Source organism: Tachyglossus aculeatus, chromosome 6 (genome assembly GCF_015852505.1).
Source record: "Tachyglossus aculeatus isolate mTacAcu1 chromosome 6, mTacAcu1.pri, whole genome shotgun sequence".
NCBI classification, from domain to species: Eukaryota; Metazoa; Chordata; class Mammalia; order Monotremata; family Tachyglossidae; genus Tachyglossus; species Tachyglossus aculeatus.
In genome coordinates this window covers 50,911,987-52,065,419 of record NC_052071.1, presented here as the reverse complement: position 1 = coordinate 52,065,419, position 1,153,433 = coordinate 50,911,987, and the positions used below count along the sequence as shown (strand labels likewise).

At 41.4% G+C, this 1,153,433-nt stretch overlaps 1 protein-coding gene and 3 non-coding genes across 7 annotated transcripts; 1 reads left to right on the top strand and 3 right to left on the bottom strand.

The window, feature by feature from the left end:
• Window positions 1–282,616: 282,616 nt before the first annotated feature.
• Window positions 282,617–1,068,773, top strand: DIAPH2 (diaphanous related formin 2). 4 transcript variants are annotated; one of them, XM_038747820.1, is made up of 28 exons: window positions 282,653–282,677; window positions 330,295–330,327; window positions 332,658–332,834; window positions 341,496–341,600; window positions 347,914–347,934; window positions 433,037–433,176; window positions 459,597–459,671; window positions 459,748–459,817; window positions 462,031–462,167; window positions 467,622–467,730; window positions 479,525–479,635; window positions 482,859–482,977; window positions 486,145–486,261; window positions 489,876–489,994; window positions 490,964–491,028; window positions 494,110–494,214; window positions 501,672–501,959; window positions 503,975–504,089; window positions 594,268–594,369; window positions 599,447–599,541; window positions 627,871–627,972; window positions 645,385–645,624; window positions 673,730–673,859; window positions 779,218–779,342; window positions 839,717–839,881; window positions 870,456–870,591; window positions 910,366–910,461; window positions 1,044,903–1,046,617. In XM_038747820.1, the coding sequence occupies exons 2-28, from the start codon at window positions 330,325–330,327 to the stop codon at window positions 1,044,965–1,044,967; spliced, it is 3,132 nt and encodes a 1,043-aa protein (XP_038603748.1). In that variant the 5' UTR covers window positions 282,653–282,677; window positions 330,295–330,324; the 3' UTR covers window positions 1,044,968–1,046,617. The 4 variants fall into 4 exon arrangements, with proteins under 4 accessions (XP_038603750.1, XP_038603748.1, XP_038603746.1 ...); XM_038747818.1 differs by lacking the exons at window positions 282,653–282,677; window positions 1,044,903–1,046,617 and adding exons at window positions 308,845–308,971; window positions 1,068,545–1,068,773; XM_038747819.1 differs by lacking the exon at window positions 282,653–282,677 and adding an exon at window positions 315,089–315,216.
• Window positions 406,782–406,920, bottom strand: LOC119930209. Its single transcript, XR_005451697.1, has one exon. It is a non-coding gene; the product is annotated as a small nucleolar RNA SNORA7 (small nucleolar RNA).
• Window positions 423,772–423,909, bottom strand: LOC119930174. The gene has a single exon (XR_005451662.1). It is a non-coding gene; the product is annotated as a small nucleolar RNA SNORA7 (small nucleolar RNA).
• Window positions 864,167–864,271, bottom strand: LOC119930212. The gene has a single exon (XR_005451700.1). It is a non-coding gene; the product is annotated as a U6 spliceosomal RNA (small nuclear RNA).
• Window positions 1,068,774–1,153,433: the final 84,660 nt, after the last annotated feature.

Genomic DNA, 1,153,433 nt, shown 5'->3' with positions numbered 1-1,153,433 from the left:
AACTTGTTACTACTCCAGCACTTAGTACAGTGCCCTGGCACAAAGTAAGCACTTAACGAATTCCATAAAAGAGTTCTTTGTGATAAGATAAAATACAAAAAATTATGTGTGCACATGGTCTTTGTAGGAGGTCCTCTTTTACCTTCTTTAATTTAGGATTTTTCTAAGTGTGTCACCAAAGGATCAAAACACCATTTCTTTTTGACTGTATCCTTCAACCCACAAGGTGGTCCTGACCCTTGCTTCACCAGAATAAGAATTCTTAGAGAGGAAGAGAGTAAATTCCAACTCTACATGGAGCTATTCAACTAGAGTTACTAACTTGGTCCTCACTAGGTCCACCCACCCAGAGGGCTGCAATAATACCAGATTTCAAAAGTATCATTTGTTTAAACTGTATGATTTACAGTCTCTGGTTGCACCAATGTATAAATCGGAACTGGATTGTATCCACGGACTAAAAATCCGGCTGTCTCACCATCCCGGCTCCTAAAAACCTTGTCTTCTTAGGTGACATCAAGACATCTCAATATCTAGTTATAAAGACATCAAATTCATTGTTCAACCTCAGGCTGGAATAACCCTCTCCCTTCCTAGTATGTGCACACATTAAGGTAGTCCATAACCCATGAAAAATGCATCTCACTCATTAATCTTGTATTTCCTTCTCAATGTTGGGGGCAGGTGGAGTGATTATCTTGAGTATCTTATGTTCCAAACTACCTTTTTTTGTCAACTGTATTTGACAGCTATGTAGCTATTCAATATCTATCTATCCCTCTAGACTTTAAACTCATTATGGGAAAGAAATGTATCTGCTAATGATCTTGTATTGTATTCTCCAAGCGATTAGAACAGGGCTCTGCGTATAGTATAGTAAACATGCTACTGTACTTATAGCATACGTACTTACTGTATAGTAAGTGCTCAATAAATACCACTGATTTATTGGTTAATCAAAACATTTTTGGATACTATCGTGCAACTTCATTCGTGTTCTGCAGATAGAGTAATAGATGCCTAAGCCTAGATCATCAATAGCACAAGCTATCAGATATAGGATTATCTGATTTAGCTTCTACTAGTCAATGATATTTATCAAACATTTAGTGCGTGCAGAGTTGTGAAAGAAAGATAAGTAAGACACTGGCTACAGATACACGGGGAAAATCCAACTTGGGTTGATAGGAAATCTTCTTAGTCCAGTAAAAAGGACATGGGCTAGGGTTTATTTAAGTAGGGCAAAATCAAGATCAATTCAAAATGTTAACACTGGTCTGAATAGGAGGTTTTGGCTATAGAATTAACTGTTCTATATGTATTTCATCGCAAAGATGGCACTCAAAATTTGGGTTGTAATACCTGAAGATAAAGGATGAAAGCAGAGGCATCGATGCTGGTTGTGAAGAGGTGAGTCACATATCTATAATTTTATGATTCCGAGCTGACATACTATGTGAAAGATGCACTCTCCCATGTCATTCTTGAACTGTGCCTGAAGAGGTTACCGTTCCCCCTTGAAATAAAGGAGAAGCGGTGCGGCCTAGTGGATAGAACACAGGCCTGGGATTCAGAAGGACCTGGGTCTTAGTCGTGGATCCACCACTTGTCTGCTGTTTGGCCTTGGGCAAGTCACTTAACTTCCCTGGGCCTCAGGTACCTTGCTCTGTAAAATGGGGATTAAGACTGTGAGCCCCATGTGGAACATGGACTGTGTCCAACCTGATTACTTTGTGTCTACCCTAGTGCTTAGAACAGTGCCTGGCGCATAACAATCACTTAACAAATACCATAAAAAAAACTGCACCATTCACCCATCCCAGTAAGCCAAATTTAGGAAACTCAAGCACAGAGTAGTTAAGTGACTTGTCCAAGGTCACAAGGCAAGACAATGGCAGGGCTCAGGATTTTTACTAGGGTACTTTGGAGTTGCTAGTGCTTTCTGGCTTCTGCAGAACAAACAGGTTCTCAGAGTGGCCTGGCAGCAAAAACAGGATGGGGAGTGAGGAGATCTTCTAGACTGTGAGCCCACTGTTGGGTAGGGACTGTCTCTATATGTTACCAACTTGTACTTCCCAAGCACTTAGTACAGTGCTCTGCACACCGTAAGCACTCAGTAAATGCAATTGATTGATTGACTGATTACAATCCCAGCTCTGCCAATTGTCTGCTGGGTGATATTGGCTAAATCACTTGACTTCTCAGTGCCTCAGTTTCATCCTCTGTAAAATAGGGTGAAAATGCCTGTCCTCCCTCTGGCTGAGAACCCCACGAGGAACAATAATCATGTTCGATATGATTATCTTGAGTATGAATACCCTGAACACAGTGGTCAGCCCATAATAAGCCCTTATTAAGTATTATCATCAATAATTCAATTGCCTTTCCCCAATTTCTCATTTTCTTAAAAAAGCACCCCAGATGTTTATTGGAGATGCAATGAATGATTTAAAACTTTCGTTGCATCAAATTCAAATGAATGAGATTCTCTAAATGAAATTCCATGTAATGTATTATTCTTTTATTTAAGTTTTAGTGTAAAATTTAATGGAAGTGATTAAATGCAATAGTAGGATAATCCATCACTTCGGACCTCCGAAACCCTACAGCTTCAACCAAAACTTAGAAGTTAGAAGACAAGTTTAGTTAGAGAATACAGTACAGTTAGAAGACACAGCCCCACTCCTCAGACGGTTTACAGTCTTAATGAAAGAAAGGAGAAACATTTTACAGGCAGGAATGAATAAACAAAGAACATCGATGTAATAACAATAATAGTTATAATAATAATGTTATTTGTTAAATGTTTACTCTGTGCCTGGCACTGTGCTGAGCGTTGGGGTAGGATAACTGGATGGGAAAACGTCCCTGTTCCACACATAGTTTACAGTCTGGTATTTAATCCTCATTTTACAGATGAGCAAACTGACTTACAAAGTGACTTGCCCAAGGTCACACTGCAGGCAAATCGGTGGGAATCAAGATTAGAACCCAAGTCTCCCGACTGGGCTCTATCCATTAGGCGACACTGCTTCCTCACTAGGCCACGTTTGAGTAAGTTCTTAAATAGAAAAGTGAGCCTCCAAAGAATGTGGTGAGAACCTTCACTACCACCTCCAGGACATATATAACCCTGGTGAAGATTCTGATATACAATTAACTGCTGGGTTTTGAAATGCCCTCACCCACCAAGAGAGTATTGCATTGAGAAATCCTTACACACTGTTCATCCTTTTTTTAATCAAGGGAGGTTACAGCACAGTGAATAATATCATTAAGTAGGGGGAGGAGGCCTTTATACTCCATTGGCTAATGACATCTTCTCAACCAAGGTATAGAGATGGTGTCAGTATCAGCAAAGCATTCATAATGAAACGGCTTTTTACCTACGCTAAGTAACTTCTGTAAAATAGGAGGGAGTCATCTCATGATTTTAAGACTGCCATTCCATTGGTAAAATGCCTCCAAACTTTAATACCCTGCATGGTGCATATGCCGCTGACTGGGTTTCCACTACTCACCGTCACAAGTGGGGCAAGAAATTGGGGACAATAAGACAATCTTCAAGAAGGATCTCACTATTCAGAATTTCAGAGATTCATTCTCTGCTTCCAGGGCCTTCACTGTTAACTAACAATGTCTTGCTTTGCTTTGTCCATCCAATAGTGCTTAGTGAACAACTATATGCTCAGCACTGGACTAATCACTGAGAGAAAAGTACAAAGAGGATAATTAGACATGGAAGCTGTCCCATAGGAGGTTTAAAGTATTAGAATACAGGGGTGAGGGGGTTGGCAACAGACAGGGAAAGGTTACACTGATAGAAACAGCTTAGCAAGGCAATAATAAAAAGTAAGAATTATGAGGTGCTGAAAATAATAATAATAATAATAATAACAATTATTATTATGGTGTATGTTAAGTGCTTACTATGCTCCAGGCACTGTACTAAGTGCTGGGGTGGATACAAGCAAATCAGATTGGACAACATATCTGTCCCACTTGGGGCTCACACTCCCAATGAAAACTCATTCAAACATATTTATTGGGTGCTTACTGTGTGTAAAGCACTGTACTAAGTGCTTGGGAGAGTACAATATGAAAGACAAAGAAAGCAGTCCAGAATTCCCTTGGTCAATAGTAAAATCAGGCTCACAGATAGTGGTCAGAGTGGCCTGCTTTGGCCAACCCAAGATCCTGCTAGAATCCATGAAGTAAGGAATGCCTGGTTTTATCTTATCCCTGGAATACCACAGGATTGAAACTCAAGCCAGGCAGGAGACAAACTAACATTGCTGCACATCAGGACTCTGAGAGGAAACCAGTCAAGTGGCCAGAGTTTGTACCTGAGAGGCAGAGTTCTGGATTTTGGTCCTTGTTCTGCCCCTGGCCTGATGTGGAACCTCTCTGGGCTTCAGTTTCCTCATCATGTAAAATGGCTATACTGATAACCTATCTCTCCTGACCTCACAGAAATGTGGGGGGGATAAAAAGATTAAAATAACGTGAAAGAGCACGGGCTTTGGAGTCAGAGGTCATGGGTTCGAATCCCAGCTCTGCCAATTGTCCGCTGTGTGATTTTGAGCAAGTCACTTAACTTATCTGGGTCTCAGTGACCTCATCTGTAAAATGGGAACTAAGACTGTGAGACCCGCGTGGGACAACCTGATCACCTAGTAACCTCCCCAGCACTTAGAACAGTGCTTTGCACATAGTAAGCACTTAATTAGCACCATTATTATTATTATTATTATTACCTCAGCCCTTAGAAGAGTGCTTGGCACATAGCAAGCGCTTAACAAATACAATGATTATTATGCATAGGGAGGATGAGTAGGGAAAATGAGGGTCACATCCCTTTCTACTACCTTACCTCACATCTCCTACTACAGCCCAGGCTGCACATTTTGCTCTTCTAGTGCCATTTTACTCAGTGTACTCCGATCTTGTCTGTCTTGCCACCGACCTCTTTACCCGATCCTCCCCTTAGCCTGGAATTCCCTCTCATGTAATAGACACCAGTCCACCACGCTCCCCGCCTTTAAAGCCTTCTGAAGGTCACACATCTCTTCCTTGAGGCCTGCCAGTTTGGGCCCTTTTTTGTCCATCTCCCTTTCTCTCCATAGTCGTTTATGCACTAGGGTCTTTGACCTTTGGACATTTGATATTGGCCTAACCCTCAACCCCACAGCACTTAGGTACATACCCAAAAATTATATGTCATTTATATGTATGTCTGTCTCACCTGTTAGACTGTAAAATCACTGTGGGCAGAGAACATGTCTACCAACTCTGTTGGACTTAAGTCTCCAAAGTGCTTAGTATAGTGCTCTTCACACAGTAAGCACTCAATAAATACCATTAATGATAATCATGATAATGAAAGATCTTTTGGAGATTTTTTTTTAATGGCATTTTGTTAGGTGCTCAATCTGTGCCAGACATTGTACAAAGTGCTGGAGTAGATAAGCTTCTAGACTGTGAGCCTGTTGTTGGGTAGGGACTGTCTTTATATGTTGCCAACTTGTACTTCCCAAGCGCTTAGTACTGTGCTCTGCACACAATTAGTGCACAATAAATACGATTGAATGAATGAATGAATGAATACAATTGGATTAATGAATGAATGAATAAGCCCAGTGTGAGCAAGGATTGTCTCTCTTTATTGCTGAATTGTACTTTCCAAATATTTAGTATAGTGCTCTGCACACAGTAAACACTCAATAAATACAATTGAATAGTTAGATACAAGATAATCAGGTTGGAAACAGTCCGTGTCTCACATGGGGCTCATGGAATTAATACCCATTTTCAGATGAAGTAACTGAGGCCCAGAGAAATGAAGTGACTTGTCCAATATCACCCAGCAGATTAGTGGCAGAGTCAGAATTAGAATCCAGGCCCTTCTGTCTCCTAGACCCATGTTCTAGGCACTAGACATTAGGCTGTGCCGCTTCCCTAATACAGTTTAGCTGGCCCTTAAACCTGGGGAGAGTAGTGGTCTGTAGGATAAGAAGGGAGAGGGAATTACACACCAGAGTGAGGATACGGAGAAGCAGTGTGGCTCATTGGAACAAGTCAGAGGTCATGGGTTCAAATCCCAGCTCTGCCAATTGTCCATTGTGTGCCTTTGGGCAAGTCACTTCACTTCTCTGGGCCTCAGTTCCCTCATCTGTAAAATGGGGATTAAGACTGTGAGCCCCATGTGGGACAACCTGATCACCTTGTATCCTCCCCAGTGCTTAGAACAGTGCTTTGCACATAGTAAGCGCTTAACAAATGCCTTCATTATTATTATTATTATTATTATATAAGCAAAGGGTCAGCAGTGAGAAAGATGAGATTGAGGTACAGTGATTTAGGTTGGCGTTAGAGGAGTGAAGTGTGCAGGTTGGGTTGTTTCCTTTGTATTAAAAGACCCACTCTGGATCTGAAAGATTAAAAACCAACTGTAATAATAATAATAATGTTGGTATGTGTTAAGCGCTTACTATGTGCCAAGCACTGTTCTAAGCAATGGGGGGATACAAGGTAATCAAGGTTGTCACATGTGGGGCTCACAGGCTTAATCCCTATTTTACAGCTGAGGGAACTAAGGCACAGAGAAGTTAAGTGACTTACCCAAAGTCACACAGCTAACAAGTGGTGGAGCTGGGATTAGAACCTATGACCTCTGACTCCCAAGCCCATGCTCTTTCCACTGATCCAAGCTGCTTCTCTGTAATAGAGGCCTTCCCAGACTGAACCCCCTTTTTCCTCTCCTCCTCCCCATCCCTCCCGCCCTACCTCCTTCCCTTCCCCACAGCACCTCTATATATGTTTGTACAGATTTATTACTCTACTTTACTTGTACATATTTACTATTCCATTGATTTTGTTAATGATGTGCATTTAGCTTTAATTTCTATTTATTCTGACGACTTGACACCCGTCCACATGTTTTGTTTTGTTGTCTGTCTCCCCCTTCTAGACTGTGAGCCCGTTGTTTCATAGGGACCATCTCTATATGTCACCAACTTGTACTTCCCAAGAACTTAGTACAGTGCTCTGCACACAGTAAGCACTCAATAAATACTACTGAATGAATGAATAATAGGACATCCAGTGACGTCTAGCTCATTTCTGCTTTTCCTTAAACTCCAGGGGTTTGCTTTTTATTCTGCATGGCAGATGATAGAAATATTAGATTTTTCATTATTTTGTAAACCAGGGTTGGCAACAACTGAATTTTGCTTGAATAGGGAAATTTTTTTACTGCTACTGACTCAGGGATGGATACAGTTCCTTTAAACAAAACAAACTGTTCCCTTCTGTTGTTTTTTGATTGCTTCACCCCAGGTGTGTGTTAAACCTCTTTGTTCTTTGGAAATCTCTCTGACACCCACAGCTGAGAATCCTGAAAAGTAGGGTCCAGCATGCTTTGTTTCCCACTCTTAATTGGAGAAGTCACACTAAAAACAAAGTGGTAGTTTCCCAGACTGTCCTGAAATCTTCTTATTGACCTTCAGAAATAAATTTACCATGGATGCATTTAAGGCACCATACCTATTTAACTGAGGTCAGTGGCTTTTTCAGCAGAATGGAAGGCAGTTTTTGTCTTCAAGTACCTCAGTGTCGACGTTTCCTGTAGCTTGGGGACTTCCCTAGCCAAGTACCATTTCAGGAAGAAAAAAACTAGATAAGAGGAAGGAAAAGAAGAGACAAAACTTGCATCTCAAAGGAATTGCTTCAGTTTGTAACAGCTCAACATTTCCATTTTTCCTCTGGTTTAGGTCACTTAGGATAAGGAGCATGTAGGGTGGCAGTGTGACTTCTAGACTGTGAGCCCGTTGTTGGGTAGGGACCGTATCTATACGTTGCCAATTTGTACTTCCCAAATGCTTAGTACAGTGCTCTTCACACAGTAAGCACTCAGTAAATATGATTGAATGCATAAATGAATGAGTGAAGGAATATTGATTTCATGAACATGGCCACAGTCCAACAAGACAAATCCCCATGGCCAGTGTTTCCCAACCAATTTTTAGGGCACCACATTTCTTTTTTTAAAATGATATGTGTTAAGCGCTTACTATGTGCCAGGTACTGTATTAAGTGCTGGGGTAGATACAAAGTTGGACACAGTCCATGTCCCACGTGGGGCTCACATTCTTAATCCCCATTTTATAGGTGAGGTAACTGAGGGAAGTGAAGTGACTTGCCCAAAGTCACACAGCTGACAAGTGGTGGAGCCGGAATTAGAACCCATGTCCTTCCAACTCCCAGGTCCACACTCGATCCATTAGGCCACACTGCTTCTCAGTCCCTGTCCTCTACCACATTCCTCTTATGGTGGAAGAAGGAAAAAAGCTGATGTGTTTAGGATGGTGAACGCAGGCACTAATGAAGCAGCAACATCTTCCTATGGTATCAGGGAGGCAAGGGAGTGCATTTTAAGTCACAGGGCTAATAGGATGGATATGTTAGCAAGTTCTTTCTTTCTTGGGGTCTTGTAGAAGTTACACCCCTTCTGCAAAGAATAAACTTTCCACATTATTGGAGACACTCAGTGGGTGACCTAAAAGAAAGAGATTTTCCAGGCTCACGCCAAATGCCCTCTGGTTCAACATGAGGGTCAGGCTTATACTCCAATCACTGCTTCAGAAGCCCTCCCTTCACTCATAAGAATAATAATAATAATGGCATTTATTAAGCGCTTACTATGTGCAAAGCACTGTTCTAAGCACTGGGGAGGTTACAAGGTGATCAGGTTGTCCCACGAGGGGCTCACAGTCTTAATCCCCATTTTACAGATGAGGTAACTGAGGCCCAGAGAAGTGAAGTGACTTGCCCAAAGTCACACAGCTGACAATTGGCAGAGCCAGGATTTGAACCCACAACCTCTGACTCCAAAGCCTGGGCTCTTTCCACTGAGCCGTGTTGCTTCTCTATCATGAGCAGGGAATGTTTCTACCAACTCTGTTGTATTCTACTCTCCTAAGTGCTTAGTACAATGGAAGCAGTGTATAGAAGTAGAAGCAGAGTGGCTCATTGGAAAGATCCCAGGCTTGAGAGTCAGAGGTCTTGAGTTCTAATCCTGCTCTGCCACTTGTCAGCTGTGTGACTTTGGGCCAGTCACTTAACTTCTCTGTGCCTCAGTTACCTCACCTGGAAAATGGGGATTAAGACTGTAAGCCCCATGTGGGACAACCTGATCACCTTCTATCCCCACAGTGCTTAGAACAGTGCTTGGCACATAGTAAGCACTTAACAAATGCCATCAATATTATTATTATTATTACTGCAGTGCTCTGCATGCAATAAGTACTCAGCAATAATAATAATAATAATAATAATAATAATAATAATAATAATAATGGTATTTGTTAAGTGCTTACTATGTACACAGCACTGTTCTAAGCACTGGAGGGATACAAGGTGATCAGGTTGTCCTACATGGGGCTCACAGTCTTAATCCTCATTTTACAGAAGAGGTAACTGAGGCCCAGAGAAGTTAAGTGATTTGCCCAAAGTCACACAGCCGATAAGTGGCGGAGCTGGGATTAGAACCCATGACCTCCCAAGCCCATGCTCTTTCCAATGAGCCACCCTGCTTCTCACAGCATGAGAATAAATGAATGAAGCCAATAAATAAAGTCAATAAATATGATTGATTCATTGATAGTGTCCAAATAGCAAAATTCACTGGCAACCTGTTCTGGTTTTCAAAACTGAAAGCTGGAGCCAATTTCCCCGCTTTCTTATTTTATGGCCTGCCTAACAGCTCTGCTAATCCTGAGCCCTGTCACACAACCACACTGGACACAGAGTGGCCAAGGAAACATCCCTAAAACAGAAAGGGGCAAGATACCTGTTTTCATTTCCAAAAACTGGACAACTGGGAACTCTCAATCCAAAAAGAAAGTAGTTTATTTCCTTCTCTGTTTCAAAGAACCACCATTCCGTGCACATCTTTCCCTCTGGATTAAAGACTTCCTCTTCATTTCCTTTGTTGTCACTAGATAGATTAATGTGCTTCTGACTCATTAAACCCAAGCATTAAAGTCTGAAACACATTCCAAACTTCTCTCCTGAAGAGTGAAAACCAAATTGGATGGTCTTTATTGAAGGAGATTAATGCATCATAGAAAAGAAGATTAACTGGTACAAACAACAAACCGCCCCTCCTTTATCAATAAATCCCATCAGCTTATTTACTGTTGGATAGCTAAATAGTTACATGTTAGAGGAAGCCACTGATATCACCTTTGATCCTTTTCTCATGCTCAAGGTGGCAAAGGGACTGGAAACCTCAAAACGGCCACTGTCCCTCTCTAAATTAATGGAAAAGATATTTCTAGGAAGCTTGAAAAGGAAAGCGGATTCCTGTGCGGAGAGTTGGTTCGTTCTGAAGTTTACCACTTGAGTGTGACTCTAAGCAAAGGATGTCTGGAGGCATTATGGGAGCCTTCCAGAAAACAACCCAAGTTTCACAGTGATTTTGATAATTCAAATGGAAAAAAGAAAATGGCTCCAACAAGCAAGCTGGAATGGGATTTGAGGTGGCGCAGTTAACATTGTTGGATTCTTACAGCTTCAATGTGACCAGTGTCAACTCCCGTACCCAAGAGCTGGATGGGGAAAAAAATTGGCCCCAATCCATCTAAACCGCTCTCGGGTGAAAAGGAAATACAAAGCTAAGCATACCTAGGCAGGATTTCAAGAGAAAAGCTTTTGGGGATCCTAAGACTGAAATTGTCCTCCTGTTACCAGCTACCTTGGAAGGTGCAGTTGACTCAAAACAAGATTGAAATTTTAAGTTTGGGAAAGTTTCTGGTTTCCTGATAAAGAGCTAGCTGTCCCAAATGAAAACATCCAAAAGCCCAGTCAATAATTCTTATCTTCTAGACTGTAAGCTCATTCGGGCTGGGAATGGGACAATTAATTCTGTTGACCTCTCCCAAGCAGTTAGAACAGTGCTCTGTACATAGTAAATAATAAGTGGCACTGATGATGTTTCTGTTTTGTGAAGTCCTCGAGTAATGATAGCATTTATTGAGTGCTTTCTATGAGCCAAGGATCTGTGAAGATTAGACATTGTTCCTGCCTGATGTGGGATTCACTGTCTAAGTAGAAGGGAAAACAGGAATTTAATCCCCATTCATACATGAGGAAACTAAGGCACAGAGAACTCAAATGTCTTGCCCACAATCACCCTGCAGGTCAACTGGCAGAGCTGAGATTAGAGCCCAAGTCACCCGACTCACTCAGCTCCATCCACTTTCTACTAGGTCACGCTGCTTAGGGATAAACTGGAAACCTACTTCATTAATAAAAATCAATTTTAGTAATACCCCAAAGAGTAAATGTACAAACCCTGGCTAGTTTTCAGTTTCAAAAAGCAAAACCTAATGATACACTTAAGGAGATTTGTATCTCAAATGCATGTAAAACCAACCCAACCTTTAGACCTAAACAAAGATTTCTGTGTATTCCTAGTTCCTGTTGGAATCCCTTTTGTTGAAGCAGCGTGAGATGTGCTTCTTTCTAGAGAGAGATCTAGGCCAAAGCCTTTAGTTCAACTCAAGCACAGTAAGAAGTGGGGATTGTTTATTTCACTTTCACTGGCTGATTTTACAGCAGCCAGGTCCAGCGCTAACTATCCAAAATGCAGCTACACTAGAAATGCTTCTTTCCGGCATTCATCTAATGCGACAGTTTCTAGGATGCACAGGGTAGGGGAAGAATCATTACTCAAATCTCACCTCTGGAAAATAAAAGAAACACAAAAGTCTTGGCCATTAATAAGATTTGCCCGTGGTGAGAACAGGGCAGTGTACAAACCACCTGACGCCTCTCTCCCTCTCTCGGCACCTGGGGTTCCCAAGCCGAACCCTTTGACTGGCACTGAGATGAAATACGCCATCCATTCAGAGAGACATATGAGCCTTGAGCTTTTGAGAAGGAAAAAACTGAAGCAAAACACAATGATCAAAACCGCGTGGCCCCCGCAGCCTGAGGGTTCCAATTTCCCAGTTCATGCAAAAATCCAAGAATTCTTCAAAAACCCAACACCTGTTCCTTAAAGGCAATGCCTGATTTCAAAGCCAACTATTTGACGAAATTCACAGGCAGCGGCTAAGCTTGTTTGAGAATAGAAACTCTCAGATTCTCTAGACTCAACACAGTTTGAAACCCACAAAGGATGCTCATTTATCAGATCCCTTCTGACAGGGGAAGACTTTACCCCCTCTCCAGGCTGAGTCATCGGCCTGAGTTAGGAGAGACATCCCAAAATAAGGGGACTCAAATTCCTAGAAAGCCAAATAGAAACAAACTGGAAGCAAGTTTTAGTGCTGTGGCATGCTGTCCTCACAATCCTCAGTGCAATGAAATCACATTCCAGGCCTAAAAATATATTAAGGGAGCAGGTCCAGGTTTGATTTTTGGGAAAGACACAGAGGCATTTGTAACTTTTCTGGAAGGATCCCAGGATCCAGACAATTGAACTAATGAGAACCTCAGACATTCAAAGGATAGACACCTCCAAACTAGGTCAAGTTCTAAGAAAACAAATCCCCCTGAGGATAGCCGTGGCAGTTGTAAGCTCATTGTGGGCAGAGAATTTTGTTATATGGTACTCTCCTGAGTGTTTACTACAGTGCTCTGCACACAGTTAACTCTCAATAAATACACTTGATCCTCTGACTGAGTGTGGGCACCTTCAACTTCAGGAGGCTAGTCTAAGTCATTTTCGGTTTATGATTGTCCAACAGACAAATCTTATATAATACTTCACTGCTGACCCTCTCCCATAGAACCTGGCTCAAAGCATCCTCTGGAGGCTCTGACAACATTGCAAAATCAGTTGGTCAGTCAATTGTACTTATTGAGTGTTTACTGTGTGCAGAGCACTGTAATAAGTGCTTGAAAGGGTACATTTATCAATATAACAGACAGAAAGTCAGAGACCTGTGGACAGAAACCATCCACAGGGCCAGTACCTCACTCCGCAGCTAAAGGTGGCAGTGGAGCAGCCAATTCAGAAAAAGTTTTGATGATTCTTCATCAAGCACTTAGTACAGTGCTTTGCACAAAGTACGCGCTCAATAAATACGATTGAATGAATTCTTTGCATCTCCCATCTGATAACAGAAAAGGTAAAGTCATTATTACCGGCTTGCAGCTTAAAAAGAGCAATACTTTTAATGGACCACGTGTCTGTCATTCAGTTGAAGGGCTCTTACTATTACTTCCCCTCAGCAAGGGGTATTCTGCTGGCTCACACTGCCTTAGTTAAAAATGTGGCTAACCACAAATGGAGAAGATGATTTCTGGGGCAGTGAGAGGGTGGTTAATCCACTGTCGCCAGGAGACGTGTTTTCTGGTTAATGACATGCCTTGTCTATCAAGGCTGGACACGGTGAAACTGTTGAGGTTCCTGGCTGTGGCTTTCCTTTGAACAATGAAACAATCTTCCCAGCAGCTGTCTGCCAGACTTGGTAACAATACCCAAGAATAGCACATTTCTTTCATTCGTTTCACTCATTCAATCGTATTTATTGAGCGCTTACTGTGTGCAGAGCACTGTACTAAGTGCTTGGGAAGTACAAGTTGGCAACATACAGAGACGGTCCATACCCAACAATGGGCTCACAACCTAGAAGGGGGAGACAGACAACAAAACAAAATATGTGGACAGGTGTCAAGTTGTCAGAACAAACAGAATTAAATCAATAGAATTAATTATAGAAATAAATTACTTCCATCACTTGATTGGAGAAGTAACGTGGCCTAGTGAAAAGAGCACGGGTCTGGGGATCAGAGACCTGCTATCTAATCCCAAAGCTCTGCCAAGTGTCTGCTTACATCTCTGTGCCTTATCTACCACATCTGTAAAATGGGGATTAAATCTTACTCCCTCCTAGGTAGACCATGAGGCCTGTTTGTCCAACTTATACCTACCCCAGCACTTAGTATAGTGCTTGTCACGTGCTAAGCGTCTAAGTGCCATCATTATTATAATTATCATTATTCCACATCTGGCTTTGTCCATGATTCCGTTGTATAGGCTGGGTCAAAGTTTGATCGTAAGACCCACCGGTAAATTAGACAGGAGGAAGAAATAATGGTGGAGTGTTCTTTGTGCCCGGTGACCTAGATGTGCTGGTCTCCACTGAATAAACATCTTAGATTGATATTTTAGTGATAGCAAGAAGCAGCTGTTGTTTTCTCCCAGACTTTCCAATTAGCTTGATGCCTCCTGTAATTTGATGGCATGCAGCCAAAAAGCATTGATTGTGCTTGATTAATTGATTCCAGTGCATCAGGCTGTACTGGCCTGTGAAGTAGGTATTAGAAGAAAGCCGTGGAAATCTCACTCAAGGAACTTACAGTCTAGTAGCGGGCGATGATGGGCCAAATAAAGTCGATTTAAACCAATGCAATGATTACAAGAAGGAGTTGGGATCAAAACTTGGGCTTGACAGGCTTGAAAAGAAGTGGGTGTTCCTCAAAGGAAGTTTTTCAGAGATATTAGGCAACAGAGTTGTTCTATATTTTTCTACATAATTACTTTCATCTTGTTCTTTTGGCAAAGTGCTTTGTTTCAAATGCTTTTACAACCATCATCTCGGGGGCAAGGGGTAAGGAGACACGTGTTTTATGTTATTCTCTCCCTTCCGCAGATGACATAGTTGAGGCCCTGGAGACAAAGTGATTTGTCCAAGTTCCCACAGCATGGCAGTGGTGGAATTGAGACTAGAACTTGTGTTACGTGACCGCCCCCCAAATCACAGACTATTGCCACGGCACAGCAAAACCCTGAATAGAATTTCTTTCTGGCTAGTGCTTTCATCTTTTGGGCCTCCTTAGATAGGGTTGATTTTCAAGCAGATTGTAAGTCCTGCTCTCTTTATCCAAAGGCTTCCATTAAGGCATAGCCACTTTGGAACAGAGTTGGAGATTGGGGCACGTGATACATCGGTCTGCACATGCTGTTCCCTATGTGGTGGAGACTTCTGGGAAGATAGAGAGAGGTGAAGGAGTCGCTGATTGCCTTAATGTTTTCTAAGTAGGGAGTTGGTGCTTGGATAATCTTCTCCAATGATAACAGTCTGAAAAGAAAATGCCCAAGAAGCAAACTAATATGTTCAAAAGTGCCGTGGAAGGTTAGGCTTCATCTACCTGCTATTCAGTCCATCAGGGTCTAACCAAGGTTGGGTGACCGTGGCATGGGTACAAATTGTCACGGTTCTTCAGATCACAACCCAACAGGCTCTACTGTCTACAACTAATAAAGAAGCAGAGTGTCCTACACCAGCTGACAGCCACAGCCGAAGAGGAACTGATTAATAAGCATCCCAAATGGCATTTCAGTGAGACTTGAATCAACATGGCCTAGATCAAAGACCATGGCCCTAAAAGTCAGAAGATATGGGTTCTAATCCCGACTATGCCACTTTCCTTCTGTGTGACCTTGGGCAAGTCACTTAAATTCTCTGTGCCTCAGCTTCCTCATCTGTACAATGGGGATTCAATACCTAACCTCCTTCATACTTGGACTTCGAGCCCCATGCAGGCAGGGACTGTGTCCAACCTGAGTAACTTGTATCTACCCCAGTGCTTAGGAAAAAGCGTGATGCTTAGTAAATGTTAAACAAATACCATAACCATCATCATTACGATTAAATCTAATTTAAATTCAGTCCTGTTAATTGAAATCAGGGATCTTAAAATAATTGGTGATATTCATTGAAACCTACTGAATGTGAAGCAATCTACTTAGAATTGTGAAAGTGCAACAGAAACTGCACAATTATTAACCTCCCTGCATTTAGTCGATTTGAATGCTTATGCAGTGCAAAACACTGTAGTAAGTACTTTGGGAGAGTACAACAGAGTTAGTAGACAAAGCCTCTGTCCTCAAGGAGCTTACAATCTATGGAGAGGACAGGCAGACAAAAAATATTTATTAATAGTGTAAAGTTAAAATTACTGCTAGACAGTAACTTGCTGGAGGGCAGGGATTATGTCAACTTCTGTAACTTTATACATATCTGTAATTTTATTTATTTATATTGATGTCTGTCTCCCTTACCCCTAGACTGTAAGCTTGTTGTGGGCAGGGTATGTCATTATTTATTGTTATACTGTATTTTCCCAAGTATTTAGTACAGTGCTTTGCACACAGTAAGCACTTAATACAAATGGATTGAAATTGAAGTATACTCATGTGCTTAGTACTGAATACACTCTCAAATATGTTTGATTGAATGTTTTTTAAAGTCCACTTTCAAGATCGAAAGGTATTGTCAATCTGTTTAGTTTTTACTTCAGAAAAAGCACACAGATGAGACATACTGTTTTGCTGTGCTAATTTGAAGCATAAAGCATAAAGGCTACTCCTGGAACGTTTCTCTGCCAAAATCCATCACTATAAAGCTGATACGTCTTCCAATTGCTGCTTGTCCTAGAAGGAGAATTAATCTCTTGTGGTGATGCATAGGTAGTTTACATAAATCTGATCTTAAATTGATATAATAATCCAAGTAAAATATAAAAGGTGTCACTTCCTTAAATGCTTTTCATTCATCCAGGCAGAACTTATGTTGACAGTTGGAAGCCATTTATCTGAACTGTATAATGCTCCATTTAAACATTCACAGTTTGGCCACACAGTAAAAATTATTAGTCAATCATCCATCACTCATATGAATATTAATGGTTTTGTCTTCATGCGTCTCGAAAGGAATTTCCATGTAGGTAACTCATCTCGTTTTGCTTTTCCAAGATTGTACTACTGAGCCACTGACTCCTAACTGCAAGTTTATTTAGCAGAAATAGCCTTTCTCGTTGCGGTACTTTGGAATGTTCAGAGTTATTATCGAGGTAGAGTACAACCTCAATCATTTAAATCTTTCTAAATGGAAACATTTCTATAGGGTGCAATCCATATCATTTTCCAGGCAATCAAAGTTGTCACTGGCATAGTCAAGGAATTGTTTTATGAAAGTCATGTTGTGACTAGGGTCACCAGCTAGTCATTTTTAAAAACTGAGTATACAGAAAAATATCACTGTGGACACTGTGCAGAAGAGATCTAGAAAAAATAAAAAAAAAAATTGTGGAGTGACCTTTGCTGCTCAGAAATGTAGACTGCAATTGTCTTCATTGATTCCTTATGGGCAGGGATTGTATCTATCAACTCTTTGATTTTGTACTTTCTCCAAATGCTTAGTCCAATACACTGCACAAAGAGCTCAATAGTAATAATAATAATAGTAACAATATAATGGTATTTGTTAAGTGCTTACTATGTGCCAAGCACTGTTCTAAACGCTGGGGTAGATACAAGGTAATCAGGTTGTCCCACGTGGGGCTCACAGTCTTAGTCCCCATTTTACAGATAAGAAAACTGAGGCACAGAGAAGTTAAGTGACTGGCACAAAATCACACAGCTAAGTGGCAGAGTCAGGATTCGATATAACAATCTCTGACTTCCAAGTCTGTGCTCTTTCCACTAATGAATACCACTGATTGATTGATCAATTTAGGCAATTAGAAGAATCTTCTAATCTAGTCACAAGCCAAAGTTTTCACCATGTGATCAACTCTTTCATTGCCTTAAAATTAAATAATCACTGCATTACTTGTTAAGAGTTTACTATGCAGTACAAAACTAAACACTGGTGTAAATAATAATAATAATAATAATAATAATAATAATAATAATAAATTGTTGTATTTGTTAAGATTGTTTCATTGTTCAAAGGAAAGCTACAGGCTCACAGTCTTAATCCCGATTTTACAGATGAGATAACTGAGACACTGAAGTTAAGTGACTTGCCCAAAGTTACACAGCAGACAAGTGACAGAGCAGGGATTAGAACCCAGGTGCTCTGACTCCTAGGCTTGTGCTCTTTCCACTTTGTCACACAGAATTAGCTGATCCTCTGTAACTTCAAAAACACACCGTAAGAACCACAGTGAGCGTTTGCATTGCAGCTTGGCACAGCAGATATCAACTATCTTTGTCAATTATTAGGCTCATTGTGGGGCGGAAACATGTCTACCAACTCAGCTGTGTTCTTCCAAGCACTTGGTGCAGTGCTCTGCACAAGGAAGGTGCTTGATAAATACCACTGATTGATCGATTGATCAAGGCAGGTCAAACCAATCACATTTATTGAGTTCCTGTTGTGTGAAGTGTAGGAGAGCACAATGCAACAGAGTTGGTAGACATGATCCCTGCCCTCAAGAAGCTTACGGTCTAGTGGCTATCTGAACAAATGGGATGCGAGGATCTCCTGCTCTTCAGTCGATTTGGTGTTGATGTGTGGTTCATCTCCAATCCACACCGCAGTGGATGCTTCTGTTTGCAGTGATGAGGTGCATTATCTTGGCATCTAGAAAACTGGAACTGGTACAAGGGCATATCATCACTAGCCTGGAAAGATTTTCTCACTCAGGAGATCAAGAATCTTCCCAAATGACTGTCATTCAAGGGCTCAATGAGGGGAAATTATCCAGGTTATTTGGCTGAAGGTTGGAACCTAAATTACCAGGCTGTAGGCACTAAACTGGTAGCTGTTTTGCAACAATTTTCACAAATATTCATTTGCAGGGAGACAACGTCCTCAGTTAGGTTGAGTAGAAACCACCCATTTAGCCTGTGAGCTAATCAACTTGAATCCCAGTAGGTCAGGGACCTCTTCCCACAGAGGCCTCATGTGGTCTCAGGCTGGGCCGGGATAAAAGCTGTTCACCCACTGGAAGGCTGCCTTGCCAGCACACTGGCCCCAGTTCTCCTCATCAGCTCACCATCCTGCCCTGCCTTCTGCCACCCTGGGGGGAGAGGGAACATATCGATTCATCTTCTAGACTGTGAGCCCGTTGTTGGGTAGGGACCGTCTCTATATGTTGCCAACTTGTACTTCCCAAGCGCTTAGTACAGTGCTCTGCACAAAGTAAGTGCTCAATAAATACGATTGATTGATTGATTCTCAGTAAATACGGATGAATGAATGGATAATCCTGATCTGTATATGTTTGTACATATTTATTACTCTATTTATTTTACTTGTACATATCTATTCTGTTTATTTTATTTTGTTAGTATGTTTGGTTTTGTTGTCTGTCTCCCCCTTCTAGACTGTGAGCCCACTGTTGGGTAGGGACTGTCTCTATATGTTGACAACTTGTACTTCCCAAGCGCTTAGTACAGTGCTGTGCACACAGTAAGCGCTCAATAAATACGATTGGTTGGTTGGTTGGAACCACACCTGCCTCCCAAGGCCTCCAGAAATCTTGGGAAGACTAGGGGCTGCCACAGCGGTCTCTACGGCCCCTTTAGACTCCGAGCCTGACATTCCGCGCCTCAGTCCCGGCTCCCTGCTGATTTGGGGATTTAGTCTGTGTATGTGTCTTTGCTGTGTTTTATTGTTTCATCATTCCTGAAGTGTCTGTCTCCAGTCCCCTCTCCACACTCCCATTCGTAGAGTAAGCTCGTTGTGGGAAGGGAATGTGTCTGCTTATCTTTATATTGTACTCTCCCAAGCACTTGGTACAGTGCTCTGCACACAGTAAGTGCCCAGTAAATACTTTTGAATGAATGAATGAATAAATAGAGTGTGAGTCCCCAGAAAGACAGGGACTGTGTCTAATTTACACCTGTGAATTATCTCCAGTACCGTGCTCTGCGGACCGTAAGCTCTTAATAAATATTACTATAATAATAATAATACTAATAGTATTTGTTAAGCACTTACTATGTGTCAAGCACTCTTCTAAGTGCTGGGGTAGATAGAAGCTAATCAGGTTGGACACAGTCCCTGTCTCACATAGGGTTCACAGTCTTAATGTCCATTTTACAGATGAGGTGGCTGAGGCCCAGAGAACTGAAGTGACTTGCCCAAGGCCATGCAGCAGACAAGTGGCAGAGCCAGCATTAGAATCCTGGTCCTTTTGATTTCTAGGCCCATGCTCTATCTTCTGAGCCATGCTGTTTCCTTATTTTAGTATTATCAGTAGACAATTACTACTATCATCAATCGTATTTATTGAGCGCTTACTGTGTGCAGAGCACTGTACTGAGCGCTTGGGAAGTAGAAGTTGGCAACATATAGAGACAGTCCCTACCCAATAGTGAGCTCACAGTCTAAAACTACTACTAGCTACTACCACAGTTTCCGAGAAGTGGGACATAGGCCTAGGGAACTCTCAGAGAATGTGGACCATTTTGCCACTGTGGTTTTGCAGTTCTGTTGTTCTCCACTTACTTCCTAGACACTTGGGTGGATTAACAGCTAATGCATTTATTCTGAAAGCAAACTGGTCTCTTCCCTTCCAAATTCAAGTCAGGTCAGCACTTCAGACAAATCCCAGTTAGCCAGAAGACTTCCCTCCCTTCACAGAATTAATCAGGGTTGAGTTTCCCCAGTGATCGGCAGCGCACGGAGGCCTCCTCAGAGCCCAGTCCGGAGCAGTGGAATGACGCGGTGAACAGCTGAGGCTCTGCAGCAGGCGGCAGACCTTGCTGTCCTGTGAAAGAGAGCGGCATGGTGGGTCCGTCTGAATGAAAGCCCGTCGCGCTCACTGGGAGGTAAAAAGACGAGATGCCAATGCCTGACACACAGGCATAATTTGCATAATTGGCAAATTATGTTGCCAATTTGTACTTCCCAAGCGCTTAGTACAGTGCTCTGCACATAGTAAGTACTCAATAAATACGATTGATGATGATGATAATGACACATCGGAAGAGACCCGGTTCAGATGCAGACTGCAGAGGACCGAACCTATCTTGTCTATCTCGCCTCGGACCTCTCATCCACGTTCTGCCTCTAGCCTGGAACTCACTCCCCCCTTACGTATTCAACAGATGATCACTCTCCCTACCTTGAGTTCAAATCCCAGCTCCACCGCTTGTCAGTTGTGTGACTTTGGGCACGTCACTTAACTTCTCTGTGCCTCAGTTACCTTACCTGTAAAATGGGGATTAAGATTGTGAGCTACATGGGACAACCTGATCACTTTACATCCTCCCCAGTGCTTAGAACAGTGCTTTGCGTGTAGTAAGCACTTAACAAATACCAAAATTATTATTATTCAAAGCCTTATTAAAATCACATCTCTTCCAAGAAGCCTTCCCCGACGCAGCCCACATTTTCCCTACTCTCCCTTCTGAGTCGCCCTTGAACATGGATCTGTAGAGAAGCAGCATGGTTCAGTAGAAAGAGTATGGGTTTTGGAGTCAGAGGTCATGGGTTCAAATTCTGGCTCTACCACTTGTCAGCTGTGTGATTTTGGGCAAGTCACTTAACTTCTCTGTGCCTCAGTCACCTCATCTGTAAAATGGGGATTGAGACTGTGAGCCCCACGTGGGACAACCTGGTGACCTTGTAACCTCCCCAGCGCTTAGAACGGTGCTATGCACATAGTAAGTGCTTAATAAATGCCATTATTATTATTATTATTATTTGTTCACCCATCCTCAGCCACATAGCACTTATGCAAATATCCATCATTTACTTCATGTCTCACCTTGTAATCTGTAAAGTCTCTGTGGGCAGGGAACCCACTTGTACTTCCCAAGTGCTTAGTACAGTGCTCTGCACACAGTAAGCACTCAATAAATACGATTGAATGAACATGTCTACCATCCCTTATATTGTACCAGAGCCACACAGTTCTCACAATCTAAGAGTGAGGAAGTGCAAGGATCTTATTTTACAAGTGAAGAAATGTAGGCCCAGGGAAGTTAAGTAACTTGCCCCAGATCACCTAGCAGGTCAGTGACAGCTGGAATAATAATAATAATAATAATAATGGCATTTATTAAGCACTTACTATGTGCAAAGCACTGTTCTAAGCACTGGGGAGGTTACAAGATGATCAGGTTGTCCCACGGGGGGCTCACAGTCTTAATCCCCATTTTACAGATGAGGTAACTGAGGTACAGAGAAATTAAGTGACTTACCCAAAGGCACACAGGTGACAATTGGTGGAGCCAGGATTTGAACCCATGACCTCTGACTCCAAAGCCCATGCTCTTTCCATTCAGCCATGCTGCTGATCTCCTGATTCCTAGCCTCAGGCCATGAGGCCATGTTGCTACCCCATCCCCAGAAGTTGTTACATAGGAAGAGATGTACTTCACTCTCCTTACACAATTTTTCAGAGTCTTCACCTTGTGGATTTAGGACAGAGCAAGCCTCCATTATATTCACTGCCTTGCAGGAAGCTAAATGTTTCTATAAAACATCCTCACTCACACCTATTTAAAGGCCATTCCTCTAATAAATATGCTAATCACAGATAATACATTTTCAAAAGATCCAGGATTTTTTCTTCTCTAAGAGGTAAGATTTTTTTTAAATTTCATTTCCGTATTGCCAAGGCGACAATAAACACAGGGGTAAGAACTTATCAGTCCATTTCCTCAAATGGAATAAAAGTTTTGCATTGAAAATTATAAAAGCTGACCCAAGAATCACTTTTAACAATGTAGTTCTGACTTCTTCAACCTCTCAAGACAATTAAATTACAATTCTATTTGGATTCCTTCAACTGAAGAACTCTCAAAATGTGAATTCCAGAGATTGGGCTTGAGTATTGTCCTCCTCAGGGGGGAGGGCCGGAGCCGAGAAGCACCAAGGCCTAATGGCAAGAGCATGGATTTGGGAGTTAGTGGACGTGGATTCTAATTCCGACTTCGCCACTTGTCTGCTGGGTGACTTTGGGCAAGTCACTTAACTTACCTGTGCCTCAGTTACCTCATCTGTAAAATGGGGTGAAAGACTGTGGCACCAGGACTGTGTCCAACCTGATTACTTTATACCTACCCTAGTGCTTAGAACAGTGCTTGGCATATAGTAAGCGACTAACAAATACTGTGATTATTATTGTTATTGTTTTCCAGCCTGGGGCAGTTCTAATAATAATAATAATGGCATTTGTTAAGCACTTACTATGCACAAAGCACTGTTCTAAGCGCTGGGGAGGTTACAAGATGATCAAGTTGTCCCACAGGGGGCTCACAGTCTTAATCCCCATTTTACAGATGAGGGAACTGAGGCACAGAGATGTTAAGTGACTTGCCCAAAGTCACACAGCTAATTGGCAGAGCACAGATTCGAACCCGTGACCTCTGACTCCAAAGCCCTTACTCTTTCCACTGAGCCACGCTGCTTCCGCTGTTCTAGTGTTGGGAAGCCTTTCAACTTAGGCGTCACTTGCTGAAGATAATAAGAGTTGAGGAGATGTGAAGGGTGGGGTTGGAATACAAAACCCTGGCACTCCTGGAAGAGTGATTTAACGTTGTCCATTATCCTGAGGTCAAGAGAATTCAATCAATCATTTATACTGAGTACCTACTGAATGCAAAGCACTGAACGTAGGGCTGGGGAAAGTATAAGAGAAGAAAAGAAAACGTTTCATGTCCTCAAGGAGATTACATTCTAATGGCAGGAAGGTTGAGTTGGGAGGAAAATTAAAGTGACAATGTACAAATAGTGGGAGCAGGATACATGAAAAGGATGCTCAGAAACATTTATAAGCCAACCAAATGCATCTTAGGCAAATTGCACCTCCTTCATGGATCTTTCCAAAGTACTCTCTCCTTTTTCTCATCAATCGTATTTATTGATGAGAATTCTCCCCTCCTCTCCTGCCCCTATTAAATTGTGTCCTTATAGTAGCAAATTCCATCATTGTTATGAATACTTTGGTCTGGAATCTGATCCCATACTGCTCTATTTGGTACACTCCCAAAGGATGTGCTGACCTTTTTTGATTTGATTTTTCTACTTCAGGGTGTTCAGTCAATACTATGGATGGATAGACGCTCCCCTCAGTGATTTCACAGAGTACATAAGCATGGTCTCTGGAGCGACAGTCCTCACGCTTTCCGAAACGTGATACCCGCTTCCAGACTTGGGTTTGGAAGGTAGCCACAACAACTTCATTCGATTCCATTTGTTTCTCAGGCAGGTTGCAGAAAAACAGGAAAGCACCGACTTGGGATTTCCCTTTCACCTCCATTTGTTTGAGCCGCTGTCTTGTAATCCGTAAATAAGCAGAGTGAGTGGCAAACCCGAGAGCGGGTATTTTTAACTCAAATCTGTTGATCAATGTTTTAGCCAGGATGCTGTGAGCGAGCCTGTGACTGTAGTATCTTCAGGGAATAAACTTAGACAAATGAAGAAAACAAAAGGTAACAGCAAGCTGAAACTCCTTTGAAAACGAATGTGAAATTGAGTTCTTGAGCACAGTAGAAGCTAGACTAATAATAATGATAATAATAATAATTGTGGTACTTGTTAAGTGCTCACTATGTGCCAAGCACTGTTCTAAGTGCTGGGCTAGTTACAAGGTAGTCAGTTTGGAAGTAGGGCTCACAGTCTTCATCCCCATTTTACAGATGAGGGAACTGAGGCCCAGAGAAGTGAAATGACTTGCCCAAAGTCACACAGCAGACAAACTGTGGAGCCAGGAATAGAGCCCATGATTTTCTGGCCCGGGCTCTAGCCACTAAGCCATGTTGCTTCTTAGACATCAAGGAGCTTACAATCTAATGGGGAAGATGAACGATCAGTCATTCAATCGTATTTCATTCAATTGTACTCACTGAGTGCTTACTGTGTGCAGAGCACTGTCATGTATGTTGAGAATTTACCAAGTACAGATCCCTGTACTAAGCACTTGGGAGAGCACACTATAACAGATTTGGTAGATACATTCAATCGATCAATCAATCGTATTTATTGAGCGCTTACTGTGTGCAGAGCACTGTACTAAGCACTTGGGTAGTACAAGTTGGCAACACATAGAGACGGTCCCTACCCAACAGTGGGCTCACAATCTAGAGGGGAAAACAGATGTCAATATCAATTAGTCAATTATGGATATGTACATAAGTGCTGTGGGGCTGAGGGAGGGGTGAATTCATTCATTCATTCAATTGCATTTATTGAGTGCTTACTGTGTGCAGAGCACTGTACTAAGCGCTTATAATAATAATTATGCTATTTGTTAAGCACTTACTATGTGCCAAGCACTGATCTAAGCGCTGGGGGGGGGATACAAGGTGATCAAGTTATCCCACGTCTTAATCCCCATTTTACAGATGAGGTAAGTGAGGCACAGAGAAGTCAAGCGACTTGCCCAAAGTCACCCAAACGATCAGTGGCAGAGATGGGATTAGAATCCATGACCTCTGACCCCCAAACCCGTGCTCTTGCCTCTAAGCCACACTGCTTGGACATAATAATTATGATATTTGTTAAGCACTTACTATGTGCCAAGTACTGTTCTAAGCGCTGGGGTAGATACAAGGTAATCGGGTTGGCCCACATGGGGGTCACAGTCTTAATCCCCATTTCAGAGTTGAGGTAACTGAGGCATAGAGAAGCGAAAGTGACTTGCCCAAAGTCACATAGCTGACAGGTGGCGGAATCGGGATTAGGAGCCACGACCTCTGACTCCCAAGCCCGGGCTCCTTCCACTAAGCCACGCTGTCTGATCCAATACTGCGTTTCAGGTTATTATAATTATAGGATCCAGATAAAGGCATGTATAAGGATTGGACCAAATAATTTTCCTAAACATCCTAGGTACATATCCAAGTGCAAGTGCGAAACAGACAAAAAGCCTTCGGAAATAGTGAGAGGAAGAAGGCTAGTACTTAGAAGGAAGTTGTACTATATCTGGGTGCAGTTAGTGAGAGAGGCAGAGACAAGTGCTAATGATGATAATAATAATAATAATGGTATTTGTTAAGCACTTACTATGTGCAAAGCACTGTTCTAAGCGCTGGGGAGGTTACAAGGTGATCAAGTTGTCCCATAGGGGGCTCACAGTTTTAATCCCCATTTTATAGATGAGGTAACTGAAGCCCAGAGAAGTGAAGTGACTTGCCCAAAGTCACACAGCTGACAGTTGGCGGAGCCGGGATTTGAACCCATGACCTCTGACTCCAGAGACGTGCTTTTTCCAATGAGCCATGCTGCTATTGTTCAGGCCCCTGATGTGTGGGGTTCCACTTCCTTCAAGAAGTGAGTCGACCGCAGCAGAACCAGCAGGGGCTTCAGGTCTGACTTCCTGAGGTGCAAATGAGGCTCTGCTTCCAAAAGAATAGGAGAACTAATATCTTTCGGTTGGTAAAATAAACTATGCAACTATTGAAAATAAAATCTATAACCTGATTTTCCTGCTATTTCTTTCCTCCTCCACTGAAAACTTGAAAAACGAAATTCATAGGCCAACTGAGCCCCACGTGGGACAACCTGATCACTTTGTAACCCCCCCCCCAGCGCTTAGAACAGTGCTTCACACGTGGTAAGCGCTTAACAAATACCATCATCATCATCATAAGGAATCCTATAGGGTTCTATCTAAGGCACAGTGGATAGAACACAGGCCTGGGGGTCAGAAAGTCATGGGTTCTAATCCTGGCTCTGCCACTTGTCTGTTGTGTGACCTTGGGCAAGTCACTTAACTACTCTGTGCCTCAGTGACCTCATCTATAAAATGGGGATTAAGACTGTGAGCTCCACATGGGACAGGGACTGCGTCCAACCATTTGCTTGTATCCACCCCAGCAATCCGTACAGTGCCTGGCACATCGTAAGCACTTAACAAATACCATAATTATTATTATAATTATTACTTACTGTGTAACAAATACCACAATTATTATTACTATTATTAACCAACAAAACCCATAAAGTCAGGAGCACTTTCTGTGACCGAGAGGAATCTTGCACAACCCATTTGATAATTATTCTACAAAGTGCTCTGTGACCCACGGTACCAGAAAGGACACACCATCTTTACTATCTGAAAAACAGCACTACACTAGGAGTCCTTTTTAAATAACATAGCAAATGTTATCTGCCTTGATCGGACAACTATTCTAATGATCCCTCCCTCCTGAGATTTCGTTCTCCACAATGCTTTAATCTTCAATCTTTAAAATTAGATTAATATAGGACCTGCTGAGTACAACTTGGAAGTGTTTTTGGAGCAAAATGAGGCTTTATAAATATGCACAAACATATATACAGGTGCTGTGGGGAGGGGAAGGAGGTAAGGCGGGGGGATGGGGAGGGAGAGAAGGGGGAGAGGAAGGAGGGGTCTCAGTCTGGGAATTAACTTGTATCTACCCCAACCAATCAATCAATCGTATTGAGCGCTTACTGTGTGCAGAGCACTGAAATAATAATGATAATGGTATTAAGAGCTTATTATGTGCCAAGCACTATTCTAAACACTGGGGGGATACAAGGTGATCAGGTTGTCCCACGTGGGGCTCACAGTCTTAATCCCCATTTTACAGATGAGGGAACTGAGGCACAGAGAGGCTAAGTGACTTGCCCAAAGTCACACAGTTGACAATTGGCAGAGTGGGGATTTGAACCCATGACCTCTGACTCCAAAGCCTGTGCTCTTTTCACTGAGCCTAGCTGCTTCTCACGCTGATCACACTGGTTTTGAACATTGGCCACTGCAGTGGCTTTGTCACCACGTGTTCGTGGCACTTTTATTCATTCATTCAATCAATCGTATTTATTGAGCACTTCCTGTGTGCAGAGCACTCTTGGAAAGTACAGTTCAGCAACAAATAGAGACCATCCCTGCCTATAACAGGCACACAGTCTAGAAGGGAAGAGACAGGCATCACAACAAGTAAACAGGCATCAATAACGTCAGTATAAATAAATAGAATTATATATTATATGTATATATACTTCATTAATAAAATAAATAAAATTATAAATATGTCCAGAGATCGGCTTTATACCGCATCCTCCCAGTAGGGGGCAATGGAGAACAAAACTTTGCTGTTGAAATAAGCAAAATCCAGACAAACAAGTGACGAGGAAACCTCAAGTAATAATCTCACTAACTCGGGCAAATAAATATATTTCCTGTTTTAGGGGAGAAATGGCTTAAATAATCCAGATTGGATGGCTACCAATGACCTAATTTTTCAGGTGTGGGTACCCACACTGCCACACCACCCAGCCTAGTGTCAGTTTGATGGCTTTTATGTCTCCCCCTTCTAGACTGTGAGCCCACTGTTGGGTAGGGGACCGTCTCTATATGTTGCCAACTTGTACTTCCCAAGCGCTTAGTACAGTACTCTGCACACAGTAAGCGCTCAATAAATATGATTGAATGAATTTTATGCTATTTGTTATGCGCTTATTAGGTGTCGAGCGCTGTTCTCAATGCTGAGGCAAGTTCATAGAGAAGCAGCTTGGCTCAGTGCTAAGAGCACGGGCTTGGGAGTCAGAGGACGTGGGTTCTAATCCCGGCTCCACAACTTGTCTGCTGTGTGACATTGGGCAAGTCACTTCACTTCTCTGTGCCTCAGTTACCTCATCCGCAAAATGGGGATTAAGACTGTGAGCCCCATCTGGAACAACCTGATTACCTTGTATTTACCCCAGTGCTTAGAACAGTGCTTGGAACATAGTAAGTGCTTAACAAATACCATAATAATAATGATAATAATAATAATCATCATCATCATCAGGTGGGACAGATTCCCTTTCCCACATGGGGCTCACAGTCTAAACGTCTGTGACCTAATTCCTTTCAGTCCAGGGCCTTTTAGCAGTGGGCTAGAGCCGTGTAAAGCTAAGTTAGAGTTCCAGACCCAAGTGACCCAGTTACGGTTGGATTCCCCTTCCTTTGACCCACAGACTAAATCCTGCCTTTCAGTAGTTTATCTACAACCCAGTAACACTGTTACTAAACTATAGTCACATTGGTTCTTGCAGGGAAAAGACCCTTTCCTGTTCTTGGAAAAACGGTGCCCTCTGCCCTTATACATGTTCACTGAACTCTGAGCTCCAGTGGGAATACAACCAGATAAATACTAAGATTTGGTCAGACATTCAGTTGTGTATTCTGATTAATCCAATATTTTTTGTCTGTACCCTTCATTAGAGTCTAAGAACTGTGTGGGCAGAAAATGTGTGTCTTGCTTCTGCTATACTTTCCCAAGTGCTTAGTAGAGGGCATTGTGTCGATCAGAGGTAGCATGGCATAGTGGGAAGCGCCTGGACCTGGGGGTTAGAAGGTCACGGGTTCTAATCCCACTCTGCCACTTGTCTGCTGAATGAGTCTGAGCAAGTCACTTCACTACTCTGTTCTTCAGTTCCCTCATCTGGAAAATGGTAATTGAGACTGTAAGCTCCATGTGGGACAGGGACTGTGTCCAACCTAATTTGCTTGTATCCACCCCAGCGATCAGTACAGTGCCTGGCACATAGTAAGCACTTAACAAATACCATAATTATTATTATAATAACTACTTACTGTGAGCAGAAAATTGTACAAAGTGCTTTGGAAAGTACAAAACAAGTGCTTTTGTTTGTTTTTTTAATGGTATTTGTTGAGCACTATACTATGTGCCAGGCACTGTACTTAGAGTTGGGGTAGATGCGTGTTAGGTTGGACACAGTCTATATCCCATGGGGCTCAGACTCTTAATCCCCCATTACAGATGAGGTTACTGAGGCCCAGATAAATTATGTGACTCTCCCGAGGTCAAACAGCAGGCGAGTGGCAGAGCCGGGATTAGAACCCAGGTCCTTCCCAGACCTGTGCTCTATCCACCAGGCCATGCTGTTTCTCCAGAGTTGTTGACACAATCCCCATCACTAAGAGTATTACTACTGGAAGGATGGAAAAGACCATTCAAACCCATCATTGTTCCTGGGGCCACTGCCAAAACTGCTTTTTCATTTCTCTTGCCTAGTAACAGAGGATGAGGAGGTAGCGAAATGAGAGGTTTGTTGTTTGAGCTGCATACCTAACATGCAACTACTAAGCACTTAGATAAAGCAGCAGTTCTGAAATGCTTTCTGTACTTTCAACATCTGTGCTGGATTTGTGCTAGATTTGTGCTGTCTTCTGCAATAAGAGGGGAGTCTTCTTCTTTCATAATTCCTCAGAGCCTAGCACAGAGTTCTGCACAGAGGGGCAATGACTTCAAATAAATACTGTTGAATGCCTCTCAAATTCTGCAGCTGTCAGTCAAAAAAAATCTCAATTCCAAGGGCATTCACAGGGGCCCTTTAAAACTGTCCATTCCATCCTAATGCCAAATGGAAATCTCTCATCTTTCTTCCTTCAATAAACCTGATGTGGACAAACACGGAAGTGTTTGAAGAGTCCAAGATGAATTTCACAGTTGGATGTGTTCCTGTAATTGCATTGCTGGGAACCATTTAATTATTCTCCGAGACATGAGGATTTTCCTGCTCCATTGTTTCAGGTCACCAAAGATAACCCAAGCAAATTGGCATAATCCAGGCTATCTAAATGAATCTATCATTGGAAGAACTGTAAAGGTGTAGGCCCAGACACTTTCACTGATCTGTATCATGCTTCATTATAAGGAAGAAATAATGAGGTTGAATGGGTGACACATGATGCAAATTTCTGCTTCAAAATCAGGGTCCTTGGAGAGAGTGGGTATGTGATGGTCAAAAATCTGTTTCCCAATGACTACAATGTATCACAAAGTCTAAGGCTGTCTAAAGAATTTCAAAGGAAAGAATTCACGGATAAGACAGAAGTTTCCCACATATCGTCCTTCAGTGAAAATGAGGTACATTAAGACTTTACATCTTGCTATACCTAGGACTGTAAGCTCATTGTGGGCAGGGAATGTGTCTATCAGCTCTGCTACAATGTACTTTCCCTAGTGCTTAGCTTAGTGTTCTGCATTCAGTAAGCACACAAGAAATTACATTCACTGATTCATTGAGTCACTCAAGTATCTGTCAAGTCTGTCGAATAATTTGCTGGCATGATTGGCAGACGCATCGCAACAATGCGATTCCTCATCAGAGTCCATAATAAATCCAGTGACCTTACCTGGAGCATGCCTGATAATAATAGGAAATTTTCTAAATCACCATTATTAATCCTCCAAGAATTTAGACTCTTCAAGTAAAGATCGCTTTTTCCAAACAGTGCAGTTTGACTGAAATTGCTTTTGAAGGAAATCAAAAGATTAGGGGTGTGCTATAAACAGGGTAAAGGGGCAGAGGAGTTTTCTTTATTTCAGACATTAACTGATATACTTTGGTCTGTTTTGCTGAGATGCTTAATTAAACCAGAAGACAAGGCTTTCTTCTTTTAGGATATGTTTGGCTATTGGATGGCCTTGGTTAATTTCCGCTTTGGGAGGAAAGACAGGCATTGATTAGTCAGGCATTAATATTTTTCCTCATCTTGGTTCCAGCACTGATGTATTATTTGTCAGGAGCTCTTTTTAAAGATTTGCAAAGTATTATTAAAGCACTTGATCTGTTCTCATTATAGCAAAGGTTTCGTGTAATTTACTTTCTTCTCTGTGCAAGAGACATAATAGCTCCATTAATAGAGGGAAAACCTACGACTTTATTATTTGGTCTGATTTACTTCCTGTCATGACCAGAGTTTTCAGGTTGTTATCTTGGAACGGCAATGGAGCAACAGCCCCGTTAAGAGACAGAAAACTCCACTTTGCCTAGTGACATACAGATGCAAAAATGACAAAAAAAAGTGAGGTCTACCTCCCTCTTAGACTGTAAACCCCATGTAGAATAGGGCCTGGGTTTGACCTGATTATCCTCCACTAGGCCATGCTGCTTTGGCACATATTAAATGCTGAATAGCATTATCATCATTCTGTTGCGGGGAAAGGGACATGCTTCACGTGCGACTGATCATATACCCCTCCAAGAAATCTGGTCTTAAAGTAAATCTGAAATATACACAGTTGCATAATAAATAATGGGGAACAAGTCCTTCACATAAAAGACGCATGTCTGCCTTACCTAGTGAAGAGACCACTTGCCTGGAAATTAGATCAGTCAAGCAATTGCATTTATTTATTTATTTAAAAGCATTTATTTAGCACTTAGTGTGTGCAAGGCATTATGCTAATTTCTTGGGAGAATACAACATGACAGAGTTGGTAGACACGTTCTCTGCCCACAAGCAGTTTACAAGCTAGAGGGGACCTGGGTTCTAATCCTGCTCCACCACTTGCCCGCTGTGTGACTTAGGGCAAGTCGCTTATCTTTTCTGCACCTCAGTTTCCTCGTTGGTACCCGTTCTCCCTCCTACTTAGACCATGAGTCCCGTGAGAGACAGAGAGACTCTGATGGGATTGCAAGCAGCGTGGCTCAGTGAAAAGAGCACAGGTTTTGAAGTCAGAGGTCATGGGTTCAAATCCCGGCTCCACCAATTGTCAGCTGTGAAACTTTGGGCAAGTCACTTCACTTCTCTGGGCTTCAGTTACCTCATCTGTAAAATGGGGATTAAGACTGTGAGCCCCACCTGGGATAACCTGATCACCTTGTATCCTCCCCAGCACTTAGAACAGTGCTTTGCACATAGCACTTAACAAATGCCATTATTATTATTAGCACCTGACCAGGACTCGGTATAGTGCTTGGCATATAATAAACACTTAAATGCCGCAATGCTTATCATTATTATCATCGATATTATTACCAGTTGATCCTCCAAGTTAGAGTATCCCTAATCTTTTCAATAAGCGCAAAATAAATACGATTGAATGAATGAATTTGACCTTTTGGAAACATATCGCTTTTCTAGAAATATTATTTCTCTCCCTTTTCCTTAAAGGTGGACAGCAGAATAAAAGATATTAACAAATATTCTGACCATGCACCCCTGAAGATGACCCAAGAGATTTTAACTTCTTGAAGAAATGAAGTTTACTCAGCCATATATTAATCATTCTACTTGGACAACGCGTTGTAAACCATGAAGGATCTGGGTTCAGGCGTCTAACTTAGCCCCTGCCTCTGGGCAGAAACTGAATGAGAGCCAGTCCAGACAGATGGTGCGTAAACACAGGCAGCCAAAACCCAGCCAATTTTCATAAGATGCTAGAACTCCCAAAACCATCACTAGATTAAATACGGAAACCATGAGAAGTGAATGAAAACGAACACTTTGCCGCAGGCTCCTTTCTTTTTTTTTTTACCAATATGATAAAGGAACAGTTTCACTGCTTTTGGTTGGGCTTTTATCCCATGACTTGTGGAAAATAGCTTAGCTAAATTGCCCTAAAATCTTCAACGTTTTCTGCCTTAAAAGATACTGGGTTTCAGGCATTTTTTTTTTTCCCAGAATGCATCTTCTGTATCCTAGTGATATTTTTTCTCAGATGGAATCAAAAACACATTAAACATATTTATAAGCAGCATCCACTCGGTTTTCTACTATGGAAAAAAAGTTCTGCCTTTTGCTTTCAGAAATTCAAATACTTGATTAAAATGTTCAGGGCAAAGTCATTCTGGTTACTTCTAAAGGATTTGCTTCTGGTCCATATGCAAATCAGCAAAGCTCTTGACAATTCTACAAAACAAAGTCCAATATGAAGCATTATTTTCTCTGGAGCAATTTCAGATGAAAAGTTAAATAGATTGTCCCACTTTACATCATGAGTATTGCCGTAAGGAAAAAAAAAATAGAATTTACTCTTCTATGGACAGGCTCCAAAAATGAAAGAAATTTGAGATTCAAAGAGCTAAAAAGCATAGCGGAGGTTTTTGTAGTTTTGTAGTTTGCTTCCTTGCCTTGATTTCAGTGCCCTTTTCCAATCATACCATCTCACAAGCAGCTAATTCAGTATATTTTAATTCTATTTAATCCCTTATGCCTTTTATTAACTGTTCCTTCATTCCCAACAGAATATTCATCTGTGTATGCCAACTATTCCCTCCCTCTAGAATACAAGCTCATTATGGGCAAGGAACGCATCTTCTGCTTCTGTTGTATTGGAAGACCAAGCACTTAGTCCAGTGTTTGGCTTATAGTAAGGGCTCAAAAATTGATTGATTGATTAGATTACACACTCTTTGAGGACAGGACTCATATCTTACTTCTTTGTGTATTTCCAAAGCTCTTAGTACAGTGTTTTGAACCAAATAGACACTCAGCATTTCAGTTGATATTGATATTACCCTACCTAAACTACTATAGATAGGCGTTTATCCTAGTTTTGTTGGTTTAGAGATAAGGGGCTTCTCAACCTTCCTTGGAACACAACCCAGTGATTAATATGTGTCATTATCAGAGCATTGTTCCTATAGCAGGGCCTACATTTAAGAATACTGTAGAGTTCCTGGATTTCATACACTAAGTGCTAGGGAAATCGGAAATCCTGATTTCATCATCATCAATTATATTTGCACATACTTTGCTGCAGTCCTAATATGTGTCTCAAATTATAGCCATCCCCTGCTATAATGCTCTTTTCCAAGAGGGCTATTAAAATGAAGAGGAGTAGTTTGGCCTAGTGGAAAGAAGCACAGGCTTGGGAGTCAGAGGATTTGGGTTTTCATTACAGCTGTCTGGTGTGTGACAACTTCTGGTGACTTAACTTCTTAAATCTGGTAATAGAGTTAGATGTGCCCGAGTTCCTGAACTTAGGTGAGTGTCAAATCAATGTACCCAAAGATTTTGGTTTGATGGGGTCAGTAGTGAAGATACTTCTGGGAATTTTATAAGCACCTATATGAATATCCCGATTGTTCAAATTCAAATTAGCATTGCTCTTCGATCATGTACAATGATAGTGTGAGATCTACAGAGGTCTGCCTTAGTATTTGCTTTCACTATGTGTTTTTGGCCAGTAGGGAATGTTATTAGGGAATTGGGGAATATTCACTCAGCAGAGCACGCCTATTCAGAGTCTGCACATCACATTATCAGATAACACAGCTTGGGCATGGTTTCAGTGTTATCAAACCAACCAATGGTATTTATTGAGCACTAACTGAGCACTATTCTAAGCTCTAGGGAACTACAATACAGAGTTGGTAGACACGTTCCCTGTCCACAGCAAGCTTACAGTCACTAAGAGAAGCAGCGTGGCTCAGTGGAAAGAGCATGGGCTTTGGAGTCAGAGGTCATAGGTTCAAATCCCAGCTCTGCCAATTGTCAGCTGTGTGACTTTGGGCAAGTCACTTGACTTCTCTGGGCCTCAGTTCCCTCATCTGTAAAATGGGGATTAAGACTGTGAGGCCCCCATGGGACAACCTGATCACCTTGTAGCCTCCCCAGCTCTTAGCACAAAGTAAGTGCTTAATAAATGCCATTATTACAGTCAAGAGGGGGAGGCAAACGTTAATATATAATTTATAGATATGTACATGAATTCTGTAGGGCTGAGGGTGAGGCAAATATTAAATGCCCAAAGGTCACAGATCTTTGTGACTAGATGACAGAGAAGGGAGAGGAGCCTGGAAAAAGAGGGCTGAATCAGAGGGCTAAAAGAGGGTTGTTGCAACAAGGGTGTTGATTGGTTACCGATAATGACTATGCTTCATTAGCCACTTCTAATCAATGAACAGTTGTGCTGAAAAGAAGTGTGGAGAGAAAACCAGTCGAGAGGAGTCAGGGAGAGGAGAGATTCTGCCTCTGCATCTTCTACTCCCTACCTGCTTCGGTGGCTTAACTCTGGTCAGCCATCAATCCTGGGTCATGGGTTCAAATCCTGGCTCTACCAATTGTTAGCTGTGTGACTTTGGGCAAGTCACTTAACTTCTCTGGGCCTGTTACCTCATCTGTAAAATGGGGATTGAGACTGTGAGCCCCCCGAGGGACAACCTGATCACCTTCTAACCTTCCCAGCACTTAGAACAGTATTTTGCACATAGTAAGCACTTAAGTGCCATCATTATTATTATTAATCCTCCATAATTGTATATCTTGTCATTTGTTAGATAAATTATTAATTGGAATAAACCTAAGGTAATGTATGTTCTTTGTTTCAGCTCCCCTGCATTCCTGGGAGATAGCAAGGTCTAGGTATCGCTATCCCCATTTTATAGATGCAGAAACAGATGTTATTAGACTTGCTCAAGTTGTGTTAAAAGCTGAAAAGGGAACCCAGGTCTTTTCACTGCATCCTTTCCAAAATATTGTTCTACAGTATGATGCGTAGACATATGTGATGTTGAAATGTCATAGCTATGCAACCAGAATAATAGTAGAACTAGTAATAGTAATAATGACTACGGAACAGTACATTATGGACAGTACAGTATGGAACATTTCCTGTCACTGACACTGCCTCCACCCCTCCCAAAAAGACAGATGCGCTGTTCCCACCCTGGAAACTCTCATCAGCTCTCCTCAGTGTCAAAGGAGACTCCGTCATTTCCTATCTTGTCTTCCACTACTCTGGAGGAAAAGAGAAAGGCCACCATCACACAGAACCTCTGTGAAGCCTACAGAAGACTGTGGTGGCTACTATAGCAATATCTGTGGCTATGATTGTTGCTTGGACTCTGGGCCAAAAGGATCCTGAGATTCTTCTCTAGCCACAGAACCTACTGAGTTTTGTTTTTATTCTGTGCATCTTTTGTTGCTTTAGTTTTTTACGATTTCCTCTCTCCTTGTATGTCCCCTCACCCCCTCCCCTTATATTCTTTGATCATCAGCCCCTGGTAGGGCAGGGACCATGCCTATAATAATAATAACTTTGGTATTTGTTAAGCACTTACTATGTGCAAAGCACTGTTCTATGCACTGGGGAGGATACAAGGTGATCAGGTTGTCCCATGTGGGGCTCACAATCTTAATCCCCATTTTACAGATGAGGTAACTGAGGCACAGAGAAGTGAGGTGACTTGCCCAAAGTCACACAGCTGACAATTGGTGGAGCTGAGATTCAAACCCATGAACTCTGACTCCAAAGCCCGTGCTCTTTCCACTGAGCCATGCTCGCTTACTATGTGCCAGGTACTGTACTAAGCTCTGGGGTGGATGCAAGAAAATCGGGTTGGAAACTAATGGGGACAGACAGACAGACAGGCAAACGGTAATGGGGAAGACAGCTCTGAAATATTTGCAGAATACCATTAACATCAAGAAGCCATTCGGTGCACAGGAATAGATGCCTAATCTGTATGATGAGGTTTTTTCATTGTTCTCTCAGATCAACTCAGGGAAGAATCTTGGCTAGTATTCCAAATACTAATTCAATCAGTACTCCGGTGAGGACTAATTCTATCAGTACTCCAGGAGAAGCAGCATGGCTCAGTGGAAAGACCCCGGGCTTTGGAGTCAGAGGTCATGGGTTCAAATCCCGACTCTGCCAATTGTCAGCTGTGTGACTTTGGGCAAGTCACTTAACTTCTCTGGGCCTGAGTTCCCTCATCTGTAAAATGGGGATTAAGACTGTGAGCCCCCCCCCGCCCCCCCCACCAGCCCCCCGTGGGACAACCTGATCACCTTGTATCCTCCCCAGAGCTTAGAACTGTGCTTTGCACATAGTAAGCGCTTAATAAATGCCTTTAAAAAAAAAAAGGACAGGAAGACAGAAACCAGTAGATCAAGGGATGTGTTGTTGGTCCACTTGGAAGAGACAAGAAATCTCAGCTGTTTTGGCACCCAATCAACCACCATACCATTGGTTAATACAGCTCCTTGCCTCAGGTTCTAATAGGCATCATTCTGGACAGTGCTATAGGATAAAATAAAATATTCCCCCCACTCCTCTCCAAGACTGAGCCACAATTTTCAGGCAGAGAGATCACTTTCTAGTCATAGCAATCGAATAATGCTAAGAGCGTGGGGCACGTAGAATGAAAACATCCTACTTTCTTATCAGAGCCACACAGGCTCAGCTCCTTGAAGATGTGCTGCGCTCAGTGACAGAGGAGCACTCACCCTGCCCTTTGGGCTGCCGTTTCTACCTAAAACGGAGAGACAACCTCCATCCGAGTCATGGGGCTGCCCTGGGGCACAAACATCTCTGTCTGCAGATCAGAGGAATTGTAGGTCAGAGCAGAGTTAAAGGATATCGAGAGGGAGGGGAAAAAAAAAAAAAAGAATCACTCCCAGACCCCAGCAGGCAGGCAGGCAGGCAGGCAGACAGACATCAGTTGCTCTCTAGCTCTCCTAATAATAATAATAATAATAATAATGGCATTTATTAAGTGCTTACTATGTGCAAAGCACTGTTCTAAGCGCTGGGGAGGTTACAAGGTGATCAGGTTGTCCCACAGGGAGCTCACAGTCTTAATCCCCATTTTACAGATGAGGTAACAGGCACAGAGAAGTGAAGTGACTTGCCCAAAGTCACACAGCTGACAAGTGGTGAAGCTGGGATTAGAACCCCTGACCTCTGACTCCAAAGCCCATGCTCTTTCCATTGAGCCACACTGCTTCTCTAAACGCTGGGGGGTTACAAGGTGATCAGGTTGTCCCATATGGGGCTCAGTCTTAATCCGCATTTTCCGGATGAGGGAACTGAGGCTCAGAGAAGTTAAGTGACTTGCCCAAGGTCACACAGCAGACATGTGGCAGAGCAGGGATTAGAACCCATGACCTCTGACTCCCAAGGCCGGGCTCTTGCCATTGAGCCACACTGCCATTAGGGTTTAGGAAATGGGAGCTTCTCTGCCACCACACACACTAGCCACTTCTCAGGAATTGGCACTGTGGGCTCACCGTGAGCAGGGACAGAGTCTTTAAATTCTGCCGCACTGTACTCTCCCACATGCTTTGTACACAGAGAAGCAGCATGGCTCAGTGGAAAGAGCACGAGCTTGGGAGTCAGAGGTCAGGGGTTCTAATCCCATCTCCTCCACTTTCATTCATTCATTCATTCAATCATATTTATTGAGCTCTTACTGTGTGCAGAGCACTGTACTAAGCACTTGGGATGTACAAGTCGGCAACATACAGAGACGGTCCCTACCCAACAACGGGCTCACAGTCTAGAAGAGGGAGACAGACAACAAAACATGAAGACAGGTGTCAAAATTGTCAGAACAAATAGAATTATCACTTGTCAGCTGTGTGACTTTGAGCAAGTCACTTCACTTTTCTGTGCCTCAGTTACCCCATCTGGAAAATGGGGATTAAGACTGTGAGCCCCATGTGGGACAGCCTGATCACCTTGTATCCCCCCTAGCATGTAGAACAGTGTTTGGCTCATAGTAAGAGCTTAATAAATGCCATCATTGTTATCAGTAGTAGTAGTAAGCACTCCAATTCCATTGATTGATTGTACTTGTACTTCCCAAGTGCTTAGTACAGTGCTCTGCACACAGTAAGTGCTCAATAAATACTATTGATTGATTGATTGATTGGTATACAAGGAGCTAGTCTGAGGGTCTCAGTCCCAGCTGACCTAGTGACTCTGGCCTCTAAGCTAGAGCCAAGGGTGGAATCACCATGACACCAACATTGACACCATTTTTTTCAAATGATATTTGTTAAGCACTTACTATATGCAAGACACTATACTGAGTGCTGGGTAGTGAAGAGACTTGCCCATGGCAGAGTGGAGAGAGCACAGGCTTGGGAGTTAGAAGGTAATGGGTTCTAATCCTAACTCTGCCACTTGTCTGTTGTGTGAATTTGGGGAAGTCACTTCACTTCTCTGGGCCTCACTTACCTCATCTGGAAAATGGGGATGGACACTGGGAGCCCCACGTGGGACAGGGAATGTGTCCAAACCCACTTGCTTAGAACCACCCCAGCGCTTAGCACAGTGCCTGGCACCTAGTAAATGCTTAACAAATACCACAATTATCCTCATTATTATTACTTCACCCAGCAGACAAGTGGCAGAGTCTGGACTAGAAACCAGGTCCTTCTGAGTCCCAAGCTTGTGCTCTATCCACTAAGCCATGCTGTCTCTCTTTGAGAACTCACTATGTGCAGAGCACTATACTTAGTGCTTTGGGAGTCCAATACAACAGAGTAGGCACGCACAATCCCTGTATGTGAATGAACTGGTTAATGTAGGACACATAACCCCAGAGGTAAGTGCACCACACAAAAGTTAAGTCCTCTAATAATGATAATAATAATAATGATAATAATAATAATAATAATAATAATAATAATGATAATGGCATTTGTTAAGCACTTACTATGTGCAAAGCACTGTTCTAAGCGCTGGGGAGGATACACGGTGATCAGGCTGTCCCACTTGGGGCTCACAGTCTTAATTCCCATTTTCCAGATGAGGTAACTGAGGCCCAGAGAAGTGAAGTGACTTGCCCAAAATCCCACAGCTGACAGTTGGCGGAGCCGGGATTTGAACCCATACCTCTGACTCCAAAGCCCGGGCTCTTTCCAATGAGCCATGTTGCTTCTCTAATAATAATTTTGGTATTTGTTAAGTGCTTACTATGTGCAAAGCACTGTTCTAAGCGCTGGGGAGGATACAAGGTGATCAGGTTGTCCCATGGGGGGCTCACAATCTTAATCTCCATTTTACAGATGAGGAAACTGAGGCCCAGAGAAGTGAAGTGATTTGCCCAAAGTCACACAGCTGACAATTGGCGGAGCCGGGATTCGAACCCATGACCTCTGACTCCAAAGCCCGGGCTCTTTCCACTGAGCCACGCTGCTTCTCTACTAGTTTTAGTTTCTCTAAAACTCCAGGATTGGGTAGAGAATGCATCTGTTACATTGTAATCTCTCAGGTATTTAGTATAGTGTTCTGCACAAGGTAAGCACTCAATTAATACAATTGACTGCTTCCATCCGGTAAGCTTTTTGGGAAATCTGACTCGACTGCTCAAGCCCCTTTCCATTTCTTATAAAAATTGCCCTTATGCAATCAATGGTATTCATTAATAATAATGATGGTATTTGTTAAGCACTTACTATGTGCCAAGCACTGTTCTAAGCGCTGGAGGGTGGGGAGGAATACAAAGTGATCAAGTTGTCCCACGTGGGACTCACAGTTTTAATCCCCATTTTAATTATGGCATTTATTAAGTGCTATGTGCAAAGCACTGCTCTAAGCACTGGGGAGGTTACAAGGTGACAGGTTGTCCCCCGGGGAGCTCACAGTCTTAATCCCCATTTTATAGATGAGGTAACTGAGGCACAGAGAAGTGAAGTGAGTTGCCCAAAGTCACACAGCTGACAAGCAGAGGAGCTGGGATTAGAACCTATATGACCTCTGACTCCAAAGCCCATGCTCTTTCCACTGAGCCACGCTGCTCACAGATGAGGTAACTGAGGCACAGAGAAGTGAAGTGACTTGCCCAAAGTCACACAGCTGACAAGCAGAGGAGCTGGGATTAGAACCCATGACCTCTGACTCCAAAGCCCCGGCTCTTTCACTGATCCACACTGCTTCTCCTACTTACTGTACACACAGCACAGTACTAAGTTCTTATGTCCCACAGGCAAGACTCTGGAAATAGTCTGTGAGGCACAGAAAGAGCCAGGAAGGTTTATAAACCTCAGAAAACATCCAGGCATCTCAGGACCCCTTGATGGGAAGTGCTATTAAGTACACATTGTCTTTCCATCCGGCTTGTCTCCTTCGACCTACAAGATTGGCGCCTTTCCAAAGCTAAGGTTGTAATAAATGCCCTTTTGTTGGGCACCTCAGAAAACAGGAGAGCTGTTCAACAACTTAACATTTGCAACTCACAGAAGCAGCTGCTTTTGGGCTTGTTAATAAATTGCCCTGTGTGCACTCTGCCTTTCACAGTTCATTGCAGTGGCAAGTCAAATTCTGGAGTGGAGTCTGGCATCACAGCTTGCAAGGACTTTCCTTTATGATGGTGAATGGTTTGAGCTCCTGGTGCATTTAATGCAGCTAACTTCGGTGCAAACTCTATTAGCAACATGGCATAGCAGATAGAGCATGGGCTTGGAAGTCAGAGGGTCATGGGTTCCAATCCCTGCTCTGCCACTTGTCTGCTGTGTGACTTTGGGCAAGTCACTTAACTTCTATATGCCTCAGTTACCTCATCTGTAAAATGGGGATTAACACTGAGCCCCTCGGAGGACAACCTGATTACCTTGTAACCTTTCCAGCGCTTAGAACAGTGCATTGCACGTAGTAAACGCTTAATAAATGTCATCATTGTTATTGTTATTGCTGTTGACCGTGGACAAGTCACTTCACTTCTCTAGGCCTTGGTCACCTCATCTGTAAAATGGGGATTGAGACTGTGTGCTCCATGTGGGACAGGGACTGTGTCCAACCTGATAAACTTGTATCTACCTCGGCACTTAATACAGTGCCTGACACATAGGAACGCTTAACAAATACCATTATTATTTAGGGCGCCGTTAGGATTGTTGCAGGGAGGAAAAGTAAAAACAGGTGGGATTATAATTTATTTGTAGGCATGACTGAGCAAACATTCAGGAATGGGAAGTAGATGATTATTTTAATTTTCCTCAAAAAATAAAAACTGGGAATGTACTGCCGTGACTTACACAACAGAAGAAACTGCTATGAAACCGAAGATCAATCCACCCAGGTCATAGAACTCAAAATTCTAAAAGAGTTCCCTGAGAGAACAATGCAAATCACATAGAGATATTTGAAGACATCCAAGTCAACCGTGGCTCAGTTGTCCAAAATGAAAACACAGAATTACTGACAATTACATCATTAAAATAATAATAGCTATTATAGCCCCCTAAATTAGGCTAGCCAAATCACTTTGGGTTAGAGGTACCTACCTAAAGGCCTGGAAATACCACCATTAATTCACGAGATAAAATGGAATTGACACTATCAAAATGAGAGGCAGCATGGCCTAGTGAATATAGCATGGGTTTGGGAGTCAGAAGGGCCTGGATTCTAATCCCAACTCCACCACTGATTCATTCATTCAGTCATATTTATTGAGCACTTACTGTGTGCAGAGCACTGTACTAAGCGCTTGGGAAGTTCAAGTTGGCAACATAATAGAGACGGTCCCTACCCAACAGTGGGCTCACAGTCTAGAAGGGGGAGACAGACAACAAAACATATTAACAAAATGAATAGAATATATAAATATGTACAAGATTATTGTAAGCAGTTATTTAGTGCTTACTGTGGGCAGGGCACTGTACTCAGAGCTTGAAAAGCACAATTTGGCAGCAAATAGAGATGGTCCCTACCCAATAATGAGTTCACAGTCTAGAATTTCATTCATTCAATCGTATTTATTGAGCGCTTACTGAGTGCAGAACACTGTACTAAGCACTTGGGAAGTACAAGTCGGCAACATATAGAGAGTCCCTACCCAACAACAGGCTCACAGTCTAGAAGGGGGAGACAGACAGCAAAACAAGTAGACAGGTGTCAATACCATCAAAATAAATATAATTATAGATATATACACAGGCATGTATATATGCTGTGTGACCTTGGTCAAGTCACTTCACATCTCTGTGTCCCAGATTCCTCATGTGAAAAATGAGGATTAAGACTGTGAGCCCTATGTGGGATATGGACTATATCCAACCTGATTACTTTGGATCTACCCCAGTGGTTAGAACAGTACAGGGCACATAGTAAGAGCTCAACTAATACCATAAAAATGAATAAATCAATGGTAGGAAGAAATGTTGCCGAGTCAACAGCTACTTGGGTAGGACACTCAATCAGTAGTAATTATGGAGTGCTTATTGTGTGCAGAACACTGTACTAAGTGCTTGGAAAGTGCAATTCAGCAACATAAAGAGACAGACCCTACCCAACAACGGGCTCACAGTCTAGAAGGAGGAGACAGACAGCAAAACAAAACAAGTAGACAAGTGTCAATACCATCAAAATAAATATAATTATAGATATATACACAGGCATTCCCTGTCCACGAGTTTACAGCCTACAGTCTACACTTTTACCCATTCACCTCAAATTTCCCCTATCATCATCTATCCACTCTCCTTCAAAGTCACACCAAAGATAGGCACCGATGATCATTATCAATGTTATCTATTGAGTACTCACTGTGTGCAGAGCACTGTAATAAGCACTTAGGAGAATATAATACAACAAAGTTGCATTATACAACAGGCCCTGAATAACATAATTAGAGCAATTTAGAAGAAAAGGATGTGTGTGAACATAGCCAAAATCTGTTCGCCAACTCTATAACTGGGACTGAACCAGACTGCAAAACAGAATATGGCTAAAGTCAAGACTTAATGTAAGGTTGTTCAGGACAGGGAACATGTCTACTAATTCCATTTTATTGTACTCTCCTAATCTCTTATTACAGTTCTCTGCCCATAGGAAGTGCTCAATACCACTAATGAGTTGATAAATCAATATTAGAAACTACAATGACTACAGAGAAATACAAAGATGAGGTTTACAGAATGGTATTTAAAGCTGAAAATATAAAGCTTAATTGCTTGCTGTGTACCCTTAGGGTTTTGCTTGAGGAAAGCGGAAAGTCCTTATATTGATATAAGCACGGATAAGCTCACCATAGTCTCCTTGTCACCTGAGGTACCCCTTAAGCAGAGAAAAAATAACATCACCCACATGGAAAGCTTCTTCTGTCAGAGAGGCAGACCAAATTAGAAGTTGGAACAGAGAAAAATGAGTCAAAGCAGCATTCCGGTCTAGGGCTCCTCTCAGGGTAATTCCTGAGGGAAACTCGGCTCTTCCCTGAAAATTAGCCAAAACTATCACTATTGGCAGGGGAGGAAACCTTCCCCATGAGTGCCACAGTGGTTTCAGGAGTATGTAGGCAAACCAACCCTGGATCTTGTGGTCCTTCTTCTCCTTTTCTTCCTTGCAATTTTCTTGCCAGCCTTATAGTAAAACATTTTGAAAAGATTATAAAGCACGCTACTTTTTTAAAGTGCACATATTTAAGGCTGAATAAGTTCTTCTTCGGGCAAATGGTTCTCCAGGAAGGGACGGGGCTGTAGCCAAACAGCAGAAGTGAGAATCAACAGCAGCTCCATTTTCTATCACCTCCAGCACCTGGTTGCTCTCCAGTCTCCAGACGATAAGCTTCCCATTTGCAGCTGAGTTTTCCTGCTTCCAATTTCTAGCTCCAGCCAGAGGTAAATAGTCCAGTTAGGAGGGTACATAGAGAAGGTCAGCCTCACTAAACAGAGGATCCCTTCAACCTCTAGGGTCCCCATAGTGTCTCAGTGACATCCATCCCGTGCCACAGCATCTAGCCTTCAAACACCAACAGAACCTCATCCAGCTGATCCCCAATAACCCTCCTCTCAATTTGCTGTGGGAGAAGAGAAAGAAAGAGACAAGGGAAGAGTGTTCTTAAAGTTTGGGAGCCAGAGGACTGGGTTCTAATTCTGATTCCACCACTTGTCTGCTGTGTGACTTTGGACAAGTCATTTCAATCAATCGTATTTATTGAGTACTTACTGTGTGCAGAGCACTTTACTAAGTCACTTCTCTTTGCCTCAGTTTCCTCATCCGTAAAGTGGGGATTTGATACCTGTTCTTCCTTCTACTTGGTCTGTGAGTCCCATATGGGACAGGGATTATGTCCAACCTGATTAATTTGTATCTACCCCAGCACTTAGAATAGAGTTTGATACATAGTAAGTGTTTAAATATTATTATTGTCATTATTATTATAGTCCTCTCAGCTGCACACATCTTCATTCCCCCTTCTAGACTGTGAGCCCGTTGTTGGGTAGGGACCATCTCTATATGTTGCCAACTTGTATTTCCCAAGTGCTTAGTACAGTGGTCTGCACACAGTAAGCACTCAATAAATATGATTGAATGAATAAATGAAATTCTAGACTGTGAGCCCATTGTTGGGTAGGGACCATCTCTATTTGCTTCTGAATTGTGCTTTCCAAGCTCTGAGTACTGTGTTCTGCACACAGTAAGTGCTCAATAAATATGATTGAATGAATGAGAGAGAAAAATGCCCATTTTAAAAAGTGGCTATTTTATTCTAATCATAGTTTTACTCTCTTTTCCTTTCTGCCTACCTTTCTGGAGTTTAAACTCCTAGAAATGGAAGGGTCTGAATAGGTGCTGATCCAGCCCTCTGCCTCTAGACTGATGAATGTCTAGACTTTCCAATCAATCAGTTGTACTCATTGAGCACTTATTGGGTACAAAGCACTGTACTAAGCACTTGGGAGAGTAGAGTATAAATTTGGTAGATATGTTCCCTGCCCACAAGAAGCCTACAGTCTCTTAAGTTCCTCAGGAGGCCACTCTGGGGTTCTAGCCTCTGATAACCAAGGAATTCTTCCTTCTGTCCAACCAAAATGCCTCTTCAATTTCAGGCAGTCTCTCATGTTCTGCTTTCCTATACTTGAAAGCAGTTATTAAGTCATTCCTTGAACTCTTCTTCCCTCACTCAAAACCCTCCACTTTTCTCAAAGGACAGATTTCCCATCTCTTTCATCATTTTTGTCACTCTCCTGAGGATACGATTTTCACTTTACCAGATGGATTAAAAAAAAAAAAAACCTACTGTTGGTGCAAAGGAAAAGTTATCTACTAGAGGAGGTATCTTCCAACTTCTTAAGACTTTGATCATATTACAGGAGAAGAGAAAAAATGTTTTCTTCCAGCAATATTTTTTTTTTTCAAAAATACAGACTTCCAGGGATTCCAAGTTAGCCTAGCTGTGGAGTCTGGAGTTTTTCAAGTCAACTTTCCCCCTATTATCTGTGCAGATGCATCACACCCATCTCACTTCTGCAGTGCTTTTTGTTCCAACAGGAAGATCCTGGGTAATTTCTGTCCACCAGAAAATGAATGAGGTGTGGGGTGGGAAAGAAAATGAAAAGGCGCTGTGCTCTAAATAGACTTTTCCAATGGACACAATTCTCTTATTTTTAACTTTGGGGCTGTCAGAAGTGTCTATTAAGGCTTTAATAATGAACGTGGAATTAATTGGTTCAAGAATTAATCATCCCCTATAGCACGGAGCAATGATCTCATTTTATATTTAAAAATTCTTTGGATAATATTTAACATCTAGAGACTCTTGTTAATTCTGTGGTTGAAATACCTAGTTCAAAGGAACTTTGATTCCTTAATTATTCACACTATATTGTACATTGAGGGGTATTACTTTTATCATTAGTCAAGAAAATTAATCTGGTAAAAACTACTCCTGATGCACATCTTGATTACACTGTGATTGCAGTAATTTTCTTCTCAGCTTTTGAAATGTCCATTTCTAAAAATAAATCAGTTCATCATTAACATCTGTGAGTCCGGAGTCCAATTTGTACTCTATAGATATCTGAGACTCCCGGGACCTAAGACACAGATCCCTCACCTTTGACTGCCAATTTATCTCTCCCTCTCACCATTTGAAGTTTTTAATGACATGGGAGGGCTTATTTCTAACCCCACACTGTTAAATTAAGGAAAATATATAAACAAACAACCGTCATAACTGAAAAATGACAGGAATGCAAATCTTCTGCATACTTTGACATGTGGGTGCTGGTCATATTTATGTTGACATTAAACAAATTTAATCTCTGGGAGGTTAAAACATTTCACCAAGGTTCCCCATTTCATTAATTTGATATTCAGGACATTTAAAATGTGGGCTTTTTTATAGTATTTGTTAAGCACTTCCTATGTGCCAGTCACTGTATTAAGAGTTGGAGTAGATAATAATAATAATAATTATAATTGTAGCATTTGTTAAGTGCTTACAATGTGCTGGGCACTGTACTAAGCACTGGGGTGAATTCAAAGTTGGACACAGTCCATGTCCCACATGGAACTCACAGTCTTAACCTCCATCTTGCAGATGAGGTACCTGATTCAGAGAGAAGTGAGATGACTTCCCCAAGGTCACAAGGCAGACAAGTGGCAGAGGTGGAATTAGAACCCAGGTCCTCTGACTCCCAAACCTGTGCTCTTTCTAGACCATACTGTTTCTCTTAAACTCATTATCAAAAGTCAATTCTGATGGGGATTATAAATGCTGTTCTGTCCATAGAGCAGTATTGTCAACTGTAATTCTTTAAGAAAATTAGTTCATCCAGTAGATCCAGCAATGACTTTTCTTGAGCACCCACAGTCTAATGACCAATATTCTAAGCATTTAGGAGAGTCCAATAAATGCCAATATATAAGATTCATTCATTCAATCAATCATACTGCCCTGCCGTCCAGGAGTTTACAATCTAGCAGGGGTAGAAGAAACCAGAATAAATTATGGCTAGTAGGAAGTGATAGAATTAAGATGTATGTAATGACTACAGAATGGGTGAGAGTATTCAAGTGATTATAGGGGATGTGGAACTACTTAAGTGGCAGTACGTGGAGAAATACAGTGGGGAAATTAAGATACCAATCCAGGAAGGCCTCCTGGAGGGGAAGAGATTTCAGAAGGATCTTGAAGAGGAGGAAAACAGTGGCAATAATAATGGTATTTGTTAAGCACTTACTTTGTGCCAGGCACTGTACTAAGCACTGGGGTGGATACAAGCAAATTGAATGGGACACAGTCCCTGTCCCATGTGGGGCTCACAGTTTCAATCCCCATTTTATAGATGAGGTAACTGAGGCATAGAGAAGTGAAGTGCCCAAGTTCACACAGCAGACAAGTGGTAGAGCATGAATTAGAACCTATGACCTTCTAACTCCCAAGCCCATGCTCTATCCACTATGCTATAAGATATGAGAAGAGAGGGAGTTCTGGCAAGAGGGGATGACACGAGCAAGAGTTTTAGAGTGGGAAAGATGAGAATGAGGCAAAATGAGTAGGTTAACTGAAAAATAACAGAACATGAGCTGGGGAGTGGTTGGAGAAGCCAGTGCTACTAAATGCACACAAACGCCTTCAACATTATTTTATTCCAAAGCACCAGATATTGTTTCTGTGAATTTCATTTAGAAAAGATGAAGCTGGACTGCAGTTGTGCTTCGTGATGTAAATCATCACAACGGCTGTGTTCCTTCTCCTAGGTAGAAAACCTAGAGAATTTCATCTTGAAATGTAAGAGAAACTCCGACTCCCAAGTTCACCTTTTATAGCTAATGAAAGGGGAACTGTTTTCCCTAGTTATCCATCTTATGAGCTAACTAGCCAACATGTCTGGGATCCCCAGTCAGGTTAAGCCTGAAAACAAAATGTAAATTCTTCTCCCTCTTTAAACTCCTTGTGGGCATAGAGTGAGTCTAAACTCCATCATATTGCATTCTCCCAACAACTTAGTATAGTGTTCTGTATAGAGCAAGTGTTCAATAAATATAATTAATTGATTTATTAATCCCTTTTCACATTTCTGACAGATTGTGAGCTCCTGGTGGGCAGGAATTGGTACTACCAACTGTACTGTCCTCTCCCAAGCAGTTAGTACAGTGTTCTTCACACAGTAAATGCTGAATAAATACCAGTAACTGACTGACTGATGCTTGTTGACTTCTCTTGAACCAAAAATGTCCCTTTCTTTTAACTCTAGTAGGTGGCCCTCAACTTCAGAAACAGCATGTTGTAGTGGACAGAGTGCTGGGCTGAGAATCAGAAGGTTATGGGTTCCAATTCCCACTCCGAAATTTGTTTGCTATGTGACCTTGGGAAAGTCACTTCATTTCTCTGGGCCTCAGTTACCTCACCTGTAAAATGAGGATTGAGACTGTCCCACATGAGACAGGGATGTTGTCTGACCCAATTTGCCATATCCACCCCAGCTCTTAGTACAGTGCCTGGCACATGGTAAGTCTTAACAAATACCATAATTATTATTATATATTATGCTGATAGAATTAATAAGACATTGAGTTCCAGTCTTTAAGATTAAGAGGAGTAGTGTGGCCTAGTGGAAAGAGCTCAGTCCCGGGAGGCAGAGGACTTGTGTTCTAATCCTGGTTCCTTGCTTGTTGGGTGATCTTGGACAAGTCACTTAACTTCTCTGTGTCTCAGTTTCCTCATCCAATAGTAATAGTAATCATATTATTAAAGTGCTTACTGTGAGCAGGGCACTGTATAAGTGTTGGGAAATAATACATGTGAGAATTAGACATGAATTCTGTCCCTCAAGGGGCTCTCAATCTATGACTATAGGCTAGGGAGATGACTGGAGACAGACAGATCAGGAGTACTGCAATAATAAAATAAATGCCAATAAATAATAATAATAATAATGGCATTTATTAAGCACTTACTAAGTGCAAAGCACTGTTCTAAGTGCTGGGGAGGTTACAAGGTGATCAGGTTGTCCCACAGGGGGCTCAGAGTCTTAATCTCCATTTTTACATATGAGGTAACTGAGGCACAGAGAAGATAAGTGACTTGCCCAAAGTCACACAGCTGACAATTGGCAGAGTGGGGATTTGAACCCATGACCTCTGACTCCAAAGCCTGGGCTCTTTCCACTGAGCCACGCTGCTTCTCTGATACATACCTTGTACTTTGTATCTACCCCAGTGGTTAGAAAAGTATCTGGCACATAGTAAGCACTTAACAGATACCATTAAAAAAAAACCCCAAAAACAAAAACATTAAAACATGCTAAGATACAAGGACAGATACATAAAAGATAAGCAAGAGTCAATGGGAGGTTGCAGCTAGAGGAGCAGAATTTCAGGCTCCTTGTGATTCAGAGTCCACATCATGCCTGAAGAAGAAGCAACAGCAATTGTAGCCACTATCCACCCTAAGGTTATATGAGGCCTGATGCTACCCTTAACTAAAGTCTGAGAGGAAGAGCAAGGATTTCATCTGTTTCCCATCCCCTTTGCCCCTCAGTATTGCAGCATTTAGGACTTCTGCTGCTGTGTCCTTACAACCTACTATTGTCCTATCCCACCTCTCCCAAACATAACGTTAGAGCCAACTCAGAATCCTGAACAAAAATCAATCATCATGCTGGTACTTAAAAGGCACATGACACCAGAACAGCTCTTACCATGTCAATTCGGGTGAAAGAGATGGTATTTTCACTAAAATTTACTGACATACAAATTCAGTCATCCCTTAAATCCCAAACTTGGGGTCAGGATTTCTTGGACAAATTAGTTCAAACTTGGTGTCAAGAAATCCCAGTTGCTGACAGGAATAACATCTCCTCAGGTCCAGTCCAGTGCTTATTATATTTTTATCTGATCATAAACTGAACTCTTCCCTGGGGTTCTGTTTGCTAATAACTCTTTCCAATTTACTTCAGTGAAACTGTCATTTAATTGTAAATAATTATAATGACTGACAATATCTATGTTCATCAAATAAGTCATTTTGTCAGGTCAAGATAACTGATGTTTTTGAGTTGATCAGTGTCTCAAAACAGTATTGGCTTAGTGGTTCCTGGCTTTCAGATCTTGAATAGTTCAAAAGTTGGCTTAATTTTTTTTAGTTTTTATTTTGCATCCTTCAGCAACAGTCCAGTGCTGCCACAAGGTTATATAAGTAGCCTAATCTCTCTTATAGCCTCCATTTTAAAATGGGTCATTTCAGGGGACCCAAGTCCCTACCCTAATTAATTGGTAAATCTAAGACTGATTAACCTTTGATGACTTAATTAAACTCTAAAATAAAGTAAACATTGGTTTTAATCAGGATTAATACTCAGCAGACATTGTATTTCTCCAAGATGGGGAGAAACATCATGAGAAAATATAGGGTTAATAACTCTTTGGAATGAAGGAAAAAGAGCTCAGGAGTAAAAGTGGAAAGATGAGAGGGCCTTACTGGACACTATTTAAGGCAGAGCCAATTAATTGATCCATCAATAATACTGATTTAATATCTATGATATCCAGGGCACTACATAAAGTGCTTGCAAGAGTGCAATAAAGACATGTCTTCAACTCTGCCCTGTCTACCATTCCCTTGACCCATTTCCCTTTGATGGTCTCATGATTCTGATCCCCTATCCCAGGTCACCCCAAAAATTCTCTCTACCCTCCAACGACCAAGCAGGAAAATGCAATTAGTGGAAAACCAACTTCATCTTCCAGGACCAGCAGCTCTCTACCAATATGGGGCCTCAAGAATCCTATGGAAACTGTAACTCAGTTACTCTAATTGAAGCGGAAATAAGATAATCTCCCACCTAACCTCCTACAAGGTTTGTTAGAGAGCAGGGGTCATTCTACACTCAAGAGGAAAGAGCAATGTTTTGAGTTAAGCGCTTAGTATAGTGCTCTATGCACAGTCAGTGCTCATTAAATACAATTGAATGAATGAATGAATGAGTTCTGCTCCCTGGCATTCGTATTTGCTTTTCAGTGCGTTATTGCTAATTAGCATTGTAAAATGATATTAATAATAATAATGATGACAGTTGTGTTTATTAAGCACCTACTATATGTCAAGCAGTGTTCTAAGTGCTACGGTAGACGCAAACTAATAGGGTTGGACACAGTCCTTGCCCAATTGGGGCTCATAGTTTTAATACCCATTTTACATATGAGGTAACTGAGTCACAGAGAAGTGACATGATTTGAGAAGCAGCATGGCTCAGTGGAAAGAGCCCGGGCTCTGAAGTCAGAGGTCATGGGTTCAAATTCCAGCTCTGTCAATTGTCATCTATGTGACTTTGGGCAAGTCACTTAACTTCTCTGTGCCTGTTACCTCATCTGTAAAATGGGGATTAACACTGTGAGCCCCCCCGTAGAACAACCTGATCACCTTGTAACCATCCCAGCACTTAGAACAGTGCTTTGCACATAGTAAGTGCTTAATAAATGATATTATTATTATTATTATTATTATTATTATTATTATTATTATTTTCCCAAGGTCAAACAGCAGTCAAATGGCAGAGCCAGGATAAGAACCCATATCCTTCTGACTCCCAGCCCATGCTCTATCCACTGGGCCAAGCTGCTTCTCTATTTATGAAAGAGGAGCATCAAATATTAACTAATTCATAATTTGGGTAATACTTGAGTCAGACTCATTGAAGGCCCTTGCAGAGAAGATGAGTCAGAAGGCAGTTGAGCTGTGGTAAAGATAATAGCAGAGGAGCAGAGAAAGAGAAGAAATAAATGTGTTGTAAGCTTAAATTTACTTTCCCTTATGCAGCTCATTCTTTCGTTTGACAGAAGACTAGGAGATTAAAACCATCATCTCGTGGGTGGCTCGGATCACACCACCTAATTCTCACCTTTGTATTTTTCCCAGTCCTTAGTATAATGCTCTGTAAATGTAAGCACTTAATGAATACTATTACTTCCTTCATCCTTACCGCAAAAGCAACTCAAGTATATGGTCTCCCAACCTTTCTCATGTTAAGCACTGGTGGATGGGTTTAGCTCATCAAGGCCTTGATAGGTTGGATTAATGATTTTCATGGGGCCCAGCTGCGGAAGATACTCTTTCTCAAAGACATTCATTCTCACACATGCACTCTCACCATCGACAACTCCACTGCTGTCAGTAGATCCTCAACCTCTTTTCAAAGAGAACTTATATCCATGATTTAGAGTTCTCAACAAAACATGACAAAGAATGTGGATAATCCCTTGAGAAGACATTATCAAGGACTACAATATACCATGGATAAATTTTTAAACCCCAATGGCAGGTTTTTGACAATCAGGGAGTGGCTTCCCATTTGTACATTTCAGTTCCTCTCACCAGATCGGATTAACCAAGATGATACACGTTGGAGCTCATTCCTTGTTCAAACCCAGAGTGACTCAGATTCATAACGGTAAATTTAAATAAAGACGTGTGAATAGAGAGCTCTATTTTGCTAATCATCATAAAGTCTAAAGAACCGATGCCAATAGAACACCTTTCATCCACCGATCCTAAAGTGCTTTGCAAAATGATTTATAAACACTCTAAGAGGGTGACTGCATTCACTATGCAGATGAACAATTTTTGATGGGAACATAGTGACTATTAAACACTTTGGAAGACTAACTTAGAGCCTTAGCAAATTCTTTTTTAACCTTGAATGGAAAAGTATTCTATAAAATTAAATCCTTCTTGAGTATTGAAAACACCCATCAATCATACCACTTTAGCTTTTGCAGGAGAGAAAATCTGATACTTAGTGTCATTAATTTTCCCTAGCCATGAATGTTCAAGCCCATGGATGTTGAGGCAAGAGTGAGATTCATGATTTAGGAAATAAACTCAAACATGTCACCCAAATTAGTTGGGATATTTCAATCATAAACCTGGAGAAGAAAGATGGCAAAGGATATTCCTCCTCCTTACAAGGTTATGGATTTCAGTAATTCAGCACTCCCTCACATCTGATAACTCAAAAGGGTATTTTCTACCCAACACATTATTAATGTCCACTTTTAATGGAAAAGAAATTGGAGGTGAATATGGATTTTTATTGTGACAAGATGTCCTTTTCAGATGACTGAAATCCTTTCAGCTGGTAAGCTTGGATTTTATATTGCTGAAAAAGATTTTCTATTGTACATTGTACAAGTATCCGTCTACAAAATGAGATAAAGGAGGTGGACAATTTAGTTCAAGAGTCCAGCTAAGAATAACTGTGAGTTGGGCTGGCCATGAAAATCTATGTGTTTACTTCTAAGCACAACTCATTCTGGATACAGATAAATGATTACTCCAACCATTAGAGTTTTCATTGCTCAGCTGAAATCTTCAAAACATAACTGTGTTGCATCCACAAAATGAAGGAATGTCAATCCTAAATGAACTCAAACTAGCAGTATTTGCAATACACTAGTCCTGTAGACAGACAACTCACTTCCTCATTTTTCCAAATTTAACAACCTAAACTTAAATTCAGGCAATGCTATAGGAAGGCTTGGATGAAGGCAGTCTTAAACACACAGAACAGGAATTGCAGAGGATCATGCTAAGAGCAAGGATTCCTGAATCATACCAATGAAGAGTTCAGGAAAGTGGCATTCCTTATCTCCACCTCTTCCTCTTAGCTCATATTCCCCCATCATCCCACACTAGCTATCGAGTGTGGTCAGTACTGGGGAATAAAACTGTGAGTATGAGAGTTAAAACTTTACTGTTTCAAATGTGGAGATGCTGAATGAATTCCAGGGATGATTCCCAAACTCTGTGGGGCAGTGAGGAGAGAAAGAAAATGCAGACTAATTTTCACAGAAAAATTTCAATGTTATGCATTTTTTTCCCATTGAATAGGACATGGGTGTCTAACCAATGGTCCCCAGGCAACTTGTAGCTGGAATTCATTCCCCACCATGTCTACCTCCCCCTCTGGAGTGTAAATTCCTTGTGGTGGGCAACACGTCACTTCTTCTGCCCCTCTTGACTGTAAACTCGGTGTGAGAAGGGAAAGTCTGTGCCAACTTTGTTATACTGGACTCTCCCAAGCACTTAGCACAGTGCTCTACACACAGTAATCATGCAATAAATACAATTGATTGACTGACAGTGATTCTTCATTTTATAGACGAATACAGGAGCAACATGGCTTAGTGGAGGGAGCACAGACCTGGGAATCAGAGAATCTTGGATCTGGTCTATACTCTGCCAGTTGTCTGCTGTGTGACCTTGGGCAAGTAACTTCACTTTTCTGTGCCTCAGTTTCCTCATCTGTAAAGTGAGGTTTCAATGTCTGTTCTCCCTCCTGCTTATACTTTAAACCCAAAATAGAACAGGAATTGAGTCTAACCAGATTACTTCTATCTACCCCAATGCTTAACAGTGCTTGACACATAGTAAGTGCTTAACAAATATAATAATAATAATAACAATAATACTTGCAAAGTGCCTTGTAAGGGTCGTCATGCCCAAAGGATGTACATGCTATCACTACTACAGTGGCAGCAAACTTGGGTAAGAAGAGAAAGGGGGGAAAAAGGGCTTTTTGTCTAAATTTATCTGAAGTGTATAATTCCAATACAATCTCCTCAGGGAAGAAAATCCCCAAGAAGAAGCTCTAACCTTAGAAAAACACCACAGAAAAGTTCTGTTCTTCCCATTCAGATGTTTACAGCAGGGTTATGCAGTACCCTAGGAAAATTTGCCACTAACAAGTGATAACGAAGGACAATGGTGTTTCCTCTGTCAGAATTTTAAGAATCCAAGACATGAGCAACTTAGTGGAGGGCTAAGAGTAGAATAGCAAAAATAACTCAGCAACCCTCTGAACATCTCAATGTAGAGCTCAGAGTCACCTTCAATTAAATGAGATTGAGTGCTTCATCTGGGTAAAGAAGCTCATAGAAGTAGTAATAATGGTATTTAATAATAATAATAACAATAATGATGGCATTTATTAAGTGCTTACTATGTGCAAAGCACTGTTCTATGTGCTGGGGAGGTTGCAAAGTGATCAGGTTGTCCCATGGGGGGCTCACAGTCTTAATCCTCATTTTACAGATGAGGTCACTGAGGCACAGAGAAGGTGCCTCAGAGAAGATTGTGAGCCCCACATGGGACAACCTCATCACCTTGTAACCTCCCCAGCTCTTAGAACAGTGCTTTGCACCTAGTAAGTGCTTAATAAATGCCATCATTATTTTTATCCTTCTAATTAGAAATTACATACTCTTCCTTGAGGAATTACTTGTCATATAGTACTCAGAGATGAAACCTCCTCCAGGCAGTCAAACCTGGCCTAGAAGAAAGAGCATGGGCCTGGGAATCAGAGGGGCTGGCTTCTAATTCCAGATCTATCACGTGCCTATTATGTGACATAGGACAAGTTATTTAATTTGTGCCTCAGTGTCCTCATCTGCAAAATGGGGATTAAATATCTGTTCTCCCTCCTACTTAGTCTGTGAGATCCATGCAGGACAGGGACTGAAGCTCATCAGACTATCTTGTATCTGCTCCAGTGCATAGTACAGTATTTTGCACACAGTAAATGCTCAATAAATGCCAGTGTTTGATTGACATTTTTTATGGTATTTGTTAAAAATGTACTAAGGCACTGCACTAAGTGCTGGGGTAGATACAAGATAATTGGGTTGGACAGCATCCCTGTACCACGTGGGAGTCATAGTCTTCATCTCAGTTTTATGGATGAGGTAACTGAGGCACAGAGAAGTTAGGTGACTTGCTCAAGGTCACACAGCAAATGGCAGCATGAGAATTAGAACCCAGGTCCTTGGCCTCCCAAGCCCATGCTCTTTCTGCTTGGCCACGCTGCTTCCAAAAAGGGAATAAGGGAGATTTTACCTAGAGGAAACCAAGCTGCTCCCAACCCCTCGAACTCTGAGCTTAAATTCTATTTTCTTTCACTCTTTTTATATTAGATTTTTTTCAGTTCCATATTGGGTCTGCAAATTATTTTTTGGGTATGTTTTGACTGGAAATGGATGAACATAATTAATCCTCCTTTGTCGTTTTACAAGTTTTCAAAACAGGCCGTGCAGATCTTATAAAGACTTCACAATTGCAGATATAAGAGAAATGTCAGTATTTCCACTTATCAACCAAAACCATTAAGTGAAGATGGTCCTATTTTCATATAGAACAAATTTACAAAACAAGCTTTAATCCTCCAGGGAGAGAATCAATAATTCTAGCAGAAGAGTAAAAAATAGTTCAGGGCATTCTCATTTCCCTGAAAATATTTCCAAAGGTTTTGGTCTGATCCTCTGAGGCTAACTGTGAACATCAGCAATATCAAAGTACCTAGAAAGAGTTAATAGCCCCCAAAATAGAATGATACAATATGATTTTGTGGTTGGAGTGCTGAAGATCAGAACCAGTTAGCTCCCAATCATGTAAGTCATTTAACCTTTTTCTGCCTTTCTGGGACATGGTTACAGGGAATAATATGAGTCATTGCCCTCAGGTGATGCAAAGAACTTTGTAACCCTTGAATTACATCTGTGTCTACACAGGTCAAGAGAAGTGTTCAGTTGAGCAATTAGTTGGTGAACTGAATCAGGGGAGGAAGCCAATCTAGATCATTCAGGCCAAAAGGTAAAAGAAAAAAATGCTTCTTATTCAATTTCAGATTATTTTCCCTGCCAGAACTAACTTTCTTCACTTTGCCCGTGAAAACACAGCTCAAAGCTCTTGTTCAGTTGTACAATTGTAAGAAAATAGTAGCATTGCTTACAAAAATCAATTTGGTTTGAAAATATTCTTCCAGGGAATAATTAAGGTTTTCATTTTGAAATGACAAAAAAGTTTCAGTTGAGAGATTCGGTGGCAAATTTCTTCCTGCCCCTCCACAAATTCAGACATATATAACCCGTTTAGTTATGTTACTGCATATAGCTTGTGGAGGAAGTTTAAACAAAGCCTCCAAGGCAAATGTACAGACCCCTCCTTGCATCTATCCTATAACAAGAGCCCTCACAAGCTCATTTCCCTCCACCCACTGACTGACGGGAACTTTTCATTTCCTGAGTTACATTTTGTGGGCCGTGGTAATTCCCTGGGAAAGGGAGCAGACAACTTAGAACGGATGCATCTTATGGTGGTTCAGGGGTGGACACATTGGGCTTTTTGACACTGAGCACCATCTGTTGCTGATTCCCTCCGCACGGTTCGGACAGGAAATGTCACTTCTATCCAAGTTAATGAATTTTGTAAAGGAACAAAGAAAAATATGTTTTGTTTGCAATTTCTGCAATTAGGCAACCCCAGCTGATGATTTTCCTTGTAGAGTGTTGACAGGAAAGTCAATTTAGCCTTCCAAAAGTAAATTCAAATGGGGCTTCTAATTCTATTGTGCATATTGGTGTCTAGAACGAAGCCATTTGAGTACTCAGGTTTAATTTAACAGCATCACAACCCGTCTGTTATTTGTATTTTTCATGCCTTCATTGGGCTGGTAAAATGGCTTTCCCCAAGCCTCTAAATACAACATCACACGTTTTAAGACAGCAAATAGCCCTACAAATGTCCACTATGGAGTAAAAAATAATAGATAAAGCAATAGGCCCGGGTGTCAGAAGACCTGGGTTCTAATCCCAGCTCTGCCATTTATCGGCCGTGTGACCTTGGCCAAGTCACTTTACTTCTCTGTGCTTCAGTTACCTCATCTATCAAATGGGGATTAAGAGAGTGAGCCCCATATGGGACAGGGACTGTGTCCAACCTGATTAACTTGTATCTACCCCCGCGCTTAGCACAGTGTTTGGCATAGTAAGCATTTAACAAATACTGTGATTATTGTTATTATCATTATCATTATTATTATCATCATCTTTATAAGGAGATGGGAAATTTGGGACTACAGTGTCTGCAAGATTGTAAGCTCCTTGAAGGCAGGGACCATATCTCATAATTCTACCATACTTAGTATATATAGTGCTCCACATGGAGTAAGAACTCAATAAATGCTGTTAATTGATGGAACGATCAAGCGACTTTGGCTAGTCAATAGTGGATTTTAAAAAATTTGTAGGGCTAGTGCTGGGACCAGCGCAACTATATATTAACTCTTTGGAATAAAAACCACCTAAATAATCACCTGGGAGCAAGAATGATAAACTGGCGACACAAGGAACATGGCATAGAGGAGAACTTTCATAATCAGAACCCCAAAGTCTTTATTCCTGGTGATTCGGATCCCTGTCAGCCTATTCTGTGCCACAAACAGTTCAGCAGTAGCCCCCTTGATGATTTAAACGGATGCAGGAAAGGGCAGAAACTGGGGCCGTAAACCCAAGTAAACAAGTCATCAAATCAGTGGCCATTTTGAGTCAGGAAACAAGGGCTTCCAAAAATACAACCTTTTATTTGGTTGCATTTTAAACACACAACTAACCTTTCACATTGAAAACTGTCTCCACAATCACTATGTTGTCAGTTGAGGTGAAAGAGTTTGAAGGGAGAGGGAAAGGAGTAGAAGGGAGACAGAGATTCCTTTCCTCTGAGCTTTTCCCGGGAAGTGGGGGAGGAAAAATAAACTTAGTAGTAGTAGCAAATGCGAGCTACCAGCTGAAATACAGGCTTCTTAAGGAAACGGATCATGTCTACTAATTATAATGTACTCGGTGCCATACTCTGCTGACACTAAGTGGTCAATAAATATCTTGATTAATTTATTGTTTCAAATTATTCAGTTGTTGATTTCTTGTTGCACTAGAATGTATTGAGCACCCACTGGATAATAATAATAATAATGGCATTTGTTAAGAACTTACTATGTGCCAAGCACTGTTCTAAGAGCTGGAGGGGATATAAGGTAATCAGGTTGTCCCACATGGGGCTCACAGTCTTAATCCCCATTTTACAGATGAGGGAACTGAGGCACAGAGGAGTTAAGTGACTTGCCCAAAGTCACACAGCTCACAAGTGGCAGAGCCAGGATTAGAATCCATGACCTCTGACTCCCAAATCCGTGCTCTTTCCACTGAGTCATGCTGCTTCTCTAATGGATGAAATGGACTATTCAGAGACCTACAGACAGCAAATATGACACAATCCTTGGCCCCAAGGAATGTACACTCTAATGGGGGGGAAAAAATCAATGGAAGGGGGATTTATTGTATTGTACTCTGCACATAGTAAGTGGTCCATAAATACTGGCTGATTGATTAACTGATTGCTATCACTTCCTTCCCCCTTCCAGACTTTAAGTCATTAAGGATACACACAACTTGTACCTAGGAAGGAGACAGCTGGATTCATCTGAGAGGAAATCACCATCTTTCAGGGACCACGCAGCTCACTGGACCTGATTCAGTTTTGGAAAGACAGAGTTGTAGTATTTTGAAATTTCCGTGTTGCAAAACTCACCAAATATCATCCCTTTGAATGGGGAATAATTTGGAAAAGGTGATATTCTGAAAGACTTCAAACCTGGTCAATGTCAAAGTAAGGAAATTAAATTCAAAACAACAGTACAGTTCTGGACTATACAATCTATTTTGCCATTTTACCTTCCCCTAAACTTCTCAGGCTTTTGCTGTTAGCTATTGAAAGTCTTGGTTTGTCTAAGTCACTTAAGAAAATTTGAGAAGTAACTGAAGACCAGCGAAGCATTATAAGGAACCTTATCATTCCCCAAGGTATCCAAAGCCCCCTAAGGTTTCATTGTCAGTCTTTAGTATGTGTGCACTTACTTCTCAACATGCTAGTATTTCATTAATATTTTATGAGAAGTTCAAGCAAACAAACCTGATACTTTGTGGCCCTAATAGTCTGCCTTAGCAGAGGTTGACTTTTTTAACTATTCAGCAGAAATCAATCCTGTTGTTGGTCCAGGAAATAATCAGGCCTCTAAGAATCAGACCTGAGTTCTAACCCCAACTCTGAAATCCGGGTCATGAATGTTTAGGGCTCTGTGCTCCCCACCCCACTGTGGGAAAGGTTTCCTGGATCCATCAGGGGTACATTTTGAGTGCTTACTTCATGCAGAGCACTGTGCTATGTTCTTGGTAGAGTATAATACAGTTGGTTGACATGGTGGTGGTACTAATAATAATAATGATAATGATGGCATTTATTAAGTGCTTAAGTGCTTAGAATGCTGTTCTAAGCACTGGGGAGGTTACAAGGAGATCTGGTTGTCCCACGGGGGGCTCACAATCTTCATCCCCATTTTACAGATGAGAGAACTGAGGCACAGAGAAGTTAAGTGACTTGCCCAAAGTCACACAGCTGACAATTGGCATAGCTGGGATTCAAACCCATGACCCCTGACTCCAAATCCCGTGCTCTTTCCACTCAGCCACGCTGCTTCTCTAAGTAGCATGGTAGCATGTGGCTACCATGAACACAGTGGCTACCTAGGTAGCTGCCAGCTGGGTCTTAAGGCTATGGCACCGTGTCTTTCATCCATTCATTGAATAGTATCTGTAAAATACCTACTGTATGCAGAGCACTGTATTAAGCACTTGAAAAAGTTCAAAATAGCAATAAATAGTGACAATCCCTGCCCACAATGAACTCACAGTCTACTAGGTCTTCAGAGACTTCACAGCCTTCAGTGTACAGGAGTCACTGCAACTGTAGATGGGTCCTGAACATAAAAAAAAACTTGACTCGTACTTCACAGTATGCTAAGGACCTGTCATCCCCAGCGGGAATATGCCCAGTGGTGAGGAGGGAATGCAAAGGGCACAGAGCACATAATTATCCCTATACTCAGCTCCTCCATGTAGGTTTTTCCACCCTGAAGAATCAGAACTGAGATTTCCCCATCCTCCTTGGCAGGAGACTCCACTGTTTCCTGTTACAATTAGTGGCACTTGTTCAGAGACACTGACTTCATTGATTTAAAAAAAAAAAGGAATCATGCGTTGGAAGAACAGTAGAAAAACCCACCAGAAGGGAGTTCCTTGAATATCAACAGCCACGTGGCTATTTCATAAAGAGAAATGGGTGGTTCAGGAAAGGAGGGAGCTGCCTATCCTATTTCCACAACTGGACTTTTCTTCTTTCTTAAAAGCTATATTGCCAGACTATCCTATGAACAGCAGATTTCAACATTTTCAATCCCTTAGTAAGATGAAAGTGTGAACCTCAACCGTTTCCTTTCAGTAAGATGGTGCAAGGTCTCGACACTCCTAAATTCTTTGGTACGGCAGGGAGTGGAGAAGTAAAATCTGTAGGAAGTGTGTGCTGCCGAGTCAGCCTCTCAGTCGATCAGCATCCACTCAATCACTACATTTTAAGCAATGACTGAACAGGACTGGGAACTAACTCAAGATCTTTCATTATTCTATTGTATTTTGTACAGAGCATTGCACTTAGTAAAGACCATTACTGCTAATTATTCTGGGACATGCACCCATGATCATCATAGTCATCATCATTTTCTTCATCTTCCTAAGCAGCAGCAGCATAGCCATCATGATCACTATTATAACATCATTAGAAGACTATACTGAGTACCTCCTTCATGCAGAACATTGTATGAAGTGCTGTGAGGAATTGACCAAAAATAAAATAAATTAATAAAATAAAGTAGGATACTTGCCCCTGAGGAGATTACCATCTAATCTGAGAGAAAAGAGAGTACAAACAATTCAAGAACACAAGAACAGAGAATGCTAGGTGCGCAGCCTGTTGTTGGGTAGAGACCGTCTCTATATGTTGCCGAATTGTACTGCCCAAGCACTTAGTACAGTGCTCTGCACACAGTAAGTGCTCAATAAATACGATTGAATGAATACAATAAGCATGAGATTAAAGATAACCTTGTATCCATCCCAGTGCTTAATACAGAGTTTGGCACATAGTAACAATTTAACAGATACAATACTTATTATGATTATTAGTAAATGAGACATTTGTTAAGGAAAAGAAAGGCAGAGGAAAGAGAAAGAAGAAAAAAAGATTACCTTCACATTCCTCAGGACTTTTATCTACCTGGACAACTGCCCTGTGGGTAACACAGGGTCACCAAGGCAGACTTTATTATATAAATATGGCGGTCAGCTAGAGCATTATTCAACAGGTGGGGTAGGTGGGTGACTCCTTTCTCTTTCTGACTTTTGCTTCTCACCTTGAGGTTCATCTGCCTTCCTTTTGCCTGTGGTGCCAGCGGGTGGATCATCTTGAGCTTCAGAAATATCAAATCACAAAGGCAAAAAATGCTTCTGAAATGTTACCAATTGGTCAAACTAAGGAATTTTATTACCACTCAAAGTCAAATAATGCATTGAAATCTCTGTAAATCAAAACTTGCAATAAATCAGTAGTTTTTATTGAGCACTTAGTGTAGAACACTGCACATAAAGTTAGGCGACATGATCCCTGCTTTCAATCAGTTTATAATCTAGTGAGGGGGACAGGCATTGAGATGGGTTATGGGGGGGGAAGCAACAGAGTTTAAAGAGATGTCTATAAATGCTGGAGATCACACTCTGCTTTGCTAAGAATTTAACAGAAACCACAATAGATGGACATCATTTTTTAGTTGCTTATTATCATTGTGTCGTCGAGTCATTTCCGATTCATATTGACTCCGGGGATTATACTTTCTCCAGAACACCCTGTCCTCTGCCATAATCCACAACCTTTCTAATAGTTCTTCCATCATGGTTACTATGGTCTCTATCCATTTAGCCGCTGGTCTGCCTCTTCCATGTTTTACCTGGACTTTTCTTAGCTATAGAGTCTTCTCTGGAGAATTAGTCCTCCCTCTTATGTGTCCAAAATATGCTAATCTAAGTTGAGTCATTTGGCCTACCAAGGACCACTTTGGTTTAGTTTACTCTGAAATCCATTTGCTTGTCTTTCTGGCAGCCCATGGTATTTACAAAAGCCTTCTCCAACACCACATTTCAAAAGAGTAGATGTTCTTTCCATTCTGTTTTTTCATTGTCCAGCTTTCGGATCCATACATTGTCACTGGGAACACCATAGAGTTGACAATTTGTATTTTTGTGGCAATAGTTACATCAACGCATTTCATGAATTTTCCCAAGATCTTCATAGCAAGTCTTCCTAACATTAATCTTCAGCATATTTCTTGGCTACTATTTCCTTTATTATTGATTATCAAACCCAGGAGAGAAAAATCATCAACTATTTCAATCTTCTCTCTGTTAACTACAAATGTGTTAAACTTCCAATTGTCATCATCTTTGTTTTCTTAGGCATCTATATTCTCAAATAGACTCTGCTTAGCTCCTTACATTTTGTCAGTGAAAATGCTATTCTGCCACAAAAGAGTTAAACATAAGTTAACTGGGTTGAGCTCAAACCCACATTCCTCCTTCATCAGGGCTGACTGACAAGCTCTTCTCAGAATATCTCAAGCTCTGACCATCCAGAAGCATTGTTGAGAAGACAGTGTCACTTTGGGTTTTGAACTAGTCCAGGCAACTGAGTGTCAGCCTCACTTCCTTTGTGGTTTGAGGTACATTCAGTTTACCTTTTTCTGATTTGGTTTGCTATTCTGGTAGAGTGGCTCTGCCTACATGACTAAAATTTTATTATACTTTTATCTTCCACTGTTGGTTCTATCTTGGCAGTTGTGTAAGCATGCCAGATGTTGATTTTCCAATGCTCAATCCATCTGCACAGATGATAGCTAGCCCAAGCAATTCTTTTACTGTTTGCACATCCCCTGCCTCATCCCACACACCCTCCAAACAAGCTGCCCATACAGGGGGTAATTTCTGGAAATGAAGCAAACTGTATTGTTCTCAACCAATTTTGACATTTCCTTGACAAAAAAGAGTCTTGATCTTCATATGCCAAAATGTCCCAATATTTGGCTGGACTTTTTTTTTCTGACATATCTTCATTTCATCAAGTTAGTTTTCTCTCTACGTTTCTTTCAAAATTCAATACCGCTAAGTATACTGATGGGTGTGGTGACTAGATAGAGGGTAAGCTTTTTTGGTAAGCTTTTTAGACTGTTAGCATTGAGGGAAATCAATAAATCAATCAATGGTATTTATTGAACACTTACTGTGGGCAGAATACTACGTAGTCCTTGTTCCACCCAGGACTAACAGTCAAAAAGGGAGGGAGAAGAAATAATCACGGCTCATTTTAGAGATGAGGAAATTGAACTCCAGAAGAGATAAGTGACTTGCCCAAGGTCACAGGGAGCCTGGATCTCCTGACTCCTCATCCCACCATGCTGCCCTTAGAAAAGTGGAGGAGGATTTCATGGTTAGAGATATGATTGAGAGAGAAAATCAAGACACACATATTTATATGCAATGGCCACATATGTCTGTGAATAATATTGCATAAATCTTATTTTGGATGAAAACTAAGATGTTGAGAACACATCCTGAGGTTACATGTGTCCTCCTTCCTTCCCAGAGAACTTGAGAGCTGGGAAGAGTTGAGGAAAGTGTGGGATTAAAAGTCACACAGCATTCCTGGACTTCTGCATTTTACACTCCGGAATGCTGTGAATCCTAGACAAAGCCTGGGTTAAACATCATTCCTTTCAGACATGGAAGACTAAGCATGCAAAATGAGTCAGAGCATTTGGGGATTCATTCATTCATTCAATCAAACATTTATTAAGTATTCATTGTGTGCAAAGCACTGTACTAAGCACTTGGGAGAGTATAATGTAACAGATCAGATGAACTGAGCAACCCCAATTCTGGCCCATTATCCAGGAGAGCCAATAAAACCCCAGTTCACCAGGATCATGAGGTCCAAATTATGAATTTTATATCTACATAGCATGCAGATATATCTATTGCCTCCCTGTAATTCCCTTCGTGTGTTAGAATCAATCAATCAAAGCTATTTACTATGTATAGAACTCTGTAGTAAGTGCTTGAAAGAATGCAATAGAATTAGTAGGCACCATCCCTGCCCTGAAGAAGCTATCAATCTAGGGGGGGTAGCAGACACTAAAATACTTTTCAATTGCAAACACACACACACACACACACGCATACACACACACTCACACACCTCATTTCAAAGATGGCACACAGCAGTTGGTCAAATCATTATTATCAAGTGCCATTGAATTGTTTCCGATTCATAGAGACTCCATGGATATACGGTCTTCTGCCATAATTCATAACCTTTCTATCAGTTCTTCCGTTATGATTGTTATGGAATCTAACCATCTAGCCACTGGTTGCCTCTTCCATGTTTTCCCTGGACATTTCCTAGCATTTGTGTCTTCTCCAGAGAATTAGTCCTCCTGATTATGTATTCAAAATATGCTAATCTAAATCAAGTCGTTTGTTTTTCAGGCAATCCATGGTGTTTGCAGATTCACAAATTTGCAGTAATTTGATAATTCTCAAATTATCACCTCTTTAAAGATGATGACCTTGCTATCGATAACAACTTAACTTGCTTTTAGTGAAACATGTAAATTTGGCATGGATATTCATCTCTTAGAAGGTTTTAAACCTTGTCATTGTTGTTTCTGAAAAGTAGCAGCATCCATAATAACTTATCAGGACATAACGTAGCTTCTTATCTGCTCCTTTTTAAGCTTGGGGCCTGTGGGTGACCTAGATTCTTTTTCCAAAACCCTTTTAGTTATTTCAATCAAGCATGATTGCCCCCACTTCCAACATAAACAGCCTAAGAGAATCATGAGGGGCCATATATTAACACTTGATGGATTACAGCAAGGGCACTGGTTGATTTAGAAATATTCAAGTAGAGCCATTCAGAATCATTTTTCATATTTCAGCTTTTAAAAAGCAAACTAGTCTGCCCTTCCAGCCTTGACTCTGCAGAGGATTGCTAACATAGCCCAGTGCCAATTAAATTTAATTTCCCTTCTTATGGATGATTAGAAGTCCCTGACCTTCCTACAGTTGGAAGATTTTTGAAGTGTTCGTAGCTTTACAGACACTTTTTGATCATGAAAATCTCATTTTCTCTAGCAGTCGGCACAACAATGAACTAGGTTGATGAAAACTGTTATAACTTCACAACACGATGACAGTTTCCCGATGGCAAAACAGAGGATTCGGGGCTCTTGGGGTCCTCTCCAAGATTTGTGGTGACCTGAAGGGAAGGAAGGTCCCTCGCAGGAAATGTATCACTAAGGTAAATGCGGGGGGGAACGTGAAAATCTCCAAGCTAAATCTATCAGGAAGCAGAGGCTCAATAAGAAAGGCACAAGCCTCCATTCCTTCACCACTGGATTTCTGCAAGAGTGTCCCTGCTCCCAATCTCTTCTCCACACTTGAAAGTATCTTGCATGTAGCCCTAAGAATCATGGTTCTCAAGAATCAATCTGATTAGGTCACTCTCTTCCTCGAGAGTCTACAGTCGCTGCGGCTGTTGTCACTTCGAATGAAAATTCTTGACCACGGCTTTGGAGGTTCTCCACTAATGGGCTCCCTGTGCCCTAACGGACAATATTTCCCAATACCCACCAGTTAATCCTGCAGTTTCCCAGGGTGAAACTGTTCCTCAAACCGTTCTCAAGCCCCAGGCTATTTCACCTGCCATTCCTCGTGCTTGGCTGTGGTGGTTTGACTGGAGCTGCAGGAGGTTACTAGTGATTGTCTCTCCTACCCTGGGAAGGGTTGCTGCAAACCGGCAGGTGGGAGTGGATGGGATGACATTGACTGGGGTACTGTAAAAAGAGATGCACATTGAGAATGACCCCCTTGTTCCTCTCCTTCTAGACAGTCATGCCACCATGAATCCCTATGAGCTAATCAATTTGGTCAGAGACATCAACCCTGACAGCAATATTACTCTATTTATTTATTTATTTTACTTGTACATATCTATTCTATTTATTTTATTTTGTTAATATGTTTTTTTTTGTTCTCTGTCTCCCCCTTCTAGACTGTGAGCCCACTGTAGGGTAGGGACCATCTCTATATGTTGCCAACTTGTACTTCCCAAGAGCTTAGTACAGTGCTCTGCACACAATAAGCACTCAGTAAATACAATTGATTGATTGAATGAATGGATAATAATAATAATAATAATGGTATTTGTTAAGCATTTACTATGTGTCAGGAATTGTACTTAGCACTGAAGTAGATACAAGCAAATTGGGTTGGACATCATCCCTGTCCCATATGAGGATCACAGTCTCAATCAATCCCCATTTTACTGATGAGGTGACTGAGGCACAAAGAAGTGAAGTGACTTGCCCAAGGTCATGCAGCAGACAAGTGGCAGAGCCAGGATTAGAACCCATGTCCTTCTGATTCCCAGTCCAGGCTCTCTCCACTATTCTCGATAGGTAGATGGATCAATAGAACAAACTTCCAGCCTGAGGGGATTTCCTAAGAGTTAACTGCATAATGTTTATCAGGTCCTGTGTTCACACTGAAGAAAGGGTCCCAAAGGTAAAAACGAGGTGAAGGAAAGGTGGGTGGTACTCGATTGTAAACTGCTCTTTAAAACAAACATGATTTTTCATAGTTTGTTCATAGTTTGTTCATAGTACCTGTTCTATGATGGGGGCAATTAGTAAATACCTGACTGGCAAGAAAGGAAAAACAATGTCAATGTTGGTCCTCTAGAAAGGAGAAACATGACTTCAAAGATGCCGCAGGAATAGATGGCTTACTCACAGGGTGTGTAAATACTCCTTTAAAAAAAGACTGCCATCTACCATGCAGCTTTATTAAAAACACTCCTGCTTTAAAATGTAGCACCTGGAAATGAAACGGTTGAATTCTTTGTTACCGCAAAGGAAAGGGATGTTTGGCTTTGCTTGAAATCCTTGCCTGTCTTTGCAATTCAATGAGATTCCACAGTCTATTCTCCCTGTTAAAACAAGAAACACCCGGCAATTCTGTTAGGATAGTGACCCCGGGCAGTCATTGCAAAGAAACCCCCTCTTAAGATTTTGACATCATCTGAAAATAATCTATGGGATGCAAAGGCATCCAACTACCTGAATCGTTATCAGGGTCCAGTTGTGTCTCAAGGAAGTAATCCTAAGCATCCTCTCTCCGGAAAAACCTTGCAATCTTCGGTTCGGGAAACTAGATGGCAAAGCCTCACACTGGTTTGCCCTGTGGAGGGTTGGCAAAGCGTAGGCATGGGATTAGTGTGCGTATGTGTTCCGTGAGCCTGAAGGCGGGCTGCCATGCTTTGGTCCAGATTAGCAAGCTGGTTTGGCAGGTCCTGCAGATAAGGCCTTGTGACTTTTTCTATCTGCCGAGAAACATCCTCGTAACTTTTGACATATTTTTCAAGAAGTCACTTCTCCGTGAGGACCAAAACTGTATTCAAAATGAAAGAGGCTTTCCAGTAGCAGTCAGTAGAGAAAATTTTCAGGAATGGGGACCAGGATAGTAATGGATCCTCTCCTTTAACTCTCTTTATTTTTCTGAAATCTAATAATAATAATAATTGTGGCATTTCTGCATTCATAGTACTAATAATAATAATAATAATTGTGGTACTGAATGAGTGCTAACTACAATCCAAGCACTGTACTGAGAGCCAAGGTAGATAAAAAGTTATCAGGTTGGACACAGTCCTTGGTGACACTTGAGGCTCACAGTCTGAGAGGAAAAACAGATATTTCATTCATTCATTCAATCGTATTTATTGAGCACTTACTGTGTACAGAGCACTGTACTAAGCGCTTGGGAAGTCCAAGTTGGCAACATATAGAGATGGTCCCTACCCAACAACAGGCTCACAGTCTAGAACAGACACACAAAGTAGTTAAGTGATTAGCACAAGGTCACACAACAGGTAAATGGGAAAGCTGGAATTAGAATCCAGGTAATCTGACTCCTAGTCCTATGCTTTTTCATTGGGTCATATGACAGTGATTATTCCATGGATGTCTGAGAGGTGTGTGTGTGTGGGTGTGTGTGTGTGTGTGTGTGTGTGTGTACACGTACATTTGATACATATATAATTTACATATACATGATAATAATGGTATTTGTTAATTGCTTACTATGTGCCAAGCACTGTTCTAAACGCTGGGGTAGATTCAAGGTTATCCGATTGTTCCACATGGGGCTCACAGTCTTCATCCCCATTTTACAGATGAGGTAACTGAGGCACAGAGAAGTTAAGTGACTTGCCCAAAGTCACATAGCTGACAATTGGCGGAGCCGGGATTAGAACCCATGACCTCTGACTCCCAAACCCGTGCTCTTTCCACTGAGCCACTCTCCCAAATGCTTAGCACAGTAAAGGTACTGTGCTTGTAAGTATTCAATAAATTCTATTGATGCATAGATTGATCCTTCAGTCCCAGCCGTGGCATGGTTTTCAATATTAATAATAATAATAATAATAGTAGTATTTGTTAAGCACTGACTATGAGCCAGGCACTCTACTAAAGATAAATACAAGCAAATTGATTTGGATACAGACCCTGTTCCTCATGGGGCTCGCAGCATTGATCCCCATTTTACAGATGCGTAACTGAGGGCCAAAGAAGGGAAGTGACTTGCTCAAGGTCAAACAGCAGACAAATGGCAGAGCTGAGATTAGAACCCAGGCTCTTCTGGCTCCCAGGGGCATGCTCTTACTATTAGGCAATGCTACTTCCATGCCCACCAATCAAAACTTTACTAGAAAGGAAAAACATTGCTTTATCCAGAGCCCCAGAGACAACCACGCTGGGCTCTGTATTTCTAAGTGTGCCAGAATCATACTGAGAAGCAGTGTGATACATAGGAGAAGCAGCATGGCTCAGTGGAAAGAGCACGGGCTTTGGAGTCAGAGGTCATGGGTTCAAATCCCACTCTGCCAATTGTCAGCTTTGTGACCTTGGGCAAGTCACTTCACTCCTCTGTGCCTCAGTTCCCTCATCTGTAAAATGGGTATTAAGACTATGAGCACCATGTGGGACAACCTAATCACCTTGTATCCCCCCAGCGCTTAGAACAGTGCTTTGCATGTAGTAAGTGCTTAACAAATACCGTCATTATTATTACTGGAAAATCCCAGTGGCTCATGGGAGCTGTGGCCACTCGTGGATGTTACTTCACCTTGGTTGAGCTGCTCAGTGTCAGGAAAAGTCCTAGAGATGCGTGCCCCTGGTCACTGGGATCCTTAATTCCACTCTGAGTTTAGTAAGCATCTCTTCAACCCATCAATCAGTCAATCAATCAATCAGGACCGCTGTCTTTTTCCCATTAAGCCTGAGAACTGCTGCTCCTCTTCACAGTTGGGAGAGATGCTGCATCATGCCTTCTGCTAGCAAGGAAAGTGATTGATACTTGAATATTTAATGCCCAGTCCAAAATCTAACAAATCTTTCCAAGGGTTTCGGGAGGGAGAGATTTGCCCTGCTCTTTGCCCACCCTGCCCCACACCCCGAGATTAAGGAACTCTATTTTGTTTGCTACTACAGAAAAACATTAGCGATAGCTTCTTTGAAACTCACCTCTCTCTTCTCTTCTCTACTTGTCAGAGCCAAGTAGATTTGTAACCACTTGTCTGAGTTTCTCTGACACTTGGGTCAAAGCAAACCACTTCCTCCCCAAGCCCTGAAACTCTCATTAGTAGGCAAATAATCCCGGCTCCGCCACTTGTCAGCTGTGTGACTTTGGGCAAGTCACTTAACTTCTCTATGCCTCAGTTACTTCATCTGTAAAATGGGGATAAGGACTTTGAGCCTCACGTGGGACAACCTGATTATCCTTTATCTACCCCAGCACTTAGAACAGTGCTCAGAACATGGTAAGTGCTTAACGAATACCAACATTATTATTATTAGTGGAAAGGCACTTCATGCAGCTAGCCGATTCTCCTCCAACAATATCGCCAGTTTGGGAAGCTTTTGTTATTTTGAATTGACAGATATTTGATTGTTTTGTCCTCCTTAGGGCTGGGAGGGTAGGGGAGGCTCAAGACTTTTTGTGGGATGAGGTTGTGCCATTTGCCTTTCAAAGCTTTGAACTCTGTTCCAGCTTTCTGAATAATTTAATATTTGCTATATTTTGTGCCCCAGAGAAGCCTAAAATGATATAGATCTTTTACCGACTCCTCCTCCATAAAGATGAGAGTCATATTTAATTCAGAGTGCTATCAGGAGCTTTGTTTCTTTAGATCCTCATAGATTGACAACTTCTCTGGTGAGAGTCTTGCCTTTTTAAGTTACCTAGAATCAAGCAGAAGTGTGCTCCCGCTTGAAAAAGATTTGCCTGGCAGACACACGTGTGATATTTGCCCTTCGAATTCACCGGTCCCCCTTCACCAGCTCTGTACAAAGCGATTCAGTGGCTGTAGTATCTGCCTTCTGTGGAAATCACCCTGTTTACAGAGATGCCAATTTAATATGTTTAAACTGCACATCAGTTTCTGGAGTCCGTGTGTGAATTATCAGTGGTTAGGCAATTTGGGAAACTCCCCTGTCTTGAAAAGCAATTACACATTCCTCTGTAGTTCTGTTGAGGAAAATAATTGTTGTCTATCCAGAGTGGGACATCTCACACACTTGTAAAAATATAGTCTGGCTTCATCTACAGATCTTGCTAGTCTCAGAATGCCATTGTCTACTTTAGGTAAAGATAGAAGGCCTTCGAGGGCTATCCGGCCTTTGAAAGTATGTCCCCTACTCCCATCACCTGCCCAAAGTCCAGTGGGACCGATAAGATCCTGCTTTTAGTCAAGGAAGCCATAGCGGTAGCCATGACCCAGCAGACAGCAGGAATTCTGGGAGTACAGAGTGAAGGAGTAGAGCACAGCATCGTCAATTTTATTTTATTTTATTTTGTTAATATGTTTGGTTTTGTTCTCTGTCTCCCTCTTCTAGACTGTGAGCCCGCTGTTGGGAAAGGACCATCTCTATATGTTGCCAACTTGTACTTCCCAAGCGCTTAGTACAGTGCTCTGCCCACAGTAAGTGCTCAATAAATACGATTGATTGATTGATTGATCAGTGTTTTGTTTTGTTGTCTGTCTCCCCCTTCTAGACTGTGAGCCCGTTATTGGGTAGGGACCGTCTCTAAATGTTGCCAACTTGTACTTCCCAAGCGGTTAGTACGGTGCTCTGCGCACAGTAAGTGCTCAATAAATATGATTGAATGAATGAATGAATGAACGAATGAACTTCCACTGCTGTTTCTGGTGGCACCAGGCCTACAGATGTTTCCTGTTCACCTCAAGAGGCAACAGCAAAAAGTCCAGAGTAGCAGCTGCGCTCTCTTCCTGTTGTTTCACACCCCATCCAGCCACATCAATATAGCTCCACAGTGAGTCCATGCGGAGGGGAGAGAGGCAGGGGTATCTGTGTGAGTGTGTGTGTGGGTGTGTGTCTCTCTAAGTCACTGTGGTTCTCTGTAAATGGGGGTGTTTGTCTCCATGTGACTGTTGACACTGTCCCCCCATTATGTATCTGTCTTCCCACCTCTGCTTCAGCCCTTTCTCTTCTCACGTCATTTTCGCTCTATCACTCCCCCGCCACCTCTCTTTTCTCTCTGTCCTCAGTCTCTCCCATTTTCTCTCCCCCCATCTCCTTGCAGGCTGAGGCTACCTGATCTTTTGAGATCCCAGCCCTGACTGCTGGGATCCACTTCCACTGATCAACTGAACGGACTGGAGACATTTTCCAAGAAAGATCAACTTAAATGAATGAAACGGTGAGCACCGTGCATTCCAAACTTGGCACGACAAGTTCAGTGAACTTAAGTCAAGAGAACTGGCAAACCTGCCAAGTGGATAAAATTGTGTTGTGTTCTGAAGCTTTTCATTTACCTGATCTAATATTCTCTGAGGAACTTTGGGGTGGAACAATTATAAAGTGGTGGCTAAAGCAAAGAATTTAAAACATCCCAGAAATAAACTATGTGTAGTCACTGAAACTTTGGGCTTTCCTCTATTCTTTTCATCCATTTAGTTTGGTAGTAGTATTGGTATTTTTTGTAACTGACTATATTAAGCCCTGGGGAATGTAAGCACTCAAATATCATTGATTGACAGATAGAATCAATTAGAAAATCTTATTGAACACTTATATGAGTGCATAGCATTTGTACTAAGCCCTTTTTTGATGGTATTTGTTAAGTGCTTACTATGTGCTAGGACTGTTCTTAGTGCTGGAGTAGAGAGTAATCAGGTTAAACACAGTCCATATCCCCACTGTGGCTTGCAGTCTTAATCCCTGATTTACAAATGAGACAGCTGAGACCCAGAGAAGTGAAGTGACTTGCCCAAGGTTACACAGCAGACAAGTGGCAGAGCCGGGATTAGAACCCAGGATCTTCTGACTCCTAGGTTTATGCTCTATCCCCTAGGCTATGCTATTTTTCACTATACTTCTGGAAGAGTACAATATAACAGGCTTACTTAGATACATTCCCAGCCCACAGTGAGCTTACATTCTAGAAGGGGAGACAGCCATTAGTATAAATAAAGTATGGATATCTACTTAAGTGCTTGAGGGACTGAGGGTGGGGTGTATAAAGATTACAAATCCATATGCGAGAGGGATGCAAAAGGGAGGGGTGAAGAGGAAATAAGAGCTTATACGGGAAGACCTCTTGGAGGAGATGTGATTTTAATAAGGCTTTGAAGATGGGGAGAGTGATGTTCTGTTAGATATGAAGGGGAAGGGAGTCCTAGGACAAAGGCAGGTTGTGGGTAAGTGGTCAGTGGGGAGATAGATTCATTCATTCATTCAATCGTATTTATTGAGTGCTTATGCTACTGAGGTACAGTGAATAGGTTGCATTTGAGGAGAAAAGTGTGCGGACTGGGTTATAGAACAGTGCTTTGCACATAGCAAGCACTTAATAAATGCCATCATCATCATCATTATTATTATTATTATTATTATAGTAGGAAACAGAGAGGTAAGGTAGGAGGCAAGGTGATTGAGTGCTTTAAGGTCTATGGTAAGGAAACATGAGAAGCAGCATGGTTCACTGTAAAGAGCAGAGGCCTTCGAGTCAGAAGGCCTGGGTTCTAATTCCAGCTCTGCCACTTATCTGCTGTGTGACCTTGAGCAAGTCACTTAATGTCTCTGTACTCAGTTCCTTCATCTGATGCTAATAATAATAATTATGGTATTTGTTAAGCGCTTACTATGTGCCAAGCATTGTTCTAAGCTCTGAGGTAGATACAGGGTAATTCAGTTGTCCCACGTGGGGCTCACGGTCTTAATGAGGATTCAGAACCTGTATTCCCTCCTACACAATAATAATAATGGTATTTGTTAAGGGCTTACTATGTACCAGGCACTGTACTAAGCATTGGGGTGGATACAAGCAAATCGGGTTGGACATAGAACCTGTCCCATGTGGGGAATCACAGTCTTAAGCCCCATTTTACAGATGAGAAAAGTGAGGCACAGAGAATTTAAGTGACCTGCCCAAGGTCACACAGCAGACAAGTGGCGGAGCTGGGATTAGAACCCATGACCTTCTGACTCGCAGGCCCGTGCTCTATCCACTATGAGGGATCTGATTATCTTATATCTAGCCAATACCACAATTATTATTATTATTATTATGGACTGAATGGTTTGGACTGAATAGACTGAAAGGAGACACATTCCCTGTCTGCTATTTACGTGGGAGTTGGAATAGTACATGGGGAAAATGTAAGATAGCTCCTCTTCTTCATCCTCAGACCACATACTTAAAATATAAAATGGTGGCAAGCTTTCTTATGCATCCCCTTACCCTCTCTCTCTGAGCACTGTCTCCTTGACCTCCTTCTCAGAAGTCTTCCAAGTGCTCTTCTTTGGCATCAGCTGGCTCTTGCTTGTAAATAAATCAGCTGAAGACCTTGGATGTTCTCTAGATTACACCATCTATTCCCACTGTTCTCCCTTTCCTCCCCATTGTCCGCTATCAGGTAAGATAATTGCAGCAGAGAGTGAGAACTGGACCCAAGTGCTATGTGCAAACCATTTCCTTCCTCTCTGAAGGTTTATCCCTCACCTTGTCCAAGGACTCAACCCTTCCATTAGCAAATATTTCAGCAGAAAAATATATTGGTTTGATTATCCATCTAGAAGTAAGTACCTCTGTGGGGAAACCTCTTTCTTCAATCACTTTACCCAGGATCTTTGGGCAACTGCATCCATCTATCTTCATTTGAAATGTTTCCTTCAGTAAAATAAAGATTAAATGCTATCCAGGATGGCAAGGGCATACACATACATACATACACATACACACACACACACACACACACACACACACACACACACAACCACACCATTCCCTTAATAGACATATATGTAGATTAGTGTGTGCACAATTGTCTGACCTAATTACCTCATATCTACCCCAGCACTTAGAACAGTGGTTGAAACCAGATAAGTACTTAACAAAAACCATAATTAACAACAATAATAATAATACTGCATGGATTCAAAATATATAAACATCAGACCTCAAAGCACATTCTGAAAATGTTTGGTCCCTGTTTTTTTCTAGTCTTGTCAAAGCCTAACAGGGGTTTAATTCTTTATTTAGGGGTGAGGCAGATCTTAGCTTGTTATGGGCAGGGAATGTACCCGTTTATTGTTTTACTGTACTCTCCCAAGCATTTAGTACAGTGCTCTGCACAATATAAGCACTCAAATACGAATGCATGAATGGAAAATGGGTTTGTCTTTGTTTTTAGAAAAAGATTTCCCCTACCAGAATGAAAGCAATTTTATAAGGAGGACCGTCAAGTTGAGCCCAATTTTAAGTGTGAGAGTTAGCTTCTCCATCATCATGCTCCATACAGCCTGGATTTCAGCCAACAGCAGCCAATATCCTGGTCCAGATAATAATAATAATGATGGCATTTATTAAGCACTTACTATGTGCAAAGCACTATTCAAAGTGCTAGGGGAGTTATAATGTGATCAGGTTGTCCCATGGGGGCTCGCAGTCTTAATCCCCATTTTACAGATGAGGGAACTGAGGCACAGAGAAGTTAAGTGACTTGCCCAAAATCACACAGCTGACAATTAGCAGAGCCGGGATTTGAACCCATGACCTCTGAATCCAGAGCCCGTGCTCTTTCTACTGAGCCGCACTGCTTCTCAATGGTCACCATCACTGCTTCCAGCAACATCACCTGAGTTGGGCAGCACCAATGAACTACGGTGAGTCACACTAGGCTGATACACACTCCATGAGCCACAACTGAGGATTCTTGGCTGCACCCAAACTAGCCCTCCTGTCCTACGGACAAGAGGTCCAGCTAGCCAAATGACTGGTGGGCTACAGCCACGGATGGCCTAATGAAAAGGACACAGGCCTGGGGGGTCAAAAGGTATGGGTTCTAATACCCAATCTACCACTTGTTTCTGTGTGACCTTGAGCAAGTCACTTAACTTCTCTGTGCCTCAGTTTCCTCATCAGTAAAATAGGGATTCAATATCCGTTCTGCCTCCCTCTTCGACTGTGAGCCCAATGTGGAACGGGGACTGAATCTGACCTGATTATCATGCAATTACCAGTGCTTAGTACAGTGCTTGGCACACACTGAGAACTTAACAAATATCTCAATTGTTATCACTACTATTAGAACCCAGGCCTCTTGACTTCGAGATCCAGAGGCTTTCTATTAGAGAATGCTGTCCTCATCCTTCAACCCATTCTCTGGCTTAAACTGTTTTGCAAAAAGAAATGACCTCCGGAAGAATTTCTTTAAGAGCGGAGAGCTGAGTCAAACTGGCCAGGAAGCTTCAGACAAAAGATTTAAAACTTTACACAAAGGAATTCCAATCACAGGGTGGGTAGAAATGAGTCAGCAAGCAGTTCCAGCTTGTTACATATTGGTTCAACGAATAATACCTTGAACTAATTGGTATGCCTAGGAACTCAAAACACATTCACTCAGTGATCTCATCTGTCTTCCCGACATCTGAGTTGAGCAGTCGGAGACAGGTGTTATGATCCTCAGTTGGCCCATGGGGAAGATTGCCAGAGAAGGACTGGTCTAACATCTGATGGACGATGGAGTCTCCCGTTGTAAACCACGGAAGGGCCTCCGTTCAGTCCCTAAGATTTTGAGATTGGGAACCTGTCGAGTGACATTGACAATAATGCCTGGAGTTTGCCCCGGCATTCACACACTCTCTCATCCCTGCAAGAGAAGCAGTGTGGCCTAGCAAGTAGAGTACGGGCTTGGGACCTCCCAACTCTGCCCCTTGTCTGCTGTTTGACCTTGGGCAAATCACTTCACTTCTCTGGGCCTCAGTTATCTACTCTGTAAAATGGGGATTGAGACTAGGAGCGCTGCGTGGGATAGAGACTGTGTCCAACCCAGTTATCTTGTATCTACCCCAGTGCTTAGTATGGTGCCTGCCACATAGTAAATGCTTAATAAATACCACAATTATTATCATTATTATTAAGTCATGGCCCCAGTGAGAACCAAGTGCATCAGGCAACTAGGAAGGCAGGGCTGAATCACAGTGCAAATTACATGCAAGAATTTTACAAACAAAGCCCAGTTATAGTTCAAATGGCCACTACATAATAATAATAATGGCATTTATTAAGCACTTACTATGTGCAAAGCACTGCTCTAAGCGCTGAATAATAATGGTATTTGTTAAGCACTTACTATGTGCAAAGCACTGTTCTAAGCGCTGGGGGGGATACAAGGTGATCAGGTTGTCCCATGTGGGGCTCACAGTCTTAATCCCCATTTTACAGATGAGGGAACTAAGGCCCAGAGAAGTGAAGTGACTTGCCCAAGGTCATCCAGCTGACAAGCGGCAGAGCTGGGATTCGAACCCATGACCTCTGACTCCCAAGCCCGGGCTCTTTCCATTGAGCCACACTGCTTTTCTGTTTGATTATGAGCTCCCCAAGCTATAGGGAACATGCCTAACTTCCAACTATGTATTCACATAATAAATACTATTCCCACTACTGCTATTACTAGTAAGAATGCTGTGCTGTCATGCCACAGACCAGCAGGTATTTGCCAAGGTAGCCACCTTGGTACGCCTGATTGCTAGGCAAGTAATGGTATTTTAAAGATTTCTGCTGAATCTGACCACAGTGCAAGATGATGATAATGATGATGAGAATGACATTTGTTAAGCGCTTACTATGTGCAAAGCACTGTTCTTAGCACTGGGGGGATACAAGGTGATCAAGTTGTCTCACATGGGGCTCACAGTCTTAATCCCCATTTTACAGATGAGGTAACTGAGGCCCAGAGAAGTTAAGTGACTTGCACAAAGTCACACAGCTGACAGTTGGCAGAGCCGGGATTTGAACACATGACCTCTGACTCCAAAGCCCGGGCTGTAGATGTCCTGGGTGGTTCATCAGTTCAGAAACCTTCACTATTTCACTATGAGGGCAGATCTGCCGATGACACTCACCTATTTCTGGTTTTTCATGTCCCCATGCTCCTGTCCTTCGATGAGGTGAGGGTTAGGCTGTGGGGAAGAGAGTATTGGATTTTATCTACTATTATGCAGCAAGTCATATTCACCTCATAGTAGATAACCTTCAGTAAACTCCTTGTGGGTTGGGAATGGGTCTACCTAATCTATTGTGTTGCAATCTCCCAAGTGCTTAGTAATAATAATAATAATGGCACTTATTAAGCACTTACTATGTGCAAAGCACTGTTCTAAGCGCTGGGGAGGTTATAAGGTGATCAGGTTCAATCAATCAATCAATCAATCAATCGTATTTATTGAGCGCTTACTGTGTGCAGAGCACTGTACTAAGTGCTTGGGAAGTACAAGTTGGCAACATGTAGAGACAGTCCCTACCCAACAGTGCGCTCACAGTCTAAAAGGGGCTCACAGTCTAAAAGGTTGTCCCACGGGGGGCTTACAATCTTAATCCCCATTTTATAGATGAGGTAACTGAGGCACAGAGGAGTTAAGTGACTTGCCCAAAGTCACACAGCTGACAATTGGCAGAGCTGGAATTTGAACCCGTGACCTCTGACTCCAAAGCCCATGCTCTTTCCACTGAGCCACGCTGCTCCTCCAGAGTACTGCTCTCTGTGCACAGTAAGCACACAGTGAATAATTGACTGATTGACTGACTGGAATTTGCTCTAATTTGGGTCCTTAATAGATCGTTGTTTACACTATTTTACACTTTCACAGGTACCTTAAGCTTCACAGACCTAAATCCAGACGTGGAAGGATTCAAGTGGAGAATCTGTCTAGCAATCAATTAATTGCAATTAATTGTAATTCAGCACTTACTATGTGCAGAGCACAGTACTAAGCACTTGGGAAAGCACAATACAACAGTTAGCAGACATATTCTCTGTTCACAATGAGCTTACAGTCTAGAACGGGAGACAGACATTAATATAAATGTGTAGCCTAGAGATGGAACTTTTATCATGAATTACCCTATTTCCTTGCTTTTCCATTGGATAACTGGCCAAAGTGAGTAGACTAAGGAGAGAATAGTTAAAAATCCAGGTACTGAGGACATGTTCCACTGATTAGTTCACTCAGCATTATTATTTATTCATTCATTCACTCAATAGTATTTATTCATCACTTACTCTGTGCATAGCACCTTACTAAGCGCTTCAGAGAATACAACAATCAATCAATCAATCGTATTTATTGAGCGCTTACTATGTGCAGAGCACTGTACTAAGCGCTTGGGAAGTACAAATTGGCATCACATAGAGACAGTCCCTACCCGATAGTGGGCTCACAGTCTAAAAGTCTGTTCACAACAGTGAACAGACAGGTTTCCTTGCCACAGAAAGCTATTAGTAATAGTAGTAGTATTATCAATATCATTATAATTATCATTACTCTTAGAATAATAATGGTAATAGTATTTGTTTCATGCTTACTGTGTCCAACACTGTTCAAAACACTAAGGTAAATACAACTTAAATCAGGTCAGACACAGTCTCTGTCCCACATGGGGCTCACAACCTAATTAGGAGGGAGAACTGGTACTTCACCTTCAATGTAGTGTTGAGAAAGGTGAGGCTCAGAAAAGTGAAATGACTTGCCCAAGGTCACACTGCAAGCAAGGGAGAGAGCTGGGATTAGACCCCAAAGCCTGTGACTCCCATTATTATAGTCCCTTTCCACTAGACCATGTGGTGTTCCCCATTCTCTTCTTCTAATGCACTAATCAACGTCCTCACTTCTGATTATTCCCCTCCCTTTTCACTCACTTCCTCACCTACCAAGCCTCCTTGCACCCCATTTTTCTGCTCTCCTTCCCTCCTCATCCCTGACAAGCGCACCTTCACAGGGTTTTCAGATAAAATTCCACCTAGATCCTTCACTAAACTCCTTTCCTATACTGGGAACTCACTGGTTTTCTCAAAGACCATTCTACCTGCTTTCAAACTGAGGCAGTTGGAGAACCTCATTATGAGGCACCGTAGGTCAGTCCTTTCACAAAAACACTTTCTTTCCAAATAAAGCTGCCTCTTCACCCCCTGAATATACAGAAGGGAAAAGGAGACAGTACATTTAATAAGGGATCATGTCTCATATCGTTTCATCCCACCTTTTGGCCGGTTCAGTGTGATAGAATGAATATCTTTCAGTCCCTCCGTTCCCTGCCCACGAGTCAGACATACAGTACTTTTCTCACAAGATGGCAAGGAAAATAAATGATTGTAAAGAGCTTTCTGATTTCAAAGTACTCTAAGCAGCAAATCCTGAGTAATGTAAATATAGATATTGAGTGAGATATCTTGAATGTTCAAGCTTGTAATTGGAAAAAGGATTGAGAAGGAAAACTGATGCTGGAAATAGTTCGGTTATAATCAGTTGCAGAAGTTATTCTGACAATCAGGTACAATGCGGAAGGGCAGATACAGGAAAGGTTAGAGTTTCCTTGGCAACTATCAAATGCATTGTTAGCATCCCCTAGGAAGTTTTGGGTCAATAATGATGGAAGTGCTAGAAAACCTATTTTAAAACCATCTTTTGAGTTCATTCTGTTCTCTGAGTCCTCTTCCCCATTAAATATACTTTTAATTGCTTAATTAATGGTTATTGAGTGATGGTTATGAAACATTTGGTTGAAGAAAGTGTTTGGACTGTCAAACAAAATTTACAGATGTCATTGAGCAATGAGCTGTTTTGAAAAGATTTTACGAAATCTTAGCATTCTCTGCCTAAGTTCAACTCAAGGAACGTTCAACAAAAGCTATAATTATGAATGTCTATCTAACATCATTATAACCTGTATTGCAGAACTTTCCTATTTGCAGATTCCTCAGGTGTCCATTTATGTTCATTATTCCTTACCCAATCCACTGAAGGAGGCTGATAGGAGTTTTCCGATTCCACAGATGAGGAAGCTGAGAGTCTAAAAGCATAAATGGAAGCCCTCTGACCAGGAAGGCTTTAGGTCTTGAAATCAGACAACCAGAAGCCTGGAAGAAGGGTCTGCTTCCAGGACAGGGAAGGCCTAGCCATCTGGAACTGATAGCAGACTATTCCCCAGCTAAAGATCTTTCAGGATGGAACCTCCACTATTTCCCTTTGGAGGTTAGTCCAGAAGTAATCAATCAATCAATAAATTGCATGTATTGAGCATTTACGGTATACAGGGAACTATACTAGGCAGCGTGAAGCACTGGGCCACGAAGCAGCGTGGCTTAGTGGCAAGAGCCCAGGCTAGAGAGTCAGAGGTCATGGGTTCTAATCCCGGCTTTGCCGCTTGTCAGCTGTGTGACTTTGGGCAAGTCACTTTGCTTCTCTGGACCTCAGTTACCTCATCTGTAAAATGGGGACGAAGGCTGTGAGCCCCACGGGGGACAACATGATAATCTTGTATCCACCCCGGCACTTAGAACAGTGCTTGGCACATAGTAAGTGCTGAACAAATGCCATTATTATTATTATTATTACTAAGCACTTGGGAGAGTATAACACAACAATAAAACAGACAAATTCCCTGTCCACAATATGGTTATGAGCCTAGCAGTGTGGCCTGATGGAAACAGCACAGGCCCAAAAGTCCCAGGACCTAGGTTCTAATCCTAGCTCCACCACTTTCCTGCTGTATGATCCTAGGCAAGACATTTAACTTCTTTCTGCCTCAGTTTTCCTTCTACGTCAAATGGGGATTCAGTACCCGCTTTCTCTCTTACTTAGGCTGTGCACTCTGGATGGGAGAGGGACTGTGTCTCAACTGATTAGCCCAGCACTTAGGACAGTGCTTGGCACATAGTAAGGGCTTAATAAATAATAATAATATTATCATGATGATATTTGTTAAGCACTTAGTGTGCGCCAAACACTGTTCTAAGCGCTGGGGTAAACACAAGGTAAACAGGTTGTCCCAAGTGGGGCTCACAATCTCAATCCCCATTTTCAAGATGAGGTAACTGAGGCACAGAGAAGTTAAGTGACTTGCCCAAGGTCACACAGCAGACAAGTGGCGGAGCCAGGATTAGAACCCATGACCTCTGACTTCCAAGCCCGGGTTCTTGCCACTAGGCCATGCTGCTCCATTATAATACCATTATCATATATTATAATAATCATCCATACGGCTTTTTGAACTCAGTTTAATGCTATTTCTTCCTTTATGGCTCTCTGTTCATTCCTCTTAAAATCCTTTCATGGACTTGAAAACTATTGACTCTCAACCTTTTCTTCTTCACGTTAAATACTCCCAGTTCCTCTATTCATAAAGGACATTTTTTCCAGTCTTTACATCAGTCTCGCTGTCCTTTTAGGACCCTTGATTCACCATTACTCGGCAGCCCTCCTATTTACATGAGGAAAGGAGGCGAGAAAAATCTAGGACCTGCAAATTTGTGCCTGCCAGCCTCAAGCCAGGACAGGGTAACTCAGTGGAACAGAATGGAAAACATGCACATGTGGGGATGGGACAGCCCTCTGTCTTTTTCTGCAAGTTTAAATCTACCCCAGATGTGATTATTAAAAAGCTATATAGTCTTTTGGATGTATGCTTTATTTTAGAACCTCTTCCTGGTTGGGACCATTTACAGACCAAGTATCTTTAGTGAGCGACTATTTGCTAACATGGCTCGTAATATTAATGAACTGTTTCGGAGATATTGCCAAGAACATTCTATTGATTTCTTTAACTCCCCAGTACAAAGGTAATTATCTTGGAAAGGTAATTGAGAAAGCAACTTCAATAATGCAGTTCTAGACTTATATCTCGCTCCTAGTGACAGGCCCATAATACTGTAGGGAAAAAAATAGATAAATAGACAGAAAGAGACCTGCAGAGGTGTTGTACGGTTGTGTAGGAATAACCTTGAGGATGATAGTCATGAGGAGCCTTATCTCCATCTCATTACTTTTCCTGCATATGCCAGCACAAGCCCAAACCTACTTCTTCCTTTTAATGGTTTTGCTCCTGTTTGCTCTCCTTTGAAAACTTTCCCTGGTGATAGTTGGTTTCAACAACTCTACGAAAATATTGCCTATTTTAATTTCCAAAATTTTCAAAAATAATGAATAGTAAAGAAGTGGGCGTTCTTCGCCCATTGATGTATGATAAATAAAGACTAAATAATTAGAGTATACCAGCATGTACAAATGCAATACCTAGTATGGAGGTTCTTTTTGATTTTAATAATAATAATAATAATAATGGCATTTATTAAGCGCTTACTATGTGCCAAGCACTGTTCTAAGCACTGGGGAGGTTACAAGGTAATCAGATTGTCCCCCGTGGGGCTCACAATCTTAATCCCCATTTTACAAATGAGGGAACTGAGTCCTAGAGAAGTGAAGTGACTTGCCCAAAGTCACACAGCTGACAAGTGGTGGAGTCAGGATTTGAACCCATGACCTCTGACTCCAAAGCCCGGGCTCTTTCCACTGGGCCACTGATCTTTTGTTTCACTCAGAAATTTGATCATTCTCCAAAGGAATAATTAAAAAGGTGAAAGCATAATCATTTTAACAGTGAAATTATAAATACAGTATTTTGAACACTGCTGTTCATGACAATCCCAAAAGACAGAAAAAATTAATTATCATCACCATCAGAGTAATTCTGATCATGCTCACCTCCATAGTTACCTTTATTTTAGCCATCCTCATCAATATCACCTCCAAAATCACCACCATCTTCATTTCTACCCTCATCATTAGCCTCACCACTATCATCATCATTATTGCCACAATTATCATCACCATCACCACCACAATTATCAATAACATCATCATTTTCACTATAACAATTACCATCACCGCCACAATGCAGTCATGGTTATTGTGCTGATTGATGTCTAAACGAGTTGAACAGAGCAGAGTTCTTACTTCTGGCAATTTACAATCTAAGACAAATGGATATTAACCTAAATAATGATAATTTAAAAAGGTATTGGTTAAGCTCTTACTTTGTACTTAGTGCTGGGGATAAACACAATGATCGTCTCAAACACTGACCTTCAGCCACATCAAGTTCATAGTCTAAAAGGAGGTGAGAACAGGAAGGCATTTCATCCTATTCTACAGATGAAGAAACTGAAGCGTAGAGAATTTATACTAAGTATATATTAATACAAATGATTTTTGTTGGGTGGAGAATGAAAATGGTAGTTACTTATTTAGACAATAGTAGAGCAATTTTGGAAAAAAAATGCTCCCTCCCAAATTTGTGGATTCTTCATTTGTTCCTCATTTCACAGTCTTCCTCTAATATTCTCCTCCAAGACTTCTGACTTGAAGAAGTTGAATTGTCTATGTTTCCTTCTTGCTTAGAAGAAAGTCCACATTCCTGTGTCCACAATCTTCCCGGGGAAAAAAAATGAGGAACCTAGGGGGAAAAGATCAGATCATACCCCTTTCTTCACTCATCCCAACTCTCTCTCACCCCAACCCGAGGATTTTCTGCCAAGAATTTACTTATCTCAATCAAAAAGGAAATCTTTAGAGTATAGCAGCAATATATTTACTTCTGATGAAAATTTAGCGTCCAATACAATCAAGTCTTATATTATTAATTGAGAGAGATTAGTAAAAAAAACAAAACTTTCCAATCCTCGCTCTTATGTCCAAGATCAAAGACAAGACAGTGTTTGAGACAGAAATAAACAGTGAGCTCCTAGTCAACAGATTCCTCCAGCTTCCCATACTTATCCTTCCTGCCCTAAAATTTGTTTATTCTATCATCTCCGGGTCTTGAGGTCAGGTCCCATCCCTGAGACAAACTGTATAAGGATCACAGATATGGGCCCGAGCCGAAGAATTACTTCTCTAAAGAGTGGCACAAACTGAATTGACTCAAAATGATGACAGTTCTCTCAAGATGCCATGTTGTTTGCTGAGAGGTGCTGAAATAAAATGAGAACACAAATATATTCCAAGTCACGTAGTTAGAGGGGGATGAAATGAAACCACCGCGCTACTAGTACATGGATTAATGCTACCTTTTGCTGTCAATTCCAGCAAACACTACATCAAATTTGTGGCTGGAGCTGATTCATGTTCCTACGCTCACTTTCAGATTTTCGCCTCGAGAAAACCTATTCCACAGCTTCACGAAACTGGACAGACAAGAGTTATGCATGACCTCCGAAAAGCTAGGCGCGTTACATTCGCTGGTGTGGATCAGTGGTCAAATGGTTAATTATGTGTCCATCACAGCAGAAAGGATAATTTTCCATTTGGAGATCTTTACCCTTCCTACCCAGGATAGATATGGGAATTGAGGTATTGTGCATCAAAAGATTTGAAAAGAACTATAGCACAATCAACCTACTGCAGACAGATATTGAAAAGAAAAAACCTTATGGTGTGGATTTGTTTTGTTTAGGAGATGAAATTGGAACAGTCCCCAGAGTCACAAATGAGGTTCTGAACAATTACCAAATACCGGGGCAATCAGCAACCCTGTATGCTGTAGCCATGGGCTAGAAAAAATAGTAGGTATCATTAGCATTAATTCTGCAGAAAAATGTAAACATCCTGAGAAACCCTTCACCTATCTGAAGCATAAGGAACCAGCAGCCCAGGCATGAGGGATTGGGGAAAGGCTTAAATCAGTCATGCAGACAGAAAAGACGGACCTCCCCAGGTGGCGGAATCAGAAGGCAAGGGAAGAAAATGGAGCCAGCCAAGGTCTTGGAGTTCTGAGGGAAGAGGGCAAGGAGCGGTAAAGAGTCGCTACAGGTAGTAACGGACATGAGGAGCAGCGTGGCTCAGAGGAAAGAGCCCGGGCTTGGGAGTCAGAGCTCATGGGTTCTAATCGCAGCTCCACCACTTGTCAGCTGTGTGACTTTGGGCAAGTCACTTAACTTCTCTGTGCCTCAGTTCCCTCATCTGGAAAATGGGGATTAAGACTGTGAGCCCCATGTGGGACAACCTGATCACCGTATATCCCTCCAGCACTTAGAAAAGTGCTTGGCACATAGTAAGCGCTTAACAAATGCCATCATTATTATTATGAGAAAGGGCTTATAAGGAAAGGGGACTGTCATCCCTTCATTCATTCATTCAATCATATTTATTGAGCGCTTACTGTGTGCAGAGCACTGTACTAAGCGCTTGGAAAGTACAAGTTGGCAACGTATAGAGACGGTCCCTACCCAACGAAGGGCTCACAGTCTAGAAGGGGGAGACAGACAACAAAACAGAACTTATGGACAGATGTCAACTCATCAGAGTAAATAGAAGTAAAGCTTGATGCACATCATTAACAAAATAAATAGAATAGTAAACATGTACAAATAAAATAAATAAAGTAATATATCTGTACAAACATATGTACAGGTGCTGTGAGGAGGGGAAGGAGGTAGGGTGGGGGGGATGGGGAAGAGGAGAGGAAAAAGGGGGCTCAGTCTGAGAAGGCCTCCTGGAGGAGGTGAGCTCTCAGTAGGGCTTTGAAGGGAGGAAGAGAGTTGACTTACAGGTGTGTTCACTTGGAGCAATGTCTTTTCACACTACAGAATAATAACTATGGTGTTTGTTAAGCACTTATTATGTGCCAAGCACTGTTCTAAGAGAAGCAGTGTGGCTCAGTGGAAAGAGTACAGGCTTTGGAGTGGGAGGTCATGAGTTCAAACCCAGGCTCCACCAATTGTCAGCTGTGTGACTTTGGGTAAGTCACTTAACTACTCTGTGCCTCAGTGACCTCATCTGGAAAATGGGGATTAAGACTGTGAGCCCCCTGTGGGGCAACCTGATCACCGTGTAACCTCCCCAGTGCTTAGAACAGTGCTTTGCACATAGTAAGTGCTTAATAAATACCATCATTATTATTACTATTACAACCAGAACACATACTTCACTCCTTTAATTCCATCTTATTTACTGTGCTTCAATCTCATCTATCTCACCACTGGCCCCTTGCACGTTCTCCCTCTGGTCTGGAACTTCTTCCTCTTTCACATCTAAAAGACAATCATTCTCCCACCTTTGAAGACTTATTAAAATCACATATCCTCCAGGCACCTTCCTGAACTAAGCCCTCATTTTCCCTACATTCTCTACCTTCTGCATCATCTATAAACTTTGAGCTGTGTCCTTTAAGCACTTAATATCCCCCCTGATATCCCCCGCTGCTTCTCTAGTAGGAAGCTAGGGAGGTAAGATAGGAGGGGGCAAGGTGATGGAGTGCTTTAAAGCTGATGGTGAGGAATTTCTGTTTGATTCAGAAATGGATGGGCTACCACTGGAGGTTCTTGAAGAGTGGGTAATCTTGGGCTGAATTTTTGTTAGAAAAACAATCCGGGCAGCAGAATAACATGAGGAGTGGAATGGGGACAGACAGGAGAAAGGGGAGGTCAGGGAGGAGGTTGATGCTGATTTCTACTGCCCAAGCGCTTAGTACAGTGCTCTGCACACAGTAGGCGTTCAATAAATACGATTGAATGAATGAATGATGCAGTAGTCAAGGTAGGTTAGGATAAGCACTTGATATGCTATGGTATAATATGATATGGAACTCAGATAATCACGGTCATAATGTTCTTCCGTGTCTGTGTATGGCAACAGTTAATAGCGTTTGGTACAACACAGCTGGATTCCACCTCAGCAATGCATAGGAAAAGTTAAATCTGTTGTTAGAAGCAATCTACAATGGTATAATCAAAATCACATCAAAGGACAAATATATTCAGGTTGCTATGACAACCTGTATACTCGGGTTGCAATTTAAGCAAGCAAAATTGATGTATTTACTAATTAACATCATCCAAATATTACTTATACCTATAGACTTCATTCTTATGTCGCCACTCAAATTCTATTGTTAATATTGCAGAATTCCATTATTTTTTTCTGATTATTTTCAATGACTTTCTCATTAATCTTATCTGGTGTGATGTAGTATATGTGCTTTCCTGGGACTGATACCACAGCCAGGAGATTTCACACACATGAGAAAGCTGTGTTTTCCACCAGGTTTCTCGTCTCTTTCTTCTGTCTACCTTGCTTGGCTTCATTTCCAGGGAAAGCATCCAAAATAACAAGGTGCTTAAGAGTAAGAAAAATTGAATGGTGGAAAGGAGGGAAGGAGGCGGGCATGGAGAAGCCCAGAGATTGTAGAGCCTGGCAGTATAGAGCCATGAAGCAGTGTGGCCAAGTGGATAGGGTCTGGAGTCAGAAGGACCTAGGTTCTAATCCTGTCTCCACCACTTGCTGCTGTGTGACCCTGGGCAAGTGACTTCACTTCTCTGTGCTCAGTTACCTCATCTGTAAAATGAGGATTAAAACTGTGAACACGATGTGGGACAGGGACTGTGTCCAACTTGATTTGCTTATATCAACCCCAGTGCTTAGTACGGTGCCTGGCTCTTAGTTGCGCTTAACAAATACCACAGTTATTATTATTATTATCCTTACTGTGGCAGAAAAAGAAATTTAGTCAAAATGAAGATCCTTTGATCCAGCAGTAATGGTTACACCCAACTCCACAGGGATGAAGGAGAAAAGGCCAAGGGAAATGAGGCTTCTCTTGTCACTGTGGAATTTTAAAAAATTATATATATATATATATATATATATATATATATATATATCTTCTTATTAAAATATTTTCCTGGCACAGCATTTGCACTATGCATTCTGTTGGAGGTTAAGCAATGAAACATATGTTTGCTAGCGTTTTAAAATCTTTGTTTATTCCATTACAAACTACCGGATTTGTTTGACAAACCAGATTCCTCAAGGAAGAATATTTTTATGTATATTTATTAACCAATAGTCCACTAGAAGGCAGTCCAGTTATTTTATTCATAGCTCTGTGTTTTCCTTCCTGCTAAACCTTTGTTGTTAAGAAGAACCATAGCCAAAAGAATAGTTTACGGAGAAAGGAAGCCAACTGGTTTTGTAAGCTATAAAGGTTAAAATACTTCTGTGAAATTTTCCCCTGGAAGCTTTGGAAGCAATACTTTTCTCCTAAATTTTATGACAGCTGGTAGAGCAAGAAACCATATGCCTTTTTATATCTCCTAAATAAAAAATGACTAATTTGACTTATTAGCACCAATCCTCTGGAGACGAAGATAAGAAGGCTCCCGCAGCTTTCTCCGGTTCTTATTCTACTTTAACAATATCTGCTTTTATACCAAAAACAATTAGGCGGGCCATCTGTCTGCCAATAGTAGTCACAGAAATTACAAGATGCACCTTTATGCACTTCAGGTTCTAGGAAGGCTTAATGTATATAAAGTGGATTCTGGGGAGAGAGAGATCTTCCAACAACTCTTGGATGCTTAATGTATTTACATGTGCATTGGACCCTATTTCCTCTCAATTCTTCAAACTCTGTGCTCCTACCATCTTACCTTTCACACCCCTGGCTCTCTTTGACCTCCTTCTCTCCTCTGGCTCCTCTCGAACTCCATCCAACCACGCTTTTCCTCCAACCCCCAAGTCATGTCCCTTCTCTCTTTTCTGTTTATATTCTTCTAATAAGCCATGTGCACCCACTGCCTCTGCTTCCCCCTCCCAATTCCCTTCTTGACCCTCTCCGATCCAGATCTTACTCTCTTTATGCTCACCAAGGTTTCCATTGTCCTCGTTCTGGGCTTAATCCAATGTCATTTCTCTTGCAGTCCTCTTTGTTTTTCTGGGCTTCTGGTTGACCATCTTCTTCTTAGAGCTCTCTCCGGTCTTGATTTTAGGGATCCAGTGCTTCTGACTGCTCCTTCTCTGTTTCTTTTACCAGTTTCTCTTCCTCTCCTCAATCAATCAATCATAATTACTGAGCACTTAGTGTGTGCAAAGTACTGTGCTAAGCACTCGGGAGAGTACAATATAACAGAATTGGTAGATGTGTTTCCTCATCAATCAGTAGCATTTATTTATCACCTACTTTGTGCAGTGTACTCTGCTAAATGCTTGGGAGAGTACAGTTGAGTCAGCAGATGTGATCACCTTCCTCAAGAAACTTACAATCTATCTTCACCTTTAAATACGCATGCCCCTCACCACAAGGCTTACTTCTAGACTGACTATTCTTTTCAATTTGTGCGCCCACTAGAATTGTGTAGTGAATACAGCACAGGCCTGGGCAGCAACAGGTCATGGGTCCTAATTCCGCCTCCACCACTTGTCTGCTGTGTGGCCTTGGGCAAGTCACTTCACTTCTCTGTGCCTCAGTTACCTCATCTGTAAAATGAGAATTGAGACTGTGAGCCCCATGTGGGACAGGGACTGTGTCCAACCCGATTTGCTTGCATCCAAGCAAGCAGCATGGCTTAGAGAAGTAGCTTAGCTTAGAGAAGCAGTGTGGCTCAGTGGAAAGAGCCCGGGCTTTGGAGTCAGAGGTCATGGGTTCAAAACCCGGTTCTGCCAATTGTCACCTGTGTGACTTTGGGCAAGTCACTTAACTTCTCTGTGCCTCAGTTACCTCATCTGTAAAATGGGGATTAAGACTGTAAGCCCCCTGTGGGACAACCTGATCACCTTGTAACCTCCCCAGTGCTTAGAACAGTGCTTTGCACATAGTAAGCACTTAATAAATGCCATCATTATTATTATTATATCCACCAAAGTGCCTGGCACATAGAAAGTGCTTAACAAATACTCCCTAAGAGAATGGCTCATACAAGCCCTCTCAAAGAGAATAGCTCACATCACTTCCTGCTGTAGATTGTTGGCTCTTTATGAGCAGGGATCATGTCTACTGACTCTATTCTATTGACCTTCCCAAGGGCTTAGTACAGTGTTCTGCATACGGTTAAATGCTCAGTAAATACCATTGACTGTGATTGACTTGACCTCTCTCCATTTGACTCCTATAACTGCATCTGTAGCCCTAACTTCACATGTGCTCTATGTATGATCTTATACTTTAGACTAGCCTCAGGATATCGCCATCTGGATGATGCTCAAGCAACCTAAACCTAAAATACTTAAATGGGAACCCCTAATCTTCCTTCCTTCGTTCCCCTCCTCTTCCAACTTTCCCATCACCATCCTTCCTTTCCAGTAATTCATGACCTTGGATGTCTTCATAGACTTTTCTCATTTGCCTCTCAAATTCAATCTTTATGTCCTACCTGTTGTTTCTCAATCATCTTTCCTAGATCCACTCTTTCCTCCCACTGCTGCAGCCATGAGTTGGGTTTTCATCTTCTAGCTGGACAACCATATCATTGGCCTCCTATTGGCCTCTTTCCCTCCAGCATTTTCTCTCTTCAGTTTAGTTTATAGAAGCTGCACAAATCATCTTTCTAAAACCCTGATAGAGCACATCATTACCCCTATCAAAAACATCCAATGGCTGTTCTTTATCTCACATGAAAAACAGCTCTTCTCCCGCCTACTGTGTGTCTTCTGTGCTTGCCTAGTGGGACATATATATTCCTTGACTTGCCAACTTCATGGTATCTTAGCTCCTTTTATAATCAGAAAACAGAGCTGCTCAAAAACAGCATTAACATCCCTGGGGTTGAGTAACCATTAGTGTTTTTAGCACCTAGCCCAGATCACTGTTTTATGTTCCGAATGTAAACCCTTGCTTGGCGTTTCCAAATATATTCTCCCAGGCCTTAAAAAATAAACAGTACATTGTACCCATTTCATTTTGTACATTAGGTCAATTCTACTTTTATTATTTTCAAGTTATTTGTACCAGAAAAAAGATGTCTGAATTTTAAAAAATGGAATGGAAAAATGTTTTACTGGGTGATTTGAAAACTACATCCATCTGCTCTGAAAGCAACACCAGCTGAGCAGATATTGACCAGCGGTAAGGCACTTTGGTTTGCCTCATGTCCTCAGTGACTGACTTGGACTTCCCACTGTCTTTCCCGGCCTGAGTTCCAACCAGCGACTGCATCTTCCAGAAGCCCCTGAAGTGTACGAAGCAGAAAGGAAGGGAAGGAGCAGGGACAGAAAGGAGGACAGGAAAAGGTTTGAAGAAGAGGTGTTTGGGTGGCAGAGAGCAGTTAGTGCTGCTGGGAGGCACAGTATTAGTAGTTATTGCATCATCATCATCAATCATATTTATTTATATAAATAAATCATATTTATTGCACTTATTGAACATCCACTAGGTGTGATGCACTGTTCTCAGCACTTGGGAAAGTCCTACAGACATCTGAGAAGTATACCCTGCCTATAAGGAGCTTACCCTCCAACAGAGGAGACAGACATAGAAAGAGTAACATAGGCAGAACAGGGGAACATTCATTGTATAAAAATCTTAGGTACAGACTATGCTTTCAGTGAAACTTCCCCTTCAGCATGGCTCAGTGGAAAAAGCACGGGCTTGGGAGCCAGAGGTCGTGGGTTCAAATCCTGCCTACACCACTTAATAATAATAATTATAATAATGATGGCATTTATTAAGTTCTTACTATGTGCAAAGCACTGGGGAGATTACAGTCTTCATCCCCATTTTACAGATGAGGAAACTGAAGCCCAGAGAAGTTAAGTGACTTGCCCAAAGTCACACAGCTGACAATTGGTGGAGCCGGGCTTTGAACCCATGACCTGTGACTCCAAAGCCCAGCCTCTTTCCACTGAGCCAAGCTGTCAGCTGTGTGACTTTGGGCAAATCACATAACTTCTCCATGTCTCAATTACCTATCTGTAAAATGGGGATTAAGACTGTGAGCCCCACTTCAGATAAGCTAATTACCTTGTATCTACACCAGTGCTTAGAACAGTGCTTGGCACATACCATCATTATTATATATCCCCTCCAGACTGTAATCTCATTGTGGGCAGAAATATGATACTGTACTCTCCCAAGTGCTTAGTACTGTGTTTTGCACACAGTAAGCACTCAATAAATATGAATGACTGACTGACGCATTTTTACCTTGGAAGAAACCAGTCTCCCCTATCTCTTTCCATCCCCTGCCTAAGCATAACCAGAAGCTCAGTGTCCACCAGTTTAGACTTTTATTGGAAAGTTGGGTGGAGTAAACTTCTTGTGGACAGGGAACATGTCCACCACCTTGGTTGCACTGCGGTCTCTCAAACACTTAATGCAGTGTTCTGCAGATAGGAGGGAGAGAAAGAGAGAGAGAGAGAGAGAGAGAGAGAGAGAGAGAGAGAGAGAGAGAGAGAGAGAGAGAAAGCTCCTTCTTTGTTCAGATTCAGAAGAACACCAAATCTTTCAAGAAAGTCTGATCTTCAGTCATTTCCAGTTTGATGGATTTCAATGGGCTGAGGTAGGAAACCTAGGTTTCAAGCAGCTATGACTAAGCATTGAAAATACCATTTCTTTGAGTGTCGGCTTCCTGGTTGTCAGAAATGACTCGTTTACACACTAAATTTATGAGCACACTATCCCTGCGCTAACACCCTTGAAGCCAGGATATCTTGATAGGAGACCATAACTAGAAGAAGAAACTTATAAGGAAAAAAAAGGGACAATAAGAAAATTGAAATAACAACAAAAAATGAACTAATCCATGCATCTTCCTGTCCTATGAACCATGAATCACTAAAGAAATACTTCTGATAATAGGGAGTCTGCTGCAGCTACAGGTATCTTGTGAACCGTAACACGCTAAGACAGATCTTTCATCTTCCAGCCTATCCACTAGGCTCACAAAGCCCAGAGTTACATTAATTCAGTTTCCCCTTCTTCCTGCTTTCCCAGGGGCAATATCCAATGCTAATGTGTTAAATAAGCAATTCACCCTTTCCTCAATTCAACCAGTGAAAAAGTTATTCTGATTTTGCTAGTCGGTCCTTCCAAGAGGTTCCCTGTGTTCTATATGAAGGTCAAAACCAGAACAAACTTTTTTTTCCCCTCTTCCTCTTCAAAGTGGGACTGTAGGCAAGACTATGGATAGACTGATAATAGAATACATTTTGCATCTAGCTCCAGAGGAGCATATTATAGGCATGACCAAGTTTAAAGTGGGCAAAGAAGACTAAACTACAGAATTTGTAGACAGGAGATCAGCCCTGGAGAGGTAATAAGAAAATCATATGTATGTATTCTCTTTTAAGAGGAATGTAAGCTGTGTAAAAAAAAAACCTCACTAGCATGAAGTCTTCTAGATTGAAAGCTCCTCTTCTAGACTGTGAGTTCCTTGCAGCCTGGGAACATAACTACCAATTCTGCTACATTGTACTGTCCTAAGCATTTAGTATAGCTCTCTGCATATAATTCAATACAATGCTCTGAACACAGTAAGTGCTCAGTAACTACAATAAGTGCTCAATAAGTCCCACTGATTGATCGATTGACTGATTCACAGATAGGGGTTTAAGGAGTACAGTTTTGTCCCCATTGGAGTTCAAAATCAATTTGATTTTTGGAATTTGTCATAAACCTATCCCACCAACCATTAAAGGCTTTGTGCAAATGCTTTATGGTATGTAAATTTCTCACTAGATTGTAAGCACTTGTGGGCAGGAATTGTGCCTACCAACTCTATTTTCTTCTCCCAAGTGCTTAGTAAACTGCTCTAAACACAGAAAAGACTCAGTAAATAACATTGATTATTTGATTGATAGGAGCACCCATTCCATACCACAAAGAGAAAAACAAAATCACTGCTATTCCATCAGAGGTAATCTCCTTTTCCAAATGAACTTCTTGATACCAATAGTGTATTAGGCTGATATGCTTCAAAAATGAACTAGGAAATAATACCTTCTGTATTGATAAAAAAAATGCAAGGACACTTTCCCTTTATTTTTTCAGCACAATGATTCTGTTACCTGAAACCACCAAATGAGATCTTGTAACAAAAATGTCGTGCTCTTATCACACTGCTAAAGGGGAAATTCAGAACCTTTTTTGATAATCAAGTGGCAGGAATGATCATACTGTGCTACCTTTTTTGACCTTCCACTCGTCACCCTCTCCATCCCTCCGTCTTACCTCCTTCCCTTCCCCACAGCACCTGTACATATGTATATATGTTTGTACATATTTATTACTCTATTTATTTATTTATTTTACTTGTACTAATCTATTGTATTTATTTTATTTTGTTAATATGTTTGGTTTTGTTCTCTGTCTCCCCCTTCTAGACTGTGAGCCCACTGTTGGGTAGGGACTGTCTCTATATGTTGCCAACTTGTACTTCCCAAGTGCTTAGTACAGTGCTCTGCACACAGTAAGCGCTCAATAAATACGATTGATTGATTCCCTACTGTGTGGAATTTGAATGGCAATCCCAGCCCAAAAAGCCAACGTGATACCATTGGCCACTACTTTCCTTGCTTCCTGATTCTTTTCTTTGTGGACAATGTAATGTGTCTGCTTATTATTATAATGTACTCTCCCAAGCCCTTAGTATGGTGCTCTTCACGCAGTAAGCACTGGATAACACGATTGAACAAATGAACGAATAGTGTGTCTAGGTAATGATAATGGATTCTCCGGCTGAGAATGATGGACGAGTCTCAGACTGGACACTTTGGGACTGAGAAATTGTAAAAAGGAAAAGATTCTATGCTTAGTGGTTTTCAAAGCAACATTTGCCCACTGTCTTTTCTTCTAGTCATGGAAGGATGTGGACCCCGGAGAGTGGGTAGATAAATAATAATAATAATGGCATTTGTTAAGCACTTACTATGTGCAGAGCACTGTTCTAAGCACTGGCAGTCACTGGCCTATAACTTATGAAATGCTCTCACGGGCTTGGGAATCAGAAGGATCTGGGTTCTAATCCCAGCTCCGCTACTCATCTGCTGCATGACCTTAGGCAGGTCATTTAACTTCTCCGTGTCTCAGTTCCCTCATCTATAAAATGGGAATTAAGACTGTGAGCCCCGTGTAGGATAGGGACTGTGTCCAACCGGATTACCTGGTATCTACCTCAGCACTTAGAACAGTGCCTGGCACATAGTAAGCGCTTAACATATACCATGAAAAAAAACACCGCTAATAGGATTACTAGGATGTACAGTCACTGGGGTCAGAGCTCATGGAGGCTCCATCCCAATCACTTGCCTCGCACCCAGAGGTTTGGAGGGTAGGAAAAGGGAAAGAGAGGACAGGTGGGTTTGGGATGCTTGTCTGCCCCTGATTTTTGCTCTGCCGTCTGGGTGGAGGGGTGGGGGGCCCTGCCCTTCCCAATGAACAGAACACAGTAAGCGCTCAATAAGTATGATTGAATGAATGAATGAACAGAAGCTGAGATGAAATAGCTTCGGCTGCTGCTCGTGTCCACTGGGGTTTGAGACTCCCACACACTTCATGGCTTAATGAATAGAGCACAGTCCAGGGAGTAAGAAGGTTATGGGTTCTAATCCTGGCTCCGCCTCTTGTCAGCTGTGTGACCTTTGGCAAGTCACTTCACTGCTCTGGGCCTCAGTTACCTTATCAGTGAAATGGGGATTGAGACTGGGAGCCCCATGTGGGACAGGGACTATGTCCAACCCAACTTGTTTATGTCTATCCCAGCGCTTTGAATGGTGCCTGGCACATAGTAAGTGCTTAACAAATACCGCAATTATTAGTATTATTGTTACTTCCTGCCCACTATCCCTGGCACCTGGACAGAGCAGTAGGGAGGGAAAGAGTTCTGCTTGGGGCGGTGGGGGGGGGATTGGTAAACATAATCAATCCAGCTAGGATTGAGGGCGGACTTGACTGGGTTGGGAACTGCAGTGCAGATGGCAGTTCATAGAATTTAGGACCACAGTGAAGGATGTTTTGGGGGCCCATTATCATGGCATCCCTGGACTTCAGCTCCATAATAATAATGATAATAGTATTTGTTAAGTGTTTACTATGTGCAAAGCACTGTTCTAGGTGCTGGGGTGGATACAAGGTGATCAGGTTGTCCCATGTGGGTCTCACAGACTTCATCCCCATTTGAAAGATGAGGGAACTGAGGCCCAGAGAAGTTAAGTGATTTGCCTAAGGTCACACAGCTGACAAATTGTGGAGCCAGGATTAGAATCCATGACCTCTGACTCCCAAGCCCGGGCTCTTTCCACTGAGCCATGTTGCTTCCCTAGGAGCCCTCGCATCCACCTGCATCAAAGACTAGGTCCCAACAGCAATAATAAAATTATTATTATTATAACGGCAATAATACTGTTAACAGCAATAACAGTAATAATAATAATAATTGTGGTGTTTGTTAAGCACTTACTTTGTGCCAAGCACGGTCCTAAATGCTGGGGTAGAATCAAGGTAATCATGTTGAACACATTCCACATCCCTCCTGGGATTCACAATCTTGATCTCCATTTTACATATGAGGTAACTGAAGCACAGATAAGTTGAGTGACCTGCCCAAGGTTACACAGCAGACATGTGGCAGAGTCGGGATTAGAACCCGTGACCTCTGATTTCCTCGCCCATGTTCTTTCCATTAGGCTAAGCTGCTTCTCTGTGAAGAAGGATCTGTTCCACAGGCATGCTACTCAGCCACCAAGATGTTGATTGGCACAAAGGGTAAAACCTCGACATATTTCCTGGAGTTTCTCCTTGCAAGTAAAGCAATTATTTTCACATGGTTCTTTGGATCTTTTTGTCCATCGAGGTGTGCATACTGTGTTTATTATCTTTAGAAGCTGTTTGTTTGGGTGGAAAGCCTTTGGTTACTTTCTTTTCCAAACATGTCCCTGAGTACTAGCCAAATCTTCAAAAGAGCTTCCGAAGTTGCATCAGAAATTTTTTTTGCTCAGTTTGCATGTGTCAGATCCTGACATCTGTGCATGCAAAATGGCATATGAGAAGGAAAAAAAAAAGTGTTCTTTCTGGAAGGGAAGGGAAGTTTCCTGCCACATAAAAATAGACCCCCAAAGGGTATAGCTAGAGGAATTCTGTAATAATTATTCCTTTGGGCCTATTCTTTAGCCATTTTTCAGTGGACTCTGATAAATCACAACCTAGTACATTTTGTCATGTACTTTAGTGGCATGTGAATACTTGTGGTATAATTGTGGTATTTGATAAGTGCTTACTATGCGCCAAGCACTATACCAAACACTGGGCTGGATACAAGATAATCAGATTAGACACAGTTTCTGTACTCATAGGGCTCACAATCTAGGCAAGAGGGAGAGCTGATAGTTCCTTCCTTACAGGTATAAATATAATTATAGATATATACACATCAAAACAAGTAAACAGTCATCAATATAAATTATAGATATATACACATCAAAACAAGTAAACAGGCATCAATATAAATAGAATTATAGATCTATACATAGATACATAAGTGCTGTGGGGCAGGGAGAGTGGGGGAAGATCGAAAGGAGCGAGTCGAGGTGACGTGGAATGGAAGGGGAGCGGAGGAAAAGTGGGGCTTAATCTGGGAAGGCCTCATGGAGAAGGACAGCCTTCAGTAGGGCTTTGAAGGGGAGAAGAGTGATTGTAGAGAAGCAGTTTGGCTCAGTGGAGAAGAGCACGGGCTTTGGAGTCAGAGGTCATGGGTTCAAACCCCGGCTCCACCAATTGTCAGCTGTGTGACTTTGGGCAAGTCACTTAACTTCTCTGTGCCTCAGTTACCTCATCTGTAAAATGGGGATTGAGACTGTGAGCCCCACGTGGGACAACCTGATCACCTTGTCACCTCCCCAGCGCTTAGAACAGTGCTTTGCACATAGTAAGCGCTTAATAAATGCCATCATTATTATTCCAGGCCAGAGGTAGAACTTGGGTCGATGGTGGGACAGGAGAGGTCGAGGCCCAGTGAGAAGGTTAGCACCAGAGGAGCGGAGTGTGCAGGCTGGGATGTAGAAGGAGAGAAGGGAGGTGAGGTAAGAAGGGGCAAGGTGATGGAGAGCTTTGAAGGAAATAGTGAGGAGTTTTTGTTTGATATGAAAGTTGATAGGAAACTACAGGAGACTTTTGAGGAGAAGTCTAGATCTGGAGGGACCACAAAATTGGGAGTCAGGAAACCCAGACGCTAATCCTAGCTTCACTGGCAAGCTCAGTCACCTTGGGCCAGGCAATTAATCTCTCTGAACTTCAGTTTCCTCATCTATAAAGTAGGGATAAGATACCTACTCTCCCTACCTCAGACTGTGAGCCCTGCATGAAGCAGGGACTGTGACTGTCCGATCTATCTCTACTGACCACAGTGGTTAATACATTATATAATAGCATTAACATTATAAGTTTTGTTAATAAACATAAAATAAAACAGTTGATGAGTCTGCGTTTAGAGAGCTCAACAAAATGCCTTCAGGTGATTTGTGAATTCATTTAAATACGGTAACTATTCTCGGATTCTGTGTGATCATGCATCCTGAAGCAAGTGGGATTTCTGGAGAATCTGGAGCTAACCTATTTGCCTTTCTTCTTGGAAACATCAAGAAGCAGCATGACCCAGCGGAGGGCCAAGGGCCTGGAAGTCAGAAGGACCTGGATTCGAATCCCGGCTCTGCCACTCGTCTGCTTTGTGACCTTGGACAAGTCATTTAACTTTCCTGTGCCTCAGTTACCTCATCTGCAAAATGGGAATTAAGACTGTGAGTCCGATGTGGGTCAAGGACTATGTCCAACCTGTTTATCTAGTGTCTACCCCAACACTTAGTACAGCACCTGGCATATAGACTGTGAGCCCGTTGTTGGGTAGGGACCACCTCTATATGTTGCCAACTTGTACTTCTCAAGCGCTTAGTACAGTGCTCTACACAGAGTAAGCGCTCAATAAATACGATTGAATGAATGAATGAATAAGTGCTTAACAAATGCCATAAAAAAAAAATAGGGAGGATGAAAGCTCTTTCCTGTCTGTGGCACACTCTATTGTACCAGCCTTGGGGTGGGGAGAGGGAGGAGAGGAGGGGAATGAAGGATCAATACACATCAGGATCTTTCATGACTCTGAACAACCCTATTCATAAAGACACAGCTGATGATTTTCCCAGGCCTGACCTTATTTACATCGAATGCCCTGGCAGACAAGAACACTTTCTTTCTACTTAAGATACTGAATCTCAGGGCATGTCTAACCACTGGGAGTGGATGGGAGAAAATGAAACACAGCCATATTTTTAACCTAAATGAGACAATTGTTTAAACTCTGTGCTTACTTTCTAAATACTTTTCTCCTGCTCTGGTTTATCCTTTGGCTGGGAAACGCAATTTTGCAATCACCATCTACATCCTGATGGCTGAATTGAATTACTCTACTTCTATACACAGAGAACAAGATTATAGTCCACCCAACTTTCTAGCCTTGAACCTAGAAAAGGAAGGAAGATAATTAATAACCAAAGGTTCTATCAGATCTGATTGCATCATCAGGTTTTGGTCCTTTTCCTGACTGAATACCTGGAAGTATTGAACATGCTTTTCCCTGGAGCTTAAGATACTGCTTTTACCCAGCAGCAGAGGCCGTTATAAAACCTAGGTCTCCTGAGTCTCTTGTCCATGTTTTTTTTTTCCACTAGATCACTCTCTCTCTCCAGTGGTCACTACTTATCCAGAAACTTCATTACATTCATACTACTTCATACTACTTCATTACAGTAGGCCTAACCTTAAAGATGTTTTGGAATTGAGAAATTATTGGTTCCTAGGGATCCAGTCCTAGTTCTGTCCCTAGCTTGCTGTGTGATCTTGGCTAAATCACCTAACTTCTCTGTGCTTGTTTCCTCATCTGTAAGCTGAGAATAATAATATCTGCTCCAATCTACCTCACAGGAATGTTGTAAGGATAAAATAAAGTAATTGAAGTTAAAATGCTTGGGAAAAATATGAATAACGCATGAAAAGCAAGGTATTATTTTGGTGCAAAAATGATTTTCAGACAAACCTCTCTTGCTGTTTCAGGTCTTACATATCTGCGGGTGACCAATCGGCGTGGCCTAGTGGAAAAGCCTGGGCCTGGGTTCTAATCCCGGATCCACCACTTGTCTGCAGTGTGACCTTGGACAAGTCACTTAGCTTCTCTGTGCATCAGTTACCTCATCTGTAAAATGAAGATTCAGATGGAGCCTAGGTGGGAAAGGGCAAAGACAAGTATGGTTTAGTGAACAATGGAAGCACTGGGGAAGTTGGCAGGGAGAGGCAATCTTCCAATCTTCCATTTCTACTTGTTCTGTTTTGTTGTCTGTCTTCCCCTTCTAGACTGTGAGCCCATTGTTGGGTAGGGACTGCCTCTATATGTTGCCGGTTTGTACTTCCCAAGTGCTTAGTACAGTGCTCTGCACCCAGTAAGTGTTCAATAAATGCTATTGAATGAATGGATGAAATATAAAATTCCCCTTGATTTAAGAATTTCTCACAATGTGAATGTCATCTTTGCTCTTGGCACCTGCTCTTGGTTTTGTCAGAATTCTGACCTGGTATCATTTTACAACAGGTGTACAGTGATAGGCTACAGATCCTTCCATCCACTACCAAAACCTAATAATAATGACTGTGGTATTTAATTGCTTACTTTGTGCCAAGCACTGTACTAAATGCTGGGGTAGAGATGAGATAATAAGGTCAGATACAGTCCCTTTCCCACTGGGGGTCACAGGCTGAGGAAGAGGAATAATGGGTATCTAATCCCCATTTTACAGATGAGGAAACTGAGACACAGAACATTTAAATTATTTTCCCAAAGTCACACAACAGACAAGCTGCAGAGTTCGGATTAGAACCCCGGTCCTCTGACTCTCAGGTCTGTGCCCTTTCCACTAAGCCAGGTTGCTTCTCAAAGTGGCCCAAGTGACCATTGATATAAAACCAACAAAATTCAGTTCTTATGTTGCCACTAATACAGATGCAAAACAGTATATGAGAGGAACAATAATACGATAGAAAGATTACAAGCCTCTTGAGAAAAAGGTTAATAATAACGCTTCATTTTATGCAAAGCACTTGTATTTTCCTAAAGTGCTTTCTGATGAATTGCCCTCACTTTATCCACACAATATCCTTGTAAGGTAGGGAGAGTCAGGCAATACCATCCTCATTGTACAGATAAAGCAATTGAGACCCAGAGAGGTTGCGTGACTTGTCGAAGGCCACGAGGCAGACTAGGTCAGATCCGGAATCAGAAATTGGGTCTGCTGGCCCCTAGCCCTCCATGCTCTTTCTTACCACCTTGCTTCTAGGGAAAAACTATATACCGCATATTTTATATAAATATTTTTAAAAATTACTGAACTCCTCTCCTGAACATCAGGCAAACGACAGCATTCTGTAGATAGAAACCCATCAAACAAAATAATATTTTTTAAAACATTATGGGTTTAAAGAGATGATTGAAATTTTCATCCTCGAAATGTCTAAATTATGCTAATTAAAGGTAGGAGTAGTGAGATCGAAAAATTTGAGAGTTAGGAGCCCACGGTTTGAATATTCTTGGGACTCTGCATTTAAATTTGGCTCTGTCAGAAGCCTTTTGGAGCCTCGATCAGACCTAAGCAGGCCAATGGAGTCTCCAGACAGGAACGACGAAAGAGAGCAGAAATTTATTGTGGTGTTAGTCCTTTGTGTGGTTTCACCCACGCACTCTTTTACGCCCCTCATGTTCCCACTGGGCAAAGAGGGCAATGAGTGAGTCGTCAGGCAGGACTGCGGCAAACTACAAAGTACACACAAGAGTTTTTAAAGCACAAAGACCCATTGAAGGCCAAAGGGACTGCAGAGGGCTTTGAAAGTAGGGAGGAATATGGTTTCGAAGATTTAAGTGAAGAACACATTTGTGGTACATCTATGACAGACAATGTGGGATAATGGACTTTGATAATTTTGCACGAGTGGTGATAAAAATGAGCATGAACCAAACAATGCAATTTCATATTTTAGGATAGACCGTAGGTTAAAAAAAAACCTAGTATAACAAAGTAAAAATCAGTTTTGACTCTTTTGCTGAGCATGTCAAAAACCTGCAAACTGATCTGCATTAGCCATTTCAATCAATAAAATAAATCCCCAGTAAAGCGAAAGTGTAGACAATCCCCATGTCCTCCAGGCTGTCATTTTTCTTAGGGGCAGAAGTAATAATAATAGTGATCATTGTGTTGTGCTTGTTAAGTGCTTAATATGTGCCAGCTCCTGTACTAATCTCTGGAGTGAATAACAAGCAAATATGCTTGAACCCCACATGGAGTTCACAGTCTTAATCCCATTTTACAGATGAGGTAACTGAGGCATAGAGAAGTGAAGTGACTTGCTGGAGGTCATAGAGCAGACAAGTGGCAGAGTCAGGATTAGAATCCAGGTCCTTCAGACTCCCAAGCCCATGTACTTTCCACTAGGCCATGCTGCTTTTCTGAAGCAGTTATCATAATGTCTCTAAACACCATATGAGCATTCCTCCTGATTATAATGTTACCTAATGTTGAGAAAGAAGTTAATCCACCTCAGACTCTGAACTGTTAAAGTTTATCATTGGCCTCTCCTATCTTCCAGCTTTTCATTTTCCTTTTAATAGTTATTATTATTACTATAGCTAATAAGAACAGTAATAGCATTTTCCACTTATACTGTACAGAACTCCCAGAAGGAAGTTCACTTGTTACTGAAAACACAGGGTGGCATGTAATGAATGCCAAATTACATTCTGAAACTGAAATTTTTTGTGTCATTTTAGAGTCTAGTTCCCAAAGAAATAGTTGAATTGCAAAAATACTCAATCAAAGCAGCATGCTTAATGAGGAACTACAAAGCAAAATCCTCTGTGGTAAATTATTTTGCTGCATCTCCCCTTCATCCCATTAAAATGGTTCCCAACGGAAATATATGCCACAGGTGGCTCTTGGTTGACAAAGGCAAAAACAAACCCCTCCAGATAGCCCACAATTCTCTGGTGAATTTTTCAGTGTTTTCTTTCATATTAACTTAAGGGGTAGGTCTAGATGAATGCATCACCTGAATGTCAAATATATAATGATTCCATTGAGGACATAGGAAAAGGTTATGTACTAAATGGCCTGAAATCATTCATTTACCGTGAAAATGTTTAGTCCCATTTTCCCAGTAGGGTCAGGCAAAAAAGGGAATTTTTCCAAGCTTCCAAGACCAGAGAGCAGCCTGGCCTTTGGAAAGCAGTGTTGCCTATTGGAAAGAGTCCGGGCATGGGAGTCAGAAGATCTGTGTTCTAATCCCGGTTTTGCTACTAGCCTGTTGTGTGACCTTGGGAAAGTCACTTAACTTCTCTGGGCCTCAGTTTCCTCATCTATAAAATAGAGATTCAGTACCTGTCCTCCCTTCTACTCAGCCTATGATCCCCAGGTGGGGTAGAGACTGTGTCTGACTCAATTAATTTGTATCCATCCTGGAACTTAGAACAGTTCTTGACATGTAGTAAACACATAACAAATGTCTTAAAAACATCATTGTGCTCTGCCATGAACCTGTTAATCTATTTGCTGATATCCCCAGAAAAAGTACCAGGTTGATTGGGAAGAAGCTATTTTGAATCTGAGTCAGATATCAAAATACTTGGATATGTTTCTCCTCCAGAGAGTGTTTACTCAGCATATGGTGTGTGCACCACTGAAGAAACAGATTTCTGCAAACCACTATGGTAACCACAGCTGGCTCTACACATTCAAAGGGAAATGAAATGGTGAATTATAAATGCAAATTGTGCTACGGTCATTTCAGGACCCCAAAGCCCCTGCTTTCCTCAGCAGCTAAGATTTTCATCTGAACTTTCTAGAAGAAATAATTTTAACTCCATTTCATTTTGCAGTGTAGGTGATGGTGGTGGTAGTAGTAGTAATAATAGTAGTACTAGCATGGCTTAGTGGAAAGAGCCCAGGCCTGGGAATCAGAGACCTGGGTTCTAATTCCAGTTCCATCTCTTGCCTTCTAGGTGACCCTGGGCAAGCCACTTAACTACTCTGTGCTCTAATTTCATCATCTAAAAAGATGTGGATGAAGATATCTATTCATGCTCCCCCTTGAGCATTGAGTCCCATTAGGGATAGGAGTAGTATCTGATAGGCTTATATCTGACCCAGGGCTTGGTACCATGTTTAGTAAATCCTTAACAAATACCACAATTAGTACAGTAGACTGTGAGCCCGTTGTTGGGTAGGGACCATCTCTATATGTTGCCAACTTGTACTTCCCAAGCAGTTAGTACACTGCTCCTTCACACAGTAAGCACTCAATAAATACGATTGAATGAATGAATGAATGAATACAGTTGGTTGTTCACCGGGTTCAGTGCACTGTTTAGAACATGGGAAAGTATAACAGAAGGCTAAGATGCTACTTGCCCACGAGGAATTTATACTTTAATGGGAGAGATGGGCATAATCTCATTTATAATAATAATAATAATGGCATTTGTTAACCACTTACTATGTGCAAAGCACTGTTCTAAGCACTGGGGAGGATACAAGGTGATCATGTTGTCTCATGTGGGGCTCACACTCTTAATCACCATTTTACAGATGATGTAACTGAGGCACAGAGAAGTTAAGTGACTTTACCAAAGTCACACTGCTGACAAGTGGCAGATTGGAGATTAAAACCCATGACCTCTGGCTCCCAAGCCAGTGCTCTTTCCACTGAGCCACGCTGCTTCTCTAATCCCGTCACCGACCTCTCTCCCACATCCTACCTTTGGCCTGGAATGCCCTCCCTCCTAGTATCAGACAGATAATTGCTCTCCCCCCACTTCAAAACCTTATTGAAGGCACATCTCCTCCAAGAAGCCTGCCCTGATTAAGCCCTTTTCTCCTCTTCTCCCACTCCCTTCTGTGCTACTCTTGCTTGTTCCTTTATTCATCCTCCCTCCCATCCCCATGGCATATATTTATATATATGTAATTTATTAATTTATTTAGCTATTTATTCATATTAATGTCTGTCTCCCCCTCTAGACCATGAGCTCGTTGTGGGCAGTAATACATATTGTACTCTTTCAAGTGCTTAGAACAGTTCTTTTCAAACAGTAAGCACTCAATAAATTCGACTGAATTTATTGAACATGAACATGCTAATATCTAGTTTGATAGCCTCTGCATTTTAAAATGGCATAGAAAAACTACACGACTAGCCAAGAAAATTTGCCTTCCACCTTGTCCTTAGTGTGGGAAATCCTCTCTCTGTGTAGCCTAAATTTACCTTCTCTCCTCATTTGGTTTGAATCACCTGGTTCAGGTGTGAAACCCACTTCCTCACATTAGCTCATTTCAACAGCTCCACATTTAGCATAACATGGCAGAAACAGCACCCAAAGACACAAGCTTTGTCCTTGTTCATCAGCTTGGGACATCTGTTATCTCACTTTCAGAAACCACTAGCCCGCAGGAGGATTGGAGACTTAATTAGCTTCGGACACACTCCAAAAAGCACCAGTTTTACAATGCTGAATAACGTACTAAGATGGTCACATTCACAGTTGGGATTTTTTTTAGTTATCCTGGCTATAATTCAAGGTTACGTGACCAGTCTGGGCTCTGGTGATCCTAAATGATTTGAGGTTTTTGATCTTCATTACATGTGCCTCTACTTATTAAGAAACCACTTCCTGAAAAAAATTTAGTTTGATTTTGGCACAAAAAAGGTAACAGACACTCTCATTTCTATCTATCTTTTCTATATGATGATGATATTTATTAAGCACTGTTCCAAGCACGGGGTAGCTTAGAAGATGATCAGGTTGTCAAATGGGGGGCTCACAGTCTTAATCCCCATTTTACAGATGAGGTAACTGAAGCACAGAGAAGTTAAGTGACTTGTCCAAAGTCACACAGCTGACAATTGGCAGAGGCAGGATTTGAACCCATGACCTCGGACTCCAAAGCCCGTGCTCTTTCCACTGAGCCACACTACTTCCCTATATCCAGTGCTTACAATAACATCTCCTTATTTCCGCACAAAATGTGGGGCTCTTTTCATCTAGTTCAAACCCAGTACAGCACTGGGCATTTAGAGTGTCCTTGGTTGCTGAATCAAAAGCATGGTATGTGACCTTTTCTATGGATGCATAATATTCAGTGGAATTACTTTCCAAGCATTTCTTGGAAGTAAAACCAGGGGCCTTTTTCGATTTGCAGAGTTCAACTTCATTCCCTAAAATCAGGATTACAGAGTAGAATCTCTCAACTTGGCACTGGGTTCTTTGGGATGACTAAATTAGGGATGACAATCTATCCCCTATAATTTCATGAGCAAAGCAACCATATTCCATTCTACATACAGAGGGTGGGAAATGCCAAGTCTGAAATGAGTGTGAACAAATTAATGTCAGTTGAATAGGAAGAAGAATTAATTGTCACAGTAATGACCACCTATCACTTTGGATGAGATTCCTCACACATTTGCTTGTCCCAAGGTGGTCTGACATAGAGGTCGGATGATGCAACTGTGACTTGAACCTGTGAAAATTATACATTCTACATCTTGAATAAATTAGACCTAGTAGCACCTATTTAATGAGAACCCAGGAATTTTCATTCATTCACCACTGACGTCAATTTTTCCAAGAGAAATCATGCAGTGGATAGCTCATTACTGCCGCAGTGCATTTCCCAACCATGCTTCAGGCTCACCACATTGTAACCTTCACCCCACGTCTTACAATCAGTGAGACAGAGTTCAGGATTATCCAGTGGTTGCAATCTGTGGTTTTCAGTTATGTCAGTACAACTGGAAATCTATGGAACTAATCAGTAATAAACAGTATAAAGCATCTAATATGTAATCATTTTCATTTAACACAAAAGCAGCTATCAGAGCTCAGTTCAAAATGCAATCCATCTTAATTTCTGTTCTTCCTAAGAAATACTGGTCCAAACAAATCTAAGCAAGACTTTACCAAAACCTCATGTTGTTTATCACAATTCTCATTTGCAGTCTGTGCTTTACTAACTGTATTATAAAATGAAATTACACTTTCTGGCAAAGTCAGCTAGCCATGAATATTAAAAGGGTGTTTTTGGCTGCTCTGATTTTGCCTCTTTTAATTTTGTAAAAAACATTCTTTAGCATCTATAATTACAAGACAACATGCCAAAATGCAGTCTTCTGCCATAATCCCAAACACCTTGAGGTGGTCGTGTTCTGGATGCTTATTTAGAAAATTAATCAAGCTGCTTCTCTCGGTATCATTCCAAGGGATCGTCAGCACTTGGAGAAAGAAACCACAGAGCTGCCATTCCTCGCCCGCAGAAAAACTTCGAAGTCTCTGTAAGACTTTTCCCTCATCTCTGGCTTCTAAAGCAGACAATCTCCATGGAGGCAAAAGTGAAAACAGTGCCTGGTGCTGCAAACGTCAAACGTGACAGCACAATGAGGCTCAACCTTTGTGTAAGCGCAATATGGAAAGAACTACGGGCCCTGCGTTAGCCTTTTCTGTCACCCCTGCACCTCTGCATTCATGTACAAAGGCACCCATGAGTGAATTTCATTGTCAGTGACATCTTGTTTGAGGAGGAAAGACATCTACATTCTCAGTACAGTGCCCTGCACACAGTAAGCTCTCCAGTGTGGCTCAGTGGCAAGAGCACGGGCTTTGGAGTCAGAGGTCATGGGTTCGAATCCCAGCTCCTCCACATATCTGCTGTATAATAATAATAATAATAATAATAATGGCATTTATTAAGCGCTTACTATATGCAAAGCACTGTTCTAAGCGCTGGGGAGGTTACAAGGTGATCAGGTTGTCCCATGGGGGGCTCACAGTCTTCATCCCCATTTTACAGATGTGGGAATTGAGGCCCAGAGAAGTGAAGTGACTTGCCCAAAGTCACACAGCTGACAATTGGCGGAGCCGGGATTTGAACCCATACCCTCTGACTCCAAAGCCCGCGATCTTTCCACTGAGCCATGCTGCTTCTCTATATGTATGACCTTGGGTAAGTCACTTCACTTCTCTGAGCCTCAATTACCTCATCTGTAAAATGGGGATTAAGACTGTGAGCCCCATGTGGGACAACCTGATCGCCTTGTATCCCCCCCAGCGCTTAGAACAGTGCTTGCACATAGTAAGCACTTAACAAATGCCATTATTATTATTATTATTATTGTTATAAATACGAGTGAATGAATCTACCTTGAGGGGCAACATGGCAGAAAGGATAGAGCACAGGCCTGAGAGTCAGAAGGTCATGGCTTCTAATCCCAGCTCTGTCCCTTGTCTGTTGTGTGACCTTGGATGTCACTTCACTTCTCTGTGCCTCAGTTTCCTCATCTGTAAAATGGGGATTCAGACTGTGAGCCCGACGTGGGACAGGGACTGTGTCCAACTCAATTTGCTTGTCTCCATCAAAGTCGGCATATAGTAAGCACTTAACAAATACTTACACACAAATGTGCTAGCGCGCACACACACGCACACATGCACACACTCACTACCCTCTTACCCCCCTTACCCCTCACCTTCCCCCAGCTTGGACTTCCTTCCCTTCTCAAATTCAAATTCTTCCAAAATCCCACCCCACTACAAAAAATTTTATCCAAATGATGGCCCAGTACCATGAGCTCTATCATCCCTTTCATTATCTTTAGCACTCTCAACTTATTTTGACAGTGTTTAAACATTTTTTATGGTTGTCTCTCCCACTAGAGTATAGGCTCCTTGTGAGAAGGGACTTGTCACTTCATTATTCTGCAAATCTCAAGCACTTAGTACAGTGCTCTCCATGAATAAAAACTGTGATATCTACTAAGCACTTGCTGTGTTCTAGGCACTGGGGCTGATATAAGCAGCTTGGCTCAGTGGAAAGAACACAGGCTTTGGAGTCAGAGGTCATCGGTTCAAATCCCGGCTCTGTCAATTGCCAGCTGTATGACTTTGGGCAATCACTTCACATCCCTGTGCCTCAGTTACCTCACCTGGAAAATGGGGCTTAAGACTGTGAGCCCCCCGTGGGACAACCTGATCTCTTTGTAACCTCCCCAGCACCTAGAACAGTGCTTTGCACATAGTAAGCGCTTAATAAATGCTATCATTATTATTATTATTATTATATAATGCAATGAGATCTGCCACATTCTCTGTCCCCGATGGGGTTCACAGTCCACAGGAGAAGGAGAACAGGTATTTCACCCCCATTTTACAGATGAAAAAACAGAATCCCAAAGAAGTCAAGTGACTCGGCCAAGGTCACACGCTGGCAAAAGAGGAGCCGGAATTAGAAGCGGAGGTTCCCTGATTCCCCGGTCTGTGATCTTTTCCCTGAACAACATAAAAAGTTTCTGCTGCTATTACTACTTCTACTACTACTGCTACAACTACCTACAACAACTAATATTACTATTCCTATACAGTTTTTCCTAAGTTGATCCAAAGGAAGCCAAGATGGGGTAAGGCACTGGCAAAGATGTCGTCAATCAATCAAATTTATTGAGTACTTATTGTGTGTGGAATGCTGTACTAAGCACCTTGGAGAGTACAACAGAGCAGAACTGATAGACACGTTCCCTGCTCACGTAAGGAACGTACAATCTAAATGAGGAGACAGACATTGCAGTCTATTTACAGGCAGTAGATAGGAATGCTGGAAGGGTGGGGTTTCTTAATCAATCAGTCAATCAATCAATCATATTTATTGAGCACTTACTGTGTGCAGAGTACTGTACTAAGTGCTTGGGAAGTACAAGTTGGCAACATATAGAGATGGTCCCTACCCAACAGTGGGCTCACAGTCTAGAAGGGGGAGACAGAGAACAAAACCAAACATATTAACAAAATAAAATAAATAGAATAGATATGTACAATTAAAATAAATAAATAAATAGAATAATAAATAAGTACAAACATATATACATATATACAGGTGCTGAGGGGAAGGGAAGGAGGTAAGGTGTAGGGGAAGGAGGGGGGAGGAGGGAGAGAGGAAGGAGGGGGCTCAGTGTGGGAAGGCCTCCTGGAGGAGGTGAGCTCTCAGTAGGGCCTTGAAGGGAGGAAGAGAGCTAGCTTGGCGGATGTAGGGAGGGAAGGCATTCCAGGCCAGGGGGATGACGTGGGCTGGGGGTCGACGGTGGGACAGGCAACAACAAGGCACGGTGAGGAGATTAGCAGCAGAGGAGTGGAGGGTGCGGGCTGGGCTGGAGAAGGAGAGAAGGGAGGTGACGTAGGAGGGGATGAGGTGATGGACAGCCTTGAAGCCCAGGGTGAGGAGTTTCTGCCTGATGCATAGGTTGATTGGTAGCCACTGGAGATTTTTGAGGAGGGGAGTAACATGCCCAGAGCGTTTCTGGACAAAGACAATCCGGGCAGCGGCATGAAGTATGGATTGAAGTGGGGAAAGACAAGAGGATGGGAGATCGGAGAGGAGGCTGATACAGTAGTCCAGAGGGGATAGGATGAGAGCTTGAACGAGCAGCGTAGTGGTTTGGATGCAGAGGAAAGGGCTGGTCTTGGTGATGTCGTGGAGGTGAGACCGGCAGGTGACGGTTTTGGTGACGGCTTGGATGTGAGGGGTGAACGAGAGAGCGGAGTCGAGGATGACACCAAGGTTGCAGGCCTGTGAGATGGGAAGGATGGTAGTGCCATCAACAGTTATGGGAAAGTCAGGGGCAACGGGCCAAGAAGCTTATACTAAGAGAACTGGAAGGATCTTCAAAAGGTCAGCAGTCCAGTGGACAGCCAAACACTTAAACCATGCAGTACGGATGGTCCTCTGGCCTTATAATAATAATAATAATAATGATAAAGGCATTTATTAAGTGCTTACTATATGCAAAGCACCGTTCTAAGCACTGGAGAGGTTACAAGGTGATCGGGTTGTCCCATGTGGGGCTCACAGTCTTAATCCCCATTTTACAAATGAGGTAACTGAGGTACAGAGAAGTCAAGTGACTTGCCTAAGGTCACATAGCTAATAAGTGGCGGAGCCGGAATTTGAACCCATGACCTCTGACTCCAAAGCCCATGCTATTTCCACTGACCCACGCAGCTTCCTACCTTAACCGAAAGGGCTCCAGGGTAGAGATCGATCTCAAATTGATTGAAAAGGACAAATCCCATGCATTCTAATAATTTCTCCCAGGATTCCACCATTACAAAAGAAGTGCACAATTGCAAAGAACTGGGAGGAGATATTGCACTAATTTGCATTACTAGATAAGTGTGGGACAAAATTAAATATGAGCCAGAATTCAATATGTGTGTTTATGCAACACAGCTGTACATAAACAAGTATGTTTTGCTAAACACTTTATATTTAGCTTGTGCGTAAGTATATTTTTAAAGTAAAATAATGATGCCTTTTCTCTCGTTTCTGGAAATCTTGGGAATTCTTGTACAATATTTTACTACTATTATCAACGACTCAGTTGACTACAAGCGTTTGGAACAAGGGTTAGGTATTGGATTGTAAAATCCTATCCTCTGCTGTATAATAATGATGAGGAGAAGTGTATTTGTCAAATGCTTACTATACGCCAAACACTGTACTAAGCATGAAAATTGATACAAGACACACAGTCTCTGTCCCGCATGGGAACCACAGCCTAAATTGGAGGGAGAACACATCTTTAAACCCCATTTTACAGATAAGAAACCCAAGGCACAAAGATGTATTTTGCCCTAGGTCCCACAGCAGGCCAATGGCCGATGCAGGATTAGAACCCAGGCCCTCCGATTCCCGGGCCTGTGCTCTTTCCATTAGAACATGTATGTTCTCCAAGGGAAGCAGAATTGCCTAGTGGCTAGAATGTGGCCCTGAGAGTCAGAGGGACCTGGGTTCTAATCCCACTCTGCCACTTGTCTGCTGTGTGACCTCAGGCAAATCACTTCACTTCTCTGTGCCTCATTTATCTCATCTGTAAAATGGGGATTAAGACTATGAGCCCTATGTGGGACATGAACTGTGTCCAACCAGACTTGGCTTCTATCTAGTTTTGTTCTCTGTCTCCCCCTTCTAGACTGTGAGCCCACTGCTGGGTAGGGACCATCTCTATGTGTTGCCAACTTGTACTTCCCTAGTGCTTAGTACAGTGCTCTGCACATAGTAAGCGCTCAATAAATATGACTGATTGATTGATTATGACAGTGCCCGGCACATAGTAAACACTTAACAAATACTATCATCATCATCATTATGCCTATTACCATGCTCTCAATAGTGATGATAAACCAAATATTCTTCTAGACTGTGAGCCCACTGTTGGGCAGGGACCATCTCTATATGTTGCCAACTTGTACTTCCCAAGCGCTTAATACAGTGCTCTGCACACAGTAAGCGCTCAATAAATACGATTGAATGAATGATGGTAAAGATGTTATAGATGATGACGATGATGAAGTCCAGTTGCCGAGACCAAGAATCTGTGTGAAGGAATCGATTGCAGTGCTAGTCATTTGCCTACCTTCATTTCAAGATCTGTTTTGCTCTCCTCTGAATGATCTCCAGTTCTACAATGTACATTTTAAAGAGCAGTTTCGAACCTGGGACCACATTATCAGTGTGCTATAGTTCCTTAGTGCTGAGTACAGCAGAGGTGTAACGTTCTGCTTCTTGTCTGTAATATTCCTCTTTCTGCTTCTTATTACCATGCAGGCTTCCTATAGCAGCACTCCAGTTTCCTATTACTGTACTGTTACTTATTTTATCTCTCCCCAGCCTGGATGTATATTGTTTATTTACCCTTAAACCATATGCTGTTTTTTGATCGCTAGAGCAAACCTCTTAATGTTTGAGCTATTAATACCTAGAACTGGATTCTTTCCAGAGCCTATCCCAACATATGAGAATCTCACAAATTCTCCCTCCTCCAAAAGGCGGTTTCCTGTTTGTATGACATCCCTGGGCCCTGACAGCCTGAGGAAGAGAAAATTGGATACAGAGAACTAGACCAAAGCTTTTGTAGCTTTTTACTTCTGTAAAAGCTATCACGGAGCAAGTCCTCTTTGTATCTCTATTACAGCTCAGGTTTTTCCTATTAGTGGCTAATAGATTCAGTCTACCATTAACATATCCAACACGGTGACCAGAACATGTAGGACAAAGACGTTCTGATCCGGAATCTATTTTTCCTGTTGTGTTTTCTGAGTTACTTGGCTGGTTTCATGGCTGACTCGACTAATTGCTCTCTTGAGACCATCAAATCAAACTCTTACAGTGGGCTGCTGCTGAGTTGCTTGCCTTTATTGTCATCTTGGATATGCCATTTGTGACTTTCATTTTCATAGTAGTAAACAGTTCTCAGAGAATGAATTCCTAATCAGATTTCAAAAGAAAAATCATACACAAGATCCTCAGAGAGGAAAAAATAATGGCCCTGAAACCTAACTGTTCCTGCTACAGGAATCTACTTGCAGCCCCAGGCTAAATTAGAACACCCTCCAGACTGCCTTCATTTTCAGTACAAAGAAGGATTTGAGCCCTCACCTGCTCTTCCTCTTTTTTGGGTGTGGTAAAAGATGTAAAAAGAAACCCACAGTGTACTTGCAAGGAGCAGGAGGATACCTTAGGGAATGCGTTCTAGAGATGATTTTAGCAGGGCAATTCCCAAAACTCTATAATGAAAAGTAGCTCCAGAAGAAATTTTAAAACAAACATATTTTTCTCTCAAGAATTTCTCCACAGTCGAAAAACCCACAACACGAAGAGGAAATAGAGGAGAAGACTGTTGCCCACAAAGTGAAGCAACAGATTCAGCTACTACTGCTGGGACATCAAATCCAGTCATGAAATGAAACGGTTTATAGAGAAGAATCGCTGCAAAATCAGATGGTACACATGGGCCCTGGATGGGAATTTCAAGGAAAATATCATAGAGGAGATCACTGAAATACACCGAGCTGGAGTTCAGCTCTAACTGCCTGAGGGGAAGCTTTTATTTCAATTCTGAACATCCTGGAGGATTCAGGAGTTGGAGTCTGCTGAACCAGAACTTACAAAGAGAAGTGATGGGCTGACAGGTCCATTTAGCTCCAGGTGATTCGAGCCGACGTCACCCACCTAGGCTTCTAGTATTCACATGAATGAACTCATCAGAGATCCCCAACTTTGCTTGGTCCTCCATCCAACAAGACAAATCCAAAAACGAAAACATTCCAAATTGAGGGAAAAGCAGAGTTCGGCCACTGTATACAACCCAGCTATGTTTTAGCAGGGTGAGGTTCAGGAACCTACTGGAGGCAGAATTAAGGCCAAAGATAATGATAACGGTAATTATTATGCAGTTACTATGTGGAAAACTCCGTCTTTGAGGTAGATTCGGGATAATCAGAGCAGACACAGTTTCTGCTCCCAACAAGAATAACTTCCTAAGAAAAACGGGGAACAGGTTATCTTATCCCCTTTAGGCAGATGAAGAAATTGTAGCACAGAAAAGTTAAGTAACTTACCTAAAGCCAAAGAGCAAACTAGTGTCAGAGGTAGAATTTGAACTCCTGACTCCTTGACTCAGTACCCTAGGCCATGAAGCCTCTTTGAAAAGCTCCCAGAGAAACAGAAGGGGAAGTAAAAAACACATTGGTGAACGAACTGCTAGCTGAGAAGTACATTTACGTTTCCCAAAGATTTGGACTTGCCAGAATCCTCTGAGAAGGAGGCCCAATCAGCAATCTGGGCTGTGCCTTTAAATTCAGGAAAAGGAAGGGTTACTCTCATTCTACCTGCTGAATCATACTGTAGGAATCTTTCCCAGTGGTTTGTGCAGTGTGCTGACTTGTAAGTACACATGGTCAGAAGTCTGTGTGGCTAAGGAAGTTTACATCTGAACTTATGGTACTCTGTGACTATAATAATTATTGTGGTATTTGTTAAGTGCATACTATATGCCAAGCATTGTCCTAAGCACTGGAGTATGTAAAAGATAATTAGGTCCCACATGGGGCTTACAGTCTACATAGAAGGGAGAACAGGTATTAAATTCCCATTATGAAGATTAGGAAACTGAGGCACATAGAAGTTAAGTGATTTGTCCAAAGTCACACAGCAGACAAGTGGCAGAGCCAGAATTAGAACCCAAGTCTGGAACAACCAGGCCCGTGCTCTTACCGTTAGGCCACGCAGCTTCTCAGCTGAAGTCTTTTTTCCAAGTTGAATGTGTTTGACTTTGGTTTAGCTTTGCCCTTTTTCCTTCACTGAGTATGTAGCATGTTTGCAGCATGTATTCAAGAATGAAAACAATCAGAACACAACTATATTGTCATTTTTGAAAAATTATGAGATTGAGAACTATGGCAAGGAACGAACTGCACAGTCAGCTACAGTATGTAACAAGCTTTAAACACACAGGAAAAACATGGCAGAACACACAAATCATTATGAGCCAAAGATTCATATTCAATGAGGGAATTGTACCATTTAGCACAGTTGAAACTTGCTACATCATTACTTTTAACATTTTCCTTTGTATTACTGGTGCACCTCTCGATCACAATTCAGAAAATGATGTCAGAGGAAAGCAGTCACCTGCAAAATAGTGTCGTCGTAGCTTTAAAAACATCAAGCTCTAACAGCCCTAGAAAAATTGCGCTAGAATAATTTGATGAGCTCTACTGCACCATGTGCCTGAATACCCCTCTCTTTACATTTAATTTAATAATTCCCCAAAAAATTGGAAAGCTGAAAAATCTATTCAGCTAAAATACATATTACCCTTTCTTTCTGATTATGATTGGATTATATATATGTATATATATGTATGTGTATATATGTGTGTATATATGTATGTTCATATACATATGTATTTATGTAAATATTTTTGTACATATTTATTACACTATTTATTTATTTATTTTACTTGTACATATCTATTCTAAAGGGCTGGGGTAAATACCAAGTGTTTAAAGGTTACAGAGAAGCAGTGTGCCTCAGTGGAAAGAGCTTAGGCTTTGGAGTCAGAGGTCATGGGTTCAAATCCCAGCTCCACCCATTGACAGCTGTGTGACTTTGGGCAAGTCACCTAACTTCTCTGTGCCTCAGTTATCTTATCTGTAAAATGGGGATTAAGGCTATGCGCTCCTGTGGGACAACCTGATCACCTTGTAACCTCCCCAGCACTTAGAACAGTGCTTTGCACATAGTAAGTGCTTAATAAATGCTATTATTATTATTACAGAACCAAGTGCGTAGACAGGTAAGGGAAATGAGTACTTAGCATGGCTTCTTGAAGGAAATGTGATTTTAGGAGGGCTTTGAAGGTGGGGAGATCGGTTATCTGCCAGATGTGAACTCTGATGGGAAAGGGAAAGGGCAAGGAGTCAGCAGTGGGATAGACAAGACCACGATACAGAGAGTAGGATGGAATTAGAGTAACAAGATGCTGGGGAATGTGATGTGCCCATTAGTACTTAAGGTGTTAGAGGTTAAAGAAGTAAATCAAGGTCCTTTGGTCTCAAACTCATGCTTTACCCACTATAGCATGCTTCCTTCCTTTCTGCTATAATAAGGTTCTAGAGGCTGAAAATTGCGGAGCACTGAACTGTATCTCAACCATCTGTCTGACATTGAATGGTAAACTGGGGTAACTATAACATAATCATTCACAGCCTGTTGCATTTTACTGCATATCAAGCAGATAAAAGTAAATAGTGTAGATATTTGTAATAATCCTTTCCGTTATTGTTTAGCTCAGTAAAAGCATCCCACTGATGGCTTAATACAAGAAGTTAATCTCAAGATCAGATAAAGTCAAACCTCAGAAATGTGACAATGAACTCCATCTCCTCAGTGTGAGGTGCTCTCCCCATTCTTACTCTCCTCTCTTTCTTCCCTCATTCTGCCCCTTCTGACTTTGGTGCCCGTTCAATTTCCAAGCTGTAGATGACATGAGAGGGTTTTCACCAAGTTTGATTATTCTCTATCTTCTCCAAATAAGCACATTTTTGTTGATTTTTCTGAAGTTTGTGTTACCTCTTCTGGAAATATGAATTGCGTGTTCTGTCAACTGCCTTCCTAAATTCCAGTGTATAGATTATTTTCAACTAGAAGAATTTTTAAAAATGTACGTGTAAGATTATTGTTTCTACAACCCTCCCCCCAACACCAAACACACACACATGTGCACACACATACACATGCACACAACAATTATGGTGCTTGTCAAGAGCATACTATGTGCCAAGCACTGGGGTAGATACAAGTTAATCAGGTCAGAACAGTCCCTGTCCCGCTTGGGGCTCATGCTCTTAATATCCATTTTGCAGATGAGGGAACTGAGGCAGAGAGAAGTTAAGGGACTTGCCCAAGGTCACACAGCAGGCATGTGGCAGAGCCAGATTAGAACCCAGGTTTATGATTCGCAAGCCTGTGCTCTACCCGCTAAACCACACTGCTTCCCACATGTACAAATTATATATTTTCCAAAACAAAGAAACAGCTCTAATATAGCTGTCACCAGCATTTTGAAATAATCTTGCTGATCAGGAGAATCTATCCGTGAGAGCAAATGAGGTTGAAAACACCAGTGCACAACTGATAAGCTCTTCCACCCTTAGCACTGATAAAGGTAGCTCTCTGGTACTATTTGTGGTGTCTTGCACTGCTTTCGTTGCTCTGTTTATGTATATGTGGGTGTAGGCCTGTCATTCTGGTTAACAAGACTATGAGCAGGTGAAAAAACAAAGACCAAGATCTCTCTGAAGGCAACACGTAGATGCCTCTTTTTCTTTTCAATAATTTGTCTTTATGAGTGACTCCACTAACCTAACTGGAAAAAGCAAGGGCTTGGGAGTCAGAGGTCATGGGTTCTAATCCCAGCTCTGCCACTTGTCAACTGTGTGACCTTGGGCAAGTCACTTCACTTCTCTGTGCCTCAGTCACCTCATCTGTAAAGTGGGGATGAAGACTGTGAGCCCCAGGTGGGACAACCTGATTACCTTGTGTCTACCCCAGCACTTAGAACAGTTCTTGGCATATAGTAAGCACTTAACAAATACCATCATCATTATTATTATTATTTCATTTATCCAATCATATTTATTGAATGCTTACTGTGTACAGAATATTTGTACTAAGTGCATGGGAAAGTACAATACAATAAACAATGACATTCCCTGCCCACAACGAGCTCACCATCTATACAAATAAATAAAATAACAGAGATGTACATAAGTGCTTTGGGGGATGGAGGCAGGTGGGGAAGAGCAAAGGGAGCAAGTCAGAGCAACGCAAAAGGGAGATGAGGAAAAGTGGGGCTTAGTCTGGGAAGGCCTCTTGGAGGAGATGTGCCTTCAATAAGGCTTTGAAGCCAGGGAGAGTGGTTCTTACATGTACATATCTATTCTATTTATTTTATTTTGTTAGTATGTTTGGTTTTGTTCTCTATCTCCCCCTTCTAGACTGTGAGCCCACTGTTGGGTAGGGACTGTCTCTATGTGTTGCCAACTTGTACTTCCCAAGCACTTAGTACAGTGCTCTGCACACTGTAAGTGCTCAATACATACAATTGATTAGAGGAGGGAGGACATTCCAGGCCAGAGGCTGGATGTGGGCTAGAGATTATGGTAAGCCACCTGAGATCGAGGCAGAATGAGAAGATTAGCACTAGAGCAGCAGAGTGTGCGGGTTGGGTTGTAGAAGGAGAGAATCGAGGTGAGATAGGAGGGAGCAAGGTGATGGAGTTCTTTAAACTCAATGGAGAGGAGTTTTTGTTTGGTACAGAGGCGGATGGGCAACCACTGGAGTTTTTTGAGGAATGGGATGATGTGTCCAGAATGTTTCTGTAGAAATACATGAAGAAAAACTTCCTCCCTATCCTTCTTACATCCAATAAATCTTGTAGTGAGAATCTTCTGTATTTGGGACTGAAGGGAACTCATTCCCAAGGATCCAATGTCACCTATAGCCATCACCTACAGGAATGCAAGGAGTGCAAGCTTTTCTACCCTCCACATTCCCACATAGTCACTTCTTCACAAATCATCATGCACACCTATTTAAGCACTTAGCTAAGTGTTGATTTTTCTTTTTCATCTGTAAATCATTTTTTGACTTTCCCAATAGATTGTAAACTATGAGGGCAGTGATAGTGTCTATCAACCCTGTGTTCTATCCCAAGCACACAGTAGGGGCTGAGTAAATGATTGATTGATATTTATGGAGATGTAGCTACATTTCACGGTAACACCTTCACTCATTTTCTAAAACATCGATTTCTGTGTCAAAGCATGGATAGCAATGCCTTCAACAATCTAACTCACTGTTAATAATAAAGAATCTATTTTAAAAAGCACCGAGGATCAGCAATCCTTCTTGGGAATTGCAACTGTGGGGGGTAAAAACAAAAAACTTTTCCTCTTGTTATTGTCGGAGTATACCCAGCTGGTGAACACTTGCTGCCATCCTTCAGAAAGGAGGGGCTGGAAAAAAGGGTTTTTTTATTTTTTTACCAATAAATGGTTTGCTGCAGTCCTCATTTTGCAGCAAAGTAGGAAAAAGTCCAGAGGGATCCAAGTAAAATATCTGATAAAATGTTTCTTCACATTTTCTTCATTGGAGAGGACTAGCTTTCTCCCTCCTCAGTGTCCATAGTGTATGCTCTGGCCTACAGAAAATCAGAGGCAGTATCTATTCTCCAAGCTCCTGATGATTTAATATTACAGGAACATGTATCTTTCATTTAGCTCAATTACAGGGTGGGGTGGTAGTGTCATGAAGACGGTTAGCTTTACTAAAAATATTTCATGAAAAGCTGAATTTAAAATCCACTAAATTATTTTTCAAACAAAAGCCATCTGGGGACCTATCTGGGGAAACTTTTTGAATGTAAATTCTTATTTACAATTCCTTTAACACTTAGAACAGATCCAAAAAAATAACTATTCTTTAATCTGTTTTAAGGAAATAAATGAGTGTTGCTTCTTCACTGAAAACTTGAATGTATTTTATTTGCTTACTCTGGCTTTGTAGAGCCAGATTAAGTAGTTTGCTGAGAGAACACCAGGCCTAATATCTCATCTCATTCTGACAGTACTTTATCAATCCATGGTATTTATTAGATGTTTACTGTGTACAGTGCTCTAAGTGCTTGGGAGAGTACAATATTACAGAATCAGTAGACATGTTCCCTGCCAGCAAGAAATTTATAGTCTGGAGAAGGAGATAGACATTAAAATAATTACGTTACAGATATGGACATTAATTACTTAGCTGTACTTAATATCAGGAGATACAGCATTGTCTAGTGGATAAAACATCGATCCAGGAGTCAGAAGGACCTGGGTTCGGATTGCAACCCATCACTCGTCTGCTGTGGGACCTTGGACAAGTCACTTAACCTCTCTGTGCTTAAATTACATCATCTGTAAAATGGGGATTAAGACTGTAAACTCCCTATGGGACATGGACTATATATATCTAACCCGATGACCTACCTCAGTGCTTAGAACAGTGCCTGGCACGTAGCAAGCACATAACAAATACCACCAAAAAAAGTGCTGAAAGTGAAGTATGAGCCCAAGTGCATAGGAAATGCAGAAAAGAAAGGGAATAGGGGACAAAGGCCCAAATGGGGAGATTCTACCAGAGAAAATGTAATTTTGATAAGGCTTTGAAGGTGGGGAACTGTCTTCCCAAGCACTTAGTACAGTGCTCTGCACACAGTAAGCGTTCAGTAAATACAATTGAATAAATGAATGAATATGAAGTGGGAGGGAGCTTTAGGCCAGATGAAGGATGTGGGCAAGGGTTAGGCGATCAGATACAGATCAAGGTACCTTGAGCAAGTGGCGTTGGAGGAGCTAAGCATGTGGAATGGGTAAGAATTCAGAGAGGTAAGGTGCTGATTGAGAGCTTTAAAGCTGATGTTAAGGTTCTTTATGGCAATCGATTGGATTTGTGATGAACGGCAAACTGGATTTGGGGCAATTTTCAGTGGCTGCTCCTGATCTCAACAAGGAACTTAAGTCTTTTTACTCTCCTTATTCCCATGGATGAAACCTCTTCATGACAGAAATTTCATGACTTTGGCACAGTCTTAATTTCAAGACGTTGGCATCTGCCTAGGCTATTTGTTGTGGACTGTTGAAACAGTCTGGGGTGCCTGGGCGTAATGTGGGTTGTTATCTAGGTGACCATCACAAATGATAGGATACCCAGGATTTTCTATTTTGAAGATCAGGACCAATGTTAAGAAAGGGCTGGTGGGTTAATTATTCATCAGTGGAGACCCCATTATAACTGTGGTATCATTACTACGAGAAGCAGCATGGCTTAGTGCATAAAAGCTTAAGCCTGGGTGTCAGAAGGACCTGGGTTCTAACCATGTCTCCACCACTTTTCTGCTGTGTGACTTGGGACAAGTGACTTAAATTCTCTGTACCTCAGTTACCTCATGTGTAAAATGTGGATTAAGACTGCCTCATGTGGGACATGGACTGTATCCAACCTGATTAGCTTGTATCTACCCCCAGCATTTAGTACACTGCCTGGCAGGTAGTAAGCACTAACAAATACCATTTTTAAAAAATGCTGAAATGCATTCACAGAAAAATACAAATGTATCCCAATAATGCTCTCGATCTAATGAAAATGAATAATGCCATCTCAGTATAGATAATCATAAATACATACCCTAGCAATTGAAATGAATATTACTGTGCATCTGCTACTTGTCAGAAGAAATGGATACTTTTACAGAACGTATCTTTAGTTGTTAGGTTTGCTGGATTTGTTCTGTCTGTGCTCACCCTAATGAACCTCTGAATCAGAAGTGTTCAGTTCTGAACCTTAGGAGAGGAGAGAGAAAAAAACAGTGTGATCAGACTGACAGTCTTTGGGTTTTTTAATTAGTTGTGGTTGTTGTTAAAATTAAACACAACTGCACTCCAGAGCCACTAAAGTCCAATGATTCCAGTGGTGATTAAAAAGGGCAATTGCTTTTTTTGTTTTTATGTAGATTCCAGTGGTGATTAAAAAGGGCATTGCTTTTTTGTTTTTAAGTAGTTTTCTTCTAAGAAAAGACTAAAATTTGGGAAAACATCCTAGACTAACAAATTTTACCATCAAAGAAATGCATTTGGATTTAAACATGCACTTCCTGTGCCATTTACAGGTTGTATATTATTGTGATATGTGTTATTGTTTCAGGAGTTCTTCCTCCTAAACCCAGGCACTTTTGGAGCCCCCATAGCTTCTTCTGGGCCCTAAAGGCCTCTATTTCTCCCTTCTCCTGTTGTTGTAGGATTTGAGGATTCCTGCCTAGCAAACCCCAAATCCCTGCACTTCTATTGCCATCACTAACCCTTGTCTCAAGCATAGTAGACAAATAGATCATCTGGGAGCTAGCCTCATATCCCCCTCCCGGGACAGGCTCCAGGAAGTTGGAGATGACTCTGAGCATTCATCACAAAATTCATTCAGTCGTATTTATTGAGCACTTACTGTGTGCAGAGCACTGTATTAAGCGCTTGGAAAGGACAAATAGGCAGCCTATAGAGACGGTCCCTAAGCAACAACGGTCTCACAGTGAAAATGGCTGCCATCTGCTACCTCCCAACCTCCTGACCCAACTGCATCCCCTGTCACTTGCTTGGTTAGAGTTAGTGTTCCATAGGCAGTAAACTCCCCTCATCGAGGAGCACTTGCACATCGGAGTGAATCACATGGGTTCCTCTTGCCCCTTCTTATTGTGGGGACTAATTGGAGTGACGGTCACATGTGGTAATGACGATATTGATGGTGACAATGGAGTCTCCTCCTGGGAATGACGGACAAGCCTTGAGCCTGAAGCTTCAAGCCCCAGAGCAGTGGGTCCAGAAGTCTCGGTAAGCCTTGCGGTCTTCCCTGCTTGGGTTATCCAGATCAATTTCTCCTGGCTCTGTCTACCTTGGTAAGAAAATTTCACCACTAATGGCATCATCCCAGCAGGCATTCTCCCATATGTGGTGTTGGCACTAGGATTTAGGTCTCCTAATTCCCAGAGCTGGGCTGACAGCAAGGATTTTACCTGCTGAGGGGAATAATATATACTGGGACCCTTTTCAGGGGGAAATCTAGGAGGGGCACAGCAGTCTTTCTTCTGCTCTGGGCTCCCACGTATCGAATGCCACCTGTGCTGAGGTTACATTACCATCTGGATTCTTGATGTAGAATCTACTCAAGGAGTAGACAGGAGACAGACATGGACAGAGGGTCTTTGAACTAAAGGTTACCTAGTTTCTAGTCGATTCAGTCTTTCACGTCTAAAGGAAAACTAAAATTTTCAGCAATAGCTACTTACATTCTGGCACCCAGAATTATTGTAATTGTTATTATTATCCTTATTATTACTATATTTGTTAAACATTTACTATGTTCTAAGTGCTGGGGTAGATCACACAGTAGGCCAGTGGCAAAGCTATGATTATCACTCAAGTCCTCTGAGTGTCAAATATGTGCTGTAGCGGGACTTCCTTGGCCTTATATTTTACTCATTCGAAGTCCTTTTTAAGCAATACCATGTCTTCACCACAAATGGTTGCTTTGGCAGAATTTGCAACTACAATCAGACCCTAAACCTCTCCAAACAGCATTCACCAACAATACAAACAGGCCAGCTTTCATCCAGAAACCACATGATTTTCATCCTTTTTTTCATTCCGGTGTCTTGAGACTCAAAGGAAATCCAAGTAAAGAACTGCTTTATAAGGGTTCTCTTTTATTTGTAAGGTTACCTCGATTTAGGTAAACACTTTTTAAGGTGACTTAAAACACAAAATATGTGATATTGTGCTAGTGGCACTAGTTACTTGTTCAATCAAGTACAGAATGTTACACTGAGAGCACTGCAAATTTAAATCTATCAACTACAGAAAACAATCCCATTCAGGTGGTCCTTGAAAAATGGGTTCCTGAAAGGAGCATGAAAAATCACACACTGAAGCATCTCTGCTCCAAATCTTGAGGCATATTGAAACATTCAGATAAAGAGACTGCTTTTCACACCTTAACATTAGCATTCTTCTATGATTTAAGCGCTTAGTACAGTGCTCTGCACACAGTAAGCGCTCAATAAATACGATTGATGATGATTTAAGCCACGAATAAGGAGACAAAACAATAAAAGCTGGAAACTGCTGTCTTATTTTCTGATGCCTTAACTTTAAAGCCTGTTTTCTCAAAGAAGCTATTCTTTTCACAGTTGTTTTTTATTCGTCTGGTTGTTCATCCTCTCATTCTACCTATTTTTCCAATCAATTAGATAAAAATAATAATGATGGCATTTGTAGAGCGCTTACTACATGCCAAGCACTCTTCTAAGCACTGTGGGGGATACAAGGTAATCAGGTTGTCCCAAGTCAGGCTCACAGTCTTAGTCCCTATTTTACAGATGAGGTAACTGAGGCACAGAGAAGTTAAGTGACTTCCCCAAAGTCACACAGCTGACAAGTGATGGAGCTGGGATTAGAAGTCTTTGATAGGTTCACTAATGCTTAATTTATCAAACGGGCTGTCAGATTATGGTTCTTTTGAGAGAAAGGAAATGAAAAGAGGATGTGGAATTGAGGAGCAGGTTCAAAAAAGACGTGGAAAAATTCACTTATGCGTGTTTGGCTGAAAGCGCTGGTGTTGGGCAGATGGTTCCAACTGTTTTGGGCACCTACCTCACTGTGCCATTGCCAGCCAGTTTCACAAGTTAAGGAAGGAGGGGGGAAGAATGAAGAGGAAATGGGAAAGAAAACACAAAGATCCATTTAAACTCCAAGGCTTTACCCATTTATCGAGCAAGGTTTCACCGCAAGATACAGCCACCATTATTGTCCGGAGTTTTCCTGTTTGGGTTTTCAGCTCAGTAGTTGCCTCCTTCCTGATTCTTTCGCACGGAGCATTCTTCAACAGTCTCCTCAACTCTTTCTATTTTGGGCATCAGTATCCTGCCTTGGGTCTCTGAGAGCTCCCGGTCAGATTCTTCAAACTGACTCAGGGTGTCTGGCCACTACTCAGGCTGTTTTGGCAACTCAGCAGGATCTCGGTTCTTCCAGCTACTACCAGTTCAAGTAGGAGAACAAAAATAGTTTGATGGCTTTGCAATTGTTCAGCCATGAGGAGAGTATTGCAAGTGAGGTTTGTGACTGTGCTTGCTATCTGAGAATGGTTAACTAGGGCTTAGAATGCACATTATACTTTCCCCAAATACTTTAACCCAAAAGACAAGCAGGTTTTTTTGAAACACTCCTAACTTCTCTCAGAAATGTGTCCTGGTTCTCAGCACCCTATGGCTATGTAATAGCATTTATTAAGCACCTACTTTGTGCCAACCAGTGTACAAGCCACTGAGAAAAAATATACTGGGGATAACTGGATATGATCTGTGGCCTCCAAAGGACTCACAATCCAAGAACAATGGGAGTGAGGGAAAACTGCTCTCCCTTCTGCTTAGCATAGGTACTTGGGTCTGTACATTTTAAGCACTTGATATTCCACACCCTCAGCTCCACTGCATTTATATACCTTAAACCCAGCCATTTCCCCTATCACTAATTTATTTCAGTACCTGTCTTCTACACTAGACCCTAAGCTCCTTGTGGACAGGGATCGTATCTATCAATTCCATTGTATCGTACTTTTCCAAGCACTTAGTAAGCACTTAATGAATACCACTATTGTCTAGTGTTTGGCTCTGGGCAATTAACTTCACTTCTCTGTTGCCTCATTTTCCTTATCAGTAAAATGGAAATTCTATACCTCTTCAATCACTCAATTAATCATACTTACTGAACACTCACTTTGTGCAGATCACTGCATTAAGTGCTTGGGAGAGTGCAATATGACAGAGTTGGTAGAAATATTCCCTGCCCACAACAAGCTTACAATCTAGAGGAAAGCTTACTCTGTGCAAGGCACAAGATTAAGTTCTAGGGTAGATACAAGCAAATCAGGTTGGACACAGCCCATGTCCCACATGGGACTCATAGTCTTCATCCCAATTTTATAGCTGAGGAAACTGAGGCACAGAGAAGTGAAGTGACTTGCCCAAGATCATACATTGGACAAGTGGTAGAATTGGGATTAGAACCGAGGTCCTTCTGATTCCCTGGACTGTGCTCTATCCCCTAGGCAATGCTGTTTCCTAGTTAAACTCTGAGCTCCATGTAGGAGAGGGATTTTGTCTGACCTGATTATCTTGAATCTACCTAGCACTTTGTACATTGCTTAGCACATAATAAGTGCTTAACATGCCAATTTTTTTTTCTAATTGAAGGGAGTAGTGATGGACCTATGCCAGGGAGAAAACTGAGAGTCTCCTGCAGAGCTCCCTGTAGACAGAAAACAAAAAGTCTCCTGGATTATTAATAATAATAATAATAATAATAATAATGGCATTTATTAAGCACTTACTATGTGCAAAGCACTGTTCTAAGTGCTGGGGAGGTTACAAGGTGATCAGGTTGTCCCACGGGGAGCTCACAGTCTTTATCCTCATTTTACAGATGAGGTAACTGAGGCACAGAGAAGTTAAGTTACTTGCCCAAAGTCACACAGCTGACAACTGGCGGAGCCCAGATTTGAACCCATGACCTCTGACTCCAAAGTCCATGCTCTTTCCACTGAGCCATGCTGCTTCTCTAATGGCACTTCTGTCATTATTTCAATACATTTAGTGACCAAACATGAAAAGGAGTCAGCGGAAACTCATGATCACCTGTCTACATGTTTTGTTTTGTTGTCTGTCTCCCCTTTCTAGACTATGAGCCCGTTGTTGGGTAGGGACAGTCTCTATATGTTGTCTACTTGTACTTCCCTAGCGCTTAGTACAGTGCTCTGCACAAAGTAAGCGCTCAATAAATATGATTGAATGAATGAATGAATGAATGAATGCAAGACTGAACAATCCACTGAGGCACTGTGGCCCTATATGCTGGAAAAGCCCAGGACACTGCCACTCATCAACTCTTTTTCCATATGCCTCCGTACTAAGTATTGAATCGTTCTACTGTTTACACTGTCTATCTTACTTTGTATGGATGTTGTGTATGTTTGCATGTTTATGCTTGTTGCTGTTTCCCCATTAGCTTATAAATCCCTTAAGGGTCAGAAGAACATCTGTTTCTTCCTCTCAAATTTTCTCAGCATCTGCTACGATGCTTGATGGCAGTGGATGGTCAATAAATATTGACTGACTGACAAGTCAGATTTTGCATAATAATGGAGAGGCAGAGGTTATTTCCCATGAAGTAGCAGTAATGGTATTTACTGAGCAACTATAGAGTGCAACAGACAATACTGAGTCCTTGGGAAACACAACAGAAACAGAAGACACATTTCCTGTCCACATAGAGCTTACAATCCAAAGGGAGACACGACTATCCAAAGAGCATAGGACTAATAACCAGGAAACAGTGCTCTGCACACAGTAAGTGCTCAATAAATACGATTGATTGATTGATTGATTGATTGAAACACAGACTCTAATCCCAGTCCCACCACACACCTGCTGCATGACCTTGGTTAAGTCACTTCCCCTCTTTGTCATTCCCATTCTCCCCTTTAGACTATAAGTCCCAGGTGAGATGGGAACAAACCTTCAGTTAATCAATCAGCAGTATGTACCGTGCACTTGCAGAGTACAGCACTGTCCTAAGCACTTGAGAGAGCACAATAGAGTAGAAACAATCTCTGAGCAAGGGTTCGATGGTGAGAAGAGAAAGGTTGAGGTACGGCAAGTAGGACAATTCATTCATTCATTCAATTGTATTTATTGAGCGCTTACTGTGTGTAGAGCACTGTATTAAGCACTTGGGAAGTACAAGTTGGTGACATATAGAGACAGTCCCTACCCAACAATGGGCTGACAGTCTCGAAGGGGGATGATGATGTCAGAGGAGTGATGCAAGTGGGCTTGTTTGTAATAGAAAAGGAATAAGGATAACATAAGAATTGTCATCAAGGGTTGCATAACCAGCAACTTAGTTTTTAGTAAGCTTAATCATGTATATGTATTCGTAAGCATAATCCTAGTTTAGTACAGTCTCTAGACTAAGCTCATTGTGGCCAGGGAATGTGTCTGTTTTGTTATATTGTACTCTCCCAAGTGCTTAGCACAGTACTCTGCACACAGTGCTCAATAAATATGATTTAATGAAAGAATTAATGCTTCTATATCATGACAATTATAGTATTTATTAAGCAGTTACTATGTGCCAAGCACTGTTCTAATCACTGTGCTAGATATAAGGTTATTAGGTTGGACAGTCCCTGTCCTGCCTGGGGTTCAGAGTCTAGGTAGGAGGGAGTAGGATTTGATCCCCATTTTTACAGATGAGGAAACTGAGACACAGAGAGGTTGTGTCTTGCCCTCGGTCTCACACCAGACAAGTGGCAGAACCAAGCTTAGAGCCCAGGCCCTCTGAATCCTAGGCCCATTTTCTTTCCGCTAGGGTACACTGCCTAAGTGCTTAATGAATACTATTGTAATTATTGCCATTATTAGAAAAAAAATAATCCATTTGAAGAAAGATGCCTATACCACAAGTTTCTCTTCAGGGAGAAGAAAAATTCTGAAAGTGTTCTTTTTAGATGTGATTTCAGAAGAGCTTTGAAGGTGGGAAGAGCAGAGGTCTGCCATATGTCAAGGCTGAGGGAGTTACAGTCAGAGGAAAAGTACTTTATTGTACTCTCCCAAGTGCTTAGTACAGGGATCTACCGACATGAAGCACTCAGTAAATACCAGTGATTGGTGTAAGAGGTCAGAGGCAAAGGAGGTGAGAATAACGCCCCCTCCAACCTCACCTCCCTTCTTTCCTTCTCCAGCCCAGCCCGCACCCTCCGCTTCTCTGCCGCTAACCTCCTCACCGTGCCTCATTCTCGCCTGTCCCTCCATCGACCCCCGTCTCACGTCCTCCCCCAGCCCTCCCTCCGCACATCTGCCAAACTAGGCTCTTCCTCCCTTCAAAGCCCTACTGAGAGCTCACCTCCTCCAGGAGGCCTTCCCAGACTGAGCCCGCTCCTTCCTCCTCATCATCATCATCAACCATAGTTATTGAGCGCTTACTGTGTGCAGAGCACTGTACTAAGCGCTTGGGAAGTACAAGTTGGCAACATATAGAGACAGTCCCTACCCAACAGTGGGCTCACAATCTAAAAGGGGGAGACAGAGAACAAAACCAAACATACTAACAAAATAAAATAAATAGAATAGATATATACAAGTAAAATAAATAAATAAATAAATAGAGTAACAAATATGTACAAACATATATACATATATACAGGTGCTGTGGGGAAGGGAAGGAGGTAAGATGGGGGGGTGGAGAGGGGCACGAGGGGGAGAGGAAAGAAGGGGCTCAATCTGGGAAGGCCTCCTGGAGGAGGTGAGCTCTCAGTAGGGCCTTGAAGGGAGGAAGAGAACTAGCTTGGCAGATGTGTGGAGGGAGGACATTCCAGGCCCGGGGGATGACGTGGGCCAGGGGTCGATGGCGGGACAGGCGAGAACGAGGCACAGTGAGGAGGTTAGCGGCAGAGGAGTGGAGGGTGCGGGCTGGGCTGGAGAAGGAAAGAAGGGAGGTGAGGTAGGAGGGGGCGAGGTGATGGACAGCCTTGAAGCCCAGGGTGAGGAGTTTCTGCCTGATGCGCAGATTGATTGGTAGCCACTGGAGATTTTTGAGGAGGGGAGTAACATGCCCAGAGCGTTTCTGGACAAAGACAATCCAGGCAGCAGCATGAAGTATGGATTGAAGTGGGGAGAGACACGAGGATGGGAGATCAGAGAGAAGGCTGAAGCAGTAAGAAGGCTAATGCAGCTTCCTCTCCCCATCCCCCCCCCCCGCCCTACCTCTTTCCCCTCCCCACAGCACCTGTATATATGTCTGCACAGATTTATTACTCTATTTTACTTGTACATATTTACTATTCTATTTATTTCATTTTGTTAATATATGTTGTTTTTGTTGTCTGTCTCGCCCTTCTAGACGGTGAGCCCGCTATTGGGTGTGGACCGTCTCTATATGTTACCAACTTGTACTTCCCAAGTGCTTAGTACAGTGCTCTGCACACAATAAGCGCTCAATAAATCCGATTAAATGAATGAATGAATGAATGAATGAATAAGGCATGATACGTTGGTACTGCTGTTCTCAGACACCTGGTATATCTGTGTCTGAAAGAGTTACAACAGAAGAAGCCACCGTGGGCAAATATGCTTCTCTCCTACATCGCCTTGCTACTCTCCAATTACAACCCAGCCCACACATTTTGTTCCTCTATTGCCAACCTTCTCACTGTACCTTGATCTCGCTTATTTTGCTGCTCACCTCTCACGCATGTCCTGCCTCTGGCCTGGATTGCCCCTTCTCCTCCTATCTGACAGACAGTGACTCTCCCCTGCTTCAAAACCTTATTGAAGGCCCATCTCCTCCAAGAAGCCTTCCCTAACTAAGCCCTCCTTTCCTCTTCTCACACTCCCTTCTGTGCCACACTGACTTTCTCCTTTTATTCATCCCTCCCAGACACACAGAACCCAGGTACATATCTGTAATTTTGACTCTAAGCTCGTGTGGACCTGGATTGTATCCATTAAACTGTTTTATTATACTCCCCAAAGCACTTAGTAAAGAGCTCTGCTCACAGTAAGCTCTCAATAAATATAATTGACTGACTGACTCTTAGAACTGGGCCGAATATGGTACTCAAGTTGCTTCTCTTGACTCCTTTACGTCATCTTTGACCCTTTCTCTGTTCTCCAAAGGTCTAGGCAGCCATCTGCCAGGAGAAGAAGGGAAGGCAAAAGGGAGATAAAGGTGATCCACAAGCAGCGTGGCACAGTGCCTGGGAGTTAGAAGGGCATCGGTTCTAATCCCAGCTCCACCACTTGTCTGCTGGGTGACCTTGGACAAGTCACTTCACTTCTTTGTAAAATGGGGATCAAGACTCTGAGGCCCGCGTGGGACAGGGACTGTGTCCAGCCCAATTTGCTTGTGCCCACCCCAGCACTCAGTAGAGTGCTTTGCACATCGTAAGCACTTAGTACAGTGCTCTGCACACAGTAAGCGCTCAATAAATACGTTTGATTGATTGATTAAACAAATAGCACTATTATTATTATTACCGATGGAAGAATTTGGGTCTAAAAGCAGTCTGTGTCATCTGATGATAAATTGTGGGTCTTTCCAGGATCGTTTGTGTGGCAGAGCTGTGGTGGTGTGCAGCTCAACAATTTCCCTAGCCTGCGTAAAGGGGCACACTTTACAGATGTTCCCTTATGGCGAGGGTCTGATAGGTGCAGATTCTGATCCCAAAATGGACATTCCCAATGTAAGATGGTAAGCTCCTTGTGGGTAGGGATCATGCCATTTTGTAACGTTCCTTCGGAAGTACTTGGCACCTAATAATGACTCGGGTATATAAGTGCTCACTATGTGCTAAGCACAGTACTAACACTGGAAGAAACACAATCAAATCAGATCAGATACAATCAAATCCCAGTCCCACATGGGGCTCAAGGTCTAAATAGTAGTACTGGAATTCCCTTTTTACAGATGAGGAAACTGAGGCACAGAGAAGTGAAGTGACTTGTCCAAGGTAAACACAGCAGGCAAGTATGGAGCTAGGATTCGAATCCAAGTCCTCTGGCTCCCAGGCCCATAGTCTCTCTACTAGGCCATACTGCCGTTCGTGCTGAGTCCCCAGTGAGTAAATGTCAGTGATTGACTGAAGAAGAATGGCTCTCCCCAATCCCCCTTGTCCTCTGCAGCCTTTCCTACTGTGAAAATTGGGATTTCTCCAATTCGCTTCATTATTCTTTTGACATTTACTTGTCCTGCCTCCAGAACCTTCCGTTGCAGAACATAAATGACAGACGCTAATGGGGAACACTGACCTCTCTGTGGTCCGGAACATGTGGTAAATGACAAACTGCACAGAGGTGTAAAAGCAATTCCCTCCTCTTTCCTGTCAGCATAAGGGATATTCCTTGGGGTGTTTATGTGGCTTAATTAATTTCTTTCAAGAGCCTGTGTCCCAAGTGTCCTCGGATGGGTTAAAATAATTAGCGTTTTCTGCGTAGGCCTCAAGCATCCTTAGTCGAGTCACCTCATCGGGCTCTTTCACCTTTCCGTGCTCTGAACACGAATGAGCGATTGAAAAATTAATCTTCGGTGAATGCGCTCCTTCTTGTAAAATAAAGACTGGGCTTTCTCTTTTCTCACTCAGCGAGAGTGTTCCTTTCCAATTGGATGGTGTGCAGTGCTAACAGCAGGAAAAAGAGAGAGCTCGTCAAGATAACCGCAGTGGCGATGGCAAGAGGCAGTCACAGCAATAATAATGGTGATGTGCTTGAGTTCTAGAGAGGCCTGCCCAGACAGAAAACTCTATCTAAATAGCAGTGGGATGGCTCCTGGAGTGAAGGGAGTTGGAAGTCACTTCCTGCTAGACCTGAATTATTCAGCAGTGAGGGTGAGTAGAGAGAGCAATTATCTCCAACAGTAGGAGAAAGGTATTCTCTCCTAAAAACAAAAAGCTTTGCCTCTCTGACAGCACAAATCCTCCCTGGCCTCCTTTACGGTGACCATCCATTCAGTGTTCACTATCCAGTGGATTTTTCTGCAGTGCTTTATATATTGTAAATTACTTATTTGTTCATATTACTGTCTGACTCTTCTAGACTAGAAACTCACTAGGGGCAGGGAATGTGTTTGCTCATTCTGTTGGACTGTACTTTCCCAAGTTCTCTGCACATGGTAAGCACTTAATAAATACTGTTGATTTATCACTTTCAAACATTCTCATGTGTCCTCAGTTCTACGAAGAAAAAAACCCTGTCTCGACCCCACGGCTCCCTCCAGCTATCACCCCACCTCCCTCCTACCATTCCTCTCCAAACTCCTTTGAGCAATTTGTCTACACCCACTGTGGACACTTTCTTTCCTCCAATTCTCTGCTTGATCCCTTCCAATCTGGCTGCCATCTCCTTCACTCCACAGAAACTGCCCTCTCAAAGGTCACCAATGATCTCCCTCTTGCCAAATCCAAAGGCCTCTACTCCAGCACCCTTCAACACTGTCAAACAACCCCTTTCTCCTGGACACATTATTCCAACTTGGACTTCACTGATGCTGTCTTCTCCTGGTTCTCCTCCTGTCTCTCTGGCTGTTCATTCTCAGTGTCTTTCATGGACTCCTCCTCTGCCTCCCACCCCCTACCTGTGGGAGTCCCTCAAGGCTCAGTTCTGGGTCCTCTTCTATTTTCCATCTACACCCACTCTCTTAGGGAGAAGCAGTGTGGCTTTGTGGAAGGAGCATGGGCTTGGGAATCAGAGGATGTGGGTTCTAATCCTGGCTGCACCACTTCTCTGCTGTGTGACCTTGGGCAAACCACTTAACTTCTCTGTGTCTCAGTTACCTCATCTGTAAAATGGAGGTTAAAACTGTTAACCCCACGTGGGACAACCCGATAACCCTGTAACTACCCAAGTGCTTAGAGCAGTGCTTGGCTCATAGTAAGCGCTTACCATAATCATTATTATTATTAGAGAACTCATTTGCTTCCATGGTTTCAAGTACCATCTCTTTGTGGGTGATTCCTAAATCTTCATCTCTAGCCGCAATCTCTCTTCTTCTCTGCCTTCTCACATTTCCTGCTGTCTTCAGGACATCTCTACTTGGGTGTTCCGCCAACATCTGTAATTTAAAATGTTCAAAACAAAACTCCTCATCTTCCAAACCAAGCCCTATCCTCCCTATGTCTTTCCTATCACCGTGGACAGCATCACCATCCCCTCTTTCTCATAAGACTGTAACCCTGGTGTTATCCTTGATTTATCTCTCTCATTCCACCTGCCACAAAACCCTGTCAGTTCAACTTCACAACGTCACTAAAATCCACTTATCTCCTCCATCCAAACTGCTACTACATTAATCCAAGCATTTATCCTACCCTGCCTTATTACTGTATCAGCCTCCTTGCTGTCCTCCGGGCCTCCTATTTCTCCCCACTCCAGTCCATATTTCACTCTGCTGTCTGGATTTTTTTCTACAAAACATTAAGTCCATGTTTCCCCAGTCCTCAAGAACCTGATTTGTTACTATAACCCAGACAACACACTCCGTTCCTCTAATGTCAACCAAATCACTGTACTTCTATCTCCTCTATCTCACCTCTGACCTCTTGCCTATTTTCCACCTCTGGCCTGAAACTCCCTCCCTCTTCATGTCCAACCCAATGGACAATCACTCTCCTCACCTTCGAAGTCTTATTAAAGGCACATCTCCTCCCAGAGACCCTCCCCAACTCAGCCCCCATTTCCTTTCTTCCCACTCCCTCTGTGTCACTTTTGCATTTGGATTGGCAGCCTTTATTCACCCGCCCCTCAGTCCCACAGCATTTATGCACATAGTCATAATTTATTTATATTAGTGTTTGTATCCCTCTCTAGATTGTAAACTCACTGTGGGAAGGGAATGTGTCTATTAACTCTACTATGTTGTACTCTCATGAGATTAGTACAGTGCTCTGCACACAGCAAGCTCTCAATAAGTATGATTGATTTTATTTCAGACAGTCCCTTTCTGGTATAATAATAATAATTTTGGTATTTGTTAAGCACTTACTATAATAATAATGATAGTATTTGTTAAGAGCTTACTATGTGCAAAGCACTGTTCTAAGCACTGGGGGGGATACAAGGTTATCAGGTTGTCCCACATGGGACTCACAGTCTTAATCCCCATTTTACAGATGAGGTAACTGAGGCTCAGAGAAGTTAAGTGACTTGCCCACAGTCACACAGCAGACACGTGGCGGAGCTGGGATTAGAACCCATGACCTCTGACTCCCAAGCCCACGCTCTTTCCACTGAGCCACGCTGCTTCTCTTTGTGCCAAGCACTGTTCTAAGCACTGGGGGAGATACGAGGTAATCAGATTGTCCCATTTGGGGCTCACAGTCTTCACCCCCACTTTCCAGATGAGGTAACTGAGGCACAGAGAAGTTAAGTGACTTGACCAAAGTCATACAGCATACAAGTGGCAGAGCTGGGATTAGAACCCATGGCCTCTGACTCCCAAGCCTGCGCTCTTTCCACTAAGCCACTCTGTTTCCGGGCATCAGGCACCCATTTGTGCTTTATTTTGATTTCAAGTGCCTTCCTCCTCTATGGCTCCTACAGACTTTAAGCTCATTGTGGGCAGGGAATGTCGTTGTTCATTATTGTATTGTACTTTCCTATGCATTTAATACAGTGCTCTACACACAGTAAGCACTCAATAAATATGATTGAATGGATGAACGAAGTTCCACAGCTCAGAAATGGGACCCAAGTTAAGAGAAGGTAAAATAAGGTTTGGGTGATTTGGATGAACGTCTATAAAATGTGCACATAATAACAAATGAATGGGGGTAGAATCAAGATAATCATGTCAGGCACTTCCTCTGTCCCACGTGAGGCACACAGTATAAGTAGGAGGGTGAATCAATCCCTGTTTTACAGATGAGACCACTGAGGCACAGGGAATTCAAATTATTTGCCCAGATTAAAAATAATAATAACTGTGGTATTTAAGCACTTATCATGTGTCGGGCACTGTACAAAGCCCTGAGGTAGATACAGGGCAATCTGGTTGGATGCAGTCCCTGTCCCACATTATAGTCTTAATCCCCATTTTATAGTTGAGGTAACTGAGGCCTGGAGAAGTAAAGTGACTTGCCCAAGATCACACAGCAGATAAGTGGAGGAGTCAGGAGTAGAACTCAGGTCCTTCTGACTCCAGTCCCTTGCTCTATCCAGTAAGCCACTCAAGCAGAGGCAGGATTTGAACACAGGTCCTCTGACTCCCATGCCTGCCCTTTCCACAAGACTTCACTGTCATTAGTTTACACTGCATGCCCAGAGAACTGCAGGTGATACCCCAGTTTTCTGGGCAGCCAGTATCTGCCAGAACTACCAGAACTACCTTTAGGCCACCCCTTGTTCTCTGTTACTCTGTCTTCCCAGGAACTAATTCATCACCTGTCTCCTCCTCTGAATGCCTGTTTTAGGGCGCTTATTGTTAACAAAAGCAAAATCAATAGAGTGAACATCCATTTTTGTAGTAGGCTTTAAAGTGCTCTTCGTTGAGCACAAATATTCCGTTAGATGACTTGGTTTTTTACATCAAGTTCCTTTCATTTCACATTTTCTTGACCTTCAGAATAGACTAATGCCTATCTTTCTTTGAGAAGAATTCCCTTTATCATCTCCACCAATTAATATAGAGCTTGCAACTTTGTTTATCTAAGTCCCACTTATCTGGATCTCCAATTTGCCCCAGCCCTTTTTGATCAGCATACAATGACATGCTGTAGTTTCGGGAGCTCCTTTTTTGATTACTTTAGGGCTAGAATGTGTCCCAAGGTGATTTAAAATTGCCTGCCAGCCACACACTGGCTTGCCTGTTTATCATTATCTGCCAAGTAAACCATTTTCCCTTGTTAAGACCCATTTAAACTTATCTATCCAGGCTATTCCAATAAACAAGGTTATTCTCCACTGTCCTGGACACCCAAAAACTAGTTGCTATAGACTGAGGCATAAAACAAAGGCAAATTCCATGCACAGGCCCAGAGAATTTTCCAACTTCCCCGGTGGTTCTTGCTAGTTTTGGAGGAAAATACAGTTTGGTGACAAGGTGGCGTAGAACCAAGTCTCATTTCTGTCCTGGACGATTTTGTTCTCTATCCGCAGTCAACACTCACAGAGTCAAAGTCTCAAGACAATGGTCTTCATTTAGTTTTGTCAAAGTGTTCACCCCGTTAGTACCTCAGATGCCGAGATAAATAAGGATGATCGGACATGTCTACCTCACTGCAAAAACAATTCAAGCTGGAATAAACTGGCACTCAACTGTTTGCAGTCACAAAACTCAAGGCTTGTAGGGATATGTGGCTCCCGTTATTGGTTATAATATTAATCCAGTTACCATGTTGCAGTATGGATTATTTTACAGTAAAAAAAGACAGAGATTTTCACTATGGCAACTCCTTTACAGGTAATCGTATTTTCTAAGTAAATTGAGTTATAGGCTAACTGTACAGTAAATACATGTAACTTTCTAGCAGTCCTAAGGATTGAGCACAGTACTCTAGATCAATCAATCAATCAGTCGTATTTATTGAGCGCTTACTGTGTGCAGAGCACTGTACTAAGCGCTTGGGAAGTACAAGTTGGCAACATATAGATCACAGTCCATTAGCATTCTGAAAAATACTGCTACTATTTGTGGAGTTGTACCAGCTGTAAAATCCTTCATTTTTGTGAGTGCTTCAGGAGGGGTATGCACACACAGGTGTCCTGATTAAGATTCAGTTCTCCTAGGGAAGAGGAGGCAGAGAGGGAGCAGTTAGGGAGGGGGAAGTGGGAAGCCTCTCTGACGTTTTTTTGTTTTGTTTGTTTGTTTCCCTTTGGCCCCTGTTCAGAACAGGGGCATGAAAAATTGAACAGGAAGTGGGTTGTGGTCTGCCTCAGTCAAGCAAGAAGCTCTGAGGATTGAAGAGCAAGAAGCCTGGCTGAAAAACCTCCTTCAATCAAGGTGGTAACCCTGAGAGGCCATCATCATCATCATCAATCATATTTATTGAGCGCTTACTATGTGCAAAGCACTGTACTAAGCACTTGGGAAGTACAAATTGGCAACATATAGAGACAGTCCCTACCCAACAGTGGGCTCACAGTCTAAAAGGGGGAGACAGAGAACAAAACCAAACATACTAACAAAATAAAATAAATAGAATAGATATGTACAAGTAAAATAAATAAATAAGCCACAGGAGATGAGTGAGGCGGAGAGAGGCTGGAGCTTGGGCCCACCCATGGAGGGTCTCACAAGCTTGAGGGTTGTGAGCTTAACGTGAAGGGCTTCTCTGACACGAGAGACCACCTGAGAAGATTAGCCTAACAAGGCTACGTGCAACTGGACTTCAGAGTCCCAGACAAACAACCATGATTAGGGAAGCACCTGACTATACTGCTTTACAAGGGGAACCATATGGACTTGATTACTACAGAATGTAATGCAGGACCCAAAATAGAAGTCGATTGAAAAGGGATTTGGATAAATGCACAAAGGAGCAGTCCATAATCAATCAGTCCAATGGGTTACTCGAGGGAAAGCTAGAGCTATAGAGAGAAAATGCAATGATGTTAGATGGTACATCCATAACCATTAGGATGTCATGGAGGGCAGCCGTTACATGGTTTCTCAAATTATATGGTTGCCACTGCCAGAGACAGAACATTGGTCTGGATGGATCATTGGTCTAACCCAGTAATGGCAGTTAATATACTCCTATATTTTTAGTATCTCCATGAACCTTTTGAAGATTAGTATTAACCTCCAACCCCATCATGCATTGCTTTTTAGAATAGATGAGGAGCTGCAGATAAGTGATTTGCCAAGAGATTAATAGTTAAGTGGGAGGAACGAAGCCAGAATTAGTAATTCTGAATCAAAATCCTGGACTAGTCGGCCTGTCTACTTTGGACTTGAATTTTCTACCCCTTTTACTGATTCAATCAATCAACTGAGAAGCAGCGTGGCTCAGTGGAAAGAGCATGGGCTTTGGAGTCAGAGGTCATGGGTTCAAATCCTGACTCTGCCAATTATCAGCTATGGGACTTTGGGCAAATCACTTAACTTCTCTGGGACTCAGTTACCTCATCTGTAAAATGGGGATGAAGACTGTGAGTCCCCCATGGGACAACCTGATCACCTTGTAACCTCCCCAGAACTTAGAACAGTGCTTTGCACATAGTAAGTGCTTAATAAATGCCATTAAAAAAATTGTATTGTGTACTTATTGTATACAGAGCATTGTGCTAGTACAGTACTCTGCACACAGTAAGTGCTCAGTAAATATGATTGAATGAATTGTGCTAAATCCTCTGGAGGGTAGCTCATAACAGAGTTAGTAGACATATTCCCTGTTCATAAGGAGGCTACAGTCTAGAAGGAGAGACCGACATTAAAATAAATTAAAGATATGTACATAATTGTGGTGGGAATGAGTGTGGGGTGAATAAAGGGTACAAATCCAAGTACAAGTGAAAAGCAGCTTGACCTGTTGGAGCATGGTCCTGGGAGTCAAAAAGATGTGGGTTCTAATCTTGGCTCTGCTGTGTGACCCAAGGCAAGTCTCTTAACTTCTCTGCCCCTCAGTTACCTCATCTGTAAAATGGGGTTACTCCTGGGAGCATAGATTGAGTCCAACCTGATTAGGTTGCATAATAATAATAATAATAATGGCATTTATTAAGCACTTACTATGTGCAAAGCACTGTTCTTAGTGCTGGGGAGGATACAAGGTGATCAGGTTGTCCCACAGGGGCCTCACAGTCTTCATCCCTATAATACAGATGAGGGAACTGAGGCACAGAGAAGTGAAGTGACTTGCCCAAAGTCACACAGCTGACAATTGGCAGAGCCAGGATTTGAACCCATGACTTCTGACTCCAAAGCCCGTGCTCTTTCCACTGCGCCACAATGTCAGCTCAAGCTTGTCATCTTGTCATTATACAAGTGCTTATTACAGTGCTAAGCTCTTATTACAGTGCTCTGCACACAGTAGGCACTCAAATACAATTGAGTGAAAAATTGAATAAAAGGGGCAAAGTGAGGGAGAGCTTTGAAGCCAATAGTGAGGAGGTCCTTTTGAGCTGGAAAGAAAAGGGAAGCCCTGTCTAATGTGTGCTTTTGATCTGAGTAAACAATCTTGCCTTTCCTATTCTTAGTAGTAATCTCTTGCCTTGATTTCATCTGGGTAATTACCTCACCCTTTTATTTTTGGAGCACAACCAAAAACACATCTGCAATCATCAGAGCACTCATCTCAGTTGAACTATAAAGAAGTAACTGAACTGATTTAAGTAAGGAATATACATATATAAATGTCATCCAGAATCTGAAACTGAGCCTGAACTTTCAATATAGGTAATGGTTGAGCCAGTAATGTCCCTGCCTCCCAACACTGGACTAAAGATTGTAGTCTGATTTAAACACTTTCGATGTGCCCGGAGTAGAAAAAAAATGCAATCAGATGAAACACAGCCTCTGAACCACATTCTAAGTGAGAGGGGGGAAAAACAGGTATTCTATTATTAATAAATGATAATAAGAATAATAATGGTAATTGTTAAGTGTTTTCTATGTGCACTGGGGTAAATACAAGATAATCAGGTCCCACTAGAGGCTCACAGTCTAAGTAGGAGGGAGAATGGGTATTGAATCCCCATTTTACTGGTGAGAAAACTGAGGCACAGAGTAGTTAAGTGACTTGCCCAAAGTCCAACTGCAGGTAAGTGGCAGAGCCAGGATTAGAACCCAGCTCCCCTGACTCTCAGCCTCATGCTCCTTCCATTAAGCTATCATGCTTTGAATAGAATTGGGAGTCCAAAATAGTAAAGTGAGCTACAGAGAACCTTTAGGGCCCTGGTTGAGTTTGGACTTCCTTCACCCATGCTAAGGGACAGGCATCTGTGACAAAATCTTTTTGATCCTCTCCTATTCCCTCACAGTTCCTTGTGAACTCTTTGTGTTTGGAAAAAAATAAAAAAGGAAACATTCTGCCTGCTATGACCCAGGAGAGAAACAACTTTCATTTCAAAATTTAAAAAAGTTAGAAGGGAGTAAGAGAAACTCTTCTCTGCAGGGGAAAAACCATCTACTTCATCTTCATATGTCCCCTATTCTCAGGAATATGATTCATATCCTGCCACTCTGAACGAACCTGTTTTGCCTCACATTGTTCTAGCGAATGATGGAGCAAGATGATAAAGCATTTCATCTGAGGATGCAAAACAGTGACAGGTCAGATTATCCATTGAGGTTACTGAGAGAGAAATTTGCTTGCTCAGGGTACCCTTTGAGGGTTAAGAGAACTGATGATCCTTTATTTTCTTGAAAAGAAGAGCAAGATTAAGCTTGTAAGACTCACAGTGAGGAGACCAGGGAACCTGTTAGCCAAAAAATGTCTAACAAAAGACTTCTGGGGATTCATCTCTGACCCTAGTGAGCCACTTGGCTTTAAAGGTCTTTGAGAAATACTTTTTTGCCTAAAATTCCTAACTTTTCCCAGGAAGACAATAGTTATGTAGCCAAGGTGACCATTCATAGAGTCTGATCTGTTGCTTTATGACCAAAGGAACAGTTTACTTTGTGACAATATAATGTGCAGTCCACATGCATTATTTTTTTTTAAAAAAAGAAGAAAGGAAACCACCAACTTTAATAGATCTAGATCCCTACCTCTTCCAGTCTAATTCAAAGCCCAAATCACTGATTCATAGAGATGTTCAGATCTGAGAGAAAATATTGTTTCTGACTCACTGGAAGCTGCCTGTTCATTTTTCCCATGTTGTTATAAATTCAATTAAAAACCCAAGCTTAGATCAAATTAAAGTGATGTGCTTTGTTCCTACCATCCAGCTATCCAGCTGTTCACAGTACTAACATTAATGTAGTTGATATACAGCAGTATCTTGTAATGTCCGCTAGCTTCTCTCAGTTCTGTAAATTACTTGTGGTGGATAAGCTTATGTGAGCCTGGCTTCCTGTTTTCACTCTCCCTTCTGCTTGCCCCAAACCCCCAAGCACATAAATCATGATATTGTTCACAAATTATTATTCAGTGAAATATCTCTTTCCCTTGTTCAGGACACAGCCCTGTTACTAGAATAAAGAGAACTCTGCTGAGTTGTGAGAAGAAATCTCCATTATCAAACTTTACAATCAGCAGAATCTCCCCATACATTGCAATACTTCTGCACTTTGACAGTATTTTAACATAAAAATGTCATAATTGAGATAGGAAAATATGGCTGTTTATCTAATAGCCTAAAGAATTTAGAAGAATTTTCTTGCCTCCTACGTTCATAATAACTAAAACATAGTTTGCATTAAAAAAAAAATGATATTTAAGTGCTTACAAAATGTCAGTCACTGTTCTAAGCACTGGGGCAGTTACAAGTCGTTCATGTGAGACAGAGACAGAGTCCTTGCCCGCCATGGGACTTACAGTCCAAGTAGAAGGGAGAACATACATTAAACCCCATTTTACAGATGAGGCAACTGAGGCACCAAGAAGGTAAGTCATTTGCCCAAGGTCACACAGCATTCATTCATTCATTCATTCAATCGTATTTATTGAACGCTTACTGTGTGCAGAGCACTGTACTAAGCGCTTGGGAAGTACAAGTTGGCAACATATAGAGACGGTCCCTACCCAACAGTGGGCTCACAGTCTAGGAGGCAGGCAATTGGCAGAGTCAAGATTAGAACTCAGGCTCTGTAATTCCCAGGCCCATGTTTTTTCCTCTAGGCCAATCTGCTTCTTAAACGATCATGTGATATCAAATTCAGGGGATAACCAATAATCACTTTGGAGTGAAAAATAAGACATTAACAGGAGAAATGTCAAACAGGAGCAAGACTGAACTATAAGGTAAGTAGCAATTGCTTCTCTTCATCCAATCATATTTATTGAGCATTTACTGTGTGCTGTACTAAGTGCTTACAAAGGCAATAAAACTCAATGAACAAGCATAACCACTGAGTCCAAAATGGCCTATTCCTGAAAATAAAGAGGTAAAGGATTCACTACCGAGTCTTGGGTCTTCACATTAAACATCTGCATTACCAGCACTCTCCCACTCCTAAAGGAACCCACAGATAATTTGCCGGGTAGGTTGGGAAGGTAGTGTCTGGAAGTGGTAATAACAGGGTTATCAGGTTGTCCCATGTGGGGCTCACAGTTTTAATCCCCATTTTACAGATGAGGTAACTGAGGTACAGAGAAGTTAAGTGACTTAACCAAAGTCACCCAGGTGACAGGTGGAGGAGCCAGGATTCGAAACCCATGACCTCTGACTCCCAAGCTTGTACTCTTTCCACTAAGTCACACTGAAGTTTAGAAGTAGCATAGCCTAGTGGAAAAAGCAAGGGCCAGTTCTTATCCTGGCTCTGCCACCTGTCTGCTGTATGACCTTGGGCAAGTCACTTAACTTTCTTGGGCCTCAGTTTCTTCATATGTAAAATGGGAATTTGATACCTCTTCTCCTTCCTACTTAGAGCCCCATGTGGAACAGGGACTGTGTCTGACCTGATCAACTTGTGTCTACCCTGGCACTTGGAATAGAGCTTGACTAATAGAATGAGTTTAACAGATATTATTATTATTATTTATAAAGTACAGGTTGGAAAGGAGCATGATGCAAACACTATAATAAGGATTGAGAAGCAGCATGACTTAGTGGAAAGAACGTAGGACTTGGAGTCAGAAGACCCAGGCTTGAATTCCAGATCTGCCATTGACCTGCCATGTGACTTTGGCCAAATCACTCAGTTTCCTCATCTGTAAAATGGGGATGATTCCTCCTCTATCTGTTTCTTTCGGATTGTTAACCCCATTTGGAATAAGGACTCTGTCCATTCCACCGATTTTATATCTTCCTAACACAATTCTTGGCTCATAGTAAATGTTTAATAAATACCAATTATATTAAGGGGAAACATTTGCTCTGTCACCAAAACCTGCCGGTCTCACCTTCATAACATCTCTAAGATCCGCCCTTTCCTCTCCATCCAAACCACTACCTTGTCGGTACACTCATCATATCCTAAGTGGATTACTGCATCAGCATCCTTTCTGATCTCCCAACCTCCGGTCTCTCTCCATTTCAGTATATACTTCACTCTGCTGCCCGGATTATCTTTCTACAGAAACGCTCTGGGCATGTCACCCCCCACCTCCTCAAAAATCTTCGCATGAAGTAAAAACTCCTCACTCTCAGCTTCAAAGCTCTCTATCACCTTGGCCCCTCCTATCTCACCTCCATTCTCTCCTTCTCCAGCCCAGCCCCTACCCTCCGCTCCTCTGCCACTAACCTCTTCACTAGGCCTCGTTCTCACCTGTCCCACCGTCGACCCCCGAGCCACATCCTTCCCCTGGCCTGTAATGCCCTCCCTCTGCACATCCGCCAAGTTAGCTCTCTTCCTCCCTTCAAAGCCCTACTGAGAGCTCACCTTCTCCAGGAGGCCTTCCCAGACTGAGCCCCCCTTTTCCTTTGCTCATCATTTTTATTAATGATGTGTGTATATCTATAATTCTATTTATCTACATTGATGCAATTGATGCCCGTCCACTTGCTTTGTTTTGTTTTGTTGTCTGTCTCCCCTCTTCTAGACTGTGAGCCCGTTGAATAGGGATTGACTCTCTTTGTTGCCGAATTGTACTTTCTAAGTGCTCAGTACAGTGCTCTGCACAAAGTAAGTGCTCAATAAATACGATTGAATGAATGAATGAATTAATAACGTGCATTAAAGACTGGTCTGCTGTGGCAAGTTATAGCAAAAAGCAGCAATCAAGATGGGTTGCCAGCCCCTCCAGCTGCTATTAGAGTTTGCTCGGCAGCTAAACTTGAGAAAGGATGCAAGTACTGTTTGTGGCGTCGACGCTCTGCATGAAATGCATTTAAAGTTATGAGTAGCTGGCGCAGAACATCCGCAGGAAAAAGAAAGCATTCAGGGGTGAAAAGGGCAAGTGAGTAAAGCTTCCCAGAATTATTTCGCAGTTCACCAAGGGAAGCCAAGGAAGAGGCTGAGGGAGAGTTTTCCTCAACAACTATCAGGGAGACTGAGTCAGAGCTGCCAAAATGTGAAGGAAGCAAACTGAAGGTCTTTGTTCTACCCAAGGAAAAGGTATGGAAGACACTACATAGGGAGGCTAAAACCTAATGTCCTTACTGGATGAATCTAGGAGGAAATTAGATGGGATAGGGCCAGAATAAGAAATATCATTGGTACACAAAAACAAGATGCTTTCCAAACTGCTTAAGACATTTATTACAGCAATTTCTGTAGAAAGTCTGCTCAGCAAGAACGTTGGCATAATATAAAATTGAACTTCATGATACACTAAAATATTAAACAAGAGGTTAAACAGAAATGCTATAAAAGGCCCCATTCTGAAGAGGAAAAGTGGAATTTGTGACGGGAGAAAGATAGCATGTACAATGTTATATAAAGGAGTAAAAAAGTCAGGGAACCAATAGTGATAAAAATTCCCACAGATATGCAGGGATTCAGGCAAGAATAAGACACATTCCAATTTAGAAAAATTTCCCTCAGTTCAGTAAACACCAAAGTGATTTTTAAAATGTAAGTAGACATTAGCCATTGCTAATGGGAAAATTTTGCCTAAATTTTCACCGGGTAAGTGATTAATCTTTTTCCTTACTGCTCATTTTTGTAATCTATTAAGTCTTTCATAGCTTAAAGATGAGCTAAATGGAAATTTTTCAAGATTTAGGTGAAAAACTGCAGCTATGAAGTCTAAATCTTTGTTGATGATCTCTCAGTCATTAAGTCTAGAATGTTTAGTGGTGAGTTTTAGAGCCACTATAGCTATATGCTATAGATTGTTCAATCCATCTGGTCTCTGGGGAGGCACAGATAACATATTTCATATAAATCACGTGTCACTTCGGTTAACTGTTATGTATCATACAGATCTATCTTACTGTCAAAACAAATGATGAATCACTTGTTAGAAAATCTCCTAAGATCGTGCTCCAGAATGATTTCTCCCTTAACGTAGAAATATTTTAACATGTCAATTAGTGTCTTATGTGTCCTTATACACTTGGATTTTATTTTTTGGAACATCAAGTCACATTTTCTGAGTGCTTGTGCAGTTTCCTAGATATTAGTTGGGAACCTTTGAAAGTTGCAATTATCTTTTTAATCAAGCAATCAGTGATATCCATGCAACTCTTACTGTGTGAAGAACACGGTACTAAATGCTTGAGAGAGCACAAAAGAGTAGGTAGCTACAATTCCTGCCCTCACTGAGTTTGGGAAATGAGCTTACAATCTTTTTTTTTCTTTCTGAGTACTTAAGACTTATTTTAAGTTCTGAAGAAATAACTTAGGGCTTACACCCTTAGTGTCCAAAAAAAGTTAATACAGTTTCCTAAAGGGCCTAATTACAACAGGGAGAAGCTCAAATCCTGATGTAATCTGAGTAATTTTATTTTACTTGTACATATCTATTCTATTTATTTTATTTTGTTAATATGTTTTGTTTTGTTCTCTGTCTCCCCCTTCTAGACTGTGAGCCCACTGTTGGGTAGGGACCGTCTCTATATGTTGCCAACTTGTACTTCCCAAGCGCTTAGTACAGTGCTCTGCACACAGTAAGCGCTCAATAAATATGATTGATTCATTGATTAATTTACATACTATATTATTATGAATGATAATAATAGTGGTCATCTACTAATGTGCCAAGCACCATACTACTAAGCCCTGGGTTGTATACAATGGGGTAGGTCCCACATGGGATTCACAATCTAAGTAGGAGGGAGATTGAATTTCCACTCTGCAGATGAGGGTGAGGCACAGAGAAGTTAAGTGACCTGCCCAAACTCACACAGCAATTATATGGCAGAATCACTCCCAGGCCCATGCTCTTTCCACTAGGTTATTCTGCTTCTATGACAAATAGTGAGGGTGGGGGGATTGGTAGGCATCATGGCAGGATCCATGGAAGGAGAAGAAGTTATCAAGAAATCACCCAGGGGAATTTCAGGAAGGAGAGGCAGAGGAGCCAGTGTGAAGCCTAATGTCAGACACGGTGTTTCTCTCCAGCCTTCCACTCTCTCAGTTCTTCCCCAAAGTTTTTTTAGACTGAACCACTCCTTGTTACTTAATAGCATTACTGCTGACCCTTTTCACCACTCAAGATGCCCTAGATAGGGGGTTAGCAACCTTTTTGTGCAGAAAATCCAAACAAAATGAAAGCTTCAAGCCGTCAGTGCCCAGAGAGTGTGTCACACAATTTAAACACACATTAATCTAGCTTACTCTGTTGTAAATCTAACCATGTTATATGTCTCGTTTACTCGCACCCCTGCTCGAAAGATTGGCATGGTCGGAGGGGTGTGATATGTTGGGGGAAAGGGGTGGTGGGCGATGCAGGGGCAGGAGTGTCTTTCGGTTAGAAATCACTGATGGAACAACTCCTAGCAGGCGAATGCTCCTCTCCCCCTCCTGTTTCACCACACCTGAGCCTAGAGCATACGTCGTTCAAAGCTGGCACAGTAGATATTCAGTCGCAATCCTTGGGGTTTCTTTGGCGTCTCTGAACCTCAGTCCACATGCATGAAATGATATCCTGGCAGACCCATTGGCTCTTTATAGCCTCAATAAGTTTGAGGAGGGAAGAAGGGTTTCCTCATGGATGTTTTTATCATTGCTTTTGCTAGCTGGTTGTAAATAATCCTAACAACTGAAAGGAAAGGCTTTCTATTATTTACACACACTGTCAACTCTTGGGCACTGAATTTCTTCTTCCCACCCCAATTCTAGCCCTTGCCTCTTGCTCTCAGAGAGTTTAAATAATCTTCACTCCATTCCTGGACTTCTGCCTTTTCCCAACTCCCTAGGCTTTCATTTTGTCACTAACTGTAAACCATGTAATCTTTTTGTTCCTCTCAAACAGGATTTCTCAGTTATTGCAATTACTTTTTAAGTGAGATCAAAACTTGTGAAATCTTCACATCGCAGTAGCATTTACTCATGCAATTCTGCCACTTCAGTGTGGAAGCAGGAATTCCACTATTCAGTTACCAATTGCACAGAAAGTGGAATGTCCACATATATCTAGGCAGAGAGCACATCACACTGTCAGCCATCCAGGGATGAATGCTTCATCTCACTCTTTTGTACATTTCATATAATTTAACCATCTCTTTTAATTCCTAGTTGCACCGAGTGACCTCTAGACTAATTGGGTAAGTAGTGCTTGTCTAATTATGGAGCTCTTAATATATAGGAAGAATTGTCCTTTGGTTCAGAGATGAAACTGTCAATGAGGAGGCAGCATCCAAGAGTGTCTTGCACCCTCGCAAACTTTGTCAGTGGAAATAACTTCTTTATAAAATCCTGAACAGTAAACAACTGAACTGACTTGAGCAAATCAAGAGCCAAATCTTGTTAGGTTACTGAAGGTAACCTCTTTGAAATCTTGGGGAATTATTTCAATATTCATCTGTATGCAATTTTGTTCCATCAAGTCTTGCATGAATTCATTCAATCGTATTTATTGAGTGCTTACTGTGTGCAGAGCACTGTACTAAGCGCTTGGGAAGTACAAGTTGGTAGCATATGGAGACGGTCCCTAGCCAATAGCGGGCTCACAGTCTAGAAGTGGAAGACAGACAAAAAAACCAACACATATTAACAAAATAAAATAAATAGAATAGTAAATATGTACAAGTAAAATAGAGTAATAAATCTGTACAGACATATATACAGGTGTTGTGGGGAGGGGAAGGAGGTAGGGCTGGGGGGATGGGGAGGGGGAAGAGGGAAAGGGGAAAGAGGGGGCTCAGTCTGGGAAGGCCTCCTGGAGGAAGTGAGCACTCAGTAGGATCTCAGAACCTCAGTTGACCTCAGAAAATTCAAGAGGAAGGGTAACTTGACCCCGGAAAATTCTGATTACATAATTCAGATTCGATAATGCCAGATAATGCCAAAAGAATAGAAAACTTAATCAGAAGGACACTATGTATCAGGAGACTAGACTTTAGGTTCCACACCAGGATTCATTTATCCTGATTTATTTGTGCTGGAGATTAAAACTCCCCCTATACACTTTAGTAAACAATTTTTATTGGGTAGGGAAGGCATCTATCAACCCTGTTGTATTGTACTTTCTCAAGTTCTTATTACAGTTCCCTGGACACAGTAAGTGCTCAATAAATGCCATGGAAGCAGCGTGGCTCAGTGGATAGAGCCCGAGTTTGGGAGTCAGAGATCATGGGTTCGAATCCCGGCTCCGCCACATGTCTGCTGTGTGACCTTGGGCAAGTCACTTAACTTCTCACAGCCTCATTTACCTCATCTGTAAAATGGGGATGAAGACTGTGAGCCCCATGAGGGACAACCTGATCACCTTGTATCCCCCCGAGCGCTTAGAACAGTGCTTTGCACATAGTAAGCGCTTAACAAATGCCATCATCATCATCATCACTGATTGATTTATGCTACAATCCATTATTGACTTCCACCTTAAGCCTTAAAGTTTGCCCAAATATTTGCTCGCTTGACAACCTCAGTGTATCTCATTTGTTATGGTATGTCTTAAAATCTTACTATGTATCAAGCACTGTTATAAGCACTGAGGTAGATACAAGTTTATAAGATTAGACAGTCCCTGTCTCTCACGGGGCTCAGAGTCTAAGTTATTAGGGAGAACGCATATTGTAACCCCATTTTACAGATGAGGAAACTGAAGCACAGAGAAGTTAAGGGACTTACCCAAAGTCACACAGCAAGCAAGCGGCAGAGCCAGGATTAGAAGCCAGGTCCTGACTCCGAGGCCTGTGATCTTTCGACTAGGCCATGCTGCTTTTCTGAGACCCACTTGGAGATTGTGAAGCAGCGTGGTTCAGTGGAAAGAGTGCAGGCTTGGGAGTCTGAGGTCATGGGTTATAATCCCACCTCTGCCACTTATCAGCTGTGTGACTTTGGGCAAGTCACTTAACTTCTCTGTGCCTCCGTTACCTCACCTGGAAAATGGGGATTAAGACTGTGAGCCCCATGTGGGACAACCTGATCACCTTATATCCTCCCCAGCACTTAGAACAGTGCTTTGCACATAGTAAGCACTTAACAAATGCCATCATTATTATTATTATTACCATCGGTGGTATTTATTAAGCGGTTACTATCTGCAGAGCACTGTACTAAACATTTGGGTGAGTACATATGGAACAGGGATTCTGTCCAATCTCATTACCTTGCATCTATCTACTCCAGGTTTTACAACAGTGTCTTGCACATAGTAAGTGCTTAGCAAATACCACAATTATTAATACAGTACAATGGAGGTGACAGACATATTTCCCTGGCTACAGTGAGTTTACAGTCTAGAGGCTCATCCCAAGTCTCTAACCAGGTTAGGTCTACCTTTCACTGTGGCTATTGGGCTCCATTCGCACCTCATCTCTTAGGTCCTCATGCTATGTCTTGACAACAGTGGAGCATCTGATTTTCTATCAGACTTAAAGTCTATAGAGCCAAGAAGACGATAGAAGATGCATTAGGCATTGCAGTACATAGAAGATTATTAGATTGGACACAGTCCCTGTCCTGCATGAGACTTGCCATCTAAATCAGAAGGAGGAGGATTATATCCCCATTTAAAGATGAGGCAACTGAGGCACAGAGATGGTAAATCACTTGCCCTAGATCACACAGCAAACAAGTGTGGAGCTGGGATTAGAACCCATGTCTCCCAGGCCCATGCTCTTCCCACTAGGCCATGCTGTTTCCCATCAGTGTCACTATTGCGCCTTGTCTCAGTATGAAAGAGTGAAGCAGAATCAATGACAACAAGGTCCTTGAACGCCCTGGGTCATAGAGCCAGTGCTCCCTGCAACTCAGCTTTGCTGATGGATGGATGAAGAGGGTGGGTAATAATGTGGCACCTAAATAGCTGCTGCTGCTGTTTGGTGAGCGAAATGGAGCACTGATCAGCCAGACGAGCAGAATAACTGTTAAGCAAAGTCTCAAAGCATGAGGTATGACACAAGAGCATTGGGAAACAGCAGCAGCAGCAGCAGATAAATCAACCTGGTATGCAGCAATCAGGAGAGACGTTGTCGCCCCTGAGTATACGTTTCCCTGAGGCTGGGCCTCCAAGAGCCAAGTAGAAATAATGGCAGCTTCATGACAAAGAGCTATCTGTACATGTCCACAGGGAGAGAGATTTGTGACTTGTGTTTCCGTCTCTTTCAGCCCCATGGGTGAGATTTCATCATTAGAAGCTTCATCTGTGAGTCCAAAGAGCAGCTCTATGCATAGCCATGCAGAGTTTGGGACTGTCTTGGACTAATTGCAAGCCTGAAATGCGATTTCTGGACACGGTCTTTGAAATATGATTTCTTAGCTCAAGTGATTGTATTTCCAAGCATTTCCCATTCCTGGGATTGGAATTTTTCATGTGGGATGGGCGAAGGAAGGACGAAGGAGGATTAAAGGATATAGGCCTGCCCTGAACTCAGAAATACATAGGCTTAAGTCTGCATGGCAGTACAACTGACAATTACTCTACCTGCTTCAAAGCCTCCCTGAAGGCCCATCTTCTCCAAGAGGCCGTCCCTGACTAAACCCTCCTTTCCTCTTCTCCCACTCCCTTCTGCGTCACCCTGACTTGGTCCCTTTATTCCATCCCTCCTCCGAGCCACACAGCACTTATGCACATATCTGTAATTTATTTATTTATATTAATATTTGTCTTCCCCTCTAGACTGTAAGCTTGTTGTGGGCAGGGAATGTGTCTGTTTATTGTTACATTGTATTCTCCCAAGCGCTTGGTACTGTGCTTTGCACATAGTAAGTGATCAATAAATATGATTGAATGAATGAATGAATGAAAGTCCTCTCCCTGCCCTCAGGAGAGACTATTTCTAAGAGTCACTGAGGAAGGGGAACGATAACATAACTCTTAGCCATATTTCTGAAAGGTCCCTTGTTGTCTTCAGGCAGTAACAAACACCTGTTAATCCATCTTGAGGGTGTGACATTCTCAATCACACCCAACTCCTCAATTTCCACCCAGTTTTGCCACCTACCTCAGTCAATCAATCCATTAATCGATCAGTGGTGCTTGGAGTATTTTACCTGTACTAAGCACTTGGGAGCAAACAAAAATAAATAGCACATTGCTCTACACACAGTAAGTGTTCAATAAATACCATTAATTCATTGGTCCTGCTTTCCGAGAATTTGCAGTCGAATGAGGGAGACACAAAATTCTTACACAGATTGACATAATTTGGGAGCAAGAGAGAGAATAACACAACCGTGGGTGAAAACAACCTGAGAAAAGACTAGGATCTGTGTCACGAAGGCAGCAGTTACCATGGATGCTTTTTTGGGGGGCGATGGGTGTCTGTGTCCTTGCCTATGGGGGGCTGCAAGGAAATGTTCAAAAATAAGGAAGAGTAAATGTAACACCGAAGTGGAAAAGGAAAATACCCAGGATAGGCTAAGGCAACAATATATTTTTCAAATCTTGCCTCGAGTCAAGTCAGAAAATTACAGATAACTAGATGGATCCAAATTTCAAGTAGCTACCTTGATTAACGTATAAAAATCTTAATCTGAGAGCCAAGGAACCAAACTTTCTTTTTTGTTATGGATTTTTGTTTTTCTATTTTTTTTCAACATTCGGCAGCTCAATATAAGCTCCATGAGCTAGTTCTCTATGAAGCCAGGTTTGAAAGTAATGGCCAGAGAAAATCTTTAATCACGTCTGTTTATTTAAAAATGTCTCTAGAGGCTATAAAACATTGTTCTTTGATGCTAGGTGTTTATTTCAAAATGGATAGCATGTTTCTAACCTTATTTAAATTGATCAGGGGTCGGTAATTCATTTCTTTCAAAAACTACAGGCAAAATATTCTGGAATGCTTTATAGGTTTATCTTTAACACTGAAGGGAAGCCTAGGTGCTGTTGAACTGAAATGAAAACTTTAGGTATTTATAGTTCTTTAAAATATATACAATGTGACATGGTGGAGTATTTATTAGCATAGTGTCATCAGTCATATCACTGGTAAAAAACTGATTTTCTTTTTTTTCCTAAATAAAGCTGCCACAGACTATTTAAACTTCCCCAGTTTAAAACCAAAAAAAAAGAGCTTATTTCAGACATCAAGCCTACTAATCTTGGAGTTTTATGTGATAAAATGACAAAGACTCTGGAGTTAATGGAAAATATAAATCACTTCTATTTAACAGTTCCTTTTCTCCCTAATCCTTCAGGTTTCAATATATATTGTCTTTAGAACAATTAATACTGTTGCAGAGGACCAACTGTAATGATTTTCTAAATGAAACCTCTTTCTGAACATTAAGTACTGGAGCTTGAAATTTATAAAGGTCATAAATTAATCCATCTGAAAAGTCTTTCATTATACATTAGAGGTTTGGACAGTTTGTGCAGAAATTTGGAGACCCCTACATCCAAATTATAATACATTTCAGGAGCATTGCCGATCACAAGCTGGGAAAGAGAGAGGGTCTTCTGTTAGAGTATAACTTCTTATGAGCAGGGACTATGTCCTGAACTTCAATCAACTTATCAGTGGTATTTATTGAACACTTATTAAAAGCACTGTACTAAGTGCTTGGGAGAGTACAATACAACAGACTTTGTAGACATGTTTCCTGCCCACAGTGAGCTTACAATGTAGAGGAGGAGTCAGGCATTAATAGCAATCAATCAATCAATCAATCAATCGTATTTATTGATAGTAAGCACTCAATAAATATGATTGATGATGATGATGATAATTGAGCAATTACTGTGTGCAGAGCACTGTACTAAGCGCTTGGGAAGTACAAGTTGGCAACATATAGAGACAGTCCCTACCCAGCAGTGGGCTCACAGTCTAAAAGGGGGAGACAGAGAACAAAACCAAGCATACTAACAAAATAAAATAAATAGAATAGATATGTACAAGTAAAATAAATAAATAAATAAATAAATAAATAGAGTAATAAATATGTACAAACATATATACAGGTGCTGTGGGGAAGGGAAGGAGGTAAGATGGGGGGATGGAGAGGGGGACGAGGGGAACTCTTCCTGTCCTACCATGATTAATAATAATAATGTTGGCATTTGTTAAACCCTTACTATGTGCCAGGCACTGTTCTAAGAGCTGGGGTAGATACAAGGTAATCAGGGTGTCCCCCACAGGGCTCATAGTCTTCATCCCCATTTTATAGATGAGGTAACTGGGGCACAGAGAAGTTAGTGATTTGCCCAAAGTCACATAGCTGACAAGTGGTGGAGCCGGGATTAGAACCCATGACCGTATCAGCTTCCTTGCTGACCTCTCAGCCTTCCTGTCTCTCCCCAGCCAAGTCTTCACGCTACTGTCCAGATCATTTTTCTGCAAAAATGTTCAGACCATGTTTCCCCATTCCTCAAGAACATCCACTGGCTGTCCATCCATCTCCACATCAAACAAAAACTAGTCACCATTGGTTTCAAAGCAGTCAAGCACCTTGCCCCCTCCTACCTCACCTCGCTACTCTCCCACTACGACTGAGTCCAAACGGGCCACTCCTTACTGAGTGCTAACTGTGCAGAGAAGCAGCTTGGTTTAGTGGAAAGAGCCTGAGCTTGGGAGCCAGAGGTCATGGGTTCGAATCTCGGTTCTGCCACTTACCAGCTGTGTGACTTCGAGCAAGTCACTTAACTTATCTGTGCCTCAGTTACCTCAACTGTAAACTAGGGATTAAGACTGTGAACCCCACATGGGACAACCTGATCACTTTATATCTACCCCAGTGCTAGGACAGAGCTTGGCACATAGTAAGCACTTAACAAATGCCACCATTATTATTATTATTGTCTCGGTTGCTGAATTGTACTTTCCAAGCGCTTTGTACAGTGCTCTGCACACAGTAATCGCTCACTAAATACGATTGAATGAATGAATGAACAGTGGTTCCTCAAATGAGTTAACCAGGTTAGGACCTTGAAGATGACAGCTTGTTTGTTTGGAAGGAAAAATAAAACTTGGGTTAGGTTTAAATTTACAGTGATTATTTCATTTGGAAAACATTTTTTTCATTCAACAATTATTTCAAATAAATGTATTTTGTTTGGGATTAGTAAAAAAGCATTGCATTCTTTATAAACAACTCACCTTAAATATTTTTGCATGGGATATTTTCCAGGACAGTCATTTTCAGTTTAAAGAGAGTTTACCAAAAATTACAGGGTTTTTCCCTGAGTAGTGAATCAGAACTTTGCAATATTTCAGTCGAAGTTTGAATTCATCAAACACAGCAAAGTTTTGAGGGTGTGAAATGTCTGGGTCTTGCTCTGTTTTGAATAGCTGAATATTTTCGATTTGGAATCCAGTATGTGCATGATGCCGCTTGAACTGTGGCTCCTGCATTGTGGGTTGGAAACGTGTCTGCCATTTCTGTCATATTCTCCCTAGCACTTAGTACAGTGGTTTGCACATAGTAATTGCTCAATAAAAATGATGGATTGATTCACTGATTGATTGTGTTGGCCTACTGGGCCACATACATATCATCAGTGGAGTCTTCTCAAGGTATGAAGATCACCTCTGTTGTATTGTACTCTTCCAAGCTCTGCTCACAGTAAGCAATCAAATATCACTGATGATGATGACTGGTATAATTGTTGGAGTGTGTGTGTGTGTGTGTGTGTGTGTGTGTGTGTGTTTTTATAGAGAGAGAGGAAGAGAAATACACATATTTATAATGTAGGAAAGAAGACTGGGAATATTAAGGCTGGCTTCCAACATGGAGGGTGGGGGCTTGTCAATTTTCCTTGGAGCCCACCCTTAGGTCAGAAAAAGTTGTGGCAGACTCCTGTCCAATTAGCTTCAGATTTGTATGTAGAGGGATGGGGTAATTAACACACTCACTCACCCCTCTCCCCGCCCCTCCCCACAACATATACGGTTTTGAGCCCAGAGTTGTTGGCAACAAGGCGGATGCTTGCATCTAAGTTTAGTTTCTTTATAATATTGTTGGTATTAAGTGCTTACTATGTGCCAAGCACTGTTCCAAGCACTGGAGTAGATACAAGGTCATCAGGTCATCCCACACGGGGCTCACCGTCTTATTTCCCATATTACACGAGATAATTGAGACCCAGAGAAGTTAAGTGACTCGCCCAAAGTCACATGTCTGACAAGTGGCGAAGCCGGGATTAGAACCCACAACCTCTGACTCCCAGGCCCGTCCTCTTTCCACTGAGCCACGCTTTATTTGACCCCAAATCATTTATTAATTAATTAATTCTCCCACAGTTCACCCTTAAAATTCCTGGGGCAGTGAATAAAATGAAAACAAAAATCAAAGGCCCTGGATATAATCATAAACATATTCATTCAACACTTCTAGACTGTGAGCTCGTTGTTGGGTAGGGACCATCTCTATATGTTGCCGACTTGTACTTCCCAAGTGCTTAGTACAGTGCTCTGCACACAGTAAGTGCTCAATAAATACGATTGAATGAATGAATGAATGAATGAATGAGTACTCTACTTGACTCTGCAAATTGAGCAAAGGGAGGTCATCTGATCCTCCCTGCCCTCCAAAATGTGCCACTCCAACGTTATTCATATTCTCCTCCTCAGACCTCTCAGGAGAACAGTTAGGTGTGTGTTCACACAGAGCTAGTATACAACTAATTGGTGTAGTTGGAACATTGCCTAAGATTTTGTTCTACAAAAAAACCCCAACAAAAACATTCTAAGTGCTTCACAAATACAATGAGCTCCATATTAAGTGACATTTCTTGTGACATATTTTTCCCCAAGCATTTCTTCATTCAAGGTGTTGCAGAAACCAGCCCAAAATTCCAAAGCATTGTTTTGGACAGATTCCTCGAAGAACAGCTCTGCACCCACAAGCGGAAGCTGGGTGTTTGTCCAAGAAACACATGTAAATGATCCTCAGAGAGATAAGGTGTTCACGGTTCCCTTGTACAGTCTTTAAAATCCTTTGAAAAAATCCCGAGGGACTGCTGTGCTTATTGCTGGTAATGAGACTAGACGGGGTGATTTGTATTGCCGCTTATGAATAAATAAACCCATCTGTTCTACGAAGTATTTCAACTATGATGCCCAGCTACTGTGCTGTGTGGGCCTATTATTCATGTGTGAACCACAAGGCAGAAAGTCCCTTGGGACAGTTTCTTGCTGTCTGTTTCTTACATAGCACTCACCGTAATACAAATGCCTATTTGGGATAGTATATGAATAAAAATGTTCACTAGTGACCTTTGCAAACCTGTATCATGTTTGAGCAATTCAGCATAGATTTTCACATGCATATCGTTACGTTTGAAATGCAGCTATCTGGTTCAGACTCAGCTTTAGAGAGTAAGTACCCCACGGCGCCATAATTATTTCTGAATGTATTTCCAGCACAACAATTTGGGGTTGTTAATGCTGCTTCTTCAATACCAGCTCTCCATGCAGCCCACTCTAGCTGGTGAGATCCACAAGAAGGTTACTCTTTTTTTCTCTTTATGGTATTTAATAATTATGGTATTTGTTAAGCGCTTACTATGCGGCGGGCATTGGGTGGATACGAGCAAATTGGGTTGGGCCCAGTCCCTGCCCCAAGTGGGGCTCACAGTCTCTCAATCCCCATTTTACAGATGAGGTAACTGAGGCACAGAGAAGTGAAACACAGATCAGACAAGTGGCAGAGCTGGGATTAGAACCCAGGTCCTTCTGACTCCCAAGGCTGTGCTCTATCCACTAGGCCACGTTGCTTCTCTTAACAGTGGTCTTGAGTTCGTAGTTTTGAATTGAAGATGGTGGAGGGATAGGAGAATGAATATACATTGGAGGTCCGGTGACAGCAGTTACTTTATACTCAAATCAGCAGAGTCTAAGAATTTGGTCCATCAGAGAATTAACTATTGTTTCAGCCCTTTACCTGAGCAACCTGGAGAAAGACAGGCTTCTAATCTAATCAGCAGGAGATAGGAATAGGCAGCAACCAATGGAGGGCAGCAGGGAATCCAAAGAGAAGAAATCCCTAGATAATGAAGGAATTTCAGAGGAGGGCCCTGGGAGTCAGAAAACCTGAGTTCTAATCCTGAATCAGTCATTGGCCTGCTTTGTTACCTTGGCAAGTCTCCTCATCTGTAAAAATGGAAAAGACATCTGCTCTTCCTCTCCCTTAGACTTTGAGGCCCATGGGGGCCAGGGACCGTGTCTGATCTGCTTATACTTTTCTACCCCAGTGCTTAGTACAGTATGTATCACATAATAAGTGCTTAACAAATGTAATGATTATTTTTAGTATTAAAATTACAATTGTTGTGATTGCATTTTAGGCTTCAGTGTCAATGAGGAGCCTGAAATTCTGTCCTTGTGGACGACGTACCCTACTGTTCATATGGTATTTGTCATTGTCCTTGTCTTTTATGTTGCTTTGAATTTTGTTTTATAGTTTCATCTTCCCCTATGTCACCAATTTATTCATAGATTGTGATCCTTTTGAGATCCAGGGACCTTGTTTAATTCTCACTCATGTATATTTTCCCAGCTTTGCACATAGTAGGTGTTGAACAAATACTATTATTAATACTACAACCAAACCTAACATCAGACCATTTGATGCTTTCACCTTTTATCTTCTAGTGGATCCTGAGAGGAAGCCCTTTATCATCTCAAAGTTTAGCAACTGGTGGATAGACAAAGAAGCCAGGGACCAAAGTATTCCATTTGCTGAACGATCCAGAGTTGACTGTGCTTTAAAGTATCAATCGGTTAATCAATGGCATTTATTAAGTGCTTACTAGGCACTTGGGAGAATGCAACTGAATTAGCAGATGCATTCTCTGCCCATAACAAACTTGAAGTCTAGAGGGGGAGAACAGACTAGAGGGGGAGAATATATCCAGAAGCCTTTGCCATGGGTGGAATGCACAGAAATATATGTATTAAATTCAGGGAATTATGGCTTATATTGGACTGAGAATGCATTTACACTACATGCCATTTTGATTTCTTGACTTCATGTCAAGGCCATCCTCTGAGCGCTTCCAATGGGTGGGGAATGAATGATATTTCACTTGAAAATCCATTTAAGTATAAGAATAATAATAATAATGGTATTTGTTAAGCAGTTACTATGTGCAAAGAACTGTTCTAAGCACTGGGTGGGGGGGATACAAGGTGATCAGATTGTCCCATGTGGGGCTCACAGTCTTAATCCCCATTTTACGTATGAGGGAAATGAGGCACAGAAAAGTTAAGTGACTTACCCAAAGTCACTCAGCTGAAAAGCGGCAGAGAGGGGATTAGAACCCATGACCTCTGACTCCCAAGCTCAGGCTCTTTCCACTGAGCCACGCTGCTTGAAACAATTTTTGCCCAGGAATCTTCTCTTGCAGTAACCATTTCTCCACCGAGAATTGACCAAAATAGGCAGTGCTGACCATATTCCACAAACTTAAATGATCTATTCCAAACAGTCAATTTCATCAGTCAATAGAAGTCTTCTCTTCTTACTGATCCTGTTGTGTTATCAAGTCAAAGTCAATCATTCTTGAATGCTTGGAGGTAGAATTGGTGTGTTGGATTTTAAAATGCCAGGCTTCTTTTAACTCCATAAAGGAATGTTATAATTCCAAAGGAAATTTTCAAAGGTTTAACTTTGAATACTTTAGCTTTAACGTTATGAATTTAAACCTCAATAGCACTTTCATGGAGAAATTCCTAGTTCTGTTTTGAAACTAATCTGGCTTCACCTCTACCCGGAGAACAATATTCAGCCAATGCATCAAATTCTCTCTTCTCTTAACTATCTTAATTGGTCAAATCTCAGCACTGAGGCAGATAGTCCACAATGATCCTAATGGAAAGAACAGTTTTCCCTTTGCATGTTAGGAAATAATTGAAATACCCCTTCATGTCTTCTGTCTAACTGCAATGTAAGCATTAACAGTGACAACCACTCCGATGGAACTAAAGCCAGAAGCGATTGGCAATCTTATTCTAAAATATTTTCTTACTCGGAGCCAAAACACCACAAGTTTGAATTTTAATCCTTTTATACTCATGCATGGCTTTGATTACTTTAGGTGATACATGGGAATCCTCAGGAATGTGTAATGAAAGAATTAATCAACTAGACTTACACCTGGAGTCTTTAAAGGCTGATGTGTTTTTGATAAGAGGAAGTAGGAGGATTAGGTGACTGATTCGTGGTCTGCTTCCAAGAAAGAAGACTCTGTCACCATATTAGGGGATGACACCTAAAGACACCCAAGGTCAGACAACAGAAGGCAGCAGTCCCCAGGAAAAATGAATTTCTGTGGTCTATGACCGAAGTATCCATCTCCAGATCTAAGTCCTGATCTGAAAAGTCATGGAAAGATTACACTGATCTATCAAGTCTGATAATTATGACTTAATCAAGTAATCAATCGATAGATGTTATTTATTGAGCATTTACTGTGTGCAGAGCACTGTACTAAGCACTTGGGAGAGCACAGTATGACAGAATTAGCAGAAAGGTTTCCTTCCTCTAACGATCTTAGAGTCCAAGCTGGTCATGCATGTAGGAACAAATGATGCCCAGTCTCATGTGGAGAATAAGAGGTAGATTTATGGTATTAACTGTCAGTCCTAAAATCATAAGATCCACCATTCTCGAAAGGAAATGACAACATCATCGTCAAAGTAGCGTGGCTCAGTGGAAAGAGCACTGGCTTGGGAGTCAGAGATCATGGTTTCTAATCCCGGCTCTGCTACTTATCAGCTGTGTGACTTTGGGCAAGTCAGTTAACTTCTCTGGGCCTCAGTTACCTCGTCTGTAAAATGGGATTAAGACTGTGATCCCCATGTGGGACAACCTGATTACCTTGTATCTCCCCCAGCACTTAGAACAGTGTTTGGCACATAGAAAGCACTTAACAAATACCAAAATTATTATTGTTATTATTATCAGTTGGAGGAGAAAGTGTGGACCGTAACTGAACTATGATGTACTTCTCCCAGTGTTTAACAGAGTGCTTTGCACTTAACAAACACCACAGTTAACATTATTATTAGACACAGAATTTGAGAATATGGTTGATTTGGACACTTCTTCGTCCCCTCTTGACTGTTAGCCCCACTTAGGATAAAAAGTGTGGACTAATGGAGAGAACATGAACCTGGGAGTCAGAAGGAACTGGATTCTATTTCTGTTCTGGCTTTTGCTTTCTGTGTGACCTTGGATAAGTCACTTAACTTGTGTCTCAGTTTCCTCAACTGTAAAACAGGGTTACCTGTTCTCCCTCCTATTTACACTGTGATCTCCAAGCAGAACAGGGACTGTGTTGTATCTAATTAACTTGTATCTATCCCAGTGTTTAGCACAATGTTGGACACAGTACACCCTTAACAAATACCATTAAAAAGGGAACATGTCTATCATCTCAGTTGTACTATTCCAAGCATTTAGTATAGTGCACCTCACAGAGTAAGTGCTCAGTAAATACCATTGATTGATTGATTAACTGATTGATTCTTTCTAGCCAGGGCAAACATCACTAATGTATTCAAATCAACGGAATCCTGGGGCAAGGAAAATCACTAACCATCTCTGAGAACTCAAGGATAGTTGATGTCCCAAAAGAGTGGAAACTAAAAATGCTATGGCTATTTTTCAAATAAGTGATAATGCATATTCCTGATCATTACAGGAATCATTAAATCATCTTCATTCATTCATTCCATCGTGTGTGCAGAGCACTGTACTAAGCACTTGGGAAGTACAAGCTGGCAACATATAGAGACGGTCCCTACCCAACAACCGGCTCACAGCATCATCATCAACTATATTTATCAAATTGTCAAATGGAAACTCCTTACCATCAGTTTTAAAGCACTCAATTAGCTTTCCCCCTCCTACCTTTCCTCATTGATCTAATATTCATTCAGTCGTATTTATTAAGCGCTTACTGTGTGCAGAGCACTGTACTAAGCACTTGGGAAGTACAAGTTGACAACATATAGAGATGGTCCCTACCCAACAGCGGGCTCACAGTCTAGAAGGGGGAGACAGACAACAAAACAAAACATATTAACAAAATAAAATAAATAGAATAAATATGTACAAATAAAATAAATCAATAAATAGAGTATACAAACATTTATGCATACATACAGGTCAGCCAGTCCACTTTGCTCTTCCATTACCAGCTCGCTGTCTCTGCCGGATCTGGTTTATCTCTCTGCTGACCCTTTCCCACGTCCTTCCTCTGTCCTGGAATTCTCCCTACCTCCATGAGCACCAGACCACCACTCTTCCCATCTTCAAAGGCTTACTGAAGTCACAACTTCTCCATAAGTTCTTCCACAGTGAAGCCCTCTTTCCCCAGCTCCCTCTGCCTCCTGTGTTGTCTATGTAGTGTGGCTTAGTTGATAGAACGCGGGCTTGGGAGTCAGAGGACCTGGGTAGTAATGCTGGCTCCTCCATTTACCTTCTGTGTGATCTTGGGAAAGTCACTTCACTTCTCTGTGCCTCAGTTCCCTCATCAGCAACATAGGGACTCAATATCTGTGAGCCCCAGGTGCAATCTGATTATCTTGTATCGAATCCACAGCTTAGTACAGTGTTTGACACATGATAAATGCTAGGCTAAACAAATACCACAGTTATTATTATTATCATTATTATTATTATTATTATTGCCCAAGGTCACACTGCAAGCAAGTGGAAAATCCATGATTAGAAATCAGGTCTTCTGCCTGGCAGTTCTGTCCTTTTTCTACTCTGGTACCCTGCCCTCCCTCCCCTTCTTCTATGTTTTTTCTCTTCTCATATGCCCATGTTTCTCCATCTTTGTTCAAAATAAGTAGTGCAGATGTCGTATGAAAATAATGATTAAAAAGAGGCCTACACTATAATAATAATAATAATAATAATAATATTAACATTTATAAAGCACTTACTATGTGCAAAGCACTGTTCTAAGTGCTGAGGAGGTTACAAGGTGATCAGGTAGTCTCACGTGGGACTCACAGTCTTAATTCCCCATTTTACAGATGAGGTAACTGAGTCCCAGAGAAATGAAGTGACTTGCCCAAAGTCACACAGCTGACAATTGGCAGAGCCGGGATTTGAACCCCTGACCTCAAAGCCCGTGCTCGTTCCACTGAGCCACGCTGCTCCTCGTATACCCTATACCCTCCACTATACCCATCTCCCTGTCATTCCCATTTTGAAACAAAAAAGGGCACAGGACTTGGGAGTCAGAACTAATGGAATTTGTTAATGGAATTTGTTTTTTAATGGAATTGGTTCAGCACTTACTATGTGCCAGGCCCTGCGTTAAGCACTGTGGTAGATATAAGCTAATCAGGTTGGACTCAGTCTCTGGCCCTCATAATAATGATAGAATTTATTGTTTCCCATCTCTCTCACTGCCAAACTCTCGCCCACATCCTGCCTCTGCCCTGGAGTGTCCTCCTTTTTCATAGCCAACAATCACTTTCCCCACTTTCAAAGCCCTAATAAAGGCACATCTCCTCCAAGAGGCCTTCTCCAACTAATACCTCATTTCATTTTCTCCCGCTCCTTTCTGCATCTCCCTTGCACTTAAATTTGTATGCTTCATTCGCCCCTCCGTCAGCCCCACAGCACTTATGAACGTAACCACAATTTATTTATCAATATTAATGTCTGTCTCCCCCTCTAGACTGTAAGCGCATTGTGGAAAGGCAATGTGCCTATCAACTCTGCTATATTGTATTCTCCCAAAGCTGTAAATACAGTGCTGTGCTCACAATAAACATTTAATAAATATGATTGATTCTTTGATCATTATATATGATCACATTCTTCATAACAGGACCACGATAAAAAATAAGTATTGGCTTTGGGTATAAGATTATAAAATACTCATTTTTTTGGACTGTCTCTGTCTGGAATAAATATGAAAAGAATCCAGGAATGTGTGAAAATATGGGTTTGGACTTCCATCTGTAACTAGGAAACTGATTTCCTTTGTAGAAAGCATAAACACTCTGGACTCCAGTAGATAAAAATTGTTAATACAGGGCATTTAACTTTCACAGAAAACCAAACTGTTTTTATAGGAGAGGGTTTAAGAGGACTTAATTATGATGACTTGGATTTAATTGGCTGGACAGAGTCTGGGGATTATCCACTTGTGAATGGAGGCTTCGGCTTTACATATCCATATGGCTAAGAGATCTGTTGTGAAAATGACAGCACCTGTAACAACAATTAGCGTGTCTGAAATGATGTAAAAAAAAGGATGCTAAATATAAACTAGGAAGTACAGCACATCTATTGGACATTTTTTAAACTGATAGAAATAATAATAATAATAATAATAATAGCAATGGTATTTGTTAGGTGCTTACTGTGTGCCAGACACTGTACTAAGCACTGAGGTGGATACAAGCAAATTGGTTTGTACACAGTCCCTGTCCCACATGGGACTCACAGTCTCAATCCCCATTTTACAGATGAGGTAACTGAGGCCAAGAGAAGTGAAATGACTTACCCAAGGTCACACAGCAGACAACTGGTGGGCCTGGGATTCGAATCCATGACCTTCTGTCTGCCAGGCCAGTACTCTATCCACCACACCATGTTGCTTCTCTAAGCATAATCATTTCTATATTTATACTGATATAGATGTTCCTCTTTTTAACCCATCACTCAACCTGTTTTATTCCCATCCATAATCAAGGTTATTTTTTAAGAATTTGGTAAATAAGAAAGGTAACTGGAATCCTGATTGGGATTACAATGAGTAAAGCAGTGAATATCACAAATCAGTTTAAGCCAACATCATCTGAGTCTGGCTGTGAGATGGGTGGCGAGGGTAATCAAGGTAGATCAATTTATCAATCAGTGGAATTTATGGAACACTTACTGTATGTGGAGCACTGAACTAAGCACTTTGGAGAGTACAATAACAGAATAGGTAGACAAGATCCCTGTTAATAATAATAATGGTGGCATTTATTAAGCGCTTACTATGTACAAAGCACTGTTCTAAGCACTGGGGAAGTTACAAGGGATCAGGTTGTCCCACTGGGAGCTCACAGTCTTAATCCTCATTTTGCAGATGAGGTAACTGAGGCACAAAGAAGTTAAGTGACTTGCCCAAAGTCACACAGCTGACAATTGGCGGAGCTGGGATTTGAACCCATGACCTCTGACTCTAAAGCCCGTGCTCTTTCCACTGAGCCACGCTGCTTCTCTGCTAATCATATTGTAAGAACTTTCTGTCAACAATAATGGTGTATTTTTAGAATACCCAATAAAGGTAATCTTGAAAAATATCTCCCTTCGCAAAATTCCTCAGAAACTGCTTCCTGCAAACCAATATTAAATCACTTCTTTGCTATGCACATCAGGACTTCAGCTCTATTGAATTGTTAGATTATTTGCCATCCCTATCTGTAATGGAGTTATTAACTGAAACATCCGCTCAAAGGGACTGTGGTATTAGATGTTTTCTGATCAGATTTACCAATTTCTCTGAACTGGAATCTGTCAAACGAATAGAGCTTGTTTTGGGATCTAATAGAATGATAGCAGCATGGCTTAGTGGAAAGAGCATAGGCCTGGGAATCAAGAGGACCTGGCTTCTGATCAATCAATCGTATTTATTGAGTGCTTACTGTGTGCAGAGCACTGTACTAAGCGCTTGGGAAGTACAAGTTGGCAACATATAGAGACAGTCCCTGCCCAACAGTGAGCTCACAGTCTAGAAGTCACAGTCTAATCCCAGTTCTACCGCTTGCTGTTTGATATAGGACTCACTTTTCTGGGCCTCAGTTTCCTCATCTGCAAAAGGGGATTCAATACTAGTTCTCCCTCCGATTTACATTATGGACCCCACATAAGGTAGGGATTGTGTCCAACCTGATATTCTTGTATCTACCCCAGCACTTAATGCAAGGCTTAATGGTTAGATTAGATCCCAGGTCCTTCCCACTCAGAGGCCCATGCTCTATCCACTAGGCCATGCTGCTTCTCACATACTTTAATAATTCAATCAATGATATTTATTGAGCACTTGCTATGTGCATTAAGCACATGGGGAAATGCAACATTGGTAGACGTAATCCCTTCCTATAATTGCGGTATTCATTAAGCATTTATTGCACGCAAGCGTTGTCCTAAACGCTGGGGTAGATACAAGATAGGAAAGTCAGACACAGACTCTGCTCCGCATGGGACTCAGAGTCAAAGTAGGAGGGAGAAGAGGTATTGAATCCCCATTTTACAGATAAGCAAACTATGGCACAGTAGTTAAGCAACTTGCCCACCATGACACGACAGGACATGGGATTATAACTCAGGTTGTCTGACACCTGGACCCATGTTCTTTCCACTTGGCCTGACACTCATTACTTCTCTCTGAAACATTTGGAAGAGCCTGGTTTAGAGCTCTTCCTCTTCGGCATCCTACCATCTGTTGCTCCTGTTCCTTAACTTGATTTGCGTGTGGTGATGCAGGTTTCTATAAGTTTCTCTTTAGTCTGAATTCCGAGGTGCTGAAAAATGATTTTGGTACAGTATTTGTTTTGTCTCCGAGTTGTTTTCATTAACCCAGTCTTGTTGATTTCATCTCACTGCACTCCGTTCTTGGCAGCTGCCTGGTAGGTAGTACTAAAGACTGACATCCTTTCACTTTTTATTTAGACTACAAAGAAATACAATCAATGCTCTTATGATCAAATCATCCAGGACAATCACTGTATGCCGTAACTACTAAAAATGTTTGGTAACATCCCCAATAATCCATCCTAAGAATCTCGAATATGTGAGTTCACTACTCCATATCCTTCCTTTTGAATTGGAGATTTGATCCGGCGGCATTTCAAAAAGAATGACTGGAAACTTGGTAACGGATACAAAACTGTATTCAAAAACAAAAGGAAAAGTAAGCTCATTGTATTTATTCTTAACAGTATGAGATCACAAAAATCATCTTGTTATCAATATTAAATCCCGAAGAGGAATCTGTGCCAAAAACACACTCAGAACCAGTCATGAGCCTCTTATTCTTTTGCTTAATTTTCAAATGTTCTTCTAACCTTGTAGGAATTTCACCTCAGCACTCAATCTTTACTGTGTCTGCACTAACAAAAGTTAGTCTGAAAAGCCAAATCTATGCACTGAATTCTCTGCATTGCAATGAAATGCTAAATTATGAAGGAGTCACAGATGCCGATGGCAATAAGTGCAGACAATATATAATGAAGGTCCTAAAATAGAAGAGGATTGCCAAGTTTGCACACCGTAAAGCAGAGAGGAAAGCTGGTCATTAACTAGGGGATGGAAGCAAATCCAAACTAGAAGACATTTGCCCCAAAGTAGTTTCTCTAAGTCTTTTGGGTAACTCGGTCAAAAGTACATATTTATTCGATTTATTTTATTTTGTTAATATGTTTTGTTTTGTTGTCTGTCTCCCCCTTCTAGACTATGAGCCCGCTTTTGGGTAGGGATCGTCCCTATATGTTGCCAACTTGTACTTCCCAAGAGCTTAGTACAGTGCTCTGCACACAGTAAGCGCTCAATAAACACGACTGAATGAATGAATGAAAAGAGGGATTTGTATTTTCCTCCGGACGCTGTCTGACAATTACAACTGTTTTTGCTTCATTTCCAGAGTATGTAGAGTGCCAAAATTTTTCAGATAATAAATAGGTGGCCAACTTTCTAATTCGTTTTGGTCAAGTGCACTAAAATGCTATCGTGACCAATCTATGCTTGAATGTTTTATCCAGTTCACAGCTCCCACCACAAAGTACTGAGCAAATGAATTCAACAATTCATTTGAATCCCGAAAGTAATTTGCAGAGGTGCCAGAAAAATGTCATGCTCTCAGCCACAGAATGCTACTCATCTGCTGTGTGAGTTTGCATAAGTCACTTCACTTCTCTGAGCCTCTGTTACCTCATCTGTAAAATGGAGATTGAGACTGTGAACCCCACTTGGGAAAGGGATTGTTTCCAATTCAGTTTGGTTGTATCTACCCCAGCACTCAGTACAGTGGCTGGCACATAGTAAGAACTTAACAAATCCTATCATCATTATCATTATTATGATGCTAACAGGAAGCTCAAGGTGTGCTGCAGTATTAGATATGAATTTCTGCTTTGATTGAAACATCCGGTGGGACTAAAGCTTTGTTTCCTTGCTGTTGGGTAGGGACTGTCTCTATATGTTGCCAACTTGTACTTCCCAAGTGCTTAGTACAGTGCTCTGCACACAGTGAGCACTCAATAAATACGATTGATTGATTGATTGATTCCTTGAAGTAAAGCCTAAGCCGTATTGGTGACGGGATGGTTTATTGGTCCTACATTGAGATAGGAATTGAGACTTGGATGCTGATCATGGTTCTGTGTTAGACTGAGAGCTTTTACAAATATTCCATAGTAAGGAGTCTATGAGACTGTCATCTGTCATATTGTTTGAGATAGGATCCTGAGAGAGATTCATGGTTTCAGTCTACATTCTGAAATAATCAGAGCTAGGGCATACAGTCTAATTCAAAAGTTTATATGATTCATATAAACTTTCTTTGAAATAAAAAACACTGTGCTTTTTTTGGTTTGTTTGTTATGTTTTTAATCAACTAAGGCCAGTGTAATTACAGCCCATCAAAAGATGGTGTGCTCACAGCAAATGGAAAATTCTTCCTGATAAGAAGCAGCCAGCCCTAAGGTCCTGATTTGAAGCAAAGAGACAGTTCTATTTCTTGACTTTTTAAAGGCCCCCACCTCAAGACTTCTGGGGATGCAGGCCTTTTGACTCCTGAGAAATGTATCTTCCTACTTCCCTTGTGTCTCAAAGCTCTACCTACAAAGAGAGCTTGAATGTTTTAACAATTCAAACATACCCATGTCCCTTCTATCCTAAAAAAAACCTTTCCTAGACCCCATGACTCCCTTCAGTTATCCTACCATTCCTCTCCTAGTTATTTGAGTGAGTTGTCTACCCCAACTATCAGAAATTCCTCTCCTCCAATTTGCTCCTTGACTCTTCTCCAATCTGGAGAAGATTTTGTTCCCTTCACTGCTCAGAAACTGCTCTCTCAAAGGTCACCAAATTATCTCCTTCCTGCCATTCCAGTGATCTCTACTCCATTGTATTCCTCCTTGACCTCTCAGCTGCCTTCAATAACTGTTAACCATCCCTTTCTCCGGGAAACATTATCCAGGCTCAGCCTCACTGACACTATCCTTTCGGGAATCTCCTCCTATCTCTCTGGCCGCTCATTTCAGTCTTTTTCATGAGCTTCTCCTCTGCCTCCCACCCTCTACCTGTGGGGGGGGGGTCTCTCAAGATTCAGTTTTGGGTCCTCTTATAATCTCTATCTACATACACTCTCTCCCTTGAAGAACTCATTCGCTCCAAGAGAATGACTTCAACTATGGCTTCAACTATCACCCTACACTTCCAGCCCTGATCTTGCTCCCTTTCTGCAGTCTCACATTTCTTCCTGCCTTCAAGACATCTCTACTTGGACATCTCACTGTCACATCAAATTTAACATGTCTAAAACAAAACTCCTTATCTTTCTACCCAAACTTCGACCTTCCCCTGCCTTTCCCATCACTGTAGGCAGTGCCATCCTTCCTGTCTTTTAAGCCTATAACCTTCCCATTATCCTTGACTCCTCTCTCTCATTCAATCGACATATTTAATCCGTGACTAAATCCTGTCAGTTGGACCTTCACAACACTCGCCAAAATCTGCTGTTTCCTCTCCCTCCAAACTGCTACCACATTTAATCCAAGCATTTATCCTCTTCTGCCTTGATTACTGTATCAGCCCCATGCTGACCTCCCAGCCTCCTGTCTCTCCCCACTCAAGTCCATACTTGACTCTGCTGCCCAGATTAACTTTTTTTCACAAAAATGTTCACGCCATTTTTCCCCACTCCTCAAAAACCTCCAGTGACTGCCCAACCACCTCCGCTTCAAACAGAAACTCCTTTCCATAGGCTTTAAAGCACTCAATCACCTTATCCCTCTACCTCACCTTGCTACTCTACTACTACAACCCAGCCCTTGGACTTTGCTTTTCTAATGCCAACCCACTCACTGTATCTCTATCTTGTCTATCTCACCCATGTCCTGTCTCCTTCTTCATATTCGACAGACAATTACTCTCCCCACCTTCAAAGTCTTGTTGAAGGCACACCTGCTCCAAGAGGCCTTCCCTGACTAAGCCCACCTTTCCTCTTTTCCCACTCGCTTCTGCGTCGCCTTGCCTTCCTCCCTTTATTCATCCCACCCCCCTCCCAAACTGCTATAATTTTATTTATTTATAGTAATGCCTATCTCCCCTTCTAAATTTTAAGTTTGTTGTGGTCAGGGAATGTATCTGTTATTTTGTGTTCTCCCCAGTGCTTAGTACAGTGCTCTGCACACAGTAACTGTTCAGTTAATATGATTGACTGACCACTGAATTAGTTTTGTCGCTACTTTGTCCCTGGCCTACTGAAGGGACTTGAGTAATCCATGTGATTCTCCTCCTCAGTTACCTCATCTGCAAAATGGAAATAATAATATAATTCCCTCACAGGAAATTAAGATAATTGATGTGAACATGCCTTGGAAAGTAATACATTCAAGTTTGTATCTCTAACTCAATTTCTGTAATAATTCAGTTGCTCACAAAAATAATAATAATAACAATAATGATGGTATTTGTTAAGCACTCACTATGTGCCCAGCACTGTTCTAACCCTTCTGTGTAAGCTTGTATATATGTAAACATGAATATCCTGGATAAAAAAACCTTCCATGAGTGCCCTGATTTTCTCGAAATAAGGTTGCGGACAAATAGATTTCACATTCACAATGCTTTTTTTTTTCTTTTGGTAGGAACACTAGGAAAAAGAATTGTTGATAAGGGAGATGAAAAACCCAGAAAATGTTCAATAAATATCAGTGGTCACAGGAGAAAGCAAGTACCTAGTTTAATAAGCATAACATAGTTTTAATCGCTGTTTCACTTTCTCCCTGTCACTATCTGCTCCTCAAAAGCTTATGCTCAGTTCCATCAACTCCCCCTTTCCTACCTAAACGTGTTTACCTCCCACTTCAACTCAGTCTGTATATTTTTATTCTCCAGTATCAACCTACTCACTGTACCTTGGTCTCATCTATCTAGTCAATGATCCCTTTCTCATGCCCTCCTACCCTGGAACTCCCTCCCACTTCATTGCTGATAGACCACCATTCTTCCCACCTTCAAAGCCCTACTAAAGTCACACCTCCTCCAAGAGGCCTTCCTGGACTAACCCCTCATTTCCCTCCTCATATTCTGCCATTTCCCTTATCTGTATTTTATTTTAATTTCTGTCTCCCCTACTAGCTCCAGCTTCTTGAGGGTAGGAATTGCATTTACCAATTCTACTAAGCACTTGGTATGGTGCTCTGCACACAGTAAGCTCTAATAAATACCACTGATTGATGTTCATAACATTCACCATCCCTCTCACGGCCAGACACAGATCTCAGAGGCAGGCGGTTTAGGATTATTCCCTTTTATTTCCTCCTCCTATCTGTAATTATTCTAGTGTCTATCTCCCGAACTAGATTGTAAATTCTTGAGGGCAGGGATCATATCTATCAATTCCATTGTGCTCTTCCCAGCACTTAATACAATGCTCTGCATGCAGTAAACAATCCAAATCTGCTATTGATTTACTGGTTTTTGTAGAGGGAAAAGTCCTGAGATGAGAAACAAGGAGCAAAACAAAGGGAAATAATATTTTGTTGGAGACTATATATAGATAGATATCTCTATATCTGTTTATCTACCTATCTATAGATATATATGAAATTCAGTTGATCAGGGTCAGAAGACCCTGCAGCACTTATTCCCTGCCTTCAGCCAGTTCAGATTCTTTGATTACTTGACTGTCAATAAGCCCACTGCTGTATCAGAACCTGGGCCTGAAAAGACAAAGATACTTAAATTAGATCATTTTGCTAATTGTCATCAGCTCTGGGAAAATGTGTTCTGGGAGAGAAGATTGAAATCCATGACTAAAATTAGGTTTTGGATTATCTGTGTATTTCATTTACACAAAATAGCTCGAAGACTTTTGACCACAGATAATGGGGTTAATAGTAATATAATAGTAACATAATACAGATCGTCAAGATTCCTGCTTCTACCAAGTATCCAGTCAATTTTAAGGGGAATAATATCAATTTTTTGTGCGTGTTTGTATCATTCCCTTTTTATAGTAGTACTCTAATTTTAAGTTGCCATAGCAACCATTTCAGTTTATAGTGAAGATTTCAATCCTGTCATTTTAATTGTTCCATTTTGTTTTGTTTTCCACTCAGCCTACTTGAAAAACAAAACTCCTCTCAAATGCTAAAGTAGTCCTTGTTTTTGAAGGCAGATATATTTGTTCTCACTGCGGGGTATAATTCCTCCCGTTTTATCCCCAAAGAAGAGGAAATGTCATGGGTCGTAAAAATGATTTTACTCAGGATTCTGTCCCTTTGTTTTGTGAAACCAATGTCAATCTGGTAATCTCGAGGATCTATTTTACACCTAAAATGAGAAAATTAGTTCCTACACTAAAATAGACCAATTTGTCTCAATATTTCCTATGAAGTAAGAGAACACTAAGCTGATTCTAGGAGAACCAGAAGTAATAATTTAAATTTACAGAAGCATTTAGTTTTTGAATGCTATGCCATTACAGAAAATCTCCTCCTATGTCCTAATTTGTTGACAGCATGCATCCTGGAGGCGACACCCACCCCATTCCAGTTAAATCATCATCATCATCACCAATCGTATTTATTGAGCGCTTACTATGTGCAGAGCACTGTACTAAGCGCTTGGGAAGTACAAATTGGCAACACATAGAGACAGTCCCTACCCAACAGTGGGCTCACAGTCTAAAAGGGGGCTCACAGTCTAAAAGGGGGTTCACAGTCTAAAAGGGGAATGATGACCTAGTGGAAAGAGCCCGGACTTGGGAGTCAGAGGTCATGGATTCTAATCCCGGCTCCGCCACTTGTCAACTGTGTGATTTTGGGCAAGTCACTTCACTTCTCGGTGCCTCAGTTTCCTCATCTGTAAAATGGGGATTAAGACTGTGAGCCCCATTTGGGACAACCTGATCACCTTGTAACCTCCCCAGCGCTTAGAAGAGTGCTTTGCACATAGTAAAGTGCTTAATAAATGCCATTATTATTTTTTTTATTATAATGGGTCAGAGATGACTTGATGGCATAAGACAAAACAAGATTATGCTTCCTGAGGGAATAATTCTGACATTTGCACAGATACAACCTTACAAAACTGCATGAATATGCAGCCCTCCAAAAGGCCTTATTTAATCAGTGGTGTTCCCTGAGTGCTTTCAGTGGGCAGATTCATTCATTCATTCAATCGTATTTATTGAGCGCTTACTGTGGGCATAGCACTGTACTAACCGCTCGGGAAGTGCAAATCGGCAACATATAGAGACGGTCCCTACCCAACAACGGGCTCACAGTCTAGAAGATCACTGTTCTAAGCACTTGGGGAAGTACATTACAATGGTGGGTAAAATCCCTGTTCACAAGGAGCTCAGTCTTGAAGATTTCTTCTCCCCCTCACCAGAGAATTGAACTGACCAGTAGCAGTCATTAAAATTTTAAGAATAGTGGCATTTGGAATTCCATAGTTTTATTCATTAAAAATCCATAAACTCGAGGTATTGTATTAGCCAGATTTGTACACTGAAATGTTTTATCTTTTCTTGATGGAAGACTTTTTGGTCTATTCCTCCACCTTATATAATTTGACTTAATCTTGTTGTGTGTCTACAATAGAATCATTTTGGGGTTTGAATTTTTTTAATTAACCAAATAATATATTTCCCAATGTAGCAGGCAAAGAAACTATGTCTTTCTAATTGACATTGAAACGAATGATTAGCAGGGCTGCAGTTCTTGTCTAGTTCTTTTATATTCATTAATTATTCAGGATTAATTTTCTGTGAGAATTCAGAGAATGTTTATGGTGATGAGCTTTTAAGATATACAGCTGTTCTAGGAGATAAGAAATGTTCCTGAATTTATCATTTAGTGAAATATACCATAAAGATCTTGACTGCCCTAAATGCCTCTTGCTTTCTTTTTAAAGAACGATTTCTAAGTATCAGTAAAAAAAACCAAACTCTCATCTACATTAACATTAGAACTTTGCATATTGGAACAAAGCTAGACTATCAAACTTTCACAAGACTCAGGATTCTCTGCACACAGTAAGTGCTCAATAAATACAACTGAATGAATGAATGATGCTCATGCAAGTTGGAAGAGTTCTTCACCGTGGCCTCCGCAAGATTCCTCCTTTTCTATCTCTCGACAACACCCCTACCCTCCCTACCCTTGAAAGCCCGCAACCTTGACATCAGCAGTCAGTGGCATGAATTGAGCCCTTAATCCATTCTGAAACCTTTTCCAAGTGCTTGGAGGGTACCGCATAATAGAGATGGTGGACTCAATCTCTGTACATAAGGCGCTGACAGGCCACAGGAGGAGGCAGGCATTAAAATACAGATTGGGGAAATAGTAGAGAATTAGGATACTTGCATAAGTACAGTGGGGCTGGAGTGAGTATCAAAACATATTAGGGGCACATAGCCAAGGGCATAGTCAACGCAGAGGGGAAGATAGAGGAAATGTGGATTTAGTCAGGGAAGTGCTCTTGGAGGAGATGAGATTTTAGGAGGGTTTTGAAGCTAAGGAGAGTGGTAGACAATCAAATATGAAGAGGGAGTTCTTCAATCAGTCAATCAATCGATAGTATTTACTGGTTGTTTACCGCATGCAGGGCACTCTATTAAGCGCTAGGAAGAGTACAACATGGCACTACTGAGAGCTCACCTCCTCCAGGAGGCCTTCCCAGACTGAGCCCCTTCCTTCCTCTCCCCCTCATGCCCCTCTCCATCCCCCCCATCTTACCTCCTTCCCTTCCCCACAGCACCTGTATATATGTATATATGTTTGTACATATTTGTTACTCTATTTATTTATTTATTTTACTTGTGCATATCTATTCTATTTATTTTATTTTGTTAGTATGTTTGGTTTTGTTCTCTGTCTCCCCCTTTTAGACTGTGAGCCCACTGTTGGGTAGACTGTGAGCCCACTGTTGGGTAGGGACTGTCTCTATATGTTGCCAACTTGTACTTCCCAAGCGCTTAGTAGAGTGCTCTGCACACAGTAAGCGCTCAATAAATATGATTGATGATGATGATGATGAATCTAACAGACACAACCCTTGCCCACAACTGGTTTACAGTCTAGAGGGATGAGCTTTCAGTCTAATCACTGTCTTTCAGCCCTCACAGCCAATCAGCTTCTTGATCTTTCCCATCCTTCCTCTATTGTATCTCTCAGATCCACCCCTTCCTCCCCACTTAAGCAGTTATCCCTCCAGTCCAAATTCTGATCCCAATTAGACTACTGGGAGAAACTTCTTTGCTGGTTTCCCCAGTTCCAGCCCCTTCCCCTTCCAATCCAAACTCTTCAATGCTGCAAGGATCATCTTCTTTCAGTGTTGCTTGGCACACATCTCTCCACCCTCCAAATCATCAGGTTTGGGGTAATAACAATACCCATCTCTCCTCGACATGAAGCAGAAACTCATTACCACTGGCTTCAAAGCTCTCTACTGGTCTCCATTTTCCGGACTGGCTCTCTTCACCCCCTACTCTGCAGCTGACAATCTTCTACGCACCCAAACTGTTGTTTCTCCCATCTCTAACCCTTAGTTTTGAGCCCCACATTTGACAGCCTGATTACGTTGTATCTACAGAGAAGCAGCGTGGCTCAGTGGAAAGAGCCTGGACTTTGGAGTCAGAGGTCATGGGTTCAAATCCCGGCTCTGCCAATTGTCAGCTGTGTGCTTTGGGCAAGTCACTTAACTTCTCTGGTCCTCAGTTACCTCATCTGTAAAATGAGGATTAAGACTGTGAGCCCCCCGTGGGACAACCTGATCACCTTGTAACCACCCTAGTGCTTAGAACAGTGCTTTGCACATAGTAAGCGCTTAATAAATGCCATTATTATTATTATTACCCCAGAGCTTAGAGCAGTGGCACACAGTAAGCACTTACCAAATACCACAATTACTATTAGTAGTATTATTATTAGTTCATGTTGTCTTCCAACCTGGAACTTCCCTAGTCCCTATATCTTCCTGACCACAGCTCTCCCCATATTTGAAGCCTCCCTTAAATCCCACCATCTCCAGGAAGCCTTCTCTGGAGATTTATAAGGTCTTCTAATACACAATAACTCAGTCACATTAAACACGTATTAAACATAGCTGTCTCTTTAATGTGACAGCTATGCTTAGAATGTGTTTAATCCAATAGTCAGCATTCATATGCACTTGCATTTTTATTCCTTATTTACACGGTATTTAACATGGATCCATAGATTCAATTATTTGTTCAACTATTTCATCCTGAGGTGTTTGTTTTACTGTTGTCTGCTTCTTCCTCATGCTCTCATTTTTTGTAAATGATTTTTTGTCTTACGTTTCCCTGTTAGAATAAGAACTCTTTAAGTGCAGGAAAGAGTTTTGTACAGTACTTCACAGTTAATAGATAATAATAATAATAATGGTATTTGTTAAGTGCTTACTATGTGCAAAGCACTGTTCTAAGCGCTGGGGAGGTGACCAGGTTGTCCCACGGGAGGCTCACAGTTTTAATCCCCATTTTCCAGATGAGGTTACTGAGGCACAGAGAAGTTAAGTGACTTGCCCAAAGTCACACAGCTGACAGTTGGTGGAGCCAGGATTTGAACCCATGACCTCTGACTCCAAAGCCCGTGCTCTTTCCACTGAGCCACGCTGCTTCTCTTGATGTCAAATTGATGTTATTGCTAAGTTGACTGATTGATTCTAGAGGGAAATTATATTATTGAATCACTGTATAAATCTTATTCTAACAACAATAGGAAATATATACTTAAATATTTTTCATCCATCAATCAATGGTGTTTATTGAGCTCTTATGGTGTACAGAACACAGTACTAAGTGCTTAGAAGAGTACAATATAACAGAGTTAATAGACACATTTCCTGCCCACAGTGAGTTTACGGTATAGAAGGTATGGAAATAATGAAGATGACACTACACTATTGATTATCAATATCTGTAAATATGGCAGGGTAGTGTAACCCAATCTTTTCTTCTAGTGAGTGGCTTTTTTTTTCATAAAAACATGTAAAAAATTAGATTTTTTTCCATTTTTTTTAACCTAAGAGGTTTCCTGTTATTAATATTCAAATAAAAAAGTGTATTTACTAAGAAAATGTAGAGCTCATGTTGTTTTGATATGCCTTCTGATCCTATTTCTAGGAATAGAAATTCATTCATTCAGTCGTATTTATTGAGCGCTGTGTATCATGATTTGTAGGTGGTCCAAGATAATTTCCTCAGTATCCTAATCTTGTAAGAAAATAGCCCGCAGATAGCTTTTCCCATTGAACACCCATTAATTTGTACATTAATAGATCTTGGATTACTGAGGAAGTCAAGCACAAGATATTAAATGCCAAAATGCACTGTACCCTGTAGAAATCATTAACGGTGTGAATGAAGAAAAGATAGGAAAAAATATCACCAGAATGCTAAAAATTCCACCACTGAGGCCAGAACCGCTTCACATTTATTGCAAGTTATTGTTTGTTTGAGGTCAGGATGAAATGATATGAATGATTAAGCCATCAGAAGACTCAATTTGCTCTACAGCATGGTCAGTCTCCTAGTACCCAGCAACAAAATGGACGATCATTGAATTTTAATACATTTTACCATAAATTTTAATGCTGTAATCCATAGCAAACATTTCTATGCTACACGGAGGTTTCTACTTCTGTAGAACTAGGTACTGAAGTGACTAATACAGTGCTTTCAAAATGGAAATAAATAAACAAGTTTTTCTCCCCACTTTATTAACCTCTTCCTTCACCTGGAAGTGATTAAATAAATGTAGCTGATAATGGAAAAAAAATCAATTTTTCAGTAATAAGGTGCATTTTTTAAAAAACAAATCATTACCTGTGGTATGTTCCTATCTTGTACTCAGTTTTCAACTTCAAGCAGCATGGCCCTGTGGGTAGAGCACAGGCCTGGGAATCAGAAGGATCTGGTTTCTAATCCTGGTTTGACCACTTGTCTGCTGTATGACCTTGGCCAAATCACTTATGATAATAATAATAATGATGATGGCATTTGTTAAGCGCTTACTATGTGCTAAGCACTGTTCTAAGCACTGAGGTTGTACAAGGTGATCAGGTTGTCCCACGTGGGGCTCACAGTCTTAATCCCCATTTTACAGATGAGGTAGCTGAGGCCCAGAGAAGTTAAGTGACTTGCCCAAAGTCACCCAGCTGACAATTGGCGGAGTCAGGATTTGAACCCATGACTTCTGGCTCCACAGCCCCTGCTCTTTCCACTGAGCCACGCTGCTTGACTCCTCAATGCCTCAGTTACCTCTTTCGCAAAATGGGGATTAAGACTTTTAGCCCCGTATGGGACAGGGACTGCATCTAACCCTGTTGGTTGTATCCAATAAGCAGAGAATCCAATATCCAGAGAAGCAGCGTGGCTCAGTGGAAAGAGCAAGGGCTTTGGAGTCAGAGGTCATGGGTTCAAATCCTGACTCTGCCAACTGTCAGCTGGGTGACTTTGGGCAAGTCACTTCACTTCTCTGTACCTCAGTTCCCTCATCTGTAAAATGGAGATTAAAACTGTGAGCCCCCCGTGGGACAACCTGATCACCTTGTAACCTCCCCAGTGGTTAGAACAGTGCTTTGCACACAATAAGCACTTAAAAAATATCATCATCATCCACCCCGGTGCCAACTGCTGTGTCTGGCACATAGTAAGCACTTAACAAATGCAACAATTATTTATGTATTATTATGGAATAATTTTTTGATTGCCATCCATAAGACGGCATGAACATTTGTTCAAGAAAGAACATATGAAATACCAAACAACCACCTACAACATGCATGCAGAATTCCGGTGCTGGTGACGTGTGATCGATCCAGTGTATGAAATATTTTTCTACGGCAAATGAGAAATTCAGAGGCTTTGACATTCCTGGATCTCTGTAGTAAACCTCATGCCAGAATGCACGCTTTTATGTCTGAAGAACCCATTCAGTTGGCTGCCAGAATTGGCTCTGAATAATAATAATAATAATAATAATGGCATTTGTTAAGCACTTACTATGTGCAAAGCACTGTTCTAAGCGCTGGGGGGGATACAAGGTGATCAGGTTGTCCCACGTGGGGCTCACAGTCAATCCCCATTTTACAGATGAGGTAACTGAGGCTCAGAGAAGTTCAGTGACTTGGCCAAGGTCACACAGCAGACACGTGGCGGAGCTGGAATTCGAACCCATGACCTCTGACTCCAAAGCCCGGGCTCTTTCCACTGAGCCATGCTGCTTCTCTGAAGAACCTTGGACATATGATGCTCTGACTCCCGCTCCCGGAGACTCTACATCTGGGGTGAGAACACCCCTCTCTTTCTTCTGCGCTGTGGCAGCTGCATCCTTTGGGCTCACGGCGTGACTTCCGACATTCCCGTGGCAAGAAACTCCTCTCACCATGCAGAAACTGGAAATTGAATTTCAAAATAAAGGTCCCCATTATTATTGGCATTTGAAAACTCTTCCCTGGAAACTTCCATAAAGATGGAAGATGACATGCAAATTTGTGAAGCATTCAATCAATCAATCAATCAATCAATCAATCGTATTTATTGAGCGCTTACTGTGTGCAGAGCACTGTACTAAGCACTTGGGAAGTACAAATTGGCAACATAATTGGGTGCCATGGACAACAACCAACAAGTTGGTTCCACATTTTTAGCCCTACTGAGAGGTCACCTCCTTCAAGAGGCCTTCCCAGACTGAGCCGCCCTTTTCCTCTCCTCCTCCCCATCCCCCCGCCCTACCTCCTTTCCCTCCCCACAGCACCTGTATATACGTTTGTACAGATTTATTACTCTATTTATTTTACTTGTAAATATCTACTATTCTATTTATTTTGTTAATGATGCGCATTTAGCTTTAATTCTATTTGTTCTGACGACTTGACACCTGTCCACATGTTTTGTTTTGCTGTTTTGCTGTCTCCCCCTTCTAGACTGTGAGCCTGTTGCTGAGTAGGGACAGTCTCTATATGTTGCCAACTTGTACTTCCCAAGCGCTTAGTACAGTGCACTGCACGCAGTAAGTGCTCAATAAATATGATTGAATGAATGAATGAATGAATGAAAATAACTTGATTTGTGCACCAGCAGGTTGAGAAATGATAAATCCATTTGTGTCCATCAATCAATCAATCGCATTTATTGAGCGCTTACTGTTTGCAGAGCACTGTACTAAGTGCTTGGGAAGTACAGGTTGGCAACATATAGAGACAGTCCCTACCCAACTGTGGGCTCACAGTCTAAAAGGGGAAGACAGAGAACAAAACCAAACATACTAACAAAATAAAATAAATAGAATAGATATGTACAAGTAAAATAAATAAATAAATAAATAGAGTAATAAATATGTACAGACATATATACATAATATGTATGTGTGTCCAGCCTTAATACCCACCCAGGCAAAGAACGTTCCACTTATGAATAGTTAAATTATGTTTAAGGACAGGTTCTCCCAGAACCTCCCCTCCCAGGTTGCCTCTTGTTTTGCACATATAAAATTGAGAAATCCCAAGCTTTTGCAATGTTATAATTGCACCAAACTCAATTCTGTTTGTTGAATTCCTATTTCCTGGACTGTGATTTATGTAGAAGCAGAAAGGGAAGAATGTCCTTTGGAAATTTAACCTGTGGTGCTAATAACAGTTTTCTATTCCAGGTAAGGAAACTATCTGTACCTTAATTATTCAGGGCACAAACAGCAAGAGGGGATTTTCTTTCTCAGAATAATTTGGATTGGCAATTGTTGCAATAATGAACCAAAGAATGAGACAAGTCTTCTCTAATCCTCTCCCTTTCCCCATCCCCCTGGCCCTACCTCCTTCCCCTCCTCACAGCACCTGTATATATGTTTGTACAGATTTATCACTCTATTTATTTGACTTGTACATATTTACAATTCTATTTATTTTATTTTGTTAATACGTTTTGTTCTGTTTTCTGTCTCCCCCTTCTAGACTGTGAGCCCATTGTTGGGTAGAGACTGTCTCTCTATGTTGCCAACTTGTACTTCCCAAGCGCTTAGTAAAGTGCTCTGCTCACAGTAAGCGCTCAATAAATATGATTGAATAAAGGTGCTGAGCTAGGGTATTTACCAGGGTACTTTGAATTCATGATTTTCTCAGTTTCCTCATGCATCTTCACATCAGTTTTGAGGTGAAAGGGGCAGGAGTATTATTTTGCGGTTAAGGATTCTGTCCAGAGAGGCATGGCATCTTCCCTATACTCCCTCATCCCAGCTGTTTATGAACCAAAGAGAAAGACTAGAAAGGAGTCCACTAAAGCATGTGGTCTGCAATAGGAAGTGATCATAGCAGCAATAACAATAATGATGATAATTGTGGTTATTAAGAGCTCTGCTCTGGGACAGATAAAGTATAGTGAGATGATGTTAAATCTTGGAAACCAGAATAATGATCCTACAGACATCGCTTATGGACATATGTGGAAGTCTTGACCTCTGGCTAGTTTGGACAGAAGATGGAGGGTGGGGAAGATGACAGAGAGCTAAGACCCCCCTGGAAGACAGCAGGGTCCCATGGGCGAGCACTTCTCTGTGCCTCAGTTACCTCAACTGTAAAATGAGATTAAGAGTGTGAGTCCCATGTGAGACAAGCACTGTGTCCAACCTGATTAATTGTATCTACCACCCCGTGGGACAACCTGATCACCTTGTAACCTCCCCAGTGCTTAGAACAGTGCTTTGCACACAGTAAGTGCTTAATAAATGCTATTATTATTACCCCAGGGCTTGGGACATAGTAAACACTTAACAAGAATTATTATTATTAGGGTGGGGGTGAGAAAGATAAGGAAAAGCGGAGATCACTATGTACTGTAGTAAGTGCTTGGGAGAGTACAGTACAATAGAATTAGCAGTCAAGTTCCCTGACCATAATGAGCTTACAGTCTGGAGGGGGAGACAGACATCGATACAAATAAACAAGTCATTTATAGTATGTAATTCAAAGGTATGTACATAAGCGCTATGGGGTTGAGGGTGGAGCAAATATCAAGTGTCCAAAGGTCACAGATCGAAGTGTATAGAAGATGCAGAAGGGAGAGCAAGCTAGGGAAAAGAGGATTGAATCAGGGAAGGCCTCTTGGAAGAGATGTGACCTCGTAGACATAAGACCTACACGTAGTTAGCTCTTAACAAATACCTTAAAAAAAAACTGACACTCAAACATTACTCTGATTACTCGGGAAGTTGGGCAATAATAACTGTGGAATGGGTTAAGTCCTTACTATATGCCAAGTGCTGTACTAAGCACTGGAGCCAAAACAATCAGCGTAAATGGTATTTATTGAGCTGGGTGACTTTGGGCAAGTCACTTAACTTCTCTGTGCCTCAGTTACCTCATCTGTAAAATGGGGATTAAGATTGTGAGCCCCACGTGGGACAACCTGATTGCCTTGTATCCCCCCAGCGCTTAGAACAGTGCTTTACACATAATAAGTGCTTAACAAATACCATCATTATTATTATTATTATTATTATTGAGAGCTTACCATGTGCAGAGCACTATACTAAATGTGAGAGAGAGTACAGTACAACATCATCATCATCATCATCAATCGTATTTATTGAGTGCTTACTGTGTGCAGAGCACTGTACTAAGCGCTTGGGAAGTACAAGTTGGCAACATATAGAGACAGTCCCTACCCAACAGTGGGCTCACAGTCTGAAAGACTTGTCTAAAAGACAGAGTTGTAGTGTTGCCCATAACATATGCAGACAGGACAGCCCCTGTTCCCCCTTGGACTCACAGTCTAACTAGGAAGAAGATCAGGCATTTTATCCCCAATTTACGGATTAGCCCTCTGAGGCACAGGGAAGTTAAGTGATTTGCCCAAGGTCACACAGCAAGCAAGCAACAGAGCTACAGTTACAACCGAGGTCCCCTCTCCCCCAAGTACCTGCTCCTTCCACCGGACCACACTGCTTCTAGGTGGGTAGCCATGTAGCCTCTCTCAGTGGAGCAAATATCAGTTGAAGGGAACTCTATCCCAACCACTGGTTCGGTAGGCTCCAGGGCCGTTAGAGTAACATGCAGCTAGGGTATAATGTTCTCCCAGGAATTATAGTTTCTGGAAAATAGAAATATTTAGTGAACGAGCCCTGAGCAGCTCTCACACAGCTAATGCAGGGAGTCAACCCCAGAGAGAGCCTTCCTAAGGTAAGGTAGTGAATAACAGCCCAATAAACAGCTGGCTTGGATCGCTTTATGTTGTTTAGATACCCATCTCCCAGCAGAGATAAACTCAGGACTTCCTGGCGGTAGGACTGGCAAGCAATTCACTCTCAGGAGCAAGAAAATTCCCTTTGCTAATGGAGTACTAAAGGGCACACAAAAGAAGTCACCTGCTAGTACTTCTTTTCTTGGCAGCTTATGAAATCCTAAGTTCTAAACCTTCAGTCCCATTAGTGCTTGCTTTCAAAGAAGGCAGAATATAGGATGGTTTACGAGCAGAAGAAGGGGCAGCAGTGTGGCCTAGTGGTTAATGCATGGGCCTGAGAGCCAGGGGACCTGGTTTTGAATCTTGGCTCCACCACAAGCCTGCCGTGTGACCTTGGGTAAGTTACTTAGCTTCTCTGGGCCTCAGTTTCTTCAACTGCTAAATGGGCATTCAGTACCTGTTCTCCCCGTACTTAGACTGTGAACACCATGTGGGACAGGGACTGTATATGGCCTACTAAGCACTTAATGCTTAAAATGGTGCTTGTCACAAGGTAAGCACATAACCAATACCATTTAAAAAGATGATAACATTACTTTTGCAGTTTTAAAAAGCCGTCCAAGCCGAAGGCTTCACCCAACATCATTGCCAAGGGCTTACACGTGATAGCAGGGCCTACTCTACTCTTGTAACTGTTCATTAGGGAAAGGCATAAAATAATAATGACAACAACTCGAAACAGATTTCACAGGGTATTCTTGTATTGATTGAATTTAATGCACTCTCTAAATTATGTTTCACATAAGCAAACATTAGCATGCATTTTTGGAAGATATACGACTTCCTACTTTCACCCTGCCTGATTTCTTCTCCAGATCACCTAACTTCCTTCAGGCTCTGGTGTCTATGAACGTCACCAGAAAGGGTGATTAGACTCAGACACTGGGACCAAACCCACCTGGAAAGTTGGAAACGACAAAAAGCCAACATTCTCCTGACTGAAGCACTTGGTATGGTGCTGTGCACATTGTCTGTTGTGTAACTTTGGGTAAGTCACTTAACTTCCCTGTCCCTCTGTTACCTCATCTGTAAAATGGGGAATAAGACTGTGATCCCCTTGGGAGACATAGACTTTGTCCAGTGTAATTAGCTTGCATCTACCCCGGCACGTAAAACAGTACCTGGAACATAGTAAGTGCTTAACAAATATCCAGAAAAAAATATATCATTGATCGAATGACTGCAGGGGACAGGGGTTAGGTGGTCCAGGCCCCTTTCTCATCATAGGTGGATGGAAATTGCCTTGACCCAGCATCAGACCCTCTTGGAGAAAGAACATATACAAAGTAACCCCTTTCACTTCAGTCAGAGCTCAAAAACAGTCCATCCCACTATGTATGTGCTGAATGCATGTAAACTATAAGCGCTTAGTATAGTGCTCTGCACACAGTAAGCACTCAATAAATATGACTGAATGAATGAGTGAACATCATCCAGCAGTTTAATTTGATGATTGTTTTACTGTCTGTCTCACCTGCTCCCTCTGGGCAGGGATCATTTCTATCAGCTCTATTGTATGGTACTCTCCCAAGTGCTTAGTGCAGTGCACTCTGCACAGAATACACACTCAATAAATACCCCTTCTAGACTGTAAGTTCACTATGGGCAGGGAATGAGGACTGTAAGCTCATTGCGGGCAGGGATATGTGTATGTATTATATTGTTGTGTTGTACTCTCCCAAGTGCTTAGTACAGTGCTCTGCACACAAAAGTGCTCAATGAATATGATTGATTGATTAATTGATTGATGAGGAGACCCAGAGTCTAGTCATTCACTCATTCATTCAATCGTATTTATTGAGCGCTTACTGTATAGCACTTGAGAAAGTACCATACTGCAATAAAGAGTGACAATCCCTGCCCACAGTGAGCTCTCAGGGGGAGAGATAGACATCAGTACAAGTAAACAGACATCAATATGAATAAATAAAATGACAGATATGTACATAAGTGCTGTGGGATGAAGAGAGTGGGAAAGAGCAAAGGGAGCAAGATAGGGCAACGTAGAAGGGAGTGGGAGATGAGAAAAAGTTGGGTTTAGTCTGGGAAGGCCTCTCCGAGGAGACATGCCTTTAGTAAGGCTTCAAAGAGGGGGAAGAGTCATTGTCTGGTGGATTTAAGGAGGGAGGATGTTCCAGGCCAGAGTTACGACGTGGGCCAGGGGTCGGCGGCGAAACAGGTGAGATGGAGGCATAGTGAGAAGGTTAGCGGAGGAATGAAGTGTGCCGGGTTGGGTTGTAGGAGAGAAGTGAAGTGAGGTAGGAGGGGACGAGGCGTTGGAGGACTTTAAAGCCAATTGCGGAGAGTTTTTGTTTGATGTGGAGGTGGATGGATAACCACTGGAGATTTGTGAGGAGGCGGCTGACATGTCCTGAACGTTTCTGTAGAAAGATGATCCGGGCAGCAGAATGAAGTATGGACTGGACTGGGGAGAGGCAGGAAGTTAGGAGGTCAGAAAGGAGGCTGATGCAGTCATCTAGGTGGAATAGAATGAGTGATTGTAACAATGAGGTAGCAATTTGGATGAAGCAGCTCCACCATCTGCCTGCTATGTGATTTTAGGCAAGTCACAAGTTTTCTGTACCTCAGTTTCCTCAAATGAAAAATGGAATAAAATGCCTATTCTCCCTTCCTGTGTCCAACTGGATGTTTTTGCATCTGCTCCAGTGTTAGGTATACGGTGATTGCTTAATAATCACTACAGTAAAGGCAATGGATCTCTGGGCAGGTGCCTTAAAGGAAAAGCAAACCTTAATTTGTCCTTTGCAAGTTTCCAGTCAATCCTCTAGGATTCCTTGAATAATAATAACAATAATAATAATGATGGCATTTGTTAAGTGCTTACTGTGTACGAAGCACTGTTCTAAGCGCTGAGAGGATACAAGGTGACCAGGTTGTTCCACGTGGGGCTCACAGTCTTAATCCCTGTTTTACAGATGAGGTCACTGAGACCCAGAGAAGTTAAGTGACTTGCCCAAAGTCACACAGCTGAAAAGTGGTGGAGCCGGGATTAGAATCCATGACCTCTGACTCCCAAGCCTGTGATCTTTCCACTGAGCCATGCTGCTTCTCTCTGGGAATCCCATTCCCATTTTTCCTACACAGATCTACAGCAGCCACACTCCTCTGGGACAACAATCAATATGGCAAATTGTCTTCATCCTGAAGAATGTTCCTCCTTCCACTAACTCTGTTCCTCATCAATCCTGTAACATGGCTCAGTGACCCTATCCCCATAGATGCCAGGCTCGAAGCTTAAGGGGGCTGTTTTTCCATTGTTTTGAAGTTGCTTGTAAGTCAGGTTGCTCTTGATATACAAACCCTTGCGGTGAATTATGCATGGGTCCCACCAAGAAAGTTATAACACTGCCATTCCAAGTACATTGTTCAGCCGGGACAGCAGCATTGATTTAAAGGTCTTTGTGGCTTATAAAGCACTTGGGGATCCTTCAGGATGAAACACAAGGTACAGAGGGAAAATAATGTTGTACCACTGAAGAGTAGTTTGGAGCTGATCATACAGAGTGCTAATCATTTAATATTTTCCTAAATTATTCAAAACCATTCCCCAGAAAGATATTGCCTTCATCCTGACACCAACCCCATGTAGATTTGACAAGTAGAAGCACAGGACTGTCAAAATGATGCTTTTGCTTACTCTGCTTCTTCTTGATTCTCCAGTCTCATGAACCAGTAATGGGAAGGACTATTTCTTTATAGAATATATTAATAATTATTATTACTATTACGGTATTTCTGAAGCACTTATGTGCCAGGCACTGTGCTAAGCGCTGGAGTGGATACAAGCAAATTGGGTTGGACACAGTTCCTGCCCCACGTGGGGCTCACACTCTCAATCCCCATTTTGCAGATGAGGTGACTGAGGCACAGAGAAGAGAAATCATTTGCCCAAGGTTACACAAACAAGTGGTGGACCTGGGATTAGAATTCACAACCCTCTGACTCCCAAGCCTGTGCTCTATCTACTGTGTGCACCATGCTGCTTCTCCACGCTGCTGCTTGGAGAAGCAGCATGTCTCAGTGGAAAGAGCACGGACTTGGGAGTCAGAGGTCTTGGGTTCTAATCTCGGCTTTGCCACTTGTCAGCTGTGTGACTTTGGGCAAGTCACTTAACTTCTCTGTGCCTCAGTTCCCTCATCTGTAAAATGAGGATTAAGACTGTGAGCCCGACGTTGACAACCTTGATTACCTTGTATTCCCCCCGCCCCCCAGCGCTTAGAACAGTGCTTGGCACATAGTAAGCACTTAACAAATGCCAACATTATTATTATTATTATTTTCCAATATTACAGCCTCAGTAGTTAACATCTTTCATATAAAACCTAGATCAAGGCCCTTAGAGGATGATTGCTTCCAAATGCCCTTGAATCCCCTAGAGGCCACTAAGCAGCCTCATCTTTCATGCTTTCCCAAGGCAAAAATGACTTTTTTATTTTAAATTCAACCAAGTTTGGACTTTTTCGCATTTGGTCCCCTGAAACATTGCGAAAGTTTCTCTCAAAGAACTTATCATTTATTTTTCTGCCATGAGGAAATTCAAGCAAGAAGCCAAGCCTTATATAATAGCAAGATGTCATACCAGAAGCCTACACAAACCCAGTCTGGGCCTTAGTGGTTTAGTTCTTAACCACATAGTGAATCACTGATGCTCTCCGATCCAGGGAAGTAAACTGAGAAAAATCCGAAACAATCCTTTCAGGGAAGAGAGAAGATCTGGCAGATTCTGTCTACCTTCAGAGCCCTGAGTGCAAACCTTTATTTCCCCTATCAGTATTTAGATGAGAAAGTTCTTGAGACTTACTTCACTCTACCCCATGACAAGATTGTGTCTAGTTGCTATTCATAACTCTTAAGTCACATGCAAGAAGCAGCACTCCTATGGTCTCCAGAAGGAAATATCTTGAAGAAAAAGTTGGGATGATGAATGGAGGCAAGAGATGGGGGTCACTTAGTGCTTACATAGCCTTCCAGCCTCCAGCCTTCCATGGTGTGATGACTTTAGCTCTGGAGAAGATATTCCTGTTGCTGTGAAGGTGAAGTTCCATTCCTGGCAGATGCTCTACCAGAAAACATTCACATCTGAGCTTCTGGCTCACAGCAACGGGGCCCAGGAGGGTACCATTAAGTCAGTCTGACTTTAATAGGAGGACAGCAATCCTCCTATTTGATGACTTCCTCAAAGATTTTCCATTTTCAAGACGGCTTAGTACAACAACTATTCCCATTCATTAATTCAATAGTATTTATTGAGCACTTACTGTGTTCAGAGTGTTGAGTGCTTGGGTGAGTACACCGCAGAATATAATAGACACACTCCCTACCCACATCTCTGGTCTTCCCTTTAAAATATTTTCCAGAACCACCCCTTTCTTTTCTGCCATTCTGATCACCAACTTAGTCTAAACCCTACTGGCTTGATTACTGAGCGGCCCCATTGTAGCTTCCCTGGCTTCAGCCCTCTCTGTTCTTCTGCCTGTACATATGCTCTCTCCAGCCCAGTCATCTCCCTAAAATACCATTTTTGTTCCCTCAATACCTTCCTCCAGAACCTCCAGTGGTTTTACTCCAGTTTAAAAAAAAGCCCTTGACCAGTGGATTTAAGTCCATCCTCTTTCTAAACATTCGGTTCTCTTCTCCTTCTGTTCTGTTGCACTCTTCTCTTCTAATAATACAATAATAATGATGGCATTTGTTAAGCGCTTACTATGTGCCAAGCACTGTTCTAAGCACTGGGACAGATACAAGTTTATCAAGTTGTCCCATGTGGGGCTCATAGTCTTCATCCCCATTTTACAGATGAGGTAACTGAGGCCCAGAAAAGTGAAGTGACTTTCCCAAAGCCACACAGCAGAGAAGTAGTGGAGCCAGGATTAGAACACATGACCTCTGGCTCCCAAGCCCGGGCAGCATGGCTCAATGGAAAGAGCACGGGCTTTGGAGTCAGAAGTCATGGGTTCAAATCCCAGCTCTGCCAATTGTCAGCTGGGTGATTTTGGGCAAGTCACATAACTTCTCTGGGCCTCAGTTACCTCATCTGTAAAATGGGGATTAAGATTGTGAGCCCCACGTGGGACAACCTGATTATCCCCCCAGCACTTAGAACAGTGCTTTGCACATAGTAAGTGCTTAACAAATACCATCATTATTATTATTACGATTGAATGAATGAATTATTATTATTATTCTCCCAAGATACCTCCCTAGGTGAACCATGATCTGTTGTCTTCTGCCTCAGACCAGCTGGGTATGCCTTTCTCCCTTCATGAAAATTCCCCCCTTCTAAAAACAAACAAAAAAACCCCAAAACAACAAGAACAACAAAAAAATGCCCATTTCTGTCTTTAATACCCCCCTCAGAAAAACCTCTCCTCCAAGAGGAAGTTCCAATTGACCCTTCCCTCCCTGATCAGATCGCCCCTTTAGCCAAACTTAGCACTAATGTTTACAAAGAGTTCTCCTAAATCATGGGGTTGCATTCTTAAACTTGTTGTGGTTCGGGAATGGGTCAGATTATTATTCTACTGTGGTCTCCCAAGTGCTTAGTACAGTGCTTTGCACACTGTAAGCACTCAATGAATATGGTTGAATGAATAAATGAATTCTTGCAGAATTCTGGGTTAAGGAGAACGAACACTATAATTATTATTATTATTATTATTATTATTATTATTATTATTATTATTATTATTATTATCAGGTGCTTACTATTTGCCAAACATTGTAATATGCACTAGGGCAGATACAATATAATCAGGTCAGGAATAGGCCCTGCTGTTCCTCTGTAGCACTGACCCATGTCCAGTGCTGTACATACTGTTGTAAGGGTGCATACAACTATTAAATTCCAATCCCAAATCACACAGGCAGCCAGCCACTGTCTGGGGACCATTCCCTAACTCTGCTATCTTATTCCATCCAAAATATATATTGAAAAGACACATTCTGGTATAACTGAGTAAATATTGGCTAGTTTATTTTATGCATTTAATCATTTTTGTTTACTTCTGTTATTATCAGCTACACCTGTTTTCCTTTATGACCCCCCCATAAAGTATACTATCTTTGTCTCCTTTTTCCCCACTCCTCAAGAAACTCGTGATTTCTCATCCAGCTCTGCATCCAACAAAAACTCCTCACATTTGGCTTTAAAGCCCTCAATCAGCTTGCTCCCTCCTACCTCATCTGCTGCTATTCTACTACAACCCAGCCCACACACTTTCTCCTTTCATGGTAACCTTCTCACTGTATGTACTTCGATCTCTATCAAATGGTCAACCACTTGGCCACATTCTGCCTCTGGCCTGGAACACCCTCCCTCCTCAAATCCAACAGACAATTACTCTCCCCCCGTTAAAAGCTTTTCCTTACTTCAAAGCCCTCCTTTCTTCTTCTCCCACTCCCTTCTTTGTTGCCTTGACTTGCTTCCTTTATTCATCCCCCATCCCAACCCCAAAGCACTTATGTATATATATGTAATTGATTTATTTATATAAATGTCTGTCTCCCCCTCTAAACTGTAAACTCATCATAGGCAGGGAATGTGTCTGCCCATTGTTATATTGTACTCTCTCAAGAGCTTAGTGCAGTGCTCTGTACATAGTAAGCGCTCAATAAATACGATGAAGTATGACTGAATGTCTCTCTGAAACCTCAATGGATTGTAAACTCTTTTATAACTTTATTTTGTTTTATTTTTATGGTACTTGTTAAATGCTTACTATGTGCCAAGCACTGTATTAAGCACTGTTGTAGATACAAGGTAATCAGGTTGGACACAGTCCCTGTCCCATATGGGGTTCACTGTCTATGTGAACTGTCTATGAGAAGCAGCGTGGCTCAGTGGAAAGAGCCTGGGCTTTGGAGTCAGAGGTCAGGGCTTCGAATTCCAGCTCCACCACAAGTCTGCTGTGTGACCTTGGGCAAGTCACTTAACTTCTCTGAGCCTCAGTTACCTCATCTGTAAAAATGGGGATTAAGACTGTGAGCCCCACGTGGGACAACTTGATCACACTGTATCCCCCCCAGCGCTTAGAACAGTGCTTTGCACCTAGTAAGCGCTTAACAAATGCCATTATTATTATTATTATTATGTAGGAGGGAGTAGAAATTAATCCCCATTTTACAGATGAGGGAACTGAGACACAGAAAGTTAAGTGACTTGTCCAAGATCACACAGCAGACAAGAGGTTGAGCTGTGATTAGAGCCTAGATCTTCTGACTCTCAGGGCCTTGCTCTTTTCATTAGGCCATGCTGTTTGCTAGTAAGTGCCTAGTGCATATTGCACTCAATAGGGGTTCAGTAGAACTCTTGATAGTCATGATCAACATCAATATGTTTATGAACAATAATAATAATAATAATGGTATTTGTTAAGTGCTTACTATGTGTGAAGCACCGTTCTAAGCACTGGAGGGGGATACAGGGTGATCGGGTTGTACCACGTGGGATTCACAGTCTTAATTCCCATTTTACAGATGAGGTAACTGAGGCCCAGAGAAGTTAAGTGACTTGCCCAAAGTCACACAGCTGACAAGTGGCGGAGCCAGGATTAGAACCCATGACCTCTGGCTCCCAAGCCTGTGCTCTTTGCACTGAGCCAGCGACCAAAGCTGAAATGTGACCAAATGCAACTCAGATAAGTCACTGACAGGAGAACACATGCACGCACCATTTGTATTCTTCGGGACAGGTGTGCCAACTTTTCCATTAGAGGGAACTCAGGGAGGGGCTTTAAGAGGTTGAGGGAGAAAAAGAGTGGAGAGAGAGAGGAAAGTCAAGGTGGAAGGGGAAAAGGAACAAAAGGATACCAAGGAAAAGGAAGATGAAGGAAACAGACAAAGAAGGGAGTGAGGGGGATGAAAGGAGAGGAGGTAAGAGGGCGATTGACACTGTGTCTCTTACTATTTTGAACTTTCCTAGGGTCTAGGACAGTGCTTTGTATACTGTGTATGTCATAAATTAATTTACCCTCCCTGCTGCTTTTCCGCCACATCACCTCCCTCTTTCTTTTCCTCTTCATATGGCTACTTTAGATGAATCCTTATAGCTACAAGGGGTAGAGTTTCCAAAAAAAAGATGGAAAACTCCTTGGACAGGATATGAACGGCAAAAACAATCGCCACTATCATTGGCTGGCATACTGAGATATTGAAAAGAGTCCCCTCATCCTTCTCTATTCTGATGTCTGGGCTGTAAAATGGAGACAATAATGTTGATCTATTTCCTGGGAAATAACTACTTACTGTAAATCTCTTGTAAATATGAAATGCTGCATCTTGATAATTTAAAGTTACTTTCAGCTTTTCAGGAAGCTGAAGAAAAAGGAAATATTTTAATTGGAGAAACGCTGTTTGGACATAATTCTTTCTGGATCCCTGACTGGGAGTTTTTAGCATGAATATTATATATGAAGAAACATTTAATGTGTGGATGTTACAATGGGGTTTCTCAATTATATATACTATTATGCATATGACTTTCACCTACTGATATCTCAACTAGAACCTGCCTGAAAATTTAGCAACATCAAATTTGTTTTTCCCAGCATATAAAGCCATAAAATAAATTATTCATAATGAGTTAATTATCTTCTCAAAGTGCCATCATCCTTGTTTTAAAATGATATTCAAGAGATTAAATACTCAGAAATTTAATCGTGATTTGCATACACTAGTTTTGAAAAAAAAACAAAAACAGTCTTGATCCATGCAAAATTGCAGAATTCTCCTGATGGGAGAAACATGTTTCTATCACTTCTTAAGAAAATGATTTTTCTATAGGAGAGCAGAGGCTACCTTATTCATTTAGAGTTTTGGGGTGCTTTGATCTCCCATGTCCCTATGGGAAGTATGAAAGTTTCTCTGGTATAGATTTTCTCTGAAACTGTTTAGTAAAATGGAAACTTAGGCCACAATCCTTGAATTTCATTTATTCCATCTTATTCTCTTCTTCGTAGGTAGAAGGACATTACCAATTTTGCTTCCAAACACAAAAGAAACTATACATCAATTTACCCTTTAACTAACCCCCTGTATACTCTTCCCCTTCTCAGTCAGTCAGTGTCAGTCAATTATATTTACTGAGTGCTTACTGTGTGCAGAGCATTGTACTAAGTGCTTGGGAGAGTAAAATATAATATATAACGGACACATTCCCTGCCCACAATGACTTTACAGTCTAGGTGGAGAGACAGGCATTAACATAAATAAATAAATTACAAATATAATAATAATGGTGTTTATTAAGTGCTTACTGTGTGCAAAGCACAGTTCTAAGTGCTGGGGAGGTTACAAGGTGATCAGGTTGTCCCACGGCGGGCCTCACAGTCTTAATCCTCATTTTACAGATGAGGTAACTGAGGCCCAGAGAAGTTAAGTGACTTGCCCAAAGTCACACATCTGACAATTTGTGGAGCCGGGATTTGAACTCATAACCTCTGACTCCAAAGCCCGTGCTCTTTCCACTGAGCCATGCTGCTTCTCTATGTAAATAAGTGTTCTAGAGCTGGGAGACAGGATGAATAAAGGGAGTAAGTCAGGGTGACACAGAAGGGAATTGAAGAAAAGGAAAAGATGGCTTAGTCAGGGAAGGCCTCTTGGAGGAGATGTGCCTTCAGTAAGGGGGAGAAGGGGGTGGAGAGAGAGTAGTTGTTGGTTGGATATAAGGAGGGTGGGTGTTTCAGGCCAGACCCAGGACATGGGTGAGAGGTTGGCAGTGAGACAGAGAAGATTGAAGTGTGGTGAGTAGATTGGCATTAGAGGAGTGAATTGTGGAGTCTGGGTTGTATTAGGAGTAGCAAGGTGAGGTGGGAGGGGACAAGGTGATTGAATGCTTTAAAGTCAATGTTAAGGACTTTAAGTTTGAAGAGGAGGTGGGAGTGGGGAAACATGGCTTGAACCTTTTTATTGAAAAATGATCCGGGCAGCAGAGTGAAATATGGACTGGAGTAGGGAGAGGAAGGAGGTTGGAAAGTCAGCAAGGAGGCTGATAATAATAATGACATTTATTAAGTGCTTACTATGTGCAGTGAGGATAGAGACTGTAAGTTGCTAGAGATGATGCGATCAAGTGTGAGTCCAAGTTGGCAAGTGGCAAGTGGGTGAGGTGGAGTGGAGCAGGAGGTCAGTAGAGTCAAGTAGTGATAGAAAGAGGGCAGTAGAAAGGTCATCAGGAATATCTATGTGGATATTGAAGTCCCTAAGGCTCAATGTAGGCATGGAGAAAGAGAAGGAAAGGGAGAAAGGGATCCAAGTCATTAAAAGAGTTGGAGGTGGGACCTCATGGAGAGGGGTGGTAGATGATCGTTTCTAGAATCTGGAGTGGGTGGTAGAGGTGGATGATTTGGGCTCTTAAGGAAGGGAAATAAAGGCATGGGAGAGGGGGAATGGTGGGAAACAGAAGGAAGCCAACAACTCTTCCTTCCCCAGTGAGTCTGGAGGAGTGGGTGAAGATGGGGTCCCCTCTGGAGAGAGCAACAGGGGAGACCGTGTCCTCTGGGGAGAGCCAGGGTTCATTTCACTAATGGAGAGGAAGAGGAGAAATTGGGTCAGGAACAGGTCATGGATGAAGGAAAGCTTCCCCATGATGAAACAGGGGTTCCACAGGCCCCACTTGGATGAGGCTGTTTGGAGGGGGAGGGGTGTTGTGGGGAAGAAGACAATAATAATGATGACATTTATTAAGCACTTACTATGTGCAAAGCACTGTTCTAAGTGCTGGGAAGGTTACAAGGTGATCAGGTTGTCCCAAGGGGGCTCACAGTCTTAATCCCCATTTGACAGATGAGGTAACTGAGGGCCAGAGAAGTTAAGTGACCTGCCCAAAGTCACACAGCTAACAATTGGCAGAGCCTGGATTTGAACCCATGACCTCTGACTCCAAAGCCTGTGCTCTTTCCATTGAGCCACGCTAGATGGCACGAAGGGTGGGGAGAGTTTGGATGGGAGTGAGCTGATGGGGGCCAGAGCATGGGGAGGCAGACAAGGGTGGCATTGAGACAGGATGACAAGGATGGGGCCGGGAGAGGGGTGAGAATAGCACAAGGGGTGGGGAGTGGTTGGGTCAATGAGGGGAAGTGGGAGATATGGTGGGGAGGAGGACTGGGATGGGCTGACTGGAAGAAGGGGATTGAAGGGTCACGGTGAGGTCAGTGAAGTTTAAGCGTGGTAGGTGAGCTCATCTACAGCAGTAACTACTTCATCCACTGATTTTCTGAGGAGGTGGTTGAATAGTGTGGGTGTCCTTGAGAGCGAAGGGGCCAGTGTTTAGGAGAAAATAGGGGCCTGGTCTGTGTGAAGGAAGGCAGCTGTTATGTCAAAATACAAAAACCTGGGTCTTTGTCACCTGAGGGTTAGGCAGCCATACTCTCCTTTTCTCTTCTCCCCTCCAAGCAGGACTACGTCATAACCCAGATGATGCAGTGATTCAAGCAATTAATGGTATATTCTCTGAAGCCAGAGACCCTCTAAGGAACCATAGCCCGTTTCACGCCCTTACAATGGGTCCATTTTCCCTGCATTAGATGGCATCACCCTGATGTAGAGTTAGAGTTGGCAGCGATGAAGCATTTATTGGGTGCCAAGCCCTGACCTATATGAACTGTTTCTTTAAGAGGTAATCCAGAGGAACTCAGGTGAACTTTACTAGGCTGTAATTAGAGGAAGCTAAGGGGAAGGAGATGTTAGGAAAGGGAGCAGCCAGGGACTTCTTCTAACAGGTCTCTGAGGAGGACTTGAAGACAGTAGTTTTCTCTGGTGGTTGTTAGGTAAAATGGCAGTTGTGGAAATGGAAGCTGAAGAGGGCTGAGTTTGGGCCCTGCTATAGAAGAAGTGTTTTGGGAAGCAGCGAGCCGCTCAGGGCTGCCTGAACTGAAACTCTAGGCAACAGCCCAGTTTGGGTGGCCCAGAATCCCTGTGGGAAAGAAGGCCCCCAACAGAGTCCCCATAAAAGGGACTCAAGGGAGTCAGATAATAGAGCAGCACTGGTGTTTTTGTAGGCGTGGATCAGTCAGTCAGTTAGTTGCATTTATTGAGTGCTTACTGTGTGCAGAGCACTGTACTATGTGCTTGGGAGAGTACAAAATAATAATAGACAGACACATTCCCTGCCCACAATGAGCTTATGGTCTTTAGACTGTAAGCATAGTGATTTTTATTGAACATTTACCCAGTGCAGAGCACTGTACTACCCTGTGCAGAGTTGGTAGATATATTCTTTGCCCATAATGAGCTTACAGTCTAGCATGAAACCAAGGTTTCTCTCAGCAGCAATGCTGCAATATCATTACTAATCTTGTGTGAGTCGACCCACGAGATCCCAAATCAGCCTCCAGGATGTTGCATGGAGGTAGGGATCATTCACCTGACTATTCGTGCTTGTTTGGGTGCAGTGTGTCACAGTGATGAAGAAATGTTTTGTGTGCATAAATGTTGTAACTGAACAGGTGAGAACTATCTTGTGAGTTTCCCTTAATTTGGGATTCTGGGATTTCATGTTATGGGTCTCTATTTTTTCCTTGGTCTCCCTTCCATTCCTTTTCTTCTCCTCTCTGCCTGGCACAAGGAAGAATGTATTGATGATGGAGTTTTCAGATGAGAATGAAAGACGAAGCCTCAGTCCTGTGCCTTTTTGTGATTTGTGGGACACCACTGTCACTCATCCCCATCCACTGAGTTCATTCCAAAGAAAAATACAACAAGAGAGGAAGTGGGAGAGGATGCAGGACCCAAAGGTAGCTAAAGTGACTGGCATGATGCTCTTGCTGTGCTATAGCATTCTATACCTACAGGTGTTTGGCTTAGTAGAAATGCCTCCAATATTTGCTGCCCACACTAGCCAGATATTTTTTCAGGATTCCTGCAGCACCTAGCCACCATGCAAAGTGTGCTAGGGGTCATTAATCCTTACTACTCACAGAACACTTGCAGGAGACATTGTTCTACTTGTATAGCTGGGACTGGAGCCCTAGTCTCCTGAAATCTAGTATGAAATATGAAGAGAAATAACGGAATCCAATGGGAAAGAGCAAGATAAAAGTTTAACTCTTTGGGAGTCAGAAAGACCTGGGTTCTAATGCCGGATCTGCCACTTGTCTGCTGTGTGCCTTGGATAAATCACTTTACTCCTCTGTGCCTCAATTACCTCATCTGCAAAATGGGGATTAAGATTTTGAGCCCTATGTGGGATGGGGACTGTGACCAACCTGATTATCTTGTACCTACTCCAATGTTTAGCACAGTGCTTGGCATATAGTAAGAACTTAGCAAAATACCATAAAAACACCTCCCAAATACCTCCCATTTCTTGACAGATAAAACAAATAGGTAACACCAGATGAAAGATGAATATGATCTTCCTTTGGTGTCCATGTGGGGCTTTTCATTTTTTTTCTGTGCCTTTCTTCTTTAAGGCAAGGAGAGCTTGTCAATGACTTCACAGTATTACACCCAGCACTTCACTTCAGGGTGCACATAATATATTTATGCCTCTCTGGCATACAGTTGTGGGATGCTTGTCTTTTATAGGTCAAAAAAATCATAACGCAATAAAGCATTCTGTGTAGGGACTCAGATTATGTTTAGCAATATTCTCCTGGATCAGATGCAACATTTCAAGCAATGTTCATCAAGGATACTTATCACTTCTATTGGTTTGTTATTGGATACTATTTTTAATTGTTTGAAATGCCACCAAGCTGGCTGCATCCGTGCATTACCAACTGCAGGATGCCATTTTCACTGTAATCGCCGGGAAACGGTGCCAAATATTAACACAGCCTTCTAGGCTGTGAACTTGTTTTTGGGTAGGGACCATCTGTATATATTGCCAACTTGTACTTCCCAAGCACCTAGTACAGTGCTTTGCACACCGTGAATGTCCAATAAATACGATTGAATGAATGAAAGAATGAAGTCCAAGAGATGTGGCAAGAGAGCTGCGTGGCAGTAGGGTGATGGAAAGACCAAATGAGAGCTAGAACTACAGAGATGATTGGAGAGAAAAAAATATCTCTGGTAGCCTTGTAGTCTCAGGTTTGTCCCTGTTGACCTTGAAGTAACTCCTGGCAAGTGGAATGGTATAATTTCCTGGGATATTGTGGTGGATAAATCCATTAACCCAATGACCCTCTCTTGGCATTTTCAAGGAAATTTACTGCTGGTAGCGATAAGGTCTTGATCACTGAAAGACTGCTTGCTTGATGGAATTCCTGCTTAAAGGGAACCGAGGCACTCATCGCAAAGTCGGTACCACTTGAAATAGATGCAAATTTGGAGTCAGAGCTTCCAAAGTGGTTAGGTGCTTCTGTACTCAGGCTTGCTACCCGTGTCCTTGATTTTCGTGCCCCTCCCTATTTGTGCGATTAGGCTGGGGAAGGCCACCTGCCCCGAGCTTCCTACCACCTTCCTGGATTCTCTAGAACAAAGGAGCTGCTGTCCCACTGTCTTAGATTTCAGGGGACAGCTATTGTTTCATGTCTTGAACTGACAAGATAAAATAGCAGTAGTGTGTGTTCCTTTATAAATACACATAGCTCTCATTTGTATTCAAAGGAGAGTATGAAATTCCTCTATTTTTGTATTGTGTTTGCTAAGTGCTGATTATGTGCTAGGCACTGTACTAAATGCTGGAGTAAATATAAGTTGATTAGTTTGGACACCTTCATTCAATCATATTTATTGAGCGCTACTGTGTGCAGAGCATTGTTCTAAGTGCATGGAAAGTACAATTCAGCGGCAAAGACAGATAATCCCTACCCACACTGGGCTCATAGCCTAGAAGGGGGAAGGCAGACATGAAAACAAGTAAACAGGTTTCAGTATAAATAAATAGAATTATAGATATATACACACATCAAAACAAGTAAACAGGCATTAATATAAGTAAATTGAATTATAGATATGTATATATATGCTCAAGTGCTATGGGGCGGGGATGGGGGGTAGAGCAAAGGAAGTGATGGGTAGGGGAGAGGGAGCTGAGGAAAAGGGGGGCTTAGTCTGGGAAGGCCTCTTGGAGGAGGTGATCCTTCAGTAGGGCTTTGAAGGGGGGAAGTGTGGTTGTTTGAAAGATTTGAGGATGAAGGGCATTCCAGGCCAGAGGTAGGACGTGGGCCAGGGGTCGACGGCGGGACAGGAGAGAACGAGGCATAGCGAGGAGGTTAGCACCAGAAAAGAGGAGTATGTGGAGTACGGGACATTTCCTGTCCCATATAGGGCTCACAGACAATCCCCATTTTACAGATGAGGTAACTGAGGCACTGAGGAGTTAAGTGACTTGTCCACAGTCACATAACAGACAAGTGGTGGAGTCAGGATTAGAACCCAGGTTCTCTGACTCCCAGGCTGTTTCTCTATAAGTGTACGTGAGGCTGAAAATTCCAGCCACATTTGTGCACACACAAATGCCGTCCCCTGTAGTGTTATCCCGCTTGACATTTACAGTGCCTGGTGACATTGTCTCTTTGCCTCTTTGTCTCTCCTTCTTCGTGAATTTTATGCTTGAAGAGAACCACACCTCTTTTTGATAGTAGTGGGGCAGGCTGTTCTGTCCTCAGCAAATGACTTGAGTTTTCAGCGGCAAAGCTGCTTTATCTTTGGCTTTGTTTAACTGTGTCATTCAAATGTTTCCTCTAACACTCTTTGCTCTCAGTGGCCCAGTTTCAGGTCACCATGCAGAAGCCATTTGGGTCTCCCACTGTCTCTCATTCTCCTCCTTAAACACACCCAGATTAGCTGTGTTTATTTCAAGTAAAGTTTCAATGCTAAGACTCAGTCCACTCAAGTTCTTCACAGGTTGTCACCTTGCCTTGCTGTTTGATACTGAGTATGGCCCGTGAATGACGCTGGTGGAACTGCTCAAGGGTCAACATCAGTAGAAGAAAGGAATTCAGGAATCTGTACTCTAGAACGAAAAAAAATTTGCAGTTTACATGCCAAATATACATCAACGAAAGCATTTAAAACTCTAGACATACACATTGTACATCTATCACTTTTGTATTCTGTTTTTTTCTCTTTTTTTAATTTGAGAGGACTTTTGATGCTTCAGAATTTCAGAAATTCAAATTTTGTTGTAGAATTTAGGCTTCATTTGACTAGACTATCTGATAGGTATCTCACAACTAAGATGAAACAGAGCATGAAGTGCAAATATATAAAAATTAGGAAGATGTTTTACATATACAAAAAGGCAATAGAATCTACAGTAGCTCCAGAAGTTAAGGCTTTTAGACTGTGAGCCCACTGTTGGGTAGGGACTGTCTCTATGTGTTGCCAATTTGTACTTCCCAAGCGCTTAGTACAGTGCTCTGCACATAGTAAGTGCTCAATAAATATGATTGATTGATTGATTGATTAAGGTATTGTCTTTGCTAATAACCCTATAATATGTCAGGAATGAAATTAAGAATTGAATAATATAGCTATCCTGAAAGAAAATAATTTATGTGTCTGGAATACGTCATCTTCTAGTATTAATTGAAGGGACAGCGATTTAAGAAGCTACTGTCTTCCAGTGAAGGTCAAATGCAGGATTTTTGTTTTCTTTAAAGTTGGAAGTTCACTTGAGGCTTCAGTGTTACATCGCTCCTTCTACACACACAGGTGCTTAATACCTTTATTGCTGGCTGATTTCCAGTAGTATATTGATTGGATTTCCATATTTGAATTTTGGAAAGCATTCTTGAAGAAATTGCTCTTGGTTGTTTCAAATATAATTAAGTTACTTGAGTAACATTTCTTAAAGAAAAAGCTAGCAATCTAGAAATTAAAATGCATGAATTGTGCTATTCCCTCTCTGCCCTGATCTCTTCTTCCCTGTGGGTGTAAGCATCACCATCAATATTCGTCCCCTGTGATTTCTGTTTTTAGAAATAACCTGGTGGATAGACAACTTTTCTTCCTCAACTTGAGCAAAAGGCTCGACTATCAAAGGTTGTTGTCATGTGAGGGTGGTTTTCGTGTTCTACTTCTTCTGGCATTTGTGCTTTTCCTTGATATAATTCAATAAAAATGAAGTTTAACCACAATGCCTCAGATGCTGGATTCAGCACACATTTTAATCAGGGATCACAAGGAAGAGTCTAATGGTTAAACGAACATTTGCGGCAGATATTCTGCAATGCCGTGGCTCCGGAAAATTGGTGATCTTTACAGGTTTTTAAACTGTGGTTCTATCCTGTGTCTACAAAGGCCTTTATGTGGAGAAACTCTTGAAGATCTGTCACTTTGAGACTCCAGTTCCCTTCACTGCTTGCCATATATGCAGTAGAAGATGCTGCTGAGGGTGTAATCAATTCACCTATTGGTGGGTGTGTGATTGGAAACGTCACTTGGAGATGCAAAGTCCCAACTATAAAGACTATCCATATCCACACATATCAATTTGTGCCATAATCCTTATGAAGCTTCTGATCAAACAGAATCCTTCTTTCTCAATTGCACTGGCCACCCCAATCTATCTGGGGCACTTGACTCCCAGCTTTTAGCTTGGTTGTGGCATTGCCTGAGACTTTATTTTGCTGTATCTTTAAAATAATACCCCTGTCGTCCTTAATTTAGGTTTCCTAACTTCATTTCACCACGCGGCAACTACTTGAGTCTCCTGTTTATATTTTTCTCCTCAAGTGCCCCACCCATGTAGAAGCAGCTGGCTTCATAGCTAGAGCTCGGCCCTGGGAGTCAGAAGGACCTGGGTTCTAATCCTGGCTCCACCACTGGTCTGCTGTGTGACCTTGGGCAAGTCACTTCTCTGTGCCTCAGTTGCCTCATTTGTAAAATGGGGATTAAGGCTGTGATCCCATATGGAACATAAACTCTGTCCAACCTGATTACCTTGTAGCTACCCAGTGCTTAGTACAGTGCCTGGCATATGGTAAATGCTTAACAAATAACCATTAAAAAAAAAAACCCAGCAATGGGGCCTAATGTAAAGAACATCAGACTGGGAGTCAGAGGATGTGGGTTCTAATTCTGCCTCTGACATTTCCTTCCTGTGTGACCTTGGGCAAATCTCTTAACTTCTTCATGCCTCAGTTTCCCTACCTGGAAAATGGGAGTTGAATCTTACTTCCTCCTACTTAGCCTGTGATCCCCAGGTGGGACAGGGACTGTGTCCAACCTGACTATTTTGTATCTACCCCAGTGCTTAGTACAGTGCTTGACACATAATAAGCACTTGCAATACTATTATTATCATTAATATTAATATCACTATTCTTATCATTATAATTATAATTATCGTTTTATTTCCCAGTCGAGTTGTCATGCTGGGAGTATTGTATCTTTGTCGGTGAGCCATCTTCTGGGACCTCGTTACTGAGAACAACGCTTAGAACAGTGCTTGGCACATAGTAAGCACATAGTAAGCACTTAACAAATACCATCATCATCCCATCCTGCCATTTAGTCTTGATTTTGGTTCATAGGTGATGTCTGGTGAAACAATTCAAGAAGCTGGATGTTTCTTCTAAAATTGATCCAGATCTCCCAGCTACATCTCTTGAAGATATATTTTTAAATGATATATCTAACCTATGGGTTTAGAACACTAGCATAAATCCCGTGCCTGTCTGCTTTGACATATGCAAGTTATCCGATTATTTTGATCCCAAAGATATGTTTGGCCCTCAATTATTTAGAAGTTTAAGGAGATCATTTTTTTTTCGTCTAAAATACCTGAAACCAAAGTGCATTTTGTGGGGCTTAAATTACCCAAATAGTTTTTTGACAACTAGTAGTACAATTCTCCATACTAATATTCCCTTTCAGCATTTTTAAAGTTTTTATCCTCTGCAAATCCCAGGTAGGGAGTTATATGCTGTGGGAACTCTCTAAAATTCTGTGAGTGTAACTCTAAAATTCTGCGAATGTCTAAGATAAGTACAAACAGATTTTTGTGGGGAGTATACCAGTGTTCAGCAATATGAGTATCAGTCTAAACTGGCCCCATTACATATTTCAACTGTTTCACGTGTGTGTTTCTAACCATAGCTGGGAAGTTTCCCTGAGAAAGAGCTATTACATCATTTATATTTTTAAACATGGTTTTACCATGTTTGAAGCCTCAAGAATGTGGGTGTGTGAGTGCGTATGTGTAAAATTTGGTACATGAACATGTATCTTTTCATGTTTAAAGAAGCTGTGACTGACTGAGTTTTTTTGTATGTGCATCATTTATACTGGAGTAGCAGAAACATCTGATGAATATAGCTATCTGTCTCTTCTATACTGTGCACATGCAAAGATTGCCTTTTGGGCTGATTTCTTTCTGATAACTGACTGAACAATAGTAATTTCAAAAATGTTCTGCAACCCAAAAAGAAAAGAAAACCCAAAACTCGTTGAGAAGAGAAGTGTTGCATGGAACAACATACCATCAATCAATCATATTTATTACGGGTTTACTGTGTGCAGAGCACTGTACTAAGTGTTAGTAGATTGTGCAAGTTGTGATTGACATAATTTTATCCTCCAGGTTGAGTTAAGAAAATTCATTTTGAAAAAGATGTTTCCTGAGTACTAGAGAGGACAGGAGTACTGTTGGGTCATGTTTTGTGACAGATAATTTTCGATCAAAAATCAAGGCAATAAACACATTCCTCTCTAGAGACTGTCGGATGTTGTAGTTTAACTTTGGGGTTATTACTCAGATCTGGTCAGAATAAACCTCCACTTACAGTGACAAATGCATTACTTCTAACAGCAAGGTACATTATTATACGAAAATGGTTGCAAGCAAATCCACTTAAGATGAATGATGGAGTGCAGTGTGGACTACTTTTGAAATAGGAAATGGAAAAAAAAACCCACAAAACTTAGGAAATAGTGAACAGCATTGCGGTTTCATGACGTTTTCTCAAATCCCTTATTTTCCCAAAATATTACAAGGAGGTTACGGTTTCATAAGACTGAACCGACCTCATTGACATTCAATTTGGGTTGCCTGGCAGAATAAAATGAAATTTGGTGATATTGGAACCATTCGAAGTGTATCTATTTTAGTTCTCTTTGAATTTCTAGTGTTGCATAGTATGTATGCTCTGCAGAGGGCACCTGCAGACCTGAAGCCATTTTAGTGGTAAACAGTACCAAAATAGTAGGGAATAATGTCACACTCAATAGCTACTTATTAGGGCAAATATTATGTCTGAGGGCTATTTTAGGTTTTAAAGTGCCAGTTTCTATAATGATGAATAGAACAGCTTGCCAAAATTTTCTTTCATCTTTCCAACGCATTTCCAGGCAGAGAGTACATTCAGCACCAGAACTTTGTTGTTAACCGATTATTTCTTCTGACAGACAAAGGAGATAGCATGGAAACAAATCATTTAATCAACTAAGGGTGAAGCATATTAAAGCAGACTGAAAGGCAGCCCAGCAGATGTGATATTTGCAGGCATCAGATGTAGAAATAATACACTAAGAGAAGAAGTATGGACTAGTAGACAGAGCAGAGCCTGGGAGTCGGAGGACATGGGTGAAAAGTGGCATGGAAGAGTGGATTCAGCACGGGCCCAGAAGTCAGAAGGTCATGGGTTCCAATCCCAACTCTGCCACTTATATGATGTGTGATGTTGGACAAGTCACTTTACTTCTCTGTGCCTCAGTTACCTCATCTGTAAAATGGGGATTATGATTGTGAGCTCCACATAGGACAGGGACTGTGTCCAACCCGATTTGCTTGTATCCACCCCAGCACTTAGTACAGTGCCTGTCACATAGTAAGTGCTTAACAAATACCCATAATTATTATCCTGACTGCCACTCACCTGCTGTGTGAGCTTGGGCTTAACTTCTCTGTGCCTCAGTTCCCTCATCTGCAAAATGGGAATTCAATACATACTGTTCTCCTCCCTACTTCGATTGTGAGCCCCATGTGGGACCTGATTATCTTGTATCCAACCCAGGGTTTAGTACAGTGCTTGGCATTTAGTAAGCGCTTAACAAATACCATAATTATTATTGTTATTATTACGGGGAGCAATGGCCAGCTCTCCATAATAATAATAATGATGATGATGGCATTTATTGTTTACTATGTGCAAAGCACTGTTCTAAGCACTGGGGAGGTTACAAGGGGATCAGGTTGTCCCACGGGGGCTTATAGTCTTAATCCCCATTTTACAGGTGAGATAACTGAAGCACAGAGAAGTTAAGTAACTTGCCCAAAGTCACACAGCTGACAATTGGTAGAGCTGGGATTTGAACCCATGACCTCTGGCTCCAAAGCCTGTGCTCTTTCCACTGAGCCACGCTGCTTCTCCATACTGTATTTGTAGATTTTACAAGACCATATACAACCTCAGCAGTTTTGGGTTTGGAAAACAATTAAGTATATTTTTAAATGGTATTTCTTATGTACCTACTCGTGCAAGGTACTGTACTAAGTGCTGGGGTAGATACAAGTGAATCAGGTTGGATATAGTCCATGTCCCACATCGGACTCACAGTATGAATCCCCATTTTACATATGAGGTAACTGAGGCACAGAGAAATTAAGTGATTTGCTCATGGTCACACAGCAGACAAGTGGTGGAACAAGGATTAGAACCCAGGTTCTTCTGTCTCCCAGGCTGGTGTTCTGTGAACTAAGCAATACTGCTTCTTATTTGGCTGACTGAAGAAGTTCAACAAAATCCTAAAAAATCCCTCTGTTCAGAATTGAAGGTGCTCTCTCTCCCTCCTTCCCCCGACCCTCACGCCCCTGCCCACTGCAACTTATTGCTTCCCGGGACTAAGGAAGAATGAATAGGAGACTTAAGACCTCTCGGTTCTTTTCCAATTTCCAATTCTCACTTTGCGAGACTGGTGGGATAACACCACCTCCTTGGGCTCCTATTTTCACAACTCTGCACTGAGTATTAAAACATTCTGAAATGTAATATTCTTGGAGATCCTTGAATTTCAGGTGATATAATCAATAAATGGAAAGTGCTATGAAAGTTTTTACACTGCAGAGAGCCAAGCGTTCTCTTTTAGACCAGCAAAAGTGGATAGGTAGACTAGAAAATCTACTGCTTTTAAGATATTTTAAAATCAACTTTTCATTAATTCTTTTTATTACAGTGCATAAAAATGTTATTTTTGTCAAGAGTACCGTGACTCCAGCATAGGCTGACACAAAACAATTCATGACCCTATAGTCAGTCTACAAAATATTTATCTTCACATAAATTTAACACAGTCAGATCTTCAGATAAATTGATCAGTTAATCAGTAGCTATTAGTATAATTATAATACACTATTATTATATTTTATAAGCACTTACTATGTGTCAACTACTGTTCTAAGTGCCGGGGTAGCTTCAGGTTAATCAGCTTGGATGCAGTCCCTGTCTGACATGGAACCCCTTATAACAATAATAATGGTATTTGTTAAGCACTTACTATGTGCTGAGCACTGTTCCAAGCACTGGGGTAAATGCAAGGTAATCAGGTTGTCCCACGTTGGGCTCACAGTCTTCATCCCCACTTAATAAATGGGGGAACTGAGGCACAGAGAAGGTAAGTGACTTGCCCAAAATCACACAGCTGACAAGTGGCAGAGTTGGGATTAGAACTCATGACCTCTAATTCCCAAGCCCAGGCTCTTTCCACTGTGCCACACTGCTTCAATGAGCATTGACTTCATCATCATCATCATCATCAATCGTATTTATTGAGCGCTTACTGTGTGCAGAGCACTGTACTAAGCACTTGGGAAGTACAAGTTGGCAACATATAGAGACAGTCCCTACCCAACAGTGGGCTCACAGTCTAAAAGTGGGCTCACAGTCTAAAATGTATGTATGTATGTATGATGTATGTAATGATCCGCATTACATACATCACAATGCTGCAGCTAATCTACTCTATCAAATGGGTATCTTACCTACTCATTTGTAGTTTTCCACTGTATTTGAAGATGAAAGCTCGAGAGTAACGAGCTACATTTGAGTCTTTTAGACTTCTAGACTGTGAGCCCGCTGTTGGATAGGGACCGTCTCTATATATTGCCAACCTGTACTTCCCAAGCGCTTAGTACAGTGCTCTGCACACAGTAAGTGCTCAATAAATGCAATTGAATGAATGAATGTTCACCTCTGAGTGCATGTATGGCTGAAAAGTCCAGTGCAGGATCCACTCCCCAACCCCATTGGGCACACAAAAAGTTGTGCCTTGTTTTGTTTACTGTTTAGGCTCTTTAATGACATTTTCTCTTGTGCCTTCTAGGCTCTTGTTTCTTAGAACGCTTGGCCAAAGGCAGCCACTCCTTTCCTGAAGGCAATGCGCCATGGAGTTTTATCCTTAGGAATCGACTGCCAGTTTATATCTGGGATGCAGCAATGTCTGAGACTTTGTTTTACCGTATCCCTAAAATGTTTCATCTGCTCTCCTTGCTTTTGAATTCCCAATTTCAGGTCTCCAAACAACAGCTGTTTGGGTATCCTGCTGCTGCTCGTTCTCCTCAAATGTTCCACCCAGTCTAGCTGTGCTAAGCTGAACATAGCTTCAGTTCTGGGAGATTGACTACACTCCAGAAAGTTTTGTTTTGTTTAGTTGTCTGTTTCTCCCCTTCTAGACTGTGAGCCCATTGTTGGGTAGGGATTGTCTCTATTTGTTGCCAAATTGTACTTTCCAAATGCTTAGTACAGCACTCTCTACAGTACAATAAGTGCTCAATAAATACGATTGAATGAATGAATGAACGAATGGATGTGTCTACATACTCTACCAGGCTTTCAGTGTAAATTGAGTAAAGATAATGATGGTATTTGTTAAGCACTTACTATGTGCGAAGCACTGGGATGTGTGTACCTGACTGTGTGTGTGTGTGTGTGTGTGTGTGTGTGTATCTATTGCAGGAGAGAGAGAGGCATTTGTCCAGCACTTAGTACAATGCTTTGCATATAGTAAGGGCTTAATAAATGCCATCATTATTATTATTAAGCATTTACTATGTGCCAGGCACTTTTCTAAGCACTGGGGTGGATACAAGCAAATCCAGATGGATACAGTTCCTGCCCCACATGGGGCTCCCAATCTTAATCCCTGTTTTACAGCCGAGGTAACTGAAGCACAGGGAAGGGAAAGGAATTTTCCTAAGTCATATGGGAGACAAGTGGAGGAGCCAAATTAGAACTCAGGCCCAGGCTTTATCCACTAGGCCATGCTACTTCTCATGTTTTAGATATGTTTTATACCACTTAAATGCTTTTCCCTTTAACTGTCTGCAATAACACAGATCATATGATATAATGGCTCATCATCATTATCAATATTTACTGGGAACCTACTATTTGAAGATGTCTGTATTCAGCACTTTGGAACATGTAATAAAGTGGAAGATCTAGTCCCTGACCTCAAAGAGCTTGCAGTTTGACGGGGAAGATTAGCAAAGTGACTCACATCTTTGCAGGTCCAAACAAAATCAATTTAAACAAAGGTTAACAAGGTTGAACAAACTGATATAGTCAGTGAAGGCCACTCAAAAACATTGTGTAGCAACGTAACATTTTAAAACACAACCAAGTTTGGGTTTTTTTTTTCTGGATTGGGGTCCAATAGGTAGAGAGGTTATTTTGGAAGGGCATAGTCATTTTTCCTCAATGTGCTGTATGTGTTCCAAGACACCATCCTCTCTCTCTCTCTGGGAAGAAAAAAAATGCATTCAACTTCTTGCCATCTGCAAAACCTTGTGCCAATTGAGCAGAACTGGCTGCTTCTGAGTCTGAATGACCAATACTATGAATATTTTGAACAAGTCAAAGCCCGTCATTCTCTTCTGCTGTGGTTCTCGAGAAATAATTTAAAGCATTAGATGACTGTGTCATTGCACACCTTGAGAAGTGTCTTGATTTCAGGGATCATGATTACATAAGAAACATTAAGTCATTTGCCTTGCAGACAGCATTTCGATTTGAAGACTTTCACATCATGCCACAGAAACTCTACCCTACATCATCTGCAGACATGGGTTGACTGTAATGTTAGTGTAGCGACGTGAAAAACTGTAGCTATCATTAAAACAAGCTTGCTTTTACTGTGAAACGTTTCAGATATCAGCAGAATTTCTGGTCGTTGCATGTGAGTGAACAATTGAAGAGCTGTTAGATCCTAAAGGGGACACAAAGGGTTTGGGGGTGAAAGATTTAGGAGTGAGAAAGAGCCTGTTAATGAACAAAACATAAGGCTTGAAATGGCATTTAGCGCTTGAGGAAAATACATAGGTACATATCAAGGTCAAGGAATAGCATGAGATTAATTAGAACACAGATCATTTCTGGAAAAGGATTAGCAAAATCACCTTTATTGCTGTGCTGCATTTTTAATTCATAACTATTATGCCTTTATGGAGTTTCCAATGAGATCTCAACAATTCCCTCCTCCTACTTTTTCCCATTTTAAAATTTGCTTTTCAAGACTTCAACCATTTTGGAGCGTGTAATTTAAGGTGCTTTCTTCATCTAAACCAAAAGTAATTAAATCAGCAATAGACATCTATTAAGGATAACTATCAATCAATGTCAGCATTTCAACTCTCTGAGATTATGCAGTCATATCAAGAGTAATGATTCCAGAAATACAGGGGGCATCATAATTCTTAATGTCTATTATGACATTTATCAAATGTTAAGAAGAAAAAAAACAGAAAGGAGAAAAATTGAAGTGAGCTATTAAAGGCATGCATGTCACTTTGAGGAAGAGTTTCCAGATTTAAACCGTACACCTACTTGCTGAGCCAATAGCATAGCAAGGGCCAAGAGGGATGACTTGGGTGATTGTGCATCTCTCCGTAGCGGTGATTCTGAACGCCGAACTGCAAGGAGCCTGAACTTCTGCTCTTCTAGCCACAATACCCTACTGCTTTTTGTTTTTATTGCACGCATTTGTCCTTACCTCTTGCATTTTTAAAAATTCTCATTCATCAGTAATGAGCACTTTAAGTGGGCAGAGCACTGTACTAAGCATTTAGGAAATTACAATCAATAGAGTTGGTAGACACCATCTCTGTCCCCAAGGAGCTTACAGTCTCCTTATGTATTTGTTACTAGTCCCCTCTTCCCTCTTTTATTCTTGATTACCCATGAATGCAGGTGATTTTGAGTCCTTTATGTTCCAGTTTCATTTCCAGGGGAATATGCACCCACTGTGCTGGAAAAGAGAAAAGCCAAGGCTTGGCTAGCAGAGGACAGAATCACCTATATTGTCATGCCTTCAGCCCTAAATCTGCAGAATGCATTTCTCTTCTACTCACTCCAATTTAACAGTGTAGACAGGAGGATCCAAATGCACACATACCCGTGTACACTGTTAAATTGGAGTGGGTAGGAGAGAAATAACTTTTTCCAGTTTAAGCCTTTCATGCAGACCTTTTCTCCTCAAGCAGTATTGCTTAGTGGAAAGAGTACAGGACTGGCAGTTGGAGAAGGACCTTCATTCTAATGCCAAATTTCCTACTTGCCTGCTGTGTGACCTTAACTTCTCTCTACCTCCGTTTCGTCATGAGTAAAATGGAGTAAATCCCTACTTTGACTGAGGGTTCCGTGCATGATGGGGACTGTGTCAGGCCTTATTATTTTGTATCAAGTCCAGCCCTAAGCAGTGCTTGGCACATAGTAAGTGCTTAACAAATAGCAAATTTCTTCTTCTTCTTCAAGGAAGTAGAGTTAATTATTATTGAACTTCCTAAAACCAGCCAGGCCAGATTTACCAGGTAGCAGCAGCAACAGCAGTTGGGTCTGACGGTGGCCGTAACAGTGGCCAAAGTCAAAGCTAGATCAGAAGCAGGTGGCCCTATGACCCAGTGCTTAGAACGGTGCTTGGCACATACTAAGCGCTTAACAAATACCATAATGATGATTATTATTATTATTCTACCATCGTTGGCTGGTGCAATTCATTCATTCATTAAATCAAATTTATTGAGAGCTTACTGTGTGCAGAGCATTGTACTAAGCGCTTGGGAAGTATAGCAATGACATTGGACTCCCAGAGGCAGACCACTTAGACATCTTTCCTTTCTCAATGGTCGATCGAGGAAAGTGTGAAGAGCTGAGGGTACTATGGAAGTGGGGTAACTTTATACTACTCTGTTCTCCCTCCCAGAAGTTTGGATTTGGTCTGGCCTGTAATTTGTCCTAGTTTCCTAGTGAGATGGCTCAACTCAGAATCGGGTAAAAGGAAGAATCAGATTGAGGTCAGTTCTCACAAATAACATTCTTTTTTTTTAATGGTATTTGGTGAGTGCTTACCATGTACCAGGTACTTTACTAAGCGTTAGGGTAGACAGCAGGTTGGATGCAGTCCACGTCCCAAGTGGGGCTCACAGTCTTAATCCCCATTTTGTGGATGAGGTAACTGAAGAACAGGGAAGTGAAATGACTTGCCCAAGGTTACACAGCAGACAAGTGATGGAGTGGGGATTAGAAACCAGGTCCTTTTGACTCCCAGGCCTGTGCTCAATTCACTAGGCCATGCTGCTTCTTTAGGTAGACAAAATTTGCATTGATCCCACCTATATTCCTCAGTGGGAAGCAGCGTGGTTTAGTGGAAAGAGCACAGGCTTGGGAGTCAGAGATCGTGGGTTCTAATCCCAACTCCGCCACTTATCAGCTGTGTGACTTTGGGCAAGTCACTTAATTTCTCTATGCCTCAAGTCCCTCAACTGTAAAATGGGGATTAAGACTGTGAGCCCCATGTGGGCCAACCTGATTACCTTGTATCTACCCCAGCACTTAGAACACTGCTTGGCACATAATAAACGTTTAACAAATACCATAATTATTATTATTAATGACAACTATTATACGTCCTGACCTTCACTAATTCCTCCTATATTCCCCTTCACTAAGTTGGAGCACAAAACTCGGCCTGCAGAAATTACATTCTGGTTCCCAGCCCCAGTAACTATTAATTCCCACGGAAACCTTCATATGTGACTAGAATATTAAAGTTCTCATTGGTCTTAAGATCGACTTCTCATTAGTCTTCACCTTTTTTAAATTAGTAACAGGCCCATTGGCAAGTGTGTATTTTAGTGGCTAGCAAATATTTTTATTGTTGGCCAATAGTGTTTCTGTTACTGTAATTGTCATGAATGGAGCCAGCCTTTTAGAACAGGTCATCGCTCTGATTATAGGTCATCCCTGGGACAGGGATTGGGTTTTCTCTGATTGCAGTGTATCCACTCCAGTGCTTAGCACACTCTGATTAAATTGACAAGTGAGTCGCACTTCCATTCATGGATCCTTCTCTAATCTACATGTAAAGATTCAATTGTTAATCTCTTTTCCCCATCCAAGTTTCTGAAGGTTCATTAGTAATTTAGTAATGCACTGAGCGTTTGGGGGAGTACAGTATAACAATAAACAGACACATTCCCTGCCCACAACGAGTTAACAAGTCTAGAGAGGGTTTATGTTAACTTGGGCTCAGGTCACGGTAACTCAGCAATAGCAGAGCAACAGGAGAAAATGCTTTGAAAATGGTCTTGTAAAACAACTCTAACATTAGCTTTATTCTTCTGGGACTCTAAAATCCAGTCCTTTTTCATTGAAGATAACCAGGACACTTACAATGGGAAGGTTCATTCATTCATTCAACAGTATCTACTGAGTGCTTACTGTGTGCAGAGCACTGTACTAAGCCCTTGGAAAGTACAAGTCGGCAACATATAGAGACGGTCCCTACCCAACAATGGTCTCACATTCTAGAAGGTGTCATAGGATTGCAGATTCAGCATCATGTCCTGATGTGCCCCGAGAAGGAATCCTAGGAAATGCTGTTTCAACAGATGTGGGGTAAAAGTGTCTCCTCCTGTTTATCCTTCAATCCCAGGGGAAATCCAAATTTTGAAGCATGTGACTGAAAAATATGACAGCTGTGATTCTTAACAGTGGATAACCCAAATTACTCAAGACTGCCAGCAGACATTATCTGGCCATCTGCCTTTAAGAGAGCAGGCCTGGCCTTTCCTGGTACTTACAAATTATAATGCTAGCTGAAAATGATTCTATCTAACAAGTTTTGCGATCACTTAGCGAATCTTTCGGTAAGTATCATGGCTGCAGATTTTGCTTATATATGATGTGGCTGTTTACCCAGAATAAGCTAATGTCTTGATTTTGGTCCCTAAAATACCGTCAAATGGATACCCAGGTTTCTGGCTCAATCTATTGGTCCAATTTTCAAGATGTCAGGCCTCTGAGTGGGACTTCCACAGATTGGTGACTGCCTGAATTGTCAGTGCTACTACAGGAGGTGGGTTTAGTGGCAGCAAGATGGGGTGCTACACTCCATTACCTTCTTGTCTTTCCTTATGTCATCGCATCGTCTCCGACTCATAGCGACACCATGGATCCATCTCTCCCAGAAAGCCCTGCCTCCATCTGCAATCAATCTGGTAATGTAACCATAGGGTTTTCTTGTGAAAAATATAGAAGCGGTTTCCCATTGCCTAATTCCATGCAGTCAATGTGAGTCTCCACCCTCGACTCTTTCCCGTGCTGCAGCTGCCCAGCATTCTAGACTGTGAGACCATTAGTGGGTAGGGAGAGAGGGTAGAGAAGCAGCGTGGCTCAGTGGAAAGAGCAAGGGCTTTAGAGTCAGAGGTCATGGGTTCAAATCCCAGCTCCGCCAATTGTCAGCTGTGTGACTTTAGGCAAGTCACTTCACTTCTCTGGACCTCAGTTACCTCATCTGTAAAATGGAGATTAAAACTGTGAGCCCCATGTGGGACAACCCGAATGCCTTGTATCCCCCCCAGTGCTTAGAACAGTGCTTTGCACATAGTAAGTGCTTAACAAATATCATTAATTCATTCATTCAATTGTATTTATTGAGCGCTTACTGTGTGCAGAGCACTGTACTAAGCGCTTGGGAAGTACAAGTTGGCAACATATAGAGATGGTCCCTACCCAACAACAGGCTCATAGTCTAGAAGGGGGAGACAGACAACAAAACAAAACATGTGGACAGGTGTTATCAGAATAAATAGAAGTACCATTATTATTATTATTATTATAGGGACCATCTCTATATGTTGCCAACTTGTACTTCCCAAGCACTTAGTACAGTGTTCTGCACAAAGTAAGTACCCAATAAATACGATTGAATGAATGAATGGGGAAGTCTAGAAAAGTGAAAATGTACAGCTTCATCCCTCAGACTCCTGGACACCTGATGCCTTTAGTTAATCCAACTCTGCTCTATATCTCATTATCATCTTCATCATTGAGCAGCTCGTGTGTGCTGACCACTGACTAAGCGTTTGAGAGAGTACAATCCAAGATAGCTGGTAGACACATTCCTTGCCCATAATGAACCTTCCGAAAAGCCTATACAAATACAAACATCGTTTTCCTTTTATGATTGAAGATATTTTAGTTGCTATTTTTGGCAGCCCCAATCATCATCATCAATTGTATTTATTGAGCACTTACTGTGTGCAGAGCACTGTACTAAGCGCTTGGGAAGTACAAGCTGGCAACATATAGAGATAGTCCCTACCCAACAGTGGGCTCACAGTCTCAAAGGGGGAAATCTACACATTTAAAAAAGACTGGAAATTTCACCTCATCTGACAGTGGAAACTAGTACATTGCAATGCAACAAAACTTAATATTTGGTTTACAAATCCATTGGCCAGGATTCAGTTAATGAGTTGTTGAATGCTTACTAGATTTCTGGATCTCACTCTTGATTTTACCATTAGGAAAGAACCATAAGAAATGGAGAAGGTGCTCAGATTTTACTATGATCAAAGGAATAACAAAGGAAACATAGGATTTGAGCATAAGAGTGGCTAGGTAATTGTAGTTAGGAGTCTCAAGTCACTAATTCATCTCTGGAAGTCTGGAAAGGGGGTGAAAGTTATTTTTGACATTATTATTATTATTGGTGCTATTATTATTATTATTCTTTGTTGTTAAAGGTTTACTGTGTACCAACATTGTTCTATCACTAAAATAGATACAAGGTAAGGCAATCAGGTTGGACACAATCCCTCTCCCATGTAGGGTGGCAGTCTAAGAGGCAGAAATCAACTGAAGCAACCTTAAACCTGCCTCTATAGCTGAATTGCTGGCTGGCAGAGCATAATGCACTCTGTAGTTCTCCCCTTGAGAACTGCTTTGCTAGAGCAGAGCTGTGGCTGTTTTAGTGACATCCTAATTGCCATCAGTGTGCACCAGCCTATCCTGTTCAGCTCTGAGGAGTTTTATTGCATGCCAAAGCCAATCCTTTTTAGCCAGGGGAGCTTGCAAGATGCAAGGAAAGAGCGTCTTCATCCCCTTTCTAAGACTCTCTTTCTCCTTTTCCTCTGGCCCCCAGATATCTCCCTGCAGGGACCGGAGCAATGTCTTATTTCCACCACTCCTCTGTTCTTTCCTAGTGCTTACTACTACATAATCTGCATACAGCAAGTGCTTAATGAATACTCTTATTACTATTGCAGACCTATATCAGCCTACTTTCTACCTACATAGCAGGAAAGGTCAGGTTGACTGAAAATAACTACCTTAAATGAACGAACATTCAGATGTAATGTAATAATTGCCTTTATTACTCTATTTATTTATTTTACTTGTACATATCTATTCTATTTATTTTATTTTGTTAGTATGTCTGGTTTTGTCTCCCCCTTTTAGACTGTGAGCCCACTGTTGGGTAGGGACTGTTTCTATATGTTGCCAATTTGTACTTCCCAAGCGCTTAGTACAGTGCTCTGCACACAGTAAGCGCTCAATAAATACGATTGATGATGATGATGATGATGATGATTATTTAAAGGAATTTGTTCTTATCCATTGGGGAACGTAAAATTTTTGCAGAGAGAAATGGGATGAGAGAAGAAAGAACTTTGCAATAATGAAGATTGCTAAAAGTTGTTAGAGTACGGAAGGAAACTTTAAATAACCCTTCCCCACTTGCTTTAGATTAGTTAGAAACAAAACATTTTGGGATGGTTCCATGTAAGGACTTAGGTGAAAGAAAGTGATTAAGTCACCAGGGATGAAGTGTTCAATCAATCTGTGTTTATTGTGTGCACAGCTTGGGAGAGTATACTACAAAAGAGTTGGCAGACATGTTCCCTGCCCCCAATGAGCTAACAGTCTACAGACTGTAAGTGTTAAAAATATATCAGATATATACATTTAGTAATGTTATCTAGATCATTACAGTAAGTTCAAGATTTTTTTTTCCTCTCGAACACTAGAGAAATTATCTGCAAATTATCTGCAAAAAGGTTTTAAGCAAATTATTCAGAGTACTATATCATTGAGATTTAATCAGAATGGAATGACTCTGGCAATTCAAATTTCTATTTAGTCATTAATAGTTAAAGAGTTAGAAAAAGTAGAATAGTTTATAAATGTTGCAAAGTTATCATGGAGAATGTTACCAGGAAATATTCCGTGAATGACAGTCGTGTCTTGCACCTGAGACTTCAGGACTGAGAACCTGTGTGAAAGAATTGATTGACGTGGTAGTGATTTGCTCAATGTTTTCCAATCAAGTTCTTCCTGGGAATGGAGCACAAAAGGTAAATAAGTGAGCCAGGCTGTAGCAGAGAGTGAACAAAATGATGTTTAAAATGCAGAATCAATTTAGCCCCTAGATGACCACAGTATATTGCTAATGCTGGGTTATTGCACCACAACTCAGTTCTTTTCATAGCCAATATAGCTTTCACTATCCTCTTTAGCCCGATATTATTTTTGCTCTTCAAATCCACCAGTAACTCTTCCCCCACTTCAAAGCCCTACTGAAGGCACACCTCCAAGAGGCCTTCCCAGACTAAACCCCCTTTTTGTCAACTCCCCATCCCTTCTGTATCACCTCAACTCACTCCCTTTGCTCTACACCCCACCCCATAGCACTTATGTACGTATGTATATATCTATAATTCTATTTATTTATGTTGCTGCCTGTTTACTTGAATGAATGAATGAACTTTTGCAAATTTCCCCCCGGGCCGGACCACCCTGTGAAATGTCCTAGGTGATTCTTGGTGATGGTATATTCATTCATTCATTAGTATTTATTATGCGCTTACTGTGTGCAGAGCACTGTACTAAGCACTTGGGAAGTACAAATCAGCAACAGATAGAGGCAATCCCTGCCCAACAATGGGCTCACAGTACAGAAGGGAGGAGATAGACATTAAAACAAGTAAACAGGCGTAGCCACTGCAGCTCTTCCCTTATCTGCTGAGCCAAGACTAGAACATAGATCACCAGATTCTCCAAGCCAGGTACTTCTCACTGGACCAGCAAGCTAAGTTATAAGAGGGAGACGGCTAATAATCGGATTGAAAATCTTCATTGTAAGATCCTTGTGGACAGGGAACATGTCTACCAACTTGGTTAATTTGCACTCTTCAAAGTGTTCACTATAGTGCTCTGCACACAGTAAGCCTTCAATAAAAATGATCAATCACTGGAAGTTGTGTAATTATAATGCAAAGCCAGAATACCAGAGTGGTTACTGTAATCTGACTGGCCGTGAAAGCGTCCTCAAAGGACACATCCTCTTGTTACTATATCTTTCTGGAGTGGAAGAATCATTATCCATACCAGAGAAAACCAGGATATTTGAAGCTACAAAAACATAAATAGGATACTGTGTGCCTAAAGAGCAATCCTGGCAGAGAAGAGATAACCACATTAAATGTAGACTTTTTTTTCAACAAAATGAGTCAGGCTTGAGAAACCCATTCAAATTGTTTTGCTAGGTGTATTTAATAGAGGCATTTTCCACAATTGACTTTTAAAGCTTTTAGGGTTTTCGAAAAATTAGGCAACACCTAGCAGTTTTTACTTTTGAAATATTTACAAATCTAAAGTGAGTCATTTTGTGAAAGTGTCGGCAGCCTATTTAATTACATCAATTTGCATTGATTTATGCATTAAGACTAAAACTAAAGACTATAAGGTCACACTCCTCCCTGGTTCTTAATGGCATTATTAGCCACGAGCCTCATCATTTAAAGTAGCTGTGTAGAAGGCAGTTAGGGTAAGAGTTTTGGTAGGTCTCCAAGTACTTCACAAGGATAGCTCCCTTGCTTTAGTGCTCAAAAAGTCTTGTGAAACAGTATCACTTTGTGTTTTTTTTTTCAAAGACATTAGAGCAGCCTTTAAAGGGTAGGAAGCAGAATTTGAAATAAATGTATGTGGTACTCATAAATAGAAGACAACTGGAGAAGTCTGAAGTAGTTTTGCATTGTGCCTTTTAAGTTAACTACATATACATTTAAAAGAGATCTTTTGCCATGTGAAAATAACCTTGTTAATCCAGGCCTGTTATTTTACCCATCATGTATTGACAAGACATTAAAATTCTTCTTAAAGTTACATTCTGTGAAAAAAAGGTGCCGAGGCTACAGATGAGGCAATCTAAGGTGAAGTCTTATTAAGAGCAGCATGTTCCTAGAAATAAAGGGTTCTGTTGTCTTTCTCCCATTTCTAGACTGTGAGCCCACTGCTGGGTAGGGACCATCTCTATGTGTTGCCAATTTGTACTTCCCAAGCGCTTAGTACAGTGCTCTGCACACAGTAAGTGCTCAATAAATATGATTGGGTGAATGAATTAAAAGGTTCATGATTCGCACGATTCAGTGAAAATGTGAAGCAAGGAACAAATTCTTGAGTTTTTTTTTTGTTTCGATGTCAAGAATCTGTTGCTTCTGAGATAGAAGTAGAAGTCTTCAGGAAATTAGCTCAATTCCACAGGCAGTGGCAATGGCAGTCCATCTGACTGTTCTGCTATTTGAAAATATTATAACCGTCGCAACAATAAGCTACCCTCTTTTGGTAACCCAGAAAAAAATGTAAAGAGTTCCCGAATGGTATACCAAAATAAATTTAAGTCACACATGCTGGGGCATAGAAATCATCTTACAGCAGGTAGGATACTCTTAAACCTGTTGTGCTACAAAGCCAACTTCATATAAGAAACTGTTGGACATTTTCCAATATAAAGCATTCTTCTTCCAGCTAAAGTATAACATCTTATTTTACTTCTGTTCTCTGCATGCTGCGGTTGAAATATCAAAAAGAAAATCATTTAGATAAAATACTAATGTAATATTGATACTGACAACAAGGGAAACATTTCATCAAGGGTGGCAGAAAATAAATTAAAAGGGAGCAGAGCATTCATTGAACCATCTGTTGAAGCAGGACCTATTCAATTAAATCAACATGGACACCCTAACCCTGAAAATGTGCACTTCAGTGGTGGTATGGAATCTGCTCACGCACGCTCAGATATTTGTGCATCAACATCTACCTCCTGCCTGGAAATGTAATGGAGAAGGAAAGTAAGATGAGAGAGAGAAAGAGAGAGAGAGAGAGACATGGGAAGAGAGAGAAGATCCAAAATTGCCTCCATCTATATGAAACCTTAACTCCCCCTTCTTGGTTAAAAAGAACCTTTCTATTTGAAATATTTTCTTCTAAATGATTAGGAAAATATAAGTTTCCATGTCAATGATATATTTCATTTAAAGTGATAATTACATTTTTTTAGTCACCTATTGTAAACTATCTAGTCTGTTTGATTTTGGTTTGTTTCCTTTGATTGTTGCATTGTAGCCCATGAACTACCTGGATCCTTTGGCTCACACAGTGAAAATCTAAAGAATTGTTGTGATATTTATTAAGCACTTATTACATAATAATAATAATAATAATGGCATTTATTAAATGCTTTCTATGTGCAAAGCATTGTTCTAAGTGCTGGGGAAGTTACAAAGGTGATCAGGTTGTCCCTCGAGGTGCTCACAGTCTTCATCCCCATTTTACAGGTGAGCTAACTGAGACACAGAGAAGTTAAGTGACTTGCTGAAAGTCACACAGCTGACAATTGGCAGAGCTGGGATTTGAACCCGTGACCTCTGACTCCAAAGCCCGTGCTCTTTCCACTGAGCCACGGTCGAGCACTGCACTAAGACCTGAGGGAGATACACGATAACTGGGTGCCACATGGGGCTCAGAGTCTAAGTAGGAAGGGAGAATGGCTATTGAATTCCCATTTTGCAGATGAGAGAACTGAGGCACAGAGAAGTATAGTAATTTGCCCATGGTCACACAGCAGACAAGCAGCAGAGCGTGGTTTAGAACCCAGGTCCTCTGACTCCCGGGCCCACGCTCTTTCCACTAGACCATGCTGCTTCTCAATTCCTTAGATATGTTCAGCTTTCTTCATCTCAAATTTCAACATCATGAATTTATTGGTTTATTTTGTTTATTTGTTATATTTTGTTCAGTTTTCACTGTTTATTTGGAGTAAGAAAGGACCAAATAACTTTGAGGGTATTGTGGGATTTAACTGCAGAAAACACTGCAGTTTAAATAACTCCAAAAGTACACACCAGACTTTGCAAAATTTACACTCTCTATTGCCTCTCCATGGTGCTTTATTCCAAATTCTGGAAGCTCTTCTGCATCCCTGCTGCAGATGAATTCAGAGGGATTATCTGAAAGATCTTATTGGGCATAGGTTAACCCTCTGTGGAAACCAGGTTGCTAAATTAATACCCATTTGGAAACCTTTGAGAATTTATCTTGAAGTAATTGTAAATAAGCTACAGACTGTATTATTTCAGAACACTGGTGCTTATTCTCCCTAATTCTAAATTGAATACATTTAAAGAAAGGTTTTAGCTTGTATACTGCAGTGGGAGAGGTACTTTCCTAAAGTGTACTCTCGAAAAAGTTAATGCACTTCAAGAAATGGGAACAGTTTGCTCCTCTTTCTTGTATAATCAGGCTTTTGTTATTGTTTTCTGGTTTGAAGATGATTTCTTTTCTTAAAGAGGACAAAAGAAAATGTTAAACACAGTTACATGTATTTCTATTAAAGCACAATGTCACTGTGAAAAAAATGCTGGTTAGATTTGCTATTGTTCAGGCTACTCATGAAAGGAACATCATCTTTCTCATTTCTGAGTTATTACGGTAGCCCTGAACTCTAGGAAGCTTGAAATTTGAGTAGTTTCTGCAGGGTTTTCTAGCTGTTACAAGTTGCATAGAAGGAAGGACTAATAAATAATACAAATGTCTGCATTTGCACTGAGCTAAGCACTGGAATAGATACATGCATGATAATCAGCTTCAGGACTCACAATTAAGGGGGAGAGAGAACAGATATTTAATTCCCATTTTGCAGAGGAGAAAACTGAGGCACAGAGAAGTTAAACATCTTGCCTATGGTCACAAAGGAGACAAATAGGGGAGCTGGGATTAGATTCCAAGTCTCCCGACTCCAATCCTATGCTGTATGCTAAACTATTAGTGAGAAAAACAGATTCACTCATAAGATAGTCCCATTTTGTGATCTAGGAAGAGAGTTAAATGAAGATTAGAAAAGCACAATTACCTCCCATGACAATTGGATTCATATATCTGGTGGTAGAACATACCACCCCTCTTAACCGCTGGTCTTATGAGCAACGCTCACCCAAATGGCTAGGGACCAGAAAAGGTGGCTGACTGGATTTCCATTAGCCAACTGGGCAAGTGTGCAAGAAATCCGCTCTCATAGACAATCACCCTCATTAGTGCAGTCTCATCAGTGGCAGAGTCATCTTAAAAGCAAAGGAGCAACACCATTTATAACCCTACTGATTTTATGATGTAGGCTTCCTAGTTAGATGGACGGATTTTTTGCATTTTCTCATTTTTCTCTAATAAAATATTAATTTCCCTAAGAAATTTTAGGTGATCAAGGACTTTTATGGACCACTAAAGACTTAAACATCCTTCTGTACTAAAATAATAATATGGGCAAGCCAGTTACTATTTCCCTAGGTCCCAAAGCATATATATTTATTTTATATTGCCTGGGGTGTGACTAACACCTACTCAAGAATATTGTATCTACAAAATATATATATTTACAGTAAGGATCTGTATGTTTAAATGGGTAGCATTCATCTGGACTGCTTCAGTAAAGAACCCTGTGAAAAATTTGAGGTCCTAGAAGAATATTGTGTTTTAAAATAATAACAGGTTTTATGGTTATTGTTGGTTCCATTCAGTCCCAGTGATTCATTTACAACTAGTTTATGGCTTTGTTCAAAAACATCATGTGGGGTTATCGTAATTTGAATCTGTCACTCCAACTGGTTTTCTGGAAAAAAATAGTTTGACAGTGTGTGAATCTTGCTGAAATAGAATAATAATGATAATAACTGTGGAATTTGTTAAGCACTTACGCTGTGCCAAGCACTGTACTAAGCACTGGGGTAGGCACAAGATAATTACATGGGGCTCACAGTCTAAGCAGGAGGGAGAACAGGTATTGAATCCCCATTTTGCAGATGAGGGAACTGAGGTACAGGGAAGTTACTAAGAGCTCACCTCCTCCAGGAGGCCTTCCCAGACTGAGCCCCCTCCTTCCTCTCCCCTTCGTCCCCCTCTCCATCCCCCAGTCTTACCTCCTTCCCTTCCCCACAGCACCTGCATATATGTATATATGTTTGTACATATTTATTACTCTAATTATTTATTTATTTTACTTGTACATATCTATTCTATTTATTTTATATTGTTAATATGTTTGGTTTTGTTCTCTGTCTCCCCCTTCTAGACTGTGAGCCCACTGTTGGGTAAGGACTGTCTCCATATGTTGCCAACTTGTACTTCCCAAGCGCTTAGTACAGTGCTCTGCACACAGTAAGCACTCAATAAATACGATTGATTGATTGATTACCCAAAGTCACATGGCAGACAAGTGGAGAGCTGAGATTAGCAGTGAGGCATTCTGATGCCTAGGTTCTTTCCACTGGCCATGCTGCTTAAGACTGAATCTCTTGACCAGTTATTTTTCAACTTGAAGATAACCTTCCCAGAGGCCTTACTGATTTCTTAGGTAGCTTCTTACCTTTGATATTGTTGAAGACTCTTTGGTTATTCCCTTATCCTTATCCTGAATTTCTCAAACTCCTGTTAGCTGCATCTAATTTCCTTTTTGCACATACCCAACCACTCTTTGTATACATTCCTGTTCTCTCAGTAGTAATGTATGATATTTTTTTAAGCCTTTGTTATACGCCAAGCCCAGGGGTAGATACAGATAGTTGGATAATCAGTCCCTGTTCATGGGGCTCACCATCTGAGGAGCGAAAACAGGTATCTTATCCCCATTTTCACCCATGAGGAAAATGAGGCACAGAGAAGTTAAGTAATTAACCTAAATTCACACAGCACCAAGTGGCAAGGCCAGGATTAGAACCTAGATCTCCAGCCTCTCAGGCCTGTGTTCTTCTCATTAGCCCCTGATTTTCTAACTAGGCAACACTTTTTGTTTCTAACCCATATAAGTGCTTTAAGCACTCTATTTTCTACTGGGGTCAATGGAAGAAGAGATTATTTTAACTGGGGTCATTACACAACACTGAACTGTGGGCAGATTAAATGCTGACCCAAAAAACAACTTTTATGGTACTTAAGTGCTTACTATGTGCCAGTCACTGTACTAAGCACTGGGTTAATTGGTTAATCAGGTTGGACACAGTACCCCTCCCACATTCATTCATTCAATCATATTTATTGAGCGCTTACTGTGTGCAGAGCACTGTACTAAGCGCTTGGGAAGTACAAGTTGGCAACATATAGAGACGGTCCCTACCCAACAGTGGGCTCACAGTCTAGAAGGGGGAGTAAATAAAGGCTTAATAAAGGCTTAAAAAATACCATACATTACTACTGAGAGAACAGGAATGTCTACAAAGAGTGATTGTGAAAAAGGAAATTAGATCAATCAATCAGTCGTATTTATTGAGAGCTTACTGTGTGCAGAGCACTTTACTAAGTGCTTGGGAAGTACAAGTTGACAACATATAGAGATGGTCCCTACCCAACATTGGGCTCACAGTCTAGAAGGGGGAGTAAATAAAGGTTTAAAAAAGGCTTAAAAAATACCATACATTACTATTGAGAGAACAGGAATGTCTACAAAGAGTGATTGTGCAAAAAGGAAATTAGATGAAGTTAACAGGAGTTTGACAAACTCAGGATAAGGATTGCCCATGGGATTCACAGTCATAATCTGCATTTTACAGCTGAGAAAACTGAGGCACAGAGAAGTGAAGTGACTTGCCCAAGATCACACAGCAGACAAGTGACAGAGCTGGGATTAGAACCTAGGTCCTTCTGACTCCCAAGCTCAAAGTCTATCCACTAGATGACTGTTTCATGCTGCATTTCCAGTAAAGATGGGGAGACCAAGTTGCCATATTATCTTGACTCTTGGGAGTTTTCACAGCCCCACAGGCCAATCCAGTTTTAATCTTTTGCCAATGCTGCAGAAGTTTTCCCCCTTCCATCTGCAGTGACTGATCCCAGGAAAGTTTCTTCTGGTGGCCAAGAAGTTGTACTTTTTCCGGCACTCACTCACTTTCCACGATTGATTTAGATAGGCTGCTTGGATGCAGATGCCTCTGAATTTGATAATATTAAAGAATTCCTGTATCTATTCTGCTATCTATTCTGCTTAGTTCAGAATGATAGCAACTCTTAACCTCTGAAAGTTGGAACTGTCGAATGGGGAAACCATTTATTAAAGAAAAGGGGTTAATAATGGTTATTGTAGAAAATAAGTTACAGTCTCTGCCTAGCTTTTAGTGGGCATAAAAGAATCACATTATTATTCATCAGGGACAAGGTTAATTGTTCCTCAGAGTTATGCAAACATTATTTCTCAAAATGTAAATATTTGAGGGAGTGTTACTTAAAACTCTATTTTTAAAAATATTTTCTGACATTTATAGTTCCCCAACTTCCATCAGATGAATTATGTTGAAGTACCCCAGATATGAAATATCCCAAAGTGTAAATGAAGCTGTTTTCAATCTCTAACATTTTTCAGGACCAATTCACAGAGATATTTAATGGATGTGGCATAACTATGTGTTTTATCCATAGAGTCATCACACTATTTACCTTTAATATAATCACACTGTCTGGAAACTTGGCTAAAAAAAATTTAGATTTAGATGAGAAGTCACTTTTCTTACAGCATATGACATGACAATATTTTAGGATCTATTACTTTTCTGGTCAGAATGATGCAAAATAACTTCGTACAAGCTAATTTGAAATCAGATCCTTAATTTTCAGTGGTTTACTTGCAGAACAGCAACCAAAACTCCCTACTGAAATTGTTCAACTGAGTGGTATGTAATCACAGAACTTTATGTGGAAGCATAATGTATAAAGCTTGGTCAGTGGCCAGCAGTGGTAGGATTTTAGCTGAGCAAGTCATGGTACTATTAGAGGATGGTAGTAAAATGACAGAAAAGATAGAGAGAAACCAATGAAGACAGAGTATTAAAAGCACTGAATGAAGCTTATTAGAATACCTGTTTGCTGGTTCATTGTGAGGAAACACCTGAATTAATGACTTTCTGCTCCAGCCTGAAAGAAATGAAATTACACATGATTTCTAAAATACTAAACCATGATCAGATTGGATCATGAGGGAAAAATGATTTATTGATAAGCTGGGAGTCTTGGTAAGTAGAACGAAATTTCAGAGAATTTCAAAGTCTGAAATATGCAATTTAATAAACAGATTTTCATGAGGTGATTTTTGTTTTAACTCCAGCCACGAAACAGAGAAAGCATAGCAACTGCACAGGTGAAAATCAAATGCTAAAGAGTCCTAACACCAATATATTTGTTAAATAAGTCTGTGGTGAAGGGACTATGTTAACTCATTTACACATAGGAGCTATGACTGAGCGTGCCTTTTACCTGAGACATGGTTTTCTTATATGTTTTACCTGGGGCTTCGTCACAGAGTATCTACCAACTCAAAAGTAGAAAAGTTTAAGGAGAGGAACATTTCAATGTAAACACAGTCCTGAGTACCAGAGGAAGATGAGAATTCCTAAAGGTGTCTTTCATATCCATCTGTTGCCAAATTGTATTTTCCAAGCACTTAGTACAGTGCTCTGCACACAGTAAGCGCTCAGTAAATACAATTGAATGCATGAATGAATATCCTTGCACTGGATTGAATCCTATAGAAGTGTTCTAGACTTAGAGAGAATTTAGGATCATAGCAGGTTGGGGGAACATATTTATCTATCCCTTCTAGACTGAGCCCACTGTTGGGTAGGGACTGTCTCTATATGTTGCCAACTTGTACTTCCCAAGCATTGGATTGAATCCTATAGAAGTGTTCTAGACTTAGAGAGAATTTAGGATCATAGCAGGTTGGGGGAACGTATTTATCTATCCCTTCTAGACTGTGAGCCTACTGTTGGGTAGGGACTGTCTCTATATGTTGCCAACTTGTACTTCCCAAGCACTTAATACAGTGCTCTGCACAAAGTAAGCACTCAATAAATACGATTGATTGATTGATCTATCCAGAGATTTCTTTTCTTCAATGATGAAAATAATAGTTGGTTTTCTTCTGGAATGGTATAGTACTTGTATTAATCCAGACCTTATCCTTTTAATATCAATCGGTAAATTTATCAATAGCATTTATTGAGGGCCTACTTCGTGCAGAAAGTTATACTAAGAACCTAGGAAAGAACTACAGAATTAGTAGGCATTGTTCCCTGCTCTCAAGGAGCTTATTATACACTTGTTGGGGGGCGACAGACACCAAGTGCTTAGTCTCTGAACACAGCAAGTGCTCAATAAATACGATCGAATGAATTAATAGATGGACATGATAGAATACTTTTTTAATGGTATTTGTTAAGCACTTACTATTTTCCAGGCACCGTATTAAGCGCTGGAGTAGATATAAGGTTGTCAGGTTGGACACAGTCCCTGTCATTCATTCAATCGTATTTATTGAGAGCTTACTGTGTACAGAACACTATACTAAGCACTTGGAAGAGCACAATACAATAATAAACAGATGTATTCCCTGCCCACAACAATCTTGCAGTACCTGTTCCACATGGGGACCACAGTCTCTTACAGATGAGGTAAATGAAGCATAAGTGTTTGTTCAAGATCACATAGCAGACGAGTGGTATAGACAGGATTAGAACCCAGGTCCTTCTGACTCCCTGCCCATGCTCTATCCATTAGGCCAAGCTGCTTCTAAATACTTAAGATATGTATATAAATATATACACATCCATATATTTTGATATATATGCATGTACTTGCTTCCAAAAGTTGTGAGTCATTCATTCATTCATCATATTTATTGAGTGCTTACTGTGTGCAGATCACTGTACTAAGGGCTTGGGAGAGTACAATATAACAATAAACAGACACATTCCCAGTCCACCGTGAGTTTATAGTCTAGAGGGGCAGATGGATATTAATATAAATAAATAAATTACAGATATGGACATAAGTTACAGAGGAGGGAAGGATGAGCAGCAGGGGGAGGAGAGCAGTGGGGAGAAAAGGGGAGGGGAGGAAAGGGAAAGCCAGGGAGGAAAGCAGGAGGCGGGAAGGGTCAGGGGAGGGGCCATTTAATCCTCAAGTGTTACGTGGCACAGAAATAATGAAGTGGCAATTGAGGCATATAAACTAGAAAATCTTGTCTATGACAGTTTCTCCTACCCCAATTTAGGCTCTGTTTATCCACCCTTCATTTTTCATTCCAGCTTCTTGGGACACTTACTTCTTTTGATCCCAAATCCCCATTATATTATAAAAAGTGCCAAGGGCTTAGTACAGTGCTCTGCACACAGTAAGCGCTCAGTAAATATGATTGAATTGAATGAAAAAGCCCCAAGGGCAGGAACGTTTTCTTTCCAAAACATAGTCCCCAGTAGGTGCTTGACAGATATCATGGATTGATTGATTGATTATCACAGTCTACTAAAATCAGGTTCTTAGCCGAAGCAAGGCAAGAAGTGTAAGCCATGCCCAAGAGAATTCCAGCAGCTTCCTCTCTGTGTCCCGACTCAGTTTTCCACTTGGCTAGAGCAATAGAGGCGTGACCTAGCTCTGAATGTTTAGCCCTAGCAAATGTTCTCTTTAAGTGACCAGCTAAAAACTGGACAGCCTCTTTAACTCTCCCTGCTTAGATCATGGTGTTCTCAGGAAGGGGGTTGGATCATTGACAAGGGCATCTAGATTCACATAGTTTTCCCTTGATGAACTCGTATCCTGAATCATAAAAATAAATACAGTCATATGATTAAGATCTAAAATGAGTTAGACTCACCACTAGTGGAAATTAGCCCCAGTCCCAGTGAGGAGAAATAGAATGTGACTTTCCTCTGTCTTTTTATTCCCCTTTTGCTTGACTTTCACAGGAATTAATGTTTGTGAGGGAATTTAAGGGTTTTGTTGTTGGCAGATAGCTGTTTTCTCAGCACGGAGATACAGGTAGTCAGGAAGAGGAAGTAGCCCTGATGAAGTCAATGCAAATTTTCACAAGCCTAATGGTTTTTGAAACATTTGCATTTGCAACATTACAAAGCATTGTTGCAGAGGAGATGATTCTTAAATCATCACCTTTTTTTAGCCAATATACTCAGGCAAAAATTGTGAGGAATTTTAAGTGATATTTTGTCTAAGTGGAAAGAATGGATGTGGGGTAAATTACAAGTAGTTAAATCATTTTTCTACCTCAAAGTCTGGACAAAAAATGATACAGCCATGCATTTTTCATGGTCCACAAGGGTTTGATGGCTATGACGTGTTAGGAGCTTGCAACTTACTTTTTATTAGACATGAAGGTTAGAATTTCATCAAGGATCTTGTAGTTGTACACCAAGTGTGGCTCATTTTCTTTTTTGCCCATTGTCTGGGCAGAGGGACAAGCTTTAGCAGGATCAGATCAAGAGATAATAGTTGACACCAAAGTGATTAAACTGCTCATTTACTCTAAACTGCCGCTGTAAATGGAAACTGCATTCACCACGACTATAGAAAACATAATTAATGGTCACGTGTAGATATAGTTTTATTTACAAATATAAATGATTTTACAATGCACTTTGTTTTCAACTACTACTATAAATGGAAATCACTTTCGCAAGTACTGTAGAGAACATCGTTAATAATCATATGCAGATCTGGTTGAGGCTATGGATATCAGTCCGTGTTTCAAGTCATTTGCCCTAAACTACCGCAATATAAAAGGAAATTACTTTCATAACCATCTTGGAGAGCTTAATTACTAATCACGTCTGGATACAATTTTAGTTACAAATATTAGAGTTCATTCTGCAATATTAGAAAATAATTGTATTCCAAAAACACTGACTTTCCCCAAATGTAAAAACGTAATGTTTAATATCCACCCCAAAATGTGCACCACCACCAGACTTAAAACGTGCTGTTGACTAAAACATGAACTTTGTACAAATTGGGTAAACATGATTTGGATTCGGCAATGCAGGCGTTCATTCCCAGAAAGGCAGTGGGAGTTAGTCAATAACATCCCCATTGGTCTAAGAAACCAAGCTGTCTGCCAGAGTCATGACTCACCAAGCAGCTTGTTGGCCATATTTAGCAGCAGGGAAGCCTGCAGTTGATTAGCTGTGTTCCGACAAGAAATATTCTATCGCCACAGTCTATGTAAATCACTAAGGAGTATTTCCAAGACTGCACCATATCTCATGTTGACAAAAAAAAAAGCCACATAGTAGTAACCCAACAAATAAGGATAATTTTCAAGAATATTTGTAATTCAGTCACCCAACGTTTAGCGACCGATATAAGTTTACAGTCCAATTTTCAACAGTTCAGGGGATCAGAAAGATTGCTGGGCTCTTTGCTCTTCCCCCTTTCTGCCTTCCCCCAACAACTATCTTCCTCCTTGCTTTTGGCCATTAAGCTACTCTTTAGGATGGAGCTTGGTCCATTGGAAAGAGCACAACTCAGGGAATCGAGAGAGCTAGGTTCAAGTCCTAGTTCTGCAAGGTGGAAGATGCTAGCTGAATCTCTGCCGCTGGTGGTTGAGTTTTCAGCCTGAAAAACCGCATAAGGCAGTGTCCAGCTAGGATCCTGAAAATAAAACTGGATTAATGTGAGTGGCAAAGGCCATTACGTAAAAAGAAAAACTGTCTCAGAGACCAACAAGTACAAAAGGATGTAGAATCGAATTTATATTATGTGCAAGATTTTCCCCTCCTTATGGAGAAAAACTGGATCACAAAAACGCCCAGTATGCTATGTTGGGGGAGCAGACTGTAAGCTTACTGTAGACAGGGAATGTGTCTACAAACTCTATGTTGTTTTATTGTACTCTCCCAAGTGCTTAGTACTGTGCTCTGCACATAGTAGGTGCAAAATCAATATGATGGATTGACTCAGCAGGGTAGACTTTTGACCAACTCTGATCCCAGGAATCTGTAGAATTTGGTCTCCTCTGCAGGTCTTCCAAAGAATTCAGGTTACTCATTAATGGTCCCTAAAACAAATTAATCAATCAATGGCAATTATTGAGCCCTTACTATACATGGACTATTGTATTAAGCACTTTGGGAGAGGACAATACAACAGAGTTGGCAGAAACATTCCCTGCCCACAGGGCGCTGATAGTCTAGAGGAATAGGAAGACATTAATGTAAATACATGACTCATGGATATGAGCATAATCATTTGGGGCTGAGGATTGGATGAATATCAAGTGCTTAAGGGAATCCGGGTTCATAGGCCATATAAAAGGAAGAGGGAATAGGGGGAAAGAGGGCTTAATGAAGGAAGGTCTCTTGAAGGTTCACATTTGTTTTGTTCGTGGAGTAGAAGGATTCTGTTGGCTTATTTGTCTTTTATTTTTTCAAGCAAGGACTAGATAATGAAAGTATGTCAGTGATATTAATGTAACCTGTTCAAAAGAACTGCTGTAGAGGGACCCGAACTCTTGAGAAACCCCAGAATTAGCCTAGTTCTTCTGGCATCTTTGGTTACGATGCCCTTTCTGGAGCTATGTTGATGGCACAGCATTCCCTAGGTCACCTCAGGGCAGGTCGGTCAGCATTACATCCCCTGGGTTTGGCCAGGACCAATCTGCTGTAGACATGGAGCAAGTTAAATAGTTGACCATCAGCTGCTGGCTTTGGGGATGATGGAGGTAGCCCTGACAGCATGTAAGAAGCTTCTGTAGCATATTTGCAAGAGTCTAGTACAGTGCTCTCGTGGGTACTCAAATGCTTTTGAGCACGATGACGATGGCAATGCTGATGCAATAGAGGTTTTCGTTATGTTTTTTATAGTGTCTGTTAGGCTCTTATTCATTCAATCGTATTTATTGAGTGCTTACTGTGTGCAGAGCACTGTACTAAGCACTTACTATATGCTCTTACTATATGCTAGGCATTGTTATAAGTTAATACAAGTTATTCAGGTTGGATGCAGTCTCTCCAATGAGGCTCACGATCTTAATCCCCAGATGAGGGACCTGAGGCACACAGAAGTTAAGTGACTCACCCAAGGTCACACAGCAGGCATGTGGCAGAGCCAGGACCAGAACACAGGTCCTTCTGATACCCAGACCCCCACCCCGTGGGTAGGGACCGTCTCTATATGTTGCAAACTTGTACTTCCCAAGCACTTAGTACAGTGCTCTGCACACAGTAAGTGCTCAATAAATACGATTGAATGAATGATTGAATTAATGCTTCCAGAGTTAGGAGAAAACTCACTTCTCAAGGTTTCTCCTTCACCAATTCTCTGGACCAAGTTCCGTACAAAGGGATTTTTGTTGTTGTTGTTTTTTAGTTTGCTGCCAGAATTGGCCTGTTTACAGGTGTGGAGAGTTCCAGTGCTGCCTGAAGACTATCTCAGCCTGAGCTTTTCCACGGTTCTATTTTTCCCCCAGTTCAAACTTGCTCACAAGGCTACTAAGAGGATTAATTAGTTTGAAAAGCACCTTTGTAAATGAAAAAATACTAAGGACTATTATTGGAAGATAATCTTTTCAAAGTGGGTGCAGCTTTTGGTGTTCATATTCCTGTTACAATTTCACACTCCTTCCTTTCCTTCACTGCAGTGTCAGTGAACTTCCTGACTACAACTGAGACTGTCCCATGACCCAATATGTAAAGTAGCTCTAGAAAGAGAATACTGCAACTGACTTCAAAAGTAGTGATTGAATACCTTTCAAAAGGACTCAAATTTATTATGTCTTCACAACCTATTTTTCACGGGTTTGGAAATGAAAGAATTTTCATATTTGGTATTGTACTAAAAAGCTGTTTTTAAGTTAGTTATAATATCATGAGTTAAAGGTCAGCACTCGAAGTCTCAATTTGAGTCAAGCAACGACTCTGGGACTTTTTGGGTGCTTTTTTTCATTTTCAACACATCTCTCTCCAGCTTCTTGATAGAATTTCTACATGGCAACGCTAACTTTCTCTCAAAACACGTGTTTCTCAACATTCCTTTTCTGTATTACGGTTTGATTTCAATTACCAAATGTCCTGAATCAGTCAGAATGATTCCAGACCATTCAATAACATAAAATTCTGATCTAATAGTAGTAGTGGTGTTTACTTAGCCTCTACTGTAGGCAAAACACTCTACTATGTCCTGGGAAAAACCTCTAAGTTTGAAAATTAGACCGGGGTTCGTGACACCTGAACAGTTCACAATCTAAGACTAAAGGCAGGGAGAGGAGACTGCAGACGAATACATAAAGAAAGATGAAATAATCAAACACAAAGACATATAAATGATGGGGACAATGATGAATCATCTTGTCTTTTGCGGTCGAGTCATCTCTGACCCATAGCAAAGTCATGGACACGTCTGTCCCAGAACGCGCCACCTCCTTTCTGCAATCGTTCTGGTAGTGTATTCATAAAGTTTTCTTGGTAAAAATACAGAAGTGGTTTTTGCCTCCTTCCGTGCAGTAAACTTGAGTCTCTGCCATTGACTCTCCCCCACGCCACTGCTGCCCAACACAGGTGAGTTTTGACTTGTAGCAGATTGCCATCCACTCACTAGCCACTGCCCAAGCTAGAAATGGATATAATAATAATAATAATAATGGTATTTGTTAAGCACTTACTATGTGCCAAGCACTGTTCTAAGCCCTGGGGTAGATACAAGGTAATCAGGTTGTCCCACGCAGGGCTCACTGTCTTAATCCCCATTTTCCAGATGAGGTAACTGAGAATCAATCAATCAATCAATCGTATTTATTGAGCACTTACTGTGTGCAGAGCACTGTACTAAGCGCATGGGAAGTACAAGTTGGCAACATATAGAGACAGTCCCTACCCAACAGTGGGCTCACAGTCTAAAAGGGGGAGACAGAGAACAAAACCAAACATACTAACAAAATAAAATAAATAGAATAGATATGTACAAGTAAAATAAATAAATAAATAAATAGAGTAATAAATATGTACAAACATATACATAGGTGCTGTGGGGAAGGGAAGGAGGTAAGATGGGGGGGGATGGCAAGGGGGACGAGGGGGAGAGGAAGGAAGAGGCTCAGTCTGGGAAGGCCTCCTGGAGGAGGTGAGCTCTCAGTAGGGCCTTGAAGGGAGGAGTTAAGTGACTGGCCCAAAGTCATACAGCTGATAAGTGGTGGAGCTGGGATTAGAACCCACGACCTCTGACTCTCAAGCCCATGCTCTTTCCACTAAGCCACACTGCTTCTCCACACTATGCCTCTCCTTGACTCTCCCCCTTTAGTTGAAACTGGTAGAGTACTGGAAACTCTCCAGGTGCGACCCTGAGAGGAGACAATGATGAACACCAAATAAGAAAACAAAATGAGCAATAGAGGACTGTGGCTAGAGGAGCAGCATTTCCTAATGGCTTGGAGTCCAAAGGTCACAGCTGCAATCACAGTAACGGATAAAGCTTCAGGAGCCAACAGGGGCTTTCTTAATGTTCTCAATCTTGTAGGGGTGGCAAGCTGCCTCTCTCCTTCCCTCCTCCCCAGAGCACTGGGAACAAGGCCTCGGGTGGCGAGGCTTAACAGTGACGTAGTTTGCCAGTCTTGTGGTTGGGGTGGCTGAAGACCTGAACTCCTCCCATTCCCTGGTTTTCTCTTACCTCTCAATTTTTTTACATGGCATAATAAAAATGAAAAGCTAATTAGAAACATTGAAAGTCTACCTCCTTTGAATTAAAATTGCAGTAGCAAATCCAGGCCAGGAAGGTTAGCCAAAGGTGGTTGTGTGGGGTCATGGGTGTAGTATTATTTTTTTAGGTGGGGTGAGCGGAGACTTTGATAGTCCACTTTACCAGACAGTGTAATAAAGAAAGAATTGTTGCTGTGGTTAGTCATCCTGACTTATTATTCTCTGTCCCACAGAAAATTATCACTTTATGGTTGACTGTATTAGCTCAGCCTTGCAGTATAAGGGGAACACACTTAAGGTGACATTATTATATTATTGTTATTGTTATTAGTAATAATAACAATAAAAATATCTTTGAGTATAATGCTCTATATGTTTTTCCCCTAGGGAATCTCATAAAAAAAATTAGGTGGAGAAAATCGGTAGACTAAATCCCACTGGAACATGTGTGTACATTTATGATATATCTGGCCATCCACCTATCTATCTATGAGTCTATCTATACATGTCCCTGAGATACTGGATACATGAGAAGATGAGATGAACATTTAAACCAAAAAAACATTTTATGAATAAATATCTTCAAAGGTAAGTCTCTTCTGGTGAATTTGGCCAATTAAAGGATCCACTCAGAATATTTGAATACAACTCAAATGACTCAGAAAAATTTGGAGTGCTGGGGAAGGAAAGACAGGAAGTGAAAATTAAATAAACCATGAGGGTGCATGATGGGCAAAGGATTTGCCTTAGATGGCGAACAACAAAAATCAACTCTTTTGGGGTTCAGTACCAAACTAGGTAACTGTGAAAACTGCCGTAGTGAATTCATTTGTAGAAGGAAGAAAATATAAGGATAAAATCCCAATTCCCAGGTAGTATTAGGGCGTTCGTGGTCAGGTAGAAATATGTGGAGGAAGGAGGTAGGCCTGCCGCTCCTGCATAACAAAAATTGAGACCAGGGATGGATATTAAAGTCAGGCAAATCATGGGAGAGCCAGCAAACTCTCCTGGGAAACAATTATCGGTAGCGGATGAACATGAACAGGTCCGGCTACAATTTAAAATTGATAAACGCAAAGAAGAGCACTAATGGGAAGGGAAACCATTTCAACTGTTTCCATGCTTTGATAGGTTCTGAATTAGTTAGAACCTCCTGGGGAAAGGAATCTTAAATGGCTAATGCATCCAGCTCAGTAAGGATGTCGGTTCTTTGTTTGGATGTGATCAAAATATAATACTAGGTATTAGGAAGTGTTAAGAAATATAGAGAGAATTGTTCAGGTAGCATTATGGTGATATAACACATTCATACATGTAGGGACACTGTCACGATCACAGTGATGTTTTTGTTCCTTCATCTCAAGAAGGAATAAGGCAAAAAACCAACAGAGAACTTCTTTTATTTATGGTATTTGTTAAGCACTTACTATTTGTTGAGCACTGTTCTAAGTGCTGGGGTAGGTACTGGTTAATTAGAGAATATAGGGAGTCCCTGTCTTGCATGGGCTTCGCAGTCTAAGTAAGAGGGAGAATAGGTGTTGAATCCCCACTGTACAGTTGAGGAAACGGAGGACAAGAGAAGTTAAATGACTTGTCCAGTGTCTCCCAGCGGACATGTGACAGAGTGGAATTTGAACCCAGATCCTCTGACTCCCAAGCCTGTGTTCTTTCCATCAGGCCATGCTGCTGCCTTATGGGACCAGAGCTGCCTAGTGCAAGTAAGTGAGGAAGCAGCCCTGATGGGTACGGTCTGCCGTAACTCTCCGGCCTGCTCTTACAGCTTTTGCTTCCGAGAAACAGGAGGGAGGCTTCAGCCCTTCTGAGCCTCTAGACTGGGAGCCCCATGTGGGACATCCTGGCATTCCGGCTGGGTCGGTTGGATCCTACCCCCGCCCCCCCAGGCCCTTAGAAGCAGCAGTGACTGCTAAGGCTTGGTGGTGACTTCTTGCTGGCCGCCAAGTGAAACCTCTATGTAATCGGTCAGTCAGTCAATGGCAGAACACTGTCCTAAGCCCTTGGGAGAGTATGGTACAACAGAGTCGGTAGACATGTTCCCTGTCCACCAGGAGTTTACAGTCTAGAGGGGGAGACGGACATTAAAATCAATTAAGGGTAAAGTTCAAAGTGCGTAAGTGACGCAGAATGGAGAGGGAGGGGGGAGAGAAGATGAAGGCTTAATTGGGTAGCACCTCTTGGTTGAGGTTGTGATTATAAAAAGGCTTTGGAAGTAGGAAGAGTGGGGGTCTGTGTGGATGTACTAATAATCGTATTAATAATTGTGGTATCTGTTAAACGCTTCCCCACAGCACCTGTATATATGTATATGTGTTTGTACATATTTATTACTCTATTTATTTTACTTGTACATATCTATTCTATTCATTTTATTTTGTTAGTATGTTTGGTTTTGTTCTCTGTCTCCCCCTTTTAGACTGTGAGCCCACCGTTGGGTAGGGACTGTCTCTATATGTTGCCAACTTGTACTTCCCAAGCGCTTAGTACAGTGCTCTGCACACAGTAAGTGCTCAATAAATACGATTGATTGATTGATTGATTGACAGGGACTCTGATTACCTTGTATTTACCCCAGCACTTAGTACAGTGTTTAGCTCAGAGTAAGGCTTATCAAAAATCATAATTAGCCCTCTGTTGGGTAGGGACCATCTGTATATGTTGTCGACTTGTACTTCCCAAGTGCTTAGTACAGCACTCTGCACACAGTAAGTGCTCAATAAATATGATTGAATGAATGAATATGTCTACCAAGTCTATTATACTGTATTCTCCCCCAGCACTTGGAACAATGCTCGGCACACAATAAGCACTCAAATACAATTGACTGATTGACGGATTAAAGCTCCTCATGGGCAGCAATTGAGGCTATTCACTCTACTGCTTAAGTATTGCTGTGCAAACAGTAGGGGCTCAATAAATGCTATTGATTGACGGACTGTAAGATCCTCGTGGGCAGGGAACAGGTCTACCAACTCTACTGCACTCTCTCCAGGGCTTTGCACAGGGATTTGCACAAAATAAACACTAAGTAAATGTCAGCGATTGAGTGACTGAACTAGGTCAGGCAGATCCAAAAGAAATGGCCATTTGCTGGCCTTCCCCATTCCGCTTCGCTAATCTCAGACGATCAATCAGTAGTATTTACTGAACACTTCTTTTGTGCAGAGCACTTGCTAAGAATTTGAAGAGTGCCATAGATTTAGTATTCATTCATTCATTCATATTTATTGAGTGTTTACTGAGTGCAGAGCTCTGTACTAAGTGCTTGGGAAGTACAAGTCGGCAACATATAAAGACGGTCCCTACCCAACAATGGGCTCACAGTCTAGAAGGGAGAGACAGACAACAAAACATGTAGACAGGTGTCAAAATTGTCAGAACAAATAGAATTAAAGCCAGATGCACATCATTAACAAAATAAATAGAATAGTAAATATGTACAGGTAAAATAGAGTAATAAATCTGTACAAATATATACAAATGCCGTGGGGAGGGGAAGGAGGTAGGCGGGGGGTGGGGAGGAGGAGAGGATAAAGGGGGCTCAGTGTGGGAAGGCCTCCTGGAAGAGGTGAGCTCTCAGTAGGGCTTTGAAGGGAGGAAGAGAGCTAGCTTGGCGGATGTGTGGAGGGAGGGCATTCCAGGCCAGGGGAAGGACGTGGGCTGGAGGCCGATGTAGTCCTTTCCCTCAAGGAGTTTACAGCCTAGAGGGGGAAACAGATAAATTATAGGTTGGGGAAGCATCCAAGTATGTACATAAGTGCTGTAGGAAGAGGAAGTGGGGGTCAGTACCTAAATGTCTAGGGGGAAGGAATTGTCTCATCTTCTCCAGGAGACCTTCCCAAACTAAACCCCCCTTTTCCTCTGCTCCCTTTCCCCTCCCCATCACCCCATTTTGCTCCCTTTTCTCTACCCCTCTCCCTGCCCCACTGCATGTGTGTATATATGTACATATTAATAATTATAATTCTATATTTTTTATTAATGATGTGCATATACTTATAATTCTATTTATTTATAATGACGATACTCCTGCCTGTTTACTTGTTTTGATGTCTGTCTCCCCCCTTCTAGACTGTGAGCCCACTGTGGGCAGGGGATTGTCTCCATTTGTTGCTGAACTGTACTTTCCAAGCGCTTAATACAGTGCTCTACACACAGTAAGCACTCAATAAATATGATTGAATGAATGGATAAATTGTGCAGATGATGCTTGTCCTGATGGAAAAAGCACAGGAGTCAGAGGACCTGGGTTCTAGTTCTGGCTCTGCCAATTGCCTGCTGTGTGACTTAGGGAAAATCACTTATCTGTACCTCAGTTATCTCATCTGTTTAATGGGGATTCAATACCTGTCCTTCCCCCTACTTAGACTGTGAGCCCAGTGTGAGTCAGGAACTGTGTCCACTCTAATTTGTATCTACCCCAGGGCTTAGAACAGTGCTTGGCACATAGTATTAACTTAACAAACTATTATTAGTCTGAAAAAAACTTTCTGGAAGGGATGTGAGGTTAGCAGGGCTTTGAAGATGGAGAGAGCTTGTCAGATGTCAAGAGAGGAGGAGTCCTAGCCAGGAGGGAGGGTCTGAGCCAGAAGTCGATGGTGAGAGAAATGAGAGCAAAGCACTATTAGTAGGTGGTCTAGAGGAGGGAAGTGGGAAGGCCAATTGTAATAGGGGAGGAGTGAGGGTTAGTGGATGAGAGAAAGAGCTGATTCCATCAGTGACAGCTTACTTTGTGAGCTCCTCTAATGTCAATTTACTCACTATACCTAGATATCATCTGTCTCATTGCCGACCTCTGGCCCACATCCTTCCTCTCGCCTGCAACACCCTCCCTTTTCATATATGACAGACGTCACTTTCGAAGTCTTATTGAAGGCCCAGGTCCTCTAAGAGGCCTTTCATTCATTCATTCAATCGGATTTATTGAGCACTTACTGTGTGCAGAGCGCTTGGGAAGTACAAGTTGGCAACATATAGAGACGGTCCCTACCCAACAACGGGCTTACCGTCTAGAAGGGGGAGACAGACAACAAAACAAAACATATGGTCGGGTGTCAAGTCATCAGAATAAATAGAAGTAAAGCTAGATGAACATCATTGACAAAATAAATAGAATAATGAATATGTACAAGTAAACTAAATAGAGTAATAAATCTGTACAAACATATATACTGGTGCTATGAGGAGGGAAAGGAGATAGGGTCGGGGGGATGGGGAGGGTGAGAGGAAAAAGGGGGTTCAGTCTGGGAAGGCCTCCTGGAGGAGGTGAGCTCTCAGTAGGGCTTTTAAGGGAGGAAGAGAGCTAGCTTGGCAGATGTGCAGAGGGAGGGCATTCCAGGCCAGGGGGAGGACATGGGTTGATGGCGGGACAGGTGAGAACGAGGCACAGTGAGGAGGTTAGCGGCAGAGGAGCAGAGGGAGCGGGCTGTGCTGTAGACTTTACATAGTAAATGTAAGCTTTCCTGACTAAGCCCTCATTTCTTTTTTTTATAGTATTAATTAGTGCTTTTCATGTGTCAGGCACTGTAATAAGCACTGGAGTGGAGAAACACTAATTAGGTTGGACACAGTCCCTGTCCTATATAGGTCTCACAGTCTTAATCCCCATTTTACAGATGAGGTAAATGAGGCATAGAGAAGTGAAGTGATTTGCCCGAGGTCAGAAAGCCGACAAGTGGAGGTGTCTGGATTAGAACCCAGGTCCTTCTGACTCCCAGGACCGTGCTCTATACACTTGGGGCTGGAAGACAGGCATTGAATTCCCATTTAACAGATGAGGTAACTGAGTAGAACCCAGGTGGCCCGACTTCCAGGCCCATTCTCTTTCCTCTAGCCACACTATTTCAATGCCAAAATACTTCTTTTCAGCAACTTGTCATTTTTTATTATTATTATTCATCACATTTGATGAGCGCTTACTTTATGTAAAACACTGTACTAAGCCTGAGGAGTACGTGCAAAGACTACAGATCAAAGTCTGTAATAATAATAATAATAATAATGGCATTTATTAAGCACTTACTATGTGCAAAGCACTGTTCTAAGCGCTGGGGAGGTTACAAGGTGATCAGGCTGTCCCATGGGGGGCTCACAGTCTTAATCCCCATTTTACAGATGAGGTAACTGAGGCACAGAGAAGTTAAGTGACTTGCCCAAAGTCACACAGCTAACAATTGGCGGAGCCGGGATTTGAACCCATGACCTCCGACTCCAAAGCCCAGGCTCCTTCCACTGAGCCACGCTGCTTCTCTGTAGACAAAGATAATAGATCAAACTCCTGGGAGCCAAGGGGTTCACAAGCTACAGTTGACAGACACACAGTAAAGAACTAACAAGTGACATAAAGCAAAAAACAACGGACTAACAATAACAAAATTCAGGCGAGCACAGTGAATTACTGAGAAGCAGTGTGGGAGGCAGAGGACCTGAGATCTAATCCAAGTTCTGCCTCTTACTTGCAGTGTGACCTTGGGAAGCTCATGTAACTTCTCTGGACCTCAATTTTCCCATCTGTAAAATGGGATTTCAATACCAGTTTGCCCTCCTACTTAGACTAAGAGCCCCATGTGGGACATGGATTGTGTCTGTCCTGATTAACGTATATCTACCCCTGTGCTTAATGCAGTGCTTGGCACATAGTAAATGCTTAAAATGAAGTGCTTAATACAGTGCTCTACACACAGTAAGCATTCAGTAAATACGATTGAATGAATGAAATGCTGCTATTATTATTAAAGCAACAGTTTTCAAGCTCTTCACCACTCCAGGGTGTCATTTCTGGTTTTTGGATTTTTTGTGGGGGTGGGAGGGGGAATAGGGATTTTTTTTTTAATATGGTATTTGTTAAGTGCTTATTATGCACCTGGCACTATACTAAGCGCTGGTGTACATACAAGCTAATCAGGTTGGACACAGTCCATGTCCCACTTGGGGATCACCTTGTTAATCTCCATTTCAGAGGTGAGTTAACTGAGGCACAGAGAAGTTAACTGACCTGCCCAAGGTCACACAGCAGAGAAGTGGAGGTGTCTGGATTAGAACCCAGGTCCTTCTGAGCCCCAGGTCCATGCCCTATCCACTAGGCCATGTTGCTTCCCAACATGTAGTGATTTAAACAAATCACAAACATCTCCAAGTTCTAAAACTTATTGCAGGTTTGCTGTAATTCCAGAGGAATGGGACATCACCCGCGTCTTGGTGATGGTGAGGGCTTCATCACTGGAAATCTTTCAGGTTTTCCACTTTTTTCCTAATGATCATAACTGAGATATTTGTTAGGTGCTTATTAAGTATCAAGCACTGTACTAAGGGCTAGGGTAGATGGGGTAATTAATCAGGTCAGCCACAGTGCCTGTCCCACACTGGGCTCACAATCCAAGTAGGAAGATTGACAGGCAAAGAATCCCCATTCTACATCTGAGGAAACTGAGGCACAGAGAAGTCGTGACTTGCGGACCAGCAGCGGAATCAGGATTCTGATTAGTACCTAGATGCTCTGATTTCTAGGCCAGTGCTTTTTTCAGTTGATTACGCTGCTGCCGTATAAGCAACTTGAGGGCAGAGACCTCGTTTCACTTGCGATACATAGTCTCTGATCACAGTAGATTCGCCACACGCAATGCTGTTTCTGATGAAGCGGCATGGCCTAATGGATAGAGAACAGGGCTGGGATTCAGAAAGATCTTCATCCTAATCATGGCTCCATCGCATGTCTGCTGGGTGATGTTGGGCAAGGCACTTAACTTCTCTGTGCCTCAGTTACCTCATCTGTAAAATGGGGATTAAGATTGTGAGCCCCATATGGAACAGGAGCTGTGTCCAACCTAACATGCTTGTATCCACGCCAGCGCTTAGAACAATGCCTGCCACATAGTAAGCACTTAAGAAATACTACAATTACTATGCGTGGCTCAGTGGAAAGAGCCCGGGCTTTGGAGTCAGAGGCCATGGGTTCAAATCCCGCCTCCGCCAAATGTCAGCTGTGTGAGTTTGGACAAGTCACTTCACTTCTCTAAGCCTCAGTTACCTTATCTGTAAAATGGGGATTAAGACTGTGAGCCCCACGTGGGACAACCTGTTCATCTTGTATCCCCCCAGCGCTTAGAACAATGCTTTGCACATAGTAAGTGCTTAACAAATGCCTTCATTATTATTATTATTATGATAGCGGGCAACATCAAGTTCTCAGTGGCCTAGGCTGAGGGTGGCATAGAAGCCAGAACTCCTGGCTGAGTAAAGTTCTTCCTAGATGAGTCGCTCCTACTTCTCTGCTCCTAGTCAATCAATCAATCAATCAATCATATTTATTGAGTGCTCACTGTGTGCAGAGCACTGTACTAAGCGCTTGGGAAGTACAAGTTGGCAACATATAGAGGCAGTCCCTACCGAACAGTGGGCTCACAGTCACTGAACTAAGTCCCAGAATGTTTTGGGTGTTGGTACCTGAGAAGAGACAAAATGATCGGTCAGATTGAGCCTGCTGAATGGTGGCCCTGCTGTGAACCTTTATTCTAGAAGCTGTGCCACATTTTCCTTTAGATGAACAATAGAGGACTTGGAGGTAGCGCACTTGTCCAAACCCAGGGGGATGAGCAGAGTTGGAAAGGTGAATGAAGTTTAAATCTGGGTCATTTTTTTTTATCCTGTTGATTTTTGTCCTCCAGCTCCAAGCAGTTCTGTTTCGCTTCATCACTTCCAGTGCTGAACGCAACAATTTCCTGTTCATTTGTTTCTCAGCCCTGCACTTCCACAGGTCAAGCCTACTGGGTCCGTTTAGTCGATGCAACATACCCTTTGTGCACCTTCGTTGCTGACTCAACTCCCGCATTCCACCCCCAGCCCAAAATGGCTGGAATCGGGATGGGGTGAAAAGCAGTTCATTTCCCTCGCTAGGCAGATGTTTCAAGCTTCTGATTGGTGTGACCCACATTGCCAGACACCCGCTTTGTTATGACTCGTCACAGAAGGCAGGGAGAGATTACAATCAAGGTGAATAAATAGAAGAGTCACGAATACCATCTGGGCCAAGATTTAACTAGTTCAAGTTTCAGGTGAAATCTTGGACTTTGGGGCATAAAATATAGCAATCCAGATTCAGGAAAGAAATGATCCTCACGGTTTTAAATTGTGCATTCCTATTCTCTGTGCTCTTCCTCCCACCCTGAATCATCCACTTCTGGAAGATTGTTTAGAAAGATCTTAATTACGAGCACTGCTAAAAATACACTCGATGCCTGGATCTCTGGGGGCTTGCGGGTTTTCTGTACATCTCCCAAATGTTCCTCACACTGTTACAGACCTTTCAAACCATAGTTTGAGGAAAAGGAAATCTTCAGAGATGATTTCAACTCGTGCTGCTGACCCTGAAGAATCCAGCTCTCTCATAGATGCAACCACTCTTTCCCTATAGTACAGTGCTTTTAGTATCTGTGGTTAGCAGCGTATGGGCAAACAGAGCAATTTATTTTATGGATCGATCTTTTCTGTACTTGTTCCATTTCACTCCACTTCTTCCATGCCTTATTCCAAGATCATGAAAGTCAAATCTGGGGTGTAGAATCCCACGTGCAGAGCAGCAGAGAGAATAATTCCTGCAACCTCGAAGGGAATGACTGATTATTATGTTTTGTTGAAGGGCTCTGAAAAGACAATACCCAATACCACAAAAATTCAAAATATAATAATTAAATTAGGATAGTTGTTACACTCTTACGAAGTGTCAAGCACTGTTCTAAACACTGAGGTAGATACAAATTAATCAAGATGGTTGCAGTCCCTGTCCCACGTGGGGCTCACAGTTTAAGTAGGAGGGAAGAGGATTTAATCCCCATTTTACAGAAGACGTACGGAGGAACAAAAAAGTCAAGAGACTTGACTGAGGTCACACAGCAGACTGGAGCCTGGATTAGATCCCAGGTCTTCTGACGATCTAAAGGAACCTGCTCTTTACATTAAGCCACACTGCTTCACTGTTTCATGATGATTTTTATTATTATTGTTGCTATTATTATTACTTGAATATTTTCCAAGGCTCTACCAGGGCTGGTATCTCTTTTACCACACCAACCTCATGAGGGTGTGAAGTTAACCTGTGCGATCAATCAGTTAATCATTGGCATTTACTGAGCACTGTATGCTTGGGGAAGTGCAATCCAACAGAATAGGTCGTCAGGACACTTAGAGTCTATGGAGGACATAATAAGACTGATGATACTGGGCCCTGCTGAGCAAAATTTCTCTTCTACCGTCCTTCTTCTCCCTTCTCCTGTTGCATTCGCTGTTTTCTGTTTATCCAGTTTGGAGCCACACTTCAGTAAGCACACACCATGATCTCTGGAGATATCTTTGCTAATATTTTCTTCAATATGTGGAAATTTTTCCACTGTTCTAAGAAATGTCAATGATCCTATAAAATAGTGTTATGTTAAAATATTGTACTCCAGGCTTGGTCTCTCCATCTATTTGGAAGTTGCTGAAATATAAGAAATTTTTACATACATCATTCTTGAAGGGATAATGCCTTGTCACTGCAACTGCTGAGAGATATTAAAAAACTTGCAAGGCATACTTAGTTTTGCTTCAGTCAACACAGTTCTGGGTGCAGTAATTACTTAATAGACTATCCAACAGAACATGAGGGGAGATGGGATTTTGTAAATGTGACACGCTCATATTTAGAAAGACGAGGATAAAGCTTTAACTCTAAAGAGAGGGATTGAGATTGGACGTCTGTCTAGCTAGAGATGGAAAAGGAACCCAGAGTCCTCAGGTTCACCTAAGGGGTCATCTATCAATGAGTGAAGAGGACCAGAGAAAGAAGGCTGTTGCAAGGAAAGCTTACATGATGAAAATGCCCGCTGTTGGGTAGGGACCGTCTCTATACGTTGCCAACTTGTACTTCCCAAGTGCTTAGTACAGTGCTCTGTACACAGTAAGCGCTCAATCAATACGATTGAATGAATGAAAGCCCATTGGAACAATAATAGTAATAATAATTATGGCATTTATTAAGCGCTTACTATGTGCAAAGCACTGTTCTAAGCGCTGGGGAAGGTTAACAAGGTGATCAGGTTGTCCCACGGGGGGCTCACAGTCTTCATCCCCATTTTACAGATGAGGTAACTGAGACCCAGAGAAGTTAAGTGACTCGCCCAAAGTCACACAGCTTATAAGTGGCGGAGCCGGGATTTGAACCCGGCTTACTATGCTTATTACGTGCCAGACACTGTACTAAGCGCTGGGGTGGATGCAAGCAAATTGGGTTGGACCCAGTCCCTGTCCCACATGGGGCTCCCAGTCTCAATCCCCATTTTCCAGAGGAGGGAACTGAGGCCCAGAGAAGTAAAATGACTTGCCCAAGATCACACAGCAGACAAGTGGCGGAGCCAAGTTTAGAACCCATGACCTTCTAATTCCCAGGCCTGTGGTCTATCTACTACTCCAAGCTGCTTCTCTGCAAACTCCCTAATAGATGCAGAAATATGTTTATGGGCTAAAATTCCTTTTCTTACCCAGTGGAATCACTATGGCTTCTGCTGCTTTGAAGAGATTTCAGGGCCTTTTTTTTTTTTCCAGCTTGCATAAACCCTAGCAACCCAAACTTCTTCTTTCCTATTTTGTTTGCATTCATTCATTCATTCAATCATATTTATTGAGCGCTTACTGTGTGCAGAGCACTGTACTAAGCACTTGGGAAGTACAAGGTGGCAACATAGAGAGACGGTCCCTACCCAACAGCGGGCTCACAGTCTAGAAGGGGGAGACAGACAACAAAACAAAACTTATTAACAAGATAAAATAAATAGAATAAATATGTACAAATAAAATAGAGTAATAAATGCGTACAAACATATATACATATATACAGGTGTTGTGGGGAGGGGAAGGAGGGGGAGGAGGGGGAGAGGAAGGAGGGGGCTCAGTCTGGGAAGGCCTCCTGGAGGAGGTGAGCTCTCAGTAAGGCTTTGAAGGGAGGAAGAGAGCGAGCTTGGCGGATGTGCAAAGGGAGGGCATTCCAGGCCAGGGGGAGGACGTGGGCCGGGGGTCGACGGCGGGACAGGCGAGAACGAGGCACAGTGAGGAGGTTAGTGGCAGAGAAGAGGAGGGTGAGGGCTGGGCTGGAGAAAGAAAGAAGGGAGGTGAGGTAGGAGGGGCTGAGGTGTTGGACAGCCTTGAAACCGAGTGTGAGGAATTTTTGCCTGATGTGTATGTTGATTGGTAGCCACTGGAGATTTTTGAGGAGGGGAGTAACATGCCCAGAGCGTTTCTGCACAAAGCAAGAATTTCTATTCCAGGCTCTTACGGGTGACCTCATTTGCACTTGGAGTTGCCGTGGGAGAGACCTAAGCCTCTCTTGGTGGGCTCATCAAACACTGACATGCTTGCTCTCACACAACACAGACCAGCTCACTCTTTTCTGTCACAACCGGGAGGACTTTGGTTAGTCAACCTCCCAGACCCAGAGGAGGGAGTGTGGCCTAATGAAAAGAGCAGAGAACTGGGAATCAGGAAATCTGGGTTCTTATCTCAGCTGTGGAATTAGCCCTCTGTGGGACCTCAGGTTAGATGCTCTACCTCTCGGGATCAAGGTTTCCCCATCTATAGAATGGAGCTCTTCTTACTTCTTGCATTATGAGCCTTGAGTGGGACAGCAACTGCAATTGATGTTGTTATCTGTATCCACCACAGCTCTTAGCGTTGAATTTGTCACATAGAGCTTAATAAATGCCATAACTGACCAAGAGAAGAACTTTCTTCCCGCTCCAGATTTATCTGCTGCAATTGGGATTATATCTGTCTCCCTTGGGAGAAGATATCTCTGCCTTTTGTTGCTGGGTGCTTGGCTGAATGGCAGCCATAGAGACCACCAATTGACGGTATCCAGTTTAACTTCATGTAAATGCACGAGGTTCTACTAGAATGTATATTTTCATTCAGTGTGGCTCAATGGTAAGAGCATGGGCTTTGGAGTCAGAGGTCATGGGTTCAAATCCTGGCTCCACCAATGTCAGCTGTGTAACTTTGGGCAAGTCACTTAACTTCTCTGTGCTTCAGTTACCTCATCTGTAAAATGGGGATTAAGACTGTGAGCCCCCAGTGGAACAACCTGATCACCTTGTAACCTCCCCAGCACTTAGAACAGTGCTTTGCACATCGTAAGCGCTTAACAAACACCGTCATTAAATTAATTAATTATCATTATTATAATCTATTCATTCAATCATATTTATTGAGTGCTTACTGTGTGCAGAGCACTGTCCTAAGCACTTGAAAAAATACAATGTAACAATAAACAAGACACATTCCCTCCCCACAATGAGCTTACAGTCTAGATGGGGGAACAGACAATTAATATAAATCAATAAATTACAGATACGTAAGCACTAATAAATGCCATCATCATTATTATTATTATTCCAGTAGTCTTGGCTAGAATGTGACAACCAAATTACTGAACGATTTACATCCTCTGCTATTTAAGCATTTCTTTCCCTTTGCTGTGAATTATTTTGTGCTTCTCTCCCCATTAGGTTGTAAGCTCCCTGATGGCAAGGATCGAGTGTTCTACTTCTAGTGTATTCTCCCAAATAAAAGGCTCTGCACACACTAGATAATTCGACTTTCTGGATACAGAGCAGTGCAGTGTTAGCATTAGTACAGTGCTCTGCACACAGTAAGTGCTCAATAAATACAATTGAATGAATGAATAATAATTGTAATAATATAATAATGATAATGGCATTTGCTAAGTGTTTAATATGTGCCAAGCACTGTACTAAGTGCTGAGGTAAATACAAGATGATGGGGTCAGACACGATCCCTGTCCCATGTGGGGCTCACAGTCTTGGCAACCATAATAGGTGTTTCATCTACATTTTACATATGGCAACTGGGTGAATCAAACCCCTGTTCCCCAAGTCCTCCCTCTAGCCCTTGGCCACTGGCTCCTTCCATCCCAGGTCCATACTCCTGCCTTCCCTGGCTCTCGCCCTCCTTGAACTCACATATTCACAGGCTGAAGAGCCAAGTGCGAGGCTTCTCCACTCAAGCAAGGAAGCAATTTCAAGTAAGGAAGCAATTTTTAGCGTTGTAGAAAACTTTTTCCTGGTCATCTGGAAGATGAGAAGTGAGGCGAGCCCACAACACGCTGCCTTACCGGTGATTGTTTGTGATCAATCAGTCAATCAATCAATCGTATTTATTGAGCGCTTACTATGTGCAGAGCACTGTACTAAGCGCTTGGGAAGTACAAGTTGGCAACATATAGAGACGGTCCCTACCCAACAGTGGGCTCACAGAACAACAACAAGAAAGAGATTTTGCAAAGGCACTGATGCATTCTACCTGAGGCAGGTGATTGCAGGCCTGTGGGGGCATGGGGCATGGAGGGAGGTGGGGCTTTCTCTCCCTGTTTTCCCCAGAAAGGGGCCTGGACTAATCAATGAATGCCAAGTAGAGCCTCAGCTTCCATGCCTAAGGCAAATAAAAGGCGGGTTGCTTTGAGGCTTGCCTGGCCTCACCTGGAGACAGCACAGAGGCCTGCTGAGATGCAGAGAGAAGCAAGAAGCAGAAGCAATCAATCAATCAATCGTATTTATTGAGCGCTTACTGTGTGCAGAGCACTGTACCAAGTGCTTGGGAAGTACAAGTTGGCAACTTATAGAGGCAGTCCCTACCCAACAGTGGGCTCACAGTCTAAAAAGGGGGAGACAGAGAACAAAACCAAACATACTAACAAAATAAAATAAATAGAATAGATATGTACAAGTAAAATGAATAAATAGAGTAATAAATATGTACAAACATATATACATATATACAGGTGCTGTGGGGAAGGGAAGGAGGTAAGATGGAGGGGATGGAGAGGGGGACGAGCAGCACTTGGAAGCAGAATGGGCCCTGCTTTGTACATATTTTTTTACTCTATTTATTTATTTAATTTATTTGTACATATCTATTCTATTTATTTTATTTTGTTAGTATGTTTGGTTTTGTTCTCTGTCTCCCCCTTTTAGACTGTGAGCCCACTGTTGGGTAGGGACTGTCTCTATATGTTGCCAATTTGTACTTCCCAAGCGCTTAGTACAGTGCTCTGCACATAGTAAGCGCTCAATAAATACGATTGATGATGATGATGATGGGCTCCTTTGACCACAGACCGGTATTGGACCCTTGGTGGAGTGGAGTGAGTGAGTGTGTGTGTATGTATGTGTCACTCCCTTGCATGTTAGTAAAACTAAGCAAAAAACTTTCCACATTAACCTTGGTGATCAGAGGTGTGGTTTGAACTCTGTGTCACTGAGGCTCACCTGGTCCAGAAAGGTCTGTTGGTATGAACCGGGGGCTCAGACAAGAAGCAGCGTGGCCTAGTGGATAGAGCATGGGCCTTAGAGTCAGGAGGAGCTGGGTTCTAAACCCGGATCTGCCACGTGGCCTTGGGCAAGTCACTTTTCTGGGCCTCAGTTCCCTCGTCTGTAAAATGGGGATTGAGACTGTGACCCCTATGTGGGACAGTGACTGTGTCTGATAATCATCTGATTATCTTGTTTCTACCCCAGCATTCAGTAAAGTGCCTGCCACAGAGTAAGCACTTAACAAACACCATTATTATTATCCAGAAGAGAGATAATAATTGTGTTTATTAAGATCCTACTATGTACCAAGCACTGTACTAAATTCTGGGATAGGTAGAAGATAATCAGGGTGGACACAGTCCCGGTCCTATGTGGTGCTCACAGTATAAGAGGGGAGGGAGACGAGGGTTTATTGCCCATTTTACAGATGGGGAAACTGAGGTATGGAGAAATGAACTGACTAGCCCAAGGTCACACTCCAGGCAAATGGTAGGACTGGGGTGACTTATGAGACTGTGCCCTTTCCTCTAGAGCTACTAAATTCTTCTCTTTTCCTCCCTTCTTCTACTCCTGGGACAAGAATTGACTCAGTTAGCATGCCTACCCACTCAAGCTGTTCTCCTCCACACTTTAAAGCACCTTCAAGTGGAGAAAACTGTATCTCAACAAATCCCATGACTACAAGTACTAACATTCATATCATTTCTCGAATTGTACATTACCCACATCACATCCCTTGTCAGTTTGAAAAAGTCTTCTCCCCAGTTAAACTCTGGTTACATACCTGATTCCTGACTTTCAAAAGCATTCCTCAAATAATTTCCCCATGGGTAATCTTCAAGGGATCAAGTCTGGTACTACAAGAGTAAACGGCCTAAATCTTGGGAGAAATAAACAAGGAGAGGATTGCGAGGACCAGAAAAATAAATGCCAATAAGTATTTGAAATCTTAACTCTTCCTCCTCCTCCCATTGGGCTGTGTTATCTATTGACTGTCCTATTTATTGACTTAAAAAAGGCTTGTTTTTACCATCTGGGGGCCTGAGACTATGCTGGATTTAATTAATTAGTCAATTACTCCATCTGCTATCTGACCTCATTTGCTCATGGATGTTCTGTCCTTCACCGAAGTTGGGTGTCAAAGCAATATTCATTCATTTATTCAATCATAATTATCGAGCCCTTACTGTGTGCAGAGCACTGTACTAAGCGCTTGGAAAGTACAATTCGACAACAAATAGAGACAATCCCTACCCAACAATGGGCTCACAGTCTAGAAGGGGGAGACAGACAACAAGACAAAAAAACAAGTAGACAGGCACCAATATCATCAACATAAGTAGAATTATAGCTATATACACATCTTTTAGACTGTGAGCCCACTGTTGGGTAGGGACTGTCTCTATATGTTGCCAATTTGTACTTCCCAAGCGCTTAGTACAGTGCTCTGCACACAGCAAGCGCTCAATAAATATGATTGATGATGATGATGATCATTAATAAAATAAATAGAAGGATAAATACGTACATATATATGCAAGTGCTGCAGGGCAGGGAGGGGGGTAGAGCAGAGGGAAGGAGTCAGAGTGATGGGGAGGAGGAGCAGTGGAAAAGGGGGGCTCAGTCTGGGAAGGCCTCCTGGAAGAGGTAAGATTTCAGTAGGGCTTTGAAGGGGAGAAGTGTGCTAGTTTGGCACATTTGAGGAGGGAGGGAATTCCAGTACAGAGGTAGGACGGGGGCCAGGTGTCGATGGCGGGATAGGCGAGAATGAGGCACAGCAAAGAGGTAAGCAGCAGCGCACTTTAGACCACTAAACTTTAGTGAGTCTGCCATGCAGCTAGTCGACCTTACCTTTCCTTCTTCATCTTCAAATGCCGTCAAGTCGTTTCCGACCCATAGAGGCTCCATCAACACCCCCTCTTCGTGACGTCCCATCTTCTATCATTTGGTCATTCTGGTCTATATATCCATAGAGTTTTCTTGGTAAAGCTATGGAAGTGGTTTACCACTGCCTTCTTCCACGCCCTAAATACTTGAGTCTGTTGTCTTTGATCCACGTTTTGATCACTGGATGATCCACCTTTGAGTCATTCCCGTGCCTCTGCTGCCCAGCAGAGGTGAATCAACTTTGACATTTCGGCTTAGACCTTTCCAACACGGGTAGCCCCATATCACCTGTCCACATGTTTTGTTGTCTGTCTCCCCCTTCTAGACTGTGAGCCCATTGTTGGGTAGGGACCGTCTCTATATGTTGCCGATTTGTACTTCCCAAGCACTTAGTACAGCTCTGCACATAATACACGCTCAATAAATATGATCGAATGAATGAATGGCATAGCTCTAAGCTTCATCAGCTGATGCAAACTTCCCTGCCACAGTAAGGCGTCAATTCATAGGAGAGCCTTAGCTTCCACACGACCTCCATTTGGCAGCTGAGGTCCGATTGAAGTCCCCACATATGAACAATAAATAAAAGAAAAATCAGGGAATGATAAGTATAAGGAAATTGAATTAATCAGCGGTATCTACAGATACATTGTGTATAGAGCACTATACTAACTGCTTGGAAAAGTACAACAGAGTTGAAAGCAATGAACTCTGTCCTCTAGGAGTTGGCACCCTGGTTCTTTAGCTGTTTTCCAGGATGTAGCACTGACCCCTGTATATCTTCTCCCTCCTTATGATGATGATGATAATAATAATTATTATTATGGTATTTGTTAAGGGCTTACTATGGGCTAAACACTGTTCTAAATACTGAGTTAGATACAAGATTGTCCCACATAGGGCTCACATTCTTAATCCCCATTTGACAGATAAGGTAACTGAGGCACAGAGAAGTTAAGTGGTTTGCCCAAGGTCACACATCAGACAGGTGGTGGAGCTGGGATAATAAAAAATAATAATAATGGCATTTGTTAAGCACTTGCTATGTGCAAAGCACTGCTCTAAGCACTGGGGAGGGGAAACAAGGTAATGAGGGTCCCATGTGGGGCTCACAGTCTTAATCCCCATTTTACAGATGAGGTAACTGAGGCTCAGAGAAGTTAAGTGACTTACCCAAGGTCACACAGCAGGCGTGGCGGAGCCGGGATTCGAACCTATGATCTCTGACTCCAAAGCCCGTGCTCTTGCCCATCCTCTTTCCATTAAGCTATGCTGCTTGTCTAATACTGAGGAACAGTGTGGACTAAAGGAAAAAACACAGGCCTCGGAGTCAGAAGTTCTGGGTCCTAATCCCTGCTCTGCCACTTGTCCGTGGTTTGACTTTGAGCAAGTCGCTTAACATCTCTGTGCCTCAGTTTCCTCAACTGTAAAATGGGGTTAAATACATCTTCTCCCTTCTACTTAGACTGTGAGCCCCATGAGGAACAGGGACCGGTTCCAGCCTAATTAACTTGTACCTATCCCAGTGCTTCGAACAGAGTTTGATGCATAGTAAGTGCTTAACAGATACCATAAAAAAAAGAACATGAGATTAATGGAGTCTCTGTCACTGTGTACATACTTTTAAATGCTGTTCCTTCCCCAAACCTGTAAGTTATTTTAGTCTCTGTCTCTTCAACTTGACTGTAAACTCCTTGAGGACAGGGATCGGATCTACTAATTCTATTGTACTCTCCCAAGGTCTTAATACAGTGCTCTGCTTTCATTCAATCTTATTTATTGAGCGCTTACTGTGTGCAGAGCACTGTTCTACAGAGCAAGCACTCAATAAATAGGACCGAGAACAAGGGTTGAGCTTCGAGCCTGAGATTTCAGGACCAAGGATGAATTATTGGTTATAGAGAATCGCTTGCTCTGTCTCATCCCTGTCAGTTGTATTCCTCCTGCGGCTCCAAGCATAAAGTCGTCAGGGGTGTACCACATAGCAAAGTGTACTTGAAGGGATTTTTCATCATCATCATCATCATCAATCGTATTTATTGAGCGCTTACTGTGTGCAGAGCACTGTACTAAGCGCTTGGGAAGTACAAATCATCAACATATAGAGACAGTCCCTACCCAACAGTGGGCTCACAGTCTAAAAGGGGGAGACAGAGAACAAAACCAAACATACGAACAAAATAAAATAAATAGAATAGATATATACAAGTTAAATAAATAAATAAATAAATAGAGTAATAAATATGTACAAACATATATACATATATACAGGTGCTGTGGGGAAGGGAAGGAGGTAAGATGGGGGGATGGAGAGGGGGATGAGGGGGAGAGGAAGGAAGGGGCTCAGTCTGGGAATTTATGCAGGGCGTATTCACATCTAGACTGTGAGCCCATTGTTGGGTAGGGACTGTCTCTATATGTTGATGATTTGTACTTCCCAAGCGCTTAGTACAGTGCTCTGCACACAGTAAGTGCTCAGTAAATATGATTGAGTGAATGAACAGAAGATCATGTCTCAGTTGATAGAGCCCGGGCTTGGGAGTCAGAGGTCATGGGTTCTAATCCCTACTCCACCACATGCCTGCTGTGTGGCCTTGGGCAAGTCACTTTACTTCTCTGGGCCTCAGTGACCTCATCTGTAAAATGGGGATTAAAACCGTGAGCCCCCCATGGGACACCTGATCACCTTGTATCCCCCCAGCGCTTAGAACAGTGCTTTGCACATAGTAAGCGCTTAACCAATGCCATTATTATTATTATGAGCATCAGTGCTGTAGTAGTGTTATAGCCCACAATGCTTTAGTAACGGCCGTGTTAGCCATTGGCCACATTGAGCCGATTATTTTCCAGGATTCCCGCAGAACCTGTCCAGAGCTTTGAATCCAAGGTAATTTTTCGACGTCCGCTGATGGCCCCAAACTTGTGGACGAGCCCCTGCTTGCAGAGTGGGGACAGTCTGAATTCCAGAGCAAGCGCTATGTCCACTGGCCCCTCTTACACCCATGGCTGACAGAAGCAGGGTGGTTTACAGGTTAGAGCCCGGGCCTGGAAGTCCGAAGGTCATGGGTTCTAATCCCCTCACTTCCGTTTGTCTGCTATGTGGCCTTGGGCAAGTCACTTCACTTCTCTGGGCCTCCATTACCTCATCTGGAAAATGGGGATCAAGACTGTGAGCTCCATGTGGGTCAGGGACTGTGTCCAATCCCATTTGCTTGTAACCACCCCAGCGCTTAGTATAGTGCCATCATCAATTATATTTATTGAGCGCTTACTGTGTGCAGAGCACTATACTAAGTGCTTGGGAAGTACAAGTTGGCAACATATAGAGACAGTCCGTACCCAACAGTGGGCTCACAGTCTAAAAGACACATACTGAGTGCTTAACAAGTACCACAATTGCTATTATTATAGAGCATGAGTTTGGGAGCCAGAAGGACCTGGGTTCTAATCCCTGCACTATCAAATGTCCCCTGTGTAACTTCGGACAAGTCACTAAACTTCTCTGTGTCTTGGTCACCTCATCTGTAAAATGGGGATAAGAATGCGAGCACCATGTGGGACAGGGACTGAGGCCAACCTAATTAACTCGTATCTACCCCAGCACTTAGAACAGTGCTTGGCACAAAGTAAGGGCTTAACAAGTACCATTCTTATTATCATTGGAGAAGCAGCGTGGCTCAGTGGAAAGAGCATGGGCTTTGGAGTCAGAGGTCATGGGTTCGAATCCCAGCTCCACCAGCTGTCAGCTGTGTGACTTTGGGCAAGTAACTTCACTTCTCTGGGCCTCAGTTCCCTCATCTGGAAAATGGAGATTAAAACTGTGAGCCCCCCGTGGGACAACCTGATCACCTTGTAACCTCCCCAGCGCTTAGAACAGTGCTTTGCACATAGTAAGCACTTAACGAACACCATCATTAAATTAATTAATTATTATTATTATAATCTATTCATTCAATCATATTTATTGAGTGCTTACTGTGTGCAGAGCACTGTACTAAGCACTTGGAAAAATGCAATGTAACAATAAATAAGACACATTCCTTCTCCACAACGAGCTTACAGTCTAGATGGGGGAACAGACAATATAAATCAATAAATTACAGATACATAGATAAGTGTCATGGGGCTGGAAGGGGGTGATGAACAAAGGGAGCAAGTCAGGGCGACACAGGCTTTGGGGTCAGAGGTCATGGGTTCAAATCCCGGCTCCGCCAATTGTCAGCTGTGTGACTTTGGGCAAGGCACTTAACTTCTCTGGACCTCAGTTCCCTCATCTGTAAAATGGAGAGTAAGACTGTGAGCCTCCAGTGGGACAACCTGATCACCTTGTAACCTCCCCAGCACTTAGAACAGTGCTTTGCACATAGTAAGCACTTAATAAATGCCATTATTATTATTATTATAAGGGAGTAGGAGAAGAGGAAAGTGGGGGCTTAGTCAGGGAAGGCCTTCTGCCTTGGAATAGCATCCCGGACTGACTCTCTCCCTGATCCCATGGGCCCAGGAACATTCTGATTCTTTTAGGGATGGGTCCGGGACTTAATAATGTTTTTAATAATCATTGTGATTATCTTTTTATCTACTCCAGTGCTTAGTATGGGACTTGGCACATAGTAAGGACTTAATAAATACTATTATTATTATTATTGCCATCATTTGTTCGGCGCCATGTGCCAAACCCTGTAGGAGGCACTAGTGTAGATAGAGTAAAATCAAGTCGGACACAGTCCCTGTTCCACCTAGTGTATGCAATCTAACAAAGAGAAAACAGATATTTCATCCCCATCTTACAGGTAAGGAAACTGAGGCATAGAGAAGCTAAATGACTTGCCCAAGGTCACACAGCAGCCATGTGGCAGAGCCAGGCCCATGCTCTTTCCACTAGGTATGCTGCATCTTAATTCACAGACCAAACTGGACTCCAGTCTTCCTCAGGACTAAGCCCTCAACCAACCTGGCTCCTAGACTTGAGAATCTGCACCCCTCGACGTTAAGCATTTCATTTCACGCACCAGGATTTACTCCTTTCCTCTCCATATAAACACGTCAATCAGTCAGTCGGTGGTATTTACTGAGCACTTTCTGTGTACAGAGCACTGTACTAAGTGCTTGGGAGAGTACAGACCAATAGAGTTGATAAACCTGATCCCAGTTTCCAGTCTAGGGGGAAGAGGGGCCACGCTAAGCTCACTTTGATTGGAAGTCAATCTGCCAAGATCTTTCAAAGCCTTTAAGGCATAACTCACAGCAGAGGATCATATTTAGTGCCATTTCAGCTTTTTGACTTAAAATTGACAGAAGAACTAAAGCCTAACTCACTGTAATTCAAAATTGGCTTCCTTAAGGACACAGGGCATCCTTCTGGCTGAGGTATAAAAGCAGAGTGTGAGGGGCTTAGAATGGCCAATCTGCATGATAAAGAGAAAGAGCTAAAAGGTGACCCGCAAATTCTCAACACAAAAGCACTGCTAATTTCTTCAACTGTGGCTTTGGAGATAAAATGGAAGATTAGTGAACAGCCTAAACACACTGGGAAATCATTGACTATTTCATTACCTTACTCTGTGGATTCTGAAGGAGAATATTTACAAACTGAAAATAAAGAAGAATTAAAGGTACTTTCAATATGTCATTATAAAAACGACCAGCCAAAAGCAATTGAGGGGGAAGTAAACTGTATCCTTTGGAAAGTTATGTTAGCCACTCTTTCAGGGCATCAGACTATTCCGGGCATCCAACGTACATAGTAATTTAATGTGGAACACCACCATAACCTGGCCTGCATCCACAGGTCCCCTTTTCCTGCCATGATTTAATCTGTACTGTGGGTGATAAAACAGATTTTTAAAAAGGAAAATGTTACCCTTAGGATTGAATGGAGTCAGAACAATAATAACAATACGTAATGATGGCATTTGTTAAACGCTATGTGCCAAGCACTGTTCTAAGCACTGGGGCAGATACAAGGTAATGAGGTTGTCCCATGTGGAGCTCAAAGTCTTAATCCCCATTGTACAGATGAGGGAACTGAGGCACAGAAAAGTTAAGTGACTTACCCAAGGTCACTCAGCAGACAATCAATCAATCAATCGTATTTATTGAGCGCTTACTGTGTGCAGAGCACTGTACTAAGTGCTTGGGAAGTACAAGTTGGCAACATATAGAGACAGTCCCTTCCCAACAGTGGGCTCACAGTCTAGAAGGGGGAGACAGAGAACAAAACCAAACATACTAACAAAATAAAATAAATAGAATAGATATGTACAAGTAAAATAAATAGAGTAATAAGTATGTACAAACATATATACATATATACAGACAAGTGGCAGAGTCGGGATTAGATGATAATAATAATAATAACAATGGTATTTGTTAAGTGCTTACTATGTGCAAAGCACTGCTCTAAGCACTGGGGGGATACAAAGTGATCAGGTTGTCCCACATGGTGTTCACAGTCTTAATCCCCATTTTACAGATGAGGTAACTGAGGCCCAGAGAAGTTAAGTGACTTGCCCAAGGTCACCCTGCTGACAAGTGGTGGAGCCGGGATTCGAACCCATGACCTCTGACTCCCAAGCCCGGGCTCTTTCTATTGAGCCACGCTGCTTCTCAAGGACCTGGGTTCTAATCCCAGCTCTGCCCCATGTCTGCTGTGTGACCTTGGGCAAATCACTGAACTTATCTAGGCCTCAGTTACTTCGTCTGTAAAATGGGGATTGAGTGTGTGAGCCCCATGTGGGACAGGGACTGTCCAAGCTCATTAACTACACTGGTGCTTAGAGTAGTACATGGCACGTAGTAAGTGCTTAACAGGTACCATTGTTATTATTATTATATTATTATTGTTATATTATTATATTAATAATAATTATTATTGATTTTGTTTATTACAAATCAATTAATCAATGCCATTGCTGAGCTCCAGCTGAATGCTAGGAACTGTAATCTGTACTTACCAGAGTCCAACAGTAGTAAGGCCCAATTCCCTGCCCTCAAGGAGTTCACGGTACAATGAGGGAGCAGGACCAAAATGACTTATAGATGATAAATACCGAAATGAATCAATCAACCATATTTATTGAGCCCTTACTGTGTGCGGAGTACTGTATTAAGTGCTTGGGAGAACACACCACAACAATATAACAGACACATTCCCTGACCACCATTAGCTTACAGTCTAGAGGGAGAGACATCAATATAAAGAAATTAATTACAGAGATGTACATAAGGACTGTGGGGCTGGGGGTTGGGGGGGCGGTGAATCAAAGGAGCAAGAAATGAGGGCTTAATCAGAGAAGGCCTCCTGGAGGAGATGTACCTTCACTATGGCTTTGAAGGTGGGGAGAGTAATTGTCTGTCGGCTATAAGAAGGGAGGGTGTTCCAACCCAGAGACATGATGTGGGCGAGAAGTCGGAGGCAAGATTGGGGAGATTGAGATAGAGTAAGTAGATTGGCATTAGAGGAGTGAAGTGTGGGTTTAAGCGCTTAGTATAGTGCTCTGCACACAGTAAGCGCTCAATAAATACGACTGAATGAATGAAAGACAGACAAGTAAAAACGGGAAGCAGTATAAATGGAGGATAAAACAGATGAACGAACAACTGACTGCACCAGAATCAAAATATATTTTCAAAGAATTTGCAAATAAAATGTAGGCCTTTTCTTGATCTCTGGCTTCAAGGTATTTTGTGGTGGATCCACGGAACAGAGTTTGTCAAGACTTTCAAGGGTGTAGTTTCTTAAATAAACCCTAGTCGTCCTCAAGGGCTAATTGATTCCAAAAAATGAAGCATATCATATGTTGCTTAGGGAAAGGATCGGGCCAGGTATTCCTTGGTTACCTGATTGTGATGATGTCTCTAAATCTCTTTCCCCTGGCCATCTTCTAGACTGTGAGCCCGCTGTTGGGTAGGGACCGTCTCTATATGTTGCCAACCTGTACTTCCCAAGAGCTTAGTACAGTGCTCTGCGCATAGTAAGCGCTCAATAAATGCGATTGAATGAATAGGTGAAATGTTTGAGCACTAGGAAGTTGCTAGTTGCCAGTACTTCTATCTTTCCCAGATCTAACAAGGTTCTGGTCACACAGCCTTAATTAAAGCTCTGTTCATAACTTTCCAATATTTAATATTTACATTTAGCAGTCTTAGAATGCAGTCTCCAACCAAGCCTGGCAAGACAAGGGTGATGAGTCAGAAGAAAACAAATGCTTAGCCTTCACAGGGCAAGTGATCCTGGAAACAGATACAACTTATTGTGTTGATCATTAATAGATTTATGCAACCAAGCTGCCTCATTTAGGAGAAAAATAGCACCTCATTTACACCTCCCAGAGTTTGATTTATTTCCCGTTAAGATATCTGGACAATGAAGAGCAGAAGAAGATGAAAATCACATTTCCAGGAATCAAAATGTTTTAATCCTTGGGTTTTGTGAGTGAGGATTTGCTGTTTTAGGAAAGTCTCAAATCACTCTATAAACTTGCTCATAGTCTCCATTCTTCCAGAAGAAATCTGTGCAATGTGTCTTATATATTCCTGTAAGTAAACACTCATTTCATCTCTGGTAATGAGATCACTACAAATGATCACCTAAAATTTTAGCCTTGTGACTTTCTAATTTGATCAAAAACTAGTTATCTGACCAAACCCCACCTCTCCTGCCACTTGTTGCTGATTAGACCTTTGGTTACAGATCTAACACCGTCAACAGTGGGAAGAGTAATCTAGTCAAAGCCTTGATTCTATCTAGTCAAAACATGGATTCTTTTTAACTCTTAAATAAATGGGCAATCAATATTCAATCAATTGCATTTATTGAGAACTTTACTGTGTGCAGAACACTGTACTAAATGCTTGGGAAAGTACAATATTGCTTTTCTTAGAAGTATGTCATGTACTAGATCCTCTTGAGGTCTGGATCAATCACAGTAATTAATCAGTAGAATTTCTTGAGCACTTTACTGTGTGCGAAACACCATGCTAATTGCTTGGGAGAGTAGATTACAGAAGTGATGGTAGACACGTTCCCTGTCCACAGTAAGCTTACAGATGAGAGCTTTCTCCTCAGAGCTCCTCAGAGGAGCTCTCCTCCCTCCTCTCAAGTGCTACTCTGGCCACCTGTGCTTCTGACCCCGTTCCCTCTCATCTCATGAAATCTCTCGTTAAGTCCCTTCTCCCCTCCTTAACTTCCATCTTCAACCGCTCACTCTCCAGTGGGTCCTTCCCCTCTGCCTTCAAACATGCCCATGTCTCTCCCATCCTAAAAAAACCCTCTCTTGACCCCCACCTCACCTTCTAGTTATCACCCCATCTCCCTCCTGCCATTCCTTTCCAAACTCCTTGAACAAGTTGTTTACACGTGCTGCCTCGAATTCCTCAACACCAACTCTCTCCTCGACCCCCTCCAGTTTGGCTTCTGTCCCCTACATTCCACGGAAACTGCCTTCTCAAAGGTCACCAAGGACCTCCTGCTTGCCAAATCCAACGGCTCATACTCTATCCTAATCCTCCTCTACCTCTCAACTGCCTTCGACACTGTGGACCACCCCCTTCTCCTCAAAACGCTATCCAACCTTGGCTTCACAGACTCCGTCCTCTCCCGGTTCTCCTCTTATCTCTCTGGTCATTCATTCTCAGTCTCTTTTGCAGGCTCCTCCTCCCCCTCCCAACCCCTTACTGTAGGGGTTCCTCAAGGGTCAGTTCTTGGTCCCCTTCTGTTCTCGATCTACACTCACTCCCTTGGTGACCTCATTCACTCCCACGGCTTCAACTATCATCTCTACGCTGATGACACCCAGATCTACATCTCTGCCCCTGCTGTCTCTCCCTCCCTCCAGGCTCGCATCTCCTCCTGCCTTCAGGACAGCTCCATCTGGATGTCTGCCTGCCACCTAAAACTCAACATGTCCAAGACTGAACTCCTTGTCTTCCCTCCCAAACCCTGCCCTCTCCCTGACTTTCCCATCTCTGTTGACAGCACTACCATCCTTTCCGTCTCACAAGCCCGTAACCTTGATGTCATCCTCAACTCCACTCTCTCGTTCACCCCTCACATCCAAGCTGTCACCAAAACCTGCCATTCTCAGCTCCACTACATTGCCAAGATCCACCCTTTCCTCTCCATCCAAACCACTACCCTGCTCGTTCAAGCTCTCATCCTATCCCGTCTGGACTACTGTATCAGCCTCCTCTCCAATCTCCCATCCTCCTGTCTCTCCCCACTTCAATCCATACTTCACGCCGCTGCCTGGATTGTCTTTGTTCAGAAACGCTCTGAGCATGTTACTCCCCTCCTCAAAAATCTCCAGTGGCTACCAATCAACCTACGCATCAGGCAGAAACTCCTCACCCTCGGCTTCAAGGCTGACCATCACCTCGCCCCCTCCTACCTCACCTCCCTTCTCTCCTTCTACAGCCCAGCCCACACCCTCCGCTCCTCTGCCGCTAATCTCCTCACCGTGCCTCGTTCTCACCTGTCCCGCCGTCAACCCCCGGCCCACGTCATCCCCCGGGCCTGGAATGCCCTCCCTCTGCCCATCCACCAAGCTAGCTCTCTTCCTCCCTTCAAGGCCCTACTGAGAACTCACCTCCTCCAGGAGGCCTTCCCAGACTGAGCCCCCTCTTTCCTCTTCCCCTCCTACCCCTCTCCATCCCCCCCGCCTTACCTCCTTCCCTTCCTCACAGCACCTGTATATATGTATATATGTTTGTACATATTTATTACTCTATTTATTTATTTTACTTGTACATATCTATTCTATTCATTTTTATTTTGTTTATATGTTTTGTTTGGTTCTCTGTCTCCCCTTTCTAGACTGTGAGCCCACTGTTGTGTAGGGACCATCTCTCTATGTTGCCAACTTGTACTTCCCAAGCGCTTAGTACAGTGCTCTGCACACAGTAAGCACTCAATAAATACAATTGATTGATTGATGAGAGGGGAAGATGGACATCAAATAATCAATTAATCATTCAATTGTATTGACTGAGCACTCACTGTGTGCAAAGTATTGTACTAAGCACTTGGGAGAGAACAATATGACAGAGTTAGTAGACATGTTCCCTCCCCACAAGGAGCTTACAGTCTAGAGGGGGAGAAAGATATTAATGTAAAGAAATAAATTACCGATATGTCCATAAGTGCCGATGGGCTGAGTGGGGTGGGGTCAATAAAGGCAGCAAATCAGTCCGAGGAAAGGAGGGCTTAGGCAAGGCCTTCTGGAGGAGATGGGCCTTCAATAAGGCTTTGAAAGTGGGGAGAGTAGTAGTGGGTTGGATCCGAAGAGGGAGAGCATTCCAAACCAGAGGAAGGATGTGGGTGAGGGGTTAGCAGTGAGATAGATGATATCGAGATACAGAGAGCAGGTTGGCACCAGAGAAGCCAAGTGTGTGGGATGACTTTTAGTAGGAGAGTAGCAAGATGAGGTAGGAGGGGATAAAGTGACTGAGTGCTTTAAAGCCAACTGAAAGGACTTTCTGTTAGATGCGGAGGTGGATGGGCAACCATTGGAAGTCCTTGAGGAATCGGGGAACATGGTCTGAACGTTTTTGTAGAAAAATGATCCAGGCAGCAGAGTGAAGTACAGACTGTAGTGCAGAAAGACAGGAGGCAGGGAGGTCAGTGATGAGGCTGGTACAGTAATCAAGGTGGGATAGGCTAAGTGCCTGGACAAACATGGTAGCAGTTTGGATGGAGAGGAAAGGACAGATATGAGCAATGTTTTGAAGGTTGGACCATCAGGATTTGGTGACAGATTGACTTTGTGGTTTGACTGAGAGTGATGAGTGAAGGATAAACCTTGGGGCCAAGGTTTTGGGCTTGTGAGACAGGAAGGATGGTGGTGCTATCTACAGTGATGGAAAAATCAGGGTGAGGACAGGGTTTGGGCGGGAAGATAAGGAGTTCTGTTTAGACATATCACATTTGAGGTGACAGGATGATATCCAAGTAGAAATGTCTTGAGGCAGGAGGAAACGTGAGGCTGCAGAGAGGGAGAGAGATCAGGGCAGGAGATATAGATTTGGAAATCATCCACCTAGAAGCGGCAATTGAAGTCATGTGAGTGAATGGTTCTCCGAGGGAGTGGGTGTTGATGGAGAATAGAAGAGGACCCAGAATTGAGCCTTGAGGGACCCAGACAGTTAGGGGTGGGAGGCAGAGGAGGAGCCTGAGAAAGAGATTGAGAATGACCGGCCAGAGAGATAGGAGGAAAACCAGGAAAGGACAGTGTCAGTGAAGCCGAGGCTGGATAACGGTTCCTGCCTGTCGAAGGCAGCTGAGAGGTTGAGGAGGGAGGGTGGTTACTGTGGAACGAAGGGGACGGAAACCAGATTGAAGCAGGTCAGCAGGTCAAGGAGAGAATTGGAGGAGAAGAACTTGAGACACCAGGTGTAGACAGCTTGCTCAAGGGTTTTGGAGAGGAAAGGTAGGAGGGAGATAGGGCAATAACTGGTTTCAGTCAGTCAGTTAATGGTATTTAATGAGCACTTACTGCGTGCAGAGCACTGTACTAAGATCTTGAGAAAGTACAGTCCAACAAAATAGCAGACGCATTCCCAACCCAGAGCAGTGGGGGAGGCAGACATCAATTTAAATACATAAAATTACAGATGTGTTAAATGCAATTACAGATATGTAAGTAAAATTCCAAACTGGAGGGAAACAAGGGGTCAAGAGAGGGGTTTTTTTTAGGCTAGGGGAGAAATGAGCAGCATGTTTGAAAGCAGTGCGAAAGAAGTCACTGGAAAGAGAACAGTTCAAGGTGGTTGATGTTGATGATTATATAATTTATAGATATGCACACAAGTGCTATGGAGATGAGGATGAGCGAATCACTAATGACCTTATAGAATCCTGATGTTCTCCTTTGGAGCTTATTTTAAAGGCTAGAGAATGTTAGCTTTGGGCCAGAAAAAGTAATCTTCTGAGACATCTGCTGAAGAGTTGGGTTACTTTTGTCAGTCGTTATTCCTGCGGTTCCCAAGAGTTGGGGCTACTATGGCAGTGATGTGTCAAACTGAAAGAGAATTCGTTCAGTGTCCTCCTTTTAAGATTTCTTTAAACTGAATATTCCTACTATCAGCTGTACGTAATCTGTCAATTCAAAGGTATCTTTCCTAGAAGCATCAGCCTCCTTTGCATATCGCTTTGTCCCGAGTCCACTTCTGGAACAAAGGAAGCTGAATTCCAATTTTAAAATTAAAAATGGAAAGCCACGGGAGTTCCACTTCTTCCTCAGATGTACCAATTCAATTTCTCCTTTGTATATTTGAAAGATAAAGGCAGGGGTAGTGGAGCTCTCTTCTTTTTATCAGTTGATTGTATTTATTGAATGCTTACTGTGGACAGAGCACTGTCCTAAGCGCTTGGGGGAATACAACACCAGAATAGAAAGACCTATTTCCTGCCCTCTTTTCTGGGATTGTTTGAGCTAAAAGAACATATCCATCTCCAAAGTCACAGAGAAATACTTTGCCAAAAGATTTTGTGCATCCACATTACTAAGAATAAAGACAACTTGTCATTAGCTGCAACTTTATAACTGTGGAAATAGCTTCCTTGACTTTGGGAAATGTAAGAGTCTCTTGGGCAAGTCCTCTCAACAAGCATCATTCTGGAAAGATGTCTCCACATAAAGTTGGAAATGTCACTATCTGGGTCCAATTTCTGGGGACCATGGCTTAGAGATGGGACCAGGAAGCATACGACTAGCAGGGGAATCAAAAAAAAATGAGCCAGTAGTAAAAATAGCTGATAAGGAGTTTGATTTCCAACCTTCTTACCCTCCCTCCTGGGGACTTGCCCATTGGTGATAATAACAATAATATTAATAATGATGGTATTTGTTAAGCACTTACAGTGTGTCGAGCACCGCTCTAAGCACTGGGGTAGATATGAGGTGATCAGGTTGGACAGAGTCCCTGTCTCACATGGGGCTCACAGTCTCAATCCCCATTTCATAGATGAGGGAACTGAGGGCCAGAGAAGTGAAGTGACTTGCCCAAGGTCACAGAGCAGACAAGGGGCAGAGACAGGATTCGAACCCACAACCTTCAGGCCCATGCTCTATCCACTAGGCCATGTCCCTTCTCGGTGACTCCTGGGGTCCCACACTTGGCTCTTGCAGGAGTGGGGCAGGTCTGAGCAGAAGATCATCAACCCCACTCCCTCCCTCAGGTCTACCAGGAAGCGGCTATCACACACACACGCATATCCAACACCCTGAGACACAACAACCAAAGGACCACCTCTCCGATTGACATATTTATTTAGTTTCACACCTTCTAGGCTCACATGTATCTATACGCAATTGTCAGTTCCTTTACTGTAAACACCTTATTTGAAAATATTTCTGTCTGTCTGTCCCCACTCCAGTCCATTCGCTGCCCGGATCATTTTTCTACAGAAATGTTCAAGTCGTGTTTCCCCACTTCTCAAGAATCTCTAGTTGTTGCCCATCTGACTTCACATCAAGCAGAAACTCCTTACTGTCGACTTTAAAGCACTGAATCAACTTGTCCCCTCCTACCTCACCTTGCTACTCTCTTACTAGAACCCGGGCGGCACACTTCGCTCCTCTAATGCCAATCTATCTCACCACCCACCTCTTGCCCACATCCTGGCTTTGGCCTGGAACGCCCTCCCTCTTCATATCCGCCAGACAATTACTCTCTCCATCTTCAAAGCCTTTGCTGACTAAGTCCTCATCTCCTATTTTCCCACTCCCTTCTGCATCGCCCTGACTTGCCACCTTTATTCGCCACCCCGCCCTCAGCCCCGCAGAACTTGTGTACATTTCCATAATTTATTTTTTATATTAATATCGGTCTCCCCATCTCGACTGTAAATTCTTTGTGGGCGGGGAATGTGTCCGTTATATTGTTGTGTTGTACTCTCCCAAGTGCTTAGTACAGCCCACTGTTGGGTAGGGACTGTCTCTATATGTTGCCACCTTGTACTTCCCAAGCGCTTAGTACAGTGCTCTGCACACAGTAAGTGTTCAATAAATACAATTGATTGATTGATTGATTGATAGTACAGTGCCCTGCACACAGTAAGCACTCAATAAGTGCTTATAATAATCTTTTACATATTTACATACCCTATTTATTATGTTTTGTTAATATGTTCTGTTTTGTTGTCTGTCTCCCCCTTCTAGACTGTGAGCCCACTGTTGGGTGGGGACCGTCTCTGTATGTTGCCAACTTGTACTTTTCAAGCGCTGAGTACAGTACTCTGCACACAGTAAGCGCTGAATAAATACAATTGAATGAATGATTGATTTATTGATTAATTGATTGGCCTGTGTCTGCTGGTATCTGGTAAGATACTGGTGGGCAGGGAGTCTGGTTCTAATCCCACCTCTGCCACTTGCTTGCTGTGTGATTTGGACAGTTCCCAAAGTTTCCTCAACTGTAAAATGGGGATGATAATAATAATAATAATTATGGTTCTTGTTATCTTCTTACTCTGTGCCAAGTACCGTCTTAAGCGTTGGGGTAGGTACAAGGTAATCAGGTTGGATACAGTCCCTGTCCCACATGGGGCTCACAGTCTTCATCCCCATTTTACAGTTCAGGTAACTGAGGCAGAGAGAAGTTAAGTGACTTGCCCGAGGTCACACAGCAGACAAGTGGCAGAGCCAGAATTGGTACCCGCGTCCTCCGATTCCCAAGCCCATGCTCTTTCCACTAGGCCACCTTTCCTACTTAGAATGTGAGCCCCATGTGGGGCCGAGGCCGCGTCTATTCCAATTATCTCATAGATAATTAGTGCAGTGCCTGGCACATAGTTAAGTGCTTAACAAATACCATAATTATAATCCCGTGTGTCACAGAGAATAGGCAAATAACAAATACCATTATTCATTCATTCATTCAATCATATTTATTGAGCGCTTACTGTGTGCACAGCACTGTACTAAGCACTTGGGAGAGTACAATAGAACAATAAACAGACAAATTCCCTGCTCACAATGAGCTTATTTTGTACTTTTGCAATAAGGACAGTACAATGTACCCAGTAAGTGTCTTTAGTATTGTTACTATGACCACTTCTACACAAATACACACACACACACATACACACATATACTTCACTGTGTCCAATAGCCTCTATATAGAATGGAATGGAACATCAGCGGCAGGAAAAATAAGTGAAACCACAGTAGTTTGGTATCACAAGTTGACTAAACTCTTCTCCAGATTACAACAATTTAGTGTGGTTGTCTGTTTTGATTTCCTTCAGCTTAATTACTTTGGTTTAGCATCACACACATTTTCAGGATAGCAATGGCTTGAAATGGATTTACCCTATAGCTGCGGATTAAGCGAGCATTACTCCAAAGACCTTGTTTTATTTTCAGATGTAGCTAATGGATTAACTCTGCCATGGAAATCCCAGGTCACCTGGTTGCTAATGGCAACTAAGAATGGGACCTGGGGGTCTGAATGCAGCATGGGTAGCACAGTGCTCCGCGCACAGCAAGTGCTCAATAAGCATGATTGATTGATTGATGGATGGGGGTGCTGGCTGTGATGCCATTTCTAGAAACCAGTAGATTGTTCATCACTTGGCAACTAGTCTAATCCCCCACCATTGCCACTGACACCAGAGGGGGTGATCAAAAATAAGTCACTAATTGGCTTTCATTAATGATAATTAGCTACTTGCATTGCCAAGTGAGTTATTTAAAGACCTACTTGAAGAGGTGGCTTCCTCAAACTTGCTGCAATAGGTAACTTGGGTGTCTATATTCTTGTTCCTCCCTGCTGGGCACTATTTCCCCACCTAAATTTCTGCGATTCAGGTACGGGCTCTCTGGTCATACTACACCTAGGTTATTGCCTCAGTTTCCTCGCTGGCCTCCCCGCCTCCAGCTTCTCCCTCACCCAATCTATGCTATTGATTACTGTATCTACGAGGAACCAGCAAGAACTTGTGGATAGAGCACAAGCCTGGGAGTAAAAAGGGCCTGGAGCTTAAACCCAGCCCTGCCCCCTCTCTGCTGTGTGACCTTGGGCAAGTCACTTTACTTCTCTGTGCCTCAGTTCCCTCATCTCTAAAAAGGGGATTAAGACTGTGAGACCCTTGTGACACAGAGACTGTGTTCAACCTGATGAATGTTTATCTACCCCAGTGCTTTGAACAGTGACTGGCACATAGTAAGTGCTTAACAAATACCATAAAAACAAACATAGAAAATGATCTTCCTGAGTCTTTGGTTGGCCCACATCTCTCCACTGGCTTCCGCTGTCTTTCGGTATCAAGCACAAATTCCTCATATTCAAACCCCTCCTGCAATCTCACCTCCTCCAAGACCTCTCCAATTAATTTCCCTGCACCCTTGTACATATTTACTATTCTATTTATTTTATTTTGTTAGTATGTTTTGTTGTCTGTCCCCCACTTCTAGACTGTGAGCCCGTTGTTGGGTAGGGAGCGTCTCTATATGTTGCCAACTTGTACTTCCCAAGCGCTTAGTACAGTGCTCTGCACACAGTAAGTGCTCAATAAATACTAATGAATGAATGAATGCACCCTAACCCACATAAATCCACTGGCGAATTCCAAAACTTGCCAAGCACTGTGCTAAGTGATGGAGTAGATTAAGATCATCCGGTTGGACACAGTCCCTGTCCCACATAATAATAATAATAATAGCATTTATTAAGCGCTTACTTTGTGCAAAGCACTGTTCTAAGCACTGGGGAGGTAACAAGCTAATCAGGTTGTCCCACGGGGGGCTCACAGTCTTAATCCCCATTTTTACAGATGAGGTAACTGGGGCACAGAGAAGTTAAGTGACTTGCCCAAAGTCACACAGCTGACAATTGGCAGAGCTGGGATTTGAACCCATGACCTCTGACTCCAAAGCCCGTGCTCTTTCCACTGAGCCACGCTGCTTCTCTACATGGGGTTCACGGTCTAAGTAGCAGGGAGTAGTAGGATTTAGTCCCCATTTTACAGCTGAGGAACCTGAGGCACAGAGAAGTTAAGTGACTGACCCAAGGTCACACAGCAGGCCAGTATCTGACTCGCAGGCCGGTATGTTTTCACTAGGCCTGCTGCTGTACTAGTGTATCACTCGACTTCCACGACTACGACTATAAACTGCATTAGCCATCTGTGGTTTAGTGCTTCTTGGATTACAATATTATAGTATCCAGTCTGTTAGACCACCCTTGAAGAACAGGCAGAAGTTTCAGTTAGGGTGGGCAGGGAGTGTGTCATGTGCTTCTGTTGTACTTTCCCAGGTACTTGGTATGATGCATTATGCTTGGTGGGGAACTCAATAAATAAATCCCCTCCCTACTACCGCAACTGCTGAATATGAGAGCTTGTTCTTCTCAAAGTGTCACCCTTTTTTCTTTTTCTACTCTTCCCTTTTCATTGAGGACGATGGGGAGATCTTACCCTTTCACGCATGTGGCTTAACTGCCGGCACGTGTCAGACAATCCATCTATCCTGCGGACACATAAGGCTTGTCCATCACACTGAGACTTTTCCCACTGCAATTTGCCTCTTGATCTCCTTTCATTCCCAGAGCTTCCGTTCATGGAGAGACCGTAAGCTCCTGCCCGCGTCTACGGACTCTGTTGTACCGTACTCTCCTAAGTGCTTAGCACAGTGCTCTGCACACAGTAAGCACTCAATGAATACCACCGATCGAAGGGTTTGAGAAGTCTCTCTTCCGATCACTATACATTAATAAATACGATTATAAATAAATACAAAATAAATATGAAATAAATGAAAATAAATACGATTGAATACACTAGGCTGTCCTGTGCGCTGCTAAATAAATCCTATTGTTTGAAGCTGTGGTTCATTAAGTCTTTCAAATGTTGGCACTTCCCTGCTTTCACACGCCCCATTTCAATTGGCCATAAACCATCTGCTTGTATTATCTTCCCACTGTTGACTTTTCTCCACCAGCAAAGCTGTGTTATTATGAGCATGGCCTTAATGCTGGCAAGCTGACAGCGGTCCAGCTCCTTGTTGCCTGCCGTCCCGTTCTTCCATCGGCTATTGTATGGTTCATAAAGGAATGCTCTGCACACAGTAAGCGCTCAATAAATACGATTGATTGATTGATTGAATGCCGATGACACTACTCAGGGATCCTGATGGTGTCTGGGTCCCTTAAGCACACAGGAGGCCGGGCCACCCTATAGCATTAGAGAACTTTCATTTGGAGGAGGCTTGTTGGGACCAAAGTCTGTTTTGCAATGGGCCTTTCAAGTTTTGTTTTCTACTTTCTTCTCTCTCCACGTATTGTTGGACGTTATGCCTCTGTGCGGTGTGCGTGTGGGGGCGAGACGGCGGGGAGCGGGGGAAAATAGGGCTGAGGCTCAACTGTTCTCCTCTTCTTTCCCTCCTCCCACTAAGGGTATGAGCCTGAAAACACAAACACACACACACACACACACACTCGGGTGAGGCTCAACTGTTCTCCTTTTCTTTCCCTCCTCCCACTAAAGGTATGAGCCTGAAAACACACACACACACACACGCATGCACACACACACGCATGCACACACACACACACAAACACACGAAAGATACACATACAGAAAATACCAAGGCATAAACACTGGCCCACACAAATACTGAAACCCCCAAATAACGCCCTTGGGAAGTAATCACTGACATACATAATAATAGTATTTGTTATAATAATGGTATTTGTTAAGCGCTTACTATGTGCAAAGCACTGTTCTGAGAGCTGGGGGAGATACAAGGCGATCAGATTGTCCCACGTGGGGCTCACAGTCTAAATCCCCATTTCACAGATGAGGTAACTGAGGCTCATAGAAGTTAAGTGACTTGCCCAACGTCACACAGCCGACATGTGGCGGAGCTGGGATTCGAACCCATGACCATTCATTCATTCATTCATTCAATCGTATTTATTGAGCGCTTACTGTGTGCAGAGCACTGTACTAAGCGCTTGGGAAGTACAAGTGACCACTGACTCCAAAGCCACTCTTTCCACTAAGCCAAGCTGCTTCTCTGCTTTTCTGTAATAAGTGACATTACAGGGGATACAGGGACGCCTAGACCCATTGGGCCGGGGAGACAGCTAAAGAAAGCAAAAGGAGGACCAGCCGAGGGATGACTAGACTGTGAGCCCACTGTTGGGTAGGGACCGTCTCTATATGTTGCCAACTTGTACTTCCCAAGCGCTTAGTACAGTGCTCTGCACACAGTAAGCGCTCAATAAATACGATTGATTGATTGATTGAGCCCACTGTTGGGTAGGGACCATCTCTATATGTTGTCAACTTGTACTTCCCAAGCGCTTAGTACAGTGCTCTGCACACAGTAAGCGCTCAATAAATACGATTGAATGAATGAATGACCAGTGGAGGGAGATACCACGGAGTTTCAAGAGAAACCCAGGAAGAGATAAAGAGAAAACAGAAAGGACCGGAGAGGCGGCCGCCGCAGCCCAGTCTGTCTAATTTGGATGAAAAAGGGGCATCTTTAATAATGGCATTTATTAAGCGCTTACTATGTGCAAAGCACTGTTCTAAGCGCTGGGGAGGTTACAAGGTGATCAGGTTGTCCCACGGGGGGCTCACAGTCTTAATCCTCATTTTACAGATGAGGTAACTGAGGCCCAGAGAAGTGACTTGTCCAAAGTCACACAGCTGACAAGCGGCGGAGCCGGGATTTGAACCCACGACCTCTGACTCCAAAGCCCGGGCTCTTTCCACTGAGCCAGGCTGCTTCTCTTTGGACTTTGGCTCAATCATATTTATTGAGCGCTGGCTGTGGGCAGAGCACCTTACCGCACGATACAACGCTAAGCGGACACGTTCCCGGCCCGCAAGGAACTCACAGTCTAGACTTTCGTTGTGTCCACAAGATGGATCTGCTAGAGCGTCCTGCAAGGAACGGTTCTGAGATTTCAGAATTGGGCCCCTGTGGGGAGGACCGGGTTCTAGGGTGAGGGGCTTGTGCGGCCCACCGAACACTCGCTCTGAGCTAGATCGGTCATGGTCACACCGGGGAACCGAGGGCAATCGTGGCCCAGTGGCGAGAGCACGGGCCGGGGGTCAGAGGACCAAGGTTCTAATTCCAGTTCTGCCACTTGGCTGCTGTGTGACCTTGGCCCAGGCACCTAACTTCTCTGTGCCTGTTTCCTCATCTGTAAAGCGGGAATCGAATCCTACTACCTTCTTACTGCTTAGGGAATCAATCAATCCATCAATCGTATTTATTGAGCGCTTACTGCGTGCAGAGCACTGTACTAAGCGCTTGGGAAACACAAGTTGGCAACATATAGAGACAGTCCCTACCCAACAGTGGGCTCACAGTCTAAAAGAAGCAGCGTGGCTCGGTGGAGAGAGTCCGGGCTTGGGAGTCAGAGGTCGTGAATTCAAATCCCGGCTCCGCCGCTTGTCAGCTGTGTGACTTTGGGCAAGTCACTTCACTTCTGTGTGCCTCAGTTCCCTCATCGGTAAAAGGGGGGGTGAAGACTGTGAGCCCCGCTTGGGACAACCTGATCACCTTGTAACCTCCCCAGCGCTTAGAACAGTGCTTTGCACCTAGTAAGCGCTTAATAATAAATGCCATTATTATTTCTAGACTGTGAGCCCACTGTTGGGTAGGGACCGTCTCTATATGTTGCCAACTTGTACTTCCCAAGCGCTTAGTACAGTGTTCTGCACACAGTAAGCGCTCAATAAATACGATTGAATGAATGAATAAATGAGCCCCACATGGGGCAATCTGATCCCCTTGTATCCTCCCCAGCGCTTAAAACAGTGCTTTGCACATAATAAGCGCTTAAATGCCATCATCATCATTATTGTTACCTTCTACTTAAACCATGAGCCTTATGTGGGACAGGGACTCTGTCTGATTTGATTATCTTGTATTGGTCCAGGCGCTTAAAACCGTGCTGGGCACAGAATGAGCACTAAACAAGTACCACAAACAAACAACAACAACAACAAAAAGCGAATAAGTCGGCAGGCTGGGATCTGCCCTCCTGATTTCCAGAGTGGTGCTCTTTCCGCTTGATAAAGAGCCCGGCTGAAAGACAGCCCTAATCTGGGTTGGCTGGCCTGATTTTCAAACACTTGCCATTTTGTCATTTTGTCAGTGAACTGTGTGATTTTTTTTTTTTACAGTGTCAGAAAAGATGCTGTGATATAGTCACCAAGCTAAATGTGTATCAAGGTCCACTTGTAGCATTATCCTTTCTACTCGAAACGCAATTTCGAGCCCATGTCAAATGGTGAAATGTATTCTAGGAGACACGCTCAGGGGCTAGGCATTCTGCCTCCATCCGCATGCCCTTTTAGGACTGGGAGAACTCCTAGGCAGATGTTCACAAAAAGAAGACTCGGATACCTCTTGAGAGCAGCGTGGCTCAGTGGAAAGAGCCCGGGCTTTGGAGTCAGAAGTCATGGGTTCAAATCCCTGCTCCACCAACTGTCAGCTGTGTGGCTTTGGATAAGTCACTTAACTTCTCTGGGCGTCAATTACCTCATCTGTAAAATGGGGATTAAGACTGTGAGCCCCATGTAGCTCAACCTGATCACCTTATAACCTCCCCAGGGCTTAGAACAGTGCTTTGCACATAGTAAGCACTTAACAAACGCCATCATTATTTATGATTATTACCTCGGGTCCGAGCAGTCCCTAAACTCCAGCAATTATCCACTTCAAGTTGTTCCTGATCTTAGAGAAGCAGCGTGGCTCAGTGGCTTTGAATATAGAGCCCGGGCTTTGGAGTCAGAGGTCATGGGTTCAAATCCCGGCTCCACCAATTGTTCAGCTGTGTGACTTTGGGCAAGCCACTTCACTTCTCTGTGCCTCAGTTACCTCATCTGTAAAATGGGGATTAAGACTGTGAGCCACATGTGGGACAACCTGATCACTTTGTAAGCTCCCCAGCGCTTAGAACAGTGCTTTGCACATAGTAAGCGCTTAATAAATGCCGTTATTATTATTATTCTTCTCGATTTCCTGGTCCTTCCTTCCTTCAACCCCCTCCCCGCTGTTATTAACCTATCTTGCCTAAACCAGACAGGGTGGGATTGGGGAAGGAGACAGAGCCAGGAGAATAGCACGCTGTTCATTCTTCTGCCACACCCGTTTCAAGGCCCAGTATCACCTGAGAAAGTTCACAACACTGGTTCTCAACACGTTCTTGGAGTCCTTTGTGACTCCACCCAAGTCTGCTGGCCCTGGGGCAGGACTAGTCCGTGTCTGCCTCACAGGGAGGCCAAAATAGTCTTGGAAGCTGGGTGGGACCTACCTACCCTGGAACAGCAGCTAATAATAATAATAATAATGGCATTTGTTACGCGCTTACTATGCGCAAAGCACTGTTCTAAGTGCTGGGGGTGGATAGCAAGGTGGTCAGGTTGTCCCACGAGGGGCTCACAGTCTTAATACGCATTTTACAGGCCCAGAGAAGTGAAGTGAGTTGCCCAAGTTCACACAGCTGACAAGTGGCAGAGCTGGGATTAGAACCCATGGCCTCTGGCTCCCAAGCCCGTGCTCTTTCCACTGAGCCACACTGCTTCTCAATCATTCAATCGTATTTATTGAGCGCTTACTGTGTGCAGAGCACTGTACTAAGCGCTTGGGAAGTACAAGCGGGCAACATATAGAGACGGTCCCTACCTAACAGTGGGCTCACAGTCTAGAAGACTGCGGCTTCTCAGCCACGCTGCTTCTCAGAACATGGTTCCTCTCTGAAGCACCAGGCATTTAAGTCAGTCCTCTGGTATTTGGCTTCCTGCACAGGCCCAAATCCCTGATGATGGAAAGTACTTTTGTACTGTTTACACCAACTGTAGCAAAACGTAGAAAAACTAACACGTCCCACGGATGAAAAGAACAGTGGGTGAAATGCCACTACAAGTGGACAAACCACATCAAGAATAACATTCTTCCTGAAATGAAAATAAAAAAAGAAATCAGAGTTCCTTTGAAAAGTTTTATTAGGGTAGGTTTAGCAAAAAAAATATACAAATGAGATACAGTCAGTACAGCAACCCATCAATTGTAAACATTGTGTTGTTTGCAGAGCACTCTGCTAAGAACAATGCTAGGCACAGAGTAAGTGCTTAACAAATACCATTATTACTCTTATTATTATTATTATTTTATTATTATTAAGTGCTTGGGAGAGTGAACTCAGAGTTGATCGACACATAACCTGCCTACGACGTGCTTACGATCTAGAAAGACAACATTAGAATGATCAATCAGTGGTGTTTATGGAGCACTCATGGTGTGCAGGGCACTGAACTAAGCACTTTGGAAAGTACAATACAACAGAGTTGATAGATGTGACCCCTGCCCAGATAAATTATGATTATTTACCTAAGTACTGCGGGGTTGGGGAGGGTGAATATCAAATGCATAGGTGAGGCTGGAGGGAGGCAAGATGAGGGAAATGATGGCTCAGTCAAGGCAGGCTTCTTGAAAGAGATGTGATTTTAAAAAGATTTAGAAGGTGAGGACAGTGAAGGTTCCTGCCTAAAAGCTTTTGGGAAACAATCTTGGGTTCTCGGGGCAACCTTCTCGAGTCACTAAGTTTTGATTATTATTGCTGTGGGCCGGGAATGCGTCTGGTGTTATATTGTACTCTCCCAAGGGCTTAGTACAGTGCTTTGCACACAGTAAGTGCTCAATAAATACGAGTGAATGAATGAATAACAATAACAGTGGTGTTGCTAAGAAGTGCTTAACTGTGTGCCAAGCACCAAAGTAGATAAAAGATCAAGTGGGACACAGTCCCTGTCTCACTCTGAGGTTCCCAGGCTAAATAGGAGGAAGGAGAGGTACTGAACTCCCTGTTTATTCATTCAATCATATTTTTTTTCCTTCAATTGTATTTATTGAGTACTTACTGTGTGCAGAGCACTGTAAGAAGCGCTTGTTTACAGAGGAAACCACAGCACTCAGAGATTAACTTGCCCAAGGTCACCCGGCAGGCAAGTGGCAGAACCAGGATTGGAACGCAGGTCGTCCAACTCCCAGATCTGTGCATTTTCCACGAGGCCAAACTGCTTTTGTAGGAACTTGATCCCTGCTTTGCCCCCTAAAAGTCCACCTGCCCCTCTTGCCTTTCACCTACAGCCATTCACCCTCACAGTGTAGTCTCTTAGAAACGGGTTCCAACTCCTCCATCTCATTTGTGTAGAAGTGGCTGGGAGGTCAGGCCCCACTGTGTGCACAATAATAATCATCATCATCATCATCATCAATCGTATTTATTGAGTGCTTACTATGTGCAGAGCACTGTACTAAGCGCTTGGGAAGTACAAATTGGCAACATATAGAGACAGTCCCTACCCAACAGTGGGCTCACAGTCTAAAAGGGGGAGACAGAGAACAAAACCAAACATACTAACAAAATAAAATAAATAGAATAGATATGTACAAATAAAATAGAGTAAAAAAAATATGTACAAACATATATATATATACATTATACATATAATAATAATATAATAATAATCATAAAGCTAATATGTCCAAGACATGTCTAACATGTCCAAGACTGAGCTCCTTATCTTCCCTCCCAAACCCTGTCCTCTCCCTGACTTTCCCGTCACTGTAGATGGCACTGCCATCCTTCCAGTCTCACAAGCCCACAACCTTGGTGTCATCCTCGACTCCACTCTCTCATTCACCCTACACATCCAATCCGTCACCAAAACCTGCCGGTTTCACCTCCACAACATCTCCAAGATCCGCCCTTTCCCCTCCATCCAAACCGCTACCTTGCCATTTCAATCACTCATCCTATCCCGACTGGATGACTGCATCAGCCTCCTCTCCGATCTCCCATCCTCCTGTCTCTCCCCTCTTCAGTCTATACTTCACTCTGCTGCCCTGATTATCTTTGCGCAGAAACGCTCTGGGCATGTCACTCCCCTCCTCAAATATCTCCAGTGATTGCCTGTCAACCTACGAATCAAGCAAAAACTCATTCTCAGCTTCAAGGCTGTCCATCACCTCGTTCCCTCCTACCTCACCTCCCTTCTCTCCTTCTCCAGCCCAGCCCGCACCCTCTGCTCCTCTGCCGCTAATCTCCTCACCGTACCTCGTTCTCGCCTGTTCCGCCATCGACCCCCGGCCCACGTCCTCCCCCTGGCCTGGAATGTCTTCCCTCCGCACATCCGCCAAGCTAGCTCTCTTCCTCCCTTCAAAGCCCTACAGAGAGCTCACCTCCTCCAGGGGCCTTCCCAGACTGAGCCCCCTTTTTCCTCTCCTCCTCCCCTCTCCATCGCCCCCACTTCCTCTGCCCCACAGCACTTATATAAATTTGTACATATTTATTACTCTACTTGTACATATTTACTAGTCTATTTTATTAATGATGTGCATATAGCCACAATTCTATTTATTCCGATGGTTTTGACACCTGACTACTTGCTTTGCTTTGTTTCGTTGTCTGTCCCCCCTTCTAGACTGTGAGCCCGTTGTTGCCGACTTGTACTTCCCAAGCGCTCAGTACAGTGCTCTGCACACAGTAAGAGCTCAAAAAATACGATTGAATGAATGAAATGAATAATGACGGACGGTATTTATTAAGCGCTTACTATGTGCCAAGCACTGTTCTAAGCACTGGGGTGATCAGGTTGTCCCTTGTGGGGCTCACAGTCTTCATCCCCATTTTCCAGATGACGTAACTGAGGCCCAGAGAAGTTAAGTGACTCGCCCAAGGTCACACAGCAGACAAGTGGCAGAGTCGGGATTAGATCCCACGACCTCTGACTCCCAGCCCATGCTCTTTCCAAGGAGGAGGAGGAGGAGGAGGAGGAGGAGGAGGAGGAGGAGGAGGAAGAGGGCCACTTGCCCTCCCAGTTGGTTTCCAAGCAGCTGCAGTGTACCTGCTGCAAATGCTGAGGAAATAGGCCCTGGCTCATGGGCAAGCTTAGTTTCACTAAAGCTTAGTTTCACTAAAACTTAGTTTCACTAAAACTTAGTTTCACTATTGTCCACCGCAAGGGTGATTCAACGAGCAACTTGTCCTGCATCTCAGGGCAGGAAGGCTGGAGGGAGGTCGGGGCCCGGCCCTGGCCCAGCCACGGATTAACTGCAGGGGTTTGGTCCCAGGCAGAGGCAGGCACGGGCAGGCAGAGGAAGTGAAGAGTAGGCCGCGCCAAGGGGATAATAATAATAATGGCATTTATTAAGTGCTTACTATGTGCATAGCACTGTTCTAAGCGCTGGGGAGGTTACAAGGTGATCAGGTTGTCCCACGTGGGGCTCACAGTCTTAGTCCCCATTTTACGGATGAGGGAACTGAGGCACAGAGAAGTGAAGTGACTTGCCCAAAGTCCCACAGCTGACAGTTGGCGGAGCCGGCATTTGAAGCCATGACCTCTGACTCCAAAGCCCGTGCTCTTTCCACTGAGCCACGCTGATGGTGGCATTTGTTAAGTGTTTACTATGTGCAAAACATTGTTCTAAGCACTGGGGAGGTTACAAGGTGATCAGGTTGTCCCACGTGGGGCTCACAGTCTTAGTCCCCATTTTACAGAGAAGGTAACCGAGGCCCAGAGAAGTGAAGTGACTTGCCCAAAGTCACACAGCTGACAGTTGGAGGAACCAGGATCTGAACCCATGACCTCTGACTCCAAAGCCCGGGCTCTTTCCACTGAGCCACGCTGCTTGTCCATGAAGGCCACCTCTAGCTCTCTGAAGGAAGGAAGCCCAGGGAACCAAGAAGGAGTGAGGCACTAAGAGCAGAAGAGGTGTTGGGGAGAGGGCCATAAACCGTGTGACCACTTCATCAGGGCGGCTCCTGTTGGGCCTTGCGTGCCTGGGGCGACTGGTAGTCAGTCAGTCCCCGGTCTTTACCGAGCACTTAGTGGGAGCAGAGCACTGCAGTAAGCCGTCGGGAGCAGTGTGGCTGCTTTTTTTCAATCAATGCGATTGAATGAAGGAATGAATGAATGGATGAACGCAGCCGGCCCCGGCGGGCCTCAGTTGTTTCCCGGGGGCTGGGGGATGGAGGGAGGGAGGGGGCGGAGCGGTCGGGGCTCTTAAAGAGACAGGCGGCCCCGACTCCGTTCTTCCTCCCCCCTCCCTCCTCCTCCTCCTCCTCCTCCCTCTCATTCCCCCTCCCCCTCTCCTCCTCCTCCTCTCCCTCCCCTCTCCTCCTCCTCTCCCTCCCCTTCTTCCCCCTCTCCCGCCTCCTCCCCTCCCTCCTCTCTCTTTCCCTCCTCCTCCCCTCCCTCCTCCCTCCTCCTCCCTCTCCCTCCTCCTCCCCTCCTTCCCCCTCCTCTCCCTCCCCCCTCCTCTCTTTTCCACCTCCCTTCCCTTCTTCCCCCCTCCCTTTCTTCCCCTCTCCCTCCTCTCTCTTTCCCTTCTCCTCCCCTCCCTCCTCCTCCCTCTCCCTCCTCCTCCCCTCCTTCCCCCTCCTCTCCCTCCCCCCTCCTCTCTTTTCCACCTCCCTTCCCTTCTTCCCCCCCTCCCTTTCTTCCCCTCCCTCCTCTCTCTTTCCCTTCTCCTCCCCTCCCTCCTCCCTCCTCCTCCCTCTCCCTCCTCCTCCCCTCCTTCCCCCTCCTCTCCCTTCCCCCACCTCTCCCTCCCCCCTCCCTCCCCTTCTTCCCCTCTCCCTCCTCTCTCTTTCCCTTCTCCTCCCCTCCCTCCTCCTCATTCCTCCTCCCCTTCCCGCTCCTCTCCCTCCCCCTCCTCCTCTCTTTCCCCCTCCCTCCCCTTCCCCCTCCTCCCTCTCCCTCCTCCTCCCCTCCTTCCCCCTCCTCCTCTCTTTTCCCCCTCCCTCCCCTTCTTCCCCCTCCCTCCTCCCCCTTCCCCCCTCCTTCCCCCTCCCGTTCCTTCCCCCTCCCCCTTCTCTCCTTACCTTCTCCTCCCCTCCCTCCCCCCCTCCTTCCCCCTCCTCCCCTCCCTCCCCCCTCCTCTCCCCTCCCTCCTCTCTCCCCCTCCTCCCCTCTCCTCCCTCCCCCTCCTCCCCTCTCCTCTCCCCCTCCTCCCCTCCCTCCCCTCCTCCCCTCTCCTCCCTCCCCCTCCTCCCCTCTCCTCTCCCCCTCCTCCTCTCCCTTCCCCTCCCTTCCTCCTCTCCCCCCCCCCCCCCCCCGCCGTTGTCCCCGCGGGCCCCCGGCGGCCGACAGCCCCTCCCTCGGTGCCGGTGCCGGGGCGGGGCGGGGCTCGGTGGGCGGGGTTCGGTCCGGAGGGGCGGGAGGAGAGCGGAGGGGTGCGGAGGGGAGGATGGAGGCGGCTTGGTCGGGGGCCTCGGGCGGGGGGGCGGAGGAGGAGGCGGCGGCGGCGGCGGCGGGGGGCGCCGGGGCCGGCGGCGGCGGGGGGGCGGCGCGGGGGGGCCCCGGGGGCGCCCGGCGGGGCCCGGGCCCGCGGCCCGCGGGAGACGACGACCCCAAAAACAGGACCAGGCTGGTGAGACCCCACACACCCGGGGAGGGGAAGGGGAAGGGGAGGGGAGGGGAGGGGAGGGGAGGGCGGCCCCCCCAGCCCCCCCGGGAGGGAGGGACGGAGGGAGGGCTGCCCACTGCCCTGAGCGCTCGGGACCGGAGCCCCGGGCTCCCGGCCTACGGGGCCGAGAAGAATACCTCGCGCCGCACCATTCATTCATTCGGCCGGCTCTGCCGACCGCCTACTGGGTGCGGGGCTCTGTACTGAGCGCTCGGAAACTACGAGAGAGAGGGAGAGAGACACGACCCCTGCCCGACCACGGGCTCGCAGGCTGCAAGTCTCCCTCCGCCTCCGGTCCTTTCCGTGGCCGGGGTCGGAGGGCGGGCGGGCCTAAGGATAATAACCATAATAATGACGGCATTTATTAAGCGCTTACGATGTGCCAAGCCCCCTTCTAAGCGCTGGAAAAGATACAAGGTCATCGGGTTGGCCCACGTGGAGCTCACAGCCTTCATCCCCAACCCCCCCGTGGGATAACCTGATCACCTCCTAACCTCCCCGGCGCTTAAGCACTTAACAGATACCATCATTGTTGGTATTATTTACAGATGGGGGAACTGAGGCCCAGAGAAATGAAGTGACTTGCCTAAAGTCACACAGCTGACAAGTGGCGGAGCGGGGATTAGAACCCACGACCTCTGATTCCTAAACCCCAGCGCTTTCCGCTAAAACACGCGGATCCTCCTGCCGACCCCTGACCTTGGGCAAGGTGTGAGGTTGGCAGGGGGTCAATCAATCAATCAATCAATCGTATTTATTGAGCGCTTACTGTGTGCAGAGCACTGTACCAAGTGCTTGGGAAGTACAAGTTGGCAACATGTAGAGACAGTCCCTACCCAACAGTGGGCTCACAGTCTAGAAGGGGGAGACAGAGAACAAAACCAAACGTAGTAACAAAATAAAAATAGAATAGATATGTACAAGTAAAATAGAGTAAAAAATATGTACATACGTATATACAGGTGCTGTGGGGAAGGGAAGGAGGTGAGATGGGGGAGATGGAGAGGGGGACGAGGGGGAGAGGAAGGAGGGGACTCAGTCTGGGAAGGCCTCCTGGAGGAGGTGACCTCCCAGTAGGGTCTTGAAGGGAGGAAGAGAGCTAGCTTGGCGGATGTGGGGAGGGAGGTTATTCCAGGCCAGGGGTCGATGGCGAGACAGGGGAGAACGAGGCATCTCTATATGTTGCCAATTTGTACTTCCCAAGCGCTTAGTACAGTGCTCTGCACATAGTAAGCGCTCAATAAATACGATTGATGATGATTAGCAGCAGAGGAGCAGAGGGTGCGGGCTGGGCTGTAGAAGGAGAGAAGGGTCGACCATTGGACCACACTGCCAGGGCCGCCCCCTTTCCCACCCAGAGCCTGCTTGGGGAGGGAGAGGGCGGCACGGCCTAGAAGCGGGCCTGCCATCGGAGGATGGGTCTACAGCTCTAATCCCATTTATTCCGATATTATCAACTCCTGTCTACTTGTTTCGTTTTGTTGTCTGTCTCCCCCTTCTAGACAGTGAGCCTGTTGTTGGGTAGGGATTGTCTCTTTCTGTTGCCAAATGGTACTTTCCGAGCACCTAGTTTGGTGCTGCGCACACTGTGAGCGCTCAGTAAATACGACTGAATGAATGTGGGGGACTTCCTCCTCAACCCCCTTCACTGCCGCAGCTTCCTCATCCAAAACTTTCTTTTCCCCTCAGCAGGCACGTGCTAACGGCCTGCGTGAAGTGGGAAAGGGGGCTCTCCCTGCCCATACTGCGCCTTTCCGAGTTTGACAGCTCCATGTATTTAGTGATGATGTATATATAGCTATAATTCCATTTATTCTTTTGGTATTGACACCTATAATAATAATAATGATAGCATTTATTAAGCGCTTTCTATGTGCAAAGCACTGTTCTAAGCACTGGGGAGGTTACAAGATGATCAGGTTGTCCCACGGGGGGCTCACAGTCTTAATCCCCATTTTACAGATGAGGGAACTGAGGTGCAGAGAAGTTAAGTGACTTGCCCAAAGTCACACAGCTGACAAGTCACACATCTACTTGCTTTGGTTTTTTTATTTTATTTTTTGTCTGTGTCCCCCTTCTAGACCATGAGCCTGTTGTTGGGCAAGGATTGTCTCTGTCTGGTGCCGATTTGTACTTCTCAGGTGCTTAGTACAGTGCTCTGCACCCAGTAAGCGCTCAATAAATATGAGTGAATGAATGAATGTAGAAAAGTGGGTCCTAGTAGGTACCCCGCCGCCACCTTTACCCGTCAGGAATACTTCGGTGGTCGCTCTTTGTGGCTGTATTGTACTTTCCCCTGCTCTTAGTACAGTGCTCTGCACCCAGGAAGTGCTTAGTAAATACAAATAAATACAAAGTTGGGGGGAGGGGGAGAGTGTTCAGTAGAACCGATCGATAAGATCCCTGGCCTCAAGGAGCTGACAGCCTGGTGGGGGAACTAGACGGTAAAGTAAATGGCGAATTCTTTGTTGCTCATCTTTCTTTGCCCCCGGCCTTCCGTTCCCTCTCCTACTTTGAGCGGGATCCCCCACGTGGGACCTGATTCATATCTGCTTTGCACAGTGCTTTGCACATAGTAAGCGCTTAATAAATGCCATCATTATTATTATTATTATTATCTGCCCCAGCAGCGCTTGGATCGGTTGTGGGCATAGAGTAAACGCTCCCCAAATAACGCAATTATCCCTTTAAACTGTAAGCCGGTGACGGGCCTGGGGGGCTTGGTTAATGTGTGGTGGGAAGGGACTGTGTCATCTGTGTCTCGTGAGAGTGTACTCTCCCAGACGCTTAGTACGGTGCCCTGAACACGGTAAGCACTCAGTACACGCCGTGGATCGGTTAAAGGCGATGCGGTAAAAGAGCATGCCGAAGCAGCATCCTCTGGGGTTCACCGATGACCTCGGGAACTAAACTCTGCAGTCGGCAGGTGTGTACGGTTCCCAGGGGTTCCCAGGGCCAGAACAAGACCCCTCGAGTGGCTCCACTGTGTGTAGATGGCTCGAAAATCAGAAAACTCTACGGTCCCAAAGTGAGTCGGGAAACTTGGGTCAATTCTGTGGTGGATGTCATCGCTTGTCATTCATTCAATCGTATTTATTGAGCGCTTACTGTGTGCAGAGCGCCGTACTAAGTGAGCGTTTTCAAGTAATGCCCGCTGAAAAGACGGGCCCCGCATCCTTGGGATGCCCAGAATGACTGCCGAGCGACAGTTCGATTTTCAGGTTTTGTAATCAATCAATCGTATTTATTGAGCGCTTACTGTGTGCAGAGCACCGTACTAAGCGCTGGGGAAATACAAGTTGACAACATATAGAGACGGTCCCTACCCAACAGTGGGCTCACAGTCTAGAAGACGCGCTTTTTCCACGCCTTTCAGTTTTCCTCCGCAGATGTCCGATTGCAGGAGCTGTCGCCTTTCAGCGAAAGGGCTCGAAGCCGTGTGGCCCGGGTTGAGTCGTCTGTTGTTGATTTGGGTGTCCCTAAAAGCCCAAAGAATAATGAGGCCTTTGGTGACAGTGTTATCAGACAGAGCTACGTAGTCAAAGTTCTGGCCTTCTGAAGTGGCGAGGATTTGTTCATTTGGTCGCATTTGTTGAGCGCTCGCTGTGTGCAGAGTGCCATTCTGAGCGATCGGGACGGTACACTCTAACGATCGATAGACGCATGATGCGGTGGTATGACACTCTGAGGCGCTTTGGGTCCAAAAGAAGAGCAACCTTCCTGGACTTGCAAATTTTACTTTTTACGTTCACTTCAAGGAGAGGGGGCATAACGATTCCATCTAAGAAGAATTATGTCTGGGTCAGGAAGTATCTGCGTAAGCAAAAGCACTCAAGGTGTTGACTTGCCCCGGCTGTTTTGTACTGTTTCATCTTTTATGTGTGACACGGTCGAAAGGCAACTAGATATGTTTCTGGTCAGATCGCCTTTCCACCTGCCTCATTTGCTAGCTTTAGAAGGACGCTTGTACATGAAATCTATCTGTCTCCAAGCTATCATTATCCTTCTGGACAGTATTTAAGATTTGGATCACTTCTTCTCATTTTCACTTACATGTCAGTCAATCAGTGGTGTTTCTTGAGCGCATACAAGTCAACCAAACTTTTTCGTTTTCCTTCAACTAAAAACCTAAAGGTATCTGAAAGTATTTGTCTTCTTTCATTTGCTTTGGGTCTACCTATTTAAAAAGGGTGCTTTCATTTGTGAATGAAAATGAGGTAAGCCTGCAAGAACAATGGAACACTTTCATAATATTTTGTTTATCTCTGGGAAACCCACTAAAGAAAATAAACTGACACTGAGAAACATAAACCAATTACTGCTGCGACTACAGGGAGCTATTTTTGGGCTCACCTCTGGGTGATGTCCAGAGGAGATAGTTTGGAGCCACAGGTGCTTTTTTTTCAGGATAAAGTCCAGTAGGAACTTTACCAAAATACATGGGTTTCAGTTTTAGAATAGTGTTTGTTTTGCATCGGGTCTCTTGTGGGAGAAGTGACTGCGTTTGATCTGTCAAGTTGATATCTACCCTAACATCTAAGACCTAATAAATACCACAACTATCCAGGTCTGATTAATAAGGATAAGGCATTATTGTATTTGGCTTGTTTTATGCAATGTTGAGGTCAACCAGTTCCTGCAATGTATTTGAAGAGGGAACCTTAACAAAAAGTTTCAGTCTGTTGATTTCATCAACTTGCAGGAGCAACCCCAGTAGTGCCTTGGCTAGGGTGTATGTTTGCCTTCTACTCAGTTTTCTTTCTCCCCACACCTCCAATTCCTTTTTAACTCCAATTTCATTTATTCATTCACTCACTCATTCAATCGTATTTATTGAGCGCTTACTGTAGAGCACTGTACTAAGCGCTTTGGAAGTACAAGTTGGCCACATATAGAGATGGTCCCTACCCAACAGCGGGCTCCCAGTCTAGAAGCATCTACTTAAGCGTCTACTAAGCGTCTAAATGTCTGAAGCTCTACTCTGTGTTCTTTGAGATGGGCAATTAGAACCTGGGCACTTGAGAAAATCAGTAGCGTGAGAAAGTTAGAATTTCATTCATTCAGTCATCTTTATTAAGCACTGCTTGTGTGCAGAGCACTATACTAAGTGCTTGGGAAAGGACAGTACAACAATAAATGGTGACAATCCCTGCCCACAACGAGCTCACAGTCCACAGGAGGGACCGGGGCGCGCAGATGCCAATACAAACAGATATCAATACAAATAAATAAAATTATAGAGCTATATACATAAGTGCTTGTGGGGCTGGGACAGTGGGAAAGAGCAGAGGGAGCAAGTCAGGGCGACAAGGAAGGGAGGGGGAGATGAAGAATACTGGGGCTTAGTCTGGGAAGGCCTCTTGGAGGAGATGGGCCTTCGGCAAGACTTTGAAGGAAGGGAGATCACTGTCTGGCGGATCTGAGGAGGAAGGGCGTTCCAGGACATGGGCCAGCGGTCGACAGCGAGACGGGCGCAATTGAGGCACAGTGAGAAGGTTTGCGGCACCAGAGGAGCGGAACGTGCGGGCTGGGTTGTAGAAGGAGAGACGCGATGTGAGGTGGGAGGGCGCGAGGTGATGGAAAGCTTGTAAGCCAATGGTGAGGAGTTTTTGTTTGATACGGAGGTGGTTAGGCAACCACCGGAGATTTTTGAAGCAGGTGACATGTCCCGAACGTTTCTGTAGAAAGATGATCCAGGCAGTGGAGTGAAGTATGAACTGGAGTGGGGAGAGGCAGCCGGTTGGGAGGTCAGCAAAGAGGCTGATGCGGTCATCTTGGCGTGAGTGATTGTATTAACGTGGTAGCGGTTTGGTTGAAGCAGTTGGGGAAGCAGCGTGGCTCAGTGGAAAGAGCACGGGCTTTGGAGTCAGAGGTCAGGGGTTCAAATCCCAGCTCCGCCAATTAGCTGTGTGACTTTGGGCTAGTCACGTAACTTCTCTGTGCCTCAGTTACCTCATCTGTAAAATGGGGATTGAGACTGTGAGCCCCCATGGGACAACCTGATCACCTTGTAACCTCCCCAGCACTTAGAACGGTGCTTTGCACATAGTAAGCACTTAATAAATGCTATTATTATTATTATTATTATTACGAAGAGGAAAGGGCGGATTTTAGCGTTGCTGTGAAGGTGGGACCGACAGGATTTGTTGGCAGATTGAATATGTGTGTTGAAAGAGAGGAGTCAAGGATAATGCCAAGGTTACGGGCTTGTGAGAAGGGAAGGATGCTGGTAGTGTCCACAGTGATGGGAAAGTCCGGGAGAGGACAGGCTTTGGGTGGGAAGATAAGGAGCTCTGTTTTAGACATGTTAAGTTTAAGGTGGCGGGAGGGCAGCCAAATGGAGATGTCTTGAAGGCAGGAGGAGATGCGAGCCTTAAATTAAGTTAGTTTAAGCTTTTTGAGAGTCCTAAAACAGTTTGATTAACTTTTCAATCGTGTTCACTGAGTGCTTGCTGTGTGCAGAGCACTTTTCTAAGTGTTTGGGAGAGTACAGTATGACAGATTTGGTAGATACGTTCCCAGCCCACGACAAGCTTACAATCTAGAGCGGGAGATGACAGACATGAATATAAACCAGTAAATTACAGTTTTGCACAGTTGGGTGCTGTGGGGCTGAAGGAGGGGTGAATAAAGGGTGAAGTAAAAGTGAAGCCTGAGTAAAGGTTAAAGCTTTTCTTGTTTTAGCCAACATTGCATAGTATCTAGCTCATCTTCCTCCCCTTCCCTATCCCCTCCAAGCCTCTTTGGTGAAATATCTGACTTCTCAGAAACCCCCAATTTAGACTCTTCCTTGGAAGGACTTTTCATGAAATAGATGAGTATGGCTTGTTTAAGAAATTCATTTTTATACTCTCCCTTCTCATTGTCTCACACAAAGGTGGCTGGGAATAGAGAACGCCCGACATTGAGCCGGCTACGATACAGCAGCACTGTATTAAGAGTTCCAAACCCGTGACTTCAGAATGCCATCAAAAGATAGAGAATCAGGCAGAATCACAGTTTGGCAGGTGGAGGAAGGAAACAGTTTCCTGATGCTGCACGAAGGATTTTGGCCATCTGAGGTTCCATTAGCGAGTCAGTGCACTGTGGCCTGAATGCAGTAGAGGGGATTTTCAGCTCTGCGCTAGGAAGGTGTACTGGTACGCGTTCAGGCAGCGTGGAATCTCTTCCCCACTTATCAATCTAGAGTTGTTACTTGGGCTTTGAACACTGGGCATTAATAGACACAGAGGCACTTCTTACAGTTGCTAATGAATAACTAGTCTGCAGAATGAAGTGCAATGATTCGAAGGGCCCGGCGGTGAATTATTGGGCTATATAATAGGTGTGGCCCTCTAGATCTGCTTTAGATGTTTCTTAACAAGGTGTGCTGTGTTTGGCCTCATACATCCTACTCTCAATTTAAGTAGTTCATCTTTAGGAACAAGTACGTTGCTCTACAACCCTAAAATCTCCTTCCCTCTAGCTAGACTGTGAACTCATTGTGGGCAGAGATGGTCTCTCTTGATTGCAGTATTGTACTTTCCCAAGCACTTAGTGCAGTGCTTAAGCGCTCAGTAAATACGATTGATTACTATTAGCCATGCTCAGTTTGTTACTGTTCTTCGAGAAGCAACATGGCCTAGTGGATAGAGCATAGGCCTGCGAGTCAGAAGGTCTTAGGTTCCAATTCCGGCTCCACCACTTGTTATCTGGGTGACCTTGGGCAAGTCGCTTCACTTCTCTGGGCCTCAGTTTCCTCACCTGTAAAATGGGGATTGAGACCGTGAGTGCCACTCGGGACAGGAACCGTGTCCAACCTGATTTGCTTGAACCCACCTCAGTGCTAAGTACAGTGCCTGGCATACAGTGGGGGTTTTACTAATACCATAATGATGATGATAATTCAACTGCTCTCCCTCCTAACACCTCTGTGCAACTGACCTTCATTGTTTCCTGAGGGAGCCAGTTGTTTGAGCCATTGCCCATAATTGGTTGGGGGTAGAATTAGACCTCAGCTTCAATAAATACAATTGAATTGAACCGAATACCAAGACTTTTCACAATAAGGCGTTGAGGAAGATGTAAATAAGGCGCTGCAGACTCTCTGCCAGCATAGTTTGATTGGAATGCAACTTCTTAGGACGTGGGCAGTTTGTCGTCTGAAAGGTTACAGAATAATCTGCGTGGGGACTCCACTCCTAAAGTGCCAGGGTGAAAGGGTGGTGGAATTGGTGCATCATCATCATCATCAACATCAATTGTATTTATTGAGCGCTTACTGTGTGCAGAGCACTGTACTAAGCGCCTGGGAAGTACAAGTTGTCAACAAGTTAGTGCAGAAACACTAAGTAAGAGGCATAGAAAAAGACACAGACGTTGTTCATTCCAGGTGCCTCTTTTTGAGTCGGCAAGGCAGTTGTGCCAGGATGGGGATTTTGGTGGGCAGCCCACTGTCCCAAGGTGACCCTGGGGTACTGGCCATCTCAAGGTCAAATTTTATCTCGTACTGGCTCAGGCGGAACTCGGAAGTGAGGGTGGGATACCGCTCCCACGACCAAAACCGCTAGATTGACGGCCCAAGCCGGGAATACAGAAGGTGTCCCTTGCCCCCGTGCCAGTCAAAATAGGTATGGAGGAGGGGGGAGGGCAGAGATTGGATCAACTGAAGCTGGAAGCTGGAATGGCCAAGGAGCACAGATGATAAATCCCTGCGGCCTCTGGCCCTCTGTGCAGAGGATCGGGACTTGCAACAGATGGCTGCAGGGTGCCTCTGTCTAGGACGTGAGATGCCCGCTCTGCCTGCACTAAGCGAGGAGCTGTGGGATGGATGGGTGAGGGTCCCGTCCCGCTGGACGCTCGTGGGGTTGGAAGCCAGATGCTTTGCCATGGGTATGGAACGAATGCATGGATTCCTCCCAAGTGGAAAATCCTCGTGGGTGGGAGCTAGGGGCTTCCCCCATGCGTGCCTAACTCAAGTGGATTCCTCCCGAGTGGGAAGTGCACATGGATGAAAGCTAGCCACCCCATCCTGTACAAAAAAACCTGACAGGGAATTCCGCCTGGGTGGGACCTGGGGGTTCTGCCATGTTTGACTAAGTGTGTTCCTCCCATTAGGGATGCTCTCATATTGCTAATTGATTACATTCCTCCGGAAAGAGAAGTTCAATTCATTGCGCCCAGTTAAATAATTCCATTCTCCTCACGGAATAAATTTTATATAAAACTCAGGCTTTCCGTCCCCAACTTCTCTCTCTCTCTTTGTCTTGCTGTACCGATTACTGAACAAACCTGTCCCCGGGCGACGGGGTGACACCCAGATGGTGAACAAGTTCAGGGCTTGCGTTGGTGTCCGAGTGAGGAATTTTGTGATTCATCTCTCTCAGATTTGGGCAGTACGCCTTTTAGGACCACAGCTTAAAAAAAAAGTCCGCCGAGTCTGCGAGAGAGGGCGGAAAGTGTCCCATCCTCTGCAGAAAAGTGGCAGTTGGGCCGGCTGTAGAGTGGGCTGGGGTGTTGCTCGTTTCTCCGTCTCTCTTGCGGGCAAACTGCCTCTGCATCCACTGGTCCAAAAAGAAGACCTTTGTGGGAGAGGAGAGCAACTCGTGACTTGAGCCGTCCAGGGAGGCCGCAGATGGATAGGGAGGGCACAGTTGGTGCAGATCTGGTCCTGGCTTTGCAGGGCATCCTCACCGGCTGCTGTGGGCACCCCGTCCTTCCTGGGCAGTTGGATAATAATAATGATGGTTTTTTTTAAATGGCATTTATTAAGCGCTTACTATGTGCAAAGCACTGTTCTAAGCGCTGAGGAGGTTGTCCCATGGGGGGCTCGCAGTCCTAATCCCCATTTGACAGATGAGGTAACTGAGGCACAGCGAAGTTAAGTGACTTGCCCAAAGTCACACAGCTGACAATTGGTGGAGCCGGAATTTGAACCCATGTCCTCTGACTCCAAAGCCCGGGCTTTTTCCACTGAGCCATGCTGCTTCTCCTAATCGTAATCAGGTTGTCCCACGTGGGGCTCACGGTCTTAATCCCCTTTTTACAGACGAGGTGACTGAGGCACAGAGAAGTTAAGCGGCTTGCCCAGGGTCACAGAGCAGACAACTGGCGGAGGTGGGATTCGAACCCACGTCCTCTTGACTCCCAAGCTCGTGCTCTTGCTGCTGAGCCATGCTGCTTGGGTTGCTGAGGAAGGGGACGGGGAATGGCAGTGCCACCCTGACTGTGGCGTCTTCAGACTGAAGGCCTGTCCTGAGCCTGGGCGTCACAGTGCCACTGGAGCCTCTGGCAGCTGTGCCAAGGAATGGCGGGCTTGGGGAGCCGGGCGGTAATAATAACAACACTAATAGTGGTTTTTAAATTCTTACCATGTGCCAAGTGCTGGAGTAGCTAGGCCACGGGTGGGACAGATCCCAGAGTCTTTGTCCCGAATGGGGCTCACAGTCGGAGGGAGAACAACTATTTTGCAGGTGAGGACAATGAGGCCCAGAGAAGTTCAAGTTAAGGTGGAGACTGTGAGCCCCACATAGGACATGGCCTCCATCAAACCAGATTAGCTTGTGTCTACCCCAGAGACGTGGCCTAGAAGCACAGCAAGAGCACGGGCTTGGCAGTCAGGATGTGGGTTGGAATCCCGGCTCCTCCACTTGTCTTTTAGACTGTAAGTCCGCTGTTGGATAGGGACCGTCTCTATATGTTGCCAACTTGTACTTCCCAAGCGCTTAGTACAGTGCTCTGCACACAGTAAGCGCTCAATAAATACGATTGCTTGATTGTCTGCTGTGTGACTTTATTTAAGTCACTTTCTGGCCTCAGTTACCTCATCTGTAAAATGGGGATTAAGACTGTGAACCCCACATGGGTCAACCTGATTACCTTGTATCTACCCCACCACTTAGAACAGTGCTTAGCACATAGGAAGCACGTAACAAATATTATTACTATTACAGTGCCTGGCACATAGTAAGCATTTAACAAATACCTTTAAAACCAAAAAAAATTACATGACTTGCCCAGGGTTTCTCAGCAGAAAAGTGACAGAGTCAGGTCTCTTGACTCTCAGTTCTGTGCTGTATGCACTAGGCTATGCTGCTTTCTACACACTGGGCCTAAAATTAAAATTTTTACATTTACCCCTGCTGTTTGAGAACGGGGAAGTGAACCTTGGAAAAATCTCAAGGAGTACAAGTTTGTTTTGAACTCTCAAGGAGCACAGGTTTGGAAACTTGTCCTGATTTTTTGCATATGCAGGGATTTTCAAATCCAAACAACTTAGGACCCGTAAGATAGGCCGCTTTAATGGGATTGTTGATGTATTTGGCAACTGATTAAAATGCAAGAATACAACACCCCATTAGGTTATTGGTTCCCTGGCTGGAGGACAGGGAGAAATCAATCCCGTATTGGCAGCTCTTGGCTTTCAAAACTTAATCCAAGTATCACGGCACTCGCCTCATTCTACTCCTGGGAACAATCAAGCTGTGCTTTTGTTGAATTTTACCTCGGTAAATCCTCTACAGATTTTTTTAAGATGGGAGAGAAAACTAGATTAATCCACCCAGTGCAACCTAGTACGCCGTTCCTAGGGTCCATGTCTTTACGATGAGTGATGTATCTCAGGTGTGTGAGCAGGGCAGCTGTCCTGAGTTGAGGTGATGCCCTGAGGAGACCAGGAGTGAGCTCAGTTTTAGCCAAGTGATTCAGGAAGGACCTGTTGTGTGACTCATCCCAGAACCAAGAAACTTGCTTAGGTCAGAGAAGATTCCCAGGTACTATGATATTTTAAAGCCTTTATATTTCTGTCTGTTGTTTTGTGATCGAAAGAAACCCTTGCTTCTCTGGCTCTCGTAGGGTTCGGTTCTCAGTGCCAAAACAGTGACTCATAGGCACCCAACCCTATTTTGTGGGCTTTGCTTGTGATTGCGGTGGTGATTGGCCAGGGAATAAATATCCCCAGCCATCTAGAAAGTTGGTGAAACCTCCCTGTACGGTGTTGAGAGATTGGCTACTGGAAATTTTGAGTTAATGGAGATGGGGAGTAGAAGGGCATTTTGAGTGTTGCAAAATGTGATTTGTGCTGCAAAATTCCACAATCTCCAATCTCAAAATGACTAACCTCTTTGGAAGCATATATTGTGTGTGTGTGTGTGTGTGTGTGTGTGTGTGTGTGTGTGTGTTGAGGGGGAGAGACCAACCCTGAGTTAGGTCAGAAACTAAAAAGAAACTGGCAAGCTGAGCTCTCTCTGCCTAGGTCCTTGTGAAACGTGAATTCTCAAAACTCTGTTGGTTTAGAAATGAAATGTAGTGGGTACAGAAATGGAAAGGGGAAGAACTGGGTTTTTTTTTTTTTTTTGCCTGGAGTATAGCCAACAAAGCATAATTTTCTCTTCCCCACAACGATAGGAAAGAGTTGTTTTATGAGCCAAGGGTGAGAAGCCCAAACTCTACTGAAAAGGTGACCCTTTGCATAGCCTCCCTTCTCTCATCTCAGAACCCCACATAAAATTGCTGTTGTTCATAAGGAAAGCACTTGCCATTGGAGCTGCAAAAAGCAAACCCAAATCACTTGACATTGGGTTGGATAACTCAGTCCCTCATCCATTCCTGGCCAATTTACCCAACCCACTAGCGTGATACTTTTTAGGTGATTTAGCTCAAAGTAGTTAATGTCAGAGCTGGGCCAGTGCACATTTTTGATGGCTTTTGTGGGAGGAGGTGTTCGAGAAGGGGAAGAATTGCTACGTTTCTGTACACATAGCATCTAAAACCAATCTTAGTGACTCCTTGAGGTAAATCAGTGGATGGGAGTGCACTGGATAAAGGGCAGGAGTATGGTTTTGCTACCTTCAGGTACTAAACGTTTTTACCACAGCGCATGGTAGGGTTTTAAATATGAAAGTCATTTCTGGTACAAGCAACTACAGCCGTAGCTCTACAGCTTGTGTGTTTGTGGTGTGTGTGTTTGCCGGGGGGCTGGGGGGTGTGTGTGTGCATGTACTCTTCCTCTCCCCGCTGGTTCACTCATTTTGTAGAAATAGGGTTGAGTCTGTTGCCTTGGAATCGTGGACAGAGCTTGTGGCTCAGTGAAAAGATCCCGGGCTTGGGAGTCAGAGGTTGTCGGTTCTAATCCCGACTCCGCCACTTGTCAGCTGTGTGACTTTGGGCAAGTCACTTCACTTCTTTGACCCTCAGTTACCTCATCTGTAAAATGGGGATTAAGACTGTGAGCCCCATGTGGGACAACCTGATTACCGTGCACATCCCCCAGCGCTTAGAGCAGTGCTTCACACATAGTAAGCGCTTAGCAAATGCCATCATTATTATTGGATTACTTCACCATACATCAGCTGTATTTATAGTATTGTTTAAGCGCATACTATGTGCTAAGCGCTGGGCAGATACAAAAATAATCAGGTCAGACTGTGAGGCCCAGGAGGGACACGGACCGTGTCCTACCTCATTATCTTGTATCTGTCCCAGTGCTTGGCACACGACACTCGAAAAGTACCGTGAAAAAAATATAAAGTGATTTGCCCAGTGTCACACAGCAGGCAGAGCTGGGATTAGAACTCATGTCCTCCGACTCCCAGGCCGCTGCGTATTATCTTCCTACCACCACTCAGTACAGTGCTCTGTATTGGAATATAGGTCAGGAGTGTGCATAACATAACATAAACATAACATGTTTATGTTGCCGACTTGTACTTCCCAAGCGCTTAGTACAGTGCTCTGCACACAGTAAGTGCTCCATAAATACGATTGATTGATTGATTGACCTTCAGTTTCCCAGCCAGCCCATTGTGGATGATGGGGAACGATTGGATTCCCTCACACAGTTGCTAATTTGGGGGCTAATGTCTATTTGAGTGTGGTGGGATTGGCGGTGGTTGATGAGAGTGTGAAAGTGCATGCCCACAATGGAAGAGATTATACCATCTTCCCTGTCCCCTGTGCTCACCTATTGTCAGTATAGATTGGAAGGACAGGTTAACAATAATAATAATAATAATAATGATGATGATGGCATTTATTAAGCGCTTACTGTGTGCAAAGCACTGTTCTAAGCACTGGGGAGGTTACCAGGTGTTCAGGTTGTCCCACGGGGGGGCTCACAGTCTTCATCCCCATTTTACAGATGGGGGAACTGAGGCCCAGAGAAGTGAAGTGACCTGCCCAAAGTCGCACAGCTGACAAGTGGCAGAGCCAGGATTCGAACCCATGACCTCTGACTCCCAAGCCCGGGCTCTTTCCACTGAGCCACGCTGCCTAGCAGGGGCAGACATTTGTACACTAGCTATTCGGTTGTTTGCCCGGCTAGGAGTTGGCCTGCCTGAGTTGGGTGCCCAGGAGTTGCCCAGCCCTGGCGTGATGTGGAAAGACGATCCACCACGATCAAACAGCGTATCTCTCTTCCTACTTTCTCCCTGGAATTTCAGGGCAGGACTTGGAATTCAGAACTTGAATCGTGCCTATTTTCCATTAACCCACGTTAGGCATTCATTCAAGGGCCACTGTGACCCCCTTTCTACATCCTATCATACCCGGCGCCTGGGCAGGCTTTTTGAAGTCTGAAGGGAGCCTAGACTTTGACAAGCGAGGTAGATCGATGATCTCATTCTTTAAAAAAAAAATTGGACCTTTCTCCAGTATCTCCTGAAGCAGACCACTTCATAAACTGGATCGCTTGGTTCATTTAAGCTCAAGCTGTCTTTGCTGGCTATTTGCAAACTGGCTAATTGTAATTCACTATGTGCTCATAGGCATTGGAACTACCTTTAGCTTATCATTCCTCATTGAGGAATTGTAAATTTGGGAGATTCTGTAACCTTAGAATCACAATTAGGCAATTTTTTACCAAGATACTGTCGGCAGTGCAAACTTGGTTCTGTTCTTACAATTTCTTGTAGACTCAACCTGAGTTGGTAATGGTATTTGTTAAGCACTTACGGGCCAGGTACTATACTAAGCGCTGGGGTTGGTACAAGATAATCAGTTTAGCCACATGAGCATCTGGGCATCTGATTACATTGCTGAAGAAAGTCATAGTATCTGTAGTAAGGTCCGTAAAGGGGAATGGAAGGAGATGTATTAAAACTTGAATAGAATTAGGAGCCGGTACATGAGATGCATCCAGTTTTCCCATTCCCATATCACCACTCTAAAAAACAATCACCTCTGGTTCTGGAGAAACTGGAGCTTTGCTAAACAGGGAGCAAGGAGTGGATGGAGTTAGAGGTGTCCAAGAAGTTAGTGTTGTGCATGTGTGTTTCTGCTCCCTTTTAGTAGTAATATTATTTAATACTTGTGGTAATTAAGCAATTTCTTTGTGCCAGGCACTGGAGTAGATCAGATCCCACAAGGTACTCATAGTCTGAACAGATACTGAATCCCTGTTTTTCAGTCATTCATTCATTGTCATATTTATTGAGTGCTTACTGCGTGCAGAGCACTGTTCTAGCACTTGGGAGAGTACAGTACAACAATAAGCAGACACATTCTCTGCCCACAGTGAGTTTACAGTCTAGAGGGATGAGGAAACTGAGACCCAGAGAAGTGAACTGACTTGGCCAGGGTCACAGAGCACGTAAACGACAGAGCAGGGATTAGAACCTATTTCCTCTAGCTCCCAGACCTGTGCTCTTCTCATTAGCTTTCCACTTCCTTCTTAAGTGCCTAGTGTGAGCACAGAGCACTGTACTAAGTACTAGAAAGAGGAATGGAGCCTTGTCTCTTCATCAAGAGGCTCTCAATAATAATAATGACGGTATTTAAGTGTTTACTATGTGCCAAGCACTGTTCCAAGTGCTGGTGTAGATATAAGGTATTCAGGTTGTCCCACATGGGGCTCACAGTCTTAATCCCCATTTTACAGGTGAGGAACTGAGGCACAGAGAAGTTAAACAGTTTGCCCAGGATCACAGAGCAGACGAATGGTGGAGCTGGGATTAGAACCCACATCTTCTGACTCCCAAGCTCTTTCCACAGCCACGCTGCTTCTCAGTCTGAGAAGAGGCTAGGCTGTAAGGATTCTCTTGGCTAGCAGTTCTCTTAGTGGGGCATCAGAGACAGCCTGATCGGAGGGAATTAGCCGTAGAATGTTATCTGTCTTGGTAGAACACAGCACTAGAGCTACTGAAATCTCTGGTTACTGCTATCATTTTCTCTGAAGGGTTTTTTTTTTTCCATGGGATTGGTTTAATGTACTAAACGTTGGGGTAGATACAAGCTAATCAGGTTGGATACGGTCCATGACGGTCTTAATCCCCATTTTCCAGGTGAGGTAACTGAGGCCCAGAGAAGTGAAGTGACTTGGCCAAGGTCACACAGTAGGCAAATGGTGGTGCTTTCTCTGAGGGCAAAAAGGCCCATTTACTTTTTTCTTTCTGGATTAGACCCAACCTGGCAAGTAGATCTGGAGGTCTGCTAGCCTAAGCAGTCTCTAGACTCTAAATTCATTGTGGGCAGGGATCCTGTCTACCAACTCTATTATGTTGTACTTCCCAAGGGCTTAGTACAGTGCTCTGCACACAGTAAGTGCTCAATAAATATGATTGATTGATTGTATTCTCCCAGACACTTAGTACAATGCTCAGTGCACAATATGTGCTCAATAAATGTTTGATTGACCAAATCAGTCAGTTGGTGGTATTGAGCAATCCCTGAGTGCAGAGCACTGAACTAAGTGGTTGGAAAAAGAGAATGGAATTGGTAGGCATGATCCTTGCCCTCAAGGACTTTACAATATAATGGGGGAGGCTGCCATTAAAATGCATTAAAATGCATTAGAGAAAGGGAAAGCAACAGACCATAAGGATAAAGCTGAGGGAAGGTGAGAGGTCAGCTGTTGAGTCATTGTATGGTCCTCTGACAGATACCACACATCAATCAGTCCTACTTGCTGAGCTTTTCCAGTGTGCAGAGCACTGTATTAAGAGCTTAGAAGAGTAGAACACGACAACACGTTCCCTGCCGATGATGAGGTTAGAGGGGGAAATGGAGCATCTGCTTTGTGAAGCTTCCCACGTAGCTCCAGGTTCACCTGCTTTCCATTCCAAATCCACAAAGGCTTCCCCCAATTCGTCCACATTTCTTCTTGAAATTATGTCTGGAGCCCCTCTCTCCCCCGGCCAAGAACAGTGATTAAGGTGGGTTTTGAGCCATCAGAGGAACTTTTGGCAGTAGTGAACAAGGTGCTGTGTGGAACTGCTCAGCTGCTAAACCTGTAGCTTTTCCCGATTTATGCCCTGGCTCTCAAAACTCTGAAGGTGATCTTTTGGGCAGGCCAGAGTTGTAAGCTCTAGACTGTAAGCTCGTTGTGGGCAGGGAACGTGTCTGTTTATTGCTGTATTATAGTCTCCCAAGTGCTTAGTACAGTGCTCTGCACACGGTAAGCACCCAGTAAATATGACTGAATGAATGAATGGTGGTTTAGTTTCTTGTTTCTCCTGAGGTCTGTTTCTCACTGGGGTTTTAGCTCCCCGCTTCGCTCTCTCTCTCTGAAATTGAGTCTGGTGTATGAAATCAGGTTGCTTACAACAAATCTAATGACAGTGTTCTAAATTGCTTCTTCAGGAGAGGGAATGCCAAGGACCACCTACGTCCTCCTGCTGTTTACTGGATCCACTCTATAATAGAATTAGCAGCTGCAAAAGATAGCAGTTGGCTGTATAGCCCATCAGCTTCAAACTGCCCTGAAGAGAGACAGCACGTGTAGACATATCTGGAATTTAATGATTTATTGATATTAATGTCTGTCCCTCTAGACTGCAGGCTTGTTGTAGGCAGGGAATGTGTCCATTTATCAGTATATTTTACTCTCCCAAGCACTTAGTACAGTGCCTTACCCACAGTAAGTGCTTAATAAATACGATTGAATGAATGAATGAACGAATGAAAAATTCCTTACTGTGGATGTTCAGCAATCTGGTGATTGAGCGTTTCAGCTGTCCAGGAGCACATATTTGTCTGGTGAGGTTTGAACTTGTTAGCCCAGTCTTAGCAGAGAAGTAGCACGGCCTTGTGGAAAGAGCACGGGCCTGGGAATCAGGAGATCTGGGTCGTAATTGCAGCTCTGCCACTTGCTTGCTACATAACCGCGGACAAGTCACTTAATTTTTCTGTGCCTTAGTTTCCTCAGCTGTAAAAATGGGGATTAAATACCTGTTCTTCTGTTTAGATTGTCAGCACCATGTGGGACAGGGATTGTGTCTGAGCTGATGACCAATTATATCTATTGAGTGCTTACTGTGTGCAGAGCACTTGGGAGAGTAAAATATAACAATATACACAGTCCCTGCTCACAATGAGTTTACAGTCTAGAGGGGAAGGTTATCTTGTAATGGCATCGATATCTGGCACGTAGCAAGTCCTTAACAAATGCCATTATTAGTATTATTTTGCAGAATGAAAAGAGTGGTAGCGCACAGTCATATTTGAGCGCGGAGCACTGCACAGAGTGGTTGTGAGTGTACAATATAACAATGTAGTAGAGTTGGTTGACACATTCCCTGCCCACAACGAGATCGAGGGGGAGTGCCTGCAGGAGCCACAGAACTAAGCTAAGAACTTGAGCTAAAATAAGGTTGACAATATATCTTGGCTTAGTCAGTTGTATTTGAGTGCTTACCGTGTGCAGAGCACTGTACTTAGCTGGGATAGTCTGAGTTTTGGGGGTTATTTGGGCAGTTTCAGAAAAACAACATTTAGAGCAGCGTGGCCTTGTGGCTTGGGAGTCAAAGGATGTGGGTTCCAATCCCAGCTCTGCCACTTGTCTTCTGTGTGACCTCGGACAAGTCACTTAACTTCCCTGTGCCTGTTACCTCATCTGTTAAATGGGGATTGAGATTGTGAGCCCCACGTGGGACAGGGACTGTGTTCGACCTGATTAAATACCCCAGTGCTCAGAGTAGTGAATGGCACATTGTAAGCGCTTAACAATCAATCTTCCTGAATTTGGATTGTTTGGTCTTGGCCGTCCAGGCTACCAGCTCTCTCGGACAGCAGGAACCAGCACCTGGTGCGGACTGGGCCCTGCGATGGTATCGAAAGGTCAACCGGAGTGTCGCCACCCTGGTTTGAAACTCCTCGCTGCCTGTCCTGGGAATGCATTCGATCAAAATTGGATTTATTAAGCACTCGTTTCCAGCACTCAGCCCCAAGTGCTTGGAGAGCACAGTAGAGTAGGAAGACCCAATCCCAGCCCCTAAGGAGCTCACATGGTAATATGGTGCATGATCTTATCAGAATGGCAAAGCACCTTTAAAAGCCCCGTCTCCACCCCTGATCCGGGCAGTCAGTTTTTACATTCCTCTTTGATTATGACTGTTGTTCTCTGAGACATTTTATTATGTTGGGATGTATAGAAGTCCAGAGTATGATAAATCGCATGGCAGGAAGGCCCTCCTCAGAGAACTTCCAAATAGAATAATGTCCAAAAATATTTTTTCCAACCAAAGTGTTGTTTGGCTTACTAAATATGTATTCTCCCTATCCACTCAACTGCTCCCTCCTACAGATTTCACAGAACAGTTCCTTTTCACTCAATCACTCCTATCTCCCTCACTTAATAATAATAATGGTGTTAAGCATTTACTCTTTGCCAAGCACTGTACTAAGCGTTGGGGTAGATACAAGATAACCAGGTTGGACACAGTCCCTGCTCCTCATGGGACTCGTAGTGTAAATAGAAGGAGGATTTAATCCTCGTTTTATAGATGAGGAAACTGAGGCACAGAGAATAAAAATAGTGATGGTATTTAAGTGCTTATGACGTGCCAAGCACTATTCTAAATGCTGGGAAGTTTAGTCACTTGCCCAAGAAGCAAGTGGCAAAGGTCCGACTCTCAGGCCCATGTTTTGTCTATTAGGCTATGCTTTTTTCCCTGCTAATTGGCCACAATCTGAGTACATTATACCCACTGATAAGCCCTATCTATCAGCACTTCTCCTCTTCCTCCTGCCTCCTTCCTTCCCCCACCTTTTCTGGTTTTAGTAGGGCCAAGCACTCATAGCACTGGTCTCTTGGATCCTCACAGAAGAGATGGGGAAGTAATTCATTCATTTAATCATATTTATTGAGCCCTTACTGTGTACAGAGCACCACACTAAGCGCTTGGAAAGTACAGTTTGGCAACATAGACAATCCATACTCACCAACGGGCTCACAGTCTGGAAGACTGGAGCTGCCGTGATGGCAATAGAGGCAGCCAAAGCCGTTAAGACCGGCAGTTCAAGTTGGACTGTTGTTCGATTCCGTCTCTCGTCTCCCGCACAATCGACGGTCGCCCTTCCTGGGAGAGACTGCTTCCCAGCGGGACAGGCAGGCGATCGGAAGGACCATTCCTCGCCCGAAGTAATGCCTAATGTCCAGTTGGCTGGACCCTCCTTTGAAGGGTGGATGACTCAAAGGCAGGGAATTTATAAAAACTAATGCCATCAGATAACTTTTCAAGGTTAAAAAGAAATGCACACTACTTCAAGGATAAGCATGAATTAATAAAGTGGCTTTAATCAACATTAACATGAGGACACTGAAGGTGGAGCACCTTGATGTGAATTCTGCATTATTTGTGGGTCGTCCTGATCCTCTCTGTTGGGCGTCCCCCGTAGCATGGAGTGAAACTGAACCCCTTGGTTTGGAATGGGCAAGAACTTAACTGCACCACTGATATGGGAATGTGTGTTGCCCTCTGATTCTCTGGTTGTTTCAGGCATTTGAATGTCACCGAGACACGCAGGGTAGTGTACTTGAACTATTGTCGGAATTTCTAGGAAATTAACGGAATGTTAGCCAAAAGCTACTCTTTGCCGAAACATTGGTTCACCCCAGTTCTTCTTTTAAATGTAGACAGGTTAACTACTCATGGTGAACTATCTAGGCCTTGGGGAAGTTCCTCTGTGAGTTTTTTGAGTATCGATTGGGCCCCAAAAGAGAAAGCGTGGGAGGAAAATAAGACGCAGAACAAAAGCTTACAAGGTTTAATGTGGTGGAAAAAATAAGCAGAAAAAAAAGATTTTCTTCACTACGTTTCCTCTTCCTCTAAACACCACTGAGAACCTGGCCTTTACTTCTCTCTTCTACTTGCTTGTGAAGGGAATGGGCCAATTCAACTGTCCACAGCCCTGGGAAGGAGAGAAATGAGGCGTTCTGGATAACCAACCCATTCCCATCACCTCCATCGGATTGAGGAACCAACCCATCTGCTGGATGATTCCTGTTTTAGGGTGCCCTTTTATTCATAAGGGTTAATTGAGAAGCCAGGAAATATGCTTTTACACTTGGTGAGGTTATGTTTATTGTGCAGTCTTTGCTGGTTTATAATTGTAGATGTTTTAAAGTATATCCTCTCTTCAAAAACTGCCATAATTGATCTGTAGTTTCAACAGGAATGTACAGATTTATTTGGATACTTGAATTTGACAACTCTGAACCTGTGAAATTAAACATTACTGTTACGTTAGCAGAGACCATTAATATCGGCATTAATAGGTTGGTGTTCTACATCTAACAGTCAGCTGGTGCGGACTTGCCTGTCTGTAAACTCAAAACTGATCAAAACAAAGTGGTAGTGCAGTGTTCTACGGGAGCGAAACCGCCCATCATGATGTAGAGCCAGGTAGGATGGACGTCTCTTCTCCGACACCCAGTTTTTGTGTTGTCTGTCGCAAAACGGATGCGTTCGCAATAATTTATGCTCGAGGGGTTTCACGTCTTTCATTCAGTCTTATTTACTGTGTTGCCAAGCGCTTAACAATATTAAGCCATATATTAACAAATAATTGTTTATTTTATTTGTACATATTTATTCTATTTATTTTATTTTGTTAATCTGTTTTGTTTTGTTGTCTGTCTCCCCCTTCTAGACTGTGAGCCCACTGTTGGGTAGGGACCGTCTCTATATGTTGCCAACTTGGACTTCCCAAGCGCTTAGTACAGTGCTCTGCACACAGTAAGCGCTCAATAGAGAAGCAGCGTGGCTCAGTGGAAAGAGCACGGGCTTTGGAGTCAGAGGTCATGGGTTCGAATTTCGCCTCCACCACATGTCTGCTGTGTGACCTTGGGCAAGTCACTTAACTTCTCTGAGCCTCAGTTACCTCATCTGTAAAATGGGGATTAAGACTGTGAGCCCCACGTGGGACAACCTGATCACTTTGTATCCCCCCAAGCGCTTAGAACAGTGCTTTGCACATAGTAAGCGCTTAACAAATGCCAACATTATTATTATTATTATTATTATTATAATACAATTGAATGAATGAATGAATAAACATCTGGGAAAAGTGATGCGTATCTTGCCCACAAGGGAATTTACACTCTAGTAAGGGAGACATACATGACAGACTAATCAAAGTAACTAATGAAAAAGCATATACAGAGTTGTGCTGAGGATAATGATGGTAGTATTTCAGTGCTTACTAGGTGTTAAGTGCTGGGGTAGTTACAAGATAATCAGATTGAACACAGTCCCTGTCCCACATGAGGCTCACAGCCTAATGGGGAGGGAGAACAGGTATTGATTGGGGCCCAGACTGAGCCCCTTCCTTCCTCTCCCCCTCGTCCCCCTCTCCATCCCCCCACCTTACCTCCTTCCCTTCCCCACAGCACCTGTATATATGTATATATGTTTGTACATATTTTTTACTCTATTTATTTATTTATTTTGTTTGTACATATCTATTCTATTTATTTTATTTTGTTAGTATGTTTGGTTTTGTTCTCCGTCTCCCCCTTTTAGACTGTGAGCCCACTGTTGGGTAGGGACCGTCTCTCTATGTTGCCAATTTGTACTTCCCAAGCGCTTAGTACAGTGCTCTGCACATAGTAAGTGCTCAATAAATACGATTGATGATGATGATGATGATGATGATTGAATTCCCACTTTACAGAGAAGGAAACTAAGTTAGAGAGGAGTTGGGACTTGCCAAAATCTGCACGGCGGCAAAGACAGAGCCGGGATTAGAACCGGACTCTTCTGACTCCCAGGCTCTTGGTCTTCCCTCTAGGTCAACATGACATAGTAGATAGAGCAAGGGCCTGGAATTCAGGAGGTCATGGGTTCTAATCCTGGCTCCGTCACTTGTCTGCCGTGCGGCCTTGGGCAAGTCACTTGACTTCTCAGTTACTTCATCTATATAATGGGGATTAAGACTGTGAGCCCCACATGGGACAGGGATTGCTTTTATCCTGATTTGCTTTTATCCACCCCTTTGCTTAGTACAGTGCCTGGTACATAGTAAGTGCTTAAATACCATTATTATTATTATGTCATGCTGTTTACTAGGATGGATGTCAATAAGAGCATAAATGCTACAGGGGGCTCGTGGATTAGTATAATCTCAGGTGTTTGGAAGTAATTAGGATGGGTTTGTTGAAGATGAGATTTTAGGAGGGCAGTGAACCCATTAAATTGTAATGTCTTTAATGGCAGGGATCACGTCTAGACTGTAAGCTCGTTGTGGCCAGGGAGTGTCTTGTATTTTACTCTCCCAAGCGTTTTGTACAGTGCTCAGTAAATATGACTGATTACCAACTTTATTGTATTCTTGCAAACGTTTTGTACAGTGTTCTGCGCCCAGTAAGCATTCAGTAAATACCACTGATTGGTTAAATGTAGGAGTGTTGTTGTGAGTGACAAGCTGCTGCTGTCAGACCTATGGTAATACCCAAAAATACCCAAAGATTTTTGTGGGAAATACCCGTTTTTTGTTAAGCACTTACTGTGTGCCAAGCACTGGGGTAGGTAGAGGATATTGAGATCGGACCAACCCCACAGGGAGACCACTTTCTGAGCGTATGGGTGTCATTGGCCACCAAAAATCTTGGCCATATCGTCTGTTCTCAAATGTCACAACTTCTAGGATTTTTCTCTCTCAAACCTCTACGTTGTCGATGTTATACATGTTAGAAGTTACTGTCAATCGTTTTATGAACTTGATCCTGCTGAACTTTTGCAGAAACTCCTTCCCTGTATTGCGGGGGACGTGAGGGGGTCCATGGGTCAGAGGGAATGTTTGCAGTGTAATTATGTATTTATCATCCCCAAGAGGCCAGAGATGTCCCATAAAGTGGCTGCAAGTATTCCCTGATCCTTGTTTGCAATGCATGTGAGCCCCACATGGGACAGGGATTGTGTCCAACCTGATTTGCTTTTATCAACCCCAGTGCTTAGAACAGTGCCTGGTACATAGTAAGTGCTTAAATACCATTATTATTATTATGTCATGCTGCTTACTAGGATGGATGTAAATAAGAGCATAAGTGCTACAGGAGGCTCGTGGATTAGTATAGTCTCAGGTGTTTGGAAGTAATTAGGATGGGTATTGCAAGACATAATAGTTAAATGCAATAGTAGCAGTGTATGCAAAATTTTAAACGAAATATATCCAATACAAATATTTTCTCTTTTTTTTTGTAGGGGGGAATGGTTTTTTTGTAGCAATGAGAGAGATTTCTTACCAAAACAGCTTTTGCCACCATTTAAACCTGGGCTTCCAAGGGATTAATCTCTTAATCATATTTCATTCATTCATTCAGTTGTATTTATTGAGCACTTACTGTGTGCAGAGCACTGTACTAAGCACTTGGGAAGTTCAAGTTGGCAACATACAGAGATGGTCCCTACCCAACAACGGGCTCACAGTCTTGAAGGAGTGTTTATTTGAGTGCTTACTGTGTGCAGAGCACTGTCCTAAGCACTTGGGAGAGTATACTCTATCAGAATTGGTAGGCGTGTTAAGAGCACATTTATCCAGAAGCCACCTTTTGGGATGCCTTTCAGGGCATCATTCTTGTAGGCACAGGCACGTGTGATGAATTCTTCAATTGGCCACATTTCCAAAATGCTAAGTTACATCAGAGAATTTCCTCAGGTCCCAGTAAGCTCTGATCTGAACCGTCAAATGAATATTCCCAAGTGGGGAAAGAACCAGTGTTCCTCTAATGCAGGCTCAAGTAGTGTCTCCAGCATGAATCACCATCCTGTGTTTGAGCAAGCTATTGCTCACTTCCCGTTACCTCACCCTTTCCCATTTTTACTCGTTCTTTCCCCACCAGAAATTGTATTTGTCTTTATGTGGAGCCAGATGTATTCTATTTTCTTAAGTAGCTAAGTTCAGAACAGTGAAACTGAAACATTGAACCATTCTCCGTCCCGCTTTCATCGTCATAATAATAATTGGGGCGTCCGTTATGTGCGATGGACAAGCACTGTACTAAACCCTGGGGTGTGCAGATCATGCACAGTCCTTGTCCCACATGTTCTCTGCAGTTTGAGGGAGGGGCAGAACATGGGTTTTATCGTGATTTTACAGATGGGGAAACTGAGGCATTGGGAAGTTCAGTGACTTGTGCAAGGTCATCTTGTAGGCAAGTGGCAGAGCTGGATCTAGAACCCAGGTCCTCTGTGATTCTGAGATGTGTACTCTTTTTTTCCCTTATACTAAGATACCTCTCATGTTTTCTCTTGACCATTGGACACAATTAAGCAGGTTGCTTTGCTAAATTGCAGATAAAGTTAAAGGGTTGTCTTGGTACTATTCTGACCGAGCTAATACCACTGGTAAATGTTCCAGCTTCTGCTTAATGAAATCTGAAATCGTGGCACGATTCTAGTGCCAGTCACTTAATCATTCTGCGCTTTAGTTTTTTGGGGTCACTAATGATGGGAGTAACCGAGGGGGTAACCACTTTGACTTTGGAGGTTCTTTGAGATGTTTTATCGGAGGCCCGAGTTAAATTCTAGTGGTTGTGGTATTTAGCATTTCCTATGTGCTAAGCCCCTTGCTGAGAGCTGGTGTGAATACAGGATAATAATCAATTATTCATTCATTCAATTGTATTTTTTGAGCACTTACTGTATGCAGAGCACTGTACTGGGCAGATAGGAGAGTACAATATAACAATAAGCAAACACATTCCCTGTCCACAAGGAGCTCACAGTCTAGGGGGGAGGAGGGAGACAGACATCAGTACCTGTCCTATATAGATGCACGATCTAATGGGTAGGGTGAGCAGGTCTCTTCCCCCAATCTTACGCATGGTTGTGTATTTTCTTTGCATTTGTTGATAGGGTTCTGAGGGGATTGGGCCGCACCCCCCTTTTTGGGGGGAGAACCATGGGCCTGGACAATCAAACCCAGTTACATCTGGGACACCCACCTCCCTCCCAACCACCCTGCACACACTTCCCGCAAAGGAGAAGATGAGCTGGAGGGGACCTTCAACGAAACGTACTGTTGAATGCGGCTTTTCCTGTGCTGCTGCCACCATTCATTCATTCGTATGTATTAATAATAATAATAATAATAATGGCATTTGTTAAGCGCTTACTATGTGCAGAGCACTGTTCGAAGCACTGGGGGGGATACAAGGTGATCAAGTTGCCCCACGTAGGGCTCACAATCTTAATCCCCGTTTTGCAGATGAGGTAACTGAGGCTCAGAGAAGTGAAGTGACTTGAGAGCTTACTGTGTGCAGAGCACTGTACTAAGCGCTTGGGAAGTACAAGTTGGCAGCATATAGAGACAACGAACTCAGTGGTTAATGGGAAGAGATGACGCTGAGCTACACACCTAGCGTTGAACGGTAGTTGCACCTGGGTTAAGTCAGATCTTCCAGTCATGTGGCTTTTTATTTCAGGGTTGGAGCAGATCTGATCTCAAGTTTTCTGATATCTGTCTAGTGCGAGCTGACAGAAAAGTGAGAGAACCAGGGTCCAACCAGACCTCTCCCACCCCAAATTAAGCCTGCACCTGGTTTTAGACCACAGTTTTATAATTAATGCAGTGTTTCTCCAATTGGCCTTGGGTTTGGATGACTATCCTGAATATTCACATAATCTGAAATGACTAAAAATGAGTTCTTCTACCTTCCCAAGCGCTGGCACGCAGTAAGTGCTCAGTAAATACACTCGATGGATTTTTGGACTACTTTAAATGTTCTCTACTTTTTAAAAAAAATTCCTTTTGCCTAGCCTTTTTATTTATTTATTTTTTGGTTTGTATTTTAGATTGTGGCACTCTTTGCTTTGGTTCACACATGCATTGGATATGATGCAAAACCATAGCTCTTTAGGAAAATGTTGGAAACATCTCATTGCTAAGTTTTTTGTTTTAGTAGATACATAGACTGTGCTTATACCCTTCTGAAGCTTCCTAGTACCAGGCCTGTTACAGACAAATTGAATGGCCATTGTGCAAGGGAGAAAACTGAGAAAATATCACCTGCTATTTAGTGACCTTTTCTGGGCCAGTTCTATTTTACTTCCAAAGAAGGGGGCTGAGTAAGTGCACTGAAATGCCAGGTGGGAGTTTGGAGAGCAGATGGCAGCTTTATCCCACATCTTCTGTGTTTGTCTCCTAGACTATGAGCCCGTTGTTGGGTAGGGACCGTCTCTATATGTTGCTGACTTGTACTTCCCAAGCGCTTAGTACAGTGCTCTGCACACAGTAAGCGCTCAATAAATACGATTGAATGAGTGAATGAAATTGGGACTTAAGAGGAGGCTAGCATCATACTAGCCTCTAGCATTATTCTGTGGCAGAATAGAGCAGTAGACCAGTGGGTTTAAGGGACATGAAGAGTTTCTGTGAGTCAGTCAGCAGTATTTATTGAGCACCTACAATGTGCAGAGAGCACACTGTACCAAACACTTGGGAAAAGACAGTAGAATTGAAAGTTCTGATTTCTGCCCCCTAGGAGCATAAGTCAACCATATTTATTGAGCAGAGCACTGTGTGCACAGCTCTGTACTCAGTGCTTGGAGGAGTTCAGTATAATTGATACATTCCCTAGCGTCCACTTGGGATCAGCTTGGAGGTAAGAGCTGTGTGGTCTGTGACTTGCCAGTAAATAGAGTCAAGACTCACTTTAAGGACCTTCTAGAGGGCCCAGAATTCTGTTGGGAATCTGAAAACTTATCATACTCTAATTCCCTTGGTAAAACTCTTCTGGAAATTGCTAAATTTTGTCACTGATGCTGTTAAAGTGTGGGTCGATTGTATCTGTGGGACCCATTCACAGCTAAAACTTTCCTTTGGGAACTGTGCTTCAAATCTGAACAGACAAGTTGGAAAAGGTGTCTTTTTGTGGTGTACAGTCTTATCAGTTATGTTTTTGAGCCCTTAATGTGCACTGAGCACTGTACCAAGGGCTTTGGAGAGTACAATGTAACAGAGTTGGTAGATGTGTCCCCTGCCCACAACGAGCATTCAGTTTAGAGGGAGCTTCCAGTATTAAGCAAATAATCATAGAAAGAGTACAGGCCTGAGAGTTAGAGAACCTGGATTTTAATCCTGGCTCTGCCACTCGCCTGCTGCTAACTTCTTAGCTTCTCTGTACTTCAGTTTCCTCATCTGTAAAAGACGGGTAAGAGATCTATTGCCCCTCCATCTTGGACTGTGAGTCCCATTGAAACTGGAACCAGGTACAATTTGAGTGCTTAGTACAGTGCTTGGGACATAGTATTAAACAAATACCACAGTTGTTATATGATCTGTCCTATGGTCCAGTTTTACTCATTTTATTCAGAATGTGAGGTTTTCTCTCCCTCATTTTTCTCATTCCGTACCTAGGCTAGTATATGCCTTTTCTTGGTCATCGTACTGGACATTGGGACTAAAGTGTGCTCTTTAAGTTGAGCTATTTTCAGTTAATACTGAAATTTACATGGAGCTTTTGGGCATAAAGTAAAATATAGAATTATTTCAGGTGTTTCCCTCCATTAGTACTATGTAGCTGGTATCTGGAAATCAGTCAATAAAACTGGCAAATCTGTCATGGGCCAAGCACCCTGTCGAGCACTGGGGAGAATGCATATGACGTATTTGGAGGCGTGGATCCTGTCCAACAAAGTCCCAGGGAAATCGGCAGGGGTTGGGGAGAGACAAAGACACAGGGGAAAAGAAAAGGGGCTTCAGTTAAATGAAGAAACCACTGTGAGATAACAGTTTTTTATTAGAAGGGATAATCCTTTGCTCTCCACTGCCCTGTCCACCCTACCATAATTACTATGCCAACATCCTATATATTGGGGAGGTAGGCTGTTCTACCCTGATGGGCGGGAAGGTAGGTGGATGTTTTCCTCCCACTCCCTCACACCTGACAGACCACCACTCTTCTCACCTTCGAGGCCCTCCGTAAACTTCATCTCCTCCAAGAGACCATCCTTGACTAAGCCCTCAGTTCCCCTACTCACTCTCCCTTCTGCATTGCTTATGCAGTCAGGTACCCCTTAGGACTTGATAGTCACCCCATCCTCAACCTCATAGCACCTATGTATCTATCCTTAAATTTTGCCATTTCCTGTACCTGTGATTTATTTTAATGCTTGTGTCCCTCTCTAGGCTGTAAGCTCCTTGTGGGCATTCATTCATATTTTTGTTTCATTCAGTTGTATTCATTGAGCTCTTACAGAGTGCAAAGCACTGTACTAAGCACTTGGGAGAGTACTGTATAACAATAAACGTTCCCTGCCCACAACGAGTTTACAGGCTACAGGGGGAGACAGACATTATTATTCATTCATTCGTTCAATCGTATTTATTAAGCGCTTACTGTGTGCAGACCACTGTACTAAGCGGTTGGGAAGTACAAGTTGGCAACACACAGCGACGGTCCCTACCCAACAACGGGCTCACAGTCTAGAAGGGGGAGACAGACAACAAAATATATTAACAAAATAAAATAAAATAAATTATATATATGTACTCATGGACAGGGAAGATGTCTACCAACTCTATTTTACTGCACTTAAGAATGCAATATTCTGCACACAATAAGCATAATTATACCATTGAGTTTTTCCTTGATCTGGACATTGGCTAACCCTAAGTAGCATATCATCATCAATTGTATTTATTGAGCACTTACTGTGTGCAGAGCACTGTACTAAGCGCTTGCGAAGTACAAGTTGGCAACATATAGAGACAGTCCCTACCCAGCAGTGGGCTCACAGTCTAAAAGGGGGAGACAGAGAACAAAACCAAACATACTAACAAAATAAAATAAATAGAATAGATATGTACAAGCAAAATGGGCTCTGGGTTACAAAGATTCTGTCTTCTTTGAAAACTTTAGAATGTGGGAGCAAGTGGTCATGTGAAAGAGGGGTTGCAGCCCCAGGGCTAGTTTCATAGAAGTGATTTCTGCTTTGAGGATCAGGGGAAGTAGGCAGGCCCATAGCAGAGCCAATCTAGGGTGGAGAGAGAACACTGTCAGAAGGAGTTGGCCAGAAATACTTAGGGAGGTAGGGAAGGAAGATAGGTGAGAGGCCCAGGCAGGCAAGGTGCTCTTCATGCCTTCCAGAATTGATGGGGTTGTAGTCCCAGAAGGCCCGGGATTAGTTGTTTTTAAGCACAACTAACACTTGCACAGGAGTTCATGTGCGGTGTTCCCTGTGGAGATCCAGATTCAGTTCCGGTTCATCCCTTGGTGCCATGGGCCCAACCCATTCAGAAATAGTCCCAAATGTAGGACTGGAGAAGGAAAGAGGGTGTCTGGCTCGGCTCACCTGTGACTCGACCCTCAAACCTAGGCCCTGGACAATCCCTGGGCTGCCTCTGGTCCTTTCAGGGGCTAGGTCATAGCCCAGAGGCTGGGTGCTATAGCACATAGTATTTGTGTGGAGAAACTTTTTACACCTAAGATAGTGATGACCAGTTTTTAATGATAACAGAAATGAGGAACTGTGGGGGGTTTTTTTGCTTCTATTAATAAATTTCATTAGTGCAAGATTTGCTTGGCACTTTAATGTTTCTGTTGTGGTTAATGATTTTTCAGTAGGTTATGAGGGGCCAGAAATCAAGGCAGTCCTTTGAGAAATGAAACCAAGAGTGAACTGAGAATAGTGTTGCCAAACTCCTAAGCGTATGATCATTGATGAAATTCAACCACGTGAAATAGAAAGTGGGGAAGTCTCAAGATAATCTACTCACTGTGCTCCTTCTCATCTCTCGGCCGCTGACCTGTTGCTCACACCCTCCCTTGTGCCTGGAATTCTCTCTTCCTTCACAGCTGTCCCCAGCTTTAAAGCCCTGCTGTGGGCAGGGAATGTGTCTGTTTATTGTTACATTGTACTGTCCCAAGTGCCTAGCACAGTGCTCTGCACACAGTGAATGCTTAATACGAAGGACTGACTGAAACTGAGGCAGAGAAGTTATGTGGCTTGCCCAAAGTCACATAGCAGTAACTGGCAGAGACAGGTTTAGAACCCAGGTCTTTGACTCTGAGGCCTCGCTGATTCCATTCTCTATTCTTTCTATCTGAAATTAATATTTGTGTCTTTCTTCCTCAATGGATTGTAAACTCCTTGAGGGAAGGGACCATGTCTTCTACTATCAATCAATCAATCAACCGTATTTATTGAGCGCTTACTGTGTGCAGAGCACTGTACTAAGCGCTTGGGAAGTACAAGTTGGCAACATATAGAGACAGTCCCTACCCAACAGTGGGTTCACAGTCTAAAAGGGGGAGACTAATAATAATAATTGTGGTGTTTGTGTTTAATATGTGCCAAATACTGAACTAAGTGCTGGGGTAGATAAAAGCTAATCTGGTTGGACACAGTCCCTGTCCCACGTAAGGCTCAGTCTTAATCCCCATTTAAATATGAGGAAAGCGATGCCCAGAGAAGTGAAGTGACGTGCCCAAGGTTGCATAGTATACAAGTGGCAGATCTGGGATTCGAACCAAGATCCTCCAACTCCCCGGCCTGTGCTCTTTCCACTAGGCCATGCTGCTTTTCTAGCTTTATCATATTCTCCCAAGGTTTTCGTTCAGTGCTCTGCACACTGTAGACGTTTGATAAATACAATTGATTAGGCGTCAGAAGTTTCCGATTTTAAATCTGCTTGCTGGAAGTTCGCCCCTAATTATTTTGTTTAGTAAGTTATCTTCCATGGAATTAAAATATAGTTTATTAAAACGATTCTGTGTTTTGATAATTTCCCATGGAAACTGAAAAAGTGCATGGGAAATTCAGTTATTAGTCTTTGAGTAACAAGATAGCTTTGTAAATGAATGTAAAATTCAGATCAAAGATTTTCACTTCAGTGCTACAATTATAGACTAATGGTGCAAGGCATTAATGAAGCCAAATTGCACTGAGAGTTATACTCCAGGGACATTTATTGCATTAATTCACTTGTTATGGCTGTTACGTAGGCTTTCACATGGCAATATCGATTGAACACTGAAGATTTGTTCTGTCATCAGTGAAATTAGTCATAGTTAAAAGGAAGTGGGATAATCGTTAGGTGTGTATGGTAGCTTTGGCTCGTGTTTATTTCAATTTTAAGCATCATCAACCTAGAAGCTAATGCTACTCTTTTCAGGAGTCTTTTTTTCTTTCTTTTTTTTTTCATTTAATTAGGTATGTCGTGATATTTGATGTTGTGATCCTCCAGATGAAATAGGATTGGGATTTTTGGATGGTGAAATGTTACAGTGTGGGTGACAGGTTTCAAGAATCAGCCTCCTGAGTTAACATGGAGTTGTGGCATTACAGCGTGGAAGAAGAAATCAACGGTATTTATTGAGCTTTTAGAAGAAATGATTCCGGAGCACCGTTCAGTGAGACTGATGACAAGCAAGCAAAAGTGATCAAAGGACAGAAACTAGGTCCTCCCAGAGAAGCTTAATGAGTTGGTCAGTTGTCTTTAATCACAGCTCAACGCCCCAGACTGTGCTTTTGGGAAGGGACTCTGTTTTGAGTGCCACAGGTTTGAATCTCTCTAGACTGTAAACTCATAATGTGCCTGCTAATTCTGTTCTGTTGTACTCTCTCAAGTGCTTAATAAAGTGCTCTGCACATGGCAAGTGCTCAGTAAATGCCATTGATTGATCATTTTAGCCTGGAAAAATGTGGTAACTATTTTCAAGTCAATGGAAGATTTTCATGAGGAGTTCACTACTCTGATGAACAAAGGGGAAGTCGGAATGAGAGAAAATGACTTCAATTGTGGAAGACGAGATTTCAGTTAAACATAAAGAAATGCTTTTTTGACACTGTTAAAACCCTGCCATAATCTCCCAAAGCAAGGCCATGGAGACTGACTCTGGAGATTTTTAAAGCAGAGTAGTAGTGATCAATCATTGGTATTTATTGAGTACTTTCTGTGTGCAGAGCACTGTTTTGAGTGCTTGGGAGAGTATGATACAAGAGAAATTAGCAGGCAGGTTCCCTGCCCATAATGAGCTTAGAGTCTAGACGGGGAGACAGGTATGAATATGAATAAATAAGGAATTTATAATATATACTTAAAAGATATATACATAAGTGCTGTGGGGTTGGCCGTGGGGTGAATATCATTCAGTCATTCAATCATATATATTGAGTGCTTAACTGTGTGCAGAGCACTGTACTAAGCGCTTAGAAAGTACAAATTCAGCAACAAATAGAGACAGTCCCTTCCCACAATGGGCTCACAGACTAGAAATGTCCAGAATAGACAGAGGTAACAGATCCAAGTGCATAGATGATGCAGAAGGGAGAAGGAGCTGGGGGAGAGAGGGCTTCACCACGGAAGGCCTCATGCAGAAGATGCGACTTTAATTCAATCAATCAATCAATCAAGTGTATTTATTGAGCACTTACTGTGTGCAGAGCACTGTACTAAGCGCTTGGGAAGTACAAGTTGGTAACATATAGAGACAGTCCCTACCCAACAGTGGGCTCATAGTCTAAAGTGGAGAGAGGGATGAATACGCCAGTATTTGGAGGGGGTGAGAGTTCTAGGCGAAGGAAAGGGCTTGGGAAAGGGGTCGGCGGCAAGGTAGATAAGCTCGGGGCCCAGCAAGTAAGCTGGCACCCGAGGAGTTGAGTGTGTGGGCTGGGCCGTAGGAGGAGTAGGGGGTCATTTGTTCTATCGCACAGCTCACTCCCCTCCCAGGAGGCAGTGGAAATGAACTCGATCAAATGACCCCTTATGATCTTTCCAGACTTGCCATTTTTTTTTCAATCTGGAGTTTTATGGAGAAAGAATATGAAACTGTTTCTAATCCTGACTCTGCCACTGCCTGCTGTGTGACTTTGGGCAAGCCACTTGGGCCTCAGTTCATTCATTCATTCAATCATATTTATTGAGTGCTTACTGTGTGCAGAGCACTGTACTAAGCGCTTGGGAAGTACAAGTTGGCAACATATAGAGACGGTCCCTACCCAACAGTGGGCTCACAGTCTAGAAGGGGGAGACAGACAACAGTCCGCTTGTCAGCTGTGTGACTTTGGGCAAGTCACTTCACTTCTCTGGGCCTCAGTTCCCTCATCTAGAAAATGGGGATTAAGACTGTGAGCCCCACGTGGGACAATCTGATCACCTTGTATCCCTTTCCAGCACTTAGAACAGTGCTTTGCACATAGTAAGTGCTTAACAAATACCAACATTATTATTATTATTATTATTATGTGTAAAATGGGTGTTTAATACCTGCTCTCCTTCCTTCTTACACAGTGTGCCATTGGGTGGGACAGGGACTGATATCTTAGCTGATTATCCTATACCTAGCTTAGTGCTTGTCACATAGTAAGTACTAAATCAATATTATTTTTTGGAGTCAGGTGATCCATATATCAGCATAGTCTAGTGGATAGAGAGTAGGACCAGGGAGACAGGAAGTCTAGTTCTAATTATAGCTCTGCCCCTTGCCTGCTGAGTGACCTTGGGCAAGTCACTGAACTTCTGTGCCTCAGTTTCCACTTCTGTAAAACAGAAAATAAATTCCTATTCTCTCTCCCCCTTATATGGTGAGCCCCACCTGGGACAGGGATTGTGTCCCATCTGATTATCCAGTACCTCCTGCAGTGCTTAGCATGGGCCTTGGCACATGGGCCCTTCACAAATAATAATATACTATTATTCACCTGTCGTGTGTGTGGAAGGAGAGAAATGCCTTTAAAGGGCTTTAGGGTTTTATTCTGAGTGTTTAGTACCTCACTGTAAAAGGTTTGTGTTTTTCTGAGTGGTCAAGTGTCCATCTTTGCTGTCCCGGCATGACTGCATTTGAGTCTAGTTTCTTGGGCTTTGACCACAGTGTTACTACTTGCAGCTGCAGCATTCATTATGAGTAGACATCTTGATTGTTTTCAATTCGATATTTTTTTAGAAGCTAGAAGCTAGGGAGTGGTGTTCCCCAACCCATGTTTTGCTTTGTTCTCTGTCTCCCCCTTTGAGACTGTGAGCCCGTTGTTGAGTAGGGACCGTTTCTATATGTTGCCAACTTGTACTTCCCAAGTGCTTAGTACAGTGCTCTGCACACAATAAGCACTCAATACGACTGAATGAATGAATGAATCTTACCAGCTTCCCATTCAGCATGAAGGAGGAAATCATCTTGGACTGGTCTTTTCGAGCTGGCCAATAATAATAATAATAGTAAATAATAATGGCATTTGTTAAGCGCTTACTGTGTGCAAAGTACAATTCTAAGCACTGGGGAGGATACAAGGTGATTAAGTTGTCCCACGGGGCTCACAGTCTTAATCCCCATTTTACAGATGCGGGAACTGAGGCACAGAGAAGTTAAGTGGCTTGCCCAAAGTCACACAGCTGAAGGTGGCGCAGCTGGGATTTGAACCCATGACCTCTGACTCTCAAGCCCGTGCTCTTTCCACTGAGCCACACTGCTTATAGCTATGTGCATCTCATTGCCAAGCACCAGAATCAACCCTACCACCGTACACCCCTATCTCACAATGAGGCTCGGAACAGGGGACTAACAGCTCTAGGATTTTTTGGTGGAATGAAATCTTTGAGGAAATTAATTACTATAAAAGTGCCTATTTGTTAGTATTCAAAGTTCATACTGTAGAACTTTGAGAAGCAGCGTTCAAATCCCGGTTCTGCCAATTGTCAGCTGTGTGACTTTGGGCAAGTCACTTAACTTCTCTGTACCTCAGTTACCTCATTTGTAAAATGGGGATTAAGACTGTGAGCCCTACAGGGGGACAACCTGATCACCTTGTAATCAGGGTTTAGAACAGTGCTTTGCACATAGTAAATGCTTAATAAATGCCATTATTATTATTATAATACTATGATTAAGTCTGTATTTGATAAGTCCTTAGGAACTGAATAAAATATTACAAATCTGGCCATCGGCATGGACTTCTTATCCCTGTGTAATATTACTGAATTACTCAGAAACATGCCAAGTTTTTTGGCCAGCCTCCTTTTCCCCTTAAAAGTAGACCAGAAATGGGGGCTGTGTTTGTAGCCAAAATGCTGGGAGGCCACTCTAGTTGTAAATGTTTTTATATTTCACCTCCTTGGAGGCAAGAAATGGGTCCCTTCTGGCACACTTCCCAAGTGAAGTACAGGATACCGCTCCAAGTGGGTGCTCAGTAATCAGTCAGTAGATGGTATCTATTGAGTGCTTACTATTTGCCGAGTGCTGTACTAAGCACATGGAAAAGTCCAATCCAGGCGAGTTGGTAGACACGATGCCTGCCCACAAGATCGTTACTATTATCAGAAGAAAGAGTTAAAACCAATTCTTTGTTCTTTTGCTTTTCCTCTGCCTTTCTGTGACTGTTTCTCCGGCTCCTGGTTTCTTCAGTTGTAAGGATATCGAAGACATTTTGGCAGTCATTCCACCAATGATAACAGCTGCTATTACGTATTAAAAACTCAGGCAGGAAGCTCTTACCACATCCAGTAGAAACTGCTCTGGGAATTACAAGTAAGGCAACAGAAGGCTATTACTTGAGCTGGAGTTTGGCCCAGATGCTAACATTGTTTCCACAGTCCACGGCTACCGAAGAAAACCCACATATCCATTATGTGTGAAATTCTGTAAGTTGCATACCAAAGTCCTTATATAGCATTTCATGAAATTAAACCACTGATTAACCAAAACCAGGCAATCATCTGAACTAAAATAAGTTGTCATAGAAATGCCCAGGCATCTTGTCCTGTCATTCATTCATTCAATATTTATTGAGCGCTTACTGTGTATAAAGCACTGCACTAAGCACTTGAGACAGTACAATACAACAACAGACACATCCCCTACCCACAGCAAGTTCACAGCCCCAAACTAACCATAGAGCATTTGAAAAAAACTGAAACAAAACACATTCAGCATTTTTCATTCACGTTGAGTTGTGGATAAAATCCAAAAAGGGACTTTGCAAGCAGAAGAGGCCAAACAGAAAAGTAGAGCCATAAAGCATGGTATCAGTAGGAAAAGGAATTGGTGGCTGAAATCCCTTGCTCTTTGAGATTATGTGAGTGTATTTGAGGGGAAGGTAGAATCATAATCTGTGATTATACCCACAGTCTTTAGTCCCAATTATTTTAGATAGTGGAGTTGTATCTTTGAAAGCAGGAATGGACATTGTTTTATGTGGGAAATTGTATAAGTGGATTGTCACATTTTATTACCAGATATTTTCATGGGAAAGCTGAACAAATGGGCTAGGAATGTTCAGCTAGAGGTACCCAAGTGCCACATATGTGGTGGTAAATAAATTACTCTAATTCTGATTCCAGGAGCTCTGAGTCTAGAGCTCCAGGCCTCCTTTCCCCCTGGGATGCATGGGGAAGAGGAGGTGTGGGGCTGACAGCCTGCTCTTCTTGCTGCACCCCTGCCAGAGAGAAATCCTGTCCCCAGTGGAGTCATGAAGGAGGAATAGGTGGCAGAAATGTACATTTCCAAAGGGAATTGGCAATTTTGCTTGGGAATTGTGGGCTAGAGCAGTGAAGGGATGAGACATGAGCTCGTTTTGGGTTTATTGTTGTTGTTGTTGAGCTTCTTAAGCTTCCTCTGTGGGTTGGGTCTGTTCTCTCTGTCTGTTGGACTCCCCCCCCCCCCCCCCCCACAACACACACTCCTTGTCCAGTGACATTATATGATGAGGTAGTGGCCATGTATTCTTCTCAGTCCTTAGCACATCATAAGCGATTAATGTTATTACTGGTATTGTCATATGCTGAAATCCTAGAGCAAAAATAATTGAAAACAGACTTAGTAGGGGCTGAACCTGTAAGCATAAGCATCATATTTGACACTTTGTGACCTATCTATCATCTATGTATCTCATTTTATAAGCAATATATAATACTCGTCTATCTTTTTCCACTACACTGAAGCTTATTCTTTGACGTGAAAAACTCTGAAGAGTTTTGATTTTTGTCTGTACCTCATGCTGCTGTCCAGATCGTTTTTCTAAAACATCGTTCTCCACCCTTCCCCACTCCAAATCCTCCAATGGTTGCCCATTCTTCTCTCCATCAAGCAGAAGCTCCTAACCACAGGTTTTCAGGCACTCAACCTTCTCTCTCCTTCCTATTCATCCACTCTCTATTGTCACTTGACCCCAGCTCCTGCTCTTCATTCTAAACAAGTTATCCTACTCCCATTGATTTTAAAACCATAAATCACCTTGCCCATGCCTGTCTTATCTCACTGATTTCTTATTACAACCCATCATGATCACATCACTCCTCTAACACCAACCTACTCCCTGTTCCTCAATCTTGTCTGTCTCTTAGCTGATCCCTAAAGAGCATGGACTTGGACATCAGAGCATGTTGGTTCTAATCCCAGCTCTGCCACTTGTCTGCTGTGTGACCCTGGGCAAGCCACTTAACTTCTCATTGCCTCAGCTAACTAATCTGTAAAATGGGGAATAAGACTGTGAGCCCCACATGGGACAACCTCATTACCTCATATCTACCCCAGTGCTTAGAACAGTGCTTGGCACATAGTAAGCACTTAACAAATGCCATAATAATAATAATAATAATTATTCTAGCTTGGAACTCCCTCTCCCTCTATGTCTAACACACCATCACTCTTCCCCTCTTCAAAGCCTCTTCCCAGAGATCTTCCCCAACGAAGCCCCGCTTCTCCTCTGCTCCTCTTTCCCAATGCCCTGACTCACTCCCCCTGCTCTACCCCCCTCCCCACCCCACAGCACTTGTTTAAATATGTACATATTTGTTATTCTATTTATTTTATTAATGATGTGTATGTAGCTATAATTCTATTTATATTGATGCTACTGATGCCTGTTTACTTGTTTTGAAGTCTGTCTCCCCCCTTCTAGACTGCGAGCCTGTTGTTGGGCAGGGATTGTTTCTATTTGTTGCTGAATTCTCCTTTCCAAGCGTTTAGTACAGTGCTCTGCACACAGTAAGTGCTCAGTACAATGAATTGAAAGATGCCCAGATTCTCTGAGTCAGAGAGTTGTAGCCCCCTTCTAGGGATGTGAAGTCCCTTTCTGTTCAGCAGAGAACACGTGGTGATATTATCCCTCAAGGCAGAGAAGAGGGAAGGAGTTAAGGAAGAGGGCATGGGCCAGAGCCTTGGCACCATGGTGGCATGGCAACTGTACTTTTGACATAATTTGCTTTGTAGTATCCTTAGAGTTTCAGAAGCCTAAACTGGACTTCAAACTACAGCTATATACTGCATTTACTTTTTAATGATCCATCTCAGGCCAGAGATTGGCATTATTTCATTTCTGAAAAAGGAAGAAAACATGCACCAGCTAATGTAAATCATTTTTATGACTTTGACATGAATCGAGCGGACTATAGATGGTCTTTCTGTATTAAGCGTAATTCATCAAATGCTCATGGTACCAGCATAATTGTAACTGTTTCTAAAACATCACATTACTACAAAACAATACCCATAAAAGAGTTGATTTTTTACATCTTGCTGTTTTTGTTAATTTCTGGCTGATTGAAAAAATTAAGTTAATTTTCTTATGGTAATAGCGTGCATTCCAATCAGAAATTCTCCATTAGAGGTTATAACTAAATCAGACATCTTTCTTTTTCTTAAGAGATGGAGACTATAAAGTAATCCTTGTATAATTATACAATACTTGGGTAATGATACAGTACTAAGTTATATTTAATGTAGTGGATCATAAATAAACTTTAATGAAGTTTGATTGCACCTCTAATGTGCAATTGTACTGATTTCCTGTAGCTCTTTATAATGAAAATATTTGGTCAGTGTATTTATCTGTTTAATATAACTGCATTGTACTTATCATTAGCATTAAATTGGCATAATAAAAACTCACCAAAATTGTTTTAGTGGGTACTTTTTTTCAGGGGGTGACTTCAAAAATAGACTTGTTAGTTCCCAGAACTTTATACCCTGTAACAAAATCCATGGCATCTAGTTACTACCTTGTGCATGTTTGAAACCTCTTAATATAAGTTAGAGATTCATATCTTCTCTGTGAATGAAAGCACGTATCTTCAAAGTACCAAATATTTTTGAGTCAAGCGTAGACCTATGACTAGTGAATTAAACTTAACTTAAGTTTCACCAGAGGTTTTGATTCTATGAGCAATTCACATTTTGGTGCGTGTAATGGAAGTGTTGTCCAACTTTCAATAGGATTTCTCTAGTAGCCAGCATTTCTGAAATTCTCAGTTCAAAGCAGTCATCATCATCATCATTAATTGTATTTATTGAGTGCTTACTGTGTGCAGAGCACTGTACTAAGTGCTTGGGAAGTACAAGTTGGCAACATATAGAGACAGTCCCTACCCAGCAGTGGGCTCACAGTCTAAAAGGGGGAGACAGAACAAAACCAAACATACTAACAAAATAAAATAAATAGAATAGATATGTACAAGTAAAATAAATACCGCATACCGCACAAGGGTATGCTATACCTATCCTTGTTGGGGAGGTCTCCATCCAGTAGGAGTTCATGTGTTGGTGTCCGAGGGGCTAGAAAGTAGGCTTAAGAATTCAGTTTATATGGTGTGACCTCTTCAGGAGTCGTCTTTTTTTTTTTTTTTTTTTTAAATTGGTATCTAGATGTTAAGCGCCTGCTATATGCCAGGCACTGTATTAAGCGCTGGGGTGGATACAAGTTAATCAAGTTGGACACAGTCCCTATCCCACATGGGGTTCATATTCTTAATCCCCATTTTACAGATGAAGGAACTGAGGCACAGGAAGTGCAGTGACTTGCCCAAGGTCACCCAGTAGAGCTGCGATTAGAACCCAGGACCTGACCACGAGGCCATAAAGCTTCTCCAGTCTTCTGCTAGTTTTCCCAGTGAGCACTATTAGGGTTGTTTAAAGCATTCTGGGATAGGCAAGCAAGAAAAATATTCTGCTACTCTTCCTAGCAAACAATCATTTTGGCTAGCCTCATGTGTGATGCCAACAAGGCTCTTTCTAGTATAGCCTTGACCCTTGAGCTCTGGCTTTAAGTAAATTGGAATTCTTGTCGGTCACCTCCCATTCTCTTGGTTTGCCATATTTCAGTTGATTAATCCGTGATGTTCATTGAGCATTTACTATATGCAGAGCACTGCGCACTAAGTGCTTGGGAGAGTACAGTGCAACACAGTTGGCAGACAGTCCCACAATGAGCACATCAAGAATGACTTTTACTAAATCAAGTGTCTTGCTAGGATGGGAATACTTCTATTCCATAGCTATTGTTCAGCTGCAAGTTACGCGTTATCCCCTGGAGCATAAGATTTGGGGGTTCGTTTAAAAGTATTTCATTCACCTGGCTACATGTTTTGTTGTCTGTCTCCCCCTTCTAGACTGTGAGCCCGTTGTTGGGTAGGGACTGTCTCTCTATGTTGCCAACTTGTACTTCCCAAGCACTTAGTACAGTGCTCTGCACACAGTAAGCGCTCAATAAATACGATTGAATGAATGAATTAGGGAGACTGGACTGAACTGCAGGGATCACACACTTTTGATATCGAAGGTTTCCAGTGGTATTTATTGAACACTTACTGTGAGCAGAGTTCCATACTAAACACTTGGGAGAGTATAATAGTAGATTGGTAGACATGATCCCTGCCCACAAAGAGCTTATAATCTTGTTTAACCATGCCTTATTAATAAACAAAAGTTTTTCTGTGGAAAACCACTGAAATATATATTGGTGTTTTGTCCTTTTATTTTTCCACTTTCCCAAATGTGTCTAATTTTGCTGCCTGAACTGGAGTTAACTGAGAGATTAGTGTCACGGGCAGACCTCTGTCTCCAATGTTCTGGTTATTAAGTTTTTTTCCAGAAGGCAGCCTAAGTAATGGCAACACCTGCAGGAGAAGTAGGCTGATAGACCAAATTTCATTCATTCAGTCTTATTTATTGAGTGCTTCCTGTGTGCAGAGCACTGTACTCAGCTCTTGGGAAGTACAAGTTGGCAACATAGAGAGACGGTCCCTACCCAACAACGGGCTCACAGTCTAGAAGGGGGAGACAGACAACAAAACATATGAAACAGAAGAGAGAAGCGAAATGGAGATAGACAGAGAGAGGAAAGATGGGATAAAGAGGTGAGAGTGAGGTGAAAGATGAGAGATGAGAGATAGAGAGCAGAGAGATGGAGATTTAAATGCACCAAATTTAATGCACCATTTGCGATGTCGGGAGTCAATCGGGAGTTAAGTGCTTAGAACATTGCTCTGCACACAGTAAGCGCTCAATAAATATGATTGAATGAATGAATCCAGAAGATTCCACCTAATAAATCTTTTTCAGTAGATCAAGGGAATCCAGGTACATCCATCCTTCCTAAAATGTGGGGATGATGTTCTCACTGAACTTAGACTTAGGGAAAACTTGAACTGTAGTAATAATAATAATAATTATGGTATTTGTTAAGCGCTTACTATGTGCAAAGCACTGTTCTAAGCACTGGGGGGATACAAGGTGATCAGGTTGTCCCACGTGGGGTTCACAGTCTTAATCCCCATTTTACAGACGAGGTAACTGAGGCCTAGAGAAGTTGTCACTTGCCCAAAGTCACACAGCTGACAATTGGCAGATACAGGATTTGAACCCATGACCTCTGACTTCAAAGCCCGGGCTCTTTCCACTGAGCCATGCTGCTTCTCAGTACCCTGGAATAATAATAATAATAATAATAATAATAGCATTTATTAAGCGCTTACTATGTGCAAAGCACTGTTCTAAGCGCTGGGATCTGATTCTGTTCACATGTGCCCATGGTGTTTCTTCTAATGCTGTGCCTTTTGGGGTCCAAACAGACTTGGGTTATTGGACGAACATTCCCTAATAACATTCTAGCCAAAGCATGGAATGAAAACCCTCAGGAAGAACAGGGTGTACTTCAGTTTTATTATAAATAGAATCATTTACTGGCTGTTGCCTTTTTTCTTTTCTGTCAGCTTCCTGAAATTTCCTTGGCAAGTAATTTTTTTCCCCCTAATCTTTTTGCAAAGCTAATCTTCAGTTATATTCCAGGCAATCACGGTTTAGGTTGGCTGACAAGTAGGAGGGCAGTCTTTAAATATGATTGTGCTAAGGTCTGGGAACTAGAAATGTGTCTGAGGTAGAACACTTTTTCTGGCTCAAAATTGGTGCCAATCTTTCATCAAACCAACTTTGTTTTGGACGTGGCCTCTTTCTGAGGATAGAGAAGCAACCCAGACTTTCAGCCCAGTGGGAAATGCTCTGATTTCCCCTTCTAAGGCATCGTGGCCTTGGGTAAGTCACTTCTCTGCACTTCATTTTCCTCATGTTAAAGTGGACATCAGATACCTCTACTCCCTTCCCCATAAACGATGAGCCCCTTATGGTACATGGACTGTGTTCGACTTATCTTATAATTTAGAACAGGGCTTAATATGTACCTTGGCACATAGTAAGCTCTTAACAAATCCCAGTGGTTGTTATTTTTATTATTATTGTCAATAGAAAAATGAAATAAGCTGCAACTTCCATATTTGATGCAGAATTCTGACAGAGGGCATGACTGGATTCTGAGAATCCCTAGAGCCCAGTGCTAAGTGCTTGGGAGGATACAGTACAGTGTATACTGTACTTGGGAGAGTATAGCGCTTGGGAGAGCCCTACTGAGAGCTCACCTCCTCCAGGAAGCCTTCCCAGACTGAGCCCCCCCCTTTTCCTCTCCTCCTCCTTCCATCACCCGCCCTCCCTCCCTCTGCCCTACCCTCTTCCCCTCCCCACAGCACTGTGTACATATTTATTATTCTATTACATTAATGATGTGTATATAGCTATAATTCTGTTTATTCTGATGGTATTGACACCTGTCCACATGTTTTGTTTTGTTGTCTGTCTCCCCCTTCTAGACTGTGAGCCCGTTGTTGGGTAGGCACCGTCTCCATATGTTGCCAATTTGTACTTCCCAAGCACTTAGTACAGTGCTGTGCACACAGTGAGTGCTCAATAAATGCGACTGCATGAATACAGTATACGACAGTTGGTGGACATGTTCCTTGACCACACTGAGCTTAAATCTAGAGGGGGAGACAGACATTGATATAAATTAAATTATGGATATGTACTGAAGTGCTCCTGGCCTGAGCGACGGTGAATAACGAGTGCAAATTCTAGTGCAAGGGCAACACAGAAGGGATTGTGAGAAGAGGAGAATGATAACTTAGTCAGGGAAAGCCTCCTGGAGGTGGTGTGCTTTCAATAAAGTTTTGAAATTGGGGAGAGTTGGTTATGGAAAGGGAGGGATTCCAGGCCAAAGGGGTAGATGTTCCCTGCTCATAAGGAGTTTACAGTCTCGAGAGCACAATTCAGTGGGTAGAACACGAGTCCGGGAGCCAGAAGGATCTGGGTTTTAATCCGCCACTTCTTTGCTATATGGCCTTGGGCAAGTCACTTTGCTTTTCTGTGCCTCAGTTACCTAATCTGTAAAATGGGGATTAAGATTGTGCGTTCCATGTGTGACATGGACTATGTCCAAACTGATGAGCTTGTATTCTACTGCAGTACTTAGTGCCTGGCACATGGTTAGTGCTTTCATTCCCTTGAGTGCATTATTAACAATGCTAAATACTTTACAAGTTTTAATGTCACTTTGTTGGCAGTCCTAAGAATATGACTAGTAACAATGTTAAATATGTCATTTGTGTCTCAGTGTTCCTGAAATGGTCAAGGTGAAAACTTTTTACAAGTGCATCAAAAGATTGGCTTCAGAAACATTTAAAATTGTGAAAATCAATTGTCATAACTGAGTCGCTCATATCTTAGACTTAATTGGGCAGTTTAAGTGTTTGCATCCAGGTTTACCGTCTACAGAAGTATAACATTTTGAATTTGTGGCAGTTGTAATATACTTAGGTCCGTTGGCAGAATATTTTTGCAGACTTTCTAAGTACTTGCAGCAGTTCACTTTTCATTGTTAATTTTTACAGTTGGGTTCTAATCTCGGCTCTGCCACTACCTGCTGTGTGACCTTGGACAAGTGACTTAATTTCTTTGTGCCTGTTTCCTCATCTGGAAAATGGGGATTTAATACCTGTTTTTCCTCTTAGACTTTGAGCCCCAAATGGGACAAGGATTGTTTCTGACCTGGTTATCCGCCCCAGGGCTTAGTATATGCTTGGCAGAGTAAATTCTTAACAAACATCACTACCTCTATTATCACAAAATGTTTTCTACAGGTGAAAGCCTACATTGAAGCTAATTTTGCTGTATCAAGAAATGGGTAGACTTGCCAAGTTTCTTCTTTTGGCATGAACTTGCTGGGAATCTCCCACTTCTTTATTTTGAATTCATTTGCATTTAAAAATAAGCTTACTTTTTTGAATATCAAATATGTGATCAATCACAGTTTTAGATTTAAGGGTTGGAAGAATAGGAACCTGGCTTTATGAAGGGTTTTAAAGTGCATTGACTATCTGGAAAACAGCATTGGGGAAGATACAAGGTAATCGGTTGGACACAGTACCTGTCCCACATGGAGCTCATAGTCTTAAACCCCATTTTACAGATGAGGGAACTGAGGCACAGAAGTTAAATTTCTTGCCCAAGTTCACACAGCAGCCAAGTAGCAGATTCAAAATTAGAACCCATGGAACTCATGGAAAACAGGATAATCAGCTTGAAAATTCTTCCTGGAATAATTGTAGTTAGTATAATAATGCTTAGTTGGGGCCTGATTTTTAGTACAGCACAGGTAGGTACTTTTTTTAATTTTAAAAAATTTAAATTGAGAGATCTTTTTTTCCCTCAATCAGTGGTTTTTATCTAGCACTTACTGGGAGACTGTGAGCCCACTGTTGGGTAGGGACTGTCTCTATGTGATGCCAATTTGTACTTCCCAAGCGCTTAGTACAGTGCTCTGCACATAGTAAGCGCTCAATAAATACGATTGATTGATTGATTGATTGCAGAACATTGTACTAAGCACTTAGAGTAGAATACAAGCACTTAGAGTAGAAAACAGAGTTCCTGACCTTCAGGAGTTTACAGTCCAGTCAAGGTAACCATGGCTCTTATGTTCACTTTTTCGTAGTCTTCGGAGTCAGAAGGTCATGGATTCTAATTCTGAATCTGCTACTTGGCTGCTGTGTGACCTGGGGCAAGTCATTTAACTTCTGTGCCTCAGTTCCCTCATCTGTAAAATGGGGTTTAAGACTATGTCCCATGTGGGACAGGTACTGTGTCCAACCTGATTACCTGGTATCTTCCCCAATGCTTAAAACAGTGTTTGACACATAGTAAGCACTTAACAAATGCCGTTATTATTATTAATAATAATAGTGATACTAGTAACAATAAAGCTTTCCATGAGCTAAAAATCAGACTTGCCTAAGCTGGTGACAGTTTTTCCTGCACTCCTTTGGATAGTACCCTGCTGGCCTCCTTCACGGAAATGAAACAAGCTCCCTGGCATCTGGGTATTGCCTCCTTTTTAGCCTGCCTTTAGCTCTTCTTTAGGATTAGCCTAACTTTCATTCCTTCTTTCATTTATTCAGTCATATTTATTGGGTGCTTACTGTGTGCAGAGCACCGTACTAAACACATGGGAGAGTGCAATATAACAATAAAGAGATACATTCCCACCCAAAATGAGCTTACAGCCTAAAAGGGGAGACAGATATTAATAAAAATACATAAATTACAGATACGTATATAAGTGCTATGGGTCTGGAGCGGGGTGGGGGGGGGGATAAATGAAGGGAGCAAGTCAGGGTGATACAGAAGGGAGTGGGAGAAGAGGAAAGAAAGGCTTAGGGAAGACGTTTTGGAGGAGTTGAAGGAGCAGTTAGAAGGTTAGCATTAGAGAAGCGGAGTGTTTGGGCTGGGTTGGATTAGGAGAATAGCGAGGTGAGGTAGGAGGGAGCGAGGTGATGGACTGCTTTAAAGCCATTGGTGAGGAATTTTTTTTCCATGCACCCAATAACAAACGCCACCCACTCCCACTGTGGAGCCCCGTTAAGTGTGGGTTTTTGAGTTGAAGTTTACTCTTCCCGGAAGTTTTGATCGTCATGGAGCCACTGTCCACCATGGATTTATCCACACAGCTTTCTGGGAACTCTCACATTTGTTATGGGCTCATGACAACTGTCCAACATCACCGTTTGCTGTAGTCCACTCCCCCCATGAAAGAAAGGCGGTGCAGAGAAACTCTGGGAAGGGATGAAATTTGTCTGGGGATCCATTTGGCCTCTCGCGATAGTGTAGCCCATCTTTCTTTTCAGAACGAACGTACAGCTTGTGCTTCGGAAAGAGACTGGGTGTAACATTTGCAAACTTTCGTATCGTGGTGTCGAAATGTTTAAAGTTGTGTCCTCGAGTTCTTTTATTATCTGATTTTTAAATGTCAGCAATAGGTAATTTTTTTTTCTTTTTTTTTCCCTTTGGTTTTACTAGAACATTCAAATAAAAACTTTGGCAGATGATATGGTAAGGTGACTGTAGGGGCATGTTGTGTTCTAGCTACAGTGCATGCTCTTTTCTCTCTGAAGTTTGTGGACATGAAAGCATTTATGTATGTAAGCAGGTTTCTAAAAAAAAAAACCCTTTTCTTGATCTTTATTGAGAAAGTGCCTTACCTAAAATTCAGTGAGTTTCAACTTCCAAACTTGATTTTTACTCTCCCTCCCAATATAGCAAGCTAAGCTATTGCCCAAATTCCCACTATTAACTATAGAATGTAGCTCTTAAAATAGGGAAAACAATTAAAACTTAAACCTAGGAACACTTTTTTTCCACCTCTGTTAGAGTGCCAGTTTCTCTTTAGAAGTTTATTAACTACCTCGATATCTTTAAAAATATAAGAGATTATGCTGGTGCTTTAACAAGTAGGATTATGTTGATTAATTTCATTTTCCTCTTAAGAAAATGTTCTGAATTTCCCACACCTTTGTCTCAACCAACACTATCCTTGAACTTGCACAGTTACCTAAAGTCTGAGAGGATTGTGCATGGTGCAGTTGAAAACAAATTTGTGCTGTCAAAGGAAACTAAGTATTAGAATCCATCTGTGGGATTTATTGAAGATGTATTGAGTACAGAGCACTGTACTAAGTGCTAGGGAGAGTACACTGCAGTAGAGTTGCAAGATGTGATCCCTTCCCACAATAAACCTGCCGTCACGAAAATAAATTAAAGACAAGGGAAATATTAAAAGGGGAAAGACCATATTATAGACATTCTGTTTGCATATTTGAATGCTTTCGTGTCCACAAATGCTTCAAGAACTGTGAAATATATTGTGAAACCAATATTTTGGGTACAATGTACAGCTTATGGAGGGTTACTTTCTTTGAATAACAATTTGATATAATACAGCTTTGCATTGAAACCCGGTCAGATATAAAACAATGCCAAAAATCTAAGGACCCATTTCTTACTTATCCATGTCCCTGTATGTAAATAATTCAAATAAAGTGCCTGTAACCCTAAATAAGCTGATGTAACCTTTCATAATGCCTCAACTTTCATAAGGATGTTCTTTGGCTTTATAAAATAGTATGAAGGTATGGTTTAGATGGTCTCAAAAACAATAAAAGAAAAATTGCTATCCTATCAGAATTTCAGAGCTTCGTTTTTGAAAGGGATTAAATGCCTTTCTGAGAAGTGTGTAGTTCTACACATAATGAACACTTTACTGACATGACCTTGAAGCCTAATCGCCCTGTTCTCATATTTAAGGAATTTTTTTTCTTTTTTCAATGAACTGAAGTTATGCATGTGCTGCTTATTAACAAGAAAACCAGAAACTGAATAACATTCACTTTTATGTGCATTACTAATTGTGTGGTCTTCCTCTTCTTTTCCCCAAACTATTTAAAATGGAATGGTTCTACTTGGACATAACTATGGCAATTAACTTGTTTTGTGTGTAAGTGCAAGCTAATTACCAGAAATTGTACTTGAAAACAATATTTTCATAGTCTCAGTAAAATGCTTTGAAGTTCTCAGGAAAATGCCACCATACCGATTTAAATTTCTACCACATTGCTGTAGAGCATTTTATTCTGATTCTTCCAATTCTTTTGGGTGATTGGCAGGGCTGAAGTAGACTAGTAATTGATACTTCCAGATTCCTGTCCAACTTCTAATCCCTTAGGTAATACTTCAGTGGTATTTATTGAGCACTTACTGTGTGCAGAGCACTATATTAAGCACTTGGGATAGTATTATACAACAGAGTTTGTAGACACATACCCTCCCCATAAGGAGTCTACAGTCTACCCTGAAGTATTCCAGATTTTAGGTTCAGACCTGGACAAGTCGTTGCCATCATTTTCCTTTTTTAATTAGAGATAATATAGCAGTAATCACACTGATTGAGCACCCACTACGGCTAACCACTATATCAAGTGTTTGGGAAGTAAGAAAAAAAGAAGCAATATGTTCCTTCTCCACAAGGAACTTACACTTGATTGTGTAGAGAGAAACCAGTTGGACCTTTCTGTATATAATCCTAAAATTATTACAAATGGCTTAATCCCTATGCAGAGCTGAAGAAATCAATAATTTAGGACCAACAGTCCAGAGATATCCTTAGGCATTGAGAGAGAGTGTAATTTTTGGAACCATGTGTACATGGCTGGTTAAATACTAAGCTATTTCAAAACAGTACAGTCTCTGATTAGGGCTTGCTGGCTTAACAAATAAAATAACATTTGTGGTATTTTAATGGTCTGTGTTAATACTAATTTGACCCTTCAATCCTCTTTGTGGTAGTGGTTCATGATATTTTTAATGATTTTTTTTCCTATTTGCAGCGTGACAGAATTACAAGTTTTAGAAAATCTGCCGTGAAAAAAGAAAAACCCCTTATTCAACACCCTATTGACTCTCAAGTTGCGATGAGTGAATTTCCAGTTGCTCAGCCACTGATGGATGAACGATGTATGAATTTGTCAGAAAAGGAAGTCATGGATCTCTTTGAAAAGATGATGGTAAGTTACTGGAAAGCAAAGAAGTCCCTAATGTGATTGTAAATGTGGAACCCAAGTCCAAGAATGATCTTTGGTCTTTGGGTGGCTTGGGTCTATGAATGCAAACAGTGGCATTTATTTTGATTTCCTGTGCACAGAGCACTGCGATAAGCGCTTGGAAAAGCACAATACCTTCGATTTCGTAGGTGTGATCCCTGCTCACAAGGAGTTGACAGTCTCCAGAGGCAGGCAGACATTAAAATAGATTAGATAGAAGGGAATTAGTAGACAGATATATGCATAGTTGTTGTGGGGCTGGTGTGAGTTTCAAAGTGCTTAAGGAGTACACAGCCAAGTTCACAGTCCAAGCAGAGGTGAGGGCAGATAGGGAAAATAAAGTGCTTAATCTGGAAAGGCATGATGGAGGAGATGTAATTACAGAAGGGTTTTGAAGGTGGAAAAAGTGGTGGACTGTGATATCTGCAGGGGTTGGGATTTCCCAGCCCCAAGGGAGGATGAGGACAAAGCGTCAGTGGCAGGTAAGATGAGATTACATTACAGTGAGTAGCTTGGTTTTAGAGGAGCAGAGCCTGCAGGTTAGGTTTTAGTAGGAAACCAGCGACATTAGGTAGGACTGTGAGCGCTGACTGCCTTAAGGCCGATGGTTAGGAGTTTCTGTTTGATGCAGAGGTGGATGGGCAACCATTGGAGGATTTCAGGCGGGTGGGGAGATTTGGACTGAATGTTTTTTCAGGAAAATTATCTGGGCGGCAGAGTGAAGTATGCCCTAGAAGGGGAAAGAAAGGATACAAGGATGTCAGAGAAGACACTGGTAAAGTAGTCAAGGCAAGAAATGAGGAGTGCTCAGATCAGTATGCCAGCAGTCTGGATCAATCTGAGTTCTTACTGTTTGCAGAGCACTGTACCAAGCATTGGGGAGAGTGCAGTATAACAGACACAATCCCTGCCCAGAATGAATTTGATAGAGAGGAAAAGGCAGATTTTAGAGGTATGAAGGTAGAATCAACAGGATTTTGTGACACTGAATGTGTGGGCTGAATGAAAGAGATGAGTTCTTATCTTACCACCCTGTTTTCCCCCATCACTTTAGACAGTACTGCTATGCTCCCTATCTCACCTTGGTGTTGTCCTCGACTTATCTCTCTCATTCCACCCACGTATTCAATCTGTCACTAAATCCTGTCAGTTTTATCTTCAGTACATTGCTAAAATCTACCCTTTCTTCTCCATTCAAACTGCTACGATACTGATCCAAGCACTTATCCTATCCCGCCTTGACTATACTGCATCTGCCTCCTCATTGATCTTCCGGCCTCCTGTCTCTCCCCACTCCAGTCCATACTTAACTCTGCCGCATGGGTTATTTTTCTGAAAATAAGAAAGGTCAGTCCACATCTCCCCACTCTTCAAGAACCGCTAATGGTTGCCCATCCACCTTCACATCAAAGAGAAACTCCTTACCATTGGCTTTAAAGAACTCAGTCCTCTCACACACACACACACACACACACACCCCTCTCCTTACCACACCTGACTAATCTCATACTAAAGCCCAGTCTACACACTTGGCTCCTCTGGCCCCCAATAACTTACCATGCCTCGTTCTCCTCTATCTCACCACTGACCCCTTTCCCACATCCTCCACCTGGCCTGGAACTTCCTCCCCATACATATATGTCTGGCAGACCTCCCCTCTCCCCGCCTTCAAAGGATTATTAAAGTCCCATCTCCAAGAGGCCTTTCTCGATTAAGTCCTTATTTCTGTGGCTCCCTCTCCCTTATGCTTCATCTGTGCATTTGGCTCTGTGATATTTGAGCATCTGTTCAAGCGCTTAGTACAGTGCTCAAGCGCTTAGTACAGTGCTCTGCACACAGTAAGCGCTCAATGAATACGATTGAATGATATTTGCCACACCCTCAAGCCCACCGCACTTATGTACATATCAGCGCTTAGAACAACGCTCAGCGTTTAGAACAGTGCTTGGCACATACTAAGCGCCTAACAAATACCATAATTTTTATCTTTAAACTGTATATTATAAATTATTCATTTATATTAATGTTTGACTCCTCCCTATATACCGTAAATTCTTTGTGTCTGCCAACTCTGTTGTATTGTACTCCCCTAAGCACCTAGCACAGGGCTCTACAAATAGTAAGCACTTAAGTACTATTGACTGATTGATGAGCTGAAGATAATGCCAAGGGTAGGGGCTTGTGAGACAGGAAGAATCGTAGTGCTGTCTACGACGGTAGTAAAGTCAAGGGGAGGACAGGGTTTGGGTGGAAAGATGAGTTCTGTTTTGGACATGGTAAGTTTGAGGTTTCAGGGTGATATCCAGGTAAAGTTGTCCTGAAGAAAAGAAATGTAAGGCTGCAGAGTAGGAGAAGTTTCAGAACTGGAGAGGTAAATTTGGGGATCATCCACATAGAGATAGTATTTGAAGCCATGGAAGCGACTGAATTCTCTAAGGGAGTAGGTGTAGATGGAGAATAGAAGGCAGAGTTCTTTCTGCCACTCTTTAAAAGGGACTAAAGGAAACTCTGCTAGGATGGTGTAGAACTGGAAGTCAGGAGAGTGGGGTTCTAAAATCAGTCCTCCACTTTCCTGTGGGTGACTTTGGGTAAATCACTTGCTTATTGGTTTCCTCTTCTGTGAAATGGAAATTCACTATGTGTTCTACTCCCTGTGAGCCCTGGATGGGACAGGGCTTGTTTCTGATGTGGTTGTGTTGTATTTATTCCAGCACTTAGCAGAGTGCTTCACACACAGTAAGTGCTAGCTCTCTTCCTCCCTTCAAGGCCCTACTGAGAGCTCACCTCCTCCAGGAGGCCTTCCCAGACTAATCCCCTTCCTTCCTCTCCTCCCCCTTTCCATCCCCCTCATCTTACCTCCTTCCCTTCCCCACAGCACCTTTATATATGTATATATGTTTGTACATATTTATTACTTTATTTATTTTACTTGTACATATCTATTCTATTTATTTTATTTTGTTAGTATGTTTGGTTTTGTTCTCTGTCTCCCCTTTTTAGACTGTGAGCCCACTGTTGGGTAGGGACTGTCTCTATATGTTGCCAACTTGTACTTCCCAAGCACTTAGTACAGTACTCTGCACACAGTAAGCGCTCAATAAATGCAATTGATTGATTGATTAAATACTCTCTCAAGGGAGATATTTTTTCAAGTGAGCAGTTAGAAACCCCTTCTAGGGGTTGCAGAATCAAGATTGCTTTAAAAACTTCAAGGCTGAACACCAGAGAACCTGAACTCTTTCTAAGTGTATCCACCTCAGAGGCTCTGAGGATCTCTGGGCAGAGCATCCCTTCTCTCTCTCTCTCTCTGTGCTTTGACTTCTTGGGCCTCAAAATCGGACACTTAAAACTGAACTTAATCATTCAATTTGCCAAATTTCACCTAGAAGCAGCACAGTCTAGTGGTAGGAGCCCAGGGTTGGGAATCAGAGGATGTGGATTCTAATCCTGATTGCACCACTTGTCTGTTGTGTGACCTTGGGCAACTTTTCTGTGCCTCGGTTACCTCCTCTGTAAAATGGGGATTATAACTGTGAAGACTTTGAGCCTGCTGTTGGGCAGGGACCATCTCTGTATGTTGCCAACTTGTACTTCCCAAGCGCTTAGTACAGTGCTCTGCACACAGTAAGTGCTCAATAAATACGATTGAATGAATGAATGAATGAATGAAGGGCTCTGTCCAACTTGATTACCTTGTATCTACCCCAGTGCTTAGAACAGTGCTTGGCACATAGTAAGCACTTCACAAATACCAGAATTTTTATTATTATTTTTATTAACCTCGGTAATTAAAGCAAATAATGCTAAAATATCTATTTTCTTCTGAAGAAGCTACTGAAAGATAGGTGGAAATATGTTCCACTGAAAAATGTTCCTCTATTCCCATTTCATGAAGTTGGTCACAAGGCCATTTAATTTTAACACAATTCTTTCCATGTGCAAGATGTTGTGAAATGAATTGTAAATAATACTGATTGAGAGATTTAAAACTAATTATATACTTGAGTGCTCTAGAGAATACTCTGAGATTTTGTTTTTCTGAGGCCTTTAAGACCCAACACCTAAGGCAGGGTTTTTAGAATTTAGTGTGGTTAAATTAAATCTAACAGTGGAAAATTCTGTGTTTTGCACTTGAACTTCTCTTAGTTTGAAATTTGTTGCTGGTCGTACAGGTGTGACCTTAAACTGCATGGAAGCTAATATTATACTGGTAAGATGGGCTGCCGTTAGATAAATGCCAAATCACTGAGGTTGCTAAATAACGGCTGTAGCTAAAAATACGCACTAAGGTTTCTTCCAATTCTTTTCCTGTAATAAGCACCACCGAACTAATAATGCAGATATAGAGCAAAGTTATAACTCATTTGTAAGTGTTATTCTTGCATAAGGCAAGTGAGAATATGTTCATAACTCTATTAGATTTTGCAGATACTCCTTAAAGGTTTGCCATTTGTACAAACTAAGAGCTGGTCTACCAAATCTCAATAATGTTAGAAAGTGTTTGAAATAAAATTCCTCTGCCACAGATTGCAACTGTGGAAGAGTGTATTATTCTTTTTGGAAAAGGTAAAATTAGGGAAGAAATTCAGGTTTTTGAGGTTCATGCCTGAAGACGTAAGAAAACACCATAAGAAACTTTTTATTTTTTTCTTTTTTTTTGTGGTATTTGTTAAATGCTTACTATGTGCCAGGCGCAGTTCACAGTCCATGTCCCACCTGAGTCTCACAGTCTTAATCCTTATTTTAGAGGCAAGGTAACTGAGGCCCAAAGAAGTGAAGTGACCTGCTTAAAGTCACCCAGCAGAAAAGTGGAGGAGCCAGGAGTAGAATCCAGGCCCGGTTTCTATCCAATGGGCTAAGATGCTGCCCTAATTTCCAATTTGGAAAGGTGTCTCATGCCTAACTGATGTTACTAAGTGATGTTACTAAACACTCATAGGAGGTCCTAGACTGCTCAGGTTAGACTGTTTAGGCGGGTTTATGGACTGTTGTGGAGGTCATGATTGTGAATCGCCCCCTCCTACCTCACTTCCCTTCTCTCCTTCTCCAGCCCAGCCCGCACCCTCCGGTCCTCTGCCGCCGCTAACCTCCTCACCGTGCCTCGTTCTCGCCTGTCCCGCCGTCGACCCCTGGCCCACGTCCTACCTCTGGCCTGGAATGCCCTCCCTCCACACATCCACCAAAGTAGCTCTCTTCCTCCCTTCAAAGCCCTACTGAGAGCTCACCTCCTCCAGGAGGCCTTCCCAGACTGAGCCCCCCTTTTCCTCTCCTCCTCCCCCATCACCCCCCCGCCCTACCCCCTTCCTCTCCCCACAGCACTTGTGTATATTTGTACATATTTACTACTCTATTATATAAATGATGTGTCTATAGCTATAATTCTGTTTATTCTGATTATAGTGACACCCGTCTACTTCTTTTGTTTTGTTGTCTGTCTCCCCCTTCTAGACTGAGAGCCCATTGTTGGGTAGGGACCGTCTCTGTATGTTGCCGATTTGTACTTCCCAAGCGCTTAGTACGTGCTCTGCACACAGTAAGCGCTCAATAAATACGATTGAATGAATGAATGCACCTTCAGTGGACAGATAAAGGAGGGTAAATGTCTTAGTCAAGGAACAAGATGCCTCTGATTGAAATAATCCCGGGCAGGTGACTTCATCTGTGAAATGAGTGCTGGCACTTTGGGACAGCTTTGTTCCAGTTTTCCTATAGTCAACTTTTTAATGGGACATTTTGGTAGCACGGCTTCTACTTTCTAGTGCTTATTACAGTGCTCTGCATGCAGTAAGCACTCAATAAATGATTAAATGAATAGTTCTACTCTCAACTTGATTTTTCATCTCACACTGAAGCCTAGTTTAGGAATAAATTAAACAGAGCTTTTAAATGGACAAAAATCAAAGTGCTTGAAGCAAAAGATGCCTGCATGCAAATTAGTTTCTGATGAATCTTTAATTAGGATTAGCCAGAATGTAACCTCTCCCCTTGTCAGCAGAAGTAATGTGTAATAGCTTTGCCCAGGAGAGTTTTAAAATGGAAGTATTTCCATTTCTATGTGAGTTCCATAAGAGGGTCTGTATCTTAAGGTACACGGGGAATGCTCAGTGAAAGTGATCAGTGAATGTTTAATAACTTGCATTTTGCCCAGATCATGAATTACTCTGATTGTAAAATGAAAAGAGAAGACCCATTTCCTTCACCTTAAGGTTGTTTTTGGATTTCTATAATGTACTTTCCCCAGTGTAATTCTGGCTTTTAAGATTGTGGTTTATTCCAGGTAGAATACTTTTACAGGAATCTATTAAAAAAAAATTGAAATGTCCAAACCTGTGGACAATGTGAGTTGTGGTTTTATGGCATACTTCCCTGAAATTAATCAGTACCCTCCTTTGTATCATCGCAGTTATCTGTGGCATGACTTGGATTGGTATGGTGATTTGTAAAGAGGAATCATAAGATGTAGGAAATTGGGTGGCCTAGTCTACATATAAAAAAAAAATCTAGGGAAGTTGCACTACAGTTCCTTCCTGGAACTGTAATACTTTCACATGTCAAAATTATTTGTATATCGCTCCTCATTCCTACCCTTCATTTTCCCTATCTTCTACACCCCAAACCTTCGTGGAAAGTCTAAAAGTTTCAGTTTGTGCCCTTTTTGTTCCTTCTATAATAGGCTCGTCACTTTCTTCCCCCACTCCCTCCCTTTCTTTTCCACTCACATGATACATAAGAGGCCTCAGCTGCCAGAGTGTTTGGGTCTGACTGCTATTTTAAGACCCATCTTTGTTTTTTTAATAATAAAATCTCATCTTGGCTTCAAAACACTCCAGTCCCTTAAAGACTATCCTCCATTGTGAAGCGTACACAAGTTCTGTTATTAGACAGTGAGTACTCAGAAAAAATCTAAAGCAGTCCACCCACCCCCTCGGTCAACAGTCTGTTTAAGGTTCAAACCTGCAAGGAACACATGTGACTATGAGGTCTGTTCTGGTAAAATTAGCTTGGTCTTGTAAAAACATGAAATGGGTAATTAATTCTAGGTAGATAAACCATTTAGCTACTTATTTAATTGGATAGTAAGTGCCTGATGCTTGTCTTAGGTTGTTTTAAAACAAAAATTGCACCAGTTCTGGTTTACAGAGGCAATTAGGAAAGTTACGAAGGCACTGTGGAAAAATATGTTTAGTACCATGGTCCAGTTTTGAGGAATATTAGTTTGGATTCATTTTGTAGAAACCGAAAGTACTGAAACGTGGCCATATTTAGTCGCTGTTTAACTTAGCTACTACTGCAGCATAGGTCTATTCCAGGAGATGTAAAAAAGGGCTTCATTTTGGTGTTTGGGGAAGAGTTTAATAATTATTATTGAACAACAGAGTGAAGACCACAGATGGTTGAGGTAAAAATACAAATAGAATTGAACTAGCCATGTGGAAAACTAAATTAAAATTGAGAGCAAGTGGTAAAAACAGAAACTGACTTTGGTAGAAGAGTAAAAGTTTTTAGGACTCCAAGATGTGAGGCTGTGAAGGAACGATATTAGAAAAGTCCTTTCCCTCAAGGTGGGAAGGAGGGAATTCATTCATTTATTCAGTTGTATTTATTGAACACTTGCTGTGTGCAGACAACTGTATTGAGAACTTGGGAGAGTAATAATAATAATAATGGTATTTATTAAGCACTTACTATGTGCAAAGCACTGTTCTAAGCGCTGGGGAGGTTACAAGGTGATCAGGTTGTCCCACGAGGGGCTCACAGTCTTCATCCCCATTTTACAGATGAGGTAACTGAGGCACAGAGAAGTTAAGTGACTTGCCCAAAGTTACACAGCTGACAATTGGCGGAGCTGGAATTTGAACCCATGACCTCTGACTCCAAAGCCTGTGCTCTTTCCACTGAGCCACGCTGCTTCTCCTAAGTACAATATAACAATCAACAGACACATTCCCTGCCCACATCTGCAAAATGGGGATTCAACACTTGTTCTTCTCCCTCTTAGACTGTGAACCCCATGTGGGACCTGATTACCTTGTATCAATCATAATAATAAATAATAATTCTGGTATTTGTTAAGTGCTTACTATGTACCAAGCACCGTTCTAAGTGTTGGGATAGGTACAGGGTAATCAGGTTGTCCCACAGGGGGCTCACGGTCTTAATGCCCATTTTCCAGATGAGGTAACTGAGGCACAGAGAAGTTAAGTGGCTTGCCCAAAGTCACGCAGCAGACAAGTTGCAGAGGTGGGATTAGAACCCATGTCCTCTGACTCCCAAGCCCAGGCTCTTTCCACTAAGCTACGCTGCTTCTCAGTAGTGTTTATTGATCACATACTATGTACAGAGCACTGTACTAAGTGATTGGGAGAGTTCACTACAGCAGAATTAGCAGACATGTTCCCTGCCCGTAACGAGCTTACAGTCTAGAGATGACTTTAGAAGCTAACTCAGTGCTTAATATTAGTGCTTGGCACCTAGTAAGCATTTAACAAATATCACTAGTATTATTGCTATTATTTTAATATTTATATGTATTTTATGTAAGCACCTGCTTTGATTTTGGACTTTACAACCAGAAAACCTGATGAAATATAACCCTCCCCTTTTATGTGGCTTCTGCCTTAACAGGAGGACATGAACCTCAATGAAGATCGCAAAACTCCCTTACGGCTTAAAGATTTGACAACAAAACGTGAAATGGTTGTTCAGTACATTTCTGCTACTGCCAAATCCGTAAGTAATGTGAAAGACTTTCCAAGTCATACTGATAAAATAAGCTTTGCTTTAATCACTTCCTTTTTTTAAAAAAATTCTCAAATTGCCAAATTTCTGCCTCTGTGTATCACCTTAAACTCTTTGGAAAAATCTTTCCTCAGAAATTCTCTTTAAAATGCCTTCAACTGTGGATAAACTGTTGGAATTTAATGTACATCTTACAACTGCTGAGCAGTATGGGTCATGACACTTTTTATTATTGAGTGCAGGGATTATATACAATATTTCTATTTTACCCTCCCAAGCACTTAGTACAGTGTTGCGCAAGAGTAAGCATTCAATAAATACTATTATTTAGTTATAAACCAATGAGACTTCCAAACCTTCCAGGCCATTGGTGGGATTTTTAAGCAACGTTTTTGGCAGCTCAGAGCATAAAAGTAGAAATTATGACATCCTGGTAAACAGGGTAACATTGATGTTCGGAACACGTCTGATCAGCTCATCTGATGGGCTGTATTTTGTGAGATAAGAGAAATTAAAGAAGCAGTGTTAGGGACTTAAGATCATGCCATGAGCTCAACAATTGAATTTTTTATGATCTGTTGTCTGCTACTTGAACAGAAAGCCTGGAAACAGAGCTTCTTGTTTAAGATACCCTTGAAAGGCATGGAAAATTATCTTTTCTCCCTTTGATAGGTGGTAATGACTAGGCCTCATTCCAGTCAGGGCGTAGTGTTAATTGATACGTAAGAGGACACTTACCTGTCTTTTTTCCAATGGTCTTCCGAGTCATTAAGATGCCCAGGGATGTTCTGCAGATGGTAGCAGTACCAACTTTGTAATATATTTTGCAGTAAATGTAATAAATGCTGCTATATCTACCTGATGAGTTGCTCTTTAACCCTTCAGAATTATGTTAGAAGGTCTACATTTATCTCAAAAAATTCCAAGCAGTTTCTCATTTCTGGAAAATGGAACATTTAACACACTTTGGGTTCAGTTGTTTTTTAAGAAGATAAACATAATCCTTCACATGTCGACAAAGATATTTTAAAATTCAAGTGGTAGAAAGTAACACCACGTAACTGTAGCAATTCCGGTCGGAATCACAAGTGACTTGTGCCCTGAATTCCACTACTGTATTGGCTCTATATTGCACTTTTAGCTTGCTGGAGCTGAATGTTGAACAATTTAGACATAACGCATTGCAGCACTACCAGAGCAGGGTAGCAGCATGTATTTTTAATTCGCTTTTGGTATCTGAGGGCAGAAATATGTTTCAAGCGATAAGTGAAATTGCCATGAGCATCATTTTCAGTAGAATTAGGAGATGCAAAAGGTTTTACTTTGAAATTCTGATGAATCTTTTCTCATTTTTGCACCCTATTTATTGTTTGGTGTGAAAATGCTTTGGGAAATGCAGGCTGTATTATTCAGTATTATTTTTCAAATAACTAAAGGCAAAAACACTAGTAAATCTAAATTACTAAATCTGGGTGCAAAACAGAGATAACAGTAAGTGAATAATCCTGGGTTATTTGTTAAAATGAACTGGTAAATAAGATTACGGTAGTATCTGCCTCATTGGTTTACAAGCATGGTTTGGAAAGTGGCAAATATTGATATTTTATATTTTAAGCTTTTGTTTTTCACTTGATCCTGATATGAAGTACATTATTTTCCATCTCTACACTTTTTTAATTTGAGCAAGGAAATGCATGTTTTGGGATTGTTTCATATTTTCATTTCTTATGTCAAAAATAAAAGTCAAATTTGATTGACATGGCATGATGAAGGTAATAAGATTATTATTCTTACATTTAAAAGAATGAAAATTCCAAAGTTTAAGGCATTAACATGCTTGTGAAATGCAATCATCCAATACATTAGGTGCTTCGTTATTTCTATGTCTGCATTTGTATTTTGGTAACATTTTCCCTGGTCCAGCACCAGGGTCATAGCAATGTGTTTAAAATGAGTTAAAACTCCCTGGCCTCAGTTGTCATTAATAAACTTGGGATTGGGGTAACAAAAGATGATGATGGGAAAATTAGACAATACTCTTCACTCCATAATTGATATGCTCTTGAAAGCAATTTCAAATTTGACCTTGTTTTAACCACAGGTTTACTGGGAGTTTGCAAACATTCTAGCCTAAGCTTTGTGTGACTGTTTTCAATTTTTATGTGTTAATAACCAAGATGTTCATGCTACTCCCTGCATAACTGTAACGAATACAAATATATACATAGAATGCGCTGTGTAATTTAAACTACTTTCACTCTACTGATTATTTAAATTGTTTAATAGTATTTGAGCACCCATATAGCATCTCTGTTTAGGGTAAGTCATTTCAGTGGTTTTGCAAATTTATCTGAAATAAGATCCTAAAGGAATTTTACTTATACTTAATTTTAAGTATATCTAGACAATTGGAATAAATCACACTAATACATACTAAGCATTAGAGCTCTAAACTCATACTTAATTTTTGATTCTCAATTTATAGCATTGCAATTCATTTTTTTCTTTGGATGGAATTGTCAAATACAGATAGTTCTAGTAAATCCCCATGGAATACTTGTACTCTTGACTCCACTTTCTTTAGTGAAGTGTCAGAGAAACAAGTTTCTAAAACGCTGAACTAAATTTTTCATGAAAGGCCCAGAAGTAAGACAAAAATGAGCCAGTTTTCCAGTCACTCTGGTTGCATAAGGTTTTCTTTCCATGTTGCAACAGTACTTCAGAACGCCAAGCAGATATTTATAGTGTTGCAATGGAACTTCCTTTTCTCCATTCCTCTCTGTCCAATGTAATGTGGGCTGGTGCAAAATTGTAGTGATGCCCTTTTTGCCAGCTGGGTTGGAAACTCAAACTCTGCCATATCCTGTTCTGGCTGTGAAACTGAGAAATGTAAGGCTATAGATTGGGTTGTGGTAAGGAGAGCTAGACGTTGCATTGGCTGTAGGATTTGCACCGTCTCTTGTGGATAGAGCATGGGCCTGGGAGACAGAAGGACCAGGGTTCTAATCCTGGCTCCCCCACGTGTCTGCTGTGTGACCTTGGGCAAGTCACTTTACTTCTCTGGGCCTCAGTTACCCTATCTGAAAATAGGAATGAAGAGTGTGAGCCCCATGTGGGATAGGGACTGTATCCAAATTGAATAGCTTGTATTTACTCCAGTGCTTAGAACAGTGCTTGGCACATAGTAAGGGCTTAACGTGTGTGTGTGTTTCCCTAATAGGTGACTAGCAGCTGCGAGCATCTGCCTTCATCCCAGATGGGAGCCTGTATGCTGTCATGATTTGGCAGTATAACGGCTGGCTCTTTTAACTGGTCACAAACTTCTCATCTGTCTCTGCCCTGCCCTGTAGCACCTAAAAGCGTGTACTGTAGATTCTTTTTAGGTTCCAGTTACCCAAGATTTTTAGTTTTTAATTAAGTGCTTACTATGTGCCAGGCACTGTTTTAAGTGCTGAGGTGGATACAAGCTAATCAGGGTGGACTCAACCCACGGCCCACGTGTGGCTCACAGTCCTTAAACCGATTTTGCAGGTGAGATAACTGAGGCACAGGGAAATAAAGTGAAACAGCAACCAAGTGGTGGAGCCGGGATTAAAACCCAGATCCTCTAACTCCCAGGATAGTGCCCTTTCCATAAGACTGCACTGATTCTCCTTCACTTATTTTCTCTCTCCTCTCCCCTACAGTTTATCCAGATCAGGCTTGGAGCTAGTCCTTTCTTCTGCCCAACAAGATAGATTACATTGGTCCCCATTTTTTCTTGGCAATTGTTACTTTGGTTGTATCAGCAGGCTCTTTCTTTAATGTACGTAATTAAGAGCTGGACTTTGTAGTTACTAACATTGCCTGATACCTTAATTAAAAGGATGCTTTTACCTTCACGTACCTACAGTCAGTTCTCCCATGATGCATTGTAGAACCTTGCATTTATGGGGAAAAACTCTATAATATGCACACCTTGACCTATGCCTAGTGTGTGACTAAATTTGTCTTCTGTTAATAATAGTAATGATAATGATGGTATTTGTTAAACGCTTCCTATGTGCCAAGCACTTTTCTAGGTGCTGGGGTAGATAAAAGGTAATCAGGTTGTCCCAGGTGGGGCTCACAGTCCTAATCCCCATTTCACAGTTAAGGTAACTGAGGCACAGAGAAGTTAAGTGACTTGCCCAAAGTCACTCATGTGACAAGTGGTGGAGCCGGGATTAGAACCCAGGACCTCTGACTCCCAAGCCCGGGCTCTTTCCACTAAACCATGCTGCTCCCTATGTCACCTGTGTTATATCCAGAAAGACACCTGTTGTGGGAAGAACTTTTCTTAATTCCCCGGATTGTACTCAGCACTTAGAACAGTGCTTCGCACATAGTAAGCACTTAACAAAGACCTTCACTACCCAAAACTCTTAGTGAAATCAAGCCTTAGGGGGAATTTTCTGTAGTTTTAGAAACATTATTAAATAATGTCCATTCAAATTAATGCCCACTATTGATGTGATCAAGTCTTATGTCATAGTGCACCCAGAGGTAAATTTCCCTTATGTATCATTATATCAAGAGAATGGGGGAAAAATATCTTCAAGAACAACATTTTAAATAATAGAAAGGTAGAAATGTTGTGTTTTGGGCATGACAAAAATAAATGAGATTATTATTCATTTACTTAATGTATCATATTTTAAAGTGAACACAAGCTCAATTTACCAGTTGAGGTGTATGAACTTAGATGGAATCACCATGCCCCATTTTTGCAATAATTTTCTGAGACGTAATCTTCTAAACCTTTTGTGAAAGCAATATGTCAAGTGACTTGGTTAAAAAAAAAATCCCATCCGCTCATCAGTAGCTATTTCAAAAGTTCAATGATATGATTGCTTCTGGTGTTTGACTTAATAGCTCTTCTCATCAGGCTATAAGTATTAGGACAGATTGACTGGACAAGTTCAGGACTATTTTGGCACACAGAGTAAAAAAAAAAAACCCAAAAAGAGTTTTTTCAAGTTTTCAGGTCCCCACCTAGTTTCATTTCTAGAAAGGGTATACCATTGGAGGCACATATTGATGATATGGTGAATGTACTTCTTTCAACAATAAATCTTTGGGCTGATGATCAAGAATCAGTCTGGCATTTATTGAACACTAACTCAGTGCAATGCACTGTACTAAGTGCTTGGGAGAGTACAATATGGCAGGTTTGCTAGACACATTCCCTGCCCACATCAAAATAAATTCTTAAGTAGCCCCTACTGCTTTTGAAAATTATTCAGCAATGACCAGGTATTCCATTTCTTGTTTTATGCCTTACAGTTTTTAACATTTCACCTGCAGAGGTTACTGTTTATAATGAATAATAAATAGTACACTTAGTAGCTTTAGCATATGGATTTTCCACTTTCCCTTTTGGCAGCCTGACCCCAAAAAGCTGCTTTTATTACAGTTGGATTTGTGGTGTAAAAACCCATCTTGTGATATTGGTTAAACCTCTGACTTTTAAACAGCTGAGAGGCAGGACTGAATTTTGTAGAATCCTTTTTCTTGGAAGGCCTCATGTGGGGATAGCACTAAGTATTTTCGGGTGACTTTCAGATGCCTGTTAATGTGCACATTATCAAATATATATTCTTTTTCTCGAAGTATGCTAGTTGTGGGCAGGAAATGTCTGCCAATTATGTTGTACTCTCCCAAGCTTAGTACTGTGCTCTGCACACAGTAAGTGCTCAATAAATATGATAGATTAATATGATAGATTAATCCATCCCAGAGAAAATGATTAATGGAGCTAATGCGTTTTCCCCATTAACATAAAGAATTGAGTGATAAACATGCCAAATTTTAGTTGTCTACCTTACCCCTAAACAGCAAAAACAAAATTTGACTTCTTATGGAGTTAAAATAATAACCATGCTGCATTCAAAATTTTTGTACTATTTTTGTATGCACCACTTAGATCTGTCTAGATATTTACAGCCTGATGACATTTTTAAGTCTTTAGAATTGCATTAGTAGTTTATTTAAATGTGCACCCCCTTCTGAATAAACTTCTCTATATATTCAAACTACAAAGAGTACTGATATGAAAAACCTTCTTTAGCAACCTCAACTGTTTTCTGATGTTATAGTACAAATGGTGATGATATGTCTGTTGCTTCACGTGGTAACTGGTCTAAATCACGTCTTAGCCTTGAGAATTGTTATTTACTAATTCAACAGACTTTCAATTTCCTGTGTGGAAAGCTTCAGCTTACTAATATTGTTGCTATTTATTTTTTTTGCACCATAAACACTCTTCGTTGACCACTGCATGCAGATAGTTGGAAGTAAAGTCACGGTGAGTACGAATGTTGTATTCTTTTCTTAGAGTTACCCTCCCTTTGGGAATTGAATAATTCTCATTTCAGTATTTTTATTACAGCATTGCATATATTGAGTTTTCAATTTGCAGTCTATTCACCAAAACAATCAATGCATTAAACGCTAAGACCAACTGTTTTTCATGTATCACTTCGGGAGGGAAAAATCCTTGAAATGTGAATCTTTTCTGTCATTTTGGAGAAACACATCAAGAACATCATGATCACCAGATTTCCAGATTATTCTAGATTAGTAGGAATTCCTGACCTTGTAGAAGGAAGGGTTCAGTGGAAGTGACTAAAAGAAAATGGGCTGAAAGTAAAGCGAAAGATACCTAGATTGGACCTAAGGAAGAATTTCTTGAGAGTGATTATAACACAGAGAATTGAGTATCAAGTGAGTCTTCATTCTAACCTTTCAGAAAAGAACAATCATATGCTCTAGATGGTCTAATTAGTCACCTGTCTACAATCCCAAATTTGGGAACCTTGAGCCATCCATTCCTGGTCTAAAATAATAATAATGATGATGATGATGATATTAAGCACTTAATATGTGTCAGTGCCATCCTTGCTGGGGTAGATACAAGATAATTAGGCTGGAGACAATCGATCCCTGTCCCACATAAGACTCACAGTCCATGTGGGAAGGAAAACAGGTATTGAGCCCTCATTTTATAGATGAGGCACTGAGACAGAGAAATTGTAACTCCTCATGGTCACATTGCAGACAGATGGCAGAGATGGGATTGGAATGAAAGTTCTCTGCCCGGCTTGGGCCGGGGCTGTCTCTCTTCATTGCTGAACTGTATACTTTCCAAGTGCTTAATAGTAAGCACTCAATAAATATGATTGAATGAAGGAATGAATGATATCCAGGCTCGTGATTTTTCCAATCATATTCAAAATTTAAAATGACCATCCTTTTAGCGATCCTGCCCAAAGTATATGTTCTTCGGTAGGATACTCTTTAGCCACCTCTTGGGGAGCAGAGGAATAATTTGGAAAATTGCAAGCTCGATAACGAATGAATTCTGCCACGAAATATTTTGGAGCAAAATGCTTTTCCAGCACTGGGTATTTCACAAAAATCCAATCACATTGTAATTGGACTGTATTTATGGTGACTCTGGCCTTTTGATATCACCTTGAAAAAAGTGGACCATTTATAACATCTTTGGAGTAGACCAACTTGCCCTCCTTTACTATAGATACAGGTATTCTAAAAAATAAAGCCCTGCAAAAGTAATGAATTGTCGTCGATTGTTTGTATCACAGTAGTATATTGCAGTCATAAGATTTTATTTGAGGGTTTTCTGATTCTAGGAAGAGTGTAGAATTGAGAATTTAAATGCTATGAAATGATAACGTGCCTGTCTCGACGTTATCATTTAAGGTCTGAATTTGCTGAAATTATGGTACAACTGTCCTTCTAAGCAGGTATTACATGAAAAATCTGCATACCCTTTTGCTTCAAGAAGATCCCTTATTCTCGAAAACTGAAAAATCACTTTTCTCCATATATTAGGCGTCTGTGGTTTTCCATATTTTTTTTTTTGTGTGTGTCCTCCAACTTTGGTCACTTGTTTGTCCCACATTTTGGAAACTAGTATCTCATACCTCCTTTTTGATTCTTGTTGAGGATGGAAGACGGTTACTCTCCCCACCTTCAAAGCCTTATCAAAAGCCTTCCACGTAGTGAATAGAGCATGGGCCCAGGAGTCAGAAAGATATGGGTTCTAATCCTGGTTCCACCACTTGTCTGCAAGTCTTTTGCAAGTGAAATGTCTGGGGCAAGTCACTTCACATCTCTCTGCTTCAGTTACCTCATCTTTAAAATGGGGATTGGAACTGTGAGCTGTGGAAGAAAAACTTTACAGAATCCGCGTAGAAAATGGTGTGTCAGAGACAGGTTTTCTTACTACTAGTGCTTCATCCACCAGTAGTAGGGAGACACCTTAAGCAGTGGAGATTCCCTTGCTAGTCAGGGCCAACTCAACTTCAAGCAATGCAGAGTTTCTTTATGTACCATTAGTACAGGATTGATAATCATCAGAACAGTACAGTAGGTGAAATACTTTGGAATAGAAAGCTGTGAGTCCCTGGGGCGTTTTCTGTTTAGTCCTGGACCTCCTTTGATATGGTGATAAGCAGGGCCAGGGACTTGATTTAGTTCAAGGGAGTGGTTTTTCCGTGTTGTACTGTGCTTGACTCAATTCGAGCTTGGCTACTTGATTTGAGTCAATTGTGAAACCAAGTTATTTGAGTCAGTCAGATGATTGGGCTTGTTTTGAGTAAATCAAGTAACCAGGTAGTTTGGGTTAATCAATCCATCAGGCATATCCAGAGTGGTCAAGAGGGCCTAGGCAGAGGGAAAGGTCAAAGGTGGACAAATGCAGGACTTTTTGACCATTGTGCTTCCGCATTGCCCTGTGTGGGATAGGGACTGTGTTCAACTGATTTTCTTCTATTCACCCCAGTGCTTAGTACAGTGCCTGGCACACAGTAAGTGCTTTACAAATGCCACCATTATTATTATTATTGTTATTATTTCCTCTTTTCCCCACTGTCTCCTCCTCTGCACTGTATGGTGTGAGCAGGGAATGTGTCTATTATATTGTTGTATTGTACCCTCCAAAGCACTTAGTGCAGAGCCCTGCACATGGTAAACACTCAATAAATATGATTGATCGATTAAAGGAGGAGGCTCAACTGGAATAGCAGGAAAATGATACCCAAATGGGGTGGGGGCAGGTGTGTGTGGGATGAAATGAGGTAAAGAAAAAGGAGTGTGGAGAAGGAGGGAGACAGATTGGAGGTGGGAAGGAACAGAAGGAAAAGCTGAGACCTTACTATGTCACTCCCTGATTAACACTTCTTACCCTAGGTTACATGCTCTGTTCTAGTTCTTCATAATAGAGAGAAGAATCATGAAATGAGAAATGTCAGTGACTTCAGTTCCCAGGACGTTTGAATTCAATTACTTAGATTTCTATTTTAAGAGGAACCTTTGTTTCTCAGTACTAAAAACTTCTAGAAAATCTTTTATCAGACAATATTGCATTAAATCTTCCGAGGTTTCCTCAAGTTGCTGAACTGGAGGTCGCTTATTTTTTTTAAATCATCTTGCCCTAAGAAGTACATTTAGTGTGTATAAGTCCTTAATGAGGTATGTAGGGTATTGCTGTGATATATCAAAGTCAATAGAAGTTGAAGCTATTTTTTTATTTCGTGGCATTCTGTATGACTTCTTAAGGAAACATTTACCTTGTTCCCGATTATCCCAGTGCTTGAAATCATCCTTGTAAGAAAATTGGATTCTTTAGTAAAACCATGGCTGTACTCTGGTATCCAGTTAATTGCTTGAAGTAATGGACCAATGACTTGAAAGGGTAGATTTCACACTCAAGGATTCTGTTTTTATATGTCTTTAACTGTCCAGGGTAAAGCATGTTTAAGTTGAATTTTTAGTTGAGGTATATCCATTAATCATATAAAATTTCATTTCTATTAAAAAATAAGCAATTTTTTTTTAGTTTCTGCAAAGCCAATTATTGCTATCTTTCATTAACCTTGCAGAGTTTTATAGTTTGTGCTACTGAATTCTTAAAGATCAGTTTGAGGAAATGCCAAAAGCCAGATACCAATTTTGATGAGTTGGTGGGGAGAAATAGGTAAATTTTTTTTAAACTCTTATTCTATTTAAGTAAATACTGTAAAAAGTTGCGAGTTGGCGAAACTCATTGTTCACCTCTGTTTATTTCTCTTTGGTTATGGCACAATAACAAATGGCATGAACTGAACCTCCTCCACCTCTGATCCTCAGTACTTGAGCAGGGTTGTTAGCAATTGAACATGGATGAAGGAAAACCTGCCTTTCCATCTCTGGGATTTTATGGAAAAAGGAATAGCTTCATGTGTGTTGAGTGGCTTGCAATGAATCAATCGACGGTACTCGGTTAAGTGCTTCCTGTATGCAGAGCACTGTACTAAACGCTTGGGAGAGAATAATACCAAAGTATAGATATAGGCAACCCAGGGCCAGAAGGGCTGTACAGACTTACAGAAGGAGGTGTGTGATTTGAAGACCTCTTGGAATCTGCTTGTTCAGCCAACATTTAGGGGGAATAATGACAAAAAGTCAGATAAAAGTACCATGGTACACACAGATTCATGTGGTGATGGAGAAAACGAAATGCTGCACATAAAAGATCATTTCTTCAGTCACTGACAATTTAACAAAGTCTCTTGCTTCCACTAGGTGTTCTCTTTAGGCAAACTTCTACAGAACACGTACCTTGAGAATCAACATGTTTTTCAGGACTTTAATTCCTGATTCTCTGAGTAATTTTTGGTTCCTTGTGTGCAGGGCATTCCCCATCAGCCATACAGAATTAGTTTAATTTGTTCTAGTAGAGATGAAATGTGTTGATGTTAATTATATATAGCTGGGTCTTTTAGGTTCTTAGGAAACATTGTGAAATGAAAAAAAAAACTTGTTCAAAGTCCTTATGTATTTGCTGTCTTTTTGAGCTCCTTTGTAGTCTACATTCAACTTGGAATCGTGCTTTATTCGGCCGGCACTGAAGTATTAGAAACCTTAAATTATTAATTTCATTATTCTGATTTTTTTAAGACTGACAATTCCATGATATCCTGATGCCATGATAATTTATTTGACTGACTTGGAAGCCTGTGGAAAAAATAACATAAAGCACATGTTTACAGTCTGTAAAGTTAATTAATTTTAAAATCCAGAAGAGGGAGACAAAACACTGATTACTGGAGTTTAAAGCTAACTGGATTTATGATAATGCATTGCTTTTACTAGCCATTGCAAATGTCTTCCTTGTTTAGTTGACCGTAGAATATAAGGAACTATAAAATGTCTGATGGTGACTCTTAATGAACTTATCTTGACACTGACTTAATTCAACCAGAACAGTAACGTCATGTACGCCAAGCGCTCAGAACAGTGCTTTGCACATAGTAAGTGCTTAAAAAATGCCATCATCATTATTATTATTATATATGCCTTATATATGCCATATATGCCTTATCCATTCAAGTGCATGAAAACTGCTAACTTCCCTCCTTTGCCTTTCTCCTTTAAATTAAATATTTAATTTTTCCTTAAAGGCTCATTTTCCAAATCTTTAATCATTTTTGTTGCTCTCTGAGCTCAAAAACGGAACATTTATTGATATTAAACCCCACCTCGAGTCTTGTTTCTTTTTCTTTACCTTCAATTCTTAAAGCGTTTTTCCTTAATTTCACCAACATTTTGGGAACCAGAAGCTGCATACCTAGTGTATAGTTTGTTTCATAAGTCATGTTGAACAACGTTTTCAAAGTAGAAAAGTGGATTGATTTGAATTAACACTTTGTTTAATCTACTTATCCTCTGATCACAAATACATTATCTTTGGTTAAAAAAGCATCAGGCAAGTAGTTGGAGGTGACACAGATGAGATTGAGGTACAGTGGGCAATAAAAGAGCAAAGTGTGGATGTTGGCTTGTAGTAGCCAATCACCAAGGTAAGATAGGAGAAGAAATCTCATTAATTCCTTAAAAGCGATAGTAAAGAATCTGTGTGTCATGGCAGAGTGGATAGGCAACTGTGGGAGGTTTTTAAGGAGTGTGGAGATGTGGACTGAATGTTTTTTTTTCCAGAAAAATAATCCGGATAGAATGAAGTGTGAGCTGGAGAAGGGAGAGACAGATGCATGGAGGTCATCAGGGAGTTCAGGATGTGAATTAAGTGCTTGGATTACCACCATTTCTCTTTATAATAATAATAATGATGATGGCATTTATTAAGCACTTGCTATGTGCAAAGCACTGTTCTACGCGCTGGGGAGGTTACAAGGTGATCAGGGTTGTCCCCCGGGGGGCTCACATTCTTAATCCCCATTTTACAGATGGGGGAACTAAGGCCCAGAGAAGTTAAGTGACTTGCCCAAAGTCACACAGCTGACAAGTGGTGGAGCTGGGATTTGAACCCATGACCTCTGACTCCAAAGCCAGTGCTCTTTCCACTGAGCCACACTGCTTCTTTGTCTCGATCCAATGGCAGTGTAGCAGAGGAATTGGGGAATATGTGAGTGAAGAACCAGTAAGAAGTAATAAGATTGGAAACTCCTTGACAGCAGGAATTTTGTCCATTATCTCTGAGAAGCAGCTTGGGTCAGTGGAAAGAGCACGGGCTTTGGAGTCAGAAGTCATGGGTTTAAACCCCAGCTCCGCCAATTGTCAGCCATGTGACTTTGGGCAAGTCACTTAACTTCTCTGTGCCTCAGTGACCTCATCTGTCAAATGGGGATGAAGACTGGGAGCCCCACGTGGGACAACCTGATCACCTTGTATCCTCCCCAGTGCTTAGAACAGTGTTTTGCACATAGTAAGCGCTTAACAAATGCCATTATTATTATTATTATCACCTTGTAACCTCCCCAGTGCTTAGAACAGTGCTTTGCACATAGTAAATCCTTAATAAATGCCATCATTATTATTATTATTCCCAAGTACTTAGTACCATGCTGTGCACATAGTTACCACCCAATAAATGCCATTGCTTGAGAGGTCAAGCAAAATTACCTGACAAGTATCTGCACAAATACTGATTCAGCACAGCAAGTTATCACTGATGAATATAAAATAATTTAATGCTTTCAGTCTACTTGGCAGTGGGAAATATTGCCTTTATAACTGCACTAGAATAGTGCTTTGCACATAGTAAGTGCTTAATAAATGCCATTATTATTATTATTCTTTCCCCAGTGTCAGTTTTTTTTTTTTTAGAATGAGGATGCTTCAACAGTGCTCAAGTACCTAGAACAGTACTCTGCACATAGTCAGTGCTCAATAAATGTCTGATTGATTCAAAGACTAGGATCAATAGACAGGCACCATGTGCTTTGTAGAACTGCTGTTAAGACTTTCAGCATCTAGGACAGCTTATTGTTATACCACTTATTTTTACTCCACCGTTACAGATTTATAGTCCTCGATTCTACATTTACTGTAGAGCAGACGATTCTAATCTTTAGTTTCCGAAGGCCTGTCAGTGCAGTTCAACACCTCTAAACTCTCCTCCTTTAGATTGTAAGCTCCTTGTGGGTAGGGAATGTGTGTACCAACTCTACTGTATTGTCTTTTCCTAAGTGTTCTGCATCCAGTATGTGCTCAGTAAATATAACTGATTGTTCGACGTCAGCAAGTGAGATAGTGAGAAAGATGAGAATGACTTTAAGTAGGTTGGTGTCAAAGGTGTTGCCAACTTGTACTTCCCAAGCACTCTGCACACAGTAAGCACTCAATAAATACGATTGAATGAATGAATGAATGAAAGGAAAAAAGGGGTTAAGGTAAGGTCATAGTAAACAGCGAGAGAAGATGATATGAGGGAAGATAATTGAGTGCTTCGGAGCAGATGTCTAGGAGTTTCTGTTTGTGGCGGTAAGGGCAACACCTGGAGGTGCTTCAGGAGTAGGGAGATGTGGAAGCATTTCTTTTAGAAAAATGATCCGGGTTTAGCAGAGTGAAGGAAGAGCTGGAGTTAGCAGAGATGGGAGGGATGGAAGGGTCAACAAGGAGGCTGATGCAGTATTCAAGGTGGATGTAAGTGCTTGGATCAGAATAGTAGTTGTTGGAATAGTGAGGAACGGGTGGATTTTTAGCAGTGTTATGAAGGTGGAACTAAAAGGATTTGTTGATTTAATTTGGTCAAGTAGGATAAGAAGCCCGTGTTGGATTGATTGAGACTCCCCCTTTGTAAAATAACACTTTTGACTACTTCCCCATGATTAGTCTGCTTCCTACTGCATAGCTATACATAGCTGACACGTTCCAAAGAAAAAAAAACCTCACTGATTGCTAGATTTTTATTTAGGTGTAGTTACATAGCTGCACAAAAGCTTGTTTTACTGGCAATGCTTTTCACACTATACACATTTAAAGGTTGTCATTTGTGATGGTGTTATGTTGTTTTCAACACCCGCCATTTTAATTCTGCTGCTGCACCTCACCTCTCTGAAGCCTAGGTGCTAAAAGAGTAACCCTGTTTCTGATTGCTGCAAGAATAGCTTTGTTTAACTGTTTCTTTTGTCTCCCAGAAGTTCACAGTCCTGTTTGATCTTCCAAGTGTTCATTACTGTAACTAGTGTTTTCCTCCCTCATGCCCTGCCCCATCATAAACCAATTTACAGCAATTGCATGGGTATCTTGTTTTCAGTCACTCTATTCATGTGTCACTCCCAGTGAGCTGTTTTGGAATGAAGATTTGTAGGCTTCTGGCAGTATGTTCCACACCATCCTTGGTATTTATTTTTTTTTATTTATAATGGCATTTACTAAGCGCTTACTATGTGCAAAGCACTATTCTAAGCGCTGGAAGTTATCGCTTTGACCATGTGATACCTCGGCGACACCAATGCAATTGTTTGAAATGTCAGAAGTTAAAAAGCCTTGTACCTGAGCGTGGTGGCATGGACACCCTGATACATCAATCTTCCAAAGGCCAAATTGTCTTCGATTTTTACGGTACCTGTCTATCCAAACATTGATCGTGAGCTGCTCAGGAATCAGAATAGATTGACAGCATCGAAGTCCATTTTATCTTTGAAAACCTTTATTTTTTAGCAGAGGATTTTCTGATGCAGGTGGATGTAAAGTCTGCCGGGTTCTGGCTATTTGCTAATCTGCAGTGTTTGGTAAAGATGCTATTTCAACACAAAAGGGTAAAAACCATGATGTTGCAGGTTTTGCGATTGTTAATCCATTCTATTTAGTAAGAACACCATGTAACTTTCTAACTTGTTTAAACTGACACTAGAGACAGTGCTCCCTGTAGTAGCTGGGGGGACAGATGCTTACCATCCTATATGCCTTATCCATGCAAGTATGGGAAAACTGCTAACTTCCCTCTTTTGCCTTTTCTTCTTTAAATTAAATTATCTCATTTAATTTTTCCTTAAAGGCTCATTTGCCAAATCTTTAATCATTTTTGTTGCTCTCTGGGCTCAAAAACGAAAGGTTTTTTGATATTAAACCCAACCTGGAGTCTTCTTCCTTTTTGTTTTTCCCTTCAGCTTAGGTTTAAAGATTACAAAATGGGACATGAATCACTCTAACATGACACTTTCATTTTATAAATGACCATTTGAAACTTTTTTTCCTTATCAGCTAGCATACCCAATAGTGAACACTAAGGTTTTTTTTTTTAAATCTGAGGACTTGCTCCTTTAATTTTAGGTGAGATATTTCTCTTGATAATTCTAATTAGAACATGACCTGCTTTCATATCTGTTCCAATTAAATTGTAGTCATTCCCAACCACTAAGGTTTAGAGGTAGTTTATTTCCTTAAATAATTGTGGTGGGTCACTTTTGTTAATTATTCCATATCTTTTAATACTTTGTAGACACACTTCACATACTACTTTCCTGAATGTACTTTTAATACGTGCATTTCATGAAATCACTTTTCTGAATTTATCTAGGTGTTGTGTAATATGTTTTATTTGAATGAGACCTCTTTTCCCTAAATTAATTTTGTTTATAATTTGTTCTAACTGGCGTAAGGATGGGTTTGAAATGCCCTAAGATAAAGTTACTCCCTTAACCTAGGCTATTCTAGACTGTACTCCAGACTGTGAGCTCATTATAGGCAGGGAATGTGTCCACCAATTCTGTTATATTGTACTTTCCCAAGCGCCTAGTACAGTGCCCTGTACACAGTAAGCACTCGATAAATATGATTGTTTAATCATGAAATAAGGAAAATTTGAGACCAAATGCTGAGGTCTTTGGATCAACGGTATTATTGTTCTGATCATTTATCCATCCTTTTTGGAATTCTTGAGAAATACTGCTGCTAAGGGCTTTTGGATACGATAATTGTTGGTTCCTTAGACTATTCTTTGGTATTGAACAGGTGACAATGGTGCAAAAACCACTGAAACTATTTTATGCTTTGGTTTTTTTAGTGTTATTGCACCTGATGGGCATGAGTATAGATTAGCATTTTAATTAAACTCACCAAATATTAGGGAGTTAAATAAAGCCAACCACATTTTTATCTAATATCTTGAACATAATATGTTGCAGTGTGATTCTGATCTGTGGAGATACTTCCAAATAATACTACTACTACTACTACTAATAATAATGATGGCATTTATTAAGTGCTTACTATGTGAAAAGCACTGTTCTAAGCACTGGGAGCACTGTTCTAAGCACTGAGAGCACTGTTCTAAACGAAGAGCGTCATCGAAAGCTCTTGAATCCATCATCTGAAAAGGCGTATGCAGGTGATTTTTCAACTGATTTTTCAGAATCGGGTACAAGGCAGTCTGATTATTAGCCTGAGCAGAATAAGGGTGATATACTAACTTGCACTAGGTAAGGCCTACAGACTACTAAGGAATCCATCAATTATACAAGGTTATAGGTCAATACCGAATTCAACTATCTAGGAAGCTCATTGTCTAGTAATGTAAGAATAAGCCAAGAAGTAGCCAACCTCCACAGGAAGGTTAGCCAATCCTTTGGAAGATTGAGTATGTGTGATGTGGAAAAGAGCCAAATTAAAGATCTATGGAGAAATTGTATTATCCATCTTTCCCTAGATGTGCCACAAGAACAAAAAAAATTGCCATTATTGACATTACTGCCTTTTTTGGGTCTAACTGATAGTAAAACAAGCTAGCTATACTGTTTCTGACCACAGCAGTGGGATGCTCTGAAGAACAACATGATATCCTTCCTCATATTCTTCCTAATGGTTAGCAATCTACCGCCTGATTAATTTCACCTTTCTTCTGTAATTTCCCATTTTGCATCTCTCATCCATACATGTCTTCAAACAGCTCTCGAGCCCACAGCTATTTGGGGCTTGGCTGACTAAAGAATTCTTTAGGCTTATCACTTGCTGAATGAAGAATAAAATGAGATCACAGGTAATGAGGTCCCGGACCACACAGTCAAATCCATCAGCATGGAAACAATGCTTATGTAGCCCTCCGAGGAAATGCCCGCAAAGAGACTGGACAATAGAAGAATACCTTTCTTCTGGAGACCAACGTGAAAAGCCTGCCAAAAATAACATTAACATTTTAAAGACCTGGGAAAGTAAATGGACAGATTGTGGCCAAGGTGTGACTAGTTGGGAAACAGTAGGAGAGACAGCCAAGGGTGCTGCAATCAATCAATTAGTGGTGTTGAGCACTTACTATGTGCACAGCACCAGACATTATGATGGTGATGGTATTTGTTAAGCGCTCACTATGTGCCAAGCACTGTTCTCAGCGCTGGGGTAGATACAAGGTAACGAGCTTGTCCCACGTGGGGCTCACAGTCTTAATCCCCGTTTTACAGATGAGGGAACCGAGGCACAGAGAAGTGAAGTGACTTGCCCAAAGTCACACCGCTGGCAAGTGGCGGGCGTGAGATTAGAACCCATCATCTCCGACTCCCAAGCCTGTGTTCTTGCCACCAAGCCATGCTGCTTCTATATACAACAGAATTAGCAGACACGTTCACTGCCCATAATGAGATTACAGTCTGGAGGAGGAGACGGACATTAATATGAATACATAATACATAATTTATAATATATAATTTAAAGATATATACATAAGTGCTGTGTGGTTGGGGTGGGGTGAATATCAAATCAACAGAGCCTCGGAGACGAACCAACCAAAGGGAAAAGCTCCTTGTGGGAAGGGAATGTCATTCGTTGTTTTGGACTTTCCATGTGTTTAGTGGTGTTGTGTTGTATCCAGTGGCCATGCAATAACTCCTTTTATTAGTAGCACGAAGCATGGGCCTGGAATTCAGAAGGACCTGTATTCTAATCCTGGATCTGCCACTTGTCTGCTGTGTAGCTTTGGGCTAGTCGCTTAACTTCTCTGTGCCTGTTAGCTTATCTGAAATATGGGGATAATAATAATGATGGCATTTATTAAGCAATTACTATGTGCAAAGCACTGTTCTAAGCGCTGGGGAGGTTACAGAGTGATCCGGTTGTCCCACGGGGGGCTCGCAGTCTTAATTCCCATTTTGCAGATGAGGGAACTGAGGCCCAGAGAAGTGAAGTGACTTGCCCAAAGTCACACAGCTGACAATTGGTGGAGCTGGGATTTGAACCCATGACCTCTGATTCCAAAGCCCGCGCTCTTTCCACTGAGCCACGCTGCTTCTCCGGGGATTAAGACTGTGAGCTCTATATGGGACATAGACTGTGTCCAACCTGATTAACTTGTTTGTATCTACCTCAACACTTGAAACAGTGCCTGACACATAGTAAACGTTTTCCAAATACCTTAAAAAAAAAACTGCTGAAAGGCATAAAGGATGCTAGAGGCATCAGGGGGCAAATTTTATAACCACTTATGTGAAAGGAATTGGTCACAGATTGGTGTATGCGGCAACACATGCATATATATGTGAATAGCTCCCCCCACATCCCCCAATCAGGGATGTTTTCCCTGAACCCCAAGGGACAATGGACATATAATAAATTAACTATTTAAGATGAGACTTTAAACACCATGGACTGCTACTTGTAGACATTGAACCCAATTGTTTTAGTGTGTGAAACAAACATTAACCCGAGGACATCAGAAGACCTTAGTCAGTTGTTACAGTGTGTGTTGTTTGATTAGAAAGAATATTCACTCTTTTAAGTTCACCAGGAACTCTTCAAGGAATTTCTTCAAAGTGCCTATCCTACTACTAAAAAATAACTTTTGACATTGGTAGAGCTGGGTTCAGTATTACCTATCGTTCATCATCTCTTTGAATTCTGCAACATCAGTCAGTGGTATTTGAGTGATTACCGTGCAGAGAATATTGTACTAAGTGCTTAGGAGCATATACTATAACAGGGTAGATTGCCACATTTCCTGCCCACAACAAGTTTACATTCTAGAGGTGGGGACAGACATTAATATAAATAAATTAAATTACAGATATGGCTGTAAGTACTGTGGGGCTGAGGGAGGGGTGAATAAAAGGGGCGAATCCTATTGCAAGGGTGACGTAGAAGGAAATGAGTAATTGTATCATTTATTTCCATATTTTAGATCTGCATTTTATGCTCATTTTTAGTTTCTAGGTATTTTGAGGTAGAAACGACTGTATCTTGTTGATAGAGCATCTGAAACTGCATTGCAATTACTTAATGAAAGTAACAAAGAAGAAATTAAACAATTAACATCTGTTTTATTTGCTCTTTATGAGGTAATTATGCCCATACTAATTCACTGGCTCTTATCCAGAAACAGTTTCTGCAGGAGAAAATCTTAGGTGTGCTGGAATTTGGAATAGCCGAATGCCTGACTTAACATTTCTATTAACTGCAGTTATCTTATTTGGGTTTCACTTAGAGTAAGTGCTCTTAGGCAATTATGAACATGCTTTCTGGTGCAACATGCTAGCATCTTAAGTATTTGACTATACTGTAGAGTGGAATGCTGTTTGGTCATTGTGCCTTTTTCCATGCTATTTATCTTTTCAACTTTCACGAGCTCTCAAAAGTCTGTGAATTAGAGTAGCTGTTGTTCCCCATTTTATCAGTGATACCCACCTGTGGGATTGGATGTGCCACAGCACAGGTTTAGGAGGCAAATGTTATCTGGTTGGTGGAAATAATAATAATAATAATGATGATGATGGCATTTATTAAGCACTTACTATGTGCAAAGCACTGTTCTAAGCACTGGGGAGGTTACAAGGTGATCAGGTTGTCCCACGGCAGGCTCACAGTCTTAATCCTCATTTTACAGATGAGGGAACTGAGACCCAGAGAAGTTGACTTGCCCAAAGTCACACAGCTGGCAATTGGCGGAGCCGGGATTTGAACCCATGACCTCTGACTCCAAAGCCTGTGCTCTTTCCACTGAGCCATGCTGCTTCTCTGTAGAAGCACTGGAAAACCAGTGGAGGGCCTAGAGAATGGAGCATAACCAGTAGGACAAGAAAAATCCAGTAATAAAACATCGTACCACCTTTGTTGCAGGAATGTAATAATAATAATTGTGGTATTTTTAAGTGCTTACTATGAACAAGGCATTATACTAAGCACTGAGGTGGATACAAGCAAATCAAGTTGGACACAGTCCCTGTCCCTCATGGGGCTCACAGTGTCAACCTCTATTTTACAGATGAGGTACCTGAGGCACAGAGCGTACAGTGACATACCCAAGGTCACACAGCAGACACGGGGCAGAACCAGATTCTGGTTCTGAATCTGGCCCATGACCTTCTGACTCCCAGGACCATTCGTTCATTCATTCATTGAGCGCTTCATTCAATATTTATTGAGCGCTTACTGTATGCAGAGCACTGTACTAAGCGCTTGGGAAGTACAAGTTTGCAACATACAGAGACAGTCCCTACCCAACAGCGGGCTCACAGTCTATAAGGGAATAATGATAGCATTTATTAAGCGCTTACTATGTGCAAAGCACTGTTCTAAATTCTGGGGAGTTTACACGGGGGACTCACAGTCTTAATCCCCATTTTACAGATGAGGGAACTGAGGCCCAGAGATGTGAAGTGACTTGCCCAAAGACACACAGCTGACAAGTGGCGGAGCTGGGATTTGAACCCATGACCCCATGAAGTACCAGTACTTCAAAGCCCGGGCTCTTTCCACTGAGCCACGCTGCTTCCCATTCTGAGTTAGTAGATACATTCCCTCCATGCAAGGAGTTTGGACATGTTAAACAGCCAATTATATGGAGTTCTCGTGCGTTGTAAATTGTAAATGCTGACAGGCTTTGATATTGGCTTTCAGCTTTTCTTTTTTATGGTATCTGTCAAGCACTGGGATAAATACAAGCTAATAATAATAATGATGGCATTTGTTAAGCGCTTAGTATGTGCGAAGCATTGTTCGCTTATCAGCTGGGACACACAGTCCACATCCCAACTGGGGCTCACAGTCTTAACTTCCATTTTATAACTTAGGTAACTGAGGCACAGAGAAGTTCAGTGACTTGTCCAAGTTTAAGTCTGTGTGATGGGAAAAAGTATATCAGTAGAGCTACAAAAATAATCTGTGTTAGAACTCCTTAAAGCTCTGGTTTTTGACAGTTTCCTTGAATAGTGATGAATTTAAAGGACAGTTCTCGTGTATAATGTGGATAAATTACCTGGTTTGGCTGAAACTTGAAATTGTTGGAGTGACTCTTCACCTTTTTGTTCAGGTTAATCAGATCAATACATGGTCTTTTCATTATTCTGTGATATTCTGAAAGGATTTTTCAATCTAGGATTTTCCAAATCTTTAACTGATCATGGAGTGGAATCAGTCAATCAATCAATCAATCAATCGTATTTATTGAGTGCTTACTGTGTGCAGAGCACTGTACTAAGCGCTTGGGAAGTACAAGTTGGCAACATATAGAGACAGTCCCTACCCAACAGTGGGCTCACAGTCTAAAAGGGGGAGACAGAGAACAAAACCAAACATACTAACAAAATAAAATAAATAGAATAGATATGTACAAGTAAAATAAATAAATAAATAGAGTAATAAATATGTACAAACATATATGCATATATACAGGTGCTGTGGGGAAGGGAAGGAGGTAAGATGGGGGGATGCAGAGGGGGACGAGGGGGAGAGGAAGGAAGGGGCTCAGTCTGGGAAGTCCTCCTGGAGGAGGTGAGCTCTCAGTAGGGCCTTGGAATCATTGTCATCAAATAGCAAAATAGCAAATTTTGTAGTTTTGGCAAACTGAACATTTATTAAATTATAAAATCCATGACCATACAGTAGTCCTGAAATTATGAATATATGTATAGATATCTTAAGATCATGAGGTGTATAGAGATGTAAAAAAAATATTTCAGATTGGTGCTATGTGTCCCAGGAATTTTGCTTTCCCATCTAGCAAAGCAATCCCCCCCGCCATAGAAATATAGAAATAAAAATCATAATGTTTTCAGTATGTAATTAAATAGTACATATTTAAACATACATTGTAGAGCCACAATCATTAGTTCTCTAGTCCTGATTTGAAATGACTGAGGAGTCAGAGCTTGAAAGTGTTTTTATTTCATGAATGATTTTATGGAAAACCCTTTTAAAGGATTCAAGTTCATTTAAAAATGCAATTTTAGAGGCCTCAGTTTAATGGACTTGCTGATTATTCTTTACTTCTTTGTACTGAAAGAAAACGTTCTGGCTCTTTTTTTCCTATGTTTCAAAACAGACGTCTGCTTTGACATTATTGGTTTATACATGAGAGAGGGCTTATCAAATGATGACTTTAAAGAACTTTCCTGTATTTTCTTGTTCTTCTGTGTTGCTTTTTCCCTTATATGTGTGCCCTTTAAGTACTTGATAGTCACTCCACCCTCAGTCCCACAGCATTTATGTACATATCTGTAGTTCATGTTGGTGTCTGTTTCCCCATCTTGAGAAGCAGCGTGGCTCAGTGGAAGGAGCTCGGGCTTTGGAGTCAGAGGTCATGGGTTCAAATCCCGACTCTGCCAATTGTCAGCTGTGTGACTTTGGGCAAGTCACTTCTCTGTGCTTCAGTTACCTCCTCTGTAAAATGGGGATGAAGACTGTGAGCCCCACGTGGGACAACCTGATCACCTTGTAACCTCCCAAGTGCTTAGAACAGTGCTTTGCACATAGCGCTTAATAAATGCCATCATTATTATTATTATTATCTAGACTGTAAGCTCCTTGTGAAAAGGGACACGTCTGCTAACTGTGTTGTATTGTACAGTCCCAAGATCTTAGTGCAGTTCCCTGAACACAGTAGGCACTCAATAAATATCACTGATTGAGTAAAACCTATCCCCTCCTCTGCCAAGCTCCTTAGGGTATTTTAGGTGCAGTTTTTCTCCAACCACTGATTAACTGTGCTTTCTCAGGTCAGTGGAAACCAAGAGGATGCTTCAGTTTACATGATGATTATGCAGATTGTGCAAGCACTTGATAGTCATCCCACCCTCAATCCCCTCAGTCAATCAACTAATCGCATTTATTAAGTGCAGAACTCTGTACTAAACTGTTGGTAGACAGGTTCCCCACCTAGAATAAGTTGAAGAGTCTAGAGGGGGAAAACAGTCATTAATATAAATAAAATTATGGCTGTGTACGTAAGCACTTAATACAGTGCTGCTGTGCACACAGTAAGCGCTCAATAAATATTGAATGAATGAATAAGTACAATAGGGCTAAAGGAGGGGAGAATAAAGGGTACAAATCCAAGTGTGAGGGTGACACAGAAGAGAGTGGGAGAAGGGGAAATGAGGGTTTAGTCTGGGAAGGCCTCTTGGAGGAGGTGTGCTTTTTAATAAGGCTCTGAATGTGGAGAGAGTGATAATCAGTTGGATATGGAAAGAGGGCCTGAAATGGGATGTGGGTCATGGGTCAGCGACGCGATAGATGAAGTCGAGTTACAGTGAGTGGGTTGCAGTATGAGGGCTGGGTTGTAGTCGGACTTGGGCAGATATCAATCGTTTATTTGAAGGTCTCCCCCTCTAGACTCCTTGTAGTCAGAGAACGTGTCTACCAACTCCGTTGCATTGTACTCATCCAAATACTTAGTACATTGCACTCCCCCAAATGCTTACAGAGAGCACTCAATAAATTTCACAGATTGATAAGGTGCATAAGGGTAGGGTCAGAGGCAGGTGGAGGGTGTAAGTTTTGAATTGAGGTAGAATATCTCCTTTTGAGATTCTGCTTGGGAAGGACAGGAGACTCAACACTGTGAACTAAACTCTTAGTGGATCAAAGAGTTTTTCTGGTAAATGCCATACTGCTGATATTGGAAACTGTTTTCATAGTGTGAACGTGAGAAGATTGAATCCAGTGTTGCTTTCTTTTTTTCCTGTTTGGATGTGAAACAGGATTTATAAATAAATTCATAAGTAACCAGTAAATGAATCTGTTTGAGATGAAGTGTGGCCTAGTTGATAGAGAATGACCCTGGGAGTCAGAGGACCTGAGTTCTAATCCTACTCTACTGCTTGTCTGCTGTGTGACCTTGGGTGGGTCACTTAGTTATCGCTTCACCAGTGGGGATTGGGGCTGGGACTGTTTCCTGCCTGAGTGGCTTATGGCTACTCCATTGCTTGATGCAGTGCCTAGCACATATCAGGTGCTTGATAAATACCATTAAAAAAAAAATAAGTGTATTGTGCATATTGTGCCAAGGAATTATTGAATAATCACAAACCACTTGAATTACATGACTACTATAGATTTGCACCAACTGCATATAGTATAGTGAGTTTTAACATATAGTGATTGAGTGGCATTACTATCCTTTTTTAGACATAATTAAACTAGTGGGCAGCAGAGCCTGAAACTTTCAGAATAAACAAATTTCCAAATATCTATCAACAATTTATCTGCTTAGAATTTCATTTTTTTTCCACCTAAACAAATACTTAACATTTGACAGCCCTCAGCAAGTGAAGTATTTTCTTTCAGACATATCTGCTCCATGATTCAGATCTTCATAGCTTATTCTCAGTAGCTAAAGTTTTGGATTTTGTGCATTGATTTGAGTACTGTCCGGATGTTCAAATTATCTGACTGTTCGCAGAGCACACCTCAACAAGCCCAAAGTCATTAGTTCTCACATTTTCTCATGACCTATCTTTCAGTGAAATCATCCTATCTTGGAGAGTGATTTTTAGGTTTAAGGTCATATAGAACCTTGGGAAATGCTTTGAGATTTTCTCATTTCAGAAATACACACTTAACTTTAGACTAAGCTCATTACGGGCAGGGATCATGTCTGCTAATTCTGTTGGATTTTACTCTCCCAAATGCTTAGTGTAGTGTTCTGTGCATAGTAAGCACTCAATTAATATCAGTGGTTGATTGGTGGAGCAATATACGGTTAAAATAAATAAAATAAAAAACTCCTATGTTGTATAGATTGGAAGATCTTTCAGTTTTGGTAATTCAAGAGCTTTTTAAAACATCATTAATTGATCAGTTAAGGGTATTTATCGATTTTAATTTATGCAAGCCACTCCGTACTGAAGACGCATCTCCTCCAAGAGGCCTTTCCTGACTAAGCCCTCCTTTCCTCTTCTCCCAATTCCTCCTTTGTCACCCTTGCACTTGGATTTGTGCGTAAACACTTAATGAATGTGATTAATTGATTGACTGAGGGGATTGAGGGTGGGATGACTATCAAGTGCTTGCACAATTTGCATAATCATCATGTCAACCAACTTTATTGAGTTGTTCTTCCCTAAGGGTAAGCACTTAGTACAGTCCTCTGCACACAGGAAGTGCTCAATGAATACCACTCATTGTTCACCCCTTCCTCAGCTGTGCAGCATTTACATACATATGCTGAAGCAGTGTGGCTGCAGCATGGCTCAGTGGAAAGAGCACAGGCTTGGGAGTCAGAGGTCATGGGTTCTAATTCCAGCTCCGCTACTTGTTAGCTGTGTGACTTTGTGCAAGTCACTTCACTTCTCTGTGCCTCAGTGACCTCATCTGTAAAATAGAGATTAAGACTGAGCCCCATGTGGGACAACCTGATCACCTTGTATCCCCCCCCCAGTGCTTAAAACAGTGCTTAACAAATGCCATTGTTATTATTATCATTATCATTATTATTATTATTTATATTAACGCCTGTCTCCCCCTCTAGACCATAAGTTCATTGTGGGCAGGGAACATGCGTCTATCAACTCCATTGCATTGTACTTTCCCAAGAGCTTAACACAATGCTCTGTCCACAGTAAGTGCTCAGTACATCATCATCATCATCAATCGTATTTATTGAGCGCTTACTGTGTGCAGAGCACTGTACTAAGCGCTTGGGAAGTACAAGTGGGCAACATATAGAGACAGTCCCTACCCAATAGTGGGCTCACAGTCTAAAAGAGCCCACTATGTCTAAAGTACATACAACTGATTGATCCAATTCTGATCAGTATGACAACATAGTTTTAATGGCCTTTTGTAGAGAAATAGAAGCACTTCAATAGGTAAAGCATTTGCAATCTTAACTTCCCCTAATGCATTATTCAACTGTTTAAGAACTACACGGTGATCTGTGTTAAGTGATAGCAATTGATGACTTGCACTAATTGTTCAATTCTCCCAAGGTTGTGTTTGAATTTTGTTCTGTGCTAAATCATGAATTTTCACCATAGTTATCGGAAATCTCAAAATGTGGAGGCAAACCCATATATCACTACTGTATATGCTATTGCTAGTAAATTTTCTTTTAATATAGCCAATGCCAAATTCTAGAAAATGTAATAATTGAAAGTAGCATGCAAGCTGTAGCTTCTGTAATAAAGTAATTTTATATTATGCACTATGATATAAACCTTATTGCTTACCTTGATTTATGCTAGAATATTTCTTTTTCCCAGAGTTTACACTGCTTTCAGCTGCTATCTTATTTTTTGTGTGCTGGACTATCTCCCATTTTTTCTGTGATTACTGCAGTAAAATAGGCAAGGAGGAAAAATTATTGTAGCTTCCTGTCTCATTTTGTGTATTTGTTTCAGTAGCAGTACCAATCTTTTATGAAGCCACTGCTGTCGATGTCATGAATTTACAGTAAACCTGTGGAATTTACATATATAAAACATAGATGCCATGCTGGTGAATTCAACTTACAAGCCATGAGATAGAACACTTGCAGTGAAGCTATTAGTCTCAGGTAATTTAAATCTCAGTGGGAACTAAGAAATAGATTTTGAACTAATATATTTTTGAAGGCTTCGAAGATAGCATTATTTCTAGTGGACTGTAATATTTTGTGTGAAAGGTGATGATTTTTTTAAGACCGAAAGATTTAAATGTAATGAAGTAATTAAAAATGATTTCAAGATTTATTTATGTTTATATGGAATTTTCCCTGTTAAAAATTAGGTGTTCTCTTTGTTAGCACATGGTACGAAATAGGGTTTCCAGCGCTGAAATTTTTTCCCCCCAAATATTAAATTCGATTTTTGAACACTGCTTAAATTCACTGCATGTACATGCAAACCTTTCTTCTGCTACAGCACTGTAGTGCACAAAAAAGTTTCTCGATTGACTTTTTTGTAGTACTAAATATTTGACAGACCCTCAAGTTAGTATTTGAAGCTTAATTTCAAGGATGCATCAGTATTTTTAAGAATTTCTCAGTCAGCTGTGCAAATGAGCCTCAAACGCACTGCCATTTAATACATCAGTCCTAGGGCATTGGCACACCAGTAGAATAAATGAAAAATGTTTTAAGGTAACTGCAGTAATAGCAGCAATAGTGCATGAACTCATAATGCAGAGAAGAAGCATGGGGAGTTGGAACGTCATCTCCAAATGCCGTCGAGTCATTTCCGATCCTTAGCAACTCCTTGGGCACACCTTCTTCAGAATGTCCTGTCTTCTGTCGTAAAGTCTTTCTGCTATGTGTATCCTTAGAGGAGTCGGAGCACCTGGGCAGTTATTCTGGTGCCATCATTTCCCTGCATTGTACCTTGGGCACGTCAAAGTTTGGCAACGATGAATACAATCAAGCGATTCACTGTCTGTGAAGGTGTTTTGGTGACAACCTCCTATATAATAATAATAATGATGGCATTTATTAAGTGCTTACTATGTGCAAAGCACTGTTCTAAGCGCTGGGGAGGTTACAAGGTGATCAGGTTGTCCCATGGAGGGCTCACAATCTTAATCCCCATTTTACAGATGAGGTAACTGAGACACGTGACTTGCCCAAAGTAACACAGCTGACAATTGCCAGAGCCGGGATTTGAACCCATGACCTCTGACTCCAGAGCCCGGGGCTCTTTCTACTGAGCCACGCTGCTTCTCTATAGACGACTGAGAGCTAGTACAGAAGACTTAAACCTCGTTGTGGGTAGGGAATGTGTCTGTCTTGTATTGTAGTCTCCCAAATGCTTAGGGCAGTGCTCTTTGAACAGTAAGCACTCAATCAATATGATTGAGTGAGTGAATGAAGACACATCTACCTTCTTGAGCAGTTTTGACTGTGACCAACAGACCACACTGAACTTGAACCGCTTAGTGCAGTGCTCCGCACATAGTAAGTGCTCAATAAATACGACTGAATGAATGAGTGGAGAAAGATGTCCAGCTATGAGGCCTTGGAACATGGTCCAATTGGTTCCACTGAGGCAGTGGATGTTTCCAATATTACACTTTCACTGGGTGAGACGTGGAAGAAGATTAGATGATGACAGGTTATCCAAGCAGCAGCAGTAGGGTGACCTGCAAAAAACCTACAGTCAGGGAGGGCGGATCAGAGGCCAAATTCCTGTCAAGTAGCATTGTCCTGTCGGATTGTTCTCCCTGTCAAGCTGCTCTTTGCTGCAGAAATCAGGAGGGGGATTGTTCTCCTTGAGTAGATGTGCTGTGTCACCCTAACGTGCTCCCTTTATACACCCCCTCTCCCAGCCCCACAACACTTACATATATATCTGTAATTTATCTATTTATATTAATGTCTGTCTCCCATCTAGACTGTAAGCTCACTGTGGGCAGCGGATGTATCTGTTATGTTGTGCTTTCCCAAACACACAACTTCTGTTATGTTGTGCTCCACACACACAGTAAATGCTCAGTAAATACGACCGATGACGATTATGTTATACCAAAAAGGAGTCTCAGAAGCAGAATCTCCAGTGTTTAGCAAACCTGCAGTCTAGCAAGGAGCCATCCTGGGGACACAGGATGGCGTAATGGATAGAGCTTGGGAGTCAGAACGTCATGGATTCTAATCCCGGCTCTGCCTCTTGTCTGCTGTGTGGCCTTAGGCAAGTCACTTCACTTCTCTGTGCGTCAGTTCCCTCATCTGTAAAATGAGGATCGAGACTGTGAGCCCCAGACGGGACAGGGACTGTGTCCAACCCAATTTGCTTGTATCCACTCCAGTGTTTAGTACAGTGCCTGACACATAATAGGCACTTAAATACCGCAATTCATTAATTAATTAAATTTCCCAGGCACACTATGCATTTCTCATCTCTCCTTCAATTTGAAGGACAACTAGGTATACTCTCCTGGAACTAAAAAGCAGCCACTGACAATTAGGAGAAAAGTAATCCTCACTTTTGTTTCCCTTTAGTTTATAGTCTGTACGATGAGCAGATTTCAGAAGCAGCATGGACTAATCGAAAGAGCAGGAGCTTGGGAGTCAGAGAACCTGAGTTCTGTGACATCTTGGACAAGTCACTTGATTTCTCTGTGCCTCAGTTACCACATCTGGAAAATGGGGGAAGACTCTGAGCCCTAAATAGGACAGGGACTGTGTCTGACCCGATTATCTAATATCTACCCCCATGCTTAGTACAGTGCTTGGCACATTGTAAGTGTTTAATAAACATCAATGAGTGGTATTCACTGAGCACTTACTGTGTGCAGAGGACTGTACTAAATGCTTACACTTAGGGGAGAACAACTCAGTAAAGTTGGTTGACATGATCCCTGTCCACATTGGGGCTAGAGATGGCTAACTGGGGACTTTTCCCTTTAATTTGGATGTGTTGAATTTCATGTAGAAGTAACTCTTAAATTTGTGTCCTATTATTTTTTTCTTTAAATTTTTCTCCCAGATAGTGAGTGTTTTTACAGACCTTAAACATTTTATTTGTTTCTCAAATCTAGTACTTATACTCTTTTGCCTGCTAATAGCTTCGTGTTCAGAATTTTACACTGCCAAGTAACAGTGAAAAATATGATTGTCCATTTGCATTAATCGAGGCTGTTTGGTTTTTCACAAATCCCTTTCTCCTAGAATTCAAGTGAAGTGTCTTTTTCTGAATTCAGAGTAACTTAGAGTTCATTTTTGGCAACCACCACCTCATTTTTTTTTTCCATTTCCTGTTGCTTCTCCTTAGAAGGTTGGGAACATAATACTTCAGCACGACAACAGATTGGTTCCAGTTTTCTGGGCTAGGTGGTTATTAAGAACATTTCCTTTCATTTACCATTCAGATTGCAAATATTTTCCCAGTCTCTCAAGCTTCCCCGATCATTGAGGCAGCTTATAAATATAGGCATCTTGCTCTTCTGTACTGTGGTGTTTCCAAGAACGGGGTTAGGGATAGCCTGAGGAGATTTGCTGATAGAGGTGATCGGATTAGTAGTCAAAATCGGAATGATCAGCAAGGGTCGTAATCAAAACATAGCAGTTTAATAATTCATGTTGAGCCAAAACAAAAGACCCTCACCAAGAAATAGAAAGATTTTTGCAGCTGGTGCAGTCCCTGAAACAATTAATACCAAATACATATAAATCCTATTAGAAATATGACATGGGTGAAAAGGGAATATGAAAAATGTCTGACCTATCTTTATTAGATTCAGTTAGAGACCATATATTGCTAAGGAGCTTTAGAAACCGCATATTAATCATAACCCGTCTTCTGAGATAAACCTATTTCTTGTAACTTATCAAAGCTGCGCAGAAGATTAGTCATTCCCTTTGGTAAAGGAATGTTTTACATATTGTTTTGATTTTTGAACACTGCAGCTTTAAAACTGATTATCAGATATTTTAATATGGAAATAACTCATTGAATTTATAGCTTAGGCAGCTATTATCTTGTAATGCCACCTCAACAGGGAGATGGACTCTTTGTCAAAACGTCTTCATCATTGTTTTGTTGCATATTGAACAAGATACTCTGGGGAGCTGTATTAGAGACCAGACAAAAGAACCTTGCCGTAGCCAGCGATCGTTAAATCATGCAGGAACACTTCTTTCTTAAATCTTGACTTTAAGCAACAATTTGGTAGCTGCAGCCCCATTTTTTATGTCACTTTCAATTCCTGAAGTCCTTTATCTTATTGAGAATAAGACAAATTAGCTTAAGGGGGTGGCTAAGTCCATCATGTTAATGCACAGTGTTACTAAAGTTAGGGAATGTAGAACAGCTCTAATCTGATCAAGCTCATTAGGATACTGGGCTAAACATGTAGAAGAAACCTTTACCAGCTTATGATGCTTTTGATAAAGTCCAAAGGAGGAGGATGAGATGCAGCGGAGCCACAAAGAAAGAACCTGGGCCTGGGATTCGGAAGACCTGGGTTCTAATCCCGACTCCGCCACTGACGAACCGTGGCCAATTCACTTACCTTCTCTGTGCCTTAATTTCCTTATCTGCATCGTGGGGATTAAATATCTGTTCTCCCTTTCCATTAGACTGTGAGCCCCACGTGGGATAGGGACTGGACCCAATCAGTCATTTATTGATGCTAACTGTGAGCAGAGCACTGTACTAAGTGCTTGGGAGAGTGCAGTACAGTGTCTGATCTGATGATTTGATATCTTTCCCAGCTCTTAATACAATGCTTGACAGCTAGTAAGGGCTTAACTAATGCCACTTGTCTTATGCGGTCAAGTCGTTTCCGACCCATAGCGACACCATGGACATGTCTCTCCTAGAACGCCCAGCTTTCCATCTGCAATCGTTCTAGTAGTGTATCCAGAGAGTTTTCTTGGTAAAAATACAAAAGTGGTTTACCATTGCCTCCTTCCGTGTAGTAAACTTGAGTCTCTGGCCTCGACTCTCTCCCATGCTGCTACTGCCCAGCATGGGGGAGTTTTTTTGCAGCAGATTGCCTTCCACCCACTAGCCTCTGGCCAAGCTAGGATGGAATGGGTGTACTTCTGCTTGACTCTCCTCCTGCTGAGACTGGTAGAGTACTGGAAACTCACCAGGTGCGACCCTGAGACGGGGAAAAGATGCCACTATTAGGTATGATTTCATGTAGTTGGTGTTAAGTAATTTATAAACACGGAGTTTTCCTGAGTGATTGAATTATTAATCCAATAAAATAATGGTTGAAATTTGGAATTGTGAGGGCGGGGACTAGATGGAGGTAAAGTAGGGTGGATAGCTAAAAAGGACACAGTGGCACAGTGGGTTTAGGCAAGGTTTAGCCACCCTTCCCTTCTATTTTGAATTAGTTTCAAATCAGTTTGTGGCCTGATGATACAATTCTTCTGGATTTGGTCATGTGAGGCCAGCAAGTGCTCCCTCCTTTGATCCTGTCCTCCAATTAATTAACAGCATCATTTTGTGTAGAATGGTAAAGAATGAGGTAGTTACTTTCAGACTATCAGATGCTTTTTATTGTGTGCTTACTGTGTGCAGAGAACTGTATTAAACACTTGGGAAAATTCAATTCGAGAAGAGTTTGGTAAAATCCGTGAACACAAGGAGCTTAGAGACTAGGCGGGGAGACCGACATTAAAATAAATTATAGATAAGGTCCCACTGTTGGGTAGGGACTGTCTCTATATGTTGCCAACTTGTACTTCCCAAGCGCTTAGTACAGTGCTCTGCACACAGTAAGCACTCAATAAATATGATTGATTGATAAGGGAAATAGTAATCAATAAATAGATATTACTATGTGCAGAACATCGTACTGAGGGCTTGGGAGAGGAGAATTGGTAGACACACTCCCTGCTCAGAATGAGTTTACAGTCTAATAGGGTAGGGGATGAGGGTCGGTCCTTAATGGTACAGATCCTAGTACATAGGTGAAGCAGAGGAGAGGACAGCTGGGGGAGAGGAGGACCCAGGCTGGGAAGACCTCCTGGAGGAGATGTGATTTGAAGGCTTTGAAGGTAGGGAGAGTGGAGGTAAGTTGGACAAGAAGGGGGAGGAAGTCAAGCCCAAAGTAGGATATGCGTAAGGGGTCGGTGGTGGGATAGATGAGATTGAGGTACCCAGAGTATATTGGCATTACAGGAGCAAACTGTGTGTTTTGGGTTGTAGTAGGAGACCAGGGAATTATGATAGGAAGGGGAGAAGCTGATTGAGTGCTTAAAAGCCGTTGTTAAGGAGTTTCTGTTTGCAGAGGTGAATAGGCAACCGTCGGATGGTTGATGGATGCAAATCAATCGTATTTATTGAGCGCTTACTGTGTGCAGAGCACTGTACTAAGCGCTTGGGAAGTACAAGTTGGCAACATATAGAGACAGTCCCTACCCAACAGTGGGCTCACAGTCTAGAAGGGGGAGACAGAGAACAAAACCAAACATATTAACAAAATAAAATAAATAGAATAGATATGTACAAGTAAAATAAATAGACTAATAAATATGTACAAACATATATACATATATACAGGTGCTGTGGGGAAGGGAAGGAGGTAAGACGGGATGGAGAGGGGGACGAGGGGGAGAGGAAGGAGGGGGCTCAGTGTGGGAAGGCCTCCTGGAGGAGGTGAGCTCTCAGTAGGGCCTTGAAGGGAGGAAGAGAGCTAGTTTGGCGGGGAAACAGAGGGGAAAGAAGTTTGAAGTTCCAGTAGATGCTCAGGAGGAAAAATCTGTAGTGAAATATAAATGAAGGTGACAATATTTGGAAAACTAACTCATAAACAAAAACAATTGTTCATGAACCCATAGTGTATGATAGTGCTGGACTTGATAAGCTAATTTGTAGGAAATGAACACTAGATAATTTATTCTCTGATTTGTGTAATCATCCTAGTTCAGAATTTACTCATTGAAGTGATAAGTAGTGATAAATACATGCTAAGTGTTTATATGTTAGTAGTTCAGCATAAATAAGTGATAACCATCATCTTGATTAGAAAAAGTAATTGCTTCCTAGTAGCGAGGAAAAAAATGTTTTCCCAACGAGCCTATTAGGTCCTTCCACATGCCAAATGAAGAAATTTAAGGATTTGAGAAAATTGTATTGCGTCAACAAGGCTGTGTCGTGCAATGCGGTATCTTGTACAAAGTAAGCCCTTAACAAATATCTGATTTGTAAATGTAGAAGTCCCTGACTCTCAGTGTGAAGGAGGAACTTACTACATTTTGAAAAAGAGATATCTCTTGAGCACTGACTAGTGGTGCATACAGAAGAGACATGATTTATGGGTGACTCTGGATGCCCAAACTGGCCGTTTAAAAGGAACTTTGTTTGGGGAAAAAGGATAGGCAATTCAGCTTAATAATATAGCTTTTGGCTCAATTGAAAGAGCACGGGCTTGGGAGTCAGAGGTCATGGGTTCAAATCCTGGCTCTGCCATTTGTCAGCTCTGTGACTTTGGGCAAGTCACTTAACTTCCCTGTGCCTCGGTTACCTCATCTGTAAAATGGGGATTAAGACTGTGAGCCCCACTTGAGACAACCTGATTACCTTGTATCCTCCCCACTATGTGCTCTGCTCTGCACATAGTAAGCGCTTAACAGATGCCATTATTATTATCATTATTATTATTATTGGAAAACCGAGCATATAAATAGACATATAAAGAAATGTGTATTTCTATACTCAGTTAAATACATATATGCATAAGTTTGGCTACCTAGCCTGATCTCTCTTTTGCTTTTACATCCCAATACCTGTCACCTGTATTTCTTAGTTTGTACTGTGTCCATTTCGAGTAATGTCTTTTTTAAGGGTGGGGGGTGGGGGGGGTCAGGATTGTAAGGATTTACTCATTTTCTTACAAATAGCTTCTTGAATCCAGATGTCATCATCGAACCAATCCCGGAGTGGCTATTCTTTTCTCAAACCTTCCGTTATCTCCACTGATACCTAATGACTTATCAATCGGTAGAGGTAGATGAGGTTTTTCTGACCAAATTGGGTAGCTCTGATGCAGTCATGAAGCTTCTTGTATCTTTCCCTTTCCTCTATGATTTTGACATTCAGCTGCCTGGATTGCTGGAATGCAATTTGATGGGTAATGAAATTATGGAGCATAATTGATGATCGGTCCAGCATTGACACCAAATGGAGCAGAATATTCTTCACATTACAGTTTTGGATGATAGCCTTCCTTTAATGTTTCCTATTGCATTGGGAGAGTTCCCAAGTGCTTAGCACAGTGCCTTGCCCACAGTAAGGGCTCAGTAAATACAATCGATAGATGTGATTGATGGTTGCCTAACTTTGCATCATTGGTCGGTTTGCTGCCTAGGTAACAGAATTCTAAGATAGCACTGTTGCCAATGAAGATCTTTGGCTGTGTGATGTTCCTGGTGTAGGCTAAATCTGATGAAAACCAACCGAAGAAGTTAATCGTCAGGTGGCTCAGGTTCCTTTATTTGTCTTGCTGAGTGTGTAACTTCTGAGTGCTGCCAACCTCATAAAGCATCTGCTGAAAGATGGAGTGTCTTTAAAGGACTGTGGGTGATACTTGTAAATATGTTGAACTGGTTTTATTTTTTTGAAGATATCTGCAAGTCTGGTTTAGAGATCTTTTAAATATATTAAAATGTACATGCACTGCATATAAATGTAGTAATGCGTAATCCTTGTAGGCAATTGGCCATTAAATAAGACATTTCATATTTTCAACATGAGTAGTTTCCTATGCTAAACATTTTTATTAAGCCACTTAGTCAACAATGGTAGGCAAGCACAGGAAACAATTGTGCGGATTTGATATAATAGTACTATGACAATTACTTAGATTGAAACAAATTGGAAGAATTGTGCAGACAAATGCTTGTGAAAGAGAAATCATTCAAAGTATCCAGTCATAATATCAGCTGAAAATGCCACAAGAAATTCCACTGGGCCACCCATCCAGACTTACATCCAAGCCAGTGGCAAAAGATTCCTGGAGGAGAAGTGTATTGGTTGCCCTCCTTGATTTTTTGGATTTAATTAGTAAGATTGTGTAAGCATACAAATCCTGCAATTCAAACTGGATACCCACTTTCCCCAATCTAAATCTAACACTATTCTTTTGTACTCTCCCAAACACTTACTACAGTGCTGTGTACACATTAAGTGCACAATAAATATCTGTGATTATGATTGAGATTTTATTCCAAAAATGCACTTATGGCCTAGATTATGAAGGGGTGTATATTTCAATGAGCTGATAAAAGAAACCATAAACCCCAATAGGTAATGTGAGTAAGGTCTTGGGTGTCGTTTTATATGACATAAATTACAGGATAAAATGGGAGAAGGACTGAGTAGTAGTAGTAAAAGCATTTTTAAAGCACTTAGTGCAGACCGTGGTACTAACTGCTGAGAGAGAATACCCAGGTGGGAATAAAACATGAAGCTCACAATCAAAAAGTTTAAGCGGGAAGAAGGGATTGGACAGACACAACAGGAGTGATGAAGCATTAAAATACAACACAAACCAATAGACAAAATAATAATAATAATAATTGTGGTATGTGTTAAGCACTCACTATGTGCCAAGCACTGTTCTAAGCACTGGGGTAGATGCAAGGTTATCAGGTTGTCCCACGTGGGGCTCACAGTCTTAATCCCCATTTACAGATGAGGTAACTGAGGCAAAGAGAAGTGGCTTGCCCAAGGTTACACAGCAGACAAGTGGGGGAACTGGGATTAAAACCCAGGTCCACTGACTCCCAAGCCACTAAACCATGCTACTTCAAATAGACCCAGAGGCGATGGCGGAATTTGAGAGCATGCAAGAGCAGGGAGCCTCGGGAGTAGAAGGGATGGTCGTGGTTACACGGTGCTTTCACGACGGCGATAGAAGAGTCCTAAAGCACATGGGAGCATCCTTCATCTCTCACCAAGGGAGCATGGAGAATGATGGGAGCTTAGTACAGTGCTCTGCACTCTGCACACAGTAAGCGCTCAATAAATACGATTGAATGAATGGGAGCGAGGTTTTATAGGGTGAGGAGAAATAAGCATCACTAATTTTCCCTTTCAAAATCAATTGGTGATTTACTGCAGTTAAAGGTACACACTGTATCACGGCAGTGCATTTTTATTTCAGTTCGCTATTTATGTTGTCTGTATTTTTGTTGGGGGGTGGGAGCTTAATTGTAAAACTGGAGATTAAATATTTAGAAATACTTTAGTTGAATTTTTGCTGAAGAAACTTTTCTCAATTCCCTTCTTTGCATTTTCCTATGTGACTTAGGTGCTTCCCCTCCCCTGCCCAGGTGGTAAGCAGAAAAAAAGAAAACAAAAACCCTGCCTCATCAATGTAATATTATGGCTATATAAACAACAACAGTGGACGTCCTGCTGAATCTATGTAGAGCCTTCCAGCACTATTTGTTCTACAGTAACAATTCACATGTTAATAGTCTTGATTTCTTTAAGCTGTAAAATATATATTTTTTCCCTCAGTAATTCTTCGGTTAACTTTGAAGGAAAATGCTTTATGGATCCAGGTGCGTGGTTTGTTGCTTTTTCCTTTAAAATTTACTTGGGAAAGCATTCACCAAGGAGTGCTGCCATCCTGAGCAGTTACAGGATAAAGACACTTTAAATGACAAAAGGAATCAAGTCTCCTCAAATTTGAAATTAACTTTATGCTAGTACATTTAAGACTCCTTGTGCAATATATGTTACTGGAAGTCTCCAGCTGCTATTGTGGTTTGGTGATTTTTGAGGGGTGTGTAGTTGAAAGCCAGGGCACTTATTCTCTACATCAATCAATAGTATTTATTGAACGCTTACTAATGATAATGATGATGATGGCATTTATCAAGTGCTTCCTATGTGCAAAGCACTGTTCTAAGTGCTGGGGAGGATAGAAGGTGATCAGGTTGTCCCATGGGGGGCTCATAGTCTTAATCCCCATTTTACAGATGAGGTAACTGAGGCACAGAGAAGTTAAGTGACTTGCCCAAAGTCACACAGCTGACAATTGGCGGAGCTGGGATTTGAACCCATGACCTCTGACTCCAGAGCCTGTGCTCTTTCCACTGAGCCAAGGGACAGTGCCTGTAATATGTGGGCTTTTTATTAGCACCATATTTAATTTCTTGAACCATTTCATCAGCACCATTTTGAGCTCCGGTCTGGATTTTTGGATTTGAACCCATGACCTCTGACTCCAAAGCCTGTGCTCTTTCCACTGAGCCACGCTGCTTCTCTGATGATGATGGCATTTGTCAAGTGCTTCCTATATGGAAAGCACTGTTCTAAGCACTGGAGAGGATAGAAGGTGATCAGGTTGTCCCATGGGGAGCTCATAGTCTTAATCCCCATTTTACAGATGAGGTAACTGAGGCACAGAGAAGTTAAGTGACTTGCCCAAAGTCACACAGCTGACAGGTGGCGGAGCTGGGATTTGAACCCATGACCTCTGACTCCAAAGCCCGTGCTCTTTCCACTGAGCCACGCTGGATACCTATATGTGGCTAAGACATTGGTGCTTGTGGCATGGGCATGTGATTTTTGCTTTCGAAAGGAACATGGGCAATGTTTAAAGGTTACTTGGGTTGGATGTAGATTTTGTAATGTTCAATCTTTAAAAAGACTTGAACTCCAACGAAATAAAAAAAAGATGAGTAGGACTTTTTCATTGGGTATATTGGAAACCTTTTAAACAGAACATTTCAAGGGTTAAAGCAAGCATTAATGTTCATCTGTAAACCTGGGACATTTGTAGTCCTGAGCTCAATTATTATTGCTTATATTATTTTTCTGAACTGAAAATTTGATTATTTTTTCCCCATCGCCACAAGTCACTTAACTTTGGGCAAGTCACTTAACTTCTCTGTGCCTCAGTTACCTCATCTGTAAAATGGGGATTAAGACTGTAAGCTCCACATGGGACAACCTGATTAACCTGTATCCCTCCTCCCCCCACAGTGCTTAGAACATAGTAAGCGCTTAACGATTGCCATCATTATCATCATTATTATTATTACCAGTATTGATCAGGATTCTATTTTTCACGTAGAGGAGAAAAAAGGTATTCATCCTTGGATAGATTTTCAAAATAGCCATTATTTTTTTTCCCCTATCAAGTGTAATCCCACGTATATTTATGAGTCAGGGCAGTTTAAGTTTCCTACAAAAAAAGGATCAAAACAGGCAGTAGTCTGTGTCAGTTTTGAGTGTTCTTGTAGAGCCTTAACTTGTTGTCTTAACTGCTTATAAACCCTGCTTAGTTCAGGTTTTTAAAAATCTTGGTCCCTTTGTTTTCTACTCAAAGTCTTGTGTTGTGTTGTCTTTTCGGTGTGTGGATAGGCAGTGTCTGATGTGACTAGATATAGGGCCATCTCTCTCTTCTTCAGGTTCATGTCTGACTATTGACAGTGACATGCATCAGTTTGGTTGATGGCAGCGTGGCTCAGTGGAAAGAGCACAGGTTTGGGAGTCAGAGGCCATGGGTTCTAATCCTGGCTCTGCCACTTGTCAGCTGTGTGACTTTGGGCAAGGCACTTAACTTCTCTGTGCCTCAGTTACCTCGTTTGTAAAGTGGGGATTAAGACTTTGAGCCCTATGTGGGACAACTTGATTACCCTGTATCTACCCAGTGCTTAGAACAGTGCTTGGCACATAGTAAGCGCTTAATAAATACCATCATTATAATATTATTATTTGTTTCATATAAAAGCTGCCCCAGGTTGCACTTTGACATTAGTTACCTAAATTAGCTACCAAACTAGTTACATGAGTAGTGCCTCCTGACACTTCTTGTTTTTTGACCATGACAAAAAAAGATCCCAATAAGGCCGAAATTGTACATATAATAATAATAATAACGATGGTATTTGTTAAGTGCTTACTATGTGCAAAGCACTGTTCTAAGTGCTGGGGAGGTTACAAGTTGATCAGGTTGTCCCACGGAGGGCTCACAGTTTCGATCCCCATTTTACAGATGAGGTAAATGAAGCTCAGAGAAGTGAAGTGACTTGCCCAAAGTCACACAGCTGACAGTTGGCGGAGCCGGGATTTGAACCCATGACCTCTGACTCCGGAGCCCATGCTCTTTCCACTGAGCCACGGGACAGTGCCTGTAATATGTGGGCTTTTTATTAGCACCATATTTAATTTCTTGAACCATTTCATCAGCACCATTTTGAGCTCAGTTCTGGATTTTTTTAGAAATGCATTTTAGGAATTTATTTTTCTTCCCTAAGTGAAGTGAAAATTAGAATCCTGACCAAGATTTGTGGCAGCAAACTAATGTAGGGGAAAAGAATATCAAATTTTCAGTTCAGAAATTTTAGGAATTCTTTTTTTAGGGTTAAACTTTGAAATTGGGTGAAAATTGAGGTGTATGGGTTCTGAGGGACAAAGCTGTCTTAATCGAAAGCATCGTCATGATATGTGGATGATTAAAACATGTATTTTCAGATGCAATCTGCCAGAACTCGTTACATTCGTCCCCCTCTCCATCCCCCTCATCTTACCTCCTTCCCTTCCCCACAGCACCTGTATATATGTATATATGTTCGTACATATTTATTACTCTATTTATTTATTTATTTATTTTACTTGTACATATCTATTCTATTTATTTTATTTTGTTAGTATGTTTGTTTTGTTCTCTGTCTCCCCCTTTTAGACTGTGAGCCCACTGTTGGGTAGGGACTGTCTCTATATGTTGCCAACTTGTACTTCCCAAGCGCTTAGTACAGTGCTCTGCACACAGTAAGCACTCAATAAATACGATTGATTGATTGATTGATTCCTGTTCAGCAGAAAAAGATCACCAGTGGCTAGTTGTCAGAATGCTGCCTCCAGTGAATTAATACTTTGTACAGCCCAAGTCTGGCAGGGCGGTGCAGTAGATTACTGCAAATAATTGCCACTAGTGAGTACGAGGTTTGGACCCCTTAATCATGGTGGGAAAATGCAATTCCATATGGTTAAGCCGAATCTTAGCTTTATATGGCATTCAGGTGAACCTCGGATACTTAATGACGGGCAGTCTGAGCTGGCTAGCATGTAGAAATCAGAAATGGGGACTTTCTTTGAGGATCTGGTCAGCTATTCGTGCGAGGTTGTCATGATGCTGCAACACTTCCCTGCCTTGGCCCTACTGTACCTTCTAGACTTGTGTTTTTCCAATTCACACCCCTGCAACACAGTGCTATTTTCTTGGATTAAATATTCATGAACATCGTGCTAGTTATGAGCTTAACAAGAATCTAGGAATTTGTATTTAAAAAAATGTCGATCATGTTGGTAAACTGGTAAATCTTCCCTCTAAACCCATTAAAGCCCACCAAATCAATTGTTATGCAATTTTCTCAAAACACAACCCTCAAGGACACAACACCTATATTGCAGAAGACCTCAGCATAGCTTTTTGACCCGTCAGGCCAAGTCATCATTTTCATTCTAAACTTGGTCTCTCTCTACCTTTTTTCTTGGCCACTTGGCCTGGGAGGAGAAGGAAGAAAGAAGGCTGGGAGGAAACAAGGTTTGGAAGGTCAGCATACAGTTGAAAACTTTACACGTTCTGAACCTTAGGGATTTGTTTGCTGTGGTTCATTTCACCTATTTGATCTAGATTTGGACTTCATCACCCTATCCAAAGCTATGTCCATACTGGTGAAGCACTGACACTTCTCTGCTTCAAGAAGTACGTTTTTAGTTTTTTTTCCTTCGGTGTTACTTTTAGTACTTTTGTAAAACTTTTTTCCTCAAGTAAGTGTCCTCCTTCACGACCAATTTTCCCCAATTTCTCACCCGATCTCTTTTGGCTATCGTGGTCGGAGGAAAATCTAATCAATGATTTATTTCAACCCGATTGCAAGTTATGTAATTTGAGACCCTAACCCAATGCTAATGAGATTAAGGGGAGCTAACATTTAAAAATGGTCTTAATGAACATATATTTGTAACTAGGTTTGGGGTTTTATTGATAGGGTGGAAGAGAAAACAGTACTCTGTGTTGGACTGTGTGAACAGATGAGACTTAACTGATCATCAGGCATTCAGACTTGAAGAGCTCACATGGGGGAGATAGTCTGTCCTTAAATTATCAACTTATTAGAGCTGAAATGTTTTGGTACAGATGTCAGAAGCAAAAGTGAAACAAATCAGATAGCTTGAAACATCTTCCCATCTGTCCTCCGCATTAAAAGTAGCGGTACTTCCACTGACCAGTATCATGACAAAAAACTCTTAAAATACCAAAAGTTCCTATTCCTCAATTCTCATTTTTATTAACTGCATATAAAACACAAACACACACGTGTATTAGAAAAACAGATATATATCAAAACTGAGTGAAGGGAAGATTTACCATTTCCATTCACTTTTAGACATACTTCAGTATGCTTTTCTATTAGCATTTGAATTTCCTCCAAGGCCAGTTGTTTGAAGCGATTCTAGAAAATGTCAATTGATTTGCATGTATCAACAATTGGGAACACTTAGCATATGGGCCTCTTCTTTAATTACTCAGTCCCAAATTTTTACTGTAAATAGCAGAAAATGTCATATTGGGGTTACTTGTGAAGGCAGTTTGTAACTTCAGTATGTATCTAAAGAGTAGAGAATTGATGTTTGGCTAGATATCTAATTTTTTTCTTATGATTTTTTTCTTTCTCAAGTGCAACCAAAGTTCAACTCTTTCTCCCATTAAGATTGCGGACAGCCTTTTTAAAACAATTTGTTTCGATGATATGTCAATTTAAAATTTCAAAATAGTGATAATGATGCTTAATGCTGTAAAGTATTAACTGTTGCCTGCTCTTTCACAGGCACCTCAAGCTCAACACGCCCAAACTGGCACTCATCTTTCCCTTCCTAATCTTCTCTTTCACCTAACTTTCCCGTGAGAATTGACAAACCCACCATCTTCCCACTTCCTCAAGCTGGTAGACCTGGAATAATCCTTGACTCTTCCTGCTCCCCGTCCCCACTTATTCAACCATATTTTCAGTTTAATCACCAATTCCTGTCAGTTGTTCATCCACAACAACTCTAGATACTCCATCTCTTCCATCCAAACTGCCCCCATGCTGGCTCAGGTACTTGTCATATCCTGACTCGAACACTGCACCCTCCTCAAAGACATTCCTGCTTCCAGTTTCTCCCCACTCCAGTCCACACTTAACTCTGACAGCATGATAATATTCCTAAAACGTGCTGTGCGTGTTACTTCACCCTTTGAAATTCTTCCCTGGTCGAACATTCTTCTCCATATCAAGCAGAAACATAGCTTTAATTCTATTTGTTCTGACGATTTTGACACCTGGCTACATGTTTTGTTCTGTTGTCTGTCTCCTCCTTCTAGACCGTGAGCCCATTGTTGGGTAGAGACTGTCTCTATATGTTGCCAACTTGTACTTTCCAAGCGCTTAGTACAGTGCTCTGCACACAGTAAGCGCTATTGAATGAATGAAGCCAAATCCCACCACCCTATCTCATACACTCTCCCCCTTTTAACCAAGCTACCCACTATACCTTATTTTCATCTCTGTGTGGAATTCCATCCACACCCTATCTTCTAGGCCTTTTGAAATCCCTTTTTCAGGAGCTTTTATTTGATTACTTGCTCATCTCACCTCAATTGCCAGTTCAGCACTTCTGCTTTTTGTATGCACTCTGGTAAACACGCTCCCTTCCAGGAGCACTTTTAAGGAGCTCGCAGTCTAGCGGGACAGACAGACAGACCCTAAATAAAAAAAAAATATATATGTAAGGGGAAGCATTAGATTATTAAGGTAAGTACGTGCTTTAGTCAGTTGGTTTCCCCTACCTGGAATTTATTTTAATGTCTGTCTCCCTCCACTAGATTGTAAGCTTCTCCAGAGCAAGGATCGTGTCTACTAATTCTATTGTACCCTACCTAATGCTCAGTACACCGCTCTTCCCAGAATAAGCACTCACTAAGTACTAATCAGTCAACAGTATTCATTTACTACTGTATACCAATCAATTGTATTAAGCCCTTACTGTGTGCAGAGCATAGCATGAAGTGCTTGGGAGAGTACAGTACTGTAGGGTTGGTAGAACATTCCATGCCCACAGTGACATCGCAGCACACGTTAAGTGATAAAATAAGCTTACGAACTATCGTCGGGAATATCTTCTTTGGAAGCAGGTAGTAAATCACAGTAATGAAAAAAGCACATTAGTTTTTTTCCTCATTTGCATGATTTATATTAGTTAATTCTTTAATTTTCCATAGAACAGTGCATGGCACACAGTACGCGCTTAACAAATGCCATCATCATCATTAAATAGTACATATATGGTTTGTCACACATACTACTACATGTAACTCGGAATTATATTCTGGACAAATGAATTACTCAATTGTTTTGCACCCACCATTGTCCATTTTGTTTTTAAAGGCCAATTTCCAAAGTAATCCCACTTAAAGTATGTATTTTTGAGAAGCCTTTATCAACAGTGGTTTTCAATTTCCTAATCCCAGTTTCACAAATTGAAAATCCAACAAAAGAAAACACTTTACTCTGCTTTATTAGAGCACAAATATAATTTTAGCAATTCTTCAGATAATAGTCTTAGAATATATGGAATAGTGCTGCCATTCAGAGTTCCAAACCCGTCAATATTCTGCTTTATTAGGTATGCCATCTTTACTAGTCCTGAAGCAACAAAGAGAACTGAAGCCCTTAATTAGCTTTGTTAATGTTGAGAAATTGAAAAAAAGATCTTTTTCAATATTTTAAAAATCAATAACACATCTTGATCTTCTCTTGGTTCATTTAGAAAGAGAATTGTTTGCTCTAATAGATATGGTTAAGCAATGGATGAATTGTATGATACTGATTTTTCAGATTTTGTAGCACTAGGTCAGAGCAGTGGGGCGGGGATCCCCATCTCCCTAAAATTGGACATCTTCTATTCTGTGATAAATAATGAATGGCCTTGAGATGTACTTCACCGAGAGAGAGAATTCTTTGAAAATAATTTTTACCAGGTATTTGCTATTCCCTCTGAATAATTAAAAACTTCATTAGTAAGAGCATGAACTTGTCTTTTGAATTCTTTTTCCCTATGATCCCCAATCTGTGTGTTTTACAAGTGTTTTTTAGAGCTATCCTGATTTCATATTTGTTAGCTTAAAAACTAGGCATTATTTAAAGCAAGAGCTCATAAAATATGAACAGTTCTATTTCATACCTAGAAAAGCCCTATAAAGTGATTTAGAGATTAGGCTTATGAGTTTGGTTGAACTATCAAAACCTAGTTTGTATTCTCTGTCTAATTTATCTGTTGGTATATCCAGCCTCGAAGATTCCCTTTTAAGTTTTTTTTCAATCAGTCAATCGTATTTATCGAGCGCGTCCTGTGTGCAGAGCACTGTACTAAGCGCTTGGGAAGTACAAGTTGGCAACATATAGAGACAGTCCCTACCCAACAGTGGGCTCACACTCTAGAAGGGGGAGACGGAGAACAAAACAACAGAACAGAACTGTTGTTTTTTCCCAACAGTACTGTTATAATCATTTATATTTCATGTATACATTGTTTAATGGAGAACTGAAGTAAGCTCAACAACCATTTCTCTCGAGTGAGGCAAATGTGAGCAAAAAAGATGTAGCCCATCTACAGCTGACTCTTAGCTTCCCTGCTCATGCAAACTGGCATCTAGTTCCAGCTCTTTCCAATGCTGTATCAGTGAGATTCTGGTTTCCTTGTGGCAATCTGAGCTTTATTATTCATAAATGGCATGAATGAGTTCCTTTGCTATATTACCTGTCCTTTTCCCTTTTAATGATAGTAATCAATCCATCATTTATTCAGCACTTAACTATGTGCAGAGCTTGAGAGAATACAATACAACCCAATTAGCAGACGCTTTCCTTAGAGGGGGAGACAGACATTAGTATGAATAAGCAACTTATAATTTAAAGATATGTACATAAATGCTATGGGGTTGGGGGTGGGGTGAATATCAAATGTGCAGGAGCTTAGATGATGCAGAAGGGAAAACCACCTGGAGAAAAGAGGGCTTAATTGGGGAAGGCCTCTTTGGGAAAGGTATGAGCTTTATAATGTTTGGTGGTCTGGCATATGGAAGGGCAGAGAGTTGCAGGCTGGGGGAAGACATGGGAAAGGGGTCGGCGGTGAGATAATAGTGGTATTTGTGAATAGCACACAGGGTGGTAAGTCAGATCAAGTACAATTCTTGTCCCATGTGGGGCTCTCAGTTTAAGCATGAGAGATAACAGATATTTTGTATGCATTTTAGAGATGAGGAAACCGAAAGACCGAGAAGATTTTCCCAAGGTCAGGCAGCAAACAGGTGGTAGTGCTGGAATTTGAACCCAGGTCTCTTGACTTTCAGTCCCAACCTCTTTCCACTCCAGGAATGAAGCTTGCGGAGGCTGGTTTGTATTTCTCCATAAGAAGTGAGTGTAGTACAGCTGCTGGGGGATTCCATGTTACAAAATGTCTTGCTTCCTATAAGCATCTGATCTCAGAATAAACCCCTTGAGGCTTAGCTCAAGGTCATGTGTACTCTTTCTGTTGTATTTTCCCTCTGCTTTGTACAGTGATCTGCACACAGTTGGCACTCAATATTATTGATTGTCATTGTGGGTGGGGAATGTTTCTGGTATAATGTGGTGTCCTCTCTCAATCACTCTGCACACACTAAGCTCTCAGTAAATACAGTTGATTGCTAAACAGTATCCATCGATTCCAGTTTGGAATGTCCCTGGTTGGAGAGCTTTGGAGACTATCAGGACTAACAATAGAAGAAACTGTGGGAATGTTTGATTCTAGATATTGAGTTTGGTACCAGCTTTTAGACAATTAAATTTTTATTCAATTTTTTTTTTTTCATGGAGAACCTGGAATCTAGCTAAGGTAGCAGAATGGATTTTGTTTTTCCTTTGACCAATTTCCAATTTAAGTTTTGCTTCACTTTGAATGTTTATCTTTGCATAATTTATAAGTAGAAGAAAACTGCTTGTTAATAATTCTCTTTCTGAATTGAGATCAATTCACTCCGGTATAGGCCTATGCAACCTTCTGATTATTTTTGTATATTTAGTGCAGATTTGATTCAATATTTAACTGGAAATAAAATACTAAATTTAGGAAACGATCATCAACATTTGGTAAACAATTAGTTTTTATTTTAGTCATCCCCTCTCATAACTTCCCTTACTAAGGATGAGTTCAAATATGGTTTTGGCCTTGGTCCAAGCCACTAAAGCAAGCCCGCAACCTTGGTGTCATCTTCAACTCCGCTCTCTCGTTCACCCCTCACATCCAATCCGTCACCAAAATCTGCCGGTCTCACCTCCGCAACATCGCCAAGATCTGCCCTTTCCTCTCCATCCAAACCGCTACCCTGCTGGTTCAATCTCTCATTCTATCCCGACTGGATTACTGCATCAGCCTCCTCTCCGATCTCCCATCCTCCTGTCTCTCCCCACTTCAATCTATACTTCACGCTGCTGCCCGGATCATCTTGGTGCAGAAACGCTCTGGGCATGTTACTCCCCTGCTCAAAAATCTCCAGTGGCTACCAATCAACCTACGCATCAGGAAAAAACTCCTCACTTTCAGCTTCAAGGCTCTCCATCCCCTCGCCCCCTCCTACCTCACCTCCCTTCTTCCTTCTACAGCCCAGCTCGCACCCTCCGCTCCTCTGCCGCTAACCTCCTCACTGTGCCTCGTTCTCGCCTGTCCCACCATCAACCCCCGGCCTGGAATGCCCTCCCTCCGCAAATCCGCCAAATCTTCCTCCCTTTAAAGCCCTACTGAGAGCTCACCTCCTCCAGGAGGCCTTCCAAGATTGAGCCCCCTCCTTCTTCTCCCTCTCCTCCCCCTCCCTATCCCCCCTGCCTTACCTCCTTCCCCTCCCCACAGCACCTGTATATATGTTTGTACAGATTTTTTACTCTATTTTACTTGTACATATTTACTATTCTATTCATTTTATTTTGTTAATATGTTTTGTTTTGTTGTCTGTCTCCCCCTTCTAGACTGTGAACCTACTGTTGGGTAGGGACCGTCTCTATATGTTGCCAACTTGTACTTCCCAAGCGCTTAGTACAGTGCTCTGCACACAGTAAGCACTCAATAAATGTGATTGAATGAATCTTAATTGTGAATAAGAACAGAAGGCGCAGGAAAGAGTTTGCAGTATTGGAAATGCCCGGAAATTGTCAGAAGAGGTAATTATTGGTCTTATCGTCACTTGCTGCTGAATCACTTCCATTTGAGCCAGAAGGAACAATGGTGGTTCCAGCGGCTGGTGAAATATTTCAAGGGAAGCACTCATTTGGGTGATTCTCAAAGTAGATTGTCACTCATTCATTCAGTCGTATTTATTGAGTGCTACTATGTGCAAACCACTGTACTAAGTGCTTGGGAAGTACAATTCGGCAACAAATAGAGACAGTCCCTGCCCAAAACGGGCTCACGGTCTTGAAACAGGTCAGAAGGGCAAGAGTTCCATGCCACTGATTGATTGATTTCTGTGGCTTGGAAGGGAGTGCTGTTGAAGATCACCTGGCCCAGTGAATGTCCAAGGGCAGTGAGGGACACGAGTGAGAGGAATCCTGATTAAAAGAGGCATTGTTGCTCATCAAAGTTAAATTTTTTGGCCCTTGGTTGTGGAAAAAAAAAAGACACCACCGATGACGTTCACCTCTGAGTACCTATGTGGCTGAAGGGCCAATGGGGAATCCACCTCTGAGAAGCAGTGTGGCTTAGTGGAAAGAGCACAGGCTTGGGAGTCAGAGGTCATGGGTTCTAATCCTGGCTCTGCCACTTATCAGCAGTGTGACTTTGGAGAAGTCACTTAACTTCTCTGTGCCTCAGTTCCCTCATTTGCAAATGAGGGAACTGAGGCACAGTCTTCTAGACTGTGAGCCCGCTGTTGGGTAGGGACCGTCTCTATATGTTGGCTACTTGTACTTCCCAAGCACTTAGTACAGTGCTCTTCACACAGTAAGCGCTCAATAAATACGATTGAATGAATAAAAGAGGGATTAATTCTGTGAGCCTAAGGTGGGGCAAACTGATTACCTTATATCTACCCCAGCGCTTAGAACAGTGCTTGGCACATAGTAAGCGCTTAGCAAATACAATCATCATCACTAGTCTCGGTGCTACTGGGCTACACAGGTTGTCCCCCATGTTGTTAGCCTTGAATGTTTGTAGCACCTGGCGCTGTAGGAAGTGGACAGACTTTGTGTCAAGAAATGTCACTCATTCACTTAACCGTCATCGTCTAATCATGTGCAGTGTTTTAAGAGAGAAGAAGAAACCATTGCATTGGTATAAAGTTGCATGGGGTTATGTCAGTGTGGGATAGTTGATCATTTTGAAGGCAAACATACAAGATTATTTAGCTCACCTCAGTTTCTGTAGTACAGCTTCTGAAGCCTCATTTATCTAACAGGGCCTTGTGGGTGTTCTAAAGAAATGATTGAAATGAAAAGAAATGAGAGAGTCAGACAGTGTACTGTAGTAGATGAAATGGAAAGTAATTATGCTAATGTTGACTCATTATGAAGCACTAACCATTTTTACCTGTTCATTCTGGTGTGTAGGAACCTCTACAGCCTAGATGCTGATTAAGAAATTCCTTTACAAATGAGCCTGGAGGCATGTTTCTAATATTGGAGCTAAGCCTAAGCAGAACTCTAATGAATTTCCCTCAGCCAGTATTTTAATCTATCAGAAAACATATATTTCCTGTCAGTGAATTCTGGTTTTAAAGTTTATCATCATTTTTTAGCAATATATTTTCATCTCAAACCTTGCATGCAATTCTAATTTATGTTAATGAACGTTAAATACATCGAAAAATTCAGTTTTCTGTTTTGAATATGCAGTGTGCCTGGCTTTTGATTAACTTAGCATAAAATTTTACAAGATATACCATTGTGTCAGAACTCGATTAATAGATTAATTAAGAGGGGGCAGTTTTCTGAATTAAATGCTTAAAGTTATAAGCAAAATAACATATAAATGCTTGCAATTTGAAGCTAAAGTGTTGATTTGCCAAGGAGCACATCTTCCTAAAGGTAAGGACAGATATAAGTGGCTGTCTACCTTTAATGAGCTATTTTAAATTGATATTGTACCTCTGCTTCCATCAGAGAAATTTAGACTAATCTCTTACCTGCAAATCCTCTCCTATTTAATGCCAATAGGTTTGGAGATTGTTGTGGGGAGTTCAACTTTTAGCCTATGCTGGGTATGGCCAGCTAGTTGGTTTGGATGGGCCACAGAGCTGTATGTCCACCATGCATTTAAAAACCAGCAAATAGCTGATTATCTCATTAAATAATTAGCAAACGCACACATTGAATAGGATAGCAGGAAATGAAAGGAGTCTATGGAACTTTATTCTGTTTTTCATTTGTTTGTGTTTTGGTACTTGTTAAGCACTTTCTATGTGTCAAACCAGTCAGTTAGGTCAAACATAGACCCTGTCCCCCATGGGGCTCACAGTCTTAAGTGGAGAGAGAACAGGTATTGAACCCCCGTTTTAAAGTCGAGGAAAATGAGGCACAGAGAAGTTAAGTGACTTGCCCAAGGTCAAACAGCTAGCCTTTGACAAAACCGGGAATAAAATCTGGGTCTTCTGACCCCCCAGGCCTGTGTTCTTTGTACTAGGTCATATTTTTTTGCCGTTACAGTGGTAGTAGGGGCCGTTTCTGTTGCGGCGGGGATAATAGTTGAATATTCGAAATGAGAAAAGGCAGGAGAGAAGGGCTAGGTATGCACTGCATTCTTGCTCTAACTTACATTCACCAGTGCCCGCTCTCCATTCTTTTGCACACTCTTCCCTACGCTCCTCATTTTCAAAGACTCATCTGCGTCTTCCCTCTGGCAAGAATGAAAGCAACAGCAGCGGGAGGAAGAAGGAGACAGAACAGAGTGCACCCTCTCTCACTGTTTTTTTTTTAACTGTGTTTAAGTGCTTATTATGTTCCAGGCTCTGTACTAAGTGCTGGGGGAGACAGAGGCTAATCTGGTTGGACACAATCCACGTCCAACGTGGGACTCTGAGTTTTAATCCCCGTTCTACAGTTGAGGTCACTGAGGTCCAGAGGAATGAACTGATTTGCCCAAGGTCTCACAGTGGCCCAGTGATGGAGCCAGGATTAGAACCCAGGTCTTTCTGGCTTCAAGTCCTGTGCTTCATCCCACTGGGCCACGCTGCTTCTCTGAGCGGCTTAGCTGTGGGCTTGGCGCTCATCGGGTTGCTGTTTCTCTGGGCTTTCTGCAGCATACTCTCTGAGTCAAGAACTGTGGAGGACATTGGAAGCAGTAGTCCAGATCAGCTCCAGGCTCCAACTGATGAAGGATGGATGCCTCAACTGCATCCTTGTCCTCTCACTGACCCAATGCAGCCAGCATTCCTGTGGGTTGCACAGAACCTCACAGGGGACCAAAGTCCGACATGCCTGATACTCGCTTTTTCTACACCTTCATACATGTCTACACCAGGCGGTAGACTCCTCCTTAAACCCAAGGAGCAATTTAATACCTCAGTTCAATGAATGTTGCCAGCTATTGTCAATCAGTGGTATTTATTGAGCACTTTGTACAGAGCATTGTATTAAGCGCTGGGGAGGGTATAACAATAGAACAGACACATTCCCTGCCCACAACAGGTTTACAGCCTACAGGGGAGATTATCTTATATCTACACCATTATCTGGCACATAGCAAGTGGTTAACAGATGACATTATTAGTATTTGCAGAATGAAAAAGTGGTCAATAAAATAATAATAATAATAATGATAGCATTTATTAAGCACTTACTATGTAAAAGCACTGTTTTAAGTGCTGGGGAGGTTACAAGGTGATGAGGTTGTCCCATGGGGGGCTCACTGTCTTAATCCCAATTTTGTAGATGAGGGAACTGAGGCCTAGAGAACTTAAGTGACTTTCCCAAAGTCACACAGCTGACGAGTGGCGGAGCCGGGATTCAAACCCATGACCTCCGACTCCAAAGCCCGTGCTCTTTCCGCTGAGCCACGCTGTAATAAATATCATTGATTATTTGAAGCTTGGTACTTTGGATATGCTTGTGCTGCTGCTGAGTATTTTTGGGTGTGGGTTTACGCTGTCATTATAAATATATTTCTGTCCTAGAAAATTTCCTAGGACAGAAAGTGGAGCAGGCATGTTTTTAATTTAAGGTGCCTTTAATAAGTTATATTTTCAAGGCTAGAGAGAGGAAAACTACTACAACTATTACTTATCTCACTTTTGTCATATTAAGCTAAGCTTTAATATGGGGTTAAGTTGTAATGAAAGTACATTCTTCTTTGGGCATGAAATTTTCCTTTAAAACATCTAAGGATTCTTTGAAATAATGAACTTAGTTTTCATTTACTCAGGATTAATATCAGTGGCTGCTCTGTAATATTAATATTTTTGATTGTAGTTCATAAGTAATCTTTTGCCAGGGTTTTAATTGTGAGTGATCATTCAGGTTGTAATAATGCAGAAGATGAAATGAAAAAAAAATTCTATTCCATCCTACGAAGACTAATGAAATTCTGTTTCCATTCTTTGCAGTTTGGTTAACCTGAGCCCTTTGCCCTGCTTAACAGAGCTCCAGGTCATTAAATGAAAATTGTGTTTTCTGAAGAATAATGAAAAATGGTGGTCGTCACACCTTTTATCTGAATTTTCTGTTTCTTATCATTGCAATCTTAGCCCTATTTTATGTATATTTTTATTAACCCAAATCACCACTCTTTTATTGGAAGGCATAATGTGGATTATGGATCCCAGAGATATAATGTTGAAAATGAGAACAATCAACTTGCCTGTTAATCAGTAAAGTCTTTCTTTTCAGGAGGTTTGGGTACTAAAGGCCTCTTTTAAATATTCTCTCGAGTTGGATTTCCCTCTGGTCATGATAACCAATCAATGTCACTTGCTTATTTTTGTTTTATGGTACTTGTTAATCGCTTACTAAGTGTCAAACACCCTTCTAAGCCTGCTGCGGTAAGTACAAGTTAATCAGATCAGTCACAGTCCCTTCCCCACATGTGAGCTCACAGTCTTAACTAGGAGGGAGAAACCAGAATTGAATCCCCGTTTTACAGGTAAGGAAACTGAGGCATAGAAAAGTTAAGTGACTTGCCCAAGGTCACACAGCAAGCAATTGGCAGAACAGTTAGCCGAGCTGGGATTAGAGCCCAGGTCCTCTAACTGCTAGGCCCGTGCTCTGTCTACAAGGTCATTTTACTTAGGACTGTCAGGGAAGATGAATATTTTTTCAATTCCCATTGTGTAATTCGTAGTGATAGGCTGTGATTGTCAACTTTTCCTGACTTTACATATTGGCCTTCTTCACTTGCTACTCTCAGTCTCATTCTCTTTGTTCCTTCCAAGCCAGCCTTCTAGCTTTACATTGCTTTTGGCTCTTCCAACTCCATCCCCTCACTCTTGCTGTTCCAACCTGGAATTTCCTCCCTTTCTTCTCCCTCTCCCTTCTGTGTCGCCCTTGCACTTTGATTTATTCCCGATATTCTCCTCTCTCATCCCCACAGCACTTCTCTCTCACTGCACTGCACACAATAAGCACTCAATAAATACAATTTTTTTTAGTGAATGCATTATTACAGGAGGTAAAAATTTTGCTTTATAAACATTCTTCTGGCAATTCATTTAGTCTCCTGAAATGAGAAAAGTAATGGTTTAAAGTATTTATGTGAAAGTGTTCTGGACAGGAAAACACATTTTGTTTCATAGCCAATCATTAGTCCACTTTTACATTTGTGCAGAGATGATAGAGGTTTAACCGTTGAACAGTTCGAGTGCTCCAAACTCGTTTAAAAAGATTTTTGTCTTCCTGTCATTTCTTGTTTTTCCTATTTGGTTTTGTAAATTGATGAACCAAGCGTCTAGCTTTAGGTCACATGACTGTGCTGCCTGGCATTATGCCAGCTGATTAATTAGAATTATCCTTGATCAAAAAGCCTTCAATACCAGAAAATGTTTTGCCCCTTCAATTACCTCTTGAGGGCTATCCAAATTCTGAATACAGCTATTGCTGTTTTTCACATGACCGGATAAGAAGCCACTTTGTAGCAATTAAAATGATATTAATCCCATTAGCCAGAAAGTAAAGATTAATGGAGAATCAAGAGAACCTGATATCAATAAATGCAGGAACATGAATATCTTAGTATACGTTTCCTTTCCATCTGTCTAGATGGAAAGTATCGAGAAGATTAATTTAGTGATGAAACACCATTAAAGTGCTCGAAAAGGTAGATTTGTTATTCTTTCCTTTAATGGGAAGAGAAATGAAGGCCTTTTTTCTCTTACTAAAAGATGATTAAGACATAATGACTCTATTAGAGGAGTGATAGAGACGCCTGAATTTGGTATCCCTTCGGGAGGATTCTGGGATGCGGGCTGATTGGTAAAAATATGAGGTGGTTACCATTGAGTTTTATTCATCATCCCTTGTATTCTTTAGTTTTAATTCAGACTGGTATTTAAAGTATAGAAAGGAATGTGCTTGGTACAGTGCTATGCCCGTGATTAACATTCGATTGACTTTTCTTTTAGCATTGAGTTTTATTCATCATCCCTTGTATTCTTTAGTTTTAATTCAGACTGGTATTTAAAGTATAGAAAGGAATGTGCTTGGTACAGTGCTATGCCCGTGATTAACATTCGATTGACTTTTCTTTTAGCACCTAGTTATCTTGATTAATTGGAATTGTGAAAACATTCATTCAGTCATATTTATTGAGTGCTTACTGTGTGCAAGCACTGTACTAAGCGTTTGGGAGAGTACAATATAACAATAAACAGACACATTCCCTACCCATAATGAGTTCATGGTCCAGAGGGGGAGACAGACATGAATATACATACATAAATAAATAAATTAAATATATAATAATGCATAAATGTATTTATTTATTAAACATAATGCATAAATACTTTTATAATAAATTACTGATTTATACCTATGTGCCGTTCTAGACTGTGAACCCGTTGTTGGGTAGAGACTGTATATGTTGCTGATTTGTACTTCCCAAGCGCTTAGTACAATAAGCGCTCAATAAATACCATTGAATGAATGAATGAAAGGGAGCAAGTCAGAGAGTGGGAGTCCCAGAAGGGAATGGGTGATGAGGAACATTATTAATCATAATACATAAATACATACATAATAAATTACTGATTTATACCTATGTGCCGTTCTAGACTGTGAGCCCACTGTTGGGTAGGGACTGTCTCTATATGTTGCCAACTTGTACTTCCCAAGCGCTTAGTACAGTGCTCTGCACACAGTAAGTGCTCAATAAATACGATTGATGATGATGAGGAAAGGAGGGCTTAGGAAAGGCTTCTTAGAGGAGAGGTGCCTTCAATAAGGCTTTGAAGGAGGGGAGAGGGACAAAAACAAGGAAAACCTATTCTTGGTGGCAAAGACCTTCCCTATCATTCCCCTCCACAGCAAAAAAAAAATCCCTTATACAAGGTGAACCTTTATTGCTACGTTCTCCCCTTCCTCTGCCAGCTAACCCACCCGTTAGCAGACTCGCTGCAGATCGGAGGATTTTGTTATTTACACGCTCCTAACCTTCATTCTACCCCTTCCCATGTTAGAGTAGTGGGTCATGGATTTTCCTGAGAAGTTTTCCATTTGTCAAAAAAAGAGATCTTTTCACAGTAGTTGACCCTTCACCTTTATTGTGAACCCGGCTTTTCTCCTGCAGCCATTATATCTTGTTTGTACTCTTGTCTCTGCATCGGACTTTCCACTATACTTGTCTTACCTACATTCCCTGTTTTTCATTTTTATATCCTCTTTTATGATCTGGACTTCCACCTTAAATCCCATAGCTTTTATTGGCCTTGGCACCTAAAGTTCTCTCCCTCTTCTCCCCCCCCCCCCCTTTTTAACTGAGGCCATCTTACCCCTACGAACAGGATGGACTTCTTTCTGTTTATAAGCGCTTAGTACAGTGCTCTGCACACAGTAAGTGCTCAATAAATACGATTGATTTATAGGAGGATACTGTCTGGAGGGGGGCATTAGTTAGCAGAGGAAGGCATGACTTAGGCGATGATTTTGTTTTTGAGGATAGGAAAACTGAAACATTGCAGTGAAGGTAAGGCATAAGTTTTTTATAATGTTATAATTATTTTATGCGGTTAGGCTTGGGAGTTTGAAATCAGGCTAATGGTTTATGAAAATTCTGAGAGTGGGTTCAATGGTGAAAGTGGAGATCGACAACCACACAAGTTCCAAGGAACTAAAATGCAGAAGGTACTAGAACTAGTCTTCTCTGTTCTGTTCTACCTCATGAGAGCAGTGCAGAAAAAATTGGGGAGAGAGGTCCTTAGTCATTCATTTATTCATTCAGTCGTATTTATTGAGCGCTTACCGTATGCAGAGCACTGTACTAAGCACTTGGGAAGTACAAGTTGGCAACGTAGTCCCCAGTCCACCTTTGCAAAAGGCATTAGGAGGGGCCCTACTTCTCTTCCTGTCTGCTACCTACATTTTTTTCAGATCCCACTATTGCTTCACCAGAAGTACTCGTTCTGGGTGAGTAATTGAATTATTGTATTTAAAGTTTAGTATGAAGTGACAGAAGTTAAAAACATACCATAGCCCAAGCACTTGCCATTCACCCCACTCATAGCCCCAAGCAGCATGGCTCAGTGGAAAGAGCCCAGGCTTGGGAGTCAGAGGTCATGGGTGCAAATCCCGGCCCCACCGCTTGTCAGCTGTGTGACTTTGGGCAAGTCACTTCACTTCTCTATGCCTCAGTTACCTCATCTGTAAAATGGGGATTAAGATTGTGAGCCCCCCATGGGACAACCTGATCACCTTGCATCCTCCCCAGTGCTTAGAACAGAGCTTTCAGTGCTTGCAACAGTGTTTTCAGCGCTTATAACAATGCTTTGCACAGAGTACGCACTTAACAAATGCCATCATCATCATCATTATTATTATCTGTGAGTTATTTAATTTAGACTGTAAATTGCTTGGGCAGGGATTGTGTCTAAGAACCCTTCACTGTGCTGTGCACATAGTAAGCACTCAAAAAGAGAAGCAGCATGGCCTAGTGGATAGAGTACAGGCTTGGGAGTCAGAAGGACTTGAGTTCTAATTCTGGCTCTGCCATTTGTTTACGGTGTGACCTTGGACAAGTCGTTTAACTTCTCTGTGCCTCAGTTTCCTCATCAGGGAGTACTTTGTGGGTCAGGGACTATATCCAACCTGATTACCTTGGATCTACCACAGCCATGTCATATATGGCACATAGCACTCAACAAATATCATTAAAAAATAAATAAATTATCATTGATTAAAAACAACGTGGGCACTACCTGTTTAGATTTCGTAGGGGGCTGTGGTAATTTAATTGATCCCTCTTAAATTGCTTTTCCCTTTGGATATCCTGTATATATATGATTACCACAAATGCTAAAGACTCAGTATGCTTGCATTTTGGTGAGAAGAATTCTTATTTCATGATTGAAAAGCCATTTCATCAAGAAATGACCAAGGGATAGTGCTGAAATCCCTGATTTTGGAAAAAGTCATCTTGTGCTAGTTGCCTAAAATTTTTTTATGATTGGAAGGGACTACATCAGCGTGCACCATTCTTTTCAACTTCACTTGAAACGTAACTTGCCCATCAGAGAGGCACCTAGCATACACAGCAGGGTGGCTCAGTGGAAAGAGCACGGGCTTTGGAGTCAGAGATCATGGGTTCAAATCCCGGCTCTGCCAACTGTCAGCTGTGTGACTTTGGGCAAGTCACTTCACTTCTCTGTGCCTCAGTTACCTCATCTGTGAAATGGGGATTAAAACTGTGAGCCCCCTGTGGGACAACTTGATCACCTTGTAACCTCCCCCAGCGCTTAGAACAGTGCTTTGCACATAGTAAGCGCTTAACAAATGCCATCATCATCATTACTGATCATCCTGTTGAAAATAATTCCATCACCTCTTTTGTTCTAATTTCATCTTCTACTCTGTAAAGTTGCATCCATGTTCAGCAGGTGCATCTCACTTATGTAGGATGAAAACTTGAATTTTTTAAGCGAGTTTTAACTGGGCCTCATTGAATTTAGAAGTTGTCCAGAGCTGGGGGCTGGTGAGGAGTGATTTTCAGTGCGGTTTCTACTTACCTTAGACCTCTGTGGTCGGGTCAGGCCTGGTTTGGGAGCAGAACCCAGGATAGGTAAGTCCCTGGGACTTCATATCCACTGATGCATTCATCCATGATGCACTAAATTTTTTAGGAACACATTTTGGAAGCATCTCTCGAGACTGTGAGCAGGGAACATGGAGCATACCAGCTCTGTTATATATTGTACTCAAGAGCTTAGTACAGTGCTTTGCACACTGTAACTGCTGAATAAAGATGATTGATACTGGGGAAAATTGGTACAATAACAAAATGTTTTCTGCTGATCTATATTGTACTTCATTTATTCATTCATTCAGTCGTATTTATTGAGCACTTACTGTGTGCAGAGCACTGTACTAAGCTCTTGGAAAGTCGTGGCTTAGTGGCAAGAGCCCGGGCTTGAGAATCAGAGGTCGTGGGTTCTAATCCCGGCTCTGCCACTTGTCAGCTGTGTGACCTTGGGCAAGCCACTTTGCTTCTCTGTGCCTCAGTTACCTGATCTGTAAAATGGGGATTAAAAGTGTGGGCCCCACATGGGACAACCTGATAACCCTGTGTCTACCCCAGTGCTTGGCGCACAGTAAGCACTTAACAAAAGCCAAAATAATAATAATAATTATTATTATTACAATTCAGCAACAAATAGAAACAATCCTTGCCCACAGCGGGCTTACAGTCTTGAAATGCCTGACATACGGGGCTGGTGTCTATATGTTCAAAAGCTAATTTTACCTGTTATGTAATATGCAAACACCTTTGATTATCGAGTTTGGCATGACTGGTGTTTCCCTTAATTTTCCCTGTGTAATGCACACTTGGCTGTTTTTCTGATTTGTAAATATCAAGCCAGGAGCAGAGACACCTGCATAAGTGCTATTAGTCTGTATGCAGAATGAAAGTGTGCTTATTCCTGGTTTAAGAAAAATTAGCCATCGGCTATATGCTTAGGCATGTTTTTCTGATTATTATTAAAAATCTGTGCAAGATGAGTTCAGATAGGAAGCTATAATTCAGAAAAATGTGTGAAGATATAAATACATCCATGTGTCTGAGTTAAAAATGCAGATTAACCTAATGATAGTAACTAATGAAATAAGTAGCCTTTCCTGGACCACATTTTGTCTTTGCTGTGGATTGAGTAAATATTGTCTCACAGAAGCAATCTTGAAAGTGTTTATGGGGTTTGAGGGTGTGAGGTGCAAGAGGGGAAAATCTTTGATGATTAACGTTTTATGACAAACTGAAGTGTGAACTGACCGGAACTTTATGCCATTCTTTGTATGCATGAGAATCCATTTTGTTTCTAAAAAGTGTTTGAACACCCCGAAATTGTGTCAAAAAAAGTCCAATTTGGAGAGTTTTATGATTTACAGATGAAGGAAAATTTTTGTTTTTATAGTTTTACATTTTGGGGGCACTGGAATTAAAATCAGCATTTTCTTGATTTAAAGGGTCTATGCTGGTTTTGTGGCATGAGCTTGATTAATTGTGTCCCTTGGATAGCTTGTGAGATGTATGTTTTTAATTATAATATTTTAAATTTTTTAAAATGTTAAAGATTAAGAACTCACCATGTGCTAAACTAATATTCTAAAAGCAAACACAGCCAAAGCAACCAAGTAACATTGTTCAGACATTTGAAGCTACAAAAGGCTTATGGGCTCTATCTTAGAAACAAGCTGCTATTCACTTAAAACTCACCATTATTTCTGCTGAGTACCCTTACAAACTAAAATGGATAAACGCGTGGTTCGCATGAGAGTCCTGAGAGGAGGACTTCTTGGCATTTAATATTTTGGCACTCCATCGTTCAGGAGAGTATTAACTGTAGTTTGATTAAAAAAAAAAAACAACAAACAGGTGTGACTTTGCAGGATTTCCTGTCACATCATCATCATCATCATCAATCGTATTTATTGAGCGCTTACTATGTGCAGAGCACTGTACTAAGCGCTTGGGAAGTACAAATTGGCAACATATAGAGACAGTCCCTACCCAGCAGTGGGCTCACAGTCTAAAAGGGAGAGACAGAGAACAAAACCAAACATACTAACAAAATAAAATAAATAGAATAGATATGTACAAATAAAAGAAATAAATAAATAAATAGAGTAATAAATATGTACAAACATATATACATATATACACATGTTTAATAGACTTTATTTATTCTGACTTTAGCGTACAATTGAGATTTCTGCTAATGTATTTTATGAGTAAATGAAAGTCATATAAGTATTTTAAAGAAAAAAGTCACCATTATAGTTCCAATGACACTCCAAGGAGAAAAGGTAAAAAAAAAAAAATCATTAGTTGAATAATGATTAGCTCTGGTGAGGAGTTTGGCACCAGAGATTGTACCAGGAAACTATACACACTGTGAGGTGAATACTCACATTAATTGATTTGATTTAGGCTTGGATGTAACACTGGATTTATGGATTTATAGTTAACTGAAAGTATATTGCGATCGAAACTTGTAGCCTATCAGTATTAAAAGATAGGGAGAGTGAGAAGTGTAATTGAGAAATTAGAATTCAAGGCCACTGTCAATCCACTACTGGCTAGATCCTCACGGGCACACCAACTGTCACACTGAAATGATTTTGACGGAATCCAGCCTCCCCAGTTATCTTTTTGGTACGTGGCTCATTAGGCTGTAACGGCCGGTGGGAAGAGGACTTCTCTGGGAATGAGGAAACCCGGAGCTGACTAGCCAGGTGAGACTGTACATGTTTTTTACAAGTGAAGTATTCACTCATGCTCCTCCCCAATACCCATCCGTTGCCCCAGAGGAACTTGACTTAAAGATACACCCGTGTGTAAGAGGCACTGGATAAGTCGGTGGCACCGCAATCCATTTCTGTGTCCAGTATCTTGATCCTGTCATTCTTGATGGGAGACTCCATCATCAATCCTCAAGCAGCGTGGCTCGGTGGAAAGAGCCCGGGCTTTGGAGTCAGAGGTCATGGGTTCAAATCCCAGCTCCACCACTTGTCAGCTGTGTGACTTTGGGCAAGTCACTTCACTTCTCTGAGCCTCAGTTACCTCATCTGTAAAATGGGGATGAAGACTGTGAGCCCCCCGTGGGACAACCTGATCACCTTGTTACCTCCCCAGCGCTTAGAACAGTGCTTTGCACATAGTAAGCGCTTAATAAATGCCATCATTATCATTATTATTATTATTATCATCATCAGTGGCATATTCACTGAGCGCTGACTGCTTACTGGGTGCAGAACATTGTACTAAGTGCTTGGGAGAGTACAGTACAGCAAAGTTGGTGGCACATTCCGTGCCCACAGTGAGCTTTTTTTTTTATAGCATTTATTAAGTGCTTACTATGTGCAAAGCACTGTTCTAAGCTCTGGAGAGGTTACAAGGTGATCAGGTTGTCCCACGGGGGGCTCACAGTCTTAATCCCCATTTTACAGATGAGGTCACTGAGGCACAGAGAAGTTAAGTGACTTGCCCAAAGTCACATAGCTGACAATTGGCGGAGCCGGGATCTGAACCCATGACCTCCGACTCCAAAGCTCATGCTCTTTCCACTGAGCCATGCTGCTTCTATTGTAGTGGAAGAGACAGACCTTAATGGGCAGAGGATGTCTGTTAATGTCATATTGCGCACTCGTAAGCGCTTAGAACAGTGTTCTGCAAACAGTAAGTAAATACGATTGAATGAATGATTGAATGAATAAAAAAATGTTATAAGCTGTTTGGAATGTACATCTGTCACTTGCCGATGTTAATCAACATGGTTAGGAAAACTTTGGAAAGCATTGGGCTGAAATTAACATTTGCATCTGTAGGCAAGCCTTTTCACTGAACCGGTGAACTTCATGATAAATCTCTGTTATCAAGGTTGCTGGGGATTTGTTACTCAGACCACCGCCAGACTCCTTAAACTCTAGAGAAAGTCACTTTGGTTTTCAGGAGTTGAGGGTACAGAATTGGGAGGTGGAATATCTTGAAGTGCATTCTGTTGATCACCGACTTAGTGATAAATCAAGACACGACTGAACAGTGCTCGAAAAGATGTGGTCCAGTTGTGGCAATGCAGTATCTACTGAGGTTAGTCTGGGCCCTGTGGGAAGGTTTGCATCGTGGAGATTAAAGCCCTAATGAAATGGAAACCGCCTGCATGACTGAACTTTTGACTTGGTGTTTGCTCATTCAGGTGCAGATAAATCCAAATGCCTGCCTGTAAAGTAATTCTTAATTCTGGCTGTCACAGATTGGTTTAGGTGTCTAACAGTCTTTTATTGACAAACTAGAACAGAACTTCCCTCCCCATCTTCCAGAACTTCCTAAAATCACATGTCCCCGAAGAGTACATTGCAGCCGACTAAGTCCTTTCTCCTATTCGCCATCCCTTCTGAGTTGCTTATGCGCTTGGATCTCTTCCCCTTAAGCGCTTGTGTACATATCCCTCTCCTCTCCCATTTCCCCTATCTTTAATTTATTTTATGTCTCTCCCTCTGTCTAGTGTGTGAGCCAGTTTGGTCAGAGATCATGTCTACAATCTGTTGTATTGTACTTTCCAAGCGGTGTTGGAGAAGGCTTTTGTGAATACCGTGGACTTCCCCAAGGACAAACAAATGGATTTTAGGGCAATTCAAACCAAAGTGGTCTTTGGAAGGCCAAATGACTCGACTTAGATTAGCATATTTTGGACACATAGGAGGACTAATTCTCTGGAGAAGACACTAATGCTAGGAAAAGTCCAGGGAAAACGTGGAAGAGGGTGATCAGCAGCTTAGATGGATAGAAACCATAACAATGGTTACGGAAAAACCATTAGAAAGGTTGCTGATTATAGTAGAGGACAGGATGCTCTGAAGAAAGTATATCCATGGAGTCACTATTTATTGGAAACGACTCGATGGCACTTAATAATAATAAGCACTTACTAAAGTGCTCTGCGTACATTAGGTAGTTGATAAATTTAAATGCATTGTCTTCTTGCTGGCTTACATTTAATATCAGTATATTTTCCAAAAAATACATTGATAAAAACTTTTCCAAATGTAGGGCCCAGTCAAAATCAGATAGGTCCTTATCTTTCAGATTGATGCTTCTGTTGTTAGGTATTTTATCGGGCTTTAATTACCATACAAATTTTATGGTTGCTAGTGAATAATCATGGTAAGGGGACTTCAGTTAGTACAGCTTATGACATTACTTGCGAACTGTGCCACTTTTCTGATTTCATTTTCCAAAAGATGCTACAGATTTGAAAGTTTTTAATAGAAGATGTCAGCTGGAGTATATAGTAATCATGTGCATATACTGGAGTCTAACTGCTGCTGTTTTAATGACACCCTAGGAACAAATGGGTAAAAATGATGAACATATTTTTTTTCTGAAAGTAAAAAAATACACCAGCAGGATTAATAAGGCTACATTTTGTTCTGCTGTATATCAGAGTGGCCATTCATTGGTGTGTGCTGTGTAGGAGTGATAGATTTGTTGTGCAACCATCACAATTTCTCCACCTGGGGTTGTGTATTAAAAGTCTTGAATATCAGATGGGATGCCTAAATTTTTCAAATGGTGGATTTATCACCACCATCCGTACGAAAATATTTTTAGAAAAATGATATTAAAGTTATGAAACAACTTAAACACTTTGAACCTCCGATCAAAGCATTTTCTCTCTTTTTTCTTCTCTACTGAGATTGTGAATGTCTTTGGGAAACAAAAATGCCGGCAGATGAATTGGTGGGAGGGTTAGATTCAACTTGTGTTCAGTCTCGCACTCGGCAGGAGGCAAATGACAGAAGAGATAAAGGTGATTCCATGGCTGTGAAGGTTTTGCTGTTTACAGGGAAGTACTAAGAGAAGAAAGTAAAGATGAAAAGTTTCCTTACAGGTGAATTGAATATAAAGTCGGATGATTTTTGAGACATCGAGATGGCGATGTCCTAAACACAGAAGGAATAACAGTGATTTTAAAGTAGGGTGAGGCATGAAGCATGAGAGTGAAAATGTACAGATTGAGGGTCATTCACATCAACTTAGCAAATGCCAAAATTATTATTATTATTATTATCAAGGCAATAGTTGAGAAATCTGAAGAGCTGATGAGTGTCTTGAGTGAGTATGAAGTGAGAAAGGCAGAGTTCTAGGATTTAGTGCTCCCTAAATTAAAGGTAGAGAAGAGCTCAAGGAGCCAACAGGCATTTGAGACAGTGCTCTGCACACAAGTGCTCAATAAGTACCATTTATGGATTGATACAGAGAAGGAATAGTCAAGGTGGTAAGAGGAAAACAATGACCGGTAAGAACTTCAGGGAGAAAGTCATTAGATTTGACTATGAGGAGGTAATTTGGAAATTTTAACGAGCACGGTTTCAGTGGAACAAAGCAAGTGAAATCCAGATGGTAGGAGATCTGGAAGGGAAGTAACGAATATGCAGTATGAACAAGCAGTCACCTAATAAAGATGATTGAAAAGATATTGGGAAAATAAGATGGAGGAGGTAGAGGAGTCCGGAGGACAGAAATTTCTGTGAAGTGGGGGTGTGTGGAATGTGGAAAAGCAGTGAGGACATAATCGATGGAGAGGTTGAACAGAATGGGAGCCACATTTTTTGGAGTGGACTTGCCTCTAGAGACTTACCTGGGAAGGAGGAGAACCTACATAAAAGGAAAGCCCCTTCCCTGGAGCTGATCCCATCTGATGGCTTTGATCCAGAGTTTAGAACAGTGCCCAGTGCTTTGAACAGTGCTTTGCACATAGGAAGCGCTTAATAAATATGCCATTATTATTATCAGGTTGAGTTAATAATTTGTGAGCTATTAGCAGGGAAGAAGCCAGGTCACCAGAGACTTTGTTGTTGTTGTTGTCTTATGCTGTCCAGTCGTGTCTGACCCATAGTGATGCCATAGACACATCTCTCCCACCATGCCCCACTTCCATCTGCAATTGTTCTGGTAGTGTATCCATAGAGTTTTCTTGGTAAAAATATGAAAGTGGTTTACCATTGCCATCCTTGCACACAGTAAATGAGTCTCTGCCCTTGACTCTCCCATGCTGCTGACTTGTAGCAGATTGCCTTTCCACTCACTAGCCACTGCCCAAGCTAGGATTGAAATGGATATGCCTCTGCTTGACTCTCCCTCCTGTAGTTGTGACTGGTAAAGTACTGGAAACTCTCCAGTTGCGACCCTAAGAGGGGTCCAGAGACTTTAGGAGGGAGTTAGGGGCTTAGAATTGACAGTGCGGGCTATTGGTAAGGAATTGAAGCAGGAGAAATAAAAAGTGTAAATTGTAAGCCCAGTGTGGGCAGGTATTGGCTCTATTTGTTACTGAATTGCACTTTCCAAGCGCTTAGTACAGTAAGCACTCAGTAAATATGATTGAATGAATGAATGAGTTGTGTAAGATAAAAAAAATTGCCAATTTATTCATTCAGTCCTATTTATTGAGTGCTTACTGTGTGCAGAGCGCTGCACCAAGTGCTTGGGAAATCATCAGCTGCATATAGAGACGGTTCCTACGCAACAATGGACTCATACTCTAGAAATCATATGTATTCATTCATTCTGTCGTATATGAGTGCTTACTGTGTGCAGAGCACTGTACTAAGCGCTTGGGAAGTACAAGTTGGCAAAATATAGAGATGGTCCCTACCCAACAATGGGTTCACACACACACACACACACACATACACACACACACACACACACACACACACACACACGAAGTGTAGTTCTTCTTTTTGGGATGGGGGGGGACGACTTTGGGTGGAGGACACATTTCTGAAAAGGTAGCAGCCTAGAAGATTACTTATTACATCAATTTTCTAGATTCAAAGCCTCCAATGAATACTTGTAACTGAGCGGTTGGTTCAAACATAGTTTAAAATATTTTTCCCGCTTCTGATGCACCACTGTGTTAGTCTTTCCTGTCAACTGGAACTCATGTATCGGAAAACTGAGTGAGTTGATCCTTTTTTTACCATTCTAGTGAGAGTAATTGCACCGAGTGATGAGCCAGTATATTTTCATTTGTGCTCAAATTAGACTTCTATTTGGTGGCAACTGAGAGACAGGACTTATTTTCTGTTTTGTCCAGTAGAGGGAGACGTAGATGTGTGTGATCAAAAGTAAGAGAACTAAGCAGTTCTCTTACTGCTTAGCAATAATAAAATAATAATAATAATAATAATAATAATAATAATAAATAATGATAATAATAATGGCATTTATTAAGCGCTTACTATGTGCAAAGCACTGTTCTAAGCGCTGGGGAGGATACAAGGTGATCAGGTTGTCCCACGGGAGGCTCACAGTCTTCATCCCCATTTTACAGATGAGGTAACTGAGGCCCAGAGAAGTGAAGTGACTTGCCCAAAGTCCCACAGCTGACAGTTGGCGGAGCCGGGATTTGAACCCATGACCTCTGACTCCAAAGCCCGGGCTCTTTCCACTGAGCCACACTGCTTCTCTAATAATGATAATCATAATAATAATGATGGCATTTGTTAAGCGCTTACCATGTGCAAAGCACTGTTCTAAGCGCTGGGGAGGATACAAGGTGATCAGGTTGTTCATTCATTCAGTCGTATTTATTGAGCGCTTACTGTGTGCAGAGCACTGTACTAAGCACTTGGGAAGTGCAAGTTGGCAACATATAGAGACGGTCCCTACCCAACAGCGGGCTCACAGTCTAGAAGGGGGAGATGGACAACAAAACAAAACATATTAACACAACAAAATAAATAGAATAGTAAATATGTACAAGTAAAATAGAGTAATAAATCTGTACAAACATATATACAGGTGCTGTGGGGAGGGGAAGGAGGTAGGGCGGGGGGGTGGGGAGGGGGAGAGGAATGGGGGGCTCAGTCCCACTTTGAGCTCATTGTGGGCAGGGACTGTAATAATAATAATAATAATGTCATTTATTAAGCGCTTACTATGTGCAGAGCACTGTTCTAAGCGCTGGGGAGGTACAAGGTGATCAGGTTGTCCCACGTGGGGCTCACAGTCGTAATCTCCATTTTACAGAGGAGGTAACTGAGGTCCAGAGAAGTTAAGCGACTTGCCCAAAGTCACACAGCTGACAAGTGACAGAGGCAGGATTAGAACCCACAACCTCTGATTCCCAAGCCCAGGCTCCTTCCACTAGGCCACGCTGCTTTCCCAGACTCCATTCTTCCCATTATTCCATTCAACAAAGGGTGAGGTGTATGTTTGTGTGTGTCTTCGCATACGCACACACACATATTCAGTGCCTCTATTTAGCAAGGATTTAACACTGAAAATAACCTTTTGCAGTCATTCATTCAGTAGTATTTATTGAGCTCTCACTGTGGGCAGAACACTGTACTAAGCGCTTATAAACCCTGGACTGGATATACATTAATCAGGACTGTGCTTTCCCTAGCACTTAGTACAGTGCTGTGCACACAGTAAGCGCTTAATAAAGACAACTGAATGAATAAATGAATGAGAAATAAACTTGACCAGGAACTAAACTTCCAAGGTTGTCCCATGTGGGGCTCACAATCTTAATCCCCATTTAACAGATGAGGTAACTGAGGCCCAGAGAAGTGAAGTGACTTGGCCAAAGTCACACAGCTGACAAGTGGCGGAGCTGAGATTTGAACCCATGAACTCTGACTCCAAAGCCCGGGCTCTTTCCATTGAGCCACGCTGCATCACTTTGTTCAGCTCTAGAATGGTAACATATAACTCTTCATTTGCTGCATGTGATAGTGGCAAAACCTTCCAAATGTGTACCTTTATGGGGAAAAGTGACAGGCAGATTCTTCGATTACATTTTCTGATTCTTTAGGCACAATAAAACGGAATGTGAAGAAAATGAATATTCCGTGTCAAGAAGTGTCACTGCCATAAAATAGAAAGTCTCACTTAACATTATTCTTAATGCCTTATTTTCCAAGAAGTACCCTGTGAAGGGAAATTCCAGTTCTCAGTGGTGTGCTTTTTAAAATCATTAAGGAAATTACTTTATCCCTATGTGAGTTTGTAGTCAACAGTTCACAATATCTAGGTTTTCAAAGTGCTCAATGGTAACGAATCAGGGATCGTCACTGAATTTAGACAGTGATTAGAAATGTCTCATTCTGTAGTTTTTTTGAAGGAAACTAAAAATGATGCTTCAATTTGCAAGTCATATGCTGTATAATTCATATGGAAAGCCATGGTAATGTTGATAAATATGTATTTGACCATTATCATTTTTATGTAATAAGACCTAAGGAATATGCTAGGGGCTTGTTTTCTTAATAAGCCTTTCATATCCTTTACCTTCACCTTTCCTCCCTTTGCATTTGACACACACTCCCTCAGATCTATCCTCACATTTAGAACACCACTACTTAGCAATGATGAAGTGTCCCATGGCAATAGATGGTTGTGTCTCGGTCGAGACAGGAAGACTTCGGGACTCAGAAACCGGGGAGAAGAATTGATTGTAGTGCTAATGCATACTCTTCCCTTTGCCTGATAGGTTCCATCTCTGTTATGCTGTTATATTGTACACACGCAAGCATTTAGTACAGTGCTCTGCACGCAGTAAGTGCTCAATAAATATGATTGATTGACTGATTCCTGCTGGGGCTCAGAGTTCCTCTGGATTCCCAGGTGGGGGTTCCATTGGATAGGGTAGCATGGAGCAGAAGAGCCACTCTGACTGCACTCTGAAGGGACCATTCTTGGGGTGGAATTCATTCATTCATTCATTCGATCGTATTTATTGAGTGCTTCCTCTGTGCAGAGCACTGTACTAAGTGCTTGGAAAGTACAATTTGGCAACATATAGAGATTGTCCCTCCCCAACAACGGGCTCACAGTCTAGAAGGGGGAGATGGACAGCAAAACAAAACAAGTAGACAGGTGTCAATACCTTCAAAATAAATAGAATTATAGATATATAAACATCATTAATAAGCTAGAGTAATAAATATGTACAAATATACACAAGTGCTGTGGGGAGGGGAAGGGGATAAGGCAGAGGGAGGGAGTTGGGGTGATGGGGAGGGGAGGAGGAGCAGGGGAAACTGGGGGGCTCAGTCTGGGACGGCCTCCTGGAGGAGGTGAGCTTTCTGTAGGGCCTTGAAGGGAGGAAGAGAGCTAGTTGGGCTGATGTGAGGAGGGAGGGCATTTCAGGCCAGAGGTAGGACGTGGGCCGGGGGTCGACGGCGGGACAGTTGAGAACGAGGCCCAGTGAGGTGGTTAGCGACAGCAGAGGAACGGAGTGTGTGGCCTGGGCTGTAGAAGGAAAGAAGGAAGGTGAGGTAGAAGGGGGCGAGGTGATGGAGAGCTTTAGAGGCTGAGAGTGAGGAGTTTTTGCTTCATGCGAAGCTTGGTAGGCAACCATTGGAGATTTTTGAAGACATGCCCAGAGAGTTTCTGTAGAAAGATACTCCGGGCAGCGGTGTGAAGTATAGACTGAAGCAGGAAGAGACAGGAAGATGGGAGGTCAGAAAGGAGGCTGATGCAGTAATTTCTATACATCCCACAGTAGCTCTCCATGGAGCAAATCAGAACCGTTAAGTGTCTGTTGGTTCGAGATGCTACTGGGTGCCGGGTACTGTACCAGATGATGGGGGAAATGCAGAAAACATACAGGCCGTGCTCTCAAGGAACTCTAATGGAGGAGAAAAGTGGACGTAGAGCCAAGCATGTCATAGTAAGAGGAAGATACAAATGATAAAAAAAGGATCAAAATATTTCTATTTCAATAGACATATGACAGCAGAGGTGGCTGAAAGGAGTGATATGGTAGGGAAGATGGGAATGAACAGCCTTAAGCCACATTCATGGAGAACAGAATTAATGAATGATGATGGTGTTTGTATGATCAAAATATTTCTATTTCGATAGACATATGACAGCAGAGGTGGCTGAAAGGAGTGATATGGTAGGGAAGATGGGAATGAACAGCCTTAAGCCACATTCATGTAGAACAGAATTAATGAATGATGATGGTATTTGTTAAGTGCTTACTACGTGCCAGGCACTGTACTAAATGCTGGGTGGATCCAAGTAAATCTAGTTGGACACAGTTCGTTTCCCACACGGGGCTCAGTCTCGATCCCCATTTTACAGATGTGGTAACTGAGGCCCAGAGAAGTGAAGTGAATTGCCCAAGGTCACACAGCAGTGGTGGAGTCAGGATTCGAACCCGTGACCTTCTGACACCCAGGCCTAGGCTCTATCTGCTACGCCACACTGCTTCTCACCTCCTGAGATCCCTGGCCATGCCTTAAAATTATGGAACCAGGGATAAGGTGGCACCAGTTGGTAAAGATGGAAGTAGTGTGGCTCAGTGGAAAGAGCACGGGCTTTGGAGTCAGGGGTCATGGGTTCAAATCCTGGCTCCACCAGCTGTCAGCTGTGTGACTTTGGGCAAGTCACTTAACTTCTCTGTGCCTCAGTTACCTCATTTGTAAAATGCTGATTAAAACTGTGAGCCTCCCCGTGGGACAACCTGATCACCCTGTAACCTCTCCAGCACTTAGAACAGTGCTTTGCACATAGTAAGCGCTTAACAAATACCACTATTATTATTATTATTATTATTATTAAGATGGACACCTGAACAAAATGAAATCTTTCCATTAAGTGCCTGCGTGCCGCCTCAGTTCTCACTTAAATGCTAACATGCCCTTTATTGCTTTTCCTCAAATAGGAAGCATTCCTTCTTTAGAGGCTCTTTCATGTGTCTTCCTTCAAATTCAGTCGGCTGACAATAATTGAGGAGCTTTATTTGATGTGCCTCTATATTGGTGAGGTTCTGCATCCAGCCCCTGGATTTAGTTCATTTTTAGTTTCACATTCTGGATCTCGGCGGCCTTTGCTGCTGAGTTATTCCTCTGAAGAGTAAGCAATTTTGAAGTGCATTTTAGGACAGAGAGAAGCGCCAAAGGCATGAGAGGTGAAATGACTAATGATGGGATGGTGAAGTCAGATGCCTTGGCTACAAAGTCTCAGCTCCATTTATCAATAGGTGTCATGGCTCAATTTGATTAAGGAACTTGCCCAATCTGTGAAAGCGAGGATATACAATACCTTACCTTCCAGTGAGGTTGGGAGACTTAATGAAATAAATTTTCCCATGCATTTTTATGTTTCTCAAAATGTTGCTGTGTGGGCACAAACTAGTATGGTTAATAAATGTTTGAATTAACGATAGAGCCGACTTGATTATCTTCTAACACTTTCATTTTACCCAAACAACGTATTTCTTTCACTTTCCTAAAGCCTCCAAGATCGATCAATAGTATTTATTGAGTGGTTACTGTGTTCAGAGCACTGTACTAAGCACTTGGGAGAATACAGTACAACAGAGGTGGTAGACATGCCCCCTACTCACAAGGAGTTTACAGTGTAGAGGGGAAGGCAGAAACAGACTTTAACATAAATTATGCAGGGAAGGAGGCTACCAACTCTGTTGTAGTGTACTCTCCCAAGCACTTAACACAGTGCTCTGCACACAGTAAGCACTCGGTGAATGCCAAAATAACGGATATGTACAGGTTCTAATTCTGGAATTCGAGGCTCCCTCGAATTTTTAGACTGTGAGCCCACTGTTGGGTAGGGACTGTCTCTATATGTTGCCAACTTGTACTTCCCAAGCACTTAGTACAGTGCTCTGCACACAGTAAGCGCTCAATAAATACAATTGATGATAAATGCGATTGATGATGATGTAGGGCTGAGGGTGGGATGAATATCAGGTGATTAATGGGTTTAGATAATAATTATTTGTACATATCTATTCTATTTATTTTATTTTGTTAGTATGTTTGGTTTTGTTCTCTGTCTCCCCCTTTTAGACTGTGAGCCCACTGTTGGGTAGGGACTGTCTCTATATGTTGCCAATTTGTACCTCCCAAGCGCTTAGTACAGTGCTCTGCACATAGTAAGCACTCAATAAATACGATTGATGATGATGATGATTATGGTATTTGTTAAGCGCTTACTATGTGCAAAGCACTGTTCTAAGTGCTGGGGAGGTTACAAGGTGATCAGGTTGTCCCACAGTTTTCATCCCCATTTTACAGATGAGGGAACTGAGGCCCAGAGAAGTGGCTTGCTCAAAGTCACACAGCTGAAAGTTGGCAAAGCCGGGATTTGAACCCACGATCTCTGACTCCGAAGCCCATGCTCTTTCCACTGAGCCATGCTGCTTCTCGAGATCCGAGTTCCAAGTACATAGGTGCCACAGAAGGGAGAGGGAGTAGGGGAAATGAGTGTTTATTTTGGGAAGGCTTCATGGAGGAGATATGATTGTGGTAATAAAGTTTTGAAGGTGGGAGAGTGGAGATCTGTTGTATAAGAAAAGGGAGGGAGTTGCGACCCAGAGGAAATACCTGGGCAAGCAATCTGCAGGGATTTAGGTACTGTGATATTTACAGAAAGTAAGTCAATTTACGTTTTCATTATAATACATTTTAAAGGAAGTTCAGAGACAAAAAGCTTGCTTACCCTCTTATATTTTCCTGCCTAAATTTTCACTGCGGCAGACGTGATATGTCACACTTCTAGTTGTGATGATAGGAAAACAGCACATTGAGGAATTGTATATTTCAAAGTGACAACTGTAGGGACTGAAAGGAGCTATGTCATCAAGTCCCTAAATAATACTGCTAATGCTACTTGAATTTATCGAGCACCTTCCTTCAAAAAAGCTTAAAGCATTTTGAATGTATTACCTTATTTTCACACCTGGGAGGTGGGTGGCATCTGTTATCCAGATTCTGTCAAGTGAAAACTCGAGCCCAAGTGACATAGTTACGCTGTGTTCAGTCAGAAGCAAGACTAGGCCATGGCTCCCTAACTCTTTGCATAAGAAAACGCTTCTTATCATTGACTCATATCCTGGGAGTTAGAAGGTCATGAGTTCTAATCTCTGCTCTGCCACTTGTCTGCTGTGAGTCCTGGGGCAAGTCACTTCACTTCTGTGTGCCTCAGTTACCTCATCTGTAAAATGGTGATTGAGACCGTGAGCCCTTCATGGGGCAGGGACTGTGTCCAACCCACTTTTCTTTTATTTGGTCGTATTTATTGAGTACTTCCTGTGTGCAGAGCACTGTACTAAGCACTTTTGAAGTTTGTCGGCAGCGTATATCTTGTATTTACTCCAGTGCTAAGGCAGTGCCTGGCACATAGTAAGCATTTAACAAATACCATTATTACTATTATTATTATTATCCTTTTCCTCTGCCCTCTCTTCTTTCCCTTCTCCTTTCCCCTGGCCAAGCACCCCATGGTCAAGTGGGAAGAGGTGAGTTAATGAAGTGGTTGAGCAAACTACTGTTGCCAATGCCACCGGCACCAAAGTTTGGGTAGAGTCCTGTTTATAAAAATTAGTTTATAAACAAATTAGATTTTCAAGTATTTCTCTTACATTACTGATGACACTTGAGAGTTCATTAGAAACATGATTTGTAGGGTTAAGGGTTGAATTGGGCTTTGTTGGTTGCCTTGGTGTTTGCTGACAGACATTCTCAATGGAAAATTCTAGCAAATTCCCCTTTAATAGTTTGCTCTGGTGAAATTCCTTTTTGAAAGAATATTCGAGTAGCTAGTCGTGAGACTTCATTCAGGATTTTAGGCAATGTAATTGGTAGTATTTTGTGTGAAACGCCGGTTTTGGGAAGGTTCGTTCTTTGGGAAATCAGATGTAACTTTTGCATAACGGTTTATATAAACATTAATTGATACCTGAAAGGTAGAGGCAGAAGGCTTTTGTTGCCCAAATTGAAATAATTTCAATTTCAGCTATCGGCTAGTAAGGGACAAAAATGGAAAAGAAAACCAAGTCTACTAGAGTATGAGCTTACAGACGGTCTAGAGAAGAGTTTAGGGACTGTCAGCTTGTTGTCCTCCGTCCTCTCCTGGTTCTCCTCTTATCTCTCCGGTCGTTCTTTCTCAGTCTCTTTTGCAGGCTCCTCCTCCCCCTCCCATCCTCTTACTGTGGGGGTTCCCCAAGGTTCAGTGCTTGGTCCCCTTCTGTTCTCAATCTACACTCACTCCCTTGGTGACCTCGTTCGCTCCCACGGCTTCAACTATCATCTCTACGCTGATGACACCCAGATCTACATCTCTGCCCCTGCTCTCTCCCCCTCCCTCCAGGCTCGCATCTCCTCCTGCCTTCAGGACATCTCCATATGGATGTCCGCCCGCCACCTAAAGCTCAACATGTCGAAGACTGAGCTCCTTGTCTTCCCTCCCAAACCTTGTCCTCTCCCTGACTTTCCCATCTCTGTTGACGGCACTACCATCCTTCCCGTCTCACAAGCCCGCAACCTTGGTGTCATCCTCGACTCCGCTCTCTCATTCACCCCTCACATCCAAGCCGTCACCAAAACCTGCCGGTCTCAGCTCCACAACATTGCCAAGATCCGCCCTTTCCTCTCCATCCAAACCGCTACCCTGCTAATTCAAGCTCTCATCCTATCCCGTCTGGACTACTGCACTAGCCTTCTCTCTGATCTCCCATCCTCGTGTCTCTCTCCACTTCAATCCATACTTCATGCTGCTGCCCGGATTATCTTTGTCCAGAAACGCTCTGGACATATTACTCCCCTCCTCAAAAACCTCCAATGGCTACCGATCAATCTGCGCATCAAGCAGAAACTCCTCACCCTGGGCTTCAAGGCTGTCCATCACCTCGCCCCCTCCTACCTCACCTCCCTTCTCTCCTTCTACTGCCCAGCCCGCACCCTCCGCTCCTCCACCACTAATCTCCTCACTGTACCTCGCTCTCGCCTGTCCCGCCATCGACCCCCGGCCCACGTCATCCCCCGGGCCTGGAATGCCCTCCCTCTGCCCATCCGCCAAGCTAGCTCTCTTCCTCCCTTCAAGGCCCTGCTGAGAGCTCACCTCCTCCAGGAGGCCTTCCCAGACTGAGCCCCTTCTTTCCTCTCCCCCTCGTCCCCCTCTCCATCCTCCCGTCTTACCTCCTTCCCTTCCCCACAGCACCTGTATATATGTATATATGGTTGTACATATTTATTACTCTATCTATTTATTTATTTATTTTACTTGTACATTTCTATCCTACTTATTTTATTTTGTTGGTATGTTTGGTTCTGTTCTCTGTCTCCCCCTTTTAGACTGTGAGCCCACTGTTGGGTAGGGACTGTCTCTATGTGATGCCAATTTGTACTTCCCAAGCGCTTAGTACAGTGCTCTGCACATAGTAAGCGCTCAATAAATACGATTGATTGATTGATTGATTGATTGTGGGCAGGGAACATGAATGTGTCTGTTACTGTTTCATTGTACTCACCCAAGCACTTAGCACAGTGCCCTGTGCACAGTAAGCACTCAATAAATACAATCGATTAAACACTAGAGCACAGGAATGGGGGCCAAGACACCTTGGTTCTAGCCCCAGCTCCATCATTTGATCTTGGGTAAGTCATTTAACCTCTCCGTGCGTCAGTTTCCTCATCTCAATCGGGCAGTCAGTGGTATTTGAGTACGTACCGTGTGCAGGGGACTGTACTAAGGGCTTGGGAGTGTACAGTACAGTAAAGCTGCCACTGCACCTCCTCAGCTCCTCTGTTGCGCTTGCAGCTGAGTGAAATGACTCTTCAGCACTTCCACTGAGGCCAAGGCCGTCTCGGCCGGCCCTCACGTACTCTGTACACACCAGGTCAGATGTTGAACCTTGACACCAAGGTTCTTTTAGACTGTGAGCCCACTGTTGGGTAGGGACTGTCTCTATATGTTGCCAACTTGTACTTCCCAAGCGCTTAGTACAGTGCTCTGCACACAGTAAGCGCTCAATAAATACGATTGATGATGATGATGACACCAGGTATTGGACCTCGTCACCTCCAGCGGAATGGAACATCTGGTCACTGCAGGCTCGTCTCTCTGGGCCCCCTTAACTTCCTTGCTCACCTCTGCAGCTAAGGACCTCTCCCTGCTTGGGGAGCTGGTTGTAAAAGCTGCAGCTGTGCCTCTCATCCCCTGTCCTCCGTCACAGCGAGCGAAACGTGTTTCTTGAGTTCTCTGGGCCTTCCCACACATGCCCAAGGACCTCTGCCCTCTCTCAGTATGCTCTGTGCTTCAGCTGCGTTACTCCCCCCAAAACTGGCACCGGTTCCTTCCCCTGCTCCGTGTCGGTGAGATCCTCGTCACATCCTGCTTTCCAACACTCCAGTGGGAAAGAGAAAAGCACCTAAAGCATAAGGCTCCTTAAAACCTGGAGAAAATCAGTGGCCACTGTAGCCATTGCCGTGCCTTCGGATAGCCCTAGAACTCTGAATCTGGTCTTCCAGCCACATATTGTGACCCTTGTCCTGTTTTGTATGTTGCGTATTTGTCCTTGCCTCTCAGGATGTTTTAATTTTTTATTGTTGAATTGCTCCCGATATGGTCGCCTCAAGTCTTCTCCTGCACCTTTATTCAAAGATTGTGAGCCTCTCAAGAAACAGGGTGCATGGTTAGTTCCCACTCGTACACTCTTTCCTAGTTCATAGCATAGCGCTCCACACACAGTAAGCGCTTAATAAATATTGCCGCTATTTCAGAAAAATTGGTAGACATGGTCCCTGCCCACAAGAAGCTTAAAGTGCCTCTTCTCTCATTGTGGACAGGGAACATGTCTACTAGTTCTGTTTTATTCTATGCTTAGTTCAGTGCTCTGCACACAGTAAGCACTCAAATATGATTGATTTTTATTCTCCCTCATATTGTGAGCCTCATGTGGAACAGAGACTCTTGTCAGATCTTATTACTTGACTCTAACAAGGGTTAGCACAGTGATTGGTACTATTATAATAATGATAATAATGAAAAAGCTTTCCTTAGGATAAAAAACATTCATTTTGAGGAACTACACGTAAGCTTCAATGTAGGGTCAAATTCAGCCTTTATCTGTCTATTCCTCAGTAGAGTTGTCTGAGGTGAAGATGGCATTATAGAGGTGAGATTGTACTGTACATATCTTTAAAACTCATATAATATATTTATATTAATGTATGTCTCCCCCTCTTGATTGTAAGCTCATTGTGGGCAGGGAGCTTGTCTGTCGACTCTGTTGTACTCTCCCATTGTACTCTGCAAATAGTCAGCACTCAAATACCATTGATAATAATAATGATGATGGTATTTGTTAAGCGCTTACTATGTGCAAAGCACTGTTCTAAGCTCTGGGGAGGATACAAGGTAATCAGGTTGTCACACAGGGGGCTCACAGTCTTAATCCCCATTTTACAGATGAGGTAACTGAGGTGCAGAGAAGTTAAGTGACTTGCCCAAAGTTACACAGCTGACAAGTGGCAGAGCCGGGATTTAAACCCATGACCTCTGACTCCAAAGCCCGGGCTTTTTCCACTGAGCCATGGCACACTATTACAGGATCGCTTTAATGAAGAATGAATATTCAACTGCAGAATTAATATTCTGATCAAATTGCCCTTTCACATTTATGGCTTGGGCTTTATTTAGATACTCTTTTGTGGCAGTCGGTGTATCTTGTAAAGGGACTAAAATTGGGTACTAGGAAGATCGGATGAGTTAGTTAATGGACCAAAAACATCTTGTATTGATACGGATCGAATAACCTATAAATGTAAATATAATCCATCACTCCCTCAAAAATCATAACCCAGGGTAACTCGGTACGGTAGTAGCTCTGCAAGATAAAATCAGATTAGGTGGAATTTGATATTTATTTTTCAAATACACTTGAAATTTGCAGAAACCCCACTAAAATTAGGAATCAACATTCCTAAAACTAATGATAAAAGAAAAACTGTAGATGCATCATGATTCCAATGATGTTCGTATCTAAAAACCCATTGCTTCATCGTATGTACAATCTTCACTAAAATACATGTATCATTGTCTTTGTAATTTACTCTCACTTGCAAGTGTTTTGTAATTTCTTGTTTAATGTAGAAATTCTTTAAACTGATCAACCTGCCAGCAGATTCGATAAAGATTTCAGGAAGCATCTATTTAGAGAGTTTCTGGCTTTTCATATTGAAACAGATGCTTTGCTTCCTTCCAACTCCTATGATGAGGTATAGTAAAATGAAAGCTGAAGGCATTTTGGGTCTCCACCTTTATGTTGCTGTCATTCCTGCCAATGCTAGACTTGGAACCTTTGCTCCCATTTCACTGCCATGTGTGTGATGTTTTAATGCCTTCAGTTTTAAATCTCTTTTCTTTTGAAAACAACGTGTTCTCAGCTGTGAACGCTACATTGTACAGTGATCTAATATTCCAGCCTGAGGGTTTGTTTATTTATAGGTCCAGGATGTGGCTCTCCATTTGTGTGTCCATTCGAATCCTGAGTGTCAGAGCCTTACTTGGCTTTCCTGATAATTAATAATAATGTTGGAAGGGCGGCGGAAGAGTAGTCAGAGTATTTTCCCTCTTTCTTTTGGTCCTGGGATGGGCTTATTGACTTTGAATAATGTTCCTGAAGGAATGATACAAGACAAACCAAGGCAAGGAGAAAGATTTCTACTGCCGTCATGGCACACAGTTTATACACTACATGGGGGAAAGTTGGTACATCTTAAGGGTTTCTGATGAGAAGCAGTGTTGCCCAGTGGATAGAGCATGGGCCTGGAGTCAAAAGGACCTAGGTTCTAATCCTGGCTCCACCACTTGCCTACATTGTGACCTTGGGCAAATCACTTCACTTCTGTGCCTCAGTTACCTCATCTGTAACATGGCGGGGGTCGGGGGAGACTGGGAGGTCCATGTGGGACAGGAAACCTGATGAGTTTGTATCTACCCCAGCGCTTAGTACAGTGTCTGGAACACAGAGTAAGCACTTAACAAATGCCGTAAAAAAGAACGACAGCTAAGATCTTTTTAAGATCTATAGTTTTACCTATAACTTTTTCTGACTCTGTGAGTACCTTTGTGAGTACCATCTGGATGTCCGCCCGCCACCTAAAGCTCAACATGTCGAAGACTGAGCTCCTTGTCTTCCCTCCCAAACCTTGTCCTCTCCCTGACTTTCCCATCTCTGTTGACGGCACTACCATCCTTCCCGTCTCACAAGCCCGCAACCTTGGTGTCATCCTCGACTCCGCTCTCTCATTCACCCCTCACATCCAAGCCGTCACCAAAACCTGCCGGTCTCAGCTCCGCAACATTGCCAAGATCCGCCCTTTCCTCTCCATCCAAACCGCTACCCTGCTAATTCAAGCTCTCATCCTATCCCGTCTGGACTACTGCACTAGCCTTCTCTCTGATCTCCCATCCTCGTGTCTCTCTCCACTTCAATCCATACTTCATGCTGCTGCCCGGATTATCTTTGTCCAGAAACGCTCTGGACATATTACTCCCCTCCTCAAAAACCTCCAATGGCTACCGATCAATCTGCGCATCAGGCAGAAACTCCTCACCCTGGGCTTCAAGGCTCTCCATCACCTCGCCCCCTCCTACCTCACCTCCCTTCTCTCCTTCTACTGCCCAGCCCGCACCCTCCGCTCCTCCACCACTAATCTCCTCACTGTACCTCGCTCTCGCCTGTCCCGCCATCGACCCCCGGCCCACGTCATCCCCCGGGCCTGGAATGCCCTCCCTCTGCCCCTCCGCCAAGCTAGCTCTCTTCCTCCCTTCAAGGCCCTGCTGAGAGCTCACCTCCTCCAGGAGGCCTTCCCAGACTGAGCCCCTTCTTTCCTCTCCCCCTCGTCCCCCTCTCCATCCCCCCGTCTTACCTCCTTCCCTTCCCCACAGCACCTGTATATATGTATATATGGTTGTACATATTTATTACTCTATTTATTTATTTATTTATTTATTTATTTTACTTGTACATTTCTATCCTACTTATTTTATTTTGTTGGTATGTTTGGTTCAGTTCTCTGTCTCCCCCTTTTAGACTGTGAGCCCACTGTTGGGTAGGGACTGTCTCTATGTGATGCCAATTTGTACTTCCCAAGCGCTTAGTACAGTGCTCTGCACATAGTAAGCGCTCAATAAATACGATTGATTGATTGATTGATTGATTTGTGGCTTCCAAATTATTCATTCATTCAATCGTGTTTATTGAATGAATTAGAATTAGAATTTGTATATACATTTAACCGTCCGGGTTACATTTCCTGAGCAATAATTGACATGAAGTTCTCTTACCGTTACCTGATCGAATAATTTTTTTTATCTCATTATTGACACAGCAGCAGTTGTCTGGAGTAAAAAAGTAAACTGCCTGAATATCTCAAAATGGACTTTCCCTCACATTGCCTTTAGAAATGGTTGCTTTTGTTGATGCTCCGGAGATTTTACCATCAAATATTTACATTAACTATGTTATCATTTTGATTTTGGTTCTGTTGGTGGCATTTCTTATAGACGCTGATGCTTCTTGCCTATAAATACTACTGCTGTTTGATCCTCTCACAATCTGATGTCTTCTCTGAAATGTGTCTTCAAAAAACACCGGTCTCTGTGTAGTACACTTAATGGCACATTCTAGTTTCTTCTTTCAAAGTAGGGAATTTTATTGGTTCAAGGATAATGCGGCAGCCAGAATTCAGTTTAGGGGAGATACAGTGCTACTTTTAAACCTAAGAACAAAGAAAGGTTAAATTCAGTGCAACAAGAGTCTGTGCTATGTGGGTATGTATGCTAGGTAACTTAAACGAGAATGTTTTTGCACAAAGAATATCTTTGGTCCTGTTATGGAAAAAAAGATTACTAGGTTGTTAAATTCCTGCTAGATTGTAAAGTCCTTCAGGGCAGCGGATGTGTCTACTTTATTGTACTCTCCCAAGCACTTGGCATAGTGCTCTGCACAAAGTAAGTGCTCAGTAGGTATGGTTGATTGATGGATTTTCAGCTTCATATGACGTGAGAGGCTAGCAAAACAATTATCTGGAGCTGTAGCCTCCCTAAGTTTTATGACATTTTATCCACTTATAGGAACAGTCTAAATTTCATTAGGTTCTTAAATTCCTTTGGATTTCCATCAGAAAAGGAAGTTGCTTTGAAATGGATACCCAGAATGACATAGAGTGTCATTTCTATTGTTTTGTTCTCATTCTCCTTTTCTCTCTATCTTGCTCTTCTCTTTTCCTTAATGATCATTTATTTTGATCTTGCCAAAGTGAGCATAAGCCATGGTAATTTAGCAAGTGTTCTTCTATTCTTAGATTTTCTTGGGTAGTTGAATAATTTCTTCCAGTTTTTGAGGCTTGTTTAAGTGAAATGATTTGAAATCCAATATTTTTAAAAATAAAAAATAAAGTACTTTACTGAACAGCAGTCACTTATGATCTGTGGGAAAAGAACATTTCATTTAACAAATCCTTCATTTCTGGGGAGCGAGGTTTTTCAACCTTGCCACTGCCTTTGACTCTCATGGTGCTTTTTTCCTCTGGTGGTGCCCCCCTCAAAAAAGTAGCATGATTCACAGCTGATGGAATGGAACAGCCTTCTGGACAGAGAAGGTTAGACTTCCCTGCTCAGAACAGACATGAGGAAATTGGGGTCCACATAATCATCAATCGTATTTATTGAGCGCTTACTGTGTGCAGAGCACTGTACTAAGCGCTTGCCCTTGAAAATCTAGAGCTTTGAGCACTCCATGCAGTTACACAATTTTTTTGCCAATTGATGCCGAGTAGATGGTGTGCTACTTTAATAATTTCTGAATAAGAAATAGTTCTATAACAGTAATTAAGGATTATCAGAGTTGGTCATTGTTTACTGCTTGCCAGGCACTGCACTAGGAACTAGGGTTGATGTCAGACCCAGTACCCGTCCCATATGAGGTTCCCATCTAAGAGGAAGGGAGAACATCTGCTGTGTGACCCTTGGGCAAGCCACTTAACTCCTTTGTCCCTCAATTCTTGTCTTGTGCTGTCGAGTCGTTTCCGACCCATAGCGACACAATGGACACATCTCTCCCAGAACGCCCCGCTTTCCATCGGCAATGGTAGGGTACCCAGAGTTTTCTTGGTAAAAGTACAGAAGTGGTTTACCATTGCCGCCTTCCGTTCAGTAAACTAGAGTTTCCACCCTCGACTCTCTCCCGTGTCGCTGTTGCCCGGCCTGGGTGAGTTTTGACTTGTAGCCGATTGCCTTCCACTCACTAGCCACTGCCCAAGCTAGGAATAGAATGGGTAGGCCTCTGCTTGACTCTCCCTCCCATAGCTGAGACTGGTAGAGGACTGGAAACTCTCCAGGTGCAACCCTGAGAAGGGGGTGCCTTAGCTACCTCATCTGTAAACTGGCAATTAAGACTATGAACCCCAGGTGAGACACGGAATGTGTCCAACTTGATTAGCTTGTATCTATCCCAGTGCTTAGGACAGGCTTGACACACAGTAAGTGCTTTAACAAATGCCATCATTTTTAATTAACAAGTAATTTAATCGTCATTTTACATAAACGGAGTCAAAGAGAAACAAAGGATTTGCTGAAGTTCACACAATGTTGATCAGAACCCAGCTCCTCTGATTCCTGGGGTCTGTGTTCTTTCCACTAGGCCACACTGCTGCTGATGTCAGTGGGAAGTTGATTCCAGAAGCCACCTTTGAAATTCTCTAAGTTCAATTTAGAGTTTACCTCTCCCACCTCAGTGGTATAGTCACATAGCTCTTGCATCAAATGGCAAGCTAGGACTCCAAACAATAATAATAATAATAATGGTATGTGTTAAGCACTTGCTATGTGCAAAGCACTGTTCTAAGCACTGGGGGGATACAAGGTGATCAGGTTGTCCCACGTGGGGCTCACAATCTTTATCCCCATTTTACAGATGAGGTAACTGAGGCCCAGAGAAGTGAAGTGACTTGCCCAAAGTCATACAGCTGACAAGTGGCAGATTTGGGATTAGAACCCATGACCTCTGACTTCCAAGCCTGGGCTCTTTCCACTGAGCAACGCTGCTTCTCTATTCTGGGACCTCGTCAACCCAGTGACTTATTGAAGCAGTTTTTGTCCAATGATACCTCTGTTTGTAGAAAATGAGAGAGCATTGACAACAGCAAGATACTGCTCAGTGATGACCTGAAGCAGAGGAATCGTAAAGAGGGGAAGAGAAGAAGCACATTCAAGACCCAGCAAAGTAAAACCTCAGACTGGGTTGCTAAAATGTGAGTAGCTGGGAAACAAAAACAGAATATGGACTAGCATGGATTCCAGCAGTTAGGAGTGGAAGGAATCCCTGGAGCAGAGGCTGGAAGATAGTCAGATCAAGAGGCAGAAACAAAGCAAACCTGAGCTTGGCAAAGATTAAACACTGCAGAACAGCATGAGACAGTTGTTATTTGCACCTTGTGCAGTGGGCACTATTGATTATACGTCATCAATCTCATAGCCATATGATCGCATAAGGATAAAAATCTCACTCTAGTGTCATCCAGAAATCTCGAAGGAGATCTAAATATGCACCTCGATTATCCTTTGAATAACATTTCAAACTTGACCATTTTATTCCATGATCTTTGGAGAAGGGGGTATCTTTCTGTAATTGTAATTCTCCACGTTACCCATATTTAGGAAAAATGACAAGCCTGGCTTGGTAGTCACGCTGAGAAGCATCATGGCCTAGTGGACAGAGCAGGGGCCCTGGAGCCAGAAGGACCTGGCTTCTAGTCCTGGCTCCGCCACTTGTCTGCTCTGTGACCTTGGGCAAGTCACCTCGCTTCTCTGTACCTCAGTTACCTCATGTGTAAAATGGGGATTAAGACTGTGAGCTCTGTACAGGACAGGGACTGTGTCCAACCTAAGTAGCGGGTATCAGATAACTAGGGTGCCAAAGAAGAACGGCGTTTCGGATTTGCAACATGACGGTTAAAATTGCAAGATGATTTCCAGGTGGAGGATTTGGGAGACACTGTAGTGCTGACTCCAAATCTGGTAACATTCAAGTTATTTCCAGGCAACACATTCAAAGGGGACAAACATCTTGTGAGTGATAATAATAATTATGGTATTTGTTAAGCACTTACTATATGGCAGGCACTGTAGTGATCGCTGGGGCACTATACTAAGCTCTGGATGTAAAGGAACTTGGTTGCATTAATTTAAGGCTTAATCCAGCAATCTTTTGTTGCTTCAAATTTCCTCCAGTAACCTGATGTTTTTTAGAAAAGACAATGTCCAAGTGTGAATCCTTTTTTCTCTTAAGGAAAAGCTCATAAAATTAATGCGAATGTACTGAAATTACTCCATTCTAAAACCAAGAACTGTTTTTTCTGATATGAAATATAAATCTATTTCTGTATACCCCTCAATTACTCTGTTTTACTTGTACATATTTACTATTCTATTTATTTTATTTTGTTTATATGTTTTGTTGTCTGTCTCCCCCTTTTAGACTGTGAACCTGCTGTTGGGTAGGAACCGTCTCTATATGTTTCCAACTTGTACTTCCCAAGTGCTTAAGTTCTCTGCAATCAATCAATCAATTGTATTTATTGAGCACTTACTATGTGCAGAGCACTGTACTAAGCGCTTGGGAAGTACAAATTGGCAACATATAGAGACAGTCCCTACCCAACAGTGGGCTCACAGTCTAAAAGGGGGAGACAGAGAATAAAACCAAACATACTAACAAAATAAAATAAATAGGATAGATATGTACAAGTAAAATAAATAAATAAATAAATAGAGTAATAAATATGTACAAACATATATACACATATATATACATATATAATATATACATATATATATTATATATACAAACGTATATACACATATACACAAACATCTGCACACAGTAAGCACTCAATAAATATGATTGAATGAATTGAATGAATGAATGAATGAAAGCAAACCATCATTTTCCTTATACTTTGGCTCTGGGAGAAGAAGAAATTTTTTTTTTTAAATCCTCTCTACTTCAAAGTCCCATTTTGATCTTTTTGTCATTTCTGTTCAGTATTCAAATATTTGCAGCCATAATGACAAGTATATCCATACTAATGATTTTCAAATTAAGGAATAGGTTCAAATTAAAGAATGTTTTTGTTTCACCTAGCTTTAGTGTAGCATGAGTCTCACTAATTGCTAACTTTGTCTCTGTATTATTTTTTTTTAAGATCAAATAGGCACAGTGGTAATTTTCATTAATCTCATACAGAGCAGCTAATTAAAATTTCCATTATTATCCATCCATTATCTAATTGTTTCCTTTGGTATCAGAACAGGATGTTACTGTTAGGCCATTATTGTATTACAGTTCTATTGAATTTTGCTAGGGTGATTTTAACTACTGGGCTCTATTTTGTTATGAAGGACTTTTTTTTTCTCCCATATCATGTCTCCAGCCTACATAATTCTGAGTTTTTGGAGAAAGAAAAGAAGCCTGAACCACAGTCAGGGTTGAAGGCTATTTGTGGGTTCATGTTCTGCCCTGGGCTCTGTAGCTGTGGCCCGTTTCTGTGGAGTACAGCAGGGGAAATAGCTTGGCCTAGTGAAAAAAGCATAAGACTGGGAGTCAGGAGACCTGGCTTTTAATTCTGGCTTCTCCACTTGTCTGCTGAGTGACCTTGGACAAGTTATTTAATATCTCTGTGTCTCAGTTACCTCATCCGGAGAATGAGATTAAGACTGCGAGCCCCATGTGGGACATGGAATGTTGTATCTACCACAGTGCTTAATACAGTATCTGGCACATAGTAAGCGCGTAACAAATTCCACTGGAAAAAAAAGGTGCATTTAAAATGTGGGTTTTCGAGAGGGATGTGGATATTCTGCTTAGGTTATCTTTGTCGGGACTTGAATCATGGAGCTGTAAGGGACCTTAATCTCCCTAGACTATAAACTTGTCCTCTAAACTAAAAACTCATTGTGGACAAGAAATATGTCTGTTACATTGTTGTGTTATACTCTCCCAAGAATTTAGTACAATGCCCTGCACATGGTAAGCACTCAATAAATATGATTGATCAATTTTGCCCAGCCTCTTGCCTCCATAAAGATGATTTTTTAAACGAACCAGGCACAGATACTCTGACATGAATATTCCAGAAATTTCATTGGTAGCCTAGTCTCTCTTTTTTTTTAAGTCCTACTTATAGTTTCATGTTCTTTCTAATTTACAGTTGAATTAATTTGATTGACTAGTCCCCAGTGATGTAATTTAAGCCCATTTCCCCTTCAGATGCCTTTGAACCTGTACAATAACTGTTTTAGTGTCCTCACAATGGAACTTGATCTATTTGAAGGTTAAATATTTATTAGGTCATGCCCATTTTCCAAGCAATTAATGTCAAATTCTGATGGCTATATCTGGCAGTAGAAGAATGACATCACAATACGGAATGAAGTATGAGAAAAAGTGAATTTAAAGGGAATAATTGATACAAGCAGAAAAAGAACTGAATATTCAAAAGCGAACTTGAATAATTAGTTTTATATAGTGGACACCTGATATCCTCCCCTCTGTCCAAAGATAATCCATTGAGAACTGTCCTTGGCTGATTTGAAATCTTGAGTGGCAGATTTTGAACTGTCTATGAACAGTTGGTTATGTTCTGTGACCCCCAGACTCCAACAGACTTTGCATGAGGTAGCAGGTTGTTTGAACTGCAGATCATATACTGGGAACATGCAGTGTGTTAGAGAGGATTTATTACTCTATTTATTTATTTATTTTACTTGTACATATCTATTCTATTTATTTTATTTTGTTAGTATGTTTGGTTTTGTTCTCTGGCTCCCCCTTTTAGACTGTGAGCCCACTGTTGGGTAGGGGCTGTCTCTATATGTTGCCAATTTGTACTTCCCAAGCGCCTAGTACAGTGCTCTGCACATAGTAAGCGCTCAATAAATACGACTGATGATGACTCACTATGGCTCTCAATTGGTTGTGGTCAGTCAATGAGTAGTCCATAGTATTCACAAACTGTTACTATCCCATGCCTGGTGTTTGTGAGTTTATGGATATAGGTTTGTTGGTCATTTTTTTTCTTTCAAATTTATGGACAAGGGGTAGTAATTGAAAGCGGTATATTCTAAATGCTTTGAGCTTATCAACAGCTTTGCTTTTTTCATATTTAGAATCAGTTGTTGCCTTTTAGTCACAATATATATGTCACACAGCCCTAATTTATGATGTGTTTTCTCATAGGACCTATTTCCTGTTCCTTTGGTCACTGCATAATTTCGGGGTCCTCTCCATTTGCTCCATACCCTTCTTCAATTGCAGTAGTTCAAGCAAGTCCCAATGGGCTAATGAAAAGCTAATCCAAATCAAAGTATAGCAAAAGGATGATCTTTCAGATCTGTATGTTATACTTTACTTTAATTCTTCCTAGTACTATATTAACCTTTACTAAGAATGCAGCATCACCTTCTGATTAGACAGTTACTTTCCCAAACCCTTTTTTTGCAGTATTTAGCCAGTCTTTTTCCATGATGTTCTTTTTTCATAAGCACTTAGTACAGTGCTCTGCACACAGTAAGCACTCAATAAATACGATTGATTGATTGATTACAGTTTTTTAAAACATTGACTCTACATATGCGTTTTACCATTACACTTTACTTCTTTCATTACAGTTTTTTAAAACATTGACTCTCCATATACGTTTTACCTTTACACTTTTACGTTAGAGAACGTCAAGATTTTAGTAACCTAATTTGTAGTAGTAATCGTCCCAATTTAAGTGCCTACTCTGCCAGACACTGTGCTAAAGGCTTGTAAATGTAAGATAATCAAGTTGGATATAGACCCTGTCTCACATGGTATTCACAGTCCAAGGGGAAGGAAGTACAAACACTCAATTCCTATTTTACAGATGAGGAAACTTTGGCACAGAGAAGTCAAATAACTTGTGCTAGATCACACAACAGGAATGTGGTGAAGTTGGGATTAGAATTTAGGTCACCCGACTCCCAGCCATATGCTCTCTCCAGTAGGCCATGCTTAATCTTTGTGTCTTGACCTACAACATTTCAGAAGATAGTTAATTTTGGTGATGAACAACATTTGACACAATTCTGCTAGCTATTCCAAATTCAGTCCTGGGAAGTCTCCTTTCAAAAGAAATATTTGAAAAACCTCAATTTACTTTGCCCTGTGGATATGTTCTGATAAAATTGAGGGTAAAGAAAATTTAACAACCTATCACAATTTTGGTGGCATGTTTCTTTTTGGCTAACATTTGTTGTTTTCCACAGCTGCCTATCTCCAGCAAAATCGAGTGTCAAGAGTCCTAAATTATTGATCCTCATTGTTCATTCATTCAATCCAGTGCTTAGAACAGTGCTCGGCACATAGTAAGCGCTTAACAAATTCCATTAAAAAAATCGTGTTTATTGAGCATTTACTGTGCTCTGTACTAAGCTCTTGGGAGAGTGTAATAGAACAATAAACAGACACATTCTCTGTGTACAATGAGCTCACAGTGCAGTAGGCTGGTGTGTTCATAGGAAAGGTAAGGTTTCTTAATATGTGAGGTTCTCGTAAAATGGGATGGAAATATTATGTGCTTTTTCATAATATTACTTTGAAAATGTCAAAGCCTTTTTTCGAGGCTACGTAATGGAACTGTATGAAAATACTTAATATTTGGACTTTGGAGATACTGATGGAGATTTAGAACAATTCTGAACAAGATAGTAAATTCTAGGAAAAGGACTTTTGACAATACATTTGAGAGACTCTTTCTTGATAAATGAAAAAGCACACAAACATCCTTTAAATATTTATGTATCCATCACAAATTTGTATCTTCTGCCAAAATGTTTACTTCAGGGTGTATTAACTTTACTGTATGAAGAAAACTCTATTTTTTGCATTTTTTTTCGGGTGAGCAGCAGTGGATGATTAAGAGAAGGGGTTGTTTTGTGGTAAAGATACAGCACTGAATAATGAGTAATTGATTGAGAGATAGCTCTCATAAACCATCTCATGAAACTAATAACTAGGGAATTGGGTTAGAATTTTTGCAGGCTAAAACATTGCTTAGTTTAGCTTTTCCAAAAATAAGGTTCATAAGTCAGAATTTGAGTATATTTAAGCCTTAACAGGACAGTAGATTATTACATGGGTGATGTAATTAGAAGACCTGGCTCTGTAATAGTGATGATAATATTCATTCATTCAGTTGTATTTATTGGGAACTTACTGTGTGCAGAGTACTGTACTGAGGACTTGGGGAAGTACAATATAACAATAAACAGACACATTTCCTGCTTACCGTCAAAATCCCTCATTTTGTTTTGAGCCTTTTGAGTGTTTCTGGTACTATATGCCCTGTAAGATAGATATACCTTAGGTATATCTTTGAAGAATCCCTTGTATGTTCATTGTACCTTTCAGAATGGACATACAACTTTTTGCTGGAAAAGTTATAGGTTGAACATCTTTTGGATTGAATTTTGAGAAATTTAGAACTCTGTGTCCAAATGCTTGTGGAATAACTCCTGTTGATTATAAATGTGTATTATAAAAGAATGCACACACACGCACACACACACATATGCTTATAATCTGGAAAAGGCTCTGTAGAACACAAAACATTTGGTCCTAGGACTTTGACCAATCAAATGTGGAATTAGTTTGGGCTTCCTTATATGACCAGCAATTCCACATTTGCCATTTCTTCCAGGCCCTAAAATATTTCTAAAATTTTGTGATGTTACTTGACCAAGTGGTAAGAGCGTAGGAATGGGAGTCAGGAGATGAATCCATTAGTCGTATTTATTGAGGCCTTACTATGTGCAGAGCACTATACTAAGCACTTGGGAGAGTATGATGCTTGTACTTCCCAAGCACTTAGTGCAGTGCTCTGCACACAGTAAGCACTCAATAAATACGATTGAATGAATGAATGATGCAACCGAATTAGCAGTACGTTCCCTGCCCATAATGGGCTTACAGTCCAGAGGGGGGGAGTAGACGTTAATGTGAATAAATAAGTAATGTATAATGTATTATTTAAGGATATGTACATAAATACTGTGGGGTTGGAGGTGGGTCGATTATCAAATGTCCACAGATCACAGATTGAAGGGCATGGATGACTTAGAAAAGAGAGAGAGCCGGGGAAAAGGGGGCTTAATTGGGAAAGGCCTCTTGAAGGAGATGTGACCATATTAATACTTTAAAGATGGAGAGAGTGGTGGCCTGGAGTATATGGAGGGGGAGGGAGTTTTGGGCTAGGGGGACGACTTGGGAAAGGGGTCGGCGGTGAAATGGATGAGATTCGGTCACAGTTGGCTCGAGAGGAGTGTGCCGGCTGGGCTGAGGTAGGAGATTATTGAGGTGTGGTGGGATGGGGCGAGCTGATTGAGTCCTTTGAAACCAATGGTAAGGAGATCTGGGTTTTAATCTTAGCTCTGCAACTGGTCTACATGTCACTTCACCTTTTTGTTCCCCCTTAGACTGTAAGCCCCGTGTGAGACTGAGATTTTGTCCAACATTATCACCTCGTGTGTATAATAATAATAATGATGGCATTTATTAAGTGTTTTCTATGTGCAAAGTACTGTTCTAAGCTCCGGGGAGGTTACAAGGTGATCAGGTTGTCCCACGGGGGGCTCACAATCTTAATCCCCATTTTACAGATGAGGTAACTGAGGCCCAGAGAAGTTAAGTGAGTTGCCCAAAGTCACACAGCTGACAATTGGCTGAGCTGGGATTTGAACCCCTGACCTCTGACTCCTAAGCCCGCGCTCTTTCCACTGAGCCAAGCTGCTTCCAGTGCAGTACTTACTACAGTACTTGGTACATAGTAAGTGCTTAACAAATCCCATGATAAGTTTCCTCACTTGAAAACCAGGATAAATACTGGCTGTCTCTCCGTTTTACATTGTGAGTCCCTTATGGGATAGGGACTGTGTCTGATATAATAATGATGGGGTTTTTTTGTTAACCGCTTACTATGTGCAAAGCACTGTTCTAAGCGCTGAGTAATTAATTAGGTTGTCCCATGTGAAGCTCCCAGTCTTAATCCCCATTTTCCAGATGAGGTAACTGAGGCACAGTGAAGTGACTTGCCCAAAGTCACACAGCTGACAAGTGATGGAGGTGGAATTAGAACCCATGACCTCAGACTCCCAAGCCCATGCCACCAAGCCACGCTGCATTGGATCTGCCCTAACCTTTAACACAGTGTTTGGCACATAACCCTTAATATGATAATTATTATTATAATTATGCTTTTGTTAAACTTCCAGCGTTGTACTGAGTTTTAGGGTAGAGCAAATTAATCTGCTTGGATACAGTCACTGTCCCACATGGGGCTCCCAGTCTAAGTAGGAGAGAGAACAGGGGAACAGTTTCAAAATCATTATTGTCATTCTACATAAGTTCATATGTTTTTATGACATGGGGATTTTTTATAATTAAATTTTTTTTTTTTAATTTAGGGAGGACTGAAAAATAGCAAGCATGAGTGCACATTGTCTTCACAAGAATACGTTCATGAGTTACGGTCTGGCATCACGGAAGATAAACTTCTCAATTGCCTAGAATCACTGAGGGTTTCTCTAACCAGTAATCCTGTCAGGTAAGTGGCTTGCTTAATTCAATTTAAATCATTCAGATTGGTTGAATACAATTTGAATTGCATAGAGTAAATATATTTTTAAAAGTCATCCTTTTTTCAAGGATAGAAGTCATTGATTGGAAACTCTACAGTGGATGATAAATCTTTGTTCTGATTAAAATAGGAAACCATTAAAATCGCCGGTATATATGTGATTGAGATACATGAACGTGCATCATCAAGGAAAATTTTAAAATTACTCAGGTTATTTTCTTTTCTCCTTGACATTTACAAGGACCAGGCAGATACGGAATCTTTATCCATCTGTGTGGAATATTTTCCCCAGACATGGATTGCGTGGTACTTCATTTAAGTTATGTATTGCTATTTTTAACTCAAATGGAAATCAGTTCCTCGATCTCTTTCATGTACAGTATGAATTTAAATGGTTTGCAGAATTCTTATGTGAGTTACAATAGTGGCAACTATTATTCTATTCAAAGAGGTGGTAGAACAGAGGTAACATTTCAGGATTGACTGATTCATTTCATACACTAAATAGAAAATTGTTCTAGTTTTGGATTGGGAGGGGTGGGCAGAAAAGGGAGGGAGAAAGAACCGTAAAATTCCAGATTGCTACTTGAAACTCTCACTTCGAGATTCCCTTAAACCTCTAACTCTTCTACTCGTTGGTATGAAATATTGTAGGATATCACTAAACATTTTTCAATGTGCAAATCATTTCAAGTGTCCAAACTGATTTTTCTCTAAAAATTTGATTAAGCCTATTTAAATTCATAGTTACTGGTATATAAATCAGACGGTATAATGTTTTGCTTATTTTACATTTGTCAATGTAGTCCCAAACCATTTGATGATGATTGCTTCCAAAACCTATTATATTCCCAAGACATCAATACATGTTTTTACATTGGATCAAATATTTATTCAGATTGCTTTGTTTAATGCTCAATCATATTCCTAGTTCAATTACACTTGGCTTATGGGTGGTCAGGAAAAAAAAGTAGCACAACACACATCCTTTTATTAACCATTAATGGTTTATTGATTATTGAGCATGTAAATATTAAATTCAGCCTTACAGCCTCAAACTGAGAGTGCCTCAGAATAGAGGGCAAATTAAAACTGAACAAAAAAATCCCCTCTGGGGGAGTATTAATAGTGATACTCTGAGGTATTAGAGACAAAATTAGGGGAAAATACTTGAGGCAATTTGACAGTGAATGAAGAAAGGTAGGCACTTTATTATTTGGATAGGGATAAAGTGAATTAATAGTAATAATTGTGTAGCATTGGTAGTTGAGGAATGCAAATTTCATTTGGGTTTTTGAATTGAATGAAAATAAATGTTTACACCAAATAAGGTTTTTGTAAAAAAACATAGCATTATATTCAAAACCTAAAGTTAATTTTCATTGAAGAATACAGTTGTCTATAGGGCAAAGTGAATCAATCAATTGAATAAATCAATTGCTAATGTTAATTGAATCAGAATTTCACTTGAGGCCATCTGAATGCCTCTAGACTGTAACCTTGTTCTGGCTAGGGAATGTGCCTTCCAACTCATTTGTAGTGTACTTTCCCAAGCGCTTAGTACAGTGCTCTTCATAGCAGTAAGTGCTCAATAAAGTGCTCCAGGAGCCTTCGTAGACTGAGCCCCCTCCTTCCTCTCCCCCTCCTTCCCCTCCCCACAGCACCTGTATATATGTTTGTACAGATTTATTCCTCTATTTTACTTGTACATATTTACTATTCCATTTATTTTATTTTGTTAATATGTTTTGTTTTGTTGTCTGTCTCCCCCTTCTAGACTGTGGGGAGGGACTGTCTCTATATGTTGCCAACTTGTACTTCCCAAGCGCTTAGTTCAGTGCTCTGCTCACAGTAAGCGCTCAATAAATACGAATGAATGAATGAATAAATGATTGACTGAATGTTCATAATCATTGTAATTGTGATATTTGGTAAGCGCTTACTATGTATCAAGCAATGAGCTAAGCTCTGGGGTAGATATAAGACAGTGAGGTTGGACATAGTCCCAGGAGAACAGTTTGGGTAGGAGGACAGGCATTTAATCCCCATTTTACAGGTGAGGCAACTGAAGCACAGAAAAGCTAGGTGACTTGGCCAAGGTCATACAGCAGACAATTGGTGGAACGGGGTTTAGAACTCACGTCCCCTGATTCCAAGGCACAGTGGTCCGTCTGTCAGGCCATACTGCTTAGTGCCTTTTAGGTATGACAAAAATGGGATCCCAAAATGCTGTCTCCAGCAGTTTCCAGTCAGTGCTCATTACATCACACCTTTCCAGCTAAAGAGAAAATGGAAGGATGAAGACCAACAAATTAACCAAGGAGCCACTTTTACATTAAATGAAAATAGGTAGCAAATTGGGAGGATCACCGCTTTGATGTAGATAACCTTGCAGTTGGGGAGACCATGGAGGCTAAACTAGCTTCCTGAAAGACAACTGGGACTTAGTGGCCCTTTTTCTGAGCAATCAATCAATCAATCAATTGTATTTATTGAGCACTTACTGTGTGCAGAGCACTGTACTAAGCGCTTGGGAAGTACAAGTTGGTAACATATAGAGACAGTCCCTACCCAGCAGTGGGCTCACAGTCTAAAAGGGGGAGACAGAGAACAAAACCAAACATACTAACAAAATAAAATAAATAGAATAGATAGGTACAAGTAAAATAAATAGAGTAATAAATATGTACAAACATATATACATATATATATATATATATATATATATGTATGTATATATGAGCAGAGACTTTAGGAAATTATAAAACTATCCCAAGTTTTGCTAAGGAAATGCCCTCTCTGAGAAGACAGTGCTGACGTGGAATAGGGACTGTTAGCCTTGGAATTAACTTTATATGCTCACACACAGAGTTTTTAGTCTGCAGCCTTTCCCCTGAATACTGAAGGTACCCATTTTTAGAATGTTTTCGAATTTACTCCTGAAGAATCCATTTGAAGTCAGAGCCTATATATTATCACATCTTTGAACATTACTGATATTGAGGAAAGCAGCTAGCAAATTTGTTCATATTTGTGTTGTTACAGAGCTGTATTTACTACCGAGTTTTCCAGGTTGTCTTAATTCTTTTAAAATCATTGAAGTTATTAGTAAGGCAAAGCAACAGCTTTATCTCTATGGGGATATGCAAATTAAACAGAATAAATTGAATTTCAGTGCGACTGACATTTAAAGAAAATCTCTTGCCCAAAGGGACACTTCTGCGTATTCTTTTTGAAATAGAGCCGTAATCTATCCATGCAGTGGCTTAAAAACTGCAGAGTAAACTATTTTGCTGTAGTTGAATGCATCTAAATAAGTGTAAATGTAGTATCCCTTTGATCTGTGATTATAGTAATTTTGAAAATAATAAACTGCTAATGGACATACTAATTGTCTAAGATGGTGAAAACTGTCATTATGAAATATGCATCTAAATATTATACTTAATGGGGATCTGTGTTTTTATTCAAATTATATTCAAATTGGTTTTGGAACAGGTCAGCATGTAAGACCTAGGAACAAAAAGTTGATATTCTCTGTGACCGGTGAATAAAAGCCCTTATAATTCAAGTAGGATCCTCAGGGAACTGTGTAATTCATCAAAATTGCTGGCATATGGAACAACAAAATTAAAGTTTTTTTTTTTCTTGATGAAATTGGAATAACTCAATAATTGCCACACTGTAGTACCAGGTTAATTTATGCATGGAAGAAGAAATTTCTTAGAGGAGAAAAAAATAATAAAATAGCATAAAACATTTCATTTCAAGTGCTCACATGATATTTAAGTGTGCGTGCAGAAGTTTTGAGGAAAAAAAACAAACTACTGGCAAAGTCATTTAAAATCTTGGCTCCAAATGGAAGGGCAAAATCTGGGAAGCAAATTGAAAAGAAAACGAAACCCCCATTGAAATACTCAATTTACCTTGATCTTATCTATCTCGCTTCTGATTCCTTGCCCTTGTCCTCCCTCTGGCCTGGAACTCACCTCTGCCCACCAATCTCCTACAGAAAACTAATCTCTACACCTTAATAGCCTTATTAAAATCACATCTCCGTAGAGAAGCCTTCCCTAATTAAGCCCTTTTTTCCCCTACTCTCTTCCCTTTCTGTGTCACCTGTGCAGTTGGCTTTATACCCTTTAAGCAGTTGATATTCACCTCACCCTTAGCCCCCACAGCACTTTATATAATGGCATTTATTAAGCGCTTACTATGTGCAAAGCACTGTTCTAAGCGCTGAAGCACTGTCAGCACTTCTGTGCATACCCGTAATTTGTTTATAATAATGTCTGTCTCTCCCTTTTTATTGCAAGCTCCTTGTTGGCAGCGAATGTGTTTACCAACTCTGTTAGATTGTACTCTCCCAAGTTATAATAATAGTGTTTTTTTTCTTTAATGGTACTTGTTAAGGACTTACTATTTGCCAGGTACTGTACTAAGCAGTGGGGTAGATACAAACTTATCAGATTGGACACAGCTGAATGGGGTAAATACAACATTATCCATTCAGTCATATTTATTGAGCGCTTACTGTGTGCAGAGCACTGTACTAAGCGCTTGGGAAGTGCAAGTTGGCAGCATTATAAGGTCCCACATGAAGCTCACAGTCTAGGTAGGAAGGCGAACAGAATGAAATCCCCATTTTGCAGATGAGGCAACTGAGGCACAGAGATGTCAAGTGAGTTGCCCAAGGTCACCCAGCAGGTAAATGGCGGAGCTGGGATTAGAATCCAGGTCTTCTCACTCCCAAACCTGTGCTCTTTTCATTTTCATTTTCCCCTCGTCCCCCTCTCCATCCCCCCATCTTACCTCCATCCCTTCCCCACAGCACCTGTATATATGTATATATGTTTGTACATATTTATTACTCTATTTATTTATTTATTTTGTACATATGTATTCTATTTATTTTATTTCGTTAGTATGTTTGGTTTTGTTCTCTGTCTCCCCCTTTTAGACTGTGAGCCCACTGTTGGGTAGGGACTGTCTCTACATGTTGCCAATTTGTACTTCCCAAGCGTTTAGTACAGTGCTCTGCACACAGTAAGCACTCAATAAATATGATTGATGATGATGATGATTAGGCCATGCTGCTTTTTCTACACATTAAGCTTGATAGTAAATGCTCAGTGTGAAGTTACTGTGTGCAGAGCATTGAACCCAGCACTTGGGAGGATAGTGTGTAGTTACTAGAAATAGTGCCTGCCTTCAAGTGGAGATATTAAAATCATTTGTCAATAGCAAGAAGGAAAGTGGATATAGAAGTGATTGCCTAAGTAATAGTAATAATTACCATTGATTCATTCATTAGAGAATCAGCATGGCTCAGTGGAAAGAGGCCGGGCTTGGGAGTCAGAGGTCATGGGTTCTAATACCGGCTCCGCCACATATCTGCTGTGCGACCTTGGGCAAGTCACTTAACATCTCTGTGCCTCAGTTCCCTCATCTGTAAAATGGGGATGAAGACTGTGAGCCCCACGTGGGACAACCTGATCACCTTGTATCCCCCCAATGCTTAGAACAGCGCTTTGCACATAGTAAGCGCTTAACACATACCATCATTATTAATAGGTAGGTACCAAAGTGCTAAAGGGAGTTGAATATTACACATCTTTAATTAGGGCTGTTCAGACTGAAAGGTTGCTCAAATGGATGCTGTTTGTTGTTTCCCTATCAGCAGGAGACTACTTTTTAAAAAGAAATTGGAATTCAGTTTCATCATCATCATCAATCGTATTTATTGAGCGCTTACTATGTGCAGAGTACTGTACTAAGTGCTTGGGAAGTACAAATTGGCAACATATAGAGACAGTCCCTACCCAACAGTGGGCTCACAGTCTAAAAGGGGGAGACAGAGAACAAAACCAAACATACTAACAAAATAGAATAGATACGTACAAACAAAATAAATAAATAAATAGAGTAAAAAAAATATGTACAAACATATATACAGGTGGTGTGGGGAAGGGAAGGAGGTAAGATGGGGGGGATGGAGAGGGGGACGAGGGGGAGAGGAAGGAAGGGGCTCAGTCTGGAAAGGCCTCCTGGAGGAGGTGAGCTCTCAGCAGGGCCTTGAAGGGAGGAAGAGAGCTAGCTTGGCGGATGGGCAGGGGGAGGGCATTCCAGGCCCAGGGGATGACGTGGGCCGGGGGTTTCATATTGAGGAGATGTGCAGGAGTGGGAGTAGCTGCGGCTGGACCGTTCAAACTGGTAAAATGGTCCATTTCTCCCGTTGCACACAGTGATGGCCTGTGAGTGAGATGGCTGCAGGTTCAGTCTGGACACGGAACAGAATGTGCTGGGAGAGGTCTCCACCCCAGGCTCTCCTATGGCCTCACTCTGCCTGTGAGCCTCCGTTGAGTGTGGAATGTAGGTTAGCTTTTTCAGACGTTTGGGTGGGAGAGAGAGGGATTCCTTTTCCTATCTTGCCTAAAGTAAAAAATAACGAAAATGAAAAAAAAATTCCACTACTACTACTAATAATGGCATTTATTAAGTGCTTACTGTGTGCAAAGCACTGTTCTAAGCGCTGGGGAGGTTACAAGGTGATCAGGTTGTGTCCCGGGGGCTCACAGTCTTAATCCCCCTTTTACAGATGAGGGAACTGAGGCACAGAGAAGGTAAGTGACTTGCCCAAAGTCACACAGCTAAGTGGCGGAGCTGGGATTTGAACCCATGACCTCTGATTCCACAGCCCGGGCTCTTTCCACTGAGCCATGCTGTTTCTCAATATAAAAGGAATATAAAATATAAAAGGAAACCAAAAAAATAGAAGAACGATATTTCATTTTTGCCGATTCTTTTCCTTCACTTGTCCTTCAGAAGACCCCTCCCACCTTATCCGTCTAGGTGTACTAATAATGGTAATGGCATTTGTTAAGCGCTTACTATGTGCAAAGCACTGTTCTAAGCGCTGGGGAGGTTATAAGGTGATCAGGTTGTCCCACAAGGGGCTCCCAGTCTTCATTCCTGTTTGACAGATGAGGGAACTGATGCACAGAGAGGTTAAGTGACTTGCCCAAAGTCACACAGCTGACAAGTCCTTAGAACAGTGCTTTGCACATAGTAAGCGCTTAACAAAGGCCGTTATTATTAAGTGGCGGAGTCAGGATTTGAACCCCTGACCTCTGAGTCCCAAGCCAGGACTCTTGCCACTGAGTTAGTCTCTCTTTCTCTTTTTTGGGAGTCAGATCCCCGGATGTGAATCCTAGGATAATAATAATAATAATAATAATAATAATAATAATAATAATAATAATAGCATTTGTTAAGCGCTTACGATGTGCAGAGCACTGTTCTAAGCGCTGGGGAGGATACAAGGCGATCAGGTTGTCCCACGTGGGGCTCACAATCTTCATCCCCATTTTACAGATGAGGTAACTGAGGCCCAGAGAAGTTAAGTGACTTACCCAAAGTCACACAGCTGACAAGTGGCAGAGCTGGGATTTGAACCCATGACCTCTGACTCCCAAGCCTGGGCTCTTTCCACTGAGCCATGCTGCTTCCCCCTGTGGAAAAACCTAATGATCTTGTATCTACCCCAGGGCATGGTGCTTGATGACTTGACACCTGTCCACATATTTTGTTGTCTGTCTTCCCCTTAGACTGTGAGCCCATTGTTGGGTAGGGACCATCACTATATGTTGCCAACTTGTACTTCCCAAGTGCTTAGTACAGTGCTCTGCACACAGTAAGCGCTCAATACAATTGAATGAATTAAAATACTAAGTACTTGACAAAACCCACAATTATTATTATTACTGTCATTAGCACGTACCACAATTATTATTATTATTTTCTTTCCCATTCAGGGATTCACACCCAGGCCTCAGCTTCTAAATTGTACACATAACCTCATCAGTGGCAATTAGGGACATCTGACCGTCCTCATAAAGATGTTCAAGAAGCATTTTCTCTTTGTTCATGCTGCATCTTTCCCCACTTCAAAGGAAAATTTTGCTCTTAATTGAGCTGGGATGTTCTGATATCAATCATTGGTATTTATTGAACACTTACCGTGTGCGGCAGACTGTACTAAGCACTTGGGTGAGCGTGGTACAGTGGAGTTGGTATGCATAAACCTTGCTCTCAAGGAGCTTACAATCTTTGGGTCGCGCAGAGCCTGATCCAGTTTCTCCATGCTTGGAGCCTAGCTCAATACCAGATATGGTGCTTAAACGGAAAAACCTGGAGGCAAATTGGTACAGTCCCAAAACTTCGTGTTTGTGAAGATTCAAACTGGCGCAAATTTGCATAAATAGTGAATGGCTGTGTTTCTTTTGAAAGTTGTTTCTAAAATTGCATTGCACCTTTAGCAAGTGCTGTATCCCACTAGGACTTTTATATTTTATCTTTGCCTGGAATCTAATTCTGTGCCAATCTCACGGCATGCTTTCTCTACTTTTTTCTTTGTGATGGTTGCTTCCTCTGCCGGTATTCGCAAACAGGTGCAAAAGATAAAAGATCCTCTAAAGTTTATAATGGTTCAGACACCTTTTTGGCATTGCCTTAGTTCCGGTTACAGTCCTGATTTCATTGGTTTCTTTTTCCTCTTTGAGATTAAAAAAATATATATGCTCTGAAAGTATAAAATGTTATTATTACCATTTTATCGTAATTATAATAATTATGCCTGACAGTGATATTTCCCATAAAATGATTTTAGGAAGAAAAGTGCTCTTTATGAAACATAGCATTAGAGAAGACTGCTTTGAATGGCTATTAATAAAGACGAACCAGCATGTAAAAATATACAAAGACTTTTGATTTTGAGTGGCTTTTTAAAGTTGAAATGTACTGAGGCCAGTGAAAATATTCCTTAGTACAACACGCTTTTAAAGATTTTCCCCAGGGTTATTAAAACTTATCTAAAGGAACACTTCTAAGGTGGAAGAGGGAGAATTGTGGACTGACTTGAAAATGAGCATATATTTTAGTTAATGCTTCATTATATAGTACATCGTACTTTAGAATCTTAGGATTTACACGTCTGTAATGAAGAAATTCTAGGTTTATTCAATCATTTGTCTGAAGGGCTGTGTTAATAAAATTTCAGTCAGAACTGTAGGGAAGATCTTTTCTTTGCTAAATTCCACATGGTGTTCAGAATGATGCAGAACAGATATTTTGTATTTGTTAGTGAAGGCATGATGCTGGACTCATTTCAACTAGCAAACCTTGAATACGCTCCTTAAATGGGAGTGTATTTTAGTCTATAGGAATATAAGTATCCTCATCTGTAAAATGGAGATTAAGATTGTGAGCCGCACAATCAGGTGGGACAACCTGATCACCTTATATCCTCCCCAGCGCTTAGTACAGTGCTTTGCACATAGTAAGCGCTTAACAAATGCCATTATTATTATTATTATTATTATAAGTATTCTGAATGGTGATGAATGCACAAACTGCAGAGGGGTAGTCGGAGGTGGTGTGACCAGGCTCCAGCCGAGGGGGACCTTCTTCTGGTATGGACGGTAGTAATAATTGTGATATTTGTTGAGCGCTTACTACATGCCAGGCAGTGTTTTATAAGCACTGGGGCAGATACAAGTTAATCAGTTTGAACCCAGAACCTGTCCCATGTAGGGTCCACCAGCTTAATCCGCATTTTACAGATGAGGGGACTGAGGCACAGAGAAGGGAAGTGACGTCCCCCAGGTCACACAGCAGACAAGTGGTGGAGCTGGGATTCGAACCCAGGTCCTTCTGACTCCCAGGCCCGGGCTCTAGCCACTAGGAGGCGCTGCTTCTGCCACGTGGTGGAGCTGACCTCAGAGACCCTTCCCTCCCTTCAATTTTCCCTCTCTTCTAGCAAGCGCTTAGTACAGTGCTCTGCACGCAGTAAGTGCTCAATCAATGCAATTGAATTCATTCATTCATTCAATCGTATTTATTGAGCCCTTACTGTGTGCAGAGCACTGTACTAAGCGCTTGGGAAGTACAAGCCAGCAACATATAGAGACGGTCCCTACCCAAAAATGGGCTCACGGTCTAGAAGGGGGAGACAGACAACAAAACATGTAGACAGGTGTCAAAACCGTCAGAATAAACAGAATTAGAGCTATAGGTACATCATTAATAAAACAGAGTAGTAAATACGTACAAGTAAAATAGAGTAATGCATCTATACATGAATGAAGTGAGGGTATAGTCCATCTGATGTCATCTGTAAAATGGGGATTGGGACTGTGGGTCCCACGTGGTATAACCCGATTACCTTTTATCCCCCCCCCCACCCCCGCACTTAGAACAGATTTATTTTGTACAGATTTATTACTCTATTTATTTTACTCGTACAGATTTACTATTCCATTTATTTTGTTAATGATGTCCATCTAGCTTTACTTTTATTTCTCCTGATGACACCTGACCACATGTTTTGTTGTCTGTCTCCCGCTTCTAGACTGTGAGCCCGTTGTTGGGTAGGGACCATCTCTGTATGTTGCCAACTTGTACTTCCCAAGTGCTTAGTACAGTGCTCTGCACACAGTAAGCGCTCAATAAATATGAATGAATGAATGAATGAATGAATCAGTGCAGTAACCCAGTCTGGGAATAGAGCTCCGGGCAGCCCAAATTGGGTAGCAACCAGTGCCGTATGCGGGACCTTCAGCTGGGATTCTTCCATCACCCACAGCTCGTTCAGTTCCAGAGCCCTTCTGCAGGCACCAAACAGCCTCGATCTCCAGGGCCGCTCGCCGCCAAACTTACAGTTCGGGGCTGTTGGTGCTACCCAGTTGACTCAGATTGCAGAAAACCGGGTTGGAATTGGAATTTACAGTTACTTTGTTTCAGGGCAGGATTGGTGAAAACGCTACTACTGGTAGTGTTCTTCCTCAAGGAGCGCTTTCCTTTTTCAGTAATGAATATCGTATTGCTAATATTGGAGACTGATGTTTACCAATCCATCAGTGCTGAGCCTGTGTAGCAGCGTGGCTCAATGGAAAGAGCATGGGCTTTGGAGTCAGGGGTCATGGGTTCAAATCCCAGCTCCGCCAATTGCCAGCTGTGTGACTTTGGGCAAGTCACTTAACTTCTCTGGGCCTCAGTTCCCTCATCTGTAAAATGGGGATGAAGACTGTGAGCCCCTAGTGGGACAACCTGATCACCTTGTAACCTCCCCAGTGCTTAGAACAGTGCACCCCCTCCTTCCCCTCCCCATCCCCCCTGCCTTACCTCCTTCCCTTCCCCACAGCACCTGTATATACAAATATATGTTTGTACATATTTATTACTCTATTTGTACATATTTATTGTCCTTTTTGTTTCCCTTTGACTGTGAGCCCACTATTGGGTAGGGACTGTCTCTATATGTTGCCAACTTGTACTTCCCAAGCGGTTAGTACAGTGCTCTGCACACAGTAAGTGCTCAATAAATACAATTGATGATGATTTATTCTATTTATTTTATTTTGTTAATATGTTTTGTTTTGTTGCTGTCTCCCCCTTCTAGACTGTGAGCCCGCTGTTGGGTACGGACTGTCTCTATATGTTGCCAACTTGTACTTCCCAAGCGCTTAGTACAGTGCTCTGCACACAGTAAGCGCTCAATAAATGCAATTGAATGAATGAATGAATGAATGAATCAGTCATCAGTGGTATTTATTTGAGGGTTTATAGTAGGCAGAGGGCTTTACTGATCGCTTGGGCGAGTACAAAACAGCAGTTGATAGACTTGATCCCTGCTAAGGAGGAGCTTAAAGTCTGTGGGGGTGACAGATATTAAGATACCGCACTCCTCTGTCACTGAGCTGTAGTCCAATTTTTAATAATAATAATAATAATAATAATAATAATAATAATAATAAGTATTTGTTAAGTGGTTGCTATATGCCAAGCACTGTTCTAAGCACTGGGGTAGATACAAGGTAATCAAGTTGTCCCACGTGGGGTTCACAGTCTTACTCCCCATTTTACAGATGAGGTAAATAAGGCACAGAGAAGTTAAGTGACTTGCCCAAGTCACACAACTGATAAGTGGCGGAGTCGGGATTAGAACCCACAACCTCTGACTCCCAATCCCGGGCTCTTGCCACTAAGCAATTCTTCATTTCGTCCACATCCTCTCTGAAAATGTGAGCCTATTTGGGTGCTACTAGCAGATACTGTAATTTATCATGTTTTTGCACAAACATTTTAACTTTGTTTAGTTCAGGCTTAGTGTCTGAATACCCCAAAAATGTGCATTCACATCATCAGTACTGTAAAATGCAAAAGAGCTATGGAGATGGTGCTGCTGGATTTTTGCATTGATGTGGCTATAAAGAGCAATTAACACTGCATTTAAGTTTAGTGGCGGATGCTAATTTGAACTTTGCAATAAACTATTAAGATATTTAACACCTCAGTGTCACAGAACAGAGTAAAGAAAGATGGGAAATTTGAATTACAAATAACTGAAATCTGAATTTTTTAAAAAAATTTAAGTGCGTTGGCTGGTAGTATTTACCGTGTTCAAGCTAAGGGAATGCAAAGTATAAACATCAGATGAGAAATAAAGAAAAGTCTGTCCAAACAGTTTTCCTGGTAAAGGAGTGGCATCTGCTTTCATAGCAGAAATTTAAAATTTAAGTGGTATGCGTGGCATGCACTGCAAATTGAAACTGAGCTTGAGGAAAAAACCAGCATTTGGATCTCTCCAGACTTCTTAGACCTGCATCAGGCTTTTCTGACTTGGTCTGTGGAGGTAAAAGGATGCCAAAAATGTATTTCTAGTCTTGGAAGCAAACACATATGTAAGGGTTTTAGAAAATAAAGTGAGCCTTTCTGGTTGGTGTTGTACTGGAAAATTAAGGGGAGCTTGTTTTGGGCAGGGAATGTATCTGTTTATTGTTGTATTTTACTCTCCCAAGCACTTAGTACAGTGCTCTGCACACAGTAAAAGCTTAATAAATATGATTGAATACATTAATGAATAGAATCATATATATATATATATATTATATACATATATATAAATGTGTATATATTTGAGGTGAAAGTATTTTATCCAGGTAATTGTACTCAAGGTACATTTTGAATTATCCAATTTTATGAATGAGGATGATCTTTCGTTTGGTGTCCGGGAATTTTAAGGTGTACATATTATAATGAAAGTTACTTTTGAATTAAATGATATGCACAGAGTCCAACTTTTAATAGGTTATTAACATCTTCTAGGGAAGTATGTTCTAGGGAATGAAATAAGTACTAGCCTTTTGTGCTATTTGAAATAAATATTACTTGTCGTGCAATCTAAATTCTCCATAGACACATATAAGTGGAATTGATGAGCTTTCAAATAAAGGTGGTTGTTAGAAACTCCTATTTGAATGCCTAACCAAGATGTTTCCACTGTGACTATTTAAACTAAGTGAAGTCAATATTTATAGATCAAAGCAATGATGATGAGACTTCAATCTGTATTTAAAAGGTAGAATATCAGATGGCTACAGGTGATGGTTATTGTGTTATGTGCTGAGGAGGTGGTTGTTAGATTAAGACGTGGTGAAAAGATCATTTAATTGGGAATTGCATCCTGGAGGCCATGGGATTAAATCAACCATATAATAAAACAAGCGCTTAGTACAGTGCTCTGCACACAATAAGCGCTCAATAAATACGATTGATTGATTGATTGTGGCATTAGGTAAGCATTTACCTTGTGCCAATCTTGTACTTAATGCTCGGGTAGGTACAAGATAATCGCCTTATCTTTCCACCCAAATCCTGTCATCCCCCTGTCTTTTCTGTCACTTGTAGACAATGCCACTATCCTTCTTATCTCACGTGCTGGAAGTAACCTTGGCGTTATCCTCTATTCATCTCTCCTGTCCAACCCTCATATTCAGTTTGTCACCCCAGCCTGTCAGGTCTGCTTTCACATCACTAAAATTCATCGTTTTCCCTCCATCCGAACTGCTACTATGCTGATGCAAGAACTTATCGTATCCCACCTTGATTGGTGCTGTGGCCTCCTTAGCTGACCTCCGTGCCTCCTGTCTCTCCCCACTCCAATCTATACTTCCTTCTGCTGCCTGGGTCGTTTTTCTAAATCAATCAATCGTATTTATTGAGCGCTTACTGTGTGCAGAGCACTGTACTAAGCGCTTGGGAAGTACAAGTTGGCAACATATAGAGACAGTCCCTACCCAACAGTGGGCTCACAGTCTAGAAGGGGGAGACGGAGAACAAAACCAAACATATTAACTAAATAAAATAGATATGTACAAGTAAAATAAATAAATAAATAAATAAATAAATAGATAAATAGAGTAATAAATATACATATTCTAAAGACAAAAAAAGTTCCATCCATGTTTCTCCACTCCTCGAGAACACCTAGCAGTTGCTTATCCACCTCTGCATCAAACAAAAGCTCCATACTATTGGCTTTAAAGCACTTGATGAGTTTGCCTCCTCCTATCTTATTTTGCTGATCTCCTATTACAGCCCAGCCCACACATTTTGCTCCTCACTGAACTTCTCTCTAGTTCGTCTTGCCGCTGACCTCTTTCCCACATCTGGCATCTGGTCTGGAACTCCTTCCCCATCCATTCATTCATTCAGCCGTATTTATTGAGCACTTAATGTGTGCAGAGCACTGTACTAATCCATATACACCATACCACCAATCCCCTGCCACCTTCAAAGTCTTGTCTCCTCCAAGAAGCCTTCCTCAGTTGAGCTCTCTTTTCCCTGGCTCCCGGTACTTTCAGTGGATCCTTTGGCCATTTGGTATTTGCCCCACAGCACCTATATGCATAGAGAAGGAGTGTGGCCTAATGGATAGAGCGTGGCACTTAGAAGGTCATGGGTTCTAATCCCAGCTCCACCACTTGTCTGCTGTGTGACCTTGGGGAAGTCACTTCACTTCTCAGGGCCTCAGTTACCTCATCTCTAAAATGGGCACTGCAACTGTTAGCCCCATGTGAGACAGAGACTGTGTCCAACCCGATTTGCGTGTATCCACACTAGTGCTTAGTACAGTGCTTGGCACATAGTAAGCACTTAACAAATACCACCATCACAGGCCTGGCAATCAGAAGGATCTGATTTCTAATCTCAACTCTGCTGTTTGTCTGCTGTGTGATCTTGGGTAAGTCACTTAACTTCTCCGTGCCCCAGTTACCTCAGCTGTAAAATGGAAATTAAGATTGTCAGCCCCATGTGGGACATGGACCGCAGTCAACCCATTTTTCCTGTATCCACCCCAGCACTTAGAACAGTTCCTGGCATATAATAAGTGCATAACAAATGCCACAGTTGTTATCATTACATATCTGTGAATGATATATATTAAATCTGCCTTCCCCCTCTAAATTATGAATTTGTGGACGGGAAATGTGTCTACCAACTCTGTTGTACTCTCCCAAGTGCTTATAAAGGGCTCTGCACACAGTAAGTTTGCAATCAGGTTGGACACGGACCCTGTATCACTTGGGTCTTCCAGTCTAAGAGGGAGGGAGAGCAGATACTTGATCCCCATTTTATAGATGAATAAGTTGAGACACAGAAAACTTGTGATTTGCCCAAGGTCACACAACAGACCCTGCTTCTCTGGTTTTCTGCTCGGTGATCTTGGGCACATCACTTAACTTTTCTGTACCTCAATTCCCTCATCTGTAAAATGGGGATTAAAACTGTTAGTCCCATGTCGGACTTAGACTGTGTCCAACTTGATTAGGTAGTATCAGCCCCAGTACTTAGAATATAGTGTCTGGCACATAATGAATACCTAACAGATATTAAAAAAAAAAATCCAACCCCCCCCCCCAAAAAACAAAAAGAGCAGAGTTGTGATAATAATAATAACAATGGTGTTTGTTAAGTGCTTACTGTGTGCCAAGCACTGTTGTAAGCACTGGGGTAGATGCCAGGTAATCAGGTTGTCCCACATGGGGCTTACAGTCTTAATATCCATTTTACAGGTGAGGTAAGTAAGGCACAGAGAAGTTAAGTGGCTTGCCCAAGGGCACACAGCAGACAAGTGGCAGAGGCGGAATTAGAGTCCACGACCTCTGAATCCCAGGACTGTGCTCTTTCCACTAAACCACACTGCTTCTTATTAGATCTTATTAGATTAGATTCCAGGTCCTCTGATTCCCGGGCCTGGACTCTTTCCACTTGCTCATGATGCTTCTCATTTGATATGCATTCAAAGTTGTCTTTAAGTGGTTGACTAGTGAAGCATCTTCCTCTTGGTGCAACTTGAGAGAGGAAGACTGCAGGGCTGAAGCATTTGAGAATTGTGAAGGCCCCCAGCTTTCTTCTACTCAAGTCAGGAGCAGATTCTGGTTGAACAGACCCCAAGGGTGAAAACACAGTGGGTTTGGGGCAGGGCAGAATCAGGACAGCCCTGGAGAAATGCTGTAGGTTTGCAACATAAATGCAAATGTAACACAACATGAAGAAATCACATAGAGGAAGGGGAAGGGTGGAAAAACTTTTCCCCACCTCAGGGTGGCCAGATGCTCGAAGCCAACTCTGTATTCCTTCTGGGGAGTAGTTCAGCATTTTAATCGTGTTCAACCTTTTTGACAGTGCTTAACTACACTGAAGAACATTGGATTGCTTTGGGAAGAAACCGTACAAATGAAAGTATTTTAAAATTAAAATGGCAGGTAGCTACTTTTTTCACTAAACGTACCAACGTACTAAACGTAACATCTAGTTCTAGATGTTCTAGATGTTCACAGTCTAGCTCTAGACTGTGAGCCCGCTGTTGGGTAGGGACTGTCTCTATGTGTTGCCGACTTGTACTTCCCAAGCGCTTAGTACAGTGCTCTGCACACAGTAAGTGCTCAGTAAATACGATTGATTGATCTAGTAGTGATAACCTGGGTTCATAGGAGTAATGCAGTGCATTTTGTTTTCTCAGGATTTTTTTCTTTCGTACTATTGAGTAGCTATCATTTACAGTTTAGATTTCGGAGCTGTTCATCACCCGAGTTTAGACTCAGTCTCTAAGATTTTACTAAGCTAGGAAAGTCCTGTAGGTGGTATTCAGTATTAGGCTTAATGTAGCAGGAATGTAAAATAAGTGTGGCTAAAATAGACCCTTTGAGAGAGACCATATTTCTCTGTGTCTTTTCTTAGCATTTCCTGGAGCCACTATTTCCTCTTCAAACCAGGCTCGGGCTATGAGCGCTTCCTTTTCCTCTTCCTACATTTCTTTTTCCTCCCATCCGTATCTTCGCCTTCGGTTCTAGTCCTTTCCCATATTCTTCTTACCCTTTTCCCATCTTGAGTTGGCAGGGCCAGAAGGGGGTAAAAAGTTGTAGCTAAATGGGTTGGGTCTGCAGTTTAGCTGACCGTATCATTACTGAAGGTTGAAACCCGAGGCAGGAATGTGAGCCCACTGTTGGGTAGGGACTGCCTCTATATGTTGCCAACTTGTACTTCCCAAGCGCTTAGTACAGTGTTCTGCACACAGTAAGCGCTCAATAAATACGATTGATTGATTGATTGATTGATTGAATGGAGTCAGTGGACAGGACTTCCATAGACCTGGTTTGTTCTCACCTTCCCTTGCCTTCCAATGGTCTTTGGTGGCACCCGGTGGCCAGTTTTAGCCCAAATGTCGTACCCTGCTCTGAAAACGCTCTCTATTTTGGCTCAGCAGGTAGCTCGTTGAGCCTGTCAGGGTTTGTGCTCTTTTCTATATAGTCAAATATATACTTGAATAATTCTGCCATGTCTGTGTAACTTCAAAAAATATGGATTTCATTTGCAGAGGAAGACTAGCCTAGAAAAGATAATTTTTCAGATAGATTTCTCTGGGCAAAATGTAATGAGGATAGCAGCTATAGATTGACTGTCTAAAAGAGGGCCTTTGCTTTTAATCTCCTGAGAAGCTCTTATTATCAGTGAAATCCTTTCTGAGTTAGTGTACATTAAAAAAGGTATGTATTTAGGTGGGTGAATTCTTCATGTATTTAATAGCAGGTTTGATATGGATGTTTTTCTTCACTAAAAACATTGAAGTGTATTGAAATTCATCCATGCTGCAATTCATCCTCTCTGGAAAAGTCATATGTCTAGAATAAGCTTGCTTCCACCCACATCTGTGGAGTTGCTTTGGCCCGATTTACAAAGATACCCTATTTTCAGTGCCTTCATCAACTGGCAGGTATGGATTCAAAAATATTGCCAACAACAATTTTTTTTTTTTTGTCTGTAAATAGGCCTGGTTTCCTGAGGATTTTGCCACTTTTGAATTGAGCAATTAGAAGGACCCTAAAGAGTTTATTTTCATTAATGGAAAAGGAGTGGTCTTGTTCTTTCTGTTTTATTCATTTGCTTTTCCCCATTAGGTTTCTTAAAATAACAATGATAAAGAGTTTAGGTGTGTGTTAAAGGGGAAATGATACTTTTGAACTTTTTATTCTTGAAATCAGGTGGTTAATCTGATATTTTACCACCTTTCTGAATTCCCCAAGAAACTTCAAACTCTCGTTCATTTTATTCGATCTGGTGATTTGAGTTGTAGCTTGAGATTACAGCCGGGAATAGAACACCATTAGAGAGAAATACAGTCCTATGCACAGAACACATAACCCTCTACCCTAGCCATTAGCACTGCACAAACAGTGATAAAGCAGTGACATGACTAATATCGGACTCCTTCACATGAGACCGGTTGCCATTACAGCTCACAGAATTCAGTGTGAAATTCTTTTTATTTTAACCCTTTTGAAATACAGAAGTGGATTAAGATTTTCTGTACAAAGTGAGTACACCTAAACCCATGTTTGTACATATTTTAGCAACATCTCATTACAGATTAATTCCGATAAATGTATTATTTTGAACTCCTTTAACATCACATTTGTGCACAATCCAAGGTACAAACTACAGCTTTAATAGAGTTTTTAAAAATATACGTTTTTCTTGCTGATTTTGATATAACTAATGCAAAGTTAAAACTTTACATTTTTCAAATATATATTTGAATAATTCTTTCTGCCTTGTCTGTGTAACTTCAAAAAATATGGATTTCATTTGCAGAGTGAAGACTAATTAGCCTAGAAAAAATAATTTTTCAGATATATTTCTCTGGGCAAAATGTAATGAGGATAGCAGCTATAGATTGACTATCTAAAAGAGGGCCTTTGCTCTTAATCTCCTGAGAAGCTCTTATCATCAGTGAAATCCTCTCTGAGTTAGTGTGCATTAAAAAAGGTATATATTTAGGTGGGTGAATTCTTCATATATTTTATAGTAGGTTTGATATGGATGTTTTTCTTCACTAAAAACATTGAAGTGTATTGATACAGTGTTCAGATTCAGCACGTTAAATTAATTTTTGCTTCATTCATTCATTCAATCGTATTGAGCGCTTACTGTGTGCAGAGCACTGTACTAAGCGCTTATTCTGTGTAAAAAAATCTATTTTAAAAATACTACACTATATGATACATGCAGAGATTAGATGTTTAATTGAATTGCAGAATTTAATAGTCAGTGAACACTGTCTAATGATTGCTAGCTTACTTTGTTAATGGAAAATAGGTACATTTTGTGGGACAAAATATTATTTGAAAGAGAAACACCATTGAAAACTAAGTATAAATGGAAAAAATAGTAATAATAATAATTTTGATATTTAAATGCTTACTATGTTTCCTGTGCTGTACTAAACCCAAGGGTAGGTACAGGCTGGACACAGTCTCTATCCCACATGGCCTTCACAGTCCCCATGTTTATAGATGAGCGAAATAGGCACAGATAAATTAAATAATTTTTACAATCGAATCGTTTAATAAAAACATCACCTTTTGGAATGGTAACACATTGTTACCCAGGTGTTTTTCACAACTTGTGAATTTCTCTGAATATATGGATAATAAATCTTGGACTTTGTCCTGTTATTAACCTTTGGAAGTGAATTAACAGGTTTCTAGTAGTTGGGGTTTTTAATAAGTGTTAACCTAATTATACAGCTAAATCAACTTCAAAAAGGAAGTATTGTGCTCCCTAAAGTTTCATGCCTGATTTTCTCCCTTATTTATAAATGAGAAACTGGGTTATCTACATTTAAAAACAATATTCCCAAATGACTCCCATTCATCCAAATAAACCTCATATTTTTAGAAAAGCAAATATTTGTCATTATTACCTAGACTTCTGGTCCTGATTTTTTTCAACATTTATTTTATAATCCTGCCTGAAATTGATGATGGAACAGTCATCTTGAAATAAATCATTTCAAGATTAAGACAATTGGTTCAAGACTTCATGGCAATGTTCCCCCTGTACAATTTCTGAGTGGGAAGAATGGTTAAAACTGATCTAGCAGTGTTTTGTGCATAAATTGAATAGAGAAATCTCTTTAATTGTAAGCATGATTCTATTGATTCACATCCACGTCAAATGAGATGATGTAGAAGCATCATGGGACCATAAAACTCCGAAAATCCAATTTGATTTAATATCCTCAAATATTGGATCGAGTAAGGCATTACGGGGCAGAAAAACACTAATATTGGACTCAATCGATTGTATTTGAGTGCTTACCATGTGCAGTGCACTGTCCTAAGCATTTGGGAGAGTACAATATAACACTGTAACAGACAATTTCCCTTCCCACAACGAGCTTACAGTCTAGAGGGGGAGATAGACATTAATATAAATAAATTACAGATATGTTCATAAGTGCTCTGGGGCTGGTGTGGGGAGGAAGAATAAAGGAAGGAACTCCAACCCGATTTGCTTGTATCCACCTCAGTGCTTAGTACAGTGTCTGGCACTGTACTTTTAAGTGCTTAGCCAGTACCACAATTATTATTATAGGGTGATACAGAAGGGAGTGGAAGGAAAGAAAAAAAGGGCTTAGGAAAGGCCTGTTGGAAGAGATGTGCCTTGAATACTACATTAAATTTCTATTTTGTACATGATTACCAACAAGGTAGGAAAAGTTCTCAAGGCACTAAAATGTCATCCATTGGAACATCTTGTGTTTCTGTTGTACTTTCCCCAAGCATCTAGTTCAGTGCTTTACTACTACTACACATGTCCACGTACATGAAAATGACTAGGAAATGATGTAGTCCTTCATATTTGAAGGAGACACCACTGATGGTGAAATTCCCTTATGACTGTGTATATGGTCCAGGGCTTAGAACAGTGCTTTTCACATAGCACTTAATAAATGCTATTATTATTATTATTATGGCTGAATAGGGCAGTGAGTGACTCACAGTCCCAGCCACATTCATTCATTCAATCGTATTTATTGAGTGCTTACTGTGCAGAGCACTGTACTAAGCACTTGGGAAGTACAAATCAGAAACATTCCTGCATTGTGCATCCATTGTGTGGTGTGGCTCGATGTGTGCAGCTACTGACCCTGTTTTGGTTTTTGCCTCCTGGCCTCTTGATCTTTTCAAAACTCCTGTTCAAAAAGAGCCGTTCCTTTCCCCATGCTGCTCTATCCTCGGCAATTGACTCCCAGTTTTCAGCTGGGATAATAATGGTAATAATAATAATCATATAATTGTGGTATTTAAGAGCTTACTGTGTGTCAGGCACTATACTAAGCGCTGCGGTGGATACAAGCAAATCAGGTTGACACAGTCCCTGTACCACATGGGGCTCACAGTCCCAATCCCCATTTTACAGATGAGGTAACAGACACTGAGGAGTGAAGTGATTTGCCCAAGGCCAAACAGCAGGCAAGTGGCAGAGTCGTGGGGAAGAAACATTTGCTATTGGAATATTCCTCTGAAGAATCCAAATGAAATTCACCTCTGTGGAGAGGTGTCACAATAGTTCATTCATTCATTCAGTCAATCATATTTATTGAGTGCTTACTGTGTGCAGAGCACTGTACTAAGCACTTGGAAAGTACAATTTGGCAAAAAAATAGAGACAATGCCTACCCAAAAAATGGGCTCACAGTCTAGAAGGGAGGAGTCAGACAACAAAACAAAATGAGTAGATAGGCATCAATAGCATGGAGTTAATAATAGTTTGAAGTTAGCTCTGTCTTCAAGTTTACTGGTGAAAAGACTCACTCAGACCTCTTGCATACCTGCCTTATTTCTCCTCAGTGGTTTTGAGGGGAGGCTCAGAGACTAGTATAGGTCATAAGTATCAAATTTTAACTCCTTGTGATTGCGTGGATAGTTACAAACCAGCTTCACCATTTCCTGCTGCTTTTTAAAATTAGAAAATAAATCTAATTCAGAAATAAAGCCAAAGAATGCTTCAAGAAGTCCTTGAAGGAAAGAATATTACTTCATTCATTCATTCATTCAGTAGTATTTATTGAGCGCTTACTGTGTGCAGAGCACTGTACTAAGTGCTTCCAGACTGTGAGCCCACTGTTGGGTAAGGACTGTCTCTATATGTTACCAACTTGTACTTCCCAAGTGCTTAGAACAGTGCTCTGCACACAGTAAGCGCTCGATAAATACGATTGATTGATTGGAAAGTACAAGTCGGCAACATAATGGAGACGGTCCCTACAACGGGCTTGTTGTAGGTCATTTTCATTTTTATTTTAATGTTCTTAATTATTATATAATTTACACTGTGTTTTACTGACAGAGTGGAGTAGTTACTGAGTAAGGTAAGATTGCTTGCAGGATCTATTATTCTTAATTTGATTTGGGGTGTATCATGGTGGAATTGATACTCTGCCTTTCTGTTGGTTGCAGATTAAAAAAAGAAATCCTTACAAGTGAATCTTTTTCTCCTTCCACCCTCCTTATCCCAGACTGATTATCACATAGTCCTTTGAGAAAATATTTCATCATTCTGGATCGTTATATGCTTCAAATATATCATAGTTTGTAGCCCATTACCACTGTAATACCATTTTTTAAAATTTTCACATTGGAAATCAAAATTTCCTTTTAGTATTGTTTAACATCCACATAAATATATGGAAGAGCTCACCTCCTCCAGGAGGCTTTCCCAGACTGAGCCCCCCCCTTTTCCCTCTCCTCCTCCCCTCCCCATCGCCCTCCCCATCCTTCCCTCTGCCCTACTTCCTTCCTCTTTCCACAGCACTTGTGTGTATATATGTACATATTTGTTACTCTATTTATTTTATTAATGATATGTATATAGCTATAATTCTATTCTGATGGTATTGACACCTGTCTACTTGCTTTGTTTTGTTGTCTATCTCCCCCTTCTAGATGTGAGCCCATTGTTGGGTAGGGACCGTTCTCTATATGTTCCCGATTTGTACTTTTCAAGGGCTTAGTACAGTGCTGTGCATACAGCAAACGCTCAATAAATACGATTGAATGAATGGATGAGTGAATGAACAAAGTTTGAGTTATGTGTGTTCTTCTTTGAAACAGTACTTTGTTGCCATTGTTCTAGTAGAAAATAGTGTTCTGTTTTAACAAGATTACGTTCACTAATAGGTGCTTCTGTTGATAATAGTGAGTTAGCATCGCCCATGAAGATTAGTTTATCTGTAAATTAGGGAATTTAATTATTACCTCTAATTATTACTTCCAGCCTGTCAGCCTGTCACAAGTGTCTCATCTGCATTCATTTACATTTTTGAAGTGCCAGAGTTTCATGGAAGGCAGAATGCTCATGCAGATTATTATTTCTGTTCCCGATATTGTTATATTGTACATATCTACCTAAGTGAGTAAACCTGGCTACTATTCCACGCCGGCGCACTAGCCCTGGCCTCTGCTCCATAGCCCATATTCAGGTTTATTTGGCTGTGCTCCCTCTTGCTGACCCCTTTCTTTTACGGTATTCATTCTTACTATGGTCCAGGCCCTGGACTAAGTGCGGAGGTAGATACAAGCTAACCTGGTTGGACACAGCCCCTGTCCCATTTGGGGATCACAGTCTTAATCTCCATTTTGCAGATGAAGAAACGGAGGCACAGAGAAGCGAAGTGACTTGCAAGGTCACACAGCAGACAAGTGGCAGAGCCAGGATTAGAATCCATGTCCTTCTGATTCCCAGGCCCGTGCTCTATCCACTTTGGCCGTGCCACTTTTCAAACATTGTCTGCCGCTTTTCAAACATTGTCCTTTGTAGGTTGTTTCCTACTGTATAGTAGTTAGAAGGCATGATGGAAACCAAAATACATTACCTTTCAAATGTGTAGCTACTGTACCGGCAAATTACTATGTGACAAAGCACTACACTACATTCTGGTGGAGATTTAAGAAAACCATGTTCGACACAATCCGTTTTCCACATGAGGCTCACGTGCCAGGAAGGAGGGAGAATAGATACTGAATCCCCATTTTGCAGATAAGGAAATCTGTGCACGAAGAAATTGAGAGCTTTGCCCAAGATCACGCAGCAGACAAGTGGGAGAGCTGGGGTGGAACCCAGGTGCTCTGACCTCCAGGACAAGCTCTTTCTGTTAGGCCGCACTGCTTTCTGTGCTCCAGCAATAATACTTAAATTTTTATTTCATTACATTCTAAAGCAGCTTCCTATAATCTTCCCCTGCCCTTACATCCCTATGAAGTAGGGAGGGAAAAGGCTTATTATATTCATTTTACAGGTTAGAACGCCAGAACCAGAGGGGGTTAATAGAGTAATCAGTGAATATTAGAATGGAGGACTAAAACCCCGCTGTCATGAATCTGAGCAGAAAACTTTTCATTTCCACGTGGCCTCTAATTCATTATCACTCTGCAATAGTTGGATGGGAAATGCTTATTTGTGTCGTGGGGAAGCAGACCATTTAAAAATATACTTATTGGACTAAAACAGTGCTTGGAAAGACAAGTCAGCGACTGCAGATTGTGGCTCAGTCAATCAATCAATCAGTCGTATTTATTGAGCGCTCACTATGTGCAGAGCACTGTACTAAGCACTTGGGAAGTACAAATTGGCAACACATAGAGACAGTCCCTACCCAACAGTGGGCTCACAGTCTAAAAGGGGGAGACAGAGAACAGAGAACAGACAGAGAACAGAACCAAACATACCAACAAAATAAAATAAATAGGATAGAAATGTACAAGTAAAATAAATACATAAATAGTTTGCTCAGAGAGGAGCAAACTGTATCCGTGGTCGTGGGAAGCAATTATAAGCACATGAAAGCATCATAAAGATCTGCCCCCTCCCCTTGTTGCTACAGTCCCTTGCCCTCCTACTTAATACCCATTCAGGGTTTGCTTTCTGGGAAGAATTCAATCCCCAACTCCTAAAATGACAATTTTTTTTAGGGGGGGGGGGGGGAGGGATTCCAAATGTAAGAATAAAGAATGTATTTCCACTTGCTACATTTTAATATTTGTTAAAAAAAAAGTGTATTGAGGTGTGCTTTGGATACTACTCTCAACATTCTGCCACAGGAGCAATCAATCAGTGGTATCTATGGGGCAATTCCTGTGTGTAGAGCATTGTATTAAGTACCCGGAACAGTACATATAGTTGGTGGCCAGGATCCAGCCCGCAAGAAGCTTAAGTCTAGATGAAACCTAGTAGCACCGTAATTTTTGAGTATTTTATTTTGCCCCTGTTTTTAGTTTTATATTTGAAATAATGTTTTCAGTTTAAATTTTTCTAAAATAATTGTGGTTTAGGTGAGTAACCATTACAGTGAAGATGGCAGTAGTCTTGCTGAGCGTTTATCTAGATTTTGCCAAAATGCAGGGGAAGAACTGGACTGTGATGTTTGGCTCTACATTCCGGATATCAAGGCATGCCATTTAATATGGCAGGAATTATTGTGGAGAAAATATGACTTTGCCATAATTAGAGTTCTTATCTCTTTAGTGCTTCAATTCCTATGTTTTTATTCAAGTAAAGAATTTAGTTAGTCCTAAAACAAAAATAAGTTCATCCCCATTCTACTTCGGCATATTTTAAAAATCTTACCCGTCTTACACAAATTTCATTTTTTCTGTTAAAAACCTCCCAGTTTTTACTTTAGCAGACTTATGTAGAAATTTATTTTTAGAACAAAGCTTAGGGACTTTTATTACTTTTTTCAACAGACCTATTTCCCAAGACCAGTGTACTTGGCCTGTACCATTTCAATACCTAGAATTATTTTCTGGCTGACATCACCCCCTCAAATAATTCATTGTACTTATGGAAAATGTCGTGCAAGTGATCAGATCTCATATTATACTTTTACCACAGACAAGTTATTGGCATATAGGCTTCTGTTCAGATCCTCACTTGAATGACTTAAACTTATCAACGGGAAAAAAATTGATATTTTAGACTGTTAAACCAATTGAAAGTTATCTCTGTGTTAAAGTAATGACTTCTCATTTTAGTATTGAAATAAAAGTAAAGATAACATGACTGTTACATAGGATTACTGCTCTTACCATTTAAGTGTATGATGAAATACATCTTATTAGGCACTCTTGCCTCAAAGTGGGTTTCTTGTATCCAAAATCATCATAATTTAAAATTTTATCTGAACTTTTGTATTTTTGCAGCTGGGTAAATAACTTTGGCCATGAAGGTCTTGGACTCTTATTGGACACCCTGGAAAGACTCCTGGACAAAAAACAGTAAGAATAAATTACTCATTTTAATTAAGCTTGTGGAAATTTTGAGATGTTTTGTAACATATTTGTTTTCGTTCAGGCAAGAAAGTATTGACAAGAAGAATCAGCATAAGCTTATACAGTGCCTCAAAGCATTTATGAATAATAAGGTAAGAGAATATGCTTATATTTACTGAAGCACTGAGTCAAATAAACCACCAAGTTTGAGAAATGTGTCTCTTTTGGAGAAATTTTTTCCTTACTGAAGTGATCTGGCATATGGTATGTAAATTAAGAACACCATTTTGGGCTCAGAGCAAAATCCCCCATATTCCCAAACCTGCTCAGACCGTTATACATTATCGCTCATTTGAATCAATCAGATATTTCAGGCTCCAACAGGCACCATACTATATTGAGTAGAGGCTAGAAAGCCAGTTCAGAAGAAGATTCCTGTCCTCTTGCAGTTTATAAGCCAACGTTAAATTGATTAGATTGTAAACTCCTCAAGGGGAGGGAAATTGTCATGTATTTCTGTTGTCTGTTGCCAAAAACTTAACGGTCAGGATAAAAATACGAATGACATGCCCAAATGTTGGAAGAGGAAAGCATCGTGGCTTAGTGGAAAGAGCAGGGACCTAGAAGATGGAGAACCTGAGTGTTATTCCGGCTCTGCCACTTGTCTGCTGTGTGACCATGGGCAAATCACTTAACTTCTCTGAGCCTCGTTTCCTTCATCTGTAAAATGGGGATTAAGATTGTGAGCCTCATGTGGGACAACCTGATTACCTTACCCAGCGCTTACAACAGTGCTTGTCCCATAGTAAGCGCTTAACAAATGCTATTACTATTATTATTATTTTTTTTATATTTGGCCCATAGTAAGCACTTAACAGTGTTGCCTAGTGGTAAGAGCATAGGCTTGGGAGTCAGGGGCCTGGGTTCTAATCCTGACTGTACCACTAGTCTGCTGTGGCACTGTGGGCAAGTCACTTAACTTCTCTGTGCCTGTTTCCTCATCTGCAAAATGGGGATTCAGTACCTTGTTTCCCTCCTATGTAGATTGAGAGCCTCATGTGGGACCTGATTACCTTTTATCTACACCAGTGCTTAATACGTAGCAAGCACTTTAAAAATACCACTTTTATTGTTTCTATTATTAACAAATATTGTTAATTATAGTAAGCACCTAGTGCACTGCACACAGTAAACATTCAACATATGTTGAATTGTCATTCAACAGAGAAGCAGCATGGCTCAGTGGAAAGAGCCCGGGCTTTGGAGTCAGAGGTCATGGGTTCATATCCCTGCTCCACCAGTTGTCAGCTGTGTGACTTTGGGCAAGTCACTTCACTTCTCTGTGCCTCAGTTACCTCAACTGTAAAATAGGGATGAAGACTATGAGACCCCATGGGACAACCTGATCACCGCCCCAGCGCTTAGAACAGTGCTTTGCACATCATAAGCGCTTAGTAAATGCCATTATTATTATTATTATTATTATTATATGCTGTTGATAATGTAAATAAGCATAAAGCCCACATGAGAGTCATGTAAACATATAAGGGAAATGAGCAGAAAGGATAGAATCAGTAGATGGTATTCACTGAGTGCTTACTATGTGCAGAGCACTGCACAGAACACCTGGGAGAGTATAATACAACAGTATTAGTAGACACATTCCCTGTCCACAAAGAATTTTTTTTTTTATAATGGCATTTATATACTCAAGTGATAAGAGTAATTGAAACTGCTTACTTTATGTGTCCTTATCTCCCCCTTGTATATATTTTTTTCTGGCCAAGTGAACTCCTCATTACCCAATTCTTATATCAGCGCCACTGCTTTTACTATCCTGTCCTGTTCTTCCTTTACTATTTCACCTTGACTGATTATACGTTTGCCATCTACGGAAATCACACCTTTTCCAGTAAGGACTTTCCTGAGCATATCAGTTAATCAGCGGTATTTATCAAGTGCTTACTGTGTGCAGAGCACTGTACTAAAAGTTTAGGAGAATTTAATGCAATAGAGTTTGTTGAGCTGTTGAGGATATGCTGATCGTAGGATTTTTTCATTCATCCCTTAAATCGGGTATATGTAGCTCCATAACTGAACTTCTGAATTCCATTGGTTTTCATTGCCTGTCACTTTCACTCTCTGTCTAATGATATGGATCGGTCTGTCTGGCAAAATCGTAATTCAGTGTGGGTAGTGACCTCTTATGCAGCATGGCTTTTCAACGACCTCTAGTTCCAGGTTCGTAATATGAGTCTACTGTTTTGCCATTTAAAGTTAAATGATGTATTCTATAGGTTTTCTGAAAGGAGACTGTTGAGAGTATTACGTTTGATTCAATACACTGTTTTCTTTTCTTTTAAAGTTTGGATTGCAAAGGATCCTAGGAGATGACAGAAGCCTTTTATTGTTGGCAAGGGCGATCGACCCAAAACAACCCAACATGATGACTGAAATAGTAAAAGTGCTTTCTGCTATTTGCATTGTTGCAGAAGAGAATATGTAAGTAATAATGCAGTTCTGAAATATAAGACTAATGAGATGACATATTTTTGGGTGTTTTCCTAGTATTGAAAAATAAAGAGAATGAAAAAAAACAAATTTCAGGAAACATTATTATGTATTTGATTGCTTTTCCTAGCCTGGGGATTAGTATTTTCAATTGATAAAATCTTAAAAGTTGGTGAGTATCAAAAGTTTGAGCATTTAAGGCAACATTCTTATGCTGTGTCTTGTGCTGTGTTCAGTCAATTTTATAAATAATTTAGAGTGAAGTATGCTTCCATTGCAAGGAAAGACATTTACTTTTTACCAGAGTTTTACTTTTTACCAGAGTTTCTGTCTGTATAATGAACAGGTGCACCAAGTAATTGCTGAACTTTCCATTTCACTTTTCTCAGGTAGACTCACCCTCAGATTGTTGGATTCAAAATATAAATCCCCTTTCTATATGTCTGAAGAATGGGAGAAATGGCTTTTCATATTTGGGACTTAGCCAAAACAAAAGCCATCCAAGTAGTATGCACTTGCATTTTATCTTCATGTTCAGTGGAGTAATTGAGAGTATAATAGCATTTCATCGAGTATAGTCCTAGAGGATAAAATCACAGATCCTATGTCTGGTAAAACTACGTTTCTAATTTTTTTTGTTTAATCTTTTATCACTATTAAAATATTTTTTGATAATGACAAAAATCCAGTTAAGGCTAAATTGGACTGAAAATGGATTAAGTAATAAAAGTTACCAAAAGCTGTAATGGCAGTGTGTTAGTGCACTGAAAGCTAAATCCCAATCAGACGAAGGAAAAAGCCGTCATAGAGAATGGTTGTTGTCTTAGTAGCAAAATGGACTTGTTAATCTAATTTTGGTATAACTGGATAAATGCTTAACTAGTATCACTACATTGGTATGGATAAATGATGAGCAGGAGCATAATACTGTTTTTCTCTGTGCATGAACATTATACTGATTTCTAGACTTGGACTTCACTGTAATAGAACAGAAATGAAAGAAATGCTTTTTAAACATCTCTAAGTGTGAAGGGATAATAAACTAAGAACAAATCATCTGTAGTTTGGAGATTCGAGAGCAGTAAATGTTTCTTAAACTCTTTAAGTATTTGATCACATTTTCTTATCTTATTCATTATAGCTTCATTATAGGAGGATATAGGAGACACAGTCTTTTAAGATATTTGAAAAATTCCAAAGAAAGGGGATGGAAATCTTAGGAGCTGCCATAGATTATTCATTTGGAGATAATTAAATGTCTTTTGATGGAGATTACATATAAAGTTTGAGCTATCACTACATTTTTTCCACTATAGGAATTGGTTCTTAAAGTTAAAAGTAATTCCAATTCATTTTAAGGATTCAGATGTTTAAAAGCCACTTTTCCTTCAAATGCCTTTCACACTCTTTGGAAACATATTATTAATAATAATGCTTGGGGTATTTAAGTGGTTGTTGTGAGCCAAGTGCTGGTGTAGATTCCAGATAATCAGGTTGAACCCAGTCTTTGTCCCACATGGGCTCACAGTTTAAGTAGGAGGGAGAACAGTCAATCAAACAATCACTCACATTTATTGAGCACTCGCTATGTGCTAAGCATTATACTAAATGCTTGGGAGAGTACAATATAACAAGTTTCTAGGCGTGTTCCCTGCCCACAAGGAGCTTAGAGTCTACAGGAGGAGAACAGGTATTAAATCACCATTTTTCAGATGAGGGAACTGAGGCACAGAGAATTTGTGACTTGTCCAAGGTCACACAGATTATTGAGTTAACTGGATTATTGGTTGGAGCCAGTATGGATTTCTAGATTTGTTTGTTTTTAAGTTAATGAAGAATAAAATAACTGGCACATAGATTTGCAAAGGAGGTTTAGAGTGACTAACAAATACAGCAAATTGCTTTAAAACCCATTTTAGTTTTTACGATTTGCTTTCCAAAATGAATTCTGTGCTTAGTGGATATTCATTTGCATTTTGCAAAACTTAATTTCATGCATTGTACTATTTGGAATTTTAAGTATATCAAATTGCCTATGCCTCCTGTCTTTTTTCCGCTAAAATCTCCTCCACATTATTTTTGGCTAACTTCATTGTATTAATGGTGCCCTCTGCTCAAGATTTTCAATGGCCTATTCTCTATTCTAATCCTCTTTGCACTCTTTGCTATTTGGGGCACAGTTGATAATGATAATTGTGGCACTTAAGCACTTACTATATGCCAAGCACTGTACTTGGTGCTGGGATATACACAAGGCAGTCAGGTTAGGCACAGTTTCTGTTCCACATGGGGCTCATGGTTTAAGTAGGTGGGAGAACTGGTGTTGATCTATCCTCTCATATTCCTGTTAATGTCTGTCTCCCCGTCTAGACTTTAAGCTTGGAATATGTCTGCTAATTCTGTTGTATTGTACTTTCCCAAGCTCTTAATACAGTGCTCTTCACATTAGTAAGCGCACAAATAAATACCATCGATTACCTCTCAAAAAAAATGATCTCCATGGACTTTAATCAGCTGGTTCCCTGGCACCTAGCTGCTCGCTTCTGTCTCTGGTCAGTCAACCAATCATATTTATTGAGCACTTAACATGTGTGGAGCACTATACTAAGCGCTTGGGAGAATGCAATATAACAATTTAACAGACACATTCCTTGCCCTCAGCGAGCTTACAGTCTAGATGGGATACTTTCATTCATTCATTCATTCATTCAATCGTATTTATTGAGCACTTACTGTGTGAGGAGCACTGTAGCAAGCACTTGGGGGAGTACTATACAGCAGTAAATAGGTTTGGAATAGCAGAGTCCCCCAAGATAAACAACCATTTATCTCGGTCCCATCGTGAAGGTTCTGGAACTGAGAAGTGGTGCCCAGGAATTGATTATAATGGCTGTGGTTTGTGTAGCATCCCTCACACTCTCTTGTACCTACCAATTTTATTCCTACACACAGTGCAACAAGCAAGTGGGTGGACAGGGGTGCGGCTCATTGTGAAGTACACCCAAGAGCTGTACCTGCATAGGGCATTTCCTCCCAAGGTGACTTACTGCAGCCGAGCGCGATGTCATCCTGAAGTGATGACGCCCATCATTCTCTGGGGTCTCTGCTGTGCCTGTTTGGCCACTCTTTTCAGCATTCTGCTCAGCCTTCCTGTCCCGCCATCGACCCCCGGCCCACGTCCTCCCCCGGGCCTGGAATGCCCTCCCTCTGCCCATCCGCCAAGCTAGCTCTCTTCCTCCCTTCAAGGCCCTACTGAGAGCTCACCTCCTCCAGGAGGCCTTCCCACACTGAGCCCCTTCCTTCCTCTCCCCCTCGTCCCCCTCTCCATCCCCCATCTTACCTCCTCCCCTTCCCCACAGCACCTGTATATATGTATATATGTTTGTACATATTTATTACTTTATTTATTTATTTATTTTACTTGTACCTATCTATTCTATTTATTTTATTTTGTTAGTATGTTTGGTTTTGTTCTCTGTCTCCCCCTTTTAGACTGTGAGCCCACTGCTGGGTAGGAACTGTCTCTGTATGTTGCCAGCTTGTACTTCCCAAGCACTTAGTACAGTGCTCTGCACACAGTAAGCGCTCAATAAATACGATTGATTGATTGATTGTGAAATGCCAAGGGGGTACTTTGGTTGAACCCTTACACTGGTGGCAATCCAGGGCACAGCATAGTCCAGTGTGAGTCAGATTTTGCAAGGGGTGCTCTTTGTACTTCCCAAGCAAATCTGTTACTTTGTTCCTGGAACTTGACTAATTTGCCTCTATCCCATTGTTTGGACTATTTCCTTTTCAGCCTTGGGATGTTTTCCTCAGCTCCCATTGGCTAAACCACATTTTATTCATTTTTATTGATGCCTGCTTACTTGTATTGATGTCTGTCTCCCCTGCCAGACAGTGAGCTCATTGTGGGCAGGGATTGTCACTCTTCACTGCTGTATTGTACTTTTGTAAGTGCTTAGTACAGTGCTCTGCACACAGTAGGCACTCAGTAAATAGTATTGAATGAATGAATCCCTCCACTTTATTCAAACCCCTTGGAAAAGCCACCTAATCAAGGAGACAGTCTTTATTTAGTGCTGATGTAGCAGTTGGAGAACTGTAGGTTTCTGTTGGTCTTCATTCAGTCATATTATTGAGCACTTACTCTGTGCAGAACACTATACTAAGCACTGGGAGCATCTTGAGAGCGTAGTTCGAGGCCTACCTTTAGGATGCCTTCATCTTATCAGGATGAAGATGAAGATCATCTTCATCAAGAAGCAGCTTGGCTCAGCGTAAAGAGCATGAGCTTTGGAGTCACAGGTCATGGGTTCAAATCCCAGCTCTGCCAATTGTCATTTGTGTGACTTCGGGCAAGTCACTTAACTTCTCTGTGCCTCAGTCACCTCATCTGCAAAATGGGGATTAAGACTTTGAGCCCCCTTTGGAACAACCTGACCACCTTGTAACCTCCCCAGTGCTTAGAACAGTGCTTTGCACATAGTAAACACTTAATAAATGCCATCATTATTATTATCTTATGTACTGATAAAATGAGGCTAATTCATTACTCTTTTCACCCTAATTATTCCTGATGGAAAATAAAGGTGTTTTAAATATTGGAAATTCCAAAATATTTGATTAGACTTTTATGTCATGTTAAATCAAAAGTTCAGTGTTTTTAAAATAGCAAGTAAGTATTAAGCTTTCCCCACTTACACAGAGTATTGTCACCCAACAGTGCTCAGATCGAGTTTGGGACTTGTCTTTCTGAGAGAGAATTGCTAACCTCTTGCTAATGCGTTAGAATTATTTTTGACTAGATCCATAAATCAAAGTGGAAAAAAAAGAAGTTGTAAACATAAAACAACCTTTTCGCTAATCATTAGGTGGAAACCAGACTTCATGTTCAGGAAAAGTTTCCAGTAAACTGAAAATACATTAGTATGTTTTCTCCAAATTACACCTTTTTTCTAAATGTAATAATTTGTGCATTTTCTGGGCTGCTTCCTTTATTTGAGAGACACTGAAGTTATAGTTGTGTCTAATGTAATCCAATTCATTGATTGGTTATTTTGAGTTTGTGACAGAGCCTAATATCGAAATATTAGTCTCTAATGAATAAAGTTAGAAATTCCTTAATAGCTCCTTCACTTGTCTGCTGTGTGACCTTAGCCAAGTCACTCAATTTCTCAGTGCCTCAGTTTCCTCATCTGTAAGATGGGGATTAAGACTGTGAGCCCCAAGTGGGACATGGACTGTGTCCAACCCAATTACCTTGTGTCTACCCCAGTGCCTGGGACACAGTAAGTGCTTAACAAATGCCATAAAAAAATAAGAAAGTACATTTTCAGTTTTTGATGGGCCTTGTAAATATGTCATAAAATAAAATAATGTAAATAAAATAAAAGAGGAAATTCAAGTAATTTGCTAATGACACTTTTTTCTTCCTTTTTCCAGTTTAGACAAGCTTTTAGGAGCTATAACAACAGCAGCCGAAAGAAATAACAGAGAACGCTTTTCCCCAATAGTTGAAGGATTGGAAAATCATGAAGCTTTGCAGTTACAGGTGGGTTTGAGGCATTTTACATGTAGCTAAGCCAACGTCACATTAATTGCTAATTCAAGTTTTTCAAGATTAAAGGTGCAGTTTGTAGTACTAAAACACAAACCTATGTGTAGATAAAGCGGTATGTGTATCAAATATTTCTAATTTCTAACTGGAATTGAAAATTTTAAATCCTCATAATATCATTTTTAAGATAGTTTTGAAAGTACCCCAGTAAACCTGTTGAATAGATGTAAAATAGAGGTCAAATATATTGGTAAGTAGGAATTAATCATTTAGTTCATCTTGGTTGAAAACTGATTTTTAGTTTTGCCCCCAACATTATTTGCCATTCTGCTGGTTTAATTGTACTGTTTACCTGGTGACAGAAATTACATTTCTAATGGGTGTTGGCAAGTACAACTAGCTCGTTGTGGGCAGGGAATGTGTCTGTTATATTGTTATATTGTACTCTTCCAAGCACATAGTGTATAAAGCTCTGCACGCAGTATGTGCTCAATAAATACCACAGAGTGATTGAATGATTAATGAAGAAACCAGGTGCAATATGGGGCCCTTCAACCGATCCGCAGTGACTTAACATGGAAATGACAAACAGATATTGTACCTCAGCTTCCTCGCAGACCTCCTAGCATGTACTTCCTTTCTCTCTCCGGTCATATTCGTTTAATGATACTATTTGTTAAGAGCCTATGTGTGTCAAGCACTGTTCATCCAGTCATTCATTCATATTTATTAAGCACTTACTGCATGCAGAGCACTGTAATGAGCGCTTAGGAAAGCACGATACAGCCGTAAACAGTGACATTCCCTGCCCACAACGACCTCATGGTCTAGAGGGGTAGACCTAAGCACTGAGGTAGATACAAGTTAATCAGGTCAGATAGAGTCCTTGTCCCACATGGGGCCTACAGTCTAAGAGGGAGAACAGGTATTGAATCCCCAATTTACAGATAAGGTGACTGAGGCCCATATAATTCATTCATTCATTCATTCAATAGCATTTATTGAGCGCTTACTGTGTGCAGAGCACTGGACTAAGCGCTTGGGAAGTCCAATTTGGCCACATATAGTGACAGTCCTTACCCAGCAGCGGGCTCACAGTCTAGAAGGGGGAGACGGACAACAGAACAAGACATTACCAAATAAAATAGAATAAATATGTATAAATAAATAGAGTAATAAATACGTACAAACATATATGCAGGTGCTGTGGGGAGGGGAAGGAGGTAAGGCGGCGGGCATGGGGAGGGGGCTCAGTCATTCATTCATTCAATAGCATTTATTGAGCGCTTACTGTGTGCAGAGCACTGGACTAAATGCTATTGAATGAATATAATTGAAGTGAATTGCCCAGAGTGTCACAGCAGGTTAATGGTAGAGCCAAGAAAAGAACCTAGGTCCTCTGATTCCCAGGCCTGTGCTCTTTCCTCTAGGCCCTTTAATTTAAATTCTAATGTAAATTCCTTCTATCCTTGCGTTATTTGACTCCATCTCCCTCTCCAAATTCAAAGCTCCTAAGGGGCAGAGATCATGTCTACTAACTCATAGTACTCTCTCATGTGCCTAATACAGTGCTCTGGGCACAGAAAGTCTTCAATAAATTATACGTTCTCTTCAGGCATAAGGTCTTGGCTTTCCTGTTGGAAAATTAATTCCAGGACACTCATGCAAGTTCCTTGGGTTCTTGTCCCCCTTAATTGATATCCATCAGTCAATCAGTGGTACTTACTGAGTGCGTACTGTGTTCAGAGCACTGTACTAAGCGCTTGGGAGAGTACCCAACAGATTTACGGTCTAGGGACAGACAATGGATGTCATTAAGATGGTAATGATTTTTTTTTAAAATTTAGAAGCCAGCTATCATTTAAACCAATATATTGCCCCTTTTTTTGAACATGGACTGTGCTGAAATGTGGTTGCTGCAGAAGGGAGCTGAGCGTTTTGGAAAGGGTTCTCATTTCTGGGCTCACAAAGCGATAAAATAATGTTGAAAAGGTGCTTGTGAGTGTTGCAGTGAGGGACATTTGAAGGGAGGGAGTGAGGCTGTGAGAGTTGGGAGGGAAAGTATAAGCTTTTTATTCATCTGTTTCAAATGCAGATGAATCTATTTTTACGATCAAAATATGCTCACCATTAATTTCCATTTCCTGCTTTAATGGAACATATCAAGAAGCTAATTGTTGGATCTAGACTCTGTTGCTCTCACAACTGGCAGATGGATATCAAAATTTGGGCTTTTGTTTGAATGACAAAGTTCTTTTAAGAGAAACAGGATGAAGAGAAGCAGGGGGTCCGGGGGCTTGAGTTCGAATCCCAGCTCTGCCACTTGCCTGTTGGGTAACCTTGTGCAAGACAGTTAACTGTTCTGTGCCTCAGTTTCCTCATCTCTAAGTTGGGGGTATCATACCTGTCCTCCCTGAGACTGTGAGTCCAGTAATACTAATAATAGTGGTATTCAGGTGCTTATTAGGTGGTAGGAACCCATTTAAGCACTGGAGTACATACAAGATAATTGAGTTGGACACAGTCATTGTCCCACAAGGTGCTCACAGTCAAAGAAAGAGGGGGAGCAGTTATTTAATCTTTAGACTGTATTTTTAGACTGTAAGCCCACTGTTGGGAAGGGACTGTCTCTATATGTTGCCAACTTGTACTTCCCAAGCGCTTAGTACAGTGCTCTGCACACAGTAAGCGCTCAATAAATACGATTGATTGATTAATCTCCATTGTTTTTTATGGTATCTGTTCAATGTTTAATCTGTGCCAGGCACAGTACTAGGTTCTGGGATAGATAAAACTAATCAGGTCCGACCCAGTTCACATGGGGCTCACAATATTAATCCCCATTTTGCGGATGTGGTAAATGAGGCACTATGGCTTACCCAAGGTCACACAGCAGACAGTGGCATGGTTGAGATGGGATTAGAACTCAGTTCCTTCTTACTTCCAGGCCTGCATTCTATCCACTAGTCCATTTAATAGATGAGGCAACTGAGGCACAGGTTAGTTAAGTGACTTGTTCAAGGTTACAGAGAAGATAAGTGACAGAGTCCAGATTAGAACCCATGTCTGTGAATTGCCATACTCTATCGACTGGGCCATGCTCCTTCCCCATTATAGGATAGAGATTTTGTCATATCTGCTTATATTGCATCAACTCCATTTAATATAATGCTTTGCATGGAATAATTAACAAACACCACAGTTATTGTTAATATTATCATCTTCAAATTTCAGAACGTACATTAAGTACTTAAAAGCAAAACAAGGTATTTCTTCAAAAAAGGAATTGGTGCTGTATTTTAAAAGAATAAGTACCCTACCTATCAGCAAACTGAAATTATTAGTCATAATGTATTATGTCAGAAGTCATATGAGACATTAAATACAGAGTTGGTTAGATTTTAAAATAATAGGTGTATTGTGTTTTTGATTGTAAAAAAAAAATTTGAATCATCTCATTCATTCATTCATTCAATCGTATTTATTGAGCACCTACTGTGTGCCAAGCACTGTACTAAGCGCCTGGGAAGTACAAGTCGGCAACCTACAGAGACGGTCCCGACCCAACAATGGCAGTCAATGGCATTTCAATCAATGGTATTTATGGAGCATTTACTATGTGCAGAGCATTGTACTAAGGGCTTTGGAGAATACAAATACCTCAAAGTGGGTAGACTTGTTCCCTGCGCACACATCATTACAGTTTAGAAGCCTTTCTAGGTTTCTTGAAACTAACTGTTGCATGCTTTGTGAATGGTATTTTATTTTTAGTGTTCAGGTAGACTGTCAAGAATAGGATATAAATTGCATCCCCCCTTATAGGTGGCAGTCACTTGACGAATCTCCTTAGATTTGTTTGGGCCATTGGTGAAAATCTGTGTTGGAAGGCTTTTGAGTTTTCTTTCGAACTATGTCTGCATTTGGCAGCAATAACATTTACTTGAGGATAAAAATGTATATTGCAGGGATGTTGCAAGTTCCTCTGGACAAAGGACTATCCATCTGGTTAGGACTGCAAAGGCAGAAGAACTGATTTGGGACTTAAACATCCAAATGAGATATAAACACTTTGATACCAGCCCAACGATATGCCTTTCCACCTTCAATGCCCTCCTAAAAAAGAGCCTAATCAGTCAATTAATAGTTTTCATTATGCCCATACATTATGTAGTCAGCCAATCAATGGCATGTATTGAGCGCTTACTGTGTACATCATCATCATCATCATCAATCGTATTTATTGAGCGCTTACTGTGTGCAGAGCACTGTACTAAGCGCTTGGGAAGTACAAATTGGCAACATATAGAGACAGTCCCTACCCAACAGTGGGCTCACAGTCTAAAAGGGGGAGACAAAACCAAACATACTACAAAATAAAATAGAATAGATATGTCAAGTAAAATAAGTAAATAGAGTAATAAATATGTACAAACATATATACATATATACAGAGAACTGTATTTTGAGCGCTTACTGTGTACCGAGAACTGTGATAAACACTTGGGAGACTACAATAAAACAGAGTTGGTAGATGTGTTCCCTGGCTAAAACAAGTTTGCAATCTAGAGGGGAAGACAGACACCAACATAAATAAATAATTTATACCATAATTTGTAGCACTGTACTAAGCAGTTGGAAGATAATGAAAGAGGTAGAAGACATGACTCCTGCCCTCAAGGATTTTACAGTCTAGCGGGTAGACACAAATTAAATCATTATTCCACTAATCCTTATAACCTTGTCATCACATTAGACACCCTTAGCACATATGAGTCTGTTTAGTCTGGGTCATTTTTTGTCCATTTTTTTGTTACCAATTGTTTCCATTAGATGGTCACAATTTGTTTCATCTTCAACTACATCGTGGAATTTGTAGTAATAGCAATATTAACAGTAAAATGTATTGAGCACTTAGAAATTAACGAGTGATATGTTCAAGACCTAATATGTGCTCTCTGTTCATAGTAGCTCAATAAATACCAATTAAGCTGACCTGCTTTGAAATCAAGGCAGCAGTCAATTTCACTGTTGCAAGTCTTATTAATTTGGAATTTATTATTTGAGAAAGGGCATTTGTTTTAACGTGTGCAGACTAGGCCAGTATTTCTGTTTCATTTTCCTTCTCCATAATTTAATAACTTCAATGAGAGCACTGATGTGATATTATCTTCCTGAGAACATATGTCTTAAACCAATGAAATGCACAAATGTTTTGTCAGTAAGGCTAGATGTTATATTGAGCACTTTATAACAATTTTGTTAAGTTTGTGTATTTTGTTTGCATCATTATGCATGTCAGAAGTGCCAAATCATGTAGAAATTAAAAGGAGCTTGTAAATGTTTACCTAGAGATTTGGGAATTAATTGACTTTTAGAAATTCTGTAAGTAAGCTAAAAATTAGTCTTGCAGCCATGATTTGACAGATATTCATAATGGGGGAATTTTATTTGTTTTTTAGTACTTTAGATTTGCGCCATCCAAGGGCTAAAGTATCCTTTGTCAATGAGATCACTGAAGTCATGACTTCCCCCAGAATGTCTAGAGAAAAATAACAAAGATTATTTGTGTAATCTTTACAAATCAATATAAAAGAGATTTAGGGACAGACAATTGAGAACATCATCATGGTCTTTACAGGCTGAGGCCCTCAATCAAGGTCACATAAGGAAAACCGTTGCCCGCTCTTTAAATTCCTATCATTTTCTTTGCTTTAATACACTTGTATTAGGTGAGCAGAGGTTTATCATCTCTGAGTTGAAAACTGAGCAATGAAATTAATAACAACAAAATCCAAGCTGAGTTGTTGCTACATATTTCATTTAAAAAATTAGTGACCATTTTCACTAGTTTTTGCCCTGGAATCAGCTCTGTGCACGTGTGAATGTGTGTGTTTGTATTATGTATATACACCTATTTCATGTACACATGAAGAATATATCACTAGTGCTTGAGCTTACATTGAGTGCGTCTGGAATATTGTGGCATGTTCACCTCACACACCGTGGTCCATACATCTAAAATCCATATATTTCCTGCTCTCAAGGGTAGCAGATTTTAACTCTTCTATTATATCAAGCTATTGATTGCTAACTTAATTTTTCAGGCAAATCCGTCATTTAACAATTTGTTGCATGAACTAATATTTGCCATTACTTGTATACTTTCCCCAAGTCGTCATTTCCATGATGCCCTTTTTATAAAATGAAGCCCACATTTGTGTTAATTACAGAACTTTTTTTAGACATTTGTAGACCATAACAGGGAATATTATGGCACTCTCTTTGCTTCTCTAACTAAAAGAGGTTGTGTTCCCTATTTTGTGGAACATTGTACTACTAGGTGTTTGGGATAGTTAAGTGAAAATAGAGGCACAATTCCTCCCTTTAGGAACTTAAATATGGAAAGCTGTACATTTTGGTTGCCTGCAAATATATTTTTTTAGCCACTGCAGATTTATATTTTAATTATTGTGTGTTATCCTTGACCAAATATTGGATGATATACGTAAGCAGTGGTAATTTTGAATCAATTAATGTTATTTATTGAGCACTAACTTGTGCAAAGCACTAAAGTGCTAAGCACTTGTATGAAGCGCCTGGGAGAGTACAAATTCAACAGATTGATGGACACATTCTCTGTGCACAAGGAGCTTAGGTCTATAGGGGAGCAATGAAAACCATTAATTTTGAATGGTATTGCTTATTTGGGCAACCAGATTTTAGCATTTCATAAATTGTGATCTGTATTGAGTATTTTTAATTGCAGCCCTTATCCTAGAAACCTATGGGAGCCCCACGTGGGACAACCTGATCACCTTGTATCTACCCCAGCGTTTAGAACAGTGCTTGGCACATAGTAAGTGCTTAACAAATACCATTATTATTATTATTATTATAGAAAGGAAGCATAGCTGAAGTAGGTGTCACACATTAGTCACTGGTAGCCTTTAGCATAGTAGGCTGTAATGCCCTTCTGGATGAAATTATTCTTTTCTCCCTTTGTTGGTTCTGAAAATACCTTACAAATAAAATGGTCATTTTTAAAAAAAAATCAACTGATGCAGCCCAGTTAGCTTACTTATAATATCTCAAACAGCTATGCTTGTTTTAAAAGCATTTAATGGCCTATACCGTACTGTCACTCTGGTACTAAATGTATAAACTCTATGGGCATTGTCACAAAGAAAGTTCCCCCATTTTATTATCTCCTTTATCCAAACACTTTCACATGTGGAAAATTACTACTTCAAGATTCATTAACTTGCTTCAGACCGAAATGTTCTCATCATTTCTAATGCATTAATGAAAAATCTGAAGCCAGGTTTTCTTCGGGCAAAAACAGTCCTAACATGACATCGTTTCTGTCTGTTCCTTTTGGATTGGACTTGTACTTGGGCTTGTTGGGTCATGTCATTGTCATAACATAGCAAGGGACATTCAAGCAGACACAGTGATGATATTATTCTGGTCATGTAAATTATCCACAGCCCTGTCCTTCCAGGTATTTGTGTCTGAATGAAAGGCTGTACAAACCCGAAGCAAAACTGACCCCTGAAGGCAGTTATTAATGACAAGAGGGTGCTAGAGTACTCTTTGCTGTTTTCCAAAATTTGTGTCAGAGGCGAAACTCAATATGATCAGTTGATATAATTCGAAAGAGTACTTACCTTGAAGGCTCATTATCTCAAGTGGTAATCACAAGGTCTTGAAATTCAGTAGGACTTTGCTCTATTAGGCGTTTCTCCATATAGCCCTTGCTCGCTCTTTAAAGATTTCACGACTAGTAATAACTCCTTCTTGAAACATAGCCTTGGAGCTTCATATCATTTGTTGTGAATCTTAATGGATAGCGAAAGGGGTGGAAAAATTGCACAAATTCTCTTTTTTCAACAAGTAGCTCTCTTCGAAGAATGGCCACTGCAACATTGGAATTTCTATATACTGGGCAACAGTTGTTAGATTGAAAGGCCTAAATTCTTTAATAGCCATGGATGAGCTTGAGCCATATAATGGTTTACTGATCATTTCTTAGGTGTTTCATTAAATAAAACTAGGGAATGTAATTAAGGTGGAATGTTTTCCATTTGAGTTTTTTTCTCCCTAGCAACTATTGATTTGTTTGTTATTTCCTCTTCTTGCAGTTAACACCTTTTACCAAACCCTGTATTTCCCCAGAGCCCCCTTGCAGTCTTTCACTGTGTATCAGCCCTTTCAGTATTACATTACTGACTGCCTGTTTTAAAATAAATCAATTAAAATGTGCAGCTGTTCAATTACACTATTAGCCAGTAGCCTGAAACTATCATCAGGCATTTTCCAGAAGTGCTGTTCAGGAATAATGCCTGGAACACCTGGCTATTAGCCTGTTGTTGATTCCCTTCTACCTGCAGTTATGGGGCGGTGGTTGGGGATGGGAAAGAGGAGAGTTCCTCTTCAAACTACTTCATCACCTTACCCCCTTCTCGCTCACCTTGCTGCTCTCCTCCACAACCCAACCTGCACACTTTGTTCCTCTAAATGCTAACCATCTCATTGTACCTCAATCTCGTATATCTCTTCCCTGACCTCACACCCACATCCTACCTCTGTCTTGGATCTCCCTCCTCATATCAGACAGATAATTGCTCTCCCCCACTTCAAAGCCTTATTGAAGGCTCATCTCCTCCAAGAAGCCTTCCCTGATAAGCCCTCCTCTCCTCTTCCCGTGCCCTGACTTGCTCCCTTCATTCATCCTCCCTCCCATCCCCACAGCATATATGTATCATCATCAATCGTATTTATTGAGCGCTTACTGTGTGCAGAGCACTGTACTAAGCGCTTGGGAAGTACAGATTGGCAACATATAGAGACAGTCCCTGCCCAACAGTGGGCTCACAGTCTAAAAGGGGGAGACAAAACCAAACATACTAACAAAATAAAATAAATAGAATAGATATGTACAAGTAAAATAAATAAATAAATAAATAGAGTAATAAATATGTACAAACATATACATATATGTATATATCTGTCATTTATTTATTTATTTGTGTATGTTAATGTCTGTCTCCCCCTCTAGACTGTGAGCTCCTTGTGGGCAGGGAATGTGGTTTTTGTATTGTACTCTCCCAAGTACTTTGTACGATGCTTTGCACACAGTAAGAGCTCAATAAATATGATTGAATGAATGGATGAATCTTTAGATTGCACAACGTTTAGAAGAAATACTTTAAATTTTCTAGGGCTGAAATAATGAAAAGGTCTCTTTTCGAATCAATCAATCAATCAATTGTATTTATTAAGCGCTTACTGTGTGCAGAGCACTGTGCTAAGCGCTTGGGAAGTACAAGTTGGCAACATATAGAGACAGTCCCTACCAAACAGTGGGCTCACAGTCTAAAAGAATAGCATTTATTAAGCACCTCCTATGTGCAAAGCACTGTTCTAAGCGCTGGAGAGGTTACAAGGTGATCAGGTTGCCCCTCACAGTCTTCATCCCCATTTTACAGATGAGGTAACTGAGGCACAGAGAAGTGAAGTGACTTGCCCAAGGTCACACAGCAGACGTGGCGGAGCCAGGATTCGAACCCATGACCTCTGATTCCAAGGCCTGTGCTCTTTCCACTGAGCCACGCTGCTTCTCCAATGGAGAATGGAAAAGTGGAAAGAGCAGGGGCCTGGGAATTAGAGGACCTGAGTTGTAATTCTAGCTCTGCTATTTGCCTTCTGTGTGGCCTTGGGCAAGCCATTTAATTTATCTGGGCCCCGGTTCTCTCATCTGTAAAATGGGACTAAATACCTGGTCTCCCTCCTACTTGGCCATGTGGGACAGGGACTTTCTCTGACCTGATTACCCTGTATCTACCCCAGCCCATTTGTTGATGCTGTACAATTTTTATTATCATTATTATTAGTTATAATGATAATAACTATTTACGACTTACTTCATCCAAGTCCATCTGAACCTTCGTTATTTCTCTAGAGTTCTTATTTTCCCCTCTCTGAAGTTGGGCCCCACTTCTGAGTTGTGGAACTTGGTAGCAGGAGCCACAGCGGAGGGAAGCAGTAGAAATTAAAATAACGGAATAGGTGTCTGATGCCCTACCAGTACCAGGAAGGGACTGTCACCTCTAAAACCAGATGTATGGCCACCCTAAAGGAGGCCAGGAAGGATTTGTGCTGTCAGAGAGGAAAAGCTTTTTGATTTGAGGAGAAAATACCTTTTTCCTACTGTTGGGTATAATTATGCTCTCTACTCACCTTCATCTTAATTAATTCAGGTCTAGTGGGAAGGGACTTTCAACTCTTTCCCCACTTTAACAGAGATCCCACTGCTATTTAGCTAGAGTTTTCTGTCTGCGTCTTGTATCTACCCCAGTGAGTTACACATAATAAATGCTTAAGAGAAGACCATGATTGTTATCATCATTGTAATGATTTGAAAATAGTTCTTTATGTTTACCGTAACTCATAGTATATATGCGTTGGTGTCTGATGTTAAAAAAAAAATACAAAGTCAGGTAAATGGCAAATGAAAAGATATAATCAATCAACCAGTGGTATTTATTTAGTACTTAATTATGGTAATAATAATAATTGTGGTATTTATTAAGCATTTACTACATGCCAAGTACTGGGGTAGAAACAGTATAATCGGGTTCAATCAATCAATCAATCGTATTTATTGAGCACTTACTATGTGCAGAGCACTGTACTAAGCGATTGGGAAGTACAAATTGGCAACATATAGAGACAGTCCCTACCCAACAGTGGGCTCACAGTCTAAAAGAGGGAGACAGAGAACAAAACCAAACATACTAACAAAGTAAAATAAATAGAATAGATATGTACAAGTAAAATAAATAAATAAATAAATAAATAGAGTAATAAATATGTACAAACATATATACATATATGCAGGTTCCACATCAGGTTACAGTCCAAGTAGGAGGGAAAGCAGTATTGCATCCAAATTTTGTAGGTTAGGTACCTGAGACCCCATATTTCCTGCCCAAAAAGATAAAAATTAAAGTACAGTGCTCTACTTCATAAGTTCTCAATATATACCACTGGTTGATAATTCTAATTATGGTATTTGTTATGTACTTATATGTCAAGCACTGTTCTGTGCGTTGGGGTAGAATGAAATTAATTAGGTAAGAGATTTTTTTTTTCTTAAATGGCATTTAAGCACTTATGTGGCAAGCACTGTTTTAAACTACTAGATACAAGATAACCATGTTGGACACAGTCTGAGTCCCAAACGGGGCTCACTTTGGTGGGAGTCAAGGATCTAATTTGGCAAAAAGCGGTACGCTGTTAACTGATATTTTAAAATGTAGCATTTGTGAATCACTGCTAGGTGTTTCAATGTATGCAAAGTTTTACCTTGTAAGAAATTATAGACCTTTAGAACTTGGTTAGCATTTACCAAGGGGGAAAGGAAATTAAGATTATCAGTACTTTTAAAAAGTGATATGTACTTAAAAACCCATTTTTTCTTGCATAAGAGTGGCTTAGTTTTAATTAAAGTAATATGATAAACTCTTGTAAGAGTTTGATCGTGAATCATATGATCAAGTGTATCTCTAATTATATTCTGGATTCAGGAGATTCAGTAGCGTCATTTGCAATTACATTGGGATTGGTGATTATCACCCCATATTTTTGGACTTTAACACACTTATTTCTTGATTCCTTTTGAAGTCTATCTCAATACCATAAGGATAGCCAAATGGACTGTCCTCTTTGGAGTAAATTTCTATTTCTTAAATTTAAACTTTTTTTATTGTGTTCTTTCTAACTGTAGGTGGCTTGTATGCAGTTTATTAATGCTCTTGTGACCTCTCCCGATGATCTTGACTTCCGGATACATTTGAGAAATGAGTTTCTTCGTTCTGGCCTTAAGAAAATGTTGCCGGTAAGTTGTGCGCGTGGATTTTCAGAATAACATCGGAAGAAAGGATGATCCTACAGCAGCGTGCAGATGGGAAATCCTTTAAAGCTCTTTTTGCTGTTCTTAAAGGATTAGAAATTTTGATTTTTTCAGATAAACCAGGAGAAGGTGGTCTAAAACATTTCATGTTGAAGCTCATTCAAAAGTGGAGTTCCCTAGTATTATATAAAAGGATAAATCAGAATTTAGCCTTGCCATTTCTAATGGTAGTCATTTCCGCCAGTATGCTTTTGAGGTCATATCAGTGGATCTCTTCTTGAGATTGAATATTGATTGCATGAAGATCTTTGTAATTGATTCAACATGCCTAAAATTACTTTACTTTCTTTTCTGATCAATTGGTTGGATTAAATTTAGTGTTTCAGTGGGAGGATGCACAGAAGTTTAGATAGTCTATTTTAATCACTTTGCAGGAGAAACACATAATTGCAAGAATTATTCATTCCTACTCAGGAACTCATTTTAAAAAGTACTATTTTTTTTTGGTTTAGGGAGCTGGCTAGCAATATATGTATGAGGTGGCTGTATTAGTTTCCAATGTTATAGTGATTTTATTACATTCTTGAAATTTCCTAAATAACCTACCCAGAGGAAACTGACTTAGTTCACAAGTAATAATAATTATGATATTTGTTAAGCGCTTACTCTGTGACCAGCGCTCTTCTAAGCACTGGGGTAGATATACGTTAATCAGGTAGTCCTACCTGGGGCTCACAGTCTTAATCCCCATTATACAGATAAGGCAACTGAAGCCCAGAGACGTTAAGTGGCTTGCCCAAGGTCACACAGCAGCAGACAAGTGGCAGAGTCAGGATTTAAATCCATGTTCTCTGACTCCCAAGCCCGGGTTCTTGCCACTGAGCCACACTGCTCCTCCCAAGTAGGGTGGCACCGAAAACATAGTAGCTCTTTGTTGAACAGGAAGCAATAGACCTGCATTATGTGGCATATGTTAAGTGTTAATATCATAGCTGCGTAAGGACACATATAAAAGGCCTTTGGAGACGTTTGCAGAACGTAAGTGTTTGCTGAAAGTAGCACCAGATGAGCCATTGCGGTTCCTCTCCCAGATCACTGTAAATACAGTTACCAAGTTATAAGTTTCTAAATTACAGCACTAAGTGACAGGAGCCTAGACAGAAGGAGGCAGGGAAGCAGCATGGTGTAGTGGTTAAAGCATGAGACTGGGAGTCAGAAGGTCATGGGTTCTAGTCACTTCACTTTTCTGGGCCTCAGTTACCTCATCTGGCAAATGGGGATTGAGACTGTGAGCCAGGCATTAAAGTGTCTTGTGCTGAATCAGGGCTGTACAGCTAAAAAGCCAACTGTTCAAAATAGGATCAGACAAAATGGCTAATTTATGTACCTCCTATGCTTGATTTAAAAAAATATATAGATAAGTGAGCCATAACTCTCTTTAAGACTCTGAATGAGTCTTGTAAGGTGGTAGACAAATATTTATTTAATGCCCACAGGACACCTAGATTCCACTGAATCCTGGATTTGTATCAACTAAGACAATTTAATGCGACACAGAGTCCATATCCCTGTGCTCAGTCTTTTAAAAGAATGATTGTCCATCAATCAATCATATTTATTGAGCACATACTGTCTGAGAAGCATTGTGCTATGTGCTTGGGAGAGCACAGTATAACAGAGTGGGTAGACTCTTTCCCTGCCCACAACGAGCTTACAGTCTCAAGGGATCCCTGGCAACCTGAGGTATCTTAGTAGCATCATCTCACTGTCCCCGTCCATTTGTGATGACTCACGTGTAAATTGAGTTGTCTCCCTGTAAATTATTTTTAAGAACGTCACTCCTATTTCCCCTTTGATACCACTATTTCAAATCCATTTCTAAGGAGAAAGCATTGAAAAGAAGACCTGGGTTTTAATCCCAGCTCTGCCATTTGCCTGCTGTATGACCCTGGGCAAGTCACTTAATTTCTCCATGCTTCATTTTTCTTATATAATAATAATAATAATAATAATGATAATGGTATTTGTTAACCACTTACTATGTGCCAAGCACTGCTCCAATCACTGGGGTAGATGCAAGGTCATCAGGCTGTCCCCCTTGGGGCTCACAGTCTTAATCCCCATTTTACAGATGAGGTAATTGAGGCTCAGAGAAGTTAAGTGACTTGCCCAGGGTCACACAGCAGATAAGTGGCAGAGCCGGGATAATAACTCACGTCCTCTGACTCCCGAGCCCGTGCGCTTGCCACTAGGCCATGTTGCTTATCAGCAAAATGGAGCTTAAATTCCTGTTCTCCATCCCTCTTAGACTTAGTCCCACCTGGGATTCAGGGACGGTATCCAATGTGATGTAATTGGTTGGAGTTTTTTTGGCTATTTTCGGTAAACATTAAATAATGGACAACAGTTAATAATAATAAGAAGAAGAATAATGGCATTTGTTAAGCACTTACTATGTGCAAAGCACTGTTCTAAGCGCTGGGGGGGATACAAGGTGATCAAGTTGTCCCACGTGGGGCTCACAGTCTTAATCCCCATTTTACAGATGAGGTAACTGAGGCTCAGAGAAGTTGTGACTTGCCCAAGCAGACATGTGATGGAGCCGGGATTTGAACCCGTGACCTCTGACTCCAAAGCCTGTGCTCTCTCCACTGAGCCATGCTGCTTCTCTAATTTAAGTTAATAATAGACCAAACAGGAGAAAGCACCATGAAATTGATTCATAATCAAAATGCTGTTTTTGAATTGTTCAAATAACTTTTATACCGTACTTGGAGTGATTGTTGTGCTGGAATATGATTTTCCCTCTGTTCCTCATCAGTATAATTCATCCATAATATTCACATGTTTGTCCAAGTCATGGATTGTCATATTATTGACATGATTTTTGATTAGTGTACTCCAGCCCAAAGTACACCATTGGATGGTAATTGTTGGCAATCCATTTACTGACAATGATTTTACTCTTTTAAAATGTTAATTGTTGGGAAATTGAGTATGCAAAAATAATACGATTAGCTTGACTTATTGAGGTGATCTCACACTTTGAAACTAAGCCATTAGGTGTAACTCATTTGTTTTAGAAAAGCATTTGTCTTGGTCAATATTTGACTATCAAAATGGTTTTAAAATGGTCCACTATTAAGGGTGAAAACATATTCTTTGTTCAAGCATACTGTTCTTATCCTAGCGTGTTTTTGTGTGTTAGGATTTGAAATCAAAAGAGAATGAGGAGCTTGAAATTCAGCTGAGAGTGTTTGATGACAACAAAGACGATGACTTGACCGAATTATCACACCGCCTAAATGACATCCGAGCTGAAATGGAATATCCTTCTATTGAAAAATTGTGATTATTTTGCATGGAAATTTTGCCAGTGACTCAGTGCAGGTGGCCCTGTGGGCTGTGTCTTATTTATGTAGTGGAAATCTACTTCTTGATTTATGTTGTGATAGTTTGTTTTTTCCAGTCATTTTACTCTAATTCTTAATTTTTGTTGCAACGGAACATGCCGAAGCACCATCCCATTATCTCTCAGTAGGAGTGAGGCTTGCTCCTTACTGGGGCTCCATGAATGTTCCTTAGACTCTGGCACAAATGATATTGAGAGGAATCTTATCCTTTCTCCTCTGCTTTCTTCAACATGCAGTGTACCTCATGAATGCACAATGAATATTCTTTTTACTTTCAGCCAGATGTGAAGCCGTAAATCAACTGTTCCTCATTTTTTTTTTCATCTTTTTGTGGGGGTAATAACAGTCCTGCCTGGTCTTGGGGTTATTCTAATGTTGAATTCATTCATTCATTCAATCAATTGTGTTTATTGAGCGCTTATGGTGTGCAGAGCTCTGTTCTAAGCACTTGGGAAAGTACAGTACAAATAACAGTTATATTTCCTGCCTGCACTGAGCTCACAGTCTAGGTGGGTAGAGACAGACATCAGTACAAATGAATAAAATTACAGATATAAACGTAAGTGCTGTGGGTGTGAGGGGGGAGAGCAAAGGGAACAGGTCAGAGTGATACAGAAGGGAGTGGAAGATGAGGAAAAGTGGGGCTTAGTCTGGGCAGGCCTGTTGGAGTTGGTTACAGAGTTGGTTGTAAATTCCTTGAAGCAGAAATCATGACTACTAACTCTATTCTACTCTCCAATGCTTAGTACAATGCTCTGCACGGAGAAAGCACTCAAATATGAATCATTGATTTGGAGACATGCATATAACTACTGGGGGAGAGATTAATCAATTGATCGATTGATTCATAAGAGATGAGGTAGAATATCAACACTGTCATCATCCACATCACAGGATACTTAAGTAGCCGCTACTGGTTACAAGGCTATTTTCTCGTAACTATATGAGGGTAGGCATTTGTGTTATTTTCCTTATCTTTTACCTTGTTTATTTAATCTCTTCACGCTACCTTACCCAGTAACTATTCAGTCCCTTCTGACGTACCAAAGCCCACACTCGGTCCCCCTTCCCAGCTAAGCTACTAACTACCTCACTCATGACTTTCCCTTCTCTGCTTCTCTCTCTGTCCACTGAACCCACCGAATCACATCTCTTCCCACCGTCAAATCTGGCCTACTTTTACTGAGACAATGCACCAAACACCACATTGTGATCACCAATATTATCTTCTGCTTGCCAGGAAAACAAAACAAAACAAACTTCCTAGGCACCTCTCTCACCTAAATCATGGCGTTTAATAGACTCAGATACAGCCAGAAATTTTTGAGGTCCCTTTGCCTTGCTCCAAATGTACAACCGCAGAAGGAACGGAGTACTGCACACATCAGCGTCAGACTCCAAGGTCATACTCGCTGTTCAGTCATTGTGTTGGAAACTGGCTTCAAACTGCCAAGAGAGCTGAATGTTAGTCTTTGGAGAATGGAAACATTCACAAAATAACATACCAGCACTATTACAGCAGCCTCGTTGGAACAGGAAACACAAACCACAGTCCCCCCCAATAAATAACAATTAGATAATTTCTTTATGGTACTTATTCTAGGCAGCTGTTAAGTCATTGGGATGCTTAAGTATTTATACATGCTATTTCACAACAAGGAGTAGGGGCCACAGGGTTTTTTTTTAATGTATTTGTTTTGCACTTAGCTTGTGCCAGGCAATGTACTAAGCACTTGGGTAGATACAAGGTAATCACGTCGGCAAGATCTAGGATCATTCAGGAAATACCGAGGGCTTAGCTGGAAAAATTAAGATTATTACATGCCGATGATTAGGATGTAATGTGTCAGGGTACATTGATGGTGCTTTGACTTGGTGCTTTTATGGTGCTTTGAGTAGGAAGAGTTACTTCATGTCTAGAAGGTGAACCATTTATTCTTTTTTTAGGTATTTTTCTGTTCAGACAAAAGTGCCCTGCATTCCTATGAAAGACATGTTTTTGAAGGCATTATCTTTTTTTATAGCAAGCAAGTACAATCTACACTCGGTTAAATCATTCATCATGAGTTTGCTGTCCATGAATTCCTTCTTTTGAGAACTGCCCAGTAACATCCACTGAGAAAGCATACTGTAATAGCTTTAGCACTCAGGTTTACTTATTAGGTTTACTTTGCCTAAATTATTAGGTTTGCTCTGCCTAAGTGGTGTATTCTCTTCTGAAACTTGTCAAGGGGATCACTTAGTAGGTCTTTTTTTTTTTAACCCATTTGGAGTTTTCATTTCTAATGACACCAGGATAAAAGTGAGGTTTCCTGTAAAATAATCATCCATTTTAATGCAGTTAACAAAGAGTCTTGGCCATTTAAATGCAGTTTCTTCTGGAATACATATGGTTCTTTCTCTTAAAATACATTTCCATGTGGTAGATCCTTATAGTAAAAATAAGATTGTCTCAGTTCCAGGTTTCCTCAAGCAGGGATACTGTTAGGAAAGTGTTAGTAATATTTGTCCAATCAGCCACCTTCGTTCCCTTAAATTTGCTTTCATTCTCTCAAGCTCCTTTTTGCTTGAGAGTTGCGTCTTCATGAACATTTCAAATATATATTTAATTCCATTTTCCTCCATGGAAAAATGTAACATTGTAATAAGAACATTCACTGTTTTACATGACTTTTACATTGCCCAGTGGTGGAAATTGAAAGGCAGAGAGAGACTTTTAAGAAATTGTTTGTGAAATACCACAAGACGGCCAGCTTTTCTAGACTGTGAGGCCGTTGTTTGGTAGGGACCATCTCTATATGTTGCCAACTTGTGCTTACCAAGCGCTTAGTACGGTACTGTGCACACAGTAAGCACTCAATAAATACGATTGAATGAATGAATGGTTACTGAGAGTAACCTACAGTTCATTTTTTTTTAATCCAATATCCATGATTGGGAGAATATTTAAAATAAAATTTGCCTGTGCAAATTGGATTTTTGGTTCTTTTGAAGATTTTTTTAAACTTCTGAAAATTTCAGATAAGCAAGTGACTTTTTAAATTGTCATCACAATCTTTGCTTCCTTGACTCATCATATACTGACGTGAATGAAGTATTCCATCTTCTGAATAACATGCTGAAGGACACTTCTTCAGAAAATTACTTGCTATCCATTTTGCAGCATCTACTACTGATCAGAAATGACTACTTTGTGAGGTAAGAATGATCTCTTGGCAGTACCCCCCTATTTAGTAAATGAATTCCACATCGAAGGATAGTACCTCCTTTATGCTAGTGGGAGGAATGTAACAAGCCTTAGTCAGACATTCGGTAGAGTTCAGTACAAGATATTGAATATAATTGGGATAGGATAGCTGCAGTACTATTTTCTACATTTTAAATTTTCATCATTCATTCATTCATTCTATCATATTTATTGAGCACTTACTGTGTGAAGAGCACTGTACTAAGTGCTTGGGAAGTACAAGTTGGCAACATGTAGAGACGGTCCCTACCCAACAACGGGCTCACAGTCTAGAAGGGCGAGACTGACAACAAAACAAAACATGTGGACAGGTGTCAAGTCATCAGAATAAATAGAAGTAAAGCTAGATGCACATCATTAACAAAATAAACAGAATAGTAAATATGTACAAGTAAAATAAATAGAGTAATAAATCTGTACAAACGTGTACAGGTGCTGTCGGGAGGGGGAGGAGGTAGGGTAGGGGGGATGGGGAGGAGGAGAGGAAAAAGGGGGCTCAGTCTGGGAAGGCCTCCTGGAGGAGGTGAGCTCTCAGTAGGGCTTTGAAGGGACGAAGAGAGCTAGCTTGGTGGATGTGCAGAGGAAGGGAGGGCATTTCAGGCCAGGGGGAGGACGTGGGCGGGGGGTCGACGGCGGGACTCTAACAGAGCTCCTTACCATTGACTCTAAAGCAATCAATCAGCTCGCCCCATCCTACCTCACCTCACTAATCTTCTACAAGAGCCCAGCCCACACACTCCACTCCTCTAGCACCAGTTTACTTACTATAAAGTAAATAGTAAAGTAAATCTCTTCTGTTTCACTGCCAACCCCTTTTCCATGTCATCCCCTACCGTGGAACTCCCTCCCCTTCCATATATGCCAGACCACCACTCTCTCCACCTTCAGAGCAATACTAAGGTCACATCTCCTTCAAGAGGCCTTCCCTAATTAGACCCTCTTCTCCCTGGTTCGTTGCACACTTCAATGTGTGACCTTTGGCCATTTGATATTCACCCCACCCTAAAAATCACAACACTTATGTGCATATCATTAAATTATATAGTAGAGTGTAAATTATTCATATTAATGTCTGTCTTCCTCTCAAGAATGTAAGGTTGTTATGGGCAGTCTGCTAATACTGTTGTAAAATCATAATAATAATAGTGTTTGCTAAGCACTTACTATGTGCCAAGCACTGTTCTAGTGCTTATATTCTCCCAAACCCATTGTACAGTGCCCATAGGAAGCTCTATACATAGTAATCACTCAGTAAATATGATTGATTGATTAAATGACTTAGTTCAGGGCTCTGCATGCAGTAGTATCTCAATATCCACAGAGAAGCAGCGTGGCCCTGTGGAAAGAGTACGGGCTTGGGAGTCAGAGGTCATGGGTTCTAATCCCGGGTCCGCCACCTGTCTGATGTGTGACCTTGGGCAAGTCACAACTTCTCTGAGCCTCAGTTACCTCATCTGTAAAGTGGAGATTAAGACTGGGAACCCCGTGTGGGACAACCTAATCACCTTGTATGCCCCCCCAGCGCTTCGCACAGAGTAAGCGCTTAACAAATGCCATCTTTCTTTTAATGAATCAACTATAACATTGATCCCTTTTCCCCAAATAATCAAATCTTTTTGACATAGGTAGCCTCACATATACTGTGAGCATCTCAACCAGATAAAACATGTTGGCAAGCCCAATGTTGGGTAGGGACTGTCTCTATATGTTGCCAATTTGTACTTCCCAAGCGCTTAGTACAGTGCTCTGCACATAGTAAGCACTCAATAAATATGATTGATGATGATGATTTCAGTGGAAACATAGAGGCCTAAACAGTTAGTGGCATAGCTAGGGTGATAGCCTGTGTCTCTAAGCTATGTCCAAAAGACTGTGCTTGTAAAAACGTGAAATTAAATTTTAGCCGTTGTTCCAACAGTGAAGTGCCCAGTTCTCTATTGTCTGGCCTTAAAAAGTGCCTTGAATCATGCTTTTTTTCTTCTTTGGAAGCAGCTGGAATTAAACCTTTCCCCATAGATTGAACATTTAAGTTACAAATATTATTTTTAATTCAGATGGCTCCGTAATGGTACTTGGTACAATGGTTCAGAAGCAGCATGGCTCAGTGGAAAGAGCACGGGCTTTGGAGTCATAGTTCATGGGTTCAAATCCTGGCCCCGCCAACTGTCGGATGTGTGACTTTGGGCAAGTCACTTAACTTCTCCGTGCCTCAGTTACCTCATCTGTAACATGGGGATTAAAACTGATTCCCCCCGTGGGATAACCTGAACACCTTGTAACCTCCCCAGTGCTTAGAACAGTGCTTTGCACATAGTAAGTGCCTAACAAATACCATTATTATTATTATTATTATTATTATTATTATTATTATTATCATTATTATTATTACTTATCCTTGGGAATTTTTATGTTTGTTACCTGTGGATAAAAATCAACATTTTTGCCTAATCAAGTTTTTTTTTAATATCTTCCAAAGCTATACCATCTCCTTAACCCTACTTTTTATCTTTATTTGGCAGTATAATTTGCAAGATGTCTTTGATATTTGAGGCCTCCGTTACGCTTCATGAAACAGTACTAAAAATTTAATCAACAGTTTTATGAAATGGGAGCTGGAATCATTCCTCTTTTGAATATCATAAATAGGTTTATTTTCATAATGTGGCTTATTTAAAACAACCTGATCAAAATTAATTCAAACCTCTTTGTAATTCGATCCAAAACTCCCAAGCGACTGGGCTGTATAAAATGCAGCACGATTTTTTTTCCCCAATTTTGAGCTTTCAAATTAAAATTCGTTCAACAGGTGTGGTTCTTGAATTTGATTGTTGAATTATGTTTTGAACCCACGATCAGACACTCTACAAATTGTTTCATTTCACTTTTGGAACAATAGCTAAAATAACTAGCGAAGTTTAAATATATGTCTCTGAAGTTTAGCGTCCCTAATAATTGTAGCACTCTTCCTGTGCTCCTCAAGACCCGAAAAAGAGTGAGCTGGAAAGACACATCATTTTCTTTTTAGTTATATTTGAGAACAATCTCTGAGAATTAGTTGATTCTGTGCTAGGATGAGGATCAGCAAGCCCAGCGCTTATAATAGTGCTTTGCATATAGTAAGCGCTTAACAAATACCATCATTATTATTATTATTAGTGCCAGGGAGTCAAAATACCTGGGTCCTTGTCCCTGCTCCACTGTTTGCCAGCTGTGTGACTTCGGGCAAGTCACTTAACTTTTCTGTGCCTCAGTTTCTTCAACTGTAAAATGTAGAGTCAATATCTCTCACCCACTTAGACTACAGACCCCGAGTGGGGCAGGGAACTTGTCCAACCTAATGAACTAGTATCCACCCCAGTGCTTAGAACAGTGCTTGACACATAGTAAGCATTTAACAAATAACATAGTTTTAGCATGATCAAAAACAGCTTCCCTTTTAGACTTACTGTTCCTAAAAAAATTAAGAGTGTAAGGTTACCAAAAAAGTTACTCGCTGTATTTTATACTTTGTGAAAATATGCTGTTTATAGATTGTAAAAATCTACACTTTTTTCCTTTAAATCAGGCCGCAGTATTACAGGATCATAGAAGAGTGCGTTTCACAAATAGTTCTCCATTGCAGTGGGATGGATCCTGATTTCAAATATCGACAGAGATTAGATATAGATTTAACTCACCTTATAGGTACGTAAGAACAGTCTTCATTATTACCCCTTGATGGTATTTTCTTTATCCCCCGGGCCAGTGCCAGTTAGCTCTCAAGCCGAGAGAAGGGCTCGAGCCGTCAAGAGAAGGTGCTGTTGTCCCTTCTCCAGCTCTCCCGACTCCAGTCTTCTTTTCCAATTCCTCCTCTGCTGCCTTCTCTAATCCCCTGCATCTCACTGCATCAGCCACCGTCTAAAGCTTCAGCCTGTGTCCCTGTCACATTAACTGAGAACTGCAGGTGCAGTTTTCACATAGAAAACTCTGTTTATTGTTGATATTTTTTTTTTTTACGGAGCCATCACCGATGGATATTTTATAAGCACTGGCTGAAACTCATGAGCTTTTCATGGATTTCTGAAGTGTCTGGTCATTTTTGACCAGTGTCTTTTTTGACACCGTCACAGATCATTGTGCTATTTCACGGTGTAGTAAAATGTATAATTTTGTTTAATTTGACATCTTGATCTTTCAAGGTAAGATGTTTTTGAGGGGCTTGAGTTTCAGGCTCCTTCTGCCAACCCGATTGACCAGTACTCCCCTCTCTTACCTCCTATCTCTGGTAGAATGTCACGGATGCTGTAGGAAGAAGGAGAATCACAAAACTCTTGAGCAGTATTTTAATCTCTATAGAAGTAACACAGCTAGGGTTTTCTGAGCCTTACATTACCCATTTCTGCACATCTCCTCTTAGCCTGCTGTTGAAGTAAAAGAATGTAGCTTATGCTTCCCCCAATAACAGTTTCCTAAATTTTTAAGATTTTGTAGAACCCTACTATGACCAATTTTATTTTGTCACCTCTAATGTAAAATATGAATTTCTTATCGTTCGCAATTTCACATCCTTGAGTTATTTGTGTCAGAAATTGACAGTTATTCATTATGAGAAAACAGAAAGTAAAATAGAACAATTGTGTCACTTTTGCTACAACTTTGTGTCACTTCTAATAGATGCTTGCGTGGACAAAGCCAAAGTTGAAGAAAGTGAAAAAAAAGCAGAGGATTTTTCCAAAAAGGTAACCGTTTAAAATAGTAGAACATTTGTCTTTTGGAACCTTCTATTAAAGAACGAGGTACCGAAAGATAAGTAAATGTTCATCATTTGATAAACATACCAATTGATTCCTCTTCGTAATGGTGGGGATGCAGCTTTATAAATATAAATATTTCCAGGGTTCAGTGTTTTTTTTAATCTTTTCATTTTCTGAAGAAGAATAATTAGCTAATTTTAAATGCTGTAAGCTTTATTTTGTTGTGGCATATAAAATACCATTTTCCACTATTCTCTTTTCATCACAATCAACACCTGAAGAAAAACACAGTCACAGTAGCTGTTAATATTTATGAACAAAGCACAGCTGTTCAAAAAGAATTGATGGAAGTCATCAAAGAAATGAAATCCTTATTTCTCTCCTGCAGCACTCATTTGCTTACAAAATGATAGTATCCTCCTTAGAGAAATGAGATGTTTTGCTAGCCCTATCTATTCTAGTCTTTAAACTTTAATCCCCGATGGAAAGAAAGTGATGTAACTTTTCTTCTTCCCCATGGCTTCGAGTAAACTCACCGAATGTTCAGTATATCATTATTTATTTAGTTTCTTGGCTTGAAAATACAGAGCAACACTTCCATTCCATGGAAACATGAAAAATGTTAAGCTTCAGTTACCTTTTTGTGTTTCTCAAATCAGAGTTGAAGTCAGGGTGTCTTGGTCAGGCTAAATGGATCTACCCAAAGACATTTTTTTCTGTGATTGTGATTATCTGCAATGAGTTTTCCCCTTTTAAGTAGGAAAATTCAGAAATGTAATTACAACCCTCACTAGTGATCATTTTTTCACTCTGTACCTTCTATCAGTGACATGAAATCAGGAGTGAAAATTGTCCCTCGTTTGAGTACTTGGGCAAGAAGACAAAGTGTTGCCTGTGAACAGAAAACATTTAGGTCTGCTGAAAGATAGGACTTGAAGGCAGTGAGGTTGATCACTTTTACTATCTTACAATGTATTGAATTTCTTTGTATTGTTTTAGGATTTGAAAAGAATTTGTTGGCTCTTTCACTACTAAGAAACTTATTTAGAAACATCTTAGCGCTTGTTTGAAAATGAATCTTATTTTGTGCAAGGATAGAAAAGCAAATGCATACCCCAAGTGTGTGTCTTTTTATTTCAAACAGCCAGTGTTTTGAAGTAGCCCATTGTGAATGAACACTTTGAAGGTTTCCTACTCCACTTTACTGTTGGCTGGCATTGTCATTATTCACTCCATCATTGGGGAAAATAACGAACATTGAAGGCAGACCACTCAAGATTATTTGGGGAGGGGAGGGAGGTAAAATATTTAGCAGTTAAATTTCAATATTTTTGAATATTTAATTCTGACTCATCAATCAAATATCAAGTTGACAGTTTTAACGTTTGTAAATCATGCATGCATGTATTAGGGATAAAGAGATCATTTACAACCACATTTCCAAAAATCAAAGCATACATTTCCATCAGTTATTTTGACATGAAATAACGTTGTTTTATATTTTAGAAACCACTGGTGAAAAAAAGATTGCAGTTAAATATAAAATGGTAGTCATTACTGGGCCACCAGCCATGACAAGAAAGATTGATGAGCCTCAACTTCCAGTGTGTTCTGAGGCCATCCAACATGAAGAAGAGAGCTTTGGGCAGGGAAGATTCAACCTTCCAACCAAGCTTTCAAAGGTGGCTGAAAGCCTGCCAGAAACCCATCTCCCAGATTTTTTATTTTCCTGTGGAATTCCATGAGTTCTTAATTTCAACCTAATCTGTCATTTGAGTTTTCATAAAAAGATAAGCAGGAATTGTGGGAAAGATTGTGTTGGGGAGGGGGGTCATAATCATTCCTAGATTCTTTTCATTTTATTTACTGAGAATGAATTCTTGTTAGAAATGTTTAAAATCACAATTGAGCAGACAGTTGCTAGGAATTTTTCTTAAAAATCATCCAATTGAGGTTCAAGTCCTTAGGAAGTAACTAACATTTTAAAGATCCAAGAGTCCTAGAACATGTGGAGAGATCATCATCATCATCAATCGTATTTATTGAGCGCTTACTGTGTGCAGAGCACTGTACTAAGTGCTTGGGAAGTACACGTTGGCAACATATAGAGACAGTCCCTACCCAAGAGAGATCCCTGGACTTCAACTCCCTGCCTCTGCTTTTTAAGAAGTTCTTTTTTGTGGATGAGCAAAGTCTCTTCCACCTTAATTTGAATAATAATGACATTTATTAAGCACTTACTATGTGCCACGCACTGTTCTAAGTGCTAGGGGGGCAATACAAGGTAATCAGGTTGTCCCACATGGGACTCACAGTCTTGATTCCCATTTTGCAGATGAGGTGACTGAGGCACGGAGAAGTTAAATGACTTGCCCAAATTAACACAGCTGATAAGTGGTGGAGCCGGGATTAGAACCCATGACCTCTGACTCCCAAACCCGTGCTCTTTCTCCACTGAGCCACACTGCTTCTCATGTTGTCTTGCCTGCTTCATGGATATCATAATAAACATCTTGTCAACATTACCCCCACCGAAAGAAAAAAAAAAGCAAAAAACCTACAGCAATAATCAATTCAATTCTTAGCCTTCTATTCTGTAGGCTAGACAACATCCATTCCTTCAAATTTCCTGGTTATCTACATATATATATCTATATCTATATATATGTGTATATATAGATATATATATGTGTGTGTATATAGATATAGATATATATATAGATATGTGTATATATATAGATATATATATTTACATTTAGAGGCATTTTAAATGAGGTTCAGTTTTCAAGTGCTGCATTTTTAAACATTTGAAAATTATGCATGTGCTGCTTCTGTTTAGGTTTTGTAAAACTATTAAATGCATATTTTTCTTAGCTGGGCACCTTTGGGATTGTGTATTACTTGGAAAAATACGAACAGTATATTTTACAAACAATCTTGCCATATAACCAGCTGAACAAAATTCTTCCATGGCTTTACACAAAGCATTGTTTAAGGTTTGCTTGAAACTCCAGGATTAAGTGTAGCATAGATGGATGAGTACATTTATGGTGGTGATCATTGCAGTTTGATGAAGAATTCACGGCTCGTCAGGAGGCACAGGCTGAGCTGCAGAAACTAGAGGAGAAAATCAAGGAGCTTGAAACAGAAATCCAGCAACTACGAACCCAGGTAATGAAAGGAGATATAGACTATTTGTCATGTCACAATGAGTCCTATATATATATACACATGTATTTACATATATATAAAATACATATATACACACACATTATATGTATATATATACAATTGTGACCATGAGCAAACTCTTTTCCAGTTGCACATTTTATTTTAGACTATATTTGTTTGACGATTGTCACACAAAATACAATTCATATTAATCACTTCATGTAGATAGGGCAGATGCATATAATATTTTTTGAAGAAAATGTATTCTGTTTTTAGTTCAAAAGACTGGGTAAATGAATCTACAATATTTTCTTTCAAAGACAGTGTGAATTTTCGTAGTAGTTTTTGCTACTTTTCACGGGTTATACTCTTTTTAGCAGAGTTAGCAAAGAAATTCTTTAACGATTTCATTGTGTCAGTCACCCATTTTGCTTATGACTAAAAGATGTATAAACTCTAGACGGTAATTTTAGACGCTATCCTCTGTGAATTAGTAAGTGCTTTTCCCAGAAGGTATGCTAAAATCGCATTATCATTCAGCACTTTCTGTTGCATCATGATTTTTCAGGTTGTACTCTGAAGACTTGATGGTTTTATGAATTTCTAAATTTCTATTTTTCTATTATTTGAATAACTTCATTTTTATGTTTATAATGGAAGAAAATTTAATTTGATGCTTTTCTTGTACATTTTTTTAATGTGTTTTCTGGCCTGTTTATACCATCAGTGGTATTTAGTGCCGAGTACTGTACTAGGCACTTGGGAGAGTATCCACGTTCCCTGCCCACAACAAGCTTACAATTTGGATTTTTATGAGTTTTTTTTGTTTGTTTCATTCATTCAATCGTATTTATTGAGCGTTTACTGTGTGCCGAGCACTGTACTAACCACTTGGAAAGTACAATTCGGGAACAGAGAGAAACAATCCCTACCCAAAACCTTCTTGATTCACCTGATTTTCATCTAGAATTAAGGATTTTGATATTGTTGAATACATAATTGATATTTTCAATTAGAGCAAATATTTTGTTTACCTAGTGAAAAACAGACTAAAAACAAGGTGTGAACCCAATTGTTCTCCAGAGATGTTGAGGATTATGTGTGCGTGTTCACATTAGTAGCATTCAATTCTTTCCATTAAAGCATCTTTCCTTTATGTTTGAAATAACATTTGAATTTTTTTGAACCAAAAAAGACTCTAGTGAAGCTTAATATTTTATGAAATTCTTCTTTAATGCTTTGTGGATTCTTAAAAAGATAGCGCTTATAATATGAAAAAAAAATCTTGAACAAGAGTAGAATTATATTGAACTACAAATGTATCCGCTGGTAAAGCTGCATTATGTTCCTTGAGCATGTAGTTCAATCAGTCAATCAATCAATCGTATTTATTGAGCGCTTACTGTGTGCAGAGCACTGTACAAAGCACTTGGGAAGTCCAAGTTGGCAACATATGGAGACAGTCCCTACCCAACAGTGGGCTCACAGTCTAGAAGGGGCAGACAGAGAACAAAACCAAGCGTACTAACAAAATAAAATAAATAGAATAGATATGTACAAGTAAAATAAATAAATAAATAAATGGTTATGTTTTCCCATTGACTTGAATTCAATTAAAGCTGTTTAGAAGAACCAACCCCAATTCGACTACCACACTCTAAAGGAGAGTCAGAATTACACAACAAATCCCTCTCCATCTCCCCACACCACCCACTGTTGGGTAGGGACCATCTCTATATGTTGCCAACTTGTACTTCCCAAGCGCTTAGTACAGTGCTCTGCACACAGTAAGCGCTCAATAAATACGATTGATGATGATGATCTCCTGATCCTATCAGCTTTCCTGACCCCCTATCTTCAGGTACCCCTTGCCCAGATTCATCCTTCCCTATCTCTCCAACGCTCTTTTCAGGGCACCCTGAGTTTCAGAATTGTTTTTTAACTTTATTTTGGTGACAGTTCTTGCTTTGGGGGTGGCTCTCAGCACTATCACTTCACTTCCCTTAGGCCTTGAAGCCATCCCTCTCAGCTCAATCTGTCTATAAGTGGGGAAGGGGAATGGAGGAGGGAAGGGCCACATGTGTAACTATAGGGTTGTCCCATCCTGCCTTAGTCTGTCCCTGACTCCAATCCCATGGGCGGGACCTGGTGGGAATGTGGGGCTACAAGCAGTAAAGGGAAGGGGTCGGTGAGCTGTTTGCATTCTTATGGTAGCGCCTGTCGGCATGACTGGAGTAGGTTTAAAGAAAGACGGAAAGAGCCTGGATCTCCTGTGTTGACTGGGAAAAGCGAGGCAGAGTGTGGGGTTCTGGGATGGTGGAGAAGAGAGAAAACAGGAATGGTGCAGAGTGGACCATTGAAGGGATGAGGAGTGAACTGATTTCTTTGAAGGTGTTAGATAGATAGGACTTTGATATTCTGGGATAGGTCAGCAAACAGCAGCGTGCGGGCCTCGGTGGAAAGAGCCCGGGCTTTGGAGTCAGAGGTCATGGGTTCAAATGCCGGCTCCGCCACTTGTCAGCTGGGTGACTCTGGGCAAGTCACGTCACTTCTCTGTGCCTCAGTGACCTCATCTGGAAAATGAGGATTAAGACTGTGAGCCCCTCGTGGGACAACCTGATCCCCTTGTAACCTCCCCAGCGCTTAGAACAGTGCTTTGCACATAGTAAGCACTTAATAAATGCCATCATTATTATTATAGCCTTGTAACCTCCCCAGCACTTAGAGCAGTGCTTTGCACATAGTAAGCACTTAATAAATGCCATCATTATTATTATAGCCTTGTAACCTCCCCAGCGCTTAGAACAGTGCTTTGCACATAGTAAGCACTTAATAAATGCCATCATTATTATTATAGCCTTGTAACCTCCCCAGTGCTTAGAACAGTGCTTTGCATATAGTAATAAATGCCATCATTATTATTATAGCGCCAAACGTATCCCTTGGGTTGGCCATAGCTTGGGGTAGACCTGAATTTGACTAAATTGTTTTAAAGACTTCAGCAAAAACAAAAAGGTTAGGTGAATTTGCTGGAAAGATTTACTCAGAGATGTTGATGAACCAAGATTTTCGATATAAAACCATAGAGTAGTAGTGCTTTGCTTTGCTTGCCATGCAGAAATTGGTGGAATTATTAAAAAAAAAAAAGCAAACTTCAGACATGTTTCCTTGTCACAGTCTAGGTGGGGAAGGGCTGCCACTAATGGATTATTGATAAGGTACCTGGCCACAGGACTACTTAAAATACAAGAAACACTAGCAAAGGAAGTAGAAAGCCTTAAGGATAGATAAACTATCCTTGAAGTGGGTAGTCCTAACTTCAATAATAATAATGGTAGTTTTATTAATAGCTGTGTGCCAAGCATTGCACTAAACACTGGGGCAGATAGAAGATAATCAAGTCAGAACAATCTCTGACCATCACTGGACTCAAAGTCCAGTGAAAACAATATTCAATTCCATTTTACAGAGGAGGAAACAGGCACAGCAAAATTAAATACTTGCCCAAGGTCACCCAGCATACAACGCATGCCTGTGCTCTGTCCACAAGGCCATGCTGCTTCTCTAATTATAATTTCTGGGTCACATTTGGGTATTTAAACAAATACATAACGTATATTATAATCAGTACTTTAGAGAAGACACACTGTGAAAAATCAAAGTTTTTAAAGAAATTCATCTACATATTTCTAATCCGTTTGAATGAAATAATTTGCTTTAATGAATCCTGCATTAGACAAGGAAGTTAAAACACCCATTTTGCTTTCATGTGAAACATGTCAACTACTTTATAAACTATTTGAAGGTAGGGAAAAGGGGACTCTTTAAGTCCATATTCGATAGAAAGAATCATTCTACGCTAATGATACCCTGATTGCTTCCAAATGCTAATAGGCAGTCATTCTTTTGGTCTTCTCTTTTGGCTATTATGAGTAAATAATGATTATAATGGTGATGCAATTAGGTAAGCACAGTAAACACTATATTCTTTCACTTTTAATTAAGAAATGAAATATTTTGACAACATTCATTTCCACCGAGTAATACAATTTAGCGAAGTGTAATTATTGGAAGATTCGCTGACCTAGAGAAAAGATTTCCTGCATTATTTCAACATTTTTTAGGGTTTTTCTAAACTCCTTATGGGAGATCAAGGTTGCCAGCTTTTCCTTTTGAGAGCAAACCAGGGCTGGCTATTAAGAGGTTGGGACTTTCAAAGAGTTTGGTGTCCAAGGAGCGTGGCAGTCATTAATAATAATAATAATAATAATAATAATAATAATAATAATGACAATAAAGTGGTGTTTGTTAGCTTGTTGTAGACAGGGAATGTGTCTACCAACTCTTTGTACTGTACTCTTCCAAGAAATTAGTACCATGCTCTGCACACAGTAAGCATGTAATTAATACAATTGATTGATAAGTGCTTATTTTGTGCCAAGGACTGTGCTAAATGCTGGGGTAGATAAACGGCTTGGATACTCTCTATTTATGGTGGGGCTTCAAAAAGTCCTCATCTGGTCTCATGCCCTCCTGGGAGGGAGAAAAGCTGTAGCAACCCAATCAAGGAATCCTATTTATTGAGCACTTACTATGTGCAGAACACTGTACCAAGTCCAACAAGGGTTTCAGTGGACCTCAGGATCCCCAGAGGTGATTCGAATGCATGGAGTCGAGAGGTGCTAGGTTAGTCCAAGAGCAGAGGAACCTTTGTTCTGGCTACCATAGTCCGTTGGTGGCGTGGCTCAGTGGAAAGAGCCCGGGCTTTGGAGTCAGAGGTCATGGGTTCAAATCCCGGCTCTGCCACTTGTCAGCTGTGTGACTTTGGGGAAGTCACTTAACTCGGTGGGCCTCAGTTACCTCATCTGTAAAATGGGGATTAAGACTGTGAGACCCCCCGTGGGATAACCTGATTACCTTGTAATCTCCCCAGTGCTTAGAACAGTGCTTTGCACATAGTAAGCGCTTAATAAATGCCATTATTATTATTAGTATTAAGAGGGAACGTTTAGCTTGACCCTGGATCACCAGTTCAGTTCGGCTGCCTGGCCAGGACAAAGGTGAGGTCCAAAGTTTGTAGAATTGCCACAGGCAGGTAATTTTTTATAAAAGTGTCATGTTATACTCTCCCAAAGAGTACGGTGCCCTTCACATGGTAAGCATTCAATAAATACGATGGTTTTAGACAAGGGCAGGGTTACGGGCAAAGGCAGACAAGACCAGAGAGGGGGAAAAAAGGGAAGGAGGTGGGAACGGGGGAGAGGTGGGCAGGAAAAAAATAGGAATGGGGGAGGAAGGAGAAGAAGTAGTAGCTCTCTGTGCTGAGCCATTCCATGGTCTTTGACTGCTACTCTAGCCAGCCTTCTCCGGAGCCTGGGTGAGAATGAGCAAGCTAAACACGGGGGCACTACTGTTGGGACTGAGATGGGGGTTTGCAAAGATGGTCTATACCCATTGGGTCCGGCGGGTACCTGGCTGGCTGTGGTCAGAGAAGCCTAGCAAGCACTTAGTACACTGCTCTGCACTCAGTAAGTGCTCAATAAATACGATTGAATGAATGAATGAAAGGAGAAACCCCACTGATGCTGTTGGGGAACTGAGACTTGTTGCAAGGAATCCAAAGGTGGGATGCTGCCATCGGCCCCAGCGCTCAGACCCGGCCATGATGTTCACTAGACTCTTGTTTTACTTGTACTTCCCAAGCGCTTAGTACAGTGTTCTGCACACAGTAAGCGCTCAATAAATACGATTGAATGAATGAATGAATATACCGTGAGCAGCCCAAGGGCATCTCACTCGCTTTCTGAGCCAGCAAGCCTCCCCCAAGTTGAGCATTGCTATTCTCCCTCCCTTCCTGTGCTGTCTTTTCCTCCTCCATTTCATTCTTATTTCTCTCTTCTTCCCTTCCTTCATTTCCTCCATCTCTACCTCTATTTTTCACTCTTCCTTTTCTCATTCAATCAGTTGAATTTATTGAGTGTTTACTGGGAGCAAAGCACTGTAGTAAGTGTTTTGGAAGACTACAGTATAACAACAGAGTTGGTAGACAAGATCCCTGCCCACAACAAACTTACAGTCTAGAAGAGGGACATTAATATAAATAAATGAATATTAACCATCCTACCCTTCCTTTCTCTTTAGTAGAGTATAATGGAAGACTCACCTGCTTACTTTTGTCCTAGAAACACTCCAGTTCAATCCCCAAAGTCTCCAAATAACCTGTAGGGCTAGCTGCAAAGGCAGTAATCATAACAAAAACTTTGCACAGCTTTTTCTCTTCTTAGCCTGTGAAATTAATTTTTCCCAGGTTCCATTCATGAACATCTATTTTTCATGCAGGAGTATTTCATGGTTTTCATATGTTTCACAAATCATGTGACTCGTACAAGGTTGTGGTATATTCTTTCCAAAAGTGCAACAAAGTTAGCTACATTTATTTAATCATAAATGCAAGCTGAATATTTTAGGATTGCAATATTGTGTTGTAAATCAGTTAGGCCATTTCTATTACCTTCAGCCTTCCTTGGCAAGACTTTTGTTTTGAGTTTTTAATCTTGCTTCCCGGAAATGACTGGTTAGGAGGGAGTTGAAAAGACCAGTTAATGTTTAGGCAACAAAAGACCCTTAAAACAAAACTGGAATAGCAGGTAGTAACCCCTGCAATGACTCTTTTCAACAGTTCCAGTTTGAAGATGGTCTAAGGATTATCAAAAAAAGTAGCAACTGCACAAGTCACCTTTAAGAAAACTGATCAGAGTTGGGTGTATACATTACTGTTATCATTTGGAGTTTGGGCTTTGAGTTGTATAGATTATTTAGTTGAGTAAATGAGACAATTGCAATGACTAAAATGTCACACAATCCAGTTTAACCATAATGTCTTAAGTCCCATTTTCTAGATGAGGTAAGTGAGGCACAGAGAAGTTAAGTGACTTGTCCAAGGTCACAGAGCAGACAAGTGGCAGATTTGGGATTAGAACTCAGGTCCTCTGAGTCCCAGGACCAAGCTTTCCACTAGGCCATGCTGTCCCTACACCCACCCATGGTTAATTCCCACCTTTTTTTTTTTTTGCATTTGTTAAGTGCTTACTATGTGCAAAGCACTGTTCTGAGTCCTGGGGAGGATACAGGGTGATCAGGTTGTCCCACGTGGGGCTCACAGTCTTAATCCCCATTTTACAGATGAGGTAACTGAGGCCCAGAGAAGTTAAGTGACTTGCCCAAGATCACACGAGCACTTAGTCCACTTAGTAAGCACTTAATCAATAATACTTACTACTACTACTACGATTCAGGCCTGCACGAAGCTTGCGGTCAGTTCTTTGTGACTTTTTTTTTGTTGTTGTTGCTATGTAAAGTGCAAAAAATGCTTTAGCAGAAAATGGGATTTTTGAACACTTGAAAACTAGCCTCAGCTTGTATACTGAATGTGTTTCAAGGAGTACTCTCTATTCCAGGGTCCTGGGCTTTCGACTGCATCAGCGATCCCTCCACCACCCCCGCCTCCTCCACCCCCGCCACCCCCTCCGCTGCCCGGAGGAATCCCTCCACCTCCACCTCCTTTGCCAGGGCCCGGGGTACCACCACCGCCCCCACTACTACCAACGTTTGGGGGGCCTCCACCTCCACCACCCCTTGGGGGTATACCTCCTCCTCCAGGACTTTCGCCTCCCCTGCCTTACGGAATGCAGCCGAAGAAAAAGTATACGCCTGCGGTGTCAATGAAGAGAATCAACTGGTCAAAGGTAACAACCCTCCGGCCCTTTAAGCCGTACACCTGGGACTACTTATGAGTTATTTTTTTAACGTGGGGTGGGACGCATGTATGACGATCTTTCTCTTCTTCTATTTCATCAGATATTCTTGAGTGTCTTGGAAGCACTGTGATATTATTCTGTGACCTTTTATTTTTACAAAATAGTTCCAAAGTCCCACATATCTAGACTGTGAGCCCGTTGTTGGGTGGGGACCGTCTGTTTATGTTGCCGACTTGTACTTCCCAAGCGCTTAGTACAGTGCTCTGCACACAGTAAGCGCTCAATAAATACGATTGAATGAATGAATGAATATTGTTAAATAAAACACTTCCTCCATTCATTCATTCATTCATTCCTCCCACTATGTGTTAAATTCCTTGGGAGCAACTCTATTGTATTCTAATCTTTCCATTCATTCATTCATTCATTCATTCATTCAATCATATTTATTGAGCACTTACTGTGTGCAGGGCACTGTACTAAGCACTTGGGAAGTACAAGTTGGCAACATATAGAGACGGTCCCTACTCAACAGCGGGCTCACAATCAATCAATCAATCGTATTTATTGAGCGCTTACTGTGTGCAGAGCACTGTACTAAGCACTTGGGAAGTACAAGCTGGCAATATATAGAGACAGTCCCTACCCAACAGTGGGCTCACAGTCTAGAAGGGGAGACAGAGAACAAAACCAAACATACTAACAAAATCAAATAAATAGAATAGATAGGTACAAGCAAAATAAATAAATAAAGTCTAGAAGACTTCAATCGGCAAGATTTCAAACTTGGTGATATAGTGTTGTCCAATATCATAGAGATTGTGAATATGATTAAAAAAGGGAGAATATGTACTCTTGAGGTATTTGGGGTGTTCATCTGTAACCTGTTCGTCTAGCAAAAATTATGATATTTTCCAAGTGCACCATCCTCAATTCTGGGGTAGGTAAAATACAGTCAGATTGGGAATAGTCTCTGTTCCATACAAGGACTTGATTTTTCTATAATGCAATGATTTCTTTACCTCTTGTCTTGATGACTTCTGCTTCCTCCTGTCTTTCTTGATCTTTGCAGTTGTGTCTTGTTCTCCCTTGTAGACATTAATTAGCCTAGATCTCTTTTTAGAGACTCATTTTTGCCATTAGAGCGTTGGACTTAATTTTGGGCTATCTACTAAAATGAGAGCCCTTTTGGAATTTGTCACTCCCTTGGATTGTATTTCCCACACTCTCAATACTTCCTGTAAATTGTGGGTTCAATAGCTGTTTTCCCGCCACCTTAGATTTTGACAAGGACTGTGTCTGATCTGCATAAAGTTTATCTACCCCAGCTCTTAGTTGAGTGCTTGGCAAAGAGTAAGCTCTTAACAAATATCTATTATTAGAAGTAGTAGTATTATCATTATTGTTATTAGCACTGTCCCAGTGGCTGCTTAACAAATACTATTACTGCCTCTTCGACATTCATCCATGTTGAGTACAACAAAAATGTTTTGTTCATCTTCTCACGTAATTGCTCTGAACAATGTCAGTGTTTTGTCATCAACTGCAAAATGATACTAGGTGTCAGTACATATTTATAGGAAGGTTAAAACTGAGTTAATGAAGATACAAAGAAATAGAACTCTCAACTTGGTTGGATATGGATTTGGAAATTAAAGGTTAAAATGTGTTTTTTAAAAAAATGTATGACCTAATTATATGGAAAATTAAACTTTTTATGGTAATTGTTAAGTGCTTATTTTATTCCAAATACTGTTCTGAGCGCTGGGGTAGGTACAAGTTAATTAAGTTGAACAGAGTCCCTGGCCCGCATGGGGCTCACAGTCTAAATAAGAGGACAACAGGCATTTAATCCCCATATTACAGGTGAGGAAACTGAGGCTCAGAGAAGTTAAGAAGCTTGCCCGAGGTCACACAGCAAGCAATTGGCAGAGCTGGGAAAACCTGGGTTCTCCGGCACTCGGGCCCATGCTCTTTCACAATTTATCTCTTTTCGATTCCAGGTTGAACCCCAGGAAATATCAGAGAATTGTTTTTGGCTAAAAGTCAATGAAGAAAAATTTGAAAGCACAGACCTGTTCTCAAAACTGTCTCTCACTTTTGCTACCCAGATGAAAGGTAAGTTGGCTTTTCTTTCTGAAAGTTTAATTATCTCTGGCTTTCTTATACACTGAAAGTGAAACAGTGTACTTTTTCACTATGTGGCTCATTCAGAATACAATTCCAGAAAACAGTTTTGAATTAGCAAATTACAGAAATGTGTCATAAAATTTAGGCATGACACACTGAATGTAGAATATGATTAAATTCACTCTATGCAGGCATAATAAGGTTGATGATTTTCCATCTTTTGGTTTTCAATTCAGTATGTGATTTCCTATTTGTCTCTAAATGTGAGTTTTAGCTCTTTGAGTTTCATCACTATAAAGTAGAATTCTGATTTGTGAGGCAAAATGAATATGAGGTATGTGTTAATTGATACAAGGGAACAAGACACAGAATACCAATTCCGTGATGAAGCTTTCAGTGAGCTCGAAATAAGATTGATGTCCTGTGGTTTAAAAATAATTTTGAATTATATTGGTGTTTCCGAGCAATTTGGGTCTGAAGGATATATTGTAGATCTCTCTATTTGCCTACAGTATGTTGGAGTTTCCAGAGCTGGGTTGTGTGAAGCATGATTTGCTAATTTATCCAGAACAATTTCTTTTCATTCTCATACTGGGAAGATACTTCAAGTTATTTTATATATTACACATGTATATTGAATTTTTTTTTAAAACAAATCTACTACGAGCTTCTCAAATTGATAAATCAGCATGGATTAATCATCATTGCTCTAATTTCTTCATGCTATCATTCAATAGTGAATTTTTCCCCTTTTAGACTGTCCCCTTTTAGACTGTGAGCCCACTGTTGGGCAGGGACTGTCTCTATATGTTGGCAATTTGTACTTCCCAAGCGCTTAGTACAGTGCTCTGCACACAGTAAGCGCTCAATAAATACGATGATGATGATGATGAATAGTGTCTTTAAAAAAAGTATATTTCAGCTATTGCTAAGTAACCATTGAAACTTAAACTCAATTCCTAGAGAGTGACTAAAAAATGGACATGGATGAATAAATTATCCCTGTGCTTGCCTTTGAATTAGAAGCGCACCTTCCTATTATTTCACCATGGTAGGGAATTTGGGAATAATAATAATAATAATAATAATAATAATAATAATAATAATAATAATGGCATTTATTAAGCACTTACTATGTGCAAAGCACAGTTCTAAGCACTGGGGAGGTTACAAGGTGATCAGGTTGTCCCATGGGGGGCTCACAATCTTCATCCCCATTTTATAGATGAGGAAACTGAGGCACAGAGAAGTTGAGTGACTTGCCCAAAGTCACACAGCTGACAATTGGAAGAGCCGCAATGTGAATTAGACTGTTGTGTAGAAACACATGAGAACAGAGGACACAATAAAAATAACACAGAAGAGAAGGACAAATTCAGAAAATGGAAACACAAACTCAGGAGAGATACTGAGGCTATTTTGTTTATTTCTATTAGTGTCTGTCTCCCCCTCTAGACTGTAAGCTCGCTGTGGACAGATAATGTGTCTAGTTTATTGTTATAGTGTACTTTCCCAAGTGCTTAGTACAGTGCACACAGGAAGCACTCAATAAATAGGATTGAATGTATGAATGAAGTTTGGGGCGCCGACGAGAATTCCGGTAAGTGCCGCAGAATTTCCAACAGGGTTCATTTCGTGGAGACTCTTGCTGCTACGGCTGGTGTCCTTTCCGCTCTGGTACTGATTGGCAGGGTGGGAAGGGCGGGATGCGGCGAGGATCACAGTTCTTCCTCATGGCTGGGAAGCCAAGGGTGCCGCTCCAACAGTTCTGTCCGGAAAGGAAGCAGAAGCACAGAATTGCTCCTGGCAAGTTCTAGAAGAAGGGACTGGCTTCCCTGCAAAGACTGAGGAAGCTTTATGGGGCGGAACTGAGTTGTCCCCAAACCTTAATTGATTTTTCTATCCCTCCCACTATGTGTTAAATTCCTTGGGAGCAACTCTATTGTATTCCAATCTTTCAAGGGTCTGCAAAGGGCTCTGCACACAGTAAGCACTCAATAATATCATTGAGAGCTAGGAGAGGACTTCTTGTACTTGTGTTGTGTGCTTCATGTGGTAATATGTTTCTCTCTGCCTAATCATCATCAATCGTATTGAGCGCTTACTGTGTGCAGAGCACTGTACTAAACGCTTGGGAAGTACAAGTTGGCAACATATAGAGACAGTCCCTACCCAGCTGTGGGCTCACAGTCTAAAAGGGGGAGATGGAGAACAAAACCAAACATACTAACAAAATAAAATAAATAGAATCCCTCTCTGGAGTAAAATGGAAGCTAGGGAGAGCTAACCTGGGGTTGTTTTTTGCCCCTACCCTTTCTCGAGGCATTTCCCCCAAGAAAGCCGTATAGCCAAAGGGTCAAAGACATGGCAAACAGTTTCTGGTAATCCAGGCAATCATGTTTGGTGCCTGGACCTTTAAACTTCGGTGCCTTTAAACTGTGCCTTTAGACCGTGAGCCCACTGTTGGGTAGGGACTGTCTCTATATGTTGCCAATTTGTACTTCCCAAGCGCTTAGTACAGTGCTCTGCACATAGTAAGCGCTCAATCAATACGATCGATGGTGATGATATCAAATCGAAAGCCTTCCTTTTTGTATTTTCTGTGGCTATTCTTTCCAATTTATAATTTCATTGAAATGTCAAGTATGGTGATCCTTCCTTTTATTTTTTTATGATACTTGTTAGCTCACCTCCTCCAGGGGACCTTCCCAGGCTGAGCCTCCCCTTTTTCTCTGCTCCTCCTCCCCTTCCCATCACCCTCACTACCTCCCTCCATCAAACCCCCTTCACCTCACCACAGCACTTGTGTATATTTGTACATATTTATTACTGTATTTTATTAATGATGTGTATATAGCTATAATTCTATTTATTCTGATGGTACTGACACCTGTCTACTTGTTTTGTTGTCCCCTTCTAGACTGTGAGCCCGTTGTTGGGTAGGGACCATCTCTATATGTTGCCCATTTGTACTTCCCAAGAGCTTATTACAGTGCTCTGCACACAGTAAGCGCTCAATAAATACGATTGATTGAGTGAATGAATAAATGAATGTTAAGTATTCACTCAGTAACAGGCCCTGTCCTAAGTGCTGGAATAGGTACTCATGAATCATGTTGGACACAGTCTGTGTCCCACATGGGGCTTAGAGTCCTAAACCCATTTTAATAATAATAGTAATAATAGTAATAATGGCATTTATTAAGCGCTTACTATGTGCAAAGCACTGTTCTAAGCTGCTGGGGAGGTTACAAGGTGATCAGGTTGTCCCATGGGGGCCTCACAGTCTTAATCCCCATTTTACAGATGAGGTAACTGAGGCACAGAGAAGTGAAGTGACTTGCCCAAAATCACACAGCTGACAATCGGCAGAGCCGGGATTTGAACCCATGACCTCTGACTTCAAAGCCCGGGCTCTTTCCACTGAGCCACACTGATGGGTTAACTGAAGCACACAGAAGTAAAGTAGCAGTGTGGCTTAGTGGCAAGAGCCCGGGCTTGGGAGTCAGAAGTTGTGGGTTTGAATCCCGCCTCCGCCACGTATCTGCCATGTGACCTTGGGCAAGTCACTTAACTTCTCTGTGCCTCAGTTACCTCATCTGTAAAATGGGGATTTAGCCTGTGAGCCCCATGTGGGACAACCTCATGAGCTTGTATCTACCCCAGCGCTTAGAACAGTGCTTGGCACATAGTAAGCGCTTAACAAATACCATAATAATCATAATAAAGTGACTTGCCCCAGGCCACACAGGAGTCTGGGGACTTGGTTAGCTGCATTTACTTGGGCCTTCACAGAGCTGCGAACTAGAGGTTGGCTTTAGCTCCAATCTCACACCCTCCTAAAGAGCTCAAAATTAAAGATTGTTTATTTTAGTTCTGGTTTGATGTTATACAGATCGACAGCCCCAGTCTTAACCTCATTTTGCAAAAGCTTCAGAGTCTAAAACTCCTTTTTTTCCTGAATGTAAAATATTTGCCTGGACTCATGATTGTCTGGTCCATCTTCACTCAGAAAATTCCAATATGCCATAGAATTCTAGTGAATATAGTCTTTCAAGATCTTGGCAAATGCAGTTCAATCCGAAGTATTCTCTTCTCCCACTCATGCATGCGCTTGATTTGCTCCCTTTATTCACACCTCCCTCAGCCCCACAACACTTACATACCTATGCATACTTTATATTAATGTCTGTCTCCCCCTCTACAAGACTGTAAACTAACTCTCACTGTGGGTAGGGATGTGCCTACCAACTCTGTTATATTGACATATTTTATTTTCCCAAGCGCTTAGTACAGTGCTCTGCACACAGTAAGTGCTCAGTAAATGCGATTGATAGTATTTATTGAATGCCTACTGTGTGCAAAGAATGGTACTAAGCACTTGGGAGAATACAGTAGAATTACATGATCCCTGCCCTCAAGAATCTTAAAGTCTAGCCTTCCTATTGACTCTACAGTCTACAGTGATTATGATTTCGCCTCGGTGAGCGTAAAAATTTATCCAGACTCTGCCACAGGCTCATTTTTCGGTGACAGCCTTTTAGATTGTGAGCCCCCTGAAGGATCAACGTCCTAAGTCCCCCCTGCACAGTATTTCCCAGTGCTTAGTATGGTGCTCTTCCCACTGTAAGTGCTTAATAAATACTATTTCTACTGTGACATTTAATATTCAAAGTTGCAAAATGAGGGAAGATATGCAGTTTATAATTTCCATTAAAACGACTTCTAATTTAGAATTATTTAATTTGAATATGAAATCTGCACCCAAAGCCCTACTTAGAGCTCACCTCCTCCAGGAGGCCTTTCCAGACTCAGCCCCCTTTAACCTCTCCTCCTCCCCATCCCCTGCCCTACCTCCTTCCCACAGCACTTATATATATTTGTACAGATTTATTACTCTATTTATTTTACTTGTACATATTTACTATTGTATTTATTTTGTTAATGATGTGCGTCTAGCTTTAGTTCTATTTGTTCTGACGATTTTGACACCTGTATACATGTTTTGTTGTCTGTCTCCCCCTTCTAGACTGTGAGCCTGTTGTTGGGTAGGGACCGTCTCCATAAACCACCGACTTGTAATAATAATAATCAATCAATCAATCAATCAGTCGTATTTATTGAGCGCTTACTGTGTGCTAAGTAACAGTACTAAGTGCTTGGGAAGTACAGGTTGGCAACATATAGAGACAGTCCCTACCCAACAGTGGGCTCACAGTCTAGAAGGGGGAGACAGAGAACAAAACCAAACATACTAACAAAATAAAATAAATAGAATAGATATGTACAAGTAAAATAAATTAATAGAGTAATAAATATGCACAAACATATATACAGGCATTTATTAAGTGCTTACTATGTGCAAAGCACTGTTCTAAGCACGGGGGTGGTTACAAGGCGGTCAGGTTGTCCCACAGTGGGCTCACAGTTTTAATCCCCATTTTACAGATGATGTAACTGAGGCACAGAGAAGTTGTACTTCTCAAGCACTTAGTACTGTGCTTTGCACACAGTAAGCACTCAATAAATACGATTGAATGAATGAATGATGCATTATTGATGCAGTACCCTCTAGATTGTAAGTTCACTGTGGGCAGGTAATGTTATATTTTACTCTCCCAAGCGCTGAGAATCATCCTCAGCACATAGTAAGCACTCAGTAAATACTACTGATTGACTAGTGAGCATAAAAGCACCTGTCTATTTGTTAAAATTTTGATTATATTTGTGCCTTCCAGACTAATTAAAATATACGTCTCTAAACCACTGAAGTAGCCCTTTGTAGTTTTTAGCTCATGGCTACTTTTGAATTGATTTTAAACCGATGACTTTGGACAAAAATGTGATCAATGAAGCTAGAACGACACAGTCATGATTACTTAAAAAAATCCTTAGTAATCACAGATAATGGTTATATTATACCAGAATTACAGTAATGACTCTTCATATTAACTACATTTGAAATAATAATAAAATGTGTAGGTAATAACTGCTAATACTAATTAGAATTTCTAGGGTTCTCTTGGGGCCTTAGGAAGAGTAAAGAGAGCACTCGTGAAAGTTGCCAGCCTTTTCTTGCTTTAAAGCCGCTAATAGAAATCAATGGAATAAATGTAAGACATTAATATAATTTCACCTGACTTGTGATGTAAGACATTGCAAGGTGAAATTGGGATACTACTCCTTTTAAGATGTATTTAAAAGATGCCTTTGTGAAATGGTGTTGCAGAAAAAAACCCCAACATTTTTGCACTACAGAAAGCCTGAATTAATTTAAGAGGTTATTTCTGTGGCAGTATTTTTCTGTCGCAAGCTTCAGGTATTTTCAGCCACCTTCCTCAGAGATTGCCGTCCTTGTTTGATGATCCCCCACATATTCAGATGAAAGGCTGGCATCCTTAGAGGAATAATGAAAAGGCAAAGAGAATAGAGCGGTCTAATCCATCTCTAACTGTCTTGGTGATATGACTTCTCCTGTGGATTGGGGTGCAAATAACGAGATGGCGATTCTAGCTGTAGTAGCACGGGCAGGGTGGTTCTGCGAGGAAAGTGTCCCAAGAGACTTAGTGTCCTAACAAATAATTTGTCATCGTAATGGCACAATATGGATGTTTCCTAAATGCACGTTCTTAATGCACCAAGGAACCCAACAAGAGGGTTTCGGGACTCTTTCATGTGAAGAGCGGGAACAGCATGTGCTGTTTCTGTCGTAGTTACACATCACCATCTTTATAAGAAACACCTCTCCTCCATGAAAACAGGTTGAGACCATGTAGGATTAGTGGAACAAGTGTGGAATCAGAATTTCCATATGTACCTGACTTTCTCCCCACCTTCACCTTTTCAAATTTTTCTTAAGGTAATTTTGGGGAGGCACTTAAGGAGAATAAAGCACATTTTAATGGGGACACAGATATGTGTTATATCTACTCTTTTTTTTTCCAAAATAATAATTCTATCCCAGTTAGCTTTTTTGTGTGGATAGTGACGTTACTTGCTTTCAGATAAAATTAGGTCATATGGCCTCATTTGTTACGGAGGACATCAGAATGTCTTCCCAAACCCTAGATGTTGATCGGTGAGAACATCCCCTAGTCAGGCCTGAAATAGATCATCACCTACCATCCATTCTCTATGAATGTAGTACATTGAATTTATTTATTTTAATTTATGAAACCAGACGTGGGCCTCTCCTTTATGGCAGTGTAAAACATTTCTTTCTCTTTGAATGATATTGGAGATCACAGAGAGGTGACTGGAAAACTTCAAGGATAGAGGATGATGTCTTAAGCCCACTGTTGGGTAGGGACTGTCTCTATATGTTGCCAATTTATACTTCCCAAGCGCTTAGTACAGTGCTCTGCACATAGTAAGCGTTCAATAAATACGATTGATGATGATGTTAATATGTCATTTCTATAATGGTTTCCACATTTTAAATATTTTTTGGTTCTGAAAAAATCTAGATGGCTAGCTTCTAGAAGCCAGATGTAAGCCCTCTAGACTGTAAGCTCACTGTGGGCAGGGATTTTGTCTGTTGTTGTACTGTACTCTCCCAAGAGCTTAGTACAGTGCTCTGCACACAGTAAGCACTTATTTAATACAACTGAATGAATGGATAAGCCAGTTGTGGTTTTAAGTTTTTGCTTTGGTGAAAATAGGTTGGATAGTTGGAGAGATTAATTCGTATTTGCAGGGTGTTCCTTTTCTGGCCCTGCCTCCATTTGAAAACTAGTTTTTCCTAGGATAAAGCCAAGGTTCTTTGTTCCAGTCGTGTTTTCTTTTCATAGTAGGGCAGGTTAGAATGAGTCCTCCTGCTTGCGAGGGAGGACTGGCCAAAATAATCAGTCAGTCAGTGGTATTTATTGAGTGCTTACAGAGTGCAGAGGACTGTACTAAACACTTGGGAGAGTACATTGCAAGAGTTAGCAGATACTTTCCCAGCTCACAACAAGCTTATAGTCTAGAGGGGCAGCCATTGATATGGAGATTTATTTATATAAATATTTATATTTATATATATTCATTTATATATATATAAATATTTATTTAAATAAATAAATATTTATTGATGTATTTTACTTGTACATATCTATCCTATTTTATTTTGTTAGTATGTTTGGTTTTGTTCTCTGTCTCCCCCTTTTAGACTGTGAGCCCACTGTTGGGTAGGAACTGTCTCTATATGTTGCCAATTTGTACTTCCCAAGCACTTAGTACAGTGCTCTGCACATAGTAAGCGCTCAATAAATGTGATTGATTGATTGAGAAGCAGCGTGGCTCAGTGGAAAGAGCACGGGCTTTGGAGTCAGAGTTCATGGGTTCAAATCCTGGCTCTGCCAATTGTCAGCTGTGTGACATTGGGCAAGTCATTTTACTTCTCTGTGCCTCAGTTCCATCATCTGTAAAATGGAGATTAAGACTGTGAGCACCCCAGGGGACAACCTGATCACCTTGTATTCTCTCAAGCACTTAGAACAGTGCTTTACACATAGTAAGTGCTTAATAAATGCCATTATTATTATATAAATCAATAATTTAGAATATATAATTTAATAATCCAAAATAAGTTCTTAAATCTGGTTTTGTTTTTCTATCTATGGTTAGAGGCCTATGTTGGTATAATACATTCCAATGCAAATCCCTATTTTTCCCAAAATTAATGTAAGATTATTTTCCCTTAGAATCGTTTTTTGCAATCTTTAAATATACTTCAGGGACATTTCAGAAAGTCTGTAATTTAATCTCTAGAAAAATCCTGTACAGCATCATGTATAAATAATCACGAATAGATGTATGAACGTCACTATGTACGAATAGATTGCATTAAAATAGTTCACTCTGACAATATTTCCTATGAACACAAACAAATAATTGGGTTAAAGTATGGCATTCTGCCAATATTATGATCATTAATCTTTTGAGTCCTAAAATGTGGAAGATTGGAAAGGTCATGCATTGTATGCCATTATTTTTAATGCTTTCAGATTCTGTTTTTGCCTTAACACTTTATTTTTGTTTTTTTCCGATGCAGAAAATAGACCAAATAAGATGTTATGATGAGAAGTAGAGCCCCTAATGTTCGGAATATAACTTGTCCCTTTCCTTACGGGACTATTCAGTGCCCTAGTAAACTAAAACACCTGGGTTGAGATTTCCTCTTTTGTTAAGAAGCAAGGTCAGTGATTTGGAGGTCACTTTAAGGTCATTTCTGCTAATGCTAGAAGGGGCTGAGGTTTCTTAAAATGATGATGATATCTGCTTTAGTTGTTGGATATTTGATGAAAAATGGTTTCTAGTGTGCTACTGTGTCTGCACCTCTCCTGAAGTGATAAGGGTGAATTGATAATGTGCTTTGGGCAATAAGCGAGCAATGTACTGTACCTGAGTATGTGAGAGTTTATAACGTAGAATGACAGGAGTTTGGCTGTAATTGTTTAGTGTAGAGCGACAGAAGTAACCGCTTAGTGACACCTAATATTGTACAATGAAAACACAAGCTGGTAATTTATAGATGTAATTTGGTGACTATTGTTCCGTGAACAATAATAATATTGCCACTATTACCACTCTCTTAGACTTTACTTTGCAACAGATTGAATCCCTGTAAGCTGCTCATAAACTTTTTTCTAACCTTCATGTTGTAAAGTGTTAGTGCCCAAAAGCCATGGATTCAAGTATCCTTGTATCATAGTTTTCAGGCAAATTCTGTAATCATGTATAAGCCCCAGCTGGTCCCATTTGATTTTCATTCCAATGCAATGTATTCCGAGGAGAATAACGTCTTTGGTGTTTAAATGTAGGCAAGAAAAGCATCATAGGAGGCCTTTTTCATAGCCTTTAAAATCAGGGATGTATCTTGATCTCTGGAGAATGTCCCTGAGTGATGAACAGAATGACTGTATGAAGAATGCAGGTGCTTTAAAAAGGATCCGGAGATTCTGAGGACGATCCAAAGAAGAGTGTTATTAAAAAGGAAAGGTTGGATGGGTTGGGGTTGGGGGGGGGGGCGGAGTTTGGAGAAATTCAATTGTTTAACTTGAAAAAAAAAAAGACAAGTGTTGATAATTATTGTCTTCAATTTCACAAGGACATTTTACTGCCCAGTTCTTCATTTGGACAGAAAAATGAACGGGAGGAATTAAGCTTAAATTGCTCCCGTGAATTTAATTGTTCAATTAAGAAATTTATAGGGAAGAACTTATCAGTTGTCAGGGTAGTTAAAAACAATACTAAGCTACCAGGAGATGTTATGGTTCTCCTTCACTGAGGTTATTCTCTGAGCCGTGAATGGTGTAAACATTTCCCTTGTCTGGAGGTAAGAGATTTGACCCGCTAGATTGCCGAGCCTTCCTCAGGTCTGAGCATTCTGTGAGGTCTGTTGATTTCACATTATAGAATGTTTCCATAGCATTCATTTGTCATCATCACTGTAGCGTCTTTTCTATAGTTAATCGCTTGTATCACAGTGATGCTGCAAGCAGGACTGCAAAGGTTTTTTTGGTTGTTTTTATTCTTAATGGTATTTCTTATGCACTTACTATGCATCAGGCACTATACTAAGTGCTGGGGTAGATACAGGATAATTTGGGTAGATGCAGACCATGTCCCACATGGGGCTTACAGTCTTGAGCCCCGTTTTAAAATGAATCCAGGTCCTTCTGACCCCAGTCCCATGCTCTATCCATTAGGCTATATCTTCCCTCATATGTCAAAGGAAATCAATTCTCCTGTCAAACTGTGAAGACACTGTTTTAGAATCACTTTAAGAATTAGTAAGTCTTCCTTCAATTGTTTACAGAGGTGACTCAATATTATAGGAAATGGCTTTGATGTTTTTGGAGGGTCTCATTCTCCAATCATATCTTTTTTTTGTTCCTCTGAACAACTGGGAATTGGGAAGCTCTTAAATTTAAGTGGGAAGAAAGACCCTCCCTCTCCACTTTCCCCTCCTGTTTCTCCAGATGTTTAACTCTTTGGTCAAGTGAACCTAGACCTTTGAAGTATCTTTTTTGAATCTCTCTGAGGTGGCATTATACTGCATACAAGAGATGAATGCAGTGAGCAGTTTCACTGTGAAGAGACAGTTTCATTTTCATTTCATCTCAGACTGAGATTTAAGAAAGATATTTTTTCATTCCGTATCTTCCTGAGAAACACCAAAAGAGTTCTGCTGAACCCTAAACCAAGGAACAAGACCCATTCTGTTGTGAGCAGGGAACATTTCTACTAACTCTTTTGTATTGTACTCTGCAAATGCTTAGTATAATGTTCTGCACAAAGTAAATGTTCATGTTCATAATAATAATAATAATAATTATTATTAATAATAATAATGTTGATATTTGTTAAGCGCTTACTATGTGCCAAGCACTGTTCTAAGTGCTAGGATAGAGACAAGGTAATTAGGTTGTCCCATGTGGGGCTCTCAGTCTTCATCCCCATTTTACAGATGAGGTAACCAAGGCACAGAGAAGTTAAGCGACTTGCCCGAAGTCACACAGCTGACAAGGGGCGGAGCCGGGATTTGAACCCACAACCTCTGACTCCCAAGCCTGTGCTCCTTCCAGTAAGCCATGCTGCATCTCAATTAATATAAATAATTGGTTGGTAGAATACTCTAGCAAATTATCTATTTCTGAATAGCTATATCTCCATTTTTAAAGGGAAAAATCTATAAATACTTTTGAATCCTAAAAGTGATTATTTTTAGTTATCTTGCCTTTCAAAAGCCTCACCTGGGAGTGTTTTGAATGACACCTACTTATGCAATTAATTTTATGTTTGAGTTTTAATCACTATATCTCTGGTCTTCAGAAAGACAAAAAAAAAGCCTCCAAATTTTTTATCCCTTAGTTTTCCATGCTCGTCTAAGCAATTAATCCCAGGGATTGTGAACAATTTATTAAAGGGACTGCTGTTCTAAATTTCTTTATCTACTTGCCTCAGAGTAGATTTAGCGCTGAATCCGCTAGTTAAGAAGAATTTACATTGGGTTAACAATCTTTCAACTGAATCCAGGACACTGATGCATATTCAAGTGTGATTTTCTGCTTTTTCACTTCAGTTTGACAGGGTGGTAGTATAGCACCATTATTGTAACTTGATTTGCAAAAGTGTTACAGAGAATTACATCTAGAGAGGTAGGAAAGCAGCGTGGCTTAATGGAAAGAGCCTGGGCCTGGGAGTAACAAGACTTGGGTTCTCATCCCAGATCCTCCACTTACCTGCTGTGTGACTTTGGGAATCACTTAACTTCTCTGTGCCTCAGTTCCCTCACTTAAAGAATGGGGATTCATTACCTTTTCTCCCTCCGCTTAGACCGTGAGCCCCATGTGGGACCGGATGGTCTGGTATCTACCTTAGTTCAGTGTTCGGCATAGTAAGCGCTTAACGAATACCACAGTTATTATTACTATCGTTATTATTGTTATTACAGCCTATTTTGCTGACATTCTGATGGCTGTTTTTTGATAGCATTTGAAGATATTTGCTAATCTGAAGCCAAGAAGTCTTTGTTCATTAAATTAAAGAATTTCTTGGGCAGGGTTTAGGAAGTATATCTGAAAATTGAATAGAGATTCCATTAAGCCTCCGGTCTTTTCAGTAGAAGGCTCTCATTTGACATCCTGACTCATCCAAATTTTACCTAGTATCTTTTCTTCATCATCAGTGGCCTGCACACAGTAAGCGCTCAATAAATACAATTGAACGAATTAATGAATGAGTGCTTACTGTTCATTCAGTCGTATTTATTGAGTGCTTATTTTGTGCAGAGCACTGTACCAAGCATTTGGAAAGTACAGTTCGGCAACAAATAGAGACAAGAGCACTGTATTGAGACCACTCCCCCTTTTAGACTGTGAGCCCACTGTTGGGTAGGGACTGTCTCTATATGTTGCCAATTTGTACTTCCCAAGCGCTTAGTACAGTGCTCTGCGCATAGTAAGCGCTCAATAAATGCGATTGATGATGATGATGATGATGAGTGATTGAGGGAGCACAGTAAAACATAGTTGGAAGGCACATTCCGTGCCCACAATGAGCTTACAGTTTAGAGGGGGAGACAGACATTAATGTAAATGTTAATTTCATTTTTGATTTAGGATCTCCAGGCATTTAGCATCTTAGGGGAATTTTGTATGAATAAAAGACAAAAGCTCTTGGATGTAACAAGATTTCCTTATCATGAAATCAGATTGAATATACTGGAAGTCAAAAAGGAAAAGTACTCAATGCTCCTTGTTCCCAGGAAATCCCTCCAGCTAACCCGGTGGCCTTTTTAAGGACAGGGAACCACAGGTTTCCCATTTATCCCATTGTTCTGCCCATCCAGGATTCCAAATTCTGGGGGAGTGATGGGACTTATCACACAGTAAGCGCTCAATAAATACGATTGATTGATTATCATTCCCATCACCTCTGGGCTCTGAGCCTGGGCCTGGGCGCTGGGACTGGGGTTATTGATTGATTGATTGATTGGGGTTATTCAGCTACATCTAGGTCGGGGGATGCCTGGGAATGTTTTATGTCATTGATGGTTGCGGGAAGAGGAAGGGCATGGAAAGTGTGGAGGGTTTTGATATCCCCACCAGACTGTGGCAGAGAAGAAAGAACCCGGACGCCAGGGGACCCGAGTTCTGTAAAAAGGCATTTTTTACAGATACTTGAAATGCATTTAAGTATCTGTTTTCCCTCCAACTTAGACTTTGAGCCGAAGTCCTCTTTTCCAACCTCAGAGAACCTTGCCCTTAAATCAATCAATCGTATTTATTGAGCGCTTACTGTGTGCAGAGCACTGTACTAAGCGCTTGGGAAGTACAAGTCGGCAACACATAGAGACAGTCCCTACCCAACAGCGGGCTCACAGTCTAGAAGCCGGCTCACAGTCTAGAAGACAATCAATTTGAAATTGTCTTAGAGTTTACCTGAGATTTAGCAAAATATTTTCTGCTATACCTTTTAGTAGTAGACTGAAAGGCCATAATGTCTTCTAGCAAATCATTCTTTTTAATGGATGTTTGTATAAAATTTTCTTGGTGATCTCTCTAGTACAGTTAATTTGATAGATGTAGGAAGTATTTTAGATAGGCCTCTTCCTTTTTAGATCTAGGTCTGTAACAAGCTATGATTGGTGATGCACGTAAACCCTTTCCTGGGATTTAAATGATGGTAAAATTCAGTCACTACCTTTTTAGGTGGTGAAAATTGGAAATAAATTCAGTGAGAACAAAATCCCATTTTCTCAACTGATTCGAAGCCAGATATGATGGTAATTATTCCATTGTTAAAATTTGTAATTTGACCCCCCAGTTATTGGTACTAAGTGTGAAAGTGGGAATTATTATCCCACCTTATTACGGTTTAATTGAATAGAACATAATAAATGCAACAATAGTGATTTTCTGGCACGGTAAAATATCCTTGATCCATTTTCTCTTTTCAGAAATGACCTTGTAAATGTCAAAATCAGTACTGTACACTTTCAAAAATGATTGTCTGATACTTAATGATTTGCTGTTGATATATTTAAACACATCAGTGAAGGTCAAGGATTCTATTAGGGCATTTTTGTCAGTAAAATGTTGACAGAAATTAACAAGGTGGTTTCATTCTGACAATAATGCCACTTCTTGGGAAATGAGTTTGATGATAAGGCCAGACTCTGCTCGTTATTTTTCTTAGTAATAGCCAATATATCATCAGAAATCTCCTTTAATTGGAATATGTGCTAAGAGTCAAAACTCCAAGGTAAAAGTAACTGTCATTACAGATAGAGATATAACTAGGATAATTTAGTGGGCACCCACTAACTACTATGCACTGTTTAAAGTGGTTAGGAAATATTAAACCAGAAAGTGACAGATTCCCTGTCCATGAGGGCTTATACTCTAAAGGGAGATGCATATATGTATATATGTTTGTACATATTTATTACTCTATTTATCTTGTATATATTTATCCTATTCATTCTATTTTGTTAATATGTTTTGTTGTCTGTCTCCTCCTTCTAGACTGTGAGCCCGCTGTTGGGTAGGGACCGTCTCTATATGTTGCCAACTTGGACTTCCCAAGCGCTTAGTACAGTGCTCTGGACATTGTAAACGCTCAATAAATACAATTGAATGAATGAATGACTATGGTACAGTACTTATATATAAACAGTAAATAAATAAATGTGGATAGAGCACGGGCCTGGGAAACAGAAGGTCATGCGTTCTAATCCTGTCAACTTGTTTTGTTTTGTTGTCTCCCCCTTCTAGATTGTGAGTCCGTTGTTGGATAGGGATTGTCTCTGTTGCCGAATTGTACTTTCCAAGTGCTTAGTACAGTGCTCTGCACGCACTAAGCGCTCAATACAATTGAAAGAATGAATTAATTAATAATCCTGGCTCTGCCACTTATATGCTATGTGACCTTCAGCATGTTACTTCATCTCTCTGTGCCTCAGTTACCTCATCTGTAAAATGTGAGCCCCACTTGGGACAAGGACTGTGTCCAACCCAGTTTGCTTGTATCCACCCCAGTGCTTAGTACAGTGCCTGGCATATAATAAGCACTTCACAAATACCACAATTATTCTTACTATTTTAAATAATTCCTAATATAATTGAAAAGTCTCCTATGTAAGTCATGAAGATGAGTGTTAAATAAGTACTTTAGTACTAGAGATGGCATTTGGGATACTGGGAATTCATTGGGAAAGGCATTTTGGGAGTGATAGTCTTTCAGGGGTACTTCGAATAGTGGGAGAGCTGCGATCTATTTGGGGGGAATTGGGAGTTCCAGTCTGGTTTCTGCCCCCTTCATTCTCTGAAAACTGCCCTAGCAAAGGTGACCAGTGACCACCTCCTTACCAGGTGCAATCATCATCATCATCAATCGTATTTATTGAGCGCTGACTATGTGCAGAGCACTGTACTAAGCGCTTGGGAAGTACAAACTGGCAACACATAGAGACAGTCCCTACCCAACAGTGGGCTCACAGTCTAAAAGGGGGAGACAGAGAACAAAACCGAACATACCAACAAAATAAAATAAATAGGATAGATATGTACAAGTAAAATAAATAAATAGAGTAATAAATGTGTACAACCATATATACATATATACAGGTGCTGTGGGGAAGGGAAGGAGGTAAGATGGGGGGATGGAGAGGGGGACGAGGGGGAGAGGAAGGAAGGGGCTCAGTCTGGGAAGGCCTCCCGGAGGAGGTGAGCTCTCAGCAGGGCCTTGAAGGGAGGAAGAGAGCTAGCTTGGCGGATGGGCAGAGGGAGGGCATTCCAGGCCAGGGGTCGATGGCGAGACAGGGGAGAACGAGGCCTAACGGTGAGGCGATTAGCGGCGGAGGAGCGGAGGGTGCGGGCTGGGCAGTAGAAGGAGAGAAGGGAGGTGAGGTAGGAGGGGGGACGAGGTGATGGACAGCCTTGAAGCCCAGGGTGAGGAGTGCAATGACCTCTACTCCATCCTAGTTCTCCTGGACCTCTCAGTTGACTTCGACACTGTGGACCACCCCCTTCTCCTGGAATCATCATCTGACTGAGACTTCATCAAAACCGATCCTTTGCGGTTCTCCTCCTAGCCCCCTGGCCTCACTTCATTAACAATGTGTCGACAGTCCCCTTTTATAAATTAACGACTTGCTAGCACTCGCCCATGCACTCTGGACAGCTGCTTTAATGATTCACTAATATCCCATTAATCTCAGCTCAGAATTTGTGGATTCTCCCCCGGCTGGGAGCTACTGAATCCACCGCCCCCTCCAGAGAAACCTGCATTGGCTCATGGCTCAGTGGAAAGAGCCCGGGCTTGAGAGTCAGAGGTCATGGGTTCTAATCCCTGCTCTGCCACATGTCTGCTGTGTGACCTTGGGCAAGTCACTTAACTTCTCTGAGCCTCAGTTCCCTCATCTGGCAAATGGGGATTAAGACTGTGAGCCCCGTGTGAGAAGCAGCGTGGCTCAGTGGCAAGAGCCCAGGCTTTGGAGTCAGGGGTCATGGGTTCGATTCCCAGCTCCACCACATGTCTGCTGTGTGACCTTGGGCAAGTCACTTCACTTCTCGGAGCCTCAGTTCCCTCATCTGTCAAATGGGGATGAAGACTGTGAGCCCCACGTGGGACAACCTGATCACCTTGTATCCCCCCTCAGCGCTTAGAACAGTGCTTTGCACATAGTAAGCGCTTAACAAATGCCATTAAAAAAAAACCTGATCACCTTGTATCCCCCCAGCGCTTAGAACAGTGCTTATCACATAGTAAGCGCTTAACAAATGCCATTATTATTATTATTAGGTGGTTTCTCAAAAGATATCCTTAGAGATGAAATTCCATTTTCTAAATAATAAAATAAGGAGATTGAAGGCTGAATTATTTCCAGTATAGGAAAACAGCTGAAAACCATTTTTGAGCCAACTTTCCCGAACTATAAGCTATGTTTAATAACTGTGCATACTAATTAAACATCTAAGTGTGAGGGAAAATGGAAGAGAGAGAAGAGACAGAGATTGTCTTTTTGGTGTAGGCTAGTGATGATGAGATTAAATTATATGTGCATTAGAAAATGAAGAAACTGCAGCAGGTAGACAGCTGGTAAAAACTCCTTGCATGGAGTTGCATTTTCTTTCCAAAGTTCCTGGACTGTTTTTCCTTCTTCCTCCTGGTGTTGTGATCTTAAGGTTTTACTCTGAGTCTTCCCATTTCTAATTATTGTATGTTTTTGTCTGCAGTCTCTCAGTGTAACTCGTTGTTGGGTAGGGACTGTCGCTATCTGTTGCCGAATTGTACTTTCCAAGTGCTTAGTACAGTGCTCTGCACACAGTAAGCGCTCAATAAATACGATTGAATGAATGAATGAATGTAACCACATACCTCTTACGGCACCTTATTTTATGTGCGCAGCATGTGAGATTTTACCTTATCGTATCCAGAACATTTCTGGGCCATCACACTTGTGATCCTTGAGTTGCAAAGGTGTCCAATAAACAAAAAAGAGCTCTAATAAGAGCATGCATCTAGTCACATGTGGAGCAGGTGCCTTGGTCAAATGTATTATTATTATTATTATTATTATTATTATTATTATTATTATTATTATTATTATTATTCTAAGTGCTTACTGTGTGCCACACAGGGCTCTCGATCTTAGGAGGAAGGGGTAAGATTTAATCCCCATTTTACAGATGAGGTAAGTGAGGCATAGAGAAGTGAAGTGACTTACCCAAAGTCACAGCAGTGAGAAGCAGCACGGTTTAGTGGAAAGAGCACGGGCTTGGGAGTCAGAGGATGTGGGTTCTAATCCTGTCACTTGTCTGCTGTGTGACCTTGGGCAAGCCACTTAACTTCTCTGAGCCTCAGTTACCTCATCTGTAAAGTGGGGATTAAGACTGTGAGCCCTACGTAGGACAACTTGATCACCTTGTATCCCCTCCAGCGCTTAGAACAGTGCTCTGCACATAGTAAGTGCTTAACAAATGCCATTATTATTATTATTATTATTATTATTATTATTATTATTATTATTCTCCATGCCTGTTACCTCATCTGTAAAATGGGGGATAAGACTGTGAGCTCCACATGGGATAACCTGATTACCTGCTTATCAATCAATCAATCAATCCATCAGTCCATCCATCAATCAATCAATCGTATTTATTGAGCGCTTACTGTGTGCAGAGCACTGTACTAAGCGCTTGGGAAATACAAGTTGGCAACATATAGAGACAGTCCCTACCCAACAGTGGGCTCACAGTTTAGCCCACTGTTATCTACCCCTGCGCCTTAGAACAGTGCTTGGCACAAAGTAAGGGCTTAACAAATAGCATAATTGTTATTATTGTAAGTGGCAGAGTAGTGATAAGTACGAAGAACCTCTGATTCCTGGGCCTGTGCTCTTTCTACTAGGCCATGCTTCTTCCCTAATATGAATGTATGCATATATAATGAAATCATTAACCCATGTGTGAAAATTCTTCCTTTGCAAGCAAACTTATTAGGGGTACTTTGTTCTTACATCCCACAGCAAATTTTAACATTTCAGTTAGCAATATTGATCATTTTGATTTTATTAAATGTCATGCTTTTCATATTTCAGTATTCAAGAGAGTTCAGTGAATAGCACAAATATGAAAGGACAAGATGTTGAGTTGGGGTTTTTTTCTGACTGAGCAAACAAGCATTGACTAGTTCAGTTTTTAGTTTAGATGTAATGTTAGATAGGACTGGGATTATTTTTTATCAGACTTTAGTCATTGGGTTTGATGTTCATTTCTTTACAAAGAAAGCTAATGCATTTTCCCCCAAAGGATCCCCTGAAATTTTGGCTGTCGTAATTTAGGTTGTATATTTTGCCAGTTAGGAATGATAGTGGTTCTTTGAAGAAATTAATTATGTGTACTGTTGATCAGTAAAGGTAGTAATTAGTATATAATAGTCTTAACTACTGGGATTGTTCTAGTTCTGAATACATTACAGACCAGCTTAACTCCAGAAGGAAAAATGCAGCCTTTTTTAAAAAAAAAAAAAAACGAAACAGCATCATTTCTGACATGATTTCTGACTTTAATGTATTTTTTTGAAAGAACCAAGTATTTTCCTTCTTGTCAGTCAGGGAATGTGTCTATTTATTGTTGTATTTTACTCTCCCAAGTGTTTAGTACAGAGCTCTGCGCACAGTAATCACGCAATAAATAGACTGAATGAGTGAATATTCAAACCAAACAGAAACTCCTTATCATCAGCTTTAAAACACTCAATCAGATCTCCCACTCTTACTTGGCCTTGCTGATTTCGTAGTACAACCCAGCCCACACACTTTGCTCCTGTAATAATAATAATAATAATAATAATAATAATAATAATAATAATAATAATAATAATAGCATTTATTAAGCGCTTACTATGTGCAAAGCACTGTTCTAAGTGCTGGTGAGGTTACAAGGTTATCAGGTTGTCCCACGGGGGGCTCACAGTCTTCACAGTTACAGGTGAGGTAACTGAGGCATAGAGAAGTGACTTGCCCAGAGTCACACAGCTGACAATTGGCGTAGGCCGGATTTGAACCCATGACCTCTGACTCCAAAGCCCGTGCTTTTTCCACTGAGCCACGCTGCTTCTCTAATGCCAACCTACTCACTGGATATCAGTCTCATCTTTCTCACTGCCAACCCCTAGCCCCGCCTTCATATATGACAGACCACCACTCTCCCCGATATCAAGGCCTTATTAAAATCACATCTCCTCCAAGAAACCGTCCATGACTAAGCCCTCTTTTCCCCTTCTCCCTCTTTCATCTGTTTCACCTGTGCACTTGGATGACTACCCTTGAGGCCTTTGCGATTCACTCTACCCTCACAGCACTGCATGTATGTACATATATGAAATTGATTTATTTATAAAGATGTCCATCTCCCCCTCTAGATCTTTGTGGGCAAGGCCCATGCCTACCAGCTCTGTGAGGTTTGTATTCTCCCAAGTGCTTAATATACAGTGCTCTGCATATAGTAATCACTTGAGAAGCATTCATTCATTCATCATCATCATCAATCGTATTTATTGAGCGCTTACTGTGTGCAGAGTACTGTACTAAGCGCTTGGGAAGTACAAGTTGGCAACATATAGAGACAGTCCCTACCCAACAGTGGGCTCACAGTCTAAAAGGGGGAGACAGAGAACAAAACCAAACATTTAATCGTTTTTATTGGGTGCTTACTCTGTGTAGAGCACTGTACTAAACGCTTGGGAAGTACTTATCGACAACATATAGAGACGGTCCCTACCCAACAACGGGCTCACAGTCTAGAAGGGGGAGACAGACAGCAAAACAAAACAAGTAGACAGGTGTCAATACTATCAGAATAAGTGGAATTATATCTATATACATATCATTAATAAAATAAATATAGTAAATATGTACAAGTAAAATAGAGTAATAAATATGTAGAAATATATACAAGTGCTGTGGGGAGAGGAAGGAGGTAAGGCGGAGGGGAGAAGGAGGAGGGAGGAAAAAGGGGGGCTCAGTCTGGGAAGGCCTCCTGGACGAGGTGACTTCTCAGTAGGGCTTTGAAGGGAGGAAGATTGCTAGTTTGGTGGATTTGCAGAGGGAGAAGCAGCGTGGCTCAGGGGAAAGAGGGCTTAGCCATGGACGGCTTTGGAGTCAGAGGTCGTGGGTTCATATCCCGGCTCCGCTACCTGTCAGCTGTGTGACTTTGGACAAGTCACTTCACTTCTCCGGGCCTCAGTTCCCTCATCTGCAAAATGGGGATGAACCCTGTGAGCCCCCCATGGGGCAACCTGATTACCTTGTATCCCCCAGCACTTAGAACAGTGCTTTGCACATAGTAAGTGCTTATTAAGTGCCATTATTATTATTATTATTATTATTATTGTTCCAGGCCAGGGGAAGGATGTGGGCCAGTGGTCGAAGGCGGGACAGGCGAGAATGAGGCCCAGTGAGGAAGTTAGCAGCAAGGAGTGGAGGTTGTGGGCTGGGCTGGAGAAGGAAAGAAGGGAGGTGAGGTAGGAGGGGGCGAGGTGATGGACAGCCTAGAAGCCGAGAGTGAGGAGTTTTTGCTTGATTTGAAGGTTGAAAGGCAACCGCTGGAGATTGGCGGATAAAGCATGGGCCGGAGATTCAGGAGGGCCTGGATTCCAATTCGGGCTCCGCCACTTGTCTGCTGAGAGACCTTAGGCAAGTCACTTCTCTGTGCCTCAGTTCCCGCATCTGTAAAATGAGCATCATTCACAAGTGACTCTATCCACTAGGCCATGATGCTCCATTTTAGATACTAAGCTCCTGGTGGGCAGGAAATTTGTCTACCAACTAATTCTCTCTTATTGCACTGTCCCAAGTGGATAGTACAGTGCTAGGCACACAGTGAGCGCTCAATAAATACCATTGATTGATATGGACTGGTTCTGCTTCCAAATAAGAGTTATTGTGGTTGCCTTTATGCCAAAAATCCCATTCCCCGACCTTCCATGAGCTGTTAGATGCCAGTGTACTGTACAAGTGTACTAGAGAAGCAGCGTGGCTCGGTGGAAAGAACACGGGCTGTGGAGACTGAGGTCATGGGTTCAAATCCCGGGTGCACCAATTGCCAGCTGTGTGACTTTGGCCAAGTCACTTAACTTCTCTGTGCCTCAGTTACCTCATCTGTAAAATGGGAATTAAGACTGTGAGCCCCCCGTGGGACAACCTGATCACCTTGTAATTCCCCCAGTGCTTAGAACAGTGCTTTGCACATAATAAGCACTTAATAAATGCCATCATTATTATTACTATTATTAGTGAGTAGTATTGATCAATCTGATCAGTGCTGTTTCCTCTCACAATTCTGGCTCCTTCCTGAGAGCCTTGTGTGTGCTTCCTCTGCTCCAGACGGATTGCTCTCCACTCTACTGAAGGACAGAAATCATGAATTTGGTACATTGTGGTAACACTTTACCGCAATAGGAGCTCAGTAAATATTACCTAATGACTGTCATAAAGTTTGCTTTTTACTTGCTATGCATCACGGCTACCTTACTATCTTTCCAGGCATCCTACTGCTGCATGAGAAAGCACTGTGGCCTAGTGGAAAGAACACAACCCCGGAGTCGGAGGACCTGGGTTCTAATTAATCCCAGCTCCGCTAATTGCTTGCTGTGTGTGTGTGTGACCTTGGGGCAAGTCACTGAACTCTGGGCCTCAGTTTCCTCAGCTTTAAAATGGGGATTTCACCTCTCAGGGTCACACCTGGAGGATCACGACTAAGGGAGGGAGAGTCAAACAGAGGCATACCCATTCCATTCCTAGTTTGGGCAGTGGCTAGTGAATGGAAGGCAATCTGCTGCAAGTCAACGGTCACCTGTGCTGGGCGGCAGCGTCGTGGGAGAGAGTTGAGGGTGGAGACTCAGGCTTACTAAGTGTGGAAGGAGACAATGGTAAACCGCTTCCGTATTTTTACCAAGAAAACTCTATGGACACACTACCAGAATGATTGCAGATGGAGATGGGGTGTTCTGGGAGACATGCGTCGATGGCATCACTATGGGTCCTATATGACTCAACAACAAAAGACAACAACAGCAAAATGGGCATTAAGTCCTACTGAGACTGGGAGCTCCAAGGGAGACAGGAACTGTCTCCAACCTGATCAACACATAATAAGCACTTAATAAATACAATAATAGTAGTAATAATCATAAACTGTGTTAAGAATAATCTGTTGTGCACGAGGCAAGATACGGAGGGTTTCAGGGCTTATTCTTTACCCTGCTAACCCGTTGAAATTGGGAAAAGCATTCAACTTTGTCTCCAGCCTTTCTTAAGCTTTCGTTCGTCGCTCCTGTGTCGTTCTCCTCGAACAACGTTGAGGTGACACAGAAGGGCACTAGGACTTTCTGGCTGACCCGTATCGATAGAGTCAGCGGAGCTCCACTCTTCAAAATGCTACTCTCGTATCTTGGAAAAGGGAGTAATTGACTTCACTCTGATAGGTTCAGTGGCAGCATTTGTGAAATAGCTTGTGGCCTCAACTTATTTTCTCTGTCTTTTTTTCACAGGCACTTTTTCATTCATCTGGAAAATAGGCTCCCTATTTAGATTCAAGAACCACTATTCAGTTGTCCAGCTTAATAGTGAACTGATTTAAAATGGTCATTTCTTCAGTTACTTTACATGACCTCCAATCGCTAGCTGTTGGTAATATAGTTAGGGGCACGATCATTACTTTACATGGCAGTAGTTACACGTGATAAATCAGCCCGAAGCCAGTTAGAGGTCTAGTGGGCTACAAATGGGTGCACATTTGTTTTTATGTTATGTATGGCTAGAATGCTGTTAGAGAATGAATTTGCTACAGCAGAACTTGGTGTCTGAAGAGCCTGATGTGGGCATCATCAGGCATGGAGTAGTAAATATAGTGTGTTTCCTTTAATGAGGATGCTCTGCAAGATGTTATGTTATAAGCGAGCTGGGTGTGCCATTGAAGTGAAGTGATATGATTGGTATACAGCCAGTCTAGATGCAATAAAGGCCAGGGAATTGAGACTGTCTTTGTGTATTTGTGGGGAGTGAGGTGGCAGGATGAGCGTAGGGGTAGAAGAGAAGGCAGTGTGGCCTAATTGGAAGAGTGTGGACCAGGGTTCTAATTCTGACTCTGCTCCTTACTTTCTGGAGGACCTTGGGGATTTAATTTCTATGTGCCTTGGTTCCTTCATCTGCAAAATGGGAGTTCAGTACCTCCCTCCTCCTTAATCTATGAACCCCATGTGGGACAGTGCCTGACCTGTTTATGTTGAATTAATTCATTTATTCATTCAGTCAGTCATATTTTTTGAGATCTTATTGTGTGCAGAGCACTGTACTAAGCACTTGGAAAGTACAATTCAGCAATAAAGAGAGATAATCCCTGCCCACAGTGGGCTTACAGTCTATAGAAGGGGGGAGACAGACATCAAAACAAGTAAGCGGGCATCAATAGCATCAATATAAATAAATAGAATTATAGGTATGTACACGTCAGGCATTAATATAAATAAATAGAATTATAGATATGAACTCTACCCCAGATCTTGGTACAGTGCTTATCACAAAGTAAGCATTTAATGAATAATAATAATAATGATGATGGCACTTATTAAGCACTTACTATGTGCAAAGCACTTTTCTAAGCACTGGGGAGGTTGCAAGGTGATTAGGTTGTCTCATGAGGGGCTCACGGTCTTAATCCCCATTTTACAGATGAAGTACTGAGGCACAGAGAAGTTAAGTGACTTGCCTATAGTCACACAGCTGACAGTTGGCAGAGCTGGGGCTTGAACCCATGACCTCTGACTTCAAAGCCCAGGCTCTTTCCACTGAGCTACGCTGCCTCTCAGTTAAGATAAGTAGCTCGCCTGTTGCCTTCTCTTCTGCTCACTGACACCACCCCCTCAATCAGTTGTATATATTGAGAGCTTACTGTGTGCGGGGCACTATACTAAGCGCTTTCTTTCCATTGTGTTGATTGTATCATCTGAAGGTATAACAAAAATAGAAATTGTATTACAAAATCAAACATCCATTGTAGGGCTTGCCGAGACTGTGACTGCTGATGATAAAGTTTAGATGTGTCCTTCTAATATTTTTCCAAAAGGTCCCAGACCTTCTGTGGTAGATTTTTCATGCAACCATAACAACAAAAAAATAAAAAATGCTCAAAATGAAAGAGAATTCAGTTATATAGAAAGTCTGGAAATGGCTCTTTGAAGTCTGACCACACTTGTAATTTAGTCTTTAATCCCTGAATGTGTGTTATTTTCCCCACTTAAGCATCTATTGTTACTCAGTAGGTCAAATGTAATCCATTTATCCATAATCTCAAATACTTGCACTTTGGCCTGGCTAGGTCTATGTAGCATTATATATATTTATGCAACAGAGCCAGGATACTTATCTTGTTATGGAAAAAAATGTATAACTTTTAAAAGGATGGCTTTCAGTGGGTCAGGATCAGTATTTGTAGAATGGGTTCCTGGTAAAATTGCAGAAGCCCAAACCCTAATTTTAGAGAGCTGCATTTGACAGCCATTATTAAGACCAAGAAATGTTGTTTTCAAAAGTGTGATAATATAATTATTATTCCCTAGTTTAGCTAGATTTCTTCTCTTTCCTTACCAGGGCACCAATAAATGGTAAGAGTTAATCCTTCTGTCAGCAAGGGCAACAAATCAATAAATGCGGGAAGGAAGGTGGGTTTAAAAAAAAACTAAATGTAAATGCATGCACCACTTTTAAGCTTTTGGAAGTTTGTGTTCTTGATTACGAATGTCTCTGTGTGAGGATATATGTGTTCTACGTACAGATTATTAATCCTCATGGCAGTTCTGTTGAGGATTTCTCAATCAAGATTGCTAACTTGGTGCAAATCAAGGTCTCTAGTTGGGGTGTAGCTCCCAGAAATCTTCCAGCACTGAAACTGTTGTAAGTGGGAAGGCACTCAATCTTTTAAGCATTCAATCTTACCTTGCTGATTCACTCCTCTAAGCCAGCCTACAACTTTTGCATCTCCAACGCCATCCTACTCACCGTCTGTCTCACTGCTGACCCTTGTCCACTCACAATCAAAATAGGTGGATTCCTCCCCAGGGAAGAGGAGGGGAATGAGAAATTGAAGCTATCAGCATTTTCCCTTGAACATTCTGTCTAAACTTCCCCTGGCACAGCTGCCTCATCCAAAACAGGTCAAATTCGTCTAATCAGTTTTGCCATTAGCTTCAATCAATCAGTTATTAAGTACTTACCGTTTGTGCAAGCCTTATTAAAATCACATCTCCTCAAAGAAGCCTCCCTAAGCCCTAATTTTCCCTACCCCCTCTCCCTTCTTTTCACCCTTGCACATGATCTTTACCCTTTATTCTCCCTCATTCTTTGTTGAATTTATTGAGCACTTGCTGTGTGCTTAGCACTATACTACCCACCCCCATCAACCCCACAGCACTTATGTACATATCTGTAGTTTATATTAATGTCTTTCTCCCCCGTAGTCTGTGAGCTCATTGTGGACAGTAAATGCATATCAACTCTTTTATATTGTACTTACCCTAGTACTCTGCATGCAGTAAGCACTCAGTAAGTATGATTAATTGATTGAACACTGTACTGAGCACTTGGAGAGTACAGTACAACAGAGTTGGTAAACATATTCCTTGACAACAAGGTGGTTTTGGTCTAGAAAGGGAGTCTGACATTATTAATAGAAGTAAATATGTGGCCAAATCAAATTCTCTCCCAATTTAGGCACATCTTGGAGCTTTCAGAAATTAGGAGAATTGATCAATTTGTTAGTTTGTTAAAGTCATTTGCTCTCTTAAAGGTGAATCCAATTTCTAGATGTGATAGAGGAGTTCAGGTTGAAGTTGATAAGCATCCATGGGGAGAGTTTGTCAGAATGTTATTAAATAATTCATTGTTAGAGTAGCAGCAAAGACAGTGGCTTTTTTTTTTTTGTTTGTATTTCCACAAGGATTGAATACAGTCAATTATTTCTGAAAACAACGCCAGAGAAAGGAGGCTATTGAAAAGTCTGAGGATTGTGTCTGTTTGGTCCTTTTTTTTTTTTTTTTACTTTTATAGATTGAGTTACTCAAAGCAAATTACCGTATAAGTTTTCGCTAAGGTTGTTTTGCCAGGTTTCTCCCCGCATCCTCAATCTCAACTTCAGGAGACATTTCTGTTCGTTTTGTCTTAGTTGGCTTTCACCTTCCAGGTGATCCCTCATTCTGTTTTTTCTGGATTTATATTTTCCTCCATATAGGAAGCTGATTCACTCTGACTGTGGCTTTAGCTAAACCTGGAGGTGGCCAATCAGAGTCACGGTACTTGTTCTCCTTCCCTGACTTCAGCTCTTTTGAGCGTTCGTGGCTTCCAATAGTTTGGCTTAGTTGGCTTTCACCTTCCAGGTGATCCCTCATTCTGTTTTTTCTGGATTTATATTTTCCTCCACATAGGAAGCTGATTCACTTTGTGGCTTTAGCTAAACCTGGAGGTGGCCAATCAGAGTCGCGGTACTTGTTCTCCTTCCCTGACTTCAGCTCTTTTGAATGTTCGTGGCTTCCAATAGTTTGGGCCTTGGTTAGAGGTGCTTGGGTAGCCGAGAAAAACCTAACTCAAGGGTGGTATATCACGCAGCACAAAAGCCAGGGTCATGACAGAATAGTTTTACCGCATCTCAAGTTCCTGTGTAAGCCACATCATCCTCCACATTCCCCTTTTCCCTGCACTTACCCAGATGACTTAGATGTTTTTCCAGTCTCTAGAAGCTGTTCAATAATAATAATAATAGTATTTAAGTGGTGATTATGTGCCATGCACTGCATCAAGCATAATCAGCTCAGGCACATTCTCTGTCCAACATGGGACGCATCTAAGAAGGAGGGAGAACAGATTTCTAATCCCCATTTTACAGACAAGGAAACTGAAGACACAGAGGAGTTACATTTTTACCCAAAGTAAAGATTTAGAGAAGTAGCATGGTTTAGTGGTTAGAGCACGGGCCTGGGAATCAGAAGGAAATGGTTTCTAATCCCCTCTCTGCCACTTGTCTGCTTTGTGACCTTGAGCAAATCACTTCTCTTCTCTGTGCCTCGGTCACCTCATCTGTAAAATGGGGATTTAGACTGTAAGCCTGGGACAGGGACTGTGTTCAACCTAGTTAGCTTGTATCTACCCTGGTTCCTAATTCAGTGCCTCGCACATAGTTATCACTTTACAAATCCCATTTTTTTTTAAAGGTCATAGTAGGCATGTGACAGAATGGGGAGAAGAACGCAGGTCATCTGACTTTCAAGCGTTTTGCCCCTAATTCTGGTGCTTTGTTTTGTAAAGTTGTTGTGGGCAGGGAATATGGCTATCAGCTTTATTGTATTGCAGTCTCCCAAGCACATAGTTCACAGTAAGCATTCAGTAAATACCCTTCATTGATTGAGTATAGGTATAAATCGGACGCAGGTAAACTGTCTATTTCTCAAATGACACTTTTGCCATTGCTTCTTAATGAAAATTCTCCGGTTCAGGTTTTAAAATTGAAATTACTTGGTGTTAAATGAGACTGTGAGCCTGTTGTTGGGTAGGGATTGTCTCTGTTGCCGAATTGTACTTTCCAAGCACATATACAGTGCTCTGCACACAGTAAGCACTCAATAAATACGGTTGAATAAATGAGATCACAATTGAACATCAGCTGCTGTTTATATGCTTAGTGTTCATGATTTACTAGTTGGAACAAGTAGTTGTCCAGCTTACTGGGCTTTTATTCCCAATACTATACATTTGGGAAGCTAGCATGACATTTTCACATCAATCCATGATTTATTTTCTCAATTTCATATAGCCTTTTTATATGTTAGTATTTTGTTGTCATGTAGGCCAGAGAACTAAACCTCAAATAAATGCAAGAGGCCAGTAAGCTACCGATTTTTCAGTCCAAAAGCTAGAGGCAGTAAAAGTGAAAGCTCAGAAGGCACTGAAATATATTATGCACGTTAAGAATTCATTCATTCATTCAGTCGTATTTATTGAGAGCTTACTGTGTGCAGAGCACTGTATTAAGTGCTTGGGAAGTACAAGTTGGCAACATATAAAGACGGTCCCTACCCAACAACAGGCTCACAGTCTAGAAGAATGGAAGGAAAAGACACAGCTGTTTACTCACAAAATTATTTAGCATCCCTGGGTTCAATTATCTTTGTAGTTGTTATATATGCAGTCTGTTTTCAGAAGTGCACAAACATCAGTGAGTGTCATGGCACTGGGCTGAAGCTCAGAAACATTTCTGTTTGATCAGAATTCTAGTACAGATGATGCATTTTAATGTGCTTAATTCAGGCAACATTTTAGTTTTTCTTGGTAAAACTGTAATTCAGGAAACTTTTGAGAATTTTTTTTTAATTTTCCCCTCTTTTTTTCCAATTCATATAGTAGGTTTTTTATTTTCTTTTTTGTTTAAATATTGCAATGGACCTAGTGGAAAGAGCATGGGCCTTTCCAGTGGGTAGATGAGGGAAAATGAATGGAAGAGATGTAGTGTTTTTTCATCCTTAAAGGTTTACATTTCTCCTCTAATCAAGTAAATGGAAAATCTTTGAAAGTCACAATGTGTGACCTGACTGGGGAGACACTGTTTAGCATGAATGAGCACAAGATAGGACACTTTATTAGCAATGGGAACACTTGTTGTGGGTGTGAGTCAGGGGATGTGGATTCTAATTCCGGCTCTGCCGATAATCTGCTGCGTGACCTTGAGCAAGGCACTTGATTTCCCTGTGCCTCAGTTTCCTCATCTGTTAAATGAGGATTAATCACCTGTTCTCCCTTGCCGGGGCAGGGCCTGTGTCTGACTTGATTAACTTGTATCCAACTTAGCACTGAGAACAGTGCTTGACCCATAGTAAGCAGTTAAAAAATATAATAATTATAAAATTGATCTAGCTCATCCAGTGAAAAAAGCAGGACCCTGGGAATCAGGATTCCTGAATTCTAGTCCTAGCTCTGTAGGAAGAGCAAACTTGCTAGGGGCTGTGTCACCAGAGGTGAAGGCTGCTGACTAAAGCTCATTGTGGGCAGGGAGTGTGTCTCTTTATTGTTATACTGTACTCTGTCAAGTGCTTAGAGCAATGTGTGGCACATGGTAAGCACTCAATAAGTATGATTGAATGGATAAAGACCCTCATGGGGCATTTCATGAAGTGGACAGATGATGACTGCAGCCCCTACAAAAGCAATCAATCAATTATATTTATTGAGCACTTACTGTGTACCTCTGTACCTTACTAGCATTTGATGAGCACAGTATAACAGAGTTGATAGACATCTTTGCCCACAATGAACTTCTAGTATTGTAACTGTATTGTTTCTTTCCCAATACTTTCCCAAGTGTAAGCACACAATAGGTGCTCAATAAACACCATTGATTGATTTTTCTGCTTTTATAAAATTTTATATACATTAATGATTAATGGTATTGCTGCAAGAGTAATAGAGTTGGAAATCGTCTTAGCCATTTTAGTGTTAGAAGAATTCTTACAATACATAAGATGGACAGTGTTGGATTCCTTTTTGAAGTATGGGTAGTATATATTTTAGGAATCACATACAATCAGGTTAACTCTGATGCTTGAGGATGTTCCAGTTATTAATGCTATTCTTCACTTACAACGTAGTGAAAAGAGAGAAGGTTGTATTGAGTTACGGAGTGTGATCAATTGTAAAAAGCTATAGGCTTGCCCCATTATTAAGTGAAACAGACTTATGGGAAAAAGTAGTCAAATTTTTCCTGCCAGCACACTTGTCCTAGAATTATCCTTGCACCCTGAGGCCGGTGATGGTCACAGCAGTTTTGTCGGTCCAGAAACGGAAATGGAATGGAAAGGATTCATAAAAATCAGTCAATCAATCAGTGTAAAAAGCAATGAAAGAGTTGGTGCAAGTGTCTTGTGGCAGAAGGATGAATTCTGGGTCTGTGAAGGGGATTCTTGGCCCCTCATGCATTGCCTAGAGTGACCAGGACATCTGGCAGTGGAGAGTGCAGCATAGTGGAATCGTGTCAGTGTGCTGCTGATTTGTTCCACCCTACTGAATCTTTGGTCCAACCCCCATGAAGCAGTTCCCCACCCCTTGGCATTTTTGTTCACCTAATTTATGTAATTCCATCATCATTGCTAGAATGCTTACCATTGAAAGGTCATTTTAATGCATTAAAATTTTTGAAGTGGGATGCACTTTACCCATGATGTAAAAAAACAGTTTTGATGCTGAGTCCTGACTGAGTCCTCCTTTCCTCTTCTCATACTCCCTTCTGTTTCATCCAGACTTGCTTCTTTGTTCATCCACCTCAGCCCAACAGCACTTAGGTACATAACATACCACTTGTCAACTGTGTGACTTTGGGCAAGTCACTTAACTTCTCTGTGCCTCAATTCCCTCATCTGTAAAATGGGGATTAAGATTGTGAGCCCCACGTGGGACAACTTGATCACCTTGTATCCTCCCCAGCGCTTTGAACAGTGCTTTGCACATAATAAGCGCTTAACAAATGCCATTATTATTATTATTATATCTATAATTTATTTATTCATATTAATGTCTGCCTCCCCTTGTAGACTGTAAGCTCATTGTGGGTAGGGAAAATGTCTGTTTATTGTTTTGTCGTACTCTTCCAACAGCTTAGTACCGTGCTTTACTCAATAAATATGATTGAATAAACAATTGAATGAATGACCCATGACCACAGTGTCTCAGTGGTTCAGCGCCCTGTGCCCTGAACACCTGTGGTTGAAGTTTGAAATGGAAGAACAGGATTAACATGGAATTCTTGTTTATTAAATCTCACAAAAACAGTGTGACAGGCACCTAGTAACATTTGGAAGTGATATGGTCAAATCAAGCAGAACAAGACAACTCCGACAAAAGCAGAAGATAACATGGAATTTGAGATTTTTGACCTGCAGCATTCTCTTAAGCATTATCAGGTTCAAAAAGGTCTGGATAAATTATTGTGGTTGAAGTCCAATATTTCTTACCAGGGGAACGTTGGGATGCAGAGCGAAAAGTTCAGCCAATGGTGGAAGGTTATTATAAGGTGGGGAATATGGAAGTGAATTGGAGAAGGCTTCCTGGAAGAGCTGTGATTTCAAAAGTGCTTTGCATCACCATCATCAATAGTATTTATTGAGCGCTTACTATGTGCAGAGCACTGTACTAAGCGCTTGGGAAGTACAAATTGGCAACATATAGAGACAGTCCCTACCCAACAGTGGGCTCACAGTCTAAAAGGGGGAGACAGAGAACAAAACCAAACATACTAACAAAATAAAATAAATAGAATAGATATGTACAAGTAAAATAAATAAATAAATAAATGGAGTAATTTAGAAGTGATTGTAGAAGTGATTTGAAGGGGATTTCAAGGCAGGGAGAAGAGTGTGAACAGAAGGCTAACGGCAGCCTTGATGAGAATGAGGCACAGTGAGAAAGTTAGTGAGAGTGGAATGAGGAACATGAGATGGAGTATTGCGTACAAAGAGCGTGGATAATAAGTGGAAAGGAGCTCTTAAATGCATTAAAGCCAGTGGCCAGGAATTTCTTCGTGATAGAGAGGAATGGGTAACCATTGGAGGTGAGCAATGGCGAGGTATATGCAGAATGTTGGTGACTTATCCTTATTCTTTAGGGTGCTTTTTGAAAGAACTATTGTTCTGACCTAGCAATGGCGTGCACTCTGTTGACCAAACTTCTCACTGACTGATAAACTTCTCTTTATAGTAATAAACGTGAATTTATATTCTTCCACAAATTTACACCCACTAATATTGAGTGCTTGAAAGCTTAAAATAGTTACTCTGTAGAAAAAAAAAAAATTCCAATGCCACAATTTGGTTTCTGCCGTTTAATGCTGCTCTGATTTCTGTTGAGAAGTGGTTGAATTCTGGCAGCCGAAGGACCGTGTACTTTGGGCAAAAGACTTCAGAAGAAAATCGTCCGTTAGTTTTAGAATTTTAAGGACCTGAGAGACATATCCTAGAAATAGAATAAATGTGGTATACATAAGTTTGGTTTAGGTTGAACAGTTTACCTTATCTTTTACTGATCCCAAGCAGATTTTGCACTCTAAGTGTTTGGACTTCCAGGTCGGCGTTAGAATTCCATCTTTATCCACTTGGATGAAACCTTTCAACAGTTTGGGACTCAAGGGGTAGTTGTGGAAGAATGTTAAGACCACCTGAACACCACAATATCTCCCTTCCAATCATTGGTCTCCAAGTTCCATAGACAACAGGGAAGGCGAACCAACTTAGAACGGTGCCCTGATATCAAACTGGAATTCTAGGGCATTGATTTAAAATTGCGTCCATCTTAACAAAGCACAAAACATATAAAACATATAAAAGGGATGAATCGTTTGTCAAAGAAAATTTAGTGGTAGGTACTTGACAGGTATTTGGTTTGTAGTTAATGAAAAGATTTGATACGATTAACATTTGCCAATTGTTTTGGGTAGGCCATGTGGTTTCAACAAATGTTTATTTCCTTTGAAGAATCAGCTGGGTGGTTCCCCAAGTACAGGATTGAAGGGGAATATATATTGGCAGTTTAAAAACAAACAAAAAAACAACAAGGAAACTGTGTTGATTGGCTCATGGACGTATGTTATGCATTTTTGTTGTAGAATTAATTGGGAATTTTGCCAGTAAACAGACACAGATGTTTAGTGTTTTAATGTTTAGTGCTTAATGTTTAGTTAGAGGAGCAGCAAGGCTAAGTGGATAGGATATGGGTTCTGGGAGTCCGAAGGTCATGGGTTCTAATCCTGACTCCACCACTTGTCTGCTGGGTGACCTTGGGGCAAATTACTTCACTTCTCTGCGCCTCAGTTCCCTCATCTGTAAAATGGGAATTGAGACTGCGAGCCCCAAGTGGGATAGGGACCGTGTCCAACTCGATTTGCTTGTATCCACCCCAGCCCTTAGTACAGTACCTGGCACAGAGTAAGCACTAGAAGCAGCGTGGCTCAGTGGAAAGAGCACAGGCTTTGGAGTCAGATGTCATGAGTTCAAATCCCGGCTCCACCAATTGCCAGCTGTGTGACTTTGGGCAAGTCACTTAACTTCTCTGTGCCTCAGTTCCTTCATCTGTAAAATGGGGATTAAGACTGTGAGCTCCCCATGGGATAACCTGATCACCTTGTAACTTCCCCAGTGCTTAGAACAGTGCTTTGCAAATAGTAAGTGCCTAATAAATATTATTATTATTATTATTAAATACCATTATTATTATTATTATTAGTGTAACTTGCTTGCTGAATGTGTAATATGTGAAAACCCAAATGAATGTGCAGAATTGCTTAAGAAAATGGTAGAGGTTTTTAAACCAGGGTAAGGTCATCTGCTTCTTTGCCAAGTGAGATAAAGAACAAATAGTTTAATAAAACATAGTAGTATAGTAGTAAATAGTATTTTTGAGTAATAATAATAATAATGATTTGTTAAGTGCTTACTATGTGCAAAGCACTGTTCTAAGCGCTGGGGAGGTTACAAGGTGATTAGGTTGTCCCGGGGGGTGGGGTGGACTCACAGTTTTAACCCCCATTTTACAGATGAGGTAACTGAGGCCCAGAGAAGTTAAGTGACTTGCCCAAAGTCACACAGCTGACAGTACTCATTGAGTACCCATTTGTGTACCCATTTGAATACCCATTGGGAGCAATGTACTGAATTAAGCACTAGTTAAAAATAAAACAAAGTTACATATTTCCTGTCCACAATTTTTTTGTTTTATTCTGTTTTTATATAAAAGGTTAATATACACAAGAATACGTAAAATCCCCTTTTGCCCAACATTTTGCTGGACTGAAAGCAGGGAAAAGACTTGGCAACCAAATTAAGATTTTCTTTATGGCAAGCACATAAAAATATGCAATTTTGAAATTTGCCATAAACTGTAAAATGGACAAAGAAAGCAAGGGTGCATTATGCAGCACATCATTTGGCAAAATATGTAAAATCTTTAAAAGAACAGGTTTTCTTTCTGGTACATTACTCAGGCTTCATTAGAAAGTTTAATGCCTCTAGACTGAGCTCGTTTGGGGCAGGAATTGTCTCTCTTTAGTGCACTTTCCCAAGCGCTTAGTACAGTGCTCTGCAGTCAGTAAGCGCTAAATAAATACGATTGAATGAATGAATGACTTGGAAGTATATATGTTTTGTGCTTTGTTAAGATGGACACAATTTTAAATCAATAGAATTCCAGTTTGATATCAGTTTGATATCACAACTGCCCCTTGAGTCCCAAACTGTTGAAGGGTTTCATCCGAGTGGATAAAGACGGAATTCTCACGTGGACCGGAAAATCCAAGCACCTAGAGTGCAAAATCTGCTTGGGATCAGTAAAAGATAAGGTAAACTGTTCAACCTAAACCAAACTTATCTGGACCGCTTACAAATATTGTGGATTTGAACACTCCGTGGAAGGGGGGAGGGTGTTTGTGTGTGTGTGTTTTGGATGTGTGTGGGTGCGCATCCATGTATTAATAGAAATAGGGGTGACAAATATTTATTAGCCAGGTATGGGGTTATTCCAAGTGGTTTTACTCTATCCATTAATTGTCCAGGTTTCCCCAGATATCTTCCATATTGCTCTTGCTGCCCGATGGTAGAGAGCTGTTACGAAAATGTCCCGTGACACCATCGTGAGACGTTGTCTGAAGCAACTCTGTGAGGTGCTGTTGCATGCGCTACTCCCTGAAAATATGAAGCCTTTTTGTGGGTATGTGAATGTCTCACATTCACTCTTCATATATTCATTCAGTAGTTAAGACTTTCATTTACATTTCCTGTGCCATTCGCTATTTTTTTGTTCTTTGCTTCACACTTATTAGTAGTTTGAAATTACTCATTATAACTGTGTTGACATGACTTTTCACAGTGCCACTGGGATTGATGTAGCTTTCATTTTCAAGTTTTAATTGCTTTTGGTATCTTATGAGTGAAATTCTTTTTTTTTCCCCCCTCTCTCCCTGCTCTCTTCTTTTTTGATCAGCCTTATTGAATTTACCACATTTTCTTCATCATTCTTAAGTATTCGGTTAATTAATCTAGATTAACTTTAAGGGCTGCAGGTTGTTGAGGGAAGGCACTATATTACAACTACAGGTTTTTTAATTTTTTTAATGTTTTAGTGGTAGAATGTCTTTTTTTTTTACTTCTGCAATATTATGTACTTTTAAGAACAATGCACTTGAAGTGGAATAATGCTGTATGGTATAAAAAATGTAACTGTTGAGAAGAAAAGGTCAAACTTTGTGGCTCTACTGACAAAAGATTTATGAGACTTCATATTTTATTTGCAATTCACTTTTTATCTGTATAATCTAATAGTTTAGATTCCAGATCTTCATCAATCGCAAGTCCGTTGTATAGCAGAAACATTACAAGTACAGCATTTTCAGTTAAAAGATAACTAAAATTGACAAATTTGCTTCAGAATAACCCCAAGAAAATAACATTTCTATTAGAAGAAACCCCAGGCAGAAGTCCAGTGCTTGGCATATAGAAGCATTGTGGCTCAGGGGAAAGAGCACGGGCTTTGGAGTCAGAGGTCATGGGTTCAAATCCCGGCTCTGCCAATTGTCAGCTGTGTGACTTTGGTCCAGTCACTTAACTTTTCTGTGCCTCAGTTCCCTCATCTGTAAAATGGTGATTAAGACTGTGAGCCCCCCATGGGACAACCTGATCACCTTTTAACCTCCCCAGTGCTTAGAACAGTGCTTTGCACATAGCACTTAATAAACGCCATTACTATTATTATTATTATTCAAATACCATCATTATTATTACGTTTTTTGTAAACAAGATTTTTTCAGCTTTGTGCACAACAGTAGTGATTCACAACACTGCCTGGGTTTCTTTTAAAACATATATAAAGCTAATTGCCAGAGACATGTCTTATTTGAGCATAGAGAGTCCAATTCTGACACTATTCTGATTTCTCCTAAATGTGTACTGCTCCATGTGACGTGGGTTTGCATCCAGGGAGGACATGATAATGTTCTGTGACATAGTGCAGACCTGTAGAATGTCTGCATATACTTATTTTCATATCGCTATATTCTTTTGGTTTGTCTCCTTCATTAGAACATCAGCCCTAATGGGCATTTCACCATTCTGTAATTCCCAAAAATCCTCTATAGTGCAGGGCATCAAGGGGGCACTCAGTAAATACTTCTGCTCTCAGATTCCTCAGTCTCCCCAGAGAGAGGCCCGTGTTAGCCACCACCTTCCCTCCTGCCGTTGAGGATCTCTGCTCAGCTTGGGAGTCAGAAGGACCTGAGTTCTGTTGCCAACTTGTCAAGCTCCCAAGCGCTTAGTACAGTGCTCTGCACACAGTAAGCACTCAATAAATACGATTGTTTGATTGATTCTAGTCCCAGCTCTACCACTTGCCTGCTTTGTGACTCTAGGGAAGACACTTAATTTCTCTGTGCCTCAGTTAGAGAAGCAGCGTGGCTCAATGGGAAGAGCATGGGCTTTGGTGTCAGAGGTCATGGGTTCAAATGCCGCCTCCGCCAACTGTTAGCTCTGTGACTTTGGGCAGGTCACTTAACTTCTCTGTGCCTCAGTTACCTCATCTTTAAAATGAGGATTAAGACTGTAAGCCCCCCATGGGACAACCTGATTGCCTTGTAACCACCCCAGCACTTAGAACAGTGCTTTGCACATAGTAAGCACCTAATAAATGCCATCATTATTATTATTATTATTATTATTATTATTATGTCATCTGTAAAACGGGGCTTAAAATTGTGAACTTCCTGTGGGACGGGGACTGTGCCCAACCTGATTATTTTGTATCTATTCCAGTGCCTAGGACAGTGCTTGACACATACTAAGCGCTTAACAAATACCTTAAAAAAAAAGAAAAAAAGTATGCTCAGGGATAAAAACTCCTCCCATGACCCCATTACAAAACCCCAAAAGACTCGTGGCTGAAGGTGTACTGTGAACTCCAAGCTTCAGGGAGCTTGAAATTCTGCTCCTCTAGCCACAGCTGCCTACTGATTTTGGTTTTATTTGGTGTTTTGTCTGTTTTGGTTCATTCCTGCTGTCAATCTCAAGTCCCATTTCCGCACTTATACTCTTAGATTTGAGGGACAGGGACTGTGTCTAATTCCCAACTGTGTATTCTCTCCCAGCGCTCACAGTAAGCACTCAATAAATACTACTACTATTAAGTGCCTGTTGGCGATACTGTATTATGGTCAGTCTTCAATCAGCCAAAAGGTCACCCAATACATCCTGTTGAGGAGTGTTGAAGGAACCCTCTGTTGAAGTGGATTATTGACTTATATGACTTCCATGCTTCAGGTGATCCCCATGTAACATCTGAAATGGTGGCAGAGCGGCAGTGGTTTGGGGAAATGGACCTTGTCCCCTGATTCAGGAGCTGTCAGTGTTTCTGCCCGCAAACCCAGTTCTGAAGTTATAAGTTCTAGTTCATCAGAGAGGAAAAGTGAAACTTGATGAACTGAAATGGGACCAATGGAAATAAGTACTCTGTGCCCTTTGGATGCATAAAGGAACTCTCTGATAGTGGGGCTCAATCCATGAGTATGGGGAGACGTGAAAAATCCTTTTACCACTTCGTCTTGTCCTTGCGTTTGCCACTTGTAGTGCAGGGCCATTTTCAAATCTACCTCTCGGAATCCTTTCGTAAATCTCTGCTCAAAGAAGGGCACCTGATCTCCTGACTGCATTTTCCAGGCCGGCTACCCACTGTTGGGTAGGGACTGTCTCTATGTGATGCCAATTTGTACTTCCCAAGCACTTAGTACAGTGCTCTGCACATAGTAAGCGCTCAATAAATATGACTGATTGATTGATCACCTGCTGAGTTATGGAGCTGTGGCACAGCAACCACAGGAGACTACTGTCACTTTGGCCATAAATGGCTTTGGTAAAGAAAGTTCTTTTGTGTACTTTGCGGGGTGCTGACCTCCTCCCTCTGTTTGCTTATTTGTTGCACTATTTACCCCGGTGGAAACACAAATACAATTGATTGATTGATTGATTGAATGAATGAACTGCCAGGTGGAAGAGAGTTCAAGGGAGATGTGGCAAACCACTAGCACTGCAATCAGTTGCTTCATGTAGGTTCTCGATTGCAAAGTATTCATGTCCAAACCAAGACTTGTCCGCCATACATGATGGGAGACTCCAATGTCGCTGTCGGCCGGACTGTCCGCTGTTCTCTCCCTGTGTCGTGCGCTATTTTCCGTGATCAGACATGGCTTCTCTGTGTCTACAGACTTGGGTTTTGGCCTCTCTGTTGTGGATGCCCTATTTCACTTCATCATTTCTACTGGGCTGGATAGGATACCTATGGCGTGATGAGTCAGGGGTATCTCTAAACTCAACTGACTAAATTCCAGCACCTCTTTGAAATTGAAATAGAGCTGCAAGTGTGGCTTAAAATGCACTGGTCACCTACAGCTGCTAAATGGAAGTCTGAGACTTAAAAAACAAATTGAAAATTCATTGAGCAGGACACATGTCCATGTGGCAGGACTAGCTTTTCCATACTATCATTGCCGATTTTGTTTTTTCCATTCCAGTTGAACAGACCAACTGACCAAACTGACTTTGGAAGGAAGTTTTTTTTTCTTATGTTTACTAAAAATGTGGTATGGCAGTTTTCTTTTAAGGGAGCTGGGTTGATGGGAATTAATTATCCCAGTATAAGAAAGAGAGGCTATTAAGCCCCCTTTTTGGCCATTGTATTTTGGGCTTTTGTTTCTCCTGTCCATCCTCCGGTAGAGAAACTAATAAACAGTTAATTAGGCAGTGATCTTGATATTAGGTAATCTGCAAATGGCATCATTAATCCCTGAATAATTGAATGTCAGTGATTTTATAGTCATTTTTATTATCAGGATCACTTTATAATATTAAAAATGCAAACTTTGCTTTTTGACATTATCCATAGGCTGTCATTTGAGGCTGATCTGGATACAAATTTGCCTGCCAAAAAGCCATTGCAGAAATTCAGTGTTTTTGTAGTACTTCTATTAAAAATCCTATCCCTTTATTTGCAAGAAATATATTCTGCCAGCTCCTAAAAAGGGAATGAGGAGAACAAATTTCCGTATTTTTATCTCCTGTTGCCAACTGTTGTAATGGATGAAGCGCTTAGTGCAGTGCTCTGCACACAGTAAGCGCTCAATAAATATGAATGAATGAATGAATGAAAAGAAAATATCCCCTCACCATGCTGCAATCATGGTACAAAACACTGAATCAATCAATCAATCAATTGTATTTATTGAGCGCTTACTGTGTGCAGAGCACTGTACTAAGCACTTGGGAAGTACAAGTTGGCAACATCTAGAGACAGTCCCTACCCAACAGTGGGCTGGCTCACTGTCTAAAAGGGGGAGATGGAGAACAAAGCCAAACATACTAACAAAATAAAATAAATAGAATAGATATATACAAGTAAAATAAATACATAAATAGAGTACAATAGAGAACAAAGCCAAACATACTAACAAAATAAAATAAATAGAATAGATATATACAAGTAAAATAAATACATAAATAGAGTAATAAATATGTACAAACATATATCATCAATCGTATTTATTGAGCACTTACTATGTGCAGAGCACTGTACTAAGCGCTTGGGAAGTACAAATTGGCAACATATAGAGACAGTCCCTACCCACCAGTGGGCTCACAGTGTAAAAGGAGGAGACAGAGAACAAAACCAAACATACTAACAAAATAAAATAAATAGAATAGATATGTACAAGTAAAATAATAACTGAAGCTAATAGTTCTTCAAACCTGAGGTCTTGTCGCAGAAGAGCCCGTTAACCATTTGGTGGGATTTGTTATCATCATCATCATCATCAGTCATATTTATTGAGCGCTTACTATGTGCAGAGCACTGTACTAAGCACTTGGGAAGTACAAATTGGCAACATATAGAGACAGTCCCTACCCACCAGTGGGCTCACAGTGTAAAAGGGGGAGACAGAGAACAAAACCAAACATACTAACAAAATAAAATAAGTAGAATAGATATGTACAAGTAAAATAATAACTGAAGCTAATAGTTCTTCAAACCTGAGGTCTTGTCGCAGAAGAGCCCGTTAACCATTTGGTGGGATTTGTTATCCTAACTCAGCCAGTGTATTGAGAAGGGGAAGAACTCGGGCGGTAAATAGCTTCAAATAATTTGTGAGGGGAAGCTCTCGACTTCCTTTCTTTTGGATTTCAAACTGCAGGTGGCTCTCTTGATCTTTCAGTAGACACAGGTTGAGGAACACTACTCTACCTTCTTGTCCTTCCGCGGCCTTAGGGAGGGATTTCAGTCCTCTCTGCCTCGTCAGAGCTCCTGAACGGTTTTGTCATCTCCGAGCTTCTCGGGGAGGACAACTTGCATCCTTTTACATCTCCCTGATTTTTCTGCTCGTAGGACCAATTTGGGGGCAGGGTGACATACCCGCTTGGGCAACAGGCTTGCATCTGAGTTCTGCGAGTTGAGGTACAGAAGTCATTCTGTGATAACGAGGACGAATGACAAGGAAGATGGAGTTTTAGGGTTGAGAGTATTATTCCACCTTAAGGTAGTTGACCCCTTTTCAGTTTTCCATATGTTGAAGTCCTTTTGCTCTTTACGGATGACTGCTAAAACATGTGGCGTGCATTTTACCTGATTGGGTTTGTGGCCTAGTCCTGACAGGCCTAGAATAATTGAATAAGAGATTGTACCGATCTAGCATTAGGTGAAACGTCAAGGTGACTGATCGACAGTTATCTGTTTTTGACTATTTAAGCATTGTAAAATGTCTCCTAAAAAGTCCCTTGAATCTTAAGGGCACAGGGCCTGACTGCAGATAATAATCATCCAGGTTACGTATAGAAAGAAGTAAATTGCGATGGCACAGTTCTCAGTGTGGCGTTTTTTTTTTATCATGAATAATAATATCACTTTACATTTTTATAAGCTGAAAATCTAATTTTCCCTTTTGCAGAGCTAGTATATTATGTGCAACTGCTACTTTTTTTAAAATAATAGACTTGGCTAAAATATGGGGGCTAAAAGTGAAACTGTTATATCAGTGCTTTTCTCCAGGACTTAATTGTGTTAAAGCTCTAAACACCAACAGCCCAGAGATTTTTTTTTTGTAATAAACACACACCAAGACATCCATCAAGTAACAAAATTTCATCCCAAATGTTGATTCTTATGTGATTTGCGCTTCACAAATAAGCCGGCAGTCATCTCCTAAAAAAAGGCACCGATTCCAAACTGACCTTAAGAGTGATCCATGTGCCATTGCTGCAGCTGGCCCATTGTCTTGGAGATTTAGCGAGTAGGCCTCCCAGGAATTATTTGTATGTTTCCTTTTGTAGAAAGTTTTTTGTCTGCGAAGCCGCTGTGCAAACAGTAACTGTTCGATAGCACCTGCTTCTATTGAAGGAAGAGTGTGAGTCTTTTATTTCGAGAGCATCAGTAGCTATTTCATTCATCAGCGCACAAAGGACCGATATAAAGAGAAGCATTCCAGTGACGCCTTAAAAAAAACCAAAGCTTCCAACGAGCAGGGACCCCTTGTAAACATCGGGTCTGCTTATGTTCCTTTTTTGCTTTTTAATCCTTCAAGCATTTACATCTGGGCCTTCAGTTTGGGAGGAAAATATCCAAATCGGGGGGAAAGAGAAAAAAGAGGGGCTGGGAAGCTGTCTAAATTGCTGTTCAAATTAATAAGTGGCAATGCCATATATAAGCTTAGTTCTTTGCATGAATCTTCTTTTAATCTTCTTAAGGTATTAAAAATTAGTGGCATTATACAAGAAAAGATCCAAACACCTTCTACGGAGTCCTTTAAAGCCTGCAACTATTATAATAGGTCATAAATAGCTTTGATCTCTGGTGTGCAAGAAAAGAGTTAAACACGATGGCACTCGTATAAAAAAAAGTTACGCTTTAAGTTGAAACAACACACCATACATCTGTAAAAGCAACATGACAGAGTGACACTCAGGAGAAAGTGTAAGCATGTGAAACAAATATTTGTGATGTTTCTGGTTTATTTAACATTAATTTAATGTGACAGGGTTGCACCTCTCTGAGTGATTTTTATTCTGCATTCCCGTAGGTTATGAAATATGTGACACAAAGGGATGTTCAAAAATCGCATGAAGGAAGCATACATGTTTCTGTGATGAGTATGATTTCTACTCTCCTGTTTACTTCACACTATGGAGAGAGAAGCATTAACATAAGCAGAAATGTATAAATGTTACTATAAATGGTCTCAGTATGATTTAGTGTGAATTCCTTTAAACAAGTTCATTTTTATTCACATAACATTATAATTGACCCTGCTAAACTTTTATTGAAGTGCGTTTTCACAGATGCTTGAAAATAATAAAAAATCAAAACAGCAATTGCATCATTCATCACAGAACCTCCAGATCGATCGCTCCTGTTTACTTTTTTGTGAGCGAAAACACTTGCTAAAGATGACACTAATGCCAAATAGTAGGGGAATATTGTTCCCGGGTTAGCATATGTTAGTGTGGAAAAGTGAAACTTGCTAAGGAGAACATCTGTATTTCAAAATGATTCTCTGGATGGTCAGAATACCTGAATATTAAATCTGATTTCCCTAGCAAGAGAGTATCGTAAATCTAAGGTTTCCCTTCATCTGTGTTACGCTGGCCTGTCCCCTGCCTAGTATTGCTAAGCATTCTTTCATTCATTCAATCTTATTTATTGGGCACTTACTGTTTGCAGAGCACTGTACTAAGCACTTGGGAGAGTACAGTACAACAATAAACAGACACATTCCCAGCCCACAATGAGCTTACAGTCTGGTGGGGGGAGCAGACATTAATACAAATAAATAAATTATAGTTATGTACATAAGTGCACTGGGGCCGGGATGGAGAAAGAACAGCAGCACTGGATGCCTCTGTGTCCGGGGTCATTCAGCCGTGGAATCTCACGCGTTGGAAGTGGCGACCCTACTTATGGAGACTTGGGAGAGGTTGAGGAACATGGGGACTCTCTAATGAGGGCAGGGGATTAGGGCCACACCGGTGACGTGCTCTGTGTTGTGCAGATTCCCATAAAAAGGTTTGTTATAATATCATTACGGTATATAGCTGAACCTGTGCAACCCACACTTATTGCTTCCAGATCGGCAAAATGCCGTCTGGTATTCGTGAATGCCTTCAGTGGCCTCCGTGTTTAATCCTTTTGTTTGGCAAGGATTTACTTAGTAGACAGGCAGGTCGCTGCAAGTTGAGATACAGAAAGGACCCCGCAGGTCCTTTAGAACCAAGGGGTGGCCCTTCCCAATCTTCTCAGAGTAGTGGCCACGGGGCTACCTACTGCCTGGGCTTCTCCCCACAGCCCTGGTGCTCTTCTTAGTGGGGAGGAAAGGAATGGGAGGGACAGTTGTGGATGGCCTCCCTAACAGACTTGTAGACTGTAAATAATAATAATGATACTGGTATTTGTTAAGCGCTGGGGTAGATACAAGGTAATCGGGTTGTCCCGCATGGGGCTCACAGTCTTCATCCCCATTGTACAGATGAGGTAACTGAGGCACAGGGAAGTTAAGTGACTTACCCAAGGTCACACAGCTGACAAGCAGCAGAATTGGGATTAGAACCCATGACCTCTGACTCCCAAGCCCGGGCTCTTTCTACTGAGCCGTGGTGCTTCTCTAGAAGCAGCATAAACTCATTGCATAAAACTTCTGTAAACTTGTTGTGGGCAGGAAATCTGTCTGTTGTATTGTCTTCTCACAAGCACTTAGTACAGCACTCCATAAACACTAAGCTCTCAGTAAATACGACTGACTGACTTACTTGGGGCTTTGCTGAGTTGGGCCTGAGGTAGCAGCTCCTCTGCTAAATTGATTAAAGTGGTCCTGGGGATGACCTTACCAGTTAATCAATCCATCAATTGTATTTATTGAGAGTTTACAGTGTGCATAGCAGTTTACTAAGTACCTGGGGGAATACAATACAATAGAGTTGGCAGATATGATCTCTTCCCTACAGGAGATTATAAGTTAGTGGAACAAATGCAGAGTGAATTCCGGAAAAACTTAGAAGTTCTCTACAAATTCATTCATTCATTCATTCATTCAATCGTATTTATTGAGCGCTTACTGTGTGCAGAGCACTGTACTAAGCGCTTGGGAAGTACAAGTTGGCAACATATAGAGACGGTCCCTACCCAACAGCGGGCTCACAGTCTAGAAGGGGGAGACAGACAACAAAACAAAACATATAAACCAAATAAAATAAATAGAATAAACATGTACAAGTAAAATAGAGTAATAAGTCTGTACAAACATATATACAAATATACAGGTGCTGTGGGGCGGGGAAGGAGGTAAGACGGGGGGATGGGGAGGAGGGGGCCCAGTCTGGGAAGGCTTCCTGGAGGAGGTGAGCTCTCAGTAGGGCTTTGAAGGGAGGAAGAGAGCTAGCTTGGCGGATGTGCGGAAGGAGGGCATTCCAGGCCATGGGGAGGACATGGGCCAGGGGTTGATGGCTGGACAGGTGAGAACGAGGCACGGTGAGGAGATTAGTGGCAGAGAAGCTGAGGGTGCGGGCTGGGCTGTAGAAGGAGAGAAGGGAGGTGAGGTAGGAGGGGACGGGGTGATGGACAGCCTTGAAGCCGAGGGTGAGGAGTTTTTGCCTGATGTGTAGGTTGATTGGTAGCCACTGGAGATTTTTGAGGAGGGGAGTAACATGCCCAGAGCATTTCTGCACAAAGATGATCCAGGCAGCAGCGTGAAGTATGGATTGAAGTGGGGAGAGGCAGGAGGATGGGAGGTCGGAGAGGAGGCTGATGCAGTAATCCAGTCGGGATAGGATGAGAGGTTGAACCAGTAGGGTAGTGGTTTGGATGGAGAGGAAAGGGCGGATCTTGGTGATGTTGCAGAGGTGAGACTGGCAGGATTTGGTGACGATTGTATGTGAGGGGTGAACGAGAGAGCAGAGTCAAGGATGACAACAAGGTTGTGGGATTGTGAGATGGGAAGGATGGTAGTGCCATCAACAGTGATGGGAAAGTCAGGGAGAGGGCAGGGTTTGGGAGGGAAGATAAGGAGTTCAGTCTTGGACATGTTGAGTTTTAGATGGCGGGCAGACATCCAGATGGAGATGTGAGCCTGGAGGCAGGGAGACAGAGCAGGGGCAGAGATGTAGATTTGGGTGTCATCAGCGTAGAGATGATAGTTGAAGCCGTGGGAGCAAATGAGTTCACCAAGGGAGTGAGTGTAGATCGAGAACAGAAGGGGACCGAGAACTGACCCTTGAGGAACCCCTACAGTAAGGGGTTGGGAGGGGGAGGAGGAGCCTGCAAAAGATACTGAGAATGAACCGCCAAAGAGATGAGGAGAACCAGGAGAGGACAGAGTCTGTGAAGCCAAGGTTGGATAGCGTGTAGAGGAGAAGGGGGTGGTCCACAGTGTCAGAAGCAGCTGAGAGGTCAAGGAGTATTAGGATAGAGTAGGAGCCGTTGGATTTGGCAAGCAGGAGGTCATTGGTGACCTTTGAGAGGGCAGTTTCTGTGGAATGTAGGGGACGGAAGCCAGATTGAAGGGGGTAGAGGAGAGAGTTGTCGTTGAGGAATTCGAGGCAGAGTGTGTAGACGACTCGTTCAAGGAGTTTGGAAAGGAATGGTAGGAGGGAGATAGAGTGATAACTAGAAGATGAGGTGGGGTCGAGAGGGTTTTTTAGAATGGGAGAGACGTGGGCATGTTTGAAGGCAGAGGGGAAGGAACCAGTGGAGAGTGAGCGGTTGAAGATGGAAGTTAAGGAGGGGAGAAGGGACAGAGCGAGAGATTTCATAAGATGAGATCTTCGTACCCACCTGTTCTGGTTTCACTACATATCCTGCTCTGCTTCGGTCAAGGAGCATCTCTCTCCCATGGGGACAGAACCCTGATTTGGGGTCCCTCTCTTGACAGTCTACAATGTTTAGGCATCACATGGCACCGAAGGTCACTCTAAGGCAACTAGAGTGTAACCTTTCCAGAGGCAGGGAATGTGTCAGTGCTTTATTTGGGCTTCCAAAGTCCTTAGTACAGTGAATTGCACTCATTGGTTTCTCAATAACTGCTGTCGTTGCTTTTACTACTATTGTGTCAGTATATTAGGGATCTCTGGAAGCCATCTAGTGCATAACATAGGGAGAAGCTATTTATGAAGTCCACAACCCAGATATTTTATTGTAGAAATGAGTACCTTTCATCGGTAGGTTCACTTACAAAATTCTAGATGCTCTGTATTTTAGAGTAGTTCCAAATGCAGTCACTTCAGGCAGCCAAGCTATTGAGGAATGTTATGTTATTCAACTTGACTTTATTTTACCTCACAAAAAAATAAATTTTTGTTTAGTTTTCTAGAGCTTGCTCTCACCATTTGGGTAATCCAAGCCAGGGTACATTAATCAAGAAAGGAATTCATGCCAGTTGGTTATTTTGCTCTTTAGCAGAAAAAAAAAATCTTGGTGCTGCTATGTAGCAATATGCTAAGTTAATCTGCATAATTATTATGGTATTTTTAAAGTGCTTAAAATGTGCCAAACAACTGTAGCTTCCAATAATAGGATTGGAGTCTGTCCCTGTTCTTTTTTTTTTCCATTATGGTATTTAAGTGATTACTATGCTCCAGACCCTGTTCTAAGTGCTGGGTACACACAAGCTGCTGTGCAGAAGCAGTATGGTTTAGTGGATAGAGCACAAGCTTGGGAGTCAGAAGGCCTTGGGTTCTAATGCTGACTTTGCCACATTTCTGCTGTGTGACCTTGGGCAAGACACTTCACTTCTCTGGGCCTTAGTTTCCTCATCTGTAAAATGGGAATTAAGAGTGTGAGTCCTTTGTGGAACAGAAACCTTATCCTACCTGACTAACTTGAATCTACCCCAGTGCTTAGAACAATGCTTGGTACATAGTAAGCACTTAAGTACTATTATTATTATTATTATTATTATTATTATTAATAATAATAATAATAATAATAACAATAATAATTTGGACACAGTTCATGACCCCTTTTAATTGAGGCATGGAGAAGTGAAGTGATTTGTCCACGGTCAAGCAGCAGATAAGTATTGGACCCGGCATGATCGATTCCCAAGACAACACTGCTTCCTCACGAGGCTCCCAGTTTGCATACCCTGTCCATATACTACATGTATATTTTTGTACAAATATATTCATAATGGATAAAATTCCTTCAGAGGCATGAAAATGCATCGCTTTTGGGTTCAAAATAGAAATACATAATCAAAACCTGTTTCCAACACTACATTAATTATTGTAAAAAATCATTTCAGAAGTCTTCTAATTTCTCCGATTATACAAGTGAGATATGCCACCAGAAAGATTTTTGAAACTAATGAATTGATTATTTGGCATAGAAATTCCAATAAATGTATTTTTCAAAGGTCATCTTTATTGGTTCCTTTGTTGCTGTCCTTGTGATTTTAAGAAAATGATAACTAGTGCACCTGAATTTACTTTCAGATGAAGTAGAGGATTTTTTGGAGTATTTCAAAGATTTTTGGATAGAAGAAACTCCAAAATATTAAATATAAGTAAAGGTAGACATGTTACAGTGGAACATAACGTTCAGTATCTTCAGGCTTGCTTGTCACCTAGTAGGATCAGTCCGCTTACTTTGTCACTGTTATTTACTTCAGAAACTAAAGATTTTTAGAGTTTGATAAAGATAAAATTCCAGATTTCACAAAAGCTATATGGAGACCAACCCCAAAATAGGGAAAATATAAAAAAAATGGAAAGACCCCAAACATTGGAAAAAAATATATTTAACAAATATCTGCCCTCATGAATGGGATCAATCAGTGGCATTAATTGAGCGCTTATTTTGTGCCGAACACTGTACTAAGCTCATGGAAAAGCACAATAAAACAGAGTTGGAAGAAATGATCACTGCCCACAAAGAGCTTTCTGGTGACTGCCGTGAGAGGCATTGCAAAACGTTTTCTGCTGAACACAGAATTGGGAGCTGTGAACTTTTTATGCTGCCTGCTACATATGGCTGCTCAGGGCTGATCCAAATGGCTACCACGTTAATACAGTCGCTCATCCTATCCCGCCTGGATTACTTCATCAGCCTCTTTGCTGACCTCCCAGCTTGCTTTCTCTCCCCACTCCAGTCCACACTTCACTCTGCTGCCCGGATCATTTTATTACAGAACCGTTCAGTCCATGTTTCTCCAGTCCTCAAGATCCTCCAGTGGTTTTCCCATCCACCTCTACTTCAAACAAAAATTCTTCCCCATTGGCTTTAAAACACTAAATCCCCTTGCCCCCTCCTACCTCACCTTGCTGCTTTTCTCCCCACTACCTCCCCTCGCTACTCTCCTACTACAACCCAGCCCACAAACTTTGCTCCTCTAATGCTAACCTTCTCACTGTGCCTCCATCTTATATATGTCACTGCTGACCCCTCGCCCTCATCGTGCCTCTGGCCTGGAACGCCCTCCCTCCTCAAATCCAACCCACAATTACTCACCCTCACTTCAAAGCCTTATTGAGGGCACATCTCCTCCAAGAGGCCTTCCCTGACTAAGCCCCCCTTTCCCCTTCTCCCACTCCCTTCTGCATCACCCTTACTCCCTTTGTTCACCCCCGATCCCACCTCCACAGCACTTCTGTACACACCTGGAATTCATTTATTTTATTAATGTCTGTCCCCCTCTCCTCCCCACCACCCAGGCTGTAAACTCGTTGTGGGCAGGCAGTGTGTCTGTTTATTGTTGTATTGTAATATTGTATTGTATTATTGTATTGTATTGTATTAAGCCCAAGGACTTAATACAGTGCTTTGCACACAGTAAACATTCAATAAATATGATTGAATGAATGAGTACATTTTATAGGGATTTTAATGTCACATTAAATCCAATTTTGAAGCCTCTGTTTAATGTATCTTGGATGTGACAAATACCTTTGTTTTTGCTTAGGCCAGTAGTCCTTTTAATAATGATTTTTTGAAAAAAAAGTTTGTGAAGTAACTTTGTGACTCAGCAATAGTAGTTATTGTTAGTGCAGCAAATCACTGTGAAATCGTTGAAAGACTGATATTGGTATTGACAGGTGCTACTGGCCAGAATTCCCAAGGGAAATTGGAGTGTGAAAAGTTCAATATGAAGCCCAGCTCACTTTCCATTAACAGTTGCATTGCATTTTAACATCCTTAATGTTAATATTATCGTGATCCCTAAAGGCATCTTAGTGTAACAGTAGAAACACATTTCTAGGGTGGAGTCCCTGTCTTTCTTTAAAATTTAAGGAATCTGTCAGGGGTACAGTGCAGGAATGTTTTTTTAAAATGTATGTTAACCGAAGTTTCAAAAAAAATAGGAAAGCAAGAATTGATGTTGAATTGTCAGGGCTGCAGAATATTTTACCTTGGGATTGTACAGAACTAAATGAGAGGAAAGTAAAAAACAACTTCAACATTGCGTTTTCATAACATGGGTTAAAAAAAGAGATAAAAATGAAAGAGTAGCTGGGTAGCGATTTAATAATTAATCCATATTTGAGACCTTTGTACCTCTGTATTATTTTAACATAACCTCCTTCTGTCACTTATAAAGGACTAGATTCAGAACATTATAGTTTGGGCAGGAATACATTATTGTCATAAATGGTGAGCACCCTCCCTGATTTAATTTGAAAGGAAGAATTTTCTTATGGGGAGAGTGAGTCCTGGCTGTACAGTTTTCTAGGAAGTGGCTCAGTATAACAGTAAGTGCAATATTTTTCTAGGCATTGTTGCTCTCAGAGGTCCCCATTAAAAAGAATAAGGATTGCTGCTTCTCAAACCTTGTCAGATACGGGGTATATTACCTGCATGTACAATTGAGGCACTAAGGATGAGTGTGCCTTTCTGATAACCTTGTTTATACACTCACAGAACGTATCGACTACGGTATGCATTATTTCTACCACAGTACTAAACCTTCACTTGTAAAGATTTTGTAGAAATACACATGAGGAAGGAAGTCAGCCTAGGCCTCGAATTCTGAAATGTCTAATTCAGTCACAGTGATACAGTGCTCAAATGAGCTATAGTGGATTTAATGAGCAATCTAGGACAGAGACACATGTATTGGACACACTAGGGAAAGAGATTACGTGTACAGAGACTAATTAGCATGAAATATGAATACATTCACATAAGTAGTCTTGATCTATGGAATTCCTACATTATGGAGAGTGATTTTTGCAGGAATTTAATGAAGAGAAATTCATAAGATAGACTGCATAAAGAATTTTAAAATAGAACCATAACTTTTTGGTTCGGCCAAGTCCCAATTCCTGGAGCAAAAAGTGCTAGTCGGGGAAAAAACAAAAGTGTGATCAGTTGGATTCAGACCTATTTTCTGTGAAAGCCAAAGAAGGCGATCACGAGACATTTCGTTCTCCTTGAATTTAGCCAGGGAGTTTAATTTTGAAGCAGCTGTCTTTCATCTTTTGAATGAAAGGTCCCTTATGAAAGTTAATGACCACATGGCAGAATTGTGTTGAAGGGGATGAGCCTTTGAGCTCGAATATTGGGGGATCCTGAGAGGTGCCACTAAATCATTCCGTTTCTGAGAGTGGGTTTTGAAAAAGGGAAGGAGTTAGTGTATAGGCTGAAATTGGGGGCATTTGAAAATGAGGTATCTGGGGTTTGAGGAGAACATATTCACCTGCTGAAGGTCCATTAAATTTAATGCAGTCATACTAAATAACCATCACATGTTTTTAAAGTGCTAAGGTGTGAGCATCTCTTTTTGGCTTCTGATGTGGGTAGAATGCTTCCTCACCTTGCATGCCATTTGTCTCGGAAATAAATCACTGCGTTTGCTTGAATAATCGAGACAATATGCTTGAGTAAAGGTCACTTTTGATTTTATATGTGAGGCTGGAAAAAAGAAACAACCCCAAACTATTGTCTTCCCTTACGAGTTCATCTTTTATAAGATGCATCTTACACAGAGCCAGGAAACACCTCTTATTTACCAATAAGAAACTGGAGTCAAGTGGAAGGCTAATGTGTAAGAGGAAAATAAGTATATGGCCTTGATGAGAAAGGTGTGACTGTGGAATTGGAACCTCTAAAAGAAGGAAATGGGCTGTTCAGTAAATACCTCTCATCATCTGGCATATTTGTGCTCAGTCTGAAAGTGATGTGCAACAGGACCAGGTTTTCTTGAGTCAAATTGGGACTAGGGGAAGAATTTCCAGAGAGCGAGGCAATGATTAAATGGCATATCCTATTAGAGAAACCCAGTCAGGCAATTCTGCTCTTACTTGTACACTACCACAGATCTTTCAAGGGTTGTAATTATGGTATTAAGAATTTTCAGTGTGCCAAAGGACTGTACTAAGCATGAGGGTAGGTCATTATCAAAAACTCCTCACTCTTCGCTTCAAGGCTCTCCATCACCTCGCCCACTCCTACTTCACCTCCCTTCTCTCCTTCTCCAGTCCAGCCCGTACCCTCCGCTCCACTGCCGCTAACCTCCTCACTGTGCCTCGTTCTCAGCTGTCCCACCGTCGACCCCTGGCCTGGAATTCCCTCTCTCCACACATCCGCCAAACTAGCTCTCTTCCTCCCTTCAAAGCCCTATTGAGAGCTCACCTCCTCCAGGAGGCCTTCCAAGACTGAACCCCCTTTTTCCTCTCCTCCTCCCCATCGTCCCTGCCGTACCTCCTTCCCCGCCAACAGCACTTGTATATATTTGTACAGATTTATTACTCTATTTATTTTACTTGTACATATTTATTACTCTATTTTATTAATGATGTGCATATAGCTATAATTCTATTTATTCTGACGTTTTTGACACCTGTCTACATGTTTTGTTGTCTGTCTCCCCCTTCTAGACTGTGAGCCCGTTGTTGGGTAGGGACCATCTCTGTATGTTGCCGACTTGTACTTCCCAAGTGCTCTGCACACAGTAAGCACTCAATAAAGCGCTTAGAACAGTGCTTTGCACACAGTAAGCGCTTAATAAATGCCATCCAAAAAAAATAAATAAATACGATTGATTGAATGAATGAATGATCAGGCTCAGACATGAGCGTTTGATTCCAGTTGCAATTATCTGAAGTATCTGTCCAGATATTTAAAACTTTTCTCAGTGACTTTGTAAAGCTGTTCAGTATTCACACTTTCAATTCCGTGTTTACAACTACAAGGATTAATGGCTGTTCCTTCATTTTGCTTTTTATTTGGGGAAAAAAACAAAACCTTAATTGTGAAAAACCAACTTCATCAATGAATCATTTGAGTATCAGCAAAACACTGCTGAGTCACATCATTTCCAAACTTGTCAGTTGGCATTGGAATGGAGAATCTGTTTACTTTCTAATGTTTAACCATTTTAGCATTGTAAAATTAATCCCAGCACTCAGTTAAGAATTCATGTTTGGATTTTACCACTAGGAATAAGCACTCAGAGGGCTGCTCATATCTTCACTTGATATTCTTTGGATTGGCAGTGTCACCAGCCAACTATAGCTAATGCTGGGATTTTTTGTCCTCAATATATATTCTTTCACTATCCTAATTATAACCTCTTCACCTTAGCAGAAACCTGGCTCCAGTAGCACGTGAGTCTTGACTGGTGTTCTGACTACATGTTGTACGCTTGAAAAATTATTTGAACACTTACCAGCTGGGGAATGTAAAGTTCCACTTCATGGTCATTATTAGTATTTATTAAGTATCTAAATGTGTTATAAGTGGTGCAGGTAGTGAGATGCTATTTTTAGGCAATATTTCACAGCCTACATTAACTTCACACTAGCTTCAAGAAGTTGAATTTATGAAGTCATATCTAATCTGGGGTCTATTTATCTTAGGAAGACCTTGGGACGGTTGTGATTAGATTATCTTTGCCAGCTTTGAATATTGTAAAACTGGAAGAAAGTTGGTTCTCGTAAAGGTCTCTCCACTGAAGTCCTTTCTTTCAGAGAGCTGTCATTTGAAATATCTAACAGCCCCCATGACCCAACAGCTATTGCTTTCAACTTTTAGGGCATACAGTATTTCTCTTGTAAGTGACCAAGAATTGTTCTTGCTTTCCATATAAATTTGTGGTTGATTTAATTTCAGGGGTTTTTAGAATTGGGCAACATAATTATGGAGAAAGCACCCTGTATTAGTAGTAGTAGTAATAGGAGTGGTATTCATTGAACACCCCCTGAGTGCAATGCACTGTACAGAGCACTTGGGAAAGTATAACAGAAGCATGAGATGGATTCCCCATCAAGTTAACCTCTTTAGCCTTCAGCTTTCATGTCTTTAATGTTGGGATAGGGTTACCTGCCCTCCCTACTGTCTCGATCTTGAGTCCCAAGTTGGGCAAGGATTCCGTCCAGTATGATTTTCTTCATGTCCCAATGTTTAGCACCTTAGTAAATTGTTGTCAGTTTCAAGAATCATGTTAGTAAACAATGGTGGTTATTACTTTTGTCCACTTCTTCAGATTGTAACTTTTCATTACAAGTGATTCTGATCTGCCTCCTTTCTCCTCCTCTAAATTTAAAGGAGAACTCAGTACAAACACTTCATCAATGACAGTTCCTTATGCTTAGCCACACTGTACTATTTCTGTAATCAAATGCAATAATAATCACTTTGGGTGCCTATTGGGAAGTAGCATGGCCCAGTAGATAGAGGACAGGCCTGCAAGTCAGAAGGACCTGGGTTCTAATCCTGGTTCCACCACTTGTCTGCTGTTTGCCCTTGGGCATGTCCCTTCACTTCTCCAGGCCTCAGTTACCTCATCTGTAAAATAAGGATTAAGATTGTGAACCCCCTGTAGGACAGGGACCGTGTCCAACCTGATTACCCTGTGTCTATCCCAGCACTTAGAACAGTACTTGACACATACTAAGCACTTAACAAATACCATCATTATCATTATTGCTATTATTACTGTATACTGAGAGCACTGTACTAAATGCTAGGAAGAAAAATCCATAGGCAGGAATTAAACAAGATCCTTTAGAGGCTCACAGATGAAAAATAAGGTGGGACAGAGTTTGGCGGACCCACTAAGGGAGATGAAATAATGAAAATGAAGCAGCAACATAGAAGAGAAAGCTCAGAGTCCACCAGTTGGTGATAAAGGGTGATAAAGACCTTCCTCTCTATTCCGTAATCATCCACGGTCCAAGTCACAACCGAAGACTTCAGTTGACAGTTTGTAAAGATGCGCTGCTGCTGTTTAAATCTCTTGAGGACCCTAGGTTTATGGCATGTTTTGGGCAATGGACAGTGCTGGGGGAGGGCAGCCAATGTTCATTCCCATGAGACTATTGGCAATGTTCAGTTAAGCACTTATGTGAAGAACCTCTTTTATGTTATTTGTTAAGCCGGGCATTACTACATGCCCGGCACTGTAATGACCACTGAGATAGATAGAATCTAATCAGATTGGACACAGTCCCTGTCCCAAGTGGGGCTCGCAGTCTTAAACCCCAGTTTACAGACAAGGAAACTGAGGTACAGCAAAGTGACTTGCCCAAGGTCACACAGCAGACAGGTGGCGGAGCTGGGATTAGAACCCTGGCCCTTCTGCCTGGGGTCTGTCCAGTAGACCATGCTGCCTCTCCATGGACTGGGAAGAATATTGGATTAATCTTTGGCCTGCAGGAGTTTCCCAATTCTGAGAAGTTGGGGAATAATAATAATAATGATAATGATGCTGTTTGTTAAGTGCTTACTACGTGCAAAGCACTATTCTAAACTCTGGGGGATACAAGGTAATCAGGTTGTCCCACGTGGGGCTCACGGTTTTAATCCCCATTTTACAGATGAGGGAACTGAGGCACAGAGAAGTTAATGACTTGCCCAAAGTCACACAGCTGACAATTGGCGGAGCTGGGATTTGAACCCATGACCTCTGACTCCAAAGCCCGGGCTCTTTCCATTGAGCCATGCTGCTTCTCTAAGCAGAAGGAAGGAAGAATTGGGGAAAGAGGCACAGAGAAAAGTGGACTAGTAAAGTGAATGCAAACAGAGGGGCGAAAAAACAGATTTTTTTTTCAAAAGAACCACTGAACCATTTTAGCATCAGAAAATGAGGCATGATTTTCCTTTACAAAAATCAAATTGCCTTCCCACAATAGTCTGTGTTTTCTAAGTGCTCACTGATCCTAAACTTCATTGTAGATTCTGGATAGTTTTTGGTGAATAGAAGCAAAGTTCACTAGTCTGTAATACCCAGAAGCACCTCACTCAATCCATCAATCATATTTATTTGGAACATATTATGGGCAGAGCATTGTACTAATTGCTTGGAAGAGCACAATTTAACAGATTTAAGGAATTTACAATCTGTGGGGGGAGACAGACATTGAAATAATTAAGGATATGTACATAAGTGCTGTGGGGCAGAGGGGGGCTGAATAAAGGGTTCAAATCCAAGTACAAGGGCAGTGAAGAAGGGAGACAATGTAGGGGAAAGGAAGAAATAGTCAGAGGAGGCCTCTTGGAGAAGATGTAATTTAAATAAGGCTTTAAAGGTGGGGAGAGTGATAGTCTGATGGATCTGAAGTGGGGAAGTAGTCCCAGGCCAGAGACAGGGCAGGGCTGCGAGATAGCTGAGTTCGTGTTATAGTGAGTAGGTTGGTGTTACAGAAGCAGAGTGGGTGTGCTGGGTTATAGAAGGAAATCAGGCAAGGTGATTGAATACTTTAAAGCCCTTCTTGGAGGTTTCATTGGTGATCAGCCAATAATCTAGATCAATTTCCAGTTTTAATGATTGAGTACACTCCTCTGCTAGAAGTGTCCTTGGCCTCTTCTCCCATTTTCTTCAGATGAGTGGTGCTCTCTGGTCCTTGTGATATGCACACATTTATCTTAGCAATTAGGTCTAATCCATCTAATTTGATCAGGTTTCTTTGTCCTATTGGGTACCCACTTAGTCCACACTTCACTCTGCTGCCCGAATCATTTTTCTAAAAAAAAAAGTGCAATCCATGTTTGCCCATTCCTGGAGAGCCACCAATGGCTGCCCATCCACCTCTGCGTCAAACAGAAACTCTTTATCCTGAGCTTTAAAGCATTCAGTCACCTTTCCCCTGCTACCTTACTGACCTGATTTCCTTCTACAACCCAGCCTGCATGCTTGCGTCCTCTAATGTCACCCTACTCATGGTACCACGGTCTTGCCCACCTCGTCTCCGACACCTTGCCCACATCCAACTTGTTGCCAACTTGTACTTCCCAAGCGCGTAGTACAGTGCTCTGCACAAAGTAGGCGCTCAATAAATACGATTGATTGATCCAGTCTCTGTCCTGGAGCTCCCACCCTCTTCATATCTGACAGAAAACCACTCTCCCCACCTTCAAAGCCTTACTGAAGGCACACCTTCTCAAAGAGACCTTCCTCAACTAAGCCCTCATTTCTGCTCCCTTTATTTATCCCCCCCGACCCAGCCCCGCTGCTCTTATGTACATATGGGTAATGTATTTAAGCTAAGGTCTGTCTCCCCCTCTAGATTGTAAGCTCCTTGTGGGCAGATGACATGTCTACCAACTCTGTTATATTGTACACTAAGTGTTCAGTAAATATATTTAATTGACAAAAAAACAATTTGAGAGCCAGAATTCCTTTAGTGGCTTCCTGAAAAAGGAGCAAATTAATGACTTAATTGAGCCTCTTAGCTATCTTTTCATCCCTAAATTAATCTATGACCCACTGTTGTCAAATGGTGCTGGCTCACTGATTCCCTGGTCTTTATCTCCCTGGGCAGTAAAGTTCCCTTGGGGGGGTCTCCCCATAATAATGCAATGCCAGGCATTTAGTGGGTTTTTCATGAATGTGGATGAGTTAACAATCCATACTAATTGTGCATTTTTATTGCCTAGATAGGAATGGAAAGATATTTTAGTTATTCAAATAGACGGAAAAAGAAAAGAAAGTCCAAGCCATTAAAATTGCATTTAAATGTGAGGGGGAAGATGTACTCGTCTGATGAAATTGCTAGAGTTAGAGGACTTAACCTTAGGAAATCCTTAATTGCATTCATGCTATTGATGGAGGAGCTGAATCCACAAGCATAATTGAACAGATGGAAAGTGCACTGTGTTGACTTTAGTGTTTCAATGTCTTGACAGAAAAGACAAGCCCTTGACGTATTCCATCTCGACTACTGCATCAGCCTCCTCACAGACATCTAGCCTCCAGACTCTTCCTCTCTCCAGTCCATACTTTTCTCTGCTGCCTGGAATCATTTTTCTAAAACATAATGTTTCATCCATCTCTTCACTCCTAAGAAATCTCTAATGGTTGCCCCTTCCTTCCTCTCCCCCATATCCCCCTCTCCATCCCCCCCATCTTACCTCCTTCCCTTCCACACAGCACCTGTATATATGTATATATGTTTGTACATATTTATTACTCTATTTATTTTACTTGTACATATCTATTCTATTTATTTTATTTTTTTAGTATGGTTTTGGTTCTCTGTCTCCCCCTTTTAGACTGTGACCCCACTGTTGGGTAAGGACTGTCTCTATGTGTTGCCAACTTGTACTTCCCAAGTGCTTAGTACAGTGCTCTGCACACAGTAAGCATTCAATAAATACGATTGATTGATTGATTGATTGATCCCTCTTCTCATCAAGCAGAAACTCCTGACCATTGACTTTAAGGCACTCATTCAGTTTTCTCCCTCTTAATGCAACCGAACCCATACACTCTTGTCCTTTAGAAACAACCTATGTTACTTCTATTATGTCTATCCTGCTAATGAGACCTTCACACCTTCTCCAAGAGGTCTTCCCTGACTAAACCCTCTTTTCCTTTTATTCCACTCCGTTCTGGATCACCCTGTCTTGCTCCCTTTATTCATCCCCCATCCCAGCCCCATACCATTTACGTACATATCCTTAGTTTATTTATTTATATTAGTGTCCGTCTCTCCCTCTAGACTGTAAGCTCGCTGTGGGCAGGGAATGTATCAGTGTATTGTTGTATTGTACTTTCCCAAGTGCTTAGTACAGTGAGTACCCCAAATATACGGTTGATATTGTCATTACACTGTAGACAGTAGTCTACAGTGTACACATCTAGAGGGGATAGTACCCCAAATATATGGTTATATTGTCATTAATCCCCTCTAGATTGAAAGCTCATTGTGGGCAGGAAGATGTCTATCAACTCTGTTATATTGTACTCTCCCAAGCACTTAAGTGCAGTGTTCTGCATATAGTAAGCCATCAATAAATACATTTGATTGACTTATGGATAGCGGATTGGGAAAGATAATAGTAATAGTAATAATAATAATGATGCCTAGATATTAGTTCAGGCTCATTCCCCAGACTACAGGCCCATGAGGGTCCCAGAAAGCATGTTTAATTCCCATTTTGTATTCTCTCCCAGTGCTAAGTACAGTGCTCTGCACACAGTAAGTGCTTAATAAATACTATTGCTACTACTACTGCCACTACTCCAGGAGACTCCAAATTCCTGAGTGGTTAGAGTTGGAAGAAAGGGGAAAGACGCACAAGGCAGTTCACACTAAGGCAAGAAGGGCCCCTGCAGTTATTTAGGCAAAGGGAAACCAATATATTTTCCTGAACTGGGATTATTTGTTTAGCAAGTTTAGAAGACATATTACAGTTGCAGCATTTCAGGCCTTAATTAGGAGTGAACTGTAAAAGATCAAATCTACGTTAGCCCATTTTATTCTTTTGATGTGCGGATTCGATTCTAATCTAAAAATATATCTTAATAAAGTCCATTCAGAGCTGTCCCATTTTCGTTACTGATCATTGACTCGCTAATGTGCATACTTAGGGCAGCGTTCGTCTTGTGCAAGTTTCCCGACACAGTCCACTCCACTTATAATGGGCATGGCTATGTCAGGAAACTGCTTAAAATGAGCAAATTTCCGCAACCTTCAGCTGCTTTTCAGTGGCAGTTTTATTCTGCTTAAAATCTACGAGGCCAAGCGTCTCTCCAGGCAGCGGTCTCTAAGCATTTTTATTCACAATCAGCCCTGCACAATTCTCTCTTCCTTTCCTCTCCGGGCCCCTTTGAGCCTTTTGATAAACGTGATTGAAACTCCACCTAGCTCTCTTGCATTGACTGACCACTCCCCTTCAAAATTTAGGGGACGGTTTTGGCGAGGGAGTAAAACAGGGATAATGGGAGGAGCAACTGAGCCACAGTCATACCGAAGTAGATCCAATTATCGATGTTAATTGTATCCCGCCTTTACATTAGTAACAGTAATGGATTCTGGCTGATGATCAGTAATGGTGATGGCTGTTAAATCACACAGCCACAGACATGCAGAGGTAAGTCGCGGTGCCATTTAGAGACGCAACCCAAACATGCAGCGTGGCCCAATGGAAAGAGCACGGGCTTGGGAGTCAGATGTCATGGGTTCAAATCCCAGCTCCATCAATTGTCAGCTGTGTGACCTTGGGCAAGTCACTTAGCTTCTCTGCGCCTCAGTTACCTCATCTGTAAAATGGGGATTAAGACTGTGAGCCCCACGGGGGACAACCTGATCACCTTGTATCCCCCTCCAGCGCTTAGAATAGTGCTTTGCACGTAGTAAGCACTTAACAAATACCATTATAATGTATTATCATCATCATCATCATCATCAATCGTATTTATTGAGCGCTTACTATGTGCAGAACACTGTACTAAGCGCTTGGGAAGTACAAATTGGCAACATATAGAGACAGTCCCTACCCAACAGTGGGCTCACAGTCTAGAAGGGGGAGACAGAGAACAAAACCAAACATACTAACAAAATAAAATAAATAGAATAGATATGTACAAATAAATTAGATAAATAAATAGAGTAAAAAAATATGTACAAACATATATACATATATACAGGTGCTGTATATGTGCTGTATTATGTGCACACACTATATTTTAGAGATGTCCGCAGAGTCCAACTATTTTTTTGGAAGGTATCTGTCCTAGAAAAGCTGGGGTTTCAGCACAACCTCCTGGTTGAAAGATTGGATCTTAATCTTTTCCGCCTCCCTCTTTGTGCCTTCAAAATGAAGTGGTTTGTTTGGATGGAGACCATGTATGATCAGAGTCCACTTCCTCTTGGGCAAGTCAATTAACTTCTCTGTGCCTCAGTTCCCTCATCTGTAAAATGGGGATTAAGATTGTGAGCCCCATGTGTGACAACCTGATTACCTTGTATCTACCCCAGTGCTTAGAACAGTGTTTGACACATAGTAAGCGCTTAACAAATACCACCATTATTATTATTATTAGTAATGGTTTATGTTCAGCAGAGATGGACTCAATTGCCTAGTGTTTGTCTCTGTTCTCAAAAAGCAAACAGAAGCAGAGTGGGGCATGAAGTGGGACATTCAGAAGTGCTAGCATTCTGGAGCTTTAGCAGCCAGTCTGATTATTTTCTGGACAGTGAAGCATGTGCAAGGGTAATATTTCATGACAAAAAGTCTGTGCATGCTCAGCCTAATGTTCTTGAGCCCTGATCAATCAATGGTATTTATGAAGTGCCTACTGTGTATAGAGTAATGATAATAATAATGATGGTATTTGTTAAGCCCTTACTATGTGCCAAGCACTAAGCGCTGGGTTAGACATAAGCTAATCAGGCTGTCCCACATGGGGCTCACAGTCTTAAACCCCATTTTGCAGATGAGGTAACTGAGGCACAGAGAAGTTAAGTGACTTAGCCAAAGTCAAAGCTGATAAGTGGTGGAGCCGGGATTAGAACCCACGACCTCTGACTCCAAAGCCCGTGCTCTTTCCACTAAGCTGTAGTGTTCTAAGAACTTGGAAAAGTGCAATGTAACAGAGTTGGTAGGAAGTTCCCTGCCCACAATGAGCGTAATCTCACATTTGAAATATCCTTCAAATTAGGTGACTTAGTCTCGTTTGACTAGTGTGATCCAGATATATTGAAATGTATTGAAATGTATATATATATATATATATATATATATATATTGATATATCCATGGAATATATCAGAGAAAGAAATAATAAAGCCATGTATTTTAATGAAATACTATTGCTTCATTACTACAATTTTAGCACATTGTTGTGGGGCCTGTCCAAAAAAGAGAGGAGGGGGAATCCTAATGTAGAAATAGAAATAAGTAATAGAACAGTAATAGAAATAGAAATAAGTAGAAATAGCAATAGTAGAAGACTAAAGAGCAGAATGTTTCTGTATGTTAAAAACAGACTAATATGCGGAGGGGGTGCTCTGAACACTAAACTAGAAATGGGATCCTGCAGCTGCCTTTATTATGAATACTGTAATATTTCTGCTAATTTTCTTTATGGTTCTTGTTAAGTACTTGCTATGTGCCAAGCATTGTTGTATGCTCAGAGTGTAGATAGAAGTTAATTAGTTTGGATGCAGTCATTGTCCCACTTGTGCTTTACAGTTTAAATGAGGGGGGTAGATTTAATCCCCATTTTACAGATAAGGTAATTGAGGTACAGAGAATAAATAATAATGATGGCATTTGTTAAGCACTTACTATGTGTAAAGCACTTGTTCTAAGCCAGAGAGCTTATCAATGTAAAGATAATGAAGTAGTTTACCATTGCCTTCTTCCACCTATAAAGTGTAGGCACTTATAATAACAACAACAATAATAATAATAATAGTAATAATAATAATGGCATTTATTGAGCACTTACTATGTGCAAAGCACTGTTCTAAGTGCTGGGGAGGATACAAGGTGATCGGGTTGTCCCGCGTGGGGCTCACAGTCTTAATCCCCATTTTACAGATGAGGTAACTGAGGCACAGAGAAGCTAAGTGACTTGCCCATGGTCACACAGCTGACAATTGGTGGAGCTGGGATTTGAACCCATGACCTGACTTGCCCAAGGTCACACAGCAGTCTCGGGGCTGAAAAGGGATTAGAACCTAAATCCTCCGATTCCCAGGCCCATGTGCTTTTCACTAGGCTATTATTGTCACTATTCATACCACTGTTTATCTATGGTGTTTTTCTTTGTAAAAATAAGTCTTGGGAGCACAATTTTTTCTCTCCAACTCTCTTTAAACATTACTTACCAGCCCTTCTTTTAATGCTCCCTATTACAGATGGCCTAATTGAGGCACAGAGAGGTTGGGCATAAACAAACCACACAGCAAGTGGTGGCAATCATGATTAATTAAGTGTCTTAATAGCCCGATACTCTATCTTCCACAAGACTAGACTGACTTAAGAAGCATTGTAATTTAGCCACTGAGCTGGAGGCCAGATTTTATACTCTAATCATTTTAGTTGGAAGCCTTGGGGTTCAAATAGCGTTCTAGGACTCTGTAGCTGTCTTACTCCATAGAAAGCTGTCTGTCGGAAGGAATCTCAATCCAATTTATAAACAATTCTGGCATCAGAATGCAGGACTGTCTTGGAAATAGAGTTGGAGGAGAAAGACAGTAGTAGCAGGAACTGCAGTTGCCAAAAGAATGGACTCTTAAATCTCTGGTATGATAGGTGCAAGTAGTCAGATAACCCAGAAGGATCATCAGAAGTAAGGTATACAGTTGAGATTATGAGAAGCAGCATGGCTCAGTGGAAAAGAGCATGGGCTTTGGAGTCAGAGGTCATGGGTTCAAATTCCGGCTCTGCCAGTTGTCAGCTGTGTGACTTTGGAAAAGTCACTTAACTTCTCTGGGCCTCAGTTACCTCATCTGTAAAATGGAGATTAAGACAGCGAGCCCCCCATGGGACAACCTGATCACCTTGTAATCTCCCCAGCACGTAGAACAGTGCTTTGCACATAGTAAGCGCTTAATAAATACTATTATTATTATTATTATTATTATTATTATTATAAGTGCCTACACTTTATGGGTGGAAGAAGGCAATGGTAAACCACTTCATTATCTTTATATTGATAAGCTCTCTGGCTCCACTACCAGAACTATTGCAGATGGAAGTGGGGCAATCTGGGAGAGATGTGTCCATGGAGTCTCTATGTGACGGAGATGACTCGACAGCCTAAGATAAGACAATATATGGCAGACCAAGAATAACTGTGTAAATGCCCCGAGTAACTGTAGTCCGTAGGAAAATTGGCACCAAGAAAGATTTAAAAGAGCTCCCGTTTAAGGATGATTTGTAACTACTGGTAATCAGGTGAGATAAAGTGAAAACAGGCAGGAAAGTAAACTTGGCCCATGTACCAACATATTTGAATCTCCTTTTCCAAACCCCACTTTCAAGAGCTGTAGGAAAATGATGTTCCTTTGAGGACTATTTGGTGCTTGGCTGGTTGAGTGATATTTCTCTATTAAATTTGCAGCCGCTAATATTTCTAGATAGCCTTCTAGCAAGAGCTGAAAGTGTCAGACTGAGTTTAAATATCGAGTGAATCAGGCATACCCTGGTTCCCATTTCTATATACCATTTCTAATGAACCTTGAATACTGTACTGCATAGTGGATTATATGCATAGGTGCTTTTTCTTCCCATGGTTATAATTTTCTTCACTTTGGACAAGTTGGTGACTAAATGAAGTTAAAATGTTTAAGACCTGAATTGCAGCTCTGGTATCGTACTGTGCCTCACTTGATCCATTTCCTTTAGGCACATTCTTGTCTTGAGAAAGTATTTTTATGTTTTTAGTTTTACTGTTATCCAATACCAAGTTTTTTCTTAGCCTTTTTTTTCTCCAATGGCTTAAATCAAATATGTGTGTGTTTTTTATTGACTTGTTTTGCCTGATCAATTTGGCTCTGATGGTCTAACAAAGATAACAGAAGTGAAATAATTACTGTCAGTAAAATGAAGAAACTATTTCTTTTTCATGTGGGTTGTTTTTTGTTGCCATTCAAATCAAAATTGAAGCGGAACTTAACCTAGTTTATATTGAGTTACCTGTCTGTAGAAATTTGAAAAACATAGTGGGTTTGAAATGTGTGTGTGTGTGTGTGTGTGTATACATATATATATATATATGTATAGGAAGTGTTTGCTTGGCTGCAAATCAGGCTGCACATGTTTTCATCATTTAATTCTTTTGTCATAAAAGACAGTTAAATAGTTTAAGCATCATGCTTGAAAATGCAGTTTTCTTTGAAAATACATGGAAATAGATTGTGTAATTACTTTTTCCTGAGGTCTGGATCCGAAGCATTGATCATCCTATATATATAATGTGAGGAGGGAGTCTGAATCATGATGTATATCTTTCTGAAACTTCTCTAATTATGTGGCTACATTGTCTCAGGTATTCCAGGCCTTAATGAAACAGCATGATTTTGTGAACCAGTGTACACTCAAATTCATTCATTCATTCAATCATATTTATTGAGTGCTTACTGTGTGCAGAGCACTGTACTAAGCGCTTGGGAAGTACAAGTTGGCAACATATAGAGATGGTCCCTACCCAACATCGGGCTCACAGTCTAGAAGGGACTCAAATGTTAGAAATAGTGATTATGGAAAGTCTAGATATTATAAAGGTTATGGTTGACAGATGTCCTGATTTGCTTCTCCTATAAATGAGTTATATTACTCCTTATACTGTAATTCCTTCACCTTTCTCTCCAATCCAACACCAGGATAACTTTACATTAGATAGCCTGTTATGATGATGGCAGCCTCAAAGCTTGCCTATGTCTAGTCAATAATTTGACTCTTAAATTGAATAGAAAATTGAAGTGAATCGAAAATTCAGCAATCTCTTCTATATTGGTTGTTTTGTCTCAGGGTGGGGGCGGGAAGGAATGAACAAATATAAGTGTGTAAGCATTTGGCTTTTATTTCCTTTTTTTTTATAAAAGTAATGGACATGATAAAGGAGAGACTCTGAATCAGACCAGAAGAAAATGTGCTTTAGAAATATCTGTATAAAAGCCACTAAGCCGGAGTTGTACTTCAATAGCTTTGATTGTTTTCTTGGCCTAATCCTAAATGGGAACAAAAATTCTATTGCCAGTTAAAGAGTTTCTTTTAGCCTCAAGGGGTGAACAAGGAATGACTTGAGAGGTGTGCAAGAAAGCAGTGTCTGAAGCTCATCGTCAAGACTGTAAGCTCATTGTGGGCAAGTAATGTGTCTTTTATTATCTTGTACTTTCCCCAGAGCTTAGTACAGTGATCTGCACACAGTTAGTGGCCAATAAATATGATTTATTGATTGATTGGCAATGGCAGGCGGTAAGTGAAAGTAAAGATAAAGGAGAAAATGTCTGGGTGGGCACAACCTATACTTTTTAGTGCTTCTCTGATTAATAGTGGACTAGTAGCATATTCTTAGTAAATTTAATTGAGTGTTAGAGTCTATTATAGTGTTAAAGATATGGGTGGAACCTATTTAATCTGCTATTAAGTTTACCCACAACATCCAAGGCAAGTGGCACCTATCGTTTCTGAAATACTAAAGCTGATTTTTACATGTGCTCCTGATTTCTTCAGTTAAGGCTGATTGTCCATGCTAGTAGTATAACTCGACAAATTGATCCATGCTCTCTAGTCCCCATATGTATTAGAAGATGATTGCCATTCATGGAAGTGTGCTATAAAACTATACTATCAGTATTCTCAAAGACACAGATGTTGAAAGTAAAAAAATAAACCACTAGCTGTTCATTGTGCTGAGCTCTTTAGTTACACTTAAAAAGTGCTAACTTAAAATGCCCAGTCAACCAATAAATGCTATTTATTGAGTGCTTATGTGCCGAACACTGTACTAAGCACTTGGAAGAGTACGATAAAACAGACACATTCCCTGCCCTCAAGGGGCTTATAGCATAGAGGCCGGCAAAGGATTTTCCAGTTCTGTGAGAGTCTTTTGAATGTAACTTGCTCACTTGACACAATTTAAAATAAGGTTTCTTGCTGGTATTTTATTGGTGAATCACTACAGGACAAGCAGAATAATCCGATGGCATCATTTCTATCATCAGGGTTAACGTTAATCGCAAATGTTTACATCTCTTTATTAATTTTGAACTATATCTGGATAGGTCAGTGAAGAAAATGAATCAGTTTGAAAGTATACAAGCCAGTTGTTTAATTTGTGAACGTTGTAGCTGAGTTCCCCATTTGAGCAGGTCTGATCAATACTCTCTTCAGTCCAGTATCTCATTTAGGGCAATGGCAATAAATGCTGGGAGGCTCTCTCTGATTGTTAACTTCTTTGTCATCCATACACCAAGTTTTAGACATATTGTGGAGATCATGGGTTCAAATCCCGGCTCCGCCAATTGTCAGCTGGGTGACTTTGGGCAAGTCACTTAACTTCTCTGGGCCTCAGTTCCCTCATCTGTAAAATGGGGATTAAGACTGTGAACCCCCCGTGGGACAACCTGATCATCTTGTTAACCTCCCCATCGCTCAGAGCAGTGCTTTGCACATAGTAAGTGCTTAATAAATGTCATTATTATTAAAGCTACCTACCTTTAGCCTCTAATCACCTATTGTGAACCTGTTCTTAATGTGCTTATTTGAGCCTTCTCAAAGTCCTAACTTTCCCCTTGAACTTTTCCAGTTCTGTCCTCCATTCACCTATCCCAAACCTTCCTAAGCCTACTGATATGTTATGTACTGTGGTAACAAAACAAAGGAAAAAACAAAGCTTTTAGGTCTTCTCACCAAACCTGCTGGCAGGGAGAACAGTTTTTTTCTTAGGTTTTTGGAGAATTGCAGTGTCCCATCACTCTGGTGGTCTGGGACGTGATCATTCCATACATCACTCTATTCTCATACAGAATCTTCTCCATCCCGTAAGGAAACTTGGCTTTCCTAAGTTTGTACTGTAAAGTCTAAAGGTCTTTAGGACAGGAATCATGTCTACCAACTCTATTGTATCATAATCTCCCAAGCGTTTAGTACAGTGCTCTGCAAACAGGACGTTTGCAATAAATATCATTGATTGACACCCTTTCTGGCAGCTAAAATGACTCCCAGTAATCCAGGCATGGGAATATCTGTACTTTATATGGTGGCAGAGAGCTATATAACTCTATTGTACTCTCCCAACCACTTAATACAGTGCTCAATAAATTCCATCGGTTGATTGACTGATATACTCTTTACTTTCATTGCTATACCCTTTCTGAAGATGTCCTGGCATTTTATTAAGCTTTTCTGGCTGTCCCTGAATGTGTATCAATAACTTGAGGAGATACATGTGGTCGGGATTACTTTGGGATATATGGGGCAGTTTTCCAGTTATCCACTTAATTTTTTTTTAATCAACATACACATTTGCCTTAATTCATTAAGTGAAGATTGAAGTTGCTTCGATTAATGATAGGCGAATGCTAATGTCCCAAAATGAACAACCTGAAGCCATTAGGTACTTCAAATGGCAAATAATTATAGTTGTTGTTATTTTAAAAAATTAAAAAAAACTATATGCAGTTCCTTGTAATTAGGGTGCCACCAGTTTTTCCTCAAAGTAAAATATGATACTTTTCTTTCTTGTTTTCTGTCTGGTTTAAAGCAATTGAAGATCATTACAGCTCTGCACTGAAATTACTGTTATAAAAGTGAGGAGTTTTGTTTAAGAATAATTATATCAGACAAGGGAAAAACAAAATTTTTGTACAGCATCACACAGCTGTACAGCCTCCTCTTTTGGAGTATAGCCAATTGCACAATATTTGTTCATTTCTTATTTCCATTTTAATTGATAGGTGGATTTTGGTGACATACTGTTCTAGCAATTGGATTTGATTTTGCATTTCTGTCTTTTCTCTGTATATTTGAATTTGGCTTACTCAACCATGTACATTTTTCATCATTCCTTTGATTACCTTTCTCTCCTAATCTTTGCTTAGACACATTTATTTTAACTACCCGATTAATAAATAATATAACCCAAAGTATCTCTTCCCCTCTAATTTTTTTTTTTAATTTTGAAGGGACCACTTGTTCTTGTTTTGAATATGAGTGTTTCCAAATGAGTTGCAAGTAATTTAGGCAGTTTCTGAATTAACTAACTCATATTCAAAACAAGAATATGTTGTTGTTGTTAAAAGCTTAATAATACCTTCATTTTGCTTGTTCAATCAATCAATCAATCAATCGTATTTATTGAGCGCTTACTATGTGCAGAGCACTGTACTAAGCGCTTGGGAAGTACAAATTGGCATCACATAGAGACAGTCCCTACCCAACAGTGGGCTCACAGTCTAAAAGGGGGAGACAGAGAACAGAACCAAACATACCAACAAAATAAAATAAGTAGGATAGAAATGTACAAGTAAAATAAATAAATAAATAAATAAATAAATAAATAGAGTAATAAATATGTACAACCATATATACATATATACAGGTGCTGTGGGGAAGGGAAGGAGGTAAGACGGGGGGATGGAGAGGGGGACGAGGGGGAGAGGAAAGAAGGGGCTCAGTCTGGGAAGGCCTCCTGGAGGAGGTGAGCTCTCAGCAGGGCCTTGAAGGGAGGAAGAGAGCTAGCTTGGCGGATGGGCAGAGGGAGGGCATTCCAGGCCCGGGGGATGACGTGGGCCGGGGGTCGATGGCGGGACAGGCGAGAGCGAGGTACAGTGAGGAGATTAGTGGTGGAGGAGCGGAGGGTGCGGGCTGGGCAGTAGAAGGAGAGAAGGGAGGTGAGGTAGGAGGGGGCGAGGTGATGGACAGCCTTGAAGCCCAGGGTGAGGAGTTTCTGTCTGATGCGCAGATTGATCGGTAGCCATTGGAGGTTTTTGATGAGGGGAGTAATATGTCCAGAGCGTTTCTGGACAAAGATAATCCGGGCAGCAGCATGAAGTATGGATTGAAGTGGAGAGAGACACGAGGATGGGAGATCAGAGAGAAGGCTAGTGCAGTAGTCCAGACGGGATAGGATGAGAGCTTGAATGAGCAGGGTAGCGGTTTGGATGGAGAGGAAAGGGCGGATCTTGGCAATGTTGCGGAGCTGAGACCGGCAGGTTTTGGTGACGGCTTGGATGTGAGGGGTGAATGAGAGAGCGGAGTCGAGGATGACACCAAGGTTGCGGGCTTGTGAGACGGGAAGGATGGTAGTGCCGTCAACAGAGATGGGAAAGTCAGGGAGAGGACAAGGTTTGGGAGGGAAGACAAGGAGCTCAGTCTTCGACATGTTGAGCTTTAGGTGGCGGGCGGACATCCAGATGGAGATGTCCTGAAGGCAGGAGGAGATGCGAGCCTGGAGGGAGGGGGAGAGGGCAGGGGCAGAGATGTAGATCTGGGTGTCATCGGCGTAGAGATGATAGTTGAAGCCGTGGGAGCTTGTTGTTTTTTATTATTATTATTCCTATACAGTAAATGGAGTGGGAGCAGATTAAAGTTTCATTTTTTTTCCTCTTTCTGGTCAGGGTGGTATACTGTTTATATCTCATCCATTTTGTGTCATCTGTCTTCATGATATCATAGAAATGTTTAGTGTTTCATTATTGCATTGACTTACTGCCTACATATTAGATCTTTTTTTGAAAATAACATCATTTTATACTTTATACAATAACTTTCCCTCTTCAAGATTTTTTTTTCAAATGTCATTTGTTTTGAGTTCGTTGTCATATTTAACATTTACATGTGCAGATCACTGTACTTAGTTCTTGGAAGAGTACCATATAGCAATAAACAGACACATTCCCTGGCCACAATGAGCTTATGATACACCCATATTTTGGAACCAGCTCAAAAAGACTAAACATCACCATAGCTGGAAAAATAAAATGGATTGATTTACTCTTCTTTTTATTAATTTGACCAAAACTCAAGGAGTCTTTCATAACTGGGTTATATTTCATTCATTAAATCATATTTATTGAGCACTTACTGTGTGCAGAGCACTGTATTAAGTGCTTGGGAAGTACAAGTTGGCAACATATAGAGACGGTCCCTTGGGTGACAAGGACATACATTAGTAACAGTGGAATTGTTTGCAGGCTCCATTCAAATATGAAAGGTTTGTTCAAGTTCACAAAGTGGTCCCTTTTTTTAAATGGCATTTTAAAGTGCTCAGTATATGCAAAGCTCTGCACTAAGCCCTGGGGTAGATAGAAAATATTCAGGTAGGACACAGCATCTCTTCCACACATGGCAGTTTTGTTGAAGTCCAAAAAAATGATCTTTTAAATGGTATTTTTAGGTACTTAGTCCATTCTAAGCAATTCAGTAAGCCCTGAAGTAGATACAAGATATTCAGGTCAGACACAGCACCAGTTCCACATGAGACAGTCTAAGTAGAAGGGAGTAAAAATGAATCCCCATTTTACAAATTAGATTAGAAATTACTAATACAGATTAGAAAATTGGGGCTCAGAGGAGTGAGGTGACTTGCACAAGGTCACACAGCTGTCATGTGGCAGAGCTGGGATTAGAACCCAGGTCCTCTGAGTCCCAGGATGGTGCTCAGTCCACTAGACCTTGCTGCTTCTCCAATTTGGTCTTTGCTGAGTTGGTCTTTGTTGAAAGGTACAGAAAAATAATCGTGCTCTTTGAGCATTTGGTTCTTGACCAACCGACTCCCCACAACCAGTGATTAGTGGGCTATTACCATCAGTGTTGAAAACACCACCACCCTCTCTGTCTCTCAGTCCCGCCACCTTGGTAGTATTATCCTTGAATCCTTGCTTTCTGTTGAATCTCACATTTGGCGCATCCCCGAATTCCGTCAGCTTCCCACCTCTCCAGCATTTCCTGGATCCGTCCGTTTCTCTAGTCAAAGGACCACTGCCATGGTCCATGTTCCAGTCACGTGTCAGCTAGACTACTGTATCAGTTTCCTGTCCCCAGCCTTTGGCTCTGTAATCCACACTCCACTAAGCTGTTTGGATCATATTGTGAAAGGTTCAATCTGCATATCTCCTTCCCATCTCAAAAAACTTAAGTGATTACACATTCTGCTCCATTTTATCCCTGTCTTTTTTTTCTCTGCTTTCCTACCCTAGGTGCCTCAGTCATGGCCTTCCTCTGCATGGAACTCCTTGTCCCTTCCAAACCACCAGGCCACTGTTCTCCGCAATTTACTCTTCCCATTTACCCACATATCCTTCTTTCCATCCTCCTCTTTCTCCTAACAATAAATTATCTTGTGTATGTCTCCTCCTTTAGATTGTAAGCGTCTTGAGGGCAGGGAATCACACCATCTACCTCTGTGGTACTCTTCCCAAACATTCATTCCTTCAATCGTATTTATTGAGCGCTTACTGTGCAGAGCACTGTACTAAGCACTTGGAAAGTACAATTCAGCAATAGAGACAGTCCCTAGCCACAACAGACCTAATAGAGTGTTCTGCATGCATTAGGTCTCCAATGGATTCCATTCATTATTTGATTATTTGGAGGAGTGGGGAATATGGATGACAACTATGACTTTCCTTTTTTTTTGTGGGATGGCATGGCTGTCCACTGGGAAAATACCACCTTCACACAGTAGGCGTTCAATAAATATGATTCCTTGCCCAGTATAGCCTTGGTGAAACTGGACACCACTTAACTTCTTTTGCTTCTGGAGACCACTTTCGATAGCAAATTGTGATACCCAATTGTCCACTTTGGTTTTTGTTACACATGTTTATATTTCCTGTGTTATTAATTGACCTAAATTATGTGGTAAGTAAGGTTTACTTTTGCCCAATTGGGTGAGCAAAGTAGTTCATTTTGTATGTTTATATGTCCGTATGTTTTGTAGCCATTTGTTTAGTGGATGTGCTTATGTGTGCTTTTCGTTACACTTTATATTTTAAACATTTTGAATTAGTTCGTTTTACTCAACTTCACAATGGTTAGCCAAAGGAAGCTGAAATTCAGTGAAATATTTCAAACCTGGTTTTATTCTATGTATGAAGAAAGACCAACGTTCCACAGTGTATCAATCACCACAACTTGGCCTTCGAATAACTAACTGTTTTTAGTTAATTTCTGAATAAGGTGACTTTCAATTACTCTGTTGGTAAGGCACTTTGTGGAAGCACTTTTTGTGGTCTTTTGTAAGTGCTCGCTATGCGTCCAGCACTGTTCTAAGTTTGGGATAGATATTCATTCATTCACTCATATTTGAGTGTTTACTGTTTGCAGAACACTGTACTAAGCTCTTAGCTATAGATACAAGTTAATCAGATCGAACACAGTCCCTGTCTCACATGGGGCTCACAGTATAAGTAGGAGTTACAACAGGTATTTAAATCTCCATTTTGCAGAAGAGGCAGTAGAGGCACAGAGAAGTTAGGTGACTTGCCCAAGGTCACATAGCAGGCCATTGGTGGAGTCTGGATTAGAATCAAGGTCCTCTTACTCCTAGACCCACGCTGTTTCCACTGGGCCAACATTAACTTTGTCAATCAATCAATCAATCGTATTTATTGAGCGCTTACTGTGTGCAGAGCACTGTACTAAGCGCTTGGGAAGTACAAGTTGGGCATATCAGTAGGTGACTGCAGTGCCCTGTCAAGTCCACTGATGGCCCCAAAGAACTTTGAGAACTGAATTTTGTTTTAAGGATTAAGCTTTTGGTTCTTTCTCTCTTTTCCTCCCCTGACAGGGTTGTTAACTTTTATGATTGCAGGGAGGATAGAAAGGCAGCAGAGGCACTTTATTTATTTTCTCTCCAGGAGATGTCTGAACAATTTGCATGCCTTCCAGGTGGCATTGGGAGTTCGTGGATAGATCTCACAGCTGCTGACTTAATAGGCTAGGGGGTGTGGTTTGCAGGTGCTCGGTAAATCTGGATTTTAAAGCAGTCTCACGTACATGCCTCAATATTTGGGGAACTAGAGCCCCAGGCTTCATGGTTCAGTGTTGTCCTTATTTATTTGTGTGCTTTATTTGAAATTGTCTTCCCCTCTCACACACACACCACCCATTTTTAAAGATGCCATTTGAGGGCACAAGATTGTTATACCTTTACTCCCAAAAAAAGCCCAGTGGCATACCACTTGGGGTCCAGGTCATTTTTTTTTTACAATACCATTCACTCTGTGTTTCCCCACTCCACAAAAGCCTCCAGTAGTTGCCTTTCCCCTCTACATCAAACAGAAACACCATGGCTCTAGAGCACTCAATGACTTATCACCCTGATTTCTTATTACAACCCAGCCCTCACTGTTTGCTCCTCTACTGCCAACCTACTCACTGGGCCTCGATCTCATCTATCTCACCACTGACTGCTCGCCCGGCTCCACCAATTGCCAGCTGTGTGACTTTGGGCAAGTCACTTCACTTCTCTGGACCTCAGTTACCTCATCTGGAAAATGGGGATAAAGACTGTGAGCCCCACATGGGACAACCTGATCACCTTGTAACCTCCCCAGCACTTAGAATAGTGCTTTGCAGATAGTAAGCGCTTAATAAATGTTGTTGTTGTTATTATTATTATTATTATTATTATTATTATTATTATTATTATTATTATTATTATGCCTCTGGCTTGGAACAACCCATAACCTTCACACCCCCACACCCCCAACTGTGAGCCCGTTGTGGGCAGGGATTGTCTCTCTTTATTGCTATGTTGTACCTTCCAAGTTCGAAGTACAGTGCTCTGCACACAGCAAGAGCTCAGTAAAAACTTTTGAAGGAAGGAATGAATGAATATCTGACAGACAATCCCTCTCCCCACGTTCAAAACCTAGTTAAAAGCACATCTAGTCCATGAGGCCTTCCCTAAGCCCTCTTTTCCTCTTCTCCCATTCCCTTCTGTGTCACTCTTGCACCTTTATTCACTCCTCCCTCAGCCCCACAGCACTTACGAACATATCCATAATTACTTTCTTTATATCAATGTCTCTCTCCCCCTCTAGACTGTAAGCTTGTTGTGGACAGGAACCGTGTCTATCGACTTTGTTATATTGTACTCCCCAGCGTGGCTTACTGGAAAAAACCCCGCCTTGGGAGTCAGAGGTCATGGGTTCTAATCCCGTCTCTGCCACTTGTCAGATGTGTGACTTTGGGGAAATCACTTCACTTCTCTGTGCCTCAGTTACCTCATCTGTAAAATGGGGATTAAGACTATGAGCCCCACGTGGGATTGCCTTTTATGCACCCCATCGTTTAGAACAGTGCTTGACACATAATAAGCACTTAACAGATACCATCCTTATTATTATTAGGACCTGAGTGCAGTGCTTTGCACACAGTAAGCACTCAATAAATACAATTGACTGATGCCCTGAGGAGTTGACAATTTATACATTTGCAGCTATGCAGATAATTGCTTATCTGTAACTTCCCCAAAGGTTCATGGGCTAATCAAATCACTAATGAGCTATTTCTTCCGTAATGACTGAGGAATTGGGCCTGCCATTGCAAAAGCTCTGCCTTTTCACAGGTCTTGCTCTGTGAAATTTTATTGTTAACTATGTTTTCCTTATTCGTTGCCATTTGCTAGCTGCTGCAAATATGGTGAATGTAATTCCATCCCAGTGGACTTCATTACTGAAGTGAAAACTGAAGTTAACAGCCAAAGTGGGTTTACTTCAGTCGCTTGTTCCCTGGTAAATGACACCTTCTCAAAAGCGAATTACTTGGTAACAGGTGTCGAAAAGCACTTGGTCATTATGCGTAAAATCATTCCTTCATGAACCTGGTGATAGACCCCAATAAGGTGTAATACACAGAATCCTGTTGAATATGGCAGACACTTTGTTCAGACAGAGTTGCTCTAATGATGAGGGTTACAGTCAACCTTGTTTAAGCAAGCTATACGATAACAGCCATTTCCTTTTAAAGACATTTTAAAGCCATGTTTATTTGAAAGTGACTGTAAACTAAGCCGAGTACGTTCCACAAGCAATTTTCAGATTAGCAAAAGAAAATTGAGAGACTTCTGAGGTCTGCTGAAGTGAAATTTCCTTGTAGAGCAATTGCTTAAAATCCCTACTTCTGAATGCCGATTTTAAATAGAATACTTTCACACTATTTAATATTAATTCCCTCAATTCTTAAAAATATTCCTTAAGGCCTCAGTCTTTATAAATTGGCAAAGGCCATATGTAGCTCAACCAGCGGGCATTTTTTTGTGGAAAATAACATATCAATCAAGACCCTTCCACTTTCATAAAGTGTAGAGTGAGGTGCCAGGCCTCAGCTCTGATGTTCTTATCTAATTATTGGTGCACAGAGGGAAAGGGGGAAGGATGGTACACATTGGAAATTTGAAATCAAAATTGCAGTGTGAACATTTATTTCTCCATAAGGAAAAACAAATGGAAGAACCAAAGGAGTGGGGAGAGGCATCAATTTAAGTTTAAATAAGGTGCAGAGGAAATTCTGAAAATCTGTTTTTCCACTCTGACAGAGTATTAAAAAAGAAATAACATAAACCCCTGGAAACACATTAAAATGTACCACAATTGTTAATGGTCCTTACTCTTCCTGTTAGGTCTTCTACAGGTCTTTTGTCAGAAGAAGATGAGCCACTTTTAAAATACTATCCATTTCATGTTCTTGCTTTGCTTTCAAAATTGTGGTCTAGGAGCAGATGCCTGTGAAGTTGTAGAACAAAGCTGAACAGCAAATACAATGCAAATTAAGACTCTCTTGCAGGTTTTGAATTTTCAGTAATTTTTTTAACCACCTCTCTAATTCTTTCCAGTTGTATTAGATAGAAACAAATGTTTCCAAGACAATGTTCCACCTCATCAGTTGTTGCAGTCAGGCAAACTGCCTTGCTTCACCGACTGCATGATGATTTCTTGCTTCTGCATTTCTGTGTTTTACTCTCAATCTTACACTGCTTGGCAGATAACCTACCTTTTCCTCCTTCCGTGATTTTGCTGGCGACGTGATCAATACCCGCTCCTTTCCCATTTTTCAGGTGATGGATAGCTTTTAAAGCTTCTTCAATCCATATTAGTCCCACATCCACCTCTAATTTTTCTAACTGACCTTCAGCTGGGAATTTCTCCAACAACACAAAGTTTGGTTGGTGTGTTTATTTTTTTTTCCACCTCTGTCCTTGACTTTTGTAAATGAATTTGATAACTGAAGGAGAAAAATAGTTGGACATTAAAACCATTTGGTATTGCACCAAAAGAGATCAAATTTTGAGCGGGAGGGGGTTACACCTTGAAGGGTGTATATATACATATATACATATACATATACACATATACACCTGTATATATGTATATATGTTTGTACATATTTATTACTCTATTTATTTGTTTATTTTACTTGTCCATATCTATTCTATTTATTTTATTTTGTTAGTATGTTTGGTTTTGTTCTCTGTCTCCCCCTTTTAGACTGTGAGCCCACTGTTGGGTAGGGACTGTCTCTATATGTTCCCAATTTGTACTTCCCAAGCGCTTAGTACAGTGCTCTGCACACAGTAAGCGCTCAATAAATGTGATTGATTGATTGATTGATTGAAGGGGTTTGTGGGGGCTGATCTTCCCAGATTGGCCTGAATAATGCTGAGAGATGGTGGGAAACAGAAATAAAGTCAGAAAGGAAGACCAACACTTATTTGGAAAACCACAGAAGTCAAGCACATTAAAGATAGACAAAATCACACACACACACAATAAATTGCTTCTGGTCTTCAGCCTCCCCTGTCAAAGAACAATTCAATTTCTACACTCAGTCTAAATTGTTCTATTTCCAATCAAAATTCTCCCAGCTTTCCAAAAGCAGACAGTGGCTGTGACCTCCCTGAAGTTAAATTTTTGAAACCTATGAATCAGAAGCTCCCTTAATCAATCAATCAATCAATCGTATTTATTGAGCGCTTACTATGTGCAGAGCACTGTACTAAGCACTTGGGAAGTACAAATTGGCCCTTAAGGACTTTGATTCTCACCCCAGACCCACAGTACTTTGGTAGATATTCTTATGCTCCACTAATTCCCCTATCCATAATCTGTTTTACTATCTTTCATTCATTCATTCATTCGTTCAATCGTATTTATTGAGCACTTACTGTGTGCAGAGCACTGTACTAAGCGCTTGGGAAGTACAAGTTGGCAACATATAGAAACGGTCCCTAATCAATCAATCGTATTTATTGAGCACTTACTGTGTGCAGAGCACTGTACTAAGCGCTTGGGAAGTACAAGTTGGCAACATATAGAGACAGTCCCTACCCAACAGTGGGCTATGTGTGGGCAGGGATGGGGCCTCCAACCATTTTGTGTTTTGTTTTTCCAAGTGCTTAGTACGGTGATCTGATTGATGATTCAAGATTCATGAGAGTATATTTTGATGTTCTGTGAAGCTGAGACAGGTAGTTGTGGTCGGAGGGAGTCAAAGCAGTGGCCTTTAAGCCAAAAGTGGGTTCAGTTTCAGATGATACTAACAAGACCAAATTCTATCTCCTGGGGGTACCTCCATGGGGTGACTCTGTGGGTGACATGCGCTGAAGGTGGATCTCTCGCTCTCTCTTGGCCCGCTCTGTTGCCCTGGGCAGGAAAGAGACCCGAGATGCTGGACCCAAACACTGCCTGTATTGTCGGGAGCATTGAATGTCAGCAGGTGATTCTGGGAAGCAGCATGGCTAGTACATAGAGCAGGGGCCTTGGAATCAGAAGTCAGACCTGGGTTTTAGTACTGGCCCTGCCGTGTGGCCTTGGGGAAGTTACTTCACTTTCTGGGCCTCAGTTACCTCATTTGTAAAATGGGAATTGAGACTGTGAGCCTGGGGCAAGTCACTTCACTTCTCCTGGCCTCAGTTAGCGTATCTGTAAAATGGGGATTGAGACTGTGAGTCATTCATTCAATAGTATTTATTGCGCGCTTACTGCGTGCAGAGCACTGTACTAAGCGCTTGGGAAGTACAAGTCAGCAACATATAGAGACGGTCCCTACCCAACAATGGGCTCACAGTCTAGTCTCCTCAAAAATCTCCAGTGGCTACCAATCAACCTACACATCAGGCAGAAACTCCTCACCCTCGGCTTCACAGCTCTCCATCACCTCACTTCCTCCTACCTCACCTCCCTTCTCTCCTTCTCCAGCCCACCCCGCACCCTCCGCTCCTCTGCCGCTAATCTCCTCACCGTGCCTCGTTCTCGCCTGTCCCACCATCGACCCCTGGCCCACGTCATCCCCAGGGCCTGGAATGCCCTCCCTCCGCATATCCTCCAAGCTCACTCTCTTCCTCCCTTCAAGGCCCTACTGAGAGCTCACCTCCTCCAGGAGGCCTTCCCACCCCACACTGAGCTCCCTCCTTCCTCTCCCCCTCCTCCCCCTCTCCATCCCCTCCACCTTACCTCCTTCCCTTCCCCACACCACCTGTATATATGTGTATATGTTGGTACGTAATTATTACTCTATTTTACTTGCACATATCTATTCTATTTCATTTTGTTAATATGTTTTGTTTTGTTCTCTGTCTCCCCCTTCTAGACTGTGAGCCCACTGTTGGGTAGGGACCGTCTCTATATGTTGCCAACTTGTACTTCCCAAGCGCTTAGTACAGTGCTCTGCACACAGTAAGCACTCAATAAATATGATTGATTGATTGATTGATTAATAGAAGGGGGAGACAGACAACAAAACAAAGCATGTGGACAGGTGTCAAGTCATCCGAATAAATAGAAGTAAAGCTAGAGTCCCATACTATTCTATTTATTTTGTTAGTGCTGTGCATCTAGTTTTATTTCTATTTATTCAGTTGACTTGACACCTGTCCACATGTTTTGTTTTGTTGTCTGTCTCCCCCTTCTAGAAGGTGAGCCCGTTGTTGGGTAGGGACCGTCTCTATATGTTGCCAACCTGTATTTCCCAAGCTCTTAGTACAGTGCTCTACACACAGTAAGCACTCAATAAATATGATTGAATAAATTGAATGAATGAATATGGGACAGGGACTGACCGTATCCAGCCCAATTTGCTTGTATCCACCCCAGTGTGTAGTACAGTACCTGGCACATAGTAAGCATTTACTAAATATCACCATTACAGTATTGCAGGAACACAAGAGTAGCTTTGAACTGGCCCAGTTCAGACCTGTGCTTGCTTCCGGGGATGGGTAGAACTGTGGCATGTACACCTCTACCCATGCTATGTGGGGTATGTGATCCTCTTCCATCTTCTCCCCTCCCTTCCTCTCCCACCAAAACCTTTAATTCAGTTCGATAGGATGAGTTTGAATAACCTCCATTTTTCCCTTCCCTATAGGGCTCAACTTCTAGCAACGCATTGATGTTACAGTAAAGAAGTAAAAATCTGGCAGCGAAGCTCATTTTTTATAAACTCTTGCATTTAATAACTGCTGAAAATTATGCACCTACTCATTATTTTACTTGACAGACATATGTGTGTGTGTGTGTGTATACCATTTTGATACTCTTTCTTTTGCCAAGAGGTAACTCTTCCCAAAGGCTTTTTATGCCAGGAACATTTCATTCCACTTTGTTCCCAAGGTTAGATATTATATTAGCTTTCAGGTATGTATTTCACACTACATGAATTCTATTATGACTTCTATCATTCTGTAATATTAAAATAAATTAGAGACATACTCTGAATTTTAAAGCTAATAATTACTTTCCTCATAGACTACCTGTGTAAGAGAATCTCAGTGACCATCATTGAATAATTGCTCCTGCCTTTGGGAAATCATTGCTTTAATTGTAGAATTGGACATCTTCCTGAATATCCCCATTGATTCATTCATGTTTTCTTTCTTAAACCAAAATGCTGCTCTTCTTCTTCAGCGAGTAAAATGGGTACATTGGAATTTTTCTCTTGGTCTTCTGTGGTTTGGTGTCCATAGCAAAGTGGTCTGTGATTTCCTCAGCCTTCAGAAAGTACGGGCATAATTTTGATAACAGACCGCCAAAGAAAGTTATCTGGTGTTCTGCTGCATGTGCTTCCTAAACCAAAAACAAACAAACTCTCAGAAGTGAAAGGATAGTGTGTATTTATTAATTTGCATAGAATTTAAAATTGGCATTCTTTGTGGGCAGGAATCATGTATTATACAATGCTTATATACATATCTGTAATTTATTTAATGTCTGTTTCCCCCCTGGAGACTGTAAGCTTGTTGTGGGCAGGGAATGTGTTTATTGTTATAGTGTACTCTCTCAAGTGCTTAATATAGTGCTCTGCACACAGTAAGTGCTCAAATGTGATTTGAGGAATTAATGAATGAGCTAGGTAGCAACACATAGCAGAAAGCGTAAATGTTTAAGAGAAGCAGTTTAAACAACTGAATTGTGAGTGTACACTGCAGGCCAGATATGCAGTCAACTATTCATTTGTTTACTTGAAGTTTATCCAAAATGTCTCAGGGGCTTCCCACTCAGGATTTGAAACTATTGCCCTTTATCTCTGTCTCTAAATTGAGCTCATTTACTTTAGTAAGTCATGTGGAAAGCCTGTCAAACACACTGGAAAACTTCCCTCACCTACTGACTGCCTCACTCACCATTACTATTATGGGAATCCAGTAGATGTATCTACAGAAAATTCCAGACTGAAATGTGTCACAGTGAGCCATCTCCCTAGCGCGAATGATATGCCCCAAATCACAGAGAAGCGTCTAAGAATTTGGGTCAGGTTCACAGCTACGATTGGTCCCATCAGAAATGAACATAGACCATCCATTTCAGGCTGAAGAAATAATACCTGAATAATAGCCTTTATTTGAGACCCCAAAACTTCAGAATTTGTACCTGGGTTCAGATTCATTCATTCAATCGCATTTATTGAGCACTTACTGTGTGCACAGCACTGTACTAAGCACTTGGGAAGTACAAGTCGGCAACATATAGGGACAGTCCCTACCCAACAACGGGCTCACAGTCTACAAGAGGGAGACAGACAACAAAACATTTACGAGAGCGCTCAGTAAATAGGACGATTTGACGGATTTATGAAAGCGTTCAGTAAATAGGCTGATTTTAGGGATTTACGAGACCGCTCAGTAAATGGGCTGATTTTAAAAAGTTACGAAAGTGCTCAGTCATTACAGTTTTAGGGATTTGCGAGCGCTCAGTAAATAGGACGATTTGACAGATTTCCGAAAGCGGTCAGTAAACAGGAGGATCTTACGGATTTAGGAGCGCTCAGTAAATAGCTGACTTTACAGATTTACAAAAGGTCTCAGGAAATAGGCTGATTTTAAGGAGTTCAGTCATGACGATTTCTCAGCGCTTACAACAATGCTAAACAATGTTTTTTAGTTTCTACTATTTATAGGTGAAGAGTAATGTGGAATCTTACCCTCAAATTGTGTGTTCAAAGTAGCTAACACAATATGTCTGCTTCAGGTTTTTGGCTGCTTCCTATTTTTAAAAACAAATAATTGGATTTTACTTTTTGAAATATAAAATATCACATTTGTTAAATATGATGCTCTACTGACATTTAGCAGTTTGGTCATGAGATTAATGAACAGGTGAGCATGCATACTATGAAAATAATGATTCCCAGGACCCATGCCCCTTCTTTATGAAGTAAAACACGAAGTTTGTTTTCTTTAATTAGCTCTCCGAACAATTATGGGGTATTTCTGTATATTCTCTACTAGTTGTGGGAATAGTCATGTTTAATATGCTTTAAGCATCTGAAAAATTTCTAGTAATGTCTCCTTATCACTTCACTTACCTTGAAGGTTTCCAAATGAACCCTCTCTTTCCGTGCGACACATTCATTAATCCACAGGTGTAGGGCAGTTCTGGGTTTTAAAAAAAGCCTACAGCAGTTCTGTGTAAGCATGGACTGGAAAACAATCTCTTACCGCATGTTGCATCAGATTCCCTTTTAAGATTTGGTAAACAAATGTGCTGTTATGCAGAAAATAGACTTCAAGCACAATCGAAAACAAACTCTTGGTCGCTCACCAACATGGTTAATTTAAAGTCATTGTCATCGATTCCTATATACTTGAGATCTTTGCAATTTTCCAAGACTTCCTAGGTAGAAAAAAAAGGCAAACCTTCATTTATATTGCGTGGAACTGATGTGTTCAAATTATTGAGTCATTCAGTCTTGTTAAATTGAACTATAAAGTGCTCCAATGAAGGTAAAAATGAAGTATAGGAAAGTATCAACAGAATTATTTGTCTATTGCATAAAGGTACTCGGAATGGGATTGCTTTACCTTCGCCAGTTCTATCTTGGGCTATTTTGCTTCATTTTGCCATGTGTTTGGGGTGTATTTGCTGTTCCTGATGATTAAAAGACTATTACTTGGATTCTTTAAGGAAGTTCTTGCCTAAGCAAAGTAAGAAGTAAAAATCTCTCCTATCATGTGTTTATTAGCCTAAATCCCCTTTTAGAGAAGAGAGCCATTAGAGAAGCAGCGTGGCTCAGTGGAAAGAACATGGGCAGAGGTCATGGGTTCAAATCCTGTCTTTGCCAAGTGTCAGCTGTGTGACTTTTGGCAAGTCACTTAACTTCTCTGTGCCTCAGTGACCTCATCTGTAAAATGGGGATTAAGACTGTGAGCCTCCCGGAGGACAACCTGATCACCTTATAACCTCCCCAGCGCTTAGAACAGTGCTTTGCAAATAGTATGTGCTTAATAAATGCCATTCTTCTTCTTCTTCTTATTATTATTATTATTTTGTAGGTGTTTATTTGGGCATGTTGCTCCCTCCCATCTTTTATTATCTCCAGCTTTCAGAATTTCAGTCACTCTCTAGTTGACCTAGTTGGAATACGAATGGAAGTATATTCATTAATTTTGACCCACACACATGTTGCTGTATGATGCAACACATGGAGAGTTAATGGTGCAACGGGACAACCAGCTCTCAACTTTTTAATTAGCATGTCTAGGAGTGAAAAAAAGAATTCCCTCCGTGGCCGAGTCTATTCAGATGAAACCAAACAAGAATTCACATAGCTTTTGGAGACGAGCACTTATGCCGTTTAGCTTGGGCATTGTTATAATATCCTTCTTGGTCAGTTATACTCTTGGATCTGTGACCTTTGGAATCTTTATATTCACCCCAAAGCACTTAATGTATGTATCTATAATTACATTATAAATCATTTATATAAATGTCTGTCTCCCCTTCTAGACTGTAAGCTTGTTGTGGGCAGGGAACGTGTCTACCCACTCTGCACACAGTAAGCACTCGATAAGTATCATTGGTAATATAAGCAGATCTGTAGATGGAGGATAATAGTACTTTTGTCAGAATGGTATAAATTCTTATTAAAGGAATTCAATTCTGTGATAGAATTTTAAGGGGATTCAAAATACAGTAGAAGAATTGAATAGCCTTCCCTGGGATTTATGTGGCAGAATTTAAATCAATCAGTGTTTCCCAGTTAAAATGCATTTAATATCTGTTTCACATTACAAGTAATTAAGCAACTTGTCATGGGCCATGTGGCCACTGGGATTACAGAATTTAATAGGAGAGCACTGAATATTCCTTAGTACAACTGACTAAATTAGATTGGGGCAGTAATGTAACCAGGTTTGTTTTATGCTGATGATCATCCCTCAGTTCTAAACTAATAGATTTATAACACAATTACACACAGACCGCTGTCTTAACATAAATATAAGAGTATGCTCAGGATTTTTTTTTATTTATTCAAGTCATTAGTCTCCCCAATTGAATGTCCATTTTATTAATAAAATATGTGTGGATGGATTAATTCACATCAAAATCTACTTGACTTAAAAAGAATTGTTTCTTTCATATTATGGAATTACTATCACATAACTGTTATCTATGGGAATTGTTGAATGTTTTAAACAACAAATTTAACATAGATATGTTGAATTTTAGCATTTCCTTTGCGGGAGGGATGATAGCATTATTATCAGAGATGGGATTGCTGTAGTCACATCAATAAGAGAATCACGTCCCTTGGTATTGTGTTAGAACAGAATCAGCTCTTCAGTCACATCAAGCTACTTCAGATAATTATAGAACTGCCATACATCTGAGAAACATGTGTTTCTGTATTGGAGAAGCAATGAAATAAAACCAAGGACAAGAGACATTTATGGTCACTATGGAATCTCAAATTTTAACATATTAAGCCTTTTCTACCTCTGGGAGAAATTTGATGTCTCAGTGCTAATCCTGAGAGAGGCCCTATTTATTTAAGCCCAGGGAAGTGATCTCCAAGGTAAACTTTCAGAAATAACAAATAAGGCAGAAAAATGAAAGTTTTTAGTTTGGGTAGCACTAAGATGTCTCCTGATATTGGGCAAAAGCAATCCTATTTTCATTTCTCTATTCTGTGTGGGGAGATTTCTAATTTACAAGCTCAAGAATCAGTCCTACGATTTCACTTCAGATGACCCCCAAGTCCACCTCTCTAGACCTGACCTTTCATCCAATTTATAATCTCACATAGAATACCGGCACTGTATTAAGTGTTGGGGTAGATATAAGATAATCAGTTTGGACACAGCTTCTGGCCCACATGGGACTCACAGTTTAAGGATTTTTCCAATTTGGTGTACCTCTGGCAACACAAATGTAGCGTGTTTTGGGTTTGGTTTTTTTTAGCGATTTGTTAAGCACTTACTATGGTCCAGTCACTGTACTAAGCACTAGGGTAGATACATGTTTATCTGGTTAGACACAGTCCCTGTTCCACATGGGCTGACAGTCTTAATGCCCATTTTACAGATGAGGTAACTGAGGCACTGAGAAGTTATTTGCCCAAGGTCACACAGAAGACAAGTGACAGAGCTGGGATATATATGTTGCCAACTTGTACTTCCCAAGCGCTTAGTACAGTGCTCTGCACACAGTAAGTGCTCAATAAATACGATTGATTGATTAGAACCCAGGTCCTTCTGATGACCAGGCCCATGCATTCTCCACTAGGCAGTAGTGCTTCTCTTCTTTAAAACCAAGGTGTCCTGCTTCCCCTAAATCTTGTGCTCTTCCTAATCTTCCTATCTTAACAGTACAGTGATTCTCTGTCACAGCAGCCACAATTGCTTCGCTTGAAGCCAAAACTCTTCACAGTTGGCTTCACAATTCTCCACCAACTCAACGTACCCAAAATATCTGCTCTTTTCACTGGCTATTTCCCTACCTGGACTCCTCATTCCTCCCAAACTAACCTTCTAACTGTACCTCACCCTGGATTTTCCTGCCTCCATCAGCTCACTTATGCTACTTCCCTGATTTGTAACTCCCTTTTTTATGGTATTTGTTAAGCCAGACATGTACTAGCATCATCATCAATCGTATTTATTGAGCGCTTACTGTGTGCAGAGCGCTGTACTAGCGCAACATAAATACAAGATAATCAGGTTGCGTATAGTCCCTGTCCTACATGGGGCTCACAATCTTAATCCCTTTTTGATTAATAATAATAATAATAATAATGATGATGGCATTTATTAAGCACTTACTATGTTCAAATAATAATAATAATAATAATGGCATGTGTTAAGTGCTTACTATGTGCAAAGCACTGTTCTAAGCACTGGGAAGGTTACAAGGTGATCAGGTTGTCCCCCAGGGGCCTCACAGTCTTCATCCCCATTTTACAGTTGAGGTAACTGAGGCACAGAGAAGTTAAGTGACTTGCCCAAATTCACACATCTGACAATTGGCAGAGCCGGGATTTGAACCCATGTCCTCTGACTCCAAAGCCCTTGCTCTTTCCACTGAGCCACGCTGCTTCTCAGGCTGGGTAATTTTTTTTTACAGTTTTTTACAGGCTGGGTAATTGACGGAAATCTCCACAAATCTGACAGATCACAGCCCACTCCCTATTCAAAGCCCTCCTGGAAGCCCATCTCCTCCAACATGCCTTCCCAAGTAATTCCCAGCATTCCAAATCATATAAACCCATTAGTCATCTCTAGCACTTATAGCCCTCCTCATTCTCATCCTCAGCCCTTGCGTATTTGTGCATAAATATACACATTTATTCGGTCGGTAGCAGCACAAACTAATGGAAAGAGCATGGACATGAGAGTCAGAGGACCTGGGTTCTAATCCTAATTCTTCCACTTGTTCTCTGTGGGACCTTGGGCAAGTCACTTCACTTCTTTGTGCCTCGGGTTCCTCATCTCTGAAATGGTGATTCCGTGCCTGTTTTCCCTCCTGCTTAGACTCTGAGCCCCATGTGGGACAGGGAGCGTATCAGTCAGTTAGTTGTATTAATTGAGCACTTACTTTGTGCAGAGCACTATACTAAGTGCTCAGAAAAGTACAATGTAATAGTATAACAGACACATTCCGTGCCCACAATGAGTTTACGGTCCATCCTGATTATCTCATATCTTGTCTCATGCCATTGAGTCGTTTCCGACCCATAGCAACACCACGGACACATGTCCCCCAGAACAGCCCGCTCTCCATCTGCAATCGTTCTGGTAGTGGATCCACAGAGTTTTCTTGGTAAAAATGTGGAAGTGGTTTACCATTGCCACCTTCCGCGCAGTAAACTTGAGTCTCCATCCTCGACTCTCTCCCATGCTGCTACTACTGCCCAGCATGGGTGAGTTTTGACTTGTAGCAGATTGCTCGGCCAGTGGCTAGTGAGTGGAAGGCAATCTGCTTGACTCTCCTGCCCATAGCTGAGACTGGTAGAGTACTAGAAACTCTCCATCTGCGACCCTGAAAGGGGAATCTTGAATCTACTCCAGTGCATAGTGCTGTGCTTAATAAATACCGTTATTGATATTGATCTGTACATGCAATTATTACTTTTGATCACTGTAAAAACTTTTATTTATTTAAGCTCTCCTATTAGAGTATAAGACCTTCGTGGACAAGACATCTATCCCTTGTTCTGTACTTCCCAAGCTGGGCATACAAAGCACTGCAGCCAGTAGATGTAGACTAAATCTACTCCTTAGTACAGTGCTCATGTCAGTGCTTAGTGCAGTGCTTAGTACAGTGCTTTGTACAGTGCTCTGCACACAGTAAGCGCTCAATAAATACGATTTGATTGATTGGTTGATTACTCCTACAACTACTATCCGCCACATGTCTGTTGTGTGACCTTGGGCAAATCACTTAACTTCTCTGAGCCTCAGTTACCTCATCTGTAAAATGGAGATTAAGACTGTGAACCCCACATGGGACAACCTGATCACTTTGTATCCCCCCCAGTGCTTAGAACTGTGCTTTGCACATAGTAAGCGCTTAACAAATGCCAACATTATTATTATTACTACTGTTAGTTTGCACTAGGTTCTAAGTGTGTTATCACCATCATGTCATGAAATCTGTAGATGGGTGTATTTAAAAGAGATTTCCCAAGAGAAAAGTTATCATGAGTCCAATACATTCAATTGTAATAGTAGAGCTTGGTAAATTGATATATAATAACCCAGCTTTTGTGTAGTCAAAAACTCAGTTGCATTTACCAAAGACTATCATCCGGTGTCCCTTAATGGTCATTGTACACCTAGGTACCCTATCTTCTTGCAACTGACCAAGCAACCAATCCTGTGTATTGAGCACTTATTGTGTGCAGAACACTGTACAAAGCACCTAAGAAGGTATAGGTTAACAGTTTAGAGGGGGAGATAGACATTAATATAAATTGATAAATTACCAATATGTACATAAGTGCTGTGGACATGAGGGTGGGATGAAGAAAGGATGAAACGTCTCCGCATCTCAGTTCAACGTCTCAGTTCAGGAAGGAAGCTGTGGAAAGTGGAGCTGAGGGAGGAACTGAGGTAGGTCAGAGGGCATAGAAAGTAGAGCCAGTAACAGGGATTCAATGGTAAAGATGAGTGTGGAATTCGAGGGATGGGACTGTAGGAGAGATAAATATTGGGATAGAACAAGAAAGGATGACAAAGGTAGTGATACCTGGTTGGCAGCAAAGAGAGGAGGCAAATGGGGAAGTGGAACTCCAGATAACTGAAGAACCTCGAGTCCTAAGACAAACTAGGAACATACCTCTAATATGTGGGCTTTTTATTAGCACTGTATTTAATTTCTTGAACCACGTCATCTGCACCGTTTTGAGCTCACTTCTGCATTTTTTTAGAAATACATTTTAGGAATGTATTTATCTTCCCTAAGTGAAGTGAAAATTAGAATCCTGACCGGTATTTGTGGCAGCAAACTGATGTAGGGGAAAAGAAAATCAAATTTTCAGTTCATAAACTTTAGGAATTCTTTTTTTAGAGATAAACTTTGAAATTGGGTGAAAATTTAGGTTTAGGGGTTCTGAGGGACAAAGCTGTCTTAATCGAAAGCATCCTCATGATATGTGGATGATTAAAACTTGCATTTTCAGATGCAATCTGCTAGAACTCATTACATTCTTGTGCACCAGAAAAAGATCACCAGTATTTCCACACTGTAACTCCTTTTGGCCTTGTCATGGCGAAGTCTTTCAATTAAACAAAGTTCCTAGATTCTGTGTTTTAGTACCCCAGAGGAGGTTGTCTAACACTTTTTCTCATTATTGAACCCCAATCCAAGGATCTCAGAGGTTTATTCAAGCAAGAGTGTACTGTTTGCAATTAGCGAATTTATTACCTTCTTGTAATCAAGATTAAACCACACCCTCAATTAGTGATCCCTCTTATCCATTTTACATTGCAATATTGCTGTTTGTTTATTCTTATCCTATTATTAATGTATGCAAAGGGACCCAATCCATTAAATTGTTATAAACAGTGGATCATGATTCTGAATAGCCTGTAATAGCTATTTTTCAATTTTGGTGTTGGTTCTTGAAATACAGCCTGTAAAAGAGTTGGAATTCTATCGAGAAGAAAATGAATGTTGCCCCCTTAGCAGGGAAACAGTATATTTATGGTCCTAGCCTAGTGACAAGAGCACGGGCTTGTGAGCCGGAGGTCATGGGTTCTGATCCCAGCTCCTCCACTTGTCTGCTTTGTGACCTTGGACAAGTTACTGAACTTCTCTGTGCCTCAGTTACCTCATCTGTAAAATGGGGATTGAGACTGTGAGCCCCACGTGGGACAACCTGGACAACCTGATTACCTTGTATCTACTCCAGTGCTTAGAACAGTGCTTGGCACACAGTAAATGCTTAACAAATACCATCATTATTATTATTATGTTTTTGTTTTGGTTCTCTCCTTTTTTTGTACTTGAGCTGAAGCAACAGTTCTTTCTATTGCCTAATTAATGCATGATTGTTTTTTATTTTAAAATAGTGTTTTTCAAGAGTGTGGTTAATTTTTGTATTATGTTTTAGATAATACATTTTCACACATTTAATACTTGTATTGACATTGTTTTTGAAAGAACTTTCCCTCATCCTTTGCAGTGAAAAAGACACTGGAAGTTACAGAAGAAAAGAAAATAGCAGTACCGAAGAAGAAAGTGAAAGAATTGAGAGTTTTGGATGCAAAAACAGCCCAGAACCTGTGTATGTAACTTTTTTGTCATTAATCAGCCAGTCGTTTTTAATGTACCTCTGCAAAACATCGTTCTCTACAGTGAATCTTGTTTTCTCACATTTTTCATTTCCAGGGTTCCTAATTATCCAATAATCCCATCTAATCATATTCTTCACTGTGCAGGATAGTATTGCCCTTTATGTCCAAAATGCTTCATGTCAAAGGTGTCCAGAAGCAGGAAACCACTCGAGGACAGAGATCATGTCTATTAATTCCATTGTACTCTTGTCAGACAGGAATATGTACCTCATCTCTCTTTTTCTTTGCCTCTTTCTGCCTTTTCTTTCCTTTCCCCTCAAGTACAGCAATTTCACTTACCAGAAAAAAAAACTTTTTAGAATAAGTATAGGATAGATTTTTTATCTTTGAAATTGTACTCCACAGTTTAGGGAAGCATTAACAGTACTTGAAAGAATCTCCAGATTCTTCTGCGTAATCACTGTGTAATGCTTCCACGCTTGGGGAAGCAGTGTGGCTCAGTGGAAAGAGCACGGGCTTTGGAGTCAGAGGTCATCGGTTCAAATCCCGGCTCTGCCACTTATCAGCTGTGTGACTTTGGGCAAGTCACTTAATAATAATAATAATAATAATGTTGGTATTTGTTAAGCACTTACTATGTGCAAAACACTGTTCTAAGTGCTGCGGGGAACACAAGAAGATGAGGTTGTCCCATGTGGGGCTCACAGTCTTAATCCCCATTTTACAGATGAGGGAACTGAGGCACGGAGAAGTAAAGTGACTTGCCCAAGGTCACACAGCAGACATGTGGGGGAGGTGGGATTCGAACCCATGACCTCTGCCTCCCAAGCCCGCGCTGTTTCCACTGAGCCACGCTGCTTCTCTGTGCCTCAGTTCCCTCATCTGTAAAATGGGGATTAAGACTGCGAGCCCCACTTGGGGACAACCTGATCACCTTGTAAATTCCCCAGTGCTTAGAACAGTGCTTTGCACATAGTAAGCGCTTAATAAATGCCATCATTATTATTATTATTACGCAGTGCATTAGGCATTTTATTTTTCATTGTCTTTGTCCATTAAATCGAGAAGCATGTTTCCAAAATGCTAGGTGTTGCTCAGATTTCTTGTTCTTTCCAAAGATGGTTTGGTTACATGATCTCATCATTAATAGGAATCCCATTTACTCCCCATGATTTTTTTTTTCTCCCACTTCACGTAAGGGCAAGGGAAGATGGGCCAGGATGTGTGTTTGCTGATAGTTGGGCAAAGCACTTCCCAGTGTCCAGTAGAGATTGGCAGTCCTTCCATCCCTGTGGCATTCTGTCTCCTCCCTCCTCTTCCCCAACCCCTGCTTCATTCAGTCTCCCTCCCAACCCCACAGCATATCTGTAATTTATTTATATTAACGTCTGTCTCTCTTCCTGCCCCCAACAGAGTGTCAGCTCATTGTGGGCAGGGGATGTGTCTGTTCACTCTTATATTGTACTCTCCCAAGGGCTTAGTACAATGCTCTGCACACAGTGAGCACTTAATAAATATGACTGAATGAATTGCACAAAACACTAGCAAACAAGGCAATCAGGCAATCCCTCAATAATATTTACTAAGCACATATGGCCTGCTTTGCACCGTCCTAAGTGCTTGGGATGAATACAATGGAATTTGTAGATGTAGTCACTTATCAATATCTCTGAAAAAGCTTGAATGCTTCAGTTGCATTTATTTTCATTCATTTTGTTGCATTTGTTTATTGAACGCTTACTGTGTGCTTGGGACACACTTCCTTCCACCTTCCTTCCTCTCCCCCTCGTCCCCCTCTCCATCCCCCCATCCTACCTCCTTCCCTTCCCCACAGCACCTGTATATATGTATATATGTTTGTACATATTTATTACTCTATTTATTTTACCTGTACATATCTAATCTATTTATTTTATTTTGTTAGTATGGTTTTGTTCTCTGTCTCCCCCTTTTAGACTGTGAGCCCACTGTTGGGTAGGGACTGTCTCTATATGTTGCCAACTTGTACTTCCCAAACACTTAGTACAGTGCTCTGCACACAGTAAGAGCTCAATAAATATGATCGATTGATTGATTGGGAGAGCACAGTACAAAAAACAGACACGTTTCCTGCCCAAAGTGAGCTTTTTACCTCCTGAATGCATAGTACTTATATTTTTAAATCAAGAAAGCAGCCTTAAAGTATGCAACAAACTCAGAACTGTTTGGATTTAAGGTTCATCGTGAGGTGCACTTTGTCAAGTGGGTACACCTGGATGTTGAACTATTTTAAAATGTCAGTATTCTCTGACTCTTAATGCTGAAGATGCAGATCAATAAATAATTCTTCTTCTTCCGTAGTATTTCTCTTAAAGTAAATGTGCCGTTAATCTCATCATCACTGAAATCGATACTGATTTTTTCAGTTTTCCTTGGAGATCCGGTTTCCCCTAAGTTAAAGCCAGAAGGCTTTTTCAGTGACCTTAGTCAAAATGTTCGGAAGTGAAAACATGAATGATGAATAATAGCTTTTCAAATATATGTGAAACCTCAATATAAGTGTGTACAAATGTCCAAAAATTGTATCCTACTGAGTGATTGTTTCAGCCAGAGATGATCCTGTGGCTACATGATTCATTCATTCATTCATTCAATTGTATTTATTGAGCGCTTACTGTGTGCAGAGTGCTTGGGAAGTACAAGTTGGCAACATATAGAGAAGGTCCGTACCCAACAGTGGGCTCACAGTCGAGATGATAACCTACATCAGCAAACGAATTATTTTTTGTGTACTTGCTCATTCACATACTCCCAAATTCTTCTCCCGTGTGACCCCGATTCTCTTCTTTGCTTAGCGGACAGTCACATTAATGTTGGCCCTGTATAATTGACTAGAGATATGTGAATCCATATAGAGCTTGAGAAAGGGAATCAAACACTGACAATCCCAAGGCTTGGAAGAGAGCAAAGGACATTGATTGATTGATTGAGTGTCGTCAGAGCTGGAAAGCTCCGAGAGTACAAAAGTGGCGAGGAGTGTGACTGCCCTTTAGGACAGGTGGTCATCATCATCATCATCATCATCATCATCATCAATCGTATTTATTGAGCGCTTACTATGTGCAGAGCACTGTACTAAGTGCTTGGGAAGTACAAATTGGCAACATATAGAGACAGTCCCTACCCAACAGTGGGCTCACAGTCTGAAAGGGGGAGACAGAGAACTAAACCAAACATACTAACAAAATAAAATAAATAGAATAGATGTGTACAAGTAAAATAAATAAATAAATAAATAGAGTAATAAATATGTACAAACATATATACATTTATACAGGTGCTGTGGGGAAGGGAAGGAGGTGAGATGGGGTGGATGGAGAGGGGGACGAGGGGGAGAGGAAGGAAGGGGCTCAGTCTGGGAAGGCCTCCTGGAGCAGGTGAGCTCTCAGTAGGGCCTTGTCCTAAATCTTTGGTGGCCGAGGCCTCACCAGAGCAGGGCATATGTTCAAGAAGCTCTTGTATCGGGGGCTCTGGTCAAGGGATTGCCCTTAGAGAGGAAGGAGTGTAAGGGTTAGGTCAGGCTACTGAGCAAGGAAGACCTGGAGTCACTCTTTGGTGAAACTATTGTCATGTCTGCCCAGTCTATTACACTTTAGTTTTCTCCTGCTATAAGGAAGCACTTACTGTAACAATAATAACAACTGTGGCATGTATTAAGCACTTCCTATGTCCTAAATTCTGGAGTAGATGCAGGATAACCTAGTTGGACACAATTCCTGCCTCACGTGGGCCTCACAAGCTAAGTCCAAGGAAGAGCAGATATAGGATTTCCATTTTAAGGATGAGGAATCTGAGGCCCACAGAAGGTAAGTGACGTACTAGAAGTCACCCAGTAGGCAAATGACAGAGCTTGGTTTAGGAGTCCGGCCCTCTGACTCCCAGGAATGGGATTTTTCCACCAGGCCACGCTGTTCGCCGTTTCCAGTCTGTTGACTAATCTGTGTTCTTCCTGGACCAAAGCAGTGCGTTTCTGGTGCCCAGCAGAGAATTTGACTTTAATTCAGTTTGTGCTAAGAGCCATATCAGAGAGGCATATCAGATGTCACTCTTTCAGAGCTACTAAAAAACCCTGCCTGCTAGATTGCTGGGATCCAGGAGTTGACTGGTCCCAGACTGGAAGAAATTTTTTTTTTTAATATGACAGTGCTTAGCCAAGGAATTTTATACTGAGAAAATGTTGATGATAGTATGATTTAAGCGTAGAACGATGCAGCTTTTTTGATCGATTGTCAACCAAAGAAAAATTACTTGAGCTAATAATGGGACTTGAGAGAGGTGTGTGGGCTAGCGCAGAACTTTGGCTAAGAAAATTTTACTTTTGAATTAAATGTCTGCTAAGAAATGAAAAATTAAGGTAAAAAAGCTATTACTGTAAAAGACATTTAGGATTAATGTGTAATTTTTAGGGGTAATTTGCAAAATTATCATAGTGGGATATAATGATATATGACCAATTAAATAATTCCTCACAAAGGAAATGGGGACTAAAAATATAAAGCAGCTAATAGAACTTCTCAGGAACTCCTGCAGGGATGCACTGAACATTCATGACTCAATTCCTTTAATTTCTTTACAAGGAAGAATCGGAGAGATAAGGACAAATAGTAATATTAGGACTTAGGTGTTCTGTGTGTGTGTGTTTAATTGCATGCATGAGAAGCAAGAGCTGGTACTTTGAAGTAGTTGTGGGGGAGTCAGGCTATCTCTGCCCTGATCTGTAAATCTCTGGAATGGAATTTCCCAGTAGGTCTGCCTGGTCTAGGTGCCATTAGTGGAAGTGAACAAAAATAAGCAAATTAACAGCAGGCTTTATTGTATTCATTTTGCAGTAAAGGAACTAGAGCCGTAAATATCGTGTAGAAAAATCCTGTCACTTGGCTAATAAAAGAGCCGATCCGAGAGTAACAGCTTCTGCCTGATGAAAATCTTGAAGGGTGAAATAACGTTTTCTGCCTTGTTGAAATGGAAATGGAGATTTCCAAATAGAGTGTGTCTTAAGTTGACACAATTTGTATTTTTGAATTTCAGCTATCTTCCTGGGATCATACCGCATGCCTTATGAAGATATAAAAAACATTGTTTTAGAGGTTAATGAAGATGTGTTGAGTGAGTCCTTGGTTCAGGTAAATCAAACTATCATTCTTTATATTGTCTTTGAATGTGTAGCGAGTGTGGTGTGTGGTTAAAAAAATAAACATGAAGAATAAATGTGAAATAATAATAAGTGTGGTATTAAACACTTACTCTGTGCCAAGCACTGTACTAAACGCTGGGGCAGATGCAAGATTACCAGGTCCCGCAAGGAGTTCACAGTCTAAGAGAGAGAACAGATATTGAATCCCGGGTTTACAGATGAGAGAACTGAGGCACAGAGAAGTCAAGTGATTTGCCCAAGGTCACACAGCAGGCAAGTGGCAGAGGTGGGATTAGAACCCAAGCCCCAGACTCCCAGGACTGTGCCCTTTCCACTAGGCCCCACTACTTTTCATATGCTATTGCAAATTATAGTACTAAACTAACAGGAAGAGTGTGCTGTAGAATTACTGACATGAAGGCATTCTCTCATTCTCTCCATGTTGTATGTCTGTCTTTTATTATAATAATAATAATAATAATGGTATTTGTTAAGCACTTACTATGTGCAAAGCACTGTTCTAAGCGCTGGGGGGATACAAGGTGATCAGGTTGTCCCACCGTGGGCTCACAGTTTTAATCCCCATTTTACAGATGGGTAACTGAGGCCCAGAGAAGTGAAGTGACTTGCCCAAAGTCACACAGCTGACAGTTGGTGGAGCCAGAATTTGAACCCATGACCTCTGAATCCAAAGCCCATGCTCTTTTCACTGAGCCACACTGTTATGTTTCATTTGATTTCATGTTTGTTTTAATCTAAGACATTCTTAAAAAGAAGACTAAAAATATAAAAGACGTTAGTTTTAGTTGGCAATTTTAAATAGTGCTAGACTAAGAAAGAACTGGAAATAGGAGGGGACTGAAAATCAGGGAACCCTGTTTATATTAATGGCTCCACCACTTGCCTGCTATGAGATCTTGGGCAAATCACCAAACTTCTCTCTGGCTCAGTTTCCTAATCTGTAAATTGGGAAACAAATTAGCCATACCATTTCACTGTTAAATCTGTGAACACCATGTGGGACAGGATTATTTTGTATCTATCTTAGGTATTAGAAGGTACTGGGCATAGAATAAAGGGTTAAATCAATATTCTCACTATTAGTCAAATAGTTAATCACAATTAATCACAGTGTTAATTAGGCCAACACACTGTGCTAAGGGCTGGGGTAGATACAAGATAGATGCAACATGGTCCCTGACTCGCGTGTTTCCCACCATCCGAGAGGTAGGAAATACAGGTATTTTATCCGTAGATTAAATCACATAGACTGTTTTCCTTAAAATACTTTTAAAACTGAAGACCAAAATGAAATATGTCCGAGTAAATTAGCCCGGGAGCGACGTTCTCCAACAAATATTTTCCTACATTGTAAATCCACAAAACCATTTCTCGTCATCTCAGTGTTGGGATTCCACCTGTCACATTTTGCTGGTTTACAAACTCATTGGCCAGGTCTGCACTAAAGCAGTTCTCACTCTGTGGACCCGCTAATTCCTTGTTTGGCTCCTTTGGCAGGAAAGTCAGGCAGAGAGTCCTTTTATTTATCCAGTCTGAAACAAAAAACCAAAAACGAAAAAAAAAAACCCAGCTGCAAACCTAAAGGGCTGGGAGCTAAAATACTTGTAACCCCTATTAACGTGGGCATTTTTCTCCTAATGTTGATGCAACTTGGCAAGATCCTTAATGGATTTGAGTGTTCTGAAATAGTCTAAAAAATGTGCAATTTATTCTACTCCCCGTCTAAGTCCGGGCCAACATTTTACTTGATGAATAAAATTTCAGTGGGTGGTGGCCTCTGAAGTTGAAAAATTCCCATGTGACTGACACTACTTTTTAGAAATTTTAACATAAAGAAATTGCTCACTTCCATTTTTCCCCAAAGTAATGTAATGTGTGTGTGTGTGTGTGTGTGTGTGCGCATGTGCCCAGAATAATATCTATTGTAGACTAGGCAGCAAAACCCAAAAATCATAAATATTTTCAAACTACTTCCCAAGGTTTGCTTTTCGTCTCCAAAGGGATGTGTTTTAACTTTAGTCCAGTTCTGAATGTCTTTGCCCTTCAAGGATTTTGTTTGCGTAGACCTTTCTTTAGGACTCTTATTTCAGCAGCAGAGCTCTGAGTCCCACCCATTCCTTGTCTCTCTCAGTGATAATTAAGCATGATAGCATTTCAGTGATATTTTAAATGACCAAAATGATGGGCTGCAGTAAACTGAGTATGTTTGCATATTTGGGTGAAAATATACAAGACACTATGTTGATACCAGATTTTGCTAATTGATGAAATAGATTTCCAAGTTTCTGCAAAATTCTTACAGGAAAAAAAAAATTGGGGGGGGGGGATTCCTTCGAGGTTTTTGGAATAATGGTCCATTCATTAATTCAGTCGTATTTATTGAGTGCTTACTGTGTGCAGAACACTGTACTAAGCACTTAGAAAGTACAGCTCAGCAACAAAGAGACAGTCCCTGCCCACAGCGGACTCCATTAGACCAGTCATCTGTAGAGACAGAAATTCCGCCAAAGAAGTGGGGGGTATTTGTGTATTTGACTCGAAGACAGGTATTTATTTTGCCTCATTCCTGTGCTTTTATATGCTCAAGCAAATAATCCTACTTCAACCCAGCCCACATGCTTTATTAATGCCTACCTATTCACTGTACCTTAATCTCGTCTACCTCTCTCTGCCGACCCCTTACCCACTTTCTGCCCCGTTGACAACTCTTCCCTGTCTATAGGACAAGCCACTATTCTCCCCACCCTCAAGTTATTATTAAATCACATCTCCAAGAGGCCTTCCTTGACTAAGCCCTCATTTTCCCTACTCACTCTCCCTTCTGTGTCACCCTGGCACTTGGATTTGTAACCGTCAAAAACTCGCTCTTCACCCTACTCTCAGTTCTACAGCACTTATATATATATATATAGATAGATAGATAGATATAGATATAGATAGATAGATATAGATATATCCAAAATATATTTTGTCTCCCCCTCTAGACTGTAAGCTCCTTAGGGTCAGGAAATTTGTCTACCAACTCTGTTGTTCCGTATTTTCCCATGTGCTTCATATATTGCTCTGCATAGAGTAGTAATAATAATAATAATAATAATAATAATAATAATAATAATATAATAATGGTATTTGTTAAGTGCTTATTATGTGCGAAGCACTGTTCTAAGTACTGGGGGACATACAAGGAAATCAGGTTGCCTCACATGGTGCTTACAGTCTTCATCCCCATTTTACAGATGAGGGAACTGAGGCACAGAGAAGTGAAGTGACCTGCCCAAAGTCACACAGCTGACAAGTGGCAGAGCCGGGATTAGAACCCATGATGTCTGACTCCAAAGCCCGTGCTCTTTCCACTAAGCCACACTGCTTCTCTAATTGATTGCAAGCTCCTTGAACCACTGGAGCTTTATAACTGTAGAAGCAGGTGAATTTTAGAAAGCTCAGGTCAACATCTTGTGATTCTTCCAGTTCTTCCACAAATCCTTTCAAAAATTGGGATTAATTTCCTAAGGGCATCCCTGCATGTTGCTGTTCAAATCTTTCACTGTTTCAGAATATACTGTGTAGTGCGAGGGGGTTTGCATCATCATTGTGACTCCGAAACTTCCTCTGATTAAGCCATTCCGGACTTTACCAGTAGTAAGTCAGGATGTTCATGCATATGGAATTGTAAAATGTATTTCTGTCTTCTGTCTCTCTAATCAACCTGTTTATTAAGTCGTCGACCCTCATTATTTTGCACAGGTCTCTGATTGTGCCTATCTTCATGTATTTCGCAGTATTTGATGACTTTAGAAGACTACAAGTATACCAATTAAGGATATGATGTTAATATTGTTTTAGAACTTCTATACGTATATTCCCCGTTATTATAATATGTATTCGGCTTGATCATTTTCGTAACTTGAGAGAAAAATGAATCATTAGCAAGAAAAGGAGTGGATATTAGATTTTTCTACCAGCTCTTCATGATGAAGCGGTGAATTAATGTCTCCCCCTCTAGACTGTAAGCTCCTTAGGGTCAGGAAATTTGTCTACCAACTCTGTTGTTCCGTATTTTCCCATGTGCTTCGTATATTGCTCTGCATAGAGTAATAATAATAATCATAATGGTATTTGTTAAGTGCTTATTATGTGCCAAGCACTGTTCTAAGTGCTGGGGACATACAAGGGAATCAGGTTGCCCCACGTGGGGCTCACTGTCTTCATCCCCATTTTACAGATGAGGGAACTGAGGCACAGAGAAGTGAAGTGACCTGCTTGATATGCTTTTGAAAAAATTTAAAACTTCCTATTTTCTTCCTATTATTGCTAGTTACTACTGTAACCATAACATGTGTCAACTCTCTCTCTGAAAGAAATTTATGAATACTACAATAGCAGGAGCATCCTGCTAAATGCCGTGTACTTTTTATTTGATTTTTAAATGCTTTGGCATTTACTCGTTCCTTGCTGGTCCCCAAAGGTGAGCTGCCCACTCTGCTACATTTCCTCATGTTGAGCGGCCCTGGGGTAGCGGCTGAGGTAGTAGTGGTGCTGTGAGGCCTAGGAGACGCTCGCAGGGTATCACTTCACGGCCCAACCACAGAGCCGAGGTGGTGAAGATTTCCGTAACTCCAGCCTCTCCTCTCCCTTCCCTTTCCCCCTCACCCTCACGCTGATCAGTGGAAAGATCATTGGCTTGGGAGTCAGAGATCATGGGTTCTAATTCCGGCTCTGCCACTTATCAGCTGTGTGACTTTGGGCAAGGCACTTAGCTTCTCTGTGCGTCAGTTACGTCAGCTGTAAAAAGGGGGTTAAGACTGTGAGCCCCACATGGAACAATCCGGTTACTGTTTATCTACCCCAGCACTTAGAATAGTGCTCAGCACATAGTAAGAGGTTAACAAATACCATCATTATTATTATTAGGGTTAGTGACGTTCACATCTAGCCTCCTTCTCTCTCCTCCTCTCCACCAACTCTTCCGAAGTCTTAGACATTTGGGCCTTTTGACATGGCAGGGACTGTGACTCTGTATAATAATAATAATAATTAATAATTGTGGTATTTGTTAAACGCTCACTATGTGCCAAGCCCTGGTCTAAGCGCTGGGTTAGACATAAGATCAATCAATCGTATTTATTGAGCGCTTACTGTGTGCAGAGCACTGTACTAAGCGCTTGGGAAGTACAAGTCGGCAACACATAGAGACAGTCCCTACCCAACAGCGGGCTCACAGTCTAGAAGGCGGGCTCACAGTCTAGAAGATAATCATGTTGGACACATTCCCTGTCCCTCATGGGGCCCACAATCTTGATCCCCATTTTTACAGATGAGGTAACTGAGGATGGAGAAGTAAAATGACTTGCCCGAGGTCACACAGCAGATGTATGGCAGAGCCGGGATTAGAACCCACGCCTCCTCACTCCCTGGCCTGTGCTTTTTCCACTAGGCCATGCTGCTTCTCATCCTGTATCATCCATGTATTTCTTTCCCAATGCTGCCTATGTTGTCCAGCTAATTATCTGGATTCCCCTTACCAAGTACTGCGTGGCCAAGAAAGAATGTGCCTATGTCTTTTCATTTGCAGCTCATCTCTTCTTGATGCCCCCAATATTTTGTACCTGTCCCTAGTTTTGAAACTGTGTGGTTTTAGTTGCTTAACATCCTACTCTCTGTCATAGCCTTCAAAGTAAGTAAAATAAATGTACCTTTTCTCTTCCCCCTAGAAAGTACACGGGGAGTAAAATAAATTAAAGCAGAATCCTTTACTAGTCATTCAGCATGAATTATTTGCTCTCTGTGAGTGGCTCTCTGTGACTGTTATAATTTCATAATCCCTTGTGCAAAAGAGGCAACTATTTGGTCACAGATTCCATTTTTTGGATTATTACTGTGATGCTATTTTTTACCTTTATATTTTAAAAAATGAAGGAAATGAAGGCAAGAAGTCTTTGCATTGGAAAAAAAAAAACCTTTCAGAAATTTTTATTACATTTCAAAGTGAATGCATTTCCACTACCTTTGTATTTTACATATAATTCTGGTATGCAGTGTTGCAAATGTTGAAAGCTAGAGACTGCTGAACATTTGATTGGCAAAGAAAAACAAATATATGACTTGTTTACAAAATTTGTTCATTCTGTTATTGTTTTGCCTGGAATTTCAAATGCTCAGATTAAGCTACTGACTGTGACAGAAAACTATCAGCTATTAAATTTCAAATGTCCCAGTCAAGTATTGTTTAAAATACAGAGCACCGTTATTTTGAAATCAGAAAGACAGTTTTGTTTTGTCATGTCAGAGCAATTTTTTTCTTTTATATTCCACATGATATTACCAAAAGATTCTGTCGGATTTATCTCAGAGGCCAGTTCTGTTGCAACGTTGATCTCTGTTATTCAAATAAAAGAGTGGGGTTCTTCTTTGACTAGATATGTTGGCATCTGGAGCTAGTGTATTTATTTTACTTGTACATATCTATTCTATTTATTTTATTTTGTTAGTATGTTTGGTTTTGTTCTCTGTTTCCCCCTTTTAGACTGTGAGCCCACTGTTGGGTAGGGACTGTCTCTAAATGTTGCCAACTTGTACTTCCCAAGCGCTTAATACAGTGCTCTGCACACAGTAAGTGCTCAATAAATACGATTGATGATGATGATGATGATGATGATGATGATGATGATGATTGGTTGAAGAGATGGTCAGCCTTTACCCTGGGATGATCTCTAGCCTGAAGAAATTAGGGTCTGGTGGCAGTATCCTTTTCCAGTACTCACTGTTTCCATTTTTCTAGTAAATCCTGTTTATTGATACTTTGGCACAAGCCAGAATGACTTTAGGGTGATACATTTCAAGGTCTCATGGGTACCCTTTAACCCACAATAGCTCATTCCCACATGGATATAGATAATTTAGATATTAGATTTTAGTAGGCTTTTGGATATCTGGACGGGTAAACTCCTTGAAGGCGGGGGACATAACTACCTAACTTTATTATACTCTTACAAATGCTTAGTTCAGAGGTCTGGGAACAGTAGGAGCTCAGTAAAAATACCGTTGGTTATTCGATTGAGTTACTGGTGGATAGTGGATGAAAATGATGAGAGGTAACTGTTAATATTGGCAACAACATGCAAATAATGGGTGAATAGGGAAGAAACCCTGTCAGAAGATGCTAAGACTAATCAATCAATCAATCAATCGTATTTATTGAGCGTTTACTGTGTGCAGAGCACTGTACTAAGCGCTTGGGAAGTACAAGTTGGCAACATACAGAGACAGTCCCTACCCAACAGTGGGCTCACTAATCAAAGGTATGAAGCCTGTGTGGTTAATAATGATGGTACTTGTTAAGCGCTTACTATGTGCCAAGCACCGTTCTTAGCGCTGGGGGGATACAAGGTGATCAGGGTGTCCCACGTGGGGCTCACAGTCTTCATCCCCATTTTACAGATGAGGTAACGGGCCCAGAGAAATGAAGTGACTTGCCCAAAGTCACACAGCTGACAAGTGGCAGAGCCGGGATTAGAACCCATGACCCCTGACCCCAAGTCCGTGCACTTTCCACTGAGCCACGCTGCTTCTCTCACACTGCTTGTGGTGGCTATGCCTTTTCAGAAGCACTCCAGATTAATCTTTCGAATATCAAGTATCAAAGTAATTCATTTGCCATTAACTGGCAAGGTAAATAAGATGACATTGAAAAGCAAACAAAAAAAAACCCTACTCTTGGCACACTTAACTTGAAAATATCATAAAACTGTGGTCATGAAAACTGGCACGGACTGGCATGAAAATTATCTAATAAAACAACACTACTTTTCAAGCTATTTTACAGCTTGAGACCTAAAATGTGTTTATTTCTTTTCATGCAAATTCAAAAATTCCTTGACCTTCCTCTGATCGTCTGCTGAATTTTTGGAAAAACGTCAATGTGATTGCCTAATTTTTCTCTTGCTTGATGTGGATCCTTGAATTTCACTTTTGTTTTTTCACTCAAATTAGGAGTTAAGATTTCTGCTGCTGGAAGGATTTGAGGTCTTTTGGTCAATTGAGTTGAATATTAAGTTTATTTTAGAGGGACACCTGATATTTTAACAACCGGCAATTTATTCTCTTTCTATTTATTTTATTTAAGTCGGTTTGCTCTGTTAATGTTAGGCAGTATGAATATGTTTAGGTAATCGTTGATCTATAAAAACCTAAATCAGAATGTAATGTGTATTAAATCAGATGGTTGAGTTTCAAGCTTTGTTCATAATACTTGGTGTGAATTGGAAAAAAGTTCTAAAGATTTTGTTGTAATTTGGATTTTTCTTATGTCAATATAGCATGCTTACTCTCTTTTTTTCTCCCTTCCTTTCCCTCCTTCCCTCTCCTCTTTCCATCTCTTCTTTTCCAATAACTGTGGTATTTGTTAAGCGCTTACTATATGCCAAGCACTGTTCTAAGCACGGAGGTAGATACAAGGTAATCAGGTTGGACACAGTCCATGTCCCTCATGGGGCTCACGATCTTTATTACCATTTTACAGACCGGTAACTGAGGCACAGAGGAGTTAAGTGACTTGCCCGAGTTCACACAGCAGGCATCCCCACGTCTTTTCAGCAGACGTCCCCACCTCTTTTCAACCATGCATGTGAGAAACATAAAATATGCTATATATTTATAATATTTCCCCAACATGAAGTTGTGAAGCAGGGAATTGATCTTTATTTCACTATGGGAATTTATGAAGGGAGAGTAGTAAAGATTGTAATAGTATTTGAGTGTTTACAGTGTTTGGAGCAGTGTACTAAGCACTGGAAAGGAATACAGAGACCAGAATTAGACACCTTCAGGGGACTCACAAATTAAAAGTAAATATGTGTTGAGGTGACATACTCATAAGGAGAGATGAAAGAAAGCACTAAGGCAACATGAAGAGGAAAACAAAGATCAGCAGGGTACTATTAATTGTTCTTATTGAGTGCTTACTGTGTGCAGAGCACTGTACTAAGCGCTGACTTTTCCAAACATGTTGGTAGACATGTTCCTTGTCCACAAAGAGCTTACAGTCTAGAGGGGGAGACAGAGGAATGTATCTGGTATATCGGGCCTAGGAGTCAGAAGGTCATGGATTTTAATCCTGCCTCCCCAACTTGTCTGCTGTGTGACCTTGGGCAAGTCACTTCATTCCTCTGGGCCTTAGTTACCTCATCTTTAAAATGAGGATTGAGACTGTGAGCCCCGTGAGGGACAGGGACTGTGTCCATCCCAATTGGCTTGTAACCATCCCAGGGCTTAGTACAGTGTCCAACTTGTACTTTCTAAGCACTTAGTACAGTGCTCTGCATACAGTAAGCGCTCAATAAATGCGATTGAATGAATGAATGCATATAAGTAAGCACTTAACAATTGCCATAATTATTAATTATTATTATTGTTGTTGCTGTTATAGTGTACTCTCCAAAGCACTTAGTACAGTGCTTTGCTCACAGTAAGTGCTCAATAAATATGATTGACTGACATTAATATGAATAAATAAATTAAGGGTATGTACAGAAGTACTTTGGGGCTGAGGTGGGGGGAAAAATGGTACAGATCAAGCAGGAGGGTGATGCAGAAAGAAGTGGGAGGAAGAGAGAACAAGGACTTACTCGGGGAAGGCCTCTTGGAAAACATGTGATTTTAATAAGGCTCTGAAGGTGGGTAGAATGGTCTGTAGGATGAGAAGGTGGAAGGTGTTCCAAGTCAGAGGCCGGACATAATAATAATAATAGCAATAATAACAATAATAATAATAATAATAATAATAATAATAATAACATTTATTAAGCGCTTACTATGTGCAAAGCACTGTTCTTAGCGCTTGGGGGATACAAGGTGATCAGGTTGTCCCATATGGGGCGCACAGTCTTAATCCCAATTTTTACAGATGAGGTAACTGAGGCCCCGAGAAGTGAAGTGACGTGCCCAGAGTCACACAGCTGACAAGTGGCGGAGCAGGGATTTGAACCCATGACCTCTGACTCCAAAGCCTGGGCTCTTTCCACTGAGCCATGCTGCTTCTTTAAACGAGTGGTTGGCGGTGAGGTAGACAAGATCGTGGTACGGGGGAGGAGGGAGTAGATGAATTTTAGAGAAGTGATGTGAATGTGCTGGGTCATAGCAGAGAAGCAGCATGGCTCAATGGAAAGAGCCCAGGCTTTGGAGTCAGAGATCATGGGTTCGAATCCCGGCTCCACCACAAGTCTGCTGTGTGACCTTGGGCAAGTCACTTAACTTCTCTGGGCCTCAGTTACCTCATCTGTAAAATGGGGATTTAAGACTGTGAGCCCCACATGGGACAACCTGATCACTTTGTATCCCCCCAGCGCTTAGAACAGTGCTTTGCACATAGTAAGCGCTTAACAAATGCCAACATTACATTACTTAACTTCTCTGGGCCTCAGTTACCTCATCTGTAAAATGGGGTTGAAGACTGTGAGCCCCCCGTGGGACAACCTGATCACCTTGTAACCTCCCTAGTGCTTAGAACAGTGCTTTGCACATAGTGAGCGCTTAATAAATGCTATTATTATTATTCTCTGTTCCTCAGTTCCCTCATCTGTAAAATGAGGGATGAAGGCTATGAGCCCCACGTGGGACAACCTGATCACCTTGTATCCCCCTCCAGCGCTTAGAACAGTGCTTTGCACACACTAAGCGCTTAACAAATGCCATCATTATTATTATTATTAGCGACTCAGCAGGGTTAGATGGAAGGGTACAACGTGGTTGAATGCTTTAGAGCCGGCAGCGTGGCTCAGTGGAAAGAGCCCGGGCTTTGGAGTCAGAGGTCATGGGTTCAAATCCCAGCTCCGCCAACTTTTAGCTGTGTGACTGTGGGCAAGTCACTTCACTTCTCTGCGCCTCAGTTACCTCATCTGTAAAATGGGGATTAAGATTGTGAGCCCCCCGTGGGGCAACCTGATCACCTTGTAACCTCCCCAGCGCTTAAAACAGTGCTTTGCACATAGTAAGCGCTTAATAAATGCTATTATTATTATTATTATTATTATTAAAAGAGCAAAATTCAGGGGGAATTTAATGGGCAGTAGAAAGTGTCTGCTCTCTTATGCACATCTGGGAGCATTAGTAAGGGCATAAAGAAGGAGAATTATCATCCCTGATTTCCAAAGCCAAGACAGGGTGCCTCAAGAGAGGGTGAGGTAGAAAAGAAGCCATCGGAGGAGTGGAGGGAAGTTTGTGGCCCTTAGTTTAAGTTCCAGTTGATGGAAAACAGGGAAGTTTCACAATTCCCTCACAAACCCGCACGGGGCAAAATGCTCCGATAAAACCTTGATCCGCATCAGCATTTTTGAGCACCTACCTAATATTTTTTTTCCCCATTCATTTAATTTTCATGTAATAGTTTCATCCTCACGTCTGCCTATTTGCGAAGTTTATGTTCATTGTTAACTAATAAAAAGACAACGGAAGATTCAGTGACTTAAAAGAAAAATCTAAGGATATAAATCAGATTGAAAAAAGAAGTCATCCTTTAAAATGTGGAGTTCTTGCAGTTAGAATAAGTGTCTGTATTGAAATTCATTAATTTTTATGCTGCGGAGTACAAGGCTACGTGCCAAGGAATGATGATTTAATTTTTCTTAATGCAGTTTAAGGGGCATTGGAGTTTGCTGCTGAGCTTTAGAAAGTAACATTTTAATAAAGTAAATGTGTGGTTCAGAGCCTGAAAAAGACTGTCATTTATTTTATCCTCTGTGACGGTTGAAGAGCTAGGGAGCCAGTTAATAGAATAAAACTCAGATATTTTGGCTTTGTGGGAGGAAATGGAAGTTGAATATTTAGAATTTTGGTTCTTGATTTTTTTTTTCAAATAAGCATTTCAATACAGGACACAGCTAGCCCAATGAAAAGTAACCTTAACCACTTACTTCCTCTAAAGTTATGTCATTGGCGTAACATTTCCTGTTATTAAATGCATAATAATAATAATAATGATGGCATTTATTAAGCGCTTAGTATGTGCACAGCACTGTTCTAAGTGCTGGGGATGTTACAAGAAGATCAGGTTGTCCCACAGGGGGCTCACAGTCTTAATCCCCATTTTGCAGATGAGGGAACTGAGGCACAGAGAAGTTAAGTGACTTGCCCGAAGTCACACAGCTGGCAATTGGCATCTCATGACCCTGGACATTTCTCTCTTCATTATTTCTTCTGAATCTCAGCAAATTATAAGAATTGTTACTAACCCAGTGTTTTTTGTGAGCCATCTTAAAAATGTTCCTATGGGAAGATCTTTTCCTTTTTAGGCTATTTTTTCTCTTAGTGATTTTCAAAATTAAGCAAAGGAGCATTCATTCATACTTTTTGAGCATTTTACTATAATTTGCTTATAATAATGATGACATTTATTAAGCGCTTACTATGTGCAAAGCACTGTTCTGAGCGCTGGGGAGGTTACAAGGTGATCAGGTCGTCCCACGTAGGGCTCACAGTCTTAATCCCCATTTTACAGATGAGGTAACTGAGGCACAGAGAAGTGAAGTGACTTGCCCAAAGTCACACAGCTGACAATTGGCGGAGCCGGGATCCTGCTAATCAAATCTAACAGTATAGCCAAGGAGCAATTTCCACAGTCTAGGTCACGTTTGTAGATTTTAGGGGTGCAAAAGAGATGACTGGATATCGGATGGTTGAATTTTACGCACATAGTTGATCTGATGATGTTAGCCATATTGTTCCACCAAAATGCTACCGAAGAACATTTATTTATATTAATATCTGTCTCCCCCTCTAGAGGGTAAGCTAACTGTGGTCAGGGAGCGTGTCTGTTAAATTGTTATATCATACTCTCCCAAGCGCTTAGTACAGAGAAACAGCGTGGCTCAGTGGAAGGAGCCCGGGCTTGGAAGTCAGAGGTCATGGGTTCTAATCCTGGCTCCGCCACAAGTCTGCTGTGTGACCTTGGGCAAGTCAGTTAATTTCTCTGAGCCTCAGTTAAGTCATCTGTAAAATGGGGATTAAGACTGTGAGCCCCACATGGGACAACCTGATCACCTTGTATCCCCCCCCAGCGCTTAGAACAGTGCCGTGTGCATAGTAAGCGCTTAACAAATGCCGTTATTATTATTATTACTGTGTGCCAAGCGCTTAGTACAGTGCTCTGCACACTAAGCGCTCAACAAATACGATTGAATGAATGAATGATTGAATGAATGAATGCCAGGCACTCTACTAAGCACAGGGGTAGATACAATACAATTTGCCTTCCCAGACTGAGCCCCCTCCTTCCTCTCCCCCTCCTCCCCCTCCCCATTCCCCCGCCTTACCTCCTTCCCCTCCCCACAGCACCTATATATATGTATATATGTTTGTACGTATTTATTGCTCTATTTCTTTATTTGTACATATTTATTCTATTTATTTTATTTTGTTAATATGTTTTGTTTTGTTCTCTGTCTCCCCCTTCTAGACTGTGAGCCCTCTGTTGGGTAGGGACCGTCTCTATATGTAGCCAACTTGGACTTCCCAAGTGCTTAGTGCAGTGCTCTGCACACAGTAAGCGCCCAATAAATACTATTGAATGAATGAATTTGCCCCTGTCCCCAATAGACCTCACAGTCTTAATCCCCATTTTCCAGTTGAGGTAACTCAGGCACAGAGAAGTGAAGTGATTTGAGCGAGGTCCCACAGCAGACAAGTGGCAGGGCCAGAATTAGAACCCAGGTCCTTCTGACTCTCAGGCCTGTGCTGTCTCCACTAGGCCACACTGTCAAGTGACTATCAAGTGCTGTCTGAAAGGGTACGGATGCAAGGGCATGAATAAATACTATTAGAGAAGCAGCGTTGCTCAGTGGAAAGAGCACGGGCTTTGGAATCAGAGGTCATGGGTTCGAATTCCAACTCCACCATGTCTGCTGTGTGATCTTGGGCAAGTCACTTAACTTCTCTGGGCCTCAGTTACCTCATCTGTAAAATGGGGATTAAGACTGTGAGCCCCACGTGGGACAACCTGATCACCCTGTATCCACTCCAGCGCTTAGAATAGTGCTTTGCACATAGTAAGCGCTTAACAAATGCCAATTATTATTATTATTATTATCATCCTTTTGCAAGGGATCAGGTCTAACAACTGCAGTATACCTTCCATTCATATCATTAGCTGAATGGATAATAGACACAGATAAAAGACAAAAGGAATGCCTTAAGCATGAAGAGTTCTGTTTGTTTCGAATTTTTCACAATCTTAAAACTCCTTTGCGTGATCAGCCTCAATACCATTCATTTTCAGCCCGTAGGTGGTTTACGGTTTGGCTTCCAAAGTGCAAATTGAGACAATAATAAGAGAAAAGATAACGAGCATTGCCAAGTGTGTAATTTTGATAAATGGCTTTTAGTTTCATCACAAATCACAGACAATTTCATTTAAAAAGTAGTAGATTATTTCTTCGAATAGGATCATGACATTAGCAGGCATTAAATTTTACATGCACAAAGTATTTGAAAGGTTGTTTTTTCCCCCATCTTAATTAGAGAAGTTGTAAATATATCGGTGAAGCTTCATTAATATACAGCACAACTAGAGTACTTTGAGGAATTTACTGGAACTGAAATTGAAATTTGCTTAGGTTCCCTGCATTTTGTTCAGCTACTCTTTAGAAGTTGAGAAATGTGTTAGGGGCAGAGATTCTACAATTTTTCCATTCCCTAAAATAACTCTTAAAAATTTACTATCCATTCATCCACATGGAGTTATGAAATTATGGAATCTTCCTCTAGAACTTCCGGTCAGATAAAAATTAGTTAGAAACCAAATCAAAGAAGACTGTTTTTCCCCTCAAGTTATTGGGTAGACTAAGGGCTGGATTTTGAAGCTGCCAAGATGCATTTTTTGGGATTAATTTTGGATATATACATACACACATATATGCACTATATATATATATACATATATATATATACATACATATATATATATATATATACCTAAAATGTTAAAACCAATAGTTTTCTCTGTGTACATACACACACTCACATGATATTTAAGCACTAAGCTCTGAGATAGATACAGACAGGTAATCAGGCTCTCAGTCTGTGCCAGAGAGAACAGTTGATGAATCCCCATTTTGCCGATGAGGGAATTTAGGCCCAGATAAGTTAAACGAATTGCCCAAGGACACAAGCAGGTAAATAATAATAATAATAACAATAATAATAATAATAATAATAATAATAATAACATTTGTTAAGTGCTTACTATGTGCAAAGCACTGTTCTAAGCGCTTGGGTAGATACAAGGTTATCAGATTGTCCCACGTGGGGCTCACAGTCTTAGTCCCCATTTTACAGATGAGGTAACTGAGGCACAGAGAAGCTAAGTGACTTGCCCAAAGTCACCCAGCTGACAAGTGGCAGAGCCAGGATTTGAACCCATGACCTCTGACTCCAAAGCCCGGGGTCTTTCCACTAAGCCACGCTAAGTAAGTGGTGAAGCTGGGATTAGAATCCAGATCATCTGATTCCCAGGCCTGTGCTGTTTCCACTAGGCCAGGCTACTTCTTTCTAAAGGAAAGAGAAACTTTCCCCATGGTCTTCCACAGGCATTTCAGGACATTAAAGAAAATGCAGAATGTTGTACTGTGGATGTACATTTAATGGAACGGACTACTGAAACTTAGCCACAGACTGAGTTAATGTGTTTATGTTCGAAGGCACATATTTTTTTCCAAGATTTGCCACTTCCTATTTTAAGGGTTGTTCATTGCTCTGTAATATCATTCTAAAGTGATCATAATGTACTTCTAAAAGCATCTCATAATGCAATTTAGTGACTATGAGAATGTACAGAGCAATAAGGCCAGTGAATTCTCTGTGAAGCCAGTCTAATTTGACCTTTTTTTTCCAGCCTGCTATCCCCTTCTATGCAGTTAGAAGCCAAAAAATGAGAAACTATTTTAAAATGAAGCACAATGCACTGTGGCTTTATAATTACTAAATTTAAAATGTTTTTGAGTCATTTTTGCTGTCATTTGAAAGAAGCGTCAAAAATGATGCAAGGTCCAAAAGGATTGTCCTCTGGTCTTTTCCCCCAATTTTGCACTCTGTTCCTTCTAAAAATGACTGCTGTTCTTCGTATTCTAAAAGAAAATTGCTTATGTCACATAAGTGTGGTAAGAGAAGAGTCTACTCCATGCAAGGCACTGAATAAGTGCCTAAGAGATACAACAGAAGCACAAAATGACAATGTTGCAAAAGGAGTTTACAGTCTAATCAGTCAAACCAAATTCAGTGCCATTCATTTTTTTTTTTAATTGTATTTAAAAAACCAAATTCAGTGCCATTCATTTATTTTTTTAATGGTATTTAAAAAGCACGTAGTGTTTCCTACGTGTCTTGCGCTCTTCTAAGCACTGAATACCAGTCTAAGCTCTGAGCACTAAATTGAGCACTGAGAACTGTTCTAAACCCTAGATTACTTATTGAGTATTTACTGTGTTTTGAAGTCTGTACTAAGTATTTGGGAGAAAACAATGCAATAGATTTGAAAGACAGGATCCCCACCCACAAGAGGTTTGCAGTCTAGAGCTTATGGTGTAATGAGCGTGTATTTCTAACTCGGTTCTATCCATTGGAAATCCTGTCCTACAGATTATAAGGGCAAAGAGGGGAGAAAACAAGGACTTGCTTGTCTCTACTGTCTGTTTATACCTCCTCTTCTTGCTTATATCACCTTTTCCCACTGTTCTGCCCCAAAACTGTGCCACCAAGGGTTAGATTAGCTTTTCCAGCGCTTAGAACAGTGTTCGGCACATAGTAATGTTTAAACAAATACCATCATTATTATTCTTTTAAACCACCCTTCTTCGTTTGTAGTAGCTTTGATATCGTCCTTCCCCCTCCCACCCCCAAACCGAAAGATTGATTATGGAATGGAATTTTGTAATAATAATAATTATGGTATTTGTTAAGGGCTTACTATGCCCCCAAATTGTTCCAAGTGGTGGAGTAGATAGAAGTAATCAGGTTGTCCCACATGGGGCTCACAGTCGTAATCTCCATTTTACAGATGAGGTAACTGAGGCACAGAGAAGCGAAGTGACTTGCCCAAGGTCATACAGCAGACAGCTGGCAGAGCCGGGATTAGAATCCGCATCCCCTTATTCCCAAACCCATGCTCTTTCCACTAAGCCATGCTATACTCATTACAAGCCGGTGGTTGTAATGTTGCTCTGCTGTCACCCTGTCAGAGTTCCTAAAGTTGGGGTTGTACCTAACTGAGAAATAACATCCATTTTCAAACTGAAAAGCAATCTTTCCCCCAAAGTCATACAGATTGGTTTTATATTTCATTATGCAGAATATTATTTGATACTAAAGAAAATGGATTGCTTGGGATTTTGGAATTAATTGTTCCACATAGAGAAAAAACAGGCTTTTTTTTCATTTTCATCATGACATTGTGCTGTATCATATTTCTGTCTTCACCTGTCTCATTACACTCTGTTGTTCAGAAGTGCTTTACAAGTGCATTGTTTAAAAAAGTCCATGTTCTAAATACACTTTTCCTTTTACGTCTGTCATGTGAAGAAACTCTGGTCCTCTAGCCACAGTGCCTTAGTGCTCTTATCATATTTAATCAGTGTCCTTGTCCTGTATGTTGTATTTTGTGTTATTTTATTTAATCTTTTTTTTAATGTGTTTTCCCCAATATCCTCTGTCCCCTTCATTCTTAGGAGCTGGTTATGTTGTCAGGTAAACACTTGTGTATTTTTCCCCAGCATGTAGTACAATGCTTTGCACTCAGTAAGTGTTTAATAAATACTGTTACTATGATTATAGTGGTACTTGCTGTAATGGCACTTGGTAAGCACTTACTATGTGCCAAGCACTGTTTTAAGCACTGGAGTAGATCAAGTTAATCAGATTGGAGACAGTCCCTGTCCCACATGGAGCTTACACTCTTAATCCCCATTTTACAGTTGAGGTAACTGAGGCCCAAAGAAGTGAAATGAATTGCCCAAGGTCGTACAGCAGACAAATGGTGGAGCTGGGATTAGAACCCAGGTCCTTCTGACTCTTAGGCCCGTGCTCTCTCCATTAAGCCACGCAGCTTCTTTGACCTGCGTGGCTCAGCCATTTATTGGCTGTGTGACTTTGAGCAAGTCACTTAACTTCTCTGTGCCTCAGTTACTTCATCTGCAAAATGGGGATTAAGATTGTGAGCCCCACATGGGACAACTTGATCACCTTGTAACCCCCCAGCGCTTAGAACTGGGGAAGCACTGGGACAGCAGCGTGGCTCAGTGGAAAGAGCACGGGCTTTGGAGTCAGAGGTCAGGGGTTCAAATCCCGGCTCCACCAATTGTCAGGTGGGTGACTTTGGGCAAGTCGCTTTACTTCTCTGGGCCTCAGTTACCTCATCTGTGAAACTGGGATGAAGACTGTGAGCCCCCCATGAGACAACTGATCACCTTGTACCCTCCCCAGCGCTTAGAACAGTGCTTTGCACATAGTAAGTGCTTTATAAATGCCATTATTATTATTATTATTATTATAGAACAGTGCTTTGCACATAGTAAGTGCTTAAGAAATACCATCATCATCAAGATGAGCTATCATTCTATGATACAAGACCGAGTTACCACTTTTGAGAAATTCCAGCTTGAGTATCAATCAATCAATCGAATTTATTGAGCGCTTACTGTGTGCAGAGCACTGTACGAAGCGCTTGGGAAGTACAAGTTGGCAACATATAGAGAAGGTCCCTACCCAACAATGGACTCACAGTCTAGAATGGGGAGACAGAGAACAAAACCAAACATATTAACAAAATAAAATAAATAGAATAGATATGTACAAGTAAAATAAATAAATGAATAAATAGAGTAATAAATATGTACAAACGTATATACATATATACAGGTGCTGTGGGGAAGGGAAGGCGGTAAGACGGGGGGATGGAGAGGCGGACGACGGGGAGAGGAAGGAGGGGGCTTAGTCTGGGAAGGCCTCCTGGAGGAGGTGAGCTCTCAGCAGGGCCTTGAAGGGAGGAAGAGAGCTAGCTTGGCGGATGGGCAGAGGGAGGGCATTCCAGGCCAGGGGGATGTTGTGGGCCGGGGGTCGAGGGCAGGACAGGCGAGAACGAGGCACTGTGAGGAGATTAGCAGCAGAGGAGCGGAGGGTGCGGGCTGGGCTGGAGAAGGACAGAAGGGAGGTGAGGTAGGAGGGGGCGAGGGGATGGAGGCAGCTGAGGGGTCGAGGAGGATTAGGATAGAGTATGAGCCGTTGGATGAGTATCTTTTCTGCAGGTGATAGGGAGTCTCTTCATGAAGAATACCCACATTTTTTATTTTGCAAATGTTGCAATTTTACAAATAATCAAATATATTAATCATGTATTAGAACAATTTGGCAATGAGTAGAGAAGGTCCTCTTAGAATGAAACATCAGTTTTTACAAAAGAAACACTGCTTTCCCAGAGCTCCTCTTGTTGACAATGTAGGCCCTATTGTAAGCTCCTTGTAGCCAGAGAACATGTCTACAGCTCTCTAGTAGTATACTCTTCCTAGCATTTACTAGAGTATTCTGCACACAGAAAGTGCTCAATAAATACCATTGACTGATTGTCTGGTTATATAATGATACATTTAACAACACTGCACGCTGGTAGGTAACCTTTTCTGAAGAAATGAAGTAGCTGAGTGAGTTCAGTTTCATGATCATGCACAATATGTGAGATTTTGTAGTTGCATAAAAAGCACAGGCCTTTACCTGCAGATAGAATTGATGGGAAAATGGTTACTCCACTGAACAAAAAAAAAAATCCCTAAATTTGGGCCATTCTAGAATGAATTTGGGACTATGCAAGTAAAATAAAAATATATTGTCCACACTCTATTTATGCACATTATGGTAAACCAAATTGTGAAAACCCTAATCTGTTATACTAAAACGAAAATGACTTAATGAGATAAGACAAGAAAGAAAGGTTATGTTTTGGCAAGCAGGGAAGGGCATTATGGTTCAATACCTTCACTTAACTAACCTTCAAGTGTGCAATTAACATTTAAAGAAAATAAAGTTTGGGAATGCTGGAGAATAATTGCAGAATTGAAGAAGGTATTTAAAGGTCTATGTTCTACTAAGAGGCACTCTTTTACATCACAGGAAATGAACATTGGCATAAATGAAAGATTAAAAAAAAATCAAACAGTGAAATTGATATCCGTAAGGATGTGCTTGCTTTTTCCACTATGTGTTTTTGTTCTAAATTTCCATTTGTTTTACTTTTCTTCATTTAAACATGAATATGCTGGTTTCAGTGTCCAGAACTTTGACAATATATCCTTCAGTGATTAGCCTCACCCAATTTGAAAAAGAAGCAAGGTATTACTTGAGAACTTCTTGTACCACCCTTACATTTTCTATAAATTATGATTGTAGGTGAATACAATACATTTCTCAATACATTGGTCGTTGGTAGCTCATTTGTTTGTGCACTTTCAAATAATTTTGGATCATATCAGTGAGACTCTAAAGAGCAAAGAACTGAGTGACAGGAGACCAGCTAGTCTTTTAGACTGTGAGCCCACTGTTGGGTAGGGACTGTCTCTATATGTTGCCAACTTGTACTTCCCAAGTGCTTAGTACAGTGCTCTGCACACAGTAAGCGCTCAATAAATACTATTGATGATGATGATAGTCAATCAGAGGTATTTACTGATTGATTATGTTATTTGTTAACTGCTTACTATGTGTCAAACACTGTTCTAACCTCTGGTGAAGGTTAAAATTGGTTTGGACACAGTCCCTGTCCCACGTGGGACTCTCATTGTAATTGGGAAGGAGAACAGGTATCCCCATTTTACAGTTGAGGCACAGAGTAGTGAAGTGACTTGCCTAAGGTCACACAGCAACCAACTGGCAGAGCTGGGATTAGAACCCAGGTCCTTCTTACTCCCATGCATTAGGCCACATTGCTTCCAGTATTGAGTACTTAATGCATGCCCAGCACTCTACAACACTGTAGAGTTGGTAGACACAATCGCTTCCGTCTAGGAGTTTACAGTCTAGTGGGGAATAAAGAGATTAAAATACATTGCTGATAGGGGGAAGCAGCAGAGCATATGGATATGTACATAAGTAAGCACTTAGTACAGTGCTCTTGCTCTGCACACAGTAAGTGCTCAATAAATATGATTGAATGAATGAGTACTGTGGGGCTGGAGTGGGGTAAGAATCAAAGTGCTCATCAATCAATCAATCGTATTTATTGAGCGCTTACTGTGTGCAGAACACTATACTAAGCGCTTGGGAAGTACAAGTTGGCAATATATAGAGACAGTCCCTACCCAACAGTGGGCTCACAGTCTAAAAGTCTACATAGTCATAGTCATAGTCTACAGACCCATGTGCATAGGCAGTACAGAAGGGTGGGCAAATAGGAGAAAGAAATGACGTTAGTCAGGGAAGGCTTCTTGGAGGAGATGTAATTGAAGTAGGGCTTTGTAGTAGGGTGAGCTGTCAGATATGAAGGAGAGATGCAGTTCCACACCAGAGTAAGGACGTGAATGAGGATCAGAGGGGAAAGAGTGGCAAGACCAAGGTACAGAAGTAGCGTGAGGTTAGAGGAGAAAACTGTGCAGGCTGGGTTGCTTGGAGTGGAGATTTCATTGCAGCTCTGCCACTTGTCTGCTGTGTGATCTTGAGCAAGTCACTCGATTTATCCATGCCTCAGCTTCCTCATTGGTGAAGTGGGGATTAAATACGTGTTTTCCTTCCCCCTTGTCCTGTGAGCCCCACGTGGGACTGAGACTGAATCTGGTCTGATTGTGTGAGGCTACCCCAGTGCTTTTTGGGGTAGATATGTTAAAAAAGAAACTGTCTCTTATAATAATAATAATAATAATAATAATAATAATAATAATAATAATAGTAATAGTAATAGTAATAATAATAATGTTGGCATTTAAGCGCTTACTATGTGCAAAGCACTGTTCTAAGCGCTGGGGGGGATACAAAATGATCAGGTTGTCCCATGTGGGGTTGACAGTCTTAATCCCCATTTTACAGATGAGGTAACTGAGGCTCAGAGAAGTTAAGTGACTTGCCCAAGGTCACACAGCAGACATGTGGCGGAGCCGGGATTCAAACCCATGACCTCTGACTCCAAAGCCCGTGCTCTTTCCACTGAGCCATGCTGCTTCTTCGCTGCTTCTTATTTTCTTGATACTTGCATCAGCGAAAGGAATTTGATACGAGAGGGGAAGCAATGGGGAAGATGACTTCAAATGATAAGGTAGAACATCAATTATTGTAGAATTAATTATGACAGTTTTGCTCAGTAATTACAAATACGATGCACTTTAACTCATGATTGGATTTATACGCAATTTTGTTTGGCTCTTCGGATCTTCATTTCCAGCAATTCTACAATCCCCTGTTTTGGTAATATTCAAGTATTTAAGACTTGAGAATCTGATTTCTGTTCTACAGTTTGTCTGTGTTTCTAAGTGCTGAATCGGTGAACAATACTGAGCAAAAGCATTGAGCTTTAAGAGCAGTGGCAAGAAGGGGAAAAAAAGACTTATTCTCCTCCTGAATTTATTCACTCAGTATCATGTAATTTAAAACTCTTATTTGTAATCTAGAGAATCTGAGAAATGAGGCATTGATTTTTCTAAATGTATTACACTCTTATCACTAATTTGATTTAACCCTAGGGATAATTCTAGCCACTAAACAGAGCCTTCGTGTATTTCCTAACGCTGTATTTCACAAAATTCTCCTAAAGCTCATTTTATAAGGGACGTTTTTGTCTAATTTGATGAATTAAACAAGCCCCTCCCCACCATCTATTCTTGGTTACACCTTTTCGACCAGGATCATTAAATTTTCCCCTTGATTTCCCTAGTCTACATACACATTTGGGGAAAGAACAGTTTACAAATTGCCACAGGTCATTTCATCAAGCAGAGTTGTGATTTAAAACTTAATCCACGAGTTCATCCTGGCTCGCTGACCCCCTTATCTGTGCCTTCTAGACTGTGAGCCATCTGTTGGGTAGGGACCGTCTCTATATGTTGCCAACTTGTACTTCACAAGCGCTTAGTACAGTGCTCTGCACACTGTAAGCGCTCAATAAATACGATTGAATGAATGAATTTGTTTTTGTATTATAGAACAGCTTTAAGCAGGTGACTTCACATATCCGGAGCCAATCAATCAGTGGCATTTATTTAGAGTTTACTGGTGGAGAAGCAGTGTGGCGTAACAGATAGAGCACAGGCACGGGAGTCAGAAGGTTAAGGGTTCTCATCCCAGCTCCGCCACGTGTTTGCTGTGTGACTTTGGGCAAGTCACTTCACTTCTCTGTGCCACAGCGTGGCTCAGTGGAAAGAGCCCAGGCTTGGGAGTCAGAGGTCATGGGTTCTAAATCATGTCAGCTGTGTGACTTTGGGCAAGTCACTTCACTTCTCTGTGCCTCAGTTCTCTCATCTGAAAAACGGGGATGAAGACTGTGAGCCCCACATGGGACAACCTTGATTACCTTTCAAATCCCGGCTCTGCCACTTGTCGGCTCTGTGACTTTGGGCAAGTCACTTCACTTCTCTGAGCCTCAGTTACCTCATCTGTAAAATGGGGATGAAGACTTTGAGCCCTCCATGGGACAACCTGATCACCCTGTAACCTCCCCAGTGCTTAGAAGGGTGCTTTGCACATAGTAAGTGCTTAACAAATGCCATCATTATCCAACTTGTACTTCCCAAGCACTTAGTACAGTGCTCTGCACACAGTAAGCGCTCAATAAATACAATTGATTGATTGATTGTACCCTCCCCCCCAGCACTTAGAACAATGCTTGGCACATAGTAAGCGCTTAACAAATACCAACATTATTATTATTATAGGGACTGCATCCAACCCGATTTGCTTATATCTATCCCGGTGCTTAGTACAGTGCACGGCATATAGTAAGCACTTAACAAATGCCATAATTATGATTATTATTTGAATTAGAGTTGCTTGATGTGTTCCTTGCCCAGCAGGAGCTTACTGTCTAGATGTAGAGACAGGCATCAGTGTAAATAAATTAGAGGTGTGTACTTGTACTGTAGGAGCAAGGGTGGGGTGAGTATCAAGTGCTTAATACAGTGCTTTGCCTACAGTGAGCGCTCAATTAATATGATTGAAGTGCTTGCAGTTCTCTCATGTAACAAACAAAAATAATCTACTTCCTGCTACTGAACCTGTCATAAAGGAAATGCTCCTAAGGCTGGTCTTCACTGTGGGTTTGACCCGTTCACTCCCACCACAACATCTATTCCTGCATCACTGAGGCAGGATCAGAGAAGGGCATCACCCTGCTAAAGTCTTTATCATCCTTTAATTCCATTTGAAGTAACATAGGGCTGATTGTGCAACACAACTCTGATGGCATTCCGCCTTCATACAAGCTTTCAGATCTTATTCCTTCATGCTCCCTCCTACTGGGTGAATGATTCGTCTAATTGCGTTATTTGGTAAGCCGTCCTACGGAGGGTGGCCATCATTTTGAATTTCAGCTCCTTTGGCAAAGTCCTTCAGGTTAATCGGATAAACTGGCACAGGTCTTGCCATATCATCCATTGCCTTAGTGGTTCGAACTCTGTTCATCACCAGTCCAGACACTGGACTGCCTTCAGGACATCTCCATCTGGATGTCTGCCCGCCATAATGATGATGATGATAATGGCATTTATTGGGCACCTACTGTGTGCAAGGCGCTGTTCTAGGCGCTGGGGAGGATACACAGTGATCAGGTTGCCCCATGTGGGGCTCATAATCTTAATCCCCATTTGACAGGTGATGATGATGATGATGGTATTTGTTAAGCGCTTCCTAAGTGCCAAGCACTGTTGTAAGCGCTGGGCTACTAGTAGTACAAAGGGGAGGAGGAGGAGGAGGAAGAAGAGTTTCCGTGTATCAAAGAAGTGAAATGTTCCCCACCCACTAGGAGTTTATACACTAACAAGGAAGGCAGACTGAAAAATATTTACAGATAATCGAAAGAAATAACTGAATGTACTTAGTGGATTTATTACTCTATGTATTTATTTATTTTACTTGTACATATCTATTCTAGTTATTTTATTTTGTTAATATGTTTGGTTTTGTTCCCTGTCTCCCCCTTCTAGACTGTGAGCCCACTGTTGGGTAGGGACCGTCTCTATATGTTGCCAACTTGGACTTCCCAAGCGCTTAGTACAGTGCTCTGCACACAGTAAACGCTCAATAAATACGATTGATTGGTTGGTTGATCTAAAACTCAGTATGTCCAAGACTGAACTCCTTATCTTCCCTCCCAAACTCTGCCCTCTCCCTGACTTTCCCATCACTGTCTCTGGACCGTCTTCCTGGGGAAGAGCAAGGTGGAACATTAGGTAATTCCAGTCTTTTCTCCTACCGGAGCCCTCTCTGCCCTCAGTGATATACCCAGAGCCTCTTCTGCCTTCTCTCCGTCCCCCAGAGGGGTGGCAGTGGTAGCATCACACCCCCACTTCTCAACTTCACATCCTCTCCATACACGGCTGGAAGAAGATGAGTGTGGCAGACACTGGGGCTGAGGATGGGGAAGGACACTGATTGGATTTTTCAGAAACATTTTGTCATTCTTATTCTCTCTCTTAGCACTTACGTATATATCCATCATTTATTTTATTGTCTGTCTCTCCCTGTAAACTGTAAGCTTCTTATAGATGGGCAACATGTCTACCAACTCGGTCGTGTTACGTTCTTCTGCGTGCTTAGCTCAGTGAGGAAACTAAGGCAAAGAATTGTTAGAACAGAAAAGAAAAGAAAATGCAGGAATGGGGTAGTACCCTTTTAGACTGTAAGCTCAATGTGGGCCGGGACCGTGGCTGCTAATTCTGTTATACTGTGCTCTCCCAAGCACTTAATACAGTGCTCTGCACATAACAAGCATGCAATAAATACGATTGATTACTCAATCCTTGGTTTCTGTGCTTCTTTTGTTTGGGTCATCCAGGCCAACCATTAGAACTGCTCCTTTGCCTGAGTACATTTCCCTATAATATTAATCAATGATATTTATTGAGCACTTACTGTGTGCAGAGCACTGTATTAAACACTTGGGAGAGTACAGTACAACAGAATAGAGTTACAAAAGGCTCACTGTGGGCAGGGAATGTTTCTACCAACTCTGTTGTAGTTCATTTTCCTCTTCCAAGAGCTTAGTATGGTGCTGTGCACACAGTAAGCACTCAATAAATACAATTGGTTGATTGATTGATTGATTAAAAGAGGCTTATAAAGACGGAAAGCCTTTTACTTTCACCTGCTATTTGCAGATCATTGTACTCGGTGCTTGGGAGAGTACAAAAGAGATAGGAAAGGCAACCCCTGCCCTGTAATAAGGGGGCCAAGGCACCTAATAGTGATGTTTTTGGGGATTTTATAATATGAACTATAAAAGTTGGCATAATATACCTTTGTCATTTCAAATTCCAAGCCAGAAGCTCATCTGTTGGAATGGTATACAATTCCATAAAACATCAAATAAAGGCCCACAGGAAGACACAAAGTCCTACTTTCCTCCGTTTCCCAAAGTTTAGGTTTTCCTGGTTCAGAGAGTTCAGGTTTTATCATTCAAATGAATTAACCTATTTTGAATTTCTTTATGCCCTAATCCTGAATGTGCAAGACATATTTCCATTTTCGTATAATAAATTCTCTCTCAAATCGAGGAGTGTATTACGAGCCCACAATCATTTTGGGTAACAAAGGAATTCTATGTAGGGCATGTTAGATTTAGAAGATGATTATAGTTTTTGACAGAATGCTGAAAAATGTAAGAAGTTTTCTTAGTATGACCTTAGATGAGATTTTGAACCAATTCCATGTTATTTTTTCAAGTTTGATTAAGTATCTGTAGAGAGATGAGGCTGAAAAGGTTATGTTGGGCATTTAAGGCTCCAGAGATACATTTGATTTTTTTTTTTTTGGAATGTCATCTATTGCTGTGTGAATGCTTAAGCAGAGCCTTTATGCATGATTATTAAGAGGATCACGTTGCTGCAAATATTCGTCTTTTAATAATCTAATGCAACAGGACATCAGTCAGTCAATATTTATTGAGCACTTGTCTGTGCTGAGCACTCTACTAAGTGCTTGGGAAAGTACAGTACAATACAGTTGGTAGACAAGAGCTGATCCCTGCTCACAAGGAGTTTCAAGTCATCCTGGCTGTGCCAATTGCCAGCTGTGTGACTTTGGACAAGTCACTTCACTTCCCTGGGCCTCAGTTCCCTCATTTGTAAAATGGGGATCAAGACTGTGAGCCCCCCGTGGGACAACCTGATCACCTTATAATCTCCCCAGCGCTTAGAACAGTGCTTTGTACAAAGTGCTTAATAAATGCTATCATTATTACATTATTATAATTACAGGGGGAGACAGACATTACAATAGATTATCATCAATCGTATTTATTGAGCGCTTACTATGTGCAGAGCACTGTACTAAGCTCTTGGGAAGTACAAATTGGCAACATATAGAGACAGTCCCTACCCAACAGTGGGCTCACAGTCTAAAAGGGAGAGACAGAGAATAGATTCCAGACAAGGCTTAGGGGAATTTACATGAGTGTGGGAATTCAGCTGTGCCAATGTCCTACTGTGCAAACTTAGGTCAAGCTCACAATTCCTCTGGGCCTCAGTTTCCTCCTTTGTAAAACGGGAATAAAATCCCTGCTCTTCCTCCCTCTTGGACTCTGAGGCAGGTATGAGCCAGGGACTGCGTGATCTGATAGTTTTGTATGTAACACGACTCTTCAGAGTAGTCAGGATATAGTTAGCACTTAATAAATCCCGTATAGTTATGATGAAAAGAATTGTAATCACATAATACCAGTAATGTCTTTGGCTGGGTTCTGGGCTCATGTCATTAAACCTGAAACACATTTCTCTGTCTAAAGGAAAGGGTTACAATTCAATTCTGGTGCCTTCATAAAACCAGTTCACGTAAGAAGCTCTGTTCTATTTAAATGTTTAAGAAAACTGAATGTGGTAGAGAAGGTATTTAGCTTTTTTAAAGAAAATACCTTTTTTCAAGGTCATACCTATTGTCTGTCCTTTGTAGATTAAAAATAAAGTGTGTGTGGGTCTGTATGTATTTGTGCGTGTTTTCTTCACATTCAGGAAAGTACACAAATACAATCCTAGGTGTTTGTAAAACACATCTTTGCCTGCTTTGTAATGCCTTTGAACTTGGTGTTCCCCCAGTAGTAGAATACTAAACCAAATTCACGTTTCTTTTCTTCCAGAACCTGGTGAAAAACCTCCCCGAGCAGACGGAGCTTAGTGCCTTAGCCCAGTTAAAGAGCGAATACGAGGACCTCTGTGAACCGGAGCAGTTTGGCGTGGTGGTAAGTATGCCCTGAGTCCAAGATACCATTGGCTTCTGAGCCATTGCGAGCAGCCTTAGAAAAGAAAAGAGAATTTCAGTAGGATTTTACCCTTTTTCACTGCCATATCCGCACAGTTTTCAGGCTGGATTGATGGCAGATGATTCTTTTCTATTATGTTTTATCACAGTTGGACAATAAAAAAAGCAAGGATCCCAATTAAATAGAGTCCCATTGGGTGTCCTTCAGGACCTATTCTTTTGTACAAAATGGAACAGTAGTGACAGGTAATTAACGGATGTCTGGTATATGAGACATTCATATGATAAGTGAAGTTTTGCACCTAATTGGCAGTGGAGTACTACTGATAAATGATAGCGCACAGAATGTATGTACTACTGATAAATGATAGAGCCCAAATGTGTGTTTTAAAGTGTTTAGAGATTTGTTTTCGTAGTCTCATCGATTGTGTAGTGTTTTCAATATTAGCGAGAGATTGTGAGTCAAAACTCAAAATAGCCTACATTTTAGAGGAGATGACAGCATACTTTTTTTGAAATAGTCAATAGAATGTTGTGGAATCATCATCCAGATTACATTTAGTGCATCCAATTCTGGCAGTGCCTTTAATCACTCGCTGGTGATAAATTTGGGGATTATCTCTTTGAGATCTGCAGGGAATCCATAGCTTTTTGCTCTGTATGGACAACATATACTGTCACATCTCACCAAACGCTCATCTCATGTCACAGTGGGCTCTTTTAGACTGTGAGCCCACTGTTGGGTAGGGACTGTCTCTATATGTTGCCAACTTGTACTTCCCAAGCGCTTAGTACAGTGCTCTGCACACAGTAAGTGCTCAATAAATACGATTGATGATGATGATGAAAGAATTAGTTTACCCAGGGATCCAAATTTACTTCCTGGGTTAGGCATTAGAATAATGTATCACTATTCAGTGATACAGATTTGAAATAAACAGGCAAGATTTATTTCCTCTTGTTGTTAGCACTTCAGATTTGACTTCTGCTTTTTTTCTCATCCAATTTGACCTTACTGACACTCTCTTTACTTATAACAGAAAAAAGGGCATAAGTGTTAATTGCCAGAAAGTGAAATGGATTTGTTTCTCAAAACAACAATCGTATAATTTTCCATAGAATGTAACAGAGCCTCAAGTATTTATCTGTGTTTGGCTTTCGACATGATGCTTTAGCCAGAAAAAGCACAACTTGTTAGCATCTAATTGTAATAAGTAGATGACTAATACACTCAAGAACTTTATAGTGGATTCTCTTTGCTGTATATTGTGTCAGAAAGTGCAGACTTTAACATTTCCTGGAATATGTCATTGATGAATTCAAAACTTTCTTTACAGTGTGTTTTCGGAACAATAACACAGACCTCTCAATGCTTCTTATTCAATGAAGTATCACTAAATTATTGCTTTACATAATTTTCCCCATATTGTTGTGGGCAAGGAAGAATTAGTTACCAATTAGTAACGGGTGACTTTAGTTAATATAGAGTCAACCACCCCGGTAATTGGTGAAAATGATTTAGTGTGGGAGGAAGATAGCTATGGTTCATTTGATTTCTTTGAGAAAAAGCTAGCCTCATTAGCGCTCCGGCGCCATTGACAAATGTCAAGTGAGTGCTTCCCATACCGTTTAACTGTTCGGTGAGTCTGTTGGCCCTGTTTAAACGTGTATGTCTTTAGATAAGTGTTCATGGCAGATTGCTACGATAACCAGCTCGCCAAACTGGACCGTCACAATCGACTCTGTGATATCAAAAGGAAAAAAAAAAAAAATGGGCACCAGAAAGTTTGGGTAACAGATGAAGGAACATTGTATGGGGACATCCTCTGCTTGTGCGCAGGGCATTGGTGGATATGGATACTATTTTGTTGAAGAGCAGAAGAGTGTGTGTGTGTCTGTCCGTGGTGTTCCTAAATTTTTAGTGCCTCCCCTCTCTGAAGCCTTCTTCTTTACATACAGTATAATTTTGGGGGTAGTATTTTGCTATCATTCTATTTTTGGTAATTCAGAAAGCAAGCTTTGCCAGTGTGTATGTTCTGCTTAATATTTTCCAGTGTGCCCCCCCACCCTGTTGTGTGACGATTAATCAGTTTGTACATTTAAAGCACATTTTCTTATATGTGAACATTTGAAAGAGTGTGAAGGTAATCTGCAGTATTATTCCATCAGATTCACATGATGTCATTTGGGACCAGAGTGATGTTTTGAACAATCCAAGCATCTAGTTGAAGTATTGATCTTAAGTTTTACCTTCTTGGGCTTTTGTATGTAAAGCAGCGCAAACAAACAGCAAATGGGTTTTAGGTAGGGACACTTGACAACATTAGGTAATATAAAATAATTTTTTCTAAAGGCTGTGTTTAAACATAAGATGCCAAGATTCCATGTGTAATTGTACCTCCGTTATATGTCATTTGAGAATTTAGCTGTGTCATGATAGTTATGAGTTTTACAGTAGGTACACAACACAATTTCTCTGAAGCCATTTTTCCGGAATGCAGTTTATCTTGGAAGATGTATTAGTTTGCCAAGGTAGTCCTTTAGGAGGAATATCCATGGTACCATACTGAGGAAATGAAGTTTGGGGACATAAAAAGCAATATACCTTCTGAACCCAAAACAAAATAGAAAATGGAAGTTTTCTTGTTTATGCACATCTCTATAAATAATTCTTTGGCCAAATAGCAAACTGCCGAATTTTGTCAAGTGCCTGTTGTTGGAACCCTTCATAGATAGTCATTTTAAAATCCTATTCATGTACGACGTAACATCACAAAACTACCCCGCCCCCATAGTTATGCAAAATGAGGAACATAATAATATATCTCCATCTTGCAGATTGATTCAATAATTGTTCTTTTTGAACTAGCCTGCAAACTAATAATAATAATAATAATAATGAGTGAACTAGACTCTATGCTGAAGCTGCCTCTAGACTGGAGGGAATATGTCTGTTATATTGTTATATTGTACTCTGAAGCATTTAGTACAGTAATAATAATTATGGTATTTATTAAGTGCTTACTATGCACTGTTCTAAGTGCTGGGATAGCCTTCCCTTCCCTTCCCCACAGCACCTGTATATATGTATATATGGTTGTACATATTTATTACTCTATTTATTTATTTATTTATTTATTTATTTTACTTGTACATTTCTATCCTATTTATTTTATTTTGTTGGTATGTTTGGTTCTGTTCTCTGTCTCCCCCTTTTAGACTGTGAGCCCACTGTTGGGTAGGGACTGTCTCTATGTGTTGCCAATTTGTACTTCCCAAGCGCTTAGTACAGTGCTCTGCACATAGTAAGCGCTCAATAAATACTATTGATTGATTGATTGATTGGATAGATACAAGGTAATCAGGTTGTCTCATGTGGGGTTCACAGTCTTAATATCCATTTTACAGATGAGGTAGCTGAGGCACAGAGAAGTGAAGCAGCTTGTCCAATGTGTCACAGCAGACAAGTGGCAGATTGGGGATTAGAACCCACTTCCTCTGACTCCCAAACCCATGCTTTTTCCACTAAGCCACGCTGGTTCTCCTCACATTGAGCGCTCAATAAATACAATTGATTGATTGTATTTAAGCACTTACTGTTTGCAGGCACTGTACTAAATACTGGGATTGTTATAAGCAGATGGGACATAGTTCCTGTCCCCCATGGAGCTCACAGTCTAAGGGGAAAGAGAAAAAGTATTTCATCCCCATTTTACGCATAAGGTAACTGAGGCAGAGAGATGTTGTGACTTGCCCAGGGTCACACAGCAAGCAAATGGCACAGTTTGGATCTGAACTCAGGACCTTTCACTCCCAGACCTCAGTTCTGTCCACTAAGTCACTAATCAGACACCATGAGTCAAGATTCTTGCATGACTCAATAAATAAAAAAGAAAATAATAATGGCACTTATTAAGTGCTTACTATGTGCAAAGCACTGTTCTAAGTGCTGGGGAGGTTACAAGGTGATCAGGTTGTCCCACTTGGGGCTCACAGTCTTAATCCCCATTTTACAGATGAGGTAACTGAGGCACAGAGAAGTGAAGTGACTTGCCCAAAGTCACACAGCTGGCAATTGGCGCAGCCAGGATTTGAACCCATGACCTCTGACTCCAAAGCCCGGGCTCTTTCCACTGAGCCACACTGCTTCTCAATAATACTGTCTATGCCCCTCCTCTGCTTCTTAAATCCTTTTACTTAGGACACAATTTTGTTGCCGGTCTTTCTCAGCAAGCACTAATCAAGTGTTATAGAACATTTGCAAATTCAAAAGATAATGGATTTTAACTCTGGGTTTTGGTTGTTTGGAAGGAATCTTGTGATAATATAAATCTATTTTTAGGCAACTATGCCTATATTGACTAAAACCTCTCATTCTTCCAATTTTTTTTTTTTTTTGAGGGGGTTATCAGAAACTGAAATAATCACAAGCATGTTTCCTACAAGAGAATATTTGTGATTCCATAGGTGGGTGTGATATGAAAAGTAGAAGGTAATGAGAAGAGCCAAAGCACCTAGAGGGCTTCATTGAGGTTTTTCAGATTTAGAAGTGGAAAACGATTAGAGAGTTTTCTTTTTAAATGGGGAGGGGACAGCAGGAGACATAAGATACATAAATCCACAAGACAGGAAATTTAGGTTAATTTTACCTTTTGGTTAGGATGGAAATTTAAGCATCTTTTGAAAAGGAGCATGTTATTTAATGGATTTGGAACTATGATTATAGTCTGTGTTGCAGGGAATGGTTCATCTGAATTTGAGTATTAGTGAGAGCAGGCTATTGTGGAAACAGTACAGAAGGAAAGAAAATAGTGTGGAATTTTTTAAGGACACAGTAATGAATGGATTAAATTGGTTTTAGGTAATTACATATTGGTGTGTCCATTATACTTGATTATAATTTTTAAAGTGCTTGAATTTATTATATCAACCTAAATTATTATTCATCATATTTATAGGTGGTAGTTGGGGTATCACATGTTTTTATCCCCATTTCACAGATAAGGTAACTGAGACAGATGCTGTGAGTTGCCCAGGGTCACACTGCAAGCAAATGGCACAGCTTGGATCTGAACCCAGGACCTTTCACTCCCAGACCTGTGCTAATGTTTTAGCTCCATTTACAGTAGACATTTAGGCAGTCTTTGAAAAAATATGGAAACATGAGTTGTTGATGGCTGTAAAGTTTCACAGGTGCGTGAGATTAGTCCGATAAACTTACTGGGCTTAACTTGAGAAATGTCCACTCTTGAAATCAAAGCTAGGTCTCTTCTAGTAGTGTATTCACCTGTATATATGTGTGTATATATATATTTGTACATATTTATTACTCTATTTATTTATTTATTTATTTTACTTGTACATATCTATTCTATTTTATTTTGTTAGTATGTTTGGTTTTGTTCTCTGTCTCCCCCTTCTAGACTGTGAGCCCACTGTTGGGTAGGGACACTGTTGGGTATATACATATATATACACATATTTGTACATATTTATTACTCTATTTATTTATTTATTTATTTTACTTGTACATATCTATTCTATTTTATTTTGTTAGTATGTTTGGTTTTGTTCTCTGTCTCCCCCTTCTAGACTGTGAGCCCACTGTTGGGTAGGGACTGTCTCTATATGTTGCCAACTTCTACTTCCCAAGCACTTAGTACGGTGCTCTGCACACAGTAAGTGCTCAATAAATACGATTGATTGATTGATTGATTCACTTCCTAGAAAAGGGCATGTGTAGATTACCCAGGCATTATAATGTCAAATTTGGAAATTGGTTGAAACAGGTGAAACCAAATTCTGCACCTAGAAAATCTGTCCTGCTCAGAAAATGGGCAGCCCCATAGGCTTAGAAACTGAACAATTTCTTTGATGTCCAAAAGCGGGAAGATCCTACTACGAGTGAGAGACACATCAAACACAAAAAAACTCACACGATCAGTGAGTGCTGCTCTATAGGCATGGAGCAGACCCACCACTCTCGCTCTCTTTCATCACCTCCTCCCATTTCCCCATGCCCTCACCAACCTTTCTCCTGCAGGATTGAGTTTGATATATCATTGTAATCATCCTCGCTACCTTTGTTTGGGAAAAAAAAAAACCAAAAGGAATAGATCTCTCCAGACTCTGAGGCAGTCAGAATCCCTCAGCAGGAGCTTGGAATAAGGCGAGTAGATTTGTGGCCCAGCTGCTCTGAAATCTTAGAGCAACAGGAATTCCCACTTGTCGTGCACTTAGGATGGAGACCCAAACTGTGTGTATCTATTAAACTAACACATCTTCTGAAGGGGAAATAGGCAATAATTAGTTCCCTTAGTAGTTGATACTTTTTTCTCCTGACTTTAAAATTACCCATATCTTTCAATTAAAAGCAGTCTAGAGCTGTGTAATCTGACAAAAAGGTGTTGAGAGTTTAAACGTAAAAGCATCATAATGAAGCCGCAGACAATACCACTGGTGGCCCAATTGCAATTTTCTTTTCAACGCAAAAAGATCAGTGAGAGGAGAAAGAAATTGCAGGAGAGGTTATGTGTTATTTTCATTTTTGGCCCACCTAAAGAACAATGTATGTTTTTCAAGATATCTGCAAATGTTGTTTTTGAAATTATCTTTCCCTCAAAAATTCAAGGACAATTTTTATAGTAAATTGCTGCTTTGCTCTTTTATTGTAGCAAATTGTTTTTAAGTTTGTTGATTTTAAGGGAAATTGTTTCATTTTCCTTTATCTGTTCATATTCTTAAGAAAGCTAATGTTTTCTCCACTCTGAGTAACTCTGCATATTAGACTTCATTTGCAAGATATGCATCAATTTTTTTTTCCTCTGAAGAATAAGATTATTTAATATTCTCAAAAGAAGTCAAAGGAAACTTGGGTTAAACAAGATATAGAAGAAATAACAGCACTCTTCGTGGGTGTATGTTTTTTGATTCACCCAATTAGCCTTTTCTACTATCTGATCTGTAAAACCATGGTCGGTTGTCTTCTCTTTCCAGGCTGATTAAAAATAGGCAAATGAAATTCCATCCCATCCAGTAGTGATGGTGGATCAGGAGTACCAAGTGTATGTGTGTTTGGGAATGCTGAGTTTTTTCTGCAAGCCCAGGGAACTCAAGGATGCTTAACTTAGATTTGTTGAATGTTGTATTTGTAGTCACTTTGAAACACAGCAGTACCGTTATAGCCTGCTAATGAATGTTTCTAAGAATCACCTGCACATCTATGTCCTGTTCATTTGAAGAGACTTTGTGTAGCTCAAGATTCATAGCATATGAATCTTAGAGCATCCAATATCTTGTGGCACTTAATCTATTGCTAACTCTAGCCTATTTCAGGCCAGTAACAAAGAAAATATCAGTCTTTGGGATCAAAGGATTAACTGATTCTGAGGCAGCATCTTTCTTCCTTTAGATCCATGTCCTTGATTTTAAAAAAAAAAAAAGATTTTAAATTTTTTTAAGGCAGATTCTTTCCATAACCTAGAAACGTGTGGGTGTTGATTAACCATACGTCTTACTACTTTTTCCAATTCTCCCTCCTACCCTCAACCTGGTAATGTTCAGTCAATTGTATTTATTGAGTGCTTACTGTGTTCAGAGCACCACATTAAGCACAAGAGTACAATCTAACAATATATAAGGCACATTCCCTGCCCACAGTGAACTTACAGTCTATAGGGAGAGACAGAAAAATATGCAACAGTTCCCGAATTTGCATGACATGACTGGGTAAAGATGGTCAGAAATTAATACTTTCCAGGCAAACAAAGCAGCACTCAAACTTTACTCCACAAAACTCCTAAACCATCAGTGGTATTTGAGCTCTTCGTATGTGCAGAACGCTGTACTAAGTGCTTTGGAATATCAAATGCTTTGTAAAGAACAGTTGACGCATTTCGGACCCACAAGGAGCCTACAGTCTACAGAGATTTTAATTCTTCGTCCCTAAAAACTTTCAAGAAGCTTTACTTCGTGCAATAACAATAATGGTGATGGAATTTAAGTACCTACTATGTGCCAAGCAGTGTACTAAGCACTGGCGTAAGTAGAAGGTGAAGAGACTAGGCAAAGTTCGTGTTCCATGTGGGACTCATAGTCTGTTGTCGAACAAATACCTTCTGTTGCACTGTCTCATTCATTCATTCAATCATATTTATTGAGTGCTTACTGTGTGCAGTGCACTGTACTAAGTGCTTGGGAAGTACAAGTTGGCAACATATAGAGATGGTCCCTACCCAACAGTGGGCTCACAGTCTAGAAGGGGGAGACAGATAACAAAACAAAACATATTAACAAAATAAAATAAATAGAATCGTAAATATGTACAAGTAAGATAGAGTAATAAATATGTACAAACATATATACAGGTGCTGCGGGGAGGGGAAGGAGGGAAGGCAGGGGGATTGGGAGGGGGAGCAGGGGGAGAGGAAGGAGGGGGCTCAGTCTGGGATGGATCTGGGATCAGATCTCATTAGTGGTCTAGTGGAAAGAACAGGAGCCTAGGAGTCAGAAGGACCTGGGTTCGAATACTGGCTCTGCAACTTGTCTGCTGTCTGATCTTGGGCAAGTCACTACACTTCTCTGGGCCTCAGTTACCTCATCTGCAAAATGGGAATGAAGGCTGTGAGCTCCATGGGGGACATGGGCTGCATCCAACCTGATTACCTTGTTTCTACCCTACCACTTAGTACAGTGCCTGCATGTAGTAAATTCGTAATACCACTGAAACCAAAAAAAGTGGATTTAGAGGCTGCAATGCAGTCTCCTCAGTCCTCACTATCACTTCTTTCCCTGGATGTCAGCAGCAGGAAAAGAAGGAGTGTTTTAAAGTCTCTTCCTTCCTTGGTCAAGGTACCCTGGATTCAGAGAGATCATTGTACCTATTCTTATTCTCTGCTCCTTCTCCTACCTGCAATTTATTTTAGTGTCTGTCTCCCCAGCTAGATTGTAATTTCCTTGACGGCAGTGACTAGGTCTGTCAACTCTGTTGTAATCTCTCAAGTGCTTAATATGTTGCTCTGCTCTTATTAAGTGCTCAATAAATATCATGGATTTTAATCAAGGATCACATGCTTGGCTCCTCACCTTGCTTTGCCCATCACACTTTTTTTAATTGCTCCTTGAAAATAAAACTTTAAAGAGCAAATGTAAGCTGCAACATATGCATAAAAATATTCCAGTAATGTATTAATTACAGAAATAGTGCAGTTCAGGCAAGATTGGAAAGCTCCAGTCTTTTCAATTGGTTAAGTATATGTGGCTGAATTTTTTTCCACCCTTGTGAATCCTATTCATGATTACAGATGTAACAGACTAAGGTCTTTGACCCATGAGAGAGTCACAAGAGGGAAAACAAGTGAGCTCATGAGGAATTTTGTAATCAGAAGATAGATGAGAAGGAGAGACTCACCAGAGACCCATAAGGAAGCTTTGCAAATGCTTGTCCCAAATTCCCCTCGCTAGTCCTAGCCTCTCTCCTCTACAATCTCACATTTCTGATTGCTTCTGGAACATCTCCACATGGATATCCTGCTGGTGTCTGTTTCTAAATGATCCTGTTTACTTCATTTCTTTCTTTTCCACTCATTCAGCCACTCTCCTAGTTTGAGAAGAGCACCAGCCCCATCATTATTCTTCCTGCCTCCAGTCTCTCCCCCTTCTATGTGCCTTTCACTGTATTCATTCATTCAGTCATATTTATTGAGCACTTAACTGTGTGCAGAGCACTGTACTAAATGCCTGGAAAATACAATTCAGCAATAAAGAGAGACGATCCCTACCCAAAACAGGCTTACACTCTAGAAGGGGGAAGACAGTCATCAAAACAAGTAAACAGGAATCAATATAAATAAATATAATTATATACATAATTATACACATAATTATACTTATTTGTATACATATACACATCAAAACAAGTTAAGCAAGCATTAATACTGTACTGCCCATATCATCGTTCATTGTCAGCCATGCACCTCACCACTTTGCGTATCACATCTTTTCACGTGTTACTTCCTAGATCACACACTTTTCATCTCCCCAGCTCACTTTGTAACCTTACCCTATTTAAGTACTCTGGCTGCCTCCCTGCCCATTTGATAACATTATCCTTATTAGTAGTATTTATTGAGCCCTTAGTGTGTGCAGAGCACTGCACTAACAAATGGGAAAGAATAGAGTTGGTAGACATGATTCCTGCTCTTTTGGGAACTTATTTTCTCTCCACTGCTGATAGTGACCATGGTGGATAGTTTGTGGGAACCTGCATATATCACTGATTTACAAAGAAAAACAGGTTGAGGGTAAAAGGAGCTGGGGAGATATTGGACTGGGAACTGCCGAAGAATTATGTGGGGGAGAAATCAACAGTATAAGTTTTAGTTTTCTGTAGGGCACAGTTATCAGTGCGGCCTGATTCTGGAAGCAGAGCCTAATGGATTACATTAAACTCTGTGGAAAAATGTATCCCACAATAAGACGCTTCACAATATACCCCCATTTCTAAGTAGCATATTACGGCGGCATCCAGGACCTCCCCATTTGTCTACACATTTTTTTGAGTAACTTTTTTTCAAATGGCCTTCAGTTCTCTTTTTGAAAACATGTGCCAACAGAGCAAAATCAACCAGCTGGATAGGTCTTAGGTTACACAAGCAGAGCTATTGTTAAGTCTATGGAGAAATAACCCACTTGTAGTCAGTCTCACTAAAGCCATCAACACATTTTTTTAATATTGTTTAGCTCAGATAAAGAAATGAGAACCCCTCAATGTAGTTTTGATAGACACCTACCTCATAAAACAAATAAATCCCCTGCATAATACAATATCATGGTCAATATCCCAAAGCACTGCAAGGAATGAATTATAAAACAAAGAATGCAAGTCAACTAAAATGCTGCAAGCATCACAGCTGAACCCTGTCAGACACTCCCAATACAATTGTTGTTTTATTCATTTTCTTCATCCAGGTAGACTCTAGGGCTATTTGGAAACATGAGGTTTTTTAATAATTTTCATCATCATCATCATCTGCAGATTCAGTATCTGAGTGATTTTTATAAGGGGAAGAAATAAATAGAAATAATGCAATGAGCACTGGTTTCCTTGTCCACAAGAGTAGAAATTTCCCCGCTCCTGAAAAAAAATATATATTAATGGAAGCCAGCCATGCTCCAGCTCGTAGGTGGGGACTTTGGGATTGAAAACAGGGGACCCAAGTTCCCCTGGTGCTTAACGGAATTTTTCCGTAGGACCAATAACTGCATATTTTTGTGGTGTACTTGTACTGGTTTTGCAGCCTCTGCTGTTCTTTGAAATTGAAATCGTTCACACATGGGACAGAAGACTCTTTGCTTATAAATGGCTCATAGCAGGTGTGCAGTTTGGCTAGAACACCACATTCTTGCTGGTTCATGGCTGATCTTTGGAAAGCTACATAGTAGGAAATAAAGGAATTAGGTAACCCGGCTTGAAACTGCCCCTCCCCTATAGATTGGTGAGGATCATAAGTGTTTGCCAAGTGAGGGGATAGGTTTATTAATAAGAAACATCAGACAGCTAAGACGTGCTTTAAGAACAAAGAAAATCCTTGAAGAATTATTGAATCCGGAGCAGAGGCACGTAAAATAACCTGTCATTGCTTGCAGTTGACATATCTGAACTAATTTATACTTCTGCTCTCCTATGGAGTAAATTTAGCATGCTTAGAAACCTTAGGCTGACTAGTGGATAGCTTTTTTTCCCTTTGAATGTGAGGTGAAGTTAGTAGGCAATAGTTGAACAGTTGCTTTTGAAAAATAGAGAAAATGATCACAGGCTTTGTGTTGGGTTTCGGTTGAGTGACACAGCTTTAGGAGATGCCAGTCTGCAGTGAGTGAGTTAGTTTTGCTTGAAAAGTTGAGGAAAATTAAGATGCAAAATATGCTGAATTAATGCACATGTGTATGTGTGTGCAGAGGAGGTAACCACATTTCATTCCATAAATTCCAGTCCTAGTCATTCACTGGAACAACCCCGTGTATTTGTGTGGACTTTTTATCGATTCGCCGGTTATGAAAGAGGTAGAGACATTATTAGTGGTGGAAAGTATTCCAAAGGGAATAGGTAATGGGCACTTGGACTCAGAAACAAGTAATTAAAGCCAAGGTGAAGCACTGTGGACAAAGCCAGGGCTGACTTCTTTGAAATGCACACTTTAAAGGAAGCTCCTACACCTCCACCCTAATATAATTATTTAACATCAACATTATGTCAAGGGTTTGAAATTCTTTATATCTTGTGTAAATATTTTATTGCATCATGAATAGAAATGTGGATCACATTTCATCAGTTTAAATATTCCACTAAGTTTTCAAGCAGAGCTACTCTTAGAATTGCAGGTGGAAAAATAAAGGAACTTAGGAAATGCTGTTTCTCTCCAAGGTGGGAATCGGGCCCATCAGCTAGTCAAATAGGTAGATTCTTCCAGAATGGCCGAGGAGTTGGAGCGCTGTTAATTGCCGTGGGGTCTGCCCTGCCAGAGGGGAGACCCCTCTAAGCCAGGTGATGTGGCGGCCTCCATTCCCAGTTGGACATTTTAATCGATGGTGGCGTGAATGACGAGTTCCTTTCAGCACGACAGCTACTTCCTGACAACCCCATTGCTGTCTGCGTGAAATGGAAAACCCCAGTCGTCTTCAGATTATAAGAGGGCAGCGTGGCTCAGTGGAAAGAACCTGGGCTTCAATCAATCAATCAATCAATCATCAATCGTATTTATTGAGCACATACTATGTGCAGAGCACTGTACTAAGCGCTTGGGAAGTACAAATTGGCAACACATAGAGACAGTCCCTACCCAACAGTGGGCTCACAGTCTAAAAGGGGGAGACAGAGAACAGAACCAAACATACCAACAAAATAAAATAAATAGGATAGAAATGTACAAGTAAAATAAATAAATAGAGTAATAAATATGTACAACCATATATACATATATACAGGTGCTGTGTGGAAGGGAAGGAGGTAAGATGGGGGGATGGAGAGGGGGGCGAGGGGGAGAGGAAGGAAGGGGCTCAGTCTGGGAAGGCCTCCTGGAGGAGGTGAGCTCTCAGCAGGGCCTTGAAGGGAGGAAGAGAGCTAGCTTGGCGGAGGGGCAGAGGGAGGGCATTCCAGGCCCGGGGGATGACGTGGGCCGGGGGTCGACGGCGGGACAGGCGAGAACGAGGTACAGTGAGGAGATTAGCGGCGGAGGAGCGGAGGGTGTGGGCTGGGCTGGAGAAGGAGAGAAGGGAGGTGAGGTAGGAGGGGGCCAGGGGATGGACAGCCTTGAAGCCCAGGGTGAGGAGTTTCTGCCTGATGCGCAGATTGATTGGTAGCCACTGGAGATTTTTGAGGAGGGGAGTAATATGCTCAGAGGTCTTGAGAGTCAGAGGTCATAGGTTCTAATCCCGGCTCTGCTACATATCAACTGTGTGATTTGGGTTGAAGCCGTGGGAGTGAGTGAGTTCTTCCAAGGGAGTGGGTGGAGGTGGAGAACAGAAAGGGGGCCCAGAACTGAGGCTTGAGAGACTCCCACTGTTCGGGGATGAGAGGCGAGGGCGGAGCTGGTGAAAGAGACCGAGAAGGAGCGGCCAGTGGAGGAGGAGGAGGAGGAGGAGGAGGAGGACCACCAGTGCTCTGTGGAGCCAAAGTTAGATTGCGTTTCCAGAGAAGGCGGGCAGCTGAGGATTGGCGATGCCAGGCTTAGTTTCCTACATAGAGAGCAGGTGGGGGGTTGCAGTTGCAGGTTGGGTAAGAGAAGGTGGCAGTGCCAGTCCTGCTAGGGAAGCTGACAGCAGTGTTTGTTGACTTGTTTGAAACTTTTCTGTCCGGCTTGTTTCAGGGACTGCCGAGTCCATTTCAGTCACCTTATAGATTTTTTTCTTTTTAAAAATTGTTCATGGTATTTGTTAAGCACTTACCATGTGCCAGGCACTGTATTAAGCACTGGGGAAGGTACGAGCTAATCAGGTTGGACACAGTCCCTGTCCCACACGGGGCTCACAATCCCCATTTTACAGATGAGGTAACCGAGGCCCAGTGAAGTGACTTGCCCAAGATCCCACAGAGGACAAGTGGCACAGCCGGAATTGGAACCCAGGTCCTTCTGACTCCCAGGCCTGTGCTCTATCCACTAGGCCCTGCTGCTCCTCCGACGTTATTTTGTTGCTGAATTGTACTTTCCAAGCGCTTAGTACAGTGCTCTGCACATAGTAAGCACTCAATAAATACGATTGAATGAATGAATGAATTTGGGGCAAGTCACTTAACTTCTCTGGGCCTCAGTTACCTCATCTGGAATATGGGGATTAAGACTGTGAGCCCCATGTGAGACAACCTGATTACCTTGTATCTCCCCCAGCACTTACAACAGTGCTTGGCACATAGTAAGCGCTTACCAAATACCAAAATTGTTATTATTCTCCACTGCTACTTGCATTAATGCTTAGAACAGTGCTTGGCACACAGTAAGCGCTTAACAAATACCATCATTATTATTATTATTATTATTGACCACAGTGCTCCAGCGCTTAGAACAGTGCTTTGCACATAGTAAGCGCTTAATAAATGCCATTAAAAAGAAAAAAAACAGGCACCAGAGCAAGGATCTCAAGGATGAACACTTCCAATTGAAGAAATCTCCCCAAAACAATGTAAATGAAATGGCCGAGACAGAGTGACGTTAACAACACTGCCTGTGAAAGTGCCCTTCTTCTATCTTTGGTCCTGAAAGCGCAGTACTAAGCAATAAATAATCATTATAATAATGACAGAACGTGTTAAGTCCTGACTAGGTTCCAAGCACTGTACTAAGCACTGGGGAGATGCAAGGTAACCCTGTTGGATGCAGTCCCTATCCCATATGGGGCTCACAGTCTAAATGGGAGGAACAACAGACATTGAATCCGCAGTTTACAGATAGGGAAACTGAGGCCCAGAGAGGTGAATTGACAGGCCCAAAGTGATACAACAGATAAGCGATGGAATTAGGATCATAATCTCCTAAATAAATTAGGATCATAATCTCCTAAATAAATCATATTTTATCAGTACCCTCACGCTTGGCACAGTGTCCAACACAGTGTCTGACACTTAATAAGTGTCATATTAAGATTATTATTGTTATGATTATGATTACTTCAATCTAGAGGCATACTCTGCCTCCCGCAAGGGCAATCTGAACTGGGAAGACTCTCCCTCCTAAGATTTATTTCCACCACCAGAGGAATTACACTGTCATCTGCAGATCATAGTATGATGTACTATGATGATATAAATAATGTGGATATATAGAATTCATTCATTCATTCAATTATATTTATTGAGCACTCACTGTGTGCAGAGCACTTTATATGTATATATGTATACATATATATTTATATGTATATATATATTTATATTTTATTTTTATACACATTTATATATATATAAAGTATGTATATGTATGTGTATATATATGTGTGTGTGTGTATATATATAACTGGACATATACATATGTGTTTGGGGGGAGAGAGAGAGCCCTACCGTACTGAATGTTTTCACTTTGCATTTTGGATAGAACATGACTACAGAATTAGGGAGCATTGTTCTGACAGTGGTTACAGCACAGTACTGTGGCAGAGGCAATAGATTAAACATGTGAGTACCAAAGCATTCATTTTCAAAAGACAATCCCCGTTTTGTCTCAGCACGGTCTGCAGCTATGTGATTCTTGAAGACTCTTGGCAATGAGTGCAGTATTGGTTGCCAGTGAGTGTATTACTTGAATTCAGCTATATCTAATAATCAGTCGGTAATATTCAGTGAGCTCTTGCTGTGTGCCGACCACTATAATAATAATAGCATTTGTTAAGCGCTTACTTCATGCAAAGCACTGTTCTAAGTGCTGGGGGGATACAGGGTGATCAGGTTGTCCGATGTGGGGCTCACAGTCTTAATCCCCATTTTCCAGATGAGATAACTGTGGCTCAGATAAGTTAAGTGACATGCCCAAGGTCACACAGCTGACATGTGATGGAGCCGGGATTAGAACCCATGACCTCTGACTCCCAAACCCGGGCTCTTTCCACTGAGCCACGCTGCTTCTCAAAACTTGGTAGACAAGTGCCCTGCCCACCAGATCATAGCTAAGACCTCCTTTGTGGTAGGAGATGTGTTTTGGACAAACCTCATATTAAGTTGTGTATATATCTATAATTCTGTTTATTTTGATGGTATTGACACCTGTCTACTTGTTCTGTTTTGCTATCTGTCTCCCCCCTTCTAGACTGTGAGCTCGTTGTTGGGTTGGTACTGTCTGTATATGTTGCCAAATTGTATTTTCCAAGCGCTAAGTACAGTGCTCTGCACACAGAAAGCGCTCAATAAATACAATTGGATGGATGAGTGAATGGAAAACTCCCCTTGTCATAACTCACACCGAGAATGACACCATGTCCACATGCTCCAGATTTTCTTCCAGCACCTTGTTGCCAAGTACCCAAAAAAGGTGCACGCTATCGGTTTGATAGCGATTGATTGATTGATTGATTGATTCCCTCATTTGACTGTAGGACTCTACTCATATAGAGAAACGTGTTTTCTGGAAAAAAAAATGGATGAATTTTATTCAAATGAGTTTATAACTTTACGTTTATATAAGCATGTATACATGTGGTGACTTGCATAATCACACAAAAACTCGCTTGGTATTCCCAGCACAGGATTGGGGAATGAGCACAGGCCTGGAAATCGGGAGACGTAGGTTCTAGGTCCAGCTCCACCAATGTCTTGTTGTGGATGGCTTTGGGCATGTCACTTAGATGATTTGTGCCTTAGTTTCCTCACCTGTAAAATGGGATTTTAAATCCCTGTTCCTCCCTCTCACTCAGAATGTGAGCCACATGAGGGATAGGTTCACTGTTGGTGAAATGCCAGAGTAGTTTGGTGACTTGCTTTAAGTGGACACCATGCTATTTTTAATAATAGTAATTAGTATTATAATAATAATGGTATTTGTTAAGCACTTACTATGTGCCAAACACTGTTCTAAGCTCTGGGGTAGGTACAGGATTATCAGGTTGTCCCACATGGGGCTCACTGTCTTAATCCTCATTTTACAGGTGAGGTAACTGAGGGCACAGAGAAGTTGTGACTTGCCCAAAGTCACACAGCAACAAGTGGTGGAACCGGGATTAGGACCCACAACCTGTTTTTCTACTGAGTATTCCACCTTTATGTCAGAGAAAAAAAATCCGGAAAACAAGGGAATAATGTTAAAACGATGCACTGTTCTGGATGAATAATACCATCTCATTTTGAAAACAGAACAAAAATGAACACCTTTTTCTGTTTTTGGACCAGTGTTTTCATTTAGAATTTCTTGTCTTGCAGATGAGCTCAGTGAAAATGCTACGACCTCGTCTTAACAGCATCCTTTTCAAGCTTATGTTTGAAGAACACGTCAACAACATTAAACCTAGCATCATGGCAGTAACATTAGCCTGTGAAGAACTGAAGAAAAGCGATAGTTTTACTAAACTCTTAGAGTTAGTTTTATTGGTTGGAAACTACATGAATTCCGGCTCGAGGAATGCCCAATCCCTGGGATTTAACATCAACTTTCTTTGTAAGGTAAGTGAAGTTTAATAGGAATTGAATAGTTATATGGGGAGAAGTGATGTGGTTTAAGTAAATTATTATTTTTTCGTTGGAGAAGCATTTTAAGAAAATACAAAGGCTCTTTTTTGACACTAGTAGTAGCAATGATATTTGTTGAGTTATAACTCTGTGCAATGCCTTGATCTAACCATTTAAAAAGGTACCACAGAACTACGCACAAGGAGCGTCTGAATTTTAATGAACTGTTTTTGAATTTGTCTTTTCCCGTGGAGGAACGCAGCTATGAATATAATGGTAAAAGGAAATACAAAAATGTACATTGTTGTCACACAGCGAATGATGGTGAATCTGGATCAGTGCTGTAGTTTAATTTGGTTTAAAAAGTGAAAGGTTAACACATGTAAAATGAATGGAAAGGGTTTGTTGACTGCTTAATGCTTCATATGCCCGGACATGCATGTAATTCAAGCATGGATTAACCTGACTTGATTATAACCTTATTATCCACTGTGGTCTGTTTTGAGGATGGGAATTAGACATACCACTTTCATTTTCTCAACCAACTTTCCCAGTCCATTTCCAGAGCACGTAGTTAAAAGTGTTCCTTCCTTAATATTTGCAGTTTCCTCCTGTTGCCAACAATGGGTTTAACAGAAGTGATGTCTTTTGTAATGACAATTTACATATCAAAAGTAATTCTTCCTTGACAGTTTATTTCAAAGTTAAATTCAAGTTTGCTAGGTAGGGGCTTCATTAATTCGTTTCACGAACTCAAATTTGGTGCATTAATTGACAGTATTCATAGTATTGTGTGCCGACCACTTGGGCGGTGGGAGGGAAGTATAACGCGTTCCCTGCCTTTGAAAATTTTGTAACCTGGAGGATTGCGATTGTGGACCATGAATGTGGGTTGCTATTTCAGGGCGCACTGGGGTGGATTAAAGCAAATTGGGTTGAACACAGTCCCAGTCCCACATGAGGCTCACAGTCTCAGTTCCCATTTTACAGAAACAAAGAGAAGTAAAGTAACTTGCCCAAGGTCACACAGTAAACAAGTGGCAGAGCTGGGATTAGAATCCATGACCATGAAATAAGCATAGCACCATCTGTATTTTACAATTGCCTGTCCTTGACTTCTCTTCTAACCCTCTATAGCATAATAGGGCTTCAGCAGATTGCTCTAATATTGTATTTAAGGAAACTCAAGGCTCGAAAAAAAGGTGTCAGTTACCATACGCGTTTCACAAGAGCGTATGAGAAGCAACATGGCATAATGGATAGAGCTTGGGCCTTGGAGTCAGAAGGCCGTGGGTTCTAAGCCCAGCTCTGCCACTTGTCTGCTGTGTGACCTTGGGAAAAGTCACTTCACTTCTCTGTGCCGCAGTTACCTTATCTATAAAATGGGGATTAAGATTGTGATCCCTATGTGGGATAAGGACTGGGTTCAAATGGATTAGATTGTATCTCCCTTTTCATTTAGTAAGTGCTAAACAAATACCATAAAAAAGTGACCTGTAAGCCCAGTAATTAAGGGAATCCTTTCTGGTTTGTGCGCCATGTAAAGTACTCAGAGTAAACCAATAACGAGACCTAAGCATCCCACTTCATAATGAGCTCCTTCTCTATCTCTCCTTTGATCTAAAATGGAAATGCATGAACTCAGTGATTATGTCTTGCAACTTCATTTCTCAGCCTCTTTCAAATATGGTTAATGAATATGGAGAGAACCAGCAAAAGAGAAAAATCCACTGAACATCTTTAAATGAGGCTTTAAATATTCAATGGGCCTCCAAGTTTCCATTTTTTTTAGAAGCTTTTAGCATAATGTGTGAACATGTTCCATATCTTGATGATCAAATAAGTGATTCCCCAGTACTAGACTTACTTATGTATACTTCATACAAAAGGGAGTAATAGATAAAAGGGTTAACATTCATCTTATGGAAGAATTTTACAGCTACTTCCTATGTTGTAGAGAGAGGCTTCTTCCTGTCATCTACCTGTCAAATAAAAGTTCTTCCACACAACACTGATCTGACATCTTTCACTAGAGGTAGGCTCAAAGGATTCAGCACAGAGATTTTTGCCAACTTCAAATAAAATAAAAAACAATCTTTTGGGAAATACTATCATGTAGTAATAGCTGTTTTAAAGAGAAAGAACTGAAGGTTTTAAAATCAAATGCTGTTTTCACTTTTCAGTAGGATTTTTATCTTCTGGGAAATGCATACTTTACTAGGGAACTACTTGTCATTAGGAAGAAGAAATAGAGTCTGCATGCAAAACATTCCAGAAGAGCCTGCATTCATGAAGGTAGTCACAGAATGGAAGTAATATGCAGTGCATGCATCAATTCAGTATTTATTGTTGTCTCGGGTAAATGAATTAAGCAATTTAAGTAATTAAGAGTATCAGGTACTGGCTATTTTTCCTACCTAGGTAGGCCTATCAAAATGGGAAGGGCCCTTGTTCTTTCCCACCATGTTTCCCTGTCACTTGTTCCTTTGCTAACTTCTTTCCCCAGAGGTTATGAGAAATTTGTAAAACGGGGATTTAAGAGCTATCATCCCTCCTACTTAGACTGTGTCAAGTACTTTGATAAATGTGAGCTTGTCCCAGCATTTAGAACAGTGCTTGACACATAGAACAAATACCATCATTATGAGAATGTAGTCTACTTGTTTTGGTAGAAATTCAACTTTGATCATAGGTAGCTACCTACAGAGGAACCCAGATGTAAACAGAGCAGGTATATAAACAAGACCAAAGGTCATGAAAAGGAATAATCCAATGACCCCATTCACTTCTGGGGAAACATGGGCTAAGCAAAATGTTAACTGGCACTACAAAGGGAGCACTCGTGACCATAAAATATGGTTTTAATTCACAATAATGAATTATTATTTTGTGATCAATCAGTCATATTTATTGAGGGCTTACTGTGTGTGGAGCAGCGTACTAACTGCTTGGGAGAGTACAGTATAACAGAGTTGGTAGACATTCCCTGTCCACAATGAGCTTATAGTCTAGAAGGTAGATAGTCTTTAGTATAAATAAATGAATTATGGCATATGCACCCCCATAACACTTATGTACATAATTTGTTATTTTATTTATCGCTTTGCTCTTTCCCCCTCTCGGCCCCAAAACGCTTATGTACAGATCTGTTATTTTATTTGTTTGTATTGATGTGTGTCTCCCCCACTGTAGTCTGTGAGCACTTGGTGGGCAGAGAATGTCACTGTTTATTGTTGTATTGTACAATCAATCGTATTTATTGAGCGCTTACTGTGTGCAGAGCACTGTACTTTCCCAAGTGCTTAGTACAGCGTTATATACACAGTAAGTGCTCAATAAATGTGATTGACCGATAAATGCAATTGAATAAGTGCTGTGGGGTTTAGAGTGGTGGAGTGAATACAGGTTGCAAATCCAAGTGCAAGGGTGATGCAGAGAGGAAAGGGAGTTAGGGGAAATTAGGGCTTAGTTGAGGAAGCCTTCTTGGAGGAAGTGTGATTTTAATACTTTGCTTTGAAGCTGTGGAAAGTGGTGGCCTGGTGTATATATGGAGGGGGAGGGAGTTTCAGGCTAAGGTGAGGATGTGGGAAAGGAGTCGGCGGTGAGATAGAGGAGACTGTGGCACAGTGAGGAAGCTGGCTTCAGAGAAGTTGAGTATGTGGGCTGGGATGTAGCAGAAGATGAGCAAGGCAAGTTAGGGTGGGGTGAGCTGATTGAGTGCTTTAAAGCTGAGGGTAAGGAGTTTCAGTTTTATGCAAAGTTGAATGGGCAGCCACTGGAGGTTCCTGAGGAGTGGGGAGACATGGACTTAGCGTTTTTGTTGAAAAGTGAAAAAGTGACCCGTGCAGCAGAGTGAAGTGTGGCTTGGAGTGGGAAGAGACAGGAAGCAGAGAGGTCAGCAAGGAGGCTGATGGGATAAGTACTTGCATCGGCATGGTAGCAATTTGGATGGAGAAGAAAGGACAGATCATCATCAATCGTATTTATTGAGCGCTTACTATGTGCAGAGCACTGTACTAAGTGCTTGGGAAGTACAAATTGGCAACATATACAGTCCCTACCCAACAGTGGGCTCAGGGGAAGACAGAGAACAAAACCAAACATACTAACAAAATAAAATAAATAGAATAGATATGTACAAGTAAAATAAATAGAGTAATAAATATGTACAAACATATATACATATATACAGGACAGATCTTAGTGTTGTGAAGGTAGAGCTGACAGGATTTGGTAACAGATTGAATATGTGGATGAAATAAGCAAGATGAGTCGAGGACAATGCAAGGTTATGCGTGCATAGAGAATAAAATAACCTGCATAGAGATAGTAGTTGAAGTAGGAGTGAATGAGTTCTTCAAGGAGTTGGGTTTGTATGGAGACTAGAAGGGGACCCAGAACTGAACCTTGAGGGGCTCCCACAGTTAGGGGGTGGGAGGTAGAGGAGGAGCCCGTGAAAGAGACTGAGAAGGAGCAGCCAGAGAGATAGGAGGAGAATCAGGAGTGTCAGTGAAGCGGAGGTTGGATGATATTTCCAGGAGAAGGGGTTGGTCCACAGTGTCGAAGGCAGTTGACAGGTCGAGGAAGATCAGGGTGGAATAGAGGCCAACGGATTTGGGAAGACGAGTACCCTAATGGAACTTTTTTCCCCCGAAGCCAATTTCACTATCCGTCTATCCACAAGTTATAGTTTTAGCCCGTGGTGTCTTAAACTTTGTTCCGTTATCAATACCCCTTATCATCATATTACCAATTATCTTTGAGACAGGTATTTTTTAGGGTACCCTTAGTGAGCAGTTTAAAATCTGACCCAGTGAAAATGTAAAAATAACCTTGGGATAAGCTGGCATCTCTTGTCCATTATTTAATACTCCCCCTGTTGACACCAGTATTGGCTTTCAGAAATCTGTGGTGGTTGTATTGACACTGTATCATTTCTGAGATTCTCTAGATCTGCTTAGCATTAATAAGGATCCTTCTGGGCTGGGCCTAAAGTAGTTTAGTTGACATTCATGTCTTCTCCAGATTAGCAGATGCAATGTCAGTAGAATTAAAACAAACAAGCAAAATAAAACTGTTCGGATGAAAAGTGTCAGATTGGCAAAATGAGAATTGAAAAAAAAAAAATCTTGGGTCTTTTCCCAGCTCTCTTAATCACTATTGGCCTCAGGTTCCCTGGGTGTACAAGAAGAATGGCAGTGTTTAAAAGTATTTTGAGATTTTGTTCAAAGATATCATGCTAAGTATTCTTTATGACTTACCACTCTCAACCCTAGCAATGTTCTTGACACTCTCTTCGGGGACAAGGCTGTTCTTTTCTTTGCTTTTGAGTTTGCCATTTTAGAAGGCAATGTGCTGTCTCTTCCAATTGTATCACCTGTGCACACATAACAGTCTGACAATTGCTCAAGGAATCGGGTGGTGTCCCTTTATGAGTTTTAGCGTGTTAGCTTACTTTGGGCCATTATGTTGAATAATTTTGAAACAAAGCAGAGGTTCTGTAAAGATTTTCCAACTCTCTCTACACTTTTTCGTGTCTGTATATGTGTGTCTATACAAACACTTTTGGACTTATAAAATAGGAAGATCCCAGTCAGTCAATCATATTTATTGAACGCTTATTGTATGCAGGGCATTGTACTAAGCACTTGGGAGAGTAAAACACAACAATATATCAGGCACATTCCCTGCCCACCACAAGATTAAAGTCTAGAGGACAAGTTTACAGTCTAGAGGTGTGGCCTAAGGACGATAAGCACATCTCTCATCTCACCTAATGGGCTCCTGAAAGTAGCAATGTTGGAAATGTAGACTGTGGTCCACGTAAAGCATTGGGTATGGCCGAAAAGTGCGTACATTGTCACTTTAAAAATGAAATCCAGAAAGCATAAAAATATAGAGATACATGGTCTTTCTCCCCCTCAGAATTCATCAGCAGGAGCCACTAAATATCCTGATTTAAAGTACCATCCCTGCGTCGTCACATGGCATTTCTGCCAGAACACTCCCTGTTTCTGGTCTCTGAAATATAACCAAGCTCTACAGGGTGACTTAAGGACAGAATGTCACCCTTAATTTTAAATAGTTTGCTTTGTTCAGCTTATTTGATGCTTGACCTTTAGTTAAGTCCATTGTATTTTATTGTATTCTGCTTAATGGACTCATTATCATTGAGAACTCCTAAATTATTCTCAGGACTCAAAGATGAATGTATCACCTATGTGATGGTGTTCCAGAGGTGGCATTCTAAATGCAGTTTTCTAATTTGTATCACAGATTTTTCCTTTCATGCTGCTTTTGTTCAGGACCCCCAAGTAATCTCAAATTATATCTTCATAAAAATCTTTCAACTGCAAATAATAACATTACACAAAGCACTTAGCCATCCTACTGTTCCTTCTAAGTGCTTCAATGTCATTCTTTCTTTAGGTGGAGAGTTTCTGACAGACAAATATATGAATTTCAAATCCCCTTGCCTCACAGACCAATTTTGCTGTGCAGCAGTTGTACTCTCCCACACACTTAGTGCAGCATTCTGCTCAGAGGAGGCACTCAGTAAGTACTATTGATTGACTGTTGTCTTACATTGAGTTGCCAGTAGTAGTTGTCATTGTTCCCAGGGCTCAGACACACCATACTATCCCAAAGCCATAAAGGAAAGACCTGATATCTGTCTATCTATCTATCTATCTATCTATCTATCTATCTATCTATCTATCTATCTATCTATCCATCTATCTATCTGTCTATCAATCTATCTAGGTATATATATATATTATATATATATATATATATTATATATGTGGATATATATACACACACACATATATATGTATATACATATATATGTGTGTATATATATATATATATATATACATATATATGTGTGTATATATATATACACACATATATATATATGTGTGTGTATATATATGTGTATGTGTGTATATATATATATATATATATATATACACATATATATATATACACACACACACACACACACACACATATATATATATATATATATACCTAGAGAAGCAGCATGGCTCAGTGGAAAGAGCATGGCCTTTGCATTCAGAGGTCATGGGTTCAAATCCCGGCACCACCAATTGTCAGCTGTGTGACTTTGGGCAAGCCACTTCACTCCTCTGGGCCTCAGTTACCTCATCTGTAAAATGGGGATGAAGACTGTGAGCCCCCGTGGGACAGCCTGATCACCTTGTAACCTCCCCAGCACTTAGAAAGTGCTTTGCACATAGTAAGTGCTTAATAAATGTCATTATTATTATCATTATTATATATCTACCATTCCTATATATCTGTCTATATGGGAAAACAAACAAATGCTATATTTAAAGTATTATTTGGTTAATTCACCCCAATGACTAAAGGCCACAATGTATATTATCTATCTATAGATAGATATGGTAACTGACAGTGAGTTTACAGTCTAGCGATGCAATAATCTGGAATCTCTTGGAGTCTGTTGGATTGTGTGTAGCTAGCGAACCCAGACACAAATAACAAAGGCAGGGTAGAAAATATCTCATAACCAGAATATGTTTACGTATTTTTATTTACCATATATTGGTAAATTTTTACCATATGTACCAGTTTTTTTACCACTAAAGAAAGGGTGGGAAACTAGCAGAAGCATTAGGGCAATCCCTACAAATAATGGGTTGCATCAATGACTCTGAAGCCACAAGCCCCAAGGTTGGCAAGAAAATAGGAAACTGACCTACATGTTCAAAAATGAGGTCATGGTCCAAGGGCTCTCACAAATCCATAATCTCCTAAATTAACTAAATGCTAATAATAATAATAATAATAATAATAATAATAATAATAATAATAATAATGGCATTTTTAAGCGCTTACTATGTGCAGAGCACTGTTCTAAGAGAATGCCTTTCAGTGGGTGACATCCTCCCTCAGCAAAATGTCTGAAAGCTGAATACAGTTGTGCACCCTTTCTAGCAGCTTGCCAGAAAATTGTTGTTAATGAAGTAAGCGCTCAATAAATACGATTGAATGAATGAATGAATGGCATTTAAGATTTTTGGCCATATTAAACCCTGAGATAGATATAATGCGATGAAATCAGACACAATCCCTGCCGTACATGGGGTTCGCGAAACCTGGAGGCGTGAGAAGTAGTACGTAATCACCATTTCACAGATAAGGAAACTGAAAACGAGAAGCAGCCTGGCCCTGTCCGGGAGTCAGAAGGACCTGGGTTCTAGTCTCTCCTCCGCCACTTGCCTGCTGTGTGACCTTGGGCAAGTCCTTTCTCTGCGCTTCAGTTATCTGTAAAATGGGGATTAAGACCGTGAGCCCCATGTGGGATAGAGACTATGTCCAACCCGATTAGCTTGTATCTATCCCAGCGCTTAGTACAGTGCCTGGCACATAATAAGTGCTTAATAAATACCACAAATAATAATAATAATGATAATAATAATAATAATAATAATAATAATAATAATAACATTTATTAAGCGCTCACTATGTGCAAAGCACTGTTCTAAGCACTGGGGAGGTTACAAGGTGATCAGGTTGTCCCACGGGGGGCTCACAGCCTTAATCCCCATTTTACAGATGAGGTAACTGAGGCACAGAGAAGTTAAGTGACTTGCCCAAAGTCACACAGCTGACAGTTGGCGGAGCAGGGATTTGAACCCATGATAGTGGTATTTAGTGGATCTAGAGCCTGGGCCTGGCAGTTAGAAGGTCATGGGTTCGAATCCCGGCTCCCCCACCCATCTGCTGTGTGGCAAGCCACTTCACTTCTCTGTACCTCAGTTACCTCATCTGTAAAATGGGGATTAAGACCAGGAGCCCCGTGCGGGACAGGGACTGTGTCCAACCTGATTTGCTTGTATCGTCCCCAGCACGTAGTACAGTGCCTGCCACATAGTAAGCGCTTAACAAATGCCGTAATTATTATTACGTCTGGAAAGGAGAACAGATGCAGTTTTTCCTTGTCACAGAACAGAACACTTCTGCGGCCTCAAAGCAGTAGGAGGGCACGATGACCCGGCTGTAACTTTTCAGGTATCCATGTGACCTGGAAAGCAACATTAATCAGTGTCACAAGACTGACAAATGAGTATCACCCTGTCATGGTAGTCTTGAAGAAGTTTAGCCCGATTAATAACAATAAGAAACAAACTTGCAGTATACTCCAAAATTATATTTATCTTTTGCCACATGAATATGTAAGTAATAATAGTGATAATGAAATCTTGAAAGTTCATTACCTTCTTGGTAAAGTTGCTAGTACTGTCTTTTAGTCACACTTTATCCATCGTCACCTTCTACTACACCACACAAATTAATACTTATCAATCAATCAGTAGTATTAGTTTTACTGCACGTAGAACACTGTACTAAGTGCTTGGGAGAATATGGTATAACAGAGTGGTTGACATGTTAACCTGCTCACAATGAGTTTACAGTTTAGACGACAACCCCGGCTATCTTGTATAGGTCCAGACATGCAAATTTAGGCTTGGAATGATTGGGAATAGTTGGGGGCTAAACAACATTTTCAAAATGTTCCATAGAGGCTCAGGGAGAAAGAACCAGTTCAGGAGCTAAAGGGGAGATCTTTTTATTTTAGAGTCCCAGCCCAGTCTTGCTCTTAACTACCCTGAGCTCACGAAAGGCTTTATCCTTAATTTATTTCCCAATGAACGGGGGTCTATTCTGAAAATACAAATATCACTTCACCAACTTGTACTTCCTAAGTGCTTAGTACAGTGCTCTGCACACAGAAAGTGCTCAATAAATATGATTGAATGAATAAAAGGAATTGTCCCAATCTGGTGCTTCAAGGCTGCATGAATGGTGCGTGTGTTGCTTTTCTGACATTAGTCTCTAGTATCTTTATCCTTGAAGTCATTTCCAGTGGCATCAAAGTATATCAGTCAATCAGTCATTTTTCTTGAGCGCTCACTATGTTCAGAGCACGGTACTAAGCGCTTGGGAGAGTGCAACAGAATCAGCGGATATGTTCCCTGCCCATAATGAGTCCTCATCAGTTTGGGATTTTTCCAGTGGTGATATTTCACCACCATACCCAACTAAACATATGATTTCAAGAGAAGCAATGGTGCATTTTGAAGAATTCAGGTATGCTACTTATTTCTCTTCCATAGTCTAATAAAAGAGTTGACATGATAGAGTGTGGTGGTTTAAGACGCTCCTGGAAAGATGTACCAATTTATTATAAGTATAGGTGGTGGTATCCAGCTGTTTTCAAAGCTGTTTTGTATGGGGGTCTTCATTTTAAGAATATTTCCCTGTAGTTTGGGAAAGAACCATTAATATACACTGTGGCCTTTCATCATTGGTGTGAATTAACTAAATAATACTTTAAATGTAGCATTTGTTTGTTTTCCCAGAACCTGATTACATCTGTTTAGATATTATTATCGCATTTACAGAGTTATAGTTAAGATTGTGTGAAGACTTCATTATACCCCCAATTTTCAGTTCATTAAATTCTCTGGAGAGCAGTAGTCTGTAAACTTAATTTGTCTGATGCACACTTGATTAGTATTCCTTGCTAATACAGAAGTGTTTGAGACATTTATCACAGTTGACAATAATCTCAACTTCTTTCATTTCATAAGACCACATATGTAAATAAAACCCCGCCTATGCCAATTTTCCCACCAAAATGTTTTCCTTCAAAAGACTGCTTTGTAATGATTCCTCTGTGCATCTATGAGTTTTAACTATAGTGTCCCCCCAAATCTCCCTAAATCTACCATTTTGCACGACTTGAAGATTATCCAGTTACAATTTCTGCTTGCAGCAGAAATGTTTCTGAAAGTAACTTCTTCATAGAATAATCTAATTTGGCCTGACTCTGCATAGGTAAACCTTCAAATAAGATCCCATCTAGTGTTAAAAAGGATTTCTTTGTATGTTCAAGATGAATGCTTTTGGAGCCTCTGTCTTTTGGCTTTTTCTGTCTGATTTCTGTGCAGGTTTCTGAGAGAAAATGCTACCAAAGTCTTCTCACCCCACTGCAACACTGACTGTCCCTACATTTGGCTCCAGGGCAGACAGTGGGGTGTAGGGTGGTGGATAAAAAGTAATTCAGGGCTGCCTCTACCTTCGCATAACAGTTGTTAGTTAGAAATTCATTTCATTCATTCAGTCGTATTTATTGATTGCTTACTGTGTGCAGAGCACTGTACTAAACGCTTGGAAAGTACAATTCAGCAACGAATAGAGACAATCCCTGCCCACAACGGGCTCAGTGTCCAAAAGGGGGGAGACAGACATCAAAACAAGTAAACAGACATCAGTAGCATCAATGTAAATAAATAGGGTCCATCAGAGGCAGGCCACAAAGGCAAAACACCTCCAAAAATACAATCTCATAATACAGATAAAGTTCCCACCTCCACCAAGAGGCCTTCCCTCACTCACCCCTCATTCTCCCAACCATTAACGTTCCCTCTGTCACCTATGCAGGTATGTACCCCTTAATTAATAAGTATAAACACATGTTAAAGAAAAAAAAGATGTCCGTATTACCAGGAAGTGAACATATTGGTTATGGAAAAAAAGTACAAATGTAGTTTGACACCAAATTCTGTATTTAAGAAGGTATAGAACCCGCTGAAGATCAGTCTCAAAGGAAAGACGCATAAGATCTTGATCAGAAGTATGCCTCTCCCACGATTGAGTCATCAGGGATTGTGAACTGGTCCAGAGGATAAAATGACAATGTCACTAAAAATATATTCAATGCATAGAGCAATTACTGATTTATTTTATTCTAAACTGGAGAAAGTTCCTCATAGGCATATAAAGAATGGGTCTGAATGGGTCTGAAGCATATAAAGAATGGGTCGGGTGACTGTGAGTGACTTGGTCACCCTAATATTTTGGGCAAAATGTATAGAGAAAAGAGGAATTTATACTGATGCCAAATATCAAAGCGTACTCTCGCAAACTCTTAGTATGGTGTCTGCACACAATAAGGACTCAATAAATACCATTGACTGATGATCAGCAAGTCACATCCAAAAAAGAGATTGGGTAGAAGGATCACCACTTCAAAGCAAGGAAGATATTTACGTCTCAAAGGAGTCATGAGTATCAAAGAAGAACACAGCTTTTAATGGATGAGCACAAAGAAAATCAGAAGTCCATTTCTGTAGATTTCTCTGAATGCTAATGAAACCAAAAGTGAGTAATTTGCATCCTCCATTATCCCAAGGGGCAAGGCAGAGGTCACCTTCGTGTCCCCAAAACTGATGGAGTGGTCAATGGAGCGGTCCCTCAGACATCACCATCAGACTGATAATAAGCGCTGAATGCATAACTCTTCTTTTGGGGGAACAGAGGAGGAATTTTATGCCTAACGATACCACAATTAAAGACATTTTCTGGAAACAGAAAATCCAACTACAAAGAGAATAATTTTGAGAGAAATATGGACTCGTTGCTTTTCCTGCACGTTAAGCCTTACTCACTGCAGTCAGTTGTGGCCTTGGGATGGACCATCCAACCCATCCTCAGGTGCATCCTCTTTAACCACTGAGAAGATAATAATAATTGTGGTATTTGTTAGGAGCCATTTTTTATGAGGGGCAGTGCTGAGGAGAAGAAAGAGGTCCATATAATGGGTACCTAATTTACAGCTCCTAGTTCAACTCTGGCAAAACTCAGGGTTGACAGAGGCTATGTGAAAAAGCACTTCATGTCATATGTATTGATGTTCCATATAATTTTTATCTTGAATGGATTGATATTTACAAACTCATGCTTAAGAAAAGTGTTTACAGTGTCCCACATAAATATACTCTATTTATAGAAGTTTCAATCACCAAACAAAGGATGGACAGAGCAAATTGTTGAGTAAGACAGCTGACAAGGATTGATAAATCTCCAGTTTACAAGTTTTTCTGTTTGTTTGTTTTTGAGGAGTCCCCATCTATCATAGGTGGCACTAAATAATTTCAACACTGGAGCAGACAAAAAATTGATGATTTATGGGTCTAGCTTCAAGCCTTACTTGATTCACCACAAAGACTGTTTCCATTAGAGGTTTGAGAGCAAATGAACACAGCTGGTTTAGTATTCTGTGAACTACTGAGGTTGTTTTCTCAGTTTAATCTTATGAATGATTCTGTGATTCTCACAGTGGGTGAAAGTTGACAAAATGAACAGCATTTATAGATAAAATTTGCAAGTTTGAATACAAATTATTTTTTATTGTATAAAAACCCTCTTCTAAGGGGTTTTGGACCCGGAATGAAGGTGTGTTTAAAAAGAAGTGTAACTGAATGTGGCCCATCAAATTAACCTAAATTTCTGATTTTCCCAACTAGTTTTTGAATCAATTTGTATTCATTCTAAAGGTTTAGAGTGTTATTCAAGTTTAAAAAGAATGATTAAGGAAAATGGGGACGATTAATAAAGTGGTATTTGAAGCACATTTAATTATGTCTCTGCACCAGTGAGGGATAAAAAAATTAGAAAACATTTGGAACGTGTAAGTCCATGAAATTAGATTGATAACAAGTAGGCCAGTTATCCAGCCGTGAAACTGAGAAAAATCAACTCTTTACTTATGGCACATTCAGCTGGCAAGAAGGCCCTTGCCATGATCTGCCATTCATTGCATTTATTGAGCGCTTACTGTGTGTAGAGCACTGTACTAAGTGCTTGGAAAGTACAATTTGGCAACAGATAGAGACAAACAGGCTCACAGTCTAGAAGGGGGAGACAGACAACAAAACAAAACATTAATATCAGTAACATCAAAATAGATAAATAGAATTATAGATATATACACATCATTAATAAAATAAATAGAATAATAAATATGTACAAAAATACACAAGTGCTGTGGGGCGGAGAAGCGGGCTTCCAAAAGTCCATCTTGCTCTTTGGAAAGGCAAAGAGCCATTGCAACTGAACTCCAAACTAAGCCTGCTTTCCTGTGACCAACAGACTCTGATTTTTTAAATTTCTGCTCGTAATGTGAATTTTATGCCAAGGAGGGAATCGGTCCAATTTATAAGATAATGTGGTCGTACCAGTATCAGAGATTTTTTTAAAGTATAATGAGCATTTTCCTCTCTGTTATAGGGAATAGATTTTATACTTATATAACTCATTTTGGGAGAACCCATCAAAGAAGTATGGCAAAAAAAATCCAAAAAATGGACTCATTTTTAGCATGCCTAGTTCATGTAAATGAAATTGAATTGTGGTGCAGAGCATGTTCAGAAATATGGTAGATTGGCCTCCATTTCAATTAGTCATGCTGAAGAAGAGATTTACTCTTCTCATGAGTAAATCAAATATGACCCTCTGATATTAAGTAGTGAACTCTACGGGATTCAAGTCTAAATGCCAGGTTCCCTGGGAACCAGTCCCACAATTGTGGTCGTGGCAATCAGTCAATTATATTTGTTGAGCGTTTACTGTGTGCAGAGAACTATGCTAAGCACTTGGGAGAGTACACTACAATAAACAGACAAATTTCCTGCCCACAACAAGCTTACAATCTAAAGGGGAAGACAGAGATTAATATAGATAAATTACAGAAGTGCTGTGTGGCTGGGAGAGGAGATGAATACAGGGAGCAAATCAGGGGGATGCAGAAGGGAGTGGGAGAAGAGGAAAGGAGGGCTCAGTTGGGAAAAGCATCTTGGAGATTATGTACCTTCAATAAGACTTTGAAGCAGGGGAGAGTAATCACCTGTTGAATGTGAGGAGGGAGGGTATTCCAAGCTAGAGTCAAGCCGTGGGCAAGAAGTCAGCGATGAGACAGACGAGACTGAGGCTAGCATTAGAGGAGCACTTAGAACAGTGCTTTGCACTTAGTAAGCACTTAACAAATACCAAAATTATTATTATTATTATTAGGAGCAAAGTATAGGGGCTGAGTTGTAGTAGGAGAGTAGCAAGGTGAGGTATGAGGGGGCAAGGGGATTGAGTGCTTTAAAGCCAACAGTGAGGCGTTAATGTTTGATGTGGAGCTGGACGTGAGAGTCACTATGAGCTGACCCACAACCACTTAATGAAACCTTCAAGTGGCCCACCCACCAAAGTAATTGTCCATCCCTGCTTTTGTTCATCATCATCATCATCAATTGTATTTATTGAGCGCTTACTATGTGCAGAGCACTGTACTAGGCGCTTGGGAAGTACAAATTGACAACACATAGAGACAGTCCCTACCCAACAGTGGGCTCACAGTCTAAAAGGGGGAGACAGAGAACAAAACCAAACATACCAACAAAATAAAATAAATAGGATAGATATGTACAAGTAAAATAAATAAATAGAGTAATAAATATGTACAACCATATATACATATATACAGGTGCTGTGGGGAAGGGAAGGAGGTAAGATGGGGGTAGATAGTTTTGTTTTAGATAGTGTAAGAAACTTGCAAATTTGGGGGGGAATTCCAAGTGCTCCTCTTCAAATCCTCCTCCATAAAACACACCATGCCTATGGAATTCATGTCTTGCACGTTTCCTCTGCAGCTAGGCCTGCTTTATTCCTTAACCCCACTATTCAAGTGCATGATCTATCAGGGGAGGAAGGGAATGGCTTTCTTCTCCTTTTGGCCTGGCCTCAGGCCCCCTGGGCAGCAGAGTATTACTGGTCTTTGTACATCCCCAGCACAGACCTTAACAGGGATGTGTCAGGGAACAGTCAAGCTGTAATGAACCTCACATCCAGCAGCTATGCTGCAGACAGCAGTTACAGAGAAAAATAGCCGCAGTCACTTTGACAGAATTGTAACAACTCCCTTCAGTCAGATATCAGCCTCTCAGAAGGACAGTATCGAATTAGCCAGTCTTGAAACCCCAGGAAGGAGCTTGGGCCTAAGGTGAGAAAGATCTGAGTAAGATTGTCTATGCAGTGTTGTCATGGTTTCAAGTTCCAACTCTCCTTCTACGTAGAATTCGCTAGGAAGTATACAATGGAGATATTGGTTGGCTGATGCAGAATTGACATCATCTATTCTTTTATCAAATGCAATTGTAATTCTCAAATTAAGGAGGTAAAAAACGCCGGCATTGACCTGCATGAGAGATTAAGGCATTTTTCTACTATAAATTAAATTTGTTTGAATTTGTGTTGGGGCAGTCGAGAAGTGCACAGAAAAGCATTTTATTGGTGACAGATTTAGAAATACAACCAGGAAACCATGTATTAAACCTGCTTGGTCATAGCTACAGAGCTAATGTCTTTATGGTAATTGCAAATCCTTAAAAATACATTATCTTTCTGTGTGTTATTGCAGTGTGTGGCATTATTGAAGAAAGCAATAATTTGTAAACAACCCTTGGCAGAGCACAGAACTTAATTTTGTTTAAGGAGCCTAACATTAGAATGCATGTGCCGTACTCAGTCTGGCGAGCGACAGTATCTGTTTTGATATATGCATTGGAGCATTCATGATTGCTTAAATATTAACTATTCTGTGAATATATAAATACAACAGAGAAAGAAGGCATATAAGGGAAAAAATTGGACTATAATGCACTACACCAAATGAAGCTGAATTTCTGATCATAGTGGTAGTTTAGTTAATTTTATACAATTGACCCAACCAGCCTCACTTCTGTTTTTTCAAGAACTTCTTACTATTTCAAGGGTGTACAAACTAAGCGAGTTCTAAGCAGAGTTGGTATGTAATAGCCATTGTCTTGGCAGGAAAATTGCTTAATTATATTGTTTTACTATAGCCCAGACTCTATTGACAAAACATGTGGGCTTCTATAGATTAGAAAGGAGTTATCCAAAAAAGTTTCCTTCAGGCTAATTCTTTCAAACATCATATCTAATCTCTACATGGGTTTGAAGAGCTCCTTATCTCTCAAGCAGCTTTAAAGGGTTTTCATGAGCAAAATAATTTGACAGTTGTAGAATTTTAGTTGAACATGAAAGGATAATTTAAAGACTCAGGTTTCTGTATAGTCTATGGAACACTGGGCCATCTACCTTTGGCTTAATGTTCAGTGTTATATATGAAGAGGAGAGAAAGATAGACAACACAAAGTATATCACTTATGCTGCTAGTGTTTCTCTCATTTCTCTCCGGGAGCTCGGCCACAGGTATAATAGGCCCAGTATCCCAAACCTTGCCCACCATAAAAAAGAGTAGCTTCCCCCACATCTATGCAATCTAACTTTCTTCATTTCCCGGACCAAGACCCTCCTTTCCTATCCTGGTCAGACATACTTTAGGAACTGCCTCAATTCCCCCAGTCAGTGTTTGCCTTATAAAGGTAAATCCCAATCACTAATTAATCTATCAATGGTAGAGAAGCAGCGTGGCTTGGAAAGAGCATAGGCTTGAGAGTCATAGGTCATGGGTTCAAATCTCAGCTCTGCCAATTGTCAGCTCTGTGACTTTGGGCAAGTCGCTTAACTTCTCTGTGCCTCAGTTACCTCACTGTAAAAACTATGAGCCCTACGTGGGACAACCTGATTACCTTGTATCTATCCCAGCACTTAGAACAGTGCTTGGCACATAGTAAGCGCTTAACAAATACCATCATTATGTATTTATTATTTATTTATTGAGCATTTACTGAGAGAGTACAGTACAATAGAGATGGCAGACATGTTCCTTGTCCTCTGCAAGAAGCAGCATGGCCTAGTGGAAAGAGCACAGGCCTGGGAATCAGAGGAACTAGGTTCTAATCCCACCTCTGGCACTTGGCTCCTGTGTGACCTTGGGTATATCTCTAACTGCTGTGTGCCTCGGTTTACTCCAGTAAAATGGGGATTACATCTTACTCCCTCTTACTGTGAATGCTGAATATCGCAATTATGATTAAAAAGTTTGCAGTCTAGTGATGAGCTCACAGTCACCCTCCTGCCTGGTAAGCTTGTTGTGGGCAGGGAATGTGTCTTTTATATTATACTGTCCCCAGCACTTAGTACAGTGCTCTGCACGCAGTAAGCCCTCTATAAATACAACTGACTGACTGACTGGTCATTTTGATAGGAGCTGTGGGTAAAGCGTTGCTTGACTAGTACGTCAACCTCCCTCCTGCCTCCAACTTCACTCCTCTGTAATTTGTGACACAGACGCCTTCCTTTTCTCCTTATATTCATCCCTCCCAGCCCCACAGTGCTATGTACATATCTGTAGTTTATCTCTCTTAATTAATGTCTGTCTCCCCCTCTAGACTGTAAGCTTATCGTGGCCAGGGAACCTATATGTTTCTTGTTATAGCGTACTCTCCCAAGTGCTTAGTACAGTGCTCTGCACACAGTAAATGCTCAGTAGATGCGATTGAAGGAATGAATGACTGCTTTACATATCATCTTCCTAACCCATATCTCTCTGCTCCCCTAAAACTCTTCACTGGGCCCTCTGCATCAAGAATGAACCCCTCACAGTTGGCTTTAAGTTCTCTAAATCATCTTACCTGACATATCTTCCCTCTTCTCTACACTAAGTTACCAGCCTGCTCTATTTCTTCCAAGCAAAATTTACCTCACCCTCAACTATCCCTTTGTCCCCTCACAAACACAGATGCCATTTAGGTGCTATATCCCTCTTTCACATTTTCTCAGCTGCAGGTCTCTGATCGCCTCTTGAGATGGTATAATTTAAAAAAAACCCATGACTCAAATGGATCTAGAAAAGTTTCATTTGTATTACCAGGGGTTGCAACATGTGGATTGAGCCAGACTTTGTTGCTTCCATCAGCGTTTTATGCTGAGTTGCATCTTCAGGGTGACTTTCTATGGTAATGCTGTGGTCTGCAGGCCTTTTTTTCTGGTTATAGAGCCTAACAGTCCTATATGGATCTCACAATAATAAGCACATATTCCCCTTACCCCACACCACATGCATATATATGCCTATTTTTGAAGTCTGATTTTAGGTCTATAAAACTTTATCAGTGGCCTCTCACGTCCTTCAGAATTATATGGTTTTGGTACAAGAGAAGAGTAAAATGTAATGACAAATATTATAGAAATGCTGCCACCATAATAATTAAAAATGCCAAAAACTACTGTTGTAAGCCTGACTTACCTTATCCCCTCCACAGTACAAGAACATTCCCAGAAGGACATAGTGTTCTGGTTGTTTGACTTGTTTTTTAAAAAGGACTTCTACTGTTTTTCATAGGGCTTATCTAATTTAAGAGATTGATAAATATTCATGTGGAAATTCAAAACAAAACAGACCTTTTGAAAAGCAAATTAGAATCCTTTTGTATGAATTGATAGAAGAGATTCTCTTTCAACGGAAAACTGTTTCATTGCCTCACTGGTTGAAGGCAGTAGTGTCATCTTTCTCATAGTTATTAAGGTGTCCATTGGTCGTTTTCATGCATTTTCTGCTCCAAATGATTTGATCTCAGTAACCATTCACTTCTGCATGATGCTATTTTAAAGGTTTAACCAAGTTAAAAAAAAAAAGATACTTCACAGGCAAGCCACTCATCTTCACAATAGGCCTTGAGTGGTCCTTTCAGATACGCAGTATACCCAGAGATTGGAACCTTTGCAGATACATTAACTGTCACAGGTCCTCCAGGATACTTTTGTGGTTACCTGTATTTTTTTTACTTTCTCCTTTTGAGTGATTTTACTCTTTAGTCTCTACAAGTGTCACCGTAGTGTTTCATTTAAATTAATGACAAAAATTGCCTGTGGTGAGGTTTAGCCACAGGCTTACTTGGGTTTGTCAAGAAATCTAAGTTGTCTGATGCTGTTTAGAGCCATGTTGTCTCATTCTGTGATTTAAAGCTTAGAATCAGTATGGATGACTGTGTCAGAGTGGGGTTAGATTTTTTTTTTATCTCTTCCTGGAGCTGAGTTTATCTCCATTTGGATTGAATATGAATTCCTTAACGAAAGCTCTTTTGCTAGTGCCTTCAACAGTGAAGAACTTAGAAAAGTTTCCAAACAGAGCAATGTAGATGACAAAGTATTAGAGTCAAATCTGTGTGGGATAAAAGTTACAGAATTGGTAGAAGATGGGTTGTTCTCCTTCAAATATGTGAGAGTTCCCATCCAGTGGGTAGTTTATTTCCATTTCTCTCTGATTAGAATGAGATAATAGGATCTAGACAATGATGTTCATAGTTGTGGTGTAAGCGCTCACTATGTGTCAAGCACTGTTCTACGTGCTGGGGAAGATATGAAATGATCAGGTCAGACACAGTCCCTGTCTTACACAGGCCTCAGAGTCTAAGTATGAAGGAGAATAGTCAGTTAATCAATCCATATTTATTGAGGACTTAACTAAGAGCACTCTATTAAGTGGAGGAGTACAGTATAACAGAATTGGTTGATGTGCTCCCTGCCCACAATAGGCTTAGAATCTAGAGGGGGAAACAGATATTAATATAATTAAATTATTGATGTATGTTACAGTGCTGTGGGCTAATAAAGGATGCAAGTCCAAGTGTGAGGGTGATGCAGATGGGAGTGGGATTGAGAGGAAGTGAGGGCCTAGTTGGGAAGATCTCTTGGAGGAGGCGTGCTTTTAGTAAGGTTTTGAAGATGAAGTGATTGTCGGTTATGAAGAGTTTGGGCATTTCAGGCCAGAGGCAGGACATGGCAAGAGATCTGCAGCAAGATAGACAAGATGAAGATACAGTGAGTAGGTTGGCATTAGAAGAGAAGGGCCGAGTTGTTGTAAGAAAGCAGCAAGGTAAGGTAGGAGAGGGTAAGGTGATTGAGTGCTTTAAAGCTGATGATAAGGATTTTCTGTTTGATGGAAAGGTGGCTGGACAACCACTAGAGGTTTTGTGGGGAGACATGGACAGAATGATTTTGTAGAACAATGATCCGGGCAGCCGAGTGAAATGGACTGGACTGGGGAGAGGCAGGAGGCAGGGAGGTCAGCAGGGTTAATGTGATAGCAGTTTGGATGGAGAGAAAAAAGTGGATTTTAGAGATAATGTGAAGGTTGAACCAACAGGATTTGGTGACACATTTGGTGGGTTCAATGAGAGAGATGTCAAAGATAACACTAAGGTTATGGGCTTGTGAGACAGGGAGGATGGTGATGCCATCTACAGTGGTGAGAAAGTCAATGGGAGGATAGCATTTGGGAGGAAAGATAAGGAGTTTTGTTTTGGGCATGTTAAGTTTAAGGTGTTGGGGGGACATCTAAGAGAGGTACTGAATGTGGAAGGAAATGCGAGACTGTAAGCTTGTTGAGGGCAGGGAAAATGCCTTTTTATTGTTGTGTGGTACTTCCCAAGCACTTAGTACAGCGCTCTGAACACAGCACTCAATAAATACTGTTTACTGACAAATGAGATTGCAGAGAAGGAGAGAGATCAGGCCTGGAGATGATTTGTGAATCATCTTCATAGAGCTGGTAGTTGAAGCCATGGGAGTGAATGAGTTCTCCAAAGGAGTGAGTGTACATGGAGAATAGAAGGGGACTGAGAACTGAATCTGGAGGGACTCCCATAGTTGGGGTGGGAGGCAGGAGAGGAGCCTGCTAAAGAGATTGAGAATAAGCAGCCAGAGAGCTAGGAGGAGAACCAGGAGAGGACAGTGGTCAGTAAAGCCGAGATTGGATAATGTTTCATTCATTTCATTCATTCATTCATTCATTCATTCATTCATTCATTCATTCAATTGTATTTATTGAGCGCTTACTGTGTGCAGAGCACTAATATGAGTCTAATATGAGACAGGGACTGTATCCAGCCTGATTAACTTATGTCTATCCTCGTACTTAGAATAGTGCACAGCACTTTCATTCTTTCAATTCAATCATATTTATTGATTTTTTGAAATACCATTAAAAAGCAAATAAAAAACAGCTATTTTGTGATATTGACATTTAAGCATTCAGTTGAAACAAATGATACATAAAATACATGAGTGTTTAGTAAAACTCAGCCAGATACCAAATCAGGGCTCTTATTGAAATAGATTTAAGAGTAACAGACTTAGGTGATTAACAACCTCCAGGAGGCCTTCCCAGACTGAGCCCCCTTTTTCCTCTCCTCCTCCCCATCCTGTACGTCTGTCCTACCTCCTTCCCCTCCCCACAGCACTTGTATATATTTATACAGATTTATTACTCTATTTATTTTATTTGTACATATTCACTATTGTGTTTTGTTAACGATGTGCATATAGCTATAATTATATTCTGACAGTTTTGACATATCTGCATGTTTTATTTTGTTGTCTGTCTCCCCCTTCTAGACTGTGAGCCCATTGTTGGGTAGGGACCGTCTCTATGTGTTGCCAGCTTGTACTTCCCAAACGCTTAGTACAGTGCTCTGCACACAGTAGGCACTCAATAAATACAATTGAATGAATGAATATATCAGTTTTTGTGGCAAATCAGTCAGTAACTGTCTACCCAATATAGTATGGTACTGACTGTCACATTTATGCCTAAATGATGAAGAGATGGTTCTCACCATATTCAGTTAAGCACTGAACTGTTTAGTCATAAGGCATTCATCAAAAACATTTTCTTCCTGAAAAAACTTTCTGAAGCATTAAGACATTGCAGTGTAAAAGATCACAATTTAAACGGTTCAAGCATCTCCCCATTCCAACCCAAAATAATTTGTGAGACAAACTTATCTAGATTACATTAATTCATTAGCATCAGTCCATTGAAAATGTTGTAGAAACAGGTGCTGCTCTATTAAATGTCTTTTATATTCATGCATCATTTAATAAAGGTATTAAATATGAGAAAGGCACAATTAATATAAATTTAGTTATTAATCTACAAGTGTAATTACTTATTGGTCAAATGATAATTACAATTAAAATGGCAGTATGGCTTCTTAATTGATGGTGTTTTAGCAGTTAAAATTGTCAAGTGCTCTGTTCTATATTTTAGTATCGTACTGCCAAGATAATTCCATTTAATGAAGTAATAAAAGTACAAGATTTATTTTCTGGCTCTTCCCAGTTTTCCAAACTCTTGAACACCTGTATATGTTTACTGGGTCCACATTTGGTCTTAATTAAAAAGTCTTCTGCCTTACCCTCTGGGTCTGCACCTTTTCTTCTCGCGTTCTAGAAGTGAGATTTTCATTGTTCTTATATTTAGTTTTTTTCATAAAAGGTACATTTGGCCAGACGACTGGGTCAGGTTACGGCAGAATTATTTATTTCACTTTCCGCTTCATGTAGATGCAAAGAACATTTGCCGCCTTTGAAACACAATGGGCTGCACCAAACTCAGATGTGCCCCATTCTTCCAAACTTGCTCCACTACTCTCCACTTGGGGAGTTCTGGCTCATCATCATCAATCATCAATCGTATTTATTGAGCGCTTACTATGTGCAGAGCACTGTACTAAGCGCTTGGGAAGTACAAATTGGCAACATATAGAGACAGTCCCTACCCAACAGTGGGCTCACAGTCTAAAAGGGCTCATCCCACCGTACCCCAGCCACCCTAGGCATGTCTAAGCACCTCACTCCCTGATTAAACCCTCATTTCCTCTAATCCCACTCCTCTCCTCATCACCCTTGCTCTCAGCTTTGTACCCTTTTTCACCCCTCCCTCAGTCCCACAGCACTTATGTACATATCTATAATTTATTCATTTCTATTAATGTCTGTCTTGCCCTCTTGGAGGCAGGGAAAGCGTCTACCAACTGTATTGTACTCTCCCAAACACTCAGTTCATGCCATTGATCGATTTATTGGATGTGAAGGGCCGCCATCACCCCAACGTTGGTAATAATAATAATTGTGATATTTGTTTGTTACATGCTTACTATGTACCAGACACTGTGCGAAGCGCTGGGGTAGATATAGGGTAATTGGGTTGTCCCACATGTGTCTCATGTGGGGGGAATTTTGGAGGAAAACAGTGAGACCAACTCTGCAGTGTAGAGACTCCTTTCTTTTTCTGTTGGGACACCGTGGCTCTTGAAGCCTTTAATATGAAACATATTTTTGCAGTGGTTAGAGTTGCCAAAAAGACAGGAGTCATTTTGGAGCAGTGAAATAGTGTTAAGTTTTTTGGGAGTGGGGAGGGGGTGGTTGTTACTGGTTTTTTAGAAGAATATCTCTGAGATAGTGTGGATTTGCCCTCAACCCATATTCATTTTTTCTTGTTAACTTGCATTTTAGATGTCATATGATATTAAAGACTCATGCCGACACTACCTGTGTGTCTGAAGGTAATTCAAAATTTCCAAGTCTCGAAGACAATGCAGATATGCAGGGTGTCCCATATTTCTCATAAACCCTGATTGGTTATACCTTCAACCTAAGAATCACACACATTAATGTATGGGTTAATGAAGAATGAGGCGCCCTGTGTTAGGATTAAAGGTTAATGTCTATTTCTTCTTGTATAACACAATGATGCATTAATTAGGAAGAACGGGCTTGCAAATACATTTCTGACACTTCTCGGCCTAGGTGGCATCATTCATTCACTTGTATTTATTGAGCACTTACTGTGTGCTGAGTATCAGTCAGTGTGGCTTAGTGGAAAGAGCCCAGGCTTGGGAGTCAGAGGTCATGGGTTCTAATCCTGGCTCTGCCACTTGTCAGCTGTGTGACTTTGGGCAAGTCACTTAACTGCTCTTTGCCTCAGTGACCTCATTTGTAAGATGGGGATTAAGACCGTGAGCCCCCCGTGGGACAACCTGAACACCTTGTAACTTCCCCAGCACTTACAACAGTGCTTTGCACATAATAAATGCCATTATCATTATTATTATCATTATTATTATTATTATTATTATTATTATTATTATTATTATTATTATTTACTGTGTGTCTGGAATGACATAGGTGATGTCACCTGCTCCTGGGTGTTTTGTATCCATGAGGGCCAGCAGTTGCCCCCCTAAGTCTGGGGGAGGCCACAATGTATTTCCTTCTGCCTCTAGACTGTGAGCTCGTCATGGGCAGGGAATGTGTCTACTATATTGTTATATTCTACTCTCCAAGTGCTTAATACAGTGCTCTGCACACTGTAAATGCTCAATAAATACGGTTAATGTCTGCCCACTATTTTAGACCACAAAAACTGGTTCTGGGAGGATGGGGCTGCAGTTAGCCTGGACTACCCCATCAAAGCACCCATTTGACTCCTTTAATATCCGAAGTAAAATTAGCATGGCTTTACTCCACTGAATGCAGCGTACAAGTTCATTTTATTTCATGCATGATTAAGTATCCCAGGCATCATTAAAGCAGAGGTCCACATTTTCAAGTGAAATTATATTTTTGCTGCGAAAATTGGTACTGGTGATGTATATATTGCATTAGGGGGACTGGAAAGACCGAATATTGAACAAATGTCATGTACCATCAGAAATGACCAAGGTGAATGACCAAGTTCAACTTCTTTGCAGACATGAGTGGACATTGGTAGTGACTTTAAATATACTGTAAATCAGTGGCACTAAGTTACCCACCCTTGGAAGTTACTCCGATTCAGACAAGCAGGGGACTTCAGTAAATTAGGTTTCAAATGATACACTGTTGACTGAAAGATTTAATGCAGCTTCCAAAGGAGGAGTATAGGTGCTGAGAGAATCCTGGTCAATATTTTAATCCATTGATAATGCTAGAAGAGAATAGGGATTTTTTGCATCTTGATGTCCTGCCAGTTTATACTGTGAGAATGGATATTTTTCTGATTTAAAAAAAAAAAAATCAATATATAGTTCAGATTTAGCACTTCGTCTTCCTATCTAACCAAGACATTTCTCAGTGCCTGACAAGACAGAAACTAGATAATGTGTCCAAGCTTTAAAGAAAGGGAAAAAAATAAACAAAAAACCTCAGTTCATCCTGCACTCTGTTTATTTCAAGACCAAATTGCCATGCCGTTTATTTTAGTGTCATTCATTAATCTAGAAGTTTACTCAGAAATGATTTTAATTTTCTTCTTTTAAGGTGTTATTTTTCTCCTGTTACTATCATTCAGTTATTTTTTAATGGAAGTTACTCTTTTGTTTAATGGATTTGTAGCTCTAAAGTAAACAACAGAAACTTTGTGACATTCAGAATTGGTTAATTTATTTTTCTTCTACTTCCCTAAAATTCATGAGCTTCAGAAAAATCAAAGCACAGTTTCTGAAAACCCCTAATTTGTGATCTGATTCTCATAGGTTTTAACACAAAGAATAAATTGATTATAATTATCCATTGTTACAGAAGAACAAACATATCCCCATGTCAGCACAATTTCCTCTGTTTTGAAGTCTGGTTTCACATGACTCTGTTAGTGTAAGGTCTTTGTGAGCTGAGACTACAGTGCTTTTCAATGTCGTTCTTTCTCAGAACATGCATTGCACCCAGTGAGTGCTCATTAATACTATTACTTCTGAAAATGCCACATCAAATCAATTTGAATCCCAATTATCCAAGACTAGAGAATGGTCAAAGTTTGAGATAATAGTGGATGGAAGATCCTATCACTGATTCCTAGATAATGATAATAATAATATAGTATTAAGCATTTACTGTTTGTCAAACACAGTCTCAAGCTCTGCGGTAGCTACAATACAGTCAGATCAGACCGAACGGGGGAGGACAGGTATTGAATCCCATTTTGCGGATGGTAAAACTGAGGCACAGCCATGTTAAAGGACTTGCCCAAAGTCACACAGCACTTGAGGCAAACCTGGGATTAGGACCCAGGTTTTTTGACACCTCACCCTGTATTCTTTTCACTATGCCACATTGTGAAAGCATTGAGTGTTTATAGGTGCCTTGTTGCTCAAGCTATCATTCCTGTTTATTGTCATTCTTTTCATGAATTCTATTTTATCACCCGAGTGACATTTAACAGTGCTTGGTGGATAAACTTGATGGTGTGCAGAACTGCCTAGGATATGAATTTTAAAAGAATAAACAATCTTTAGAATGTACTCTCATCAACTTTTCATGAAGAGAAAATCACTGAGGCTGATAGACTATCAGAACTTTGCGTCCTGTGATTATTTTGTGTCATGCATGAAAATTAAAATTCATTTTCATGTCAGTCTTTGTCATGCAACTAACTTATGGTTGTGTTGGTTTTTAATTGTCGAAAGTTTGCACAAAAAAGCAATCAGCATGAGTTTGGTTTATAAATTTCTATTGGGTATCTTTTTTGTAGTTACTAAAATAATAAGGATCAAATTTGCTTTCATAATTGCCTAAGTATCTTATACAATTTTTATAAGCCTACTTATGGAGTATACTTGTTTGTTCTAAATAGAGAAAATCCTTAGAGCTAAAAAAGCCTCCATCGATATGAACATCAGGGACAACAAGCCCTTCATCTAAGGATTAAAGAATTAAACCATCCAATAGATACAGAAACCGATAGAATGAGAAAGCAAAATATTTGTGTATTCTCGTTAACTTAATCCTTGATTGTTTGCAGCTTAGTCTAGGATAAATTATATTAAATGGAACACTAAATATTGAGGAATATTTTTAAGCTTTTCTAATTCCAGCTATGCCCGCTCTTCTTTGAGAAAGTCCTCTATAAAGATATTTATATGAAAGACATGCGTAATACATATATAGTCCAGTGGAGAAAAAACACATGCAAATCACCAAGAGACCTTGTATTTTTTTGTTTTTTCAGGGACAAATTAATTACTAATAAATGAGACTGAAATGTTACATATACTTTATATGTGCTTTTATGTGTGGTTTTGTTTAAAAATGGCAAAAAAAAAATCATTGTAACTTCTTGGGTGAAGAGAAAGGAGACCAAAAAGATCCTGAGATATTAGAAGCAAGACCCTAGAATGTTGTTTGGGTTGGATTATATGTGGAAAGGAGTAGAATGGTGGTTACTGCTGTATCAATATTTTGAAATGTGCTTTTTGCTTATGAAAATAATATTTTGTTTTGGAAAAATGTTTCAGTCCTGCTTTCCTTATATATGTGGTTGGTCAAATGTATATTCAAATTACTTTCAGTTGTTATCATTTTGCTTTTTGTTTTTCAAAATCCAGTAAGTGCATTTTAATAATACATTTAAGCATTGTTGGTACGCAAAATAAAAATACAATTTAAAATAAAGTTTAGCAGCTGCACTGACATAGATGTTCAATGAAACCATACTTAGTTTTTTTTTAATTCACTTTTTGTCGTTCCCCTCCAGATTAGAGATACTAAATCATCGGATCAGAAAACAACCCTTTTGCATTTTCTTGCCGATATCTGTGAGGAAAAATATCGGGACATACTTAAATTCCCAGATGAATTGGGCCATGTTGAAAGTGCAAGCAAAGGTAAGCAGAAAACAGATGAGAAATGCCAAGTTTTGGGTACCTGATTTTAAACTTCCACGCCAATGCATTCTACTTTGAATTGTCATCTTATGTGGCCTGTAAGGATTAACCTATGCCTAGATTTTGGGAGTTTTGTGGATTTTTCTTCATGATGATTATTGACCACCGAAAAGTATGATTATTTGTCGGGGGAGCAAGGAAGAGTGTACTTGTAGCTTTAAAATGAGTTTCATCAAACTTCAAATATGGACACGTAAAATTAGGTTTAGTAATTCCCTTTAACTCACTCTCCTTCTGCATGTTTCTCATTTGCAATCAGAGAATACATGTTGATGCATTTAAAATTAAATGCCATTGAAACTGAACTATGGATTCCAGTTAAATAAATCAGTTTGATTTTTCATCATTTTGAGAATTATCAGCAAGCTCAAGAATTCAGACTCCTTAGGTTTACAACGTAAAACTGTAATATTTTTAAGGGACAATGAGTTTATTTTTCAGCAGGAAATGCAGGTTACTGAAATCAAGTCTTTTTATTGTGAAGGCATTTTTTTTCAATTTAAATATAAGATTTCTGGTTGCCTTTTTTTAATTTTTCAAAAATCAAGCTTGTGAATATATAGACATTCCAAGAAAATCCATCTTCTCTGAGTCCATGTGAATTGTTCAGCTGTTGCTCGGTTCTTTTGGCTTGTGCTTTAATGAAAATGTTAACTTTAGCAACTGGATTGTATTTAAATCAGAGCAGATAACTTGTAGTCATCTCCAAAATGTTAGAGTGCCCTGGGTGTGCCTTCTCCTCCCAGCATATGGTCATATTTCCAACTATATCCTGACTACATTCCTAAGCTTCCCACCTATCCTGGCTCCGGCCTGGAGCTGTTGATTTGTCCAGATGCACAATGGCTAAGAGGTGGGTGGGGTGTGGAGAACTCTTGTCCATTCTCCCTCCTGTCTGGGGGTGGGTCTTGCCTCGCCAAGAGGTGCAGCTATATTGCTTCAACTACCTCCTCTATGTGGTTGGTGCCTAAATCTACATCTCCAGCCCTGATCTCTCGCCCTCTCTCCAGGCTCGCATTTCCTCTTGCCTTCAAGACTCTCTACTTGTCAGTCCTCCCATCAACTCAAGCTTCAAAACTGAACTCCTTATCTTCCCACCCAAGCCCTTTCCTCCCCGTGACTTTCACAGTGCTGTAGATGGCACCACGGTCCTTCCTGTCTCACAAGCCCCTAACTTTGGTATTATCCTTGACTCTTCTCTCTCAATTAACCCCACATACTCAATCCATCACTAAATTCTGTCGATCCACCTTCACAACATAGCTAAAATCCACTCTGTCCTTTCCATCCAAATTGCTACCACATTAATGCAATCACTCATCCTATCCCGCCTGGATTACTGCATCAGCCTCCTTGCTGACCTCCCAAAACCTCCTGTCTCTCCCCACTCCAGTCCATATTTCATTCTGTTGCCTGGATCAATTTTCTCCAAAAACATTCAGGACATGTCACCCCTCTCCTCAAAAAACTCCAGTGATTGCTCACCCACCTCCACATCAAACAAAAACTCCTCATCCTTGGCTCTAAAACACCCCACCACCTTGCCCCCTCCTACCTCACTTCGCTGCTCTCCTTCTGCAGAGGAAGGAGCCACACAGCCCACACACTTTGTTCCTCTAAATGCTGAACATCTCAACCTGTCTCACCACCAACCCCTGGCCCATGTCCTGCCTCTGGCCTGAAACACCCTCCCTCCTCAAATCTGACAGACAATTACTCTCTCCTCCTTCAAAGCCTTAATGAAGGCACATCTCCTCCAAGGGTCTTTCCCAGACTTGGTTCCCCCCTTTCTTCTTCTCCCATTCCCTTCTGCGTTGCACTGCCTTGTTCCCTTTGTTCTTCCCCCCTCCAAACCCCACAGCACTTATGTACATACTAGTAATTTTATTTATTTGTATTCATGTCTGACTGTAAGTTCATTATGGGAAGGAAAATTGCATTGCACGTTCCCAAGCACTTAGTACAGTGTTCTGCACACAGTAAGCCCCTTCCTTCCTCTCCCCCTCGTCCCCCTCTCCATCCCCCCATCTTACCTCCTTCCCTTCCCCACAGCACCTGTATATATGTATATATGTTTGTACATATTTATTACTCTGTTTATTTATTTATTTATTTTATTTGTACATATCTATTCTATTTCTTTTATTTTGTTAGTATGTTTGGTTTTGTTCTCTGTCTCCCCCTTTTAGACTGTGAGCCCACTGTTGGGTAGGGACTGTCTCTATATGTTGCCAATTTGTACTTCCCAAGCGCTTAGTACAGTGCCCTGCACATAGTAAGTGCTCAATAAATACGATTGATGATGATGATGATAAGTGCTCAATAAATATGATTGAATGAATGAATACCAAATTCACATTTAGCGGCACACCTGTACCTTGTTCTTAACCAATGGGTGATGTTTTAAAAAAAGAATAAAAGAAAACTAGTCATTTCTAGAAGGTAAAGAAATATAAAAAGCATGGAGCAACATATCGGTTTTATGCATTCTTGCACATCTGTATATGTTGCCGTTCCTAGCTAGGTAGAACATATGCACAGGGAAATAATTTATAAATCTGTTTTTGATGAAAAATATGTTTGGGTGCAAATTTTTAAAATTCTGAACCTTTAGAATCGGTTTCTTGTGCTCAAGGATCATTGGTTCTTGCTCCTGTCCCTGTATGTGACGAGTGAAAATGTAGACTGTGAAATTACTGGTTTGGGGCTGGGGGGGAGGGTGTGTGTGTGTGTTTGTGTGTGTTTTCTCGTTCTGGGGTTAGTCTAAGGCTGAGGATGATCCTTCTCGTGAAAGTGAGGATGATCTCTTTGGCAGCTAAGTATTTCTGGTGAGAGTTGTACCCGCCATTTGGTTCAGAGTCCAGTTAACCCAGTACATTTGTTCAAGCTGAGCCATCTGTGATTGTTTCGTGTCTGTAGAAACAGAGGAATAGTATAGTTTCCGGCTAGGGACAATTACTTCAGACTGCTCTTCATCCTTACTTAAATCCTACTGTAAGATCTTACCTAATGGGAAAAAATGGAAGGCTATTAATTCAAGTCTGACTAGGTAATAGCATGCAGTATCTAGAATTATCCTTTAAATTTGTGGGTGAGGCTATAAAATGCATCGCTGAATTCTTTGTCAAAAATGTATGCCTGAAAAGACCAGTGTTCATTTAATGTTATGCTTGGAGAACCCTTAGTGCCAGATAGAAATATTGCAGCATAAAGATAGCTTATAGGGTTGTAAATATTTATGAATGAAACTGGAGATCGATCCTCATAGCCCTGCTTAATGGAAAGCAGGAATAGAGGTCAGCTATCACCTAAGTGAAAGGACCAGCCTTTAACTGGCTGTTCTGAATGCCACTCACAGTTAAGGGGGCTTAAAGGAGGATTTAAATAAGTCAGTAGCCTCTCCCAAAACAGGGGACTGTGCAGATGAGAAAATGTGATGTAATTTCTGTTTACTAGTACAGTATTGTGTTTCAAGATTCTCCCAAAAACCTCTTGCACCCATCAATCGGCTATTGTTTCAGAATGTAGTCTGCTGCTCTCTTCAATCTCAAAACTTAAAAAGTAATCATTTTCTCCAGTAATTTAATTGAATGCTTTTCCCTATTTAAATGCCTTGATTATTTAATCGAGGATTTTCAAAATTTCGGGTTTGCCATTCTGGGTCTTGGGAGATAATGCCCTGAATTATCCCTGGATGGTGGTAACAGTAGTAATAATAATAATTTGGCATTTATTGTATTTATTTTGTGTCAAATACTATACTAGCGTAGGGCTAGATATAAAATAACCAGGCTGGGCACAGTCCCTGTCCCACATGAGGCTTACTGTGGAAAAGGGAGGGAGAATAGGTATGGAAATCTCATTTTTCAGATGAAGAAACTGAGGGACAGAAAAATTAAATGATCTGCCTAAGGTCACAGAGCAGAGCAAATGGCAGACCTGGGATTAGAAATCAGGTACTTCTAATGGCCTAATGGTCATTGCTCTTCCTTCTAGGCCATGCCACTTCTCTGATGATAATGCCACTTGGGTTTGTTCATTCATTTACTCAATCGTATTTATTGAGCGCTTCCTGTGTGCAGAGCACTGTACTAAGCACTTGGAAAGTACAAGTCGACAACATATAGAGACGGTCCCTACCCAACAACGGGCTCACAGTCTAGAAGGTGGAGACAGACAAAACGTTTCATGTGACATTGGGATATCCCGTATTTAGTTGAATAATTGCCCGATCCTAGTTTTTCAGATAGAAACCTCACTCACCCAGGGAGGAGGTGGAAGAGCATCAGGATGAGAACAGGACAACACTTTGTGGGGAAAGAAGGGTTAAGTCACTGAGTCTGTTGTGGACCAGGGGGAAGGACCAGAGGATGAGAACGTTATGATTTAGTTGAATAATTGCCCGATCCTAGTTTTTCAGATAGAAACCTCACTCACCCAGGGAGGAGGTGGAAGGGCAGAAGGATGAGAACAGGACAACACTTTGTGGGGAAAGAAGGGTTAAGTCACTGAGTCTGTTGTGGACCAGGGGGAAGGACCAGAGGTTGAGAACGTTATGATGGCACATAAGGGAGAGCGGAGAGTTATTTCATTCAGTGTCTTTTTTTTTCTATGTAACCCTTGGGGGAGAGCAACAGAAATGAAAGATCCCTCCACCTTCATACCTGACAGACCACCACTTTCCCCTTCTTCAAAGCCCTACAAAAAATATTCTCCGTCCTTTCCATCCAAACTGCTACCACGTTAATACAATCACTCATCCTATCCTGTCTGGATTACTGCATCAGCCTCCTTGCTGACCTCCCAAAACCTCCTGTCTCTCACCACTCCAGTCCATATTTCACTCTATTGCCTGGATCATTTTTCTTCAAAAACATTCAGGACATGTCACCCCAGTCCTCAGAAAACTCCAGTGGTGGCCCACCCACCTCCACATCAAACAAAAAATCTCCAAGAAGCCTTTTTTTTTTTACTAATCGCTCATCTCTTTATCCTGTTTTTCCTCCTTTCTGCATAATTAAAGTATTTCAATCTGTAACATTTTGATCTCACCCTAACAAAGCCCCCAGTACACTACATATCCTTATTCTCTATCGGTTCCCTCTCTCTGGAATTTATTTTATTGTCTGTCCCCCTCACTAGATTGTAAACTCCCTAAGGGTAGTGATCACTTTTTACCAGCTGAATTTCATTGTACTCTCTCAAGATCTTAGTACAATATTTTGCTCACAGTTAAGTGCCTAATAAATATTGTTAATTGGTTGGTTGCCTGGCTAACATTTGCGGCCTGAATTTGGCACTAATTAACAAATAATACTGAGTTGACCAAGTGACCTTCAGAGAGAGAACAAGAGAGAGAGAGAGAGAGAGAGAGAGAGAGAGAAAGAGAGAGAGTGTTTGTATGTGTAGTGTTAAGCCTAAAATGCCAATAGTCACAAGGTATATTTTCAAAATGGAAAATGGAGGGAAAATTCTCCTGAGCATCGTATGAGATGATTTCAGTGACATGAAAGGGAGGAGGAGGGGACTTCATTTTACTTGTGCTAGACGTGAGTTGCACCTCATCATTTTAACTGTGCTTGACCGGAATTTCACCTCATCACCTCAGTGTGCTTGTCAGGAACTACACATCAACATCTCACTTGTGCTTGACACGAATTACACCTCATCATTTTACCTGTGCTTGATGAGAATTACAGCTCATGAATGTGTCTTTTTTACCACTTTTAAGGAATGCAAAGTTTATTCAAAGTGAGTTTATCCAAAGGCCTTGTTTAGAATAACTTATATGATGTAATGTTGCATAGCTAATAGAATTATCTATTGCTATAAATAGGCTAATTGTCCCTTCATCCCTTGTGGTGAACATCTAAGCAGAGAAGTGTGTTCCTCCCTAGACATACTCTTCATACTTGAAACATCACTAAAGCATAATTATATTTATAAATACATGATTATTTTGTACCACTGCGTCTGTTTGGGAGATTAATATATTCTATTTTGAAGTGAGCGATTCTTTAAAGAAATCCACAAACCTTTACATTAAGCAGTCCTATCATTTCAAATTCCTTTTGCAAACATTTTTTTTATCAATCAGTTGATCAGTGGTATTTATTAAGTGCTTACTGTGTGCAGAGCCCATTACTACGTGCTTAAGGAAGTACAGTCATTTTGGTAGAAATGATCCCTGTTCTCAAGAAGCTTTGCTAGCCTCAAGTGGGACAGGGACTTGGCCGGATCCTCTTACATTATATCAACCCCAGCACTTCAATTCAATTCAGTTGTATTTATTGAGCACTTAGTGTGCACTGCACTGTACTAAGCACTTGAGGGAGTATAATGTGTTGCACATACTAAGCACTTAGCAAACACCACAATTATTATTATTGTAGTCTACTTGGGGAGACATACTTTAAGGTTTATTGCAGCTAGGGAGAATAACGGAGTGTAAGAATATACATAAGAGTATTGAAGGACTTGGGATGAATATCAGATTGTTCAGTGGGTACAGACGCAAATGCAAAGGCAATACAGTAGGGAGGATGAATATGGTGGAAAGATGAGAAGTTAATTAGAAAAGGCTTCCTGGAGGAGATATAATAATAATAATAATAATAATAATAATGGTTTTTGTTAAGCGCCTTCTATGTGCAAAGCACTGTTCTGTGCACTCAGTGGGTACAGGTGCAAATGCAAAGGCAATACAGTAGGGAGGATAAGTAGGGTGGAGAGATGAGAAGTTAATTAGGAAAGGCTTCCTGGAGGAGATTAATAATAATAATAATAATGGTTTTTGTTAAGTGCTTACTATGTGCAAAGCACTGTTCTAAGCGCTGGGGAGATTACAAGGTGATCAGGTTGTCCCATGGGGGGGGGCTCTCAGTTTTAATCCCCATTTTATGGATGAGGTAACTGAGGCACAGTTAAGTGACTTGCCCAAAGTCACACAGCTGACAGTTGGCAGAGCCAGGATTTGAACCCATGACCCTGACTCCAAAGCCCGTGCTCTTTCCACTGAACCACGCTGCTTCTCCATATAGATATGACTGTGAGCCCATTGTTGGGTAGGGACCGTCTTTATATGTTGCCGACTTGTACTTCCCAAGCGCTTAGTACAGTGCTCTGCACACAGTAAGTGCTCAATGAATACAATTGAATAAACGAATGAATATGAAGGAAGCAAAACTCTATCCTTAGCCACCCTCTGCTTATTCTCCAGTGAAACTGCTTGTGCTGTCCAATATACATCTTACAAGTTTGATTTTCCTGAAGAAGCAAAAACATAATAGCCACTATTCATTTGGAAATGAGAAACAAACAGAATAAAAACAATTCACTTAACTTCTTTGTGCCTCAGGTACCTCATCTGTAAAATGGGGATGGAGACTGTGAGCCCCACGAGGGACAACTTGATTGCCCTGTATCCACCCCAGCGTTTAGAACAGTGCTTGGCACATAGTGAACGCTTAACAAATACAATCATTATTATTATTATTATAAGCCTCTTCATGCACCCATCTTTTCATGTTCTGACCTATCTTGTTTCTCTAATTAAAGTGATATCCCAGCCTTGTTATTTTATATGTAGCCTTACTCGAGTATAGTATTTGACACAAAATAAACTCAATAAATACCAAATTATTATTATTATTGTTACCACCATCCAGGGGTAATTCAGGGCGTTATCATACCATTCAGAAAGTGGTATGTGGATCTACAGACATAAGTCAACAGGACAACAATAACCGTGGACTGGATATTTTAGGGATTTTTTGACAATGGGCTAGAAGAGTGGGGCCACTTCAACTCACCCAAAATGGTGGGGGCCATAGCATGATGGGTTTTGACTTTGGGGGGGCTTTTTTGTTTTTGAAATTGTGTTATGTCTAGTCAAAGTCACTCATTGAAAAAGAAAATGATTTAATAAACACTTGCTTGTTACATGTGTTAGATGGAAGTGAAGACAAACTGATCTTGTCAAATTCCATTTTTCTAAATAACTACTGTAGTGTGCGTACTACTAGCATTAAAAAAAGGAGAGACCTGATCATAAAGAGGAAATAAATCTAAAAGTGAAAGAAGAGAGAAAAGTTTATAGAAACCATCATTCCTTTGGGATGTTTTTTGAAAATAACTTTGCATGTCAACATTTTAATGATAAATTATCACCTTATAGCTCCATAATTGTCTCTACTCCCTTCAGAAGATTATTTAGTATGTATGCTCAGATTTCCAAATGGGTAGTCTACTAGTCCTAATAGTGAATCTTAAACCCAAACAGTATGAAGTAATTTTATTACCAGTGAAACTAATAAAATAATGTTGCTCGGGTCATTTTCACTTGATTAAATTTATAAATCTACATGTCTTCTCATTCATGTATGACATGAAAATTAGTCTCAAGAAAGAGTGATCTGGGTTGGTGGGGTCCTTAGCGTCCTTAAAACATCAAATGTGTTTTCTTGCATTCTGTTATTTTCTCCCCCAAGGATTAATTTTAATGTTGTCTTTTTTTTTCCTCTCCCTTAAGTATTACTGGTTTACTAGACATGTTTGATAAATCCTTTATTGGTTTCTCCTATGGCTAACACTTCAACTTACAGCTTTGGAGATTTTTACAGTTTGATTTAAAACCTCTGGTGTTTTATAGGTCGGCTCCAAGGATTAAACCAAAAGGGTTAGTAAAGTTTAATTAAAACCATTTCATCTGATAGAAAAAATCGTATTAATGGATTTGAGACCACCATTAATCCTAAGGTTTTTGCGTGAATCTGAAATAGGTTTCACTTCAGTTAGATTTTGTACTATTCTCTAAGATACAGGTTAAATTTCCCATAAACAGCATTAGCTTCTTATGGATAGAATACATTATGACATGTTTAATGAACTACTTTAATGTGTTACCTTCCTTGTTTGAGGTATAAAACGCAACTTTGGTGTTGTTAACTTTGCCTATTGCCATCTAGTCTTTAAAACCTGGTTAGAAATGCCTCAATTTCAACCAATAGGAAACCTTGGTTAAGTTCTAGAGTCAAAAAACAATTAGAAACAAATGTTAAAAATGGAAGATAAGTAGAGGCAAGAGGGGTTGAGTAAAATAAAAGGGCTGTGTGAGTAGCTTTGTTACAGTAATTATTAAACTTCTTCTTTATTAAAAATAATATAAAATCTGTCCACTGTGAATAGCTTATAAAATAATGTAATAGATTTCCTGGTTCAAGCTGTTAATATTGGATAAGAAGAAAAATAACACTCATAAAGCAAAATAAAGAAAACACATGAAATATGTTTCTAAATGCAATATATTCAAGAAATATGGATTTCCATTATGTTAATCGGCAGTGGTGTGTATTAAGCTCTGGGTACATTTAAGTACTTGGCAGTCTGTGAAAGAGTTTGAAGACATTATCCCACCTCTTAAGTTGCTTAGAGTTTACTGTGAGATAATTGCACTACAAATCTTGTTACATTGTAACACCAAAACTCTGGAGCCTTCTGTATTCCAGGTACATATATTAGGTTTCCAAAGAAAAACGGTGGCTGCAATTTTGTACTTCAGTGTGTGTCTGAAGGGAGAAAAGGAAGGGGGGATTGCACGGGTATTCAGAAAAATGAAAATGTGGTAATTAGCCGGACCTTCAGCTTTAAAAGGTTAAATCCTAATAGAAGTCCCTTCCAATTATAAGGAAATTTCTGAAAGTGCTATTGTTTCCAGTAGGAACTGGGGTAGGGCAAGAGACACTAAGCTTTCAGGTTACTTTTCACAAAACACCAACCATCTTTATTCATTAGTATATACTGTACTGCAGTTGATTTGCTGCTTCTAACTCTCCGTAGTTAATTTGATAAATCTCCCCAGCCTCCTCTTGCCTTTCATTCCTTGGATTCCCACTTTCCTTGTTCAACAGAAAGGATCCGCAAACTAATTTTCCAAGTGGTTTTCATCAGAATGAACCTTTGTCTTGAACACGTTTAAAAAATGTACGGGAATTTGTATTCCTATGTGCGTATATGTAGGGGGTGTAGCAAATGCATTTAGTTAACAATCAATCAATCAATCAATCGTATTTATTGAGCACTTACTATGTGCAGAGCACTGTACTAAGCGCTTGGGAAGTACAAATTGGCATCACATAGAGACAGTCCCTACCCAACAGTGGGCTCACAGTCTAAAAACTCATGTCAGCACTCACACTAAGATGCTTCATTTCTTTTACAATATTTAATGCATATCAATTAATTAGTGATATTTATTGAGCACTGGTCATGTGCAGAGTGTTGTACAAAAAACTTGGGGGAGAACTATACAACAGAGTTGGTAGACATATTCCCTTCTCTGCCCACATATCTAGCTCATCTGTATGATAACAATAACGATATTAATAATTGTGCTATTTGTTAAACACTTACTATGTTCCAGACATTGAGTTAAACCCTGGGATAGATACAAGTTAATCAGGTTGGACACAATCCCTGCCCGACATGTGGCTCTCAGTCTTAATCCCCATTTTACAGATGCGGTAACTGAGGCACAGAGAAGTTAAGCGACTTGTCCAGGGTCACACAGCAGACAAGTGGCAGAGCTGGGATTAGGACTTAGGTCCTTCTGAATCCCATTCATTCATTCATTCAATTGTATTTATTGAGCGCTTACTGCGTGCAGAGCACTGTACTAAGCACTTGGGAAGTCCAAGTTGGCAACATATAGAGATGGTCCCTACCCAACAGTGGGCTCACAGTCTAGAAGGGGGAGATAGAGAACAAAACAAAACATATTAACAAAACAAAATAAAATAAATAGAATAAATTCGTACAAATAAAATAAATACATGAATAGAGTAATAAATACGTACAAACTTATAAACATATCCCAGGCCTGGGCTCTATCCATTAGGCCATCAGAGAGTCATATCAGCTCTTACTAAAGCTTAATTTATGTGTATAAAGCATATCTACATATAATTCTTTATACACAATTATTTTGTACAAATTAAAACTGTCAGAATGAAACAATTTAAAATCATATATGTAGGAGATCTGCTATTATGATTTTTGTATAATATTTAAAAGGAAATAAAGCATTGTATTCTACTTTTACACAAATATTGTTATGCAAATCAATTTTGCATTTAAATCTAGTAGTACAGTTCTTTGTTTTTAACAAAGTGATTTTGTTGGGGAATTTAAGGAAGCCAAACTTCACCCCTTTGGGATTGTGCTTTTTAAAGGAAAACACCAATGTATAGACCAAGTTTAAACCATGAGAAGTGGAAGATTGTCATTTCTGGTACTGGAGGCAGGGTTTGAGCCAGGTGACCTCTTGAGATTTCTTCCAGTTTTCTGAGGTTATTGTATATTATGTTGAATATATGGTATAGTTATGATCATATTAGACAGTTTACGGACCTTATTCCATACACAATTTGGCAGAAAATAAATGGATGGCCGCTTTTGTTATCCATAAGTTTTTCTTGTTGTCTTGGTAATAATGATATTTGTTAAGCACTTACTAGGGAAGCAGCGTGGCTCAGTGGAAAGAGCACGGGCTTGGGAGGGGAAGGAGGTGAGGGGGGAGAGGAAGGAGGGGGCTCAGTCTGGGTAGGCAAATTGTATTGTAGTGAGCCTTCCCCCAGTGATCTTTAACATGTCCACTTTTTCCCATCTGCCATGTCCACCCTTTCAACACTCTTAAATGACTCTATGTGTAGCCCATTAATACATATCCTCCCCCTCGCCCCCCTCTCCATCCCCCCCATCTTACCTCCTTTCCTTCCCCACAGCACCTGTATATATGTATATATGTTTGTACATATTTATTACTCTATTTATTCATTTATTTTACTTGTACATATCTATTCTATTCATTTTATTTTGTTAGTATGTTTGGTTTTGTTCTCTGTCTCCCCCTTTTAGACTGTGAGCCCACTGTTGGGCAGGGACTGTATATGTTGCCAACTTGTACTTCCCAAGCTCTTAGTACAGTGCTCTGCACACAGTAAGCACTCAATAAATACGATTGATTGATTGATTGATTGATATCCTATGTATTCTATTATTCCCGTTCTGTAATTTTCTTAGCTCTCTGTCACCCTCATTCAGTCTGTAAGCTCCTTGAGGGCAGGGATCATGTGTTCTCCCTCTTTGGCATGCTGCCAAGCGCTGACTGTGCTGTTGTGCATGCTGCTAATTGAATCATAAACTGTGAAGTTGAATTTTAGGAATTTTGCTAAAGAGACTTCCCCTGCTTTAGTGCTCAAGTGTGTGTCAGTGTGTTTGAACATACCTACCTGCCCATTGTATTTCATTTGCTGCATTACAGATAAGTATATCCATTTTGCAGTGGACTCTTTTTGTAAACTTTGTTAGTGTTATTTCCTCAGCTTGAAGAGAAGTTCATCACCAGTTCTCCTTCCAAAAGCTATTTCTTTTTCTCTACAACACCTGCTTGTTATTTCACTAACCTAAAAATCACTTTTGCATCATTTTTTGTTTTACCTAAGAAACATATATTTTAAAACAGAAGACAAGCTACATTACCTGGGTAGGCACACCATCAAACATCTCATTTATAATCCACTATTCAGCTGTCCACTCTTCAAAAACATGAAAAAGTATTTCTATTGAATCCCTATATGATTTGTCACATCTGATTTTACTTAAAGAACTTGGGAAGTGATAGGCATCAGGGGATGCTAATTTGGAGAGGTTTTCTTTTTTAAGTACTAGCAATCTGAAATCTGACTAATTGCACCCCGCTCCCCACCCACTCAAATGCTTATTTAATTCCATGGAGCAACGTTTGGAAAATAACTAGAATATGATCGTGTGTGCTCAAGACTGCAGTGATTCATTGAAACAGCTTTTGGGTTAGGATTGAATTTGTTTTGGAACGTGGGCTCTTTCCATGTGTGAATGCTGGAACAGTCAAACTTTTAAGATAAAATTTATTGTGTGTAATGGGGGGAGAGAGATGTCTTTTTAGGCCATAAACCCATTGTGGGCAGGGATTGTCTCTGTTTTTTGCTGTATTGTACTTTCCAAGCACTTAATAGAGTGCTCTGCACACAGTAATCGCTCAAGAAATACGATTTAATTGAATTGAATTTATTGTTTTGCATTTCTAAAGGTAGTGCCATTACAACTTCCTAACAATCATTTAACATTCCTAATCTGGATTATTTCCCCTTCACCCGAACTACTCAAATAATTTATTGAATGTGAGAATGTTTGTTTCAGTAGAAAGCTTCTAATGTATCGGTACTTGCATTCAGTGAATAGTCACATTCTGAATGAATTAAAACCTGAAGGGTATTTCAGTGAACTAAAGCAATTTTAATATGGTGATCCACCTAATAATAGATGGTAAAGGAATGCTACCTGTGATGCAGTTTTCATAGCCTGGACACAGTTGCCCTGGATTAGGAGTTATTTGACTGTTGAGGGCCAAGGACATGGGTGACAGAGCGGGAAAGTCACTAATGGTCTTATCTTAGATTTACATTTTCCAAAACAAAGTCCTCCCTTTCTGTCCCCAGCCCCCCAGCCAAAGTGAAATCAGAGCCTAAATGTCCTAAGCTCACATTTGTCTAAAAACACACACTTCCTTCTCTCAGTGTGACATTCTGAGTGGAACTAAGTCACTGGGAGGAAGCCCTTCCAAACCTCGGGTCCTGAAAACTTGAATAATGACTAGCAAAAAATGTTTCCAAATTCTTAAGTGGTAAGGACGACAAACTCATATGGACCTTTCATATTGTCGTACCTATATGTAGAGTTGCGATCCAATCTGTGAAGATTTTGATTTATTAAGAGCAGAAAGAAATCTTTTCTGTTTGGTAAAAACAGTTTTAAGCTCCTACTGTGTGCACAGCACTGCCCTGTGTGCTCTTGGGAGCATACAGTAGGATTAGCAGACATGACCCTTGCCCTCAAGGAGTTTAAAATCTGTATAGCTGGGAACATGGATACTGATTTAATTGCAAGTAGGAGGGAGCAGTGAAATATTAAAAATATGTGTATAAGCGGTGCTGGAGAATGTTGGGGAAGAGTGAGTACCCCAAGACGTTGGGTGATAGGGAAGTGCCAGAGTGGCAGTTGAGGATGTGACACTTTGTTCTCTTAGCACGAACAATATTTTCATTCTGTGGAAGGTATTTGGTACCCCAAAGAGAGGAAAGTCGTCGTTTTCCCTGGAGCCTTCAGAACAATTAGGTTTCTTAAATTACGTTCTCACGTATCGTACCTAAAAGAAAAGGTCTTTCCCCCAACTCACGGTGACATTTTCTAAATTCAGCTCCAAACAGTACTTATTCAAATGAAATTAATTTCATTCAGTTTATTCTTCAGGTTTTGGGGTTGTTGGAGCAAGGCAAGCTAGGAACAGCGAGGAACAAGCTAGGAACAAACTAGGAACGTGCTAACATTTTCTAAATTCAGCTCCAAACAGTACTTATTCAAATGAAATTAATTTCATTCAGTTTATTCTTCAGGTTTTGGGGTTGTTAGAGCAAGGCAAGCTAGGAACAGCTAGGAACAAGCTAGGAACAAACTAGGAACAAGCTAGGAACAGATAGAGGGAAGAGTGGTATATTTCCATCATTTCTTGGGCTTTGTTCTTCATTGGCATGGGCAGGGCCAGTTATCCAAATGCGCTATTGTGTGCCTCATCCTGAACCCTTGAGCATTGTAACACCTTAATTAAAAAATAAATGTAGACTGTCACTGTTGCTTGTGTGAGGGTTTTTTGAACTCAAGTACTTGGTTTCCTGTGCTTTTTTATGATTTGCATGGAAGGAAAAAAATCACTCCTTTGACATTCAGGAAAATTGAAGTGCTAATGAAACTGTTGTGGAACAATATTATCCTCTTTAGTTTTACACTGACAATTTTAATGCAGTGTCATTTTAACAGGCTTTCTAATCAGAATTCACAGGGTCTCATTGTTCCCTCCTAATTCACTGAACACATCCGTTCCCAGGGAGGTAGAAAATGCGAAACAAAGCCAGACAAAAATAACATTTATTTCACGAATGTTTCATTAGCACTTTCACAAGCTGAAGATTAAAAAAAAAGGTTTGCAAGGACTCATGTTGTGATTTTAATATGTACAGATTTCCAAAAAAAAATCCACATCGTAAAAAGTTTCTGAAAAGCCATCAGGTATTAGTGTGAAAGGAATACAAAAGTAATAAGGATTTGGAATGTGGTGGAAAAACAGCTTAAATGTACTGAGCTTTTCATAGCCCTTGGCTTTCATTTTTTATGTGAGTTCTATCCCAATACTGATTTTATTATAGTGCATGGTGCTCAGGCTGCTATAGTTATGCTTGTCAGCTCTTCCATTATAACACCCGCTTTTTCAGGAGGTTCATAACTCTATTGGCAAATGTCACTCAGAGTGAAAAATTGGCAGCTGCAGTAATTTAATTATGTATTTTTTTTTTAATTTGGGAAAATATTTCCAATATTTAAAATAGTGTTTTTGTACCATGTGTACTAAATTTTTGTCAGGCATCTCTCTTGTCTTAAGAACATTTGCATATCATATAGCGTGCATGTATTTTTTTCCTCTTATGGCAATTTAAAAGGAAAAACAGATTGCTGGCTTATTAATATGAAGCTGGCAGTAGTACAAAGCTGGAAGTTCCCACAGAAACTTGTGTAACTAGTCACCTTTAAGGGAAGGCAATTCCTGATTTGCCTAATAACGTTTTCTAAACTATGTGTACACAGGAGTGATAGAAGGCTAGTTATATCTTTTGAGCGTGCAATGGTTAAGCCTTTGAAAAAGTACAGCTCAAAAAAATATTACCACATCTCAAAAAGCTTTATTTCGAAAAGGTGTGTGTGTGTGTGTGTGTGTGTGTAGTTTAATGTCCATCCCCTTATTTCAAAATTCCTAAATATCAGATCTGTGTATGTCATGGTTCCACTTATCATTGGGTTGCATAATATACTCCCACTTACAAGAGACCATCTCTGCAGCCTTAACTTTTGAAGTTGCTGGAGCTGTTTCTGGGCCCTGAAGTACATTGGTTTTATCCAGTGTTTGTAGATGATATCTTACTCATTACATCCTAAAAAGTGAGCATTTTACTTTCGGTAGCATTAGAGATTTTTGTCTGGGTAGGAATTTGACTGTGTTAAATGATAACCAAAAATGAATTGAGCTGAAAAAGGCCAAAGATTTCACCGGATCAGCAGGAATTTCTTTTAGGAGCCGCAGTTCTTTCTTTGTGTCTGTGACTAGTTCCCGCTCCCATTCTTCTAGGAATTGCCTTGTAACAGTTGAAATAGGAAAAGATTTAAGGAATGAAATTCAGGTCTTGTCTCCTTTTCTCTTTCTGTGCCTTTTCCTTTATTATATTGCTAATGATGTAATATTAATGACTATGTGCCAAGCACTGAGGTAGATACAAGATAATCAGATTAGACAAGGCCCCTGTTCCTCCCTGGGCTCACAGTTCAAGAGGGCAAGACGAAAGTATTTAATCCCCATTTTACAGATGAGGAAACCGTGGCACAGAGAGGTTAAGAGACTTGTTTAAGGTCACGCAGCAGCCATGTGGGGAAGTTGGGTGGAGAACCCAAGTTCCCTAACTCCCAGCTGGGTGCTATTATCGGCAAGTCACATCGCCTCCGGTGTGTTATTTTAGTTCTATTTCTTTATTGGATTTTGACTGCCAGCACTTGAAGATATTCCATATTCCATATTCCGAGATTCCATATTCGGGCGAGGGAGAGAGGGAGGTAATAGGCAAACATGGGTCCTACCTGAATCAGTTTTTTTCTGGCTGGGGCTCTAATATATCAGAAGCTAAACATGCATTCTTAAAGCAGGCACAAATGGTATTGCTGTAATGGATTGAAAAGTACATTGTTCAGAGAAGCATAATGGAGACTGAAATTTAACTTCATACGCTATTTTGTGTTCTCTGTGGTATTGGTTGATAAATCATTGGTATTTCTTAATAATAATAATGGTATTTGTTAAGTGCTTACTATGTGCAAAGCACTGCTCTAATAATAGAAATAATGATGATGGCATTTATTAAGCACTTACTATGTGCAAAGCACTGTTCTAAGTGCTGGGGAAGTTACAAGGTGATGAGATGGTCCCACAGAGGCCTCACAATCTTAATCCCCATTTTACAGATGAGATAACTGAGGCCCAGAGAAGTTAAGTGACTTGCCCAAAGTCACACAGCTGACAGTTGGCAGAGCCGGGATTTGAACCCATGACCTCTGACTCCAAAGCCTGGGCTCTTTCCACCGAGCCATGCTGCGTCTCCATTTATTGAATGCTTACTATGTGGCAAGCACTGTAGTAAGCACTATGGTAGATAACAAGATAATCGAGGAAGATACAGTTCCTGCCCCCTATAAGGCTTTACAGTCTTAATCCTCATTTTTACACATGAGGTAACTGAGGCACAAAGAAGATAAGCGACTTACTCAAGATCACCTTCCTTCCTCTCCCCTTCGTCCCCCTCTCCATCCCCCCATCTTACCTCCTTCCCTTCCCCACAGCACCCGTATATATGTATATATGTTTGTACATATTTATTACTCTATTTATTTTACTTGTACATATCTATTCTATTTATTTTATTTTGTTAGTATGTTCGGTTTTGTTCTCTGTCTCCCCCTTTTAGACTGTGAGCCCACTGCTGGGTAGGGACTGTCTCTATATGTTGCCAACTTGTACTTCCCAAGCGCTTAGTACAGTGCTCTGCACACAGTAAGCGCTCAATAAATGCGATTGATGATGATGATGATGATGATATATCTTTCTCTTCCTTGCATCTGTCCTCTCCCGCTTTCCTTTGTCCTTCCCTTCTCCCTTCTTGGGGGGAGTTTCTTGCCCCCCAGCGCTTAGAACAGTGCTTCGCACCTAGTGAATCCTTAACAAATGCCACCATTATTTTGAGAAGCAGCATGGCTTAGTGGAAAGAGCCCGGGCTTGGGAGTCAGAGGTCATGGGTTCTAATCCTGTCTCTGCCACTTGTCAGCTGTGTGACTTTGGGCAAGTCACTTAACTTCTCTGTGCCTCAGTTACCTCATCTGCAAAATGGGAATCAAGACTGTGAACCCCAAGTGGGACAACCTGATAACCTTGTATCTATCCTAGCACTTAGAACAGTGTTTCACACAGAGAAAGCACTTAACAAATGCCATCATTATTATTATTTTATTAGGGTTTGGCCTGTGAATACCGCAAACAATGAGTAAAGCAGTGAAACACCAAGTCTCATAAAATAAAATTTCTTGAAAACATTGTGGATCTTTGAAGTAAATCTTTTTAACAGGAAGTTTAGCTGCTCTCCATGAGACTAGTAAATAAACTCTGTGCCAGACTTATGCCAGTAAAAATGTGTCGATTTAAAGTTTCCTACTAGAACTCATACCTCAGCGATATGTATTTTGTTGTTGTTTTTGTGGAAGGAGTTCAAAAAGGACAGAAAAGTATTAGATTACACCAACAACACTGGCATTAGTGAAACATCAAACCTCTTACTGAGATATTTTTCCTGTATGTCTATGATCAAATAACAAATATAACTAATAGCATAAACAGTAAGTCTGCTTGCCTAGAGAGAACTGAAATTAATAATTGGAGAATCTTTTTTTGTGGTATTTAGCACAGACCAGAGAAGAATCTTCAAGATAGTTGATGAAATCTGGGTAAAATGGCAACCTAAAAATCAAAGGGGGCCTAAGTCTGCTTGCCTAGAGAGAACTGAAATTAATAATTGAAGAATCTTTTTTTGTGGTATTTAGCACAGACCAGAGAAGAATCTTCAAGATAGCTGATGAAATCTGGGTAAAATGGCAACCTAAAAATCAAAGGGGGCCTCCCACACATGGCATCTGTGGGAAATATGAAGTCTTAGGTATTGCCTTTATTATTTGGGAAAATTGGTAATGAAAAGGCTTATACTTGTATTGGGAAATTATGCTAATTTCACCAAAGAGCAGTCGCACAAATAAGATTTTTGTAATTTTCCACAGATAATGTAGAGATTTGATAACAAAATTTCAAATATACTAATTGTAGCATTATATGCACTGAAAATGTAGTGGACATCTTTATTTCAAGCAATAGTAACTGATAGTATATCCCTATAGTTATTAATGAATTTCCCTTGTTCTTTGAAATATTTAAATTTATCTCATTACTGTTCTTAGTTAAGGGCTCTCAAAATTACTTCATGTTCTTTTTATTGAGTGTTCCTGTTTTCTGCAGTGTAATGCATCATTTCGGAAGTTACGCTGGTTGGGCTTACGTAGATATAGAGCAGCATCAATTAATGGTATTTATTGACTACTTACTATATGCATAGCCCTGTATATTGTACTCTTGGAAGAATACAATATAACAGAGTTAGCAGACATGGTACTTGTCCACAAGGAACTTACAGACATTAATTTAAATTTCAGATAGATATTGCAGTGCTCTGAGACTAGAGACAATGCTCTTAGACTATTCAGACTAAGGGCTGAATATCAAAGTGCTTAAGGGGTACAGACTCAAGTGCAGAGGCAATGCAGAGGAAAGGGCATTTTGGGAAGTGAGATCCTAGGTCAGGGAAGGTCCTCTTGGAGAGATACAATTTTAGTAGGGATTTAAGATGGAGAGAGACAACACAAGGTGGGCAGTTGGCCACACAAGATGGAGATACATTGTGTATCCCAAGACTGAGCCCCCTCCTTCCTCTCCCACTCCCCAGCCCCCCTGCCCTACCTCCTTCCCCTCCCCACAGCACCTGTATATATGTTTGTACAGATTTATTACTCTATTTATTTTACTTGTACATATTTACTATTCTATTTATTTGATTTTGTTAATATGTTTTGTTTTGTTGTCTGTCTCCCCCTTCTAGACTGTGAGCCCATTGTTGCGTAGGGACCGTCTCTATATGTTGCCAACTTGTACTTCCCAAGCGCTTAGTACAGTGCTCTGCACACAGTAAGTGCTCAATAAATGATTGAATGAATGAATGAATGAATCGAGAAGCAAAATGTGCGGACTGCATTGTAGTAGGCAATCAGCATGGTGAGGGAGGAGGGGGGAAGCTCATTGAGTGTCTTAAAGCTGATGATAAGTGATTTCTGTTTAAGCACTTAATAGTAATAATAATTGTGGTATTTCTTAAGTGCTTACTATATACTAAGCACTGTAGTAGGCGCTAGGGTAGATAGAAGGTATTCAGGTTGGACACAGTCCCTGTCCCAACCAGGACTCATATTCTCTAAGTATGAAGGAGAACAAGTATTGAATCCCCATTTTACAGATGAGGAAACTGGGGCACAGAGAAGCCACATGGACCCGGGAAGCAGAAGGTCATGGGTTCTAATCCCAGCTCCACCAGTTGTCTGCTTGGTGACCTTGGCAAGTCACTTCACTTCTCCTGGCCTCCGTTCCGTCATCTGTAAAATGGGGGCTAAGATTGTGAGCCCTACATGGAACAGGGACTGTGTCCAACCCAATTTGTACCCACCCCCAGCGCTTAGTACAGTGTCTGGCACATAGTAAGCACTTAACAAATACCATAAATGTTATTAAGTGACTTGTCCAAGGACTCACAGGAGGCAAGTGGCAGAGCCGGGATTAGAACCAAGGTCCTCCGATTCCCAGGCCCGGGCTCTTTCCGCTAGACCTTGCTGGCAGCCCATTAGCTTTCACCTGTTAGCCTGCATCCCCAAACATTCATTCATTCATTCAATCATATTTAGCAAGCGCTTTCTGTGTGCAGAACACCATACTAAGTGTTCGGGAGAGTACAGTACAACAATAAACGGGCACATTCCCTGCCCACAACGATCTTACGATAGTCCAGTCCAAAAGTCAGTTCCTTTCAATCGTCATAATTTGGGAGGGAATAGCACATAATGAACGCCATTAGTGACTCACCCCAATGGTTCATTATGTTCTGCATTTTGTCACTAACAGTGGAAAGAGGATGGTAGGAAAAGCCTTTGTCACGGTTGCCCTCCCCAGCATCCTACCTCGTGGTTATGGTTGTGTTTTCGGTTACAGTGGTTACCCTTCTTGACATCTGTCCTAATGATTATGGATGGATCTTCCTCTGAATAGAAGGGGCTAGAAGTTACTCTCAGAATGATATTCCTTTTCTCTAAGGGATCAGATGGCAGTCTTCTGGGAAGCATAATCTCTCCTTTCGTAACGTATTTGGTCTTAGAAAAAGTAGTCTTTTCACTCCAAGAATCCTAAAGCACAAATAGAAATTACTTAAAATAACTTCTTACCTCTAATCCCATTAACAACTGATTCTGTTATATCTTAACTTGTCCAAAGAAGTTGCTCATACTCACTTAATCCAAATTTTGTTAAGGGCAGGAGTACATTTAATTATGCCATACTGAATCAGTACTTTCAAGATGGCCATTATAGATTTTCCATGGTTCCATGTACCCTGGAGATGCTGTGACATCTGTCCATTCTCTGTCGCCTCCAAACTGCCAGCTGCCATCAACACTCCCAAATGCTTGCCTTGAGGGGCCTTATACTTTCAATTACCGAATGGCCCTGTGAAATTTCGTGACTTGTTTTCTCGCTGTTTGTCAGGTACTAATATGGCAATGCATAAACATACCCATACACATTAAAAGCCTGTGATGGTGGATGCAGAGTGTTTGATATATGGGGTTAATGTGTAGCCCACTGTAGTTTAAAGCAGATGAGATTAGAATTGTGCTCTGAATGACAGAAGAACATCAGCTTGGTAGGCTGTATTTTGTATTTTACTTTCCCAAGTGCTTAATTCATTCATTTATTCAATGGTATTTATTGAAAGCTTACTGTGTGCAGAGCACTGTACTAAGCACTTGGAAAGTACAATTCAGCAACATATAGAGACAGTCCCTGCCTAACAACAGGCTCACAGTCTAGAAGGGAGAGACAGACAGCAAAATAAAACAAGTAGCCAGGTGTCAGTACCTTATAGATATATACACATCATTAATAAAATAGAGTAATAAATATGTATAAATATACACAAGTCCTGCGGGGAGAAGAAGGGGATAGGGCAAAGGGAGGGAGTGGGGGTGATGGGGAGGGGAGGAGGAGCAGAGGATAGTCTGGGAAGTCCTCCTGGAGGAGGTGAGCTCTCAGTAGGGCTCTGAAGGGAGGAAGAGAGCTAGTTTGGCAGATGTGTGGAGGGGGGGGCATTCCAGGCCAGGGATCGACGGTGGGACAGGCGAAAACAAGGCCCAGTGAGGAGGTTAGCGGCAGAGGAGCAGAGGGTGCGGGCTGGGCTGGAGAAGGAGAGAAGGGAGGTGAGGTAGGAGGGTACAAGGTGATGGAGAGCTTTGAAGCCAATAGTTAGGAGTTTTTGCTTCATGCGAAGGTAAAATGATGAGGTGTAACTCACGTCAAGCACAAGTAAAATTAAGTCCCCTCCTCCTCCCTTTTGTGTAACTAAAATCATCTCATAAAACACGCAGAAGAATTTTCCCTCCATTTTACATTCTGAAAATATACCTTATGACTATTGGCATTTTAGGCTTAACACTACACATACGAACATACATGCATGCATGCACACACGCACGCACACACAAACACACACACTGAAGCTCACCTGATCAACTCAGTTTTATTTGTTAATTAGTGCCAAATTCAGACCGCAAATGTTAGCCAGGCAACCCACCAATTAACAATATTTATTATGCACTTACCATGAGCAAAATATTGCATTAATAGTAATAATAATGATGGTTAAATGCTTACTAAGTGCAGAGCACTCTTCTAAGCACTGGGGCAGATACAACGTTAACAGGTTGTCCCAGGTGGAGCTCACCGTCTTAATCCCCATTTTACAGATGAGGGAACTGAGGCCCAGAGAAGTTAAATGACTTGCCCGAAGTCACACAGCTAAGTGATGAGAGTACAGTGAAATATAGGTGGTAAAAATGATCACTACCCTCTAGGAGTTTACAATCTAGTGAGGGGGACAGACAATAAAATAAATTCCGGAGAGAGGGAACCGATAGAGAATAAGGATATGTACATTAGTGTACTGGGGGCATTGGTAGGGTGAGATCAAAATGTTACAGATTGAAATGCTTTAATTATGAAGAAAGGAGGAAGAACAGGATATAGAGATGAGGGATTAGTAAAAATAAGCCTTCTTGGAGATTTTTTGTTTGATGTGGAGGTGGGTAGGCCACCACTGGAGTTTTCTGAGGAGTGGAATGACATGTCTTGGATGTTTTTGGAGAAAAATGATCCAGGCATTAGAGTGAAATATGGACCGGCCAGGGGAGAGACAGGAGGTTTTGGGAGGTCAGCAAGTAGGCTGATGCAGTAATCCAGGCAGATTAGGCTGAGTGACTGTATTAACGCGGTAGCCGTTTGGATGGAGAGGACAGAGAGGATTTTTCTAGGGCTTTGCTTAATTTAATCTGTTGGTAAGAGTAAGTGCTCAGTAAATACTGGTGATTGGTTGACTGACTGAAGCTCATTTAATTTGTGGACCCTTCAGACCAAATAAGTGTATTTGGGGAAAGAGAAGCAGCTGTCCTAGTGGAAAAAACACAGGCCTGGGTCAGAACCTGGATTCTCCTCCCTGTTCCAGTGGGATTTTCTGCTGTGTGACCTTGGGCAGGTCAGTTACCTTCTCTATGCCTCAATTCCCTCCTCTGTAAAATAGAGATTAAGACTATAAACCCCCTCTGGGTTATGGACTGTGTCCAACCTGATTAGCTTGTATCTATTTTGGCACTTAGTGCAGTAATAATAATAATAACAATAATGGCATTTATTAAGCACTTACTATGTGCAAAGCACTGTTCTAAGTGCTGGGGAGGTTGCAAGGTGATGAGGTTGTCCTATGGGGGGTTTACAGTCTTAATCCCCATTTTACAGATGAGGTAATTGAGGCACAGAGAAGTTAAGGGACTTGCCCGAACTCACACAGCTAACAAGTGGCGGAGCCAACATTTGAACCCGTGAGCTCTGACTCCAAAGCCCGGGCTCTTTCCACTGACCCACGCTGCTTGTCCAGTACTTACCACATAGTAAGTGCTTAGCAAATAACATTTAAAAAAAAAGATGAAGCAACTATTATTATACTTGATATTCATCCCACCTTCAACCCCACGGTACTTGTCTAATTATCCGTAACTTATTTTAATGTCCACCTCCTCTCCTCTCCCCACCCCAAAGAGTATAAGCTCCTTGTGGGAAGGGAATGTGTTTGTCAACTGTTGTATAACACTTTCCAAAGCACTTAATACAGTGCTCTGCACACAGTAAGCACTCAATAAATGCAATCAATTGATTGACTGATTGAAATTCACTCCAGACTTCTGGAATGTTCAAAGCAATTGGGGAAGAGATGATAAAGCAATCAAAAGCAATCAGTTACTAGATGAAATTATTGGTGCATTTCCACAGTTTAGAAAAGTAATATGAGCAAAGCACAAGGCCAGTGCTTTTTTGAGGCATGTCGAATCAAATGCTTCTTCTTCTACAGGTCACTTTTTTTGCAGTTTTCAAATAAGCTGAGAAGGCAAGTATAAAATCTGCAGAAAACCTGCTACGGTGGTAATCACATTCAATATGACTTCTATTTGTGACAGTTTAGTGTCACCCAATTAAAATTTTACTCAAAGTCAATATTTTGAAGTATGATGTGGGTTTACTGTCAAAAATCTTCCATGTAGCAGAAGGAAAGATTAGATCCTTGGAGTGTTTTAGATAAAGAACCAATCAGTTATTCTATCTATACTTTTGCTTTCCTAATTAATGAGTGTGTTCATGGATAAAGAGCAATGACAGTAAGTTAGCTATTTTACAGAAAAGTGTTAAACTACATTCTTTCATTCTAAAAGAAGTAGATCTGAAGTCCTCCTAGAATAGCTCCTTTACATAGGCTAAAAAAACAAAACTGCTCTCTCAAAACGTGTTTGGATAATTTTGGCTCTGGGTAATCACTTTTTTCTCTCTTCCTACATTGAAGTTCTGCAGTCAGATGTGATTTATAATACCACTCCCAAAAAGTAGCAGAAACACCTCATGCGAAAACAAATGTATGTCTCCTGTATAATACCTATTTGTTTAATATTTGTCACTCATCCAAAATGAGCTAGAAGCTATAAGAACATACACACACCACTGTTTTTTAGAGATTGTCATTTTATGACATGAAACCATTCCTGCATTTATGCCTTAATTCTTATGAAATTGTTCCCTTTCATTTATTTACCAATTTTCTTGTGTTGTTTTGGTATTGACATAATTGGAACAAGCGTACATTTTGTAGAGAAGTTTCTATGAGAGGTGATTTCTTGCTAACTCCGAACGTTTCTTTTAAGGAAGAAATACTTTTAGCAGTCGATCAGTCATATTTATTGAGTGCTTACTGTGTGCAGGGCACTGCATCAAGAGCTTGGGAGAGTACAGTACAAACAACAGTAAAACAGACACATTCTCTGCCCACAAAGAGCTTACAGTCTAGAGGGGGAGACACACATTAATATAAATAATTATAGATAGGCATGTAAGTGCTGGAAGGGGGGATGAATAGAGACAGCAAGTTAGGGCAAAGCATAAGGGAGTGGGAAAAGAGGAAATGAGGGCTGAGTCAGGGAAGGTTTCTCGGAAGGAGATGTGCCTTTGATAAGGCTTTGAAAGTGAGGAGAGTAATTGTCTGTTGGATCATCATCAATCATATTTATTGAGCACTTACTGTGTGCAGAGCACTGTACTAAGCGCTTGGGAAGTACAAGTTGGCAACATACAGAGACAGTCCCTACCCAACAGTGGGCTCACAGTCTAAAAGGGGGAGACAGAGAACAAAACCAAACATACTAACAAAATAAAATAAATAGAATAGATATGTACAAGTAAAATAAATCAATAAATAGAGTAATAAATATGTACAAACATATATACATATATACAGGTGCTGTGGGGAAGGGAGGAGGTAAGATGGATATGAAGAGGGTGGGCGTTCCAAGCCAGACGAAGTATGCAGGTGAAGGACTGGTGGAGGGATAGAAGAGCGAAGTGTGTGGGTTGGGTTGTAGGAGGGGACAAGGTGATCGACTGCTTTCAAGCCGATGATAAGGAGTGGCTATTTGATGAGGAGGCAGAAGGGCAACCACTGGAGATTCTTGAGGAGTGGGGAAACACGGACTGAAAGCTTTGTAGACAGCGGAGTGAATTATGGACTGGAAAAGGGAGTGACAAGACACAGGAAGGTCAGCAAGGAGGCTGGTTCAGTAATGAAGGCGGGATAGGATAAGTGCTCGGATTAACATGGTAGCAGTTTGGATGGAGAGGAGAGGACAGATTGTAATGTTGTGGTGAAGGTTGAGCCGACAGGATTGACTTGAAACCGACGCTTCTCCCAAATCTTTACTTTTCCATCACAGCTGATAATAACACCATCCTTCCCTCCTCTGAAGCTGCCTCATGGGGAGGGTATTCATTCATTCATTCATTCAATTGTATTTATTGAGCGCTTACTGTGTGCAGAGCACTGTACTAAGCGCTTGGGAAGTACAAGTTGGCAACATATAGAGATGGTCCCTACCCAACAGTGGGCTCACAGTCTAGAAGGGGGAGACAGAGAACAAAGCAAAACATATTAACAAAATAAAATAAATAGAATAAAATAGAATAACGGAAGTGCCTGTGAATAGAAGGTGTTGGAGAAGTGGGGATTTTGGGGTTTTGGTTAAAAGCCTTCTCCCTGCGACTGTGGTTATACACATTTGATTTCCGGGACTATGTTCTGTAGATTTTGGGTGGAAGGTTGAGTTCCATTTTGGACATTACAACTAATTAAATGTCTGTATGCAACCATCATGGGGTCTTTTTAACCACAACCATGCACAGAGTTAAGGTTTGACACAGTTCTAGAAACAATAACTTCAATTTACCATAGAAGTATTTTCTAAAGGATCAGAAACTGAAAATATATCTCATACTTCACCACAGTTTTAAAGCTTAGATAGCATTCTTTCCTTTAAAAGAATAAATAAAAATTAGCCAGGCTGCCAAGATCATGGCTTCAGAAGTAGTTCTAAAATAGATCCAGGGCATTAGACTCTTCCATTTGGAATCCAACAGGCCCATCTTAAAAGCCCAGCTTTTTTTGTTTTTAAGAATCATGATAGCTATAGTATTCTTTCATCTCTTGTCTACAGAGTTCATCTGTAGTTCAGTTGTTGATAATGCCTTTATAATATGAGCTTTATTCTCTAATATTTATATGAAAAACATCATGAATATATTAACTATAAACAAACATATTTATCCCCCCATTTTTCTACCATAGCTACTTTGAGATGTGCTATGCTTTTAAGATGAACCGCACTCTCTTGAAGCAAAAATGAGTTTGCTCTCCATTGCCTTAGGTAAATTGAAATGGGCAGCTCTTAGCCAAAGCTGTCCATTGGACATAACATTGTAGTCGTTAAGCCCTGCCATTGGATTTTAACACAAATCAGGTCAGTGTTATCAAATAATGTCTTTTGTCTTTTAATTGGTGTATCCTTAGCTGGAAGGGATGCACAGGAATGAATGAAATCCTCCTTATACATTCCACCTATTTAGAACTTGTTACATTGTGTATGTATTAAGGCTAGTGTTGTGTGCATTTTTATGCAAGGACTGACATTCCAGAAAAATAGCAGGCATGAAGTTTCCACTGTGTTTTGGAGACTAATTTGCATTCTCAGCATAGTCTAAGATGGTATTAACATTAAATGCAAAATTTCAGGAGATGTTGCGAGAGGAGCAATGGAGATACGAATAGAAAAAGCTACACTTTCTGAATCATTTAAAAATTCATACCTTCCTCACTCTGCACCTTTGTCCGAGCAAAAGAAGGAGGAGGATTCAAGGCATGTTTCTAAGCTGCATATGAATGTATGACTTGGAGAGACTATCATTTTACTGGTGAATGAGTGGAGAGATAGAACCATAAAAAAATGTCAGTCATTTTTTTTCTGAGTTGGAAGGCAAGTGGCTATTTGTGTCCTAATGAACACAAATTAGACTCTGCTTCTAAGCCTAGCTCGGAAAATAACCCACTGTGTTTCCTTAGGGCTGTCACCTAACCTCTCTGAGCCTCAATTTCTCATCTGTAAAATGAGGATAAAGATACGTGCTCTCCAAAACTCTTAGATTTTGAAGTTTGTGTGCAACAGAGGGTGTATCATATGTCTACCCCAGTAGGCATCACAATGCTTGGCACAGGGCGTGCACCTAAGAAATACCATAATTTATAAAGGAGTAGAGTGGCCTAGTGAAAAGAGAATAGGTCTGGGAGTAAGAGGCCCTGGGTTCTAATCTCGGCTCTGCCAGGGCCTGCAGTCTCTTAACTCTGAGCCTCAGTTTCCTTATCGGTAAAATAGGGACTCACTACCTGTTCCCCCTCCTACTTAGACTGAGCCCTGTGTGGGACAGGGACTGTGTCTGATCTGGTTATTTGTATCTGCCCCAACATTTCATGCAATGTTTGGCACCTGGGAATTGCTTAATAATAATGATAATAATAATAATAATAATAATAATAATAATAATAATAATAATAATAATAATAATAATGTTATTTGTTACGCACTTACTATGTGTCAAGCACTGTTCTGAGCACTGGGGTGGATACAAGGTAATCAGGTTGTCCCACATGGGGCTCATAGTCTTAATCCCCATTTTCCAGATGAGGGAACTGAGGCACAGAGAAGTTAAGTGACTTGCCCAAGGTCACACAGCAGACAAGTGGTAGAGTCAGGATTAGAACCCATGACCTCTGACTCCCAAGCCCGGGCTCTTTCCACTAAGCCACGCTGCTTCTAAACACCAACATTACATTAGCAAAGAAAATGTCATAGCTTTAGGTTCAAGAAGTGTATTATTTGTACAAACATGATATTTTTCTCATGGTTTTAGAGCTTAAAAAGAAATTAGATTTGGGGCTAAGAAAAATCATGCAGTGAGCCGACGAGAAATTAATTTATAATACGTCCTTACTATTGCTCCCTTTTTAGGTTTCATGGCGATGTTTGTGTGAGAAAAATCTTGAATGTGTTTTCCAGACTACATTGGTGGACAGTAGTGGATTGGTTCATTCATTCATTCAGTTGTATTTATTGAGCACTTATTATGTGCAGAACACTGTACTAAGCGCTTGGAATGTACAGTTGGGCAACATTAATTGTTTTATAATTGTCTATGCCCAGACATTATTTTGAACCTATTCATAGCCTCTGAAGTTGGTCATTGTAAAACTTCAGTAGATATCTTTCGAGTGCTAGAAGCTGTTCGTTATATTTAACAACTACAATCGCTGATGCCAAGATCCAGGTATCCTTTAAAAAAGTGAAAATATAGAATTTTTCAGAGTTTTACTAAATTGAAGTAACTTACCTTTTCCTTGTAGTCAAATTACTAATTATATTCATCGTATAAAATAAGAATTTTTTTTAAAAAAGGGGAACCGTTAAGGGTATGGATTTTTAAGTTATTGCGGAAATAAAATCATTTGCTTTGATTTTTCCTTTCAAGCAACAAAGCTATGCAAGTCAGTCATTTTCATAAAAGCTTATTGATTGGCTCTGGTCTAATCTGTGTTACCTCCAGTGGTTATACCATAGGAAGAGAATGATGCACTTGGATTTATACTCTTTATTCACCTCCCCCTCAGAGTCATGGCACTTGGACATATTCATAATTTATTTTAATGTCTGCCTCCTCCTCTAGACTGTGAGCTCCGCGTGAGCAAAAAACATGCCTGCCAGCTCTGTTGTATTGTCCCAAGCTCTCAGTACAGTGCTCTGCACAAAGTGCTCAATAAACACAATTGATTGTACTCTCCCAAGCGCTTAGTACAGTGCTCTGCACACAGTAAGCACTTAATAAACATGATTGATTGAGTTTGGCAAACTGCTGCTGTGGGGCAAGGAACCCTCCGTGCTAAGCATGCTTCCGTCTTTAGAGTCTTGTGTATCAATTTTAACCATTTGGGCCCTGCAGTCATTTCTTTTAAAATGTTCAGTTGTGGCAGCCTTCAAATAATAGAGAGGTAGTGTATAACTTAGCAGAAAACTAGTTTTAAAGAATCTTCTATTAAAATGTCATGCCCGAACTTCAGCCATCTTCAGCCGATAGATACGGATTTATAAGTTGGGAATGTTAGAGTCACAGAATTGGAAGGGATTTATTTATTTTACTTGTACATATCTATTCTATTTATTTTATTTTGTTAATATGTTTGGTTTTGTTCTCTGTCTACCCCTTCTAGACTGTGAGCCCACTGTTGGGTAGGGACTGTCTCTGTATGTTGCCAACTTGTACTTCCCAAGCGCTTAGTACAGTGCTCTGCACACAGTAAGCGCTGAATAAATACAATTGATTGATTGATTGATCGTCAAACTTCTTCCAATAAGCAAGACTGAACAGAAAGTTACTCGATGCATGATTATATATTCCATTTTTAACGATATTCAGGGAAAAAAAATCCTTACCTATGGTAGTCATTTGTTAATTCCAGGGTTGAAATCGTTACAAATATGATACTAAGTACTTGGAAGAGTGCAGTACAACAGGGTTAGTATGAACATTCCCTGTCCACAGCAAGCTTGTAGTCTAGAGGAGGAGAATCTTAGAAATATCTTGATTCTCAAAAGCCTTCAATGGTTGTTTCTCTCTGCATTAAAAAAGAAAAAAGAACTTCAAATGATTGCCTTTAATATTATTCCAGCTGTCTCCTTAACTTTCTGTGCTCTGGTAGAGCCATCTTACACTGTTTGCTCCTCCCAAGCTAGGAGGAGATCAGAGAGGTTAGGTAGGATCATGCAGGCTAATTGAGTGCTTTAAAGCTGATGATGAGGAGTTTCTGTTGTGGAGGTAGATGGGCAGCCACTGGAGGTTTTGAGGAGTGGGGAAACATGGCCTTAACTTTTTTTAGAAAATGACCTGTGCAGTAAAGTGAAGTATGAAGTGAAGCAGGGAGAGGCAGGGGACAGATGCAGTAGTCAAGACGGGATCAGTGGGGTAGCAGTTAAGATGGAGAGGAAAAGGGCCGATTTTAGCCATGTCATGAAGGTAGAACCGATTGGATTTGGTGGGATTGATTATGTGGGTGGAATGAGATAGATGAGTCAAGGACCGTGCTAAGCTTACAGCCTTGTGAAGTAGGGAAGATAGTGGTATTGCCTTCAGAAATGGAAAAGACCAATTCAGGGTTCTCCTTTCTGCCTCCCATCTGCACTTGGATCTGTTCCCTTGAAGCACTTGATAATTACCCATGCTCAGCCCCATGGCACTTATGTATATATCCGTGATTTATTTGTTTTGTTTTGAATACTTTTAGCAGTCGATCAATCGTATTTATTGAGTGCTTACTGTGTGCAGGGCACTGCATCAAGAGCTTGGGAGAGTACAAACAACAATAAAACAAACACATTATCTGCCCACAAAGAGCTTACAGTCTAGAGGGGGACACACATTAATATAAATAATTATAGATAGGCATGTAAGTGCCAGAAGGGGGGATGAATAGAGACAGCAAGTCAGGGCAAAGCATAAGGGAGTGGGAAAAGAGGAAATGAGGGCTGAGTCAGGGAAGGTTTCTCCGAAGGAGATGAGCCTTCGATAAAGCTTTGACAAATAAAGCTTTGATAAAGCTTTAAACAAAAGTGCTCTGTCTGCAGAGCACTGTACTAAGTGCATGGGACAACCTGATCACCTTGTATCCTCCCCAGTGCTTAGAACAGTACTTTGCACATAGTAAGCGCTTAACAAATGCCATCACTATTATTGTTATTTTTATTTTACTGCTTCTCAGTCGTTGCCTGTTGATAAATTAAATCTCCAAAGATGAGAATTCCTATCCAATAGGTTCTCGGTTTAAGCACTCTTTGGTCGATTTTTGGCTTGGCCAGTGAGCCTGGTGTGGGCAGGGATTGTCTCTCGTTATTGCTGAATTGTACCTTCCAAGCGCTTAGTACAGTGCTCTGCACACAGGAAGCGCTCAATAAATACGATTGAATGAATGAATGAATCTTTTAAACCCATAATAGTTCTGGCCATTAGAGCTGTGTGACATTTCAAAGACTTAGGAGGACTAACAGATTAAAATGCTTAGTTCCAGTAGTAGCAATATTACTATTTGTTGAGAAGTTACTAGTTGCATTGCAGTGTACTAAACGCTTGGCAAGGTCAAAACAAAGATGTTACCTCTTTCCATCTCACAAAGAATCTACACTCTAATGAGGGGGAAAGACATAAAAAATATTTACAAAGAAAGTAATGAAAATAAATATGAAGATGGGCATAAATGAATACTTAAGAGTATTGGAGGTGTTAGTCTAAGTCATCAATAATAATAATAATAATAATAATAATAATAATAATAATAATAATTGTATTGAAGTGCTTACTATGTGCCAGGCACCTTACTAAGCGCTGGGGAGGACACGAGCAAATCGGGTTGGACACAGCCCCTGTCCCATAAGGGGCTCACAGTCTCAATCCCTATTTTACAGATGAGGTAAGTGAGGCGCAGAGAAGTCAAGTGACTTGCCAAGGTCACACAGCAGACAAGTGGTGAAGCTGGAAGTAAAACCCATGACCTTCTAAATCCCAGGCCCATGATTTACCCACTATGCCATTATTGAGTACTTACTGTGTACAGAGCACTTTTCTAAGCACTAGGTGAATACAGTGCAACAGAGTCAGTAGACAGATTCCCTGCCCACAACAAGCTTGACATACTGAAATAATGAGTTAAAAACAACAAGCACAGGGGACTCAGAACTGATTGTAAAATTGAAATCAGCCAAGAACCCCTTTTCTATATTCTCCAAGTGACCAGTACATTGCTTTGTACACACTACGTGTTCAATAAACACAGTAAATACTGATTATGAGTGGCATTAATCATACTGTGTCAGCCAGTGTTTCCTATGTTATAATCCCAAAACTAGTGAAAACTGAAAACCTGTACTTGGGTGTGGTCTTTCTGCCGCCCCAGTGTTTATACCTCTGAGATCCTCTGGCGGACATGAACAAAGAAACAATGGAGAGTATTATGTTCTTTTTTCAGTGGCTCTCTGACTGTCCTTTTGGGTCAGCGTTTAAGTAATGTCGCAATAGGTGGTGCCATAGCTCTATGCTGACTGACACTAGGAAAAGGAAAGTCACAAGGTGTTCAACCAGTGCAATAAACAGGCAGTACAAATGAAATGTCTTCTAAGCCCTGCTCTTAGGAAATATAATTATATTCAAATCCTTTTAGAAGTCAACATTCCCGCTCCCCGTCTCTTTAAGCAAAATATCCTGCCCTTCTTTCTTTCATATGTATAGATATGTAGGTGTACGCATGATATATACACATGTGTTTATGTGTGGGGGGGTATCTTATCTAGGCAGCTAGAGTGTTAACATGTTGCAGTTCCAGTGGCAGACTAAATTATTTGATAAACTGACGCCAGCCTGCAGAGCTATTAATTGCATTTTTTATATTAAATGGTTGGTTGTTGTTTAATTGCTCTATTTTATATTTCATTTTTGAACCATTTCCACTGAAAATTCAGCACTGCAATCACCAACAAGTGCCTATGATTAGTTCAGCCAGCTGCTGCTTGCTCTGAAAAGTTCATTCGAAGCATCTGACAATACTGCATAGATTAGGACCGGTAGACTTCAAAGTATTCTTACAGACTGTACCGAATGCTTAAACTTGATTTTCAGGTATATAATGGAGATGGAGATTACCTGGCAAAATGCCCTGCTTGGTGTTTGTGAAATAATTTTCTACTTTATAGCCATTTTGCCATTTATAGCCCTTCTTTTACAAGTATTGTCAGAAACTGACAGAGAACAGACAGGAATGTTGACACAGCATCGACAGGAACATTAAGTTTCATCGGTTGCTTGAATTGTTTGGGGCAAACCCTTGAACAACCCAGGACAAATCAACCAATTATTTCAGGGACCCTTTTCTGGAAGACCGCTTTCATTTATTATTTATTAGAAAAGAGTTTAATTCTCTTTCCTGCCCGACCACTTTTCTTCCAAGAGAGTTGGGGGTCCTTCCTCTGGTTCCCAATGGCCCCATTGATGATTTGCTGTCCCTTAAAGGCATGAATAATTGTGAGTTATTTATCATTCACCACTGTGGCAGTAGAATGCTGTGCATGTTTGAAGGGGAAATGATGTCATATTTAGTATGAGGACTTGTCGTGTGGAGTCACAGTGCTGATCCTGGAGAAACAAGTGAGGGTTGTTATTTCTGTTGGCTAGAACATCAGTGTCTTTTTACTGTAAAAGTTCTTCACATGCTCCTCTCTTTATGCCTTCCCCTTTTACATCAATTTCCCCCTTATCCCCCTTTTGTCTCCTTCCTTCTAAAACCCACTTTCCCTGTTAACGGAAAAACTGCGTGGCCTAATGGATAGAGACCCCAGGCCCGGGCGTCAGAAGGACCTGGATTCTAATCCCAACTCCTCCATGTTTCTGTTGGGTGACCTTGGGCAAGTCACTTAACTTCTATGGGCCTCAGTTACCTCATCTGTAAAAAGGGCGTTTAAGACGGTGAGCCCCTTGTGGGCCATGGAATGTGTCCAACCTGATTAGCTTGTATCTATCTACAGTGTCTGGCACATCGTAAGTGCTTAACAAATACCATTAAAAAATATCTGGTTTCACCTCCTAATATCCAGCTTTTCCTTGTGGTCTTCCATTTTTCTTCTGTTTCCCTTTCTCTGTAATTATTTTTTTGACTCCTAATATGGTTTCCTTGTCACTCAATCAATCAATCAGTCAGTGGAATGCATTGAGTGCTTACTGTGGTAGACAGGAGCCCTGCTCACATGTAACATCTTTTGTGATTCACAGTGGTTGAAAGCCCTACTCCCCTTTTCATTCATTCATTCACTCAATCGTATTTTTGAGCGCTTACTATGTGCAGAGCACTGTACTAAGCGCTTGGGAAGTACAAGTCGGCAACATATAGAGAAGGACCCTACCCGACAACGGGCTCACAGTCTAGAAGGGGGAGACAGACAGCAAAACGAAACGTGTCCACAGGTGTCAAAATCATCAGAACAAATAGAATTAAAGCCATATGCACATCATTAACAAAATAAATAGAATAGTAAATATGTACAAGTAAATTAGAGTAATATATCTGTACAAATATATATACAAGTGCTGTGGGAAGGGGAAGGAGGTAGGGTGGAGGGATGAGGAGGAGGAGAGGAAAAAGGGGGCTCAGTCTGGGAAGGCCTCTTGGAGGAGGTGAGCTCTCAGTAGGGCTTTGAAGGGAGGAAGAGAGCTAGCTTGGTGGATGTGTGAAGGGGGGGCATTCCAGGCCAGGGGAAGGACGCCTACTAGAAGAACTACTGTCGTGGTCTGGTATTGTACTCTCCCAAGCGCTTAGTACAGTGCTCTCCACACAGGAAGCTCTCAATAAATATGATGGAATGAATGAACAGTAGATGTAGCACTGGGTTGGTGGTCTAAGAAACCTGGATTCTGGTCTTAACATCAACACTGACTTGATTTCTCCATCCTTCAGGTTCAAATCTAGAAAATGAGATGACTGTCAAGCAATCAATAATATAATATATTGAATGCTTACTTGTACAGAACGCTGTACTAAGCAATTGGGAGAGTACAATACAACAGAGTTGGTCCTTGATTAAAAGTAGTTTACAGTCTACTGACTCCTTCCAATCAATCAATCAATCAATCGTATTTATTGAGCTCTTACTGTGTGCAGAGCACTGTACTAAGCGCTTGGGAAGTACAAGTTGGCAACATATAGAGACAGTCCCTACCCAACAGTGGGCTCACAGTCTAAAAGGGGGAGACAGAGAACAAAACCAAACATACTAACAAAATAAAATAAATAGAATAGATATGTACAAGTAAAATAAATAAATAGAGTAATAAATATGTACAAACATATATACATATATACAGGTGCTGTGGGGAAGGGAAGGAGGTAAGATGAAGGGGATGGAGAGGGGGACGAGGGGGGAGAGGAAGGAAGGGGCTCTATCTGGGAAGGCCTCCTGGAGGAGGTGAGCTCTCAGTAGGGCCTTGAATATTCCAGAATATTAGGGCTGAGTTTTCTTGGACCGTGACTTGACAGTGCTTTCTGAATTTGCCAAAGAAAAGTGACTACTGTTGTTATCTAAATTATGGGAAAAGGTTATGAATCTCCTAACCATTTGGGGGGACCATTACAATCATGGGTGGGTTTTCATTTGACAAGTATAATCCGCCAATGTGTGGAAAATATAATTGAGCATTTCAGTATCTCCTATGTTGGGCATATTTAAAGTACCCTGTAATTTAGTGTTTATAAGAAGAACATCGCTTCCTTACTCTAAGTAATACTGAGATTTAAATATGAAAAGCATTCTAGATTCTTCTCCTAAGTAATATATCATTTAAACCTCCTTCATAAAACAGCATGTTCCATTCTTGTCTTGGTTTGCCATTTTAGTTGCCAATATATGTAAAATGTGATAGCAACTTAATGGCAGACATAATTATTTATAGCATCACTGTCATAGAGTTATGAAAAAAAACTTGATTTGAATGCATTTTCACACCTCAGGAAGTATACATGAATTTTAAAGTAAATGTTCTTAATTCATTCCCCCCAAAAAGTTTCAAATAATTTATAGATTTCTAAAAATACGAGCATATCCCAGGACCATTTTAATATGCAAGAAGTAGGGAAAACATTATACTATCATTCTGCAACAGATTTTTTAAAGCCATAACTTCAGATTTTTGAACAGATCGGCATGAGACAGATTCTCTCTAAACCATTTTGTCCTGGACCGATTTCAAGCTGGATATTACCGATTACCCTGAAATACAAATAGTGCTATTTTGTTTTACAACCATCATTTCAAAAGTCATGTTCTCATTAAGATAAATATGTGCTGCATGGACGACAGAACAGAAATGAAAATCATTTGGGTTTCCAAAGCTCCATGTAATGGAACGCAAGGCACAAATCTCCACAAACGTGCAGGTGATGAAGGTAAAGCACCAATATAGAATATACGGTTTTGTACACTCATCATTCATATTTGTTAACTGTCTACCTCTACCCCACAAACCAAGGAAGAATCTTATGACTTGATTTGTTTGATAAAATATAGACTTTGTCAGTTATTTCCCTCAGTCGCTTTTTCCAAATCATTTAAAACTATTTCTATAAAAATTAATATTTGCAGGCATTTTAGCTCATTGTGGGCAGGCAGTGTGTCTGTTTATCGTTATGTTGTACTCTCCCAAGCACTGAGTACAGTGCTTTGCAAACAGTAAGTGCTCAATAAATCAATCAATCAATCGTATTTATTGAGCACTTACTGTGTGCAGAGCACTGTACTAAGCACTTGGGAAGTACAAGTTGGCAACATATAGAGACGGTCCCTATCCAAAAGTGGGCTCGCAGTCTAGAAGGGGGAGACAGAGAACAAAACAAAACATATTAACAAAATAAAATAAATAGAATGGATATGTACAAGTAAAATAAATAGAGTAATAAATATGTACAAACATATATACATATATACAGGTGCTGTGGGGAAGGGAAGGAGGTAAGGCCGGGGGGATGGAGAGATTGAAAGAGTGAATCAAATAAAAATAGACTTGTTAATTTATGATTATTCAAAGGGTGGGGAAATTAGAAGCAGCATGGCTCAGTGTTAAGAGCATGGGCTTTGGAGTCAGAGATCATGGGTTCAAATCCCGGCTCTGCCAATTGTCAGCTGTGTGACTTTGAGCAAGTCACTTAACTTCTCTGTGCCTCAGTTATCTCATCTGTAAAATGGGGATTAAGAGTGTGAGCCCCTCGTGGGGCAACCTGATCACCTTGGAACCTCCCCAGCTCTTAGAATAGTGCTTTGCACATAGTAAGTGCTTAATAAATGTCATCATAATTATTATTATTACTATTATTATTAAATGCATAGCACTGAATAATCCTGACAAACATTGCATGTTAGTGAATTATAAACCCTCAATCCTGGTGACCATTTTGATGTTTTCTTAGTTACTGTTCACAGGAGAAGCATTTGCTCATTTTCGTGCATAAGGAGCTTTTTAATTAAAGATTGAAAATGTTTTTCTATCTACATTATTTTAAATGATGAGTTGCTGCTGAATTGTCTGGAAAATAAGGATCAGAATGCTTTTTCTTTACTGACTGGAAAGATAAAGTTTAATTGCATTTGTGTACATGCACAGAACCTAGTGGAAGGTGCACAGGCCTATGAGTCAGAGGACTTGGGTTTTAACCCTGGTTCTGCCACTTGCCTGCTGTGTGACTTAAGGAAAGTCAACAAACTTCTCTGTGCCTCAGTTTTTTCATCTGTACATGGAAATTTATCTCTCTGCTACTTAGGCCGTGAGCCCCGTGTGGAACAGGGACTGTGTCCGATCTGATTCACTTGTAGCTACCCCAACAGAGTGGTACTTAACACATAGTAAGGATTTAATAATAATAATAATGGCATTTATTAAGCGCTTACTATGTGCAAAGCACTGTTCTAAGCAGTGGGGAGGTTACAAGGTGATCAGGTTGTCCCACTGGGGGCTCACAATCTTAATCCTCACTTTACAGATGAGGAAATCTGAGGCCCAGAGAAGTTAAGTGACTTGCCCAAAGTCACATAGCTGACAATTGGTGGATTTGGGACTTGAACCTCTGACTCCAAAGCCCGTGCTCCTTCCACTGAGCCACGCTGCTTCCCCAATGATGATATTTAATGCATATCATCATCATCATCATAACAATATGGATTATTTGAGATTTTTAAAAGTTTATTTTGGGCCATGCATTCTATTACCCACTGGGGAAAGTGTACAGGACTATCAAAGTTTCTGCTCTTCAAGGGTGACTTCATTTTTGAATTTTTGGAGGCCAATCCAGTATGTCTTCTGTTGCTGCAACATAGAGAAGCAGCGTGGCTCAGTGGAAAGAGCCCGGGCTTTGGAGTCAGAGGTCATGGGTTCAAATCCCGGCTCCGCCACTTGTCAGCTGTGTGACTTTGGGCAAGTCACTTCACTTCTCTGGGCCTCAGTTACCTCATCTGTCAAATAGGGATTAAGACTGTGAGCCCCACGTGGGACAACCTGATCACCTTGTAAACTCCCCAGCGCTTAGAACAGTGCTTTGCACACAGTAAGCGCTTAATAAATGCCATCATTATTATTATTATAGCAGCAGTCGGACTCTCCTGCTGCCCTCCATTGGGAAGTTGTGATGGGAAAAGCATTATGTCAGTGCTAGTAAAGCACTGTGTTCCAGTACCCTTTTGGTGAGTCTGACATTTAAATGCCACGAGCCTCTTTTTGATTTTGATATCTAAGTCTCCAGGGAAAATCTTGAGCGTGCGGTGAATTTTTTTAAACTAAATTACCGGTTTACAGCCTTGTCATGTGGGGACTCTCTTTTCTGAGTAATGGCAGAGGACCCTAAGCAATTCGGTTATGATGATGGGCCAGTGATCCACCCAGCCAAGGGTCCTGACAAGAGTAGCGTGGGTGAGAGGGACATAGGACTAAAGGATAGAGGTAATAAGATGATTCTGGAGAAGATGAACAAGAAAGAGAAGGTGTAGCCAAATTGATGGGTCTGTCAAGTAAAGGAAAATGAATGACTTAGTGGCAAGAAAGGGACACACAAGTCATTACTCTACTGCATACTAAAAGGAAAAAGAAATTAATATCTCACTAATATAAAATTGATAATGTTTTAACAGGCATCCTGGTATCTAAATGTTAACTTTAGGTTGGAAATATACTTTTCTATAAAAAAATAGTCATTTTAGAATATGACTGCTCTAAGCTGAAAAAGAATCTAGGGATATGGATTCTCACATATGAAAAACTACTAAATTGGTTTCCATTATAGTATCTCAGTAACCAACTGCTGGCTGTGAGCTATAAATATGGGTATCAGGTTCTTATAATAGAAAAAAAATCACTGAGTTCTCATCAGTTCTATTAGATATCATGAGGGGAGGGTAGAGACTTGAACCTTAACCATAAATACGGCTGAGTTACGTAAACCAAGTCATTCCAATAACCACAGTTGCAGTTTGGCCACTGGACACCCTCTATGTTTATTTATAATAATAATAATGGTATTTATTAAGCTCTTACTGTTTGCCAGGCACTGTACTAAGCGCTGGGGTGGGTACAAGCAAAGCAGGTTGGACACAGTCCTCCGTGTCCCACGTGGGGCTCACAGTCTCAATCCCCATTTTACAGATGAGGTAACTGAGGCTCAGAGAAGTTAAATCAATCAGTCAATCAATCAATCGTATTTATTGAGCGCTTACTGTGTGCAGAGCACTGTACTAAGCGCTTGGGAAGTACAAGTTGGCAACATATAGAGACAGTCCCTACCCAACAGTGGGCTCACAGTCTAAAAGGGGGAGACAGAGAACAAAACCAAGCATACTAACAAAATAAAATAAATAGAATAGATATGTACAAGTAAAATAAATAAATAAATAAATAGACTTGCCCAAGGTCACACAGCCCACAAGTGGTGGAGCTGGGATTAGAACCCATGACCTTCTGACTCCCGAGCCCGTGCTTTATCCACGTATGAGTACTAGCGAATGGAGAAATAAAACGGTGAAAGCATGAGATGTCAAGGTAAAACGTACTTCTCCAAGCTGGCTCAACTGGCAGAAGTGAATGGAGAATTCAAAAGGTGAGAGAGTGAAGAGATGAGGTGAAACATATTTCTCCAAGCTGGCTAAACTAATTCCCACAATTCCAGTGTAGTGGTTGAAGTTCCAGAGGGACAGGATGTTAAGAGATGTCGCCTTCAGGAGAGAGGGGCTATCCCACCCACAGTGACCGGCACAAAGCACTGCAGCCTAGTAAAATGTTGGACGGGTGATCTGGCCTTATTTAATTATCGTCATCATCATCATCAATCGTATTTATTGAGCGCTTACTGTGTGCAGAGCACTGTACTAAGCGCTTGGGAAGTACAAGTTGGCAACATATAGAGACAGTCCCTACCCAACAGTGGGCTCACGGTCTAAAAGGGGGAGACAGAGAACAAAACCAAACATACTAACAAAATAAAATAAATAGAATAGATATGTACAAGTAAAATAAATAAATAAATAAATAGAGTAACAAATATGTACAAACATATATACATATATACAGGTGCAGTGGGGAAGGGAAGGAGGTAAGATGAGGGGGATGGAGAGGGGGACGAGGGGGAGAGGAAGGAAGGGGCTCAGTCTGGGAAGGCCTCCTGGAGGAGGTGAGTTCTCCGCAGGGCCTTGAAGGGAGGAAGAGAGCTAGCTTGGCGGATGGGCAGAGGGAGGGCATTCCAGGCCCGGGGGATGACGTGGGCCGGGGATCGATGGCGGGACAGGCGAGAATGAGGTATGTTAAGAGATATAGCCTTCAGGAGAGAGGGGCTATCCCACCCACAGTGACCAGCACAAAGTACCGCAGCCTAGTAAAATGTTGGATGGGTGAGCTGGCCTTATTTAATTCTCCTCAAGCAGAAGATTCTGAGCCTAACAAATTATGCAGGGTTTTCCTCCAGGACTCAATCCATTCCCTGCTACTAGCCCCACCTTAAATCCTGTCAATTCAGGCTGGAGACCTTCCTTGTGTCTCTTCCACCATTTGGGCTGGTTGGTGGGAGAGAGTGTGAAGAGCGATAAAAGGCTCTATTTATCTGATCCAGACATGCTACGGGGGTCAACTCGTAACAGTGGGAACTCCCCGGATTTTTTTACATCTGCTCCGTGGTCCTTCCTATGTGAAACTAGCGTGGCTCAGAGGAAAGAGCACGGGCTTTGGAATCAGAGTTCAATCAATCGTATTTATTGAGCGCTTACTATGTGCAGAGCACTGTACTAAGCGCTTGGGAAGTACAAATTGGCAACACATAGAGACAGTCCCTACCCAACAGTGGGCTCACAGTCTAAAAAGGGTTCAGGGGTTCAAATCCCCGCTCCGCCACTTGTCAGCTGTGTGACTTTCGGCAAGTCACTTAATTTCTTTGTGCCTCAGTCACCCCATCTGTAAAATGGGGATTAAGACTGTGAGCCCCACGTGGGACGACCTGATCACTATGTAACCTTCCCAGTGCTTAGAACAGTGTTTTGCACATAGTAAGCGCTTAATAAATGCCATTATTATTATTATTACTTCCAACTCTAGAGCAGTTCAGTCAACCTCAATTGTGTGCCCTGTTTAATACCAAATGGCAAGATAGGATCATAAACAACAAAGAATCTGTAGTCTGCAAACCCTGAAATTAAATAATAATAATAATAATAATAATAAAATAATGTTGGTATTTGTTAAGCACTTACTATGTGCCAAGCACTGTTCTAAGCACTAAGGTAGATACAAGCTATTCAGGTTGTCCCGCATAGGGCTCACAGTCTTCATCCCCATTTTACATATGAGGTAACTGAGGCACAGAGAAGTTAAGTGACTCACCCAAGGTCACAGCAGACAAGCGGTGAAGTCAGGATTAGAACTCATGAAGCCTGTGCTCTTTCCATTAAGCAACGCTGCTTCTCTAATTAAATTAAAGATTTGCATTCATTTCTTCCCAAAATATAACAGCAGAAAACTTCAGTTGTGATTCAACTCTTATTCTCTCCATTCCCTTCCCCTCTCTTTGCAGAAACCAGTTGTATTAAAACAATCCTGGCTAACCAGGTACCATCCTTGCCCCGCTAATAGCAAGTTTCTATTTTTACATTGACTTTCACGGTTTAATTTTTTTTTCATTTCCTTTTATGGATTTGCACATGGCAAGACATGATATGCCTCCCCGTTGCTCGGCCGACTTCATTACACAGTGAAATTTGTCAAGGTCCTTTTAATTATCGGTGTGTCACCCATCTTGTTCACATGAATTAGACATGCCTTTTTCTGGCCCTAAAGCTATAATCTGCATTGTCTTTGCCCTTTTTTTAATGGCATTTATTAAGCGCTTACTATGTGCAAAGCACTGTTGTAAGCGCTGGGGAGGTTACAAGATGATCAGGTTGTCCCTCGGGGGGCTCACAGTCTTAATCCCCATTTTACAGATGAGGTAACTGAGGCACAGAGAAGTTAAGTGACTTGCCCAAAGTCACACGGCTGACAGGCTCACAGTCTTAATCCCCACTTTACAGATGAGGTAACTGAGGCACAGAGAAGTGAAGTGACTTGCCCAAAGTCACACACCTGACAGGCTCACAGTCTTAATCCCCATTTTACAGATGAGGTAACTGAGGCACAGAGAAGTTAAGTGACTTGCCCAAAGTCACACAGCTGACAGGGGTTTGAACCCATGACCTCTGACTCCAAAGCCCGTGCTCTTTCCACTGAGCCACGCTGCTTCTCTGTTTCACGCCTTTCATCATCATCATCAGTCGTATTTATTGAGCGCTTACTGTGTGCAGAGCACTGTACTAAGCGCTTAAGCTTTCTTAACAGCTTTCCACTGAGTTGTCTCACAAGTAGTGGTCATTTAATAAAGCCATTGATTTCACTGTACTTGGCTCCCTCTGTTGTGGTGCTGGAATCGCCGTTTGGTTTCAAGATTGTTATACTGACATAAATTGAATGAAAAGAGCATTGACATGATTCATTTAAGGGCTGCCCCTTATTGTGTGTGACACAGGTTTAGCACAATCTCACAAATAAAAATACAGTGTTTTACTGACCCGGGCAGCGGAATATACTGTGTGTTTGATTCCAACTCAGGAGACAGAGCGAAGTAGAAATGTAGCGGGCATGGCAGGAGAGCAGGGCAATGAGGCGGGAAGCAGCGTGATTTAGTTTCAAGAGCCCAGGCTTGGGAGTCAGAGGTCGTGGGTTCCAGTCCCAACTCCTCCACTTGTTGGCTGCGTGCCTTTGGGCAAGTCACTTAACTTCTCTGTGCCTCTGTGGCCTCATCTGTAAAATGGGGGTTAAGACTGTGAGCCCCACGTGGTAATCAGCCCCACCTGATTACCTTGTATCTACCTCAGCGCTTAGAACAATGCTTTGTACCTATTAAGTGCTTAACAAACACCATTATTTTTATTATTTTTATTAGGTAAGGAGCAAAAAATAGTATATCCCTGCTCAGGAATGCCTGTCTCCCCTCTAGACTGTAAGCTTATTGTGGACAGAAAGTGTATCTGCCAATTCTGTTGTATTGTGCTCTTCCAAGCACTTAGTACAATGCTCCGCACATAGTAAGCCTTCATGGTTTGTTTTGTTGTCTGTCTCCCCCTTCTAGACTGTAAGCCCGTTGTTGGGTAGGGACCGTCTCTATAGTTGCCGACTTGTACTTCCCAAGCGCTTAGTACAGTGCTTTGCACTCAGTAAGCACTCCATAAATACAGTTGAATGAATGAATAGCTGTGTGCAAGGAATAATTTGCCGGTTGAGATGATTATTTAACGGAGCGTATGCGGGAAGAGCGGTGTTTATTTTGCCGGGCAGATTGTTTTGTTGTTAGAATCGTCTTGGATGAATTTGAGAACAGTGATCCTTTTGATTGAAGGAGCAACTCCAAATCATTTCCAATTCTTGCGCAATAAAGGTCCTTGTTAATACTGACTGGTGAGGCTTCTGTTGGAGAAATCAGAAAGTCTTTTTTTTTTTCATTATTTCTGTTGTTTGCTTCATAGGAAAGAAGGCTTTTCCTGGTGATGAGTGTCTCAGTCTGATCTGAGGGCCTGCTGAGAGCTCACCTCCTCCAGGAGGCCTTCCCAGACTGAGCCCCTTCCTTCCTCTCCCCCTCGTCCCCTCTCCATCTCCCATCTTACCTCCTTCCCTTCCCCACAGCACCTGTATATATGTATATATGTTTGTACATATTTATTACTCTATTTATTTATTTATTTATTTATTTGTACATATCTATTCTATTTTATTTTGTTAGTATGTTTGGTTTTGTTCTCTGTCTCCCCCTTTTAGACTGTGAGCCCAGTGTTGGGTAGGGACTGTCTCCATATGTTGCCAATTTGTACTTCCCAAGCGCTTAGTACAGTGCTCTGCACATAGTAAGCGCTCAATAAATACGATTGATGATGATGATGATGATCTGATTTGTGGGAGGGTCCTTTAGAAGTGGTTATAATTTGGCTTGCAGTAGCACTAAGAAGTTTGTATTTGCACATTCATTTAATCGTATTTATTGAGCGTTTACTGTGTGCAGAGCACTGTACTAAGCGCCTGAGTATCTCTGTTCTTGTGGCTGATTTGGGAAGCTTATTGTTTTATGCCCTTGCATGGTAGTGACCATTCAGAAGGGAAAAGCAGGATAATCAGTGTGGCCTAATGGATAGAGCTTGGGCCTGGGAGACAGAAAGACTTGGATTCTAATTCCGTGCTGTGTGACCTTGGGCAAGTCACTTAGCTTCTCTGAGCCTCAGTTACCTCATCTTAAAATGGGGATTAAAACCGTGAGCCCCATGTGGGACAGGGACTGTGTCCAGCCTGACTAACTTGTATCTACCCCAGCACTTAGTACAGTGCCTGGGACATAGTAAGCGCTTAACAAATACCATAAAAAAGTGGAGACCCAAAGTGGCAACACAAGTTGTGTTGCCAACTTGTACTTCCCAAGCGCTTAGTACAGTGCTCAGCACACAGTATGCGCTCAATAAATACAGTTGATGATGATGATGATGATGATGATGATGATGATGATATCGTGCCTTTCTTGTATTAGAACCAAAGCTAAAAAATCCACTCTGAAATGCAACAATATAGTAATCCTTTAATGGGTTTTCTAAATGATGAAATACTTGATAGTTGAAGTCTTTTGGAAATATGTCCTATAATAGTAGTAGTAAAAGTATTAAATGGCTTTGGTTCATGCAGTGCTGTGCACATAGTAACTGCTCAATAAATAATAATAATAATAATTATTATTATTATTAAGCGCTTACTATGTGCACAGCACTGTTCTAAGCGCTGGGGAGGTTACTTTGGAGTCAGAGGTCAGGGGTTCATATCCCGGCTCCACCAGTTGTCAGCTGTGTGACCTTGGGCAAGTCACTTTACTTCTCTGTGCCTCAGTTCCCTCTTCTGTAAAATGGGGATTAAGACTGTGAGCCCACTGTTGGGTAGGGACTGTCTCTATATGTTGCCAACTTGTACTTCTCAAGTGCTTAGTACAGTGCTCTGCACACAGTAAGCGCTCAATAAATACGATTGATGATGATGATGATGATGATGACTGTGAGCCCTGAGTGGGACAACATGATCACCTTGTAACCTCCCCAGCGCTTAGAACAGTGCTTTGCACATAGTAAGTGCCTAATAAATGCCATTATTATTATTATTATTATTATTATTATGCGTGAGCCCAGAGTGCAGAGAGCATGGTCACGGAAAATAATCCTGTCGATGCCTTATTCACACTGTACAAGCAGCGGATCAGCTGAAGCTGGAAATGCCCGGTATGAAACAGGATGTGTAACCACCTTACTTCCATTGCTTCCTTGGTGATGAGATTATGTTGTTCCCTGAGCTATCATTGATAAAGAAAATAGAGGTACACACTATTTTTCCAGTGTTTAAAATGCCAATTTGTTGCCTTCATCTTACCTGTTAAATGGCTTTGCAGTCCATTCTGGCTTGTTTACCAAATTTTAGATCTAAGGAGGTAAGTTAAAAGAATAATTTCCTTTTCAAGGTTTAGTAGCTCTGAGTACTACTTAACAGAGAAGGAGCGTGGCTCAGTGGAAAGAGCATGGGCTTTGGAGTCAGAGGTCATAGGTTCAAATCCTGACTGCCAATTGTCAGCTGTGTGACTTTGGGCAAGTCACTTCATTTCTCTGGGCTTCAGTTCCCTCATCTGTAAAATGGGGATGAAGACTGTGAGCCCCCAAGGGGGACAACCTGATCACCTTGTAACCTCCCCAGCACTTAGAATGGTGCTTTGTACATAGTGAGAGCTTAATAAATGTCATTATTATTATTACTAGTTCATAAATGAAGTATTTCAGTGTCCTTTCTTTTCTTGGAATTTTTACTACTTCTCTGTTTATTAAAATTTAATAACAAATCCCTAGTTATTCTGCAAATTTGACAACACTCGAACCATATTTTCTTTTGAAGAATTTCTGTTTAGGACATGGTGGGGTGGTGTACTAATGCCTGTGGTCTTCTACTCACTCCTACCCCAGCTATAGGACAAGTAATGCGATATTAGGTTGGAACAGATTGAAAGATTGAAGAAATATGAAAAATAAAAGAGCAAGTCCTTTTTTATTTTTCTTCGTGAAACATACAAACCAGCATTATGTGTGTATTACTCTACCTCAATTTCTGGGTTTTTGTGACAATGAGCAATTCCAAGTTTTCTAATACCTTGTGTGGTGTCACAAATATTTCAGTCAAAAGTCCGCTGGTACTCTTTACACTGCCTTGGATATTTTACTTGTGCCAATACTAAAGGTGGATCATAACATAACAATTAATGATATTTACTCAGCACTTCATATGTGCAGAGCACTGTACTCAGCACTTGGGAGAGTACAGCATAACAGACCTTCAACACCCTACTGAAAGCCTTCTCTGGGCTTCAGTTCCCTCATCTGTAAAATGGGGATGAAGACTGCGAGCCCACTGTTGGGTAGGGACCATCTCTATATGTTGCCAACTTGTACTTCCCAAGCGCTTAGTACAGTGCTCTGCACACAGTAAGCGCTCAATAAATACGATTGAATGAATTGAATGAAAGCTCACCTCCTCTGGGAGGCCTTCCCAGACTAAGCCACCCTTTTCCTTTGCTCCTCTTCCCCTCCTCATCGCCCCGACTCCCTCCCTCTGTTATACCCCCATCCCCTCCCCGCAGCACTTGTGTATATATATACATATTTCTTATTCTATTTATTTTATTAATGATGTGTATATATCTATAATTCTATTTATATTGATGCTACTGATGCTTGTCTACTTGTTATGTTTTATTGTCTGTCTTCCCCCTTCTCAACTGTGAGCCCGTTGTTGGGTAGGGATTGTCTCTGTTGCCGAACTGTCCTTTCCAAGCGCTTAGTACACTGCTCCTGCACACAGTAAGCACTTAATAAATACGACTGATTGAATGAATGAATGAATGAATGAATGAATGAACAGAGTTGATAGACACAGTCCCTGCCCACAAAGAGCTTACGGTCTAGGGAAGGAGACAGACGGTAAATTACAGATATGTATTTAAGTGCTGTGGGGTGAATGTCAAGTGTTTAAAGGGTATAGATCCAGTAAATCAGTATTATTTTAAGCAAGGTTTATCGGGATCACTTTAAAGGGACAGCTTCATGTTTGTTGCATTTGCTAGGTATTTTAATTAACAATAGATTTTCTCATTCTTTTAATTCCTCTTCCTAACAAAGACTCTCTGGACCATATTAACAAACTGTGACATTTCAGTTAATCATGGCAGCCTACTCCTGCACAAAACAGAGTGTGTTGGCTTTCTTTTCTTCCATTAATTTGTCTAATACATTAGCTAGAGTCTGTTCAATATTTTAACACAGAGAATCAGCATCAGAGAGCAGTAAGCACTGATTTAATATGATAGCGTACTGTCTTTTGTCTCGGGCTTCATGCTGTGTGCTGTTCACAGGCCAACCTAATGATACTCAACAACCGAGGCATCTTCGGCCTCCAAAGCACGTTCTATTTTAAAAAGGCGAGCTGGCAGGCAGAATTTATTTAATACTGGGTATAAGTTGGAAAAGAGTAAAACTGTCTACTTGCATTTCAGTCTGACTACATTTTACGTGTACATTAAGCTGCTAGCTGCCCTTTTACTGTATTAAATATGAAAAGGGCAGGGGTGCAAACATGTGTGTTATGGAATTGAGCTGAGGATTTACATGGAATTGAATTTCATGCCCTCTGCTCCCTGGAAATGGAGGATGGGGGGTTCACTTTAAAGCCTTTTTAGCCTAAATCGAAAAGTGGGAGATGCCTTAAACCCAGATTTCTCTAAGTGCTATTTTATTTATCAAGCCTTAACCCTACCAAAGCTGGGCATTGACTTTTATTATGAGGTAGAATTGTATATAATTTGCTTGCAAAGTCAAGATGAGAAAAGCATGCAGCTTGTCTCTGAAGATATTAGGAAGAAGGCGGATGTCAAATCAGTCGCTTGTGTTTATTGAGTGTTTAACTGTGGACAGATTGCTCTAATAAACACCTGGGAAAGTACAATATAATAGATAAACATGAAATCAGGCCTCAAGGAGCTAGATCATTTAGCCTTATATATTGAGCACTTTACTGTGTGCTTGGGCAGGTACAGCACAGTAGAGTTGGTAGGCATATTCCCTGCTCACAATGAACTCACAGTCTAGAGGAAGATGGTGATGCTGATGATGGCATTTGTTAAGCGCTTGCCATGTGCGAAACACTGTTCTAAGCACTGGGGGGGGGATACAAGGTGATCAGGTTGTCCCCACGTGGGGTTCACTGCCTTAATCCCCATTTTACAGGTGAGGGAACTGAGGCACAGAGAAATTAAGTGACTTGCCCAAAGTCACACAGCTGACAAGTGGCAGAGTCGGGTTGTGATGTAACTTGTGTTGGAAGAAAAACTTAGATCAAATGGGTTTAAGTAGTTTCACATTATTAATTTCCCACCAGAAAGATGAAACCCCAAGAAGCAGAAAATTTCCCTGTGGAAGTGAATGGAGTGGGTCAGTGTTCTCAAGAAAATAGATTGGTATGTTGTCCAGTACTTCTAGAGGAGTGGAGGATTGATTGAGTACAAATCAGAACAAAGGAAAGAAAGAATTTCATTTAATTGTATTTATTAAGCGCTTGTGTGCAGAGCACTGTACTAAGTGCTTGGGAAAGTACAATTCAGCAATAAAAGAGTGACAATCCCTCCCCACAAGAAGCTCACAGTCTAGAGGGAGGAAGGCAGACACCAATCAAAATTAACAAACATCTATATGAATAAATAAAATGACAGATAAGTGCTTTGGGGCGGGGATAGAAGGGAGGAGCAAAGAGAGTGAGTCAGGGCGACACAGAAGGGAGTGGGAGATGAGGAAAAGTGGGGCTTAGTCTGTATATATGTTTGTACATATTTATTACTCTATTTATTTATTTATTTATTTATTTTACTTGTACATATTTATTCTATTTTATTTTGTAGTATGTTTGGTTTTGTCTCCCCCATTTAGACTGTGAGCCCACTGTTGGGTAGGGACTGTCTCTATATGTTGCCAATTTGTACTTCCCAAGCGCTTAGTACAGTGCTCTGCACACAGTAAGCACTCAATAAATACGATTGACGATTGATGATGATGATGGGAAGGCCTCTTGGAGGAGATGAGCCTTCAGTAAGGCTTTGAAGGTGGGGAGAGCAGTTGTCTGGTGGATTTGAGGAGGGAGGGTGTTCCAGGTCAGAGGCAGGATGTGGGCCAGGGGTTGGCGGGGAGACAGGTGATCTCAAAGCACAGTGAGAAGGTTAGCACCAGAGAAGCGAAGTTTGCAAAAAATGAGTAACTGATATAGATGACCAGATAGAGATTAAAGGGAAGATAGTGAATTTGCAAAGGATTTGGCAGACTGTTTTCAGCAGGGATCCAAGATCCTGAGCTTGGGAATCAGAGGTTGGAGGTCCTAATGCTGCTCCGCCACTTATCAGCTGTGTGACTTTGGGCAAGTCACGTAACTTCTCTGTGCCTCAGTTACCTCATCTGTAAAATGGGGATTAAAACTGAGAGTCCCACGTTGGACAACCTAATTACCTTGTATCTACCCAGTGCTTAGAACAGTGCTTGGCACATAGTAAGCGCTTAACAAATACCATCATCATCATCAATGCCTCTGCTAATTCTGTTGCACTGTATTCCCCTAAGTTCTTAATACAGTGCTCTGTACATGGTAAACACTCAGTAAATACTATCAGTTTATCGATCGATTGATAGTATGCCGTTGACCATATAAAGGACAATTTGGAAGAAATGGCTAAAGTCCACTGGGCTCAAGAAAAGAATGTTCCTGAGGTGGGTTTATTTTTTTTTTTCCCAAGTCAGTGGTTTTGTAGAATTGCCTCCAGGTAAAGCCCAAATTGATAGTTGCCCAATTGTGGAAAATGAATCGATGAAAATTGTATTTGTATGGAAATAACCATTTTCTTTGTAAGTAAACTGGATTGGGTTTTCTTTGGCTCTGGCAATAGGACCAAGCGCTTAGTACAGTGCTCTGCACACAGTAAGCACTCAATAAATACAATTGAATGAGTAGAAGTTCTAGCAGTTTTGGCTAATGCCTAAAACCTTCAAGATGACGAAATGGGAAACATTGCAACCCTGCAGATAGGAGAAACTATTCCTCAACTGCATACTCTACAAATAAAGGTCAGCTCTATATTAAAAATAAAAATTGACCCTGTCATCTAGGATTTTCCTAGTGCAAATTTGATGGAAATCAGCATTTTCCTTTAGGAAGGTAGAGTTCCTTAATCCCGCAAATAAGTAGTATATAATCCCTCGCTTAAGTCATTACTTTAATTCCAGCAATGTTTTTAAGAGCCCTCCTTTTTGTCCCTTTACTTGATGAAGGCTTTTTGAAGGGAAAAGGAATTTTCCCGTGTTCTTTTTCAACTCTTTGCAGTCCATACAATTTCTTCTGAATTTTAAACACAACTGAGGCAGTTCTGGGCAAGGTATTCACTTCTGAGAAGCGGCGTGGCCCAGTGGAAAGAGCATGGGCTTGGGAGTCAGAGGTCATGGGTTCTAATCCCAGCTCTACCACTTATCAGCTGTGTGACTTTAGGGAAGTCACTTAACTTCTCTGTGCCTCAGTTACTTCATCTGTAAAACGGGGATTAAGACTGTGAGCCCCGTGTGGGGCAATCTGATTACCTTGTATCTTCCCCAGCGCTTAGAACAGTGCTTGGCACATAGTAAGCGTTTAACAAATACCAAAATTATTATTATTCTGAGATTTGCTAGTATTCCTTTCTTGGCAGCTGTTGTGTGAGACAAAGAGGTAGAGAGAGTGTCAGGGTATTCCGGGGTAACCTGCCTGGTGCCGACAGAACGGGAGACTCTCTCTGACGTTCTTGAGAAGCAGGGTGGTCTAATGGAAAGAGCTTGGTAATAATAATAATGATAATAATAGCATTTATTGAGCGCTTACTGTGTGCAAAGCACTGTTCTAAGCACTGGGGAGGTTACAAGGTGATCAGGTCGTCCCACGGGGGGCTCAAAGTCTTCATCCCCATTTTACAGGCTAAGAATTGAGAGAGCTGCAGGAGAACAGTGTGGTGGAGGAGGGAGAGGAAGTGAGGAGTTAACTGAGAATTAGACTCATATTTATCATCATCAATCGTATTTATTGAGCGCTTAATGTGTGCAGAGAAGCGCTTGGGAAGTACAAGTTGGCAACATATAGAGACAGTCCCTACCCAACAGTGGGCTCACATTCTAAAAGGGGGAGACAGAGAACAAAACCAAACATACTAACAAAATAAAATAAATAGAATAGATATGTACAAGTAAAATAAATAAACAAATAAATAAATAGAGTAATATTTAGGCACACATGTAAAAACACACACGTAGTACAGTAATCTATCCAGAGAGCACATACACCCAGCGGAAAATCCCCAAATGTCATGCTTGAATGTCGCTCCAATATTTATTAAATGAGCGCCTCTCTCATAGTTCTGTCCAAGTTTGTATATTTAGCAATCTAGTTTTAAAGACATTTTATGTTTTGCAACCCTCCCATGAACTTAGGTTAATGAAAAGGAAGCCCATTCTTGTTAGTGGTCCATAGAGCTGCACACAGTCCTTTCCCCCCTCCATTCTTTCCTGTCTCCTAAATGATGTGAAATTCTAGGTGAATAAAAAAGGCTATTCAATATTCTGAAGCAAGCCAATTATGTTTGCATCACTTAGACAGCTTTATAGGCCTCAGCCAGACAGGGTGTCAGATTTATGAGAGTCAGCTGAAGACCGTTTGTTTCTTTTTAAAAGACAATGGAAATTATTCAGGTGCTACGGCAGAAGTGCGGAGGAGCTCATCACAGTATAAAGATCTCAAGGTAAATCTGCAAAAAAACATAGGTGACCTTCATAGTCTGTGTTTCACCTGGTGAATTCCTGGAATGAATCTGGGAAGGTAATTTAGTAATACAAAGACGTGTCACTTCTAAACCACCACCCCCACCTCCCAGTTAGGTTAAAGTAGCCCTTTCAGGAGGGAGAACAGTTCTGTTTGAATACTCTGATTATGTTTTTAAAGGATTATGAAGGATTGTGAACGACTCTTTCCATCTTGAACCCAAATAGACATGTCAGTGTACTGAAACGACCACAGAGTCTGTTACCCATCCGACGACTCGGCCATCCTGAAGCACTAAGAGGGTTTATTTATCCTTCACCGTTCCTTGAGCAGCTAAGAAAGAAACCTGCCGACGAACTGTCTCTCATTATTATCGAGAGCAGGCATGGAGTATATTTTACGTCTTTTGGACTCTCCCAATTTCCCAGTGCCGTGCTCTGCACACTCTCAGTAAATACTGCTGTTGGATCAGTACATCTTGTTCCCGTCATCTGTGCCTCCGTTGAGATTCCAGGAAGAAATGGAAAGTGGGGAAGGGAGGAGAAGAAAGTGTCTGCTGGCACCTCAGATTTTCATCTGTGGCAGGGCAGGTGGCGGCTGTTATCTTACCTGTTATTGCCACTGTCTTTCTGGTTGATTTCCTCCTGGCTTCTTGGGGAAAGCATGGTCTCTGGGGATTTGTGGCAAACGGGGACTCGTTATTGAAAGGGAATATATCCAACCCGGTTATATCTCCTTACAGTTTAGTATGTGCAAACACTAAGCGTTCAATAGATACCGTTGATTGATTGGTAGTGAGATTGTAGTAGTGGTAATGATGTTTACTGAGATAAGCCACATCCATAATGGTTCTCATAGCCAGGGTGGTTTTCATCATCATCATCATCAATCATATTTATTGAGCGCTTACTGTGTGCAGAGCACTGTACTAAGCGCTTGGGAAGTACAAGTCGGCAACATATAGAGACAGTCCCTACCCAACAGTGGGCTCACAGTCTAAAATTATTACCAACCTATTATCCAGGTTGGCCTTTATAATGGCCCAAATGTTACTGAGCTTTTTGTAAATTTCTGCTTCACCCTCACTGGTTAGGCAGTGTCTTACACAGTGTTGCCTAGTGGGAAGAGCACAGGCTTGGGAGTCAGGAGGACACAGATTCTAATCCCTCCTCTGCCACTTGTCTGCTGTGTGACCTTGGGCAAGTCACTTCACTTCTCTGTGCCTCGGTTACCTCAGCTGGAAAATGGGGATTAAGATTGGGAACCCCATATGGGACAGGGATGTGTCCAACCTGATTTGCGTGTATCATCCCAGCGCTTAGTACAGTGCCTGGCACATAGTAAGTGCTTAACAAGTACAATTATTATTATTGTAATTATTATTTTATTGTCTCGTATTTCAAAAAGCCAAAAAAATTAATAACACTACTTTTTACTGGTTAAAAATTAAAAATGTATTCACATTTCTTCTTTTGTTCCTTTGTCTTGGAAACTTAGTTCTATTTGTGTCCCTGGGAGTAGAGAGGCCAAGGATTTACTTTGGAAGCCTTTACTTCACCTGCAGGTGCTGGGCTCTGCCACAGGCACTAAGGATCCGAATTTCAATGAACTGTTCACAGGCTCACACCATCACATTGTCAGGCTAATTTGTTTTACCTCCTTCAGAGTGCAGCATTTAGTAGAAGTTTCCCTCGCACAAGCCTACAGCTATTTCATAGGATTGTGTGAGAAATCCAAATCAACCTCATTTTTATTCTTATTTTAAAATGAAAATCTGTTCCGTTTATTTTTTTTTCCACAAAGTGGTATTTGCAAAATCACAACTGCCGTTTCCGAAGATGGCGAAATGCATTTTTATAGCATTTATTAAGTGCTTACTATTCAGCATGGCTCAGTGAAAAGAATGCGGGCTTTGGAGTCAGAGATCATGGGTTCGAATCTCGGCTCTGCCAGTTGCCAGCTGTGTGACTTTGGGTGAGTCACTTAACTTCTCTGTGCCTCAGTTACCTCATCTGTAAAATGTGGATTAAGACTGTGAGCCCCACGTGGAACAACCTGATCACCTTGTAACCTCCCCAGCGCTTAGAACAGTGCTTTGCACATAGTAAGCGCTTAATAAATGCCATCATCATCATCATCATTCATTCATTCAATCAATCGTATTTATTGAGCACTTACTGTGTGCAGAGCACTGTACTAAGCGCTTGGGAAGTACAAGTTGGCAACATACAGAGACGGTCCCTACCCAACAACGGGCTTACAGTCTAGAAGGGGGAGAACAGTCTAGAAGGGGCAAAGCACTGTTCTAAGCACTGGGGAGGTTACAAGGTGATCAGGTTGTCCCACAGGGGGCTCACAGTCTTCACCCCCATTTTACAGATGAGGTAACTGAGGCCCAGAGAAGTGAAATGACTTGCCCAAAGTCACACAGCTGACAAGTGGCGGAGCTGGGATTCAAACCCATGACCTCTGACTCCAAAGCACGGGCTCTTTCCACTGAACCACCCTGTGTTCCATCTTCACTTGAGTGTGAGTGCGGATAATTGGGATTTTTCAGTCATGCTTTGGTCATTTCATTTCCACTTCTACATCTGGGTGGCATCTGATTATTTGGCATCTTATTGTTATTATTATGAGCAGCATTATTTTCAGCTACAAAGAAGGACCCTCGTAGACAGAGCCTGGGCCTGGGAGTGTGAGCCCGCTGTTGGGTAGGGACCGTCTCTATATGTTGCCAACTTGTACTTCCCAAGCACTTAGTACAGTGCTCTGCACATAGTAAGCACTCGATAAATACGATTGAATGAATGGGAGTCAAAGGACCTGGGTTTTAATTCAGGCTCCAACACCTGCCTGTTGTGTGACCTTGGGTAAGTCAGTTAACTTCTCTGTGCTTCAGTTTCCCTGTCCGTAAAATGAGGATTCAGTTTATGATCTTCCTTCTATTTAGACATGTGAGCCCTTGGTGGAACAGGATGGCTCCAACCTGATTTATTTTTTATTATTAAATTATTATTTATTTTACTTGTACATATGTACTATTCTATTTATTTTGTTAATGATGTGCATATAGCTACAGTTCTGTTTGTTCTATTTTGACACCTGTCTACTTGTTTTGTTTTGTTGTCTGTCTCCCCCTTCTAGACTGTGAGCCCATTGTTGGCTAGGGACCGTCTCTATATGTTGCTGACTTGTACTTCCCAAGCGCTTAGTACAGTGCTCTGCACACAGTAAGCGGTCAGTAAATACGATTGAATGAATGAATGAAGAATGATTATCTTAGTACAGCTTCTGGTGCGTAGTAAAGGACTTAAATACCACAGTGACTATACATTCACACATTCATGTAAACATATGAATATATGGTTTGGGAGGGGGTCTTCTCATGCTGCTTCATTTTCTGTTTTGACCCTGTTTTAAAATCCCCCTTCCTGCTTTTCTTTTTATTCAGTTTTGTAATATGTGGGCCACTGGTCTAAATGCTGGAAATGGTTGGAAGGATATTATTCAGATATGCTCCCTGACCAACAGGGAACATACAGTCTAGAGAGGAAGTACAGGTTAAATGCAATATTTAACTATAATCAATCAATCAATCGTATTTATTGAGCGCTTACTGTGTGCAGAGCACTGTACTAAGTGCTTGGGAAGTACAAGTTGGCAACATATAGAGACAGTCCCTACCCAACAGTGGGTTCACAGTCTAAAAGGGGGAGACAGAGACCAAAACCAAACATACTAACAAAATAAAATAAATAGAATAGATATGTACAGGTAAAATAAATAAATATATAGAGTAATAAATATGTACAAACATATATACATATATACAGGGGAACTATATGGGGAACACCATCAAATAAAACAATGGTAAATCACCATTGAGGTGAAATACCCCTCAAGTTCACCACTGCTTCAGGCAGGATTGAAGCCATTCAGTAAATACTGGATTGATTTGGTTAGCTGGCCACTTACCTGCTGTGTGGCCTTGGGCAAGTAACTTCACTTCTCTTTGTCTCAGTTACCTCATCTGTAAAATGGACATTAAGGCGGTGAGCCCAATGCGGAACAAGGCTCACTGTTCTGAACTGAACACTGAACTGTGTCCAACCCGATTTGCTTGTATCCACCCCAGCACTTAGTACAGCTCTTGGAGCATAGTAAGTGCTTAAAAAATACCATCATTATTATTATTATTATTATTATTATTATTATTAATGATAAGCTAACACAATCTCCGTGTTTGCACGCTTAGGTTGTGGTGGGCTCTCCATGGTCACATGCAGATTATAGTGAGACTCTTCTCACAGACTCAAAATGAGTGGCAGGTCCAGTATTGGTGCAGTGAGGATTTTCCTGTCCTTTGAGCCGTGTGAAGAGACGGTCCATCATTCACCTTTCTTTGCAGCCACATTTTATAGGTGAGGAAACTGAGGCATGGAGAAAAAATGACTTTTCTATACCACAGGGGCATTCTTGCCTTTGGAAAAAAATTAGTTTTCACGACTGAGGCCCATGTATATGTCACTGGTGTCCCAACTTGGGAGTTTGAGGGGTATTTCCTCTTTAATAAGTCTCAGAGTAGTTCATGTCCTTTTTTGGTGGTTTGATTATAGTCCCATTTATTGACCTTTTCTGATGCACCTAAATGTCCTGGTAACGTCTGGGACACTCTCCAGTGCTTTGGGCTCCGGGTCTTCAGGCCGTCCTCGAGTTCCAAGAAGGTGCTTTGTGGCCTTTTGGTTCAATCAATCAATCAGTCGTATTTATTGAGCGCTCACTGTGTGCAGAGCACTGTACTAAGCGCTTGGGAAGTACAAGTTGGCAACATATAGAGACAGTCCCTACCCAACAGTGGGCTCACAGTCTAAAAGGGGGAGACAGAGAACAAAACCAAACATACTAACAAAATAAAATAAATAGAATAGATAGGTACAAGTAAAATAAATAAATAAATAAATAAATAGAGTAATAAATATGTACAAACATATATACCTATATACAGGTGCTGTGGGGAAGAGAAGGAGGTAAGATGGGGGGGATGGAGAGGGGGGCAAGGGGGAGAGGAAGGAAGGGGCTCAGTCTGGTTGTGGGCCAAAGACCTGCCAATGGAGCTGACAGTTCCTGATGCCAGTGGTGGTAATAATAATAATAATAATAATAATAATAATAATAATAATAATAGCATTTATTAAGCGCTTGCTATGTGCAAAGCACTGTTCTAAGCGCTGGGGAGGTTACAAGGTGATCAGGTTGTCCCACGGGGGGCTCACAGTCTTAATCCCCATTTTACAGATGAGGTCTCTGAGGCACAGAGAAGTGAAGCGACTTGCCCAAAGTCACACAGCTGACAATTGGCGGAGCCGGGATTTGAACCCATGACCTCTGACTCCAAAGCCCGGGCTCTTTCCATTGAGCCATGCTGCTTCTCTGGTAAACACCAGTCTGTCTCTGGTGAGGTGGAGAAGATGTTGGCCCCGTAGCAGATTTGGCTTAACAACACTAATGCAGTTCCATCCCCAAGATGACCAGTGAGCCCTCAATCATTCAATCAATCAATCAGTGGTATTTATTGAGGACTTACCGTGTACAGAGCACTGTGCTGAGCGCTTGGGAGAGTACAATAAAATAGAAGTGGTAGGCATTATCCTTGCCCCTCTATCAAACAGCAGTCTCTTGAAAATAGCCTACTGCCAACACAGCTACCTGGCCGTCACAGCGGTCGGTCACTTCTCTGTGCCTCGGTTACCCCATCTGCAAAATGGGGATGACTGTTGTGAGTCCCATGCGAGACATGGACTGTGTCTACCCTGATTAGCTTGTATCTACCCCAGGACTTAGTGTAGTGCCTGGCACATAATAATCTGCCCCAGTGCTTAGTACAGTGCCTGGCACATAGTAAGCGCTTAACAAATAGCATTATAAGAGAAGCAGTGTGGCTTATTGGATAGAGCCCGGGCTTGGGAGTCAGAGGTCATGGATTCTAACCACTTGTCAGTTGTGTGACTTTGGGCAAGTCACTTACCTTCTCCTGTATATATGTATGTATGTTTGTACATATTTATTACTCTATTTTACTTGTACATATCTATTCTATTTATTTTATTTTGTTAGTATGCTTGGTTTTGTTCTCTGCCTCCCCCTTTTAGACTGTGAGCCCACTGTTGGGTAGGGACTGTCTCTCTATGTTGCCAACTTGTACTTCCTAAGCGCTTAGTACAGTGCTCTGCACACAGTAAGCGCTCAATAAATACGATTGATTGATTGATTCTCTGGGCCTCAGTGACCTCAACTGTAAAATGGGGATTAATACTGTGATCCCCCTGTGGGACAACCTGATCACCTTGTAACCTCCCCAGCGCTTAGAACAGTGCTTTGCACCTAGTAAGCGCTTAATAAATGCCATCATTATTTATTATTATTCTCTGGGCTTCAGTGACCTCATCTGTGAAATGGGGATGAAGACCACGAGCCCCACGTGGGACAACCTGATTGACTTATATCTACCCCAGTGCTTAGAACAGTGCTTGGCACATAGTAAGCGCTTAGCAAATACCATCATCATTATTATTATAAATGCTAAAGCCCACATGTATGCCTTCATGTGGAACATAGAGTCATAGCATTGTTTCAGAGAGTGATGAACATGAGTATAAGCATTTGCAAGGTATTTTGTGGTTTCATGAAAACAGGAAAACAGTTCTGGGCCACGATGATGACCATGAGCTACTGAGGTTCACCAGTTCCTATTCCTTAGAGTGCCGTTCTGTCCCAGATGATTGATGAGACTTTCTGGCCTAGTCTCCATAGATTATAAGAAGTACATTGCAATCTAGAGCTTCTGAAGATGCCTGCTCCATTAAACATGATCCCAGAATGTCATTTAATTTATTTCTTAGATTGAATGTCTCATTAAACTCTGATGAGGCCAGGAGCTACTCTGGGCTGGACTTGTTCTGAAGCACTCATCTTAAAATCATGCTCTATCCCTGCTGGAAAAGTAAATGGATAGGACGGTGGAATCAATGCCCAGTGCATTTTATCTTTGACAAACTGAAATATTGTTTTTTCTAAAATGGACCCTTGAGGTGGAGAGATTAAAATCACACACAACCTGGATCAGCATTAAAAAACGATCAGGCCATTTTCAGCTCTGTTGAGGGGTATTTTTTTTGGATTGCTTGTGTTTCCAACATGGTTTTTCCAATGCGGTAACAGTCTTTTTGTGGTGAATATTAGAAACTTTCTAATTGAACAAGGACCGGGTCTGTCCCCTCCCTGATAAAAAGGAGAATTGTCATTCTAATCATTGCGCAAATGAAGATACAGAAGAAAAATGTGTTTCAGTTTAGCAATTGGTCAGAGGCTATAGATCATTCAGACAGCCCATTCAAGTGCAAGTATTGTCCATTCTCTTCATAAGAGTACTGGCCTGGAGGACCTGTGTTCTAATTCTGCCACTTGTCTGCTGTGTGACCCTGGGCAAGTCACTTACCTTTTCTGTGCCTCAGTTACCTCATCTGTAAAATGGGGATTAAGACTGTGAGTCGTATTGAGCGCTTACTGTGTGCAGAACACTGTACTAAGCATGGACTGTACCCAACCTGATTAGCTTGTATCTACCCCAGCGCTTAGAGCCTGTTGTGGGCAGGGATTGTCTCTACTGAATTGTACTTTCCAAGCGCTTAGTACATGCTCTGCACACAGTAAGCGCTCAGTAAATATGACTGAGTGAGTGAACAGTGCCTGGCACATGGAAAGCATTTAACAAAAACAAAAGAAAAAGAGAAAAAGCAGTGCTATTATTAATGCCAGGCCGGTAATAATAATAATAATAATAATAATAATAGAATTTATTAAGCGCTTACTATGTGCAAAGCACTGTTCTAAGCGCTGGGGAGGTTACAAGGTGAACAGGTTGTCCCACGTGGGGCTCACAGTCTTAATCCCCATTTTACAGGTGAGGGAACTGAGGCCTAGAGAAGCGAAGTGACTTGCCCAAAGTCACCCAGCTGACAAGTTGGCAGAGCCGGGATTAGAACCCATGACCTCTGACTCCAAGGCCTGTGCTCTTTCCACTGAGCCACGCTGCTTCTCTAGTAGTCCACTGCACACAGTAAGCGCTCAATAAATATGATTGAATGGATGAAAAATGAATGAATTAATGATCCATTCAGTTTCTGGAGAACTGTGCTTGGAGGAACCTTGGGGTAGTTGCCCTCCTTGACATTTACCTCACATTATCAGGAATGTGTGATCTAACATCCTTAATAGTCCCTTCGATAGGCATCCTTTTTTTCCTGTGATAACCACATAATGGACTTCTTGTCCATAAATGCATTCAAAGTGCCTCTTGTACCTACGAATAATTGTTATCATGTACCGTGGATCTCAATCCACCTGAAAAGATTTTTATTTGTCTATCAGAATTTTAGGTGGAAAGAAGCTAGCAAAGCTAATAATAACAATAGCTCATTGCGTGTAGGGAATGTGTTACCAACTCCGTTGCGTTGTACTCTTCCAAGTATTTAGTCTAGTGTTCTGCACACAGTGTTTGGAAAATAGGATTGATTGAAAAAAAACTAATACTAATAATAACAATGGTTTTATGTGTTTATTATGTGTTAAGTATTGTGCTAAGTCCTGGAGTAGATATAAGAAAAGCAGAGCAGATACAATCCCTGTCCTACAAGTGGCCACAGTCCAAGAGGGAGGGGAAACACGTATTTTGCCTCCAGTTTAAAAATGAAAAAACTGAAGCACGAGAGAGTATGTGTTGTCCAACCGCACACAGCAGACTTTTGTTGTACTGTACTCTCCCAAGCGCTTAGTACAGTGCTTTGCACACAATAACCACTTAATAAATAACGAATGGTCTTTCTAGTAGGCCACTCTATCCCTCCCTAGTCATTAAATTTAGCAAGTGTTAATTTATGGCAACAGAATTAAAACTTAACGTTATAAAAACTGATACAATCTGACATCTTGAAAGAAAAATAAGTATAGCTAAGGAAATTCAAGTCAATTAATGATTATCACTGTAAACTCAAAACAGTATTTCCCATTCAGCAACCACTCAGGTGGCATCCAGGCTAACAAGAGTGAACATTGAGAATCAGGATCCTCAAGGAAATAAAAGTGTGAAATAATGAATTCAATCACTCCGGCGTGAAACCTTTTAACTGTAAAAATGAGGTACAGGTTTAACGTTAATGCAGTTAATTTTGAGTGAAACTGGAGAAGATAAGATCTAGGCTCCTAAATTGCCCCAATTTGCAGGGTTAATTATCTAGAGACTATCCCATTGTCTTTTGTCGACCCTTTTTTCCTTGTTAGACTTTTTCCTCAAAAATTCTTGCCTAGGGGCCAGCCTTGCTTCTTTTTCAGGAGAAACAAATAAAAAAGTTTTGCCCGATTGAAGAACTGCCACCACCTCAAAGAGTTCATCTCTAATGTAGCAGCCAGAGCCGTGCCTGTGATCAATTTCAAGAGGCTAGTACGGCATCCCATATCTAAACCTCACAGGTGGATGCATTTTTTCTAGTTTCACTCTAGCTAAAACTTGAAAAGGTCTGAGGTTCATCTTACTTGTGCTGATTTATTTTTATTACATTTTATTTCTTTCAAAGTTCAATTTTTGCTGGAGTGGAGAGGCAGATTTTTTTTCCTTTAAAAAAAAAAATCCAGTATACCGTGAATCTCTTGCCAGTTTATTTCCTTCCCTGGGCGTGGTGAGAGCAAGTGTCAAAATGGGCCACAAATCCAATTTGGAATGAGAATGCATAGAGTAAGGCTGGAACATATATGGGTATAAGGATTTACTAATGGATCCATCGGCGTGGCTCAGTGGAAAGAGCCCCGGCTTTGGAGTCAGAGTTCATGGGTTCAAATCCCGGCTCCTCCAATTGTGAGCTGTGTGACTTTGGGCAAGTCACTTAACTTCTCTGTGCCTCAGTTACCTTATCTGTAAAATGGGGATTAAGACTGTGAGCCCCATGTGAGACAACCCAATCACCTTGTAATCTCCCCAGTGCTTAGAACAGTGCTTTGCACATAGTAAGCGCTTAATAAATGCCATCATTATTATTAGTAGTATTAATGGTATAGCATTATAGAAATTCCTCCAGAAAACCGCAAATCATTTGCTTCTAGGGGGCACACAAAGCCTAATGAGAGAGTGTAGGAATAATGATAAGATAGGAAATGGAAATATGTTCAAATAACAGAATGATTTCAGGATGCAAACTTGCTCAATAGTATTAGGTCACGTTTTTTATTCACCAAAACAAAGAGGCTGTGGGCTTCCCATTCCTGTAGTTTTTCTTTTCCCTGAGCTGTTCATCAGACTTTTAAGAAGTCTTCTATTTTCACTTGGCCCCGGGCTTAAAAAATACATTCATCACTGAAATGCGCTCAGTGCATGAAGTTATGGTGTTAATACCATGCACACTCTACAGCTAAGCCAGTATATTCACGAGAAGCAGCGTGGCTTAGTGGAAAGAGCACGGGTTTGGGCGTCAGAGGTTGTGGGTTCTAACCCTGGCCCTGCCACTTGTCAGCTGTGTGACCTTGGGCAAGTCACTTACCTTCTCTGTGCCTCAGTTCCCTCATCTGTAAAATGGGGATGACAACTGTGGCCCCCGCGTGGGACAATCTGATTACCTTGTATCTATTCCAGCACTTAGAACTTTGTTTGGCACATAGTAAGTGCTTAACAAATGCCAACATCATTATTATTACTGTATTCATTTCATACCAAGTTGCTTTTATTTACCAGAGCCATCTCAGTTCTGCTCTTAGCTCTTATACTTTAGAATCTTTGCTTTGCATCATACATTGCTTTGATGTACCACATTTTGCTTTGTATTTTGAACAGGAAGGTTTGAAGAATCCTCATCTTCACTTAATGTAAGGGAGAAATGAATATATCTAGTTTAAGTTCTAAGTGTTTAAATCTCACTCTTGGTTTCCTGCAGGAAACAGTTATTTTTATGTCTGCCCACATTTTAGTGTAGCAAATGACTAAAATTACCCCCAAACCTCTTATCACTAGGACATATTTGCCAAAAGGTAAACTGACCACATCTTTAAACTCTCAGACTAACTTTCATACAATTGTATTTATTGAGCGCTTACTGTGTGCAGAGCACTGTACTAAGCGCTTGGGAAGTACAATAGTTAAGATTCTTCTTTCACAGAACACTGATGGGGGGGGAAGCCTTTTTTATTTTCATGAGAACCACATTGCCCTTGTTACTATTAACAAAATATTCTGATTTCCCAGCTAGTACCTCCAGGAGCGGAGTTAATTGAACTAGCACACCTATTTCCTAACTCCTGCAACTCCCCTCTTTTCTTTTTCTTTTTTTCCTACGGTGTTAGTTAAGCACTTACTATGTGCCAAGCACTGAACTAATTTCTTGGGTAGATAGATAAAAGCTAGTCAGGTTGGACATAGTCCATGTCCCACGTAATTGCGACATTTGTTAAGCGCTTACTATGTGTCAAGTAAGCCCTGGGAAAGACACAAAATAATCAGGTCAGACACAGTTCCTCTCTCACCCAGGGCTCACAATCTAAAAAGGAGGGAGAATAGGTATTAAATCCCATTGTACAGATGAGGTAACTGAGGCACAAAGGAGTGAAGTGATTTGCACAGGTTCACAAAGCAGGCACCTGGTGGACGTGGGATTATAACACAGGTCCTCTGGCTTCAGGCCTGTGGTCTTTCTACTAGGTGACTCACAGTCTTAATCCCCATTTTAAAGATGAAGTAGCTATTTTCCCAAGCGCTTAGTACAGCGCTCGGCACACAGTAAGCACTCAATAGAAACGATTGAATGAATAGGGCAGAGAGAAGTTAAATCACTTGCCCAAAGACACAGAGCAGATATGTGGCTGAGTCGGGATTAGCAGAGAAGCAGCGTGGCTCAGTGGAAAGAGCCCGGGCTTTGGAGTCAGAGGTCATGGGTTCAAATCCCGGCTCCGCCAATTGTCAGCTGTGTGACTTTGGGCAAGTCACTTAACTTCTCTGTGCCTCAGATACCTCATCTGTAAAATGGGGATTAGGATTGTGAGCCCCCTGTGGGACATACTTATTACCTTGTAACCTCCCCAGTGCTTAGAACAGTGTTTTTTTTAATGGCATTTATTAAGCACAGTAAGCACTTAATAAGTGCCATTATTATTAGAACCCAGGTCCTCTGATTCCCAGGCCTGCACTCTTTCCACTAGGAACTTCTCACGCTGTCTCTTTCCTCACAAACAGATTTGTTTGGCTTTTAGGTTACTCTCTGCCACCATCATAAGATGAACTCCATAGCAGTTTTCAAATGCTCAGTCCAAGCAAGTATTGGAAAGGCCTAGTAATTCAAATGATGGGGACTTTGTCTAATCTCTGTGAAATCATGCTTAAGAGATTTCTTCCTAAATATTCCATTTAATTTAGTTATAACAACAGCTGGGAACAAAGAAGCATTATGATCTCATCAAAGCTGTGCCCTTCGGAAAGCGGGAGGTGGCTGGCCTACCTTGCTCTCACAGTAGCTCTGTTTTTTGTGTATTTTTGTGGTTTTTTGTGTTGAGAATTGAGAGTTTTGTTTTGCTGGACTTTGTTTTGATTGTTCCTTGGCAAGCCTTTCACTGAACCCACTGAGTCTTCCCTCCTCTTACCATATAGGAGTGCCACCAGAATTATTCATGTATGCTAACAGGAAAACATGGTCCAGAAACATAGAAGAATCTGATAATTTCTTATTCTGACCATAAACATTGCTATGAAGTTAGTGGGACTTTTAGAAGAGAGTTGAGAAGTGACATATTTACTCATCAACTACAATGTCATCTTTTAAGGTGGACAGAGGTTATCTTCGATTCCTCCAGTGTCCACTGTATAATCTTTAATAATTTAGTCAATGTTAGGGAGTGTCTATTTTTCAATGGTGTCTTGATATGTAAATAATACTTGTTGGTTACTTGCTCTGAGCCATTAAACGTATACCGAATAAATGGTTCGATTGCCACGTTGCTAGTATAGGAGGCAATTTTGCCGGAACGCACATTTTCACTCTGCATTTTGGATAGAATGTGATGGAAATAGGAGGGATCGTTCTCCCAGCCATGTCTGTCGAGATTCGGGAGATGATGTGGCATCAGAAGAGATAACCGGGTATCCGTGCCCAGAGTTGAGCACGGAGTAAGTCCTAGGATCGAAGTTTGTTTTAATGAGGGGTGCTTTAAGATCACAACCTCCATGTTACGGGAGAACTGGGTGCATCTTTATAAGGCGGTAAGTCAGTGTGTGGAAAATTCTAGATTTCATCTCATCAGCTCCAGTTGATCTCACCCCTACATCTTGAGATCAAAATTATGCAACCCCCGTCTGTAATACGTCTGGTTTGCTATTGGATAACATTAGGGACCCCTGGCCCTGTGGCAATCTCTGGGAATCAGGAGACCCAGGTTCCAGTTCAGATAGCGGACTGTGCGGTCAGCGGTGAAAGTTTCTGATTGATGAATCAGCTGGGCACCGTAGGAGGAATGGCGTCATGGTCATTTTTGTCATCCATCGATCCTGCATGGAGAAACCACCTTGGCAGTGTGCTGCATCCCTGTCTGCCCGCTCACTTGTTGCACCCTGTCCCTCTGTGCAGATATGACTGGCAGGAGTGAGGGAGTGCGGGAGATGCCACCCACTCCACGAGCACTGAAAAGAAATCCTTCCGGCGGGCCCTCGGGCCCGAAGTTCCCGGACTAGGGTTCGTTGGTAGTTCCTGACAGGAGACTATCGGCAGCCCAGCAGGGATATGCTCACTGCAATAATGGACTAAGGAAATGTTCCACTTGTTTTGGCTAGCAGCTGCATCAGCAGGAGCGATGCATGTGCTTCATTGTCTGTGCATATGAATAATGGAACCGATCTTCCTGTGGCTCATTTGAAAAGTTTTCTTCAACAATCTTTGCTAAGTAAAAAGCTGTAAAAAATATTTGAAAATTCAGTAATTACACAATTGAAAACACTCAAATTCTCTGAATCTTGGTGAGCATTAATTATCGGGAGTAAGAGACTGGGTTCAGCTATTTTCTCTCTGGGCTTTCTCCAGAGCATTTAAAACTTTTCATTGAATGTCTTGGTTGACCTTAAAAGCCTTTCTTGTGCTCACAGCAATAGGGTCTGACAAATAAAATGGAAGAAATAAATACAAATGAATGTATGGTATCTGCTTCCATTGATAATGGTAGAAACCGTAGAGGGTACTGTAATGGTGGCAGTAATGGTATTTATTAAGCGTTTCCTATTGCAGAGCACAGTCCTAAATGCTTGGAAAGAATACAGAGGTGTTTGCTCCTTGGAGAATGAGGGGGCTCATGTAATTTGCTGCATTTGCATAATATTTTCAACCCCAAAACTGAAAAGGAATTAAATCTAGCACATTCTAGACTTTGCGCTCGTTGTGGACAGGGAATGTGGCCATTGTGTTGTAGTCTCCCAGGCGCTTAGTGTGGTGGTCTATGCACAGTAAGCACTCAGTAAATATGATTGATTGATTGATTGATCAAGGTGAGCAGGTGAAAAGAGAGGAGAGATAGAAAGGAGAAAAGGAAGGGAGAAAGGAAAGAAGGTCCTGGAGTCTGTGTGTCTCTATGGCACTTCACCAAGTGCTGTGCTCAATTTATTGAATTCACCGTTTCTCCCTTCTCCTTTTTCTACCCAGAGTTCACATGTCTCAGTGGATAAACTCACCACCGTGTATCCAAAGTGCAGCACTTACAAGTTCTGACCCTTTCTCTGTCTGTAACCCCACGGCACACCACTCTCACTGCTTACAGAAATAACCTTTTATTTCTTTCTCAGAACTCGGGGTGGAGGAATTACTTGGCAGTGGTAGTTTTGTGAGTAAATGTTGCTTGCTTTGTGGGAATTATTTTTCAGTTTCCAACTAAATGATGTCTCAGTTAGGTCAGTGACATGGGTAGGTGTGTTTCAAAGAAGGATCCATTTGAGAATTGTAATGCTGTGGTATTGATTAAGTGCTTACTATGTGCCAAGCACTGTTCCAAGCGCCGGAGTAGATACAAAATCATCAGGTCCCACATGGTGCTCACCTTGCAATTAGGAGGAAGAACAAGTATTGAATCCCCATTTAACGGATTCATTCATTCATTCAATAGTATTTATTGAGCGCTTACTATGTGCAGAGCACTGTACCAAGTACTTGGGAGAGTACAGTATAAGAATAAATGAAATATTCCCTGCTCAGAACGAGCTGAAGGAACTGAGTACAGAGAAGTTAAGCAACTTGTCCAAGGTTACACAGCAGGCAAGTGGCAGAAGAGGGATTAGAACCCAGATCCTCTGACACTCTTAGCACTAGACCACACTGCTCTTTGATTAAACTAGGGTAAAATATATGTATGTATATATATATACATATATTATTGAATAGGTTTATTCTTGGTGATTCTAGTTATACAATTACTACTTTTCAATAGGACTAACTCCCAAGGGTGTTTTACTAATGTCCCCAGGCATTTCTAATGTTCTGTAAAACCAAACAGATATGAAATGAAAACAAATGACCTACAAGTGTCTCCAAACACCATAATCTATGGCATTTTAACGTAATCAATTCCATCCTATCTTGGATTAAATACAATACAATATTCAATACATTGAGACTGTAATTTGGCATGCAATTCTAACTCATTCACTTTAACTATTCCTCAACTTCCATACAAATAGAGAAATGTTCAAGAAGTAAGATTATTTCCTAGGGAGAAATATGCATTCAAATAGAAGGAATGATTTCCTGGAGAAAGTGTGCTCTCCATCAGATTGGTACTGGAAATTGACCGACCCAGTTAAATTATTGTCCAATCACTAAAAAGAAAAAAAACCCACAGATACAACCAGGAAATCTTGCCTAATTGCCCTGCCCAAATAATAAGGACCTGGAAAACTGGTAAGCGATGTTTGCATTTCAGGAAAAAATCACAAGCACACAAGCATATCATTAATTGAAATAGGAGGTTGAATCTCTTTTGACATCCTGGATAATTCAACTCTGGATCATTGTTTCATTGCACTCGTCAGATTGTGTATGGTCGGTCCATGGAGACTCACCTCATTCCCTATAATGTAGCTAAAATAGTGGCTTTCTCAAATCTTTGCTGGGGCAGACAGAAGCATTCATTGCCTGGATTATGTAAGGAGGACTGCCCCTTGGCCTGGTAAGGGCTTCAGGACCCCCACAAAACCTTTCCTTTAATCAATCAATCAATCAATCAATCGCATTTATTGAGCGCTTACTATGTGCAGAGCACTGTACTAAGCGCTTGGGAAGTACAAATTGGCATCACATAGAGACAGTTCCGACCCAACAGTGGGCTCACAGTCTAAAAGGGGGAGACAGAGAACAGAACCAAACATACCAACAAAATAAAATAAGTAGGATAGAAATGTACAAGTAAAATAAATAAATAAATAAATAAATAGAAAAATATGGAACGCTTCACGAATTTGCATGTCATCCTTGCGCAGTGGGCCACTAAAGAGGATTGCCCCTTAAATTGCTTCAGAAACCCTCACAATTAGGAGCACTGATAGCTGTCTCCCATTATCTGATTGGTTGATTTGTGGAGTTAGAAAGCAGAGAGGAGGAAATTACCCTTTAAACACCATGAAATTGCCTCAGAAGGAAACAGAAGCTTTTTTGTGAGGAAATCGGAGGTACAATTAACTTAATTAACTATTCCAGGCTGTAACTTTGAATTAAGATGCAGTCTGGTCCATTGTCTGGGAATTCATATCTAGTGAGGAACCCTGCTGGGAAGATCTTTTCCTGATTTGAAAATAGCATAAGTGGAGGGAAGGACTGTTTCAGCCCCTAGAGATAGTGAGCACTGCCTGTTTGGCTGAGAAGGCCCCTTAGTATCCATTTACAGAGTAGTTCCCCGCTTCTCTCTCAATCAGTGGTATTTATTGAGTTCAGGACACTGTACTAAGTGCTTGGGAGAGTACAATACTACAGAATTAGCAGACTCATTCCCTGCCCCTAAGCTGAAGTTTCTACTTCTACCCCGTTTCAGCTTTGCCTCTTAAGACTATTTCACATGAAATCTTTGTCCAGAGAAACACTCCTTCCCTCCAATGCATGATTATCTCACAGAGTCTGTTTGTTCGCACTTCTTGTCCCCCCAGCAGACTGCAGAGATGTAGAAAGGCCGTATAAAATTGAGTCAGGCAGATGAGGTTCAATTTGTTTAAAGTGTAACATCACCCACCCAGAACAGAATAATCCAAAATATAATATGCAGTTAAATAAGAAATAGCATTTATTGAACCTGCACTCTATGGAACACTTGGGAGACTTAAAATCAATCAAGCAATCATATTTATTGCGCATTTACTGTGTGCAGAGCACTGTACTAAGTGCTGGAGAGAGTACAATACAAAATAGTGAGCAGCAAGAGCATGGGCTTGGAAATCAGAGGACCTGGGTTTTAATCCCGCCTCCGCCACTTATCTGCTGTGTGACTTTGGGCAGCTCACTTAACTTCTCTGTGCCTCTTACCTCATCTGTAAAATGGGGATGAAGACTGTGAGCCCCACGTGGGGCAACCCGAATACCTTGTATCTAGCCCATCGCTTAAAACAGTATTTGACACATTGTAAGCACTTAACAAATACCATAATTGTTATTAGACACATTCCCTCCCCACAAGGACACATGGTCCCTACTCTTAAGGATTTATTCTGGTGACTTGACACCTGTCCACATGTTTTGTTTTGCTGTCTGTCTCCCCCTTCTAATAGTAATAATAATAATAATGGCATTTATTAAGCGCTTACTATGTGCAAAACACTGTTCTAAGCGCTGGGGAGGATACAAGGTGTTCAGGCTGTCCCACAGGGGGCTCACAGTCTTCATCCCCATTTTGCAGATGAGGTAACTGAGGCCCAGAGAAGTGAAGTGACTTGCCCAAAGTCACACAGCTGACAAGTGTCGGAGCCGGAATTTGAACCCATGACCTCTGACTCCAAAGCCCAGGCTCTTTTCACTGAGCCACGCTGCTTCTCTGACTGCTTCTAGGCTGTGAACCCGTTGTTGGGTAGGGACTGTCTCTATATGTTGCCAATTTGTACTTCCCAAGCGCTTAGTACAGTGCTCTGCACACAGTAAGTGCCCAATAAATATGATTGAATGAATGAATGAATGAATGAATGAATGAATGAAGGATTTACTAAGGGGGAGGAATTTTCAGCCAATTAATCAGTGGTATTTATTGAGCGCTAACTAAGTGCCAAGCAGTATACTAGGGGCTTGGAAGAAAATGGTATAGCAGAATTGGTAGACACATTACCTCCCACAAGGAGTGTTGAAAGGGAGAGAGACATTACTGATAGAGTTAATGGGAGAGTATAGGGAAATGTACATAAATTTGGTGGGGCTAAGGGTGGGGTGATTAACAAATGCTTAAGTGGTACAGATCCTTCTCCCCCTCATCCCCCTCTCCATCCCCCTCATCTTACCTCCTTCCCTTCCCCACAGCACCTGTATATATGTATATATGTTTGTACTTATTTATTACTCTATTTATTTTATTTGTACATATCTATTCTATTTATTTTATTTTGTTAGTATGTTTGGTTATGTTCTCTGTCTCCCCCTTTTAGACTGTGAGCCCACTGTTGGGTAGGGACTGTCTCTATATGTTGCCAACTTGTATTTCCCAAGCGCTTAGTACAGTGCTCTGCACACAGTAAGGGCTCAATAAATACGATTGATTCAAGTACCTAGGTGATATGAAAGAGCAAATAAGGAAAATGAGGGCCTATAATGTGATAAAGAACTGGGAGCTATCAGGTATGACTCAGAGAAGAGATTCTGAAGTCACTGGTGACTGTTCTACCATATCTTCAGTCTAAAAAGAGGCAGCAGCCAAAATGACCGTCCAAAGATGGGCACCATTGGAAAGGATATGCGTAATGTATGTGTATGTCTGGTCACAGAGTGGAAGAAAGTCCTCAGTAAAGCTGAAGAAAGTACAGAACTTGGATAGAACAGCACATTAATAGTAGTCTTAATTTGATAAAATTTGACTTGTACTTCCCAAGCGCTTTGTCCAGTGCTCTGCACACAGTAAGCGCTCAATAAATATGATTGAATGACTGAATTGGAGGGCAGCTGGGTGCAGAAGACAAAAACTGTAGGACTCTTCGATCTGAAAAGGGGAAGACTGAGGGAGGTGTGATTGAAGCCTATTAAATCAGGAAGGATTAAACACTAAGCACCAGGCATTGTACTAAGTGTGGGGTAGAGACAAGATAATTGGGTTGGGCACAGCAGGGCTCACCATTCTAATCCCCATTTTACAGATGAAGTAACCAAAGCACAGAGAAGTTAAGTGACTTGCCTAAAGTCACACATTCATTCATTGTCATATTTATTGAGTGCTTACTGTGTGCAGAGGACTGTGCTAAGCGCTTGGGAAGTACAAATCGGCAACATATAATAAAAATAATAATGGCATTTGTTAAGTGCTTACTATGTGCAAAGCACTGTTCTAAGTGGTGGGGGATACAAGGCTCACAGTCTTAATCCCCATTTTACAGATGAGGTAACTGAGGCTTAGAGATGTTAAATGACTTGCCCAAGGTCACACAGCAGATATGTGGATGATCTGGGATTCAAACCCATGACCTCTGATTCCCAAGCCTGTGCTCTTTCCACTGAGCCACGCTGCTTCTGCCTAGAGACGGTCCCTACCCAACAATGGGCTCACAGTCTAGAAGATGAAGTCAGGATTAGAATCCAGGTCCTCTGACTCCCAGACTTGTGTTCTTTCCATTAGGCCATGCTCCTTTTCCAGGGGATCAAGGGGATCGAGGATTAATTCAAAGATGTCATCTATAAAGCCAACTAGAGCAGTGCTGTAAGGAATAATAGTTGGTGCATCCCTAAGTCCTCATCAGGAAGGACACACAGTTCAGTCGTATTTATTGAGCACTTACTATGAGCATAGCACTGTACTCAGGTCTAGGGAAAGTATAACACGTAACCCTAATAATAATAATAATGGTATTTGTTAAGCACTTATGTAGGTTAGACACAATCTCTGTCCGACATGGGACTTGCAGTCTGAGCAGGAGGGTGTAGGATTTAAATCCCCATTTTACCAATGGGGTAATTGAGGCACAGAAAAATTAAGTGACTTGCCCATGGTTAATAATAATAATAGTAATAATGACAATAATAATAATTGTGGTATTAAGAGCTTACTATGTGCCAAGCACTGTTCTAAGCACTGGAGTAGATACAGGGTAATCAGGTTGTCCCACGTGGGGCTCACAGTCTTAATCCCCATTTTACAGATGAGGTAAAAGAGGCACAGAGAAGTTAAGTGGCTTGCCCAAGGTCACACAGCAGACAAGTGGCAGAACTGGGATTAGAACCCATGTCCTCTGACTCCCAAACCCGTGCTCTTTCCACTGAGCCACGCTGCTTTCATTCATTCAGTCATTTTATTGAGCGCTTACTGTGTGCAGAGCACTGTACTTAGCGCTTGGGAAGTACAAGTTGGCAACGTATAGAGACAGTCCCTACCCAACAGTGGGCCCACAGTCTAGAAGGGGGAGACAGAGAACAAAACCAAACATATTAACAAAATAAAATAAATAGAATAAATATGTACAAAATAAATAAATAGAGTAATAAATACATGCAAACATATATACAGGTGGATAGAACAGAACTTTAATAGTAGTCTTAATTTGATAAAATTTGACTTGTACTTTCCAAGCGCTTTGTACAATGCTCTGCACACAGTAAGCGCTCAATAAATACGATTGAATGAATGAATTGGAGGGCAGCTGGGTGCAGAAGACAAAAACTGTAGGACTCTTCGATATGAAAAGGGGAAGACTGCTTCTCAATAATGGTATTTGTTAAGTGCTTACTGTGTGCCAAGCACTGTTCTAAACACTGGGGTATCAGGTTGTCCCACATGGGACTCACAGTCCCCATTTTACAGATGAAGTAACTGAGGTATAGAGAAGTTAAGTGACTTGCCCAGAGGAGTCATACAGTTGACAAGTGGTGGCGTCGGAATTCGAACTCATGCCCTCTGACTCCCAAGCCCGTGATCTTCCCAGTAAACCACGCTGCTTCTTAACACAACAGACAAGTGGCAAAGGCAGAATTGGAACCCAGGATCTCTGGCCTCTATGACCAGGCTCTTTCCACTAGACCACACTGCTTATTACCTGCCTTTTTGGGATTCTTAAATGCTAAGAAGCGTGGCATAGTGGATAGAGCACGGATCTGGGACTCAACAGGTCTTGGGTTCTAATCCCAGCTCTGCCACGTGTTTGCTGTGTGGCTTTGGGCAGGTCACTTCACTTCTCTGTGCCTCCACTCCCTCATCTGTAAAATGGGGATTGAGGCTGTGAGTTCCACGTGGGAAAGGGACTGTGTCCAACCCAATTGGCTTGTATCCACCCCAGCGCTTAAAACAGTGCCTGGCACATAGTAAGCGCTTAACAAATGCCACAATTACGATTTTTTATTAGTAGTAATTAACAGTGGTTCATTTCTAGGGGAAAAAAAAGATGATCGCTTGATGCCCTTTAAATGTGGAAAACAAAGTTCTAAATTGGTTCCCAAATCAGATAATCGTTTTGTGGTAATAATAATAATGATGGCATTTATTAAACGCTTACTATGTGCAAAACACTGTTCTAAGCACTGGGGAGGTTACAAGGTAATCAGGTTGTCCCTCGGGGGGGGGGCTCACAGTCTTAATCCCCATTTTACAGATGAGGTAACTGAGGCATAGAGAAGTTAAGTGACTTGCCCAAAGTCACACAGCTGACAAGTGGCGGAGCCGGGGTTTGAACCCATGACCTCTGACTCCAAAGCCTGTGCTCTTTCCACTGAGCCACGCTGCTTCGCATAAGAAATGGGACTGGTTCACCTATTGGTGAGTGATCGAGATAATGTGTGGTATGAAAACCACGTAAATGCAAACAGGCAAACACTCAGTAGGGTGAAATATTAAAGGTCTGTATATTTGGGATTGAAATATGTGTATGAAGTGATTGTGGGCCTCAGTTACCTCATCTGTAAAATGGGGATTAAGGCTGTGAGCCCCACGTGGGACAACCTGATCACCTTCTTACCTCCCCAGCGCTTAGAACAGTGCTTTGCACATAGTAAATGCTTAACAAATGCCATTATTATTATTATTATTATTGCACCGAGTCAAGAGTTGAGGCGAGGAAGGGAAATCGACCTCCCCTTCCCGGAAGGCTCATTGTTAACCTGAAGACAGATTATTTTATATTTCCATACCATCGTCTTTCATCTAATTCACCAACAGAATATCTTTTATAAATGTCAGAATGATTAGATTTCTAGTCTGCAAAATACTCATCGTTGAGAATTACAGAGCACTTAGAAGATTGGCAAGGACAGGGTAAAACTGGAAATAAGTCTCTCAACCGGCATGTGAAATCACTGCAGTGAGGCAGGAGATTCTCAGTGATGTTTTCCTTTCCAGACAGAAGGAAAAAGAAAAGTTTGTAGTTTGTGCCTGCATAATCAACATGAGAATTAGAAGATTATGTGTGTGCTCCTTGACAGACTGCATTTGTCATGCAAAGCAATTCCCCTCATCTCCCCTAACCCTGTCCCCCCCTTAAAATAAGTGTCATCCTTGGCCAGCCTGTTTCTCTTTGTAGTAAGAAGTCCTGTTTTGGCCTTGGCCTTAGGCTGCTGCCTTTTCTTTTCCTCTCAGCTCAAGAAGGCAGAGACCATTTACAGCTTTCAATCATTCGGAACACAGGCAAAGTTCATTCTGACAAGACATTTCTCTTTTTCCGAAGTGTGTCTTTATCAGGAGCTCACCAATTTAAGAGGGGGGAAAAAAAAGAAAACTGAAAAGACCTTTCCTGACATTCTTTACATTGTTTAATACGGGTCTTGGAGGGCAGGGATAGAGCAGTTTACCTGTAAACACTTCTGTTCCTCCTTCTGCTGGAGCAACTTCTACAGCAGGATTGGTGTCCCTGGTCTTTGACTCGTGGAAGAAAATCACAAAATATGAAATGTCAACTATCGTTACCTTTTGTAGAGTTTGCAGTTGAGATGAATGCCCTCCCTCCACACGTCCGCCAAGCTCTCTCTCTTCCTCCCTTCAAAGCCCTACTGAGAGCTCACCTCCTCCAAAATACCTTCCCAGACTGAGCCCACTTTTTCCTCTCCACCACCCCATCCCCCCGCCCTACCTCCTTCCCCTCCCCATAGCACCTGTATATATGTTTGTACAGATTTATTACTCTATTTATTTTACTTGTACATATTTACTATTCTATTTATTTTGTTAATGATGTGCATTTAGCATTAATTCTATTTGTTCTGATGACTTGACACCTGTCCACATGTTTTGTTTTGTTGTCTGTCTCCCCCTTCTAGACTGTGAGCCTGTTGTTGGGTAGGGACCGTCTCTATATGTTGCCGACTTGTACTTCCCAAGTGCTTAGTACAGTGCTCTGCACACAGTAAGCACTCAATAAATACGATTGAATGAATGAATAAATCACATCTCCTCCAAGAGGCCTTCCCCAACTAAACCCTCATTTCCCCTGTTCCCTCTCCCTTCTGACAGACCTATGCACTTGGGTCTGTACCCTTTAAACACTTAAACTTTTCTCCCTGCAGCCCGAAAACACTTATGTACATATCCATAATTCATTTCATTGTCTGTATCCCCATCTAGACTCTAAGCTCCTGTTGGGCAGGAAACATATCTACCTACTGTGTTGTAATATACTCTCCCAAGTGCTTAGTACAGTATTCTGCACAGGGTCAGCACTCACTAAATATCACTAATTGATTGGTGATAGAGATAGACTGTGAGCCCACTGTTGGGTAGGGCCTGTCTCAATATGTTGCCAACTTGTACTTCCCAAGCGCTTAGTACAGTGCTCTGCACACAGTAAGTGCTCAATAAATACGATTGATTGATTGATTGATTGAATAATAATAATGATAGCATTTATTAAGTGCTTACTATGTGCAAAGCACTGTTCTAAGCGCTGGGGAGGTTATAGGATGATTAGCTTGTCCCACGGGGGGCTCACAGTCTTCATCCCCATTTTACAGATGAGGTAACTGAGACACAGAGAAGTTAAATGACTTGCCCAAAGTCACACAGCTGGCAATTGGCGGAGCGGGGATTTGACCCCATGACGTCTGACTCCAAAGCCTGTGCTCTTTCCACTGAGCCATGCTGCTTCTCTAGATAGAACTGTCCCAGTCCTTCCCATTGGCTTTAAAGCACTCAATCAGCTTGCCTCATTCATTCAATCGTATTTATTGAGCGCTTACTGTGTGCAGAGCACTGTACTAAGCACTTGGGAAGTACAAGTTGGCAACATATAGAGACGGTCCCTACCCAACAACGGGCTCACAGTCTAGAAGGGGGAGACAGACAACAAAACAAAACATGTGGACAGGTGTCAAGTCATCAGAACAAATAGAAATAAAGCTAGATTCATTCATTCTAACTCACCTCACTAATCTCCAACAGCCCAGCCCACACACCACTCGTCTAGCACCAGGTTACTCACTGTGCCGCAATCTTGTCCAGCTTCCTGCCATCCCCTTTCTCATGTTCTCTCCCTAGCCCAGAATTCCCTCCCCCTCCATATCAATCAATCAATCATATTTATTGAGCGCTTACTGTGTGCAGAGCACTGTACTAAGCGCTTGGGAAGTACAAGTTGGCAACATATAGAGACAGTCCCTACCCAACAGTGGGCTCACAGTCTAAAAGGGGGAGACAGAGAACGAAACCAAACATACTAACAAAATAAAATAAATAGAATAGATATGTACAAGTAAAATAAAAAAATAAATAGAGTAATAAATATGTACAAACATATATACAGGTGCTGTGGGGAAGGGAAGGAGGTAAGATGGGGGGATGGAGGGGGGACGAAGGGGAGAGGAAGGAAGGGGCTCAGTCTGGGAAGGCCTCCTGGAGGAGGTGAGCTCTCAGTAGGGCCTTGAAGGGAGGAAGAGAGCAGACCACCACTCTTTCAGCCTTCAAAGCTTTATTAAGGTCACATCTTCTCCAAAAGGCCTTCCCCAGTGAAGCTCTCTTTTCTCTGGCTGGCTCTCCCTTCTTCGTCACCTCTACACTGCTATCTGTGGCCTTTCAGTATTTGATATTCACCCCACTCCCGACCCCACAGCACTTATGTACATGTCTTTAAATTATAGGTTTTAATTACTTTTTTGTTCATATAAATGCTGTCTTCTCATCTAGACTGTAAGGTCACGATGGGCAGGGAACGTATCTGCTAATTTTGTTAGATTGTACTCTCCCAAGCGCTTAGTACAGTGCTCTGCACATAGTAAGAGATCAATAAATACGATTGATGATGATGATGATAAGATTAACTCCTGGCATTTGGCAAGCAGGCAATGTAAGACAAAGCAACAACTTGGCATCATTCTGAAACGAATACTACCACTTCATTAGCTTCCTCAGTTTCAGAAAGTAGGGTGCCTATGGATATTTTTAGTGGCTTTTTACCATAGAGCCTCATGTGAACTATAGTTTTCTATATAAAATCTCTCAAAAAATGTGCCATTTAGAAGAGAATTGTATATATTGCCAGCATTTTCTGAGCACCGTCCTTGTGATACCACTGTAGTATATGGTAGGGAAAATACAAAGACTATATTATGAAGACAGTCTGAGTCTACAAACTGTTTACAATCTGAGGAAGGACCACCCCCATCCCCAAAACAGTGAGTTGAATTCCAGGAAAATATAAAGGAGTATTAAGTTAATGTCTCTGTCCCTTCTCTCCGTTAGTCTAAAAATCTCTGTTTCACAGTGTGGGGTGCAGGGTGTGAGCCCCAAAGAGGTGAGGTGGAAACGGGTGTCATTTGTAAGCCTTTGAGGAGCAAAGTAATGTTTCTAGGTGAATGAGTGAAAAAGATAATTCTTGCAGGAAAGATAGACTCTAAGCTCTCTTCTAGGCCACAAGCTCTTTATGGGAAGCGAACGTGTCTACCATCTCTATTGCGTTGTATTTTCCGAAGCGTGTAGTTGAGTATTCTTGCAAATCATAAGAGCTCAGTAAACACCACTGTCAGTTGTTACTTGCATTCTGAGTACTGTGTATGAGGAATGTGTGGGTAGGGTGAAATCTTGAAGAAAAGCTGGTAGAATTTAAAGATGGATTGGATGGGGGGGTGGGGAATGAGAGAAATAAGAGATGTCATCAAGGTTATAAAACACCAGAAAACAGGAAGGATGAGAGATCCTTGGAGAGATGAGGCTTTAGAAGGGAGAATTAGTTCAGTTTTTTTGACAGGTCACTTTGGAGGTGATAGCAGGACATTTGGAATGGACATCACTCCCAGGATGTCCCAGGGAAAGAAGAAAATGGAAAAGAGAAAGCGTAACCGATCAAGCCTAAAAGTATAAATGTGGGTGATATCAGCAGTAGCTGAAACTCTGATGGAATGGGCTCCCCATGGGCACACACACAGTTAAAGGGAGGAAAGAAGAAAAGGAAGCAAAAGGAGACTGAGATCAGTGGGGTAGAAGAGCCAAAATTTTGTCCTATGAGAAGAGTTGATTATGTCAGAGGCAGTGAAGAGGTTAGATAATAAGATGAAAGATTAAGGGGAATCATAGATGCAAACAAAATAGGAAGCAGGGCTCAAGTAAGTAGTACTCCTGTAGAACCCTCTTGATCATCTGCAGTCATGCCCTCCCTCCACACATCCGCCAAGCTAGCTCTCTTCCTCCCTTCAAAACCCTACTGAGAGCTCGCCTCCTCCAAGAGGCCTTCCCAGACTGAGCCCCCTTTTTCTACTCCTCCTCTCCATCCCCCATGCCCTACCTCCTTCCCCTCCCCACAGCACCTGTATATATGTTTGTACAGATTTATTACTCTATTTCACGTGTACATATTTACTATACTATTTATTTTGTTAATGATGTGCATCTGGCTTTATTTCTATTTGTTCTGATGACTTGACACCTGTCCACCTGTTTTGTTTTGTTGTCTGTTTCCCCCTTCTAGACTGTGAGCCCGTTGTTGGGTAGGGACCGTCTCTATATGTTGCCGATTTGTACTTCCCAAGCGCTTAGTACAGTGCTGTGCTCACAGTAAGCCCCCCTTAATTCTGATTGAATGAATGAATGAATGAATGAATGAATGAGGGGAGTAAGTTCCCTTAAAAACCGTTTGCTTCAAATAGGTGGAAAATGGAAAATTCCTCCCTCTTCAACCTCCTCCCTTGTAGTTTTTTGGAATGGTCTAATAGCAGCAACCACACTCCAACCTCAAGATCGCCTTCACCCTCCTCTCCGCAGCAGTGCCCGGTTTCATGCTTTGAACAGAAAATAAGAAGTTGGGCAAAGGGGATTGCTCTACAATCCTTCGGTATCCTAGGGAGTATTTCTAGCCTGTAAGCTCACTATGTGAGAAGCAGCGTGGCTCAATGGAAAGACCCCGGGCTTGGGAGTCAGAGGTCATGGGTTCAAATACCGGCTCTGCCAATTGTCAGCTGTGTGACTTTGGGCAAGTCACTTAACTTCTCTGGCCCTCAGTTACCTCATCTGTAAAATGGGGATGAAGACTGTGAGCCCCACGTGGGCCAACCTGATCACCTTGTATCCTCCCCAGTGCTTAGAACAGTCCTTTGCACCCCACTCCCCACGCCCCCTCCCCTCACCCCATCATTCCCCCCTCACCCCATCACTTCCCCCCTCACCCCATCATTCCCCCACCTCATTCATTCATTCATTCAATCGTATTTGTTGAGCGCTTACTGTGTGCAGAGCACTGTGCTGAGCGCTGGGGAAGCGCAAGTTGGCAACATATAGAGACGGTCCCTACCCAACAATGGGCTCTGGCCTGGCCTGGAATGCTCTGCCTCCGCACATCTGCCAAGCTAGCTGTCTTCTTCCCTTCAAAGCCCTACTGAGAGCTCACCTCCTCCAGGAGGCCTTCCCAGACTGAGCCCCCTCCTCCCCCTCCCCATCCCCCCCGCCTTACCTCCTTCCCCTCCCCACAGCACCTGTATATATGTATATATGTTTGTACATATTTATTACTCTATTTTACTTGTACATATTTATTCTATTTATTTTATTTTGCTAATATGTTTCGTTGTCTGTCTCTCCCCTTGTAGACTGTGAGCCCGCTGTTGGGTAGGGACCGTCTCTATATGTTGCCAACTTGTACTTCCCAAGCACTTAGTACAGTGCTCTGCACACAGTAAGTGCTCAATAAATACGATTAAATGAATGAATGAATAGTAAACGCTTAACAAATGCCATCATTATTATCATGTGCAGGGAATGTGTCCATTACTTCTGGTACAGTATTCTCTCCTAAGCACATAATACAGTGTTCAGCACACAGTAAGTGCTCAATGAATACCATTGATTAATATTTCTGGGTCCTCTGGAGTCTCGCAAGTGTTCAGCAAGCAGAATGATAATAAGCTCATTGTGGACAGGGAATGTGTCTGTTTATTATTTAATTTTACTCTCCCAAGTACTTAGTACAGTGCTCTGTGCACAGCGCTCAATAAATTCTATTGAATGAATGAATGAATGAGTCTTCTACGAAACATCCACCAAAACCTACACTAGGCTGATGGTTATTTATCTTTCCAAAAATATGAACTATCGAACATTGCACGCTTGGCCTCTTGAATTTGCATCTTATAATATAGCCACTACAACCCTCCCTTGCCCTGCCTCATTTTCGAGTACTATTTTTTTTAAATGAAGTGGTCCAGTTTAAGTAGAAATATGTCCTTGACCAAAATCCTATTCCAGAAGGCAACCAATGATAATATTACTGCCATTTCCGACATCTAAAGCATCCTTAGAGGTTGAGAGCAGTGAGGTGATTTGAAGTTTTCAGCCATATGGCACCGTTGAAGCAAATGCATTTTGTATATAAAATGTTCCAGTAAATGGATCCCTGGTATTGAGCTCTGTAAACTCACCTCCATCCGTCAAGAATAAAAAAAAAAAAAATATGAGCTGTTTTTTCTCCTCTCTGCTCTTACAGCTAAATAAAGATAAAAAGCAATTCCCTAGCCTTTTAGAGGGTCCAGTTCAATTAAAAATATTGTTTGCACAGGTGTTGAGATTTTTCCCTGTAGAAGTTCCATAAGAGAGTAGATATGTAATTTATTATCCATAGCTTCCTTTTCAGTGCTTTGATTCAAAGTTAACTCCACTGCCGGCAGAAATAGTTGTGATAAAGAGATGGGCACCTAAGGAATTCCTTTGAGAGAGAGAGAATGATTTTTTAGAATTGATAGCTGGCATTTCTTCAGAACTGAATTTGGGCCACAGTTTTCAATTTGCTGTCATTTCTCCCACCTTCCCAGAACAGGTTGGATTTCTAGGGAATTAATGTAGATGGTGAATGGGGTTAAATTTTGGTTTCTCTCACATAAGGAAATGATCTGTGATAATTTTCTTCAGGGTTTGTAGAAAGGAAAAAGCTCCATTTTTGAACAAGATGATAAGCAATTGGACTCTACTACGTTTTGTAGCTGTAGTTTGCCCCAACCATAGGTAATATTTAACTTTGTGTCCCTTAGTAGACATCAAAGTATGGCAGTAAACAAAAGATATGATTTGATGTCTTTGGTGCTTTTCACATCCTCACGGGTTCTCTCATTTTATCATTTTGTTCATTTTAAAAAGAATAAATTGGGTACAAGAAAAGATTAGTTGTGGAACATCGGGTGGGATAACATAGTGTTTATAAATGGCACAATATTCATGTCTAAAGTAGATTATCCTAAGTAGAGAAACAAAAGTAGATTAAAAAAAAAACTACAAGAACTCAGATTAAACGTGAGCTACATATTACTTTTTGCATTGAAGACCTGCAATATATGATGAAATATTAGTTTAGACCTGGAAGGCGTGGGGGTCATATGATCAATTTCCACAATCATTTGTAACCATTTCAAAAAGCTAGTGATTTAATGTACTACCAGAGGTACTGAGGTTTAAAAATGAGCTAAGAATAGCAAGGAAGCCATTTTGATCTTAAAATTCAAACGAAGCTTTATTTCAGTGCATAGCGTAGTTTCATTGTCCTTGAGTTGTTCTGTGACTGCAAGTCAGAATAATTTCCAGCTTTGTGGAGGAGTTGTGGCCAACAGATACTCCTGGTTCTTAGAAAGATATGTTACTTTTTCCAGGACCTTTGCAGTACAAATTATTTCAGATGTTTCTACTGTTTTGATACATTTATAATGAATCTGGGCCCATTCACTAGGATTTAGAGCTACGGTTATTCTCTGAAGAAGTTAGCAGACAGAATACAAATGGCGTGATTATTTTCTGCTATCCTGAGTGGAACAGAGGTGATAAGCAACCTTCATAATAATAATAATAGCCATTATTATTATTATTGTATTAGTTAAGTGCTTACTATGTGCCGAGCACTATTCTAAGCACTGGGGTAGATACAAGGTAATCAGGTTGTCCCACGTGGGCTCACAGTCTTAATCTCCATTTTGCAGAAGAGGTAACTGAGGCACAGAGAAGTGAAGAGGCTTTCCCAAGGTCACACAGCAGATAAATGGTGGAAATATGATTAGAACCCACATCCTCTGACTCCTAAGCCTGTGCTCTTTCCACTGAGCCACGCATCTATGCCAGAATTTAGCACCATGCTTGGCGAATAGTAAGCGCTTAACAAATACCATAATTACTATTATAACAGAGATGGTCGACAGATTCCCTGCCCATAACGAGCTCACAGTCTAGTATTAGTTCAGGTACTTTAAAGGGCTTATGTTTTATGTAGATTAGATTTTGAATCAGAGCTGGATAACAAATCAGTCCCTTCCTTTTCCTATCTAGCAATTTAGGAAAAAAAGAAACATTTAAGAGAAGGTGCTGATATTTTCGTAGACAATCTGTCCTTGTTCGTTTCTTACAAACTAAATGTTAGTGATATTTTGAAAATTTATTATGTTAGTGTTTGTTTAGTGGTCCCTGTTAGTGCTCTGCAGCTTAAAACAACCTTTTGAGAAGCAAAAGTAGAGAAGCGGCAAATTATATTGGATCAAGCATGGGCTTCCGAGTCGGAAGGACCTGGATTCTAATCCCCGCTCCAACACTTGTCTGCTGTGAGACCATGGACAAGTCACTTAACTTCCCTGTGCCTCAGTTACCTCATCTGTACAATGGGGATTGAGCCACGTGTTGGATATTACTCTATTTATTTATTTATTTTATTTGTATATATTCTACTTATTTTATTTTGTTAATATGTTTTGTTTTGTTCTCTGTCTCCCCCTTCTAGACTGTGAGCCCACTGTTGGGTAGGGAACGTCTCTATATGTTGCCAACTTGTACTTCCCAAGCGCTTAGTACAGTGCTCTGCACACAGTAAGCGCTCAATAACTATGATTGAATGAATGAATGAATGAATAGGCACTGCATCCAACCCAGTTTGATTGTATGCACCCTAGCATTTAGTACAGTGCCTGGCACATAGTAAGGGCTTAACAAATAACCCAATTATTGTTATATCTATTATTTTGCCACTGGTCCTTATAGAAAATTGAGATTGAGTCATTTCCATGGTCACTTGTCGATCGCTCAGTAATCCTGGGGATCTATTGTACGCATAGCACTCTACTAAACACTTTGGAGAGAACAGTAGAGGTGAATGGCACAATTCCTGCCCTCATGGAATTTTAAATATTAATAATAACCACCCCAAATAGTAATGTATTTTGACCCTTAGATAACATCTCCAACTGTCAGTGGAGAAAGAGGGGGTCCTTACTATTCTAACGGGAAGATGCATTTTCAAGTCTTGGGGTCACTTTTGCCTTTTATTTTTCACGTAGCTTTGGGACTTTACCAGTAAAACCTCTTCAAGATATTTGATTACAGTATAATGATAAAAGCTCATTTGGCACTGAATTTAGTAAGCAGAATTTTGATATGGTCTTCCTTTTACTTTTGTCAGGTCACCCACTATCTGCTTAATCTTTATACACTTTAATAAACGAAAGGAAAGATTGAAATCATTAGATACCCAACTATAATTTAACACTGCCAAGATTAAGGAGGGGATTGTGGTCATTAGGAGCAAAATGGTTTCATTTATGGACTGAGAACAATGAGGGCCATCAATAAACCACTTTCTGTCTCTAATGATCTTACTTCTCTATAATTGTGCGCAAATCTAACAAACTAATTTTCTTCTTTTATTCTTGATGAGGGTGTTAAACAGAAACATGTTTTAGTGTGGCACTTCCTCTCCTTTTTCTCCTTAATTTTTTTTAAAGGAATGTCAAAACTCCTATATATAAGAGCACTTATGTACGTTACCTGTAATTTTATTTATTTATATAATTGCCTCGCCCTCTATACTGTAAGCTCATTGTGGGCAGGGGATGTATCTGTTATATTGTTGTATTGTACTCTCCCAAGCGCTTAGTACAGTGCTCTAGAAATATGACTGAATTTAGGGACTCCTTTAAAGGTGACTTGCTCATTTTAGTAAATATAAAGTTCTCTATCTTGGTCTCCAAATTTATTTCCTAGATGACGTTCCAAGGAGGAATCAAGGGTGATCTTCCTGCCCTTCAACTTTCAGAGAGAAAATATTAATTCATTCATTATTGAGTGCTTATTGTGTGCAGAGCATTGTACTAAGCACTTTGGGGAGTACAATACAACAGTAAACAGACACATTCCTTGCCCACAATGAGATTACAGTCTAGGGGTAAAGGAATTTATTGAGTGCACATAGGGGAAAATGTGTGGAACTAAACATATGGAAAAGTACGGTGGAAACCTGAGTTATGTCCCTTGCTCACAAGGAGTTTTCCTTTCACATGCTTCATATTCTAAGCATGTCAATGCAAAAAAAAATGCACATTAGCATGTAGTCCTCTAAGGATTTAAAATGTATTTTTTGTTCTGTCAGTAATAGAACAAGTTCCCTTCGGTGGTAGATTCTTCCAGAATATTGTTTTCAACACATTTAAGATATGTGTTGTTTTTCCTTAGCTGCCCGTGGAACTGTAGCATCAATTTAATAGGCAAGGGTGTTTGGGGGAAGTTTCTGGCTGTGCTGTGTTTAAATGAACTACAGTCCCGCCAAGTAATGTGTGATGTTTATCCCCAAATAGCAGGAAACTGGGGAAGGCAATTCTGAATTTAGATTTGATAAAACTCACAGTACTTAAAGCAAAATAATCTTGAGAGAGAATTTTTTTAAATAGACGATAGAGAGGACCTGGATCTTTTCTCTCTGTCTCGGTCCTGAGAAAATCTGGGCAGGTTTACTTGCTGCAACAATTCAGAGACAGAGAGCGGAGCTCCTGTGGCACATAGGGTTTAGGAAGTGCTGGGTATTTAAAATGAGAAATTAGGCCTTCCCAGACTGAGCCCCTTCCTTCCTCTCCCCCTCGTCCCCCTCTCCATCCCTCCTTCTTACCTCCTTCCCTTCCCCACAGCACCTGTATATATGTATATATGTTTGTACATATTTATTACTCTATTTATTTATTTATTTTATTTGTACATATCTATTCTATTTATTTTATTTTGTTAGTATGTTTGGTTTTGTTCTCTGTCTCCCCCTTTTAGACTGTGAGCCCACTGTTGGGTAGGGACTGTCTCTATATGTTGCCAATTTGTACTTCCCAAACGCTTAGTACAGTGCTCTGCACATAGTAAGCGCTCAATAAATATGATTGATGATGATGATGATGAGAGATAGAATGAGGATGTTAGACTGGAGACTCAAGATTGTAAGCTCTTTAAGGGCAGAGAACGTGTCTGCTAATTCTGTTGTACTCTTCAAAGCACCATCAACACTGCAAACTTAACATGTCCAAAACAGAACTCCTCATCTTCCCAACAAAGCCCTGTCCTCCTCCAGACTTCCCCACCACGGAGACAGCGCCAGTGTCCTCCCTGTGTCACAAACCGATAACCTTGGCATTGTCCTCAACTCAGCTCTCTCATTCAACCCTCATATGCAGTGCCACCAAGTTATGCCGGTTCTACTTTCGTAACATCGCTAAAATCCACTCTTTCTTCTCCATCCAAACTGCTGTTACGCTGAGTCAAGCCATTATGGACCACCCTGACTGTACCTCAGTCTCCTTGCTGACCTCCCAGCTCTGTGCCTCTCCCCACTATAGTCCTCTGCTGCCCAAATCTCCTCAAGAACCTCAAGCTGTTGCCCATCTACCAAGACATCAGACAGAAACTCTCTCCTTATCATTGACTTCAAAGCACTCAATCACTTGCCCCCTCCTATTTTACCTTGCTGATTTCCTAATACAACCCAGCCCGCTCACTTCACTCCTCAAACACCAATCAACTCATTTTGTCCTCAGCCTTATCTATCTGGTAGCCCAAGTCCTGCCTCTTGCCTGGAAACCCCTTCCCCTTCATATCGGACAGACCACCAATCAATCAATCAGTCGTATTTATTGAGCGCTTACTGTGTGCAGAGCACTGTACTAAGCGCTTGGGAAGTACAAGCTGGCAACATATAGAGACAGTCCCTACCCAACAGTGGGCTCACAGTCTAGAAGGGGGAGACAGAGAACAAAACCAAACATACTAACAAAATAAAATAGAATAGATAGGTACAAGTAAAATAAATAAATAGAGTAATAAATATGTACAAACATATATACATATATACAGGTGCTGTGGGGAAGGAAAGGAGGTAAGATGCGGGGGATGGAGAGCGGGACGAGGGGGCCCGACCTTCAAAATCTTATTAAAATCACATCTCCACCAAGAGGCCTTCCCCTCATTTTCTTACTCTCTCTCCCTTCTGCATGGCCCTGGCACTTAGATTAGTATCCTTGAAGCACTTTATATTCACCTCACCTACAGCCCCACAGCACTTATATACATACCTGTAATTTATTTTCATGTCTGTGTTCCCCTTCTGGACTCTAAGCTCCTTGTGTGCAGGCAACATGTGTACCAACTCTATTGTATTATATTCATTCATTCATTCAATCGTATTTATTGAGTGCTTACTGTGTGCAGAGCACTGAACTAAGCGCTTGGGAAGTACAAGTTGGCAACATATACTCTCCCAAGCAATTAATACAGTGCTTTGGACACGATAAATACTCAGTAAATACCACTGATGGATTGATTATCCAGAGTCTTTCCCTGGGGTGAAGAACCACGGTCCTTTTACTGGAGCCAGGTGTCTGGAGACGGGATGGGAAAAAAAGAAGCTAGAGCAGAATAATGGAAGACAGACCCAGGGTTGGTGATGGAAAGATAGCCTCCCAGTTCCAGAGCAGATCAGGGCAGAATGAGGAATGTGAAAGCAGCAATAGGGGAAGATGTTTAATGTGGCAAGCTGGGCTTAATAAGAGTTAAAACATCTCTAATGTTTTCTGGACTGCATAGGTAGGCCCTGATTTCTATCTGCTTGATAGTCCTGGACCCAACTGCTTAGACTCCCCAGAAAAAGGCCTGCAGGAAAGTGAAGAAGCTAAGATAGGAAAAAAAAAAAAAGCTGGTCATTGTGGAGAAGCTACTCCGGTCAATTAGAGAGTTTCCTTGACTAAATCAAATCCAAAACATTTTAAGAAAAGACCCATGATTTTGTTTTTTTATATTTGTTCACGATGTATATTCTGTGTAGTAAGTAAATTACCACGGGGGACAAAGAAAACAGATCAGTGGTCATTGAAAGCTTGACAATTTTGAGTCCTTGAACATAGCTCTCTCCTCTTGCCGACATTAGCAGTGATATGCACTTGCATTTCTCTCCCCAGCTTAGGGATATTTAGCTATAGCTCTGGAAGTATTTTGTCTGTGTTACTATTTGTTCAGTCGTATTTATTGGGCGCTTACTGTGTGCAGGACACTGTAGTAATCACATTCCTGGATGCCTCTTTAAAAAAAAAAAAATCTGTGTCCCTTATTAGATTTCAACCTCCTCGAAAGCAGGAACTGGGAGGTTGTTGCAGTTTGGTTGGGTTGGTTGGTTGGTTGATTTTTTATTTTTTTTTTGCAATTCCCAACAGTGTCTCTAGCAATGTCCTGGACAGAGTCAAATGATCAGTGAATAGTGCTGAGGATAAAAAGAGTCAATGCCAACACCGTAAACTGTGATATTTTGTGATGGATAAAACCCAAGAAGATTAAAATAACTGACTTCATGTAATTTAAATCTATGGCTCAAGAAAAACCACAGTATTCCAAACCAAAACTTTAGCGCCTTAAATTGTATCAACCATTCTCTCCTAACAAATCAGTACCAGCAGTATTTAGTGAACATCCACTGTGTACAGAACACTGTACTAGATCCCTGTCCTTTTGGAGTTCTAGTCTAATTGAGGTGGAGGATGTTAGTAGACTTAAATTGGTAATGATGAGAATATTAACAATAATTGTGGCAATTTTTAAGTATTTACTTGTACTATTCAGATCAGAATGTCTTCATCTCACATGGTCTAAGAAGGGAGGGAGAACATATTTAATACCCATTTTGTAGCTGAGGAAACTGAGGCACTGTGAAGTGAATTGGATTGCTCGGGTTCACCCAGCAGGAAAGAGGCTGAGCTGGGATTAGAACCCAGGTCTTCCAACTCTCAGACCTGTGCTCTTTTCACAAGGCGATTCTAACTTACAATAAGGAAATGTATATCATGGATTGCCACTTAAGGAAATTCAATTGTGAAAAGTTTCAAAGACTCATAGGAAAGCAGTTCCACCAAATACTTAGACTTTTGACTTTGTACGGGTATTTTTAAGACGCGGGTACTAAAATGAATTGGGGTAATGTGCTAGTTGAGATGTGAGGGTATGACAGCAAATTTTTAAATATTCCTGTGTTTAAAGAGAATGAATTCATGTAGAAAATGAAGTCTGCTGATGTATTATTAGTATGACAAATAAAACACAGTTTGCCGACTTTGCTTGTAGTCCTGGCACTACTCATTACTGTACTTTAACTTTTTTTTTCCCTTAAGATCATACCCTTTATCAGGCAGCAATATCCTACTAATGGAGAAAAGAAAATGAGCAATTTACAATTATGTAAATAAGAAATTGTTTTTCTATTTCTGAAATGTATTAGTGAGTGCTTTGTCCTCTAACTGAATAAAAACTCAAACAAAATTAGAATCTATGTATCTTGCCGCTCATTAAAGGGTGACACTAGTAACAATTTGCCAAAGTGAAAATGTGGAAATGCAATAAACCAAGATTATCTTAGCAAAATGGAGATTCCTATCCATATACAGTGCTGGAAATGGAGGTGTGACCTGGTGTTTTTTTAAGAACAAAGAGGGATCTGTGCATAAAAACTGATTGAGATGCTTATAGAACTGATGCCTTAAATTTCAGCTTGCTACTTCCATGCTGGCCAAAGAGTAGGGGCCGAATACAAGTTCAGCTTTGCCCATGTGTTCACCAAAATATTATGGGGGCCCATTCCCTGGATTGAACATAGTCAGGAGTGGTTAGCGGCAGCCTTAACCATCTGTATCTGGCATGGAAGCTGGCACCCAGGCTCTGTATTTTAGGCTTCGGTACTATTATAACCCCCGGGTCATGCTTTTTTGTGGGATTACTTTACCTGATGCACCATAAAGCAGGTGGGCTGCTTCAGGGCCCTATGTCTTTCTAAATACCTTGCCTCTGTACTTTCTAACGACTTTACCTTTAATCCAGAGAGCCGTCCAAGTGTTTCTGGACCTTAAAACAATTTCTCTCCACGAGAAACACCCGGGGCAGTCATTCAACGACCCCCATATTGCACTCCAGTGGAGCAGAGGCAGTCTGTTCTCTTCTGTCTAGAATGCCTTTTCTCTTCTTGTCCAAAAGGACTTTCAGTTTATTGACCTCAAGATCACAGAGGAGACCTATCTTTTTTACCAGGCATTCTCAAGTCTTACCTTTAAGAACTGTAGCTGCTGAATATCGTCGTAGAGCTGGTTGGTATTTTTTTTCCTGTGGATATTAGGAATTAGACAGTTTTGTTTATTGAATCTGACAAGAACTGCCTAATGCCTCTTTGTTTAAAAAAAATCTGCTTTTTTTTTCAGTGAGCTGGGCTGGGAATGTGTTGATTTCCTTGTCATTGATTCATTTCACTTTGATCTTTTATCTCCCTTCACCTCCCTTCTTTTCATAAATGTCTTCCTTGTCATCATCACCATTCTTATCGCTATCATCATCTCCAATTTTTTCTTTGGGAACACTACAAAATATGAAGCGCTGTTTTCAGCATTGAGAAAAATACCGGGAACGTTAGCAAACTGGATCCCTGCCTTCCCGTAATTCACAATCTAAAAAGAAAGAGAAGGCGTACATATAGCAACAACTCTCTAAAAATGTCCATACTAGTTCAGTAATGATGGATAAAACACTCCAAAAAGCAGTCCAATTTTTCCTCAGGATGTACAGCTTTTGAAAGGCCAATTCCTTACTTCCTGTAACAACTTGAAGCCTAACTTCCTTCTGTCCCAAGTAGAGATGAGGCGTCAGTTTCTGCCTCGCCTTACACACAGCCCAACAGCTTGGCGTTAGGGCAACTCCAGAGCACATGGCGGACACTCTATTTGTACATATCTATTCTATTTATTTTATTTTGTTAGTATGTTTGGTTTTGTTCTCTGTCTCCCCCTTTTAGACTGTGAGCCCACTGTTGGGTAGGGACTGTCTCTATATGTTGCCAATTTGTACTTCCCAAGCGCTTAGTACAGTGCTCTGCACATAGTAAGCGCTCAATAAATACGATTGATGATGATGATTAGCTGCTCTCTTCTCTTTCCCCGCCTTTCCTTTCAACATATCAAATCGAGCTTCGATTGCATTCATCTTATCATTTTAAACAGCAGTAGCACTCTATATATTGCATATTGTATTTGAAAAAATTTCCAATGTTTTATGTAAATATGGCAGGGGATAAGTAAATGTTCCGTTTTTTCAGACATCTATACTGACCTGAACATTTTTTTAGGGGAAAATGTAACATGTAAAGGTCTATAGCACCAACATTGATTGATTTATTAAGGAATTTCACTGCATTCTCTGCCCCTTTTACTTTTCTTTCCATAGGTGTTTCTCCTCCTTTTCCTCTATTGGTATTGTTCTTTCTCTGTTTCTCGCTCATGTCTCTCTTGCTGTGTGTGTGTGTGCGTGCATGGGTAGGGACTGTATATGTTGCCAATTTGTACTTCCCAAGTGCTTAGTACAGTGCTCTGCACATAATAAGCGCTCAATAAATACGATTGATGATGATTGATGATGCATGTATTTATCTCTGAGTGTCTTTCATGATCGGTCTTTAAGTCAAGCCTCTTAAAGCCACTAGAATGACTATTGCACGTACTTTTTTTTTTTTTAAAAGGGAAGAGGGATGAAGGATATCAGTTGGGGAAAAAAATGGGGAAAGATAAAGAGAGGGGTGATCAGCAGGTGAGTTAGAGAGATAGGGAATAAATGATAGACATTCAGAGGAATCGGCAAAGGCCAATGGAAGGATTAATTATTTTCTCCTTTCTTAAGCAGCAGGTTTTAGAGGGTCATCTTAAAGCTTTTCCCCTTTTTGTCCAACAGAGCTTCAATTTATTGACCTCGTGATCACAGTGAAGATGATCTTTTTGGTGTGGCATTCTCTAGTCTTATCTTCAAAGGGAATCATAGCAGAGGAATTTGGTTTCAAAGCTGTATGTGTAACTGTCAACTATAACCTTTTCTGCTAGTCACAGTATTATGAAATTCTTTCCCCCACACTCTTCAAACTATGTTTTAGTTTAGTCAAGTTAGTAGGCATCAAGCTTCTATTTTATCAAGCTTCTCTATTGTAGAGAAGCAGCGTGGCGTAGTGGAAAGAGCACGGACTTGAGAGTCAGAGGTCATGGGTTCTAATTCCGGCTCCACCACTGATCGGCTGTGTGACTTTGGGCAAGTCACTTGACTTCTCTGTGCCTCCGTTACCTCATCTGCCAAATGGGGATTAAGACTGTGAGCCCTATGTGGGACAACCTGATTACCTTGTATCTACCCCAGCGCTTAGAACAGTGCTTGGCACATAGTAAGTGTTTAACAAATGCCATGATTGTTATTAGAGAAGCAGTGTGGCTCAGTGGAAAGAGCATGGGCTTTGGAGTCAGAGGTCATGGGTTCGAATCCCGGCTCCACCACTTGTCAGCTGTGTGACTTTGGGCAAGTCACTTAACTTCTCTGTGCCTCAGTTACCTCATCTGTAAAATGGGGATTAAGACTGTGAGCCCCACATGGGACAACCTGATCACCTTGTAACCTCCCCAGCACTTAGAACAGTGCTTTGCACATAGTAAGCACTTAATAAATGCTATTATTATTATTATTATTATTATTATTAGGGCATTCTATTTGGCTTGACACTGAGCAAAAGTTAAAAGATACAAGGTCAATCAATCTGTGGTATTTATTGAGCGCTTACTGCATGCAGAGCACTTGGGAGGAGGGTACAATACAACAGAGTTGGTAGGCATGTTCTCTGTTCATTACGAATTTATACTATAATGCAAGAACAGCAAACATTCAAGCATAAAGGTGATGATTAGCTGTGATTGTAGTGCTTATTCATTCATTTGGTCATATTTATTGAGCACTTACTATGTGCAGAGCACTGTACTAAGCGCTTGGGAAGTACAAATCGGCAACGTATAGAGACAGTCCCTACCCAGAAACGGGCTCACAGTCTAGAAGGGGGAGACTGACAACAAAACAAAACAAGTGGACAGGTGTCAATACCATCAGAATAAATAGAATGATAGCTATATACCCAAACAGGGAACAGGGACTTCACTCTTTGGGATTTTAAGTTTTTGCTAAAATTACATTAGATCGTAAGTTCCTAGTGAGTAGACATCTTGAAGTCTGTGTGTGTGTGTCTGCCTGTTATTCTCATTTGCACATGATAAAAGGCATTCAGTGGTGATAGCTGTGCAATTTCATCTGTGTTGAGAAATGAGGTCAACAATCCTGTTTGATTTTTGTGAGATCTGAATTTCCTTTTCACTTTTTTAATATTCCCATCTGAAGTTCAGAGTTTCTTTAAGGACATCTTAAAAGTGTTTTTAAAAACCTTGGGGCTTCCTAGAAGAGTCGTTGGTAGTAACCTTTACATTTTCTTTTCTTTTTAATCTCCCAACCCTCTGTTTGGCATTTCAATAGCTAGAAGGCCTGTTTGCGGGTGGTAAATTATTTCCTTTTTAACTTTCACTAAATATGGCCTGATTGGTTCATTTTATTTTTTCCACATTTTGGTTAGTGCTTGCTTCTGGAGATTTTGCTATAAAATTCTGATTTCCTTCCCCTTAGTCGATCCTTTCTGAAGCTTGGGAGCATATTCAGCCCACACTCTGCCGTCTCTCTGGTCTTCCATTCTTTAGCTTCCAAATAGCACTTATTATCTCCCAGCCCTTTTTCACCTTCCTTCTCTCCCATCTCCAGCGTCTCTCTCTCCTTCTTCTGTCCCTCGCTCTCATCCACCCCCAACCTTTTCCTTACCAATTTGTCTTCCCTCTCCACTGTCTCTGCTACTTCTGAAGAAGCACGACGTAGTGGATTGAGCACGGGCTTGGAGAGTCATGGGTTCTAATCCCAGCTCCACCACCTGTCTGCTGTGTGACCCTGGGCAAGTCACTTCACTTCTCTGGGCTCATCTGTAAAATGGGAATTGAGACGATGAACCCCACGTGAGACAGAGACTGTGTCGAACCCAATTACCTTGTATCCACCCCAGCGCTTAGAACAGTACCTGGCACGTAGTAAGCGCTTAAGAAATACCATTTATTATTATGGGAGAAGCAGCATGGCAGGGTGGATAGAACACAGGCCTGGGAGTTCGAAGGTCATGGGTTCTAATCCAGGCTCAGCCACTTTTCTGCTGTGTGACCTTGGGCAGGTCACTTAACTTCTCTGTGCCTCAGTTACCTCATCTGTGAAATTGAGATTAAGACTGTGAGCCCCTCATGGGACAACCTAATTACCTTGTGTCTACCCAGCGCTCAGAACAGTGCTTGGCACGTAGTAAGCACTTAATAAATACTATATGTATATATGTTTGTACGTATTTATTACTCTATTTTATTTGTACATATTTATTCTATTTATTTTATTTTGTTAATATGTTTTGTTTTGTTCTCTGTCTCCCCCTTCTAGACTGTGAGCCCACTGTTGGGCAGGGACCGTCTCTATATTTGCCAACTTGCACGACCCAAGCGCTTAGTACAGTGCTCTGCACACAGTAAGCGCTCAATAAATACGATTGAATGAATGAATGAATATTATTATTATTACGTCTTCTCTGTATCTCCCTGTCTTGCTCTCTCACCACCTCTCTCAACAAGCTAGAGTCATAAAGTATCGGGAAAAAAATAGAACCTGTCCATCGGTAATTTTGAACTACCCAAAGACAAAAATGCCAACTCACCATTGTAGAGTCACATTCTATTGATTGTAAGACCTAGATGGTAGTCAAGCAGATCATCATCATCATCATCAATCGTATTTATTGAGCGCTTACTGTGTGCAGAGCACTGTACTAAGCACTTGGGAAGTACAAGTTGGCAACATATAGAGACGGTCCCTACCCAACAGTGGGCTCACAGTCTAAAAGGGGGAGACAGAGAACAAAACCAAACATACTAACAAAATAAAATAAATAGAATAGATATGTGTAAGTAGCGATGAGCAGGTGTTTCCTGTAGCATGATGCTGATGCATCAGAAACATCCTTATCATCAAATTAGTCCTCTTAGTATGGAATAACAGCCATTCTCTTCCGTTGATGGAACTCTTTCATAGAAATACAAAATACAGAAGCGGCATGGCCTGATGGAAAGATCGCAGGCTTGGGAGTCAGAGGATCTGGGTTCTAATCTTGGTTCTTCCAATTGCTTGCTCTATGATGTTGGGCAAGTCAATTAACTTCACCGTGCCTCAGTTTCCACTGCTATAAAATGGGGATTCAGTACCTATTCTCCCTCTTACTTAGACAGTGAGCCCTGTGTGGGACATCCGCCAAGCTAGCTCTCTTCCTCCCTTCAAAGCCCTGCTGAGAGCTCACCTCCTGCAGGAGGCCTTCCCAGACTGAGCCCCTTCCTTCCTCTCCCCCTCGTCCCCCTCTCCATCCCCCCCATCTTACCTCCTTCCCTTCCCCACAGCACCTGTGTATATGTATATATGTTTGTACATATTTTTTTACTCTATTTATTTATTTATTTTATTTGTTCATATCTATTCTATTTATTTTATTTTGTTAGTATGTTTGGTTTTGTTCTCTGTCTCCCCCTTTTAGACTGTGAGCCCACTGTTGGGTAGGGACTGTCTCTATGTGTTGCCAATTTGTACTTCCCAAGCGCTTAGTACAGTGCTCTGCACATAGTAAGCACTCAATAAATACGATTGATGATGATGATGATGATGGGACAGGGACTGTGTTCTTCAATTAACTTGTACTTACTCCACTGTTTGACAAATGGTAAGCACTTAATAAATACCATAAAGAACAATAATCACTGCTCCTATCACCAACCTTATATAGACTCAATTTCTTTACCTTCCCCATTCCTCATTCAAATGGGCTGTCCTTTAGGAAATTGAAAACCAAAATATGTATCCTAATTTTAAGCGTTGTTTGACATTTTCTGTTTTTCCTGGCTTTGCCTAGCACTACACATGTCACTGGTCAGGCCACAGCATTTTGGCCATGTTTTTCTATGGTACCTTTGGAGAGAGAAGTCTCAAAAATTAATCTGTAGCTATTTCTTATTGGAATATGATTCCAGAGCCCCATCTTTCCCTTTGTTTTTTTGCAAGAATATAGTTCCAAAAGGTTAAATTTAGGACTATTAAGAGCTTACTGTGTGCAGTGTACCTGGAAACCAATGGAAATTAAACAGAGTTGGGAATTAAGCACAAATCCTGTCCCTCTCTTATTTTTTTTTTTTCTCAGTGGTGTTTGTTAAGCACTTACTATGTGCTCGGCACTGTACTAAGTGCTGGGGTAGATACAAGCTCATCAAGTCAGACACAGTCCCTGTCCCACGTGGGACTCACTGTCTTAATCCCCGTTTTACAGATGAGGTAACTGAAGCACAGAGAAGTGAAGTGACTTGCCTAAGGTCACACAGAAGACAAGTGGGGTCAGAATTAGAACCCAGGTCCTCCTACTCCCAGGCCCATGCTCTACCCAATAGCCTGTGCTGCTTCTCAAGGAGTCCCTGGAAAGCCTCACAATTTATAATAATGATGGCATTTATTAAGCGCTTACTATGTGCAAAGCACTGTTCTAAGCGCTAGGGAAGTTACAGGGTGATCAGGTTGTCCCACGTGGGGCTCACAGTCTTAAACCCCATTTTACAGATGAGGTAACTGAAGCACAGAGAATAATAATAATAATGATAATAATGGCATTTATTAAGCGCTTACTATCAATCAATCAATCAATCGTATTTATTGAGTGCTTACTATGTGCAGAGCACTGTACTAAGCACTTAGGAAGTACAAATTGGCAACACATAGAGACAGTCCCTGCCCAACAGTGGGCTCACAGTCTAAAAGTGGGCTCACAGTCTAAAAGTCTTTACTATGTGCAAAGCACTGTTCTAAGCGCTGGGGGGATACAAGGTGATCAGGTTGTCCCATGGGGGGCTCACAGTCAATCCCCATTTTACAGATGAGGGAACTGAGGCACAGAGAAGTTAAGCGACTTGCCCAAAGTCACACAGCTGACAATTGGCGGAGCCAGGATTTGAACCCATGACCTCTGACTCCAAAGCCCAGGCTCTTCCCACTGAGCCATGCTACTTCTCAATATCATATCAATTTATGATATGATTATAGGGGATGGGCAGCTGGGCGGGGAGCTGAAGAGCGAACAACAGGAGCAATAAATGCTAATCGATTAAATCCGCATAAAGGACAAGAAACAATGTGCAGGACACTAAGGAAAAACCAATCCAGGAGGGAGCTGTGGTTGGGGGAGCAGAATTGCCCTCAGTGGATTTAGAGCCCACAGCAGTGGCTACTTTTAGACTGTGAGCCCACTGTTGGGTAGGGACTGTCTCTATATGTTGCCAATTTGTACTTCCCAAGCGCTTAGTACAGTGCTCTGCACATAGTAAGCACTCAATAAATACGATTGATGATGATGACGACTAGGTTTCCTGAAGCTCTATGAGGCCACATGACTCAAATGGTCATGTTCTGCTGCCCTGGCAGAAAGCAGGGCAGGATGGAGTAATAATAATTTGGTATTTGATGAGTGCTTACTATGTATCCAGCACTGTTCTAAGCACAGGGATAGGCAGGCGCTAATCAGGTTGGACACAGTCCCTGTCCAACATTCATTCATTCATTCAATCGTATTGAGCGCTTACTGTGTGCAGAGCACTGTAATAATAATGATGGTACTTGTTAAGCGCTTACTATGTGCGAAGCACTGTTCTAAGTGCTGGGGGGATACAAGGTGATCAGGTTGTCCCATGCGGGGCTCACAGTCTTCATCCCCATTTTACAGATGAGGGAACTGAGGCATAGAGAAGTGAAGCGGCTTGCCCAAAGTCACACAGCTGACAATTGGCGGAGCCAGGATTTGAACCTGTGACCTCTGACTCCAAAGCCCGGGCTCTTTCCACTGAGCCACGCTGCTTCTCTGTACGAAGCGCTTGGGAAGTACAAGTCAGCAACATATATGGAGGGTCCCTAACCCAACGACGGGCTCACAGCCTAGAACATGGAGCTCCCAGTCGTAATCCCCATTTTACAGATAAGGGAACTGAGGAACAGAGAAGTTAGGTGACTTGTCCAAGGTCACCCAGCTGCCAAGTGGCGGAGCCAGGATTAAAGCCCAGGTCCTCTGTAATAATGATGGCATCTATTAAGTGCTTACTATGTGCAAAGCACTGTTCTAAGCGCTGGACTCCCGGGCCTGCGCTCTATCCATGAGGCCATACTGCTTCTCCATTAGTTCATGCTTCCACTTCAGTAGTGTGGAGGGAAAGCTGCTGCCAGCCCTAGTGGCATGAAGGGAAGGCAGTTGACTTAACCACTGTGGTCCGGGGCAGAGAGTAACAGTGCTTTGCACATAGTAAGCGCTTAATAAATGCCATTATTATAAGTAGGGAATCAAGATTACAGAGCCCTGGATGTTTGGTCTGGCTCTAGAGATGAAGAGAGGCCAAGAACATGGCTCAGCGGAAAGAGTCCGGGCTTGAGAGTCAGAGGTTCTAATCCTGGCTCTGCCACTTCTCAGCTGTGTGACTTTGGGCAAGTCACTTAACTTCTCTGTGCCTCAGTTCCCTCATCTGGAAAATGGGGATTAAAACTGTGAGCCCCACGTGGGACAACTTGATCACCTTTTATCCCCCCCCTCGCCAGTGCTTAGAACAGTGCTTTGCACATAGTAAGCACTTAACAAATACCATCAGTATTATTATTATTAAGACACAACAGTGGCTTTTAATACCCAGCAACCTGACACACTGAGCATGCAAAAACCATCATTATTATTATTATTATTATTGACACAACAGTGGCTTTTAATACCCAGCAACCTGACACACAGCATGCAAAAACCATCATCATTATTATTATTATTATTATTAAGACACAACAGTGGCTTTTAATACCCAGCAACCTGACACACTGAGCATGCTCAGAGCAGGCAGCCATGGTGTTTACATCTCTTTTATCCATTGTTTCTGGTCTCCAATTGGCATACCAGCTTTATTTCTTCTAACCCTTTCTACCAGGTGAAAGAAAATCCATCACTTCAGTCAATCAGTGTATTTACTGAGCTCTTACAGTGAATTATTTTCAATGTAATCAATACTTGTCTAATTATGCATATAGAAATCACATTTTCCTTGATGGCAGCATTGCTCTTCCTTATTATCCAGGCTTTACCTGTGGAAAAAAAAAAAAACCAATCATTCTGTTTTCAACTCATGATGATCCCACTTTATTTTATGAAAGCTTTTGGCCTATTACCACCAAGTAAGAAGCTAGATAAACATTTGCTTCAGATGAGTAATTGAACAAATGCCTCACAAAGGATTCTGATTATTTGGTGATCTGAAAGTTTTAAGAGGATGCTTTTTTTAAAAAACTTCCATTAATTTTGAAGGTTATGCTGTTACTCTGAAACCCAGACGAGGGCTGGGCACTATTTTTAGCATTAAGAAAACAAAGAATCATCATGAAATAGCTACCCGAGCAGTTTTACTCAGACTCTCCCAGTTGAGGCACTTCATTTCTTTTTTGTCTTGCAAATAAATTCCCCTGTGCCTGGAGACAGGGAAGCTCAAGATCCGAAGAACTAGAAGAAAGGAAGGAGAAAGTCTGTGTTGTGCTTTTCATTTCCCCCGGGCATCAGGACTGCTTTTGTCTTGGGTTTTTTTCCTGCCTCTAGCTGATGTTTTTCCCCTCTCTCTTTCACTGAAAAGCCTGATGGCCTAGTAGTTAGAGTACAGACCTCAGATTTGGAAGTACATCCTAATCCCAGCTCCGCAATTTGTCTACTTTGTGACCTTGGGCAAGTCTATTCACTTCTCTGTGCCTCACTTTCATCTGCAAAATGGAGATGGAGACTGTTGAGCCCTATGTGGGACATGGACTGTGCCCAACCCTGATTATCTTATATCTACCCCAGAGCTTAGAACAGTGATTGGTACATAGTAATACTATTTAAAAAAAAAAAAAGTCCCTTCAGTTTCACCAACATCAGCCACAGAAAATGATTAACTGATGAATGTGTCTAAGAAAGAAGAGACTTTCATATACATCAGGGCTTTTCATTCATGAAGAATTCAAAAATTCCACTTGAACCACTTCAAAATTATGTTGAATTGGTAGCAATTCTCTATCCTCAGTCATAATTCACTTAAATGGTGATCACCCCCTGTAGACTATAAGATCCCTGTGGGCTGAAATCGCAGCTGCCAGCTCTGTTCTGCTGTGTGTTTAGCTTTAATTCTACTTGTTCTGACGACTTGACACCTGTCCACATGTTTTGTTTTATTGTCTGTCTCCCCTTTCTAGACTGTGAGCCCGTTGTTGGGTAGGGACTGGCTCTATATGTTGCCAACTTGTACTTCCCAAGTGCTTAGTACAGTGCTCTTCACACAGTAAGCGCTCTGCACACAGTAAGCGCTCAATAAATACAATTGAATAAATGAATAAATAGGATTGAATGAAAGAATGAATGTTGTAGTGTATTTTCCCAAGCACTGAGTACAGTGCTCTGCTCACAATGAAGTGCTCAATAAATACCACTGATTGATTGATTGATTCATTCATTCATTCAAATAAGCATCTCCAGACAAGGAAAATTGCCATTTTTACAATTATGTTTGGGACTGCTATAGACACTTCAGTATAGCTTTGTTTTTCTATTCTTGGGGCCTCGGAAGTGCTGAATTTACCTTTCGGATGGTCAAAGTTTACTAGAAACATTTTAATATTTGTAGAAAGCTATTCTATTGTGGTGAGTGTTTATGTGTAAATGAAAATAAAATAGCGCAGTCCGACTAGGTTCCAGCAGAACTATGTACCTTGACATTGTCAATGTTTAGAAATCCTACCCACCTCTTTTCCCACCAAACCTTGGATGACTTTTTCTAACCCATTTATCATTTAAAACTTTTGCTCTTATACAGTTTTATACTGTATTTGTTTCCAATGATTTGAAGAAAGTCTCTCACTTTAAATGCTGTGAATATGTAGCCACTATCCTGCGTGCTTGCGAAGCAGCAGAAATGTTCAACTAGAGTTAGAAGATAAATAAAATCTGGGGGGAGAAATGTCTATTTCATATAACTCAAGTGAGCATACAGAGCTCAAAAATTATTTATGGAATAAAACCAAGAAAGCTTTTATAAAGAACCAGATCACATTATCTATTTATTTACAAATAATGCTCTGATCCAGTATTTCAGTGGCAGGTGTAAAAAACAAAATAAAAATAAGACTGCCGACAGTCTGACCTAATCAGTTACCAGCAATTCCTGGGGAGAGTTTCTGCTACAAAAAATGTGAAGTGTTGAATTGCAGATCCCCAAAAGTATTGAAGGAATGTGTCTGCTAACTCTGTTGCATTGCACTCTCCCAAGTGCTTAGTATACAGTGCTCTGTACTTAGTAAGCACTCAGTAAATACCATTGATTGACTGATTGACCAAATCAGTCATTCTGTGGCTTGAAATCTCAGCCGCCGTGGTAGAATAAAATAGAATGCAAATGTTAACCTTCAAATTTTCCCCCAAGCCTTTGTCCATCCAATGCATTCCCGATGCATCTTCTGCATTTATCCGAGATGATTACTCTATTTATTTATTTATTTATTTATTTTACTTGTGCATATCGATTCTATTTATTTTGTTTTGTTACTATGATTTGGTTTTGTTCTCTGTCTCCCCCTTTTTAGACTGTGAGCCCACTGTTGGGTAGGGACTGTCTCTATATGTTGCCAACTTGTACTTCCCAAGTGCTTAGTACAGTGCTCTGCACACAGTAAGCGGTCAATGAATACGATTGATTGATTAGCAAACAGGCATTCAGGGGAATTCCTTCAGCCGTATTTATGGAGCGCTTACTGTGTGCAGAACACTGTACTAAACAGTTGGGAGAGTACGGTATAGCAGTAAACAGACTCATTTCCCGCCCACAACGAGCTTACAGTTTAAAGGGGTAAAAAATGCCAACTCTACTTTTAAAAACGAAAACTGCATGGACTTTATAAGGAGCAAACGAAAGAAAGAGGAACAAAAGAACAACTCGGAAAATAGTTGGCATTAAAGATATTAATTTGTGAATAGATTATATTTGCCAATATAAAGATAACTGGACTTTTATCTGAGAACCTATTTGTTAACTCTACTCTGGGCTGGCAAAATCAGAAGATGAAACCATCACCCTTCCCCTATGGACTCCTATTATGTTTGCCAATCTGGTATCGTGTTTAAAATCTGGTATTGCGTTTACAATCCGGTATTGCCAGCTCACCCCTGAGGCTCATTTGGCTCACCGAAGATTTTCAGGGTGACCCATATGACATATAATACAGCTATTCAGTTTCCTATCTTCACTCTGCAGTCAAGCAGTGGGGAAGAGAAACCCCGTATTATCATTTGATAATTAGCAAGAGAATGCCAAAACACGGAGTGGAAGAAACAGGTTTCAGTTTGGCGTCTGATACAGTTTATATATTTTCCTTGTCAGTGAACTCATCGTTTAATTAAAGCAAGGGATGATTGGCAACCTTCATAGGATTCTTTTGCAAAGTCAAAAAAAAAGATCTTTTCAACTTCTCCCCTCAAAGAACCATCTTGAACTTGTCAGCTCTTAACAAATGGAACTAAATCAGACTCAGTTATTTGAACTGTCAGATTAATGTAAAAAAAATTAATTCATCGTGGGTGTTGGTGTTTGAGTTTTTTCAGCTTCCCAAACTTTCATGTATATTTAAGGAGATTTCTGCACTCTAAATTTGAAGGTGTTCCTGTCAGTGTGATATGACAATAATCCGGCTCAATAGCTGGAATCTCTGTTTAGTATTTGCGCTCTTCAGCCTCGTGAATTTATACTATATGCTGTTGTGTCCATTGGAAGATTAAATATTATTTCATTGAATAATTAGTGTAGTCATTATCATTTTGTTTCGTTTCCTTTCGTTAACTCATCAATAGCTCACATCTCCGTGTTCAGGAAAAGCAGACGAAAGTTGCTTAATTATTTAGTTCTATGTACTGCCCATCATCAGTGCTATTTTTTGAACACTATGTGCTATGTGCAGTACTACTAAGCGCTTTGGAGAGTACAAGACTTGACAGGCGTGCTCCATGCCTACAACTTGCTTACAGTCCCATCCAGCTGAAAGCTGTGAAAACCTATTTCTTTCAGTAATTCCTTCATCCCGGATTTTAGCTGGAAGAGACTGTAAACTCATTGATGATCTTTAAAATTCCCCTTTCTTTTTCTTTTGTTTTCACCTGGATGATGCATAAATTAATTTGAAAGGTTCCTAAACATAGGTTTATTCCATTTGTCCAGGTTGGTTTCTCTCCAGAGAAAAATCTTCCGCGGGGCCTTAACAGGAGCTTTGTAAAGTGGGAAGATTTTTCTCTGGAGAGAAAACATCATAAAGAATGGTATAAATGTTTAGAAATCATTCAAATTAATTTATGTATTGTCTGTAAGAAAAGAAAAAAAAATGGAATGTTAAAGATAAAGTCACTCATTATAATCATGGTATTTGTTAAGAGCTTACTATGTGCTAAAGTCTGTGCTAAGCACCTGTTCTAATCAGGTCAGACACAGAATTTATCCCACATGGACTCGTGGTCTAAATAGGAGGGAGAACGGATACTGAATCTTCATCTTTATAGATGAGGAAACTGAGGCACAGATGAAGTTAAGTGACTTTATCAAGGTCATATAACATACAAGTGGTACAGCCAGGATTCAAACCTAGGACTGTGCTCTTTTCACTAGACTGTGCTACATTTAGTGGTTATACTAAGGTATTATGTTTGTGTACCTTGTCATAGATTCTTATTTGAAATATTGACCCTGTGGATTATTGAGAAAGCACTAAGTATTAAAAGTTTTGGAGAAAGGAACTTCCATAGATGGTGCTTGAAAAGAGTCAGGATATTTCAATCAAAGAAAAACATTTGATCTTTTTAATGTAATTTACCTTTACATCATTTATACAGCCAAGAACATGCATTAATAAAATAAGTTCTCTTTGAACCTTAGTTTCTCTTTAATCTTAAAATTAGATTTAAAAGAATGAAATATTAGAATTCCCATCAATAAATCCAAATACAAGTGGATTCATTGAACTAATGGCTGAATAAAATGGTGACATCCCCACATTAAACAAGATGATTTGGTATTTTATATTACACATTCTCACTTATTTCATGAAGAGTTGAATTTTTATGAGCGGTAATTCAGAAAAATGAGATGCCTACCAAATGGAATTGTTCTCTTTACCTCAGGCTTGCATTGTCAGTGTTTTCGTTGAAGTTTCTGGGTTGTTATTATTGTTGAATTTATTGAGGTTTAAGAAGATCTTTTTATTCATGTCCCTCCCCTCCCCTTTAACTTTTTTTAGTTTCTGCACAAACTCTCAAGGGTAACCTTACTGCCATGGAGCAACAGATCGAGCGCTTGGAAAGTGACATCAAGAAGTTTCCCAAATCAGACGATAAGCATGACAAGTTTGTGGAGAAAATGACTATATCCTTTTTTGAATATCAGGCCTAATAGTCTTGATATGTTTCGTCGGTGTTGTTTTTCGGGGGGGAGGGGAGGTGTTATTTGTTGTTGTTTTTAAATATAACAGTGTGTACTGGCTTTTTCATGTTTGATTTTCACAGGGGAAAGGCCGGTAAATGCAGAAATCCATTAATAGGCTGAAGTGGGTACACTCTTCCTTCTTCAGAGCCGTTTAGTGGGTGATGAATTAGATTTTCAGGAAGAAAAGAAAGCCCTACTGTCAAGACTTACTCTTCAGTAACTGGGTGCTTAGTAATCTGCCATAAACAGGACAATATTGATGTGTATTTGGATGCTTGGTATACTTCAACGGGCTGAAAATAAAATGTAAAGTACAGTTTGGTAAATGGCATTTATTGAGCAAGAAGTCCTTAATGTTAAATCTGGCTCTTGCAAGGAAACCCCATGAGTCGAACTCCCTTTTTATTTATCTGTTTTGGTTTCTGAAAAGTTAAAACCATATCCTACTCCTTTGGGTGTGGAAGACTATTTTCATTCTAAATTGATTCACAGTTTCATGTCTGTAGAGGGAATAAGTAGTGTAATTTATCTATCGGATAATAAGTAAATTCCTTCAATAACTCTGTGGCGGTCACCTTGATTCAAGCTTTAACTTATTGCTTATTTTTTTTTCAGTTTTATTTTCTTTCTCCTGTTGATGCTTTAACGTGTGGCTGAAAATAAAAGTAACTCTGTCGAAGTTGGTGTTCAGAAGAAGGCTGCCTGATGTGGCAGAGGTGAGCATTAAAAGTACTTAATTTTCCGTAGGGTGATTTGGTTCACTTGGAATCCGCAAGCTCTGATTGCACCTAATTGCATTTCTAATGCATGGGAAAGGTTTGGCCATTGTGACTGGTTCCCCTGCTACTTCCATTAGTACTTCAGTCAACTAATAAATGATATTTATTGAGCACTTACTGCATGCAGGACATTGGGTCAGTACAATAGAGTTGGTAGACATGGTCCCTGCCCACAAGAAGCTTAGGACCTAAAGGGACTTCCAGAGGCTTTGGGCCTTATCTCCTCTTCTGAATAATAATTGTGGTTTGTGTTAAATGCTTACTGTGCCAGCCACTCTGATAAATTCTAGGATAGGTACAGGATAATCAGATTAATCACAGATCCTGTCTTTTATGGGCTTCATCATCATCATCATCAATCGTATTTATTGAGCGCTTACTATGTGCAGAGCACTGTACTAAGCGCTTGGGAAGTACAAATTGGCAACACATAGAGACAGTCCCTACGCAACAGTGGGCTCACAGTCTAAAAGGGGGAGACAGAGAACAAAACCAAACATACCAACAAAATAAAATAAATAGGATAGATATGTACAAGTAAAATAAATAAATAAATAGAGTAATAAATATGTACAACCATAGCCTAAGGGATAAGGAGAGCAGGTATTTCTCTGGAGAAGCAGCTGGACTTAGTGGAAAGAACACGGGCTTGGGAGTCATAGGAAGTGGGTTCTAATTCCGCCCCTGCCACTTCTCAGTTGTGTGACTTTGGGCAAGTCGCTTAACTTCTCTGTGCCTCAGTTACCTCATCTGTAAAGTGGGGATGAGGCCTGTGAGCCCCACGTGGGACAACCTGATTACCTTGTATTTACCCCAGCACTTAGAACAGTGTTTGGTGCATAGTGAGCGCTTAGCAAATACCACTATTATTATTATTATCATTATTATGATGATGATTATATTCCCATTTTACAGATGAGGAAAGTGAGGCACAGAGAAGTCAGTCATATTTATTGATCACTTACAGAGCACTGTGCCAAGTGCTTGGGCAAGTACAATACAACAATAAGCAGACACATTCCCCGCCCGCAGTGAGAGTGCTGGAACAGGGATTAGAAATTTGGGCTCCAGATTCCCAGTTCTGGGCTCTTTCTACTAGGCCACTAAGACTTGCCTCTCCCTAGCCACCCCTCACCCCAAGAAGGCCCCCAGATCCTGAATTTAATGGAAGATTTGCAGAAAGGGAGTCGGGGGTAGAACAACAGACTCATTCAGAGTTTGGAATGGAAATAGATTGAGGGAACTGGCTGCAGCCGGAGAACCCCTGCAGCTGCTATAACTGAATCTATTCCCCACGATCAATCGATGAATCTATCCATGCTATCTATTGAGTGCTTAATGTGTACAGAGCACTGTACTAAGCGCTTGGGAGAGTGCAATGTAGCAGACTAGGTAGACAGGTTCCCTGCCCACAAGGATCTTACAGTCTAGCGGGTCCATGCTACCTGCTAATGCTGTTGTAGAGAGGCAATCAATCAATCAATCAATCATATTTATTGAGTGCTTACTATGTGCAGAGCACTGTACTGAGCACTTGGGAAGTACAAGTTGGCAACATCATCATCAATCGTATTTATTGAGCGCTTACTATGTGCAGAGCACTGTACTAAGCACTTGGGAAGTACAAATTGGCAACATATAGAGACAGTCCCTACCCAACAGTGGGCTCACAGTCTAAAAGGGGGAGACAGAGAACAAAACCAAACATACTAACAAAATAAAATAAATAGAATAGATATGTACAAGCAAAATAAATAAATAAATAGAGTAATAAATATGTACAAACATATATACATATATGCAGGTGCTGTGGGGAAGGGAAGGAGGTAAGATGGGGGGATGGAGAGGGGGACAAGGGGGAGAGGAAGGAAGGGGCTCAGTCTGGGAAGGCCTCCTATGAGGCAGCATAGCTCAGTGGAAAGAGCCCGGGCTTTGGAGTCAGGGGTCATGGGTTCAAATCCCAACTCCGCCACTTGTCAGCTGTGTGACTTTGGGCAAGTCGCTTCACTTCTCTGGGCCTTGGTTACCCCATCTGTAAAATGGGGATTAAGACCGTGAGGCCCCCGTGGAACAACCTGATCACCTTGTAACCTCCCCAGCGCTTAGAACAGTGCTTTGCACGTAGTAAGCATTTAACAAATGCCATTATTGTTTTTTGAGAAGCAGCATCGCTCAGTGAAAAGAGCCCGGGCTTTGGAGTCAGAGGTCATGGGTTCAATTCCAGGCCCTGCCAACTGTCAGTCGTGTGACTTTGGGCAAGTCACTTAACTCTTCTGTATCTCAGTTCCCTCATCTGTAAAATGGGGATTAAGACTGTGAGCCCCCCGTGGGACAGCCTGATCACCTTGTAACCTCCCCAGCACTTAGAACAGTGCTCTGCACGTAGTAAGTGCTTAATAAATGCCATCATCATTATTATTATTGTATTATACTTTCCCAAGCTCTTAGTACCATGCTGTGCACATAGGAAATGCTCAGTAAATACCACTGATTGATTGATGTCACTTTTGCATTAGTCTGTTTCCACAGTACTTTGAGAGTCAAAACTGCCGTTTGCTAGGAGGTTAGGTCCAAGTAGATTAACTTGGTCTTTAACTTAATTTGCTTTATTGTACAGCTCCTTAAATGTGAGTACTTTAAATCCTGTGGTTTGGGATGATTGGAATTTAATACAACTCAAGAAATTATAATGCTTAAGCATTTTTAAGGGCTTTCAACTCTATCATTTGCTTAGTGCCTCCTGTCATGGGTAATTATTTAGTAATATTATGTAGACTAGTTTCATAAGTATAGTTATGCAAGAATTTTGGAAAGGGTTTTGTAGGTGAAGGGAGAGGGCTATGGAAATCAGGTGTTAGGTAATAACTTCAGTAATTTGGGATATGCACCTTGAAGTCCCCATTTAATTTTATGACAGATTAAGCTTTCTGTAAAATCTACCACTTTGTTCTCTGGCAGAGATCAGCATTTAAATTTCCCTTTTTGTTTTGGTGCTTTCTTGATGCTCTTAAATTTTCATCCTCCGTAGATGACCTCTAACCTGCAGCCCTGATGAGCCAACTTCATGCATTTAGGAAAAACTAAGTAATTTCAAACCCACATGAACTTGGCCTAGACTTCTTTTTATTATTTCTCCCTTTCTGAAGGTAATTAAGGCATTTTAAAATGAAAGTGCTATGCATTCTCTATCTGCCGGTTTCAGATGAATGGTTATTTTTCATTTTCTTGCCACTAGTGTGTGACTGTTTGCCACAAGGGAATTGGAAACTATATTAAAATGTATGGACCTGTTACTTTGCATATCATCAGAAACAAGATAGTATAAAATATATAATGATTCATTTTGCACAGTGTTAGAATGCTTAGACTACTTACAATGCACTGTTTATATAAATTAGTGAATTAAATGGTAACAGGTCTCCAAAATTATTGGGTAAATGTCAAGGAGGATCTGAAAAAAGCAAATACCTAATGCTTGTGTGCCTTGATGACACAGGTTTGTCCCATGAATGTATTATAACTTTGCTTTTTTCCCAAGAGTTCAGTGAGATGAAAACATTTTGACAGTGTACTTTATGGCATTTTAATACAATATCATGAGTTAAATGAATGAATTGTGTTGGGAAATGGTAATAATTGAAAACTAACTCACAACCATTTAATTCATTCATCCAATCAATCGTATTTACTGTGCGCTTACTGTGTGCAGAGCACTGTACTAAGCGCTTCGAAAGTACAATTCAGCAACAAATAGAAACAATCCCCACCCAGCAATGGGCTCGCAGTCTAGAAGTGGGGAAATAGACAACAAAACAAAATAAGTAGACAGGCATCAATAGCATCAATATAAAGAAATAGATTTATAGATATGTACACATTGTTACAAAAAATAGAATAATAAATATGTACATATATACACAAGTGCTGTGGGGCAAGGTGGGGATAGACCAGAGGGAGGGGGTCAGGGCGATGAGGAGGGGAGGAATACTTCTACTATGATATAGTAATCCTGAAGAGATGTGATTTGAAATGACCACATCCATTCTTGTATTCAAATGATGCTGTATTATGGTTTGGGGTAATTGTATCACCCCCTCACCCCTAAAGTTTTCAGTCAAAATTGCAGCTAAGCTGGTGATAATAAAATGTGAATGGAGGTGTCATTTCATTTCCATGATAGACACTCGGGGCTGTGGATGGTGGAAAACTTACTTATATTTTGGGAGGAGGAGGAGGATTGTGAATGGAACATCTTTCCAATAGCAAGGGCTTTTCTCTTTATGATTTGATGTTCCACTTAGGTTCACAGCTTCTGTCCCATGGACAGAATTTAATTTCATGACCAAGAATGGGTCTTCTTCAGTTTTCCTTGTTCTTTGCTGTTACTCTACAAGTAATGAGAACCATTCTGAAAAGATGCCCATCTCTCTTGAATGTGCCTTCTGATACATTCTTAATTTCAGAAGACACACAAAAGCACATTAACCGCAATGTTGACCTTCTTTCTCCTACCCCGTGAGCAAGTCACATACCAGGTTCACTCCTAAGTCTTGCTATTACATCTCACTGTAAATCCCAGGCTTTTCTTCCTTATTGAGTGCTGGCTATATAATAATAAATAATGATGGTATGGTTTTTCCCTAAGAGAACAGCTGAGAGAATGAGCAGCAGGGCACCATTAACAAACTGACAAGAAGTGTTAACAGAAAGTTAATGATATTAACACCCTGTCAATTATCAACACCTGGGATATCATCTGAGTCCTCGTTTAGTAGTGGAGGGTGGAAGGAGAGTGTGAAGGGAAACCATCAGTTGATTCCAAGTAGGTAAACTTGGGATTTCTTTGGAAAGCGTTTTCCCTTTAGGTAGAAGCAGTATGAGCGGTTTCACCGTATGGCTGCTGTGGACATTCTCATTCTGCTTTTCTCTTTGAAAAGTAATAATGCATCTAACAGAATTAAGAACAGGTGCACTTATCAACATCAAGTAAGACAAAATGGATGTTTAAAAGCAACTAGCGAAGGGTAAAATGGCATTCATCTCCGATCGAGAGGGTTTGAAAAGTATAATAAGTTCACACTTTTACAAAGACAATATTAAGACAGTAATCGTGATTTTAATGTGGGAGAGGGAGGAGAGAGCGTCCAACAGATTTACCCCAAATCTATTTCTAGTTGGTTTATCATGATGTTTTAAAAATATTTACTGAAGGGCGCACCGACTCAGGATAGCAAGAGTCTTAGAAAATGGCCTCTATTTTCCAAACATAGAGATAAATTTGAGGCTTTTATTGAGCTGTGTTCATTACAATAGTAGAACTGGGAATTTTCAGTTCCAATTGCTTGTGCATTGGACTGAAAAGGTAGCCACAGTATTTTTACTGAAATGGATGAAGAGCTTCATAAATGCAAGATTAAAACAATTCATTCCCTGCCTGACTCTCTTCCTCATCCTCTGTCATAGCCCCTCAAATATTTATTTTTTAAAAAAGAATCCCTATTAAATTCAGAAGTAGCTTTCACTCAATTTTTTTTTCATGTATACTCGAGTGATTGTTGATTAACCACAACACAATAGAATGTAAGATATAAAACACTGGAACCTTTATATTTTGGTAAAATTTCAGTAAGAGGCCAAGAAAGAAAGCTTCAGTCGTTTTCATATGTTATTCCTTTAATGTTGTGCTTTGATTTCAAATGCAGGAATTGAGACCTTTCTCCTGACAAATTCTGCCTAGAGTTGGAAAACATATTCCAGGGAACATTTTGAAAGAAGCATATGTTTTAGGATATGTTAGCACTGGGGAATTAAAAGTTGGATTTGAAGAGGTCTGCTACAGAAGAGTGGAAAGAAAGTAATGCAGGTTTCATGTATTTGAAATCCTAGCTAGAATTTCATACTCTATAGCCTGTATTTTTGAAAGCTTAAGGGGATTGATAAGCATTGGGTCCTTGATGGTATTCATTCATTCATTCATTCAATCATATTTATTGAGCGCTTACTGTGTGCAGAGCACTGTACTAAGCGCTTGGGAAGTACAAGTTGGCAACATATAGAGATGGTCCCTACCCGACAACGGGCTCACAGTCTAGAAGGGTTGGTATAGCCTCTTGGTTGGTATAAACAAGAGGATAGTAAATATTTAAGGTGCTTTATTTATTTTAGACCTCCAGGACCCCATTGTCAAATTACCAGGGCATTAAATGAAGCCTTGTTGATCCAAAAAGAGTTCCCTTATTTTCTAAATATAAATTGCCTCCTGCCTTTTTAAGCAGGTTTGGCATTTGGCAGAGAAGCAGCGTGGCTCAGTGGAAAGAGCTCGGGCTTTGGAGTCAGAGGTCATGGGTTCAAATCCCGGCTCCACCACTTGTCAGCTGTGTGACTTTGGGCAAGTCACTTAACTTCTCAGTTCCCTCATCTGGAAAATGGGGATTAAGTCTGTGAGCCCCACGTGGGACAACTTGATTACCTTGTATCTACCCCAGCGCTTAAAACAGTGCTTTGCACATAGTAAGCGCTTAATAAATGCCATTATTATTATTATTATTATTATTATTATTATTATTTGATCATAAGCAGCATTGCCTAGTGAAAAGAACAAAGGCCCAAGAACTAGAATTGGATTCTTACGGCTCTTGCCCTTGGATTTGGACACTTGATTCACTCTACCCTCAGCCCCACAGCACTTATATACGTAGCTGTCACTTATGTATTTACGTTAATGTCTATCTACCCCTCTAGACTTTAAGCTCCTTGTGGACAGGGAGCGTGATTCCAACTCTTCCAAGCACTTAGTGCAGTGCTCTGCATGCAGTAAACTCATAATATATGCAGTTAATTAATTAATTGATTAATGCTGGCTCTGCCACTTAGCTGCTGTGTTTCATTAGGCAAGTCACTTAATTTATTTGTGCCTCTGTTTCCTCTTCTGTAAAATGGGAACTAAATACCTTTTCTTCCTTCCCCTTAGACTGTGCGCTCCATCTGGGACAGCTCCTTGTGGGCACTGAACATTGTCTACCAACTCTAATAATAATAATAATAATGGCATTTATTAAGCACTTACTATGTGCAAAGCACTGTTCTAAGCACTGGGGAGGTACGGGGAGCTCACTCTCCCATGTGCTTAGTGCAGTGCTCCTCTGCACAGAGCAAATAGTAAATACAATTGATTGAGAGATATTACAATTATTATTATTGAGATGCTTGAATGGCCTTATGGAAAAAGTACAGGCCTTGAAAGTCAGAGGACCTGGATTCTAATCCTAACTCCATCACTTACCTGTTGTGTGACCTTGGGTGAGTCATTTCACTTCTCGGTATAGCAGATTTCTCATCTGTAAAACTGACATGTAAATCTGTTCTTCTTTGTATTTAGACCATAAGTCCCATGTGGGACAGGGAAGAACTGACCTTATTATCTTGTATCTACTCCATTGCTTAGTTGAGTGCTTGGCACATAGTAAGTGCTATGAACTAAAAACTACTAATTTTTTTGCTCTTTCCAAAATAGCAGTATCTCCTATAATAATAATAATAATGATGGCATTTGTTAAGCACTTACTATGTGCAAAGCACTGTTCTAAGCTCTAGGGGGGATACAAGGTGATCAGGTTGTCCCACGTGGGGCTCACAGTCTTAATCCCCATTTTACAGATGAGGTAACTGAGGCTCAGAGAAGTTAAGTGACTTGCCCAAGGTCACACAGCTGACAAGTGGCGGAGTCAGGATACGAACCCGTGAGCTCTGACTCCAAAGCCCGTGCGCTTTCCACTGAGCCACGCTGCTTCTATCTCTTCCAACTAGTATTTATGGCAAGATTTACGGAAGGATTGCAAGGGAATGACTAAATATGTGTGAATTGTTCAGTATTAACTGGAATTAGCAAAATATTTGTGACCTGGCATAATTAAAATCACATTTAAAATTCTACTTCCTTCTAATGTGGAAAGACTCTAACCAAATGCCAACTGCAAAAAGGAAGAGGATAGGTCTTCTCTTTTCCACAGTTTATTTTTTCATAAATATTTCTAATAAAGCTCCCTGGAGGCATCTTGCTCTGCTAAATTTCAGTAGTCTGAAATGATTAATTTATTTTAATTATGGTATGTGTTAAACATGTATGTGGAAAGCCCTGACTGTGTGTCAACTATTGTTCTAAGTGCTGAGGTGGATACAAGTTAATTAGGTCATCCATAGGGTTCCTAGTCTAATTAGAAGGGAGAACAGATAATGAAGCTCCATTTTATAATTGAGAATATTGAGGCACAGACGAGTAAAGTCACTTCCCTAAGGTCACACAGCGAACCCAGGTCTTCTGAATCCCAGGCCCGTGCTCTTTTCACTGGATCCAAGAATTATTCAGGGTAACTTTTTGTCTGTAGATTGTTAGCTATAAGGTCTATACAAGGTGCACTTGCATGGCTGTTCAAAATAACCTACATGTATACCCTTTAGCAAATGAATTCATGTTTTGATTGGAACTTCAGTATGTTTATATCAGGACAGGGAGATAATATGTTCTGCTAAAGGAGGCATGAAAAGCATAGCCATTCATTTATTCCAAAATCTTGGGAAATAATATTGCACGGAGGAAACCCACTCAATCTTCAAGCTCAGCTATTAAATGAATTTAAGGTGAGAAAAAGAGTTGCTTCATAGAAACCACTGTAAATCCTCACAATCCATCAATCAACCATATTTATTGTGCACTTATTCTGTGTACAAGAGAGTTTGTAGACACATTCCCTTCCCACAGTGAGCTCACAGTCTGGGGGGGGGGTGGGTGGTAATATATGTACATATGTTTGTACATATTTATTACTCTATTTATTACTCTATTTATTTTACTTGTACCTATCTATTCTATTTATTTTATTTTGTTAGTATGTTTGGTTTTGTTCTCTGTCTCCCCCTTCTAGACTGTGAGCCCACTGTTGGGTAGGGACTGTTTGTATATGTTGCCAGCTTGTACTTCCCAAGCACTTAGTACAGTGCTCTGCACACAGTAAGCGCTCAATAAATACGATTGATTGATTGATAAGCACTTAATAATGATAACAATAATGATCATGGCATGTGTTAAGCCCTTATTATGTGCCGAGCACTGTTCTAAGCACTGGGGAGATGCAAGGTAATCAGGTTGTCCCACCTGAGGCTCACAGTCTTAATCCCCATTGTGCAGATGAGGTAACTGAGGCACAGAGAAGTTAAGTAGCTTGCCCAAGATCACACAGCAGACAAATGGCGGACCCGGGATTCGAACCCAGGTCCTATGACTCCCAAGACTGTGCTCTTTTCACTAAGCCATTCTGACAATACTTTTTTTATCCCCACTCTAATGAGCTCTGCAGTATCATTCCCAAGAAGCTCCTCCGTATTCTTTTGGTAAGCGGCTACACAAATGACTGTGAGTTTAGCTCTACTGGATATTTTAAGGAATTGGCTGGCACCTTTACTCAAGTATGAAAGTAAATTGAGATTTTTAAAAAGTAAGATGGTACTTTAGCAGCTAAGTTGCTTTTTTTCCAATATTTCAAGTTATTTTAAAAATAAATGCGCCAACCTATAAACTTCCAGGGAATGGCTTGTTCTGTGTCTCACTGCAGTTATTCTAAAATGAATAGTTTTCTATTATGCAGAAAAGTCTTAAAAATATATTTTCTAATTTTTGGTTTTTGAAAAGGGGGAAAAAATGATGCCTTTTAAAATGAAAGTTCTAAAACATTAACCAAAGCAGCATTATTTTCCAATAATCGTAGAACAAATGCATTTTTTTTAAATGTGTGGTAGGAAAATGACAGATTGGCCTTTCACCAATTATTGTTGTAAACCAATAGCAACAATAAAGAGCATAGAGAATTAGCACATAAGAAATACAGAGAATTCTCACTTCAATTCAGGGACCCAACTAAATATTAAATATAAATATGTCTTAATCCACATTTTAACAGCCTTGAGGCATGCAGGTATAAAACAAAATGAAATAAGCATTCTCCCTGGGGGAGTGCCTTATGTCCATCTATTAATAATAATAATAATAATAATAATAATAATAATAATAATAATAGTATTTGTTAAGCACTTACTATGTGCTAAGCACTGTTCTAAGCTCTGGGGTAGATACAGGGTAATCAGGTTGTCCCACATGGAGCTCACACTTTTAATCCCTATTTTACAGATGAGGTAACTGAGGCACAAAGAAGTTAAGTGACTTGCCCAAGGTCACACAGCAGACAAGTGGGGGAGGCAGGATTAGAGAAGCAGCATGGCTCAGTGGAAAGAGCCCGGTTTTTGGAGTCAGAGGTCAGGGGTTCAAATCCCGGCTCCGCCAACTGTCAGCTGTGTGACTTTGGGCAAGTCACTTAACTTCTCTGTGCCTCAGTTCCCTCATCTGTAAAATGGAGATTAAGACTGTGAGCCCCACGTGGGACAACCTGATCACCTTGTATCCCCCCCAGCACTTAGAACAGTGCTTTGCACACAGTAAGCGCTTAACAAATACTATACAAATACAAATACAAATACTATTATTATTATTATTATTATAACCCATGTTATAATAATAGCGCTTAACAAATACTATACAAATACAAATACAAATACTATTATTATTATTATTATTACCCATGTCCTCTGCCTCCCAACCTCGCGCTGTTTCCACTAAGCCATTCAGCTTCTCTAATAAGCACAGAAGGGGTCAGAGGATTTCAGTAATCTTAATGCCCCCTAAATTGCATCCTCCCTGTATTTCATTTACCCATTAAGCACATAGATATGGTAGATATGACTGAATTCATCAGGAGAGTAAAACTCCAACCATAAAATTTGGGGACTCTATACAAGGCACCATTGGTGAAAATGTTTCAGGAAAAATTTGGATTCCCTGCCCCTCTTCTTTTTTCTCTGACTTAAAAATAACCTTAACTGGTTACAGTGGTTACAGTAAATCGCTTTTAAAGTGTCAAATTTCCTTAATTGGGAGAGCTTTTATGTAGATAAGTGAAAGCCTTAGAGTAAATGTGATTATCTTGTCTTTTGAATTGTATGCTTATTATGGAGCTATATAGCTCTCTGATCTTGTTTCTGTGTGTGTGTGTGTGTGTTTCTGTGTGTGTTTTGGAGGGTGGAACCTCTCAATTAAGCTCCCTAAATACTAATAATAATAATGATGGCATTTAATGCAATTAAATTAATTAACTTAATACAATCAAGTTAATTAATTTAATGCAGTTAAAGTAAAATGAAATAAAAATAAAGTGTTCAATAAGAAAGCCACTTTTAACTAGAAAAGAATTTGAAATTGATAATGAGTTTTTATTATCACATTATTAAAAATGCTTCACATACGTATAACGTAGATTGCAGGAAATGGAATAATAAAGATTGAAGCAACTTTTTTGGAGGTCATTGGATAGGGATAGGCTGACCCTCAATGACCCCCTCCTCGTACCCCCAACCTTTTTATGGCAGCGTGGCTCAGTGGAAAGAGCCCGGGCTTTGGAGTCAGAGGTCATGGGTTCGAAACCTGACTGCCACATATCTGCTGTGTGACCTTGGGCAAGTCACTTAACTTCTCTGAGCCTCATTTCCCTCATCTGTAAAATGGGGATGAAGACTGTGAGCCCCACGTGGGACAACCTGATCACTTTGTATCCGCCCCAGCGCTTAGAACAGTGCTTTGCACATAGTAAGCGCTTAACAAATGCCAACATTATTATTATTATTATTATTATTTCTTTGTTAAGCGCTTCCTATGTGCCAGGCATTGCTTTAAGTACTAGAATAGATACAAGGTTGTCAGTTGGACACAGTCCCAATAATAATAATAATGATAATAAATAGTATTAAGTGCTTTTAAGCGCTTACTATGTGCCAGGCACTGCTTTAAGTACTAGAGTAGATACAAGGTTGTCAGTTGGACACAGTCCCAATAATAATAATAATAATAATAATAATAATAATAATGATAATAAATAGTACTTGTACTTGTACTTCCCAAGCGCTTAGTACAGTGCTCTGCACACAGTAAGCGCTCAATAAATACGATTGATTGATTGATTAGTATTAAGTGCTTACTGAACAGTGTAACAGGGTTCAACATGTCAGGATCTCCTAGGTGATCTCTCTCTCTCTTTCACAAGGGGAGACCTCTCCTCTAGGGAGCCGTACAGGCTAATTGGGTTTAACACGGTACCAGTGCCAAATGGGGCTCACAGTCTCAATCCCCATTTTACAGATAAGGTAACTGAGGCACAGAGAAGGGAAGTGATTTGCCCAAGATCACACAGCAGACAAGTAGCAGAGCAGGAATTAGAATCCATGACCTTCCAACTCCAAGTTTCCATGTTCCAATCTCTCGGCCGTGCTGTTCCTATTCTTCCCTTCACCCTTTTCCCTGCTTTATTTTTTCCCCCAAACCCCTCAGGGAATCCCTCAGGGCATCGTGGGTGGAGAGATTTGGACCTTTTTTGTCAGAACATTCCTAAATCTTTTCCAGCTCCTCAGCCCTGAAAGAGCTACCTGATTGATGATCTGATGAAGCCTATAGCATTGTTTACTGTGTCAAGCACTGGGGTGGATCCTCAGTTCTCTGAAAGAACTGGTTTTAGTAATAATAATAATAATAATAATAATAATAATAATAACATTTATTAAGCGCTTACTATGTGCAAGGCACTGTTCTAAGCGCTGGGGGTATACAAGGTGATCAGGTTGTCCCACAGGGGGCTTACAGTCTTCATCCCCATTTTCCAGATGAGGTAACTGAGGCCCAGAGAAGTAAAGTGACTTGCCCAAAGCCACACAGCTGACAAGGGGCAGAGCCAGGATTCGAACCCATGACCTCTGACTCCATAGTCCGTGTTCTTTCCGCTGAGCCACGCTGCTTCTCCATTCTCTTTTAAGCTCCATTAAAACCAAAGCATTCCCTCGAAAAGGAACATACCCACCAGTCTAGATTTTTTTTAACATTATCATTATTATCCTCTCCATTGTATTTGTTAAATATAAATGTGCCAAGCATTAATGATAATAATAATAATGATATGGCATTTGTGAAGTGCTTACTATGTACAAAGCACTGTTCTAAGCGCTGGGGTAGATACAAGGTAATCAGGGTGTCCCATGTAGGGCTCACAAGCTTGTTCCTGATTTTACAGAGGAGGGAACTGAGGCCCAGATAATTTAAGTGACTTGCCCAAAGTCACACAGCTGACAAGTGGCAGAAGCAGGATTAGAACCCATGACCTCTGACTCCCAAGCCTGGGCTCTTTCCAATCAATCAATCAATCAATCAATCAATCGTATTTATTGAGCGCTTACTATGTGCAGAGCACTGTACTAAGCGCTTGGGAAGTACAAATTGGCATCACATAGAGACAGTCCCTACCCAACAGTGGGCTCACAGTCTAAAAGGGGGAGACAGAGAACAGAACCAAACATACCAACAAAATAAAATAAGTAGGATAGAAATGTACAAGTAAAATAAATAAATAAATAAATAAATAGAGTAATAAATATGTACAACCATATATACATATATACAGGTGCTGTGGGGGAGGGAAGGAGGTAAGACGGGGGGATGGAGAGGGGGACGAGGGGGAGAGGAAAGAAGGGGCTCAGTCTGGGAAGGCCTCCTGGAGGAGGTGAGCTCTCAGCAGGGCCTTGAAGGGAGGAAGAGAGCTAGCTTGGCGGATGGGCAGAGGGAGGGCATTCCAGGCCCGGGGGATGACGTGGGCCGGGGGTCGATGGCGGGACAGGCGAGAGCGAGGTACAGTGAGGAGATTAGTGGTGGAGGAGCGGAGGGTGCGGGCTGGGCAGTAGAAGGAGAGAAGGGAGGTGAGGTAGGAGGGGGCGAGGTGATGGAGAGCCTTGAAGCCCAGGGTGAGGAGTTTCTGCCTGATGTGCAGATTGATCGGTAGCCATTGGAGGTTTTTGAGGAGGGGAGTAATATGTCCAGAGCGTTTCTGGACAAAGATAATCCGGGCAGCAGCATGAAGTATGGATTGAAGTGGAGAGAGACACGAGGATGGGAGATCAGAGAGAAGGCTAGTGCAGTAGTCCAGACGGGATAGGATGAGAGCTTGAATGAGCAGGGTAGCAGTTTGGATGGAGAGGAAAGGGCGGATCTTGGCAATGTTGCGGAGCTGAGACCGGCAGGTTTTGGTGACGGCTTGGATGTGAGGGGTGAATGAGAGAGCGGAGTCGAGGGTGACACCAAGGTTGCGGGCTTGTGAGACGGGAAGGATGGTAGTGCCGTCAACAGAGATGGGAAAGTCAGGGAGAGGACAAGGTTTGGGAGGGAAGACAAGGAGCTCAGTCTTCGACATGTTGAGCTTTAGGTGGCGGGCGGACATCCAGATGGAGATGTCCTGAAGGCAGGAGGAGATGCGAGCCTGGAGGGAGGGGGAGAGAGCAGGGGCAGAGATGTAGATCTGGGTGTCATCAGCGTAGAGATGATAGTTGAAGCCGTGGGAGCGAATGAGGTCACCAAGGGAGTGAGTGTAGATTGAGAACAGAAGGGGACCAAGCACTGAACCTTGGGGAACCCCCACAGTAAGAGGATGGGAGGGGGAGGAGGAGCCTGCAAAAGAGACTGAGAAAGAACGACCGGAGAGATAAGAGGAGAACCAGGAGAGGACGGAGTCTGTGAAGCCAAGGTCAGATAACGTGTTGAGGAGAAGGGGGTGGTCCACAGTGTCGAAGGCAGCTGAGAGGTCGAGGAGGATTAGGACAGAGTGTGAGCTGTTGGATTTGGCAAGCAGGAGGTCATTGGTGACCTCCTAAGGTCTAAGCCACGAGACACTACTTGTACTTCACAAGCACAATTTGTACTTCCCAAGCTCTTAGTACAGTGCTCTGCACACAGTAAGCGCTCAATAAATATGATTGATTGATTGATAGATATAAACATATTAGACACAGTTTCCTGTCCCATATGGGGTTCACTCACAGACTAAAATCCCACCTCCACCACATGTCGGCTGTGTGACCTTGGGCAGGTCAGTTAACTTCTCTGTGCTCAGTTACCTCATCTCTAAAATGGGGATTAAGACTGTGAGCCCCATTTGGGGCAACCTGATTACCCTGTATCTGCCCCAGTGCTTAGAACAGTGCTTGGCACACAGTAAGCGCTTAACAAATACCATCGTTATTATTATTATAAAATGGATGGAGAAAAGGTATTTTATCTCCACTTTACAGTTGAGAAAACTGTGACTGTGAGAAGGGATGATATCTACCAACTCTATTGCATTATACTATCCCAAGTGCTTAAAACAGTGCTCTGCACATAGGTGCTCAATAAGTACCACAGATTGATTGATTGACAGAGGCACGGAGAAGTTAATAATAATAATAATGATGATGGCATTTATTAAGCGCTTACTATGTGCAAAGCACTGTTCTAAGTGCTGGGGAGGTGACAAGGTGATCAGGTTCTTCCCCGGGGGGCTCACAGTTTTAATCCCCATTTTACAGATGAGGGAACTGAGGCACAGAGAAGTGAAGTGACTTGCCCAAAGTCACACAGCTGACAGTTGGCGGAGACGGGATTTGAACCCATGACCTCTGACTCCAAAGCCCAGGCTCTTTCCACTGAGCCACGCTGTTAAGTAGTTTGCCCAAGGTCACACAGCAGGTAAATAATGACGGCATTTGTTAAACGCTTACTATATGCCAAGCACTGTTCTGAGCGCTGGATATTTGGTATTTGTTAAGCACTTACAATGGGCCTGCCACTATACTAAGAGTTGATCTATAGACAGGATAATTAGGTTGGATGCAGTCCCAGTAATAATAATAATACTAACAGTGGTGTTTGTTAAGATTTTGGGGGCGAGTCACTTAACTTCTCTGCGACTCTTGCCCTGTTACTCAACTTCTGTGCCTCCGTTTTCTCATCTGTAAAATGGGGAGAAAATACCCATCCTCTCTCTTTAACAGCAGTACTAGCAATAATATTTATTGGGCGTTCACTCTGGGCAGATCATCGCACTAAGCGCCGGGAAAGAGTAGGCAGGTAGGAATTCATTAATTCATTCAGTTGTATTTATTGAGCGCTTACTGTGTGCAGAGCACTGTACTAAGCGCTTGGGAAGTACAAGTTGGCAACATATAGAGGCGGTCCCTACCCAACAACGGGCTCACAGTCTAGAAGGGAATTAGACAAGTCCCTTCAGGGGCTCCCGGTCTGTGAATATTAGTGGGGGAGAGGACCGGAGGCGGACTCTTGAGGAACAACAAAATGTTAAAACAGCATAAAGCAGCGCGGCTCAGTGGGAAGAGCCTGGGCTTTGGAGTCAGAGGTCATGGGTTCAAATCCCACTGTCAGCTGTGTGACTTTGGGCAAGTCACTTCGCTTCTCTGGGCCTCAGTTCCCTCATCTGTAAAATGGGGATGAAGACGGCGAGCCCCCCGTGGGACAACCTGATCACCTTGTAACCTCCCCAGCGCTTAGAACAGTGCTTTGCACATAGTAAGCGCTTAACAAATGCCATCATTATTATTATTAAGTGCTTACTCTGCACTGGGCACTGTACTAAGCACTAGGTGGATACAAGCCAATCAAGGTGGACGCTGTCCCTTGTCCCACGTGGGACTCACAGTCTCAATCCCCATTTTACAGATGAGGTAGCTGAGGCACAGAGAAATTAAGAGATTTTCCCAAGGTCACACCACAGAAGAGTGGCAGAATTAGAATTAGAACCCAGGTTCTTCCGACTCCCAAGCCCGCTGCTCTGAGGCACCATTTAATGCTTCCCCTTGGCATACACAGTCTTTGACTAGAGCAAAGAGGGAAATGAAGTGTTTGGTAGCCTAATTTGCATTTTCTGTTCCGATTTGTTCCTGATAGAGACATTTTCCCTGTTTCCTAGTGTTTTATGCTCTTCTGCCATGATTGCAAATTAATTGGTTTGATTGATTTGTTCTAGGATCTTCCCAGACAGCCACTCATTGTCCTCATTCTCTTTGGGTGGGCATAGCATGTGCCTTTTCACTTCTGGCCACCATGATTTTTCAAAAATATTCGCTTGTCATGGGAATGGTGCTCACCACTTCCTTAATCAATCAATCAATATCAATCAATCGTATTTATTGAGCGCTTACTGTGTGCAGAGCACTGTACTAAACGCTTGGGAAGTACAAGTTGGCAGCATATAGAGACAATCCCTACCCAACAGTGGGCTCACAGTCTAGAAGGGGGAGACAGAGAACAAAACCAAACATACTAACAAAATAAAATAAATAGAATAGATATGTATAAGTAAAATAAGTAAATAGAGTAATAAATATGTACAAACATATATACATATATACAGGTGCTGTGGGGAAGGGAAGGAGGTAAGATGGGGGGGATGGAGAGGGGGACGAGGGGGAGAGAGAGGGAGAAGACACATAACCAGACCCAGTTGACTTAAGTGGATATAGAGTAGGTTGGGGATAGAAGGCATTTTTCCTGGACCTTTTTTTAAACTTAATAATATTAATAATAATGATGGTATTTGTTAAGTGCTTACTATGTGCAAAAGCACTGTTCTAAGCGCTGTCATAGAGGTTGGGAGAAATATCTTACATGCCCTATTTTAGTTCACCTCTCTTTTCTCACTTCCAGTTCTGCAATCTTGTTCCTAAACAACTGTCCTTGTTCATTAGTGTCCTCTCCCATGAACAGGGCTAATTTTCATTTTTTATAACTTCTCCATTAACTCTTTAAGTCTCTGGAGAGGGAGAATGGAGTTATGAGGTACATAAACCTTATGTGTTCTATAGATTTACAACCCAAACAACCCTCAAATTAGAAAGATCTGTAGTGTTGTTTGTTGTTTTGGTCTGTGGGTTCTTTGTTTTGTTTTGCTTGTTTTGTTTTGGCGGAGGGGGTGGGGTTAGATTTATAACATATCTGCCCTCTTAGAAAATGTTCTTTACGATAGGCCAAAATGTTTTAAAATGACAAAGCAAGAAACATTCATAATCTTTACTTGGCCCAGAGAGGACTTTCTGCATTTTAAACATCTTTAGTCATCTTTTCTGTGAAGCTGTGTTTAATGTTGTCTAGGGATTGAACATGGTTATTCTGAAATGTATTTTTGGATTCAGTGGAAAAGCCAAAGCAGTACAAATCTTGGGGGAATATTATTTTTCAAGTGAAGAGGTTCACATAGATTTGGATAGTTATCCAAGCCGAACTTTCAAACCTCCAGAGTCTTGCCCATTACCAGTTTACATAGGGTTTAGCTGTAGTGGTTTCCTCTTTCAACATTTACTTTTTTATTTAAACAGCTTAATCGAGAGCTAAGAAAACACTGGATTGGTCTTTTCAAACAGAAATGAAACACAGCTGCCCCAGGCAGTGCCTTCTGGAAGAAACCCTGGCGCCTGTGGTCAGTTAAAGTATCAACTGATTTTTTCCCCTTTCTACAAAAGATGTTGCTTGGAATTCCCTGGAATTAATATACACTTAAAAAGAATCATAATTCTTTGGATTGGTAATTCTATGTGTGAGGTGAAAAAATAATGTTAACATGAATACACTGATAAAGTTAAATTTGGGTATCGCCCCCAAATGACAGAGTGCTGTGTTTTCTAATGTTTTTTCAGTCAGTGAACATTTCACCTATTCTTGTTGACATCACTAAGCGCGCACTATGAAACATGCAAGATGGTCTTTCTAGCCAGGCTAACATTAGTGTTACCGCAAAACCATTGGGACCAGCTAAGATTATTTTATCGTTTTCCCCAATTTAATTGCTTGTTGTGCATTTACATCTCTATAGAGAGCAAAATGTGTCAGTACTATTTAGATGAAGAAAAATTGTGTAGGAACAAACTTCAGCGCTGTGACTTAGCAAATTGCTCGTTTTGATTGATTTGCCGTTGGACTGTATGAAGTAGGTGACTTCGCAGTCACCTGAACTCTTCTTCTACTTTATTCCCGTCTTTCCATTTCTTCCCATCTCCAAATACCTAATCATTCAGTAGTTGGCTGGCATATTAAGCTACTTGCCACTTTGCAGTATATCTGCAATATTCCATGCTGATCTAGTAGGTTCTGCAGTCTCATCTCCCTCAGCGCTTAGTACAGTGCCGTGCACACAGTAAGCACTCAATAAATGTGATTGAATGAATAGAGAAGCAAGAAAAATACCTGAGAGAACTTTAGTGCCACTTATTGGATGGTCAACCCAAAGTTGGACTGGGATACATGAGTTGTGAAGATCAATTAGTTGTATTTATTGAGCACCCACTGTATAATAGTAATAATAATTATGGTGTCTGTTCAGCGTCTTCTAGGTGCCAGGCACTGTATTAATAAGCGCTGAGGTGGATACAAGGAAATCATGTTGGACACAGTCCCTGTCCCATTGGGGCTCCCAGTCTAAATCACCATTTTACAGATGAGGTAACTGAGGCCCAGACAAGTGAAGAAACTTGCCTGAGGGCACCCAGCAGACAAGGGGAAGAGCGGTAATATATATTCATTCATTCAATCGTATTTATTGAGCACTTACTGTGTGCAGAGCACTGTACTAAGCACTTGGGAAGTACAAGTCGACAACATATATCATATGCCTGTAGATATATTTATCATATATCTAACACCCATAATAATACTACTAATAATAATGACATTTATGAAGCGCTTACTATTATTATTATTATCCCTGCCTTTGAGGAGCTCACAAGAGCTTGAATAAGCCGTGATTATCCAGAAGGTTTTCAGCTAGCATAGAGGCCTTTCTTCAGCCCATTGAAGTTCTCTAATAGCAATACTTCTGGTATTTCTTAACTTTTTACTTTGTGCCATGCACTGTACTAAGCGCTGGGGTAGATACAAGATTATCAGGTTGATCACAGCCCCGGTCCCACATGTGGCTCACACTCTAAGTAGGAGTGTGTGGGATTTAATCCCCATTTTACGGATGAGGTTCAGAGAAGTGGAGTGACTTGCCCAAGGTCACACTGCAGACAAGCGGCAGAGCCGGAATTAGAACCCAGCTCCTTTTTTTTATGGTATTTGTTAAGCTCTTACAGTGTGCCAGGTCCTGTTCAAAGTGCCCGGGGCATCAGTTTGGACACAGTCCCTACAGTGGCTCCCCATTGGGCCTCACAGCTTTAATCCCCATTTTACAGATGATTTAACTGAGGCAAAGAGAAGTGAAGTAACTTGGCCAAGGTCACCCAGCAGACAAATGGCAGAGCTGGGATTAGAACCCAGTTCCTTATTTTACTTGTACATATCTATTCTATTTATTTTATTTTGTTAGTATGTTTGGTTTTGTTCTCTGTCTCCCCATTTTAGACTGTGAGCCCACTGTTGGGTAGGGACTGTCTCTATATGTTGCCAACTTGTACTTCCCAAGCGCTTAGTACAGTGCTGTGCACACAGTAAGCGCTCAATAAATACAATTGATTGATTCTGACTCAATGGCCCGGGCTTTATCCACTAAAGAAGCAGCGTGGCTCAGTGGAAAGAGCCCGGGCTTTGGAGTCAGAGGTCATGGGTTCAAATCCCAATTCCGCCTACTGCCAGCTGTGTGACTTTGGGCAAGTCACTTAACTTCTCTGGGCCTCAGTTCCCTCATCTGTAAATTGGGGGTGAAGACTGTGAGCCCCTTGTGGGACAACCTGATCACCTTGTAACCCCCCAGTGCTTAGAACAGTGCTTCCCACATAGTAAGTGCTTAACAAATGCCATCATCATTACTATTATTATCATTACCCAAGATGCTTTATTGAGCATTTATTATGTAACTTCTCTGGGTCTCAGTTACCTCGTCTGTAAAACGGGATTAAGACTGTGAGCCCCATGTGGAACATGGACTGTGTCCAACTTGATTAGCCTCTCTTTACCTCAGTGCTTAGAACAGTGCCTGACATGGTAAACACTCATCGCATACCATTAAACAAATTAATAAATACCATTGATTAATTGATTGATTGATGCACTTGACAATCTAATTCACATAAAGACAAATGACCTGGCTGTTTAGTGGGCAGTTGTTTTGTGGATTCTGCAACTATTCCCCGGCAGTATTCTAGTTTCCTGCAGTGAAGGAATAGAATACATTGTAAGTCAAAGGGACTCACAAGACATAATTGGCACCCTGTTAAAATGTCTCATTATTAAATCATCTGATTTAGGCTTGTATTCCAGTAAGGAAAATCTTTGCGTGTTTCTAAGGAAAAGTGGTTTTTGCTTTTCCTTCTTAGTAGAATTTTGTTTTTTAAAAAAAACAAATGTGTCCTGAATCATAAAATCTACTTCAGTCATGCCTTTGAAGAAAAATAACTGCACCTCAATGCATTTGTCAAAAATGACAGCCTGATTCATTGGACCAAAGCAATGTACATGAAATTTGATTTTGGTTGATTTTCTGAAGTGTAGCAGACCTTATTTTTTGACACATCCCTCAACATGGTTAAGAATTCTGTGGCGTCACCGGAGTTGGTTTATTTGGAAGTTGAGAAGCTTTTTAACGTCTGCCTTCAATTCAGAAAATGTAGATCACTGTAAACAGTTACTTATATCAGGATCGATTTTGCTGCATAGGAAACTGACACTCGGACTGCACGTAGAGTAGATCGGAAATATAAATTAACTAGCCGATGATTGACTGTTCCATCTGACTTTGTTCACATTAAGAATCTGCGAAGATTTCGGAGTTGTCAGTAATAAGAGTTCTGTCTCGGGATCTCGTAATGGGTTGCATCAGCTGGATCCTAGTTAGATCTTGCAGTAAATGTTGCTCAGCTTTGCCATCTGCCACAGATCCATTTTGCGTAGCATTCTAATCCATTAAAATGTTTCCTTTTTTTTAATTAACCCGATTAGGCAGTACTGCAGGCTCTTTAAAAATAAAGTGAACAAGGCCAGCCGGCCTTTGCCCGCAACCTGAGCTTTTATCATTCTCTGTCGTTTTGTTCTCATTAGGATGAAGAATGGCATTCCCCAGAATGGGAACACACTATTCCCTCTCTTACCCTTCGAACGAGTAGTAAGTCCCATTAGTGTTCCGACTTCTCATACAAGTACCAAAATTGGCTCAGAGGTATTGTTTCTGAACATAAATCTATGAATCTTGAATTAATGAGTAATATTTCAGTAATCTGGACTCTGGCTTCCTCTGAATTAAATTGAAAACTCATGTTAGCATGTGATAATTTAGAATGAAGGGATGGATCCTGCCAGGCACTTTCTATGTATAAATTAGAAACTATTCAGGTTCTATGAACTCTCTCCTCTGAAAGTGCTACATCCCTGAGGTAAAGGATCCCTGCATGGTTTGAAAGAGTTTAATAAACTCGCAAAGTTACCTTACTGGGATCTGTTGATTGGCCGACTCTCCTGACAAAATCTAATTCGAGGAATAAACTCCCACAAATGAGAAGGAATCAACCCATCAATCAGTGGTATTTATCGAGCGCTTACTATGTGCAGAGCACTGTACTATGCGATCGCGAGAGTATAGTACAACAGAATTAACAGAAACGTTCCTCATCCAAACGAGTTTACAGTCTAGAGGGGGAGACAGATGTTAATATAAGTAATTTGTAATATATAACTTAAAAATTTGTACTTAAGTGAAGTGTCATGCGGTTGGGATGAATAGCAAATGTCCAAAGGTCACAGATCCGGGTGCAATCAAGTGATTCATCCAGTGCCATGCAGTTGGGATGAATAGCAAATGTCCAAAGGTCACAAATCCGGGTGCAATCAAGTGATTCATCCAGTGCCATGCGGTTGGGATGAATAGCAAATGTCCAAAGGTCACAGATCCGGGTGCAATCAAGTGATTCATCCGTGGTAATTAATTGAATGCCTGCTGAGCGCAAAGCTCTGTGCTAATCACTTGGGAAGGTACAGCACTCCTGTCCACAGGGAGTTTACAGTCTCATTGGGGGGAGCATAAATGGAAAATGGTTTACCAACAGTGAGAGCAGGAGGGAGAGCAAATTTGAACTGTTTAGTAGCATGCCTACTAAACATGAAAGTTTCAGCATGAAATAACTTTAATAATCCCGATTCGATCCCTGGGGTGGGGTGTCATGGCCCAGCTATAAACTGGGTGGTGTTTCCACTGTGCTCCAGTGGACAGCAAGTGGCCCCTGTATTGAAATCCTAGAGGCAGATAAAATATCATTGCCTAACAGAAAGCAGTGTGGCATAGTGGAAAGAACATGGGCCTGGGAATCAGGACGTGGGTTCATTCATTCATTCGATCGTATTTATTGGGCACTTACTGTGTGCAGAGCACTGTACTAAGTGCTTGGGAAGTACAAGTCGGTAATATATAGAGACGGTCCCTACCCAACAACGGGCTCACAGTCTAGAAGGGGGAGACAGACAACAAAACAAAACAAAACGTGTTCTAATTCCGGCCCTGCCACATATCCGCTGTGTGACCTTGGGCAAGTCACTTCACTTCTCTGGGCTTCAGTTAGCTCATCTGTAAAATGGGGATTAAGAATGGAAGCCCCACGTGGGACAGGGACCGTGACCAACCTGATTCCCTTGTTTCTACCGCAGTGCTTACAACAGTGCTTGGTGCATAGTAAGCGCTTAGCAAGTGCCACAGTTATTATCATTATTATTAGGAAATGACAGTTTGGGAAAAATGCATATAAGATCTGAGTCCATTGTTCCTTCGGGTATCTCCTGATGAATTTCGAAGTATCCCTCATTTTTATTGGGTGTGGGTGTGGGTGTGGGCGGGGAGGGAGGGGCAGAGTTTAAGGATGCAGAGGCATATGAAAAAGATGCATGGCATGCTACAGATTTTAATAAGTTGGGACAGTTTACAATTATCGTTTGTGGCAGAAAGTAACAAAGAGGAATCCCATTTACATTTCTTTGTTAAATGGGAAAACAGTCTCATTATTCCTGTAATGATTTGGAGTGATAGACAAAGGTCTGCTAACTCTATTTGTTCTGACGATTTTGATACCTGTCTACATGTTTTGTTTAGTTGTCTGTCTCCCCCTTCTAGACTGTGAGCCTGTTGTTGGGTAGGGACCATCTCTATATGCTGCCAATTTGTACTTCCCAAGTGCTTAGTACAGTGCTTTGCACACAGTAAGCACTCAATAAATATGATTGAATGAATGAATAATAATAATGATGGTATTTGAGCGCTTACTATGTGCAAAGCAATGTTCTAAGTGCTTGGGGGATACAAGGTGATCAGGTTGTCCCACGTGGGCTCACAGTCGTAATCCCCATTTTACAGATGAGGTAACTGAGGCACAGAGAAGTTAAGCGGTTTGCCCAAGGTCACACAGCTGACAAGGGGCGGAGCCGGGATTCGAACCCATGACCTCTGACTACCAAGCCCGGGCTCTTTCCACTGAGCCATGCTGCTTCTATGAAAGGAAAATATGAATGAATGAAAGGGAAATAAGCCAAGCTGTAGAACTATGCTCATATTAGAGGATTTTGTCAGATGATTGCTCTAAAGCACATTCTCAAGGATACTCATACTGGTAAGAAAAAGACTTATGCTTTCCTTAAAATTGTGTTTACTGTGTTTAAAAGGGATCATGTGCCTGACTAATTTGGGTAGGATATGTTTCTCCCCCTTTTAGACTGTGAGCCCACTGTTGGGTAGGGACTCTCTCTATATGTTGCCAACTTGTACTTCCCAAGCGCTTAGTACAGTGCTCTGCACACAGTAAGCGCTCAATAAATACGATTGACTGATTGATTGATTACAAGCAGTTAATACGACAGTATATCAGAGCAGTGAGAATCCCCAAATATAATGGTGATTCGTTATACCCTTTGATTAGTTTTACTTTAAGTAGCAAGAATCAGTGCTTTAAAAAAAATTAAAGACTAGTAACCTGGCCTGACCTTTATTCAGGTCTATCTTTCTTACGTCTATATTTGATTTCCCTAACAAGAATAATTTTCTGTATAGTCTAACAGGGAGATATACTCACACACGACACATTGGCACTCTATCACACCTGTGTTCATGCACTCAAATGTGCATATGTGGGTTCACACGGAAAAGAACTAGCACCCAGAGAGACGCTGTGGCGTGGCGGCAGAACCACGTTCGAGTTATTTTTTGCTCTGTGTTTTGCTTCCAGCCTGAGACTGTTTGAAATGGGAGAGACAGGCACTAAAATAAATTACAGATAGAGAGAAGCAGTAGGATTTAAACTAGTTGTGGGCAGGGAATGTGTCAGTTATAGTGTACTCTCCCAAGTGCTTAGTGCAGTGCTTTGCACATGGTAAGTGCTCAATTACTGTGTGATAGTAATTACAATAGATTGATATGTATTTAAGAGTCATGGCTTGGGGATGACAGGGATTGAGTACCCAAATGTTTTGATGTCCCCAAAGTGCTGAAGTGGCAGTAGTGGGAGAAACAATAACAATAATAATGATGGCATTTATTAAGCACTTACTATGTACAAAGCACTGTTCTAAGTGCTGGGGAGGTTACAAGATGATCACGTTATCCCACAGGAGGCTCACAGTCTTCATCCCCATTTTACAGATGAGGCAACTGAGGCCCAGAAAAGTTAAGTGATTTACCCAAAGTCACACAGCTGACAATTGGCAGAGCCGGAATTTGAACCCATGACCTCGGACTCCAAAGCCCGTGCTCTTTTCACTGAGCCACGCTGCTTCTCTGAAGATTATTCAAGGACGACTTCTTTGGAGGAGATGTGATTACAGAAGGGCTTTAGAGCTGGGGAGATCTGTAGTCTACTGGATGTGAAGGGGATGGTAGTTCCAGGCAAGAGAAATGAAAACCGGAAATAGTAAATGCGTTGACATGAGAGGAGCAAAGTGTGTAAGATGGGGTGTGGTGGGAGAGGAGCAAGGAGAGAAGCAGCATGGCTCAGTAGAAAGAGCCCGGGTTTGGGAGTCAGAGGCCATGGATTCTAATCCCGGCTCCGCCACTTGTCAGCTGTGTGACTTTGGGCAAGTCACTTAACTTCTCTGGGCCTTAATTCCCTCATCTGCAAAATGAGGATTAAGCCTGTGAGCCCCACGTGGGACAACCTGATAATAATAATAATAATGGTGGTATTAAGCGCTTACTATGTGCAAAGCACTGTTCTAAAATCTGGGGAGGATACAAGGTGATCAGGTTGTCCCACTTGGGGCTCACAGTCTTAATCCCCACTTTACAGATGAGGTAACTGAGGCACAGAGAAGTTAAGTGGCTTGCCCAAGGTCACACAGCTGACAAGTGGCAGAGTCGTGATTCGAACCCATGACCTCTGACTCCCAAGCCCGCGCTCTTTCCACTGAGCCACGCTGCTTGCACGCTGATCACCTTGTATCCTCCCCGGTGCTTAGAACAGTGCTTTGCACATAGCAAGCATTTAAATGCTATAATAATAATAATAATGATAATAATAATAATAATAATAATAATAATAATAATAATAATAATAAATAGAGAGGAAGTAGCTGATTGGGTACCTTAAAGCCTAGGGTCAGGAGAAGAGAAGTGGGCAACCATGGTGACTTTTGATGCATGCATGCACCAAAAACATTCCCCCTGCACCCCCTGCCCCGCCGCAGCCTCTCCAGAGATAGAAGGGCTTTTAGACTGTGAGCCCACTGTTGGGTAGGGACTGTCTCTATATGTTGCCAATTTGTACTTCCCAAGCGCTTAGTACAGTGCTCTGCACATAGTAAGCGCTCAATAAATACGATTGATGATGATGATGATGATGAAGGGCGAGACAAGTGGATAGTTCACAGCAGTTGCCCAGCCTGTCTACATTGGGAGTGTGAACCAGTCTTTGGAGGCAACTAGTGATTTCACCCCCATGGCACAGTCCTGTGGGGGTACGGTCCTTCTCTTACTTTTGGAGCCGGCATTCCAGTCCAAGGTTTAGTTCTAGGAAGGTCAGGCTAAAGGACCCTTTCCACATACTGAAAGGTGGAAATGACCTGTGTGGAAGTGACTCACTTGATTTCTTAGGGGTTTAGGAAAATAATAGCTTTGAAGGTGTTGGCACCATAATGAATATACACATGGAATCCCTTACTTTAAAGAATTAATCATCCTTAGATCATAAGAACAGTGCTTGGCATATAGTAAGCGCTTAACAAATACCATTGTTATTATTATATTCACAATTCTGCATTGTTGCTCTTGGACACAGTGTCGGTGACAGCAAGGAGACTGATCGGGCAGTGCTCTCCAATCCTAATTTCATGAAGAGGAAGGGAGGACTGCAGGGCCGAGGTAGCAGCAAAAGTAGGCCTTTGTCGTGAATTTTCATCTTGGCAATGAGGAGTTGGGTTGATTGAAGAAGACCAGGTTTTGACTACTGCTAAAACTATTACTGTCTGCCCACAAGAAACTTACAGTCTAGAGAGAGAGATGACATTAATATAAATAAATAAATTGTGGATATGTATAAGTGCCGTGGGGCTGAGGGAAGGTGAATTAAGGGAGCAAATTCAAGCACAAAAATTCCCCCTTTTAGACTGTGAGCCCACTGTTGGGTAGGGACTGTCTCTATATGTTGCCAACTTGTACTTCCCAAGCGCTTAGTACAGTGCTCTCTGCACACAGTAAGTGCTCAATAAATACGATTGATTGAAGCGCAAGAGCCACGGCAAAATGGAATGGGAGAATAGAAAATGGGGGCATAGTCGGGGAAGGCCTCTCATTAGTTTAATAGTTATGGTTGTGGAAACATCTTTTGGTGAGGTTAAGGGGGATAATATAATAATATTTAAAGAATCAGGGTACTGGAAGTGACCTTTAAAAGGTCATCTCATCCATCCCTCTGCCTGTAGGCCAAGAAACATCAGTCACCTGAAAGTCGAGAAGTTTTATCTTCTGTCCTCTGAACTCTTACCTACAGAAATATATGGGAGTTTTTGCCCTCAGTTTTTGTAGACATGAAGAATGACTGGTCTTCATCCTTCTTAGAAAACCCTTTATCCTTCTCCTCTCAAATATAGACTATCTCAATTACTTTAGCCATTTAAAATGTATTTATTACCCCGTTTATTATTTTGTCTATTATTTTGATTCTCTTCTCCAGACCCTGCTCTAGGTTTCCACAGCCTTTTTGAAAGCTATAAGCACTCATTTTGGCCAACAGCAGAAGGAATACTTTGACTCTTCCATGTCATGCTCTTATTCTTACATCCCAGAACAGCAGAGAATAAATAATAGCAGCAACGCTGTTACTATTTTGCTTATGTTCAACTTTGACTCCCCACTAAATCTGTTCCTGCTGTTCATTATCCAAGATTATTTTCCCCACCCTATATTGCTTTTTTCTGCTTTTCTCATAAGTGATACTGCCTTGCAATCGCCTCTATTGAATTTCATCCCGTTTTTATGGGAAGATGTGTTCTCTTTTAACAAGGTCACTGGGTTGTTCCTATCTTCCAAAGTGTTAACAACCCGCCCAATTTAGTATCATCTGCAAACTTGGTGAGCATGCATTCTGGCCTTAGAGTGATAATGGTGATACCTTTGGTTTGTAAAGAACCTCTATCATCATATGCCTCAGGGGAGAAATATTTAAATGGTTGAGTTGTGGAGTATAAAATAGAGAAAGGGGATGAAATTGAAAAGGGAAGGAATACCAAAGCAACGATGTTTACTAAGCCCACAGCAGTGTTCCCTATGGGAGCTGCTGATGTCCCATCACTTGTTTTATTTAAAATTACCTGGACACAACACCACATAGAGAAGCAGCGTGGCTCAGTGGAAAGAGCACGGGCTTTGGAGTCAGAGGTCATGGGTTCAAATCCAGACTCTGCCAATTGTCAGCTGTGTGACTTTGAGCAAGTCACTTAATTTCTCTGTGTCTCAGGTTGCCTCATCTGTAAAATGGGGATGAATACTGTGAGAGCCCCCCGTGGGGCAACCTGATCACCTCGTAACCTCCCCAGCGCTTAGAACAGTGCTTTGCACATAGTAAGCACTTAATAAATGCCATTGTTATTATTATTTGTGCTCTGCACACAATAAGCGCTCAATAAATACGATTGAATGAATGAATATAAAAGGAGTAAGCCAGCCTCTGCAACGCATGGGTGATCATTATAAATTCCTTTCTTTATAGGATTCTATAATGTATCATTATCCCCCCATCTTATCTCCTTCCCTTCCCCACAGCACCTGTATATATGTCTGTACATATTTATTACTCTATTTATTTATTTATTTTACTTGTACATATCTATTCTATTTATTTTATTTTGTTAGTATGTTTGGTTTTGTTCTCTGTCTCCCCCTTTTAGACTGTGAGCCCACTGTTGGGTAGGGACTGTCTCTATATGTTGCCATCTTGTACTTCCCAAGTGCTTAGTACAGTGCTCTGCACACAGTAAGCGCTCAATAAATACGATTGATTGATTGATCATGAAACAAAGCAAAAACTTTTGAGGTCCTTGAATTCAATGAAGTTAAAGTGAGTTGAAGGTGAAACACATGGGTAATTAGTGCTGTAAGACCTGATTTCTGGGTTCTAGGGGAACTTCATTGTTCGAAAAATTACGCTATGCCTTCTGTGTAGTAAGTGAATTATCACCTTTTTAGTTCAAAATTGATGGTGTTGTGTCCTGCTGCAGTCCAAGACACCTTTCTGCCTCTGGCCAGGATCACCCTCCCTCCTCATATCCCACAGACAATTACTCTCCCCCTCCACTCTCAAATCCCTGTTGAAGGCCCATCTCCTCCAGGAGGTCTTCCCTGGCTAAACCTTCATTTCCTTTTCTCCCACTCCCTTCTCTGTTGCCCTGACTTGCTGCCTTTATAATAATAATAATAATGGCATTTATTAAGTGCTTATTATGTGCAAAGCACTGTTCTAAGCGCTGGGGAGGTTACAAGGTGATCAGGTTGTCCCACGGGGGGCTCACAGATTTAATCCCCGTTTTCCAGATGAGGTAACTGAGGCACAGAGAAGTTAAGTGACTTGCCCAGAGTCATACAGCTGAGAGTTGGTGGAGCTGGGATTTGAACCCATGACCTCTGACTCCCAAGCCCCATGCTCTTTTCCCTGAGCCACACTGCTTCTCTCAATCCTCTCACGCCCCAGCCCCACAGCACTTACGTACGTATATGTACATATCTGTAATTTATTTATATACATTAATGTCTTCCCATTTAGACTGTGAGTTTGCTGTGGGCAGTGAGTGCATCTGAAGGAGTCAGAGGTCGTGGGTTCTAATCCCGACTCTGCCACTTGTCAGCTGTGTGACTTTGGGCAAGTCACTTAACTTCTCTGTGCCTCAGTTCCCTCATCTGTAAAATGGGGATCAAGACTTTGAGCCCCGAGTGGACCACCTAATAACCTTGTATCCTCCCCAGTGCTTAGAACAGTGCTTGGCACATAGTAAGCGTGTAACAAATATCAACCTTATTATTATTATTATTATCTGAAATATTGTTATATTGTACTCTCCTAACCACTCAGTACAGTATTCTGCACACAATAATTGTTCTGTAAATACGATCCACTGATTGTCTGACTAGTGTTAGGGGCAGTGGGAATAAAGGTGGGGTATCTTGGCTCATGGGTACCAAAGGTATCCCTAACTGAGGAAATGATTCCTAAAAACATGTCAAATCAAGCACCCCACTGGAGTAAGTGTAAAATCATCAGGTCCAACATAGTTCATGCCCCACATGGACTATTGAATGAATGAATGAATGAATGAATGAACATGGGGCTCACAGCCTTAATCCTCATTTTACAGATGAGATAACCGAGACACAGAGAAGTTCGTTCATTCATTCACTCAATCATATTTATTGAGCGCTTAGTGTGTGCAGAGCACTGTACTAAGCGCTTGGAAAGTAGAATTGAGCAACAAAGAGAGACAATCCCTGCCCACAGTGGGCTCAGTGACTTGCCCGCGGTCACGCAGCAGGAAAGTGGTGGAACCGGGATTAGAACCCAGATCCTTCTGGCTTCCAGGCCTGTGCTGTATCCAGTAGGCCACACTGCTTCTCTGCTTCCAAGGCCAGTAGATCACCACCTAAGCTTCAATATGTGCCTCAGTTACCTCATCTGTAAAATGGGGATTAAGACGGTGAGCCCCCCTGGGACAACCTGATCACCTTGTAACCTCCCCAGCGCTTAGAACAGTGCTTGGCACATAGTAAGCGCTCAGTAAATGTCATCATCATTATTATTTAGTCTTTTGAGTACTGTAAGGAGAACCTTAAGGGTATAAATCCATAGCTGAATGGGAGACTATTATGGTAAGTAATAATTTAGGTCTACTTAGATGGATAGCAGTGTGGCTCCAGGATTTAAGTGAACGAAAATAAAGGTGTGGCCTACATTTTTTTTTTTTTGGCAAGTTTGATGCTCACTTTAAGACTTCCTAAATGCAAGTCTAATTAGCTGGCCTTTTTTTTTCCTCCCTCCTTCAGCTTGCATTTAATCGGTGGTTGGCATCCATGGGTATTTCACATCCTTGAAAGCAAAGAGTTTTGATTTAATTAGCAGAGAAAGTCTGCACACTCAATAGGGGATACAGTGTGGATTTTACTCCTTTAATAGTTTGACAAGCAGATTGTAGCAAACAAGGCAGTTGGAAGCCTGTTAGGTTCCCATTGGCCTCATAAATATGCAGTGCACTTCTCTTTATTTCCCAAGATCCCTAAAGGACAGACATGTTGAATAAAATTAAAACCTCCAGCTCTTTTGGTATACTTTATGCTATCACTAGGTTAAAATGAGTAATAGTGATTTTACGGGGGGACCTGCAGTGGTTAATACCAAGACCAAAAAGTTTTGACTTTTTAATTAGATGCCCCTGAAACCAAGCCATTTTGTTCCCTTCATGGTACGTGTGTCATAACCGTATTCAATCTGTAGAAATCAAAAACAAACCGCTATTAGGAAGTTATTTTTAGATCCAAATATTCTTGTATTTCAGAATAGGTAAGTACTTAAACTCATGCCCATGCTACACAAGTCTCCCAGGTTTCATTTAATTCTTTCTTAAATTTCTTGGAATTATGGATTTATTCGTTTTCAGGAAAAAAAAGTCTTCCTTCATTCCTCCTAACAATGGAATAGTTACAAAAGATATGGGTAAAAGGAGACGGTGAAAAGCAAATGATACGAAGTCCAAGGGAACGGAAAAACATCTTTGAAACCCAGGTGCCTCTAATTGAGAGAACCACAAAAGGAAAACATGCGCTTAACAGTAAGTCTACTAAAATGTTTTGACAGTGTAAAAGCGAAAGTGTTTTCCAACAAGAACGTATTTTTAAGGATATCTGAGGAATGTACAGTCTCCTTATCTAAAACTATTAGCAATTTTGAACCACGTGGTTTTTTTTTTTCCTCAATCCGTTCTCCCTGTTATAAAAGCAGCAGCTTTATTTTACCTCCAAAGAGCTTGGTTTCCAAATCTTGATTCTGGGAACATTGATTTGTTAAATTTCACACTGAGAGTTGAGCAGCACACTTGAGATGAATCTCATGTGGCTATATATAGACGAAGATTCCTTGATTTTTGTCTTAATATGCTTCTGACTCTGCTTTTGCAGTTGACTCATACCCGTGTTTGCTTCTAATGATAAATAACTACTTTCAACCCATTTCATAACATGAATCCAAATTATGGACACCTTGATCAGGGCAAGCGTATTATTTTAAGATTGGATTCAGTCTTTTTGGTATGTCGATTTTTCTCTTCTCATACTTGACATTTTCCCTTTGAAATGTGGTTGTTCTTCCGTTCCCCTTCATGGAGACATGGAAGAGGTGGAACAGAACAGAGGGGCAGATTGTACTGTTAACTTCCATTAGATTGTAAACTCCTGAGGGCAGGAACTTGTTCTTCCTTCTTTTATACTCTCTCAAACACCTAGGAAAGGTTACTGCATTAAGTAGGTGCGCATTATATACTCTGGATTGATTGTTGATACATCTCATTTTTTCCAGTCCCATTTTATTCATTCATTCATTCATTCATTGTCAGTCGTATTTATTGAGCGCTTATTGTGTGCAGAGCAATCAATCAATCAATCAATCGTATTTATTGAGCACTTACTGTGTGCAGAGCACTGTACTAAGCGCTTGGGAAGTACAAGTTGGCAACATATAGAGGCAGTCCCTACCCAACAGTGGGCTCACAGTCGATAAGGGGGAGACAGAGAACAAAACCAAACATACTAACAAAATAAAATAAATAGAACAGATATGTACAAGTAAAATAAATAGAGTAATAAATATGTACAAACATATATACATATATACAGGTGCTGTGGGGAAGGAAGGAGGTAAGATGGGGGATGGAGAGGGGGACAAGAGGGGGAGAGGAAGGAAGGGGCTCAGTCTGGGAAGGCCTCCTGGAGGAGGTGAGCTCTCAGTAGGGCCTTGAAGGGAGGAAGAGAGCTAGCAGAGCACTGTACTAAGCGCTTGGGAAGTACAAGTTGGCAACATATAGAGACGGTCCCTACCCAACAATGGGCTCACAGTCCAACCTGGGGTGCTTAAGCAGTGTGGCTCAGTGGAAAGAGCACGGGCTTAGGAGTCAGATGGTATGGGTTCAAATCCCAGCTCTGCCACTTGTCAGCTGTGTGACTTTGGGCAAGTCACTTAACTTTTGTGCCTCAGTTACCTCAGCTGTAAAATGGGGATTAAGACCGTGAGCCCCCTTTGGGACAACCTGATCACCTTGTAAACTCCCCAGCGCTTAGAACAGTGCTTTGCACATAGTAAGCGCTTAATAAAGACACCATTATTATTATTCAGTCAGCCAGGCTCACATCTACTAAATATTCCTCAACTATCTGTCTCAATCTCTCTCTCTCTCTCTCTCTAAGTTTCTGCTGTTGAAATGTAAGGGAAGAGTAAATGCTAAAACAGCAAGTTAAGTGACTGCAGGTCTTAGGGAAAACTCAGGGCAAATAAAACTAATTTAACCCCCTTCTAGACTGTGAGCCCATTGTTGGGTAGGGGCTGTCTTTATGTGTTGCCGATTTGTACTTCCCAAGCGCTTAGGACAGTGCTCTGCACACAGTAAGTGCTCAATAAATACAAATGAGTGAATGAAAGTTTATCAACATGTATTTCTATATCCCAACTCCAGTATATGGGTTGAAAGTTACTTTCAAGTTCAAGGTTCTTGTTTGGAATTAATTGGGCATATACTAACAGTGTGTTTAGAAATTGAACATCCATATATTTTATTAGGGTGAAAGTACAGAATTAATTGAGCGATAGTGTGGTTTTAAAATTATTGAATATTGTGTTTTAATGCCTGTTTTCTAAGTGTTTTAGTATATTTATTATTAATACAATTTTTGTTTTTCCTTGGTAACACCCATGGGAATACTAGAAATTCAATAATCTTGAAATAGTGGTATTTTTTGTGTTTTCCTGACACAACCTGTTTTATAGATTCTCGTTAAGTTCATGGACCTGTAATTTAGGTATGGGTATTGATTGTATCCTAGACTGTGAGCCCGTTGTTGGGTAGGGACTGTCTCTATATGTTGCCAACTTGTACTTCCCAAGCGCTCAGTACAGTGCTCTGCACACAGTAAGAGCTCAATAAATACGATTGAATGAATGAATGAATAAATGTGGCCACTGCTAAACATGAGCAGAATTATTTGTATGTATTTTAAAAATCTTTAGTGTAAAATTATGATTTGTATATATTCTGATAGCCATAACCAGGGAATAAGAGGTGTATACAAGGAGAGACTCTCTGGGGGAGAGGATTTTTTAAAAAATAAAACTTTCTTTTTCAATGCTAGTATCTATAGAAATGGAGAAGCAGCATGGCTTAGTGAATAGAGCACAGGCCTGGGAGTCGGAAGGACCTGGGTTCTAATCCTGACTCCACCACTTGTCTGCTGAGTGACCTTGGGCAAGTTCCTTCACTTCTCTGGACCTCAGTTACCTCATCTGCAAAATGGCGATTTAAGACTGTGAGTCCCATGGAGGAGAAGCAGCGTGGCTCAGTGGAAAGAGCCCGGGCTTTGGAGTCAGAGGTCACGGGTTCAAATCTCGGCTCCGCCAATTGTCAGCTGTGGGACTTTGGGCAAGCCACTTCACTTCTCTGGGCCTCAGTTCCCTCATCTGTAAAATGGGGATTAAGACTGTGAGCCCCCCGGGGGACAAGCTGATCACCTTGTAACCTCCCCAGTCATGCAGCATCTCACGTTTCAAAGGAGAAGTATGAATAGAGGACCAATTGTTGTAAATCAGCGAGGAAAATCAATCAATCGTATTTATTGAGCGCTTACTGTGTGCAGAGCACTGTACTAAGCGCTTGGGAAGTACAAGCTGGCAGCATATAGAGACAGTCCCTACCCAACAGTGGGCTCACCGTCTAAAATGTTATGTTCTAGGAAGGGATTTGCTGGCGTGGCCTCACTCCAGTGAACTAGTTGACCAAAGTGTTATAAATGCTGTGTGAGAATTTTTAGTGTATAAACAGTGCAATCACTCGGGTGCGTGGCTTTAAAACTGATAAAGGGTATGCTCGTGTTTAAGTACAACCTGATTTGAAAATAAGTTGTGGGGACATAACCTTGAGAATAACAGTAATACTTCAGAAATACAACTAAACCGTGATCATGAGAACCCTACAAATCACAGAGGGGGGGAAAAATAACTAACACTCTAAGGCCCACTTCTTAATAGATTATAAGAAGGAAAAGATAGATGGTAAGAGCAGTTGCCTGGGTTTTATAGTTTTAAAATAAAGAGCAAACGATTCCCTGTGGGAGAAGGATTTGTGCACATCTCCGAAGCAGTGCTCATTTCCCAGGGTTTGATTTCACTTTTGATGGGTGTGTCGACAGTGGGATTCACACTGTCGGTATGATTTGTGCTTATCGTAGCTAAAAGTTTTCCATCTAATAAAGCATCCTGCGGCTCATAAACACCGATGCTGCCTTTTCAGAAGTTTCATTTGGGCTATTCATAGATGTTCTCCGCGTCGCAAATTGATTACTTTGCTTCATATAAAAGGAAGAAAGAACTTATTAATGTAGGTTAGTCTACTTGTATACATTTATAATGATTTATGATATTATTAAGTTATCGTGTATTGATTTGTAAAATAATGTTTACTTGGCATTTCCCTACTACCACAAGAGGAATGGCATCTGAGCCTTCCTACAGCAAATGGATAATAATAATGATAATATTGTTGGTATTTGTTCAGCGCTTACTATGTGGCAAGCACTGTTCTAAGCGCTGGGGTAGATACAAGGTCATCAGGTTGTCCCACATGGGGCTCACAGGCTTAATCCCCATTTTACAGATGAGGTAACCGAGGCGCGGAGAAGTTAAGTGACTTGCCCAAAGTCACACAGCTGGCAATTGGCAGAGCCAGGGTTTGAACCCATGACCTCTGACTCCAAAGCCTGTGCTCTTTCCACTGTCGCGCTGCTTCTCTAAAAAGGATAAAAATGGAATGGATAAAATGGATGAAATGGAAGTAATTGGAGTTAATAATGTAACTTCAAATGCATTGCCAGAGTATGATCAGCTCTGCCATATTGTCCTTGTGGGTAAGGATCCCGTCCGCCCACCCTTTTGTATTGTTCTTTCCCAGGCACTTTGTACAGTGTTTTGCACACTGTAAGCAGTCAATAAATACCACTGGTTGATTACTTACGTGTTAGCACTTGTGCGGAATTAAGAAACGTCCTTCCAACAATGTCCATCCGCGTAGATCCACCGCAGTGTGCCATTGGAAGAAACATTTTTTTTTTCACATATGTGCAATGGAAGGCAGGGTGGAAAAGCTACAGTATGATTTCTCTGGAAACTGAGGTTCTTCAGGAGTATCATACCCACCTCATGGTGTTTATTAAGTGCTTCCTAATGTGCCGTGCCCTGTACTAAGCACTAGAGTTGATAGAAGTTAATTGAGAGAGACACAGTCCATGTCCCAGATGTGGTTTAACAGTCTTAATCCCCATTTGTAAATGAGGTAACTGAAGCACAGAGACATTAAGTGACTTTCCCAAGATCACACAACAGATATGTGGCGGAGCTGGGATTAGAACCCGGGTCCTTCTGACTCCGTGGCCTCTGCTTTATCCACTAGATCATGCTGCTTTTCAAAATTAACCACGAAGTTACTGTCTCCTAGAATTGTCCCATCGCAGCTTGGGAGTCAGAGGTTCAAATCCCGGCTCCGCCACTTATCAGCTTTGTGACTTTGGACAAGTCACTTAACTTCTCAGTTACCTCATCTGTAAAATGGGGATTAAGATTGTGAGCCCCACATGGGACAAACTGATCACCTTGTAGTAATAATAATAATAATAATGTTGGTATTTGTTAAGCGCTTACTATGTGCAAAGCACTGTTCTAAGCGCTGCCCCACAGCACTTAGAACCGTGCTTTGCACATAGTAAGCACTTAACAAATGCCAAAATTATTATTATTATGAATATTATTATTATTGCCCCCCTTGCATCAAGAATTAAAAGTAAAAAAATAGTCTCTCTGGGAGTATTTATTTCTTATTCCTGTATGGTTTTGCTAAGTACTGACTATATTCATTCAATCATATTTATTGAGCGCTTACTGTGTGCAGAGCACTGTACTAATCGCTTGGGAAGCACAAGTCATCAACATATAGAGACTGTACCTACCGAACAACAGGCTCACAGTCTAGAAGGGGGAGACAGACAACAAAATGAAACATGTAGACAGGTGTCAAAACGGTCAGAATAAATAGAACCATAGCCATATGCACATCATTAACAAAATAGAGTAGTAAATATGTACAAGTAAAATAAATGGAGTAATCTGTAAAAATATATACAAGTGCTGTGGTGAGGGGAAGGAGGTAGGGCATGGCGGTGATGGGGAGGAGGAGAGGAAAAAGAGGGCAAGGACCGTCCTAAGCACTGGGGTAGATTCAACTTATTCAGATCATACACAGTCCCTGTCCACATGGGGCTCAAAGTCTAAGCAGGAGAGAGAACAGGCATTGAATTTCCATTTTTCAGATGAGAAAACTGAGGTACAGAGATCTTAATTGACTTGCCCGAGGTAACGCGCCTGGCAACAGGCAGAGCCCTGATTAATCAATCAATCAATCAATCGTATTTATTGAGCGCTTACTGTGTGCAGAGCACTGTACTAAGCGCTTGGGAAGTACAAGTTGGCAGCATATAGAGACAGTCCCTACCCAAAAGTGGGCTCACAGTCTAAAAGTGGGCTCTCAGTCTAAAAGATTAGAACTCAGGTGCCCTGATTCCCAGGCCACACTGCTACTACATTATTTATGAGTGGGATTCTTGCCTTAGTTTTTCATAAGGCATTAGAGTGTGGAGTGGCTAAAGAAAGGCAGCACACTAGGCCCTCCCTTCAAGGCCCTGCTGAGAGCTCACCTCCTCCAGGAGGCCTTCCCAGACTGAGCCCCTTCCTTCCTCTCCCCCTCGTCCCCCTCTCCATCCCCCCTTCTTACCTCCTTCCCTTCCCCACAGCACCTGTATATATGTATATATGTTTGTACATATTTATTACTCTATTTATTTTACTTGTACATATCTATTCTATTTATTTTATTTTGTTAGTATGTTTGGTTTTGTTCTCTGTCTTCCCCTTTTAGACTGTGAGCCCACTGTTGGGTAGGGACTTTCTCTATATGTTGCCAATTTGTACTTCCCAAGCGCTTAGTACAGTGCTCTGCACATAGTAAGCGCTCAATAAATACGATTGATGATGATGATGATGATGACTAGCATAGCCATTTACCAAATAGTGGTCATCTTGGAGCTCTAGATATTTTATTTGTTGCATTATAAGTGGCCCTCTGTGTATCAAATATATACAACCTTGTTTGCAAGAAGTTTCTTAGAGTCCTCGTACTTCTTTAATTTGTCAGGGTAGAGATAAATAGCCGCCAAATTGTCACGAAGCTGACCGGATTGGATTCCCTATTAGATCAATTCTGTGGCATTTATCACAATCAGGTAACTCTTGAAAGTGCTTTTCGTTAGTGCTCTGCATTGGAGAACCTCCTTCCCTTCCCCACAGCACCTGTATATATGTATATATGTTTGTACATATTTATTACTCTATTTATCTTACTTGTACATATCTATTCTATTTATTTTATTTTGTTAGTATGTTTGGTTTTGTTCTCTGTCTCCCCCTTCTAGACTGTGAGCCCACTGGTGGGTAGGGACTGTCTCTATATGTTGCCAACTTGTACTTCCCAAGCGCTTAGTACAGTGCTCTGCACACAGTAAGCGCTCAAAAAATTGATTGATTGAAGAAGAAACAAACAGTTCCCCACCCCAGTAAACAATCTCCTGTTCTTAGACGACATTTCTGCATCAGAGACGCATTTTAAAAGGTGCTTTTGGTGAAATCAGGTGTGTGCAAGTTTGAATGTGAGGATCAGTTTCCAGGATCTTCTCTTCCATACGATTTATATTATGAATTTATGTACTCTGCATCATTCAGTTCCTGAAATGCCTTGGGTTAGTGATCCTCCTGGGAGATGTCTTTTGCCTTAAGACATTTTAAAAACCAGTTAAGGAAATTTTTATTTTGGATTTAATTTGTTAAGGTTTATGGTTTTCAGATCCAGCCCTTCACTGCACAGAAATGGAGCAAGGATTGCATAGTAAATTTTATTAGCCCCTGCCAACTCTCTCATTAGCATGCTTTACTGCTACTAGGCTTTTTCCTAGGAGTAGGGTGCTAAATTTTTCTTTTTTGGAGCCTTGATTTATTTCTATGTGTTTTCTAGGCTTAGATAATAATGAACCAGAATCTGTGCTTAATATTTCTTCGAATAAGATGCACGGGCTCTTAATTTTGAAATAAGATTAAATTGTCTGCCTTAGTTTTATTACTGTAAAACCAACCAAAGTAGTTGTGCTTTAAAAAATGTATTATTTCTTCTCTGCACCCAGGAATAGGTAAGACCTTGGTAGTAAACATTTACTAGATTTATTAGCCGTTCCCAGCTGCTTCTCTGTATGGCCACTCTAAAGGACATCTCAAAATAGAAACAGCAGAGTGATGTGATATCCCCTGGTGTGAGCCTTTTCTGAGGTTGAACTCTATCCTGTCTAAAAATGATAATAATAATAATAATGGCACTTGTTAAGCGCTTACTATGGGCCAAGCACTGTTCTAAGCACTGGAATAGATAACAAGTTAATCAGTTTGGACATTAATCAGTTTGGATACAGTACCTGTCCCATATGGGGCTCATACTCTTCCCGTTTTACAGTTGAGTTAATTGAGGCCCAGAGAAATTAAGTGACATGCCCAGGGTCACACAGCAGGCATGTGGCGGTGTCAGGATTAGAACCCAGGTCCTTCTGACTCCGGGGCCTGTGCTGTAGCCACTCAGCCAAATTGACTGAAATCAGCCAATTAATGGCATTTACTGAATGCTTACTGTGTGCAGATCAAGTGTTTGGGAAATTGTATAAAATGAAATCCAGACTTGAGAATGATGGTTTCACCATTCTCTGAGAAGCAGCGTGGCTCAGTGGAAAGAGCCCGGGCTTTGGAGTCAGAGGTCATGGGTTCAAATCCCAGCTCCGCCACTTGTCTGCTGTGTGACTTCGGGCAAGTCACTTCACTTCTCTGTGCCTCGGTTACCTCATCTCTAAAATGGGGATTAAGACTGTGAGCCCCCCGTGGGACAACCTGATCACCTTGTAACCTCCCCAGTGCTTAGAACAGTGCTTTGCACATAGTAAGTGCTTAATAAATGCCATCATCAGTATTATTATTATCATTGGTTTGTTTCTAACGCTGCTAATTTTCAAATCCCATTTACCTGTCACTGTCTCAGTAACCTCTCTCTTCCTTCTCTTTGTTATTTCTCAAATGGTAGAGTTTGGGTCTTCAGTTACTGCTTGCAGGTGTGTTTATAAAGGCACATTTCCTTGTGGTGTTCCAGGAATGTGCTCACTGTTACTGGTAGCAGTATTAGTATTTTACAAAAAGGAAGAAATAGACGTACGGAGTTGCCTTGATATAGGAAGTAATCTATTGGTAAAGTAGTCACGGGCATATAAAATAGAATTAGCCAATTTGGTCTAAGGAATAAACAGGCCATGATGATATCATTATAGGATTTCCATTGGCAACTTGATGAGACAGCAGGAGAGAAAGCTATTGTATCAGCTAGGGTTCAATCAATCCATATTATTTATTGAGCACTTGCTGTGTGCAGAACACTCTTCAAGGGGCTTGGGAGAAGACAGTATAACAACGTTAGTGGACATGTTCCCTGCTCACAGTGAGCTTACAGTCTAGAGGGTTCCTATACACATCAATCTGTCAATCAGTAGTATTTATTGAGTGCTTACTGTGTACAGAGCCCTGTACTAGGTGCTTGGGAGAGTACAGTATTACAGATTTGGTAGATATGTTCCCTGCCCACAAGGCGCTTACAGTCTCTGATTCAGAGGTAGGCTGCTCAAATATTAGCCAACCGACCAGTGGAAAGTGCAGAGCAGAATGCGTTGCCACCTCTGTCAGTGAGAATCTGCTTTAGAAACTGAGTTAAAATTATTTGGAAGAAAGGAACATTTCCAAGTCTAAGCTCTCGGCCTAGTAGACAGAGAGAAACACTCAAGTATTTTACAAAGATCCATTTTATGTCCCCGTACCTTACAAGGGTATTACACCTAAGGGACTATTTATTTTAAATTTTTCACTATGGTGATGATGTAAATTGTACATTAGGCAATTCGCCATCTTTTCTGAAGAAATAAATTAATTGGGAATTTTAAGGAATAAACCAAGCAAAATATGCCGTGTGCTCCAATTCTGCTTGTTTTTTATACTAATCTCAGAAACTGCTATTTAAGCATTCCCCTAGCAGTAACAAGAATAGTAGAAGTAACAGACAAGAAGTACTATCTTTCTTGACAGTGTGAAGTTACTCTTACTTTCTACCCCATCAGTTGAGGAACAGCCACACAATGCTTAAAGCAGATGGCATTTCTCTGTCATATATTTTTTTTAATCGAGAAAATAATGGAAAGCCTCGTGACTTACATTGTGAATTGCCATTTGCTTTTGAAAATGACATAGGCATCATATGATGGACATATTTGTGAATTGGGATTTTGATATCTAGACGATTTAATTTATCAACGTGCAAATGTGGCTCCAATAATTCTTTATCAGCTCTGCTATAATTAGCATTCTTGTAGTTGACTTTTCTTGCACACCAAATCTAGAAAAAAAGGTTTTAGTTACATCAACTGATTACCTAATATGTGAAAAGAAATAAAAGTGGCTTTAGAACATTGCTAAATCAAGAAAACTAACTTTTTATATTGCATTTTTTTTTCTCCTTTGATGACATAATGGAATTTTATGAGAATAATTTCTTTGGAAGGCACTTTGTTATGCTAGCCTGTTTTTCATTAACTATATTTTAAATTTTCTGATGATGTGCCCAGTGGTTAGGTTGTGTTTCTTACACACTTGAGTGGACCCTCCAATGATGGTCCTTAGTTGTCAAGCCTGAGGCCCGTTTTTACTGACATCCAATTCATCTGAGACCCTCTTGCTCTCAACCTACAGATTTCACTGTTGAAACAGATCTGAGTGTGCTCTGAGCCACATTGCACACCTTAGAGAGCCACAGGAATCTCAGGGACCACCATGTGTCTTGTTCAGACGTGGAAGAACAAAAGCCTAAGAATGAAATATTTGTGAAGTCCCAATCCTAATTCAAAGCTGCAGAAATCAGGAAATTAAATTCTGTTCTGGAGCTTCTTAATTTTCCCCTAATTGTATTCTCTAAACACTAACTTGGAGGGTTGGGGGGCGGGGGCGTTTAAAGGAAGTGTTTTGATGAAGTTTCCTTTGGGTTTTCCATTTTTTCTGCACCCAAACCTACAGCTATTTTGTATAAATCCGCCAGCTGTGTTTATATATCATGGCCCATGTATAATAAAAAGTTGATGTGTAGGGCAGCTTCCATAATAAGAACAGCGTGAATTGAAACAGAAAAGTAATCGAAACCAGTGCATAGTTCCTGGGCAAGATGAGAACGGAAATTGACTGGAATATGAATTGCATGATGACTAGGGAAAAGCTCCTATTATTTTTTGAAAATACAAGATGGCATTACATTGAGCCTGAACCAAAAGGATCATAGTGTAATCTCTGAGAAATAAACCCAAACAGGTGAACATTGAAAGTCTGATATCATCATAAGCTCTTGCATTACAACCACCATTTTAGCAATTTAGTGGAAGGTCTCTCCTCCTCTCCAAAGATTGGGTAAATGGTTCCAGCGATTAACTGTCCAGACCTAAATTGCTATGGGAAGAAAGTTGCAAGAAACCATTCTGTACAGGTAAGTGTGGTTTAAAAAAACAAACCAAAAACCTTACCTCTTGCTAACCCAGTGAACAGCAAATAGAACTCAAGTAGAAAATATAATTTACAATCTACAAGTTCATTGCATCTGTTTTTTAATTAAAGACATTAGCCAAATTACTATTTATAATAATTCAGATCAGTAAGTCTTTTGTTAAAATGAATGCAGCTTTACTGGGGCTAGTTAAGGTTTGGGTAACAAGGTGATGCTAGGATGGGGGAGGAGGGAGAGAGGAGAGAGAGAAATCTGTGAAAAGTACTTAGATCTGCATGGAGGGAGTAGAATATAAGGCGTGGCAAGAAAATAATATAGTTTTAGTCGCTCCCAGGTGGTGCTGGTATATGTATTACAACTGTTCACTACTGTTTTTATGAAAGGCTGTGTCCTCAGAGTTCAAAATCACATATATGTCCTAAAGGCATATGGGTAGCAAACAACTGGGACCTCTTTCTTGCGTGCTCTTCCAGAGATGTTTGGAAATCAGATACACTCAACCAATTTTACTCAGCATTTTCAAGGGGAAAAAAAAAATTCCTCTTCAAGGTGAGTGTTCACAAAGAGTTTAAACACAAGGAGAGTTTTACAAATTACAAATAGGAATTAGAAATTCCTTTTACAAATAGCTGAAAGTATTACAAATGTTACAAATTACAAATACAGGAATTACAAATAGCTGAAAATATTTTGCAGCCTTTAGTGTTTGCTGAGCAATACGCTGCAAAATGATTTCCATTCTAGGTTGAAGGGATATACGGTAGCCAATATAAGCCATTATTAACATTTATCTTTTATGTTTTACGGTCTTCAAAATTAGACACAAGAAGAGGGAGTTCTGTGTTTCACATTATTACAGTTTTTCACTGAGTCATTCAGTTCACTTGATCCGGGGTTGAGCTTCCAGTTGCTGAAGACAATATTGAACCTTGGGAATGGCCAGCTTTAAATGAAACAATTTCTCTTAGACATCTTCAAAAAATATTCTCTACAGGTCTAACAAATCTCTTCACTCTAACAAGTCTCATCACTTATTTGAACACTGCAGTGATGTTCCCAATGACAATTTACTCTCTCTAAATGTACTCACAGCTTCTAAACAAGGGAGTGTGACCATTCTGTTGGATTGCACTGCTTATTACTGTATAAATGGAGATAATAAAGGGAACATACAAAACACTCCTATAGGGAAATGTAAAGTATGACACATATTTGCAGCCAGCGAGGCACTGTCATTTTATATAATTCCATAGGAAAAAAAAAATCTGCAACTGCTGTGGATTGAAACTTACCTGGGTTATTTGACTATAGAAGCCAGCAGTTGAGAACCTTGTAGGTTCTCTATTGGATTGTCAGAGTGGTTTCTAGAAATTCTAGAGAGATCCTCTGGAGTTTACTAGGGGATGTCATATTTTCCTTTTTTAATAGTAATATGATGGCTTCTGCAACAGTTCCAAGACTTTTATGTGCATGTTAACATTCCAGTGTGTATTCAGTTAAGATGATAAAATTTGAAACCCTGAGTTCAGGCTAAATACAGTGAGCTGTTCGAAACAGTAAGTGTAAAACTGTCATCATCTTTGGCCAGAAAGCATCTCAAATGTCTGAATTCTCTTTTTGTTCTGTACAGAAAAACGTATTTCACTAAGTTTCCAAGTCAGCAGAAGGTTTTCCAAGTGTATAGAGGTATCATCTATCACTAGAAACACAGAGAAACTATATAAGAAGGGAATCTTCCATTACAATCTGTCCTAATGTCCAACTCTATTCTAAACAGGCGTTCTCCCTAAACAGGTATATCCCCCTCTCCATCCCCCCACATCTTACCTCCTTCCCTTCCCCACAGCACCTGTATATATGTATATATGTTTGTACATACTTATTACTTTATTTATTTATATTTATTTATTTATTTATTTATTTATTTATTTTACTTGTACATATCTATTCTATTTATTTTATTTTGTTAGTATGTTTGGTTTTGTTCTCTGTCTCCCCCTTCTAGACTGTGAGCCCGCTGTTGGTAGGGACTGTCTCTATGTGTTGCTGACTTGTACTTCCCAAGCGCTTAGTACAATGCTCTGCACACAGTAAGCGCTCAATAAATACGATTGATTGATTGATTGATTCTCAGTGACTTGCAGGGGATGTAATCTAACCAATCCAGTTGGGTTTTGACCAATTGAAATCTCAATTTCGACACAATTTTTCCAGACTCTTTAATGATTGGTAGAGAAAGATCTTGTTGACTGTTGATTATTTACTCATTTAAAAAATCTTCTGTTGCCTAGGGGGGATGAGAGCTATTGCAGCTTTCTATGTTGGAAATCAATGGACAGTATAATTTGATCTCTTTCATGACTTCTGAGTTCTTCACTAATGGCCAGATTTCCATCATATATCACATAGCTGTTTGGGCCCAGATGTAGAATGAGAGGCAAAACCTAGCGGGATGTGTTCTAATGGACTATGAACTTACTAAAATTATTAGATTTTGGAATGTTAGTACCATATCACTATTTGGGAAGAGGTACAGGAAGTTTGACCACCACGTGGTATATCCTGGAAAACTCTCTGAAGATGAGTTCTCCCCCTTCTAGACTATGAGCCCGTTGTAGGGTAGGGACCGTCTCTATATGTTGCCAACTTGTACTTCCCAAGCGCTTAGTACAGTGCTCTGCACACAGTAAGCGCTCAATAAATGCGATTGAATGAATGAATGAATGAGTTTTTAACAAAAGCAAAAATTGCAACGTAATAATCATTAGATTAAGATTAGATTAGATTATCACACCTGTCTACATGTTTTGTTTTGTTGTCTGTCTCCCCCTTCTAGACTGTGAGCCTGTTGTCGGGTAGGGACCATCTCTATATGTTTCCAACTTGGACTTCCCAAGCGCTTAGTCTAGTGCTCTGCACACAGTAAGCACTCAATAAATGCGATTGAATGAATGACAGCCTGTGTCCAACCTGATTTGCTTGTATCCACCGTAGTGCTTGGCTCATAGTAAGCTCTTAATATTTATTACTCTATTTATTTTATTTGTACATATTTATTCTATTTATTTTATTTGTTAATATGTTTTGTTTTGTTCTCTGTCTCCCCTTTCTAGACTGTGAGCCCACTGTTGGGTAGGGACTGTCTCTGTTGCCAACTTGTACTTCCCAAGCGCTTAGTACAGTGCTCTGCACACAGTAAGTGCTCAATAAATACGATTGAATGAATGAATTAGATTAAATATCCTGTCTACTGACTCTGTGGTACTTTCCCTAGTGCTTAGTACCGTCCTCTGCAAGCAGCATTCAATAAATACCATTGACAGCTTTAAAAAAAATACAACTTAGCAAAACCACTTTAAAATTTAGCCAGAAACAGCCCCCTATCACCTACCAGGATGTAGGATCTGCTTTGCAATGCATGGAAAGGAGGTTGATTCTCAGAGCAGCAAAATGTCTGCTGTATGAACGATCTTGGGCTATGCGAGTGCAATTTTCAGATCGCACAGGGAAGTACAATCTTGGTCTCAGGAGGAGAAGATAACACTGATGTTGAAGCTCAGCTGTCTGTTGGAGGGGCCCAAATAAAGGGAGACGAGGACTGAAAACGTGCTGTGGTGTAGACGATGCCTCTGATTAAGTGCTTCTAGATTCAGTTTTCCATTTGCCGAGCCTAGCTACTGGCTCACTCCTTTATTTGATACACACCTGGCTTTGGGAACACTGGATGGGTTTTGTTCATGCCTTTGTGGGAAGGGAGGGTCCGGAAAGTTCAGTCAGCCAGTAGCAGGGGATTAAAATAGACAAGTGAACTGACAGTAACAGGAGAAGGAATTTGTTTGTCTGGACAGGTTGAAAATCTACGAGAGAAAGTTCTCTCCGCTTGTCATTTGAGCAGCCATCCTTAAAGAGTTCCTGTTCCAGAGTGCTAAGAGTCAACGCAGTATGGCTCAACAAGTTTTATTTTTAGAGAAAAATAAAGTTTTAGGATTTAGGATTTAGGAAGTTTAAGTGTGCCAATTCTGAGCGTGCTTTTTTAGTGATGATATTGAACTAATGGGTCTTTCTAAATTACTTTGACTTCTTTAATTGTAAATATTTTTCCTAGCTCTCTTCTCCCTTAGAATTTAAGCTCCATATGGACCGGGAACACCAATTGGCCCCTCAGTGAATTTTAGGACTACGGGACCAGTACTAGTCCTAAAATTCACTGAGGGGCCAATTGGTGTTCCCGGTCCATATGGAGCTTAAATTCTAAGGGGGAAGAGAGCTAGGAAAAATATTTACAATTAAAGAAGTCAAAGTAATTGAATGTACCATTAGATTAGATTAGAGAAACAGCGTGGCTAGAGAAGCAGCGTGGCTCAGTGGAAAGAGCCCGGGCTTTGGAGTCAGAGGTCATGGGTTCAAATCCTGGCTCCGCCACTTGTCAGCTGTGTGACTTTGGGCAAGTCACGTCACTTCTCTGTGCCTCAGTTTCCTCATCTGTGAATTGGGGATTAAGACTGTGAGCCCCATGTGGGACAACCTGACCACCTTGTATCCTCCCCAGTGCTGAGAACAGTGCTTTGCACATAGTAAGCGCTTAATAAATGTCATTATTATTATTATTATTATTATTGAGAAGCAGCGAGGATCACTGGGAAGAGCATGGGCTTGGAAGTCAGAGGTCATGGGTTCAAATTCCGGCTCTGCCACTTGTCAGCTGTGTGACTTTGGGCAAGACACTTAACTTCTCTGTGCCTCAGTTACCTCATCTGTAAAATGGGGATTAAGACTGTGAGCCCCACATAGGACAACCTGATCACCTTGTATCCTCCCCAGTGCTTAGAACAGTGCTTTGCTCACAGTACGCGCTTAACTAATGCCATCATTATTATTATCATCAACAGACATACAAGAAGGCATTATGCAAGTTCATAAGTACTAGAGTTGGGGAAAGAGCTCATGCGGTTTAGGGTGCAAGGAAATTTATCAGGTAAGATATAATAATAATAATGATAATAATAGTCATGGTATTCATTACGTGCTTGCTATGTGCCAGGCACTGTACTAAGCACTGAGGTGGATACAGGTAAATTGGGTTGGACACAATCCCTTTTCCACATCGGGCTCACAGTCTCCCCATCTTACAGATAAGAGAACTGAGGCACAGAGCAGTGAAGTGATTTGTCCAAGGTCATACAGTAGACAAGTGACAGAATCGGGATTAAAACCCATGACCTTATGATTTGTAGGCCCGTGTTCTATCCACTATAGCATGCTCCTTCCCGCAGACCATGCGGCTACTTGTTGGAGTAGATGGAGTAGTATCTGACAGACAGTTACTCTCCCAAATGAAGGCCCATCTCCTCCAAGAGGCCTTCCCGGACTAAACCCTCCTTCCCTACTCCCTTTAATGTCGCCTTGACTTGCTCCCTTTATTCATCCCTCCTCCAGTCCCACAGCACTTAGGGACATACCTGTAATTATTTATATTAATGTCTCCCCCTCTAGACTGTAAGCTTTTTGTGAGCAGGGAATAGGTCTGTTGATTGTCATATGCTCCCAAGCGCTTAGTACAGTGCTCTGGGCATGGTAAGTGCTCAATAAATATGGTTGAATGGATGAATGAGAGGTGGAGTTTTAGGGCTTTGAATGTGGGAAAGCTCTATTCTGATGTGGGGAGGAAGAAAACAGTGTGGGCAAGGGGAATGGGATGGGAAAGTCAAGAGTGAAGCCCAGGTGGTCTTGGGAGGAACAAAGAAAACAAGTTGGTGAATATTCATTCAATCGTATTTATTGAGCGCTTTCTGTGTGCAGAGCACTGTACTAAGCGCTTGGAGTGAAGAGAACCGATCCAGTGTCCTAGAAGCTTGAAAGAGTTAATACACTACCAGAAACAAGCAGCTTAGTTCCTTGTCATTGGTAGAAGCGGGACGTGCATGACTTTATTATGGTTAGAAGATAACAGAACAAGCATTTTTAGATCAAGATAATTTGTTTTAATATTTTATTATTTTGTTTTAGAAGAGTCACATTATTTGTCTCTTCCATAACATAAATTTCAAATCTCCATTTTTGACTGTGGAGTCAGCATCTGTCATTCCTCATGTTTAGTTTATGAGTCTTGGGTAGACTCCAGTTCAGTCAAAATGTCATTTTTGTTGTAGTAACTTAAAGTCTTAAATCAATAATAGATGTGCAAATATTTTACTGATTGTATTCCAGATGTTCTCTTAGATACTTGTTCCCATTTTTCTAGCTTTCGCCTTTCAGGGATATGAAAGATTTACAAATGAAGTAGAAATGAAAATCTTTATGTGAGAACCTAAATGATTCTTCATGAAAAATGAAGCAAATTTGTTTATAAAATTGGGATCTAGGTATTTTAAAAACTGTACGTATGTGCATTTTTGTTCTGAAAGTCTTTACGATTGTCTTTTCAAACAAACGTTATGAAAATGTTAGTATATTTCTCCTGGTCTTCCCCTGGGAAAAAAAAAATTGCACTATTTAAATACATTTCTATAGTCCCTTCCTTTAAGCCCCTGCCTCAAAATCCAACCTAGCTTTTAATGACCTGGAAAAAAAATGTTAATGAATTTTTTGACACACCATAGTATGCAGAATTGTCATCTACAACTCTGTGTAAGGGGCTTTACTTGGGGACATACAACAGAATACAAGACACAATTCCTGTAAATCAGTCCTATTCATTCATTCATTCAGTTGAATTTATTGAGCACTTACTGTGTGCACAGCACTGTACTAAGCGCTTGGGAAGTACAAGTCGGCAACATATAGAGACGGTCCCTACCCAACAACAGGCTCACAGTCTATTGAACGCTTTTTGTGTGCTGAGCACAGCACTAAGCGCTTGGGAAAGTACAGTACAACAGAGTTAGTAGATGCATTTCCTACCCACAATGAGCTCAAAATCTAAATTTCTACCATGACAAATTTACAGTCTAATGGAACAAAAAAGCAGGCATACATTTGCGGGCATAAGATTAAGAGATTAAAGTACTGTATTATACAATTAATTTTCTAAATCCAGCCGGTGACTCTTATGCCCAAGTTTCCTATGTTAAAACATTTATTGGTTATGTTTCACCTGAACTGTAATATAATTATTTGTTCATCTGTTTTCAGTAGGTCAATTGACCTGGAGTTTTTACACATAGGATGAAATGACTTGGCAACTCTCTTTTAACAGGAAGAGTAGTGTGGTTCTAATGGATTTTAAAAGTTCTGGGTTTCCGTTTGGGTTTAGTCAGTGTAGACAGTATGTCAGGGAGAGGATGGGGAATGAACATAAATTTGCTTGGATGCGAGACAGATTAGATTTGCTGCATTGCAAAAGGCCCGGTTTTTCAAGACATGTAAATATGTATTTTTTTCAAACCCGCAAGAGAGAGCTATTTCCCAGTAATATTCTATTGTGTGTTATGGGTTTGGCGTGATAGTTTATAGAAACCATTGAAATTGATTTATCACTTTTTGTCTCTTGTCTGTACTTAGATTACTCTCTATAGGTTTGTATTTTACCTGCATTCCTTCATTGGCATATTGCAGAGTTACATTTTTTTAAAGCTATATTAAAACAAATGGTGTATCCCAAATGCCCAGGAAACAGATGATTTTCATTTTGAAACTGGAGCATCATATTCTATTACAACAATGGACTTTGACACTGGAGCACATATGGTTCTTGTAGCTTTCATATAACTTTCTGAGTATAAGTTCCTAGGGACATCATCGAATTACAGTCTCAGTTTCTATGTATGTAGCAATAGGAGCACTTCTGAGAAGCATTCAGTATTGTTATTGTTTTGAGTCTACCAACGTCCATCATCTCAGAAGGCAGAGTCAATCAATTTTTAAAAAGTACTTCGGAAGGTATCATCTTCCCACAGTACAGTCCATAGAAACTATTACAAAATAGCCTACTAAATTAAATAATACCATTTGTAGAATCAATGATAGAGTAGGGGGTGAATAATAATAATCGTAATTATAATTATAGTATTTGTTAAGCACTATGTGCCAAGTACTGTATAAAGCGCTGGGGAGGATACAAGCAAATCAGGTTGGACACAATCCCTGTCCCACATGGGGCTCACAGTCTCAATCCCCATTTTACAGATGAGGTAACTGGGGCCCAGACAAGTGAAGTGACTTGTCCAAGGTCACACAGCCGACAAGTGGCGGAGCCGGGATTAGAACCCGTGACCTTCTGACTGCCAGGCCTGTTCTCTATACACTGGAGGCAATGGAGGGATGAGAACAAGAACCAACACAGAGAACATGAATTTGACGAATGGGTAAGAAAATTCATGGAGAGTTTTTAAAGCCATGTAAGAATGCTTCAGTGACTCTTGATATTCATTGCTGAGCCACTGTAAATTCCTTATGTGGTTTTAGGATCTCTCTGTGGCTTATTTTAAGATATGGACCCATTTCTTTGATTGGCAATTTAGTATGTCCTAGAGAGGTGGCCAGTTAAAAACCAGAGTTTCAGTTGTTACAATCGGAAGTGATGAAGTCATGCAGTAATATTCCAACAGTGAATAAAGGGGTGACGTCAGCTGACAATTTTAAGCGACAGATTAGAGAAATAGAAGAAACAAAAGAAAAGTTATGAATGGTAGCACGGTCGCCGTGGTTTAGAGCAAATTAAAGGTCTGAATCAAGAAGATAGATCGAGAACTGATATCGTCTTTCAGCCGCATTAGCTTCCTAAGCAAATATTTCTTGTTAAAATAAAGCTGAAGTGAAATTGAAATGCTCTACTTAGGTTTTGTGTTCAATAGTACAGCAGGACTATTTGCTTTGTTCTTACCTTATTTGACTATGTTTCTTCATAGTATTCTGATGGATGATCAAGCCGTTAAGACAGTTGCTGGAGGACTGTTCCTTTGTGGTCATCTCATGGGTACTTCAAGAGTGAATCTAGCTATTCTAGCCAGGAAGCCTCTTAGACACGACTATCTGATGCAATGTAATAGGTTAATAAATTCCTTCTACAGGGGCAACTTTTTTTTCCCTGCTTGTTTATCTCAAAATAAAGAGCCATTTTGCACAGGTAACTTCCCAGAGATTTTATGTATTGCAGATGATAGAGTAAAAAGCTAGGCAGGAAAGTTGGAAAGAAGAACTGAAAACCAGCAATCGGCTTTCTGTTGCTTCAGTTGGAAATCACAGAACTATTAATCAAGAGGCTACAATTGTGTACAGACATTTCCAAACCAGCAAAGGTAGGGGTGAAAGTATAAACAGATGAACAGAGCACTTCAGACTGGCCCTTGACATGCCCAAACACAGTTTAAATGCCTAAACCAAAACACCTTGACATTAGCCGTGCAATCAGAAGCTTGCTGGGAAAGATGTTAATTTGAAATGCTAGAGCACTTGACGCTGCCCCCTCAGTAAGACAATCCAGCTGCTTAATTGGAGTTTTGAACCAAGAGGACTCTCATAGGAGGCATTAAAATGCTGTAGAAAGAAAAAAAATGAGATCCTGGTTGAGATTGCACTCTTGGAACTGCCATCTTGAGCATATGACTTGACTACTCTGAATTGCAGCTTTCTAATATCTAAAATAGAAACAGAATAATGCCCACTTCGCACCTCAGAGCCGGTGGGAGAAAAAAATGAACAAATATTGGGGAAGCATCCCGCGTTCACATTAATTTGGTAGCCATTTCCCCCCACAAACCCATCTGTAGACATCCCTAGATGTTTCAGCCATTTTCCCCACTAGTTCTGTCTCTCAGCTATGGGTTATTGATCTTTGTAAAAGGTTGTTTTAAGATATTAACAACTCTGAAAAAAAGAAAAGAAAATCATCCTTAGTGTGTAAAAGTATGTAGGCAATATGTTGCCCATATTCATTTCTTAGTACAAGATTAAGCATTTCTTTTTATTAAAGTGATAGTTCATTCATTCAATCGTATTTATTGAGCACTTACAGTGTGCAGAGCACTGTACTAAGCGCTTGGTAAGTACAAGTTGGCAACATATAGAGACGGTCCCTACCCAACAACGGACTCACAGTCTAGAAGGGGGAGACAGAAAACAAAACAAAACATGTGGGCAGGTTAGTTGTGTTTGACCTCTAAAGTGCATATGGGAAGGTTGAGTGGATATCAAGTTGATTTTTCAAAGTTATTCAGTGATGTTACAGAATTGACAGTTTAATCCGAGGCCTTTTTTTTCCCCAATATAAATATAGGGACTAATACACTTCCTGTGAAAGTGAGACCCTGCAGGAAATTTTCTATGAGGAAATGGTGGTGGCGTATCCCTCTTCCACATCGTTCTACCGTTTTGTCAATTCTCACCAACAAAGTCTTATTACTTCAACTGAGCTGCTCTTGAGCTGTCTTTAATGTAGCTTATGAAGTGTTTGTGTGGAAATAGAAAAGGGTCACTGTGTTGATTCTCCTCTATTTTTCCTGAAATTCAAAAAGGATTTTAGAAATATGTTTTCATAGGTAAAATGATCCTTGTCCCATTTCCAGTCTAGAAAATCAGCCATGGCTGACTTGAGAGAAGATAACTAAGACTGGTTCAGTTGTATTGGTTTAGACTAATCTCCCTGTGGGCAGGGAGTATGTCTAACAACTGTATTGTCTTGTACTCTCCCAAGCACTTAGTACAGTGTTCTGCACAGGATGCCCTCAATAAGTACCACTGATTGATTGTAGCATTTTTCAAAGTGTGTCTTCTTTTTGATACTTGCATCTTTAGGGAGAGATAGAATCTCAGCGGCCAGTTCTTAGAGCTGCAAGTTTCTTGTTACTTCCTCTTTTGCTGGTTAGAACATTGTTTTGTGCTAAATGAAGTCTTGTAAAGTTGGCCTTTTGTGGAATCCTTGACTTCTCTTCTGTAGAATACATGTGTTGAGCTTTCACATTTTTATAAACAGTTAAAACCTTTCAGTGTAAACAGATTAGGAGTGAGTGACCTTTGGAAAACATTTCTGTGTTGGCAAGTCTCAAGGTTGTTTTTCAAGCTTTAATTTCAGGGGAAAAGAGAGGAGAATAAAAACAATATTCACTTCTTTTAGAGACTACAGAATCATTTTACAATTTTACTGCTTTTTTAAAAAAAGTTCCAGTATTTTTATTTTTTTTTTTAAGTGAACTGTAATAGACCCGAATACAAACTGGAATTTTAATAATCATCTATGCCCCAAGCTTCCTAAACTTTGTTCTCTACAATCAGGTAATCAGTACTATTTCTGGAATGCCTAATGTGTGTAGGGCATTATACTTACCCCTTCGAAGTGTTCAACAGAGAAGATATGACCCCTATCCTCATTCATTCATTCATTCAGTCCTATTTATTGAGTGCTTACTGTGTGCAGAGCACTGTACTAAGCACTTGGGAAGTACAAATCGGGAACATACAGAGATGGTCCTCCTTCCTTATATGTGTATATGTATATATGTTTATACGTATTTATTACTCTATTTATTTATTTATTTATTTTACTTGTACATATCTATTCTATTGATTTTATTTTGTTAGTATGTTTGGTTTTGTTCTCTGTCTCCCCCTTTTAGACTGTGAGCCCACTATTGGGTAGGGACTGTCTCTATATGTTGCCAACTTGTACTTCCCAAGCGCTTAGTACAGTGCTCTGCACACAGTAAGCGCTCAATAAATACGATTGATGATGATGATGATGATGGTCCCTACCCAACAACAGGTTCACAGTCTAGAAAGGGGAGGCAGACACCAAAACAAGTAGACAAGTGTCAGTACTAACAGAATAAATAGAAGGCAGTCTAGCAAACTAGTGGGAGCTCAGGCACTAAAATAATTTACAAATAGGAGGATGAGGGGACATGTACATAGAGTTAGTATTCTAAATAGCATTGATTAGTTTTTTGAGTTAATGTCTGATACATCAAATAGAATGACTAGGTGACTAAGGCAAGGGACTTCCAAAACTATTCCTTCTAAATGACAGCATGGCTGAGTGAAGAGGGCTTGGGCATGGGAGTGAAAAGATTTGGGGTTTCATCCCAACTCTGCCATTTGCCTGCTGTGTGACCTTGGACAAGTCACTTAACTTCTCTGGGCCTCAGTTCCCTCATCTGTAAAATGGGATTTTGGTACCCTTTCTCTCTCCCACTTAATTAATGATGGTATTTATTAGGCACGTACTCTATGTCAACCACTGTTCTTTTAAGCACTGGGGCGGATACAAGATGCTCAGATTGGACATGGTCTGTGTCCCACATTCATTCATTCAGTTGTATTTATTGAGCATTTACTGTGTGCAGAGCACTGTACTAAGCGCTTGGGAAGTACAAGTCGGCAAAATATAGAGACGGTCCCTACCCGACAATGGGCTCATAGTCTAGAAGGGGGAGACAGACAACAAAACAAAACAAAATATGTAGACAGGTGTGGGCTCACAATCTTAATTCCCATTTGATAGATGAGGTGACTGAGACCCAGAGAAGTGAAGTGACTTGCCTGAGGTCACACAGCAGACAAGCGGCAGTGCCAGGATTAGAATTCAGATAATAATAATAATGATGATGGTATTTGTTAAGCGCTTACTATGTGCCAAGCACTGTTCTAAGCACTAGGGTGATAATAATAATGATAATGGCATTTATTAAGCACTTACTATGTGCAAAACACTGTTCTAAGCGCTGGGGAGGGTACAAGGTGATCGGGTTGTCCCATGTGGGGCTCACAGTCTTAATCCCCATTTTACAGATGAGGTAACTGAGGCACAGAGAAGTTGTGACTTGCCCGAAGTCACACAGCTGACAAGTGGCAGAGCTGGGATTTGAACCCATGACCTCTGACTCTCAATCCCGTGCTCTTTCCACTGAGCCACACTGGGGTAGATACAGGGTAATCAGTTTGACCCACTGGGGGGTCACAGTTTTAATCCCCATTTTACAGATGAGGTAACTAAGGCCCAGAGAAGTTAAGTGGCTTGCCCAAGGTCACACAGCCGATAAGTGGCGGAGCCGGGATTAGAACTCACGACCTCTGACTCCCAAGCCCCGGCTCTTTCCACTGAGCCACGCTGCTTCTCAGGTCTCAGATCCTTCTGATTTGGAGGCCCATGCTCTGTCCGTTCATTCATTAACTCAGTTGTGTTTATTAAGCACTTACTGTGTGCAGAGCAATCAATCAATCAATCAATCGTATCTATTGAGCGCTTACTGTGTGCAAAGCACTCTACTAAGCGCTTGGGAAGTACAACATATAGAGACAGTCCCTACCCAACAGTGGGCTCACTAAGCGCTGTGGAAAGCACAATTCAGCAATAAAGAGTGACAGTCCCTGCCCACAATCTTTCATCTACCCCAGCATGTTATGATAATTATAATTATGGCATTTTTAAGCCCTTGCTGTGTGCCAGGCAGTGACTGGCACGTAGTAAGCATTTCACAAGTACTACACTTATTACTATCATTATTATTGCTATTATGCGGTTGTATCAGATCAAGCCCGGAAACAGCTTGTTCCTCAGGTGTTGGAGACAGCTCTCCCAGCACTTTTTCCTGCCGGTGCCATCTGCATTTGTTAACCCTTAATTTTACCTACTGCCTCCCTTATGTCTGACGTCCTGTTGTCTGGGAATCCTTTCGGCATCACCTGGAACTAAGTGGGAAACAGCAGACTTGCAGTGGCACAAACCTGCCGCGCTTCCCGGGCAGTCGGTGTCCAAGCGTAGGTGACCTGATGCTGAATGATATATATGTATCACCTGTATAGATGTATCACCTGTATATATGTTTGTACATATTTATTACTCTATTTATTTATTTATTTATTTTACTCACCTGTATATATGTATATATGTTTGTACATATTTATTACTCTATTTATTTTACTTGTACATATCTATTCTATTTATTTTATTTTGTTAGTGCGTTTGGTTTTGTTCTCTGTCTCCCCCTTTTAGACTGCGAGCCCACTGTTGGGTAGGGACTGTCTCTATGTGTTGCCAACTTGTACTTCCCAAGCGCTTAGTACAGTGCTCTGCACACAGTAAGCGCTCAATAAATACGATTTAAAAAAAAATGATCCCAACCATCCTTTGTTATTATTAGGAGAATGAACCAGACCTAATAATAATAATAAGGATTAAGACTATCCAACCTGATTAGCTTGTATCTACTCACTGCTTAATATAGTTATTTATTTATTTATTTTATTTGTACATATTTATTCTACTTATTTTATTTTGTTAGTATGTTTTGTTTTGTTCTCTGTCTCCGCCTTCTAGACTGTGAGCCCACTGTTGGGTAGGGACCGTCTCTAGATGTTGCCGACTTGGACTTCCCAAGCGCTTAGTACAGTGCTCTGCACGCAGTAAGCGCTCAATAAATACGATTGAATGAATGAATGAACCATCCTGTCCATCTCCTTGGGCTCCAGGAGCTGTGCTCACGGTTCCTCACAGGGTTCATCACGTGTGTTGGGTATTCGTTACAAGCTCACACCTAATTTTTCCAGCTCTAACTTGGAGGGGCGGCTGATCTCACCCAATTTTCCGCGGTGGCCTGGATGCTAAATGGAACTGCATCCCTTCTAGACTGTGAGCCCACTGTTGGGTAGGGACCGTCTCTATATGTTGCCAACTTGTACTTCCCAAGCGCTTAGTACAGTGCTCTGCACACAGTAAGCGCTCGATAAATACGATTGAATGAATGAATGAACTGTCAGAGGAGACTCAAGGCGAGGAGCGTCGCAGCCACTGCTTCTGAGTCGTCACCCGACTTGGGCCTGGCCGTAGCTTCTTCCAGTTACACCCGCCCTCTGTGCTGCAGAAATCATATTAGAAGGAGCAGTGTGGCTCAGTAGAAAGAGCCCGGGCTTGGGAGTCAGTGGTCGTGGGTTCTAATCCCGGCTCTGCCACTTATCAGCTGTGGGACTTTGGGCAAGTCACTTAACTTCTTTGTGCTTCAGTTACCTCATCTGGAAAATGGGGATTAAAACCGTGCATCCCACGTGGGACAACCTGATTACCGTGTATCTACCCAAGTGCTTAGAACAATGCTTGGCACATAGTAATCACTTAACAATAACAAATACCATTATTATTTTATCAACTTCTCCTCCTCCCCCTTAAAGCTTCCGGTTCCGAGTCCTCCTTTCTGATCTCACTCATGGCACTGAAGATCAATGCTTTTATCTGTGAGCCCGTTGTTGGGTGGGGATCGTCTCTGTCTGTTGCCGAATTATACTTTCCAAGCGCTTGGTACAGTGCTCTGTACACAGTAAGCCCTCAATAAATACGATTGAATTAATGAATCTGGTGAGTTTAAAGGGTGTTTATTGGCCTGTGGCTCACCCAGAGACAGGTCACAATCTGCAGTACAATGTCTCAGCTGTCGTCCTTTTCCCCCGCCCTGGCAGGAAGCATAGTGGATTACTTTCTGTGGATAAAAATTGTGGGGGAGTGGGGAGACGAAGGAAGAAGTGGCTTTAGTGCTTGCACCAGGTTTTTGATAGCCTTATGCAAGTTCGTATTTCAAGGTCCCTAACTCTTGGTCAAGAAGGATGGGGGGCAGGATGGAGAAGAGTGGGAGGAAATGTGAAAAATTGAAAGAGTGGAACTCGCTGCTTCTACCTAGTTCATCCGCTCTTTAAACACACCCTCCGTGACCCACGTCTTGGAGACGTTGGCTGTGGCAATTTGGCAATACCCAATAAGTAGTCCTCTCCCTATGCCTGTGATTCCTTCCCTTCCATTTGAGTCCATTCACAGAAGCGGTGCAAATAGGAAAAAAATGTTTTTAGGTTCCCCAAGGGACCACACCACTCCAAAAACTGCAAACCTTCGCTGTATCAACAAATTTCCCGGGACACATGGGTTTTCTGCTCTAGGGAAAAAAGCCAATATGAACTCAAAGTTGTGGTATCGTTTATATTTTTATTGTTAATGTAACATTGCTTTCTTAAGAGTTTTAAAACCATTACGTACTTAATTAATAGAGCACACTGACCTTTTTTGAGTGGTGATTTTGTTCCTATACCTATTTTGAGCTTTATTGTTTTGTGAGTCCCAGCTAATCCCGATTTAAAAAAAAATTAAAATAAAAGTATTTTCACCATCAACAAATGCATACCAACTAGAGAATTGAACTGACAAGGACTTTAAAAAAGGTATTGTAGTCCGATCTTAATGTGCTCAGGGTTCCTATTAATTATGCCAGTGCACGGGGACGTTTTCCTTAACACCAATTTACAGCTTTGCCAAGTGTGCCCGAGACCAGTATGAAAAGCTCCAGATCATGCATACTACCATGACCAAGCTGTATGAAAATCTCGGAGACTACTTCATCTTCGATCCCAAGACAGTAAGCATAGAGGAGTTTTTTGGTGATCTCAGCAGCTTCCGGTCGCTGTTTCTGGTGAGTAAATATGATAAAGTATTCCAATAGGGCTCTTTTAGTTTCCCATGCCTTCCCAGGATCTTTGTTTGTTATAAACCTTATTGATCTCATTGACTTCATGTTATATTTCTATAACAGGCAACGACAGGTAATCTTGTAGATAGGACAGAGATAAAATTGTTCACTGGCTGAATATATAATGGGACTCTAAATGGATTATCTCAAACCTTGAGATATACACTGGAGATGCTTTTCTGAAATCCAATATAGAAAAAATGATTGGTTTCTTTAACAGTACTTTGTACGCAGCAAATTTCTTAATGAAACTCCCCCAAAAAGTAATGTCTGTAAACTTTTCTTTATATTTAAAAATGTTGTCGCATCAACCGGTTTCTTTCTGAATGTGAAAAGCAAAATGAATTTTAGATGCCGTTGGGAGCTGTACTGTGTGAATGATATTGAGTTTGGAGAGGTTCTTTTAGATGTTTGGACAGGAGCAGCGCTTAGTGCTGTGCTTTTGTACACAGTAAGTGCTCAATAAATATGATTGAATGGATGAATGAACAGCGGATGATGGTGATGGTTATAGTAACATGCGGGTACCTGGATTCAGAGTTCCAGGTTTGGGAGTTGGGGGAAGGAAAGGATGCGAAAGGTGAAAATCAGTCAGAGATTGGAAAATGGTCTTTTAAATCAAGACAAATGTGAACACCTTTCGTAACACCCATGCTTACTTTCGAACACAGAAAAAGGACTGGAAAATGCTTGGAATGGTTACCTTTTTCAGAACGCCTCAAAATAGCTTAAATACTAATTCAACTCATTTCCTTTTAATTATATAATAGTAATAAGCACACATTTTGTGTCTAGCACTTATACTAAGAGCTGGGGTAGGTTGAAAAAAAGGTGGCATGATCCCTGTCCCCATGGGCTCACAGTCTAAGAAAGAGAGAGAACAGGTATTTAATCCCCATTTTGCAGATGAGGAAACTGAGAGCCAGAGACGTTGTGATTTGCCCAAGGCCACACAGCAGACAAATAGCAGAGCCAGAATTAGAATCCAGGTCCTCGGACCCCAGGCCCGGGCACTTTCCACTAAGCCACTCAGCTTCTCCTGTCTACCCATATATCAATAAATCTAGAGAGCAGCAGCGTGGCTCAGTGGAAAGAGCACGGGCTTGGGAGTCGGAGGTCAGGGGTTCTAATCCCGGCTCCGCCACATGTCTGCTGTGGGCAGGTCACTTAACTTCTCTGAGCCTCAGTTACCTCATCTGTAAAATGAGGATTAAGACTGTGAGCCCCACTTGGGACAACCTGATTACCCTGTATCCACCCCAGTGCTTAGAACAGTGCTTGGCACATAGTAAGCGCACAACAAATGCCATTATTATTATTATTATTATTATTATTATTATTATTAGAGAGATATTTCCTCCTCCATTTTCCTCAAATTATGATTATTACAAAATGACAGAACACAAATTGTTAGGTAAAGTGCTGCTCTAAAGTGCCCAAAGGTTCATCCATCTTTTGAATGTGTCAAACAGTCTGATGAAGTTAGACATTCAAAGCTGTACAACTAGAAGTTATTTAAACTATCCATTCTTGACCGAAGGAAGCTGTTTTAATTGGTATCTGACTTTTGGGATGCCACTTTAAAACTAAAGTTTTATCTCAGTAATTATGTTAATTTGCAGGAAGAGTGGGCTTTCTTATCTGCACATGCAAGGAGAGAAAGGCAGTGTAATCCAGTGAGTGAGTAGATGTTGGATTGGAAATCTCAAAGTGTAATCCCATCCCTCCATTTCCAAGTGTACATTTCAAACATTTCTGGGCCTTTTCTTCTTGGGTGGCAAAATATGCTTCATAAACCCAAAAGGACACTGAGGTTTTGAGGTTGAATTTCAGCTGCTGCCGTTTTTCCCATGGCCATTATCATCCATCCTTCAGAAGAAAGATGTTACCAACAAGTGCTCATATCATGATTTAAGAGAAAGGAAGTGGAGAAAGAGTGCCCCTTCCTTTTTTTTGTATTTTTAGGTAGTAAAATAATATGCTTGAAATTTTCTAGGCTATCCAGCTTTAGATGTTCTGTAAGTACAAAGATAAAAGAATAGGAATTTTCACAGGTTTTGTGTCATGTGCATTTTTGTGCCATTAAAAAAGAATGAAAAACTGTCACTGAGAATATCAGCAAGGCAACACTTGACTAAGCGATGAGCCAACCCACCAGAAAATAGTAGAAAATGCCACAATGGCTGCATTTTGAATTATTGCCCAAGGCATCTTTAGTTTTCCACTCCCTTAGCAAAGATACAAATAGGCAAATTGATGCCATTTCAGAGTAAAGATAATCCTCGATAAAGTGATGAGTAATCCTTGATAAAAATGACTGGGAAAGACATATGAAGTCACAATTAACTTAGGGATTCAGGTGAAATCCATTCTTCTGTGAAGAGGAACCATGGACCAGGTTCCTTGTGAGCCCACTGTTGGGTAGGGACTGTTTCTATATGTTTCCAACTTGTACTTCCCAAGCGCTTAGTACAGTGCTCTGCACACAGTAAGTGCTCAATAAATACAATTGATTGATTGATTGATTGAAGAGCTAAATGATTCCATTACAAAATGGCCACTGGGGACCTATGTTTAGGTCCATAGAGTGATCTAGTGGACAGAGTATGAGTCTGAGAGTCAGCAAATTCAGGTTCTATTTCCAGCTCTTCTGATGGGCTTCTGTTTGGCGTTGGCAAGACACTTAACCTCTCTGTACCTCAGTTTTCTCATCTGTAATATTCATTCATTCATTCAATCGTATTTATTGAGCACTTATTGTGTGCAGAGCACTGTACTAAGCGCTTGGGAAGTACAAGTCAGCAACTTATAGAGATGGTCCCTACCCAACAATGGGCTCACAGTCTAGAAGGGAGAGACAGACAACAACACATATTAACAAAATAAAATAAGTAGAATAGTAAATATGTACAAATAAAATAGAGTCATAAATCCGCACAAACATATATGCAGGTGCTGTGGGGAGGTGAAGGAGGTAGGGTGGGGAGGAGGGGGAGGGGGAGAGGAAGGAGGGGGCTCAGTATGGGAAGGCCTCCTGGAGGAGGTGAGCTCTCAGTAGTGCTTTGAAGGGAGGAAGAGAGCTAGTTTGGCGGATGTGCGGAGGGAGGGTATTCCAGGCCAGGGGGATGACATGGGCCAAGGGTCGACGGCGGGACAGGCGAGAACGAGGCACGGTGAGGAGATTAGTGGCAGAGAAGAGGAGGGTGAGGGCTGGGCTGGAGAAAGAAAGAAGGGAGGTGAGGTAGGAGGGGCCGAGGTGTTGGAAAGCCTTGAAACCAAGTGTGAGGAATTTTTGCCTGATGCCTAGGTTGACTGGTAGCCACTGGAATGCCCTCCCTCTGCCCATCCGCCAAGCTAGCTCTCTTCCTCCCTTCAAGGCCCTGCTGAGAGCTCACCTCCTCCAGGAGGCCTTCCCAGACTGAGCCCCTTCTTTCCTCTCCCCCTCGTCCCCCTCTCCATCCCCCCGTCTTACCTCCTTCCCTTCCCCACAGCACCTGTATATATGTATATATGGTTGTACATATTTATTACTCTATTTATTTATTTAATTATTTATTTTACTTGTACATTTCTATCCTACTTATTTTATTTTGTTGGTATGTTTGGTTCTGTTCTCTGTCTCCCCCTTTTAGACTGTGAGCCCACTGTTGGGTAGGGACTGTCTCTATGTGATGCCAATTTGTACTTCCCAAGTGCTTAGTACAGTGCTCTGCACATAGTAAGCGCTCAATAAATACGATTGATTGATTGATTGATTGATTGGAGATTTTTGAGGAGGGGAGTAACATGCCCAGAGCGTTTCTGCACAAAGATGATCCGGGCAGCAGCGTGAAGTATAGATTGAAGTGGGGAGAGACAGGAGGATGGGAGATCAGAGAGGAGGCTGATGCAGTAATCCAGTCGGGATAGGAGATATATGTTCTCCCTACTTCTTAGTGTTTGCCTTGTGTTGGACAGGAACTGTGTCCATTTGGATTATTTTGCATCTACCTCAGTAGCCCAAAACTTTACCTGTAGTCATCAGACCGGGAGCCCCGTGTGGGACAGGGACTGTGTCCAACCCTGATTAGCTTGTCCATTCCCCACTGCTTAGAACAGTGCTCAGCACATATAAGTGCTTAACGAATGCCATTATTAAGGACTGTTAATGAATGCCATTATTAAGGACTGTTAATAATAAATACTATTAACATAACTCTCCCCCTTTTAGACTGTACATATTTTACTTGTACATATCTATTCTATTTATTTTATTTTGTTAGTATGTTTGGTTTTGTTCTCTGTCTCCCCCTTTTAGACTGTGAACCCACTGTTGGGTAGGGACTGTCTCTATATGTTGCCAATTTGTACTTCCCAAGCGCTTAGTACAGTGCTCTGCACATAGTAAGCGCTCAATAAATACGATTGATGATGATGATGATGATGATGATGACTGTTAAGCACTTAATAAATACAATAATATATATAATGCGTAAAATTACATATTAAATATAATAAAATAGTAGCAGGTATACCTTTTGCTGGAGGCATGTACTTAAACATAGACCATTCTAATGACCCAATAGAGTAATCCTCTGAAACCTATGTGAGAGGCTTAATAAAATAAAATTATCCAGTGTGAGGCTGGCATTACAGAGTGAAACAATCATAAGTGGAAACAATCATATTACAGGTTATATAAAGGATAAATTGTATTTTTTCCATGAGATTCTGTTGTATTATTGAGCAGTTAACACAGAGCCACAGTTTATAAAATTCTCTTAATTAGGATGTTATAAAAATTTGAAATCACTATAAATTAGAATAATGGTTTGTGTGATATATTGGAAACATTTCAGACTCAGCTTTGCCTTTGTGCTACTTAGTTTTCTTAAATTTTGGAGCTTCCAACAGTTGAAATATAGCATAGGAAATAAATACGATGAGTTAATATCTCATAGTCAAAATGAAATATTTATGTATTTGAGTGTAGGGAAGCCAAGCCTGGAATTTATGCAGTACGTAAACACCTTCTCTTGCTTATTGCCCTTTATGCTTCAGACATCCTACTTGTTCTGATAGTTGACTGCACAATTAGTTCTTTTGGTTCTTTTGAGACTCTTTTTTCCAATAGAATATTCACTGTCAGTGAACCTGGCGGATTTTACTACCATACTGAATCCTGCTTGGGTATTAAAATTCACTGTGGTTGTTGGGAGGGTGTTCAAGGCGAGTATTATGCTCCAGTGACTTTCAGAACTAAAAATGAACTATGGACGACAAGATGCTTTTCTTTTTAGAATGTTTCAGGCCGCTCCTGACACATTAAAGAAAATAGTATTGTATTTTAAAATAATATTAATAAAAATAGTATTGTATTTTGGAATGTGCTCATCCTGAGCCATAATGTCTATTTCTTTGCCTGAGCCAACCTTTTCAAAGAACCCTAGAACTGGGAGGGACTTTAAGGATCAATTGTTCAACTGTCTGCCATTAGACTGGCATAATAGTCATAGTATTTATTTAAAGCTTGCTGTGTGCCTTTAATACCATTATTAATATAGTAGTATATAGTCAGTGCAGTCTAAGCACTGGGAGAGAAGACACACGTGGGAAATCAGCGCTTAGAACAGTGCCAGTGCTTAGAACAGTGCTTTGCACATTGTAAGCGCTTAACAAATGCTATCATTATTACTATATGATTTCTTGTCCCTCAGAAGGCTTACAATCCAAGGGTTGTATGAGATACATCCATGAATTCTTCAGCATGGTGTGAATACCAGTGTGTAGGGGCAAGGAAGTGCTGGATGATGATGATGGCATTTATTAAGTGCTTACTATGTGCAAAGCACTGTTCTAAGCACTGGGGAGGTTACAGTAATAATAATAATGGCATTTATTAAGCGCTTACTATGTGCAAAGCACTGTTCTAAGCACTGGGGAGGTTACAAGGCGATCAGGTTGTCCCACGGGAGGCTCACAGTCTTATTCCCCATTTTACAAATGAGGGAACTGAGGCACAGAGAAGTGAAGTGACTTGCCCAAAGTCACACAGCTGACAGTTGGCGGAGCCGGGATTTGAACCCATGACCTTCAAAGCCCCGGCTCTTTGCACTGAGCCACGCTGCTGGATACAACCTCGGAAAGTGAAAAATGAGTCAGGGAAAGCCTCTAGGAGATGTGATTTCAGAAGGCCTTTGTAGATGGGGAGATTTGCAGTCCATCAGATTTAATTGGCGAGTGAGTGTTAGGCAGGAACAAGAGATTGGCAGCAGGGGAACTAAGAAGGATGCACAATGAGTAGATTGGTCTTTAGGGGAACCAAGAGGGCAAGCGGGGGTGTAGTGGGAGAAAAGATTAGATAAGCAGTGGGGTTGTACGCCGAAGAACATATAACAAAAATGATCGTATGCCATATGGGCTGGGGCTGGAAGGTGACCCAATAAATCAAGCGGGGCTTAAGGTTAAAGTTCCAGGACCAACTTGGTGGCCTTTTGGGTGGAAGGCAGGTGCAGAACTTGGAAATTTCTTAAATCCCCTCCAGAGCGTCACCAGACCGTGCTGACGTAAGCCCATGTCTGGGAGGTGGTTGATTTTTTTTGAATTTTTTTTATTCTTTCTTTCACCAAAGTATTGTAACTTTTCAGTCTTCCATCACAAGTGGGTTGGCCCTGGGCAGCTATGACAGCTCTTCACATTTGGTCCTAAATCTTTCTCTTATGGAAAGCTGATGGTGTAAAATCTGAAGGCTGTTTATCATTTTTTTATTGTTTGTATTTTAACTCCCTGCTTACCATGGGGGAGGAAGATGCCATTTTCCTAGCACCCCCTTGATCTATTAATGAATGACTTGTGAAGTTTCCATTCCCCGACTAAGCCATTTTTGCCCTTATCTACCCTTCTCTCTGCATCAACTGTGCATTTGGCTTGTACCCCTAAAGCTCTTTTAAACTCACTCCAGTCCTACAGTATTTAGTACAATGCTCTGCACAGAGTAAGCGCTCAATAAATACAATTGAATGAATGAATATAAATATCCTTATACTGTACTATTTCCTCTATCTGTAATTTATTCCAGCTGTCTCTTTAGACTCTAAACTCCTATTGCACGCTTATTGCATTAAGCACTTAAGCTCTAATGCCTCGTAGGCAGGGATGGCAAGTACCAACAGTATTGTATTTATTTTCCCAATAATTTGGTACAGAGCTCTGCACACAGTAGATGCTCCGTAAATACCACTGACTGAGGAAATGAATCCACCTCCCGCCTACTTAAAATGTGAGCCTTATGTGATAAAGACTGTGTCCAACCTGATTATCTTGTATCTACCCCAGCGCTTAGTACTGTGCTTGGCACAGAGTAAGCGCTTAACACGTGTCATAATAATAATAATGAGGTGAGGATAAGCCTAACCCTTAAAAATCACTCAGAGCAAGTCCGTGGCTGCACAAATGTAAACTTCTGTTTTGACATTTCACACTGGGCCTTCCTCGGAGTAATTGGAGAATCCCAAAGCACAATTCCCCCAAAAACATTTAGCCAGATTTAATCAGTGGTTAGGTTCCTTCTAAGATAGAACTGGTCCTTATGGAAGCATTACTGAACCTTCCCGAGGACATTTCGTCCCCTCCATAGCCATTTAATGAATGATTCTTGGCAGTTACAAAATTTATGGCATTTATTAAGCATTTACTATGTCACAAGCACTGAGATAACGTAAAAGATAATCAGTTCAGACACAGCATCTGTCCCTCATGGGCTCACAGTCTAAGCATGAGGGTGGACAGAAAGGTTTATTCTTCTAGACTGTAAGCCCATTATGGGCAGGGAATATATCTGTTATGTTGTCATGTTGTACTCCTGCAAGCGCTTAGTACAGTGCTCTACACACGGTAACCACTCAATGAATTGAGTGAGTGATGTAGCCTATTAACAAAAAGGTCCTGCCTTTCTGCTGGTGAATGACTTGAGGGATATGACTGTTAGTAATATTGAATGAAAATTGAATTGAATGAAATTCAATTGAATGAAAACCTTAAGACAGAAGCATATAGATGGGGGAAAAAATTGATGTACTGTGTTTTGGTCTACAGGAGACATCTCAAAAATTGTAGCAGATACAGTGACTCCCCTAAAGAATATATTGGTATTCTAGGCTGTCTGTGGCAAGATAAAAAAAAGCCAGCTATTCGAAAAATAATTTTAGGGCAAGCATTTATCATCTTTGCCCATTTACCATCCAGAAACAGTACTACTTAAGCTTCATCAACATTTTGCTTTCATTCAGTATGTTATCTTTAAGTTCCTATCTACCTTTTGAACACGCTTTATGCATCTAACCCAGGCCCAAAAAGTTTCACTCTCTCCTTGTTGGTACATACATCCTCTCTGAATCGCCAATTTAAAGGATTCTCTGAAGAAAAACTGTAGAGTAACATTTGAATATATTAAAACATTACTGAAACTAAATAATGAGTCACATATCATTTCCTCCGGGAAATGCAGTGTAAAAAGGGTTTTGTTGAGGGATCAGTCTGTTATTCTTCCAAAGAAAGATGTAACTGTCACCTAACCTCAGCTATTCAAAACAAATGGCTGGCTTTGGCTGGGTCAGAAATAGATGTCAAAGTCTTCTCCTTTAATTGTTCATTCTAGACAAAAGCTACATATATTGCACACAGAACTAAAAGGATACTTGATTATAGCAATTTGGCACCAGTATTAACTTAAAGATCACGGTAGCTTCCCAAAGTGATTTTTTTTCAGCTAAATAAATCAAGTATTTTAAAACCATATTTTGGCTATTTTGGTCTTGACTAAAAAGTGAAAAATGATCAAAAGCTGGCTCTCCTAGAGAAATTGCTTCAAGTTCTCAAGATGATTTACGATGAATGACAAGATTCATGAGGACCCTTTTTTATGTGAAGCAATCAACGTTAAAGTAAAAACTAACTCATCTTCTCATCAAAGCCTATCAATGGCTAGGAAATATGATGCAGTACTTTAAAGCCTTGCTGTTCCTCTTTGCATATGATTTTTCAGGGAAATGGTCCCTATAAATAAGTTATCATTGCATTATTCTTCTGCATCAGGAAGAAGGAAAGTTATGAGGAAAGCAATGTGGGATGCCAGCTGACCTTTATCAGTGGCTCTGTGAGCAGCTAAAGATATTGATTATCTCCAAAATGTTTCCCTTATGTCTAGCACATAAAGTCTTAACGCTTGTGCAAAACGCCTTGTATCTAACGATCAAGTCTGCTGAATTTCTTTCCATGCTGTTCTCCATTTAACACTGTGTGTCCCTCCACAGATGTTCTTTAAACATCTTAGAAATATAGTTTTATTTTCCTACTCTATCTTGCCGATTTCAGAAGTGGAAAATTAACTGCATCGTTCTGGGGAAAGGCGCTATCGGAGTTAATTACTTTGGTGAGAGAAAGTGCCAGCCATATCAAGCTCAAACAAATGTTAATTACGAATCCAATTTTAACCCTCACAGTAGCATAGTCAGTTTGAAATTAGCCATCTATTTCACCTGCCCAAACCTTTTTTTAAGCTATTCATTCATTCATTCATTCAGTAGTGTCTGTTGAGCATTTACTGTGTGCAGAGCACTGTACTAAGTGCTTGGAAAGTGCAATACAGCAATAAAGAGAGACAATCCCTTGCCCACAACAGTCTTACCGTCTAGAGGGGTGGGGAGACATACATCAAAACAAGTAAGCAGGCATCATTATAAACAGAATTACAGATATATACATATATATCTAAGTGTTGTGGGGCAGGGAGAGAGGGTTAAGAGCAATGTGAGCAAGTTGAGATGATGTGGAAGGGAGGGGGAATTGAGGAAAAGGGGGCTTAGTCTGGGAAGACCTCTTGAAGGGAGGAAGAGTGGCAAGTTTGAGGTGGGAGGGAATTCCAGGCCAGAGGTAGTACGTGGGCCAGGGGTGGATGGCGGGACAGGTGAGAGAGAAACGAGGCACAGTGAGAAGTTTAGCACCAGGGGATCGGAGTGTGCGGTCTGGGGTATAGAAGGAAAGAAGGGAGGAGAGGTAAGAAGGGACAAGGTGATGGAGAGCTTTAAAGCCACATTTAAAGCTACATTAAATGGCACATTTTCATGGAGTGGTTGGAAATAATGTTTTTAAGTGAAGTTCTGTGCTGTGAAACTCGTTCAAAGATCCTTTTGTCTGTGGATTTCGTATGTTGATTCAGCAATTCTTTGGACAAGTTAGCCATCCTGATGTCTCAGACCGAGAGTCATGCATTGCTCCTGAGGGGAAGTTCCATCATCGTATCCATCATCACAATAAGCAAGGCAGTTTCAAAATGAGTGAAAATCAGGGCGGTTGATTTTATTTCAGCTGCCGATCGTCCATGTTGGAGAGCAGAAGAACTAGGGCTCACAGATTGACCGCAGCCTGCGGTGACCCCCACCAACTGCTCCTGGTGAACCACTCCTGTTTTCAGGACACTTTGGCAGCCTGTGTTGCTACTTCATCATCAGTCGTATTTATTGAGCGCTTACTGTGTGCAGAGCACTGTACTAAGCGCTTGGGAAGTACAAATTGGCAACATATAGAGACAGTCCCTACCCAACAGTGGGCTCACAGTCTAAAAGTCGTGTTTTAAAGATGATCCTGATGGGGAATTTCGGCCTCCTGTGTTTGCCTCCCTACGTCTGCCTCTGAGTCCCAGTAGCGTGGCTTAGTGGAAAGAGCCCAGGCTTGGGAGTCAGAAGTCATGGGTTCTAATCCCAGCTCTGCCACTTGTCAACTGTGTGACTTTGGGCAAATCACTTAGCTTCTCTGTGCCTCAGTTACCTCATATGTAAAATAGGGATTAAGACTGAGCCCCACATGGGATAACCTGCTTACCTTGTAACTTCCCCAATGCCTAGAACAGTGCTTGGCACATAGTAAGCGCTTAACAAATACCATCATTATTATTCCCAACGTGGAGAAACTGGGGTATGTGCTCAGTTCTAATGGGCCATTTTGGGATGGTTTCCCAAGCTGGCCTTGTGAAGTCTTTGAGGCGTTGAGAATTCCACTGGGCTTCAGGACGTCGATCCCCTCGATCTATCCCATTTTACAAATGGCTTCAAGACATCTTTAGACTGACGAAACTTGCAGAAACACTTTCCCACTGGCATGCCCTTCCTTAGGTTCTTTGGCTGTAGGGGTTGTTCATTCATTCAGTCGATCAATCGGTGGTATTTATTGAGGTCTTACTAAGCACTTGGGAGAGTACAGTACAGCAGAATTAGAGAAACGTTGTCTGCCCATATCCACTCTGCAGTCTATGGGGGAGGCAGACATTACCATAAATAATAGTTAAGTGATTTCCATGAGACAAATTCTACTTGCCTAGATTGTAAAGTTCTTGAGGACAGGGATTATTTATAGTAATAATAATGATAATATATTAAGTGCTTAATGTGTGCCAAACACTGTGCTAAGCACTGGGATAGGTATGAGATAATCCTATCGGACATAGCCCCTGGCCCTTCTGGAGCTCGTAGTCTAAGAGGGAGAGATAATAGTTATTTTATCCCCATTTTATGGATGAGGAACCTGGGGCACAGAGAAGTTAAGTGAATTTGTCCAAAGTCACGCAGCAGGTGAGTGGCAGTGCTGGAATTAGAGCCCATTTCCTGCTCTTGAGACTTTAAAGCCCCTCTCCTTTCCCTTAGGCCATGCTGCTAAGTCTGTATAATAATAATAATAATAATAATAATAATAATAGCATTTATTAAGAGCTTACTATGTGCAAAGCACTCTTTCAAGTATTCAGTATAATGCTCAGCATGGAGTAGGTGCTCAATAAATGCTTTAATTGATTGACTGTCAAATCCATATTTTTTTGTGTGTATAACTCTATTCTATTGAGCAACTGTAAAATGCAGCATTATGCATCTGATCCTGAACAGTTATTAGTAGAGTCTGCAGCTACTCATTCATTTCCCTGGACATCTCAGCTTGGGAGAGATGTCCCAAATCTATTTTCTCAACTCTTTTCAACTTCTGTGCTTTTAACAACCTGATTATTTCAAGTGGATGGATAATGCACTATGAGGAACTAGTTATTTCTGTTCAATGGTTTTCAGACAACTAGCGAACAAAACCAAAGCTTTAATTTTCCCACCCGGGAAAAGTATGCGTTCTTTAGCATTCTTCCATAATTCAAAAAGAGCTAAATTGATTTGGGTCACAATTTCCAAAGAAAAAATGTATTTGGACTTGGAATAGATAATGGGGAATTTCCATCACATGCAGAAAAATCGCTGGATAGGAAGGGGGTGCTCCAGAATTTCAAATTCAGCCTCATCTTCGGTGTTCACTTTTAGTGGCAGGATTGCAGTGGATCTGTATTAAGCAGAGGCAGCTCTCCTTTGCAGATACTGCTCAAACCAAGGGAACAGATGAGGTGCATGTAAGATGAAACATTGAATATTTATCAAGAAATGGACTGTCTATGCGGTCTTCGTTCAGTCATTGATAGCTCTCACATCTTACAAGGAAGGGCGGATATTTTATTATAGATTTTAAAATTCATGACTCCCGTCCTGGGAATTCAACATGTTAATAACTATCCTTTCCCTGAAAAATACTACTTCAGACAGATCAGAACCTAGCTTCAGTGAAGCTGTATTCCCCAAATTAATTCAGAGTGCCTTAGCTATGAGAAAAATAATTAGCACTCAAAATAGGCTCTGACAAAAAGGCTCTAATAAAGATTAGGATGAACTGAAAAGCACCCAGTTGAAGGAAAGCATTAATTTGGATGTCAGAATAATTCAGAAGTCATAAGGCTTCAGAGGACTTTGAGAGGTCATTTAGCTTATCCCCTATAGTATGAGGCAACATACTTCCTAAGCCAGCTCAGATGAGTGAAAGAATGGGAAAGTGGCAAAATAAGGGCCCGAGGATAGTATTTTGACTGAAATCTGAAATGGTCAATACCAAACATGACAAACAGGAAGCTAATGATACAGTTGGGCAAGGCTGCAATTTCTGAGTAGAAAAATCATTATATGGAAGTTCCAGCTGTAAAAAGTCAACTTCAGTACAAGATCCCAATTGTTGCAAAGTTTTGTTTAGAGGAAAAACAAAACAAAAAGTCAAGACAAAGTGGCAGTAAACTCCCTAAATCCCCATGTAAGTTATTTGTCCAAGATGTCAAACTGAATAACAAAATCCCTCTGCACCAATAAATAAGGCAACTTAAGCTGAAGATTCATGAGGAAGCCAGAGAACGTCTCTCTAAATAATGGAATTGTATCTAGGGAAGAAGGAAATGGGAGAGAAAGCAGTGGATCATTAGCAGTGACATTTGGTCAAATCCCAGGAATGATCACGAGCGTAATAATAAATGAGGACCTTTCTGTGATGTAAAAACCTATGCAGTGGCTGAATATATAGATCCAGTCTCTCTTCAGAATGCAAACACTGATATTTCGTTTGCATCAGTCTTACTGTTTGTCAGTCTTACTCTTTGTTTTGGGTCGTTACTCATCAAGTCAACGTGCTTCTTTTTTGCTATTCCTACCAGAGTGAACATATTCGATCCCAAGTCAGATATCACAGATAAGTCTTCCATGAAGAACTAACTGTAGTGTTCAAAAAAGGAATGAACTACTCAGTGCTCAAGAATCATGAGTTTTCACTCCACATTTGCACAGGACGCTTTTAGGGAATGTTCATATTTACCTGGGCAGAACACGAAGATAAAGACCCTCTAATAAAATGTTTGTTGGCTAACAAATCAGAGAGGATGGCACTGTTAAGACCCAAGTGGAATCAGTGCTGTATTTACTTCTTGCTCTTGCTTACCAGGTATAGACACAACCAATGCCCCATGTAAATACATTACCACTAACCTCAGAATTTCACTCTGTTTCTTCCCTTAAGGATATAAACTCCACTTTATAGAGTGTCTTTGGGTTTGGAGGAAGTCAGCTGATGGAAATGTGAGCCTCACGTGGGACCAGGGACTGTGTCTAACCTGATTAATTACCTGATTATGTTGCCGATTTGTACTTCCCAAGGGCTTAGTACAGTGCTCTGCACACAGTAAGCGCTCAATAATAACAATAATAATGGCATTTATTCAGCGCTTACTATGTGCAAAGCACTGTTCTAAGTGCTGGGGAGGATACAAGGTGATCAGGTTGTCCCACGGGGGGCTCACAGTCTTAATCCCCATTTTACAGACGAGGTAACTGAGGCCCAGAGAAGTTAAGTGACTTGCCCAAAGTCACACAGCTGACAAGTGGCGGAGCTGGGATAGGAACCCGTGACCTCTGACTTCAAAGCCAGGGCTCTTTCCACTGAGCCATGCTGCTTCTCTTCTTTTTTTTTTTTGGTAGCCAAAACAATATTTTTCTTGTAGTAGGACAGTGGCTAGGGGACAAGAAATGAGGGACAAAATAAATAAACACAATTGAATGAATGAATGAGTAAATAAATAATTGTGGTATTTCTTAAGTGCTTACTGTGTGCCAGGCACTCTACTAAGCGCTGGGGTTGATACAAGCAAATTGAGTTGGACACAGTCCCCATCCCACATGGGGTGCACAGTCTCAAATCTCCATTTTACAGATGAGGGAACTAAGGCTCAGAGAAGTGAAATGACTTTCCCAAAGCCACACACCAGACACGTGGAGGAGCTGGGATTAGAACCCATGACCTTCTGAGTCCCAAGCCCACGCTCTGTCCACTATGCCATGATTAACTTGTATCGACGTCAGTGATTCCCCTCTCAGGGTCGCACATGGAGAGTTTCCAGTCTTCTACCGGTCTTGACTATGGGAGGGAGAGTCAAGCAGAGACCTACCCATTCGATTCCCGGCTTGGCCAGTGGCTAGCGAGTGGAAGGCCATCTGCTACAAGTCAAAACTCACCCGTGCTGGGCAGGAGAGAGTGTCGAGGGTGGAGACTCGAGTTTACCATGAGAAGGCAGCAGTGGTAAACCACTTCTGTATTGGTACCAAGAAAACTCTCTGGATACACTACCAGAACTATTGCAGATGGAGAGTGGGGCGTTCTGAGAGAGATATGTCCGTGATGTTGCTATGGGTTGGGAATGACTCTATGGAATAAGACGAAACAAGACCCCAGTGGTTATATGAGTGCTTGGCACATTGTAAGCACTCAAAAACACCTTAAACATATGAAGAATGCGGCGCACTTGATTGATTTTGTTACACAAAATTCCCACCGGGCTTGACAGCCTAATTTGCTTTTGTCTCTCGAAAATAAAAAGAGAGCTGCTCAGTTGTTTACCGTGTAGAAGGCAAAAAAAAAAGTGTCCGCAAAAACTCGCTGCCTTTTTAAACCTTGCAGACTGTGAATTAACGGCCGGCTCATCCGAGTTTACCACTGCAATGGGTTGTGACGGAGAAGGTGGTTTATCCGTATAGCTTGAGATCACAGATTTTTGCAGTTGTAAGGCAGATTTGAAAAGGGGACCTCAGGGATCACAGCCAGCCTTCATTATCGGTGCGTGACCGCTTTGTAACCAACTGCAAGTTTAATATCCAAAGAGATGTGCACATAACAGTCTGTTTCTTCTGGTTTTTAATAATTTACCTCCGAGATGCTCTTTGCAACCATGCTGGTGTGCAGAGATCTGTTTGTCTGTCAAATCTGGAGATATGTACAACATGTGAGAGGTGCATGAATGTTTTATTAGTTTCCTATGGAAGTTGAACAGCAGGCTGGCCAAATTTGCGAAAGCTTCTTCTGAGAATCCTAATAAACATGGCCAAGGGCATGTACTTGTATTCAGCTGGCAGCAGTCATTTCCCTCAGTGAATCTTTTTTTCTGCCAGGAGATACAGGCATTCACCTAAGTAAATTCAAATAAGTTTTACACACGACCTTCTATACTGTTAAAGGAAAAAGTCGGTAATCAATCGATGGTATTTACTAACTGCTTGCTATGTGCAGAGCACTGTACTAAGCAATTTGGAAAGTGCAGTACAACAGAGTTGGTAGACACGTTCCCTGTCCACAAGGAGCTCAGTCCTCAGTAAGTGTACTAAAGGTAAATATATAGTAATGGAGCTTGAGTCAACACTATTTTATTAATATTGGCTAAAACATGTATTATTTCTTTTCGCCCGGAAAGTGGTTGGCAGGTATTACACCTTCCGAGAGGGACTTGCTGTGTCCCCACTATGTCCTTGGACAACCAGAGTGAAAATTGAATTCCGCCAGTACCACAGAAGTCATCAGTATCACCTAACCAATGTTAGTCCTCTGACTTCATTCTAAGAATCCCGCCACTTTCACCCGGGACAGTGCGGCAGTGGTAAACCACTTCCGTATCGGTACCAAGAAAACTCTCTGGTTACACTAGCAGAACTATTGCAGATGGAGAGCGGGGCGTTGTGGGAGAGATATGTCCGTGATGTTGCTATGGGTTGGAAACGACTCTATGGAATAAGACGAGACAAGATCCCACTGGTTATATGAGTGCTTGGCACATCGTAAGCACTCAACAAATACCATAAACATATGAAGAATGCGGCGCACTTGATTGATTTTGTTACGCAAACCGGGAAAGGGAACCCGGTCCCTTTCTAGGGATTTATGAAGACCTCAACCTGCCCTGGGCATTTCTTCTACCCACTCCTGGCACATCCTATTCCTGGCTCCCTCTCCCTTCTGTGCACTTAAATCTGTACCCTTGAGCACTTGAGGGTCACCCCACCCTCACCCCCAAAGCACTCTCTCTCTATATATATAGATATATACCTGTGATTTATTTGATGTCTATCTCTCCCTTTAGACTGTAAGCTTCTTTGTGGGCAGGGAAGGTCTACCAACTCCATTGTGTTGGTCTACCAATTGTTTAGTGCAATGATCTGCACACAGTAAGCACCCAATAAATACTACCGATTGATTGAACTTTCCCAGGCATTTAGTACAGTGCTGCTCTGTATGAAGTAAACACTCAAAAAATGCATTGATTGATTGTCACAGGGGTAAAAGAAGTCTGTATCACTTTGGGCACCAGCAAGGGTTAGCAGTTTTTCAGACAAGTAGCTTTCTAAGGGCAGCTCTGCCCTGCATTGTATTAATAATAATGATAATAATAATGATGGCATTTATTAAGTGCTTACTATGTGCAAAACACCGTTCTAAGTGCCGGAGTGGTTACAAGGTGATCACGTTGTCCCATGGGGTGCTCACAGTAATAATCCCCATTTTACAGATGAGGGAACTGAGGCACAGAGAAGTTAAGTGACTTGCCCAAAGTCACACAGCTGACATTTGGCAGAGCCAGGATTTGAGCCCATGACCTCTGACTCCAAAGCCCGTGCTCTTTCCACTGAGCCACGCTGCTATTAAGCACTTGGGAGAGTACAGTACAACAGAATCAGCAGACATGCTCTCTGCCCATAATGATCTTACAGTCTGGAGGAGAAGACAGACATTAGTATGAATAAATAAGTAATTTACAATATGTAATTCATAGGTATGTACAGAAGCTTAGTACAGTGCGTTGCATTCAATAAGCGCTCTGTAAATATGATTGAATTGAATAAGCGTTGTGGGATTTGGGGTGGGGTGAATATTAAGTATCTAAAGGTCACAGATTGAAGTGTGTAGAAGACGCTGAAGTGAGCTAAGGAAAAGAGGCTTCATTGGGGAAGGCCTCTTGGAGGAGATGTGACCTTAGTAATGCTTTGAAGGTGGAGAGAGTGGTGGGCTGGTGTAAATAGATGGGGAGGGAGTCCCAGGCTAAAGGGATGATATGGGAAAGGGGTCAGCAGTGAGATGGATGAGAGAAGGCCACAGTGAGTAAGCTGGAGTTTAAGGAGCGGGGTGTGTGGGCTGGGCTGTAATAGGAGATTGGTGAGGTGAGGTAGGGTGGGGCGAGCTAATTGAGTGCTGGGAAGCCAGTGGTAAGGAGTTTCTGTCTGATGCAGAGGTGGATGGGCAGCCACTTGGAGAGTGGGGAGACATGAAATGAACGTTGTTGTTGATAAAGGATTCATGCAGCAGAGTGAAGTAGGATTGGAGGGGGGGAGAGACCAGGAGACTGGGTGGTCAGCCACTTGGAGAGTGGGGAGGCATGAACTGAACGTTGTTCTTGATAAAGGATTCATGCAGCAGAGTGAAGTAGGATTGGAGGGGGGAGAGACCAGGAGACCAGGTGGTCAGCCAGGAGGCAGATGCAGTAGTCAAGGTGGGATAGGATAAGTGCTTGGATCAGCATGATATTATTATTATTATCATCATCATCATCATTATGGTATTAAGCACTTGCTATGTGCGAGGCACTGTACTAAGCGCCGGGGAGGATACATACAAATTGGGTTGGACACAGTCCATGTCCTGCATGGGGCTCACAATTTTGATTCCCATTTTGCAGATGAGGTAACTGAGGCACAGAGAAATGAAGTGACTTGTCCAAGGTCACTCAGCAGATGTCTTCTCTCCTCCTCCTCACATTCTCACCTCTTCTCTCCCTCCCATTCTTTTTTTTTGATGGTATTTGTTAAGTGCTTGCTATGTGCAAAGCACTGTTCTAAGGGCTGGGTGGAGATACAAGGTGATGAGGCTGTCATACGTGGGGCTCACAGTCTTAATCCCCATTTGACAGGTGAGGTAACTGAGGCACAGAGAAGTTAAATGGCTTGCCCAAAGTCACACCGCTGACTTAGAACCCACGACCTCTGACTCCCAAGCTCTTTCCATAGAGCCACACTGCTTCTCATTCCTCTTCTGAACTCGGGGCCCTGAGTGAGTCTCTGGCTGGATGGGGGCAAACCCCCCACCCATCCTTAACCCTGGTCTGTGTGTTTGCGTGTGCCGTGATGCCAAGGGGGGAGTCTCAGCGGCTCCTCACCCCCTGTTCCTTCCCCCAACTTCTCTAACCAGCTTCCGCCCCGCTCCCCAGAGGAAAAGGTGGATTTTAGGGATGATGTGAAGGTAGAATCCGTACGATTTAGTGACAGATTGAATGAGAGAGATGAGTTGAGGACAGTGTCAAGGTTACGGGTTTGTGAGGTAGGGAGGATAGGCCTTCTCTCCATCATCATCATCATCAATCGTATTTATTGAGCGCTTACTATGTGCAGAGCACTGTACTAAGCGCTTGGGAAGTACAAATTGGCAACATATAGAGACAGTCCCTACCCAACAGTGGGCTTACAGTCTAAAAGGGGGTATGGGGCCCCAGTTACCCCAGTGCGTATGGGGTAACTGTCTCACCCGTACAGCTCTTTAACATCACTTATGGAAGTGAATTAACTCTTTCAAGCCACGAGGAAGCCAGTCGGCTCCCTGAGACCATTTACTAAATGATATGCCAGTTATCAGTTCAACGCTTAAAATTCATTTCATATTTGCATAGAGATTAAAGCTCTGACCATTAACCTCTCTACTGCGGTATCAACACATTTGTTTAGCATCTCTCGCTGAGGTACCTAAGCACTCGAACAATCTCATCAAGTTTCAATTACCCGTGTGAAGGAGAAAGACCGATATTTCTGTGGCAATCAGAGATGATTGGTTGAGGAAGTATTAATGACATTTTTTGTGGGAGAATTGTACAGGTCACTTGAACCATGATCCTGGAAAATGTATTTTTTTTTAAAAGACTTCAATATCTCTTCTCGAAATGGCATGAATTACAGAAGAACTCTATTCCCCAATGTTTGTCATTCCCTTGTGGTGAGTGCAGTGAACATTAATAAATTAGTGTAAAATTGGTAGTGCGTTAGTTGGACCTTTTAATAAGGAAAAAAAATCTGGGACTGGCTAATAACGTCTTGATTTTTATATAGTACTCCTATTCCCAAAGTGCTTTTAAATTACTTATTTACATTTTGTTCCCATCATCCCTGTGAGGGAAAAAACCATTCATTCATCATTCATTCAATTGTATTTATTGAGCGCTTACTGTGTGCAGAGTGCTTGGGAAGTACAAGTTGGCAACATATAGAGACGGTCCCTACCCACCAGTGGGCTCACAGTCTAGAAGGGGGAGACAGAGAACAAAGCAAAACATATTAACAAAATAAAATAAATAGAATAAATATGTACAAATAAAATAAATAGAGTAATAAATATGTACAAACATATATACATATATACAGGTGCTGTGGGGAGGGGAAGGAGGTAGGGCGGGGGGGATGGGGAGGAGGGGGAGAGGAAGGAGGAGGCTCAGTCTGGGAAGGCCTCCTGGAGGAGGTGAGCTCTCAGTAGGGCCTTGAAGGGAGGAAGAGAGCTAGCTTGGCAGATGTGCAGAGGGAGGGCATTCCAATATTATTCCAATATTATTATTCCAATATTATTCCAATAATATTCCAATATTATTCCAATAAGCCAATATTATTATCCCAGTATTATAATTAATAATAATAATAATAATGGCATTTGTTAAGCGCTTACTATGTGCACAGCACTGTTCTAAGCGCTGGGGGATACAAGGCGAGCAGGTTGTCCCACAGGGGGCTCACAGTCTTAATCCCCATTTTACAGATGAGGTAACTGAGGCTCAGAGAAGTTAAGTGACTTGCCCAAGGTCACACAGCAGATGGGGCGGAGCTGGGAGTCGAACCCGTGACCTCTGGCTCCAAAGCCCGGGCTCTTACCACTGAGCCACGCTCAGTGAATGGTATTCACGCTCAGTGAATGGTGAATTAATGAATGGTATTAGTTGATTGCCATGTTAAGAGCACTGCACTAAGCACTTGGGAAAGTAAAATATGATGTAGTTGGTGGACACAATCCCTGCCCATAAGTAGCTTACAGTTTACAGAAGGAGACAGACATTAAAATAATTTATGGGGAGGGTAAATAGTAGTGTTCATTCAGTCATTCAGTTGTATATATGGAGAGGTAAATAGTAGTGTTCATTCAATCATTCAATCGTATTTATTGAGCACTTACTGTGTGCAGAGCACTGTACTAAGTAGTGTATTACACAAGATAGTGGCAGCGGTGCAACTGAAACGCAGCTCCTCTGGCTCCCAGACCAGTGCTTTCCAGCTATGTCTCTGGGAGATTAAACAGCTTAAAAATAGTATTTACTGAGCCCCTTCCTTCCTCTCCCCCTCGTCCCCCTCTCCATCCCCCCCTTCTTACCTCCTTCCCTTCCCCACAGCACCTGTATATATATGTTTGTACATATTTATTACTCTATTTATTTATTTATTTTACTTGTACACATCTATTCTATTTATTTTATTTTGTTAGTATGTTTGGTTTTGTTCTCTGTCTTCCCCTTCTACACTGTGAGCCCACTGTTGGGTAGGGACTGTCTCTATATGTTGCCAATTTGTACTTCCCAAGCTCTTAGTACAGTGCTCTGCACATAGTAAGCGCTCAATAAATACGATTGATGATGATGATGATTTGTTAAGCGCTTACTATATCCCAAGCACTGTTCTAAGCGCTGGGGTAGATACGAGTGTACCGCAGGAGCTTAGCTCCAAGCAGATTCATTCTGGATTCGGCGAGACTGAAGAAAGAGATAGAGGAGCCTTTGCAATGGGGTTCATATCACCTTTAATCTCACGGCAGCCGATTGAGGTCCTGGTGCAAGGACAGCCCCCTTCCACGGGACATTTGTGGAGCATCCGCACCGCAACAGGTGCGAGGCGGGCTTTTATACACAACTGGACAAAGGTGGCCGCTTGCCAATGGCTTATCTAAGGCCTACATAAGTGTGGCACAGTTAGAAATAGACGGCATATAAGCAGAAAGCAGAGCAAGGAATTCTAGGTATCGTAACAAAGCGAGGGATCCTGGATATCACAACAAAGCGAGGGATCCTGGGTGTCGTGGTATTCTAAATACACAAGGTAATTAGGTTGTCCCACACGCGGCTCACAGTCTTCATCCCCATTTTACAGTTGAGGTCACTGAGGCACAGAGAAGTGAAGTGACTTGCCCAAGGTCACCTAGCAGAGAAGTCGGGGAGCCCCACGTCCTCCAACTCCCAAGCCTGGGCTCTTTCTACTAATCCACGCTGCTTCTCTGAATAACTGTCTGAAAGGATTGAAGGTGTGTAGCTTTCCCCCAACCTCTTGATTTTCAGTCATCAGCTCCTAGTTCATGACTGTAATCTAGTAAGGAAATGCCGTTTCTACCATCCATCTCCTGAAGACTTCGTTTCCTGGTCATCCGATCAGGAACCAAGGTCTAACTGGGTGAGGAACCTGCTGAAAAGCGATGGCGATCCACTCAGATCAGGCCCGAAAGCGATCGATAGGCCACGGATAATCAATCAGGAACAAGAGTTATCAGCATCCAACTTTCAGCACCAGGAGCGACTCTTCCCATAAAGTTTCGGTCTTGAATCTACCTTGCCCAGAACGTAAACGTAGATGTCTGTGTGACTTGGCCCACAGCTGTCCAGTGAACATTTTAGAACTAAAAATAAATCAATTATCCCAAATGAGCTAACGAAAGCCCTAGAGGATTCCAGACAATTCAAATATTTGTGAAGTTTTGGAGGTTTTATTTCAATAGAGGTGCATTTATTGCCTCATCTTTAAATAAGATGACACTAGAATTAAAGAACCAACAAGTTCTGCAGACATTAGCTACACATTATATAGAAGTGAAGATCGGTACGATTTGTGGTGACCGTTTTACGTTAACGCTGAGCTCTGCTTTAGAAAATCTTTCCATCCCGGTTTGTGTACTAGTGTTCGCTATGGCTTATAGCTTTGCTTTGCATGCTTTTTAGGAGTGTTTGTAATGGAGTCTTCCATCGAGAATTTGGATGAAGAAATATAGTTGTAAGAGGACCTGGGTTCTAATCCCAGCTCCGCTACTTGCCTCCTGTGTGTCCTAGGGCAAGCTGTTTCTCTGCCTTAGTTTTCTCATCTGTAAAACAGGGATGAAATACTTGTTCTCCCTCCTACTTAGACTGTGAGCCCCATTTTAGGACAGGCACCATGTCCAACCTGATTGTCTAGTACCTCCTCTGGTACTTAGTGCAATGCCTGGTATATAGTAAGTGCTGTTTTATTATTATTATCATTTATAATCATAATTGTGCTATTTGTTAACCACTTACTAAGTGCCGGGCACTGTACAAGTAAATCAGGTTGGACACTGTCCCCTTTCCCACACGAAGCTCCCCACTTTGCAGGGGAGGTAACTGAGGCACAGAGAAGTGAAGTGACTTGCCCGTGGTCACACAGCAGGGAAGTAGCAGAGCTCGGATTAGAACCCAGGTCCTTCTGGCTCCTAGGCTGGTGCTGTATCCATCAGGCCATGCTGCTTCTCAAAGACCACAATTGCTGATGGAATAATTACGTTATTTTCCATTCATTATTATAAATTTAATGTATTCATGTATTATTAACGGATGCCACAATTACCAATTTATGTGCCACTTGCTGTCTCTTGTTCCTGCCAGTTAGGGTCCTGCTGGGGTCTGGAGTGCAGTGAGTGATTAGATGGGGGAGGGATACCACACATTGCAAAGTGCATAAAGGACTCCTCTAAAACCTTAAACTCATCTACTACTAGAAGCATTCATTCAGTCATTCAGTCAGTCGTATTTATTGAGCACTTACTGTGTGCAGAGCACTGCACTAAGCACTTGGGAAGTACAGTTCAGCCACAAATAGAGTACTACCCAAGTGCTTAGCACAGTGCTCTGCACATAGTAATCGCTCTATAAATACGATTGAATGAAATAGAGACAGTCAGTCTAGAAGGGGGGAGACAGGCATCAAAACAAGTAAACAGGCATCAGTAGCATTATTATAAATAGTAGTATCATTATAAATAATAATAATAATGATGGTATTTATTAAGCGCTTACTATCCCGGCTCCGCCACATGTCTGCTGTGTGACCTTGGGCAAGTCACTTCACTTCTCTGAGCCTCAGTTCCCTCATCTGGAAAATGGGGATTAAGACTGTGAGCCCCACGTGGGACAACCTGATCACCCTGTATCCCCCCCCAGCGCTTAGAACAGTGATTTGCACATAGTAAGCGCTTAACAAATGTCATCATTATTTATTATTATTATTATTATTATTTATGTGCAAAGCACTGTTCTAAGCACTGGGGAGGTTACAAGGTGATGGGTTGTCCCACGGTGGGCTCACAGTCTTAACCCCATTTTATATTCATTCATTCATTCATTCAATCATATTTATTGAGCACTTACTGTGTGCAGAGCACTGTACTAAGCGCTTGGGAAAGTCCAAGTTGGCAACATATAGAGACGGTCCCTACCCAACAGTGGGCTCACAGTCTAGAAGAAATATGGAACGTTTCACGAATTTGCGTGTCATCCTTGCACAGGGGCCATGCTAATCTTCTCTGTATCGTTCCAATTTTTTTTTAGTATTTACAGATGAGGTAACTGAGGCACAGAGAAGTGAAGTGACTTACCCAAAGTCACACAGCTGACGATTGGCAGAGCCGGGATTTGAACCCACGACCCCTGACTCCAAAGTCCGTGCTCTTTTCCACTGAGCCATGCTGCTTCTCTAAAGAAATAGATATAGATGTATACATAATTAATAAAAATAAATAGAATTATAAATATGTGCATATATACACAAGTGCTGTGGGGTGGGGAGGGGGGTAGATCTATGGGAGTGGGGCAATGGGGAGGGGAATGGGAGTAGAGGAAAACGGGGGTTTAGTTTGGGAAGGCCTCCTGGAGGAGGTGAGCCTTCAGTAGGGCTTTGAAGGGGAGAAGAGAACTAGTTTGGCGGATGTGAGGAGGGAGGGCATTCCAGGCCAGAGGGAGGATGTGGGCCGGGGGTTGACGGTGGGACAGGCGAGAACGAGGCACAGAACAGGAGAGAAACAGTGTGGCCTAATGGCTAGAGCACAGGCCTGGGACTCAGAAGAACCTGGGTTCTAATCCCAGCTCCACCACTTGTCTGCTGTGTGGCTTTGGGCAAGTTACCTCACTTCTCTGAGCCTGTTTCCTCATTTGTAAAATGGGGATCAAGACTGGGAGTCCCACGTGGGACAAGGGCCGTGTACAACCTGATTAGCCTGTATCTACCTCAGAGCTTTGTACAACGCCTGGCACATAGTAAGCACATTAAAAATACCATAAAAAATAGCCAAAGTGACTTCAGCTTTGTGTCCATGTTTAGTCAAGGGTCAATGCTTTGTGACGAGCACTGTGACCCAGAAGGGGTTGCCTTGGTAGCCATTCCAGGGAGCCTGGTTTCCTGCTTCGGGGAGCCTGCAGAGAAGCCACTTTCCTGTTCCCACTTCCCCACAGCACCTGTATATATATATATATATGTTTGTACATATTTATTACTCTATTTATTTATTTATTTATTTTACTTGTACCTATCTATTCTATTTATTTTATTTTGTTGGTATGTTTGGTTTTGTTCTCTGTCTCCCCCTTTTAGACTGTGAGCCCACTGTTGGGTAGGGACTGTCTCCGTATGTTGCCAACTTGTACTTCCCAAGCGCTTAGTACAGTGCTCTGCACACAGTAAGCGCTCAATAAATACGATTGATTGATTGTTTTGTTCTCTGTCTCCCCCTTCTAGACTGTGAGCCCACTGTTGGGTAGGGACCGTCTCGAGATGTTGCCAACTTGTACTTCCCAAGCGCTTAGTACAGTGCTGTGCACACAGTAAGCGCTCAATAAATACGATTGATTGATTGATTGATTGATTGATTTCGGGAAGCTCGCAGAGGGCCTAGGTTGGCGGAAGAGCCACCCCAGGTTCCAGAGGATCTGAACTGCCAGGGAAGAAATTTGTATGGGGGAAAGAGGCCTTCAGAGTGTGAACTACAAAAAGATGCTGCATTATATTACGCTGACATGAGATGATTAAAATAGAGATCTAGATTCCAGAGACACCGTCCCTTCTCACACTTTATGTTTGGCCTGTCTAAAACCAAAAAAAAAGGCAGAATTGGAACTGAGAGGATCGGGCTCTAAGAAAAGACAATTTGAAATCCTTTGAGAAGCGAGGACCTCGCTCATTTCACTGAATTTTCATTATAAAATGTCTTGGCAGTTCACATTTAGCAGATAAAAAGATTTTCCAATATAATACTAGATTTCTTTTTATTGTTGCCGTATCACTTGCCTCAACATCATCTGATATTCCTTCTAACTTTACTGATTAAGGAAGAGCTGCTCAGCGGTCTAATCTCATTGTGCCTCTGGCTCCCAATTTTCTCACCGGCATATTTCCAATTTACTCTCTTTTAAGGTTAGGTGACTTTACTATCATACTAGCTTTGGATGTATTCAAACGGGTAAACAGAACTATCCAAAACATAAAAAGGGAACAAGTTGATTTTGTTTGCTTCATTTTCCTCCTCCATGCTAAGGGTTTATCGTTGTTGTTTGTATGCATGTATCTGTTTAACTTCAGAAAGAGATGGTGTGACAGTAAAACCACACTCAGGATGCTAAAAGAGGATTTAACTGATCAATCGTGGGTGGCCGTGAAAATGTCTTCCGAGTCTGTGAATGCGGTGGGTCTTGCCAAGCTTGAGTTACGTAGAGTGTTCCGAACCAGTTTTATCCATTTCTAAACCTTAATTGTAATAAATGAGAGGTCTTGGCATTTGCATGAGCTTTTTTGTCTTCATTGTGACATTTTTAGTCCACAGGTCTCATTCGGTAATTATGTGTAGCAAGGGCAATACGGTGTTTTAATTTATGTGTGTTTCACAGCTAGGCAATGGAGAGTTCAGTGAAAGAGAATTAGGTTGCTTCATATATTTTGCTATGAATCATAAAGACATTTTCGGTGTTTTATGTACTTTACCATTTTCACCCTTGATACTGATTCTGACGAAATTGATATTTGTTGGGGTTTTTTTCTGTTTGACCATTTTTTTTTTTGTCTGATGTAAGCATTTGGTACTTTAAGGGCATAATCAGCTAAATCAACTTGTAGCCCACCAACTGGATGGAGCTCATTTGGCCCTGCCAAAGTAGCTTAAAAAACTGGGAGCCAGGTACAAGGATTGTACATTCATTCATTCATTCAATCGTATTTATTGAGCGCTTACTGTGTGCAGAGCACTGTACTGAGTGCTTGGGAAGTACAAGTTGGCAACATATAGAGACGTTCCCTACCCAACAGTGGGCTCACAGTCTAGAATCACCCATCAAACCAGACCAGATCCTCCGCAAAACTAGCTCTCCAGATTTCCAGGGTGGTTTTGGAACTTTTTTGATGGTATTTGTTGAGCTCCTACTTTGTTCCAGACACTGTTCTAAGCACTGGGGTAGGTACAAGGTAATAGGGTAACACAATCCATTTCCCATTTGGAGGCCACAGTCTTAATCCCCATTTTACAGATGAGGTAACTGAGGCACAGGGAAGATGCCCAAGGTCACACAGAAGACAAGCGGCGGAGCTGGGACTCGAACCTTCTGATTCCCAGGCCACGCGGTTTCCCCTTGCCCAGGGAGAGGCACTTATCATCCGGTGGGATTTATTGAGCGCTTACTTTGTTCAGAGCCCGGTATCAATCATTCATATTTATTGAGTGCTTACTGCGTGCAGAGCATTGTGCTAAGTGCTTGGGAGGGCACAGTATAACAGAATTGGTGTGCATATTCCCTGCCCACAATAAGCTTACAGCCTAGAGACTATACTATGCACTGTTGTAATTATCCGTGCTGTTTTCAGTCTCCGTTATTAGTTTCCTTTTTATTGCCATTTCTGTGAATGAGTTTGCCCCATTCATCCTTTTATTTGGTTTGGGGAGTGGTGGGTGAGGAGAGATTCATTCATTCATTCAATCGTAGTTATTGAGCGCTTACTGTGTGCAGAGCGCTGTACTAAGGGCTTGGGAAGTACAAGTCGGCAACATATAGAGACGGTCCCTACCCAAAAACGGGCTCACAGTCTAGAATGGGGAGACAGACAACAAAACAAAACAAAACATGCAGACGGGTATCAAGATCGTCAAAAGAAATAGAAGAGATCCCAGTGTGGTGCCCTTCAACTTAAGGAGAAAAGTTAATAGGTCTGCATGGGTACTATTTTTCACTCTGCTCACTTACCGCGTGCAGAGTACTGTACTAGGTGTTTGGGAAAGGACAATACAGTAGAAATGATAGACACAGTTCCTTCTCACAATCATCTTACCTACTAGAGGGGGAGACAGACTTTACGAAATTCAGCTATATACATAGTGCTGAGGGGCTGAGAGTGGGGTGACGAACAAGTGCTTAAAAGATACAGATAATCTAAGGGAACAGGCTTCATAGAACTGAGTGTGGAAGAGAAATGAGGGATTAGTCAGAGAAGTCCTGTTGGAGGAGATGTGGGGAAGTGGTGTTGCCCGGTTGATAGAGCCATGAGCCTGGGAGTTAGGGAACCTGAGTTTTAGTCCTGGTTCCTCCACTTATCTGCTGTGTGATCTTGAGCTTACCCTCTATCGGGGCAGTAAACTTAAAAATACAGCTGGAGAGGTTGAGAATGATGTGGATGTATATACACGTGAGTGTGAGGCAGGGGGAAACCCAGTGCTTAGAACAGTGCTTTGCACATAGTGCTTAATAAATTCCATTATTATTATTATTATTATTATCATAATTGTGAGACTTGGCTGCCCTCCGCTCCCCTGCCGCTAACCTCCTCACCGTACCTCGTTCTCACCTATCCCACCGTCATCATCAATCATATTTATTGAGCGCTTACTGCGTGCAGAGCACTGTACTAAGCGCTTGGGAAGTACAAGTTGGCAACATATAGAGACAGTCCCTACCCAATAGTGGGCTCACAGTCTAAAAGGGGGAGACAGAGAACAAAACCAAACATACTAACTAAATAAAATAAATAGAAGGTAAGATGGGGGGGATGCAGAGGGGGGTGAGGGTGAGGGGAAAAAATGTTTGTTCTGCAATCTTTCTCTTCTTTCTTCCCAGCCCGTAGAACCCCGGCCCATGTCCTCCCCCTGTCCTGGAATGCCCTCCCTCCGCACATCCACCAAGCTAACTCTCTTCCTCCCTTCAAAGCCCTACTGAGAACTCACCTCCTCCAGGAGGCCTTCCCACACTGAGCCCCCTCCTTTCTATCCCCCTCCTCATCCCCCTCGCCCTACCTCCTTCCCCTCCCCATAGCACCTGTATGTATGCTTGTACAGATTTATTACTCTATTTATTTTACTTGTACGTATTTACTATTCTATTTTGTTAATGATGTGCATCTAGCTTTATTTCTATTTATTCTGATGACTTGACACCCGTCCACATGTTTTGTTTTGTTGTCTGTCTCCCCCTTCTAGACTGTGAGCCCGTTGTTGGGTAGGGACCGTCTCTATATGTTGCCGATTTGTACTTCCCAAGTGCTTAGTACAGTGCTCTGCGCACAGTAAGCGCACAATAAATACGATTGAATGAATGATCTGGCTCAGGCTGCTGGGAAATCAATTAAGAGAAATCTGGTTGGAGGAGATGGGATTTTAACAGGGGTTCGAATGGTTTGATCTGGATCCGTAGAATCTGGGGAGGGAGGGAGTCTCAAGTAGGGGAACAGTGAGACCAATGTCTTTTAGACTGTGAGCCCACTGTTGGGTAGGGACTGTCCCTATATGTTGCCAACTTGTACTTCCCAAGCACTTAGTACAGTGCTCTGCACACAGTAAGCGCTCAATAAATACGATTGATTGATTGATGGAAGCAGGAGAGCCGAAAGCAGCTAGAAGGTTGGCTTGGACAAAGCAACATCAGTGAGTAGGGGGATAGCGGCAAAGAAACCAGAAAGGTAAGGTGGGCCAAAGGGGGGGAGACTCTTAAAGTTGATGGTGAAGAGACACAGAGCAAGTGGAATCAATCAATCAATCAATCGTATTTATTGAGTGCTTACTATGTGCAGAGCACTGCACATAGGGAAGGGAAGTGGAAGATTTTGAAGGGAAGAGAGATAGGAACTGAGCGATGATGATCCTTCCAGGAAACTGTTCTGTGCACCAACAGGTCATATAAATTGGAGGCTGGGAGACCAATGAGGAGGCCAACACCAAAGTTTAGCTGTGGTGAGGCTAAGGCTTAGACCATTGTGGGAGCCATATGGATGGAGAGTAAGGGAGTCGATCTCTGTTCATTCATTCATTCATTCAATCATATTTATTGAGCGCTTACTGTGTGCTGAGCACTGTACTAAGCACTTGGGAAGTACAAGTTGGCAACATATAGAGGCGGTCCCTACCCAACAGTGGGCTCACAGTCTAGAAGGGGGAGACAGACAACAAAACAAAACGTGTACAGGTGTCAAGTTGTCAGAACAAATAGAATTAAAGCTAAATGCACATCATTAACAAAATAGACTAGTAAATATGTACAAGTAAAATAAGTAGAGTAATAATAAATCTGTACAAACATATATACAGGTGCCGTGGGGAGGGGACGGAGGTAGGGCAGGGGGGATGGGGAGGAGGAGAGGAAAAAGGGGGCTCAGTCTGGGAAGGCCTCTTGGAGGAGGTAGCTGAGTCACAACCTGCTCTACATATAAACGTCATTGAAAAAACTCCAACCTCTCTAAATTGTACCCTATAAGTAATGGAAAAATCTGAACATTTCTCAATATAGGAGGCACTGAAGGAGAACAACAAGAGAAGAGAAATGGAGGAGAAGAGTAAGAGAGCCAAGCTAGCAAAAGAGAAAGCTGAGCAGGAAAAACTGGAACGGCAGAAGAAGAAGAAGCAGCTGATGGATATGAACAAGGGTAAGGAACCATTTCCAAGACAGGAATGTCTTCGTTCGGCAAAAAATGCTCTCAGGTTCTGTAAGAATAGCTTTCAGTATATAATTGCCGTGTCTGCAGTGGAAAATTCACGATCCATTTGGTTAACGTCGCTTTTGTTACCTAGTAGTCTACCTGTTTTCATGTTCCATTCCATCTGTCATTCAGCAGTTGCAGTGACCATTTCGAGGCTTCTTGTGGTGAATTACTTTCTCTCTCTTCATTTGTTGCACTTAATTATGTTGTTTTCCTTTGAGGGGACAGCCGTGGGTACTTTTTCTGTTGTTAATTCTATTTGTAGGCCCGTCTATGGTTCAGATGTTAAGACAATTAACATCTTCCTTGGGAGGCTTCAGGGCTCCATATTATAAATGACCGGTCTCCAAACAGGGCCATTACAAGCTGGAAAATCGGGTTCAGCTGGGAGCCTAAATGCCAAGCGGCATTTCAGCTTGATAAAATGAATGTGTCGAGCCTGCTTGGTTAGCAAAAATGGAATTATACGGTGCAGGAGAGCCTTTCACAAGATGGAAGAGGAGGAGAGGGAAAATCGATTGACCCCCTAATATCTATTCTCCTCACATTTCCATAAGGCCCAGAAAATGCAGGGTATGTCAGTGGTGTGAAGTCTTCGAAGCCAGAGCCGACCGCAGCCCTCAGTTGCCCTTCTCTTTCTGCGATCATTCCGGTCTTGTTGTGAGTTAATCTTCCCCACTTGTGGAAGATAGGCGAATTCTCATAATCTGACTGCAGCTTGTCTTTTCTAACCAGTGAACAAATTTAACAGGCTCCTAGTAAAATAATGGTATCACTTTTCTCAGAGAAAAGTTACGTAAGAAGCTGAACGATAATAGAGTGGTGGCAAAACGTTAAAACAACCAAGCCCCGTGATTAGGTTCCATTGGAGTGGCACTAAAACTGAAGATCCTTCAATTAGGAGGTACGCAGTGAAACAAAAACACTGTATTTTGGAACAGTGTGTATTTGTATAAAAGGAGTTCGCACAAAAATGGATTACTCTTCCATAATCATTCATTCAGTCAGTCAGTCGCATTTATTGAGCGCCTACTGTGTGCAGAGCATAGTCCATAAATGAGGGGAATTGCAATATGAACGAATATATGAATAGAGAAGCAGCGTGGTTCAGTGAAAAGAGCCCGGGCTTTGGAGTCAGAGGTCATGGGTTCAAACCCCGGCTCTGCCGATTGTCAGCTGTGTGACTTTGGGCAAGTCACTTCACTTCTCTGTGCCTCAGTTGCCCCATCTGTAAAATGGGGATTAAGACTGTGAGCCCCACGTGGGACAACCTGATCACCTTTTATCTCCCCCAGTGCTTAGAACAGTGCTTGGCCCATAGTAAGCACTTAACAAATACCAACATTATTATAAGCACTTAATAAAGTGCTCTGCACACAGTAAGCACTCAATAAATACGATTGAATGAACTGTAAAACTTGTCTTGGTTTCTTTTCCAGGTTGAGCTAGCAGATAATCTGGCAAAACCTTTGAGCCTATAACAGTTCCATTTAATTTCAAAAGTTGAGTGGTCTCACATATGTTAGTACCACGTCGTAAACTCCTCCATTAGACGGTAAGCTCTGTAAGGGCAGGGATTTTGATTTCTAGCACTGTTGTATTCCCAAGTGTTTAGTACAGTCCTCTGCACACAGTAGGTGCTCAATAAATGCAAGCAGCATGGTCTGGTGCGTAGAACATGGGCCTGGGAGTTGGAGGGACTGGGTTGTAATTCCAGCTCCTCCACATATCTTCTGTGTGACCTTGGGTAAGTTACTTTACTTCTCTGGTCCTCAGGTACCTCAACTGTAAAGTAATAATGATGGGATTTGTTAAGCGCTTACTACGTGCCAAGCACTGTTCTAAGCGCTAGGGTAGATACCAGGTAATCCCACATGGGGCTCCCAGTCTTAAGCCCCATTTTACAGATGAGACAACTGAGGCACAGAGAAGTTAAGTGACTTTCCCAAAGTCATACAGCTGACAAGTGGCGGAGCCGGGATTCGAATCCACAACCTCTGACTCCCAAGCCCGGGCTCTTGCCATAAGCCACGCTGCTTCGAACTGGGTGCCCCATGTGGAACAGGGATTAGGCACAGCTCAAGTAGCTTGTATCTACTGTAATGCTTAGTACAGTGCCTGACGGACAGTAAGTGCTTGACAAATACCATGCAAAATAAAATAAAAGACTCTTGATTGATCTTTGAGAAGCAGCATGGCTCAGTGGAAAGAGCCCGGGCTTTAGAGTCAGGGGTCATGGGTTCAAATCCCAGCTCCGCCAATTGTCAGCTGGGTGACTTTGGGCAAGTCACTTCACTTCTCTGGGCCTCAGTTACCTCATCTGTAAAATGGGGATTAAGACTGTGAGCCCCCTGTGGGACAACCTGATCACCTTGTAACCTCCCCAGCTCTTAGAACAGTGCTTTGCACATAGTAAGCACTTAATAAGTGCCATCATTATTATTATTATCATTATCTTTGAACACTGTACTAAGTATGCTAGCTTTTGTAAACATGATCCCTCTTCTCAGGGAAGTCTCGGTCTAACAGGAAAAGCAAACATTAAAATACATTTCAGATAGAAGGAACAGTAGTGGAGGGAGCGCGTACATGGGTTAATGAGTTATTATATGAAGGGATTGTTTTTTGGAAGTCTTTTGTCCATAACACGCTCTTGTGGGCCTTAAGTGGAAGGACTGAAACTTTCATTATCTTTCTAGGAGTCGGGCTGCTGACCTTGCTGAATGCTTTCTCAAGCTACACCATATTCTCTTCTTTGCACTACACTAAACAGTATCCCAAGTCCCGTGATTTCAGGTTTCAGAGCTGCCTGTTCTGAAGTGCAAAGGAGAAGTGGGGATGCAATTAACAGTCTTTTCCAGAAAGTAAATACTCTAATGAAACATATACCTCCTCCAGGAGGCCTTCCCAGACTGAGCCCCTTCCTTCCTCTCCCCCTCGTCCCCCTCTCCATCCCCCCCATCTTACCTCCTTCCCTTCCCCACAGCACCTGTATATATGTTTGTACATATTTATTATTCTATTTATTTATTTATTTATTTTACTTGTACATATCTATTCTATTTTATTTTGTTAGTATGTTTGGTTTTGTTCTCTGTTTCCCCCTCCTAGACTGTGAGCCTACTGTTGGGTAGGGACTGTCTCTATATGTTGCCAACTTGTACTTCCCAAGCGCTTAGTACAGTGCTCTGCACACAGTAAACGCTCAATAAATACGATTGATTGATTGATATAGTGAGAGAAAACACCTAATATATGGTGTTTCATATAGATGTGTGATCATCATCTAATAATGAACAGAGGCTCAACAGCTATTGGAGTAGTTCACCAGTCACACCAAGTTACCACTGGTCAGATATTCTCTACCTTTGTAGGAATGATTTGTTTATGGTCTGTTTGTTTAGTTTGATAGCTTCTCTCAATAGGTCTTGCCTCCCCTGCTAATTACATACTGGATTACCCTCTCATCAACCTCAACCTCGCTTTTTCATTTGTCACTGACAGTAAATGAGTGTGTTTGTTGAGCCTTGATAATGAGCACTCATTATAGTGTTTGTGGATATATGTGTGTGTGTGATATAGTCTCATTATGAGTGTAGAGTTTAGATACATCAGTATATTATAGATGTCTATACACAGACTCATACATGCACACTCAAACACATGTATATAGGTATATGTGTGTGTATATTTATATATTTGGGGTGGGGTGGGGAGGTGGGGAAGCAGCGTGGCTCAGTGGAAAGAGCCCGCGCTTTGGAGTCGGAGATCATGGGTTCCATTCCCGGCTCCGCCAACTGTCAGCTGTGTGACTTTGGGAAAGTCACTTCACTTCTCTGTGCCTCAGTTACCTCATCTGTACAATGGGGATTAAGACTGTGAGCCCCCCGTGGGACAACCGGATCACCTTGTAACCTCCCTAGCGCTTAGAACAGTGCTTTGCACATAGTAAGCGCTTAATAAATGCCATTATTATTATTATTATTATTATTATAAGTTTAGGCTGTTTTTGCTATAATGAGGTTTCACCTGTACTATTTAAGAAGGATAATTTTAACTGTAATAGTGTTATCTTGGTGAAAGGTCCCTTGAGTAAAGAAAGTCACTTTGTGAAAGGAACAGCTTCAGAAGACATATGAACTCTTTCCCTGTAGCTTCAGTGTCCTATCAGTTATTAGAAAAATTGTAAAGTAATTTCTGCAAACTGTGATCCTGTAGAGTTGGAGGTAGCCATAGTAAAATATATTTATGTGGCATACAAGATTACATATATTTATCATGCGTGAATATTCTGGGATCTTAATTACTAAAGCAATAATAGTGAAAAGTGAGAGATACATTTGAATAATGCAGATAGAATGAAACCTAGGGAATTGTCTGCTCAACTGGAGAATGGAAAGCAAATGTGTGATATTAAGTAGTATTTTGCCCCAGTTGATGAAATGTAGAAGGGCAGGTGAAGGAAGAGATGAAACAGTAAACAAAATAAAGGAAAAATAGTATTCTTTAAGGACACGTAGCATGAGGACTTGATTTAATGGTAAACTGGGAGGAAAATCAGATGAACAATGCTAAGTGCTTAGTACAGTGCTCTGCACATAGTAAGCGCTCAATAAATACAATTGATGATGATGATGAACAAAGCAATGGAGAGAGAAATGTGTTAAGGGATTACATAACTGGAAAGGATGACTTGTACCTGGTTTTACTTTTCAAACCTTTACCTCCTGTTCCTCATCTCTCAGTGTCAAAGGTTTCCCAAACTTCTTTGAGGGGAAAAAAAAGCCCATCCCCTCCTCTAACCTTTCCCTGTTATCTTTTGAGCTATTTCCACCTCCCTTTCTCTCCTTGAGGTTTCCAGCAACCCAGTGTGGCACCAGTTTGTAAGCAGTACCTCAGTCAGGTTCATATCGGGCCCTTTCCTGGTCCAGCTCAATCCATCAGTGGACTATCAGATGTCGACTGAGTGTTAGGCATTGTACTGAGTGCTTCACAGGTAACATACAAAGCAAGACACTCGCTTTACCTGCCCTCAAGGAGCTTACAATTTAATGAGTTGCACCAGCCTTGGCTATCGTAGTACAGGATGTGACTTTGAAGGGATGACGACAGAAAGGGTCAGGCAGAGCCCAGCCCCTGATTTCTGCCCCTTACAGGAGTCCAGCTGGGAGCTAGTGAACCCCATTATGCTCCTAACCAAGAGAGGATCACTGTCGAACAGCTGAAACTATTGGCCACAAGGAAAGGGACAATTTCTATTTGAGCTAGTGCCTTCCTTAACTTCTCAACAGGAGTCTCATTTGACTTCAAGGACACTAAAAGGAAGTAGAACAGACGGAATTATAAAAGGCAACAAATATTCTTTTACTCTTTGTGTTAGGAGTCAATAAATTATCCTCCCTCAAGGAAAAGAAATGAATTATACACAGCCCCCTTTGAAGCTACAACTTCAGTTCTGATAAAGAATGTTATTTAATCAGGAACAGTTTTGCTGTTCATTAGAACTGATTACCATGGCAATTAAAATCACCTTTTTACTGCCAGTGAAAGGATGAAGAATAGAATGAGCTGCCTTACGCTAATGAATGAATCACTTGTAAGGAAAGGGGACTGGAGTGCACTGGTAAGAGTTGGCAGGTGGGGGTGGAGGGGCACGGGGGTCTAGCTTGCAGGAATCAACCCCCTGCCTACTCTAATCCACGCTCTCACCCTGCGAGAACCCAGGGAAGTGAAAATACCAATCTGTAACAGCAACATTTCACTCAGCGATAATGACAGTAATGATTGTGGATTAAAGCGCTTACTGTGTGCCAGGCACTGTACTAAGCACTAGGGTGGAAGCAAGCAAATCAGGTTGTTTATTATTTATTTTATTTTATAAATTATTAATTTATTTTATTTTGTTAGTATGTTTGGTTTTGTCTCCCCATTTTAGACTGTGAGCCCACTGTTGGGTAGGGACTGTCTCTATATGTTGCCAATTTATACTTCCCAAGCTCTTAGTACAGTGCTCTGCACACAGTAAGCGCTCAATAAATACGATTGATGATGATGATGATGATGATGATGATGAGGTTGGACACGGTCCCCATCCCACGTGGGGCTCACAGTCTTAACACCCATTTTCCTGATGAGGAAACAGAGGTACAAAGAACAGCGGACAAGTGGCGGATCCGGGAGTAGAACCTGGGTCCTTCTGACTCCGAGGCCTGTGCTCCGTCCACTAGATCACAAAGCAACACCTGGGAGAGTACGGCAAATAATGATAATAATAATAATGATGGCATTTGGTAAGCGCTTACTATGTGCAAAGCACTGTTCTAAGCGCTGGGGAGGATACAGAGTGATCAGGTTGTCCCACATGGGGCTCCCAGTCTTCATCCCCATTTTACAGATGAGGGAACGGAGGCACAGAGAAGTGAAGTGACTTGTCCAAAGTCACACAGCTGACAAGTGGTGGAGCTGGGATTTGAACCCGTGACCTCTGACTCCAAAGCCCAGGCTCTTTCCACTGTTAGTAGGAGAGTTAGAAAGACAAGACCAAGTGTAGATTTCTCGAGGAAATAGACATCGGATTGCATTTCTGATGTCTTAAAGCTAAGCCATACATGTGCTCGTTGGCAGTAAGCATTGGAAGAGTGAATACGACAAAAGATTCCAATAAATAGCTTGGCCTAGTGGAAAGAGCTTGGGACTGGTAACCAGGTAAGCCTGATTCTAGTCCCAGCTCCGTCCCTGGTCTATGGTGTTTAATGGTGTCTGTTAAATGCTTACTACGTGCCAGGCCCTAACTTCACACAAGTCTTTTAACCTTCCTATCTTTCAGTCTCCTCATCTGTAAAATGAGGGTGTTAATAAAAATTGCCACCATCTACCTCTTAGATGGTGAGCGTCTTGTGAAGCAGAGACCGTCTGATTTGATTATCATGCATCTTCCCTAGTGTTTAGCAGCTTCATTCATTCAATCGTATTTAGTGAGCGCTTACTGTTTGCAGAGCACTGTACTAAGCACTTGGGAAGTACAAGTCGGATAGTACCACTTAATAAATAAAATAATCTGCATGTGGAATGATGCATAATGGACTAGCAGGAGGGAAAACAGAAGCTTCAAGAAGAGTATAGTTATGATTTGAACTCAGTCAACTGAGTCCCAATCCAGTGTTTTTTCCAATAGGCCACACCGCTTCTCTTCTTTGTCTCACACCACGATTCAGATACTGGAATCTTCTCCTTTCCCCAAAACACCAGGGCTTTTTTTCTGCACCCATATGGGCCTTCAACTGGGGAAACAACCCCCGCTTTAAGGGTAATGGCACAGTATACTCTGCACTCTAAGTTGTTCAGAAACAGGGTGTCCTTTCTATCTCCTTGGAGGCTGGAGCCTCGCTCCTCTGGGGCTGCACCCCAAACTTCTAAGGTAACCAAATCCTAATCTGGAATCCTCCCCCATCCCTCCCTGTGCTCTGCTCAGGATCCACAATATAAGTTTTCCCTGTGTCCTGTCATCGTCTCGATTTACCCGGCCCCTCTACTTCCTCCCGAACCCTTCTCTCTGATCGGCTCGGCTTAATCTTTCACTAGCTTCCTGGTTGCCACCGCCCTCTCAAATGAGAGGGTCAGTGAAACTGGTCATTGTACCCCATAATTAACTTTTCATGGCAAAGCATTGAATTTATTAGATGCAAATAATCAGATGCCTTGGTTGAAAGCTATATATTGCTAGTAACTTGATTTGTTTTTGCATTTTCTGACCTAATTACATTTCTGGCATCAATGCATTTATTTAGAAGTAAGAGTTGAGGTTTCATTCAGTTAATATGCCGTAGAACTAAAGCACGGTTTCCATAAACTGCTGCAGATGTTTTGCCAGAGTATCCAGAAAATCGTAACCTATCAAGCGAGATAGATAACGGGGTGTAGGTCTCGTTTCTTCGCAAGAGCAGAAACTCAGATTTTAAAACTACAGGAGTGTTCTTCAGTGTGCCACATTCAACAAGATTTCATCAGTTCCTAGGTAGAAGATAAGTAAACCTGGCAGTTACAAATTTGGTTTCAATGTGCAGAATGTGGGCCTTATTCAACTTTATCATGCAGAAATCCATTAAATGCAGAAACCAAGGGGCGATACAGAACATCTCACTACAAAAGAATATGCTCTAATAACACTCAATGTGGCCTAATTATTTATTACAAATGGGTTTAGGTTTAATATTTTAATATTCTAATTCTTACTGCAGGAGTGTCGAATGAATCACAGCTGTTGAACAACAACATGACAATTAATTTAGCCATATTCTCAGTCGAGCGTATTTGGATTCAAGTCAGTAATTATAACTAACAGAATCACAATATCAACAAACTACACTTTACCCAACAAAGAGTCTCCAGTGAATTTATATTTGACTTTGGAAATCAGTTTCTTCCACCACAGTGAATCTCTAGGTCCTTCAGCCACTCCTGAATCAGGGCAGAATAAGTCTGTCCAGGAAGATGTTTGGTGCCCTGCCTTCAGAGCATAACTGTGACACGCTTACTTTCAAACCCCATCACTGACACTGTGCTTATCCAAGCACTCTCCATTCCCCCCTTGACTACTCCAACTATCAATCAATGGCATTTATCGAACGCTTACTGCATCAGCCTCATTGCGGACCTCCGTGCCCCAGCCTCTTCTGCTCTCTGGTCCTTAATTCACTCTGCTTCCTGGATCACTTTTAAAAAAAATATCATATGGTGCACATTTCCCAGTCTTCAAAAGCTTCCAATGGTTGCTCATCCCTCTCGGATTTAAGCAGGAGCTCCTGATCATTGACTTTAAGGACTTTAAGCTCACTTCCCTCTGCTTATCTTTACTCGTCTCCCACCACAACCCATTTAGCCCACTTTGCCCTCCTGTTTACCCTCCTGCACTGGTCCTTGTTCTGATCTCTCATGCTATGGCTCTCATATTCAGGAGATCTCTCATATTCCTATGCTTGAGGCCTTTCTATCCTTGAAGAGGCCTTCCCTGATTAAATTCTTATCTCCCCACCCTATTTTATCCTATTTGGACTACTGGTGACCGGTTGCGCAGTTATTAGGGAATTCTCAGGAATTTTTTTTCTTCCCACTTTTGTCCCATTTTTTAGGTGCTTCCTCCTCCACAATGATCTACTGATTAGAAGCCTCCCATTGCATGTTCCTTTAGGACACATTTGCTGTAGCGGGGAAAACTTAATTGAGGACTGCAGTGTATGCCTTTCTGTGATATCCATCAACAAACCCAAAATCTAAAACTTGTGATTGGCACCTAAATCAGAGTGGATTTAACTTGCTGGATTTTAACAGCTCAGAATAGATTGCAGCATCGTGACGGTTTTGAGGATAAAAATAATCACCCTTTTAGATATGGAATTAACTATGGATTACAAGTCAAGTTTATTTGTTGGAAGAGTGTGAACTACTTTAAGTACACAGTGTTTTTTAAAATCCTTCTGTTTTTGATCACAGTGGCTTCTTCGGAGCCCTTGGCAATGATTATTTAATGAGAGTCTCTCTCATTTCTGGAAATCTAAATGTTTTTGCAGTGCAACTCTGTTTTAATGAGCTCATTCGGAATGGTAACTTGGCTATGGCTCATTCTGTGAGAGTTCCCCAAACTCCTACTTCCACTGTAGTGTCCCGTACAAAAACAGGTTTCCCCTTGCACATGGAAAGGGGATGCAGGGGAAGAGACCCAGCTCCCATCCCACTACCAACAATAAATATGATTGAATTAGTGAATAAAACAAATTCCTTGCTCCTAGAAGGAGAGATCAGCTGCTGGATAGAGGGCATATCTCACTATATTTTGCCTGTCTTTTCTGAAGATCCCTGTGGTGACGACCCAGAGATTTGCTACATGGGAGAGCCAAGGGAGAAGCGGCTGGCTTCGTGGAAAGAGCACAGGCTTGGGAGTCAGAGGATGTGGGTTCTAATTCCGACTCCGCCACTTATCAGCTGTGTGACTTTGGACAAGTCACTTACCTTCTCTGTTCCTCAGTTACCTCATCTGTAAAATGGGGATTAAGACTGTGAGCCCCACGTGGGACAACCTGATTACCTTGTATCTACCCCAGCGTTTAGAACAGTGCTTGGCACATAGCATTTAACAAATACCATTATTATTATTATTATTATTGTTATTCAGAGTAGTCATTCATTCATTCAGTCATATTTATTGAGTGCTTACTGTGTGCAGAGTACTGTACTAAGTGCTTGGAAAGTACAAGTTGGCAACATATAGAGACGGTCCCTACCCAACAAAAGGCTCACAGTCTAGAAGGGGAGGACAGACAACAAAACAAAACATGTAGACAGGTGTCAAAATAATCAGAACAAATAGAGTTATAGCTATATGCACATCATTAACAAAATAAATAGAATAGTAAATATGTACAAGTAAAATAAATAGAGTAATACGTCTGTACAAATATATACAAATGCTGTAGGGAGGGGAAGGAGGTAGGGCAGGGGGGATGGGGAGGAGGAGAGGCAAAAGGGGGCTAAGTCTGGGAAATAATAATAATAATGATGGCATGTGTTAATTGCTTACTATGCAAAGCACTGTACTAAGCGCTGGGGAGGATATGAGGTGATCAGGTTGTCCCACGTGGGGCTCATAGTCTAAATCCCCATTTTACAGATGAGGGAACTGAGGCCCAGAGAAGTAAAGTGACTTGCCCAAAATCACACCGCTAACAATTGGCAGAGTCGGGATTCGAACCCATGACCTCCGACTCCCAAGCCCGTGCTGTTTCCACTGAGCCATGCTGCTTCTCTAGGGCAAAGGGCTAGTCACAGGACTGTCACCAGAAGCATTTGCTGTCCAGCAAACACTTTACAAACCAAAGAGTCACCAATGAATTTATATTTGACTTTGGAAATCAGTTTCTTCCACCGCCGTGAATCTCTAGGTCTTAGGTGGATCTCTAGGTCTAGGTGGCAGCGAGGAAGGGATGTGGGGGTAGAGCTGGGACTTACACCTCAACTATTTCTGGAGATCTGAGAAATGCAGCCTGGAAATCATGTGTACTTAAGGACACATCTCCCAGAAATACACAAAACCAGAGTACTGATGGACTGGCAGGGCTCTATAAGCATGGCACAAACCATGGTCTGCACCACTGGCCATGGTAGCGTGGCCATGCTTCTTATAAGAAGCAGCATGGCTCAGTGGAAAGAGCCCGGGCTTTGGAGTCAGAGGTCAGGGGTTAAATCCCGGCTCCGCCAACTGTCAGCTGTGTGACTTTGGGCAAGTCACTTAACTTCTCTGTGCCTTGGTGACCTCATCTGTAAAATGGGGATTAAGACTGTGAGCCCCCCGTGGGACAACCTGATCGCCTTGTAACCTCTCCAGAGCTTAGAACAGTGCTTTGCATATAGTAAGTGCTTAATAAATGCCTCATCATCATCATCATCATCACTGGTAACACTGTCATCATCATCATCAATCGTATTTATTGAGCGCTTACTATGTGCAGAGCACTGTACTAAGCGCTTGGGAAGTACAAATTGGCAACGTATAGAGACAGTCCCTACCCAACAGTGGGCTCACAGTCTAAAAGGGGGAGACTGAGAACAAAACCAAACATACTAACAAAATAAAATAGAATAGATATGTACAAATAAATTAAATAAATAAATAAATAGAGTAAAAAAATATGTACAAACATATATACATATATACAGGTGCTGTGGGGAAGGGAGGGAGGTAAGATGGGGGGATGGAGAGGGGGACGAGGGGGAGAGGAAGGAAGGGGCTCAGTCTGGGAAGGCCTCCTGGAGGAGGTGAGCTCTCAGCAGGGCCTTAACACTGTCCCAACACTGTCCTCTGCCAGAGATGCAGGGCCCTGTCATGGATGCAGGACATGTTCCATTCAACCTGGGTGGACTTTTCAAGTGCTAGCCCTGGCCAGGAGGCTTCCCTAATTGTCACTCGTTTCTCATTTTAAAGTAAGGAGATTTTACCCTGTGCCTGCACCTCTGGGAAAAGCCGCCCATGCAATCTGTCAAGTCTCGTGCACCTGTAAAGTCAGGGATTCGATGGGGGAAAATAGGGGACATCGGTCAATGGCACCAAGAATATACCATTACCCACTCAAGGATGTGGTCAGACATTTGTTTGCTGATTTTGCAGCATTAACATCAGTTCAAAACATGTGCTCACCTCTTGAGGACCCAAGCAGTATCCTCTCAAGACAAAGAGTCTGGATGGAGAAAAGATCCCTGTGGGCTTACCAGCCTGGCCTTTGGCATCCCGGACTGCATTTATGCTCTCCGGAAGATATCAGAAGACATGAATGAAGGAAGCACCATGTCATGCTAGGCAGATTAAATCTCCTCCCATTGTTCAAGGGACCGACCGTGAAGACAAGGAATAGCAATAGACAGACTTTGATCCTTCCCACATGACTTCCTTATCGACAAGTGCGGAAAGTATCATTTTGACCACATTACCGTTAGCCGGCTGCTCGGGAAACTTGAGGGTCTCACCCCAAGGGTAGTTATCACTGTCAGGCGGTGGAGAGTGTATCGAGTGCTGTTCCACCGGGATCGGTTCTATTCAATGTCTTTATTGATGACCCAGATAAAGTAATCGAAACCATGCTCATTAAATTTGCAAATGATTCTAAATCCGGTGGGGTTGTAACACTACGGAAGGCAGGAAGAGAATCCAAAGTGACTTATTTAGACAACAGAGGAAATGATTGTCCAAAAAACAGGATACCGTCCAATAGGGAGTGATGTGTATCTGGGCGCTGAGGGATGAAAAATAAGTAACGTAAATTCAGAGTTAGGGGGAAGTCTTATTAATCACGCGTACAAATATGAAGGGCTTATGGCTCGGGTCTGAACAGAAGCTGAAAATGAATCAGCAGCATGGCCTAGTGGCTTGGGAGCCCGAAGGTCATGGGTTCTAATCTCGGCTCCGCCCCTTCTCTGCTGTGTGACCTTGGGCAAATCACTTAAATTCTCTGTGCCTCAGTTACCTCATCTGTAAAATGGGGGTTGAGACTGTGAGCTCCACATGGGACAGGGACTGTGTCCAACCCAATTTCTCTGTAACCACCCCAGAGCTTAGCACAGTGCCTGGCACATCATAAGTGCTTAATGAATTGTATTATTATTATTGTTATTAATAATAATAATAATAATCAAAAATGGCCACCTGTTATTGAAAGGAGCTTATCTAAATGTGTGTAGCACATGGTATTCAAGCTGCTCCTCCACCATCTTCCTCCAGTTTGGGTGATTCCACATGGAAAGTGATGTGACAAAACTGAAGAAGTCTAGAGAAGGTCAATGAAATGAGGAAAGGAGTGCACAATAGATCTGATGGACATTGGCCTAAAGAAGAAACTAAGTGATTATTTAATGACTTTTTTATATTTATGAACTTATAGCTGCCCAGTTGTTCTTTATGACCAAAGAGGAAATGATCAGAAATTAAAGCAAGAGAAATGTTTGTTGAACCCAAGAAATAACTTCTTGATAAAATCCTGGGATTAGCTCTAAGAAAGGTTGCGATGTCTTCATCTTGGAAATCCTTAGGGAATAATAGACAGCACTCTGTCTTGATAATCAGTTATTCACGTGCCTTGAGGCAGGAGCATGGACTAAATGATTTGTGGAGGTACCTTCCAGCTCTACAATTCCATGATTAATTTTAGCAATTGAGTTATGAGAATTCAATTATTATTCCACGTTTATCTCAATGCCATCTTTGCATTCAGTGTTTGAAATACTGCTGTGTCTGATTTCCTGGAAAATTGCTTTTGTGAAAGGGAAATTTGTTCCCTCTAGTCCTCTTTTGTCAAAACTCTTTGAGTTTCCCTTCTTCGGGCCATTTGAATCAATCAGTCATATTTATTGAGTGCTTACCCTGTGTAGAGCACTGTTCTAAGTGTTTGAGAGAGGACAGCATAACAGGCGGCTATCAGTACAACTCAGAAGGGAGTGGAAGAAAAGGAAATAAAGGACTTAGAGAAGGAGATGGGCCTTCAATAAGGCTTTGAAAAATTGTCTGTCGAATAGGAAGAGGGAGGGCGTTCCAGGCCAGAGGCAGACCATGGGTGAGAGGTCAGCGGTAAGGTAGAGATACAGTGAGTAGATCGGCCTTAAAGGAGTGACTTGTGTAGTCTCGGTTATAATAGGAGAGCAGGGAGGTGAGAGAGAAAGGGGCAAGATGATTGCTTCACAGCCGATGGTAAGGAGTTTCTGTTTGATGCGGAGGTAGATGATCAACCAATGGAGGTTCTTGAGGAAGTGGGGAAACAGGGACTGAACATTTTTGTAGGAAAATGATCCATGCAGCAGAGTGAAGTATGGTCTGCAGTGGGGAGAGGCAGAAAGCAGGGAGGTCAGCAAGGACGCTGTTACAGTAATCAAGCCAGGATAGGATGAACGTTTGGATTAACATGGTAGCAGTTTGGAGGAAGGGGACAGGACACATTTTAATGCTGTTGTGAAGATTGAAGCAACAAGATTTAGTGATAAATTGAATAGATGAGTCAAGGATTATGCCCAGGTAACAGGCTTGTGAGAAGGAAAAGATGGTGGTGCTGACTACAGTGACGGGAAAGCCAGCAGGAGGACAGGATTTGGGTAGGAAGATAAGGAAGTTTTTTTTGGACATGTTAAGTTTGAGGTGGTAGCAGGACATCCAAGTAAAGATGTCTTGGAGGCAGGAGGAAATGCAAGATTGTAGAGAGGGAGACAGATCTGGGCTGGAGATAAAGATTTGGAAATCGCCCACATAGAGATGGTAGTTGAACCCATGGGAGAGAATTAGTTCTCCAAGCGAGTAGATGGAGAAGAGAAGGAGACCCAGAACTGAACCCTGAGGGACAGCTTCATTTAGAGGGTGGGAGGCAGAGGAGGAGCCCATGAAAGCGATTAAGAATGAGCAGCCAGGGAGATTGGAGAGGAACCAGGAGAGGACAGTGTCAGCGAAGCCAAGGTTGGGAAATGTTTCCAGGAGAAGGGGGTGGTTGACAGGGTTGAAGGCAGCTGAGAGGTCGAGGAGGATCAGGGTGGAGTAGAGGCCATTGGATTTGGCAAGAAGGAGATCGTTTGTGATCTTTGAGAGGAGGTTTCTTGCGAATCTTTTTGAACTGCATAAAAGTGGGGAGGGGATATGCCTTTCTTTTCTTGTTGTAATGTACATGCAATTTAAACAATTCAGCTTGAAAAGGTAGCTTTCTTTCTTTCAATGTCTATTTAAAAACCCCCCAAAACAATTGAAAATGAGAGGAGTGTGTTTCAGGCAGAACTGTAAATGGTTTTGTCCTAGAGAACTTCAGGATGGTAAAGAAAAACACCTCTCTTGAGCCCTCACAGTGGAGGGAAAAACCTGCATTGTTTATAAGAAGGAGCACTAGTTGTGGATCAGAGTTTGATGTGAAAGAAATAGAATCCATTATCGGTTTAGCTTGTTATCCTGTCCCTTGCATCTCCTTTTCTTGACTGGCAAAGTGAGAATTATTTTCTTGTAAGTTCTCTCTAATTATATTTTGAAGGGAAATAGGGAATTTGAGACATATGCTTTAGCTTTAAATTTGCACTGTGAGACTCTTCCCACAAGATGTGTACCTGAATTAATATTTCAGGCAGCACTGTAGCTAAATCCTCTTGAAAATGTGCCATGTCTTGTGCCTCACTAGGCTTCAGTGTTACCAACTTAGCCGAGGCCGATTTTCCACCCTACCTGTTTTATTCCTGCAAAGAAGTTAATCTTTTTTTGGGACAGTCACAGTTTAAGGCCATTACAGATCATGGCCTTAAATATCTGCCATGGGAAATTGGATTTTAAGTGTCAGTGACATCAGAATGGAGAAATAATTAAGTCATGAACTTTAGCAATAAATCCTCTTCATATGTGAATTTCTCTTTGTATTTGAAGGTCAAAGCTAGCGATCTCAAGGCGAAGCGTATGTGTTTTCTCCCATTTGGGCACTAGTTTTATTTTGTGCTAATGAGAAGGATGCAACATTTATAACAGAAAAATCAGTCCTAGATTATCATTGTCATTACCACCATCAAACAATGTATTGCCCATTTGCCATCTATCATGGGCATCACCACTAGACCCATTGTGAATATACCGAAAAAGTATAAAATGCATTCTCTGTCCTTGAGGAATTATGAGGAGTTAGTAATGGAAAGCCATATAGTACGGAGTCCATGTGCATTAACAGAAAAAGCACATCATAATTGACAACTAAATGACATAGGGGTGATATAAAAATCATTTCTGCTATAATATATTCTTTCACAATGGAAAAATAGAACATAAGCCTTTAAAGCAGCCTTGAATTAGCCCTGACTTTGAGTCACTTTATCAGTTCATTAACATTATAATAGAGAACTAATTGTAAGTGTTACCATATGTTTACTGGAAATGGTGAACTCTAGGCAGTTGTGTTGTACTTTCCCAAGTGTTTAGTACAGTGCTCTGCCCTCAGTCAGTACTCAATAAATACCATTCATTGATTGATTATTGGTTCTTCCCCATAAAATGCCCAAGAGTAGATTCAACCCTTCTGATAGGAAAACTCAATACAGCTTGTTTGGGATTTTTTTAAAAAAGGCAGAAGCTAAATGTTTGTTAACCATCTCTGCATACTTTTTCAGTTGCTTTTGAACCATCTAATCTCAAATGCTTTTTTTCACCATTGAAACATTAGTTGACAATGCATTTTTTTTTGTCAATGTCTGGATTTTCAAGAATGTGACTTAACAAGAATGACTGCTGAGGAGACTAGATGAGGGAGAAATTGATTAGGGGTCCCTGTCTAGAAGCAGTATTGGTAATAATATTCATTCTTTCAATCATATTTACTGAGCACTTACTGTGTGCTGAGCACTGTAGTAAGTGCTTAATAATTGTGACATTTATTAAACAGCCCTTTGGTGCAGTGCATATAATTAAGTGATTTAGAGGAGATGCATGGAGGACGAGGCTTTCTTCAGAGAGCTTAGGCACAGAAAATGCATGTTCTTCGATGCTCCTTTCTGCATCACAGAAAGATCATTCAGGTCATTAAATATGGGGTAGGTAGAAGAAGGGGGAGTCTGGAGGTAAGACACTAGGAAAAAGAGGCTGTACTGAAGATGGTCTTCCCACCCACACATTGTATTCCCCCAGACTTCCCCATAAATATAGAAACACCACTAGCCCCCCGTCTCACAAGTCCATAACCTTGGCATTATGCTCTACTCACCTCTCTCTTTCAGTTGGAATATTCACTTGGTCGCCAAATCTTGTCAGCATGGCAGAGTGGGCCAGGGAATCAGAAGGTCATGGCTTCTAATTCTGGCTCTACCTCTTATCTGCTGTGTGACCTGGGGCAAGTCGCTTCACTTCTCTGGGCCTCTGTTACGTCATCTGTGAATGGGGATTGAGATTGTGAGCCCCATGTGGGACAGGGACTGTGTCCAAATGGATTTCCCTATATCCACCACAGTGCTTAGTACAGTGCCCGGCACACAGTAAGCACTTAACATATTCCACAATTATTATTATTATTTGCTGTTCCACTTTCACAGCATCTCTAAAATCTACCCCTTCCTCTCCTTCCAAACTGCTACCTGTACTGGTATATATTAAGCACTTAATAAATACCATAATTATTATCCAAGCACTTGCCACATCCTGCAGTCCACACCTGACTCTACTGCCCGGATCATTTTTCCAAAAAAAAAAAATCATTCAGTCCACATCTCCCCTCTCCTCAGAAATCTCCAGTGGTTTTCCCATCCACCTCCACATCAAGCAGAAACTCCTTACCATCTCTGAGGTACTTTTTTAGCTCTCTCCCTCCTCCCATAGCTCACTGATCTCTTACAGAACCAAACCCATATATCTTGCTCCTCTAATGCAACCTGCTCACTATACCTCGATCTAGTCTTTATCACTGCCTAGCCCTTGCCCATCATTACTCTCCTTCCTTTTAAAGCACTCGTAAAATCACCTCTTTTCCAAGAAGCCTTCCCTTACTAAGCCCTCATTTCCGTAATTGCCCTTCCATCTATTTTGCCTCTGTACTTGAGTCTGTGCAGCACTTGGAATTTCACCCCACTTGCCATGTATGTAACCGAAGCATATATCCAGCTGTAATTTATCTCCAACCCTGCCCCTCTAGTCCATAAGCTCCTTGTGGGCAGGGATAGCTCAATTACTCTATTATGTTATACTCTTCCAAGCACTTAATACCGTACTCTGCGCACAGTATGTGCTTAATCAATAACATGGATCGATATCAGAGTAGCGATGGTAAGGGAAAAGAGGAAATGTAGAAAGATCTAGCAGCGGTAAACATTTCCCTTTTCGTTTTCATTACAATCTCTCCGAATTGTGGATTGCTTTTATATAATATTCCTTTTTTCCCCCTCTGTTGGCTGCCTGTATTATTTCCGATGTACTGCTTTCTTTGGGGAATTATAATGCAAATATATTTGTTGCCAGTCAGAATTCTAAGAAGAGTTTGAGAATTGCCTTCATCAATTGAGCTTCTTTTTGAAAGAACATGTTCTATTTTCTCTCTCTGTCCTTTGATTTTCCTACACCTTAAATCTTTTTACGTTTGGCACTTTAGCTAGATCAGTATTAGCAATATCAGTACCAAATGGGCTCTTTCTTCCACAATCACCGGTTGATGGAAAAAAATGCAGTGTTCGGTGTGCTCTAATTCCATTTTTATTTCTTGAGTTATTTCTTCAATTTTATCAGTACCCATGCTGTCCATTCTTGATGCAGTTGAAATAAGTTCAGCAGTGTCTCTGGTGCTCGTGAGTCAGAAGTGTAGGTGATATGTGATGGTGTCCTGAATATCAGTCAGTCACTCAGTCATATTTATTGAGCACTGTACTGAGCGCTTGGTAGTGTACGATATAACAATACAAGGCACGTTCCCTGCCCACAGTGAGCTAACAGTCTAGAGAGATGAGTTTTGCCGCTTTTCTGATAGGCATCTCATTTGGTTTTCCAGTACCACCAAAATAAGCTTTAGTTCTTCACGCAGCTTGGAGAAGGAACACCGGTTTTAATAATTATTTCAAATAAGCACAAGAAGCTTATTCTTAATTATCTTCCATTTGGTATAGTTGGTATGCAACAGAACATACTCCAATTCTGCCGTAATGCTTGATGTTTTGGTTAGACCTTTATTAGGGAGTTGGAAAATGATTTTCCGGAAAAACAAGCCTGTTTGGATACAGCACTGTACAGCCTCAAAAGACACAGCTTTATTCACGTGTAATATTGGACACTGTAAGCACATCCTTAATTTATCTACCTAGGAAATGCAACAATTCTCCCATTTTAAAGCCTCCTCTTTTGAACAGAATCCCAATATTTCGGGAATACAAGATCCTATAACCCTACACAAGCCCTTTTTAAACTTAGCATGACATGATTTTTTTCACTGAAAAAGCTATGAAGCATAGGGCCAAAAGAGTTTAGTTTTATTGAGATTAAATATCCCATATATTCAGGGATGTGTATGTGGAAGTAGATTGGGTTGAGTGTGTCGAAGTCAACAGTGAAAACTGATGTGAGTTTACAACACTTTTGTTCTCTTCCATCTTTCCTGTCTGAATTTATACACAACTTAAAATACAGAGAAATTGGGTTCAGGATTCAACATACAGAGTAATTGGGCTCAGGATTCAGACATTTTACCTTCTAGTAATAGTAATAATAATAATAATGACATTTGTTAAGCGCTTACTGTGTGCAAAGCACTGTTCTAAGCGCTGGAGGATATAAGGTGATCAGGTTGTCCCACGTGGGGCTCACAGTCAGTCCCCATTTTACAGATGAGGTAACTGAGGCTCAGAGAAATCAAGTGACTTGCCCAAGGTCACACAGCAGACATGTGGCTGAGCCGGGATTCGAACCCATGACCTCTGACTCCAAAGCCCATGCTTTTTCCACTGAGCCACGCTGCTTCTCATAAACATGCTGCTTTTGATCATAAACATTCATTTTGGCTGATTGGCATTTTTAAATTTAGAATATATGGTCAGTTCCTTTTTCAATCAAGTATTCATATGGAAGTTTAGTGTTTTCAAGTTCAAAGAGCAGTTTTGGGAAATATTTGAACAAGACTCACTGATTAGTTTATCATATTAAATGAATAAATTAGACTATTTTACAATGAATAGTAAGAGAAGCAGCATGGCATAGTGGATAGAGCACAGGCCAGCGAGTCAGAAGGTTGTGGATTCTAATTCTGGCTCCACCACTTGTCTGCTGAGTCACCTTGGACAAGTCACTTCTTCTCTGTGCCCATGTTCCCTCATCTGTAAAATGGGGATTGAGACCGTGAGCCCCACGTGGACAGGGACTGTGTCCAACCTGATTTGCTTGTGTCTTCACCAGTACTTAGCACAGTGCCTGGCACATTGTAAGTGCTTAACAAATACCATAATAATAATAATAATTACTAATTATTATTATTAATAATAATGATAGTATTTGTTAAGCGCTTACTATGTGCCAAGCACTGTTCTAAGTGCTGGGAGGGTTGCAAGGTAATCAGGTTGTCCACGTAGGGCTCACAGTCTTAATCCCCATTTACAGATGAGGGAACTGAGGTGCAGAGAAGTGAAGTGACTTGCCCAAAGTCACACAGCTGACATGTGGTGGAGCCGGGCTTAGAATCCATGACCTCTGATGCCCAAGCCCATGCTCTTTTCACTGAGTCACACTGCTTCTCTATAATGAATTTCCTTTTTGATACTGCATAAGCATTTGACAAATGTGATTCTTTTGCATACAAATTTAAGAAATAAAAATCATATTAAAATCCTCTATCAAAGAGTAACAGTGAAAGAAATACAATTCGTCTGCTCTGACATCCATTCTCAGCACTGTTAATCTAGAAAGAACTCTGAAAACACTTTTTCATATATATCCAGGCCTCCTATAATTCAGGGGTTCCATTCTTGCAAAATCCACAGTAGTGAGGGACCAACTTGGGATTTTGTTCAAAGGAAGAGCGGCAAAGAAAGCATGAAGGTGTGATAATGGAGAGATTACTGGTGCGGTAGATTCACAGGGTACTCTGACCATTGTTATTATGGAGGTCATATTGAGGGTCTTTATTTTGAGATGCCCCAAAACCTAATTTTTAAGAGACCTCTAATGTGATTTAACATAAAAACTAGTCCTGGGCAGAGGTGTAGGATTTCCAGGATAGCTAGGCACTTTTCATTTACTTTATTTCCAGGATAGATAGGCATTTTTCATTTACTTTATTTCAGTTTAAAATGTTCCAAGGACTCCCCTCTAAAAAGCTTCAAAATCAGTGTCAGTTTGGAGAACTTTAAGTAGTAAGCCACTAGAGTGGCCTCGGGGGCCTAGCAGTGTTAATGCAGCACTCTGGACCCCAGGCCATCGGGCACAGTAGTTTTGTTTTTCTTCCTGCCGGCTGCTATTTTGATCCCCTATGATTGAAGTGAAATCCACCATGTCCCAGTGTCCTTTATCTTCCGTTACATACAGAGTTTAGGGTAAATGGCTGGAAAGAGTTCTATCGCTGCCTGGTTTATCACCAAGTTCAGTCAGAGAGAAAGCTAACTCAATAACCCTTCCTATTGTAAAGACTAAAGAAAGTCGTATTAACAGTTTTTAAGGGAAAGGAATAAAAACTTCCAGGAAGAGCCACATCTAGGGATGCGTCTACCAATTCTGTTATACTCTACAAGCATTTAGTACAGTGCTCTGCACACAGAAAGCACTTAATAAATATGACCGTCTTGAGGATTTTAAAGAAACTTGCTAAAGAGGCAAGAGTAATACAGTAGTACAGTGCTGTGCACACAGTAAGTGCTCAACCAATGTGATTGAATTAATCCAAGATGGGGTGTACTTTTCCCAGAAAAGACATATACCAAAAGAGGTTGTTCTGAGCTCCAAGGAATGTAAGAATGAGTTTTCCTAGCTCTTACCTGAGCGGACTTCAGTTTATGTGTATGCATGTGTTTACACGTCCTCGATCCGTGAAGCACAATCAGTCAATCAATCCGTTATATTTATTGATCACTTACTGCGTACTGAGCACTTTACTAAGCTCTTGGGAGAGTTCAGTTCAATTGAATTGGTGGACAGAATCCCTTCCCAGAAAGAACTCACAGTTTAGAGGCAGATATTGAAATAAATTGTCTTGTCTTATGCTGTTGAGTCGTCTCCGACCCATGGCGACTCCAGGGACATATCTCTCCCAGATCGCCCCGCTCGCCATCTGCCATCGTTCTGGTAGTGTATCCAGAGAGTTTTCTTGGTAAAAATACAGAAATGGTTTGCCATCGCCTCCTTCCGCGCAGTAAATTTGAGTCTCCGCCCTCGACTCTCTCCCCTGCCGCTGCTGCCCAGCACAGGGGAGTTTTGACTTTTAGCAGATTGCCTTCCACTCGCTAGCCGCTGCCCAAGCTAGGAATGGAATTGGTAGGCTTCTACCTGACTCTCCCTCCCATAATCAAGACTGGTAGAGTACTGGAAACTTTACAGATGTGACCCTGACTGGGCGAAATAAATCATAGATCCTCTAAACTGTGAGCTCACTGTGGGCAGGGAATGTGTTTGATGTTATGTTGGACTCTCCCAAGCACTTAGGAACACAGTAAGCGCTCAATAAATATAATTACTAATAATTGTAGGAGAAGTAGCAGAATATAAGGATAGGAACATAAGTGCTGGGAAGCTGAGTCTAGAGTGAATATCAAGTGCTTAAGTGGTACAAATACAAGTATCTACATGATGATAAAGGGAGATGATAAGGGAAATTGAGGGCTTAGGGAAGGCTTCTTGGAGGAGATGTGATTTAGTTGGGCTTTGAAGGAAGGGAGAGCGGTGGTCTGTCATCTATGAAGGGGGATGGAAAGGTGTGGGTAGACAGTCGCAGGTGAGAGAGATGAAATCGAGGCACAATGAATGTCTGTGATAGAGCAAATTGCACATGCAAGGTTGCAACAGGAGATCAGCGAGGATGCTAAGCGATGTCTTAGCTAGGAGCCGGAGTATAGTCCAGAATGGGAGCTTGATTGGAGATGATCTGCACATTCCCTGTGATTTTGCCATTAATGGGATCTCTCCTCCTCTGCTCCCATTCAGCATCCCCAAAGGGGCCGCAGTTCAAGGAGCTTTAGGCTGGGAAGGGAAATATCCTTCCTTAAGGAGGTTGCCTGCCTTTCTCCCCCCTTGAGGATTCATCGGGTCACCCTTAAGACCTAGAGCTCTCTACAGAATTTTCCACTTTGTCAGTGAAATAAACTGAGAATTTTTGGCGGCAAGAAACTACTCCAAGAGCAAGAGTGCTCTCCCAGGAGGTAACCTCTTACTGGTTTCAAAATTTCTCTCCTTTTCTATTGATTCCAAGGAAATCTCCCTAGGCAAATAGAAAAATTGAGCTCTCTCCCTTAAGAACATCTGTTGAAAAGGGTTTCATTTTTTTGACTCTGCTATATTAAGAAATATCTCTCATCGTTATTAAATAGTTTTAAGCATTATCCTTATGGCACACTTCATGTACTCTCAGGAATACAGTTCCCTGAGTTTCTCATCTACTTTAAAAAAGCAGACTTTTTTTTCACTTCACCCCACTGGGGCTAAGGGTAGTTCAGATTTAAAGTGACAAGCTGTGTTTTTACCATAAGAACTATAGTTTGACTTTAGTATTTCATTTTGCATCTCACTTGGGTGATATCTACTTTTCCTTTCTTCCCTCTTCCCCTTCTTCCTTCATTGACATTGCCATCTTTGACATCATTGTCATCTCTGTCATTAGTATTTAATAATAATAATAATAATAATGGCATTTATGAAGCGCTATTTGAACACCAACTTTTCTGATCACTAAACATTAAAACTGTTTCTAAAAGCAGTTTCTCTGCTATTTTGGCCCAGCAATCCGAAACAGGCTCGTGCTTTCATAAACGACGTTCCTTTTTTTAAAAATAGCATTTATTAAGCGCTTACCATGTGCCAAGCACTGTTCTAAGCACTAGGGAGGTTACAAGGTGAACAGGTTGTCCCACGTGGGGCTCACAGCCTTAATCCCCATTTTACAGATGAGGTAACTGAGGCCCAGAGAAGTGAAGTGCCTTGCCCAAAGTCACACAGCTGACAATTGGTGGAGCGGAGATTTGAAGCCATGAACTCTGACTCCAAAACCCGGGGTCTTTCTACTGAGCCCCGCTGCTTCTCTTGTGTAACAAAAACCTGCATTATAGCAAGACTGTCTGTCCTTGGCATCACATCAGCTTTCCCATGCCTTCCTTGCTTTACTAATTGCCTACAACAATCCGGCCTGCAAACTTTGCATGTCCAGTACCAACCTGCTTACTGTATCTCAATTTCATCACCATTCCCTTGCCCACATCCACTCCCCGGCCCACAACTCCCTTCCCCTTCATATCCGACAGACCACCCCTCTTCCATCTTCAAAACTCTCTAAAAAATTACGTCTCTTACACGAGGCCTTCCCTGGCTTCACCCGAATTTCCTGTTTGCTCTCCGTTGTGTGTTACTTATGAACTTGGATATGTGACCCTTATGCATCTTGACTTTTCACTCCAACCCCACAGAATATCCATCTGTAATTTATTTTAATATCTACCTCCCCTTCTAATCTGGAAACTCCTCGTGTGCATAGATTGTTTCTACCAACCATTTTGTATATCACTCTCCCACACCCCTAGTTGAATGCTCTGCACATAGTAAGTGCTGAATAAATACCTCTCCTTGGTTGATTAATAGTATTTATTGACTGCCTACTAAGTGCTGTATGATTTTTATGCTTCACACCGTTCCAATCTATAGATCATTATTATACTCCGTTCAAACGTTTGTCATCTCTCTGAAGCACTTAGGAAGCTCTTGCTAATAATTGTTATTTTGTAAGATTCTTTTTAAAATGCAAAAGCCTCTTACATTATTCAGTTTGTTTTTCTTAAAGTTCAGTAATCTTAAAATTCCTCATTCTATTTAATAGCAGAATAGATTAATCCCAGCGTGCTCCAGATTTGCTTTACTGGTCCGGTGGTTCCTGTGTTTATTACAATAATTTTATTTACAGTATGTGTGTAATATTGGAAATGTTAGGAGGAAAAAAATTGAATTTTGAATGTGAAAGGTCTCCCCTCTTTTATCAAGAGGAGAAAAAAAGCCTTCTCTGACATTAATAAAAGTCAGACTGAAGTTCTCTTACAAGAACTAAAATGACAAAGAATGTGAAAAATGTAATTAGATGTTGGTTTGAACTGAGTTTTGGGGTTTTTTTTGTACCTGATATATGTTGGGGTTGCTATTTTAATACAAAACCCTAATATTGTGATTAATAAAAAAGTGGGAAAGCTGGCAGATATATAAATATTCTAGATCAATATTAAAGTAATAGCATGTCCACAGTAGGAAGAAAAAGATCATTTAGATTTTTTTCAAGTATTACTGAACTTTCCTTTGAAAAATTCTATAATGGATGGACTTATTAATCAATTTTTTCAGGGAACTAATGGATAGATGAAAACTGGGAAATTTGAATCCTCTAGCTGCAAGCATATTCAATGCTCTATAAAGTGCCAGCATGAATTAGCTTTTGTCAACAGAAAAAAATCAAGGTTCAGAGATTATGTATTTTGTTAATCAGTCGTATTTATTGAGTGCTTACTGTGTGCAGAGCACTGTACTAAGCGCTTAGGTTGTTCTGTATCACTTGTTACACAAGGCATACTAAGTCTTCGGTTCCTAATTTATTTTTTCTTAGTGGAAGTATGTCTGTAAACACAGCCCAAATAACTGGCTTGTAATCCATTAGGGGAAAGGAGATGGAAGTAGAGGCAGGCTAGGGCCTTCACCCCTTCAATGGAGCCAATGCCATCTTTATTATTTATTCATTCATTCAGTCATATTTATTGAGTGCTTACGGTGTGCAGAGCACTGTGCTAAGTGCTTGGGAGAGTGTAATACAATAAGAAACAGACACATTCCCTGCCCACGATGGGCTTACAGTTGTCGGGGCAGGGGGGGAGACAGTAATATGAAATAAATTACAGATATGTGCATAAGTGCTCTGGGGCTGGGAGGGGAGTGTACAAAGGGAACAAGTCAGGATGATTAAGAAGGGAGTGGGAAAAGTGGAAATGGGGGCTTAGTCAGGGAAGGCCTCTTGGAGGAGATGTGCCCTCAATAAGGCTTTGAAGTGAGGGTGAGTAATTGTGGGTTGGATTTGAGGAGGGAGGGCATTCCAATCAATCAATCAATCGTATTTATTGAGAGCTTACTGTGTGCAGAGCACCGTACTCAGCGCTTGGGAAGTACAAGTTGGCAACATATAGAGACAGTCCCTACCCAACAGTGGGCTCACTGTCTAAAAAGGGGAGACAGAGAACAAAACCAAACATACTAACAAAATAAAATAAATAGAGGCTGGATGTGGGCGAGGGGTCAGCGGTGAGATAGAGGAGATCAAGGAACAGTGAAAAGGTTAGCATTAGAGGAGCTAAGTTTGTGGGCTGGGTTTTAATAGGAGAGTAGTGAAGTGAGGTAGGAGTGGGCAAGGGTCATTGAGTGCTTTAAAGCCAATGATGAGGAGTTTTTGTGTGATGTGAGGTGGATGGGCAACCACTGGAGGTTTTTGAGGAGTGGAGAAATATGTCCTGAACGTTTCTGTAGAAAAATGATGTGAGCAGCAGAGTGAAGTATGGACTGGAGAGGGGAGAGACGGGAGGCTCGGAGGTCAGCAAGGAGGCTGATGCAGTAATCCAGGCGGGATGGGATGAGTGATGCATTAATATGGTAGCAGTTTGGTTGGAGAGGAAAGGGCAGATTTTAGCTATTTCGTGAAGGTGAGACTGACAGGATTCAGTATTGTTTTGAACAATATTTATTAAGCTCTTAGTATGTGCTAAATACTGGAATAGATGAAAGGAAATCACAACTGAGATAGCGTCAGTCTTTCACAGAACGTACAGTCACAGAGATAGGGAGAGAAGGGAGCATTCCCCACCCTCCTCCTTCCCCTTCCCCCTCGTCCCCCTCTCCATCCCCCCATCTTACCTCCTTCCCTTCCCCACAGCACCTGTATATATGTATGTATGTTTGTACATATTTATTACTCTATTTATTTTACTTGTACATATCTATTCTATTTATTTTATTTTGTTAGTATGTTTGGTTTTGTTCTCTGTCTCCCCCTTTTAGACTGTGAGCCCACTGTTGGTTAGGGACTGTCTCTATATGTTGCCAACTTGTACTTCCCAAGTGCTTAGTACAGTGCTCTGCACACAGTAAGTGCTCAATAAATACGATTGATTGATTGATTGATTCCTCCCAGACTGTGAGTTGGTTGTGAGCAGGGATTGTCTCTATTGCTGTGCTTTCCCAAGTGCTTATTACAGTGTTCTGTACACAGTAAGAGCTCAATTAATACGATTGAATGAATGAATGAATTATGCTATTTTACAAAGGAGGGAATTGAGGTACGGAGAAGTCAAGTGACTTGCCAAAGGTCACACTGCAGACCTAGGGGAGGTTCGGCATGAGGATTTACCAGTGTTTTTATCATAAATCTAGAAAAAAGGAGACTTCTTGTCAGGGCATCGAATAGAGCGCCGAGATCCTGCCTGCTTTTAGAGTTCAGGGAAGACACCTCTAGGATTCCTTGTATAAGTGGGTAAGATTCTAGTCCATTCCTTTAAATAAGCATCGTTTGTGCCATGATGGAATTGTTTATACAGGAAATCAGAAACTGGTCTCCGGCTGCGGTGCTCTCACTGAAGAAAAGAGCCATCCACAGATCCACGGCTTTCATCAATTAGTTAATCAATGTCATTAATTGAGCCCTTACTATATGCAGAGCACTTGAGTGTGTACAATTAAAAAAGTACACACCAACCCCTGTCCTCAAAGAGTTTAGAATCTAGCGGGAGAGACAGACATTAAATAAATTACGGTTACAGGAAGGAACAGAGAATAAGACATATGTACATAAATGCTGTGGGGATAAGGGTGGAGTAAATATCCAAGTGCTTAGAGAAGCACTGTGGCCCAGTTGAAAGAGCCCGGCCCTGGGAGTCAGAGGACCTGGGTTCTAATCCAGGCTCTGCCACTTGTCTGCTGTGTGACCTTGGGTAAGTCACTTAACTTCTCTGTGCCTCAGTTTCCTCATCTGGAAAATGGGAAGTAAGATTCTGAGACCTATGTGGGACAGGGGCTCTATCCAATCCTATTATTCTGTATCTCCCCCAATGCTGAGTACAGTGCCTGGCACCCGGTAAGAGCTTAACAAATACCACAATTATTATTATTAAAGGATACACACAATCAATCAATTAATGGCATTTATTGAGTGCTTACTGCATTCAGAGGACTGTACACTGCAGGAGAAACCAGACATTAATATGAATAAATAATTTATGGTTGCATACTTAAGTGTCATGGGGCTGAGAATGTGTTGTGAGGGTGAATACCAATTTTCTGAAGGATACAGATCCAAGTGTCTAGGTGATACAGCAGGGGAGAGGGGTTGGGAGTAAGAGGAAAAGGCCTAATGGCAATTTGCTGAAAAGGTCAATCAATCAATCGTATTTATTGAGCGCTTACTGTGTGCAGAGCACTGTACTAAGTGCTGTACTAAGTCACTGTGGACTGTCCTCTATGTTGTGATTGCATTTGGGGGTCCTCAGCCCCACTCCCAGAATTACTTTCCTTATTGTTTCCTTTTTTGTGACTTAATCATAGTTTTGGTGGTTTGACTCATTTTTATGGAGACAGAAATCACAAAGACCGGTGTTACAAACCATATAAGCCAATAAACACTAGGTATATTTATAGAGCCACATGCTTCATGCCCCGAAGCTCTTTTCTGAGGTGATAGAGCCGATCTTGTGGCACCAGCTGTGCTAGTGGTGGTTGATCTTCATTGTGTCTGTTCTCCTAAAGATAATAATTGTAGGATCTGTAAAGCAGTATGTGCCAACCACCGTTCTAAGCCCAAGGCAGATATATTGCAATTGGATCAGACATTATCCCCACCCTTCTCCCTCACTCCCAGTGTCCTTCTACCATCTTCAACCCTTTGTCCTCCATCAGCCATTGTCATTGACATTAATAATAATGGCATTTATTAACCACTTCTATGTGCAAAGCACTGTTCTAAGCTCTGGGGAGGTTACAAGGGGATCAGGTTGTCCCATGGGGGGCTCACAGTCTGCATCCCCATTTGACAGATGAGGGGACTGAGGCCCAGAGAAGTTAAGTGACTTGCCCAAAGTCACACAGCTGACAATTGGCAGAGCCATGATTTGAACCCATGATCTCTGACTCCAAAGCCCGGGCTCTTTCCACTGAGCCATGCTGCTTCTTCTAATGTCAATGTCAATCAGTTTACATTGACTGATGTCTAGTATGTGAGGAACACTGCACTAGACACTCAGAACCTTATAGTAAAAGTAGATTCATTTATTCAATGGGATTTATTGAGCGCTTACTGTGTGCAGAGCACTATACTAAGCGCTTGGGAAGTACAAGTTAGGAACATATAGAGATGGACCCTACCCAACAATATGCTCACAGTCTAGAAGGGGGAGACAGACAACAAAACAAAACATGTGGACAGGTGTCAAGTCATCAGAATAAATAAAAATAGAGCTAGATGCACATCATTGTTAACAAAATAAATAGAATAGTAAATATTTACAAGTAAAATAGAGTAATAAATCTGTACAAACATATTAGAGAAACAGCGTGGCTCAGTGGAAAGAGCATGAGCTTTGGAGTCAGAGGTCATGGGTTCAAATCCCGGCCCTGCCACTTGTCAGCTGTGTGACTTTGGGCAAGTCACTTAATTTCTCTGTGCCTCAGTTACCTCATCTGTGAAATGGGGATTAAGATTGTGAGCCCCCTGTGGGACAACCTGATCACCTTGTAACCTCCCCAGCGTTTAGAACAGTGGTTTGCACATAGTAAGTGCTTAATAAATGCTATCATTATTATTATTATTATATACAGGTGCTGTGAGGAGGGGAAGGAGGGAGGGCAGGGGTGATGGGGAGGAGGAGAGAAAAAAGGGGGCTCAGTGTGGGAAGGCCTTCTGGAGGAGGTGAGCTCTCAGTAGGGCTTTGAAGGGAGGAAGAGAGCTAGCTTGGCGGATGTGAGGAGGGAGGGAGGGCATTCCAGGCCAGGGGGAGGACGTGGACCGGGGGTCGGCGGCGGGACAGGCGAGAACGAGGTACGGTGAGGAGGTTAGCGGCAGAGGAGCGGAGGGTGAGGGCTGGGCTGGAGAAGGAGGGAATCTCTAGAGGAGAAGTAGATGATCTAGTCTCTCTCTTTGAAGAGCTTACAATCTAACATGGGGAAAGAAAACACAAATTGGAACAAGAGTGAAAACACAACTAACACACAGTTACTAATAACAAATAAGCAGAGTGAATGCATAACTTATTGAATAAATGGAATAAGTAAATGGAGTTGCATAAAAGACCAAGATTGGTTTGTAGGACAATGTTCTCAGAATCAATCATTCAATAAATCAAACTTTGAAAAGCCCGAGCTCCCAGTAATAGGAATGAAGGAAGAAGGAGATGTCGGAAACTCAGGAGAAAAAGGTGAGGTAGATGTCAACTCCTTGAGGACTGGGATCTTATCTATCAACTGTACTGTACTCTCGGAAGTACTCAGTGAAGTCTCTGCACAAAGTAAGTGCTCAATATTATCTCGTTGATTGATCGAGATGGAAATGGGAAGCAGAATGCTATACCATATCCAATTTTATGAATACCCTGGAAAGGTTGGGTATCTTGTCCCCTCCAGAGCCAACCAGGAGGTAGCAGGAAAAATAGCCAAACGGCATTCTGGAGGAAGAAATGATGAAAAAGTTAAACCATGGAGAAGGGAAAGTGGTAGTGAGATCACCACTTGCCACTAAACATCTGAAGTCATTCATTCAATCATATTTATTGAGTGCTTACTGTGTGCAGAGCATTGTACTAAGCTCTTGGGAAGTACACATAGACAACATACAGAGACGGTCCCTACTCAACAACGGGCCCACAGTCTAAAAGGGGGAGAATCATCATCATCATCAATCGTATTTATTGAGTGCTTACTATGTGCAGAGCACTGTACTAAGCGCTTGGGAAGTACAAATTGGCAACATATAGAGACAGTCCCTACCCAACAGTGGGCCCACAGTCTAAGAGGGGGAGAATGAAAAACAACTCCTGATATTTATATGTGAGAAGCGATTTGCTCCATTGAGAGAAGCTAGAAGTAGGAAATTAAAGGCTTAAATGACCTCAGGTGATTTTGCTGAGATTTAACTGAGGAGATTTGATTGCGTGGCAACAAAATGTTAGCTTGAGTTATGCTAAGTTTTGGAGAAGGAGCATTTGTTACCAAGCCCTCAAAAGTGTTATTGTTTCCTCATTTTCTGACAAAAAAAATTCTTTTGGTAAGTTTTTTATCTTGTTTTTACTGAAAGCAAGGGAAATTACTTTAAAATTGTGTGAATTGCCGCCACTCTGTCTAAAACACACTAAATAAACATATCCTTTATTGTGCTCTGTTTCATCAAACCGGTGGTTTCCACCTTTATAACACATTCATCTGGGTTGATTTAGCAGTATATGGACTATGCTAAAATAAATTGCTTTCCTAAGTAGTAGAACCCTGATTTCTGCAAATACCTCAGCCATGCCCATCGCATAATGCAAGTGTGGACTGTTCTAATAAATTATTGTTATGAGGCAAAGATTCTTCATTTCTTTTTTTCTATATCCAGGAGATAGATGGCATATCAAACGAGTAGAGTTTTTCCATGGATTATTCAAAGCTGAACGTGCTCGATCAGTAAGGCCAATATCATCCATTAGCCGGTGGTGTCTTCATTCCTAAATTAGTCAAACAGAGCATGTGGAGAAAATCCGTCTTTTGCAGGGTCTGTTTTGAATTTTCATGGCTTTCAAGTGCTGCATCAGGGAGATGGCATTTGAACCAAGTGTTTGAAAGCCTAGGAACATATACAAATACCTGATGAAGTTGGGTTCATGGAAGGAACTTACTTGCTCCCTTCATTCATTCTCTCTCCCTCCCCTCCAGTTATTTATTTATTTATATTAATGTGTGTCTTCCCCCTCTAGACTGTGAGCTCTCTCAGAGTTGTCTGTTTGTTGTTGTATTGTACTCTTGCAAGCACTTAGTATAGTGTTTTGGACACAGTAAGCGTTCAATAAATATGAATGAATGAATGAATGAAATGCCCTGAATTGCTTCTGCTTTTGTTTAAAAAATAAATTAGTGGAAGCATTTAAATCATAATTCTTTTGGCTTTTGTTTTTAATTGAAAATATATGTTAATTAAAACTGATTAAAAATAAAATCAAATACTCAGGCTCACAGAATTCAATATAAAATGAATCTTAATGGTATTTCAGGCCCAAATTCCAATTCTTTTTTCTGAAATGGAACTGCCTAAGCCCTTCCAAGATTAATTTCTAATGTTTCAGCACGTCTTCACAACCCAAGCACTTAAGTATTAACAGTTTCTCAGGAGCACTTATATGCATAACTTTATACTCTATTATTTTTTCTTATTTTTCTGTAATTTGTTGAATGTCTGTCTCCTCCACTAAACTGTAAACTCCTTGAGGACAGGGATCATCTCCATAATGCTGAATATAGTGCTCTACCCAGAGGTTTTCGATAAATACTGCAATATTTGTATTGAATGATTGATTGACAGGTAATTATTTCTCTAATCATTGCCTAATTCTGTAATTCCGTAGCATGTCCTCCTGACTGATTGTCCGCTGTGATTCAGAGAGGGCAGGGGATGTATCTTTTATATTGTTATAGTGTATTCCCCTCAAGTGCTTAGTCCAGTGTTCTGCACACCATAAGGGCTTAATAAATACAAATTGATTGTTTAATGGGAATGCATTTTATTCACAAAGCATCCTGTAATGGTATCCTTTATATAGTCGAGCATCCCTTCCACTTCATTCATTCAATTGTGTTTATTTCATTGTCAAATGGCTTCAAGAACCTGACAGTTCACTATCACCTTTCATTCAATCAGTGGTATTTGAGCATATGTGCAGAGCACTGTACTAAGTGCTTGGGAGAGTATAATACACATTCCCCGTCCAAAATGATCTTAAAGTCTAGAGGAGGAGACAGATGTCAATAGAATAAATAATTTATAATATATAGCAAAGATATGTACATAATCTTCCTTTTCTTTATAAAGTATCAATCAATCGGTGGTATTTTAAAGGTTACTGCATAAAGAGTAATGTATTAAGCCCTTGGAATGATACAGTGCAACAGAATTACTGGACATATTCCCTGCCGACAAGAAGTTTGCAGTTTAGAAGGGGAGGTGGACATTAAAAATAAGCAGCGTGGCTCAGTGGAAAGAGCCCGGGCTTTGGAGTCAGAGGTCATGAGTTCAAATCCCGGCTCTGCCACTTGTCAGCTGTGTGACTTTGGGCAAGTCACTTAACTGCTCTGCGCCTCAGTTACTTCATCTGTAAAATGGGGATTAAGACTGTGAGCCCCCTGTGGGACAACCTGATTACCTTGTATCCTCCCCAGTGCTTAGAACAGTGCTTTGCATATAATAAGCATTTAATAGATACCATTATTATTATTATTAAGTGCCATGGAGCTGAGCGTAGGGAGACTATCAAGTTTTTGAAGGGTGCAAATCCAAGCACAAAGGTGTTGCAGAAGGAAGGGGGAGTAGGGGAAGTTAGGGTTTGGTTGGGGAAGTCTTCTTGGAGGATGATTTTACTAGGGCTTTGATGGTGGAGACAGTGGTGGTCTGTCGGGTATAAAGGGGGTAGGAGTTTCAGGCCAGAGGGAGAACATGGGCAAGGTGTTGGAAATGAGATTGAAGTAGTGTAAGCTGGTTGGCGTTAGCTAAGCAAAGGGTGCGGGGTGGAGTGTAGTAGAAAATCAGTGAGGTAAGGTCATCATCATCATCAATCGTATTTATTGAGCACTTACTATGTGCAGAGCACTGTACTAAGCACTTGGGAAGTACAAATTGACAACATATAGAGACAGTCCCTACCCAACAGTGGGCTCACAGTCTAAAAGGGGGAGACAGAGAACAAAACCAAACATACTAACAAAACAAAATAAATAGAATAGATATGTACAAATAAAATAAATAAGGTAGGAGGAGGTGAGCTGGTTGAGTGCTTTAAAACTGATAAGAAGGAGTTTCTAATCGATGATGAAGTGGATGGGCAGTCACTGGAGGGTTCTCGAGGAATGGGGAGATGTGGACTGAATTTTTTTTTTAGAAAAATGATCTGCAGTCAAGCCAAGTAAAGACTGAAGTGAGGAGAGACAGGAGGCAGGGAGGTCAGCGCGAAAGCTGATGCAGTAGTTCAAGGCGCGAAATGTTGAGTACTTGGGTCAGCATAGTAGCAGTTTATTTGGAGGGGAAGGATTGGATTTTAGCAGTGTTGTGAAGGTAGAACTGATAGGATTTGTTGGTAGATTGATTATGTACGTTGAATGAGAGAGATGAGTTAGGATAATGCTTATGAAACAGGGAGGGTAGGTGGTGATGTCTACAGCTATTGGAAAGACAGGGGAGGACAGGTTTTGAGTGGGAAAGTAAGGAGTTTTCTTTTAGATGTGTAGGAAAATGTCTTTGGTGAAGGCCAGAGAATTCTGAGGCGGTTAATTAGCATAGACATAGACATCAAAAGACAAAAAATAGCTACAGTACAATTACCATATTACTTTTAATAGAAGGAAAGCTTCTATTCTAGGGCTGTATTTAATTATATACTAGAACCAGTATGTTAAATGTACAAGTATGACGAAGTATTTGCTGAAAGGAATTTTTTTTCATGTTTCGAAGTTTAATGTCATTTCTGTTAGAGAGCAACTTCTCTTTCAAGTAATAAAAGATATAATTAAGATTTCTTTGAGGCTTAAATTAATTATTTAGTAGACAAGAGTGATTCTATTACATGTTTTGCAAATTGTTTTTTTGGCCTGGGTTCAGAATTTATGTTTTCGGAGCATTCACCTCATGGAATTGAAGGGCCTTTCCAATCTATTTTGTACAACTGTTGAGTGAAATTTCTACCAAAAACAAACAAAACCCTAAAAACCACCAATTCCAAATAAAAGCCCCTTGGAATGCTCTGTCATTGAGGTTACTTTCCTAAGCGTATTATCTGCTTTTCCTTTTCTTTCGATGCCAATTAGTTCTGCTGATTCCTTTCAAAATAACCCAAACCACTAGCCATATTGTAGATTTAATGACCTCTGCAAAAATCATTGTAAAGAAAGTGCAATTCCCAAAGACTAACTCACGATATTCTGTGTTTATATTTGAAAAGTAAAATAGGAAATGCGCAAATACACTCAAAAGAATAATAAATATCCATTTATCAGTATTCATTGAGCACCGGCTATGGGCAGAACACTATGCTAGGTGCTTAGGAGTGAATCATAAAAGACAAGATCCTTGACATGAATTTGGACCAGTTGACCCAAAAGAGATAATCTTGTTCTCCAAAAAGTTTGTCATGTGACTTAGTCCATCCAGACTTATGTTTCCTCATCTCTGGCCTTGACTAAAGATTGAGATCGATTCGGTGACTCTTTCCTTCCTGACTGAACCAATCACCCCAGCTGGTGTTTACTTATTTATTCTGTACTTGCTAAGCATCTAGTACAATTCACTGCACCAAGTGGGTACTCAATAAATGCTGCTGCTGTTATTACTACTACCATCACTAGTATTCATTCATTCATTCGATCGCATTTATTGAGCACTTACTGTGTGCAGAGCACTGTACTAAGTGCTTGGGAAGTACAAGTCGGCAACATATAGAGACGGTCCCTATACTGTCCTTGACTAAGTCCCCAGGTCCCTTTTGTTGTTGATGTTGTTTTTCCATTTATCATTTTCTTCTGCTGGACACCAGTATTTCCCTTCTTTATATCAATGGTATTTACTGATTACTTACTGTGTGCAGAGCGCTGCACTAAGCGCTTGGGAGAATACAATACAACGGAGTTGGTAGACACGTTCCCTGCCGACAACAAGCTTACAGTCTTTCTCACTCCAAGCTTCATGTATCCTAATACAACAGCCTTTAAACGCTATGGAATAGTTCTTTAACTGCTTTGGCATGTGGTCCAACTTTAAACCTATTATTTTCGTTGCCAACAGGATATTTTCCGGTTTCCCAAATATCTTGACTTTACCCCCAATTTCGGATATGTTCCGTATCTGCTCTCGCTAGAGACTTGTAGGCTGCTATGGAAAAAATCTCTTCTCCTTTGATTATATGTGTTTATTGATCTAGTACCTTACTGGATTGTTTGATTCCTCTCCTCTTTTAATTATTTATCAGTGTTATTATTATTACTCTTTCCATGAAATATTTATCAAGTATTCTCAGCAGAAGTCATCTTTCATCCCGGCTGATGCAGGACAGCCTCAGGAGGCCTAGAATTGAGACTCTCCTTGAGAATCTGGTCATTTTGCTCAACATTCACCCTAGGTCGTTCTTGCTTCATAAGTTTGGGCTCCCAACTCTTGATTAGAGCTTATTCAGCGCAGCCTCACTTCAGGACCTGTTGCATTCCAGAGCTGTAACTCTGGTTCCTAGAATACATGGAGAGTTTAGGTTCATGCCACCCTTGGTCCTGTCTCTCATGGTGACCAAGAAGGAAGGGGGAAAGCATGTAAATCTGGAGTGATTTACTGGTGTCTTCTTAGATTGAGTGAAGAAATAAATATGGTGTCATAATCTCAGCATGATGTTGGGTTACTTTGTTCTCCATTGGTTGCTTAGGTTTAGTCTTTCACCAAGTAGTAATAATAATAATTGTGGTATATGCTAAACGCTTACTATGTGCTGGGGTAGATACATGATAATCAGGTTGGACACAGTCCCTGTCCCACATGGTGCTCACAGTCTTAGTCCCCATTTTACAGATGAGGTAACTGAGTCACAGAGAAGTGACGTGTCCCTGGTCACCCAGCAGAAAAGGGGCAGAGCCGGAATTAGAACCCAGGTCCTTCTGACTCCTGGACATGTGCTGGTTCCACTAGGCTACAAGTCTTAAATTACTTTAGTGTCCCAGCTGAAACTGCAGAAATCATTTGTCGGTCCAGTTAATAATAATAATAATGATAATGTTGGCATTTGTTAAGCACTTACTATGTGCAAAGCACTGTTCTAAGATCTGGGGGGGGGGCGGTTACGAAGTGATCTGGTTGTTCCATGTGGGGTTCACAGTCTTAATCCCCATTTTACAGATGAGGTAACTGAGGCTCAGAGAAGTTAAGTGACTTGCCCAAGGTCACACAGCAGACATGTGGTGGAGTCAGGATTCGAACCCATGACCTCTGACTTCAAAGCCCGTGCTCTTTCCACTGAGCCACGCTGAAGTTGGTATGGGGGGGAAGAACATCTCTTTGTTGTCTTATGAAAAGAACAAGAACATATGATTCTGTTAGTGTGAAACTTTTTTTGAAATTTTTTGTGCCCCTTCTTGATTATAGCATGTGTATATTCTATTTGAAACTATAGCTTTTCATCCTTAAGAGTGAGCCCATATTAACCTAAAAAACTGAAATGTGATGAAAATTTTAAGCCAAATGAACAGGATGATCCTAAATTTCTCAAAATATTCTAGGCCCATCAGAGAATTACATTTTACCCTGAGGTGCGGTGTACAGTAGAATTATATATGACACTAGCTTCATTCTTCGGAAAAATCATGTCAGGTATAGCTCTTGTATATAGGTCATTGATTCAGTGGGAACTGGAAAGTTAGGTTTCTGCGGTTTCTGTGGTTTTAGGGTTTTTTTTTTAATAATTAAAGTGTGTGACTCATTGAAGAATGGTATGTACTTAAAATGGATAATAGATACAATGCTCCCTGTTTATAAAAGCAAGCAGAGCTCAAATCAAAATTTTAAATAATTAAGAAATAAGCTAACTAATAACTTTACACGAACCTCCTCAATACAGTAACTGAAGTTCACTTTGGCTCTAAACCTGGGTGTTCTGTATTTGTTCTCCATTGCAGCATTCGTTTTTTTCCTCTCTTAAATGCTTTGGCAGTGCTTAGTGATTTGTAAATAGATCCACCAAAAGTGACTTCTATTTCACTCTTCTGATTTGAGACAGTTGAGAATAAGCAAAGCCTTGATGTTAGATTTCAATATCAGCATGAGGCTGCTGATTTGCACCTTACCTCTGTTCCTGGGCTTCTCTTGCTTGTGTGTGTCATCAGAGAGCAGGTTGAATGAAGAAGTGCTTGAGTTATCCAAAAGGTTGGGTGCCATGCTACATTAGTTTTAGGATTTTGCCTTCAAATGAGATCAGATAGAGTGAGTTTTCTGTGGTTGATGGTTTCGGTAGGTAAAATCGGATTAGTAAGGTTTAAGTAGGGTAAAAATGCCTAGCCTTTCTCCAGGGGAACCTGACTTGCCACTAGTTTACTTAGAGCCATTGCATTCCCTTTCCACGTGCTCTGAATAACATGTCGTGAAACTTGGCGAGAGGAGTTGAGGTAGACGGAGACCAGATGCTCAAAATTAAAGTAGCAGGTATAGAAGTATCTGGTGTTGTATCAATACCAGACAGAAAATAGGCCAACCGAAAGCTCCTTGTGGGCGGGGAATATATCTTCCAACTCTGTTGTATTATACTCTCCCAGCACTTAATACAGTGCTCTGCACACTTTAAGCTCTCAGTAAATACCATTGATTAGTTTATTGAAAACCAGACTGTGTGGAATGAAACCAGACACACGGTCACCCTTCCAGTGTTCAAGTAATTTTGTAGCATTTTTGTAAGGGATTAAAATGAACTTTGTTTAAAGCCTCACACATGTATGGTGAAGCCTTTTAGATGGTGTGGTCGTCTTCTTTTTTTCTCACTGTGTTACGTTTGGAATGGGGGAAAGAATGAGGATTGAAGGTGAATGGAATTGAAGGGAAATGCATTTTGCAAATACCGTCTTTTAAGATAATAGCATATGATGGTTGAATGTTGGAGGTATTAATACAATCAGTATTTAACCTTGTGTAACTCTGTTTCATCAAATCACTCCTTGTGCATTGATTGCATTAAGCGGGGTCAGTGGGTTTCTTGCTTAGGAATAGCTTAGAAGAATCTTATCAGAAAGGCAGCAGTAGCTGATCAAGCTTCTGTTTATTTGCATACCAAGCGTGTTATCAATAATTCACGAGACCAGGTCTTTTTAAGTTGCAAGAACCTTAGGATGGCATGGATTTTGCTTGAGAGAGCATACCAAGGTAACCGAGACAGATAAGAGGAATTTTGTTCAAATTGAAGAATCTTTCTCTCCCATGTACTTAGACTGTAAGCTCATGGTGGGCTGGAAATGTGTCTGTTAATTGTTATATCGGACTCTTCCCAGTGGTTAGTATATAGCCACTGTATTGAGCCCGCAAACAGTATTGTATTGTATAGTATTGAGCCCTCACACAATAGGGGCTCAATAAATATGATTGAATGAATAAATGAATTCACCACTCTGCACACAGTAAGCGCTCAATAAATACCACTGATTGATCTTTCGATTAAAGGAATTTGGTACACCTGCCTCCAATTTTTCCATTATTCTCCCATGGTTGAAGTTTAATTATTCTAAGATGAATTTTGCTTCTCTCCTTTCCCCAGAAGGTGATGAGACGGGTGTGATGGACAATTTACTGGAGGCCTTGCAGTCGGGGGCCGCGTTCCGAGACCGACGGAAACGGATCCCAAGGAATCCAGGTAAGACCCGCTCCAGCTACAGCCCAATTAAGAGGACGTCAAAATTGAAGGCTTCAGATTTATTTTTTAAAAAGTGTCCGTGCCGTGAAGACTTTTAAAAGCTATTGTTGAAAGTCGAGCTCTGCTCTTGTGTGAAATCTCAGCAGGTCCTGTCAACGTGATCACAAGTTTGAACTTAGTAAGAAGTAGACTCGGCCAAAAGTGAGAACAAAGGCCCCCACCGAGTTTAATACTACATTTAAAAAGAAATAATCATCACCGCTTTTTCTCGAGCCTGTGTTTTTGTTATGAGATCATTTAAAACCATAAGTATAATTAAATTACTAAACATGATTGACCTTAGGGGATGCTGGGATAGCTACTTCCACGTAAGGGGATTGACCTGTGGTAGCCCTCTTCACGGGGTCCCTTGGTTTCATTGTAATCAGAGTGGACACGGAAACATAGGAGCTGTCGTGGGGTGGCGAGGCGGGGGTGGTGAGCGGCAGCCTGAAAAATAGTGAAGTGCTTTCATTGTGCTGAGCTATTGAAACTTGACAGAAATGATCACCACTGATGCTGGTTTAAAGGACCCGGGAGGAGGCCCGGAAAAGAGAAGGGCAAATTATGCGCTGTGTGTGAATTGACTGAAATGTGAAATTCTATTTTTCTGCTGCTGATTAATGTGAAAGTTCACAGCAACAGGCAGAATGAATTACGCCTGTAATTTTGTCCCCACTATTAATATGCTTTAGAGCAAACATTGATTCAGTACTCATTGCGTGCTCACAATGTCAGAAACACTAAGGTGGCATATGTAGAAAGCAAGGCACTTTCCTCCTAAGAATTATAGTCTGGAGGGACCGAGTAGGAAAGCCCGGACCGTCTCTCTTTTTTCAAATTATGTTTGGGCGATTTGGGTTTGGTTTTGATTTTTACTTTTGATGGAAGCTTCTTGGAATGGTTTATCAATCAATGATCTCTAACTATCAGTTAATCTATTTACTGATCAACTGTTGAGTTTAGAACACTGAACTAAGCACTTGAGAGAGTATGTAATAACAATTATGGTATTTATTAAGCGCTATGTGCTGGGCACTGTACTAAGTGCTGTACAAGTAAATAGGGTTGGACATAGTCCCCCTGTCGCATAGGGCTCAGTCTCAATCCCCATTTTACAGATGAGGGGATGGAGACCTAGAGAAGTGAAGTGACTTGCCCAAGGTCACACAGCAGACAAGTGGCAGAGCTGGGATTAGAACCCAGGTCCTTCTAACTCCCAGGCTCGGGCTCTATCCACTAGACACCACTTTTTCTCAAAAATAAGTCTTGCATTCTCTGTCCTCAAGTAGCTCATGATGTAATGGGTAATGGAGTCAAAGTTGGGAGCAGGAGGAAGAAACTTGGGCAGAGGCGTGGATGCTCTGATTCCCATAACTCAGGGTTTTTCCCTGATGTAATCTGACTTGGAAATAGGTTTCGGTAGCAGGAAGAAGAGGGTACTACTTCTTCCCCCAGATAAGAATGAAGTCAGGAGTAGTTGTTTGGTGCGGAGAGAATCAGGAGGGAAGAAAGAGGTATATGGGGATTCCCAAGAGGGCAACTGTCCTACTGCTACTTTAAATAATATCCCATTGCCCCTGTTGGAAACATAATAATGGTTTGTATGAATCATTGTTCTGACCCAGTAGTGATGATTCTCATGTTCTTTTGATATCTCAGATTTTTTTTTTCTCTTTGTAAAATGAAGGCATTTTCCCCAAGGATTTTCCCCAGGACAACATTTCCATAGAGAAAATCTGTGGGGAGTAAATTCACTTTGCCAATGCAACATGCTCTTCCAGAGCTGACACAATTAAACAGGTGGTTCTTCTGGCAAAGAGCTATCAGGGATTTGTGGGGAAAGGCAAAGTGGGTGTTTCTGGCTGTTTCCAAGATAAAAGAAAGTGTGGAAAGAACTATAGAAGTAAGCCTGGGAAAGAGACTCCCAATAAGGATAGAGATTATGCCAGATCCGATGATCTTGTGTTTATGTTACTATTCAGAACAGTGCTTGGCATCTCGCACCCACTTCATAAATACCATAGCAACAAAGAGAATCAAAGGGAAAACAGATCTGCTTTGTAAGTCAGATTCGTTCTTCTTTTTAACCTGCTGATCCCAGTCCAACCTCTCTTCACTGAACTAATTTAGAGAAGCAGCATGGCCTAGTGGATAGAGCAAGGGCCTGGGAATTAGAAGGACATGGGTTCTAATCCCAGCTCCACCACTTGTCTGCTGTGTGATCTTGGGCAAGTCACTTCACTTCTCTGGGTTTCTGTTACCTCATCTGTAAAATGGGGACTGAGATTGTGAGCCCCACGTGGGACAGGGACTGTGTCCCACCTGGTTTGCTTGTATCCACCCTAATGCTCAGTACAGTGCCTGGCACGTAGTAAGCATTTAACAAATACCACAATTAATTGATCAAAAGTGCTCAGGGAGCTGTAAGGAGGTCATTTCAATCCCCTCCTAAACTTCTGTTTGGAACATAGCAATCGGTGGCATCCTGTTTCATCTCCCAAAAAGGTTAGATTGCTTATGTATTTTAGGCATTGAGCAGAGGATGACCCACGATACTGGACCCTGGAGCTCTTTGTCCACTGTCTAATGACGAGACTGCTAGAATTGAGCAGATTTGCAGTCAATATGGAATCATTGGAATGTCTGTGAATACTGTGGTATATCAGAAATTTTAATCCCAGGTGGCACCTTCTTAATATTGATGGTATATTGGTATATTCTCAATATTGATGGTATTGAGAAGAAGCGTGGCTCAGTGGAAAGAGCACGGGCTTTGGAGTCAGAGGTCATGGGTTCAAATCCCAGCTCTGCCACTTGTCAGCTGTGTGACTTTGGGCAAGTCACTTCACTTCTCTGGGCCTCAGTTACCTCATCTGTAAAATGGGGATTAAGACTGTGAGCCCCCTGTGGGACAATCTGATCACCTTGTATCCTCCCCAGCGCTTAGAACAGTGCTTTGCACATAGTAAGTGTTTAATAAATGCCATCATTATTATTATTTAGTGTATCTGTCCTAATCACTTGGGTAGATACAAGCTAAGTAGGTTGGACACAGTCTCTATCTCATATAGGGCTTGGAGTCTTACTCCCCATTTTACAGATGAGGTAACCGAGGCACAGAGAATAAGGTGACTTGGCCAAGGTCACACAGAAGACAAGTGGCGGAGACGGGATTAGCACCCATTGCCTTCTGACTTTCAGGCCTGTGGTCTATCTTTTAGTCCATGCTGCTTCTTAGGGCCCTGAAGAGGTAAACGAGCTGTAAACTACCAAATGGGCAGGAATCAGTTGGATAGAAGAAGCTCTAAACTGCCACTGGTCAAGTGTCAGTTGGCTAGAAAAAGCTGTGAAGGGTCACTGGTCAAGAATCAGATGGTTAGAAGAAGTTGGCAGCTGCCATTAATCAAGAGTTAGTTGGTTAGAAAAAGTGGCCACTGGCAAGGTGTTAATTACTTAGAAAAAGCTGAAGCCTACTTTTTGGATTTTGAATATTTTTTTTGAGTGTTTAAAAATGTTTTTTAAGTTCTTCCCACATCATGTGTTCATTTTCTTGCTGTAGCAATTGTGTAGGGTTGGTCCTGTATATGCCGTGGTGAAATCACCTATGAGCCACCTATTTTTGGCTGACAGACCAACGAGGGCTCCACAGTCCTGGCCACAATGAGCACAGAAAAGAGTTGTCCTTGTGTGTTGCTGTAGTTGATTTGGAGCAACAGGCTCTGCTTTCTCCTTTACCTCCTTATCTCTCTTTCCATAGGAAGTTTTTGCTCAAATATTTTCCTTCTTGATAGCACTGTCATATATCGTCAGCAATTGACTCCCAGTTTTCAGCCAAGATTGCATCATTGAGGCTTTGGTTTACTGTGTCCTTAATTACAGTTATAAGTAGCATCAGCCTCTTTTGAATCTCATCTTCTTTCTCCTTGGCTTGATCCCCTTATCTTAGTTTCCTTCTTTTTGTCCTCCCGTTTCCCCTATTTTCTCTCATCTCTCCATGCCTTATGTCCTTCTCTGCAGCTTTGGAGCCTGACTGGAATCTTCTCTCCTCTGCTGAGGTTCCCTCGGCTTTTTTTCAAAATAGAAAGAAAATAAATAAAATAAAACTCCAGTCGGCATACCAGTGGTGGTTTTCCAACCAAGTAAAAACAAATGGAAATATATTCAGATGCTCTCAGAGAATGAGAAATAGCGTGGCCCAGTGAAATGAACACAGGCTTGGGAGTCAAGGGCCTGGATTATAATCCCGGTTTTTCCAAGAGCCTGTTTTGTGACCTTAGTCAAGTCACTTTTCTACATCTCAGTTTCCTCATCTATAAAATGGGGGCAAAATACCTTGTCTCCCTCCTCATCCTGGGCACTCTTTGTAGAATAGGGACTCTATCCAATCTCATTATCTTGTATCCCAGAGATTAGTGCAGTGCTTGACACATAGTAATCAATAAGTCATATTTATTGAGCATTTACTGTGTGCAGAGCATTGTACTTAGCTCTTGGGAAAGTACAATATAGCAGAGTTGGTAGACATGTTTCTGGCCCACAGTGAATTTACCGTCTAGAGGGGGGATAATAGACATTAATATAAATGAATTATGGATGTGTATATAAGTGCTGTGGGGCTGATGGAGGGGGGAACGAGGGTACAAATCCAAGCACAAGAGTGACACAGAAGGGAGTGGGAGAGAAAGAAATGACAGAGTAGTTGAGGAAGGCTTCTTGGAAGACAAAGTAAACACTAATACATACATACATAGGTAGTGTATACATACCACTATTCATATTATTAAAATGTGTAATTATCACAGACTCTAAACAGCTTTTATTCCTCTGTGTGTGTGTTGGGGGTGGAGAGATAGAAATATAACCATACCAAACCTTTATTATGTAGAAAATCCAAATTATTTTGACAGCACATACTGAATTTTTTTCTGCAGTATGTATGTGAGGTAAGATATGCATCACCCTCTATCATTCCCCAGAATGTTTTCTTCCATTTAAAGACTTGCAGCATTATAAAGCAAAACTAAATGGATTTTAGTTTAAGAATCCCGAAGAGCAACTGAGAAAACTAAATTCACAAAATCAAAGGAAAAGAGGCGACTCAGGGGGCATCTGATCCCAGTCATATAGATCAAGTCAATAAAAGGGAAAAGGGGCCAAATACTGCAATGTACAATCTCTAAAAAAGATTGGGGTCAAAAAGTAATGACAGGAAGGAAATGGATAAAACTATGGACTAGGAATCAGGAAAAAGACCTTCACAGTAAAATGTGACTGTTGAAATCATAAAAATGTACTCTAATTACAGCTCCGAATAATATTTAAGAGGCAAATTGTGCACAGAGTAGTTGCCGTACATCTCCACGTTATGGTAATTGTGCAGATAAATCAATATGTTTTTGCTGTGAATGCCCAAAGAAAATATGTTTTGATTTTAGTATAGTACTCTTAAAACTTAATATGCTTGTCTGACTTTTTTCAAACTTTTTGACACTGATTCTGTAATTTTCTTTATGACCTCCAAATCACTGTTTTTATAGCAGTCTTCATTTCCTTGTCATCTTCAAAGTACATCCTGTGGTAAAAGAGAGGAATGATCATTTCCTCCAATGGTAGTGCCTCGTCATTTAGACGTACACATTCAATTTAAGCTGTTTCTCATTTGTAAATTAAGGGCCAGATTTGGGGAAGAAGAACCTCTCTTGTTGTCACTGCATAGATTGCCGTTTGACCTTATATTTCCAACGTTGAAGCCTTAGAACAATTGTGCTAATTGAAATTTATCCAAGTTGGTCACATCTGCCCTAAGAACAGTCAAATGGAAAGAAACTCCCCCAACAATTTCTTCCTCTGACAGTCTCTCAAACACTGAGATCGTACCATGGAAAGGAGTCAATAAAGCTATCTCCCGAGGAGATGACTGCACTATAATCAGAAATAGCATGTTACGTTATAAATTTGAGTTTCAAATGTCTCACTGTAGTTTTCTGGCTTTGTTTATAAGGAGCTGTAATTTGTCTTTTAAGCTTTGGGTATGCTTTTTTGTTTCTCTTGTGAAGTGTTGTTAACTGTCAGAACCGTTTTATCTGGTTACTGGGACACCGATCCGTTATGGCCCCAACGCTATGGAATTCCTTCCCCATCTGGAAGCCATCTCCGTTCATATTCATATTTTGATGACTATTTTTATGATACATATATATATAAGGAGTTATCTGGTTATCTTTGTTTTATTTTTTTCATTCAAAGGATGATTCTTTTGCACCCCCCCATACTGATTAGTCAGACCTAGGTCTGCATGACAAGAAGCTAGAAACTAAAATCTGTATTCCCTAGTCTTGATCACATTCTTTGACAACCAGGAAACCAATTGAGCACAGACCATTTTATGCCCTATTTATATGCAAAATTGTTCTAAGCAAGCACTGATGATCTCTACAGAAATTTCAATCACTTTTCCTTGTCTATTCTCCAGCGCAGTATAATCAGCTCTGTTGCACATTTTTTTTCTCTTTTATTGGTGATCTCTGCAGGACAGCAGAAGATAAGGTCAATTTCGGTTGACTGTGGTGTGAGCATGAATTTAACAGCCTCTCAGGGATATTCGGAGCATGGGGTAAAGTTAGCCTAAGCAATTATTATAAATCTCATCTGGTGGCACTTATTCTGTGTCAGAAATTTAGATACGTTAATGTTAGTGGTTGAACTCACGCAACACCTGCTTATTTACGAACACTCAACTCCGCAATAAATAGCCAGACCTGTGCACACCAGACAGATGGCTTAAGACAAATATGACCATGACATACCCTGAACATTTGAAAGTAGTTATGCCTCTAGTGATGCCTTCAACCAACATTTTTTTTTTTCAGCTAGCCCTACATACTAGAAGCTGTTTTTCTAGAATCACATGTTTTCACGAAGTGCTTCGAATGAAGAGGTGGTAGGGGATTCCAACAATCGGCTTCACCTAGCTGGGGTGGGGCGCAGTGTCTGTCAATCAATCAATCAATCAATCGTATTTATTGAGCACTTACTTTGCGCAGAGCACTGTACTAAGCGCTTGGGAAGTACAAGTTGGCAACATATAGAGACAGTCCCTACCCAACAGTGGGCTCACAGTCTGTCGGAATGGCTGCGCACATGGTAGCAGCTTCTGTCAAACTGTGTGAATTATAATGCGAGTCTTCCTTAATTCAATGTTCATTAAGAACGTGACGCTTGTGTTATAGGGGAACAGAGTGTATTTAGCACCAAAGGGATATTGTTTTTATCCGCCACTTGTATCCTGGCTCCGCCACTTGTTGGCTGTGTGACCTCTGGCAAGTCACTTGACTTCTTAGGAGAAGCAGCGTGGCTCAGTGGAAAGAGCGCGGGCTTTGGAGTCAGAGGTCATGGGTTCAAATCCCAGCTCTGTCAATTGTCAGCTGTGTGACTTTGGGCAAGTCACTTCTCTGGGCCTCAGTTCCCTCATCTGTAAAATGGGGATTAAGACTGTGAGCCCCCCGTGGGACAACCGGATCACTTTGTAACCTCCCCAGTGCTTAGAACAGTGCTTTGCACATAGTAAGCACTTAATAAATGCCATCATCATTATTAGTATTATTTTTATTCTCTGGGCCTCAGTCACCTCAGCTATGAAATGAGGATTGCGACTGTAAGCCCCATGTGGGACAGGGACTGTGCCCAACCTGATTTGCTTGTATCCACCTCAGCGCTTAGTAAGCGCTTAACAAATACCATCATTATTATTATATTGTTCTTAATGGAGTTTTGCATTGCCTCTGCATTCGGGTCTTTAACCAAACTCCAGTTCCTCAGCACATAGGTACACAACCTTATACTCAGTTGCTTTCCCTAGCTGTAATTTATTTTAATATCTATCTCCCACAGTCAATTGTTAGGATAGGGATTTTGTCTATCAACTCGATTGTATTATGCTCTCCCAAGCTTTTAGGACAGTGCTCTGTACATAGTAGGTGTTCAATAAGAAGCAGCATGGCTCAGTGGAAAGAGCATGGGCTTTGGAGTCAGAGGTCATGGGTTTGAATCCCAGCTCCACCACATGTTTGCTGTGTGACCTTGGGCAAGTCACTTAACTTCTTGGAGCCTCAGTTACCTCATCTGTAAAATGAGGATGAAGACTGTGAGCCCCAAGTGGGACAACCTGATCACCTTGTATCCCCCCAGCGCTTAGAACAGTGCTTTGTACATAGTAAGCGCTTAACAAATGCCATTATTATTATTGTTATTAATAAATACCACTGATTGATTCATAGTTTTTCAATGGTAAGCAGCTTCATTGAGAAGCAGCACAGTGCAGTGGAGAGAGCACAAGCCTGGGAGTTATAAAGACCTGAGTTCTAATCCCAGCGCCAAAACCGTCTGCTGTGTGACCTTGGGCAAGTCGCTTAGCATCTCTGTGTCTCAGCTACCTCCTCTATAAAATGGGGATTAAGACGGTGAGCCCCATGTGGGACTGTGTCCAACCTGATTAGCTTGTGTCTACCCCAGTGCTTAGTATTCATTCATTCATTCATTCAATCGTATTTATTGAGCGCTTACTGTGTGCAGAGCTCTGTACTAAGCACTTAGTACAGTGTCTGGCACCTAGTAAGTGCTTAACAATTACCACAACTGTTATTATTATTAACCTGGTCATCTTGTATTTACCCAGCTCTTAGTACAGTGTCTGACATATATAGTAAGCACTTAATGATGATAATAATAATAATAATAATAATAATAATAATGGCATTTGTTAAGTGCTTACTATATGCAAAGCACTGTTCTAAGCGCTGGGGAGGATACAAGGTCATCAGGTTGCCCCACGTCGGGCTCACAGTCTTAATCCCCATTTTACAGATGAGGGAACTGAGGCACAGAGAAGTTAAGTGACTTGCCCAAAGACATAACAATAAACAGACTCATCCCCTGCCCACAACTAGCTTAGAGTCTGGAGTCTCCTAGAGTCTACTGTCTCCTAAGGACTATAATTTCTGCCACTTTTCTGCTGCGAGACCTTGGGCATGTCATTTACCTTCTCTGTGCCTCAGTCACATCACCTGTATAATGGGGATTAAGACTGTGAGCCCCACGTGGGACAACCTGATCACCTCGTATCTACCCCAGCATTTAGAACAGTGCTTGGCGCATGGTAAGCACTCAACAAATTCCATCACCATTGTTATTATTAGGAGAAAACCTCTCTACCCTGTGTCCAGGAGGTAAATCCAGGCCTTTGGAGTATTCATTCATTCATTCAGTTGTATTTATTGAGCGCAGAGCACTGTACTAAGTGCTTGGAAAGTACAATTCAGCAACAGATAGAGACAATCCCTACCCAACAATGGGCTCATGGTCTTTTTAGACTGTGAGCCCACTGTTGGGTAGGGACTGTCTCTATATGTTGCCAACTTGTACTTCCCAAGCGCTTAGTACAGTGCTCTGCACACAGTAAGCACTCAATAAATACGATTGATTGATTGATTGATAGAAGGGGGAGACAGTCAACAAAACAAAACCCTGTAGAGAGGAAGTTTGAGATTTCTGGAGAGTTTAAGTTTTCTTTTACTTGCTTTTCAGCTCTTCTCCCTTTGCCCCCCAGGCCAGTGGTAGAATCCCCCCAAATAATAATAATTATGATATTTGTTAAGCATTTACTTTGTGCTATTCACTATATTGAGTGCTGGGGTAGATTCAAGATATCCAGGTTGGACACAGTCATTATCCCGCGTGGGGCTCGCAGTCCAAGTAGGAGGGAGAACAGGCACTGAATCCCCATTGTGGAGATGAGGAAACGGAGGCACCGAGAAATTCAGTCACTTGCCCAAGGTCACACAGCGGGCAAGGTAGGATTAGAACACAGGTCCGGACTCCCAAGCCTCTGCTCTTTCCACTAGGCCACACTGCTTCTCAAACCATGTGTCTATTAGCCCAACACATCTTTTTCGGTACCCGCCTGATTTAAGCCCATTGCCGGTCTTAATAACAATCCTAACGGCCTGTGGAACCACCAGGAACTGGTGGTGATGTCACTGTATATCTTGGAGTCCACTTCCTTGGTATTATAAAGTTTATTTGCCACTTTCTTACAGGTCAAAGCTTTGCAGATTGCCTCACAATTTTTGTACAGTCGGTAAAGTGCTCTTCTAATGGTGATTTTCCACCAGAGCACATCTTTTCTGTGTTACACTTATCCAGAGCTTGAATTGCCATTTCTACACTGAAGGGCACTGAAACAATTTGAGACTTTCATTCTGCTTCTCTGTAATGGAGTTTCACCAGAACTGAGTTCATTTTATGGGCAAGTTCCAATGTAAATGTATATTACCTCCACCTGACCTTTCAATTCAGGAGTGTAGGCTTGACAAGTAATGAAGAGAGTCAAGTTTATATAAAATCCATAGCATAATTATATGATATAGCTCTCAGTTTTCCGGCTGTTGTGCTCACATTTGACTGCTGCCTCTTGTCATTCGCAGCCCAATTCATATCTCCTTCCACCCCCACAGTGCTGCTCTGAGTGTGGAGTTCCTAATTACTTGCTAGAGGAGAAAAAAAAAGGAAAGTAAAAGAGAGGTAATAATAATAATACTTTGTACTTATGCTGCACCTTTCCTCTCAGGAGCTCTGCAGGCCTTATCTCATTAATCTTCCCCGAGTCCTTAGAGAGGGAGGTAGAGAGGGTTTAGTGAATTTTTATAGAATATATTTGGGAGAGGAGCTAAGTAATTAGTTAAACTAACCCTCCTTTGCCACAAGCCTCCAGTGTGAATGTGGATCAGTCACATGACCGCTGTAACTCTATTCCCGTACCAGGAAATGGTGTTATTCGCAACTGAATCTGTAATAGAAATTGTCTTTTACCCATGTCAGGCAAACCTGAGGCCTAAGCTAATGCGGATTTTCCTCCGGACTGTGTGTTGAACTCTCCTTTAGAGGAGCGCACACTCCTCAACCCAGTCTTTCTGCAACAATACTGACATCGCCACCTCAAAATGACAGGACACTGAAGACATTTCCCCCCATCCCTACCCTGGCTGGCTTCAAGAAGGCCTGTGGCCAGGTGGAAAGGGAAAGGATATAGCTTTAGCATCCCAGAGCAACCAAACCAACCAAGAGGCACCATCAGGTGCCCGCCTGTCTCTCCAAGTCGACCCAGCTTTTCCTGGGCAACATATCTGGTTTTTTTCTGAGGTGGGCCTTGGCTACATACAGTCATAAGAAAAAAGAATGCCCTCCAGGGAGACTTCAGACCTCAGAGCTGCAGAATTTATTGCAGAAAAGACGATTTTCACAGCATCCAGTGAGCAATAGGCGACCTTGATAATGGTATTTGTTAAGCGCTTGCTTACAAGTCAAGCACCTTACTAAGGGGTGGGATAATCAGGTTGAACCAAAGACCTTTCCTCCTCCTCTCCCTATTTTCTCTCCACCTGGGTCTGCAACCTCTCTGCTCCCGTGGTTTTGAGTAAATATGCCTCAGTTGAGGCATATTAGCCTTAGCATCCCAGAGCAACCAAACCAACCAAGAGGCACCATCAGGTGCCCACCTGTCTCTCCAAGTCGACCCAGCTTTTCCTGGGCAACATATCTGGTTTTTTTCTGAGGTGGGCCTTGGTTACATACAGGCATAAGAAAAAAGAATGCCCCCCAGAGAGACTTCAGACCTCAGAGCTGCAGAATTTATTGCAGAAAAGACGATTTTCACAGCATCCAGTGAGCAATAGGCGACCTTGATAATGGTATTTGTTAAGAGCTTACTTATGAGCCAAGCACCGTACTAAGGGGTGGGATAATCAGGTTGAACAAAGGACCTTTCCTCCTCCTCTGCCTATTTTCTCTCCACCTGGGTCTGCAACCTCTCTGCTCCCATGGTTTTGAGTAAATATGCCTCAGTTGAGCGGGCAGGGGCAAAGCTTAAACAAAAAAGGAAAAGAATGAGGTTTGGGGGCGCAATGGGAGGATATTCACTAACTGCTAGAATGGATTGGCCACACTCGATTTCTGAAGGCTGGGGATCTTGAAGTATTAGGCAAAGTGGTTTTTAAGATCTTGGATGGGGAAGCATTTTACAGTCATAAAAATACTACATAAAAATAGTGTCCTTACTCTAAGCCAATTTCTTCTTTTTCACATTTTTGGAGCACTTCCTCTCCAGTCCACTGTATTAAGTGCTTGGGAGATTTGAGTTGGTAGACACAATCCCTGCCCCTAAGGAGCTTACAGTCTTAAATATTGCCACCTTGCCTCTAGCTCTACCAGTTTACATCTAACCCCCCTTTTGAAGCTATGGTGCGAAACCAAGAGCTCTTGTAACTGAGGAAAAGCAAAGTATTTAGCAGCCATCTGTGTATGCTAAATCCTCTAGACTGTAGAGGATTGTTTTATGGTCAGGGAACTTGTCTACCCACTCTGTTGTATTCTCCCAAGTGCTTAGTACAGTGCTCTGCACACAGTAAGCGCTCAATAAATATAATTGACTGAATGACTATACATGTATGTATTCATTTATATATGTTTGTATAGCCAATCAGTAGTATTTATTGTCAATCTCTATGTGCAGAGCACCTTATTAAGTGCATGAAAATTACTGCATGTGTAAACTTCAGTGTAAGCTCTACTAATGTTTTCTCTGAGACAGTGTAGTGAATTATTGAGAAAAGTGTATTGCTTCCCAAAATTGGATGAGTAAAATATATTTGACTTTAAACAAAAGACAACTTTAATTTCTTTCCATCTGAGGTAGATGTGACTGAAGTTTCGGTTTTTTTGACTATAAAAATAGTCTGGGAAATGCAATGGTGTATTTGCCACAGGATTTGCCAAGGTTTTACCTTGAGATTTCTGAAATTGCAGGGCTCTTTCTGTTGTTTGTTATATATGTAGCATACAACAAATAATACCATTCTCTCTGCCCAGTGTTTTGGCATTTTTCACTTCATACATTATTCACAACTCTCTGCAGTCATTTCAGAAAGTTAGTGTATATCCTGAACACAAAAGAAGGAAGGAAGGAAGATGGATGGGCATTTTTAGAGTTTTTTGGGAGGTTAGACTAGTAGAGTATGGGTTTTATCTTTTTTGCATAATAAGAGATGTTATTCCTGGATTGGCTTCTTTTTAACAAAAAGAAAGTATTTTTACTTTTCTTAATTTTTGTATTTCATTGTCATGAATGTTGTGTCACTGCAGTATCACCAGTTAATCAGAATTCAAATGGAAAAGAATAGTTTTCTTTAGAAAATACAAAATGAAAGGAAAAGAGAGAAATATTGTCCTTATTGCAATTTGCTCCCCTGGCACATAGTTCTTTTATTATTGGACCTTAACCAACTGTTATATAGGCAAGGAGGAAATTATAATAGTCTGAATAGCAATTTTGCCTTGTTGCAGTTTGCACATTGCTCTTCCTGCTCTTCCTTCCTCGTAATGAAATCTCCCCCTCTCCCAAATTATAAAAATAAAATGCAGTTTTCACATTGCTCTTCTTGGGTGGTTCTAGTTCGTACTTTTTTATTTGCAAGTTGAGCCTAGATGGGATAAAGCCATGGTTGGTTAGGACTTGTGTGTGTGTGTGTTTTTTGTTGGTTTTGTTGGTTTTTTATTTGTGGGAGGGAGGGATTTCATTACAACCATGGTACTTGCTAATGGACTCTATTATGTTATCTGAGGATAAGGATTTGATGCTAGTAGTTTCAACTGGCCCAAGAATTTTCCCTGATTGACAGCTGTTGTCCAGTGGTTGTCACGTACTGGGTAGTTCCATCACCCCACTAGCACTTCACTGGCCACCTGCTAATCTGGGGGTTGCTGAGAGGTTCCCCTAGGCAGTAGCAGAATGGGAGTCAATTAATCCTCTCTCTCCCCCTCTAGATTTTAAACTCACTGTTATTGGGAAGTGCTTCTCTTATAATAATAATAATAATAATAATAATAATGGCATTTGTTAAGCGCTTACTATGTGCAAAGCACCGTTCTAATCAATCAATCAATCAATCGTATTTATTGAGCGCTTACTATGTGCAGAGCACTGTACTAAGTGCTTGGGAAGTACAAATTGGCAACACACAGAGACAGTCCCTACCCAACAGTGGGCTCACAGTCTAAAAGGGGGAGACAGAGAACAGAACCAAACATACCAACAAAATAAAATAAATAGGATAGAAATGTACAAGTAAAATAAATAAATAAATAGAGTAATAAATATGTACAACCATATATACATATATACAGGTGCTGTGGGGAAGGGAAGGAGGTAAGATGGGGGGATGGAGAGGGGGACGAGGGGGAGAGGAAGGAAGGGGCTCAGTCTGGGAAGGCCTCCTGGAGGAGGTGAGCTCTCAGCAGAGTTCTAAGCACCGGGGAGGACATAAGGTGATCAGGTTGTCCCACGTGGGGCTCACAGTCTTAATCCCCAGTTTCCAGATGAGGTAACTGAGGCCCAGAGAAGTTAAGTGACTTGCCCAAAGTCACGCAGCTAAGTGGCGGAGCTGGGATTCGAACCCATGACATCTGACTCCCAAGCCTGTGCTCTTTCCACTGAGCCACAAAGCAGCGTGATGTAATGGCTAGAGCACGGGCCTGCGAGTCATAAGGTCGTGGGTTCTAATCCCAGCTCTGCCTCTTGTCTGCTGTGTGACATTGGGCAGGTCACTTCCTCTGAGCCTCAGTTCCCTCATCTGTAAAATGGGGATTGAGTCTGTGAACCCCCCGTGGGACAGGGACTGTGTCCAACCTGAGGTACTTGTATCCACCCCAGCACCTAGCACATAGTAAGCGCTTAACAAATACCACAACTATTATTCCTCCATTCTAGGCTGTGAGCCAGTTGTGGGCAGGTATTGTCTCTGTTGCTGAATTGTACTTCCCAAGCGCTCAATCAGTCAGTCAATCAATCGTATTTATTGAGCGCTTACTGTGTGCAGAGCACTGTACTAAGCGCTTGGGAAGTACAAGTTGGCAACATATAGAGATGGTCACTACCCAACAGTGGGCTCACAGTCTAGAATGGGGAGACAGAGAACAAAACAAAACATTAACAAAATAAAATAAATAGAATAGATATGTACTAGTAAAATAAATAAATAGAATAATAAATACGTACAAACATATATACATATATACAGGTGCTGTGGGGAAGGGAAGGAGGTAAGGCGGGCGGTGGAGAGGGGGAGGAGGGGGAGAGGACAGTTCAATACAGTTCTCTGCACACAGTAAGCACTCGATAAATATGATTGAATGAATGAATGAATATTGTACTCCCCCACTTGCTTAGTGCAATGCTCTGCACACAGTAAGCGCTCAATAAATACGATTGACTGCCTGACTGTAAGGCCCCTGTGGGCAGGGAAAATGCCTACCAACTCTGTCGTATTGTTTTTTCCCAAGCACTTAGTTCGGTGCTCTCCGCACACTCTTAAGTATCAATAAATACCCTTGATTAATTAACCGAGTGTAGGACTGAAGCCTGGAGTACTTGCAAAATGCAAGATTGGTTTGTTGAAGCCACGGTCTGAGGGGGTGGCTTTGACAGTGAAATTCACTATGGAACTGTCTGTCAATTTATGGACCTCCTACTGAGGGATAGTTCAACGGAGGAAAAAGACACGATCCCTGCTCCTCAAGGAGCCTAACTGGGGTATCCTGGGAAGACACAGACTTTCCCTTTAACGGGGGAAAAAAGAGAACCATGAACCGATGAAAACAAGAGTAGGGGAAGATCTAGAAGTAAATAAATTCAGGCATTTCTCGCGTCAAGCGTGATCTCATTCCATAACTTAACTCTGTGAAAGTAGTAGGAAACTTTGGTTGAAAGGACCAGGAGAATCAGGTGCGTACTGTGGCAATAGACATCAGAGATAGAGTTCCCTGGAGAAAAGAGTGTTCAACCGTACCAAAGGCAGCCGAGAGGGGAAGGAGATTAGGACAATCAATCAATCAATCGTATTTATTGAGCGCTTACTGAGTGCAGAGCACTGTACTGAGCGTGGACAGAGTTAAAAGACAGCACTGGGTACGTATGGGACAAAAAGGTCAACACAGACCTCATAGTTGTTGCAGCACAATTTACACAAAAAGGCTCACCATTGTGTGGTTCATTGCAGGTGACATAGTTCTTCGCCTTCTTGGAAGTAGATAGAAATCAAAGACGATCCACACATGCTCCTGTTAATTAAAGGTTAACTTTGATGGGTGTTCATTACAGGATTTAACATTAATAGCCCTGATTACAATCAGGACAGCTAGTCCTACGTTATTTGACACTCACATGGGCACGAATATTTTCATTTGTTCCTCTGAATAACTCAGGTCAGAGCCGAGAAAAGCTGGGTTACAGTGTAGAGGGGCCCTTGCTTCTTGTCCCTCCATTCAACAAATCTGTGGGACGAGGTGTGAAGCAATGGTCAGCAGTCAATCAGTCAATGGTATTTGAGTTTTCAGTGTGTGCTAAGTTGGTAGACACATTCCCCGCCCACAAGAAGAGTACAGTCTACCTCTCATTCAGTCATGCCCATCACTATTGTAGGAGACATATTTATTTATTTACATATTTATTACTCTATTTATTTATTTGTTTTACTTGTACATATCTATTCTATTTATTTTATTTTGTTAGTATGTTTGGTTTTGTTCTCTGTCTCTCCCTTTTAGACTGTGAGCCCACTGTTGGGTAGGGACTGTCTCTATTTGTTGCCAATTTGTACTTCCCAAGCGCTTAGTACAGTGCTCTGCACACAGTAAGCGCTCAATAAATACGACTGATGATGATAATGATGAGACGTCATCATGAATAAGCTTCGGCTTCAGTTTCAGCAAGAGGAGTGATCCCCAGTTGACTTTTCATAGCTTGTCCCAGAAGGCGTTTTGTGTGAAAAGCACTAGGTACTTACGGTTGCCATGCTTTTAGGTTTTGTTTTGGTTTTTCATTGATTCATACATGTCAAACTGTCCAAATGCCCTAAAGGTGATTCTGTGTAGAAGTCTCTCATCAGAACACTTCAGAATTGTTTTCATAGAAGGAAAATCACACAAACATAGGTCTTTCACCCATTGAAAAGCATTGGAGAAATACTTTAATCGCAAAGTATCTTGACACTGATGTCTACTGTTATGGTGAAAGCAATCCAAGAGTGAAATGTGAAGGCTCTGATATCTTTAAAACTGTGTATGTATATTTATAGCTTGAGAGATGTGGGTGTGTATAGTATGAAGACAAATGAATTAGCAGTTTCAGTGGGTATATCTGCTTGAAATTAGTTTTTGCTTTCTTTCCAAATTTGCTGAAATGAAGGACTAGATCATAATGGACTAGGTTACAATTAAGCTCTATTTCAATAATATTGGTATTAGAAAATGAAAAACAAAATACTGAATTACACTTCGCCGCTGCAATCTCATTCATATGTTAATTGTTTTTCTACCAGTGTTTAAGATTCGGTCCCGTTTTCCACACACATGATGTTTGCACTAAAAGCGATTGCAGAGTTGTCTTGTACACCATTGTCAAATTAGTTAAGGAATCACTCATTACTCTCTTAAGAAAGAGAAGTTTAAAAAATTGAGGTCTTGAAAAATCAGGTGATTTCCGGAAAATTGAACCGTATTAAAATACCTTAGGTCATTGTTTTTCATGATTTGTGACTACAGACATGTAGTTGACAATGTGATTAAAGTTTAACATCAGTCAATGAATGGTATTTATTGAATTCTTACCGTGTGCAGAGCTTGAAGCATTTTGGAGATTACATAGACATAATTTGGTAGACATAATTCCTGCCCACAGGGAGCTGTAATCTAGAGGGGAGACCGTGTCACCTTGGCATTATCCTCAGTTCATCTTTCTCATCATGTCCAATACATATTTATTACTCTATTTATTTATTTATTTTACTTGTACATATCTATTCTATTTATCTTATTTTGTTAGTATGTTTGGTTTTGTTCTCTGTCTCTCCATTCTAGACTGTGAGCCCACTGTTGGGTAGGGACTGTCTCTGTATGTTGCCAACTTGTACTTCCCAAGCGCTTAGTGCAGTGCTCTGCACACAGTAAGTGCTCAATAAATACGATTGATTAGTTGATTGATCCAGCCCAGTATTCGATCTGTCACCAAAATCTGCTGGTTCTACCTTCACAACATTGGTAAACTCTGCTCTTTTCTTTCTCTCCAAACTGCTGCTACTCTAATCCAAGCATTTATCCTAGCCCACCTTCACTACTGCATAAGCATCCTCACTGACCTCCTTGTATTCTGTCTCTAACCGTTCCATTTTTTAATGGTATTTGTTAGTGCTTACAATGTACCAGGCTCTCTACTAAACACCGAGGTAGATAAAAGATAATAAAATAATAATAATAATCATGGTATTTGTTAAGCAATTACTATGTGCCGAGCACTGTTCTAAGCATTGGGATAGATACAAGGTAATTAGGTTGTCTGCTATTCATTCATTCATTCATTCATTCAATTGTATTTATTGAGCGCTTACTGTGTATAGAGCACTGTACTAAGCGCTTGGGAAGTACAAGTCGGCAACATATAGAGACGGTCCCTACCAACAACGAGCTCACAGTCTAGAAACGGGCTCATAGTCCCTATGGGGCTCACAGTCTTAATCCCCATTTTACAGATGAGGTAACTGAGGCAAAGAGAAGTTAAGTGACTTGCCCAAAGTCACACAGCTGACAAGTGGCGGAGCTGGGATTAGAACCCACGACCTCTGATTCCCAAGCCCGTGCTATTTCCACTAGGCCACACTGCTTCTCAGAAGATAATTAACATAGTTCTTGTCATTCATTCATTCATTCATTCATTCAATCATATTTATTGAGCGCTTACTGTGTGCAGAGCACTGTACTAAGCACTTGGGGAGTACAAGTTGGCAACATATAGAGACGGTCCCTACCCAACAACGGGCTCACGGTCTAGAAGGGGGAGACAGACAACAGAACAAAACATGTGGACGGGTGTCAACTCATCAGAATAAATAGAAGTAAAGCTAGATGCACATCACTGACAAAATGAATAGAATAGTAAATATATAAAATAAATAGAGTAATAAATCTGTACAAACATATATACGGGTGCTGTGGGGAGGGGAAGGAGCTTACAGGGAGCTCCCACAAGGAGCCTACAGGACCCAGGTTTTTTTTCTAAGAAAAAAATTAACCCACATGTTTCCCAGTCCTCAAGAGGTGCCAGTGGTTGCCCATCCACCTCCGCGTCTAACAAAACCTCCTTACCACTGTCTTTAAAGCAATCAATTACCTTGCCCTCTTCTACCTAACCTCACTGATTTCATACTAATAATAATAATAATAATGGCATTTATTAAGTGCTTACTATGTGCAAAGCACTGTTCTAAGCACTGGGGAGGTTAGAAGGTGATCAGGTTGTCCCACGGGGGGCTCACAGTCTTAATCCCCATTTTACAGATGAGGTAACTGAGGCCCAGAGAAGTGAAGTGACTTGCCCAAAGTCACACAGCTGACAATTGGCGGAGCCGGGATTTGAACCCATGACTTCTGACTCCAAAGCCTGGGCTCTTTCCACTGAGCCACACTGCTTTGTACTCCAGCCCAGCCTGCCCACTCTAGCAGCAACTTGGTCACTGTGCCTCCATCTTGTCTATCTCACTTTCCCACGTCCATCCTCTGTCCTGAAACTCCCTCCCCTTCCGTGTACACCAGACTGCCACTCTCTCCACCTTCAAAGGATTATTATTTTGGACTGTGGGCCCACTGTTGGGTAGGGACTGTCTCTATATGTTGCCAATTTGTACTTCCCAAGCGCTTAGTACAGTGCTCTGCACATAGTAAGCGCTCAATAAATGCGATTGATGATATTATTGCATGTCTACCAACCCTGTTCTGTCGTGCTCTTCCAAGCGCCTAGTATAGCGCTCTGCACACCGTAAATGCTTAATAAATACCCTTGATTGATTGATTGATTGACAGACATTAAAATAAATTACAGATGGGGAAAAGGGTGGAGGGTAAGGATATGTACATAAATGCTGTGGGATTGGGGGTGGGGTGAATATCGAGTGCTTCGGGGGTACAGATCAGAGGGCAAAGGTGAGGCAGAAGAGAAGGCAATCAATCAATCATATTTATTGAGCGCTTACTGTGTGCAGAGCACTGTACTAAGCGCTTAATGATGGCATTTGTTAAGCACTTACTATGTGCAATGCACTGTTCTAAGCGCTGGGGGGATACAATGGGATCAAGTTGTCCCTCGTGGGGCTCAGTCTTAATCCTCATTTTACAGATGAGGTAACTGAGGCTCAGAGAAGTTAAGTGACTTGCCCAAGGTCACACAGCAGACGTGGCGGAGCCAGGATTAGAACTCATGACCTCTGACACCAAAGCCAGTGCTCTTTCCACTGAGCCAAGCAAGTAGGGATAATGAGGCCTTAGTCAGTGAAGGCCACTTGGAATAATAATGATGGCATTTGTTAAGCGCTTACTAGTGCCAAGCACTGTTCTAAGCATTGGCGGGGGGATACAAGGTGATCAGGTTGTCCCACGTCGGGCTCACAGTCTTCATCCCCATTTTACAGATGAGGTAACTGAGGCCCAGAGAAGTGAAGTGACTTGCCCAAAGTCACACAGCTGACTAGTGGCGGAGCCGGGATTAGAACCCATGACCTCTGGCTCCTAAGCCCATGCTCTTTCCACTGAGCCACGCTGCTTGTGACGATTTATTGTGTTGCCAATTTGTACTTCCCAAGCGCTTAGTACAGTGCTCTGCACATAGTAAGCGCTCAATAAATACGATTGATTGATTGATTGATTGATTAACAAGCAGCGAAGCAAGAGAAGCAGCGTGGCTCAGTGGAAAAAGCACGGGCTTTGGAGGCAGAGGTCATGGGTTCACATCCCGGCTCCACCACTTGTCAACTGTGTGACTTTGGGCAAGTCACTTAACTTCTCTGGGCCTCAGTTCCCTCATCTGTAAAATGGGGATGAAGACTGTGAGCCCCATGTGGGACAACCTGATCACCTTGTAAATTCCCCAGCTCTTAGAACAGTGCTCTGCACATAGTAAGTGCTTAATAAATACCATTATTATTATTATTATTATTAACAAGCAGCAAACAGTTGGTAGCAATGAGACTGAGATATTGAAGACTGCGCCATTAGGAACACTTACAAGCTGCATCCAATTCCCCAGTCATGAGCTCAGCCCTTTCTTCCAGCACCTCATCACTTTTAACCCTGATGTGGCGTGTGTTATCAGGAAGAGTGTACACTTATTTTAGGCCGTGGTGTCCAAAATAAGTAGTGGAAGGGTATTTGTCTATGAAGAATGAATTTTCCCCGGAGTTTAGTAGAGTGCTTGGCATACAGTAAGTCCATAACAGATACCACAATCATGATTCTTATTGTTATTAGTAATTATTATGCCCATGTATAAGATTCTTATTGTTATTTGTACTTCCCAAGTGCTTTGTACCTTCCAAGCGCTTAGTACAGTGCTCTGCACACAGTAAGAGCTCAATAAATACAATTGATTGATTAGTAATTATTGTTAAGCCCTAGTCACCCCCGGGCTCCTCCTTCTCAAGTGATTGTGTATATGAATTCAAACATTACTTTTTCTCCAATTGGCTATGGCCTTTTTTCTCTCCTAGTCCAAAGTATGAGATTATTAGCGATTAATGTTTATGAAATATTTTCCTTCTACATGTTAGTTCAAGCAAATCTCTGGACACTTTCCTCCTCTAGCCCTCACCAATGAGTTACTGATTTTTTTGCAATGGAAGTAAACTAGTGCAGTCCTAGAGCCATTATTAGGTAAATATCTTATTGATCATCATCATCATCATCAACCGTATTTATTGAGCGCTTACTATGTGCAGAGCACTGTACTAAGCGCTTGGGAAGTACAAGTTGGCAACATATAGAGACAGTCCCTACCCAACAGTGGGCTCACAGTCTAAAAGGGGAAGACAGAGAACAAAACCAAACATAGTAGCAAAATAAAATAAATAGAATAGATATGTACAAATAAAATAAATAAATAAATAAATAGAGTAAAAAATATGTACAAACATATATACATATATACAGGTGCTGTGGGGAAGGGAAGGAGGTAAGATGGGGGGGATGGAGGGGGGACAAGGGGGACAATCATCCTGTTGAAGAAATATTGCAGGTGAAGGCGCTTTATACATCACCATTTTTCCAATTTCTGCCTATAGGATTGCTGCAGCTTTAAGGTTCAAGGATCGTTAGATCTCACTGTGGAATTGTTTAATGGAACAAATAAATATTTCATATTTAAAGGTTCATATATGTTTTCTTTGTCAACATCCACGATCTGCTATATTCAAGGTAATTTTTGACTGGAAGAGAAAGATTTGCACTCACTATATGCCTTTCTTCAAAGGAACCAAAAATTGTGTTTTGAAATTCGGGAAATTATGAGAAAGCACTGCAGAGTTTGCTACCTTATTATAAAATGAGATGGGAAGGCTTCAGTTTTCCATCCAAAGTTACCCAGCCTCCTTCTCTTTGATGTTTAGGAAACATACAGTGTTTCTAAAGCAAGTTTACTCTGTGGCATCAAAGAGTTTGTTAACAAGGAACTATATGCACTGAAAAAGAAACCATCAAGAAAAGCAAGGAAATATGTATATCATTGTTATTTCAACAAAGTACTTGGAAGAAAAGAAGAAAATTAAAACAAGCCTCATTTTAAGTATTAAAACAAGTTCAATGTGTAGATATAATCATTGCCCCCAGAAGAAGCTATCAGAATTCCACATCATACAAATGGATAGAATGATACTTGCTGCCACTGGAACTTGCTTTCACACTGAACATAGAGAAGGTTGAAAGAAAATTTTTAATATTCATGCTTTACCTTGTATTTGAAATAGAACCAATGTCAGTTAATATGTTTATTATATACACATAAGGGTAGAAGTGAAAAGAAAATTAGACCAAGAAAATTTCGAAGGATCATTAGGCAAGTTGTGCTTCCTTAAAAAAATGAATATTTGCATGCACTGCTCATGGAAATCGATAATTTTGAATGGTATCAGTGATTTCTGTTCTCTTTGTCATCTACTTTGTTCATTAGAGAAGCAGCGTGGCTCAGTGGAAAGAGCACAGGCTTGGGAGTCAGAGATCATGGGTTCGAATCCTGGCTCCACCACTTGTCAGCTGTGTGACTTTGGGCAAGTCACTTAATCAATCAATCGTATTTACTGAGCGCTTACTGTGTGCCGAACACTGTACTAAGCGCTTGGGAAGTACAAGTTGGCGACATATAGAGACGGTCCCTACCCAACAGTGGGCTCACAGTCTAGAAGGGGGAGTGCTTTGCACATAGTAAGCTCTTAACACATGCCATCATTATTATTATTATTATTCATTCTAGTCCCAAAACAGATGAATCTTGTTGAATTTTGCTTCTACTCTTATTCACCAGTACTTTTTGTTTACCAAATAAAACCGATCATATTCACATTGCTAAATGTTTATTATCAAGTGCTTAGTACAGTGCTCTGCATACAGTAAGCACTCAATAAATACGATTGAATATAACTGTCTTCTGGACTTTCAGTGTAAAATTCCCCAATTGCTTGTGAACCAGATTTTCAAAGCCTTGTGGTTATTGCAGATATTGTTTAGTGGTGCTTGCTAGGGTCTTTTGACAGCATTGTGTTCAAGTGAAAGTGTATTCTAATTTCTTTATATTTTGTTTGTTTTTTATTTTATATTTTATAATATTTCTTTATATTTAATATTCTGACACAATGTTAGAGCATTTTGACTTGGGTATTTTTAATGTCATATTTGTGCTTATAATAGAAAAACTATGAATGAAAAACTTTGTCATATACCTAAAGTACTACAGAGTTGTCCCAGATGTGAGAGATTATAAGAAATCACAGATCATAAATCCAACCTGCTTATTCCATCAAGACTTTATTACTACCTTTAAGGCTGTCCTTTTATTGACAAATACAAATTTGGGCTAAACAGGGAAATCCTATTTAAAATGACGTTTAGATGTAGTTTTAATCATTGCTTTAGGACAGAGAGCTCCGTAAATGGCCCCAGGCAAATTTGAAAACACATATTGACTACACAAATTTCTTTAATGTCAATTTTCTGATTATCATTTAAACTAGAACACGGAATAATACATCCTGGACGTCTGGCACATTGGGTGCATCTGCTTTACTGGGTGATTGTTGGAGAAAAGAATACTGGGGCAAAAAGTTAATGTTGAATCTCAAATTTTCCAAGTGGTTCCCTGGCTTTTCTCTGAACAATTCCCATTCCTGTCCAAGGGAATTTTATTTGACTGAATTCCAATTGAAGTGACAACTAAGAAATAAGTATTTGAAGCACAGGAACAAAGGCCAATATCTGAATTAGGAACACCCAAGTGGCTGAGAGCGGTCCCCTTTGTGCCTGGGATTAGCCCCTCTTACAGTTGTGTAGGAGAACACAGCGTTGGTTGATGCTCTGTGTCTTACATTCTGCTTAAATTCTCCGTGAAGTTAGCTGGCTGTGGTATTTGTCGTTTTCCACTCCACGTTACTGGGTTCTGCCCATAAGGTTTTGGTAAGCAGCTGCTACTTTTGTTCCATGGGATGAAGCCATTATTTTGTACAGTTTGGGTATCAGTTGAAGATACTGAAAGTCGGGTCGTCTCAATCAAAATTGCTAAATATAAATACAATAGAATATTTTTTGAAAAGAAACCCAGCTTCCGTACAGCATTTCTAATGCAATACTTGAAATGAAAAAAATCTTAGAAGTTTTTTGTTTTGTTTTTTCAGTGATTCTTATAATGATTTTTTTTTGGTTTAACTCCTTTTTTGAGGTTTTTTGTCAGTGAATCCTGTAATGAATTTTTTTTTGGTGGGGTGGGGGTTTGACTCCTTTTGGGATGTACAGATGGTTCTGCTGATTAATACTAATGAAAATTATACGTGAATATCAAGAAGTAAATTTACCCCAATGTACAATAAAATGATATTCCATAACTCATTTTTTAATAATAGCTTATACCTAAGGGGAGCTAGAGAACACTTAATTATTACCGGCATGGAATTTGGCCTACAATTCCCTTGAAAAATGCTCTGGCTCTGTTGAACGAAGTATAAAATTTTTTCTGCTCAGGTGAGAGCTTCAGACCACGCTCTTAGCTATCATCCGAGCAGTGACTCCCTGTAGCTGGAGTTTGGAGAAATGCGGTTAAGGTTCTGAAGAAGGCCTGTTTAAAAATGATACCCATGGCCTAAAGTGATCACCAGTTTGAATGGATGACGCATATTTTATTTTTGGAAAAGAGCTTCATCCAAATGATGAATTTGGAAAGCCCTCTGCTTACGTCATGGTGAAGTTTGAAAGGAGGTATTTCCGCAGCTTTTGCCAGTTCTGTCCCCACAGTTCATTCATTCATTCAATTGTATTTATTAACAATAATAATCATAATGGCATTTATTAAGCGCTTGCTATGTGCAAAACATTGTTCTAAGCACTGGGGAGGTTACAAGGTGATCAGGTTGTCCCACAGGGGACTTACAGTCAAATCCTCGGAGAGGCAGCGTGGCTCAGTGGAAAGAGCCCAGGCTTTGGAGTCAGAGATCATAGGTTCGAATCCCGGCTCCGCCACATGTCTGCTGTGTAACTTCTCTGAGCCTCAGTTACCTCATCTGTAAAATGGGGATTAAGACTGTGAGCCCCCACGTGGGACAATCTGATCACCTTGTATCCCTCCCAGCGCTTAGAACAGTGCTTGGCACATAGTAAGTGCTTAACAAATGCCATTAATATTTATTTATTTATTTAAATCCCCATTTTACAGATGAGGTAACTGAGGCACAGAGAAGTGAAGTGACTTACCCAAAGTCACACAGCTGACAATTGGCGGAGTTGGCATTTGAACCCATGACCTCTGACTCCAAAGCCCGGGCTTTTTCCACTGAGCCACACTGCTTCTCACAGTGCTTGCTGTATTGAGTGCTTACTGTGTGCAAAGCACTGTATTAAGGGTTTGGGAGAATACATTCTAACACTAAACGGAAGCATTCCCCATCCACAGTGAGCTGTATCTATAGTGCATCCATTCATTCATTCAGTTGTATTTATTGAGCACTTACTGTGTGCAGAGCACTGCACTAAGCTCTTGGAAAGTAGCGTGGCTCAGTGGCAAGAGCCCAGCCTTGGGAGTCAGAGGTCATGGGTTCTAATCCCGGCTCCGCCACTTGTCTGCTGTGTGACCTTGAGCAAATTACTTAATTTCTCTGTGCCTCAGTGACCTCATCTGTCAAATGGGGATGAAGACTGTGAGCCCCACGTGGTGGGACAACCTGATTACCTCGTATCCTCCCCAGTGCTTAGAACCGTGCTTGGCACATAGTAAGCGCTTAACGAATGCCAACATTATTATTGCGAAGCAGCGTGGCTCAGTGGAAGAAGCCCGGGCTTTGGAGTCAGAGGTCATGGGTTCAAATCCCACCTCCACCAATTGTCAGCTGGGTGACTTTGGGTAAGTCGCTTAACTTCTCTGTGCCTCAGTTACCTCATCTGTAAAATGGGGATTGGCTGTAAGCCCCCTGTGGGACAACCTGATCACCTTGTAACCTCCCCAGTGCTTAGAACAGTGCTTTGCACATAGTGAACGCTTAATAAATACCATCATTATCTTATTATAATTCAGCAACAGAGACAGTCCCTGCCCACAGCAGGCTCTTAGTTGATGATGCACCTGTTATTGCCATGAAATATTGCCTGTCACCATCCATTTAATTAATGAAGTCTGTGTTGCCAACAGTAGTCTGCAGGGTTAAGCTTAACACAAGTTTATATGTGTTTTCATTAGGCCCGGGATGTCATGTGTCCCTCAGTGGACATCCCTAATGCATCAATAAATTATTTTTTTTTCCAGAAATGGTTGCAAGCTTTAAAAATCCATAAGTTTGCAACAGAGCCCCTTCCTTTAAAAATAAACCCGTTGCATTATTTTGTTAATATATTTTGTTTTGTTGTCTGTCTCCCCCTTCTAGACTGTGAGCCCGTTGTTGGGTAGGGACCGTCTCTAAATGTTGCCAACTTGTGCTTCCCAAGCGCTTAGTACAGTGCTCTGCACACAGTAAGCGCTCAATAAATACCATTGAATGAATGAGTGAATATAGAGTTAATATGTTTCCGAGCAGTGAAACAGTCGTGGCTCTAGTGCTTTTTTCTTAGCGATTTTCGTTGTGTTACTCTGATACAAGTGCCCATTACTGGTGACAAATATGGTAACCACGCAATCAGAGTGTCCTGGCTATCTCAGCATTGTCAGAAGCAGAAACATCAAATTAATATTTTATCATTCCATTTGCTGTCATGAAACATATCATCACAAGCCATCAACACCCTGGAGCTGTCTGAAAATGACAAATTCCGCCTGCCGAAAGAAGTGGTACTGAGCTCTCATGCTGAGATCATCCAAAGTTTGGCTACTCTGAGAGATGATTTGAGATGGATTGTTTTTCTGAAGTACTAGAGGTTCCTGACCCACCCCCTCCTCACTCCTCTTTAAAAGTATATTTGATATATTTGATTTGAGTAGTGATGAGTAGAACTTTGGAAAGAAACACTATTGCTTAAAGAAAGAGACCCATTGCCCTCAGAATTATAAATGCGGCAGCCTAGTTTGGCTGGACTCCCTGAATCATTGCGGCTAGGAAGAAAGTGATGTTTTCCATTTTAGAAGAGAAATTGTAATCCTTAATAGGAATTTGAATCATTCCATTTGTCTCAGCGTATTTAGATTTGAATATGCCCTCTAAAAGGGAATAATCAAGCTTAGTAATGATTCACATTCTTATTTCACTTAAATGTTTAAATATTTGTTCATTTCATCAACCATGTACAGTTTCTCTCTATGTCTCCGTTATAAGTTTCTCTTTTATGTCTCATTTTTACCTACTTGCCTTGTTTTGCCCTATTACACTTTGCTCTTAATCATTAATCATCATCATCATCATCAATCGTATTTATTGAGCGCTTACTGTGTGCAGAGCACTGTCCTAAGCGCTTGGGAAGTACAAGTTGGCAACATATAGAGACAGTCCCTACCCAACAGTGGACTCACAGTCTAAATAAACAAATAAATAAATAAATACATATAAATAAATAAATAAATAAATAAATAGAGTAATAAATATGTACAAACATATATACATATATATACAGGTGCTGTGGGGAAGGGAAGGAGGTAAGACGGGGAGATGGAGAAGGGGACGAGGGGGAGAGGAATCAATCAATCAATCAATCGTATTTATTGAGCGCTTACTATGTGCAGAGCACTGTACTAAGCGCTTGGGAAGTACAAATTGGCATCACATAGAGACAGTCCCTACCCGATAGTGGGCTCACAGTCTAAAAGGGGGAGACAGAGAACAGAACCAAACATACCAACAAAATAAAATAAGTAGGATAGAAATGTACAAGTAAAATAAATAAATAAATAAATAAACAGAGTAATAAATATGTACAACCATATATACATATATACAGGTGCTGTGGGGAGGGGAAGGCGGTAAGGCGGGGGGATGGAGAGGGGGACGAGGGGGAGAGGAAAGAAGGGGCTCAATCTGGGAAGGCCTCCTGGAGGAGGTGAGCTCTCAGGAGGGCCTTGAAGGGAGGAAGAGAGCTAGCTTGGCGGATGGGCAGAGGGAGGGCATTCCAGGCCCGGGGGATGACGTGGGCCGGGGGTCGATGGCGGGACAGGCGAGAGCGAGGTACAGTGAGGAGATTAGTGGTGGAGGAGCGGAGGGTGCGGGCTGGGCAGTAGAAGGAGAGAAGGGAGGTGAGGTAGGAGGGGGCGAGGTGATGGACAGCCTTGAAGCCCAGGGTGAGGAGTTTCTGCCTGATGCGCAGATTGATCGGTAGCCATTGGAGGTTTTTGAGGAGGGGAGTGATATGTCCAGAGCGTTTCTGGACAAAGATAATCCGGGCAGCAGCATGAAGTATGGATTGAAGTGGAGAGAGACACGAGGATGGGAGATCAGAGAGAAGGCTAGTGCAGTAGTCCAGACGGGATAGGATGAGAGCTTGAATTAGCAGGGTAGCGGTTTGGATGGAGAGGAAAGGGCGGATCTTGGCAATGTTGCGGAGCTGAGACCGGCAGGTTTTGGTGACGGCTTGGATGTGAGGGGTGAATGAGAGAGCGGAGTCGAGGATGACACCAAGGTTGCGGGCTTGTGAGACGGGAAGGATGGTAGTGCCGTCAACAGAGATGGGAAAGTCAGGGAGAGGACAAGGTTTGGGAGGGAAGACAAGGAGCTCAGTCTTCGACATGTTGAGCTTTAGGTGGCGGGCGGACATCCAGATGGAGAGGAAGGAAGGGGCTCAGTCTGGGAAGGCCTCCTGGAGGAGGTGAGCTCTCAGTAGGGCCTTGAAGGGAGGAAGAGAGCTAGCTTGGCGGATGGGCAGAGGGAGGGCATTCCAGGCCAGGGGGAGGACTGTTGGGTAGGGACTGTCTCTATATGTTGCGAACTTGTACCTCCCAAGCGCCCAGTACAGTGCTCTGCACACAGTAAGCGCTCAATAAATACGATTGAATGAATGAATGAATGAATGAGGGAAGTAGCTGCCCCACGGGGTCTGGGCCATACCTGGAGAACCCCAATTAGGCATTAAGTGCTTAGTATAGTGCTTTGCATACAGTAAGTGCTCAATAAATATGATTGAATCAATCAGTCGTATCTCATAGTTGTTTTGGGAAGCATCATGAGCTAATGAAAAGTGCATGGGGAATGGGTGTCTTGAGATCTGGGTTCTAGCCCCAGCTCTTCCTCTCACCTACTCTGTGACCTTGGTTAAGTCACTTAACTTCTTCATCCTTCACTCTCCTCAGCTATAAAATTGAGATATATTCCAGTCTCTCTTCTGCATTTTCTATGCACCCTTAACCACCCCGCTACTCACACACAGATAATAACAATAATAATAATGATGGCATTTATTAAGCGCTTACTATGTGCACAGCACTGTTCTAAGTGCTGGGGAGGTTACAAGGTGATCAGTTTGTCCCACGGGGGCTCACATTCTTAATGAGAAGCATTAAGTGGAAAGAGCACGGGCTTTGGAGTTAGAGGTTGTGGGTTCAAATCCCAGCTCTGCTAATTGTCAGCTGTGTGACTTTGGGGAAGTCACTTAACTTCTCTGGGCCTCAGTTCCCTCATCTGTAAAATGGGGATGAAGACTGTGTGCCCCCCATAGGACAACCTGATCACCTGGTAACCTCCCCAGCACTTAGAACAGTGCCTTGCACATAGTAAGCACTTAATAAATGCTGTTATTATTATTATTATTATTATTAATCCCCAGGGAACTGAGGCACAGAGAAGTGAAGTGACTTACCCACACAGCTGACAATTGGTGGAGCCGGAATTTGAACCCATGACCTCTGACACCAAAGCTCGGGCTCTTATATATCCTTAAACTCTGCCTATGCACTTGGAGTTGAAACATTTAAGCATTTGACCCTTACCTCACCCAAAGCCCCCATAGCATTTATGTAAATATCTGTAATTTATTTTAATATTTGTCTCCCCATCTAGACTCTGAGCTCCTAGTGGGCAGAGATCCACTTGATTGTGTTACACTTCACCTAGGGCTTGGAATAGTACTCTGTACACAGTAAATGATCAATAAATTCCGCTGATTGATTGATTGACTCTTGGATTTTGAGCCACATATGCAAAGGCAGAAACTGTGTCCCGTATAGTTATCTTGCATCTTCCCACATGCTTAGTGCGGTGTTTTGGCACACCACATTTGAGAATGCCATTATTAATATGTGTATTTTTGTATTTATCTGTGGAAATTTTATTTGAATCTGATCATTCCCAAATGCTAGGAACGAGTGTTTTTAAGGTGGATATAGGTCAGTTCCCAGGGAAGAAATTACTCTCCCCAATCTCAAAGCCTTATTGAAGGCACATCTCTTCCAAGAGGCCTTCCTTAAGCCCTTATTTCCTCTTCTCCACCCCTTCTGCACTGCCTTTGCACTTGGACTTGCTCCCTTTATTCACCCCTCCCTCAGCCCCACAGCACTTGTGTTCATATCCCTAATTTATTTTCATTTATATTAATGTCTGTCTCCCCCTCTAGACTGTAAACTGTGAGTAGAGAATGTGTCTACCAACTCAGTTACATTGTTATATTGTAAGTACTTAGTACAGTGCTCGGCACAAAGTAAGCACTCAATACATTAATTGACTTATTGAAGAAATAGAGAAATCTGAATGAGAAGCGTGGCAGGCCAAACTAGAGCGGGAACTATCATAAACAAGCATTAACCAAAGCGACAGCTCAGACTTCCATAATATGTTCACATATCTCCTAGTCTACATCCTTTTTTGGCCAGCCTGTTTTTTCAGGAGAAATACACAAAGTTAAGCAAATCTTCATTTATGACTCACTGCCACAAACCATGATTCTGGGCAGATGATATATAATATTCACGTATGAAGAAAATACCTGACAGTGCAGCTTTTTAATCTAACCGTAGCTTTCAATGTTCAGAGTGTACCTATCTTTGTCCAGACCCAACGCACAGTGGTTATTTAGAAGGCAAGAAGGTCTATTAGCGTGGCTTAGAGGATAGAGCACGGGTCCAGGAATCAGAGGACCTGGGTTCTAATCTTCCATGTCTGCTGTGTGACTTTGGGCAAGTCACTTAACTTATCTGTTCCTCAGTTACCGCACATCTGTAAAATTGGGATAAGACTGTGAGCCCAGTGTGGGACAGGGACTGTATCCAGTCTGATTAACTTTTATCACTCCAGTGCTTAGAACAGTGCTTGGCACATAATAAGTGCTCAGCAAGTACCATAATTATTATTATGTTATAGTGGTAAAATGGTTTGTTTTGATTCCAGTATCTTATTTTCATGCCCACTTTTTCAATCTAGTTGAAAGATAAGCGGCTAATTTTTTTGGCATGAGATAGTTTTATGATGTCTAAAAAAGTAGCAGACATTCTTATAGGATTTTCTTTATTCTGTGTATTAAGCTGTGTGTAGCTTAATTCTTTTGCCAGATGCGAGGCTTATACTGTTTAATAAAATGTCAAATTTGTTGATTGGCACTTTTGTCATTCTTAGAACTTCATAAAACTAATGAAAATAGTATTTATGGGTTGCTGAAGTATCGTATTCAAATCTCATCGTAAATTATTCAAACTATTTGGAAATTTTCATGAAGAGATTTGTTGAAAATAAAGATACTAAGAATCATATCACTTTAATTTTTCTGTGGTTTTTAAGTGCTTACTATGTGCCAGGCATTATACTAAGTGTTCCAGTAGATACAAGCTAATCAGGTTGGACACAGTCCCTGTTCCCGATGGGGCTCACAATCTCAGTCCCCATTTCACAGTTGAGGTAACTGAGGCACAGAAAAGTGAAGTGACTTGCCCAAGGCCACACAGCAGACAAGTGTCTGAGCCAAGATTAGAACCCAGGTCCTTCTAACGCTCCGGACCGTGCTTAAGCCACTAGGCCACACTGCTTCTCCGCGTTTAATTCCATTCCAATATACTAAAACCTGATCAGAGAGGCTGGGAGTCGGGGGCATTTGTTGCACAAGCGTCTCAGCTCTGACAGTTGTATTTTCCTGATTTTCTGAAGCCTGAACTTTTTATATTTGGGGCTTTTTATGGTATTTGTTAAGCACTTACTATGTGCTAAACCTGATAGATATAGTAGAAAATATACTAAAACCTGATCAGAGAGGCTGGGAGTGGGGGGCATTTGTTGCACAAGCGTCTCAGCTCTGACGGTTGTATTTTCCTGATTTTCTGAAGCCTGAACTTTTTATGCTTGGGGCTTTTTATGGTATTTGTTAAGCACTTACTATGTGCTAAACCTGATATATATGGTATAAAATATACTAAAACCTGATCAGAGATGCTGGGAGTGGGGGGCATTTGTTGCACAAGCGTCTCAGCTCTGACGGTTGTATTTTCCTGATTTTCTGAATCCTGAACATTTTATACCTGGGGCTTTTATGGTATTTGTTAAGCACTTACTATGTGCTAAACCTGATATATATAGTATAAAATATACTAAAACCTGATCAAAGAGGCTGGGAGTCGGGGGCATTTGTTGCACAAGCGTCTCAGCTCTGACGGTTGTATTTTCCTGATTTTCTGAAGCCTGAACTTTTTATACTTGGGGCTTTTTATGGTATTTGTTAAGCACTTACTATGTACTAAACCTGATATATATAGTATAAAATATACTAAAACCTGATCAGAGAGGCTGGGAGTCGGGGGTATTTGTTGCACAAGCGTCTCAGCTCTGAGGGTTGTATTTTACTGATTTTCTGAAACGTGAACTTTTTATACTTGGGGCTTTTTATGGTATTTGTTAAGCACTTATTATGTGCTAAACCTGATATCTATAGTATAAAATATACTAAAACCTCATCAGAGAGGCTGGGAGTCAGGGGTATTTGTTGCACAAGCATCTCAGCTCTGACGGTTGTATTTTCCTGATTTTCCGAAGCCTGAACTTTTTATACTTGGGGCTTTTTATGGTATTTGTTAAGCACTTACTATGTGCTAAACCTGATAGATATAGTATAAAATATACTAAAACCTGATCAGAGAGGCTGGGAGCAGGGGACATTTGTTGCACAAGCGTCTCAGCTCTGACGGTTGTATTTTCCTGATTTTCTGAAACCTGAACTTTTTATACTTGTGGCTTTTTATGGTATTTGTTAAGCACTTACTATGTGCTAAACCTGATATATATAGTATAAAATATACTAAAACCTGATCAGAGAGGCTGGGAGTTGGGGGCATTTGTTGCACAAACGTCTCAGCTCTGACAGTTGTATTTTCCTGATTTTCTGAAGCCTGAACTTTTTATACTTGTGGCTTTTTATGGTATTTGTTAAGCACTTACTATGTGCTAAACCTGATATATATAGTATAAAATATACTAAAACCTGATCAGAGAGGCTGGGAGTGGGGGCATTTGTTGCACAAGGTGTCTCAGCTCTGACGGTTGTATTTTCCTGATTTTCTGAAGCCTGAACTTTTTATACTTGGGGCTTTTTATGGTATTTGTTAAGCACTTATTATGTGCCAAGCGCTGTTCTAATTGCTGGAGCAGATACGAGGCAATCAGGTCGGACACAGTCCCTGTCCCACATAGGGCTCTCAGTCTTAAACCCTGTTTTACAGATGAGGTTATTAAGGCACAGAGAAGTTAAGTGACTTGCCCAAGGTCACACAGCAGACATGTGGCAGAGCTGGGATCAAAACCTTTCCACTGGGCCAGGCTGCATCTTCATATTCAATTGTGACTTTGGGCAAGTCACTTAACTTCTCTGTGCCTCAGTTACCTCATCTGTAAAATGGGGATTAATACTGTGAGCCCCATGTGGGACAGCCTGATCACCTTGTAACCTCCCCAGTGCTTAGAACAGTGCTTTGCACATTGAAAGCACTTAATAAATGCCATTATTATTATTTCAAAGCCCTACTGAGAGTTCACCTCCTCCAGGAGGCCTTCCCAGGCTGAGCCCGCTCCTTCCTCTCCCCCTCCTCCCCATCCCCCCTGCCTTACCTCCATCCCCTTCCCACAGAACCTATACTATATATATAAATATATATATATATTTGTACATATTTATTACTCTATTTTACTTGTACATATTTATTCTATTCATTTTATTTTGTTAATATGTTTTGTTTTGTTTTCTGTCTCCCCCTTCTAGACTGTGAACCCACTGTTGGGTAGGGACCGTCTCTATATGTTGCTAACTTGTACTTCCTAAGTGCTTAGTACAGTAAGCACAGTAAGTGCTCAATAAATATGATTGAATGAATGAAGGGAATCACATGCACTCTCACATATCTAAACCAGATTTGTAGCATTCTATTTGTATTTCTGACAAGTTAAATAGATCGCATGAAATGTTAGAGAACTGGTTGATCCGTATTTCAGAAGGCTTTTGCTTTCCTATGGTTACCTTATTGACGTGTCTGAAGAAAGTAGATGGAACCAATTAGCACTTGGTATTATAAAACAAGAATTAAATAAATCAGCCTCAATATTTAACTCAGGCCCCTATGAAGATATTCCCGTTAGTTATGGGGATTTTGAAATGATGGACAGGCTAAACCAAAACTCATAATCCTATTACTGTCTTCCCCCATATGCAGTTAATAAGCTTAAAGGGCTGTTTCTTTACCATCTGTGATATTTCCTTTTCCCTCTGGGCTCTACCCTGTGTACTTTATATATTCTTTAAGGTACTTATTAAGTCTTTTGTTATTCAAAATACACGTGTAAGGAAGTGATGCCGGTGCTGAGGAATGTATGTTAATTGTAGTGGCTGCATGTGATGCCTTTTAGGTGGCAGTTATTTTTCAAAGGGAAAAATATTGCTACTATAGGTATGTAGACATTTGGGTATATTTGCCCGCAAGGCACTTTATGGTGTTAGTAAGTGTAGTGTTAAGAAAAAGTGATCTTTCCATCTCACTGCTTCTTCCCTCCCAGCAACACCCTTACCTAAAGTTTCTATCCTCACATTCTTGTATCTCCAGGCATGGGTTTTGTTTCTAGGTTTCAAAAACAGTGGGGAGGACAATATGAATTTCTGACCTCACAGTTTTTATCTCCTGACATGGGCTTTGTTTCTGTGTTTCAAAAATGGTGGGAAGGACAATATGAATGTGAATTGTGAGAAGCCAGCGTAGTTGGTGGTTTAGAATAATGAGCCCATTTTCGGATGAGTTCTATGGTTCATGTGAATTAATTAGCCTCTTAAGAACATTTATTTGACAATCCTAATTTTCATTCATTTCAATGAGCTTTATAATCATTTCACTAAATTACACTACAAACTGTGTGTACCACAGCACTAAAAAAGCTCTGTGGACTGATTTTGCCAAACTCACACTCAGGTAAGCCATTTTTAATAATTTCCACACACTGGTTATAAAATTGAGGCTGAACTTTAACTAGGAACTTGGGAACTGAAGTTCTCACCTTTTAATTGGTGAAATTTTGATTTAGGGATTTGGTTGATGTACTAGGTGCAATAAATCTGCCCATGTGAGGTGTGTATAGGGTGACTGCTTACTCCCCTGTAGAGTTAATCTAGAGTAGCCCCTCCCAAGTGGTGATTAGGTTCTGCCCCAGAAAAACAAATCTAAACACAGTGGGAATCTTGCTGAGATAAGGAAAACACAATAGGAAGATGCAAAAATGAGACTGGAAAGTTGCTTGGTGGGAGTAATAATGATAATGATAACAATTTTGGTATTTGTTTAGGGTTTATCATGTTTTAAGCACTCTGCTAAAAAGATTATGAAATAATGACCTAAAGATGTAGTCTCTATTCCACATGGCGCTCATGGTCTAAGAGAGAGAATGAGTATGTTATTCTGGTTGTACAGATGAGGAAACTGAGGCATAGAAAAGTTTAAGTGGCTTGCTCAAAGTCACACAGCAGATAAATGGAGGAGCCCAGGTAAGAATCCAGGTCTTCCCTGAGTAAACTCTCATTTCCTTATTTGCACCCTTAAGGTATTTGATCAATCCAACTTATTTACTGAGTTCTTACTGTGTGCCAAGTGCTGTACTAAGAGTTCAGGAGAGTACCATATAATAGAGTCAGTAGACAGGTTTATTATATGAATGTCTCTCTTCCCCCCCTCTAGACTGTAACTTAATTGTGGGCAGGGAATGTGTCTGTTTAGTGTAGTCTTCCAAGCACGTATTTTAGTGCTCTGCACACAGTAAGTGCTCAATAAATACGATTGAATGAATGAATGAATGAATGAACAAAGCTTACAGTCTAGAGGAAGGAGGTGACATTTGTGTTCTCCAAACTTTGGGCTAAAATTATTTTTAATTTCTATCCTGAAAGTTTGACAGCCTCAATTTGGGCCAGCTTTCATCCTGAATCAAGAATCTATAAATAGTATCTTCCATTGGATGTTATAAACGGGCCAGCTGTGTGAATTACCCACGTGTCTTGGTAGATCCCTTTACACTGAAATTACCCATGCCAATCAATAAAAGGTTTTCCCACTATATTGCTTCTTGAACAAAAACAAAATCCTACCTATATTCTGGGGATAATTTATTTTGAAGCAAAAATCCTGTCTTTGATCAGAAGAAAAATATGAGAGGCCCATCTGTCTTTTTCTATCCTTTCACCTTTTTGTGGTTGAGGCTTGAATTTCACAGCGAGGCTCAGTGGGACTAACAAAGCTACACAATGAAATTTTAATTCCCTTTAACATCCAAGATTCCTTGGTTTGGAATGTTAGGGTGGTATCAACTCTTCTTTTCGAAATTAGCTCTAGTTGATATCCCAAATGAATTCTCTTATGTGTTGCCTTCCTTGTAATGTCGTCTATATGTACTGATGCTTTCCCAAGTTCAGGTGGTTATTCTGTTTCTGGTAGAAGGGATATAAGTCAATGAGAGGGGAAACAAAATAAGTACCTTCATGTTTAAATGCTGGCATAGATTATGGTGACATAAGAAAATCATCTAGACCCCTTCTAGACTGTGAGCCAGTTGTTGGGTAGGGACTGTCTCTATATATGCTGATTTGTACTTCCCAAGCGCTTAGTACAGTGCTCTGCACACCGTAAGCACTCAATAAATGTGATCGAATGATTGAATGAATCTGCAGATAATAAGGTAATAACCTGTGTATTTCATATGTCTGAGTGTGATCTCAACTTTATGGAATACAAATTTTAAACCCATGTCATCTTGTAGGAACAATACCATGTGTGTTAGCTTGATTTTCAGAGAGAGTAGAAAGCTAAAAAGTAAATTTGGTAATATTCCTGATGGGCTGGGCCTTCATCAAATCCTTGTTTTTATCTGGAGACCTCAGATTTTGAGTCAGATCCCAGGGGTCTGAGACATAACGCGTGACCAAGTGGAAAGAGCATCGCCCTGGGTGTTAGAGGACCTGCGTTCTAATTTCAGCTGTGATACTTTTCTTCTGTGGGACCTAGAGCAAGTCACTTAATTTCCCTTTGTCACACTAACCTATTCTGTAAAATGGGGATTAAGACTAGCTCCATGTAGGATGTGGGCAGTGCCCAAGATGATGATCTTTAACCTACCCCAGTATGTAGTTCAGTGCTTAGCATATAATAAGTGTTTAACAAATGCCGCAATGTTATTATTACTATTATCATTCCTGGGTTTAAAACTTCACTTCATCGATTGCGAGATGGCTCATGGGCGGAAAGCTTCATTAGGTCTGTCTATGTGAGCTGTCAATCATCAGGGGATTGGGCAGGAAAAGATCCCATTTAGACATTTGGTTTTCGAATTTACCCCCACTGGTTCTTCGCCATCAAGGTGCCTTGCTTTGCACTGTGCCAGATTTTAGATGTTTCACTGTGGATTTTATCTATCGTTTAAGCATGACTGAAGATTATCAAATCATTTGTACATTCATTATGACAGGATTTAAAATGTTGTGCTGGTATTTCTTATGCAAAAGGACACCAAGGAGGTTTTGTTTTACAAGCCACACAATTAGCTTTTGCATAAGCAGTACCTTTAATATGGGCATAAGAATAAGAATTAATATTTGTAACGCCTTCTGAAGATTATGACATTACATTGATGCAATTACTATAGCTATTATAGTATTAATATCATTAACAATATACCTGAACATCTGGAGAAAATCCTACAGTATTTAGGTTGTATTGATTCACCCTGGCTAAACTTCCAAAGTCAAGCCCATGGTGACACACATCAAATATTTCTTCACGAAATCACAATTTTTTCAGAATAGAGCTTGAGCCGATTTCATTAAACATGAGTTGATTTTACTTCCAGGTGGCATATCCATTAGGACAAACATCATCAAAAGACCATGCCTGAAAAGCTGATTCCTTAGGTGACACCTGGGAGAAAAATAAACTTATGTTTAATGGAATAGACTGTCTAAATCTCCAATTTGAGAAGAATGCACTTTCATGAATATTTATTCATTGCTCAATTCAATGTATTCTAATAGTGAAGGACATCCGTATCATAGAAAGTAGCAACTATTCATTACCTCATTACTTTCAAAAGAATGCAGCAAGAATAGATTCTTGAATAAGAGTGCTGAAAAAAAGCGGTCCATTTTTTGAAACATGACATATGCATCGTGACATGCATGATGCCTGATGAAATGAAATATTACTCATGTACTTTTTGGGGGGAGTCTTACCTGAAAATTGCATTTGAAGAACAATAATGCAATCCCGAAAACTCTGTTCTAATGCAACTTTTGTGTGCGATTTTCCTATTCTCTGCTTCTGAGTATAGTAATATTTATAGTTTTTTTTTACTTAAATATTGTCAAACAACTCTTCTGACTGGGTCTTTTCATCTGCACCCATAGATTGTTCATTTTAGCATAGAACCAAGCAAAGATTGGTCCTATTGGCTATTCTTGCGGGGAGTTTGGGGAGGGAGTATCTCGGGGAGAGACGGGGAGAGGGCAGCCATTAAACAGAATACTCGTTGCCCTATATCAGGTTAATATTCCTTTACATTCTGCATTACCTCATTCTGCATGACAGAAAAAAATGCACATTTGTAGTGACTATAAGAATACACGTTTTCCGGAACATGAGAGTGCAAGAAGAGACATTTTTAAGAGGCAGGCACAATCCCAAAAGGAGTAGAAATAGAAACAGGAAGAGGTGTCTAGCAATGATAGACACCCCTCCATGTTAAAGACATATCCATCCCCAGGGAATACTATTCTACACAGTCATCAATATTTCCATAAACATTTAGCCCGAATATTATTTTCCCAATGATTTTGCATATTATTTCCTTCTTAGCTGTTTTCAAAGACATTACTGATGGTGAAGTTCACCTGTTTTATTCTTAAACTGATCAAAGATGATTTTGTTTGACCATGCAACTGAAGCCTGCATTACTGATAACGTATGATGATGTAATGTTTAGATAGGCTACAATATACTATCACTACTTTTGCAGGATTTTTAAGCCTCCAAAATCTCAGCACACCACAAAGAAATTGGACTTTGGGGCCATCTATAAAATGTGTTAAATGTTCAGGGGAGGTGAGGCCAACAGTTTGTTCACTTTCCATCTATTCTACAGGAGTGGTGCCTGACTAGGCCAAGGTGCAGGGAAAAGAAGAGCACTTCATTCATTCATTCATTTATTCAGTCAGTCAGTCAATTGTATTTATTCAGCACTCACTGTGTGCAGAGCACTGTACTAAGTGCTTGGAAAGTACAATTCGGCACCAAATAGAGACAATCCCTGCCCACAGTGGGCTCACAGTCTAGAAGGGGGAGGCAGACATCAAAACAAATAAACAGGCATCATGAGAAGCAGCATGGCCTAGTGGAAAGAGCCTGGGCTTGGGAGTCAGAGGGCATAGGTTCGAATCCCAGCTCTGCCACTTGTCAGCTGTGTGACTTTGGGTGAGTCACTTAACTTCTCTGGGCCTCAGTTGCCTCATCTGTAAAATGGGGATGAAGACTGTGAGCCCCTTATGGGACAACCTGATTGCCTTGTAACCTCCCCAGCGCTTAGAACAGTGCTTTGCCCATAGTAAGCACTTAATAAATGCCACTATTATTATTATTAAAGCTGCTTTTGACAGCAAGATTAAATTTCCACATTCTTAATTCAGAGGGTCCAGGATTTACATTACAAAGTCACACAGCTGACAATTGGTGGAGCCGGGATTTGAACCCATGGTCTCTGACTCCAAAGCTCGTGCTCTTTCCACTAAGCCATGCTGCTTCTCTAATAGCTTTCTGTCAATAGCCTCTGTAGCACATAAGCTTTCTTCCATTTTCATGATGAACATTAATCATCAATGGTATCTCCTGTCTCTCCCCTCTTCAGTCCATATTTCACTCAGCTGCCAGGATCGTCTTTTTACAGAAATGCTCAGGACATGTCACCCCCCTCCTCAAAAATGTTCAGTGGTTGCGTATATACCTCCTTATCAAACAAAAATTCCTCACCATTGGCTTTAAAGCACTCCATCACCTTGCCACCTCCTATCTCACCTCATTTCTCTCCTTCTACAACCCAGCCTGCTTACTTCAGTACTCTGTAACTAATCTTCTCACTGTGCCTCGATCTCACCTGTCTTGCCGCCGTCCCCTGGTCCATGTCCTACCTCTGGCCTGGAATGCCCTCCTTCCTCACATCAACCAATTATTCTCCCACCCTTCAAAGTCTTACTGAAGGCCCATCTCCTCCAAGGGGCCTTCCCAAACTGAGCTCCACTTTTCCTCATCTCCCACTCCCTTTTGCATTGCCCTGACTTGCTCCCTTTGCTCTTCTCCCCTCTCCCAGCCCCATAGCACTTCCGTATATATCTGTAATTTTATTTATTTGTATTGTTGTCTGTTTATTTGTATTGATGTCTGTCTCAACCCCTCTAGACTGTGAGTTCACTTTGGGAAGGGATGGTCACTCTTTTTTGTTGTACAGTACTCTGCCAAGCGCTTAGTACAATGTTCTGCACTCAGTAAGCGCTTAATAAATGTGATTGAATGAAGAATGAATTGAGCACTTATTCTATGCAGAACATTGTACTAAACCCTAGGGAGAATACAGTCTAACAGATGTGGCAGACATGTTCCTTGCTGACAATTAGCTTACAATCTAGGAGGGGAGACAGACATCAGTAGAATTAAATAATTCATAATATGTATTTGGAAAGTATATAGATAGGTGCTCTGGGCTTGAGAGTGGAGTGATTACTAAGCAGTTCAGCCTTATTGAGCCAGGCAGGATAGGTTCTTTTTAATAATAATAATAATGGCATTTGCTAAGTACTTATGATGTGCAAACCACTGTTTTTGGTAGTGCTGGTATTGTTGCTTGGTTTAACTGAAGTGGAAATTGGCTTGAAGGTGTGCTATAAAGGAAGGTATGAATTTAGTTAAAATCTGTGTTCCTCCAAGCTGCGAAGAATGAGCTTAGAGTACTGTTTTATAAAGGAAAGGTCAGTTCTGTTCCAGTGATGTTCAAATTTGAGTTTACCGATGTCATTCCAACAGAATATATAAACTTCCCAAGGCATCCCTACATTCTCCATAGGAGCTTCCTAGGTGAGCACTTTGGCATTTCCAACCAAAAATAGACAATCAGCCAATCAATTGTATTTATTGAGGGCTTACTGTGAGCAGAGCACTATACTAAGCACTTGGGAAAGTACACTATAATAATATAACGGACACATTCCCTGCCCATGAGCTTACAGTCTAGAGCGGGAGACAGACGTTAATATAAATAAATAAATTAGGGATGTGAACGTAAGTGCTGTGGAGCTGGGAGGGAGGAGGAATAAAGAGAGCAAAATCAGGACAGTGCAGAAGGGAGTGGGAGAAGAGGAAAGAAGGACTAAGATGCAAAAGAGAAGGGAAAATGAATCCAAAAATACTTAAAGATTGCATTGAAAAGATTTTGTAATGTAAGTAGGTGCATAATATAGAAAGGACAGTTAGCTTATAATAGGAAGGGCACTCAGTTTTGCCAAATGTTTCTGTTCACTATTGTTTCAGCTACAGTGTGATAGCACAGTTAGGAAAAATGCCGTGGGCAATCCGAACCTGACTGGATACAGCATCATGCACTGAAAGAAGAAATGGCTGTTCAATCCCCATGTCATAGGAAAACCGGGTCTTTGATTGGGTCAGGAACATTGTCTTAGCCTAGCAGTATGATAATCACGGTTGGATAATCACAAACCAAACTGTCAGGCTATGCAACACAATTTTTGACTGTAAGCTCATTGTGGGCAGGGAATGTTTCTGCTATGTCATTATATTACACTCTCCCAAGAGCTTAGTACAGTGCTCTGCATGCAGTAAGCACGCAGTGTATATGATCTCCCAATGGGAAATCAAGCCCAGAGGGCAGAAAATGGGAGAAAGATTATTCTACTAAGCAAAGATGACATGAAGCAGTGTGGGCAGGTGGAAAGAACCCATGCCCGTGAGTCAGCGGCCTGGATTCCAATCCCAGCTTTGGCACTTGCTTTTTGCTCTGCTGTGCCATAATTTTCTCATCTGAAAAGTGAGGATTAAATTCTACGTCCTCCTATTTAAGTTTTGAGCCCCATGTAAAACAGGGACTGTCTGATCTGATTATTTGATTATTTTGTATCTACCCTAGCACTTGATACAGTAATTAGTGAAAAGAGCCCAGGCTTGGGAGTCAGAGGTTGTGGGTTCTAATCCCGGCCCTGCCACTTGTCAGCTGTGTGACTTTGAGCAAGTCACTTAACTTCTCGATGCCTCAGTTATCTGTAAAATGGGGATTAAGACTGGGATCCCCTCGTGAGACAACCTGATAACCTTGTATCTATCCCAGTGCTCGAAACAGTGCTTGACACATAGCAAGTGCTTAACAAATGCCATCATTGTTATTATTATTATTATTACTTCTGTTGTACTCTCTGAAGCACTTATTACAGTGCTCTACACATAGTAAGCTGCCAGATAGGATTGATTGATCGGCATGTAGTACTATGAAGAGAAGAATGTAAACAGGCACAGTTGAAAACAGAGGTACAGTATGAAGTGGGACAAGCTCAATAGTGCAATAGGATTTAACTTTGTAAATAATGCGGGGAGCCTGTGTCAATTCATTACCATTTTCAGCCCCCACTTAGACACACATAGACTCATTCAGAGAAGCAGTGTGGCTCAGTGGAAGGAGCATGGGCTTTGGAGTCAGGGGTCATGGGTTCAAATCCCAGCTCTGCCGTCAGCTGTGTGACTTTGGGCAAGTCACTTAACTTCTCTGTGCCTCAGTTACCTCATCTGTAAAATGGGGATTAAGACTGTGAGCCCTCCGTGGGACAACCTGATCATTTTGTAACTTCCCTAGCACTTAGAGCAGTGCTTGGCACATAGTAAGTGCTTAATAAATGCCATTGTTATTATTATTATTCATTGAGTCATAATTATTGAACATTTACTGTGTGCAGAGCACTGTACTAAGCGCTTGAGACCTCATCAGCAGCAGGAACAGCATCTTTGAAAGCAAAGGATAATTGCGCATACTCTCTCTCTCTCTCCCTCCCATCATCTCCCCCACTCCCAACCAAGTAGGCATGGATTTTCATAACCAATTCAGATGCCTAGAAAGCATGAACTTTCTATCTAGTCTGTGGAGAGAGGGTACTAAAATAGAGTAAAATAGCAAGCGCTTTGGAATCCATGTTGAAGTTCATCCATATCAGAGGTGGTGGAAGTTTGTATTGTGCCTGTCTATATTGTTGTTGATTTGAATCGCATCATTAGCAATGATTGGGTTGGTGCACTAAAATTCACCTGGAATTTAAGAACCCAAAAAGTGTTTTGGTAAGGAATTTATATGCCGAGACCTGACCTTAAAAGATACAGCTGAAGAATATCAGAATTATTTCAGCTGAACGAGTACTACAACCCTGTTTATATATTCTGAAACTCTTCAGAAAAAAATTGGAAATTGCCATTTGGTAATTTTCATAATTTGCCCCAATTAATAACTGACCCGAAACTTAATGTTTCAGGAAACTATTTTCCTTCTTCAAAGTTTTCATGAAATACAACTCTGATTTCTTTCCCATATGTTTCTGCCTTCTGGTCATGGGTTCAAATCCCAGCTCTGCCAACTGTCAGCCGTGTGACTTTGGGCAAGTCACTTAACTTCTCTGGGCCTCAGGTACCTCACCTGTAAAATGGGGGTTAAGGCTGTGAGCCCCCCATGGGACAATCTGATCACCTTGTAACCTCCCCAGTGCTTAGAACAGTGCTTTGCATATAGTAAGTGCTTAATAAATGGTCATTATTATTATTATTGTTGTTGTTATATGTTTGAACTGTTAACATGTAGCAGAGTATGGAGGCTATTACAGATTTAATGCCAACATAATTGTTGTTCATAAAGTGTCTAATTAAAGAGCATCGAAGAACATCTGTTACATAACAAAGTTTTATTTCTGGGTATAAGTCCATGATAAATGAGCATGCTTTGGAACCCTCTTAATTTTACTTTTATTTCTTTTTCTTTACTCATTCATGGTATTTGTCTAAGTTTTCATCCTAACTCCCTAGCTGAAGAAGTATTGCTCCATATGAACTAATCATATTGTATTGTCACAGTGTTATAATAACTGGCATTACATGAACTTCGCAAAGCTTAGGCATTAAGTTCACTATACTGATTTTAATAGTAGAGCCAGAAATTTGGATCCAGTAATGTATTAATGGAGTTGTACCGTAGATAGCTCAAATACACTTTGTCAAACCTGATTATATTTGAAGTTGGCAAATAAGATATGACAGATCCTACTTTGTCTTTGATTCTGCGATTATGTAAATTTGTTTATGTTAATCTACAACATATTACCCAGTTTTTTCTGCATTTGTTTTCAAGCTGATGAGGCAAAAAAAAATGTGTTAATTCTGATCCAAACCAGATAAAGGTGTACTTGAAATCACCCAATTTGAAATTGTCATTCTTAGTTTAAGCTGTAAGAAATGCAATTAGGTAAAGAATATTTTAAATTCTATCGAATGGATCAATAGAAACATGTTGAATTCCCTACTGCAACAGAAAGTAGATATTTCTAAAAGCGTTGGTTCTGAACTTAATTTTACTTATTAAAAAAAGAATACTTTTATTTTGGGGGGTTTAAGAACTCAATCCTCCTCTAGTTTCCCTTTGGCAGTGTTTCGCCCAAACCTGCCCCACTTCGCTCAGGGTAACTGGACTTAGGTTAAGAGAGGAACTCAATTCTCTCTAATCCCCCAGAAACCAGCTCATCCAGTTTAAGACAGGCTAAATTTCTCAGGCAGAAATTGGGTTCATTTAAAAACAGCCAACATAGGTGCTAATTTATGCAAGGCAGCTTTGGGAATGGCCAATTCTCCAATTCTGTTGAGGCTGTTCTTTTTCTCCAGCCCCTGAACTTCTAACTCTAAAGAAGCAAACTCCTTTTGAGGCAATAAGAGAAGTGTGTGGGAACACACAACATTTATGCCCTCTTAATAATTACACCCCTATAATGCATGTGTACTGTTCTGAAATTACATTATGCAGGTTATTAAATGAAGGCTGACCATATTTGTTTTGGGGGGTAGGATGGATTTAGTCACTATCCAAAATATAAATGCCTTTTCCTTTCCCCTTGGAAGCCAGGTGAGCAGGGAACTGAGGTCATCCCCAATGCACTTCTGCCCTGGCTCTCTCCCCCTCTCTCCAGGCTCGCATCTCCTCCTGCCTTCAGGACATCTCTGCCCGCCACCTAAAACTCAACATGTCCAAGACGGAACTCCTTGTCTTCCCTCCCAAACCCTGCCCTCTCCCTGACTTTCCCATCTCTGTTGACGGCACTACCATCCTTCCCGTCTCACGAGCCCGCAACCTTGGTGTCATCCTCGACTCCGCTCTTTCATTCACCCCTCACATCCAAGCCGTCACCAAATCCTGCCGGTTTCAGCTCCGCAACATTGCCAAGATCCGCCCTTTCCTCTCCATCCCAACCGCTACCCTGCTCATTCAAGCTCTCATCCTATCCCATCTAGACTACTGCATCAGCCTTCTCTCTGATCTCCCATCCTCTTGTCTCTCCCCACTTCAATCCATACTTCATGCTGCTGCCCGGATTATCTTTGTCCAGAAGCACTCTGGGCATATTACTCCCCTCCTCAAAAATCTCCAGTGCTACCAATCAATCTGCACATCAGGCAGAAACTCCTCACCCTGGGCTTCAAGGCTGTCCATCACCTCGCCCCCTCCTACCTCACCTCCCTTCTCTCCTTCTCCAGCCCACCCCATACCCTCTGCTCCTCTGCTGCTAATCTCCTCACCGTACCTCGTTCTCGCCTGTCCCGCTGTCGACCCCCGGCCCACGTCATCCCCCGGGCCTGGAATGCCCTCCCTCTGCCCATCCGCCAAGCTAGCTCTCTTCCTCCCTTCAAGGCCCTACTGAGAGCTCACCTCCTCCAGGAGGCCTTCCCAGACTGAGCCCCTTCCTTCCTCTCCCCCTCGTCCCCCTCTCCATCCCCCCATCTTACCTCCTTCCCTTCCCCACAGCACCTGTATATATGTATATATGTTTGTACATATTTATTACTCTATTTATTTTACTTGTACATATCTATTCTATTTATTTTATTTTGTTAGGATGTTTGGTTTTGTTCTCTGTCTCCCCCTTTTAGACTGTGAGCCCACTGTTGGGTAGGGACTGTCTCTATATGTTGCTAACTTGTACTTCCCAAGCACTTAGTACAGTGCTCTGCACACAGTAAGCGCTCAATAAATACGATTGATGATGATGATGATGATAATCAATCAATCAATCAATCATATTTATTGAGCGCTTACTGTGTGCAGAGCACTGTACTAAGCACTTGGAAAGTACAAGTTGGCAACATATAGAGACTGTCCCTACCCAACAGTGGGCTCACAGTCTAGAAGGGGGAGACAGACAACAAAACAAAACGTATTAACAAAATAAAATGAATAGAATAGATATGTACAATTAAAATAAATAAAGAAATAGAGTAATAAATATGTACAAGCATATATACGTATATATATATATATATATATATATATATATACGTATATACAGGTGCTGTGGGGAAGGGAAGGAGGTACGGCAGGGGGAAGGACATAAGGCGGGGGGAAGGAGGTAAGGCGGAGGGAAGGAGGTAAGGCGGGGAAGGAGGTAATCAAGGCAGAACAGGATCAAAACTTAGATCAAAGTTGTAGCAGTTAGGAAAGGATGGAGTTTAGTGATTTTAGAATAGTGTTTGACAGAGGAAGTGCTTGACAAATACAATAAATAATGATAATAATAATAATGATAGCATTTATTAAGCACTTACTATGTGCAAAGCATTGTTCTAAGTGATGGGGAGGTTACAAGGCGATCAGATTGTCCCACGGGGGGCTCAAAGTCTTCATCCCCATTTTACAGATGAGGTAACTGAGGCACAGAGAAGTTAAGTGACTTGCCCAAAGTCACACAGCTGACAATTGGCAGAGCCGGAATTTGAACCCATGTATTCTGACTCCAAAGCCCGTGCTCTTTCCAGTGAGCCACGCTGCTTCTCTAATAATAGTAATTTTGTTGAAAGTCAGGGCTAGTGTGAGACACCTACAAGTCCAACTTATTGCCGAAATAAGGTTTGTCTTCCCCTTTATAAAATTACCATGATACTCTTTACAGCAGGCCTCTGGAAGTAAATTTAGGTCTACTGTACTGTGGTAAAAGATATGCCTGGTGTGCATGTTCCTCAGTTATTGCTACTAGATTGTAATTGCAATTTCCAAATGAAAACGAGACTGATCGCATCTAGTTAACAAGTTCGGTATCATAGCAACAACATCTGTCCTTTTGGAGACGTTCAAAAATTCTCAGAGTCTAAAATCTGGCACTTATCTATGTTAGGGGATCTATTCTGAATTGTGCAGGTGCCATTTATTTTGTTTTCCAACTGATTTTGCCCAATTAGACGTACAGGTGTTTTGAATCCAGTGATCTTGAAAATTATTTTTTGGGAAACATAGTCCAGGAAATTCATGAACAGTTTCGTTTAGAAAATGAATTATTACCTTGCTGAAAGAAGTCAAGCTGGGTTTTCTTGGTCTTGGCTCAGCATTTACAGCTGACTTATTGGATGGAAATCGCTAACTTTTAAATCTAATATTCTTAAGCCCTGTTATCACTTCAGAATCCTTTCAAATAAGAGTATCTCTAAATGGCAAAGATAGTGTGATGTCACTGATAAAATCACTAAAAGATCAGTGAGATCAAACTAGAAGCATCACTGATTTCTTCCACGTGTTGACTCCCTCCTAAAATAGATTGATTAGTGCCCATAAATAGCATTATGAAAACTAGTTTGAGTTTATCTAAACCTGTGTATAATAACGATGGTATTTGTTAAGCGCTTACTACGTGCAAAGCACTGTTCTAAGCGCTGGGGGGATACAAGCTGATCAGGTTGTCCCACGTGGGGCTCACAGTCTTAATCCCCATTTTACAGATGAAGTAACTGAGGCACAAAGAAATGAAGTGGCTTGCCCAAGGTCCCACAGCTGACAAGTGCCTGAGCTGGGATTCGAACCCATGACCTCAGACTCCCAAGCCCCTGCTCTTTCCACTGAGCCACGCTGCTTCTCATGTATGTGATGTGTGCCATGTATGTGCCTACCCCCTTCCTCACCCCTTCTCTCTCTCTCTCTCTCTGTCTCTCGTCTCTCTCATATTTTTGGTCTTTATAATGTGCAATGGCATAGAAGCCATTATACAATGAAAGTTATTTCACTTAACAGGAAACTCGATGCAAAATGGGTAACATTAAGCACTAAACAGTTGAGTCTTCAAATCCCAAAGCAGTAAGAATTTTAAGTAGTATGATAAGTAGGCAATACTGCCAGCTTCTGAAGGTGCAATAATAATTGGGCTAAGAGGTCAGCAGGAAGAGCTTTTACAGCAGTAATGGTTCCCCACCCTATTTTTTCTCCTGCCACTTTGACTCAACAGAGGTGAAGCTTTTATTTGAGGATCTGATACAGTGCAGCTGCAGACAGCAGGGAAAGAGTTTGGTCAAATTGCTAGCCTCTAACAAACATCTATAAAACAACGTTCAAAAGAGATGGGGTGGGGGAAAAAGGAGAGGGAGAGGGAAGGGAGGCGGAGGGAGAAAAGGAGGGGGAGGGAGAAAATTGATATTACCAATGACAAATCAAAGCTGAAAGTTTACCTTGCCTGTTGTCATTCAATTGCCATTCATATTTAGAAAGCAGACTGCTGTGGTAATTGATTTGATGGTCCAGCTTGAGTTAGAAACACTTCTGGGCATAGCAGGTCACAGAGATGCCAGAAAAGAAGAAAAGGTGGGAATGAAATAATGCACTACTTTCTCCTTAGAGGCATGTGGCCCAGTTTTTGAGAACAGAAAAGCATGCTTTGGAAAAAAAGAAAACCCAAAGAACTCAGGAATAAATAAAAAAAAAAAATGACCATATAGCCCCAGTCAGATAAAAATAGGCATTCAAACAGAGACAATGAGAGGACATATTTTACTGGCAGATGAAAAATAGGAGAACATTCTGGAAATAATCTGATTTTTAACGGCCTCTGTCCGTGGAAGTACCTTTTTCGTTTCCTTTTTTGTGTTAGGACAGAAGTGGTTCTTTTTCAAAAAGGCTTTTAATTTTTTAAAACTTTTCAGACCAGAATTGATGGTTCTGAAGAAGAGAAAGAAAGCAGTAATCAAGCCTGAAGAGCAGTGCCTAGGCCTGGATTATCCCCATTCCTTTGAGTGTTTTTACTGGCAGCCATAGGTGATGGTAGAGTTGTGCCCAAACTTTGAGTGGAGGGTAATGCTTAACCCAACCCCCCTGCTCATATGCATAATTTGGAGAGACATCGGGGCCTGTTGAGAAAAACAGATTAAAAAAGTTACTGAATTCCATTTCTGACCTCTTAATCTCAGTTGCCAGCTCCACTAGATACCCTGTCATCAATTTAAAGAACCAAATAAAGACAGAGAAAGATAGGAGCTGTCAAAACACAAAGATTAATCTGAATAGGTTTGTCTTTGGAGCACAGATGCATATTTACTTGCAAAAGAAACTGTCCTTTCACTTTTCTGAACTGTTTATATAAACTGTCTAATTTTTTTTTCCACTATCAGAGCAGGCGTGGCGGATATTTGACGTTAGACATGTTTTAAAAACCTGATAGAACAGACAAAATGTATTTATAAATACGCTACCATCATATAATGTAAATATCACCCTTCAGGGTGATTTTTTGTAAGCATTTTCTCAGCTACCACGAGACTGGTTGTTGAATAATAATAAAATAGTAATTATATGAAGAAGAATGATAATTGATATTTGCAAAGTGCTTACTATGTGTCAGTCGTTGTATTAAGCACTGAAGTACATACATATTAATCAGTCTCGATACACTCCCTGGCCCTTATGGGGTTCACAGTCTACAAAGGAGAGAGACAGTATTTTATTTCTATTTTACAGAAGAGGAAACTGAGACATGGAGAAGTATTCAAACCCGTTTTACAACTCCCAGGCCCATGTTCATTACTGTAAGGCCATGGTGCTTCCTATTAATTCAAAAGAATTTAAATATATCAGGATATCAGGTGTCATATCTAGGAAGAGAAATACAGCATTCAAGATTTGAGCCCGAGTGGGAAAAAAAAAACCCAAACCTCTTTTTAGTCGCTTAATTATATTGTCTTCTAGTCAAAGTGTAGAAAAATAAAGGCTGAATTTTGGAATGATCACAGGTTGTATCTCTGCATATTAAATGGCATAATAAATTATGAAGTAGTTTTTCACACATCAAAGAGCTTGTAAGATTACAATTAATTAATGGATCTATCACCTCAGCTTATCTTGTGTTAAAATATAACCATCTCTGGATTGAAATGCAACAAAATCTAGGAACACTTCTTTGTTCACACTAAGTAGGTTTAGCCAAATAGATAGATAATGTATGGTGTATATAAAAGAAGAGTAAACTTAAAAACTAGCAGGGGAAAGAAAACAACCTGAGTGTCTAATGGTTAACACACCTTATGTAGAGTTATCCTTTGTTTTCAAACATGATGCCAAATTAGCCTATCGGTGTATATGTGACTGAATAAACCAGTTCTGACCTCTAGACTGTAAACAATGTACTCTCCCAAGCACTTAGTACAGTGCTCTGAACACAGTAAGCACTCAATAAATACTACTTACTGACTTACTAACCACACTGCACCCGTGAAAAGCTTACTCTTCCTTTGCTGTTAGGTTTGTTACAGTACCAGATATTAGTTGTGCTTTTCCCTCTTAGTGTTGTGATTCTCTTGAAGCTTCTGCATAAAACAAATATAATGGTAATATAGTAGTAAGCAAAGTAGTAAAGAAGCAGCGTAGTTCAGTGGAAAGAGCCCGGGTTTGGGAGTCAGAGGTCATGGGTTCTAATCCCTGCTCCACCACTTGTCAGCTGTGTGACTTTGGGAAAGTCACTTCACTTCTCTGTACCTCAGTTATCTCATCTGTAAAATGGGGCTGAAGCCTGTGAGCCCCACATGGGACAACCTAATTACCTTGTATCTCCCCCAGCTCTTAGAACAGTGCTTGGCACAAAGTAAGCGCTCAAGAAGTGTGATTGGATTAATAGTAAGTGCTTAACAAATACCATTATAATTAGTATTATAAGGGGTCACCCCTTTATGGCTCACCATACTTTTTGGCAATCCTATTGTTATCCATTCTCTTCCCTTGTTAAAGCAAAGCTGTACTGGGGTGAGCATAGCATCAACGGTAGTAGACTACCTAAATTCCATGATTTTCTTGTTTGTGATCCTGCCTTGAACTTGGCGCTGCATATGTCCTCTGAGTGACTCAGAGGGAATGGATCAAGGAACTCCATCAGTATACCAGCACTGTACTAAGCGCTTAGGAGGGTAGATCGGAAGGAAGGCACTCGTTCCCTCTTATCTATGTGGAGCTGGGGAAGATGCAAAAATGAGTATCGCCATCATCACCAAGATCTGCCCTTTCCTCTCCATCCAAACCACTAACTTCCTGGTTCAATCTCTCATCCTATCCCAACTGGATTACTGCATCAGCTTCCTCTCTGATCTCCCATCCTCCTGTCTCTCCCCACTTCAGTCTATACTTCACTCTGCTGCCTGGATTATCTTTTTTCAGAAACGCTCTGGCATGTCACTCCCCTCCTCAAAAATCTCCAGTGGCTGCCTGTCAACCTACGAATCAAGCAAAAACTCCTCACTCTCGGCTTCCAGGCTGTCCATCCCCTCGCCCCCTCCTACCTCACCTCCCTTCTCTCCTTCTCCAGCCCAGCCCGCACCCCCTGCTTCTCTGCCACTAACCTCCTCACTGGGTCTTGTTCTCTTCTGTCCTGCTGTTGACCCCCAGCCCACATCCTTCCCCTGGCCTGGAATGCCCTCCCTCCATGCATCTGTCAAACTAGCTCTCTTCCTCCCTTTAAAGCCCTACTGAGAGCTCAACTCCTCCAGGAGGCCTTCCCAGACAGTCCCCTTTTTCCTCTCCTCCTCCCCATCCCCCCCACCTCCTTCCCCTCACCACAGCACTTGTATATATTTGTACAGATTTATTACTCTATTTATTTTATTTGTACGTATTTACTATTCTATTTATTTTGTTAATGATGTGCATATAGCTATAATTCTATTTATTCTGACGATTTTGACACCTGTCTACATGTTTTGTTGTCTGTCTCCCTCTTCTAGACTGTGAGCCTGTTGTTGGGTAGGGACTGTCTCTATATGTTGCTGACTTGTACATCCCAAGCTCTTAGTACAGTGCGCTGCACACAGTAAGCACTCAATAAATACGATTGGGCTTCTGGACTGTGAGCCTTCTAGACTGTGAGCGCACTGTTGGGTAGGGACCGTCTTTATATGTTGCCAACTTGTACTTCCCAAGCACTTAGTACAGTGCCCTGCACACAGTAAGCACTCAATACAATTGAATGAATGAGTGATTACCAACTGGAGGGAGCCAGATGAAGAACGAAGTGGTAGAACAAATGTATAAGGATGAAATAGTTGAACTTTTTTTATTTGTATGTGTAGCATTTACAATTGTATATACACATGTATATACACATATGTATAATTGTTCAGGGAGAACTAAAATAAAATACAGGAATGCCAGCTGTTGCTCTTGTGTTGACACCACTAGGATGTTGTGATTTAATCGGGGCATTGTTTGAAGGTGAGCTTACTGAAGGCACATGTCCTCCAAGAGGCTTTCCTAGACTAAGCCCCCATTTCCTCTTCTCCCATTCCCTCCAACATTTAGTTGTGTGTTTCCATGGAGCATTTTTGGTTTTTATGGACGGCTTCCATGGTACTGCTTTCTGTACCACCTTAGTTTCCTTCAGACTCTTCAACGATCCGTAGCGCTGAATGGGAAAGGCCAGCGTGATTGGATCGTTCCACGCGATTGGATGAATAAATTCACTGACAGGACTGAGAGGCATTTCCTCATGGAATCACCTGAGACTGTTAATGAACTTCTCAGGGCAGCCAAATTTATTAAGCAATTGCCAGGACCATATCCACTTAGGATGTGTTACACACTTTTGGAAAGGCTATGAAAATATATTTTGTTGGCCTTAATTTCTCTTTTATTTGGCTGAAAATCCATTGGAATCATCTTAAAAATCAGATCCTTGTGTAAATACATTTTGAAAGTTTACTAGGGGCCCAAAATAACCTGATGGTTAAAGACTAAGACCCAAAGCTGTGAGTGAACTAGTGGAAGACCTGTATTTATTTTATATTTGTGGTTATTAGAGGACGTGTATGAATTGAAGGCCTGGGTTTACAGCTTTCTACGTAGGAGACTTCACAAGAAAGTAACTGAAAGCTTCCCCTTAACTAATCATGATGAGTTAGAGGTTAGGGTCCAAACTCTTGGGTAGGGACCATCTCTATATGTTGCCAACTTGTACTTCCCAAGCGCTTAGTACAGTGCTCTGCACACAGTAAGCGCTCAATAAATATGATTGAATGAATGAATGAATGAACTCAGATTTTTTTTTTAATTTACGCCAGATCACCTCTTCTTTAGTTCTTCAGCTTTCCCACTTGTAAAATGGTGCCAACCCCCTCTCCCTCACTTGGATGTTTTATGGATAAATTGAGGTAATCTTTTTGGAAGTGCTTTGATTTCTGAAAAAAAGAGTACTATCAAATTACGTATATTGTTATTGATAATGATGACAAAAAGCGACTCCGCTAATAGCTTTATGGATGGAAATGGTTTTTATCGAGTGCCCACTTGGTTCAAAGCACTAAGCATTTGGGAAAATACAACAGAAGCACATGACTGAAAGGGAACATGTTATTAAATTGCACAGACGCTTTGAAGCAGTTTTAAATAAGACAGTGATAGTGAGGTCCATGATGATGTATTGATGTGAACTGTGATTTTCTTTCTCTCTCTCTCCCCTGTGACACACATGTCAAATATAGGTTATATAAGTATAGTTTTTGTTTTTACTTCAGTGCTGTACACTGAAATGTATACATTGTTAGACAGGTGGGCATATTCACTATGACTAATTAGGAACCTGAGGAAGACTGAATTTTCTTGGCTCACATGTTGCTTTTTTGTTTTGTTTGGCACATTGGCATGTGTGCTGTGTTTTGATTAACTCCTCTTTTTTAGTTGTTCCAGCTCCTCCCCTCCCCTTTTAGAATACAACATCCCACTAGAGAACACTTTTCCTTTTTGCTCTTGTTTCTTTCCCCCCTACTTTAAAAGTAGTTTGTGAAAGAATTTCAATTTCATATAGAAAAAATTGGCCATGCAGCTGTTTTTTTCACGGCATGAAAGGATAATAGCTGGAATAAAAATAATCATCCTAATATTTCTTGTTGCTGGAAAATAATTACGAGGATATTACACCGAGGAAGCCATGCTTAAAATAAAGGCTTCATACTGCATTTAAAACTCAAGTGGGACTTTCAAGTATTCTGTTTAGTAGAATAATATATTGATGAACCCTTGGAGAACTAATTATGATGTTTCACATGAATTACAAATGCATCATTTAGCTGCATTATTGTCTTACATGTGTCCTTTACCATTAATCACTGTTATGTGTTTGTTAGAATTGTAAAATTTGAGGGGAAAATTGTACTCACTTATGTCATAGTATTGCTTTATTCTGAAATATACAACTTGTCTATCCTTCTCACACTGAATACACAATGAAAAGGTTTTGTGATAGCACTCTCACACAAATCAACTTGCAAATAGACACTGTAAGCATTTTCTGGGAACAGCTACAGCGTTCTTAGAGCTATCACTGAACTTCAGGAAAAGTATTTTGCATCTAGATTAGGAACAGTTCTTTTTTTTTGGTTTTGTTTTGGTTTTTTTTACATGACTTCCCAAATACAGAAGCATCTAATGTCACCACTTCTTTATCCTCAAATGTTTAGTCAAGATTTACAAGTTGGAATTGTAGCAAGAAACAAGCTTGTAGCCGTGCAGTAGCTGTCAGTTAATTATTTAAGAATTGAACAGTGAGCCCTATCTGAGTTCATCCATTTTCTTACTGGAACAGTGTTGAGGCTTCTTAACTCTGGAGTTTTGCTTTTGATTTGTAGTCTTGGAGGAAAACACTTTTACCACTGGTGAAATCCCATGTGAAGAAGCATCAAAGTTATTAATGATGGATGATAATAATAATAATGGTAACGGTATTTAGAGTATCTGTTTAAAGTTGACCAAAATTGGAAAGCACGAAGATAAGCTATAATAATAATAATAATAATGGTATTTGTTAAGTGCTTACTATGTGCAAAACACTGTTCTAAGCACTGGGGGGATACAAGGTGATCAAGTTGTCCCACATGGGGCTCACAGTCTTAATCCCTGTTTTACACATGAGGTAACTGAGGCACAGAGAAGTTAAGTGACTTGCCCAAAGTCACACAGCTGACAAGTGGCGGAGCCAGGATTTGAACCTCTGACTCCAAAGCCCGTGCTTTTTCCACTGAGCCACTCTGCTTCTCCTGCTTCAAGGATAGAAGTTGTACCCCTCAGGCTAAAAGAAACCCAAAAGCCACATCCACTCAATCACTGCTATGTCACATAACATGAGAAGAGTCATCACCCCCCAAACACCCACCCAGAGTTGAGCCAGAATCAAGAAAAGACCTGATTAATAATGAAATAGAGCTTACTGATTAATAATGAAGTAGAAAAGGATAAATACGATGCAAGGAATGACTGTGGGTTTGAGATCTTTATGTATAAGCAGATAAGGTGGTAACCCCCATTAGAACACAAGCTCCTTGTGGGCAAGAAACGTGGCACTTCTTTATCTTGTGCATTCCCAAGAGCTCAGTGCAGAGCATTACACCTAGTGGGGGTGGTTATTAAGTAATAATACTAAATAGAAAGACTCCACAGGGCCAGAGGTGAAAAATTCACATTAAAATATCATAGAACAGTCCTCTCTGCTAAGCCTTGTATCAAAGGAAATTTATAACACTTTCAGCCCTTTAAAAAAATTGTTAGGGCATTCATTAAGCGTGTTTCAACTATGTGCTAAGCACTGGGAAATCAAAACAGAGGGCCCTCACTCCCCACCCTTTACTGCATGTATAACTTGTTCAAATAAGGAGGATTATGCAGGAACTGCAAGCAGTTTTTCTAACACTCAACCTTCCCCATTTGTTTCAACACTAATAGCAGTTCAGTAGCAGTGCTTGGAAAGGACAATGGGCATAAAATAATAGATTTTCTAAGGTACTCTAAAACCTTTCCCAAGCATAAAGGAAGCATGTGGTGTACAGAAAGAGGAGGAAACGGGCCCAAAAATGATCATATGAAAGTCATACTGTCAGAGGAGGAGAAAAATATATTTTTAGGAAGCACAGGGAGAAAATAGGATACATAAAAATGAATCGGGAAGGTAGAGAACTGTAACTAATCATACACAAGCAGAAGTTGGAGAAATAGAGGTAGCGAAGCCGGTACTTTCCAAACATCCCAGACTGACCTGTGTTTTGTGGCTCTGGTGGGCTTAAAGGATGATAACCTCTGCTGCACCAGTAGTTATCATCATCATCATCATCATCAATGGTATATTGAGTGTTTAGTGTGTGCAGAGTACTGTACTAAGCTCTTGGGAGAGTACAGTACAACAGAGTTGGCAGACACATTATCTGCCTATAACAAGCTTTAGCCTAGTGGGCGAATACAGACAAATAGTTTATAATATATGATTTTTAGGTATGTGCATAAATGCTGTGACTTGAGGATGGGGTAAATATCAAATGCCCAGGGGTCATTTGTTCTGCTCCTTTGCCCCATTTTCAAATCAAACCTGGGACATTGGTTCTTGAATCCAACACTGTTTGGGGCTTGCTCCAGAGAGGGAACCAGGATTTGAAGAATCAAAATTCAACAGTAGTTCCAGACAAATAGGTGCAAACATTCCTTTCCCAAGAGCCACAGGAGTAAATATTAGCCCAAGCCTTAGTGGTCCCCCAGGTATGATGGCTGGCTTCACCGGCCATTTTTTTTTTTTTAATTCCTCTGTGTTAAAGCTGAGGGGAAAAGGGATTTGAGAAAACTACTATGTTGGAGACCATGTGGAAAGAACTTTGGCCTGTGAGTCAGAGGATCTGGATTTGAATCCTGACTCTGCTACTTGTATGGCTTTGGGCAAATCACTTAAAGTATCTGTGTCTCAATTTCCTCATCTGTAAAGTGGGGATTCAGTACCAGTACTGTCTCCCCACTGGACTGTGATCCCTGTGAAACACAAGGACCATGTTCCAACCTGATTATCTTCCGTCTATCCTAATGCTAAGTACAAAGCTTGACACATAGTAACCACTTAACGATTGTTATTATTAGTGCTATCCTCAACATGCTATCCAACCTTGGCTTCGCAGACTCTGTCCTTTCCTGGTTCTCCTCTTATCTCTCCCAGCGTTCATTCTCAGTCTCTTTTGCGGGCTCCTCCTCCCCCTCCCATCCTCTTACTGTAGGGGTTCCTCAAAGGTCAGTTCTTGGTCCTCCCCTTCTGTTCTCTATCTACACTCACTCTCTTGGTGAGCTCATTTGCTCCCACGGCTTCAACTATCATCTCTATGCTGATGACGCCCAGATCTACATCTCTGCCCCTGCTCTCTCTCCCTCCCTTCAGGCTTGGGTCTCCTCCTGCCTTCAAGACATTTCCGTCTGGATGTCTGCCCGCCATCTAAAACTCAATATGTCCAAGACTGAACTCCTTATCTTCCCTCCCTGCCCTCTCCCTGACTTTCCCATCACTGTTGATGGCACTACCATCCTTCCCGTCTCACAAGCCCGCAACCTTGGTGTCATCCTCGACTCTGCTCTCTCGTTCACCCCTCACATCCAATCCGTCACCAGAAACTGCCGCTCTCACCTCCGCAACATCGCCAAGATCCGCCCTTTCCTCTCCATCCAAACTGCTACCCTGATGGTTCAGTCTCTCATCCTATCCCGACTGGATTACTGCATCAGCCTCCTCTCTGATCTCCCATCCTCCCGTCTCTCCTCACTTCAATCTATACTTCCCACTGCTGCCCGGATCATCTATGTGCAGAAACACTCTGGGCATGTTACTCCCCTCCTCAAAAATCTCCAGTGGCTACCAATCAACCTACGCATCAGGCAGAAACTCCTCACCCTGGGCTTCAAGGCTGTCCATCACCTCACCCCCTCCTACCTCACCTCCCTTCTTTCCTTCTACAGCCCAGCCCGCATCCTCTGCTCCTCTGCCACTAACTTCCTCACCGGGCCTCATTCTCGCCTGTCCCGCCGCTGACCCCCGGCCCACATCCTCCTCCTGGCCTGGAATGCCCTCCCTCCGCACATCCGCCAAGCTCGCTCTCTTCCTCCCTTCAAAGCCCTACTGAGAGCTCACCTCCTCCAGGAGGCCTTCCCAGACTGAGCCCCCTCCTTCCTCTCCCCCTCCCCACCGCATCTGTATATATGTTTGTACATATTTATTACTCTATTTTACTTGTGCATATTTACTATTCTATTTATTTTATTGTTTTGTTGTCTGTCTCCCCCTTCTAGACTGTGAGCCTGCTGTTGGGAAAGGACCGTCTCTATATGTTGCCAACTTGTAATTCCCAAGCGCTTAGTACAGTGCTTTGCACACAGTAAGCTCTCAGTAAATATGATTGAATAATGAATGAATACTAGTAGTAGTATTGGTATTTATTCATTGGCTACTTTGTTTAAAGCAGTGTGGAAGGTCACAATGAAGGAAAAAAAAGCTCGAATCCTGGCTCTTCCTGTTTATAATTCTCTTGGTTCCCATTTTGCCACTGTGCTCCTTTTCTTCTGTTTTCCATCCTCTCCCTACACTTCTTCTGAAGTGTAGAGAGTAGTTTCTTAGTGCTAGCTTGTCACAGTTCTGGGACAACTGCCCTACTGTCAATCATTTCGCTTGACTGGTTTTTGGAAAAAACAAACAAAAAACAAACAAAAAACTTGTTTTGAGCCCTGTAGATTTTCCCTTCTGCTTGGCGATAGATCTTTATTTGTGGACAAAAATAATGGATCGTAACTGATTCATTGACTCTCAGATGGTCCTATCGTGCGAGTGTACTGTCATGGTCACTCTTTTTTTTTTTTTTTTGGCCTCTGCATGAATATCTGTTATAAATACCTCATTGTGCCAAAGAGCTTCTTTTACGAGCAAATTCTGAACTTTTTGTGCTTCTTTCACATGCATAATCACACCATTCACCCTAACAGAATATCGACCAGTTCCGATTCTATTCCATTCAGGTGAGTTTCCCTTCTGGAGAACAGCAAATCCCAAATCACTAAATTTCTGTTTCTGGAAGTAGACTCATTGAATAAATGAAATGGATGCCACTGGTATGGGACTTTTGTAATAAATAGTGTTTATAGGAGCTAAATTGTCACCACCAGACTCGTTCTCAGAACCTAAATCAAGTTCAAGCACAGGTCTCTAAGGATGAATAACTAATGTATACACTGAATGACCCGGTATAAACTATGGCAGTAAAAAACTTGGGGCGGAATTCTACCTCAATTAGTCAAGCACCAGGAGGCATCAGGAAACTCTGTTTTTCACAGAGTGGTGCTTCCAAATTTATAGATCCAGAGCCTCAAACATAAAACTATAACCTATTCAGTTCAAATTTCGGCGTCACAGGCTGTTAAATCTATATTAATAAAAAACCCCACACCTCAGTGTATTTCCTACATTGTAAGAGACCATTTCTTTTTCTTCTACAACTTATGCTGCCCTTTCTCTGTCCTGTGTCTGCCTCAGCATCATCATCATCATTATGGTGGTGACACTAGTCCATGTTATGCCACGATGCTGACAACAGTGACTTTCACCAAGGAGCAGTAACCAGTGAAAGGGCATCCATCATTGTATAATCCAGGGGAAACAAAATCCAAGGAACAAAAATTACACTAGCCAGTAAAACTCAGTGAAAGACCTCTGTGTGTAAAATCAGAAATGTTCTGGAGAGGACATCATAGACCACTACCCTCTATGCCAAATGTTCAATACAACCTTTGTTACAGAACTGAATATCATTGGTTTTACAATGAAGAATCCAGTGCAGCATTTTTGGATCTGTTGGATGCTATATAAAAATCAAGTTGGCATAGGGATCACCGAGGGGGATGAATTTTTTCCCCAACATCACTGTTGAACATTCACATTTACCTTTTTCAGGAAGTTGTGGAGTTTTGTATCTCCCACATCTGTTGTATTCCAAATGAGCAACAGACCAATGCCGACATTACACCTGTACTAACATATTGAAAATGTCAACTAATTCATTAAAAGAAAAAAGATAGCAGATTCAATTTACTAGCATATCTGCTATGACAGTGTCTTTCCTATTTATTACAAATCACCCTTGCTGGCGACTTTCCTTATCTCAAGTTCGCAATGGTTTTAAAGGACTATAATGGTGTAATTACAGTGTATCTGTTTCCTTTAACTCTAGATATTGCATTATGTATCTTTTCTGCAAAAGCTTTAGTTTTTGTCCTGGAGTGCAGGGTTGCATTTGTTATTCAGACAAATCTGCTGTAATTTAGGTTATGTCGCTTTTTCTTTTAGGAAGGTAGCCAGTTCCCCTCCGGCACTGACATGTTTCTTGATATTGATCTGCATTTCTTAGCTGGTGAACTAGCAGAAAATTGGACAAAAATATCGATATGTGATCTACCTACTGGTTTGTCAGTCTAGTTCACTTTGTCCTATGCTAGTCATTTTGGGGGGTCGATTTGTTTTTCTCCTCAGAAAATTACCAGAGTGTTCCCTGTGAACCAAGGTATTTGGATATGCACAGTTAGAACTGTGAACGAGGGTTTTACATATTACTCACAGCATGTCCTCTCAATCATTCAATCAACTCCACAATTATAGTCATTGGGTGCTAACTGTGTGCAAAGCACCGTGCTAAGCACTTGGGAGAGCACAGGAATTGGTAGACATGTTCCCTGTCTAGAAGGAGCTTATGGTCACCAAATCCTAGAGCTGATAAAAACTTAGTAATAGTAACTATGGTACTTGTTAAGCGTTTACTGTGTGTCAGTCTTTGTTCTAAGCGCTAGGGATGATAGAAGTTAATAAGGTTGGATGCAGTCTTTGTCCCACCTGGGGCTCACACTCATCCCCATTTTACAGATGAGGTAACTGAGGCACAGAGAAGTTAAGTGGCTTGCCTAAGGTTACACAGCAGACATGTGGTCAAGCCTGGATTAGAACCCAGATCCTTCTGATGCCCAGGCCTGTGCTCTATTTATTCATTCAATTGTATTTATTGAGCACTTATTGTGTGCAGAGCACTGTACAGAGAAACTCCCATCTCTCTTTTAGACTGTGAGCCCACTGTTGGGTAGGGACTGTCTCTATATGTTGCCAACTTGTACTTCCCAAGTGCTTAGTACAGTGCTCTGCACACAATAAGCGCTCAATAAATACGATTGATTGATTGTACTAAGTGCTTGCTTTAGTGGCAACAGATTTTCTACACAAAGCTTTTTGGTTTTGTTTCCATTTTTTAAAGACAGACCCAAAACCCAGGTGCAAGAAATATCTCAAATGGGCCATTTTGTTTGGAAATGCTGAAACAGCACAATAGCTTTCTTTTCAGTTTGGTCCAATGGTAGTATTTTTTTTTTTTTACTAGGAATGGGTCCTTGAATATTATTCTCGCTGTCAAAGGAAAAGACTAATGGCATGATTTTCACATATTCTGAAAACTTTATGAAGTGGTTTGTGAATGGAGGATTTTTTAAGAGGTCAAGTATGGAATTGGGTAGAGCAGAGAGTTCATTGGCAGACCATGTTTCCTGGATGGTTTTTGAATCTTGGGTTCACTGAGTTTGCTAGACAAGGCAGCTGGAGTTCAGCTCTCTGGATCCTTTGCTTCATGCGCTTAGTACAGTGCTCTGCACACAGTAAGCACTCAATAAATGCGATTGAATGAACGAATGCATTCAAAAAGGCATTGTTTCACACCTCAAAATCAAGCCCTACTGTGGCAGCTCGCCCCAGGATCCCAAACACATTTTATTACAGTTGATGGGCCTATCTTGGTCCTTTCAAGCCAAATTTGGGAATCAGTGAAGTATCAGATAGAAAAATGGTAAGTAACTTTTTGATTGTGACTCTCATTTCTGTCCCTCAGTCCTTTCTAGGACTGATTTTGTCTCTAAAAATATCTAAGAACAGTAGAAGCTTCTACAAAGGCTGTTGATCCCTTTCTTGTCCTGCCTTTGAAGACACTGGGGTTGACGGAAGCAGGGTTTACAGGGAGGGAACCAAAAAGCTTAATCCATAAGTGAAGGAAATTGAAATATTTCTAGACTGTGAGCCCGTTTCTAGACTGTGAGCCTGTTGGTGGGTAGGGAACGTCTCTATATGTTGCCGATTTGTACTTCCCAAGCGCTTAGTACAGTGCTCTGCAGACAGTAAGTGCTCAATAAATACGATCGAGTGAATGAATGAATGAAATATACTACCTTATTTGCTTTCATTTTTCTGACCTTTGTCAGGATTAAGTGAGATTAAAATTAGTTAGAACATCTGGAGGAACATTTTAATATCCTGCTGTGGACAGGTGACATTCTTCCTGGCAAGGAGAAACTCCCATCTCTCTCCGCCTCAACCAAACGACTTTAAGGGACTGACTTGCCCAAGGCCACCAATTTTTTAGCTCCAGTCTTCCTAGCACTGGCTCTCAGTCTCCACCCAGTTTGCCCAGTACAGAGTCCACAGGATTCAGTAGAGATCAGAAAATTGTCCGTGGTGAGTGACCAATTGGATGCCGTTTCTTTCTTCTTCTTAGCTGTGCACTGAGGACACTCAATCTTGATAAGCATGCACTCCAGAGTGTGTGTGTGTGTAGGTGGGAGGGTGGAATACTTTCCCACATATCTTTCTTTCTAATTTTCTTTATTATCAGTCAATTCATGGTATTTGACTGTATACAGCACCTGTATATATGTATATATGTTTGTACATATTTATTACTCTATTTATTTATTTATTTTATTTGTACATATCTATTCTATTTATTTTATTTTGTTAGTACGTTTGGTTTTGTTCTCTGTCTCCCCCTTTTTGACTGTGAGCCCACTGTTGGGTAGGAACTGTCTCTATATGTTGCCAATTTGTACTCCCCAAGCGCTTAGTACAGTGCTCTGTACATAGTGCAGTGCTTAGTACAGTGCTCTGCTCAATAAATACGATTGATGATGATGATGATGATGATTTATTGAACACTTACTGTGTGCAGAGAAGTGTAGTCCACGCTTGGGAGAGTACTACATGATAGGGTCCATAGATGTGATTCCTGCCCAAAGATTTAGCTCTTTCTTTCTAGTTTTCCCTTTCTTTTTCTTCCCCTCTATTTTTAATGGTATTTGTTACGTTCTTACTGTGTGTCAAACACTGTTAGATACAAATGAATTAGGTTGGACAGTCCCTGTCCCAGATGGAGCTCGCAGTCTTAATCCCCATTTAAAGATGAAGTAACTGAGGCGCAGAGAAGTTAGGAGATTTGCCCAAGGTCACAGAACAAACGTGGTGGAGCTAGGTTTAGAACCCAGGTCCTCTGACTTGACCATGCTCTATCCACTAGACCGCACTTGCTTCTCTTGCTCTCTCTTCCTGTGTAAGGCCTGGGGGCCTCTGAGTCTCTCTTCCATTTTCTCCCCCTTCTTATTTTCACTCTGTATTTGCTTAGGCTATTAGCTCCCCTCCTTGTCCCTCTTGGAAACTCAGGAAATATGTTTATTTTAGCCTTTTATAAAGCATATTTCTTCAGCATGGTGATTGATGCAAATCCTTCCCATCCTCATTTTGTACAGAGTATGGGCCCCACCCTTAACAAAATATATGATACCACTTGCCTCTGGTCTTCCATTCGACTGGTACCCTCAAAAGGAAATCAGTTTTTGATCTCAGGCAGAAAACTTTTGTTCTCTACACAGTGGTAAATTATGTATTATTGACTGTGATTTGTTCCTTCTGTATTAAGCAGTTGGGAGAGCAGCAAGGGAGAGAGAAACAGAATTTCTTCACATACACACACACACACACATACCCTCTCCCCCTCACCCCCAAAATAAGCCAGAACGAAGCTGTTGGTATAGTAGAGGAAAATTGAGATTTGGGCTTGGATTGTGTAGCTCAGAGACCATTGCCCCTAATGCCAGATTTAAAATGCTCATCCTCTTTAAGATGGAAGCCAGTGCTCCAGTGATCATCATCTGAGAGTCTATGGCAAACAATGGGTTTTCATCTGCAATTAATCAATGGGAGTTATGGCGGTCTTACTGTGTACAGAGCACTAGAATAAGTGAATGGAAGAGTAATAATAAATAATAATAATGATGGCATTTATTAAGCGCTTACTATATTCAAAGCACTGTTCTAAGCCCTGGGGAGGTTGCAGGGTGATCAGGTTGTCCCACAGGGGGCTCACAGTCTTATTCCCCATTTTACAGATGAGGTAACTGAGGCCCAGAGAAGTTAAGCGACTTGCCCAAGGTGACACAGCTGACAATTGGCGAAGCCAGGATTTGAACCCATGACCTCTGACTCCAAAGCCCATGCTCTTTCCACTAAGCCACCCAGCTTCTCTAGAGTAGAGTAGGGAGACTTGATCTTAAAAACAAAAATGCCAGGTCTGTCTCCTGTCTAGGAAAACAAGATTGGGATCTGAGGTGTTGTGAGGTAGTGTTTAGTAGAGTGTTTAGTACGACACTGTTCTTGAGAACTCCTAGATGCAGTACTGTTGTATTATACTATCATTTGTTTTAACCAGAGTTTGTAATAACTCTTTATTCATTCAATAGTATTTATTGAGCGCTTACTGTGTGCAGAGCACTGTACTAAGCGCTTGGGAAGTACAAGTTGGCATTACCATGTTTCTGTCCAAAACACTCATAAGCTACTACACTGAATGAAAGAATAGCTAAAGGATATTTTCATCACTTTACTTCCTGGGTTGGCTTACGCTTTTCCTTTTGACCTCTCCACCAGATTTTTGACTTAAAATCGTGCATTGAGATTTAAATGACGCAAAACTGTGGTCCCCTGTGCCTGTTGGAAAGAAAAGCAACAGCTTGCTTGTTTTCATTATTTTATTGTTAGAGGAAAATAAATATCAAGACACCAGCTATGGCTTAAAGTGGAATTCCCTCAAATAGCCAGAGCTGTGGTCTGTAAATAACAATGGAATTTGACATGGTGGATTTCCATCAAATAAAAAGGAATCCAGCTGCTCCTGATGAACCTTTCCTCTTTTTATTCAGGTTTGCTGCTTACCACCAAGATAAGGAATATTTGAGCCAGAATGATGACTACATGTCTAAATAATTAAATGGTTTTCTGTGTGTACGTATTGTAGTCATATTTAACCATTTGGTTTGTGTCATGCCATTTCTCTGGCATCAAAGCACTTTGCAAAAATTCAGCCAGCTGGCTCAGCTACCTCTTACCCTCTCTTCCACGGGGGTCTCATATAGCGGTGTCAAGCTCATGTTATAACCATGCACAGAAAGGCTAGTCTTGGCAGCCCAAAAAATTCCTTTGCAATCCCACCTGTTCCATATTGCCTTCTCATCCTTTGGACGTTCATTTAAATAATGCTCATCTCCCAAATAGCACAAAAGGAAAACCAAGTCCAGACACCAGTGTTCTAAAAAGGGAAACACTGTGTCATTTGAGAAGCAGCGTGGCTCAATGGAAAGAGCCCGGGTTTGGGAGTCCGAGGTCATGAGTTCAAATCCTGGCTCCGCCAATTGTCAGCTGTGTGACTTTGGGCAAGTCACTTCACTTCTCTGGGCCTCGGCTCCCTCATCTGCAAAATGGGGATTAAGACTGTGAGCCCCACATGGGACAACCTGATCACCTTGTATCCTCCCCAGCGCTTAGAACAGTGTGTTGCACATAGTAAGCGCTTAACAAATGTCATTATTATGAGAAGCAGCGTGGCTCAGTGGAAAGAGCTTGGGCTTTGGAGTCAGAGGTCATGGGTTCAAATCCCGGCTCCGCCCCTTGTCAGCTGTGTGACTTTGGGCAAGTCACTTCACTTCTCTGGGCCTCAGTTATCTCATCTGTAAAATGGGGATTAAGACTGTGAGCCCCCGTGGGACAACCTGATCACCTTGTAACCTCCCAGCGCTTAGAACAGTGCTCTGCACATAGTAAGCGCTTAATAAATGCCATTATTATTATTATTATTATTGTTATTTGAAAGAATGGAAAAGGAATACGTCCTAATTCTCACTCAGTTTGAGTCCCGGTTGACTCGGCAATTGTGTGTTCGTTCAGAGCATTATTCGTTCCAAAGCACTGGAACACCAGAACGATTTGACCAAGAAATATCTCCCATGGGATTTGGTCGGTAGGATAAACAGCGCTTGCTGAAACTTATCTGCTGGCAGCGAACATAAGCATATCTTTCCATCGCAGATAGTTAGAGCCCCAACACGTACAGGATTTGGAATAAAACTCAGCCTGGCTGCCTTGTGTCCATTCACCTATACATTCATCAAAATCTAGGCTGCACGCGTTTGATTCATAATGCAGTCGCACATTCAGCAATTAATATTTTCCAGTGAAATCTCTGATGTATAGTTTATACGCTAAGAGGTTTGGTAAAACAAAAGAAAAGGTGATTGCCGCCATTAGCACTTTAATTATTTTAATTGATTTCCCAGAGAGTTCCAGAAGCCAGGTGACTACGAGGAATTGAGGGAGAATGTGCTGATGAAATACCCTTTTAGTGAGTCCAACCTTCACCTTGTACATCCAGGGAAAAATATCAATCCTTCTCTTTCTTTTGATTTTGTCAGCAGCTAGAGGCACTGTAATCACATGAGTAAGGATCTTAGCTATTTCGTAAACATAATTTACCCTGTTCTCAAAGTAGAATGCTGGCACTTTCTTTCTGCTATAATCCAGATCAATTTACCACTGTATGCTAGTGATAACCCCCAAACAACGAAAAAAAATGAATCCAAAAACCTCATCAGAATCAGTAAGAACTCATTTATTTCATTCCATAAAATGAACAACCTGTAAGCCTTGTTCCTATTTTCATTCTTTTTTAAGAAGCTCTTCTTTCATCGAGACTTGTCTACTGAATTTCAACCATTTTAAAGCATGATTCGGTTTCAGTCAGAGTGAAGTCTGGTCTTTCAGAGAAAAAGGAACAGGTAGAAGGTGATTCTGTTCCCAAATGGACAGTTATCAGTATCCTTTCTAGATAATGAGATACCATAGAAACCCTCTGTTTTAAACTCAAATAAAAAGTTTTGAAAGAACACAAGCCACAGAGGAAGGGCCAACTGTTGGTTAAATATAACTCACTTGAGTATAAAACCATTAAGTTGTCTACATCCCGGCTTGCAGGTTTTTCTCCTCTCAAGCCAACCTACTCACTGTGCCTCATTCTCATTTTCTCATCACTAACTTGTCGCTCACACTTTCTTAAGCCTGAAACTCCCTCCTGCTTCACATCCAGCAAACCCTGCTTCAAGGCCCTCTGAAACACGTCTCCTCCAGGTGGTCTTCCCTGATCAATCGATATTCTCCCCACCCTAAATAACTATTGTACTTATTAAGCACTTACTATATGCCGAGCACACTGGGGTAGATACAAGTTAATTAGGTTGGACACAGTCCTTGTCCCTGTCTCTTAATCCCCATTTTACAGATGAGGTAACTGAAGCCCAGAGAAGTTGTGACTTGCCCGAGGCCACACAGCAGACAAGTGGCAGAGCTGGGATTAGAACCCCGGTCCTTCAGGCTTCAGACCAGAGCTGTGATCTGTAAATAACAATGGAATTTGACGTGGTGGATTTCCATCAAATAAAAAAGAATCCAGCTGCTTCTGATGAACCTTTACTCATTTTATTCAGGTTTGCTGCTTACCACCAAGATAAGGAATATTTGAGTCAGAATGATGACTACATGTCTAAATAATTAAATGGTTTTCTGTGTGTATGTATTGTAGTCATATTTAACCATTTGGTTTGTGGCCCGTGCTCTAGCCACTAAGCCATACTGCTCCTCAAACACTGGGACACTGTAGTTCTCCCTGCTGTAGCACTTACTGTACAGTGCTCTGCACTTAGTAAGCGATCAATAAATACCATTATTTGATAGCTTTATTGTCTGTTAATCCCGGCTCTGCCGCTTGTCTGCTGTGTGACCTTGGGCAAGCCACTTAACTTCTCTGGGCCTCAGTTACCTCATCTCTAAAATGGGGATTAAGACTGTGATTCCCATGTGGGACAACCCCATTACCTTGTATCTACCCCAGTGCTTAGAACAATGCTTGGCACATAGCGCTTAACAAACACCATAATTATTTTATTATTATGTCTACTATCTCTGATGTACTTCTCTGTGCACTCTGCACAGAGAAAGTGCTCAAATGCTACCGATTGATTCGTTGAAAAGAATTTGGCCAAAGCTAGGATACCAATTTGGAATTATTTTGAACTTCTCTAAGGTGATTGAACTATTGTTGGACTGATATTTAAGATTGAGTGTATGGCCATGATGCTGAAACTGCTTTAGAAATGTCATCTGAGTAGTTTCTATAGGCTTAGCCTTATGGTATTTTAGCATAAATAATCATTAAATTCTCTTTAAATTCTACAACCCTGTAATCTCACCTAAAAATAATGCTTTAATAGAGCATGCAACTTGTAATGCTGAATTACTTAATTGGGCAGTTTTAAATAAATATGAATTTACTCAGTATATTTTAAATCTCTATGTTGTTTATACTGACCTGATCAAGTTTTATTTAAATAGATATACAGAAATTTGTAAACTGAATTGTTAAATCATGTAATTGAATTTTATGTTGATAGTTATGACATTTTCTTGGTCTATTACCTTTTGGAACAGTTGTTCCGATGTGATTAACCATTCAAAACAATGTATTTTAAGTATCTTATATTGAGTTTTCAATTACTTGTAACTAAAAGTATCTAAAAAATTTTAAAAAATCAATTTTGTCCCTTGAAAAGCTTTATCTCAACTGTTGTACCACAGCTCTAGATTTGAGTAACTTTGTTTTTAAATTAAATGTCAGATAAAATTTGCCAGTGGAAAATGAAATGTGTGGCTGAATACTGAAAAAAAGCCTACTTGGCATTCTTTACCATTGACTTATACGTAAAATACATTTCCCAGGCAATTAGATTACATCTGGCACTATGCAAATATATATTTGTCCCTTACTTTATATCAGTGTTCTTCTGTCATATAACTATTTGTATTTGAATTATAAATACACCCTGTTCTTCCATTACCAGTTTTTACTATGCATTTTGGATATAGCTGTTAGGAAATTATCAATCATATTTATGGAAAGCTTACCATTTGTGCAGAGCACTTGGGCGAGTACAATATAACAGTTGATAGATACGTTCACTGCCCGCAAGGAACTTACGGTCTAGAGATCTTCTGACAACGTGTCTTAATTCAGGAAAGAAGTAATTGAAATTTCAAAAGAAATGCTTATGTGCATGTGATGTCACATGTCCAAGGGCTATACATTGAATAGCATGTGTCTTCTTGAATGTGGGATTCCATCAAGAACATAACCCCCAAATTGTAGGAAAACTGGGTATGTGTCATTACGCTTAAATAGTGCCCACAGGTTTGTTCAAAAGCCTACTGAAACTGTAGTTAAAATTATTTGAATTTCACAAGCGTAAAGATTTTGGCGATGAAGAAATTAAGTGGGTGCCAAATAAAACTTGAGGCTTTACATCGGGCCTTGGGCTTATATGAAAGTTAGAAAAATATTAGACATCTTGGCCACCCTGGCGGGATAGGGATCAGAGAGGGAATAGGAGTAAATGCCCTAGTAGTTAAGTGATGAGAAAGTGCTGAGGTGCCATCAGTGGGCAGAAGTAAGGTTGGGAGGCCTCCCGAAGGAGATGTGATTTCAAAAGCCTGTAAAGATGAAGAGGGTATTGTTCTGCCAGATGTGAAGGGGATGGAGTTCCAGGCGGAAGAGAGAGCGAGATCAGCACAGAGAGACAAGTATAAGGCACACTGAATGGACTGGTTTGAGAAATGAAGTGTGTGAGTTGGGTTGTACTGAAAGAGGAGGGAAGATAAAGGTAGAGAGCTGATTGAGTGCCTTGAACCCATTGGTCAGGACTTTCTGCTTGATGGGGAGAGGAATCCATTTTGTTGTCTGGTTTTCATATTATTTAATCCACATTTACCCTTCATTGCACTGTTGGCATCCTTTAGATTATTCTTTATATATTCATCATCATCATCATCATCAATCGTATTTATTGAGCGCTTGCTATGTGCAGAGCACTGTACTAAGCGCTTGGGAAGTACAAATTGGCAACATATAGAGACAGTCCCTACCCAACAGTGGGCTCACAGTCTAAAAGGGGGAGACAGAGAACAAAACCAAACATACTAACAAAATGAAATAAATAGAATAGATATGTACAAATAAAATAAATAGAGTAATAAATATGTACAAACATATATACATATATACAGGTGCTGTGGGGAAGGGAAGGAGGTAAGATGGGGGGAGTTTTATTGATGTCTTTCACATATTTCTGAAATGTTTTCCCTTCGCCTTCAGTTGAAATTCTTGTCCCATTCAATCAAGCAATTGTAGTTATTTAATTAATTTTAGTGGTATTTGTTAATCCCTTAGTAAGTGCCAGACATTGTTCTAAGCACTGGGGTAGATACAAGCTAATAAATTTGGATGCAGTCCATGTCCCACCTGGGGCTCACAATATTAATCCCCATTTTACACATGAGGTAACCAAGGCACAGAGAAGTTAAGTGACTTGCCCAAGGTCATAAAGCAGACAAGTGGCAGAGCTGGGATTAGGACCCAGAATCATTTGACTCCCGAGCCCATGTTGTACCCACTATGTCATGCCGCTTCCCATGAATTGAGTGCTTACTGTTTGCCGAGCACTGTAATAAGTACTTGAGAGAATACAGTATAACAGAGTTGGTAGACATGGTCCCTGCCTACAAGGGGTTTACAGTCTAAAGGGGGGACAGACATTAAAATAAATTTTAGATATGTACATAAGTGCTGTGGGGTTGAGGGTGGAGTGAATAAATGAAAGATACAACTCCAAGAGCTATGGTGAGGGAATAGAGGAAATGAGGACTTAGTCAAGTAAAGAGTTTTAGAGATGTGATTTTAATAAGGTTTTGAAGGTGGGACGAGTAATTCTCTGCTGGATTTGAATGCAGGGAAGGGGATCTTTTGGGCCAGAGGCAGGATGGGGATGAGAGGTCAGTGGAGAAATAGACAAAATTGAAGTGCAGTGAATATATTGGCATTAGAGGAACAAAGTGAGTGGGGTGGGGTGCAATAGGAGAGTAGTGAGGCGAGGAAGGAGGAGGCAAGGTGATTGAGTGCTCTAAAGTCTATGGTGAGGGGTTTCTGTTTGATGTGGAGGTGGATGGGCAACCACTGGAAGTTTTCAAGGTGTGGGGAAAAATGGACTGAATGCTCTTTAAAAGAAAATGGACAGGAGTGGGGAGAGACAGGCAGCAGGAAGGTCAGTGAGGAAGCTGATGCAGTAATCAAGGCAGGATGGGGTAAGTCAGTACAAAGCTACATCTGGACTGAGGCACAGAGAATAATAACAATACTAATTCCCATCCCCCCCACCTTGCCTCCTTCCCCTCCCCACAGCACCTGTATATATGTATATATATTTGTACGTATTTATTACTCTATTTTATTTGTACTTATTTATTCTATTTATTTTATTTTGTTAATATGTTTTGTTTTGTTGTCTGTCTCCCCCTTCTAGACAGTGAGCCCGCTGTTGGGTAGGGACCGTCTCTATATGTTGCCAACTTGTACTTCCCAAGAGCTTAGTGCAGTGCTCTGCACACAGTAAGCGCTCAATAAATGCGATTGAATGAATGAATAAGTGCTTAGATCAACATGGTAGCAATTTGGATGGAGAGGAAGGGGTCGATTTTGGTGATGCTATGAAGGAAGAAATGAGGGGATTTGGTGACAGTTTGAATATACAGGGTGAATGAGAGAGATGAGTCAAGGATGATGCTGAGGTTATAGACTTAAGGAGCATGGTAATGCTGTCTACAGTCAAGGGAAAGTCGGAGGAGGATAGGGTTTGAGGGGGAACCAATCAGTGGTATTTATTGAACATTTTCTATGTGCAGAGTACTGTACAAAGCACTTGAGTACAATACAGCAGAATTGGTAGTCATGTTCCCTGCCCATGAAGAGCTTGCAGTCCAGAGGGAAGATGAGGAGTTCTGTTTTGGACATGCTAAGTTTGAGGTGTCAGCGGGACATCCAAGTAGAAATGTGTCCTAAAGGCAGGAGGAAATGTGAGACTGCAGTGAAGTAGAGAGATCAGGGCTGGAGATGTAGATTTGGGAATCATCCGCGTAGAGATGGTAGTTGAAGGTGTGGGAGAGAATGAGTTATCCACATTCTTTGAAAGGAGCTTGAAAACACTAAAATGAAAAGGATACATATTATTGTTCTTGCACAATGTTTACTGTGGAGCTTGACAAATCCACACTTCATACTCAATTAATATGTTTTGAAAGATAACATTCACAATGAGAGCTGCCAGTACCTTTCCTTTTCAACCCTTTCCATAGAGAGACAACAATTTCATGTTTCTGTAAAACACTTTTGAATTGTCTCATGTGTCTTGGTTGGTTGAAATATGTAAAGTGAAATCGTTCAAAGAATCGAGTTTCTGGTAAACTTCACAGTGGCTTCCCTGTGGTTCTTATACATTCAGGATAAAAATGACAAAAGTCAAATAAATTTGAAATAGCATTAAACAGAAAGGAAGAAATTCTTTGAAAATCAAGAAGGAAAGAACCAGAAAAATATAAAGTTGTGTCACAAACTTGAGACTCTTCAATCTTTCTTATTATTTTCTGTTCCTGCTGCAGATTTTTAAAGTGACCCAGATTATCCCCTGGCACTGATGAGTAGAATACAGAAAAAGTGAAGCACACTTAACCATAAATGAATTCTTGATGAGGAAAATTAAAATGTTAACTTTAATCAGCTCTTCAATTTTGGTACAAATAGAAGAGAAAAAAATGATAAAAGAAATGCTCCCAATACATTAATGGTATAAGGGATAGTGATCCATGTTCAGCATTTGTGAATTCATTCATTCATTCATTCAATTGTATTTATTGAGCACTTACTGTGTGCAGAGCACTATACTAAGTGCCTGGGAAGTACAAGTCAGCAACATACGGAGACGGTCCCTATCCAACAACGGGCTCACGGTCTAGAAGGGGGAGACAGACAACAAAACAAAACATGTAGACAGGTGTCAAAATCATCAGAACAAATAGAATTATAGCTATATGCACATCATTAACAAAATAAATAGAATAGTAAATATCTACAAGTAAAATAAATAGAGTAATAAATCTGTACAAATATATACAAGTGCTGTCAGGAGGGGAAGGAGGTAGGGCGGGAGGGATGTGAATGAAGACTGTATTTTTATTCTATTGCCTATCCTTCAGGAAGAGATATCTAAATGTCATAATTGCTTTACCATGGAGATGGCATACAAATAGAATACTTATGTTGCATAGAAATCCCACAGATTTTGTGTAGTGATAATAGAGTATCAATGTCTCATTTCATGGCCAAGTTGAACCAAAAATCCATAGTTGTTTTTCTCCTGAAATTTGCTAAATAGAAAATCCCATCAATACACCAAGGGTAGCCAAACTCAAGAATCAGACTGAGCCCCCTACTTCCTCTCCCCCTCCCCATCCTCCCGCCCTACCTCCTTCCCCTCCCCACAGCACTTGTATATATGTTTGTAGTGATTTATTACTCTATTTAACTTGTACATATTTGCTATTCTATTTATTTTATTTTGTTAATATGTTTTGTTTTGTTGTCTGTCTCCCCCTTCTAGACTGTGAGCCCGCTGTTGGGCAGGGACCGTCTCTATATGTTGCCAACTTGTACTTCCCAAGTGCTTAATACAGTGCTCTGCACACAGTAAGCGCTCAATAAATACGATTGATTGAGTGAATGATCCATTCATTCATTCCCTGGTCTGGGGGGAATGAGGGAAACTGTCGACCCAAAAAGGGCAGAGCAGCATCAAAATTATAGCACCACCACTGTGGCAACAAAGCAATCGATAATAAAGCATCCATGTGTGAGGCTCAGAGTGGTCAGCCCTGCAGCACACTTCAGCGTTTCAGGAACAAAGAGAGTTTCGGGCTCTTTGAAGATCGACTGAAAGTTAATACCGTGCCAATCCTAAACAGACCCTATTAGATCTTCTCTGCGTCAGTTACAATTGTTGAAGCTTTCGCAGACATTTTAGACTGAAAATGCTTTCAGATTATTGAAAGAAAACTGTGACAGGAACCCATGTTGTCTCATTAGTCTCATTAAGAGCGACACTGTGAAATGCTGCTCTTTTACCCAAATTCTAAATGGGATGCTTACATCGGAGAACCCAAGGAATACAGGGCAGTGGACCTACCCAAGCTAAATCGTCCACGCGTTTCTTCCCTGTCACTTGCCTTGAAAATAATAATAATGATAGCTGTGGTACTTAAGTGCTTACTATATGCCAGGCACTGTACTAAGTGCTGGGGTGGATCCAGGCAAATCGGGTTGGACACAGTCCCTGTCCCACGTGGGGCTCACCGTTTCCATCTTACAGATGAGGTAACTGCGGTCCAGACACATGAAGGTCACACAGCAGACGGGGCAGAGTGGGATTAGAACCCTAGGCCTGTGCTCCATCCTACTACCCCATACTGCCTTGGGTCAGTTGGATGTTTGTGTTTTTGTGGTCACAGCTGGATCTTTTGGTATTCAATTGAATGGTACAGTGCTTAGAGCAAATCTATATTGAGATGATTGTTAAAATGAGGCATTTCTCCTATGATACTGGGCTTGCCTTTGCGCAAAACTCCAGCTGTAGCCATGTGTCCACCAGCTCACAAACTTTTTTATTGCTTTTTTTTGCACTGTCACCTAATTGGTTCACCTCATCAGACCATTATTTTCCGTCCCCCGCCCCCATCGAGGGACAGGAACCATGTCCAATTCCCTATCGTTTATACTCTCCCTGCACTTTGTACAGGGCTAAGCACACTGTAATAATAATCATCATAATAATAATGATGACATTTATTAAGCTCTTACTATATGCAAAGCACTAGTCTAAGTGCTGGAGAGGTTACAAGGTGATCAGGTTGTCCCATGGGGGGCTCACAGTCTTAATCCCCATTTTAGCTGACAGTTGGTGGAGCTGGGATTTGAACCCATGATCTCTGACTCCAAAGCCCATGCTCTTTCCACTGAGCCACGCTGCTTCTCTAATTGTTAAATGCTTCTGTAAGCATTTAATAAATATCAATCAATCAATTGTGTTTACTGAGCACTGACTGTGTGAAGAGATCCGTACTAAGCGCTTGGGAGAGTACAGCATAACATAATTGGTAGACATGTTCCCTGCCTGAAAGTTTATGATCTAGAGAATTCTAAAATTTAATTACTACAACTACTACTCAGCACTTAGAACAGTGCTGTCCACATAGAAAGCGCTTAATAAATGCCGTCATTACTGTCAGCATTCCCCAGTTCCCTAACAGTGCTCTAGCCAAAACACATGGTCGGGGAAAACACACATTTTGGACAGACTGAGTGTACATAGTTTTTCTACTCTGCAATCCTAGAGTTATTCTTAAATCAGTGAGCTCCCACCAGGTGTTTAAGTTTTTCCATTTTGGAAAGTTTGTTTTTCACCAACTATATTTTTAGAATGATTGATTTTGATCTGAAAGTGTCCAATGATAAAGATAAGATTTTTCTCTAGCAATTAGATACATTTGTAGAGCACTTTTATTTTCCCTAAGTACCCTTACATAGAGAATATGGTCTTAGAACTCTATACCATATTTAAGTCACTTTCCCTCTCTTTTTCCCTTTAAACGCAACAGCTGTCTTTAGGAAGGGGGCTATCTGTTTAAGGAAGGAGTTTCCTTTGGATTTGTAGTTAGAGAAAGGAAGTTTAAGGACTCAAAGTGTCTTTGATAATGAACAAAACTCCTACAAAATAATTAAAGTTTCTAATCTGTTCATTAATCAAGTATATCTACAGCACATTCAAGCAAATAGAAATGAGAAGGACACTGTGGTAGCCAAAAATCCCCTCTCAAATGAAGTCAGAAGTGAAGATAAACTAAATTGAGTTCCCCTCTGTTGCTGATTTCTATCTGGTTAGATTCATCTGTTAAAAATAAATCTATCAAAGAAACTGGCCACTGTGTGTTAATTCAAGGCGGCTACAGACAGCTTCCTCAGTACGTCCCTTATTATTGTTCTGATAACCCCGTAGCATCTGCTGGTTTGTAGGAGGAGCTTATTTAATCAGGCTAGGTTTAATTTTTCACCTTGCAGTGCCTCCCTTGGAAAATGTTAGCAATAATTAGTAAGACGGAAGAAACACACGGCTCCTTAGTAAGGCAGTTGGTTTCCTAAACCTTTAAAAAAGATTAAAGCAACTTTGCAGACAGGTTGAATAAAGTCTATAAGCCCTTGAAATCCCCCCTCGCCTTCCCTTCTCCCCGACCAAAAAAGCCTTTGCTAATTTTCAGAGTTTTCCTGTGCTTTTCCACTCTTGGTCATGTCCCATCTCCCATCTCCAGGCTGTAAACTCTTTATGGGCAGGGAACATATTCTGTTGTATTGTATTCTCCCAAGCACTTAGTACAGTGCTCTGCACATAGTAAGTGCTCAATAAATACCATTGATTGATAGAGCTATTAAATGGAGTTGAACATCCATGCAGTAGGAAAGTCATAATTTCAGTTATTGAGGCTGATTCTCCTAATGCCTTTGGCTCCTTCCTGCCAAGAAATTATCCATTAGCCCTTTCAAAGCACTAGGGGACCATCGCAGCCATTCTTGTGTTTGCACAATTGCTTAGTTCAGTGCATTGCACTCAAAAAGTGCTCAATAAATTCATTATTATCAATCAATCAATCGTATTTATTGAGCGCTTACTGTGTGCAGAGCACTGTACTAAGAGCTTACCACTACTACTACTACTACTACGATTTCTAAAGTTTCCCCAATAAAACCCTAATAGCCCTCCCTAACGACTTTAACCTATTGTCAGGAAGGAACTTTGGGCAGGCATGATTGGCCTGGCATTGTTCAAATGCTCACCTGCTTACCCGGTACTTGTAAGCCTCCCTTCAGTTCTTTCAGGAGCTAGGTGTGTAGACTCAAGCTAACTAGTCAGCCCACAGTGTAAATGGGAATCTTTCCATTTTTATTCTGGTTTCTTTATATTGACTACATCTTGGTAGTGAACTAGAAAAGAAGAACATGTACATTCTAGAATAAGTAGGCTTCAATTATATTGCTATTTGAATGGTCACAGGCAGAGATTTGCATTTAAACATTTGGTATTTTATTTTTAGTTAAATGTTCCTAGTTGAATATAGTAGGTTTTGAACTTCATTAGGTGAATACTTTACCTTAGATTATCCTTTAATGCTTTTCTGCAGTCTCCCTTTACTCCTATGGCAGACTCATCCTGGCAGGGGATACGCTGTATCCCATGGCTTGAACATTCCGTAAAAAGCTTGACCCCAGCTGAATTTCTCACTAGTCAGTCATGTGAAACACAAGGAATTTTGTTATCAGCTCTGAGCAAACGATTTGAGCTTCTTCCCTCCCCGAACTCCCGCCTCTCTGATTTCATTCTAGAGAAGCAGCATGGTATAGAGGATAGTGCACGGGACTGGTAGTGATAAGGTCATGGGTTCTAATCCCTGCTCCACTTGTCTGCTGTGTGACCTCACGCAAGTCACTTCATTTCTCTAGGCCTGTTACCTCATCTGTCAAATGGGGATTGAGATTGTGAGCCCCACATGGGCTAGGGACTGTGTTCGGCCCGATTTGCTTATGTTCACCCCAGCGTTTAGTACAGTGCCTCATACATAGTAAGCACTTAACAGATACATCATCATTATTATTATTATTAGTTTTATTGGGAATGGAATGGGAGAAGGAGAGATCACTTTGCTGGAGGCAGGACGACATGTCAGACATGAGCCCAGAGAATCAGCAGCCATGCTACTCAATTGTATTTATTGAGCCCTTACTGTGTGCAGAGCACTCTACTAAATTCTTAGGAGAGGAAAAAAGGAGTGAGGTTCACCCCAATGGTTGGGGAAAGGTGAAGAACTCAGGTGACACCCATGCCTTCTCCTACCGGGCTCAAATGGATGTCCTAAATTTCCCTGAGTCCCTCTTTCTTAGCCCTTTAAAGCCAACATGTTTTGACCTTTACACCTAATTGGATTTCCTTTTTAAATTCAGAACTCAATTTGGCTGGAGCATTTTTGTAGTAATAATGATATATACATTTTAAAAAATCAATCCTATTTATTGTGCGCTTTTACTGCATGCAGAGCACTTGCGAGAGCACAATATAATAGAATTGGTAGATATGTTCCCTGCCCACAAGGAGCTCGCAGCCTGTAAGGGGACATAGCCATTAAAATAAATTATAGATATGTAAGTGTTTTGGGACTAAGGGCGGGGGTCAGTAAAGAGTACAAATCCAAGTGCAAGGATGACACAGAGAAGCGAGAGAGTAGAGATCACTTGTAGCAATTCAGGTAGAAATTTGGAAGCAGAATAGTCAGCTATTCTGCCACAGCAGCTGTACTTATGTACTTATAGCTGTATTGTGCTATATGATTAGGAACGTACCATAGAAATAATCAATCGTAGTTATTGAGCATTTACTATGTGCAGAACACATAGAAGGTAGAGACTCTTCCCTCGAGGCACTTCAGTTTACATGGTCTACATGTCGACCTCCTGCTTTGCATTCAGAAGCCCGGGCCCTGAATTGGCAACAGCAGTGAGCAGCTCTGAGTAGTGTTTTGGTGAGGGAGAGCTGCTGTCAAGGGTTGTGGGGGATGGCTTGTAGCCGGTAATTTCTGCAAGAAGCTCAAGACTCTCCTCTGGAATGACTCGAAGAAAACATTGCGATCTTGGCATAGGAAGGAAATTTTATCTCCTTCCTTTCTTTGTTCATGCACACCCCAGACCAAGTTTAGCAGTGGGAGACTCAAGTCGCTAAGTGCAAGTTTTTGGCATAAAAATGGAATTTATAAAAAAGCTTAGTGTTATTAAGCTTTTATCAGAGGCCACCAGGTGTAATATTTAGAAAGTAGGCACCAATTTGTCACAGAAACTCACTGGAGAACAAGTCTAGGTGACGTGGCAGTTGCATTTATCGAGGTCTGATACATTATCCCACAACCACTACCTCATCATGAGGACACATGCTCACAGGAATGCAGTGTGACTAAGTGGGTCGTTTTCATTTTGAAAGATAATGGGTCTGATGTTCATTTATTAACGAAAAAATGCCCTTAAAGAGGATCTTGAGTGGTGGATTACATTTTTTCTTATTGTCGGATATGGTGCATTTAGAGGCAATGAAAGCCAAAAAGGAAATGTTACGATTTGTAGTGGAGAATTCATGTCTTTCATTTTTATTTTGTGGTGGAGAATTCATGTCTTTTGTTTTGACCCGTCAAGTGACACGGCTGGCAGGGACGCGTGGTTCTCAGTAGGCTGGTGATCAAGTTTTTTTTTTTTTCACATCTGAAGCCGGTCTAGGAAATGTGTGTCATTAACACACTAGTGATTAGTAGCAGTAATGCCACACCCTGGATACCAGGGATAGGAATTCAGTCACTCTCACAGATGATGAGTGAGCATCTTGATTGACACAAGGCCTTTAGTTAGATTGATGCAGCGGTCACCCTTCCTTTTGTTCCGTCTTGTTTTCTGAACTCAGTTTTTAAAGGGGAAAAAAGAAAGTTGGAAAACAAAGAGAGGGAAAGCCCTCAAAGCAAAGGAGACAAGAAGCTATATCCTTTGTCCTTGCACAACAACTCTGAACAAAATTCTAATGGCTCTTAATTGCATCTGCTGCTATTACCCAGTATTGATTTGCAATATCTGATTTTGCATTCTATGGTAATTAACACCACGGTGAGGTTAAGAGCAGGAGCTGTTGACTTCAGTATGATTTTAGTGGACTTTTCTCTGCATTTTTAATTATTTTGGCTTTATACAAAAAAATTAGCAAATAAATTAAAATAGGAAAACACAGTAAATCTTCTTACTGACTTAATACCAGTAAGATATTAATGGTTAGAGAATTAATCCTCCTGCGACCTATCAGAAGGGCTAAATATTAAAATCTATCATCTACCAAATGATGTACCCTCTAGAATATGAATAATATCTCTTAAGGAGAGTACTTAACTAGTAACAGCTATAAAGAAAACGTATCAGCAGCCTTATCGAGAGATGCCTCTACAACTCTAGTTTTGGCCTTCAGTTTCTTTGTAATCGGTCACTATATTTACACTTTATATTATTTATTTGCAGTTACTCGTCATGAGCTCTTTCATATCACCATTCAATTATGTTACAAGGAGAACATAGCTATTCAGGAATGTATCTTGAGCAATTAGGCAAGAATAGTGGTGAAATTTATTAAAACAACTAGGAAATGAGAAAAATAAAATATATGCAACTCACCAGTTCAGAGAAATTACCAGCTCCCTAACCTAACTCCCCAATTGACTGTGACATTTCATCCTAGATATTAAGTGTCGAAATGGAGTGTTGTATCTGAAGCAGGGGAAATAGAAGAAAATACTGGGTCAAGATAAAAGGCAGGCAGGCGAATTAATTACTTTCAGCTAAGGTCCCAATCCGCTTATAGACTTCCTTGGGTACTCAGCACTTTTTTGATTGTGGAATTTGCATTTAGCACTTTTAAAACAGTGATGAAATAGGTTATATAGGTGCTGGAGGGATGATTTTCAGGGCACATTGAAGGAAAAGCCAAACTGGAGCTGGGGAAGGGAAAAGAAGCTCACTCAGACTCTAAAAGCCAGCTTTCACACCTCAGTCAATCTTTTTATTGAAGAATATTGCCTACATGTCACAGTCGTGTGGAAAGTGGGGCACATTATTGGAAGACCCTCCAGGGAGGAATAGAACATTTGACACACTTCTGTTGAAGTTCTACCAAAGTCTGCCATATCCCGTGGGTATACAACCTTATCTAGCTTTTTATACCATTCTGAACTCTGAATTGTGTTTTTTTAATTATCTTTTTATTCCACCCTGCATGTATTTTGGTGTGGAATATTATAAATTATCAAAAAAATCATATGATTGCATGTTTACCCCTTAGTACACATATCAAACGGTAGTTGGGTGATAAATGGAACAAACCACTTACAGAAAAGCAAAGAAAACTGTAGAAAGATCAATCAATCATTTGTTGAGTGCTTACTGTATGTAGAGTGCTGTACTAAGTGCTTGAGAAAGGAAAACACAACATTATACAGACACATTCCCTGCCCCACAACGAGCTTACAATCTAGAGAAGGAGGCAGACATTGATGTAAAGAAATAAATTGTGGATATGTACATAAGTGCTATGGAGGAGGTGGTGAATAAAGGGATCAAGTCAGAGTGAGGCAGAAGGGAGTGGGAAAAGAGGAAACTGGGATTTGGTCTCTAGCAGTGCAGTCATTAACTATCTCCTGCTATCTGGATTCTTTATTTTTATATTATGGTGGGTAGTAGAGACCAAATAAGAAAAGAAAGGTAGGGGCTAGGGACGCCACATTTATTTTTTCCTTTGCACGTGAAAGATTGAGGAAAGGAGAAATATGGAGAAATAGGAGGAAGACAATATGAAAGAGAGGGGAGTGGATTGAAAACAATCATGGAATCTGTAATATTTTCTTGAGGCATTTGATTTTTTATTCTTGGCAGAAATGGAATGGTTCTAGCTATAGGGAAGAAATTGATTTGCCTATTATAATTTTGGTATCATTATCCTCATCATCCAGTGTTCATTGAAATGTCCCTATAGATAGGGGCTGCCTCAGGAAAGTCCTCCACCTTTCATCATCATCATCATCATCATCTTCCCCAATGGTGTTTGTTGAGTGCTTACAGAGTGCAAAGCACTAAACTGAGAGCCACCCCTGTCTGTTAATAAGACAGTCGCTCATCTAGAGACTTCACCGTCAATTATCACTTGCTTTGGGGAGGGGAAGACTGTGACCCTAATTAAAGTTAGAACAGACAAACAGCTTCCTGAACACTAGAGCATTTATCCTTTTACCTCTTTCACCGTGCAATCTACTAAGAGCTAAGTGGCAGTTTTACTCTGTAGTGGCCGGTTTATTTTGTTCTGTATGGGGTTTGAAGCACTTAAAAGCCTGTATCTGTGAATCTCTGGGTGAAAATTAAGCTGTCTGGGGAGCTTAGTACAAGGGCAGATCCACAGGTGGGAGCTAAAACAGGGCTTACTTTACCCAACTGATAAGGATCCTGTATATATGTACATATGTTTGTACATATATATTACTCTATTTATTTTACTTGTACATATCTATTCTATTTATTTTATTTTGTTAATATGTTTTGTTTTGTTCTCTGTCTCCCCCTTCTAGACTGTGAGCCCACTGTTGGGTAGGGACCGTCTCTATATGTTGCCAACTTGTACTTCCCAAGCGCTTAGTACAGTGCTCTGCACACAGTAAGCCCTCAATAAATACGATTGATTGATTGATCCAGACTTGGAAGAAAGGTATGGCAAAGATTCATAGATTGTGCGGGATGGGGTCTATTTCTAACTCCCACCTGCATACTCATTTTGAATGCTCAGTGTGCAGTGCTCTGCTCACAGTAAGGACCTAACAAATACTATTACTGCTGTGATTATGTAGAAGAGGAAAAGCTCAGGAGAATTCTTGAAGGGAAATGTAATCCAGAGAATATAGGCTACAAGGTCGGGGAAGGTAAGTTTAGACCCACAGGGAGAGCACCTGCTCAGGAGAAATTTGGAGGCCACAGTAGATTCTCCGTATGTATTGTTGAAGTCAGTACAATGGGGGGAAAAATAATCACTGTGCAAATTTTACCATTCATTTAAAATTAGTGGCGTTAGAGTCGAGTTTCCCTGTCATTGACGATTAATTGAAGCTATTGAAATTGGTGTAATCTTAAGGATTAGCTATACAGAAGAATCCCTCATCGCTGATGAGAGAATTAAAAATTTTGTGCTGATCATTTCCCATTAACCTCCCCCAATAGCTATCGTATCCCAGCTTTTTGCAAATATAGGCAATGTATTTCATCATCATCATCATCATCAATCATATTTATTGAGCGCTTACTGTGTGCAGAGAACTGTACTAAGCGCTTGGGAAGTACAATTTGGCAACATATAGAGACAGTCCCTACCCAATAGTGGGCTCACAGTCTAATTCTCCTAATTTCAGTCTAATTTCCCTAATTCTCCTCACCAGGGAGAATTAGGGAAAATATGGTATGGCCTGCTTGAGAGCACAGGACTGGGAGTCGGAAGACCTGGGTTCGAGTCCGGGCTCCCCAATTCACCAGCTGTTTGACTTTGGGAAAGTCATTTAACTGCTGTAAGCCTCAGTTTCCTCACCTGTAAAAATGAGTATAAATATTCCTTTTACAATAATAATTGTGGCATTTGTTAAGCTCTTTCTAAGTGCCAAGCATGGTTGTAAGCACTGGGCACTGTTTTATCCATCCGTAGTAGAGTAATAGAGAGAAGCAGCATGGCTCCATGGAAAGAGCATGGCTTGGGAGTCAGAGGTCATGGGTTCTAATCCCGGATCCACCACTTGTCAGCTGTGTGACTTTGGGCAAGTCACTTAACTTCTCTGAGCCTCAGTTACCTCATCTGTAAAATGGGGATCACAAGGTGATCTGGTTGTCCCACATGGGGCTCACAGTCTTAATCCCCATTTTACTGATGAGGTAACTGAGGCTCAGAGAAGTTAAGTGACCTGCCCAAAGTCACACAGCTGACAAGTGGTGGATCCGGGATAGTAAGCTCTTAACAAATGCCATCATTATTATTATTATTATGAGCCCCATGTGGGACTAGGATGTGTCTTATCGGATTTTCATGTATCTACTCCAGCACTTGGCACATGGCAAGCACTTAATAAGTACTGTTATTATTATTATGGCTTATTCAAATACTTGTTCATGCATGTAAAACACATTGTCTTCCACAGATGGAGAGATAATAGGACATTAAAGCAATAGTGCTCCTGTGTTCCTTCCTACTAAGAATTGTGAGCCCCATGTGGCTCTTATTATCTTTTATCTACTTCAGCGCTTAGTCCAGTGCTTGGCACCTAGTCAGCATGTAACAAATACCACAGTTATTGTTATTACTAGTGTACTAGTAATTATTATTATTTTTAAGAGATGCAACCCTTTTGGAAAGTCACTAAATCCAGAGCAGTTCAATTTCCAGCATAGCCCCAAAATGAATTTTGTAAATGGGTTGTTACTAACTCCTTTATCATGGGTTGCGAAGTATTCCTCTAAGGAAAGAGGAGCCCAGAAATAAAATCAATGTGCAAAGACTCAGTTCCTGCATCTCCATTTTTTCACTCCAATTTTGTTTCTGATGTTATTTCCCTATGGAGGCCATCTGAAAGTTAAAAACCTATATAAAAATCACTTAGGCCATGTCATTTTTACAGACTAGTTCTCCTATAAAAGAGACCACAAGACATTACTTTAACAGTTTTAGTTCAAGGGGCACTTTGCTGCACAGACTCTCGTGATCTTAAGCAGTAACATTCTCCTTAACTGGACTCTAACAGTTGTCTGAGACACTGGGTTGGAATTATCCTTTTTTTTTCTTATTCTTTCGAAAGCTATTTAGTAGATATTTAATTTCCGTGAAGGGGACTTGGGAAGAAAGGTTGAAAAAAAAAAACCAGTAAGCTCTCAATAAATACAATTGAATGAATAGAATACATATTTTCCCTTTTTGCAGCTTTAACTGTTCCTATTTACAATGTTGGGTTTTCTCTCACAACTGATCAAATTACTCAGATGAAATTAATCACTTGTCCCAATCTATCACCTCAAGTAAATTTGCTGTAGGTTCATTACTTGGCACAATGTTTTTCTTATATATGTAAAAGTGCTTTATTTAGTCAGAACGTTCGTATTAGGTTTGCCGTGTGATTCCTAAGGGCTGTCAGCTATTCATTAAATCTTGATTTTCTGTCAGGAGGAATTAATAATCTTCGCTTTTGAGTGAATTTAGAAGCAATGAGGGATTGAGCTGAAATATTTGAATATCCTCTCGGTGGTAAATTGGATATCCAGTTTTCAACTTAGGCTTAATGGGTAGAAAAAAAGAATAAATTCAATTCATAGGCTGTTTTTTCCCATTTGATATTTGCTCTTTTCTTTAACTGAGTTAAAGTGGATATGTACAGTACTTTCTCTGTGATAAAAAAAATCTATCTTCATTAGCTTAGAGTTTTCTCAAATGAAAGAACTAATATGTGAAAGATCCATATGCCTGATTGTATGAGGTAATACTTTAGAAATCAAAGAAAAATCAGGACAAAACTCCAGGAAATTGACTTGTATGCAGTTTTGACAATCTTTATTCTAAAAGCATAGCACAGTACAAAAATTGAGATTTGTGGGGGTTTTTTGTTTGTGTTTTCTTTTGGTCTAGTGCTGTTTTTCTTGGAAGTGCCAATTATGTACCCAGTAACCTGGACTCGAACGGCATTGCTTATTATTACTTCATAATGTTTGCTTTTATGGTATTTTATTTGCTTCATTTTCATTTTCAGGTTCACAAATTTGTTATCATGTCCTTAGTTAGAAAATCAATTAGAATACCGAACAGTTGAACAGTGTTTGCTGATAGATGTGCATCTGCTTCCCCTTTTTCCTACTTCTTTTCAAGGCCTAATTTTCCATCTAGCTATTCACCGTGACTCCATACTATGTCATACGAGGATGAGGCAGAACACTGTGGACAGAAGTTCACGCTTTCTGGCGTAATTCCACTGTAGAATTATGGAATCACGTTCACTTTAGTAGTAGAGAAGTGAAATTATGTGGTGCATTTTATCTCATTGAGGATTACTTTGAGAACTTGTATACATTCAGAACAGTCCATAAGTGCTGGTTCCATAAATGCAACTAGCTTCCAGGCTAGAGGGGCGAGACAACCATTTTCCTCCCACTACCAAGAACAACCATTGGTCAGCGGTAAACTCAGCAGCCTGAGATAACTGGTGAAGAAGGGGTGATTGTGTTACTCTGAGTGACCTTTGCACTTGGATTTATTCACCTCCCACCCTCAACTTTATAGCTCTTAGGTACAAATCCATAATTTATTTTAATGTCTTTCTCCCTCTTTAGACTGTGTAAGCTCCTTGTGGGTACGGAGCAGGTCTCAACTCCGTTATATTGTATTCCCCGAAGCGCTTAGGAAGGATGCTTTTGAGGTAGGGATCGGTATGACGGAGTGTCTCCGGGAACTGGTTTATACAAGTGCTGGGCTTCCCAGCAGCCATTTCATATAGCAGTGCCAGGGTTTTGTGGCTACTAGGTCTGTGTGAGGGGAAAGGGAAGAGTAAAGGGAAGTACAAAGAAGTAAAGAGAAGCAGCATGGCTTAGTGGAAAGAGCGTGGGCCTGACGGTCAGAGGATCTGGGTTCTAATCCTGACTCCGCCACTGTTTGCTGGGTGACGTTGGCCAACTCAATAATAATGTTGGTATTTGTTAAGCGCTTACTATGTGCAAAGCACTGTTCTAAGCGCTGGGGTAGATACAAGGTAATCAGGTTGTCCCATGAGGGGCTCACAGTCTTCATCCCCATTTTACAGATGAGGGAACTGAGGCCCCTAGAAGTGAAGTGATTCGCCCAAAGTCACACAGCTGACAAGTGGTGGAGCCGGGATTTGAACCCACTGCCTCTGACTCCAAAGCCCAGGCTCTTTCCACTGAGCCACGCTGCTTCCCACTTAACTCGTCTGTGCAAGATTAAATGTTCAGGCTCCTCCTTTATGTGCTCCACTTTCCAATAAAGGGGACAGGGATCATGTCCTCCAACTCTATCTTACTTTCCCAAGTAACTGGTCTAGTCCTGTGCAAATAGTAAGTCCTCAATAAATGCCATCAATAGATTGATTTTTTGCCCCCCCCCCGGCTTTTCCCTGACAAAATGCACCTGGAGTTTTCATAAGAGTTCTGGTGGAGTTCTCTCTGCCTCTCCCCTCCCCAATTATGTCTCTTTCCTCTGGGCTGGGGTTGCTTTACTGTTCCGAGTCCACGGCATCCTGAAGCTGCAACAACAGCTCCTGCTGTCATTAGCTTTCCTGAAGTTATATGAGACCTCGTGATCCAGGTGCTTTTACCTTTCCCGCCGGGGAGGTGGAAAGCAGGACGGGATGGGGTCTCCTTGATGGTGGAGGGAGGAACTGGTGCCGGTTCCTGGGGAAGCAGCATAATTGGCATATAGAGCATACTGGGGACAGAAGCTCTGGGTGGTGGGGAGAGAAGGCCACGTAAAGGGGGCTCTGAGGGACCACGGGGAGGTGAGGCTACAGTTCCCAGATGTTTCATTCAGCCATGGTGGAGAAGGTCCAAGAAAGCTCAGCGGTGGCTTGTATATGTAGCCCAGAGTACATAGGACGAAGGACAGTTGGCATGGCCATGGTGAACCGTTACATATGGAGAAGCAGCATAGTGTAGTGGATAGAGCATGGGCCTGGAAATCAGAAAGTCGTGGGTTTTGATCCCGGCTCCGCCACTTGTCTGCTGTGTGGCCTTGGATAAGTCACTTCGCTTCTCTGTGCCTCAGTTACCTCATCTGTAAAACGTGGATTAAGACTGTGAGCCCCGCATGGGACAACCTGATGGCCACGTATCTATCCCAGTGCTTAGAACGGTGCTTGCCACATAGTAAACGCTTAATAAATATCGTAATTATTATTACGTTGGTGCCTTACGTAGGCAGAGATGTTGCTGCAAGTGCAACTCTGTGTCGGAAGTAAAGTTCCCATGTCTGGAATACAGCCGAAACGTATTTCTGCACAGTTGGTTTTCGAGCCAGAGTCTGAAGCTGTTTTTTGTAGCTGTCTGAAAGGCGCAGTCTCTTGGCTTAATGTAGAGTCTCCCGTCCCTGATTGCTACATTCCAGCTTAGGGAGTCGTCATTGTTTCCCTGATGTAGATGGCTTGTCTTTCCCCAAGGCCTGTCCTACATTAATATACCTTTGACCGTTTCATGGCTCGCCGGTCTCATATCGGCCACTTGGCCCATATTCAGCTTGGCAGGACCAACAAGCAGCTTGGCTTCAAAGTGAATGGTCGGGCTGTGCTCTCTAGCCAGAGTGGATGATATTCAGTATGGCTTGGTGATGCTAGCTGGCCAGATGTTTGTGGCATATAAATATCCCAGTCACACAGGAGTAGCGTTTTGGACTTTTATCATCGCTGCTTTTGCCCATTGGACTCCAGAGCTGAAAAAGTATTCCCCAAGCAACAGACAAGGTTAGGATGTGTCAAACCTGTTTTTATTGCACGTCAGGTTCACCACTGGTTACTACTGACAGCAAGAAAATGGCCCTTTTTAACTAGAGATATTTATAGTAGCGCAAATTTAAAGGTCATTTTAAAATTTGAAGATTTTTTTCCATGAGTTTTTTTTCTAATTACTCTATGCCAGTGTGCAACCTGCCTGTTGCCCTCAACAACTTCCAATTGGAATATGCCCAACAGAACAGCAGCTTTCCTTTGGTTAAATTGGTGTCTCAGAAGGGTTCCAAGACCACTTTGCTTTTTTTAAGCATAAAAGAAGGTCAGCACTTAACACTGACATGCCCCAAACATCTTTTAATTTCATTGCATTTCATTAGTTGAATGCAGCATCACTGAACTGCTATGAGGGTGCTTCGAAAAAATGCTAAATACAATGGGTAATTAAATCAAAAAGTCAAAGTACAACTATAGCAGTATAGTTGCTTATACCTTCAGCTACTAATTTTGGTAAAAAGTAGCAGATCGTTAGAGTGTACTTGAAGAGACAGACACTGGGGTGTCCCTACGCCAGCATACTCAATTTACCTCGTTCTTATTTATCTCGCTGTTGACCCCTTGCCCAAATCCTGCTTCCCCCTTCATAATCAAAAAACCACAGTCCCTCATCCTTCGAAGCCTGATTAAAATTACCTCTCTTCCAAGAGACGTTCCCCAGCTCAGCCCTCACTTTGGAGAAGCAGCATGGCTCAGTGGAAAGAGCCCGGGCTTTGGAGTCAGAGGTCATGGGTTCAAATCCCGGCTCCACCACTTGTCAGCTATGTGACTTTAGGCAAGTCACTTCACTTCTCTGGCCTCATCTGTCAAATGGGGATTAAGACTGTGAGTCCCCCGTGGGACAACCTGATCACCTTGTAACCACCCTAGTGCTTAGAACAGTGCTATGCACATAGTAAGCACTTAATAAATGCCATTATTATTATTATTATTATTTCCTTTACTCCCTTCCCCTTCTGTCACCCTGGCATTTGAATGTGTACATTTTATCCTCCCTACCCTCAGTGCCACAGCACTTAGGTACATATCCAAGAAGCAGCGTAGCATAGTGGATGGAGCCCGGGCCTGGGAATCAGAAGGTCAAGGGTTCTAATTCTGACTCTGCCACTTGTTTGCTGTGTGACCTTGAGAAAGTCACTTCACTTCTCTGTGCCTCCGTTACCCTATCTGTAAAATGGGGATTGAGACTTTGAGCCCCACATGGGACAGGGAATGTGTCTAACTCGATTGGCTTGTATCCACCCCAGTGCCTTAGTACAGTGCCTGACATATAGTAAGCGCTTAACAAATACCATTGTTATTATTATTCATAAATTATTTCAATGTCTGTCTCTCCCTCAAGAGCATAAGCTCCTTGTGGGCAGGGGCCATGTCTACACACTCTCTTATACTGTACTCCCCCAAATGTTTAGTACAGTGCTCTGCATATAGTAAGCATTCAATAACGATGACAAATTGTTTGATTGAGGACAGACTCTGCATTTTAAGGGTATGGGGAGAGGAAATGGAATACACCCCAAAACCTTAGCATGTCAGGTCAGATATTTCCTCCTAGAAAAAAGCTAAAACCCCCTTTTTAGTGGTGGTGGATAATGTTCTCTCCCCCCATGAAGGCTGTTAAGAAGGAAGGATAATTTTTTTTTTCAATATTCTAGGAATAGTGAGGGACTCAGTGAATGATGTCTTGGTATCTAGGAAAAAATTTGCAGTAGTCAAAGCCCCCTCTCTCTGTAACATCCCCTCACGACCATAAGCTCATTGTAGGCAGGGAATTTGTCTGTTTATTGTTGTATTGTACCTTCCCAAGTGCTTAGTCCAGTGCTCTGCACATAGTAAGTGCTCAATAAATATGATTGATTGAATAAATAAATAACCCCAGAGAGCTTGCAGTGGTGAAAGGAAATATTCCTCCTTTGACTTATAACTGATGTTCTTTCCACATTAACATGTGCGTTAACAAAGATAAAAGTGGGTTCATTTTATCCAAATTCATCCTTTTCTCAGACCTTGTCCCCGTTGTAAAGCAAAGGATCCCGGTCGTAGTAAAGATATTTATTGAGCACCTCCTGATTGCCTGCACTGAACTAAATGCTTGGGAAAGTTAAACAGAAACAAATTAATTTCCTGCTCACAAGGAGCTTACCACTCTATAATTGATCTGTGAGTTTTCCAGGGCTTTACTTATATTGTTCTCATGATCACCCCCAAAATGGGTGCAGGGAAGGAAAGTACATTTAAAGGTTGCAGTTTAGACCCACAGCCATTTCACGAGGCTTTTAGACTGTGAGCCCACTGTTGGGTAGGGACTGTCTCTATATGTTGCCAACTTGTACTTCCCAAGCGCTTAGTACAGTGCTCTGCACACAGTAAGCGCTCAATAAGTACGATTGATGATGATGATGAGGGACAGAAGAGGGTCTTTTGGGACTTCCTCTTGCTCCCTTACAGGGTAACTAAGCCACTGCATTTAGTTTCCGGCTTGCTAGATTGGTTTGGCTGTTCACAATGAAGTCCGAACCTTATGATTTAGTCACTCAGGAGCCGTGGGTTTCCATGGTAGAACCTGCCTTCCCCACTTCCCCAAGGACCAATCAATCCATCAATCAGTCATATTTATGGAGTGATAATGACTCTACACTCTGATGCTGCTCAATTTTCTGATCCTGACTTTACCTAAAATCCCTTACAGACTCTTAGGATACTGAATTTAGCTCCTGTATTGTGAATAATGTATTTATTTATGGACTTCACTTGGATCCTCTAATACCAACTTCACTGTACCTCGTTCTCATCTGTCTCACCGCTAACCTCTCGCCCATGTCCTGCCTCTGGCCTGGAGCCCCCTCCCTCTTCATATCCGATGATCAATTACTCTCCCTATCTTCAAAGCCTTTTTGAAGGCACAGCTCTTCCAAGAAACCTTCCTTGACTAAGCCCTCATTTTTTCTTTTCCCATTCCCTTTTGTGTCGCTCTGACTTGCTCCCTTTATTCACCCCCCAACTTCTCCAGCCCCGTAGAAGTTATGTCTCTCTCCACAATTTATTCATATTAATGTCTGTCTTCCCCTCTCGACTGTATGCTCATTGTGTCTGTTATATTGTTGTGTAATACTCTCCCAGGCAGTCAATACAGAGCCCCGCAAACAGTAAGCGCTCAATAAATATGATTGGTGGGTTGATTGACAGGGTCCTATCACCTTGTTTTACCTAGATGACTGACATGAAGTGAGGATCAAATGTAATGAAAACAGAATGTCTGTAAGATTGGGTTTATTAATGATAATATTTGTGATATTTGTTAAAGTGTTTACTGTGTGCTAAGCATTGGGGTAGATTCGAGGTACAGATAGGAGACAGCTGCTGTCCCACACAGTGTTCACAGTATGAGGGGGTGAAGAATAGGTATTTTAGTCATTATTTTACAGATTAAGAAACAAAGTATAGAAAATTTTTTTTTGCCAAAATGTATGGCTCATTTATGTATTAGGGGGTTTTAAATACATATGTCTCATATGTATTAAGGGGTGCTAAAAGGACCCAGAGAAAAAGACAGTCATATCCTACAGATGGCATTTTAGAAAACAATAAGGACCACAAGCTTTGGGTGCTTTAACATGATTGGTAATACCTCAGGAGGAATACCACGGAAATTTGGAACTGCTGTGAATTACAGTGATCTTTTCAGAGAATCCGATTTCATTTAAAAAAATGCCCCTTTCCATCCGATTAACTGTTTCGAATATGCAACAGTGTCCATGCCAATTTAAGAAAAGTGCCTTTTCTCCAGTGCATTTAATTTGGTGGGATCCAGGTGGCTGTGTTAAAAATCCTGTAAAGTCTGTAAGTCTATATTGTTTATAAATTTTCCCTGAATCCCTTAAGTTATTTGCATAAGAACTAACTTAAGAAGTAATAACTAATTTAATAACTGATTAGTAGTAACTAATGAGTAATAATAATAATTAATATTGATAATTAATAGTATTAATAACAATTTAACGACTGATAACTAATTTAATAACTAACGAAAGTCAAGTTCACAAAATGATCTTAAGGACTTTTCTGTATTTCTGTTTTAATTTAGCATAAACAAGCAGAGAGAATGTGTGAGTTAAAAAGAGACAGAGACAACCAGTCACCCTAGAAGTGAACGAACTGTTCCAGGACACCGGGATTCTTATCAACAGCACAACCATTTTTAAATGCTTACTTTGTTGAAGCACCACACTAAGTACTGGGGAGAAAGACAGAGAAAGTGATCAAGACTCTGACCTTGGCCCCCAAAGGGCTCGGAAAATGAAAGGGAAGGACAGACCCATAGAGAAAAATCAATAGTTGGAATATAATTAAAACTTCAAAGCTTATAGAAAACACTGGGTGAGAATTTCACAATGAAAGGCATCTTGGCAGTAGAAAATGTATGATGTTTTGAGGGAAAGAAGGAGCCAGATGTTTAAATTGTTAGCTGTGTGACTTTGGGCAAGTAACCAGTGCTTAGAACAGTGCTTTGCACTTAGTAAGCACTTAAATGCCATCAAAAAATAAAATTCCTGCTGCTTCCGGTCCAATCTTTTTTGTTCACTGTCCTGAAGATGGAGGTAGGAGAACTTCCTGGGCTGCCCCCTAATCAAAATAATAATAGTAATGATGGTATTTGTTAAGCACTTATTATGTGACAAGCGGTGTTCTAAGCACAGGGGTAGATACAAGGTAATCAGCTTGTCCCACGTGGAACGCACAGTCTTAATCCCCATTTTACAGATGAGGTAACTGAGGCACAGACAAGTAAAGTGGCTTGCCCACTATCACACGGGAGGCAAGTGGCGGAGCCGGGACTAGAACCCTTCCTTCCTCTCCCCCTCGTCCCCCTCTCCATTCCCCCATCTTACCTCCTTCCCTTCCCCACAGCACCTGTATATATGTATATATGTTTGTACATATTTATTACTCTATTTTGCTTGTACATATCTATTCTATTTATTTTATTTTGTTAGTATGTTTGGTTTTGTTCTCTGTCTCCCCCTTTTAGACTGTGAGCCCAATGTTGGGTAGGGACTGTCTCTGTATGTTGCCAATTTGTACTTCCCAAGCGCTTAGTACAGTGCTCTGCACATAGTAAGCGCTCAGTAAATACGATTGATGATGATGATGATGTCCTCTTACTTCCAAGCCTTTGCACTTTCCACTAAGCCACGCCGCCCTACTTCACCAAATCCCAGGTGGTGAGAGAAGATTTAGACTCTGTGCGTTGTCAGAAAATCATTCCTAACAGTTGGATTTATTAAGTTTGACACACATGCTAAAGTATACCGGTGTGGGGGTTTTGATTCGTTTTGAATTATTAACTGAAGTATTTATGCTTTCAGACTATGAGTATGAACAGCTGTTCTGTCCATGGTTTTTTAAATTGATTATGACTTGTTTTCTCAGTTGGACTGACCTAGATCAAGTTGTCCTTTTCTAAAAGACCTCACATGTGTTTTAGTACAGTTAACTCTATAAAAGCTTCACATAAAGTGCCTCAAATCTGAGTTTTCTTTCTTGTTTGAGTTCCAGTCTAATAGCAGGAAGTCAGTTTTCACTCCGAGTTTGCACCGAGTACCTGGTCTACTCAGTTGTAATGAAGGTTGTTTTACAATCCGGTGTTCTAAGGCTTGCCTAGAGAGTCAGTTCTGGTAAATCAGCATCTAGGAAGGCATTTTCTTAAAAATAATTACCATTTAATGTGCTGTGTGATGTTCCGAAACAGAATTGCCCAAAATCACTCTCCTCCCATTTTTTTGAAATTTATTTTTCTGCTTGTCTAATAAATCCTGGTGATATATCACAAATTATAATTTTAAAGTTAGTTACTTAAATGCAGTTCTCTATTTTACTGGGTCTCATGTCCACGTGTTGTAATTTATAAATTTAAATAGCCTTTTGTGTCATAATGACACAAAAGAAGCAGCGTGGCTCAGTGGAAAAGAGCACGGGCTTTGGAGTCAGAGGTCATGGCTTCAAACCCCGGCTCTGCCAATTGTCAGCTGTGTGACTTTGGGCAAGTCACTTAACTTCTCTGTGTCTCAGTTACCTCATCTGTAAAATGGGGATTAAGACTGTGAGCTCCACGTGGGACAACCTGATCACCTTGTAACCTCCCCAGTGCTTAGAACAGTGCTTTGCACATAGTAAGCGCTTAATAAATGCCATCAAAAAAAATAATGAGACCTGTGGTTGGTTTGTGGCTTGTTTTGCATAGTTCAGTGCAGTGCTTAGTGCAGTGCTTTGCGCACAGTAAACATTCAATAAATACTATTGAATGAACGAATGAATAGTTAGCATGTGTGATTCTGGGTGTTGTGCTAGTTGATACATTACACAGATTTTTCCTTTTCTTTTTTCTTTACAAAGACATATAATTTTGCTCTTAGGATCTAATATTGTTCAAAGCCCTTGTTTCTTTCTTTCAAATCTCATCTTTGTATGATGCTAATTCATAGAAATATCAAAGTACCAGAAATTATATAATTGAATGGTAGATACTGAGATAAAGTGTAGTCATATGTTTTATGGACCATTATTAAAAAAAGTTCAGTGAGGGTTTCATTCAGGTATGTATTTATAGTTAATATACTGTAAAAGAGTAACTAGAGATGGAAATCAGGAGGCCATTGTAAAACCCGTATTATTAGCTCTGGGAATTAAAAATATAAAATCATTCAGGTTGAAATTTGACATTCAGGGTTTTGTGTCTGAATAGGCTTTCACATTTCTGAAAACGCTACATTTGTTTCATTCTTTAGCAAAATACAGCCATGTCCTGTTGACATGTTAAATATTTACCCACCTTCCTATTTCCTTTTTTTGGGAGCAAAGACAAGCAGAACACACTAACTTAGTTCCTCCCTACCTAGAAGCAAGAATACAGCTGCATAAAGTTGTGTAGGACCAAGGTGGCAAGAATGATAATCTAGTAATGATTTTTATGTGAAGACATCATCTTTTGTCCCTGTGTGACCACAGGATAGAGCTTGCACATCTTTCAAGTATAAGAGACTCAAACTAAATGTGTAGTTATGCCTTTGAAAATGGAGGACGTGTCATGAAATATTGGGAGACCAGAATTAACCATCCAACATAGTTCACTTTGGTGATAGCTCTGCATGCAAGTGCCTGGTTTCAACTAGATCATCGGTAAAATGAGTGAGTTGTCAGTAAGAGTGGAAGCAGATTTCTTTTTTCTGACACTCAGATGAAGCCCAGAGAACCTCCTTGTATCCCAACTCTACTACTACTCCTACTAATAATAATTGTGGTATTTTAAGTGCTTACTATGTGCCAAGCACTGTACTAAGCACTAGGGTAGATACAAGATCTTCAGATCCCACATGGGGCCCACAATCTAAGCAGGAGAGAGAACAGGGAGGACTCTAGGATCAGGACCTAAATGTCTCTTTTGACCTGGACGGGCCTTTTTTTAAAATGGTATTTGTTAAGCGCTTACTATGTGCCGTACACTGTATACTAAGCGCTGGGGCAGATACAAGCTACTCAGTTGGGACACAGTCCATGTTCTGCATGGGACTCACAGTATTAATAACCATTTTACAGATGAGTAACTGAGGTACAGATTAATTAAGTGACTTGCCCAAAGTCATGGCAGGCAAGTGGCAGAGCCAGGATCAGAACCCAAACCCTTCTGACTCGCCAAAGGCTTTGCTGCTTTTCTAAGATGAGAAAGGGAAATCCAGGTGTTCTCCATGCTCAGTTTCTGTAGCCACTGGATTATCTATAGCCTCGTTCACATTCTAAAGGGATATTTTCCATAACAGGATCAACAGTGCTTTGCACATAGTAAGCACTTAACAAATGCCATTAAAAAAACCACTATTATTAAATACTATTGTGTGTGTAGCGTGGGAGACATGATCCTTGCCCTTAAGAATCCTCCATTCTAATGGAGAAAGAATTACGTGTAAATAACCAATATTACAGAGTTAGAAGTGAGAGTGTACATAGTAGACATTTATGAAGAGTAATAGATTAAAAAGTGAATTTTGAGTTCAAAAATTAGTTCGGATTTACTTGACAAGTGTGCACTTTGTTGTTTTGGGGTGAGCCTTTGTTTTAGGATTAGCCTTTACTTGGACAGTTTTAATTAATCATTATGGTATTAAGAGCTTACTATGTGCCAAGCACTGTTCTAAGCACTGGGACGGATACAAGGTAATCAGGTTGTTCCACATGAGGCTCACAGTCTTAATCCAATTTTACAGATGAGGTAACTGAGGCACAGAGGAGTGAAGTGACTTGCCCAAGATCACACAGCAGACAAATGGCAGAGCCAGGATTAGAACTCACGTCCTCAGACTCCCAAACCCGTGCTCTTCCCACTAGGCCATGCTGCTTCCCAATTAGTAGCTTTGGCTTTTGGAGGGAGTGGCCTTTCTACTCCAAAATATAAAAACAGCAATAACTGACTTTACTCTGTAAAGAATCCATACCTCGTTGGCCCAAAAAGAAAAGAAAACTGTTAATGCAAAGATTGGAGGAACTAAAAATTGATGTTAATATTTCAATAATTGCTAGGTTTAAAGAATAAAGAGCATATAGAAAATGTGTTATTTCATTTTGATGTATCACAGAGTATATATTACGTAATGCATTTTATTAATAGAATGCATTGCTTCTTAAAACATCCTAATTAAACTAATCAGGTAGTCACAATAGTTTTGCAGCATACTAAAGAGTCCTGAATGTTGAACCGTAGATGAGCCAACAAATTAGGAGTTTTTATAGCATGCAGTCTCAACAGGAGTGGGTTTTTTTTTGCAATGAATGAGCAAATTATATCGCTCTTAACTTCCAACGCTCCCTTAATTATAGGCAGAGAATCTTTTAATAAGGATGTTATACATGCTTAAATTTAAAATAGTAATCTCTAGATGGAGAGGATTCAAGTGCATGGATTTTTCCAGGGCTAAATTTTTGAGTTTGAATATTGTGACATTTTACCACAAACTCTTGAGTTACGCCAAACCTTTAAGACTTTAAAATATGATGTTGTGTGATGAGCAGCAGATAGAACTCAAAAGATATTGACATAAACAATGATTGACCTTAGGCAAGGCAGTGATACACAGGAATATGTTTTGTGGATCCTCTACTCCAGTTGCCATTAAATGGCGGGAAATGAACTTTCCTAAATAGCAGGCCAGAGAAATCAATGTTGAATAGCACATCTTTTCTTCAAGCAGACCTATATACCCAGGGTCTGCATCATTATTTGTGTTTCTTTTTGGGCTTAAACCTGTCATTCTTCATCTGGGTCCATTTAGAGCTAAAACTGTCACTGAGCTATAGGAAGAGCACAGTGTACATTGATGGTTATGTCTTCTCTATGGATAGTGATATGTTTAGTATCAACAAAGGAACAGTGGCATGCTCATTGGCTGCAAATCAGAGATGTATTCATCAGAAAGAAAGCTGTCATGACAACCTCTAAGGAAAGCAATCTTTCTTCCCCTCAGGTTTTGTTGTTTTAGTTTCTCAGCAGCGGCAACAAGGAAAGGAAGCAAGCTGGAAGGGTGAGAGTTGAGGTATTCTAAAAGAAAGGCATCATTAAAGTGTGATGGGATGCAGCGGTAAACAGGGCAAGTGGGAGAATGATAGGTTAAAACAATTAGAAAGAGGAATGGAGAAGAGAGAGATCTGTGACACCCAGATAACACCGTGGAAAAGTGATGGAGTCAGACTAACGCGGGGGGGAACAAACAGATGATGGTTATGCAGACTAGCCCTCACACAGGCCTAGAGAATAGTTTACAAAAGATCCTTGAATATTAATGAATGCCTGGGGTAAGTGCTGTTTTATAGTCGAGGTTTAAAATGAGCTGTGTGGTTCACTCTTGTGATTTGATATATAAACAGCATCCAGCAAAGGGCTTCTGAGGGACCGACTGGACAGCATTGACTCTCAACTTTCAAAAGAGGAAAGTTTGCTCCTCTAGAAATCTCAGAAGTTGTGTGCTTGACCCTTTCCTGTCCAGCTATATAAAGCTAGCGTCTCCACAACCACAGATGTGTCCTGTCCCGTCTCCTGCCCTGTTTTCTCTCTCCACTGCTGTCATTGCCCAACCATGAAAAAGGGAAGGATCTCCTCCTGTGAATCAATCAATCAATCAATGGTATTTTTTGAGCACTTACTGTGTGCAGAGAACTGTACTAAGAACCTGGGAGACAGAGTTGGTAGATGCATTCCCTGTCCATGGTGGAAGCAGCATGGCTCAGTGAAAAGAGACCGGGCTTTGGAGTCAGAGGTCATGGGTTCAAATCCCGGCTCCACCACTTGTCAGCTGTGTGACTTTGGGCAAGTCACTTCACTTCTCTGTGCCTCAGTAACCTCATCTGTAAAATGGGGATGAAGACTGTGAGCCCCCCGTGGGACAACCTGTTCACCTTGTAACCTCCCCAGCACTTAGAACAGTGCTTTGCACACAGTAAGCGCTCAATAAATACGATTGAATGAAATGAATGAATGAATGAATGAAAAACAGATTTTGAATCTGCATTTTACAATGGAGGAAACTGCGGTACAGAGAAGTTAAATGAGGTAGCCAAGGTCATGCGTTAGGCAAGTGAGAGAGCTGAGATTACATGTCCTCTGACTCTCAGGCATGTGCTCCTTCCACTTGGCCATGCTACTTCCACCTTTCACCTCCTCCCTCCCACCCTCTCCCGCTATGGAAACAGACGCCAAGAATTGGAGGCTGAAGTGTCTCCCCTCGTGTGAGCCACTCATTGCCCTCGACGGCCAGAGAAGCAATGTGGCCTAGTGGAAAGAGAGCAGGCCTGGAAATCTCAGGACCTGGGTTCTAATCCCGGCTCAACCAGCCTGCTGAATGACAGATGGAGAAGATGTGTCTTTAAGAAAATCGGAAACGGCCTTAGTTGTTATTCTTCTCAAACACCATTTTGTTAATTCTAGTCAGTCCAGAATTACGGTCAGTGTAATGTTATTTTTTTTCTAGGAGCAACAGCGATGAAAGGGAGTTAGTTATCAGTCACTCTGGCATACAAACCATGTTTTTATCAGGCCCGGAAATCGGTCATCCTTTGTCTTTACCCTTCCTGTAGGAACCTGTCCTAAATGCAACACTTGAGGAGATTTTCCTGCTTATTTCTGCCTCAGCCACTGATGATATTTTCCTGTAATCCTCTTCCCTCTATGCGTCAAACCTTCTTTAATCTCACCCATCCCTTTTGTGGATAGACCCGTCTTTTTTTTTTCCTCTCTCTCTCTATCTAAGAAGAGCTGTGGATGGCATTTTGTGAAACTCTTTCTTTTCTGATGTCCCAACCACTTGAGTTTTTTCCTTTGTAAGTTTTGTATTCAAGTCTTTTCAAAAATCTTATGTAGTTCGTTTCCTATTGAAGTTTAGAGGTATCATAGAATCTTATTGAGTTAAATAATTTCTGCAGAACGAGATAGAGAAGAAAACTTAGCCACCCCGTGCAGTCACCACGTTTATGTTATGTTTGATGATGATGTTTATGGTGAATTTATTGTCTCTGAAGAATTTCCTTTAAACGCACTCCTGTTGTCTGGAACCATTTGTCTGGTTTTGTAGTGGTGGTAGTGAATGAATGGCCTCTCTGGTGTCTAGACATAATATTATTTTGAATTCTTTATTTTGAATTCCACCACACCCTTTATCGGTGTCCAACAATAGTTAATTTTTCTTGTTTTAAAAGCATAATTGCTTTGGGTGGGGTTGACTCCATGCAAAGTGCCTAACACATTTTGATACATATTACCATTTGATTGTATCATTTAGGTCCCGTAGCAACAACTGGACATCACTAATCGCAATGCTAAATGACCTTTTATTTCAGTCATCATTAAACATGAGTATCTTGACCTTTCAGCCTCAAGCAGGCCTTTTCTCCAGTAACCCCTATGCATCTTTGGTACTAAACTCTTGAATCATTATCCTTCTTAAGATCTGCCTTGCCTTGGAGAGTCTCTGACATTTGCTGAGACTTCCCATTGGACTTTCCAGACATTTTCGACTCCTGATAGTGTCATTTGATAGCTCGGGTTCAAACTGCATTGGAGGTTCTTGTTCAGTGGATTATGAACAAAGTAAAGTGGAATGAAATAAGATGGGTAATTTGGTGCTCTAATGAATTTTTTTTCATAAACTGGGAGACTGTGTATGCCAACCTTAATTGATTGATTGATTGTAAAATGAGGATGAAATCAATCAACTATATTTATTGAGCACTTGCTGTGTGCAGAGTGCTGTGCCCAGCGCTTGGGAAGGTACAGTATCACAGAGTTGTTAGACTCATTCCCTGTCCACAGCAATCTTACAATCTAGATGGCAAGTCACTTAACTTCTCATTGCCTGTTTCTTCATTTTTAAAACAGGGATTAAATGCCACTTGTACTTTGAGTCTATCCAACCTAATTATCCCGTCTCGACCCCAACTCTTAGTTCGGTGCTTAGAGCATAGGAAGCCCTTAACAAATCCCACCATCTGGGATTAGGGAGGTCACCACGGCCTTCTTAGCCCCAGTTTAAAATGGTGGCTCTGTGAACTTCCCCCAGAGGACTGAAAAGCCAAAGTAGCTGTTTATTCAAGCTCCTGCTAGCGTTTGTCTAATTTCCTCTCATTTAGGCTCATAAATCCCAGTTATTCTCCCATTACCAGTCCCTCAAGAACATAGCGGTCCAACTGTGTGGGAAACATGGGGTCTGCCGATCTGGGGCTTTATTTTACTTTGTTAGTATGTTTGGTTTTGTGCTCTGTCTCCCCCTTTTAGACTGTGAGCCCACTGTTGGGTAGGGACTGTATATGTTGCCAATTTGTACTTCCCAAGCGCTTAGTACAGTGCTCTGCACATAGTAAGTGCTCAATAAATACGATTGATGATGATGATGGTGGGGCTTTGACCCCGGACACCTATTGGCAAAAATGCAACGAGAAGCAGCCTGGCCTAGTGGAAAGAGCTCAGGCTTGGGAGTCAGAAGACTTGGGTTCTAATCCCCCTCTAGACCATGAGCTCATTATGGGCAGGGAATGTGTCTGTTTACTGTTATATTATACTCTCTTAAGTGCTTAAGCGCTGCTTGAGAAGCAGCGTGGCTCAGTGGAAAGAGCACGGGCTTTGGAGTCAGAGGTCATGGGTTCGAATCCCGGCTCTGCCAACTGTCAGCTGTGTGACTTTGGGCAAGTCACTTCACTTCTCTGTGCCTCAGTTACCTCATCTGTAAAATGGGGATTAAAACTGTGAGCCCCCTGTGGGACAACCTGATCACCTGGTAACCTCCCCAGCGCTTAGAACAGTGCTTTGCACATAGTAAGCACTTAACAAATGCCATCATTGTTATTAGTAGTAGTACAGTGCTCTGCACACAGTAAGTACTCAATAAGTGAGATTGAATGAATGAATTAGGGCTGTATGAGTCAGGTTCAGCAGGATTCCTGATTTGGGGGCCTCCCTGTCCTCCAAGGATCCATCCCAAGCATCTCGTGGCTCAGTGGAAAGAGTCTGGGAGTCAGAGGTCATGGATTCTAATCCCCGCTCCGCCACTTACCAGCTGTGTGACTTTGGGCAAGTCATTTAACTTCTCTGAGCCTCAGTTACCTCATCTGTAAAGTGGGGATTAAGACTGTGAGCCCCATGTGGGACAACCTGATTGCCTTGTGTCCCCCCCCAGTGCTTAGAACAGTGCTTGGCACATAGTAAGTGCTTAACAAATGCCATCATCATTATTATTATTATTATCTCATAGAATCAGAGAGAAATGTTTTACTAGACAGACAAATCCGCATTTTCTAGGCCCTTGCTAGAGCCTGATAATAAATAAATAAATAAATAAATAAATAAATAAATAATGAATAAATAATGAATAAATACTCTATATTTATTTACTTATTTTATTTGTACATATCTATTCTATTTATTTTATTTTGTTAGTATGTTTGGTTTTGTTCTCTGTCTCCCCCTTTTAGACTGTGAGCCCACTGTTGGGTAGGGACTGTCTCTATATGTTGCCAATTTGTACTTCCCAAGCGCTTAGTACAGTGCTCTGCACGTAGTAAGCGCTCAATAAATACGATTGGTGATGAAGGTTCCAGAGGGATCCTGAGCCACTGCAGATCCACAGGGTTTCCTGAATTGGCAACTATCCTGGCCCAGCCAGAGCCTTTGGAGTTGGCCAAAGTAGCTACCATGAAGCTGTGTATAGTCCTGGTCTACTTACAGGTCACCCAGGGAATATCCAGCTGTCTAGTGGTGAAGATCAATTACATTCTGCTGTAAGCCCGTCGTTGGGTAGGGACCGTCTCTATATGTTGCCAATTTGTACTTCCCAAGCGCCTAGTACAGTGCTCTGCACATAGTAAGCGCTCAATAAATACGATTGAAGGAAATTCTGCTGCCAGCAGAGTTGCTTGATGGAAACACAGTGGTATACTTTAGCCCTGCCTTCACATGAATGTGGAATACCCTGTGGTTGCCCCAAAGCTTCTGCCAAAACCCAGGGCAATAGGAAATCCCCCTTTTAGACTGTGAGCCCACTGTTGGGTAGGGACTGTCTCTATATGTTGCCAGCTTGTACTTCCCAAGCGCTTAGTACAGTGCTCTGCACACAGTAAGCGCTCAATAAATACGATTGATTGATTGATTACCCCAAGATTGGGGAGAAATAGAAATATGCCACTTATGCTCTTTCAATATCCTTTCCTGTCTCCTAATGCTTTGCAACCAATTCTAAATTTTACCTTGAGTTTCTTTGTGCCTGAAATTCCATGTTGCAGATGAAAAATTTGAATTGTATTTAAAAAAAAATCCATCAAGTTGGATTTAAAAGGAGGTGAGGCAAAGTGTTCTTCAGCCAGAGCTATATCGCTCAGAGAAATCTAAAATACAGATTGTCTTCAGCCATTGTATTGATGGGATTTTTTTCCCCGCCTTCTCTCCATTATTTTCTATTGAAATGTCAGTGAGAAAATTAGAATTCTGCTAATTGATTTTTTTTTCCATTTAAAAGAGGAGCTTCGCATGTAATCAAAACATTTCTGATTGGAATCGAGATCCATTTTCTTTTATCTCACGGACTGAAAAAGGATTGTAAAAATTAATAAGGCTAGAGTAGGAAATAAAATTTTTAAAATGAAGTAATGATAAACCCTTAGTTCTTTAAATATGTAAGAGGCAAATAGAATAGGAAAGTAACATGGGGAAAGAGAATAGAAAGGATTTATGACAATGAAAGTAGATTCCTTTTAAACTGTTTGGCAGATTAATTCTCCAGGTTAGTGCCTTCACTGATATGAGAGGCAAGTAGCATTTCCAAGTTTGGTCTTAAGCTAAAAAAAATTTTTCATTGTTACTACTAAAAAGATTAAGTGAAAAGATATCATTGCAGAGCCAAAAAAGGGTATTTAAAATGGGGAATAATTTTGTTTCTATTATTTTTTCCTCAGTCACTTTAAAAATATTTCCAAATGAGTGTTGTTTTTCATGATAGGTCCTATTTTGAAGTTCTGGAAACTAAAATGCAATTTAACGATAAGTGACTTTTCTCCCGTGATGTCGACTAGATTTGATCCCAAGGTTCTTTTAGGTTTGACTTAGTTTGTCCCTTTAGTCTAGGAATACAGATGGGAGCACCCTCATTTTAGAGAGCTTGGTTTGGAGTCTTCTTCAAATCTCCATCTCAGTACATCCCTAAAATATACCAATCTCTAATTATACCAATTAGTGTAAGAACACAATTTCATGATATAATTCAGCACTTTTGTCTTTCCTCCCACTTTAACCATGAACGGTCCCCTGTTTCCGGCAGTCCTGTCTCCAGAACCTCCTAATTCCCTAAATAGCTTCTCCCTAGTCCTGGCACTTCATCAACAATTATAATAATAATTGTGTGTTTTTCTTAAGCTTTTACTATGTGCCAAGCACTGTGCAAAGCACTGGGGTATATATATATATGTTCATAATAATAATAAATAATTTATTTTATTAATGATATGTATATAGCAATAATTTTATTTATTCTGATGGTATTGACACCTGTCTACATGTTTTGTTTTGTTGTCTGTCTCCCCCTTCTAGACTGTGAGCCTGTTGTTGGGTAGGTACCATCTCTATATGTTGCCAACTTGTACTTCCCAAGTGCTTAGTACAGTGCTCTGCACATAGTAAGCGCTCAATAAATATGATTGAATTAAATGAATGAATATTTGTTAAGTGCTTACTAGGTGCCAAGCACTGTTCTAAGGTAATCAGGTTGTCTCAATGGGGCTCAGAGTCTTAATCCCCATTTTACAGAGGAGGTAACTGAGGCACAGAGAAGTTAAGTAACATGCCCGAAGTCACACAGCTGACAAGTCACAGAGCCAGGATTAGAACAATCAATTAATAAATGGTATTTATTCACTTATTGTGCACAGAGCACTGTATTATGTGTTTGGGAAAGTACAATATAGCAAAGTTGGTAGACCTGTCCCTGACCAAAAGGAGTTGACCCAGGAGATGGACATCAAAATAAATGACAGATAGGGGAATCTAAAAATATGAGATCAGACACAATTCCACTCCCACATTGGGCTCACAGTCCAAGGGGGAGGAACAGCAGATATTTAATCATTTGTTAATTCATTCAATCATATTTGTTGAGCGCTTACTGTGTGCACAGCACTGTACTAAACCCTTGGGAAGTACAAGTCGGCAACATATAGAGACGGTCCCTTCCCAAACCCAAGCAACGTGGTTTAGTAGAAAGAGCCCGGGCTTGGGAGTCAGAGGACATGGGTTCTAATCTCAGCTCCGCCACTTGTCTGCTGTGTGACCTTGTGCAAGCCACTTAACTTCTCTGTGCCTCAGCTCATCTGGAAACTGGGGGTTAAGACCGTCAGCCCCACGTGGGACAACTGGATTACCTTGTATCTACCCCAGTGCTTAGAACAGTGCTTGGCACACAGTAAGTGTCTAACAAGCCCCACATGGGACAATTGGATTACCTTGTATCTACCCCAGTGCTTAGAACAGTGCTTGGCACATAGTAAGTGTCTAACAAGTACCATTATTATTATTACTGACGAGGAAGCAGAAGCTTAACTTTGCCTAAAGCATTTGAATTTGCTCTTATTAGTATCTGTCCCTCTCATTGCCCTTCCATTTCAGAGATTTTGTTTATTGCTGTTGTATGATCCAAAGGGGACTAGCACAGTGCTCTATAATGCTGTTGATGGTGATGATGATGATGGTGTCCATGGGACCCAATTCCAGAGCAGGTGCCTCCCCTCTAGCAGCCCAGTCTTGGACATGGAGGGAGCTTACTTTACCCAGTCTTCGGAGATCATCGATCAATAAATCAATAATATATATTAAGTACCTATTGTGGGCAGAGAATGAGACTTTAGGGGAAGAGGAGGAGGTGCTAAGATCCTATTTTCTTAGTATAATAATAATAATAATGGTATTTGCTAAGTGCTTACTATGTGCCAAGCACTGTTCTAAGCACTGGGATGGATACAAGGTAATAAGGTTGTCCCCACGTGGGGCTCACAGTCTTAATACCCATTTTACAGCTGAGGTAACTGAGACACAGAGAAGTGAAGTGACTTGCCCAAAGTCACACAGCTGACAAATGGCGGAGCCAGGATTAGAACCCATGACCTCTGACTCCCAAGCCCAAGCTCTTTCCACTGATCACGTGATTTGAATCCAGAGGCATCCAGTAAGCTGTAGGTCCTCCCCCTTTGCTTGTAGGGAAGCTTCCTTAGGCTCACAAAAGTGCCCATAAGTCTACTCTGTTCACTGAACGTGTCCCATTCCCCTTCTCAATTATTTTGTACAGTAGACATACTGGGAGGTGGACGTCGTTCCCTGAAACCTATATTATAACCACATTGAACTCTGCGGGATGCCATCTACCAATCAATCAATCAATCAATCATATTTATTGAGCGCTTACTGTGTGCAGAGCACTGTGCTAAGCACTTGGGAAGTACAAGTTGGCAACATATAGAGATAGTCCCTACCCAACAGTGGGCTCACAGTCTAAATGTTATTTAAATGTTATTTAAATGTTATTGTCTAACTCCCACTCCCATATACCACAACATATGATCTTGGGATAGACTTTCTTTTTCTGAAATGCCCCTTTCAGATCGCTCCCATTCAGATTTTCTGGGTCTCAGAGCCCACGAGCAAGGTAAAGGACGGGGGCCTTCAGAGAAACCAGGAAACCCAAGAAAAAGTCTCAGGGGAGTTGACAGAGATCGGGGGCGGTATGCTGGAGAGAGGTTGAAAACAGGTGAAAAAGCATCCTCAGAGTTCATGAAAGAAGGTTAGGATGTAGGCGATCTCATCAGCTTGGAGGCAGAGGATAGATCAGTGGCTCAGTGGTATGAACTGGGAGCAAACTCTGCACACAGTAAGCGCTCAATAAATACGATTGAATGAATGAATGAGTCTTGAGATGGACAAAGGAGGGAATTTTGACCGCCACGGCAGTGGGTAAAGAGGAAGATGTAGAGCTGCCAAATAAGTATGGGAATGAATGTTCAGAGAAAGATGGGACAGAGTGAGCTGAGGAGACCCACCAAACAGAACCTGAAAAGAGTGCTAGCTTCAAGGTAAAGAGAGCTTAGATCTAGATACCTGCAAAGATTTTGTGGATTTCTGTTCTTCCTCTTCTGTTCTGACTTGAACCAATCTTTTGAGCTGATAAAAATCCCATAGTGTAAAAGAAGTGCAATATACTGGCATGATTCCTAACCCCAAAGATTATACAAGTACGCCCTCAGGTATTCTGTTATTCACTTAAACCTGAAAAATCAAGGGAGGTAAGTGATACCAATGCAGAAGCAGCGTGGCTCAGTGGAAAGGGCACGGGCTTTGGAGTCAGAGTTCATGGGTTCAAATCCCGGCTCTGCCAATTGTCAGCTGTGTGCCTTTGGGTAAGTCACTTAACTTCTCTGGGCCTCAGTTACCTCATCTGTAAAATGGGGATTAAGACTGTGAATCCCCTATGGGACAACCTAATCACCCTGTAACCTCCCCAGTACTTAGAACAGTGCTTTGCATATAGTAAGCACTTAATAAATGCCATCATTATTATTATTATTATCCTTCCAAGTCCTTTAAAAGGCTGCGTGCTGTAGAGGCCAACAAGGGAAATGATCCACATCATACTCTTTCAAATCTTTAGTTAGATAAAAGTGAAGCCCACTAAATTAGCCTACTTTTCTAATTCACAAGAACCTTTTCTAATTCTCAAGAACCCATCGGGAGTGCTCATGTTAAAATTTAGCAACCTAGATTTAACTACACTTTTCAAGGAGATCTTGGATATAGAGAGTTCTCATTTAATGAGTATTTTCTCGGTTTTAGGACAGCATAAAAATAGCTTATTAGTTCATGTACAGGCAGTCCTTATATGGCAGTTTTCCATCTCAAAGATACTTTAGGAACAGTGTGATGTGGGTGGGTTCCTTGTCCTCCCCCCTCACCCACCCCCCAAATAAACAAGTGCTACATACACTGCTCTGCCACAGTTAGCCCGTAATGAATTCCACTGATTGATTGGTCCTATTATTAGACTTATTATCCTTGTGTCCAGCTAAACCTCTTCACCTTCCTTTTAGCTTTCATTTTCCCTATTAGTAGCCTGTTCATGCACTTCTAAACCCTTTTGGAACTGTTGTGAAAGTTCCTTTATTTGTCTTAAATCTACCATCAAGTATCTTTAATCGGGGTCCTCTACTTCTGTAATTGTGAGCCCGTTGTTCGGTGGGGACCGTCTCTATATGTTGCCTACTTGTACTTCCCAATAATAATAATAATTATTATTATTATGATGGTATTTGTTAAGCACTTACTATATGCAAAGCACTGTTCTAAGTGCTGGGGGGATACAAGATGATCAGGTTGTCCCACGTGGGGCTCACAGTCTTAATCACCATTTTACAGATGATGGAACTGAGGCACAGAGAAAGTCACACAGCTGACAATTGGCGGAGCCAGAATTTGAACCCATGACCTCTAACTCCAAAGCCTGCCCTCTTTCCATTGAGCCATGCTGCTTCTCTACTACCAAGCGCGTAGTACAGTGCTCTGCACACAGTAAGCGCTCAATAAATATGATTGAATGAATAATGAATGAATTGTAGGGACTGGTAATAATCTGGACATGACTTTCATGATTTTGTAGCCTTCAGTCATGCCCCCCACTCAATCCTTTCCCTAGTTTGACAAGCCCGATTCATTTTGGGTCACTGTTATTTGGAAGTTAAACTTTCAGACTCTTAGATTGTGTTCCCTATGTGGGATAGGGAGAGTGTCTGAACTGATTATCATGTATCTACCCCAAGACTTATTACAGTATTCAAGCGCCACTTGAGATCCTCTCAGAGGGAGAAGATGGTAGGGCAGCATGCCCAAAACACAATATTTTCCAAAACTTTTATAGGGTAGAAACATGGGTAGCTTAATATGAAAGCCCTGGTTAGAAAGATCATGAGATCTTGAGGTATTAATTAGGAGATATTTTTCTTCCTCCTGCAGAGCAAATGGCATCATTAGAGTCTTTGGAAGCTTGTTTGCAAGTCTAGCTGCCGCACTATTGCAAGGGATAGCGGAAAGTAACTATTTAATGTTTGGGATAAGAATGTGAATCTGTGAAAAAGATGATTATGTTCAGCAAAGTGAAAGAAAGAGTTTAAAAGGAAGGGAAGATATTTTGGATAAAGAGGATTCTCAGGAGAATGAAAGATTGATGTTGGTAAACTAAATGAAAGGATTAGTTATTAAAAAGAAGAGTTGTTGAATGGATGTTAGAATAGGGAGTAACATTTATGATATATTTAATAGATATCTGATATTGTCATTAGCATGCATTGACAAAACGATTGTTTTCTAGTCAAGTCTAGTTCAAGTGTAGTAAGTTACTATCAATGCCTGTGACATTAATAATACTTCTCAGTTTCCAAACAGTTGAAAATCCGAGGCTTTATGAAAGATAGTTCTCACTTTACGTCCTCATTTGTCATCAGACTGAATAATATTGTATGCCGATTCAACCTAAAACTCTTGGCATGGAGAAAAGAACTGCTAGCTGTCCTTCCACTTCTAAAATCCCCCATTTTCAGAGAGCATTAATTTTGGTGTAAAGTATCTTGGCTTAGTGGAAAGAGCCCGGGCTTGGGAGTCAGAGGTCATGGGTTCAAATTCCGACTCCACTGCTTGTCAGCTGTGATACTTTGGGCAAGTCACTTAACTTCTCTCTGCCTCAGTTACCTCATCTGTAAAATGGGGATTAAGATTGTGAGCCCCACATGGGACAAACTGGTCACCTTGTATCCTCCCCAGCACTTAGAACAGTGCTTTGCACATAGTAAACGCTTAACAAATACCAAAATTATTGTTATTATTATTATTAAATATGACAAAAGCAAGGACAAGGTTAGCCTTGATAGAAGCAGCTTTGAGTTCCTGCTATTTAAGACCTAACAATTTGGAGTTGAGTGGGCTTCTCCAGATGTAGACTTGCAATGTCAAAAGTAAGAATGACATTGAGTTGTCACTTAAGACCCTTTTTTTCTTTTTATTTCCCCCCATTCTGGACATTACACCAATTTAGGCAACGATCACCTAGATTTTCAGTAGATAGTGTGTCCCAATTTTTTGGGTTTTTTTCCAATCTTTCTTTTATAATGTTACATTCAAAAGTCTAGGTGCAATGTAATTTTTTTCTTTACAATTGCTATTAAAAGAAACACTAGGAATTTTTTTATAAAAAGCCTTTAAAGAAAATGAAAGAGGAGGGAGGGGAACGCCAACCCTCAGGAAAGTGTTTGAGCCTCAACCTGTCTTGTTATCAAGGCCTAGGGCCTGTGATTTTGATGTTTATGTATTTGATCAAATATGCATTTGGGGTCTTTGAAAATAGTCTCTATTCTGAAATATGTATTTAAACTTTTCCAGCAACCCAGTGAATTGTAATTGGCTCTTTGGAGCTGTGAGGACCTACTGTGCTGATCTGTATTTATGAGTTTAAGAAGCAGTCACAACTAACTTTATGTAGTGTAGCCACTTAAAAGAAGTGATTATGGCACATCATGTGATTAGGCATTCAGTTTTAAAACTCATTAATAGAGGGATAGACTTCTGTTTTGGAATTTTGTGGTCTATCATGTAAATAGGTGTTTTGAAAATCGCAGACTACAAATAATTAGCCCATGAATGCATTGCTCTAGGATGTGTATTGATGATCTTTCACCTCACTCTGTGTATGCAATATTTGTTTCACATCTCACTATGCAGATCATGCAGTACCATGTTTCCAGAATCACACCCATTTGAGGGACCATGTTTTATGAAGGGCTAGTGTGTTCACAAACTTTTCTGATACACACAACAATGTGGATCCTTTCGTTCGCAAAAATGTGAATGCCTCTTAATATTAGAGTTAGTGCTCAATAAATGCAATTGCCTGATCAACCCATCGATCATATTTATTGAGTGCTTATGGGGTGCAGAGCACTGTAATAATAATAATAATAATGATGGCATTTATTAAGCACTTACTATATGCAAAGCACTGTTCTAAGCGCTGGGGAGGTTACAAGGTGATAAAATTGTCCCATGGGGGGCTCACAGTCTTAATTCCCATTTTACAGATGAGGTAACTGAAGTACAGAGAAGTTAAGTGACTTGCCCAAAGTCACACAGCTGACATTTGGCGGAGCCAGGATTTGAACCCATGAACTCTGACTCCAAAGCCCGTTCTCTTTCCACTGAGCCATGCTGCTTCTCATAATACTTCTCACTGTAATAAGTGCTTGAGAGAGTACAATATAGCAGACGCATTCATAATCAAGCCCAGTTATTGGGATGAATTAATGTGTCCTTCTAGGGCTGAAAAATAATCCCATCGACCCCAGTTTTGAGACACAGGATTACAGTCCCTTGTAGACTGTACCCTCTCTGTGGGCAGGGATTACATCAACCAACTCTGTTGTACTGTACTTTCCCAAGTGCTTCATATAGTTCTCTGTCCACATTAAATGCTCAATAACTAAGAGTCATGGTAATTATTTGTTAAGCACGATGTGCCAAGCACTGCACTAGATACAAGATAATCAGGTCCCACATGGGGCTCACTATCTAAACAGGAGAGGTAACAGGTATTGAATCACCGTTTTACAGATGAGGGAACTGAAACAGGGTCACACAGTGGACAAGCGCTTAGAACAGTGCTTTGCACATAGTAAGTGCTTAACAAATGTCATAAAATAAAAGTGGTGGATCTAGGATTAGAACCCAGGTCCTCTGACTCCCAGGCTGTCGTCCTTCCACAGTGATTGATTGATTGACTGAGGTCTGAAGATGGTTCAGAGGAGAATTGTAGAAACTAAAGGGTCAGAAAATAGTATCTATGAGGAAAGATGGAAAAAAAATAGAACTGTTTCACCTGGGGATGAAAAAACCCCAAGGGGTCATGTACCTGAGTGGTACGTGACGATTATATTACAAAAGAGGAGTTATCAGTTCTCTCTTTGTCTACTGCGAAGAGAAAAAGGATATAGATGTGACAACCCACATGCAACAGAGGACATCCAGATATGATGAGACTTTTTTTTTTTTCTACCGGATTAGCCACCTGAACTGGTTTCTCTTCTGTCTGAATTCCCACTTTCGATACTGAATCCCTTTAATCAGGACTAACCACTCATTCCATAACCCAGCCATGACTTTGTTGTAAATAATTCATAAGTAAATTAGGCATACAATATTTTGGCCCTGTTGGTGAGCGTACAGGAGTAACAGGTGACACTGGGATCATCTGGAGCAAACAGGAGTTTTCTTTAATGTTATATGATGAAAGCAGTGGGCAGGCACTAATGATTTCCGCTTGCACTGGCATCTCATTCAAGAGAGATCCAGCCCTAAAGTTCATTTTTAAGTTTTCTCATAGCATATTCAATCCCATTTAAATATTGCAAACCACTGAATTGCAAATGTTAACCTAGACATGAATAAAAAATGGTGATATTTTATTTAATCTAAAAGTAATAATTATGGATAGGCTGCCTTTATTGTATTATTTAAAATATTTCATTTTACATTGGGACTACAAGCCATTGCGGGGCTGTCACTTATTTTATAATAAGAGAATTTGTTTTGAGTACATTAAAAATACAGCAGCAGATTATTGCAGTCTATGGGAAAAGTTGTTTGCTTTAGACAGAGACTGTCAGCAGTTGCTGGCTTGGAAGAAAGGTTTTCGTGGCCACTTTATATGAAACAGTAGGAAAGACGTTTGAGCTCAGAAGAATCGTACCAACTCCTGTTCTGAAAGAAATTCCTTTCTTGAAAAGAAAGAGTATTTTCTCACTTTTTTCTCCCGTCTTTGAATCTATTGCTTTCATACGCTATGCAAAGAAAAAAAGGCATCTGTCCATGGCAGCCCATAACTCCTGTTATTTAAACTGCCAACTGCTAAACCTAATTGAGTTGAACTAGAGGGGGAGAAAAGAGTCCTGCTGAGGCAAATGCATTCTAACACCCCTCTTTAATAAACTATTGTAAGAAATAGGCAGAAAACCTCCCCTTATCCTCTTATCTGGCAGTTTTGGATTGTTGCCATGCGAGGGAATCACTCCTGACTGCTGTCAGACAGGTTTGGAGTGGAGGTGAAGAGGCTCCTTTCGTGACTGTATGTGCTTTGTCAAATCTGGTCTCCGGCTCAAGTGTGAAGTGAAGGCTGATGTCAGGAAATGCCTTAAAGCAGGAGCTGGTGCTGGGCTCCCGCGACATCCTTGTTTTGAAGGGATCAGATTGGATCGGAGAATGACGGGGATGTTACTGGACGTAAATGTGTTCATTGCAAACTCGACCACCCTTACGTATCATTAGAGCAAGGTGGCAGAGGGCGAGGAGCCACTTTGATGTCAGTTTATTTTTTCTAAGGAGAAATGTCAAGAAGAAGCAAACAGACATCTAGAAAAGGTATAATCCATTCCTTCTTCCATCTTGACAGGAATGAAATTATACTTAGCTTTCAGATACGTAGAAATCGAAATGCATTGAGAAAGCCGGACGGTTTGAAGTTACATTTTAAAGAACTGATTTGGAAACAGGTGTGAGCATCAAAAATCAAAGACTGCACTGGAATGTCCATGGGTGCTCGCCCGGCTGTTTACTCTCAATTCTGTCCATGCTGTGGATAAAAAGTGTTAAAACTTACATTTTTCAGGCCCCACATTGTCTGTCTTTTTAGTAAAGAATATCTAGCTTTTCTCCAAGAGAGCTCTGATGGGGTCTTTTCCACATCAACCGTGAAGTTGCCATCCCTCTGTCCCTCGTTTCCCTTTTCTTCCAGCCTCATTTGATAAAGAATTCTTAATCTGCTTGCTCTGTAAAATAAATGTTTTTTTTATCCTTCCAACCCTAAGTTGAGGCTAATCGGCTTCCCTGATTCTTGTAAAAGAATTGCACCGCTGAGCTTCTTCTGGGCCCTAGGCACAATATAAGCCAACTCCATTCCCGGACTGTGCCATGTCTGTGGAAGAAAGATTGCATCTGGAACCCATCCTAACATTCTTCTTTTCTATTTGGTAATTTTTTTTCCCATTTGATTTCAAACAAGTCAGAAATTCACGTCCTAAATGTTTCTTTCTGCAAAATAATTAAGTCGATCAGGTCTGGGATCAGGGGAAGGGAAATAATGGGGTCACTGAAGCATTTGGGCTCTAATGGGAACCATGACTTCATTCTGGTATCCAATCTAATAATTGCTATGCACCTGTAAAAGAGGTCCCAATGAGAAAATTCACATTAAAGGTTTAGTGGAACAGTTTCAATACTCGGCTCCAATGGGACTTGGTGCTGTCACAGGGAAACAGTGTTTTCCAGCATATTTTTTGAGGGGTTAGATTTATGCATATTTCATCGTTGTGGTCTTTAACTTGAAATTTTAAAAAATCATGGAAGAGCTTTGTTAGAGATGTCAATAGTTCCCAGTATGTAATAACCATAACTTCGCCCTATGAAAGCAGTAAAGCACAAACTCAGAAAGATTATACCGTATTTACTTGCATATCGTTATCCTGATTTTTGAGGAGGAAATAAAATATTTTTTTTTGTAACACAAAATTGAAGGCAGCTAGCCCCAGGAACCAGGGGAGGAAAACTAGAGGGAGAAGGAGTTTATTCACTGAATGTCTTTCATTATGCAGAACTTGAGAGAATGCAGTACAAGTTAAAGAGAAGAGACTTGTGCCCCTTACCTGCCTCTTCCTTTCTTTCTTTCTTTTTCTTTCTTTCTTTCTTTCTTTCTGTCTGTCTGTCTGTCTTTCTTTTTCTTTCTTTCTTCCTTCCTTCCTTCCTTTCTTTCCTTTACTTACTTTCTTTCTTTCCTTCTTTCTTTCTTCCCTCCTCCCCTTATTGCAAAACTTAATTCTTAAATTTAAGCCTCCACACTCCCCTTTTTTAAGGTTACAGGAATTATGCAAAGAAATGGGGCAGTTATGTGAGTAAATATGACACTGCGGCTATCCAACTATATTGAAAATAGGAAGCGAGGAAAGTATGTTTCATTTGGCAAAACCCAAGTGGGATTTGCAGATGACTGAAAGTGATTTCTAACCATGTCCTGGGCTCTGTTACACTTCCTTCACAGTACATTTTGCAGCTGAGATTGCAATCGTAAAATAGGGTCTTTGGTAAGTGCATCTTCTTGTCCTGGCATGGGGCAGGGGACAGCTTTTATCCTAGTGTGATTTTTAGGGTACCAATTACCCCTTGGTAAAAAGACAGTGCAAGAATGTGAAGCAGAATTGTGATGTTGATTCAGAGATCTGGCTTTGTGCAGGTGGTCTTCAATAGAAGTTCACTTACCTTATAAGTATTAAAATTGAAAAGATTGAACTGACTTCCACAATAAAAAAATGTTCACTTTACCTTTCAAGGCTTCCTATTTTTGTATGGTGGGTAGCAGTAGTGTACATTCTTGGAATAACTTTCAGCAAGTAACTGAATAACGGTGACAGATTTTTTTTTTTTTTCAAAGTCATATGCATAAATCTTGCCCTAGTCTTGAATTATTTGATATTTACGGTTATTGTACTTTGTGACTGGAGCCCAGGATACAATAAAATATATCTTCCTGTGATGAGATTGCAATGCACTTGGTCAGAGAAGAGAGACTGTTCTTGTCATCTTTCCCTTATATTCGGAGGAGGTATGGAATGTGGTCAGAGCTGGACTATAGGACCAGAAAATGGCAGATGTATCGTTTAACAGTGTAGCCTGTAATTTTGAGTTTAAAAACACAATATGTAAATAGGGAACAGACTACCTTTTGGGATGAAATTGTTTATCTGCAGTTCAGACAGCAAATATTGGCACAGCACCATGAAGCTTAGTGGCCTGGGATTTTTAAAGAAGTGAACAGAGTTTTAAATACAGAGACTTTAAATGAACAGAGACTTTGAGAAGCAGCAATTTTGAGAAGCAGCGTGACTCAGTGGCAAGAGCCCGGGCTTGGGAGTCAGAGGTCATGGGTTCTAATCCCGGCTCTGCCACTTCTCTGCTGTGTGACCTTGGGCAAGTCACTTAACTTCTCTGAGCCTCAGTTACCTCATCTGTAAAATGGGGATTAAGACTGTGAGCCCCACGTGGGACAACCTGATCACCTTGTATCCCCCCTGCGCTTAGAACAGTGTTTCGGACATAGTAAGCGCTTAACAAATGCCATCATTATTTATTTATTTATTATTTAATCCTCTAGACTATAAACTGGTGGGCAGGGAATGTGTCTGTTATATTGTTATCTTGTACTCTCCTAAGTGCTTAATTCAGTGCTCTGCACACAGTAAGCACTCAATAAATACTATTGATTGACTGACTACTTCTGATAGCCCCTGTTTTGTAGAATAATAGAGTCAGCTGTCCTATTCATTCAGTTGTATTGAATGAATGTGTTTAGAGCCAGTCTCTTGGTGGATAAATGATTTTGTTGCCTTCCGTATAATACCAAAAAATATTGTGATTTACATCACACTTTCTATGTGTTACTACAATGCTATAAAGAACTCCTTTATATTGTCAGATTGAGCATCTTTTCAAATCATCCCTGTAATGGCCTTTCCACTAAAGTGGCAGTTTCATTAATGTGCAGTATATCTACATAAGTCAATGAAAATGGCCTTTTCCCCATTTGCCTAAAAAGTGGAAATATATATTCTCTTTTCTTTGATTCCATATATATTCTTTTTCCACTAAGGTCTGAACTATCGGAAATTTGTGATAATGGGCCAGGTTATTAGGTTTTGGACATTCTGAACTGTGCCTTAACACTTATGAGATATGTGAAAATCAACAACAAACTAAACCTCTCAAATTTCATTATATTAAGAAATCCAATGCTGAATTGGAAAGGCTTTCTGATTGGATGGTGATATGTACATTCTTTCCAAAGTAATTTCTTAGAGCAGAAGGTAAAATCATTTTCCTTACTGCAGTTCATCTTAGAGGCATTCATAATCAGTGATATTGGTGTCTCTCTCCTACCTATTCTCTCTGATCTACTACAGCACAACTTGCACACTCTGCTTTTCTAACATCAACCTACTTTGTGAACCTCCATTTCATCTATTCCACCTCCACCCCGTGCCTATGTCTTACCTCTGGCGTGGAACCCCTTCGCCCTTCATGTCCACCACTCTCCCCACATTCAAAACCCTCCTAAAAATCACATCTCCTCAAAGAGCCCTTCCAAAACTAAGTCTTTTATTTCCCCTGTCCACTCTCCCCTCTGAATCGACTATGCACTTGGCTATGTACCCTGTAAGCATTTTGATACCCCTGCCCCCAAATATTTATGTAAACGTTCTTGTACTTTATTTCCTCTACCCCTAATCTATTGTATTTTTCCTAATTGTACTGAACTGTATCCCTAATCTAATCTATTTCCCCCACTGTAGACTGTCAGCTCCCTGTGGGCCAGAATCATTTCTACCAACTCTAAGATAATTTCCTCCCCCTCCCCGACCCCCCTTCAAAAAAATTGAGAAAATAGAAATGGTCTTGTCAAAGTACTGTGGGCTCAGTTCTGCAAATGTTTGAGAGAAGATGCCTTTAGGCTGTCAAACAGAGAATGAAGAAGTTTAAGATTCAAGGAAGGTGTCAAAGAATATCCATAGTTGTCATGGAAATCAACAACAAGATATATTCTATTCCAGTGTTCTTAATCAGACCCATAAGGTTAGAATACTGGACATGGCAAGTCGGGTAGTGTGGCAATTGTGGATTAGCTGCTAGGCTAAAATATGATCTCATGAATTAGAGTTTTGAGGGCTGAAATTTCACTTTTTCAAGTAGTAAAATCAGCATCTTGAGGTGCTGGTTTTCTCTCCACATGCAGTTTAGAGTGAGTGCCAGTCATTTTTGTGAGTAACCACATGCATGCTGAATAAATGCTATTCTGATTTTTTAATTAAGGAATCATTCCAACTGAATTAGGTAACTGAACTAAAGCCGGATGGGTTCTTCTTTGAAGACAGCCCCTGGCCACCGTGATCTACTTGTTTCATGATTTTGTCCAACAGTCTCATCTGGAACTAGATTTTATAAGCATCAAGGTTATTGTGTCTGCCACTCCTCAAAGACCCTGGAGAATCTGGAGTACTTATTCAGGAGCTAGTCAAGCTGGTGAAGTCCACTTGTCAGGGTATCAGTGCTCAATTCCATGGACATTTTCAGTCCCAGTTCATACTACTGCCCCTGGGGTGAGTGTCCAAATGAACACTCACTCAAAGACTCTAGGGACTCTGCATGGCAGACTCTGCATGGCAGCAGAAAAGCCCCTCACCCCCACCCCCTTTGCTTATATTAAGGCAAATGTGTGTTAAATTGGGCTCTTTAAAATTTGGAGTTGATATGAATTTCTTTCCTTATACTGTTTTATGAGGCAGTCATATACGATTTATTTCATGTTTGCCACATGTCTTTTTAAAAAGGGACAAATGCCAGTTTTACAATTGGGACCCAGCCCTGGTAGAGTCCTAGAATCCAAAGTAGTGTGGCTCAGTGGAAAGAGCCCGGGCTTGGAAGCCAGAGGTCATGGGTTCAAATCCCAGCTCCACCAATTGTCAGCTGTGTGACTTTGCGCAAGTCACTTCACTTCTCTGTGCCTCAGTTACCTCATCTGGAAAATGGGGATTAAGGCTGTGAGCCCCATGTGGGACAATCTGATGACCTTGGAGCTTAGAACAGTGCTTGGCACGTAGTAAGTGCTTAACAAATGCTATCATCATCATCAAAGTGTGCTTATTACCCTCCTAATTTTTTTTTAATAGGGAAGATGCATCTTTTCACTCCAAAAGCAGTGGTTTAAGAATCCATTTCATTCCCACTAGAGGAAGGATCAGACCTTAATTAAATAGAATGAGAAATTGGCACTACATTTTTTTCCATTTAACATATTTAAGCACAGAGAGAGATCAAGAGAAGAGAGATCAATTAAGGATGGGCAAAATACAACTGGAGAGGCAGACCCGGTCACCCAATCAATTTCATTTGGCCCAAGTTTAAGCCCGCCATTCCTGCCTGGGACGGCTCCTTCCTGGCTTCAGTCCAGCCTCTGATGCAGTTAGCAACTCCTTATCATTTCACAGGCCCGAGAATATTAGCTTACGTGGGTGTAGTCAGCTGGAAGCAACTGGATGAGCTTTCAATTCAATATCCTTCCACCTTCCTTCCCTCCCTACTCTGATGGCTGCCATCCTCTGTTTGCATTTATCTGTCAAGCCAAAATAATGGGCCCTCTTATTAAAAAAAAAATGGACCATCTCCAGCCGTTCTGTTCAGAGTTCCCACTGGATTTCAGTGCTTTCTCTCTCAGGAGAAAGGAGTACGTGTCAGTTGAGTCCAATCCTCCCTGTGTCAAAGAGTTATTTGAAAGAGTTAACCATTCTTGCAAAGGAGTTAACTCAGTCTGTCTGCTTGTTGGGGACAGGGAATGTGTCTGTTCATTGTTGTACTCTCCCAAGCACTTAGTGCAAAGTCTGCACACAGCACTTAGTAAATATGACTGAAAAACCTTCAGCAGTGGGGTGGGGAGTGGTTTTAGTGAAGGACCGAGAGTCCATCTTAAGGGTTTTGACAAGAGCTCTACCACTCTGATTGTTTAGCTTGTTTTTCCCAATCCTTGGCCACCACCAGTGCTAAAGTTATAACTTAGGCAAAGAGTTTTAAGAAAGGAACAAGATGTATAAAATATAAAATGAAATTTCTTCTAGACTTTTTGCCATGCTTCTTCCTCACTTCTTAACATTACCACCAAAAAGGATTCTGCCATTGTGTTCTTACAGAGATTTATGGTGTCTTATTATAAACTGAAGATAACTTGAAAATATTTGCTGTTTGGGACCCTTTGCTGCACATATAGGTGATTGTGTGACAAATACTCAGGGGCTATATGTAATAGATGTAAAAGAAATGAGTCATTGTGATCCCTCTCTTTTCAACAACGGCTCATGATAGGAATAACTCCTGCGCGGCACTTTTACCATGCCAGACTAGGTTGCCTTGCCAAGGCTACCAAAATAACCAAGGCGTCTGATCTTGGGCTTTACTTAGTAAAACCACATATCACATGAAGTGGGAAGTTATCAAAATGCCTGAGGAGTATTTGCAAATTTGAGTTCAGGTGCCCTATATTTTCAGGTTGTAATAATCAGGTTGTGGTTGGGCTCGTCTCTCTCAAATATCTCTTTTCCCCTTGATTGAGGCAAGCCGTCATGCAGTTCCAGGCTGCTCTTCCACTTTCCTTTCACCTAACTCAAACACCCAAACTTTTCCAAAACTTTTATCTGCAAGAATAAAGAGGTTGTGCATGTCAAAAATGAAAAGAGTATTTGTGGGAGATTGGAGCCGGGCAGCAACAAAAACAAATGACAGGTAAATATGCTCTGGGTCAGCATATCAGCAGTCCGGCACTGACAGATCATCAACAAATGCCATATAAAATGACAGAAGATTGTCATCCTATGATCAAAATCAGAGAAACAGCTGATGTTTGGTATTCTTAGCTACAATAGCTTAAGCTGTCCATGGTTAGAAAGGCAAGTGGATGACAGGTGATGTCTAAGAATAGATCCTATGCCCTTGATCCCTCCTTAATGGCCAGGCCATTGTTCCTTAACCCAATAAGCCGGCTTCCGAGTTGCACCGGGTGTCTCATCTCTGATTGTGTAATTGTAACATCGAACCTTATCGGCAACCATGTCCTGACTCAATGGCTGAAGCCATTACTGTCTTTTGTGCACTTGTCCTGCCCCACATGCAGATCCTCTTTTCACTAAGCCCATTTTCTTCTGTAATGAAACCCCTAAGCATCTTCTCACAGAGTCTGGAGAATGGCATCCCAAGTTTTTGGAAATACCCATCACTACGTCACGTCTTTGTAACTGGGATCCCCAGATGGGTGCGTTATGCAGACATCGTCGGTGCTTTCTTTTCCCACCTTCCCCACCTCTGAAAGGGCAGCTTTCTCCCAAGCTATAGTGTGATCTCGTGCCCTCAGTGACAGAAGAATGGAATTTCTGAAATGTTCATCATTTGCTTCTACCTCAGTTTATCTCAGCTTTGCCCTTCCTTTCCGCCCAAATGCCCATAACCCTGATTCAAAGAAGCAGCGTGGCTTAGTGGAAAGACCATGGGCTTGGGAGTCAGAGGACATGGGTTCTAAACCTGGCTCCGCCTCTTGTAGCTGTGCGACTTTGGGCAAGGCAGCTTAGCTTCTCTGTGCCTCAATTACCTCGTCTGTAAAATGGGGATTACGATTGTGAGTCCCACGTGGGACAACCTGATAACTTGTATCTATCCCAGTACTTAGAACAGTGCTTGGCACATAGTAGGCACTTAACAAATACCATAATAATAATAATTATTATTATTATTCAAGCTCTCATCAGCTCTTGAGTAGATTACTCCTTAGGCATTCACAGTGGCCTCTCTGCCTTGATCATCATTCTGCATTCCTCAGCATACATCTTTCTACTCCTCCAGTAACTCCGAATAATTGGTTTCAATCAATTGTGCATTTCCTGTATGCAGAGCACTGTACTAAGTCTTTGGAAGAGTACAATAGAGCAGAGTTAGCAGATACCTTCCCTGCCCACAAGGAGCTTCGTTCATTCAGTCGTATTTATTGAGCACTTACTTTGTGCAGAGCACTGTACTAAGCACTTGGAAAGTACAATACAGCAAAAGACAGACACCAGGCCAGAGGTAGGACATGGGCCAGGGGTCGACGGCGGGGCAGGTGAGAACGAGGCATAGTGAGAAGGTTAGCTGCATCGGAGGAGCGGAGTGTGCGGGCTGGGATGGAGAAGAGGAGAAGGGAGGTGAGGTAAGAAGGGGCAAGGTGATGGAGTGCTTTGAAGCCAATAGTGGGGAGTTTTTGCTTGATACGGAGGTTGATAGGCAGCTGAGGAGGGAAATGACATGCCCAGAACGTTTCTTCTCTCACGCCCATGCCAAGATCACCTGCTCACTGTTCCTCACACTTGACCCTCCTTCCCTTGAATAATTTCCAACCCCACCACAGCCGACTTTAGCATGTATTAACATGCTCTCTTCCTCCCTTCAAGGCCCTACTGAGAGCTCACCTCCTCCAGGAGGCCTTCCCAGACTGAGCCCCTTCCTTCCTCTCCCCCTTGTCCCCCTCTCCATACCCCATCTTACCTCCTTCTCTTCCCCACAGCACCTGTATATATGTATATATGTTTGTACATATTTATTACTCTATTTTACTTGCACATATCTATTCTATTTATTTTATTTTGTTAGTATGTTTGGTTTTGTTCTCTGTCTCCCCCTTTTAGACTGTGAGCCCACTGCTGGGTAGGGACTGTCTCTATATGTTGCCGACTTGTACTTCCCAAGCACTTAGTACAGTGCTCTGCACACAGTAGGTGCTCAATAAATACGATTGATGATGATTGATGATGATGATATTGATTTACGTACTTTTTTTTTGCTTATTTTCTTTCAGCTGTCTTTCTGCTACCATTCATAGCTTTGTTGTCTCTCCTCTTGTAAATAATTTGTGTCTGCCTCTATCCTTATTGAGTTTTAAGGTCCTTGAGGGCAGGGACTATGTCTTAGCATTTGTTGTATACTCCCAACTACTTTTAGTCCTCAGTAGTCCTGGACACCTAAGGAAGTACTCAATAAGTACCTTTACTGGCCTGAATGAACAGAAAAAACTCAATTATTCAGAGGGAGATCTTTGGTTTCTAGACTGTAAGCCCACTGTTGGGTAGGGAACACCTCTATATGTTGCCAACTTGTACTTCCCAAGCGCTTAGTACAGTGCTCTGCACACAGTAAGCGCTCAATAAATATGATTGAATGCATAAATGGTGACACTGAGGGTGAGTCACTTATTTTAACAATCAACTTTGGAATATTTGAACTGCAAAAAAGAATTGTATTTTAAAGTATTTCTTGGTCCATTACAAATATTACCTGTATGGCTTTTCCAAACAATTTTACAGTTTTACAAAAGAGTGATTTAGCATCGGTCTTGTTAATGGCAATTTTTATTGAACAGAGCTTCTTTCAAAGGTTTTAAAATATTCCTCTGGGCTTTTATTTATTTTTAAGCCACACTTCCTCAATCTGATCAAAAGTATTTGGGTCTGAAGGAACAAATATCATTGAGAATAGGAAAAGGCCACAGTTTTAATGGAATTAAAATGTTCAAAACTGAAGGTATTTTCTTGAAAGATAAGGCGAATGATTATATGTTAAATATCAAATCTCAATATCTGTAAATAGGTATATTCAAATAAGGAAATATTTTTGTGATACCTATGACTAAACTGCGTCTTTCTGAATACCCATGGATCATCATCATCATCATCATCATCATCAATAGTATTTATTGAGCGCTTACTATGTGCAGAGCACTGTACTAAGCGCTTGGGAAGTACAATTTGGCAACATATAGAGACAGTCCCTACCCAATAGTGGGCTCACAGTCTAAAAGGGGGAGACAGAGAACAAAACTAAACATACTAACAAAATAAAATAGATAGAATAGATATGTACAAGTAAAATAAATAGATAAATAGAGTAATATTAATCATTCACTCCTTCATTTTCGTAAATAATCAATAAAATCCACAAGAACGTTCAGCTGTTTCTCAGAAAGAGATTACTAATGATGTCTGCTTAATGCACCCACAAAAAGCATTGTGCCCTATGGGATAGAGCATGGGCCAGGAGTCAGCAGGACCTGAGTTCTAATTCTAGTTCCTCCATTCATTCAATCAATCGTATTTATTGAGCGCTTACTGTGTGCAGAGCACTGTACTAAGCACTTGGGAAGTACAAGTTAGCAACATATAGAGACGGTCCTTACCCAACAGCAGGCTCACAGTCTACTTGTCTGCTGTGTGACCTTAAAGAAGTCACTTTACTTCTCTGTGCCTCACTTACCTCATCTGAAAAGTGGGAATTCATACTGTGAGCCTAATAATAATAATGGTATTTTTTAAGCACTTACTATGTGCCAGGCACTGTAATAAGTGCTGGGGTAGATACAAGCAAATCGAGTTGGACACAGTCTCTGTCCCACGTGGGGCTCACAGTTTCAATCCCCATTTTACAGATGAAGGAACTGGGGCACAGAGAAGTGAAGTGACTTGCCCAGGGTTCCAGCAGACAAGCAATGGAGTGGGGATTAGAACCCATGACCTGCTGTCTCCTTGGGCTCTGGCCACTGAGCCATGCTGCTTCTCCCCTATGTGAGAGAGAGGGACAGTTTCCAACCTGATAAGCCTGTAGCTAGCCCAACACTTAGTACAGCACTTGGCACATAGTAAGCACTTTGCAAATAGCATTAAAAAAATCCAGTTTTATTGTACACATATGGGCAGTAATGCCATCATTCTTTTAGCTGCCCTGCACACTCCCTGCCATTGTAGCATAATGCTTACTTGTTTGTGGGTTTTTTTTTTTTGTGCTGGGAAGCTATATTATTGAACTGGGTAGTTCAATATCACACATTCTAATCTCCCTAAACTTAGTACAATTTAGTTTATTTGGTAATACACCTCTGTATTACTAGAGTTGATAATTTTGCAAAATGTGAGGTTCACAACAGAGATGGAGAGGAGAGTTACTATCTGTCAGGAAGGATAAGAAGTGAAATATAGGAAAGTGATTTAATCTCAGTACTGCAGTTTTATAAAATACAATTTGCTTTTCCCCTAGCACAGCAGAGTTTCCAGCCGATAACAAGGTGCTGAATTAATAAATCCATTGCAACTATTGAGATTTTTGCCTTAATAACATAACTAGTACTGGGCATTAAGAAGAGTTCTTTGCAGTTGATTTCTCCTAGCAGAACTACAATCCCTAGTACAGAAAAATATCAAAATCATAATTGACTTTCAAAAGGGAATCAATTTCAGCATCACAATCGAGTGTATTTTCCTTACAAAACCTTGCATCTACCCCAATTTTGCTTATTTTCAAATTTGGAAGGTATTTCAAGATCCCTTATATTTTCATTACATGTGCTTAACTCACATTACAGTTAACGGGAGTTGTGAACCTACGTTCAAGCTGAATGCCAACTCCTTAAATATTTCTGTCTCCTATTAGCATTCTTCTCTTCTGCCACCACTAACCCCTATCATCTAGGTTCCCACTTTCCTTGCATAAATTTATTTGCATAAAATGAAGGATTTAAATTGCACAGCAAAACTGGTTTCTTCTAAGCATTTCTATGTCACTGAGATTAAATCAAATGCTGGAATGATATAATTACTCTAATGGATTTCATGACTAACTGTCTTCTAGATGTGTTAGTATATAACAAGGAACTATGTTTGGGGGGGGAGGTGTTAAATACATGAAAAATAGTTTGAGGGTGGCAGAATTTTAGTAAGATAGGAAGTTCAATTTTGCAACAAATACTACCTCAGATTTTAGCAGCGGCAGCTGTCTCTGAATCTTAGTTGGCTAGGATTGAAGTTCAAAATAACTAGAAGAGATATCGGTGGAGTCTACCCAAGAATAATTGAAGATGTTGCCTTGGTTGGGTGGTTTTGACCCTGCCACCCAAATGAAATGTGGTCAGAAATGGGCCTAAAAGGAAGTCAGCGGACAGTGGAGGAGAGATGCAGACCTATAGATGCATACCACGCCTGAGTCTAAGCCTAATTATCGGCATTCAACAGAATTATATCTTTGCGATTGTTCCTCTGAGAACTGCCCTGCAGCTTTTCGGTAGAAATAGTCTAAGGTAGAGTGGGGAATAAATTCAAAATATGAGTGTGAAATGAAAGCAAATTTGAAACAGGGTGGTTGTTCAGCAAACGAGGCAAGCCAAGTGGATGGACTCACTCCTTCATTAAGCAAAGCGGCCGACTCGAGTTGAAGTCATGAATCCCTTCTATTGCCAAGATCAAGCAGCTTGCGATATTTGCCCCCCGTGGGAAAGTACGGTCCAGTTGGAGGTCACTGAGAGCCAGTCCTCAACACCTGGTACCCTTCAATGAGCCAGGCAATGACTGAGAACAGGAACTGAGGAAAAATCCAGGAACATTCAGGGCACAGTTCCACAAATGCCCAATCCCAAATGGCAGGAGACAACACACAACTGAAGCCCAAAGTCTCACAGGCTACTAGAATAACTCGTCAAGAACATCTTCACCAGTTCAGATCATACCGTCCTTCCAGGGATAGCTCAGTTCCCAGGGCCTCAGAGAACATTTTCTCTGTTGAGGGAGAAGGGAAATGTAAACTCTTACTCTATCTAAATTCTGCTCCTTGGGGCACTTTTGAGATCAGGGCGCTTATAAAAGACCCTAGAAGGAAAGATTCACACGGCTGACAAGGTGAGTCCAAAGCTGTTTTGCTTCTGTAATCTGAGCAGCCTGAGTTTCCTAGACCTGACTTGCCCCTATGAAATTTTCAGTGGCATTCACACTCCAAATACTGATTTATTTTTGATCTGTAATGTTTTTGTTCTTCAGGGTTTGTTTTCCAAGAACTAATAGCTCTCATCATGCATAATATTAGACGTGGTTTTTAAACTGAAGGCTCTAGACTGTAAGCTCACTGTGGGCAGGGGTTGTGTCTGTTTATTGGTCTGTTGTACTCTCCCAAGCACTTAGACTGTGCTTTTAGACTGTGAGCCCGCTCTTTTAGACTGTGAGCCCACTGTTGGGTAGGGACTGTCTCTATATGTGCCAATTTGTACTTCCCAAGCGCTTAGTACAGTGCTCTGCACATAGTAAGCGCTCAATAAATACGATTGATTGATGATAGTACTGTGCTCTGCACACAGTAAGTGCTCAATAAATACGAATGAATGAATATATATATATGCATACAGGCAGGGTATATAGTAAGACGCAGAGCAGTTCCTTGCTGAGCTTACAATCTAGTGGGGAAGACAGACAGATAAAGAACTTGCACAATAGAAAAACATATAAAAATAAGAACACAAGTGGCTAAGTAACCCGGCAATTTGACTATTTGTAAACCACGTGAAGGACCCTAGCTCATTTTAAGGCAGTAAGTGGTAATGCTCCTGGCAGATAAACTTAGCACCATCTTTTCTTCGGTTCAGGGGAAATTCTCTTGAAGAGCAAACAGATGGGCAAGTGTCTCTGGGGGTGAATGAATAATGGACAGAGACGTACCAGCCCAACTTTTGCAATCACATCTCTACCTGCTCAAGCGGTTATACATTGTCCTCTGTCGGAAGTGCACTTGGGCAGAACCTTAATTGGAAACTCCCAAGCCGCAACCTTGCAAGGGCTTTTAAAATCACGCTTGTCATGCTTTATGTATGACATCGGCTGACAGAAAGAGATTTGGCACAGAGATGCACTTTCTTTGCCTTCTTCCAGAAGAGTCAAACGTGATCACAGTAAGAAGGATATGCAGTCGCGGGCTATAACTCGAGTTGCAAGTCGAAAACTTTGTTCCATTCGAGTATTTATTTCATGGGAATTCAGGAGCTGTTCTAAAGTGGGTTTAATGTAGTCAGTGCAGTTAGTACCTTGGCCTCAGGTGCAGAGGCTTTGAGCTCAGCATGGTGTCAGTCAAGCCTTAGATAAAACACAAAGATTTGTGCACGTGCCGCAGTGAAGCAGCCTTGACATTTTAAGTCTGCTAACTCACTCCACTAATATTTGGAGGCAGACTTCTTGTATGTCTATTTTATGCAGGGTTGACTGGCTTTAGAATATTTCCCTCTACCCCAAGTTTTCAAAGGCATGGTGGATCTGAATGTGTCCATTTCCCCTGAACTTTTATGGTTAAAAAAGATGCTAGATATTCCTCCCTGTATACTCACTAAAGAAAGCACCAGAGATGCCAATTCAGTGTCAGCTCTTCATTCATATGCATTGTCATATTTATTGATCACTTACTGTGTGCAAAGCACTGTTCTACGTGCTCGGGAGAGTTCAGTATATCAACAAACAGACACAGTCCTGCCCACAAAGAGCTCAAAGTCTAGAGGGGGAGATGGACATTAATATAAATATATTCATAAATCATATACAAAGACAGTGCTTACAATAGTGATCTATTCTAAAGACAGCTCCAATTGGCCTTTTTTCCTCCTTAATAATAGTAATTGCGGTATTTAAGTGCTCACTGTGTGCAAAGCACTGTACAAAGTAAATGTTGGCATAATTACGATGGCATTTATTAAGTGCTTGCTATGTTCAAAGCACTGCTCTAAGCACTGGGGAGGTTACAAGGAGATCAGGTTGTCCTACGGGAGGCTCACAGTCTTAATCCCCATTTTGCAGATGAGGTAACTGAGGCACAGAGAAGTTAAGTGACTTGCCCAAAGTCACACAGCTGACAGTCGGCAGAGCCAGGATTTGAACCAATGACTCCTGACTCCAAAGCCCATGCTCTTTCCACTGAGCCACGCTGCTTCTAGGTAGACACGAGCCCCATTTGGGACAGGGATTATGTCTGGCCTGATTATTTTCTGAGTAAGAGAGCTAATGGATATTTAATCCCAATTTTACAGATGAGAAAGCTGAGGTGCAGAGAAGTTAAATGACTTGCCCAAGGTCACACACACAGCAGGCAAGTGGCAGAACCAAGATTAGAACCCAGGTCCCCTTACTCATTCCAGGGATCTTTCCCCTAGGTCATGCTGCTCTTCAAGTTCCTTCTTCTTCTTTTATCCTCCTGATCAATAATTCTGACTGGATATGAACTAAAATGGAGGCTCTGTCTTCGGTGGAGTCCTGACAAACAGGGCCTAATACTCCTTCGAATGGGACCCCTGTATATATGTATATATGTTTGTATGTATTTATTAGTCTATTTATTTTACTTGTACATATCTATTCTATTTATTTTATTTTGTTAGTATGCTTGGTTTTGTTCTCTGTCTCCCCCTTTTAGAGTGTGAGCCCACTGTTGGGTAGGGACTGTCTCTATATGTTGCCAACTTGTACTTCCCAAATGCTTAGTACAGTGCTCTGCACACAGTAAGCGCTCAATAAATACGATTGATTGATTGATTGACCTCAGGAGAATCCTGGGACCATAAGACCATTTTATGTCCAGGGTTTTGTTATCACTCAACCTGGTTAATGCTTACTTGCTTCATTAAAAAAATGGCCAGGAGGAGGATGTGGTAAGTAGGTAGACATGACGATCAGAGAGGTTCCAGGGCATGTCATGTCAGTCCACGCACTGTTAGTTCTCTTAAATTTTTGGCAATTGGAGGTGAATGTTCTGCAAGGAACTGCACACTGTTTGGTTTGAGTTTTCCCCCTAAGTGGATCTTGTGGGATGCTCTGTCTTTAGACTTTGGTTCTGAATTCTTTACATCCTTTTTACATTTTATGTCTCCAGCCAGCCCTATTATTCCCTCACTTTCATCTTCTTGGGAAAAGGGAGGAAGGGAAAAGGGGACATCTCCTTCAACCCAAAAATAAATAGCTTTAGCTTCAAGCACTTTCCACATTTTTCTCGCTCACCCTCGGTGAAGACTAGAATATTTTCCTCCCTTCAAAGCCCTACTGAGAGCTCACCTCCTCCAGGAGGCCTTCCCAGACTGAGCCCCCTTTTTCCTCTCCTTCTCCCCATCGCCCCCCTGCCCTACCTCCTTCCCCTCCCCACAGCACTTGTATATATTTGTACAGATTTATTACTCTATTTTACTTGTACATATTTACTACTCTATTGATGATGTGCATATAGCTACAATTCTATTTATTCTGAAGGTTATTCTGTTGTCTGTCTCCCCCTTCTAGACTGTGAGCCCATTGTTGGGTAGAGACAGTCTCTATACGTTGCCAACTTGTACTTCCCAAGTGCTTATTACCGTGCTCTGCACACAGTAAGCGCTCAATAAATACGATTACATGAATGAATGAATAGAACGAATCTCAACCAGTTCCTCACAAAAACATGCTTTCTGTAACTTAGGGGATTCAGTAATTACTTCCATCCAAATCTCAACCAAAGGGAACCTTCCTTAAGATGGGAGCAATCTGAAGTGAGCCTCTCTAGCTTCCTTTTGTTCTACTTTCAATGATCATTGAAATGCTTCTTGACTGCCCCAGCTGGGAAAGCAATTGTTTAAAATAATAATAATGATGGTATTTGTTAAGCACTTACTATGTGCCAAGCAATGTTCTAAGCACTGGTAGATACAGGGTAATCAGGTTGTCCCATGTGGGGCTTACACTTTTAATCCCTGTTTTACAGATGAAGAAACTAAGGCACAGAGAAATTAAGTGATTTGCCCAAGGTCACACAGCAAACAAATGGTCGAGTGGTTTTAGAACCCAGGGTACCTTCTGACTCCCAGCCCAGACTCTTTCCATTAAGCCATGCTGCTTCTCTAAGCGGTTCTTGTAAGCGCTTAACAAATATCATCATCATTATTTAAAATAGCCACCTCAAATCTGACATTAGTAAACCACATCATTTAAGGCCACACTATTCAACTTCTCAACTGCCGCAATTTCACCCTCCATCTCTTCCTAACTACTGATAGTTCAAAGGCTAACATCCTTTAGAAGCACAGGATATATAAATGAAATTAATAACAAGACTATGAGGGGATAATTGGCCTTCTAATTTTCCTATGAGTCAGTTTGTTGTATCTAAATATGGATAAAAGTTTGCATTCTCCAGAAAAAAACCCAAAGACATGCTATTCCAGCCTTCTGTCCTGGAATTAGGCTTTAAAAGGAGATTGCCTTTAAATGGGTCTCCCCATATGTCTGGCGTTTTTGAATCTGAATCTTTCCATAAGTCCCATAAGATTTTAGACTGTGAGCCCACTGTTGGGTAGGGACTGTCTCTATGTGTTGCCAACTTGTGCTTCCCAGGCGCTTAGTACAGTGCTCTGCACACAGTAAGCGCTCAATAAATACGATTGATGATGATAAGATTAAAAGTTAATGCCTTCAAGCTTTCCCATGGTACCAGGAGTATATGCCTGAAAACTCAACAGGAAACATTGAAAGGAAGGATTATTGATTAGTTGAGATGAGTTTGTCTTTTCATTCTTCATCCCCAGAACACCAGGGTTAATTGCAAATCTCTTTAAGGGTCTTGCCCGAAACTAGATGGAAAACCTTTCCAGACCATTCTCCTATAACTCATGTTTCCACCTGGGTAGGATGTGGAGAAAGAAGAGAGAACATATTTGCCTGGATAGCTTGCAATGGATGTAACACTCTAAAAGGATGCAACTTCTGTAGTCTTGGAGATCTGACTCTATTTGTAAGGTCTCTTTTGTTGGCTACTAAATGAGAGAAAGGGCTCACTGGTCTGAACCAGGCTATTTACTAGATCTGAAGTCATTGGTTAAAGATTGATGGATGTTAAAGGAATGTCCAAATTGGCCCATCACCAAATATATCATCTCCCCCTTCTAGAGTGTGAGCCCGTTGTTGGGTAGGGATTGTCTCTGTTGCTGAATTGTAATTAAATAATAATGATGGCATTTATTAAGCGCTTGCTATGTGCAAAGCACTGTTCTAAGCACTGGGGAGGTTACAAGGTGATCAGGTTGTCTCACGGGGGGCTCACAGTCTGAATCCCAATTTTATAGGTGAGGTAACAGACACAGAGAAGTTAAGTGACTTGCCCAAAGTCACACAGTTGACAAGTGGCGGAGCCGGGATTTGAACCCCTGACCTCTGACTCCAGAGCCCGTGCTGTTTCCACTGAGCCACGCTGCTTCTCAAGCGTGCTGCTTCTTGTACTTTCCAAGTGCTTAGTACAGTGCTCTGCACACAGCAAGCACACAATAAATACGATTGAATGAATAAGTGAATGAATGGAAGAGTCTCAGAGAACCTAGGTTCTAATCCTGGCTCTGCCACTTACTTACTGGGTGACCTTCAGTGAGTCACTTAACTTCTCTGGGCCTTGGTTTCCTCATCCATAAAATAGCGATTCAATACTTACTCTCCCTCCTACACAGATTGTGAGCCTGATGAGAGACAGGGACTTGTGTCTGGCCTGATTATCTTATAACTGCCTCTGTGCTTAATACAGTTTGGACACATAGTAAGCGCTTAACAAACACCGCTATTATTATTCATTCATTCATTCAATTGTATTTATTGAATGCTTACTGTGTGCAGAGCACTGTACTAAGCACTTGGCAAGTACAACTATGTGCCAAGCACTGTTCTAAGCACTTGGGTAGACACATGGTAATCAGGTTGTCCCACATGTGGCTCACTTCCTTAATCCCCATTTTACAGATGAGGTAACTGAGGCACAGAGAAGTTCAGTGGCTTGCCCAAAGTCACACAGCAGACAAGTGGTGGAGCCAGGATTAGAACCCCCATCCTCTGACTCCCAAACCCAGCCTCTTCCCATTAAGCCACGCCTCCACCCAAGTGCTTAGTACAGTGCCTGACCCACAGTAAGTGCTTAACAAATATCATTAATTATTATCATTGTTAATCCCTCTGTACAGTGCTCTCTGCAAAGTAAACATCTAGTAAATACCATTAGTATCACCCTGATCAAGAAAGGAGATTGTTGCTAACTGTGGAACTCAAACTCAGCCCTGTGGCTGCAGCATTAAACTTCTTGGAAGTTTATTTATTTATTTACTTATTTATTTTACTATTTTTTAGTTATTTAACTTATTTATTTATTTTACTATTTATTTATTTACTTTACTATTTATTTACTTTACTATTTATTTATTTTACTACTTATTTATTTCACTATTTATTTATTTATTTTACTTATTTATTTCACTATTTATTTATTTATTTTACTTATTTATTTTACTATTTATTTATTTATTTTACTATTTATTTATTTATTATACTTGTGCATATCTATTCTATTTATTTTATTAGTATGTTTGGTTTTGTTCTCTGTCTCCCCCTTTTAGACTGTGAGCCCACCGTTGGGTAGGGACTGTCTCTATATGTTGCCAACTTGTACTTCCCAAGCGCTTAGTACAGTGCTCTGCACACAGTAAGCGCTCAATAAATACGATTGATTGATTGATTGGAAGCAAACGTCCTCACGTCTTTATTCGCATATTTGTCCCAGGCAACATTTAGATCTGTTTGAAAAGTCTCTTGGCAGTCGGCAGAAGGCACGCTCTGAAGCTAACGGTATTTTGGGTTCTTTGTCCCTTTTTGTCTTCCAGACAACAGACGGGTACCTTTGGAAAGGTCACGGTCCCGCCAAAATGGAGCTATCACCTCCGTCTGATTCCCCGCTGCCCAAGAATTGGAAAACGGTTGGTTTACTTACATGCCGACGTTTTGAGAAGAGTTACAGGTGCACTCAAACAATGGCGATGAAATGAATTGGGACAGAGAAGAGCCCAGGCTGGATCAATATTATGTATTTCTGAAAACTCTTGCAAAAGAAACCCCGTGACTATATTAAAAGGAACACAAATGATCAAGTTCTGTCAACAGTGTTTTCAGTGTAAGGATCTGTATCTTGTGTTATCTAGTGTTACCTGCTGATGAGAGAAGTGAGATAAATCTGAAGGAGCTGGGACTTCTAGGAAACCTTCTGTATAGGGTTTGTTTGAGAAACAAGCAAATAAAAAAAAAAATCCAGAAAACTTACTAAAAAATGCAGTGAAGTCAATACGGGTCACATGAGGTAGAATTCTCCGTTGCTGAATATGTTCTACATAAAAGGAAAAATAGGACAAAAATATGCATATTAATGAATGCTGATCTGGGGTTGATACCTCGCACATCATAAGAGAAGCTATTTGTGTAAGCACTGAATAACCCCAATCAAGTTATTTAGTCTCTAATGGAAGCTGAAGCCGGTGGATTCCTCTACTTTGGCTGCAATTTAACCTTTTTTTACCAATCTCAAATTTCAGTAGGCTAGTCCAGCTACTCATCACTGCTAAAAATGAACAGTACAGTAGTACCAAAGTTAAACAGCATCAGTTCGCAGAATGTGTTTTTAACTTTATTTAAAAGGGTATTTTCTAATTATGCACTTATATTATATATACTTTATACAGATACTTTATACAGATATTTTTGACGAAAAATTGTTGCATTTTAATGTTTATCCTAAGGATGATTCTAAAACAAAATTTGATGACCTTTATTTAGATTTTAGAGACAAAAGTAATTGATTATGCAGCTGTTCTTGTTCTTTCTGGTTTTTATGTGACCTGGTATTCTCCCTTCTCCCCACTCCGGCCCCCATGGGCATTCCAAGAAATGAAACATCTGTGTCTTCTGTCAGGGCCCAGGGCAACAGGAAAGTCAATTGCACCAAATGGCTATAGCTCCCAGAAACATTTCTTTCCTTCTGAGATGACCCTGTTACTAAGCTAGGGAGAAACTTTGGATCCACTCTTTCACCTCCCCTCCCTGCTTCTAGGGGTGACCGAATGACTTAATAAAGCCATCCACAAGGACCACTGAATCCCTAATAAACCCATCATCAGGAACCTACCGTCATCTTCATCCACTTCACGTTCAGGAATCGGAAGTTAGAATGGAAACTTTCCTTGACCATCTGGTGCGTGGCATTTTCCTAGATATACACTTTAATAGACTTCCTGGGTTATTAACAATGTTTCTAAAGTAGTTTGTGTTTAAATTACCTCCCAGTGGAGCCCTCACTTAGTAAACAGTTCCTCTGGATTTCTAGGGCCGTCACCAAAGTAAACAGCATGAGAGATTTTTTTTTCTTTTAAGAAAGGATTTTCTGACTCATTGGACTGTGCTAAACTACTCGCTATTACCCCTTAAGTTGAAAGTGACCTTCTTCTCATCTTCGTTGTGCAACAGTCTCATTAGTTATTACAGCACTTACCCTTCAAACTGAATTTCCTGCCTCAAATATATATATATATATATATATATACACATATATGTAATATAGATATATGTGTGTATGTGTATATACATGAACACACATACACGTGTGTGTTTGTATAATTGCATGCCTGTTTTCTCTAAGCTAGACCAGAATCGGAAAAAAAAAAAAGCTCAAATTCTTTTAGTTTGGGGCACTAAAAATGATGCATGCTTCCATAGATAAGAGAGTTTTTGGGGGCAATTAGAAGGATAAATGCTGGATTATAAAATCCAATTTGTACTGGAGCAAAACAGGCAATTGACATGAAGAAAAGCAGCTTGCTCTAACAATGGAAAATCACCATGTGAAAAAATTTAAGCAATCAGCAGTTCACAAACTCATTATTTTTAAAGGGTATTGTTTCTAAAAACAAAAAAAAAAAAAACCCCAAAAAACAAAATGAAGCTATAGCTTTCAAGGCCCAAGTTTGACAGTAAAGCCAATGGAAAAATCATCATGTGAGAAAATGTTAACAATCAGCAGTTCACGGATTTCTTATTATTAAAAAAGGCGATTGTTTAAAGAACAAAACAAAAGCTTTCAAGAAAAGAGTTCAACAGTAATTCCAAAATTGTAAACTTATTGTTAGATTTTTCCATTTGTGTTGTCCTTTTTTTTAACATTTAAAAACTTTGTATCATTTATTGGGCATATCAATTTTACAACACAAAAGCATCTTTAAAAGAGAATTGTCCTTAGATGACATTAATTTATGTAAATCCAGGGTGTTTGTATTGAGAATTCAATTTCATAAAATCTTTTAAGAAAAATTCATTGATAGGGTTACTTTCCATCGCTTGCTAGCTTTTAAGGCTGTATGGAATGATCTGCCTTTTAAATGTTTTAACCTGACAAAGTTTTGTCATTCATCTTACTGTCAAGATGGGCAGCTGGAAATGGGTAGGTAGAAAGTGGAAGTGTAGCTCCTTTCAGTAATGAATTGCCTTAGTTTTTAACAATTGAAAAAAGATGAAGAAATATAAAAAATTATATATTTGTATTGTGAGCAAACCCAAATACTTTCCCAAAACATTAAAAACCTTTCAGGGTCTTTCTGACGAACTTCAAGGTTATTGCTTCACTCTGCTCTATTGGTCCAGTTCTAGGCATATTTAGATTGAGGCGTATCACTAAGGAAAAAGAACATTTGATATACTAACCGTGGAAGCAAATACATGATGACATTGGAGTTTTATACTGAGTACATTAAATGCAAAGACATGTTGTAGGCACCGCTGATGCAGATTTTCTGCAGAGTGCTCAACAATGCATAACATATTTCAAAATGTTTACTGTTGCCTGCACAACAATGGACAGTCATTTGTTGTTCTTCAAAGTGCATTCTTGGCACTCGGTATAACTTGCAGTTGTCTGTAAAACTGGTTTTATTTCCTTAGGCTCCTCGCATGCGTTCGTGTTGTTAAATGAATGATGATAGCAAGTGTTTCAGTATTTCTGTGAAAGCTTGAGTGGCCAAGCAGTCTGAATCCAATGCTGAGCACCGTTTTCCTTGGCCCTGGTGAAGGAATGTTTGACCATCTGCCCCTCTGTGGCCCAGAAGGTCCATAATTTAAACACAAACTACCTCTGAAATAGAGGGGTTAACAAGCTGACTTTAGACATTGGTGAATATCTCAGGTGTAGGGGCACGGATTTTGAGAATGTCCAGCCTACTGAGTCACCTAGGATAGCACGGTATTTAAGTTGTTCTTATTTCAGCTACGCAAAACAGATCCTGTTGCAGCCACATATGGCTTGGCTATGTTTATGTAATATGCACTTCCTATTCAATAAAAAGAAATACTTATGTACAACAGATACTGTGTTTTTGCAGCTCGCCAGTGTCTCCTTATGCAAACCTGCCCAGTGAAATGGATTTGTTAAATATCAAATAGTCTCTTGAGAAGTTGAGAAGAGTAGTTTCTTGAGAAGCAGCGTGGCTTAGTGGGAAGAGCCCGGGCTTGGGAGTAAGGGGTAATGGGTTCTAATCCCAGCTCTGCCACTTGTCAGCTGTGTGACTTTGGGCAGGTCACTTAGCTTCTCTTTGCCTCTGTTACCTCATCTGTAAAATGGGGATTAAGACCGTGAGCCGCACTTGGGACAACCTGATAAACTTGTATCTCTCCCAGCGCTTAGAACAGTGCTTGGCACATAGTAAGCGCTTAACAAATACCATCATTATTATTATTAGTCTCTGAAATGTGGGAATGTTGGGTTTAAGTCACTTAATCAGCACTCTACCCTCTTCCCTCCTCTTCCAATACAATTCAATCCCCCACACTCCTTTAATACCAATCTACTCAGTGCCTCACTCTCATCTCTCTTGCTCCCGATTCCATGTACATGTCCTACCCCTGCTTTGAACCCATTTCACTTTCCTATCCAATAGACCCCTCTGTCCCTATTTTCAAAGCCCTACATCACATCAATCAGATTGAGTGCTTACTGTGTGCAAAGCACTGTACTAAGCGCTTGGGAGAGTACAATATAACAGCCAACAGACCCATTCCTGCCCACAGCGAGCTCACAGTCTGACAGGGGAGACAGACATGAATATAAAGAGGTAAATAAATTAGATATATGCAGAGTATACATATGTTCTGTGGGGATGGGAGGGAGGATGAATGAAGGAGCCAGTAAGAGGAATGCAGAGGAGAGTGGGAGAAGAGGAGGGCTTAGTCAGGGAAGGCTTCTTGGAAGAGATATGCCTTTAATAAGGCTTTGAAGTGAGAGAGATCAATCATCTGTCCTACATCACATCACCTCTCGAAGAAGCCTTCCTTGATCACTCTCCCATCTCTCCACATTATTTCCTTCTGCTCTAAGTACTTACGGTATTCATCCCCACAGCACATATAAATAGCTCCATAGCCAGTTACTTCCCCTACCTGTAATTTATTTTAATGTCTGTCTCCCTCATCTGATTGTAAGTTCCTTGAGGCCAGGGATCATGTCTACTTTATTAAATTGCACTGTCATTCATTCAGTCATATTTATTGAGCACTTGCTGTGTGCAACATACTGTACTAAGCACCTGGGGAAGTACACTATAACAAAAAACGGACCTATTCCTGCCCACAACGAGCTCACGGTTGTCAAGTCTTCCAAGCTCCGCACCCAGTAAGAGCTCAATAAACACCATTGATTGACTGAGCTTTGCTAGAAGAGTGGGAAGCACAAGTTGACTGCTACTGCTAGACCGTAAGCTTGTTATGTGCAGGGAATGTGTCTGCTAATTCTGGTGGATTGCCCTCTTCCAACCACTTCGTATAGTGGTTCTGCATATAATGTGCTCTCAATAAATACTTCTGATTAAGTGAAGTACAACAGAAGAGAAAGTATTTTCAACAGTAGTAGTAATGGAATTTATAGAACCCCCCTTGGGTGCTATGTACTGTACTAGGCACTTAGGAAATACAAAACAAGGAACATATTACCTGCCCTCGGGGAGCTTGCAATCACTGAGGAAAAATTCAAGGAAGAGGTTCAGCTTGCCCAGTGAGGAGAAGGTTGAGGTACTCAAATCTTCACAAATCTGAGGAAATCACATGCGGAGCAACTCAAACCCAGGTATAGTCAATCGTATGTACTGAGCACTTACGGAGTGCAGAGCATTGTACTAAGCACTTGGGAGAGTACTATGTAACAGACATATTCCCTGCCCACAATGAGCTTACAGATTTGTACATAAATACTGTTGGGGAATATCCCAACTACCTGCTACCCTGCTCGGGTACCCAGACCCCTACTGTCCCTATTTTCAAAGCCCTACATCACATCAATCATATGTATTGAGTGCTTACTGTGTGCAAAGCACTGTACTAAGCATTTGGGAGAGTACAATATAACAGCCGACACATTCCTGACCACAGCGAGCTCACGGTCTAGTGGGGTAGACAGACATTAATATAAAGAGATAAATAAATTAGATATATACAGTTGTATACATATGTTCTGTGGGGATGGGAGAGAGGATGAATGAAGGAGCCAGTAAGAGGAATGCAGAGGAGAGTGGGAGAAGAGGAGGGCTTAGTCAGGGAAGGCTTCTTGGAGGAGATATGCCTTTAATAAGGCTTTGAAGTTAGGGGGATCAATTATCTGTCCTACATCACATCACCTCTCTAAGAAGCCTTCCTTGATCACTCTCCCATCTCCCCACACTATTTCCTTCTGCTCTAAGTACTTAGGTATTCACCCCCACAACCCCACAGCACATATAAATAGCTTCATAGCCAGTTACTTCCCCTACCTGTAATTTATTTTAATGTCTGTCTCCCTCATCCGATTGTAAATTCCTTGAGGCCAGGGATCAATAACAGTGTTCCAGTTATTGAGAGGGGCACTGGGAGCCTGCATTCTTTGTCCCAAATTTGCACAATAGGTTTGGATTCACATACACCTGGCAGGGTTTCTCTGCTCCCAGTTGACCTGTGGCCCGTGTTGATGGCTGCTGAGATGCTGCTCCTTTGATCTGGGTCCAGTTCGGAGTGGCCAAGGGGATCATAGTTCTTTTAAAGCTGATTTTTCAGGGCAGTTTTCAAACACCACCAGGGAGAAATGTGCAGATTTGGAGTAGAGCTAACATATACCTTTGTTAACTCCCACAGAGGGCAAAGATGATTTGTCAAACAATACAAATTGGTCAATGCTGCGGTTGGGTTAACAAGGGCAGGTATTCGTTGTTTTTTAAAATACCTTGTAAGTGCTTGCTGTGCTACTGTACTACTCGCTAGGGTAGGTACAAAATAATCAGGTTGGGCGCAGTTCCTATCCAACATGGAGCGCACAGTCTTAATCCCCATTTTACAGGTGAAGTTACTGAAGCACAGAGAGTGCTGTGACTTACCCGAGGTCACACAGTGCATAAGTGGTGGAGGCAGGATTATAACCCTGGCTCCTTCTGCTCCCAGGCCTGTGCTCTATCTGCTAGGCCATGTTACCTTCTTTAGCTGTGAAGGAAATGACATGACGGGGAGTCTCTCCTGAGTGGGGAGAATTGAATTGTGTTCCCGCCCAAAAGCCTAGGGAGGGATATCAAAACACCTCTCGAGAACCTGGCTGTCATCGTGAAATCATCCAGACTATAAGCTTGTTATGGACCGGGAATGTGTCTGCTAATTCTGTTGTACTGTTCTGTCCCAGCCGCTTAGTACAGTGCCCTGCATGTAGTAATAATAATAATAATAATGACGGCATTTGTTAAGCACTTACTGTGTGCCAAGCACTGTTCTAAGCGCCGGGGTAGATACAAGGTAATCAGGTTGTCCCATTTGGGGCTCACATTCTTAGTCCCCATTTTACAGATGAGGGAACTGAGGCACAGAGAAGCACTCAGTAAACACCATTGATTGATGCAAAATTTTTGGTGGGAAACTGGCCTCTTAGACTGTTGAGCTCTAGGAGTCTGAGTTGTGTCTGATTTCCTTTCCTCTGGGAGCAGAATGCGCTGCTTCTTCCCTGAGTTTGTCCCACAGTATGAATTCTAAGATATGCCAGGAGCTCACAGAGGAAAGTGGAAAATTGAGAATTGAAATATATTCAATGGAAATAGAGGAAATCAGGCTGTGTAGCCATGATTTATAGGGAGAGAAAACTGTACCCAGAGATCCCATTATGGTCTCAATTTACTCTAGATGTCTAAAGTCACACACAGACACAAATCAAAAGCCTTATGTGTGGGTGTTTCTGCACATAGGGTACTTGCTGCAGTTCTAATACTTTGCTATTGATTGTCTCACAACCTTATTCTATTGAGGAAACCCGAAACCTCAGAGGCCGGGAGCAGCTGTGAAGAGGGGGCTTTCCGAATGAGAGCTTATTCAGCAATCTTGCTATGATTAAGGTAATCAGAGTAATTTATAGGCCCTTCTAGCACAGTGATACTTCAAGCCAAAACACAGAACTGCTGTTGAAGGAAACAAGGGCAGGCTGAAAGGCTGAGTGGACACAAATACACCAATGCTGTCCCACAGACAGGCTAGCACAGCATCCAGTTGAAATATAATTGATGGGAAAGCTTTAATTAGTTCATTGCTAAGGTTTCTCAAATGTCTGCTTTAAAATATTAACCAGGCATACAAGAGGCTCTTGATTTAATAGTATTGGAAGAATTATCTTTCACATTATCAAAAACTTGCATGTGGAATTATCCACTTCTTGCTTTCCTAGAAATGTTTCACTCTTCAAAACTGTGGCCCAAGCCAGATACCATTCAGCTCAGCTCGGGATTAGCGCTTATCTTCTCCAGCACTCAGGACTGTACTTGCCATCTAGTAACCACGTACTGCTATAATTATTATTATGAATCCCCATTACAGTGTTTTTTTTATATAAAATACGCAAGAATTGCATGGAACTTTAGGTGCTTTCTTGTCTAAGCATATTTGCTGAATACTTTTTGTGTGTGACTCGAAACAGATCTTCCTTTCCTGGAGAAAAGCCTGTAAGCTCCTTGTGGGCAGGAATCTCATCAACAACTCTGTTGTGTTGTACTTTTCCAAGCACTAAGCACAGTGCTTTGCAGACAATAAGCACTCAGCAAATACTATTGACCGAATGCACTGGGTTTGCTTTCCACCAAACTTTAAAGCTTTGTTAATGAAAAAGGGGTACCCAAACAATCCCCTGAGTTGGATGCATTAGATCTCTTATTGTTGTTCCCCCTCTTTGCCCTCCCTCACGGCCCCACCCCTCAAAAATCCCTCCATGCAAACACTACGCGATTGCTGAAGATATTGTGCCAGGATTTCTTTTTAAAACCCCTCCTTTGACAGAGCAGTTGAATATATTCACCCGTTCTAGTTATTTGGGGGCGCGGGGAGTTACGTCACAAAACAAAGGCCATCCTATGTGCCTGCCCCTTTAACACTAACTCATGTTAATGAATAACCTATCAGGGAATGAGCCTAATAAGCCACAAGAACAAGCACCAGCCTTCCAAGGTCACTGTTTTAACAATTTTCTGCAGACCGGGCGCAATCTGGTTGACATTCCAATTATGCTAATATGTTTTATATACGACCCTCCTGAACTTGAGAGCCACCTACCTAAACAATAGAACAAAGGTGTTGTAAATGTAATACTTGTTCAAAAAGGACCGGACTTTCTTATTATCGAGTGGCACAGGTCAGTGTCACTACAATTACCCTGTCCAGCTATTATTAAATTTCCTGATGTTAAATGCAGTCTACTCCTACCCACATCTCTCCCGTGCAGTGGGTCTTTGGTCTGAGGAATGTGGATTCAAGCACTGTGCACCACCGTGGCAAAGAAGGTTCTTAAGTCTCAGGATAATGGATAAGATTCAGAGCGGATCAGGGACTACCTAAACTACTTAGCTCAATGGGCCTGGCAAGGTCTTTTCTTCAACAATAAGTTTTGTTTCGTTCTTCTCAAGAAATTTGAAGGATGGAGCTCTCTTGCTACTTGTCTTGCTTCCATTTTCTAATTGAGCCCACAGGTGAAGATATTACCCAGTGACCCATTCCCCGACACCTGTGAGGGAGCAAGGCGCCCCGACTCCCAGCCTCCATGATGAGTTTGGATGCCTGCCTTTCATTCATTCAATTGTATTAATTGAGAATTTACTATGTGCAAAGCACTGTACTAAGCGCTTGGGGGAGTACAAAATAACAATAAACAGACACATTCCCTCCCCACAACGAGTTTAAAGTCTAGAGAGGAAGACACACATTGATATGAATAAATAAGTAAATAAATAAATTACAAATAGGCACATAGATGCCTTGAGACTGGTAGTGGGGACAAATAAAGGGAGCAAGTCAGGGTGACACAGAAGGGAGTGAGAGAACAGGAAAGGAGGGCTTAGTTAGCCCCCTCAGACGAATTTCTGTCAAAGAGCTGCTTGTGTGGCTCACCTCTTTGAGAAATGTAGGGATGAGAATCAGTTCTATGCCAGAAAGGCATCTGATCATAAGATCTGGGTCTCTCTCAACCTCCCTTCCCCTCTGTCCCCCTCATCCTCCTCTCATTCCCTTTCTTCTCCCCATTGTTCCATTTTATTGGCATCCCAGGACATCTGCTGCGTCAACTTGAGCAAGTTACAACTTCTCTGGGCCTTAGTTTTCTTACCTGTAAAACGGAAATTCACACCTGCTCTCCCTCCTAAATAGACTGAGCCCGTGTGCACCAGTGGCTGCATCTGTCCTGATTATACTGTATCTTCCCATGCTTAGAGAAGTGCTTAGCACATACTAAGCACCCTTTTTAATAGTATTTGTTAAACGCTTAATTTGTGCCAGACACTTCACTAAGTGCTGGGGTAAATATAAGATAATCAGGTTGGACATAGTCCATGTCTCACATAGGGCTCACAGTCTTAATTCTATTTTAGAGATGATGTAACTGAGGCACAGAGAAGTTAAGTGACTTGCCCGAGGTCACACAGCAGGCCAGTCTCAGAACTGGTTCTAATCCCGGCTCTGCCACATGTCTGCTGTGTGACTTCGGGCATCACAACTTCTCTGAGCCACGTTGCACCTCTGTAAAATTGGGATTCTCATTCTTTTTCTTTCTCTCTCTCTCTCCATGTGGGATCCAGCCAGTAGATGATGAGGGCTTGAACCAAATTGGAGGATGTCTCTGAGGCTCTGTCTTCCTGATCCTATGTCTTCTTTCCTGGCTTTCACATCCTCCCCAGTATTTTGGATCATTGTCTTCATCCCCCAGGAACTCCTCCTAGTCTCACTTAGAACTATGGAAAATTTAATCATCATCTATTACCCATATTTCTTTGGGGGTTTGAATGCTATGGTCCCTGGAACAAGAGACTCTAAGAGCAGAGACTCCTAGTCTTTAGCACTTTCACCAAAGAGAATTGCACCTCTCCCTGCTCCTTGGTGAGCTTTTCCTTGGACCGAGAAAGTCTTCCTCTATGTACCTGTCCTCACACTGTCGTTTTCATCACTATAGGCAACACCACTATCCTCCCTATCTCACAAACCCTTCTAGACTGTGAGCCCGTTGTTGGTAAGGGACCGTCGTTATATGTTGCCGACTTGTACTTCCCAAGCGCTTAGTAGAGTACTCTGAACACAGTAAGCACTCAATAAATACAATTGAATGATTGAAACCCATGACCTTGGCATTATCCTCGAGTCACCTCTCTCATTCAACTCACATATTCCACCTGTCACCAAATCCTGTCAGTTCTACCTTCATAATGTCACTAAAATCCACTTTACCTCTCCATCTATACTGGTACAACATTGATCCAACGTTGATCTTCACCAAAGCATCAGCCTTCTTGCTGATCGGCCTGGCTCCCGCCTCTCCCCAAAGCAGGCAATCTGCTCACCCCCTCCTATCTAACCTCACTGATTTCCTCACACAAACCAGTCAGCACAATTCACTCCTTCAAAGTCAATGTACTTCAATCTCATCTATCTTACCATGGACCCCTTGCCCATTTCTTCCCTCTAGCCTGGAACAACTCCCATTTCATATCCAACAGACAACTACTCTCCACCTTCAAAGCCTTATTAAAATCACCTCTCCATGAGGTCTCTCCCGACTAAGCCCACATCTCCCCTCCCTTTTCTGTCTGCATCACCTACACGCTTGCATCTTTACCCTTTAAGCAATTGATATTCACCCCTCTCTCAGCCCCACAGTAATTATCCTTATACTTCTTTGCCTCCCCTGTCGAGAATTTATTTTAAAGCCTGTCTCCCCTTCTAGATTGTAAGATCCTTGAGGTCAGGAGTCTTGTCTAATTATTGTATTGTATTTTTCTAAATGCTTAGATTAATCCTCTGTACACAGTAAGCACTCAATATGATTAATTGAATGATTGTTCACACACAAAAATATAGAGTGTTAGTGGACATTACCCTAAAAACCAATATTTTTTTTTAATGGTATTTGTTAAACACTTAGTATGCTTGCTTACTTACTGATTGGGTAAGTCAAGGGAGAGTGCTGGGAGACATTACCCTAAGGCCCAATATATATTTTTTAATAGTATTTGTTAAGCACTCACTATGCTTATTTACTAATTGAGATGGACACAGTCCCTTTCCCACATAGGGCTCACAGTCTCAATCCCCATTTTACAGATGAGGTAACTGAGGCCCCAAGAAGTAAAGTGACTCGTCCAGTATCACACAGCAGACAAGTGGCAGAGCCGGCATTTAAACTCAAGTCCTTCTGACTCCGAGGCCTGTGCTGAATTCATTAAGCCACACTGATTCCCATGAGATGAGGCAGTTCCAGAAAAATCATAGTAAATCACGACAATAAAAACCCAAGAGCTCAGAGTGTGGGAGGGAACTGTGGGTAGGAAACGAGGCATTTCCCAAGGGTCTGGGTGCCAGTCCTGCTAGGTGATGGCTGGGATTTGGAGAGGGCCCTCAGTGTCCCTCTGTCAAGGAGAGGTGGCTAGCTCTGGTGGCCTAAAGCGTGGTCATTGGTTGCCCTGTGGGAGCCCAAGGCATGAGAGGTGAAAATCTCAAGAAAATGAACAGACTTGGTGCTTACTGCTGAGATCCTGAAAGCCCATTCAGAGGGCCAAAAGGGAGCAGACAGGTAATCTGGTCATTGGGATTATGATTTGATTCCATATCTCGCCTGGCTTTCGCTCCTTCTAAGTGCCAATTGTGCAAGTGTGATTTCTGTGCCCGAGTGTCGGAACTTCAGTTACATCTGTCTTAGTTTATTTAAACCAAAGGCCCCGTGGTTGCCCCCTGATTAGGACTAGTGTGGCCCAGATGGAAAAGCAATAGATTGGGATTTGAGCAAAAGTGGCTCTTCTCCCAGATTTTGGGGCCCGGCTGTGTGGCTACATGTTGTAGCCTCTTGGCTCTCCCATCTTTATCTGGGGGCGGTGCTTCCCAAACCTTTCTACTTGGAATCCTCACCTCTGTCCCTATTGTAGTACTTTTCCAAGCACTCAGTGGCAGTGTTTCATGTTCATTAGGTGTGCGATAAATGCCAGCAGTTGATTAATAGATAGGTCGACCAAGTGGAGGAAAAGATAAGGTGATGGGAGAGAGTTATGAAAAGTAAAAAGCATTAATGTTCTTCCTTCTCTGGGGGTCCACACACTGCACCCCTTGTTTCTCCACATCAAATGCAGGCCCATGTGGGTTATGGTAGATAGTGAGAACCCGGCAGGGGACGTGTCAAGAGTTAAAGCTTCCCATACTGACAGTCACCTTGGTCAATCCTGGCCTGCTTTGGTCCAACACCAGTCCATCAGTGGGTGCTACCTTCTATTCACAGATGCTCTCCTGTTACACTTTTTTAAATCATGCTTTAAGGGAAGAATCAAATATAATCAGCCAAAATGGAAAAGTAGCCTTCCGGAATGGAATTTTACATACATCCTAAATGAATTTTTTATGCATTTGTATGCCGCCCTGGGCTAAGGCAGATGAGAGTTGGGAACGGCTTTGAACTCCATGGAAAGAAGTTGCTATCTACCGAGATCACTGACGGGAGCAGGGATCGGCAGCTGCTTCTTCCATGGCTGATTTTGTTAGCCAAAGGCATTGCCTCAAATTAGTCCCACGCTTAATGCCCTCTGCTGCTCTGACCCAGAGTCAGCTGTTTTCGGCCGGAATGTTTGGTTGTTGGGAACAGCGGCTCTATTTGAAATGAAATGGCTGTCGCCAGAGTCCGCCAACAGAGACATGAAAATGAAACCTAAGCAACGATCAGGATCTGTAGGCCATATTGCAGGCAACAGAGCTTGAGGGGCCACGGTCTGGTCTGGCTACAACCTGCGGGAGACTCTAAGATTCAAATGCCACACTGAGCAGAGCAAACCACAGGCTCGTGCCTTAGATTAAAATTTAGTGTGTGGTTTTCTTTCACTCAAACCATTGCAGGAGGGCTATTGAATTACATTCTCTATGTTCTCACCTAGACATTTTTCCCTTTTTTTGGTTTATCTCCTATCAGCAAAAAATTCAGCATTTGTTCCTTTCCATTAAACTGTGAGCTCTGTGAGAGCAGAGGATCCTGCCTTTCAAATCTGTTGGGCTCACCCAGGTTTTTAGTACAGAGTTCTGCACATTGTAAGCGCTCGGTAAATACTGTTGATTTATAGATCGTTGATCGCTGCTAGCTAAATGGACAACTGAGGTCTTTTCGGCCTTGGCTCCCACTGATGTTTACCAGGCTGGCGCTAGAGGTTTAATATTTCTCCCGATCAGTATCTGGGTTAGGAAGTGGCACGCTTCGTAGTCAGACAGTGTTTGATCCCCCTTTAGACTGTGAGCCCACTGTTGGGTAGGGACTGTATATGTTGCCAACTTGTACTTCCCAAGTGCTTAGTACAGTGCTCTGCACACAGTAAGCGCGCAATACGATTGATTGATTGATTGATCCAGTGATGGAAAATGGGGCTGCTTTAGAGAAATGAGGAAGGGAGGGCTGGGAGTAGGTGGGAAAGTTCTGAAAGAACTGAGGTGAAGATTGGCTTGGCTCTGTGAAATCACTGGAGGGAATTTGGGAAAGGTGGAAAGCAGGAAGGCAGGGCTGTGTGTGCAGAGAGAAAGGGGAAAAGGAGTTAGGGAGGGGGTTAAGGATTGGAAACTCTTGAAGTGGCTGCTGTTCACATGTCTCCCTTTCAGGGTCTGGAGCCTGGAAGCTCCAGCAGTTCTGTCCCTGTGGCCATGTTTTTGGCCCATTAGGCACTGAACACTGCTTGCCACCTACCTCCACACAACTCCCCATTTCTACAGACTGTCCAAATCCTACTGGGTTAGGCAAGCCCGGTTGTGATAGTGTGAAGGAACAGCTACTCGAGCTGCACAGCAGCCTCCAATCCCAAAACCTTCAAAACGAAAATGGCAGCCCAGTGACCGGCAGGTATCTGTACCACCTGTGTTCAATTTGGTGCAGCCAAGAAGGTGGAGACACATCTTGCATTTCCTCCAACCCAAGGTGAGCACATTCAATACCAGAGATTAAAGCAATTATTATAAATTAGCTTAATGGGCCTTCAGAGGCAGCCTTTTTTTTCCACCGTTGCTGTCGAGTAAATGGATGCTTGTAAATACAGATGAACTTAATTTTTGAAGGATTATCTGTGCTCAAAGGTTCCAATGCTTTTGATTAAAATTTTCTCTCCTTTGCATAATTAAGAGCTACCCTAGTTGTTGAGTGAGGCAGAATGAAAGTGGGAGGTTTCTAGGGGACGTGAGTGAATCGGATGGGATTTTAGGCCAAGGTTTTCCAAGTTCCACCTGGCTGCAGGCTTCATCCCCACCATATCTCCAGTACCTCTGCTCTCCCTTAAGAGGGTATTCCAAGAGAATCAGTATGGCCTAGTGGATACAGCATGAGGCTGGGAGTCAGAAGGAACTGGGTTCTAATCCCGGCTCCACCACGTCTGCTGTGTAACCTTGGGCAAAGCACTTCACTTCTCTGTGCTTCAGTTAACTCATCTATAAAATGGGGATTAAGACTGTGAGCCCCATGTGGGACAGGGACTGTATTCAACCTGATTATCTTGTATCTACGCCAGCGCTTAGTATAATGCCTGGCACACAGCAAGTGCTTAACAAATTCCATTTTTAAAAAAACCAGAAACCACAACCTCAAACAAGTCCCCTGGTCAGTCCTATTCCTGACTTCCCTCAAGGTCCTTGTGGCCTGGACTCATTCATTCATTCAACTGTATTTATTGAGCGCTTACTGCATGCAGAGCACTGTACTAAGTGCTTGGGAAGTACAAATTGGCAACATATAGAGATGGCCCCTACCCAACAGCGGGCTCACAGTCTAGAAGGCGGGCTCAAAGCCTGCAGGTTCCTGCTCAGGCAGAAACTCCTCACCCTGGGCTTCAAGGCTGTCCATCCCCTCGCCCCCTCCTACCTCACCTCCCTTCTCTCCTTCTCCAGCCCAGCCCGCACCCTCCACTCCTCTGCCGCTAATCTCCTCACCGGGCCTCGTTCTCGCCTGTCCCGCCATCGACCCCCGGCCCACGTCATCCCCCGGGCCTGAAATGCCCTCCCTCTGCCCATCCGCCAGGCTAGCTCTCTTCCTCCCTTCCAGGCCCTACTGAGAGCTCACCTCCTCCAGGAGGCCTTCCCAGACTGAGCCCCTTCTTCCTCTCCCCCTCGTCCCTCTCTCCATACCCCCATCTTACCTCCTTCCCTTCCTCACAGCACCTGTATATATGTATATATGTTTGTACATATTTATTACTCAATTATTTATTTATTTATTTATTTTACTTGTACATATCTATTCTATTTATTTTATTTTGTTAGTATGTTTGGTTTTGTTCTGTGTCCCCCTTTTAGACTGTGAGCCCACTGTTGGGTAGGGACTGTCTCTATATGTTGCCAACTTGTACTTCCCAAGCGCTTAGTACAGTGCTCTGCACACAGTAAGCATTCAATAAATACGATTGATTGATTGATTGATTGCTCCTCCAGTGGATGTCCTTTCCGATTCACCTCCTTCCTCCCACTGTCTTCCACGAAATTCAAACCGAATGGATCAGAGATTCCTCAGGCCCAGCACTGGGAACAGAGATTCCTCCCAACTGATAAATACAGACTCCACACTCTGTATTTCCTAACTCCATCTTTCACCGCATTAAATCTTCGCTGCTGGAGCTTCATATGCCTATCTGCATAATTAATTATGCATTCTCTCCCTTCATCTTGAATGTTAAGCTGACAGTAATTTCCCCAAATTGAATGCGTGACCTCTAAGAATTTGCCCTGTTAAGCAAACCAAAATCTGGTTGGTTACCCTCTCTAATCTGCTGTCACTGAAATCCTCCAGAGATTAAGCTCCATAATTTAGGAGGGGGTGTCTCATCAAAATAAAAGTGCAGATTGTCTTATTTTCCAACCGGTTGCTCAGTCGAGATGAGAGGCATGTCGGGGTTTGCTTCCCGCTTTCTAGTTCCTGCTTTCTTCCTGGAGAAGCAGCGTGGCTCAGTGGAAAGAGCCCAGGCTTTGGAGTCAGAGGTCATGGGTTCAAATGCCGGCTCTGCCAATTGTCAGCTGTGTGACTTTGGGCAAGTCGCAACTTCTCCGGGCCTCAGTTCCCTCATCTGTAAAATGGGGATTAAAACTGTGAGCCCCCTGTGGGACAACCTGATCACCTTATAACCTCCCCAGCACTTAGAACAGTGCTTTGCACACAGTAGGTGCTTAACAAATACCATTATTATTATTATTAGCTCTCTTCCTCTCTTCAAGGCCCTACTGAGAGCTCACCTCCTCCAGGAGGCCCTCCCAGACTGAACCCCTTCCTTCCTCTCCCCCTCGCCCCCCTCTCCATCCCCCCATCTTACCTCCTTCCCTTCCCCACAGCACCTGTATATATGTATATGTTTGTACATATTTATTAGTCTATTTATTTATTTATTTTACTTGTACATATCTATTCTATTTATTTTATTTTGTTAGTATGCTTGGTTTTGTTCTCTGTCTCCCCATTTTAGACTGTGAGCCCACAGTTGGGTAGGGACTGTCTCTATATGTTGCCAACTTGTACTTCCCAAGCGCTTAGTACAGTGCTCTGCACACAGTAAGCACTCAATAAATACGATTGATGATGATGATGATGATATTATACGATCCCTCTTTGTCACAAGAGGAGTGGGTGAACCTGCCCTCCCCTTGACACCATCTCTAACCCCATAGCGCAGCCTGAGTTTACCTGGATGGAGACATTTTGGGAACCTCCCAACGCATGTCTCTTCCCAACAAATGGTCCCATCTTGATTGAGAAAACATGAGAGGTTCATTTTCACCTAAACTCCTGTGGTCTTCAGGTTTGGAGAAGGTCATTAGAGGCACTGAGTTGTACCCCCAAAGCCATGCGAGTTGCTAAAAATAATCCATCACTCCTATCAAAACAAGCAATGATGCTGAGTTAATGCTTTGGGCTGATTTTCCCATATGGAGTCCCACAGTTCTACCTGGCCCACCTGAATCAGAAGGTACTCAACGGGCAGGGGAGACCATTGTTTGAGAAGCAGCATGGCTTAATAGATAAAGCACAGGACTGGGAGTCAGAAGGTCATGAGTTCTAATCCTACCTCCACCACTTATCTGCTGTGTGACCTTGGACAAGTCACTTAACTTCTCTGTACCTCAGTTCCCTCATCTTTAAAATGGGGATTAAGACTGTGAGCCCCATGTGGAACAACCTGATTACCTTGTATCTACCCCAGTGCTTAGAACGGTGCTTGGCACATAGTAGGTGCTTAATAAATACCATGATTGTTATTATTATTATTATTTTATTCATTCATTCAGTCGTATTTATTGAGTGCTTACTGTGTGCAGAGCACTGTACTAAGTGCTTGTTACCTCATCTGTAAAATATGGATTAAGACTGTGAGCCCCATGTGGGACAACCTGATTACCTTGTATCTACCCCAGTGCTTAGAACGGTGCTTGGCACATAGTAGGTGCTTAATAAATACCATGATTGTTATTATTATTATTATTTTATTCATTCATTCATTCAATCATATTTATTGAGCGCTTACTGTGTGCAGAGCACTGTACTAAGCGCTTGTTACCTCATCTGTAAAATAGGGATTAAGACTGGGAGCCCTATGTGGGACAACCTGATTACCTTGTATCTACCCCAGTGCTTAGAACGGTGCTTGGCACATAGTAGGTGCTTAATAAATACCATGATTTTTATTATTATTATTTTATTCATTCATTCATTCAATCGTATTTATTGAGAGCTTACTGTGTGCAGAGCACTGTACTAAGCGCTTGTTACCTCATCTGTAAAATAGGGATTAAGACTGGGAGCCCTATGTGGGACAACCTGATTACCTTGTATCTACCCCGGTGCTTAGAACAGTGCTTGGCACATAGTAAGCGCTTAACCAATACCATAATTATTATTATGATTATTCACATGTTCTAGAAGCAAGGGGAAAATCAATCAATCAATCAATCGTATTTATTGAGCGCTTACTGTGCGCAGAGCACTGTACTAAGCGCTTGGGAAGTACAAGTTGGAAACTTATAGAGACAGTCCCTACCCAACAGTGGGCTCACAGTCTATAAGGGGGAGACAGACAACAAAACCAAACATACTAACAAAATAAAATAAATAGAACAGATATGTACAAGTAAAATAAATAAGTAGAGTAATAAATATGTACAAACATATATACATATATACAGGTGACTGTATGGTGAAATGGTGACTGTTGCTGTTTCAAGGTACTGAATGATGGAACAACAACAATAAAAATAATAATAATAACAGTATTTGTGACATTTGTTAAGTTCTTACTATGTGCCAGAGAGCTGTACTTAGCGCTGGCGGGGAATACAAGCAAGTATCTGTTGGACACTTACTATTTAGTAAACACAGTGTTAAGAGATGGGGTAGATGTACAGTGCAATTCGATCAGACCCAGCCCCTGTCCCACATGGGGATCAGAGTGCAAGAGACCAGTGAGGAAACTAAAGAACAGAAAAGTGACGAGACTTGCCCAAGTTGACATAGCAGGGAAATGACAGAACTGGGCTAGAACCCAGGTTTTCTGTCTCCTAGTTCTACGCTCTTTCTTCTAGGTCACACTGCTTCTCAGTAGTCATCATCGCCAATGTTCAGGGAAGCAGCATGGCCTAGTGGAAAGTACATGGGTTTGGGAGCCAGAGGACCTGGCTTTTAATCCCAGCTCTGTTTTCTCTGTGTCTCAGTTTCCTCATCTGCAAAATGTCGATTCACCACCTATTCTCCGTCCTACTTAGACTGTGAACATCACGTGGAACCTGACGATCTTGTATCTACCCCAGTGCTTGGCACAGAGTAAGCACTTAACAAATACCACAGTTGTCATTATCACTAGTATGTGTGTTGAGTTTTGTGCTTCTTCACCTTAATCTGGTTAGTAGTTCTTAAATTCTTAGTTCTTAGTCCCCTCTGATCTCCCATCGTCCTGTCTCTCCCCACTTCAGTCTATTCTTCACTCTGCTGCCCGGATCATCTTTGTGCAGAAACGCTCAGGGCATGTTACTCCCCTCCTCAAAGATCTCCGGTGGCTGCCTGTCAACCTATGAATCAGGCAAAAACTCCTCACTCTCGGCTTCAAGGCTGTCCATCACCTCGCCCCCTCCTACCTCCCCTCCCCTCTCTCTTTCTCCAGCCCAGCCCGCACCCTCCGCTCCTCAGCTGCTAACCTCCTCACTGTACCTCATTCTCATCTGTCCCGTCGTCGACCCCCAGCCCACATCCTTCCCCTGGCCTGGAATGCCCTCCCTCCCCACATCCGCCAAGCTAGCTCTCTTCCTCCCTTCAAAGCCCTACTGAGAGCTCACCTCCTCCAGGAGGCCTTCCCAGACTGAGCCCCCTTTTTCCTCTTCCCCTCCTCCCCCTCCTCATCCCCCCACCCGACCTCCTTCCCCTCCCCACAGCACCTGTATATATATTTGTACAGATTTATTACTCTATTTTACTTGTACATATTTACTACTCTATTTTATTAATGATGTGCATATAGCTATAATTTTATTTATTCTGACGATTTTGACACCTGTCTACATGTTTTGTTTTGTTGTCTGTCTCCCCCTTCTAGACTGTGAGCCCATTGTTGGGTACGGACTGTCTCTATATGTTGCCGACTGGTACTTCCCAAGTGCTTAGTACAGTGCTCTGCACACAGTAAGCACTCAATAAATACGATTGAATGAATGAAAAAGTAAAAAGGGGGGAAAGACCTGTAAAATTTCTGCAGATTCTGATAATTTTCTCTATCAATTCTCTGCAGACTTGTGCAGGTTTTCATTATTCCCAGTGATTGCACACTTTGTGGAGGTCGGAAATTGTGCATTCCCTCTGTGCACCGCACAGTCTTTGCTCCAAATATGAATTTGGTTTTCTCAATAAAAGCATCAGTTATGCAAAACAGCTCTTTAATTTCCCCATCTGCTGGAAATGTGTTTTGGAAATGTTGTGGAAGGGTGTTTGTCCCTCCCTTGGCTCCATCACCTATTTAAAAACCTGCCACAGTGGACTTCTTTAGTCCCCTCGCCCAAAGGACCCATATGTGGCCAGGGGTGGAGGGGATTACACTGCATTCTCGGGCATTGAAATTGTAAATAAGAAGTCCTGCAGTGATGTGTTACATCTCCCAACATAGGGAGACTAAAACTAGCCAGCCTGGAGTCACACAATCAGTCTGTGGCATTTATTGGGCATTGCAGCATGCAGAGCACTGTACTAAACACTTGGAATAGAATAAAGTAGAAATAATAATGGTAGCATTTGTTAAGCGCTTACTTTGTGCCAGGCACTGTACTAAGCACTGGGCTGGATACAAGCAAATGAAGTTGGACACAGTCCCTGTCCCATGTGGGACTCACAGGCTCAAAATGTGCTTCCCAAACGCTTAGTACAGTGCTCTGCACACAGTAAGCCCTCAATAAATATGATTGAATGAATGCATGAATGAATCCCCATTTTAAAGATGAGGTAACTGAGGCCCGGCCCGGAGCAGTGAAGTAACTTGCCCAAGGTCACACAGCAGACAAGAGGGCAAGCTGCTAAGATCAATCAATCAATCAATCATATTTATTGAGCGCTTACTGTGTGCAGAGCACTGTACTAAGTGCTTGGGAAGTACAAGCTGGCAACATATAGAGACAGTCCCTACCCAACAGTGGGCTCACAGTCTAAAAGGGGGAGACAGAGAACAAAACCAAACATACTAACAAAATAAAATAAATAGGATATGCACAAGTAAAATAAATAAATAGAGTAATAAATATGTACAAACATATATACATATATACAGGTGCTGTGGGGAAGGGAAGGAGGTAAGACGGGGGGATGGAGAGGGGGACGAGGGGGAGAGGAAGGAGGGGGCTCAGTCTGGGAAGGCCTCCTGGAGGAGGTGAGCTCTCAGGAGGGCCTTGAAGGGAGGAAGAGAGCTAGCTTGGCGGATGGGCAGAAGGAGGGCATTCCAGGCCCGGGGGATGACATGGGCCGGGGGTCGACGGCGGGACAGGTGAGAGCGAGGCACGGGGAGGAGATTAGGGGCAGAGGAGTGGAGGGTGCGGGCTGGGCTGGAGAAGGAGAGAAGGGAGGTGAGGTAGGAGGGGGCAAGGTGATGGACAGCCTGGAAGCCGAGAGTGAGGAGTGTCGAGCCGCAATAAATACTACTGATTGATTGACTGCCAAATGTCTTGTGAAATATTTGCAGGGTTCAAAGTAATAATAATAATAATGGCATTTATTAAGCGCTTACTATGTGCAAAGCACTGTTCTAAGCGCTGGGGAGGTTACAAAGCGATCAGGTTGTCCCATGGGGGGCTCACAGTCTTAATCCCCATTTTCCAGATGAGGCAATTGAGGCACAGGGAAGTGAAGTGACTTGCCCAAAGTCACACAGCTGACAATTTGCAGAGCCAGGATTTGAACCCGTGACCTCTGACTCCAAAGCCCGTGCTCTTTTCACTGAGCCACGTTGCTTCAAAAGATTCTGTTTGCAAAGCGTACACAACTAATTATTCGCCTCTGAACCAGGCACTTGCGACAGCCTCGGGAGGTCATCCCAAGTCTCCCAAGTCAGGGAGCCTCAGTCCCACCAACTCCCAAAACAGAGGGGAAAGAGAGTGTACCCCATCCCCATCCCCTCAAACTACCACAAGGCCTGGGGGGTGCCCAGATTCACAGGTAGTGGTGTATGATCCCAAGACTGTCCCTCAGTCACTTGGCTCACATGAAACCTAGCAGATCTGATATCAGAAGCCAATTCCTCCAACTCCAAAAGATTATATTCCTTGAATAGCATCGTTGCTCCGAGCAGAGAATTAAATTAGCCGAAAGATTAAAAAGAACCATACAAGAAACCCAATCCTATCTCTGCAGAGTTTAAAACTCGGGGGATCTGATTTGAGACTCCTTTCTCCGCTTATTAGGTTACTGTTCCCAAGCAAAACCAGTATTACAAAATTGTAGTTTCGGGGAGATAAAGTGTAGGTGAAAAATGGGATGGACCATATCATGTTGAATTTAAGATTTAGAATTGTGCAATTATTAACTGCCTTTCTAGAGGGGTTTGCTTGCTGTTCAGTCACACTTTACCCTTACCCAATAAATTTCAGGTTTCACATTCAAAGATCTTGCTATTCAAAACTGACTCTACCAGAGTCAGAGTCGTATCTCTTTCAGCTTTGTGAGGACTGGCAGCAAAGAGATGGCAATAATAATAATAATAATTACAATAATAATAATTAGAACAATATGATTGTGGTATTTGTTAAGCACTTACTATGCATCAAGAGCTGCTAAGATAACTGGATTGGATGCAATCCCTTTCCTGCACAGGACTCACAATCTAAGAAGAAGGCAGAACAGATATTTTATCCCCATCTTACAGATGAGAAAACTGAGGCATTGAAAACTGAAGTGCCTTGTTCAAGATCAGAATAAAGGTGACGAGATGTCTTGATGAGGTGGAATAGTCCCAGAATTCCACAATGAGGCCCACTTCCCTCTTTAGATTCTTAGGTCATGTTTGTATCCACCCCTGTGCTTAGTACAGTGCCTGGCACTGTGTTAAGTGCTTAAGAAATACCATCGTTATTGTCACTATGTTGTGGTTTCCCACTCCTTTTCATATTGCCGTATTGCCATAAAATTCATATGTTTTGTTGCCAACTTGTACTTCCCAAGCGCTTAGTACAGTGCTCTGACACAGTAAGTGCTCAATAAATACAATTGAGTGAATGAATGAATGAATATTGACTTTATTAAAAGAGGTTGTTGGGAATTTCATTAAGTATTGGACAAGAATTATCGGAACTTCCATCAATTTTTTTTTCTTGAAATATTACATCTAAACTGCCGTTTGAGCTGAAGGGCTTTGCCTCCTCTCACCATTTGCTATCCGTTAAAGATATGATGATTAATATCACGGTTAATACTTCACACATCTAACGCTTTCATCTTTGTTTTGTTTTTTTTTCCTAGACGGGGAACTGCTCTGGTTCATTTAAAGGAGCAATAAAGACAAGGGAGGAGGAGAGCAAAGCCGAGAGGAAACAGATCTTTCCGAACCCAGCCAAACCAATGATGGCAAAAAACGCAATCTGACTCAAGCCTCGTTAAACAATGTTACCTGAGAAACCCCAGATTTAAAGAGTATCCCTTACACACAACAGTCTGCACAGTCGGATTAACACTGCTGTCCATTCAAGAATCACCATGGAATAATAATAAATAATAATAATAATGACATTTATTAAGCGCTTACTATGTGCAAAGCACTGTTCTAAGCGCTGGGATAGAGACAAGGTAATCAAATTGTCCCACGTGGGGCTCACAGACTTAATCCCCATTTTCCAGATGAGGTTACTGAGGCACAGAGAAGTTAAGTGACTTGCCCAAAGTCACACAGAGACAAGTGGCGGAGCTGGGATTTGAACCCATGACCTCTGACTCCAAAGCCCGGGCTCTTTCCACTGAGCCACGCTGCTTCTCTGGGAGGAATGAAACCTCCCAGACTGAATCCCCCTTTTCCTCTGCTCCTCCTCCCCTCCCCATCGCCCCGACTCCCTCCCTCTACTCTACCCTTCTCCCCGCCCCACAGCACTTGTGTATATTTATTATTTTCTTTATTTTATTGATGATTTGTATATATCTATAATTTCGATTTATTTATACTGATGCTTTTGATGCCTGTCTACTTGTTCTGCTTTATTTTCTTGTCTGTCTCCCCCCACCTTCTAGACTGTGAGCCCATTGTTGGGTAGGGATTGTCTCTATTTGCTGCCAGATTATATTTTCCAAGTGCCTAGTAAAGTGCTCTGCACTCAGTAAGTGCTCAATAAATATGATCGATTGAATGAATGAAACATCCCAGTGTCATGCATTTCTTTTTAAAAAAATCTAAACTTGTGAATACACACACAAACACATGCTTTAAAAGCTTCCATTTTAAGGTTTATTTATGGGTGCTGGTTATAGTCAAATGGGCAGGAAGATCTATATTTGAAGGAAAGATACTCAGGGCAGGAGTAAATCAACCCAAAAGACACATCCTTTTAGGGGTCATACTAAAGGAAGAATCCTCTATACAAAATATAGCGGGTATGTAAACCTTTAATATATCATATATGCAGGACTCCTCCAAATTCTAAGGGCTCCTGTAGGATGACATTGCCACCGTTTAGAAGATAGCAGTAAAGTCCCACCCTTCCCTGTCCCAAAGGACCCTCCAGGACAAAAGTAATAATAATAATAGCAATAATAATAGTAATTGTTAAACACTTAAGATGTGTCAGGAACTGTATTAAGCGCTGGTACAGGAGAAGCAGCATGGCTCAGTGGAAACAGCCAGGGCTTTGGAGTCAGAGGTCAAGGGTTCAAATCCCCGCTCCGCCAACTGTCAGCTGTGTGACTTTGGGCAAGTCACTTAACTTCTCTGTGCTTCAGTTACCTCATCTGTAAAATGGGGATTAAAACTGTGAGCCCCCCATGGGACAACCTGATCACCTCGTAACCTCCCCAGCGCTTAGAACAGTGCTGTGCACATAGTAAGCGCTTAACAAATACCATTATTATTATTATACAAGAGCACATAGTAAGCGCTTAACAAACACCATTATTATTACACAAGATAAGCAGGTCAGATACAGTCCCTTTACATGGGGCTCACAGTCTAAAAAGGAGGGAGAACAGGAATTTAATCTCCATTTTACAGATGAGGAAACTGAGGCACGGAGACGTGAAGGGATCTACACAAGGTCACCAGCAGGCAAGTGGTGGACCTAGGATTAGAACCCAGCTGCCCTAAATCCCAGGTTTGTGGCCGCGGCTGCTTCTCTCTGTCCTGGGCCTCCACTAACCACAGCCTCATCCAGGCTGTGCCCGCACAAATCCAGTAACTTCATCCTCCCACAACTCATCACAAGCAAAAGACGATCCTTTTTCACTATTTGCCTCATTATTTTCTGTGAATTGTCTCATTCATGCTAAATCGTCACTACCCTTTCGCCCCCAGTGAGCATTCGTGACAATCAGGTGGTTTGGCTTCTTCCCAGGATAATGTTGTTTAACAGGCCAGCCTCCTTGAAGGAGCTCCGGGGAGAGGGGATCAACTTTGATGTCTGCCACTTGGTATCACCTCAAGGTCCTGTTCCTTCTGCTGCTCTTCCCTTCTGTCTTTGAATCATACATTCAAAAAACCCACATGTGCATACATTGAAAAGAACACATCACAGCAGGCCTTCGTCAAGGTACAGAAGACAATATGGCAGCACACATGCTCAATCTGCTGTTTTGCATTCTCTGGAAGTTTTTGTTCCAAAGTCCAACATCTAGCAAGCAAAAGGAGGATGCTGCTCAGCCAGAAAACACTTAAGTGCCAAGTATGGGACTTTTATTGACCGTTTTGGCATCTGTTTCTCAGCTATTCTTTAAAATCCGTTTGTCTTTTCTTTGGGGTCTTCTGACATTCATGAGTAATTGATGTCAAGGGAACTGTGATTTGGTAAAGAGGTTGGGCCATTTCCACATTAAGCACGTTGTGGGCAAGGAACATGTCTACCCTGAATAAATACCATTGATTCATTCATTCATTCAACTGTATTTATTGAGTGCTTACTATGTGCAAAACACTGTACTAAGTATTTGGGAGAGTACGATATAACAATAAACAGGCACATTCCCTGCCCACAACGAGCTTGATGATAATGATGAAGTGGTTCTAGAACAGAGTCATGGTTTAAAATAAGCCATTGGTGCACATCTTTTTTTAGCAAAAATCTCCCAGCTTGCATCCAGTTTCCAATCTCTTTTTCACTTTCCCAGCCTCTCTCTTCTAGCTTCCATACTATATCCCAAGTTCCAGGATCTGGTTTCCCATTGACCATCCCATCCACCTCTTTCCTCTTCTTCCACTTCACCACCCTCCCCCCAAACCCCTCCTAAACCCCTGCCATCCTAGTCAATCTCCGTCATTTTGAAGGGGAAATGATTTCTCAACTCTCTCCAGGTAAAACCTTTTCTTTTTCATTAGTCTGCTTCCTGGATCCTGCAATTTATCCTCATTGAAGACACACTGGTCTTAACTCAAACCCGAGGAATGTGACCTCAACTTTGGGTCCAAGTGTCCATTCTCCATGCTTATCACTTCCTTATACTCTGCAGAGATGTGTTTCTTACAAAGTTGGATTCATCTTTACATTTGCTACTATACAAGATGGATTTGCCCTTTTGTTACCTCCTTGGGGGCAAGGAAAGTGTCTACCAACTCTATTGTACTGTACTCTCTCGAGCTTATAGTATGATGCATACAGTAAGAATTCAATAATTGCTATTAATTGATTTATTGATTGGTGGATTTTAGTCCCCTGAGGGATGCTGAAAACTGAGACTTTTCCACAGTCATTGCCACGTTATCCACCTGTCAGTGAGCGTGAGTATGGGCTTGGTGGTTCAGTGGTAAAATTCTCGCCTGCCATGTGGGAGGTCCCCGTTCGATTCCCAGCCAACGCACATGTGTCTTGAGAAGCAGTGTGGCTCAGTGGAAAGAGCACGGGCTTGGGAGTCAGAGGTCATGGGTTCTAATCCCGGCTCCACCACTTATCATCTGTGTGACTTTAGGCAAGTCCCTTAACTTCTCTGAGCCTAGGTTACCTCATCTGGAAAATGGGGATTAAGACTGTGAGCCCCATGTGGGACAACCTGATTACCTTGTATCTCCCCCAGCACTTAGAACACTGCTTGGCACATAGTAAGTACTTTACAAATACCAAAATTATTATTAAGAGGAAGAGAGGGGGCTGATAACTATCCTGCCACATCCCAAACTCCTTCTCCCCTTTAGCACCACACTCCCCATTGTGTCAGCAAGGCTCTCTCGTCCCAGGTTGGGTTGTTGGAGAGGTGGGGGTCAAAAAACAGGAGGGGTTCCAGTGAGGAAAGGGAGAGAAATGAGACCCCGTCTGCTCCTAGGCAAAGTAATGAGGTACCCAGGGTCATTTTCACAAAATTGACTTTGTCTAAAGTCAGCTGATTGACAACAGCTAGCTCAGAGCAAATGCAACCAGCTGCACCCTGATATTTTCCCGCATGGGCGTCAACCCCATGGAGGTAAAGGGGGTGATCACCCCTGGCCCCCACAGCTTTTTAAGCTGAATTCCCAGCTTCATTCAGTCCACAACTCTGCCCAGATCTTAGAGTGTCTAATCAGGGCTGGAAAGAACCAAAATGGTGGCTCCTGGGGCTGTTAGCTACCACCTGTCCCCTCCTAGTCTCCATTTCTCCCGCTAAAATCCTTGTCCCCTTTAGGCCCTCACACTGATAATGAACAATTGGCACTTCTGTTTATGAGTCCATGTCACAGGCCAGATCTTGCTCCCCTTTTCCTTGCTCCAGGCATCTTCCGACCTCCTGAGGACGATGGTCAGAGGAGGGGCCGCACCTACCCTTTCCTACCCTTGAATCCCACCCTGCTACTTCCCGCTTGCCCAGCCAGGCCTGTAGCCCTGCAACTAGTTATGCACCCAGCCCCGAGGCCTACCAGCCTTGCCCTCCCCATGGCAATTTCCAGAATGCCCAAGATCCAAGTCTACAGACCATTACTCAGCCCTGGGTACTGACATGCCCGCTCAGTGGTAAAGTCCCTCATTTCGGTCACGTTCATTCTACTACTTTCTTTTCTAGTTGCTCCCACTCTCTAAATGTTCTGAACTTTCCCAAGCACCATTATTACTGCTACTATACCTATTACTTTAAATCAGGTCAGGCCCAGTCCCTTTCCCACATGGGCTCAGAGTCTAAAGGGGAGGGAGGACAGGCATTTAATCTCCATTTCACAGATGAGGAAACTGAGGTATAGAGAGATTAAGTGATGTCTAAGGTCACACAATAGGCAAGTGGCAGAGCTAGGAATAAAACGCAGGTCCCCTGCTCCCTTTGCTTTACCCACCCCTTCCCACCCTGCAGCACTTGTGTATATATGTACATATTTATAATTATAATTTGATTTATTTTTTATTAATGATGTGTATATATCTATAATTCTACTTATTTATAATGATGCTACTGATGCCTGTTTACTTGCTTTGATGTCTGTCTCCCCCCTACTAGACTGTGAGCCCATTGTGGGCAGGGATCGTCTCTACTGCTGAACTGTACTTCCCAAGCACTTAGTACACAGAAAGCGCTCAATAAATAAGATTGAATGAATGAATGATCACCAGACCTGAGCTCTTTCCATAAGGCCACACTTCCCAAGCACTTAGTACACAGAAAGCGCTCAATAAATAAGATGGAATGAATGAATGACCACCAGACCTGAGCTCTTTCCATAAGGCCACACTTCCCAAACACTTAGTACACAGAAAGCGCTCAATAGATAAGATTGAATGAATGAATGAATGACCACCAGACCTGAGCTCTTTCCATAAGGCCACACTTCTCAAGGTGAACCAGACTTAGAACTACCCTCCCTTCCTTTTTTTTTTTCTCTCTCTCTCTCTCTTCCCCCCACCCCCAGATTAGATCACTGTTCTCCACCCCAACACTGGAAACTGGGCCTCTTCCCCTGCCCTCCCCTCAGAAGGCTCTCATGTGCCTAGAAGAAATTCTCTGATATAGAGACCTGAAATTTCAGATCCTTGGAGCGCGGCAATAATATGCTGTGTGTCTGATGCAGACAGACTATTTACGCAGCTTTCAAGTTCAAAATGGAGGTCCCGCAGGGCAGAACCGAGGGTCGCGGAGAAAGGAAGCCCACGTACAGCTCACAAGGCAGGTGTTGTTGTTGACTGGAAGAGTAAAAGCCATTTTCTTGGCTGGATAGTAAATTGCCACCACAGGAGATGATAATATTTGTGAGCCTCACTCACAGACTTGAATTTTACCATAAGGCAGCTCATTGTTATGCTGCAGAATGAGAAATCTTAATGCTCTTGCTATTCAAACTCATCTTATTTCACCACATGATCTACTGCTGTTCTAGCAGAGCAGCAAAGCGAGTGGAGTCGGGAGGGGATAGGAAATCAGGAGATGATGAAACACTAAAGATCAAATATTTCTGAGCAAATTTCAAAGCCGCCGTTAATTTAACATTTGACTTTGATTAAACCTTTGCTTTGTTGAATATATGTTTTGTCTAAGTACCATTTCCCTGGATTATACTTTAAAAATAGATGTGCTGAGTTGCTTGCCAAGCTTAGGAGGTAAGATCACCTGGAGGGCCATGAGAATTTCCCAATTTATTCAGAAAATACTTTCAAGCCCCGAATTAGCTTCTCCTAATAGAAACCTCCAAACAGATGGCGGAGAAACTGGTAGCTGACCGGACTGTTGGGTAATCAACAATGGAAACTAACTGCCCCATAATCTCACTAATAGCACCTATGCTGATACTCTTTGACACAGAGTAAATTCTGTGTGCGACACATTAGGTTCCCTTCAGTAAGAAGACAGAAAAAACAACAACGTGTAAAAGCCAAGGAGGGGTTGAGCTGGCTTACCAGAGAAGGAAGGGATTTCAGCTTCGGAGTAGTTGTAATAATGGCATTTACTGAGCACCTCTGAGTGCAGTGCACAGAAAGGTGGACTTTTTGACTGAAGGGTTGGAATTAAGGATCAGAAGAGCACAGCCTGAATAGGTTGATCAGGTTGGTGGAGGGAGAAGGAGGAATCGTTCTACGCAGGAATCCAAAGGACCCTGGTTTAGCTCATTCTCTAGATCTTCAAATACTTCCTTAGATGTTCATTTTGTGGGTGAGGGGTAGTGGTAAGGAAGGCATTATGGGGTCATTCTCACCCTTGAGGTTGTGTCTTTCGATGCTGACTCAGTGCCAGAAACCAAGATTTTATTTCCTTTGAAAGTCTGCACCACTTTTTGAGCGGCTGTCCTATGCTCCCGCTCTCTGGGTCTGTCCTTCATAGGTGCCCAGCAGCGGGTTCCTGAATGCACATTGAACATTGGTAGAATTGGTGCTCTCATCTGGCCATTCTATGATTCCTACACAGATTTCAGTCTTGCTAAGACCTGAGGGTAAAAATGAGTCTCTTTTTGTTGGGGTGTGAAAAAGAAGTTAAAATCTAAGGGCCAGGAGATCTGAGCTATTCCACAGTGGAATAGCTTCTGGGATTATTTTCTAGCATACAAGATTTGACTTCTGATGTGAAGGATATCAGAGGCTAGCATTTCTTGAGAATGTTTTGTGGGTACAGACCTATACTAAGCACTTGGGGTTGGCCCTTTCCAGATCCCTCATGATTTCATGTAATCAAATCATATCTTTTCTTGGCCTAAATCTATTCATAGTGGATGTTCCTAATTGTGTCATTCATTCATTCATTCAATCATATTTATTGAGCGCTTACTGTGTGCAGAGCACTGTACTAAGCGCTTGGGAAGTACAAGTTGGCAACATATAGAGACGGTCCCTACCCAACAGTGGGCTCACAGTCTATCCTCAGTTTATCTTCTACAATAGGATGAGCACAGAATGGTCCAGAATTTTGGGAAACTCACCCACAGGGGAATTTCACCATCAGTGGCATCTTCTACATGTACAAAGATCAGATAGATAGACAGATGTATTATATTATATATAAATAAAATATACTCACAAATACTTTGCTGTACAGATCATTTTTCTAAAAAACTGTTAAATTCATGTTTCCTCACTCCTCAAGAATGCCCAGTGGCTTCCCATCCTCCTCTACATCAAAAAGAAACTCTTTACCATTGGCTTTAAAGCACTCAATCACCTTGTCCCCTCTTATTTTACCGCGATAATTTCCTACTCTATTCAGCACACTCTTTTCACTGTTCTAATTCCAACCTACCCACTGAACCTTGATTTTGTCTATTCTACTGCCCACTCCTCACCCACCTCCTGCCTCTGGCCTGGATCTCCCTCCCCCTTCGTATCTGACAAATCATCACTCTCCCCACCTTCAAAACCTGATTAAAATCACATTTAATGCAAGAGATTGTCACCAATTAAGCCTTTATCTCCTCTACTGCCTCTTCCTTCTGTATTGCCCTTGCACTTGGATTTATACCCTTTATTCACCGCACTCTTAGCTCCACAGCACTTATATAATAATAATAATGGTATTTGTTAAGTGCTTACTATGTGCCACTAAGTGCTGGAGTACATACAAGGTAATCAGTTGTCTCACATTGGGCTCACTGTCTTAATCCCCATTTTACAGATGAGGTAACTGAGGCACAAAGAAGTTAAGTGACTTGCCCAAAGTCACACAGCTGATAAGTGGCAGAGCCACGATTAGAACCCACAACCTCTGACTCCCAAGCCCAGGCTCTTTCCACTAAACCAAGTTGCTTCAACATACCATTCAGAGAAGCAGCGTGGCTCAGTGGAAAGAGCCCGGGCTTTGGAGTCAGAGATCATGCGTTCGAATCCCAGCTCTGCCAATTGCCAGCCGTGTGTGACTTTGGGCGAGTCACTTAACTTCTCTGTGCCTCAGATACCTCATCTGTAAAATGGGGATTAAGACTGTGAGCCCCCCGAGGGACAACCTGATCACCTCGTAACCTCCCCAGAGCTTAGAACAGTGCTTTGCACATAGTAAGCACTTAATAAATGCCATTATTATCATTATTACAGATATGTATATATCTGTAATTTATGCAAATGTCTGTCTCTCCCTCTAAACTGTAAACTCCTTGTGGGGAGGGACCATGTTTGCCAACTCTGTTATATTGTACTCTTCCAAGTGCTTAGTACAGTGTTCTGCACACAGTAAGCACTCAATAAATATGATTGATATATTCTCTCTCTCTCTCTCTCTCTCTCTCTCTCTCACACACACACACACTCATGCCAAGCTAGTTCATTCCTCTAACCATTTTAGTTCTTTTTCTGTTGCTGCAATGCACTGAACCAGGCTAAACTGGCCCCATCCAAACCCTACAGGTTGGGTCAAACCTGTTTTTAGTTCCCTCAGGAGGGAAAGAGATCACGGCTGATGGTTGGGTGGCAAGTAACTATTGGCTGTTGATTGGGAGTCAATCAATCAATCGTATTTATTGAGCACTTACTGTGTGCAGAGCACTGTACTAAGCGCTTGGGAAGTACAAGTCGGCAACACATAGAGACAGTCCCTACCCAACAGCGGGCTCACAGTCTAGAAGTCCAATAATGAGGGCAGTTCCAGGTCATCTATTTGGGAAGATTTGAGGGTGGGTGAGGGTAGGACGATGGAGTTGTCAGCACTGGGGAGGGAGAAGCCTTCATTTCCATCTAGGGTCTGCGTGGACTCACTGCAATCTTAGTTTCTTTGTTACTGCCACCTCAGATCTTGGGATATTCACAAAGTGTCAGCAGTTCTCCTCCCTTAAATGAAAATGTGATTGCTGAGGAAGCAATCAGATATAATCTGATTTCCAAAACGTAATTAGAAACAGGTTAATCATTTCCATTTGTATGTCAGGAGTTTATTATGTACTTTATCAGGGGTTGTAATGTCACATAATCCAGCCCACAATACAATGCATTACGTGCCAGACAGAAGAGAATTACTGAAATGAAATTCTACTTTAAGTACATGGTACAGATATTATGTAAGATTGATTTTTAAAATCAATTTTTGTATTTTGCAAATTAATGCTAGCAAATATTTTCATTTTAATTATGGCCATATCATTAACATAATCAATAGAGAATCGCGTTTTACTTAGGCTTTTACTACGAGCAGCGGCTGCCTTATTTCAAGTTTTAGAGTTCTTCTGAATGGAGAGATTAAAGAGAGAGATTGATTTGTCCCTGTCATGGTGGGTGCAGCAGAGATAGAACCGGTGAAAGAAATGTTTATCCTTTGGCGGGAAACTCATCTGTGACCAAAAAAAAAAATTCTTTTGTTCCTCAATTACTGCTGAGGATTGAGCCAGATCCTAGTGAGTGGCTGGCTCTTTGCCTTGATTACAGTAGTCAAACGGCATAAACGGAGACAGCACATTTGTGTTTGTTTTATTCTTTCCCTGCCGGAATGAAGGGCCCTGGCTGTGCTCGTGTGCAGAAAGGGCATCTTCCAGACGGACTGGAGGAAGCAGAGAGTTCAGAAGACACGTTCACAACACGTCGGCCCAAAGATTCACCTGAGCCATGATCAAAAATCCTCTGTGGTTATTGAGAAGGGAGAAGAGATTACTGAGACAGCCTATAAGGATTGGGGTATTTGTTAAGTCGATCGTATTTATTGAGCGCTTACTGTGTGCAGAGCATTGTACTAAGCACTTGGGACGGTATCGTATAACAATATAGCAGACACATCCCCTGCCTCTCAGACCAGTGCTCTTTATCAATCAATCAATCATATTTATTGAACACTTACTGTGTGTAGAACACTGTACTAAGCGCTTGGGAAGTACAAGTTGGCAACATATTAGTCCACATTTCCTAAATCATATTAGGCTGAAATCTTAAGCAGGAGAACTGTTTTGTTGAAGTACTTCAAAAGAGACCAGAAATGGGTTAATCTTTTGCTTGTTTTGTTTTTTCTTTTATTTTAAATTGGACACTGGGGCTGTTTCTATGATAAAGACATCATAGGAAATGGCTCTTTTCAAGATAACAACTCCATTTCCAGGCCTAGGAGGCCCAGTGCTATGGGTAACCATCACCGTTCCCATTTCCGCTCAGTGACCATCCTGATAATGGAACGGGAGCATAATTCGAACAATTGTCATTCTAATTCGGGCCTGATTACTGTTTCATCCTGGCTGGAAGGATGGAAAAAATCACTCATCTTCAATTTCTTCTGTTCTTCCACTACTAAATGGGATTAGTAGTACTGGTCTACCTCAAAGGACTCCTAGGGGAGCGAGAGCTAATTCCTTCTCTTGGGTTTAAGGGAGAAATAAAGGGCTACATAAGTGATAAGTATCATTGTTACTTCTTCCTTGAATGACAATTTGAAACTTTAAATTGGAGTAAATCATGGTATATTGGGTTTGTAAAGTGCTTTCTACCAAGGAGTTGAAATTTCCTCTGAGTATTATGGGGCATCAAGAAACTCCATTACATAGGAGGAAGGACAGAACAATAATATCACTGGTCCAGTGGTCTGCCCTTCTGGCCCAACAAGAGCTCCTCCTGAGCTCACCTTCTAATCGCTCTTTCCTCTCCAATCCTAGTCCACTTTCTGATGCTGTTCCTGCACAGATCTGAGAGACGTGACACTCTCCACATTATGTGCCTGTTTAAAATCCCACCTCCCTGATTCATTTCCAGCATCACAAGCCTTTCAAACCTCCTTCTCTGGCACCTTACATCCATCGATAAGCATTCTGAGCACTTGCAGCTATACGATATTCATTTTATATTCAATTACTTCCTTTGTTTTATTCATATATATTTTAATGCCTGGCTTCCCCATTGAAGTGCATGCTCCTGGTGAGAAGGGAATGTGTTTTTTGCTGGGTTTGAACTTCACAGGGACTTAGCACAGTGAATTACACCCAGTGGACCTTCAATAAACACTATTACTACTACTGCTACTACCATTATTGTGAATGAAAGCAGCCTTAATAAAAGCCACTGTGGTGGAGTTGTAAGCTTGTCTCTAGATTGAAAGCTCCCTGTGGACAGGGAACATGTCTACCAACTCTATTGTATTGTACTCTTCAAGCACTTAGTACAGTGCTTAGCACATAGTAAATGCTCAATACGTGGCTTAGTGGAAAGAGCACGGGCTTGGGAGACAGAGATCATTCATTCATTCAATCGTATTTATTGAGCACTTACTGTGTGTAGAGCACTTTACTAAGCATTTGGGAAGTAAAAATCGGCAACGTATAGAGATGGTCCCTACCCAACAACGGGCTCACAGTCTAGAAGGAGGAGACAGAGACAGGTTGTGGGTTCTAATCCCTCCGGCACCATTTATCAGCTGTGTGACTTTGGGCAAGTCACTTAACTTCTCTGTGCCTCAGTTACCTCATCTGTAAAATGGGGATTAAGACTGTGAGCCCCACTAGAGACAACCTGATTACCTTGTATCTACCCCAGCGCTTAGAACAGTGCTTGGCACACAGTAAGGACTTATCTTGAGCACTTAACAAATACCATTATTATTATTATTATTAAATATCATTAATTGGTACAGGGGTGATCATGAGATGGTCAGCCAGAGGCACCTCCTGTTCTATTCTAATTTTATTTTCCACAGTGCTCTTTCACTGTCTCCAAGAGAGCTGATTGATCCACCAGAAGTTCTTTAAATTCCTATTTTCACATATCCTTCTCTTCCTCAGAGCATTCGAAGTCCACATTACCTGTGCCATTTTTCATATAGCCAAATATAGGTTAAATGGGATCTAGTTACTGCTGAAACTAGGTTTGTTTCATTCACGCACATCTAAGTACTTTAGTTCAGATTCAATGGGTAGCACAGCTTCAATCCCTGCTCAAAAGTAGACATAATTGCTTGAGTGTCTTGAGAGTAAAACTTCACCTACATCTTAGCATCATCAGCCTACATTTCCTTAACCTACAAAGTTGAAGGCAGTGAGCACACACCTTTCTTCAGCTGGGAGTCACTTTGAGCAGCTTTGTAAAAAAGGGATCAGAAAGTTTCAGACCCACTTATCACAGCTGGTAGAAAAGGTGCAGGCAGTGAACGGAGACAAAAGATAAAGAATGTAAGTTGATAAAAGGAAGGCAGCTGAAAGGATGGCAAGCGAAATTTGGGGACTACGTCTCTCAAGGTTGCCACTATTAAAAATCAACAATCCAAAGCTAATGTTAATGTTCACCCAAATCAGTGAATTCCAATCATCAACTTGACCAGAGTTTAGTAAACCTTAATTTCTGGCCATAATGCATAGAAACTCCTCCCATAAGGAGTAACTCTATGACCGTTTGCACTCAAGCACGTTTGGCCTTCTATGAAGGAATTGAGAGCATGCTCAAGTCACATCTGTGGACAACACTAAGATGGGCAGGACTGAATGCCTTGAACTACAGGAAAACATTGCTTGATTGAATAAAACGTAAAATGACTAATATGAAAAATGGTGCTGCAAAAACAGGATAAAATTAAACAAGAATAAGTGCCAGGGAATTTGAGGCAAAAAAACCCCAAATACTGGACACGGAAGACCAAATAGGTGCGTTAGAGCAGAAAAAGACTTGGTACCAGGGTCATAGTTTACCACAAACTGAACAAGTCAACGATATAGTACTGCAGTTTTTGAAAGCTAGTGTGGTACTGCAATGTCTTATAACATATTCAAGATTTGAGAGATTATATTTTCCTTTCCCACTCTATTGGCCAGACTCTTATTATGGTTTTTTGTTCTCTTTTGGTCCCCACTGATTAAAGAGGATATGGAGAGATTGGAGAATTGCCAGGAGAGACAAATATTGTGAAAGGAATAGAAAATAAGTCCAATGAGGAAAGGCTGAAAGAAGTGGGTTTTTTTCTGGGACTGGAAGTCAGAGGACCTGGGTTCTCTGACCCTTAGTAATAATAATTACGATGGCATTTATTAAGTGCTTACTATGTTGTGCAAAGGACTGTTCTAAGTGCTGGGAAGGTTACGAGGTGATCAGATTGTCCCACGGGGGGCTCACAGTCTTAATCCCCATTTTACAGGTGAGGGAACTGAGGCCCAGAGAACTGAAATGACTTGCCCAAAGTCACACAGCTGACAGTTGGCAGAGCAGGGATTTGAACCCATGACTTCTGACTCCAGAGCCCAGGCTCTTTCCACTGAGCCACACTGCTTCTCTGTGTGATCTTGGGCAACTCACTTACGTTCCCTTTTCTACCAAAGGGTGATTCAATGCCTGTTCTCTCTTCTGCTTAGACTCTGAGTCCCATATGGAACCTGGTGCTGTTGTAAGCACTTAACGAAAACCACATTTATTATTAATCAATCAATCGTATTTATTGAGCGCTTACTGTGTGCAGAGCACTGTACTAAGCGCTTGGGAAGTACACGTTGGCAACATATACAGACAGTTCCTACCCAACAGTGGGCTCACAGTCTATAAGACTGTATTATGTATTATGATTTATGTGCCTACAGATGAGATGGTAGAGGGTGCTTTGATAAGTTCCTCAAATATCTTCTTAGTTTGTCTCCCTCCTGGACTGCAAGTCCCAATGGTATTATATCTATGCTGGCGTTTTGAACAGTACTTAACAAATACAACAATAATACTAATAACCTGTTGGAGAGTGTTACTCTTAACCATTGGCTGTGAAACCCTCAATCACCTTGCCCCTTCCTATTTAACCTTACTGTTTCCCTAGTACAACACAGCCTGCCCACTTCGCTCCTCAATGCCAACCTACTCACTGCACCCTAATTTTCTCTATCTCATGGCTGACAGACAACTCACCCACATGCTACATCTGGCCTGGAATGCTTTCCCTTACCATATCCAACAGACAATCACTCACAATCTTATTCAAGGCAAATCTCCTCCAAGAGTCCTTCCCCAACTAAATCCTCATTTCCTTTTTCCCCCACTCCCTTCTTCAAAGGATTTACGTCCTTTATTCACCCCTCCCTCAGCCCCATAGCACTTATGTAAATAACCACAATTGATTTATTTATATTAATTTCTGCCTCCTTCTCTAGACTGGAAGCTCTTTGTGGGCAGGGAATGTGCGTGTTAACTCCGTTAAAATTGTACTTTCCCAAGTGCAGTGCTCTGCACACAGTAAGCACTCAATATGATTCTAGACTGTGAGCCCGCTGTTGGGTAGGGACCATCTCTATATGTTGCCAACTTGTACTTCCCAAGCGCTTAGTACAGTGTTCTGCACACAGTAAGCCCTCAATAAATACGATTGAATGAATGAATGATTAAGTGTTTCATGAATAGGGAACATGACTTGCACCCCTGTACTTAATGCAGTGCTTTGAACCTAGACGACATTCAATAAATACTGCTTCTACTCCTGTTCGAAAGGTTTTATGAGTTAAATTCTGACCAGCTATTGTCCAAATCCCCTGGAGACTGAATAAAAGGAAAGAAAAAAGTTTGATTTCAGTAATAGCGAGTTCTATGTGTAATTTGAACAAACTTTTTGGTAGTATGTTAGGAAGATAAACAGGCTATGGAGAGGTTCCGGAGTCTCCATCCCTGGATATCTTCAAGAAAAGAAGAGAAGAAAATCTGTCCTGGATCATTTAGCCCTTCACATAACCGGGAAGCATAGATGTAAGAGGCCAGATCATTGAGTGATCTCCCATTATGTCTTCTCATAGCAGTTTTTTCAGCCCCTGGGTAGTTTTCCAGTGATTGACTTAGATAACTGAACTTTGATGTTTGACACTCTTGATTAAATGAAATATACACGCCTATTAGCTCCATTGTAAATGATTTGTTCTCAGACATTCCATTATATAGCTCCAGTGTCTCAGTTTGAGGGTGGACATTGCTTCTCTGTTTATTTTTACAACATAATTAGTTGCTAAGCACAGAACTTTACTTCTGAAAGTGAATGGCTAATCTTTCTCATTTCTCCCAGGGGCTAAATTTAGGTTAAGTTCGCTTCATGGGAATTGAGAAATAAATAAGATTAATCAGCTTCAGTTTAACATCTTTATGGATGGCATTATTTCTGGATGGAAATTAGTCTGAGAGGATTTGACCTTCTTGAGAACCCCAAGGTAAAAAAATAATGAAATTGCAGATTTTCATCAATACAATTGGCAAAATGTACAATTTAACACTCATGAGGAAGGGTGCCAGACAGAGAAAGCAGCCCTCATGTACCTATGTTTGCTCAATTGATTTTGCCCATTTTAGTTGTATTTTTATGTTAGCCTCCTAGAGGCTGCAAATGTGGTATTTGGTCATTCTACACTCTCCAAAACCTAATACAGTGCACCATGCTAAGTGAACCCTAAATAAATGACTCTATTGCCACAAAGGTTTGGATTAAACTATTGAGAAACAGCAAAATATCACAAACTTGGGGAAATAAAATCATCTAATGGGGTGGGAGTCAGATATATTCATTATCTCAGTAAGATGATAGGTTAAGGGGAGACATTCATACTTTCAGACTACTTTGATCTCCCTTAGTAAAAGGCCCCTTGTGCCCCGAAATAGTTCATCTGTTTCTTCAAGAGCTTATACATCCTGAGATCTATTTTCTCAATCATTCAAGAGTGTTTACTGAGCACTTAAAGTGGGCGGAACACTAAAGGCAATCCTTTAGAGTTCAATGCCTGCCCTCTAGGAGCTCAAGATCCCATTAGAAGTTCTATTTAAAATATCTCACATCAGGTGGAAGTGGTTGTTAATTCAAAGCCCAGGATGATTCTTGCTATAGAACTCTAGAAAGGAAATGAGTAACATCCTTTTAACCTGTAAATAAGCAGCTCTACTCTTTTATTCATTTGAAGCTGGCTAGGACTGGGGAAATACCAGGCAAACTTCAACATGGAGGCACAGGATACTTCTTTTAAATTTTCTTGAGTTCTCCCAGTCACTCCAATGAGAAATTTCCTCTCTTCCCTAATACCCTAAAGTATTTCCCTACTCCACGAGGACAACTAATTAATCTATATACTATTTACTGAGCCTCTATGTTCACAGAGCACTGTGCTGAGTGCTTGGGAAAGTACCACAGATTTAGCAGGCACTATCCTGCCCTTAAGTCATTTACAATCCAGCAAAAAACTCTCACCTTGTTTCTGCAAGTATTCTTTGGGGCTTCTGGGGACAAAATATTGGGATGGGTGTTTTACTGTCTTCTGCTTTTAACTCTCATCCTAGAGACTGGAAATGATGACTTATCCCTACATTGCAAGATAAATCTGAAGCAGGTCTCTAAAGTAGTGCACAATAATCACGTGATTATGTGCCCAGTTAACCTTTGTAACCTTTGGGCAAGTCACTTAACTTCTCTGGGCCTCAGTTCCCTCATCTATAAAATGGGGATGAAGACTGTGAGCCCCACGTGGGACAACCTGATCACCTTGTATCCTCCCCAGTGCTTAGAACAGTGCCTTGCACATAGAAAGCGCTTAACAAATGCCATTATAATTAGTAGTAGTAGTAGTAAAATGGAATAGTAGATGCAGATACAATTCTTTTTGGGCACAGGCCATGTACTCATTCTACTTGCTGTATATCCAGGGCAGTAGAATTCATGATCTAACCCAGGGACAATGAGGGTCACCCACAGTTCATAGATTGAATCCACCATATAGGTTCACTGGGTCCAGGATTGGATGGATTCCTTCGGCTGAGAAGGCACAACCTTCTTGATAAATCAATGAATCGTATTTATTGAGTGTTCACTGTGTGCAGAGTGTTGTACTAAGCTCTTGGGAGAGTACAATCATCATCATCATCATCAATCTTATTTATTGAGCGCTTACTATGTGCAGAGCACCGTACTAAGCGCTTGGGAAGTACAAGTTGGCAACATATAGAGACAGTCCCTACCCAACAGTGGGCTCACAGTCTAAAAGGGGGAGACAGAGAACAAAATCAAACATCCTAACAAAATAAAATAAATAGAATAGATATGTACAAGTAAAATAAATAAATAGAGTAATAAATATGTACAAACATATATACATATATACAGGTGCTGTGGGGAAGGGAAGGAGGTAAGATGGGGGGATGGAGAGGGGGACGAGGGGGAGAGGAAGGAAGGGGCTCAGTCTGGGAAGGCCTCCTGGAGGAGGTGAGCTCTCAGCAGGGCCTTGAAGGGAGGAAGAGAGCTAGCTTGGCGGATGGGCAGAGGGAGGGCATTCCAGGACCAGGGGATGACGTGGGCCGGGGGTCGATGGCGGGACAGGTGAGAATGAGGTACGGTGAGGAGATTAGTGGCGGAGGAGCGGAGGGTGAGGGCTGGGCTGTAGAAGGAGAGAAGGGAGGTGAGGTAGGAGGGGGTGAGGTGATGGAGAGCCTTGAAGCCCAGGGTGAGGAGTTTCTGCCTGATGCGCAGATTGATTATATATACAGTATAACAGGGTAGACACGTTCCCTGTCCACAAGGAGATCACAGTCTAGAGGAGGAGGCAGACATTAAAATAAATTATGGATGCATACATAAGTGCTGATTCCCTTTCAAGGTTGCACCTGGTGAGTTTCCAGGACTCTACCAGACTCGATTGCAGGAGGGAGAGTGAAGCAGTAGCCTACCCATTCCATTCCTAGCTTGGGCAGTGGCTAGCGATGGAAGGCAATCTGCTACAAGTCAAAACTCACCCATCCTGGGCAGCAGAGGCATGGGAGAGAGTCGAGTGTGGAGACTCGAGTTTACTGCTCAGAAGGAGGTAATGGTAAACTGCTTTGGTATTTTTACCAAGATAACTCTATGGATACACTGCAAGAACTCTTGCAGATGGAGGGTAGGGCATTCTAGGAGAGATGTGTCCTTGGTGTCGCTATGAGTCAGAAACGACTCCACAGCATAGGACTAGACATAAATGCTGAAGGTGGGGTGAATAAAGGGTACAAATCCAAGTGAATGGGCACCACAGTACGGAGAAGGAGTAGGGGAAATAAGGGCTTGGATGGGAAGTCCTCTTGAAGACAACGGGGTAATTGTGAGATGCGAAAATTTCTGGATTGGTCTAGGCTATGCCCGCATCCTAAAGCTTCACTGGACAGTAAGGAGACAGCTAGGGAGGGTCACCACTCAGGGGTGTTCTGAACAAGGGTCTGGCCTCAAATCATGGGGATAATCTGACCACGTGAATTTATAGCTGGTAAATAAACTGGACTCAGCTAATGGCTGACAGTTGCTGACCCCCTACGTTCATTCAATCATATTTATTGAATGTTTACTTTGTGCAAAACACTGTACTGAGTGCTTACATTAAACCTGCACCTATTGAACACTCTGCTGGGATGATAAACTCTCCAGTCTGCATACAGCAATGAGCATTGTTGATACTCGGTCAGAGGCATTAAAGCTCCTCAGATGAGCCCACCTGGTTATTCATGCCATCCCTTATCCACGTGTCTGAAGATTATGCTCATGTACTTCTGTCACTTGAGATCTGGGTTTCTTTCCATGTTTGATTACCTACATTTGATTTTCTCTCCCCACATCCTCGAGAGCTTCACTGGGGCAGGGACTGAGATTTCTTCCCTTTTTAAATCCCCTCACTGCACAGTTTTGGGCTGGGCATGCAAGGAGGGCTTTGAAAAGCACTATTCACTGGCTTGACTTCCAAGTCTAAAAGGCATACAGATTCTAGGTGAGTGGGTATGTTTGGTATATGTTATATTGTTGTGTCGTACTCTCTCAAGTGTTCAGTACAGTGCCCTGCACACAGTAAGCGCTCAATAAAGAGGATTGATTTCCAAAACGATCTGCAAGGTGATGATGGTAATTCTCTTGGTAGATTTGATTCTTTTCCTGCATTAGCAGATTGTTGTATTCTTTAGAACAATGTTCCCAAGAAGGAGCAGTCCCCGGAGCTGAGTGTAATTTTCTATTTTACCATGATGAAGGGGTAGGATCAGGAACAAGACTGTGGGGACTGCACAAATTTGCACATTCACACAAACATACATTTTCAGCACTAGGTATAATTTTTGTTGTCCTGATTTTCCAAACCCCCTACTGCTAAGCACTTATTTTAATGGAAAAAATGGCCTTTAAGTAACTACCAGAATACAATTTCATGGACAGTCTCAGGCTGCCACTACATTATTGTAATAATTCTACAGATAAATAAGAAATGCATTTTTTTTACATTTTGCCTCTAATTTCATCGCGAGAGGCAGGCAAGTAGTATGAAGATTTACAGCTTGAAAATGTAGTTTCCAACCAAGGCAATTTATCATCCACAAGAAATCTAGGGAAGAACATGAACCATTTTCATCTGTGTTAATTACTGTGCTATCTCGCTTTCATTTCCCATTTACATAGCTTGAAAGATTTGCCAGCCCACATCCTGCCTCTATTTTTCCATGTCCTCAAATAAAAGACCCTGTATAGTCCCTTGGTCTTGCACTTCATTCATTCATTCAATGGTATTTATTGAGCACTTGCCTAGTGCAGAGCACTGTACTAAGCGCTTGGGAAGTACAAGTTGGCAACATATAGCGACGGTCCCTACCCAACAATGGGCTCACAGTCTAGAAGGGGGAGACAGACAACAAAACAAAACATGTAGACATGACAAAACATGTAGACAAACATGTACACTTGTAAGGTCAGTGGTCCGAGAGCTGGAACTGGATTTGGAGAAAGTAAAACACTGATTCCTGAGGTTTCCTAAGGAGATTCTAGGTGTCCAATTAAAGATCTTTTAGCGAAATGTTGGTATTGAAAGCTGAATCTATTAAAGCTGGTTTTGGAGACCCTAGAAAGGGGAAACTTTAATCTCAACCAAGTGTAATGTGTTGTTTGAGGTTTGGATCATCACATAGATGAAACCAAAAAAAAGGCTATATTTTTCTGGGGGTTGGGTGAGAGACAAAGGAGAAGAACAGGGACCAGAGGGAGGGTGTGGGAGGAATGTAAGGGTTTGAAGGGAAGAAGAAAAGACTCTCTCCCCTCAGAGGGATTGCACGATGAGAAAAGAGGAACTGCCAAGCTAGATAGACTGTGTATTTGACATATTTCCCTTGTCATTGCTGTTTGCAAGCCCATACAGTGCTCCATAACTAGAAGGGAAAAAAGTACCTTCAATTCTTCTATAAATAAGATTGCTTCGGCAAACGTTACGTTAACAAACCTTTGTGTGCACATCAAGGGGAAAACCACTTGTCAAGAACCACTTCGGTTTCCAGATCCTGACAGTTAATACGAATGGAAATAAAATTATTTTTAACCACTGTGGTAATAGGAGTGATAGTGTCCTTTTTAATTTGTTCTCAATACTCAATTTCACACTGGCTTGGCACCATTGTTCGAACTTTACAAAGCTGATTCTCCCAACTCGCTTTTGTGAGGTAAGTAGGGGGTGAAACGGCTGTTGTGGTCTTTCTTGGGATTCTCGAAGGGACTGTTTCCCCAAACATGATATTACTTAGTTGATACAATCACCAATCCCCTCCGCCTGCCCCAAAACACACGCATACACACATACACACACATGTCAAGCGGTAGGCCCAGAAGGAGGATGGAAGTTTGAGTCACCAGCCTTTCCAGTCTGATTCTGCGGAAAAGGAAATGTTGACTTTTACCACCGCAGCCCATTTCTGACACACATAGCACTATGTTTCTATAGTGGCTGATACTGAAATCTTGTCACAGAAACAAAACTCATATCAAATAGAGGGCAACTAAAAATGAAAACATCCGAGGTATCTTAATTTACCAGCAAATGAGTAGATTTTGCAGGATTATTAACATAATCTGGTTTCTGGATTTAAAAAAAGCCACACCATCCTGTGGATTTTTAAAAATTGCCACTTGGTAAATTGTAGGCGAACAGAGTAGCAGCAACAATTGATTTTTTTTTTTTCTGTTGGGGCTGCATTTGTATGCCACTCATCTGTAATAAGAATCTGCCCCTAAATATCAGCTTCTAATCACTGCCTGACAAATTTTCTTCCCTGGTCTGCTCACACAAGGTTGTTAATCAGGGGATTTTTTTCAAGTGCATGTTGCTGGATAAAGAAAAATTGTGGCTTAGTGACTTGGCTGGGAAAAGAGAAATTTAGTCCTCTCCTGGAAATGGGGATTTTGCTAATGAGGTCCACCCATACAGGTAGCTGGACACCATTCCTGGAAACAGGCAAATGGGCCAATCATGACTGGCTGATTTTTGGCACCTTGATAGGATTCTGTTACTCTCTTCTCACTGCTGCCTTAGCAGTACATGACTTCAAGCAACAATATTCCAGACGGCTGTTTGGTTACATGCACACAAAGCAAAGAGGGCAACACATTCACTCTGGGCATATTTAGCTAGGGAAGGAGGTAAGACAGAGAGGGGAGAACCCCTTTCCTTCTGCCTTTTAAACATCACAACCTGGATGACCTTAAGATGCATGTCTCAAACATAGCATGTCCAAATTCCCCTTCCCACTTGAACCCTGTCCTCTTCCAGGCTTTCCCATCACTGTTGACAACACCTTCATTCACCCTGTCTGACAAGCCTGCAACTTGGCATAATTGTCAACTCACCTCTCTTACTCAACACACATATTCAATCGGTCACCAAATCCCATTGGTCCTACTTTTCCAGCAACTCCAGAATCCAAACTACAAGTATGGTGTTTCAAGCCCTTACATAATAATAATAATAATAATGATAGCATTTATTAAGCACTTACTATGTTCAAAGCACTGTTCTGAGCACTGGGGAGGTGGAGGCTAATAATAATAATAATAATAATACTGGCATCTATTAAGCACTTACTATGTTCAAAGCACTGTTCTGAGCAATGGGGAGGTTAATAACAATAATAATAATGGCATTTATTAAGTGCTTACTATGTGCAAAGCACTGTTCTAAGCGCTGGGGGGTTACAAGGTAATCAGGTTGTCCCACAGGAGACTCACAGGCTTCACCCCCATTTTACAGATGAGGGAACTGAGACCTGGAGAAGTGAAGTGACTTGCCCAAATTCACACAGCTGACAATTGGTGGAGCTGGGATTGGAACCCATGACCTCTGACTCCAAAGCCCAGGCTCTTTCCACTGAGCCACACTGCTTCTCCTAAAGGTGATCAGTTTGTCCCACGGGGGGCTCACAGTCTTCATCCCCATTTTACAGATGAGGTAACTGAGGCCCAGAGAAGTTAAGTGACTTGTCCAAAGTCACACAGCTGACAAGTGGTGGAGCTGGGATTTGAACCCATGACCTCAGACTCCAAAGCCCGGGCTCTTTACACTGGGCCATGCTGCTTCCTTGACCACTGCATCAGCCTCCTCATTGACCTCCTTGTCTCCAGGCCCTTCCCATTCCAGTCCATGTTTCACTCTGCAGCCCAGATCATTTTTCTAAAAAAAAAAATTATGTTCAAAAAACTCCAAAAGGTACCCAGACAGAAATCCTTTACCATGGACTTTAAGGTACTAAATCAACTCTACTCTGCCTGTCTGACCTCACTAATTTCTACCAGTTTTATTGTTCTGTACTCTCCCGAGTGCTTAGACTAGTACTCTGCACATAGTAAGCATTCATTAAATACCCTTGATTAATTAAGGGAGTGGGAAGATAAAGACAAACTATTCCTCTCCAAACAGAAAAATAAATCAACCAATCAATCAGTGCTATTTATTGAGTGTCTACTCTGCAGATCATGGTACTAAGTACTTGGGAGTGTGTAATAAATCAGTAAGCATGAACCTGTCCTCAAGAAGTTTCCCGTTTTCAGGGAGGAGGTTAATTAGATAGGAGTAGTATCCAAGTTTAAAGATGTGTTCATTCATTCAATCGTATTTATTGAGCACTTACTGTGTACAGAGCATTGTACAAGGCACTTGGGAACTGTTGAACAGTGGTCCTGTGGGGAGAGGGGGTGGGATGAGTTCTTAAGTAGTTAGAGGTCAAAGACTCGAGTACTTCTCTGAGTCAAGAGACTAGGAAGATGGGTAGGTGAGAGATTAATCAGGGAAGGCTTCCTGAGAGAAATGTAATATTAATAGAGCTTTGAAAATGGGGAGAGCTGTGCTTTATAGGAAGTGAAGTGGGAGGGATTTCGAGGAAGTAGAGTGCACATGAGGAAGGGGTCGATGGGAAGAGAGAAGAGAGTAGGGTCCAGTGAGAAGACTGGCATTAGAAGAATGAAGCATGTGGATTGCCCTATAGTAGGTGAGGAATGAAGCTAAGTAGAGGGGAAATAACTGATTCAAGTGCCTTTAAGTTAATGATCTGGAGTTTATGCCAGATATTTCAATATCAGAGTTCTGCCGCTTATAAGTAGGAGAGAAAAAGTGAAATCCTAGAACCTAATTTATGATAAGCAGATGGAAGAATGTCTGCCCTTAGCCCTAATGAATGTGGAAGGAAAGAAATATCGAGGGGGCCCCAGATTTAATGATGCGTATTTTGACATTTCAGAAAGAATGTTTATCATGCAATTATGATTTACAACTCTTAACTGGCCAATTCGGATGAGGTAACGTTCTAAATCATCAGCTCGATAATCTGTTTTTCAGAATGCTTTCTAAGCATTTTTAAATTCCTGCCATAGGTCAAATAAGACACACCCAGAGAACCTTCTAACGAGCATGAAGCGAAGAATCTGGAGTCCTAATTTTGCAATCCCTAAATCGAATGCTTAGTTTTCAGTGGGCAGATGGGTTTGACATGGTGGTCACAATTTTTTTTAATGGTATCTGTTAAACGCTTACTATGTGCTAGGCACTGTACTAAGTGGTGGAGTAAATACAAGTTATTCAGGTCGGATAACGTCCAGTACCACATGGGGCTCACAGTTCAAGTAGGTGGGAGAACAGGTATTGAATCTCCATTTTACAGTTGAGGAAACAGGCACAGAGAAGTGAAGTGATTTGCCCAAAGACATACAGCAGGAAAATGGCAGAGCCGGGATTAGAATACAGGTTCTTTGAATTCCCAGGCCCATGCTCTCTCCGCTAGGCCACCCAACCTGAGAAAACATGCCGGATACCATTATAGACCTGAAAGGTAATAATGCGGTAATTGTGACATTCACAGGGAGATGCAAGCAGGACTTTCTTGGACTGATTTCCCACAGGGGCGCAAATCCATCTTACTGAGGTAGAGACAGACCATAACCTGCAAGGCAATTACCGAAGACTGAAACTGAGCTCCAGAAATGGTCAAAATATGAGAGGATAGATAGATTACTCCTCCACAGCCCTTTCTACACAGCCCAGTTGAAGTTGAAGCCTAGAGTTGGCTGGGATTGCCTTACAAATCACTCTCAAAGGCATCCTACACATCTCCCTCAACTACATCTCCCTTTCACTACCTCTTTCATCTCTCCTGTTATTGTTCCACTTTTCTCTCCCTCCATATCTTAACACCCGACTGAAACTCTATTTCGGACCACTGTCACCTTTCCTCCTATGGTTTGCATCCTCCCTCTCTGCATTTCACTGTTCTGTTTCTTTCTAGCTGACAAACGGCCTTGGGTGCTTATTATCTTGAGGTTGAACAACTCGCACCTCATTTTAAATCATCTGGCCTCTATTTTACTCTCACCACTCCTACCCTCCCATATATATTTGTTCAACGACATTAGTTCAATATTATGGCATCCCTCGTCCTCCTCCTTCCTCTTTGCTTTCCCCTTGAATTGTCCACCTAATTATACATTCCTGTCTCTGCCTCTCCCTATTGCAATGCTCTCTGGCCCCTGCATCAGTGTCCTATTTTCCTCCTTGAAAGATTAACTATCCTTTTTTGAGCCTGAGAGACTCTGATACCACTTTACTGTAGCATTTTCCCCCTCCCAAACACGACCGACTCACTGGTCGTGGATCACATTATTCTGCTAACAGAAATATTTTTGGTATCTTTACTTTTTTTGTCCCTTCTTCATCTTATCTTCCCCAGCTAAGTCTCTTAATTACATTTCCTCTCTCCTGCTCCAGAAGACAGTCCAGGAAATGAACATTAAACAGCCTGCCATTCCACAACACCCGGCCCCACCCTCCTCAATAGGATAACCTGTTAGCATGACAGGTCTGCCATGCATCTGCTCTGCACCTTTTTGAGTTGGGAGCATTTAATGAGTCTAATTAATCCTTGGGACATGACAATGGGAGGAGAGCTCCCACCCCAGTCCCAGAGGCAGAGACAGGAGGAGGCCTGAGAATTTTTGTCCTCCAATCCAGAGCTCAGAACCCCTCTTCCTTTCTTTCCATTCATTGTCATTCATTCAAACGTATTTATTGAGCACTTACTGTGTGCAGAGCACTGTACTAAGTGCTTAGGAAGTACAAGTTGGCAACATATAGAGACGGTCCTTACCCAACAGCGGGTTCACAGGTTAAAAGGGGAGACAGACAAAACAAAACATAGTAACAAAATAAAATAAATAGAATAAATATGTACAAGTAAAATAGAGTAATAAATATGTACAAACATATATACATATATACAGGTGCTGTGGGGTGGGGAAGGAGGTAAGGCGGGGGGAGGGGGAGGATGGTGGGGAAGAGAAGAAAAAGGAAAGAGAAGGAGGGAGAGGAAGGAAGGAAGCCACAGCTGCCTCCATTCCCTCATTGTAATAGACACCATCATGAATAAGTTACCAGGATTTGTTCTACAAGGAAGCTGTCATGGAGCGCATGACCTCCTAGAGACCCAAGATTTAGTTAATGAATCACAAATTAGTCCTACATGTACTGCTCCTGTGCAGTTGTGTGTCAGGCCACACGACGAGTTGATCATCCGTCTCCCTTTTGTTTAAACACACAAAATGGATTCACCATAAGCCAACCCCTACAACATACTATGCACCAGAAGACTATTCAGTTTTGTGGCATTTTTTTTTAATCTCTCCATCCCTGGAGCACAGATAATTTTATTTTGTTGGTCTTTAATGGATTAGAGTACCACGGAAAGAGGTCAGAAAAATGGCTAAAAAGATTCCAACTCACACCTAGTTCCAGAATCCTAACTGGGACTTTGGGAGCTATAAGGCCTTTCATCATTTATTTGTGAAAGAAGAAATATAGAGCAATCCCTCGGGTTCAAAGATGACATTCAGACTGATGAGAAGAGGGGCAGTTGACAATTCCTTCCACATTGTATAGTGGTAGAAGTCAACTTTTGCTGCCTCTTTGTTTGGACATAAACAAAGAGCCCTATAGTATCAACTCTCCTAAGTGCTTAGGACTGTGTTCTGCACATATTTAGTGCTCAATTAAACACAGTCCATATGCTGACCACTAAGCGCTGGGATAGATAATCAGGTCCCACATGAGGCTCTCATTTGAAGAAGGAAGGTATCGAATCCCCATTTTTCAGATGAGAGAACTGAGGTACAGAGAAGTTAAGTGACTCGCCAGGGTTACACAGCAGACAACGGGCAGAGCCTGGACGAGCACCACGTCCTCTGACCTGTCTAGGCCTGTGCTCTTTCCACGAGGCCACACTTATATCAATCAGTCGTATTTATTGAGTGCTTACTGTGTGCAGAGCACTGTACTAAGCGCTTGGGACAAGTTGTACAAGTTGGCAACATATAGAGACAGTCCCTACCCAACAGTGGGCTCACAGTCTAGAAGAACTTATATGCCTACTCAAGCAAGACAACTGCTCTCCCTCAGTTGGCACCCCAACTACTCCTTCTTCATTCTCCAACTCCTCTCTCTGAGTGAAGCTCAATGTGATCTTTATATGTCTGTAATATTTTTACTGCCATTTTTTTCAAGTCATTATTATGTAGGTTCAACTAAATGATTTGATTTGAGTTATAATCAGTCGCCTTTTACATTTGATCAAATCTCTAGTTAAATGCACTCCTTTTTGTTGAGTCACAGATCAGACTTTTCTTCTACTGGGTCATAGGACAAAGAGTTTGAAAAACACCAGAATAAGCAGTTTCGAAAGGCCAAAGAGAAAACAGTGTGGTCTTGTGGAAAGAAGGCCTTCCCAGACTGAGCCCCCTCCTTCCTCTCCCCCTCCTCATCCCCCCCACCCTACCTCCTTCCCCTCCCCACAGCACCTGTATATATGTTTGTACAGATTTATTGCTCTATTTTACTTGTACATATTTACTATTCTATTTATTTTATTTTAATATGTTTTGTTTTGTTGTCTGTCTTCCCCTTCTAGACTGTGAGCCTGCTGTTGGGTAGGGACCGTCTCTATATGTTGCCAACTTGTACTTCCCAAGTGCTTAGTACAGTGCTCTGCACACAGTAAGCACTCAATAAATATGATTGAATGAATGAATGAATGAATGAGTCAGAAGAGCTCCACCACATCTGCTGTATGACCTTGAGTGACTCACTCAATTTCTCTGTGCCTCAGTTATCTCATCTGGAAAATTAGAACTGCTTAGAACAGTGCTTTGCACATAGTAAGTGCTTAATAAATGTCATTATTATTATTAAAATTGGAATTAAGACTGTGAGCCCCATGTGGGACATGGATAGTGTCCAACCTGATTAGCTTGTATCTACCTCAGAGTTTAGTACAGTGCTGGCATATAGTAAGTCCTTAAATAAATTAGACTGTGAGCCTGTTGTTGGGTAGGGACTGTCTCTATATGTTGCCGATTTGTACTTCCCAAGTGCTTAGTACAGTGCTCTGCACACAGTAAGCGCTCAATAAATACGATTTAAAAATAAATGTCACTGATGACGATGAGGAGGAGGAGGAAGAGGAGGAAAAATATAGTTGCTTTGAAGACAGAAAGAGAGGAGACATCATGAGTTAAGAACTGGTGCTCCTGTTTCTGGCTGCTAACTCGTTGGGTGACTGAGGAATATATTAAGTGAGGACAGTAATATTTCTGGCTTAATAGAGTCCTTATTCACCCACAAGGCCTGTTCCATTCATGGGCCACATCATTTCTTTCTGAAGATAACACTGGGCAAGTCACTTCACTTTTCTATGCCTCACTTACCTTGTATGCAAAATGGGGATTAAGAATGTGAACTCCATGTGGATCATGGATTGTGTTCTATCTGATTAACTTGTATCTACCTCAGCATTTAGTACAGTTCCTGGCACATAATAATCATTTAACAAATGTCATAAAAAAGAGGTGAAATCTCCAGTGATTCCTCAGCAGTCACCTTCCCAAGAGCGCAGAAATGGGTTCTGTTATGGGGTTCATAACTACTGTGACAACTGGAGCACAGAAATTCAGCATAAACAAACATTGCTACAGTTACAGTTTTCTCAGAAGAGCTTGCCTGTTTAAGCCACTTTGCTGTAACGGTGTAAGTAACAAGATCAGAAAAAAATCCACATCTCAGTGCCTCTCCCAAGGTGGAGAGGATGTATTCTGGTTATTCCATCCACAGCTAGAAAGGTAGAAGGGGTATTCAATAGGGGTGCTAGTTGGTTGGATACTGCATCAGCCTCCTTTCTAACTTGGCTTTCTCCTTGGCTTTTCTGCTCCTTCCCACAACACAGCACTTACGTATCTATCCATATGTCTATAATTCTATGCACGTGTATTGATGCCTCTTTACTTGTTTTGATGTCTGTCTCCCCCCTTCTAGACTGTAAGCCCATTGTGGGTGGGGATGGTCTCTGTTTATTGCTGTACTGTATTTTCCAAGTGCTTAGTCAAGTGCTCTGCACATAGTAAGCGCTCAATAACTATGACTAAATGAATGAAGGAATGAATTCTTATTCTGGTATCTAGCCCAGTAGGTGCTTGTTGTGGGCAGGGAATGTATTTGTTATAGTGTTATATTATGCTCTCCCAGGTGCTTAGTACAGTGCTCTGCACATAGTGAATGCTCAATAAATACAATTGACTGACAGTAAATATTTTAGCTTGATTGACTGTTTTCTGGAGGCAACTCCTTATACTCTCGATGTTATCTTCATCCCAAGTTATAGGCAGAAGTCAACAGAGTGGGGGCTGTTGTTGGTGATTGTCGGCCAGGGTAAAGCAGATTTGGGAGGCCAGCAATCAGAAAAACTTCAATAATCCTTTTTTTTAAATGGTATTTGTTAAGCACTTACTATGTGCATGGTACTGTACTAAAGTGCTGGGGTAGAGGCAAGCTATTCGGGTTGAATCCAGTCCGTGCCCTACATGGGGACACATTCTTAATCCCCATTTTACAGATAAGTAACAAGCACAGAGAAGTGAAGTGACTTTCCCAAGATCACACAGCAGACAAGCGGCAGAGCCGGGATTCAAACACAAGTCCTTCTGACACTGAGGTCCACGCTCTAGCCACTAGGCAACACTGCTTCTCTGGCCTCCCAGGTGAAGCCCACGTGTGCCACTCTCTCTAGTAGCATGTCTCACCCCGTTCAAGACAACAGAATTCTGCTCAGGTACCAATTTATGTCCCTGCCGGAGTTCCCTGGGTGTGTGGGCATATCTGAGGGGAAGAGTTCAGTTGGTGCCTGTGGAGGCAGGCAATCTGCTCAGTTGCTACAACTTCAGACCCGGGAAATCCAGTCGTACATTCACGAATTTCATTTCCAGTCTGAGGGCACAATTCAGACCCGTACCCCGATCCGCCGCTTCAATCAATCAATCAATCGTATTTATTGAGCGCTTACTGTGTTCAGAGCACTGTACTAAGCTCTTGGGAAGTACAAGTTGGCAACATCATCGTCATCATCAATCGTATTTATTGAGCTCTTACTATGTGCAGAGCACTGTACTAAACCCCTGGGAAGTACAAATTGGCAACATATACAGTCCTTACCCAACAGTGGGCTCACAGTCTAGAAGGGGGAGACAGAGAACAAAACCAAACATATTAACAAAATAAAATAAATAGAATAGATATGTACAAGTAAAATAAATAGAGTAATAAATATGTACAAACATATATACGTATATACAGGTGCTGTGGGGAAGGGAAGGAGGTAAGATGGGGGGATGGAAAGGGGGACAAGGGGGAGAGGAAGGAGGGGGCTTATCAGCTGTGTGACTTTAGGCAAGTTGCTTAACATCTCTGTGCCCCAGTTCCCTCATCTGTAAAATGGGGATTACAGATATTACCGTTATTATTATTATTTTTAAGCAAAACCTCCTATCTTCACCTCAGCCCTGCATCCTGCCTCACTTATGTCCTCCTGGGCTCCAGCCGAAAGCGTCTCTTCAACAACCACTCCTGGGGATTGAATTCAGGGGGCACTCACAAGGACAAAAAACCCCATGCTAATCTCAACAGTTAGGGCTAGATCAATCGGTGCAGATCAATCAAGCAGTGCACGATAAAGCGCCACAAAAGAACTAAATTCCAAAATTGCAAATGTGACATGAAAGCTTCCCAAATGAACCCTGCCTAGACAGGCTCACTCACTGCCATTACAGCATGGAGGGTAATGATAAATGAAGTGCATATTCCATTATTCATCCTTTGTTTTAAATGAATTCCATTTATACTACTACTTAGCATTTGCTTAAAGCTTTATAAAAGTGCTTTACGGTATTTAATTTGTTAATCTATATCACCTTCCTTTGTAGGGGTGACGCTGTCACCCACCTCACCTTCCTTCCTTAAAGGGGGCCATTTCTTATTGCCCTTAAAGTCATATTTCATCTACATTTTGCTGAGCATCGCCAGATGCTACCCTGATTAGCAGCGTGGTCCGTGGAAAGAGCACAGGCTTGGGAGTCAGAGGTCATGGGTTCTAATCCTGGCTCTGCCACTTGTCAGCTGTGTGACTTTGGGCAAGTCGCAAAGGTCTCTGTGGTCTCTGTGGTAACTGAGGTCTCTGTGCCTCAGTTACCTTACCTGTAAAATGGGGATTTAGACCGTGAGCCCCACGTGGGACAACTTGATCACCGTGTATTCCCCCGGTGCTTAGAACAGTGCTTCGCAAATAGTAAGTGCTTAACAAATACCATTATTACTATTGTTATTATTAGCTTGTATCTATCCCAAAGTTTAGTGAGCTCGTTGTGGGCAGGGAATGTCACTGTTCATTGTTGTATTGTACCTTCCCAAGTACTCTGCACACAGTAAGCACTTAATAAATATGATGGAATGAATGAATGGTACATAGTAAGCCTCCTCTTGTTTGTAAATTATATTAGTATCCGTCTCCCCTTTTACAATATAAGTAGTAGTAGTAATATTATTAAGCGCTTACTGTGAGCAAATGCTGGGAAAGAATACACTGTTATATTGTATTTCCCCAAGCACTTAGTACAGTGGTCTGCACACAGTAAGTGCTCAGTAAATACAATTAACAAGCTATTCAGTGGTAGGGATTGAGTCTACTGATTCTATTGCAGTCATAGTCCAGTGTTCTGCACACAGTAGGTGCCCAATAAATATGATCAATTGCTTGACTCTTCATCCAATTACATAGTCTAGGGTGCAGTTTGGTGGCTGGTATTCACAGACAGAGCATCTTCTGGTTTAATTTTTGGATTGTCAGTAGAGCCTAGAATCCAGACCAACCTCCTTAGTCCTATTCTTCTTGGTTATTTAACAAGTTTACTTATTTTTTATTAAGTTTATTATTTATTAAGTTTATTAAGTTAAATAATAATTATTAAGTTTGTTATTTAAGTTTACTTAAGTTAATACTTAAGATGGAATTGGACATTTATGCAACAGTCAGGCAACACATTTAAATTTAAATTTATTTTGGGGGAGGACATAGTAGATTCCCGTCAGAATGCCGCTAAACAGTAGTCCAACTTCCTGTTAAATATCCCAAAAGAAAACTACTGGCTCATCCGCATTACAGCAATTTTGGGGAACCCTGCTCTACCTCTCCCCAACACCCACGGATTATCTGGATGATTTTCACCTGGGCTGTACGAGCTTGCAGACAGGAAATGCGTGTTCTGCTCCTGTTGTCCTTTCCCATGCCCTTCGTAGAGTGAGTCACACTACATAGTGGTTCAGTCCATACCACTGCTTCTACCCAAAAGGGAATCAACAATGTGCCCACAAAATGTCCACATGCCTTGGCTTTTGCTGAACTCACTGCCAGAGGTTTGACCAGCAAAACCCAGAACCTTGATCCCAGGAATATCCCAAGGGAATGGGGGAGGAGAGAGAGAGACCTGAAATACTGTAGAAACTAATTGCACATAAACGCAATTCTTTCCCCGTCATTTCCCATTAGCACAGCGTTTTGCTCTTTTGTTTTCCTATTGCTAGTCTGGAACAACAGATGTCACAATTAATCCTTCCAAACCTGGATGCTAACTGCTTTGAGCATGAACTTTCTACCCATCTGGTCACTCTCTAATGATGGCATAGAAATGGAAGTGTTTTGGGCATGAACTAAAAATAGTGCCTGCTGGAAGAACAATGAAATCTCCTTTACATACAGGAGATGTCAAGCCTACAGGGCAAAGGGAAACTTGCAGTGATTGAAAGGATCTTTAGGCCAAGTACTGTTTTGGAAATATCGCATTAAAGCCAAGTCCAGGCTGAACACTATGGGTTAATGAGGTTGACAGTTGGCCAGGCTTAAGTAGTATTAAGGCAATGCATTTAAACATCAAAAGTTTACAACCCAGAATTGATCACCTCAGCCAATTTAAGCGAGAAGGATCAATACCATCAGCATCCCCCCCTCCTTAAGTGCTAATAAATGCCTTAACACTACAGGGCTGGACACGAGCTCCAGATTAAAATTAGATGGAGAATTAAATTGGTTATATACAACTCAGGACTCAATTTGAGAATGCTGATAATCTGATATAATTACCCTTAAGGTGCGGCTTCCCAGAGTTTCACACAGACCTTGTCTTCCATACCCTTGGAGAATTCAGGGATCTAGTGATAAGAGCAGGATGACGAGAAGCAGGGAAACAGCCTGGGAGAGAATAGGCATCTCTGATCCCAAATGATCATGCATTTACTACTCCAGCGGAGGTCAAAAACTGACCCCTGAATGCTATATCTGATATTCACATTTGCACCCACCCCAAAGTGGGACATTGAAACAAGGTTCATGTTCAAGGATGACTGCACCACTTGCCTACCATGTGACCTTGGGCAAGTCACTCAACTTCTCTGTTTCCTCATGAGGAGGAGAACTCCATGTCTATTTTCCCTCCTATGTATACTTTGAGCTCCATGTGGGACTGGAACTGTGTCCAATCTGGTTATCTTATATCTACCCCAGGGTAGATATAATAAAGGCTTACTAAAGAAGCAGCATTTCTTAGCGGAAAGAGCCCAGGCTTGGGAGTCAGCGGCCGTGGGTTCTAATCCCAGCTCCGCCACTTGTCAGCTGTGTGACTTTGGGCAAGTCACTTCACTTCTCTGTGCCTCAGTTACCTCATCTGTAAAATGGGGATGAAGACTGTGAACCCCACGTGTAGCTCCACCTGATTACCTTGTATCTACCCCAGTGCTTAGAACAGTGCTTGGCACATAGTAAGTGATTAACAAATACCATCATCATTATTATTATTACTAAATATCACAACTATTATTCTTATTAAGTATAGTGTATGCGAATGAGGCTGTTAGGGGATGTGGCAGTCTGTCACCCCCACTTTTAGCCCATGTTGGGGGGCCATGTCCTGTGTATCCTCTTCTACACTGTAAGCTCACTGTGGGCAGGGAATGTGTCTGTCAACTCTATTATACTGAACTCTCCCAAGTGCTTAGTACAGTGCTGTACAGACAGTAAGCACTCAATAAATACCACTAATTGACTTATTGATTGTGCAGCATGGCCTAGTAAAAAGAGCATGGACCTAGCAGTTGGAGGAACCGAGGTCCAATCCCGGCTCTGCTAAAGACTTGGTGTATGACGTTGGGCAAGTCATTTAACTCCTCCATGCTTCAGTTCCCCTACTTAGACTGTGAGCCCCAAGTGGGACAGGGACTGTGTCCCTGTGTATGTGTCCCTGTGTCCAATCTAATTCATTTATATCTACCCCAAACTTAGAACATTGTTTAGCACGTAGTAAGCACTTAACAAACACCATTAAAAATGGAAAGTCTTCCCTTTGACCTCAGTACGTGAAGTGACAAAGTCACAGTGTCACCTACCCAGAGCTGATTGGGTCTGGCTCCCAGCTCTAAGCATTCCCTCTCATAACTTCAAGTGATTTTAGGGAAAGAAGCAGAGAAGCAGCGTGGCTCAGTGGAAAGAGCAAGAGCTTTGGAGTCAGAGGTCAGGGGTTCAAATCCTGGCTCCGCCTATTGTCAGCTGTGTGACTTTGGGCAAGTCACTTCACTTCTCTGTGCCTCAGTTCCCTCATCTTTAAAATGGGGATGAAGACTGTGAGCCCAACGTGGGACAACCTGATCACCTTGTTTCCCCCCAGCGCTTAGAACAGTGCTTTGCACATAGTAAGCGCTTAACAAATACCATTATTATTATTTAGGGGTCCTACTGGGGAACAGCATCTCCCTGGAGCTGGGGAAGGTTCCCATGACAACCCAGACTTCTGCAAAGTAGGATGGTGCTTCTGCCCAAACTGCCTGACCTCAGGAGAGCTTTATAGTGTGAACTCCATCAAGTGGGTGGCCCGGAGATGGAGGAACCACTGATCTGGGGGGATTCTCTGGAAAGTCCCTCAGCCATGTGCAATCTCATAGGAGTGCAATGAGCATCCCTGGGCCTCATTCTCACATTTAATCTCAGTGTTCTGGTTTGAGCCACCTGATCTGTGCTTTCACCCTGGTTTGATCTACTCAATCGTATTTATTGAGCACTTACTGTGTGCAGAGCACTGTACTAAGCGCTTGCTCAGTAGCCACAGACAACCCTTTGTATTCTGCCAGCATAGAGTCCATTTCCTCGGACACTGTCATCACCCTTGCTTCCATTTGCTCTCCCTGGGTTTTTTCTTCCAGTTTCCCTGTAAATCAAAGGGAATCTGTGGCCTGTTTTCTCTGAGGATGGGTTGTGGCTTTGGCCATTTCCAATGGGAATCAAAGGCTTTAGGATCGGTGTCGGGAGTGTTAACTGAGGACTCAGTCACCTTTATCTGGGAAGTGTGGATTGGTCAGAGGGTGAGCAGTTCATTTTACTACAGGGTGGCCCACACCCAGTGTAGAAGGGCTGTTTTAGCAATAATAATAATAATGGTATTTGGTAAGCACGTACTATGTGCAAAGCACTGTTCTAAGCACTGGGGGGGATACAAGGTGATCAGGTTGTTCCATGTGGGGCTCACAGTCTTAATCCCCATTTTACAGATGGGGTAACAGGCACAGAGAAGTGAAGTGGCTCGCGCAAGGTCACACAGCTGACAAGTGGTGGAGTCGGGATTCGAACCCATGACCCATGACTCCCAAGCCTGTGCTCTTTCCACTGAGCCACAATGCTTCTCCAGCTGAGTTCTACACGGCAGCATGACGCCGGTGAGGGAGAGCGCAGTGTGTGTTGTTTTCCCTCATGGAGGGGAATATCTTCAAGGAGTAACTGTTTTGGAGTCCTCTTAATACTGTGCGAGAAGTAAAACGAGTGTCCTAGGAGGGACTGGATCTGAAACCAGCATGTGTCACCACAGTCTGCATGGACTGTTTGTCGAGTGGTGGAGAGGCGAGTTTTATTTAATGCAGTCTTATTTTAAAGAATCAGTGTTTGTCGATGCAGGCCGTGTGGCTCGAACTAAGCCTGTAATAACTTCGCGAGGGCTGTGAAGAAGCCCCAATTTCTCTCTGAAAGTGGTTTTGTCATACTGTAATATAAAAGGATAAGGCCGTAATCTGACTGGGTGTTGCTAGGTAGAGCGGCGGCCTGCAGTTTATTATATTTAAGCAATGCTTAACTGCACACATGATTGACAGCGCTTTAATGTCATGGCTCCTGCACTGTTTTATTCTCCTCGGTCATTAGGCTAAGAAATGAGGCTCTCCTTCTGCTACCCAAGCTTCTCCGATAAAAAACGAGTCTGGTATTTTAATTATGATATTTTCACCCCCTTTAACTGAAGGGGGTGAAGCGGGGAGCTCCCTCGCTGCTGAGCGGCTAGGTGGGGGGTCCTGAAAATGGACTGGGAGATAGCTAAGAGGGAGAAAACAACACTGGGAGTTTGATTTCCCTTTGAAGATGACATCACAAAATCAGTGCTGGGGAAAACAACCGCAAGTATACCTCTGCCAAATAAAGATCGCAGGAGAGATCTCAGGTAGAAGCAGCATGACTTAGTGGATAGAGCTTGGGCCTGGGAGCCAGAAGGACCTGGGTTCTAATCCCGGATCTGCCATTTGTCTGTTGCGTGACCTTGGGCAAGCACTTAACTTTCCTGTGTCTCAGTTACCTTAGTGCTTTACAAATACAAAAAGAAAAAAGAAAAAAAGAGAGGTAAAGCTGTATTCGTTTTTCAGTTGGCTCTCATGTCAATAAGTGAAATCCTCAATTCCAGCACTGATCTGGGCAGAGTAGCATCCCGTGAACTGGAGGGGCCAGGGAGAACCAGTCCAGTTGGTTCCTCCGGCCCAAAGTCCATTTCCTCTACTCCCCTCTGGAGCATCCCTTCTCCCATCTGTATGTGTCCCTACTATTCATTTATTCAATCCTATTTATTGAGCGCTTACTGTGTGCAGAGCACTGTACTAAGTGTTTGGAAACTACAATTCTGCAACAGAGACAATCCCTAAGCAACAATGGGCTCACAGTCTAGAAGGGGGGAGACGGAGGAGACAGACAACAAAACAAAACAAGTAGACAGGCATCAATAGCATCAATATAAATAAATATAATTATAGATATATACACATCATTAATAAAATGAATAAAATAATAAATATGTACATATATACACAAGTGCTGTAGGGTGGGGGGGGTAGAGAAGAGGGAGGGAGTTGGGACGACGGGGAGGAGAGGAGAAGCAGAGGAAAAGGGGGGCTCAGTCTGGGAAGGCCTCCTGGAGGAAGTGAACTTTCAGCAAGGCCTTCATGGGGAGAAGTGAGCTGGTATGACCGATGTGAGGAGGGAGGACATTCCAGGCCAGAGGTAGGACGTGGCCAGGGGTCGACGGTGGGACAGGCGAGATCGAGGGAGAGTGAGGAGGTTAGTGGCAGCAGAGGAGCCGAATGTGCGGGCTGGGCTGGAGAAGGAGAGAAGGGAGGTGAAGTAGGAGGGGGCGAGGTGATGGAGAGCTTTGAAGCCAATAGTGAGGAGTTTTTGCTTGATACGAAGGTTGATAGGAACCACTGGAGATTTTTGAGGAGGGGAGTTGACAAGCCCCTAGTGTTTCTGTAGAAAGAAAATCCGGGCAGCAGAGTCAAGTATAGACTGAAGTGGGGAGAGACAGGAGGTTGTGCCACCCTGGGGCATACTATTGGGTTGTGAGCCTCCTAAGGGACAGGGACCCAGTGTTATTCATCATATTGCTGCATTTTGTACACTTCTCAAGCGCTTAGTACAGTGCTCTGCACACAGCAAGTGCTCAATACAACTGACTGATTGACTTACTCCTTGTGGGCGGGAATCTAGGTTCCAACTCTATTGTACCACAATTGTCCAAGTGCTTAGTACAGTGTTCTGTACATGGTAAGCACTCAAGTAGAATTGATTGATTCTCTCAGTGGGCAGCATAGTGTTTTGCTGGAAGCACCCCACAAATCTTACGGATGTTCACTCAGCTGTACTGTAAAGAGCAGGAGGAGAGAGGGATGCTGCTGGGATGGTCTTGGTGGATGGACACCTGGTGTGGGGATTTCCTTTGAGGGTGGTAGGTCTGTGCCGGCTTCCCTTTCCTCCTGCTGGGTAAGTAGCGAAGCAGCGTGGCTCAGTGGAAAGAGCATGGGCTTTGGAGTCAGTGGGCATGGGTTCAAATCCCAGCTCCACCAATTGTCATCTGTGTGATTTTGGGCAAGTCACTTTACTTCTCTGTGCCTCAGTTACCTTATCTGTAAAATGGGGATTGACTGTGAGCCCTCCGTGGGACAACCTGATCACTCTGTAATCAATCAATCGTATTTATTGAGTGCTTACTGTGTGCAGAGCACTCTAGTAAGTGCTTGGGAAGCACAAGTTGGCAACATATAGAGACGGTCCCTACCCAACAGCAGGCTCACAGTCTAGAAGGGGGAGACAGAGAACAAAACAAAACATATTAACAAAATAAAATAAATAGAATAAATATGTACAAATAGAGTAATAAATACGTACAAACATATATACATATATACAGGTGCTGTGGGGAGGGGAAGGAGGTAAGGCGGGGGGGATGGGGAGGGGGAGGAGGGGGAGAGGAAAGAGGGGGCTCAGTGTGGGAAGGCCTCCTGGAGGAGGTGAGCTCTCAGTAGGGCCTTGAAGGGAGGAAGAGAGCTAGCTTGGTGGATGTGCGGAGGGAGGGCATTCCAGGCCAGGGGGATGACATGGGCCAAGGGTCGATGGCGGGACAGGCGAGAACAAGGCATGGTGAGGAGATTAGTGGCAAAGGAGCGGAGGATGCGGGCTGGGCTGGAGAAGGAGAGAAGGGAGGTGAGGTAGGAGGGGGCTAGGTGATGGAGAGCTTTGAAGCCGAGACTGAGGAGTTTCTGCCTGATGCGTAGGGTGATTGGTAGCCACTGGAGATTTTTGAGCCACTGTAGCCTCCACAGTGCTTAGAACAGTGCTTTGCACATAGTAAGGGCTTAATAAATGCTATTATTATTATTATTATTATTATTATTAAGTAGGCCAGAGCTCCCCCTTCTCACTCCAAGCAAGGAGAAAGATTTCACCAATTTTACCTGACCAAGGTAAACAATACCATCTAACAAATTCCACTTACTTTCCTCCACCCAAGAAGATAGCTTCTAAATACTGCTCCAGTCTATTAGTTACCCTGCTGTTTCATTCTTAGCACCCCCGCTCTGGGATTTAACACCTTTCAGATTTTTCTTTCTCCTTTTTCTTTAAAACTTCACACAACTGAGGAGATCCTTGACCCTTGGGACAACTGGGGCATTTAAGTGCTTACTATGCATCAAGCACTGTACTAAGTGGTGGAGTAGATGCAACCCAGATTGGGCAAAATCCCTGTCCCACATGAGGCTCCCACAGTCTAAGAGGGAGGGAAAACAATAATAATAATTCTGGTATGTGTTAAGCGCTTACTATGTGCCAAGAACTGTACTAAACGCTGGGGGGAGATATAAGGTTATCAGGTTGTCCCGTGTGGGGCTCACAGCCTTAATCCCCATTTTACAGATGAGGTAACTGAGGCACAGAGAAGTTAATTTAGTCCCCTTTTTACAGGCGAGGAAACTGATGCATAGAGAAGTTTAGTGATTTATCTAAGATCATCCATGTGGCAAATGCTTTGCACAGAACAGTGTTTTGCACATAGTAAGTGCTTAATAAATACCAAAATTATTATTATTATTATTATTAAATGGTGAAGCTGGGATTAGAACCCCGGTCCCCTAATTCCCAGGTCCATGTTGTTTCCACAAGGCCATGCTGCCTTGTGGAATGAAGACTTCCCCAAAAAATGTTCATCAACCTCCCTCAACTATTTAATCCATTTCTTAATGGTTTGTGTCTCATTTCCATGCACACACTTTTTCCACCCATCAGGGTGTGGCAGGTCATAATCTCCCCTTGGCCATCAAGATGAGTTTGGACTGCTCTTTATCCAAAGCCTATTGGAACCAGAATCAAGGGGGTTAGAAGAATACATTCCTGCTGCTTCATCCCACCCCATTTCAAATACCTAGCAATAGTACAGACCTTTTCTAGAAGGCTAAGGCTCAGTTTGCAGAAATATAAAGTCATTCTACCTGAAATCCTTTTGGGAGTCTGGCATTTCCTTCATTCTCCTCCTCCTTGGTTTACTTAGTCATTTCACTTGATGCTCTGTGAAAACACAAAAGTTGGGGAAAAAAATTATTGAAAGCTCAAGATGTTAGTTCAGCAATGTAGAAAATGCACATTCCCTAAGCCAGTTCATGTGTATTCCTGCCATCTTGTTCTGAAAACAATAAAAATAAGGACGGCTTTTGTTAAGCGCTTGCTATGTGCAAAGCACTGTTCTAAGCGCTGGGGAGGATACAAGGTGATCAGGTTGTCCACGTGGGGCTCACAGTCTTAATCCCCATTTTACAGATGAGGTAACTGAGGCACAGAGAAGCTAAGTGACTTGTCCAAGGTCACAGAGCTGACAAGTGGCGGAGCGGGATTTGAACCCATGACGTCTGACTCCCAAGCCCGTGCTCTTTCCATTGAGCCACTTAAGTGAAACAGTGACAATCAATTATATCGAAACCACCACCAAAATCATGGGCTTGTTTCAGTACATTTATCACTTAAATATACAGTTAAATCACAGCATTTTCTCTATTAAGTACTTTTTTGGGTGGAACCAATACCTATTTTCTGGAAGAAATCAATTCCAGCTAGAACCAATGTACTTTAAATTCCCAGACAGTTCAGCACCAACTTAATATTCATTAATATTTGCTGTATATAGCACAACTTGCAGTGCATCTGTTTGGATTCTAGTGTCTCCGGGGCCATTCAGAACAGGAAAGTGAGAGGGAGGAGCCTGCAGTGAGCCTGGGAATGTCAGTGAGGCAGAATTCTAACCCAATCCATACTCTCCTTCATGTTCTTTCAGAGGTGAAACCGGTTGTTGAATTGGGAGAATGTCATCCTGTGTGCGTTTCCATCTGGATTCGGGGATATAGAGAACATGGCATAGCATCAGTGGCCCGAAACTACTGATACTAAAGCTGCCTCTGGATCCCAAATGTTTTTCATTAAGACCGTCTAGCAAATGTTGCATTTGCTTTCCAGTTCCCTTGGCTAGACAAATAGGGCCAGCTTGCCATTTTAGAAGCAGCGTGACTTAGTGGACAGAGCCCGGGCTTGTGAGTCCGAGGTCATGGGTTCTAATCCCAGCTCCGCCTCTTGTCAGCTGTGTGACTTTGGGCAACTTCTCTGTGCCTCAGTTACCTCATCTGTAAAATGGGGATTAAGACTGTGAGCCCCACATGAGACAACATGATTACCTTGTATCTACCCAAGCGCTTAGAACAGTGCTTGGCACATAGTAAGGGCTTAACAAATACCATCATCATCATCATCATTATTCTGGTTAGGGGTGACGAAACAGATTGTGTGCTAAAAAGAAGGAGTGAAGACCTGTTTCATGACTTCTCAAATGCCAAACCAGAGCATTTTGTCATATCCAAGGTGGCAAAACTTTGGCACGAACTGCTACCAATCATTAGTAATAAGAATAATAACAATAGTACTACTACTAACAACTCTGGTATTTGTTAAATGCTTACTGTGTACCAAGCACTATACTAAGCTCCAGGGTGGAGACATACAGGATAATCAGGCCAGAAACCGACCCTGTTCTACATGAGGCTCACAGACTAAGGTGCAGGGAATCCCATTTTACAGATGAGGAAATTGAGGCCCAGAGAAATTAAGTGGCTTTCCCAAAGATACACAGCAGGCAACTTACAGAGCCATATTAGAACCCAGGTCTTCTGAATCCCAGGCTAATGTGCTTTCCATAAGGCTATGTTTCATCACAACAAGTAATAAGAGCAGCAATAGTATTTATTAAGCATCCACCATGTGCAGAGCAATGTACTGAATGCTAGAAAAAAATTACACAGGCCCTGGCCCTCCACAGACTCACATTCCAAGAATAAGGTGGCTTGGTGAAAGACTCAATAGAAAATATGAAATAATATAGAAACAGAAACAACTTAAAAGACAAAATTCGGAGGACAAAAAGTCTGATAGGGACCTCAGGTGACCCTGAGTCTGATCACAACCAAAGTCTTCCCAGTGTTTCTCCATTGCTAAATCAGGAATACGTGGTGGACTTTATTCAGCACTTCAGTCTCCACACATCTAGTTCCCCAGTGAGAATGCTGCTGTAATCAAAGAGTACCTCTGCTCGAAAGGCCCCACGCTGTTGTCAAGAAAGTCATACATTCATATTTTTAAAGGGGGCATAAGAGCGTCACAAGAACTTACAGTAACTATTAAGTCACTCAGTAGATTAGCAGGGTAAGTCATTATGTCTAAATTGATTTTCACTCTTCTTCCCTTTCCTTCCCCTCCATCGGCAACGCACATATTCTCTGTGATTATATATCACTGCAGACTGACAAGCATTGGGCAACAGAAACAAACAATTTAGCCACAAAATCCATCCTTTGTCTCATTGCACAGCACGTTTCACTTATGGGAACACTATATACAGAAAATACTGAAGAAATGCTGGATCCAATGAAAGCCGGATAGAAAAAAGGGAAGGCCAAAGAACAAACAATGTAGCATGGGGTACCAAGCAAAAAGGGCACTCTTGCCTTCTCACCCAAAATTCATTTATTCTTGGCTGCAGAACAATCCCCACTCTGCTCCAGCTCATGCCCTTTGTTCTTCCCAAGGAAAATCTTTCCAAAATTCCTCTGAGCTCAACCGACTGGCCTCCGACCCACATCTTCCTCCTTTTCCCCAACCTGGATTACCCTTTCATCCCAGCTTCAAGCCTCATCCTTCCCTCCTTTAAAAGTCTTTCTGAAAGACCACTGCCTCTAGTAGGCCTTCCCTGATTAACCCCCCTGAATCTTCCCAGTCATGGTCTCCATTCCTCACCTCCATCGACACCCATGCATTTGCCATTAGTTCGGTTAATATTTTTTTGTTATTCCTTAATCGATTCACTTATATCTCTTAACCACATCTATTTGCTTAACTGTTTAAGTGAGTGTGCAATGAATACCATTGAATGATTGATGTTCATCACTTTAGATCTACTGTTACCCCCAGTAGATTGTAAGCTTCTCCAGGGCAGAGATCACATATTTTTCTTATATTCCCCATGGGCCTGGCATAGAGTTCAGCATACGGCAGTTAATCAAAATACAAGGGAAAGGTGATATTAGAGTATGTGTGTGTGTGAGAAATACATGTTTGAACAGCTCAACAGAGCTAAAATTAAACTGATTGTACACTGACCTCTGAGCCCAGTGACCTGGTGTCCCCAACTCTTAATTAGCCCTGGTCCAGTCAGGCAGACCAGATGATTCCATCACGATGGGAGGAAATTCCCTACCAGCACAGTAATTCTGCAGGCTCTGATTCAGGCTGGAGGGTAGGGGTTACAAGCTTGCACGGTGAAACTCCTGACCCTTGGCTGACAGAGAAGTGGCCGTGGCAGGAGGAAAGACATGGGAATGAAAGACAGGTGAATGAACTGAACCAGAGATGGCCAATTAGCTCAACACACAGGGCAGAGGTGGGTGGGTGGCGAAGGAATTGTTAGAAGGAAAGAAAGAAATGTTTTTTTCATTCCACAATGGCAACCAGAGCTACTGAAGATCTGTTTCTTTGCCTCTCTGATTCCCTCCTGGATAACCAAGCAAGCTGAATTAACTATGAAGTGTCAATCTTCTCTGATTTTGATGCTAGCCTTTTTTTTTAATGGTATTTGTGAAGCGTTTACTACATGCCACTTACTGCACTAAGCACTGGAGTAGATACAAGCTAATCAGTTTGGACACAGTCCATAGCCCACATGGGGTTCATAGTCTTAATCCCCATTTTACAGATGAGGTAGCTGAGACATAGAGATATTAAGTGACTTGCCCAAGGTCACGCATCAGACAAGTGGTAGAGCCAGGATTTAGAAGGCATGGACTCTGACTCCCAAGCCCACATAGTCTTCTAGACTGTGAGCCCGTTGTTGGGTAGGGACCATCTCTATATGTTGCCAACTTGTACTTCCCAAGTGCTTAGTACAGTGCTCTGTGCACAGTAAGTGCTTAATAAATACGATTGAATGAATATACACTAGGCCACACTGCTTATCTATGACTTTGCTGTCCTGCTTGGTGGGTGGAATTTCTTTACAGGACTGGGGCTTTCCCAGATTCTTAATATCCCAACTACTCCGAACTTTCGATTTGCCTCGACCACAACACTTCTTCCATTTTGTTCTGTAGCTCCTGAGTCAGTGGAGATTGATCCCAAATAGCTCTTCCTTTCAGAAGCAAATATCCCAGGCATGATGAAATATTTATGATGTTCCCTTTTGCTCAGGGTGCTGCAAAGAGGCTCTCTGGAAAATTAATCCAAAAATAATACGGCTCCTTCCCGCTAGGAGATTGCACTGGAGAAAACCGAAAAAAAGCACAGGCACACATGCATATAGAATTCAGATATTTTTTTTTCCAATGCAGGAGAATGCAGAGAGAAAAAGAGGTATCGGAAGTAAAGAAAAATCTTCACAACAGACCTTTCCCAACACCTCTTAGATATCACGCTTCACCAAACATCAAAGTGGGGTGTGTAGAGTAGCTTGTGTTAGTGAAACCTTCTTACCAAACTGGTGTTACAACACTGAATTTTTCATAATGAATTTTATAATGAGATTCCACCTTTTCCAGTAATAAGTTAATCATCCTAGTACTTATGAATCATACACATAACCCCCAAAGTCCACCGCCAAGACTAATGCACTTTGGAAGCCATGCATTGCTTGAAAATGAACACAATGGTGATTTGATCAATGCACTAAGTTGACATCATTTTAGATTGGAAACTAAGAAAACAAAGCAAGGAGCACCATCTAGGGAAGAGCCATAGGATAGTAGTAATAATAATAATGAGGGCATTTATTAAGCACTTACTATGTGCAAAGCACTGTTCTAAGCGCCGGGGAGTTAACAAGGTCATCATGTTGTCCCACGGGGGGCTCACAATCTTTATCCCCATTTTACAGATGAGGTAACTGAGGCACAGAGATGTTAAGTGACTTGCCCAAAGTCACACAGCTGACAACTGGCGGAGCCGGAATTTGAACCCATGATCTCTGACTCCAAAGTCCGGGCTCTTTTCTACTGAGCCACACTGGGGCTGCTTGGAGGTCACTGAGCTGCACTGCCCGTCTGACTTCCTGTCAATCAGGAACAGGAAAGCCCTTTCCTAACAGCCGTCTGGGGCAACATGAGTCGCAGAGATGGAGTCAAAAACAGCACTAAGATCTGTAAAGCCAATGGTTGTATTCATCCCTCTAGACTGTAAACTCATCGTGGGCAGGGAATGTGTATGTAATATTGTTGTGGAGTCCTCTCTCAAGTGCTTAAGTGCAGTATTCGGCACACAGTAAGTGTTCAATGAATATGATTTACTGATTAAAGTGTGTCCAGTGCAGGATAATACTCAGTCATATTCATTGAGACTAGATTTATTGAGACTAGATTTATTTATCTAGACTGTAAACTCATCGTGGGCAGGGAATGTGTATGTAATATTGTCGTGGAGTCCTCTCTCAAGTGCTTAAGTGCGGTATTCGGCACACAGTAAGTGTTCAATAAATATGATTTACTGATTAAAGTGTGTCCAGTGCAGGATAATAGTCATATTTATTGAGCACTTACTGGGTGCCGAATACTGCACTTAAGCACTTGAGAGAGGACTCCACAACAATATTACATACACATTCCCCGCCCACGATGAGTTTACAGTTTAGAGGGATGAATACAACCATTGGCTTTACAGATCTTAGTGTGGTTTTTGAGTAAGTGTTCAATAAATACGATTTACTGATTAAAGTGTGTCCAGTGCAGGATAATACTCAGTCATATTTATTGAGCACTTACTGTGTGCTGAATACTGCACTTAAGCACTTGAGAGAGGACTCCACAACAATACTACATACACATTCCCTGCCCACGATGAGTTTACAGTTTAGAGGGATAAATACAACCATTGGCTTTACAGATCTTAGTGCGGTTTTTGAGTAAGTGTTCAATAAATATGATTTACTGATTAAAGTGTGTCCAGTGCAGGATAATAGTCATATTTATTGAGCACTTACTGTGTGCCTTAATACTGCACTTAAGCACTTGGGAAAGTACAATGCAGCCATAAAGAGAATACAATCTTTCCCACAGTGAGCTCACAGTTTGGGGGTGGGGGGAGACAGACATCAAAACAACTAAACAGGCATCAATATAAATAGAATTATAGATATATACACATATAAGTGCTGTGGGAAGGATGTCGGGATGATGCGGAAAGGAGTGGTAGATGAGGAAAAGTGGGGCTTAGTCTGGGAAGGCCTGTTGCAGGAGATGTGACTTCAGTAAGGCCTGTTGCAGGAGATGTGACTTCAGTAGGGCTTTGAAACGGGGGAGAGTCATTGTCTGTGAGATTTGAGGAGGGAGGGGGCTCCAGGGCAGAGGTAGGGCGTGGGTCAGGGGTCGGTGGCAAGACAGGCGAGATGGAGGCCCAGTGAGAAGGTTAGCAACAGAGGAGCTAAGTGTGCTAGTTGGGTTGTAAAAGGAGAGGAGCGAGGTGAGAGGTAGTGGACTGCTTTAAAGCCAGTGGCAAAGAGTTTCTGTTGGACACAGAGATAGATATTTTTGATGGGCTGGGGGAGGGTGACACGTCTTGAACGTTTCTGTAGAAAGATAATTTAAAAAATAGCGATTGTAGTTTAGTGCTCAATTAATACCACTGATGATAAGGAGGCGATGGGAATCAGAGCAGCCTCTTCCTACAATAAACGGAAGTGTGGATGGCTGATCCACGGGATACGGAGCTTTCGCTTAGAGAGTTACCTCTTTTCGTGAACTAAATAGTATGCCGTTGGCCTGAAAGGATGAGTTGCCTTTTCATGGGTGAATGACTTATGGCTGAAGAGCCTTGGACTCATCAATTAAAACCCCCTACACCTTCAGAAAAGTTTTCAAGTTGCACAAGACAACGGAGGGATAAATAAAGATAGATGAGTCCCCAGAGCGGTATCACTCCTCCCATCGGCTGAACTGGGCAATCAGAAGGGAAAAAGAAATTACCATCCAGGAGACTAAGTGCTGGGTCAGCATGAAAGAGAGTTATTATAGTGCAGTTGGATGGTGACAACTTGAAATCACTTTAAAATAAAAATAAATGCTGGGAGGAGGAAACTGGGGAACTTTTGGACCTGCAACTCCACATCCCTTTCCCAGCAAGTGGTCAACATACAACAGGACCAGCTTAAACCTTTAGTGCCACCTCTTTCCCCAAAGTATTGTTTCTCACATTCAAACACTCATCACACACGTTCACACATCCATCACTTCTCAACTCTTAAGACAACTAAGAGAGAAAATTTCAAAAGCCATCATCTCCGATTGAAATTTCAGGATAAACTGGAAAAAATATGGAAGGAACTTCAAGACTCTCTGTGTGTTTCCTGGCTCTGTATGTATTTTAGTCCCATTCTAGTGCTATTCTTGGAAGAAATGCGAAAACACTGGGTGTAATATTCTCGGCGCAGCTAGGATGTCAATAAAATGATAGACTGAGTGTCCATCCTGTCTCCTCAGGTTGTGCATTAGCCATCAAACTGCGCTTTATATAATCATTTCTTTCATAGGAATGTGTAAAGACCAAGGAAATAAAGTTGCAAAAACTTAATAAAAATCCAATTTTCTGAACCATTCAAGCTGGATAAATAAAGAAAGCCGTGGGACTGGTTATCATTATGTTATGAAACCTCTTTTATCATCCCCTTCCACTTACGCACCATCTAAAATCCTGTTTAGGATTTAAAAAAAAAATAAAAACCACCGCCATTGTCAGGCTCAAGCAAGCAGCCAGCAGCTCTGAAGCTCTTTCATTCCTGTGAGAAATAAGACTGTGTCTGTAGTGCTTCTGGTCAACTTCAGAACTGATATTGCAGTAATTAGAAATGATTTTCTTGATTTTTCTTCAGTCTTCCTAGGCACCGACACTCTCTGGAGAGTGAGGCGACAGTTTGCAGTTCAGCTAACAGGAATTACAATGCATCAGAAATAGAAGCTTACTGGAGGATTGTCAGAAATGGACTGCAAGGAGAAGCTGAAAAATTAATGTGGGAGAATGGAGCAAAAATTTAAACTAAAAAAGAAGAAAATGAAAAAAAAAAACAGTACTTTGCTCTCCGTTCTGGTTTCCCAAAGGAAGTGCTGATATGAAGGGAAAGCACTAACTGTGAGAACAACGGCAACCTATGTCTTCAACTTTCTTTTGGAAACTTTCAGCAATTGGCAAATACCTTTCTGATCCACTCTCTGGTGTACCAGACCCAAGAAGGGTTCAGAAAGGAGCCCCAAAGAGGGAGAGCACCTGAGAGATGGACTGAGGAACTGGTTTAATTTGGACCAGTGAAGGAAGGAAAGGATACTTTAATGATGAGAGGAGGATGGTGCCTTCACTGCCTGCAGTTCAAGAAGAAACTAGTTAATGGTGTTTATCAATCACTCAATCATATTTCTTGAGCATTTATTGGGCACAGCACTGTACTAAGTGCTTGGGAGAGAACAGTATCACACGATCGGTAGACACTTTTCTTGCCCACGGAGTTTACAGTTTAGATAACTAGAGAAGTAGCGTGGCTTAATGGAAAGTCCCCGGGCTTGAGAGTCAGAGGTCATGGGTTCTAATCTCAGCTCTACCACTTGGCTTTGTGACTTTAGGCAAGTCACTTCACTTCTCTGGGCCTCAGTTACCTCACCTGTAAAATGGGGATTAAGACTGTGAGCTGCACGTGGGACAACCTGATTACCTTGTATTTACCCCAGTGCTTAGAACAGTGCTTGGCACATGGTAAGAGCTTAACAAATACCATGGTTATTATTTTTATTTAAAGGTCGACTGGGACTGATTATATTCTCAAAATGGTGGGTGGGGATAGGGAGGAGACGCTAAGGGACTTTTCATCTCTTTTCATATGTTTAGAAATAGGGCAAACTCATCTGCTTGGAATCAAATAATCAATCAATCAATGGTATTAATTGACCACTTTTTTAAAGGTATCTGTTTAGCAAATTCTATCTGCCAGGCATTGTTCTAAGCACTGGAGTAGATTACATGCTAGTCAGGTTGGACACAGTTTATGTCCCACAAGGGGTTCACAGTACTAATCCTCATTTTACAGGAGAGGCACAGACAAGTGAAGTGACTTGCCCAGGGTCTCAAATCAGACAAGTGGTGGAGCCAGGATTAGAACACAGGTCTGCAATTACTGTGGGCAGAGCACTGAACTGAGCATTGTACAATACAGTAAAGTTGGTAGACACATTCCCTGCCCTCAAGAATGGCTTTATACGGAAGATGGTTGTGGAGGGCTTAGAGAGAAGGGGAAAAGGGGAGAAGGAAGATGTGGCCGGTAAAGGGGAAAGCAGGGAATCCATGTCTTTCAAGGTCCCTCCTCCTGGCATTGCGATTCTGTAGCCACTGGCTCTCTCTTCATCAACTCTCCGTTTGCCAAAGGGAAGATCATTCTCACTTGTGGAAAGACATAGTGGAGATTCAGATAGCTGGAGGGCCGTTGTGGACACACACTTGGCTATGAGCAGAAATCGATCTAGAACTCGAAATATTCTCACACCACCAGGGAGTTTAGCTGAGTGGGCTGGTTTCCTTTGAGGGCAATTTATGGATTTCTCTGTCCCCAAACTCAAAGTAAGGAATTTTGCCAATATTTGTAGCATTTTAGAGATGAGAGCTGCAGCTTCAACACGTTGTTAAGAGGCATAGTGTCCACCTACTAATTTACCCCATAATTATCTAGAGTCCTAGTTGAATGAGCACTGGCATGGGAGTCAGAGAACCTAGGTTGCAATCCCGGCTCCACTATTTGTGTGCTGTGTGACCTTCAGCAGGACACAACCGCTCTGTGCCTCAGTTTCCTAATCTGGAGATTTGCTACCTGTTCTTTCTCCCACTTAAACTGTGAGCCGCATGTGACATGGACTATATCTGACCTGATTATCTTGTATCTATCCCAGTGTTTAGAACACTGACACATAGTAAGTGCTTAATGTAATAATAATAACCATCATCATCTGAAGTCCAGAAAGTTTACTAGTATTCTATACTCACTGTACCTCGGTCTCACTGCCAGCCTCTTGCTCACGTCTTGCCTTTGGCCAGGAACGCCCTGCCTCCTCAAATCGGACAGACAATCACTCTCCCCCTCTCAAAGCCTTATTGAAAGCACATCTCCTTCAAGAGGCCTGCCCAGACTAAGCTCCACTTTTCCTCATCTCCCACTCCCTTCTGCGTCACCCTGACTCACTCCCTGTGCTCTCCCTCCAATGCCCCGAGCCCCATAGCACTTAGGTACATATCTGTCATTTTATTTATTTGTATTGATATCTGTCTCTCCCCTCTAGACTGAGAGCCTGCTTTGGGCATGGGATGTCACCGTTTATTGTTGTATTGCACTTTCCAAAGTGCTTAGTACAGTGCTCTGCACACAGTAAGCACTTAATAAGATTGAATGAATGAATGAATTTCATCTTATCCCACTTCTCTAGACTCTCTGGGAGAGAGGAATCAGCTTCCTTCTCACACCATTTCACCTCCCCCATCCCTCTTTCCCTTCCTTTGAAGTGCATATCATCCACCCCTACTGCCCATTCCAATTACTACTCATGGTCAACTACCACTCCCTGGCCCCACTTCCAACTTTCTTTACCATTTTGATCACTTTCTCAGATTCCTTCTCTAGCCTCACATCGATCCTTGGGGGCTTCACTGTCCACGTGGATGACCCTGACAATCCTTCTACTGTCCACCTCCTCTCACTCCTCTACTCCAATAACTTCCTGCTCCACCACAACTCACACCAACTCCAGCAAACGCTTGACTTTGTACTCTCTAGTAACTGTACAATCTCGACCCTCATCAATTTTGAAATTCTTCTATCAGACCACAGCCTCCCCACCTGGTCTGTCCCCAAACATCCACCCCCTGCAAATCTGTCCTTTTCCCCACCACAGATACTCTTTTGACCCCATCCTACCTATCCTCAAACTATCTTCCCCTGACTAACAAAGTGACGCTTGACACAATCCTCTCCACTGACCTCAACTCCTTTGTCCCTCTACCAGTCTCTTACCACTAACCTGCAACCCTCATTTATGCATTTGGATCTGTGTCCTTTGGGCATTTTTTATTCACCCTATCCCCGACCCCATAGCACTTATGTACATATCTTCAAATTATATATTATAAATTATTTCTATTAATTTCTGTCTTCCCCTCTAGGCTCATTAGGAGAAGGGGAAGTGCTGATAATTCTGTTGTACTCTCCCAAGCACTTAGTACAGTGCTCTGCACATAGTAGGTGCTCAATAAATACCATTAATTGATTGATTGCTCATCTCTGCAGACAAGAGTAGCCCTGAGTTACTGCATAGGAGTGCACAGTGAGATATTTCCATTTACAAAATGAAATAAAAAAATGACCTGAACAATCTTTAGCCCCTTCTCATCTTTTTAAGGTATTTAAGTTCTATGTGCCAGGCATTGTATTAAATCACTGGGGAGGAGACAAATTATTTGGGTTGGATACAGACCCTGTCCCACATAAAGCTCACAGTCTTGATCCATATTTGACAGATGAGGTAACTGAGGCACAGAGAAGTTAAGTTCTATGTGCCAGGCATTGTATTAAATCACTTGGGAGGAGACAAATTATTCGGGTTGGATACAGACCCTGTCCCACATAAAGCTCACAGTCTTGATCCATATTTGACACATGAGGTAACAGGCACAGAGAAGTTAAGCGACTTGCTAAAGGTCACACAGCAGACAAGTAGTGGAGTGGGGATTAGAGAGATTACTCCACTGTGTTACTTTGGGCAAGTCAACTTCTCTGTGCCTCACTTTCCTCATCTGTAAAATTTGAATTCAATCCTACTCCCTCCTACTAAGACAGTAAGCCCCGTGTGGGGCAGAGATTTTGTCCCACCTGATTATCTTGTATCTATCCGAGCACTTAGTACAGTGCAAGGCACAGAATAAGTGCTTAACAAGTACCATAACAAAATAAAATAAGGTAGCTTGTTGTCTTGATCATTCACTCACACAGGGATAACAATCTGAGTCCTTTGTTCCATCTTTTTAAATTGATATTTGTTAAGCACTTACTATGTGCCACACACTGCACTTAGTGCTGGGCTAGATGCAAGGTTGTCAGGTTGGACACAGTCCTTGTCCCACATGGGGCTTACAGTCTTAATCCCCATTTTACAGATGAGGTAACTGAGGTACAGAGAAGTGAAGTGATCTGCCCAAGGTCACACAGTAGACAAGTGGCAGAGCTATTTCTATCTCCCAAGGGTGCAGCTTGGATCAGATTTTGAAGTCATGTAAAATTCAGTTAAGAATGTTTTCGACATATCAGCCCAGGGAGTGGAAGTCCAACCCAGGTCTCCTGGCATCCCAAATTTACAACCCTATCGGAGGAAGAACAATACAGGTCGGCCGATCTGGAGGTGGTTTTCATGGAATTTGCATCGGCCTCCATCTCTCTCCTAGGAGAGATGCCTGTTCGGGTTCAGAAAAGATCCCCAGGAATTCAAGTGGCATTTTCACAGTCTAAAATGTAACTAATGTTTTTGGTAACAAACTACTAAAATTGCCCTCTTTCACATATTAAGATGAATTGTGCCAGGATATGAGTCTGCTAGGTGACTAGACAGGAAGAAAAAAGATGCCTAGGTATAAATGGAACGCGAAATAAACAAGAACAATTAAGAATGAATGCCTTTGATATGCAAGATTTAGTGCAATTATGAAATTTCCCTTTGTGCGTAAGCATGTCTGTAAACTCCCTTAAAGTGCAGAGTCATAAGAATACTGGATATTGCCGAGAAGGATACAGTCCCACACACAGACGCACAAATGCCTGTAAACACCTTAATGCACAGAAACAGCGAAGTTCATTGGATAAAGCATGGGTCTGAGGAGTCAGGAGACATAATAATAATTGTGGTATTTGTTAAGCGCTTACTATGTGCCAAGCACTGTACTAAGTGCTGGGGTAGATATAAGCAGAATTGCACTGGACACAATCCCTGTCCTACGTGGGACTCACAGTCTCAATCCCCATTTTACAGGTGAGGTAACTGAAGCACAGAGAAGTGAGGTGACTTGCTCGAGATCACACAGCAGACAAGTGGTGGAGCCGGGATTAGATCTCATGACCTTCTGACTCCCAGTTCCGTGGTTTAGTTTCTAATCCCAGCTCTGACACTAGCTTGCTGGGTGACCTTTGGTGAGTCTCTCAGCTTCTCTTTCCTTCAGTTTCCTCATCTGTAAAATGGGGATTAAATGCCTGTTCTCCCTTCCCATTAGACTGTAAGAGTAATAATAGTAGTGGTATTTGTTAAGTGCCTGCATGTACAAGGATGGGGTAGATCCAAGCTAATAGGGTTGGACATAGTCTCCGTCCCAAATGGGTCTCATGGTCTTAATCCCCATTTTACAAGTGACGTAATGGAGGCACAAAGAAGTTAAGAGACTTGTTCAAAGTCACACAGTGGACAAACGGCTGAGTCTGGATTAGAACCCAGGTCCTTCAGACTCCCAGAGCTGTGATCTATCAAATAGGCTATGCTGGCGCTTGGGACAAGGTCTGTATTGGACCTGTTTATTTTATATTGAGTGTTTGGCACCCAGTAAATGCCTAACAAATACTACAATTAGTATTATTGCTGTTGTTGTTGTTATATATGCAATATTATTGTTGTTATTCATGCATTCATTTAATAGTATTTATTGAGCACTAACTGTGTGCAGAGCACTGTACTAAGCACTTGGGAAGTACAAGTTGGCGACATATAGAGAAGGTCCCTACCCAACAACAGGCTCACAGTCTAGAAGGGGGAGACAGACAACAAAACAAAACATGTGGACGGGTGTCAAGTCATCAGAATAAATAGAATTAGAGTTAACTGCACATCATTAACAAAATAAGTACAATAGTAAGTATGTACAAGTAAAATAAATAGAATAATATATCTGTACATACATATATACAGGTGCTGTGGGGAGGGCAAGGAGGTGGGGCGGGGGGATGGGGAGGAGGAGAGGAAAAAGGGGGTTCAGTCAGGGAAGGCCTCTTGGAGGAGATGAGTTCTCAGTAGGGCTTTGAAGGGAGGAAGAGAGCTAGTTTGTTATTAGAAGCAATGTGGCTTAGTGGACAGAGCATAGGTTTGGGACTCAGAGGTCATGGGTTCTAATTCCAGTTCCTCCTCTTGTCAGTTGTGTGACTTTGGGCAAGTCACTTAACTTCTCTGTGCCTCAGTTATCTCATCTGTAAAATGGGGATTAAGACTGTGAGCCGCACGTGGGACAACCTGATTACCTTGTATTTACCCCAGTGCTCAGAACAGTGCTTGGCACATAGTAAGCACTTAACAAATACCGTCATCATCATCAATCATGCAGAGAGACATATGGACCAGCAAAAGCCCGAACAAAAGTGAGAGCAGGTATTCTCACCTCCAGCCTCAAAAACTAAAACAATCTACTTCTCTTTTTTTGCCCCTTCTGAGAGGACAAAAGCACCCCAAAAACCACCAACATAGGAGCTTGGGACAAGTGGCGATAGCACACTCTTTTGTTGGGACTTGTCATCACCCTCCAGGGAAGTCCACTCCATTAATCGGCACATTTCTTTGCTTCCCTGCCTGCTTACCATGTTGGTTTGACTTCATTATGCACCACCAGAACCTATCATTTTGCAATAACCCAAGTTTTATAGATTCTGTATATCAGACACTGATGAAAATAAAAATGTAATGATTTTAGTACGTGTGAATTAATTTTTTTTTCCAGCTACTGGATTAAAAAATGCATCGGGTAAGCAAAAAAGTAGGTTACTGACTCACTGGAGAATATTCGTTTTAATGAACGAGCTCAGCTTAGTATTCGGAACCAAGTGAACGGCACGGTCTCTCAACAAACCCATCAGAGCAGGGTTCTCCCAACTAGATTTAGGAAAACAAAAATACAAGTCCATCGCATAATGATTTCTTATTAGGGACAATTCCTATATCATGCAGGACCCCAAGGCCAAGCCAGACGATACAACTTCTATTTAGACTCATTAATCTGCTGGGTTGACCCCCGAGTGCCCCTTTAATAATAATAACTACTATTATTAATCACGAATTAATATTAATTAATCATCAATTATATTAATTATTATTAATTATATTATTAACTACCAATAATTATATTATTAATAATTGTATTATTATATTAATTATATTGATTATCGTTGACTATATTATTGATAATCAATAATCACATTATTATTAATAATTGCATTATTATATTAATTATTTTATTAATTATATTACTATAATTACTACTAATTATATGAATAATAATAATAATGATAATAATAATAGTAATAATAATAATAATAATGGCATTTGTTAAACACTTACTATGTGCCAAGCACTGTTCTAAGCGCAGTACAAGGTGATCGGGTTGTCCCATCTGGAGCTCTCAGTTTTAATCCCCATTTTACAGATGAGGTAACTGAGGCAGAGAGAAGTTAAGTGACTTGCCCAAAGTCACACAGTCGACAAGTGGCGGAGCCCGGGATTAGAACCCATGACCTCTGACTTCCAATCCCGGGCTCTTTCCACTGAGCCATGCTGCTTTCTCTAATTTGATCGTGCATATGCTATGTGAGGCACATTAAAATATAATCAAGTGTATTACATAATAATTTGATTTACTTGGGATTCCATTTTAAGTGGGAGCATAAAAGCTGATTCAGCATTACTCCATTTGCCAGACAATATCGTCTCATAATCCGGTAATTATAAAACAGTAGCAGAGGGGCTCTCAGGGACAGTGTCCTCTTGTGTCACAAAGGCTTGGAGTGCGAACTAGAAACATCAGAGTGAAAATCCCAGGTAGGGAGTGTGTGTTTTGCGGGGTGCAGCGGGGGATAGGGTTGGTAGGAGGGATGTCTGTTCACGTGTGCTTTGAAAGGCAGAGTGGTCCCCAATAACCTGAAGACTGGAGGCAATTTTTTCAAAAGCATAGTTTTAACCTACTTCTAGCTATTGACTTGTACACTTAAAGAAGGGAAATCAAATAAGAGCCAGATAGCAAAGATGGACCCAATGAAGGCCACCGGCCTTTAAAATGGAAAACAGACAAATTTTAGCTAGGTTTACTCTCGAAGATCTTAAGGGAAAGAGTGGCTTCCAGGGAGGTGGTGGACAAAATGCCTTATTGTGTGCAAAGCACTGGAAAAAAGCAATATGGATGAAAATTAGACAGTCTCTGACCCCCACGAGGGCTCATAATCTAATAGGGTTTGGGAGAGGGTGGGTGATGGACACATGAAAAGATTGATTAATCAATTAATCAATGGTATTTACTGAGCACCTACTATGTACATAGCACTGAACTAAGTGCTTGAGAGAGTACAATACAACAGAATTAGCAGACACATTCCCCGCCCGTAACAAGGCCCTACTGAGAGCTCACCTCCTCCGGGTGGCCTTCCCAGACTGAGCCCCTTCCTTCCTCTCCCCCTCCTCCCCCCCGCCTTACCTCCTTCCCTTCCCCATAGCACCTGTATATATGTATATATGTTTGTACGTATTTATTACTCTATTTTACTTGTACATATTTATTCCATTTATTTTATTCTGTTAATATGTTTTGTTTTGTTCTCTGTCTCCCCCTTCTAGACTGTGAGGTCACTGTTGGGTAGGGACCGTCTCTATATGTTGCCAACTTGTACTTCCCAAGCGCTTAGTACAGTGCTCTGCACACAGTAAGCGCTCAATGAATATGACCAAATGAATGAACCAGTTTACAGTCTAGAGGATGTAACAAGATACAAGATGAGGCCTTCCCTGATTAAAGCCTTCTTTTCCCTGGCTTGCTATTCTACTCAACCCCAAAGCACTCATGTATGTACCTTTAAATTATATATTATTTATTCATAATAATGTGTCTCCCCTTCTAGACCGTAAGCTCATTCGGTGCAGGGAACGTGCCTACTAATTACGTTGTATTGTGCTCCCCCAGCACTTAGTACGATGCTCTGCATAGAGTAAGCACTTAATAAATATGATTTATTGATTTATTGATTTATGATCTATTGATTTATTGCAAATGGCAAAGACAATGATAAGTTCAGTAAGCGTCAGAATATCATAGCTAGAGGAGCAGAGTTTCACACTGCTCACTGCTCAGGTCGGCCTGTTCAGATTCCAACAGTCGCAACAGCCCATTACTGTAGCACAGGTTTCCCAGTGTTCTGTGTGTTGGGAAGACTTGATTGATTCTGTGTCCTGTCTCTGCTGTGCTAGAGAATGGGCTGATGGTAGCCCAGACGACGTGAGGTGTTGGGAGCCAAAGATAACTGTCACGGCAAACCAGTCACTGGCCCAATAAAGGTAATAATTATGATACTTGTTAAGTACTCACTATGGGCCAAATACTGTACTAAACACGGGAGTAGATTCAAGATAGATTGTACTAATTCCCTGTCCCATCTGGAGCTACCAGTCTAAGTAGGGGGAATAGGATTTTACTGATGAGGAAACCGAGGCACAGAGAAGTTAACTGACTTCCCCGAGGTCACACAGCAGACAAATGGCAGAGCTCAGACTGGAACCCAGGTCTTCCGATCCCAAGTCAATTCTCTTTCCACTAGGTCACATGGCTTCCATAAAGTTCCCTGTTACAGGAGGAGGCTTGGAGATACTTTGGGGTATCCTATGTTTATCTGTGAAGGGCCTTGACGCTAAGGAAACTCACACAAGATGCTGACCTGCATTTTACTTAAACTAAACTTGAATCACTTCCCTCTAGATAAAGGTCTTTATTGGCAGGAATGTGTCTACCCATCCTGTTACATGACACCCTCCCAAGTGCTTAGTACAGTGCTCTGCACTCAGTAGGTGTTCAACAAATGCCATTGATGTTGGTACCTTCGGCAGCTAGGGCTTTCCTCTGCTGGTGTTTCATGGTTGAGTGTCAATCAATGGTATTTATTGAGCACTTACCATGAGCAGAGCACTGTACTAAGCATGTAGGAGGGCACACTACAACAAGTACGGTAGACACATTTCCTGGCCACAAGGAGTTTACAATCTAACTGCCAGTTGTCAGCCTTGTGACTTTGGGCAAGTCACTTCACTTCTCTGGGCCTCAGTTCCCTCATCTGTAAAATGAGGATGAAGACTGTGAGCCCCACGTTGGACAACCTGATCACCCTGTAACCTCCCCAGCACTTAGAACAGTGCTTTGCACATAGTAAGAGCTTAATAAATGCCATTATTACTATTATTATTATTACAACATGACAATATAATAGACAGATTCTCTTCCCATGCTTTGGACCTCATCTTTATCCTGGCCAGGCAGCCGAGCCGGATGGTTCAAAGCCAAGCCAGGGACTCCCTCTTACCAGCCAAAGGACTAGGGGAGACAGGTCCTCTGGGGCACAGAGAGTTGAGAGTTTTGAGGCAGGCATAGTACAGAAAGGGCGAACTTCCACACACTTGTTCATTTCCTGTGACCCAAATTCTCGGTCTGGTCCCGGTGGAGTCCCACTTACCTCAAATGGATTCTATTTCCCAGTAACTCACTCACTCTGTTCTATTTTGGTTCGAGGGGATTACAGATTCTGTCAAATAGGAAAGATTAGATGAATGAAAAATGAAATGAGTTAAACACCCAAGGGCTAAGGTTCCTTCCTCCTCAGGATGCCCAAGGTCTCCATCCTGGATCAAGGGTAGGTTGACTGGGACATAGATCGAGGTCACAGACAGAGTTTTAGGTTTCAGAATGGCCCCAGAGAAGCTAAGACCTACTGCCTTTTGGACATTGCTTGTGTCCAAGGTCCATTCAAAAATTCGATTTGGTAAAAAGGAGAAAATAAAAAGAAGATTTAGCTGGGGGTGAGGATTATCTCTCCGGATGGGTAGGAGAGATAGGAACTCCGGCAATGGTGAAGGAACAGAACTATCCATGTCCTACTCTATAGGTTTAAAAAGAAAAATGTGTTTTCTCTAACAGCAGAAAAAGGAGACGATGAGAGCCCTGGAGCAAAGACATGGAATATTTTCTTTTGAGAAAGTGCAAATAGGTCAAACAAAGACAAAGGTACTGTAACTTCTTAGTCTAAATCATTGGGTTAGGTCTTCCCCTATTGACACTGTAACCCACCCCCACCTACAACCGTCTCCCTTCTTCCCACCCTCAAAGCACAATCAGAGGGTTGCTCTGTGAGCTTTAACAAAAGACACAAAAACCCTAAGAAATACTAGAAACCAAAACAGTGACAGGCAATGCAAATAGTGAGAGCATCCATGCTGCTAAGAATAATCTTAACATGCTGACAGTGTAGAATGGGGAGTTGGTCCACATCAATCAATCGTATTTACTGATCGCTTACTGTGTGCAGAACACTGTACTAAGCTCTTGGGAAGTACAAGTTGGCAACATATAGAGACAGTCCCTACCCAACAGTGGGCTCACAGTCTAGAAGGGGGAGACAGAGAACAAAACCAAACATATTAACAAAATAAAATAAATAGAATAGATATGTACATCACCTCTGTTGAATCCTTAGGGCCGCAATCAAGAATGATAACCTCGATCGCGGCGTAGTTTAGTGAAAAGACCACAGGCCTGGGAGTTGGAGGACTAGGTTCTAACTCCAGCTCTGCCAATTGCCTGCAGTGTGACCTTGGACAAGTCACTTGCTCTATACCACACTTCCTCATCTGTAAAATGAAGATTAAATGCCTGTTCTCCCTGGACTGGGAATCCCATGTGGGACAGGGCCTATGCCCAATCTGATTAGTTTGTCTCTAAACCAGCAGTTAGAACAGGGCTTAACACAGAGAAGCAGTGTGGCTCAGTGGAAAGAGCCCGGGCTTGGGAGTCAGAGGTCCTGGGTTCTAATCCTGGTTCCACCACTTGTCAGCTGTGTGACTTTGGGCAAGTCACTTCACTTCCTTGGGCCTCAGTTACCTCATCTGTAAAATAGGGATGAAGACTGTGAGCCCCATGTGGGATAACCTGATTACCTTGTATCCCCCCTCCAGCGCTTAGAACAGTGCTTTGCACATAGTAAGCACTTGACAAATGCCATCATCATCATTATTATTAGTAGTAAGCACTTACATGCCATAATAAATTATTATCATCACCTGAAGCTTGATTAGATAGATTCTGGGAACCCCTTCATTAAAGACAAAATGGTTCCATACTGCCACTGAAACTAAACACATCTATTAGCTTCTTTAAACCCAACCCTTCGGCATCTCAATTTCACAAACAGTGAACACCATTTCAAAAATAAACACCAGAGGTGCTACCTTCTTTCCAGCCTGTGAGGACTCTGAGTTCATTATGTAGGGGAAAAGAAGAATGGTGACTAAATTGAAAAAATGAGTGAGAAGAGAAAGTCAACCCCACCTCCTCCAACCTCTCCAGAATGCTTGTCTTCCTTGAAAATAGTTATTTACACAACAAACACTCCTCCTCCACTTGATGCACTTCTGAGAGTAATTAAACTCACTAGGTCAGCCTCATTTTGAGGCCACGTTGATTTAAAGCTGCAGTGGGGAGTAATTAGATGCATTAGAAACCCTCTTCCTTTTAAGGAGGGAGCAAATTCCATGGAAGCCTTGCAGACAAGTCCAAGTAAACACTTATTAAATATAGAAACAAATCTAAAAATAAGCTGACGATCGGCTACAGAGCACTTTACAACCTACAGACGGCACCCTGGCTTCCAAATGCCAGCGTCTCCCCTGTCTGTCTCCCCTGGCGAGGCTGGTTGGAGAACCCTGAGGCCAGCATGATTATAAAGTGTTGCAGGGAAAGTGAGGTTAATTCCAGATCAAAAAGGCGAAGTCCTATTTCTGGAGAGTTCCCTCTATTTTTATTTAAATCTTTCCATTCCGCAGTGTTAAATGGCTAGGTCTTCATGAGCAGGAAGGTTTTATTCAAATGTATTTATTGAGCACTTACTGTGTGCAGAGCACCGTACTAAGCGCTTGGGAAGTACAAGTCGACAACATATAGAGACGGTCCCTACCCAACAGTGGGCTCACAGTATAGAAGCGGGCTCACAGTCTAGAAGTATTAGTTTAGAGTACACTGCTATTTAGAGCAGCAGCGTAGCTTAGTGGAAATAGCACAGGCTCGGGAGTCAGAGGCTGTGGGTTCTAATCGCTTGTCAGCTGTGTGATTTTGGGCACATCACTTCACTTCTCTATGCTTCAGTTACTTCATTTGTAAAATGGGGATTAAGACTGTGAGCCCCCTGATAACGTTGTATCTACCCCAGCGCTTAAAACCGTGCTTGGCACATAGTAAGTGCTTAACAAATACTATCTTGATGATGATGATGCTTCAGTGGGAGGAAATAATTATTGTTGACCCACAAACATGGTATCTGACCAGTTGTGGGCTACTAGGGCCAAGGGCTGGGTACTTTGGAGATCACACACCCAAGGAAAAAGAGCCTGTCTTTTCAGAATTGGCTTTGACTATAGATAATAATAATAATAATAATTGTGGTATTTCTTGAGCTCTTACTACTTGCCAGGCACTGTACTAAGCGCTGGGGTGTATAGAAGCAAGCACCGCACATCCAGGGGCCATCTGCTTTCTGTCTCACAGACCCGCTAACTCCCAGGGCATTTTGTCCACTCCTATGGTGGTGCCTCTCTGCTGGAGGAAGCTCTTCTGACTGATCCCCACTCAGTCACCCCGGGCTCTTCTTCTCAGGATAACTGCCTTTCAAAGACCAGGCACTAGAGAGATCATGGCCTGTGAGGATGAAAGCACGAAAATCCAACATAAAGGGTAGGGCGGGGAGTAGGAAGAGAAGAGTTGTGTTTTATTTTATGGCCTCATACACCTGTTAGCTGTCTTGATCAGTCCACTTCCCTTTGATTTGTTGTCTGAGTTCGTTTTTTCTAATGAGATCCTCACTGAGTGCATCTGGCACTTTAACGGGTTTTCCCTCTGCCGTTTTTCCTTCCCTGGGCCTCTTCCACTTTCTCTGTTTCCTTCTTTCCTCTATGATTGCTTTCCTGCCAGCCCTGTTTTAGTATTTCAAAAGAAAAATGTCCGAATTGGCTAAGCCTACCTCTGGAGGCATGACTCTTCAGAGTCATTTCCAGAGCGATTCCCATACTTGGAAGGATCCAGAGGCCTAGCAAGTCACCTGCCATCACATCAACAATGTTCTGGAAGCAGTTCCTGCCTTCTAAAGAGAGTGTGGCAAGCCCGTTGTTGGGTAGAGACTGTCTCTATATGTTGCCAAATTGTACTTTCCAAGAGCTTAGTACAGTGCTCTGCACACAGTAAGCACTCAATAAATACGATTGAATGAATTGAATTGAATTAGAGAACTGAATGAATTAAATTAGGGAAGCAGCGTGGCTCAGTGGAAAGAGCCTGGGCTTTGAAGTCAGAGGTCATGGGTTCAAATCCCAGCTCCGCCACTTGTCAGCTGTGTGACTTTGGGCAAGTCACTTCACTTCTCTGCGCCTCAGTTCCCTCATCTGTAAAATGGGGATGAAGACTGTGAGCCCCTCATGGGACAGCCTGATCACCTTGTAACCTCCCTAGTGCTTAGAACAGTGCTTTGCACATAGTAAGTGCTTAATAAATGCCATTATTATTATTATTGAATGAATATATGTATACACTTACATCTCCCTACTAATACCTTACTTCCTCCCCACTGTTGCTTCAACATTTCTACCTTTCCCAGGCACCTCGAGTCGTCACCCTTCAAATACTTACGTACTCACCTCACTGTCTCCTCACCACAGCACTTAATAATAATAATAATAGTGGTATTTGTTAAGCGCTTACTATGTGCCAAGCACTGTTCTAAGCGCTGGGGTAGGTATAAGGTCATCAGGTTGTTCCATGTGGGGCTCACAGTCTTAATCCCCATTTTTACAGATGAGGTCACTGAGGCCCAGAGAAGTTAAGTGATTTGTCCAAAGCCACACAGCTGATAAGTGGTGGAGCCGGAATTAGAACCCACAACTTTCGACTCCCAAGCCCGTGCTCTTTCCCCTAAGCCACACATGAGTTTTGTGGGAAGTAAACACATCTTCCAACTCTGTTACATTGTACTCTCCCAAGCACTTAGTACAGTGCTCTGTACATAGTAAATGGTCAATAAATATGATTGATTTGTCAAAATATCCAATCTGAAAGTGTGATCGTTTTCCTAGTTTGATGGAGCTGAGAACATAGGTACAGAGAGGTTCACCCCCTCGTGAAGGTAACACAGCAAATCAGTGGCCAAGGAAAGGAGTTTGTGACTCCCAAGTCTGTCCTTAATCTACAGAGCCAGGCTGTAGGCATTAGTAATATTTTACAGTGAGAGTGAGTTAGCAGGAGTTAACATACTATTAAGACACATTTTGTGTAAATTAAATATAACCTATGGGAATGCAATATTAGTATTACAAATTGAAACATGCTATAGACAAGCCAGAAAATGTGACAATTAAGGCACTAATAGTTACATTAATTGACACAGTGTCTGTAGAATTTTGGATGGCGACCTAAACGTCTAAATGTTATCTAATTCCACAGGGGACCGAACGTTACTCTCCTAACTGAATTTGGTATTTCCTGATTTTTGTGTCTAAATTGGTACCGGTAGCACTCCTACTGTTGGGTTTAGCATTTAATTTCTGATTTTTTTTTATAATTAGAGCAAATACCATAATAACTTGAGGAAGAACATAAACATCAGAATGCCAAGGGATCTGGCAGTAAGACAAACAAATACAATTCAAACAGATGTTTTAACAGTCAGGGGAAGCCTTAGGCAAAGCAGAGCACTTAGCCAAAACAGTGCCTACAGGAAACACTGGCACAGTCTTGCGACCAATGCTTCCTCACTCATAAAAAAAACAAACTAATTTCCCATCCCTATCTTATGCTGGGATCCAGATCCATTGGGTTTGCTCCCTTGAAGAGCCTTGAATAATCTCAATTTGCTGGGGAAGTTTCAAATTCTCCCATACCTCTGCCTAAATATATTTCTTCCCCCATGGGGGTTGTGTAAATTGAATCACTAGGGTGGGGAGGAGTGGGTGTTTGATTAATCAATTAATTGATTAATATTGAGCACCTGGAAGAGTACAATAAAATTGGCAATCACGATCCTTGCCCTCCATGAGTTTGCGATATAGCCAGGCACTAAAGTAAATTACAGGTAAGAGAATTACAAGTAGCAACAGTTTAAAGGTACAGGGAATAAGACTGTGAGCCCCACATGGAACAACCTGATTGATTGTATCTACTGCAGTGCTTAGAACAGTGCTTGGCACATAGTAAGTGCTTAACAAGTACCATTATTAATGATTATTATCTCAGACTGTGAGCTCGTTACCTCTAGACTATAAACTCATTGTGGGCAACTCTGTTGTACTGTTGTACTCGCACAAGCACTGAACACAATGCTCTGCACACAGTAAGCACTCAATAAATGCAATTGACAGATTGATAATGACCTTACAGTCTAGATGAGTATCAAGTAATTGCTTCAGAAATAGAGTCAAGGTTCCCTGGGGCTACTAAAGGGAGTTGTTTGGGTCTTGAGAAGCAGCACGACATAGTGGCCTGGTACTGGCATAGAGTACGGGCCCTGACTCAAAGGGTCATGGGTTTTAATCTCAGCTCCACCACTTGTCTGTTGTGTGGCCTTGGGCAAGTCACTTCTCTTCTCTGTACCTCAGTTGCCTCATCTGTAAAATGGGGATTGAGACTGTGAGCCAAACGTGGGACAGGGACTGTGTCCAACCCGATTTGCTTATATCCACCCCGGTGCTCTTCTAAGCCTAACTACAGCATGGCTGTAATACAGCATGGAGAAGTAGCATGGCTAAGTGGGAAGAGCATGGGCTTTGGAGTCAGAGGTCATGGGTTCAAATCCCAGCTCCGCCAATTGTCAGCTGTGTGACTTTGGGCAAGTCACTTCACTTCTCTGGGCCTCAGTTACCTCATCTGTAAAATGACGATTAAGACTGTGAGCCCCATGTGGGACAACCTGATCACCTTGTATCTCCCCAGTGCTTAGAACAGTGCTTTGCACATAGTAAGTGCTTAACAAATACCATCATTATTATTATTATTATTACAGTCTTCTCCAAGAGTCCTGCCCTGATTAAGCTCTTTTCCCCAACTCCCTTGCCCTTCTGCACTGTCTATGTACTTGGATCTGTGTCCTTTGGGCATTTCATATTCACCCCACACTCAACCCCATGGCACTTATGCACATATCCATAAATTACTTGTTTAAATTAAAGTCCATCTCCCCCTCTAGACTGGAAGCTTGGTTTGGGCAGGGAATATGTTTCTGAACTCTACTGAACTGTACTCTCCCAAGCGCTTAGGGGAGTACTCTGCACAGAGTAAGCACTTAATAAATACCATTAATTAATTGATTGATTGAGATGTGCTGGAGGTAAGCAATGAAGAGATACAGGATTGCAAGTTAGATGAGAGAAGCAGCGTGGCTCAGTGGAAAGGGACAGGCTTGGGAGCTAGAGGTCATGGGTTCTAATCCCGGCTCCACCACCTGTCAGCTGTGTGACTTTGGGGAAGTCACTTCACTTCTCTGGGCCTCAGATCCCTCGTCTGTAAAATGGGGGTGAGGACTGTGAGCCCCACGTTGGACAAACTGATCACCTTGTATCCCCCCCAGTGCTTACAGAAGTGCTTCACACATAGTAAGTGCTTAACAAATGCCATCATTATTATTGCCCAAGGTAACCCACCAGGCCAGTGGCAGAACCAGGTTATTATTATGAGAGATCAGAGAGTTGTCCTCTCAAAAGGCATAGTTAAAGCCATATGAGAGTTCATTGTTTTTGTTGCCAGTTAAGGGAGGAGAGGCAGAAGAGAAGCTAGGAATTTTCTTTCCTTTCTGCAAAAACCTAGACCTTAGAGATCGAGGGAATGATCTGAAAGGCTTGGGGGTCTCCTGGGGCTAGGCTACAGGGTTAAACCTCTATCCCAGCCACCCAGTACAGTTAATAGTAATAATAATGATGATGATAATGATCATGGTATTTGTGAAGGACTTACTATATTCATTCATTCAATCGATCATATTTATTGAGCACTTACTGTGTGCAGAGCACTGTACTAAGCACTTAGGAAGTACAAGTTGGACAAGTACACGTACAACTATATGCCAGTTACCATACTAAGTGCTGGGGTGGATACATGAAAATTGGGTTGGACACAGTTGCCGTCCCATGTGGGGCTCTCAGTATCAATCCCCATTTTATGGATGAGGTAGTAATAATAAATCAATCAATCAATCGATCGTATTTATTGAGCGCTTACTATGTGCAGAGCACTGTACTAAGCACTTGGGAAGTACAAATTGGCAACATATATAACATTAATAACAATAATGATGGCATTTGTTAAGCACTTACTATGCGCAAAGCACTATTCTAAGTGCTGGGGGGATACAAGGTGATCAGGTTGTCCTACGTGGGGCTCACAGTCTTCATCCCCATTTTACAGATGAGGTTACTGAGGTGCAGAGAAGAAACGACTCACCCAAAGCCACACAGCAGACATGTGGTAGAGTTGGGATTAGAACTCAGGTCTCTCTGATTCCCAGGTGTGTGCTCTATCTGCTGCATCATGAAGGGCCAGCAGCCCAGTTACAAAGAAGTTTCCTCCTATCCTCCTCTTCCCTCTCGACAACCAGCCAGTCTTCTCTCTGCCCACCTGAGATCCAAGCAACAGAACATTCTTGTTTGACTTTACTCCTTGCGGGTCCAGTCATACGGCTGCATCTGAGTTTGAAACTCTCTCCACCTCCCGCTCCACATTCCCCCTCTCCAATGAAAACCCTGAGTCTGAATCTGGCGGCCTCATTTTTCAAATTCACTTTGATGCTAAATCTGGAGAAGCAGTCCATCTCTCGCCTACTCCACGGTGGCAGAGGCTCTGAAGCGCTGCATAATTCAGCATCCACCAGGCAGCATGCCCGGCTAACCTGGCTCATTTCACCATACTTTAAACAGTGCCTGCCAGTGTCTTAGGGCAAGGAGCTGTTCAATTACTGAACGTTGCATTAGAGGGTGGAAGTGAAATCTGGGGACATTTTGATAAAAATGACAATTTTTGCTTTTTCTCTAAGGATTTTGCTTTGGGGCTCCCTCCAGGACTTCAAATTTCCCTCAGCATTTACTAATTTCATATGCCTGTGCATAAATAGGCTATGAAATTCAGTAGCTGAATTAAATATTTAATTTAGGGGGATATCTTCAAATCAATGGGAAATTGTTCTGGTTTAATGTAAAGAATGCTTCTTTTTTATTTAAGGAGATTTGTTTCTCTGTTTACCTAGGGGATTTTTAAACTGTGATGATGATTCAGATGATGCTGCTTTTCCCTTAGTAAAAACAGGTTCTTGGAAAATTATTTAGACTCAACCTTACTTAAAAACACAATGCCAAGGACCACATGATGTTATATTATATTATTCTCATAACTTTTCAATCCAATCCATGGAGGGACTCAGACTACCGCCCCACAGTACACCTGGGATCATTGCCACAGAAAGTCTAAAAAGGATCCTGAAAACTGATTTTCTACATGAGTTCAGAAATAGCTTCAAATAAACAGAGGATGAGGAAGAAAAGCAGCAGCTGACAAGGGGAAGCACTAAAGGATGCCTTCCCCGACCACCGGTTCGTTTCAATTGTACTTATTGATTCCCTGTCCCTTCTCTCAATCAATGGTAATTATTGAGAGCTTACTGTGTGCAAAGTCCTGTACTAAGCACCTGGAAGAATGCTATCAAAAGAGTTGGTAGATGTGATTTCTTCCCTCAAGGAGCTCCTCAGTGCCCATTCTTTGCTCCTCTCAAAAGTAACCTCCTGACTGAGTCCCCTTCTCATTTCATCCATCCCAAGCTGTTCCCTCGGCCTGGAAATCCCTCCCCATTTCAAATCTGCCAGGCTTCAATGTTACCCACCTTCTGAGCCTTTCTAAAATGCCACTCCCTCCAGTAAATCCTCCCAGATTAATTTTCAGACTTCTGAGTCAGAGCATAAGAACAGCCGCCTCTAGCACGTCCATATTTATTTGGACATATGATGATGATGGCATTTGTTAAGCGCTTACTATGTGCAAAGCACTGTTCTAAGCGCTGGGGGGGATACAAGGTGATCAGGTTGTCCCACGTGGGGCTCACAGTCTTAATCCCCATTTTACAGATGAGGGAACTGAGGCTCCGAGAAGTTAAGTGACTTGCCCAAGGTCACACAGCAGACATGTGGCAGAGCTGGGATTCAAACCCATGACCTCTGGCTCCAAAGCCCATGCTCTTTTCCACTGAGCCACACTGCTTCTCTATTTATTTATTTATTTATTTATTTATTTGGACATAGCCTCAGAGTGCGTGTGTGTGTGTGTGTGTGTGTGTGTGTGTCTGTGTGTGTCTATGTGTGTGTGTGTGTGCGCGCGCGTGCAAGCTTATTATGGGCAGTGAACATTTCTGCTAATTCTGTTATATTGTACTTTCCCAAGTGCCTAGTACAGTGCTCCGCACATAGAAAGCACTCAAAAAGTGATGGATTGATTGGTGCCATTTAATTATTCGATCTGATTTAGTACAGTGCTCTGCACACAGTAAGCGCTCAATAAATATGACTGAACGAATGAATGATTTGTAAATGACTTCACGTATGCCTCTCCCACTAGATTGCTATCTCCTTATAGGCAGGGAATATGTCTTATGCTTCTGCTATACTTTTCCAAACTCTTAGTATAGCATATTATACTCAATCGATCAATCATATTCATTGAGCATTCACCGTGCGCCAAGCACCGTATTAAGTGCTTGGGAGAAAACAAAATAAGACATTGATAGGAAACATTTTGTGCCCACAATGAATTTACAGTCCAGAGGACTCCTCCACGAATCAGTCATCACTGGTATTTATCAAGCACTTACTGTATACAGAGCAATGTGCTAAATGTTTGAGAGAGTACGATAGAGTAGGTTGACATGATCTCTGCTCTCAAGGAGCTACCAATCTAGCAGTTTAGTGGGTGGTTAATGAATACCAGCAATACTCTTTTCCCAGTCAATCTGATCCTATGACCCTTAGTCTCTGTCCCTCTTTCAAATCATGTTTAAGCATCCCCTTCTAAAGTCCAGGGAATTGGACTCCAGTTTCTAGTTCTTGGAGCACTGGGGCAGACCTTTTTTTCTATCTCCTTTTTTTAATACTTGAAGATACAGCAGTGACTGCAGAAGCCACATGCAGTCACAAAACTTTTCTGCTAATATACCGGCTTTATTATTATTATTTTTTATTAAATTGGACTCTCCTGGCAGTCTACATTTCGAAGAGGTCAAAACCCATATGTCAGCAACAGGTGTGAAGCCTTACTGTGAGTGTAGAGAAGAGAAGACAGTTCCCTGACTCTTTTCTCAGAATTTTTTTATAGTTTGAGGAGGCGTGGGGATTCCCAAATTACAGATAAAATGAACACTTTGTATTCTGGAGTTTTTAAATTCCCATTGCACCTGTGCTAAGGGCACACAGCTCTGTTGATGAATAACCTAAGCTTTACAAAATGATTCATCATTAATCATTACCCAAAATAGGCCTAACGATTCATAAACTCAAAATAAGACTACTTTATTGGCTTAGAATTTATTAAAACCCTATGACTTTAAAGCACAACAGAATTCAGAAATCTAACTCTTGGAAATACCAGACCTTTTAGTTTCTTCAGTGGTGTGTGTAGCTATATCCATCAAGCTGACATTTATTAGCAGAGAAAAAAACTTGGTAAATGATATTTTTCTAAAAGGTAATAATAAAATGCACTCGTAAGTCTTGTGCCCACATTATAAGCAGCACGTGCACATTATTATCTGTAAATATCACGTATTGTAGTATCATCTACGTAGTCCAACTCTCCCTAGACACGGTACAAGGGTACAGTTCAACCATTTCCATTTTCTGGCTCTGGAAACCCGAGGCCAAGTGGCTAATTAAAATTGTCCAAATTAAAATGGAGAGTGGATTAGGACAAACAGCCTCTGGGTTTTTAAACCAGTGAGCCATAATGCCTTCCTTTCAAAGCTATATATGGAATAGTTCACAGTTAATCACCTGCCTAGAACTAGAAACATTTCATGCCAAGCCATGGGGAGAATTCAGATTTTATTTATTTCAGTACCAGCATCTTGTCATAAAGAGGAGGGAGCTGGTATAACATTTTATGGACTGCATGGAAATGCCAGCTTGTGGAAAAAAGTTAAATCTCTGGTACTCTCATCGAGGGTGTCAAACTTTAGCTCAATAACCAACACATCCTTCTAATTCCTTAATAAAGATTAAAAACAAAAACAAACCATAAACAGAACCTATCCAAAATGCAAATAATGGCATCTACTTGAACAAGTGAAGGGTTTTTGAGGGGCAGAAACCATGTCTATTACTTCTATTGTATTCTTCAAAGTCCTTGGTACAATGCTTTGCACTCAGAAGGTGGTCCATAAACAGTATTGATTACTATCTGCTAAGCATTGGGGTAGAGACAAGATTATGAGACTGATCAAAGTCCTTATCCAATAAGGCAGGGTTGGGGTTGGGGGGCATCACAATCTATTTTATCTCCATTTTACATATGAGGAAACTGAGGATTAGATACAAGTAGTAACTTGATCAAGATTATACACCAGCCGGCGGTGGAGCTGGGACTCAAACTCGGATCTCCTGACTCCCAGCGTCCCATTGGTTTTTCCAGTAGGGAATAACGAAATGGTTTTCGAGATATGGAGAATTCGAAAATCACAGTCTCAAGAAACTTCGTAACAAATTGAAGACCTACTAAGCTACAGCAATTCTCTGCCTAGGAGCCACAGAAGACACATTTGGTTGCCAACTAGTCACCTGTGGCCTCACTTTTAGACTGTGAGCACCTTTTAGACGGTGAGCCCACTGTTGGGTAGGGACTGTCTTTATATGTTGCCAACTTGTACTTCCCAAGCGTTTAGTACAGTGCTCTGCACACAGTAAGCACTCAATAAATATGATTGATTGATTGATTGAGAGCCCACGATAGCAATAGTAAGCCTTACTAAAATCACCCCTCCACCAAGAGGCCTTCCTTGACTAACTCCTCGTTTCCCCAACCATTTGTCCTACTTTCTGCATTGCTTATTCACTTGGGTCTGTACCCCTTAAGCAATTTTTCTCCCCAGCACACCCTGACATCACCCTTAAGAACTTTCAAACGCACTGCATTGCAGCTTGACAATCAATCTTTATTTATTGAGCACTTACTGTATGCAGAGCACTGTACTTAGTGCTTGGGAGAGTACAATAGAAAAGACTTGGTAGACATGTTCTCTGCCCACAAGGAGCTTACAGCCTATAAGGACAGCTACAGCACTATGTACATCCCCTTATACTCTGCCCTTCCCCTATCTGTCATTTATTTTAACACCTGTCTCCCCCACTAGATTATAAACTCCTTGAGGGGGGCTACTGTGTCTATCAACTCTATTATACTGCACTCTCTCCAGTGCTTAGTTCTTTGCTCTGAAGAGCTCAATAAATGCTATCGATCGATTAATTGAAGTGGGCAGAAACCAAAGAGAAGTTCTGGAATGCAACCAGCTGACAAAACGGGTGATAAGATATCAGTGCAGCTGAAATACGGTAACTGAAATTGGGCATATATGCAAGCTGTGAAAACAGAAAAAAATAAAGAGTTTTAACCTTGTACTGAAGCAAAGTTTCCAACAATCTAACAGAGCAAAACTGTGCTGGGGAGAAATTGCAACAGAAAGGCCCACCTGCCTGGCTTCAGTTAGGTCAGAGTTTGTTCTCCCTGAGCATAGACAGATTTTGGAAAGGTTAGAAAGCCAACGGGAAGATTAAAAAAAGCAACCAAGAATGGAAAATGTAGCAGTGTGGGACACAAGAACCTTTACATGCACCCAGGGAGGAATAAGTCACCTGTCACTCACTGGACTTTTCAACCCCACCAACCGACGATAGCGCAATCCATCATCTTCAAATATGAGAAATAGCTACAATTATTCACATGTAACAATATCTTTTGTCTTTGGAGAGGCTGGTCTTTCTGGGTTTAGGGAACATATTAGCAACCAGTAGAACACTTACTGCCAACTGATTTGAGATCTACCATTTACATTCTATAAATGAAAGCAAGCCTTTGTGTGCTTCCGTGTAATTTTCTACAGACATTGGTGGATGAAACACTTCGTTCCATGATTAACACTGTGGGAGTTAGATTCCAAACTTGGTTATTTCTCCAAGAGTGTAGATAAGATTGCAATTACCCAAAACGGCTATGTTATCCAGCTTGCCGCAAACAGAATAGTAATGGACAAGGTTTCTCTCTCGTATGTCTGTTTCACTGAAGCATGAACCTAGGACTTTAAGAAATATGAAAAGAAATCATCCAGTCATTTTCTCAAAGCCCATTTTTTCCCCCCAAGATAACATCTAATTGCTTCTTGAATATTTCCAGTGAGCTGCTGAAAAACTGTGCCTTTTTATTTCTGTAAGAGTTTCTCCTATCCTCACTCGTTCGCACCAAGTCTGTGCATTCTGTAGTTTAACACATCGCCTCCCTTTGCCAAATTGGCTTCAAGAAAAAGGTCATGGCCACAGTTCTTTATTGAATAACTTGACAAAGACCTACCCTATGGTCTTCCCCCACTTGACGAACCTGGGCCCTGGATAATTGGAGATAGAATGACTGGGTAGTAGGCGTAGGATTAATTATCCCAACCCAGTTCTGTTTACACACAATGGCTGTGGAACTGCTTCATACACATTGCTTATTAATAGCCAAACAGCATAATTTAGGCTTGCACACTATGGTCCTGTCCTCATTATAGCCCAACTGGACAGCCTAACTATGCTTGATCATTCTCCCGGCTCTTGCAGAATCACTTTTCTGATTAGAGAGTAGCTTTATTAAGCAATTAAATAGGGGAAGTAGTGTGGCCCAGCGGAAGGAGTAGAGGCCTGGGAATCAGAAGACCTGGGTTCTAATCCCAGCCCTGCCACCTGCCCGCTTTGTGGCCTTGAGCAATACACTCAACTTCTCTGTGCCTCAGTTACCTGATCTGTAAATTGGAGATTCAATTCATTCATTCAATCGTATTTATTGAGCGCTTACTGTGTGTAGAGCACTGTACTAAGCACTTGGGAAGTACAAGTTGGCAATATATATAGAGACGGTCCCTACCCAACAATGGGCTCACAGTCTAGAAGGAGGAGACAGACAACAAAACAAAACATATTAACAAAATAAAATAAATAGAATAGTAAATATGTACAAGTAAAATAGAGTGATAAATCTGTACAAACATATATACAGGTGCTGTGGGGAGGGGAAGGAAGTAGGGCGGTGGGATGGGGAGGGGGAGAGGAAGGAGGGGGCTCAGTATGGGAAGGCCTCCTGGAGGAGGTGAGCTGTCAGTAGGGCTTTGAAGGGAGGAAGAGAGCTAGCTTGGTGGATGTGATAATAATGACATTTATTAAGCACTTACAATGTGCAAAGCACTGTTCCAAGTGCTGCGGAGGTTACAAGGTGATCAGGTTGTCGCAAGGGGGGGCTCACATTTTTAATCCCCATTTTACAGATGAGGGAAATGAGGCCCAGAGAAGTGATGTGACTTGCCCAAAGTCACACAGCTGACAAGTGGCGGAGCAGGGATTTGAACCCAAGACCTCTGACTCCAAAGCATGAGCCACACTGTCGATACCTGCTCTCCTTCTAATTTAAACTGTGAGCCAGGGCCTGTTTTTGACCTGAGTATCTTATATTTATCCCAGCACTTAGTACAGTGCCTGGCACATAGAAAATGCTCAACAAGTAACGGTGGAAAAAAAAAAGGCTAAAATAATTTTTATTGAGGCTTTGGGCAGATGCTCTCAAATACTGTGGCAATGAACTGCTTTCAGCAGAAGTTCCTTATCAAGACTGAATGCTTAACCCTAAAACAAATTCATGACTCCCTACTCCCCAAGAATCTCCAATGGCTGCACAACTACCTCCACAAACAGAAACTCCTTACCATTGGCTTTAAAGCACTCAATGAGCTCTCCTCATCCTACCTCACCTCACTGATTTCATACTCCAACCCAGTCTGCACACTTCACTTCCCTAGAGCCAGCTTACTCACTGTACCCTCATCTCTCCTATCTCACCAATGGCCCCTTTCCCATGTCCTTTCCCTAGCCTAGAACTGCTCCCTCCATATATTCCAGGTCACATTTCCTCCAAAAGGCCTTCCTGGATTTAGCCCTCTTTTTCCCGGGTCACTCTCCCTTCTGCGTGTCATCTTCACACTTCAATGTGTGACCTTTGGACACTTGATAATCGCCCTACCCCCAACCCCACAGCACTTATATCTTTAAATTGCGTATTATATATTATTTATTCATATTAATGTCTGTGTCCCCCTCAAATAATAATAACAATGATGGCATTTGTTAAGCGCTTACTTTGTGCCAGGCGCTGTACTAAGCACTGGGGTGGATACAATCAAATAGAGGTGGACACAGTCCCTGTCCCATGTGGGGCCCACAGTCTAAATTCCCACTTTGCAGATGAGGTAACAGGCACAGAGAAGTGAAGTGCATTGCCCACGGTCACACAGCAGACAAATGGTGGAGTAAGGATTAAAATCCATGACCTTCCGACTCCCAGGACCGCGCTATATTTACTATGCCATGCACTATAAGCTCCTTACAGGCAGGGAAAGTGTCTGCTAATTCTGTTGTACTCTCCCAAGCACTTAGTACAGTGCTCAGCACTTTAAGTGATTGATAAATATGACTGATTGTTCCCGGCTGCTATCAATCAACTCTTGGCAGTTCTACAAAGCCAGCATTAACATTCACCATCCCCTTTCCAGAAAAAAAAAAAAAAAACAAACCCAAAAGCAAAAAGAAGAAAAGCTTCTGGGAGATATGCAAGAGAGGCATTTCTGTCAGATGTGAGTTTCCTGTGCTCTTTGAGAACTCCTCCTAATCCAGAAGGAAAGTGGTGGGGAACCCCAGATTCAAAGGCAAAGGACATGGGATAAAATATTCTCTCACCCTTCTGGGGTACAAGGACTTTCTGGGAAGGGAACACCTCATAATGAGCAGGAAAGAATAAGGAAATCAGATGTGCTGAGTGGGGAAGAGTAGATTTAAAACTGGAAGATTTTAAGTTTCACCTACACAAAACACAGACAAGTCTAGACCAGGTTCTGGTTCTCTCAGTATCATCACTGGTGCCCAAGACAAACATAGAAGTCTCACTTGTTTCTGACAAAACAGATAGCCCTTGGAGCTTATTCAGGAAGATTCTTTAAGAAGCTACTTACTTCCTGCTGAGGTGCCTTTTTTTGCTGTGCTCTGGAAGCGACCGCTTCTCTACCCCGAGTGACAGGTGTGATTGTGCAAGCTGAACTCGAGCTATGGGTCAGTGGTCACACTAGGTACCTCTGCCTTCCAAGATGAGAAAAACCAATTTCAGCCTTGGAAAGACGGGACGGAACTGCTGTTGCAGAAGAGCACTGCACGGTTCCAATGGCTCCTGGTTGTGGAAGTCTCCTTGGGGAATCAACAAATCAAGACCAAGTAAGGAACAGGGCCCTTTCCTGATGGAAAAGAAGACTTGAGGAACTTTGCAGAGAGATGCAATCCCTCAGGATAATCCTCCGTTAGTCCTATGAATCATTTTAATTATTAATTATGGTATTGATTAATACTTGCTATGTGGCAAGCATTGTACTAAGCACGGGGGTAGATACAAGATAATTAGATAGGACTCAGTCCCTGTCCCACATGGGCCTCCTAGTTTCAGTAGGACGGAGTAGGATTTACTCCCCATTTTACAGATGAGTCAACTGAGGCACAGGGAAGTTAAGTGACTTGTCTGAGGTCACACAGCAGGCAAGTAGCAGAACTGGGGTTAGAACCCCAGGCTTGTGTTCTTTTCACTAGGCCACGCTGCTTCCCTAGTGAGCGTTGTTTGCCAAAATAAGGAGTGGAGGAAAGTCCAAAGATCTAAGAAAAGGCCCTCCACCCTAATGCCAGAGATACAGAAAGACAGTCTTAGAGCAGTATAGGATTTTGTTTCTATATCCCCAACTCCTCCCCCCAAAACTTCCTACCTAGGACTATTCGTGCCTGCAGATGTCAGTGAAAGGCTATTAAAAACCATAGACAGTCAATGTCAAAGAAGTGTGCAAAGCAAAGAGGGCATTTTTATCGGTCTCTTTACACAAGTGTCTGTTCGGGGGAGTGGTTAGGGAATGGATGGTGAGTATGGCTTCTTAGGATGCTCTGGAAACTAGGCTCCCACAGCAGCACAAAGAGCAGGAGATGAGGATTCATTTCACTTAGATGCTGGTATGGTAGCAGACACGGCAGACATTGAGGTCCCCCTGAATGAATTTGAGGCTCAGTCATTTGTTAGTCATCACTAGTTTGTAGAAGGTACTGTCCAGCTTTACATTTAGCATCCATGCCAACATGTCACCGGAAGCAGGTCCATGGAACATGGCTCATGGTGTTGGCATAAGTCAAAAAGTGGCATTTATTGAGCACTTGCTGTGTGCAGAACGGATGCCATTCTAGCCCAGTCAGACCCTTGGCATTCCCACCCCACACCTGTCTAGACATTCTGGATCTGCAGCCAGCCAAAGGCCTTGGGCCCTAGGTATACGCGGGGGGTCTAAAGGGTGGCAGAGAGGCAGGTACAACAGAACCAGCCAAGGGTGCTCCCACACTGAGGGTGTCAAAACTTCTGCTGAGGTGTGCCAGCGTCTTCCGAGAGGACCGGAATGGCTGGGAGAGCGCTGTATATCAAAGCCATCCTAAGCTGAAACTCCCGGGACAGCCTTAGTCACAAGACGCTGCCTGTTCTCGAGGCAAATTTCTCAGGAGTCTCAGGATCTGCCCGATAAAAGCCAGGACACTTGAAGACCCAATTCATGTCCAGACAGCGGAGTAGTTTGAGGATCCCGGTGCTTTTCACACCAACATTTTCCTGATGGATCTTTCCATGTCCCAAGGACGGCATTAACATGTTGAACCACCACTGAACTCTGACACAGAGAACAGTAAATCCACAACGAAGGGTTTCAATGATAGGTCGCCTAAATACAAGCCTAATATAACTCAACTTTGTCCAAGCACAGGCATAATCTGTTCATCAGAACTTCAGAAAGATTCACGAGCTCTGCACATGAATAATATCTATATTTTCAAACGCCCTCAACCACTGAATATTTTAAAAAGCATTACATGTGTTAATAAGATGAATTAAGCTTTCTTGGCTTTGCTTTTTCATTTCTACTCTCTTCTGAACTTGGAGTCAGAGGAAAAAAAAATCTCGTTGCTTTGCTATGACTAATTTAAAGCAACATGGAACATTTGGAGGACTAGGGAGACCAGCTGTTCTCTGTTTTGGTCAAAGAGAGACTGACCGAGTAGGATGTTTTGATAAGACATAGGAAAACTTTATTAGCAGTGATGGCTTTTCTGCATTTAAGCATTATTTGGTGGACTTTAAAAGCACAATGATAATAATATGATATTAATAGTATTTAAGTGCTTGCTACATGCCACACATTGTACTAAGCACTGAGATAGATACAAAATAATGAGCCCAGGTACCGTCTCTGTCTCCCATGGGACTCCCAGAACAGAAACTCACCTTCATGAGATGGTTTAGGTATCACTTTGACTGAGGGTAGGAGACTGACTGATCTCTCAAAGATCCTTTCCTCGGTGATTCTGTGACATGACCCAAAATAGAGGGTGAACAGTCTACCTTTGATGCAGACATCTATGCTTAGAACACTTGCACGGTGCCATTAAATGAGGATTGATCTTAATTTCAATTGAAACAGAGAATTTCAACGCAGGTGGATGATTTAGATAGTTAAATACCAGCTGAAAAGAAAATACAAAAAAAGGGGAGAAGCAAGAATTGCCTGGAGTGTTGTTTTGTTTTGTTTCCCCCCAACATACCCCAGTTGAATCTGCAATCAGGACCCTGAGAGACACCCCCACTCCCCCCACCAATGTTGAAAATACCTCAACACAGCTCAAGGAGTTGTCAGAGAAATTAGAAAATGCTATTGTGGGGACAGTATGACAAAGGGCAATTTTGACTTTTGATAGGCATTTACTAGGTGCTAAGTGCTGGGTTAGATAAAACAGATTGGACATGGGACCCATAATCTAAGAGGGAGAGAGCGGGTATCAACCCCATTTCACAGATGAGGGAATGGTTAAGTGACTTAACCAAGGGCACGCAACAAGCATAGTGGGACGAGAACCAGAATCTCCAGACCCATGATCTTTCCACTAGGTCATGATGCCTCCCCAAATCACACTTTCAGTTTGAAGTGGAGCCAAAACTAACGGAACTTAACCCAAAATGGAACGGTTGTCACCTGAAAATAACAAAACGTGTAGGAAGGGAAATAAATGTTTCCAATTGCTGAAGCCTCAGTAAAAGTGCAGGGCTTGAAGACTGAATCCAGCTTATTAACACTTGCCAAAAAAAGATTATAAGGTCATGTGCAGCCAACTGGAAACATGAGAGAATCAAATCTGCGCCGCAAAAAGCTACTACCCTTTCTGAATCTCCCGAATGGAAGAGAGCTAGGAGATCTGCCAGTTGTTTTTTTTTTAGAAAAACAGATCACATCAACTCATAATTGAGATACCATTTAATTATGATGAATCTACAAGAGAAAATCATATTTTAGTGGCAACTGTCAAGAAATGGTTGCTACTAATTTGATTTATTAGCAAAAATTGAATGTAAAAAGAAAAAACCTGAAAAAAATAAGGATGTTGCGGAGTGATTGAATTTCAACCCTGGTATGAATATGCGGGGTCTGGATTAGATGACTGAGTTCAGTCTGGAGTCCCGCTTGAGAAAATAAATGCATGGTCAGCAGTGTTCCATTTCCGCTGACAAAAGACAATGAAGTGCTGCAGAGAAATCATCATCATCATCAATCGTATTTATTGAGCGCTTACTGTGTGCAGAGCACTGTACTAAGCGCTCGGGAAGTACAAGTTGGCAACATATAGAGACTGTCCCAACCCAACAGTGGGCTCACAGTCTAAAAGGGGGAGACAGAGAACAAAACCGAACATACTAACAAAATAAAATAAATAGAATAGATATGTACAAGAAAAATAGAGTAACAAATATGTACAAACATATATACATATAAACAGGTGCTGTGGGGAAGGGAAGGAGGTAAGATGGGGGGATGGAGATGGGGACGAGGGGGAGAGGAAGGAAGGGGCTCAGTCTGGGAAGGCCTCCTGGAAGAGGTGAGCTCTCAGTAGGGCCTTGAAAATCCAGATCAACCCTCACCCGAGCCTCCCGGAAAACCTAGTGCATAGAAATTGGAGTGGGAATCAAGACAGTTGACTTGAAGCTAGTTCAGCCTGGACAGACGAAGAGTTCTAACTAAACTTTGTGACGAACTGGGCAAGACTTAGTTCCTGGTTTTAATTTCGACAGTGACCAAGACTGTGGCTTTGGGCAAGCCACTACGGTCTCCATTTTATTGACAGGGATCCCGCAGCACATAATGCCTACAGCGTGGCTCAGTGGAAAGAGGCTGAGCTTTGGAGTCAGAGGTCAAGGGTTCAAATCCCTGCTCCACCAACTGTCAGCTGTGTGACTTAACTGAAGTTAAGTGAAGTTCAGTTAAGTGAGGTGCCTCAGTTACCTCATCTTTACAATGGGGATAAAAACTGTGAGCCCACAATGGGGACAACCTGATCACCGTGTAACCTCCCCAGTGCTTAGAACAGTGCTTTGCACATAGTAAGCACTTAACAAATACCATTATTATTATTATTATTTGTCAACATATTCACTTCACAGGGATGTTGTGAGAATCAATGAGTTCAGATGTAAAACATACAACAAAAACACAGCCATTGGATTTGGGCCCTTTGAAAGAAAATGATCTGTGAACACAAGATATGATTCAACGGGGAGGGAAATTTCACAATTACAAGATGATAAATAACCTGTTAGGCACAGGTGTGACAGCAAAAGAGTCAACATTATAGTGTTCATGTAAAGAAGCAATCACGCTATGGTTCTGAGTAATCTGAAGAGTGAGATAGCATTTGGAAACCCCAATGTAACCCTCCCATTATCCTCAGGATTTTTAAATCCTTAGAAGAGCTCAATGTTCTGTTCTCCACAATATAAGGAGGTACGGAGAGTTCGAAGAGATTTCTAAAGAGTGTTACAAAGTTGATTTAAATGGCTGGAAAACAAGACCATAAAAGAACTAAAAATATCAGAATTATTCAGCTAGAGCAGAGCCGGTTCAGGGGAGATTTCACAGAGATGAAATATCCAGAGGAGAAATATTCAGAGGATTGGGACCCAAGCTAGCAAACCAGAACAGGAAGAATTTGTGAGTAAACAACAGTATGCATGATTTAGTTTAGCTACATGGAAAAACTTCCTGGGAGGGAGGATTGGTCACATCAGGCATGAATCAATAAAGGAGCTTTGGGAATTTCTTTGTGCACAGGCCTTCACCGATAAAACCCTTTTTTCCCTGACTCTCCTCGCTTCTGCATCGTCCGTACACTTGTATCTGTAGCCTTTCAGCACCTGATATTTACCCCACCCTTAGTCCAACAACAAATCTGTACAGATCCCTAACATTTATTTATATTAATTTCCAGCTCCTCCTCTAGACTGTAAGCTTGTTGTGAGCAGGGAATGTGCCTACCACCTCTGTTCTATTGTTCTGTTCCCCAAGTGTGTAGCACAGTGCTCTGCATGCCGTATCTGTTCAATAAACACCTCTGATTGATCTTCTGGAGGTCTATAAAAAAGAAGAGAAAACTTACATGTGCATAGATGGTCGTGTGGACTAGATGGAGTCAACCACATTTATTGAGCGCTTACTGTATGCAGACTACTGTACTAAGTACTTGAGAGATGCAATATAACAGGTACATTCCCTGCCCGCAACGAGTTTCCAGTCTAAAGGGAGGATGGGAAGTCCATGAGGTTGGTAAGTCAGTACGGAGAGTCTGCTGTTTGAGAAGAAATGGCAGTGGAGAGGGTGGATGTGGGAAGGTAGAAGAGGACAGGAACAACCCACAGAATTACAGTCTGGGCTCCATTGGACACATAAAAAGATTGTCTCTTGTGTGCTTGTAAAACTGGAGTAAGAGCAGCAGGCTCAACCTCCTTCTTGACAATCACTGAGAACAGACTGGCAAGAGAGTAACACGACCTATTAAATATCGTTTGGGCCACCAGATGTATTTGCCGTGCCTTTGGTTCATAGTTATTTGGTTAACACCAGAGAGGCCTATTAATCATCCCTGTAACTGCTTAACTGGCACAATGTGTCAATTGCCATCTTGAAACAAAAACAAGATTAACGATTTGACCTCAGTCTGGGTGCAGTGACCCACAACACAACTCTAACAAGCACTAGGTCTAATAGGAGCCAGAATGTTGAAGGACACATTGTACAAGCAAATTCATTAAGTCCCCAGTTTCTCAGTAGTCAGTGTTCATGTCAGACATGCTAATTGGGTCAAATATTACCTCTGATAGAACGATAAAATGTTTATTGAGATGAGGCAGAGGAAGCCTACCTCCTTCAATTCATGGCTAAGAATAAAGCTACTTTAGAAATAGTCATGGACACACTGGTCTAGGTAAGTCATTTGGTCAGGTGAGTGTTAGGGGATCAGCCCTACATTTATTTAACGATCTAGGGTTTGATAAAAAGTGGTTGTGGGCAGGTAAATGTAGTGGATTTACCTGCATCCTTGCATTAAAGGATATTTGGGGGAATGGGAAGGAATGCTGAAAGTGCTGTGAAAGATACAAACAGCATGAGCACTCTAGATTTTAGAGCAGAATTCAGATCATTAAAGCGGACATAGTATAGAGCCCTGTCTGGGACAGAGATGTGACTGATTTGATTGTTTTATGTCTATTTCAGTGTTTAGCACAGTGCTTGGCACATAGCACTTAAATTAATTCATCCAATCATATTTTTTGAGCACTTACTGTGTGCAGAGCATTGTGTTATTGTTTTATATAATAATAAAATGCTAAATAGGATTAGGGTGACTATATAATATGTTATTATTGGTTCAGTAATAATAATGATAAGAAACGTTTGAGACTGTACTGAAAGCATGAAACCTACAACAAAAAAACAAAAAAAAAGTATTTCCTCCTCATTGTTTACTTTGGAGGCATTCTTTGGTACCTGAACCAATTTTCTCAGGTAGTGCAGGATTCCATATAGGAATAGTCCAAAATTCTCAAAGCTCAAAGTCAAGTAATGGAAATTTTAGCATTTTTACATCAATGCAGGGAGAAGGACTAGCCATATTACTAATTATTAAGGAAAGAATTTGTTAAGTAAATTGGCTTCTCACAAAAGGTAAATTCATAATCTGGCCTTGGAAAAAAAATGAGAAATATGATTAAAAACCTCAGAAAGTAGTGAATTTAAATTAGATTTCATAAATCTATATTTCATAATTATGAGAAGCTGCTTATTCAAAATCACGTGTAACAATACGATTGTGTAATTTCTTTGCTAATAAGGATAAAACACTAATATGAAAAACTCATTTTTCACTAGGCCTCCTGTGTTCCTTACAGTAATTCAATTCAGTAGTATTATTCCATAATACTAATTGAAAGGGGAACAAACTTCTGTGGTTTAAGTTTACATTGCCTTGGTTTCTTCAGCAATAGCAAGTGTGAATAGATCTCATTTCTATTTCCTGGGTACCACAGGAAATCTTGCAACAATTTTCAGTTACTTGCCCATCGGCAAGTACTGTGGATATCTGTGTGTTCACTCTTCCTACGGTACCAAAAACTAGATACTGTAACTACAATCACTTTTCATCTCAGTTTTTTACATTACTCTGTCAATCTATCAGTAGTATTTATTGAGCACTTAACTGTGTGCAGAGCACAGTTACATAGTAAATGTTTAGCAAATGCCATAAAAAAATAGTAGTTAAATATGATCTCTGCCCTCAAGGAGTTTACAATCTAGTTGTGAAGACAGACCATACGAGAAATTATAGGTAGTAATGCCGGTCTTCACCGGTCTGAGAAATTTGAAAGGGCATTGCAATGAGCTTGGATTTCTTTTCATTCCCCTTGTGCCCAATGCATAGAAATCTTGCCTGCATTTACTTACTTAAACCTTAGACTAAACTCATCTGGCTCCCTTGACCCATGATCCCCAGGTTATGGGAATTTCCCCTCTGAGAAAGATCTCCCTTCCCTCTCCCCAAACCCAGACAGGAAAATTCATCTGGTAAAATCGAAGTCCTTTTAAATGGGCTTGCATTGTTACATAGCACATACAATCCTTCAAAATTCTGACATGGTGTAATGAATCATGTCTCATCTAATTTTCCTCTGATGATAGGCAAAAACCACAAGGATAAAGGCAAGTTGGACCAGAAAGCTGTGGGATAATTGGCCTGCTGCCCTGGGTATTTTGTGGGTAATAGTAATGATGATAATAATTGTGGTTTTTGTTAGGCCCTTACTGTGTGCCAAGCTCTGTACTAAGCACTTGGGTAGATACAAAATAATCAGGTCCCACATACAGATTACAGTGCAAATTGGAGGGAGAACTGGATTGAATTCCCATTTTGCAGATGAGGGAACTGAGAAGCAGTGTGTTGTATTGGATAGAGCATGAGTCTAGGAGTCAGAAGGACGGGGGGGCTCTAATTCCGGCTCTAACACTTGTCTTCTGTGTGACCTTGGGCAAGTCACTTGACCTCTCTGGTCCTCAGTAACCTCACCTTTAAAACGAGATTAAGACTGTGAGCCCCATGAGGGACATGGACTTTGTCCAACCTGATTAGTTTGTATCTATCCCAGCGCTTAGAACAGTGTCTGACACGTAGTCAGCACTTAAAATACCATCATTATCATTAACTGAGGCATAAAGAAGTTAAGGGGTTAGCCCAAGGTCACATTTGCCGGCACCTGGCAGAGCCGGAATTTGAACCCAGTTCCTTTGAATCCCAGGCCTCTGCTCTTTGCACAAGGCTATGCTGGTTCTCTAAAATATGGGCTCCTTATGGCTAATGATACTTGAGTCAAATTTGTATTTTAAAACCTCCCATCCATGCCCGAGTTATTAGTTTGGTTCTTCAGGGCCATTCTATTGGCAGAAAAGGATGGTGTCATGTTTTCTCACATTTCTCATTTTACTGATCTAAGCACGACATCATTTTCTCACATGGAGACCGGTGTTCTCTCTGTGAGATTCTTGAAACGTCGACTGTTCTCTCCACTGGGCATGTCTACACCGCAAGAGTCTTAAGACTGTGTGCATTCGAAAAATGAGAGAACAGCAGCAAAGGACCAGATGCTGGAACTATAAAAGTTGCAAAGGCATCATAAACACCAGGTGTGCTGCATAAATGCCCAGGTTTTTTACCCTGCCACACTGTTATCATATGGTTCCAGCAGCTGTTCATTCCTGTCCAGGCTTCCTGGAGACAGTATTTATT

Bases quoted from the DNA above. Each gene is read 5' to 3' on its own strand.
- DIAPH2 (XM_038747818.1), top strand. From the start codon at position 308,894: ATGAGCTGGAGGGGACCTTCAACGAAACGTACTGTTGAATGCGGCTTT. The intron at 459,672-459,747 runs GTAAGAATAAAT...GTTTTCGTTCAG, and splicing joins AGACTCCTGGACAAAAAACA to GCAAGAAAGTATTGACAAGA. The intron at 494,215-501,671 runs GTAATGAAAGGA...TCTCTATTCCAG, and splicing joins TCCAGCAACTACGAACCCAG to GGTCCTGGGCTTTCGACTGC.